Consider the following 1,153,433-nt stretch of genomic DNA (forward strand, 5'->3'; position numbering starts at 1 on the left):
TTTGTATTCTTTAAACAGGGATAGACATGTTTCTTTTTCTTTTGCATTTCGTAATGACAGAACCATCCACTGTGAAATGCAGCATGATATGATAGGTTAATTATAACACGCTTAATACCCAGAGGTTTCTAAGCGTGGACCCGGGGATCGAACCTTTGTTTCTCCGTGTCATCTTGCTTCCAAGGCGAGCATGTTGCCCCCGAGCTATCCTCCCGAGACATCCCGCACTAATGTATGTAAAGGGGCCTGGCCAGGGCATGTTTGGCTCTGCTGTCCAGACCCCATGAAATGCACAGGTTTCCTTTGAGAATAATGTGTTTGTATTTTATTGTATTTTTATAGCGCTTTAGCTAAAGCACTGCACAATAAAGGACGGTACATAATAATTGTAAAATGGCAAATATAGAGTTAACAGAAAGCATGCATTATGATATTGAAAGAAACATGAGTTTTCAGAGCAACACGTAAAAGATGATAAGAAGTAGCAGAGCGGATCTGAAAGCGAAGGGAGTGCCAGATAGTGGGCGGGGGGAAAAGGGAGGGGGGAAGGGGGCATGAAGGCATTTGTAGACAGTGTAAAGAAAATGGAACAGAAGTCCATTCTCAAATGAAAGGATGGAAGCAGAGCGAAGGAAGATGGGTGGAGATAGAGGCACGAGAAGGAAGAGAAAACATAAGACGAACAGAGGAAATGAAACCTGAGCGGAGAGGGGCAAGATGGCGGCGAGAAAACAAGAGAGAAGATGAGAAGTTTAGTAGCATGGGGAGACAGGAAAAGACGTGCGCAGCGAATATTATAAAGATGAGAGCGACAGGTGCAAGCAGTAGTGTAAATATGAGTAGTGAAAAGGGAAAAAGCAGGTGGGGAAGAGATACAGGAAGAGTAGGCAGATAGGGGTGGGGTAGCGGCAGGAAAGAATAGAAGTTCAGTTTTAATAGAGCTCAAGTGAAGAAAGTGTGTGGGCAAAAGGCAAGCAGAGACGTTAGCCTGGAGAGAATCGGAGAAAGGGAAAAATAGTTGGGTGTCATCAGCGTAGAAGGGGGTGGCGGGTAGAGATTAAAGGAGGATAGGAGTTGGGAGAGAGGAATAGTACATACGGAAAAAAGAAGGGGGCCAAGCACAGAGCCCTGCAGACATGCACATTTCCAAAATGAATAGAAATGAAAAAAGTGTAGCCTCTGCCCTTCTTTCGTTTATTTTGATTTACGAGATGCTGCCCCAAAGTACCTGTTTGCAGAACAGGGGGCGCAGGTTTTCTGTGGGAGTTTTGTCCCATTCTGCATACTCTTTGTGGACCCCCACAGCCCCTAGCCATAAACAAGGATACGGGAAATTGGATCAGAAAGTGATTGAAACATGATCGTTGTTTCTTGGTGGATTAGAGTGCATGGGGGACTTCATCTTGAAGTAGTTTATTACCAGTGTATAACTTCCAAATGTACTTATTCTGAGACCTAGGTAGGTGCACTCTGTGACATGCTCCACCTCTCTGACACTGAATAATAGTTTGAATTCATAGCTGTTGTTCTTTGCTTTGTTCTGGAAAAATATGATTTTGATTTTTGCATTCACCCCCAGGCCACAGGGGGGTGAATAGTTTGGAGTCCTTCTTTGCTGTTATTGACAGGTCATCTGCATATGGCAGGCATATTATTTCGGAGCCGTTCGATCTCAGAACTGCAGCCTGGTATTACTATAGCAATGTCAGGAGGCCACCAATATAGAGATTGAACAGGGTTGGGCTGAGGTTTGACCTTTGTCTCACTCCTACTTCCTTTTTTAAAGGGCCCAGTTTGGAGGTTTTTAATCTTCATCTTGCAACTGTTTGAGTTGGACATGGACTTTATTATGTCACAAGTCCTCTCCCTTATTCCATCCTGCAGTAAGTGTTGGGGAGCAGGGGTGGAGGCCAGGCCCCTCTGCGATTTAGGACAAGGTGATTGTAGGGGAGCTAAGAGAATGGAGGGGGGCACCCTTAGCAGCTGGAGCATAGTGGAAATGTATTGAATTCTGGTATTAGTATGACGTGTGTGAAGAAACTCCCTCTTAGAGGTTAGATGCCATCTTGGAATTGAGGCCTAGCACCATAGTTATGCCAGTACGCTAAATCCCGTCCCGAGGGTTAGAAGGGTGTGCACGCGTTTTTTGCTGACAGCCCTGGCAGCCCTGCAGAAGGTTAATTAATTTGAAATACACAGTTCTCTATTGTGTCTCATCATTAGTGCCTGTAACCCAGAAGGAATGTGCCCTGCAAGGCCAAGAGTGGCCCGGAGCTGATCTTTGATCTTCCACAAAAAGGGGGGTAGGGGCTTTAGGCATTAGCCAGTCCAGACCTTTAAATTATAGCGACCAGGGAACCCTGAGCCCAGGACACATACATTTTAGTGCACTGACCAGCCCAAGACCCCTGGCCACAAAACTGTACTGACCGATAGAACAAGAAGATCAGAAAGTGATAGTTGGCTGCCCCCACCATTGGTTCATGTGAATTGTGCTGCAAGGTGCCAGGGGAGCAGGTAAACAAATTTAACCTGCGTGTGGGAAAGATGTGGCGGCGCTGGCGTGTCTGGGATTGGAGCAGGGGTTCACGTAGTTATAAGAAGTTATCACAACCTCAACAGTATCCACCTTGCTCATGTTGTTGGTACCAGGTAAGCAGTAGATGCTATGAAATAATGAATTGTGTAACTAAATTGTCAATTAGAGCCTTAGTACCCGATGACGGAATAAGAAGATCCCACGTGGAAGGAGATGGACAGAAGATGCTGGGACCAATCATCTGGCATCCCGTATGAAGCAGGCTATATGTGTATAGGGCCGCACCAACCAGCTACCTGGATTTGTAACCTATGTGATGTACGTCACTTGCGACGCTGTGTACCTTTATAACCTGCTGTTTTTGGCAGAGCGCTTCATGGCAGCAGAGTTCTTTGCTGGCACGCACTTGTATATTTGTGAGAAAAAACCTTGTTCTCTTTGCAAGAGGTGTGCCTTGTTCCCTAGAGGGTTGTAATTTTTCTGGTGTGAGCGTTGAGGTGTTACTCTATACATAAGTTAAGGTTTAATGTAATGTTGGATGCCAGATCAAATCGAAATGTTTTTCTTTTTTAATCTATGAATCAAGCATATATTCCCAAGCCCTCCCCTATCTTGTATATTTGCTCAGAGCCTGCGAGGAAAAGATGTGGTTTGGTGTTTAGGTAGGAATCCTACCTGACTTGTGTGTAAAATGTTATCATTGATTAGGAAATTCAGTATTTTTTGGTTTGTGTGGTTGCAGAATAGTTTGCCGAGGATACTGTTAAGCGTCTCTATTTATAGATAGGGGGGATGAGCCCTTCAGACTGTAGAATGAATTGGAATCATGTCACTAGTGCTTTATGATTTTGGTGTGAGCAATGCTTGAGCATCTCATTTATTATTTCATCTGCGAGTCAGGATTTCTTTGCTTTTAGTTTTTGAATGCCTTCTATTGATTTGAGTTTAGTTTAGTTTATTATTATTTGTAGGGCGCGCCAGGCCCTGGAGCATCAGGGCGCACAAGACAAGAATATGCTCAGCTTTGTTACAGGTACAATTACATAAACATAATACATTCTGCCATAAATAAAATATATACAGGTACATGTGCATGGTCATAATGCAGTATACAATAATCAGGAATGAGCAGGGCTGGAGCAAGGTCGAGACAGGAGGTGATCAAAGTACAGGAATATTCACAATGTGGAGGTGATATACAGTGGAATAGGTACAGTAATATACAATGGAGTAAAATACAGAAAGTGGTATCAGAACTGGGGCATGCAGGTGGAAAGCTAGTAGGGACAGTCAGGTCAAGCAGGTCGGATTAGTTAGATGTCATTAGCTCTCAGCCACTTGTATTTTGATTGTTATAGGTTTGTCTGTGGGGTGTTGTTGCTCATTAATAATTCTGTCGAGGAGATTTAGTTTTATCAGGACATTCTTTTGGCCGCCTGTGAGGTTTTCAGTGAGGATGTATTTGTACAAGTTAAGCAGTGTCTGCATTTCTGACCATCAACAAGAGCGATCTCAGGTTTTCTATTTCTTAAAAGCTTTTCCCTGCATTTTCCAGAAGGAGTTGTCATCAATTGCAGCATTTATGGGAGGTAGTTTGCTAGTAATGTATGCAGTTTTTCTCTTCTTTATTGTTCATTCCCTGAGCTCACAGAGATGTTTTGCGCTCACCTCAGGGATAACTGGCTCCTCATATTTTAGGTTACACTGGTTTCCTATTTTTCGTTTCAATATTTTATAGTACTTTCTCCATTGTGAAGGTATATCATGAAGCAAGACACAGACAACAGATTCAAAGTTAAAAAAAAAACTGTTTTATTAAAATAAATGTCAGGATGATAGAAGGCCTAACTTGCCATATGCTAAGGTGGGATTTCCCTAGCTGAATGTAACTAAGTCTGAGTGCAAGAGTTCAATTTAAGAATCTGGTCCTCATCACGACTTAGGCGGTAATGCCGGCGCTATTAGCGCCGGTGCTATCTGCCCTACCGCCAAACTCCCCGACACCAATAGCGCCGGATCACGAGTTCGGCGGTAATGTTAATCCCCATTCCCCATTGAGCCCATTTGGGAATGCCCCATTCCCCATTGGGCTCAAAGGGGAAATTTTGCTCTAATACCGCCGGTGGATTTCCCGCCGGTGGTATGAGCGTGGATTTTCAGCGGATTTCCCCCCAGCTCAGAGCTGGGGCGAAATCTGCCGAAGTCCTGATTTGGCGGACCCTTAAATCCGGCGTGGGTTACCGCCAAAGTTGTGATGAGGCCCTCTGTGTCCAAAACCTATCCTTGCCCTCGCAACAAAGCTAAGCAATGGGCCTCAATAAGAGTCTGGTGGTAACCCTGCCAGTGCAACCGGCGGGTTGCCGCCAGACTCGTGATATTTTACTGTTCATGTGTTTTTTCAATCTATTTGCAGTCTGGGGGAGGGGAATTAAAGCTTCCTCTCACTCCTCCCAGGTTTCTGTTAACATATCCAGGACGTCCCAGGGTTCTTGTCCATAAAGGAGTTCAAACAGCGAGAATCCTCTTGAGGCCTGAGGGGTTTTCCGGACTGCAAACAAGCTCAGCGTATCATTTGTTCCCAGTTTTTGTCATCTTCTTGAACCAATTTTCAAAGTATGGTTTTGAGAGTCTTATTAAATCTTTCCACTAGGCTTCTTCCAGCTGGCAGCTTTCTTCCAGCTCCCTTCACCAAGCATAAACCAGTTCCAGAAAAAGTCTCAAAGTTACTTTTCTTAAGTACAAGGGTATTATGGTTCTAAACAATCCTCGGGGCTCCCTTCCCCAAGTTTCAGGCAACACAATGCAAATATAAAAGGGTCTTGATGCTCTGTGCTCAAGATAAAAAATCGAGCTCCTCAAGTCTCAGGGTTCCCTTAAAGTTCGGGTTCATTCAGCCCGCAGTTTAATATTTGTTTATTTCACTTTAATTGAAATGTCCAGCACTCAGAGACTTTAGAAAAAGTTATTTTCAAGATACACGACCACTCCAATACAAAGTATTATGTATTATGTATTATGTAACAATGGCAATGTTCAATCTTCCGTGCACCAGGTTTCTCATCTGGTAGAAACTCACCGTTATGTGAAATATTCTTCCTGCAGGGGGAAACACATACACTCCTGCTTCGGTTGTCAGCGGTCCAACTCCTGCCCCATAGGCACTCCTCTGTCAGCTCATTGACACAGTGGAAGGAACACTTTTGATGAAAGGAACAGCCTCTCCGCACAGCTCCCTTCTCTGCCTTCAGTCCGCTCCATGGACCCCCAGCCCCCACGCCACGCTTTCTCAGACCACTTCTCCTTGCAGTCCCCAATGTCTCAGTTTGCTGCACACAATGGACCATCCTACAGCAGTTCCTTCCATCGGCTCGCCTCTCTTCCAACAAGGTTCCCTGCTGATCACACAGGCCTCCCTGCTGCTCCTCACTCTGTTGCTTTTCCCTCCTCCTTTTATACACCTGCAACCCTCTAACAGGTTGCAGGTGTGCTTTCTCAGTTAGTTTTGCCTAACCATGATTAAGGGGACATGCCTGATTTTCACAACAGATTGCAGACATCTTCTTCGTCCCAGTACCAAAGTGGGGAAATGTTATAGTGTTCATTACTCTAAACTGCCTCGTCCTCATCTCAATACCGTCAAGTATCACAAGAGGGGAAATGAAGGGAGCTGATTTACAATAACCCATACAAGTCAGGGGAGGGTTAGGTTGGTCGTCAATATAGAAACGGGAGATACCATGTCTGACCTGAGGACACCCCACTCCCAAACCTCAAAGACCCTGCACCAAGGTGATCCTCCCTCACTTCTCCGCCCACAGGGTCAGGATCCAAAAGCGATGGCCTTTCCCTGGCCACCTGCGTAGAGGATTCAAGGGGAGTAGGAGTGAGAATACCCTGAGGTTTCTCACACCAGCGTTTAACCTCTTTTTTGCGGGGTCTGTAACTTCAGGGAGTTTTCTGCTGCATTGATAAGTATCGGATTTACAGCTCTGACAGCTTTGTTTGGGTGCGTTGGACCCCGGTTGTAGGCTTTATTGGGGAAGGCACTCGTCATGTTTTTTTTTTAAAACAATTTTTATTAATTCCAACTTGAAAACCTTACAATGTAACAATAAGTATGCATTCCAATCTTCCTGGACAGTTTCATGTTGTTTTCCCAGCATCCCCCAACTTCCACCCCGCCCCTTCCCGAGCCTACCCCTGCCCCATCACGGTCTACCAAACCTTCTTCTGGGGGCGCCATTTCCTCTTCCCCCCTGAAGAGCTATCTTCCTCCGGGCCTGTCTGATTAGGCCCAGATAGTGTAGCTACCATTTGCCTCCAAGCTGTAAGGCACTCCCCTGTAAGGTGCTCCCTGTTAAGATCTATGCTACTAGATCAAAAGAACTGAGAAGAGGGGAATGGTACCTCGAGATGACTCGGGGTGCAAACAAGGGCACAACTTTTAACAACCAGATGGGTTGCAAACCATTATTCGATAGCGTTTTTCTAGGTCAAGGAATACTTTGACAAAATGTAAATTATAAAAAGTAATTATTATTAACGGTAGTTACAACAAAGGAATCTTATCGAAGATATCCTTCAGTCCATTCATAATTACATATGAGCAAAGGTGTAAACAAATTCACATACTTTTGTATCAAAACAATACCAAAAACATAAACTTCATTTCATTGAGACAAATAATCAAACGTAATGAAAATACATCCAATCAATTAAATGTGCTTGTTTGTTCACAAACTGTATCCTGATATCTAGACAGGGGATTGCTACATAGGCATATTCTGTGTCTTTCCTCCTATCTCATACTACGCGTTTCAGGCTTGGTGTGCCCTTCTTCAGGTATTGCTATCAATGGATAATTCTTTCTGAAAAATTAATGAGACATAACATCTTAATTAGCGTTAAATCTTTAGTGGAAAAACGCTATCGAATAATGTTTTGCAACCCATCTGGTTGTTAAAAGTTGTGCCCTTGTTTGCACCCCGAGTCATCTCGGGGTACCATTCCCTTCTTCTCACCACTTTTCATTCTCCCATTCAGGATTTGCAGACCTATTGCTCTTGCCCAGGTTTAATAACTTCTTGCATTTTGAGTTAGTAATATTGTAGTGGCTATCTGTGTATCCGATAGTGAGCTAGCCTGGTATGGTGTATGCTCTGCTTATATTTGTTTGTCCCATTGGTTTGAGATAAACTCCTGGTCTGAACTTGTACATTCATTAGTTTCCCCAGACAGCTTCCACTACCTTTGATACTTGATTATTTCAGATTGAATCCTAGTAATATAATCTGTGTCAAGGTAGAGCAAATTCACAATGGGCGTGCGGAGCAGTGTCAGAAGCAAGCTGTTCCTGCTGCTGGTGTCAGCGTTGCAGAGGAGCCAAAGTCCTGGTGCGTGGAAGCACTCTTTAGCTGACCCAGACTGCTTCAGGAGCAGGCTGCTACCACTGTTCTGTCTGGGCAGTGCCCTACATAGACAGAAGAGGAGGGAGACATCATGGCATATGCCAGTATAAAAATGAGACGCATTGGAGAATTGTGCAGCCAAGTTTGTTGGCTCACTCGTGCCTTTGTGTTCCAGTGCTTTGGTGCCTTGAGCTTTGGTGGGCATGCGACAAAGTGATTGGCGACTCTATGCGAGCTCCCTAACATACATGAAGCTAGAAGTCAGTTCAATCCCCTTCCTGTGCCAGACAGATGATCTTCTCCCTGTGGTCATTTGTGGATATTGGTATCAGTTATTTTGGTACGTCTTTGTGGCTATACCCTTGGCAAGCGGATATGGTTATGCCTTGCCTTACTTGGAAAGAGACACCGCCTTTTGCCATTTGTTACTGGTCACTTGACACCTGTTGCTGCATCCTTGAAGATACATACAATTGCACATTGCATTTCCAGTCTCTGCCTACCCCCATAGCCCCTTCTAAAACCAGTCTCCCTACCTCCATTAAACTCATCAGTGTACTTTACTGTACTGTTCTCAGGTGGTGACTGGGGGGCTTATGCCTTTGAACATCCTGTAACCCGGGTCTTGGCGGTTAGTAGTCATCAGGGCTATGAGAGGGTCTGTACCAGGATAGTTCACAAAGTTTATCCGATGCTCTGGTATAAGTCATAGAGCCCTGGTTTACTCAAATAAAGTTGCCAGCAGACATGGGTAAAAGAAAAGCCACCTGCAGCCAAGTCCTGCCGGAGAAGCAACCAAGAAAGACTGGCAGCAAACAAACCTCAACACTCTGTCCTCACTGGCTCACTGGACAGTTATCTAAGGTCGTAGGCAAGCGGGTGAACAAATCTTGGTGGTAGAGTGTGCCCTTTGTGCTACAAAACAGTCATGCCATCATCTGACTCAATGCTCTTACCGCTGGTTCTAGATGAGTGTTTGTTGGCGACAATAAACACTGATACAAATGCTCCTAACAATGACATTTCCAATGTAATCAAATCAGCATTAGATACATTACAAGTATTAGAATTATCATCTACCAGTAGGGACATTATCACATCAAAGGTGTCTATTATGGCAACTACCACAGACACATTAAACAGAGGAGCACCTTTATCGCTACCTATTAACCTTAAAGCTTTTACTCTTGTGTCTCTGCCTTCACAGCAGGACTCGATTACTGTCCCAGAGGCACACACTGACATAGTGGACATTAACATCAACCAAGAACCTATTTTAAACGACTTTTTGTCTTTATTCATTAAAGACACCCATATTTCCATTTGAGCCCTTACAGAAAAAGTGCAATCAATCATGGATTTTACAGCACATGTGGTAAATAATACTTTAAATTCTTGATCTAATCAGATCTTTTTAAACTGTATTGCTGGACGCCACTACCATTAAGTCTGATTTTGCACAAAAACTACAGATTCTACCTCACCCCTTGAAGGTGCTAATAAAGATCCAGTGAGAAAGCAGGTTGCTCATATGTCCATCCCACTAAGCGCTCAACAGACCTCCAAGCACTTAGTTAATAGGTTGGCGCCACATGTGACTGACACCAAGACCACCGAGGATCAACATTTTGTCCCACTGCCTTCCTTGCGACTCCCTCCGGTAGCATTACCTCTTGTAGGGCTCATGGTACAAGTAACCCCTTTATGAAAGGGCCCTATAATACTGAAACTCTTTAAAAAACAATACCAACTTGAGGCAATCAGCTATAAACCCTCAAAACATATTTATGGCCAGAAGGGTACAAGGAGGGGGATGCACCAAGAAGTGCCTCCCTGGTGATTCTATAGTTGCCACTTTCTCTAATCCGAGAATTGCAGAATACATAAATAATTCAATTTTGGGCAGAAATTCTACACAGTTCGGTTCAAGGGTTTTCCCTCATCTTTTTTCTACCCACACAATCATTCTTTACCTCAGCCAGCAGCACATGGAAAGCACTTTGGGCCATCGAACAATAGTCTACCAACAAGAACAATGCTACAGATGGCAGGGTCAACTAATGAAAGACACGATGACCTATACCCCAGGGAACTATCAAACCTATACAAATCTCTGAATATAGGACTTTACAAGAGGCTTTTTCATTAGCACTGGGAAATTGGTTTGACTGTTTAACCACAATGTCGGATATAGACAGACTACCCACTGATCAAAATGACAACACTGTGAATCAAGTACAGGATATGAATATGCCGCTGATAAAGGGTACCCCGAGCAACATGGACTCAATTAAGACACCAATTACAGCTGTATCTGATGTAAACTTGACAACAGTTACACATTGGAACATCACAGGGGCAAAGAGTAAACTGGACATTTCAGAAACTGTTTTTTTAACACCAATTTGATATAACCTTATTACAAGAGACGTGTCTAGTTGGCAACTTTGCGATAGATGTCTTTTATTCACTTCAAACCCCAACACAAAAAATCCAAGAGACAGACTTTTTGGTGATATGGCGATATTGGTAAAAACAAATTTTCATTGCGCCCTCGTAATATTAGACCAACCAAATGCATTTCTTTAAATCATGAAAATTAGAGCAGATAACCTCAACAGCCCCCATAAATTGTATAAGAAGCACAGTCTAACTGAACGTAATCTTTTCCTTGACGATTTAGTACCAAAAATACAAAGTCAAAATGTTACTCATCCTTTGAGGGGATTTTAATGCAAACATTGGAAATGGCTCACCCTCTAATCTTTTTGATAAAACAGAAGATAGGCTGTTTGTCATATTGGATCGTAGCATGCGTGACCCCTGAATGTGTGCTAATGGGTTTAAGCTGTTTACGTGGTTGTATGAATGTGGCCTTAGGTACATCAATGGGCGAGTTGTCAATGATAGATAGGCCAGGGAAGCACACATTTAGGGCTACCTAAGGCAACTCCTCCATTGCTTACTTTCGTTTCCCTGTCATTCACTGGAATTTCATAAAATATTTTTATGTTGCAGAGGCTGTTCTTAGTGATCATCACCCCTCAAGTGGCATAGCAAATTGAATTGTAACAGCAATAACAATCCCCATTTGACAATGGCAGAACTATGTACAACGAAACGTAGAATGAGGTGGGAGGTGATTGCTAAAATGGCAATTCAAGAGAATATAAATCAGCTCCAATCTTCAGGTGATCAATTCCCTACTTGTCCCATTCGAGGATCCTTGTAACAGTCTCTAAATGTAATGCTCTGTCGCAGAATATATCAGAGACATTTCAGAATATCTGATCCAATAAAGGGATGCCGTCTCCAAAACGATGGTTTGAGAAGTAATGTATCATAGTAAAGAGGAGACCGCTTTTGTTGTTAAAAATCTTGCTACCCCATGGAGGCTAGAGCTAATTTCAAGATCTTACTGCCAACAGGAAAAAGGAATTCTATCTTCACACTTGGGACAAATCCTGCTACCCCATGGAGGCTAGAGCTAATTTCAAGATCTTACTGCCAACAGGAAAAAGGAATTCTATCTTCACACTTGGGACAAATTGGTTAAAGTTGCAGCTTAGAACACTAAGAAATTCTGGGAGCTATTGACTCTTTTTCCCCAATACAAACGTAAAAAGACCGGTTCAGAGACAATGCTCCTGGGTCATACATGGATCAACCATTTTTCTGTTTTATATATTGCAGATTGCAGGATAGAGTTTCAAGAGATCCAGTCTCCTAGCTTCTAGAACTCCATACATTTATTTGAGTGCCATCAACCTTCCTCTCGAACACTTGAATTCTCTAACAAAGAAATTCTGGAGGCCATCATCAAACAAAAGCTTAATTGCTGCCCTGGGCCTGATGGTATGCCAGTGGATCTGTTTCGGGCTAAGACAGATCTATGAGCTCCTTTGTAATGGCTAACCGTAATGCTGTAATTGGGAATTAATCCATTTTGAAGGCTTGAAACTGGCCATAACTCCACCAGTATACAAAAAAGATGTTAGGGAGAGTCCAACATCCTATAGGCCAATCTCTCAATTAGATTCACTTTTTAAAATATTTGTCTGAGCCCTTTTAGTAAGACTAGATGAATGGGTAGTAACCCATTTTATTTCATCAGCTGTGCAACCGGGATTCTGACTGGGTGTGGGAACATGTGAGCAAGCACTGAATTTATACTTAATAGTTGCTAACTCTCTGTTCTTGAAAACATATCCAGTTTACTTGGCTTTCATGAACCTGAGCACATCCTTTGACATGGTTAACGGACAGAAAAAATGCCTTGTCCCTAAAATGTCCTTCAGAAATCCTAAATGTTTTAATCATCTTACACCAAAATATTGAAGCATGTGTGAGGAGTGGCACAAAAGGACATTGTACTCATGTCTCTGTTGTAAACGCAGGGTTTAACCTGGGATGCGTGCTGGCCCCCCTATTGTTCCGTTTATACATTAATGGTCTCTACGATGCTTTGTTTCATACTGGAGCCGATGCACCCAAATGTGGCAACACTGTACTACCCTTTATTTGCCTATGTCAATGGCTCTATTAGCTCATACGCCTGCGTGCTCTTCAAAACCTGATCATGGTGTATATCCTTTTAATGAGCAACTTTGATCTCCAATTTAATGCGGGCAAATCTGCAGTCATGGTTTATCACACTGGATAACGGCAAGTCAGGATCCCAACAAAACTCAATCATTCCATTAGTTACAGAGTTTTATTATCTGGGAACACGTTTTGCTTTGAAATGTACACCAGAATCACACATTTCTAAACTAACAAATAGTTCTAAACAGGTGTGGAGGGCAGCAGGGGGAGGACTATCCCAATTTAGGAATATGTCTGATTATAAATGTTTAAACTTCATTAAGAAGGTCCATCACACCAAGGCTGAAACAGTGGCTAAATATGGGACATCACTGTGGGGGATATGGGAACATTGCCTATATATTTATATATGCATTGAATGTCTATCACTACTATGTAGTTACATGCCATGGACCTTGTAGAGTATTCGTAGTCTTGATAGACTCGTGTTCACCCTTCGTGTGACACTGCTATTATGGTGACTTAATGACATGATCATGTAAACACCCAGAAATGGGGTTGAAATTGACTATGGATTTTTGGTTTGATGCTTAATGTTCCACCACTGCCATGGCATGGTGTCTAGTCAAATGGTCAACAGACAAATGGTTGACACAATTTGGTCGACAGGACAAATGATCGAATTTTTTTTTAGTTATATATATTTTTTTAGGTTTTCGTTTAGGGAAAAAAAGGATTTTTAGCAAAAAAAAAGGGGGTTGGGTGGGACCCCCACACTCCCCAAAAAAAAAAAATGAACAAAAAAAAGAAAATTCGATCATTTGACCTGTCAACCTTTTGGTGTCGACCATTTGTCCCGTCGACCATTTAGATTCGACCAGTTGACCTACAACCCCATGGCATACAATTTAACACATGTAATTACTTGGTCAGGAACAGTTCCTAATATTGAAGGAGGGCATCACTAACTGACTTAGGTGGTATTCCTATAACACATCTGTGTGGTTTGAATAGGTAGTCATCAATGTTACAATGTCTAGTATTGTAAATCAATTGTTTATAGAAAATTACACAAACATTATTACAATGTTGATTGAGTATGTGTAGAGAATCTGTTATAGATACAGACTGTGTAACTATCACAGATACAAGCCATAGGACTAACACATTGATACATGTTATTCAGTATACACTGTTCTAGTAGCAAGTGATATATAGCGATATACGTGTGAGCCACTTGGATGTTGACCCCTAGCAGGTCCATGTTATTCCACCCTTTTGAGTTCTTTTTTTAAAAAACATATTTTTTTTTCTCTTCTAGTCTTTTAGTAGCAATATTTTTTGACCACTGACTTGTTGCATCACGGGACGGCAATAGTGAACAGAAGTGATAGTATGGCATATCAATAGATATTGGTAACAGGTTCCATTAGGAGCCAGAGATTTGACTCCCCTCCAAGATAGATTTATGGTTAGACGAGCCGTTGTAATTAATCCTTCCTTTAAGCTACAGTGGACCGGATTTAACTGGCCGATCCAAGATGGTGGACTACACAGGTCAACAGCGAGTGCGGTTGCCTTGGTGATGGACGCCGTACACCAGCGATCACAGGTTACAGAAGAGACGCATACCATGAGGTGAGTAATGTGCCTTAAATGAATGAGATGTGTTTAGCAAGTTCCAATAACTATGTTCACTATGTGGGTTTAACGCCTCAGCACAGTACTATCCACTTTGGCTTCTTTGTAGCACTCTGATGAATTCACGTGGGAGTAGTCATAGTAGTGACCTTTGAGTGAAGCTGCCACATCTGCTGTGCCAGAACGGATGTTTTTTTTGGTTAATCCAAGTGGTCAAATAGAAGTAGATGTGTGACCCATAGATGGGGTAAATTATTTGATTTCAGATTAATCCAGATGAACAGGGTTATAGAGTTTTTGATAATAACTAGTGGTTATGAACATTGATTGTGGAATAACGCCACGCATTGCATACAAAGTCGCTGATTTGGCGTCCCATTCGTTTTAGGGAGTTGTCCTCGAATCGTGTACAGATCCACATTCCCATGCTGAACAACCTTTGTTCATTCTGAAAACATTGAGTTTACACAGAAGTGGAATAGCGGTGATGAACTCTGGTCCGAAATACTAGAACAATCTGGTTTGTACATTTAAACTCTGTCTTGATTTGAGCTTGAGGCAGATGTGGGTCTATTGGTTTTATCCACAGTTTAGGAGCTGGTTCTCCGTTCTACTTTACTTCTTGATCCATTTTACTCCATAAAGGGAGCGTTGGTAAGCATTACTTGCTTTTGAGCTACAGTTCCACATATAAATGATATATGCATGAGGGAAGTAGATCTCTTGGGATGTCACTACACTATTCTTTTAGTAACTTAATTTAAGATATAATACTGATTCAAATGGGGTCATATCCAGCTGGCTCTAACGGTTGGTTAGCCAAACTTCAATATTCGAGCATCACCATTGTCAAAATAAAATAATGATTATTATTTAATAAGTATTCTTGTTATCTAATTTTCTTGGAGCGTGCACAAGAGTGATTTGGTGGTGTTTTTTATTTTCCTTTCCAGTCTGCTTTGCTCAAGAACCAGGGGTCTTTACCTTCAAACGCGTCAGCTAACAGCGGACCTGAAAACTGTATTTGTAAAATTTGATGTGATTAAACAGTTTCGTTCTTGTTTTATTACAATATATACTCTCCTGATTTATTTAAACTTTGAACTGATTTATTAAGATACTGTCTACAGATGAAATTAATAATTGGCTGTTTCTACAGTATATGAGAGTGTGCAGGGGATGGGAGGGTCCTAACATTGGACCACCTTTGTTTTTTTGTATATGGGAACATGACCAGTCTCCAATTGGTAAGAAATTACTTTAAGACTCCTTGGCTTGCCACAGTTGGCGTCAAATTATGTGGTTCACATGGATCTCAGCCTCACTTATCTAGAAAACGATTTCTCAATTCAACCAATTATTCACTGGTTTCGTCACTAGAGTAATCAAGGGGCCACGCTTACCCAATTCATCATCAATGCATTATTACCTAAAACTAGAGTACTTGACATTCTTGGCTCAGGCATGTAAAAACACAACTTGAAGACATGTATGCACACGGTCACTTTCTTGCGCCTGTTATTTTAGAGCACGTCACAGCAAATCAACTAAAAAAAATCAGATGGTTGTTTACATCTAAGAGGAGGAAATTGTGTGAGGTACTAAAGTCGGTTAATCAAACATCTGGTTATAGCTGCAAAGTCAACACAAAAAGCTATGGTATGGGCAAATAACCTGAGCCATAGAACAGTTATCCATAGGGCGAGATTTAATTGTCTTCCCCTTAAACCCACATCATCATTATAGTCAGGCAATCTACCGGATAAATTTTGCCTGCTATGTCAAGCCCCAGAGTAAGACCTAATGAATTTTATTTCTTTTGCCCAGCTTACTCAACAATTAGAGCTACTACCCTGAAACATGTATTAAGAGAGGCAGACTTTGTTCAGTGCCACGCAGCTTCATTGTATCCGTTATGGATAGACTCCCGAAGGTGGGCTGGTCCCTATTATTGTATCTGACACAAGCCTTGTACAGAAGAAATCGATAACGCAGCCATAGCCGAGGAGGAGCAGGAGCTCCCTTCAGCAACAGAAGCAGCCCTCACAGACATCAAAGGGCCTAACCCTTTGTGAGGTAAGGTTGTGGACCATATTTATAAGTACCTGCCAAAAAGCATATGCTTCCGCTCACCATTCACCCAGACCGCCCGTAATTGCACACATATTTGGTGTGACTGCAGCAACCCTCGGAGGTGAATCGCCTCTAGCTACAATATCGCAGATACCGTTTGATCTGTATTGAGCCCATACAATCCACGGAACTCGCTGCCATTCCAAAATGGCCACCTAACTGCATTCGCCACCTACGATCATCCTGATCATTGTTTATTTTGCTATAGCTACAGCCCTAGAAGTGTCGCCATACCGCTATTGGCTGGAGCCGCATTCATCTGCAGACCGGATTCGCCGGCAGGCATGTAGCCGGCCCGCCTCCAAAGGCCAGACTCACAAGGCCATCTTCCTGTCCGAGCCTGTTCAAAGCCAGGCGGAACGTAGGACTACCGTGACCTGTGAGTAACAGGACCCCAGAGGCTTCATTGTACCCACTGCCAAAACTGCACTAGTGTTCATTTCGAATTGCCTGAATTGCAAATCCAATTGAAGCTCCCCCTCACGGCCACGGTTTGACTTACTAACTCTCCTCCGATAATCATCTATGATTATGCCCAACCGCCGCGCTACTAGCCACCAAGTCTCGCATACATTTTATTGATTTGTAACACACACTACAGCCCACGGGCATTGAGGCGCTGAAAGCTTGGAGAATAAGAGGGCTTACTTAAGAGGGTTACAGTGAAGCCGCCCATGGAATACTTGATAGTTACGGTACATATTTCACATAGGAATAGATACTAGGCCACACACAGGTGGCTGCAGGTACAGGCAGGATTATACGAACAAGCAGGTTTTGATTGCTTTGCAGAAGGAAGCATGGGAGTCAATTTGCCTGATGTGTTGTGGAAGGGCGTTCCAGGTGGTGGCAGCCACTGCAGGGAAGCTGGAGCCACCTGCGCGTACTCTGCGTGTCCTGGGAAAGATTAAAGTGTTGGAGTAGGTGGTTCTGGATGGCCTGGCACCAGAGTGTTTGGAGAGTCTATTGGCAAGGTAGGGGGGAGCTAAGTCGTGGAGGCACTTGTGGGTCAGGGCAAGAGTTTTGAAGATAATTCTTTCTTTAATGGGTAGCCAGTGGACATGTCTTCTGAGCCTAGATATGTGGTCTCTGCGAGATACGCCTGTGGCTGCCCTGAGGGTGTTGTTTTGGACCAGCTGGAGTTTGCCAAGATTTTTGCTGGAAGTACCAATGAAGAGGGCATTGCAATAGTCCAATCTAGAGCCTATTATTGCTCTGGCGACTGTGAGGCAGTTTTGTGGGGACAAGAAAGGTCTTACTGCGTTAAGGAGTTTGGAGTGATAGGCTGAGGTTGATGTAATGGCATTGACCTGCCTAGTGATGGTGAGGTTGGGATCAAGGTAGACACCAAGGGTCTTGACTGCTGGGGAGACCATGATGGGGATGTTGTCTACGATGAAGTTGTATTGCTTATCCAGTTTGCCCAAAGTGGAGGGGGATCCGATCAGCAGAAGTTCGGTTTTCTCGCTGTTGAGCCATAGCCATTTTTCCGCCATCCATGATTGGATTGTTGAGTAAATTGTGTCAAGGGTGTTCAGGTCAGACGCGTAATCGCCCGTGAGGGGATATGGGTGTCATCAGCATAATTTGTGTATGAGATACCCAGTGCGTCAAGTATTTTGAACAGTGGCCTCGTGAAGAGGGTGGGTGCGATGCACAACCCTTGTGGGACCCCACATTGGATGATGGTTGGGTTGGCTGAGGCATGGTCGGAGAAGACCTTCATTGCTCTGCCTTGCAGGAAGGAGGTGATCCATTTACAGGCACTAGGGGAGAAATTAGCTGCAGTGGAGAGATGGTGGCAAAGGGTCTTATGGTCCACCAGGTCAAAGGCAGCGTCGAGGTCCAGGAGGAGAAGTAGTGCAGGTTTGCCGGCATCTCTTATGTCATCCATCTAGTTTTTAAGATCAAGGAGGGCCGTTTCGGTGCCCTGCCTTGGACGGAACCCTGATTGTCGGCGACCCAAGAGGTGGTTGTCTTCTAGAAATGTTTGTATTGAACGTAGGCTGCATTGTCAAGTATTTTTAGAAGTTACATGTTAGTAGCAAGAGTATGCCCTCCTCTCCCTGCCTAACACGCATACCCAAATGAACACTGTGCAACAATTTTACCCCGACTGTACTCTAATCCTATGTATCAATTGTATTGTACCCACTGTAATGGTCAAATGTATGATTCTCTCAACGTATCTTGATTGCACTAGTAACACACTGTCATAGTTGTATGCTGTATCCCCTTTACCGCAGTATGATCACTGCAACTACCCCCATTACTGCCATTGAATTAACAACTGTATCAAGCCTGCCCCAGTGGTAAAGTGTTTAACATTATATACTGCTGGTATTTTTCTTGCTTCAGCGTTACACTGCCTCACACACGTAGATACAAATGCCACCCTATGACCCGAAATGTCACTAGCATCTCACATGCCCATTGCCCACTGCCTGTTAGAACCAGTTAGCCCTAAAAGCCATATGCACTATCACACATAGAGAGAACACTAGACAAATGTATCTCAAACTTGGTAGGATAATAGTCACAACGACAGGTATGCTGACAATATATACTACTAAATTATACTAGTAACCATGATTGCCCAACAGCTACCCCACTCTCACATCAAACCTATTTCACCCTAAGACCCATGCAATACATCCAAAGCAAGGCTCTCAAACCCACTAGATCTCACCCCATGTTCTAGAGGATATTTCATCCAACTACACTCAGGCTCAGGCCTAGCGTGCATGTATTGTGCTAGACATCATCCATTACCTTGCCCAATCCCATTCCTACCGAATACACCACCCTTCTCACCCACACCCACTACCACATCACCCATAACACTCACCACTACACCCATCATAGACTTACTACGACAAGCCAGACTATCTACTAGAACACCCAGAACCTCAATTGCACCAGGCCTATCTGCACCAAGCCCATATTAGGTGCCCTAAGAAAAACAAGACTATCCTCCTGGACCATCCACAACAACAAGACCTCTCAACAGACATATAACATTGACAACCATCGTAACATCAACATTTGCAAAACCGCAAAGCTAAGCACACCACCCTCTGCCAAACCTAACCGTAAAACTGGTAGACCCCAGTCGACCGTTCTGCCATCACAAGTTCACTCCCCAACAACAAAAATACCCAAACCTACCATTAATGTGAACACACCACTATAAAAAGGTGCCATTGATCAATGTAAGATCTTTAGGTGTACATGCCATTGACATACATGACATCATCCTTGAACATGAACTCGATTTCATAGTCCTAACAGAAACCTGGCTACACTCAGCATCAGGCCCATTACTTACCATAGCCATTCCTACGGATTACACGATACTCAGATCAGATCGCAAAGACACCACAGGTGGAGGAGTTGCCATCATATCCAGATGCTCCCTCCAATTTAGAGAATGTAAAACAGAAACTTTACCAGGATACAAACTTCTAGTTGTCAAATTAGCTACTGACCCCAAAACCACTATCAACTTTCCCATAAGATTACTGGTTGAGCTAGGGGTTCTATAGACTGACACCGACCTTCCACTTCTCATCTCCCCTGCACTCAAGCCCAATACTAAATACATTCTCCTAGGAGATATCAATGTAGGATTCAATGATACCTCCGACCTAAAGGCAACCACCCTCTATAATGCATTCCTAGAAATGCAATTTTCACAAATCGTCACTGCCCCAACTCATGCAAAAGGTTGAATCCTAGATTGGATACTGGCACTAAACACCACAGTATTGCTCGAAGAAATCAGAAATTTCATGGACAGATCATTTCCTCATCAAATTCAACATTGTCCTTAAAAAGAATACCAGACCCACCATTATAACCTCCAACCCAGTACTAGCAAGAAACTCCATGAAACTCCCCACCGATAACTTAAGCCCATTACTGGACAAACTGCTCTATGCGCATCCCATAGACGACTCCAACACAGACAACATATCATCACATTACCACTGCTGCCTCAAAACCGCCGTAGACAAAGTAGCACCCCTCAAACTTAAAACCCCCAAGCTCAAACGTACTAACGTATGGTTCAACGACCACCTTATTGACCTCAGAAGATAAAAAAAAAGCACAAGAGCATCTATACAGGAAAAACCCCACTAAAGAGTCCAAAACACAATTGGATCTCTTATCAAAAGCTTATAAAGCAGAGGTACTCACTCAGAAAGCTAACTCCCTCAACTTACGTATCACCAACACCACCTCAAACAGAAAATAATTATTTTCCATCATCAGAGTATTAGAAACCCCGGTCCACCCACCCTGCCTAGTAAATGCAAACAAGGATTGGTGCACCACCATACAGGATGCCTTAACATCCAAGATAAACAAACTCCAAAACAAAATAGACTCACACAGAAAACTCTTAGCACACACCTCCGAGCCAGTCCCATCAACACTAGATCACAATGCCACCAACGTGCCCAAATTTCAGTTCAAACCAGTGAGCTCAGAGTCCGTACTTAAAACAATAGCCGCACTCAAACCCTCAAACTGTAAAGGAGATAGTTTCTCATCCAAACTAGTCAAAGATTGTGCCCCCATACCAGCTCCCATCATCACAAAATTCATCAATGCCCCCTTCAAGACTAATACTGTGCCCACAAACATTAAAGAAGCATGGGTTACCCCACTTCTCAAAAAACCATCACTAGACCCGACCATCCCCACCAACTATAGGCCGATTACCACAGTACCCTTCCTGTTCAAAATAATAGACAAAATCGCTTACACACAAGTCCAATCTCACCTCGAAAATAACCAACTATTAGGAGAAAGACCATCAGGATTCCGTCCTAGACACAGTACAGAGACTGCATTACTGGATTTAAAAAACCCAGATGGATGCCATTAGAGACTCAGGTAAACTCTGCATCCTACTACTTTTAGATCTCTCAGCAGCTTTCGACTTACTAGACCAGAATAAACTTTGCCTCACACTTACCAATAACTTCCACTTCTCAAAAGAAGCTACTGCATGGATTAAATAATTATAGGCAGACCGCACCTCGAGAGTAGCAATAGGTGACGTTGCAGCAGACCCCATCACAGTCCCACTGGGAGTTCCACAGGGTTCCTGTCCATCCCCAACAATGTACAACACATACAAAATTACTCTTTGCAGCACTCGATGCCATGGGTGTAATATATACCAACTTCGCATCCTGATCTCAGTTGACCTTGAACAGGACACTATCACTATCAATAAAATCTACTCCATTATCCAAAATTGGATGGCAACTAACAGCCTCTGCCTCAATGGAGAAAAGACAGATTCTCATAGTAGGCTCCCCAGACCGACTTACTAAACTTAACTCATAATACTCAGCCAAAATCATCGATGGCACCCCAATCAATATCTCCAAACAAGTCAAAACACTAGGAGTCTATCTAGACTCCAGCCTCACTATGTGTAAACACATAAGCACACTTTCCTCCTCCACAGCATACACAGCTAAGCTCATGGCACTTAGCAGACCGTTCCTCATACCCCAAAATTGCACCACTCTTTTAGAGCCCTCATTTTGTCAAACAGACTACTGCAACATACTCCTTCTAGGGACCTCCAAAAGAAACCTGAGCAAAATGCATTTGATTCAGACCAAAGCCCCCCGAGCAGCACTAGGCATAAAAAAAGAGACCATATTACACGTCAGCGAAGAAAAGTACATTGGCTAACCATACAAGCCAGGATCCCATATAAAACCCTCACAATAGCACACAAATGCCTAGCAGGCTCAGCACCAAGCTACCTCAACCAATGCCTTACCCGCAAAGTCTCCTCAAGAACACTAAAATCAAACTCAGATACACTTCTATGCATCCCACGTTTCACAAATGTAAGAACAGGAAACTCTAGATTCCCAGTAGCTGCCCCAAGAATCTGGAACTCGCTCCCATCCACCATTATCAACGAGGTATCCCCTCCCCAAATTCAAGAAAAGCCTCAAAACATGGTTATTTAACAAATTCTAACTAGCCCACCACATCCTACACCTCTACCAATCTCTGTATGCAAATTCCCAATGTTTTTTGTACCTCTATGTGTAGAGGTAACACCATGTAAATGTCTTTCTTGTTACTTGAATTACTGCTTGCATGTTCACAAAAACTCTAACATGTAAAAGTACTAAGTATTCTTGTAACCTACGCTGTGATACCCGAGGGTCTGGGCGTATAACCAAATGCAGTAAATAGATAAATAAATTACTTGCACTTTAAGAAATCGTACTTGTTTTAACCATATACTTAAACTGACTGTTCGTTTCATTATCTAAGTTATGTAACTATGACTAATGTGTTGTTTTTATGAAAAACTATTTCCAAAATAAACATGATTTGATTGATGGGACTGTAAATTGCAAAGTGGGAGATATTTGATTGTATTTGCGGTAAATACTTAGATATCTTGATCAAAATGTGGGTGGAGCCCTTCTTTTGGGAATTGAGAAAGTCTGCTTTTTATTTCCTTGTACCATACAAAGATTTTCCAGAGAGTTTAAGCCCCCTCCAAACCGCAAACATTGTGTTTTTGTATAGCTAGGACAATGAACTCACTGTACGCAAGCAATCAGTCATAACAAGCTTATCAATTTACGTTTCCTGCAGAATTATGTCATTGGCTGAGCAAACTTTGTAGAAAGTCAGGGTCTAAACACTAGGAGTAGGTCCCTCCCCCCCGCCCCCCGAACAAGGTTGTGAAAGGCAATTGCCATGTTAAGTTCTCTTTCTAGGGGTCTTAAGATGCTGAATCTGTGTATTTCTTTATACTCACATATACAAGCACACACAGCTACACACATACATATATTCAATATACACATGAACGATTCAAGATAAATGGCTTCATGGAAAGCTAGAGTGGGGCCTTTATGTGAAGGGGTATGGAAGTGGTGAATAGGCCGGTGAACCTGAAGCTCTGCTTTGATTGTCTAAATGAGACAGTGGGGCTCATTACAAGTTTGCCGGTATTCTGGCGGGAAATCTGCCAGAATACGGCAAACTGTATTACTGTTACTACTACTCAGTCCAGTGAAATGTCCACCAGATTATGAGTGGTGGTAGACGGTGTAAATCCCAATTCCATGGAGTCCCACTGGACTCCACACGGAATTTTGCCGGTATTACAGGTGCTGGTACTGTAATACCACCAATTTCTGCCAGTAACATGGTGGAATGACCTCCAGCTCTCAGCTGGAAGTCATTACGCCACCTCACCGGCAAACTCGTAGTTGGTCAGTGCAGTAATGTGCACTTTATTACCATACCAGCCAACTTGTAATGAGCCCCAGTGTGTCTAATTTAAATTGTAGCTTTTAGTATTTTTTAACTGTGTTTCTAACCAGCACACATGTAGGGACCTGCAGGAACGTGTATCTTAGTTTATTTGAACTGTTTAACTCTGTTAATTGTTTAACTGCTTGGGACTACACTTCCCATGTTTCCCTGTTCTGAGCACCTACTCAATTAACTTCAGGCAAGTCTGCTGGATCTTTGCTTTCAGTAACTGGTGTGTTGAGTGAAGAGCTGGACTGTGTGCTGTGCCCCGCTTTGATTGTCTAAATAATAAAATGGGCCTCATTACAAGTATGCCGGTCCGGAAATAGCATTGCCAGAAGCGCTTCAGGAGGAGGGCCATCATGACCCAGCAAAACCCCAATGTCCAGCTGGTTGCAGCCCGCAGGCAGCCACCAATTCCACACATAATGGCCACACCCCACACCTTTCAACCTGAGCCAAAGCCACACCCTGTACTGGCTAGACAGGGACACCATTACTGCAATAGTGGACCTGATCCATGACGGTCTTGTCAGCCTGATACATATACGCACAGCCACCTCCCCCCTTGCTCAAGGTAGTGTCTGTGCTACACTTCCTAGCCACAGGCACATACCAGCACATTGGGTGAACTGCATGGGACATTACAACCCTTTTTTTCGCGTGTCCTTTTCCAGGTCATTGATGCACTCCTGCGTCACGTTGGAGACCGCATCAGTCTACCCAGGACTGCTGACTAGGTCAACGGCACAACAATTGTCTTCCATGCCCTTGCAGGCATGCCAAACGTGATCGGTGCATTGGACTGCACACATGTGGAGCTGGTAGCCAGGCATGCTGTGGAGGCAGTCTACCGGAAAAGAAAACTATCACTCACTGAACGTGCAGATGTGTGTGTGATGCCTGCCACTTTATCACCCACTGCTGTGCCAGATTTCCCGGGTTCAAACCACAACTTCATGGTTCTGCGCAACACCACGCTGCGTGGATACATGGCACGTCACAGTGGACAGCATACCTGGCTGCTGGGTGAATCTAACTACAAGGGCATGTCCACTGTTGAATTGGGGGGAGGGGGCAGAAAACACCATAGCCCACCTGGCTGATGGGTGAGTCTTACTACAAGGGTATGTCCACTGTTTGCTTATGGGCATGTATAACACCAATCAGCAGTGGCTGTGCACAGTGTGTGCATTCATTAATTGGTCGTTGAACTATTATACGCTCATACAATAGCAAAACACCCTGAAAGCGCACAGAGGGCAGATAGGGTGGGTAAAGGGGAAGGTAGGCCATGAATAAGAGCAAGGATCAATAATTGATACAATAGCACATCAAGTAATGATAAAAAAAGGTAAGGGGAGACGGGATGCGAGTGCATTCAATGTGCGAGTGTACAGGGGCAAATCAAGGTGCAACACAGTAATAGCATGCCTGAGTGCAAGGCCTTGACAGGCGTGTCTCAATTGAAGTAAATGATCCTGTGAATACATATCAATTCCGTACACCAATACGAACAGCACTACACGTACCAAAATGCCACACACCAAAGTGACAAAAAGAAGCACAAACAGAGTCAACAAAACCCACACAACCTGATGCACAGACAGAGAATACTTATACTCCCAACCAAATACCACCATTGGCCTGCACACCAATTAGCCAGGTCCCCTGCCTGTTGGAAGTGCACAATCACATATGCATCGGATAGCAATTAGAAATGATTTTTTTTAATTGATATTTTAATTATATCACGCTCATACACAAGTGTTCAGATATTTGCAGTACATATCTATGATTTAGTGTCATGGACATAATAGTATTATTGCTTTGTAACACAATAATAACACATACACCAGTTTCATGTGTGTGAGTTGCATTAAAAGGGTTAGAGGTCATGTTGGCTGTCAATGGGCCATGTCAAAGCAACTGCACACCACACACACCCACCACGCATTATCACAATGTGCATTTCTAGTACCCGAAATAGGACATATGCTCGCTAAACTGCATTTTGCATGTGCATTATTGTGTTTTTAAGTGAACACTATGCAGCCTGTAGCAACATGATATGGGCAGAAGTATGACATTGTACACTTTCTGTTGCTCCCGTGCAGAAGATGCTGGTTAAATCCCGATGCCATAGCTAATGACCTCCATGAGGCAACCACACAACCATCACAAGCAGACATACAACCGTGCCCATGTCCGTAATCAGTGCACAATTGAGCGGACATTTGGCCTGTTAAAGGCGAGTTTCCACTGCCTGAGAAGATTGGGGTGAGCACTAATGTAGCCCTGTAAAGGTGGGAAAGATGGTGCTTGCCTGTGCCATATTGCACAACATGTGTATCAGGCGCAACGTCCCACTGTCATGATGCCCGCTCCCGGGGAGCCGGTTCAAGCCCTGCGTCCCCGAAAGCGGACATCCAGTCCCCAAGGAAGGACCCAGCAACCCCATATAGGGGCCCTTTGGACAGTGTCCTGGCACCTATGGCGCCAGGCTCATAAAAGACATCAGTCCTGGCGCCAGGCTCATTATGGGAGTGCTTGGGTGCACTTCCCTGATGCAGACCATGCTGCAGGATCCCAGCCTCCTTGAGGCCTGAAAGGAACTACTTTACCTGTGGGACTAATTTACCATCCCGGCGTGGTCGGGGAAGGATACATACCTGATTGGAGGAAGGATACATACCTGGAACTTCTTCCAAGGCTATTTAAACCCCACCCGAACAGCCACACGTGCTTCGCGTTGTTCTGCATCTAGCAGCTGGACGCTCACCGTGTCTGCTCCTGCATCCTGACTTCTGCCACGCCTGCCAGCATCCTGGATCACCTGCAAAGGAAGAGAAGAAGAGAACAGAAGAAGGAAAAGTCCTTAGCTGCTAAATCCACATCGCGGAGACATCTCGCCGGCATTCCTGAAAAGGAAGACTTTAATTTAAAAGCTCATTGCGTCGATCGCTGCAGCGCCGCATTCCACTCACCTTTACAGGGCGCCTCCATGTTCAGCAGCGATCATCCGGATTCGCAGTCACGCCCCAGCGCCTAGGGAGAAAAAGACCAGAACAAAAGGTGAGTGAGAGAAGGGAATAAGGAAAGCTAAATCTCCATGTTAAGACTTACCTGTTGATTCATTCCCTCTTCATTTCGGGTCTGTGCCGCATCCTGGCATTTCCGGACCCCGGCCCCTAAGGGGAAAAAAAGACATCAGCGTTAATGAGCGAATGAAAAGACATTACCAAAAAACGCTCATTAAAGACTTACCTGATTTCTACAAGGATTTCATCTCTCATCTCGGGTCTGTGCCTGTTCCCCGGCATTCCGTACCCCGGCCCCTATGGGGAAAAAGACACTAGCATTAGTACATTAGTGCATGGACACAAGGTGAACCTCTTATCAAAAAACTTACCTGGAAGCCAAGCAAGTTTGGTTCTCACCAATCCAAAAATCCAGTGAAGTAACTGGATACCAACGCGCCCCTGCATCAGAAGCAGGATGGAGCGCTCGTCCTTCCAGACCCTAAGGTGAGACGCTACGAGAAATCACAGAAGGGTTTCGAGGAGGATGAGAGGGGAAAGTGGGAGGCCGATTGCATTACCCCGCAGACAGTTAATCCCCTATTTTCGCCTACAGAAGGATACTTCTGCGAGCCAGACAAGCCAGATTTGGGGGCCCGGTCCAGTCCGTCTTCCGAACCCTGCGCATTATCTTAGAAGAGGTCGCAGCAGCGCGAACCAGGCCAGCGCCTCCGTGGGAGTCAGGTGAGCGTAACACCCACTCCCCCGAAATGGACATGCACCCACCAGAGACGGAGGACAGTGATGAGCAGCTGCCAATTGCACAGTGCTGTGATGGCATGGATGGATGTGTAGCACAAGATGAACTTATAAACCACTACTTCTGATCACCTGACACACGCGGCACAGGCCAACTATCGCACTGGGCAGTGCACATTAATAAAACCACTTACTTACACTGAAAAATCAATGTCCCGTCATGATTTGTTTGCAACAGCAACTGTAATTTGTGATGTGAAAATATATACAAATATGAAACAGATTAACTGGCAATAATATCCCCCCATTCACCTCCCCACCTGAGCAGCCAGACATATCTCAAGAATAAGTGAGCAGTATCAAATAGTTACACAAAGGACAGCAATTACTATTATTCAGGCAAACACTTACTCAAGGTTTTCAAGCAAAAGAATATACATTTATTTCACTCTTCAGTTGTATAACATTACACTATTATAAGCAGTTTAAAAATCACACTCGTAATACACCACACCACACCACCCCCAATAAGTTCCAGACAAGTTAAGCTCACAAAATGAAGTGGGAGCAAAATGGCAATTTAAAAGGGACGGAAAAACAAAGTTAATAGAAATTAAACCACACCAACAGGTAAGTACTCAGGGCAATTGAGCAAGAGGAACTACAGTGATAGAATCAGGAAGAAAAGGCTTAGGGCCAAAATCAATGGGTCAAAAGTATTTTGCTCAAGATCACATGGTTCAGGGTAGCCCGCGGTAAAGTTTGTGCCACGGATTCCGGACGAGTTTGGTTGGCAGAAAGGTTAGTTCAAAGAGAAGAGAAGGACAAGCCCTCGGTTTGGAGAAAGATTTCAAACACTTTCACCACGGCTGAACGAAACGAACTACTGGATTTGCACAGTACCTTAAAACGGAGAGGAAGCTGTAGCTGAGGCGGACGTTCCTGGTAGTTCCTGCAGGCTCACGGTTTCTGAAGCAACTGTCGGACTGAGAAGAAGTAGGAAGACTGGAGGATCCTGCACTACCCAGGGAAGAAACCAGCAGCAGAGCAAAGCAATGAATAAAAGGTGCGCTCCTAAAAACCCAAGCAGGGTCTGACCTTCCTGGCTATCCGGCCCACTGTAGCTCTGTACGGTGAATTCGACCAGAGGAGGGGTCCTGGCTTGCAGTTTGGGCGAACTGGTTGGTCCCACCAGCTCAAGGGAAGAAGTTTCCTGGAGGATATTCTCTGTCGTCGGATTCTGAAGATTTGGACCTGCAGCAGGGCTTCACCGGGAGGAGGTTCAGTCGTCGTAGGGGTCCTCTTCCATCAGCTCCTCATTGGTTCTTTCGTTCCAGTGGCGAGACTGCCTTTTCAGTCCCAGAGACCTGCTTTCTATGCAGTTTTCCCCCATTCATACAGCCTGGCTGTCAATCACACAGCAGGCTGTATGAATGGGGGAAAACAGCAAATAAACCCAGCCGGAACCGTAATAAAATATATATGGTCAAGCGGGTTTATGTTTGAGGCTAATATAATAGCCTAAAACAATACCATGGTTATTTAAGATAACCGCGGTATAAAAAATAGGGTAGTTCCCACTGCCACCAGCCAAGTCTTGGTGTAAAGGGAGCGAAACAATGCTCCAAGAAACAGACAAAAAGGGATAAGAATGAACCATTTCCAGTACTCCATGTAAGATGGGGTGTACTGGGTCTGTGGTTTAAAGTGACTTAAATAAAGTTAATGGCAACTTTATCTTTTCTAGGGGACAGTAGTCGGCCACAGAAAATGGAGTCAGTGGGAAGTCTCAAAGACAACCCTGTGTCACTGCACTGAAGGTGCTGCGTAACACATGAAAAATATGAGGCCATGGAGTAGATGAGGCTCCATTGCCCAAGATCACACGAAGTAAAAACACACACAGCAAAACACATGCAAGAGTGTGGAAAAAGGCTCACACTCTTACCAGGTGAAAAAAATAAACCCTAGAAATCCAGCAAAGCTGCTGAGGGACTCATTATGTAAGGGAAAATAGGCCATTTATGAGAATTCTCCCTAACACTGCTGCTTCTGGGGCTGCCGGGGTGGATGCATGTTGTGGGACCTGAGGTAGGATGGCTGGTTGCACCACTGGGGCCTGAGGTGGGTTGGCTGGTTGCACCACTGGGGCCGGAGGTGGGTGGGCTGGTTGCACCACTGGGGCCAGAGGTTGCTTGACGGAGGCAGCTGTGATTGCAGTTGCGCCTGTGGAGTCCTGGGATGAGGAGGTGGTGGTCCGTTGGGTTCCTCAGCGTCGATGCCTGGTGCCCCTTGAAGTGCTGGGATGGGCATCCTCATTTCCAGATAATGTGCCTGAGGGAGTCAGAAAGGCAGGTCGTCAGTGATGAGTGTGGATTGATGAGGCAGAGATTTATGCTTTTGCTTTTTAATGACAGTGCTGTGTCAGGGACATGGCATGGTGCACACATGCTTGTGTCGTGCATACTGTGCGGGTGGATGTGTGATGTACATACATGGTGTGTGGTGTGCTGGAGATACTGTTGTGGTGTACTGGCAATTGCTGGATAGGGTGTCAGGGGTGTGGCACACACACTGCATGGTGTGTTGGGGAGGGATGTGCCATGGATGGCCTCAGCATGTGCCTGCAGCAGGTACAGGGATAGGTGGCAATTTGTGCTCATTGGTCGGGCTTGCTGGGACAAGGGAGTCACATGTGGTGAAGGTGCTTGGCACTGACGTGACTTTGTGCCAGGGCTAGCAAAGCAGACACACGACAATTTTGCTGTGGCAGGTGGATATGTGTTCGAGTGGCAGCAGGAGCATGTTCTGTTGGCGATACAGGGTGCCTGTGCTATGTTCTATGTGTATTTGTGGTTGGAGTGAGGTTTTGGGTGAAGGTGTATGTCGTTGTGTGCACCCATGTTGCATGTTTCGGGAGCGGTGGGGGTCCAGCAGGGCTGTATTGGTGTTATGCACGACGCACTTGACATTCTGCTGCTGTAATGGGTGCAGGGTGGCTTATGTGCCATTGGGGTTACGTGTACTCACTAGCCTCCTCAGATGTCATGGCTCCGGCCTCCACAGCACTGACCCCTTCTATTGCCTCGAGGTGCAGCACACTGCTGCATATCTCCTGCCAGGGCAGCAGGTGGAGTGGGGATGCGCTGCCGCCACCTGTGGCCATACCCTGTGTGCGCTGGGCCGACAGGAGGTTGCGCACCCTCCAGCGCAGGTCATCCCACCTCTTGTGGCAGTCACACACAGTGTGGGGGGGTTGTGCCAACTTCTGTGACTTTCTGGGCAACCTCCCGTAACACTCACCTGATTCCCGCAGAGGCGCCGGTCTTGACTGGGTGAATGCCGTATCTTCAAAGGTGATGTGTAACACACGGTTGGCTCTTTGGGCTGGACCTCTGTGCATTGTATGTCTGACTCGAAGAGTAAGATGTCTGCAGATAGAAAATATGGGATTAATGAACTGGGGTTATTGGGTGCCTCTCTCCTCTTCCCTTTCTCTTCTCCTGTAGAACCCCAAAGGTTAACGCCCTCACCTTAGGTAAGTGAACGCCGAGCTCTCCATCTGCCTCGGGGCAGGGTGCCGTAACCAGTTTCTTCACTGGATAAGGGTGCAGGCCTCTTGACCTCAGAGGACTGCTGTCCGTCGTTAACTGCACGAACGGTAAGTTCTGGGCACTTCAAATGTCTTAAAAGTCTTTTGTAATGATATCTCTTGTTTTGCAGGGTTCCGGCGATGGCGGATGGCGGGCTGATGAGAGTTGAGGATCGAACCCGCGTGAGGAATAGAAGCGCCTGGAAGCACGTAAGTAAGCGCTTGTAGCCTGCTTCACGATGCGCACTAACTGTCCCTTTTATCTTGCAGGTACAAGTTCGGAGCTTTAGAGAAGCTGAAGGGTGCTGGAATATCCACTGGATTCGGCGTGGGAAGGAGTAGTGGCACGTGAGTAATAAAGTTGCCCAATGTCTTTAAACGCACCTTCTTTTGTCTTTCAGATGCGGGATGCAACGCCGAAGGCCTGCAGAGAGTGCGAAGAGCTGGTAAGCTTTTGTCTTTCAGATGCCGGAATGCAGTGCGAAGACCTCCGGAGCATGCGAAGAGTAGGTAAGCCTTTGTCTTTCAGATGCCGGAATGCAGCGCGAGGCGTTGGTGACAGCCGATGGACTAGGTAAGAGATGCGCTGCCACTGAAGACCGTAGTGCTAACCTGTTCTTTCTTTGTCTTTACAGGTGCTGCTGAAGACTGGATTCCAGGATGGTAAGCCTTTGTTTCCTTAGGCCCAGGATCAGAAGCAGAAGACACGATGAGCGTTCTGCTGCAGAGAATGCAGAATAACGCAAAGCAAGATTCATCCATCGGGTGTGGTTTAAATAGCCTGCTGTAGTGCTTAGGTGTCTCCTTCCACAGCCATGCCTAGGTAAGAAAAGAGTTCCTGCTTTCCAGAAGAGTTCCAGTGTTCTGAACCTAGGGAGTGGCTCCTGCCCCACCCAACAGGAAAAGTAGTCCCAAACAGAAGAGGATCAGAGACTCAACTGGCAGGTAAGTAAGCAGCATGGTCTGCTGCAGGTAAGTCCACCCAAGCATTATGAGCCCGGCGCTTCCAGTGCTGGGACTGGGCATCTTTATGAGCCTGGTGCCACTGGCGCCAGGACAGGGTCCAAAAGGTCCCAATTGGGACTGGCTGGCACTCGGAACCGGGGTTATGGGTCTGCTTCCAAGGGAGTCGGGCAAGTCCTGATCTTTTGGAAGCAGAGATCATGACAGCACCCCCCCCTCAAGGCCCCTCCCAAACCGGGCTTCTCCGGGGGTTTGGGCTTGTTAGGAAATGTTCGATGAAATCTTTTGATTAGACGAGGCGCGTGGACATATTCTGCAGGTTCCCAGGATCTTTCTTGGGGACCGTAGCCTTTCCAGTCAATCAGGTAAAATAGTTTAGATTTGGAGATCTTGGAATCCAGGATGCTTTTGACTTCAAACTCGAGTTCTCCATCAACTAGAATAGGTTTTGGAGATGTAGTTAGTCGGGTTTGAGGTTGCACGGGTTTTAATAGAGAGACGTGGAAGACCGGATGTATCTTCATGTGAGGGGGCAAGTCCAACTTGACCGCTACTGGATTTACTATGGTAGTGATGGAATAGGGACCAAGGTATCTTGGGTTGAATGTGCGTGGTCCTTTTAGAGGTAGATATTTGTTGGATAACCAGACTTGATCTCCTACTTGATATTGGGGGGCTTCCTTCCGATGTTGGTCTGCTCCTTTCTTGTATTGTTCTTTAGCCCTTTGAAGGTGAGAAACGGCTTCCTTAAAGGCTTGGTTGATTGTAGAATGCAGGTGGTCTACTGCTGGTGTTCCAAGATCTTGGAGTGGATCCAACTCCGAGGTTCGAGGGTGACTACCGTATAAAAGAAAAAACGGGGTCTTCCCAGTTCCCGAGTGGACAGAGTTATTGTAGGCATATTCGGCTATCCAAAGGATATCTTTCCAAGTTTTTTCAGTTTGTTGTAGCATGCAGCGCAAATACTGTTCCAGAGTTTGATTGGTCCTCTCGGTTTGTCTGGTGGTGGCTGGTCGAAAGTCTCACATCAATTTGAGCTGACCGACAGCAACTTCGCCAAAAATGAGAAATAAATTGACTACCTCGATCCGAAATTAGAACTGAAGGAAAACCGTGCAGTCGGACAATGTTTTCGAGAAATTCTTGGGCCAGAGTTGCTGCTGTTGGTAAGCCTTTGAGTGGAATGAAATGCGCCATCTTGGAGAATAGGTCCACGATTACTAGGATCGTATTGTATCCGGAGGATGGAGGTAGATCGGTGATGAAGTCCATAGCAAGCGTATGCCAAGGGCGATGCGGGATGTCAATAGGGCGTAAGAGGCCGGCTGGTTTTTCCTTTTGACTCTTGTTTTGGGCGCATACTCCACAGGACATTATAAAGTCTCTGATATCTATTTTCCAAGACGGCCACCAGAAGTAGCGCTTGATCTTTTCCGAGGTCTTGGTCATACCGGGATGTCCTTCCATTAAAGAACCGTGATAACAAGAGATTACCTTTTTCTGTAAATCTGTGCTGGGCAAGTATAACCGTTCTTGGAAATATAATAGATTGTCCTTCACCGTAAAGTCCTTTCCCTGCAGATGCCAATTCTGTATGTCTGCTGGAGTTACCAGTAGCCTGGCTTTATCCTTAACTTCCTCTATGGATTGTGTGGCGATTACACCTAGAATTCTTTGTTCGGGAATGATAGGTACAGGTTTAGGATTGATCAAATGTTCTTCCACTCCCATCCGAGAAAGGGCATCAGCTTTACCGTTTTTTGTACCAGGTTGATAGGTAATTATGAAGTCAAACTCGGCAAAGAATAGTGCCCAACGGAGTTGCCTAGAGGATTGAGCTTTTGCGGTTTTCAAATATTGCAGGTTTCGGTGATCTGTAATCACAGTAACGGTGTGTCGGGCCCCCAGAAGATAATGCCGCCAAGCCTTAAAGGCGGACTTGATAGCTAGAAGTTCCTTATCAGTAATAGTGTAATTGATTTCAGGAGGCGAGAATTTGCGGGACCAAAATGCCACGGGATGCAACTGATTGGTTACTGGGTCCTTTTGTGATAGAACTGCCCCCATGGCAAGGCTCGAAGCAGCAGTTTCAACGATGTAGGGGAGTTCTGGGCGAGGATGTTTTAAGATCGGTGCAGAGATAAATCTAGTCTTCAAATTCTGGAAAGCTTGCTCTGCCTCGGTAGACCATTCAAAACGTTTGTTTTTCTTTAACAAGGCGGTGATGGGCTGGACTATTCAAGAGAATTCGGGGATAAACCTGCGGTAAAAGTTAGCGAAGCCTAACATGTTTTGAACACCTTTTACGGAGGATGGCGATGGCCATTTGAGAATTGCATCGACCTTCTTTGAATCCATACGCACTCCGCTAGGTGATATGAATCCCAAGAATTCAACTTCAGTCACGTTGAAAACACATTTTTCCAACTTAGCGAAAGGTTTGTGTTGACGCAATCTCTCGAGGACCATTTTCACGTGTTTCCGATGTTCAGTTTCCGATGAAGAATAAACGAGGATGTCGTCAATGTAAACAACAACACACACATCTATGAGCTCTCGGAGGACATTGTTCATAAAATATTGAAAGGCGGCCGGGGTATTGCAAAGTCCGAAGGGCATGACCTGATATTCAAATAGCCCATACTTGGTGCGGAAGGCCGTCTTCATTCATCGCCCTCTTTTACTCGTACCAAGTGGTAGGCTCCTCTAAGATCCAGCTTTGTATATATGCATGCTTTTCTGACTTGGTCCAGGAGTTCAGGGATCAAAGGTAACGGATATCTATTCTTAACGGTGATCTGGTTCAGGGCGCGATAATCTATACAAGTTCTAAGGTCCCCTTCTTTTTTTGGAACGAAGAACAAAGCTGAGGAAGCAGGGGACTTGGAAGGACGAATAAACCCATTCGCTAGGTATTGATCCAGGTATTGTCGGAGGTGAAGATTCTCAGGCTCGGTGAGGTCATAAATTCTACTACAAGGAGGAGTAGATCCAGGTATCAGGTCTATCTGGCAGTCATAAGACCTATGAGGAGGTAGAGAGTTAGCCTGATCCTTCCGGAAAATATCTTGGAATTCTAGGTATTCAGGAGGTAACTGGGGAGCCTCTGAGGAAATTGCTGCCAGTGCAACACCAGGTCGAGGGTGACAAGTAGAGACACATTCTGGAAACTGAACCGTTCTTGCTCGCCAATCGATCTGAGGATTGTGCTTCTCTAACCAAGGAATTCCTAGAATAATCTGGAACTGAGGGGCCTTGATCACATCGAACACGATCTTCTCATGGTGTCCATCTTGACTTACTAGCGTCACTTCTTGGGTGGTATGCGTTACTGGTCCGGAGGCTATCTCCGTACCATCCACCGTAGTAATGATGTCCTTTACATCCTTTGGACAAAGTCAGATTCATCCTCAAAACCATTTCATGATCCACATAATTGCCGATGGCACCGCTGTTGACGTAAGCTTCAATCGCATGTAATCGATCCGGATGTTCAGGGCTAATGAGGACCATAGGTATCACGAAATGCAAGGTCACGGAACTGGTTTTAACGCTCGGCAAGAGGACCTCTATTCTTGTCGGGCGAGTTTGTTTCCCTGCTCAGAGTTTGTGACCCTGGTAACTGCAGCTCCTACTGCCTTCTTGGCTGGTTTCACCGAAGAAAGTGCCCCGAGTTTCCGCAATAGAGGCATAATTGCAGCTGTTTTCTCCTTTCCCGCTCCTTTTGTGTTAGTGGTCCTTTCAGGCCCCCTATTTGCATGGGTTCCCCAGAGTCTACTCCTTTGGTAGGAGTTGGTGGTTTGGAAAATACTCGAGCATCAAACTTGGAACGATCGGCCTTCCTGTTCTGCAGTCTGTGGTCAATTTGAACGACTAAGTCAATATAGTCCGAACAGTCTAGCGGGGGATTCACTACTTGGGCTAACACATCTTTGAGCTCTCCACGTAGACCTCTATAAAACAGCGTAATCCTTTTGTCCTCAGGCCATCGAGTTTCCACTATCAGTCTGTTGAAAGACGCAATATAAGCCAAACGGTCTTGATTACCCTGTCGCAATGAAAGGAGCTCATTGTCCAAGGCCTGCCCCTGTGAATGTCTTGCAAACAGTTTTTCCATACTGAGCTGAAAAGCTTGAAAATCATGGAGAACCGGATCATCTTGATTAACTAGAGGGATCGACCAGTCTGCCGCATTGCCACAAAGGTACGAAAGCACGAAAGCTACCTTAGCTTGATCAGTTGGAAAGGCTGCTGGCCGGCATAAGAAGTGCAACCGGCACTGATTAATAAATACTGCAAACCTCTTTGGGTCACCAGAAAATCGTTCGGGCGGAGCCAGAGGTACATTCCCAGGTAGGTTGATCTGCACTGGGTTCGTAGAGGATGTTGAAGGAAGATTTGCCCCTGATGCGGGTAACGGAGTTTGTCCGGCTTGTGACTGTAGCAATTGTCTGGCGAGATTGTCTGTTCGCTCCTTGGAAATAATCAGTTCCCTTCTTAGAGCATTCGTTTCCTGACGGGCTGCATGCACTTCTGCTCTTAGTTCCCCAAGCAACTGGGCTAGCTGGTCGGTATCCAAGGTTTCCATAGCGCCTGGGTGGGAGTTTTGCGGTAGGCTTTGCGTTCTGTAACGCTCACCTGATTCCCGCAGAGGCGCCGGTCTTGACTGGGTGAATGCCGTATCTTCAAAGGTGATGTGTAACACACGGTTGGCTCTTTGGGCTAGACCTCTGTGCACTGTATGTCTGACTCGAAGAGTAAGATGTCTGCAGATAGAAAATATGGGATTAATGAACTGGGGTTATTGGGTGCCTCTCTCCTCTTCCCTTTCTCTTCTCCTGTAGAACCCCAAACGTTAACGCCCTCACCTTAGGTAAGTGAACGCCGAGCTCTCCATCTGCCTCGGGGCAGGGTGCCGTAACCAGTTTCTTCACTGGATAAGGGTGCAGGCCTCTTGACCTCAGAGGACTGCTGTCCGTCGTTAACTGCACGAACGGTAAGTTCTGGGCACTTCAAATGTCTTAAAAGTCTTTTGTAATGATATCTCTTATTTTGCAGGGTTCCGGCGATGGCGGATGGCGGGCTGATGAGAGTTGAGGATCGAACCCGTGTGAGGAATAGAAGCGCCTGGAAGCACGTAAGTAAGCGCTTGTAGCCTGCTTCACGATGCACACTAACTGTCCCTTTTATCTTGCAGGTACAAGTTCGGAGCTTTAGAGAAGCTGAAGGGTGCTGGAATACCCACTGGATTCGGCGTAGGAAGGAGTAATGGCACGTGAGTAATAAAGTTGCCCAATGTCTTTAAACGCACCTTCTTTTGTCTTTCAGATGCGGGATGCAGCGCCGAAGGCCTCCGGAGAGTGCGAAGAGCTTGTAAGCTTTTGTCTTTCAGATGCCGGAATGCAGTGCGAAGACCTCCGGAGCATGCGAAGAGTAGGTAAGCCTTTGTCTTTCAGATGCCGGAATGCAGCGCGAGGCGTTGGTGACAGCCGATGGACCAGGTAAGAGATGCGCTGCCACTGAAGACCGTAGTGCTAACCTGTTCTTTCTTTGTCTTTACAGGTGCTGCTGAAGACTGGATTCCAGGATGGTAAGCCTTTGTTCCCTTAGGCCCAGGATCAGAAGCAGAAGACACGATGAGCGTTCTGCTGCAGAGAATGCAGAATAACGCAAAGCAAGATTCATCCATCGGGTGTGGTTTAAATAGCCTCCTGTAGTGCTTAGGTGTCTCCTTCCACAGCCACGCCTAGGTAAGAAAAGAGTTCCTGCTTTCCAGAAGAGGTCCAGTGTTCTGAACCTAGGGAGTGGCTCCTGCCCCACCCAACAGGAAAAGTAGTCCCAAACAGAAGAGGATCAGAGGTTCAACTGGCAGGTAAGTAAGCAGCATGGTCTGCTGCAGGTAAGTCCACCCAAGCATTATGAGCCCGGCGCTTCCAGCGCTGGGACTGGGCATCTTTATGAGCCTGGTGCCACTGGCGCCAGGACAGGGTCCAAAAGGTCCCAATTGGGACTGGCTGGCACTCGGAACCGGGGTTATGGGTCTGCTTCCAAGGGAGTCGGGCAAGTCCTGATCTTTTGGAAGCAGAGATCATGACACCTCCTCCCAGATGGTCTTCTTACGCAGCTGTGCCTGTTTGCGCTGTTCAGTGGAGAAAAGTTCATCAGCATGTTGGACAATGGTGTCTGCCAACATGTTGAGCTCTGCCTCGCTGAAGCATGGCTTGCGCCTTTGGGTTGCACAAACTCCTGATGCCATGTTTTACAATCTTTGCTCAGGATTCTTGTCTGTAGCCTGTGCTGGGAGGATTGCAATGGATTGTGTTTTACTAATGGCCGCCAGACGATTTCCTGTTCCGGTGAACACTATTTTCTGTCACGGTAATTGCAGCACCGTTGTTACCATTGCCAGTGGTGCGGGGAGCGTGTTGCCGGAAACAGAGTCACCGGCACAGAGGATGCCAGTGTTGGCATTTTGGGGGAGGGAGTAGTTGGTATTACCGGCATGCCAGTGTCACAGTTTCCAGCATTCCGGAATGCACGTGCACGCCAACACGGAATCAACCGGTGTTATTGGCGTCACGGGTTGACAGACACAGTGGCAACGGCATGCCAGTAATTGGGATTACTTACTGGCAAACTTGGAATGAGGCCCAGTGCGTCTGATTTAAATTGCAGCTTTTAGTATTTTGAAATGGTCTGCTTCTAACTTGCACACACGTCGGGACTTGTAGGGACCTGCATCTTAGTTTATTTGAACTGTTAATTGTTTCACTGCTTGTGACTACACTTCCCATGTTTCCCTGTTCCTGAGCAACTACTTAATTGACTCTAGGCGCATCAGTACAGGCGCTGCCGATCCTTTGCTGGTTATGTGCTGGCCAGTGTGACAGGTATAACAACATTGTTACGTATACTTTTGTATAATTTGACTTTTTTTGTAAATATGAGACGTAAATCGATCTCATCTAAATGGCTCTTCTGCCAACCCCCTGTACCACCGTCAATGAAAGTGACTATGTCCGCTTGTAAGACAGGGGCACTTCCCAGGCTTTACTTGGGGAAGGCAATTTAGTCATCCTCAACGTAAATGGGGTCGGAGCTGAAACGTCTATTCTCTGGGGACAGTGAAGCTTTTTCATGCCTCCCTGCAGAATCAACTGTGCCACAAACTAGTGTGCACTCTGAGTGAGGTATACAGACAGCATGTATACAACCTTTCTCTGAGTCTTTACATAAGGAACACATGTCTTGTGCAACAAGGATCACTACAAGAGCCGATCTCTTCCCAGCTGTTTCATGCTGCGAAACAAGATATTACTAAAGATAGTGGAGAGGCTGATCCTTCTTCCAAAGCTATCTCCTAGAGACTTCAGTGTGTGTGTACCTTAATACGTGCTCGCTGTCCAAACACGCATCTGGTCTAATTACAGATCAACAATTGAATATTGTCTTTTTAACTGAAACTTTGTTAAATGGTGCATCAGGTCCAGATTTAACCCTGCTGCCAGGCGGTTATCATATCCTTTGTAAAAAATAGGCTTAGTGGTTCAGGGGGTGTGGTAGCCATCATTCTCCAGGCTTCTCTGAACTTCCATGAGGTAGATATTGAGGTGATTGAAGGGGTTGAGGCTCTGATGGTGAAATTGTCGATCACTCGTACCACATACAGTTTTATACTCCTGTACAGAACTTCTCGTAATATGCCTCACTTTGAAAAACAACTATCTTCTATTCTCCACTCTGTGCTGAAACCCTCATCTAGATGTATTATCATTGGGGATTTTCACCTCTGGTTTAACGAACAGCAAGATGGCTTAGCCTTATCCATTGATCAGCTGCTGGTGAATCTGGGTTTTAGGCAACTAGTTGGTGATACATCACAAAGACAGCAACACCTTGGACTGGCTCTGCACCACTAATATATTGGTGGAGCAACTGGAGACTCTGGTCTGACCATTCTTTTCTATTCTTTGAGCTTCCGATTCGGGATGTCAAACTGTGAGTAGATCCTAGTAGATTCTCAGCAGTTCAACGCAGCCTACATAAAACATCTACTGCACTGTTTATTGAACCCTTCATTAATTTACCGTCCACTACCGCGCCTGATGTATTTACTGCTCACTATTGATTGTTTAACGTCAAAATTAGAAGATATTGCTCCTCTGAGGTTGTGCAAAGTTACTAGTGGGACAGCAGTCGTGGTATACACAAAATCTAAGAATCCTCAGAGCCAAAATGAATAAAGCGTATAGACACTGGCAGAAATCTCATTGATGAAGATACATTTAGTCTGGTATCCACTCAATATAAGAAAGCCATTGTGCAAGTTGAAAAGGACTTTTATGACAGTCACATTTGTAAGTCCTCTTCTAACTCAAAGGTGCTGTGATAATGGAGATGAGTTGCACCAGGTTTGGCCATGCTCCCACCCGTTCCCAAGAATGAACAAAGATATAAACTGAGAACTGGTCTATGAACAATAAAATGCTAAGGGTCACGCAAACCGCCATGAAGAGTAGACTAGGTTGCGCAACAAGCTGGGCGACAAGTAGTTTGCATTCACATAAGTAGGAGGGTTGCAGAATACCCAGAGAGGGCTGTACAAGTAGTATAAACATGAGCAGGCAGAGAGAGGTTGAAGCATACGCGGGCGGGGAATAATGAATGGTGGCATGGAAAAGACACAAACACCACCAACATGGCAGTGAAAGACCCAAAGCACTGCCATTACTCCGACCAAATGCTACAAAGGCTCAATTCTGAAATGCTGCATCCAGACATAAAATGGCTTAATACAGAAATCTAGGCCTCATGAGGCTCAGGCAGCAGTCAAAGCACCAAGGTCAGTGCACAGAGGGGAGTTCGGCTTAGAAGCTGGAACCACACCAGATAAAGATTCCCAGGGTACACAGCATACAATTATTAAGTTAATTAGTTTCAGCGGTAGCAGTGAGAAACACATATCCTTGAATGTCAGGTGCAAGTGGCTACCACGCCAAGTGATCGCATAATGAGTGATTACACAACGCCCCAAGGGCCCGCCGAAGGAATGCACACACGTTAGAATAGCAGAAAACCCAATAAATAGACTAAATTGAACACTGAACAGTGGCCCTCTACCATGCGATTCAAATAATGGTCATTCATTCCAGGCCCGATTGGAAAGTACACCTGCCACTTTGTTAGCACATCCAGACACCGAGCTGGCATACCAACACCACGAACAAACTGGCAGATAAGGCCTCATGCCTGTGAACGAGAAGGGAGTAACTTCTTTAAACTTGATCATAACTGTTCCCCCATCCCTCCTTCCCTACCATGTACCCATTGGCACAACATAAGCGTGCTGGAGGTTGGATGAGCAAACGACCGACCAATCAAATTTCATTCTTCTTATTCTCTAGTGTAGCAGTATGACGACCAAGAGCATGTTAGATTGAAATGTATCATTTGTAGAAGGATGTAACCAGGAGCAGATATTAGTTGTGAAGGAACCAATAGTAAAAAAGTTCACTTATAGGTAACTGTGTTCTATATTCCACTAACCAATCCAGTGCTAGAGTAGAAGTTATGAGAAAAGAGGAAATACCCTGGGTATATAGTTTTGGTACATAATAGGAAAGTAGAGGTGTTTTCTGTGAGTTGCTATAGTAGTAGTTAGGATTCTTTGGAGGTAAGTACGGAATAGATAGGGATTGTGTATTGCTGGTGTGAGTTCAGGGGGATATTGTACTGATATTGTGTGGAATAGTGGGGGATGGGGCGAGTAAAGGGAAAGAACGGTGGGTGTTTGTTCGAACAGTGATGGTTGAATTTTATTGGTAAATTGAGTTTATCATTATTATAATGGCAGACACCCCTGTTGCTCATTTGTGTAAGTCGCTTCACCAGTATAAGGAAAAGATCCTTAGATATCATGTACAATGGGTCATAGACATGGCTGGCAAAATGGTCCAGCCATGGCCTCAAAAAGGGACACATTTGAAGCATCTGCTGCAACATATGCACACTTACTAACACCACACACAAGGGAACGAAATTACAGAGCAGACTAAGCATACTAGATTTATGGAAGATGTTTGAGCAGATTAAAAAGAAGAGCATAAGCAGGAGAGAGGATCAAGGGCGTGTGCAGCCCACAGCGCCTCCTCCGTCTCAGCCATGCGCTGTGTACTCAGCCATGTGAAGATTATCTCCATTGCAAGCAGCTGCTGTGGCGTACAGTAATCCTCCATTTGTGCCCCCGGATGAGAATAATAATAGTGGGGACAAAGATACAAAAGATAGTACAAAAAGCACATTAGCAACACAAGTAGAAAATGATAAAAAGGTGCAGTTTAGAAGTAGAGATAAAGGTAGTGGAAGAGTAGTTGAAATGGGTGAAAAGCATGAAGGGAGGAGAGCAAGAAACAGCGTTCACACCAGACAAATGGGTGGGAGGACAAATAGTACTTAACATAGATCGAGAACTAACAATGACAGCGTGAAGGCTATGGAAAGAGGATGAGCAGGAGAGAATAATACAGGAGAGTGGTTAATGCAAGCATTAATAAAAGAGTGACGTAGGACAGAGAACAGAGCATGAGGGAGGTCACTGACAGCATCAGCAGAAATAGAATAGATGAGATAGAAAGAGGAATGTATGTGAGGGAAGGACTTGGAGGTGGCAGCAATGAAATGCTAGAAGAGGGAGATCAGTGGGAAGATGAAGGGGAGGAAGAGGATGAGAAAGCGGCACAAGCTTCTCGAACAAGTGCGCCTGAGACACAAGAGTATCCACTAATAGATTTGCAGGATGAGTTATTATGGAGACGGGGCAAATGGGTCCCCAGAGCTCATCCCAATAAATTCAGGAAGAAAAACACCATATGTTAACAGATTAAGGAATTTGCCAGTTCGAACAAGCCGCATGGTAATAACGTCAAAAGGGACAAAAGGCGCAGTTGCACCCATATGCAAAGCAGAGATGACGAAGTTACCCTTGCTCCAAAAGGGGAGGCTCAATATGTACCTGGGCCTCAAACCGACAAGATCAATTTGATGGCTAACTTACCATTGTTCACCGCAGGGATAGAAAAGTGGATTTATGAGCCTGAAAAAAGCACGGCGGGAATGACACTGGCAATAGGGGAGGTAAATAGTTTACCTGCTTCAATACTGGGAGAACAGTCAGATGATGTATGGAAAAATGCAGGTTATCTCGATGTGAAAGCACAAAATAACGCACATGGAGGCTCACCTTTTAAAAATTGCAGAACTGATCTTTGGAGGGCATTGAGGGTGCAAAAACCAGACACGTCAGACATGAGTGCAATTATGACGCACAAATGAGGATAGACGAGGATCCAGCGGCATATATACAAGAAATGCAATAGAAATGGTGTTTAGAAACAAGGGCGTGCTGGGACAAAAATATACCTATATATTATCACATTGTATGTCAGGATCTTCCAGATGAAGTGCAGAAACTAAAGAAAATTGTAGGGATTGAGATGAAACAATATACCAAGACACAGTTGAATATTGTCCATTATTGTCAAATGAGACAAGAGAAGGAGAGGAACAAGGTAGAAGACATGCAAAGAGAGAAAGCTAAATGTATTCAAAAGAAATTGTCAAAGATAACAGTAGAGATAAATGATTACAAACGTTGGGGGAGAAAATTATGAGCAGGAATATCAACAACAGGGGGCGAGCGGATATTGGGGAGAAAGAAGAGAAAGTAACTATTGACCTAGAGGGAGGGGGTATTCACCGAGGGGAAGAGGAGAAGGGTTTGGAGGTGGATACGGTACCATGATTGGAGGTTTTGAGCACAGTGTTGGGCATGTGGTAAGATCTGTCATTACTCACAGGCGTGTAGGATCAGAGGGGCAATGAATGGAGGATGGCAGCAACTCGGCCCAAGAGGAGGGGTCTGTACTGCAATATTCTGCAAAGACAGCAAGGGCAGGACATATTTCAATGGACACAACAGCAACCATTTCCACAAAGTAACGCGCAGCAACAGATGCAACCTCAGATGCACAGGACACCACAGCAGCAGGCGCCCCAGATACAGCAGCTACAAGTACAGTAGCAATCACTGAATCCATTACAAATGCAAACACAACAGTCCAGACAGTGGGACAAACATATTGCCACAATCTCCAGTATCCACGACAGGGGCTGCGACAGTAGTGGGAGGAAACCCCTTTACAGGGACAGGGAGGAGCATATATCCCCAATTAAACAGACCACAGAGAAGCTTGATGTGTCCAATGCTATCAGTAACTCCCAGCCTGGAAGAGGAACCCCAGGGTGGGGTGACAACAGGGATAGGACGTTTTCTTTTTTGGTTGAGACCAGAGTGATGAGATCTTGTGTCAGGGAGGTAGGGTTTCCACTGTCACAAATAATGATGGACACACAACACAAGGATTCTCTGGGGCTATGACAAAGGTTCCATTCACAGAAGAGTTACATATAACAGTGGGAGAAGATACAATGGCAGTGTCATTGCTGTATTCTCTAAAGACACCTGTCAACATATTGGGAAGAGTCCTGTTGGCCAAATTAAACATGACAATTTAATTTACTAATGCAGGGATAAATTGTTGAAGACCAGGCATGTATTATGCAAATGCGAGAGTTCCTAAGAGCATTCCATGGATGGAAAGCATTATGAGGGTTTCCTTCAAATTCAGAATGATTCCTTTACGGGTTTCAGATGTTGCTAGGCTGGCTTCGGCGAACATGGGACGAATTGTTATAATTACACACAGAGTTTTCGTTTAGAGCAGAAGTACCCACACATGTGTCAGAAGGGGATATGACGACAATACATTTAGAAGCAGCAGTGCTGCGAGAGGACAGAATAGTGTTAAATGGGACAGAAGGGGAGTGCGTTAGCTGGCGCACAGCCATAGCACTGGATATATGAAGTGATTTTATAAATGTCTATTCCATACTAATTGCAGAAACAGTACAAAGAGACCTCAGATAATACTGTTGGCTAGAAAGATACCATCCTTCTTGCAACAAGATCTGGCAAAATAACTAAGTGTACTATGGACTAGGGGCGCCTACGATGTAGGCCTGCTGAAAGGGATTCGAGCAGTGCAAATAAAATTGAAGGAGGGGGCAATCTTACCCCATGTTAAACCGTATCTCATGTCAAGGGAGGTAGACAAAAGGCATTTATTAAACAATCGTCTCCCTGATGCAACAAGATATCATTGTGCCATCTTAATTCCCATGCAGCACGGCAGTGTACCCAGTGAAAATAGCAAAAGGATGGACTTGGAGATTCATAGAAGCATTACACCCCTTAAACAGTATTGTGGAAGCAGAATTTACAGTTGTGCCCAACCCGGCTACAGTTCTGTGCATCATACCACCTGTCACACATTTGACAGTGATTGACCCAAAAAATCACCTTATTTTCCATCCCATTGCATGTAGACTGAATATCTTACAGCGTTTATGTATTGTGGATTAGGCTCCAACACAGGAGACTCCCACAAAGGTACTGCAAGTTACCCAGTGTCTTTAACAGAGTGCTACATATGGACTTGGGGAATGCGCACACACTGTGCGTTGATGATTGGTTAGAGGAGATGTCCTGCACACCTCAGAGAAGGTGTGCAGGACAGACTCAGTAACATTATTAACATTACAAGCTGAGAAAGGATACAAAGTGGACAAATAAAAATTGCAGTATTGCCATGAAGAAGTATTATATTTGGCCCAGATCATATCAGAGCAGAAGCAATTGCAAAAACACCCTGTCCAGAGACAGTGAAAGACTTACAGCAATTCCTGGGCCTGCTTAATTATTGTCACATGTGGGTTTTTGACACAGCATGTATGTTCCCCCCCTTTTAGAAGGATTGAAGGAAGAAAAGAAAGGGAGGAGCCCCATAATGTGGGCATACAAGATGATCAGTATATTTGAGGCCTTGAAACAAGCAATAAGTACAGCCCCAATTGCTAGTCATAGCAGATTAAAAGGAAGAATTGTATTTATTCACACACTCAAATGGATACATGATAACGGCTATCCTCGCGCAAAAGACTTCAATGGAGTACAACTCCTTGGCATATTACAGTGGGTTCTTAGATCCAGTGATGAGGACATTTTCCATGTGAACAAGCACCAGTTGCATCGGCCATTGCAATAGAGAAATCATCTGCAATAATGATGGACTGCGCAGTAATGTTGAATGTGGAGCACGTTCTGTTTGCCGCTCCTGAAAAACCAAAGTCCACACTCACTACACAGCGAGCATCTGGGTATGAAATAATGGCCAATCCATCAACAAACATTGTTAGATGTTGCACTGTGAATCCTGCAAGATTTATTGCTGAAACAGTAGAGGGAGGAGAATGGGTTCATGATTGTTCTACATACACGGACATGCATGATGTACCCCCAGTAAAGGAAATGAAGCTAGAGGCAGGGAGAGGTGGTCTTTGTTGATGTTTCATCAGCGATAGTTCAGAGCACTGAATTGAGGCATTCAGGAGCAACAGTGATGATTTTGAGATTGACAAGCATCAGATTACTAGCACATTGTTCTGCACAGGCAGCTGAATGAGTGGCGATGATATTAGCATTCAAAGAGCAAGAGGACCAGGTGGAGATGCTGGGTTTTCTCCTGCAGAGTTACTCCGTTATTGAGTTTTGCCCTCTTTATTGGTGTATTTGGTCTCATTTTAACAGAGCGGTTTCGATTTTGAAAGAGTTGGAAAAGCCTGATATTATTCCAGTGGATCTTGTGGTCAAGGACAAAGATTGATGTGTCAGAATACAACTGGCCATGTTCATCAAAGTAGCCAATTTCAAGGCTGTGGCTTTTCAGAAGGCCAATATGATGGCACCCGTTAACATTTGTTCTCCCACCACCGTCATACTCGCATTTGATTTATGGATAGTTGAATAACGGAAATACTTCAGAGTGTTAAGCCAACTACCTACCCAGGATATCCTTGCTCCTCGAAAGTGATAAAAAAAGTGCACTTCAAGTATTGCTGCAGCATTTTCAGGGTCTGTTCATTAATCTTTCAAGACTACGCTGGTTTGCATAGCTGTTAAACAGGCATGTATTACTCCCCTGTTGAAGAACCCATCTCTGGACCCGAATATCGAAGCGAACTACAGACCGATCACTAATGTACCGTTTCTTTTAAAGATCTTAGACCATGTAGCTTATTTGCAAATGCAAGCACATTTGGAATTACGCAATCTTCTATGTTATGTTATCGGATATCTAGAGCGCACGTTCGCCAGAGGCATCATGGCGCTAGACGCTTGAGCGTGTTACAAGGGTACTAGAAAAGGTAGGTTTTTAGATGGTGACAGAATAGCAGATAGTCCCCCATGGTACGAAGGGCAACAGGCAAGGCGCTCCATGCTCTGGCGGCGGCCACTGAGAAAGCTGACAGAGCGCAGGCAGTGAGATGGCACGCACCGTAACAATTTCTTTTGAAGATATTCTGCCCCTGTGCCAGAAAAGGCACAATGGACAAGACAGAGTGACTCAAACAAGACCTGCTGATCCACTGAGTAAGGGGGTCATGTGTGCCCTATACGAGGGGCGCAGCACAGCCCTAGCGGCTGCATTCTGCAGAAGTTGAAGACGTTTTATAAGAAACCGCGGCTGGGCTAGGTATAGTGAGTTGCAGTAGTCTACTGCACTCAGCACAAGAGCAGCTGCAACAGGTTCCTGACATTTTTCCTATATGTAGGGGAGCACCTTGTGCAGGATGCGAAGTTTGAAGTGACCACCTTTACAGACAGCTGCAATCTGCTCATTCATCGACAGGGAAGAAGTAATTTGCACCCCCAGGTTCCGGACTGAGGGAGACGGGAGAGGAAAAGGGCCCAGGGAGGAGGGCCAGAAATCATTTGTCCAGAACAGAAGGGGGGTATTGGTGCCCACAACCAGTAGCTCGGTTTTGCTTCCATTTAGCTTATCATATCATAACAGTTTTAGCTGAAGCCTTTTTATCTAGATCAGTAGCCTCTTGGATTTGATCTTTTTTAACAGACAGAAAGGCTAGAATGTTTAATGATCAAGTGTCTGCTGATCCTTTTAATCTTCAGTGTAGTGTTGCTCAAGGTTTGTGTCTTTCTCCCACACTTTGTAACCTTTCTATGAATCCACTTTTTGATGTGCTTGACAAGGAAGGCGTTCACTATACAAACTATGCAGACGACACCCAAATTCTGTTTAAACTGTCAGGTAATTATGATGATGACACTGCCGGATTAACTCTGTTTTTGACAGCATCCTGAGATGTATGGCCCAAAATGAATCAAAGAGAGAAGACCTGGTCCCTCGGGATAAACAGGGGCACACTTACAAACAAGACAATTGTAAAAAACGTAAAGTATTCACGATGTAAGGTAATTTTATCAGAAAATAATTTTATTTCAAAAACCTATTTTGTAAGGAAATTGAAATTGAAATTGCATTCGTAATTAACACATTTTTCATACAAAGCAATTTGTTTTCATTTCTATTCTATTTCTATTTGTATGCAGCTTCCAGAGATTCTTCAATGGTTTAACATAATTCCAGTAGCAGAAATGTTTCAGCAAACAAAAAAGGATTTCCCATATTCCATACATATATTCAAAAATAATACAAATAGTTCAAGTGTGAGTAGTCCAGATATCTTGATGGGGTTGATGTTGGTTATACAGATGGGTGCCTCCTATCTGTTACTACGCGTTTCCGACACCACAGGCCCTTCTTCAGGTAAAGATATCTAGAGTAATTTCATTTCTGTGAATATATATAAGAATGGTGCTCTTTTAGGTTTATCAATTCCGAATTTCATATCTTTTTATCCAAGCAAATTTATAAATAGATTGTTAAGAACTAGTGCACTAACCTTAGAACAACAAATGAGCCAACTACTGTGGTCCTTCACTCTGTCTCTATTGTTCATGTGTAAATTCTGAAGGCAAAAAAACCCCATTAATATATTATTACGTGGTAGTGGTCTCCTGTGGGACAAGTCGCCAAAAGAACACTGTCTTACTCGGAGACCATCCATGTTCAACTCAATCATGTGTTGGATATCTTGTCATTATGGACTCACCTAGGTATTCTCCTAATGTTCTGTGCAAGGTTTATTTCGTTTTCCCAGTAGCATGTGGGCTAGATAATTTCACGTGTAGTTCTGGTCAATGGCTGTGAAAGGATACTCTATATTAGATAATGGTTCTCATTTGCTACCTTCTCATGTGACAAGTGGTAGATTTATGACTATTCATCCCTCTCTCTGGGAGATGATACGGTTCTTTAGTTGCTGTATCAATTTTCAAAGGAAGATGGCTTCAATTGCGTGATCTTAGATGAAATAATTAGCAGTAGATCTGCATACATCTAAATACTGGCTCCTCCATGTGTAAATTCATAAACTCGCATTAGCGGTCCGAGAGTCATACCTCTTTAGGTGTATTAGCATTTCCATTAAAAAATGGTATTTTAATCTGTATCAGCTATATATCTTACTTCGTCAAACTAAATCAAGACATTGCTGCTCCTGGTTGGTACACAATGACGACTCAAACTCTCTTGCTCGTACCAGAAGTTCACCATATCTGGCTATCCCATAGAGGTACTTTCGAAGGTTAAAACCCTGGGGGTTTACCTCAACGCCACCTTATCAATGAAGGATCATGCACATTCTGTAATTTTTATCCTTGGCTAACTATTTACAATTCCGCAGCCTACTATTTATGATTACTTTCATCTCAGAAGATAACAGCGCCGTGCTTGCACAGGCAATTATAGGAGCTAAGAGGGACTACTGTGGGAGTCTCTTGGTTGAGACCTCTGTACTTAATTTCTCTAGGCTAAAAGTGGTACAGAATCAAGTGGTGAGGACAGTCGCCTGCCTAAAGCGCAGAGAACATGTGAAGTCTCATCTCCCAGCCGAGGAGCAACAGCTGATCCAACTCCCTCCAGCCTTTCTTCTCATCCCACACCCCCGCAATCCACCAGAGCAGCAAACTTTAGAGGTGGCAGGGGCGCGGTTACACTGTCGTTTCCAGGATCAAGTTACTTCACTGATCCGATGGAGGTTGCTGAAGTGGAAGTCTCTATTCCAATAACTCCTTGGAAAAGCTGCTTTAAGTCTTTCTGCTCAAGGTATCTAATGTTCGTTCTTGTCTTTCAGGTGCGCATTAAGCGGCTTTCGGATGATGAATGATGACTGACAATGATGAGCAGGATTCCTGCCGGTAAGTATAGCGCTGTGCGGGACACGCTAATTGTTCGCTTTATTTAGCTTTCCTTTGTGCAACTAACCTGCTTTGTCTTTTCTGTTCGGCAGGTGCGGCGCAATTCCAGGAAGAAGATGGAAGAACCGTATGACGGTGTCGAGTGGCGGCGCGATGCAGAATGATGGAAAACTGCTCGATGGAGTACCTGGAGGTGGCCGATTCAGATGAGTAGTTACCCGAGAGGGCACCTTCTGTTCGGTTCTTCTACAGATGCGGCGGTCAGTGGGTAAGAAGAAGGCGATGTCAGGATGTTCTGCAGGTAAGGCCTTCAATGTGTGAATAACTCACGTTCTTCTCTTTTCACAGGTGCTGATGGATAGAAGACTCTGGACGGACTTGACACGGTGAGCGTTACGCTGCAGGAGTGCAGATTAAGACGAAGCGTGTTCAGTTTGCAGGGTGCGGTTTAAATGGCCTTCAGTAGTGCCAGGAAAATAGTCCCCTTATCTGTATCCTGCCTCTCAGGTAAAATAGTCCCAAGCCACACCCTGTACTGAATGGCTTAGCATCTCAGAGCCAAGTATATGGACCATATGTTTAACACCTACCATGAGCCTGGCGCCAGCGGCGCCAGGACTGAGTCCAGGTAAGCCTAGCTGGGGCCTGAGAAGTCCCCAAAGAAGCCAGAGTCCGGGATGGGCTCGCCAGTTTCAGGGTTTTGGGAGCATGCACCATGACACTTTTCAAAGTCTGCAAGGAACTAGCCAACCCTATCGCAACCTGCTCCATCATTGAATCCACCCCAGCCCTATGCTCAGCCCTGTCTGCACACTTCACCTCAAAAGCACAGGATATGCTATCCTCTCTTTTCCTCACTACCTCATGCACCAGCATCTCTTGTACAACCCTTGGACGCCCCAACCCCTCCCCTTCTCACTTCTCTATCCCGTCACACCTGAGGAGGTCACCAGACAAGTCCGGTCTATGAAAGTCTCCTCCAAACAGGAGGACCCCCTGTCCTTCCAAAACCATCAAGGACAACATGGACTCTTTCACCCAGCCTTGGCCAACCTCTGCAATCTCTCCTTTGCCACTGCAGTTTACCCCACTGCTATTAGGCACTCGTTTGTGTACCCTCTCATAAAACCTTCTGCTGACCCTTCCATTCCAGCTAACTATTGCCCAATCTCCATCGCTCCTTTCCTGGGCAAACTCCTGGAGACCTGGAGAAGGTGGCTATTTATCAGCTTACCCGCCACAGTGAATATGTTGGTTGCTTCCATGACCACCAGTCTGGCTTTACAGCATACAGAGGCACTGAAACTGCTCTTCTGAACACCTGTGAAGGTCTGCTCTCAAATCTTGATTCTAACTCTCCCTCGGTCCTCATTGTACTCAACCCTTCCTCTGCCTTCGATACAGTAAACCACAACACCATGATCACACATCTTTTGTGATACCCTGGGCATCACTGATCAGGCTCTGGTGTGGCTAACCTCCTTTCTCTCCAACCGGTGGCGATCCCAGGTGGAATTGGGGACCTTCCTCTCCCGTATCACTCTCTCTATGCGCAGTGTCCCTCCCCCCCAGGGCTTTAACCCATCACCCTGGTTTTTTCAGTGGCTATATGGCCCCCCTGGCCCATATGATAGCCACCTTCACCGCCAACTTTCAGTGTTACGTGGATGACACGCAGCTCTCCTTCAGGCTACCCTTGGCTACTTCTTCCTCACTCATAACCGACTGTCTACAATTCAGTTGTGGTGTGCTGCAAACGACATCTGCCTCAATGCTAGTAAGATGGAGATTGTCCACATCGGGACCCCTGCTCCTACCTTCCCTCTTTCTCTCTGGCCTTCCTCCCTGTGCCCTGCGCATCCACCTACCAACAAGGGAGAAAATCTGGGGGTCATCTTCGACTCCACTCTCTCCTTCTCGTCTCACATCACAGACATCTCTAAAAAGTCCCACTACCAACTGCACCTTCTCAGAGGTATTCTACCTTTTCTCACCTTCACCCAGAGGCTCAGCGTCTCCAGAGCCCTGGTTCTCTCTAGGCTGGACTACTGCAACAGCCTCTTTCTCAACTTGCCCTCTTCTACCCTCCGTCATCTTCAACTCATCCAGAACAGGACTGCGAGAATTATCCTTGGCCACAAGCCCAGGGACCGCATCTCTCTGGTGCCGAGATCCCTTCACTGGTTCCCCATGGCTGCAAGGATTAAGTACACAATCCTTTGCATTGTTGACGAGGCTTTCTGGGGCCTGGGCCCACTATCTAAAATTCTCTCTTCCAATACTCTCCTTCCCGAGCCCTCCGCTCATCTTCCTTCAACTCCCTGCAGGTGAGCTGCTTCTCCAAGCAGAGACTTTGGGGGAGATCTTTATCCACTGCAGGTGCCTCCCTCTGTCTGGAGCGGGATCCCCTTAAATTCCAGAAACTCCTTAAGACTTTCCTCTTCGCCTCCTCCTAACTCCCTCTACCCTTCTAACAACCTCATTCTGCTCTCGCTTCTCTACTTCTGCTCAGTTTCGCTCACTGGCTGCCTGGTGTACCCTCAGAGCCGCACAGGTCCAAAGCTTTCCTCACCAGTCTCCTGCACTTGCCCCCGGGCCTTGCACTTGCCGCAGCACTACTGCACTTGGTTACGACCTATGAGTGTGGCATCTCTCACCACTTAACCCATGTTCTGACAGGACTGGGCACACTTGGTCCCTATTGCCCCCCCGCACCTCCTTTTCTGTTCACCTGCATAATCTGAATGTACCATGCCTAGTAAGATTGTTTGTCTTGTCTTCCCCTCACATGCATGGTTTTGCTTTGAAACACTTGGGTATAAGCGCTTAATAAATAATCAATCATGGCAGCTAGGAGAGCCCATGCATTAGCTTCCTGTTCGGGAACACCTGAAATGCAGGCTTTTGACAATTATACACAAATGCCCCATTTGCAACACTCCCAGCTACTTGAAACAAAGATTGAGCTTCAAACAATGTAATCATGTGTAAAGATCTAGCAATAGTTACTTGCTCTCTGTGTCACGATTCAAACTTGAAAGAGTGGGCAAATGTTAATTTGACTATTTTGCGCCTTGATCTCTGAAACAGATTGCTCGTTCACCTACGGCCCGAGGTCTCTATTGAGCAATTTAAGAACACGCTAAAAACGTTTTATTTTACCTAAATCCACGGCCTCCTTGCACTTAAAAAAAAAAAATCTTTTGTGCCTGAATATTACACCTTTTAAATCAGCAACTGGTTTTAGTATTTTTTACGGCTCATGTCTTAACGTTTTTATTCTGGCTCATATTTTTGCTTCACTTTTATTGTATAGTAGTTGTGTTCTGTTCCTAGTTTTAAAGGGCTTTACAAATGCATACATAGATACCAGCCTAACTGAGAGAATGGGTTTACAATATACCACCATTAATACTGTAGAATTCATTTTTTGTTCTCGAATAGGCTCATACCAGTTCACAGAATCGCTGCAATGCTTGCTTTTTTGCAGCTTCTGAATGCTTAGTGCAGTGCGCTGCAATGTCAGCTTGTGAATTTTGGAAGTGGAGGAACGCAAGGAGGCGTATGGGAGAAGCCCAAACCAATAAATTGGGATTCGTGAGGTTCCTCCAGCCGAGAACACTAAAATAATGAGTAGAATTGGTGCATTTAACAGCACAAATGTCAGTAAAAATAGATAAAGCCCAGCATATGACAAAATCCAATAGATGAAATCTCTTCAACAGTAAATACCAGTATTGCCACTGTAAACACCCCTTCATGCATGTGCCCATAATATAGCACTACCAATGTAAAACAGTTCAATTATCTCCCACCACTCTCCTCCACCCAGCCTCTGCTCTTGTACTATCCCTAATCTCTGCCCATGCCAACCTGATGGCCCTTCTCAATTCTGCTCCTTTCCCCTACTTGCTCTGCACTTCCCCATATTAAAAACATGACTACTATCCACTCATTCACAGCTGCAATAAAATTCTACCTCCTTAACTTGAAGGAGCACTCTCCACTTATTCTCACATTACTCTTACTCCCTACTACCTACCACCTAATTCCCTTATATAAACTACACAAGGTATGCCCAGTCCTCTCTGAACAATTTATGCCCAGTGTCTGTCTTGTCCCTGGTTTTGCACATCATCTGGTCAATTGCTCATTACTGTCCTGCAATGTACAGCACCCAACTCAGGACTGTCCCGTTACTTTTGGAATTGCTTTTGTGGAGTGTTTCTGGTCAAACCACCCAGTAACTTCAATAACCAAATACAGACACACATGATGTCTGTAACCCATAACCTATGCTAGCGTTGCCATTGTTAAACACACTTCATTATGCATGTGAATACAGTATACGAGAACTGTAAAACACACTCCATGGTGCCTTTGCCCACTATACATGCCGGCATTGTGACTGTAAAACCCTTTCATAATGCCTGTTCCCACATGCTGCCAGTGCCACAACAATAAGTTAGCCTTGTCCAGGGCATGCTGTGATGATTCACAAGGTGTTGTCAATTCTCCCCAAGAGGGAGCCCTATCCCATGAGGCTAGGGAGGTGCAGCAGCTACCCAAGTCTCCCTTCGGGTGGTTTAATGCAGAAAGACCTCATAGGGAGAGACTCCCCCTCTGGGGATAAGGACGATCACCTGGGATACAGCCCAATTAATCGAGTCACTCCCCAACATTCCCTAACCCTCCCCAATGTTAAGAGCCATTACAGTGAAGGCAAACATGTATTATTGCAACCTCGGAAATAAAGCCCAAAGTACTAAAATGAGGAAACGCACAGGAGACAAAGATCATTGACTGTTAGTACTGATACAAGGTGGCTTCACAGAGGCCAGAGGATTCAATCATAAACAAAGTCAAAGGACGCTTGAAATCCACCTGGGAGGCACTGGATACAAAACATAAAAAGAAACAAAGGACAATCAGATGGTGAAGCTCAGCCGCAGAGTCAAGCGCAGCCGTGATAAGAAGCAGGGGCAGCCAATGCCCAACGTGGCAGATTTGAATCCTGTTGGCAGACCAGCAAGAGAGGGAAGCAGAGAACACCGGTGAGCAACTGTAGGAGTTCTCTGTCTGGTCTGTCGGTGCAGACCCAAGCTTACAACCGAGAAATGGAAGTAAGCTGAGCTATGCATGAAGACACCACGCTCCAGATCCTGACACAAAGAAACCCGAAAAGTGCAACCGGGCCGATCCCGGTCACAGAAAGCCCGGATGATTTACCGAAAGCCCAGAGAAGGTAAGGGGAGGTATGAGAGACGCAGAGGGGATGTGGAAGCGGGCAGGACACTCAAACAGCTTTCCCTTGGCCCAGTGAGACTGAACCAGTTATTGGATCTAGCCAGCGTCAGTCCCTCCTACATCGTCTTCTTTGTGTGAGTGGCAGACAGAAACCCACTGACCACCAGGGAAGGGTTGAGGAGCCTACCACAAATACAGGAATAGTCTGGGACCCTAGTCAGAGCCCAATAAGCAGCAGTGGCAGAAATACGACCACTGATCACCAGGGAAGGGTCGGCGGCCCTAACAAGAGTGCCAGAAGGGTCAGGGATGCCAAGAAATGTGCTTGGACCCAACAGCAGATACTGAAAGCATCAGAGGAATTCTTGCTCATCACAGTGGGAAAGAGAACCACTAACCATCAGAGAAGTGTATGGGACCCCAACACAATTTGGGACATTGCTAAAATCAAACCAGAGTGGCAAAGCAGTGAGAAAGAACACTACCAAACAATACCAGCAGAAGGGAGACATTCTCCTGGTATCGAACCAGGAGTGATATTAAAGACGCCAGGGGAAGGGAGTCATTCCCCCTGGCCTTGTTGTGAACTGTGCCAAGCCATATCAAGAGAAGAGAGGCAGTCTCCTGGTCCTGAAGAGAGAGTTGAGCTCGAGGCACCAGGGGAAGTGAGGCATTCCCCCTGGCTTTACTGGAAATTGTACAAATCCACACCATTCTCCTGGACATGACATTATATAAAGACTGGGTGAAACCCAGAAGCCAGAGCAAGGGAGTCATTTCCCCTGTTATTTTTTGTTGTGAAAGAACACTTTTGGACATTATCCGAGAAGCAGGAGAAAGGCACCATTCTCCCTGAAGAAGGAACTTGTTAGTATATCTTTTAGTTGTAGTGTGAGGGAGAGAAGTAGGTTGTGACACAGGACAGGAGAGATTAATTTGACAGACCCTTTAGTATTGAGGCAGAGAAACCCCTCCTCCTAGTTAGGGATAGTGAGGACCTTTTTCTTGTATAAATAAAAGTCTATAAACATGCCACCTTTGTGTCAGCTTCCTTCTTCAACACCGTTACACAGAAAACATCCCCGCTTTCCTGCTGCTGTCCCACTCTCAGCTCAGTCCCTCTGTTCTACCATAAGTATATTGTGACAGGAATCCAAATGCTTTGGGAGCCTAAAGCCACAGAGCCCTGGGAATGTAGACAGTGGGCTTCAACACGAGTGACCTGGTCCAGAAATAGAGGTGCCGCTAACATGACAGGCACCTTTTCCGGACCAGGTCACTCCAAGCCTGCTGGTAGGGGCATTGAACAACTGGCAGGCCCGACTCTTCTCTTGATATGGTTTTCCACTGACGGCGCTTCAGTTTTCCCAGGTACCCTACCACCGCCTGTGATATCCCGGTGTTCGGGATGTTAGTCAGCAGAAACAGTAATGCAAGGTTACTGGCAACCTCGTAATGAGGCCCAGTGTATGTCTAGTGCGCTGAACACTTATCACCTACAGTGCTTCAATAGGTTGTACTGTGGGAGTGTGGCACAGGAGCATGCCCTCTCCATGCAGGAACCCATCTAGCATTCTCAATGTGCAATGCCAGGCTGCAAATGTGGCAAAGTCATATGCATGAGGGTGGGATTTGGTTGACTCTCTGGGCCGGAGACCACCATCCACTCCATGATTCAGGCCACACAAATGGTACATGGGGAGCCCCAAAGTTCGCTCATCCCATACACAGCCACAAAGGTGTAGAAAAGAGGGAGGAGAGCAAAATAGAGCTTGATGGCAAGGCAGAGGGGAGAAATGAGAATGGTGGCAAGGAGGAGAAAAAAGAGGCGATCAGAAGAGGCAGAGAGAGGCAGAGGTGAGTGCGAGAGGAGTGCAGTAATGAACAGAAAGGAGGGTTAGAAAAAGAACAGAGGGAGAAGGGGAGAAAAACAGATCTTAGAGAAAAGAGAACGGAAAATCTTCACAAGACCCTACTAGGCTCTTGGCCTGGTGGAGGAGCTGCCCAGAAGCTAGTGCAGACTTAATTTGGTGGGGGCGGGGGGAGTCCACTTGGGTCTAACCATCAGTACTTTGCCTAGTATCATGAAGACTTAAGTGTACTTATAGGAAAGTCTGGGAGGGCCAATCTGTAACCTTGATGACCTTGGAGACATCTGCCAAAAGCAAGAAAGAAAAAAACAGATTCAAGAAGGAAGTGTGAGACACTAGACATTCCAGAGTGATTGAGGGAGGTGGCCTTGAATGCAGGGAGGGAGAAAAGGGGGAAGGATTACAAACCAGTCTAAATGAGGTTGGGAGAGATCTGAGTCGAACCCTGATGGGTGTGAACAAAATAAACATGCTTGGAAAATGTGACTTAGTCTTCAATCATCTAATGATCCCTCGACTGTGACATGAAACAGTTCGCTCTAGACTCACTGACCTTTGGGCATGGGCAGCAGCTTGCAGTTCATTCGGGGACAGAGGGTGCTCCTTGCCCTTTTCTCTACCTGCTTTTGTTTTGTGGGCCTGCAGGGCAGTACCATCAGTCCACTTGCCCCTGGTGTGCTGCAAACTTCAGCCTGGTGCCTTCAAACTCTAGATGGGTGAAGGTTGGACGCAGGCTGTGCTGGACCCTGATATCTCAGGTGTGTGCACAGAGTTGGACGTTGCAAATCTACAACAGAATTTTCCATTTATGGGGAAAATCGCATCAAAAAACAATCTTTAACTAGCACTCGCAATACCAACAGGTCGGGTTTATGTGTAGGCATGGCAAAGGCACTTGCTAGGCAATGTCTTAGTGGTATTAACTGGCCAGTGGCAGGTGCAAACTGGTGCGAGTACCTGGGCATCTAATAGTGCCTGGCAGATGCCCAATACTTATACACAAGCCAAAACTGTTGGCTTTGCCAATGCAGCTCTCAGCTCACTCAGCTCTCAATATCGACAATAGTATCATTACAGTCGCTAAGGAAGTAAAAACTTTGGGGTTTTACTTGGACTCTACCCTCTCCTTCAACAAACAGGTAAATACGTTGGCCTTGACCACAGCCTACACCTGAAAATTGATTAGAGCGGGCAAAGCCTTCCTCTCCAATAACAGTTGTATTACTCTTGCTAGAGCTCTCATGCTATCAAGACTTGACTACTGCAATGCTATGTACATTGGGGCGAACAAACAAACTACCAAGAAAATACAACTTCAGCAAAATAATGCTCTTAGAGCTGCACTCGGAATTGCAAGGAGAGTACATATATCTGACACTAGAAGAGCTAACAACTGGTTGTCCACAACAGACAAAATAAAACTCAAAGTTGCTTCCCTTACACATAAATGTGTAAACAAAGTAGCCCCTCGCTATCTTGTGGACAGAATCATTACTAAACCTGAGACAAGACTAACCAGACTTTCCAACACAAATTGTCTCCTGACCCCTAGATTCAAACTTGCCAGAGTGGGAGGAAGCAGCTTCCAGGTCAAGGCTACCCAGCTGTGGAACTCACTTCCTGCCACTCTCAGACTAGAACCATCATACACAAAATGTCGCCACAACCTTATCAAGTTGTTCAAAGACTGACGGTTAAGTGAGCTTCTGGCTCCTGTCCAAATCCTTATAGTCTTCACTTGCAATAACCCCCCCTTATACTCTGGACACCCCTTGGTAATTATAATGTGAAATTTATTAATGCATATATGCTCTTCTGTGTAATTATCTTGTAAAAATGGTTTATTGTAATTATGCTTTTTGCCATTCTATAACTGCATTGTAACTAATGTTTTTCTATGTACAACCAAGCTGTGAGTAACCCTATGTGATACGCCCGAATACCCTCGGGTTTGGTGCGCAATGCAAGTAATAAACTAAACTAATGCTTTTTTAAAAACATTTTTTTGAACAGGACTTCAGTGAAGGACAAGCATAGTGCCTATAAATCGAGTGGCTAAAGGCAACCTGGTTAAGACATTTATATTACACCAGTAGCAGGTTTACAGCTCCAATTAAGTCACTAACTCTCAGAAGACAGCTTTGAAAAACACTGGCAGGCACTTCAAGTGCAAGGTTTGATGGAAAGGCTTGAAGCGAGCTCATGAGGTGGTGTTTTGGGCAGGAACTGGGTGGGAATGGCCTTAAGCATTAGCATGGGCTGTCAATGGGTAGGCAAATAACCAAACCACCAACAAGCTCATCTCCTCATGAGTCACTATTAGTTAGGTTGATTATATGTATTACAGTCGGTTAAACTTTCTTTTGGTCTACCGTTCTCCAGGGACGCGCTACCTCTTTTTACTGCCATTTTTGGAACTTATGGCTTCACTGCAGTTAAACTATCCCAGCCTTATTGTGTTGGGTGATCGTAATATTAGATCAATCTACCATTAGCCCCATCTCTTGAGCAGTTCTTCGACAGCTTCTCATATCTTGGGTTTAAACATATAACTGAACCCCACCCATCAGTTGGGCGGCATTTCCGACCTCATTGTTTCAGCCATCCCACATATAGTGGTTTCTGCTGTTATGCCACTCATTTGGACAGACCATTTTTTGGTCTCCTTTGCGGTAACACTTATGACGGTTACGTCCTTCCGCTAAGCGCTCTATTCTTAGGAGGAACTGGAGCAGTGTGAATATGTCTCACGTTGCTTCTACCATTACGGCAAGTTGCAGCGCAGAAAGTATTGTTGATGTATCTACTCTGTCCTCATCTTTGCTGTAGATCAATTTGCTCTGTTGGAGCCTGCAAAGGTTTGTGGTCGTCCCTCCCAACACTGGTTTTCTGATGACCTGAGAGCTGCAAAGCTTAGTGTTCGCCAAGCTGAGAGCAAATGGCACTTGTCGTATAAGCCAACTGACAAAGCTACATTCTCTTCTCTATCTAGAAACTATCACTTGCCGATTAAGACTACTTAACAGCAGTTTTTCACAAGCAGTATAGAGGATGCCCTAAATCAATCCAAGGAGCTCTTCTCGGCTGTAAAATCTTTCTCCTCTTCCGCACGTTCTCTTCCAACGGCCTCACCATCCCAGTCCCATTGTGATGCATTGGCAGACTTCTTCCATTCAAAAAACATTTGTGATAATATTGAGTCCTCTCAGTCTGTGACACCAGTGATCGACATCAGCTCTCCAGTTATGGTTAGCTGGGACACTCTACCAGTGTTCACTGATGAGGCTGTCCTATCTGCTATTTCACGTATTAAATCGGCAGCTCCATCAGACCCCGTTCCCCTATCTGTTTTGCAGAATCTATTGGCCGGGATTATTCCTTTAGTTACCCAGGCTGTGAACTTGTCTTGCAGCCATGGGATTATTGCATCTGAGCTAAATCAAGCCACTGTAGTCCCCGAGCTTAAAAAGCCATCTTTGGATGCCTCTATTTCGTCTAATTTCCATCCCTTTTCTCTACTTCCATTCTTTATGAAGCTCCTCGAAGATCTGATTTCTCCCCTTCTTTCTTCTTCCCTGGAGTCATCTGCAATTCTTGATCCTTTTCAGTCTGGCTTTCGGCCAGGAAGGGGCACAGAGTGTTTAGTCTCTGTTAAGGACGGCCTCGTCAGGCTGGCTGATAATGGCGGAATGGGAGCCCTGATTTTACTCAATCTGTCAGCACCTTTCAATACTGTCGATCATCCCCGTCCTCCTGTCCAGTCTGGCGGCTTTAGGGATGTCGGGCCCTGTGTTTGTCTGGTTCACCTCCTTTGTCTTCTGCTTATTCTGTTCTGTGGGGTCCCTCAGGGCTCCGCCTTGTCCCAGATGTTATTTAACATCTACATTTGTTCACCGATTGCCCTCATCCGCTCCCACAGCTTTAGGTGCTACTCTTACACAGATGACACGCAAATCCTGGTCCATTTAGCTCTTGACCGGGACAGTGTGTCGTCTCACTTGTATGACTGCCTTTTAGCCGTAGGCTATTATATGGGTACCGGCTGGATCAAGTTGAAAAGGGACAAGACGGAGGTCCTAGTGGTGGGATCTTCGGCCACACCTGAATCATGGTCTTCTTTCTGGCCTGCTTCACTGGGCGCTCTTCCCATTCCGCTAACAGTTATTGTTATTGTTGTTATTGTTATTTTGCATTTATATAGCGCCTTATATACCATTGGTATGGTCTGAAGGCGCTGGTAGGTTGAACGCCCTTGGGAACCGAGGTTCGGGTCAGTGGAGAGATTAGAGAGGGTCAAAGGTGCGTGTGCGCACCAGGTATGTGTGCAGCTGGTGCGGAATTTCTGTGGTAGCTGCTTCCTAGCGATAGGTGTGGTGGTTGAGGAATCAGGAGTATGTGTTCGGTCTGGCAGGAGTTATCCAGTCCGAGTGAGGCAGCGTTAGGCCTGACGAGAACGCTTGGCTGGGGGTGAGAAACCAGCAATGTTTACTTAGAGTGATGGGGAGTGAGTGGCGGATGTTGATATGAGAACAGTTATACCGAATGGTGTCATAGTATCTCTGTGTTCTACTTGAGTGGTGGTGTAAGGAGAGAGTAAGCGTGGGGTGTGAAATGAAGTATGCTCTTACAACGGTTCCTTGCGTTCCACATCAAAGTCTGCACATTACGCAATTCAGAGGGGTCCTGTCCGGTCCGTGCGATGTGTTTTGTTTCTCATCTGCTCTTATGCACTATTCATCGGGTCAGCGATGAAGAACCCAGGGTCTACCTGTCTTCGTCACTTTCTATGATGGCACAGGTTAGCACAGTGTGCCAGTCTGGTCTTTTTTTTGCGAGTTCTCGGCAGAGTCCTGCCCTTTCTTCCTGCGCCCACCGGTGGTGGCCGCACTGGTTTTGAGCAGGATAGATTATTGCAATGCTCTTCTTTGCTTAGACGGCTGGCTTGATTCGCCAATCTAGCAGCTTGAGTTGCTACTGGTACCCCATATGGCTCCCATCTCAGTCCGGTATTGCGTCATCTGCATTGGCTCCCAGTGCAGCAGCGGATCACGTTTGAATCTTTATGTATTGTTCAACGGGCAGTCGATCAGGTTGGACAGGAGTTCCTCCAGGATAAGTTTCTGCCTTACATCCCCAACCGAACCCTTTGTTCTAGTAGTGAGCGACTGGTGGTGGTCCTCAAGTTTAGTCTTCAGAGAGTGGGCGGCAGAGCCTTCTCCGTAGTGGCTGGTAGACTGTGGAATCGTCTCGCCCTTAAGCTTAAGTCCACTGAGAACCATCTAGCCTTTTGCTGTCTTCCTAAGACTATACTTTTCTGCTGATCTTGTCATTTGTATCCTCTCGTGGCATTGCTCTGCACTACTCCACGCCAAGGTGCCTTCAGGCATACATGCGCATTACAAGTGTTCGTAACAAACATAAGATGTGTTTCCCTCGAATGCTAATTTCTCCCCATCTCTACTCTAATTAAATAGTTTATAGGTGGTGCAAGCACCACGTAATAGCCAAAACAAAAAAATGCCTCAGCCATTGACAACTATGTACTTGCCAAGAACATATAAACTAAAGCTCAACCCATGGAATTGATTAAGAGTTTGTACTGCTAAAGTCTACAGCAGGATATGGTGCTGGTATTTGATTGCTAATCCTTCTAAATTACAAATTCAGGAATTCTTTTTTTATCAAAAACACACCTGTTCTTCCCGATTCAGGACCAACATTTTCTGTTCAAAGGAAATTAGGTATACTGTTTTTAGAAGATTAGTAACATAGTACTGGCCATTTTAAGCTCAGAATTTGGGGGTAAAAAGAAAGCAACTTGAACCCATCACATCTTAACACAAACAATAAGAAGGCAGCCTAGTGATCATTCCTTGAGATAGTCAGTAGGTGTACTTCTGCCTGCTTAGTTGCACGTTTTAAAATACCATTGATTTTGCAGAATTGGGATTTTTTCTTTTTTTTTTTTAAACAAGCTGTATTAATCCTGAATTGTGCTCGGACCCCTTTGGCTTAGTGCTTTCACATTATTATCTGCCCGTTTCTGCAGCGCCGATCCGTGTGAGTAGAATCAGAGTTTTTCTTGGCACACACTAGTAAAGGGAGACAAAAGCTACATTATCCAGCAGGATTGTAGTCCTCGCACATATTTCTTCCATCCTAAGGGCCGAACGCGCCGGCACGAATGGAACAAGCGGGTCTGTGCGGGTCCGTGTACAGACGGGTTGCCACATCCTGTCCCAATACTACCCCTGGTGGCGTACTTAAGGTCATGAGTTAGGAAAATATGCAATTTATAACATCTGATACACAAATGCACCAAATTTGTAAGCCCTCCTAGGATCTTACGCCCTCAGGAGCCAGCTATATAAATCCTAGCACCTCCTTAGATCCTAACAAAGATAAGTAATAAGCACGCCAGGCCCACTAAGTACAGTAGTACTGAAGAAATGGAAACTACACTGGGGAAAGACTCCACCAATCGATCTCATATTAGTACTACTGAACACACACTCTCTAGTGAACCATATGATTGTTCATGATTATATCATGGAACATGAAGTGGACATGTGCCTCACTGAGACCTGGCTTACAGAGGCCCATGGCCCTATCATAAAACAGGTGACCCCGCCAGGCTATGTTTTCTTTCGGAAACATTGCGAGGGAACCACAGGTGGCGGGGTTGCCATTATATGCAAAAAACAGCTCAGATCAGATTCTATTAAGCTAAAATGGAGTGTGCAGGAAGCGACATTATCCATGTCAAACTGATTTCCAACTTTAATCACAGTACCAATCTGGTACTCTACCAGCCACCTGGGGAATCAGATCGCTTCAATGAAGATATAGTCGATACTGTTGCACCTATGCTAATAGTCAACTCAGCCTTGGTCATTTTGGGAGATTTCATTCGTTGGAAAAAGGACAAGCAAGACAAAAAAAGCATTAGACTTAGAAAAAAAGTTGAACTCATCACATCACGATTCATAATATTGAACCCACACATAATAAGGGTCACATCCTTGATTGGATTGGGAACATTCAAATTGAGAAAATCATAACCACCCCATGTATCTGGCCAGATCACTTGTTTCACGTTTGCTGAAACTCCCGGGTAAAGTTTGTAGGACACATGAATCTGCACGCTTGGTTAATACCTGGAACTATAAGGGCATCACTGCCCCCGTTCTGACCACCTGCATGCAGAGTCTGATGGCAACTAACGACTCCGATGGTCAAGAGACACTCATTAATAGTTACAATAAGGAGATTATAAATGTTACATCAACATGCCCCGTTGACAAATTGCTTAGAGATCTACCCAAATGCCACAAATGGTTCTCCGCAGCCTTGGCAGAACTTCAAACTAATAAAAGGCAGGCGGAATATGCGTGGCAAAAGGAAAACTCTGCTAAAAATCTGCTGGCGTGGAAATCCATGGAAAGGATCTATAAAAATAATATTATTGACGCTAAAAAGACCTTCTATAATGACCAGATTTACCTGGCTGGGGACCAGACGAAAGAACTTTTTTGCCTTTTCAGAACATAGGAAAAACCCACCGTCTCCACCCCATCCATTAAACCCGCAAGTAATGACTGATGGAGTTCAGAAAGCCTTTGCAGATAAACTACGGAAAGCGCAACATAAAATAATGGAGGAACTTCCACACGCTCCTCCAGATATCACATCCCCCCATAATCAGATCATGATTAAGGAAGCCAGCACAAACTCTTACTCAGAATTGCTGGATCTGGGATCTGAAACACATCCCCAGCAAGATCAGGGTTTTGGTTTTAGGTTCAAAGAATCTAATACGGCAGAGATGCATGACGTATTTAAAACCATGCATCCCACCAACTGCCCTGGAGAATTGCTCCCCTCCAAAATATATTGAGCACAAGGAACTACTTGCTCCAATTCGGTGCAGGTACGTAAACTCCTCCTTTCGGACGGGTATTATTCCCCAAACTATTAAGAATGTAGTGGTGACACCGCTATTAAAGAAAGCTGGACTGGAGCCCTCAGATGCCACCAATCTTAGGCCTATTACCAACACCTTATTCTTTCTCACTCATTGATAAAGTGGCCATGGTTCGGCTCCAATCCTATGTTTATATGGCTGGGATTCTGCACGGGAAACAGTCAGGCTTTAGGCACTTCCATGGCACTCTGAGTGCTCTTCTTGACCTCCAGACGCATATTCTCTCGAAGCTGGAAAACGGCAAGTCAGGGCTGCCGATGTTACTGGATCTATCAGCAGCCTTTGACTTGCTAGACCATAAAACCTTGCTCTAGCCCATGGCCACTGTCAGAGGACTCTCCACTGAGGCAATTACCTGGCTCAGATCTTTTTTGGAGGGTTGTCTTTCGCGAGTTTATTGGGGTGACAATGCATCAGAGGTAGAAACCATCACTTGTGGAGTGCCACAGGGGGCCTGCTTCTCCCCCTTGCTGTTGAATATATATATCCTTCCATTGTGTAACAATTTGGAACTACTGAATATCTCCTTCTGCAATTATACAGATGACTTTCAACTGGTTTTGGAAGTTACCGGGTACTATGAGAAGGACCAACTGTTGTGGAACTCAATCTACCGGACCATCAAAGGATGGATGTCAACCAATTAGCTGTGTTTGAACACGGCTAAGACAGAGCTCATGCTGTTTGGCGCAAGACTCGCAAGAACCAGTGTAAGCCAGAAGTACGCTAATTTCACTTTTGACAGCAGTCAAATAAAGGTTGTGCCCAAAGTTAAGACCCTTGGTACCTATATGGAAGAAAGCCTATAATGTAATGCTCATGTGACTGCCATCACAAAAAATACCAACTACCACCTAAAGGTGCTCCAGCAAGTAGCGCTCCTGGTTTCGATAGAAAATAGAACCAAACTTGTGAGGGCAGTGATCGTCCCGCCTGTGGATTACTGTAATGCCTTACTGGGAGGTGCAAACAAGTCTGATGTTCAACAGCTGCAAAGAATTCAGAACATTGCCACATGCATCATCTTTCAGACGAAACGATCTGAACCAACCACTGCAGCAAGGAAAAGACTACACTGGTTACCAGTGGTAGCCCGCATCCAATTCAAGCTGATGTTTATATGCCATAAATGCAGTTTTGGGAAACTCCAGCGTACCTGAAAGATCAAGGAAACATCCATCACCCCCAAAGAAACCTGAGATCAGCTGAGGGTTTCCTTCTGGAACACCAGGTCAAACGTGCCCAGGGTCTTGGTCGGGGCTTGCACGTTCGGGGGGCAAGGGCCTGGAACGCCCTACCTGTACATCTACGAAAAACCGAAAACTATCTGGCATTTAGAAAGCAGGTGAAAACAGTGCTTTTCAACCAGTATGACCGACTCTTGCAGTTTTGTACCATCTACTTCTGTCTCTCGGCGCTTGCATGGCCACAGGCTTTGGCGTGCTATAAAAATAACAGTCCTAGAATAGATTATGGTAAATCATTATTTGCAAACATTAATATTTAGAAGCACTTTATGAATCCTAGTGATCTAGATGGTACAGTATTTAAGAATTAAAAAAAAAAAGAATTACTGAATACAGGACTAAAAAAAGGGAACCGTTCAAACTTTTCAAATCTTGTTCAAAACACTCCTTTATCATTCACACCCACTCCGAGCTAGTTTCAGTTGAAATATGAGCGAGTTCTCATTACTAGAGCTAGGTTAAATAGGATTCCTTTGAGAACAATAACATTCAAGTGGTCCACCAATTTATCAAACATATGTCTACTCTGCAATGCTTCTGCTGATGATCCACTGCATTTTATATTTTTTTAGTTAATTTTTTCCACCATTCGTCAGTGCACAATCACCCCACAATTTCGAAATTTGGATTTTACTCTTTGTAGATCAGCATTATGTTATTTAATAAAGGCCAATACGCCTTTTATAGCCTGGACCTTTTGGGCATATGGACCAATTTACTTACATGTAACTCCTGTTCTCCAGCATGGGTCTTACATGCATTCACATGCTCATGAAAATTCCCTGACATCAGGCTGGGAATCCACTAATATTAAAGCAGCTTTTCTTGAAAGCTAAAACTGCCAGTCTCGTCTATAGCTTATTGCGGTCATTTTGGGTCATAGTGCCCCAGCCAATGACATTCCTCCTCCTAATCTGCACCCCTGGAAGCCATCTTCAAATTTGGTTGTGCATATAAAACGGCAGTAGGAACCAAGAAGATGATCCAGAGAGGGGCAGGAGGGAGGGCTTGTATGTGAATCCATGCAAGACCCATGTTGGAGAACAGGAGTTAAGAGGAAGTAACTTGTTCGTTGTCCAGCATGGGGATTTTGTTTATTTGTAAAGCGCAAGCCAAGCCCTGAGGAGTCTGGGCGCATATCTTACATAGGTTACAGCATTACAGTAAAATCAGGACGAAATATACATAGATTAGGCTTAGTACAAGTGGGTAAACAAGGAAATATCTACAGAATTAGATACATAATTATATACATAATACTCAGAGTTAATGTGCACATGAGCACACATGTAAACGTAAGTGTTGTATACAGATTAGGGGGTGCCATGTGAGGTCTGAAGTCTAGTACAGTGGGTGGCGGTATCCAAGTCTCTTGCTCAATGAGCCAGGTTTTTGCATTTTTCCTGAAGGTGTAGTAGGAAAGTTCAGCTTAACAGTTAAAAAGGTAAGGTGTTCCACAGATTAGCTGCTACGACCGGGAAACTGCTCCCTCCAGCCTGGTGGGATGATGCAGTGTTGAGCAGATCTGGGGGGACGGTTGGATGCATGTCGTGTGAAGTTGTCAGAGAGGTAATTGGGTTCTTGAAGCGCAAGGCACTAGTGGGTTATAGTGTTTTGAAGGCGATTCTCGGATTGATGGAAAGCCAATGGTGGTTGCACCTGGTCATGATGATATGGTGGGATCTGGGAATATCCAGTGCTGCTCGGATGGCATTATTTTGCATTATTTGCTGCTTATTTATATTCTTGTGTTTGGTGCCCAGGTAAAGAGCGTTGCAGTAGTCCAGTTTAGATAGGACTAGTGTTCTGGCAACGGATATGCAGTTTGAAGAGGTTAAAAACGGTCTGCAGGCTGTGATTAATTTACATGTATAAGCCGTAGAGGCTGCGGTTGCATTGATTTGTTTAGTTAATGTTAGTGCAGCATCTAGGTGAATACCCAGGGTTTTTACGTCCGTAAATACCATAATGGTGTTAGGAGTTAGATTTGGCATCCAGTTTGTTGTTTAGTTTGAGATCCATGCTTGTATGATGATGTAAAGGTCATTTATTGCTTTAGAGTGAGTTGTGTAGTCACCTGTGATGGGGATGAGTATTTGGGCGTCAGACATAATTAGTGTAGGTGACACCCAAATAGTCAAAGTCATCGAACAAGGGTTTAGTAAATACATTATATAGGGTTGGAGACACACAGGATCCCTGTGGGACTCTGCAGGTAACTGGCAATGGTTCAGCCGCGACTGCCAGTGCGAAGACCCTCATGCATCCATTATCTAGGAATGATTGGATCCATTTATTGGCTTTGTCGAAAAAGTGTGCAGCTGACTTGGTGGTTTACCAAATCGAAGGCAGCAGATAGGCCTAGAAGTAGGAATGCAGCAAGTTTGCCTTTGTCCTTGAATTCTTCAATCGGTGTCTTAAGATCAAGCAGGGCCGTTTCAGTACCATGTATGGGTCTGAAGCCTGATTGCCTGAGACCAAGGAGTTTATTGGCTTCAAGATGTTATTGAATCTGCACATAGGCTGCTCTAAAATAGTTTATTTTGGTAAGGGGAGGATCCAGGCGTCTTTTGTTGTTGGAGACGGTACTGGTTTTTAAGGAGGCGTCAAGAAAGTGATGAAGGGAGCTAGTTCCTTGGCAGCTTCTTTAATGATGTGCACGGGGCAGATGTCACCCTGATATTTTGAGGGTTTGAGTTTATGCTTTCTTACATGGATTCACATGCTCATGAACCAGTTTACACAGCAATACATATACACAACCATGGGAAGTGGCAACGCTCAACAGAAGCAATACACTTACCCCTGAAACAGATTTGCTTCAAACAAACAGGTTGCGATGCACTACCTGGCCGACCCAGGACTCCTCCCTGGCATCCCTGTCGACGCAATAGAATCTTGTGAAGGTGCGGGTAGACCTCCACGTAGCAGCCCTGCAGATGTTGCGCAGAGGAACACCAGAGAGAAAAGCTGTAGTCGCTGCGATGGCTCTGGTGGAATGCACTCTCGGCTGGCCTGGCAGCACACTGTTGGCCAGACGATGGCAATGCAAGATACAGCCAGAGAGCCACCTGGAGAAGGAAGCCTTAGACAGAGTCTTCCCATGTCCCACAGGTTCAAAACTGAAGAAAAGCTAAGCAGTCTTTCGAAAGTGCTTTTTGCGTGCAACATAGAACTTTAAGGCACGCGCAACGTCCAGTGAATGCAAAGATATTTCAGCAGGAGAAGATGTGTTTGCAAAGAAAACTGGTAGAACCAAAGGCTTGTTGAGATAGGAGTCCGACGGGACCTTTAGCATGAAGGAAGGATGACTTCACAGAACCACCTTGGCTGGATCGAACAAAGAGGCTTGCAGGAGATTGCCTGCATTTCATGACAGAAACTTCAAGGAGGCCGATGCATTAGGTACAAACGGGGGCCCATCAGTTTTGTCAGTACCACATTCAGTTCCCACACAGGGGCAGGGACCTTCACTGGAGAGAATGTTCTGACGAGGCCCTTGATATAGCGGCTAGGTGGACCTTGATAGATGCATGGGCAAGGGCAGACTTGGCAAGTGAGGGCAGGTACAGAAGATGTGGCCGACCCCACACTGTAAAGCCCTTCCACTTGTGTTTGTAACAAGTTAGCGTAGAGGAGGCCCTAGCCTTGGCTGGAATGATTCTACACTCCAAAGGCAGAGTAGTGACCAGATTTGAGGGCTGCAGAAGCCAGGCCATGAGGTCAAGTGACGCTCGGTCATGGTGCAGGATTGACCCTCCTTCTCTGGAGAGCAGGTCTGGAAGATGAGGCAGTTTGATGGGTTTGGATTGTCACCACGGTTTACTGGACTGCCAGCGCATGAAAGCAGGATAAGATTATCCAATAGTCTAGGTAAGGATATCTCTGTACACCCTTGCGATGCCACCAGGGCCAAGCATTTGGTGAACACCATCAGTGCCGACTTAAGGCCAAATTGTAGGGCCTTGAACTGATAAGGTCTTCCCTGCATGACAAAACACAGGAATCTCCGGTGTTGGTGATGAATGGGGATGTGGTAGTAAGCAACCCCCAAGTCGAGGGTTGCCAGGTAATTACCTTTCTCCAGTTGGTAGAGGACATGGTGCAAAATGATCATCCTGAATTTTTGGGATTTGAGGAATTGTTTGAGGCGTCGCAAGACTAGAATGTTCTCCGCACTACGTTTCCAGTGCAGGGGGGCGAGAAACCTTGTCCTCCACACTGCTTAACCTTGGGGGGTGGATCACCCCCCCGCTGACTCATTGATCACTCCGACCTCCAGGCAGTGAAGGGGCGGACTTCCCCTTCCATGCCTGGGGTCAGGGGAGGCCATGATGTCTCCCCTTTCCGCAGGCCAGAGCTCCAGGATGGTCAGGTGTGACATCTCTGGCCTTGGGCACCTATCTCCCATGTGAGTCCACCATCGCCAAGTACAGTGGTGGTGGTGGTGGTGGTCCAAGGGAGCCCCGGCAGGATCCTAACCCCCTCCCCGGAAGGAAAAGCTGGAATGCAGCCCAGGAAGAACTCAAGGATGGCTGGGGTGATGTCCCAGTCCTTGGGTGCGTGTCTCCCATGTGGATCAGCCATCCCAAAGTCCAGCAGGGTTCACCACCGTCCTCGGAGAGAAAAGCTGTAACGCAGCTGAGCTCGAGCTCCGGGACAGCCGGCAGTGCTGCCTCTGGCCTTTGATGCCCGTCCCCCATGTTGGGCGACCATCCCAAAGTTCAGCACCGGTCGCAGGGAGCCCCGGCAGTTCCCAGAAGGAAAAGCTGTAATGCAGCCTAAGCAGAGCTCCAGGACGGTCAGGGCTGCTGCACCCGGTCTTGGGGACCTGTCTCCCGTGTTGGTCGACCACACCCAAGTTCAGCGGCGGTCCCAGGGAGCCCTGGTAGTGTGCCAATGCCTCACCAGAAAGAAAAGATGTAACACAGCCCAGTCAGAGCTCCAGGAAAGTCAGAGCTACTGCCCCTGGCCACCTGTCTCCCATGTTGGGCGACAGTCCCAAAATCCAGCAGCAGTCCCAAAGAGCCCTGGCAGTGTGCTCATCCCTTCCCAGAGGGAAATGCTGTATTGCAGGCCAGCCAGAGCTCCAGGACGGCTGGCGGCGTAAGTTCAGCGGCGGTCCCAGGGAGCCCCGACAGGTTTTCCATCCCTCCCTGGAGGGAAAACCTGTAACTGATGCCAGCCAGAACTCCTGGATGGCCAGTGGTGATGTGCCCGGCTTTTGGCGCCCGTCTCCCATGTTGGGCAACCATCCTCAAGTTTAGCGCCAGTCGCAGGGAGCCCCGACAGGGTCCCCATCAGTTGCCAGAGGGAAAAGCTGTAATGCAGGGCAGCCAGAGCTCCGGGGGTGCTGCCTCCCGGCTCGGGCATTTGTATCCTTTGTTGGTCGACCGTCCCCAAGTTCATCCGTGGTCACAGGGGGCCCGGCAGGGTCCCTGACCTTTCCTGGAGGGAGAGCTGTAATGCAGGCCAGATAGAGCTCTAGTAGTCAGGGGCAATGTCCCTGGCCGGCTGTTTCCCATATGGGGCGACCATCCCCAAGTGCAGCGACTGCCGCAGGGAGCCCCGGCATGCACAGTGCCCCTCTGGACTGAACACTCCTCTCTCCAACAGACCTCTAAAACAATTGCCTCCCTTAAACCTACTTCCTACTCCGATGATAAAATCCTGGCCTCCATCATTAAACAATTGATGGCCTGGCGCTCAACGCACTGCTCAGAATTATGAATGCCTTCATCACAGATGGAGAATTCCCAAACGCCCTGAAGACTAGTCTCACAAAGGCACTTTAGATAAACAGATTCTGGATCCAGATGACCAGCCCACTGCACACTTAGTTTGTCGAAATCTTGGAACAAGTAGCTACACAACTACTTGCCAGAATCAAACACTACACCACCTAAATAACTCCGTTGGGTTCCACCACAAATATAACAGCGAGCCAGCCACCATGCAGGTGGTGGATGATGCCCTCCAAATCATGGATACGGGTGATTCATACCTCGTCTTTGACCTCTGGCTGCATTTGATACAGTTGACCACCATAGCCATTTCTCCCTCCTTGACAGGATGAGATTCTCTGGTACTGTCCTGAATTGGTTTACCTTCTACCAATTGGGCAGACACCAGGCCGTCCAGATGTACACGTTGTTTTCGGACTTCAAGTTTCTCTGTGGAGACCCCAAGGCTCCATGGTCTCACTGATCCTTTTAATACTAACATGGAGCCTCTTCTCACACTGCTCAAAGATCCAGGTATAGCCATCCTCTAATAAAGCAGACTATACTCCGTTGTACATGGGAGTAAATAGCCCATAGGACCTCAGTCTCAGTGATTACTGTTAGGCAAGATTGTGTGCAGTATGCTTTGGAAGACTACCGCAACCTTGATCTCCTGGCAATAGGAACCCAACCGTTGGTAAAAGTCTGTACAGCACATGTTGGTAGTGTGGCTGCGCAGCCAAGCTCATCTCAAGAGGGGTCAATGTGAGCAGTAGGGTCGTAACAAATAGTTTCACAGTGACAGTTACTCAAACCCTTACACGCAAGGTTTCTTGATTAAACAATTATTAGATTAACAGTCAGTTATATAAGCCTTCTTCAGAAGGAAGCAAAGCATTTAACAATTATAATACACTTCAAAGCACACTTTCTCTAATTCAGATGATACCCAGTGGGGATGGCACACAGACACTTCCTACAGCAAACGGTGACTTAAATAGCTAGGACACGGTGGACATTGATTTATCACTTACATTTAGAGCAATACTGAGTTTGGTGCAAAGGTTAGATTGGGGAATAAAACTAAGTAACAAATAATTCATAAATCGGTAAGTACTTTTAAAACCTTCAATGTCAAGTAAATGTAACCCTTTCCTGGGGGAAAGGTGAAGGCACAGAGTCAAAGATAAGATGAGTATCAGGGAGCCAGGACACCCAATGTTAGTTGGGCAAAGTCTAGGGGAGCTGAAGATCTTCTTTGCAGGTAAGCAAAAGTCTTGCACAATGGTTTTTGAAAGGTTTGTAGAAATAAGATTCACTTGAAGGGCCACAAGCTGGGAGGCTTATGATGGGCAAAGCTGTAAGCATCTCTGCAAGGGCAACCAAGACAGGTCTCTACTGAGAGCAAGTAAGGCTACACAACAAGAGGAAAGTCCTCTCAACTTTACAATACCTTTGGTTATAAGAAATGGTGCCAGTTGGCTTCTGTTCCTGTACAGCTCTGCAGATCCTATTCCTGGGCCTCAGTCGTGGGGACAAGAGGGAGGACGTCTGGGGACTCCGGCACTGCAATGAGGTGGTCAGCGGCAGCAATGGGCAAACTTCAATTCAGCTGCACTTCGTGGTTTCAGCTCTTCACGTCTGGCAGCAAATAGCAACACTGCAGTTCTCGGGTACCACTTCAGACTCACATCTGGGGTCCAGCACTCTGTTGAGGTGGCTCAGTCTTGTCAGTCCTGCTTCAGGGAAGTCTGGAGGGCCATCCTTGCACTCGGGTCCAACTTCCACTCAGTTTGGTATTCCTATCCCTGGCACTCCAGTTCCTGCAGCAGCAGCGGAAGTACAGCCAGTACAGAGAGGATGTCCAAACGAGTTCCCTTTGTGGTTGATTGGTCCCACCAACCCAAGGGGAGAAGTCTTCATTGCAGGGCTTTTCTAGTCTAAACCAATTCAGAGCTTCAGCACAACTGCAGCAGCGCTTCACCGGGCAATGTTCCAGGAGTTGCAGCAGGCCTCTCTTCCAGGTTCTTCGGATTCCTTCGTCCAGTGGTCAACTGCCTTCCAAGCCAAAAAGCCTCACCTTTTATGCAGGTTTCTCCCATTCAATCGAGCCTAGCTGTCAATCACAGCAGGGTGGCTGACCTCCAAGGACAGCCAACCAGCCAATCATCTTTGGGTGCATTCCTGTAACCAAGGGGATTAAGCATAGGGAGTTTCGGGCACCTCTCTCATTTCCTGCCCCTGCCAGACATACTGGAGCCAGAGGCGGTCTTCACTCGTGAATCCTGCCAAAGACAAAACTAACAAAGGGACCAAACCTGGTTTGGCACACAGAGTAAATCTCAAGCAGGACCTTTCCAACAAGAAATGGCGAAAAAAAGAAGACCTGGGCCATTTGGACCAAATGGGCACCCATGGGTGCCTTACTGCAGCTGCGAAAGCAGTCCACGATAAAAACACACAATGGTAGAAAAATGTAAACCACAGCCACCAGCCATTAATTGTAGAGAGGGTAACAAAAAGGTTACATGAGAACCTAGACAAAGGGGATACTAAGTAACCCTACGGCACCCTATGGTAAGATAGTGTGCGCTGGGTCTAGAAAGTTACAAAATGTAAGTAAAGTCAATTTCACTTCACTGCTCTTGGAAACAGTTTCACCAAGAGCAGGTTTTTAAAACTTTGGGAAATCTGAGACTTCCCTGTGCCACTGCACTGAAGGTGATGTGCGTCACAGTGCAAATATGAGGCCTATGGAGTGTGTCAGACTTCAAAGTCAAAAGAAACAGTCCAAATCACAGAAAAATACCTTCAGAGTGGGGAAAAGGTCTCAATCTCTACATGTTAGAAATTAAAAGTCCTAAAGTCCAGCAAAAGAGCTGGGGGTCTCCAAGGTAGAAGACTTACCTAGCCATCATCTAATCCAAGATGTTGACTGCCTAACTCAAACTTAACCCATCTAAGACCAAATTTGTCCCACCGCTAAACAACTGGCCCAACAATAGCACAATGCTATGCGTCTATAACGACATCTTTCGGATTATCCTTGGGCTTCACCCTTGACAGCAGCCGGTCCTTCCACAAAAACATAGCTAAGGCGGCCCAAACTGTTTGGCTTCATGGTTTCTCCCTTTGCAATATCAAACTCTTAATCCTGCCACAGGGGTTTCGGACTGTCGGGCAGTGCCTTGTCTCGCACATCAATGGGAGAAATGTCTTCCTGACAGGGCTCCCAGGCACTCACTTGGCTCCCCTAATAGCAGTCCACCACGTCGTATTATGGATGTGTTGAAATTTTACTAAATCATCTGCATCCTATACAAACTACATTGGCTTCCCCTCCAGGTCCCAATACTGTTGAAGACTGCATTCACCTCTTCGAAGCAGTTACTAGTAGCTCATAAGCACACCTGGCGGCTTAGCCCCACATATCTGGGGCACATGCTGCTCGTGTGGCAAACTGAACAACCTGCTTGAATCACAACTCAGTCTACAAAGAGGACCCGCAAACAATCCTGTCACGCCTCCACCCTCTGGAACTGTATCGCTTATCTGTTTGGAAAACCCCCAGAATTCTCCAATTTCGCAAAACGTGTCTTTTTGAACACCCGACCAAGGACTAATTCCAATGGGCACACAGACCCTAACTCACAGTACTGCGTTACAGTTAAAAGATGCCAGCCCCAAAACCTGGCTATCCAACCCTTTGTGTCTCTCCTGCTCTTCAGCTTGGCCCACAACAATAAAGAAATTTAGCATTATCCACACAATCCCCAAAGGTCAATAACCCTAAAATGCTGTGGAAACTGACTTTGCAATAAGCACAATCCGTTTTTCCAATATTGAGCACTGTACAAAAGGAGGAACCGGACACAGGAAAACCCTAGACTGGAAACTATGGTACCATGAGAGACTCCCTACACTTGACCTATGACTTGATTTTTGTGTGTGAACCTAATCCAGCAGTGTAGAAACTACAGATGCAACTTTGGTATCAGACTAGATATCAGCTCACTTATAAAGGTACATCTCAGAATGGGAAATAGCCTGTGGTACTGTACAGACATCTGAGAATAATGAAGCTCAACTTCCAAGGGATGAACTTGCCACCATCTAGTAAACGTTTGAGGATTTAGTCAAATTCTCATCAACCCACGGACAGACTGCTTGGATAGAACCGAGAGGAGGTTGTAGAGCGCCTCTAGGGGTCCATACTAACCTATCCAACTGGAAAAGTGGATTTGGATTCTGAGGATTGGCTTGAGAACCGAACCGAACAATCATGTGAGTGGGTCTGGAAACCAGTCACTGAACAGCAATGAGAAATACATCAATGGTTATAAAACAGCCCGTCAACCTGGCACATATTAAGCCTAGACCCCTTCCCAAGTGCACCATCCCTGCCGCTACAGACTCGAGAGTCCCCATTAGGTATAACCACAGTGCAAGTCAATGGCTCGTTGGAGGGATCATCTTTTAGCTTGCATTTGATGGAGGAGCCTGCTCTTGAGGGATCAGTAAGTATCGAGCTTCTGTGGAACAAACTAGAACACCAGAAACCTTGGAATTGCACGTAAGGTAAGCAACCTCTGGCAGTTGCAAGAAAAATAGCCTGTTGAAAAAATAAACCACCACGAGCCAGTAAATTAAAAAAATAATGTAAACTTCGGCCAAAAAAAACCCACGATGTTTACGAGCATTCCCAAATCCAGGCACCAATAAATAGTTCCATATTGTTTGGGATGTGGTATTTTCTACTGTAAAGAGCAGTTTCTGGCTTGCTGCAAGAGCCGGGTTATCATAAAGCTTGTTCCGCCACTGTTGGTGGCTACTACAGTCTACTCAGAATTTACTTTGGAAATAAAAGTTTAGTAGTTGCTGAATTCATACAAACAACATTGTGCCGTCAGGTCGTCCCTCGCTAGGGACAGGAGCGGAACCTTTTTTCACCAGAAAATAAATGTATATGCACAGGATCGCGGTCCTCGGAGCATGCACTCCGCTTACCCCGCCCACTGACACCAGACCTCAGTCCCCTTTCACGCGTCGGCTGTATTGAACTGTTCAACCTACCTGCTTTTATTATAGGGGGAGGATGGTGGGATTTATGGAAGAAAAGGAGACTATGGAATAGGAGTATGCTTGTTACTCTGGTGAGTAACAATTACTCCTACATCCCATCCCATCCCATCCCCTTTCCTCCATCCTATATGGGCAACTATAACTGATGAAAACGTCCTGGGAGGAGAGCTTCATACTCTATGCAAATTGATTATGGAGGACAGCCTGGCCAAATGCTGCATCAGCCCTGGCGCTGGTATCCAGACAGTAGTGCTTGCAGAAGGCCAATGGGGTGGCCCATGTCGCAGCCATGCTAATTACTTGTAACGCTCACCTGATTCCCGTAGAGGCGCCGGTCTTGACTGGGCGTATACCGTATCTTCAAAGGTGATGTGTAACACACGGCTGGCTCTTTGGGCTGGACCTCTGTGCACTGTATGTCTGGCTCGAGGGGTAAGATGTCTGCAGATAGAAAATGTGGGATTAATGAACTGGGTTATTGAATGTCTCTCTCTTCTTCCCTTTCTCTTCTCCTGTAGAACCCCAAAGGTTAACGCTCTCACCTTAGGTAAGTGAACGCCGTGCTCTCCATCTGCCTCGAGGCAGGGTGCTGTAACCAGTTTCTTCACTGGATAAGGGGAGCAGGCCTCTTGACTTCAGAGGACTGCTGTCCGTCGTTTACTGCACGAACGGTAAGTTTCGAGTAATTCTAATGTCTTTAAAGTCTTTAGTAATGATGTCTCTTGTTTTGCACGGTTCCGGCGATGGCGGATGGCGGGCTGAAGTGAGTTGAAGATGGAGCCCGTGTGATGAGTAGAAGCGCCTGGAAGCACGTAAGTAAGCGCTTGTTGCCTGCTTCACGATGCGCTCTAACTGTCGTTTTATTTTGCAGGTACAAGTTCGGGGCGGCTGCAGGGTGCCGGAATACCCACTGGGTTAGATGTGGAAAGGAGTAATGGCACGTGAGTATTAAAGTTCCCCAATGTCTTTAAACGCACTTTGTTTTGTCTTTCAGATGCGGGATGCAGCGCCGAAGGCCTCCGGAGCATGCGAAGAGTTGGTAAGCTTTTGTCTTTCAGATGCCGGAATGCAGTGTGAAGACCTCCGGAGCGCACGAAGAGTAGGTAAGCCTTTGTCTTTCAGATGCCGGAATGCAGCGCGAGGCGTTGGTGACAGCCGATGGACCAGGCAAGTGAAGAGCTGTCACTGAAGACCGTAATGCTAACCTGTTCTTTCTTGTCTTTATAGGTGTTGCTGAAGACTGGATTCAGAATGGTAAGCCTTTTTCCTTAGGCCCAGGATCAGATGCAGAAGACACGATGAGCGTTCTGCTGCTGAGGATGCAGAATAACGCAAAGCAAGATTCATCCATCGGGTGTGGTTTAAATAGCCTCCTGTAGTGCTTAGGTGTCTCCTTCCACAGCCACGCCTAGGTAAGAAAAGAGTTCCTGCTTTCCAGAAGAGTTCCAGTGTTCTGAATCTAGGGAGTGGCTCCTGCCCCACCCAACAGGAAAAGTAGTTCCAAACAGAAGAGGATCAGAGACTCAACTGGCAGGCAAGTAAGCAGCATGGTCTGCTGCAGGTAAGTCCACCCAAGCATTATGAGCCCGGCGCTTCCAGCGCTGGGACTGGGCATATTTATGAGCCTGGTGCCACTGGCGCCAGGACTGGGTCCAAAAGGTCCCAATTGGGACTGGTTGGCACTCGGAACCTGGGTTATGGATCTGCTTCCAAGGGAGTTGGGAAAACCCTGACCTTTTGGAAGCAGAGATCATGACATTACTTGCCACAGCACGTGACGTTGGAAGGTAACAGCCGCTGCCTTTGCCTTTATAGCATGAGCATGCATGCCCCTTGCTGACTCCTTGCGCTGAGCCTTGAATGCCTCTTGGATGGCAGTCATCCATCCGGCTATTGATGCCTTGGACGCTTGTTGTCCAGGCATTATGCCTCCAAATGCGACAAATAAGGCATTGGTCAAGTGAAAGGCCTTGGTCCCGTCGAGATAGAATTTAAAAGTTCTTCTGATGTCTAAACAGTGGAGAGCCTTTTCGGAGACTTCCTTGGGAATTGGAAAGTGGGGAGCACAATCTCTTCGTTAATGTGGAAAAGGAGACCACTTTTGGTAGGAACCTGGGGTGCGTGTGGAATACGACTGTGTCCAGATGAAACAGTGTGGGGCTTGGAAGCCACCAGAGCCTAATTCTCGCCAACTCTGCGAGCTGAATTAAGAGCCACTAGTAGTGCTGTTATGGGCATGACCAATTTGACGTCCACTGTGGCCATAGGCTTGAATGGGGTGCGCAAGGGCGCCACAAACCAGGTTAAGATCCCAGAATGGGTGCGGGCGTCACAAGCGGGTAAAGCCTGGTCAATCCCGCTAGATGCCTCTTCACCACTGGATTAGCCGAGAAGGTGAACCTGTCCGAGCTCCTGTATGCACTGGTGGTCGCTAGGTATGTTCTGCAGGTGCCAACCTGGATCCCTGATCTGGCTAAGTATGCAGAAAAAGAAACACCAGGATGAAGGATAGTGGGTTCACTCAGTTTTACTTGGACCAGAAGCCTCAGGTACCAGGCTGCTAGGGCTAGCCTCTCCATGCAAGGGTGAATCACACCCCCACTGGCTGCACCAGGAGCAGGCCCCCACTGAGTGGGAGGGGGACTTCTGGTTGGGCTGACAGCTGCTGTAGGTCTGAGAACCAAGGCCTGGCTGGCCACTGCGGCGCTAGGAGGATGAGACACAGCCGACGCGATTGTCTAATCTTGCAAACAACCTTGTAGATGAGTGGAGGAGGAAAAGGGTACCCCACATCCCAATCGAGGGGATCTGGAGCGTGTCCCTGAGGGAGCCGCGCCCTGCTCCTCTCCTCCCTCCCTCCAGGAGGCAAACTGCTGACAAGTGCGGTTCTCTAATCGCAAACAGGTCTATGATCAGGTGACCCCACCTGCTGAAAATCTCTGACTCTCGTGTTCAGCTGCCACTCGTAATTGTCAGAGCCCATGCAACTGAGTCTGTCCGCCTCGAGGTTCCATTCTCCCAGCAGATGCAACACTGAGATCCAGGTGTCCTGCTCGATCGCCCACTCCCAGATGCTGAGGGCCAGTCTGCATGGGTGGCTGGGGGGGAGTGATCATGTGCCCCCCTGCTCGTTTATGTAATACATACAGGTAGAGTTGTCCGTCCAAACGCAAACTGTACAGCTCCTGATTAATGGCAGGAGTGCCTCGAGTCCGAGCCAAATGGCCATCTCCAACCAACTGATGTTTTGCTGGCGGTATTGGACCAGAGACCATGTACTGAATGAGTCTCCAAGGTAGCACCCCTACCCATGGAGTGAGGAGTCCGTAATCATAGTATGATCTGTCAGAGGCAGTCTGAATGGTCTGCCCACCATGAGGTTTGCATCCTGCCCCCACATGAGGTCTTGCTGTAGGAACGCAGGTATAGTGACCAGGCTCCCGGATGACCAGACTCCTGGTCCCAGGATGCTGCAAAATGCACCTGCCATCTCCTCATTCACAGCCTGGTGTAAGGGATAGCGAGGAGGCATGCCACCAGTACTAGCAGCTGCTGGTACCACCAGGCCATAGTTCTGCTCAGGAAGTGAGCAACAGAAGCTTTGACTGCTGCTCCCTTGTCCCCTGTGGGGGAACACCCTCTGCTTCTCAGTGTCCACAGCTGCCCCAGAAACACCAGAGTTTTTGTAGGGTAGAGCTGTGACTTCTGGAAGTTGATTGAGAACCCCAGTTCGTAGAGTGCAGTCATGAGTCTGGTCGTTGAGTACCTGACCTGCTCCTGGGACTCCCCTCTAACCAGTCGAGGTAAGGATACATATGGATGCCTTCCGACCCGAGCAGGGATGCCACTGCGTTCATCAGTCTTGTGAATACCCTTGGCACAGAGTTCAGGCCGAACGGCAGCACCTTGTAATGAAAGTGCAATCCCATGACCCAGAACCTGGGGAAGGATCAATGGGACTGCACTATGGGGGGCATGCAAATGTGAGTCTCATGTTAAGTGAACACCCCGCCCCCTCCCCCCCACCCACACAGCGTGTCCACTGTAAGCGCTGGTGTTACCATTTTGAACTTCTGCAGAGGTAGGTATAGATTGAAGGAAAGATCTAGGACCGCCTGTAGGCCTTCCTGGTTCTTTTGAATGGCAATGATGCAGGAGTAAAAGCTGTGCACCTGCTGAGGAAGAGGAACCTCTTCCACCGCCTCGCTCTCCAACTGGGAACAAATCTCAGACAAGAGTGAAGGAGTCCCGATCTGCGGGGGTGCGGCACAGGGGGCAGATGGCAGCGGAAGTCCGAGGAGACCACCAAAATCACCCACGAGTCTGAACCAAGCTTGGCTGTGCAGGGCCAGACTGCCTCCGACTGGGGTGCTGTGGTTCTGAAGAGCCATCATTGCTTTTTTTTTGGGGGGGGGGGGGGGGGGGAGAGAACTGAAAAAAAGCCCTTGTGCAAAGACTTCTGTTTTTTTCGCCTATGTTGATTGGGTGACTGGTCCTGTTGCCTGGACCAGTAGTCCTGGAAACGCCAGAAACCGCTTAAGGATCAGCCTCAGTCTGATCAAGAGTGGCCCTGTGAGAAGGTTTTGACTACTAGATTGGAGAAAGGCCAGGGACTTAGCTGTCTGTGAGCTGCTCTTGTCTAGGTTTACTTGTTTATATTGTGCCGAGCCTGCAGGCTCTTTTACGTAGAGGAGTGGAACAAGTCACTGCCCTTGAAGGGTAGGTCTAGGATCCTGTCCTGAATATCAGAATTGAATCTGGTTGCCTTGAGCCATGCCGTCCTTCTCATGTCAGTTGCCACACAGATCGCCCTGCTCACAGTATCTATGTGCACCACCGTGGACTCCATGATGTCCTGTGCCTCGAGTTTTGCTTCTGTGAGTCACCTCCCCACCTGAAAGAGGCTTGTTTGGCAGCTGGGATATCCAGCAAGAAGCCTGCTATCTCTCTCCACAGCCATTAGTTAGCTGCTGCCAGGATGGCATCGGCATTGGCTTGCAATGCGATGCCAGATCTTGATTCTGATATAATGTTGAGCACTTCCACCAGCTATCCTTGCAATCCTATCATAGAATGCCCACGCTGAGGAAGGAGTGTCTTGCTGCTCCTCATCAGTGTCTTGTTGGTCACCTGTGTTAGAAGGGGCTCCTAGGTCCGCAGGTATTATTTCTGCCAGACCCAGGCGCTGGGGTGTAGGCGCTGCTACCTGAATTACCTGAGTCATGGGCAACGGTGGAGGAGGTGCTAAAGGTTGCAGGCAACATCTCCTGGATTATGCCCTTGAGGATGTGTCACATCTGTGGAGACCGCATGAGTGTCAAACATTTGTCAAAAAAATTATCCTTGCAAGCAGGCTGGACCGGCCCCAGCTGTGACTGATTAAAGGCCTGGTGTCAGCTCCCACATTGCGAGTACATGCCCTCATGGTACCTTGGCTGACTCGAGAAAGTCTGGTATGACGTGGTCCACGTGAACGGAGTCATAGGATCCCAATCTGCTCTGGCCACAGGCTTGCGCCTTTGCGGTTCGCCCTGTTGGCAGGCTTCTGTCCTGGGCGCCATCTTGTCTGTGCACACCGCCATTTTGTCTGTGCCTTCCGCACTTGCCACTGGACGACGTGGGCCTAGGCTCGGCCTGCATGCTGGACACATTGGTGCTGCCCAACCCCGCACCTCAGGCGGGGGCCTAGTAGGCAATTGACCCTCAGCTAGGAGGCTGGTAGTGCGCTCTGCGCTGCGTGTAGGCACCCCCTCAGGCGTGTGGCCCAGTACTAGAGCCTGTAGGCCCCTCAGTGTCAGGGAGTATTTTCATCTATGTGCCAATTCCCTTGAAACTTGGAGACCCCCCTACCCCCAGCTCTTTTGCTGGACTCGGGGCTTGTGACTTATTCCACCTGAACAGTGAGACCTTTTTCTCACGTGTGTGCTTTTTCCGACTAGGATTTTTGGGTTTTATGGAGTCTGACAAACTCCATAGGCACCTTCGGTGCAGTGCCACTGAAAGGTCCCTTGGACTTCTCGGAATGTTTCAATACATTTTCTTGGGTGAACTACCGTTCCCAAGAATAGTAAGATTATTCCAGTCTTACTTTTATCTTTGTGGGGCCAGCACACACCACCCTATGCGGAGTGTTGGGGGGTTACTCAGTATCCCACATCTCATGTAACATTTTTTGTTACACTAACCAACTTTAAATGACTGGTGGCAGTGGTTTAATTTTACTACCAGTGTGCATCTTTCCCACAGGCTGAACCCTCAGCAGCAGTACAGCACCCATGGATGTCCATTTTCCCCAAAATTGCCCCCCGTCTTTGACATTTTCTGTTTGTTAGTTTCATCTGGCATTCATTCTGTTAGTTGATGCAGGTTTGCGTGTTTTGCCTTTGGCGGGCTTCAACCTGGAAACGCGCTCAAGCTCCAGTGTGTCTAGAAAGGCAGGAAGTGAGGGAGGGTCCCGAAACGTCCCTATCCTTTGTCTCCAAGTGTGCCTGAGTGAAACCAGTTGCGATTGATCAGCTGGCTGTCCTGTAGGGACAGCCACCCGGCTGTGTGATTGACAGCATAGACTGAATGAATAGGAAATCACATAAAAAGTGAGGTTTTTGGGACGAGAGGCAGAGTCGACCACTGGAGAGGAACTTCCGAAGACGAGACTTCAGCAGCACCCTCCTGGACCGCGAATGCCAGGTGAAGCACTGCAGCTTTGCTGACCCAGTGTCCATATCGACTGATAAGATCTGTACGGGGCGACTTCCTACCTTGGGCTGGTGGGACCAACTAGCCTCAAGACAAGCTTCCATTTGGCGCATCCTCAGACTTGCTGTGCTTCACCAGAGCTACAGAAGCCCAATGCCAGGGGTCCTGTGTCAATTGACTAGTGCATAGTCTTGCAAAGTCTGAATTCGGCCAAATCGTCATGGGCATCCCGAGGACCCTACAGAGACAGGAAATAAATCTTGATCCAGAGTCCAGGACCGAGGGAGCAAGCTTATTCCAACCAGAGATATTCGTTCGTCATTGATGCCTAGGAAAAGGCGCCAAAAAGTGCAGCTGAAAGAAAGTATATCCGTAGCCGAGGAGTCCCTCTCTAGAATACTGCCGCAGTATCCCGCCAGATGACCTTCCTTTTGTTACCACGACCATGGGTCTGCCAATCTGTAGCAAGGAGGCAACCAGCTGGAACATTTATCTTCGAATCACAGGTACTGTGGGGCTTGGTGTGTTCACTGTTTAGCCATAAATTGCGCTTCCTATCTCGTGAAGTGCTTTTGTTCCACTTTGGAGTTGATATCAAATCCCCTGCACTGGCCTGAACAGCTTGTGCTCTCTATAAAGTAGCTCAATTGAGTTACTGCGATTTCTGCTAACTTAATAACTTTGTCAAGACTTTATCTCAGAAGTGCATCAGAAGTATTGACTTTGTCCATTAACTTTGGCTGTCCTGGCTCGGTAAAGTAACCCTTCTAACCCTACTGGATTTGGCAGTACTCGTTCCCTCATAGGTTATAATTGTGGACACCTATTGCTGGGATAAAAGAATCTGTCACCCTTTGGGAGATTGTAATTGTTTTACACTGTGGAAAGTATGCTCTAATTCCGATTCTAATCTTTCCTTCCTTTACAACTCAATAGCTGAATTGCTAACTGAAAATAAGTGCAATACTGACCTTAACTGAAGTCACAACCGTGTGCCAGAATATGTTAGCATAAGAAAAGTATTTACCAACTTTTGTCTTTTACAAACTGAATCCAAACTTTGAATGTTACTAGTGGATAAAACCTTTTAAAGAATGCTCATTTAAACCTTGTGTATATTATAAATAATTATTTAAATATAAAACGTGCACTTACTGATTCAATTTTAAAGCTCACACTACCCCTCTTAAGATAAGCCTGGCTGCACAGTCACACTATCAACTTGTGTAGTACAGGCCTATATTAAAAAGGTGGGTTACCCAATACCAAAAAGATAGTCTTGTGTAGTCCCCTCACCAGTTGGACTCCACTAATTCTTACCTAACACTCGGCGGTGGAACAGGTAGGGGGCCTTAGGCCCCTCGGCCGTTAAGCCGGTAGATACAAGAGCCTAGGTGTCCTTGCTGCCGGTGCAAGGGTCTGACTGACCCCTACCGTCAGTCGGCTTCCCCAGGAAGAAGCCACCCCTGCAGGGTGCTTTTGAGAAGAGTACACTTTCCTTCTTGGTCTTCCTGCGCACGTATTCCTTAAAGCTCTCTGGCGGAGTCTTGGAGAACTCGCTCTACTGCATCAGCCTGTTTGGGGCATGAGCGTTGCACGCTGACCAGCCTTTCCATCCATGGTATTCCCTGGGGAGAATTCTCAGGAATGTGCCCTCCAGCTCTTTTGCTAAACTTAGGGGCTTTGAACTTAATTGTTTGTTTTCTGTCTATATTTTGTTTGGTTAGTGTTTTAAGACACCGCCATAGGCATCATCTTTTCATTGTTGTGTCACACAGCATCTTTAGTGCAGTGACACAGGGATGTCTTTTGGACTTCCCAAGGTTTAAATACCTTCTCTGAGATGATTTACTGTTCCCCAGAGAATGTAAAGCTAAATTGACTTTACTAGTCTTTTTAAATTCATAGACCCAGCACACACTATCTTTCTATAGCGTGCTGGAGGGGTTACTTAGTACCACCTGTCTAAACACTCTTGTAGCTGGCACAAGTTACCCTTTTCTACTGAAATGGCTGGTGGCAGTGGTTTTATAACAAGCTACCCAGATTTTTCCCAACCATGAACACAAGTAGCAAAAAAATCGGGGCCGCCATGTTTTTCAATATGGCGCCCAAGACCCCTCTGTAAAAATGGACTCCGGTCATCTTTTTTCGCCGTTTCTTTGTGAAAAGGTCCTTCTGATGTAACTGCATGCCAAACCAGGTTTGGTCCCTTTTTCCGTGAGCCTTTGGTGGGCTTCAGGACTGAAGTCCGCCCCTGGCGTCAGTGTCTGGGGTGGGCAGGAAGTGAGGAGGTGCCAGAAACTCCCTGTGCTTGGTCTCCTAGGAGACCCAAATGCATTCTAGTGTGATTGGCTGGCTGGCTGTCCGGCAAGGTCAGCCACCCTGCTGGGTGAGTATCAGCTAGGCTGGAATGAATGGGAGGCAGAGTCGACCACTGGAACGAAAGAACCGAAGACGAGCTGGAAGAGGACGGCTGCTGCAACCACTGGACTGTTGGTTTGCCCGGTGAAGCCCTGCTGCAACTCCGAATTGCCAGATCTCCAATCAACAGAGAAGCTCCTTTAAGGACGGCTTCTTCCCTTGAGTTGGTGGGACCAATCAGCTCAGAAGACACCTGGCTACCATTCACAAGGCTGGTTAAGGTTTAGCCAGGGAGAGGGAAACCAGTTTGTGTCTTGAAGCAACAGCTGCTTGAACCGAAGTGACCATTTTGTTTGCTCAGACGACAATCTCGTGCAGTGCAGGAGTTCCCAGACGTCCTCCGTCTTGTCCCCACAACTGTGGCCCAGCAACAGCGAGATCTGCAGAAACTGCCAGGAACCACCGTCTTCAGCTACATCTTTTTGATCACATTAAGGTACTGTGCCATCCAGTTGAGAGATCCTAACTCTCGCGGTGAAAGTTTGTGAAACTTTCCCAACTTGCAGGCCTAATCAGCATGCGACCCAGCATATAATTCTTTTTCGTCTAAACTACTTCTAAGAACTTTTACAAAGACTTCTCCATTTGTACCAGAACTGATCTGTCCTATCCAAGAACACTAGACTATTGACTTTGGTCTGGTCTATTGAATTGAACTGACCCTCCGGTACACTGAACCTTTGCATTGCCTAAAATAAGTGTTTTCTAACCCATTGTACAAACTTATGTCTTTCTATCCCTATTGAAAGTAACTGAAGTGCTATTTGGCTCCTTTTTCAGGGGAGCTCAAACTGTCCCTATTTGTTAGTGTGGTATATTGGTGTTTAATATTGAGTTGATTTCTACTAGTGAATGTTTTCTAAATGATTGTGTAAATAAATGTATAAGTATTTTTACCAAGAAACCTTGAGTGCAAGTGTCTACTTGAACCACTGTGATGGTGATACTTCTGTGTAACTTCAGTTACTGCTCACATTCCCACTTGTGATAAGCCTGGCTGCTCAGCTCGCTATCAAAAGTGTGTGGTACAGACTTATACCAAAGGTTGGTTTTTGCTCCCACCTGTAGTCCTAATTGTGTGTGGTGTTTCCAGAGGGTACTGCACGCAATTCTAACAGGACATATCGCTCAAATTCGGCAGATCGGTACTCAGCAGCTATACCGTGCACAGCCCAGTGAACGATACAGAGGGCCTTACACGGAATACGTTGTGCCAAGCAAGGGCAGCCAATGGAGCGAGAGCAGCACAGGGGTTTATATGGGATCCACTAGCCTCGCCGCCAAATTTTGAAGACGTTGTGGCCTGCCAAACAGCCCCTTTGGTTACACCAAGTACAGGGAATTGCAACAATCCAGTCTGCGAAGAATCATAGCTGCCACTACAGGAGGATGAAGTGATGCTGGAATAAGATGGAGCACTTTCCTCAATATTTTAAGCTGAAAGTGACCCTGCTGACATACCGAGGCTAGGGAGAGATCAGCTGACCCAATAACTCAGATTTTGTTTTTACCTTGGGGGAAGGCACGGGGAGAGGGCGAAGAGAAGAGGTCTAGAAGGAAGCAATCCACAGTGAAGTATCAGGAGGGGAACCCACCACCAGCACCTCAGTCTTGACCCCATTCAATTTCAGCCAGTTATGGCCCATCCATTCACCTACGGCAGTCAGGCATTTATAAAGGCACGCGGAAACCCCAGCCAGATCTAAACGGATCAGTAACTGGGTATCATCCGCGGACAAATCGCACCCGATGCTGAGGGAGCGAATGAGGCGAACCAGCAGAAAGATGTTGACATTGAAAAGAATAGAATAAGGGACAAGGCAGAACCCTGGGGGGGGGGGGGGGGGGGGTCACACCACAACTGAGATGTGAAGGTTTAGAAAAGAAGAGTGGCAAGGAAAGAATGAGATCCGCCAGCCAGGAAGGAGCCAAACCAGGTCAATACCTGGCTCGAGACACCGATCTGGGCCAGGCGCGCGAGCAGGATGGCATGATCGACAGTGTCTAACGCCGCTGAAAGGTCTAAAAGAACTAGGGCGCCGACACCGCCCTGATCAACTAGCCTGGCCATATATGTTACTTGTGTCCAGCTCTACAACATGTGAGAAATAGGCCCATCAACAGAAGCACACGCCAAACAAATATAAAACGTAGAATTTCAATTTTGAATCCCTTTCTCTGGGAAATCCAAATGAGGGAAAGTTTGCTTCAAAAGACAGTTCAGAATGTCTCTGGAAAATGGTAACCAACACCAACGTAGCACCCTCCAATTGTATATTACACTACATTAAACAATCGGACATGCACATTGTCACCATGATGCCGTTGCAAACAGATGATCAATGGAGATCCATTCTGACCCTCAAGGGGACCATCCTTCCTCAGACCAAACATTTACACCGAGTGTCAATATTTTAAAACAGTTTATTTAATAAAAGTTAAACATACAAAAACTGAAAGACAATATCATAAAAATTACTCTGCCTTTGGACTGAAATAACCCCCAAAGGAGCGTTGGTAGAATTCACGTTAAGTGAAGGGCACTCCCTCCATTCAGTGCAAACAAAAAGAAATCCAGCTACAAGAACATACAGTCAGGGTTCACGAACTGCGCTATCCACGAAGATCCATCTTACCTTTAATCATGAACTGACCTCATTTTTACAAAAATATCTACACTGTATACAGGGCTATACATCTGCTTTTTTAACAGTACAGATTTGGAAATGGAATTACCATTTGTGAGAAGGAAAAAAAGCAAATACGTGTTTTGTTACACATGGGGTTCTGAATTAATGCAGACATTCCCACAATAGACTAAATGGTAATACAGCCAACCAATGTCTGATATGTGCAACTAGTATTTTGTTGACAAATGTAAGAAAGAAACGTCACTCATTTTTATTTAGAATTTACTAGACATATATCCAGGCATGTCAAGATCGATGGACAAGTGATGAATCCATGTTTCTGTGCACATTAGTGTGAAGTTACACAGATCACTTAGCAGGAGGTTAGTGAAGATTGCAAAGCTTCCAGATCCCGTGACTTGCCCTGGCATCTATCATTCAAGGATCTGCAAATCTAAAGTAGGGAACAGAAAAATTTGCATCTTTCAATACTAGATTAGCATTTTGGAAAACACTATACATTTGTACATAGACATAAATCTTTTCCCCAAAGCAAGCAATCCTACATGGCATTTGAACTCAAACACCCCACTTCCTATTCAGAGCAACATTGCAGTTTAATGCCCTATGAGACCAGCTAGTTGTAATAGCAAACCGGTTTCAGAATCTGTGCAAGATTGAAGCAATAAGATCTGTTCATTGTACATGACTTCTTGGCACTGGGGATTCTAGTAATCTTCATTTCTCTGAAAACTCTTCATTTCAGTGAACTAAATGTGTGCCCACCATCACCCATTTAACACTTCATGTGAAGGCATTTACTACCCATTGATTTAGTGTTAGCACAAAGTGAAGCCACAAACTGGAGAGGGGGTTAGGGTATAACTGAACCGATTCCTGAAATAGTGTTCGCATTATGAATCTGTAAGCATCGCTACCATTAACCATGCAAGCTTGTATTTAATGCAAATGCACAAAGGCTACTCTGAATAACAGAAGCATCTGTGCTCACTTCCGTACATACAGAAAACGTTACTGACCTGTAATAGCATTTTTCGCAGTTGGTCTTGTCCAGCATCACTTAATGTGCACAAGTCACCATCTAGTGCGTGTGCCAAAACATTTCAGTTCATTTTAAGCTTGAAAAATAGTCACTAAGTTGGGTAGATCAGTATGCAGCTCTTTATATGAACTCTATGTACCTCTGACAAAGTAGACTTCACCTTTAGATTTGAATGTTTCTTATCCAATGTAAATTGTGCATTATGAAAGACTTAACACTACATATCTTCAATAAATTAATGGAAAGCCAAAATCAAATCTATTGTGAGTAGGAGTTTCTTTATTGTGAACTAATCTCAGTGGAGGATCGGTGTGCGTCCCATGTGACAAACAAGCTGCAAAACGAAGGTCAAAAGTAACTTTCGTCTTTTGAAGCACGACAGATTCATGTGCTGCGTATAGCTTACCAATCATTCTTCATAATGCCTTGGGAGGCATGTAAGGTTGGGATAGTATTAAGTTCCCTGGCACCGCTTGTCCCACCTGAGAATCCATGTTAGGCAAGATTTTCATAATTCTGTGTCAATCCCAGAACTTTTGCTTGGACTTTGTAACTATTTTACCTTGTCCCTAGGTGAGTGGGAATCCCCCCCGCTTCTCCCATCACCTAGTCTTTTACTCATTTTATGGGCAACCTTTTAATGTCTCTCCATAGTGTATGGTTGGAGTTAGTTTCCTATACCTTTTGGGATTAGGCTGGGTTGCCCCTTTGGGCTTCCCTGTTAATTTCTCTTTAATGTACTTGGGTGAACTGTCCCCAAGAGGTAAAGAGGGATTTTCATTCCCCTTTACATTTTATATAGTGAGCCGGCACACCCCACCTTATGTGGAGTGCTGGGGGGATACAATGTATCCCCTTGCTTACTTACCTGTAGCATTTGTGTTACAATTGCAAGTTTACTTGAATGGCTGGTGGCAGCCATTTTACCTTCGTGATGCTTTAGTCTTATTACTCGCAGGCTGTTAAATCAGACTCGGCACTGAAGGGCCACACTTTCTAAAATGGTTGGCTCCTTTTTTGCCATTTCCGGTTTGCTTGTAGTTTGAGGTATTCCCCTGCCATTCTAGGCGGGAACAACCTCAGTAGGAGTTTTGTCTTTGGCGGGAATCCTTTGTATTCCCTGCCAAGGCACCAGAGTGTCTGAGAAGGAAGGAAGCAAGGGAGGTGTCCAAACTCTGCAGCGCCTTGTCTTTCACCTTGCCTGAAAGGACCCAACTCCCAATGGGGGGGGGGGAGGGTTGGCTGGCCCGAATGGCAAGCCAGACCACCCCTTGCTGTAAAATAAAATACTCCGAACCTGGAAGCTGCTGAAGTCTACCACTGGAGCTGAAACTGGACAGGGAGATGAAGAAACTATGGCTGTAGCGATTTCCAGCGACCAGAGAGCCTGCTGTGTAATCAACCTGGGGGACCCGAACGCGACAACCATGAGGCTGGCGAGATCCACTAGTCTCATGAAGACCTGCATTTTGAGCCATCCCATCACGTGCTGCGACCTTGCTGGGCTGCAAAACCCCAATTCCCTGGGTACTCGAGCCACTATGCGGTGCAGTCTTCCGAAATTCCGAATCTCACTGAAACTTCGTGGGCATCCTGCTGGATCTGCAGAGGCACGATTCCAGTCCGAAAAGCCCCTCACCAGAGTGCTGGACCTTGCAAACACGGAGAATCCAACCAGCGATATTCTGTCTTTCTGTGCTCCTGAAAAAGGCACCAAATCCACAGAACCGCATCCAGCCACGAGGAAAACTTTGCCTAGAGCCTCCCTGTGATTCTTGCTGCAAAAGTCCTTCCAGTTTCCTGTCTTCTGAGCTAAGGAATTCACCGGCCAGGTTTTTGGCTGCAGATCCTGAAGTTGTCCTACTGCAAAATCCTCTGTACTGAGGTACTGTGCTGGCTTGGGTTTACTTACCTCAAGTCTTTTGCGATTCCTGTGTAGTTTGGGGTGTTTTCTGTGATTGGTAGTCCTCTAGTCCAGTGCAGCCAGGCTCCTGGGGAGTCTTCTGTGAAGCCCCTGGATCCTCAACTAACTCTAAAGTAAAGTACTTACTTGTTCTAACAGAACTCAGACTTGTGCTACTTACAAACCTATCCTGACCTGCCTGTTGGACACTAGACCACAGTGACCCCCCCCCCCCTTCTGCCACTGAGAACACTTTTGCTACAAGAATAAGGTAAAGACTTCTAAGGATTGGGCCTTTTGCCTAGAAAAGTGTTTAAACGTTACTTACTTGCAAAAGATGTTTGTTGGTAACCAACTCCAAGAGTGAATAATTACAAAAGTTATCACTTGCCTTAGAAGTGTTCTGCCTTTCTGAAAAGTAGATTTTTATGTCTGAGTGTTCCCAACTGGGTCTGGCTCCCCCCGCCCCCCCGACTAGCTGTTAGACTGTCCAGAATAAGTCTGAATTAGGTGTTACCTACCTAGAATAACAGTCATTCAAAAAGTGTTTCTATACAGTGTCTTTATATAAATGTACTCAAGATCACTAAATTCACCCCATGCAATGTAACTCGATACAAGCGCAGAATTTTCTTTGGTTATTCACATTGCATGTATTGTATATAAACTATTATTCATTTGTAGCTGTGTAACATATATTCTATGCAACGCACCCAGATACCTAAGGGTTTGGTGCGCTTTATAAATTAATAAACAAATAAACACTGGGTTTTGCTTTCCCTGATCTGTTTTAGACAGACAGAGTCTTAGATTTACACCGGCCTTGGAGTTGCTTATAGCTCCTGTAAAGTGTATAGGTCTTACGTACCTTGTGTATAACTGTCATCCTAAAATAAATTGGTTATTGCTTACCCTAGTCTCAACTGAAAAGCAACTATAATTGAATATTACACCCTAAGGTCCAACTCCTCTAGAATAACGGTTATCCTGAATCAGAGTTATACGTTTATACTGTTCCTAGAATCTGTTTCACTAGATCAGAAAAGTAAATTGTCCGGTTGATATTACTATGTGATTTCTTGCGGAGCGTCACGGTACAACTGATAGGTTCTACTACCCTGGTATTATTGAAAGTAATCTAAAAGTAACTACTGGTTTTGACTTCCCTATAACTCCTGTTAGGTGATCCAAATGTTATATGCTTTGGTCTGTGCACCTTCAAGCATAGAGTTGTGTTTTTAATAAATGTAGTGATATATAAAGCTGCTGAATCCATTGCTGGAAGGCATCCAACTGGAACACATTCTTCAGTTCACAGGTACTGTGGGGCTTGGGGTACATCAAACCTTTGCCATTTGTGGTTTCCTACTTTGGGGAGTGCCATTTTGACCTCAACTCACTTACACTGGCCTTTCAGCTTGTGCTTCAAGGTGACTCCCCGAGTTGGTGATTTTTCCATTTGAACTAATGACCATTTAAAAATATTTTCTAAGCGCATCAAAACTTTGAACTGGCCCATTGACTTTGGCTGTCCTGGCTCCCTAAAGGCCGCCTTCTGAACCTATTGGCTTTGGCAGTGGCAGTGCTCGTTCTCTTACAGATTTTAATTGTTGAACACTTAAAACACTGAGGGGAAAAAAAAAAACTGCCTGCATCCCTCAGAGAATCAAACTTTTTGTAGAATACCAGTATGTTCTGATTAAACTATAACCTTTCCCTCCCTTATAACTCAATACTACAAAGGTGATGGAAAATGTAGAACATGAAATAATTACTCACCTGCTTTTTTTTTTTTATTGAACCCAAAGCTGGGATTAATGGTACTATTAGTTGCTGCTTTTTAAATAATTCTAATACATATTTATATTATAACTGTAAGTGTTTACTTGGATACCTGTATTTACTGATTTCATTGTACAGTTCTACAGCTCACATTACCCCTCTTAAGATAAGCCTCGCTGCTCAGTCACACTATCAAACTTGCGTAGTTCGGGCCTATATTAAAAGGTGGGCTACCTAATACCAAGCGATAAGTCTTGTGTAGTCCCACACCAGTTGGACTGCATCAATTCTTACCCAACACTGGTGGCAGGCGGTGGAATTGGTGTAGAGTGGATTAAATTTAAAATAATGCCAGAAATTGATAATTTTAATGACCGTCCCTTACTGCACTTACAATGGAACAACTGAAGGATCTATGTAGTAAAAGGGGACTGAGTTTAAAGGAAAGAAAACATTTGTCGATTACATGACTGCAAAATCATCAAAATCCTGGGAGTAGGCCCATAATCCCTACTTCCAACATTAATATGGAACAAATTGATGAAAGACATGCATTACTTACCGTAAAAGCATTTCTGATGATTGTATCTGCTTAGATTCACATGCTGTGCATATGGTCCGACATCCAGTGGTAACCGCAGAGCATTGCATCTTGTCTTTCGAGAATTGAAAGGGGACGTCGACATGGGCGTGCCTATAACACTATCCCTATGTGACGTGTAGTGTACCCAAGATCCCTCACATGTCAAGGTCTCTCCGATTGTATTTTTTCTGCCGTGAGGGAGCCTTATGACTATCTTGAGTACAGAAAAGAGAGAAAGTAGTAAGAGGACTATGTTCCTTCCATCCGAGCGGGGAGGAAGGGTGGGCGCATGTGAATCTAAGCAGATCCAATCATCAGAAATGCTTTTACGGTAAGTAATGCATGTTTTCTGATGCTTGTTAATCTGTTTAGAATCACATGCTGTGCATAGATTAGCAAGCAGTACCCAGAGTTGCAGGTGGGTTGTGAGAAGGAACAGTAGTGAAAAGATGTCTTAGTACTGCCTGTCCCCACCTGAGAATCAGACCTAGAATGAGTGTGTAGACAATAGTTTTTTGTAAAGGTGTGTACAGAACTCCAGGTTGCCGCTTTGCAAATGGACTCAAGGGGAACATTTGCAATGAATGCTATGGAAACCCCACTGCCTCGAGTAGAATGTGTTCTAGGCTTGAAGGGCAGCTCTCTCTTAGCAAGACTGTAGCAGAGTGCGATGCATTTGACAATCCACCTAGAGATAGTGGATTTGGCGACTGCGTCGTCTTCTCTTCCTGCCACTACTGAAAGAACAGATTAGTTTTTCTTAGTGGTCGAGTTCTATCCATGCAGAACATGACAGCTCTGCGTACATCCAGTGTGTGCAGGGTTCTTTCTCCCATCCTTGAAGGATTTTGAAAGAACGTTGGTAGTTCTATAGATTGGTTCACATGGAACTTGCAAATGAATTTAGGCGCGAATCTAGGGTGAGTGCGTAGAACCACCTTATCTTTGAGAACTGTTACAAAGGGATCTAGGACAGAGCGCTTGTAGTTCAATTACTATCCTAATGGAGGTAATTGCTATTAAAAAAAGCAGTCTTATAGGTGATATCATTAAGACTTGCCTTGTGCATGGGCTCAAAAGGAGCCCCCATAAGCCTAGTCAACACCACTTTCAGGTCCCATCCGGGAGCCGGGTTAGAAATGGGAGGGTGAATTCTTTTCACTCCCTCCATGAAAGCTTTAATAACTGGAATCTTCCACCATGACACTTTCTGTTGTAATGTAGTGTAGGCTGAAAGCGCAGCTAAGTGAACCTTTAGAGAGCTAAATACCAGGCCTGAGTTAAGTAGATGAGTTGGATACAAAACAATGTGTGGGAGAGCAGTTGATCGGGTTAACACTCTTTGTGTTGCACCAGATAAACCATTTCCATTTACTGGAATAGCAGTATCCAGTGTTCGGTTTTCTTGCCTCCCTGAGAATGTCGATACATATGAGGGAGTTGTAGGTGCCCAAACTATGACATCAAGAGCCAGGCCGCTAAGTTCAATGTCTGCAGGCATGGGTGGAGCGGCTCTCCTGTCTTGCGACATGTTGTACGGGCAAGGCAGTTTCAACGGAGGAGATGGAGACATTTCATGGACATGGGGTCCACCAATATCATCGTGACTGGTTCTTGGTGCATCTTGTGCACCATCGCGTTGAGAAGGGTAGTCGGGGGGGTTGAGGGGTGTAGACAAATTTCCCTGTCCATGTTATCCAGAGTCTGTTCCCCTTGGAACGGTTCTGGGGTACCTGGAGGTGTAATCTTGGCATTGAGCATTCTCCAGAGTTGCTAACAGATCGATTTCTGGGAAGCCCCATTCTGCAAAAACATTGTAGACGATGTCTCTGTAATCAGCATTCGTACTCCATGGGCAACAGGAAGTGTCTGCCGAGTAAGTCTGCTAGAAGATTGAGTTCCCCTTGAACATGTTGTGATAGCAGGAACATGAGAGCCCACTTCCAAATGTTCTGGGACAGTTTGGACAGCGCTGCAGAGAGTGCCCCCTTGTTTGTTCAGATAGTACATGGCCGTGGTGCTGTCTGAGGATCAAGACAGTCTTCCCCTGCAGTTGTGTCTGGAAAGCTTTTAGTGCTTTGAACAATGCCAACAGTTCCAACAGGTTTATGTAGTTGTATGCTATGTCTGACGACCAAACTCTGTGTGCTGTTGAAGCAGGTGAGCTCCCCACCCTGCGAGAGACGCGTCTGTGGTTAGTGGCGCTTCCACTGCGGGAGTGGTGAAGGATTTCCCCTTCAAGAGGTTGTCCCTTGACCACCACTGCAGCGAGAGAACGAGGGCCGGCGAGCCGGCCACTAGATCGTCCCACTGACCGCTGGCCTGACACCACTGGCTGTTGAGCCACTCCTGCAGTGGGCGCATGCGGAACCAAGTAGATGCATGACGCCATCAATCCTAGCAGTCGCATAGCCTTGCGTACCGTCACCTCTCGACTGGCTACATACTGAGGGATTTGAAACATGTTTTGAAGCCTCTTGTCGGAGGGAAAGACAATGCTGTCCTTTGTTCGAATTAGAGCCCCTAGGAACTGTCTGACCTGACCAGGGTCAAGGCTGGATTTTTTTCTCGTTGATAGAGAATCCCAGACTGAATAAAAGATCCATCGTCTTTTGGGTATTTGAAAGACATGTTTCGTAAGAGTCCCCTATTATGAGCCAGTCATCGAGGTAAGGATAGACCAGGATGGATTGCCTGCGCAGATGTGCTGCTGCCACCGCTAGTACCTTCGTAAATACCCTTGGTGCAGATGCTATGCCGAAGGGTAGTACCTTGAACTGATAATGCTGGTCTTGTATCAAATCAGAGGTATTTTCTGTGCGCTGGCAACAAGGAAATATGAAAGTATGCATCTTTCATGTCCAGTGTTGCCATTTAATCCCCGTGATAGCAGGAGAATTACTTCCTGCAGCGTGACCATGCAGAACTTGTGGATTTACCAATTTGTTCGCTGGGCGCATATCTAAAACACAGCCCATGGTTAGATCCTTTTTGGATACAAGGAAGTACACTGAATAAATACCTTCCTTTACCTGCGACATATTTTGATGGCTCTTTCTCTTGCAGTGTCTTGATTTCCTGGAGGAGTATGCAAAGATGGTCTGGTGTCAGTCATCTTGCATGTGGAGGTCTGAATGTTGGGGACCAGTTGAACTCTATACACTACCCGTGGGCCACGGTCTATAGCACCCATTGGTCTGTAGTTATCCCCTCCCATGCCTGAAGGAACCATGTTAACCGGCCCCCGATTGGGGTCATTTTGAACCTGAGGCCGGGGAGCCTCTAGGGGTAGAGTTTCGGCCCCTTCCTTTCCCACAACGCTGACCCCTTTGGGGATACAGGGTGGTGTATCCGCTGGTTCCCTGTGAAGAATTCCAATTGTTTCCCGAGGAGTATTGTTGAGGGAAGCGTTGGCCATGAAAAAGCAGCCTGGACCCAGATCCTCGTCTTGTAGAGTGTCTCCGTGTAATTTGGTCTAGTGTTTTTAGGTTGTCATGCTCCTTTTTTGCAGCCTCGAGGGCCTCATCGACCGCTTTCCCAAACAGGTTTGAGTCTTCCACAGGCTTATTTATAAGTGACACCTGCGTCTCTGGATTAAATCCAGAGTTCCGTAGCCACGCATGTCTCTTCAGGAGTGTACCCTGAGCTAGGGATCGACCAGCCATCGCAGCAGAATCCAAAGTGTTCTTAAGTATGCTTTGGTTCACTTGTCTGCCGTCAGTGACAGTGGTCAGGAGACGAGTACGTAGCGGTTCGTGAACCTCCTGTATGCCTTCTTGTAGTAAGGCCCACTGAGCATCAGCGTAGCTGGCCAACAAGTAGCGTTGGCAATACGTGCTGAAAACGCTGCTGCGACCGTGATCCTCTTCCCAAGGGTGTAAAGTCTTTTACCTTCCTTATCAGGGAGTGCCATGCCGGTTGCCAAAGGGACCCATGCCTTATTTCTTGTAGTAGTCGCCACCAGAGTCTGGGGTGGAGTGCCCCCTGATATACAGAGGGAGAAGGACAAGCAGGTTTTTCTATTCTTGAGTTAACAACTCTTGTGAGGGCAGGTGTTAAGGAGGGAGCCAGACGTTTCTTAATTGAATTGAGGAGAGGAGAGGAATAGCTTGACTGGCCGGAGGCTTCTCATTGAGGATGTCCTCCATGAAGTCAACTTCAGGGACAGCTTCATCTGTGGCAATTTTAAAGTGTTCAGCTGCTTTACGCAACATAACGTTAAATGTCAATTGATCAACCACTGGCGAGGGTTGTCTAGTGGGGGTGGTCTGTGGGGAATCCAAAGACAAGGCATCATGATCTTGTAGATCTGGAGACTGCCATGGCTGAGGGTCACCCATATCCGGGTTCTTCTCCCATCCATCTATGGGATCCTACATGTCCTCAGGGTTGGTGAATTGATCATACTGAGTGTCTGCAGGAATGTCTTCAGTTAGGTCATAGTTGTACATATCCTCTTCCAGAGAGGGGTCAAAGAGCTTTGGGAATTTTGCTACAGGGTCTGAAAGGCTCTCATCCCATGGTCATTTTGGTGTGGGTTGTTCTGAACGGGAAACAAACCTGTCCAGCCTTTCCATGCAGTTTTCCAACTTCTCTCTAGTCCAAACAGAAGACCTAGAATGGTCTAGAGGTGGAAAGGGGTCTTGAAAACGCTTGTCGCAAAACAACGAGATTTTTGTCTCAACGTTGAAGGCATCCCTTCTTCGCCCTCAGAGAACTCCTCCTGGGGGACCGACAGATGTGGGATGTCCCTGTGACTTGATTTCAGCTTGTGGGAGGGTTACGGTACGCCCCTTAGGCTATCCTTGGATCTCGACTGATCCTTGGTCTTTTCTGTAGGCCTCAAAGAATCCCTTGACTGCCGTTTGAGAATCGGCAGAAACAATCCTTACTACGCTGTTGGCGACGTCCTCTGCAGATAGGAGGCGCAAAGTTTCCGCCTTCGGGTGTGAAGGGGGCCTTATCGGCAGAGCTGGGGCCTGGTCTTCAGCGGCAGCCTTTTTTCAGTGGTGCTGAGGCCCAGTCTTCGGTGAGCGCCTTCTTCGGCAGAACCGGAACCCCGTCGGCGCTGTACGCCTTCTTGCGATGCGTCTCGACGGAACCTGTTATACTAGAGGTAGCGCCATTTATTCGCAATGGCCTGGTCGCTAGGTGCATATGCAGCTGCGGGGAGGGCTGCCGATCCCGACAGTCGGCGGGTGTCACCGGAGCTTCCGGTGTACCCGTTGGTGCTGAAGTCTTCTGCGACTTGGCCGAAGATTGACTCAGGGTTGTGTGTTTGGTGTCGTTTAATTGTTAGTCTTTATCGCCGGGGTGTGACTTCCCCATAGTGGTGCCTGAGCTGTGCCTAGCAGGGCCGGGGACAGACTATGCAGAGCGAGAGCGTTCCGTCGAAAGGTCAACAACCTCCGGTTCGGAGGTCTGATCGTCACTCTTGCCGTCATCACATTCGGTGGCTGAGGCAGCGGGAGAAAACTCTGCCTTGGACATCCCGTAGGCCGCCCACCACTTGACTTTGCGCTCTTTTAATGTCTTAGGACGGAGGAGCTTACAAGCCGTGCATCCTACTTCGTTGTGATTGAGGGGAAAGCAACGGTTACACTGTTTAAGCTAATCTTTCGAGGTAAATTTGCCCTTACAAATGGGGCAAAACCTAAATTGAGTCCTCTCCATAGCTGAGGATGGGTCGAGTGACAAAGACCAAACGGGAAAGAGGAAGAGGAAGAAAAGGGGAAGGCATTCTCAAATTGTACAGAAATGTCCATCCTGACCCACGCTCGCTACTGTGTAGGCCGGCGGAAGGCCCGGCCACGTGGTCGGCAGCGCCGACTGGATCACTGTCCATCGAGGTTCTGAAGGTCTTCGGCGAAGATCTGGAACAGCTGTCGAAATAAGGGACAGATAGGGTGATCTGAATTATTTTATATAACTATTCGACCAAAGGTCGAGGGATCAATAAGCAATGTCTGACGAGCTCCGCATAAGGAAACCAGTATGCTGGGCGGAAAAAAACAATCTGAGGGACGCATGAGGGATCTTGGGTACACTACACGTCACGTTAGAGGCACACCCATGTTGACATCCCCCTTCGATTCTCGAAAGACAAGATGCAATACTTCATGGTTACCACTGGATGTCAGACCATAGGCACAGCATGTGATTTTAAGCAGATTAACAAGCATCAGAATAATTTACCAACTGGATGTTCCTCCCACGTATTCCTCATCTTATGATATTCGTATCCTGCCAGCTTTGCTGCTTTGGAAAAAATTAGGCAGAGGGTGCTGTGAACGAGGTCGTAGCGTCAATGTCCCTCGACGGGCTCCGTACCGTGTCGACGTCACCATCAGTATAAATAGCTTGTGCTGCGCCCGTTGGCTTCAGTTCTGTTTGAGGAAATATTCGAGGAACACCCAGGCGTGCCTCATGACAGATAGACTCTTCGTGAGAGGAAAGTGCAAGTAACGTAAACTGTACTGCGGGGTAGGATGGGAGGGGCAATGAGGAATATGTGGGAGTAACATCCAGTCGAAAGAACGTTAGTTGGTAAGTAACTTGTTCAAATGGATTGTGTCCTCCCACTTATTCCTCATCTTATGATAAGACTCCCATAGCAGTGGTTACTTTGGAGGTGGGAGTACTAGTTATTGTTCTCATGGACGGAATGAAGTACCACCTTGGCAAATAAACCCTCATTAAAGGAAGAAGCATCTAAGCAATAATGCTTGAAGGTATGCATTGATGCCCATGTTGCAGCTGAACAAATATCTACTGCAGAGACTCCCCTCTTCAGAGCCGCAGAAGTAGCCACCCCCCTAGTAGAGTGGGCTCGCAACCCATCCGGTGGGTCTTTTCCCCGTCAATCTGCAGCATTCAATTATAGCTAGAATGATACAACAGGATATGGTCTGTTTTGTCACTGCTAATCCCAATTTATGGCCAGTATAACCTACAAAAAGTTGATCACCCTGATGCAATTTTGACATTCTTGAAATGTAAAAACAGAGCCCTTTTAGGGTACAGTCTATGCAATCTCTCCTCTTCTTTGCCCAAATGTTGTTAATTTAATTTGTGACAAGTGGAAGTCAGAAACTTCTTTAGGTAAGAAAGATGGTTTAACTTTAATAAGAACCACTTTGTCCTTGTAAAAAGTAGTATATAGGGGTTTACATGAGAGAGCCTGTAGTTCACTAACCCTGCGGGCTGATGTTAAGGCTACAAGAAGGATGGTCTTCAATGTTAGAAGCCTCAAGGGACATGAGTGCAGAGGCTCAAAAGGTATACAAGTTAGAAACTTAAGTACTAGATTTAAATCCCAAATTGGGACATGAAAAGGTACTGGAGAGTATACGTTAGGAAGCCCTTTCAGGAATTGAATCAATGGAATTTTGAAGTAAGATACCTCTTCGGAGGAGCGCTTGAAAATGGACAGCGCCGCTAGATATCCTTCAATTGTTCCGATCTGGAGCCCCAGATTGGCTAGATGTAATAGGAAAGAAAGCACCATTGGGGCGCCACATTGAAAAGGTTCTACATCTTTATCTTTGCACCAGTTACTGAACTTGTTCCAAGACATTGGTACAAAGATTTTGTTGCTGGCCTTCTGGCCGAAAGCAAAATCTCCATTACGTCATCCGGAAGATCCCAATCCTTGCATCTCACCCTCTCGGAAACCATGCATGAAGGTTGAGTGTTTTGACCTCTGGATGGAGAACCCGACCTTCCTCTTGAGAGAGAAGATTCTCATTTTGCGGAAGACGTATCGGAGGACAGATGGACATGTCCAGAAGGTCCGGGTACCACGTCCCCCTGGCCCATCCAGGGCAATTAGGATCATGGTTTTCCTGAAATTTCTCAACCCCCTGATTACTTGAGGAATCACAGGGACTAGAGGAAACGTGTACAGAAGTGGCAACTTCCAGTCCACCACGAAAGCGTCTCCTAGAGCCCCTCTCACAGGAAATTCCCTTGAGCAGTACTGTTCGCACTTCCGGTTGACCGCAGTCGCAAACAGATCCACTTGAGGGGTTCCCGAAAGGGCGAAGATCTCTAGAAGGACTTTCTGAGCTAGCTCCCACTCGTGGGAGACTGCTCTGCCTGCTCACAGCATCTGCCGCCGTGTTCGGCAGTTCACATAGCTGGAGAGCAGATTGAGATTCCTTCTCTTATTGCCCAGAACCAGAGCTGCATTGCTTCTCTGCACAGTGGTAGTAACCCTACTCCTCTCTAGTTGAGGTAGTACATGGCCACTGTATTGTCCGTCATTATCAGGACATTCTTTCCCTGTACAGAGGGCAGGAAGGCCTTCAGTGCTGGTCTGATTACCCTCAGCTCCAATAGGTTGATGTGTAGTTTGGACTCCGATGGAGACCAACGACCGCTGATTGTCTGTCAGATCGTTGGTATGGGCTCCCCACCCTGTGAGTGAGGCGTCCGTTACTACTGTTATCTCCGCCCATGGTTGCCAAAAAGATTCTCCCTTGAGGATGTTTTTGTTGCAAGCCCACCATAATAGATCCTGAGCAACTGCGTTCGGGACTTGCAGAAGATCCGACATACTCCCTGAGAACTGGGACCACTGAGTTCTGAGGGCCCATTGAAGGGATCTCATTCTCAATCTGGCCTCTGGCACCAGAAAAATGCAGGATGCCATGAGGCCGAGCAACCTCAGAAAAATCGAAGGCCGGCAGATGCTGGGCATTTTGGAACTTTGTTACCATCTGCAGAATGTGGAGAGCTCACCTCGGGAGATGAGGCTTTGCCCGAGGAAGTAGCCAAAACTGCTCAGATAAACTGGAGCTTTTGGGATGGTATCATGTGAGACTTCTTGAGCGAGAAGCCCAGTTTGTGAAGGAAGCGACAGGTGATCGACCGATGTGCCTGAGCTTGTTCGGGAGAAGGGAGGGTCTGTAATTTTGACAGAGTTGGTTCCCAGTGGATGGTCCCGAGGCCTTTTTAGGAAAGGAAGGCAATAACCTTGAACTACTGTCTCCAGTGCCCTAGCATCTAAACTAATGCCCCGCCATTCTTTCAGACGTTGAGAGATTCTGCCTCCCACTGGGGTTTTGTGTGATAAGGCCGCAGAGTGATTTGAAGATGGCTGCAGGAGCGGCTGAGGGCAAAGATGCCGTTCCTGAGGTTGGCTTTGCAGTCTTTCCTCGTCCATCACGAGCGACATTTCTCTTGCCTCTTTGAAAGGCCCGTCCTCTTCCTCTACCAAAAGAGGAGTAGTACCGAATAGAACAACCCCTCCAGGAAGATGGGCCCGAATAGGGTTTCTGAGGCTGTCGCATGGAGGCGCTAAGATTTAGCTGCCGCTTTTGAGGTCCGTAGTTTTTCTAGGCTTTCATCAGCCTTATTACCAAACAGCCTCAAGCCATCAAAAGGCATGTTGAGAAGTCTGGCCTGCACATCTGGTGCGATCCCAGACTTCCTCAACCACGCAAATCTGCATAGCCCACTGCTTGCAGCCATGGATCTGCTGATACCATCAGCAGTGTCCAGTCCAGACTGGAGACATTCCCCCATTGCCTCCTTTAAGTCTGACAATATTCAGGAAGCCTTCCCTTTCCTCACCTTCCAGAATATGTTCAGCCACCACCGAAATGCAGTCCCACAGGGTATGGGTGAACCTGGCCAGGGTACAGGTAACATTAGTTGACTTTAGAGCCATGCTACCCAAAGTAAAAACTTTACGGGCCCAAGCATCCACCTTCTTATCCTCTCTATCCGGATGGATAGATGGATATACAGTCTGTCTTGAGGTTGTTGCAGCTTTAATAACAAGACTTTCTGGAGTGGGATGCCTGTTTAAATACTCAGGATCAGAACTAGAAGTTCTATACTTCTTAGGAAAATTACTGTTTACTGCAGCAATGTTGTCAGGAGCTTCCCAGTTCTTTTCTACCGTTCTCTGAAGTGCCCTATGGAAGGGGAGAACTGGATCCTTTCAGGGGCCCTGATCAAGTATGTCAGTCATATCATCCTGATCAACAGTGGGTGAGGCCCTACCCCAGCCCATGTCTTCCACCACTCTATTCATTAAACTCCTGTACCCTGAATCTACATGTTCAGGTTTTGCAAACTCTAGCTCAGGTAACATGTCAATGCCACTAGCAGAGTGAAGGGTGTCACAGGTCTCATTTTCGATTCTGGATCGATTGATTCTTCTGGGACCTCTCTAGTACCATATTGTACTCCAAAAGGAGAAACCTCTTTAGAGCCACTTTCTTCAAATATAGACGACAGACTCAAAGAAGTCTGATTTTGGTAAAGGAGTAAATCTCCTGTCTTGTTAATAGGTTATGGTCTAAGGAATCGAAGGAACCTTCGATGGTATTGAAGGAGTCTTCAAGGACACCGATGATGTCTTCGACAAAGGCGTCAAAGACGATTTTGGCTTCAATGTCGAAGCTGTCGGTGCTGATGGCGTTGACGAAGTTGCAGATGTTTTCAACGACTTGTTTTTTTATAGTGTCAGGGAAACTATTTGAGGAATCTTCGACGACTTGGCGTCGACTCGAGTTTTATGAGTTTCACCCATACTACTGGGTTTTACCACAGTAGTTCCCGACTTCCCTGTGTCGTCCGATGGTGCGACCGGGGTCTGGCTCTTTTGAGGCGTCTTTGAGGGGGTCGAGGCCACATTCTCAAAGATCATCTTCCTTCTAAAATCTTCCCATTTTCTTGGGGAATCCGACTTAGTCGGGCATCGTACCAATTCGGTAGATGTATCGGATGATGAAGAGGGAGATCTAGGTCTCCTTTTAACTTTTTTTTTGAAGAGGAAGATGAAGAGCGCCTAGATCTACTACGAGATCGGGATCTCTTAGAGTGTCTATGACGATCCGATTCTTTTGAATCGCTCGATTTGTAATGTCTTTTAGACAAGGCCTTCGAGGAGGCCTTAGAAGCTTCCCGCCCCACCGCCAGTTTACCTTTCCTCTCATGAAGAGCCTTCTCCGTCATCGACTGACAGGAGCCACAGTTGCCGGTTCGATGGTCTGAACCTAGGCACCAGAGACAAATGTGGTGAGGATCTGTGATGGCCATGTTCGATCCGCAGTCAATACATTTTTTGAACCCTGTCTTGGGGGTAGAGGAAGACTACATTTTCAGAAGAAAATTTCGAAGCGTGCCGTTCCCGAGCGAAGCAATCCGAAAAACTGAACTGAAGCCAACGGGCGCAGCACAAGTTATTTATACGGATGGTGACGTCGACATGGTTCGGAGCCCGTCAAGGGAGATCGCCACTACGACCTCGTGCACAGTGCCCTCTGGTGAGAAAAAAAAATTCCAAAGCAGCAAAGCTGGCAGGATACGAAGATCATAAGATGAGGAATACGTGGGAGGACACAATCCATTCGAAATGATAGTTTAGAGCGTAGCCAATTGGATCAGAAACAGAGGAGTATCCTCAAGGAGTGAACAACTCCGCTCTACAGCCTTCTACTGAGTGTCAACAACCTCCTACCACGAACCCCAGGTGTCGCAATGTAAGCCCAGAATATCTTTGACTTGAAAGTATGAGGTGAACCAGAATTCACAAAACTTGCAGCAAGTCTGAGGACAAAGACAAGGAGAGAAGGCTCAGAGAAAGGGAAATGCTACAGGAGTACGATATGAAAAAGATGTCCCTTGGTTCGGCTTCTTTTACAGGGTCTTCTCGGTCTACTAGTCCCAAGAGACTTCCCCCACCAAAAGAGGCTGTAAGTATGTATGATCCTAAACTTGATTGGTTGAGTACATTGGAATTCACTTATGGTTTGCAGAATATTTGTGGGAATGATTTAGTTGCTTGGATCACGTCTAGGCTTCCCCCAGAATGGTTGTGATACCATTATGGAGTTGAATTCCAATGACGGAAAAGAGTACAGACTAGTCAAACAGGCTCTTATTGCCAGATTTCGGAAGACCCTCAGTACCTTAAAAGGTTTAAAGACCATACAAAGAAAGAGGATACTGCTTGGGCTACCTGTGTTTGTGAATGCCTGGAAAACTTAGATGGTTGGGTTAAGGGCTACAAAGTTAACTACTTTGATGGAATGAGGAATTTATTTTTACTAGAGAATAATTTTGATGTTTGCTCTCCTGAGCAGAGACAGCAAAGGGCTGACTAAGGAACTTGATCCCAAGACACTAGCTCAAGCTGCTGACTTATGGGTAGCCAACAGGGCCACCCTTAAGGATTCCAGGTCAACCCAGAAAAAGGATGAGAGGGGGCAAAATCACAAAAAAGATGGTAAAGAAAATACTAATCCCTCCACCACCTCAAGAGGGCCACAAAAACCATAAGGGTAAATTCCATCCAAACCAGAGGGAGGTTACCAGACACCCCCACTACAGAAAAGCTTTGGTATTTGTGGTTTGTGGGTCTGGTGACCATGTGCAATGGGATCCCAAATGCAAGGGTAAACCTTCTGGGGTCCACACTGTCTCCTTAGCCTTCACTCCAGAGGAGAAAGCTCCAATGGCCGGTGCTAACGTTCACCTACTAGCTGATGACTCCATTGGAGTTCAAGCTAGTGTTTGTGTCCTTGGGTCTGTGGGAACAGAATATAGATGTGTATAATACCATAACTGACAACTCAAAAGAATATTATAAGGACAGTTGTTAGGCAAGATTGTATGCAGTACCCTTTGGGTGCACTACAACAACCCTGACCTCCTGGCAATAGGGTCCCAACCTTTGGTATAGGTTGGAACTACACAGGTTGGTAGTGTGATTGAGCAGCCAGGCTCATCTTAAGAGGGGTCAATGTCAACAGTAAGCTTGTGACAGAGTTTCACAGTCGCAGGTATTCAAATAAACACTTACGTACAGGGTTACTTGATAAAACAATTTATTTCACCGTTGTTAGGGAGAATTCTCAGAAATGTGCTAATTCCCTCCACCTTAGAGACCCCAAACAACTTTGCTGGATTTTGAGGACTTGATTTCATTTTATCCTGGAGAGAGCAAGACCCTTTTTCCCCACTCATGTATCTTAATGTGATTTTGAACTCCGTTTCTTTTGGTTTTGAAGTCTGACAAACTCCATAGGCTTGTGTCACACAGCACCTTCACTGCAGTGGCACAAGGAATTCTTTCAGATTTCCCAAAGGTTTAAATACCTTCACTTGGATAAACTACTGTTTCCAAGAGCAGTAAAGTGAAATTGACTTTACTTACATTTGTAACTTTCTAGACCCAGCACACACCATCCTACAATAGGGTGCTGGAGGGGTTACCTAGTATCCCCCCCTTTGTCTTTCTTCTCATGTAACATTATGTTACCCTTTTCTCACTGACTGGCTGGTGGCAGAGGTTTTGTTTTACCTACCGTGGTGTGCATTTACAGAGGACTGCGTTTGCAGCTGCAGTAAAGCACCCAACGGTGCCATTTTTGTCAAAATGGTAGTCTTTTTTTTGCCATTTCTTTGTGGAAAGGTCTTTCATGAGATTTACTCTGCATGCCAAATCAGGTTTGGTCCCATTGTTCGCTTTGCCTTTGGCGGGATTCACGAGTTAAGCCCGCCTCTGGCTCCAGAGTGTCTGGGGGTAGGCAGGAAGTGTGGTAGGTGCCCAAAACTCCATGTGCTTGGTCTCCTAGGAGACCCAAATGCATTCCGATTGGCTGGCTGACTGTCCAACAAGGACAGCCACCCAACTGGGTGAGTGGCAGCTAGGCTGGAATTAATGGGAGAGAACTGAATAAAAGGCGAGTCTCTTGGCTTGGAAGGCAGAGTCGACCACTGGACGAAGGAACCGAAGAACAACTTTAAGAGGATGGCTGCTGCAACTCCTGGACCGTTGGTTTGCCCGGTGAAGCCCTGCTGCAGGTCCGAATCACCAGGTTTGCATCGACAGAGAAGCCCTGCAAGGACGACTTCTCCCTTTCAGTTGGTCGGACCAATCAACTCCCAAGTAAGCCACCTGGATACCCATCTCAGAGCTGGTTGCATTTCCTCAGAGTGCTGCAGGAAACCGTAGAGCCAGGCAGAGGGACATCAGATTGTGTGCGTTGCTTGTAAGCTGGCCTAAAGCGTTTGGAAGTTCCCCCGGACTCCCACGACGTCGGACTGACCGAGCCTAACCACCCCCGCACCCCCCTTAGCAGAGTATGGGACCTCAGAAGCAAGGACAGTCCACCTTGACAGTCAGGACCACCATTGTTACCAGTGCGGTAGCTGAAACGCTAAACAGCCACTGAAATTGAAGATTGCCAGTTGCAAGCTTTTGACCGTCCCAGTGCAGGAGTCCAGACATCCTCCCTCTTGTCCCCAACGACTGAGGCCCAGGAACAGCGAGATCTGCAGGAACAGAAGTCATCAGCTGCATCTTTTTCTTCATTTTAAGGTACTGTAAAACTAGCCTAAGAGAACTTCGCTCTTACTGTGGAAGTGCTTGTAACTTCTGCAACTCACAAGTCTAATCAGCTTGTGGCCCTGCATTTATTCTTGTTCTCAAAGACTCCTAAGAACCTGTGCAAAGACTTTTCCATTTACTTACCTGAAGTGCTGCATCCTATACAAAGACTTTAGCCTATAGACTTTGGCTTAGCCTATTGAATTGAATGACTCTTCCAAGAGCTATCTAAAAGTCTTTGCCCTGCTAATGATTATTTGTATTTCTTGTGTTCTAATAACTTGGCTTTTATTTGCTTTTTTAAGAATGTACAGTAGATTTGTGTTTTACTTGTCTATTGCTCCCTTCTGAGGAAGGCTTTAGAACTGATACATTATTGTTTATGCAAGAAACCTTGAGTGTAAGAGTTTATTTGAATACCCGTAACTGAATCTTTGTGCAACTCTACTACAGATCACAATTTCCCCTCTTGAGATAAGCCTGGCTGTTCAACACAATACCAAAAATGTTCTACAGACTTATACCAGAGGTTGGTTTGCTTACACCTGTAGTCATAGTTGTGTGTAGTGTTCCCAGAGGGTACTGCATACAAACTTTGCCTAACACAGGCCAGCTCTGAAAACAAGGACTTGCCCGAGAGGACACTGCTAGGTCACCCATGTGACCCCATCCCCAGCTGAGACTGAGGGGGTGGCCGAACCAACTCCTGAAAACCCAGCTACTGGTAAAACAGAACTGGAGATCCTTCCCTGCTTGGAAGTTCTGGATCCTAGAGACCATCCTGAGCTGCACACTGCTTGCAGAAGGTGGACCATCTAGGACAGATTTCAGCAGAGGACAAAGAATGTTCCTCTCTAGAAGGTCTGAGACAACAGACCGCTTCCCAGCTGGAAGGGCAAGCACCAGGGAAAGCATAGACTACTGGGAGGATGGACCTCTCTACAGTGAGCCTACAGAATCTACCCCAGGGGAATTCTGGCGACTGGTAGTATCCCAGGAGGTGAGATCCAAGCTACTACAACTAGCACATGAGATACCTCTGGCTGGTCACTTGAGTTCCAAGATCAAAGAGTCTGTCTCTCTACTTTTACTGGCCCAAGATTAGTGTAGCTGTTGACAAACACTGTAGTAGCTGTCACACCGGCCAGGCCTCTGGCAAAAGTGGTTCCAAGAATGTGGCACAGTTAGTGCCCCTCCCAGTGGTGGGGATTGACACTGTTGGTCTCCTAGACCCTCCAACCCCCCCCCTTAGGCAACCGATTTATATTGGTTGTGGTAGACCATGCTACCAGAAACCCTGAGGCAATACCTACGAGAACTGTTACTGCCCAAGCAGTGGCCAAGGCCCTCCTTGGTATTTTTTTTTGTACCAGGGTTGGGTTTCTAAGGAAGTTCTGACAGGAGGGGGAGTCACATTTTATGTCACCTTACAAGCAGACCATGTGGAAAAACGGTGGAGTAACTTACAAGTTCTTAACTGCCTACCACCCTCAAAGAAATGGGCTGGTAGAGAGGTTTATCAGAACAAAGAGCATTATAGGTGCCTTAGAAGAACCCGAGAAGAAAGTGGGACCTTCTTCTGCCATGCCTTCTATTTGCTTATGGAGGTGCCAAAAGCTAGAGTGGGTTTCAGCCCCTTTGAGCTCTTATATAGTCATCCTGTGAGGCCATTTGGCTCTTATCGCAGGTGGTTTGGTAAGTGCTCCATCCGGAAAGCCAGCCTGTGTCACTGACTATGTACTGGGCATCAGGAGGAGGATAGTACTTTTGATGACAGAAGCAACAGAAAAGTTCAAAGCTGGGACTACAGAATGTCTGATCATGTCAGAACTCCCAAACTAAGAGGTTAACAAGATGCTTGACCTTGGGGTTATAGAGCCATCTACCAGTCCTTGAGATGGATATTCCAAATGAAGGAAAAATCCTAAATTATTTAGATGGTCTATCAGCCTCCAAGGGTTTGATTTTTCCATTGAGCATATGTCAGGATGCAATCACCAAAATGAATTTTGGTGATGTCCCTCCGAGAAAGTGTGAACGACTGGGACAAGGAGATTCAACCAGGAGTGGATTAAATGCTCCTGTCCCTTAGTCTGGTAGGAGGAAGGGAGAGGGGGCGGCCAGGGGGGGGGGCTGGGAGTGTACGGGATCATTTTAATGTATGTGCCAATTCCCTTTAACCTTAGAGCCCCTTAGGGGCTTTTTAATTTCAACTACAGAGTTAGTGGGACTTTCTCACTCGTGTTTTTTCTGACTAGGACTTTTGTTTTCTACGGTTTAATTGAGTCTGAACAACATGTCTGAACTCACAAAGGAAGAGGTTAACAAGATGCTTGACCTTGAGGTTCTAGAGCCATCTACCAGTCCATGGGCTAGTCCAGTTGTACTAGTGCCAAAAGCAGGAACCAACGAATTGAGATTCTGTGTGGACTACAGAACTCTAAATGCAGTCACAAAGACTGCTGCCCACCCTTTACCAAGGACAGAGGAGCTGGTGGATAAACTTGGAGCTGCCAAGTTCCACAGTACATTTGACTTGACCTCAGGCTATTGGCAAGTCACACTGACAGACCATGCCAAGGAGAAAATTGCATTTTCCACCTCACAAGGCTTATACCAGTTTAGGGTTATCCCATTTGGACTAAAGTATGCACCGGCTACATTCCAAAGAACGGTGAACCAGATTCTGAATGGGCTAGAAGACATCTGCATGGCATGCATGGATGACATTGAAGTGTTCAGCACCACTTGGGAAGACCATTGTCATCACCTAGGATATGTATTGCAGGCTCTTGAAAAGGCCCATCTGACCATAAAGGCAAGTAAAAGTCAAATTGTTCAGAGCAAGGTGTTCTACCTTGGACATGACGTAGGTGGTGAGATTAGGCCCTTGCCTAGTTAAGTACAAGCTGTACAGGACTGGGCCACCTCGACTACTCAAACCCAAGTGAGAGCCTTTCTAGGTCTCGCTGGGCACTGCATTAATGTCACTGAAAATTATGAGAGTATAGCTTCTCTCCTGAAGGCCATCTCCTCCCCAAAATGTTCCAAGAAGGTCAGATGTACTGAGGAGTGCGCCAAGGCATTTGAAGGGCTGAAACAGGCCCTCTGCAAAGCTTCAGTTTTAAGAGCTCCTGATTAACCAATCCTTTATTCTACAAACGGATGCTTCCAATACAGGGATAGATCCAGTCTTAAGTCAACTGGATGAGCAAGTCAGAACAGCCAATGTTCTTCATCAGTAGAAAACTGAAGGGCCGTGAAACAAGGTGGGCAACCATAGAATGTGAGTGGTCACTGAATATGTTTAGGCCATACTTGTATGGTTCTACTTTTCTTATTCAAACTGACCACCAACACTTGAGATCGTTAATGCAAATGAAGGGGGCAAATCCTAAATTGTTGAGATGGATCAGCCTCCAAGAGTTTGATTTTACCACTAAGCATAGGTCAGTATGCAATCACCAAAATGCTGATGGTCTCTCCAGAAAGCGTGAACGACTGGAACAAGAGATTCATCCAGGAGTGGATTAAATCCTCCTGTCCCTTAGTCTTGGGGGGACGAGTGTTCGGGAGAATTTTCATTTCTCTGCCAATTCCCTTTAACCTTAGAGACACCCAGCTCTTTTGCTGGACTGGGCTTTTTAATTTCAACTCCTGAGTGGGACTCTCACACTCCTGTTTTTTCTGACTAGGATTTTTGTGTTTAACTGTTTAATGGAGTCTGGAAAACTCCATAGGCATCTGCCTTTGCAGTGCCACTGAGAAGTCCCTTGGACTTCTCTTAATGTTTAACAAAATGTTCTTAAGTGAACTACTGTTCCCAATAATAGTAAGATCCCCCCCCCCCGTCTTATTTACCTTTTCTTTTGTGGGTCCGGCACTTTGTGGAGTGCTGGGGGGGTTGCAGTAACTCATTTATCCCACTCCTCATGTAACCTTCTGTTACACTAACTCACTTGAATGGCTGGTGGCAATGGTTCCTTTTTTACTACCTTGTGCCATGTATCTGCAGGCTGAATCCTCAGCTGCTGTACAGCACCCAACAGTGACCATTTTCCCAAAATGGCCAGTCTTCTTTTTTGCCATTTCTTGTCAGTCTCTTCTGGGCTTTTACCCTGTTCCAATCGGGTTTGAGTCCTTTGTGCATTTTGCCTTTGGTGGGCTTCAGTTTCTCAGGAAAGGCAGGAAGTGAGAAAGGGTCCTGAAACTTCCCTGTCCATCGTCTCTAGGTGTGCCTGAGTGAAACCATTTCCGATTGGCCGGCTGGCTGTCTGGGAGGACTTGGCTGCTCTGTCATTGCTACCAACTGTTAAATAAGAATTGGTGCAGTCACACTGGGTGAGACGACATAAGTCTTATCTGCTTGGTATTGTATGGGAGCGAGGGGTCCTCAGGCCCCCTCGCGTCGTACGCTCCTCAGTACAAGGCTTGGACCACGTGCCTCCGGTAGTGGGATTGCTCCTTGCCCTTATGTAAAGTTAACCCCGCTTGACTGCTGCATAGATGGGACTATTGAGCAGGACACGGGGCATCCATCTTTTGTGCCCCCTTTTCGACTCCATCTTGGGTAAACAGGCCTCACTACGATAGTACAGCAATGCTCAGCTCCCCTTCCACCGCAGCAGCCACGGACAGAGAGAGAGAGACAGGCACACACACACACACACACACGAGACGCGCAGGCAGCTGGCTGGCCCCCACCCTTGCACTCCCCCTGCGAAGGAAAGCTCTGCGCTTCCATTCTCACGCTGAAGCTGGAGAAAGTTGCAACAATCAATATGCTACAGTTTTCTTCCTCTGAGATCACTGTTTGTCTGAGAACCGGCATGTGAACCAGGATGAGCTAAGCACTTTCTGCTCGATTCGTCCTCAAACGTGCAAGCCACCCACCCCCATTAGAACAATTTATTGCCATCCTGACCCTGCACCCCCTGTAAGGTATTTCTTTCAAGTGCCAGACCCTCGCCTGTGCTGCGAAACCCACCCAATACACTCCTTACTAACCTTAAGCATTTTTACTACTATATATGCTTTTACTTGTACTAATGTGTTTGAAACCTAGGAAAAGATGCAAAACACAGCCCGATTCTTCTACATGCACAATAAGGTCAAGGCCTCCAATTAAAGCCACGAATGACCCAATTGTACTGACAATCATTGTGTGTGACTTATGTAGAAATGTGACAAGTAGCATAAAAAGTTTTAAATAATTTGTTATTTAGTGTGTAACATATTAGCTTAGGTAGTGACCACAGTGACCGGACCCTGACCTGCTTGGAGCACAAGATGTTTGACGTCCATCAGCCATTCAGCCAACCAAGAGGAAGAGATGCCACCCACCCCTACAGCACCACACCGCCTGGCCAATCGGGTCCATTTAGCATTTTTTGTTAGAGTTACTATAATATAAATATAAGTGTGATGTAATGAGATTTTGGAAGGGTTTTTTGGGTCATTTCCTAGCTGGAGAAATAAACCATCCTTTGAACTCTTGCAGCCGGGTCTCAGTGCCTCTTTCCCCGACAAGGGGTTGTGTCAGCCATTTTATTTTCTCTCACACGTAGTAAGCCGGGGAAAGGCACCTACAGTATTAAGTAACCCACCTTTTGGTATAAGTCTGTACTACACAAGTTGGTAGTGTGACTGAGCAGCCAGGCGGTATCCAGTCATTGCACTGAATACAAAGCATTGAATGACAAAAGCATCGAAAAAATGCATCGGAAAAAAAGCATTGAATCCATTTTTTTTAAAAGCAAATGTTTTATTATATGGGTTTTAAGGTGTACAAAAAAAGGGGGTTGAGGGTGACCCCCTTGCCTCCCATCACTTTTTTAAAAATAAATTTGTTGCTTTTTTTAGATGCTAAGGCATTCGATGCAATCGCTATAAACCCAGCCAGGCCTATTTCAAGAGGTAAATGTGAGTTGTAGCAATGAAATCTGTCAATACAAATAATCAAGTACCACTTACACTCTCAAGGTCTCAGTTATACATTATTTACACATCAGTTTTAGTTAAGCATTCTTTAAAAAGGCAATTGTAACAGTCAAGAAAACTTTTGCATCACTTTACAAAGTCAATAAAGATAGTGAATACTCTTTGGTCATGCTAATCCATTTCTCCTACAACCTGAAGTGACTTCAATAACAAGGTTAGTATTGCATTACTTTTTAGACTGTTTCAGGAAGGAAATGTTAGGCAAATAGAAAGGTTCGAACATACTTTCTTATAATGTGAAGACAGTTTGAATCCTCTAATGAAGCCTTTCCCGGCAGTAAAAGTGTTCAACAAATGACAACCTACGAGGGGACACGCAATGCGAAAGTCAATACAATCAGAAGGGTGCCTTTTAGGAGCCAGGACAGATCAATTCAAACGGAAACAGTCAATGGTTCCGATGCACTTCTTGAAAATAGTCTTTCACAAAGTCAGATAGTTCACAAAAAATTCACAAAAAAAAAAAAAAAAAAAAATCACTGGACGAACACAAGCTGTTAAGCCTGTGCAAGGGGAGTTCAGATCAACTCCAAAAGTTAAGCAAGTGCACTTCTCAAGTGAGAAAGCATGACTTATGGCAATAAGGTAAGTACCCCAAACCCCCACAGTACTTCTTGTTTGAAGAAAGTGTTCCAGCTGTATTCTTCCTTGCTACAGCCAAGCAGGCCCTTGTTCCTGGAACTCAGTCGCGGGGACAAGTGGGAGGACGTCTGGTGGGCTCCTGCGGCAGTACTAGACAGAGGACTTTGTCAGCTATGGATTTTCTTAGATTCAGCACCTTTCAAACAGCACTGATACAGAACGAATATCCCCGGTTGGACTTTCCTTGCTCCCTCGGTCCTGGACTCTGGTGTGGGGAATCCGGATCAGGATTTCCTGCTTCTGGAGGGTACTTGAGGCTCCTTTACTTTACGTCATTTATACCACACATCCTTGCACCCTTGGGCGTGAGGGTGCTAACAAAACAGACAGCAAAATGAAACACAAAAAAAGGGATCCTAATAAAGAGCTAGCCAGAAGAACCGGAGTCGAAGTAGGATCCTGGAGCTTTTGGCCATATTCGTTCAGCAAAGACGTTGCACTCTGAAATGGACACTCGACCCCTGGCATTGGGCTTCTGCAGCACTGGGGAAGCACAGCAAGTCAGGGGTTGCACCAAAGTGGATTTCGTCTCAGGGCTAGTTGGTCCCACCAGCCCAAGGGGAGATGTCGTTCCGTCCGAAGCTTCTCTGTCAATTTGAAAAAGGTGGTCAGCACAGGTCCAGGAGGTTGCAGCAGGCTTCTCTTCACAATTTCTTCTTCGTATGTTTCTTCCAGTGGTCGATTCTGCCTGTAGTCCAAAGAATATCACCTTCTCATTCATTCACAGCCCTAGGCTGACAATCACCCAGCAGGGTGGCTGTCCTTCCCAACAGGAATCACAGGCTTCCTCCTGCCTTTTTGATCTCCACAGACCCAACATGCACAGCATATTCGTGGATTGTCTACCGCAGGACTAGTGGCCTCCCGTATTAGAGTGACTATATGACCTGATCTATAGCATTGCAACAGCCCATATGACGAGGGGCCCGAGACACAGAGTGTTGTCCACAGCTGCACAAACAGACAAGGACAGAACCCCACAAGCCTAAGGGGAAGCATCATAAAACAGCCGGGCTGTGCTGTTACTGCTTGCCTGCTGAAAATAAATATCCTCAGAACAAGGGCAGATCCAGTCTAGTCCTGTGCCGTGCCCAGAGTGCCTTGCTGACCCTGTCCAGTCCAATGTGCCCAGCCGTCTTTCCTAAACCAGATCCAATCCCTTGACCAGAATTGACGGTCCCATTCAAAAAATGTATCCAGCGAGTATAAATAGGAAGAATTGTGTCACTAGCATATGTACTTTGATAGTCTTAGCCCTATCTTAGACCCATCATATCTTGTATTCAGAACCTGTATTGTTAGAAGTATCTTTGCATTGTCTGAACCCTCTCTCCAAACCATCCTATCTTTCCTCCATAACCAGTCTTGTTAAAACTATCTCTGCGCTGATCCTTTTCTCATCTTAAGAAAGCGAGTTTCCTTATCAGGTAGTCACCCTGATCAAATGACTGTTCCTGTGTGGTATTCATTTTGTTCATAGTCGTCTATTGTAGGCAACCCATTTGTCATTTTAAAAGCACATTCCTGCTTTCCATTCTCGCGCCCATCTCGAAAAAACGACCTCTACAACTCCCTCAGTTTTTGGGATAGAAACTAAATCAATGTGATTCTCCCATCATCGCGAATATTGCAAAGTGAAAAGTTTGCCACAAACTTTCGTTTTGGGAATTTTTTTTACATGTGTAAAACAGCTTTTAATTGCTTCAGACTTGAATTTTAAGATTTCAAATGTTTTCTTTGAATTGAATCATTGCTCCCCTCCTACCGCTTTACATTACCAATTGGGGTTGAGGGGTGTGCAGGGGGACTGTTTAACCACAGTGCCATCTGATCTGAACCGACACGTATTATTTCTGTGCTGAATTGTTTTGCTCACGGCTTACTCCTTGTGTATTAAAGATATTATTCAGTGTTACATCACCCCATTGGTGATTGATGTGTACCTATTAAAACACCTTGTGATTAAATTTTAATTACATAAATAAATATTTACCTTTGCAAACTAGCCTGATTCCTGGTTCTGTGTGGGGGGTTCCAGGAGAAGGGCGTGATAGGAGTGGTATATCGTTCAGAATAAGAACTTTTAGACAAAAATAAATCAGGATTTCAGTTATGCACTACATGCTAGGCGTTGACTTGGGTGTGTGCAGGATTGAAATCTTTTACAAATGACCATCATCAAGAATCAACACTCTGTCCTGATGAAGGCCTGATACAGCCAATGAGAAGACCACCGTATGGATGTGGCCCATCTCATTTTAAGAGACCGAAACGCAGTGCGTCTACAATATATCTGCATATCCATTTTCTTAATAAACCAAAAAGAGGTGACAAGTGACCACCTCTCAGAGACATTGCAGGGGTGTCAACAGATAGGATATTTTAGGAACACAAGGAGCAGTTAAGATCTCTCAAAAAAAAAAAAGCAGGAGGTGTGTTTCCATCATAAGCAGCCTTTTTTTTATAACACGCCAACAGTAGTACATACGATTCCCCTCTTCCTTCTGTGAATCCCCACTAAGACACTGATCTGAACGAGAAGTCATAACACATCTGAACTTCTATGAATATGGACGAAAAGAGTATGTACAAACTATGGCACAACACTGTAGCCATAACAGAAACTAACCCAGTATGAATGCACTATTGTAAACGGTGTGAAATGCAAATTTGTTTTCCTTTTGTATGTTTAGATATTTATGAAATATTTTGTATAGGCAACTACAGGAACCATGATCTATTAAATAAAAACAAGTTTTTCCTGTAAGAAATAATGAGTTGTGGAAAGTGGTCTGGTTGAGTTGAAATAGTTGTCAACTTCCTGGGAACAAGCTCTCGGATTGGACTATCATAAGTCACAAAAAGGCAGGATCAGGAGGAAGCCCACGATTCCTAGTTTTTCTCATAGTAGAAGTACCAGTTATATCACAGGTCCCTCGAAAATAAAAAAATTGGTGGGTACGACCTATTCTAATAATGTCCTTCCTGACAGCCAGCCAATCAGGACTGGTTTCATTCAGGGACACCTAGAGACAAAGGACAGAGGAGTTCCGGGACACTCCCTCACTTCCAGACACAGTAGAGCCAGGGGAGGGCTTCCGGGCTGAAGCCAGCCAAAGGCAAAACACACAAAGGGCTCAAACCTGTCTCAACTTACAGATTAAAAGCAAAGATAAAATGGTGAAAAAACAAGACTGGTACCATTTCGACAAAATGGTCACCCATGGGTGCTGTACTGCAGCTGAGGGTTCAGCCTGCAGTAAAAATGCACACTGGTAGTAAAACGTAATCCACTGCCACCAGCCATTTAAAGTAGTAAGGGTAACACAAAATGTTACATTAGAAAGTAGGATAAGGGGCTAGTAGGTAACCCCTCCCCAGCACGCCACATAAGATAGTGTGTGCTGGACCTACAAAGTAAAAAGGTAAGTAAGATCAATTTCACCTTACTGTTCTTGGGGAACAGTAGTTTACCCAAGAAGAGTTATATAAACCTTAAGAGCAATCCACTGAGGGTGCTGTGTGTCACTATGCAAAAATCTTAAGTTCATCAAAAGAGCGGGGGAGAGGGGGGAGTGTGAGGGGTCTCCAAGGTTGAAGGCAATTGGCACAGAAATGAAAATTCTCCTTAACAAATATACATAGGCAAAGAGGATTCTTTTGAAAGGCAAGTACTAGTACAAGTTATTGGGGATAATTTTCAGATTCTGTGCTAATTCCCTTAAACCTGTGAGATCCCCAGCACTTTTGCTAGACACTGGCTTTTTATTGTAATCCTCAAAGAGGAACATTTTACCACTCATTCTTTTTCATTGACTGGACATTTATTTGCATTTATATTAGCGCTCACACAACCCAGGGGCATAGAAGCGCTGTTACATGAATATGTCTTAGTTGCAGAATTGAGGTGGACGATAGGTTACATTAGCCCGCATACATGTGGTAGTACATTTTTGGTGGATAGCCGAGTTACAGTAACGTTTCAAATTAAGAGGTGGTTAACTCAGTGTGGGATTGAGTGCGTTTAAGGCATCAGGTAGCAAAGACAGCAGCATACATTGGTAGTGCGCAATATAGATTAACATACAGAATATGCTATTTAGGTGAATAGTCTGGTTTTGACAGCCTTGCGGAATGTGCCCCCTCCCCTCGCCCTTTTAATTCTGGGGATTGGCAGTAGGTTGGTGTAAGGGGTTCTAGTGGGTCTCGCTGCTGGAAGTAGGAGGATTCTCTCAGATAGGTAGGCTGGAGCGGTGTGATGAATGCATCTGTGTGCGATAGCAAGGGTGTTTAACTGAATTTGCTGTGGAACAGGCAGCCAGTGTGCATTTTTTCTAGCTGTAGATGTGGGTTCCCTTTTGGCAATACCCAGTTCAGCAAGTAGGGCATTATTCTGGATTGTCTGTAGTTTGTCCAGGTTTTTTTTTCTTTTTTTTTTTTTTAAGAGGTTCCCTGTAAAGAATGTATTACAGTAGTCTAGCCTCGAACCTATGATGGCTCACACGATTGAAAGGGAGTTGGTGCTGGATAGGAACGGCCTGGTGGCATTGATGCGTTTGGAGTAGTCTGCTGAAGAGGTTGCAATAGCGCTTGTCTGGACATGGTGAGGTTGTCTAGGTAGACTCCTAGAGTTTTGACGGACTGAGACAGGGATGGTGATGTTGTCGATGGTGAAGGCTTGGCATTTGTCGTCAAGGATGCGTGTGTCTGTGGGGGCTAGCAGAAGTAATTCTGTCGTGTCCCCATTCAATCACAGTCAGTTCTCAGCCACCCAGGTGTGGATGGTGGCGTAAATGTCATTAAGGGCATTGGAATCGTTGTCAAAGTTGCCTGAGAGAGATGAGGACTTAATCGTCTGCATAATTGGGGTACATGATGCCGACCGAAACAAGTAGGCTGACGCGGGAGATAGTAAAGATGTTAGGGTGGGTGCTAGGCAAGAGCCTTGCGGTACATTAAAAATGATGGTGTTTGGTGCAGCAGCTGCAAGGTCTGAGAAAACACGCATAGCTCTACCTTCAAGGAAGAAGGCGATCCATGTGATTGCGTTAGGGGGAGAAGATGGCCGAAGAGAGATGTTGGCATAGCAGATTGTGGTCCACAAGGCCAAAGGCTGCCGAAAAGTCTAATAGAAGGAGGGCGGCAGGTTCACCGGAGTCCCTGATGTAGTCTATTTGGTTTTTTAGGTCCAATAGGGCCATCTCGGTGCCGTGACCAGGGCGGAAACCTGATTGCCAAGTGCCTAGGATTTTATTGGATTCAAGGAATTCTTGGACTTGCAGGTAGGCTGCTTTGCCCAGAATCCTGAGCAGAAAGGGTATGGGGGTTATGGGTCTGTAGTTGTTGGGATTGCTGGGATCAAGTGAGGGTTTTTTCAGAAGGGGACAGACCCATGCTTCTTTTAGGCTTCGAGGAACTGATCCCGAGGCAAAAGGTGTTGATAATAGCTGTGATGATGGGTGTGAGCAGGTCGGGGCATTCCGTGAAGAGGGGCGCTGGACAGCTGTCCACTTTGCAGGTGGAAGGTTTTATGTTCTTGAGGATGTCCCCAACTTCTGTCTCATTGCCGTCTCTGAATGAGAAGACAGTGGTGTCAGGAGTCAGCTTTTGAGCTTTGGGTGGTTGGGATGTGTTGGCGAGGAGAGGGTTGAGTTGATTGGCTCCGCTTTTGTTCTGCAAGGTGTCGAGTTTGTGGAACACGGCTGCTTGTATGTCAGCGCACCAAGCTGGATTCTTTAGTATGGGAGGAGGGGCGGCGGCCTCCAACTCCCTGAAGATGGAGAAGATTTCTTTGGAGTTGGATGACATGCACTACTTACTGTATACAGCATATCTGATGCTTGTATCTGCTTAGATTCACATGCTGTGCATAGCCCGACAGCCAGTGGTAACCGCAGAGTATTGCATCTTGTCTTTTGAGAGGATGTTTTAGGTGGTCAGCGACAAGGAGCATGATGGACGCATGGAAGCCCGCTAGCGGCACTGGAGGGCGGTATATGATGTGGAGGGTGATGGTGCAGTTGTGCAAAGTGGCTATCTTTAGGGTAAGGTCGTCGTAGGTATGGTGGTTGGTGAGGTCTATTTTGCATATGGATACTGTGTCCTTGGCTATGAGAGCCAAACTGCCACCTTTCATGAGAGGGTGATCCTGTCAGTAGATGGTGTAGCCCAGGGGGAGTGCTAGGGCCAGGGCAGGGCCTGAGGCTTCTTGAAGCCAGGTTTCGGTTACCATAAATAGGTCAATGTAATGGGTGGTGATTAGATCGTGTAGGTCAGGTGCATGGGCAGGGATGGAGCAGGCGTTGAGGGCGCATTTGAGCTGTGTTTGCGTGATGGCCGGCTGTGTAGTTGTGGTTGCAGGCACCTGGCTTGCGATGCTGGGGAGAACCTTGCGTGAGGATAGTTTAGAAGGGGCAGGCAGGCAGTGCAGGCAGAGGGGCAACCTGTGAGTTCCAGAATTGTGCAGTAATACCAAACCCGTGAGTTCCAGAATTGTGCACCAGTCTCCGTCATGAAATGCTGAGGGGAAACTGTATAGAAACTGCATCGTTCCTTAGACCATACCATACGGACATCAACTGCTACAGTTGGCTGAAACACTACAGTGTCGATCTGTGACAACGCCTGGTCCTACTTTTCTATTTATACATGTGTGTTATGTTTTATGAAACCCATGGACCAATAGTCCTGGGCAGCACTTACTCCTTTTTGTATCGAAATGCCTAATTGTTCGTTAGAGATTGCGCACTGTGAGGCAAATACCCTCTATATTGTAGAGGATGGTACGCAGCGGTACCCCCATATTTAAAGTAAACCTGTCCGTCCACTGTTGCTTTGTGAATAAGCAAAACCTTAGTATTTTGTTACTATTTTGAGATTAAATAAATTAATCCATAATCTTGCTGTCATGATCTCCCATCCTGATTTTTTTTTCTTTAACACTATTTCCTGGGAGGATGGCCTCCTCTACAGTGAACCTACTGAGTCTAGGGGACTACAGGAGAATGGTAGTGCCCCAGGAGGTGGGACAAAAGTTCCTACAGTTGGCACATGAGATGCCTCTGGCTGGTCACTTGAGTTTCAAGGACCAAGGAAAGGCTAGCTCCGTACTTCTACTGGCCCAAGATGTGTGCAGATGTAGATCCGTTCTGTAGGAGCTGCCACACCTGTCGGACTTCTGGAAAGAGTGGACCCAAGAATATGGCACCTTTAGTGCCCCTTCCTGTGGTGAGTCCCGTTTGAGACAGTGGGGGAATTGACATTGTTGTCCCTACACCATCCAACTTACCCGGGCAACTGATTTATATTGGTTGTGGTAGACCATGCTACCAGGTAGGTACCCTGAGGCAATACGCATGAGAACTGTTACTGCTCAGGCAGTGGCTAAGGCCCTCCTTGGTATTTTTGCTAGGGTGGGGTTTCCTAAGGAAGTCATCTCTGACAGGGATCACACTTTATGTCCCACTACATGCAGACCAGGTGGAGGAAATGTTGAGTGACCTACACATTCTCAACAGCCTACCATCCCCAAACCAATGGGTTGGTGGAGAGGTTTAACCGTACCATGAAGAGCAGGATAGGTGCTTTAGAGGAACCCCTTAGAAGAAAGTGGCACCTTCTACCGCCATGCCTTCTCTTTGCTTATAGAGAAGCCCTTCAAGCTGGGGTTGGTTTTAGCCCCTTGAACTGCTTTAAGGTCATCCAGTCAGAGGCCCTTTGGCCCCGATCAAGGAAGGGTTGGAAAGTGCCCCTTCCCTACAGCCAGTGAGAGTCACTGAATATGTGGTTGGCCTCAGGAAGAGGATGGCACTAACAGAAGCTTCTGAAAACGTGAAAGCCATCATGGTAGTTTACCAGACCAGTTATTGATCATAGTTCCTACAAGGAAGAGGGCCTTACAGGACAAGTAGATTGGACCCTTCAAGGTTGAAGGTAAATTTGGAGGTCAATTATTTAGTGGACTTGGGCAATCCCAAGGAGGCCCCTATGGTCTATCACACTAACCGTCTGAAGGCTTATGTTTATGTTATGTTTCCAGACCAGAACTAGGAGCTTTGCCTTTAGCCTCTGATCAAGAAGAGAGTGAGCCTCTCCCTGATCGCCTCAGGTGACAACCTTCATATGAGAATTGAGGGAGTTGAGCTCTCCTCAGATCTGACACTGCAGCAACAGGAGGGTTGCAAAGCTCTGCTAAAGCAGTTTGCCTCCCTGTTTTCTCTGACACCACGCTTGACCCCGTGTTGCCAGCACGATACTCTCCACTGGCAACAGTCTCCCTATCAAAAGCAGGGGCTACAGGATGTCAGATCTCGTAAAGGAAGGGGTCAAGAAGATGCTTGACCTGGGAGTTATTGAGCCATCTACCAGTCCATGGGCTAGTCCAGTTGTACTAGTGTCAAAGGCAGGAACCAAAGAATTGAGATTCTGAGCAGATTATGGGGCTCTTAATATAGTCACCAAGACTGATGCCCACGTTTTACCCAGGACAGATGAGCTGGTAGACAAACTTGGTTCAGCCAAGTTCCTCAGTACATTTGACCTGACCTCAGGGTATTGGCAAATAGCTCTGACAGACCCTGCAAAGGAGAACACTGCATTTTCCACCCCAGGAGGCTTATATACCAGTTTAAGGTTATGCCTTTTGGACTTCAGAATGCACTTGCTACATTCCAGAGGATGGTGAATGAAGTTCTGAATGGGTTAGAGGATGTTATGGAGAAATCTCAGAAATGTGCCAATTCCCTTCTACCTTAGAGACCCCCAGCTCTTTTGCTGGACTGAAGAAGTGAATTTTTATCCTGGAGACAGCGAGACCTTTTTCCCCTCACTCTCCCATGTACTTTCCACTGATTTGAACACACTTTCTTCTAACAAACTCCATAGGCATCAACTTTTTTACACTGTCACAGAGCAACTTCAGTGCAGTGACACAGGGAAGTCCTCCAGATTTCCCAAGGTTTAAATACCTTTTCTTGGTTAAACTGTTTCCAAGAGCAGTGAAGTGAAATTGACATTACTTCCATTTTGTAACTTTCTAGACCCAGCACACACTATCTTACAATAGGGTGCTGGAGGGGTTACTTAGTATCCCCTTTGTCTAGTTTCCCATGTAACAATGTTATGTTACCGTTTCTACAGTTAATGGCTGGTGGCAGTGGTTTACTTTTTCCTACCATTGTGTGTTTCTACCGCGGGCTGCAATTGCAGCTGCAGTAAAGCACCCATGGGTGCCCATTTTGTCAAAATAGCCCCCCCCATCTTGTTCGCCTTTTCTTGTTGGAAAGGTCCTTCAGATTTACTCTCTGCACCAAACCAGGTTTGGTCCCTTTGTTCGTTTTGTCTTTGGCGGGATTCACCCGTGAAGCCCACCTCTGGCTCCAGCGTGTCTAGCTGTGGGATGTTTTTATCCATGCATCCGAGCCCTACCTCATAACTGTGCAGTACTGACATGGAAAACATCATGATGGCCAGAGCTTCCCAGAAAATGCACAGGGAAATGCATAAAGAATAGGCTGCCACTCATTTTTACCGATGTTATGGGCACAGAAGGGCACTGCCTAAAACCACCATTGGACTACCCACACAGTAGTCTGAAACCATTGGGAATGGCAATGCTGATTGCCAAAAGCAACCCAGAATTGTGGGGAATTCATTTCTTAAATCCCAAAAATGGGTGCAGTACCAGTACTCACCACTATCAGAAAGCCGGCGTTTTAAAACCACCAGATTTTGTTTAAAACTGAATAAATGAACCCAAAGCATGCCAAAGAAAGACTTACTGAGAGGTGGATACAATGTAAAGTTATATTCTGAAGTGACTTGAAGGTTTATAACAAGACTGGCTGAGCTGTGGATTTCAGCAGTTTAAGTAAATTTGGACTGAAAGACACTAAAAATCTAAATGTTTAAAAGAAATGAGTGACCTACTTTTGAGTGTCACATAGGCTGCAATTGTTTAAATGTCATAGTTTTAAACTTAGAATCAGCATTCTAGTTGCATATGTAAAAAATTGTTAGTTATTTGAATGCAGAAAACTGGGGAACAGAAATGACATGTGGCTGAAAACTGGCTTAAAGAGATTCCAATTTTGCCTGGCAACTACCCCCATCAGGAGTGAAACTTGATTCACAAGTAACTTCCCAGGCCTGGCTGTTTCCTGCTGGCCACACTAAGGATATGCCATCTCTCTGATAATTGAATTAAGGGGAGCCCCCACAGAATACAGGAGCTCTGAACAATGCAACCCCCTTCACCCAGGCAGATGGTTTATTGCAGATGTCGTAAAACAGCTTCCTCTTGGCAGAAGCTGGGAGGGGCAGGGTCTCTGAGCTTGGCAGAAACTGGAAAGACTGGTTTCTGTACCATGTGACCTGAAAAGACACATTCCTGTAGCCAGAATATGGTTTTAGAAAAAGAAGGATCATTCATAGAGCGGACTTGTGAAAATTATTTAAATGATACCATAATTCTTGTGATTTTTCTGCCCACATTTTAAGACGTGTTAGGACCCGGTGGTATGTTCAGGGGGGTTTTAGCGGAAAAGAGGATATTACTCAAAATGTGTGCATGTGAAAAATCTGACACTTCATCAACTAATGTCCATACTCCTTGCGCACATGTGTGTAAATTTGGGTTAATGTCCGAAATTGCAAAATCAGTTAAAAAGTGCAAATGTTGCCATTTCTGAATGCAAGCCCCCAGGAAGAGCAGATTTGGACAGGGTATACCTCCTGTGATATGTGATGGGTGCGTGTAATTTTAAACGAATGTGTACCTCTGCAAATATATGTTTTTTTTATCAAATATAGATTGTGTGCAATTTGACAGGGGAGGATCCTCTGACCCATAAAACCTACAGCATCACTCTGACTCACAGTTCCTTCCCCAATCATGGGAGAGGGGAGAATTGGACCAATGGCAAGTGTAGAGGGGTAGGGTCTAGTGATGCTGCACACACACCCATTTTAAAAACAGATAAAAGCAGACAGGACAGATAGGGACATTCATTTCCATCTGCTGCGGGACGCTCTGCCGGAAAATCCATACTTTACCTCCATCAATCTCTAGAGAAAGCTGTGCAGAAAGATCCAGACTTTAAATCCATCAATCTCCAGAATCCAGAGAGAGCAGACCCAGACCAGACCGCTGTTAGCAGAACCAGAGAGAGCTGACCCAGATCACTGAAGTGCAGAGACCAGACCAGAGTCCAGTCTAAAACCTGACCAGATTCGTGGCGAGGCCTATTTAAAAATATATTGTGAGTACCCAGCAAACTGTGCAGAACCAATCTCTTAGTTAAAATAATATAATCCAAGCTATTTTAATCTAAGTAGAACTGCCTCCTGTCACCTGTCATTTTCTAGTTGCTAGCTGTCACTTGTCTTTCTGAACTTTAAAATTTCAAATCTGAAAAACGACCTTTATTTAAATCGCTCATATCTCCGTGACCGTTTGTCCTAGAGACTTGCAGTAACTTTCATCTGGAAGCTGAGATCCTAGGCTGTCCTAGGACCCCAAAACGATATTGCTAGTCCTTATAGTTCCTCTGTATCGCGCCCGGCGCACTCGGAAAAATCTGCCGCGATTTGACATTTTGCAGCGATTTGCAAGTTTCTCCACGTGTAAAAATCTGCTGCTGCTTGCCTTCCGTTAAAGAAAAAAATTGTTTAACCTGCCAATCATCCCTGCTAGAGTGAGTCTGGACTAATATTAACTAGATACCACTCACCCTGAACCTCTAGAGGGAATTAAAAGCATTTTAGCATATTTTTCACTTCATTGCCAGCACATATAAAAGCATTTTGGGCCTGTGTTTCCAACTTCTGTAGTCTAAGCTGCTGGGGTGAACTGAATTACATTTGATTGCATTTCTGCCAACTGTGTGCTTTCCTTCCATTTCCTTGCATTGCATAAAGGGGGGAGGGGATTGCCAGAGAAAAGTGATTACATTGTTTTGTTGAACGCATATTGAGTATTTTCTGTACTGCATTCTCATTCCACCTTGCATCCATTTGAAACCATAAAGTATTGTTGCTATCTTATCCATCCTATAACCACTCATCATTGATTATAAAGAAGTGTGCTAGTGCCAGACTATCCATTATTGATTACTGCTCAGATTGTGTGATATTCAATTATTAAATTATTATAAAGTGTGATATATATATCTATTGTTTAAATTATCAAATAAACCTTTTTACTTGCAAAACAGTACTACTTCTTGGCTCAGTGGGGTCAGGGGGACTCCAAGGGAGGGGTGTTATATAGGGGTAGTCATCCAGAACGCATGAACTGGACATAAAGATATATCAATAAGGGTTTCCATTCAGTATCCCAGACTAGGCATTGACTTAGCTGTAGTGTTGAATTGAATCCTCTTACATAGCAGGGTATGAAGCGAGGGAGGTGCCCAAAACTGCTTCGTCTCCTTGGTTACAGGAATGCACCCAAAGGAGATTGGCCGGCTGGCTGTCCACGCAGGACAGCCACCCAGCTGTGTGATAGACAGCTAGGCTGCGGATGAATGGGAGAAACTTGTATAAAGGCGAGGTCTTTTGCTTGGAAGGCAGAGTCGACCACTGGAGGAAGGAATCCGAAGAAGAACTTGGAAGAGACGCTGGCTGCAACTCCTGGACCGTTGGTTTGCTCAGTAAAGTCCTGCTGCATTGCTGAAGCTCCAAATTTACCTCCACTAGAGAAGCCTTGCAAAGGACGACTTCTCCCCTTTGGTTGGTGGGACCAAATAGACCCCAAGAAAAACTCATCTGGAAATCCTGTCTGAGCTGACTGTACTTCCATTGCTGCTGCAGGAACAGATTGCCAGGGAGAGGACCACCAGAATCGAGTGTCGTCTTTAAGTCGGACCCAAGCTCCAGGAAGATCCTCTGGACTCCCATGAAGCAGGACTGGCCAAGCCGGAGCCACCTCAGAGTGCTTGACCCCAGATGATAGTAAAGTCCATAAGGAATGTGAGAACCGCAGTAGTGCTATTTGCGAGAAGCTGAAACCGCAAAGTGCCGCTGATCTGAAGTTTGTTGCTGCCGCCAACCGCCAATTCGTAGTGCAGGAGTCCCCAGATGTCCTCCCTCTTGCCCCCATGACAGAGGCGCAGCAACAAGAGGATCTCCCATACTACAACTGGCACAGAAGCCAGCTGGAACCAATTTCTTCAGACCCAAGGAACTGTAAACTAAGGGGTGCTTACCTCTTGGTGTATAGCCGTGCAGCTTTGCCCCTCACAAGCCTCCCAGCTTGTGGCCCAACAATGATTTTATTTTATAAAAAGATTTCAAAACATTGTGCAAGACTTTTTACTCATCTTTGAGAAATGCTTCAGCTCACCTAGACTTTTGCTCAATTGACATTGGCTTTCCTGGCTCCCTGAAAGAATTTTCTATCGTCTGACTTTGTGCTTTAACTATCCCTCAACCAAAGTCACACATTCTATAACTTGTGTAGCTGGGAAAGGCATAATTTACTTTGCATTGGGGGGTTCAAAAAGTACTTTAAAGAATTACCAGGTTACTCATCGTAGTGACCACCTTATTCCTAGTCCATAGTCCCCTTTCCTCCATACTTATGGGACATTTCTCCGTCCTGTGGGACGGGACCAGAGCACTTTGTAAAAAGCATCACATTTTTCAAAAATGTGTCCTTCCTCTCTTTTCACGCGGGGTACCGCACGTGGCCATAACCCCGCCCTTCTCAGCTCCGCCCAGCGCATCGCCCATCAGTCCTTTTCTATCGCCAGGTTGAAGACCTTTAAGCAATAATAGACGAACCTTATTAGAGGGGACGGTAGGTGGGCGTATGGAGGATAGGGGACTAGGAGTAACGTGGTAACTATGGTGCGTAACCTGGTAATACTCCTACGTCCCGTCCCCTTTCCTCCATACTTATGGGAGATTCCCAAGCACTCCTCACAGGAACTACGGGTGGATGGAAACCCCCTTACTGAAAAAGGTTTTTCCAGCAAAGCCTGCACAAACTGAGCATCAGATCTGGAGATCAAGTGCAAGCAGTAATGTTTACAAAAAGCTGATGGGGAGGCCCAAGTAGCCGCTTTTGCAATGGTCTCCCAGGGGACATACTTTTGAAAGGCAACAGCAGCTGCCTTGCCCACACTAGATTAGCAACAATCCCTTTAGGAGGCTGTAGACCTTGGACAGTGTAAGACTCCGTAATACAGGCAGCAATCCATCTGGAGATCGCTTTGGAGGCCTGCTTGCCCTGCGGGTTACCAAAAGTTAAGAGTAACTCCTAAATTTAGAAATTCTGTCGATCGAATTTAAGAGCTCTTCTCACATCCAGGCAATGCAAAACCCTCTTGGCTTCCGAAGCCGGGTTTGAAAAGAAAACAGGCAGCAAGTCTGACTGATTTAGATGGAAATCAGAAACCACCTTTGGCAAGAAAGATGGATTTGTCCTAATCCTTGTGGAAAACCAAGAAGGGATGCTCCGACAAAGCTTGGAGCTCACTCACTCGCCTTGCCGAGGTCACGGCGACAAAGAAAGCCACCTTCCATGAAAGGTACTTAAGATCTACCGTAGCCATTGGTTCAAAAGGCTTATGGCACAAGGCTGTGAAAACCACGTTCAGATCCCACGTCGGATGCAGTTTGCAAACAGGAGGAAAAAGACGCACAAGACCCGCAACGTGCTGTTTAATCACTGGGTTCAACAATGAGAAAGAGCACTGGTCCGTGGATAGGTAAGCGGCCATAGCCGAAAGATAGGTCCTGCATGAAAGAACATGAATGCCCGACTCTGCAAGATGACACGAAGGACAACACTGTCAATTGTAGCCACCCTGGGGTCCAGCTGTTTGGCTAAGCACCAGTGACAGAACCGAAGCCACTTGCTCTTATACTGCGACCTCAAAGGCTTCCTGAATTATGCGCACAATGTCAGCAGACAGGTTGAGATATTCTTAAGACCTGAACTCAGGCACCATGCCACCAAGCTGAACGATTGTGGGGAGGGGTGCCACAGCAGATCGGGAACTAGCGGAAGCCTGATCAGTGCACACACCGAGAGATGTTGAAGCTCTGAAAACCATAACCTGGGCGGCCAACACTGAGCTATGAGCAGAAGAGAACAATTGACTGTTCTTCAGCTTGCAAATCGTCCGATGAATCAGAGGCAGAGCCGGGAAAGCATAGGCCCTCATGTTGTGCCATGGGATCTCGAGAGCATCTCCCAGAGAGAAAGCTCCCAGCCCGTTTCTGGAGGCAAACAGAGGAAGTTTGCCAATGTCGCAAAGAGGTCCACTTCCGGAGTGCCCCAACACAGGAATATCTGCAAGAGGACCTCAGCTTTCAATTCCCACTCGTAGCTGACCATTTTTTATCAGCCGAGGGCATCTGCCATGACGTTCAGCTGGCCAACAATGTGTAATGCCACCAGCCAGACACCATGCTGCACAGCCCATTCCCAAATCTGAATGGCCAGACCCACAAGCGGAGGAGACTTGGTGCCCCCTGCTTGTTGATGTAAAACATGGACACCACATTGTCCGTGCGGACACAAACCACTTTGTTGGCAATGACTGGCCTGAACGCCTTGAGTGCCAGGAAAATTGCCAGAAGCTCCAGATTATTTATATGAAGTAACTTGTCCTGTAGCGACCAGAGGTCGGAGACCTGAAGAAGATCCAACGTCGCCCACCACCCCAGAAGGCAGGAGTCCGTCGTGATCGTCACCATCGGAGCGGGGTCCTAGAAACCCACACCCACCGATAGGTTGCTGAGAGACTACCACACCATGTCCATTCTCATGAAAGCCGGAATCGATATTATCTTAGAGTCCGGATCCACAGCCTGACGCCAAGAACTCCGAAGAGCCATCTGCGTCCGCCTCATCTTGAGTTGAGCAAGTGGAAGAGCCAATAGACACGAGGCCATGAGGCTCAGAAGCCTCTGGAACCACCCGGCCAACATGCGCTCCGACTGTGCAAACATCTGACACGTGGCCAACAGATCCGCATTCTGTCAGGTAAACTCTGCAGTCGATCGTGTTCCAACGAAAACCCAGGAAAATCAGGTCCTGAGAGACCATCATGGAAGATTTCCACCAGTTCACCGACAGTCCAAGGCGAAACAGGAGCTGGAGGAGAGACTGAAGATTGCTCGAGGCTTTCAGCGAACAAGGACTGCGCAGAAGCCAATCGTCCAAATATGGATACACATGTATACCCTGTAGCCGAAGATAAGCTGCGATAACTGACATCTTCGTAAAGACACGCGGTGCCGAGCTGATGCCAAAACTGAGCACTCGGAACAGGAAGTGCTCCTCCCCCCACAGAAAACCATAGGCATTGCCGATGCGGATTCCAGATCAGGATATGCATATACGCATCCTGGAGGTCCACCACGCTGAGCCAATCGCCCTTCTGTAAAGGGGGCTTTATTTGACCAGGCATGATCATCTTGAATTTCTCTTGGGGTAGAGAGAGATTGAACTGGGAAAGGTCTAGGATGGAGCGCAGGCCAGCCTGGTTGGGTTTGGGCACCGTAAACAGCCGGTAATAGAAGCCCTCCCCTCTCTCCCCTAGAGGAACGGTTTCCACCGCCCCGAGATCCAGCAACTTCTGAATCTCGGTTCAGAGGGAGGGCGATCCCGACTGCTGGAAGGGAGGATTGAAGGTTGTGGTAGGGGCAAGCGGAAGCCCGCACGACAAGATCCACTGGTCCTCGGTGATTGTCTGCCACGCCTTCCAATGAGACGTAATGCATCCTCCCACCGGGGTCTCGTGTGAGTGCAGAAAACCCTCATTTTGCTGGTTTGTCGCTGGTAGCACCACCTGAACCTTAGGAGGCAGCTGAGGAACGGGAGAAAAAACGACTCCGCTGCTGCCTTCGGTGGCAGTTTCCCAAAGGAGTATCAACCCTGCAGGATTTCCGGTCTTAAAAAAACCTGCAACCAGAGGAAGGGTGAGGGTTTGACAACGACCTCTGTGTCCTGAAAGGAAGTTTAACCAGGACAGACAAGGACTTGGCGGTCTGAGTGCTGTCCTTAGTTTTGGTCAACTCCACGTCTGTTGTTGAGTGAAAGAGCTCCTTGCCATCGAAAGGCAGGTCCAAAACTTTAGCCTGCACCTCCTTGGAGAACTTGGTGGCATACAACCAAGCTTGACGAGAGCTATCCACAACAAGCATAAGGCCTCAGGCCGAGGTGTCAACCTGGTGCACCGCCGCCTCCTGGAGATCCTGCGCAAAGACTGGCATCTGACAACCCCGCTTTGAAATCTCCCAACTTGTCAGCGGGAATAAACTCCTCAAACTCCGACAGACCTTTCCACATTTTCATATTCGCTCCCGCTAAAACCAGTTCTGCATTGGCTTGACGCAGCTGCAGAGCGGAGTTAGCGAAAATCTTCCTCCCAAGGGAATCTAGAAGCTTATCTTCCTTGGCCAGAACCTGTGTAGCCGTCGAAGAGCAGGATGACACATGTCTGGACTGCAAAGTGGCTGCCGCCACTACCGTGAAGGAGGGGGCGGACACGATGCCAAGGCCACTTCTTCTGAAGAATCGAGCCTGTAGCGCGCGTCAATCTTCTTGTTGACAAACAGACCAGAGTGTGGCTTCTCCCAAACTTTATGGACCTCGGCCAAAACGTCGTCCTGCAAGAACAAGCCGGTACGCACCGAAGGAGATCAGGTGAATGCTCCCAAAAGCACGCCCTCCTGCGGAGCGGATGCCTCAAGTACTGGAACATCTAAGATATGTCCAGCGCCCGGTCAAGAAACGCTCTAACAGAGCAGGGCTGGTCTTTGCTGTCCTGATCTCCCTATAGATCGTTCGACAGGTCCGTATCAGGTTAAGTCACAACAGGCACCACAACAGCCTTGTCCACTGGGGACAATGGAGGCGGGGGTGGAAGAGTAGGGGGAGCCCCAGCCGGTAAAGGTGGCGGGGGTGCACAGGAACCGCAGCCACGACCGTTGGCGCAGGCGGGCATATCTCCCTGAACAAGCCTCGAAAATACTCCTTCACGGGGGTCGGACCGCATCAGTTTTTGAAACTTGCCGAAAAAAATCGTCCTCCGCCGATGACTTGGTGTGACAAGAGGAGGCCTCTCATGAGGGGAGTAATTCCAGGGACGTAAGGGAGTGGGTTGCCAAGAGGGCCCTTCCCCACTGTTGTCCACATAAATCAAGGGCACTGATGCCGCTGGCAGAGAGACATTGTGCGGTAGAGGCATCCGAGCGTTCCAGTCATAACTGGACGAAACGGATGTGCACAGTGAAACAGATGTTCACCTGAAAAAGTACCCCCTACACCTAGGGCCGATGGCGTAGTTGTAAGGGTTTATCCAAAATGGCCACCGTGGTCTTGGCGGGAACGGTCGCCATTGTGTCTGCACCTGAGGAGAACTGCAACACGTGTGGAAGCGAAGCAGGGGTCCCCACAGGTGGGTCAGGGGTCTTCATTTTAGCCTTAACATAAGGAACCTCAGCCAAGCCGGTACTGTGGCCTAGAATGTCTGACATCGTAACAGCCAAACTAGCCTTCAAAAAAGGAAGGACCTCAGCACTGCCGGTAACAGATTACGGTCTAAAACCTCACTCCGTGCCCCCTCAACAGAACTGGGGTCTTCGCAAGACCAGGAACGATGAGTAACACCTCTCCTGCAAGACCTTAACCGGTCTCTCAAAACTGTTGGTCACCTTAGCCTCTAAATAACGGGTCTCGGACCAGAGTCCGGTGAAAGCCCCCTCACGAGGGACCTCGAACTTTCATTCGGTGTCAGCCTCAACTGAGGGCTCAGGGCGTACCCCAGTGATTTTACAGAAAGCTCCAAGTAAGGAGTCCTCGAAGCAAGCTCCGGTACCCGATGCCTCAGTCGAACTGGGCCCACAAACAGCCCCCACAGGAGGGGCCTCTGAATGTAATCCGGTATCAACAGGCCCCTTACGGATGCCCTTGGAGAAAACTCCGGTAGAAGTTTTAGGTCTGGAAGGCACCTCGGGGCTAGCCCTGGTAATAGAGCTTTTAAAGCTCCTCCCAGACCTGGAAGACCCCGGGAAGGAGTCCCCCGGACAGGGTGCCCTAAAAAGTAAAGAATTCACTGGGCATTTCTTTTTTTTCGTTGAAGAAAGTTTGAAAGTGCGCCGGGGGAGTACGTTGAAACACCTCCTCCCGCCGCTTCAAACGATGTTGAAGGGCCCGGACTGAATGGGAGTCGCAATAAAAACATGAGTCCCACCGGTGGTCCGGACCCAAACACTAAGCACAGAGGATGGGGATCCACCCTAGCGAAGCGTCGCTGACAAGAACAATTAGGAAAGCCTAGCGGAAACTGCATAGACGGACTACCACGCGCCCGCTAAGCCAGAGCAGGAGAGGACTGGAAGGAAAAAAAAAATGATCTTCCGAAGATGCAAGTGCGTCCAGACCCAAGCGAGCAGAGAAAAGGACTGATGGGCGATGCGCTGGGTGGAGCTGAGAAGGGCGGGCTTACGGCCTTGTGCGGTACCCCGCGTAAAGAGAGGAAGGACACATTTTTGAAAAATTTGATTTTTACAAAGTGCTTCGGTCCCGTCTGTTACGTCCGTCTCCTCCCCTTGCCGCTTCATTCCTGCAGCGTTGGCAGTTGCCGTGGAGACATAGCGTTTCCCGGGCCAGGATTTGAACGGGTTACGTGCCCAGTCAGCTGATCGGGACGCAGCGAGGCAGACTCCACCCCTTAAACATACATAAGCGTTCGCTTCCCGGAAGACGCCGCTTCTAATTAGCGTTCTTCTATCCTGCTTCGTTTTGGACTGATTCATTGTATTTTGGACTTTGCTTGCCTGCTCGACTTGCTACAGCCTGTCTCTTCTGTGTTTTGGCGAACCGGACTTGCGTCTTTGACGCATTCGAGCTTTCGCTCACTTTGTTACCTGCGTCTCTTGGGACGCTCTGATCTGGTTTCCTCCTGTTCCCTCTGGCGGTTGGCTCCCTACTTCGCTCTTGGGGACAAGTTCTTGCTACCTGGGAAACCATTCTACTCTGCTACATCTAGATCAGTATACAACTCTCCTTCCATTTAACTACTGTCATCCGCTCCAACCAATTCTTCTCTCCTGCCTGGACATCCTCTTCTGTGGTAATTATACGATCCAACACTGCTGCATCTCTGTTTGGATACCTACATCTGTGGAACTATACTATATTTGGATTGTGCTGTTTGATAAGACACTCTTGGAACCAACGTGCACTCCTGGACGCTACCCTGATTCGTGCACCACCCCGACTCTAGTTGGCGTCCCTCGTGCCGTCCTGGAAGTAGTACCCTTACTAACCCTTTCTTTTTATTATTTTGTACCTCAGTTGTTTCTTTAAGTCCTTATACTCCTCTACATTGGGTAAGCTGATTCAGTGTTTCATCTTTCTGACTTATTAGATAGACAACTTTACCCATCTTCCTTTCTCTTTTAGTTGCAGCTCTTCTAAAAAGGCACTACCCTACTGTTGTTCTGTCCAACCCTACCAGGTATAGCCACTCTTTTAGGGCATCCTATTGAAGAGGTTATATCATCCTGATATCTAATATCTCGCATTTTTTCTTACAGCATTGATTCTGCGGTGTGGACATCCCCGCTCTTTTGAGGAATCAACTCCTCTGTCTGGGTTTCTTAAGACAGAGGGGCGTATTGCCTAAAAGAGCTCAAGTTGAGGAGGCCTGGTTCTAGGAAACCCCTAGTGCGATCACCCCAGCTTGTGCTGAACTATTCAACTTCGTACCCTCTTGTCTGTTGATTCGAGGAGGGAGCAACGCCTCGGCCTGGCCAACACAACCGTGAGTAACACTGTCCCACAGGACAGAGTAATGTCCCATAAGTATGGAGGAAAGGGACAGGACGTAGGAGTATATTTGTTACCCATTGTTTTAGTCGCTCATCTTTTCCTTTTGACACTAACCTCCGTATGGCTCTAAATATGCCAGTGATAAATCAATGTCCACAGTGTCCTCGTCATTTAAGTCACCTCAGGGTGTAGGAAGTATGTGTGCCATCCTAAATGAGTATCTACCGATTTATTGAACTGAGTGTATTTTTGAAGTATATTATTGTGTTACTTTTATTATAATTGTATAATGATTCAGAACTGAACTTTTACAATAACAATTTTGAAACATTTAATAAAGTATACAATATATTCCCTAAAAATAATAAACATTAAGGAAAAAAATGACAAATCATTTTCAAAATCGATCCACCTCATTTACCAGAACTAGAAGTTATGTATGACTATCTTCAACTCCTGTCATACTTGTCACAGTCTTATTCCATCTCTATATCTATTTACTCCAATAGCTTCTCAACCGATGTCCATACTCAGTAGAGGGCCAACAGTGCAGTTTTTAAGGTAGAATCAAGACAAAACGTCCAGAACTCATCACTTTTAATACGATTTACGTTATGGACAAGACGGCCCAATGATACCATATATAGAGGACCAAGACGAGGGCATTCTGTCAGTACATGTCTAGGTGTTTCAAGATTAGAGGAGATATTACAGATCCTACAAAACCTAGACTCGCTGGGTATCAATTTCCGAGCTCCACAAATGGCCAAAACCAGAAGTTGATTCACTCAGTGTGAGGTAGAAGTCGGACTAGCTGTTGGGGAGAACTCATAAATGTGTCAATTCCTCCCACCTTAGAGCCCTCCAGCCCTTTTGCTAAACTTTGGGATTTAGAACTTTTCAATTCAATGTGTTTTCTGTGTGCATGTATTTTTGGTTATGGAGTCCAACCAACTCCATAGGCATCTTTTACAATTGTCTCACAAAGCACCTTCATTGCAGATTTCCCAACGTTTAAATACCTTCTCAGGGATCAACTACTGTTTCCCAGAACAGTGGAGTGAAGTGGACTTCACTTAGTCCTGTAAAATTCTAGACCCAGCACACCCTATCTTACAATAGAGTGCTGGAGGAGTTACTTCGTAGCCCATGTCTCTAGTTACTCAGATGAATGCTACATGTTATCCTTTCCTCGCAGAATGGCAGATGGCAGTGGTTTTAAGACGAACTACCATGATTTTTCCCGACCGCAAACTATTTGTAACTCGGGTAACGTTAAATCGCAGGAGCCATGTATTTTAAGATGGAGCCCAGCCATTGTTGTTATAATGGTTCCCGTTTTTTTTTCACCATGTCTTTGTGGAAAGGTCCTACACTTTCTCTGCGTGCCAAACCAGGTTCGGTCTCTTTGATTATTCGCCGAAACCACCTCTGGCTACAGAGCATCTGGGGTAGGTAGGAAGTGTGGGAGGTGTCTAAAACTCCCTGTGCTTAGTCTCCTAGGAGACCCAAATGCACTCTGTGCTAATTGGGTGGCTGACTGTCTGGCAAGGACAGCCACCCTGCTGGGTGAGTGGCAGCTAGGCTGGAATGAATGGGAGAGAACTGAATAAAAGGCAAGTCTTTTGTCTTGGAAGGCAGAGTCGACCACTTAACGAAGGAACCAAATAAGAGCTTGAAGAGGACGACTGCTGCAAGTCCCGGACGGTTGGTTTGCCCAGTGAAGCCCTGCTGCAGGTCCGAATCGCCATGTTCGCATCGACAGAAGCCCTGCAAGGACGACTTCTCCCTTTGAGTTGGTAGGACCAATCAACTCCCAAGTAAGCCACCGGGACACCCATCTCGGAGCTGGTTGCATTTCCTCAGAGTGCTGCAGGAAACCGTATAGCCAGGGAGAGGGACACCAGTTTGTGTGCGTTACTGGTAAGCTGGCCTAAAGCGTTTGGAAGATCCTCCGGACTCCCATGACGTCAGACCGAACAAGCCTAACCCCCCTCAGCTGAGTGCAGGACTTCAGAAGCAAGGCCAGTCCACCTTGACAGCCGGAACCAGCGTTGTTACCAGCACGGTAGCTGAAATGCAAAACAGCCACCGAAATTAAACTTTGCTAGTTGCAAGCTTTTGACCGTCCCAGGGCAGGAGTCCCCCAACATCCTCCCTCTTGTCCCCACGACGGCGGCCCAGAACTGCCAGGAACAGAAGTCATCAGCTGCATCTTTTTCTTCATTGTAAGGTACCATAAAACAGGACTGAGAGAACTTACCTCACACGGTGAAAGTGCTTGAAACTTTCGCAACTCACAGGCCTCATCAGCTGGTGACCCAACATATGCGGATTCTTTTTAAAAACTACTTTCCAAAAGTTGTGCAGATACTTTTTCGTTTACTTACCAGAACTGCTTTATCCAATCCAAGACTTTAGCCCATTGACTTTGGCCTATCCTATTGAATTAAATTGACTTGTGGTATTTGCACTGTCTAAGAATTGTACCCTTTTATGTTCTGATAACCTTTGCCTTTTACTCCTCTTGAAAAGTATTCTGAATGCCAACAATAAGATATTAATGTGCCCAGCAGCACCCTTGTTCCTAAAGTCACCTGTAAATGTAGGTTGTGTCTGTGGGCCATCCCAAACTTGTCCGATTCAGAAACTTGAGTGTACAGTATAGAAGTATATTTGTGTGTTACTATATAATTGCCTCCTTCTAATGAATGTTTTATAACTGACTGATACATTAATAAGTGTTTATCCAAGAAACCTTGAGTGCAAGTTTATTTGAACACCTGTGATTGCAGACCTCTGTGTAACACCATTACTGCTCACAATTGCCCTCTTGAGATAAGCCTGGCTGCTCAACATGCAACCAAAACTGTGTAGTACAGACTTATACCAAAGGTTGGCTTGCTTACACCTGTAGTCATAGTTGTGTGTAGTGTTCCCAGAGGGTACTGCATACAAACTTTGCCTATCACTAGCAGGTAAGGGCAGACTTCAAAATAGCTCTCAGGCATAAAGTATTGGTGAACCACAGTTGCCACAGATGAATAACTTTTTAGGGTATTGAGATGTTCATAGTTAGATACCCAATCATGTTTCTTGATTCTTCGCTTTAGGGCACCTTTGAGGGTTTCAAAGTTGGAACAAAGTTTGAAATTTGGGAACCATCCCACCTCTTCACAAAGGTCTATAAACAACCCGACATGATCAATACATTTAATACCTTCCAGTTCCAAATCATAACTAGATCCCCATGATAGTCAATAATTTACAGGTGGGAGAAGTCCTAGCCTTCAACATCAAGCAGCCTCTTCGTATTAGTAATTGCGCCCCAAGTGAAACAAGACCCAGTTCTAGGCAAATTTATTCCACAGAGGTTGCCTTAGGTAACAAACCATTCTCCAGAATCTGGCTTCCACCCAGTTTAACCATTTAAGGTCTTTCATGGCAAGAGTCAAACTGTATACCACCGTTGGGCATATCCATTGCTTGTATAACATGAACACCCCTGACAGTGGACCCTTACAAAATGTTTGCATACTCCGCCAATCTGTCTAGCCTTAGTGATATTGGCATATGATATGATAGTTTATTTATATAGCACCTATACACAATGTGTTTCAAAGCGCTGCAAGGGAGGGAACAACGGAAAATACGACATCCTTACAGGCCATGAACAGTAAAGATGTGAAATTAACTATCGTACTCGGCCTGACGACATTTCAGATAGTGCAAGAGCTAAGACATAGATAAGGAAGGGAGGGGGGGAGAGGGGGGGGGAGAGTGGAATGAAATTGAAACAGACAGGCGATTACTGTGCTAGGGCTGATGACATTTCTGTCCGCATACCCTTTCGTTCTTGCCATCTCCAGGCCCAGGTATTTGGGGCTAGCATGAGGGCCTCACTGGTGACTGTCTCCCTGTCAAAAGCAGGTGTTACAAAATGTCAGACCATATAAGAACACTCATAAAAGAAGCAGCCAAGAAGATGCTTGATCTTGGAGTAATAAAGCCATCTACAAATCCATGGGCTAGTCCAGTTGTGCTAGTGCCAAAGGCAGGATCCAAGTCGTTGAGATTCTGTGTGGACTATAGAGCTTTTAATACAGTCACCACGAGTGATGCCCATCCTTTACCTAGGACAAATTAACTGGTGTACAAACTTGGTTCAGCCAAGTTCCTCAGTACATATGACCTAAGATCAGGCTATTGGCAAATCCCTCCGACAGACCATGCAAAGGAGAAAACTGCATTTTACACTCCAGAAGGCCTCTACCAGTTTAAGCATTATGCCTTTGGGACTAAAGAATGCATCTGCTACATTCCAAAGGACAATAAATGATGTTCTGAATGGGATGGAGGACTTTTGCATGGCATACTTGGATGACATTGCAGTGTTCAGCCCCACTTGGTAAGAACATCTTCACCACCAAGGCTATGTTTTGCAGGCTCTGGAACAGGCCCATCTGACCATAAAGACTAGTAAATGTCCAATTGGTCAGAGTAAAGTGGTCTAACCTGGGCATGAGGAGATGAAATTAGGCCCTTGCCTAGTAAAATACAAGATGTACAAGACTGGGCCACCCCTACTACTGAAACCTAAGTGAGAGACTTCCTAGGTCTCGTTGGGTACTACAGGAATTCTATTGAGAACTATGGAACCATAGTTTCTCCTTTGAATGTGATCGCCTCACCCAAATTCCCCAAGAAGGTCAGGTGGAATGAGGAGTGCAAGAAGGCCTTTGAAGGACTGAAACAAGCCCTTTGGAAAGCTCCAGTCCTGAGAGCTCCTTATTATAGCCAGTCCATTGTGCAAACAGATGCTTGCAATACAGGGATAGGAGCAGTCTTGAGTCAACTGGATGAGAAAAGCAGAGAACACCCTATTTGCTTCATGCGCAGAAAGATGAAGGATCGAGAGACAAGGTGGGCAACCATAGAACTAGAATCTTTTGCCATTGTGTGGTCACTGAAGTAGTTTAGGCCACACATGTATGGTTCTACTTTCATTATTCAGACTGACCACCAACCCTTGAGATGGTTAATGCAAATGGAGAGGGAATATCAAATTGTTGAGATGGTCAATCAGCCTCCAAGTGTTTGATTTCACTATAGAACATAGGTCAGGGTGCAATCACCAAAATGCTGATGGTCTATCCAGCAAGTATGACTGACTGGAATAAGAGATTCATCCAGGAATAGATTAAATCCTCCAGTCCCTTAGTCATGGGGGACGAGTGTTAGGGAGAATTTTCACTTCTGTGCTAATTCCCTTCAACCTTAGAGATCCTCAGCTATTTTGCTGGACTTCGGACTTTTACATTTTTCTCACTCCCTTGTGTGTTACAAGCGTTATTGCTTAGCTATATATTTTACTGATCTCAAAAGCACCGGTAATAGATTATTATATCCTTCGGTTTTCCTCGCCTAGTATAACTGTGGGTCATCACAAAAGTTGTTCTAGGTTTTTTTTTTTTTTACTGTACCTAGAATCAGTGTTCCACTATTCACCAAAAGTATATTGTCCAGTTGGTTTACCAAGTGATTTCTTACTCAGAGTCCTAATGCAACCGCTAGGGTCTACTACCCTTATATTACTGAAAGTAATCTAAAAAGTAACTATTGGTTTGACTTCCCTAGAACTCCGGTCAGGTGTTCCAAATTAGGTTATATGCTTTGGTCTGTGTACCTTCGAGCATAGTGTTGTGTTTTTCTATGTGTTTATATGATCTGTGATGGTACTTATTTCCCCTCCCCCACCAAAGATACATCTGGGCCTACTTGTATTTAAATAAACCATGTATTCTTACATTACATAGTGTGTGTTTTTTTGGACCATATGTAATTTCATTTCATGCAGCCCTCTCTCGCTCCTAAGGTTAGCCTGGCTGCTCTGTCTACGCTACCATGAACTCAGGAGGTACAGCCTTATACTAAGAGTGGAGTCTTGTACGGTCTCAATTGAATGGTTTACTAAACCCCTAGTTGAACTTCAGAAAAACTGTCTTGTCTGTAGGTGCCTGGCTGAAACCAGTTCTAACTGGGCGGCTGGCTGTCCTGCAGGACAGCTACAGGTGATTGACAGCACCAGAGGACTGAATTAATGGGTTCCAGCATATAAGGCGAGGATTTATGGACTACAGGCAGAGTCAACCACTGGAACAAGGAATCCTTAGCAGAAGACTAGCAGACGCCAGCAACACCTTCAACAGCCTCAGCGATCCTGGTGAAGCCCTGCACCTGTGCTGACCCCGTTTTCATCTCGACAGGGAAGCTCCGTCAAGGACTACTTCCTCCCTTGGGCTGGTGGGACCAACTAGCCTCAAGACCTTCAATTTGGGCCAGCCCCTAACGTTCCGTGACTTTCCTGGGCTGCAGAATACCAATACCCAGGGTACCTGGACCATTTGCGAGTGCATCATCTTGCGAACATCTAATCTCGCGGAAACTTTGCAGGCATCTGTGTGGACCTACAGAGGCAGGAATTCTTCACCAAAAGTCCCCTCACCAGAGTTCGGTAAGAACTGGTGCAGTCACTTTGTGTGAGACTACACAACAATGATCTGCTTGGTATTAGGAAACCCACCTTTTGGTATATGTCTGTACTACACAAGTTGGTAGTGTGACTGAGCATCCAGGCCTATCTCAAAAGGGGTAAATGTGAGCTGTACAATTGAAATTCGTATATACAAGTAGCCAAGTAACACTTCCACTCAAGGTTTCAGTTATAAATACTCATTTATTTAACGTCAGTTTAAATAATCACTCTTTTATTAAAGGCAATTAGTTGTAACAATTAAAATACACTTTAAAATAACTTTTCAGAGTCAAATAAAGCCTATGCATATGCTTCATTCACTACTCCTACACCGAGGTGACTTCAATCACAAGGATCGTCTTGGCATTTATATATCACACCGATATACTTTTGTAGACTGAGTTGCAGAAACGAAAGGGTTAGGGAAGTAAAAAGGTGAGAACAATTTCTCAGTAGTTGTTAGGACAACTGAATCCTCCAATGAAGTCTAGATAAGCCTTTCCCAGCAGTACCAGTATACAACAAGCTACCACCTATGAGGGACAAACAGTATCAAAGTCAATGGATTTAGAAGAGTGCCTTTAGGGAGTCAGGACAGCCAAAGTCATTTGGACACAGTCTATGGAACTGATGCACTTCGATAAAAGTCTTGCACAAAGTTACAGAGGTCAGAAATATCACATGTAGGGTCACAAGCTGTTAAGCCTGTGTGCAAAGAGATTAAATCAAATCGAAAAAGGTAGCCAATGCAATTCCCCAGTGAGAAAAGTGCAGCTATAGGCAATAAGAAAAGTACCCCAAGCCTAAACAGTACCTCTGGTTAGAAGAGTGGTGCAGCTGAATTCAGTCTTGCTACAGCAGTGCAGACCCTGGTTCCTGAGCCTCAGTCGAGGGGACAAGAGGGAGGACGTCTGGAGGGCTCCAGAGGCAGTACTCGGCAGGTTGTCGGCAGCTATGGGCTCTTTTCCGTTCAGCGTGACGCAAACGGCACTGATGAGGATCACGGACACTGGTTGGACTTCCTTTACTATGGTGAGGGGACTCTGGATCTGGACGTCCTGCTTCTGCAGGGTCCTTAAGAGACTCCTGGAGCTTTTAGTCGGATTTGTTCTGTGGCAGATGTTGCACTCTACCCCGGGCCTTGGGCTATCACAGCAACAGAGAAGTAAGTACAGCAAGCCAGTGGAGTAAGTGTCGGGCTAGTTGGTCCCACTAACCTAAGGTGAAAAAGGATGTCAGCACAGCAGCAGGGCTTCACCAGGCAATTCAAAGGTCCAGGAGGTTGCAGCAAGCTGTGTTTGCAGTTTCCTCATCAGGTGCTTCTCCCAGTGGTCAAATCTGCATGTAGTCCCAAAATCACCCCCCCCCCCCCAAAGAAGCCGTTACCTGGATAACATCCTTCTTGGAGGGTCGAGCCATGAGGGTCTTTTCTGACCAGGCATCAGCCACTCCATCCCCCATTGGTTGGGGAGTCCCACAAGGATCTTGCACATCCCCTAATCTCTAATCTTTTCACTCTATCCCCGTTTAATGACTTTGAAGAGTTTGGCATAGCATTTACCAACTATGCAGACGATACTCAAATTCTGCTCCTATCAGGTGACTATGAACAAGATCTGAACACTCTCCAGAAGACGCATGCACTCATCCAGACTTGGATGGCGGCGAATGGCCTGTGTCTCAACGGGGAAACAAACTGAACTCCTATTGGTTAGCTCTAAAGAGTCCGAGTAAAACTAGACAAACAGTTCCTTTAGCATTGAGAATACAGTAATATCAGTCTCTGCTGCAGTAAAAACCCCGGGTGTATACCTGATGCCACCTTATCAATGGAAAGGCAAGCCAGCGCCATTTCAGCAGCAGCCCTCACTATAAAAATCATCAATGCAGTAAAACCTCAGTCAAAAAACTGCCTCACCACTGCGAGAGCCACCATTGGCGCGAAGTTGGATTACTGTAACGTCCTTCTCCTAGGTACATCATCCAATAACATTAACTAGGAGAGAGCATCTCAGGCTAGGAGAGAGCATCTCTCTCAGGCTAGGCGACGCCCACTGGCTCCCAATCAAAGCGCCCACGAACTTACTTGCGATTGTTACACTTGACTTTCTTTAACACCACCTACCTTTACCTATGAAGACTTAGCATTTTACCGATCCCTGCCCTTGGATTGCAAACCCTGATCCAACCCTTCCTCTGGCCAGCATCCGCAGCCTACTGTTTTCGGATTGTTCTCTGCATTGTTTGACTTCTGTATAATATCAACATCATGTAAACCAATGTTTGCTATTTTCCGCACCATTATTAGCTTGATTCAGCATTTTACTGCTCTCATTATTGGTTGCCACCACTATTGCATGCGTGAGTGCATTTCGCCCTCTATGCCAGACGTGATTTGGTCCATTATGATTAGGCTTCTTGGCGGCTTAGTTGATCATTGTCCTGTGGTTCACGCTCCCTTTCCTCCTACTGCACGTAGCCTCGGAGCTAAACACTGCTGAATGCTGTCCAACTTTATTCAGCACGCATGTGGCATTCAGCAGCCATCACAAGCTTCCAATTCTAGTACCAAGACGCTGCGTCTAGTATGAAACATTACCCTACGCTGAAATCTGTCCAATTTATCTCTGTTGTCATTGCACCAATCTGAATAGTTTTAACTGATTGATCCTACCCATGTTGCTATGTGCACCATCTGAACAGACTTAGCAGATTGTTGTTACCCTGTTGATATGTATGCCAGCCCAGAATTACTTCTCATGCTTACCAGCAAACACCATTGCGCCTTTGCTCATCTCCCAGTTGAGACCTGCTTGCCTTTTGTGCTTTAGTAGACATCCGAGCACCCTTGGTCTAACACAATTGCACGGACACTTCGTAATTGATGTTACTTGTGTTAACTGTGCATCGTGCTTTTTTGACACCAACTGTATTGCCTGCACCTCACTATGTTGATGCACTACCCATTACGCCGCTCTCCTCTGCTACTCTACAAAAATAATATCCCTGGCTTGGACATTCACCTACGGCCACAGCGCCCTTCCATCCCAGCCCACCTCCCCTGAGATATTTAATCTCACTATGTCAAATCCAGTCAGCTACCCAAGTTATAATTTGCCATTATACCAGAGAGCACCCACTCCCAATCCAGTCTTTGCCCCTGGTCGGCTGCATAGCAGCAGCACTTCGACATCCACACCTCTACCCACTAACCCCTACTTGAAATCCCCCGCCCTATGGCTGCAATACTTTGACACCAAACCCACCCCTAATCAGCCATGTGCTCTGTACCTAAGGAACCTCAGACTTGGCTCCAGATTCCCTTGCTCAGCTTGCTATTCATACATCCTCAACACCACATCGAAACCTCCATTATTCAGTCAGTTATCACCTCGTACCAAAAAATACTTCTCCCTCATTCACGCCTAACCTCACTTCTCACATCCCCCCAAGAAACCTTGATTAAGGGCACCTTGATTAATGCCAGGTCCCTCCCTGCTTGTGCGCTGACATCGCCGATTTTATCACAACTCGAGATCTAGACTTCCTTGCCATAACTGAGACTTGGCTACATGCAGCCTCTGGTCCATTACCCTCCCTCGCAATTCTCATCGGCTATACTATCACTAAATGCGACCGAAACACAAATCAATCGAAAGGCGGTGGTGTCACCTTTATTCACAAAAGCTCCATCTGCCTCAGAGTCATCCCTAATCAATAGATTCCCTCAGCAGATTTATTGTCAAACTACCCATCTCACCTAACCAAACCGCTAACCTGCATCTCATCTGCAGGCCACCAGGACCTGTCACCACCTTCGCTGATGACATTATGTCCATCCTAGTAGATAAAACTAAGACTAAATCTCAAATTATCCTACTTGGTGACTTCAACAATGGCTTCCAAGACCCCAAAGCACTGGACATTGCCAACACTAACTGACCTGGGCTTCTCCCATCGTATCCAGGAAACTACCCATAACAAGGAGAACACTTCACAAGTTGGTCGATTTAAACTGCAGCGTTAATCTACAGTCTAACCTACCTTGCGCCTGGTCAGACCACCATACGATCACCTTCAACATCAAAGCCAACGACCAATGCTCCAAACAGGACATCGCTCCCTCAATTGGTACCAGAAATAAGAAGGATATAACGAGTGAGAAACTGCTCCCCCTCATCCTATCCATCTTAAACAAAGTCTCAACATCCTACACGGACTCTACAGTACTAGTTGCTACTTTCAACCATACCATGCTCAAAGCCATGAATTCCATTGCCCCAATCAAATTAAGGAAACCTTAACCGCGTGCACACCTTAAATCGGGGTTCACACCACACAAGAGGGCTACGTAAAGAAAAGCGAAACGCTGAAGCCCGTTGGAAAAGTCATCCCTCTGACGCTAAGGACAGCCTCACCATTGCTTCTCTTAACCATCAGGAGGCTATCTTCCAAGCGAAAAAAAGATACTTCCAATTACCGTATTCTGCAAGCAGAATCCAACACCAAAGTGCTTTTCAAGATATTGAAAAATTGAATTGCCTGCAACCCCTACCGACACCTGTAGCAAAGACTCGAAGCATGGTGCTCGAACATAAATAGAGCGACAATCGCAAAACTCCAATCTAAAATCAATGCCAAATAAAGCAACCCACAGCTCAACTCCCCCATTGGCAATACCATCCCCTTCTCTCACCACAAAACCCTTCAGTTTCTCAACACGAGCTCAGTGGAACGGCTATCCGCGTTATTCGTGAAGTGATGCCCGATTCCTACATGGCGGTTCTCGCAGACCGCTGCAGCAGTCTAGTCGTTGCGCCCCAGAATGCATTGCAACGTTTCCGGATTGATTCGCCGGCAGCTTATCAGCCTGCAGATTCCGGACGAAGACGCGTTGCTACTCTCCAAGGAGCTGGCGAACGCTACGCGAGTGTTAGGAAACTTCCTTCTTTCTACCCAGGCTTTCCTTTGACTTGTTTCCTGTGGTTTGTTATTTACTCATTGGGACCTTATAGAAGAATGTTTTCGCGTTTTGTTGATTTGGGTCGCCTCAGTGCTCTCTAGTTCCGGTTTCCGAACGAAGCTGCAGAAGCAGCTAGCGTTGGAGGATTGTGCGTCCTGCATCTGCCTTCAGCCGGTGCTGTTTCATAGGGTCTCTTTCGGTAGGCATTTTCTCCACCTGATTTATTGATAGAAGGTATTTTTTCCTTTTCTTGTGGGTTCATTGTCTGCTCTTTATCTTATCCAACAGATCCGATGCCATTTGTGTCCATACACTCTGATCACCTGTCAACCCTCGAGGTAGAGCGGGTCTCCGCCTATTCTAGGTAGATATTGCTCCCATCTTTCCTCTCGAATTTAGGTTGCCCACATTAACAACACACTGTTTACTATTATCTTCTGACTTTACTTTATCCAGTATACCCAGCTTTCCTGTTTGTACCTGGTCTTCCGTTGCATTCATTTCAATATCTCATTACCATCAGATCCTGTGGTGAGAATTCTTCTCCAGAGTTGTCTTTTCTCCTACAAGGCAGACTCTGAACTAATCATTTTTCTCAATCTCTCTCATTAGCCAACCCGACACTTCTGCCCTGGATCAGATCCTTTAAAGACACTGGTCCAGCACCGAACCCCCAGGATAGTGTAACCTACATCTCTGGGACGTCTCAAGGAGTCTACGTTCACTAGCAGCTCCTTAGGGTTTTATTCCCCAAGAGGGAATCCCTGGGAATCTTCCGGTGATCTGGCCTCTGTGCCAGGTCACTTGGGGCTTCTCAGGGGGATTCTATTTTTCATCTGAATGAAGATACTAGACGTCAGCTTCCATCCGAGTGTTCCATTTTGCAGTATCACCCGCCATCCTTGTTCCAACCCTCAGGTGAGAGACCTTTGTTTTCTGTTTTCCTTACTTGGGACATCATTCATTGCAAAACAGTGAAGTATTGTACTTAATCATAACACTCAGAGGTTGAAAGCATCATCAACAAACTCAAACCCTCCAACTGCCTGGGCGATACGTGCCCAGCTCCAATTATCATCAAGGAGGCTACACATGAGTTAGCCCCTTTCATCACTGCCTTTATAAACTCGTCCTTCAAGACGGCATCATCCTGGGTAACCTTAAGGACGCTTGGGTCACCCACCCTCCTCAAAAAACCCTCCGTAGACCCAAGCATACCCACTAACTACACACTCATCACCACTGTTCATTTTGCTTAAAATACTGGACCAAGCTGCTTATCTGTAGATCCAGGATTACCTGGAATCTAAAACTCCTCAGCCTTGGACAATCTGGCTTCCGACCTAGGCACGGAATTGAAACTGCCCTCATTGATTTAAAAACTCAGACTGAGAATCTGAAAGACAACGGGAAGCTGGCCCTTCTATTACTTGATTTATCGGCAGCTTTCGATTTGGTTAACCACCAAATACTCTGCCGGCATCTCAAATTAGCTGCCCATTCTAATTCTAATCATCTGACTCTACCACCTCCTGGATCAGATCCTTCCTGGACAATAGATCCATGCGGGTATTCTCCCCTTCTCCCTCTGCTGAACCGTCACCGGTTCAGTGCGGTGTCCCTCAAGGATTGGTGTCTCGACACTTTACGTGTTCACAAAACTGCTCAATATTCTTGACTATCTTGGTGTCACCTACACAGATGACACCAAGATACTTATCCCAATCACCGGAGACCATACAGTGGACATGAAATCCTTAAATTATGTTTACCAAGTCATTCAGGCATGGATGGCAAAAAATGAGCTCTGTCTCAATGATAAGACTGAGCTCCTCATCTTGGGTTCCCAACATAGACTCAATAGACTAGATCCTTCCTTCAAATCGTTCCCCATCAATGGCAATACCATGAAGGTATCCAATGATACTAAAACCGTAGGAATCTATCTGGACTCTACCTCATCACTCTCCAGACAAACAAATGCTGTAATCTCAGCATCCGCCTACACGTGCAAATTTATCACAGCCTGCCGACCTTTCCTTACTACTGCCAACTGCACCATCCTTGCCAGAACACTCATGTCAAAACAATACTACTGTAATGCCCTATATTTAGGGACAAGCTAACGAAACCTAAATAAGCTACAGGTCGCACAGAACAATGCTATAAGGGCAGCTCTAAATATTCCTTGGAAACAGCACATCTCGGACACCAGACGCAACTTACGTTGGCTCTCAGTAGCCCAAAGAGTCTCCCTTAAAACACTCACCCTCACCCACAAATGTCTGGCCAACCAGGCTCCCATCTACTTGGCTAGCCGATTCACACTCCACACCTACCAGTCCTCAGAGTAGCCCAAGCTCACTCTCTCGCCCTTCGTAGGTTGAAGCTTCAGCTGGCAGGGTTAGTTTCCCGGTCCTAGCCACTAAACTGTGGAATGCACTGTCCAACCATTTCAGATCAGAACCTTCCTTACACTCCTTCAAGAGCAAAGCCAAACTGTTGCTCTTTGCTCAAGACACCCTTTAACTCCCATCTGACACATCGGCCATACATTACTCCATTAGAATGACCTGCACCTTTGCTGCGGCCATTGCCTGGCATGCACCCTGAATGTAAATACTGTATATAGCCTGTATGTCATTTTTGATTGTATATATTCTGTATCTTGTCCTACTGTCTATTGTTGTATAAGATGTCACTAACCGAAGATATGCGCCAGGCGCGCTATACAAATAGACAAAATACAAAGAGTGCATATTGTTCAAGGCTCTCACCGTCACACACAGATGCCCTTTTCAGTCTTCCCCTTCTTAACTAGTGGAACCAAAACATCATGTGCCCTCTCACAGACCAAAAAGAGACCAATACACATACCAACGCTCAGTCCCTGCTTTCAACAGAGCCAAAGCCGGCGGTACCAGCTTCGAAGTGTTAGCCCCAAAATCCTGGAACCATGGAACATCCCTACTGCATTATTGTTTTTTAACCTCCTCAACCCTGTCTGATGAGTGTTTTAACTGTATTTAAGTGAATATACTGTAACGGCGCCACAATGCCTCAGGACCATTGTGCACTTTATAAATTTAAATAAGCAGGTTTCTGCAATTTATGCACATCCTAGGCTGTCAATCACACAGCAGGGTGGCTGTCACGACCGCCAGCCACTTGGGACTAGTTTCACTCAGGCATTCCTAGAGACAAAACAAGGGAGTTTCGTGACCCTCACTCACATCCTGTCCTTCCGACACACTGGGTTGAACCCCGCCAAAGGCACGGCAAACAAAGGGCTCAAACCTGTCTCAAAGCACAGAGTAAAACCAAAGACCGACATATCAAACACAAAATGGCGAAAAAAAGACGACACGGGCCATTCTGACAACATGGTCACTGTTAGGCAATGTTTGAATGCAGTACCCTCTGGGAACACTACCGTAACATAGGAATGCCTTAGGTCTCTAGGAATGCCTGAGTGAAACTAGTCCCAAGTGGCTGGCTGTCGTGACAGCCACCCTGCTGTGTGATTGACAGCCTAGGCTGACCATATATTGCAGAAACCTGCTTATTTATTTAAATTTATAAAGTGCATAACGGTCCTGAGGCATTGTGGCACTGTTACAGTATATTCACTTAAATACAGTTAAAACACTTATCAGACAGGGTTGAGGAGGTTAAAACACAACGCACTCTGCCCAGGTAAAAAAAACAAGTCTTCAAAATCCAGCAAAGTTGCTGGGGGTCTTGGTGAAGGGAATTAACACATTTTTGAGAATTCTCCCTAACAGTCACCCATGGGTGCTGTACTGCAGCTGAGGGTTCAGCCTGTGGTACAAAAGCACAATGGTAGTGTTAGGCAAGATTGTCTGCAGTACCCTTTGGGTGCACTACAATAACCCTGACCTGGCAAAAGAGACCCAACCTTTGGTATAAGTCTGAACTACACAGGTTGGTAGTGTGGCTGAGCAGCCAGGCTCATCTCAAGAGGGGTCAAGGTGAGCAGTAATCTTGTGACAGTTTCACAGTGCAGTTATTCTAATAAACACTTACACTCAAGGTTTCTAGAAAAAACAATTGATTTCACAGTCAGTTGTATAAGCCTTCTTCAGAAATGTAACAGTTATAATACACTTCAAAACACTTAGTTTCTCTAAATCAGATGATATCCATTTGAGATGGCACACAGACACTCCTACACCCTCAGGTGACTTAAATAGCTAGGATACTGTGGACATTGATGCATCACTGGTCCATTTAGAGCAATACTGAGTTTGGTGTAAAAGATAGGAGGGGAATAAAACAAAACTTAACAAATAATTCATTAACAAGTAAGTACTTTTAAAACCTTCCAATGGCAAATAAAACTAACCCTGTCCTGGGGAAAAGATAAACACGGAGTCAAAGGTAAGAAGTGTCCCTCAGGGTGTCAGGACAGCCAATGTTAATTGCACAATGTCTAGGGCAGCTGAAGATCTTTGCAGGTAGGTAAAAAGAGTTGCGCAATGTTTTTAGAAATGTTCGTAGAAAAATAGAGCACTTGAAGGGCCACAAGCTGGGAGGCTTGTGAGGGGCAATGCTATAGCAACTCTGCAAGTTAACCAAGACCGGTCTCAACTGAGAGCAAACAAGGCTACACAACAAGAGGCAAGTTCTCTAAGACTTTACAGTACCTCTTGTTAGAAGAAATAGTTCCAGCTGGCTTCTGTTTCTGTACAGCTCTGCAGATACTGCTGTTCCTGAGCCCCAGTCGTATGGACAAGATGGCGGACGTCTGGGGACTCCTGCTCTGCAATGGGAAGGTCAGCGGCAGCAAAGGCCAAACTTCAATTCAGCGGTCCTTCAATGTTTCAGCGCCTCGCGTCTGACAGCAAATAGCAACATTGCAGTTCTCGGATACCACTCGGGACTTTTCTCGTATCTGGAGTCCAGCACTCTGTTGTGGTGGCTCAGGCTTGGTCAGTCCTGCTTCAGGGAAGTCCGGAGGATCTTCCTGGCGCTCGGGTCAGACCTAAAAGCAACGCACACAATCTGGTGTTCCACTCCCTGGCAATTCTGTTTGGGCAGCGGAAGTACAGCCAGCTCCGAGAGGATGTCCCGACAGTCTTACTTTGGAGTTGATTGGTCCCACCAACTCAAGGGGAGAAGTTGTCCATGCAGGGCTTCTCTAGTCGAGGCGAATTCGGAGCTTCAGCACAACAGCAGGGCTTCAGCGGGCAAACCAATGGTCCAGGAGTTGCAGCAGGCGTCTCTCCCAAGTTATTCGGATTCCTTCGTCCAGTGGTCGACTGTGCCTTCCAAGCCAAAACGCCTCGCCCTTTTACGCAGGTTTCTCCTATTCATTCCAGCCTAGCTGTCTATCACACAGCAGGGTGGATGTCCTTGCTGGACAGCCAGCCGAACAATCACCTTTGGGTGCATTCCTGTAACCAAGTGGATTAAGCACAGGGAGTTTTGGGGATCACCCTCACTTCCTGCCAGACATACTGGAGCCAGAGGCGGGCTTAATTCATGAATCCCGCCAAAGCCGAAATGAACCAAAGGACCAAACCTGGTTTGGTGCGCAGAGTAAATCTCAAGAAAGACCTTTCCAACAAGAAATGCCGAAAAAAAAAGACTTGACAAAATGGGCACCCATGGGTGCCTAACTGCAGCTGCACGCGCAGTAAAAACACAATGGTAGTAAAAAGTAAACCACTGCCACCAGCCATTAATTGTAGAAGGGGGAACAAAAATTTTACATGAGAACCTAGACAAAGGGGATACTAATTAACCCCTCCAGCAACCTATGGTAAGATAGTGTGCTTGGTCTAGAAAGTTACAAAATGTAAGTAAAGTCAATTTTACTTCACTGCTATTGGAAACCGTAGTTTCACCAAGGGAAGGTATTTAAACCTTTGGGAAATCTAAGAGACTTCCCTGTGCCACTGCACTGAAGGTGCTGGGTGTCAATGTAAAGATGATCTCTATGGAGTTTGTCAGACTCCAAAGTCAAAAGAAACAGAGTATAAATGAAAAAATAGAGTGGGGAAAAACGTCTCACTCTCTCCAGGGTAGAAATTAAAAGTCCTAAAGTCCAGCAAAAGAGCTGGGGGTCTCTAAGGTAGAGAGGAATTTGCACATTTCTGTGAATTCTCCCCCAATACAAACCTTAAGGGAAATCTAAAGTATTTCTCTGTGACACCGTCACCATGCAAAAGGTAGATGCCCGTGTAGTGTCGGACTCCAAAAACAAAGGAAACGCATAATCCAAAGTAGATCAAAATACATGAGAGACTGAGAAAAAGGGCGCACTCACTCCAGGGTTGAAATTCAAAAGTCCTAAAGTCACAGCAAAAGAGCTGGGGCTCTCTAAGGTTGAAGGGAATTAGCACCGAAATGAGAATTCTCCCTAACACACAATTTCAATTACTGGCTGAAGACACCATTTGAGTTCAAGCCTGTGTTTCGTTAGTGTCCCTGGGTCTGTGAGAACATGATGTGGATGTGTATAACTCCATTCCAGATAACAAAAGATTATCAGGACAGTGTTCTTGTAAATGGTCAGGAAACTCCTGCCATCCGAGACACTGGGGCAAGCATTGCAGTGGACGTTTTTTCAAACCAGAGGATGTAGCCAAGGCACCCAAAGATCCCACTAAACTTGCAGGAGGCCCTATCAGATCGGTTCCTATTCTGCCAGCTCTCATCCAGTGCAATAATATGACTGTTAGAATTTCCGGTTAGTTTACAGAATGAAGTGCCAGGAAGAGTCCTGTTGGGAAATGATTTAAAAACTCTTGGGAGTTGTATCTAGTACCCTCAGGGCTCCCAGCAAAAAGAAGCAGAAGCAAACATGATTGGCCAGAGCGGCAACCTTGAGGGACTCAGTTTGAGGTTGAGATTTCCAATACCTCCAGTCCAAAGGAAGGCCACCCTCCAGTTCCCAAAAGAAAGACAAAGGAGAAACCAAGGTCTCTGGGAGAAAGAAAGGTCTCAAACCTAAACCTGTTCACAGGACAACGACATCCCTGAGAGCACTGTCCCAGGTCACCCCATTGACCCCTTCCCCAGCTGAGGCTGAATGGGAGGACCAACCAAGCTCTGTAGAAACAGCTACTTGTGGACACAGAGCTGGAAGAGAACCTTCCCTGCGTTTGAGATCTGGATCCTAGAGACCATCCTGAGCTGCAGACTTTACTTGAAGACGGTGGACCCCCCTTTGGAGCCAATTTCAGCAGAGGACAGAGCGTCCCTCTCTAGAAGGTCTGCGCCAGCGGACAGCTTCCCAGCTGGAAGGGCAAGAGCCAGGGAAGCATAGGCTTTACTGGGAGGATGGCCTCCTCTACAGTGAGCCTACTGAATCTACACCAGGGGTACAGGAGACTGGTAGTGCCCAGGAGGCGAGAGAAGTTCCAGGAGATCCCTCTGGCCAGCCACTTGAGTTTCAAGAGGACCAAAGAGGGGTTATCTCTGCACTTCTACTGGCCCAAGATGGGGGGGCTGATGTATAGAAATTCTGTAGGAGCGGCCACACTTGTCAGACTTCTGGCAAGTGGGTCCAAGAATGTGGCACCTTTAGTGCCCCTCCCTGTGGTGGGAGTCCCTTCTGAGAGGGTGGGCATCGACAGTTGGTCCCCTAGACCCTCCAACTTCTTCAGGCAACCGATTTATATTGGTTGTGGTAGACCATGCTACAATGTATCCTGAAGCCATACCTATAAGAACGTTTACTGCTCAGGCAGCGGCCAAGAACCTCTTAAGGAGAATTCTCATGTATGTGCAAATTCCCTTCAACCTTCAAGACCCCCCACCCCGCTCTTTTGCTGGACTTTAGGACTTTCACATTTTTAGCCTGGAGTGAGTAAGACCTTTTTCTCACATGTATTTTGATCTGTTTTGGATTATTTGTTTTCTTTGTTTTTGGAGTCTGACAAACTCCATGGGCATCTACTTTTTGTATGGTGACACAGCACCTTCAGTGCAGTGTCACAGAGAAGTCGTTTGGATTTCTCATAAGGTTTAACTACGTTTTCTTGAGTAAACTACTGTTCCCAAGAATAGTAAAGTGAAATTGACTACTTACCTTTTTCCTATGTAGGTCCAGCACACCCCATCTTATGTGGAGTGCTGGGGGCAGTTACTTAGTAGCCCCTTTTCCTATTTAACCATGTAACATTTATTATGTTACCCGAAAAAGAGACTGGGCCCTAGAAGTGGGGCTCTAGCTATTTGGTGCTGTTGCCGGAATTGCTGCCAGGTCACAGATGTGTGTTGAGGTGAAGACCACACCTCTTTGTATGGGTAGGAAAGGGGGTTCCTGGCTACCTTGCAATTTTTATTTTGTTTGGGAAAAATTGGATTTTCCACGCTGGTTGAGGTTTGTTACAAGTGCTGATTTATTTAATTTATGATGTATGGACTCGTGGTCCTAGGGGTGGTCAGCCGACACGTGTTTCGACCTTGTGGGTCTTTATCAAGGCTATCTGTATGATTGTACTTGCCCCGGGTGGGGTCTTAATGAGGCTTCAGGCGGGTGCTGTATTCAATTGCTCCGAAACACGCAGACCAGGACCTGCACTGTCAACATACAGGAACCGGCTGAAGCCTCACCAAGACCCCACCCGGGGCAAGTCCAATCATACAGGTAGCCTTGATAAAGACCCACGAGATCGAAACACGGCTGACCACCCCTAGGACCATGAGTCCATACATAGCAAATTAAATAAATCAGCACTTGTAACAAACCGCAACAAGCGTGGAAAATCAAATTTTTCACCAACAAAAAAAAAAATAAACATGCAAGGTAGTCAGGTACCCCATTTCCTTGTAAGGTTACCCTCACCACTTTAAATGGCTGGTGGCAGTGGTTTAATTTTCCTACCATTGTGCTTTTCTACCGCAGACTAGCACCCATGGGTGACCATTATCAAAATGGCCCAGTCTTTCACCATTTGTTTGCAAGGTCTTTCTTGGGTTTAAACCTTTTGTTCATTTTGCCTTTGGCGGGCTTCAGTACTGAAACCCACCTCTGGCTGTCCTTGGTCTCCAGGGCAAACTGGATGCATCCAGTCATGATGGGCTGGCTGTCCTTCTAGGACAGCCATCCTGCTGTGTGAATGACAGCTAGGATGTGCAAGAATGGGAGAAACCTGCATGAAAGGCAAGTCTTCTTGGACTGAAGACAGTCGACCACTGGACAAAACATCAGAAGGAATCATGTAGAGAAGCTTGCTGCATCCTCCTGGACCGTTGAACTGCCAGTGAATCCCTGCAGCTGTGCTGAACCTTCCTTTGTGTTAGTGGGACCAAGCAAGACAAACTTTGCTGGCAGACCTTCCCCAAATGGCTATACTTTGCTGCTGCTGGAACCGAGTGCCTGGGGGGGTCGAGAAATCCGTACTAGAGTGCAACATCTTTAAGCTGGAACGAAGCTCCAGGAAGATCTTGAGGACCAAAGCAGGACAACCCAAGCTAGAGTCTCCTCACCACAGTGCTGAAGGAGTGAAGAAAGCCCATCCAGTGACCAAGATCAGCGGTGGTGCTATTTGCCGGTAGCTGAAACCGTGAAGTGCCTCTGAACTGAAAAGAGCCTGTCGCTGACCTTCGAGCTGCTGTGCAGGAGTCCTCCAGACGTCCTCCCTCTTGTCCCCACGACGGAGGCCCAGGAACAAAGGATCTGCAAGTCTGCAACCAGGATAGAAGCCAGCTGGATCCTCTTCTTCTAACCTAAGGTACTGTTCAGACTAAGGGGTACTTACCTCTGTAGCTGGTTTGTCTCAGTTGAGATTTGCAATAGCTGCCTTTCTAGAGTAATTCTAGCTCCATCATTTTCACAAGTGCAACAGCTTGTGGCCCAACAGTGATTTTCTACAACAAACTAACTTTGTGCAAGACTTTTTGCCATCTAAGAAGTGCCTCAGCTCCATAGACTTAGCTCCAATTGACTTGCGCTGTCCTGGCTCCCTGCAGACTCTTCTATTCCATTGACTGATTCTTACTGTCCCTCATAGGTGATACAATGGTTAACTAATATAAGGTTTTTATCTAGACTTCAACCGAAGATTTAAAAGTGCTCACATGCTCTAAGAACCAGTTTAACTTTTTCCCTTCCTTTAACCTTACCTTTCTACCCATCTCAGAATTTACAAAGTGCAAAACTGATATACAAGACATGCACTACTAACCGTAATAGCATTTCTGATCGTTGTATCTGCTTAGATTCACATGCAGTGCATATAGTCCGATATCTAGTGGTAACCGCAGAGTATTGCATCTGGTCTTTCGAGGATCTAAACGGGACATCGACATGGGTGTGGCTGTAACAGCATCACCAATGTGACGTGTAGTGTACCCAAAATCCCTCACGCATCGAGGTCCCTCCGATTGTATTTTTTTCTGCCGTGAGGGAGCCTTAGGACTATCGTGAGTGAGTACAGAAAAGAGAGAAAGTAGTAAGACGTCTATGTTCCTTCCATCTGAGTGGGAAGGAAAGGTAGGCGCATGTGAATCTAAGCAGAATCAATCATCAGATCTGCTATTACGGTAAGTAAAGCATGTCTTCTGATGCTTGTTAATCTGCTTAGAATCACATGCTGTGCATAGACTAGCAAGCAGTACCCGGAGTTGGAGGTGGGATGTGAGGAGGAAGAGTAGTGAAAATATTTTAGTACTGCTTGTCCCACCTGAGAATCAGGCCAAGAGGGAGTGTCTAGGCAATAGTGTTTTGTAAAGGTGTGTACAGACCTCCAGGTTGCCGCTTTGCTTTGGACTCGAGAGGAACATTTGCAATGAATGCTATGGAAGCCCCAGTGCCTCGCGTAGAGTGTGCTCTAGGCTTGAAGGGCAGATCCTGCATGGCAAGAGTGTGATGCAATTGATAATCCACCTAGAGATGGCCAATTTAGAGACAGGTTCCCCTTCTCTACCAGCTGCCACTGATCGAAAAACTGGTTCGTCTTCCTTAGTGGTTTAGTTCTTTCCAGGTAGTATATGACTGCCTTACGCACATCCAGTGTGTGTAGGCTTCTTTCTGCCACGTTAAGGTTCTGTAAGAAAGTTGGTAGTTCTATTGACTGGTTCACATGGAACTTAGAAATACATTTGGGCACAAATTGAGCGTGAGTGCGCAGAACCACCTTCTCTGAATTGTGACAAAAGGGTCTACAATTGAAAGGGCCTGTAGTTCACTGGCTCTCCTTATCGAACCAACTGCCACTTCTAAGTGAGAGCTTTGAGACTTGCTTGATGCATACGTTCAAAGGTAGACTCCATGAGTCTGATTAATACCACATTTAGGTCCCATCCGGGAGCCGGGTAAGAATTGGGGGGAGGAATTTGCTTAACCCCTTCCATGAAAGAGTTAATAACTGGGATATCCCACCACAACACTTTGTTGGGACGTGGTAAAGTCAGAGAGTGCAGCTAAGAACCTTCAGGGAATTAAAAACCAGACCGGAGTCCAGTAAACGAGTCAGGTATAACATAATATGAGTAGGAGAGCAGTCAATGGCATTGATGTTCTTGGAATGGCACCAGATAACTAAGCGTTTCCATTTATTGGAGTAGCAATGTCTGGTGTTAGGCTTTCTTGCTTCTTTAAGTATATCCATGCATCTGAGGAAGTTGGAGCTGCCCGAACTGTATGATCTCAGGAGCCAGGCCGCTAAGTTGAGTCTCTGCGGGAACGGATGAAGTGTTTCCCACTTGTCTTGCGATAGCATGTTGTATGGGCAAGTCTCGTTGATTAGGGGAGTCGCGGGGGGGGGGGACCGGTTCTGAGGGTACCTGGAGGTGTAATCTGGGCATTGTGAGTTCTCCAGAGTTGCGAACAAGTCTATCTCTGGTAAGCCCCATTCTGCGAAATCATTGGACAATGTCTTTGTGTAGTCGCCATTTGTACTCTAAGGGCAACGGGAAGTCTCTGCTGAGAACATCTGCCAGAAGATAGAGTTCCCTGGAATGTGTTTAGGCAATAGAAACATCTTGTGTTTGAGAGCCCATTTCCAAATGTTCTGTGACAGTTTTGACAGCCCTGGAGAGTGAGTGCCCCCCTTACTTGTTCAGGTAGTACATGGTTGTGGTGCGGTCTTTAGGATCAATAGTGTCTTTCCCTGCAACTGTCTGAAAGGCCTTTAGTGCTTTGAATACCGCTAACAGCTCCAACAGGTTTATGTGGTTGGATGCTACTGCTGGGGACCAAACGCTGTGCGCCGTCTGTTGAAGGGTAGCCCCCCCACCCCCTCAGAGATGCATCCTTCGTGAGAGTGGCTTCTACTGCTGGGGTGGTGAAGGTTTTACCCTTCAAGAGGTTTTCCCTTGACCACCACTGCAGGAAGAGAACGAGGGCTGCCGAGACAACCACTAGATCGCCCCATTGTCCACTGGCCTGACATCACTGGCTGTTGAGCCGCTCTTGCATGGGGAGCATGCGCAAACGTGCGTGAGGAACCAAGTAAATGCAGGATGCCATCACCCCCAACAGCCGCATGGCCTTGTGTACTGTCACCTCTGGACTGGCTATATACTGAGGGATCTGAAACAGCATGTTTGAAACCCTTTCTTTGGAGGGGAAGACGAGGCAGTCTTCTGTCCGAATTAGAGCCCCCAGAAACTGCTCGACTTGGCTGGGGCCTAGGCTGGATTTCTTCTCGTTTATGGAGAATCCCCGACTGAATAAGAGGTCCATCGTCTTTTGAGTGTTCGACAGGCATGTTCCGTAGGAGTCCTGTTATAAGCCAGTGGTTGAGGTAAGGATAAACTGGGATTGATTGCCTTCGCAGGTGTGCTGCTGCAACTGCCAGTGCCTTTGTAAATACTCTTGGGGCTGAGGCAATGCTGAAGGGAAGGACCTTGCCCTGATAGCGTTTGTCTTTTATCATGAACCTTAAGTATTTCCTGTGTGCCGGCAACATTGAAATATGAAAGTATGCATCTTTCATGTCCAATATTGCCATGTAATCCCCCTGCGTTAGAGGAATGACCTCTTGAAATGTTAACATTCAAAACTTTTGTGGTTTGACAAATTTTGCTGGGCGCAAGTCTAGCACAGGGTGAGACGCTTTTTCGGTACAAGGAAGTACACTGAATAAATACCCTTGTTTAACTGTAGAGCAGGGACAACTTCGATTGCGCCCTTTTCCTGCAGGATCTCGACCTCTTGCAGTAGGACCTTCAGGTGTTTCGGTGTCAGGCGCCCGGCTCTTGGAGGTCTGCATCGAGGAGGCCAGCTAATCTTGATGCAATAATGGTGGGCGGCTGTTTTGAGCACCCACTGGTGTGTGCTTTTGAGAGTCATTTCTGACGGGAGGATGGGGAGCCTCTCAAGGTGGCGTTGCGACCCCTTCCTTTCCCAGGGAGTAGTCCTCTGGGTGGATATGGGTTTGCATAGGCAGACCCCCCCCCTGTCTTGAGCACCAATTGTTGGCTGAGCCATTTTGTTTGTGTGGGAACGAGAGTAGGATTGCCCACAAAAGGAGCGGCGAGGCCCCCCCCCCTCCTTTCTGTTGAAAGGGTCTTTGAGGTATCTGAATCAAAGTCTTTAAAATCTTGTGTTCCTTCTTGGCCATTTCCAGTGCCTCATCAATGGCCTTGCCAAATAGGTTTCAGTCTTCCACTGGTTTGTTGATTAGTGACGCCTGTGCCTCTAGTTTGAAACCAGAGGTCTGGCGTTTTAAAAAGGGTACCCTGGGCCAAGGTTCTCCCTGCCGTCTCGGCAGCATCCAAAGCGTTCTTGAGGATGTTGTGGCTTACCCTCTGAAACAAATTAGCAGACGAGAACGCACTGGTTTCAGGGACCTCTTGTAGGTCCTCCTGCAGCAGGTTCCATTGGACGTCAGAATAGCTGGCCAACAGTGTGGTGTTGGCTATGCGGGTAGAATATGCTGCTGCAGTAGTGATTCTTTTCCCAAGAGCATACAACTTTTTACATTCTTTTCCGGCGGTGCCTCACCCGTGGACAAGGGGCCCCTTTTCTTGTAGTTGTAACCACAAGAGCATCCGGGGTGGTCAGAAGATGAGGGGCAAAACTATTTTTCCACCCGAGGGTTCACAGCCCTGGTCTGAGAGGGTGTTAACAAGGAAGGTGTGAAGCAACCTTTTGATTTAATTTAGTAAAGGGATAGCCTGGCTGGCAGGAGGGTTCTCGTTTAATATGTCCTCCACGAAATCTGAATCTTACACTGCCTCTTGAGTGGCTATCTGGAAGTGTTTTCCTGCCTTTTTTAGAATGGCGTTGAACGTCATCTGGTCATCTACAGGTGAAGCCTGACGCAGAAGAGTGGAGGGTCCATATATATGGTATCAGGATCCAGGGTATGGGTAAAGGACAGCCAAAGTGGGTCACACCCCCCATTGGTCATTCCCGTAATCCTGTCAGTGGCATCCACAAAGGGATCATACTCCTGCAAATAAGGGTCAAGGGGGCTCTTGATCGGCAAACAAATGCCTCCTCCTGAAGAGGGCAGGATGTTCTCTGAAATTTGGTCACTGCAGGCTAAAGGTCATCTTGACTAGGCCTTTTAGGGGTGAACCTCAGAGAAGTCCACAAATTTAGCCAACCTGTCCATACACCCTTCACATTTTTCTCTGGTCTATGGGGATGAACCAGGGGGTGGGGACAGGCTCCTCCTGTAGATTTTCCAGCCTAGGATGGTGGGATTTGTCAAGGACGGTCCTAGAAAAGGTCTGGGGACTTTCAGAATAACCCTCCCGCTCTGCCAGGCGTTTAGACGTGTCTTTTGACTTGTCTTTAGACCGGTCCCTTTGTTTACTGTCCGCCAAAACAATCTTAGCGAGACTCTCGCTGAGGTTCGGCGTTATTGGGTGGGTTTAGGCAGCTTTGACGGTTGCGCTATATACTTCGACGCAACCAGAGCTTCATGCGTCAGCGCGCTCTTAGGAGGCGTCTCGGCCTTGTGAGTTTTGGTGCCGACACCCGTTCTCGAAGACTGCCCAGACGCACGCTGCAGCGAGGGCTGCCGATCATGCGAATTGGCGGGTGCTGTCGAGGAACTAGACGTACCCGTTGGTGACTTGGTCCGCTTCAACTGCCCTGCCGAGGCGGTACCAGGCGTTGTGTGTTTCGTCCTATGGATATTGTGTGCGTCCCTGTCGCCGGGGTGTACCTTCCCCATAGCAGGAGTATCGTCGTCTCTGGTGGGGTCGGGGGCCATTGTCGTGGAGCGCAATCGCTCCGATGTGAGGTCAATGGTAGCCAGATCAGAGCCATGGCCGTCGCTTAGCTCGGTAGCCGGTCATTTTTTCGAAAACATTTTGCTGAATTTTTTTTTCAGCAAATTTATTCTTTTTTTATTTTGTGTTTTTTTTTCGGTTTCGGAATTAAAAAAAGTGTTTAAAAAAAGGGGGGCTGTGAGGGGACTTTCGGCAAAATTGTGTCGAGAAAATGGCATTCGAAAATATGCCATTCGAAAAAGTGACTATAAACCGCTTAGCTCATCACTTTCGGCGGCTGTGGCAGTGGGGGAGCTACCCTCGGCCTGCGACATGGCGTAGGCCGCCCACCGCTTCACTCGACACTTCTTGATCGTCTTAGGATGCAGGAGTTGGCAGTACTTAGAGGACGTCTTGTCGTGATTGAGGGGAAGACACTTATTGCACCACCAGTGCTGATCTTTCCTGGGGAATTTTCCCTTACAGGAAGGGCAACATTTAAATGGTGTCCTGTCCATAGCTCAGTTGTGTAAAGCGATGGCAAGACCAAAAGGAAAGACATTCATGAAAAAGAATAGAACCCCTAGACCCCACTCTGCCTTTTGTATAAGCCGGCCAGAAGGCAAGCCCCGCGCAGCAGCGGCTGCGGCGCCAACAGGAGCACCAGCCGTCGAAGTCTGTTCTTTGCCGTCTTCGGTGGCAGTTAGGAAATAGTCGAAGAGGGGACGAATAATAAATGACCGGAGGTTGGGAAATCTAACAATTTAGCAGTACCTAGGAGTGGCAGATAAGGCAACCAGCTAGCTGGGTGGGAAAAAACAATCTGAGGGACCTCAATGCGTGAGGGATTTTGGGTACACTAACGTCAGGGATAGTGTTACAGGTACACCAATGTAGACATCCCTTTTCGATCCTTGAAAGATAAGATGCAATACTCTGCGGTTACCAGTAGATGTCGGACTACATGCACAGCATATGATTCTAAGCAGATTAACAAGCATTAGAAATGCCATTACTGTCCTAGTTAGTGAAGTCACCTCAGGGTGTAGGAAGTGTGTATGAAGCACCTCTAAATAGTATCTAATTGCGTTGCCTTGATTCTAAGAAAGTATTTTGAAGTATGTTTGAATTGTTGCGCATTGCCCTTTTTAAAGAATGCCGATTTAAAACTGGCGTTAAATAATTTGACTAGAAAACCTTGAGTGTAAAGTTATTTGGATACTTGTATTGATGAATTTCGATGCTACCACTCTACAGCGCACATGTACCCGATACAAGTCTGGCTGCTCAGTCACACTACCAACTTTTGTACTACAGACCTATAGCAGTAGGTGAGTTACCCAATACCAAGAAAACAAGGCTGGTGTAGTCTCCCGCAGGGTTACTACATCAAGTCTTGCCTAACAAGGATACATACAGGGCCAGGACGGATAGCTCAGGGGGCAATTTATTTGTCTTGGAAGCAAGACAACTCAGTATAAAACAGGTTTGAACCCTGATCCTGAGCTTAGAAACAACTTGCTGGTATTAAGCAAGTTATAAAACAATAATTGCCACTCCCCATTTGCACACTATACAACTCGCTGGCAGTTTCAACTTTCTAGGACATGCACCTGTGCAAGAAAACTAAAAGGCTTTTAGTGAACCGGCAACATTTCTAGCATGTATAAGCATTTATTCAGAAACTTAGATGATGCCCTGAAAAATTAAAGGATTTAATCAACCGCTAATAAATAACTTCACAAAAACACTTGGAACAAATCTTTCTACATAGTTACGTAATTCCACAATCAAATCTTCTTACGTTATATTTGGAAGTGTCTTGATACTGGGTCATGGGTTTGTCTGCAATGCCGCACGTCCCTACTCCAACCTTGCCAGTCACACTCTCAGGAGAAGCGAATATGCTTCTTTTAACCTGAAGACAAGAAAAGGTATATTTCGAAACAGCTTTTATTTTGAGGCATGCACACAAATCTTATGTTTGGTTAATACAGTGCACATATGAACCTGCCTTTATCCCCAAGCACACCCACATTGTTTTTGGTTCAGCAGTATATTTTGAGAAGGGCTCAGGACCCTCGGCTCTGTGTTCAAGGTGTGAGAAGAGCTACCCACAAATAGGCAAATGGGTCATCCTCAAGCCCACCCGAGTCTACAATGGTAAAGTCAAGGCTAACCTCTCGGGAGGGGACTACGATAGTGAAAAATGCAGTAACAATGTTCTAACTTATGTGGGAATTAACCATTGCAGGCGAGTAACTTGGTAGAATGGGGTAATTCACATCTTCAGTGCATGACCCTGCACAGTAAAGGGAACAGTAGCTTTCAGGGTCAACGGCTGCCTCCAGTCAACCAGTGCCTCCAGGTACCATTGCTAACCAAGTTACAGTTAGGATTCCAAAGTCTGATCACAATTGAGCCAGAATTCCTATTTTAGGGATTCTAGGCCCAATGTAACCTTTTGGTAGCCATTTGGGTATAAATGCTTTTCTTTAAACCTGCATGCAACCACTGTTCCAGGGCAAATGGCCTTTCTGCCCCTGTGGACGCTGAGCACATAATGGCAGCCTCCATACGGGTCCTAACTGATTTAAGAGAGTATGGGTCCATGGACTATTTCTCACTTCTTGTGGGGGTGAATTTGGCTTGGTGGCAGTTCTAGGGACCAAATGAAAACCAACATTAAGGAATTTTACAGACGTTTTATCAGTCAGTGAAAGCCAGGAAAAATATTTTTTAAAACTAGACCTACAATTTTGCTGCAGCTCATGTAGTAAAGCACATACCAACATTAATGTTCAGTATACCAATGTGTTCATTTTCTACAGATTTCACTGTAAATACTGTATATTCAGCAGTAACTATGGAGTTGTTCTCTTGAGAAATTAGTTAATATTTTTGGGACATTGGGGGTTGTAGAAATGATAAGTTACTCACCGCAGCGACCAACATACTCTTAGTCCCCTTACATCCATACTGCATGGGTGTCCCTTCCAAGAGACGGGAGACAACCTTTTTCACCAGAAAAAAAACCTTCCCCTTAAAGAGGCGCGCAGGGGTGTGGCCCTGAGAGCATGCGCTGCCCTGACTCAGCCTTCTGGCGCCATACCTCAGTCCTCATTGACGCATTGACAATAGATTTGACATTGCCTAATGACACCAGTATTATTGAGGGAGGATGGTGGGACGTATGGTGGAAAGGGGATTAAGGACCAAGAGTACATTAGTCACTATGGTGATGTACTTATGACGCTTACGTCCCTTCCCCTTTCCGCCATGCTGCATGGGCGATTACAACTGAATGTAGCCCCAGAGTGGAGAGGGGACCCTCCTTAAGCAAATAGGTTCCTGAGAACCCCTGTCTGAAAGCTGCATCAGATCTAGAGCCGGCATCCAAACAGTAATGCTTGCTGAAAGCCAAGGGAGTGGCCCAAGTGGCCGTCCTGCTTATGACTTGCAAAGGGACATGCCGATGGAATGCGATGGCCGTTGCCTTGGCCCCGACTGCGTGGGCGTGCATGTTCGCCGGAAGCGGCTTGTGCTGGCCCTCGTATGCTTCTTTGAAGGCCGAGACCATCCAGTGGGATATGCAAGTCTATAGCCTGGTCTTGCGCCTCCGAAAGTGACAAACATGGCGTCTGATTTGCAGAACCCCTTGGTCCTGTGAAGGTAGAATTTCAGGGCACGCCTGACATCCAGGCAGTGCAGAACTACGTGCCTCGTCCTTACGACTGGCAAAAAACGTAGGAATGACTATTTCCTCGTTTAAATGGACATCAGAGGGCACCTTAGGCAGAAATGCTGGGTGTGTCCGTAGGGCTACTTTGTCCCTGCGAAAGGTAGTATATGGTTCTGAGGCGACAAGCGCCTAGTTTTCGCCGACTCTGCGAGCCGAGGTGAAACCCACTAGTAAGGCCGTCTTAATGGTACCAGCCTGATGTCTGCGGACGCCATTGGCTCAAACGGTTTGTGCGCCAGGGCGCCCAAGACTATGTTCAGGTCCCACACAGGGTGTAGCCTCCTGATGGGCAGGTAGAGCCTTGCAAACCCAGTCAAATTCTTGACAATCGGATTGGAGAAGACCGCCTTCTCAAGAGTTCCTGTAAGCCCTGATGGCTGCATGGTAAGTGCGACAGGTGTCAACCTGCACGCCAGAGTGGGCGAGGTGCACTGAGAAGGAGAGCATGTCTTCCAAAGTACATGCCAGGGGGTCAATTTCCTTTGAGCCTTCCCAGTGGCAGAATCTGGTCCATTTACTTTTATACTGGGCCCTGGTAGCTTTGCGCCTTGCGGCCTATACGATTTCCAGATTAGCCTAGGAGAGGCTGAGGTGCCTTAGCGTTACCTGTTCAGGAACCCCACTTTGAGGGCTAGTTTCTGTGGCGCAGGGTGGATGACCTTGCCCCCTCAGATGTATTGTCGGTACTAGGGCATGGCCCCTTGGACATAATGCCGGTACAAGTGCAGTGTGTTCATAAAGGCATGGGAAGAGTGGTGAACCGCTTCCAGAGATGTAGCCCTGACAAGCCAGTCGTTGAGGAATTGGTAGATGTGGAGGCCCTGCGCGCTGAGGAGGGCAGCCACAGTATTCATGAGTCTGTTAAAGACCCTGGGGCCGAGTTGAGGCTAAAAGGAAGGCCATTATATTGGAAATGATAGCCCATTATCCTGAACCGTAGGAAAGAACGATGGGCCTGCCAAATCGGGACATGTAGGTACACGTCCTTCAGATCCAGGAAGCACATCCAGTCTCCCTTGCACAATGTCTCAGCTGTAAAGGCTGGCGTAACCATCTTGAATTTTTGTAGATATAAGGAGACGTTGAGGGTGGAAAGGTCCAGCACAACTCTCAGGCCCACCTGGTTCTTTTTCTGAATGGCGAAAATCCTGGAGTAAAAGCCCAAGCCTCGATGGGAGGCTGGAACTTCCTCCACGGCCTGGCTCTCTACGAGCAACAAGATCACTGCCAGAAGAGTTACTGTCCCATCTTGAGGGAGGAGAGGCTGGGATGGGTAGGTGGTATCCCGTGGATACTACGGAGCGGATCCAGGGGGATCTGTGAAATTCTGGTGCCAGATATGTGCATGGATAGCAAGCCTGCCACCCACTGGAGACAGGTGAACCGGAGGGTGGGTCATGCCTTCTTTCCCTCAGAGGCTGTTGCGGAGGAGGGGGCCTGGAAAAAGCCCTTACACCCCCCCCACCCCGTTTTTTTGTTGCTTGTGCCGATTTGGCGTCGGCAGCGGTCCGGATGCCTGGACCTCTGTTCCTGGAAGCCGCGGAACCCTCCGTACGTACGCCCCTTGTCAGAGCACTGCTGTGACTGGGTGTATGATTTGGGCGTGGTCTTTGCCAAGATGGATAACGACTTGGCTGTTTGTCAGCTGTTTTTCTTTTTGTCCAGCTCCTCGTCCATGGTGGATTGGAAGAGGTTCCTTCCCCACCCCCCTGGAACGGCATGTCTAATATGCGTTCCTGGACATCCGGGTTGAATTTCGTTGCATGGAGCCAGGCTGTTCTTCTCATGTCTGTGGTGATACAGATGGCATGGCCAGAGGTGTCAATAGAGGCCACTGTGGATTCCATGAGGCCCTGCGCCACCAGCTTGGCCTCAGCCAGTCCCACCTTGAAATGTGATTGGCCCGGCAGCCAGCATGGCATAAGCCTGACAAAGATGCAAGGACGTGTTGGGATACAGCTTCTTCCCGTATGCCTCCAATGTCTTCTCCTCCTTGCCTAGCAGCGTCGCAGAGGAGGCGGCTGACAACGACTGAGGCTTCAAGTATAGTGATCCTGCAGCGATCACCAAGGAGTGGCTAAGGATGGGCTGATAGCAAGAGTGTATCCGCCTCCATCTGCCTGTACTTGACTTCCAGGTGTCGATTGACCGGCTGGACAGAGCGAGGCTTGAGCCAACCCTTTTTGGCCAGGGAGACTACATCGGTTTGCAGTGGAATTCCAGTTTTGGCAGAGCGGCGGCGTGTGAGAACTTCAGTAAGCACCCCCTCTGCTGGTTGCTCGACCTCGGTTTGAGGTCAGCCCAGATACTCTGCCAGCGAGGGCGTGTCAGGGTCCTCATCCGTGTCCTGTGGGTCAGGAGGATCCTGCATAGGTGGGGGAGTAGTGGGAGCCGGAGGCTGGTATGGAACCGGCTGAGGAATCGGCTGGGGGCAGGAGGCAGAGGCTGCGCCGGGTCCAGGGGTGCCGGTGGAGGAGTCCGAGGTGCTGGAAGCATTGGAGGGAGCACGTCCCTGATGGCATCCCTGAGGATAACCCACATCTGAGGGGGTCTTCATGAGCCCGAGGAACCTCTCAAAGAACCAGTCTTCACAGGCTGGAGGAGTGTAGGGGATACAGACAGGGTAGGGGGGAGGCTGCTGGAGCCGCTGCATACCCTGCCCATACGGACACAGCGGGAACATGCCCTGCGCAAATGAAGGATAGGCTGTAGGCCACGTACCTGTTTGAGGTCAGTCCCACCTTGACACTTGTTCTTCACCAAACTCGTGGAATGGCGTTGGACAGGTGCCGATGTCTGGCCCGGCGGTCTTTTTGTCGAACTGCCTGCCACGTGCATGCATCGTGTTGCTGTGCTCGCTGGGCCCAGCCTCCTCGAAGACTCTTCAGTGTGGATCGCAAGGCCTACCCTGCTCCTTGGGCCTAGACCTGGTAGGTGCGACACCCTCAGCCCAGGGGCCGGTAGAGCTGCGTTTAGGCGCCCCCTCCGACATATTACCAGTACTAGGGCATTGACCCTCTGACATAATGCTGGTACAAGGGCGGATACGCTCAGGTGAAGACCCGGTACAAGAACCTTCCAGTCCCTCAATGTCACCGGGAGGATCCAGGGATCCCTCGGCCTGTAGCTGGAGCAGCCTCAGTGCCGTGCTGGTAGGAGGTCCTGAGCAGTGCCTCCCGTGCAGGCGAGTCCTTGGGAAGGAGTCTCCCTTGCGGGGTGTGATGGAAAATAGAGGCCCAACCTGGGGCCTGGATCAACGTTTCACGAAGTTCTTGAGGTCCTCTGGAGGCGATTTCTGGAAGAACTCCCTCCACCTGGCTAGTCTGTTCTTCAGAGACCTCGATGACGGGGCGTTGCATGCTGTACAAGCTTGCCAACCGTGGTCTGGGCCAAAGCAAAGTAGGTAGATGGCGTGGGGGTCTGAAGTTGGAAAGAGCCAGTCACAGGATGGACACCTGCTGAACAATGTCGAAGTCGACATGCGCTGGGGAGGAGCGTGACACGAGGACAGAGTACCTGAATGATAACGACAAAAAAGACAAACAAAAGAATTGCATTGCAGAAGCGTGTGGAATTAAACGGCCGAAGCCAAACCTAGGCGCGCTGGTGAATTCATCCCATTCCCGTCGCCGCAGAAAAGGTGACTGAGGTGTGGCACCGGAGGGTGGAGTCAGGGCAGCGCATGCTCCCAGGGCCGCACCCCCACGTGCCTCTAAATTTAAAGGGAAAGGTTATTCTGGTGAAAAAGGGACGCCCATGCAGTATGGAGGGACGGGACATAAGAGTTAACGGAAGAATATGGTACTCATGTGCCTCGTGACTATGACCAGACTCGGCCTGAACAAAGATGGATAGGTGATATGGGAGGGCTATGGGGCAGATAAGGTAAGGATGTGTGTGTTATTCGGTAAGGCATCCCTCAGTGAGAAAGGGCGACGTATGCGAGATATAGCTCAGAACAGAGTCGGTGATTGGAGCGGGGGCCCTTCTCCGTTCTCAAACAAGGATGCGTTTTACTTTAGATTTTTTTTTAAATCCCAAAAAGATTTTTGAATGTTCATCTTTCATTTCAGAGAAGCAGTGTAATGTGGGGTGGAACCTCCTGCAATACACATTAACCCGCCAACCCCACTCCCGACCCCTAAAAACATTATCCCCATTTCCCAATTTTACTATCTGTACCTTTTTAAAATTATATATTGTAAGTGAATTTCTTGATAATTAATATTCTGCAATGCAAAGTGTGTGTGATGAATATTCTGCAATAAAATTGCAGGGTATCGGTACCCTTCTTCTGGCATTCTAGCCAATTGTCTGCCAAACTGTAAAACCCAAAGATGATCTAATGTGGGCCAGAAGAGTTGGTGCACTGCCTCTACGAGCCCTACAAGTTACTGTGTGAGAAAATGGGTTCCTATGGGAGCACAGGCTGTGCTTAGGTGGTGCAAAAATGGTACCCACTTGATTGAAAAGATCTGAGAAAAGCCATATTATAGCAGGTGACTAGAGTCAAAACAGATTACTAACATTGCATGAATAATTGTCCTTTGTTCAGAGTGGCTGTACAAACCTGCCCTTTCTTTGTCTTTGAATAAGCCTTATTGTTGAATTGTTGCCATTTTGATTTCTGATCTTCACGCTCTGTTTCAAGTTCTTTCATTCTCTGAGCTTTCTTCAAAGCTTTCTTCTTTTTATACTCTCGCTGCTGTGCTATCATTTCTTTCCTGAATTTGAAACAACAACATTTTCAGAGACATGCATGGTAAGGTTAGACTACAAACAATTTTTATGAGGGTCGTCTTCGGTAAGATTTATGGTTGCAAAACAGTAAGGAGAGAACAGCTGAATACTTGCTGCTTTTTTTCGGTTTGCTTGTGTAAAGATTATGGGGTAGTAGTGAGGTTGTTTCCATAAAGTCGCACGGTTGAGTTACACCCATCTCCTGTACACAAGGCATCACAGACTATAGATCTCAATGTGTCAAACAGAAAACCAGTCCGGCATGTCCAGTTCACCATGTACATTGTATGGTGCAATAGATTACAGCGAGTACAGCAACAGACACTGCACGGATTGACCAAGTAGTGTGGGCTACTGTTAGGTGAGTTTTCCTAGAGTCACACCAGGAGGTTAGACTTTAGCAAACTATCCCAGTGGTTTGTAGATTTCCCCCCCTCGCCCCCAAACGCTCAGTATCAGTCTGTACTACTGCTGGAACCTTGGTAGAGTGGCAGAACAGTGAGGCTTATCTTAAGAGGAAGATGTGAGCTGTAGGAATTACACTGAAACCAGTTAGACATGTACATCAAAGGAACACTTGCACTTATAATTTATATAAAAGTATATATTTATATTTACACCAAAATCACTTTAAATACTTGATACGTTTACACTAGAACACATCGGAATAGTTTAAAATATACTTCAAATGATACTTCTGTGATTGTTCGCAGTTAAATGTGTTGCAACGTTAGAAAGTGAAAAGACAATGCTATCGTATTATCGGTAACTATGCACACTCAGTTCTTAGCAGAAATACGGTAACACATTTGCTCTGAATGAACAGGTAAGAAAGTGACTTTAGGGAAGGAAAATGGTTAGCTTAATACTAGCAAGTTTCTAGAGATGTTTTGTTCGCACAGCAAGTAAGTCCAAAAACGTAACCCGATCTAAAAGGCAGTTCGGAGAGGGCTCAAAATCTTGACAATATGAAGAGTACCTGTGGATTTCTTCCATTCTTTAAAGATGCAGCAAGTTAACCACCAACGATGGAGACCCTGTTATGGATTTGATAAAGGGGCAAAAGCAGCAGCTTCGGTCTAACTGTTAAGTAAGATTTTAATAGAAATGGTAAATCTTCCTGACCTGGGTCAACCCCAGAACATTTTGCTTTACTAGTGGGATCTTTCTCCTTAATACCTGAGTGGGAACCTTTTTCCACACTCACCGAATATTTTACTCTTTTTATGGGTTTTTTTTTTTTTTTTTTAGACACGCCATAGTGTCTTTTTAAAGTTATCCTCTAATAACGTTTTGCCAATAAGTGCCTGTTGTTGCTGGGTTGCCCTGGGGGCTTCCCTTTTAAACTCTGGGTAACCTTGAGAGAACTACAGTTCCCAAGGGTAGAAAGGATCTTTGGATCCCTTTTACATTTTATTCTGTGAAGTCAGCACCCCCCACCTTATGTGGAGTGCTGGGGAGATACAATGGATCCACGTTCACATTAAAACTAATGTTAGGCAAGACTGTATGCAGTACCCTGTGGGAGACTGCACCAGCTTTGTCCTCTTGGCAATCGTTTACCAACTTGTGCTTATACCAAAGGTTGGGTTGAGCGACTGAGCAGCCAGGCTCATCTCAAGAGGGGTCAATGTGAGCTGTAGGGTTATTACACAGATTTACAGTGACAAGTATCCAAATAAACACTTCCTCTCGGTTTCTTGATTAAACAGTCAGTTGAATAAGCCTTCTTTAGAAGGGAGCAACACATTTAATAATAATATACTTCAAAACTACACACTTTGGTCCAATAAATCAGTAGATACCCATTTGGGATTGCACACACTTCCTACACCCTGAGGCGACTTAAATACTTAAGACACTGGACATTGATCAGGTAAGTACTTTTTGAACCCTCCAGTGCAAAGTAAATTAACTCTTTCCCAGTTACACAAGTTATCTAATGTGTGACTTTTGTTGAGGGATAGTTAAAGCACAAAGCCAGAGGTAAGAAGAGTTTCAGGGAGCCAGGACAGCCAATGTCAATTGAGCAAAAGTCTAGGTGAACTGGAAGCACTTCTTGCAGGTAGGTAAAAAGTCTTGCACAATGTTTTAGAAATCTTTGTAGAAAATTAAATTACTTTAGGGCCAGAAGCTGGGAGGCTTGTGAGTGGCAAAGCAGCCAAGACAAGTCTCAACTGAGAGCTAGCAAGGATAAACAAGAGTTAAGCAACCCCTTAGTTTTACAGTACCTTTGGTTTGAAGAAATTGGTTCCAGCTGGGTTCTGTTCCAGTTGTAGGTCTGCAGATCCTGTTCCTGAGCCTCAGTCGTGGGGACAAGAGGGAGGAAGTCTGGGGACTCCTGCAGTACGAATTGAAGGTCGGTGGCAGCAATGGGCAAACTTCAGATCAGCAGCACTTTGCGGTTTCAGCTTCTCGCGGCTCTCGCAAACAGCACCACTGCCATTCTCGGATACCTTTGACTTTCCTCGCATCTGGGGTCCAACACTGTTGAAATGGCTCAGGCTTTGTCAGTCCTGGAGCTCGGGTCGGACTTAAAGATGAGACACTCGATTATGGTCTTCCTCTCCCTGGCAATCGGTTCCTGCAGCAGCAATGGAATTACAGCCAGCTCAGAGAGGATGTCCAGACGAGTTAGCTTTGGGGATGATTGGTCCCACCAACCCACGGGGAGAAGTTGTCGATTGCAGGGCTTCTCTAGTCCAGGCAAATTCGGAGCTTCAGCACAGCAGATGGGCTTTACCAGGCAAACCAACGGTCCAGGAGTTGCAGCAAGCGTCTCTTCTAAGTTCTTCGGATTCCTTCATCCAGAGGTCTACTTCCTTCCAAGCCAAAAGACTTGCCTTTTATGCAGGTTTCTCCCATTTATTTGCAGCCTAGCTGTCACTCACACAGCAGGGTTGCTGTTCTCCAAGGACAGCCAGATGGACAGTCACCTTTGGGTGCATTCCTGTAACCATGGGGATTAGGCACAGGGAGTTTCGGACACCTGCCTCACTTCCTGCCCTGCCAGATACGCTGGAGCCAGAGGCGGGCTTCAGCAGCAAAACCAGCAAAAGACAAAACAAAGGGACCAAACCTGGTTTGGCACGCAGAGTAAATCTCAAGAAGGTCCTTTCCAACAAGAAATGGCGAAAAAAGAAAACTGCTGCTGCAATTGCAACCAGCAGCAGGAAAAAGTAAACCACTGCCACCAGCCATTAATTGTAGAAAGGGTAACACACAAATGTTACATGAGAACCTAGACAAAGGGGGATACTAAGTAACCCCTCCAGCACCCTATTGTAAGATAGTGTGTGCTGAGTCTAGAAAGTTACAAAATGTAAGCAAAGTCAATTTCACTTCACTGCTCTTGGAAATAGGAGTTAAACCAAGAGAAGGTATTTAAACCTTTGGGAAAGCTGGAAGACTTGCCTGTGTCACTGCACTGAAGGTGCTGTGTGACTATGTATAAAGTTGAGGCCTATGGAGTTTGTCAGACTCCAAAGTCACAAGAAACAGTGTTCAAATCAATGAAAGAAAAAAAAAAACACGAGAGAGTGGGGGAAAAAGGTCTCACTCCCTCCTGGTTAGCAATTAAAAGTCAAAGTCCAGCAAAGTGCTGGGGGTCTCTAAGGTAGAAGGGAATTCGCACATTTCTGAGAATTCTCCCTAAATAGCAATTTTGTTACAGGGACAAGCTTACTTTCAATGGCTGGTGGCAGTGATACCTTGTATTAATTTGGTGCACCTTTACCGCAGGCTGTGTTCACAGCTGCAGTAAATGCACCCAAGGGTGCACATTTTTACCAAAATGGCCCAGTCTTTTTTCGTCATTTTAGTGTTTCTTGTTCCTTCCCCTGACATCCAGGGCGGGAAATTCCTTTGTGTGATTTTTTATCTTCGGCGGGAGTCCCCTGGCCTCCCTGCCCAGGCTCCAGTCTGTGTGAGGGTAGGAAGCGAACGAGTATCCAAAACTCTGCAGCACCTGGTCTTCCTCCTTGCCTGAATGGGGAAAAATCCCAGTGGGGGACTGGCTGTCCTGATGGGCCAACCAGACTGCCCCCTTTTGTAAAATGCAGGGAGAGAATGCAGGGATTGTGCTGTAGTTCCTGTTAAATACTGTGAACCTGGAAGCTGAAGACAAGTTGACCACTGGAACCAAAACTGAAGAGGACGAAGGAAAAGAAGAACGATTACCAGCAAACAGAGAGCCTGCTGTGTAACCTGAGCCTGCTGTAGCCCTTCCTTCAATCGACATGGGGTATCCGAAAACAACGACCCTGACCCAGATCCCGGTGAGACCCACTCACCTCAAGAACACCTGCATTTTGAGCCATCCCACACGTTGCTACAACCTTGTCTTTCTGCAAGACCCAAATACCCTGGGACGTCGAGCCACTGTGCGGTGCACGGTCTTCCGGATTCCGAATCTCGCTGAAACTTCGTGGGCATCTTGGTGGATCTCCAGAGACACGAATCAAGTGTGAAAAGTCCCCTAAACAGAGTGCTGGAACTGTGTAACAACGAGAATTCAACCACAATATTCTGTCTTCCTCTGTGCTTCTTGAAAAAGGCGTCAAATCCACAGAACCGCATTCAGCTGCGAGGGAAAAATCTTGCCTAGAGCCGTCTCCATTGATCCCGGTTGCAAAGTTCTTTCTGAGGTTTTGTTTTCAGTCAGCAAAACAAGAAATCCACTGACCGGGTATTTGGCTGCAGATCCTGAAGTCCTCCTGCTGCAATATCTTCAAAGCAGAGGCACTGTGTTGACTTGGGTATGTACTTACCTTAAGTCTGTTAGGATTTCTGTGTAGCTGCGGACCGTTTTCGGTGATGGGAAGGCCTCATCCAGCACACCCAGACCCACTGCTAAAATACTGCTAGGTGTGTCTTCTGTGAAGCCCCAACTCTAGAAGTAAGGTAGTCACCTGTTCGGCCAGTCTTCCTGAGGAACTCTGACTTTTTCTACTTAAGAACCTATCCTGACACTGCCTGTTGGACACTAGATCCTTGTCACCCCCCCCCCCCCTTCTGCCACTGAACACTAAAGAACAAGGGAAAGACTTAAGCCTATAAAAGAAAATGCATGTTTAAACGTTACTTGTAAAATAGTTGGTTGGTAATTGCACAGAGTGAACAGTTAAAAAAGTTCTTACTTACCTTGGAAGTGTGATGCACTATTCTCAAAAGTATGGTTACATCTTTCTTTGCTTAGAAACAATTTTGCCATTCTAATAGAAAGTAGATGTGAATGTATATTACATGTGATTAGGTTGTGCCTCTTCCCAAAAGTAATGGGTTGGTTTCACCAGATTATGCCTGTTAGGATAATTGTATGAGTGTCCCCCAACTGGGTCTTGCTTCCCCTGCCTTGCTGTTAGCCTGTCCAGAATAAGCCTGTATTGGGCTGTTGCCTACCTAGAATAACTTTTAGTCATTCAGTAAAGTGTAACATTGGGCTTTGCTTTCCCTGTGCTGTTGTAGACAGACTCACAGAGTCTGTTGGTTCCAACTGTCCCTTATAAATCATACACAAGTTACTTGTACTGCTGGTAAAGATCTAACCTTGATTACTTGTGAGGTTAAAAAAATATATGGGGGTTTACTTACCTTGAGTTAGCTGTGTGCCATCCCAAAAATAAGTTACAAGATTTACTGCTCATCTCAATCTGTGGTTCACTGATCTCAAAAGGCACCTGTAATTGAATACTACATCCTTAGGTTTTACTCGCCTAGTAGAACTATTATCACCAAAGTAGTTATAGGTCTTTACTGTAGCTGGAATAAGTTCCACGATTCACAAAATGTATACTGTCCAGTTGACGGTGTTACTGAGAGTCATTGTATAACTGGTAGGTCTACTGCCCTGGCATTACTGAATGTAATTGTGAAAGTAACCATTGATTTTTACCCCAAGAATAGGTGTGACCTATACTGAATGTATGAAAAGGTTGAACTTCCCTAGAACTACTGTTAGGTGTTCCAAAAAAGGTTATACGCTTTGGTCTGTGCACCTTCAAACAGTGTTGTGTTTTGATAATTGTGTTTACTATAATGTGTAATAGTACATATTTACTGCTAGATCAATATGGGCCTACCTGTATTTAAATAAATAGTTTATTTTTACATACATTGTAATACAAATGGTCCAAAGAAATACTATTTCATGTGTATTGATTCTACAGCCCTCTCTCCCTTTTAAGATGAGCCTGACTGCTCGGTCTATGCTACCATGAACTCCGGTGGTACAGCCTTATACTGCTGGAGTTCTGGATCCTAAGACCATCCTGAGCTGCAGACTTTGCTTACAGAAGTTGGCCCCTGTAGGGCAGACTTCAGCAGAGGTCAAAGAGTGTCCAATTCTTGAAGGACTTGGCCAACAGGCAGCTTCCCAGCTGGAAGAGCAAAAGCCAGGGACACAGGATGTACTGGGAAGATGGCATCCTTTACAGTGAGCCCAGTGAGCCTATAGAGTCTACTACAGGGGACTACAAAAGACTTGTAGTGCCTCAGGAGGTGAGACCCCAGTTTCTACAGTTAGCCTACGAGATCCCTTTAGCTGGTCACTTAAGCTTTAAGACAACCAAGGACAGGATTTCACTATATTGCTACTGGTCCAAGATGGGGTCTGATGTAGATATTCTGTAGCAGCTGTCACACTTGTCTGACATCTGGCAAGAGTGGAGCCAAGAGCGTCGCACCTTTGGTGCCCCTCCCAGTGGTGGGAGTTCCTTTTGAGAGTGTAGGGATTGACCCTCCCACATCTTCAGGCAACCAATTTATATTTGTTGTGGTTGACCATGCTACCAGGTATCCTGAAGCTATAACTATGAGAACTGTTACGAAGGATCTCCTTGGTATTTTTACCAAGGTAGGTTTTCCTAAGGAGGATCTCAGACAGGGGGACCAATTTCATGTCCCACTACATGCAAGTCATGTGGAAAAACGGGAGTGACCTACAAGTTCGACTATGTAGGGGAGGACTGGTCCAAGACGACCCCCCCTCGCCTGCACTTTCTCCCCAGGTAAGGACTATGGCTCTCTTGGGCGTCCCCTCATGCCACCCGGGCCCAGGTGGTGGAGGGCTCACCCACTGGAGACATTGCCCGCACGTATTAATTGCCCATACGTATTAAAATTTAGCTAGGCCTAGAAACCATTTTTGTCTGGTAAAGATGGTGTGAGCTCAGCGCACTGTAGCGCGGCCCCCACCCTTGGAGAGTTTCAGTCATCCTTGTTGCCGCAGCACCCTGGTAGATCCGCTGCGAGCACGTTCCCACGAACAAGACGGACATGAGCTAGCGTAATAGCCTAACATTGTAACAGTTCACCTCCCGCAGTGTATCGTATCATCGCTCCCAGCATGACCCGGCCCGCAGGCCTAGGCAAAATGAAATGAACAATAAAATGGTCGTTACAGGCCCGACAATCTTTGTATATTAATGCTGAGACTACTTGCAAAGGATGCTTTTCTCTCATAAAACCCCTTATATTACAAAAAGCCTGTAGGATGTATGATTACAAGAGATCATGCCCCCATGATACGAACGATGGTGAGCATATACCATTGCAGTTGGGTACTAATAATAACGGCACACAACACGAATACATGTATGACTGCAAAACGCACACCCCATGGGGCCCGTGCCATAACTGAACTAATGCTGCTAGAGGACACAAGAAAATGAATGTAAACCATCCAAAGGGCCCATGTGAAGAATGCATGAGAAGGTGCATGTCTAGGCCCCACATGCGCCACCACCATCACGCACAAGTGGCGGGTTACTTTCTATGTCCTCCACCAACCCTAACTCTACCCCACTTACTGCAAATATATATGCATATAACTAAATACTGTACGTGTTAAAGCATAAATGTATAAACAAGGTACTCAGACTGGTTATAATCAAGACACATCCAGCAAAGTTTAAATGCATGTTCTGTAGTGTTTCGAACAAGTATTATAGAATGTTCAAATGTTTGTGATGTCTTTACCTAAACCGGCAACACACGAGGGAGATACCTTTGTGAAATATGTGCAAGGTCATTCCCCCTCCCACCCAGCGAGGGCTGCTAAGGCATGAGAGCAGAAACCGCGCCGCGCTGCGTTACCTCCCCCAACTAGGCTGGAGCCGCTTGAAAGACTTGTAACCCCCTCTGTAGCACCCAAGGCCACCACCCGCCACCTGCATTATTTACAGCACAGCCGTAAACCTCTGCCTGAACGCACGCGCCCCCTCGTAAACCTCACAACCCACCGGACCACCTCAGACTTATGGCCCTGTGCAATAAAGACACCCAACACTTTGACAACATACAGCGGAACATCCATAACAACTTCTAACAAGGCAGGAAGACATGTACCGCCCGCGCCAGGCCCTGAAGCTTAGCCCCTCGACCTATGGCCCCTGTCAACAGGACACTGGTAACCATGCCCTGACAAATTACCTCTAGTCCCCTCACAAGGTGCATTCCTCCTGTGTTGCATTAACCTGTTGTATAACCTATTGTAAGATTTACTGAAGAAGATACTGCTAAAAATGCTCGAATGACTGCGGTGTGCATGACATAGGGCTAATAAGTCAGGAAGAGACATTCATCTCTGCCACTGGACGCAATGGCCCCACAACACCGCCTGGATGAACTCTGCCACCCTGCCAGGCCCAGCCCAACCCACGAGGCTGCCCAGTGACGTCTTCCAGCCAAAGCCAACCACATCACAGCAGCACCTATAGTTAGTCATCGCCACCCAATCCCCATGAACTTGTGCCCCCTATAGTGTGTAGGTTCTTATGACGTTTTTTGTAAATATATACGCCTGTCTTTGCTATTGTCAGACAGAGCGCTCTCGGAGTTTGCAGAGTCCTTTGCATGCCCTATTCTGATTGATAAACTCCCATTTACGCTCACCCGCACTCTGTCTTGGCCTTATTCCCATCTTGGGAGAGTCCTTTATTGTCTCTCATTGCGGGGTGGATCGTGCTGTGTGGGGACGCTTGCCTTCAACTACCATCCCCAAACGAATGAGTTGGTGGAGAGGTTTAATAGAACTATGAAGAGCATGATGGGTGCTTTAGAAGAACCTCTTCGAAGAAAGTGGGACCTTCTACTGCCATGCCTTTTCTTTGCTTATAGAGAAGTCCCTCAGGAAGGGGTTGGCTTCAGCCCCTTTGATCAACTCTATGGTCATCCGGTTAGAGGTCCATTGGCCCTAATCAAAGAAGGGTTGGAGAGTGCTTATTAGGGAGAATTCCCAGAAATGTGCTCATTCCCTTCTACCTTAGAGACCGCCAGCTCTTTTTGATAGACTTTTTAGATACTGTATTTTTAATGCGATTTTTTGACTGTTTCTTTTGACTTTGGCATAGGCTTCTTTACACTGTGACACACAGCACCTTCAGTGCAGGGACACAGGGAAGTCTTAGATTTCCCAAAGGTTTAAATACCTGCTCTTGGTGAAACTACTGTTTCCAAGAGCAGTGGAGTGAAAATTACTTTACTTACCTTTTGTAACTTTCTAGACCCAGCACACACTATCTTACCATAGCTGCTGGAGGGGTTACTTAGCCTCGGTCTAGTTTCTCATGTAACAGTTTTTCGTTACCCTTTCTAAAATTAATGGCTGGTGGCAGTGGTTTACTTCAACTACCATTGTGTCTTTCTACTGTGGGCTGCATTCGCAGCTGCAGTAAAGCACCCATTGGTGCCCGTTTCGTCAAAATGGCCCCAGTCTTTTTTCGCCATTTTTTGTTGGAAAGGTCCTTCTTGAGATTTACTTTGCGCGCCAACCCAGGTTTGGTCCCTTTGTTCGTTTCGGTTTTAACGGGATTCACGAGTGAAGCCCACCTCTGGCTCCAGTAGGTCTGGCAGGGGCAGGAACAGAGAGGTGCCCGAAACTCCGTGCTTAATCCACTTGGTTACAGGAATGCATCCAAAGACGATTGGCCGGCTGGCTGTCCGGCAAGGATGGTCACCCTGCTGTGTGATTGATAGCTAGGCTGGAATGAATGGGAGTAACTTGCATAAAAGGCAGGCTTTTTGGCTTGGAAGGCAGAGTCGACCACGGGACGAAGGAATCCGAAGAAGAACTTGGAAGAGACGCCTGCTGCAACTCCTGGACTGTTTGTTTGCCTGGTGAAGCCCTGCTGCGCTGAAGCTCCAAATTCACCTCGACTAGAGAAGCCCTGCAAGGACAACTTCTCTCTTCGAGTTGGTGGGCCCAATCAACTCCAAAGTAAGCCCGTCTGGACATCCTCTCGGAGCTGGCTGTACTTCCACTGCTGCTGGAAACGAAGTGCCAGGGAGAGGAACACCAGATTGTAGCACCAGGAAGATCCTCCGGACTTCCCTGAAGCAGGACTGACCAAGCCTGAGCCACAACAGAGTGCTGGCCCCCAGATGCAAGGAAAGTCCAGAGTGGTATCCGAGAACCGCAGTGTTGCCATTTGCTTTCAGACACGTGGAGCTGAAACCATAAAGTGCAGCTGAATTGACGTTTGCCCATTGCCTCCGGCGACCTGCCCATTGTGTTGCAGGAGTCTCTAGACGTTCCCCCCACCCCCTCTCGTCCCCACGACTGAGGCCAAGGAACACCAGGATCTGGAGACCCACACAGAAACAGAAGCCAGCTGGAACAATTTCTTCTAACCTAAGGTATGGTAAACCTAAGAGGACTTACCTCTTGTCGTGTAGCCTTACTTGTTCTCAGTCGAGACTTGTCTTGGTTGCCATTGCAGAGTTGCTTGCAGCTTTGCTCCTCACAAGAGTCCCAGCTTGTGGCCTTTCAAGGAAATCTTATTTCTACAAACTTTTTTAAAAATGATTGTGAAAGTCTCTTACCTGCAAAGAGGATCTTCAGCTCCCCTAGACTCTGCTCAACTAACATTGACTGTCCTGACTCCCAGAGAGACTCTTCTTACCTCGTACTTTGTGCTTTTGCCTTTCCTCCAGGAAAGGGTTAATTTACTTTGCATTGGAGGGTTTAAAAAAAAAAAGTACTTACCAGTTTGTGAATTATTTGTTAACCATTGTTTCATTCCTCCATCTAATCCTTAACACCCAAATTCAGTATTGCTCTGAATGTACCAGTGATAAATCAATGTCCACAGTGTCCTAGCTATTTAAGTCACCTGAGGGTGTAGGAAGTGTGTGTGTTATCCCCAATGGGCATCATCTGATTCAGAGAAACAGTGTATTTTGAAGTGTATTTTAAGTGTTGCAGGTTTTGCTCCCTTCTGAAGGCGGCTTATGTAACAGACTTAAATTAATAATTGTTTAATCAAGACACCTTGAGTTGAAGTGTTTGAAAAACGGTCACTGTGCAACTCTGTCACAACCTTACAGCTCACATTGACCCCTCTTGAGATAACCCTGGCTGCTAAGCCACACTACCAAACTGTAGTACAGACTTATACCAAAGGTTGGGTTCCCTATTGTCAGGAGGACAAGGTTGCTGTAGTCTCCTAAAGGGTACCGCACACAATCTTGCCCAACACTCTGATAGCCTATCTTTTCTATACTAGAAAGAATTGCTAGATCATGTAGCCAATCATCAATTGTTGGTCTGGCATCAGTCTTCCAACATATTTGTTTCTTCGCTATCAAAAACGCTCTATAGCACCAAAAAAAGCTGATCTACTCACAAGTGAATTCCCACTGGGAACAGCCCTAATACACAGACAGGGAGAACGAGGGAGTTCTCAGCCTCTACTGTATATAAGATACAGACGCATTCGAGCAATAACGCTCTGACGGAACTAGGCAGGGCTTTGTGGTCACTAGTTAGGTTCTTAATTATTAGAAAGGGATTAGAGTTGAATCTGCGCTGGTCCATTCAGATGCAAGGCTGATCTTGAGCTGAGCCTGATGTTCACACAACAAATAATTGTATATGGTATATACTGGACAGCTTCGAAGATGAAGCAATGCAAGCTCATGCAAGTAGATACTTGTTGGAATTGCAAATTAGAGATTGGTAATTACTTGCACATGTTTTGGTCTTGTACAAAGGTTGCAGGTTTTTAAGAGGAGGTTAATCAGAGAATGGAGCTTGCGTTAGATTTAACCCTCACCTTTTAAAGCAGGTTTCTCCCATTCATGCACAGCCTAGCTGTCACTCAAACAGCAGGGTGGCTGTCCCGAGAGGACAGGATGGACAGCCAGCCAGGCAGGCAGCCAATCAGGACTGGGCACATTCAGGCATTCCTGAATACAAATGACAGGGGAGTTTCGGGAACCTCCCTCACTTCTGGCCCAGTGTGTCTGGAAGGACAAGAGGTAGGTTTCTGTACTGAAGCCCGCCAAAGGCAAAACGAACAAAGGGGTCAAACCTGGCTTGGCACGCAGAATAAAACCTAAGACAGACCTCACAACCAGAAAATGGCGAATAAAGATAGGGCCATTTTGACAAAATGGTCACCCATGGGTGCTATACTGCAGCTGAGGATTCAGCCTGCAGTAGAAAAGCACAATGGTAGGAAAATGTAACCACTGCCACCAGCCATTTAAAGTAGTGAGGCTAACTATTTTTACATGAGTAGGTAGGAAAAGGGGCAACTAAGTAACCCCCAAGCACTCCACAGAAGATGGTGTGTGCTGAACCTACAAAGAGAAAAGGTAAGTAAAGTCAATTTCACTTTACTATTCTTGGGAACAGTAGTTCACACAATTAAAAAGGTGCTTATACCATATGAGAAATCTACAGGACTTCTCTGTGGCACTGCACTGAAGGTGCTGTCTGTCACCATACAAAAAGTAGATGCCTATAGAGTTTGTCAGATTCAAAAAACAAAGGAAACTATACAAATCAGGTCAAAATACGAGTGAGTGCGAAATAAGGTACACTCACTCCAGGGTTAAAATGAAACAGTCCTGAAGTCAGGCAAAAGAACTGGGGGTCTGTTGGGGAGAATTCTCAGAAATGTGCTAATTCCTCTCTATCTTAGAGACCCCCAGTAACTTTGCTGGATTTTAGGACTTAATTTTTAACCTGAGAGAGTGGGACCCCTTTTTTCCCACAGAAGTATTTTTAATGTTATTTGTACTCTGTTTCTTTGTTAAGTATGAAGTCTGACAAGCTCCATAGGCATCATCTTTACATTGTGTTACAGAGCACCTTCGGTGCAGTGGCAGAGGGAAGTCTTTCAGATTTCCCAAAGGTTTAAATACCTTCTCTTGGATAAACTACTGTTTCCAAGAGCAGTGAATTGAAATTGACTTTACTTACATTTGTAACTTTCTAGACTCAGCACACACTATCTTACCAAAGGGTGCTGGAGGGTTTACTTAGTATCCCCTTTGTCTAGCTTCTCATGTAACTGTTAGGTTACCCTTTCCTCGATGAATGGCTGGTGGCAGTGGTTTTCATTTTACTACAGTGGTGTGCTTTTACCACGGGCTGCGTTCACAGCTACAGTAGCGCACCCAACTATGCCATTTTTGTCAAAATGGCACCAGTCTTTTTTCGCCATTTCTTTGTGGAAAGGTCCTTGATATTTACACTGCCTGCCAAACCAGGTTTGGTTCCTTTGTTCGTTTTGTCTTTAGCGGGATTCGCGAGTGATGCCCGCCTCTGGCTCCAGGGTGTCTGGCAGGGGCAGGATGTGAGGGAGGTGCCCGAAACTCCCAGTGGTTTGTCTCCTAGGAGACCCAAATGCACTCCGATTGGCCGGCTGACTGTCCGGCAAGAACAGCCACCCTGCTGGGTGACTGACAGCTAGGCTGGAATGAATGGAGAGAACTGAATAAAAGGCGAGGCTTTTGACTTGGAAGGCAGTGTCGACCAATGGACGAAGGAACTGAAGAACGTGAAGAGGACGCCTGCTGCAACTCCTGGACCGTTGGTTTGCCCAGTGATGCCCTGCTGCTGTGCTGAAACTCCAAATTCGTATCGACAGAGAAGCCCCTGCAAGGACGACTTCTCCCCTTGAGTTGGTGGGACCAATCAAATCCAAAGAAAGCCACCTGGATATTCTCTCGGAGCTGGTTGCATTTTCCAGAGTTGTTGTTGCTGGAAACCGAAACGCCAGGGAGAGGAACATCAGATTGTGTGCGTTGCTTTTAAGTTGGCCAAGAGCTCCAGGAAGATCCTCCAGACTCCCAGGAAGTAGGACTGACCGAGCCTGAGCCTCAGAGTGCGGGACCCCAGAAGCAAGGAAAGTTCATCTCGACAGTCAGAAACTGCAGTAGTCCCAAGGAGCTGAAACACTGAAGTGGCACTTGTTGAAAAGATTGCCGGTTGCAAGCGACGAGAGTCCCATTGCAGAGCATGAGTCCCTAGAAGTCGTCCCTCTTGTACCCACAACTGAGGCCCAGGAACAGTGAGATCTGCACAGGAGTCATCTGCTGCACTTTTTCTTCAATACAAAGTTACTGTAAAGTCTGAAAGAACTTAACTCTAGTTGTAGAGTTGCTTGCATCTTCTACTACTCACAAGTCTAAACAGCTTGTGGCCCTACATTTGATTCTTCTTTTCTTCAAAGACTTCTAAAACATTGTGCAAAGACTTCTACTTACCTACCAGAAGTGCTTCAGCCTATATAAGACTTTTGCCCATTGACTGGCTTAGCCTTTAACACTGAATGACTCCGCTTAGGGGATCGAAAAGTATTTGCCTGCTTGAGAATATTTGTGATCACTTGTTTTAATAACCTTTTCTTTGACCAACTCCCAAGAGTATTCTAAATGCAAACCGTAAGATATTAATGACCCCAGCACCCTAGCTATTGAAGTCACCCAAGGGTGTAGGTTGTGACCGAGTCATCTTAAAAGGGTCTTACTGATTTAGAAACTAAGAGTGCGTAGTTTTAAAATTTATTTGTGTGCTTTTATATTGCTCCCTTCTGAAGGCTTAATCTAACTGACTGATCAATTAATACTTGTTTATTCAAGAAACCTTGTGTGTAAGAGTTTATTTGAATACTTGTCACTGTGAATCTCTAACTCCCCTACAGCTTACACTGACCCCCCCCCACCCCCTCCCCCTCTTAGATGAGCCTGGCTGCTCAACACACTACTAACCTGTGTAGTACAAGCTTATACCAAAGGTTGGGTTCCTATTGCCAGGAGGTCAGGGTTGTTGTAGTGCACCCAAAGGGTACTGCAAACAATCTTGCCTAACAGATGCCACCTCGCTTTCTTGCAGAATCTCCATTGCCTCCGAGCTCTTGTCAGGGAGGAAGTCCAGAAGGGGAGCGAGCTGGAAACAGCTCCCGGTCGTAGCGCCCTACGATAGCGAGGGCGTTGGCGGCATTGATTGAGTAGATAACACGTCGTCCCATAGCATCCAACTTCTTCCCCTCCCTGACCGGAGGGGTGGACGCTGCCGAGGAAGAAGTGCCTGATGACTTCTTGGCCGCTATAGAGTCCGGTGACGGTTGGGCCCACATGTTATTTTGGCGCGGAGTCCGGCACCCTGCATTTCTTCTCTAGCCGGTCCCTCTTCGCTGGGGCCGTGGAAGGGTTCTTCATGAGAGACAGGCCTTCATCCCAAATGTCATCCAAGAGTCGGACTGAAAGGATGGTCTTTCTCTTGGCCCGTGGTGCTGGTACAAGAAGCCCTCCTCCTCTGGCGCAAGCTGGAAGAGCTCCAAAGCTCTGGAGATGGATGAAACTAGCCTATCTCGTCCAGCGGGGAGGATCTGGACGGCGGCGACAGGTGGTCCCCATTCCACCGTTGTGATCCGTGCCTGTCGTGTCAGGATCAGTCTCATCCCTCAGGGCAGGAGAGGGTGGCAAGGATGCAGTGGACGCCTCTTGCTCTTTTTGGCTGGTGGTTTCCCCCATTGCCAGAGGGTCTGCCATCACCAGAGCCGCGGGCGGAGCCGTCGGCATAACAGGCATCCTCCTTTGTATGTCGGATGCCAGTGTATGTAGAGTAGAGCGAATGTCCACAGAGAGGTATCTAGGGGCAGAGGGCAAATCGGAAGCTGGGGCGCAGGAAGAGAGCCAAGGCCGTTTTCCTGGGGCTCCGTCACCCTCACAGTTGCACTCGTCAGGCCTGACCCCCGACATTTCGTTCGTCGTCTTTGTCCTCCTGGATGATCTGATGGTAGACTAGCTCCTCCTCCGAAGAGATATCTCTGCCCTGGAGGACCACTACGTCTCCCCCCCTTTCTTCGCGTCCAGAGGGGACAGTCTTGGGGATATCGGCCTGGAGACTCCCTCCTTGCAGGGAGTGGCACTCTTGCCTTTGGAGGTGCACCCTGCGGGTCGCCTCTGCAGCTTTCAAAAGGGACGTCACCGCCTCAATGGAAGGCGGAGCCTTTGTCGGATGCACCTGGGACTTCACGGCCAGGACCGGTCCCTTGCCCTACTCGGCCTTCTAGGCCGTCCCGGACGCATTGTCCTGCTTGGCGTTCTCCTTTGGCCTTCTCTGTCGAGGGCAAGCTGGCTTTGGACTTCTCCTTGGCCATCTCCGGAGCCACCTTGAGTTTGCCCGGATGGTACGTTTCCTCTTGGACGAAGATCCTGATTGTTGGCTGGTGACCGAAGTTGCTGGAGACCGACGCGCCCTGGCTGCTAAGGTGCCCGCCGCAACGGCGCTCCCAGTGGCAGTGGACTTGCGGGGCTTGGCCTTTTGTTGGATCCCCCGTGGTAGGGGCGCCCTCAAAGGACAGAAGCCCGCTCAGCTTTTCGGGATCCGGGTGAGGCAAGATCCTGGGACACACCCAATGCAGAGGCCTTGGTCTGCAGCCACTCATTCAGCTGCTTACGCCGATCCTTCAACGTGCGTATCGAGAATTCACGGCAAAATACACAATCATCCTCCTTGTGCGTCGGGCACAGGCAGTAAAGGCACTGGGAAGGTTTGCCATCCGATAAAACATTCCGTAAGCTGCAGTCGGAGCAAAGCTTATAAAGGGCGGTGGAATCCTTCTCCCAAGACATGGTGCACGCGGCGTAGGCCTGAAGAATCTTTTGAAGCCTCCACAAAGTAACTCGCTGAAAGGCTGATCGATGGAGCACAAGGCTCGATTGACCGAAAAATAGAGTAAGACTCTTGCAAAAAGCGAAAAACGCAGTAAAAGCACGAGGACTCCTAACAATTGAACGTGCAGTAAAAATCTGAAGATGGCTGCCAGAGGAGGGGCTTAGGTAGATGGCAGTCATTGGCTGGGGCAGTATGACCCAGAGCTCAGTGATTGGTTGCTAGGAGAAAGACAGTTCAGAAATTAAACTGATTTTTTTCTTTACCGAGGATTCCCAGCCTTACGATGGGGAATATTCATGAGCATGTGAATCCATGCCAGACCGCATGCTGTAGAACAGGAAATACAGGTGGATTATGCCTGCAATGGGTGGGAGGAGCAGAATAATGGGGCAAAGGGAAGGGGGTACACACGGAAACTGAGTGCAGTTATTTCAGCGGTGTGTCCTGCCGACGGCACATACAGCCCCTTAGGATGCGGCCCTTTGGTGGAGCGGCCAGCTTCCGCCCTACGGTCCCGAGGATTGGTTGAAGTAGGATTGTGAATGGCCAATCAGGAAAGCCCTGGCGAGGAGGCCCGACCGCTTCTCAACGAGGCTGTGAAAATCAGACAAGCAACTCGGTATGTGTCTCGAAATTTAAATTTCAGGCGCAGGGCTGCATCAGGTTCTGCAGATCGTTATATCTCGGGTGCGCTGCCCTGCAAAACAAAGTGAGGGATGAAAGCTTCCTCTATAGTTATTTAACATCTATTTTTAAATAAGCGTTCTTTAAAAAGGGCACGATATGTAACAATCGTACATACTTTAAATACTTTTCAGAATCAGCATCAGTTAGTGGATACTCTTTGGATATGTTTTTTACACAATTCCTACACCCGGAGGAGACTTCATTCCCAAGGACAGTAATTGCATTGAGGTTGCAGAAAGGAAAGGTTAAAGGAAGCAAACACGTTAACAGGTTCTCGGGGTATCAGAGGATACTGCTAAGGGAGAATTCTCAGAAATGTGCCAATTCCCCTCTACCTTGGAGATCCCGAGCACTTTTGCTGGACTCTAGGACTTTTTAATTTTTAACCTGGAGAGACAGACCCTTTAACCACTCATGTATTTTACTGTGATTTAAACTCTGACAAACTCCATGGGCACATTCATTTTACATTGTGACAGCACCTTCAGTGCAGTGGCACAGGGAAGTCTTTCAGATTTCCCAAAGGTTTAAATACCTCCCCTTGGTTAAACTACTGTTTGCAAGGGCAGTAAAGTGAAATTGACTCTACTTACCTTTTGCAACTCTGTAGACCCAGCACACACTATTTTACATAGAGTACTGGATGGGGTTACTTAGTATTCCTTTGTCTACTTTCTCATGTAACATTTGATGTTATCCTTTCTACAATTAATGGCTGGTCGCAGCAGTTTACTTTTTCCAACCATTGTGTTTTTACTGCAGTATAGCACCCATGGGTGCACATTCTCAAAATGGCCCAGTGGTCTTTTTTCGCCATTTCTTGTGATAAAGGTCCTCCTTGAGATGGACTATGCACGCCAAACCTGGTCCCTTTGTTTGGTCTTTGGCAGGGTTCACTGTTGAAGCCCGCCTCTGGCTCCAGCGTGTCTGGCAGGGCAGGAAGCAAGGGAGGTTCCCGAAACTCCCTTAAGTCTCCTTGGTTAAAGGAATGCACCCAGAGGTGATTGGCCGACTGGCTATCATTGGAGCCACCCTGCTGTGAGAGAGACAGCTAGGCTGCGAATGAATCGGAGAGGCTTGCCTAAAAGGCAAGGTCTTTTGCAAGAAAGCCAGAGTTGACCACTGGAAGGAATCCTAAGAAGAACAGCTTGCTGCAACTTCTTGACCGTTGTTTTGCCCGTTGAAGCCCTGCTGCAGTGCTGAGGCTCCAAATTCGCCTTGACTAGAGAAGCCCTGCAAAGGATGACTTCTCCCCTTGGGTTGGTGGGAATAACGCAAACTCATCTGGAAATCCTCTCAGCACTGGCTTTACTTCCATTGCTGCTGCAGGAACAGTGCAGGGAGAGGAACACCAAACTATAGTGCATCATTAAGTCGGACCCGAGCTCCAGGAAGATCCTCCGGACTCCCTCGAAGCAGGAATAACCAAGCCTGAGCCCCCTCAGAGTGCTGGACCCCAGAAGCAAGGAAAGACCACAAGGTATCCGAGAACCGTGGTGGTGCTTTTCGCGAGAAGCTGAGGTGTCGCTGATCTGAAGTTTGCCCATTGTTGCAGCCGACCTTCAATCCATAGTGCAGGAGTCTGACGTCCTCCCTCTTGTCCCCACGACTGAGGCCCAGGAACAGGATCTGCCATACTACAACAGGAACAGAAGCCAGCTGGAACCAACTTCTTCAGGCCTAAGGTGCAGTAAACTAAGGGGTACGTGCCTCTCGCTGTGTAACTTGCTAGCTCTCAGTTGAGACTTGCCTTTGTTACCTTTTGCAGAATTGCTTGCAGCTTTGCCCACTACAAGCCTCCCAGCTTGTGGCCCAACAACAATTTCTTTTTCAACAAAAACTCTATAACATAGTACAATACTTTTTACTTTCCTTCAAGAAGAACTTCAGCTCCCGTAGACTTTGTTCAGTTGACATTGCCGGTCCTGGCTCCTTGATAGACTAACCCCTGACTTTGTGCCTTGATCTATCCCTCCGAAAAGTCACATTCTTTTCAAGTGTAGCTGGGAAAGTTAATCTACATTGCATTGGGGGAGGCGTGGGAGTTTAAAAGTGCTTACCTGTTTGAGAAACTGGTTAACCATTGTTTCTTCCTCTAACCTTTTCCTTTTGACACCAAACTCAGTATTGCTCTAAATGTACCAGTGATATATCAATGTCCATAGTGTCCTAGTTATTGAAGTCACCTCAGGTGAAAGGAAGTGTGTGTGCCATCCCAAAAGGGTATCTGATTTATTGAAACTGAGTGTGTATATTCAGTATATTTAAGTGTTACCTATTTTGCTCCCTTCTAAAGAAGGCTTATTCAAACTGATTTAAATTAATTATTTTTAATCAAGAAACCTTGAGTGTAAGTTATTTGGATACTTGTCATTGTGAAACTATGTTGCAACCTTACAGCTCACACTGACCCCTCTTGCGATAAGCCTGGCTGCTCAGTCACTCTACCAACTTGTGTAGTACAGACTTATACCAAAGATTGGGTTGCTATTGCCAAGAGAGCAAGACTGGTGCCGTCTCCCACAGGGTACTGCTTACAATATTACCCAACAAGACTCCTTGAGCTTCTGGCCGGATTCCAGACGTTTCACTCAATTATGGATTTCTCGACCCCTGGCACTTGGTTCCTGCAGCAGCAAAGTAGTACAGCCAATCAGGGAAGATTGTCCATTATAGTTTGTCTCTGGGTTCGCTGGCCCCACTAACCCAAAGGAAGAAGTCGTCCCTTCCGGAGCTTCTCTTGTCGATTAGAAAAAGGAGTTTTAGCACAGCAGCAGGGCTTCACCGGGCAATTCTAAGATCCAAGAGGATGCAGCGAGTTTTGTTCGCGGTTTCGTCGGGTGTTGCTCCCCTTGGTAGACGGTCTCTAGTCCAAAATCCCTCACCTTTTCAGCAGGTTTCTCCCATTCATGCACAGCCTAGGGTGTCAATCACACAGCAGGGTGGCTGTCCTAAAAGGACAGCCAGCCAATAGATCCTGGTTGCATTCATGCATTCCTAGAGACAAAGGAAGGAGGAGTTTCGGGAACCTCCCTCACATCCCGCCTTTCCAGACACACTGGAGCCAGAGACAGGCTTCAGGGCTGAAACCCGCCAAAGGCAAAACGAACAAAGGGCTCAAACCGGGCTCAATGCATAGAGACCAAGAAAGACCTCAAACAGAAAATTGCGAAAAAAGAAGACCGGGCCATTTTGACGAAATGGTCACCCATGGGTGCTATACTGTAGCTGAGCATTCAGCCTGCGGCAGAAAAGCACAATGGTAGGAAAATGAAACCACTGCCACCAGCCATTTAAAGTAGGGAGGGTAACAAAATGTTACATGAGAATGGGGGATAAGGGGTTACTAGGTATCCCCCCGCCCCAACACTCCACATAAAATGGTTTGTGTTTGACCCACAAAGAGAAAAGGTAAGTAAAGTCAATTTCACGTTACTATTCTTGGGAACAGTAGTTTACACAAGAAAAGTTATTTAAACCTTAAAAGAAATCTAAAGGATTTCTCAGTGACACTGCAATGAAGGTGCTGTGTCTCACCATACAAATAGTAGATGCCTATGGAGTTTGTCAGACTCCAAAAACAAAGGAAACCATCCAAATCAGGTCAACACACGAGAGTGAACACAAGGTTTCACTCAATCCAGGGTTAAAATGAAAAAGTTCTGAAGTCCAGCAAAAGAGCTGGGGGTCTCTAAGGTTGAAGGGAATTCACACAGAAATGAGAATTCGCCCCAACAGTCTTTATCCTCCAGTGTCTGCTTGCATCTAGTTCTAACTGGGTGCCTGGCTGTCCCCCTTTGGGACAGCCACCCCCCAAAGTTTGAATCTAGCATGCATGCCGATTGGCTGGGTTCCTGCATAAAGGGCAAGGGTCTTGATGCTGAACCCAGAGTCCACCACTGGAAGAAAACATTCCAAAGGATGTCAGCAGCCACCTCCAACCGCCACCCAGCCAACTGAGTGACTGATTCAGCTTCAGCCCTTTATTCTGTGCTAAAGGGAAAAGCCAGACTAGACTACTTTCTCCCTTGGACTGGTTAGGCTACTCTGGTCTCGCGACCAGCTACAGTTTGAGCCATCCCATAAAGTGCTGCAACCTCCCAGGCCTGCAATAACCTCATAGCCTGGGACCTCTGGCACTGCTGCAGTTCCAGCTGCAAACTCATGGGCTTCTGGCTAGCCCTACAGAGACTCCATCCTGAAGTTCCCTCAGCTGATTTGTGGACAGAGAAACATGAAGGTCTGCCGGGTGACAACCATCGCTGCTATAAAGCCTGTATCGAGCCTCCACAAACAAGTGCCGCAAAGATCATCTGCTGGGAATCCATGTGAAAGTCTGGGAGTCTGCTGCTGTCAAAGGTTCTTCCTCCAGCCGCCAAAGCCAGAGACCAAAACCGAAGCTGCCGTTGCCTTACCTTGGGGACCCATTCAGTGACATCTCTTCATTATAGAAGGTACTGTTTAACTCCGGGGTACTAACATAGGCAGTTTTTGTGTTGCTGTTCACTCCTCCTGAGCTTTCTGAGCCACTTTGGGGTGGACGACCCAACAGTGTTCTCCCAGGCTTTAAGACATCCGTCCAAGAGGCAGAAATCCTTCACATGGCCCATCTAGCCCCACTGAACCCTTTGAATCCAATTACATTACTTGTTACGAAAATGCTTCTGCCATTTGACAGCATGTGCCTTCCTTATTTCTGCCACCCAAGTGGCACTGGTCCCCCCCCCTACCCCCGTCCCAAGTGTCCCCAACTGACCCGAGACTCATTCCCCAGATAGGTTTGAACCTCTAAAGAGAAGGCTTTCCTAATGTTGATTACCTACCAGTATTGCTAATTTAAGTAAATGTTGGTTGATGAATAATTTTCTAATCTTATGCTACTCTTCTACTTACCTGCAATTCATCATAAGGTCCAACACTGAACTGCGTATTACAACAGCACATATCTATTGATATATGGCATTTATAACGCGCCTATACACAAGTGTTTCAAGGCGCAACGAGGCAAGGGAGGGGAAAGAGAGGGAAGACAGAGCGATTATACTAGGCCAGGTGTCATTGAGATCAGGCAAGTGCAGAGGAGGGGGGGGGCGGAGGGGGAAGTGGAGGGGGCAGTGCAATGCAGTACATAGGACAGTAAAATAAATACAGAAAATAAATAGAAGTGCAGTCAGCTGGTGGCAAGTGCAAGGGTGAGTGCAAACAAAGTGTCAAGTGCTAGTAGGGGCTGTAGGGATACAGAAACAGTCCGAGTGCAAGGGTTGCCAGGGCGGCAGTGCAGGTGTGAAACTGGTTTGGGGGGGGGGGGGCAGGGGGAGGATCTCGGAGAAAGATCTACCACCAACTTGCTGCTTGGAGAAGCGACTAACCCTGAGGGAGTTGGAGGCGGATGAGTGAAGAGCTCGAGAAGGAAGCTATTTAAGAAGAGAGTTGAAAGTATAGAGGTCCCAGGCGCCGGAAGGCCTTGTGGACAATGCAGAGGGTTTTGAACTGAGCCAGTGCAGAGATTTCAGTCCTGGAGAGAGGTGATCACTGGGCCTGAGGCCAAGGACAAGTCTCGCAGTCCTGTTTTGGGTGAGTTGCAGAGGGCGGAGAGTAGAGGCAGGCAGATTTAGAAAGAGGCTCTTGCAGTAGTCCAGCCTAGAGAGAACGAGAGCTCTGGAGACGGTGAGCTTCTGGGGGAAGGAGAGGAAAGGGAGAATACCTCTCAGGAGGTGCAGCTGAGGAGAAAAAGAAAAGTGTGGAGTCGAAGATGACCCCAAGGTGTTTAGCCTCACAGGTGGGAGCAGGAGGGGGGCCAAGAAAGGCCGTCGAGAGAGAGACAGGAAAGGAGGGAGCACGTGTGCCCATGAGGAGAATCTCAGTCTTACTGGCATTAAGGCAGAGGCCATTCGCGGCACACCACTCCTGGATGGCGGACAGTTAGAGATGCAAGGAGAAGAGGTGGCTGAAGGGAGCCTGAAAATGAGCCGAGTGTCATCCGCATAGCCCTGGAAGTTGGGGCAGAGAGCGGCTATGCGGTGGGAAAGAAGTGCCAGGTATTGGTTGAACAGCCAGGGAGAGAGGTTAGACCCCTGGGTAACACCATAGGCAGAGAAGGAGATAGAGATGAGGAATGCCCTAAGTTGGACCTGGGAGGGTCGCTCCGAGAGGAAGGTGGTCAGCCAAGCCCGGCCCTTATCGGTGATACCCAGGTTATCAGAGACTTTTGAGAAGGATGGCATGGTTGACCATGTCAAAGGCAGAAGAGAGAGATCCAGTAAGATGAGGACACAGGGGGTGTTGGAATCGAGGTTGGAGAGCAGGTCTTCACGGATGTTCAGGAGAGTAGTTTCCGTGCTTCTGGCAGCTCTGAAGCCAGACTGATTGTCATGGAGACAGCCAACATTTTCAGAGTGAAGATTAAGCTGGGTGATGGCCAGCTTTTCAAGGGGTATGCCCAGGAAAAGAGTGATGGAGATTGGACGATAGTTAGCCAGGCAGGAAGGGTCGGCAGAGGGTTTAAGAGGGTGCACAAGGGAGTGCTCCAGGGTGAGGGGGAAGACTCCAGTGGCGAAGGAATGGTTGCAGAAATCAGCCAGAGCAGGAGCCAGGGTTTCATGTGGTCCTTGATGGTTTTGGGGGAACAGGTTGATGAGACTTTCATAGATCAGACTTGTCTAGACTTTCACCAGGGAGAACAGGTGAAAGGTAGAGAAGCAGGGAGGAGAGGTGGCCGAAGAAGGGTCAGAGGAAGAGCAGGGAGTAGACAGAGGAGGAGAGGACGAGAGATGACAGGATGTCTTGGGTTTGAGATGAAATGAGAAGTCAGGCCGTGCAGAGGGCCTGGGAGGGGACAGGAGAGGTAGAGACTGCAGCAGGATTGCCCAGGTCCTTGCAGATTTTAAAGAGTTTGGGCAATTTGTTGGATGCCGCAGAGATGCAGGCTTGGATGTGGGCTCTCTTCTTGGTGCGGACAGAGACAGTATTGCCTTTGGATCATGCAGCAGGCTAGTTTGTCAGAGGATGTACCAGAAGCATGCCATTTCCACTCAGCCACCCTGCACTTGCGTTTATTGTATGATATACAATCTGTGTGAAGTATTTTTACTTACCTCAACTGTCTTGATTTTAAAATTGCCTTCATATATAAACCTATTTTTATAATACTATAGTGTGCAAGTGTTTCCTTGACCATAAGTGTGCTCAAAGGTCTTTCTCCCTCCTTACTAAGCCTGGCTGCTCGTCTATTGCTACCAAACTTTTTTGGCAGTTTAGGCCAAACCTAAGAGTGAGCCTTATATAGTCCTACCATAGGTGGCCTTTAGTAAAAGTAATGCCCTAACAAATCTTCCTACAGTCACCTTGTATTTGAACTACAATTCATATAACCCAAATATTTTCTGTGGCAACTGCTAGTTTACACTGTACCTTTTCTGTTTTGGTTATAACACGATCATGGGGTGCACTGTTTCAGTAACTGGTAAAAACAGCTTTACCTTGAGATATTCGCTTGTACTATGAAACATGCCCATTCCGCCGAACAAAGTGTCTTATCAATTAAGTTTGCTGCGCGAGTCCATATTCTCACAAATTGACTTAGTCCCCTTATCCTACTGCCCGCAGGGAGCCTCTAGCACCAAGATTACTCTCCCTGGAAACTTGTTTCATGTTGGCAGTCCATGGCCCCAACACAGGAAATCACTGCGGTTAGTGTTTATGAACATTGGTTTACAATTTAAAGGGGATAGGTCAACGTAGAGGAAGACTAAAAACCTGAGGAAGATATTGCAAGTAAGATCCTACAGTGAGGAAGCAGAACAGCAGCCTGGAACTGTAAGGAGGTATGGGAGAGTGGGAAGGTGGCATTGAGCACTCTATTCGGGACAGAGTAGGCACTATAAGTAAGGCAATGGGACTTGGGGAAGGGAAATTGACCAGTTACATTAGAGGCTGGTGGGCACAAGACCTCCTGCACTAAAAGCCATGACATGGAAGAGACCATACTGAGTGCAGATGGGGGAATGACAATTAATTGGGGAGTCAAGGGAAGTAATAACAGATGTCTAGAGACCTTAAATCGAAAGATGGGAAGAGTAATCTGAGACTAAAGAGGGAGTCACTTCGCAAATCTAGTGTAGGACAGGATATAGGAAGCCCCAAAGGATAGAGAAAAAATGAAGACATTCAAAGATATGTGGGGAAACAGAGGAAGAGGATTTGCATGTGCTTGAATCAGTTCATGTACAGCACCCCGATGCTTTCGAATGAAGCTGGCGCCATAGAAGTAGAATACATTTGTTTAGTCCTTCCAGCGCAGAGTGCCATTTCTGAAGGTTTTCAAGGTCTTCCAACATTTCAGAAGTCAGTTTCCCATTACAATATAACTACAAACATAGAAAAGGGCTGGCTATACGTATTATGCATGCCTAAAAAAATATGATGTCTTGACAGAAATAAAAATGCCAGCGATCTTAAGAAAGCAGTGTGCAAGGGTAGCTACACTATTGTTTAAAACAGTCAAGAACTCTGGAAAGGCAATTCAAACCACAAGGTGTGCTTGAAGTGTGGAAAAAGCCAAGTGAACCTCCTTACCTTTCCCAAGAGCAGTACTTCTTGCTGCCTAACGTATGACAATGATGTATTTTTCAGTCAGCTTTAAACTGTCCCAGAAAAGCCTGAATGACAATACTGCCACATAGTCCGATATTTAATAATGAGGTTAAAATAGAGACCTCTGGTAAATAGGTATACACAGGTAGAGAAAGGACTGGGGTGAGGTAGGACATCTATTTTCAAATAAACGTCTTCAAATTCAACGACTTTTCAATATAAAGCAGAAACCATATTAACAAGGCATTTACAAACTTACACTGACAGCTGTACTATCCCTAGAGATTATACGATTTCTTATGCGTAACACGTTTTCTAGAATAACTCACTTGGACATGGGTTTGTTGCCACTTTCCTCCTTCGCCTTCCTTCCCTCTTCCACAGGCTTAAGGTTAAGAAGTGGTATGACTTCGGCATTTCCATAGCCACTGAAGGTGATTGCTGCAGTCCCATTCTCTTCATCAATCTCTTCAATCTCGGCTTCATACCACCTGCAAAGATATCACCGCTGTAAGCATGTGAGTAAAGGTTTGAAACTCAGCCCTACAACAACTACTCTGTCACTCAGAATGCAATAGCCTAGTAAACACACTTCAACCACCCCTCCCGTTTTTTAACTAGACATGAGACAAAATAAAAATAGAAAGGACACCAACAACATTGTGAACTTCTAAATGCCTAGTGATTTTTGTCCAAAGGGAAACCAGAAATGAAGTGACAATTGAAAACCAATGATTTCCTGTCATAACCTGCATAATCAGAGTTGTCAATACATAATAAATGACACATGCATCAAATAGCAACAGAGTTCAAAACAAAGAAATGAGGCTAAATTATTTTAAAGTTATAAGTTCAATTACAAAGTCTCCAAATTGCACACATCAAGGCAGTCATAGGTTCAAAGAGCAGGCCAGAAACTCTAGATTACAAGGATCAAACGCTGCACCTTAAACACTACACCGGTAATCTTCAATATTTACTGCACCATACATGAAAAAATGATTGCTTACAATTAAGGATCCGATTGGCAACAATGCATAAGTTCACTAAATGGGTCACTTCAGTTGGGACACAATATGCTTATATTTTGGACTTGTCTAAATGAATTAGGAAAAAAGTTAAGTTTACAGAAGTCTTCACGATTTAACAAATCCTTGTTATATTTGACCTTTGAACTGAAAGCTTTATGAAAGCAACAACAATCATTTAACATTTTTCTTTTTTGTAACTTTCCTCTGACTTAAATGGAGGCACCATCGTATCTACTTTTGTATGGATCCTTGTTGATTTTTAGAGTGGGGCCTAGTGTTCTCATGTTCGGAGGCCCTAGCAAGTCCATATGGCTACCAGTGTAGTGGCCATTTGTTAGGACAGTTTTTCTGAAATCTCACTAAGGGCTTGGTAAAACCATTCAACTGAGACAGTACATGTAGTACGCCAAGGATTCAATAGAAACACTGAACCAGAAGTATAACAAATAAAGGTTTATTTTAAATACAAGTAGGCCAAGTTAAGTCTTGGGATAACTACTGGTCATAGCATCATAAACACATTTATAAAAAACACTACTATGCTTGAAGGTACACAGACCAAAGCATAATACCTTATTTAGAATACCCAACAGTTAGACGGAAGTCAAACCAATAGTTACTTTTAGATGACTTTCAGTAATACAAGTGTAGTAGACCCTAGCAGTTGTACCATGATGCTCAGCAAGAAATCCTGAATAAACCAACTGGACAATATACTATTCTGATTAGTGCAACACTTATTCCAGGAATAATAACCTAAAACTCGGATTCAGGATGACAGTTATTCTACGGGGGTTGGATCTTGAGTTGTAATGTACAATTACATTTCAGCTCAGTGGAACATAGTCTAAGATCAGTAAGAACATTTTACACTAATTGAGGATTGCACCATGCATACCAACTCATTTCAAGAATGTAAAAGCTATTCTAGGTAGGTAAAACCCATCTACTTTTAAAAAGGAGCCATCAGCAACTTAGAGGTAAGTATTACCTAAGGCAGACTTATTCTGGACACGCCGACAGCAAGTCAGGGGAGGCAAGACCCAACATTTACATACTAATAGGAATAGTACAGTGGAACCAACAACATTACTACTGGGAAGAGGGAGACCAAATTCACAGGTGAGTAAATTAACCCATCTACTTTGTTAGAATGGCGAGACAGTATATCAGGAAAGTAAGACTTTATACTTTTCAGAATGGCATACCTGATCTAAGCTAAGTAAAATAACCTTACAGTTAGGTAATAATTTATGTAGTAACCCTGTGGGAGACTACACAACCCTTGTACTCTTTGTATTAGGTAGCCCACCTATTGGTATAGGTCTGTACTAAACACATTGGTAGTGTGAGCAGCCAGACTCCTCTCAAGAGGGGTAAATGTGAGCTGTAGCATTGAAATTCACCAATACAGGTTTCCAAATAACACTTACACAAGGTTTTTTTAGTAAAATAATGATTTCACGATCAGTTTTAAATAAGCACTCTTTAATGCAATGTGCAACAATAAAAATACACTTCAAAATACGCTTCCAGAACCAATACCAAGCAAGTGGATCCTCTTTAGAGATGCTTCATACACACTTCCTACACCCTGAGGTGACTTCAACTAGGACAGTAATGGCATTTATATATCACTTGTATACTTTGGCTGATTCTGAAGTTGGCAGAAAGGAAATGTTAAAAGAAGGGTATTGTCAGGCATAATTGTGTGCATTACCCTTTGGGAGACTACAGCGACCGTGTCCTCCTGGCAATAAGGAACCCAACCTTTGGTATAAGTCTGTACTTACCAAGGTGGTAGTGTGGTTGAGCAGCCAGGCTCATCTCAAGAGGGGTCAATGTGAGCTGTAAGGTAACAGTTTCACAGTCACAGTTATTCAAATAAACACTTAAATTCAAGGTTTCCTGATTAAACAATTATCAATTTAACAATCAGTTCTATAAGCCTTCTTCAGAAGGGAGCAAAACATGTAACACTTACACAAGATTGTATGCAGTACCCTTTGGGTGCACTACAACAACCTTAACCTCCTGGCAATAGGGACCCAACCTTTGGTATAAGTCTTAACCACACAGGTTGGTAGGGTGGCTTAGCAGCAAGAGGGGTCAATGTGAGCAGTAATATGACAGTTTTGCAGTAGCAGTTATTCAAAGAGACACTTATACTCAAGATGTCTTAAAAAAATATGCATCTTTCAGTCAATTATATAAGCCTTCTTCAAAAATGGAGCAATATATGTAACACTTCTAATACACTTCAAAACACTTAGTTTCTCTAAATCAGATGATACCCATTGGGGATGCCACAGACACTTCCTACACCCTCAGGTGACTTAAATAGCTAGTACACTGTGGACATTGATTGATCACTGGTAGATTTAGAGCAATAGTGAGTTTGGTGTAAAAGATAAGGAGGTAATAATACAAAGGTTAACAATTAAAAAACAGGTAAGTACCTTTAAAGACCTTTTAATGACAAATAAGTTTAACCCTTTCATGAGTAAAAGAAAAAGCACAGAGTCAGAGGGAAGAAGAGTCTCTCAGGGAGCCAGGACAGTCAATGTTAATTTCACAATGTCTAGGGGAGCTGAACATCTTTGCAGGTAGGTAAAACGTCAAGCACAATGTTTTTAGAAAGGTTTGTAGAAAATAGAACACTTGAAGGGCCACCAGCTGGGAGGCTTGTGAGGGACAAAGCTGTAGTAACTCTGCAAGGTAACCAAGACCGGTGTCAATAGAGAGCAAGCAAGGCTACACAACAAGAGGTAAGATCTTATTAGTAGAAATGGTTAGGCTGGCTTCTGTTCCTGTACACTTCTGCAGATCCTGTTGTTCCTGAGCCTCAGTCGTGGGGACAAGAGGGAGGACATCTGGGGACTCCTGCTCTGCACTGGGAAGGTCCGCGGCAGCAATGGGCAAACGTCAATTCAGCGGTCCTTCAGTGTTTCAGCGCCTTGCATCTCACAGCAAATAGCAACACTGCGGTTCTCGGATACCACTCTGGACTTTCCTTGCATCTGGGGTCCAGCACTGTTGAGGTGGCTCAGGCTCGGACAGTCCTGCTTCAGGGAAGTCCGCAGGATCTTCCTGGCGCTTGGGTCCGACTTAAAAGCAACACACACAATCTGGTGTTCCTCTCCCTGGCACGTCGGTTCCAGCAGCAGCAGAAGTACAGACAGCTCCAAGAGGATGTCCAGGCGGGCTTACTTTGGACTCGATTGGTTCCATCAACTCAAAGGGAGAAGTCTTCCTTGCAGGGCTTCTCTGTCGATGCAAACTTGGCAATTGGGACCTGCACCTGGGCTTCACCGGGCAAACCAACGGTCCAGGAGTTGCAGCAGCCGCCCTCTTCAAGCTCTTCTTCGGTTCCTTCGTCCAGTTGTCAACTCTGCCTTCCAAGCCAAGAGACTCCTATTATTCAGTTCTCTCCCATGCATTCCACCCTAGCTGCCACTCACCCAACAGGGTGGCTGTCCTTGCCAGACAGTCAGCCAGCCAGCCAATCGTCACAGAGTGCATTTGGGTCTAGGAGACTAAGCACAGGGAGTTTCGGGCACCTACCCCAGACACTCTGGAGCCAGAGGTGGGTTTCACTCATGAATCCCGCCAAAGGCGAATGAACAAAGACCAAACCTGGTTTGGTGGGCAGAGAAAAACGAGGAGGATCTTTCCACAAAGAAATGGCGAAAAAAAAGACGACCAGGGACCATTTCAACAAAGGAGGCTCAGCGCCATTTTGAAAAAGATGGCTCCCGCGCTTTAACGTTACAGGAGCTGCAAACAGTTTGCGGTCAGGGTAAATCATGGCAGTTCATTACAAAACCACTGCCACCAGCCATTCTGAAAGGAAAGAGTAACATGAATGCCAAATGAGTAACATGGCATAGGGGATACCAAGTAACCCGCCACCGCTCTATTGTAAGATCGGGTGTGCTGGGTCTAGAATTTTACATGACTAAGTGAAGCAATTTCACTCCACTGTTCTGGGAAACTGTAGTCTATCCCAGAGAAGGTGTTTAAACCTTGATAAATCTGGAAGACTTGCTTGTGGCACTTCACTGAAGGTGCTTTGTAGCCATTGTAAAAGATGATGCCTATAGAGTTTGTCAAAAGAAACCAAAAGAAACAGTCCAAATCACAGAAAAATACATGAGCGAGTGGGAAAAAGGTCTTGCTCTCCAGGTTAGAAATTAAAAGTCCTAAAGTCCTAAAGTCCTAAAGTCCAGCAGAAAGAGATGGGTGGTCTCTAAGGTAGAAGGGAATTAGCACATTTTCAGAATTCTCCCCAACATTAATCCCGTTATCGATTGGCGCAGAAGGGTTGTGGAATTCAAATCTGAGGTTTGTAAAGAACATTGTTCTAATTGCAGAGCGGAGGAGCAGGTGGAAAACGTGAATCAAGCCAAAGTCTTAGCTTTTGTAGGAGTGTGAAACTTTGCATTCAGTTGGTGCAGTAACAGGAATTTTGCCAGATTGTTAGAGACTTTGAGAATGTTTTTAATGAAGTTGAGGCGGGAGAGTTGCCACCACATAGGTCATGACTGCAAGATAGATTTGGAAGATGTATCCTCCCTTGTAGTAGGGTATATGCAATGAATGAGAATGAGCACAAATGAATATATCGAAGAAAATTTGAAAAAAGGTTTCATCAGACATTCACAGTCCCCAGCAGCCTATATTTTTTGTACCCAAGAAAGAAGGAAAGTTGCGAGCTTGCACAGACTATAGATCTCTTAAAGTCACCATTAACAATCAATATCCTCTCATTTCTGAAATGTTGGATCGGGTTCAAGGAGGTACTGTGTTTTTCAAATCGGATCTAAGGGGGGGCCTATCATTTGATGAGAGTCAGGCAAGGTGATGAATGGAAAACGGCATTTAAGACTAGGTTCGGATTATTCAAATATCAAGTCATGCCTTTTGGACTAACGCCCCAGCAGCATTCCAGGTTTTATCAATGATGTTTTAAGGGAGTTTTGGGATTTTTTTTCTCACAATCTGGACCACCACAAAATCATGTCAGGCATGTATTAATGAAGTTGCAAAAACATCTCTTCGCTAAATTGGAAAAAAGTGAGTTCCACACGGAAACTGTTGAGTTCCTTGGTTTTGCTAGAGGATTAGAGATGACAAAGTTCAGGCAGTGAAAGATTGGCCAGCACCTACTTGAATGAAAGAGGTATGACGTTTTTTGGGATTTGCAAACTTTTGCACGAGGTTCATTGAAGGATTCTCTCTGATCATACGTCCCACCACTAAGCTTCTGAAGAAGGGAGTAAAATTCTGTTGGGAGTGAAGAAGCGGAGGAAGAATTTTAGATTATAAAGGGAAGATTTGTTTTGAGTCTGATTATTTTGCATCCAGATCGTCCAAGGCGTTCTTTGTTGAAGCGGATGTGTTCAACTTGGCAATGGGAGCGATTTTGTGGCAACGGAATGAAGAGACTGGGCAGTTGCATCCTGTGGCATATTTTTTTAAAGAAATTTTCAGCAGCTGAATTTAACTATACAATTATGGACAGAATTGTTGGCGATCAAGACAGCCTTAGCTTAAGGGAGCCAGGCATGTTTACTGTTATTAACGGCCATAGAAACGTATTTTTCTTAAATCAACCAAGATTTTAACTTCCAGGCAATTACAATTGTCTGTTTTTTGCCAATTTGTTTTTTTTTATTGTTACTTTCCGACCTGGGAGATTAAATGGAAAGGCGGACGCTCTTTCAAGACAATTTCCTGGGAGTGAACAAGAACAGGTAGTAAGTCCAAAACCATTTATCTCGGAAGAGCATTTAATCTTGTCCAATACGTTTGTGGAGAATTTGTTGCAAGAAATTAGACAGTTTATCTTCTGAACAATGAAATGATTGGAAGGGGCAAGATCCGGCTCGCAAGTTATTAGAAGGTTTGCCAAATTTGAATGCCAAATTATTTCTTCCAAATGAAGTTTTGTGGCAAAAGGTCCTTACAGAATGTCATGAATCAATTTTAGCAGGTCGTCCTGGTTTTTCTAAAACCAGGAATTTAGTGCAAAGACATTTTTGGTGGGAGACTATCAGGGAGGGTACATTACATTTTGTTAAAACCTGTGAAACATGTGCCAAATCTAAGGCTGCTGTGGGAACACCGGTGGGTCTGTTAAAACCTTTACCAGTTCCGCCTTGGCCATAGAATACAGTTTTTCAAATTTATTGTAGATCTTCCTAATGACCAAGGATGTACTTCTATTTAAGTTGTGGTACACGTTAGGGAGAATTCTCAAGAATGAGCCAATTCCCTTCACCTTAGAAGCCCCCAGCAACGTTGCTGGATTTTGAGGACTTGATTTTTTTACCTGGAGAGTGTGTGAGCCTTTTTTTCCCACTCATGTATTTTGATTTGTGTTTTACTCGTGTTCATTGATTATGATGTTTTAGACAACTCCATAGGCGGCATCTTTTCATGTGCGTCACCCAGCACCATCAGTGCAGTGGCACAGAGCAGCCTTCCAGGCTGTTCCAGGCTGCCTAAAGGTTTAAATACCCTCTCTGTGATAAAGTACTGTTTCCCAGAGAAAGTAAGGTGAAATTAACTTTACTAGTCTCTTCAAATTCCTAGACCTAGCACACACTATCTTACAATAGAGTGCTGGAGGGGTTACTTCATATCCCCTATGTCTAGATACTCATGCAGCAGTCAAATGCTACCCTTTCGTCTCGAAATGGCTGGTGGCAGTGGTGTTACAACGAACCACCATGATTTTTCTCGATCGCAAACTATTCGTAGCTCCGGTTACGTTAAGTCACGGGAGCCATGTTTTTCAAGATGGCGCCGGAGCCTTCTTTGTTAAAACAGGTCCTGGTGGTCTTTTTTCGCCATTTTGTGGAAAGGTCCTTCTAGAGTTTATCTGCGCGCCAAACCAGGTTTGGTCTTTGTTCATTCGCCTTTGGCAGCCTTCAGGAGTGAAGACCGCCTCTGGCTCCATAGTGTCTGGGGTAGGCAGGAAGTGTGGGAGGTGCCCGAAACTCCCTGTGCTTAGTCTCATTGGAGACCCAAATGCACTCTGAGGACTGGACAGCCACCCTGCTGAACTGAACTGAATAAAAGGCGAGTCTCTGGGCTTGGAAGGCAGAGTCGACCACTGGACGAAGGGACCGAAGAACTTTAAGAGGACTGCTGCTGCAACTCCTGGACCGTTTGTTTGCCCGGTGAAGCCCTGCTGCAGGTCCAACCCGCCAAGTTCGCATCGACAGAATCCCTGCAAGGATGACTGGTCCCACCAATTCAAAGGGAGAAGTCAACTCCCAAGTAAGCCACCTGGACACCCATCGCAGAGCTGGTTGCATTTCCTCAGAGTGCTGCAGGAAACCTTAGAGCCAGGGCAAGGGACACCAGATTGTGTGCGTTGCTTGTAAGATGGCCTAAACCGCTTAGACGATCCTCCGGACTCCGACGATGTCAGACCGACCGAGCCTGACCCCCTTCAGCAGAGTGTGGGACCTCAGAAGCAAAGACAGTCTACCTTGACAGCCAGGACCAGTGTTGTTACCAGTGCGGTAGCTGAAACGCGAAACAGCCACTGAAGTTGAGGTATGCCAGTTGCAAGCTTTTGACTGTCCCAGTGCAGGAGTCCCCCAACGTCCTCCCTTTTGTCCCCACGACTGAGGCCCAGGAACAGCGAGATCTGCAGGAACTACCGGGAACAGAAGTCGCTGCATCTTTCTCTTCATTGTAAGGTACTGTAAAACTAGCCTAAGAGAACTTACCTCTTACTGTGGAAGTGCTTGAAACTTTTGAAACTCAAGTCTAATCAATTTATGGCCCTACATTTGATTCTTCTTGTTTTCAAAGACTCCTAAGAACTTGTGCAAAGACTTTTCCATTTACTTACCTGAAGTGCTGCATCCTATACAAAGACTGGCCTATTGACTTTGGCTTAGCCCATTGAATTGAATGACTCTTCCAAGAGTCATCTGAAAGTATTTGCCCTGCTTATGATTATTTGCATTTCTTGTGTTCTAATAACTTTTGCCTTTTACTTACTTTAAGAGTGTACAGTATTGAAGTATATTTGTGTTACTAGTCTATTGCTCCCCTCTGAAGAAGGCTTTATAAATGACTGATACATTATTAAATGTTTATGCAAGAAACCTTGAGTGTAAGAGTTTATTAGAATATCTGTAACTGAATCTTTGTGCAACTTCACTACAGCTCACAATTCCCCTCTTGAAATAAGCCCGGTTTCTCAACACGCTACCAAAACTGTAGTACAGACTTATACCAAAGGATAGTTTGCTTACACCTGTAGTCATAGTTGTGTGTAGTGTTCCCAGAGGGTACTGCATACAACCTTTGCCCACAATCACACTATCAACTTAGCAGCATGGCTCCTGAAGTCCGAGTTCGGACATCGCAATATACCACAGAGATGTATGGATATCTTGAAAGAGTCAAGAAAACCAAACTCGAGGCTCTATTACTATGATAAATGGAAATGATTCGTAATTTGGTGCCAGAATAAGCAAATCAACCCTGTTGCTTGTACTCCTAATATTCTAACCTATATGCTCCACTTACTGGATGCAGGGTTGGTATTTAACGTGCTAAAGGTACACCTGGTGGCTTTGTCAGCCTACACCACTTCCCATAACAAGGTCTCATGGAAGGCACCAGTCATCAAAGCATTTATGGAAGGGATAAAGAAACTCCACCCTTCAATTTCTAACCCACCGCCAGGTTGGGACCTTAATGTGGCACTCGCTAAGCTCATGGGACCACCCTTTGATCCCATGCACAAGTCTAGTCTCAAACACCTGACTTATAAAACTGCCTTCTTAGTAGCCATCACTTCCATAAGAAGGGTCAGTGAAATCCAAGCTCTGTCAGCGCAGGATCCTTTCTTTACTATACCCAAGGACAAACTGGTTTTATGGACTCACCCTAGGTTCTCACCTAAGTTCATTTCCAAATTCCATGTTAACCAGTTTATTGAGCTACTAGATGTGAGGAGGGTGGTCCTCTACTACGTAGACCAGACTGCTAAGAAAAACAGATCAACTGTTTGTCTCCATAGCGCTAGGCAGAGAAGGAAATCGCATCTCTAAGAATGCCATCTCTAGGTGGATAGTCAGATGTACCCAACTGTGCTATTCCCTATCAAATAAGACACTGCCTTTTACGCCAAGGGCCCACTCAACTAGGGGTACTGGAGCCACTCTGGCTTACATTGCAAACGTCCCCCTAGACAGTATTTGCAAGCCAGATACATGGAGCTCTATACATACTTTCACTCAGCAGTACTGCATTGACACTCATTAAAAGACAGATACACAAGTGGGACAAGCGGTTCTAAGACATTTATTCGCTCATTAACCTCACATCCTTCCACTGCTCGCTAATCTATGCACAGCATGCGATCTAAGCATATTCCACAAGCCTCAGAAGGGATACATTACTCACCGTAATCGTATTTGATACTTGTATCTGCTTGGATTCACATGCGACCCACTCTTCCTCCCCTCTGAAGGTGCATGGATGCTTATGAGCTTGTCTATACGTATCTGCTTGGATACAACTGTACTCACGCTACACCTCATACTACCTCATGTCAGAAAAATAATCTGAGGGACCTTGACGCCGAGGGATCATGGGTACAGTGAACGTCACGTGATAGTATTACTGGCACGCCCTGTCGACGTCCCTTTTCGAGTTTCGAAAACAACTAATACTCCGCAGCTTCCACTAGATGTTGGCCTATGCACAGTATGTGATCTAACCACAAGCCTCAGAAGAACAAGTTACTCTCTTACCTGGTAACGTTCTTTCGATGGGATGGCCGACGACGTATTCCATCACAGCTGTGCTGCTTCGGAAAATCTTTTGGCGTCTGCGTCCTGCTTCGATGACGTCAATACCCTGTCCGAGGGACTCCATCGAGCCGACGTCACTGGATGTTGTAAGTAGGACGCATCACGCCCGTAGCCTCAGTTGCACTTTTTTTCCCAGAACATGTGGCGCCAATATTCTGCCATTATGACCACAGAAAGCCTTGCGGAAATGTAAATCACATAAGAAATGCTGTAGCGGGGCAGGTAGGGAGGGAGCGATATGGAATAAGTCGTCGGACCATCCCATCGAAAGAAAGTTACCAGGTAACAGAGTAACTTGTTCTTCGTGGGGATTGGGTACTCGACGTATTCCATATCTATGACAGACTCCCAAACAGTACCAACGTATGGAGGTGGGAAAGGAATTTAGAATATACCGATTTAGAATGCTCAATCAAATTGCAGAGTGAAGGACCGCCTTGCCAAAGGCCAGATCCTGTCCATGGATAGAATCTAGGAGTAGTGACGTACAAAAGTATGGACCGAAGCCCAAGTAGCTGCTTTACAGATGTTACGAACAGGAACACCCTTCTGCAGGGTATGGACCCCCTAGTAGAATGGGCCCGTAAGTCTACAGTAGGGTCCTTACCCGCCAATCGGTAACATTCAGAAATTGCCAAGCTAATCCATCTAGACAAAGTCTGCTTAGTCACAGCTTGTCCCAAACGCCTTCCAGCGTAACCAATAAAGAGCCGATCGTCCACTCTGACCCGGGACATTCGTGAAATGTAGAAACTTAAAGCTCTCCTAGGATCCAGCCTATGGAGCGCCTCCTCTTCCTTACCAGGATGTGGAGGATAAAATGCCGGAAGAATAACCTTCTGGCTTAAATGAAATTCCAACACCACCTTCGGAAGAAAGGAAGGACAACCCTGTCCTTATGAAACACAGTGAAGGGTGGCTTAACTGAAAGTGCCTGTAACTCACTCTGCGAGCGGAAGTGACTGTAACTAAACACACAGTTTTAAGGGTTAACAGTCTCAAAGGACAAGAATGTAAAGGCTCAAATGGAGCACCCATTAGAAACTTAAGAACAAGGTTCAAATCCCAACTGGGCACCTGGAAAGGTGACGGAGGGAACACATTAGTGAGCCCTTTCAGAAACTGAGAAATTAAAGGAATTTTAAACTAAGAACACTCCTCAGACGAGCGCTTAAATATGGACAGCGCCGCCAGGTAACCTTTAACGGTACCCACTTGCAAGCCCCTGTGGGCTAAAGAAAGCAACAAAGACAGAACCACAGGAATGTCACATGAAAAAAAGGATCCACATTCTTAATCCTGCCGTCTGGCCGAAAGCAACACCTGCATCACGTCTTCAGGGAGGTCCCAATCCTTATACCTCAACCTTTCAGAAGCCAAGCGTGAAGGTTGAGGGATCTGACCTCTGGAGAACCTGACCCCCCCCCACCCCCCACCGTCCCGTGAGAGCAGATCGTCTCGGTAGGGAAAACGACGTGGAGGGCAGATGGACAAGTCGAGAAGGTCCGGGTACCACGTCCTCCTGGCCCATGCCGGACCAATGAGGATCATCCGAGAACCGAACCTCCGCAACACTTGCAGGATGACGGGGACTGGAGGAAATGCGTACAGCAGTGGGAAGGACCACTCCACTACGGAGTCTCCCAAGACTCCTCTTGGAGGAAATTCCCGCGAGCATAACTTTTCACACTTCCGGTTGGCACTGGAGGCGAACAGATCCACTTGAGGGGTCCCCCAAAGGGCAAAGATCTCCAGGAGAATCTCCTGAGCTAACGCCCACTCTTGAGAGATTGCGCTCTGCCTGCTCAGAGCGTCCGCCATCTCGTTTTCGTCTCCGGCCAGATGAACGGCCGAGATCGAAATTTCCTGCTGGATGGCCCAGAACCAGAGCCGCATCACCTCCCTGCACAGAGGAAGTGACCCTGCCCCCCCCTTTTTGTTGAGGTAGTGCATGGCCACAGTTGACCGCCAGAATCAGGAGATTCTTTCCTCGCACCGTCGGCAGAAAAGCCTTCAGGGAAAGCCTGACGGCCCTCAGCTCCAACAGATTGATATGGAGTCGGGACTCCAACGGAGACCAACAACCGCTGACTCAGCTCATTGGCATGATCTCCCCATCCTGTGAGGGACGCGTCCGTCACGATCGTCACCTCTGGCCAGGGTAGCCAAAACGGAGCCCCCCCCCCCCATCAGATTGCCTTCGACGGCCCACCACAGAAGGTCCTGGGCGACCGAGGGCGGCACCTGAACGGGGTCTGACATCCTGCCGGAGGACTGTGACCACTGGAGCTTGAGAGCCCATTGCAAAGCTCTCAACCGCAACCTGGCCTCTGGCACCAGAAGAATGCAGGATGCCATGAGGTCGAGCAACCTCAAGAACTCGAACACTGGGAGACTCTGGGCATGTTGAAACTTGTGCATCATCTGCTGAATGTGGTGAGCCCTCACCTGGGGAGGAAAACACTGCCCCAGGGACATGTCGAGCATTGCTCCGATGTACTGAGCCGCTGAGTTGGCGTCAAGTGGGACTTGAGGGATAAGCCCAGCTTGTGAAGGGAATGGCAGGTGACGGACAGATGATCCAGGAATTGCTCGGGAGAGCACGCCCTGATCAACCAATCGTCCAGGTGGGGGTATGATATATGATAGGTTATTTATAACGCGCCTAATACCCAGAGGTTTCTAAGCACGGACCCGGGGATCGAACCTGTGTGGTTCGATGTCGTCTTGCTGCCAAGGCGAGCACGTTGCCGCTGAGCTATCCTCCCGAGACGAATACCCCCTTTCCTGAGACACACTGCCACCACCACCATGAGCTTGGTGAAAACCCTCGGGCGGAGGTCAATCCGAACGGCCGGACCCGAAACTGAAAGTGTGAGTCGCCAACCATGAACCTCAGGTACTTCTTGTGCTTGGGATGGATCGGCACATGAAAATAAGCGTTCTTGAGGTCGAGACACCAACCAGTCCTGAAGTTGAAGGGCCTGGAGGACTTGAGAGAGAGAGAGAGAGAGAAACCACCTTGAACTTGTCCTTCCTGAGGAGCTTGTTCAAACCGCGCAAGTCCATGATGGGTCTCAATCCCCAGTCTTTCTTCGAAATAAAACAAATATGGGGAATACCATCCCTTGTTCCTCTCCGCTACAGGCACCAGTTCTATGGAGCCTTTCTCCAGAAGGGATTGAATTTCCTGCGCAAGGAGCGGATCCAGACTCTTCAAAGAGAGATCCCCTGATGGATTGTCGTGAGGCCTCTGCCGGAAAGGAAGACAGTAGCCATGGGCTATGATCTCCAGAACCCACACATCTGAAGTAATGGCACACCATTCTACAAGTTGCTGCGCCAGCCTTCCCCCAACCGAAGAAGCATGGGCCTCATGACTGAGCCGAAGCGGCTGCACAGTGCCTGAGAGCAAAGAGGCAACTGCTTGCGCGGCCTTGGCACCTCAAGTACCTTGTTTTCCACCTCTGGCACTCCTATGGTTGCCCCTTTGACTTGCAGCTCCTCTCGATGGACGAGTAATATCAAAAAGGAACCGTCACTCCATTGCTGTCCCCTAGGACGAAAAGGTGGAGGTTGGCGAACTGCAGCGTCCAACGACTTCGCTGAAGCTTTGGAGGTCTGCAACCTCTCAAGACTCTCGTCAGCCTTGCTGCCAAAAAGGTGCTTACCATCAAAGGGCATGTTGAGGAGCCGGGCTTGCACATCATGAGCAAAAGCAGACTTTCGCAACCACGCAAACCTGCGTATTACGGTGCTCGCCGCCATGGACTGGCTGACACAATCAACCATATCCAGACCTGAACAGATTCACACATGGCATCCTTGCCATCCTCCACAATAGCAAGGAAACCATCCCGTTCCTCCCCTTCGGGAATATGATCAGCCGCTAAGGAAATACAGTTCCACAGAGTGTGCGTGAAACGAGACAAGGCACAAACGGAGTTGGCAGCCTGAAGCTCCATACCCCCAGAAGAAAATACCTTCTTCACCCAGCCGTCAAAACATTTGTCGTCCCTATCACGAGGGATGGTAGGGTACGACGCCTGCTTTTCTGGGGCCGTAGCCGCCTGCACCACCAAACTCTCCGGAGTAGGGTGCGTGGTCAAGTAGCAGGGGTTGCGGACCACCCCAGGTAACCCGTGACCCTCGACACGAGGCGCCAGTACGAGGATTCGGGATGCGTGCCAGGCTCCGGCCTACCAAACTCCACCTCCCGAGAGGTGTCTAGACCACTGGCGCCATGCAACGACTGACGCAGTTCCTCAAGTTGACTATGGCCAGAAACAATGTCTTTAGGGACCTCTGCAGGAACCTCACCTTCCTCAGACCCCTCATCCACCTCCGAAATATAATCCATAGGCCGGAAGAAGAGTACAGAAAAAGGCACAAAAACATGTTTAGCCTTGGCCAGCGCCTTTCTGGGGGGTGCCACCGAGCCACGGGGTACCTCCGACAAGGCCGCCTCGAAAGGTGTCAATGGAATCTGCGTGGATGTCTAGCGCGGCGCCGACAGCTTCGACACAGGCCTCGAGGGCGGAGCCCTGAGTGTCTCGACAGCTTGGGCGCTGATGGCATCGACGACTTCCTCAGAGGCGGGGCCTCGAGAGAGTCCTTCGACGACCTCGGCACCGATGTCTTCCTCGAAGACTTCACAGACTCACGGTCTCGAGGGAGTCAAGGACCAGGACCTGGAACAGGCATGTCTAGAGCGACCATCCTTGTCCGACCGGGACCTCGGAGGCGCCCGGTGGTCGTGACGACTGCTCGAGCCCGAAGGGGGAAGAGCGATGTCTCTAGCACGGCCACGACCGGCGTCCGCCGACGGCACAGACGGACCGGAGCCCTGCGATTGAAAAATCGCCAACATCTTTCGGAAGGAATCTCATTCCTCAGGAGTGGAATGCTTGTTGGGACAAGCAACCCGCCGATGGGCGGAGTCCTCGGAAGAGGACGGGGAAGGCGACCTGTGACGGCGCTTCCTGGAATGCCTCGAAGAGGCAGAGGAATGGCGGGACCGACTCCCAGACCGAGAACCCCCGGACTCACGACGACAATGCGGAGAGTCGCCCCTCGAATCGTCTGTCGAAAGACCAGTGGAACGAGACTTCCGGGGCTTGGCCACCTTACCGACCGACAGCTGCTTCTTACGCTCCCGCAAGGCCTTCGATGTGAGCGATTGGCAGTCAACAGTTGTCTGTATCATGGGTCCTCCACGAGGCACCGGAGGCAAGCGTCGTGCGTATCAATCAGCGACATCTTGGACCCGCACACCAGACACTTCTTAAATCCGGATCGCGGGGTGGAAGAAGCCAAAGACATACGATAGCAATGAAGAAACAGGTTTGAAGAACCGAAAGAACAGGATTCAGCAGAATCGAGGCGTGCCGAGATCTCCGAACCGAACACGTTTGCGGAAAAGAAAAAAAAAAAAAAAAAAGAACAGGCTACGGACGTTCTACTTACAACATTCGGTGACGTCGGCTCGATGGAGGCCCTCGAGGACAGCATATCGACGTCATCGACGCAGGACGCCGAAAGATTTTCTGAAGCAGCATAGCTGTGGCGATTACTGTCATAGATATCAGATATGGAATACGTCAGAGGACCGAATCCCCTCGAAATATATATACACATACAATATTTTTTGTCTGTGTCCCCTTCCCTGGGGGCAGATCACCAGTCTGTGGCCCCATGCTTTGGGGCCTCGGAGGGGTGGAGGTGCTTACCTCATAAGCAGCCCCCCCCCACGGTGGTCCAGTGGCATTACTGGCCGTAGATGAGCACTCTGCGTCCGATCCGCGACCAGCAACACTTTCACAAAAGGTGTTTTGGAAAGGGGAGAATCTCCCCTTTCCAACTACACCTCCCTCGATCTCCGGCTTGAAATACAGCCAGCGATCGAGGCAGAGGGAGAAGGGCGCTTACCTTCTGTCTTCGCCACGGCAGCCAAAAATGTCTGCCGCAGTGAAAATACTTTGTTTCATGTCAGCGTGCATTACGCCTGTGTCAACAGGATTAGCAACTAGTTAGGCTGGGGAGCGGGGGAGGTGGAGGGGGAACTCAAGAGCTTTTGCACCTCCACCTCCATATAACCCACCCACAAGCGCGGACATGCCCATAGCACCAGTGTACTCAAGGGGTTCCCAAAAAGATAAACGAGTTAAGAGCATTGCAGGAAACAGTTAGTCCGGTTACATGAACCTGAAGAAGTATCACCAGAAATAAGGTTACCAGTGCAGAAAATAGTGGATCGGAAGTCAGGAGATTTTTTTATTAGATTCAACCCTGGGGCAATAAGAAATGTTTGTGTTGAAAAAGATGACGGGGAGAGGGTATGGAAGGTCCTGGGACAAGACATCGAACCAGCAAGGGAAAACAAATGGGAAGATTGTGATGCTGGAAATGCATTGGAGGGACAGGGCCTCCCCCGTCCTTGTCCTTTAGTCCTTTTTCATGTGTGTTCTGCATGGTTTTCTGCCCAGGAGTCCATGTGGGACATCTTGGGTTACTTTTAAGTTCTTTAGTAAGTTACATGAGCTCTTAAGTATAGAAAGACCACCGGGTCCCATCACCCAGGCTCAACTGAGCTCAATGGAACTCTGGAGCGAGGATATCAGGCAAACATCCAAGCACTCACATTATTCCATGCCAACTCATACCAATGCACTGACATCTCCTCCCTTTCCGATGGCAAACCACACATGAGATGTCCAACATCATAACACATCTTTTCGTAACAAACACAATAACTGGCACAGCCCTGCCAGAAACTGGTATGAATGCAGTGTGTAGTGCTGAATGGCTGGGTACTTGTCCCAATACACATTCCTTGTTGTGAGTGTGAGAGGGAGGAGTATGGCCTTAATGCACTGTGTGCCTAATTGGGTGACTGCTGAATGCCCCGAGTGATTGGCTGCCCGAGTGTGACCCAGCAGAATGAATGAGAGACTGGGGCCTCTCACTGCTAGAATTCGTTCAGAAGCTGAAGTGATACTTGAAGCTTATCCTTGAAACCCAGCTAGAAGAAGATCTGCTGATGCATTTGCTTCGACCCGATCCGAAAGCTGTCTAGTTTATAGAGGACTGATCAGAGAGAGGAAATGGTTAGACGTCCTCTTCCCGAGCTCGGAGGGACCATCGAGAACCGCTAACCTTCATCAAAGCTCCATGAAGGCAGACCCTAGACAGGCTGCCGACCGCAGACGGGGACGCCGAGGAGAACGAAGAGAAGCACCGGACATTCCGTCCACCATCGACCAGGGATCGCAGGTTTGCTATAACTGCTGGAGGCCCGTCGAAGCCGTGTTGCCCAGAAGCACAGACCGCTTGACGCCGTGCCGTCGACTGGAGCCGCAATGCTCCATTAACACATTCGAATTGAAGGAATCTCTCGCCAGCACCGCCGACCACTTTGTCTTGCCAGAGAAAAGTCGAGGCCGCTGACGAGAACCCGCTGGTGGGTTTCCCGCCACCCAAGATCGCAGAGACGCTAGACTCTTTGCGGTCCCGAATTATCGACACCGAGGTGCCCTGCACGCCTCATCCTTGCGGGACGTCGGGACGAGCACCGCCAGGACCGAAGCCACTGCCCCATCAAACTTTTCATCAAGGATCATCAAAGCCAAGTTCACCTTCGAGGCCCATCGACGATCCTTGGCTACTGCCATAAAGGGAGTCACTCAGGAAGGATCCATCGACGCCTCCTCGAGGGACTCTGCTATTCCAGGTACATTGGGGTGTTAGAAACATTTTAGAAGGAAGTAAGACTAATTGAACAATATACGGACTGGGTTTGTAGTATATCTTGTATTTTACAGGTTGCCCAGGTTGGGGGGGGGATCCTCATACAGAATTGTGACTTAGTAGCTAAAGTACTATTCTGCCAATTGTTCTTACCAAATGCTTTTCCTCCTAAGTCTATTGTTATTTCTCTATTACTTGATTTGTGGGACATTTAAACTAAGTACAGTTGATGTATTTTAATGAAATTTCATAGTAATTGTGGTAAAACTTAGAACTGTACATATTTGACATTGTAGATTAACTAGGCAAAAAGTGAGTCATTGGGATTGTGTATACAACCTTGCACCTTAGTTATATAAAGACTGTTTTCACCAACAGTGTGTGGACATTTCTTTGTGGGGGTTTGGGGACTACACTACTTAAGAACCAGCCTGCATCACCTGAGAAGCTAGGCAACGATTACTCGCCCACGTTAACCAAAGAGAATCTTGGCCGGGGTCCTCTGTGCCTCTCCTCTACCATATAGAGACCAGTAGTACAGACACCCCCCCTCCAGTCTTTACAAAGATCTAGGGGGAAGAAATAATGAAGAGGCAGGGCAGGGAAGATCAAGGAGAGGCGGCGGTGAGAAATCCGTCCACGCCACAAGAGGCAGTGAGAAGGGATAGACCAAGAAATAGAACAAATGTAATGGTGGTAGTACAAGATCTGAATACTAAAAAAAGGGGTAGAAAACAAAATAGATATGCAGATGCCTCTTATACATAAAGGAGTAGGGATAACGCGGTATGTTTAAATTTATTTGTAGAGTGCAGAAAAAAGACCTAGCCCTCAGGCATCTGGGCGCTGTTCATACATGTTAAAGTAATACATGCAGGCATTTAAAAAGTGATATATAAATGTCCATACATACACGCAATAATAGAGACATAAATAAGGCATACATAATTTAAAGTGTGCAGACCATATTGAGTACTTGCAACAATGGGATAAGTGTTGGTGGAACATAGAAGGGGTTGGTGGTAGTCACCATCTAGCTTTACATATATACACAATAGGCTACATATATACAGCGTATTTATGCATCCCTAGGGGGATCTTGCTTTCGCAGCCATGTTATTGCCTTTTTACGGAAGGGCAGGAATGCCGGTCCCTCCCTCAAAGGTATGGGTAGAGCGTTCCATTTTTTTGGCTGCTAGGACAGGAAAACGAATCCCTCCTGCACGTTGTTGCTTAAAGCCAGGGATAATGATGCAGTGTGCTTGGGCTGATCTAGTGGGTCTGGTGGTGGCCGGTTAATGTTGCTGGAGAGGTAAATGGGTGCTTCGTTGGATAAGCATTTATGTATAAGGGACAGAGTTTTAAGATCAATTCTTTGCCTAATATTGAGCCAGTTTATGGCTTGTCTGGCTGCGGCGACATGTTGGTTCCTATGTATGTTTAATGCTGCTGACTACATTATTTTGCATGACTTGCAATTTATTCAGGTTGTGTTGGGAAGTGCCGTGGTATATGCGTTGCAGTAGTCAAGCTTCGATAGTACTAATGCTCTGGCCAGTGTGATGCAGTTCGGTGTTGTGAGGTAGGGTCGGCAGGCCGTAATGAGTTTGCATGTGTCGGCTGTAGATGATGCCATAGCATTGGTTTGTCTATTTAATGTTAGTGCTGTGTCGATGTAGAACCTAAGTGTTTTCACTGCTTTAGCGACTTTGATCGAGTTGCCATATGTTAAATGAGTTGAAGAGTTCCTAGTTTGTTTAGATGAGGATCCTAGAAGGAGCAACTCAGTCTTATCATTTAAGCATAATCCATGCGTCGCCATCCAGACTTTTATTATGCTACAGATGTTGTTGAGGGTTTTACTGTCTAATGTGATGGCCGGTGGTAGGTACACTTATCTGGGTGTCATTAGCGTAGTTAGTATACAAGACTCCCAGTTCATCAAGTCTATCAAAAAGGTGCTTGGTGAACACAGAGAAGGGGATACGCAGGATCCCTGCGGAACCCTGTATGCGACTGGAGTAGGTAGGGAAGATGCTGAGGGTGCAAAGACCCTCATAGATCTGTTACTGAGAAAGGACTTGATCCACGCGTTGGCTTGGTCAGAAAGGTATGCAGCAGTTGATAGGTGTTTGCAAAGGATGTCATGATTTACCAAGTCAAAAGCCGCTGAAGGGTCAAGGAGGAGAAGCAGTGCTACTTTACCCTTGTCCTTCAGCATTTGGATTTGTGATTTTAGGTCGATGAGTGCCGTTTCTGTCTCATGCCGGGTCTAAAACCAGATTGGCTTAGTCCTAGTAGGAGGTTTGATTCAAGTTGTTGCTGTATCTGCAAGTAGGCTGTTGTATCAAGGATTTTTAGTATGAAGGGCACTGTTGTGATTGGCCTGTAGTTTGATAGGTTAAATGGGTCTAATGTTGGTTTCTCTAGCAGGGGGAGTACCAAGGCGTACTTTAGGCTGATGGGTACTGTGTTTGATTTAAAGGAGGCATTGATGAAGTCTGTGATAAAAGGGGGCTAGCTCTTTGGTGGCTTCCTTGATGAGGTGCTGAGCAGGAGTCACCTTGGCAGTTAGATGGCTTGAGTTTTAACATAATAGTTTCAACCTCTTTAATAGAAAGGGGGCTGAAGTTGAATTGTGGAAGGTCCTTAGTGACTGAGCCTCAAGATGAGGGTGCGGGTCGGTTAAGATGATTTTTTTGTTCTCTATTTTTTCTGAAGTAGGGAGATTTTATTTTGAAGTGCATTTTGTATATTTGTGTACCATTCAGCATCTTTAGTACAGCTGTCCGAGGCTGGTTCTGGGGATTCCAGCTCTTTCAAGATATTGAATAATTCTTTAGTACTGGACTTGGAGTTAGTAATGCGTTCATTAAAATGGTCTTTTTCCGGATGGATGATTGCTAGCTTATAATTAATAGAAGCTGCGGTAAAGGTGTCCTTATTAGTGGGTGAAGAGTTGTTCTTCCAATGTGATTCAGCAGTTATTTTGGTTTCCTAAGATTGTTTAGGTGTGGGGTGCACCAGTTAAGGTGTGCCCGGGGTTTGGCTTTCTGCAATTTCAGCGGTGCAATTGTATCGATTTCCTTAGTCATTGTCTTGTTGTACAGATCAACTAAGATGGGGTCTGAGTATGTCGTCGTGGGATGTGTAATAGGTTTCAATAATGGTAAGAGATTCTCGAAGGTTAGATTGCGCTCGTTTCTCATCATCATGGCCGGAGCGAGGGTAGGTGCTGTCAGTTTCTCAGGAGATTTGATGGAGAAGGAGATTAGGTGGTGGTCTGTCCAGGCACAGGGTGTGTTGGACAGTAAGTCAATATTCCAATTTAGGTCTGCTAGCCAGTCTAGCGTTCTTCCTTTTGTGTGGCTAGGGTTATGTATTCTGTGGGTATATATCCCAGTTCCGTAATGGTATCCATAAGGGCATCCACTTTTTGTCCATTAGGATCTGAGAAGCCTAGATTGAAATCGCCGAGTATGACGACTTGGGACTTTTTCGTATTCGTTGATAGTAGATTAGATATGTCATTTTCGAAGGAGGATATTGGGCCAGGTGGACGGTAGACCAGGTGAATCGTGATGGTGGTTGTAGGAGATGTGGGCAGGTCACAGAGTAGTTCTGCTGATGGAATTTGTTGGTTGTTTGTTGCTCTAAGGCCAATCGCTGTTTTGTATATGAAGGCTATACCGCCTCCTTTGGAGTTATTGGATGTGTTGGTTTCTCTATCCGCTCGGTTGACGGAGTAATTATCCAGGATAGCTAAGGCTAGGGCGGGGCCAGATGCTGAGAGGAGCCATGTCTCGGTAATGGCAATGAAGTCAAGGTCATGGGTCGTAATGTAGCAGCGATGTCAAATGCAGGTGGCGATCTAGCGTTGATGAGGCCTGCTTTCATGGTAGGTGTAGTGGTATTTTGTTTGGTCGTGTGTGGTCTATTCTTGGATTTTAAGTGTAGGGTGGGAGTGGTGGATAAGGCTGAGAGTTCTGACCTGGGATTGTTACTAGTTGGAATATGAGGTGTGAAGCGGGATCTGAGCTTAGGATTCCTGCAAGATGGCCTCAAATGGACAAAGATAATTGTTTAAAGCTCTCCCCCAGCTTACAGCCAGAGCCAGTAAATGGATCTATGAATGTGAAAAACAAACAGCAGGGGTAGCCTTAGCACTAGGAGAACTGGTTGCCACCATTGGGGACCAGGCTGGGGACATAGACAAGGGCTGGGTACCCTGGGTTAAGTCTTGCAGATAATTAACATGATGGCGCAGCCTCTAATGAGGTAAGGGTATGGGATGCCCTACGAAAGATGTACCCAGATACCCGTGACTTACATTCTTTAATGTAATGTACGATGGGTGATGAGTAGGACCCAGTTAGGTTTATTCTTAAGTTACAGGAAATGTGGAGTGTTGAGACAGGAGGGCATGGGACCATAATGGTACAATTTTCTATTGTATTGTAAAGAGGGGATTGCCAAAAGAGGTCCAGAAGGCACTAGATAAAATTGTGGGAGTTGAAGCCAAAGGGTGGGCAGAGATACAAAGTATAATAGTCCACCATGCTAAGAGAATCAAGGATAGGGACAGGGAGACAGCCCAGAAGCGGCAAACAGACAAGCAACTAGTGGAAAAAAAATAAAAAAAAATAAAGTTGTCATCCAAGCACCGTGGACAGCACCAGCCGAGGGGGGGGGGGGGGGTGGGACAGGAGAGGCTCAAATTGTGAATGCCACAATTGCAGCACTATGAGGCGAAGGAGGACAGGGACAATGTGGTTCAGTACCCCAACCCGCAGTGGCAGTATGAAGGAACACCAAGGGGACGAGGAGAATTTATTTTGAGGAGCAGGAGGCTTTAGGGAATAAGGCCCCGGGAGGAGGATTGGGAAGATCACAGTGCTGGTATTGCAGGAGATGGGGGCATTTCGCAGAGGAATGCAGGAACAGGCCTGGGATTTAATTATGGGCCATCACCTCCAAGGGCCTCAAGGAATGGGACAGCAGCAATTTGGGCAAGGGGGTCAAAATCAGTTCCCTTATGGGGCTGACAGGCAAGGGCACGTGGGAAACAATCACAGCAGGATGTGAGAACAGTTCAAAGGATGGCAGGTGGAACATTTGCCCCATTCCAAGGAGTTACAATGGTGGGGGCGGCCCTTTTTAATTCCCCGGGACAAAGATATTCTGATTAGGACAAGCCCACAGAGCACTTGCGTGTCCAATCTTATTAACAACCGCACACACTGAAGAGGAGCACTTGATGGAGGAGGAAATGGGAAATTAGATTTATGGTAGATTCAGATGCAACTAAATCATGCATTATGGAGAGGAACTTTCCATTATCAGGTAAAACTCTTGATAAGCAGGGATTCTCTGGGGCTATTTCTACTGTTCCATACACTGAGGAGCTGGATATAAAAGTGGGAGGGAAGGTAGTACGAGCCCCCTTGTTATAGAGCGTTCCCCTGTGAACTTGTTGGGTAGGGATCTGCTCAGTAAACTAAATTTAAATATTCACAGATCAGAGGTAGTGTGTTCCACTCCAGGGATGCGTGTAGCTCGAGCAATGGTAATAATCAATGCAATGGCAAGGGAGTCAGTAGTCCGTGGGGCTCCTGTGGTCCAAAACATAGTTTATGGTATCAGGGTATTCGCAAAAGCAGTGCCTCAAATTGCGAAAAAATGTTGGCGAGTTCCCACAGATGTTATTTCCGACCCATGGTGCCACCCGAGATGGTGGCAGGGACAATATTGTCATTAGATTTGCAAGGATTAGCAGTGTCGGACAAACGAGTAGTTCTGATTGGAACAGACCAGGATGGGTGCGAGTGGCGCACAGTACTGTGTGTAGACCCGACAGAGGACAGTGAGCAAAATGGGGAGATCATTTTGGAAATCTGCATCCCCTGTGACATGGTACAGTATAGGAAGGTACAGTGCCCCCCTGATGGCAGTGGTGACCCTGTCTTTATTTTTTGAGAAGGACATGCAATATGTGCCAGCACAATTATGGACTGTTAATCCACATGATGTTGCGCTTCTGAGAGATGCGACCCCCAGTACAGATTACATTGAAGTCAGGAGCAGTACTCCCTATGGTGCGGCAGTATGTGTTGTCACGGGAAGAAGAGGAAGGAATAAGAGGCACGATTCAGGCTCTATTAGAGCAAGGGATCATTGTGCCATCCATGTTCCCATGTAATACGGACATATACCCAGTCAAGAAAGCAACAGGGGGGAGTTTGAGGATGATCAAGGATCTACGTCCTCTTAATGACGTGGTGCAGAAGGAATTTTAAGTAGTCCCAAATCCAGCAACAATCCTATGTAGCATTCCCAAGACAGCGGCATAATTCACAGTGGTGGATCTAAAGAATGCGTTTTTCTCAATCACACTTCACCGTGTTGCATGGTATCTCACTGCGTTTACGCATGGGCAACGGCGCTTTGAGCACACAAGACTGCCTCAAGGGTAATGTGAAGGTCCAGGTATTTTCAATAGAGTACTGCATGCCAAATTGTGAAATATTCAGGTGCCTAGCACAATCATCCAGTATGTGGATGATCTGCTGGTATGTATTGAAAATGAACATCAGTTTTGAGGGATATTATTGTAATTGCTGGTTCACAAAGGGTACAAGGCAGATAAAGCTACAATACTGCCAACAGGAGGTACTATACTTGGGGCAACTTCTTTCTGCAAACAGGGAAAAATTTATTACCAGATAGGGTGGCGGCAGTACGCGCCACGCCTAGGCTCAGTAATGTCAAGGAAAAGCAGCAATTTTGGGCTTATGTAATTATTGTAGGGCATGGATCCTCGACTACTCAGCCTACACAAGGCTGCTGTTACAAAGTCTAAGGGAGGGACAGAAGATTAAAAAAATGTAAATTGGAATGTACTGAAGAAATGAACAGGCAATTTGAGGACTTGAAAGCTATTTGTACGGCCCCTGTTTTAGCAACTAGACATTATACACAGGGGTTTTATTTATTTTCCCCACTCTGGACGGCTCATGACAGCAGTATTGACTCAAAAAAGCACAAGGGGCCCACAAACCATTGGCTTATTATAGTGGGACGCTCGACTCAGTCACGCAGGGGCAGTTCACGTGCGAATAAGCACTCGCAGCGGCTGCATTTGCGATAGAGAAAGGTGCCACGATAGTCATGGGGTGCTCTGCTATCTTTGTGGAACATTCACTATTCACCATTTTGGAAAGATCTAAATCGACCTTGATGACTTGGATCCTCTGCATATGAGATTATAATATCCAAACCTCATTCATATAGTAAGGTGTATAACGGTGAATCCCGACACATTTGACACAGGCATCCACTGATGACCTGAAAATGCATGACTGTGCTACATACGAGGGTGAAGGACGGTAATTCCAAAGCTAGAGACAGTGCATAGACAGAAGAAAGATAATATATGTAGTTGGGTCATCAATTGACCAGGAGACGGGACAGGCGGTAAAGGAGTGGGAGGGGGTCATGAAATTTTGATCATGAAAAGATTACCTATGCATATATTCAGCTCAGGCAGCGGAACTTGTCGCTCTCGTTGAGAGCCTCTCAAGGGCAGTGTGTCACCATCTATTGAGAATCAGCATGTGTCACGACAACAGTGAACGCAGGTCTGTCTCGGTGGAAGAGGAGAGGGTTTCAGAGGGCAGATGGCTCTCCAGAGCAGCATGCATGGCTTTTGGAAGAACAGATTGAAGCCTTATGGCCCTCTGCTGTGGCAGTGGTCAAATGCTTTGCCCATACTAATGACAGGGATGAAATCTCTAAGGGTAACGCAGCTGCAGACCAGGCAGCCAAGTTGGCAGCCTATCTCCCAGATACAATGTTAACAGTGTATAGTGAGCACCCCTGTAGAAAGGGAGACCACAGTTACATACACAGCATTGCCTATATCACAGGTTATAGAGATGCAAGGCAAAGCGCCTGAGGAGGAAAAGGAACTATGGTTGCGGAGTTGATGCAAACAGTCTCCCACTGATTTATTGTGGAAGCAGGAGACTTCTGGGAAGGTGGTGATGCCCCTCTGTGGTATTTGAGCAACTCCATTTCCCCTCCCACAGCTCCAAACATATTGTGGCAGATATTCAGGACGACTTGTTTTGCCAAACCTCCAGGAGAGCATTTAAAAAATAAAAAGCAATACAGACATGCCAAGGTTTCAGCACAGGGAGGACATTAAGGAGGTACATTACCTCGCCCTATGGGGCCTTTCCGTGAACTGCATACAGATTATGCAGATGTGGGGGGAAGGTGCAATGAATATAGGTACCTTATTGTAGTGGTTTGCCCCATTCCAAGGTGGGTGGAGGCAGGGCCATGTGCACACGCAGATGCAAAGTGTGCAGCAAGGTTCCTGGTCAGAGGTGTTTCCACGATGAGGCGTGTGTGAAGTATTGAGATCAGATAATGGCATGCATGTTGCAGCGTTATTGGGCATAAAACATTGAATGTGCTCATTTGACCACCCCAGGCTAATGAAGTTGTGGAGAGGATAAATGGGCTTTTGAAGAGTAAACTGTCAAAATTGTGTTCCACATTGAAGAAAAACTTGGTGCACTGTTTGCCCTTGGGACTCTTCAAGTTTACGCACACAGCCTAGTAAGGACCACCATTTGACACCACATGAAATAGTCACAGGCAGGCGCATGCAGACCCCCATATACCCTGTGAGGAAAGCATCAGATGCACATCAAGCAGCGACAGCACTAAGAGGAATTTAGGGAATATTTAAAAGCAATAACACGTGCTATCAAATATATCTCTCAACAGACAGCATCACCCAGGAGCGAAGGACAGGACACACTGGAAGTGACAGCAACTACAAACATATCTGCCACAACTGGACCATTATTGCCTGGGGAGCTGATCTATGTAAAAAAAGTAGTGCGTCGACGGACCAATCTCAAGGTCCATATGAGGTAGCGTTCTATACACCCCTCATCGTACGCGTGAAGGAGTTAAGATGTTAGGTGCACCTCTCGGATAACGGAAGAGCACCTGAGACAAGGCGAAGCTCCATCAACAGAGTAAGGCCATAATCAAAGAAGTAGTTTAGTAAAAATGATCCACACCAGGGTGGTTTGGATTGGCACACGCCTTCTTTCTTGTCCACATTTGGAAGGCCCAGAACCCGGTTGGCCCTGGTGGGGAGTCAGTCCGTCCCTCACCTAAAAAAAAAAAAACTACGATGCATACAAAATGTGGCAGCCAGACTCCTTCTCAAACGACCCAGACTAGAACACATCACACCTGCACTAAAAATACTGCACTGGCTACCAATAAAACAACGAATAAAATTCAAATCAATGTGCATCACGCACAGAGCTATACACAACCAAGGCGCAGAATTCCTAAGAGAAGAATTACTCCTACACCAGCAGACAAGAACGCTCAGATCAAGCGACATACGCCTAGACCCGAAACCCTATAACAAAAGAAAACTTTGAGGATCCTAGTTTTCTCACAAGTCACCGAAAACATGCAATGACCTACCAAAGAATATACGGAACACAGGAAATCACCTAGCATTCAGGAAACTGCTCAAATCCTGGCTCTTCACTGCGTAACTAGACGACCACCCACAAGAACACCCACACCACTTATCAACCAAGAATAAAGAGACCGACCAAGGCCCCCACCAAACTATCAGCATGCACCCCATGACACTACAGACTGAACACAGTCAGAGCAAGACGAAACCACTTAGTCGACTCATCCACAGCATCACGGCCCGTCCCACACCAAAAGCTTCAAGCAGACATATTGACTCAGATGGTAGGGTAAGAGCAGACCCCCCCAACTCCAGCATCGCGCCAAAACCGAATCTGTCAGGTATGTGCCTCTTTCTCTCCCCTTGCAGGACTCGCAATTCTAGCTATGTTTTAAGATGGCACTGAATTTAATCATTTCTCATATCCAGCGAATTAAGTTACTATACTCAGTTGGGTGTGGGCCTCTCCCCCACTATGCGGGTCTCCCTACAACAGCACATGAGGACTGACATCGCCCCAATACTCGCACCAAAAGCTCAGCACCCGGTGTATATCGAGTTGAAGCTGCCAACTGAACACAACTCTCACCATCCTCTACTCCCCTCTTCACCCTACTAACAGATCCCACCTTCTCGTTTGCAGATCCGCTAGAGCGCCCGGGGACCAACGCCATTGGTGACGGTGCACGGTACAAATATCTTTAATATTTAACATTAACATCCAGTCCCAAATTAAGAGGCACAATGCCGGGTAAATCTTGCACTATGTAGGATAAAGGACACATTCCAGGCACAAGGTGCAGTTGAAGAGCATTGATCTAGACCTAACGCTATGAAATGTCAACAAATGGCAGGGCACCACAGTGATATGCCCAGCAGCTGAACTGATCGAGTACAGCAAACAAACAATAGCCCAAGTAGGGAATGTGTGTGCGCAAATATGGTCCAATGCATCACAAGGCCGACCTGTATTGCAAGAATGGAGAAGTCAGTGCAAATACATAGACTATGAACTCTGTTTTAGCAATGAAGGTACAGTTCCTGTTGGCACAAAAACAGTGCCACCACACTAGTGATCCCCGACATGACGAAAGGTACGGCAGAAGTGATGGATTACTACTGGGTTTGTGGCAGACAAACTAAGTTGCACCCCCCCACCCTCCTGGAGGGGCAAGTGTTCACTGGCCACCCTGAACTACTCAGTGATACCAGTAATCCCGGAATAAATGCCTGTTAAGGTACCAACAGCCACTACAGCACCTAAAGAAACCGAAAGAAGCTTGCAGATCACACAAGTATTTGGTATGCTGTCACAAAAAGGACAATTTAAACAGCTGGGAAGAAAGAGATCAAACTGTCTCGAAAGACTCTTCCACACTGCTCAGAGGAATACCAGACGAGTATCGACTTTTTAGCTCAGCAGAGACTTTCTTTTCATCTTGTTATGGCTCCTGGGTTACAAGCACCTGCTAACACCAAGTGGGTGCAGGTAGTCCGATGGGAGATAGTCCAGCTGGCCAATGACACAGAAAATGTGTTCAACGCCATCAAAGGAGAGCTCTGTGCATTGAGACGCATGACGATGCAGAACCGCTACATGATGGATTTGCCAACAGCCATGGTGTTCAAATGAAGCAAGAATGTGGAGATCAGAACATGGATTGGCTATCGCTTGCCTTTGATTGGGTCCCGTCATGGCTGGTGGCAGCAGTAAAAATACTGGTGCCTGTTATTGTACTCTTCTTGGTCCTTTTCTACAAGCACCAATTGGGTCTCCAATGCGTCAATATAGCTCCCAATAGTGCAAAGATGATGGTAGCAATTGGGGGGGGATCTAAAACACCTTACCATACAATAAACAGCAAAACTCAAACTGATATTTTTGGGGTTGCAGATATGTCGGGTGGGGAGTTTGTTACTGTAGAAACAACAAAAGGGGGGGAACGTTGGGAAGAAACTTGGGTCCTCCTGCACCCCCGAAGCGCTTTAGAATTAGGCAAGACCTCTTTAAGGCACTTTAATGGGTGGAGGAGGGCACTGGGAAGGCTTTTTCATGCAAATATGAAAAAGACGTGGGCAGGCACTGAAAAAAAAAGGTAGTTCTGGTTTAAAATAAAGCACAATTAACCATTAGCTGGATAGATTTGTAATGTCAAATCCTATGCCTTTGTGAAATCTTAGTACGGTATGAGTCAAAAACTCCCCCTCCCTTCCCGGAAAGGATGCAGCCTGTCCTAAAATTGGACTACAGGCTTTGCGGTGATCGCAGCATACGAACTGACTCACCAGCTGTTTACTATCCGTCAAGGGTCTATGAATAGAGGATTTACATGCTCTGTGCGACAAACTGCAGAATTATAAAATTAAGGTGTAAAAGGAGATTAAAGGACAAGATAAAAACTTGAGTAGAATGAGTAAAATATTGATGGAATGAAAATTGTGTATACAAAATTGTTTATTTTTTCCTGGGGCTAGGTCTCAAGGTTTGTAAATCTCTGCAGGGCTGTAGTGCGTTTCTATGTCAGGTAGCAATTAGCATGTCCTGATACAAATCGTTGACAATGAAGAAAGGAAGACTTTGGAGCATCCCTTGTATGGAAGCAGAACGGTTTGGGATGGATCCATGGCCCGTTTCCAGTGACAACTGCAGCAATCCAGGAGTATATAAACCCCTGCCTGGCATCACTGTGGCAGGAGAAAGGAACGGATGAGGGACAGAAGACCACCGTTCAGGGAGGAGAGTTCTTTGCTACCATTCTCATGTTCTTTAAGATTAAATGTGCAATCCTTACAAGATAGTCTCTTGGCCTTATCTCCCTAAAGGGGGTGCATTTATTCTGAGCGTAATTAGGGACACCATTACAATTGGTTTGAATATACGACTTGCAGGTAGGGATCTCACCTTTGTGTCCGTGGATGGCTCTAATCAGCAACAGTTTTATGCTCTGCTATTGCCACATATATCGCAGTTCCAAAGGGCGGAGCTTATAGTGGGTGGAGAATGTAATTTGTTGGGGGGACAGGACTGTTAGACTAGCCTCGGCGGAGGTGGCTAGAACGATCTCTCAAGAAGGCTATATGTGACATGCACCGGATAGATATATGGAGACATCTCCACCCCACACACCAAGACTAAACGCATTTCTCACATGTTCACCGTACCTACTACAGGATGGCTTTCTTTCTGGTGTCTGGGTATCTCCTCGGCCACCATAGATCTTGCACTGGTTTCTGATCATTCTCCCATTACCTTGCACCTAGATGGATATGTATTGGGAGGTAGGAAGACTACAGGGTGGACGCTGAATGCCTCCCTTTTAGCAGATCAGGCTATAAGCACACCCATTACTGAGTGTATTACCAAATACTTCCAAGAGAATCTCATGGGGGAGGTTCCATTGGCGGGTATGTGGGAGGCCTTGAAACCTACACTGAGATGGAAACTCAGTCTGGCCTCAGCTCGGAAAAGGGCCCCAACAACCGAGCACGCTTATGCAGAGGAGAGGGTCCAGGAATGAGAGACAATACAAGACGGATGGGGCCAGGGAAACAGACCACTGCAGGTTGCTAGGGTGGCATTAAAAGCCCTGTGGATAGACGATCTCTCATAAGATTCTTAGAACAAAACACTTACTATAGTAATTCCTATCAGGGGTCCCGTAGCCTTGCCTATAAACTTCAAGCCCAGAGAAAAAGCACTGTTCGGCAAGATTATATGCAGTAACGCTGTGGGAGACCACACCAGTCTTGTCCTCTTGATTATTTATATAGCGCCTATACACAATGTGTTTCAAAGCGCTTCAAGGAGGGAGGGAACATAGGAAAATACAGTTACATTCAGTAAAAGTCCTTGAAACAATACAGAATGTGAAAAATAACTACCGTAATAGGCCTGTTGACATTACTGATAGTGCAAGTGCATAGAACAAGTAAGGCAAGAGGTAATGGAAAAGGAGAACAAAGCAAGCAGTAACATTACTATGCCTGACGACAATTGATGTAGTGCAGGTGGTATACAAGAGGAGGCGTGGGAGGAGAACGAGGGGATATGAATGGGGAGAAGGGGGATTAACAAGGCACGCTACTGAGCAAATTTGTCAGTGACAAATTTAAAAAGCAGGGGTGGGGGAGGAGGGGAGACAGACAAGCTGCTATCAAAAGTCAAGGGAACAGATGATAGGAGTAAGTGCTAGGAGGGGGAAGGCTGAGAGGAGGGAGAAATAAGTAGGATGGGGAGTAGGAAGATAGAAGAGGGAATTTTGGAGGGGGAAAGGGGTAGAAGGAAGGGGGTACACAGCCAAAAAAGGGGGGAGCAAGGCAGGGTGGGGGCACACAGACTCACGGGGGTCTGCGATCCGGCGTACCATGGTGGACAGGGGTAGACAGGGCCTTAGAAGTGGGCCTTTGATGGTGTGGCCAGCTCCCGCCTCACGGTTGCTGCCATTGGCTTAAGGGGCCAAGGCAACCAATGGGAGAGGAGGCAGGGGCTGGCCCACACCAACAACAAAACATTTGGCAAGACAACTCGGAACACAGCCATCTTGGAGTGGCCTAACAGCAATGGTGGCACAGCACAATTTAACATTTTTAAATGCAAAGGTCCAAGTGCAGAATAGTAAAACATACCACGCTGGTCACAACATCCAACACAGGCGCAGCACAATTAAATGAACTAATTTCAGGCGTTAGACGGTTGCACGCCAAAACGGAGATGATGCACGCAAATTGTTCAAGATCCTTACCCCCAGCTATGCGCATCGTGTTGCAAGTCCAGGCACGATGGAGGGGCTGGGGGGCAGAGGGAAGAAGGCACTGTCCAGACGAAGAGGAATAGGAGAAAAAAAAGGTATTCGGTAACCCACCTAGTGGTATAGGTCTATGCTAAAGAAGTTGCTAGTGACTGAGCAGCCAGACTTCTTAAGAAGGATAAATATGAGCTGTAGAGCTGTAGTATTGAATCCACCAATACAAGTATCCAAAAACTTAATCTCAAGGTTTTCTAGTAAAATAGTTAATCGTCAGTTTTCAATAAGCCTTCTTTAAAAATGGCAATGTGCAACAATAAAAATACACTTCATAACACTTTCTCATATTTAAGGTAATCAAGTGGATACTCGTTAGAGATGCTTCATACACACTTCCTACACCCTGAGGTGACTTCAACTACTAGGACAGCATTGGTATTTACAGATCACCATTTGTGCTTGATAAAAGTATGAGGTTGTGGCAAAGGAAACGGTTAGGGAAGGAAAAAGGTTAACAGGTTCTCAGAGCATGTGAGCCCTTTTCAATATCCCAATGTAGTCTAGATTAGATCTTTCCCAGCAATACAAGTTACACTTATGCACCACCTATGAGGGACAGTTAAAACCAGAGAAAGAGGGTCAGAAGAGTCTGCAGGGAGCCAGGACAGCCAGAGTCAATTTGAACAATGTCCATGAAGCTGAGGCACTTCTTTAGATAGCACAAAGTTTTGCATGAAGTTAGAGAGTTTTTAAAGAAATCACTGTTGGGCCACAAGCTGTTACGGGTGTGAAAGAAAGAGCTGAGATCCGCTGCAAAAAGCAGCTACTGCAGGTCTCAAGTGAGATGATGCAAGCTGCAGACAAAAGAGGCAAGTACTGCTTAGTCAAGACAGTTCCTTGGTTTGAGGAAGAGGATCCAGCTGGCTTCTGTTCTGGTTGCAGTCTTACAGATCCTGGGTTTCTGGGGCTCGGTCGTGGGGGCAAGAGGGAGGATGTCTGGCAGACTCCTGCACTGCAGTTTGAAGGTCGTCAGCGGCTACAGGCTCTTTTCATTTAAGTGGTACTTTGTGGTTTCAGCTATCGGCAAATAGCACCACCGCGGATCTTTGACACTTGATGGGCTTTCCTTGCTTCTGGAGTCCAACACTCTGGTGAGGTGACTCGGGCTTAGGTCGTCCTGCTTCGGGAGCGTCCTCAGGATCTTCCTGGAGCTTTGGTCCGGCTTGAAGACGATTGTGTAGGTAAGTAAAGTCAGTTTTACTTTACTACTCTTGGAAACAGTAGTTTACCCAAGAGACAGTAGTTCCACCTTAAGAGAAATTCAAGCAAGTGCATCGTCTGTAAGATGGACCTGAGCTCCAGGAAGATTTTAAGGACTCTCTCGAAGTAGGGAGACCTAAGCCTCAGACACCTCAACAGAGTGCTGGACCCCAGAAGCAAGGGGAGCCCATCAAGTGTCCAGGAACTACAGTGGCACTATTGACTAGTAGCTGAAACCGCAAAGTGCTGCCAATTTGGAAAGAGCCCATTGCCGCCGACCTTCAAACTGTAGTGTAGGCGTCCTCCCACTTGTCTCCACGCACGAGGCCTAGGAACTACAGGATTACAACCTGAACAGAAGCCAGCTGGATCCTCTTCTGCCAACCTAAGGTAATGTCTTGACTAAAGGGGTACTTCCCCTTTTTTGGTCTGTAGCTCTTGTCTCACTGGCGACTTGCAGTAGCTGCTTTTTCTGCACAGTTGCTTGCAGCTTTACCTTCACAAGCCTTACAGCTTGTGGTCCAACAGTGATTTATTTTCTACAAACTCTAAATAACATTTTGCAAGACTTTTGTGCTATCTGGATTAGTGCCTCCGCTCCGTAGACATTGTCCCAATTGACTGTCTACCCTGGCTCCCTACAGACTCTTCGGACCCATTGACTGTGTTTAACTGTCCCTCATAGGTGGTGCATAAGTTACCTGTATTGCTGGGAAAGGGTTAACCAACACTGCTTTGGGAAGATTGGAAAGTATTCACATATTCATTTCCTTCCCTAACATTTACCTTTTTCCACAAACTCAATATTGCACTAAGTGTTAAAAGTGATATCAATGTCCACAGTGTCCTAGCTATCGAAGTCACATCAGGGTGTAGAAGTGTATGCGACATCCCAAACGGTTATCTGCTTAACTTAAATCTGAGGAAGTGTATTTTTATTGTTGCCAATTGCCCTTTCTAAAGGAGTTTTTTTTTTTTTAAACAGACTTAATTATTTTATTAGAAAATCTTGAGTAGACATGTCATTTGACTAGTATTTGTTAACCTCCATGTTATAGCTCTACAGCTCACATTTACCGCTCTGGAGAGAAGTCTGGCTGTTCAGTCACTCTACCAACTTGTGTAGTACAGACCTATACCAATAGTTGGGTTACCTATTGCCAAGAGGACAAGGCTGGTGTAGTCTCCCACAGGGTTACTACATACAATAATGCCCAACACACTGCACTGTAGGTGCTGTGCGTCACAATACAAAAAGTAGATGCCTATGAAGTTGGTCAGACACCAAAAACAAAAGAAACAGTCCAAATCAGATCAAGAATATATGAGAGAGTGAGGAAAATGTCCGTCACTCCAGGATAAAAATTAAAAGTCCTCAAGTCCAGCAAAAGAGCTGGGGGTCTAAGGTCGAAGGGAATTAGCACCGAAATAAGAATTCTCCCTAACACCACAATTGAGGGATGTCCAGGGCCTGTTGCGGGACGATGAACCTGCTAAAATATAAGTACTGTCACAATATTATATGGGACAGTTTGTAGCAAAACCCCTTAGTGGGCCGCAGCAGAATGCATTTATCCAATAGGCTCACCTTCCTCGAATATCTGAGGACCATAAACAAACTCCCTCGGAACAAAGCACCAGACCCAGATGGGTTCACAGCCCTTTTTTTAATCAAAGGGAAATACATTCTAATGTTCCCTCTCCCCACATGGCAACAGTGTTTAACTCTTTCGTTGGAACTGGGTCTATGTTAGGCATGGTATTCCTATTATATGTTCATCTCCTGCTTTATTCCCCTTCCTGAATACATGCTGTGTGTCTGCAGGTGTGAGGTCATTAATGCAATGCCTGGACTGTGACGGACTAGAATGCTGAGAATGAGATTCCATGCAGGGCAGTTGGTAATGATGTAGCCTGGGTGGTGGGAGCCAGTGGGCTTCCCCTGTACTGTACTTCCCATCTCCTTGTGATGTAACCTGATTAAAGTAACCTGAAGATCAGCGCTGGCTACCAGTGTATCCTTTATAAGTACCCCGACTACTGGTCATAACTATTACACCATCAATGGGGGAATCAACTGACGCTGCTCAACAAACCTGGCAAGGAACACACGATGTGCTCCTCTTTTCGACAGACAAAGTACAATGGGAGCAGGGGTGGAAAACTCCTCCCCCACTTCCTGCCTGCCAAGACACACTGGAGCCTAGTAGGCGGGGACAGCCAAGGGTTCCCACCAAGGGCAAAAGACACCCACACACTGACCCCCCCCCCAGAATGGCATAAGGGCTAACAAAGAAAAACCACGCTATAAAAAGCGAAAAAATAAGGGAGGCCCCAAGTTGGTACTTGGGCACCCCTATTGTGCAGTACGGAGATAGCTTGCAGTACAGAAATATCACAATAGTTGGTAGAAAACATCCACTGCCACCAGCCATAACTAGGAGATTGTTCATGTGACTTAAAATCACATGACAGAGAGAAGGGGGATACTATGTTTGGCACTCCACATAAGGTGGTGTATGCCAATCTCTCAGGCAATAGGGCTTTGGGAGAGCTCCTTAATAACTGTAGTTACTTGAGGATATAGAAAATAATTCTTAAAGGAGGAGCCAAAGGGTCCCCAGCAACACTGCTCATAAGGATTTGTGTGCTGCCAAATAAAAATACAGATGCCTTAAAGTGCTATGGAGCAGACAGACTCCATAGTACAGGTAGACTACAAAGAATAGAGTTCCAAAAAACCTAGCCCTCAAGAATGAACGAGTGGAAAAAGGCACCACTCATTCAGGATTTAAGAAGTCCAGCAAAAAGTACTGGGGGTCTCACTAGGAGAGGGGATGACGCATGAACATGATAAATCTCCCTAACAACTGAGAGTTGAGCTTGGTCACCGTCCATGTAATCTACCATGAGCGATTTGGCTTCCCTTTCTGATCAGGTGTGTTAGCCTCCCATTATTTATGTATTTTATTTATAGGATATTTGTAAGGCACCTATACAACAAGTGGTTTTTCAAGGCGCCACAAGACAAAAAATAAAAAGAGGGGAAACGAGGGAGAAAGCTACAATGGTCCTAACTAGGCCTTGTGACATTCAGGTTGTGCAAGTGCTTAAGAAGTGTGGGAGGAGGGAAGTGCAGGTCTGAGCAACATGAAGTGGTAAGGGGAATGGAATGGGTTAAGTGCAGTACAACCATTTACCTCTGTGTTAATGGTTGTACTCCTCTCAGAGGGTGGCACAAAAACTGTCTCAACACCTTTTTATGGAAGCTATAATAGCCAAACCAGTTTGAGAATGCCAATGAAGGACAAGTGTAGAAAAATCATCCCAGAGGTTAACTACAGTGCCAGTGGAAAGTCCGATTTTCCGAGATGTGCTCTCAGGGATTCCACAGTGGAATGGCAGAAATACCTGGTCAATAGTTCCTAAGTTTCATCTGTTGACTGAATTATCGGCAGAGCACACTTGGAAAGTATGAATTTAGCAAGTTAACAGTAACCAATGTCCTCTAGGAGGTCCCCGTGGGGCACATAGGTGTAAAGGGGCAGAAATATGTACAGTTAATGGAATCCAACTGTTAGGTAAGAATTGATGCCGTCACACTGAGACTAAGGAACACTTATCTGCTTTGTATTAAGTAACCCACCTTTTGGTATAGGTCTGAAATACACAAGTTGGTAGCGTGACTGAGCAGCCAGGCCCATCTCAAGAGGTGTGTGTGAGCTGAAGAGCTGTAGAAATGAAATCCATAAATACAAGTAGCCAAGTAACACTTACACTAAAGGTTTCAGTTATAGTTATTTAAAATACATTTCTAAAATAATCACTCTTTAAAAAAGGCAATTCGCTTTAACAATGTAAATATACTTTAAAATGTATTTTCAGAATCACAATAAATTAGGACAGTAATGGTATTTATCACACTAGTAAACTTTGCAGATGTGAGGTTTGTAGAAAGTTAAGGAAGGAAAAAGGTTAGACAGGTTCTCAGTATATGTGAGGACAACAGTAAATATTAGGGCACCTGGCAAAACCCTGAAAAACCCAGGTGGGTATACTTAAACAAAACCGAAATTTCAGGGTGAGAGGTCACAACACTGACATTCTAACAAATATAACAGTGACTAGCAATGCACTTTTTAACTGAATGTATTTTAACAACATCTGGATATTATTGGTGGGGAATAGAGCACCCAGGGGTATTTGAAAAAACAATAGAGATAGGTATGATCCAGTGGGGAAAAAAACTGGATCTCAATGGAACAACAACAAAAACTGCTACTATTGGTCAATCATTTCAATTGTGCAGTTACAGGAATGAACATAAACCTAAATTCATTAACATATATACAAAAAGCACAAAAACCATGCTTGAATTGTACACTGTTCAGCTTTGTGAGCAGGCCTTCATCGGGACGTGTGATGGGAAGAATGGTTGTCCCGGGATCTCCATCTATAAACAAATGGTGTGGTGAGTAGAGTGGTGACCTCAAATATAAAATGATTCAGAAAGCTCCCTCAGGGTGCTTGATTAAAAAGAAGGAAAAACTCCCTTATGGAGGAGCCTGATTCTTACCGAAGACTTAGCCAGTGCAAGGGTAAGCGAGAAAATCAATCATGGGTATAGATATCTGGACGGCATTAAATGCGCCATTGAGGAAACAAGTGTGTACCTGTAACGACATACGAGGATCTGTGAGGGTTCTGTACAGATCCTGGTTCCACATACAAGTTAATTGGGAAATAGGTAAAAACTTACCTCAGGCGGTAAGTACCGCCTTCTATGCTGATAATGGTGGAGACACCCACTGTGGATGGTGGCTGCTAACCCACATTGTCCCAAAGTAACAAACCCTGTGTACACCAAGCACACAAAGGTAAGCGAACTAACGTTGCTAAAGCTTGTGTCAAACATGAGCAAAAATACTAACTCATATTAGTGAGGAAAATATTTAAATATAATATTTGTATTAGCTTGGGTCTGGGCGGCGTTCTAACCTTAACCCAAATTGACAATTCCGGTGTACAACAAGCACACAAAGGTAAGTGAACTAACGTTGCTAAGGCGCGAGTGATACAGGAGCAAACAATAATAACTCATACTGGTGAAGAGAATATTTAAATATAATATTTGTATTAGCTCGGGTCTGGGCGGCGTTCTAGACTTGACCCAGGATAGTGGCCCAAGTGAGGGCACATAGTGTGGCACTTCTATGACTCTGTGTTCATCTGGGCTGTGCGGCGCGGCGTCTCGGTATGCGAAAGCTGCTGAGAAAGTGAAAACCGTGGCCATGACGACCCTGGGTAATCAAACCCATGGGTCGTGCTGATTGGTTACACGGTGGCGCTTCCCTGTTGGGGCGTCATCCGACATGTGACCAATCAGTGGCCGCCACGGGAAGCCCGGGCAGGATATGGGGGCGGGCCCGCGGGCCGTGTCAGCCTGGTGTACGAATAATGAATGCTGCAGGGATGGAATAGTGCGTGCGCATAGCACGAAGGCTGTGGAGTTGGAACTAGCGCGGCATGCAAAGGCTGAAATGCCATATGTACGTTGCTGTGAGGACAAAATGCCTGAAGCGCGAGTAGTGTAGGATATAGATGTGTACTCTGTATGTACCAAGGAAAAGGTATGCTTGTTGTCACAAGATTGTAAACATACAGATTGGAGGTACCTGTGCTGGCAGCCAAATATTGAGGACATGCATTTATAGTCACCATAAGTACACAGGCAACAAGTGCTTGTGATGACATAAGTAAAAAAATTCAAAACTACACAGCCTAATTTATAAAATCATGTCTCACTCGACATCTGCAGTTGACCATATTGGGACACATTTGTTCATTATTCCTCAAACTGTATGGAGATATACATTTGGGATGCACAGGCAAAAGAGTGCTTATGATGACACAGGAAAAAACGAGAACTTTTAAACAAGAACTTTTAAACGGCGCGGCCCAATTATAAAGTCACGTCTGACTTAACATTTGCGGTCGACCATATGGGGAAAACATTTGTTCATTAGTCCTCAAACTATGTATGGCGGTATACAGCTTGTGATACAGCTTGTGATAACACATTTGCATGGTGCAGTTTGCAACAACAAGACATGAATGTCATCAATATTCAGTCGTGTCCAACCAAACAAATAGGCCTGCAGTACAGATGGATTAAAAAGCCAAAGACCAAATAGGTAGATACCAGGGGGTTGTTCAGGTGTCTACAGGCGTGGAGACCACACACATTTATGGTAGTAGCCTGCCAAACAAAGATATTTTGTTTTTACCCAGCCTGGAACAGTGAGATGGCCCCCTAGTATGTGGGGGATGTGAGGGTCACGTGGAGGAAGGACAATCTATTATAGTTCACTGACTGTAGAAGTGTTTCCATTCCACAGACACATTCAAACCTGTTCTGACGGTGTCAAGTTTATGTACTAATTGTTGCTCTAGTCTCGTCAGTGCTTTGTCCCCGTCCTCTTTTTTGTGGCGTTAATTGCTGTATGATGGTCCAAGAGATGTCATTGTTGGTATGTCCTAGTCGGCTGAAATGGTCAACCAAGGGCTTGTCCGGTATTCTGTTATTGATACAGGATCTGTGCTCTGAAATCCGCTGTTTTACTGGTCTAGTTGTCTTGCCTATGTATAGCAAATGGCATGGGCATTGTATTCCATAAATCACAAAAACTTACTGTTGCAGTTGGTGTGGGTTTGTAAAATGCGATGGTAGTCCTTGTAATCGAACGTTTTGGTAGGTGTGGTGTAGCGACATGTCACAAGTTCCACACCAATAGTGTCCCACAACACTCGGAAGGTCCCACAATATGTTTGGTGTCTTGGTTTCTTCGATGTAGGTGTGGAACAACGTGTCCCTTAGGTTCCTGTTTTTTTTAATGCAGAAATGGGCCTCTTTGCCAGAATACCCTTGTTTTTTATCAAATGCCAGTGTTTGTTTGATTGGTGAGATTACTCAACGGGCTGTATGTTGTGACACAAACCAGTCTTTTCATTTCGGTTTTCTCCTTGGGTGTCAGTCATATGGTTCTGTCGGTGTTCAGAGCCCTTTTTCTTGCCTGTTTAATGGATTTTTTGGGGTATCCCCTCTCTTTCAGCTGATTTTGTAGGCCGTTGGCATGTTTCTCGTATTTTTCTTTGTTTCGTCTAATTCTAAGAAACTGGCCGCAAGGTAGATTGTATCTGAGACCCTGGGGGTGGTAACTGGAAAAATATAAGCTATTAAGGTCTGTTGGTTTCCTATAAAGTTCGGTTTGGAGATAGTGAACCGAATATGGTCATTACATTGATTGATCCATTGATGGAAGAGACTCAAATTTGCTTATGGGCCGGTCCATACGAGTAAAACATCGTCAATGTACCGTCGCCATAGGAGTATTTGATTTGAAGGGGTTACGATCATTGTGTATATGGTTGTTTCATACTGGGCCATATACAGATTTGCAACATCAGGGGCAAAAGTAGCCCCATGCTTACAACTTTTATTTGTCGATATAGTTGATCCTTAAATAAAAGGAAATTCTCCGACATGGCAAGTCGGACACATTCTAAAATGAAATCTGTGGGTGTTGTGGTCACATCAGTCCTTTTATTGAGACAAATTTTGAGAGCTTCTAAATCTTCTCTTTGTGGTATTGATGTATAAAGGGCTTTGCTATCCATTGTGGCCAGAATACAGTGTTGTGGTAATTCAAGATCTTGTAGTATTAGTATGACGTTCGTGGAGTCCTTGAGGTAGGATGGCATCTTGCTCACAAACGGTTTAAGAAAAAAATCTGTATATAATGATAGAGGTTCTAGGAGAGAATCGCATGCAGAGACCATTGGTCTTCCCGGTGGTTGTCTTGGGTTCTTATGGATTTTGGATAGAATGTAAAATGCAGGGGTTCTTGGGTGTGTTTGGTTTAGAAAATGACGTTCTCCCTCCCAAATCCACCCCTCCTGTTCTGCGTGTTTGGTTAAATTGGTGATTTCTTCCTGGAGTCTGGTTGTGGGGTCTCTCCCCAAAGATCTTATATGATGTTTCGTCAGCCAGGAGGCGCAGGCATTCTTTGTTGTAGTCGGCAGTCTCCATAATGACGATCCCACCTCCTTTTATCAGCCGGTTTAAGAGTAATGGTAGGATCTTGGTTGAGGTCTGCTAAGGATTTTCTTTCATCCCGAGTCAGATTATTTTGATAATTTCTCTGCGCCAGGCCTTCAGTCAGTGTTTTAGTGACCAATTTTTCAAAAATTGGTAAACTCGCCCGGTATGGTATGTGGTGGTGGCATAAAAACTGATTTGGGCTTGAAGCCAGTGGTGTTCTCAGGCACTTCATTATTGTCAGATGTAGTCTCTTGGTGATCTGGCAAGTATACTTCAAAAAAATACTTGAGTCTGATGTTGCCGAAAAATCTCTTCATCGCCATCTTGGCTTGAAAAGGATTTGCTCGAGCGGATGGTACGAAGGACAGGCCTTTTCCCAGTAACGTCTCTTCTGACAGAGTCAATGTTCTAGATGACAAGTTAAAGATGGGGATCTGTTGTCTCATGGCTGGTTCGAGTACCACTGTCGAGTTCTCATATACTGTCCTTGTTGTTGGGGCCGTTTCTTGGGACGCCCCCGTTGTCCCCCCCGGGGAAAAAAAGGATGTTGTGTAGGTGGGCCCGAAGCGTTACCTCCAGAAAGGCTAGGATCACTCCCGCTGGAAGATGCTCAGCTCCCGGAGAAATTTACCACTTTGTTGCGCCTATAGAAATTGCTTTGTTGTTGCTGTTGTAAATCAGTGTAATATGTCTCTCGTAGATAAGGGTAGGTCTTCTCCCCGTAGCTGCTAAGATCTTTCCCGAACTTCTGGATCTTCCTGTCAATGGTGATCTGTTTGAATTTTGCGATCTCTTCTAATTTTTCCAATTTCTGCTTGGCGTCTTGTACGGTTGCGTTCTCCGTAAATTTCTCTAGTTCGAGTAGCTCCTCTCCTTGCTTCTTACATTCCTCCTGGGCAGTATCTATGATCAGAATGATCCAGTCCCTGCTACATTTATTTCCCACACCACTGAAGTTTTTCTTAAACTTGGGGTTATCAATAAATACTCTGTATGTTTTTGAACTGTAGTCTGTCTGGGATGATTCCTGCTCTTAGATACTCTAGCATGAAAGTACCATGCATCTCTGTGTGTATTAACTTCTTTCTGCGCTGGTTGATGCAATCATATTAGTCTTTATTGGATCCTTGGGCTAGGATGCCTTCTTGTGGTCCAAGGGCTGTCGAAATACCCAGTAATTTTTGAAAATATTTGGTGTATGAAACATTGACTTTATCCATTGCTTCCTTGCTTGTGGGATTTTAGTTCCTTTTATAGTCTGTATTAGGGCACCTGGCAAAACCCTGAAAAACCCAGGTGGGTATACTTAAACAAAACCGAAATTTCAGGGTGAGAGGTCACAACACTAACATTCTAACAAATATAACAGTCACTAAGAAAGCACTTTTTAACTGAATGTATTTTAACATCTGGATGATATTGGTGGGGATAGAGCACCCAGGGGTATTTGAAAAAACAATACAGATAGGTATGATCCAGGGGGGGAAAAACTGGATCTCAATGGAACAAAAAACTGCTACTATTGGTCAATCATTTCAATTGTACAGTTACAGGAATGAACATAAACCCAAATTCATAAACATATATACAAAAACCACAAAAACAATGCTTGAATTGTGCACTGTTCAAATGGTATTGTCGACACAATGGTGTTTCGGCCTAGAAGAGCTGTAAGGTGCAGCTTTGTGAGCAGGCCTTCATCAGGATGTGTGATGGAAATAATGGTTGCCCCGGGATCTCTATAAACAAATTGAGAGTGGTGAGTAGAGTGGGAACCTCAAATATAAAATGATGATTCAGAAAGCTCCCTCAGGATGCTTGATTAAAAAGAAGGAAAAACTCCCTTATGGAGGAGCCTGATTCTTACCGAAGACTTATCCAGTGCAAGGGTAAGCGAGAAAATCCATCATGGGTATAGATATCTGGAGGGCATTAAATGTGCCATTGAGGAAACAAGTGTGTTCCTGTAACGACATACGAGGATCTGTGAGGGTCACATGTCGGATGACGCCCCACCAGGGGAGCGCCACCGCGTAACCAATCAGCACAACCCACGGGTTTGATTACCCGGGGTCGTCATGGCCACGGTTTCACTTTCTCGGCAGCTTTCGCATACCGAGACGCCGCGCATCCCAGACGAACACTTGGAGTCATAGAAGTAAGTGCCACACTATGTGCCCCCACTTGGGCCACTATCCTGGGTCAAGTTTAGAACGCCGCCCAGACCCGAGCTAATACAAATATTATAAATATTCTCTTCACCAATATGAGTTATTTTTGCTCATGTATCACACGCGCCTTAGCAACGTTAGTTTGCTTACCTTTGTGTGCTTGTTGTATACAGGTTTTGTCACTTTGGGACAATCTGGGTTAACAGCCACCATCCACAGTGGGTGTCTCCACCATTATCAGCATAGAAGACACTACTTAACGCCTGAGGTAAGTTTTTACCTATTTCCCAATTAACTTCTATGTGGAACCAGGATCTGTACAGAACCCTCACAGATCCTCGTATGTCGTTACAGGTACACACTTGTTTCCTCAACAGCATATTTAATGCCGTCCAGATATCTATACCCATGATGGATTTTCTCGCTTACCCTTGCACTGGATAAGTCTTCGGTAAGAATCTGGCTCCTCCATAAGGGAGTTTTTCCTTTTTTTTAATCAGGCACCCTGAGGGAGCTTTCTGAATAATTTTATATTTGAGGTCACCACTCTACTCACCACACTCCATTTGTTGTTTATAGAGAGATCCCGGGACAACCATTCTTCAAATCACACGTCCTGATGAAGGCCTGCTCACAAAGCTGCACCTTACAGCTCTTCTAGGCCGAAACACCATTGTGTCGATGATATCTGAACAGTGCACAATTCAAGCATGGTTTGGGTATTTTGTATATATGTTCATGAATTTGGGTTTATGTTCATTCCTGTAACTGCACAATTGAAATGATTGACCAATAGTAGCAGTTTGTTATTCCATTGAGATCCAGTTTTTTTTCCACTGGATCATACCTATCTGTATTGTTTTTTCAAATACCCCTGGGTGCTCTATCCCCACCAATATTATCCAGATGTTATTAAAATATATTCAGTTAAAAAGTGCATTGCTAGTGACTGTTATATTTGTTAGAATGTTAGAGTGTTGTGACATCTCACCCTGAAATGTTGGATTTGTTTATCTATGTGATGACAACTAAATCTTGCAATGAAATCTAGACAAGCCTTTGCCAGCAATAACAGTATATATTTGAAACACTTGTGCATGGGCGCACTATAAATAAAATCATACAACCAGCTACCACCTATGAGGGACTAACAGTATCAAAGGCAATGGACTAGAAGAGTCTTCAGGGAGCAGGTGTTGAGCAAAGTTTGCATGCAGTACCCTCTGGGAACACTACAAACAACTATGACTACATGTATAGGCAAACCCAACCTTTGGTATAACCTTGTACTACACAGTTTTGGTAGCTTGTTGAGCAGCCAGGCTTATCCCAAGAGGGGAAATGTGAGCAGTAGTGGAGTTACAAAGATTCACAGTTATAGGTATTCAAATAAACTCTTGCACTCAGGGTTTCATGCATAAACAATTATTAATTTATCAGTTATAAATCATTCTTTAGAAGGGAGCAATATAATAGTAACACAATTACACTTCAATTACACTTCAATACTGTACACTGAGTTTCTGAATCAGACTAGACCCTTTTTGGATGGCCCTGTGGCCTACACCCACAGTTGACTTCAATAACATGGGTGCTGGGGAGATGAATATCTTACTATTGGCATTCAGAACACTTAAGTTGGTAAAGGTTATTATAACACAAGAGATCACACATTTCTTAAGCAGGGGAAAACACGTTTAGATCCTCTTAGAAGAGTCCGTTTAGATCCTCTTAGAAGAGTCATACAATTCAATAGGCTAAGCCAAAGTCAATGGGCAAAAGTCTTGGATAGGATGAAGCACTTCTGGTAAGTAAATGGAAAAGTCTTTGCACAAGTTATTAGGAGTCTTTGATGAAAGGAATGAAATGTAGGGCCACAAGCGGATTAGACTTGAGAGTTGTGGAAGTTACAAGCACATCTACAACAAGAGGTAAGTTCTTAGACTTGTTTTACAGGACCTTAGTAAAGAAAAACAGATGCAAATGATGACTTCTGTTACGGTGCAGCTCTGCAGATCTCACTGTTCCGGGGCCTCAGTCATGGGGACAAGAGAGGACGTCGGGGGGACTCCTGCAATGCACTGGGATGGTCAAGATTCGCAACCGGCAAACTTCACTGTCAGTGGCTGTTTCGCATTTCAGCCATTCGCGACTACCGCAAATCGCAACATGATTCCTGGCTGTCAAGATGGACTGTCCTTGCTTCTGGGGTCCCGCACTCTGCCGAGGGGGCTCAGGCTTGGTCAGTCCTGCCGCCTGGGAGTCAGGAGGATCTTTCAAAAGCTTTAGGCCAGCTTAAAAGCAACGCACACAATCTGGTGTTCCTCTCCCCGACTCTACGGTTCACAGCGGCAACTCTGGAAATTCAACCAGCTCTGAGATGGATGTCCAGGTGGCTTACTTGGAGTCGATTGGTCCCACCAACTCAAAGGAAGAAGTAGTCCTTGCAGGGGCTTCTCGGTCAATGCGTACTTGGCGTTTCGGCACTGCAGCAGGTCTTCACCAGGAAAACCAACAGTCCAGAAGTTGCAGCAGGCGCCCTCTTCAAGTTATTCTTTGGTTCCTTCGTCCAGTGGTCGACTCTGCCTTCCAAGCCAAAAGACTCGCCTTTTATTCAGTTCGCTCCCATTCATTTCAGCCTAGCTGTCACTCACCCAGCAGGGTGGCTGTCCTTGCCAGACAGTCAGCCAGCCAATCACCACAAAGTGCATTTGGGTCTCCTAGGAGACTAAGCATAGGGAGTTTCGGGCACCTCCCTCACTTCCTGCCTACGCCAGACACCCTGGAGCCAGAGGTGGGTTTCACTCCTGAAGCTCGCCAAAGGCAAAATAAACAAAGACCAAACCTGGTTTGGCGCGCAGAGAAAATCTCTAGAAGGACCTTTCCACAAAGACATGGCTAACAAAAGAAGACCGGAGACCATTTTGTCAAAGACGGCGCTGCGCCATTTTGAAGGTGTACCAGAGCTGCGAACAGCTGCCGTAATTGCAAACCATGGTAGTTCAACACGAAACTACTGCCACCAGCCATTCTGTGAGGAAAGAGTAACAAAAATTTTACATGAGCATCTAGACATAGGGGGTACTAAGTAACCCCTCCAGCACTCTATGGTAAGAGTGTGTGCTGGGTCTAGAAGGTTTCAATGATAAGTAAAGTTAATTTCACTTTACTGCCCTGGGAACAGTAGTTTATCCCAGAGAAGGTATTTAAACCTTGGGAAATCTGAAAGACTTCCCTGTGCCACTGTAATGAAGGTGCTGTGTGACAATGTAAAAGATGATGCCTATGGAGGTTGTCAGACTCCATAACCAAAACATAAAATTCACATTAAAATACATGTGAAAGTGGGAAAAAGGGTCACACTCCAGGTTAAAAAATCCCTCAAAATCCAGCAAAGTTGCTGGGTGTCTCTAAGGTGGAGGGAATTAGCATATTTTTGAGAATTCTCCTCAACAGCCAGTACAGCCAAAGTCATTTGGGACACACTATGGATCTGTTGCACTTATATTCAAGTCTTGCACACAGAGTTTGTTAGAAAAATCACTTGTAGTGTCACAAGCTGTTAAGCCTGTGAAAACAGTTGGAATCGACTAAAAAGTAAACCAATGCAATTCCCAACTGAGAAGAGCATGTCTAAAGGCAATGAGGTTAAGTACCCCAAGCCTAAACAATACCTCTGGCTTGAATAGTGGTCCAGCTGGATTCCGTCTTTCTGTAGCAGTGCAGACCCTTGTTCCTGAGCCTCAGTCGTGGGGACAAAAAGGACAATGTCTGGAGGGCTCCTGCGGTGGCACTTGGGAGGTCATTGGCAGCTACGGGCTCTTTTGGATTCAGCGGCACTTGCGGTTTCAGCGCGTAGCCAGCAGCGCAGATGCGGATCTAACACTGGTTGGACTCTCTGCTCTCCCTCGGTCTGGCACTCCAGTGAGGGGACTCTGGATCTGGAGGTTCTGCTTTGGGATGGTCCTTAGGAGTCTCCTGGAGCTTCAGGTTGGATTTGTTCTGCGGCAGACGTTGCACTCTACTATGGACACTCTACCCCAGCCATTGGGCTCCGACAGCAATGGAGAAGCACAGCAAGTCTGGGCTGGTGGTCCAGTGGAGTACGTCTCTGGGTTAGTTGGTCCCACTAACCCAAGGGGAGAAGTCATTCCGTCCAGAGCTTTTCTGTCAGGTGAAAATAGGTTTCAGCACAGCAGCAGAGTTTCACCGGGCAATTCAAAGGTCCAGGAGGTTGCAGCAAGCTTTGGTCATGGTTTCTTCGTCGGATGTTTCTCCCAGTGATCGAATGCCTGTAGTCCCAAAACCCTTGCCTTTTAAGCCGGTTTCTCCCATTCATGCACAGCCTGGGCTGTCAATCAGAGCAGGGTGGCTGTCATGCAGGGACAGTAAGCCAATCAGGACTAGTTACATTCAGGCATTCCTAGAGACAAAGGCCAGGGGAGTTTCGGGACCCTCCCTCACATCCTGTTCTTCCAGAGACTTTAGCAAGGGGTTGACTTCAGGGCTGAAGCCCACCAAAGGCAAGACAAACAAAGGGCTCAAACCTGAAACAGTGCACAGTAAAACCCAAGAAAGACCTCACAAACAGAAAAGGACGAAAAAAGAAGACCCTGGCCATTTTGACAAAATGGTCACCCATGGGTGCTATACTGGAGCTTAGGATTCAACCTGCGGTAGAAAAGTACAATGGTAGGAAAAAGTAAACCACTGCCACCAGACATTTAAAAGTAGTGCGGGTAACATAAGAATATTATATGAGCGAGTATGATAAGGGGCTACTGGGTAACTCCCCAGCACTCCACATAAAATGGTGTGCGCTGGACCTACAGAGAGGAAAGTTAAGTAAAGTCAATTTCACTTTACTATTCTTGAGAACTGTAGGGGATTTCTCTGTGGCATTGCACCGAAGGTGCTGTGTGTCACCATACAAAAAGCAGATGCATATGGAGTTCGTCAGACTCCAAAAACAGTGAAAACACGAAATACAAAAGGAGGTAAAACAGTGAGGAAAAAGGTCTCACTCCAGGGTTAAAATTTAAAAAATCCTAAATCCAGCAAAAGAGCTGGGGTTCTCTAAGGTTGAAGGGAATTAGCACAGAAATGAGAATTCACCCTATCCCCAACCAATCAGGAGAAATGTGTAGTGTGAAGGAAGCTAAATCTTGTAGTCCCCCCTCAGCATCATTTCTTTTGTGGGCACAGGACCCTGCAGTTTAGTACAAGGGTTCATGTCACTACTGTATTCAATGTATGAGGCTAGTTTCTCCACCAACTGCTTTTTCCGGAATGGGAGAAACCAAGTGGTTAAGTCGATAATCCACAGAAGGGCACCTCAAAAATAGCTACTGGATAGGAATACAATCTTGCTTTGTTTCCTGAAACCCAAGAGACAAACTAGTGTAGCATTTTGATTTAAGGCAATAACAGCTATACCATCAGTGGACCTCTTTATGGCAAGCCTCAAATTATGTAATGCCCCTGCCTGCCCCCCACACCAGGTTGCCCCAAAATAACTAATGATCAGTAGATGGACCGAATTATGCTTTGTAAGCACCTCAGGATCAAGTATGGAAAGATCTTAGGCAACAGCAGACACCCCAGAGCTGCTCAGTTAATGGTAGGCACATGAAGAGAAAAACAAAGTTGCTGGGGTGGGTGGCTTTTAGGAATAAATACCTAAACAGTGCTGTTAAATCCTGCCAAAACAATATTTTTGAAAAGGCAAGCATAATTGTTTCAGGAGTGGATTTGGTGACAATCACAGCAGACGGAGCCCGAGAGAAGGGGACAAAAATGTAAGTTGCAAGCTACAAGCCAGCTATTATAAAGTCACTCACATCTCAATTCTATACATTAACAGTAGACCATTTCTTACTCACCAAGAGTAAAATATCACTAGCCAAAGGCTCGTGGTGAGTGCAGATATTGCACCCTGCTGGTAGGAGTGGATAAGAAGATCAAAGCCAAACACGACTCTTCGCCCTCAAAACCACCAGGCAGCAGTCTAAAAGAAAACTGCATGAAGTGTTGCAGTAAGAAAAAGCAAAGAGGTCTTAACACTGAAAAGGCGACATGCGCAAGCACCATTAGTTTGAAAAGAAAAGGACAGGGATCGGCAGCGCCAAATTGATGGCTCCTTCTGGTCTTCACAAACCCAGCATCCACAGAGCAGGCAGCTCTTCGCCTTCAGTGGCATTTTGGATATATGTCACTGAAGAGCTTCCTCACGGTCATCTTCAGTGGGGTGGGGGGGTTTAGGGGTCTTGGGGACTTGCCCCAGCAATTGACTAAAGTAATGTAGAGATTCCCCTCTCCAATATAACTATTGCCAACTTCCAGTCGCAATCATGCTTTCATTCAAACTACTGGTCATGCATTCCTTTGGTGCTGCCTTATTCAAACCACACGTCTTTTGCCCAATTAACCATAGAGGACGCAGATTCAGTCTTGAATCCCGGACATCCATCCCATTCAGCCACTGGGCAAATCTGGTCCTGAACACCCCTGCCCTCACAAGCAGTGAGGATCACAATATAATGCCATGCATATCCTTTCACATAAAATAACCCCTTAGCTGCGTACCACACCACCAAGAGGACTTTCAACCCAAATGTTCCATCTAGTGGTGATTTTCCAAGGAACAATTCTGTTCCCAGAGCAAGTAACAAGAGCACTGTAAAAAGGTACCCCTGCCACCACTGTGGCATGAACAGAACTAGGCTGAGCAAGATTGCTAGACCACGAACACCCCACCTGGGGAGATTTGGGGTCCTCTCAGGGGCCACATAACAACCATGCCTCTAGTGAGGCCTTCGGTTACGCCTCACCAGGTAAAAAGGATGCTTTATCCACATAAGAAAATCAAAACATTGAGGAAGGTTTGCGAAGAGCTACACAGCTTTGAACATTCTCCCAACAACCAGATCTTTTAAGGGGAAAGGCATCAAGCGTGTGAAGTGGCTTCCTAAAACAAATGGCTAAAATCAAATCATAACTTGGTGTAGATCAAAAAGGTATACTTTGACATTGGCAAAGGAGGAAAAAAGCCTGCCTTATGTTGAATGTGTTACGGCAGTTGGTAGAACTGAGAATATGGGAGTTTAGACCCACATCCAATGATTCTATTACACAAGGGAGTCTCTTTCCCACCATCAAACGGTGGACTTGAAAACTGAAGGAAATGTTCTTACCATAGTACTGCAATTCTTAAACTGTTAGGAATTGTTTTTCTGCACTTACTGTCCATCTTCGCTCCAGACTGACATGCATCGATCACCAACTTGCCAGAAATTAGTGGGCAAATCAGCAGTAGAATTGTCAGAGCTTGCAAGGCTTTCAGATGGTTGTGTCGAAAGGAGGTCTTTCGTTAATTCTATAACTTCCTGGGGAATAAAAAAAGAAATGCATTTAATGTACAATATGCAGTTGCGAGTTTAATAAACAGCACATTTTTCTTAACTACAATTAGTTCTTTTTCAATCCCTAAAACAAACCCACCGAGGAAAGCAGGATTCGAAGTTGGTGGGTGATAGAAGATGTTAGGCAAAGTTTGTATGCAGTACACTTTAGGTGCACTAAAACACAACTCTGACTACAGGTATAGGAAACCCAACATTTGTTATAAGCTTGTACTACACAGTTTTGGTAGCGTGATGAGCAGCCAGGCTTATCTCAAGAGGGGTCAATGTGAGCTGTAGGGGAGTTAGAGATTCACTGTGACAAGTATTCAAATAAACTTACACAAGGTTTCTTGAATAAACAATTATTAATTTATCAGTCAGTTCGAATAAGCCTTCTTCAGAAGGGAGCAATATAAAAAGTAACACTTTCTAAATCAGTAAAGGCCCTTTTGGGATGGCCCACAGACACCCTACACCCTCAGGTGACTTCAATAGCTAGGGTACTGGGGACATTAATATCTGTTTGCATTTAGAATACTGTTAGGTGATAAAAGGAGAAGGATTATTAGAACAAGAGACCACAAATCTGCTTAAGCAGACAAATACTTTTGGATCCCCTAAGCAGAGTCATTCATTATAACAGGCTAAGCCAGATCCAATGGGCAAACGTCTTGTATAGGATGAAGCACTTCTTGTAAGTAGAAACGTCTTTGCACAATGTGTTAGAAGTATTTGAAGAAAAGAAGAATGCAGGGCCACAAGCTGATTAGACTTGTGAGTAGTAGAAGATGCAAACAACTCTACAGTGAGAGGTACGTTGTCTCAGACTTTACAGTACCTTGGTATTGAAGAAAAAAAAAGAAAAAAGCAGCAGATGACTTCTGTTCCTGTGCAGCTCTGCAGATCTGTTCCTGGGCCCCAGTCGTGGGGACAAGAGGGATGACATCTGATGACTCCTGCACTGCAATGGGACGGTCACCGCTTACAACCGGCAATCGTCAAATCAGTGATTGTTAAGTGTTTCAGCTCCTCGAGTCTATCGCAAATAGCAACACTGCGGTTTCTGGCCGTCGAGATAGACTTCCTTACTTCTGGGGTCCTGCACTCTGTTGAGGGGGCTCAGTCAGTCCTGCTTCCTGGGAGTCTGGAGGATCTTCCTGGGCTCTAGGCCAGCTTAAAAGCAATGCACACAATCTGGTGTTCCTCTCCCTGGCTATATGGTTTCCAGCAGCAACTCTGGAAATTCAACCAGCTCCAAGGAGGATGTCCAGGTGGCTTACTTTGGAATTGATTGGTCCCACCAACACAAGGGGCGAAGTCGTCTTGCAGGGGCTTCTCTGTCGATACAAATTTGGAGTTTCAGCACATCAGCAGGGCTTCACCGGGCAAACCAACGGTCCAGGAGTTGCAGCAGGCGTCCTCTTCAAGTTCTTCTTCAGTGCCTTCGTCCAGTGGTCGACTGCCTTCCAAGCCAAAAGCCTCGCCTTTTATTCAGTTCGCGCCCATTAATTCCAGCCTAGCTGTCAGTCACCCAGGAGGGTGGCTGTCCTTGCCGGACAGTTAGCCGGCCAATCACTACAGAGTGCATTTGGGTCTCCTAGGAGACTAAGCACAGAGTTTCGGGAACCTCCCTCACTTCCTGCCTACACAAACCGCGGAGCCAGAGGCACGCTTCACTCGAGAGTCCCACCAAATGCAAAGCGAACAATGGGACCAAAACTGGTTTGGAGCGCAGAGTAAATCTCAAGAAGGACCTTTCCACAAAGAAATGGTAAAAAAAGAAGACCGGGGCCATTGACAAAACTGGCACCCTTGGGTGCTTTACTGCAGCTGCGACCGCAGCCCGCAGTAAATGCACACCACAGTAGTTAAAATGAAACCACTGCTACCAGCCATTCAGTGAGAAAAGGGTAACTTATTACATGAGAAGCTAGACAAAGGGGATACTAGGTAACCCCCTCCAGAACCCTATTGTAACATTGGGTGGGCTGGGTCTAGAAAGTTACAAATATAAGTAAAGTCATTTTCACTTTACTGCTCTTGGAAACAGTTTATCTAAGAGAAGGTATTTAAACCTTTTGGAAAACTAAAATACTTTCCTGTGCCACTGCACTGAAGGTGCTGTGTGACAATATAAAAGATGATGCCTATGGAGTTTGTCAGACTCCACAACCAAAAGAAACAGTTCAAAATCACAAAAATACATCAGAGTGGGACAAAAGGGTCTTTCTCCAAGTTAAAAAATCAGGTCCTCAAAATCCAGCAACCTTGCTGGGGGTCTCTAAGGTGGCGGGAATTAGCACATTTCTGAGAATTCTCCCAAACAGGAGATGAAGAATCTGGTTAGCTTGACAGCAGAACTAGAACTTTGACTCCCAAGATAAACTGACACAAACCAATGCGACACATCTAGAAGACATTTAAAATAAATGCACAGGTTCTATGTATAACTGGGGTGCAGGCCGATTGGGGATGTGGTTTCTATGTAGCCTTTGTTTCATCTAGCTCAGGGGCAATGAGAAAGCAAGCCTCAGGCAACAACTGATTATTTTATGATCTGCAAAGACCAGGGTGGCAAGGTTCCATGGCTGTGCCATATAAAGAAACAGCTGAATGCGCTTATCATGCAATTGTACCCCCCAGGTAGCATGCTCTCGCGGGGTGAGATACAATTGTGGACCGCCTGTTTTTATGAGTATGTATGTATAGAGAACATGGCATGGTGGAAACCCAAGAATGGTGGGCAAATGGCTGTTTGGGAGAATTCTCAATTCGATGTGTTAAGCAGAATTGCATGCAGTACCCTCTGGGAACAACCCGTATGGTATACGTGACAGTTTGTTGGTAGCGAACTGAGCAGCCAGGCTGATCTCAAGAGTGAATCTGAGCAGTAAAAATAGTTACACTGAGGACTTTCAATCACAGTGGTTCAAGTAGACACTTATAATCAAGGGTTTCTTGGTAAAACACTTATTAATGTATTACACAATCATTTAGAAAACATTTCACTAGAAGGAGGCAACTTAATATTATCTACCAATACACAATACAAAACTAAGCTTTTGAGACAGTTTGAGCTCCCCTGAAACAGGAGCCAAATGGCAGTTCAGTTACTTCGCAGTGAGCAAAAAGGACAAAATAAAGTAGAATAGATCACATACCTTCTAGGCAGTGCAAATAGTTTCAGTTCACCAGAAGAGTTCAATTCAAGTTTGGCCAGGCCAAAGTCAATGGGCTAGTGTTCTGGATAGGAAAGAGCAGTTCTGGTATCAAACTGTAAAGTCTTTGCAAAAGTTCTCAGAAGTAGTTTAGGCGAAAAAGAATCATTTGTGGGGTCACAAGCTGATTAGGCCTGCAAGTTGGGAAAGTCTCACAAACTTTCACTGCAAGAGTGGCGTTCTCTCAATTGGGTTGGCTTTTGTACTGTTGTAAGAAAAACAAATGTTGCTGAAGTCGTGGTTCCTGGCAGTTTCTGCAGATCTCACTGTTCCTGAGCCTCCGTCCTGGTGACAAGAGGGAGGACGTTGGGGGACTCCTGCACTGCACGGGATCCTTGAAGAAAGCAGACAAAATGGAGTCACTTCAGTTCCAGTAGTTGTAGATTCAAGAACACAAACTGGTGTCCATCTCCCTGGTTAATCCTAACCAGCCTTGAGAATGCTATCCAGGTGTCTTATGAGTTGATTGGACCCACCAACTCAAAGGAAGAAGCCGTCCTTAAAGGAGCTTTCCCGTCGAATGGAGTTTGGCAATTCAGACCTGCAGCAGGGCTTCACCGGGCAAACCAACGGTCCACGAGTTGCAGCAGCTGTCCTCTTCCAGCTCAGCTTCGGTTCTTTCATTCCAGTGGTCGACTCTGCTTTCCAGTCCACGAAACTCGCCTTTTAAACAGTTCTCTCCTTTTCATTCCAGCCTAGCTGTCACTCAACACAGCAGGGTGGCTGTCCTTGCCGGACAGTCAGCCAGCCAGCCAATTATGCCAGAGTGCATTTTGGTCTCCTAGGAGACTAAGCACAGGGAGTTTCGGGCACCTCCCTCACTTCCTGCCCACCCCAGACACTCGGGCGCCAGAAGCGGTCTTCAGTCCTGAAGCCCGCTAAAGGAACAAAGGGACCAAACCTGGTTTGGTGCGCAGAGACAAGCACTAGAAGGACCTTTCCAAAAAGAAATGGCGAAAAAAGAAGACCAGGACCCGTTTAATCAAAGGGGCTTAAGGTGCCATCTTGAAAAACATGGCTCCTGTGATTTTTAGCTACCGTTGTTTGCGGTTGGGAAAAATCATGGTAGTTCGTTGCAAAACCACTGCCACCAGCCTTTCCAGTAGGAAAGGGTAGCATTTGACTGCTACATGAGTATTTAGATACAGGGGATACTATGTTACCCCTCCAGCACTCCATTGTAAGATGGTGTGTGCTGGGTCTAGGAATTTGGAAAGACTAGTAAAGTCAATGTAACCTTACATTCTCTGGGAAAAAGTAGTTTATCCCAGAGAAGGTATTTAAACCTTTGGGAAGTCTAAAAGACATCCCTGTGTCACTGCACTGAAGGTGCTGTGTAACACATAAAAGACGATGCCTATGGAGTTATCTAAAACTCCATAATCAAAGAACACAAGTAAAATGCACATCAAAATACATGAGTGGGGAAAAAAGGCCCACACTCTTTCCAGGAAAAATCAAGTCCTCAAAATCCAGCAAAGTTGCTGGGGGTTTCTAAGGTGAAGGGAATTCGCACATTTATGAGAATTCTCCCTAACAATCGCTCACCCAGACCTCTTTTAGGAACCACTCTCCCAACACTGACAGATGCCTTGACCATTTCTCTATTCACAGCTCTAATGACGGGTGCTTCTGGAACATTGGGAAAAGGGCCTAAAAGCCAACTGAGTAATCTCCACAGTATCTCTGGCAAGAACCTGTGGGTTAACCATCGAGGAAGGTACATCAGTAGGACTGGTCCCAGTGTTCCAAACAGTAGAGGTACTTCCACCTGCTACCTTAACAGTATCCTCAGAAAAAGTATGACTAAGGCACAGGACTTGAATGGGAGCAGAAGCTCCAGCACTACTAGATTCTCACCTCTGGAGATGGAATCTGAAAGGGAAGGACACCACTGCAATCTTCTTCCTCATATTGAGAGGCCAGACTTGCAGAGTGTACTGCCAAGGTCTTACCCTTGCACCTGGGGTCCCCCTTCTTGCGTCCACTAGCTCCACAAGTGTAACAATTCCCAGTGGGACTGGACATATAGTGAGGCTTGGAGAAACCACTCATGTTTGGGAGGATTTGTCCCACTACCCTGATGTGACTTAACCTTATTATACATTTGTGGGCCTTCTTGGACAACGTTTTATCTGTACCGCCACCCTCTTTTTGCTTCTTTCTCCCCTCCTGCTTACCTGAAACAGGCTTGTCCTTATGGCACACTATGCAAGACCCATAAGTCAGCGGCAATGACTACTCTCTTAGGATTTAACTCCTTAGAGCCAGCCAAACTGTTTAAGCTCTGGGAACAGGAGACAAAAATATGCTGAAGCATGACCAAATAAATAACGCCCTCAGAGGTTATTACCCGATAACCCTCTACCCAGCTACACAGGTTTTTGAAAGAATTTGTAACAAAAGTAACATAAGTCAAACATTCTTGTACTCTCTAAATTTGAAGCATCGGGCATCAGTCTTCCCAAACTGTACCATGAGTTTGCTTAGGATTTGCACAATCCTGCCTCTCAGCTTTGGACATTTCCATAATGGCACTGCAGCCAGAATGGGGCAGTCTACTGAGTAACCATGCAATCCTATCAGCATCACACTCCCTGTACTTCATATGCATGCTCAAAAATTACAAGCCAACCATTCTTCTCCTTATACACATTGAGTAGATCTTTTGGGAATCTTGGATGTGTACAGGACCCAGAATCATCTCCAGATCCTCTAGAACCTTGTGAAGCCTGAAGCTTAGCAAGCTCTGTCTGGAGATCTGTTCTTCTGCCTCTCAATTCTTTCAAAGTCTAACCTAGCCAAGTTAAACTCAAGCTCTTTCTTTGAGCATGAGCTTTTTTTAAGTCATAAATTGCCTCAGCCTCTGAGGTGGTGACAGAATATAGTTCAGAGGATTCACCCTCTTCCTCCTCATCAGCAACATTAGTAGCTGCAGTGGCAGCAACTCCATTAGCGTTGCTGGGTCCAGCTCAACTATCAGTACTGGATGGGCAACAGCAGCCAAGGATGATCCCATGCCCAATACTCAATTTGACACATTGAGAGCTAATTCACTTTTACAAATGCTGCTGTGAACGCAGCATTGGTGCTGAGGTAACGCATCTTTTGTATCGTTCACCCGTGAAATTTGATTATTACAAGATGGCTGACGTATTTTCTTCGGCCTACAAGCAGAGAGCTACCAGCCTGCAACCATCGTCATTCCTGATTGGTTGCCCCACGCCCTTTTGTCCACACGACCGAAACCGGAGGCGGAAGCCGCGTCTCCAAGGAACGCGTACTAAGGGCCCTGTCTGCAGCTGTCCGCAGATGGCCGCACCATCCATCCTGCAGGGTACACTATCGGCATAGTAAGTACCCACAACGATTTCTCTGATGCGCGCCACCAAGTGCATCACCCGTGCCCAACATTTCATGCTCAGATTACCGCCCTACGTTTACATCTACGCGCTAAGATACGCCCACATGTTCAATAGCAGTAAACTCCTTATAAGTCTGCCTTTGATCCAGACTATCCATATATAACGGGCTCGATTCTTGCCGTTCACCAGCTGCACAACGTTATATGCACTTTTGTCTGATCCACCCCAACTGCTTAGGGGTTATAGTCTACGTATACTGCAGACTAACTTAGTTGTAGCCATACCCCAGGTGCAATATCCTATTTGCTATACTGCATGACCTATCTGGTGCCGCTCCTCAGCTGTACTAGTTCACCTGAAGTTAATGAACTTGTTGCGCAGAATAATACACGTGTCCCCTGGTGTACATTTATTGCTTCTACCGCAACAGTATTCCACTTCACCCTAGATATCTATAATTATGCCTTGGTCCACCACACTTGCCCATACTGAAACAATTTTAGCTTGAAGCTAGATGTACCCCCGACTGTGTGCTGTGCACTCTTCTCCTCAGCCTCACCTTGCTCAATCCCTTTATTCATTACAGCCCAGGCATTCTACTGCTTGTGCATTTGAACTGCTGCCTCTTAGGTTAATTGCTAAAGTCGAATCTAGATGTGATTTTATCTGTGCATCTGAATTACTGCCTCCCAGGCCTACTTCAAAAACCGTATCTTGATGTGTCTTTATTGGTGCATTAGAACTGCTGCCTTTTAGGTTAATTGCTAAAGTGTTCTTATCTGTGCATTGAATTGCTGCCACCCAGGCCCCATTGCCAAAATTGAACTTAGGTGATCTACGGTCTGTATGCTATCTGCCAGTAGCCACATTACACTATTCTATCCTGTACACTCATACAATGCATCTCCCACTACTTTACACTGCTCTACTTAGACCTTTATTATATATTATGAGTTTACAATATTCTACCATGCTACCAAATTCTCCTCCACTCGTGCCAATGCCCAATCTCTACAAACCAACTGACATGATCACCACACCCTGCACTGTTCTACAAAGGAACCTTAAATTACGTGCCAGACTCCCAAGGCTCTAGGACCCTTTAACCAAATCACTGCTCAGCAATGATAGGGCTAACCCGGGCCACACCAGCCACTCTCAATATCCTCTTGAACTCAACAGCAGACTTTTCCGAGAGCCTATCGCCCAGAAAGGCGTCCTTAAAACTCAATTACCACCCTTGAAACCAGTTCAACTTGGAATTAAGGGTGCACTTATAAATGCCCGCTCTATGGTAGCCCATGCAACAGAATTAGCCGACATACTGTACAATGAAGATTTAGACTTCTTAGCCATCACTGAATCCTGGCTTCACCCAGCAGCTGGTCCTGCAATTATGTTAGCCCTACCAGATGACTATACCCTACTAAGACTTGATCGAACCACCTCGAGGTGGAGGTCTTGCTATAATAGCTAAAACTAAGCTTACTCTGAAAATCTCTCCACCCCTCAACTTAGGATCTTTTGAATCCCTAACGCAAAGTTAACGCTATCTAATACACAGTCTATATCTTTCCACCTCATTTACCGACCTCCAGGCCCTCTAGGATCCTTTGAGGAAGACCTTACTATCATATCAAATAATCTTAAGAACTCGTCCCAAAGTAACATACTAGGAGACTTTAACCTTGGTCTTAGTGACCCTTCAGATGCCAATGCTACCCTAATTAAGAACACCTTAGAGGAATTAGGCTTTACCCAGAAGATCACAGTTCCCACTCACATTAAAGGCAGAACTCTGGACTGGCTAGCTGCGCATAATTGCCCAATCCTAGTCTGATCTATATTGCCACAGCCATGGACTGACCAGTACTTGATCATGTTCTCATTAGAGGCATTACCAGCACAAGCTGATGGCATAGCTCCAGCTGTCCAGACCAGAAATAAAAGAAATATTACTTCTGAAAACCTCATCCCCCTTGATCCTACCGACTTTGAACGCCATTCCGGACCACACAGACCCCTTCACTATGGTAGACTTGTATAACAAAGTAATGCTTTCATCCCTTGATGACATAGCACCCCTGAAGTTGAGAAAGAGCAAACTTTATAAACACTTGGTTCTCCCCCCATCTTAAGGCCCTCAGTCAGGAGAAACAACGCTGTGAAAAAATCTGGAGATCACATCCTTCAGAAAACAAGAAAAAGCCACCCAGTATAAAAAAGAAATTATCCTGCCCAAACAAACTTCCTATAACTCCCGAATCTCGCTTGCCAAATCTAATACCAAAGAGCTCTTTGCAATTCAGAGGTAGAATCCCCTGTACAAACGCCTGACTCCTGCCTTAAGGATAAAAATTGGTGCACGAGCATACAAAATGCCCTAGCCAATAAAATTACTTCTCTGCAGTCCAAGATGAGCAACAAAAGATTCCCTTCTCTTTACTACTAAAGCAAGTATCACCAGCTCTACAATGGGACAATCCACTCGGCTGCCCCCCCGCCAACACCCTCCCCCACCCCGCTCCCATTCCTCAGTTCAATTTCCGTAAAGTCTCCACCAAAGAGGTGGCTTCAGGCCGCAGCATGAAACCAAGACTGCACTCTTAGACCTCAAGGCACAGAGAGATGAGCTGATAGACGAGGGCAAGACCGCATTATTGCTACTTCTTGATCTCTCAGCCGCTTTTGACTGGACCATGAGATACTCTGCAACCATCTACAATCGGCAGCCCACTTTTCTCATGAGGCAACCGACTGGATCCAATCCTCTCTCAACAATCGTACTATGAGAGTCTTCTCCCCTCTAGCAGCTACTGATCCAACGCCCATTACCTGGGGCGTACCGCAGGGCTCCTTTGTCTCTCCCACCCTGTACAATATTTTTACAAAGCCCCTTTGATGATCTAGATGGCCAGGGTATCACTTACACCAACTATGCTGATACTAATATCCTCATCCCGCTGACGGGGGGGGGGGGTGGTTTAGGGGGCAGGGGCTACGATAAGGATTTGGCCTTTGTAAATAAAGTGTACCTCATCATCCAGGCATGGTCTATGCCTGAATGACGACAAAACAGAACTTCTCATTCTAGGCACTTCTTCCAATCTTAAATTAGGCCTAAAATACTCTTCCTTTGTAATTGACAATAGGATCACTGTAGCCAAGGAGGTCAAAACTCTTGGCTTCTACCTAGACTCCACACTCACCTTCTCAAAACAAGTTAACGCTATGGCATCCGCCACATCGTACACTTGCAAACTTATTAGAGCAGCTAAACCATTCCTCTCACCTTCCAACTGCATTACCCTAGCCAGAGCTTTAATCCTGTCCAAGTTGGACTACTGTAATGCCTTATACATAGGTTGCAACAAATATATTACTAATAAAATTCAAATCCTACAAAATAATGCTTTAAGAGCTGCCCTAAGCATCCCGAAGAAAGCCCATATTTCGGAGACCAGAAGATCTGTCAACTGGCTATCAACTAAAGACAAAATCTTCCTCAAATCCGTCTCCCTGACGCATAAATGCCTCCACCAGGCAGCCCCTCAATACTTGATAACTAGATTCACCAGAACAACATCCTCCCGCCCTTCTAGAAAGGCCAACTCCAATCTCCTCCTAGTGCCCAGATTCAAACGCACGATGTCTGGGGGGAATGGCTTTCCTGCCAAAGCTGCACAATTCTGGAACTCCTTACCACCACCATTTAGAGATGACCTCCCGTACTTACAATTTAGATCCAAGACTATCCATTGGCTCAAGGAATATGATACATAGCCTTCCTTGCTGTGCTACACTATAACCATTGTAAATTGTGTACATTAATGTTTACCTTCTGCCTCTTAGAGATAACATACTATTTAACCTGTAAATATTGTACATCTTGTGTGCTGCCTGATCGTCTCTCATTGTTCTTGTTGTCTCCAGCAATGTAGCCTCAGCTGGACCCCAACTTTTGCTGTTATGTAACTAAGCTTCACAATCCTCTTGCTGCCTCTGCGCCTTGCTACCCTTGGGTTAGGTGCGCACTATAAATAAATACATAAAAATGCAAATACAAAATACAGTACCATTAGAGGAGGTACACCCTTACTCTTCTCAGAATGCTTACAATTAGTTCAGCTTTGGAGACAGACGGTTCGGCCTCTGTCACCACTCAACATTTTCAAGTGATCCACTTTAGAACTCAAGTAGTGAAAGTAATGGTTGCCATTTTATCCAATATAGTAGGCGACTCAACTACAAGGCAATCAAATATCAGTGTACTGTGTAAGTGTTTTCCAGGCACTACACCAGTACACAACATAGATGTACCCAATACGGATCCTCACCCACTAAACACCTAAATGTTAAGTGGAGAGGGTTGTCCCACTGCTGTACACCAATTTGTTAGGATGGATTTTCTATACTCTGGCCTGGTGGATGGATGTATAGAAGGCCAACCTAGTATTTTGACAGGGTCAACTCTGGGAGCTGTAGCCAAACCAGTTCAAGGTAGCAAGGCAAGTGGCCTAGGTTTAGTCTCAAGAGTTGGTGAGCTTTTAAGGGGTCCCAATATGAGCGCGCACAGTTAAATAGTCAATGAATGCACTTAGACAAACTGGTATAATCAGTCAATACTAAAAATTAGATACATATGGGATACATTACTCAATCATATTTCTGATGCTATATATCTGCTTAGATTCACATGCTTTGCATAGGCCGACATCTAGTGGAATGTTTGAGTATTGCACATGAAATTTTTCGAAGTTCGAAAAAGAAAGTCGACAAGCCGTGACATATAGTACTATCCCTAGTGCGACGTACCCTGTACACATGAACACGTGTAGTAGTCCCTCAGATTAGTTTCTGACAAGAGGGAGTTTAAGTTGTGAAGTGTAGGTAGAGACCATGGAGGTGTGAAAGATCCATGCTTCTTTTCCAAGCACCTTCTACTCCAAGAGGGAAGGAAATGCAAGCACATTTGAATCTAAGCAGATACAAGCATCAGAAATATGATTACAGTGAGTAATGAATCCCTTAAGAGGCATGTGAAGCTGCTTCGAATCACATGCTTTGCATAGCTTAGCGAGCAGTACTAATAGAAGGAGGTGGGTTATCAAGAGGTGGGCTATTAGTAGGTAGCGCTGCAAAAAGATGTTTCAGCACTGCTTATCCCACCTACGTATCGCTCCTAGAATGTGTGTCCAGACAGTAATGTTGGGGGAAGGTGTGCACTGAACTCAAGTGGCAGCCTTGCAAATGGTATCTAGAGGAACATTTGCTATGAAGGCTAAGGTTGCCCAAGTGCCTCGAGTTGTGTGCGCTCTGGGCTTAAAGGGTAATGTTCTCTTGGCAAGCGAGTAATCAAATTAATATAGTCGACAATCCATTTAGAAATCGCTGCCTTACAGATATTGATATTTTATTTCTATCACGCTCGTACACAAGTGTCTCAGAACGCGACAAGGGAGGGGATGGGAACAGGGGAGAACAAAACAGCGATGTTACTAGGCCCAGTGACATTGAGAACGCGGAAGAGTGGGGGAGGGGAAAAGTTTGTGGAAGGTGGCGAAGTGGAAAGTGCAAAACAGAGGAGAAACTGATAAATAATAAAGGCAACAAACAGTGGTAGTGCAGCCAGCAAATTGCAAGTGCTAGGTTTAAGGCAGCAGACAGGGTAGGTCTGACAAGTGCAGGAAGAAAGAGGGGGGGCTGTATGGGTACAGATACAGACCCCAGTGCAAGGGGTGGCCCAGAGGCAGTGCGGGAGGGTGGCAGGTGGAGCAGGTACCTGGGCCCGGAGGACAGAGGGTGGCCAGGTGCGCGGTGCCAAGAACAGGTCAGCAGGGGAGAGGTGGAGCAAAGGCAGAAGAAAAGAGAAAAGTCTTGAGGTGCTTCCGGAACCGGAGATGGTTCTCCAGTTTAAGAGTGGCAGGGAGGGTGCTCCAGAGGGAGGCCCCAGCCGAAGACGGATCTACCCCCAGCTCGTTTCTTTGAAAAACGACTGACCCTGAGGGAGTTAGAGGAGCGAAGAGCTCCAGAGGGGAGGTATTTGCAGAGGGATGCTGAAGGTATTTTGGACCGAGGCCCCAGAAAACGTTGTGGACAATGCAGAGGGTTTTGAATTTAATCCTTGCCTCCACCGGGAGCCAATGGAGAGATTTCAGAGCTGGAGAGAAACGATCCCAGGGCTTGAGGCCAAGGACAAGTCTCACAGTCAAGTTCTGGATTAGTTGCAGAGAGTAGAGGAGGGTAGATTTAGAAAGAGGCCGTTACAATAGTCCAACCTAGAGAGAACCAAAGCTTGGGATACCACGAGCTTCTGGGGGAAGGCCAGGAAACGCATAGTCTCTGAGGAGGTGCAGTAAGAAATTTGACTTTAGAGACCTCAGATATGGTCTGAGAAGGAAAGGGCGGAGTCAGATAGGGTCCCCATCTGTTCCAGTGGCTGCAGATACAAAGCAACGATCCGTCTTTCTGATCGTCTGTCTTTTGAAGGTATGTAGGTGTTTCTCTGCTGCGTTCGAGGGGTTTTGGAAAAAATCAGGCAGCTCTATATTTTGCCATGGAATTTTGAAATTAATTTGGGTGAGAAGCGAGGCGGTGTGCATAGCACCACCTTGTCCTTGTGTATTACTACAGCAGGGTCTTGTACAGACAGAGCTTGTAATTCACTAACCCTTCTGATAGAGGTGAAAAACAAGTTACTTTCTTACCTGGTAACGTTCTTTCGATGGGATGTTCCTCCGGCGTATTCCACATCTCTGAACGTAATGTCCACATCTGTGCTGCTTTGGAAATTTTTTCGACGTCGTGTCCTCAGTCGACCTGTCATTGGATGTTATATATAGGACGCACAACGCCTGTAGCCTCAGCTGTAGTTTTATCCCCAGAACGTGTGGCACCAATCTGCTGCCAGTATGACTACAGAATGCCTTGCGCAAACGAAAGCTGCAATCACATAAGAAATTCTGTAGAGGGGCAGGCTGGGAGGGTTCGATGTGGAATACGAGGACCATCCCATCAAAAGAACATTACCAGGTAAGAAAGTAACTTGTTCTTTGAGGGGGATTGTGTCCTCCAACGTATTCCACATCTCTGACAGACTCCCAAAGCAGTACCAACATATGGAGGTGGGAAAAGAATTTAGAAATTTAGAATGCCCAATCAAATGGCAGACTAGAGGACCGCCTTACCAAAGGCCAAATCTTGCCCATGGATAGAGTCCAGGGTATAGTGCTTTACAAATGTATGTACAGAGGCCCATGTGGCTGCTTCACAAATATGAATGGGAACACCCCTCTGCAGAGCAGTAGAGGCAGCCACACCCCTAGTCGAATGGGCCTGTAAGCCTACCAGAGGGTCCTTACCCACCAAACAGTAACATTCGGAGATCGTCAAAATGATCCATCTGGACAAGGTCTGCTTGGTAACAGCTTGACCCAAACGCCTACAAGCGTATCCTACAAGTAGCTGATCGTCCACTCTGCCTGGGACATCCGTGAGCGATAGCAGCTCAAAGCTTTCCTCGGATCCAACCTATGGAGCCGCTACTACTCTTCCTTACCAGGATTCGGAGGAGGATAGAATGCCAGAAGAATTACCTTCTGGCTCAAATGAAATTCCGACACCACCTTCGGAAGAAAAGGACAAACCCCAAGGACAACCCTGTCCTCATGGAACACTGAAAGGTGGCTTGGCGGACAGTGCCTGCAACTCACTCTGCGAGCGGAAGTAACCTCAACTAAAAATACAGTCTTAAAGGTCAACAGTCTCAAATGACAAGAATGTAAGCGCTCAAATGGAGCTCCCATTAGGAATTTTAGAACCAAGTTCAAATCCCATCTTGGCACCTGGAACGGTGACTGTGGAAACACATTAGTCTTTTTAGAAACTGAGAAATCAAAGGAATCTTAAAATAAAACGCTCCTCAGACGAGCCCTTAAATATGGACAGCGATGCCAAGTAACCCTTAATGGTACCCACTTGCAGGCCCTTGTGGGCTGAAGAAAGCAAAAAAGACAGAACCACAGGAATTGAACATTGAAAAGGATCCACATTCTGTACCCTGCTCCAGTCGCAGAACTTTCGGCAACGGCACAGGGATTTTGTTGCGGGCCTTCTGGCCGAAAGCAACACCTCCATCACATCTTCAGGGAGGTCCCAATCCTTATACCTCAACCTTTCAGATACCAAGCATGAAGGCTGAGGGACTTGCCCTCGGGATGGAGAACCCGACCCCCCTCCCGTGAGAGCAGATAGTCTTGGTGGGGAAGATGGCGTGGAGGGCAGATGGACATGTCTAGAAGGTCCGGGTACCATGCTCTCCTGGCCTATGCCGGAGCAATGAGGATCATTCGGGAACCGAACCTCCGCAACACTTGCGGAATGACGGGGACTGGAGGAAACGTGTACAGTAGTGGCAAGGACCACTCCACTACGAACGTGTCCCCTAAGGCTCCTCTTGGAGGAAATTCCCGCGAGCAGAATCTTTCGCACTTCCGGTTGACACTGGTGGCGAAGAGATCCACTTGTGGGGTCCCCCAAAGGGGACGAAGATCTCCAAAAGAACTTCCAGAGCCAGCTCCCACTCGCAAGAGACTGTGCTCTGCCTGCTCAGAGTATCCACCGCCACGTTTTCGTCTCCGGCCAGATGAACTGCTGACATCGAAATTTCCTGCTGGATGGCCCAGAACCAGAGCTGCATCGCCCCTCTGCACAGTGGGAGTGACCCTGCCCCCCCTCTTTTTGTTGAGGTAGTGCATTGTCACTGTATTGTCCGTCATGATCAGGACATTTTCCCCCCGCACAGACAGCAGAAAAGCCTTCAGGACTAGCCGGACAGCCCGCAGCTGCAACAGATTGATGTGGAGTCTGGACTCATACGGAGACCAACGACCGCTGACTGTCAACTGGTTGGCATGAGCACCCCATCCCGTGAGGGATGCGTCCATCACGATCGTCACCTCCGGCCAGGGTAGGCAAGTGCTCCTTCATCAGATTGCCTTTGTCGGCCCACCACAGAAGATCCTGGGCAACCGAGGGCAGAACCTGAACGGGATCCGTCATCCTGCCGGAAGACTGCGACCACTGCATCTGAAGAGCCCACTGCAGAGATCTCATCCGTAGCCTGGCCTCCTGCACCAATAGAATGCAAGATGCCATGAGGCCGAGCAACCTCAAGAACTCGAATGCCGGGAGACTCTGGGCATGTTGAAACTTGTCCAGCATCTGCAGAATGTGATGAGCCCTCACCTGGGGAGGCGAACACTGCCCCAGGGATGTGTCGAGCACTGCTCCGATGTACTGGAGCCGCAGGGTAGGTGTCAATTGGGACTTAAGTTCAGGGAGAAGCCCAGCTTGTGAAGGGAGTGGCAGGTGAGACACAGATGATCCAGGACTTGCTCGGGAGAGCTTGCCCTGATCAACCAATCATCCAGGTAGGGGTACACGTGAATCCCCTTTCCTGAGATACGCTGCCACCACCACCATTAGCTTGGTGAAGACCCTCGGGGCGGAGGTCAATCCGAAAGGCAGGACCTGAAACTGAAAATGCGAGTCGCCAACCGCGAGCTTCAGGTACTTCGTGTGCTTGGGATGAATCGGCACAGGAAAGTAAGCATCCTTGAGGTCGAGACACCAACCAATCCTGAAGTTGAAGGGCCTGGAGGACGAGAGAGTAACCATCTTGAACTTGTCCTTCCTGAGGAGCTTGTTCAAACCACGCAAGTCCATGATGGGTCTCAATCCCAGTCTTTTCGGGATCAAATCCCTTGTTCCTCTCTCTGCTACAGGCACCAGTTCCATGTCGCCTTTCTCCAGCAGGGATAGGATTTCCTGCGCAAGTAGCGGATCTGGACTCTTCAAAGAGCTTCCCTAGTGGATTGTCGTGAGGCCTCTGCCGGAAAGGAAACCAGTAGCTGTGGGCTATGATCTCCAGTACCCACACATCTGAAGTAATGGCACGCCATTCTACCAGATGCTGCGCCAGCCCGCCCCCAACCGGCGAACCATGAGACATGGCCTCATGACTGAGCTGAAGCGGCTACGCCAGTGCCAGATGGCAAAGAGGCAGCTGCCCAAGCGGCTTTGGCACCTCGAGTACCTTGTTTTCCACCTCTGGTGCTCCTACGTTGGCCCCTTTGACTGGCAGCTCCCCTCGATCTACCAAAGGAAGACTAGTATTGAAAAGAACCTCCCCTCCATTACTGTCCCCTAGGACGAAAAAGCGGACGGAGGTTGACACACTGCAGCGCTCAACGACTTTGCTGCAGCTTTGGAGGTCTGCAACCACAAGGCTCTCAGCCTTGCTGCCAAAAAGATGGACACCATCAAAGTGCATGTTGAGAAGCCGGGACTGTACATCAGGAGCAAACCCTGACTTCCGCAACCATGCAAACCTGTGCATCATGGTGCTCGCCGCCATGGACCGGCTGATAGTCTGCCACGTCCAAACTCGACTAAAGGGATTCACACATGGCAACCGTGCCATCTTGCACGAGAGAAAGGAACCCATCCCTTTCTTCCCCCTCGGGAACATGCTCAGCTGCAAGAGAAACAGTTCCACAGAGTGAAAACCTTGCTAAGGTACAAGTGGAGTTGGCAGATTTCAATGCCATGCTCCCTGAAGAGAATACTGTGCAAGCCCAACCGTCGAAGCGTTTGTCGTTCCCATCAGGAGGGTTGGCAGGGTACGCCGCCTGCTTGGAGGTGGCCATAGCCGGTTGAACCACCAAACTCTCGGGAGTAGGGTGAGTGGATAAATAGCTGGGGTCGCTAACGGAAGGGCGGTACTTCTTTGTGAACGATTTGTTAACAGCCGGAAGACATTCTGGTGACTGCCAAGCAGCCGCCACCTTTTCTGTAAAGTGAGATGAAAAGGTAACACCAGGTCAGAGGACTGACCTTGATAAAAAATGTCTGTTAGATCCTCTTGTACAAAATCTTCAGGAGGACTGGACCAGCCTAGATACTCCATGACCCTAGCCAAGATGGTCCTGTAAGACGAAATCAGCATGAGCCCCATGCTCAGGCCTGCCAAATTCCACTTCCGGAGAAGCGTCCAACCCACTGGCATCATGAAGGGCTTTGCCTCAACTTCCATTGACTCTCCAGAAAAGACAGGAGCCAAATCAGGCTCAACAGGGTCCTCAAAGTCGGACCTTCCTCCTCGTTTATGTTGTCTGGAGGGAGGTAAAAACCTTGCCTCGAGACAGAAGAGGGCCTGGCGTCCACCACTGGCCTCACAGACTTAGCAGTAGCCTGCCTTTGAGGATCCACCATATCAGGGACCTCCAACGCTAAATTATGGGCAAAAATCCCCAAAGGCGTCGAGAGCGCCCCGAAGGCTTTGGCGTCAACAATGGTGCCGACGGCTGATAAAAAGGCAAAGCCTCACTGTCGGAGTGCAACGGACACAGCGCCAACTGAGTCAACGTAGGCTTCGAACCCTTAGGTTTCTGTGGTCTCGCTGGGGATGATGTCCGAATGGGAGTTCGAAGGTTCCTGATGTGAGTCGCGTCGAGGACCAGAGCCCGTAGGTGTGCGAGCCATAGCAAGAGACCGTTCCTTGCCGGCTTCGTCAGAAGGCGTGACCAGAACCGTGCCCTGCGAATGGAAAATTGCCAACATCTGCTCCTTAAAGGCAGCCCATTCACTTCGTCGGGCATGCCACTTTCCTCACGGCACCATCCTCGGAGGACAGGGAAGGTGACCAGTGACGGCGCTTCCTAGAGTGCTGGTACGAGGAAGAATGGCGGGAACCACTCTGGGAACAAGATCACTGGGCTTCCTGCCGACGCGGAGAGTCGCCGGTGGAATCACCCTTGGACGATTTAGATTTTCGGGACTTACTGGGTTTAGAACCCCCCCCTACCTGCCTGAAGCTTCACCTTACGCTGCTGCAAGGCCTTGGCAGTCAGCGACTGGCATTTCGAACAGTCAGTGTCGTGACTCTTGCCCAAGCACTACAAACAAATGCGATGCGGGTCGGTGATCGACATTTTAGACTTGCAGTCCCGGCAAGTCTTAAACCAGACCGCAGAGTCTGAGGGGTCGAAGAAGACATCACTACGATGAAACACACGAGGTGCGCCGAGTTCTCGAAGCAAACACGTTTGCGGAAAAAAATGAACAGAGGTTACGGGCGCCGTGCGTCCCATTTATAACATCCGGTGACGGGACCAGACGCCATCGACGCAGGACGCCCTCTGCCGAAAAATAATTCGAAGTACACAGCTGTGGGCATTACATGCCAAAGATGTGGAATACGTTGGAGGACACAATCCATTCAAAGTGAATTTTAATTGATTCAGTAAATATATATCCCAATATTGCTTTGCGTCAAGGGCAACAAGGGTAAATACAGCAGTGTCTGGTTGGTCAAGGGAGAAATCAAACGGCTTTAAATACCCCCCACACAAGAACATTTACCTCCAAACCAGTAGTAGAGGTTAACATTTTAATTGCAAGGTGCCGAGTCATGTCCTTAAGCGAAACAATTGAGAAGACAATTTGCACTAAGTTGAGATTATCCAACTATTGAACTCCCCATAGGCTGGTCTCTTTACCATGCAGAGGAGAGCAGGAAGGTGTTCGCAGACATAGCGAAAAAAAAAAAAGAACCGACAGGTTGTTTACTAGTGTATCCTGTACAGTGTCTTAAGCCATCTCAAAGCACTGTCACTGAAGGGGAGAGTAAATGAGAATGAAAAAAAGGTTGCATTATAAGTCTTCTGTACATTATTTTTATGTTCATGCATTTTTCTTTGGCAGGGTTCAATATATTTTATAGTGCAGGTAAGAGTATTTAAGGTTTGTTTGGAGAGTGTTCTATTGTGATGCCTCTAGAAGTATTAAAACAGTTTACATTTTTCCAATGGGCAAACACCGGACTGGTAATTCAGGGACAACGGGAGGCCATATGTGGCCCAGTGTAGAATACACTGAAAGGTGAAAGTCGTTTGAGAACAAAAGAAAATATGATACTTTGATAGTATATTGTCAGGGTGCAATCACTGCACAGCCCATGGATTCTGTGCTGGGGCCTTTGTTGGTAACATGGCTGTATAAAATAAGGGTGCGGCATGCTGGCTACATGGATAGGCTTTAAGTTACAGTGAGGCCACCCCACGGCATTGAGTAGGGGTGAGGGACTATTTCAGCCAATAATGTAAGAGCAAGTGACCCCCCCCAAAGAGCAGCAATGAAGCCCCCCCCCTGACCTATATGACCCTGAATCCACTTCCAGGTTCGGGTGGTTTTCAGTTTGAAGGTTACCGCAACAAGTACAGTACCGGGCTGCTGCCAGAGCCGCCAATTGGCCGCTGCCAGTGAACCATTGAGGATTCCTGAGGTGGTCCAGACTCTGACCCTGCTAGATGGTCGCTGGGCTCCACTGGGTACATAAAATGTATACAAATTCCAACCACTTCACTAAGCCGCAATTGCCTAGCTAGGCTAACAGGTTATTCAGTAAACTGAGCGGTTATCCAGTTCACCCTAATGCCAGCTGTTTGTTGTACACCACAACTGTGTTCAGTACCATTGGAACCCTTTTAACAGCAACAGGCGGGGTTGGTTGTGTGTCAGGAATGTGAACTGCCAAACGCCCTGAAAAATGTTAGTGTATTTTTCTTTGGCTGGGATGAACCCAAAATGCACTCCTTTGCACTATAATTATGGGTCCTCTGCTCTACCCACTTTTTCCTTTACTTTTTGTCCAACATTTACGTTTCATTCTATAATTGTGTTTGAGGTTCCAAACCGGAACATGCAAGGGTGACTAGTAGTTTGGAAACATCTTTGTGTGTTTCCACAGATTACTCACGGTTATGGCTTAACAAACGGAGGTCCTTCCTGTGCTATCCCACTACCCCACTATCCACCCGAGGTACATTTGGGGATTTTCCCTGTTCCTCAGGTTTTTGAGGGATTCATTTATTATTTCCCCATATTCATAATAGTACTAATGACTTTGTTTCTACCCTTTGGAATTCAAGTGTCTGCACAAGACATTAACTCTTAACTAGAGTAGAGAGCGATTCTAGGGGATCGTCATTTTAGATTTCCTGCATTATAAGGGACCCAATTATGTTGCTCCTGATGAATGCTCGCCACTCAAGGGATTACGAACAGAAGAACAAGTTACTTACCAACTGTAACGTTCTTTCGGTTGGATGTTCCTCCCACGTATTCCTCATCTTAGATATATCCTTACCTTCAATTTCGCCTTGGAAAATCTTTCCTCTCTCCAGCAGAGGGCACTCCACCCGAGGCGACGACGTCCCTCAGCGGCCTCCATCGAGCACCGACGTCATCAGCTGTATAAAGGCCGAGCGCGCCCGTTGGCTTCAGTTCTGTTTTTTCGTGCATCAGAGCCCATGACTATGGTTAAAGGCGTGCCTCTTTTGACCCCAGCCTCAAAAGAAATCAGAGTGTAAACCACGTAAACTGTACTGTGGGGTAGGCTGGGAGGGTCGATGAGGAATACGTGGGAGGAACATCCAATCGAAAGAACGTTACAGTTGGTAAGTAACTTGTTCTTCGAATGGATTGTGTCCTCCCACGTATTCCTCATCTTAAGACTCCCAAAGCAGTTTTCTATTGGAGGCAGGGGAACAGATATCTTTAATCATGTACTGAATGTAGCACAGATTTGGCAAATAGACCTCGAGAGTTAGTTGAGTCCAAAACATGTTTTATGAAAGTATTTATGGATGACCATGTGGCTGCTGCTCAAATATCTTGTACAGGAACACCCCTTTTAAGTGCTGTTGATGTTGCCATGCCCCTAGTTGAATGAGCTCTTAAACCCACAGGGGATCTTTTCCAGCCATCCTATAACACTGTTATGGCTAAGATTATCCATCTTGATAATGTTTTAGTTACAGGTAGTCCTAACTTACGACCAGTGTATCCCACAAACAGTTGTTCACACCGACGTATTTTTTTGATAATCTTGAGATATAAAAGCTAAGAGCCCGTCTAGGATCTAGCCTATGTAGTCTTTCCTCTTCCTTACTTGTGTGAGGAGGAGGGTAGAAAGTAGGTAGAATTATTTTCTGTGACAGGTGAAAGTCAAACTATTTTTGGAAAAAAGAAGGCTCGACTCTAAGGACAACTTTATCTTTATGAAAGATGGTGTGAGGAGGACCACTAGAAAGTGACTGTAACCCACTTACTCTGCGGGCTGATGTCAATGCAATTAGAAGGATAGTTTTCAGAGTAAGAAGCCTTAATGGGCAAGAATGTAAAGGCTCAAAGGGTGCACATGTCAGAAATTTCAGTACCAAATTTAAATCCCACACAGGACCTTGAAAAGGTATTGGTGGAAAAACATTGTTTAAACCTTTTAGAAATTGTATTATTAAAGTTTTTTTAAAATAAGATTTTTCTTCTGACGAGCGCTTGAATATAGATAGCGCTGCTACGTATCCTTTTATTGTACTAACCTGGAGCCCCAGATTAGCCAAATGTAACAGAAAAGATAATACTATTGGAATATCACATTGAAAAGGGTCCACATTCTTATCCCAGCACCAGTTACTGAATTTCTTCCAACGACACCGGTACAAAGATTTTGTTGCTGGCCTTCTGGCCGAAAGCAAGCTCTCCATAACATCATCCGGAAGGTCCCAATCCTTGTATCTCAACCTCTCAGAAGCCATGTGTGAAGGGTGAGTATGTTGACCTCTGGATGGAGAACGTGACCTCCCTCTTGCGAGAGAAGATCCTCTCTTTTTGTAAGATGTATTGGAGGGCAGATGGACAGGTCAAGAAGGTCCGGGTACCACCTTCTCCTAGCCCAATCTGGGACAAACTTCCTCAACCTCCTGATTACTTAGTGATCACAGGGACTGGAGGAAACTCGTACAGCAGCGGAAACTCCCAGTCCACTATGAATGCGTCTCCTAAAGCTCCTCTCGGGGGAAATTCCCTTGAGCAATACAGTTCGCATTTCCTGTTGACACAGGTTGCGAACAGATCTACTCGAGGGGTTTCCCAAAGGGTGAAGCTCTCTTGAAGGACTTCCTGAGCTGGTTCCCACTTGTGGGAGACTGCTCTGCCTGCTCAGAGCGTCTGCCGCTATGTTTTGTTCTCCTGCTAGGTGAATGGCAGATGGAGAGATCCCTTCTTATATTGCCCAGAACCAGAGCTGCATTGCCCCTCTGCACAGTGGTAGTGACCCCTACACCTCCTTTCTTGTTGAAGTAGTACATGGCCACTGTGTTGTCAGTCATTATCAGGACATTCTTTCCCCGACAGGAAGGCCTTCAGTGCTAGTCTGATTGCACTCAGCTCCAATAGGTTGATATGTAGTTTGGACTCCGATGGAGACCAACGACCGCTGATCGTCAACTCAGTGTGAGCCCCCCATCCCGTAAGAGCGGTATCCGTCACTACTGTTATCTCCGGCCATGGTTGCCAAAAAGATTCCCCTCCGAGGATGTGCTGTCTGCAAGTCCACCATTGTAGATCATGTGCCACCCAGTTTGGAACTTGTAAAAGATCTGACATTTCCCTTGAGAATTGGGACCATTGAGTCCTGAGAGCCCATTGAAGAGATCTCATTCTCAATCTGGCCTCTGCAACCAGAAATATGCAGGATGCCATGAGACCGAGCAACCTGAGAAAGTCGAAGGCCGGTAAATACTGGGCATTCTGGAATTTTGTTACCATCTGCAGAATGTGGTGAGCTCGCTCTTCGCGAGGCGAGGCTGTGCCCGAACAAGTATCCAAGACTGCTCCAATAAACTGGAGCTTCTGTGATGGCATCATGTTTGACTTTTTTAAATTCAGAGAAAACCCTAGTTTGTGAAGGAAGTGGCAAGTCTTGGATCGATGGTCCCGGGCTTGTTCTAGGGAACGTGCCCTGATCAGTCGTCCAAATAGGGGTAGACATGAATCCCCCCTCTTCTGAGACTCGCTACCACTACCACCATCAACTTGGTGAAAACTCTTGGGGCGGAGGTTAACCCGAATGGCAGAACTCGAAACTGATATTGAGAATTGCCAATCGCGAACCTCAGGTACTTTGTGCTTGAGATGGATTGGCAAACAAAAGTAAGCATCCTGAAGGTCCAATGATACAAACCAGTCTTGAATTTGGATAGCCTGAAGGATCTGAGAAAGTGACCATCGAGGAACTTGTTCAAGTCTCAAGTCCAAGATGGGTCTCAGTCCTCCGTCCTTCTTTGGAAGGAGGAAATATGGGGAATACCAACCCTTGTTCCTCTCCGCTACAGGTACATGTTCTATTGCACCTTTCTGTAGCAGGGTTTAAACTTCCTGCAACAGGAGCGGGTCTGGAATTTTGGTACAGTTGTATTCCGGTGGGTGATTCTGAGGTTTCTTTTGAAAAGGAAGGCAGTAACCTTGGGATACTGTTTCCAGTGCCCAAGCATCTGAAGTAATGCCCTGCCATTCTTTCAGATGCTGTGAGATCCCACCTCCCACTGGGGTCTTGTGGGTCAAAACCTCAGTGGTTTTGCAGCAGCTCCAGCAGCGGCTGAAGGGACAGATGCCGCTGCTTGGGCAGATCTAGCACCTCTTCCCCGAGGAAATTTCCTTTGTCCTCTTTGACTGGCCTGTCCCCTTCCTCTCCCAAATGAAGAGTTAAAAACGAAAGTGACGACCCCTCCAGGAAGGTGAGCCTGTGTAGGGGCATTGCTGGGCTTGTCTTATAGCGGCACTGAGCGACTTTGCCGCTGCCTTGGAGGTCTGTAGCTTCTCCAAACTTTCATCTGCCTTGCTGCCAAACAACCTCGAGCCATCAAATGGCATATTAAGAAGTCTAGATTGAACATCTGGTGCGAAACCCGACTACCTCAGCTACGCAAATCTGCGTAGCACTGGCCTAGACGCCATGGACCTGCTGATACTGTCAGCTGTGTCCAAACCTGCTTGAAGGCATTCCCCCGAAGCCTCCTTGCCATCCTTTATTATGGACAGGAAACTATCACTTTCCTCTTCTTCCGGGATGTGTTGAGCTGCCACTGACATGCAGTCCCACAGAGTATAAGTGACTCTCGCCAGGGTGCAAGATACATTTGTGGATTTTAGAGCCATGCTCCCAGATGTAAAAACCTTTTTCGACCATGAATCGATTTTTTTGTCATCCCCATCAGGGGGAATTGTAGGTTATGCAGCATTTTTTGTTGATGAAGCTGCCTGAACTACCAGGCTCTCAGGAGATGGATGCTTACTCAAGTACATCTCAAGCCCCTTGGATGCCGGGACGCTGGTATTTCGCAGAAAACTCTTGCAAGACAAGTGGGCAGTTCCCAAAGTTCCGAGCTGAAATGTGGAATGGCAACGTTTGCAGCACAGTAGCCCAAAGTTCGAGCTGGTCAGCCACTGGGTGGTGCAGGGGCACATCAGAGGGCTGCTCTTCGCAGGCCTGTGTGCTGAAGTCAGGAATGGTTAGTCTTACAACTCCAAAAGTCAAAGCTCCACCAAAGGGCTTCTGAAGATCACCAGCCAGACAGGGCTCCACCTGGACTGTCATGTCTTCTTAGGCTGGGTTCACAGCCCTCCAGCTGGGCAGGATACTTGGCTCCTTGCAGGATTTCTCCAGTATCTGAGGCATGGCAGCAGGACTCTTGCTTATCCAAAACCTCAGGGGAGACAAACTCAGCTCCCCAATACCCCAGCACTGGTCCAATCAGGACCACTGATGGTGAAACTTCTGCATACACTCTAGACATACCGAAACCAATATGTCAATTGGGACCAGACAGTCCCAGGCTACCTCCTGGGAAACGCACACACATGGTCCTGCACTAGCCAGAGTAAACCTAGTCTTTGCCGGGCAATGCATGACCAGAAAAGGATTTTCCTGGCAGGGGAGGGAGCAGGCCACAGGACAAGATGGCCAAAAGATCAAGCAAAAACCTTGTGGCACAGCCATGTTCGGAGACTAGCCACAGTTAGTAGCCAAACATGGTAGGGCTCATGAAAAGTATTGCAAAAATAATAAAAATAGAACTTCTGCCAACAGCTTGACTTTAGGCACATCCAATAGTAATCCCAAATAATCCCTTTGAGAGTAGTCTGGGGTCATGCAAAAGAAACCCCATTGCACTACATTGCAAGATGGATTGTGCAATGATAAGAAGTTACCCAAAAATAACTAAGAAAAGGGAAGGTTTCCCGATACTGACAGCTTTAAGGACTAGTCCGTTTCCCCATAATAATTAGTAAATGTGGAGTGAAGTGAAGCTTATGGCTTCACTTCACTAGCAAAACGTCAGGAGTTAAAGAAAAAAAAAAAGAAAGCTAAAAGTTTCAGGGCCCATGGAAATGGAGGGAAAAAAATTTCTGAAAAAAATAAAAAACTTTCCTTACAAATTCCAAACTCACAACATTAAGGGAAAAGAAAAAAAGAAAATATATGGGCAAGTGATGTTATGCTACTTTGTATTTTCACAGGCTAGGCTAGCTAATTGGAATCTACAAGGGCGAGGGCCTGGGCTCAGTGAGCGCACGCCCTAAATAGGTCGCTGAAGCTAGGGTTTCTCTATACATGGCTATGGAATAGTACCACTTTATGTGAGCCAGCATTGAGCAAGCAATCCGCCAAGGATCGTCTGCTGCCTCTCCAACCAGTGAAGACCCCCCCCTTGAAGGTGCCTTAGTCCCTAGGACTGGTGGGATCAACTAGTCGTACGCCAGTACCCTGCTATACATTGGAATTTTCCTGGGGCCATCTTGTGGGCTGACCATTCACTGACAAGTACTCTGCAGCAACAGTCACTGTCCAGAGCTTGAACTTGGTATTCTGCCACTCCTCAACCTGTGGTTTGACAAACCCTTGGCAACAACGTACCTTTACTAACTGCAACACGTGTGGAGTCATATATGCCATCTGGTGCCCTTGTCCGAAGTTATATATTGGACAAACAGAACGTAAAATAAAGATTTGCATCACCGAACATAGGAGCTGTATTAGGAATAAAAACACCACAGCCCCTATGGTCGGTCATTTCCAGGTGAATAATCATGACTGTGAAGACTTGGAATGGACTGTTTTGAAGAAAGTACGTACTGCCAATGGTGGCATTACCAGTAGGAGTATTCTGACAAAGGAGGAGATGAGGTTAATATTTCTTACCAAAAGCCATTTAATTGGCCTCAATGAACAATTAGATCTCGCTTTCTGATTCCCGTCTTTTGCATGAATTTCCGTTTCTGGAAAGAATTATCTTTAAAATTCTTTTTTTTTACCTAGAACCATTTTCGTTTCCAGTTATGCGGTGCACTTAGCGTGGCGCACTCAAACTGACAGTTTTTATTACCTGTTGCAAGGTGACCATGGTGAATTTCTGATGTTTTATACATTTTAGTTTCCTTAGATCCTGAATGGTTCTACACTTTCCATCTGGCTTGCGGACGAATTAGTATCAGGAGTACCCTCCCTTTCATCCGAATCTTCTGGGAACTTTTTCTATGGACCTTTTCTGCAGCATGAGCTGCACCTCCTCAAGGAGTGCACTCCTGTGTGCTTAAGGATGGTGGTCTGGGGGTCTTCTTGTAAATGCCAAGAGGTGTCCATATGTTACTGCATCCAGGACCCACTTGTCAGTTATTCGCCTCCAATTGTGGGGATACCTGGAGACCTGCACCCCTGCTGTGCTGTGAGGTATAGTCACTGCTGGGTTTTACCCTGCTGCACCCTTTGGGAGTGTGAGGATTGCTGCTGCGCGTGTCGGAAATTCTTTGACTTTTGGTACCCTTCAAATTACCTTTTACAGCCCTGGGAGTAGTAGGATGACCCCTTTGGAGTACTGTCTGCCATCTCTATTAGAGGAGGATGTAGACACCCTTCCTGAGGCTCCCCTGAAGGGACGAAAGGACTGGCGATTCTGCAGGGATGTTAAGGACCGGATCGTTTCCGTATCGGTCTTAATGGCCTTGAGGGCTGTTAGGGAGAATTCTGAGAAATTTGACAATTCCCTCTACCTTAGAGACAGACCCCCCAGCAATTTTGCTGGATTTTGAGGACTTTATTTTTGTAACCTGGAGAGAGCAAGACCCTTTTTTCCCCCCACTCATGTATTTTAATGTGATTTTGAACACTTTCTTTTGGTTGTGGAGTCTGACAAACTCCTTAGGCATCATCTTTTACATCGTGTCACAGTACCATCTGTGCAGTGACACAGGGAAGATTTTCAGATTTCCCAAAGGTTTAAATACCTTCTCTGAAAACTACCGTTTCTCAGAGCAGTAAAGTGAAATTGATGTTACTTACATTTGTAACTTTCTAGACCCAGCACACACTATCTTACAATGGGGTGCTGGAGGGGTTACTTAGTATCCCTTTTGTCTAGCTTCTCATGTAACATTTTTATGTTCCCCTTTCCTCGATCAATGGCTGGTGGCAGTTTACTACCATTATGGGATTTGACCGCAGGCTGCGTTCGCAACCACGGTAAATCACCCATGGGTTCCATTTTTGTGGACAGGTCCTTCTTGAGATTTACTCTGCGACCCAAACCAGGTTTGATTCCCTTTGTTCATTTTGCCGTTGGTGGGATTCATGTGTGAAGCCTGCCTCTGGCTCCAGGGTGTCTGGCGGGGGCATGAAGCAGGAGGGTTCCCGAAACTCTGTGCTTAGTGTCCTAGGAGGCAGGAATGTACTCTTAGGGGATTGGCCAGCAGGCTGTCCGGCAAGGACAGCCACCCTGCTGGGTGACTGACTGCTAGGCTGGAATGAATCTGAGCAAGCTGCATAAAAAGGCGGGGCTTTTAGCTTGGACGGCAGAGTCGATCACTGGACAAAGGAATCCGAAGTGTACGCCTGCTGTAACTCCTGGACCGTTGGTTTGCCCGGTGAAGCCCTGCTGCTGTGCTGAAACTCCAGATTTGTATCAACAAATAAGCCCCTGCAACGCCGACTTCTCCCTTTGAGTTGGTGGGACCAATCAACTCCAATGTAAGCCACCTGTACAGCCTCTCGGCGCTAGTTGAATTTCCACTGCAGTCGCTGCTGGAACCGAATAGCCAGGGCGAGAAACACCAGTTCATGTGCGTTGCTTTTAAGCTGGCCAAGAGCTCCAGCAAGATCCTCCAGACTCCCAGGAGGCAGGACTGACTGAGCAAAGGCCCCCAACAGAGTGCGGGACCCCAGACGCAAGTAAAGACCATCTTGACAGCCAGGAACTGCAGTGGTGCTATTTGCAGTAGATGCAAGGAGCTGAAACACCGAAGTGCCACTTGTTTGAAGATTGCCGGTTGCGAGCGGTGACCGTCCCATTGCAGTGCAGGAGTCCCTAGAAAACCTCTTGTCCCCACAACAGAGGCCCATGAACAGCAGGACCTGCAGAGCTGCACAGGAACAGAAGTCATATGCTGCACTTTTCTTTCCACCTAAAGGTACTGTACAGTCTAAGAGAACTTACCTCTTGTGTAGCCACTTGCCCTCGTGGAGACTTGCTTGGTTGCATTTGTAGAGTTGCTATCAGCTTCTTTACCTCACAAGCCTAATCAGCTTGTGGCCCTACTTTGATTTCTTCAATTCTACCAAGACTTATAAAACATTGTGAAAGACTTGCTACTTACCTGCAAGTAGTGCTTCAGTCCACCTTGACTTTTGCAAAATTAAAACATTGTCTGGCCTGGCTCCTTGAATGACTCTTCGCTCCGGTTTAAGTGTTTTTACCTTCCTTCCGAAGGGTTAACTGACTTTACATTGGGGGGGGGGGTTAATGAAAGTACTTACATGCTTAAGAATCATTGTGTGAATACTTGTTCTATTCTGATCCCTCTGGCACTCTAAGTCTAAATGCAAACAATGATCTACGAATGTCTACAGCACCCTAGCAATTGAAGTCACCCGAGGGTGTAGGTAGTGTGCGAGTCATCCAAAATGGGCATTTGCTGATTTAGAAAACTAAGAGTGTAAATTATTTTGTAAGTGTATTTGTGTGTTGCTTAAAGGATAGTTCCGGGACTTTTTTTTTTATTGTCCCTACGGTTCGGCCACGCGTTTTTAAGCATAAATCGGTAGATCGTAGAAAACTTTCCTATGGACCTTACCTGACTTTTCGTCCATTAACGCACTCGAAATCAGCCGCCATTTTGTGATAATCCTATCATTTCCCCCCATCGCCCTGGCTCACCTGCGTTTGCGGCACTAAATCAAATCCCCCGCCCCTGAAACAGACATCAGCAGACGCGTACCGCCCATTTCCCAACGCCAAAGCACGTTTCGTGTCAACAATCGCTGCGCCTCAGCTAATGTGTCGCCATGGAAATGGCAGGACGCCTCTTTCCTCAATAAGTATAAACACACCGTTTCACAACACACAGCAGCAGATTTTCGATTGCATTCCTCTCTCTGTTTTACTTTGAGTATTCTGTGACTCGTTTCAGTGTTCTGGTCAGCTACCTTCGCCGCTTCTAGGCCTTGTGAACACCTGTACCATCTCGGTAAATTATTTTACTTTCTTTACCACACAATGGCTACAATAATGCCGTATATGTACGAGCCCGAGTACACCGAGGAGGAACTACTGGAAAGGCAAGCACGCGAAAACGATGTGGGATTCGGACGCCCTTCCACTCTCCACCTGCAGTGCCTCCCTGTCAACCCCTGCACTGGGGGACTGTCTCAGTATCCTACAGCCCCCCCTTCCCAGCACTTGTTCTGCACTTACCTTGCACTCGCCACCAGCTGGCCCTGCAAATGCCATATTATATCATATCAGTGACGAAGTGGTTCACTGGCGCTCAGGCGGGTCTGAAAAAGGCGGAGGAGAGGGGGTGGGTTACTGGAAATGACGTATAATACCCAGTTGCACTGTCCTAGCTATGAAATAATTTCCCGACCTAATATATAAAATGAATAATTTTAATAAAGATCTGATGGTGAGACTAATTTCATTTTTTATGTTTTTAAAACAGGTACATCCTTCATTATTGTCTGTGTCACGAGTACCAGACACCGGCGGATGGCTTTTACAGCCGCCAGTTGCTTCTCCGCGTGAACAACGTTACCACCCTGACCATTTTATGGGACGATCGGCAAGTACAAGTATGCCCTTACGCGGTACTAATGGCTAGATGCAACATACATACCGTTGTGGTGGCCTAGTGCCTCGTTCTTGGAACAGCGATGCGATTATCAGTGCGACCGAAGAGCTTATTTTATCGTAAACCAACACCCTGTGTACCGCACACGAACATCGCTTGCCTCAAGACGAACTATTTTGGATCGAGAGCAAAGAAAAATGCAAATCGCTGAATATTCTCTAAACATTTGATGTCCAATAAATGTACTTTACCAAATGTACTGTATTGCTGTTTGATTTTAAAGTACAGTTTCATATTCCGAATTGTGGCGCGCTGTGTTGTGAGCTGATCTGTGTTGGTTTCCGGGTTCTGTGTGGAGTCGCGTAGAAGACGCCTGGGCGCGTTTGCCTACGCAGCACAGAAACGTCAGAGAGGCGGGGAATATGAATGTTTTGATAAAGTCTGTTTCAGGGGCGGGGGATTTGATTTAGTGCCGCAAACGCAGGTGAGCCAGGGCGATGGGGGGAAATGATAGGATTATCACAAAATGGCGGCTGATTTCGAGTGCGTTAATGGACGAAAAGTCGGGTAAGGTCCATAGGAAAGTTTTCTACGATCTACCGATTTATGCTTAAAAACGCATAGCCGAACCGTAGGGACAATAAAAAAAAGTCCCGGAACTATCCTTTAACATTGCTCCCTTCTGAAGAAGGCTTACCATAACTGACTAGTAAATAAATTAATAATTGTTTAATCAAGAAACCTTGTGTGTACGTGTATTTGGACACGTCACTGTGAAATGCTCTGTAATTCCCCTACAGCTCACATTGACCCCTCTTGAGATAATCCCGACTACTCAACCACACTACCAACCTGTGTAGTACAGACTTATACCAAAGGTTGGGTTCCTATTGCCAGGAGGTCAGGGTTGTTGTAGTGTACCCAAAGGCTACTGCATACAATCTTGCCTAACAAGAGTTCTCTGCGTGCACAACCTTATATAAACTTTGTTCCACTTGCAATCCATCGCCTGGTCTCATTCCCTAGCGGGGTGTGTCCATTTTTTGAGTTGTTGGATATTGTGTCGGGGAATGGGCACCTTCACCAGCCAAAAAACTGGGACTTTATCCAACACCAGAAAACAGAAGCCCCTCCCGACTTCCTCAGCTCCTTACCGCTGCTCAGGAGGGACTGGTGCAGGCAGCCTCCGGAGGGACGGCCAGCCAATTCACATTATCAGTCCCATGGGACCCCAGTACCCAGAAGGCCTGCGAAGCTACGCTAGCTCACCCGCCGCTACATCATTTCGGGTAAGGAAGGCTGTGCCCGGAGTGACGTAGGGACGCCAATGACCCTCAACAGAGCCCCTCGCTCTGCAGGTGACCCAGGTCACGAGCTGGCAAGTTTTGTAATGGGAAGAGAAAGTGTGGCGTGGAGTTAATCTGTAGTATGGCAGAATTAGAGTAAACCCCTAATTTGGTCCGATAAAGTGTGCTTCTAAACTGCATTTTACTTACCTATTTGGACTTACTACTTACCCGATAAGTACAGACTGCCCAAGTCATTACTGCCCTGTCTTACATAGCAAGGTGTATGCTCCATTTTTAACCACTTTCTCTCCCAGTTTTGTAGATCTACTCTTCTGATGGCAGCGAGGGAGGCTACTGTGTACAAGTGCTAAGGGAAGCTTTGCACATTGGTTCAGAGGATGGTCCCATAAGCCCATGGATGGCCAGATTTAAATTCCAACCAGGTGGAGATTGTGGAGTATAATAAAGTTACTCACCGTAGTGACTACCTTACTCCTAGTCCATAGTCCCCTTTCCTCAATACTTTTGGGACATTCCATCCTGTGGGACGGGACCACAGCACTTTTGTAAAAAAGCATCAAATTGAAAAATGTCCTCCTTACGCCGGGTACCGCACGCGGCCGTAACTCCACCCTCCTTAGCTCTGCCCCGCGCATTGCCCTTTAGACCTTTCATATCGCCAGGTCTGAGACCATTTAAGCAATAAGACATGCATTACTTACTGTAAAAGCATTTCTGATGGTTGCATCTGCTTAGATTCACATGCTGTGCATAGTCTGAAATCCAGTGGTCACTGCAGAGTATTGCATCTTGTTTTTCGAGTCGAAAAGGGGACATAGGCGTGTCTGTAATACTATCCCTATAGTGACGTGTAGTGTACACAAAATCCCTCACGCGTCGAGGTCCCTCTTTGTATTTTTTCTGCCATGAGGGAGCCTTATGACTAACGTGAGGGAGTACAGAAAAGAGAAAGTAATAAGACGTCTATGTTCCTTCAATCCGAGCGGGGAGGCAGGGTGGGCGCATGTGAATATAAGCAGATACAACCATCAGAAATGCTTTTACAGCAAGTAATGCATGTCTTTTGTTAATCTGCTTAGAATCGCATGCTGTGCGTAGACTAGCGAGCAGTACCCGGAGTTGGAGGTGGGTTGTGAGAAGGAACAGTAGAGAAAAGATGTCTTAGTACTGCTTGTCCCACCTCTGAATCAGATCTAGAATGGGCATCCAGACAATGTTTTGTAAAGGTGTGTACAGAACTCCAGGTTGCCGCTTTGCAAATGGACTTGAGGGGAACATTTGCAATTAATGCTATGGATACCCCAGTGCCTCGAGTAGAATGGGCTCTAGGCTTGAAGGGCAGTTCTTTTAGCAAGAGAGAAACAGTGATGCATTGGACAATCCATCTAGATAGTGGATTTGGAAACTGCGTCTCCTCCTCCTGCCGCCACTGAGACAAAGAACTGATAAGTCTTTCCCAGTGGTCTAGTTCTTTCCATATAAAACATGACCGCTCTGCGCACATCAGGTGCGTGTAGGCTCCTTTCTCCCAAGTTTGATAGGTTTTGAAAGAACATTGGTAGTTCTATAGACTGGTTGACATGGAATTTTGAAATCAACTTCGGTGCAAAGCTAGGGTGTGTGCGTAGAACCACCTTTTCTTTGCAAACTGTTACAAAGGGATCTAGTATAGAGAGCGCTTGTAGTTCACACTCTCCTAATGTAGGTAATAGCTATTAAGAAAGCAGTCTTAACAGGGAGGTACTTAAGGGTTGCTTTATGCATGGGTTTGAAGGGGGAACCCATTAGACTGGTTAGTACAACATTCAGGTCCCATCCGGGAGCGGGGTTAGATATAGGAGGGTGAATCCTTTTCACTCCCTCAATGAAGGCTTTAATAACTGGAACTTTCCACCATGACACCCTATGTTGAGACGTAGTGTAGGCAGAGAGTGCAGCTAGGTGAACTTTAATAGAATTAAAGACTAAACCTGAGTCTAACAAGTGAGTCAGGTATAGAACAATCTGTGTGGGAGAGCAGTCAACAGGGTTAATGCTCTTTGACCTACACCAGATGACGAAACGTTTCCACTTGCTAGAGTAGCAGTAACGAGAGTTTGGTTTCCTTGCTTCTCTGAGAATATCCATGCATCTGAGGGTGCTGCAAATGACCAAATTCTATGACCTCAGGAGCCAGGCTGCCAAGTTCAGGGTCTGTGGGCATGGGTGCAGCGTTTGGCCCCTGTCCTGTGACAGCATGTTGTACGGGCAGGGTAGTTTCATTGGAGGAGACACTGACATCTCCATCAGATGAGCGAACCAGGGTTGGCGGGCACACATGGGGGCCACCAGTATCATGGTAACTGGTTCCTTGTTCATCTTGTGCACTATCTTGTTGAGAAGGGGCGTCGGGGGGAAAATCGTAGGCAAATTTCCCTGACCATGTTATCCAGAGACTGTTCCCTTTGGAGCGGTTCTGGGGTTACCTGGAGGCGTAATCTTGGGATTGGGTGTTCTCCAGAGTTGCTAACAGGTCGATCTCTGGGAAGACCCATTCTGCAAAAACGTTGGAGACGATGTCTTCGTGTAGTCGCCATTCGTACTCTGCGGGCAGAGGGAAGTCTCTGCTGAGTTCATCTGCCAGAAGATTGAGTTCCCCTGGTACATGTTGAGATAACAGGAACATGTGTTTGAGAGCCCACTTCCAAATGTTCTGGGACAGCTTGTACAGTCCTGGGGAGTGCCCCCTTACTTGTTCAGGTAGTACATGGCCGTAGTGCTGTCTGAGGATCAGCACTGTTTTCCCTTGTAGGTGTGTCTGGAAAGCCTTCAGTGCCTTGAAGACCGCCAGTAGTTCCAGCAAGTTTATGTGTTTGGATGCCACACTCGGAGTCCAAACTCTGTGTGCAGTCTGATGGGATAGGTGAGCCCTCCATCCAGTGAGGGATGAGTCTGTGGTTAGAGTAGCTTACACTGTGGGGGGTGCGAAAGGTTTCCCAAACACAAGGTTTTCCTTCGATCACCACTGCAGCGAGAGAACCAAGGCCTGCGAGACCACCACTAGATCGTCCCATTGTCCGCTGGCCTGACACCACTGGCTGTTGAGCCAATCTTGCATTGGGCGCAGGCGCGCGTGAGGTACCAAATACATACATGACACCATCATTCCTAGCAACCAAATGGCCTTGCATACCGTCACCTCCCGGCCGGCTACATATTGAGGGATCTGAAACAGCATGTTTTGGACCCTCTCATTGGAGGGGAAGACAAGGCCGTCCTTTGTTCAAATTAGAGCCCCTAGGAATAGCTTGACTTGGCTGGGGTCTAGACTGGACTTCTTCTCGTTGATGGAGAAGCCCAGATGGAACAAAAGGTTTACAGTCTTTTGGGTATTTGAGAAGCAGGTCTCGTGGGAATCCCCCGTTATGACCCAGTCGTCGAGGTAAGGGTAGACTGGAATGGACAATCTGCGCAGGTGTGCCGCTGCCACTGCCAGTACCTTCGTGAATACCCTTGGCGCTGAGGCTATGCCGAAGTATAGCACCTTGAACTGATGGTGGTTGCCTTCTATCATGAACCTGAGCTATTTCCTGTGCGCTGGCAACAATGAAATATGACAGTATGCATCTTTCATGTCCAGTGTTGCCATGTAATCCCTGTGTGTGAGCAGGGGGATTACCTCCTGCAAAGTCACCATTCGAAATTTGAGGTTTTACGAATTTGTTCGCTGGGCACAGATCTAGTACAGGGCACATGGTTAGATCCTTTTTGGGGTACAAGGAAGTACACTGAATAAATACCCTCTTTTACCTGTGATAGAGGCACGACCTCTATTGCTCCTTTTTCCAGTAGCAGTTAGACTTTCTGAAGGATGGAGAGGTGTGCCGGTGATGGGAGTCTTCCCCTTGGGGGTCTGAATATGGGGGACTGACTGAATTCGATGCAGTAACCGTGGGCTATTGTTGACAGTACCCAGCGGTCTGTGGTAATTCCCACCCATGCTTGTAGGAATGATGTTAACCGGCCCCCGACCGGAGATGCATGGGAGGGGACCCGAACTTTCGGGTCATTTGGTGTTGGTAGCCGGGGAGCATCTGGGAGTAGAGCCCCCGACCTCTTCCCTTGCCACAACGTTGTCCTCTGAGCATACTGTCCACTGGTTCCCTGAGGGGAGGACCAGTTGCCGGCTAAGGAGTGTTTTTGTTGTTGATGAGGATGAGGATGATGATGATTTTGCCGTTGGCCACGAAAAAAAAGCACCTGTTGCAATAACCTCGCTTATTAGGGGGTCTTGTGATTTGGTCCGGAGTCTTTAGAGTTTCGTGTTCCTTTTTAGCGGTTTCCAGTGCACCATCAACCACCTTGCCAAACAAGTTGGGAGTCTTCAAGGGGTTTGTTGATGAGGGACGCCTGTGTTTCTGGTTTGAAACCGGAGTTTGAGCCAAGCGTGACGCTTAAGAAGTACACCCTGGACTAGAGAACGGCCAGCCGTTTCAGCAGCATCCAAGGTGTTCTTGATGTTTTGGTTGACCAGAGTACCTTCTGTCACAATGGCTAACAAGCGGGTTCTCAAGGGCTCAGGGGCTTCTTGTAGGCCTTCGCGCAACAATCCCCATTGGGATTCAGCGTAGCTAGCCAACAAAGTTTTGTTGGCAATCCGCGTGGCAAAAGCTGTCGAGGATGTAAACCTCTTTCCTAAAGCATAAAGTTTCTTCCCATCTTTGTCTGGGGGTGCTTCGCTAGTAGATAGCGGAACCCCCGCCCTTTTTCTCATGGTGGTTACTACCAGGGAAACCGGTATGGAGTGACCCCTAATATATAAGGGATCAGAAGGTGAGGGGCTAAAAAGCTTCTCTATTCTTGGATTGACCCCCTCTAACCAATGCAGGTGTAGATAAAGAGGGAACGAGGCATCTCTTGACTGAGGCAAGAAGGGGTATGGCTTGGCTAGCAGGCGGCTTTTCCTTCATTATTTTCTCAACAAAATCTACTTCTGGGGTAGTCTCCCCTGTGTCAATTTCAAAATGTGCTGCCGCTTTGTGTAGCATCGCATTAAAGGTGGGTTGATCATCCACAGGTGAAGGGTCCCACACCGTTGTGGTCTGAGATGAGGGCAGATCTAACACATCAGGGTCTGTAGACGCCCCTGGTGACTGCCAGGGCTGTGGTTCACATGTGTCTGGGTCTTCTTCGAAGTCCCTTACAGGGTCTTGCAGATCCTCAGTATTTAGGAATTCATCCTTCTGAAAATGTTGATCCTCTTCAGTGAGGTCATTTATCTATTTCTTCCTCAAGTGTGTCGAAGTCTTGTAAATTTGGCCCTAGGGTCTTCAGGGAGCACCTCCCTTGGCATCTTGGGTGTAATGTGTTCAGAGGTGGACACAAACCTATCTAGTCTGTCCATACATGACTCAAATCTTTCCCTAGTCCACTGGGATAACCCCGAACGGTCTAGGGACGGAAAGAGCTGCTCCTCTGCCTCTAGGCATCGAGATCTCTCCCGTAGCGTGGAGGATATGCACCCTTCGCCCTCTGAGAAGCCTTCTTGTGGGGCTGGCACTGGGGACGTATCTCAGGGTCTTCCCTTCGACGTGGGGGGTGGGAGGGGAGGTTCCGGCATTACCCTCCATAGATTGACGTCTCTCTGACCTTGTGAGCGGGCTTCGGTGACTCTTTCACCCCCCCCCCCCGTCTCCGAGTGTCCTTGGAGACTATTCTAGCTAAGCTTTACACAACTAGTTTGTCCGTCGAGGGCTGGTCGTGAATAGTTTTCGGCGGAGCCAGAACCTTACTGTTAACAGACGCTGTCTTATGAGGCGTTTTGGTGGTAGCGCCCTTAGTAGACGATCCTTACTGTCGGAGGAGGCTGCTTCGGCGTCTGTTGGCGCCGAAACCTTCTTAGATTTTGAAGAATGGCCGTGGGTTGTGTGATTTGTTTTCGTGTGCGTCAGTGCCCCCGGGGTGTAGATCCCCATAAGTAGGGCCGGAGCCGAGCTTCTCAGGGCCAGGGACGGATGCGGTGGAGCGGGAGCGCTCCATAGAAAGGTCGACAACCTCTGTTACGGAGGTAGCGTTATCACCATACCCCCTACTCCCACTAGGCGGCAGCCGCTGGTGAGGAATCCACCCTCGACATGCCGTAGGCTGCCCACCTTTTGACCCTGCGTTCCTTCAGGTTTTTGGGCGAAGGAGTTTACAGGCCGCACAGCCGGCCTCGTTGTGGTCGAGGGGTAAGCAGCGGTTACACCGCTTATTGCTGGTCCTTCCACGGAAATTTGCCATTATGAGGGCAAAATCTAAAAGGAGTCCTCTTCATAGCTGAGGATGTAATAAGTGATAACGACCCCGAAGGAAAGGGGGGGGGAGAAAGGGAAAGGCATTCTAGAACAAACAGAAATGTCCACAACAACCCCCACTCGCCCTGTGTAGGACGGGCAACGTGATCGGCAGCGCCAAAAGGATCTCCTCTGTCAAAACCACCGCTGAAGAATCTTGACTCGGCGGGGAAGTTGAATGGCCGTTGAAAGAGGACTGGAGGCGGTTGAATTAATCAATAACTGACAAATCGACCAAGGGTCGGATAAATGTTAATGGCAATGTCTCTTACGAGCCCTGCATAAGGTGACCAGTTTTCTGGGCGGAAAAAACCAATCTGAGGGACCTCGACGCGTGAGGGTTGGGTACACTACACGTCACTATAGGGATAGTACTACAGACACGCCTATGTCGAGGTCCCCTTTTCGACTCTCGAAAAACAAGATGCAATACTCTGCAGTGACCACTGGATGGCGGACTATGCACAGCATGTGATTCTAAGCAGATTAACAAACATCAGAATAGAGGATACTTATTAGAAGGGACGGCGGGTGGGCGTATGGAGGAAAGGGGACTATGAACTAGGAGTAAGATGGTCACTACGGTGAGTAACTTTATTATACTCCTACATCCTGTCCCCTTTCCTCCATACTTTTGGGAGATTACCAAGCACTGCTTCCCAGATAACAGGTGGATGGAACTCTTTACTGAAAGAGGTTTTTAAGAACAGCTTGCCCGAACTGAGCATCAGCCCCGAAGCTCAGGTCTAAGCAGTAATGCTTCACAAAAGCTGAGGGGGGAAGCCCACATGGCTGCCTTGGCAATGGTTTCCCAGGGAACATTTTTGGAAGGCAATGTGGCAGCTGCCTTGGCCCGCACAAGATGGCCATGAATTACCTTTGGAGGTTGAAGGCCCTGAATGGAATACGCTTCAGAAATACAGGAAGCAATCCATCGGGAGATAGTTGCCTTCAAAGCCGGCTTTCCTTTTGGGTCCCCGAAGGTCACCAAGAGCTGGGAAGAGCTCCCAAGATTAGATGTTCTGTCCAAATAAAACTTAAGAGGTCGCCTTACATCCAAATTATGCAGAACCCTCTCGACATCTAAAGCCGGTTCTGGGAAGAAAACTGGTAAGGAAATAGACTGTTCAGATGAAAATCAGATGCCACCTTTGGAAGGAAAGAGGGATTGGTCCGGAGGACAACTCATCCTTGTGAAAGGTGAGGAATGGATGTTCTACCGACAAGGCCTGAAGCTCGCTTACACGCCTTGCCGAAGTTACTGCAATCAGAAAAGGCATTTTCCATGAAAGGAATATAGTAAGGACCACATTCAGATGGTCCTTACTATATTCCCACTTAGGATGCGGGCTGCGCATCGATGGATACATATGCCACAGACCTGCAAAATGCCTTTTAATTACAGGGTTTGTCAAAGAAAAAAAAGAGCAAGAGTCTGTGGGCAGGTAGGCGGCAATAGCAGACAAATCAGTCCTACAAGACAAAGAACAAGTTACTCTCTTACCTGGTAACGTTCTTTTGATGGGATGGTCCGACGACGTATTCCATATCTATGACAGTAATCCCCACAGCTGTGCTGCTTCGGAAAATCTTTCTGCGTCCTGCGTCAATGACGTAGCTATGCTGTCCTCAAGGGCCTCCGTCAAGCAGACGTCACCGGATGTTATAAGTAGGATGCACAACACCCGTAGCTTCAGTTGTAGTTTTTTTCCCAGAACATGTGGCACCAATCTTCTGCCAGCATGACCGCAGAAAGCCTTGCGGAAACGTAAGCTGCATTCACATAAGAAATTCTGTAGCGGGGTAGGCAGGGTGGGAGCGATATGGAATACGTCGTCGGCCCATCCCATCGAAAGAACTTTACCAGGTAAGAGTAATTTGTTCTTCGAGGGGATTGGGTCCTCCGACGTATTCCATATATATGACAGACTCCCAAAGCAGTAACAACGTATGGCGGAGGGAAAAATAATTTAGAATATAGAAATTTAGAATGCCCAATCAAACTGCAGAGTAAAGGACCGCCTTGCCAAAGGCCAGATCCTGCCCATGGATAGAATCTAGTTAGTGTCGTACAAAAGTATGGACCGAAGCCCAAGTGGCTGCTTCAGAGATGTTACGAATAGGAACACCCCTCTGCAGGGCAGTAGAGGCAGCCATAGCCCTAGTAGAATGGGCCCGTAAGCCTACCGGACGGTCCTTACCCGCCAAGCAGTAACATTCAGAAATTGCCAAGCTAATCCATCTAGACAAAGTCTGTTTAGTCACAGCTTGTCCCAAACGCCTTCCAGCGTAACCAATAAAGAGCTGATCGTCCACTCTGACCCGGGACATACGTGAAATGTAGAAACTTAAAGCTCTCCTAGGATCCAGCCTATGGAGCGCCTCCTCTTCCTTACCAGGATGTGGAGGAGGATAAAATGCCGGTAGAATAACCTTCTGACTTAAATGAAATTCCGACACCACCTTCGGAAGAAAGGAAGGATAACCCTATCCTTATGAAACACATTGAAGGGTGGCTTAACTGAAAGTGCCTGTAACTCACTCTGCGAGCAGAAGTGACCGCAACAAAAAATAAAGTTAAGGGTTAACAGTCTCAAAAGGACAAGAATGTAAAGGCTCAAATGGAGCACCCATTAGGAACTTTAGAACAAGGTTCAAATCCGAAACGGGCACCTGGAAAGGGGACGGTGGGAACACATTAGTGAGCCCTTTCAAAAACTGAGAAATTAAAGGCATTTTGAAATAAGAACACTCCTCAGACGAGCGCTTAAATATGGACAGCGCCACCAGGTAACCTTTAATGGTACCCACTTGCAGGCCTTTGTGGGCTAAAGAAAGCAAAAAAGACAATCACAGGAATGTCACATGAAAAAGGATCCACATTCTTAACCCTGCACCTGTCGCAGAACTTTCTCCAACGGCAACGGTACAGGGACTTTGTTGCCGGTCATCTGGCTGAAAGCAACACCTTCATCGCGTCTTTAGGGAGGTCCCAAACCTTATACCTTAACCTTTCAGAAGCCAAGCGTGAAGGTTGAGGGATCTGACCTCTGGATGGAGAACCTGAAACCCCCCCCCCCTCCCGTGCGAGCAGATCGTCTCAGTAGGGAAGACGACGTGGAGGGCAGATGGACAAGTCAAGAAGGTCCAGGTACCACGTCCTCCGGGCCCATGCCGGAGCAATGAGGTTCATTCGGGAACTGAACCTCCTTAACCTCTGCAGCACTTGCAGGATGACGGGGACTGGAGGAAACGCATACAGCAGTGGGAAGGACCACTCCACCACGAACACGTCTCCAAGGCTCCTCTTGGAGGAAATTCCCGTGAACGGAACCTTTCGCACTTCCGGTTGACACTGGAGGCGAAGAGGTCCACTTGAGGGGGTCCCCCAAAGGGCGACGATCTCCAGGAGAATCTCCTGAGCCAACTCCCACTCTTGAGAGATCGCGCTCTGCCTGCTCAGAGAGTCTGCCGTCTCGTTTTCGTCTCCGGCCAGATGAACTGCAGAGATCGAAATTCCCTGCTGGATGGCCCAGAACCAGAGCTGCATCGCCTCCCTGCACAGAGGAAGTGACCCTGCCCCCCCCCCACCCTCCTTTTTGTTGAGGTAGTGCATGGCCACTGTGTTGTCTGTCAGAATCAGGACATTCTTTCCTCGCACAGTCGGCAGAAAAGCCTTCAGGGCAAGCCTGAGGGCCCTCAGATCCAACAGATTGATATGGAGTCTGGACTCCGACGGAGACCAACGACTGCTGACTGTGAACTCGTTGGCATGAGCTCCCCAACCCGTGAGTGATGCGTCCGTCACGATTGTCGCTTCCGGCCAGGTTAGCCAAAATGGAGCCCCCCGCCCCACTCAAGAGTGCCTTCGTCGGCCCACCACAGAATGTCCTGAGTGACCAAGGACGGCACCTGAACGGGGTCAGACATCCTGCTGGAGGACTGTGCCCACTGCAGCTTGAGAGCCCATTGCAGTGATCTCATCCGTAACCAGGCCTCTGACACCAGAAGAATGCAGGATGCCATGAGGCCGAGCAAACTCAAGAACTCGAACACTGGGAGACTCTGGGCACGTTGAAACTTGTGTAACATCTGCTGAATGTGAAGAGCCCTCACTTGGGGAGGAAAACACTGCCCCGGGATGTTTCAAGCACTGCTCCGATGTACTGGAGCCGCTGAGTTGACATCAAGTGGGACTTCTTTAAGTTGAGGTAAAAGCCCAGCTTGTGAAGGGAGTGGCAGGTGACGGACAGATTATCCAGGACTTGCTCGGGAGAGCGCGCCCTGATCAACCAATCGTCCAGGTAGGGGGTAGACGTGAATCCCCCTTCCTGAGATACGCTGCCACCACCACCATGAGCTTGGTGAAAACCCTCGGGGCGGAGGTCAATCCAAATGGCAGGACCCAAAACGGAAAGTGCGAGTCGCCAACCGCGAACCTCAGGTACTTCTTGTGCTTGGGATGGATCGGCACATGAAAATAAGTGTCCTTGAGGTCGAGAGACACCAACCAGTCCTGAAGTTGAAGGGCCTGGAGGACTTGTGAGAGAGAGTAAACATCTTGAACTAGTCTTTCCTGTGGATCTTGTTCAAACCGCGCAAGTCCATGATGGGTCTCAATCCCCAGTCTTTCTTCGAAATAAAAAAATAAAAGGGAACACCGTTCCTTGTTCCTCTCCGCTACAGGCACCAGTTCTATGACGCCTTTCTCCAGCAGGGACTGAATTTCCTGTGCAAGGAGCGGATCTGGATTCTTCAAAGAGAGATTCCCTGGTGGATTGTCGTGAGGCCTCTGCCGGAAAGGAAGACAGTAGCAGTGGGCTATGATCTCCAGAACCCACACATCTGAAGTAATGGCACGCCATTCTACAAGATGCTGCGCCAGCCTTCCCCCTACCGGCGAACCATGGGACATGGCCTCATGACTGATCTGAAGCGGCTGCGGCATTGCCTGAGGGTAAAGATGCAACTGTCCGAGCAGACTTGGCACCTCGAGTACCCTGTTTTCCACCTCTGGCACTCCTACGGTGGCTCCGTTGACTTGCAGCTCCTTTCGATTTACTAAAGGACGAGTAATATCGAAAGGAACCTCCCCTCCATTGCTGTCCCCTAGGGCGAAAAGGCGGAGGCTGGCGAACTGCAGCGCTCAACGACCTCGCTGCAGCTTTGGAGGTCTGCAACCTCTCAAGGCTCTCGTCAGTCTTGCTGCCAAAAAGATGTTGACCATCAAATGGCATGTTGATGAGCCGGGGTTGCACATCAGGAGCAAACCTCGACTTCCGCAAAAACGCAAACCTGCGTATTACGGTGCTCGCCGCAATTGGACCGGCTGACACAATCTGCCATGTCCAGACCCGACTGAACGGACTCACATAGCATCCTTGCCATACTGCACCATGGCAAGAAAACCATCCTGTTCCTCCCCTTCAGGAATATGATCAGCCGCTAACAAAATACAGTTCCACAGAGTGCGTGAAACGTGACAAGGCACACACGGAATTGGCTGCCTGCAAAGCCATACACCTTGAAGAAAACACTTTCTTTGCCCAGCCATCAAAACGCTTGTCATCCCCATCAAGAGGGATGGTAGGGTACGACTCCTGCTTTGCTGGGGCCGTAGCCACCTGCACCACTAAACTCTCCGGAGTGGGGTGCGTGGTCAAGTAGCAGGGGTCGCTACTGGCTGGATGGTATTTTCGCGGCAAAGACTTGCTCACTGCCGGGAGAGACTCTGGGGCAGTCCAAGCTGCCGCCACCCTTCTTTGCAAGGCCATATGGAATGGCAGTACCGGGTCAGTTGGTGGACCTTGGTCGAGGATATCCGTCAGGTCATCCGACAGAAAATCCACTGGTGGCGCAGACCACCCCAAGTATTCCGTTACCCTCGACATAAGGCGTCGGTACGAGTACTCCGCATGGGTGCCAGGCTCAGGCCTACAGAACTCCACCTCCAGAGAGGTGTCCAGACCACTGGCGTCGTGCAATGACTGCCACAGGTCTTCAATCTGGCTATGCCCAGACAAAATCTCATCAGGTACCTCCTCATGAACCATACCTTCCTCAGACCCTTCATCCACCTTAGAAATATAATCCAGAGGCTGGAATGAGGGCACAGAAAAAGGGACAAAGATTTTTAGCCTTTATAGGGGTTCCACCGTGCCATGGGGTACCTCCGACAAAACCGCCTCGAAAGGCATCGTGGGATTCGACAGAGCGTGGCACCAAAACCTTAGACAGTCCTTGAGGGCAGAGCCCCGAGCATGTCCTTCAACAGCCTGGGCGCCGATGGCGTTGACGGCTTTCTCGGAGGCGGAGCCTCAAGAGAGTCCCTCGACAACCTCGGCACTGCAGGCATCGATGTCTTCTTCGAAGACTTCACAGGCTCCAGCGGTCTCGAGGGTGTCGAGGACCGGGCATGTCTAGAGCGACCAACCTTGTCCGACCGGGACCTCGAAGGCACCTGGCGATCGCGACGACCACTCGAGCCCGAAGGCGTGCGAGTGGTGTCTCTAGCACGGTCACAGCCGGCGTCTTTCGACTGCGTGGACGGACCGGAGCCCTGCGACTGAAAAATCGCCATCATCTCCTGCCGAAAGGAATCCCATTCGGCAGGAGTGGAATGCTTGTTGGGACAAGCAACCCGCTGACGGGTAGAGTCCTCGGACGAGGAAGGCGACCGGTGACGGCGCTTCCATGAGTCCTTCAAAGAGGCAGAGGAATGGCGGGACCTACCCCGGGACCGAGAACCCCCCCCCACCCCCCCCACCGACTGATGACGATGCGGAGATTCGCCCCTCGAATCGTCAGTCGAAAGGCCGGTGGACCTCGACTTCCGGGGACTAGCCACTTTACCTACAGAAAGCTTCTTACGCTCCCGCAAGGCCTTCGAAGTAAGCTACTGGCAGTCCACAGTCATCCGTGTCGTGGTCCCCACCCGACGCACCAGAGGCAAGCGACGTGCGAATCCATCACCGACATCTTGGACCCGCATTCCCGGCACTTCTTAAAACCCGCCCGCGGGGTAGAAGACGACGAGGACATAGATCTTCACAAACGAACAGGTTCGAGGAACCGAAAGAACAGAACTAAAGAGTCGAGGCACACCGAGATCTCCGAAGCGAACACGTTTGTGGAAAAAACGGAACTAAGGCTACGGGCGTCGTGCGTCCTACTTATAACATCCGGTGACATCGGGTCGACAGAGGCCCTCGAGGACAGCGTATCCACGTCATTGACGCAGAAAGATTTTCCGAAGCAGCACAGCTGTGGTGATTACTGTCAGATATATAATACGTTGGGAGGACCCAATCCCATCGAAACATGCATGCCTGAAGCTACCAGATGAGCAATGAAAGACAGCACTGTCGATAGCAGCTCGTCTGGGTTCCAGCTTTTTTGATAAACACCAGTGACAGAAACAGAGCCATTTGCTCCAATACTGAGATCTGGTCGAAGTTTTTCTAGCCGCTTGGATAATAGGCATATTATCCACAGACAAATTAAAATGCTAAAGATTTGAAGTCAGGCACCAGGACACCAAGCTGAATGTTTGTGGGGAGGGGAGCCACAACTGCTGATCGTTATGGTGAAGCAGGTTGGGAATCAGCGGAAGCCAGACTGGTGAGCAGACAGATGCTGAAGCTCCAAAAACCAGAATCTGGCTGGCCACCACGGGCTATGAACAGGAGTGCAATTCGACTTGTTCCTGAGCTTGCCTAGCGTCCGGTGAATCAGAAGAAGAGACGGGAAGGCGTATGCCCTCATGTTGTGCCACAGAATCTCGTGAGCATTCCCCAGGGAAGAGGCTCTGAGCCCGTTCCTGGAAGCATAAACAGGAAGTTTCCTGTTCAATGACGTCGCAAAGAGGTCCACTTCTGGAGTGCCCCAATAGCGAAAAAGTTGAGGATCTCCGTGTTCAGCTCCCCCTCGTAGCGGACCACTGCTCGCCGGCTGAGAGAGCCTGCTGTTACATGCAGCTGGCCCGGAATGTGTACTGCCAACAGCCAAACACCATGCTGGATGGCCCATTCCCAAATCTGAATGGCTAGATCTACAAGGGAAGGTGACCTGGTAGCCCCCTGCTTGTTGACGTAAAACATGGATACCGCATTGTCCGTGTGGATGTGGACCACCTTGTTCGCAATCCCTGGCTTGATCGCTTTGAGCGCCAGGAAAATCGTCAGACGCTTCAGATAATTTATGTGAAATTGTCCTACGGCGACCACAGGTCGTAAACCTGAAGATGATCCATTGTCGCGCCCCACCCGATAAGGGAGGAGTCCGCCGTAATGGTCACCTGGTGGGAGGGCTCCTGAAAGGGCGCACCCACTGACAGATTGCTGGAAGAAGACCAAAGGATATCTGACATGTAGGGTGGAACCAGAATTATATTGGTGTCCGGATCCACCACCTGGAGCCAGGAGCTCTGAAGAGCCAACTGCGCAAGTTGCATCTTGAGACGCGCCAGGGGAAGAGCAAGCATGCACAAGGCCATGAGGCCCAGAAGCCTCTGGAACCACCAGGCAGACATGCTCTGACTGAATGAGGGCTTGACATGTGGTTAACAGATCCGCCATCCTGTCCACTCAAGTACACCCTGCAGTCAATCGTGTTCCAACGGAAAGCCAGGAATATCATGTCCTGAAAGATAGTCATTGAGGATTTCCACCAGTTCAACGACAGCCCAAGACTGAACAGGAGCTAAAAGAAGACACTGAAGATTGCTCGAGGCTTTCACCGGACAGGGACTGCGCAGAAGCCAGTCATCCAAATATGGATACAAATGAATACCCTGTAGCCTTAAAAATGCTGTAATGATTGACATCTTTGTGAAGACACGCGGCGCAGAGCTGAGACCAAAAGGGAGCACTCAAAACTGATAGTGCTCCTCTCCCAGGGAGAACCGCAGATATTTCTGATGCGGGCTCCAGGTCAGGATAGTCATATAAGCATCCTGAAGGTTCACAACGCTGAGCCAGTCGCCCTTCTGAAGAGAGGACTTTATTTGGCAGGGCGTAATCATATTGAATTTCTCTTGGTGAAGAGAAAGGTTGAACTGGGAAAGGTCTAAAATGGTGCGCAGGCCAGCTTAGTTGGGTTTTGGCACCATAAACGGACTAGAGTAGAAGCCCTCCCCTCGTTGCCTTAGGGGAACGGGTTCTATCGCAGCGAGATCTGGAGACTTCTGGACCTCCCCGACTGCTGTAAGGGAGGATTGAATGGTGGGGTATGGGGGGGAGGGGCAAGCAGAAACCCGCCCACGTGATGGACAAAACCTACCAGTTGGTGACTGTTTGCCACGCCTCCAGATGAGACGAGATTCGTCCTCACACCGGAGTCTCGTGCGAGAGCCAAAAAATATTTTGCAGACTATTCGGCCTCATTGCTGTCTCCGACAGGAGTTTCCTCTCAGCAGGTCAGTCCTATGAGAACTGCGGTCCTGGAACCCTCTGAAGCCTGAGGCGGCTGAGACTGGGATCCAGATCTCCGAGGGTTGACTGGGGCTTTCACTAGCACCGACAGACTTGGCAGTTTGCGTGCTGGCCTTAGTCTTGGTGAGCTCGTCATCCGTCGAAGAATGAAACAGCTCTTTGCCATCAAAAGGCAGGTCCAGTACTTTATCTTGGACCTCCTTCGAAAACTTTGTTGCATGAAGCGAAACTTGACGAGAGGTGTCCACTCCCAGCATGAGGCCTCGAGCAGAGGTGTCGACATGGTGCGCAGCAGCCTCCAGCATATTCTACACCAACACCCTGGCGTCTGACAGACCGCCCTTGAAGTTTTCCAATCTGTCAGCCGGAATGAACATTGGACGTCAGCCAAATCTCTCCACTGTTTCATATTCGGTACCGATAAAATGAGCTCTGTTACCTGACGCAACTGCAGCGCCGAGTTGGCAAAAATATTCTTGCCCAAGGAATCGAGCAATTTGTCCTCCTTGGACAGAACCTGGTCCGCAGCTGCGGAAGTCGCAGAAGTCTGCTTAGATTGCAGAGTGGCGGCCGCTACCACCGTCGAGGACGGGAGCTGACATGACCCCAAGGCAAGGTTTGAAGCATATAACTGGCGTCAATCCTTTTATTTATGTGTAGCCCAGTGTGGGGCTTATCCCAGACCTTGCGGGCCTCGGCCAGGACGTCTCTCTGGAGGAACAGGCCAGTGCGCTCCTGTGGAGCCTCTGGCACTGGTATGTCCAAGAGTGACATGTCCAGTACCCGGTCGTGAAATGCTCTGACAGAGCGGGGCTGGTCTCCACTATCCTGATCTGCCAAGGGGTCGTCGGAGTATCCGGGTCCCCAGACTACGACGGGCGTCAGATTGACATCACGCTCTGCTGCAGACTTGTCCGCCGGAGGAGGGCTGGGAGGCAGAGGAGGAGCTACCGCTGGGGCAACAGGTGCCATGACAGTAACTTGTCGGGGCAGGCAATGGAGTCTGAGGGCAGATTTCTCTAAAGAGGCCCTTAAAGTACTCCCTCATGGGATCAGAGTTCATAAGACTGATATTTCACAAAAAAGGTATCCTCTCATGAGGGGCATAACCCCACGAACGCAGTGAAGAGGGCTGCCAAGTAGGCCCGCCACACACCGGGTCTACATAGACCAATGGGGCAGATATAAGAGGGAGCGAGACCGAATGTGGTAGTGGCATCCGAGCACGCCAGTCATAGGAAGGGCGGAATGGATTCACACTATCGCGTGGAAAAGGTTGTCCACCGAAAAGAAGGTTCCCAGCACCCGCCGACGATCGCATGGGTGTGAGGGAAGAATCCAAAATGGCTGCCGTAGACCACGCAGGAACACCTGCCATTTTGTGAACATCTGAGAAGAAGTGCGTCACATGTGATGAGGCAGTTGACTCCACAGACTGGTCAGGGGACTGAACTAAAATGTTTGCCTCGACACAAGGAACCTCGGCAGAGCCGCTACTATGGGGCCTTGGATCTTTACTAGACACCCTGTCCCTTGAATTAGTCTCCAACGGAGGAACCTCGGCAAAGCCGGTAACAGGAGTTACGGTCGACGACCTCTGGCCCCTCAACAGAACCAGTAACACTGCGAGCGTGGGAAATTTGAGGCATCCATCTCACAGACAAGACCTTAACAGGCCTCTCCGTCATGTTGGTACACACCTTAGCCTCGTTACGAGGAACCTCGGAACAAAATCTGGTCTTAATAGCTCCCCCGAGAGGGGCCTCGAACCGTGGTTCGGTACAGAAAGCCTCAGGGCGCACCCAGTGTCTGTGCGGGAAGCTCCTAACTAGAAGACCTCGGAGCGAACTCCGGTACCAAACGCCTCAGCACAACTATGCTGGCTATTAGCACCTGATCGGTGAACCTCTGATGGTGATCCGGTACAGGAAGGCCCCCTCACGGAAACCCTCAGAAAACCCTGGTACGCCTACTAGGACTGCGAGGCACCTCAGGGATAACCCCGGTAGCAGAGCTTATGAAGCCCCTCCCGGACCTGGAGGAACCCAGGACGGAGTCCCCCGGCCAGGGTGCCCTGAAAAGTAAAGAACTTACCGGGCGTCTCTTCTCTCCGTCAATGAAGAGTTGGAAATGTGATGGAGAAACCTTCTGGAAGTTTTCCTCCCACCTAAGTAGACAACGTCGAAGTGCCTGGACCGCAAGGGAGTGACAGAAGAAAAGAGTCCCAGCGGTGATCCGGTCCCAGACACTCCAAGCAGAGAGAAGGGGAACCGCCCTAGCAAAGCGACGCTCGCAAGAGGAACAAGTGGAAAATCCCAAAAGCTCTGCATAGACAGAGGACAACGCGACCGCAGAACCGGAGCAGCAGAGAAGGACAACGGGAAAGAAAAAAAGGTCTTCCCGGTGATGCTAGTGCGCCCAGCCCCTACCACACGGAGAAAAGGACTGAAGGGCGATGCAGAGCTAAAGAGGGCAGGGTTACGGCCGCGTGTGGTACCCCGCATAAAAAGAGAAGGACACATTTTTCAATTTGATGCTTTTTTACAAAAGTGCTGCGGTCCCGTCTCACATGACGGAATGTCCCAAAAGTATGGAGGAAAGGCATGAGATGTAGGAGAAGGAGTTTTACTCCAGTAAGTTCCTTGAGCATAGGTACTTTCCTCCACGATACCTTGTTCCGGAGGGGGGTTCCCTGTCCGAGCTTTTAAATGTAATTTGAGTGAGTTGTACACTAAACCAGAGTCAAGGAGGAAAAGCAGGTAAACAGCATTGTCTGGAGAAAAACAATGAATTGGGTTGATATGTTTTCTTGTACACCAGTTTCCAAATAGTTTACACTTCATAAAGCAGTGTTTTTTTGGTTTCCTAGCCTTGTGTAGTATGTTCATACATCGGTGGGGAAAGTTTAAGACCTCAGGAGCCAGGCTTCCAAGTTCACAGTTTGTGGATTTGAGCGTGTCATTTGCTGATTCTATTGGGCCAGTAGGTTGTGTAGTGGACAGAATTTTATTGGCAGGCGCAGGAGCATGCATACCACACCTGCCTTGCCCATATTGGAGCAATGACTAGTGTCAAGCTCCCTTGTAGCAGTTTGTGGCTTATTTTGTAATGGAGAGGAGTTGCTAGGGAAAAGCGCATAACAATATCCATGACCAATCCAACCACAGCGGGGCTGTGGGTACAAAGTCAGAGCATTTTTCTTTATTTTTGTAGCAAATTAAGTTCTTGATGACCCCAGGATGTGAGGATCCGATTGAGTATGCTTAAGCTTTCCACTGGGCAATTGTGCAACCCTGACGTGCTGAGCTTATGGCAGTGGCACATAAACGTGCAAGTCTACATATATTTGGTGAGAGACAAGACGTTAGTGAGCCACTTTGTGGGTTTATGTAGTTGGTTTATGTAAATCAACCATGTTGTGTTGGTGTTTAGGACGAGACTCTTGCAGTGGAGTAAAAACAATGTGTAGTGCCAATGTTATTGCCAGTAATTGTGAGGTGTTGAAATGGTTGTTGGGCTGACCACCTGCCTTGTGCCCAAGTTCTTCCCTGTAACACCCTTGTGCTGGACCACCACTTGAGAGGTTTTGCCATCACTTGGAGGCACTACCATGAGATCAGCCCATTCACCCAATGCATGTGACTGTTGGCTTGTAAGCCACTGCTGGACTTTATGCATTCTGTAGTGTGCAAATAGAATGAGAAATGTGCATGATGCCATCACCCTTTGTATTTTAATAACTATGCGTACCATTACAGACAGACTGGCAAGATAACAAGGGATTTGCTGCTGAAGAGGATACCTCACAAGTGCCATTAAGTTGGGTAACAAACATCTGTATTAATTGGTATTTGTATAGCATCTAATGCAATGGCCTTATAGCTGGGAGGTAGAGGGAGTAGGGGTTGCAGAAGGCCCTCTGGAAGGCTGTAGTCTGTGCAAACATTGAAATAAGAGCATTACATTGCATGGAAATAGTAATTGGAGATGACTAGCTTAAAACATAAAAATCATGCAGAGCATTGTGTTCAGGCGCAATTGTGACTGCTGACATGTCAGTGACAATGTGACAAATGGACCACTTTTTTTGTGGGACTCAACTGTATTCTATGGGTTGCAGTGCAAGGTAGGTTATGGTTATTTTAAATAGTCCATTACCCCCTAGGCCAACTGTCTACAGTTGATGGCTCTGCTATGCACACTGAATAATGTGCATTCAACACAACCTGCAAACAGGTCTCATTTCACTAGCTCACACAGCCCCTGCTCGCTCATCAATAAGTTGTACCCCACGTGCAGCACAACCACCATCTGAATTGGCAGATGATGGGGAAGGGCTAGACAGTCTAAACTCCAGTCAATTACCATAAGCAATAGAGTTCAGGGTTATGGGTGGTTTAGAGAAAAGGCTACTTGGAATTTGGGGCCGCAGTCACCCATTTTGCCATGCTTAGCAGGCTGGTTGGCAGGCCGAGATATTCCTCAACGGTCATGCTCAGGTGCCCTGCTCAGTGGCTGCTGGTAATTCGGCCTGTCTTGGGCAGGGCAAAAAAAAAGCATTTGTCAGACACTGGGCAGGTACTGGAATCCCTGGTCATTTCGCCCAGAGGTCTACCTTGCTGTCTCCTTCAAGACCCTAACTCCTGCCTCACATCCAGAGTAAAAATCTGCCCCCCCCCCCCCTTCCACTGCCACCAACAGAAACTCGCCAAGTTTGTATGTGACACCAGGCCTTCGTTATCAGTGATGCACCGCTGCAGGGTATTCATGATGAAACAGCATAAAAGATGGCGGGCGGGGTGGCGATTCCTCGAAAATGTGGTGCACCTAGATATAAATAAGTGGACAGGGAGGTGCGACAGCTGCAGGATGGTGTAGAGCAGTGTATTGGCAGTGAGACAGGAGCTATGGGGCTGCAGCATATGTTGGGCTTGCCAATAAATTTGACATCGAGTTTGCAGTCTCTCTGGCTTATTCTAGTTAAGGGTCTCGGGGGTAGGGCGGAGGTTCCTTACGTGTACCACAGCTAAAAAGAAGCAGGGTAAGGACAGATCTGCTTTATTTATCCAGATTCGAATGGCTGTCCTTCCAAGGGTAGGTAGGAGGGCTGTCAGGAATTGGCATATGCACAAGGTTTGAGTTGTTCCACATGGGGGACTCCTAGAGCCAGGGAAGGTTCTGCCTCACCTATTAACATTTAAACTACAGAAGAGGGGCTGCCTGGCTGTCTCTCTGAAGTACTTGGGTATTGACTGAATTGTGCCCTTATATTTCCACATTTTGTACGAGTTAAGATGTCTTGGGAAACCGGCAAAGAAGGCAGCAGAACCACCCCCTCACTCTCCTCAACTGGGCAGCTGCTGTGTGTGCCCTCGGTAACCACAAAATCAAAGGGGCATTAACACCCACCCGCCCCCCAGTCATGCTAAAACAGCAAAGAAATTCAAACGGGATGTGCAACAAAGAAGCTTGCAGCTCAGCTCCCAGAAAAGCAAGCTAAACAGCATTTGTGTGGATAGGATCAGGTATTTTGGTAGTGCCTACGCCATTTTGTAAGCTGGGCCCAAGGTTGTAGAATGCCGCGAACGAGGCGTTACACTGGAGTGCGTTTTCTACCTCCGTTACTGCTGTTTGGCGTGACCGGTTACGAAATCCCATCTCCCACGCGGAGCAGGTGCAGAGTCAGGCACAGTCAGAGGAGTCCGAGGAAGTACGTGCAAGTCCTGCACCCTCCTCTCCCTTGCTCTGCTCCCGGCTCGTTACAGGAGCAGGAGCAGTGATTTGGCTACACTGTCGGAGCCGATAACTATCTGCTAATCTACTAAATCTGTAAAGCTGCCCGCCATGGTGACTGGAAAATCACATGCTCAACGCAGGCTGCTTTCAGCAACGGAACGTCCCCTCCCGGAACAAACGACTAAACAAGTGAGTGTTCCCCACAAGAGAGGGTTGGGGGTTACTGGGGACATTGAAGTTATTGGAAACTGTAGGGCGCGAGTGGCTGACTCGGCTGAATTGTGTTCTTTGGAGCCGTATCAGCGTACTACTTTTGTATTGACTCCACCTAGCCTTTCCCCAACCTTGGCCAGCACCAATACTCTAACCTTGCTCATTGATGATGCGGCGGCAGCAGCAGCGATTGGACGCCAGGCAGCCGTCGCAGGTGGTGTGGAGTCACGAGGGGAGGCATCCTTGGAGCAGTTTGCGTCGTCTTCGGTCTTGTTTGGAGCAAGCGGGACTGCTGTACAACAGTCTTTTACGGAAAAAGGCAGTTCCTCAATTAAGTGTGCTCGCGTGGGAATCGTACAAACTGCCGTCACGTGGCGCTCCTAATCAGACTTTGTATTCATTAGCAAACGCTGACAAAGGAAATGGAATTTTTGAATGTGAACTATTCGGCATGTCTCATTGTCCCTCATAACATACGGGATAACAAAATGATTGCAGAGAAACAAAGGACATCAATACTTCAGCGCTAATGCATTCCTAGACACTTGTGGAGATGCATCTTCGTTAAGCAAGACGGACGTCTCCACGGACGATAATGTGTTTACACAAAATGTCTGACATAGCGGATACAGCAGACATTACGGAAACTAACCAGGTTACTTACCGTAGTGACCACCTTACTCCTAGTCCATAGTCCCCTTTCCTCCATACTTATGGGAAATCTCTCCGTCCTGTGGGATGGGACCAGAGCACTTTGTAAAAAGCATCCAAAACATTTCTCAAAAAGGTCTCCTTCCTCTTTCTTGCGTGGGGCCCAGCAAGTGGCCGTAACCCCGCCCACTTTTGCTCCGCCCCCGCGCATTGCACACCAGTCCTTTTCTATCGCAGGTCCGAGACCTATTAGCAACAACAGAGGAACCTTATTAGAGGGGACGGCGGGCGGGCGTATGGAAGAAAGGGGACTATGGACTAGGAGTAAGGTGGTCATTACGGTGAGTAACCTGGTTATACTCCTACTTCCCATCCCCTTTCCTCCATACTTATGGGAGATTCCCAATCACTCCTAACAGGAACTACGGGTGGATAGAAATACCCCTTACTGAAAAAGGTTCTTCAGCACAGCCTGACCTAACTGAGCATCAGCTCTTGAGCTCATGTCAAGACAATAATGCTTACAAAAAGAAGATGGAGGCCCAAGTAGCTGTCCGAGCGATGGACTCCCAGGGGACATATTTCTGAAAAGCAACCGTGGCTGCCTTGCCCCGTACCAGGTGTGCAATACCACCCCTTAGGAGGTTTCAGCCCTTGGACGGTGAAAGACTCCGTAATGCAGGCGGCGATCCACTGAAAAATAGTCGCCTTAGACGCCTGCTTACCCTGAGGGTTACCAAAGGTCACAAACAGTTAAGAACTCCTAAGCTCAGAAGTTCTGGCCAGATAGAACTTAAGAGCCCTTCTGACATCGAGACAATGCAGAACGCTTTCTGCCTCTGAGGTAGGGTTCGGAAAAAAGACCGGCAGGGAGAGCAACTGATTCAGATGAAATTCAGTTACCACCTTCGGCAGGAAAGCAGGATTCGTCCGTAGGACTACCTTATCCTTGTGAAAGACCAAAAAGGGATGCCCCACCGACAAGGCCTGGAGCTCACTCACCACCTCGCTGACGTAACAGCGACCAAAAAGGACACTATCTAGGATAGGTACTGGAGGTCCACCATGGCCGTTGGTTCAAAAGGCTTATAGCACAACGCCGTAAGGACTGCATTTAGATCCCACGGCGGGTGCGGACTACGAATTGGAGGGTAGAGGCGTGTCAAGCCTGCAAAATGCCTCTTAACCACTGGATTACACAGAGTAAGAACATTGGTTTGTAGAAAGATAAGCGGAGACTGCTGAAAGGTAAATTCTGCATGACAGAACGTGAACACCCGGCATTGCTAGGAAGGATACGAAGGACAGCACTGTGTCAATCGTAGCCCCCCCACCCCCCTTGGGTCCAACTGTTTTTCCAAACACCAATGATAGAACCTGAGCCATTTACTTCTGTATTGGGATCTAGTCGAGGGTTTCCTGGCTGCCTGGATAATACGCATGTTATCCGCAGACAAGTTAAGATGTTCTAAAGACTTGAACTCAGGCACCATGCCGCCAAGCTGAGTGATTTGGGGGGGCTGGGGGTCCACATCCGCTGTTCCCCCTGATGAAGCAGATCGGGGGTCACTGGTAACCTGATCGGTGGATACACTGACAGGTTTTGAAGTTCTGAGAACCAAAACCTGGCCAGCCTGCTCGGGGCTATGAGTAGAAGGTAACAGTTCACAGAGTTCTTCAGCTTCCAAATTGCTCGATGGACTAGAGGCAGGAAGGCGTAAGTTCTCATGTTGTGCCATGGAATCTCGAGAGCATCCCCCAGAGAGAAGGCTCCCAGCCCCCCTCTGGAGGCATACCGAGGAAGCTTCTTGTTTACCGCCGTAGCGAAGAGGTCCACCTCCGGTGTCCAACGCAAGAAAATCCATGAGAGGACCTCTGCCTTCAACTCCCACTCGTAGCTGACCACTGTCCGCCGGCTAGGGCATCCGCTGTGACATTCAGCTGGCCCGGGAAGTGCACTGCAAGGAGCCAAACACCATGAAGCACAGCCCCCTCCCAAATCTGGAGCGACAGGTCCACAAGAGAGGGGGTGGGAGGGAGGGAGACTTGGTTCCCCTTGCTTGTTGATGTAATACATAGACACCACATTGTCCGTGCATATGCGGAACACCTTGTTGGCTATGATCGGTTTGAACGCCCTGAGCACTAGAAAGATCGGCAGAAGCTCTAAATGATTTATGTGGAGGAGCTTGTCCTGAGGCGACCAGAGATCAGAGACCTGAAGAGAATCTAACGTCGCACCCCACCCCAGGAGGGAGGAGTTTGTCGTGATCGTCACCGTAGGGGCTGGGTCCTGAAACCCCCGCACCCACTGACAGGTTGCTTAGAGAGGACCACCATTCCAGGTCCACTCTCATGGAAGCCAGAATCATCATCAGCTTGGAATCCGGTTCCACAGCCCGACGCCAAGAAATCCGAAGAGCTACCTGAGATGAGCAAGAGGAAGAGCCAACATGCACGAGGCCATGAGGCTCAGAAGACCACCAGGCCGACATGCTCTCCGACTGCGCAAACATCTGACACGTGGCTAACGGATCCGCCATCCTGTCCCCGGTCAGGTACACTGCAGTCGATCATGTTCCAGCGAAAAGCCAGGAAAATCAAGTCCTGCGAGACCGTCAGGGAAGACTTCCGCCAGTTCACCAACAGCCCAAAATGGAACAGGAGCTGAAGGAGAGACTGAAGATTGCTCGCTGCTTTCAACGGACAAGGGCTGCGTAAGAGCCAGTCGCCCAAATACGGATACACATGGATACCCTGCAGACGAAGATAGGCCGCAATCACCGACAATCTTCGTGAAGACACGCTGAGCTGGGGCCAAAATGAAGCACTCTAAACTGGAAGTGCACCTCTCCCAAAGAGAAACTGAGATATCTCCTGTGTGGATTCCAAATCAGAATATGCATGTATGCATCCTGAAGATCCAAGAGAGACCGAAACACGTGTCATCACAAAGGGCATCAATATAATAAAACACTTGTTGAAAAAACTGGGCGCAATCTCAACTTGGGATCTTTTCTCTTTACTCAACTGCCAAATTAGCCTTCCCAGGAAGGACCTCGGCACTGCTGGTAAAAGAACTTTCCTTCTTTGCCCCCCTCAACAGATCTGGTGTCACCGCAAGAGCGGGAACGGTGAGAAACAGCCTACACCGATAAGGCCTTGTCAGGCCTCTCAGAAATGTTGGTAGCTTTAGCCTCTGTACGAGGGACCTCGGGCCCAGGCCCGGTAACAGCCTTATCCGCGCGGGCCTCGAACATCCGTTCGGTAACACCAAGCCCAACCAAGGCCTCGGGCGCACCCCGGTCTTATTCTTGAGGGAAGCCGATCGAGAGGCCTCAGAGCGAGCTCCGGTATCCACAGGCCCCTTACGGTACAAGACCCTCAGAGAAAACTCTGGTACAATTATTAGGCCCAACGGGCACCTCAGGGCAATCCCCGGTGACAGAACGATCAACGCTCCTCCCGGCCCGAGAGGAACCTGGAAAGTTATCCCCGGCCGGGGTGCTCTGAAAAGTAAAGAACTTACCAGGCATTTCTTCTTTTCGTCGAACGCCTGAAAACGCGAAGGAAGAGTTCGTCGGAACACCTCCTCCCACCGCTCCAACTGACGTTGAAGTGCCCGGACCGAAAGGGAGTCGCAGTAAAAACAGGAGTCCCAATGGTGATCCGGACCCAAGCACTCTAAACAAGAGGATGGGGATCCGCCCTCGTGAAGTGTTGGTGACACGATGAACAATCTGGAAAGTCTAGTTTGAACGACAGACTAGTACACGATCGCTAGCGAGAGCCAGAGGAAAAAAGGTAAGAAAATCTTCGAGGATGCAAGTGCGTCCAGTCCCGAACGAGCGAAGAAAAGGACTGATGGGCGATGCGGATCCAAGGTGGGCGGGGTTACTGCCGCGTGCCGGGCCCCGCGTAAGAAAGAGGAAGGACACATTTTTGAAAAAACATTTTTGGATGCTTTTTACAAAGTGCTCCGGTCCCGTCCCACAGGACGGAGAGATGTCCCATAAGTATGGAGGAAAGGGGACGGGACGTAGGAGCAAATGGAATCGAGCACCTGGGGTCTCTCAGCTGAAACACTTGAATAACGTACAGGGCAACGGTCCCTCAGAGGGCAGGCGGAATTCTTTGGACAGTGAATAAACTACTGCTCGATTTAACATGCTTAAATAAAGACAGACTGCTGAAATCGAAAGAAAAAGATACTTCATATGGTGGCTCATGGGTCAATAGAGCAACACAGACAAAATTGTAACATAATATCTAAGTCACCTACAACAAACATCTGGTGCAGCAAAACATAGAAGAAAAGAGATGAGTAGCTCATCTGGCATTGGCTGCTCACAGAGGAAAAAAACAAACTGGGGTACTTCAATTATAAATCCACCAGAGTCTTCATACTCTGGTCAAACAAGAACTTTAACGAGTCCACCGAGACATGCGCCCTGACCTTCGGACTGTGAATCTGTTGAGTCTTCCCTAATGGAGCGTCCGTATCCCAGAATTAAGAAACTGAAAACTTACCATCGTCAAAGGAGTAAAACTCCAAAACTTGCCAATGAACGTGGTAGAACAAGGGATGTCAACTGGACAAGGGACCTAAAATCAACCATAATTTCATGTATGGCCTTAACTATGACACCCTTCACTAAACTATGAGCATCTGAACGAGTCCATTAATGATCTCGAGTTTAGTGGCTAATTTGAATACAACTTTTTTTGACCTTGACATTGGCAACAATTACCTTAAGGAAGCACAAACTACGCTAAACAAGAAAATTGAGCCAGCAGTACTTACAATTACCGAACAAACAAGAAATAACGCTGAAAAGAAGCTATTGGCAGAGGTCGCTAAAGAGACATTGGGTCTCTTCATGAATAAAAAAAAAATGGGACCAACTGTGGTAAGATCCTGAAAGAATGTTGGATGTCAACAGGACAATCGATCTGAAGAACAAGAAAATCCTACAGACCACCCGGCTGCTCTTGACTTGGACTTAAGTAAGCCAAAAACCTTGTAAGAAATCTAATGTGTGTCACGGTCTGGAATTCAGAAATGAGACATTTGAAGTGTCAATGTCTAAAGAAGATTGTAATGTGCCTCAAAGTAACAAGAAGATAAATATGGATTGCATTCTTCAAGAAAATGGAACTGTAGAAATTAATAAGACTCCATCTTCTGACAATGAAGCGACCTTAAATCCACAGATTGCCTCGACTTCGAATTCCATTGTGCCCTATTTAAACAATAGGCCTATTACTACCTTTAGTTCGTCAGGCTCAAAATCTATAGACGAACCTAACCAAACGGAACTGACATTTTCAAAGGTGCTCCGAAAAATGTTATCGAAACTCAGAGGTCCTCTTTAAGAAAAAGTATGCATACAAACTCAGGTAACGCACCCTGGAGCAACAAACAAAATCAGAGATATAATACTTGCACCCTAATTAATGACAACAGACGAGAAAAAGTGAGAAATGTAGTACTTGCTGATAAACAGACCAGAGGTTGATGTACTATGTGTGCAGGATGTTCAAGGAGCAATAACACCGCACAGAATTTGTACTCAAACTCGATCAGTGGCTGTTGCGGACTTTGACAACATCGAAGTAAACATTCCCTTTCACATGTTAGAGGAAAAACCAATGAGGTTGGCTGCTATCGGCGAAAACGTCTCCCAGACCAGAAACCTATTGTTCCAACTTGCCTGGACTGCAGTACCCTTCAAAGGACGATCGAAAAGTTAATTGTAGGGGTCCAGAGCAGCTACAAAATCGACAAGTTGTACAAAAAGGAGATTGTACTCAATTGTCCACACATTGAAAAGTGTGCTTAAAAATTCTGGTTGTCTACAAATTAATCTTGGAGCGCGTGGATGTCTCGGATGACTTAATTCTAAATAGTCGGAATGTGCTCCGACTCTTCTATTTTGTTTCAAGTCTGAGAGCGATCACTTCTGATGATTTGAAAATTGTGGAATTCGTTGAAGAATCAAGAAACGACAAAGTGATCTTGCACGTTCATTCAACAATTATCCGAGAGAGTTTGTTAGAGGCTTGCCCTCTACTACTTTCTCTTGGTTTAAACATCTATAAAGGCTCGAACATGCCCATCGAAGATAGCCATGAACTAGAACCGGAGACATAAGACATCGCAGGAAGTGATCCACTGTACAAAGAAAGTGGCCTGGCTGAACTCAAACACTGATTCCATGTCCTTGGCAAGAGTGACCCCGGAAGAAACGGTAAATCAATTTAAGGATGGCGGGCATTTGAAGATCACCATATTGGGACAGGAACGTCACATCAACACAACATATAGCCCAAAAAAACTCTTGTCGGGCACATTGAACAAAAATGATTGGGAGTTGGTGGCGTCTACTTTGAACTTCAAATTGAAAATATAACACCAGGAATTGAAGGATAACTCACTCAATCTCGGATCTTTGAATACCAGAGGATTCATCCACTTGTTCCAAACACCACAGCTTAACGATCTCGATATGGTGTGCTTACAAGAAACTTGGTTATCAGCTTGTCCAACTTTACAAGACTTCGAGGTAGTTTTAAATCCTGCAATAAAACAGCTAAAGGGAAGACCAACGGCTGGTCTGTTGACTGCAGTAAGAAAATCTGCTGGTCTGAGGATTGATGAATCCTTTGCCATTTCACCCTTTATACAGGTCGTCTCAGTAGTTAGATTTCAAAAGGATACACGTGGTCATGACATTTTCCACATCTTCAACCTTTACTGGAACCATGCTGTTGTAGGCAATTTGGCGTTTATTGATCAAGTGACAACTGCCATCGACAAAGTGTTAGAAGACTCAAAATCCTTGAACATAATTATCTGTGGTGATCTAAATATAAACTGTGTAAACTCTGCTAAAACAACGAATGGCAAAAAACGAAATACGACGGCTCGCGAGTTGGCAGCCTCTAATTGGGGACAAGAGATAGACGCTAGAAGGATGTCAATGCTAAATGGAAACCTGGCAGGTGACATCCCTTCGAAAACAACGTGGAAAAGAGTATCAGCGCTCCACCCTTGATTACATCTTTGTCTCAGAAACAATGCACACAAGAGCATCACGGCTTGAAGTTATACCAATGGTCCATAGTGACCATGACATGATATAGTTAACATTCAATGTCTCCTGTCGAGCAGCTGGTGTTATGTGGGTACATTCTGGGAGTGTTGGATCTGGCAGAATAAGATTGGAGTTAGAGAACAAAGATCTCCAATATAGTTGACAAGCTGAATGTGGAGACAGGGTTGAATGAATACCAACAGTTCACCGAATTTACAGAACACAAAAAGGGCTTGAAAAATCCAAAGTTTATATACAGGCACAAATTGGATCTTCAAGTTCGACTGAAGAAAAGATTGATGGGTTGTGTAATAAGAACTCTTCCAAGAACCGACAAAGTTTTCTTAGCACTGAAAAAAAGACACTAAACAAAACTTTAAGGTCTGGAGTAAGGCACATAAATCAGTGCTACTTCAAAATGAAGCAGAGGAAACGATAGAATGGCAAACAAAAGTTCCTCGGAATTTTGCAGACTCCTTAATGACAAATTTGCACCTCTGGACGCCTTACAGGTAAATCAAATCTCAGAAGCAATCTGGATCGAATTTTATACTGAAGTGTATAGTGTGAATGATTGAGTTAATGATTATGGTCTTCCCAGACTCGACACTTGGTAGCTGGAGTTCGATTACTACGACATATTAAACAGCAACAACGTGAATGCTTAGAGAGCTCCAGGACCCGATGGGTTAACCAACTACACTATAAAGAAAAACCGCCAAGCATGGGCAGAATTTTGCATGACACTCTTAGACAGAATAATAGCGCAACGTACTACTCCTATATCATGGAAGAACGCTATAATTGTTCCGGTTTTCAAGAAGGGGAATAGGGCCAATCCAGGAGATTATAGGCCTATTGCACTTCTTGATGTGGTGGGCAAGATTTATGCTACCCATTTACAACGTAAATTGTTAAAATGGTCTGTCGACACCAAGCATGTAGATCCAAGACAAGCAGGCTTTGTGGAGGGCGTTGGATGCAGTCTCAATATTTTCCTCTTAAATTTACTCAAGATGGAAGCCATAAGGACAAACACTAAAGTTTATTTAGCCCCGATTGATTTTTCGCACGCTTTTGACAGTATTGATAGAGGTATTTTGTGGAAAAAACTGTCTGATTGGCAATGTTCTCCAAGTCTAACAGAGGCAATCAGAACTACACACTAACATCTATTAACATCAGATTGGATAGTAGTGGAATCTTATCCGCCCCTATATAAATGTTTAAGGGTGTGAGGCAAGGCTGCCCTTTGGCAGCAATTATTTTCAACGTATTCCTATCTGATACAGGGGAGGCATTCAGCTGTATATTGTCATTCTCAAAGATAAATGGAGCTCACGTGGGGTGGCTCTTGTATGGTGATGACCCGATACTCCTGGACATGACCCCCAATTGGCCTGTAAAGGAAACCCGATGCACTAGAAACCTGTGTGTCAAACAATGGCTTACAAATCCAACAAAAAGAAGTGCGAAATATTGGTTCTTCAAAACCTGACAACTGTAATTAAGAATCCACGTAAATACAGTTGGCACTTGGCAAAAACTAGGTTGCCAACGACTTACAGTGCTAAATATTTAGGAACATGGCTGAACACCAACTTAAATGATGATCCTTGGACACAGTCTAAATGTCAGATGATAGCTTGTCAAGCCATAAACAAACCATATGGGAACTTCTCATTGAAACCAATTATCGCCTTTTACATCCAAAAGGCGGTACCCTCAATGATCTTTGGCACAGAAAATGCATTTGGATGCTCCGCTGGAGAATATATTCTGGACCAAGGTGTTACAATTACCGAAAGGAACGTCAACTGTGTGCATAAGACACGAACTTGGCCTAACTTCATTTCATGCTAGAATATGTTGGAATGCATTATCCATATTTAGAAATCTAAGTTCTGTCCCGACGTTACAGTATGACATATTGAAACACTACGATACAGTCGGTAACAATACGATGTTGAATCAGTGGCAACAGTAATGTACAGAAGTCTTAAGATCTCATGACATTTTGGTATCTACATTGTTGGATAATCCTGATGTAGCCAAAAGACAGCTTTGGAGATCAGATTGGTGCCAAACATGCGATCTAAGAGATGGATCTCCATCAATGAGTAAAGTACCCTTTGAAGCAAGGTCTTTTGGTAAGCTACAACCATATTTGCAACAGTTTCCAGATTGGAAATTGCAATCCCTACCCATGAGGTTCAAATTGAACTTATTTACAACTCTACAAATAAGAGCCAACAAACATTCCTCAGAAGGTTAAGACATTGCTCTTTTTGGGTCTTGGATTGGGACAAGGCTGGATTTCAGAGAGTTTATAGTGCTGGTACAAGGTTGTTTTTGTGTTCTCATAACATAAGGTGGCGGTTTCTCCTGTTATGAACAAATTGTCCAAGTAAGAGAATACATTGGAATTTTCAGACTGCAGATGCACCCCTACTAAGGATAACACATTGATGAACAAACCAGGTCCGGAGGGAATCCCAAAAGGATGCATCTTATACTAAAAATTGTGTCCACTCTCAATCTTCCGTATTTGTGATGGTCAGTGCATCTTTCATAGTCACCCGCTTTAAGCCAAATTGGTCATTCTGAAATGTGTTTTGCCATGTTCTGTCACAGGTCTAACGCTGGTGGCATGGCTTTTGTCTTTTTGACCACTAGGATATATATAAAGTAGATACCTATGTTTACCTGTCGTTTGGAAACTTTTGTAGAAGTACTTTAACTTAGTCTTCTAGATCACAAACCTCTGATCGCTCGACAGAAGGCTAACCCCAAACCAATTAATCAATTGTTTGCTGCAGAGGAACCAAGATTGTCATCATCATCAATTACTACCTCGACTGAGCATTTTACATTTTTGTATTTCTGCATGTTGTGTACATGGAATATATCTGTATTGAAATCAAACTTGTGTTCTTAAATAACTGTTTAGGCTGTCCACGAGACAACTATGCACCACTTTCTCCTGTTGCATTGTGGGAGGAAGAGACTTCGTCGATGTGCCTGTAGTCCATCCACATTGCAATTTTTGTGGTAGGAGGGCAAATCGCCACTTTTGCTTCTTCTCCATCCCCCATACGAAGGCTCCAAGTAGTGTATGGTTGAGTATCCAAAGCTGTAGTCTCCTTTTTGCGGATGAGAAATTGCAAGGAATTTTCTAGTGGCTTTCATTTCCAACTTAAAACCTGTGCAAAGTAACCACCTGGGGCGCAGTTTCTAATGAACTCTTCACATCATTTGAAGTCTGTTGCTATTCCTGCACAACTTTGGGGAAACTTGCCTTAAATACTCTGGCACCTGTAAGTAGGTCACCAAGTAGCCATCTTTCTGCAAAAGTAATACATTTTCATACTCTCCTCGGTGGGGGAGGAGGGGGGTGAGGGAAGCTGTTGAAAGGCTGAGGGGCATATTGCACATCTCCAAGTAGCAGTTGTGACTAAGTCTGGTGCAAGGTGACCCTGTTTGCATAGTTGATCAGATGTCAAAGGATTTTACTACTTCTCTATTAGAACATCAATGTCTTTGGTAGCAGTTGGTCTCAGTAGAGGGGGTGCTAATCGGTTTCTTACAGAATGCTTTAAGCTAATGCAACGGGATACAGGTTTACATTCATCTAGCATATGGTCCATGAAGTCTACCTTCATCAGATTCCTGTGCCTTCATGCCAAATGTGCTGCTGCTCAAAATATCTGAAGGCTTCTATTGTGGGGGTGGGAGGAGGAGGGGAATATTAGTATTTGTGAATCTGAGGTCTTCTGGAGGATCCATGGGGTAATCCTCTGAATTCCCCATGACTTCATGTATGGGAATTGGTTCTCCCAGATACTCCTCCATATTTTTCCTCAACAGTAGTATGATGCACAAAACTGCAGAAACTCAGTGTCCCACCTCTGTTTGGACTGCGGGCTAGGGAACCCTCTTACTGTGAGACTAACTGGCCCACCTCCTACCACCACTCCGTTCTGCTCTTCTTTGAATGTCAAGCACTCGAGCAGGCCCTTGTTTTGATGTGTAGTTATTAATGGGGTTACCATTTATATCCCTTCATAGGACTGTGGCTATGTTTTTGTAAATGCTGCAGTTTTACCCTGGGAGTTATTTCTTTGAAAGGGTACTGCCTTTTTGTTTCTCATAATGTGCACAAGGTGATTTTCTTTGAGTGGTTCCGTCAGCGCCACCAGCTCTCGGCATCCTCGGTCCGATCGATATCAGGTTTTTCAAGCTATTTTTTTTGGTGCTACTAGAGCAGATGTGGGGGGTTCAGGCCTTTACTGTCATTTGGGCAGGTGTAACTTTGCAGTCTCATAGTCGGCACTTGAGTTCTCCATAGACTGTCTTGTCGCATATCGTTTGTAGCTGTGGACAGACGGCAAAGTTTTCACAAAAAACATCTGTAAAAAAAATAATAATCTTTTCAATGCTTTTTGTAGATCTAATTCCGGGTCACCGACTTTGACCTCTTGTGATGCCAAGGCCTTAACCTGAAAAGATATGTTCTGCATAGCGTAGCCGACCGGTTTTCGACTATGCACTCTTCAGATATTATGTTTAAAGAATTTGTGTTCCAGACGCTTCTCTTTGGCGTGGTCAACTGAATGGCAGTTATTACTTACTCTAACCCTACCAAGGGACTTGTGTTGCACTCGGGCAGGATTCAAATGGAGTGCTCCACGAGTTAAATTTGAGTCGCTGCTAGCCCAAAATCTAAGTGTGGGGAATTTGAGGCATTCTAAATCTAAAATTATTACCCCTGCCCCCACTCTTACTGTACGACGGTCTGAGTTGGTGTTTTTTCCATAGATCTACATTGGGTTGATTCGGCAACCGCTTCACTGTCTCAGAACGATAACACTTTTTTCAGTGTCTAATTAAGGGGTTATATGACGTTGAGCCAAGGTTTTTCTCGTTAGTCTCTACTCCACTCACATACGAACCAATGAAGTCAGAAAATAAATATCAGGGGTTGACGTATGAAGGATTATAGGTACCTGGACAGAGTAGGGACAGGATGACAGGAACAACCCTGTCTGCACACTTACTTTTGAGGAAATAAATGTGTAATATTAGGGACTAGCCACTAGATGGCAGCCCTATGCAAAGATTGCCCCTGTTCGCTCCTGGCTCGCCACAATCACACTGTTAAATTGTCTGGTTATATTTGCCACTGATCATTGCTCACTATGATAAGTTCACCTTACCAAGTTTCCCTCTGTTGCGTCATCTGGCTCCGCTATATGAATATTCCTGTCCACACTTCCTCTTCGATACTTTCCACCCAGCCTCACACACAACCTATCCTTCCCACCCATCTACGATCCCCCATCCTATATTCTATTATCCTAGGACTCTGCAATACCTGTTCTATAGTTTCTAAAGAAAACTTGTTTTTGGATCGCTCCTCATAATCTGGGCTTTTGTTCCATTGCAATTTGGCTTCGTCATTCAGATACTGCTACTCCTGCTGCTTTAAACTTCCCCCAACTCCCTTTTCTCACAATCGTCTCGCCAACTCGCCCTGGCGGTGGGACTGGTGTTCTATTCCAGTCACCCTGGTTTCTTGGCACGGTTTCATTTCCTTGTTTGAATTTCATTCCCTTTCATCATCTTCTCCGACCCTCCCCATGCCCCTCCTTACTATTCTGGTAATTTATCGTCCTTCAGCCCATCTTCGCTCTGCCATGTTTTTGATTCCCTCATCTATATTTTCACCATGTACTTCTTTCATCGTCCTTGGCAATTTCAATATTAATATCAACGTTTCCGACCTCTGCCCCTCTGATTTTCACTACCAGTTCTTCCAATCAAATTCCTCCCTCCCTTCATCACCCAAATTAGAGATGGGGGTCTTAGACTTCATTTTCATTTCGGCTGATTGCTCTGTCACGGACCCAATCAAACTTCACATTCTCCCTACAGCTGATCACTTTCAGATTTTTCTCCTTGCTTTTAAACCCCTCCTGTCTCTGCTCCACCCTTTTTTACCACGATATTCGGAACCTCGACCCAATTCACTCCATCTCTTCTCAGTTGTCCATTTCCACTTATTCTCCTTCTCTTAACATTGATGCTTTTAACAACTTCCATTCTGCTGTGTTAAATGATCTGGATTCTTTATGCCCTTGCTCAGTTTTTACACCCATGGGCGAACCACTTCGCCTCTGGCTTTCTGATTCTCAAAATCCTGCATACTGTGCTCTGATGCACCGAACAAAAATGTCAGAACTACTACTTCCACTCATCTTTTTCTGCTCTTTTCCAATCCTTTTCTCTTCAACAAGCAAAAGCTACTTATTTTCAGGAACTCAAACTCAGCGATCTTCTCTGAAACTACTTCAAGGTGGAGTGAATAAACTTCTTGCTCCCCCAGCCACCTGACAATGTCTGCTCCTGCTCTCATCCAACGACTTCACCCTCAGAAATGTGGAATATCCGACAGTTCCTCACTTCTACTTTACTGCCCGCTTGGTCTCCAGGTTCCTATGCTTCCGATCCTTGATTTACTTTCAGCCCCATCTCCAAAACCAATATCATGAATACCATCTCGCCATCCCATCCTGCTCCCCCTGATCTCTTAACGGCTTCTCTTATTAAACCTAGTCTTCCAGTCTTTGGCTTAACTCCGTCCACTCTTACGAAGGTTTAAGTTACTTACCTGCAACTATTGTTCTCTAGCATGGATTCACATGCTCATGAATATTGCCCTTAATCAGGCCGGGAATCCTCGGTAAAAGAAAAAACGGGTTCACTTAAGCTTACAAACTGTATTTCTCCACTAAACCAATCACTATACTCTGGGTCATACTGCCCCTAGCCAATGACTGCCCTCTCCCTAAACCCATCCTCTGGCAGCCATCTTCAGATTTGGTAAGCACATAAAGTGCAGTATGACCAAGAAGAGCTGCAGAGGAGGTAGGCGGGAGAGTTTGCATGCGAATCCAAGCCAGACCCATGCTGGAGAACAGTTACAGGTAAGTAACTTGTTCCTTCTCCAGCATGAGGTCTGGCATGGATTCACATGCTCATGAATAAATACATAGCAGTAAAACATTACACATCCACGAGAGGTGGCAAGGCTCAACAGAAGCAATTACTCTTAACTCCAGAACAGGCCCACCTCAAGCTAACAGGTTGCGTAGCACTGCTTGGACGACTCCAGACTCCTCTGGAATCCCCATCGACGCAGTATAATCTTGTGAAGGTGTGTGTGGACCTCCACGTAGCAGGCCTACAGATGTCTAGCAGGGACACACCAGACAAACGCAGTCGTCGCAGCCATCGCTTTGTTGGAATGGGTTCTCGGATGGCCAGGCAGCTGTCGGTCCGCCAACCGTTGACAGTGCGTGATGCAGCCGGAGAGCCCCCTTGAGATGGAAGCCATGGGAAGGCCCTGTCCAAGGTTCACAGGACCAAAGTTCACGAAGAGTTGAGAAGTCTTCCCAAAGCTCTTCGTGCGCGCCACGTATAACTTCAGGGCACAAGAAAAGACCAGTGAGTGCAAGGCTCATTCAGCCGGTGACGAAGGCTTTGGGAAAAAAACAGGTAACCCCAAAGGCACGTTGAGGTGGAACTCCATCGGAACCTTCGAAATAAAAGAAGGGTGTGTTCGCAGCACCACCCTCGATTCATGGAAAGTCGGGTATGGCTGCTTGCGGCCTGGATCTTACCCACCCTCCTGGCAGAGGTGATGGCCACATGGAAAGCAGTTTTCCACAAGAGGGGCCTGATCATAGGCTCGAAGGGGGCTCCCATAAGCCTCAGCATCATGTTGAGTTCCCACCCCACGCCAGGCAGGAAGAAAAAGTCCTTTGAGGAACTCCTTGACGAGTCGATGAGACCATCTTCCTGAAGACCTGGGGTAGCGGAAAGCTGGCCGCCAGATGAACCTAGATAGAGGCGTGCACCAGTCCGGCATTAGCCAAGGATAGCAAGTATGGAAGAATCTGCAGGCCGGAACCCCCAGAGGGGTAATCTTCAGAGACCAGCACCACGTAGCGAAACGCTTCCACTTATGACCGTAGCATTTCAAAGTCGACGACGCCCTGGACTCGGCGAGGACTTCCCTGCAGTCAACTTAAATCCTCCAAACTCTAGGGCTGCAGGAGCAAAGCCCTCTGGTTCAAGGATCCTGGGTTGTGGTAAAGGTTTGCGCCTCCTTCACTGGTGAATGTAACCACTGGCAGCTTGCCAGTGGTTACAGGCAAGCTGGTCTGAGAAGGTCTGAATACCAAATCTGCCTCTGCCACGCCGGGCCGATGAGTATCATCCTGCATTTGCACTGTCAGAGTGTGTCGACTCCTAGCAGGCGAGGCAACGGAGGAAACTCGGACAGAAACATCCCTTCCCACGGGAAGGAGAACGATTCCCACAGTTTCCTCGGTTGGTGGAATCTGCTGGCAAACATCTGCCATTCGGAGTTGTCCGCCATCGCAAACAGATCTGGGGGCTACCCCACTTGATGAAGGCGGTCCATCTGGTCTTGCCAAAGCTCCCACTCGTGGCAGGAGCGCAATTCTTTGCCGATTGAGTCTGCAATGATGTTCTTGACTCCCGCTAGGTGGAGAGGGATGAAGACCAGCTCTTGTACGGCGACCCAGCGCCACAAGACCTGCGCTTCCTTGGAGAGCAGTGTGGATCCAGTGCCTTTGTTCCTGGCGTTGTCCGCGAAGATCCTCACCACCTTGCCCTTCAGAGACGGAAGGAACGACTTAACACTGCCTGTAGCTCCAGAAAGTTGGAGCTCCTTCAGCAGCTACAGGCCTCTTGCGTGCATACATCCAGTGTGGGCTCTCCAGCCGTCCAGGGAAGCGCCTGTGGTGATAGTCTCCTGGTATGGTGGGCGTTGAAACCCTGGGCGATGTTGGAGCGGACGCCCCACCACCCAGCTCCTTGTCGAGTGGGATCTTGTCCGCAAAGCTTCCGGACACCTCTATCCAGCGAGCATCTAAGAACTCCTGAAGAGGTTGCATATGCAACCTGCAGAGCCGGATGAGGTACATGCAGGACGACATCATGCCGAGCAAATACTTGATGGTTCGCACTGTGGCTGTCTTTATTGACAACAGCTGCTGCACCTTCCCTTGCATGGCCGCTACCCTCTCCTTTGAAGGGGAAGCCGAGCAGGACACTGTATTGAGTCAGACGTCTAGAAACGGCGCGATCTGCAATGGGTCCAGCAGGCCATTGGATAGTTGGAGAATCCCATATGCGTCCGTGTGTTCCACGGCCAACTCCCGCGAGTGGGCCCACATGAGCCAGTCGTCGAGGTACGGGTATGACGTTAATTCCTTACTGCAATATTATTTCTGATGGTTCTATCTGCTTAGATTCACATGCTGTGCATATAGTCAGACATCTAGTGGTAATCACAGAGTATTGCATCTTTCTTTCGAGGATCGAAAGGGGACAGCGACATGGGCATGCTTGTAACACTGTGCCCAACGTGACTTGTGTACCCAAAATCCCTCACGCATCGAGATCCCTACGATTGTGTTTTTTCTGCCATGAGAGAGCCTTTGTACTCACTCACGATAGTCCTGAGTGAGAAAGGTGTAAGATGTCCATTTTCCTTCTACTCCAAGAGGGAAGGAAGGGTGGGCGCATGTGAATCTAAGCAGATACAATCATCAGAATGTTATTACGGTAAGTAATGCATGTCTTCTGATGCTTGTGAATCTGCTTAGAATCACATGCTGTGCAAATGTGCAGATACTAGCGAGCAGTACCCAGAAATGGTTGTGGGATGTGTGAAGGAATAATATCAAAGATGTCTTAGCACCGCTTGTCCCACCTGAGAATCGGACCTCGAATGAGTATCCAGGCAGTAATGTTGTTTAAAGGTGTGCACAGAACTCCAGGTTTCTGCTTTACAAATGGACTCAAGAGGAACATTTGCAATGAATACTATGGAAGCCCCAGTTCCCCAAGAAGAGTGCTCTAGGCTTAAAGGGCAGGCCTCTCTCGGCAAGAGTGTAGCACAGTGTGGTGCAGTTTACGATCCACTTTGAGATGGCTGATTTAGAGACAGGGTCCCCTTCTCTACCAGCCGCCACTGAAACGAAAAACTGGTTTGTTCTTCTTAGTGGTTTGGTCTTTTCAAGATGATATATCACCGCTCTCCTCACATCAAGTGTGTGGAGACTTCTTTCTGCCACGTTAGTGTGGGTTCTGGAAAAAGGTGGGTAGTTCCATTGATCGGTTCAAATGGAACCGAGAAATAAATGTAAGTGCAAATCGTGGGCGAGTGCAGGACCACCTTATCTTTCTGAATCGCGATAAATGGGTCTTGAACTGAAAGGGCCTGCGGTTCACTAACTCTTCTTAATGTGGTGACTGCCACCAGGAAGGCAGTCTTGTAAGTGAGTGCTTTAAGGCTAGCCTTATGCATAGGTTCAAAGGGAGGCCCCATTAGTCTAGTTAATACAACATTCAGGTCCCTACAAGGAGCTGGGTTGGAAATAGTAGGATGTAGTCTTTTAACCCCTTCCATAAAAGCCTTGATCACTGGAATTTTCCACCACAAAACCTTATTCTGGGACGTGGTATAAGCTGAAAGTGCAGCTAAGTGGACCGTTCGGGAATTGACAATCAGACCTGAATCTATCAGGCGAATCAGGTACAGGACAATATGTGTTGGTGGGCAGTCAATGGGACTGATGCTCTTGAAATTGCACCAGATGACAAAGTGTTTCCATTTGTTGGAGTAGCAATGTCTGGTGTTAAGCTTTCATGCTTCTCTTAAGTATGGCCATGCATCTGAGGACGTCAGAGGTGTCCGAACTCTATGACCACAGGAGCCAGGCTGCTAAATTGAGTTTGCCGGCATGGAGCGTTTCCCCTTGTCCTGTGACAGCATGTTGTACAGGCATGGCAGCTTCCTCGCAGGTGAGAATGACAGATGGGAGAACCAGGGTTGGTGGGCTCACATCGGGGCCACCAGAATAATCATGACTGGTTTCTGGTGCATCTTGTACACCATCGTGTTGAGTAAGGGGGTGGGCTGCGGGGGGACGGCACGTAACCAAATTTCCCTGACCATGTTATCCATAGACCGTTCCCTTTGGAGCAGTTCTGCAGGTGCCTTGGAGGCATAATCTGGGCATTGTGTGTTCTCTGGAGTTGCGAACAAGTCGATCTCTGGGAAGCCCCAGTCTGCAAAGACGTTGAGAACAATGTCTTCGTGCAATCGCCACTCATACTCTACGGTTAGTGGAAAGTCTCTGCTGAGCCCATCCACCAGAAGAACAAGTTACTTTCTTCCCTTGCAACGTTCTTTCGATGGGATGTTCCTCTGAGGTATTCCTTATCTTTGATGTTACCCATTCCAGCTTGCTGGCCTTGGACAATTTTTCAGTTGAGGGCGCTGCGCGTCGACGTCCCTCGAGTCGGTGTCCCTCGACAGCCTCCGTATCGGCGCCGAAATCATTGTGCATATAAATAAGACTCGCGCAGCGTCCGTTGCTCAGTTCTGTTTTGAAGCTTAAAATTAGCTTTGCATGAATTGTTTATTGACTTTGAAGGAGCGGAAGCTGCAGCTACAAGGGAAGTTTTACTGCGGGGATAGATGGGAGGGGTGATCAGGAATACATCGGTGGAACATCACATTCAAAGAACGTTACAAGGGAAGAAAGTAACTTGTTCTTCAAAGGGATTGTGTCCTCCGACCTATTCCTCATCTTTGATAAGACTCCCATAGCAGTAGTGTAAAAAGGAGGTGGGAGTAAAATTGAAATATTTTCATTTAAGAATGTACAGAATGCAACACAGCTTTCCCAAATCTCGTCTCCTGGCTAGAGGAGGAATCCAGGCTGTAAACTTTTGTAAAGGTATGTGTGGACGACCATGCGGCAGCCGCACATATGTCTCGAATTGGAACCCCTCTTTGGAGAGCCGAAGAGGCTGCGATACCCCTGGTTGAATGAGCCATAAGATGTTGAGGGGGTTCTTTCCCTGCCAATCTGTAGCATTCTAGAATGGTTAAAATAATCATCTTGAAATGGTCTGTTTCGCGATTGGCAATCCTAATTTGTGTCCTGCATAGCCTACAAACAGTTGGCTTGCTTGCCTTATCCTAGCAAGTCTGTTGATATAAAAACTCAAGGCACGCCTTGGATCCAGCCTATGTAATCTCTCTTCCTCTTTCCCTGGGTGGGGAGGAGGATAGAATGAAGGTAAAGGTATTTTCTGAATAATGTGGAATTCAGAAACTACCTTTGGAAGAAAATTAGGCTTCACTTGTAAAATAACCTTGTCTTTATGAAAGATTGTATGAGGAGGTTTGCAAGATAGAGCTTGTAATTTGTTCCCTCTTCTGGCAGATGTTAGAGCCACTAGGAAGACTGTTTTAAGAGTTAGAAATCTTAATTAACAAGAATGGAGTGGATCAAAAGGAATACCCATCAGAAAATCTAAGACTAGATTTAGGTCCCACAATGGAACTTGAAAAGGCTTTGGGAGATAAACATTAGTTAACCCTTTCAGAAATTGGATTACCAGGGGTATTTTGAAATATGAAGGCTCCTCTGCAGTGCACTTAAAGATTGACAGCGCTGCGAGGTAGCCCTTGATCATACCAACTTGAAGACCTGAATTTGCTAAATAGAGTAAGAAAGATAACACCATTGGTGTGCTGCATGAAAAGGGTTCAATATTCTTTTCTCTACACCAGCTGCAAAATTTGTTCCAACGGCAGCGGCATAAAGTCTTTGTTGCTGGCCTTCTAGCTGAAAGCAACACCTCCATGACGTCATCCGAGAGATCCCAATCCTTGTATCTCAACCTTTCAGAAACCAAGAGTGAAGGTTGAGGGTTCTGATGTCTGGATGGAGAACCGGACCTCCCTTCTGCGAGAGAAGATCCGCTTTGCGGAAGAGTAATTGGAGGGCAGATGAACATGTCCAGAAGGTCCGGGTACCGCTAGTCTGATCGCTCTCATCTCTAATAGGTTGATGTGTAGTCTGGACTCCGATGGAAACCAACAACCGCTGATGGTCAAGTCGTTGGCATTCGCTCCCCCACCCTGTTAGTGAGGCATCCGTGACTACGGTTATCTCCGGCCATGGTTGCCAAAAGTGTTCTCCTTTCAAGATGTCCTCCCGACAGGCCCACCATTGAAGGTCTCGAGCCACTCTGTCCGGGACTTGGAGGAGATCTGACATTCTTCCTGAGAATTGCGACCATTGGGTTCTTAGTGCCCACAGGAGGGATCTCATCCTCAGGCGAGCCTCTGGCACTAGGAAGATGCAGGATGCCATGAGGCCTAGCAACCTCAAAAAGTCGAAGGCTGGTAGACGTTGGGCATTTTGAAACTTAGTGACCATCTGTAGAATATCTTGAGTCCTCACCTCTGGTGGTGAGGCTTTCCCCAGGGAAGTGTCCAGGACTGCTCCAATGAACTGGAGTCTCTGTGATGGTATCATATGTGACTTCTTTAAGTTGAGGGAGAAGTCCAGCTTGTGAAGGAAGTGGCAGACATAATCTAGCTGGGTCTGAGCTTGTTCCGAAGATACTGCTCTGATCAACCAATCGTCCAGGTAGGGGTAGACATGGATCCCTTCCCTCCTTAGACTTGCAGCCACTACTGACATTAGCTTGATGAAGACCCTCGGGCGGAGGTCAGCCCAAATGGCAGAACTCGAAATTGATAGTGAGAGTTGCCAATTGTGAGCCTCAGGTATTTCCTGTGTTTGAGATCGATTGGCACATGGAAACGTGTATCCTGAAGGTCCAGAGATACCAACCAGTCCTGAAGCTGGAGGGCCTGGAGGATCTGGGAAAGGGTTACCCTCTTTAACTGGTCTTTCCTGAGGAATTTATTCAATTCCCACAAGTCCAAGATGGGTCTCAGTCCTCCGGCCTTCTTTGGTACTAGGAAATAGAGGGAATACCAAACCTTGTTCGTCTCCGCTACAGGTACCGTTTCTATGGCACCTTTCTCTAGCAGGTCTACAATCTCCTGGATAAGGAGTGGGTCTGGAAACTTCAAAGAGTTGATCCCCGATGGATGACCTAGAGTGGTGTGTAGGAAGGGCAGGCAGTAACCTTAGGCAACTGTTTCCAATGCCCAAGCATCCGACGTAATAGCCTGCCATTCTGCCAGATGTTGAGTTAACCTGCCCCCTACTGGTGTCTTGTGAGGGGAGAACTCAGAGGGGTTATGATGCAGCTGACGCAGATACCGAGGGTAAAGTGGCACTTGCTGGTGCGGCTTTTGTACTTTTGACCCGTCCACCACGGGTGAATCGTTTCTGGCCCCTTTGAGCTGGCTCTCCTCTGCCTTTTCCGAATGCGGAGTAAAAGCGAAAGGACCCACCCCCCCAGGAGACTCCCGAGGGGCGATTCAGAGTCTGCCTGATTGCATCCCCAAGAGATTTCGCTGCTGCCTTGGATGTTTGTAATCTCTCCAGGCTGTCATCAGCCTTCTTACCAAATAAAGAAGTGCCATCAAAGGGCATGTTCAAAAGCATGGTTTGTACATCTGGAGCAAATTCAGACTTCCGCAACCACGTAAATCTGCGGATTGTGGTACTAGCCGCCATGACCCTGCTGATACCGTCAGCAGAATCAATGCCTGTTTGAAGGGACTCTTACATTGCATCCCTTCCATCCCTGTTGATGTTTAAGAATGCTTCCCTTTCTTCTCCTTCTGGGAGAGAGTCAGCCGCAGATGAAGCACACTCCCAAAGTGTATGGCTGAATCTTGCTAGCGTGCAAGTGGCGTTGATGGATTTTAGCGCCATGCCACATGCTGTAAATACTTTTTGTCATGGCATCAAATCTTTTATCATCCATGTCCTGTGCAATAGTAGGGTATGCAGACCTACTGTTTGATGAAGTTGCTGCTTGTACAACTAAACTCTGGAGTTGGATGCTTGCTCAAATATTCAGGATCTGAATCAGATACCCTGTATTTAGCAGAAAGTTTGTTTACTGCATGGATAATTTGAGGAGTTTCCCAATTTGCAGAAATGTTTCTTTGTAGAGCAGTATGCAAATAAACAGGGTCCTCCTGTGGACCTTTATCTAAAATATCAGTAAGGTCATCCTGCTGAAAAGAAGGTGTAGACCACCCCATGAATTCAATTATTCTGGCCATCAGAATCCTATAAGAGTCTTGAAGGTCTTATAACATGTTCTCTTCAGAGATTAATTCCTCTGGCATGGGTGTTGTAGTCCTTTGTAAACCAAAGGGTCTTTCATGGTGGGAATCCTCCTCTTCCTCATATGTAGAGGACAAGGCTCTGAAATAGTCACACCTAGGATATGGTTTGAAACCCATTTCTAGAGCAGAAGGAGCCAAATTGGTTGTCACTGGCGGAGAAAATGTCGAGGTTGTTGACATGGAAGTCAAAGGCTTCGACGACCCTGAAAAGGAAGTCGAAAAAGTTTGAAAAGACTGACATACTCGAGAGGATCGGGATCCTACTGTGTCGTCGAGATTGTCGACAGCATCCTCGACGTCATGGTAGAAGTCCTCGACACCGCTACTGTCTGAGACGTAGTGACAGTTTGTAGGTCTGTTTTATCGAGTCGACAGTGGCGTCTAAGATGGCGTTGATGCAACCGAGGGCCCTTCGACAAAGGCGTTGATGACGCAGATTTGTGAGTCGAAGAAACCTACAACTACGGCGTCGATGACGCGGTCATACTGCCTTTACTCGAGGGTTCATGACGCTCTCGGGTAGTTTCTCTCGCCGGGTTCAACGACTCGCGGCGGTCTTTCACCCAGGGTACCACCTTTAGATATCTGAGGGGGTCGAGGCCGCTTTTTCGAAGACGCTAAGAATTTTCTTACGGAATTCCTCCCACTTAGCTGAGAGCTGTGTTTCGTGGGGCAGGTGACCCTTTCCGGGGAGGTAGAGGAAGGAGATCTACAACGCCTCCTCTTAGAGTGTTTTGATCTCGAAGACTGATGAGAACCGCTTCGAGACCTTGAACGGGAATGTTTCTTTTGTTGAGGAGACTAATGTCTCGGCCGAATAAACTTTCGAGGGAGTGGAAGAGGTTTCAAAGCTCTTACTCTTTATAACTTCCCCTTATGCTCCTTAATGGCTTTGCCGTCATGGACATACAGTCCTCGCATTCCGAACAGAGATGCTCCGATCCCAGGCACCACAAACAGATCCTGTGAGAGACTGTTAACGACATTTTCTTCCCATTTGAAACCGGACCGTGGAGTCGATGGTTCGGATGAAGAAGCCATTGTATTTAATTAATATCTTCTTAGAATAAGTAGAATCTTCCTGAAGAAAGGAACTGAGCATCACGTTTGAGGCCCACAAAGCACGGAAAAACAGAACTGAGCAACGGACGCTGCGCGAGTCTATTTATACGCACAATGACGTCGGTGCCGATACGGAGGCTGTCGAGGGACACCGACTCTAGGGAAGTCGACGCGCAGCGCCCTCTACTGAAAATTTCCGAGGCCAGCAAGCTGGAATGGGTAACAAAGATCAGGAATACGTCGGAGGACACAATCCCTTCGAAGGTTCACCTTCACCTGGAACGTGTTGCGACAGGAGCGTTTGAGAGCCCATATCCATATGTTCTGGGCTAGTTGCAATAGCCCTCAAGAATGCGTGCCCCCCTTGCATGTTCAGGTAACAGATGGCTTTGGTGCTGTCCGTAAGGACTAGGACTGTCTTTCCCTGTAGGTGTGTTTGAAAAGCTTTTCAGGCCTTGAACACTGCTAGCAATTTTAACAGGTTTATGTGGTTAGATGCTACCGCTGGGGACCAAACGTTGTGTGCCGTCTGATGGAAGCAAGGTCCCCCAACCCAGTCAGAGATGAGTCAGTGGTGAAAGTGGCTTCTACTGCAAGATGTTTTCCCTCGACCACCACTGCAGAGAGAGAATGAGGGCTTCCGAGACAACCACTAGATAGTCCCATTGTCTGCTGGCCTGACACTATTGACTCGAGAGCAGCTCTTGCTTGGGGCGCATGTGCAAACATGCGTGTGGGACTAGATAAATGCAGGATGCCATCATCCCCAACAGTCGCATGGCTTTGCCTGCGGTCACCTTGCGATTGGCTACATAGTGAGGGATCAGGAACAGCATGTTTTGAACCCTCTCAGAGGGGAAGTCTAGCCTGTCTTTGGTCCAATTTGGAGCCCCCAGAAATTGCTCGAGTTAGCTGGGGTCTAGGCTGAACTTTCTCGTTGATCAAGGATCCCAGATTGAAGAGGAGCTCAACCGTCATCTGGATATTTAATGGTTGGTATGTAACAGGTCTAGGATGGGCCTCCAGCCCAGTCTTCTTTCTGAACAGAAAGGATCAGGAATAGCCTCCGAGCCCCAGAGCCGTTGGGGGAACTAGCTCTATGGCCTTTTTTCGCAGCATGGCCCGTACTTCTTCCAGGAGCTGAGGGATGTGCTGCTCTCAATGGGTAACCGGAGGGATACGCGGACACCTGCAATGAAACTACAAGGTGTCTCTCTGGGCGAGATCGTCCAGCACCCATCTGTCGGTGGTGATAATCTTCCACTTGCTGATGAACCTAATCAGCCGGCCGCCCACCGGGGTGCACGCGTGAGGGCCCCAACGTCCTGGCCGGTTCAGTCCTGTTTCGGAGCCGGCATCCCACCTTGCGGGTGACTGCAACGTGGTCCTCCGCTACCGTAGGCCTGGCAACGGCCTTTGTAGGCTTCCTGGATCGTGAATCTGGAAGGCTAATGGTAAGGAGAAAGCTTTGGAAGACCTGCTCTACTTTCCCCGGGAGGAGCGAAAGTAAGGGCGCTGCTGCTAGAGAGTGCTCAAGGAACGGGCCATCTCTATCCGCCTTGATGGCCTGAATGGACGACTTTCTGAAACAAGTTCTCCGAAGGGCATGTCCAACACCTTCTCCTGGACATCCTGCCAGAATTTTGTGGCCTTTATCCAGCCCTTAAGCGCCTTGGAGGCAGGTATACCTTTTGTGCTGCATGGGCTACCTTCACAGGTTAAGTTCTGTAAGCCATTGTGAGAGCAGCAGCCACCAACTCTTTATTCCGCCTTCTCCTCCGTACATGGCTTTCGGCTTCTCACACAGTTTAGCCGGGGTAGGTTTCCTTTTTGAGGAGGAGCTCGATTGTCAGCTGGCAATGGAGGCGGAGGGTTTTGTCGATCCCGCCCTATCCACCTTGTAACCCGCTTCCAAGGCAAACCCGGTGGATTCTGACTTGCGGTTCTTGGCTTGGTCTTGGGCCCCCACGGATGAGGCGCCCTCAAAGGACTTCGAAGACCGCTCCTCAGAGCGGCCGGTCCTGGGTGAGGCATGACCCTTCTCGGGGCACAGAGCAGAGGCCTTAGCGTTAAGCCACGCCGCCAGTCTACTTTGCCTGTCCCTCGTCTTCTTGGAGAACCAGAGACATATCTCGCACTCCACCTCCTTATGTTCTGGGTGCAGGCAGTAGAGGCATTGCAGGCGCATGTCTTCCACAAACACATGCCGTAGCCCGCACTTGGTCCACGGCTTGAAGATGGTCCTTCCCTACTCCTGCGTCATTGTCAGAGGGTGTGAAGTAGGCCCGATGGCCTTCATGATTAGACTATCTTCCCCCTTAAGAAAAAACAGTTTTTCAGTGAAAGTGAACGTTTTCTTCTTTTACCAAGGATTCCCAGCCAGGCGACAGGGAATATTCAGAGCATGTGAATCCATGTCAGACCCCATGCTGGAGAATCTTTCCTTATCCTTTGCTCAACTGAAGTCTTAAGTCTTTCCTCCTCTTAAAAAGCCTTCCATAAACCCTAATCAGCCTTCTTATTTTGGCCCCATTTCACTTCTTCCGTATCTATCCAAATTACGAGAGTCATGTCCACTCAACTTATTTCTTGCCTAAACCTGTTCAATCTCCTTCCATCCCATCCGCCTGGTTTCTGGCCTGGATTCTCAAACCACTCTTTCTGCTCTTAACTGTATTCTACATGTCACTCACTGTAATCACTTATCTATCCAGGTCCTACTCGATCTTAGTGCCACCTTTGACGCTGTGGCTCATCCCATTCTCTGCACCCTTAGACTTTGACACGCTAATTCAGTGGTTCTCTCATCTAATAGTTGCCTCATGGAAAGGGTCTTCCTCCCAGTCACACTCCCTTCCCTTTGGTGTCCCTCAGGGTTCTGTCATTGGCCCACTTTTCTGTTCTCTGCGTTCTGCCATCTTTTGCTACCCCAATTCTTGACCACAGGTTCACGGCCAACCATGTGTTGGGACGCCTACAGGAAAGTCTGCACAGTTGGCCCCAATCTCTGAAGACTCTTCTTCAAGAAGAATCAGGGAGAAGACAACTGGCGACCATAAATCTGCTTTTTCTCATTGCCCAAAACACAGCTCCATTATTCAGATAGCAGATGGTCGAAGAGCAAGGAGTCAAAGTCTGACTCATGCAAAACCACTGCAGTCCAAACAAGTCTGTTCAGCCAGACAAAGGGTCAGCTAAAAAGACAACATCCAGCCAATGGGGCACATGCACTGAGGACACACTGTCCCTATCCTATACTAGGTGAGTGGACCCATGTACCCTCTTTTCTTCATTTTGTCCACTTATTTCTTACCCCTCATTCCCCAGCCCTGACCCCCGCCCTTCCACTCCCCATCTGGACCCCTCCCCTGTAGTCCTCTCACCCTCATGTGATTGGCTGGGCCCCGTTGCAGCCCGCCCTCTTATTCGAGGAACCCAGTGCAGCCTTATCCGGTCAGCCGTCCGGCTAATGGCCATAGGGAGAGGGCAGGTCCATAATAAGCAGCTCCAATCTGTCTTTGCCGGTGTTCGCCTGGGACGGCTGATGCAAACAACCTACAGTAACTGATAAGTATGGGTTGCGCGGGAGTACAGCCATTACTGCACTCCAGTAAAACCCCACCACTCTTACTACCTAATTACCGTAAACCTACTTACATCTAGCTTAACTGTGTAACTTGTATTTCACTACACTGCCAAAGTTTGAAGCCAAGTAGTTTTTATTCCACTGTTGATTATATGAGATTTTTAAATCTAGGTGCATTTGTCCACTGCTGTGCTTCAAATCTAGGTGCATTTCCACTACTGCGCATTTCAAAGTTTGGTGCTCTTCCCACTGCTGTGTGTCTGTTTGCATTTTGCCTGATCACGCTAGTTGGCCTAGACCAGGGTTCGGGATGGGCTTAATTTATTTTATTTCATTTGTAAAGCGCACGTACAACCCCGCAGGCATTGAGGGACTGTTGCAGGTACAAGTCAAGGATGCAAAATTAGTCATATAGTAAACTATTTGTACTTAAAGCTTAAGAGGTTCCTGATGCATCAGACAACTAAAAAAGTGGAGCATAGTTAATTTGGTAGGCAATCCGGGAAAGCGGAGTTTTCCTAAAGTCCACTTGAGATAAGACTTCATAAAAGTATCCTATGGCATATAGATCCCCAACTCTTAGCACAAGTCTGTACACCCAAAGAAACTGGGTAGAATGGCTTATCACAGGAGGAAGATGTGAACTGTAGGTAAGTACAATAGTCCAAAGAAACACTGACATAAAATATTATATTAAAATAGACATTATACTAAGTATGCTTAATTTAACCAACACACCTAGGAATTCGGAATACTTTTCAATGGCCGTTAATTTAATGGTAATTGCTAGAGGCAAGACGTAAGAGTTTGACACTAGTTGTACCGTATGATCAGTACAAACGCACACTTGCGTTACTTCAGATATATACAGTAATTGTATTTAGTTAGCAAATCCACATAAGATAGTCTTTTAGGAAGGAAAAAGGTTGTGTAATCACAGCAGCAGATTTTAATGTTCTAGAGAGACTTTTCAGGGTAACTAATGCTTTAAGTCCAACCTCTAACTACATGAAAAGGTCAGTGTACAAGTGGATCCAACGCCTCTTAAGAAGCAGAATAAGGAACAAGTTACTTACCTGTAACTGTTGTTCTCCAGCATGGGTCTGGCATGGATCCACATGCTCATGAATTCCCCGTCAGGCTGGGAATCCTCGGTAAAGAAAAATCAGTATCAGTTTCGTTTCTGATCTGTCTTTGGTTACTACTACGAATCACTGATCTCTGCGTCATACTGACCACAGCCAATGACTGCCATCTCCCTAAGCCCCGCCTCTGGCAGCCATCTTCAGATTTGGTAGCACGTGAGTGGCAGTATGACCAAGTGAAGAGCCCCAGAGGGGTAGGCAGGAGGGTTCGCATGTGAATCCATGCCAGACCCATGCTGGAGAACAACAGTTACAGGTAAGTAACTTGTTCCTTCTCCAGCATGGGGACTGGCATGGATCCACATGCTCATGAATAAAAGAATACATAGCAGTACACACATGCACAACCACGGGACGTGGCAACAGGCTCAACATTAAGCAATACAACAACTCAACATTAAGCATCTCTTACCTTCTCACCAGGCTCACCTTAGGCGAACAGGTTGCGCAGCACTGCTTGGCCGACCCTGGACTCCTCCCTGGAATCCCGGTCGACGCAGTAGAATTTCGTGAAGGTGTCCGTCGACCTCCACGTAGCAGCCCTGCAGATGTCCAGCAGGGGCACACCAGATAGGAACGCCGTGGTAGCTGCGATCGCTCTGGTGGAATGGGCTCTCGGACGGCCGGGCAGAGGTTGGTTTGCCAACCGGTGACAGTACATGATACAGCCGGAGAGCCATCTGGAAATGGAAGCCTTTGAGAGAGCCTTCCCCTGATTGACAGGTCCAAAGTTAACAAAAAGTTGTGACGTCTTCCGAAAACCCTTTGTGCGGTCCACGTAGAACTTCAGCGCTCTAGCCACATCCAGCGAGTGCAATGTCCTTTCAGCCGGAGACGGGAAGAAAACCGGCAACACCAAGGGTTCGTTGAGGTGGAAGTCCGACGGCACCTTGGGCATGAAGGAGGGGGTGCATCCTGAGCACTACCCTCGTGTCGTGAAAAGTCAAGTACGGGGGCTTGCAGGAAAGGGCCTGGATCCCTCCCACCCGTCGTGCGGAGGGGATGGCCACAAGAAACGCTGTTTTCCACGACAAGAACTTCAACGGAGCTGAGTGCAGAGGCTCGAATGGTGCAGAGGCTCGAACGGAGGTCCCATGAGCTTGGTCAGCACCACGTTGAGCTCCCACGCCGGGGCCAGAGCCTTCACCGGCAGGAACGACCTGAACAGTCCCATCATGAATTCTTTCACCAGACGATGAGACCACAAAGACGTCCGTCCCGTGGTTCTGGTGTATCGGGAGATCGCAGCAAGATGAATCTTGATGGAAGCGTGCGCCAGTCCAGCCTTGGCCAGCAACAGTAGGTACGGCAGTACCTGCGGAGCCGTAATCCGTAGAGGGTTAATCTTCTGTGCGTGGCACCAGACAGAACCTCTTCCATTTGTGTCCGTAGCATTTAAGAGTTGAGGACGCCCTGGCCTTTGCAAGAACCTCTCTGCAGTCGGCTGGTATGTCGTAACCTCCAAACTCTAGCGCTGCAGGAGCCAGGCCTGCAAGTTCAGCGACTTCGGGTCGTGATGGAGGATGGCGCCTCCTTCCCTGGAGAGAAGATCCGCGTCCACTGGCAGCTTGATTGACGGGGACGCTGACAAGTCCAGAAGGTCCGGGAACCATATCTGCCTCGGCCACGCAGGTGCGACGAGGATCATCTTGCACCGTGACTTCTTGAGCTGGTTGATGAGCCGGATCAGCAACGGCAATGGAGGGAACGCATATAGAAACAGGCCCTCCCAGGGGAACGAGAAAGCATCGCCCATGCTCATCGGCTGGGGAAACCTGCTGGCGAACCTCCGGCAATTGCAGTTCGTCGACGTCGCGAACAGATCGATCTGGGGTGTGCCCCCACCGTCGGAGGAGGTGGTACACTAGATCCTGTCGTAGTTCCCACTCGTGGCACGAGCGCAGCTCTCTGCTAAGCGAGTCAACAATGGTGTTTTTTATTCCTGCCAGATGAAACGGCACCAGAAACATCCCTTGAGCGACGGCCCAATGCCACAGATCCTGCGCCTCCTTGGACAGGGCTGGGGATCTGCTACCGCCCTGCTTCCTGATGTAGAACATGGTGGTGGTGTTGTCGGTGAAGATCCTCACCACCTTGCCCTTGAGGGACGGAAGAAAGGACCTGAGGGCCCAAAACACTGCACGGAGCTCCAGGACGTTGATATGGAAGGACTTCTCCGTCGGAAGCCAAAGGCCTCTCGCGTGCAGATTCTCGGTGTGCGCTCCCATCCTTCCAGGGAGGCATCCGTGGTCACTGTCTTCTGGTGGCCCGGGGTCTGGAAGTCCATGCACGCCGTCAGATGCACGCGGGAGCCCCACCACTGGATCGCTCGTCGGAAGCTCTCGTCGAGTGTGATCCTGTCCTCGAAGCTGCCCGTCTGGATCCAGCGAGCGTCCAGGAACTCCTGTAACGGGCGCATCCGAAGCCTGCACAGGCGGATGAGATAAATGCAAGACATCATTCCGAGGAGGGATTTGATGGACCTCACGCTGGTTGCGTCGGCAACCAGCATCCGCTGCACCTTGCCCAAGATGGCCCTGGTCCTTTCCTCCGGAGAGGCCAGAAGCGCCATTGTGTCGAGTTTCACTCCCAGAAACGGTGCGTCTTGCGCGGGCACCAGGTGGGACTTGGCGTAGTTTATGGAGCATCCCAGGTCCGTGAGAAGTTGGATGGTCCTCGCCGTGTGCTCCGCGGTGAGCTCCCTTGTCTTTGCTCGGATGAGCCAGTCGTCCATGTAGGGGTAGACGTGGATCCCCTCCAGGCGCGGCCGCGCCGCCACCGGCGCGAGGCACTTGGTGAACACCCTGGGTGCCGACCTCAATCCGAAGGGAAGGGCTCTGAACTGGTAGGGACGCCCTTGGATCACGAATCTGAGAAACTTTCGGTGTCCCTTTAGGATGGGGATATGGAAGTAAGCATCCTCCAAATCCAACGACGACAGGAAATCGCCCTCCTCCAGCTGACCCAGGACGTGCTGGAGGGTGACCATCCGGAACTTCTGTGCCTTGATGAATTTGTTCAATCGTCGTAGGTCCAGGATGGGACGCCATCCTCCTGTCTTCTTCACGAGGAAGTATCTTGAGTAAACTCCGGAGCCCCAAAGCCTCTTTGGGACGAGCTCGATGGCGCCTTTCATGAGCATCGCCTTTACCTCCAAGAGAAGTTGAGGGACGTGATGTTACTTCCTGGCCACAGGGGGGACGCGCGGGCACTTCTTTAGAAACTCAAGCGCGTGTCCCTGGGCCAGGGCGTCCAGCACCCAACGGTCGGTGGAGATGCACTCCCACACGCCGACTAAGTTCGCCAGCCGGCCTCCCACCGGGAGGTTTCGGTGGGGGTCCCGACCCCACGGCCGGTTCAGTCCTGCTTCGACGAGGCTTTGCCACCTTGTCCTCCCTGGCGACGGCGGGGTCCGCCCGACTTGCCTCGTCCCCTGTAGGCTTCCTGTGACGAACGGGCCGCTTGACGGTAGGTGGAATATCTGCTGCCGGAACCTTTGGCAGCACCCTGCTTGCCTCCGGTGCCCCGAAAGGGCGGCCGTCGTTGCTGGAGAACACCAAGATCCCGGGCCCTCTCCGTGTCCATCTTGATGGCTTGTAGGGAATCGTCCACTGTTTTCCCAAACAGGTTTCTCCCGTCGAACGCCATGTCCAAAACTCTGGTCTGCACGTCCTGCCGGAAGTCTGTTGCCTTGAGCCATCCACGCCGTCTAAGGCACACGCCGTTGCCCAAGTGGCGAAATCCAGTGTCAGCGATGTCAGTCGCTATCGTAATGGCGTGGTCCGACGCCACTTCTCCTTCCTGCAAGATATCTAGGGCCTCCGCCCTCTTGTCGCCCGGTAGGAAGTCCAGTCCCTGTCGTAGCGGGCTACGATAGCCAAGGCGTTGGCAGCCTTAATCGTCGCCGCTGCCGATGAGATGACTCTGCGTCCCATTGTGTCCAATTTCTTTCCCTCGCCGTCAGGAGAGGGGGGGGGAGGGGGGGAGCTTGGTGACAGGGAGATTGACGTAGAGGCCGAAGCGCCCCCCCCCCCCGCTTTCTTCCTGGCCGCCGCGGAGACGACCGAGTCCGGGGTCAGCTGTGCCCAAAGGCACAAGGGGGCCGCGTCCGGGACCCGGTACTTCTCGTACTGATCCCTTCTCGCAGGCGTTGTGGATGGGTTCTTGAGGAGGGCGAGACCCTCATCCCAGATATGATCCAGTAGAGGTACAGCGAGGACAGTCTTCCTCTTGGTCTCGCGCTGTTGATAAAGGAAACCTTCCTTTTCTTCCGGGCAGAGCTGGAAAAGCTCGGATGCCCTGGCGATCATGGCATGAAACGATCCAATCTCGTCGGGCGGGGAAGCCCGGGGAGGAGGTGACGACGGAAGATCCTCGTAAACCTCGTCGTCTGTACCTGTCGCGGCCGTGTCCGTCCCCGTATCATCCCCACGGGTCGTGGACTGGGAGGAGGGCTGAGCAGGGCGCGATGGTTGAAAAGGAGGTGGAGGATGAATCTTCTCTTAGGAGGGCTCCCAGAAGGGCCTGGCTCCGGGTCCCCCGTCGGGAGCGGTTCCTCCATTGGTGGTAACGGCAATCTTGTCCTTATCTCCGAGCATAAGGACTGTATAGCCAACAAAATGGCCGCTGAGTTGTCTTGCGGCACTGGTTGAGGGGATTCCGACAGGCGGTCAGGAGCCTCGTCGGCACCCTCTACGTTCTAGTCTCCTCCTACGTCGGGGTCCCTCCCGAAGGGCTGGTCTTCTTCCACACCAATGCCGTGGCTTAAGACTTCGATCAGCTCCTCTTCAGAGGTTGAGGCCGAATCCACGACGACCTCCTGCCCCCCCTTTTTCTTCGTCGGTTTCACGGGGGTCCTGTCGATGGGCTTGAAAGAGGACTCCCTCCGCGGTGGCAGGGAGACTCTGGGCCCTGAGGTTGCCTCCACTGGTGTGGCCTCCACAGGCTGAGCCAGGGCTGCCGCGACTGTCTCGATAGAGGCCTTGGCAGGGTGGATCAAGGCTTTCACCACCTTAGGTGCGCTCACCGCCTTCTCCTTGGGGGGGGGGGGGGGTTCACCGCCTCGCTCCCCCGCCGATGGGGCCTTCAAGCTCGACCGGGGTCTCTCCAGGAGCTTCACCGGGTGCTCGGCCTTCCTCTTACCCAAGCCAGAGCGTTGGCTCATGGTCGATGGCGCCGGGGAGGATGCGCCCTGCCTGGCAACCATAGAGCCCGACCATTCGGCGCTCCCGGTGCCAGCGGACTCGCGGTGCTTGGCCTTCTGTTGGGCCCCCGTCGCCGGGGCGCCCTCAAAGGTCTTAGAAGACTGCTCGGACTTCTTTTTCTCGCCCAACGGGCTCTTCCCTTCCAGCCAGTTGGCGAGACGCAGATGGCGGTCCTTCATGGTCCGCTCCGACATATTGCCGCAAAACGCACAGTCCTTCTCCACGAGAGTCTTGTCCTCATGCAGGCAGTAGAGGCAAAGGGAGTGTTTGTCCCCCCTTAAAGACATTCTGAAGCTGGCATCCGGGGGAGACCCTGAACAGCTTTCCGGGCGTCAAGCTTCCCTTCTCCTGGGCCATGTCCGAGATGGGCCTGAGAAACTTCTGGAGTCCTCCAAAAGCGTGGCTCGACGAAATCTTCACCCTTGAGGGGCGTAGAAGAGTCCGACACGGGTCCACGTTGATCGGATAAAGGAAGGGTGGAGCTTGAAGCTCTTTTGACCGAAAAAAGAGAATTTACCTATGAAAAGCGCGAAAACGCACTAAAGCTCGAGAGCAATAGCACGAGTATCCCAACACTTGAACGTGCGGTAAAAATCTGAAGATGGCTGCCAGAGGCGGGGCTTAGGGAGATGGCAGTCATTGGCTGTGGTCAGTATGACGCAGAGATCAGTGATTGGTTACTACTACGAAAGACCGATCAGAAACGAAACATACTGATGATGATTTTTCTTTACCAAGGATTCCCAGCCTGACGGGGAATTCATGAGCATGTGGATCCATGCCAGACCCATTCTGGAGAACAAACGTTCCTCCGGATACTTTGTCTCTAGGATAAATTACTTCGCAATATAACACAACTGGTGGGACCAACAAAAAGAACTCCCCAAAGGTAGAGAAGCTGGCCAGCTTGAGTCACACCCTGGACAACTCTTCATGCACTCCTGTCACACTGGAGCGACTCTTCAGCTCTAGGTAAGTTAGACCCTTCACCCCACAGTACCTTATGTTACAAGAAATGCTCGTAACTGGATTCTCCTTGGTGCAGCAACGACGGACCCAGTCGCCCGATTGCTCGGTCTGGTGGCGAAAGGAAGTACTCTGAATGACACGTCTCTGCAGGGGGAGAGGGAGCCCTTGGTTGGTCTGCAGTTTTGGCACCTTTTTCTCAGCACCAACAAAGGACAGTATTCGCCTAGACTATCATCTTCACTTGTGGAGTCCTGCACTCTGGTGAGGGGGACTCATCCAAGTAGCATCGTGTCTCTGGAGGTTCACCTGGAGCTCAGCTAAGACTTGGACGGATTCGGCCACAAAGATGTTGCACTGCAAATGGGTTGAGGTCTCCGGGTATTCGCGGTCTGCAGCTCTGGAAATGCACAACACCTCGAGAGATGGCTCAATCTGAAGAACGTCTCAGGGCTGGATGTTCCCACCAGCCACAGTGAAGGAGGAGTCCTCGTCGGAGCTCTTCTGTCAAGTAGATTACTAGGGTGAGGACAGCAGTGGTCGCTTCACGATGAGAAGTGTCTGCAGGTGTCTCTGGTCATCTTCAACTTTGGTTACTTCAGTTTCCAATGGTCAACTTGCCTTTCAACTCAGGAACCTCACCTTTTATTCAGTTTCACAACACACTCCTCTGCAAACTCAGCATTTTACAGACAGGGACAGGTGGCCATCCAATCAGGACAGCCAGCTGCCCAGTGGGAACTGGTTCCATTCAGGTACTCGGGCAGACAAAGGGCAGGGGAGCGAATACCTCCTCCCCCACTTCCTGCCTGCCCAGACTCACTGGAGCCAAGGCAGGGCCACCCAAAGGTGTGTACACACACACACATCCCAGAATGGTAGAAGGGCTACCAAAGAACAAACACGATAGAAATAGTGAAAAAAGAAAGGAGCCACCATGTTACAACATAGGTGACCCTATTGTGCACAAGCGAGACGGAATACAGTCTACGGTACAGAAATAGCACTAAAGTTGGTAGAACATGTCCACTACCACCAGCCACGACTATAAGGGTGTCTATTTGACTAAAACGTCATAGTATATAACAGATCCTCAAGAACTGTAGTTCGTAAGGATAAGGAAAGCGTCTCAAAGGAGAACCCAAAGGGTTCCCAGCAACATTGCACATAAGTTGCTATGTGCTGCAAAAGTTAAACACAGGTGCCATTAAAAGATATGGAGGAAAGCAGACTCCATAATAAAAGGTAAAACAGAAACAAAAAAAAAAGAGTTCCGAAAGTCAGAGCAAATAGGAATGAATAAGGGGGGGAAAAAGTCTCCTCATTCAGCATAATAAATCCAGCAAAAACTGCTGGGAGGGACCGGGGGGTCTCACTAGGGCAGGGGACGAAGCATAAAAATGATAATTCTCTGTAAAAGGATGCCTCTTCCAACCCCACAGATACTTACGCATACCTTCCACTACCCAGACTTGCCGTTCAGCAGCTACCCCCCACGATCAAGTCGGTATGGCTGCGAACACAGAGTGCGCACACGCACCATTTACTGCTCTGACTATCGCCACTGACCTGGACTCTGGTCTTCGAGGGCGTTCATCCTACAGCACATTGAGACCATAACAATGGTGAAAGGTGCAATACAAATGACCATTAACATAACTATCTCGCCATCCAAGTAAACACCACATTTTTTGTAAGCCATATAGCTGGCCTGCTGAAAATGTGTTCACATACATTAACACATGTACAAGGTCGGTCATTTAAGATGGTGCTTTGGGGTACTTTTTCTTTTATCGAGGGGAGTAAAGTGTGGGGTGATAGGGGCGTTAGGGAGAATTCTCAAAAATTGGCTAATTCCCTTCACCTTAGAGACCCCCAGCAACTTTGCTGGATTAAAGGACTTTACCTCGGGAGAGTGACCCTTTTTCCCCACCCTTGCATGTATTTTGATGTGTGTTTTACTGGTGTTCTTTGATTATGGAGTTTTAGAGAACTCCATAGGCATCATCTTTTCATGTGCGTCATACAACACCCTCAGTGCAGTGACACAGGGAAGCCTTTTAGGCTGTCCCAGGGTTTAAACACCTTCTCTGGGAATAAAATACTGTTTCCTAGAGAAAGTAAAGTTAAAAAATGGACTTTAATAGTCTTTAAATTCCTAGACCCAGCACATTATCTTCCTAGAGAGTGCTGGAGGGGTTATCTAGTATCCCCTGTGTCTAGAAACTCATGTAGCAGTCCCCCTGCTACCCTTTAGTCTCGAAATGGCTAGTGGCAGTGGTTTTACAAATACCATGATTTTTCCCGACCGCAACTACCCGTAGCTAAAAATCGCAGGAGCCATGTTTTTCAAGATGGCACCTAAGCCACCTTTGTTTAAACAGGTCCCAGTCTTTTTCGCCATTTCTTTTTGGAAAGGTCCTTCTAGCGTTTTTCTCTGCGCGCCAAACTAGGTTTGGTCCCTTTGTATGTCTTTGGCAGGCTTCAGAACTGAAGACCGCCTCTGGTGTCCAAGTGTCTGGGGTGGGCAGGAAGTGAGGGAGGAACAAGTTACTTACCTGTAACTGTTGTTCTCCAGCATGGGTCTGGCATGGATTCACATGCTCATGAATATTCCCCGTCGTCAGGCTGGGAATCCTCGGTAAAGAAAAAACCAGTATCAGTTTCGTTTCTGATCTGTCTTTCGTAGTAATAACCAATCACTGGTCTCTGCGTCATACTGACCACAGCCAATGACTGCCCTCTACCTAAGCACCGCCTCTGGCAGCCATCTTCAGATTTGGAAGCACGTGAAGTGGCAGTATGACCAAGTGAAGAGCCGCAGAGGGGTAGGCGGGAGGGTTCGCATGTGAATCCATGCCAGACCCATGCTGGAGAACAACAGTTACAGGTAAGTAACTTGTTCCTTCTCCAGCATGGGGTCTGGCATGGATTCACATGCTCATGAATAAAGAATACATAGCAGTACACACATGCACAACCACGGGAGGTGGCAAAGGCTCAACATTAAGCATCACATCAACTGAACATTAAGCATCTTACCTCCTCACCAGGCTCACCTCAGGCGAACAGGTTGCGCAGCACTGCTTGGCCGACCCTGGACTCCTCCCTGGAATCCCGGTCGACGCAGTAGAATTTCGTGAAGGTGTGCGTCGACCTCCACGTAGCAGCCCTGCATATGTCCAGCAGGGGCACACCAGATAGGAACGCCGTGGTAGCTGCGATCGCTCTGGTGGAATGGGGTCTCGGACGGCCAGGCAGCGGTCGGTTTGCCAACCGGTGACAGTACATGATACAGCCGGAGAGCCATCTGGAGATGGAAGCCTTCGAGAGAGCCTTCCCCTGATTGACAGGTCCAAAGTTCACAAAGAGTTGTGACGTCTTCCGAAAACCCTTCGTGCGGTCCACGTAGAACTTCAGCGCTCTAGCTACATCCAGCGAGTGCAAAGTCCTCTCAGCCGGCGACGAAGGCGACGGGAAGAACACAGGCAACACCAAGGGTTCGTTGAGATGGAAGTCCGACGGTACCTTGGGCATGAAGGAGGGGTGCGTCCTGAGCACTACCCTCGTGTCGTGGAAAGTCAAGTACGGGGCCTTGCAGGAAAGGGCCTGGATCTCTCCCACTCATCGTGCGGAGGTGATGGCCACAAGAAAAGCTGTTTTCCACGATAAAAACTTCAACGGGGCCGAGTGCAGAGGCTCGAACGGAGGTCCCATGAGCTTGGTCAGCACCACGTTGAGCTCCCACGCCGGGGCCGGAGCCTTCACCGGCGGGAACGATCTGAACAGTCCCTTCATGAACTCTTTCACCAGACGATGAGACCACAAGGACGTCCGCCCCGTGGTTCTGGTGTATCGGGAGATCGCAGCAAGATGAATCTTGATGGACGCGTGTGCCAAACCAGCTTTGGCCAGCGTCAGCAGGTACGGCAGTACTTGGGGAGCCGTAATCCGTAGAGGGTTAATCTTCTGTGCGTGGCACCAGACAGAGAACCTCTTCCATTTGTGTCCGTAGCATTTAAGAGTGGAGGACGCCCTGGCCTTTGCAAGAACATCTCTGCAATCGGCCGGTATGTCGTATCCTCCAAACTCTAGCGCTGCAGGAGCCAGGCCTGCAAGTTCAGCGACTTCGGGTCGTGGTGGAGGATGGCGCCTCCTTCCCTGGAGAGTAGATCCGCGTCCGCCGGCAGCTTGATCGGCGGGGACGCTGACAAGTCCAGAAGGTCCGGGAACCATATCTGCCTCGGCCACGCAGGTGCGACGAGGATCATCCTGCACCGTGACCTCTTGAGCTGGTTGACGAGCCGGATTAGCAGAGGCAAGGGAGGGAACGCGTAGAGGAACAGGCCCTCCCAGGGGAACGAGAAAGCATCGCCCATGCTCCTCGTCTAGGGAAACCTGCTGGCGAACCTCCGGCACTTGGTGTTCGTCGCTGTCGCGAACAGGTCGATCTGGGGTGTGCCCCACCGTCGGAAGAGGCGATCCACCAGATCCTGCCGTAGTTCCCACTCGTGGCACGAGCGCAGCTCCCTGCTGAGTGAGTCGGCGATGGTGTTTTTTATCCCTGCCAGATGAAACGGCACCAGAAAAATCCCTTGGGCGACGGCCCAATGCCACAGGTCCTGCGCCTCCTTGGACAGCGCTGGGGACCTGGTTCCGCCCTGTTTCCTGATGTAAAACATGGTGGTGGTGTTGTCGGTGAAGATCCTCACCACCTTGCCCTTGAGGGACGGAAGGAAGGACCTGAGGGCCCAAAACACTGCACGGAGCTCCAGGACGTTGATATGCAGGGACTTCTCCGTCGGGAGCCAGAGTCCCCTCGCGTGCAGATTTTCGGTGTGCGCTCCCCACCGTTCCAGGGAGGCATCCGTGGTCACAGTCTCCTGGTGGGCTGGGTTCTGGAAGTCCATGCCCGCCGTCAGATGCGCGCGGGTGCCCCACCACCGTATCGCTCGTCGGAAATTCTCGTCGAGCTTGATCCTTTCCTCGAAGCTGCCCGTCTGGATCCAGCGCGCATCCAGGAATTCTTGCAACGGGCGCATCCGGAGCCTGCACATGGGAATGAGGTAGATGCAGGAAGACATCATCCCGAGGAGGGACTTGATGGATCTCACTTTGGCCGCGTCGGCCACCAACATCCGTTGCACCTTGCCCAAGATGGTCCTGGTCCTCTCCTCCGACGGGGAGGCCAGAAGGGACACTGTCGAGCCTCGCTCCCAGAAACAGTGCGACTTGCGCGGGCACCAGGTGGGATTTGGCGTAGTTCACGGAGAATCCCAGGTCCGTGAGGAGTTGGACGGTCCTTGCCGTGTGGACCACGGCGAGCTCCTTCGTCTTGGCGCGGATGAGCCAGTCGTCCAGGTAGGGGTAGACGTGAATCCCCTCGCGGCGCAGCTGCGCCGCCACCGGTGCGAGGCACTTGGTGAATACCCTGGGTGCCGACCGTAGTCCGAAGGGAAGGGCTTTGAACTGGTAATGACGCCCTTGGACCACGAACCTGAGGAATTTTCGGTGCCCCTTTAGGATGGGAATGTGGAAGTAGGCATCCTCCAAATCCAACGACGATAGGAAGTCTCCTTCCTCCAGTTGACCCAGGACGTGCTGGAGGGTGACCATCCGGAACTTCTGCGCCTTGATGAACTTGTTCAGCCGTCGCAGGTCCAGGATGGGGCGCCATCCTCCCGTCTTCTTCTTCACGAGGAAGTATCGCGAGTAGACTCCGGAGCCCCGAAGCCTCTTTGGGACGACTTCGATGGCGCCCTTTCTGAGCATCGCCTTTACCTCCAGGAAAAGTTGAGGGACGTGAAGTTCTTTCCTGGCCACGGGGGGGACGCGCGGGCACCTTCTTTGGAACTCGAGCGCGTGGCCCCGGGCCAGGGCGTCTAGCACCCAACGGTCGGTGGAGATGGACTCCCACACGCTGACGAAGCCCGCCAGCCGGCCTCCCACCGGGGTGCTTCGGTGGGGGCCCGACCCCACGGCCGGTTCAATCCTGCTTGGACGCGGCCTTGCCGCCTTGACCTCCTTGGCGACGACGGCGGGGTCTGCTAGACTTGCCTCGTCCTCTGTAGGCCTCTTGCGACGACGAGCGGGCCGCTTGACGGTAGGAAGCGAAACCGCCGCCGGAACCTTTGGAGGCGCCCTTGCCTCCGCCGCTCCGAAAGGGCGTCCGTCGTTGCTGCAGGACTCCAAGGGCCCGGGCCGTCTCAGTATCCGCCTTGATGGCCTGAAGGGAATCGTCCACCGTCTTCCCAAACAGGTTGTTCCCGTCGAAGGGCATGTCCAGGACTCTGGTCTGGACGTCCTGCCGAAAGTCCGTAGCTTTGAGCCATCCACGACGTCGAAGGCAAACGCCGTTGCCCAGCTGGCGGAACCCAGTGTCGGCGATGTCCGTCGCCACGGTGATGGCGTGGTCCGAAGCCACTTCACCTTCCTGGAGGATCTCAAGGGCCTCCGCCCTCTTGTCGTCCGGCAGAAAATCCAGCAGGGGAGCTCTGGTACCAGAGCTCCCTGTCGTAGCGGGCCACGATAGCCAAGGCGTTGGCCGCTTTAATCGTTGTCGCTGCCGACGAGATGACTACGTCCCATAGCATCCAATTTCTTTCCCTCGCCGTCTGGCGGGGAAGTCGATGTGGAGGCCGCACTCCCCCCGCTTTCTTCCTGGCTGCCGCGGAGACGACGGAGTCCGGGGTAGGCTGCGCCCGGAGGCATAGGGGGGCCGTGTCTGGGACCCGGTACTTTTTCTCGTACCGGTCTCTTCTAGCTGGCGTAGTGGAAGGGTTCTTGAGGAGGGAAAGGCCCTCATACCAAATGTCGTCCAACAGAGGCACTGCGAGGACCGTCTTCCTCTTGGCCTCGCGCCGCTGATAAAGGAAGCCTTCCTTTTTCTTCTCCTCAGGGCAGAGTTGGAAAAGCTCGGAAGCCCTGGAGATCATGGAGTGGAAAGATCCGATCTCGTCGGGCGGAGAAGCCCTGGTGGGAGGCGACGACGGAAAATCCTCGTCGTATGCCTCGTCGTCCGTACCCGTCGCTGCCGTGTCAGTCCCCGTATCATCCCCTCGGGTGGACGGGGAGGAGGGCTGGACGGGGCGCGACGGTTGAAAAGGAGGTGGAGGATGGATCCTTCTTTTCTTGGTAGGGGGAACACCAGAAGGTCCCGGTTCTGGATCCCCCGACGGGAGAGGTTCCTCCGTCGGTAACGGTAGCCTCGTCCTTATCTCGGTGCATAAGGACTGTATGGCCAACAAAATGGCCGCCGAGTTGTCTCGCGGCGCTGGCAGAGGGGAATCCGACGGGCGAGCAGGGGCCCCGTCGGTATCCTCGACGATGTCGTCGTCGTCACCCGCGTCGGGGTCCATTCCGACGGGCTGGCCTTGTTCCACGCCTAGGCCGTGGCTTAAGACCTCGATCAGCTCCTCTTCTGAGGTTGAGGCCGAATCTACGACGACGCCCTGCCCCCCCTTCTTCCCCACGGAGGGTTTCACGGGGGTCCTATCGATGGGCACAAAAGAAGACTCCCTCCGAGGAGGCAGGGAGATTCTGGGCCCTGAGGTCGCCACCACTGGCGCAGCCTCCACAGGCTGAGCCAGGGCCGCCGCGACCGTTTCGATAGAGGGCTTGGTCGGATGGATCAAGGCCTTCACCACCTTAGGTGCGCTCACCGCCTTATCCTTGAGGGAGGGGGCACTGCCACGCTCCTCCTCTGCCTTGGAGCTCGACCGGGGCCTCTCCAGGAGCTTCGCCGGGTGCTCGGCCTTCCTCTTACCCGACCCAGAGCGTTGGCTCGTGGTTGATGGTGCCGGGGAGGGTGCGCCCTGCCTGGCGCCCGTAGAGCCCGACCGTTCGGCGCTCCCGGTGCCAGCGGACTCGCGGTGCTTGGCCTTATGTTGGGCCCCCGTCGCCGGGGCGCCCTCAAAGGTCTTAGAAGACCGCTCGGATTTCTTCTTCTTCTCGCCAGACGGGCTCTTACCCTCCAGCCAGTTGGCGAGACGTTGATGACGGTCCTTCATGGTCCGTTCCGACATGTTGCCGCAAAACGCACAGTCCTTCTCCACGTGCGTTTTGTCCTCATGAAGGCAGTAAAGGCAGAAAGAGTGTTCGTCTTCCTTAAAGACGTTCTGCAGCTGGCATCCAGGGCAGACCCTGAACAGCTTTCCGGGCGTCGAGCTTCCCTTCTCCTGGGCCATCTCCGAGACCGGGCCTGAGAAGCTTCTGGAGTCCTCCGAAGTGTAGCTCGACGAAATCTTCACCCTTGAGGGGCACAGACGAATCCGACACGGGTCCCCGTTGATCGGATGTAGGATCGGTGGAGCTTGAGGCTCTTTTGACCGAAAGAATTGAAGTTTTTTGTGAAAAAGCGCGAAAAAAAGCACTAACGCTCGAGAGCAATAGCACGAGGATCCCAACACATGAACGTGCGGTAAAAATCTGAAGATGGCTGCCAGAGGCGGTGCTTAGGTAGAGGGCAGTCATTGGCTGTGGTCAGTATGACGCAGAGACCAGTGATTGGTTATTACTACGAAAGACAGATCAGAAACGAAACTGATACTGGTTTTTTCTTTACCGAGGATTCCCAGCCTGACGACGGGGAATATTCATGAGCATGTGAATCCATGCCAGACCCCATGCTGGAGAAGGTGCTCGAAACTCCCTGTGCTTAGTCTCCTAGGAGAAGCAAATGTACTCTGGCGTGATTGGCTGGCTGACTGTCCGGCAAGCACAGCCACCCTGCTGGGTGAGTGGCAGCTAGGCTGGAATGAAAGGGAGAAAACTGTTTAAAAAGGAGTGTCTCTTGGCTTGGAAGGCAGAGTCGACCACTGGAGCGAAAGAACCGAAGACGAGCTGGAAGAGGACAGCTGCTGCAACTACTGGACCGTTGGTTTACCTGGTGGAGCCCTGCTGCAGGACCGAATCACCACGTTCATCTCGACAGAGAAGCCCTTCAAGGATGATTTCTTAGAGTTGGTAGGACCAATCCACTCTTAAGCCTCCTGGACAGCATTCTTGGAGCTGGTTAGGATTAACCAGGGAGAAGGACCCCAGTTTGTGCACTTGAAGACAGCTACCAAACAATTGCCAGTTTGCCAGCTTTGCAACCAATTCCCGTGCAGTGCAGGAGTCCCGCGACGTCCTCCCTCTTGTCCCCACGACTGAGGCTCAGGAACAGCGAGATCTGCAGGAACAGAAGTCTTCAGCTGCATCTTTCTTCAAAATAAGATACTGTGAAAACACAACCGAGAGAACTTACCTCACTGCAAAAGTTTGTGGAACTTTGGAAACTTGCAGGCCTAGTCAGCTTGTGACCCGACATACAAACCTTTCTCCTGTGAACTACTTCTGAGAACCGTGGCAAAGACTTTTCCGTTTAAATACCAGAACTGTTTTTACCTATACAAGACCCTAGACCATTGACTTTGGCCTACCTATTGCATTGAATCAACTCCTCTGGTGAACTATTTGTATTGTTTTAAAGTAATTAATATTCATTTTATTAACTCATGCCTTTTTGCTCCTACTTCAAACGCTCTGAATGTCATTTTGTTCTGCCTTCAAAGTAGCTTGAATGTTTGAGAACCGGTTAGTGTAGTGTAAAGTATTGTAGTATATTTGTGTGTGATATGGATTGCCTCCTTTTAGTGAATGTTTTCTGTGTAATAAATTAAGTGTTTTACCAAGAAACCTTCAGTATAAGTGTATCAGAATACTTGTTATTGTGGACCTGTGTAACATCCTTACAAGCTCACATTCCCTCTTGAGATAAGCCTGGCTGCTCAGCTCGCTACCAAAACTGTGCAGTACAGACTTATACCAAAGGTTGGTTTGTTTAGACCTGTAGTCCTAGTTGCTTGTAGTGTTCCCAGAGGGTACTGCATTCAAACTTTGCCTAACAAGGGGGTAAATGGGAAGGAGTGGGGAGGACGTCAGTTTTATTTATGTGCAGTGGTTGTAAATGACTACTAGGGTGAGAGGAGGGTTGATGGCCTGTGAAAAGATGTAGCATTATCTCAAAAAGTAATGCATCATGTTTTTAAAATGGGTTGGTAGGTAGGGGAGGGAGAAGGTAGTGGTATTGTGTTCCAGAGGAAGGGGATTGCTAGTGCGAAGGATTGATTAGTGTGTTTATATGATAAGGTTTTAGATATCTGAAGCTTTTCGTCTATGAATCAGATGGTCAGTACTAAAAAAAAAAAAAAAAATCAAGCAATAATGTAGCTGCAAGACATGGAGTTAAGTTACACAAAGATCCATAACCATTCAGTGTAAGTAATTCAGAACTTCTGTGGCATCTGGGAAATGGAGCCGGTTTACTGAGACCATATGAGCTTGTGTTTATGCACCATTAGTACAGAGCCAGGTTAAAGGTACCCATTGGTAGAAAATATAAGTTCTTGAACACTTTGATCAGACAAACCAGTTGGGTATAATTTCCATACTGACAAATGAAAGGTCACAGGGTAAGAATAGGGAGCAAGGCACAGGTTGTTTGTGGATCATTAAAGAATCTAATGGAAATGGTGAGACAACAGAACAACAATCACAAGAGGGCAGTAGGAGCTCTACTTCTCTCCAGGGTCGAGAGGCCATTTATGGGATTCAGCCCTTTAGGAAAGATAGAAAGCAGCAATGGTGCTCTACCAACAAGCACAATTTCTTTCACATCCGAAGAAATATTGTGTCAAGGTTAACACGTGCATTGATTGAAAATCCATAGCATTTCGAGGGGCAGTTCTGGTTCTGTGATGGAGAATTGACTTCCATGTAACTAGTTTATCCTTTGTATCGTTTAAGAAAAATATGAGGGAAATAGAAATTGTGAAGGGGTGGTGGGGATCATTGGAGGCATTCTTGCTAAACTTGTAGAGCAATTATCACAGTCAGCAGCTGGGGATTGGCTTAGTGAGTGGAGCAGAAGCCCAAGAGGTACACAATGAAGTTCATAGATTGGGAGGAGTGTAGTGGTTTGCATTGGGGCTGGAGCAGTACTGTGCGCTATTAACATATCCCATTTTTCTTCAATTTCTGTTGTTGGGGAAATTAATCCACGCAAGTGGCACATGCCACTTTAGATCAGCTGTCTGAGATACAATGTTTAATGTGATCTCTGAAGGGCGAGGTACACTTCTTACTTACAAGTTATAAACTAGTTTGTAGGTATCAGATGCAGCTGTGGAGACAGGGGAGAGGTAGTGCAGCTGCTTGCATATGGATGTAGATTTTAATTCTTTTGGATAAAAAGATTATTCCTAGGCAAGATGTGAGATCTAATCGATTTTTATGATGTGTGAAGGTGGCTGATAAATTCATAACCCCCACCCACCCCCCCCCCCCCCAACTCCCCCAAAGTCACATTTTATTTCATAAGGAGTCAATATGATCAGACATTTTTAATCCGGGAACAACCTTCTTGCTAATCAAATAGGACATTAAACTAGTCTTCCCGCTAAAGTAAAAGTGTCCAATGCACAGATGGGATACATTACTCACCGTAATCGTATTTGATGCTTGCATCTGCTTAGATTCACATGCTTTGCATAGGCCGAAATCTAGTGGAAGCTGCCGAGTATTCCAGTTGTTTTTGAAACTTGAAAGGGGACGTCGACAGGGCATGCCAGTAACACTATTCCTAGTGTGACGTCCACTGTACCCATGGTCCTTCACGCGTCGAGGACCCTCAGATTGTTTGGTTTCTGATATGAGGTTGCATGAAGTGTATTGCGAGTACAGGTGTATCCAAGCAGAAATATCCGAAAAGCTCATAAAACATCCATGCACCTTCTCTCAGGGGAGGAAATGTGGGCACATGTGAATCTAAGCAGATACAAGCATCAGAAATACGATTACGGTGAGTAATGTATCCCTTCTGAGGCTTGTGGAACCTGCTTAGATCACATGCTATGCATAGATTAGAGAGCAGTGTTATGAGAAGGTGGGTTTTGAGAAGGTGGGTTTTGAGAAGGAGCAGCAGCAAACAGATGTTTTAGAACCGCTTGTCCCACCTGTGTATCTGTTTTGGAATGGGTGCCAATGCAGTAGTGCTGAGTGAAGATATGTACTGAGCTCCATGTAGCTGCTTTGCAAATGCTGTCTAAGGGGACATTTGCGATAAAGGCCAAGGTAGCTCCTGTGCTTCTAGTGGAGTGAGCTCTTGGTGTGAAAGGCAGTGTTTTGTTTGATAATGAATAGCCCAGTTGTATGCATCTGAATATCCATCTGGAGATTGCATTGTTCGAAATGCAATCCCCTTCTCTGCCTGGTGCTACAGGGACAAACAGCTGGTCTGTTTTCCTTAGCAGTCTGGTCTTGTTTACGTAGTAAAGGGCGGCCCCCTACCACCTCAGCTGAGCTAGTTGGATTCTGAAAGGCGGCCGGTAGCTCAATGGATTGGTTTACGTGGAATTCAGAAATTAATTTAGGAGAGAACCTTGGATGGGTATGTAAAACCAATTTGTCCTTATGAACGATAAAAGGAAAAATCCTGCCCTGACAATGCTTGCAATTCACCAACTTCCTATGGAAGTAATAGCCACTAAGAAGGCAGTCTTGTATGTCAGGTGTTTAAGACTTGACTTGTGCATAGGCTCGAATTGGGGCCCCACGAGTATAGAGAGTACAACATTGAGATCCCAGCCTGGCGGTGGATTAGAAATTGGAGGGTGGAGTCCCTTTACCCCTTCCATGAAAGCTTTAATGACTGGAATTTTCCCCCATACCACCTTACTCAGAGGTGGTGTACGCTGATAAAGCTGCCAGGTGGACCTTTATGGAGTTGAATACTGACCTGAGTCTAACAAGTGGAGCATATAGTTTAGAATGTGGGATGGAGTATATTCTATGTGGTTTAATTGTTTAGACTGGCACGAGATTACACATCTTCCCCACTTGTTGAAATAACGGTGTCGTGTTAGGTTTTTGAGCCTATCTGAGGATATTCATACACCGTTGAGGCAGATTAAGGTACCAAACTATAACCTCAGGAGCCAATCTGGCAAGTTCATCGATTGTGGTTGAGGGTGTACTGTCATTCCCCCGTGTTGGGTCAATCGGTTCATCTGACACTGTCTTGCCCACATGGGAGCCACTAGGATGAGCGTGATTTGTTCTCTGTGAATCTTGTTCACTACACTGCTCATTAAAGGAATCGGTGGAAAAACATAAGCAAATTTCCCTGATCAGTTCATCCATAGGGCGTTCCCCCGGAGTCTGGTTGGGGGAACCTGGACGCAATGTCTGGGCATTGCCCGTTTTCTCCTGTAGAAAACAAGTCTAGTGTGGGGTAACACCACTGGGAGAAGATGTGGTCTAGTTGCCACTTCTGTTCTTCTAGTGGGGATCTCTGCTCAGAGAGCCTGCTAGGTTGTTGAGTTTCTCTGGAACGTGTTGGGATGAAAGGAACATCCCCCGTTGAGTGCCCACCTCCATATTCTCTGTCAGCTTGGACAGATTTAGAGTGTGCCCGCCTAACATTTCAGTGGTGCTGTTGGTTAAGATTCGAACCTTCTGGTTCATCAGCTGCACTTCGAATGCATGAAGAGCTTTGAATACTGCCTGCTAGTAGTTCCAACAGGCTGAGATGTTCTGTGCCGTGATGAGCCCACAGACCATGTGCTGTGTGGTGAAGGGAGTGAGCTCCCCCGCACCCTGCACCCAGAGAGATGAGTGTTTAAACGATTGCTTGCGCATCCGATTCGTGGAAGGGGTTTTCCCATCAACAGATTTGCCCGTGTCCACCAGTGCAGGTTTTTAACTAGTGTTGGTGAAACCACCACTAGATTGTCCCACTGACCGCTTGCCTGAGACTGTTTCGCCAACCACTTCTGCATGGGGCGCATGCGCAGACGTCCGTGTGGGACTGTACAATGCCAAAATGCCTAGTAAAGGCATTGCTTTGCATATGCTTATTTGGCGACCGGCTTGATACTGGGGTATTTGACAAAGCATGTTTTGAACTCTTTCCATGGATGGAAATGCCAAGCCTGCTCTTCAGTCTAAGACAGCTCCTAGGAACTGTTTTGTCGTGTTTGGTAGAAGACTTGACTTTCTCGTTTATTTTTTTTTTTTTTTTTTTTTTTTTTTTTGTGTTTAACCTGTTTAAGGTTTTTTACAAATCTGTGCTGTGTTGAATTGGGTTTGTGCTGCTTCCAAGAAGTTTTTGCCCAGAACTTACGACTTACGACACCACTCTCGAATTTCCTCGAAGGTCTCTTGCTGGCATTGGTGTTGCGGGCGGCAAAGTGCTCTCACTGGCTTTTACCAGAGCTACTTCCAGAAACTTAGCTGCAGCTCTGGACCATCTGGTGGAATCGCCTGCAATTAACCGAAACCATATTGTCTCTTCGTCGAGTGTGAGCGGGCACGTGATGAGTGGTGTCAAGTAAGCCCTTCTTTCGTGCGCCAAGCCAGGACATGAGGTGAGTAGATGACGAACAGATTCTATTTGATCAACTAGTCCACAGACCCGGCAGTGAGGAGAATTTGCCAGTGCCCTTTTAGCCAAAATTTCTCTCGTATGCAGAAGATTCAGGCGGGCTCGAAGAAGAATTTTCCTCAGCCTTTTTTCGGGAAATTTTTCGCAGTATTTCAGCGGAATCTTTGGGCGGTTGTAAGTAGGTGGGAGATCTTTTAGAGATGTATACGTTAGGATTTTCTCGTTGGTACGTATCCAGTCTTGTTCCAAAAGTTTTTGTTTCACACGCCCAGGATTTAAGATGAGGAGGTCGTCCGTGCAGTGGACTTCTTCTAATTTTTGTCCGATTTTCTTCGCCCAGTTGGTGAATGGTGTGCACTTCCCGTTTTCCAGTTCGTTTTCTAATATCCGAAAAATCGGCAGAGAGTCGGGGGTTCGTATTTTCCTATAAAGTAGAATCGCGCTTTGCATGACAACTGAGGCTAGTGAAGGAAGGCCAAGGTCACGCCGAATGGCTGGCATGGGGGCTGCGATAGGAAGTCCCAAGACCGATTTCCATAGAAATCCTTCCAGTCTCAGCCAAAATTCAGCAGGTAGAGTTAAGTTGGCTGCCATTCCGTATGTTATGGCCGGTACTACCTTTGTTTTGTAAAATTGCAGTACCGGGGTCCAAGAGAACTTGCCGAATTTACTATCGACAGCTCGAGATTGGGCTGTCAGGTTCTTAATTTTTGCCCATAGCGAGGCTTGAAGTGAAGAGTCGTTTAGAGTGTTGTCTAGTTGGATGCCCAGGTACTTAAACTCATCTACTACTTCGATTTTTTCTTCATCGAGGAACCATGTCGGACACTTCTTTGTCTTTTTTTTGCTTTTTGAAAAGAACAGGATTTTAGTTTTGCTTTTGTTTATTTGCAGGTTATTTTCTTCCATGTATTTGGCCAAATTTGTTAACTGTCTCTGAAGGCCCACTGCCGTCTGGTCAATCAAAATTAAATCGTCGGCATACCACAGTCTTGAGATTTTTGAGGTGCCCACTCGCGGTGGGAAAGATCTTACTGATTTCACTGAGTCTTGGAAGTCTCCAATAAACGAGATAAACAGAGCTGGGGCTAACGGGCAGCCCTGTTTTACTCCCCGTTTTGTAAAAATTTGCTCTGAGAGTGTGCCTTGTTGGTTTAGGCGGACTCTGAGTGAGGTGGTTTCATGGAGTGCCATTACTGGTGCGAGAATCGAGTCTGGACATTTCCAGTTTGCTAACTTGGTCCACAGTCTTTCTCGATCTACCAGGTCAAAGGCCTGGGACAAGTCTACCATTGCCATATGGACCTTTCCCGTGCCCCTCTTTGTATTTGCTTTAAGTATGTTCAGAAACAGTAGGTTGATTGACGTTCCTGCTCCCTTCTGGAATCCTGTTTGGAACATGTCGGCTGCTGGGGAGGCACTGGCCCAGACTTTGAAGTGGCGGAGGAGTAATGCTGCGAAAATCTTCCCTATGACATCCAGTAAGACAATAGGTCTGTAATTGGCGGGGGTGTCTCTGTTTCCTTTCTTATAGATGGGTACCAGTACAGCCTCTGTCCAGGTTTTGGGAATTTCTTTTGTTTTCTGAATTTGGGTAAATATTTCTCCAATTGCTTGCGCCCATAATAGTGGGTGTGCCTTGAGATCAATGTTAGTCAGGCCATCTGGCCCAGGAGCCCTTGAGGGTTTGAGATTGTTGATTGCTTCTGTGATGTCCTCGATCGATGAGAGAGTGATCCATGGGGAGTCTGAGAGGACGGGAGGATGTAGTAACGTGGAGGTGGGACAGCGGTATAACTCCGTGAAATGCTGAATCCACTTTGACTCTGAGACACAGTTTGCCAGCGCGTTTGCCTTCTGCCCATTGGTTGATTTCAGTAGTGACCAAAAGTTCCGAGTGTTTCTTGTGACACAGGTGTGGAGCATTTCTTCAGCGTCATTTTGGTACATGAGCAACCGATGCTGTTTTAGCCAGGATTTGTAGGACTTTTGTTCTGCTTGGTAATCGAGCCATGTTGCCGGCGAGTCAGCTAGTGTGGCCGTTTTTTTCAGTTTGTTAAGATTTTTTCTTTTTTTTGCCACTTCAGCGTCGAAGGAGTGCGTATGGATCGATTTCCCTGTTTTTGTTCCCGCAAATTTCGTTTTGTGTGCGGCCAAAAGCGACACGTATTCTGGCCGACTGCCGCTTTTGCTCTTTGTTATTTGGACGGTTTTCCTCGCCATGTTAGAGAAAAAGTTTTGTACATTTTCAGAGGTTAAGCGAAGCCTGTTTTGCTGTGCGTTAGTTTCCACTACTGCAGGATAGAAGGGTCTTGATGGAGCTGTTCCGCTCCATGACATTTTTAAGAGGTTGTGGTCACTTTCCTGCGTTTTTACCACCGTGAAATCGGTGAAATAAGCTATCAGCCCTTCCGTGATGAATATGTAGTCCAGCGTGGCGGACGAGCTCAGTCTTTCCCACGTAGGGATTTGCAATTCTCGGTCTTGGAGTGATGATACATTGTGGAAGTTCCTTGATTTCATTAGGAGGGACCAGGCTCGACCTCTTTCGTCCATCGTTGAGTTCGGGCTTTGTTTGTTTTCCACTCTCCCCTCACATTTAGAGTTCAGATCGCCGCAAATGATGATATTGGGTACTTTCCGCTCCACCATTAGGTCGTCAATTTGGTTGGCGACCATGGTGCAAAATTCATTGGTGCTGGTTTTCGCCGGGTTCCAGTAGAGGTTTATTATGCCTAGGTCTGAGTTTAACCAAGCATCTCTGGTTAGGTCTTGATGGCACCATGAGGCCAGCGTCGTCAGCATTCCGTAGCCCTCTGCTGTTTTCCCTTTTGGAATGATCCCTGAGCCAGTCCGGATGGCTGTTAGTATGCCTCCGGAGGGGCGTCCTAGGATGGATTTGCAGGCGGGCGAGGCCTCTGTTACGTATCCGTCCATGGCTGGTTTGTGGACCAACCATGTTTCTTGAAGGCAGATCAATTCGAACATACCTAAATTTGTGTCACTAGGCTTTGTAAGATGTTGATGACCTCTCGTATTCCATGAAGCCATGTTTAGGGAGCATGTTTGTAGAGGATTTAAAGGAACAATGTTTTGTTTCTCCGTCGAATGCAGTCCTTGGTTTTGTTGCTATTTCTTGTGAGTTTGCGTAAAGGTTTCTGAAAGCCATTTCCATGGGTTGCGTGCTGGTGGTCTGCTCTCCTTTGTAAGTTCTGTTCTAGATTGTCTTGTTTCTCTTTTCTCGTGATGACTTTGTGTTTTTGAAGTTTCGTAGTTGTTATTTCGGGTTCTAGGTTGAAGGGTAGTTTGGTGTCTCCGCCCCCACCTTTCGTCGCCGTGTGCCGCGTTTTGTTTTCTCGGAGGCCTCTGTACGTAGTTTTCTCTGTGTCGCTCCCTGTCTCGAGTTGGATCTCCAGTTTTTTCTTTTGTCTCCTTGATGTTTTCCTTCGAATATTTCTGAAGGCAGTGGATTTTTAGGCCCATTTTTTGGAGGTCCTTATGCACGTCGGGAGTTAACTCCAATGAAGTTTTTCTTCGTAAATGGAGATAAGCTTTTGCTTTGTGTTCCCGGTGGTAGGGTTCGACCAATGTGAAGTCTTCCGTTCTTAAGTGACGGAGTGTTCCTATTTTTCCCAGTCTATTTAACACTGTTCTGCGGTTTAGGACCAGGTAAGAATCTTTAGATGATGTTTGTTCTAACTTGAAGATTTTTCCCCCTTCAGAGATCTTGTCTTTGTCTGAGGGAGTATCCTTTGCTCTTTGGTCCTTCGATGACTGGACTCTGGCAGGGTCGTTCGGTTTATAGTGTTTCTGATCTCGGTCTCTGTGAGGCTCATGTCCAACGTGTTCGTGAGTCTCTTTTAAGTTTTTCAGGGCTTCTAAGGCAATAGATGGGGAGTTTGAGTGAGATCGTTGTCTGGGCAGCTCTCTTGATACCTCAGAAAAAAATGTTTTCTTTTGTTCTCGGATAAGTTCGTCATTAGATAGGGGGTTTGTTTGCATTTGTTTTGAAGCATCGTTGCAGTTTGTCGGCTGTGGGGAATCTGTTTCCCGTTCGTCGGGGTACAACGATATGTTTGACAAGTCTGAGGATGAAGTTGAGTCTACACTTATTCTGGTTTTGTCTGTTGCGGTCAACTGCGTCAAGTTTGTAAGTGTGGGGTTCATAGTCACTTCCCCTTGGTTAGCTCCCATCTCTGTTTCCCCAGAACAATTTCGGTTTTGAGGGACTTTTTGAGGGGATTCCTTTGGGTGCAGCCACACAGGTGGTTTGGTGCCGTTTTTGGTCTTTTCTTTGACTTTGCCCCTAGCTGAGGATTTTGAGGGGGACAGTACTAGTGTATTCTGCTCAGTTTTATGTTTTTGGGGAATTTTTGTGAAGATTGGGGCAACTTCTTTGTTCTTCTCGGTCTGTGTGGACTGTGTGGTTTTGGTTGGTGGTTCCACATTTTTGTGCTTAGTGCCCTCTTTCTTTAGTAGTTCTGACATCACAATGTCTATTTTTTCCTCCCATTTTGAATGTGTGGAGTTTGACGTTCTTTCCATTGCTGTAAGGTAGCCTTCCACGTAAATTAGTTTGTCCTTTAGTTCACTGATCATTGCTGTATTGTCTTTCAAGGCCTCGTGTATTGATTCGTACAGCTTTGTGAACGGGTTTAGCACTATTGAAAATGCAGACATCACTGACAGAAGATCTTTTTTCTTTGTCGCGGGAGAGTCGTTTTCTGACATATTTGATGTGTTTCCAGGACGTCTGCTTTTCTGCGGGGTATTTGAGTCTTTGGCGGCATTGAGTGGTGCGAGTCTTTCTGAGGATCTTCTTTCTACAGTTGGTACGTTCATTAGGGGAGGCTGAGATGGATTTTCCGACGATTGGGTCAGGTTCCCCAAAGTATGCGGCTTGTGCCGCACATAATTTTCTTGTTGTTGGCTGAGGCAGGAGTTGGTCTGCTGTGGTCTCTCTAGGGTGGGCACTGGAGTTTGAGAATTCGCGTGTGGCAGCTTTGGGAGACTGGGAGAGACTTCGGGGAGCTTATATGTTTCGTCTGCCTTCTTTTTGTTCAGGTCTTTTCCTCTTTCTTCTTGCTGAGACAGTTCAGGCGGCGCTAGTCTCCTTTGGTTCAGGTCTCCCGATTTCGTGGGCTCATGGTCGGTGACAGTATGTGCCGTCTGAATCCGTTCTTGAAGATTTGTGTCAGTTTTTCTGACTTTGCTCAGTGGGGATTTGTCTTGGATAGCCTCTAGGATTTCGGCGTCTGATAGCTCAGACTCTTGGCTAATCTTTCGTTTATGTTGTTTTAGGAAGTAGTCCTTTAAGCTGCTTAGGTTTGTCAAGGTCGGGTTGCCTTTGGACCCTCCTAAAGGTTGAGAGGTGGCTTTTTTTTTCAGGGTCTTTGATATTGTTTTTTTTTCCCTTATTACATTCAAATTAAGGTTTTCCTTTTTTCGTGGAGTCTTTCTTCTCTGGGATGAGTTTGTTAGGACTGTGTTTTGATGACCGTTGTCACTCAGCTGTATTTCAGCCGGCACCAAAGGCGTGCCTTCTGGTGATTTTGATGGTTGAGGACTCAGATGTCGGTCTAGGTCCTGGACTGGGGATTCGTTTCCTTCTGGGTACCCTACGGACCCCTCGGACTGAATTACTATTGATTGGTTTTGGGCCTGCTCCGGGACATTGGTGCTGGGTGTTTCTGATGGTGAATGCCCTTCCAGTCCTTTGTTCGTGAATACGTCGTCTTCAGATTCCGTGTCCCATGAGGAAGTTGGAGTACCTCGTCTCGAGGTTAGCTGGGCCTTTCTGAAATGAAATCTCTTTTCAGGGTTCGTCTGATAGGCTCGACTCTGATGGACCTGAGCTTGAACCTTAATTGCTGTATCACGTGAGTGTTCTTGTGCTGCCGTCGCCTCAGCATGTGTCGCGCTGCTGACCAGCATAGTAGCCCGATCTGAGTTTTCCCCAAGTTTCTGGGGTGCTGGGTGGGGGTGACATGGCGAGGTATGTGAAGCCTCCAGGTCACTTTTTCCGTTAGTGGAATAAGTAAGTTGCAGATGGGTCGTGTTTGGCCTGGCCTGCTCTGCAGTGCCCTGCCGTGCCCACCCTCCAGTGGTCACCGGCAGAGGGTCGCTCGTCGAGACGGTAGTTGGACTGGGCGGCTGAGGTCGCTCCGTTCTTGGTGTTTGGCTGGGGTGACTGTGGGAGTTTCCAGTTGTAATAGCGAGACTTTCCAGACCCCTTGCTTGTATGGCGGGCTTCAAGTTTCCCTGACCTGAGTCAGAGTCACATTTTTTGGAAGTAGTAGGTGTTGTTGCTGGACAAGCCTCGCCCTTCCAGTGCCTATCAGTTGTTTTAGCACTGGCAGGGCGATCTTGCAGGTTCTCTTGGTCAGTTTTGCTGCTGCGCAGCCGGCGGCTGATATCGCCCTCCGTAGGTGATAAGGGAGGCATATATGTGATGAGTGTGGTGGAAAGGTGGCGATGGGATTTGTACGATGGAATCGGGGCGACACGTGTTCTTCGCTTGCCACAGTGCGCCAAACAGTCGCTCAACAGTCCCTGGGCTTTACTCCTCTCGGGCTTAACGCCGCGAGGGTGAGTGTCTCGGTGTTTTGAAGCAGCTGGGGGTCACGTGATGCCTCACGTGTGTCACGCAAGCCACGCCTCCTCCAGGAAGCAGGCACGGGACAGAGGACCAGAAGGAGCCCCTTCACGGCTCAAAAACGTTCGTTTTGCAGAAAAAAGTGCTGCTTAAGGTAGGTGCAGCAACGTTCGCCCCTCGGGCGAGTGTCTCGGTGTTTTGAAGCAGCTGGGGGTCACGTGATGCCTCACGTGTGTCACGCAAGCCACGCCTCCTCCAGGAAGCAGGCACGGGACAGAGGACCAGAAGGAGCCCCTTCACGGCTCAAAAACGTTCGTTTTGCAGAAAAAAGTGCTGCTTAAGGTAGGTGCAGCAACGTTCGCCCCTCGGGCGAGTGTCTCGGTGTTTTGAAGCAGCTGGGGGTCACGTGATGCCTCACGTGTGTCACGCAAGCCACGCCTCCTCCAGGAAGCAGGCACGGGACAGAGGACCAGAAGGAGCCCCTTCACGGCTCAAAAACGTTCGTTTTGCAGAAAAAAGTGCTGCTTAAGGTAGGTGCAGCAACGTTCCTTTCTCGTTTATTGAGAAACCCAATTAGAAGATAAGGTTCATGGTTCTTTGCGTGAAAATATGTGGAGGTTCTCCCGTGATCAGACAGTCGTCCAGGTAGGGGTACACTGGGGATTGCCTCCCTGCGCAGGTGCGCTGCCACCACCGCCAGTACCTTGGTGAATACCCTTAGAGCCGAAGCGATCCCAAAGGGTAGCACCTTGAATTGGTAGTGTTAGTTTGCCATTTTGAAACGCAAGAGTCTTCTGTGCGCTGGGAACATTGAAATATGAAAATGGGCATCTTTCATATCCACTGTTGCATGTAATCTCCCCATTTTAGCAGGGGGGGTTACTTCTTGTAGCGTTGTCATGCGGAAATTGTGACTTTACATAGGTGTTTGCAGGGCGTAGGTCTAACACTGGGCGCATAGTTCGATCTTTCTTTGGCACAAGGAAGTAGATTGAATAAATACCCTTGTTTACCTCATTGGATGGCACAATCTCTATGGTGTCCTTCAGAAGCAACACGTTGACCACTTGGAGAGGGTGAGCTGTTCTCTTGTTTTCCTTTGGCACGGGGGATGGTTCAATGGTTTTTGGAGGTGCCCCACACAATACCCTCCTGCTACTGTTGAAAGCACCCACTTGTCCGTGGTTATTCCCTCCCATGCGTAGATCAAGTGTGAAATCGGTCCCGCTACTGGCTAGGCATGGGAGGGGACCAGTAGTGGGATCTTATTGTTTGGGAGGTGTGCCTCCACCTCTAGATGAGGACCTCCCCCGGTCGCAGGATCTGCGCTGGCCTCTGGTAACCTGGTGACGCCTGACCTTGGTTGTTATTCCAGGAGGAATTTTGACTTTGTCCGTACCCAGAGCCTCTTTGGGAATTTTGCCACAAAAGCGGTAAAAATAGTTCCTGCCTCTTTGGCCAGGAGGTTTATTAGTTGCCAGAGGGACTTGAGGGTGTGGTATTCCTCCTTGGCGGACTTCAGGCCATCATCTACCGCTTTGCTGAATAAGACTGTCGGTTCCACTGGCATGTTAAGTGACGTTGCCGGAGTCTCCAGCTTAAAGCCAGACTGGAGTAGCCAAGTGTGACGCTTGATTATGGTTCCTTCAGCGATTATTGAGAATGCAGCTGGCCGTAGCTTTGTCTTCAGCTGCTACTAATGCAAGTTGAGACTTTAAAGGCTTGGGAGCAGAATATATTAGAGTAGTTATTTCATCCCATTTAGGGCAATCATAACTTGACAACAGTGTAGCGTTGTTGGCGATTCTAGCTTGAAACGATGCCAAGTGGCTACCTTCCTCCCCATGGTGTAGAGCTTCTTGCTCTCCTTGTCTGGGGAAGCCTCTGAAGAGACTTGTGTTGTTCCTGCCCTTTTGTGTTTTGTGACCACGAGTGAATCCGGGTTATGTTGGCCCCTGATATAGAGCGCGTCAGACGACGCTGCGCAAAAAGGTTTCTCTACCAGCGGGTTTAGTGCCCGTGTTTGATAAGGTGTCTCCAGTGAAGGTTGGATTCTTCCCTGGACAGATTTTAAAATTGGGATGAATTGGGTGGCAGCCTTGTCCTCCAACATGTCCTCAACAAAGCCTTTGTCTTGCTGAGTCTCATGTGTCAGGCTGCCAAAGTGCTCAGCTGCTTTGATTAATATGTCATTGTGGAGGGGCCGATTATCTACCGGAGAATCAGGCACTGGGGAATCTTGTTGAATTGGTGCGGCTATACACCTCTGCCTCATCATCATCACCACCACCATAGTAATGGTCAGATTGCCGCTAGTCCTCATTATCCCCTTCAGTATCTGTATTAACGTCATAAAGATCCAGTGTTTGCCGATTTGGACAAGGGATGTCGACTCCGTGTCTGCCGACAATCAGCGTTTTGTTGATGTTTTACTGTGCTCTTGCCGCTGGGTGTCGTCCCCATAACAGAGCCACCGGTCTGTCTTCTAGGGTCGGGGGCCTGCACTTGGGAACTTGGCTGTTGCCCGTCGCCCTCGCCGCCCAAAAAGATGGCGCTGCTGCCGTCACTGGAAGATCCCTCCACGTCAATGGTGGCCTCGGCCTGCATTGCGTGATGGGCCCAGTGCTTGGTTCAGTGATCTTTAACGGTCTTAGATTTAAAGAGCTTGCAGGCTCGACAATGCCCTTCGTCGTGGTTGCAGTTTAGACACAGGTTGCACACACTGTCGATCCACAGAACTTTTATATTACACATGGGGCAGAATTTAAAAGGTGTTCTATGTCTGGGAAAGGCAGCCAGGCGAGAAAGAGAAAGCGTGGGAAAATGCATTGTACAATGACCGCCCCCCACTCTCTACTGTAAGGGCCTAGGCCCGGTGGGCCTTCCAAGGCCGAAAGGGTAAGTTGAATCTTGAATTCGTCCGACGGCGCGGTCTTATCCACTGCGTCGATGAATTGGTCCAAGTCAGAAGGAAAGGACAAAGGGTAAACTATTTTTAAACTTGTCATTAGCAAATGGCGTTAGGCCGAAATTGAACTCTACAATAAGTATCCGCTCACGATGGTGGAAAAAAACAATCTGAGGGACCTTGACGCGTGAAGGACCATGGGTACAGTGGACGTCACACTAGGGATAGTATTACTGGCACGCCCTTTCGACATCCCTTTGAGTTTCGAAAACAGTCAGCAGCTTCCACTAGATGTCGGCCTATGCATAGCATGTGATCTAAACAGATTACACAAGCCTCAGAAATATCAATATCTGTCCCCTACCTCCCATCCCACTATCCCTCGGATCTAGATATCCATATGTACAACAAAAGATGGCTCTCTATCTATAGCATGTAACTGTTGATAGGAAAAACAAGGGATGCTTGCTGCTCAGGTTTTCACAAAGTCTACAACATATATGCAAATAGTTACAAAATCTGTAGACGCAAGAGCAGAAACACCCTAGCATTATGCATATCCAAATTACAAACTAATAATATGCCCTATACTCTATAGAAATCTGGCATTTTGAACAATCAGCAATTGTCAATTACAACTTCACATTTCCGTTTCTCAACAAGCTGAAATAAAAATCACTTTTTCCTGCTTACATAACATTTCAATGTGGCTAGAACTATTGCTTACCCAATCTTGCGCATAGAGCCAGCTGTTAGATCTGTGTAACCTGAAGATGGCAGGTTCAAATCCCGGCTTGGTCCAGTCAGTCTTTCATCTTTCCAAGGTAGCTAAAGAGAGTACCAATTGCAATCTGGTAATAAGATATTTTAACTTCTTTGTAAAGCGCTTTAACATCCTCCCATGGACAGAGGGCGCCGAAGTACTTCATACTCTCAAGATAAGGAATCATTTATATTTGGACTTTTCGAAAGTCATTGCGACCATGGCAGCCTGCTACTTAGACATATGTATTTCCAGCTCTAAAAACAAACCTTACCTGAAACGCAGTTTCTGGGGTACACCATCTTGAGCTACTTGAAAGGGACTATAGTCAAGATAAGGGGGTCATCCAATAAAGTTTTGCACAACAACCCACATCAGTCAAAGCCAGCATAGTAAATGGTGTTGCCAAAAGGTTTGCCAAAATTACTGAAGGAGCAACATGTGCTTGAAAGGAGAAAGTGGTGTTTTGAAGGAGGGTAAACTAAAATTAAAGAACCACAGCAATTTACATAATGTGTCACTGCACTGGGATTCTGCTCTCCCACGACCAAAATAGTTTCTTAAAGGCTACAATGCTAAATATGATGGGAGGAGAAAACATGCCGATTGGGACTCTTCAAATGTTGAAAGTTAAATGTTTTACACCAAAGGGAATCCTACTTTGAAATTAATCCAGAAATAGTAACCTGGGTATCAAAAATGTAGATGCAGGATTACCAGAGGCGTAGGTTATTGTAACATTCACAGTCCAGCTCCCACATGTCCAGAATATTGGAGGTGGCTTATGAGCATCTATGCTATACCTGTACGATGCAGAGAGGTTGTACCAGTTAGAATGTCATTGTCACTGACTGTGCAATGGGTCCTGTGAACAGTGGTTGCAGGAGAATCTGGGGATAAATAGGGGCAGACAGACTGATTAGGGCAAATATGTCGAATGGGGCGCAGAGACAAATTCTTGGTCAACTAATTCTAATTGTTGCTTCAACCTGTCCTATGTGAGGAACACCAGACTTCGTGTAGTGACCCAATCAGTGGCACAATTAGAAATGGTTCTGGCCCTACAGCATCCCTGTCCTAGTACTCTGTGTAAATTGCAAATAATTTGTTATATTGTACAGTTAATTGTACTTAGTGTGATACATTTCCTGCTGCTAGAGGGAATATCAGATTAGTTTGAAATGTTAGCAGCTCTAGTAAATTGATTGCCATGCAAGTCAGATCTGCTGAACATGCTAACTTTCTGAAAGAGCTGCTTTACAAACTTATGTTGGTGTGTTTGTACCCATATGGGCCTGTGAGCCACTGAATAGTAATGGAACTCACCAATAACCATGTATAAGACACTTCCCTGCGTACCTGCTGCTGTACATCACTAAATGGCATGCCAGCAGCAGGTTAGAAAAACAAAAATAGAGCATCATTTTTAGAATGTGCTTCAGCCCATTTGTTCACCAAAAAGTGTACACTTATTTTTGGTTGCCAAATCTAGTACAAAAGTGGTAGCGGTAACCAGGGAAAAAATAACAGCTCTGGTTCCAGTCTCGAACCACTTGAGCTACACAGACCCAGACATTGCATGCCTGTCCGAAGCTGCTGCTTCACCAGTGCAGTTCAACAAGAAGCATCAGCATTGTGGTTGATTTGAGTCACCAGATTCATTCAACACAGACACGAATTTGCAGCCTCAAAGCTTCCAGACTCCTGGTTTGACGTGGTTAAGCCCTAAGAACAAGACCAAAAGGCATCTGTAGTGGTTCGGTCTCACTGGTCTGAAAGGCCCTAGTGACATTGAAGACCCCTCTCTTCACCTTTAGGAAGGTCTGTTCCCAGTCCCCGCGCACCCCTAGTCCAGCCTCTTCCACTGTTGGAATCTGGAAATGGCTCAAATTTTCAACCCCCACCCCTCTATTTATGAAGACTTTGCTCACGGTGCGCTGCAAGGATATGTGTCGACTGCCAGGGAAGTCCCCCGATTTCTCTAATTGCAAGGGGGTATGAGAGGAATGAACTTTTGTGGGGGAGGGGGGGGAGGGTGTGGCGAAGTATACAGTCATAGATCCCTTTACATCCTTGTGATGTATGGTGGCAGGCAGAGAGCAGTGTAATGTCTGAAGCTGGCTTGCACAGGGGCTCTGTGCACCTGTTAGGGAGGAACGTCAAACTGTACCTCTGACCAGAGGACAGGCTTTTTACTGATAATTCCTCATCCATTACCTTATTAGGATGGTACTGATGTGCTCAGTGGGAAACAGTTGGTCTCTCAGGGTTTGTGTGTCCCAAAGGAACCCTATCCCTGTGCACATCTTTGCAGTTAGTTGCAACTGATTTGGTTGGGGCAGACATTAATTTAAAGAGGCCATCAGGACCTCCACTGTTAGAAGTCACACACAAATGCCTCCCTCATTTCCACTCTGCCTCCAACTCAGCAGCGTCAGCTTACATTGTGATAAAAGTCACATCACACCGCTTAGGAGGACCATGTCGCCTTGCGCAAGGCACTCAAAATCTGGCCTTTCCCCTCCGCACCCTTAGTCCAGATCTCATGCCCAACTCTATTTCTAACCCCCGACCAGACTCCCATGTGGGGAAATTGGATGTACAAGGGGAGTCAGTTAGGTGGAACATAGCACTCTTACCCACGCCTCTACAATACATGCAGCATGACAAACTAAAATCAATCAATTGCTTTAATTTGACGAAGTACCATAAAAGACCAGATCAATGAGAAGACATGAATTACTCACCGTAATAGCATTTCTGATGATTGTATCTGCTTAGATTCACATGCTGTAAATATAGTCTGACATCTAGTGGAAATCGTAGAGTATTGAATCTTTCGAAGATCTAAAGGGGACGTCGACATGGGCGTGCCTGTAACACTATCCCTAACATGCCATGTACCCAAAATCCCTCACACGTAGAGGTCCCTCGTGTTTTTTCTGCCGTGAGGGAACCTTATAGTCAGCGTGAGCGAGTACAGAAGAGAAGGTGTAGGAGGTCTATGTTCCTTCTACACCATGAGGGGAGGAAGGGTGGGCGCATGTGAATCTAAGCAGATACAATCATCAGAAGACATGCATTACTCACCGTAATAGCATTTCTGATGATTGCATCTGCTTAGATTCACATGCTGTGCATATAGTCCGACATCTAGTGGTAATTACGGAGTATTGCATCTTGGTGTTTTTCAAGGATCGAAAGGGGACATCGCCGTGGGCGTGCCTGCAACACCAACCCTAACGTGACGTGTAGTGTACCCAAAATCCCTCACGCGTCAAACCCCCTCCTGTCAGTCTAGAAAAATGGATACCTCTACTGTGTGGCCGCAAACGTATTTTGATGGCCGTGGGCCAACCGTCTCATGCACGATATGACAGAATATAGGTTTCCGAGTTTGCCAATGAATGGCCATTTTGATGTAACAAGAATCGCCATTTTGTTTTCTAACCATTGCTCATTGCTTTCTGTTCTTATTGCTTCGCAATACATTTTCCGCTTACACTGCTCGACTGTAAAACGTTGTCTGCACGTAAAAGGACAAGGCCACAGGGCCGCGAGGATAACGAGTTTGTTGAAACAACGTAGGCAGCGCCAGGAAGAATGCCCGGCTCCCTCCCATGTAGCCTTGAAGCAGAGCTGCACGGCATTTAATCATTTCGCAGCTGCCAGCCAGTCTCGTTATATGGTAGAATATGTTAGAATAAAGCAGCTAAAGGCTTGAATTATGCTCTTCTTACGGCCCCCCTTTTGCTGAGCCCGGTTAGAGCGTGTCGGCTCCCAGGACACGAATAGCACCTCATAGATAGCAAGGTCTGGAATGCAACTGCCCCCCCCATATGTAGCTCGCTTCCAATAACAGAAGCGCTGTGTTCTGTTCAACAACTGAAAGATGCCTCCGCACTCACAAATTGTTACTAGAATAGATGTTTGAAGGTGTCATAGTTGTCAAAAAAATGTCCATCACACCAAGTTCAAAGAAACCCAATAAAGAGGGGTGTTAAACATGTCATAGCTGATTGTTTGATATGCATTTTGTATATATGTAACTGATGTACGTAATTCACTCTCTTGCGTCCCTCGAGGTCTAGAGATACACGTCGCGGGGCGTGAGACCGATTTGGCCAACTGAGACTTTTGCTTTGCAATAAACCCTAGCTTTGGGAATACAACCTCGTGTCTGGCGTATCTATACTGTGTGGTGACTCGCCTTGTTTCCATAGACGTAAGGGACCCCTCGGGGCCCCTTTCACTTAGATTGTATTTTTTCTGCCGAAAGGGAGCCTTATGACTATCGTGAGTGATTACAGAAAGATAGTAAGATGCCTATGTTCGTTCCATCCGAGCGGGGATGAAAAACTCACAGTTAGTGACAGACGTACTCTTCGTGCCCTTTCCTCCATACTGCATGGGCGTTGCTTCCAAGGGTGGGAGACTCAACCTTTTTCACCAGAAAAAAAATTAAACCCTTCTTAGAAGCACGCGGGGGTGCAGCCCTGGGAGCATGCGCTGCCCTGACTCTGCCCTCCTTGCAACACACCTTAGTCCCCATTGACGCGACGACAATAGATCAACATTACCTAATGACACCAGTTTGGGTGAGTAACTTATAATTACTTTTATGTCCCATCCCCTTGCCTCCATGCTGCGTGGGCGATTACAACAGAGTGTAGCCCCAGAGTGGAGAGGAGACCCTTCTTAAGCTGTCAATCTAGAAAGTAGACAACCCTCCAACAGAAGGCTTATGCAGGATAATTGATTGGCCGAAGACCAACCGCCTCATTTAAAGTATAAAGAATATATGCTCATTACATAGCTATTAGTTTAACTAGAGTGCGGCCATTTTAAAGGTAACCAGATTCGCCATTTTTATTTTCTCTGTTTCTCTTTAACATCGCCACTTTTGCCCCATGTAAAACTGCTTTGCTTTAGATATTATTTCGCTTCAATGGTCCAAGGTTATTAAAGACATGTTGAAACATTGCGGGGGGGAGTCAGACAGAAAAGCCAGTTTCCCTCCTTCACATATCCTTGGAAGCGGGGAGCAAGGCATTCTTATCAGTACACAGATGCCAGTGAGTCTCCTTAAAAGAATAGCAACATATGAAACGAATATTAAAGGGTTTGAATTATGCTCTTCTTAAAGGCCCCCCTTCTGAGCGCTGTGAGCCCCCAGAGAGCAAGCTGACCCCAAAGCGTGAATCGAAACCAGGAGATAGTAAGGCCTGGAATGTGCCAGTCCCCCTACGCGCAGCATGTCCATGAAAACAGAAGGAACAAGTTACTTACCTGTAACTGTTGTTCTCCAGCATGGGTCTGGCATGGATTCACATGCTCATGAATATTCCCCGTCGTCAGGCTGGGAATCCTCGGTAAAGAAAAAACCAGTATCAGTTTCGTTTCTGATCTGTCTTTCGTAGTAATAACCAATCACTGGTCTCTGCGTCATACTGACCACAGCCAATGACTGCCCTCTACCTAAGCACCGCCTCTGGCAGCCATCTTCAGATTTGGAAGCACGTGAAGTGGCAGTATGACCAAGTGAAGAGCCGCAGAGGGGTAGGCGGGAGGGTTCGCATGTGAATCCATGCCAGACCCATGCTGGAGAACAACAGTTACAGGTAAGTAACTTGTTCCTTCTCCAGCATGGGGTCTGGCATGGATTCACATGCTCATGAATAAAGAATACATAGCAGTACACACATGCACAACCACGGGAGGTGGCAACGGCTCAACATTAAGCATCACATCAACTCAACATTAAGCATCTTACCTCCTCACCAGGCTCACCTCAGGCGAACAGGTCGCGCAGCACTGCTTGGCCGACCCTGGACTCCTCCCTGGAATCCCGGTCGACGCAGTAGAATTTCGTGAAGGTGTGCGTCGACCTCCACGTAGCAGCCCTGCATATGTCCAGCAGGGGCACACCAGATAAGAACGCCGTGGTAGCTGCGATCGCTCTGGTGGAATGGGCTCTCGGACGGCCAGGCAGCGGTCGGTTTGCCAACCGGTGACAACACGTGATACAGCCGGAGAGCCATCTGGAGATGGAAGCCTTCGAGAGAGCCTTCCCCTGATTGACAGGTCCAAAGTTCACAAAGAGTTGTGACGTCTTCCGAAAACCCTTCGTGCGGTCCACGTAGAACTTCAGCGCTCTAGCTACATCCAGCGAGTGCAAAGTCCTCTCAGCCGGCGACGAAGGCGACGGGAAGAACACAGGTAACACCAAGGGTTCGTTGAGATGGAAGTCCGACGGTACCTTGGGCATGAAGGAGGGGTGCGTCCTGAGCACTACCCTTGTGTCGTGGAAAGTCAAGTACGGGGCCTTGCAGGAAAGGGCCTGTATCTCTCCCACTCGTCGTGCGGAGGTGATGGCCACGAGAAAAGCTGTTTTCCACGATAGAAACTTCAACGGGGCCGAGTGCAGGGGCTCGAACGGAGGTCCCATGAGCTTGGTCAGCACCACGTTGAGCTCCCACGCCGGGGCCGGGGCCTTCACCGGCGGGAACGATCTGAACAGTCCCTTCATGAACTCTTTCACCAGACGATGAGACCACAAGGACGTCCGCCCCGTGGTTCTGGTGTATCGGGAGATCGCAGCAAGATGAATCTTGATGGACGCGTGTGCCAGACCAGCTTTGGCCAGCGTCAGTAGGTACGGCAGTACTTGGGGAGCCGTAATCCGTAGAGGGTTAATCTTCTGTGCGTGGCACCAGACAGAGAACCTCCTCCATTTGTGTCCGTAGCATTTAAGAGTCGAGGACGCCCTGGCCTTTGCAAGAACCTCTCTGCAATCGGCCGGTATGTCGTATCCTCCAAACTCTAGCGCTGCAGGAGCCAGGCCTGCAAGTTCAGCAACTTCGGGTCGTGGTGGAGGATGGCGCCTCCTTCCCTGGAGAGTAGATCTGCGTCCGCCGGCAGCTTGATCGGCGGGGACGCTGACAAGTCCAGAAGGTCCGGGAACCATATCTGCCTCGGCCACGCAGGTGCGACGAGGATCATCCTGCACCGTGACCTCTTGAGCTGGTTGACGAGCCGGATTAGCAGAGGCAAGGGAGGGAACGCGTAGAGGAACAGGCCCTCCCAGGGGAACGAGAAAGCATCGCCCATGCTCCTCGTCTGGGGAAACCTGCTGGCGAACCTCCGGCACTTGGTGTTCGTCGCCGTCGCGAACAGGTCGATCTGGGGTGTGCCCCACCGTCGGAAGAGGCGATCCACCAGATCCTGCCGTAGCTCCCACTCGTGGCACGAGCGCAGCTCCCTGCTGAGTGAGTCGGCGATGGTGTTTTTTATCCCTGCCAGATGAAACGGCACCAGAAAAATCCCTTGGGCGACGGCCCAATGCCACAGGTCCTGCGCCTCCTTGGACAGCGCTGGGGACCTGGTTCCGCCCTGTTTCCTGATGTAAAACATGGTGGTGGTGTTGTCGGTGAAGATCATCACCACCTTGCCCCTGAGGGACGGAAGGAAGGACCTGAGGGCCCAAAACACTGCACGGAGCTCCAGGACGTTGATATGCAGGGACTTCTCCGTCGGGAGCCAGAGTCCCCTTGCGTGCAGCTTTTCGGTGTGCGCTCCCCACCCTTCCAGGGAAGCATCCGTGGTCACAGTCTCCTGGTGGGCTGGGGTCTGCAAGTCCATGCCCGCCGTCAGGTGCGCTCGGGTGCCCCACCACCGTATCGCTCGTCGGAAACTCTCGTCGAGCTTGATCCTTTCCTCGAAGCTGCCCATCGTCTGGATCCAGCGCGCATCCAGGAATTCTTGCAACGGGCGCATCCGTGCCTGCACATGGGAATGAGGTAGATGCAGGAAGACATCATCCCGAGGAGGGACTTGATGGACCTCACTTTGGCCGCGTCGGCCACCAACATCCGTTGCACCTTGCCCAAGACGGTCCTGGTCCTCTCCTCCGACGGGGAGGCCAGAAGGGACACTGTGTCGAGCCTCGCTCCCAGAAACAGTGCGACTTGCGCGGGCACCAGGTGGGATTTGGTGTAGTTCACGGAGAATCGTGAATCCCCTCGCGGCGCAGCTGCGCCGCCACCGGTGCGAGGCACTTGGTGAATACCCTGGGTGCCGACCGTAGTCCGAAGGGAAGGGCTTTGAACTGGTAATGACGCCCTTGGACCACGAATCTGAGGAATTTTCGGTGCCCCTTTAGGATGGGAATGTGGAAGTAGGCATCCTCCAAATCCAACGACGATAGGAAGTCTCCTTCCTCCAGCTGACCCAGGACGTGCTGGAGGGTGACCATCCGGAACTTCTGCGCCTTGATGAACTTGTTCAGACGTCGCAGGTCTAGGATGGGGCGCCATCCTCCCGTCTTCTTCTTCACGAGGAAGTATCTCGAGTAGACTCCGGAGCCCCGAAGCCTCTTTGGGACGAGTTCGATGGCGCCCTTTCTGAGCATCGCCTTTACCTCCAGGAGAAGTTGAGGGACGTGAAGTTCTTTCCTGGCCACGGGGGGGACGCGCGGGCACCTTCTTTGAAACTCGAGCGCGTGGCCCCGGGCCAGGGCGTCCAGCACCCAACGGTCGGTGGAGATGGACTCCCACACGCTGACGAAGCCCGCCAGCCGGCCTCCCACCGGGGTGCTTCGGTGGGGGCCCGACCCCACGGCCGGTTCAATCCTGCTTGGACGCGGCCTTGCCGCCTTGACCTCCTTGGCGACGACGGCGGGGTCCGCTAGACTTGCCTCGTCCTCTGTAGGCCTCTTGCGACGACGAGCGGGCCGCTTGACGGTAGGAAGCGAAACCGCCGCCGGAACCTCTGGAGGCGCCCTTGCCTCCGCCGCTCCGAAAGGGCGTCAGTCGTTGCTGCAGGACTCCAAGGGCCCGGGCCGTCTCAGTATCCGCCTTGATGGCCTGAAGGGAATCATCCACTGTCTTGCCAAACAGGTTGTTCCCGTCGAAGGGCATGTCCAGGACTCTGGTCTGGACGTCCTGCCGGAAGTCCGTAGCTTTGAGCCATCCACGACGTCGAAGGCAAACGCCGTTGCCCAGCTGGCGGAACCCAGTGTCGGCGATGTCCGTCGCCACGGTGATGGCGTGGTCCGAGGCCACCTCACCTTCCTGCAGGATCTCCAGGGCCTCCGCCCTCTTGTCGTCCGGCAGAAAATCCAGCAGGGGAGCTATCTTGTACCAGAGCTCCCTGTCGTAGCGGGCCACGATAGCCAAGGCGTTGGCCGCTTTAATCGTCGTCGCCGCCGACGAGATGACTCTACGTCCCATAGCATCCAATTTCGATGTGGAGGCAGCACCCCCCCCCGCTTTCTTCCTGGCCGCCGCGGAGACGACGGAATCCGGGGTAGGCTGCGCCCGGAGGCATAGGGGGGCCGTGTCAGGGACCCGGTACTTTTTCTCGTACCGGTCTCTTCTAGCTGGCGTGGTGGAAGGGTTCTTGAGGAGGGAAAGGCCCTCATCCCAAATGTCGTCCAACAGAGGCACTGCGAGGACCGTCTTCCTCTTGGCCTCGCGCCGCTGATAAAGGAAGCCTTCCTTTTTCTTCTCCTCAGGGCAGAGTTGGAAAAGCTCGGAAGCCCTGGAGATCATGGAGTGGAAAGATCCGATCTCGTCGGGCGGAGAAGCCCTGGTGGGAGGCGACGACGGAATATCCTCGTCGTATGCCTCGTCGTCCGTACCCGTCGCTGCCGTGTCAGTCCCCGTATCATCCCCTCGGGTGGACGGGGAGGAGGGCTGGACGGGGCGCGACGGTTGAAAAGGAGGTGATGGATGGATCCTTCTTTTCTTGGTAGGGGGAACACCAGAAGGTCCCGGTTCTGGATCCCCCGACGGGAGAGGTTCCTCCGTCGGTAACGGTAGCCTCGTCCTTATCTCGGAGCATAAGGACTGTATGGCCAACAAAATGGCCGCCGAGCTGTCTTGCGGCGCTGACAGAGGGGAATCCGACGGGCGAGCAGGGGCCCCGTCGGTATCCTCGACGATGTCGTCGTCACCCGCGTCGGGGTCCATTCCGACGGGCTGGCCTTGTTCCACGCCTAGGCCGTGGCTTAAGACCTCGATCAGCTCCTCTTCTGAGGTTGAGGCCGAATCTACGACGACGCCCTGCCCCCCCTTCTTCCCCACGGAGGGTTTCACGGGGGACCTATCGATGGGCACAAAAGAAGACTCCCTCCGAGGAGGCAGGGAGATTCTGGGCCCTGAGGTCGCCACCACTGGCGCAGCCTCCACAGGCTGAGCCAGGGCCGCCGCGACCGTTTCGATAGAGGGCTTGGTCGGATGGATCAAGGCCTTCACCACCTTAGGTGCGCTCACCGCCTTATCCTTGAGGGAGGGGGCACTGCCACGCTCCTCCTCTGCCTTGGAGCTCGACCGGGGCCTCTCCAGGAGCTTCGCCGGGTGCTCGGCCTTCCTCTTACCCGACCCAGAGCGTTGGCTCGTGGTTGATGGTGCCGGGGAGGGTGCGCCCTGCCTGGCGCCCGTAGAGCCCGACCGTTCGGCGCTCCCGGTGCCAGCGGACTCGCGGTGCTTGGCCTTATGTTGGGCCCCCGTCGCCGGGGCGCCCTCAAAGGTCTTAGAAGACCGCTCGGATTTCTTCTTCTTCTCGCCAGACGGGCTCTTACCCTCCAGCCAGTTGGCGAGACGTTGATGACGGTCCTTCATGGTCCGTTCCGACATGTTGCCGCAAAACGCACAGTCCTTCTCCACGTGCGTTTTGTCCTCATGAAGGCAGTAAAGGCAGAAAGAGTGTTCGTCTTCCTTAAAGACGTTCTGCAGCTGGCATCCAGGGCAGACCCTGAACAGCTTTCCGGGCGTCGAGCTTCCCTTCTCCTGGGCCATCTCCGAGACCGGGCCTGAGAAGCTTCTGGAGTCCTCCGAAGTGTAGCTCGACGAAATCTTCACCCTTGAGGGGCACAGACGAATCCGACACGGGTCCCCGTTGATCGGATGTAGGATCGGTGGAGCTTGAGGCTCTTTTGACCGAAAGAATTGAAGTTTTTTGTGAAAAAGCGCGAAAAATAGCACTAACGCTCGAGAGCAATAGCACGAGGATCCCAACACATGAACGTGCGGTAAAAATCTGAAGATGGCTGCCAGAGGCGGTGCTTAGGTAGAGGGCAGTCATTGGCTGTGGTCAGTATGACGCAGAGACCAGTGATTGGTTATTACTACGAAAGACAGATCAGAAACGAAACTGATACTGGTTTTTTCTTTACCGAGGATTCCCAGCCTGACGACGGGGAATATTCATGAGCATGTGAATCCATGCCAGACCCCATGCTGGAGAAGCGCTGTGTTCTCGCAAAGAATATGGTCTGTAAATTCGACATTGCAAACTGTTACTAAATATGGTGATCTAAAGTGTTATATCCATCACCATGGTCAATCATCGCCTCCACTTCTAAGGGAATAAATTAGGGGCGGCATTGAATGTGTCAAATGTCTCATTACTGATTGTGAGATGCTCATTTTGTATATATGTAACTGATGTACGATTTTCACTCTTGCGTCCCCTGAGTTGTTACACACGTCGCAGGGCGTGGGACCATTTGGCCAACTAAGACTATTTGTTTTTGCAATAAACCCTAGATTTTGGGAATACATGTGTCTGGCATATCTGATTGTGCCTTGTTTCCACATTCGAGGGTCCCTCAAGGGCCCCTTCAAGATGGTGCCCGAAAAGGGACCCTCCCCCACTTGTTCCATTGTGTACGTTGCAAACTTATGAAGGCGACAAGAACGGCGAGGACGAGAGCGATCGAGCCGGGATCAAGTTGTCCGGGGCGCCCTGCGAAAGTGATGATTCCTTTGGTGATCTGCACACAGCTGATCCCTGATCGACATGCCTGGCCAGTGAACAAGGGGGCGAGGGTCCCGAAACGAGGCAGTGCCGAGATACGCAGACACGTCACTGGTTGCGTCAGTAAACGGACGAATTGTGTCTTGAAAAGACAAATTGACTAATCAGGTGAGTCGTGCCCCGATTCGTAAGTGATCCTGATATTGGCTGAGAGTTGATTTTGCAAAATCAAACACCCAGAGTAAGTTTGATTAGCCAAGGGTAAGGTTAAAACATGCCTGGGATATTGTCCACCTTAGCAGGTTTTTTCCGCTGCGGCGAACAATCTTTGGAAACTAGCCAGGTTGCGCCTCCGGAGGGGAACGCCGGCTTATGATATGTATGTGAAGTATGGTGTGGGAGCGATAATGTTTTGTGAAATTTGGCATAAGCAAACCAGAAAGCAGGAAGACCTTCAATGGCCGAGGAATGGTAGTTTTGAGATGGATCGGATAGACAACCTGGAAAAGGTTTTGATAAGTAAGAAAGCGCGTCCTGCGGCACTTGATATCCTTAGGAATTGGAGGAGGGAAGCAATGCTCCGATTTAGAAGTAGAGAGAAACATGCGCGCAGGCATAAGCCAAAAGCAGAGAGAGCGGAGGAGAAAGGAGGAGTGGAGCAATAGTTTGATAAAGGCAAATAGACACGACCAGTTGAATATTGAAAAAAATATATCCACAGAGAGGGTTACATGCATCAAGCGAATTAATAAACAAAATACTAACCGAGACAAAACAAGGCCCAAGAAGTGAAACTAAGAAGATTACGTCAGTAGCCATCATCCAACCCCCCTCCTATTGCTCAACCTGTCCCAACTCCAATACAGACACAGGCAGCGTTAGTAATGGTACCGCCCTCTAGAGTCAGCCAGCCCAGAGTGTTTCACAACCATCAGACCCCAGCAGATCTCTCCCGTGCCCACTGCCCCTCCCACATCTTCCACTCAAGGGGGTATTTCTGTTCCGACTGCACACCCCATAAGCGAATTAGAACAAAGCGAGTGTATGAGAGTGACCCGCAGCACGATTAGCAATGAGAGAAAGCGTGAGCTGCAAGAGCAGGCGGAAATCTATATAGACAAGAACGATGGGGCGGCCACGTTCACGTCAATACAGGACTTCAGGAAGAGCAACGAAAAACAGGTATTGTTAGCATGCATGGGGGAATATTTGTCGGCGCAATGGAAAGTTAGTTGGGAAGTTACCACCTCAGCGATCGTTGGATTTGAATGCATTGGCCCTTTGTAGGGGGAGAGATGAGGAAATAGAAGAGCATGTGAAGCGATTGTTTGAATTAAAGAATGAACTTGAAGAATATTCTGAAATACTTGCCACACCGGGGTACAGGAGGAAAGACATCTAGAGGGGGTAGAAAGCAGCGATTGTCACCAGCAGCGCAAATTAGTGCAGAGCTAAAAGTATGTATACGAGAGGCACTAAAATGAATTTCAGATCCTAGTATTCCCACAATGGAAATACATGGAATATTTGATGAATACACTATCAATGAAAAGGAGATCGTTACAGACAATGGTTGAATATTTGCTAAACAAAGATATGCGAGAGAAAGGTCAGCCCTCCTGAGCTGTTGGCGGTATATAAGAGGGCAATGGAACGGGGAACAGGAGAGAGCTTTATCCCTCGATTTGGGAATATTGTTGCACATGAGAGAGTGGGGGGGGAGGAACAGTGAGTATGGCATTCCCCATGAGAGAAGTGCCCCCTACCTTTATACCGGAGGTAGAGACTCCAGGGGTAGGCAATGCGCCACCTCAGTTAATTCCAGCACATTACACAGCCCAATATGTGCACGTTCCCTTCTCTAGACAGGAAGTGAATATAAAACGATCCCTGACATACGGAAAAATCCATCAGGTTTTTATAAAGAAGTCTTTATTGCAATCCTCGGTGTCCACTATGAGTGATATAGATTTAATATTCCCTGTGATTCTGCCAGCGGATATATGGAAACTGATAAGGAAGGTAGATGATGAGACGCCTATGGCGCCAGTTGGGCAAATTTAATACTGGAGGATAGAAATAAGGAGGTGGGTGCACAGCCAGGGCGAATATCTTAGCATTATCGACACGAATAGTACAAAAGTTAAAAGAATATGTCCCAGAGAAAAGAATTCAGTGGGATAAAATGACTGCGTGCGTTCAAGGTAAAGACGAGCTGGCCACAGATTATTTTAACAGATTTGAAGTAGTATTTACAGATTTCAGTGGGCAGGATGTGAGCACGGAAGCAGGAAAAAGGTTGTTTGTTGATAAATATGTGAGGGGATTAATACTCCTGATTCAAAATTTGATAATGACATCAGAAAGTGCATGGCAAGCAAACACGTTAGGAGAAGTAATACACATGGCCCAATATTATGAGAACCGGGTAAATACTGAGAAAGAAAGAAGCAAAGGATAGAACGAACTTCAAAAGAAGTTATTTCAGCAGGTGGCAGGACATAAAATGGGAAGGGGAAATGTGCAGAGCAGGGGCAATTTGAATATGCATGGAGTGCCTCTGGGGTTAAACCAATGTGCATATTGTAGAGAGGAAGGACACTGGCGGGCACAATGGCCATACTTGCAAATAGAGGCGGATATGGTCAGGAGACAGCACAGAGGGCATCCAGGAACAAATGGCCATAATAGAAACCATATGCAGCAGCACCAGAATAGTCAATGGAATGGCGCACAAAATCAGGGCCAGGCGCCAAATCAAAATGCTTTTACTCAGTCAAAATCATCAGGCCAAACAAAGTGGAAACAGAGGAAGAGGCGGGAATATTTTTGATACTCAGACAGGTGCATACTATAGTAATAGTAGTGATTACACCTCGGATGATGTGTTACCCCAATAGGACAGCCCAGGACAGGGGTCGGAACCAGCATCCATTCCCGTGAATCAGAAAGGACCCTAAGTAGAATTGAAAGTTGGCAATGAAGAGCATAGATTCCTCGTAGACATGGGGGCAAAGAGGTGCTTGATAGATCATCACTTGGTTCCAGATCTACCTCTGTCAGGGCGACAAAATATCTCAGTAGGGTTCGCAGGCACCCCAATAATAAATCCTGAGTCCAAACCAGTAGCAGTGACAATAGGGCCTTTTACTGAACATTATCCATTCTTTTGACAGAATTGTGGGGAAAACCTCCTAGGATTGAATCTATTGAAAAAGCTAAGCGCGGTTATTCACTGCAAACCAGATGGGGTATTTTTGACTTTCTCCTCAGAGTGGGCAGACTTCTGAATGTGACGAAATCTTAAACAGGGGAATTGAGTGAGGTGCCAACTTGTATCTGGGCCATGAATGACAATGATGTGGGATGCTTGAAAATAGCGCCAGTGAAAATTGTTTTGAAAGAAGGAGTGACGTTACCACGTATTCCACAGTATAAAATTTCAGCAGAAGCGGAGAAAGGATTGAAAAGTATTGTTTCTGATTTGGTGAAATTGGAGTGATTGAAGAAATTACAGGCAGTGTATGCAACAGCCCCATTCTTCCAGTGTATAAGAAAGGGGCTAATGACGTACCGTACCATAATTGATCTCCGTGCACTAAACAAAGTAGTAGATCCCCAATTTGCCAGATGTCACTACGATATTGACAATGAACCCTGCATCGGCAGAATATTTTAGTGTTCTCGATTTGAAGAACGCTTTCCTTAGCATTCCAGTACACAGAGAAAGCTGGTATTTATTTGCCTTCACTTTAGGAGGACGATCATTCACACGCATTCCACAAGGCTGTACTGAAAGTCCAAGCATATACAGTAGAGCATTGAAAGAACAGCTAGACATGTTAGAATTACCGGCAGACTGTGTGTTGTTGCAATACATTGACGATTTATTAATCTCTGCTGACACAGAAGAAATTTGTAAAAAAGGTACTGTCTTATTATTGACCCATCTTGCTATGCATGGCCATAAAGCGAGTTTAAAGAAATTCCAGTACTGTCAGAAAGAAGTGGCTTATTTAGGTTACTTACTTTCAAAGGAAGGGAGAAGATTAACGCCAGAAAGGATAGAGCGCATTTCTGGTATGCCTATTCCAAAAACGCAGAAGGAAGTAAGAGCTATAAAGGCATGGCTTCATATTGCCGTCAATCGATTGTGAACTTCGCCTTAATTGTAAAACCAATGGTGGAATTGACAAAAAAGGATGCTGTGATGCCTTTGCAGTGGAATGAAGAATGTCAGAAAGCATTTGACTTGCTAAAAACCATTTTGAGTTCTGCTCCAGTTTTGGGCACACCGAATTAGGAAAAGGTTTTTAGGCTGATTGTGCATGAGTGAAGGATGTGCGTTGTCTGTCCTAACACAGGAACAAGGTGGAAGAAATAGGCTGTGCGGTTATTTTTCTTCCGTGCTGGACCCTGTAGCGCACGCACTACCGCGATGTTTGCGAGCTGTTGCAGCGGCTGCTGCGTCAGTGAAACAAACAGAAGGGATGGTATTGGGGCACACTAATTCTAATGGTGCCACATGCCGTAGATGTTCTACTTAATAGAACGCAGACGCAACACCTCACCTCTGCTAGATTTACTAGATATGAAATTGGATTGTTCGCCCCCCACATCCAAATCATGAGGTGTAGCGCTCTGAATCCAGCAGAATGAATGCCAATGCCCGGGGAAAACATTGATGAGACGGAATCACCTCCCCATGATTGCTTAATGGTTACTGAGGAAGAAACAAAAGGGAGAATTGATCTACACGATACGCCACTAAAAGAACCAGATGGAGAAATGTTTTGTGATGGTTCTTGCTTTAAATTACCTGACAGCACTTCAACCGCCGCATACGCTATCACCACGTTAAAAAGCATTGTGGAGAGTAAAAGAATCCCATACAACTCTGCCCAAGCAGCAGAGATAATTGCCTTAACAAAGGCTTGTGAAATTTCAGAGAACTTGAGCGTAAATATCTACACTAATAGCCAGTACGCCTTTGGCGTGGTTCATAACTTCGGCCAACTGTGGGCCGAGAGAGGGTACCTATCACATGGGGCTAGAATTCAACATGGCCCTTTGATTGTACGATTACTGTCTGCACATGTGTCCAAAGCACATGGCGATAGTGAAATGCGAGGCGCATAAAAAGGTGACATGCAAAGTGCGAGAAGGAAACGCATTTGCAGACAGAATTGCGAAGCAAATTGCCACTGATTTGAATACAAAAAGTGCAATCGAAGGAAGTACACTGTATGATAGAAAATGGAATTGTAACTGTTAGAGAGATGCAGGCGGAAGCTACCGTCGACGAAATACAGGGATGGGCAAAGGGCTCTGCAGAATTAGACTTGGAGGGTTGTTGGGTGGACAAGAAGAGCGGGAATTGGATGTTGCCGAATGCTTATGTAAATGCAATGGCAACAATGGCTCACAGTCCCACCCACATCTGTGCGAAGAAGACAATAGTCCAACATTTAGCCACTGTCTGGGAAAATCCTCTCATAAAAAAGAATGCCGAAAGGCTAGTACAGAGCTGCATAACGTGCCTACAGCACAATGTGGGGAAGGGAACGGTGACTCCAACAGGAAGTTTCGGACCTCCCTCTATGCCATTTGCAGTGATTCACTTTGACTTCATAGAAATGGAGAGATGCCAAAACCTGAAGTATGTTCTGGTGATCATATGTGCATTCAGCAAATGGGTGGAAGCGTATCCGTTGAAAGACTGCACAGCCATGAGCACGGCGAAGTAATGCTACGAGAGTATTTCTCTCGCTTCAGTCTGCACCGTGTCATATGGTCAGACAATGGTCCCCATTTTGTAGGTGCAGTAATATTACAGATTTGTGCAGGTCTCCAAATCGATAAGCGATTCCATTGCTCCAGGCATCCCATGAGTGCCGGACTTTTGAACGTCATAACGGCATCCTGAAATCCAAAAATAAGTAAGATTTGTGCAGGCAGCAAGCTAAGTTGGGTAGATGCATTGGCAATAGCGTTACTGTGTATGCAAACATCAGTGCAAGCCAGAACTGGTCTCTCCCCATACAAAATCATAATGGGAAGACCGGCGAATGTGTGGTGTGCACCCCAGCCGAAAAGAATGAGTGGTAGAATACCCAGTACTCAGCATTTATTGTAATTTGTTAGGAAAAAAAATGCGTTTGATTCATCAGCAGGTGCAGGAGGCATTACCGGTGAGGTACACTGGTCCAGGACATGCATTGGAGCCAGGAACCTAGGTGCTGTGGGCCCTACCAAATCCTTTTGACCACGCAGACAGCGATACGCGTGGATGGGCGGAAAGCGTGGATTCACGCCACGCACGCCAAGAAAGTGCCACCGCCATTTGACACTGACTGATCGGGACAAAGACCAGAAAGACAGCAGCGGCTCCAGAAACGAAAAATGTGATTGCCAGTTCTTTGCCACAAAAACTGCCTGAACCTGAAACAGCCTGATGAGATTGCCATAAGAGAGGAAGGGCAAAGGGCGCCCCAACGTTGTCCAGCAGATTCTGCATCACTGCTGGCCGATAGCAAGCGTATACCTCTGTGGCGCCCACCATCTTCGGTTGCGCCGCAGCCTGCATCATCGCCTGGGCATTCATCATCATCTGCCATTGAGCCCCAGGCTGACTCCAAGCTTGACACTGGAAGTGCACCCGCACTATTTGTCGACCACACGATACCGGGAGCAAATCGGTATAACCTGCGGAGCAGAAAGAAGGAGTGATCACATCTTCAGCTTTTTGTGAATTTATTGCCTCCGTTTCCTGTTCTCGGATGAAGTAGGAACCGGAGGCCTAGAGGAGAGTGGCGTGAGAGTTGTGGAAGCCAGACAGCTCAACAAACGCAACTCCTCGGTGCTAAATCCATGTGTCCGGAACCCGAGCGGACAAGCGGGGCGCACATGGTACAAAGGCAGCTGCTCTGAAACTTTAGAGCAATGTGCAAATGCATGGGAATCTTACTGAACAGATAAGCATCTAGGCTTAACGAGAACTGGCATGGAAGAACTGTAGACATTTATCGAAAACTGACATCTCAACAAGCGCATCGGGAGAAGATATTCACGAACACGGCGAGAGCAGAACGAGGAAAGATGCCAGAGCAAGCCAACGTCTCCCTCTGCACCAATGACAGCGAATTAAACGCAGTACATAGAAAGGTGAAAAAGAGACATGGTCGAAAGAATTGTATGTTGGGTTTAACGATAATGTGTATAATGAGTATATTAGCCCCAATATTGACCATATCAGTATTATGGTACCTAGAAGAAATGCACCCCCTTGAAGTAGTTGCCTACTGTGAACATTTCCACAACGGAAAGACCCAGTCCATGTGATTTCCTATACCTTGTCCCCAATGGAAGAGAGACATAGTGAAGGATATAAGAACACCACATTACTATTAATAATGAACATGACACTCAATACTAAGAAAGAACTGTTGGGTCTTTGCCCACCTGCCGCAGCATGGTGGTCAGGGAATAGGTTGGTATGTACAGCCCCTGGCATTAGCTTCTGCATGTTATGCTTCTCAGAGTGACTTATATTATGGGAAATGGAACGAAAGTGAAACTGGTCGATTAGACAAAACAAACATGAATGAATTCGAGGAAGTGATTATGAAACCAGTGGGTTGCTCCATATTCCATAAAAGACGATTAATTACACCAACAATAATGCCACAGGATAGATGGTCTGTACCTTATATATCTGTGATCACGTTCCACATGAACCCAGAGGGGAATAAGGGTGCGGAACCCCCTTCATATACAGCGAATTATAACCCTCATTCTGTCCCATACTGTTTAAAAAGGGTTCTTTCCAGGTAGGAACATTTACCAGATGCAGGAACATAACATTCCTTGATAAAGAGGTGGAACCAATATATGTGGGAGATGCTGTGTACTTTATATGTGGAGAAAAAGCATATCCTTGGTTACTTAGGAACTGGGGAGGCATGTTATTAAGGCTGTTTCCAGGGGTGTTTCTTTTAAAAACAGACATAACCAAATTTCACTTCCTCGCCGGAATATTGAAGATGGGTTGATTGTAGGGGACATAGCAAAATCATTCATACCATTTTGGAGCCAGGCGATAAACTCTTATAACATAGAACGGCTGTCTAGAATATTGGAAGAAACAAATGGAACCACCGACATGTTATATAATATGACGCTTGAGGAAAAAGGAATTAGATGTCACTGCAAAACAGAATGTCCCTTGATATAATCTTAGTTGATCGCCGCAGTGTTTGAAAATCGTGGGATCAGCGTGTTGCGTATTTGTAAGTGACTCCGCCCCCACGATTTTCGAAGCGAAAAGAAAATTACATGTATTAAGCACTGACCCTCCACCCTCCGGAGAGTGGTTGGGAGTTGAATATAAGCTCCTGGTTCTGGGAAGTGTTCCAGTTCTGGGATGGAAGCTATTTGCAATCCTAGTAGCAATTTTCACAATATTCATGACGTGTTGTTGCATACATTGTCTCCGCATAGTATGCATAGAAATTAGTGAGGAATGTGTTCAAATGGTAGAACGAAAACACATTACTAGACCAAATACCCATAATAATGAATCCAAAACAATTAAAGAATTCATGGCAATTAATATCGATGATGAAAAGGAGGAATCTGAGGGCGTATATGAGTCAGAGTGTTAATTAGATTCCGAGCCTGATCTAAACACTTAGTCGGAGGAAGATGCAATGTATGGATGAGGCGTTTGGCATACGGCCAAGAGGATGGTTTGTCAGTCTAGAAAAGTAGACAACCCTCCAACAGAAGGCTTATGCAGGATAATTGATAGGCCGAAGACCAACCGCCTCATTTAAAGTATAAAGAATATATGCTCATTACTCATTACATAGCTATTAGTTTAACTAGAGTGCGGCCATTTTAAGGTAACCAGAATCGCCATTTTTATTTTCTCAATGTTTCTCTTTAACATCGCCACTTTTGCCTCATGTAAAACTGCTTTGCTGTAGATATTATTTCGCTTCAATGCTCGAAGGTTATTAAAGACATGTTGAAACATTGCGCGGGGAGCCAGACAGAAAAGCCTGTTTCCCTCCTTCACATATCCTTGGAAGCGAGGAGCAAGGCATTCTTATCAGTACACAGATGCCAGTGAGTCGCTTTAAAAGAATCGCAACATACGAAACGAATATTAAAGGGTCTGAATTATGCTCTTCTTAACGGCCCCCTTCTGAGCGCTGTGAGCCCCCAGAGAGCAAGCTGACCTCTAGAGCGTGAATCGAAACCAGGCGATAGTAAGGCCTGGAATGTGCCAGTTCCCCTACGTGCAGCTTGTCCATGAAAACAGAAGCGCTGTGTTCTCGCAAATAAAGAATAGTGTCTGTAAATTCGAGACTGCAAACTGTTACCAAATATGGTGATCTAAAGTGTCATATTTGTCACCATGGTCAATCATAGCCTCCACTTCAAAGGGAATGAATTGGGGGCGGCATCGAATGTGTCAAATGGAACAAGTTATTTACCTGTAACTGTTGTTCTCCAGCATGGGTCTGGCATGGATTCACATGCTCATGAATATTCCCCGGTAAAGAAAAATCAGTATCAGTTTTGTTTCTGATCTGACTTTCGTAGTAGTAACCAATCACTGATTTCTGCGTCAAACTGACCACAGCCAATGACTGCCCTCTCCCTAAGCCCCGCCTCTGGCAGCCATCCTCAGATTTGGTAGCACGTGAAGTGGCAGTATGACCAAGTGAAGAGCCGCAGAGGGGTAGGAGGGAGGGTTCGCATGTGAATCCATGCCAGACCCATGCTGGAGAACAGGTAAGTAACTTGTTCCTTCTCCAGCATATGGTCTGGCATGGATTCTCATGCTCATGAATAAGAGCATACATAGCAGTACACACATGCACAACCACGGGAGGTGGCAACAGGCTCAACATTAAGCAATACAACAACTCAACATTAAGCGTCTCTTACCTCCTCACCAGGCTCACCTTAAGCGAACAGGTTGCGCAGCACTGCTTGGCCGACCCTGGACTCCTCCCTGGAATCCCGGTCGACGCAGTAGAATTTCGTGAAGGTGTGCGTCAACCTCCACGTAGCAGCCCTGCAGAAGTCCAGCAGGGGCACACCAGATAGGAACGCCTTGGTAGCTGCGATCGCTCTGGTGGAATGGGCTCTCAGACGGCCGGGCAGCAGTCAGTTTGCCAACCGATGACAGTACATGATACAGCCGGAGAGCCATCTGGAAATGGAAGCCTTTGAGAGAGCCTATCCCTGATTGACAGGTCCAAAGTACACAAAAAGTTGTGACGTCTTCCGAAAGCTCTTCGTACGGTCCACGTAGAACTTCAGCGCTCTAGCCACATCCAGCGAGTGCAAAGTCCTTTCAGCCGGCGACGGGAAGAAAACAGGCAACACCAAGGGTTCGTTGAGGTGGAAGTCCGACGGCACCTTGGGCATGAAGGAGGGGTGCGTCTTGAGCACTACCCTCGTGTCGTGAAAAGTCAAGTACGGGGGCTTGCAGGAAAGGGCCTGGATCTCTCCCACTCGTGCGGAGGTGATGGCCACAAGGAACGCTGTTTTCCACGACAAGAACTTCAAAGAAGCTGAGTGCAGAGGCTCGAACGGAGGTCCCATGAGCTTGGTCAGCACCACGTTGAGCTCCCACGTCGGGGCAAGCACCTTCACCGGCGGGAACGATCTGAACAGTCCCTTCATGAACTCCTTCACCAGACGATGAGACCACAAGGACGTCAGTCCCGTGGTTCTGGTGTATCGGGAGATCGCAGCAAAATGAATGCTGATGGAAGCGTGCGCTAGTCCAGCGTCAGTAGGTACGGCAGTACCTGCGGAGCCGTAATCCGTAGAGGGTTAATCTTCTGTGCGTGGCACCAGACAGAGAACCTCTTCCATTTCTGTCCGTAGCATTTAAGAGTGGAGGACGCCCTGGCCTTTGCAAGAACCTCTCTGCAGTCGGCCGGTATGTTGTAACCTCCAAACTCTAGCGCTGCAGGAGCAAGGCCTGCAAGTTCAGCGACTTCGGGTCGTGATGGAGGATGGCGCCTCCTTCCCTGGAGAGAAGATCCGCGTCCACTGGCAGCATGATTGACGGGGACGCTGACAAGTCCGGAAGGTCCAGGAACCATATCTGCCTCGGCCACGCGGGTGCGACGAGTATCATCCTGCACCGTGACCTCTTGAGCTGGATCAGCAACGGTAAAGGAGGGAAAGCGTATAGGAATAGGCCCTCCCAGGGGAATGAGAAAGCATCGCCCATGCTCCTCGGCTGGGGAAACCTGCTGGCGAACCTCCGGCACTTGTGGTCGTCGCGAACAGATCAATCTAGGGTGTGCCCCAGCGTCAGAAGAGGCGGTCCACTAGGTCCTGTCGTAGTTCCCACTTGTGGCACGAGCGCAGCTCTCTGCTGAGCGAGCCGGCGATTGTGTTTTTTATTCCTGCAAGGGTGAAACGGCACCAGGAACATCCCTTGGGCGACGGCCCAATGCCACAGATCCTGCGCCTCCTTGGATAGGGCTGGGGATCTGGTACCGCCCTGCTTCCTGATGTAGACCATGGTGGTGGTGTGGTCGGTGAAGAATCTCACCACCTTGCCCTTGAGGGACGGAAGAAAGGACCCGAGGGCCCAAAACACTGCACAGAGTTCCAGGACGTTGATATGGAGGGATTTCTCTGTCAGAAGCCAAAGGCGTCTCGCGTGCAGATTTTTGGTGTGCGCTCCCCACCCTTCCAGGGAGGCATCCGTGGTCACTGTCTTCTGGTGGCCCGGGGTCTGGAAGTCCATGCCCGCCGTCAGATGCGCACGGGTGCCCCACCACCGGATCGCTCGTCGGAAACTCTCGTCGAGTATGATCCTGTCCTCGAAGCTGCCCGTCGTCTGGACCCAGCGAGCGTCCAGGAACTCCAGCAACGGGCGCATCCGAAGCCTGCACAGGCGGATGAGATAAATGCAAGAAGACACCATTCCGATGAGGGATTTGATGGACCTCACCTTGGCCGCGTCCGCAACCAGCATCCGCTGCACCTTGCCCAAGATGGCCCTCGTTCTTTCCTCCGACGGCGAGGCCAGAAGCGCCACTGTGTCGAGTTTCGCTCCAGAAACAGTGCGTCTTGCGCGGGCACCAGGTAGGACTTGGCGTAGTTTATGGAGAATCCCAGGTCCGTGAGTAGTTGGACGGTCCTCGCCGTGTGTTCCGCGACGAGCGCCCTGGTCTTTGCTCGGAGACAGTCGTCCAGGTAGGGGTAGACGTGAATCCCCTCCAGGCGCAGCCGCGCCGCAACCGGTGCGAGGCACTTGGTGAACACCCTGGGCGCCGACCTCAATCCGAAGGGAAGGGCTCTGAACTGGTAGTGCCGCCCTTGGAGCACGAATCTGAGAAACATTCGGTGTCCCTTTAGGATGGGGATATGGAAGTAGGCATCCTCCAAGTCCAACGACGACAGGAAGTCGCCCTCCTCCAGCTGACCCAGGACGTGCTGGAGGGTGACCATCCGGAACTTCTGTGCCTTGATGAATTTGTTCAGTCGTAGGTCCAGGATGGGACGCCATCCTCCTGTCTTCTTCATGAGGAAGTATCTTGAGTAAACGCCGGAGCCCCGAAGCCGCTGGGACGAGCTCAACGGCGCCTTTCTTGAGCATCGCCTTTACCTCCATGAGAAGTTGAGGGACGTGATGTTCCTTCCTGGCCACGGGGGGGGCGCGCGGGCACTTCTTTAGAAACTCGAGCGCGTGTCCCTGGGCCAGGGCGTCCAGCACCCAACTGTCGGTGGAGATGGACTCCCACACGCCGACGAAGTTCGCCAGCTGGCCTCCCACTGGGGTTCTTCGGTGGGGGCCTGACCCCACGGCCGGTTCAGTCCTGCTTCGACAAGGCTTTGCCACCTTGTCCTCCCTGGCGACGACGGCGGGGTCCGCCCGACTTGCCTCGTCCCCTGTAGGCTTCTTGTGACGAACGGGCCGCTTGACGGTAGGTGGAATATCTGCCGCCGGAACCTTTGGAGGCACCCTGCTTGCCTCCGGTGCTCCGAAAGGGCGGCCGTCGTTGCTGGAGAACACCAAGAGCCCGGGCCCTCTCCGTGTCTGTCTTGATGGCTTGCAGGGAATCGTCCACTGTTTTCCCAAACAGGTTTCCCGTCGAACGGCATGTCCAAAACTCTGGTCTGCACGTCCTGCCAGAAGTCTGTTGCCTTGAGCCATCCACGCCGTCTAAGGCACACGCCGTTGCCCAACTGGCGAAAACCAGTATCAGCGATGTCCGTCGCTACCGTAATGGCATGGTCCGACGCCACTTCCCCTTCCTGCAAGATCTCCAGGGCCTCAGCCCTCTTGTCGTCCGGTAGGAAGTCCAGCAGGGGGGCGATCTTGTACCACAACTCCCTGTCGTAGCGTGCTACGATAGCCAAGGCGTTGGCAGCCTTAATCGTCGTCGCTGCCGATGAGATGACTCTGCGTCCCATTGTGTCCAATTTCTTTCCCTCGCCGTGCGGGGGGGGGGGGGGGGTTTGGAGAGTTGACGTGGAGGCAGATGGGGGCCCCCCCCCCCCGTTTTCTTCCTGGCCGCCGCAGAGACGACCGAGTCCGGGGTCGGCTGTGCCCGAAGGCACAAGGGGGCCGCGTCCGGGACCCGTTGCTTCTCGTACCGATCCCTTCTCGCAGGCGTTGTGGATGGGTTCTTGAGGAGGGAGAGACCCTCATCCCAGATATCGTCCAGTAGGGGTACGGCGAGGACCGTCTTCCTCTTGGTCTCGCGCCGTTGATAAAAGGAAGCCTTCCTTCTCTTCCGGGCAGAGCTGGAAAAGCTCGGATGCCCTGGCGATCATGGCATGAAACCATCCAATCTCGTTGGGTGTGGAAGCCCGGGGAGGAGGTGACTACGGAGGATCCTCGCCGTAAACCTCGTCGTCTGTACCCGTCGCGGCCGTGTCCGTCCTCGTGTCATCCCCCGGGTCGTGGACGGGGAGGAGGGCTGAGACAGGCGCGATGGTTGAAAAGGAGATGGAGGATGAATCCTTCTCTTAGGAGGGCTCCCAGAAGGGCCCGGCTCCGGGTCCCCCGTCGGGAGCAGTTCCTCCTTCGGTGGTAACGGCAATCTTGCCCTTATCTCCGAGCATAAGGACTGTATAGCCAACAAAATGGCCGCCAAGTTGTCTTGCGGCACTGGTTGAGGGGGTTCTGACGGGCGGACAGGAACCTCGTCGGTACCCTCGACGTTCTCATCCTCCCCCTCGTCGGGGTCCCTCCCGATGGGCTGGTCTTCCTCCACGCCAATGCCGTGGCTTAAGACTTCGATCAGCTCCTCTTCAGAGGTTGAGGCTGAATCCACGATGGCCTCCTGCCCTCCCTTCTTCTCCGTCGGAGGTTTCACGGGGGTCCTGTCGATGGGCTTGAAAGAGGACTCCCTCCGCGGTGGCAGGGAGACTCTGGGCCCGAGGTCGCCTCCACTGGTGTAGCCTCCTCAGGCTGAGCCAGGGCCGCCGCGACTGTCTCGATAGAGGCCTTAGCCGGGTGGATGAAGACTTTCGTCACCTTAGGTGCGCTCACCGCCTTCTCCTTAGGGAAGGGGGGTGGTGGGGGGGGGGAGGAGTCACCGCCTCGCTCCCCCTCCGAATTGGCCTTCGAGCTCGACCGGGGCCTCTCCAGAAGCTTCGCTGGGTGCTCGGACTTCCTCTTACCCGAGCCAGAGTGTTGGCTCGTGATTGATGGCGCCGGGGAGGCTGCGAACTGCCTGGCAACCGAAGAGCCCGACCGTTCGGCGCTCCCGGTGCCCGCGGACTCGCAGTGCTTGGCCTTCTGTTGGGCCCCCGTCGCCGGGGCACCTTCAAAGGTCTTAGAAAGACCGCTCAGACTACTTTTTCTCGCCCGACGGGCTCTTCCCTTCCAGCCAGTTGGCGAGACGCAGATGGCGGTCCTTTATGGTCCGCTCCGACATGTTCCCGCAAAACACAGTCCTTCTCCACGTGCGTCTTGTCCTCATGCAGGCAGTAGAGGCAAAGGGAGTGTTCGTCCTCCTTGAAGACATTCTGAAGCTGGCATGCAGGGCAGACCCTGAACAGCTTCCCGGGCGTCGAGCTTCCCTTCTCCTGGGCCATGTCCGAGATGGGCCTGAGAAAGTTCTGGAGTCCTCCAAAGCGTGGCTCGACGAAATCTTCACCCTTGAGGGGCGTAGAAGAATCCGACACGGATCCCCGTTGATCGGATATAGAAACGGTGGAGCTTGAGGCTCTTTGACTGAAAAAAGAGAACATTTTTCAATGAAAAAAGCACGAAAACGCACTAAAGCTCGAGACCAATAGCACGAGGATCCCAACACTTGAACGTGCGGTAAAAATCTGAGGATGGCTGCCAGAGGCGGGGCTTAGGGAGAGGGCAGTCATTGGCTGTGGTCAGTATGATGCAGAAATCAGTGATTGGTTACTACTACGCAAGTCAGATCAGAAACGAAACTGATACTGAGTTTTTTCTTTACCGAGGATTCCCAGTCTGACGACAGGGAATATTCATGAGCATGTGAATCCATGCCAGACCCCATGCTGGAGAAGTGTCATTACTGATTGTGAGATGCTCATTTTGTATATATGTAACTGATGTACGATTTTCACTTTCTTGCGTCCCCCCGAGGTCTGTTAGACACACGTCAAGGGGCGTGGGACCATTTGGCCAACTGAGACTATTTGTTTTTTCAATAAACCCTAGATTTTGGGACTACAACCTTGTGTCTGGCGTATCAGTTCGTGTGTGGTGATTGTGCCTTGATTCCACACCTGAGGGTCCCTCAGGGGCGCCTTCAAAGCAAACAGGTTTCTAAGAACCGCCTGTCCGAAAGACGCGTCTGATGTAGAACTGGCACCCAAACAGTAGTGCTTGCAGAAAGCTGAAGGAGTGGCCCATGTGGCCGCCCTGCTTATGACTTGCCAGGGGACATGCCGCTGGAAAGCGATGGCCGTTGCCTTGGCTCCGACCGCGTGGTCATGCATGTTGGCCGGCAGTGGCTTATGCTGTCCCTCGTAAGCTTCTTTGATGGGCAAGACCATCAAACGGGCTATGGAGGCCTTAAGAGTCCAGATAGCCCAGTCTTGATCCGCAGAAGGGGACAAAAAGTGCGTCCGACTTGCGCAAGCCCTTGGTCCTGTCCAAGTAGAATTTCAGGGCACGCCTGACATCAAGGCAGTGCAGAACTCTGTGCTTCATCTTTGAGCTCGGCAAACAACGTAGGTAGCACTATTTCTTCCTTCAGATGAAATGCGGACGGCACCTTGGACAAGAATGCTGGGTGTGTCCACTGGACTACTTTATCCCTGTGAAACTTAGTATATGGCTCTGAGGCGACCAGCACCTGGATTTTGCCAATTGTGCGAGCGGAAGTGAGGCTGCCTAGCAAGGCTGTCTTAATCGTGACGAGCCCGATGTCCGCAGACGCCGTTGGTTCAAATGGTTTGTGCGCCAGGGCACCCATAACTATGTTGAGGTCCCACACGGGGTGAGGCCTCTTGATGGGCGGGTAAAGCCTGGTGAGTTCCGCCAAATGTTTCCTGACAATCGGGAGGGAAGAGGAAAAGATCTCTTCCTCTGAGTTTCTGTAAGCCCCAATGGCTGCCAAGTAAGTGCAGCAAGTGTCCACCAGGACACCTGAGTGGGCGAGGTGCGCAGAGAAGCAGAGTACGCCATCCAAGGGGGTTGATACCCCTAGTGGCAGAACCTGGTCCACTTTCTCTGATACTGGGCCCTGGAAGACTTGCCCCTGGCGCCCTGTATGATCTCCAGATTAGCCTGGGAGAGGCTGAGGTAACCTAGCATTACCTGTTCAGGAACCACACTTGAGGGCTAGTTTCTGTGGTGCGGGTGGACCACCCTGCCCCCCCCCCCCTGCTGCGCCAGAAGATGTGCTGGGCCCATCGGGAGGCGAATCGGTGGCCTCTCTGAGAGGCTGAACAGCTCCAAGAACCATGGCCTGGCCGGCCACCACAGTGCTATTAAAATGACGCCGAGGTGGCGAGATTCCTTGATCTTGCATATTACCCTGTGTATCAGTGGTGTGGGCGGGAAGGCGTATGCTGTCATTCCGTCCCACTGAATCTGGAATGCATCGCCCAGGGAGCCCGGGCCCTGACAGGAAGCGAACAGTTGGCACTTCCTGTTGTCCAATGAGGCAAAGTGGTCCACCTGTGGGTGTCCCCACTTCCAGAAGATTTCCTGCAGTACTAGATCGTTCAACTGCCACTCTTAGTTGTCCGCCCCCAATCTGCTGAGTCCGTCTGCCTCCAGGTTGGATTCCCTTGGCAGGTGGACAGCCGCGAGGTAGATTATGTTCTCCAGGGCCCATTCCCACACACTGACAGCAAGCCTGCAGTGGGGAAGGTGGAAATCTGGTACCTCCCCGCTTGTTGAACATGCTTGTTGAGATGTCTGTCTGAATGAGGATGACCCTGCCTTCGATAACCGGAAGGAAGGCTCCGAGCGCCAGCCAGATCAGCTTCAGTTCCAGCCAATTGATGTGGTACTCCGGACAGGTCCGGGTGCCATGGACGCAGTGGTTGTCCAGGGTGGCGCCCCCAACCCTCGAGAGAGGAGTCGGTGGTGATGGTGGCCTGCAGTGTAGGTTGCCGGAAAGGCTTGCCCAGCCGAAGGTTGCAATCCCTAGACCACCATGTGAGGTCCAGGTGAAGTAATGGAGACACGTTGATCATCTCTGACCGAGAGCCTTGCTCCTGGTTTCAAGAGGCTGCAAAGTGCAGCTGTATCCTCCACATCCTGAGTCTCGTTTGGGGGTCAGCCAAGAGGGCTCCTGCCATGAGACCCAGTAGGTGTTGGTAGCACCAGGCCGAGGTCACTTCTTTGCTGAGGAAGTGCACTGTGACCCTCTTGAGGGCTGTGATCTTGTCCTCCGAGGGGAAAACCTTGGAGCACGTGTCCTAAATGAGACCCAAGGTCAATCTCTGCGTGGGCTGCAGCTACGACTTCTTGAGGTCGAGTGAAAAACCCAGCTTGTGCAGCGTGTTCATAAGAGCGTGGGAAGTATGGTGCACTGCTTCCGGAGATGTCGCCCATACGAGCCAGTCGTCGAGGTACGGGTAGATGTGGTGGCCCTGCAACCTGAGTAGGGCTGCCACTGTTCAGCCTGGTAAAGACCCTGGGGACCGAGTTGAGGCCGAAAGGAAGCACCTTTTTTGGAAGGGGTAGCAGATAATTCTGAATCGTAGAAAAGAACGGTGATGCTGCCAGATCGGGACGTGTAGGTACGCGTCCTTCAGATCCACAATGTCTCCACTATCAAAGCTGGCGTAACTATCTTGAATTTTTGTAGAGTTAGGGAGCTGTTGAGGGTGGAAAGGTCTAGCACAACTCTCAGGCCCACCTGGCTCTTCTGAATGGCAAAAATCCTGGAGTAAAAGCCCACGCCTCGCTGGGAGGCCGGGACTTCCTCCACTGCCTGGCTCTGAACGAGCGACCGGATCTCCGTCCGCCAAAAGAGTTCCTGTCCCAACCTGTGGGAGAGGGAGGAGAGGCTGGGTTTTTGTGTGGGGGGGGGGTACCCCGTGGAGACTACAAAGAGGATTCCAGGGGTCCGCGAAATTCTGGCGCCAGAAATGTGCGTGGAGCGCAGGCCTGCCCGGAGGGGCTTGTCATGCCTTCTTTCCCTCCGAGGCTGTTGCGAAGGAAGGGGACTGGAGCAAGCCCTCAGTACTTGTGCTGGTACAAGGACCCGATTGGTCTCTCCCGCGTAGGCGAGTCCTTGGGAAGGAGTCTCCTTTGCGGGTGCACTGGAAAAGAGCGGCCCTACGTTGGGCCTGGATCGATATGGACCATGTCCTTTGGGTCCTTTGAAGAGCTCCCTCCATCTGGCTAGTCTGTTCTTCAGAGACCTCAAGGAAAGTGCGTTGCACGCGGTACAAGCTTGCCAGCTGTGGTCTGGGCCAAGGCACCGTAGGCAGAGGGTGTGGGGGTCTTAAGTCAGGGAGGAGCGTGACGCCCTAGGACCGAGTACCTGAATGATAAAAGACGGAAGAGAAGAAGGTATTCGAGTGTGGAATTACATGGCCGAAACCAAACCCAGGAGCGCTGGTTTATTCGACCCGTTCCAGTCTATGCAGAAAAGGGGAATGAAGTGTGGCGCCGGAGGGTGGAGTCAGGGAAGCGTATTCTCCCACGGCCGCACCCCGCGTGTTTCTAAATTTAAAGGGGAAGAAGTTTTTTATCTGGTGAAAAGGGTTCCGTCTCCCATCCCTTGGAAGGGACGCCCATGCAGTATGGAGGAAAGGGGACGGGACGTAATAGAAGGGTGGGCGCATGTGAATCTAAGCAGATGCAATCAACAGAAATGTAATTACAGTAAGTAATGCATGTCTTCTGATGCTTGTGAATCTTAGAATCACGTGCTGTGCATAGACTAGCAAGCAGTACCCGGAGTTGGAGGAGGGAGGTGAGAAGGACCAGTAGTGAAGAGATGTCTTAATACCGCTTGTCCCACCTGAGAATCAGACCTAGAGTGAGTATCTTGGCAGTAGGGTTTTGTAAAGGTATGTACAGAACTGCAGGTTGCTGCCTTGCAAATGGACTCAAGAGGGACAGTTGCAATGACTGCTATGGAAGCCCCAGTGCCCAGAGTAGAGTGCTCTAGGCTTGAAGGGCAGATCTCTTGGCAAGAGAGAAACAGAGTGATGCAATGGACAATCCACTTGGAGATGGTCGATTTAGAGACGGGGTCCCCTTCTCCATCAGCCGCCACTGAGACAAAAAACTGGTTGGTCTTTCTTAGTGGTCTAGTATTTTCCAAATATATGACTGCCCTGCGCACATCCAGGGTGTGTAGGCTTCTTTCTGCCATGTTAGTGAGGTTCTGGAAAAAAGTGGGTAGTTGTAATGATTGGTTCACATGGAACTTTGAAATGAATTTGGGCACAAACCTTGTGCGAGTGCTTAGAACCACCTTGTCTTTGTGGATAGTTACAAATGGGTCTAGAACTGAAAGGGCATGTAGTTCATTAACTCACCTTACAGAAGTGACTGCCACCACAAAGGTGGTCTTGTAAGTGAGTGCTTTAAGGTTAGCATTGGTTCAAAGCTAGTTCTCTTAAGTCTGGTTAGTACCAAATTTAGGTCATCTGGGAGCTGTGTTTGAAATGGGGGGGGGGGGGGGGGTCTCTTATCCCCTTCCATGAAAGCTTTGTTTAGTGGGATCTTCCACCACAACACCTTCTACTGGGACATCGTATAGGCTGAAAGTGCAACTAAGGTGAGTCAGGTACAGTACAACAGTACAATATGAGTAGGAGAGCAATCTATGGGATTGATGCCCTTGGAATTGCACCAGATGACGAAGCATTTCCACTTATTGGAGTAGCAATGTCTGGTGTTAGGCTTTCATGCTTCCTTAAGTAAATCCCTGCATCTCTGTGGAAGGTGCCCGAACTCTATGATCTCAGGCACCAGGCCGCTAAGTTGAAAGTTTGCAGGCATGGATGAAGTGTTGCCCCCTTGTCCTGCGATAGCATGTTGTATAGGCAAGGTAATTTCATCAGAGGGCAGATCGACATCTCCATCAGATGAGAACCAGGACTGAAGGGCCCACATCGGGGCCACCAATATCATGGTAACTAGTTCCTGGTGCACTATCTGGAGTAGGGGAGTTAAGGGGGGATTGGGGGGAAGATAAGAGGGGTCTTCATGTTGTTGCCATTCATACTCTGTGGGTAGAGATAAGACTCTGCTGAGCACGTCTGCCAGAGGATTGAGTTCCCATGGAACGTGTTGAGACAGGAGGAACATCTCGTGTTTGAGAGCCCACTTCCAAATGTTCTGGCACAGTTTGGCTAGCCCTGGAGAGCAAGTGCACCCCTGTTTGTTCATGGCCGTGGTACTGTCCGTGAGAACTAGTACTGTCTTTCCCGGTAACTGCGCCTGAAAGGCCTTCAGGGCTTTGAACACAGTTAGCAGCTCCAACAGGTTGATATGGTTGGATGCTTCTGCTGGGGACCAAACGCTGTGTGCCATCTGCTGAAGGTGGTGAGCCCCCCCCCCACCCTAAGAGATGCGTCCGTAGTGAGAGTGGATTCTGCAGCACCGGTGGTGAAGGTCTCCCCCCCCCCTTCAAGAGGTTTTCCCTTGACCACCACTGCACAGAGAGAACGAGGGCTGCCGAGACAACCACTAGATCGTCACATTGTCTGGTGGCCTGACACCACTGGCTGCTGAGACACTCTTGCATGGGGTGCTTGCGCAGACGTGCGTGAGGGACGAAATAAATGCAGGATGTCATTTTAACAGTTGCATGGCCTTGCATACCGTCAACTCTCGACTAGCTACATATTGAGGGATTTGAAACAGCCTGTTTTGAACCCTCTCATTGGTGGGGAAGACGAGGCAGTCTTCTGTCCGAATTAGAGCCCGATGGAATTGCTAGACTTGGCTGCGGTCTAGGCTGGATTTCTTCTAGTTCATGGAGAATCCCAGACTGAACAGTAGGACGATCATCCTTTGGGTGTTTGACAGGCATGTTCCATGAGTCAGTCGTCGAGGTAAGGATAAACTGGGATGTATTGCCTGTGCAGGTGAGCTGCTGCTACTGCCAGTATCTTTGTAAATACCCTTGGGGCTGAGGCAACGCCGAAGGGAAGGACCTTGAAGTGATGGTGTTTGTTCTCCATCATGAACCTTAGGTATTTTCTGTGTGCCGGCAACATCGGGATATGAAAGTATGCATCTTTAATGTCCAATGTTGCCATGTAATTCCCCCTGTGTTAGTAGAGGGAGTAGCTATTGCAGTGTTGAATTGGAAACTTTTGTGGTTTGACAAATTTGTTCGCGGAGCACAAGTCTAGCGCAGGGCACATGGTGAGATCCTTTTGGAGTACAAGGAAGTACACTGAATAAATACCCGGGATTACCTTTAGAACGGGGACGACTTTGATTGTGCCCTTTTCCTGCAGGATCTCTCCCTCTTGCAGCAGGATCTTCAAGTGTTCCGTGTCAGATAACTGGCGGTCTGAATCGAGGTGGCCGACTGAACTCTATGCAATGTTCTTGAGCACCCACTGGTCTATGGTAATCCCCACCCATGCGTGTAAGAATGGTTATACGTCCCCTGACCGGGGAAGCATGCAAGGGGACCCGGATCTGCGAGTCATTTCTGATTGGAGGCCGGGGAGCATCTAGAGGGGGGTGGGGGGGGGGGGTCATGAAGGGTTCACTGCAACCCTTTCCTTTGCCACAGCGCGGTCCTCTAGGTAGATACTGGTTTGAGGCAGCTGTCCCTGAGGACCATGTGTTACCCGTTCCGTATTGGTTGTGTGGGGAACGTGGGTAGGATTGTCCGCGAAAGGAGAAGCAAGAACTCCCACCTCGCTGCTGAAAGGGCCTTTGAGTTATCTGGTTTCAAGATTTCAAAGTCTCATTTTTTTTTCGTAGTTACCAGCGTCTCATCTACAGCTCTACAGGTTCGCTTCTTCCACCGGTTTGTTGAGGAGACGCGTGTTGCTGGATTGAACCCTGAGTTCTTTAACCATGCGTGCCTCTTAAAAAGGGTTCCGTGGGCCAGAGTCCTCCCTGTGCCTCTTCAGCATCTAGGGTGTTCTTAAGGGTATTATAATTTACTTGCCTCCTCTGACACAACCACGAGCAAACGTTGACTTACTTGTTCGGGGACCTCCTGCAGGCCCTCCTGGAGCAGTTTCCACTGAACATCGACATAGCTGGCCAACAGCGTGGTATTGTTGGCAATTCTAGTGACTCTTTACCAGGGCATACAGTTTTAACAGTCCTTGTCCGGCAGTGCCTCACCCATGGACAAGGGTACTCCCGCTTTTTCTAGTTGCAGTAACGAGGTAATCCAGGGTGGCATGTCCCCGAATGTAGAGAGAGGCTGTAGGGGAGGGGCGAAAAAGTTTCTCCACCCGTGGGTTTCACAGCCCTTGTTTGTGACGGTTCAGTAAAGGTATAGCCTGACTGGCAGGTGGCTTCTCCTTCAGAATATCTGCCACAAAGTCAGAGTCCTGCACTGCTTCTTGTGTGACAATTTGGAAATGTTCGGCTGCTTTTTTCAGACTGGCATTAAATGCCATCTGGTCATCTATGGGAGATGCCCGTCTAAGAGGTGGAGATGCGGGAGGATCCATACATAGTGTCCAGGTCTGGGTTATTGGTAGGTGACATCCATGGTGGGTTATCCACTGGTGGCTCCCCCACCCCCAGTCTGGTCAGTGGGGTGCTCAAAGGGATCATACGCCTGTAAAAGGGGGCCTTGAGGAACCTCTTCCTGATCCGTCAAATCAAACACCTTCATGAAGATGACAGGAAGTCCTCTGAAATGTTGACATAGTGGGGTAAAGGTCCTCCTCAATAGGCCTTTTGGGCGTGGTAAACCTTTCAAAAGTCCAATTAATTTCCAAGCCTATTCATACACCCCTCAAACCTATCCCTGGTCCATAAGGAGGAGCCAGAGAGGTCTAGTAGAGGGGGGGGGGGGGGAGAAAGAGCTCCTCTTGGGGATCTACCTGCTTAGGCAGTCATTCATCTGAGACGGTCTTAGCTAGTGGCTGAGTGCCCACAGAATAGCATTCCTGCCTTTCTCGGCATGTGGATGTGTCTTTTGATCTGCCTTTGGGCTTATTGGCCGCCGAAATAATCTTTGCGAGACTCTTGTGGATGTTCGGCATCTCTGGGAGGGTTTTCAGCTGTTCTAGTAGCTTCGCCGTAGTTTACGACGTTGCCGTAAATGTTTGTGTCAGCTGTGCTCTAAAGAGGCTGAATTTTGGTGCCGACACCCTTGTCAGTGGAATGCCCAGACGCATGCCGCTTATGCGGTTGCTGGGAGGGCTGCCGATCCCCTGGATCGGCGGGTAATGAAGAAATCTGCCTACCCGCTGGCATCTTTGACCATCCCGACTAATAAGTAGAGGCGGTCCAGGGGTTGTGTTTAGCCTTGTGTGTAACCACACATTCCAGCCCCAAACAGCGAAGTGGTGCTAGCTTGCTTTTTATACATTTCATGGCACCCCTACCAGGTTGGTTAAAGAAACCCCCCACTGCCCGCTATACTTCTCAAGGGTAACTAACACATGCTTTTCGAGATGGGCCGACCATGAACCATTCTCATGGAATCTGATCCCTAAATAATCGTAAAACAACTTGCACTAACCTGCAGCCTGCTATTCTGATATCAATTTCATAAAGTTTGGTGAATTTGGTTAAAAAAAATCATGGTCTTCGTTTTCTCAGTGTTTAATACAACCCCAAATTTCTTCATAAATGTTGCCATGATAGACCCAAGTCTGTGCGGTGAAATCACCAAACGTACAGCATCATCTGCAAAGAATAGAGCAGGTTAACCATCTCAACCCATTTTTTGAGGATCTAGGTGTTCTGACAGTTTCTCAAGTCCAAATAATGGCTTAGTAAAACTGAGAAGTACAAGACTCCATTCTTAGTAGAATGCTGTACCACCCGAGATCAGGGTAGCGTAGACCGAGCAGCCAGGCTCTTCTTAGAAGGGAGAGAGGGCTCTAGAATCAGTACAAATAAATTGTAATACAAATGGTCCAAAGAAACACAAACGCTATGTATTTTAAAAAATAAATTATTTAAATACAAGTAGGCCCAGATGAATCTTGGGGGAAAAGAGTACTATCACAGATCATATAAACACACAGAAAAACCCTACACGATGCTTGAAGGTACACAGACCAAAGCATATAACCTTATTTGGAACACCTAAAAGGAGTTCTAAGGAAGTCAAACCGTTACTTTTTAAAACTGAGGGGGGTCTGGGAAACTCTCCACCAGCACGAACACAGCCCATTGACTTGTTCTTGGGTGGATGGCCCCTGGGAGAGTCTCAACCAAATCTTTAGCTCACTGTTCTTTTCACAGAGAAGAAATCTCCCCGCATATCAGTCTTTGTCCTGCCCAGGAGCAGTCCAGCACCGAAATGCTAGGCAATTCTCCTCTGAACAAGAGTACCACATCAACCCCATACATGTGTTTCAGCCTAGTTGCGCATCATCAGTGAGGTGAAGCTGTGCCTCTTTAAGAGCAGTGAGCAAGGGGTCCATATCTGGATTCCCCTGATAACTTAGGGTGAGACACAAAGTCACTTGGTATGCAGGGATATTTCTCCTCTGTGAAAGGGACAGTGAGCTAAAGACTTGGTTGAGACTCTCCCAGGGGCCATCCAACCAAGAACAGGTCAATGGGCCGTGTTTGTGCTGGTAGAGACTCCTAGACCCCCCCTTTGTTTTGCATATAGTTACTTTTTAGATTACTTCAGTAATATAAGGGTAGTAGACCCTAGCAGTTGTACCGTGACGCTCAGCAAGAAATCACTTTGCAAACCAACTGGACAATATACTTTGTGAATAGTGCAACACTTAAATCTAAGTACAGTAAAAACCTTTAACTTCTTTTGTGATAACCCAAAGTTATACTAGTTGAGTAAAACCTAAGGATGTAATATTCTATTACAGGTGCTTTTGAGATCAGTAAAACACAGATTGAGATAAGCAATAACTTTAACTAATTTTAGGATGGCACACAGCTACCTCAAGCTAAGTAAAACCTATACACTTTTTAAAAGGAGCCATCAGCAACTTAAAAAGGCAGGTAGAACCCTCAGACTGTTTTTGTGTCCGTCTAAAACAGACCAGGGAAAACAAACCCCAGTGTTACACTTTATGAATGACTCAGTTATTATAGGTTGGTAAATCCTAATGCAGATGTATTCTGGACAGGCTAACAGCAAGTCAGGGGAAGCAAGACCCAGTTGGGAAACATACTATTCTCTGAAAGAGATAGTTAAGCCAACGGCATTACTTTTGGGAAAGAGGCACAGCCAATCTACAGGTGATCAAATTAACCCTACATCTACTTTTTATTAGAATTGGGAAACGGGGTTGGGGGGCCCATCATCGAACAGTGTGAGGTCGACCTAAACCTCAGTCACTCCGCTGTGGCCTTCAGAATTCTGGAGGAAACTATCCGGATACTGGCTGAAAAACAACAATATTTTAATATGCTTAAAAAGGAACACAGTCTCCATAAAATGAGCTACTCAGGAGGAAAGAAGAAACGAGGAATCACCTAGCAAACCATCTGAACGGAGTGAGCCGGGTAACGTATGCCATTTTGGCCGAGCTGTCTGAAGAGAACTGACAGAAAACAGCAGAAAATGCCCAGAACGACTAGGAGGTGAGGAAATGCACTGGTGGTCGTAAAGCACAAAGGCAGTAGAGCGGAAGTTGGAACCCTCTTGCCTAACCAACTTAAAATCACAGTAAATATAACGGAGGAGACCTGCGGGACAGTGCACCATGGGAGACGGCAGAGATGGCGGGGACCACCTAAGTAGCAAGATCCTAAGATACAGCGATAAGGATACAGAGTGCCAACCGTCAGGAATCTTGAGCGAACCAACATGCAGACCACCTGGGTAGAGTGAAACACCAGAGGCGGATTCACCGAGACATGTGAACAGTGAGGGACGGCAGCAGGGATCGAAAGACAGACACTGGACTGCACCGACACAAATGAAGCACAGGTTCCCAAAGAATAACTGCACACCAAAACCGAAAATACGCTGGAAAAAAGGTGACAACCAACTGCCTGCTAACCAGGAGAACAGAGAAACGGAGGGCAGAGCAGGCAAATGGATCACAAATTAGGAAGCTCACCTCAGAGGAAATAAGAGGCCACATCTATCACACCGATATTACAGAGAGCACCAAAGGGGATCTAGCTGAAGACCAATAGGGTAAAGCGCCCGGTGTACCTTTTAACATAGACCCACAACCTCTTTACAACAATGAAGGGACAACAGAGGATGGAAGCATATGTGAGAGCAAAAACCGAAAATTACCAAAGTCCAGGGCCAACAAGGAGATCCTGACAACAGAAACGGGAGGGGTGACACTGGAAAACCTCATGACAGCTATACAAGACACAAGGAAGGCACTAAAAACCAAGATTCAAGAAGTCGGGGTAGATGGTTTCATTGGTGTGGGCCAACCATGGGAAGGGGAGTGATAGAATAAGCGACCTGAAGGATGTGGCAGAATCCATACGGAACCTAATCAAAGGCCTGGTTGGGGCAACAAGGACCCTGGAAGATGGAGTGTAAGACGCAGAAGGGCGATCCAGGAGGTGAACATCCCGATGATAGGGGTACCCGTAAGAGAAGAGTAAGACCGCACGGAATTAGATGTGGAAAAATGTATTCTAGACATTTTAAGACCATGCAGTCTTTCCAAGCTGTTCAGTCGAGAGCAGAGGGTTACGGGTCGCCCACCACCTCCAGGAGCACCACACCGAGCAATAATAGCCAAACTTCAGGGGCCGAGATGCATTCCTACAGGAGGCAAGAACACTAGGGAGCATACAAAAAGAGGATACAGTTTGAGAAACCAGAAACGTGCAACAGGAGAGGAGGAGAACCAGAATCCAAGACCGAACCCAAGGCCCATAGGCCTTGCCACCACCAAAGCAGGGCAAAAGAACGAGCAGTTAATACCAGAGTTTCTTTTGAAGATGCCCAGTGGCGGATGCCCGCCACAGTTTTAAGTACGAAACTTCTAGTCTAAGAAAAATGTGAAGAGTCAAAGGGGGTGAGTATTGGGGAGAGGTTGGGGGGAAGGAATGGACGAAGGGCAAAGACAGCGTAATTTTACAGATGGAAATAGTTTGCCAACGAGACAATGACATAAGGAACTACCAGCATAGCTACAGTTGGAACATTTGTTTATCTCTGAAGAAAGCCCAACCGGATAGCAGACGGGCACAGCTGAGGAAATATACTACCATCTCAGAAAGGGGAAAGATCCAGGTGGGAGGTCATACCAGAAGATTTAAATGTCGATAAAAATAGGAACTTGGAATGTACGTGTGTTGGGGAATAGGTCTAAATGCTCAATAGGTTTGCAGTTCCTGCACCGGCATGGCATTCAGGTAGCATTATTACAAGAGACACTTAATCGAGGAAAATGTGCATAAAATTTGGGGGGGGGGGTGCAATACTAGTGGGATAGTCATATTCAACATATTCAAGAGGGGTGTTGCTGTGGGTAGACGCAAGAGTACCGATGCAGTTGCAAGCATCTAAGGGGTACTCAGAGGGGCGCACATTTATAATGCGGGGTAGCACAGAAGGGAAAAGGATCTGCATACTCATACGCACTGACAATGAAGAACACATCCAAAATATTGGGGAATTATGGGTAGAGACAGCGCAGATATTTTCATCGGTGGAGGGGACTTTAATACTTTAATTGCTATCTAGACCCAGACAAAGACTGGAATAGGGGTTTATCAGCAACCGCGCTCAACACTTATTATCAGAGCTGGACTTGCAGGAATTATGGAGAAGGTCACATGGGGACGATCAAGAGTATTCCTTTTACTCATCAGTACATGGCACACACACTGGCTTAGACTACTTATTTACAGGCACAGATTCTCCCTGACAGAATACCTAGGAGTGTGCCATCAGACCATCCTCTCCCCCCCCCCCCCCCCCACTGGTCAGGACACTACAGATGGGACACCGTCAGCTGACAACAACTGAATGTGGACTCTCTACGTGACAGAGCGTTTAACATGACAGAAGAGATTGTCTTTTTGGCGAATAACGAGGGCTCCATGGAAAAATTGGGCATCAAATGGGAAGCACACAAGATATCGATGAGCGGGGTGTGTATATCCAAGATAATGGGGATGAAAAATTCCATGTCCAGAAAACTAAGGGACTCAAACATTGATCCGGGATCTGGTCAACTACCTGGGAGCAAGGAAGGCAGTGGGCACAAAATCTGCCAGGAGCAATTGCCGCCCAAAACACACAGCAACAATCATTGTCCAAGTTTGACAGGAACCAATATACCAAGAAAATATATGGGGGAAGGAGATCAGGCTACTAGCATGGTTGACCTGAAAAGAACACCCTACAGGGGCAATAACTCAAATCAATGACAAAGAGGGATCTAGAGTAACCACACAGATTAATACGTTCTTACAAGAATACTTTAAGAAATTATACTCCAGTGAGTATGTACTCGGAAGAGGAGGCATCAGATTTGTTAGGAATAGCACATTTGCCCAGGCTGACAGAATCCCAAAGAGGCACCCGAAGAACAAACATAAGTAGAGGAGATTGAGCAAGTATTATGATCAATGCAGAAGGGTAACTTCCTCTGGCACCGATGGGCTACCGGAGGAATGCTATTTAGAATATGCAGATATCTTATTCCGGTGCTAAAGAGTATATGAGGAAGCATTTACTCCCCAAATCTATGAGGGAAGTCTTGATCACAGTTTTGCTAAAACCCTGGAAAGATCCTAATTTCTGTAGCTCAGACCAATATCGTTATTAAAACGTAGAGACAAAAATATTAGGGAAAATCCTTGCATCAAGATTGGAATAGGGGTTCCCAATTTAGTACACCCAAATGAATGGTTTAGTGGGAGGGCAAAATACTTCTATGAACATCAGGAGATAGCATTGTGTAATGGAACAAGTCCAACACTCAGCGGAAAAACTAGTCTTGATGGCATTAGATTCCACTAAGGCCTGTGATTTGGTGGAGTGGCCGTAGCTCTTCAGAGTGTTAAGGGAGACTGGCATTGGACCTCAAATATTGCGGTGGATCCGGTTATTATACTCCAGCCCCCAGGCAAGAGTCAAAACAGGCGATTGTATATCCAAACAATTGACACTAGAGAGGAACCAGGCAAGGGTGCCCGGTATCACCAATACTGTTCGCCTCACCAATATTGTTCGCCTTGGCTCTGGAACCCTTAGCAGGGTACTTCAGGGAATACATACCAGAACGGGAATCAGGGTTCAAGGCATTAGGCATAATATATTCTTATACACAGATGCTGCACTGATATATGTTAGTAACCCTATAATAAATGTCCTGGTGATACTAACTTTACAAAGCTGTCAGACTACCATGTGAACAGACCTACCTGCCTTAGTCCCCCCCCAGTTTCTCCATCCTCTCCTCACTTCCACCGCCATGGCGTTTTCTGTTTCTCCTATCTTTTCCAACCGCTTCTCCATTGACTATCCTTCCCTTCTCACTAAGTCTGGTAGGAAGAAATTCAAAAAGGATATCTTGGCCTCCAACCCTGGTCTTCCTATCGCCGACTCCTACTCCAATACTTCCTCCAGACAGACCCTCACAGACATCCTCTGTCGTTCTTTCACCAGATCTATGGACTCCTCATATGATCTCTGTGCTCTGTCCCATCTCCTCTTCCATTAATGGTGGCACTTGCTGGGAAGTTCTCATGGCTTCCTCCGACTCCTCTAAAGTCATCATTAAGGTCTACCTAAATGGCACGGTCATGGTCCAAGGCCGTAAGGCCAATCTCCTCTTTTATAGGCGCTTCCCTCGCCTCATCAACTCCCCTCATCTCCTGCTGTCCCTTCCTCTCCCCCCTTGGCTACCTTGCCCTCTCTCCTCTGCAGGGCATACCTCTGATCTGTACCCCTCCCCCTAAAGTCTTTAAGGATGGCAACCTTCATATTGCAACTCTCAACTCTCGCTCTGCTGTCAAACACTCCTCTGACATCGGCCACCTCCTTGAAGAACTGTACCTTGATGACCTTGGTCTTACTGAGACATGGTTCACGGCCAGCTCTATCACAAGCTTTGACACTCTCCTCCCTGATGGCTACAAAATCCTCTCCGCACCCAGATCCTCCCAGTCCTGTGGGGGGGCAGCCCTGATCTTTCCCGAGTGGATTCCTGCCTCTATCATTCCCACTCAGACCTACTCCTCTTTTGACTGCCTAGTCCCCTCACCTAACCATTCTCCTGTGGCTACCGTCAAATCACTGCATTTCTCTCCGAGTGGGCAGACCTCTCCTCCTCCCTCCTGGCCTCTACCACTCAACAACTCATCCTCCTCCTCGGTGACCTCAATATACATTTAGACTTTTTTCCTCCTCTGTACTCTTCCGTGACCTTTGCGACTCCCCGTCCATCCTCCCCTCTGGCCCGACTCACTCTGCAGGGCACACACTCGATTTCTTGATCTCCTCTGACCACCCCCCCCCTCCATCTGACCACTCTCTCCTGAAGCGATCACTCCCTCATTTCATTCCCCCCCACCCCCCCGAAGCCTACCCAAACACTGCCGCCTACCTTCTCGGACATCCGGCCCATGAAGCTGGTGTCAGTTGAGGCTTTTTTTTGCCGCCACTTTCTGAACCCCCTCCACCTCTGGCTGTCTCACATCCTGACAGTCCTGTCTCTGTTCTACTCTTCAATTTCTGATACTCTTGATGCTCTTGCCCCTTTCATGAGGATCCGTTTGAAGTCCAAAGCCAAATGCAATTCCTGGTACGACTCTGACCTAGCTACACTTAAACCAAAGTGTTTGGCGGCTAAGAGGAAATGGAGGGCTTCTTGAAAAATCCTCTGACAAACTGGCCTGTCGCCTACTAAAAAGGCAATACTGACTCTCTGTCCTCACCAAGAACAGAGTCCACATTCAAGCTTGTGTCTCTACAGGATCTAACAACTCGGATGAACTCTTTAAAATCTGCAAGGAGCTGGCCAACCCTGCTGCAGTCTCTACCTCTCCTGTTGCCTTCCAGGCTCCTTGCAATGCCCTTGACTCTCACTTAATCTAAAAAAAAACAGGGACATCCTGTCCACCGTACCCAGCCCCACCCCTTCCCTCCCCTCCCCTCTCCATCTGTGCTTGCTGACCCTGCTTTAGCCACCCCCCCCCCCACCATCCTTCTCGTCCTTTCCCCTTTTCTCCCACGACAATGTCGCTAGACAAGTCCGATCTATGAAAGCCTAGTCAAATCAGGTTCATCCCTGTTCCTCTAAAACCATCAAGGATCACATTGACACCCTCGCTCTGGCCCTTGATGATTTTTGCAACCACTTCTTTGCATCAGGATCCTTCCCCTCCCCCCTGAAGCACTTCCTTGTGCATCCTATTCTCAAAACACCCACAGCTGATCCTTCTTGTCCAGCTAACTGTCGCCCAATTTCCATTACTCCCTTTCTGGGCAAACTCCTGGAAAAGTTGGCCATCTCATCTTAACCTTCATTCCAATTCTGTTGGCGGTCTCCATGACCACGAGTCTGGCTTCAGAGCTGCCAGAAGCATGGAAACTGCTCTCCTGAACATCTGCTCTCCAACCTGGACTAACATTCCCTCTGACCTCATCCTCCTCGATCACTCTTCTGCCTTCGACACGGTCAACCATACCATCCTGCTCTACAGTCTGATGACCTGGGTGTCACTGATCAGGCTTGGCTGACTTCTTTCCTCTCTGATCGACCCTCCCAGGTCCAACTTGGGTCCTTCCTATATCTTCCCCATCTACCTGTGGTGCTCCCCAGGGGGTTTAACATCTCGCCCTGGCTTTTCAACCAATACCTGGCAACTCTCGCCCACTGCATTGCCATTTTCTGCTCAAATTTCCAATGCTACACACTTTCCTTCTCCACCCACATCGGAGGTGTCTAAAAAGTCAAACTTCCTACTGCACCCCTCAGAGGTACTCTGCCTTTCCTCTCCGTCCCCCAGTGGTTCATGGTATCCCAAGCTCTGGTTTTCTCTAGGTTGGACTATTGTAACAGCCTCTTTCTAAATCTACCTGACTCTACTCTCCACCCTCTGCAACTAATCTAGAACAGGACTGGGTGACTTGTCCTTGGCCTCAAGCCCAGGGATCGTATCTCTCCAGCTCTGAAATCTCTCTATTGGCTCCCAGTGGATGCAAGGATTAAATTCAAAACCCTCTGCATTGCCTACAAGGCTTTCTGGGGCCTGGGTCCAAAATACCTTCAGCTATCCCTCCGTAAATACCTCCCATCTCGAGCTTTTCGCTCTTCTACCTCCAACTTCCTCGGGGTCAGTGGTTTTTCAAAGAAACTAGCTGGGGGGTAGAATGGTCTTCAGCTGGGGCCTCCCTCTGGAACAGCCTCCTTGACACTCTAAAACTTGAGAACCATCTGCGGAAGCACCTCAAGACCTTCCTCTTTTCTTCTGCCTTCACGCCCTCAACTCCGCTGATCTGTTCTCTTGGCACCGTGCACCTGGCCACCTTCGGTCCTACGGGCCCAGGTACCTGCTCATCCTGACACCCTCCCGCACTGCCTCCGTGCCACCCCTTGCACTGGGGTCTGTATCTACCCATACAGCCCCCCATTTTTCTTCCTGCACTTATCAGACCTACCCTGTCTGCTGCCTTAAACCTAGCACTTGCAAATGGCTGGCTGCACTACCACTGTTTGCTGCCTTTATTATTAGCCGTTTCTCCTTTGCTTCACACTTTCCACTTCTCCCCCTTCCATGCACTTACCCCCCCCTCTCCCATGCACTTGCACGTTCTCCATGTCACTGGGCCTAGTAAGATTGTTTTGTTCTTCCATGTTACCCTCCCTTGCCGCGCTCAGAAACACTTGTATACGAGCGCAATACCAATAAAAGGGAGGAGTCTGTAGTAACCGTTACTTGTGGGCAGTGCTCCTGGAACCAGATGCACTTTTATAGAATTAAATACTAGGCCGGAGTCTAGTAGGTAAAGAATGTAGTGTAGAATGTTAGCTGGAGAAGAACAAATTACTGGTAACTTTCTTTTGACTGGATGTTCCTCCAACGTATTCCTCATCTTTGACCTGCAATGTCCAGCTTTGGAATTTCTTTTTCGCCAGAGGGCGCCCTGTGTCAAGTCGATGTCCCTCGAAGGTCTCTGTCTAGGGCGACGTCATCTGATGTTATAAGTAGCACACATGGCACCCGTTGGGCTCAGTTCTGTTTTTCCCTCCTTGTGTATCAGGAGCGCACATAATTATGGACAGTACTCAGCCTTGCAGGAACGAAAGCTGCAATAGCATGGGAAATTCTACAGAGGGGTAGGTTGGGAGGACGATGAGGAATATGTTGGAGGAACATATCGAAAGAACGCTACCAGTTGGTAAGTAACTTGTTCTTCGAATGGATTGTGTTCTCCAACGTATTCCTCATCTTTGACAGACTCCCAAAGCAGTATCCATAATAGGAGAGAGAACGTATTCCAACGGCACAGATTTTGTTGCTGGCCGTCTCGCCGAAATCAACACCTCCATCACGTCATCCAGGAGGTCCTAATCCTTTTACCTCAACCTTTCAGACACCAAGAGTGAAGGTTCAGAGTGTTGACCTCTGGCTGGAGAACCCGACCCTTTCGAGAAGATTCACTGTTTGTGTTAGACGTATCGTAGGACAGATGGACATATCCAGAAGGTCCGGGTACCATGTTCTCCTGGCCCTATCTGGGGTAATAAGGATCATGCAGTTTCGGAACCTCCCGATTACTTGAGGAATGACGGGGATTGGAGGAAGCGCAACTTTATCTTTGTGGAAAGTGAGGAACGGATTTTCCACCAAAAGCGCTTGGAGTTTGCTTACTCGCCTTGCGGGTGTTATTGCAATCAGAAAAGCAACCTTCCAAGAAGGTACTTAAGATCAGTAGTAGCCATGGGTCCAAACGGCTTATGGCATAAAGCAGCGAGGGCCACATTTAAATCACATTTGGGATGAGGAGTGTGCACCGGCGGGAAGAGCTGTAGTCCTGGCAAAATGCCTTTTGATGACTGGATTAGTCAGTCAATGAAAAGTAACAGCTGTCCGTGGACAGGTAGGCCGCAATGGTGGATAAATAAGTCCTGTAAGACCTAACATGAATACCAGAAACTGCCAGGTGAGAAAGGATAGAACGTTGTCAACCGTAGCATGCCTGGGAATCAAGCTGTTTAGCTAGGTACCAGTGGCAAAAACCGAGCCATTTGCTCCTCTATTGGGCTCTCGTAGAATGTTTCCTGGCCGCTTGGGTAATGTGCATATTGTCTTTGGACAGATTGAACTGCGCTAAAGATCTGAACTCAGGCACCAGGCCGCCAAGCTGAACAATTGAGGGGAGGGGTGCCAAAGCTGGTGATCGCTCTGGTGAAGGTGGTCAGGTTTCAGCGGCAATCTGATTGGGGAAAAAAAAAACAAAAAAAAAACACAGATGCTATAGGCCCGAAAAGCAGAATCTGGCTGGCCACTAAGCAGTTATGAACAGGAGAGTGCAGTCCGATGCAGTTCTGAGCTTGCAGAGTGACCAATGAATCAAAGGAGGGAAAGCATAAGCCTTCATGTTGTCCCATGGAATCTCGAGGGCGTCTCCCAGGGAGGATGCACCAAGCCTGTCCCTGGACGCATGAAGAGGAAGTTTCCCGTTTGTACAAGTTGCATAGAGATCCACCTCTGGAGGGCCCCACGGATGGAAAATGTTGGCAGACATTGCTGTTCATTTCCCACTCGTAACTGGCTGCCGATTTACGACTGAGTGAATCTGCAGTCACAGACTTGACTCAGGATGTGTACAGCTTGGAGCTAGACCTTGTGCTGGATGGCCCAGTCCCAAATTTGTATGGCAAGATCCACAAGGAGAGGTGACATGGTGCCGCCCTGCAGAGGCGGGGCTGGGGGGGGGGGGGTTGTGGGGGCAAAAGGCTAGCTAGCCCCGAGTCCCGACATTAGGGTAGCCCCAGGTCTTTACCAGACCTAGCAACACCCCTGCCGCCCTGCTTGCTGATGTAAAACATTGGCACAAGAGCGCCAGGAACACAGCCAGGAGTTCCAGGTAATTGATACATATCTGCCTGTCCTGAGGCTTCCACAGGTCGAAATCTTCGAGGTGATGTGCAGCGTCGCTCCCAACACCAGAAGGGAGGAGTCTGTAGTAACCATCGCTTGTGGGCAGGGCTCCTGGAAGGAGGCCCCCATTGAAAGGTTGTTGGTCTAGGACCACCATTGTAGATCCACTGTCATACAGGATGGAACTGGAATTATCTTGGAATCCGGATCCGATGCCCGAGACCAGCAGCTCCGAAGAGCTAGCTGAGTACACCTCATCTTCAGACATGCAAGCGGTAGAGCTGGAACCACCAGGCAGTCATGTGCGAGTACTGGAGGAAGAGCTGACACATGGTCGGTCAGCAATCATGTCTGCCGTTACTGACAATTCCCGCCAATTTACCCACAGCCCAAGATAGAACAGGAGCTGAAGGAGACTGAAGAATGGTCAAAGTCGTCTGTGGGCAAGGACTGCGCAGGAGCCAATCGTCTTAGTATGGGTTTACATGAACCCCCTGCAGTCCAAGGAAAGGTGCGATGACCAACAATCTTCGTAAAGACACGCAGCGCCAAGCTGAGACCAAAAGGGAGTACATGAAATTGTAAGTGTTCCACTCCCACAGAGAAATGCAGATATCTGGCTCCAAATCGAAATGTTCACGTATGCATCCTGGAGGTCTACCACGCTGAGCCAGTCGCCCAGAGAGGACTTTATCTGGCAAGGCGTGATCATCGAATTTCTCATGGGGAAGAGACAGAATGAACTGGGAAAGAATGAGGATAGTGCGCAGGCCAGATGAAACTAAATCCGTCCTCCCACCATAGTCTTGTGCGACCGACAAAAAATATAGTTTGGATGATTTGTCAGCAGGGAGAGTACCTGTCCCTGGAGAGGAGGCTGATGGGCAAAAGAAAAACCTGCCACCTTGCAGCTGATGCTTACGGCGGGGCCCGCCAGCCAGAGCATCAGATCGGCATGCACGGCAATCCTGAAAACCCCTGAAACCAGACACCGAGCTTGGGACCCTGACCTCTGTGTGTAAGGAGCCTTAGCTGGAGTTTTGCCAGGACCGATAAAGACTTGGCAGTTTGAGTGCTTGCATTAGTCTTGGTGAGTTCCTCATCGTGGACCAACTACTTATCAATAGGAAGATCCAGCACCTTGTCCTGTACTTCATTTGAGAACTTCGTAGCATGGAGTTTTTGCAATCTGTTCATTTTTCTTTCCTTTAACAGGGACTCCTGACTTTACACATTTCTTTCAGTTGCTCTACTGTTAAAATTATCAGGGCTGAAGTTAACTGTATATGCCATGTTACAATTGCTTTTCAAGTGGAGCTTAGCCTTGTGAAGGTTTTTAGTTGAACTAAAGGAAAGCAGATTCCTGGTGCAACAACTCTACAATAGATCCTCGCCACCAGTGTTAGGCAAAGGTTGTATGCAGTACCCTCTGGGAACAGTACAAACGACTGACTTCAGGTATAGGAACCACAAACTTTGGTATAAGCATGTACGACACAGTTTTGGTAGTGTGTTGAGCAGCCAGGCTCATCTCAAGAGGGGTCAATGTGAGCTGTAGGTGAGTTACACAGATTCACAGTGACAAGTATTCACATAAACTTACACACAGGGTTTCTTGAATAAAAAATGTTTAATTTATCAGTCAGAATAAGCCTTCTTCAGGAGAGAGCAATCTAAAAGTAACAAATACACTTCAATACTGTACATACTTAGTTTCTAAATCAGTAAAAATCCTTTTGGGATGGCCCACAGATACAACATACACCCTCAGGTGACTTCAATAGCTAGGGTGCTGGCGACATTAATATCTTACTGTTGGTATTTAGAATACTTTTAGAAATTGGTAAAAGGAAAAGGTTATCAGAACAAGAGAACACATATATTCTTAGGGGATCCAAAAGTATTAGCCTCCTTAAGAAGAAGAGTCAGTACAACAGGCTAAGCCAAAGTTAATGGGCAAAATCCTATATAGGATGAAGCACTTCTAGCAGTTAAGTAGAAGAACAAGTTACTTCTTACCTGGTAACGTTCTTTCGACGGGATGTTCCTCCGACGTATTCTTCATCTTTGATATAAGTTTCCAGCTTGCTGGCCTCGGAAATTTTTTCTGTAGAGGGCGCTGCGCGTCGACGTCCGCCGAGTCGATGTCCTTCGACGCCCACCGTATCAGCGCCGACGTCACCATGCCCATAAATAGACACGCGATGCGTCCGTTGCTCAGTTCCGTTTTGTAGTAGAAGAAAAGACATGCCTGAATTGGTTAGTAACCTTGAAGGAGCGAAAGCTGCAACCACAAGGTAAGTTATCACTGATGGATGGGAGGGGCGATAAGGAATACGTCGGAGGAACATCCCGTCGAAAGAATGTTACCAGGTAAGAAGTAACTTGTTCTTCGAAGGGATTGTGTCCTCCGACTTATTCCTCATCTTTGATAGACTCCCATAGCAGTGGTATGTAATTGGAGGAGGGAGTGATAGTGTTATGTATCCCTTTAGGGATGGACAGAGTATAATACGGCCTTGCCAAATCTGGTCTCTTGAGCAGTGGAGGAATCCAGATTGTAAAATTTTGTGAAAGTATGTGCGGACGACCATGTGGCAGCCGCACATATGTCCCGGGCCGGTACCCCTCTCTGGAGAGCCGAAGAAGCTGCGATACCCCTGGTTGAATGAGCCCTGAGGTTTTGGGGTGGCTCTTTCCCTGCTAGTCTATAACATTCCAGGATGGCCAAGATAATCCACCTGGAGATGGTTGGTTTTGTTATGGGTAGTCCCAACTTGTGACCCGAGTATCCTACAAACAGCTGGTCTGCTTGCCTGATTCTAGCCATTCTGCTGATGTAAAAGCTGAGAGCTCGCCTATGGTCCAGCCTGTGTAGCCTTTCCTCCTCTTTCCCCGGATGGGGAGGAGGGTAGAATGAAGGCAGGGTAATTTTCTGAGTAATATGGAATTCAGAAACCACCTTTGGGAGAAAATTAGGCTTCACCTGGAGGACAACCTTGTCCTTGTAGAAGATTGTATGTGGGGGTTTACAGGAGAGAGCCTGTAGCTCACTCACCCTCCTAGCAGATGTTAGTGCTACAAGTAGGACAGTTTTAAGTGTGAGAAATCTCAATGCGCAAGAGTGAAGTGGCTCGAATGGAGTGCCCATTAAGAAGTCCCATAATGGAACCTGGAATGGTTTGAGGGTAAACAGTAGTCGGACCCTTGAGAAATTGTACCACTAGAGGAATTTTGAAATACGATGGTTCCTCCGCAGTGCGCTTGAAGATAGAAAGCGCTGCGAGATAGCCTTTTACAGTGCCAACTTGAAGGCCTGAGTTTGCCAAGTAGAGTAGAAACGATAACACCGTTGGTGTATCACATGAAAAAGGGTTGATATTCTCTTCCCTACACCAGCTGCAAAACTTGTTCCAACGGCAGCGGTATAAAGCCTTTGTTGCTGGTCTTCTGGCCGAAAGCAACACCTCCATGACGTCATCAGGGAGATCCCAATCCTTGTACCTCAACCTTTCAAAAGTCAAGCGTGAAGGTTGAGGGTTCTGATGTCTGGATGGAGAACCTGACCTCCCTTCTGCGAGAGAAGATTCTGAGTGGAAGACAGATTGGAGGACAGATGGACATATCTAGAAGGTCCGGGTACCACGTTCTCCTGGCCCAGTCCGGGGCAATTAGGATCATGGTTTTCGGGAATCTTCTCAACCTCCTGATCATTTGAGGAATAACGGACTGGTGGAAACGCGTAGAGGAGTGGATACTCCCAGCCCACTACGAACGCGTCTCCTAGAGCTCCTCTCGTGGGAAATTCCCTTGAACAGAACAGATCGCACTTCCTGTTGGTGCTTGTGGCAAACAGATCCACCTGAGGGGTTACCCAAAGGGCAAAGATCTCTTGACGGACTGCCTGAGCTAGCTCCCATTCGTGGGAGACTGTGCTCTGCCTGCTCAGAGCGTCCGCTGTCAAATTCTTCTCTCAGGCTAGGTGGACTGCCGATAGAGAGATGCCTTCCCGAATTGCCCAAAACCTGGAGCTGCATTGCTTCTCTGCACAGTGGCAGTGATCCTACGCCTCCTTTTGTTGAGGTAGTGCATGGCCACCGTGTTGTCCGTCATTATCAGGACATTTCTCCCCTGTACTGATGGCAGGAAAGCTTTCAGCGCTAGTCTGATCGCTCTCAGCTCCAATACGTTGATATGTAGTCTGGACTCCGATGGAGACCAACGACCGCTGATGGTCAAGTCGTTGGCATGGGCTCCCCACCCTGTGAGCGAGGCGTCTGACTACTGTTATCTCCGGCCATGGTTGCCAAAACAGTTCTCCTTTCAAGTTGTTCTCTGAATAGGCCCACCATTGAAGGTCGTGGGCTACCTTGTCTGGAATCCGGAGAAGGTCTGTCATTCTCCCTGAGAATTGTGACCACTGACTTCTCGGTGCCCAGTGAAGAGATCTCATTCTCAGGCGAGCCTCTGGCACAAGGAAGATGCAGGATGCCATGAGGCCTAGCAACCTCAAAGTCCAAGGCTGGGAGACGCTGGGTATTCTGAAACTTGGTGAACATCTGTAGAATATCTTGAGCCCTCACCTCTGGTGGCGAGGCCTTTCCAGTGTCCAGGACCGCTCCAATGAACTGGAGTCCGAGATGGTATCATCTGTGACTTCTTTAAATTGAGGTAGAAGCCCAGTCTGTGAAAGAAGAGGCAGACATAATCTAGCTGGGTCCGGGCCTGTTCCGAAGATACGGCCCTGATCAGCCAATCGTCCAGGTAGGGATAGACGTGGATCCCTTCCCTCCTTAGACCCGCCGCCACTACCGACATCAGCTTGAAAAGACCCTCGGGGCGGAGGTCAGCCCAAATGGCACAACTCGAAATTGATGGAGTTGCCAATTGCGAACCTCCGGTATTTCCTGTGCTTGAGATGGATTGGCACATGGAAATAAGCATCCTGAAGGTCCAGAGATACCAGCCAGTCCTGGAGCTGGAGGGCCTGAAGGATCTGAGAGTTTTACCATCTTGAACTTGTCCTTCCTGAGGAACTTGTTCAATTCCCGTAAATCCAGGATGGGTCTCAGTCCTCTGTCCTTCTTTGGTATGAGAAAGTAGGGGGGGGGGGGGGGAGTACCAGCCCTTGTTCCTGTCCGCTACAGGTACCGGTTCTATGGCACCTTTCTCTAGCAGGTCCACAATTTTCGGCAAGAGGAGCGCATCTGGAACTTTTAGGGAGCTGTTCCCCGGTGGATGACTGAAGGATGTGTAGAAAGGGTAGGCAGTAACCTTGGGCAACTGTCTCCAACGCCCAAGCATCTGACGTTATAGCCTGCCATTCGGTCAGATGGTGAGTTAACCTGCCCCTACAGGTGTCTTGTGTGCGAAGGCCTCAGAATGGTTGGAGGGCGGCTGATGCAGATGCAGAGGGTAAAGAGGCACCTGCTGCGTTCTTAGTACCTTTGACCCGTCCACCTCGGGTGGATCTTCTTTGGCCTCTGAGCCGGCTGTCCTCTGCCTTTTCCGAATGCAGAATAATAGCGAAAGGACTTTCCTCTCCCAGAGGTTCCTGAGGGGCGAAAAGGACTGTCATCAGCCTTTTTTCCAAATAATGAAGAGCCGTCAAAGGGCATATTCAAAAGTCTGGCCTGTACATCTGGAGCAAAGCCAGACTTTCGCAACCATGCATTCCTGCGGATTGTTGTACTAGCCGCCACGGCCCTGCTGATACCGTCAGCGGAATCGATGCCAGTTTGAAGAGACTCGCACATGGCATCTTGAATGATGTTAAGGAAGGCTTCCTTCTCCTCTCCATCGGGTATGCAGTCAGCCGCTGATGAAGCACACTCCCATAATGTGTGACTGAACCTGGCGAGCGTACAGGTGGCGTCGATGCACTTCAATGCCATACTACAGGCAGAGAAGACTTTCTTTGCCATAGAGTCGTACCTCTTGTCATCCCTGTCCTGTGGGACAGTAGGGTAAGCAGTCCTACTGCTGGATGAAGTTGCCGCTTGAACCACCAGGCTCTCTGGGGTCGGGTGTTTTGACAGGTATTCAGTGTCAGCAGCCGCTACCCTATACTTTGTCGACAGTCTTTTATTGACTGCTGGGATGACTTCGGGAGTCTCCCAATTGGATGCAATTTTTCTTTGTAGGGCTGCATGGAAGGGGACCACCGGGTCCTCCTGTGGGCCTTTGTCCAATATAGCCGTTAGATCATCTTGTTGGAAAACAGGTGAAGGCGCAGACCAACCCATAAACTCAATTATTCTTGCCATCAGGGTTCTATATGGTGTTTCGGCATGTTCCCCTGGGTCTGGCTTTACAAATTCCACTTCTGGGGAAGTGTCAAGTCCACTGGCCTCATGAAGTGAGTCCTGTAGTTCCTTCAGCCTCCTTTCTTCAGAGGTGAAATCCTCTGCAGCAGGCAGTGAGGATCTCTGTAAACCAAAAGTTTCTTGGTCAGAATCTCTTTCTTCATAAATTGAAGACCAGGGTATTCTGATCCCTGAAATGGAGTAAAGCCCATCTCTAGGGCCGAAGGAGCCAAACTCGTCGTTATTGGACGAGAAAATGTCGAAGTCGTCGACGCCGATCTAACCGGCCTCGAAGGCGCCGAAAATGGCGTCGAAAAAACTGGAAGGGGCCTCGAAGAATTCGAGAGGATCGGGATCTTACTCGAGGGCATCGATGACGGTCTCGGCGTTGTGCCGGAGGCCCTTGAAAACACAGTTGGCTGTGGAGCCTTGGTCCTCTCTTTCATCGGCGTCGAGTCGATCGACCGATGCGTCGAGGAACCCTTCGACAACGGCGTCGATGGCGCCGACCAGTGCGAAGGAATCCTCGACGACGGCGAAGACGGTGCCTTCTTACCCGATGGCTCATGGCGCTCTCGGGTGGAATGTTTCGCCGGGAGCTGCGACTCGCTGCGTTTTGATTTTTTGGGTTTTTCACCCGGGGTATCACCCTCAGCGGTCTTCGAGGGGGTCGAGGCCGCGTTCTCAAAGACGCTTAACATTTTCTTTCTGAATTCCTCCCACTCAGCTTGAGAACTGTTTGGTGGGACAGGAAACCCTTTCTGGGCACACCGAAGACGAGGAATGGGACCTTCAAACATCTCTTTTCTAGATCTCGACGAATGGTGGGAGCTGCTTCGAGATCTAGAATGGGAGTGTTTGACGGCGAGGAGACGAATGACTCGACCGACGAAACCTTGGAGGATTTGGCTGACTTACCTCTCTCGAGCTTCCCCTTTCGCTCCTTCAGGGCTTTCGCCGTCATGGACATGCAGTCCTCGCACTCCGAACAATGGTGCTCGGACCCCAAGCACCATAAACAGACCCTGTGTGGATCCGTTCTTGACATTTTTTTACCGCAGTCTCGACATTTCTTGAAGCCGGATCGCGGCGTCGTCGGTTCTGATGAAGAAGCCATCGAGAACGATAAGGAATATTCGTCGAAATAGATTTAGATAAACCTGACTGAACAACGACGTTCCGAGGCCCCACGAAGCGCGGAAAAACAGAACTGAGCAACGGACGCAGCGCGTGTCTATTTATGGGCATGGTGACGTCGGCGCCGAAACGGTGGCCGTCGAAGGACATCGACTTGGCGGACGTCGACGCGCAGCGCCCTCTACAGAAAAAGTTTCTGAGGCCAGCAAGCTGGAAACGTATATCAAAGATAAGGAATACGTCTGAGGACACAATCCCTTCGAAAAGTCTGCACAATGTTTTAGAAGTCTTTGAAGAGAAGAAGAATCAACTGTAGGGCCACAAGCTGATTAGACTTGTGAGCAATAGAAGATGCAGGCAACTCTACAATGAGAGGTACGTTCTCTCAGACTTTACAGTACCTTTGCTCCTTGGGACTACCGCAAATAGCAACACTGTGGTTTCTGGCTGTCGGGATGGACTTTCCTCACTTCTGGGGTCCCGCACTCTGTTAAGGGGGCTCAGGCAGTCTTGCTTCCTGGGAGTCCGGAGTATCTTCCTGGAGCTCTTGGCCAACTTAAAAGTAATGCACACAATCTGGTGTTCCTCTCCCTGGCTATGCAGTTTCCAACAGCAAATTTGTGGAAATTCAACTAGCTCTGAGAAGAATGTCCAGGTGGCTTACTTTGGAGTTGATTGGTCCCACCAACTCAAGGAGAGAAGTAGTCCTTGCAAGGGCTTATCTGTCGATATGAATTTGGAGTTTCAGCACAGCAGCAGGGCTTCACCGGGCAAACCAATGGTCCAGGAGTAGCAGCAGACGTCCTCTTCCAAGCTCTTCTTCGGTACCTTTGTCCAGTGGCTGACTGCCTTCCAAGCCAAAAGCCTCTCCTTTTATTCAGTTCTCTCCCATTTATTCCAGCCTAGCTCTCAGTCACCCAGCAGGGTGGCTGTCCTTGCCAATCAGCCGGCCAATCACTACAGAGTGAATTTGGGTCTCCTAACAGATGGATTTTCAGGCACCTACCTCACTTCCTGCCTACCCCAGACACCCTGGAGACAGAGGCGGGCTTCACTCGTGAATCCCGCCAAAGGCAAAGCGAACAATGGGACCAAACCTGGTTTGGCATGCAGAGTAAATCTTAAGGACCTTTCCACAAAGAAATGGCAAAAAAAAAAGAAGACCGGGGCCATTGACAAAAATGGCACCTTTGGGTGCTTTACTGCAGCTGCGAACGCAGCCTGCGGTAAATGCACACCATGGTAGTTAAAATGAAACCACTGCCACCAGCCATTCAGTGAGAAAAGGGTAACAAACTGTTACACGAGAAGCTAGACAAAGAGGATACCAGGTAACGCCTCCAGCACCCTATTGTAAGATATAGTGTGTGCTGGGTCTAGAAAGTTACAAATGTAAGTAAAGTCAATTTCACTTTACTGCTCTTGGAAACAGTAGTTTATCCAAGAGAAGGTATTTAAACCTTTGGGAAATCTGAAAGGCTTCCCCGTTTCACACAGCACCTTCGGTGCAGTGGCAATGTAAAAGATGATGCCTATGGAGTTTGTCAGACTCCACAACCAAAAGAAAGTTCAAAATCACATTAAAATACATGAGTGGGAAGAAGGGTCTCACTCTATCCAAGTTAAAAAAAACAAGTCCTCAAAATCCAGCAAAGTTGCCAGGGGTCTCTTAGGTGGAGGGAATTAGCACATTTCAGAGCATTCTCCCCAACACTGGGTAATTGTAGGAGTGTCCTCCAACTGTTGGTATCACCAGATTAATCCTTTGAGGATATTTGTATGAGTGTCCACCAAATGGGTCTGGCTTCCCCTGACTTGCTGCTAGCCTGTCCAGAATAAGTCTGTATTAGGTTGTTTCCTACCTAGAATAACTGAGTCCTTCAGTAAAGTGTAACATTGGGTTTTACTTTCCCCTTCAGAAATAGGCTGTGCGGTTATTTTTCTTCCGTGCTGGACCCTGTAGCGCACGCACTACCGCGATGTTTGCGAGCTGTTGCAGCGGCTGCTGCGTCAGTGAAACAAACAGAAGGGATGGTATTGGGGCACACTAATTCTAATGGTGCCACATGCCGTAGATGTTCTACTTAATAGAACGCAGACGCAACACCTCACCTCTGCTAGATTTACTAGATATGAAATTGGATTGTTCGCCCCCCACATCCAAATCATGAGGTGTAGCGCTCTGAATCCAGCAGAATGAATGCCAATGCCCGGGGAAAACATTGATGAGACGGAATCACCTCCCCATGATTGCTTAATGGTTACTGAGGAAGAAACAAAAGGGAGAATTGATCTACACGATACGCCACTAAAAGAACCAGATGGAGAAATGTTTTGTGATGGTTCTTGCTTTAAATTACCTGACAGCACTTCAACCGCCGCATACGCTATCACCACGTTAAAAAGCATTGTGGAGAGTAAAAGAATCCCATACAACTCTGCCCAAGCAGCAGAGATAATTGCCTTAACAAAGGCTTGTGAAATTTCAGAGAACTTGAGCGTAAATATCTACACTAATAGCCAGTACGCCTTTGGCGTGGTTCATAACTTCGGCCAACTGTGGGCCGAGAGAGGGTACCTATCACATGGGGCTAGAATTCAACATGGCCCTTTGATTGTACGATTACTGTCTGCACATGTGTCCAAAGCACATGGCGATAGTGAAATGCGAGGCGCATAAAAAGGTGACATGCAAAGTGCGAGAAGGAAACGCATTTGCAGACAGAATTGCGAAGCAAATTGCCACTGATTTGAATACAAAAAGTGCAATCGAAGGAAGTACACTGTATGATAGAAAATGGAATTGTAACTGTTAGAGAGATGCAGGCGGAAGCTACCGTCGACGAAATACAGGGATGGGCAAAGGGCTCTGCAGAATTAGACTTGGAGGGTTGTTGGGTGGACAAGAAGAGCGGGAATTGGATGTTGCCGAATGCTTATGTAAATGCAATGGCAACAATGGCTCACAGTCCCACCCACATCTGTGCGAAGAAGACAATAGTCCAACATTTAGCCACTGTCTGGGAAAATCCTCTCATAAAAAAGAATGCCGAAAGGCTAGTACAGAGCTGCATAACGTGCCTACAGCACAATGTGGGGAAGGGAACGGTGACTCCAACAGGAAGTTTCGGACCTCCCTCTATGCCATTTGCAGTGATTCACTTTGACTTCATAGAAATGGAGAGATGCCAAAACCTGAAGTATGTTCTGGTGATCATATGTGCATTCAGCAAATGGGTGGAAGCGTATCCGTTGAAAGACTGCACAGCCATGAGCACGGCGAAGTAATGCTACGAGAGTATTTCTCTCGCTTCAGTCTGCACCGTGTCATATGGTCAGACAATGGTCCCCATTTTGTAGGTGCAGTAATATTACAGATTTGTGCAGGTCTCCAAATCGATAAGCGATTCCATTGCTCCAGGCATCCCATGAGTGCCGGACTTTTGAACGTCATAACGGCATCCTGAAATCCAAAAATAAGTAAGATTTGTGCAGGCAGCAAGCTAAGTTGGGTAGATGCATTGGCAATAGCGTTACTGTGTATGCAAACATCAGTGCAAGCCAGAACTGGTCTCTCCCCATACAAAATCATAATGGGAAGACCGGCGAATGTGTGGTGTGCACCCCAGCCGAAAAGAATGAGTGGTAGAATACCCAGTACTCAGCATTTATTGTAATTTGTTAGGAAAAAAAATGCGTTTGATTCATCAGCAGGTGCAGGAGGCATTACCGGTGAGGTACACTGGTCCAGGACATGCATTGGAGCCAGGAACCTAGGTGCTGTGGGCCCTACCAAATCCTTTTGACCACGCAGACAGCGATACGCGTGGATGGGCGGAAAGCGTGGATTCACGCCACGCACGCCAAGAAAGTGCCACCGCCATTTGACACTGACTGATCGGGACAAAGACCAGAAAGACAGCAGCGGCTCCAGAAACGAAAAATGTGATTGCCAGTTCTTTGCCACAAAAACTGCCTGAACCTGAAACAGCCTGATGAGATTGCCATAAGAGAGGAAGGGCAAAGGGCGCCCCAACGTTGTCCAGCAGATTCTGCATCACTGCTGGCCGATAGCAAGCGTATACCTCTGTGGCGCCCACCATCTTCGGTTGCGCCGCAGCCTGCATCATCGCCTGGGCATTCATCATCATCTGCCATTGAGCCCCAGGCTGACTCCAAGCTTGACACTGGAAGTGCACCCGCACTATTTGTCGACCACACGATACCGGGAGCAAATCGGTATAACCTGCGGAGCAGAAAGAAGGAGTGATCACATCTTCAGCTTTTTGTGAATTTATTGCCTCCGTTTCCTGTTCTCGGATGAAGTAGGAACCGGAGGCCTAGAGGAGAGTGGCGTGAGAGTTGTGGAAGCCAGACAGCTCAACAAACGCAACTCCTCGGTGCTAAATCCATGTGTCCGGAACCCGAGCGGACAAGCGGGGCGCACATGGTACAAAGGCAGCTGCTCTGAAACTTTAGAGCAATGTGCAAATGCATGGGAATCTTACTGAACAGATAAGCATCTAGGCTTAACGAGAACTGGCATGGAAGAACTGTAGACATTTATCGAAAACTGACATCTCAACAAGCGCATCGGGAGAAGATATTCACGAACACGGCGAGAGCAGAACGAGGAAAGATGCCAGAGCAAGCCAACGTCTCCCTCTGCACCAATGACAGCGAATTAAACGCAGTACATAGAAAGGTGAAAAAGAGACATGGTCGAAAGAATTGTATGTTGGGTTTAACGATAATGTGTATAATGAGTATATTAGCCCCAATATTGACCATATCAGTATTATGGTACCTAGAAGAAATGCACCCCCTTGAAGTAGTTGCCTACTGTGAACATTTCCACAACGGAAAGACCCAGTCCATGTGATTTCCTATACCTTGTCCCCAATGGAAGAGAGACATAGTGAAGGATATAAGAACACCACATTACTATTAATAATGAACATGACACTCAATACTAAGAAAGAGCAAGCCCTCAGTACTTGTGCTGGTACAAGGACCCGATTGGTCTCTCCCGCGTAGGCGAGTCCTTGGGAAGGAGTCTCCTTTGCGGGTGCACTGGAAAAGAGCGGCCCTACGTTGGGCCTGGATCGATATGGACCATGTCCTTTGGGTCCTTTGAAGAGCTCCCTCCATCTGGCTAGTCTGTTCTTCAGAGACCTCAAGGAAAGTGCGTTGCACGCGGTACAAGCTTGCCAGCTGTGGTCTGGGCCAAGGCACGTAGGCAGAGGGTGTGGGGGTCTTAAGTCAGGGAGGAGCGTGACGCCCTAGGACCGAGTACCTGAATGATAAAAGACGGAAGAGAAGAAGGTATTCGAGTGTGGAATTACATGGCCGAAACCAAACCCAGGAGCGCTGGTTTATTCGACCCGTTCCAGTCTATGCAGAAAAGGGGAATGAAGTGTGGCGCCGGAGGGTGGAGTCAGGGAAGCGTATTCTCCCACGGCCGCACCCCGCGTGTTTCTAAATTTAAAGGGGAAGAAGTTTTTTATCTGGTGAAAAGGGTTCCGTCTCCCATCCCTTGGAAGGGACGCCCATGCAGTATGGAGGAAAGGGGACGGGACGTAATAGAAGGGTGGGCGCATGTGAATCTAAGCAGATGCAATCAACAGAAATGTAATTACAGTAAGTAATGCATGTCTTCTGATGCTTGTGAATCTTAGAATCACGTGCTGTGCATAGACTAGCAAGCAGTACCCGGAGTTGGAGGAGGGAGGTGAGAAGGACCAGTAGTGAAGAGATGTCTTAATACCGCTTGTCCCACCTGAGAATCAGACCTAGAGTGAGTATCTTGGCAGTAGGGTTTTGTAAAGGTATGTACAGAACTGCAGGTTGCTGCCTTGCAAATGGACTCAAGAGGGACAGTTGCAATGACTGCTATGGAAGCCCCAGTGCCCAGAGTAGAGTGCTCTAGGCTTGAAGGGCAGATCTCTTGGCAAGAGAGAAACAGAGTGATGCAATGGACAATCCACTTGGAGATGGTCGATTTAGAGACGGGGTCCCCTTCTCCATCAGCCGCCACTGAGACAAAAAACTGGTTGGTCTTTCTTAGTGGTCTAGTATTTTCCAAATATATGACTGCCCTGCGCACATCCAGGGTGTGTAGGCTTCTTTCTGCCATGTTAGTGAGGTTCTGGAAAAAAGTGGGTAGTTGTAATGATTGGTTCACATGGAACTTTGAAATGAATTTGGGCACAAACCTTGTGCGAGTGCTTAGAACCACCTTGTCTTTGTGGATAGTTACAAATGGGTCTAGAACTGAAAGGGCATGTAGTTCATTAACTCACCTTACAGAAGTGACTGCCACCACAAAGGTGGTCTTGTAAGTGAGTGCTTTAAGGTTAGCATTGGTTCAAAGCTAGTTCTCTTAAGTCTGGTTAGTACCAAATTTAGGTCATCTGGGAGCTGTGTTTGAAATGGGGGGGGGGGGGGGTCTCTTATCCCCTTCCATGAAAGCTTTGTTTAGTGGGATCTTCCACCACAACACCTTCTACTGGGACATCGTATAGGCTGAAAGTGCAACTAAGGTGAGTCAGGTACAGTACAACAGTACAATATGAGTAGGAGAGCAATCTATGGGATTGATGCCCTTGGAATTGCACCAGATGACGAAGCATTTCCACTTATTGGAGTAGCAATGTCTGGTGTTAGGCTTTCATGCTTCCTTAAGTAAATCCCTGCATCTCTGTGGAAGGTGCCCGAACTCTATGATCTCAGGCACCAGGCCGCTAAGTTGAAAGTTTGCAGGCATGGATGAAGTGTTGCCCCCTTGTCCTGCGATAGCATGTTGTATAGGCAAGGTAATTTCATCAGAGGGCAGATCGACATCTCCATCAGATGAGAACCAGGACTGAAGGGCCCACATCGGGGCCACCAATATCATGGTAACTAGTTCCTGGTGCACTATCTGGAGTAGGGGAGTTAAGGGGGGATTGGGGGGAAGATAAGAGGGGTCTTCATGTTGTTGCCATTCATACTCTGTGGGTAGAGATAAGACTCTGCTGAGCACGTCTGCCAGAGGATTGAGTTCCCATGGAACGTGTTGAGACAGGAGGAACATCTCGTGTTTGAGAGCCCACTTCCAAATGTTCTGGCACAGTTTGGCTAGCCCTGGAGAGCAAGTGCACCCCTGTTTGTTCATGGCCGTGGTACTGTCCGTGAGAACTAATACTGTCTTTCCCGGTAACTGCGCCTGAAAGGCCTTCAGGGCTTTGAACACAGTTAGCAGCTCCAACAGGTTGATATGGTTGGATGCTTCTGCTGGGGACCAAACGCTGTGTGCCATCTGCTGAAGGTGGTGAGCCCCCCCCCACCCTAAGAGATGCGTCCGTAGTGAGAGTGGATTCTGCAGCACCGGTGGTGAAGGTCTCCCCCCCCCCCTTCAAGAGGTTTTCCCTTGACCACCACTGCACAGAGAGAACGAGGGCTGCCGAGACAACCACTAGATCGTCACATTGTCTGGTGGCCTGACACCACTGGCTGCTGAGACACTCTTGCATGGGGTGCTTGCGCAGACGTGCGTGAGGGACGAAATAAATGCAGGATGTCATTTTAACAGTTGCATGGCCTTGCATACCGTCAACTCTCGACTAGCTACATATTGAGGGATTTGAAACAGCCTGTTTTGAACCCTCTCATTGGTGGGGAAGACGAGGCAGTCTTCTGTCCGAATTAGAGCCCGATGGAATTGCTAGACTTGGCTGCGGTCTAGGCTGGATTTCTTCTAGTTCATGGAGAATCCCAGACTGAACAGTAGGACGATCATCCTTTGGGTGTTTGACAGGCATGTTCCATGAGTCAGTCGTCGAGGTAAGGATAAACTGGGATGTATTGCCTGTGCAGGTGAGCTGCTGCTACTGCCAGTATCTTTGTAAATACCCTTGGGGCTGAGGCAACGCCGAAGGGAAGGACCTTGAAGTGATGGTGTTTGTTCTCCATCATGAACCTTAGGTATTTTCTGTGTGCCGGCAACATCGGGATATGAAAGTATGCATCTTTAATGTCCAATGTTGCCATGTAATTCCCCCTGTGTTAGTAGAGGGAGTAGCTATTGCAGTGTTGAATTGGAAACTTTTGTGGTTTGACAAATTTGTTCGCGGAGCACAAGTCTAGCGCAGGGCACATGGTGAGATCCTTTTGGAGTACAAGGAAGTACACTGAATAAATACCCGGGATTACCTTTAGAACGGGGACGACTTTGATTGTGCCCTTTTCCTGCAGGATCTCTCCCTCTTGCAGCAGGATCTTCAAGTGTTCCGTGTCAGATAACTGGCGGTCTGAATCGAGGTGGCCGACTGAACTCTATGCAATGTTCTTGAGCACCCACTGGTCTATGGTAATCCCCACCCATGCGTGTAAGAATGGTTATACGTCCCCTGACCGGGGAAGCATGCAAGGGGACCCGGATCTGCGAGTCATTTCTGATTGGAGGCCGGGGAGCATCTAGAGGGGGGTGGGGGGGGGGGGGTCATGAAGGGTTCACTGCAACCCTTTCCTTTGCCACAGCGCGGTCCTCTAGGTAGATACTGGTTTGAGGCAGCTGTCCCTGAGGACCATGTGTTACCCGTTCCGTATTGGTTGTGTGGGGAACGTGGGTAGGATTGTCCGCGAAAGGAGAAGCAAGAACTCCCACCTCGCTGCTGAAAGGGCCTTTGAGTTATCTGGTTTCAAGATTTCAAAGTCTCATTTTTTTTTCGTAGTTACCAGCGTCTCATCTACAGCTCTACAGGTTCGCTTCTTCCACCGGTTTGTTGAGGAGACGCGTGTTGCTGGATTGAACCCTGAGTTCTTTAACCATGCGTGCCTCTTAAAAAGGGTTCCGTGGGCCAGAGTCCTCCCTGTGCCTCTTCAGCATCTAGGGTGTTCTTAAGGGTATTATAATTTACTTGCCTCCTCTGACACAACCACGAGCAAACGTTGACTTACTTGTTCGGGGACCTCCTGCAGGCCCTCCTGGAGCAGTTTCCACTGAACATCGACATAGCTGGCCAACAGCGTGGTATTGTTGGCAATTCTAGTGACTCTTTACCAGGGCATACAGTTTTAACAGTCCTTGTCCGGCAGTGCCTCACCCATGGACAAGGGTACTCCCGCTTTTTCTAGTTGCAGTAACGAGGTAATCCAGGGTGGCATGTCCCCGAATGTAGAGAGGGGCTGTAGGGGAGGGGCGAAAAAGTTTCTCCACCCGTGGGTTTCACAGCCCTTGTTTGTGACGGTTCAGTAAAGGTATAGCCTGACTGGCAGGTGGCTTCTCCTTCAGAATATCTGCCACAAAGTCAGAGTCCTGCACTGCTTCTTGTGTGACAATTTGGAAATGTTCGGCTGCTTTTTTCAGACTGGCATTAAATGCCATCTGGTCATCTATGGGAGATGCCCGTCTAAGAGGTGGAGATGCGGGAGGATCCATACATAGTGTCCAGGTCTGGGTTATTGGTAGGTGACATCCATGGTGGGTTATCCACTGGTGGCTCCCCCACCCCCAGTCTGGTCAGTGGGGTGCTCAAAGGGATCATACGCCTGTAAAAGGGGGCCTTGAGGAACCTCTTCCTGATCCGTCAAATCAAACACCTTCATGAAGATGACAGGAAGTCCTCTGAAATGTTGACATAGTGGGGTAAAGGTCCTCCTCAATAGGCCTTTTGGGCGTGGTAAACCTTTCAAAAGTCCAATTAATTTCCAAGCCTATTCATACACCCCTCAAACCTATCCCTGGTCCATAAGGAGGAGCCAGAGAGGTCTAGTAGAGGGGGGGGGGGAGAAAGAGCTCCTCTTGGGGATCTACCTGCTTAGGCAGTCAGGATTCATCTGAGACGGTCTTAGCTAGTGGCTGAGTGCCCACAGAATAGCATTCCTGCCTTTCTCGGCATGTGGATGTGTCTTTTGATCTGCCTTTGGGCTTATTGGCCGCCGAAATAATCTTTGCGAGACTCTTGTGGATGTTCGGCATCTCTGGGAGGGTTTTCAGCTGTTCTAGTAGCTTCGCCGTAGTTTACGACGTTGCCGTAAATGTTTGTGTCAGCTGTGCTCTAAAGAGGCTGAATTTTGGTGCCGACACCCTTGTCAGTGGAATGCCCAGACGCATGCCGCTTATGCGGTTGCTGGGAGGGCTGCCGATCCCCTGGATCGGCGGGTAATGAAGAAATCTGCCTACCCGCTGGCATCTTTGACCATCCCGACTAATAAGTAGAGGCGGTCCAGGGGTTGTGTTTAGCCTTGTGTGTAACCACACATTCCAGCCCCAAACAGCGAAGTGGTGCTAGCTTGCTTTTTATACATTTCATGGCACCCCTACCAGGTTGGTTAAAGAAACCCCCCACTGCCCGCTATACTTCTCAAGGGTAACTAACACATGCTTTTCGAGATGGGCCGACCATGAACCATTCTCATGGAATCTGATCCCTAAATAATCGTAAAACAACTTGCACTAACCTGCAGCCTGCTATTCTGATATCAATTTCATAAAGTTTGGTGAATTTGGTTAAAAAAAATCATGGTCTTCGTTTTCTCAGTGTTTAATACAACCCCAAATTTCTTCATAAATGTTGCCATGATAGACCCAAGTTTGTGCGGTGAAATCACCAAACGTACAGCATCATCTGCAAAGAATAGAGCAGGTTAACCATCTCAACCCATTTTTTGAGGATCTAGGTGTTCTGACAGTTTCTCAAGTCCAAATAATGGCTTAGTAAAACTGAGAAGTACAAGACTCCATTCTTAGTAGAATGCTGTACCACCCGAGATCAGGGTAGCGTAGACCGAGCAGCCAGGCTCTTCTTAGAAGGGAGAGAGGGCTCTAGAATCAGTACAAATAAATTGTAATACAAATGGTCCAAAGAAACACAAACGCTATGTATTTTAAAAAATAAATTATTTAAATACAAGTAGGCCCAGATGAATCTTGGGGGAAAAGAGTACTATCACAGATCATATAAACACACAGAAAAACCCTACACGATGCTTGAAGGTACACAGACCAAAGCATATAACCTTATTTGGAACACCTAAAAGGAGTTCTAAGGAAGTCAAACCGTTACTTTTTAAAACTGAGGGGGGTCTGGGAAACTCTCTACCAGCACGAACACAGCCCATTGACTTGTTCTTGGGTGGATGGCCCCTGGGAGAGTCTCAACCAAATCTTTAGCTCACTGTTCTTTTCACAGAGAAGAAATCTCCCCGCATATCAGTCTTTGTCCTGCCCAGGAGCAGTCCAGCACCGAAATGCTAGGCAATTCTCCTCTGAACAAGAGTACCACATCAACCCCATACATGTGTTTCAGCCTAGTTGCGCATCATCAGTGAGGTGAAGCTGTGCCTCTTTAAGAGCAGTGAGCAAGGGGTCCATATCTGGATTCCCCTGATAACTTAGGGTGAGACACAAAGTCACTTGGTATGCAGGGATATTTCTCCTCTGTGAAAGGGACAGTGAGCTAAAGACTTGGTTGAGACTCTCCCAGGGGCCATCCAACCAAGAACAGGTCAATGGGCCGTGTTTGTGCTGGTAGAGACTCCTAGACCCCCCCTTTGTTTTGCATATAGTTACTTTTTAGATTACTTCAGTAATATAAGGGTAGTAGACCCTAGCAGTTGTACCGTGACGCTCAGCAAGAAATCACTTTGCAAACCAACTGGACAATATACTTTGTGAATAGTGCAACACTTAAATCTAAGTACAGTAAAAACCTTTAACTTCTTTTGTGATAACCCAAAGTTATACTAGTTGAGTAAAACCTAAGGATGTAATATTCTATTACAGGTGCTTTTGAGATCAGTAAAACACAGATTGAGATAAGCAATAACTAACTAATTTTAGGATGGCACACAGCTACCTCAAGCTAAGTAAAACCTATACACTTTTTAAAAGGAGCCATCAGCAACTTAAAAAGGCAGGTAGAACCCTCAGACTGTTTTTGTGTCCGTCTAAAACAGACCAGGGAAAACAAACCCCAGTGTTACACTTTATGAATGACTCAAAGTTATTATAGGTTGGTAAATCCTAATGCAGATGTATTCTGGACAGGCTAACAGCAAGTCAGGGGAAGCAAGACCCAGTTGGGAAACATACTATTCTCTGAAAGAGATAGTTAAGCCAACGGCATTACTTTTGGGAAAGAGGCACAGCCAATCTACAGGTGATCAAATTAACCCTACATCTACTTTTTATTAGAATTGGGAAACGGGGTTGGGGGGCCCATCATCGAACAGTGTGAGGTCGACCTAAACCTCAGTCACTCCGCTGTGGCCTTCAGAATTCTGGAGGAAACTATCCGGATACTGGCTGAAAAACAACAATATTTTAATATGCTTAAAAAGGAACACAGTCTCCATAAAATGAGCTACTCAGGAGGAAAGAAGAAACGAGGAATCACCTAGCAAACCATCTGAACGGAGTGAGCCGGGTAACGTATGCCATTTTGGCCGAGCTGTCTGAAGAGAACTGACAGAAAACAGCAGAAAATGCCCAGAACGACTAGGAGGTGAGGAAATGCACTGGTGGTCGTAAAGCACAAAGGCAGTAGAGCGGAAGTTGGAACCCTCTTGCCTAACCAACTTAAAATCACAGTAAATATAACGGAGGAGACCTGCGGGACAGTGCACCATGGGAGACGGCAGAGATGGCGGGGACCACCTAAGTAGCAAGATCCTAAGATACAGCGATAAGGATACAGAGTGCCAACCGTCAGGAATCTTGAGCGAACCAACATGCAGACCACCTGGGTAGAGTGAAACACCAGAGGCGGATTCACTGAGACATGTGAACAGTGAGGGACGGCAGCAGGGATCGAAAGACAGACACTGGACTGCACCGACACAAATGAAGCACAGGTTCCCAAAGAATAACTGCACACCAAAACCGAAAATACGCTGGAAAAAAGGTGACAACCAACTGCCTGCTAACCAGGAGAACAGAGAAACGGAGGGCAGAGCAGGCAAATGGATCGCAAATTAGGAAGCTCACCTCAGAGGAAATAAGAGGCCACATCTATCACACCGATATTACAGAGAGCACCAAAGGGGATCTAGCTGAAGACCAATAGGGTAAAGCGCCCGGTGTACCTTTTAACATAGACCCACAACCTCTTTACAACAATGAAGGGACAACAGAGGATGGAAGCATATGTGAGAGCAAAAACCGAAAATTACCAAAGTCCAGGGCCAACAAGGAGATCCTGACAACAGAAACGGGAGGGGTGACACTGGAAAACCTCATGACAGCTATACAAGACACAAGGAAGGCACTAAAAACCAAGATTCAAGAAGTCGGGGTAGATGGTTTCATTGGTGTGGGCCAACCATGGGAAGGGGAGTGATAGAATAAGCGACCTGAAGGATGTGGCAGAATCCATACGGAACCTAATCAAAGGCCTGGTTGGGGCAACAAGGACCCTGGAAGATGGAGTGTAAGACGCAGAAGGGCGATCCAGGAGGTGAACATCCCGATGATAGGGGTACCCGTAAGAGAAGAGTAAGACCGCACGGAATTAGATGTGGAAAAATGTATTCTAGACATTTTAAGACCATGCAGTCTTTCCAAGCTGTTCAGTCGAGAGCAGAGGGTTACGGGTCGCCCACCACCTCCAGGAGCACCACACCGAGCAATAATAGCCAAACTTCAGGGGCCGAGATGCATTCCTACAGGAGGCAAGAACACTAGGGAGCATACAAAAAGAGGATACAGTTTGAGAAACCAGAAACGTGCAACAGGAGAGGAGGAGAACCAGAATCCAAGACCGAACCCAAGGCCCATAGGCCTTGCCACCACCAAAGCAGGGCAAAAGAACGAGCAGTTAATACCAGAGTTTCTTTTGAAGATGCCCAGTGGCGGATGCCCGCCACAGTTTTAAGTACGAAACTTCTAGTCTAAGAAAAATGTGAAGAGTCAAAGGGGGTGAGTATTGGGGAGAGGTTGGGGGGAAGGAATGGACGAAGGGCAAAGACAGCGTAATTTTACAGATGGAAATAGTTTGCCAACGAGACAATGACATAAGGAACTACCAGCATAGCTACAGTTGGAACATTTGTTTATCTCTGAAGAAAGCCCAACCGGATAGCAGACGGGCACAGCTGAGGAAATATACTACCATCTCAGAAAGGGGAAAGATCCAGGTGGGAGGTCATACCAGAAGATTTAAATGTCGATAAAAATAGGAACTTGGAATGTACGTGTGTTGGGGAATAGGTCTAAATGCTCAATAGGTTTGCAGTTCCTGCACCGGCATGGCATTCAGGTAGCATTATTACAAGAGACACTTAATCGAGGAAAATGTGCATAAAATTGGGGGGGGGGGTGCAATACTAGTGGGATAGTCATATTCAACATATTCAAGAGGGGTGTTGCTGTGGGTAGACGCAAGAGTACCGATGCAGTTGCAAGCATCTAAGGGGTACTCAGAGGGGCGCACATTTATAATGCGGGGTAGCACAGAAGGGAAAAGGATCTGCATACTCATACGCACTGACAATGAAGAACACATCCAAAATATTGGGGAATTATGGGTAGAGACAGCGCAGATATTTTCATCGGTGGAGGGGACTTTAATACTTTAATTGCTATCTAGACCCAGACAAAGACTGGAATAGGGGTTTATCAGCAACCGCGCTCAACACTTATTATCAGAGCTGGACTTGCAGGAATTATGGAGAAGGTCACATGGGGACGATCAAGAGTATTCCTTTTACTCATCAGTACATGGCACACACACTGGCTTAGACTACTTATTTACAGGCACAGATTCTCCCTGACAGAATACCTAGGAGTGTGCCATCAGACCATCCTCTCCCCCCCCCCCCCCACTGGTCAGGACACTACAGATGGGACACCGTCAGCTGACAACAACTGAATGTGGACTCTCTACGTGACAGAGCGTTTAACATGACAGAAGAGATTGTCTTTTTGGCGAATAACGAGGGCTCCATGGAAAAATTGGGCATCAAATGGGAAGCACACAAGATATCGATGAGCGGGGTGTGTATATCCAAGATAATGGGGATGAAAAATTCCATGTCCAGAAAACTAAGGGACTCAAACATTGATCCGGGATCTGGTCAACTACCTGGGAGCAAGGAAGGCAGTGGGCACAAAATCTGCCAGGAGCAATTGCCGCCCAAAACACACAGCAACAATCATTGTCCAAGTTTGACAGGAACCAATATACCAAGAAAATATATGGGGGAAGGAGATCAGGCTACTAGCATGGTTGACCTGAAAAGAACACCCTACAGGGGCAATAACTCAAATCAATGACAAAGAGGGATCTAGAGTAACCACACAGATTAATACGTTCTTACAAGAATACTTTAAGAAATTATACTCCAGTGAGTATGTACTCGGAAGAGGAGGCATCAGATTTGTTAGGAATAGCACATTTGCCCAGGCTGACAGAATCCCAAAGAGGCACCCGAAGAACAAACATAAGTAGAGGAGATTGAGCAAGTATTATGATCAATGCAGAAGGGTAACTTCCTCTGGCACCGATGGGCTACCGGAGGAATGCTATTTAGAATATGCAGATATCTTATTCCGGTGCTAAAGAGTATATGAGGAAGCATTTACTCCCCAAATCTATGAGGGAAGTCTTGATCACAGTTTTGCTAAAACCCTGGAAAGATCCTAATTTCTGTAGCTCAGACCAATATCGTTATTAAAACGTAGAGACAAAAATATTAGGGAAAATCCTTGCATCAAGATTGGAATAGGGGTTCCCAATTTAGTACACCCAAATGAATGGTTTAGTGGGAGGGCAAAATACTTCTATGAACATCAGGAGATAGCATTGTGTAATGGAACAAGTCCAACACTCAGCGGAAAAACTAGTCTTGATGGCATTAGATTCCACTAAGGCCTGTGATTTGGTGGAGTGGCCGTAGCTCTTCAGAGTGTTAAGGGAGACTGGCATTGGACCTCAAATATTGCGGTGGATCCGGTTATTATACTCCAGCCCCCAGGCAAGAGTCAAAACAGGCGATTGTATATCCAAACAATTGACACTAGAGAGGAACCAGGCAAGGGTGCCCGGTATCACCAATACTGTTCGCCTCACCAATATTGTTCGCCTTGGCTCTGGAACCCTTAGCAGGGTACTTCAGGGAATACATACCAGAACGGGAATTAGGGTTCAAGGCATTAGGCATAATATATTCTTATACACAGATGCTGCACTGATATATGTTAGTAACCCTATAATAAATGTCCTGGTGATACTAACTTTACAAAGCTGTCAGACTACCATGTGAACAGACCTACCTGCCTTAGTCCCCCCCCAGTTTCTCCATCCTCTCCTCACTTCCACCGCCATGGCGTTTTCTGTTTCTCCTATCTTTTCCAACCGCTTCTCCATTGACTATCCTTCCCTTCTCACTAAGTCTGGTAGGAAGAAATTCAAAAAGGATATCTTGGCCTCCAACCCTGGTCTTCCTATCGCCGACTCCTACTCCAATACTTCCTCCAGACAGACCCTCACAGACATCCTCTGTCGTTCTTTCACCAGATCTATGGACTCCTCATATGATCTCTGTGCTCTGTCCCATCTCCTCTTCCATTAATGGTGGCACTTGCTGGGAAGTTCTCATGGCTTCCTCCGACTCCTCTAAAGTCATCATTAAGGTCTACCTAAATGGCACGGTCATGGTCCAAGGCCGTAAGGCCAATCTCCTCTTTTATAGGCGCTTCCCTCGCCTCATCAACTCCCCTCATCTCCTGCTGTCCCTTCCTCTCCCCCCTTGGCTACCTTGCCCTCTCTCCTCTGCAGGGCATACCTCTGATCTGTACCCCTCCCCCTAAAGTCTTTAAGGATGGCAACCTTCATATTGCAACTCTCAACTCTCGCTCTGCTGTCAAACACTCCTCTGACATCGGCCACCTCCTTGAAGAACTGTACCTTGATGACCTTGGTCTTACTGAGACATGGTTCACGGCCAGCTCTATCACAAGCTTTGACACTCTCCTCCCTGATGGCTACAAAATCCTCTCCGCACCCAGATCCTCCCAGTCCTGTGGGGGGGCAGCCCTGATCTTTCCCGAGTGGATTCCTGCCTCTATCATTCCCACTCAGACCTACTCCTCTTTTGACTGCCTAGTCCCCTCACCTAACCATTCTCCTGTGGCTACCGTCAAATCACTGCATTTCTCTCCGAGTGGGCAGACCTCTCCTCCTCCCTCCTGGCCTCTACCACTCAACAACTCATCCTCCTCCTCGGTGACCTCAATATACATTTAGACTTTTTTCCTCCTCTGTACTCTTCCGTGACCTTTGCGACTCCCCGTCCATCCTCCCCTCTGGCCCGACTCACTCTGCAGGGCACACACTCGATTTCTTGATCTCCTCTGACCACCCCCCCCTCCATCTGACCACTCTCTCCTGAAGCGATCACTCCCTCATTTCATTCCCCCCCACCCCCCCGAAGCCTACCCAAACACTGCCGCCTACCTTCTCGGACATCCGGCCCATGAAGCTGGTGTCAGTTGAGGCTTTTTTTTGCCGCCACTTTCTGAACCCCCTCCACCTCTGGCTGTCTCACATCCTGACAGTCCTGTCTCTGTTCTACTCTTCAATTTCTGATACTCTTGATGCTCTTGCCCCTTTCATGAGGATCCGTTTGAAGTCCAAAGCCAAATGCAATTCCTGGTACGACTCTGACCTAGCTACACTTAAACCAAAGTGTTTGGCGGCTAAGAGGAAATGGAGGGCTTCTTGAAAAATCCTCTGACAAACTGGCCTGTCGCCTACTAAAAAGGCAATACTGACTCTCTGTCCTCACCAAGAACAGAGTCCACATTCAAGCTTGTGTCTCTACAGGATCTAACAACTCGGATGAACTCTTTAAAATCTGCAAGGAGCTGGCCAACCCTGCTGCAGTCTCTACCTCTCCTGTTGCCTTCCAGGCTCCTTGCAATGCCCTTGACTCTCACTTAATCTAAAAAAAAACAGGGACATCCTGTCCACCGTACCCAGCCCCACCCCTTCCCTCCCCTCCCCTCTCCATCTGTGCTTGCTGACCCTGCTTTAGCCACCCCCCCCCACCATCCTTCTCGTCCTTTCCCCTTTTCTCCCACGACAATGTCGCTAGACAAGTCCGATCTATGAAAGCCTAGTCAAATCAGGTTCATCCCTGTTCCTCTAAAACCATCAAGGATCACATTGACACCCTCGCTCTGGCCCTTGATGATTTTTGCAACCACTTCTTTGCATCAGGATCCTTCCCCTCCCCCCTGAAGCACTTCCTTGTGCATCCTATTCTCAAAACACCCACAGCTGATCCTTCTTGTCCAGCTAACTGTCGCCCAATTTCCATTACTCCCTTTCTGGGCAAACTCCTGGAAAAGTTGGCCATCTCATCTTAACCTTCATTCCAATTCTGTTGGCGGTCTCCATGACCACGAGTCTGGCTTCAGAGCTGCCAGAAGCATGGAAACTGCTCTCCTGAACATCTGCTCTCCAACCTGGACTAACATTCCCTCTGACCTCATCCTCCTCGATCACTCTTCTGCCTTCGACACGGTCAACCATACCATCCTGCTCTACAGTCTGATGACCTGGGTGTCACTGATCAGGCTTGGCTGACTTCTTTCCTCTCTGATCGACCCTCCCAGGTCCAACTTGGGTCCTTCCTATATCTTCCCATCTACCTGTGGTGCTCCCCAGGGGGTTTAACATCTCGCCCTGGCTTTTCAACCAATACCTGGCAACTCTCGCCCACTGCATTGCCATTTTCTGCTCAAATTTCCAATGCTACACACTTTCCTTCTCCACCCACATCGGAGGTGTCTAAAAAGTCAAACTTCCTACTGCACCCCTCAGAGGTACTCTGCCTTTCCTCTCCGTCCCCCAGTGGTTCATGGTATCCCAAGCTCTGGTTTTCTCTAGGTTGGACTATTGTAACAGCCTCTTTCTAAATCTACCTGACTCTACTCTCCACCCTCTGCAACTAATCTAGAACAGGACTGGGTGACTTGTCCTTGGCCTCAAGCCCAGGGATCGTATCTCTCCAGCTCTGAAATCTCTCTATTGGCTCCCAGTGGATGCAAGGATTAAATTCAAAACCCTCTGCATTGCCTACAAGGCTTTCTGGGGCCTGGGTCCAAAATACCTTCAGCTATCCCTCCGTAAATACCTCCCATCTCGAGCTTTTCGCTCTTCTACCTCCAACTTCCTCGGGGTCAGTGGTTTTTCAAAGAAACTAGCTGGGGGGTAGAATGGTCTTCAGCTGGGGCCTCCCTCTGGAACAGCCTCCTTGACACTCTAAAACTTGAGAACCATCTGCGGAAGCACCTCAAGACCTTCCTCTTTTCTTCTGCCTTCACGCCCTCAACTCCGCTGATCTGTTCTCTTGGCACCGTGCACCTGGCCACCTTCGGTCCTACGGGCCCAGGTACCTGCTCATCCTGACACCCTCCCGCACTGCCTCCGTGCCACCCCTTGCACTGGGGTCTGTATCTACCCATACAGCCCCCCATTTTTCTTCCTGCACTTATCAGACCTACCCTGTCTGCTGCCTTAAACCTAGCACTTGCAAATGGCTGGCTGCACTACCACTGTTTGCTGCCTTTATTATTAGCCGTTTCTCCTTTGCTTCACACTTTCCACTTCTCCCCCTTCCATGCACTTACCCCCCCCTCTCCCATGCACTTGCACGTTCTCCATGTCACTGGGCCTAGTAAGATTGTTTTGTTCTTCCATGTTACCCTCCCTTGCCGCGCTCAGAAACACTTGTATACGAGCGCAATACCAATAAAAGGGAGGAGTCTGTAGTAACCGTTACTTGTGGGCAGTGCTCCTGGAACCAGATGCACTTTTATAGAATTAAATACTAGGCCGGAGTCTAGTAGGTAAAGAATGTAGTGTAGAATGTTAGCTGGAGAAGAACAAATTACTGGTAACTTTCTTTTGACTGGATGTTCCTCCAACGTATTCCTCATCTTTGACCTGCAATGTCCAGCTTTGGAATTTCTTTTTCGCCAGAGGGCGCCCTGTGTCAAGTCGATGTCCCTCGAAGGTCTCTGTCTAGGGCGACGTCATCTGATGTTATAAGTAGCACACATGGCACCCGTTGGGCTCAGTTCTGTTTTTCCCTCCTTGTGTATCAGGAGCGCACATAATTATGGACAGTACTCAGCCTTGCAGGAACGAAAGCTGCAATAGCATGGGAAATTCTACAGAGGGGTAGGTTGGGAGGACGATGAGGAATATGTTGGAGGAACATATCGAAAGAACGCTACCAGTTGGTAAGTAACTTGTTCTTCGAATGGATTGTGTTCTCCAACGTATTCCTCATCTTTGACAGACTCCCAAAGCAGTATCCATAATAGGAGAGAGAACGTATTCCAACGGCACAGATTTTGTTGCTGGCCGTCTCGCCGAAATCAACACCTCCATCACGTCATCCAGGAGGTCCTAATCCTTTTACCTCAACCTTTCAGACACCAAGAGTGAAGGTTCAGAGTGTTGACCTCTGGCTGGAGAACCCGACCCTTTCGAGAAGATTCACCGTTTGTGTTAGACGTATCGTAGGACAGATGGACATATCCAGAAGGTCCGGGTACCATGTTCTCCTGGCCCTATCTGGGGTAATAAGGATCATGCAGTTTCGGAACCTCCCGATTACTTGAGGAATGACGGGGATTGGAGGAAGCGCAACTTTATCTTTGTGGAAAGTGAGGAACGGATTTTCCACCAAAAGCGCTTGGAGTTTGCTTACTCGCCTTGCGGGTGTTATTGCAATCAGAAAAGCAACCTTCCAAGAAGGTACTTAAGATCAGTAGTAGCCATGGGTCCAAACGGCTTATGGCATAAAGCAGCGAGGGCCACATTTAAATCACATTTGGGATGAGGAGTGTGCACCGGCGGGAAGAGCTGTAGTCCTGGCAAAATGCCTTTTGATGACTGGATTAGTCAGTCAATGAAAAGTAACAGCTGTCCGTGGACAGGTAGGCCGCAATGGTGGATAAATAAGTCCTGTAAGACCTAACATGAATACCAGAAACTGCCAGGTGAGAAAGGATAGAACGTTGTCAACCGTAGCATGCCTGGGAATCAAGCTGTTTAGCTAGGTACCAGTGGCAAAAACCGAGCCATTTGCTCCTCTATTGGGCTCTCGTAGAATGTTTCCTGGCCGCTTGGGTAATGTGCATATTGTCTTTGGACAGATTGAACTGCGCTAAAGATCTGAACTCAGGCACCAGGCCGCCAAGCTGAACAATTGAGGGGAGGGGTGCCAAAGCTGGTGATCGCTCTGGTGAAGGTGGTCAGGTATCAGCGGCAATCTGATTGGGGAAAAAAAAAACAAAAAAAAAACACAGATGCTATAGGCCCGAAAAGCAGAATCTGGCTGGCCACTAAGCAGTTATGAACAGGAGAGTGCAGTCCGATGCAGTTCTGAGCTTGCAGAGTGACCAATGAATCAAAGGAGGGAAAGCATAAGCCTTCATGTTGTCCCATGGAATCTCGAGGGCGTCTCCCAGGGAGGATGCACCAAGCCTGTCCCTGGACGCATGAAGAGGAAGTTTCCCGTTTGTACAAGTTGCATAGAGATCCACCTCTGGAGGGCCCCACGGATGGAAAATGTTGGCAGACATTGCTGTTCATTTCCCACTCGTAACTGGCTGCCGACTTACGACTGAGTGAATCTGCAGTCACAGACTTGACTCAGGATGTGTACAGCTTGGAGCTAGACCTTGTGCTGGATGGCCCAGTCCCAAATTTGTATGGCAAGATCCACAAGGAGAGGTGACATGGTGCCGCCCTGCAGAGGCGGGGCTGGGGGGGGGGGGGTTGTGGGGGCAAAAGGCTAGCTAGCCCCGAGTCCCGACATTAGGGTAGCCCCAGGTCTTTACCAGACCTAGCAACACCCCTGCCGCCCTGCTTGCTGATGTAAAACATTGGCACAAGAGCGCCAGGAACACAGCCAGGAGTTCCAGGTAATTGATACATATCTGCCTGTCCTGAGGCTTCCACAGGTCGAAATCTTCGAGGTGATGTGCAGCGTCGCTCCCAACACCAGAAGGGAGGAGTCTGTAGTAACCATCGCTTGTGGGCAGGGCTCCTGGAAGGAGGCCCCCATTGAAAGGTTGTTGGTCTAGGACCACCATTGTAGATCCACTGTCATACAGGATGGAACTGGAATTATCTTGGAATCCGGATCCGATGCCCGAGACCAGCAGCTCCGAAGAGCTAGCTGAGTACACCTCATCTTCAGACATGCAAGCGGTAGAGCTGGAACCACCAGGCAGTCATGTGCGAGTACTGGAGGAAGAGCTGACACATGGTCGGTCAGCAATCATGTCTGCCGTTACTGACAATTCCCGCCAATTTACCCACAGCCCAAGATAGAACAGGAGCTGAAGGAGACTGAAGAATGGTCAAAGTCGTCTGTGGGCAAGGACTGCGCAGGAGCCAATCGTCTTAGTATGGGTTTACATGAACCCCCTGCAGTCCAAGGAAAGGTGCGATGACCAACAATCTTCGTAAAGACACGCAGCGCCAAGCTGAGACCAAAAGGGAGTACATGAAATTGTAAGTGTTCCACTCCCACAGAGAAATGCAGATATCTGGCTCCAAATCGAAATGTTCACGTATGCATCCTGGAGGTCTACCACGCTGAGCCAGTCGCCCAGAGAGAGGACTTTATCTGGCAAGGCGTGATCATCGAATTTCTCATGGGGAAGAGACAGAATGAACTGGGAAAGAATGAGGATAGTGCGCAGGCCAGATGAAACTAAATCCGTCCTCCCACCATAGTCTTGTGCGACCGACAAAAAATATAGTTTGGATGATTTGTCAGCAGGGAGAGTACCTGTCCCTGGAGAGGAGGCTGATGGGCAAAAGAAAAACCTGCCACCTTGCAGCTGATGCTTACGGCGGGGCCCGCCAGCCGGAGCATCAGATCGGCATGCACGGCAATCCTGAAAACCCCTGAAACCAGACACCGAGCTTGGGACCCTGACCTCTGTGTGTAAGGAGCCTTAGCTGGAGTTTTGCCAGGACCGATAAAGACTTGGCAGTTTGAGTGCTTGCATTAGTCTTGGTGAGTTCCTCATCGTGGACCAACTACTTATCAATAGGAAGATCCAGCACCTTGTCCTGTACTTCATTTGAGAACTTCGTAGCATGGAGTTTTTGCAATCTGTTCATTTTTCTTTCCTTTAACAGGGACTCCTGACTTTACACATTTCTTTCAGTTGCTCTACTGTTAAAATTATCAGGGCTGAAGTTAACTGTATATGCCATGTTACAATTGCTTTTCAAGTGGAGCTTAGCCTTGTGAAGGTTTTTAGTTGAACTAAAGGAAAGCAGATTCCTGGTGCAACAACTCTACAATAGATCCTCGCCACCAGTGTTAGGCAAAGGTTGTATGCAGTACCCTCTGGGAACAGTACAAACGACTGACTTCAGGTATAGGAACCACAAACTTTGGTATAAGCATGTACAACACAGTTTTGGTAGTGTGTTGAGCAGCCAGGCTCATCTCAAGAGGGGTCAATGTGAGCTGTAGGTGAGTTACACAGATTCACAGTGACAAGTATTCACATAAACTTACACACAGGGTTTCTTGAATAAAAAATGTTTAATTTATCAGTCAGAATAAGCCTTCTTCAGGAGAGAGCAATCTAAAAGTAACAAATACACTTCAATACTGTACATACTTAGTTTCTAAATCAGTAAAAATCCTTTTGGGATGGCCCACAGATACAACATACACCCTCAGGTGACTTCAATAGCTAGGGTGCTGGCGACATTAATATCTTACTGTTGGTATTTAGAATACTTTTAGAAATTGGTAAAAGGAAAAGGTTATCAGAACAAGAGAACACATATATTCTTAGGGGATCCAAAAGTATTAGCCTCCTTAAGAAGAAGAGTCAGTACAACAGGCTAAGCCAAAGTTAATGGGCAAAATCCTATATAGGATGAAGCACTTCTAGCAGTTAAGTAGAAGAACAAGTTACTTCTTACCTGGTAACGTTCTTTCGACGGGATGTTCCTCCGACGTATTCTTCATCTTTGATATAAGTTTCCAGCTTGCTGGCCTCGGAAATTTTTTCTGTAGAGGGCGCTGCGCGTCGACGTCCGCCGAGTCGATGTCCTTCGACGCCCACCGTATCAGCGCCGACGTCACCATGCCCATAAATAGACACGCGATGCGTCCGTTGCTCAGTTCCGTTTTGTAGTAGAAGAAAAGACATGCCTGAATTGGTTAGTAACCTTGAAGGAGCGAAAGCTGCAACCACAAGGGAAGTTATCACTGATGGATGGGAGGGGCGATAAGGAATACGTCGGAGGAACATCCCGTCGAAAGAATGTTACCAGGTAAGAAGTAACTTGTTCTTCGAAGGGATTGTGTCCTCCGACTTATTCCTCATCTTTGATAGACTCCCATAGCAGTGGTATGTAATTGGAGGAGGGAGTGATAGTGTTATGTATCCCTTTAGGGATGGACAGAGTATAATACGGCCTTGCCAAATCTGGTCTCTTGAGCAGTGGAGGAATCCAGATTGTAAAATTTTGTGAAAGTATGTGCGGACGACCATGTGGCAGCCGCACATATGTCCCGGGCCGGTACCCCTCTCTGGAGAGCCGAAGAAGCTGCGATACCCCTGGTTGAATGAGCCCTGAGGTTTTGGGGTGGCTCTTTCCCTGCTAGTCTATAACATTCCAGGATGGCCAAGATAATCCACCTGGAGATGGTTGGTTTTGTTATGGGTAGTCCCAACTTGTGACCCGAGTATCCTACAAACAGCTGGTCTGCTTGCCTGATTCTAGCCATTCTGCTGATGTAAAAGCTGAGAGCTCGCCTATGGTCCAGCCTGTGTAGCCTTTCCTCCTCTTTCCCCGGATGGGGAGGAGGGTAGAATGAAGGCAGGGTAATTTTCTGAGTAATATGGAATTCAGAAACCACCTTTGGGAGAAAATTAGGCTTCACCTGGAGGACAACCTTGTCCTTGTAGAAGATTGTATGTGGGGGTTTACAGGAGAGAGCCTGTAGCTCACTCACCCTCCTAGCAGATGTTAGTGCTACAAGTAGGACAGTTTTAAGTGTGAGAAATCTCAATGCGCAAGAGTGAAGTGGCTCGAATGGAGTGCCCATTAAGAAGTGCCATAATGGAACCTGGAATGGTTTGAGGGTAAACAGTAGTCGGACCCTTGAGAAATTGTACCACTAGAGGAATTTTGAAATACGATGGTTCCTCCGCAGTGCGCTTGAAGATAGAAAGCGCTGCGAGATAGCCTTTTACAGTGCCAACTTGAAGGCCTGAGTTTGCCAAGTAGAGTAGAAACGATAACACCGTTGGTGTATCACATGAAAAAGGGTTGATATTCTCTTCCCTACACCAGCTGCAAAACTTGTTCCAACGGCAGCGGTATAAAGCCTTTGTTGCTGGTCTTCTGGCCGAAAGCAACACCTCCATGACGTCATCAGGGAGATCCCAATCCTTGTACCTCAACCTTTCAAAAGTCAAGCGTGAAGGTTGAGGGTTCTGATGTCTGGATGGAGAACCTGACCTCCCTTCTGCGAGAGAAGATTCTGAGTGGAAGACAGATTGGAGGACAGATGGACATATCTAGAAGGTCCGGGTACCACGTTCTCCTGGCCCAGTCCGGGGCAATTAGGATCATGGTTTTCGGGAATCTTCTCAACCTCCTGATCATTTGAGGAATAACGGACTGGTGGAAACGCGTAGAGGAGTGGATACTCCCAGCCCACTACGAACGCGTCTCCTAGAGCTCCTCTCGTGGGAAATTCCCTTGAACAGAACAGATCGCACTTCCTGTTGGTGCTTGTGGCAAACAGATCCACCTGAGGGGTTACCCAAAGGGCAAAGATCTCTTGACGGACTGCCTGAGCTAGCTCCCATTCGTGGGAGACTGTGCTCTGCCTGCTCAGAGCGTCCGCTGTCAAATTCTTCTCTCAGGCTAGGTGGACTGCCGATAGAGAGATGCCTTCCCGAATTGCCCAAAACCTGGAGCTGCATTGCTTCTCTGCACAGTGGCAGTGATCCTACGCCTCCTTTTGTTGAGGTAGTGCATGGCCACCGTGTTGTCCGTCATTATCAGGACATTTCTCCCCTGTACTGATGGCAGGAAAGCTTTCAGCGCTAGTCTGATCGCTCTCAGCTCCAATACGTTGATATGTAGTCTGGACTCCGATGGAGACCAACGACCGCTGATGGTCAAGTCGTTGGCATGGGCTCCCCACCCTGTGAGCGAGGCGTCTGACTACTGTTATCTCCGGCCATGGTTGCCAAAACAGTTCTCCTTTCAAGTTGTTCTCTGAATAGGCCCACCATTGAAGGTCGTGGGCTACCTTGTCTGGAATCCGGAGAAGGTCTGTCATTCTCCCTGAGAATTGTGACCACTGACTTCTCGGTGCCCAGTGAAGAGATCTCATTCTCAGGCGAGCCTCTGGCACAAGGAAGATGCAGGATGCCATGAGGCCTAGCAACCTCAAAGTCCAAGGCTGGGAGACGCTGGGTATTCTGAAACTTGGTGAACATCTGTAGAATATCTTGAGCCCTCACCTCTGGTGGCGAGGCCTTTCCAGTGTCCAGGACCGCTCCAATGAACTGGAGTCCGAGATGGTATCATCTGTGACTTCTTTAAATTGAGGTAGAAGCCCAGTCTGTGAAAGAAGAGGCAGACATAATCTAGCTGGGTCCGGGCCTGTTCCGAAGATACGGCCCTGATCAGCCAATCGTCCAGGTAGGGATAGACGTGGATCCCTTCCCTCCTTAGACCCGCCGCCACTACCGACATCAGCTTGAAAAGACCCTCGGGGCGGAGGTCAGCCCAAATGGCACAACTCGAAATTGATGGAGTTGCCAATTGCGAACCTCCGGTATTTCCTGTGCTTGAGATGGATTGGCACATGGAAATAAGCATCCTGAAGGTCCAGAGATACCAGCCAGTCCTGGAGCTGGAGGGCCTGAAGGATCTGAGAGTTTTACCATCTTGAACTTGTCCTTCCTGAGGAACTTGTTCAATTCCCGTAAATCCAGGATGGGTCTCAGTCCTCTGTCCTTCTTTGGTATGAGAAAGTAGGGGGGGGGAGTACCAGCCCTTGTTCCTGTCCGCTACAGGTACCGGTTCTATGGCACCTTTCTCTAGCAGGTCCACAATTTTCGGCAAGAGGAGCGCATCTGGAACTTTTAGGGAGCTGTTCCCCGGTGGATGACTGAAGGATGTGTAGAAAGGGTAGGCAGTAACCTTGGGCAACTGTCTCCAACGCCCAAGCATCTGACGTTATAGCCTGCCATTCGGTCAGATGGTGAGTTAACCTGCCCCTACAGGTGTCTTGTGTGCGAAGGCCTCAGAATGGTTGGAGGGCGGCTGATGCAGATGCAGAGGGTAAAGAGGCACCTGCTGCGTTCTTAGTACCTTTGACCCGTCCACCTCGGGTGGATCTTCTTTGGCCTCTGAGCCGGCTGTCCTCTGCCTTTTCCGAATGCAGAATAATAGCGAAAGGACTTTCCTCTCCCAGAGGTTCCTGAGGGGCGAAAAGGACTGTCATCAGCCTTTTTTCCAAATAATGAAGAGCCGTCAAAGGGCATATTCAAAAGTCTGGCCTGTACATCTGGAGCAAAGCCAGACTTTCGCAACCATGCATTCCTGCGGATTGTTGTACTAGCCGCCACGGCCCTGCTGATACCGTCAGCGGAATCGATGCCAGTTTGAAGAGACTCGCACATGGCATCTTGAATGATGTTAAGGAAGGCTTCCTTCTCCTCTCCATCGGGTATGCAGTCAGCCGCTGATGAAGCACACTCCCATAATGTGTGACTGAACCTGGCGAGCGTACAGGTGGCGTCGATGCACTTCAATGCCATACTACAGGCAGAGAAGACTTTCTTTGCCATAGAGTCGTACCTCTTGTCATCCCTGTCCTGTGGGACAGTAGGGTAAGCAGTCCTACTGCTGGATGAAGTTGCCGCTTGAACCACCAGGCTCTCTGGGGTCGGGTGTTTTGACAGGTATTCAGTGTCAGCAGCCGCTACCCTATACTTTGTCGACAGTCTTTTATTGACTGCTGGGATGACTTCGGGAGTCTCCCAATTGGATGCAATTTTTCTTTGTAGGGCTGCATGGAAGGGGACCACCGGGTCCTCCTGTGGGCCTTTGTCCAATATAGCCGTTAGATCATCTTGTTGGAAAACAGGTGAAGGCGCAGACCAACCCATAAACTCAATTATTCTTGCCATCAGGGTTCTATATGGTGTTTCGGCATGTTCCCCTGGGTCTGGCTTTACAAATTCCACTTCTGGGGAAGTGTCAAGTCCACTGGCCTCATGAAGTGAGTCCTGTAGTTCCTTCAGCCTCCTTTCTTCAGAGGTGAAATCCTCTGCAGCAGGCAGTGAGGATCTCTGTAAACCAAAAGTTTCTTGGTCAGAATCTCTTTCTTCATAAATTGAAGACCAGGGTATTCTGATCCCTGAAATGGAGTAAAGCCCATCTCTAGGGCCGAAGGAGCCAAACTCGTCGTTATTGGACGAGAAAATGTCGAAGTCGTCGACGCCGATCTAACCGGCCTCGAAGGCGCCGAAAATGGCGTCAAAAAAACTGGAAGGGGCCTCGAAGAATTCGAGAGGATCGGGATCTTACTCGAGGGCATCGATGACGGTCTCGGCGTTGTGCCGGAGGCCCTTGAAAACACAGTTGGCTGTGGAGCCTTGGTCCTCTCTTTCATCGGCGTCGAGTCGATCGACCGATGCGTCGAGGAACCCTTCGACAACGGCGTCGATGGCGCCGACCAGTGCGAAGGAATCCTCGACGACGGCGAAGACGGTGCCTTCTTACCCGATGGCTCATGGCGCTCTCGGGTGGAATGTTTCGCCGGGAGCTGCGACTCGCTGCGTTTTGATTTTTTGGGTTTTTCACCCGGGGTATCACCCTCAGCGGTCTTCGAGGGGGTCGAGGCCGCGTTCTCAAAGACGCTTAACATTTTCTTTCTGAATTCCTCCCACTCAGCTTGAGAACTGTTTGGTGGGACAGGAAACCCTTTCTGGGCACACCGAAGACGAGGAATGGGACCTTCAAACATCTCTTTTCTAGATCTCGACGAATGGTGGGAGCTGCTTCGAGATCTAGAATGGGAGTGTTTGACGGCGAGGAGACGAATGACTCGACCGACGAAACCTTGGAGGATTTGGCTGACTTACCTCTCTCGAGCTTCCCCTTTCGCTCCTTCAGGGCTTTCGCCGTCATGGACATGCAGTCCTCGCACTCCGAACAATGGTGCTCGGACCCCAAGCACCATAAACAGACCCTGTGTGGATCCGTTCTTGACATTTTTTTACCGCAGTCTCGACATTTCTTGAAGCCGGATCGCGGCGTCGTCGGTTCTGATGAAGAAGCCATCGAGAACGATAAGGAATATTCGTCGAAATAGATTTAGATAAACCTGACTGAACAACGACGTTCCGAGGCCCCACGAAGCGCGGAAAAACAGAACTGAGCAACGGACGCAGCGCGTGTCTATTTATGGGCATGGTGACGTCGGCGCCGAAACGGTGGCCGTCGAAGGACATCGACTTGGCGGACGTCGACGCGCAGCGCCCTCTACAGAAAAAGTTTCTGAGGCCAGCAAGCTGGAAACGTATATCAAAGATAAGGAATACGTCTGAGGACACAATCCCTTCGAAAAGTCTGCACAATGTTTTAGAAGTCTTTGAAGAGAAGAAGAATCAACTGTAGGGCCACAAGCTGATTAGACTTGTGAGCAATAGAAGATGCAGGCAACTCTACAATGAGAGGTACGTTCTCTCAGACTTTACAGTACCTTTGCTCCTTGGGACTACCGCAAATAGCAACACTGTGGTTTCTGGCTGTCGGGATGGACTTTCCTCACTTCTGGGGTCCCGCACTCTGTTAAGGGGGCTCAGGCAGTCTTGCTTCCTGGGAGTCCGGAGTATCTTCCTGGAGCTCTTGGCCAACTTAAAAGTAATGCACACAATCTGGTGTTCCTCTCCCTGGCTATGCAGTTTCCAACAGCAAATTTGTGGAAATTCAACTAGCTCTGAGAAGAATGTCCAGGTGGCTTACTTTGGAGTTGATTGGTCCCACCAACTCAAGGAGAGAAGTAGTCCTTGCAAGGGCTTATCTGTCGATATGAATTTGGAGTTTCAGCACAGCAGCAGGGCTTCACCGGGCAAACCAATGGTCCAGGAGTAGCAGCAGACGTCCTCTTCCAAGCTCTTCTTCGGTACCTTTGTCCAGTGGCTGACTGCCTTCCAAGCCAAAAGCCTCTCCTTTTATTCAGTTCTCTCCCATTTATTCCAGCCTAGCTCTCAGTCACCCAGCAGGGTGGCTGTCCTTGCCAATCAGCCGGCCAATCACTACAGAGTGAATTTGGGTCTCCTAACAGATGGATTTTCAGGCACCTACCTCACTTCCTGCCTACCCCAGACACCCTGGAGACAGAGGCGGGCTTCACTCGTGAATCCCGCCAAAGGCAAAGCGAACAATGGGACCAAACCTGGTTTGGCATGCAGAGTAAATCTTAAGGACCTTTCCACAAAGAAATGGCAAAAAAAAAAGAAGACCGGGGCCATTGACAAAAATGGCACCTTTGGGTGCTTTACTGCAGCTGCGAACGCAGCCTGCGGTAAATGCACACCATGGTAGTTAAAATGAAACCACTGCCACCAGCCATTCAGTGAGAAAAGGGTAACAAACTGTTACACGAGAAGCTAGACAAAGAGGATACCAGGTAACGCCTCCAGCACCCTATTGTAAGATATAGTGTGTGCTGGGTCTAGAAAGTTACAAATGTAAGTAAAGTCAATTTCACTTTACTGCTCTTGGAAACAGTAGTTTATCCAAGAGAAGGTATTTAAACCTTTGGGAAATCTGAAAGGCTTCCCCGTTTCACACAGCACCTTCGGTGCAGTGGCAATGTAAAAGATGATGCCTATGGAGTTTGTCAGACTCCACAACCAAAAGAAAGTTCAAAATCACATTAAAATACATGAGTGGGAAGAAGGGTCTCACTCTATCCAAGTTAAAAAAAACAAGTCCTCAAAATCCAGCAAAGTTGCCAGGGGTCTCTTAGGTGGAGGGAATTAGCACATTTCAGAGCATTCTCCCCAACACTGGGTAATTGTAGGAGTGTCCTCCAACTGTTGGTATCACCAGATTAATCCTTTGAGGATATTTGTATGAGTGTCCACCAAATGGGTCTGGCTTCCCCTGACTTGCTGCTAGCCTGTCCAGAATAAGTCTGTATTAGGTTGTTTCCTACCTAGAATAACTGAGTCCTTCAGTAAAGTGTAACATTGGGTTTTACTTTCCCCTTCATTGTGAGGTTAAGAAAAGTATGTGGGTTTTACTTAGCTTGTTTTAGAGCTGTGTGCCATCCAAAAATAAATTACAAGAGTTACTGCTCGTCTCCATCTGTGGTTCACTGATCTCAAAAGCACCTGTAATTGTATATTACATCCTTAGGGTTTACTCACCTAGCATAACTGTTTTATCACAAAAGTAGTTATATGTTTTTACTATACTAGAATAAGTGTTCCACTAGTCACAAAAAGTATATTGTCCAGTTCACTGATTAGGTGATTTGTTACTGAGAGTCATTGTACAACTGGTAGGGTCTACTGCCCTTGCATTACTGAATGTAATTGTGAAAAGTAACCATTGGTTTGTATTCCCCCAAGAATAGGTGTGACCTATACTGAATGTGTATGAAAAGGTTGAGACTTCCCTCGAACTACTGTTGGGGTCTGTGTACCTTTAAGTATATAGTGTTGAGTTTTTATAATTGTGATTTCTTATAATGCGTTGGTACTTAATTACCCCTGCATTTAAATAAATCCTTTATTTTTAAAATACAAAGTGTTTCACTGTTCTTTGGATCATTTGTATTACAATTTCATGTGTACTGATTCTACAGTCCTCTCTCCCTTCCAAGATAAACCTGGCTGCTCTGACTACGTTACCATGTACTCAGGTGGCACAGAATTATACTAACAGTCGAGTCTTGTACTGCCTCAGTTGAATGGTTTTACTAAGCCCTTAGTTGGACTTCAGAAAAACTGTCCTAACATCGGGCACAAACGTGCATCTAGGTCCAGGTAAATGCAAGATGCCATCATGCTGGTGACCGGCTTGATACTGTGGTATTAGCAGTAGCATGTTTCAGATTCTTTGATGGAAAGACTAGCCCTTATTCCTAATTTATGACAGCTCTTCGGAACTGTTTGGTTTTGTTTGGAACAAGGCTAATTTTTTTCTCATTTATTGAGAACCCTATTTGGAAGAGAAGGTTTATTGTTCTTTGAGTTTTCTGCCTGCAAGTTTAGGGTGACTTCCTTCTGATCAGCCAGTTGTCCCGGTAGGGGTACACTGGGATTGCCTCTCTGCGCAGCTGCGCTTCCACCACCGCCACAATCTTGGTGAATACCCTTGGAGCGGATGCTATTCCGAAAGGAAGCACCTTGAATTGGCAGTGCTGATTTTCCATTTTAAAACACAAGAATGATCTGTGCACAAGAGGACTTTCGACCCATGAATGTGCGAAAGTCTGAATAGTTCAAGAGCTGTCCCAGACAAGGTCACACAGACTCATGTCTTGCCACAGCCAGTATGACTTTCCCGGGAGGGGTTGAAGCTCAGTTCACTGTTTCTGGAATCTGGGTGGGTAAGGGGGGGGGGGAATGGAGATTTTTTTTTCTTCTGGTTATTGGTTTGTACTTGCTTGAATTTTCTGTTCTAATTGGTTATTGCTTTAAGTAAAATGTTAATAAAAAACAAGTTGGAAAATGGATCTTCTCTGCGCTGGGAACATTGAAATATGAAAATAGCTATCTTTCATATCCAATGTTGCCATGTAGTACTCCCACTTTAGCAGTGGGATTACTTCTTGTAGCATTGTCATGCGGAATCTTTGTATCTTGACATAGGTGTTTGCAGGGCGCTGGTCTAATACTTGGCGCATGGTTAGATCTTTTTTTGGCACAAGGAAGTAGGTTGGATACCCTTGTTTACCTGGTTCGCTGGGACCATTTCGATGGCGTCCTTTAGCAGCAGCATTGCGACTTCCTCTAGAAGAACTAGTTACTCTTACCTTGTAACGTTCTTTCGATGGGATGTTCCTCCGACGTATTCCTTATCTTAGATAGAAATCCTTCAGCTTTGCTGGCCTCGGAAAATTTTTTCGCCAGAGGGCGCTGCGCGTCGATGATCGCCGAGTCGATGACCCTCGACGGCCTCCGTGCCGACGTCGACGTCATCCTGCCTATAAAGGCCGCGCGCAGCGTCCGTTGCTCAGTTCCGTTTTGTAGTCCCCAGTAATGTTTTTGGATTAGACTAATCACCTTGAAGGAGCATAGGCTGCAAACCCACAGGAAGTCATACTGCGGGGATGGATGGGAGGGTCGATAAGGAATACGTCGGAGGAACATCCCATCGAAAGAACGTTACAAGGTAAGAGTAACTAGTTCTTCGAAGGGATTGTGTCCTCCGACGTATTCCTTATCTTAGATAGACTCCCATAGCAGTGGTATTGTGACTGGAGGCGGGAGTAATAAAAGTTATGTTACCCTTCCAGAATGGACAGAGTGTAACACAGCCTTGCCGAATCTAGTTTCTTGACTAGAGGAGGAATCCAGGCTATAGAATTTGGTAAATGTATGTGCGGACGACCATGTGGCAGCCGCACATATATCTCGAATTGGCACCCCTCTTTGAAGGGCTGAGGATGTTGCGATACCCCTGGTAGAATGAGCCCTTAGATTTTGAGGAGGCTCCTTTCCTGCCAATTTGTAGCACTCCAGAATGGCTAAAATAATCCATCTGGAGATGGTTTGTTTTGTTATTGGAAGGCCCAACTTATGTCCTGCATAACCTACAAAGAGTTGGTCTGCTTGTCTGATCTTAGCCAATCTGCTGATATAAAAGCTCAAGGCTCGCTTAGGGTCCAGCCTGTGCAGTCTCTCTTCCTCCTTCCCCGGATGAGGAGGAGGGTAGAAAGAAGGTAATATAATCTTCTGAGTGATGTGAAACTCCGAGACTACCTTCGGGAGGAAGTTAGGCTTCACCTGAAGAACAACTTTGTCCTTGTAAAAGATTGTATGTGGAGGTTTACACGATAAGGCTTGCAACTCGCTAACCCTTCTAGCAGATGTCAATGCTATTAGCAAAACAGTTTTGAGGGTGAGAAGCTTCAATGAACAAGAGTGTAGTGGTTCAAAAGGGGCACCCTTTAGGAAGTTTAAAATTAGGTTTAAATCCCATAAGGGAACTTGAAAAGGTTTCGGGGGATAAACATTAGTTAATCCTTTTAGGTATTGTATTACCAATGGAATTTTGAAGTATGAAGGCTCCTCTGCAGTGCGCTTAAAGATTGATAGCGCTGCGAGATAGCCCTTAATTGTGCCAACCTGTAGGCCTGAATTAGCCAGGTAAAGTAAGAATGACAACACCATAGGTGTACCACAAGAAAAGGGTTCAATATTCTTTTCTCTGCACCAGCTGCAAAATTTGTTCCAACGGCAGCGGTATAGAGTTTTAGTTGCCGGCCTTCTGGCCGAAAGCAACACCTCCATAACATCATCCGGAAGGTCCCAATCCTTGTACCTCAACCTTTCAGACACCAAGCGTGAAGGTTGAGGGTCTTGATGGCTGGATGGAGAACCTGACCTTCCTTCTGCGAGAGAAGATCCTCTCTGTATGGCAGTCGAATTGGAGGGCAGATGGACATGTCTAGAAGGTCCGGGTACCACGTTCTCCTGGCCCAATCCGGGGCAATTAGGATCATGGTCTTCCGAAACCTTCTCAACCTCCTGATCATTTGAGGAATGACAGGGACCGGAGGGAACGCGTACAGAAGTGGGAACTCCCAGTCCACTACGAACGCATCTCCTAGAGCTCCTCTCGGGGGAAATTCCCTTGAGCAAAATCTGTCGCACTTCCTGTTGATACTGGTGGCGAACAGATCCACTTGAGGGGTTCCCCAAAGGGCGAAGATCTCTTGAAGGACTTCCTGAGCTATCTCCCACTCGTGAGAGACTGTGCTCTGCCTGCTCAGAGCGTCCGCTGTCAAGTTCTTCTCTCCGGCTAGGTGAATTGCCGATAGAGAGATTCCTTCCTGAATTGCCCAAAACCAGAGCTGCATCGCCTCTCTGCACAGTGGTAGTGAGCCTACGCCTCCTCTTTTGTTGAGGTAGTGCATGGCCACTGTATTGTCCGTCATTATTAGGACGTTTCTTCCCCGTACAGACGGCAGAAAAGCCTTCAGCGCTAGTCTGATGGCTCTCAGTTCCAACAGGTTGATATGTAGTCTGGACTCCGATGGAGACCAACGACCGCTGATGGTCAAGTCGTTGGCGTGAGCTCCCCACCCCGTGAGTGAGGCATCCGTGACTACTGTTATCTCCGGCCATGGTTGCCAAAACATTTCTCCTTTCAGGATGTTCTCCCGACAGGCCCACCACTGAAGGTCTCGGGCTACTTTGACCGGGATCCGAAGGAGATCTGTCATCCTTCCTGAGAACTGTGACCACTGAGTTCTCAGTGCCCACTGGAGGGATCTCATTCTCAGGCGAGCCTCCGGCACGAGGAATATGCAGGATGCCATGAGGCCTAGCAACCTCAGAAAGTCGTAGGCTGGGAGATATTGGGCATTCTGAAATCTGATGACCATCTGCAGAATATCTCGAGCCCTCACCTCTGGTGGCAAGGCTCTTCCCAGGGAAGTGTCCAGGACTGCTCCAATGAATTGGAGTCTCTGTGATGGTATCATCTGTGACTTCTTTAAATTGAGGGAGAAGCCCAGCTTGTGAAGGAAGTGGCAAACATAATCTAGTTGTCTCTGAGCCTGTTCCGAAGATACAGCTCTGATCAACCAATCGTCTAGGTAAGGGTAGACATGAATCCCTTCCCTCCTTAGACTTGCAGCCACAACCGACATTAGCTTGGTAAAGACCCTCGGGGCGGAGGTTAGCCCAAATGGCAGAACTCGAAATTGATAATGAGAGCTGCCAATTGCGAACCTCAGGTATCTCCTGTGCCTGGGATGGATCGGCACATGGAAATAAGCGTCCTGGAGGTCTAGAGATACCAACCAGTCCTGAAGCTGGAGGGCCTGAAGGATCTGAGAGAGAGTCACCATCTTGAACTTGTCCTTTCGGAGGAATTTGTTCAATTCCCGTAAGTCTAAGATGGGTCTCAGTCCTCCGTCCTTCTTCGGTATTATGAAGTAGGGGGAGTACCAACCCTTGTTCCTTTCCGCTACAGGTACCAGTTCTATGGCACCTTTCTCTAGCAGGTCTAAAACCTCCTGCAAGAGGAGCGGATCTGGAAGCTTCAAAGGGTTGTTCCCCGGTGGATGACTCTGAGGGATATGTAGGAAGGGCAGGCAGTAACCTTGGGCCACTGTCTCCAGAGCCCAAGCATCTGACGTAATAGCCTGCCATTCCGTCAGATGGTGAGTTAACCTGCCCCCTACTGGTGTTCTGTGAGGGGAGACCTCAGAGTGGTTTTGAAGCGGCTGATGCAGTTGCCGAAGGTAAAGTGGCTCCTGCTCCTGCGGGTGCGGCTTTCTTTCCCCTACCCCGTCCACCACGGGTAAATCTTCCTTGGCCTCTTTGAGCCGGTCGTCCTCTGCCCTTTCCATATGAGGAATAGTAACGAAAGGACCGTCCTCTCCACGATGATCCCGAAGGACGAAAGGTATTCTGACGGATAGCAGCTCCCAATGACTTGGCTGCTGCCTTGGACGTTTGCAGTTTCTCCAAACTGTCATCCGCCTTCTTTCCAAAGAGGGTAGAACCGTCAAAGGGCATATTCAAAAGCCTGGTCTGCACGTCAGAGGCAAAACCAGACTTCCTCAACCACGCATGCCTGCGGATTGTGGTACTTGCCGCCATGGCCCTGCTGATACTGTCAGCAGAATCTAGGCCAGTTTGTAGGGTCTCGCACATCGCATCTTTACCATCCCTGATGATGTTTAAAAATGCGTCCCTTTCCTCTCCTTCTTGGAGGCAGTCAGCCGCTGATGAAGCGCACTCCCAAAGGGTGTGGCTGAACCTAGCGAGCGTACAGGTCGCGTTAATAGACTTTAACGCCATGCTACAGGCAGAAAAAACCTTCTTAGCCATGGCATCATACTTTTTGTCATCCCTATCCTGCGGAGCAGTGGGGTATGCAGATGTGCTGCCTGATGAGGTTGCAGCCTGTACAACTAAGCTCTCAGGAGTAGGGTGTTTTGACAAATATTCAGGGTCAGAACTAGCCACCCTGTATTTTGTTGACAGTTTTTTATTTACTGCCGGGATAATTTCCGGCGTTTCCCAGTTTGTCAAAATCCTTCTCTGTAGAGCAGAGTGAAATGGAACCACAGGATCCTCCTGTGGGCCCTTGTCCAGTATGTCAGTGAGGTCATCCTGCTGAAAGGCAGGAGAAGGTGCAGACCAACCCATAAATTCTATGATTCTAGACATCAGAGCTCTATATGGAGTCTCCGCATGTTCTCCTGGGTCTGGTTTGATAAATTCTGCTTCAGGAGAAGTGTCCAAGCCACTAGCTTCCTGAAGTGCATCCTGAAGATTTTTTAATCTTCTTTCCTCAGAGGCGAAAGTCTCTGGCTCTGGTGATGTGGTCCTCTGTAAATCAATATCTTGGTCTGAATCCTCCCTTTCCTCAAAAATCGAGGTTAAAGGGGGATACTTTGGTTTTTGGAATGGTATAAACCCCATTTCCAATGCAGAAGGAGCCATCATCACAGGCCTTGAAAGCGTCGATGTCGTCGACACCGACGTGAAAGTACTCGAAGGCGCCGTGAAAAGCGTCGAGAAATGTGTATTAGGCCTCGAGGAACTCGAAAGGATCGGAGTCCTGCTCGAGAACGACGTCGACGTTCTCGGCGTCGAGTCGGAGGTCTTTTGTCTAACCGTTGGCTGTGGAGTAGCCGTGGTTCTTTCCTTCACCGGCGTCGATATCGGCGTCGACGTCGGCGTCGACTCGATCGACTGATGCGCCGATGAATCCTTCGACAACGGCGTCGATGGCGCCGACCTCTGTTTCGAAGGAGTTTTCGACGATGGCGTCGATGATGCTTTATCTCCCGATGGCTCGAGGCGCTTTCGGGTTGACTTTTCCGCCGGGTACTGCGACTCGCGGCGTTTAGATTTTTTGGGTTTTTTACCCGGGGTATCACCCTCAGCTGTCTTCGAGGGGGACGAGGCCGCTTTCTCGAAGACGCTTAGCATCTTTTTCCTGAATTCCTCCCACTCAGCTTGCGAGCTGCGTTTTGTGGGGCAATGAACTCTCTCAGGAGAACTCGACGAAGATGACGAAGGGGATCTCCTACGTCTCTTCTTCGAGTGTCTCGATGTCGACGAGTGGTGGGAGCCACTTCGTGATCTAGATCGAGAGTGTTTTTTATGGTGAGGAGACGAACGTCTCGACTCTACCGAAGAAGCTTTCGAGGAAGTTAAAGTTGACCTACCTCTCTCGAGCTTCCCCCTACGCTCCTTCAAGGCTTTCGCCGTCATGGAAAGGCATTCCTCACACTCCGAACTCTGGTGCGTGATTCCCAGACACCACAAACAGACCCTGTGAGGGTCCGTCAACGACATTTTCTTCCCGCAGTCTCGGCACTTTTTGAAACCGGACCGAGGGGTCGTCGGGTCGGAGGAGGATGCCATCGATATCGAGGTTAAATATTATATACGTTATCTGACGAGAACTGAGCAACGGTGTTCCGAGGCACAACGAAGCGCGGAAAAACGGAACTGAGCAACGGACGCTGCGCGCGGCCTTTATAGGCAGGATGACGTCGACGTCGGCACGGAGGCCGTCGAGGGTCATCGACTCGGCGATCATCGACGCGCAGCGCCCTCTGGCGAAAAAATTTTCCGAGGCCAGCAAAGCTGAAGGATTTCTATCTAAGATAAGGAATACGTCGGAGGACACAATCCCTTCGAAAGATGTGTTGCTCCTCTTTCGTGGTTGATTTTGGACGCAGGGATGGTTTGGTCACGGAAGAAACTCCACTTAATAACTGCCCACCATGGTTGATAGCGCCCACTTGTCTGAGGTGATTCCCTTCATGGGTAAAGTGTGTAATACGCCCTCCTACTGGAGAGGCATGGAGGGCACCTGAAGCGGGTGGTCATTGTTTTGGAGATGTTGCTCCACCTCTGGAAGTGGAGGACCTCCCCAAGCCACGAGATCTACGCTGGCCTCTTTGGAAGCCTTAAGAGGCTTGTCCCCGATTGGAACCCCAGGATGAGCTTTGGTTTTGGCTATTTCCTGCACCTCTTTGTGAGTTTTGTCCTCCAACGCAATGAAATTTGTTGGCGTCTCTTTGGCCTGGTGGTTTGTTAGCTGGCCTAGTGATTTAAGAGTGTCCTACTCTTTGGCAGATTTTAAAGGCATCCTCAACCGCTTTACTGAATAGTACATTCGGTTCGTTAGGCATGTTGTTTCCAGTTTGAATCTGGATTGGCGAAGCCATGTGTGGCTTTTTAAAGATTGTCCCCATAGCAATTATTCTAACCGCATGTCTGTGGCATCCAAGTTATTTTTCAGGATGCAGTTTGACACCGCCATTCCTTCCGCTACCCACTTGTGGCAGTTGTAACTTGTCAATAAAATGGTGTAGGCAATCCTGGTTTGAAAAGCCGCTGAGGTGGCCACTTTTCTCCCGACAGTGTAGTTTTTTACTTTCTTTATGGGGGTGCTTTTGAGGAGGCTAGGGGTGTTCCTGCCCTTTTCAGAGTTGTGGTCCTACAAGTGTCTAGAGAAGGTTGGATACTTCTTTGAACAGATTTAATATGTATAAATTGGGTGACCGCTTTCCTGTCCCCTAAAATGTTCTCCACAAAATCCTTGTCTAATTGCATCGCCTGGGTCTGAATTTGAAAATGCTCGGCTGCTTTTATGAGCATATTATACTGAAGTTGGTTGTCCTCCGGTGGGTCTAGGTCAACAGGAGAGGGTAAGTTACACATCCTGTTCGTAGTATTGGTCTGCATCCTCTAGTGTTTCAACCTCCTCCGAGTCTGCGTTTGTATCAAAGATCAATTTGGACTGGGTCTTGCTGAGGGGTAACTAGAAGGGCGTCTTGACGTGGCCTCTTTGCTGGGGGTTTGCGCAGATGTGGCGCCACTAGTAGTTTTGTAATCTTAGCATAGCCTGAGAGATTTTTCACAAATAAATCTGCCATGAATGTCATTCATCTTATCATCCTATCAATGGAATCAGTGGTCCACTGAGAGGAACTTAGTATAGACACAGGAGCTTGAGGTGTTACTGGAGTAGGCTAGCCCTTGTTTTTCAAGGCTGCTGCTATGGTATCCTACCCCTGGGAAACAAGAGTCCTTTTTTCTGTGTGGTGTACTGGTCTTCTCTCTATGAGAATGATGTGTTTTATTGGCATTTTTGCCCTTATGGAGGCTCTCCACGACAAGCTTTTGCACCAGATGGGCGATTTTTTAATTCTTGGTGTTTTTTGCCGATTTCAATGTTTGTGAGGAGTGTCGAATTTGGGTGGGAGCTCCAAAGCCGCGTCTACCGACGCTCAGCTGATTGCACACGGCATCCGTGTCATCTCACGACGAAGGGGCCTGTCGTGTGGCAACTGGGAATGCAAGTGCCCTTGACCACAGGGAACTAGTGGACCTACCCCACGACGCTGTGTGTGGGCGTATAGACAAAGTTGTCAACTCTCCACCCTTGGGTATGTTTTTAATGTGGGCTGCCTTATGTACTACTGCCGCCGGGTGTCGTCCCCGTAAGAGCGCCGGCCTGTATGATGGGGTCGGAGGCTAGCACGTTGGAACCAATCTGTTCCCTGGCGCCTTAGTCGTGCTTAAAGATGGAGATGCTGCCGTCGCTGGATGCACCCTCCACGCAGGCTTTGGCCTAGATGGCGTGGTGGGCCCAATGTTTAGTCTTTTGGTCGTTTAGTGTTTTCGGTTTGAAGAGTTGACAAGCGCGACAAAGGCCCACATTGTGGTCACGTGCAAGACAGGATGCACACCCGGTGCTAGTCTTTCCAGGGGAACTTATTGTTGCAACTGGGGCAGAACATTTTTCCATGTTTGGATGGAAGGGCAGCTAGGCGAAAATAGAGGGTAAAAGGAACTATGCATTTTCTTAGAGCTTTAAGACATGTCCACCCCCCACGCTCCCTACTGTCTGGGCCGAGGCTGGTGCAGCCTTCCAAGGTCAAAGCAATGTCGTCGAGTCAAAGTCTTTGTCCGACTAGGTCTGTGCTTATCACCGCTGCCGAAGATGTATATCGAAGTTGGCGATTTAAAGGATAGAAAGAGTAATTAACTCCAATTAGGTTTTAATCAATGGTGTTAGCCAAATAGGAAACCCCACGATTTAGCGTCTACCAATGATGGCTGAAAAAAAAAAAAACAATCTGAAGGACCGACGCGTGAAGGACCATGGGTACAGTGAACATCACACTAGGGATAGTATTACTGGCACGCCCTGTCGACGTCCCTTTTAGTTTAAAAAACAACTTATACTCTGCAGCTTCCACTAGATGGAGGCCTATGCATAGCATGTGATCCAAGCAGATTCCACAAGATAGAGATATACATATATATACACATCATGCATTACTCACCGTAATTTCATTTGATTGCATCTGCTTAGATTCACATGCTGTGCATATAGTCCGACATCTAGTGGTAATTGCGGAGTATTGCATCTTTCTTTTTCGAAGATCGAAAGGGGACGTCGACATGGGCATGGCTAAAACGAACGTGAGATGTTCAAAGGGAGCCCCCATTAATCTGGTAAGTACAACGTTCAGGTCCCACCCGGGAGCTGGGTTGGAAATAGGTGGATGGATCCTCTTCACCCCTTCCACAAATGCTTTCATTACTGGAATTTTCCACCACAAAACTAGTTTGTGACGTGGTGTATGCTGAAAGCGCTGCTAAGTGGACCTTTAGTGAATTGAAAACCAGAACTGAATCTAAGAGGTGGGTTAGGTACAGGACAATATGTCTTGGAATGCATTCAATTGGATTGATGCCTTTGCCATTACACCAGATGACAAAGCGTTTCCATTTGCTGGAGTAGCAATGCCTGGTGTTAGGTTTCTGTGCTTGGTTCCGTGCTTCCCCGAGTATGTTCATACATCGTTAAGGAGTTGGAGGTGCCCGAACTCTATGACCTCAGGAGCCAAGCTGCTAAGTTGAGAGTTTGATGGCATGGATGTAACGTCTCCCCCTGGTCTTGAGACAGCAAGTTATAAGGGCATGGCAGCTTCCTGGGAGGGGAGACTGACATTGCCCTGCGATGGGAGAACCAACATCAGGGCCGCCAGAATCATCCAGAGTGCCTCTTGTGCACTATTCTGTTGAGCAGGGGAATCTGAGGGAAAAGCGCCAATTTCCCTGACCATGTTATCCAGAAACCAGTCCCCTTGAAGCGGCTGAGGGTACCTGTAGGCATATGCATGGTGCGTTCTCCAGAGTTGGGAACAAGTCTCTCTGGGAAGCCCCAGTCTGCGAAGACGTGGAGTACAGTGTCCTCCTAAAGAGCGAGTTCCCCTTGTTGAATACCTGGCCGTAGTACTGCCGTGAAGACTAGAACGGTCTTCCCCCCTGGGAGGTGTGTTTGGAAAGCCTAGCCAAGTTTATGTGGTTGGATGCTACCGCTGGGGACCCAAGTCTGATGGAGAGCCCCCCTTTACCTTGACCATCACTGCAGAAACTGAACGAGGGCTGCCGAGACAACCACTAGATCACCCCATTGTCCGCTGGCCTGACAGCATTGGCTCGAGAGCCACTCTTGCATGGGGCTCATGGCAGGCGAGCGTGTGGAACTAGGTAGATGCAGGAGGCCATCATCCCAAACAGCCGCATGGCTTTGCGTATGGTCACCTTGTGACTGGCTACATAGTGAGAGATCTGGAACAGCATGATTTGAACTCTGAGGGAAAGGCGAGGCAGAATTCGTCTGAATTAAAGCCCCCAAAAACTGTTTGACTTGACTGGGGCCTAGACTGGGCTTTCTCGTTGATCGGGAACCCTAGGCTGAAGGAGATCTACCGTCTTCTGGGTATTTGTTAGGCATCATCCGTACGAATACCCTGTTAAGAGCCAGTCATCCGGGTAAGGATAGACTGGGATGGACTGCCGCACAGGTGAGCAGCTACTACTGCCAGTACCTTTGTGAAAACCTGTGGAGCTGAGGCAATGCCGAAGGGAAGCACCTTTAACTGATAATGTCCTGTACCATGAACCTTCGGTACTTTGTGCGCTGGCAACATTGAAATATGAAAGTATGCATCTTTCATATCCAATGTTGCCATGTAATTCCTCTGCAGCAGCAGTGAGATTACCTCCTGCAAAGTTGTCATTCTGAATATTTGCGGCTTTACATTTGTTCGCTGAGTGCAAGTCTAATACAGGGCGCATGATGAGAACCTTTTTGGGTACAAGGAAGTACACTGAATAAATACCCTTGCTTAACTGGTGAATGGGGATGACTTCTACAGCACCCTTTTCCAGAACGATCAGCACCTCTTCCAGCAGGATTTGCAGGTGTGCTGGTGAAAGGAGTCTGCTTTTTGGTGGGTGGTATCAAGGTGGCCGGTGGAACTCAATGCAGTAACCGTGGGTGGCGATCTTTAACACCCACTGGTCTAATGTGATCCCCCTCCCAGGTATGAATGACAAACTACCCCCGGCCAGGGTGGCGACCGAACCAGCGAGTCACTTTGCGGTGGTGGCCGGGGAGCCTCTTGGAGTAGAGTTCCTGCCTCTACGTTGACCTCTCTGCTGATACTGGCTGCTATATATGGCATTTATAGCGCGCCTATACACAAGTGTTTCAAAACGTGACTAGGTAGGGGGGAGGGGGGGAGACAAAGCGACAAAAGACAACGATCTTACTAGTCCAGGTGATACTGAGATTGCACAAGTGGGGAGGGGAAGTGCGAGGGGAAAGGGGAGATGAGGGGGGAGGGCAGTACATGGGATCACACAGTAAAAACAATAAAAAGGGCAGCCAGCTGGTGGTAAGGGTAAGTAAGTACAGACATCAAGCGTCCAAGTGCTGGTAGGGGGACTGTATGGATACAGAAACAGACCCAGCATGCAAGTGATGGACAGGGGGTGAGGGGGGCAGTGACCCGGGCCCGACATCAGAGGGTAGCCAGGTGACTAGTGCAGTTTAAGTTAGGAGTTCAGCAGGAGAGTGGAAGGGAGAAAGCAGAAGCAAAGAGTAAGGTCTTGAGGTGCTTCCGGAACCAGAGGTGGTTCTCAGGTTTCAGAATGGCAGGGCAGCTGTTCCAGAGGGAGGCTCCAGCAGAAGAAGAATCTACCACCAACTCGTTGCTTGGAGAAGTGACTGACCCGGAGGGAGTTAGAGGCAGAGAAGCAAAGAGCTTGAGAAGGCAGATATTTACGAAGAGAGTTCAAGGTATTGAGGCCCCAGAAGGCCTTGTGGACAATGCAGAGGGTTTTGAACAGTGTAGAGTTAATACAGTCCTGGAGAGATACGATCCCTGGGCTTGAGGCCAAGGACCAGTCTTGCAGTCCTGTTTTGTTGAGTAGCAGATGGCAGAGAGTAGAAGCAGGCAGATTTAGAAAGAGGCTATTGCAGTAGTCCAGCCTAGAGAGAACCAGAGCTCTGGAGACAGTGAGCTTCTGGGGGACGGAGGAAAGGAAGAACGCCTCTGAGGAGGTGCAGTTGGTAGTGCGACTTCTAAGAGACGTCTGAGAAGAGAGGAGTGAAGGAGAATGTGGAGTCGAAGATGAGGGTTTTAGCCTCACAGGTGGGAGCAGGAAGTGGGTCAAGAGAAGACAGCCAGAGAGTGATGGGAAAGGAGGGAGCAGGTGTGCCGTCTTACTGGCATTAAGGCAGAGATCGCTGGCGGCACACTACTCCTGGATAGCAGACATACAGTCAGAAATGAGAGTAGGAGAAGGTGGTAGAAGGGAACCTCCAAATAAGCAGAGTGGCATCCACATAGCACTAAAAGTTGGGGCACAGAGCGGCAATGCAGTGGGCAAGAAGTGCTAGGTATTGGTTGAACAGCCAGGAATAGAGGTTAGATCCCTGGGGAACACGACCGGGAGAAATAGAGGAGAGGAAGGACCCTAGTTGGACCTGGGAGGTCGATTGGAGAGGAAAGAGGTCAGTCAAGCCAGGGCCTGATCGGTGATACCCAGGTTATCACGTAGACTGTTGAGCAGGATGGCACGGTTGACCGTTTCAAAGGCAGAAGAGATCAAGCAAGATGAGGACACAGGGGGTATTAGAATCGAGGTTGGAGAGCAGGTCTTAATGGATGTTCAGGAGAGCAGATTACGTGCTACGGATGGGGGGGCTCCAGTGGCAAAGGAGTGGTTGCATAAGTAAGCCAGAGCATGAGCCAGGATGTCAATGTGGCCCTTGATGGTTTTGGAGGAACAGGGGAGAACCAGTTTTGACGAGTTTGGCTGAGTTGTTGGATGCCACAGAGACGCAGGCTTCAATGTGGGCTCTTCTTGGAGCGGACACAGCCGGTTTTGCCTCTGGAGCAGGCAGCAAGGCAGTTTGAGGATGCACCGGAGGCAAACCATTTCCTCTCAGCCACCCTGCACTTGCCTTTAAGGGTGACGAGGTCGGAGTCGTACCAAGAGTTGCACTTGGCGTTGGGCTTCAAGCGGATCCACGTGACAGGGGCAAGAACCGAAAGAATCAGATATAGCAGAGTGGAGCATGGAAAGGGCTGTGTCGCGGTGTGAGTCAGCCAAAGGCAAAGGGGGAGTGGTTGGGGGGGGAGAGAAAGTGGCAGCGAAAGCCTCAACTGACACACGCTTCATAGGTTGGATAACCGAGAGGGTAGGTGGCAGTGCTGGAGTTGGCTTGGCCCGAGGGGTAGGGGGTGAGATGGGAGAAAAGGAGAGGGATAGAAAGGGGAAGGTCTGAAGAGATCAGCCAGATGAGCCTTGCCCCGTGGACCATTGGGTACTTCCAGAACCATATTGACCATGGGGAGACTGAGAGAAAGGTTGAACTCAAAAATAATGACGAGAGTTAGAGCCTCCCTGCTTTTGGAAGGGCTTTGTCGTGATCTGGCTGAGCAATTTCAGTGTCTCATGCTCTTTCTTAGCAGTCTCCAGGGTGTCATCGACAGCCTTGCCAAATAAGTTGGAGTCCTCAGCGGGTTTATTCAGAGAGGCCCGAGTCTCTGGTTTGAAGCCTGATTAAGTAGAGTCCCCTGTGCCAGAGTGCGTCCAACAGTCTCCGCAGCTTTTAGAGTGTTCTTTTATTATGGGCCACCTGTCTGTCCTCAGTCACGACCGCCAGCAGACGCGATGGCGTGGGCTCTTGGACCTCTTGAAGGCCTTCCTGGAGCAGACCCCATTGGACATCACTGTAACTAGCAAGGAGCGTCGTATTAGCAAGATGTAGTAATACGTTTCCTTAGGGCATATTGTTTTTTGCAATCTTTATCCGGGGGATCTTCCGCTGTGGAAAGTGGAACCCCTGCCCTCTTTCTAGTGGTTTTAACAACCAGGAAGTCCGGTGTGGCATGATCATGTATAGACATACGGTCAGATGGACCGGGGCGAAACAATCTCAACCTGAGGGTTGACAGCCCTTGTGAGGGACGGTGACAAAGTAAGTAGGTGTTTTATAGAATTGAGTAGTGGAATACTAGTGGGAGGTTTCTCTGAGAATATCAACAAAGTCTGAGTCAAGGACTGCCTCTTGTGTAGCGATCTCAAAATGATCTACGGCTCTCAAGGATGGCATCAAATAACATTTGGTCATCCAAAGGTGATGAATGCCTTTGCTGAGGTGTAGGTGGATCTAGACAAGTAATGTCTGTGTCGGGGGTATGTGTGGGTGAAAGCCAAGGCCCCTGATCTGCTGGCTGATCCTGATCCCAGTCCGGCTCCTGGTCAGTTGTATTCTGATCAAAAGGATTGTCCTCATATGTATCCTCCTGTTCTGAATTATCAAAGGCCTCCTCTTGGTGGACTTGTGTAGGAATTGGAAGCTTCTGCAACTTTTGTGGAATGGGGCAGGAGTACTCTTCCCTAGGCCTCTTGCGAGTAATAGGTTTATCTGAGAAATCTATAAATTGGGCCATCTTATCCATATCATTCTCAAATCTCTGCCTAGTCCACAGGGAAGAAGCAGAAGGGTCTGGAGGTAGAAAAGGTGGATTAGAAAGGGAGTGGGTTCCCGATAAATCCCGAGAGAGGCTGGGATAAGGGTCTTCAGAATAATCCTCTCAACGAGAGAGTGGGCCCCTGTTGTCTTCCGCTGCCGAAATAATAGCTGCAAGACTCTTGTGTATCTTCGGCAGCTGAATGCTAGGTCTCGACACGGCTGGCGACACCGTTGTGGTGGACTTCTCCACTGAAGCCTTAGGTGCTTGCACGCCCTTGGACTGTCGGCAACCAGGTGTTTCTTTGGGGGGGGGAACGTCGTTCTGAGAGGAAAGCCCAGTCGCATGCCGAGAAGACAGCTTTGGAAGACGCCAAAGTTGTCTGTGGTTCTGTTGGCGTTACGTACTTAAACGTGTCCGTCGAGGAGGCCTTAGGGGTTGTGTGATTGTGTTTTGGTGGTGCGGTGGGTGCCCTTGTCACCAGGGTGTGCACTCCCGATAACAGAGCGAGTGTCCTATCTGGGAACCCGAGGGTTCCGCCGAAAAGTCAATGCCTTCCAGTTCTGAGCCATGGCCGTCAATGGATTGCTCATCATCCGAAGCGACCGCGCCAACATGAGAATGACTCTGCCTGCATCACGTAGGCCGCCCACCGGTTTGTCCGCCTGTCCTTGAACGTCTTGGGACGAAAGAGCTTGCAGGAATTCAAAGAATGCTTGTCGTGGTATTGAGGTAGACCCCTATTGCAACGGCGATGGGTGTCCTTCCAAGGGAATTTGCTGTTACATAACAGACAACATTTAAAGGGCGTCCTCTCCATAGCAGAGGGAGACGGCAGTCAGACCAAATGGGGAAAGAGCATGGAAAAGGAAATGCATTCTTGAAAATGAATAAACCCAGGGCCCCACCCTCCATACTACAAGGGCATGGCCTGAGGGCCGAGGCTACACATTTGACAGACGATCAGTACACCAGTCGCCGAGCAGTAGTGGATGTCTTCGGCAGCATCAAGTCCATGAAACAGCCGAAAAGTAGTAGTCGGGAGACTAGACTACCGTAGGTCATGCGACAAAATAACTATATTGAGCAATATTAACTCTTGCAAGCTCCACATAAGCCGACTAGTTGGGTGGGACCTCGACGGGTGAGGGATTTTGGGTACACTACACGTCACGTTAGGGATAGTGTTACAGTCACGCCCATGTCTACATCCCCTTTCGATCTTTGAAAGATACAATACTCTGCGATTACAACTAGATGTCGGACCATAGGCATATGTGATTAAAAGCAGATGCACAAGCATCAGAAATATATAAAATGATCAAGTCATGGCAAAGCACTGTTCGATGTGTTCCAGTAGCAAAGCTCTCTCACTTTAACAAAGTGTTTTTATCAATGCTTTCATGCGCAGCTGTTCTGTCATTTAAGGATTTCAGCCACTACATGTTCATTTAATACATGTTTCTTTGTGGTAATTGGAAAATACATTTGTATCTTAAAGTTAAAAAACAAAGCTAGAGTTTATTGTCCAGTTAAATTAACACAGGATAGCCATGTTAAGAATGTTATCGCCAGATGCCTTGTTTGACACAGATTGTGACGAATTGCACTTTTTTGTACTATCACAAAGAACAAGCAGCATTCTGTGTCAAACGGCAAGCATGTGATGGGCTCAATTTAAAAACGGTAATGCAAGTCTTGATACAGTCCTAAAACAAAATAGCCATTACTGACATTTCATGTTGCCCAATCAAGTGAAAAATAGCAGTTAATTCTTTAGGCCCAGGTCAACACTTCAAAGGCAAGAGGACATTTGTTCCAAAAGACCAGATGCTGAATATCGTGTCATTCACCTTGCGATCTGCCGCCATGCAGTAAACTGCATACATGCATGAAGACAGGCTGGGCCGATTCGACATAACGTTCATAGTAGGTTGAAAAAAATAAGTACCAAAGATTGCTGTTTATTTATAGCAACTTCAGGGATTCCTTGATTTGAGTAGTTTTATTTAATTTAACTTTCACTCCAACTTCCTCCCCTCTTCGGTTCCCTCCCTTCCACCCTCTCCCATCTTCAGTCTTTGTGGGACTGGATATAACTTGCAATATTTCCTCTTCAAATTAAAATATGCAGGTGATATGGGCAGCAAAAAAAGCTAAATGATTTAGAGGACACTAGAAATGATTTAGGAAAAAAATGCAGAGAAACCCACATCTTAAAATGATCCTTAAAACACTAAAGAGAATTAAAAAATTACTTACCCCTAGTAGAACAAGTTACTCCTTACCTAGTAACGTACTTTCGATGGGATGTTCCTCCAACGTATTCCTTATCTATGATATTTGTATCTCCGGCTTGCTGGCCTCGGAAAAATGTTTTCCCAGTAGAGGGTGCTGTTCGTCGACGTCCGTCGAGGTGGTGTTCCTCGACAGGCACCACGCCATCGTCATCGTCGTCGTCATCATGCCTATAAATGGCCACGCGCAGCGTCCGTTGCTCAGTTCCGTTTTGTAGAGTAAGGTAGTTATTGCATGAATGGTTACTACCCTTGAAGGAGCGTAAGCTGCAACCACAAGGGAAATGTTACTGCGGGGATGGATGGAAGGGGTGATAAGGAATACGTCGGAGGAACATCCCATCGAAAGAACGTTACCAGGTAAGGAGTAACTTGTTCTTCGAAGGGATTGTGTCCTCCGATGTATTCCTTATCTATGATAGACTCCCATAGCAATGGTATGTGATTGGAGGCGGGAGTAAGAGATGCCATATTACTCTTTAAGAATGAACAGAGTGTAACACAGCTTTGCCAAATCTAGTCTCTTGACTAGAGGAGGAATCCAGGCTATAAAATTTGGTAAAGGTATGTGCGGACGACCATGTGGCAGCCGCACATATGTCTCTAATTGGTACCCCTCTTTGAAGAGCTGAGGAGGTTGCGATACCCCTGGTCGAATGAGCCCTTAGATTTTGAGGGGGCTCTTTCCCTTCCAGTTTGTAGCATTCCAGAATGGCTAAAACAATCCATCTGGAGATGGTTTGTTTGGTTATTGGTAATCCCAACTTATGTCCTGCGTAACCTACAAAGAGTTGGTCTGCTTGTCTAATTTTAGCAAGTCTACTGATATAAAAACTCAAGGCTCGCTTAGGGTCCAGCCTGTGTAGTCTCTCTTGCTCTTTCCCCGGATGGGGAGGAGGATAGAATGAAGGTAATCTTCTGAGTAATGTGAAATTTTGAAACTACCTTTGGGAGGAAGTTAGGCGTCACCTGTAGAACGACTTTGTCCTTGTGAAAAATTGTATGAGGAGGTTTACAAGATGGGGCTTGTATCTCGCTACTTCAATGAACAAGAGTGGAGTGGTTCAAATGGAGCACCCTTTAGGAAGTTTAAAACTAGATTTAAGTCCCATAAGGGAACTTGGAAGGGTCTTGGAGGGTAAACATTAGTTAGACCTTTCAGGTATTGTATTACCAATGGAATTTTGAAATACGATGGCTCCTCTGCAGTGCGCTTAAAGATCGATAGCGCTGCGAGATAGCCTTTAATAGTGCCAACTTGAAGGACTGAATTTGCCAAATAAAGTAAGAAGGATAACACCGCAGGTGTACCACAAGAAAAGGGTTCGATATTCTTTTCTCTGGACCAGCTGCAAAATGTATTCCAACGGCAGCGGTATAGAGTTTTAGTTGCTGGCCTTCTGGCCGAAAGAAACACCTCCATGACGTCATCTGGAAGTCCCAATCCTTGTACCTCAACCGTTCAGATACCAAGCGTGAAGGTTGAGGGTCTTGATGGCTGAATGGAGAACCTGACCTCCCTTCTGCGAGAGAAGATCCTCTGTACGGTAGGCGAATTGGGGGATGGATGGACATGTCCAGAAGGTCCGGGTACCACGTTCTCCTGGCCCAATCCGGGGCAATTAGGATCATGGTCTTCCGAAACCTTCTCAACCTCCTGATCATTTGAGGAATGACAGGGACCGGAGGAAACGCGTACAGAAGTGGGAACTCCCAGTCCACTATGAACGCGTCTCCTAGAGCTCCTCTCGGGGGAAATTCCCTTGAGCAAAATCTGTCGCACTTCCTGTTGATACTGGTGGTGAACAGATCCACTTGAGGGGTTCCCCAAAGGGCGAATATCTCTTGAAGGACTTCCTGAGCTATCTCCCACTCGTGGGAGACTGTTCTGCCTGCTCAGAGCGTCCACTGTCAAGTTCTTCTCTCCGGCTAGGTGAATTGCCGATAGAGAGATTCCTTCCTGAATTGCCCAAAACCAGAGCTGCATCGCCTCTCTGCAAAGTGGCAGTGACCCTACGCCTCCTCTTTTGTTGAGGTAGTGCATGTACTGTATTGTCAGTCATTATCAGGACGTTTCTCCCCCGTACAGACGGCAGAAAAGCCTTCAGTGCCAGTCTGATGGCTCTCAGCTCCAACAGGTTGATGTGTAGTCTGGACTCCGATGGAGACCGACCGCTGATGGTTAAGTCGTTGGCATGGGCTCCCCACCTGTGAGTGAGGCGTCTGCGACTACTGTTATCTCCGGCCATGGTTGCCAAAACAGTTTCAAAATGTTCTCTGAAGAAGGTCGTGGGCTACCTTGTCCGGAATCCGGAGGAGATCTGTCATCCTCCCTGAGAATTGTGACCACCGAGTCCTCAGTGCCCACTGAAGGGATCTCATTCTCAGGCGAACCTCTGGCACAAGGGATATGCAGGATGCCATGAGGCCTAGCAACCTCAAAAAGTCATAGGCTGGGAGACGTTGGGCATTTTGGAATCTGATGACCATCTGCAGAATATCTTGAGCCCTCACCTCTGGTGGCAAGGCTTTTCCCCAGGGATGTGTCCAGGACTGCTCCAATGAACTGGAGTCTCTGTGATGGTATCATCTTTTATCATCCCTATCCTGTGGAGCAGTGGGGTATGCAGATGTACTGCCTGATGAAGTTGCAGCCTGGACCACCAGACTCTATGGAGTAGGGTGCTTAGAGAGGTATTCAGGGTCAGCAGCAGATACCCTATATTTCGCTGACAACATCTTGTTAACCACAGGGACAACTTCAGGAGTTTCCCAGTTAGTTAAAATCTTTCTTTGTAAAGCAGAATGTAAGGGAATCACAGGATCCTCCTGTGGACCTTTATCCAGAATATCTGTGAGGTCATCCTGTTGAAAACCAGGTGAAGGCGCAGACCAACCCATGAACTCCATAATTCTTGACATTAGGGTTCTATAAGGGGTTTCAGCATGTTCCCCCGGGTCTGGATTGACAAATTTCACTTCTGGGGAAGTGTCTAGGCCACTTGCTTCCTGTAATGCATCCTGAAGGTCTTTCAACCTTCTTTCCTCATAGGCAAAAGTCTCTGGTTCAGGTGATGTGGTCCTCTGCAGCCCAAAAGGCCTTTCTTGATCAGAATCTTCCCTTTCTTCATAAATTGAAGTTAAGGGGGGGGGGGGTGGTTGCTCTGGCCTGTGAAATGGTATAAAACCCATCTCTAAAGCAGAGGGAGGCATCAGTGGCCTTGAAAAGGTCGATGTCGTTGACGCCGATGTAAAAATCCTCGAAGGCGCCGAAAAAGGGTCGAGAAAACTGGAAGAGGCCTCGAAGAACTCGAGAGGATCGGAATCCTGCTCGAGTATGTGGACGACGTTCTCGACGTCGTGTCGGAGGCTCTCGGTGTAACCGTTGGCTGTGGAGTAGCCGTGGGTTTTTCTTTTATTGGCGTCGATGTCAGCGTCGACTCGATCGACTGAGTCGAAGAACCCTTCGATAACGGAGTCGATGGCGCCGATCTATCCTTCGAAGGGGCTTTCGACGATGGCGTCAAAGATGCTTTACTTCTCGATGGCTCATGGTGCTTTCGGGTCGACTTTCGCCGGGTGCTTCGACTCGCGGCATTTAGATTTTTTGGGCTTGTCACCCGGGGTATCACCCTCAGCTGACTTCGAGGGGGTCGAGGCCACTTTCTCGAAGACGCTTAGCATCTTTTTTCTGAATTCCTCCCACTCAGCCTGAGAGCTGCGTTTTGTGGGGCAATGTACTCTTTCAGGGAAACTAGAAGACGACAAAGGAGATCTTCTACGTCTCTTTTTCGAGTGTCTAGACCTCGACGAGTGGTGGGAGCCACTTCGAGACCTAGACCGAGAATTCTTTCGACGGTGAGGAGACGAATGTCTCGACTCTACCGCAGAAACTTTCGAGGAAGTTAAAACTGACTCACTTCTCTCGAGCTTCCCCTTACGCTCCTTCAAGGCTTTCGCCGTCATGGATAGGCATTCCTCACACTCCGAACACTGGTGTTCGATTCCCAGACACCACAAACAGATCCTGTGAGGATCCGTCAATGACATTTTCTTCCCAGTCTCGGCATTTTTTTAAACCGGACCGAGGAGTCGTCGGGTCTGAGGAGGAAGCCATAGAGTACGAGTCGGTTTCCTCGAGGAAATATGAATATATTTCGACTGACGAACTGAGCAACGGTATTCCGAGGCGCATGAAGCGCGGAAAAACGGAACAGAGCAACGGACGCTGCGCGTGGCCATTTATAGGCATGATGACGTCGGCGTCGATACGGTGGTTGTCGAGGAACACCTACTCGACGGATGTCGACGCACAGCGCCCTCTACTGGGGAAAAAAAAATTCTGAGGCCAGCAAGCTGGAGATACGAATATAGATAAGGAATACGTCGGAGGACACAATCCCTTCGAAATGTTCTTTCTGCTGTATGTTCCTCCCACGGATTACACATTTGATATATTCGTAAATCTGCTTGCAATATCGTAAAAACAAAATGTGAAATCATAATATCAGGCGCCACACAGTCGTGGCCTCCATCCTGTCCTCGGCCAGGACGTCGCCACTGGTATGAGTAGCTCGCGCAGACACAGTTAAATGAGAATTTACTGCAAATTAATGCGGTGAAGCACAGCCTTGCACATTTTGCCTCCTGACTTAGCATCCAGGCAATAGAAATTGCTGAAAGTGTGCCGAGAGAGGACCAAGTTGCTGCACCACAAATGTCTTGTACAGGCACCCATCTCTCAAGAGCCGAACAAGTAGCCAACCCTCGGGTGCAATGCTCTTTTAGACCATTTGGTGGATCTTTGCCAGCCAAGGTATAGCATTCCTGAAATGCATAAGATTATCCAGCAAGAGATGGTTTGGTGATGGCGTGTCCCAATTTATGGCAAGAATAGCCCACAAAGAGCTTGTCGTCGTGCCCAATTCTGGCCATTCTAGAAATAAGACTCTTAGGGCCCTCTGAGTCTAAACAATGTAACCTCTCTTCCTCCACTTCAGAGGGATGAGGCAGCAGGTAAAATGCAGGCAACAATTTTTTGAGCCAAATGGAACTCTTGACACTACCTTTGGCAAGAAAGGACGAGGCACCCTCAGAACAACCTTATCCCTAAAAAAGGTACTAAAGGATATATGATGTGGCATTTATAACGTGCCAGTACACAAGTGTTTCTAGGCGCGAAAAGTTGGCTGGTTTAGACTGGAGCTCACAGATTGCAGGCTGATGTAATGGCAGTTAGAAAAGGGTTAGCATCCTGAGTGGACAAGAATGAAAGGGTTCAAAGGGTGCTCTCATTAAAAGCCTTAACACCAAATCCAAGTCCCATACCGGTACAATAAATGGAACCGGGGGAGAGATTATTCGGTCCTTTCAAAAATCAAATCACTTCAGGGACTTTAAGTTAGGAACCCTGATCTGGCGAACGCTTAAACCGTGGAAAGTTGAATCCACTAATGGGCCACATGAAGTAAGCCATTTTGCATGTAAAAGGGTGTGTCAAGTAGTGGTCCAGGCAGTGTGTACTAGAAAGATGACAATGCATTACTTACCGTAAAAGCATTTCTGATGGTTGTATCTGCTTAGATTCACATGCTGTGCATAGGTCCGACATCCAGTGGTCACTGCGGAGTATTGCATTTTGTTTTTCGTAGTCGAAAAGGGACGTTGACAAGGCGTGTCTGAAATACTATCCCTATAGTGACGTGCGTTGTACCCACAATCCCTGTAAAAGGGTGTGTCAAGTAGTGGTCCAAGCAGTGTGTACTAGAAAGATGCTACTTTACAATAGTTTGTGCAATTTAAATGTAATGTTCGTCACATACGAACTTGTGTCCCTGCTTTAATCCACACAGCTCCATGGATACGTTTGTACAAGTAGTACACAGTGTGACAAAAAGACATTGCTATTAGTACTGCCTTATCCAGAGAGCTTTTTAATTTGCAAGAGTACCAAAGTACAAAGAAATATTTCTTACAAAAATCTTATAGAACATGTTTACTTATAAAATACTCCCATTTGGGAATTACGATTTTACACACTGAAATATTACTTCTACTCCAAACTTACAAAACATGGGAATACAATACTTTGAAATCTTATCTGATCTCGAGCACTGGGTGAGGCGGGACCTTCCCTGGCTCCAACAAAAACACACACACACACACACACACACACGTTTATGAAGCATGCCTGTGTTTGCCCGGATCGAAATTCCTCCCCCCCTCCAACCCCCCCAGACCCTTAGCCAGTAAGGGGCCAGAGATCTTGCAGCCTAGTCCATCAAATCCCATAAACCCCATGTCTGTCACTGCCAATGCACAACCGCAGCCAGATCACCCCCATGCCCTTTGCTTTAGGCTAAGGCAATGCAATTGTTTTTGAGGAATCCACACTACCTTCCAAATGTTTTCTGCTCCTCGTTTCATCGTGAAGAATCTCCTACAGGGTTACAGCATCATTGCAGTGGGATTGCTTGAGTGAGAAGAGTTTGGGGCTTGTGGGAGAAATCAGGATAGACCTCTGGGTGAAAGGAGCAGGAATTGTGGCCCCGTCCAGACCAATCCCCTGACAGAAGACGGGCCCTGTACTCGGTGGGCAAAATTCCCAGTAGGCCACTGACCATGTTACCCAGCATACTAAGGAAGGTGAAATAGATTAAAATGGTACTCTAAATGTTAGCTGCATTTCCACAGAACCTTAAGTTCTTGCCTCCCATTAGCCGTAGCAGGTTATGGTAATGTCTGTTTCCAGATCAACCCTTTCTCTCATCTGCCAACTTGCAGATGGTCATGTTCTTCTTGGGGTATAATATATTGAGAGTCAGAGGTGGCATTGGGATCTAGAGACATGGGGCCCTTCTGCAAATGGCCAGGGGTAGGAGTGCAGGGTTGTAGGTGGTTATGCCTTGTAAGGCCTACTCCCAGCCTCCCAGACTAACCCGACTTGCTTCCCTTATTCTCATTATTTATTTGTACTATTGTAATTATGTATCCTTGTTGTATTTCACTGTCTTATCCTGTCCCCGCCCTGTGGGCGCTTTGAAACAGTTTTGCTAATTGAATAAGTGCCTAATAAATGACCAATAAAATACATTAGCAATGAAACAATAAAAGAAAACAATTTCATATCTACAATACACTACACACAAAACCACAGGTGTCGCACTGCCCACTAATTAACACAAGCCGCGTTTTCTCTAGCATAGAAAAGCGCAGAGGGGAAACCAAAAGTGGCATCACGCACTATACAAGACCACTGCCATTACATGTGTGCCTGGCTTTGGAGTTTGCGGGTGCTCTTTGTACAGTATGTTTTTGCCTCTTCATATGTGATCCGTGGCAAGTCAGTAAGGGATTGAGGGCTTGGGACTCAGTTATTTCACCTGGGAGAAGGGAATGGATAGTCTGTGTTGGATGGCTCACGTCTGTAGAGGTTTGGTGTCTGCAGGTATAGGGCTCAACTTTGCCAAGACAAAATAAATAAATAAAATGCAGAATATGCAAAGCTTACTCAACTTCGACTGGGCTTCTTCTGTGCTTTGACACTCCATCCCTCTTCCAACAAGGTAGTGATAAAGACCTCAGTTTATATGAGACATTTGCAGCAGATATTCGCCCTCAGACACAATAACAGAGCAACATTATTTCAAACATTTGGCAGCAACCTAATCATTGGGAAGCTGACATGTTCAACTTTCAGTCAACTTCCCGGACTATCACTTGTCTAGATTCCGTCTTAAACGCCAGTCGCCATGAACAGTTCATACATACCTGGTTCTGGCAACCACAGCTCACACTCAGAGGCAGGAGGTAGCCAAGAGTATGGCAACATCTATATCCCGCTCATTTGTAGTAATAATGTCTGCAATTGTATTTGGATGGATTTTCACAGAGTTAATTCTACAGGTCACGCCTTCAGGTACTTCAGGCTGTACCCCATTAAAATCATGCAAAAGGATTCAGCAAAGTAGTGGAGGCCACACAGCCAGCAGTGCAAGGAGACCCAGATGTGAAACTGGGTACCATTACACATGGTCCCTGGGTGTAAAGGTGTACTCCCATCCCCAACAAGCCCTTCAGATAAGGAGAGGTAAACTAAAGAAAAAACAAATCATTGTTGTATGCCTACAGGTCATGTAGTCTTGTGGGAGTGGATTTCTTTTGAGATTATTTTGTGTAATAAACAAGTGCTTTTAGGGCATGACCAGGGTGGGCGTACCCTCCAAGACATCATGAATAAATCACTCATGTAGCTGTTTCTCTAGGTGGAGGGAACACCAAAGGGAGAAATGACTATAAAGATTTGGATATTTGCATTAGAAATTCATGCTTGTTCAGTATTGGCATTTGCAATACCAGGGATGTACCATACACTACACAATAAATCATACTGGGTGAAACAAATATTGGAAGGAAAGCACTAGGCAGCCAAAAATTGGTTGGCCAAACCTTTAATTTGCAGATTTCCTGATTTTTTTTTTTTTTAAGGGCAAGCAGTTATGTTGCCTCTGGTACATTTCTCCATCTTCACCCGATCAGGCTGCAGTTTGGGCATTTTTCTCATTTAGTACCCATGTTTGGGCCAGGGAAGTGTGGACATTTCATATATGTTGAGGATTAGATGCGTCATGCTTTTGGAGGTACAGGTGTATGTAAGTGTGGACTGTCAAACTTCATCAAAAGTGATTAAGAATCGCCAAGAAGCTTGTGCACTTCATGTATTGGGAATGTAATTCTCAAAGAACATACAATGCGGCCTACATACATGCATTGCTTAAAATAATTTTTCGGAACACTCGCATCCTTCTCATCTAAGGTTTGGGATATGATATAGTATGATAGAGACCCTGTGTGGGAGATGAGAATGAAAACGGAAAGAAACTCCTGGCATGGCTGTAAACTTTGTAGGCCCGGTTTCTCAGTGATAAATACACAACTTTTGTTTTAAAGGTTCTACAAACCAGCAGTTTCCGGAAAACATGCATTACGTTCACATTTAAGGTGCAGATCCCCCAGTATAGTACTGTATTATTTTTTAAATTATTTTAGAGAATTATGGTTGCACACGATCGGGAATGCCAGAAATGGATATCAACGTCAATGTTATGATATTGAAGCAACGATTCTTGTGAAGAACTTCACTTGCTGGGCAAAGCAACAAACCTTCCAAAAGGCATACTATTTAAAGTTTCATTGGCATCGGTAATGGCTTGTGCCCTTCAAATAAAAAACCAACCGAGTTTATTTTAAACAGAAAAGTGCCAGTCTTTTCTGGGTAAACAGACAAATGAAAATACTACAACATTGATGCGTCATGAAAAGCAAACTACAGATAAAAATGTTGCACATGTTTAAATAGCAACATCAAAAAGAAATCACACACACTTAAGGCAAAAAGGACAGATGTGGAAAATATTCTTTAGTGCGCATTGTAGGACCAAACATCTGTATCCATCAATATACAACCTCCGCTCCTGCTTGGGACACACAGAATTAACTTGCTAGCAGTTAGCAACTATATATACACTTGACAAAAGTATTGTTAAAGTTTCGCTCCATGAGAAAAACGCAGGGAAATGAATTACATAGTTCACTTGAGTGGCATACAAAAAGGACAAGGCGCGTAGTTCTGTCCTCACCTGCAAATCCTTCTTCAGCTTTAATAAATCATCATTCTCCCCATTTGCAGCTAATGCTGCTTCCACCTGCTGGAGTTGTGCCTTGTAACCAGCTAACTGCTTAACAAGTTCTTCCGACATCTGATGGGAAAATGAAAAGTTTGACAAAATAAATCTCAGGTCTAGGAAAGTAGGGAATAGTTTCTTACCTGTAACTCCATTTCTCCAGCATTGGTATCTTTCATGGATTCACATGCTTTGAATATTCCCCGTCGTCAGGCTGGGAATCCCCGGTACATTATATAGACCCTTTCCCGTAGGAAAACTTTTTCGACGCTTATGCGTCCTATCCACCTCGTTTTGTATCATGCGTGCCCGTGCCGTCAGGACGTCATGATATAAATACAGGCCCCGCCCCCGCGCTCCCTCAGATTTCGGCCCCCAAAGTAGTGGGGGAACCGGTTTGCATGATCAGGGGAGGCAGGTGGGCGCATGTGAATCCATGAAAGATACCAATGCTGGAGAAATGGAGTTACAGGTAAGAAACTATTCCCTTCTCCAGCATTGGATCTTTCATGGATTCACATGCTTTGAATAGATTACATAGCAGTACTACCCCCAAGAGGAGGTGTGCATGCAAACCCCTATACATTCTTCGCAAAAGGCCGTTCCCTAAGATTATGTATACATCAGTAATAGTTTACATAGGGAAAAAACGGACCACATACAGTCATAAATTCCACAGGATGCCACCCCGCAGCCGGGGCTTACCTTACTGGAATAGGTGTCGAAGCACCGCCTGTCCCATCCGGGTGTCTTCGGCATGTTGCTGCGACAGGCAGTAATGGCGGGTAAAGGTGTGTGTAGTCGCCCAGGTAGCCGCCATGCAGATGTCCCCTAGAGGGACTCCGGCCCACAGTGCCGTCGACGATGCCGCTGCTCTAGTTGAATGAGCTCTTGGCCGTCGTAGAAGAGGCTTCCCTGCCTTGGAATGGCAGTACGAGATGGTAGATGACACCCATCTTGAAAGTCCTTGCTTTGAAATGGCTTTTCCTCTAGCACCCAACCCATAGGCCACAAACAGCTGTCTCGTTTCTCTGAACGGTTGCGTACGATGAAGATAAAACTTGAGAGCCCTTTTTACATCCAATGTGTGTAGCATGCGCTCCGCTCCCGAGCATGGCTCCGGAAAAAACGTAGGCAACACGATAGAAGAGTGTTTATGAAACACCGAAGGAGCTTTTGGTATGAACTGTGGGTTAGTGGCTAGGACTACCTTGGTCTTGAAAAATCGTAAGTATGGTGGGTCCACCATTAGAGCCTGAACTTCTGAGATACGTCGGGCTGAAGTGATGGCCACCAGGAAGGCCAATTTCCACGACAGAAACTTCAGAGACGATGATGACATTGGCTCAAACGGAGGTTTCATAAGAGACGTTAAGATCAGATTGAGGCTCCACTCCGGTGGAAATTTCTTCTCTGGAGGGAAACTCCGAAAGAGGCCTTTAAGGAAGTGCTTAATCAGGCGGTCGCTGAACAATGGTGCCGAGTGCCGTCGACGAGTAAACCTGGAAATGGCTGCTAGGTGTACTTTTATTGACGACACCGACAGGCCCATTTGAGCTAATAACAGCAAGTATGGAAGGAGCTGTTCCGGCCTAATCGATTGCGGGGCCAAACCTGGTTGATCCTCACACCATTGACAGAACCTTTTCCATTTGTACGCGTATGAGGCGTTTGTGGAAGGTGCTCTTGCCGCTTGCAGGATACGTCGACAGTCCTCCGGAATCGTTAGCCGACCAAATTCGGCGAAGTCAGGAGCCAGGCCGTCAACTTGAGGCTGTCCGGGTCGTGATGCCAAACGACACCCTCCTGTCGAGACAGAAGGTCGGGGGTCTTCTGGAATCTCATCGGTTCCGCCGCCGCTAAGTGTAGTAGGTCTGAAAACCACACTTGTCTGGCCCAGTATGGGGCCACCAGAATTACCCGACATGGGTACCTGAGGATCCATTGCAACGTCCTCCTGACAAGGGGAAAAGGAGGAAATGCGTACAGGAATTTGTTCGTCCATGGGAATGAGAACGCATCCCCCAGTGAGCCCTGCTGAGGCCATCTGCTTGCGTACTGATGGCATTTCTTGTTGTTCTTCGTTGCAAACAGGTCTATGGAAGGGTGTCCCCATTCCTTGAATACTTGTTGAAGTTGTTGGTCGTTCAGCACCCATTCGTGAACTTCGTTCATTTCTCTGCTGAGGGCATCGGCTTCCACGTTTTTCACTCCTGGTAGGTGAAATGCTAAGATTTGTATGTTGTGTTGAAGGGCCCAATGCCAGATTTTCTGTGCCTCTGTCGATAGGGACCTGGAACGTGTCCCTCCTTGTTTCCTCAAGTAGAACATCGTAGTGGTGTTGTCCGTCATGACACGCACCACCGAGTCCCTCAGTTGCGGAAGAAAAGACTTCAGAGCCCATCGCACTGCTCTCAGTTCTAGCAGGTTGATATGCAGGGAGGACTCCTGCAAAGACCACTGGCCTTGTACCTGTAACATATCCAGATGAGCTCCCCATCCGCTCAGCGATGCATCCGTCACCACCGTCTTTTGGAACTCTGGTTCCAGTAGAGGCATCCCTCTCGTTAGGTGAGTAGACACTTTCCACCAGCCGAGTGCTTGAACTAGTTGTTCGTCGACGACCAGTCTGTCGGACCAGCGACCTCTGCTCTGTGCCCAACGGTCCGCTAGAAATTCCTGGCAAGGCCTCATAAACAGACGGCAGTTGTTTATTAACGGAATGCAGGACGACATGGTCCCTAGCAGGGACATGTACTTGCGCACAGAGACTCTGGTACCGCCGCTCCATTCCGACGCCTTGTTTTGAAGTTTCTGAATTCTTTCGCTGGATGGTTTCACCAGGCTTGTGTGCGTATGAAACTCCGCTCCTAGAAAGACCAAGGTCCTCGAAGGCTCTACTGAGGACTTGTTGAAGTTTATTGCGAAGCCCAGTTCCTGTAAGATGGACATTGTGGCTCGTAGACTGTCTCGTGTTTGTTCCTTGGATGACCCTCTGATTAGCCAGTCGTCTAGATATGGATAGACATGATGACCATCCTTCCTTAAATGGGCCGCTATAGGGGCCAAGCACTTGGTGAACGTCCTGGGGGAGGACTTGAGCCCGAACGGGAGGACCTTGAACTGAAAATGCTTTCTCCCGACGACGAATCTTAAATATCTCCTGTGTCGTGGGCGTATTGGGATGTGAAAATAAGCATCCTGAAGGTCTAGTGAAGAGAGATAGTCCATGGGTTGCACCGATCTGATAACCTCTTGGAGTTTTAGCATTTTGAATTTTTGGCTCTTTAGCCACTTGTTGAGTACCCTCAGGTCGAGAATGGGCCTCCATTTTCCGTTTGGCTTTTTGACAACAAAGAACCTGGAATAAACTCCTTGGCCTTCCTGTGCCACAGGAACTCTCTCTACCGCCCCTTTTCGCAACATAAGCTCCGCCTCTTGTCGTAGGATTTGGAGGTGGGGCTGTGTCGAGAATAAAGGAGGAAGACGCGGAGGCTTGTCTTTGAATTGCAGCGCATGACCCATGCGAATCGTGTCTAGGACCCATCGATCTTTGGTGATGCATTTCCATCGGTCGAAGTGATGAGAGACTCGACCCCCCAGGACGTTCCGAAGGCCGTCATTGGTTGCTGGTTTGCTTGTTCTTCGTTGACGACGGACCTGAGCCTCGCCGCCTGGAGGCTTGATAGTCCCTGCTTCCACGTGCCGACTGGGACGCTCGTCTGAACCCTTGTGAAGAGTACGAGGGCCTGTTAAATCCACGGTCCCTCGAGGCTCCAAAGCGGGAGTTTCCAGAAGCACCTCTGAAAGGGCGAAAAGAGCGAAAATTTCTACCCGTTTGAAGGGCGCCGAGGGACCTAGCAGTATCCGTGTCTTCTTTCATCCCTTTCAGCGCTTCATCAACCTTTTCGCCAAACAGGTGCTCCCCTTCGCATGGCATGTCCAGGACTTTGTACTGTACTTCAGGACGGAAAGTAGTACATTTGAGCCACGCTTGTCGACGAAGCACTACTCCATGGTTGATTTGTTTGAAACCAGACTCTGCTAGGTCCACTGCGATATTAATAGCGTGGTTCGAGGCCTCCTCGCCGTCCCGCACCAGTAACATAGCTGCTTTTCGGTGTTCGTCTGGCAGGTGTTCTAGGATAGGGGCTAATTTGTGCCACATTTCCCTATCATATCGTGACACGATCGCTAAGGAATTGGCTGCTCTTACTGTCGTCGCTCCGACCGAGAGCACCTTCTTTCCAAATGCGTCCTGCCTCCTAGCCTCGCTTTCCGGTGGCGTTGAACATTTTTGCTGGACCCTGGCCTTCCTAGCTGCTGCCGCCGACACCACCGAGTCAGACAAAGGCTGTGATGTTAGACATTTTGGAGTGGACTCCGGAGCTTTAAACTTTTTCTCGATCCGTCCCTTTATGGCTGGTTCCGAGAACGGATGGCGCATCGTTTTGAGACCTTCTTGCCACACGTGGTCAAGGATTGGGATGGCAAATACCGATTTTCTCCTTTGACCCATATGGTCAAAAAGGAAACAGTCTTTCCTCTGCTCCTCAGGAATCAAGCCGAATTCGGAACACGCTTTCCCCATCATTGCATGGAAGGCTCCCACATCATCAGGGGGAGATGGCTGTGTCTGGCTCCTCGTAGACTCCAATTCTACATCCGAATTCCATGTCGGGTCCCTCGACGGTGACAGGGAGATGTCTGACCCAGAGTCATCATGTATAGAGTCGGACTCCGACAACTCACCCTCCTCCTGAGCTCGAGGACGATCTTTTACCGCCTGGGGAGCCGATGGGTGATTCGTCGACGAGCGAGCCGTACAAGTTTGCTCGTCGACGGAAGGTACAGACAGAAGTGACGATGACGTCCCAGGTTGAGGGAACTGGGTATCCAGCCGCTGTAGTAGCTTCTGAAGAGTATTAAGCACATCCAGAGACAAAACTGTCTGGGGGTTCAGCAACGTGGATGATATAGGTACCATACCCCCGCTCGCACTCGTCGCCGTCGTCGTCGACGTGGAAGGCCGTAAGCCTAAATCCAATGGCTGCAGAACCATGTCACCTTCCCCTTCCGCCGAGCAGGCCGTGTCTGGCTGCAGTAAGACCTCAGGGGGGATCGGGTCATAGACCTCAGGCAGCCAAGCCATAGACTGAGTTTCCGTCGACGAAGGAATCCCAACCGCTGCTGCTTGAACGGTAATAGGCATCGTCAATGACACCGAGGTCGACGAGGAAGTCGTCGTCGTCGAGCCTTTAGACTTCGTTGTCGATTTTGATGCCGACTTCCCGGCTGAAGCTTCTCGACTCACGGAAGACCTGGGACGGTCCCCTGAGGAGGATTTAGACAGCGCCAGCCTCTCCGTCTTAGATGATGAGGAGGAGGAGGGCTTTTTATGAGATGAGGAGGATCCAGCATGTTTCCCCTTATGCTTGTCCTCAGGGCGAATTTCTGCTGGCCGCACCTTCTTCGATGGAGGCTCCGACTTGCTCCTGGAGGCCGTGGAGCCAACTTCCGAAGCCGGGTAGGCACCCGCTCCGTCATTAAGCCAGTCGACCAGCCTTCTTTTACGGTCCTTAAGGGTTTTTTGGGAGAAACCCTGGCATATCTCACATGTATCCGCCGTGTGGTGCGGGTGGAGACAGTAGATACAGTCCATGTGGCCGTCTCCTTCATAAACCTTTTTGAGGCCACAGGTTGCACATGGGCGAAATAACGCCTTTCCAGACATAATTCTCCAGATTTGAACTTCGCTTACGCGAAACAGACAAAAAAACAATCTAGTTATCACTAGTAGTAACACGAAGATCCCACTGCTTTGAAAGACGGTTGAAATCTGAGGGAGCGCGGGGGCGGGGCCTGTATTTATATCATGACGTCCTGACGGCACGGGCACGCATGATACAAAACGAGGTGGATAGGACGCATAAGCGTCGAAAAAGTTTTCCTACGGGAAAGGGTCTATATAATGTACCGGGGATTCCCAGCCTGACGACGGGGAATATTCAAAGCATGTGAATCCATGAAAGATCCAATGCTGGAGAAACTATGTAACGCATCCAGACATTGCAAGCTTGTCATTGAATATTAAAGTACAAACTAGTAGGCCTGGACTGACTGATTAAAAAAAGGACATGCGATTGAAAGGAGGGGGTACTAGTGGAAGTACTACAGACAACCGTTAATTGTGGTGAGTTAAAGTATCTAACACCATGTTTTTACAGATTGCTTGACATCTACTTAGGACAGCTGCAATAACAGGTATTTTTACTCAATTTAATGATACTCCTTGATCAACCTTGCATGTGCGCGACTTAGTCGGTGAGCCATCTACCAATTCCAGCAACTGAACGGCAAAGGATTATTTGAATATAAAGGGGCATAACTAATGGAATGCAGAGTACCAGATGGTAGTTCGAGCTGCTGTGCATACTCTGCCTCATCAGAACCCATACATGCACCTTGCCAGAGGTTCAACTTCACAAGTCACAGGGAGAGGTCGGGGCAATGAAAAGGTAGTCAATGGGTGATGTATGGGGGCCTTAGTAATTTCCATAATCATAGCGGTACTAATGGCGCAATGACAACCAACACAGGGTACAGTCCGCACGCACCAAGCACTATCAGGAGAATAGTGCAAGGCAAAGTGATGCCAGTACACCGAAGGGTTTATAGTGATAACGTAGAAAGACAAAATGTAGAAAGTCAAAATGTAGAAAAAAAAAGGTAGAAAAAAATGTAGAATTTTATTTTATGACGTTTATTAGAAAAGGGGGGGTTCCCCCCAACCCACCTTTTTTTCTTTTTTTTGTTTTACCGGACCCCAAAATAAATATATAATAAAAAAGGGAATTCTACATTTTTTTTTCTACATTTTTTTTTCTACATGGTCATTCTACATTTTATTTTCTACATTTTGACCGACCACCACACCGAGGATAGTATGCATACTGTCTGGACATACAAGTAACTAATGGTTGGCGAGAGACAGATTTGCGGGCACCGAGCTTGTGTACTGATAGTGGTCCTTGGTGTCCGCATCAGTCACGGATTCGCTTCAAAAACATTGCAGCACTGCTGGTTTCTCATTTTCTACTATTCCACCACTCCAATGATTTCACCTGGTGTTTTCTGGAATGAGTCAAACATTGACAACTACCTCAAAAACAAGCACGTTGGATTCACAAGATGGAGTCTAACCTAGGCCTGAATGATCAGTTAATTCTACCGACCTAGTTACGAGGGACTTGTGTGCTGTGCATCTATGGCCTTTCTTTATGCATCATCTCTAAATCGATTACACCTTGATTTAGAGATTACTCGAACAAGCACTGACCATGCCAAACTGTTATACAAGTTTCTAAAAGTTAAACTTTTAATGGGGAGATATGGGGTTCAGGTAAGTACCTCGGTAAATCACTCCCCCCTCACCCCTTGGTACTTATTCTTGGGACTTGGCAGGTCTTCACAGTTATCTCCTACCCACTGCGCCAGTGGTTGCAGGTTCAAACACTCCTCCAGTCGCTGACAAATGCTGGTGCAAGGTCTTTGAGTGGAGACTTATTTATTTGTTGCATTTATGGACGGCGCCCAGCCCTGTAAGTATCACAGCGCTGGTACAATTTAGTGAACGGAAAGGGGGGGGGGTGCAGAGTCTGTGTGCAAGCGGATATCAGTTAATCATTACAAGGAGGTAGAGAGAAGGCAGATATGGCAGTCATTCATGATCAGCTATTCATATTTGTTGCAAAGATAAGATAGGAGGGTTCTTGGATGTGGCGGGGAAGGCATTCCACCAGGGGGGGGAGGCAATGACAGTGAAGCTGGCTCCGCCTGCTCTATTCCTGGAGAATCTTGGGATGGCTAATAGCTTGGTGGTAGTGTAGCGCAGGCATCTGGCATTAGAATTTCTGGTGATGCTTTGACGGGGGGCTGGGGCAAGATTATGGATGCATCTGTGTGTTATGGAGAGGATCTTAAACTCGATATGGGCTTTGCTTGGCAGCCAATGGGCCTCCCGTATGGCATGGGATTTGTGATCTGAGCGATATAGACAGACCGCACGAAGGGCGTTATTTTGAGTCGGTTGGACCATGTGGTGAGATTTTTTTGAGAGGAGGAGACTGAGAATAAGGCATTGCAATAGTCCAATTTGCTGCCAACAATGGCCCTAGCGAGGGTGAGACAGCCGTCAGTAGAAAGAAATGTTCTGCTAAGGTTGAGTAGCAAGGTGGTATATGCTGCTGAGGAGGCAAGCTTCTTTCCATGTTTGTGCATAGATAGTTCTGCGTCTAAGTAGACGCCCAAGGTTTTCACATGGCTAGAGACAGTGAAATTACCATTGATAAAGAAGGCAAATGCCGGGTCCAGGAGTTTGTGAGGTGATCCTACAATGAGGAGCTCCGTTTTGTCATCATTTAGGCACAGATGGTGTTGAGCCATCCAGGCCTGAATGAGACTGTAGACATGCAGAAGAACTCTATGCAGGGCCCCTAAGCACAGGACTGGCTGCAGGAGAGCCATGTTGGACAACTGCCACCGATGCATGGGGCTGCAAGGGGACACACTTGCTGCGATTGGACTTAGCTTCTTATTGCGGGTCCCCTCAATGCTGGAACCATGAAATTTGGCAGAGATGACTCCTGTAGCACAAGCTGTCTATCCACAAAGTTCCAAACCTCAATGCGGAATAGCGACAGCTGCAGCATGGTAGCCCAATCTCAAAGCTGGTCAACCCCAGATTAGCTCAGGGACACTTCTAAAGGTGGTCAGGAATGTATGGCCCCTCCGGTCGAAGATCTCTCACAGGATCTCTTGAGATCACCTCAAAGGCAGGGCTCTTCCAGGGCAACAGCAGAAGTTGATTGGCAGGCTTTCTTCCGATGGGTCCAGTCTCCTTGTTTGTCTTGCAGCTAGCTAGGATACTTCGCTCCTTCAGGTTTCTTCCAGGATCTCTCCGACCTGGGTGCAGGGGGCCTCCTCTTATGCAAAAGGCAGTTAAGAGTCAAAACTTCCACTAGCCAATCTAAGATCGGTCACACCCCCCCCCCTCCCACCCCAGCAGTGGTCCATATAAGGATGTTCCTGTCCTCACAGGTCAGGATTAAGGGTTTGTGACAAGATTGCCAGTGGACAATCGAAATACCTTGCAGCATGGCCATGTTTGGACACTAGCCACAGTATGTAGCCAAACGCGTTAAGGCTTAATATAAATATACTACAAAATAGCAAAAAGTAACTTGCCACCGGCTTGTCCCCTAGGCACACGTAGATTAACCAAAAATCCTGAGTCTAGGGCAAAACAAAAAGTGTACTGCATTGTACAATGATAAAGTCAAAAGACTAAGGGAGATAATGTTTCCCAATACGGACAGCCTGAAGGATAGGTCAGTTTCCCCATGACAAATTAGCAAAAGCCAGTATAGTGAAGCTGAAGGCTTTGTGGGATATATTGACCCGACTCGGCTGTACTTCGCCACATCACCAAGCTGCGCATCTGCAGTCACCAGCAAAATGGCTGCACTGGCCCCAGTAAGCACCATTGCACCAAAACTGTTTTGCGGCAACAAAAAGATGGCTGCACCATCTTGCCAAGCACATATTGGGCAGGATGGAACAAGAGGGCACACTGAGGGAGCTTGCCAGGGTGTTCTTACATAAAAGAAAGTGAAAAAGCAGCGCTGTTTTGCTGCCAGACCAAAGTCCCTATTGAAAAAGGAAGCATTTCATCTTTAATTAATTATGCTGCTCAGACGCTATTTTCATCGGTTCTTCCTCAAACTACTGTTAATAAGGCCCTGCCATATCCATTCATATCCCCATTGTGCTTCAGCAAAACCAAGCATGACCCCTGAATGGCAGGCTCTGTCAAACCAAATCTGAGGAAAAAAATCAAAGAAACTTCACTTTTACTGGCACAGGAAACATGTTCATTTTTACAAAGTATCAAAGATCAGTAGTTCAAAGAAACTCCAGCTATCTGGGATATGTCAATTTCAGGGCATCTGTACTTCAAATAAACTATGGCCCTCAAGACTATAACTATGGTTGCAAAACAGTGGGAATCCGGATAGAAGTCAAAACCGAATTTAAAAAGCAAAGTGCTAGCAGCTTGCAACACATGTGTAAAATGGGCTTTGCAAACTAAAAGGAAAGAAAAGGGCTGTTTTAAAAAGTAAGAATAATGTTGAATGAAAGTTTGTCTGTGCCTAGCAATGTGAAGGGGCTGGCTGCGGAGAAACACATCTGGTCTGTCTATTCAACAAGCTTGTTTTTTTTTTATTCAGGACCAAATAAAAGAAAAAGGTTTTAAACTGACTGCCTTGGCTAGATTGTGCAAGCTTCCAAAAACAAGTTATTCCAGTTGGCAGAGCTAAAGCTTCCCCCAAGAAAGGCAACCACCATAAACTCTCAGATGTCAACACCTCGGTGGTAATTACTGGGTGGGACAGAATCGGGTCTGGGCTGAACCCTCTGACAATGGAACTCCCAGGACAAGGAAGTGTGAAGTGGGGAAGGGGCAATGAACCTTCCATCAAGCTGGGAAACAAGCACCTTACTCTGGAGGAAATGACAGTTGGTGGCAGCTGAAGAAAATAAATGGTCCAGTGACAGACAAAGGACTGCCATTTGCTTCCAAAGACTATATTAATAAAAATGTAAAGACTTTTATCTCTGCAGCAGGACTTTGTAAAAGTGTGAACATTTTGCAGTTTAAATGTTATTCTGTGGTTTATAATTTGAGACATTGTAGAATTCACTAACACCTTGGGAACAGAAATGGCAAATAGTAGGTGATAAGGAAAGTATCCATGATGCCATTGTGAATTTTAATACTTACCTCCCTTATGATAATCCACACACATGTATAAAGTTACAGAACTCAAAATTACCAAAAAGTATTAGAAGGGCGAAAAAATGTCTCAGATTTCAGAGTTGGAGTGGAATGGTATGCATAAAATCTGTAACCCGTTTATGTAAGTTGCTAAGAGACTTCAACTGTATAAATGTACCATTTGTGGCAAAATCGGACTTTAGCTAAAGTGACTGTGGGAGGTTTTTGAACATTGTAAAACTCACATCATAAATCTGACATTCTGCCGTGAAATCCAACCAGTCGAGTGAGGTCGGGACTAGCACTCCTGACTAATCCAGTGGTTTAGAGGTGTGCTTAGTTAAGCCTGTCCAGCCATATACTTTGATGTCACAAATCATTATAAATAAGACTCCCTGACAAGACTCTAGACTGACACTTCCTGAAGTTCCTGAAGTTCCTGATCTGCGTTCCTGATCTGCTCCAGCCATCTGATTTCAACTACAAGTCCTAAGCACTGCTGATCCTTTTCCCCAGCAAGGCCATTGATCTAAAATCAACCCACTAATCTCTGATTAAAAAGGGAAAGCTGTGGTACCTTTTGCATCCTGAAATCAGGCTGGCTTGTTGCCCACTATCTGCATGCCCACTGCAATCCTGCCATTCAGCTTTCCTTTGCCAGGAGAATTACCATCCATTGACACGAATTGCCCAGCTGTCTTTTGCCAGGTGCGCCAGCCGTGTGGTGACCCGACCCTGTTAACTGTCCAAAAATTTCAAAACTTGAAAGTGGACAGCGAGTACAATCCCTACCCTTAGAAATACATAGCCTCTCTTGTCTTGCCTTTGTCCTTATCCCACTCTCTGAGCAATCCTATCTTACCCCGATAACTTGTTGAAACTGTTAAAAATTAAGGAACAGATGCGAGGATAATTCTAAGTGCTAGCGCCATCTCTTTTCTATTTGTCTTGTTTAACCCTAAGCCATTAGTCTTATTTTGAGTGATCGGACTGGTTTCCGCCAGGGTTGAACCCGCGAATCAACCTCAGATCCTACTGTGTCCATCTTTGGTGGTTTAGCCTGAATACTCTAGTTTAAAGTAGAACTGTTCTCGTCACAACTGATTTCCTTTCCCATTTCACGGCTTCATTTTAATCAAAGCGCACCTTTTTATAACTTGCATATCTCATCCAGTTTCATAGCTAGAGACCTATTTTCAACTCTATAGTGTCCCTGTGATTGATATATATATATATATATATATATATATATATATAGCTATTAGAGTGCACTCCAGAAAACAGACCTGCGTAGAAGTTCCACACTGGACCCAGAGTTCAAAAAAGCTCCAAGCATCCAAAAATATTCTTTAATCAGTAAATGTCACGGACAAGAGAAAAAGTGGACGAAAAAGACGCGTTTCGCGGCAAAGTTGGCCGTTTGATCACGTTTAGGGTGCAGAAACAGAAGACATTTAAACCTGCGTGCTCTCTATGGTATGTGTGGATAGAGTCACGTGAATAATTGTAAGCATGCATTTACACAGAATCCGCCATGTTTAAACATGTTGTATACCCTTGTGGGTCGTGTGAAATACACTAAGATGTCTTAAATGTATTTTCATACATCGAATAAACTATCAATGTTTCTCTTTTCTAAATTTGTAAACCGTGCACAAAAAGCATTATTGTATACATAATTTGCACATGCTGCAGACTTTCGTTATACTAAAATTTCCGCGTGTTGGACCTGCTCTACATATAGAGCTAGTTGTTAACCTTGTTTATCAGGTTGGACATTTTGAACTATGTCCGTGTAGATTTGTGAATCCAACACGTATGAAAACTACTTGGTAAATTCATAAACAAATGGACAGTTAACTTTGAAATAAATGTTAAAATCAGTGTTTAGCGTAAACCATGTTATTTAGCACGATAAATATTCCTCGAATTCACATTTCGAATTACTGATGGCAATGTCAGGACATAATGTGTGGTTTATTGGAGTATTTGTCCAAATGATTAAATTAATATAATAATGGGCATTGCTACTTTAAAATGCAGATGCCTCTGTGTGCTACCTGTGCAGTTAAGCCGAGGCCAGTCTACTACTAATATAATGCTCAGTGCATTAAAAGCAGCTTTGAGTATACCACATAATACGTAAAGTGCAAGTGCCTATGTGCAAAAATGCATGTGCAAAAATGCAATAGCCTACCCAAGTGGGTAAAGTGCAAATAGCAATACAGCAGCTAATGATGTATCCTATATGTAGGTATATAAAGTGCTTGGTATATAAAGTGCTTAGTGCATGCAATGCCTGAAATTTTAATCAAAGAAAACCGCACTGCCATATGAACAGTACAATCAAAATACATGGCTACGACAGTAGATAAAACCTAAATGGTAAAAACACGCAAAGTTATATACTGTCCATATGTGCATTGGAGAAAGGACATATTAAATACACGATAGTTAAAATACGGCTGCAGGTTTAACTGATGTTCCAAGATAACATAGCAAAAGAATTGCTCACCCTTAAGAAAAAGGACAGATTTAAAATAAGATAGCTAGAGGAAAAGAGAATCTAAAATTCATTCAATTACTGTCAATAAAATATTGAATTGATACTCAGTATCCTACAAGCTAATGTGAAAAACTGGTTGTGTCAGCTAAATATAACAAACCTTTATGTGATATAAGTAACATAATAAGATCAACTCTCTGTGAGTCTAAATAGTACAAATGCAGATTGTATTGAAAATATAGCAGAAAGCAGAATAAAGGGAGTTTCAAAAGAACACACAAGACTAAATACAGTATATCTACATTGCAAAGTATGGTATGGATACAGACTATTTGTTCAAGTGCCCAGAAAGGTATAAAGTTCCTCATCAAGGTTATGGCCCTTTGGTTTCTAAGTCCAAAATATATTTAGTCTCGGATTGTCTTAAGAGCAGCTCTCGATTACCTCTTCCCGGTGCCTTCAGAATTGTATGTATCCCAAAATAGGCAAAGCCTTGCAGATCACCTTCACGTTTTTCCTGAAAATGTAGAGCCATCGGATAGGTGGGATCAATATTCTTGATGGCTCTTGTGTTGGAGTATCCAGAGTTTCAATTTGCCAATAGTACTACCAACGTACCATTTGTCACATGGACAAGTGAGCACACACAACATACTCAGTTTCACAAGTGATATGAGATTTAATGATCATGTTTTTGTGTAACATGGGATGGAGTTTTTGGCAAATTTGCACGCCTTACATTTCATGCATTTCTGAAAATCTTTAGGTATGACACTGAGCCAACTTTGGCCTGCTGGGACAATCCTCGGACTCATAACTGGATACAAGGTTATTCCGGAGTGAGGTAGTGTGTCTAAAAGTAATGGTGATGTTGTTACCCAGAATGCTTCCTAAATGTTCATCTTGTTTTAATATATGCCAATGTTTGTGCATTATGTGACGTATATTTGAAGCTTTGCTGTACGTTAGAATTAATCTGGTGTCTCCTGTTTCTGAGCTGGTCCCAGTTGAGACTTTAGACAACAAAATAGAGCAGCATTTTTCTTGTGCCTTACTATACGCTCTTTCCAACACTTTCTTGGGATAGCCTCTTTGTAAGAACTATAAAGCCATACTTCCGCACTCTTTATCGAAGGTTTCAAGTTGGGAACAGTTACGTCTTATGCGAATAAATTCGCAATAAGGTATGCTCCACTTCAGGGCCGTGGGGTGGTTACTTTTTGCATGTAGAGGTATGTTGGAACTGGTTGGTTTACGATAAAGTTCTGTCACTAGTTCACCTTGTGCCACAGTAACAAGAATATCTAAATAGACGATATCAGTCTTGCTGTGGCACTCAGTGAACTGTAGATCGAATTCATTAATGTTTAGTAATTTGACAAAATCCAACCATTCAGTAATTGACCCATCCCAGATGATAAAAAGGTCATCTATATAACGTAACCAGATTACAACCTTGTCTGTATTATGAGTATTGGTAGATGTCCAGACTTTGAACTTCTCCCACCAGCCCATAGTGAGATTGGCGTATGATGGAGCAAAAGTCGTTCACATAGCTGTACCTTGCAACTGAGTAAAAAACTTATTGAACAGAAAACTTATTTGTCAAACATAAGTTTATCATCTCCAGAATCATCTTGCCATGTTCTAAATAGTTGAGTGATCTGGTTTGTAGAAAGTACTCGCATGATTTCAGGCCATCCACATGCTTGATAGATGTGCAAAGAGACCACATCAAGTGTAGCTAACAAGTCTTTTCCCAAGGTATCCCATCGATTGTTGAGGCAGTCCTTCGTATCACGTAGATATGACGGTAAAGTGGTAACAAATTTAATTAGGGTTTCATCCACTAATTTTGATACATTTTCCAGTAATGCTCCACATAGCGTGACTATGGGCCTCCCTGGTGGTCTAGTTTTGTTTTTGTGTACCTTGGGCAAGAAGTAAATAGGCATCACCAGGAATTTTGGATGCAGGTATTTACACATATCCTCATCAAGCAAGCCTTTCTCTTTCCATTTGGTTAGTAGCTAGAAGAGTTTGTCATTCATCTCCGCTGTGGGATCGGTGGCCAATAGCTTATAACAATCTGTTTCCTTCAGTCGTCTATTGGCTTCATTGATGTAATATTGCCGATTCATGATGACTAGGTTGGTGCCCTTATCTGAGGGTTTAATGATATAGTCATCTAATGTACATATATTAGACAGGATCTCCTGCTCACGGCGGTGAGATTATCTTTCATATTCCTTTTCCTGAATTTCTTCAGGTCACTAATGACCAGATCTTGAAAAGCCTCAACATGCCCTCCTGGGTTGAACATCGGATTGAAGCGCGATTGTAGTTTAAGTTTGCTTTTGCTGGGCCGGTCAGTTTGTATATTCATGTGTTCCCATTGTGGGTCACTAATGTCTTCATTGTCTTGCCATTCCGATTCGAGATGGATAAGGTCACGCAATATATGTCAATCCTCTATTGTCACAGGAGTATAGCCACTCAGAGGTTATTTTTTTCTAGGTTTAGGTGGATTGATGGCAAAAAACTTTCAGCCGGATTTTACGCATGTACTTGTCAAAATCTATTCTGGTTTCAGCGTAATTGTAAGAGGACGAGGGGCAAAAGTTGAGGCCCAACTTGAGTACAGATTGCTCTGCTCGGGTGAACTCTCGTGATGTCAGATTAATGATAGACATGTCTGGTATTTTACTTTGTTCTTTGCATTAATTTTTTGTTCCAGAGAGTGTTTTTCTGTCTGACTTGTCTGCTGCTGCGGTGTCTATGGCAGTAGCTCCTGGTTTTTTTGATCCTCGCGACTTGGTTTTCCTCGTCCCCTTCCTCTGGTTCTTTTGCTGCTGTTGCTTCTGCCATCCATTCCTAGAAGTCTCATTTCTTCTAAATTCAATTTTCTCTGCGGCTGTTCGTTTTCGCTTTGTTGTGTCGATAGCTGAAGATGATTGTTCGCTGGGTATGTCGTTTTCAGCATTAGGTAGGACTGTAGGTAGTTTGTCTCAAGGTATCAAACCTTTTGGCAAATGTCAGTACTCTTCCCCCTTTCATAGACATCCTTGTCCCACAGGAATTTCCGCTGTTTTCTCAGCTTAATTTCTTCCTCAAATGCCTTATACCCCTTTTCCATACTCAAATGGATGGCTTTTCCTTCTTCACTTTGACTGATGGCCTGTAATGCTTCTTCTGTATCTTGTTTTTTGACAAGAGTTTCTGTCGATCAACTTTGGCATATTTTATAAGAATTTGAAGAAATATATATATCCCCAGCCAAAAACCGCATTCCAAATCAGAGTATTTCACCCATTTTTATTAAAAACCGTTTGGGTAATTTAAATCGGGAATTGAGACAATTGCAACTTTTACACATGTCATTTGGCTGCAACCTGTTCTAAACTTGCCACTCATTTTTTAATTGTATGCCTTTTGCTGATCCATTGCCCTGTGATTGCCAGTGATATAATATACATGCTATTGTGATAAAACATATATGACAATGCATTACTTACCGTAAAAGCATTTCTGATGGTTGTATCTGCTTAGATTCACATGCTGTGCATAGGTCCGACATCCAGTGGTCACATCGGAGTATTGCGTTTTGTTTTTCGTAGTCGAAAAGGGACGTCGACAAGGCGTGTCTGAAATACTATCCCTATAGTGACGTGCGTTGTACCCACAATCCCTCACGCGTCGAGGTCCCTCTGTTTGTATTTTTCTGCCCCGAGGGAGCCTTCTAGACGTGAGTGAGTACAGAAAAGAGATATAAAAGGAAGTCTATGTTCCTTGCATCCGAGCGGGGAGGAAGGGTGGGCGCATGTGAATCTAAGCAGATACAACCATCAGAAATGCTTTTACGGTAAGTAATGCATTGTCTTCTGATGTTTGTTAATCTGCTTAGAATCACATGCTGTGCATAAACTAGCGAGCAGAACCCGGAGTTGGCGGTGGGTTATAAGAAGGAACAGTAGAGAAAAGATGTCTTAATACTGCCTGTCCCACCTGGGAGTCAGATCTAGAGTGTGCATCTAGACAGTAGTGTTTTGTAAAGGTGTGCACAGAACTCCAGGTAGCCGCTTTGCAGATGGACTCAAGGGGAACATTTGCAATGAATGCTATGGACGCCCCCGTGCCTCGAGTAGAGAGTGCTCTTGGCTTAAAGGGCAGTTCTCTCTTAGCAAGAGTATAGCAGAGAGAGTGATGCATTGAACAATCCATCTAGAAATAGTGGACTTTGAAACTGCATCCCCTTCTCTTCCTGCTGCCACCGAGACGAAGAACTGATTAGTCTTCCTCAGTGGTCTGGTTCTTTCCATGTAGAACATGACCGCTCTGCGCACATCTAGTGTGTGCAGAGTGGTCTGGTTCTTTCCATGTAGAACATGACCGCTCTGCGCACTTCTAGTGTGTGCAGAGTCCTTTCTCCCAAGTTGGAAGGTTTTTGAAAGAACGTTGGTAGTTCTATAGACTGGTTTACGCGGAATTTCGAGATGAATTTCGGAGTAAACCTTGGGTGCGTGCGTAGAACCACCTTATCTCTGAACTGTAACGAAGGGATCTAGAACAGAAAGAGCCTGTAGTTCACTTACTCTCCTGATGGAGGTGATAGCTATTAAAAAAGCAGTCTTAAGAGTGAGGTGTTTAAGAGATGCTTTGTGCATGGGTTCGAATGGTGAGCCCATGCGTCTGGTAAGTACCACGTTAAGGTCCCATCCGGGAGCTGGGTCAGCTATCAGGGGGTGTATTCTCTTTACCCCCTCCATGAAGGCCTTTATAACAGGTATCTTCCACCACGACACCTTGAGTTGGGAAGTGGTGTATGCAGAAAGTGCCGCTAGGTGGACTTTAATGGAATTGAACACTAGACCTGAATCCAATAGGTGGGTCAGGTATAGAACAATATGTGTGGGAGAGCAGTCAATCGGGTTGATGCTTTTTCCCCTGCACCAGATGACAAATCTCTTCCACTTGCTAGAATAGCAGTGGCGAGTGTTAGGTTTTCTGGCTTCCCTGAGGATGTCCATGCATCTCTGCGGGAGCTGTAGATGTCCCAATTCTATGATCTCAGGAGCCAAGCTGCTAAGTTCATGTTCTGGGGGCATGGATGCAGAGTCCTGCCCTTGTCTTGTGACAGCATGTTGTACGGGCAGGGGAGTTTCACTGGGGGAGATCGAGACATCTCCATCAAGTGAGCGAACCATGGCTGTCGGGCCCACATTGGGGCCACCAGTATCATTGTCACTTGTTCCTGGTGCAACTTGTGCACCACCTTGTTGAGAAGGGGAGTCGGGGGGAAAAGGGTAAACAAATTTCCCTGACCATTGCATCGACAGACCGTTCCCCTTGGATTGATTCTGGGGGTACCTGGAGGCGTAAACCTAGGCATTGTGAGTTCTCCAGGGTTGCGAACAGGTCTATTTCTGGGAATCCCCATTGTGTGAAGACGTCGAAGACGATGTCTTCGTGCAGTCGCCATTCGTACTCTTCGGGCAGGGGGAAATCTCTGCTGAGTTTGTCTGCCAGCAGATTGAGTTCCCCTGGTACATGTTGTGACAGTAGGAACATGTTTTGTTTGAGAGCCCACTTCCATATATTTTGGGCTAGTTTGGACAGTCCTGGAGAGTGGGTGCCCTCCTGCTTGTTGATGTAGTACATGGCTGTGGTGCTGTCTGTAAGGACCAACACAGTCTTGCCTTGTAGGTGTTCCTGGAAGGCTTTTAGCGCCTTGAACACGGCTAGTAGCTCCAGTAGATTTATGTGTTTGGATGCTACGTTCGGAGTCCACACTCCGTGAGCAGTCTGATGGGATAGGTGAGCTTCCCCTTCCTGTGAGGGATGCGTCTGTGGTTAGAGTGGCTTCTGCCGCTGGTGTGGCAAAGGGTTTCCCTCTTTCCAGGTTTTCCTTTGTCCACCACCGTAGCGAGAGAACCAAGGCCTGCGAGACCACCACTAGATCGTCACATAGTCCGCTGGCCTGACACCACTGGCTGTTGAGCCACTCTTGCATTGGGCGCATGCGCAGGCGCGCGTGAGGTACCAAATAAATACACGACGCCATCATGCCTAGTAAGCGCATTGCTTTGCGTACCGTCACCTCTCGACCGGCCACATATTGAGGGATCTGAAACAGCATGTTTTGGACCCTCTCGTTGGAGGGGAAGACGAGGCCGTCCTTTGTTTGAATTAGAGCCCCTAGGAATTGTTTGATTTGGCTGGGGTCTAGGCTGGACTTCTTTTCGTTGATGGAGAAGCCCAACTGGAACAAAAGGTCTACAGTCTTTTGGGTATTGGAGAAGCATGTTTCGTAAGAATCCCCGGTTATGAGCCAGTCGTCGAGGTAAGGGTAAACTGGGATGGACAACCTGTGCAGGTGGGCCGCTGCCACTGCCAGTACCTTCGTGAATACCCTTGGTGCTGATGCTATGCCGAAGGGTAGCACTCTGAACTGGTAGTGTTTGCCCTCTATCATGAACCTGAGGTATCTTCTGTGCGCTGGCAACATTAAAATATGTAAGTATGCATCTTTCATGTCCAATGTTGTCATGTAATCTCCCTGTGATAGCAGTGGGATCACTTCCTGTAGGGTCACCATACGAAACTTTTGGGGTTTGATAAACTTGTTCCCTGGGCGCAGATCTAATACAGGTCGCATGGTTAGATCCTTTTTGGGTACAATGAAGTACACTGAATAAAAAACTTCCGTTACCTGAGATAGAGGCAAGACCTCTATGGCTCCTTTTTCCAGCAGTTGTTGTACTTCTTGGAGAAGGATGGCAAGGTGTTCCGGTGTCATGCGTCGTCCCCTCGGGGGTCTGTAAGTTGGGGAACTGTTGAATTCGATGCAGTATCCGTGGGCTACGGTGGAAAGTACCCAGCGGTCTGACGTTATTCCCTCCCATGCTGGAAGAAAGGATGTTATCCGGCCCCCGACCGGTGTTGCATGGGAGGGGACGCGAATCTTCGCGTCACTTGGTGTTATTGGGGGCTTGGGAGCCTCTGGGGGTGGACCCCCAACCTCTCCCTTTGCCCCGGCGCTGGCCTCTTTGGCTGTACTGGCCACTATTGGTCTGGTAATTGGTGGCAGGGTACTGTTGCTGCTGATTCTGCTGTTGGCGTTGGCCACGAAAAAAGCGTTTGCCATAGCCGCGTCTGGTAGTGGGCTTAGAGATCTGGTCAAGAGTTTTGATAGTATCGAACTCTTTTTTAGCCATCTCCAGAGCCTCATCCACCGCTTTCCCGAAGAGGTTTGAGTCTTCAACAGGTTTATTTATTAAAGACGCCTGTGTCTCCGGTTTGAACCCTGAGTTGCGCAGCCATACATGGCGTTTTAGGAGTATTCCCTGAACCAGGGAACGTCCCGCTGTTTTTGCAGCATCCAGAGAGTTCTTTACAATACTCTGGTTGACCTGGGTTCCTTCGCCAATAGTTGATAGCAGGCGTGTACGTAGAGGTTCCGGCGCTTCTTCAGCGTCTTTGCGCAGTTTGGCCCACTGCGCGTCCGCGTAGCTAGCTAGCAGAGAATTGTTGTTCGCAATTCTTGCCGAAAAAGCAGCCGAGGATGTAACTATTTGCAAGGGCATATAACCTCTTGCCCTCCTTGTCAGGTGGTGCCTCGCTGGTGGACAGCGGCACCCCTGCCCTCTTCCTTGTATTAGTTACTACAAGGGAATCCAGAATGGAATGTCACCTGATGTACAGCGGGTCTGAGGGTGAAGGATTACTCTTTCCACAAAGTCTATTTCAGGAGAGATCTCCCCAGTGTCCAGTTCGAAATGTGCTGCTGCTCTGCGCAACAGGGCATTGAATGTGGGCTGATTGTCAATGGGAGACGTGTTTCTAACCGGTGAATTGTCTGGAGGATTTAGGTTCAGGACATCAGTGTCCGAATATACTGATGGGGATTGCCAGGGATGAGAAAGTCCTTCTTCTGGATCTTCTCCGAAGCCTTCTCCACCATGTCTGGGCTGTCTTCCAGACCTTCCTCCTGGTTCTGTCCCTCTTCATCGTCCACAAAATCATCCTCCTCCTCCAAGTATTGTTCCTCACCAGTGAGGTCATACACATTATGGAAGTCTGAGGCTGTGTCCTGCTGGGGATTGACTAGTCTCGGATATATGGCCCTGGGGTCCTCCTGAGGCCCTTCTCTTGTTCTCTTGGGAGTGGGAGGGTTCTGGGTCTTCATAAACCTCTCCATTCTCTCCATGCAGAGATGGAGCCTTTCCATGGTTTCATGGGGTACCCCTGAGCGGTCTAGCGGGGGAAAATTAGTGTCATCTAGCTGAAAACGGCTCGACCTCTCCCATAACGTCGAGGAAAGTGTCCCGTCTCCTTCCGAAAAGCCTTCTGGTGTGCTGGGGTCCCCCCGACTGAAGGGGGTAGTCCCTGTCTCTGTTCGGGCTTTTTTGGCATGTCTTTCGACCTCTGCGTAGCGCTCGACGTGTCTTTCGGCGTACGCTTCTGGGCGTCGGCTACAACGATCCTCGCCAAGCTCTCTGCGACTCGTTTGTCAGCAGAGGGCTGTGGTTTTGACGTTACGGGTGTCGATCGTTCTACGGCGGCGTGCGCTCTCTGCTGGTGCGCGCCGGCCGATGGTTTGGGGGCGGCGCCCTTATTTGCCAAAAGCCCAGTCGCTGGTCGCGGCTGAGGCTGCGAGAGGGGCTTCGAACCTGAACGGTCCGAGGAGGCCACCGGTGGAACCTGCGTCTCCTTGGGCGCTAATGCGGTCTTCGACGAAGAAGAGCCGTGGGTTGTGTGCTTGTGTGAGATATCGTGTGTGTCAGTGTCGCCGGGGTGTTCATTCCCATAAGCAGGGCGTGAGCCGAGCCCGTCGGGGCCGGGGACAGACGTCGAAGAGCGCGAGCGCTCTTTAGAGGGGTCTACGACTTCGATAGCGGAGGTCGTGTTATCACGTTCCTCGTCACTGTCGGTGGTAGCAGCGGCGGGTGAACCATCGGCCTTCGACATAGCATAGGCCGCCCACCTCTTGACCCTACGGTCTTTTAGAGTCTTTGGCTTAAGCAGCCGACAAGCCGTGCAACTCTCCTCTTTGTGATCGAGGGGCAAGCAGCGGTTACACCGTGAATGCTTGTCCTTCCAAGTAAACTTGCCCTTGCAACATGGGCAAAACCTAAAGGGTGTCCTCTCCATAGCCGAGGCAATAAATCGTGATAACGACCCCAAGGGAAAGGAATGGGAAAAGGAAGGGCATTCTCAGAAGAGAACCAGAGATGTCCCACGACCCCACTCTCCCTACTGTATATGGCCTGCGAGGCCAGGCCACGTGTTCGGCAACGCCGAAGGATCTCCTCCGCTCGGCTCCCCCGAAGATCTTGCTCGGCGGAGACAGCTTCACAACTGCGTCGAGGGAGGGATCGATATATTATATATTAAATAGGAAAACGACCAAAGGTCGAGGAGATGAAATCTGCAATGTCTCTCGAGGAGCTCCGCGTAAAGGCGACCAGTAGCTGGGTGGAAAAAAACAATCTGAGGGACCTCGATGCGTGAGGGATTGTGGGTACAACGCACGTCACTATAGGGATAGTATTTCAGACACGCCTTGTCGACGTCCCTTTTCGACTACGAAAAACAAAAGGCACTACTCCGCAGTGACCACTGGATGTCGGACCCATGCACAGCATGTGATTCTAAGCAGATTAACAAACATCAGAAATATATATTATAATTTAACCACACATTAATTAGTTGTCATTTCCGGTTGTTATTTTAGGCCTTTGTTAAGGAGTCAGTTTTTGCCTCTTATTCTGTGAGGGAAGGTTGGATTTTTATTCTGTCTTGCCTCTTATTCCCGATTACCTGCTACTTCTTTCTATCCACTTTATCTGTGGGTTGAGGGAACATTGCAGGGGGAAACCTTAACTTGGGTGCCATCTTTCCTAAATCAACAAAAGTGCTCCTATTCAATAGTTCGGTGTATATGTTCTAGGAGAAGGGTAACCAGTTTTCTCGATTCGATTTTCATTGTGATCATCACCCCATTGGTGACTGCTGCCCCATATTCAAATTGTATGATTTCTTTTGAATTTTAAAATAAATAAATATTGCATTTCACCAATCAGCCTGGTTCATGGTCCATTGTGACCCGGGGTATTTTAAAAAGGGGGGTGCGATAGGAGTTGTGTAAAATCTCAAATTGAATCTGCATAAAATGAGGAGAAAGGCATCTCAGTCGTGCGCTACATACTAGGCCAAGACCAAGGTGTGTCGCCTGACTGAAATCCTTAACAGCTTCACACATGTGTAAAAAGTCAGATTAAACAAAAGCAGAAAGTTTGGGGGTTCATATAAATGGTGGGACAGTTGCTAAAAAGAACATTTCCTAAGCATCCCAAAGTTGACTTTGCCACTATCCGAATCAAACACATCAGACACTTGCTCCGCGTGCAACCGCGCTTAGCAGCAGAGTTACTTAAGTCTACCGCCACTAGAGGGAAGGAGAACTACCGCCACTAGAGGTAAGGAGAACTATCGGCTGGCAAGTGACAGCGGACCCATGTAGCAGTGATACGCCACTTTACTTGTTACCCGATTAAGGTTTCTGTACGTGTTTAGCTCAAAACACCCGTTTACACTTTTTATTTTTACTTATTTTGCATTTATAAAGCACACAAGGCTGAGGCATCTAGGCATTTGTTACAGAAAGTGCATGGTGCAGTACATAAAGTGCACGAGCAGTGATGTGGTTACATTGTGGAAGTAGGTGGTGAAGAAACCAGAAAGACATTACAGCAACGATGCTACATACGGTCAAATCGAAGATATAGAATATATATATGTATTACCAGCTGGATTGCAGCTGAGCTACAGAATACAAGGAGACATGAGCTTTGCGATGAAAAGCGTGACGAGGCAGGGTAGCAGTAGGAGCATTAGTCACTTTTGGATTGAGGTTAGCCCATGCAAAACCAGAAACAATGATCAGCATTGCATGGCAGGCATTACAAAAAGAGTACGACATGTTTTTAAACTCAAGCAGTGATTAACGTTGAGCAGTATATAACCAACAATGTTCCCAAAAAATTTTTTTTTTAAAAAAAGGTGGCCTCGCATCTAGTGATGCCGTGTACAGATGGGAGCACAACAATGGGAGCAGTTCATGTGAGCGTCAGCTCTTACAGCCAGACGGTTGCTGAAAGAAAGTTTTAATGCCGGAATTACCTGGGCAAAAATGGCACACAGAGCAACAGATGTGCTCTGTGCAACATTGCCTGAATGGCGGTAGTCCTGTACATAATTTTGTTTTTTCCCTTTAACAGGTACTCACTGTGGGGGTCCATTATTCTTTTAGCTAGGTGTCTCCAATTGACCTGATCCCTTGCCAATCGCCGACAGTTTTTGCAGACCCAGCGGGAGTCGTTCTCCCCATATGGTTGAGTGTTGGCAATCTACGGCATTGCTTTCTGTGCAGTACGTTCTTTGCTTATATTCCGTCCCACTTTCAAGGTTTAAATTTGTGGTCCTGATGAAGGAAATATATTTCCGAAATGCATTGGAAAACTTGGTCTGATTGATTAATTGTGGCAAACTCTTCCTCACTAAGAAAGTATTAGTGACTCATTTTATGAGATTATTTTTCTTTGATAAAAAACATTTTTGAAAGACAACAGAACCTTTTCCCATCTTTTCGAAATTCGATGTATATTTTTTTGACTACAAAACCAAACTGTCAGTAATTTTGAATAACTACATACCCAGACTGGGTAAGAGAGAGCAGCTGCGTGACTAGGTATTTTACTTGGTCTCTTGCTTCACATGTATTTTGAATTTGGGCGTCTCCAAACTCGTCGCAGCCAGCTCCTTTTCAAGTATTTTGATACAAATTGTTTGAAAAGGTCTTTTTTCGTGTACTAATTCTGAACACTGGAGACACGTGGATTCACTATCAAGTGGTGCCCACTCAATTCACTTCTTGCTTTTCCCCAGTTCCCACCAGAGTCGGGGCAAGCCCTTCTGTTGGCATGCTCTAGACAACTGCTAGAGCTGCTCACTTCTCCGATGCTGCCACATCTTGGATCAGCTCTTTCCTGGTGAACAGAACCATGAGGGTCTTCTCTTCCTTAGCCGCAGCTGATCCAGCACACGTCCCATGCGGGGTCCCACAAGGATCCAGAGTATCCCCCCACACTTTACAACTTGTTTACTAAACCGCTCTTAGACATACTGGACTATCTGGGTGTCTCATATACCAAATATGCGGACGACATCCAGATACTCATCCCTATCATGGGCAACTATGTAACCGATGCCAAAGCACTCAATGCAGTTTATACAGTCATTCAGGCCTGGATGGCACATCATGGGCTCTGCCTCAAAGATGAAAAAACAGAGCTACTCATCCTAGGCTCTCACCCCAAACTCACTAAACTTTACCTCAAATACAAATCCTTTATTATCGACGGGAATGACATCAAAGTCTCTGTCACCAAAACACTTGGAATCTACATAGATTCGACTGTGTCCCTTAATCGACAAACCAATGCTGTAGTTTCAGCATCTACCTATACCTGTAAACTGATGACAGCGTGCCGCCCCTTCCTGACTCCGGGCAACTGCCTGATCCTTGCCAGAACCCTCATGTCCAAAATCGACTATTACAATGCCCTCTATCTTGGTACCAGTCAAAGAAACATCGATAAACACCAGGTCACCCAGAATAATGCCGTAAGGGCAGCCCTCAACATACCCAGGCGTTCTCACATCTCTAACACAAGACGCAACCTGCCATGGCTTCCCGTCTCTCAGCGCATTTCTCTCAAAGCACTCGTTCTAACTCACAAGGCCCAGTACAATGCAGCCCCTGCCTACTTATCCACGCGCTTTACTCAACACACAGCAATCAGACCACTGAGATCGGCTCAGGTTCACACACTGACTATTCCTGGTTTCAAGGTGCAAACAGCCGGAGGCTCGAGCTTCCCAGTCCTTGCGGCTAAGCTTTGGAACACCATACCCAATGCTCTCAGAAATGTTCCTCACATCCACTCCTTCAAAACGAAAACCAAACTGGCTTCGTGAACTGGAGGCCCAGACCCTTGCGCCATAAGCCTCACTGTTGCCTTTACAGAATATAAACTGTTCATTATGTATACTCGCCTCCCCGCTGTGTTATATGCCCAGCTTGTAAATATGTTAAAAATGTTTAAATAATGTTTCTTTTGTAAAAAATCTGTAATTATGTATACCTGTAACTGCCTGCAAAACATGTGCCCAGATGCCCCTGGGCAAGGTGCGCACTATTAATAAAATAAATACAAACTACCCATGCCAGAAGGAAAGCCAACAGCATCCTCTGGTCAAGTACAGCAATCAACACATCCTGGTGCCACTAGGGTTTATGTTTAATGGAAAAGTATCTAAGTAAGAGCATTGAGCTTCAGGAAGCATTGAAGTCTGCAGCACCTCAAGCGTCAACATATTCTAGTCTCTAGCTACCCCAGTATCATTCCCCTAGGGCTAAAAGGTCAAGTTGCAAGCTACTAGCCAAGTATATAAAAAAAAGAAAATCACTTGCCCCCTCAGTTCCACATACACACACAGCACATCATTTCTTACTCACAAGTCAATCATCGTCCTATGGCTAGGGGCAAGTGCACATTTGGAGGCCAGATTTCCCCCTGCTATTGCACCAGTAAATGTGATAAATTCCATTGTGGCTATTCCTATAGACATCAAGCAAAGAATAATTGATTTCTATTAGAGTATTGTTCAGTCGGAAGGTACCCAAAGCTCCATGTTCCTTTGGACAATCGAAAGCAACAATTTCAGGGACACAAAAAAGGACTTGTGCACTTTAACAATGATGTACACTGCCATGTGATTTCAGAGAAAAGGGACAGCAAAATTCAAGGTATCCTGAGCCTCGCTTCCACCCACTCGTCACAAACTAATGAAACAAATGCTTCTGTAGTGGTAGGATCTGAAATTCCAAAGAAAGGGGAGCTTTTTTAGGTTTACTCTTGTTGGGATGGAAATGTGCCTATCCCCACCCCTCCCATGATGGGTCCAGGTAAGGCAAACACCATATGAGGTGATAAAACGTACAAGGGGGAGCAATCCGCACCATCAGGCAACATGTAGAGGCACTGTCCCCCTCGTTCCTCCAGTGTTGTGAATATCTAGCATCTTTCAAAGGAATGCACCCTGCAAGAGCATGAGAACACCAGGCGCTGCGCCCATTCATCTCCAAACTGCCATTAGGCCTCTAACCCCCACCCAGACAGGCTGGGCCAGACCCACACCAATGGCTCACACCCCCCCCATACCTTTGCATTCCCAGATAATGGCAGCGAACTCCAGGCCCCAACACAAATCAAGTGACCACAGAGGACCTAAACATGCACGGCTGTATTACTTCCAGCATGAAAAAATATTCCTTGTACCACAAGGTACAGGGAGGGATAAATTAAAAATCAAAACACAGGGTGGAGACCTGGAGGAATTGCAGCATCAATGAAGCCCTGACCTTGTGGGTCAGCGTGACTATTTTATCCTCTCTACCCCCTGGCACTATTTTCGGTGCCGCCCAGGTGCCTTCCACAATTAGTTAATATTCAGGCTTAGCTCGTTTAGTTAGAAACAATGTATTAATGTCTGGCCAGACCTTCACCGCGAGGATGAGCACAGCTGACCCACGTGGATTCAGACCGACGGGAAAGAACTAACCAATTACCGCCTGGCATTCTCTATGGAGCAGGCTCATGTGTATGGTGCCTCCAATGGTATGCAGTGATAAAATCGCTCCAAAAATGCTGTGGTTTGACCCGGTAAAGGTGTGCCCCATTATACCATTTAAGGGGAGCAGGGGTTGTCCCCCACATCCTTTACATGGATTACAGCGGAAAAACCATGGCATTTTAGCAGCGATATTTTGTAACCACAGCAATTTTTGCCGCGATTTTAACGCATGGAACCCCTCCAATCAGTGGCACACATTTGTACTGTATAGTATGACGCGCATGGGGTTTTTAAGCCCGTTTGTAACTAAGTGTTAGAGCGCTCTCCAGCAGCAGAGTCCTTTGCTGATATTTGTATTCTGTACAATTAAACCTGGTTTTCCTGGCAACGCCATCTCCTGGCCCATTTCCCTAGGTCATTTGAGTGTACGTAAAAAAGGGACTTGCCTTCATTCTTGTGAATGACTGTTAGAACTACATTTTACTTATTCAAAGTCTGGCCCGAGAATGACCTTAACAAAAACAAGCTGCAAGTCCCCGAGCTGACTGGAAACATCAACTGGTAATTGTCCTGCTGACAACTGCAAAGTAATCTAAAGTACCCTTTTCCCACGTTTGTTGGCCGTGGTCCTATACGAAAAGTAAGGCTACAGTGGAATAGCAGTAGAGGGAGATGCAAAATCTGTTGTGTTGCTGGGTGCAGGCCAGAAGTACCAGAGGACCCTAATGACATCCTGCTTCTTTGGGTTTGGCAGAGACACTGTTATCTGAAGGGGAGAATGCAAGAGACAGGCAACAGCAAGTTGGGTCTGGTTAACCACCGATGTGAGGGGGATTATGAAGGAGGGCGAGATGGAGCTATTGAGGTTAGGTTACCCCTAACTAGTTTAGGGCAGATAGGTCAATGGTTAGGTCTGTGAGAGATGTATGTGTAGTTTAAGTTGGTAGGCTGTCAGCTAGGGGGAGGTGGGAGGTGGGAGGTTGGAGGTGGGAGTAGATCTTACAAGGAAGAACCTGGTATCATCCCTGCCCCAATTCCTCTGCAATCTTGCAGGCAGTCTTTCGCCCTCCCACAAACACATTCTACACATGTGAAACAAGAACCTGATCAGGGAAGCGGGTAGTCTGGAGGCTCCACTTATTACCACAAGCTAAATGCAGAGGGTTATGGAAGAAAAGAACATTTGATTCATAGAAAGGGCAGATTGAAACAGAACACCCTAGGCACCCATTTCACCAACCCTAACACGTTAGGCAGGATGAGAGCTGCCAAAAACCTCTACCCAACTTGCTCAGGTAATGTGCTCCATGGCCAGTCGGGACTTTTTAAGTCAGTGTAATGCCTGCCTAGGTAGTGCAAGTCAAACAATTGGGGCTGGAGGCATAATCTTGGATAATTTAAATGTGAAAAGAACTCGAGAACTTCTGCGCCACATTGGTAAAAAAACATTCAACTTTATTCAGAAGTGTGCCCTTGTTGATAACATGTGTTTCGGCTCTCAAAGCCTCTCTCAAATCAGGGCTATTATTCCAAACTTATTTCCTTTTGTAATTGTGTAGATAACAGCTTTGTTAGCGTCTTCTCGCTTATTAGAAAAGCACTGTCGATTTCGGTTGTGATTGATCCCAGAAATGTATTCCTTCAATCACTCACGTGGGTTGTATTCACTCAACTGCAGTGAAGTTCTGGAGTTCTTTTCACATTTAAATTAATCACATAACAGGTTAGGCTTTATACCGTTGAACTCCAGCAATTTACAACAACTTTATACATTTACTTAGTTGGTCCAAAGTAATATTTTGGAATTCATCAATTGGATGCCGTGAATTGAGAGTGAATCTGGATGATAAGAGTCGCCCACAAGACCAACTGTGAAAAAAGCCAATTCTCTTTTTCTCATTATCTTGGATAGCTTCTCCCAACGGCGTCTCCCAGAAGCCTGCAGCTCCTTGCACACAGCCACAGGGCAAAGAACAAGTTACTTTCTTACCTGGTAACGTTCTTTCGATGGGATGTTCCGACGTATTCCACATCTATGACAGATAATCACAACAGCTGTGCTGCTTCGGGAAAAAAAAAAAAAAAATGCCCTGGCGTCTGCGTCGATGACGTCGATACGCTGTCCTTGAGGGCCTCCGTCGAGCCGACGTGACCAGATGTTATAAGTAGGACGCTCGTAGTCTCAGTTGTAGTTTTTTCCCCAGAAGGTATGGCAGCAATCTTCTGCCAGAATGACTACAGAAAGCCTTGCGGAAACTAAAGCTGCAATCGCATAAGAAATTCTGTAGAGGAGCAGGTAGGGAGGGAGCGATGTGGAATACGTTGTCGGAACATCCCATCAAAAGAACGTTACCAGGTAAGAAAGTAACTTGTTCTTCGAAGGGATTGGTTCCTCTGACATTCCACATCTATGACAGGGTCCCAAAGCAGTACCAACGTAAGGAGGTGGGAAAAGAGTTGAGAATGCCCAATTAAATTGCAGAATAGAGGACAACCTTGCCAAAGGCCAAATCTTACCCATGGGTAGAATCCAGGGAGTAGTGTTTTACAGAAGTATGGACAGAGGCCCATGTGGCTGCTTCACAAATGTTACGAATGGGAGCACCCCTCTCTGTAGGGCAGTAGAGGCAGCCACACCCCTAGTAGAATGGGCCCGTAAGCCTACCGGAGGGTCCTTACCCGCCAGACGGTAGCATTCCGAGATGGTCAAGATAATCCATCTAGACAAAGTCTGTTTAATAGCAGCTTCACCCAAACGCCTTCCAGCGTATCCTACGAAGAGCTGGTCGTCCACTCTGACCCGGGACATGCGGGAGATGTAGAAACTTAAAGCTCTCCTAGGATCCAACCTATGGAGCCTCTCCTCTTCCTTACCAGGATGCGGAGAAGGATAGAACGCTGGAAGAATAACCATCTGGCTTAAATGAAATTCCGACACCACTTTCGCAAGGAAAGGACAACGAATCCAAAGGACAAACCTGTCCTTATGGAACACTGAAGGGTGGCTTAACGGAAAGTGCCTGCAACTCACTCTGCGAGCAGAAGTAACCACAACTAACAATACAGTTTTAAAGGTCAGTCTCAAAGGGCAAGAATGTAAAGGCTCAACACAAGCTCCCATGAGGAATTTTAGAACCAGGTTCAAATCCCAACCGGGCACCTGGAAAGGTGACTGTGGGAACACATTAGTGAGCCCTTTGAGAAACCAAAGGAATCTTAAAATACGAACACTCCTCATACAAGCGCTTAAATATGGATAGCGCCGCCAGGTAACCTTTGATGGTACCCACTTGCAGGCCCTTGTGTGCTAATGAAAGCAAAAAAAAAAAGACAGAACCACAGGAATGGCACATGAAAAAGGATCCACATTCTTAACCCTGCACCAGTTGCAGAACTTCCTCCAACGGCAACAGTACAAGGACTTTGTTGCGGGCCTTCTGGCCGAAAGCAACATCTCCATAACGTCTTCAGGGAGGTCCCAATCCTTATACCTCAACCTTTCAGAAGCCAAGCATGAAGGTTGAGGGCTGTGACTTCTGGATGGGGAACCTAACCCCCCCCTCCCGTGATAGCAGATCGTCTCGGTAGGGAAGACTGTGTGGACGGCAGATGGACATGTCGAGAAGGTCCAGGTACCACGTTCTCCTGGCCCATGCCGGAGCAATGAGGATAATTCGGGAACCGAACCTCCGTAACCTCCGCAGCACTTGCGGAATGATGGGGACTGGAGGAAACGCGTACAGCAGCGCGAAGGACCACTCCACTACGAACGCGTCCCCCAAGGCTCCTCTTGGAGGAAATTCCCTCGAGCAGAATCTTTCGCACTTCCGGTTGACACTGGTGGCGAAGAGATCCACTTGTGGGGTCCCCCAAAGGGTGAAGATCTCCAAGAGAATCTCCTGAGCCAGCTCCCACTCGTGAGAAACCGTGCTCGGCCTTCTCAGAGCGTCCACCGCCACGTTTTCGTCTCCGGCCAGATAAACTGCCGAGATCAAAATTTCCTGCGGATGGCCCAGAACCAGAGCTACATCGCCTCTCTGCACAGTGGGAGAGACCCTGCCCCCCCCCCTTTTTGTTGAGGTAGTGCATGGCCACTGTATTGTCCATCAGAATCAGGACATTCTTCCCTCACACAGACTGCAGAAAAGCCTACAGTGCTAGCCTCATGGCCCTCAGCTCAAACAGATACATATGGAGTCTGGACTCCGACGGAGACCAACGACCGCTGACTGTCAACTCGTTGGCATGAGCTCCCCATCCCGTGAGGGATGCGTCCGTCATCATAGTCCTCTCCGCCCAGGGCAGCCGAAATGGAGCCCCCTTCATCAGAGTGCCTTTGACAGCCCACCACAGAAGATCCTGGGCGACTGAGGGCGGCACCTGAACGGGGTCCGACATCCTGCCAGAGGACTGCGACCACTGGAGCTTGAGAGCCCATTGCAGAGATCTCATCTGCAACCTGGCCTCCAGCACCAGAAGAATGCAGGATGCCTTGAGGCCATGAGACCGAGCAACCTCAAGAACTCGAACGCCGGGAGACTCTGGGCATGTTGAAACTTGTTCACCATCTGCAGAATGTGATGAGCCCTCACCTGGGGAGGAAAACAGCCCCAGGGATGTGTCGAGCACTGCTCCGATGTACTGGAGCCACTGGGGAGGTGTCAAGTGGGACTTCTGTAAGTTGAGGTAGAAGCCCAGCCTGTGAAGAGAGTGGCAGGTGACTGAGATGATCCAGTACTTGCTCGGGAGAGCGCGCCCTGAACAACCAATCGTCCAGGTAGGGGTAGACGTGAATCCCTTTTCCTGAGATACGCTGTCACCACCACCATGAGCTTAGTGAAGACCCTCGGGCAGAGGTCAATCCGAACGGCAGGACCCAAAACTGAAAGTGCGAGTCACCAACCGCGAACCTCAGGTACTTCTTGTGCTTGGGATGAATCGGCACATGAAAATAAGCATCCGTGAGGTAGAGAGATACCAACCCGTCCTGAAGTTGAAGGGCCTGGAGGACTTGAGAGAGTAACCATCTTGAACTTGTCCTTCCTGAGGAGCTTGTTCAAGCCACTTAAGTCCATGATGGGTCTCAATCCCCCTCTTTTTTGGGATAAATAAATATGAGGCATACCATCTCTTGTTCCTCTCTGCTACAGGCACCAGTTCTATGGCATCTTTCTCCAGCAGGGATTTGATTTCCTGTGCAAGGAGCCGATCCGGACTCTTCAGAGATCCCTGGTGGATTGTCGTGAGGCCTTTGCCGGAAAGGAAGACAGTAGCTGTGGGGTATGATCTCCAGAACCCACACATCTGAAGTAATGGCACGCCATTCTACAAGTTGCTGCGCCAGCCTTCCCCCAACCGGCGAACCATGGGACATGGCCTCATGACTGAGCTGAAGCGGCAGTGCCTGAGCGCAAAGAGGCAACTGCCCGAGCGGCCTTGGCACCTCAAGTACCTGGTTTCCACCTCTGGTACTCCTGTGGTGGCTCCTTTGACTTGCAGCTCCCCTCGATCTACTAAAGGAAGAGTAGCATCGAAAGGAACCTCCCCACCATTGTTGTCCCTTAGGACGAATAGGCGGAGGTTGGCGAACTGCAGCGCTCAATGACTTCGCTGCCGCTTTGGAGGTCTGCAACCTCTCAAGGCTCTTGTCTGCATTGCTGCCAAAAAGATGTTCACCATCAAAGGGCATGTTGAAAAGACGGGCTTGTACGTCAGGAGCAAACCCCGACTTCCGCAACCACGCAAACCTGCGCATCACGGTGCCATGGGCCGGCTGACACAGTCTGCCACGTCCAGACCCGACTGAACGAATTCACGCAGGGCATCCTTGCCATCCTGAACCAGGGCAAGAACACCATCCCGTTCCTCCCCTTTGGGAATAAGTTCAGCCGCCAAAGACACACAATTCCACAGCGTGAGTGAAACCTGCTAAGGCACACACACAGTTGGCTGCATGTAAAGCCATACCCCCTGAAGAAAACACTTTCTTCGCCCAGCCATCAAAACGTTTGTCGTCCCCATCAGGAGGGATGGTAGGGTATGACGCCTGTTTTGCTGGGGCCGTAGCCGCCAGCACCACCAAACTCCAGAGAGGGGTGCATAGTCAAGTAGCTGGGGTCGCTACTGGCTGGCCGGTAATTTTTTTTCGCCAATGACTTGCTCACTGCCGGGAGACTCTCCGGGGCAGTCCAAGCCGCCGCCGCCACCCTTCTTTGTAAAGCCATATGAAATGGCAGCACCAGGTCAGTGGGTGGACCTGCAGAAAAGCCACTGGTGGCGCAGACCACCCCAAGTACTCCATCACCCTCGACATGAGTTGCCTGTATGAGGATTCAGCATGCGTACCAGGCTCAGGCCTGCTAAACTCAACCTCCGGGGAGGTATCAAGACCACTGGCGTCGTGCAAAGACTGACACAGGTCTTCCAACTGGCTATGACCATATAACCAATGGTCAGGAACTTCATCAGGAACCACCCCCCCCCCACCAACAGAGGCTGGAATAAGTCCCTGAATGAGGGCACAGAAAAAGGGTCAAAGACAGGCCTCCCCGACTTCTTCAGGGCCTTCCTCGGAGTCTCACCCGGTACAGCCTCCACAAAAGGCGTCAAGGGCATCGACAGAATCAGCGTCGAGCGTGGCGCCGACGGCACCGACACGGGCCTCGAGGGCAGTGCCCCGAGCTTGTCCTTCGACATCCTCTGCGCCAACGTCTTCTTAGAAGACCTTACAGGTCCTACCGGTCTCGAGGGCATCGAGGAACGAGACCTGGAGCAGGCATGGCAGAGCGATCCACCTTGTCCGACTGGGACCTCAAAGGATCCCGGTGATCGCCGACCGCCCAAGCCCGAAGGCATGCGAACAGTGGCCCTAGCGCGTTCGTTGCCAGCTTCTCTCAAAGTCACGGACGGAACAGAGCCCTGCGACTCGAAAATCGCCATCATTTCCTTGCGAAATGCGTCCCATTCCGTAGGAGAGGCATGCTTGGTAGGACAAGCTACCCGCCGTCTGGCGGAGTCCTCGGATGAGGATGTGGAAGGAGACTAGTGACAGCGCTTCAGCGAGTGCCTAGAAGAGGCAGAGGAATGGCGGGAACCACCCCGGGACCGAGACCCCCTGGACTTATGCCGACGATGCAGAGTCGTCCCTTGAATAGTCGGTGGAAAGCCCAGCGGATTTGAACTTTTGGGGCTTGGCAACCCTACCTACCGACAGCAGCTTCATTCGCTCCCGCAAGGCCTTTGACGTCAGACTGGCATTCGTCGGTGGCATGGTCCTTGCAGAGGCACCAGAGGCAGACGTTGTGCGGGTCCGTTTGTGATATCTTGTAACCGCAGTCCCGACACTTCTTGAATCCCGACCACAGGGTAGAAGACATGATCTTAATTTCACAAACCAAATACGTCGGAGGAACCAATCCCTTTGAAATGAAGAAGATTCTCCTCTGCCCCCACTCAGCATGTTTTGAGGCAGCTCCATAACTTCGGTTTCAGAACGATGAAACCCCGAAGGGGGTTTTTCACAATTAAATAAGCAGGAAAGATAAAAAGGTGGCCTGTAGATTCCTTAAAGAGCCCCACAAAACCGGATGTACATCCCTTAGCCCAATGGCAGTACAGTGGCTGTAGGAAGATGTTGGGGCAATGGGGCCCCTTATATGACGGTCAGTCCAACAACACTACAAACTCGAATTTGACCATCTCGGATCCCTTTGGTAGGTAATGGAAAAATGCAAGGTTTGTAGGAGTTCCAAGAGGTTGAGATGGTCCTTCAGCACGCAGGCAACAAGGTATGATGTTCCATACTTGGTGCCAGGATCACAGAGGGAGCCCCTCGGGCTATTCATAAGGCGAACTTAATGACAATTGCTTAGCTTAAAGAGGCACCTTTAAAATAAATGGGGCTCGGCAAAGATGGATTTGTGAATCAATTGTCTCCAGACATGGATAAATCAAATCAGGTATCGTATATGGGCACAAGTGGTCCTTTAGCATCTACCTTGCTACCATCAAATTGTATAGCACTGGCGAGTCATTCAGAATCTGCATTCCTTCAGAGTTCGAAAGTACACCTCCATTTCAACTACAGTTGCTGTTACTCTAAGGATTTAGCTGGCTTCTAAATGCTTCCCTTTTGAGGTGCCAATATCATTCAGATAAACCAGAATGATGGAAGATGGTGATTTGACCAAGACTGCACAATATGAACAAGATGAAAAGCTGGTAATGTACCACTAGATCAAGGGTAAACATTTAAAGTTACCAGCAAGCCATAAAAAGTCAATCGCCATCTCAGTTCACAATTCAACACAACACACAATTTCCAACTTACTTAACCAATGGCTAGGGAAGTCCAGGTTTTGCACCCAGACTAGATCAAACATGCCATTGGGGTTGGAGGTGGACCTGGGCCTTCCGAATCTGAGGGAATGCCCAGCTGGGTGAAAGTTTACTTATTTTACCAGCAGGAATGTTTGGCAAAGTACTTTCCCAAACAAAAAAGCTGGGAGGCAATGGCTTTTCAAAGAACCTCATGACACAATGAGATATATGGCTGGCCAAGTAAACTGTGAGCCACAGCTGCTAACAGTTCTGCTGCATGAGACTAAAATGACTGCCATCTTGTACATGTTGAGATCTGCGCAGATACACACCAAAGTGATGGAAAGAAAATATTAAATTAAGCATATACATTGAGCTCCTTTTCGTTGTCTTTTGTGCCACAAGAAGGTAAACCATAAGCAAATCAGTTTGATCAGTTGCCAAAAGAAGCAAACAAGCTTAAAAGCCAGGCTGCACAGGTGGAAAAACATCCTTGGGTCAGATCTAGTAGTCAGCTAAGTTTCGGCATGGGTATACCTGGACTGGGGTCTTCTGATCACGGTACCTAGAGAATCAAAAGCAAGTAATACAGCACATCAAGAGAAAAAAAACTCAAGATGATTATGCGCCCCCATGCATAGCCATCTCAGAAGTATCGCGTGCATGTGAGGGGGACAAGAGAGCCCTGTGGGACCTGTGCCCCCTCTTTAATGCCCAGCTATTTCTATGGGCACCTTGTTACTGGTCCTGCTTGCAGACACCGCCTTGCTTCCAAGACCCAGTTACACTGCCCAAAACAGAAAGTAGTATAAATAATGTATTTCCCGCGCCTGCCCATGGTCTTCCTCACAAGACTATGCAAGGTGTAAGACTATTACAAGCTACTACCAAGGTATAACAAGTAACTCGCCCTCAATTCATCACATGCAGACAGTACACCACTTCTTACTCACCTAATCACTAGTCAAGGCCTCGAGGTGAGGCCTGCTCTACGCAGTGCGTCTCTCCTCAAAAGCGAAGTGTCCCAATTCCAAGGGGACATCAGCGAGATGTAGTGGACCAATCAGACATACTTTATGCCTGGACATTCTGCTCTTGGGCAGAAGAGTCCATTCGAGATTGCTAAATATTTGGTCTGCAAAAGAGCACTCACTAACCAGACCTTAAAATGTGCCAGAGCGGCAAGGCATTTCAGAAAAGCATTGACAGGTTTCTTCCCGCTGCCCCTCCCGCAAAAAAGGGGGTGCTCTTGATGACAAGGCTTTTGGTTCAGAAGTGCTGAGGTGATGTGTTGCCAGCTTTCCAATCTCAAAGGGAGTGGAGTCTCTGCCTGCTGAATGTTGTACTCTGTACAAGGTTCAACTAGTGTTGGGGGGCCTAAAAACAGCTACTGGTATATCCCAATCATGGGAGTACTAGTGTAATGACAGCCAAGTTTTAACGTGGGAATTACAGGCATAGAAAGATGCATCCAATGGATCTTAGATGAAAGGAAGAGCTGGTTTCCTGGCGGTATTAAAGTTGCAAGCTACTAGCCAGCTATACCAAAAAGTTACTAGCCACTTCAATTCCAACCCTATACAAAGCACACCTTGTTTTGTAGTTGCAGGGTAAGGAAGTAATGCTTGGAAATCCAATGTTTCTGACCATCAGTTGAGGGCAGGCTCTCATTCCTTCCAGCGAAAGAATTGTTGTGGGATGTGTAGTTTTGAGGTGACTGGTCATGGTTCGCATGTTTGCCTGCTGCATTTCAGTTGATTTGTTGTCTATTAGTGAGACTTCTGACATTTGGGCTGAGGCTTGGAATACAAGGGAACCAGACGGGAGAGATACCAAAGGGCCTACACAATTAATCAAGTGTCATAAAGGCATAACCCACCCTTATATATGGTAGGTCCTAAATAAGGTGGTGAGCACCCATGACATAAAGCCAAGAGGTACCGGGGGGGGGGGGAGGACGGTATGGGGGGGGTTATGGAATCTTACACTAACCCGCATGAAAAATATCCCCAAGGCCCCCTAGGACCAACAATCCACAATCATTCTGGCTGCCTAGGGAATAGTATATAAAAAAAAAAGTGTATCGTCAGTCGGAACTTGCACCACAGAGCCCTCGACAAGGAGTAAGGCCTGGGGTGCATTAAAAATCACCTCTAGTTCCAAAATATTTTCAAAGTAGATGCTCCTGCTAGGTCCAAAGACCATGAAACTGAAGACCGCAGAGTTACCCTTAGCTAGGGTTGTTAAGGTGGGAGTGTATTTATATTGTACAGGTCTAGTTATGCTAAAAATAACATTGATTTACCTTATAGCAGTTTATCGTACGTTATCTCCTTTGCCTCTCAAAGGACGGTGGTTTTTTGTAAATAAAACAAAATACACAGCAGTGCTAATGCACGGTGGGAATGTTACCAAAATGTGTTCACCAGAAAAGAACACATTGCTGGGCCTTCTCAAAACAGTGAGCTGGAAATAAATCTGGCTTCAGAACAGTTACTTTTTTTTTTACTTTGGATTTAAAGCACATTTCAGTATTACCCAGATACAAGCGATATTTTCAAAAGCGTTAGTAATGTCATTTCCCCAACAGAAAGCTTTAGCAATAATGAAAAACAGGAATCCAAGCCATTACTGTAAAATAAAAGGTTTGCTAATTTATATATATTTTTTAACCACAATGCCCACACTGGGAACCAGATATATGTTCATGTTTTCTAGTGCACCAAATGCTGTTTGGCCACCTGCCAATGCCATTATTATGGTTTCAAGATTGGGGCCCCACAAGTATTCTGCAGCAGGCCTCGAACTTGAGCAAATGTTAGCGGCAAGTGACTGGGAGCTAGTTTAAAATAAACTGGCTATTGGTTATATTAAATTAGCAATAATTATACACATTTAAAACCCTGTTCGCCAGGATTGGGTGCACTAGAACAACCCTGTCCTCCTGGCAATAGGAACCCAACCTTTGATACAAGTCTGTACTACACAGGTTGGTAGCGTGTTGAGCAGCCAGGCTCATCTCAAGAGGGGTCAATGGGAGCAGTAGGGGAGTTCGAGATTCACACGTATTCAAATAAACTCTTACACACAAGGTTTCTAGATTAAACAATATTAATTTAAGTCAGTTTGAGTAAGCCTTCTTCAGAAGGGGCAATATAATAGTAACACAAATACACAGTTTCCCTAAATCAGCAAATACCCATTTGGGATGGCACAGACACTGCCTACACCATCAGGTGACTTAAATAGCTAGGCCACTGTGGACATTGATAGATCACTGTTGCATTTAGGGCAATACTTAGGAGTATGTGAAAGAAAAAGATTAGAAAAAAAACAAGAGATCTCACAAATATTCTGAAGCATGCAAGTACTTTTGGTAACCCCCAATGCAAAGGAAGTTAACCCCCTTCCAGGAAGGAAGGCAAAACAATGTCAGAGGGTAGAAGAGTCATTCAGGAAACCAGGCCAAAGTCAATTGGGCAAAAGTCTAGGTGAGCTGAAGCAATTCTTGCAGGTAGGTAAAAGTCTTGCAATGTTTTAGAAGTCTTTGTAGAAAAGAAGAAATCAAAAGTAGGGCCACGAGCTGAGGTAAAGAAGCTGTTAGCAACTCTACAGAAGCAACCAAGACAAGTCTCCACTGAGAACAAGTGAGGTTACACAACAAGAAGTGGTAAGTTCTCTTAAACTTTACAGTACCTTTGGTTAGAAGAAAAACGGTTCCAGCTGGCTTCTGTTCCTGTGCAGCTCTGCAGATCCTGTGTTCCATGGCCTCAGTCGTGCGGACAAGAGGGAGAACATATTGAGGACTTCTCTTCAATGGAACGGTCGGCGACAGAAAAGGACCAACTTATATTCGGTGGCACTTCCGGTTTCAACTCCTCGTGTCTCAGCAAATGGCACCACCGCGGGTTGAGATGGGATTTACTTGCATCTGGGGTCCAGCACTCTGCTGAGGTGGCTCAGACTCGGTCAGTCCTGCTTCCTGGGAGTCCAGAGGAGCTTCCTGGAGCTCTTGGCCAGCTTCAAAGCAACACACAATTTGGGGTTCCTCTCCCTGGCTCTTAGGTTTCCAGCAGCAACTGAAGTGGAAATACAACCAGCTTTGAGAGGATGTCCAGGTGGCTTACTTTGGAGTTGGTTGGTCCTACCAACTCCAGTCGAGAAGTTGTCCTTGCAGAACTGCTCTAGTCGAGGCGAATTCGGAGCTTCAGCACAGCAGCATGGCTTCACCAGGCAAACCAACGGTCCAGGAGTTGCAGCAGGCGTCTCTGCCAAGTTCTTCTTCCGATTCCTTCCTCCAGTGGTCGACTGGCTTCTAAACTAAAAAGCCTAGCCTTTTTTGCAGGTTTCTCCCATTCATTCCAGTTTAGCTGTCCGTCACCCAGCAGGGTGGCTGTCCTTGCCGGACAACCAGCCGGCCAATCACCTAGGAGTGCATTCCTGTCTCCTAGGCGACCAAGCACACTGAGTTTCGGGCACCTCCCTCACTGCCTGCACCCGCCAGACACCCTGGAGCCAGAGGCGGGCTTCACTCGTGCATCCCGCCAAAAACAAAAAAAGGGACCAAACCTGGTTCGGCGCGCAGTGTAAATCTGAAGGACATTTCTACAAAGAAATGGCAAAAAAAGACCGGGGCCATTTGACAAAAATTGCACCCTTGGGTGCTTTACTGTAGCTGCTAACGCAGCATGTGGTATAAGCACACCACAGTAATTAAAAGTAAACCACTGCCACCAGCCATTCATCAGGGAAAGGGTAACAAAATTGTTACATGAGAAGCAAGACAAAGGGGATACTAAGTAACCCTTCAGCTCCCTATTGTAAGATAGTGTGTGCTGGATCTAGAAAGTTAAAAGTAAGTAAAGACAATTTCACTTCACTGGTCTTGGAAACAGTAGTTAATCCAAGAGAAGATATTTAAACCTTTGGGAAATCTAAAAGATGTCCCTGTGCCACTGCACTAAATGTGCACTGTGACAATGTAAAGATGATGCGTATCTAGTTTGTCAGACTGCATACTTAAACAGTTCAAATCACATTGAAAATATAGGAGTGGGAAAAAGGGTCTCGATCTCTCCAGGTTAAAAATTAAAAGTCCTAAAATCTAGGACGGATTAGTAGCAACTAACATTTGGCCCAAATTCTCATATAATTTGTTTTTTTAGAGGGAATAGCATTTTTGCTAGATTTAACAATAATAGCCAGTTATAGCGTGCTTACAGGGAAGTAAGATCCAACTCCTGTCTCAATACGGCATTGGGAATGGACTTTGCTAAACGAAAAACACCCTTCCATAAACGCCCTTGGAGTTGGTCGAGAAATGTACCAGTATCTGCGAGGCACATATCCAAAGCATACACTAAGTGACTCAAATTTGAGGGTGTAAAATTCAATTAATGGAATTAAAGAAAATCTGCAATATTTGAAGTAAACCATGCACATGTGTAGCAAGAAATGTCTTTGTTTAGTTCTTCCTTCCACCTCATAAGTGAATTGGTGTCAGAGATAGAGTACCCAAGATACCTAATGGTGGAGGCTCTTGCAATTGGGATATTTTCAATGGTCCATTTCCAAGTGCAAGGGTTCCCGTTTAGGTTCCTGAATATGAAGATGTGGGATTATTCCGCATTGAAGTATGCGCGCTGCAATAGGAGTCAAACGGGGAGAGTTTGGCTTGCAGGCCGAACTGGGTACGATCAAAGATCACAATTTCGTCCGCGAAGGCCAGCCAATGTATTTTCAAATGAGCTAGCCTTGCGGGGTAGCTAATTTGCTTTGCCCAGATTTCATTGATTCCACATAGATATAAATTAAATAACGTGGCTGCCAAATTGTAACCCTGCTTCACCCAAACCCCTTTAGGGATGGCATTGGTAGTTGCGCCCGTGTGATTGACCCTAACAAAGTAAGCAGTTTTTTCATGTAAATTTGCAATTAAGAATATGATATGAGAAGGAATTCCCATAAGAGCCATTTTTTCCCCAGAGCAATCCCCGCACCACACAGTCAAAGGCAGCTGTGAGGTCAATAGATGCCATGTATAGGGGACCAGAATCGGGGCACCTTTGCTTTGGCGAGGAGGTGAGCCATTAATGTTGCATTTAATGCTGTCCCCATCTGTGCTCAAAACCAGATTTGAAAACGTGAAAGGATGTTATGCAGTTTCAAGAAACCATGCAGGTCTCAAAGAAGTAGAATTGCAAAAACGTTGGCCGCAGCATCTAGGAGGGCTATGGGGCGAAAATTGGATAGGTCAGTGCTTGGACATTTTTTATACAGGGGAACAATGACGCATAACCAGGAAGGGGGGATATTTTGAGTTAATAAGATGTTATCGAATTGGTTCTTTAATATCCTGGCCCAAAGCAATGTATTTAGCTTGATTACACACGGCGGGATGCCATCAGGTCCAGCAGCTTTAGAATAATTCAAAGCGTGAATTGCACATTCGATGTCCTCGAGGGACCATTGTGGTAATGTTAAGTGTGGAATACTAAAGTTCTTTGTGTTGACATTTTCGAACATAATGGACAGACAGAATTTAAGTTTAAAAAAACTCCAGCCAGGTTTCAGCAGATAGAGGCCTGGTCAATACTCAGGGTATTAGTGTCCGCCCTAGGCCGAGCCGATGTGGAGCGTCTATCGTTGGGACAGAGTAGCAAACATCTTCTGATTGGTCAGGTTATGCAAGCAACGTTCGTGATTCACGCACTTATTGCGATAAGCATTACAAATAACCTTTTTTCCTTACTAAACTCCTCCATAGAGAGGAAAGCGCTAGAGTTTGCGTAATTCAGCATTTGAGGTATTTAGCTACATGAATTGTCTTGCTACCAGAGTCGTGTTTGCAATTCATAAAATCCTTATCCACACTGGTTGGCCATCGCACTTTCTATAACACTCTAATACCAACTGACTTCCATTTGGACAGATGAATAAGGATTGGAATTGCCATCATATGAAAGGTGAGCATCAATCATGGCATTAATCTCGTCACAAAGCTTAGTGCGCCAACGAATGGAAATGCCCGGGCGATCACCTTCCAAAAATGACTGGTTTGGATCATTTTTGAATCGCCCAACAGTGACATCTAGAAGCAGTTGAATTATAAAGGCTCAAGTATCGAGATTTTGCTACACATGTCCTGTAAGTTTGCTGAACTAGCATACTGATCGATACACGAGGAATTAGAGCCTCACCTCCATGTATGGCAGAAGGCCATAGAGTCAAAGGAGATAAATTAGATATCCCAAAACGCTAGTCGCTCTTTCCATAATTGGCCTCTGTATAACACTGGTGGGGATCTCGCTTCAGCTAAGTATGAATCATTTGAATTAGAGCAAAGAGCATTAAAGTCACTTCCCAACACTATTCAACATGTCATGTGCTGGAACATGACTTCATCGATTAAATCATCGAGCTCCTGAAACACAATTGCTATCTTCAGTAGTGCCGGGTTATGGTAAACGGAGATCAGATAAGGATCAAGAGATGCCTCCTTGAGGAAGACTAACAAAGCCAGTGATGCAGTAGATTTATAAACTGCCTGTATGGTATTTTTTAGATTGGTATTCACACACATGGCCAATCCACCATACTGCCTCCCCCTTGGCCATCACTTGATGCACAATAAAACCTGGCAACAGGAGCTTTTGTTCACTCAGGGTTTCTTGACATAAAAGGTCACATTTTACAGTGAAGGGAATATTTTTTATCCACGTGTGCAAATTCGTAAACCCACATGAATTCCAGGACAAGATCAAGGAAGTTGCGGTACTACTTGGGGATGTTGTCCATGGCGGGATTTAGAGTGATGGCCAGCGACAACCACCAAGACTAATCCCTGAGCATCCAGGCAGTTCCTCTTTGGTGAAGGCGGATTGATGACTGGAAGAGGAGTTTCATTAAAGCAGATTGCATCATCGATGGAGTCAAAGAGGTGGTGAGATAAGTCAATCGATTGTAATTTTCATTTGTACTGCCACACCAAATTGGTAATAACCGATTGAACTTTGCACACCATTCGATGATTGTGTATGGCTGAAAGGGTAATCCATTCTACATCTGCAGTGTTCAAAGTTCTCAACGCAGGGATTTTACTAAATGCCTGTAAGAGGGCAGATCGGTTGAGTAGTTTGCCATCATTTATATCCGGGTCAGTCACCCATCAAATGATGGTAGAAGAGTTCCCTGAAGTCTTATCAAATGCCGCCGAGCCATCTGATCAATGTTGCCTGTAGGTAAACTTGGGAGATTTTTTTTTTTTATTTTATTTTTATGCACAGCTGCACTAGGCACAGTCAGTGCCGCTTGCCTATCAGCTTTTCTTTTTAAGGCACGAAAAAAGAGCAGTTTCTCCTTCCGAGAGGCAAAAAAACAGACCTGCGCTAGCTGAATAAGCCTCACTGTCGCCATCATTGCCCTCAGGTGAGGCGGTGGTAATTTGTACATATCAAACCGCTTCGTAAGAGCTGAGGGACTGTCCGGATGAGAAACTTCACACGTCCGTTTCCTCAGTCTAAGAAGGATGCTCCCCGGCCTGCTCATCTGGTTTCGCCTGTAGAAAGAATAATAGTTGCTCTATTTTTTCAGTGTTGCAAGAAACCTGGCACAGTTGGGCATGGGTGAAAATTTGCATAGGAGGAGCATCCTGGGGGGAAGCTGTTTGAGCTGAAGATTGTGCAAATGAGTAAGATGTTGGAAAAGCCTCTTGGCATGGAGGTGGCTGCACTGTAACTTCTAGAAAGTCAGTTTGGGTTGCAGCAGAGACAGGACAAGAGGTAGCCCCCTTCAAGGGGGACTGACAGCCACCTTCACGGTTGAAGGTATCCGCAAAAATGTACCCTACCAGCTTGTTAAGGATATCAGTAAGCGAGGACCTGCAGTCCCTTATTTCATAATGTGTGTAATCATGACCTCTGTCTAATAAGTTGAGAATCCTTGATAAGACAGGGTATGAGGATTCCAGAGACTGCATATCCTCAGAAGGATCAAGTAGATCAAAACCCAAGGGAGTACGGGTGCCTTTTTAGTAGGGGAAAAAGAAGGACCTAACACAGGGGCTGGAGGCGCTTTATCATTGATAGGAAGTAAGGGCGGGCAGGAACTGGAGGATGGAAAGTCTAATAACTGCTTTTTGCAGGCCTCAAATGAAGGAGAAGCATTAGAGTCACTTGACAAACCCCCCTTTTTGCAATGCAAGTGTACATCAGCCTTCCTGCTGCTAGGCATGGTGACCGGAGTCAAAGGGCCGACTGAAAGACATACACGCTTTTCCAGGGCTGCAAGTACAACAGGAGCAAGAATGGAGTTAGAGGGAGAGGAGCTAATCACATTGCTAATTCCATCCTCCACAATATATGGTTAGTCCATTTGCATGCTAAGAAAGCTTTTGCATACAGAAGATAAAATGACCGCTCGAGTCAATGGGCTTCGAGGCAGATTAAATTAGAGGCTGCCACAATTGTCTTCTCAGGCAAGCTTGAAACACCGCCTGCAGATGCCATGGCAGGACTTCCAGTGATCATGGAAAAAGGCACGCTTTCCACTTTGTGGAATTTGTTAGGGCTGATATTTCTAAGCACAGGCATGCAAAGCAAGCAGCCACTGAGCAGGTTAGAAACCATTTGTAAATATACACACTACAGAGAAAAAGCGAAAACAACCCCACACATGTGCAACGCGTAGGGCACTAGAATGTTTGGTGGCAAGGCTAGTTACAGTATTCATTGTCATAAGACTTCATAGCCGCTGCAACAGCCAAACAGCCACGTGCGATCCACTCACTCACGGGTGCGCGGCCTCAGTGGTATAAGTAGGCGGCCTTGCTGTAGCACAGTGGGCGGGGTCTGCAAAGTAGGCATGGCAGGGATTTGAGCATGAAAATGACGTGGGTGAGAAAGAATAGATTAGCATGCATCAACACACAGTAAGGTCCCAACAGAGAAGTCACGGCTTGCCCACAGGCACTGTTTAACAATCCAAGTCACCTTTGCATCAGCGTTACGAGGGGCGGCGGGGCAACAGTCCTTCTCCTTGCCGACTCGTGGGAATCAGGAAGTCCAGAGCGAGCAGCTCAACAGCCACTTACGATCCACTTATGGGTGCGCGGCCCAAGGAGTATAAGTAGGCAGCCTTGCTGTAGCAAAGTGGGCACGGTCTGCAAATTACAGAAACCATTTAATCTCTACTGGGCCTTATTCAATATAGTTAAATCAAAGCAAACAGTGAATACAGCCTAACCAATAACTTGGTGATTTGTGTTTCTCACAAAATCTGCGACACTGAAGAGCTGTTTTTATAAACGTGCTATTACCTTAGGGGTCATTTTAAATACTTGCTTAATACCATGATAACCATGGTATACAGTCACCTTAACAGCAGGTTATCATACCTCTGCAAAATCATGACATGCCTACCCAAACTGAGGAGATTATTCCATTCTAACCGTTGCTGAGGAAGACGGCTCAGAGTCTGCCCCATCGGGAGATTGGAGACCTCCCTCCACCAGAATAAGTCCACCTTTAGATAAGAGGAAGTCAAGATATGTCACGCTCACCTGATTTCCACGGAGGCGCAGGTCTGGCTTCGAGTGCTGATGCTTCTTCAATGGTGAAGCACAGGACTCTGATGATGGACAGGAAGGGCCCCTCTACTCTGGCTTTTCTGGCTCGCAGGAATATTCCCCTGTGCGTGAAAAGGGAGTATTACCTACTGACGGAATAATGCTCAAGCCTCCCACTCCCTTCCAACCCTCCTCGATACCCTTCCACGATTCCCCGTGAAGTCTCACCTTAGGGTCTGGAAGGATGAGTTCTCCATCCTGCTTCTGATGCAGGGGCGCGTTGAAACCCAGTTACTTCACTGGATTGAGGTTTGATGGGAGTTCAAAATAAGCTTGACTATTCAGGTGAGGCGCTGTAAGAGTTCTGTTGCAAGTTCAAAAGTTCAAGCTTAATAATAATGTTCATTGTCTTATTGCAGCAAGCGCTAATGCTTATGTCTTTTTCCCCTTAGGGGCCGGGGTTCGGAATGCCGGAGATATGGCGCCGACCCGAAGTGTAAGTGCTGGATGAGCGTTCAGGTAATATCTTTTCATTTAATGTCTTTGTTTTTTTTCCCCATTGGGGCCGGGGTCCGGAATGCCAGGAAGCGGCAGGACCCGAAATGAAATGGGAATGACCCAACAGGTAAGTCTAGAAGGAAACTGAGCTTTTCCTATTTCCCTTCTCTCACCTTGTTTTCTTGTCTTTTCTCTCTAGGCTCTGGGAAGTGGGTGCGGATCCGTATGATCGCTGCTGAAGATGGAGGCGCCCAGGAAAGGTGAGTGAAATGCAGCGCTGCAGCGATCGAAGCGAAATGCTTTTGAAATGATGTCTTCCCTTTCAGGATCGTCGGTGTGATGTCTCTGTGATGCAGCTTTAACAGGTAAGGTCTTCTTTCTCGCCAATTCTCTCTTATCTCCCTTTGCAGGCGACCCAGGATGCTGACAGGCGTGGCTGAAGCCCAGATTCAGGAGCGGACACGGTGAGCGTCCAGCTGCGAGGAGCAGAACGCCGCGAAGCGTGAGTTGCTGATCGGGCGTGGTTTAAATAGCTTTGGAAGAAGTTCCAGGCATGTATCCTTCCACCGATCAGTTATGTATCCTTCTCAGACCACACCCAGGTGGAAAGTAGTCCCACAGGTAAAGTAGTTCCATTCAGGCCTCAAGCGGGCCTGGATGTAGTAGCATGGTCTTCATCAGGTAAGTGCACATTAAAACACTTGAACACATGTCTAGCTTTATGAGCCTGGCGCCTAAGGCGCCAGGACAGGGGTCCAACATGAGCCTGGCGCCTAAGGCGCCAGGACTGTGTCCAAAGGGCCCCAGCTTGGGCCCGCTGGCACTTCCCTGGGGGGAATGCCTGCCTGCCTCTGGGGTTGCTGGGTCGGACCTGGCTCCTTGGAGGTAGGCATCATGACAAGATCATGGTGGAAAGCGGTAGATCAACCGAGTCCCAACTGAGGCCCAATAGATCTGCGTTTTAATTTTCAAAACAGGCAGGCACTGCCAAAAGCAAACAGATGTCCAAGTCCCAAAAGCCACTAGAGCTACCATGCCACAGTTCATCAAGGAGTCAGAAAGAGCTTACAGGCGTTCAACCCTTTAGTGGGAAACATTTTGAGCACTCGTGTGACCCAATGTAAACCAACAAACATCAAACCATGGGGTTTGAGTCAATGAAGACATCCTAAAGGCACCAGGAGAGACCAACTGAATAAGGATTTAGCGTAGGGAAGTGGAGAGCTAAAGGTCTCCCAAAGACTGAAGGCCATGACAAACCAGTCGTCCAGTTAGGTGGTATATGTTGACTCCCCTTATCCCAAGAAAGGCTGCAACCATTATCATCTTTAAGACCATGTTGGTCGTCGATAGGGAGAAGGGCAGACACTCATTAAACTGCCTGTTGCCCAGGGAGAAACTGAGACAAGGGTGGCGAGGCCCACTTTGGGACAGGAGATGTGCAGCCTTCTGACACGGTCTCGCTGTGAATGAGATTAGTCTTTTATGGTCGACTAGTTCTGAAGGCTGCAGATCACGCTAGGTGGCATGTGTGAAGGCAGCGATGTTCCCTGATGGTGATACAATCTTGTTGCCGTCTAATGTGTGGCGAAACGTGCATTTCATGGAAAGTTAGTGCATACCCTCATACAGTCAAAATATTTTGTGAGTGTTGCAGGTGGCACAGTTGCATTACAACCCTTGCAGAGAAGTCCGACGATTTCTAAGGTGTTTGACTGAAGGAAGGCCCTGGATAGAGTTTATGGAAAGTAAAAGTCTGGCATAGTGAATGTGTCAATGTTCATCCGTCCAATCCTCCCGCATCTGGATTGAGTAGTCTCAGAGAATTGCTCCGAAATCAAGCCACCCCATCCAGTCCCTCCCCAGCGTACGGTTTGGAGGTACATTGCGGCTCAATTGTGCAGGTTGCTACTCTGGTACCCTACAAAGTGCTTATTAGTGTCGACCTGGTATGACCCAACAAGGAGGTACCCATGTTAGTTTCTGACCATCCTACTGTATGACCAGGATGGAAACATTGGAGTCCTGTGATAAGTATCAACACCCAGGCAATGTTTTCAGCGTCTAATGTGTGACGAAATGACTACTGCTCTGCAAGAGTAGAGGGATGAGTAGTGGCTAAACCGCCTACTCAGCCCAAGACCACTACTAAACCAGCAGTGATTCCATCATAAAGAAGGAACAAGTTACTTACCTGGAACTGTTTTTCTCCAGCATGGGTCTGGCATGGATTCACATGCTCATGGATATTCCCCATCAGGCTGGGAATCATCGGTAAAGAAAAAAATCAGTTTCGTTTCTGAACAGTCTTTCTCCTAATAACCAATCACTGGTCTATGGGTCATACTGCCTCTAGCCAATGACTGCCCTCTACCTAAGCCCCTCCTCTGGCAGCCATCTTCAGATTTGGTAGCATGTAAAGTGGCAGTAGGACCAAGTGAAGAGCCGCAGAGAGGTAGGAGGGAGGGTTCGCATGTGAATCCATGCCAGACCCATGCTGGAGAACAGTTACAGTTAAGTAACTTGTTCCTTCTCCAGCATTGGGTCTGGCATGGATTCACATGCTCAAGAATACATAGCAGTATGCACAGGCAATCACGGGAGGTGGCAAGGCTCAACATATCAACTCAATATTAAGCAACTCTTACCGCCTCACCAGGCCCACCTTCAGGCGAACAGGTTGCACAGCACTGCCTGGCCAACTCTGGACTCCTCCCTGGAATCCCGGTCGATGCAGTAGAATCTTGTGAAGGTGTGCGTCGACCTCCACATAGCCGCCCTGCAGATGTCCAGCAGGGGCACACCAGATAGGAACGCTGTGGTAGCAGCGATCACTCTGGTCGAATGGGCTCTCAGACGGCCATTTTGCCAACAGGTGACAGCGCAAGATGCAGCTGGAGAGCCATCTGGAAATGGAAGCCTTTCCCTTTGTTTACAGGTCCAAAGTTTACAAACAGCTGTGATGTCTTCCGAAAACTCTTCATGCGGTCTACGTAGAACTTCAGCGCTCTAGCTACATCCAGCGAATGCAAAGTCCTCTCGGCCGGCTACCAAGGCGACGGGAAGAAAACAGGTAACACCAAGGGCTCGTTGAGATGGAATTCCAACGGCACCTTGGGCATGAAGGAGGGGTGCATCCTCAGCACCACCCTCGTCTCGTGGAAAAGTCAGGTATGGGGGCTTGCAGGAGAGGGCCTGGATCTCTCCCACTCATCGTGAGGAGGTGATGGCCACAAGAATGTTTTCCACGACAAACTTTAACGGTGCCGAATGCAGAGGCTCGAATGGCGGCCCCATGAGCCTGGTCAGCACGACGTTGAGCTCCCACGCCGGGGCCGGAGACTTCACTGGCGGGGAACGATCGGAACAGTCCCTTCATGAACTCCTTCACCAGGCGATGGGACCACAGGGATGAGCACCCCGGAGTTCTGGTGTAGCGGGAGATAGCCGCCAGATGGATCTTGGAGGCATGAGCCAGCCCCGCCTTGGCCAGCGATAGCAAGTACGGCAGCACTTGAGGGGCCGTAATCTGCAGAGGGTTAATCTTCTGTGCCCGGCACCAGACAGAAAACCTCTTCCATTTGTGTCCATAGCACTTGAGAGTTGAGGACGCCCTGGCCTTTGCAAGCACCTCCTTGCAGTCTGCCGTGACATCGTACCCTCCAAACTCTAGTTCTGCAGGAGCCAGGCCTGCAAGTTCAGCGCCCCCGGGTCGTGGGGGAGGATGGCGCCTCCTTCTCTGGAGAGAAGATTCGCATCCGTCAGCAGTTTGACTGGGGGGGGAGGGGGGGAAGATCCTCACCACCTTGCCCTTGAGGGACGGGAGGAACGACCTCAGGGCCCAGAACACGGCTCAGAGCTCCAGGACGTTGGTGTGGTGCCCTCTCCACGAGCCAAACGGCGATCTCTGGTGTGCTCTTCCCCCATCCCTCCAGGGATGATCTGTCGTCTCCTGATGTGCAGGGGTCTGGAAGCCCATACCCGCCGCAAGATCCAGATCGCTTGGCAGAAGGACTTGTTGAGCGTGATCCTGTCTTCGAGCTGCCCGCTGCTTGTATCCACAGGGCGTCGAGGAACTCTTGCAGTGGACGCATCCGCCGCCTGCACAGGCGCACGAGGTAGATGCACAAGAACATCATGCCGAGAAGGGATTTGATGGACCTCACCCTGGCCACGTCCAAGGTCGACAGCCGTTGCACCTTGCCCAGGATGGCCTTCGTCCTTTCCTCCGACGGAGAGGCCAATCGTGCCACTGTGTCGAGCCTGGCTCCCAGGAACAGTGCGACTTGCGACGGAACCAGGTGGGATTTCACGAAGTTGATGGAAAATCCCAGATCCGTGAGCAGCTGGACAGTCTTTGCTGTGTGGACGGCGAGTTCTCTTGTCCTTGCTCGGATGAGCCAGTCGTCCAAGTAGGGGTAGACATGGATCCCCTGCAGGCGCAGCCGCGCCGTCACTGGTGCTAGGCACTTGATGAAAACCCCGGTCGCCGATTTCAATCCGAAGGGGAGGGCCTTGAACTGGTAGTGCCGTCCTTGGACTACGAATCTGAGAAACTTCGGTGTCCCCTTAGAATGGGGATGTGGAAATAGGCATCTTCCAAGTCCGACGATAGAAAGTCGTCCTCCTCCAGTTGCCCCAGCACATGCTGGAGAGTGACCATGCAGAACTTCTGGGACTTGTACTTGTTAAACGACGAAGGTCCAGGATGGGTCGCCAGCCGCCGGTCTTCTTTCCTACGAGGAAGTAACGCAAGTATACTCGGAGCCCCAGAGCCTCCTTGGGACGAGCTCAATGGCACCTTTCTTCAGTATCGCCCTTACTTCCAGCAGCAGTTGAAGGACGTGGTTTTCCTTCCTGACCACAGGTGGAATGCGGGGGCACTTCTTTAGAAACTCTAGAGTGTTCTCGCGTGCCAGGGCATCCAGCACCCATCGGTCGGTGGAGATGGACTCCCACACGCTGACGAACTTCGCCAGCCGGCCTCCCACCGGGGTGCTCAGGTGGGGGCCCGAGCCACGGCCGGTTCAGTCCTGCTTGGTAGTGGCCTTGCCGCCTTGGCCTCCTTGACGACGACGGGATCCTCCTGACTTGCTGCGTCCTCTGTAGGCCTCCTGCGACGAGGAACGGGCTGCTTGGCGGTATGTCGAGGAGCCGCCGCAGAATCCCTTGGAGGCACCTTGCTTGCCTCCGGAGTTTCTGAAAAGGCGGCCGTCGCTGCAAAACTCCCAAGGCCTGCGCTGTTTCATGTCGGCCTTGATGGCCTGCAGTGACTCGTCCACCGTCTTGCCAAACAGGTTATTTCCGTCAAAAGGCATGTCCAAAACTCTGGTTTGCGTGTGTCCTGGCGGAAATCGGTTGCCTTGGCCAACCACGCCGGCGAAGGCAAACACTGTTGCCCATCTGGCAGAAGCAGGTGTCGGCAATCGTTAAGGCGTGGTCCGACACCACCTCGCCTTCCTGCAGGATTTCCAGGGCTTCAGCCCTCTTGTCGTCCGGGAGGAAGTCCAGCAGAGGAGCAATCTTAAACCACAGCTCTCTGTCGTAGCGGGCCACAATCACAAGGGCGTTGGCTGCTTTAATCGACGCCACCGAGATGACCCGTCCCATGGCGTCCAATTTCTTCCCTTCGCCGTCCGGCGGGGAGGTCCAAGTTGAAGCCGTCACCCCTGCCGCTTTCTTCTTGGCTGCCGCGGAGAATCCAGGGTCGGCTGTGCCCTAAGGCACATGGGAGCAGCATCCGGGACCTGGTACTTCTTCTCGTACCGGTCTCTCTTGGCAGGAGTCATGGACGGGTTCTTCAGGAGCTCCAGCCCCTCGTCCCAGATGTCAAGTAACGGGACCGAGGGGACAGTCTTCCTCTTGGCCTTGTGCCGTTGATAGAGGAAGCCTTCCATCTTCTGTTCTACGGGGAAGAGCTGGAAGAGCTCGGATTCCCTGGCGATCATGGCATGGAAGGAGCCAATTTCGTCGGGTGGGGAGGCCCAAGGCAGTGGTTATGGAAGGCCTGTCCCATCGTCACCACAGTCATCTGTCCCCATCGTGGATGTCTGTTCCTGTGTCATCCCTCGGATCCGGGGGAAGGAGATGAAGGCTGTGAGGGCCGCGCAGGCTGGAAGGGCAGCGGGGGGCGGGGGTGGTTGGGCGAGTTCGCTTTCGCTTACTAGGAGGGCTTCCCGACGATCCAGGCTCTGCTGGGTTGTCCGTTCGGGGCAAGGGCAACCTTGTCCGTCTCTGTACACAAGGCCTGGATCGCCATCAAGATTGTTCCCGAGTTGTCCTGTGGCCTAGGTACCGGCTGCGACGGTTGGGGAGTGGAATCCTCCGCCTCCACAGGAACCTCGTCGGCGCCAGTGTCGCTTTCTTAGTCTGCCTCGTTGGGATCCCGCCCGTGAGACCGGACTTCCACTGACCTCTTGTCCAGGATCTTCACGACTTCAGCCAGCTCCTCTTCAGAGGCTGTGTTCGTGATGGCCACCGGCCCCCCTCTTTTTCCACTAGGGTTCTCACGGGGGGTCTTATCGATGGGTTGAAAAGAGGATTCCCTCAGCGGTGGCAGGGAAACTCTGGGCCCAGAGGTCGCCTCCACTGGGGTAGCCTCCACAGGCTTCGCCAGGACCGCAACGACTCCCTTGATAGAGGCCTTAGCCTGGTGAATCAAGACCTTCACGACTTTGGGCGTGCTTGAGGCCTTCACCTTGTGGGGAGGGTCGCCGCCTCACTCCCCCTCGGCTGTCTCCATCAGGATCGACCGAGGCTTATCCCGAAGCTTACCCGGGTTCTCCGTCTTCCTTTTCCCCGAGCCAGAGCGTTGGCTCGTGGCTGGAGTTAGTGAAAGTCTGCCCTGCCTGGCAGCCGAGGAGCCCGACTGTCGGCGCTCCTGGTGCCCTCGGACTCGTGGCGCTTTGCCTTTTTTTCGGGCCCCAGTCGCCAGAGCGCCCTCAAAGGTCTTAGAAGGCCGCTCGGACCTCTCTTTCTCACCTGCTGCTGGGCTCTTCCCCTCCAGCCAGTTGGTGAGGCGGATACGTTGATCCTTCATGGTCCACTCCGACATGTTCTGGCAAAACACACAGTCCTTCTCGATGTCCGTTTTGTCTTTGTCAAGGCAGTAGAGGCATCTAGAATGCTCGTCCTCCTTGAAGACATTCTGCAGTCCGCATCCAGGGCAGCACCTGAACAGCTTGGATCCGGGCGTTGTGCTCCCTTTAACCTGGGCCATGTCCACGCGGGGTAGGCCTCAAAGATCTTCTGGAATCCTCCAAGAAGCAGAACTCGACGAAACCTTCACCCTTGAGGGGCGTAGAAAATTCCAAAACGGGTCCCCGTTGATCGGAAGTAGAAACGGTGGAGATTGAGGGTCGATTGACTGAAAAAAGGAGATTAACCTTTGAAAAAAATAATAAATAAATCGCAAAACGCAGTAAAAGCTCGAGAGCTACAGCACGAGGACTCCCAACACTTGAACGTGCGGTAAAAATCTGAAGATGGCTGCCAGAGGAGGGGCTTAGGTAGAGGGCAGTCATTGGCTGGGGGCAGTATGACCCAGAGAACAGTGATTGGTTATTAGGAGAAAGACAGTTTAGAAACAAAACTGAAACTGATTTTTTCTTTACCGAGGATTCCCAGCCTGACGAGGGGAATATTCATGAGCATGTGAATCCATGCCAGACCCCTTGCTGGAGAACAGATACAACCCAACGGCTAAAGGGCCTTTGCCCTTTGTGGAACGATGGGATGAGGGCAAGCTATAATCTCCTGAGGGGTGTAAAGTAATAACAATATAGACTTTCAATTAAATAAAATTTCAACTATGTAGAGACACACAAACAAAAACCCACCCATGTAAGTGAACACAAAAAATTCAAGCTTGGTAGAATACGACTGGGTAATTTAGCAGTGGTTATCAGGCAAGCAACTGTAGCAACTATAGAAAGACTGATGAGATGACTAATCAGTTCTGGTGACACCCTGTGTAGTGAGAACTACTGCATTAATCGCACATTTAGTAACATGCTTGAAAAAGAGTCGGATAAATCAGAAGAGAGCAGAGTATAATCAAAAATCTTCCTGGCGTCACTCTTTGTAGCGGACATCTTTATAGTAGTCTGGAAAGTTCTGTGTAGAGAGCCGTTTCCTCCAAATCAGAAACTCATTGCATACTGAGAAAATCTTTCCAGACACCAGTACTCCTGAATGTACACATCTTAGATGCCGAGACGCGCACCTCAGACAGATCTTTGGTGGTGATAATGGTGCAATCAGAAGCGGAGATAGCGCGGAGGATGGACATGTTGTCTGAAATGCAGCAACCTCAGTCTAAGTCTTCAGTCATAAAGAAGACTGCTAAATATTCCTTTTAGAAGCATAGTCACTGGGCAATGGAGAAAAGCAAGCCTACTGTAAGGAGTCCAATCCGTGTTAGTGTAACGTGGGAACCTTGCCTTATTACATCATACCCATGCCATGCGTTGTCCTGCAAGAAACTGAGACAGGAAGGGAGAGCGCCCCAACAGAAAACATAGAACACCTTTTCTCTCTCCAACTACTCTAATTTTGCCCGTTTCCCATACCCGTCGACTTCAAATGCACTCTGTAGTTAAGCATCCTGGAATAAGGCTGGCCTGTGTTAGTTAAGTGTCCCTTAGAAGTGTGTTTCGCAGAAGATCTCCTGGAGTCAACTCGTGGGCTGAGTAGCGGTCAGGCCTTGTAGCCTCCTAAACAAATACCACTAGGCCTTTAGGTTTAGTAACTTAATCTACTCAACCAAAAATAATACCTAAAAACACCATGCATGCACACCATTGTAAGGTACAAAACAAATACCAGTGTGTTCTGTTAAATGGTGCATTTTACCAAATGTATAAGTATACATTTTATATTTGGTGCATTCCACCAAGAGGCCAGCCAGGCACAGTGAAACATATTTGCTATTTACTGCAAAGAAGGTCTTTCTGCAGTAAATAGCAAATTTAAGTTTCAAACATCCCTGTACTCAACCATTAAGGTAGAGGACCATGCAAGAAGATTTTGCGAGGCCTGAAGGTTTTACCCTTCCTCCCACGAAATCAGAGGAAGGAGGTATCCTACCTATTGTCTGAAGTGGGGTTACGCAGACAGCCAGGATAGCCACGACTATACACTTCTTAGCGATCACTCACCTGGGCTCACACGGTTGACAATTCTTGTAAAATATCAAATTGTTGTGGCTTTAATTGTGTGGTATTAATCAGCCACCATGCCACAAAAGGTCAGGCTTATTCTCAGAGTTTACCATGAAACCAGATTTATAAAAAGGTAGATTATATTTTGAATCGGAAGTGCACCAGTTAAAAGGCCAGCTCTGGCTGCAGTGACTTTGGGTCACACAGCAGTTAGGAATGCACATATGAACTGTGATCCCTGCCCTGTGCACGAAAGAGCAGGTGTTGCAGTTGTCGGACTGGTGCAGCAAGGGCTCATGTATGCAGTATTAAGTAAAAAAAAATTAATCTTAATTTCGGGAAAAGACAGCTCATAGCAGTCTTTCTAAATTGAAGCGCCACGTCCCTCCTTGCACACGAGGTTGCGCATGGGGCTGAAAGGCGCAAACTGGCCGTAATAAGGAAGTCGCAGGTGTACCAGGTAAGTGGTGTGTCTGCCTGTATGTTTGTGTATCTGTGAGGGGAACAAGGGGAAATGTTCGTGGTGGGGAAGAGAGGGGGGAGAGAGGGTGAGTGTGGGGAGGGCGTCAATGGGGAATGGTTTGGGCAGGGGAACAAAGTGGGGCTCAGAGGGTGAACGCCCCCACCCCCCCCCCCCATTTTCTAAGAAATCCATCAAGGGGGTGGCCGTGGATCCGCCCCTCACCCCGAAATAGTTATAATTTCTGCATTATGAAGACCGCACAAATTCGCCAGAAAAAAAAATATATAAACATACATACCCCTCTCCCCCACACCCCCTTTATATAATCAGTGTGTGGTCTTCGTCACATGAAACCCAGGTTTGCACCATGCTTTTTGCATAGAGCCTTCTATGAAGGTAGCTTCTATTTAGCAGGACTCCCTTCCTGAAAGGGGGGTACCCACACCCTTTCATGGTCTAAAAAAAGCTATAACAAAGCTAGGGCTTTCACACCTTCGTCGGATACCATCCAGTCACAACTGGCCAAACTGAACACTGCTTTTTACTGAAGAAGGCACCTCTGGAAAAAAGGCTGGCACGTTTTTGGGTTGTCAAACAGGAAGAGGTAGACAGCTAATGACAGAACGTAGGATCATTTTCACTCCACTGCCAAAACAAAAGATCTGGACAGAAAAATCAACTCTAGGGTAAATACAGTAACAGTTGCAGGTTAGGCAACTTTTCACATCAAAGCTGAGTAGAGAAAGACTCAGTCTTCACTAGAGGAAACAATGCAAGTGCAATGTTTTTTAACGCACTTAAATAGTTGAAGCAGCAAAAAGGGGTATGTAATTACACTGGTCAATTGAAGTACCATGCTTTTTGTGAAGAGATTCACTCACAAAAAGGCATTCCCCCGCCCCCAAAAGTACAATAGCAATAGGTGGGCAGTTAATGGTACAAAATTAGCAAAACGGGCTCCTACATGGCCCATTTCCAATGAAGCCAGGAAAAAGGAATACCCCAGTTTGTTGCAAATAATGGCAGGGCTTGCAAAATCTCCTTGCCCATTGGCAAAGTCGGGGAGATTTTATGACTTTAGTACCATTTGAATGGTACTCGACCATGCTGGTGAGAATAGGGAGTTTTAAATGTTTTACATTTAAGTTAAACAAGCATTGTAGTAAAAAGCACATAAGTTAGAGTGGCTGGCTGGCAGAATTTGGCCAAAAGGTTTGCTTATTGGGGCCTACTCCATTTCACAGGAAGCATGTGTAAAACTATTTTCGCCATTAACCATGGGGCGAGTGCATTTCTCTTAGGAGCATGGAAACTCAGGAACTCAACCTGCAGGTCTACTGAGTTTGGAAAGCCTAAATGGGCAAACAGTGGGTTTATATGCATACACTGACCCAGAGACACATGCAGAAATATTGTGCGACATTAAAACCACTGCATTTTGCAATTCAAAGTGCTTACATTTTGAATAATATTTACAACTAGAAGACACAGGGAAAAGAAAGGTTCCGTCAACTAGGGCGCAAAATGTTGAAAAATAGCCAAACCACCACTCCCATTTCAATGCTGCAGCATCATTTGTGTGTCAAGATGATTAAGACCTACTTGGAAGAATATTTCTTAATTTACTTTTTTCGTTAATTGGATGAGATTTTTGCAAAATCAGCCACAATGCTATTTTGTTATTGCATGTATTGTGGGTTTAAAAATAAATATTTTCATAAGATGCCACGATGTGTGTTTTCGTCAACTAGACAATTGTGTGTCCAGTTTCATGGATGACAAACTTCCATGCAGTAAATCCCACAAAACTGCCCATGTTCACAAAACGCTCCAAGGGGGTCCCGATGTCTCAAAATCGCATCTTTGAACCCTTATTATAACGTGGATAACTTCTTGCAGAGATGAGTGCATAAAACAGAGCACCAAAGAAATACGGAGGGAGAGAGCTGAAAGTGTTTGGCAAGAATATTTTTTTGTCAATATACTCGCACGATGGACAAGAGTGTCTCTCTCCCCCCTATCAATAGAATACTGTTAAAGATTGGGGACTCGCGTCTTGTGATAGGAGACTGGAATCTGGTCACGGATGGGTTATTACCCAAGGTTAAAGGGCAGGATGTTAAGAGGAACCAGTGAGAGACATTGTGAAATATTTTAAGATCATGTTCTTTCAGAACCATGAGTACTTAAGAGTTTGGAATAATCAGGGTGCCAAATTTGCACTCGCCACTGATATTGGACTCTTGGAAAGTAAGAACTGGTGTGCTATGTATATGTATAGAATTGAGGTGGCGAGTGACTTTTTGGCAGACTTGCAACTTTATTTTTTGCACCCTAGTATAATCGACCCAACATCTAAAGAATATAAGCCTGTCGAGCTCAAAAATGACATGAGCAATATTTGACCATTTCTTAATATCTGCATCCTTATTAAAAATGATCCTTAATGACTCTCCCATTAAACACTTCTTACTATGCACCAGTTCTATTGCAAGTCGCTGTACATTTCCAGCATTCCAAAATTGGCAGATGGCGCATGAACCTGAGTTTTTAACAAAGCTACAGTATGAAAACTGATACAGAACTTTGATTATTTGCATATTAACAAAGGCTCAGTTAAATCTAACAACCTTTTATTGCCATCGTCGAAAGCATTGGTCAGGAGTGCAATGATGAAAGAAGCATCTCGACATAAATTAGCCAAGAGGATGCCGCAGGGGAAGCCAAGGAAGCCAGCAGTCAACAGACTGCAACAAAAACCATAAGTGTGGCATGGGTGGGGCGTAGAGCAATTACTCTACACCAGAAAACCCCCAACACTCCACCTCACCTACCCATAATAGACTTCCATAGATTTAGCCCATGCATACTTAGAAAGATTTGTGATCACCAGCCGGATTTTATCCATGACTGTACTTGTAATGTTGCCTTGCACTGCATCCGAACATAGTAGCCCATAACAAGTGTCACACATGGAAGGAGTTGTGGACGCTAGCCTGCGTCGCATCTAGATAGGTTTGTGATGATCAGCATCTGCCTACTTAGATGGAATTAGGAAGGTTAACATACACCACACTTGATAGAACTCTGATAGAAATGTGATTTTCGGCATGCACCGCACTTAGAATTCTTAGTTTTGGCCTGTCTCGCATCTAACCAGGGTTATAAATATTAGCATATGCCACACCTAGATGGAACTTAAATGTTAGAATGTGCCACACTTAGAATTGAGAACATTAGCCTGCGCCACATCTAGACAGGATTGTGAGCGTTAAAATGCGCCATACTTGGATGAAACTAAATGTCAGCATATGCCACACCTACATGGAACGTGGATGTTGGTATGTGCCACACTTCGAATTGAGAACATTAGCCTGAGCTGCATCTAGACAGGATTGCGAATGACAGCATGCGCCATACTTCAATGAAACTGTAAATGTTAGCATGTACCACACTTAGACGGAATTCCTAACTCTGGCCTGCATCGCATCGACATAGGATTGTAAATGTTAGCATATGCCACAAGAAGATGGAACTTGAATGTTAGCATATGCGACACTTAGAATTGAGAACACTGGCCTGGCCATATCTAGATAATTAATGTGAAGTTTAGCGAGTGCCACACTTAGACGGAATTATGTAGAACAGCAAGTACTACGCCTGGTCAGAACTGTGAATGTTAGCATGTTAAATGTCATAACCCACTAACCAATATAAGCTCAAACTCTCTGCATACGTATCTCACAAAAAAAAAAAAAAACAACCATCTCTCGCACAACAAGCTGCACGCACTTCAAACTGAAACACATAAGCCGCACCAACAGAACATGCGGACTGACACCGATCCAATACTCGCACCAAAGCTCAGCACGCAGTGTCTGACGAGTTGAAGCTGCCAACAGTACACCACTCCGCTCACCATCTTACTCCCTCTTCACCTTACTAACCCATCCCATATTCTACTTTAAAGATCCTCCAGAGCACCTGGGGACCAATTCTGTTGGTGACGGTGCACTATACAAGTACCTTTAACATAAACACAGTCTGCGCTAGAAAGCAAACGTATGCACTATATCACAGCCGGCCTCCCTTGTACCCCTGGGAAGGGTCTTGCACGTGGCTGCAAGCCTCAAGGGGCTACAAAAATACGACATCACCCCTGCCCTCAGACCTCCACTGGCTCCCACTGCACGCAGGAATCAAGTCTTGCTGCATCATCTATAAAGGCAGTCTCCCTCAAGTCACCCAGCTACCTCACAGAGAAACACTCAGCATCTCTGGCGGACAGCGCACCACTAGAAGCCAGGACATCTGCAGACTTGAAATTTTCCTCTGCAGAAAGGAAAGGACCAAAAAAAAAACAAACCTTCTCTGCCTACTCCCCAAACTATGAACCATCCTCCCAGTCAGCATCAGACTTGCTCCTTCAACACAGAAAAGAACTCCAGACCCACCTCTTCAAGGAGTCTTTCCTCCTTAATACCTAGTCCATCATGCTCCGAAAACGTCCGTTAGGGCGGATTTTCTTTACTGTGGCCTAGTGGACAAAGGGGTATCCAGTTAAAAAAAACATTTTTTCCAATGCAATGTCAAAAAAAATGCAGAAAAAAAAATTTCAAATGTGTTTTTTTATTTGTATGTTTTTTTTCCTTTAGCTAATAAAAATAAACTGGAAATAAAAAGAAAAACGGGGGTGGGGAGGGAACCCCCGCAACCCCCCATTAAAAAACAAAAAAAAATCATTTTTCAGGCATGTTTTCCCCCCCGACATTATGGCATTCGAAAAAATGTCATTCGACATATTCACTATAAACCGGACAAAGGTTTAGAGATGTACAGAAGGCCAACCTAGTATTGTGACAAGGGCAACTCTGGGCGCTATAGCCAGTTCAAGGTAGCAAGGCAAGTGGTCTAGGCCAAGTCTCACGAGGTGGTGACCTTGTAAAGGGTCCACAATGAGCACACAGTGAAACAGACAAGGCACGCAATTAGACAAACCAGTATAACAATACTTCTTTATTTGGTTCTTTATTTATGGCCAAATAACTGAAAAATTACTAACAGGTAACTAACATACTGAAGAAAGACCCTGAAAACGGTCTTATATCCTGCACACTCGTTTTGAAAAGATCAAAAGAACAGGGGTGATTCTGGTCTTTTGGTGCTCTTCTATAATAGTACCCATATTCAAGAAGGGCTATAGGTCGGAACCTGGAAACTATAGGGCTATTGCCCTCTTGGACGTAGCTGGCAAGTTATTTGGAGCCCTTTATTGAAGGCCATTACATTGTGGAGTAGGAAGACGGGCCGCTTTGATAAATGGCAGGCGGGCTTCGCTAAGGGAATATAGGGACAGCCCTAAATCTTTTTTATTAACCTCCTTAAATCAAAGTCAACACGGAAATCAACGGGCAAGATCTATCTAACATCAATAGACCTGGCCCAGGCATTCGACACCATTGAACGTCACCACCTTTGGGCGAAACTAAAAAGATGGGAATGCCGAGAGGATATAAGAGAAGCATTGATTACTCTCCACTCCAACACGAATTTGAAGGTCAGTCTTGGCAAAAGAAGCTCCCTATCTACGCCCATCAATACATCAAAAGGGCTAAAGCAGGGTTGCCCCTTAGTGCCAGCAACGTTCAACCTTTTTATCTCGGACATGGAAAGTGCCTTTCAGGCGGATACAGGTTTTCCTCCGCCTGCTATATGCAGACGACCTGATGTGGATGGATCAAACCAAGGTCAGCTTGCAAAGACGATGAAATGCACTACGTACAGGAAAAATGGGTTGAGGATCAACATGTCTAAATCAAGAATATTGACCCTCGGAGGGAAAACCGGGCAAAAAAGAAAAAAAAAGAAAAAAAGGGGGCACTCCGGGTTCCATCCATTTCCTATCTGGAAATGTGCAACAGCGCAGCCAATACTCAAAGGGAGGTCATTCTGAGAGGCAAGACCTGTAAATATTCCAAGTTCTAACTGAAGCCAGTGATTGAATTAGGTCGTCTCAAAGTAGCTCTAATTTTTACATACGGAGCAGATACCTCATTCACACTCTGCTTAGGTATGGCCCAAATTGGAGGGTCTCTTTTGGAGACGGGTCCATTCCTCCCCCAAGGACTGCCTACCCAAAAAGGTGTTGCCCTCTAAATGGTTAAAGAGGGTTCTTTATTAACTTACTGTACTGGTAATAGTTCGACCCCCCCTTGCAAGAAGTGATGTAAATCTCTTAAACCTGTCTTTTATGAATGTGGTAAAAGCTTCCTTTGTAAAAATTTTTATAGTCGTAAGGTTTGATTTTTTATTTTTTAAACCATGACTTGTCATTAAAAAAAATAATCTCAACACTAAAAATAGATACATTTACACAATCACTGGAATAGTGCAAAAAACATATCAAACCCCTGAAAAGGAAGGTACAGATTAGTATAAGCACTACAGGTCCACAGAGCTTCAACCCAACTTCAGAAGTCCATCCCCAAGATGTATGGGTTCTTGTGCCCAAAAGTTCAGCAAAGTGCCCGTTAGGTAAGAATGGGAGTAGTCACACAGACTACACTTATCTGCTTGGTATTAGGTATCCCACCTTTTGGTATAGGTCTGTACTACACTAGTAGTGTAACTGAGCAGCCAGGCCCATCTCAAGAGGGATAAATGTGAGCTGTAGAGCTCTAGCAATGAAATATTTACAAGTAACCAAGTAACACTTATACTCAAGGTTTCTGTTAGACATTTATTTAACATACATTTTTAAATAAGCATTCTTTAAAAATATCAATTTATGTAGCAATCAAATATACTTTAAAATACTTTTCAGGATCAGCACAAGTTAGTGGATACTCTTTGTATATGCTTTTTACACAATTCCTACACCCGGAGGCTACTTCATTCACAAGGACAGTAATGACATTTATATATCACTAGTTATGATTTACAGATTTAGGTTGCAGAAAGAAAAGGTTAAAAAAGGAAACAGGTTCTTAGGGGGGCGTGGCTTGGCGTCATCAGCCATGCCCACGCGCCTACGCCAATATGCCCCAGTGAAAGTGTACCCTCACCAATTCTGCGCGGTGCCCTTGGCTTCAGAGGGGCTCCTGCACGTCATGGCCAGCCAAGAACCCCCGGTATCCCGAACACCGGGCCGGACTGTCCGAGCGGGAGCCGTGGCGCTCTGCCGCAATCCAAGATGGCAGGCGCAGCACCAATGAAGGAGCCCCAAGACTGCGTTGCAGGGAGCCTGCTGCTGGCCGACCGCAGTCAATCCTGCCATCCCTTCAGCAGATGAACTGCTCCGGGCCCCGGTCTATGTGAGGACCCTTGCAGCACAAGCCCCTTATCTGCCGCATTCCTCCCGCTGCTCTGGGTGGTTGACCGCCAGCTTTGCTCCCGCAGCCCAGGACCAGCGGGCGCATGGAATGAAGTGTATGCACCGCGGGTGAAGTACCCGCCCCCAACATAGTTGCCGGCCTACCGGGGATGTGTCTGGGTCCTCCCCCCCTCCTCAGCTGGAGTGCCCTGAGCGGTGGCCCTAGGTGGGATCGGCCGGAGCGGCTGCCACATTCGGCGGGGGACCCGCCTGCTTCATCCACAGCCAGAAGCCCTGCCAGCAAGTGGAATGCGGCACACGACCCAGGGGCTGAAGGAGACTCCCCAGAGGCCCATCTACGCCAATGGTGTGCCCCCGCCCCGGGCTCCCTCTGACCCAAAGACCGGGTCTGAATCATTTATGCACCCCAGAACGCCTGACGTGGGGCATGCCGCGGGCCCTACTCTCGGCATCTCATTGAGGTAGGACAGCGCCCGCTGCATCTGCTCTGGACAACATGTCCCACTACTAGCCTGAACACTGAGGCCCACGGTGCCCCCTGCCAACAATCTGTTCCCTCCTGGTGGAGGCCTGCTCCGCCTCGCTCCCCCCAGCGCATTCTCACCAGTCCGATTGACACTCACCAGGAGCCGGGTGGGGGCCGGGCAGCCACCCCTTCCCCCTCTTTTTGCTTATTCACCCACAGGCCTGCAATCAAAGTGGCTCAACCTCGGGCAAGTACCTGGTGGCCCCACTGAATATTGGGAGCCCTCCTTATCAGTCCAACACAGCATTGGCCCCCTTCCAGCGGAGGGCCGGCCCCTCGAGACCCTGTTCACCCTGATATCCCCCCCACCCACCACCCGGAGCACACTGTTAAGCCCTCAGACCATGCACCTATTAGGCCATCACAGTGGCCACCCTCCGCAGTTGAAGCTTGGGACGCCCCCACTACTCCAGCCCCCGTCACGCTCCCCTGGGGCGAGTGACCAGAGGGGGGCTACACTCCGAGCGGGCAAAGGCTGGGGTGCCCACCTCCCGGTTGCGCAGTCTAGCGCTCCTTACCCTGTGAACAGCTTGGAGACCTCCCAGCCTGAAGCCTCTGCCCAGACACCAAGCAACCTGCAATCCAGGAACCCCAGGCCGCCGAAACAAGCAGATATAACCTCCTTATACTCTGCGACCATGACGGAGCAATCCAAACATCGAGAGCACACCCAAGGACCCAGCTCGGGGGCACAAGCGGAACCTGACCCTAAATCAAACAGCGCAGAGGGTTACAAAAGGGGACCTCCAAGACCTCCTCACAGCAATTACTAACGAATACCAGAAAGGGACAGAGGAACTGAAGAGCAAGATCTCCACCCTAGTAAGCGGGTGGGGGAAATCGAATCTAGGACTGAAGAAATAGAAGCCACCCTATTCGAGCAGAACTTCGAAATTGGAGAGGGGGCGGATAGAATTGCAGCGCTAGAGGCCAGGCGCGAAGCTCTCGAGCTCAAACAGGAGGATGCCGAGAACAGATCCAGGCACAATATCCGCCTGCATGGAATCCCCCCTACAATCCCAGACGAGGAGCTAGGGGCCTATGTCAACGACCTCCTGTGCTTTATCCTAACACTTCCAGATGCCCTAGATTCCCCTCCCCAAAAGAACTCGAGACTGCATAGAACTAGGGCCAGACAAAGCAACGCCTCCCCACCAGACATCCTGGTAAGATCAAAGAGATTATGCTGGGGAGCTTCTGGACTTGCACATGCTCTTCCGGGACGCTGTAATCTCCCTATACCAAGACTTAGCTGCAGTAACCTTGGCGAAGAGGAAAGCCTTGAAGCCACTGAGTGGTTCCGTGAGTGGAATGTCGTATACCGCTGGGGATTTCCCACTTCCCTATCCTTCTCATGGGAAGGCAAAACCCGACATCCTCACCCCCAGAGAAGCGGCAAGCTTCATGAATCCCGACAAGCCGGACGAGGTAGACAGACCCGCGCAGAACCTGGAGAGGTAACAGCGGGAGCCCCTAAAGTCCTGGACCCGTGTGGAGAGATGTTGCAGACCGCGAGGGCCCCCCCCCGCCAAAAGCAAGAAGAAAAACAACTGAGTCGGAGGAGGTCCTCCCCGGGCCCCAAACTTTACTGCTTCCTGGGGCCTGGTGACCCAGACTCCCATGCTAGGCGGAGGCCTCATGAAGACTCCAAGATGGCTACAAACACTGCATCGGCTCCAAACCCCCACCCCTCCCCCCCGGGGGTTCCCGCCCGGCATGGGATGCTTACTGCCTCTGGGCCCTGGCACATCCGGGTGCCCCCACATCAGCAGATCCCTGATAGTAAGGCAAGCCGGCACGACCTGGGCCGCCCCGGGCCACCATCCTTTTCTATTTCACTGGGTACAAATGAGGCGCTGTTGCCTCTTTATCTGAATTGGCACATTGACATGTCACCTGCACTGTTTGCTGAAGGCTGGTCCGGAAGTTACCTCAGTTGGAGTGGATGGGGAGGGGGGGGGTTACAAATCGAGGGGGGTGGGGGACAGTGGTAGGGGAGTTATTGCAGAAGAGGGACAGGCGGGACAAGGGGGAAACAATGCAGGGGAATCACCAAAGCATCACCTCTCAGGGGCTACAGATGGGGACCCCGGATAAGATCCTTAACTTTACGACCTGGAAAGTCCTGGGCCTGAACTCCCCCAGCAAGCGGAAACTTGTGGAGAACAGATTAGCCCAGCTCGGCGGTCGTCCTCCTCCAAGAAACATCTCGGAGTCAGACAAGAAGCATATAAACTTCTGCAGAGACGCTTCTTCGCCTCACGGAAAGCAAAAGAAAAAAGGAGAGGGGGGGGGGGGGGGGGGGGGCGGGAGGGGGGCGTTTGCGATCCTTAGCAGCATCTTGCCCCCGACGCAGGTCACGACCAAAAAGGATCCAGAGGGCAGATACCTGCTGCTCAGGGGAGGGGCCTCCTTGTTGAACTACCGATCACTGTACCTGCGATCTACAGCCCTAACAAGGAGCAAGGCCCCTTCCTTTGCAAGCTTCTGCCAGTTACAGCCTCCTTCGCCAGGGGCCAACTACTGATTGGGGGGGTGGGAGATTCAGCCTTCCGCCGGACCAAAACCTTGACAAAACGCTGCCACCATCTAGGGAGGATTCATCAACGCCCTGCCCTGGCCGAATTCTTGAGGGAAACAGAAACGATAGATATATGGAGATTGCTCAACCAAGGAGCGAGAGACTACACATTCCTTTCACATGTACACAAAGGTTATTCGAGAATTGACCTGGTGCTAGACCCTAGCCCTCTGGCACCCTGCGTGAAAGGAATCCACATAGAGCACATCTGTCTCAGACCATGCGCCGGTGACTCTGAACCTACGAACCCAGGGGCTCCCAAAGCCTCCCCAAAGACCATGGAAACGCTCACAAATTACTTTAGGGAGAATTCTACCTACGACATTTCCAGGGCAACCATCTGGGATGCAATGAAGCCAGTGGTCCGAGGGATGGCTATGGATGCTACAGCTAGACTCCGCCAGCTAAACCTGCTGCACCAAACCAACCTGTAGAAGAAGGTTGCGGTGTTGGAAAGCAGTCTCAAAAAGCGCCCAACCAAAGCCATTGGCCAAGACCTCAAAAGAGCGAAGGCGGAGCTGGAGATGCACCAGGCGGATCGAGCGGCCAGAGCGCTGACATACACCAAACAATTCTACTACCTCAACAGCAATAAAGCAAATCGCCTCCTAGCACACAAGCTGAAGAAACTACAATCGAGGAACTACATCCAGTGCTTGGCTGATCATGCCAGAACCCTGCATCACACAGAGTCAAAGAAACTCTACCTAATGTCGCAACACCACGAAAATATGTTGGGCCCCCGACGGCCGCCCTAGCCCCGTCACAATTCCTAGCCGCCACTCTGCGGCCTGCAGCACACCCGGCGCTGGAAGCTCTGGAGCAACCAATCATGACTGAGGAAGTATCAGATGCAATCCGTGCCCTGAAATAAACTACCCCGGGGCCAGACGGGTTCTCAAAGTTTTACAAGAAATTCGCTCACATCCTGGCACCACAACTGCAGACTTGTTTAACTCATTCCTGAAGACATGCGCCACCACTGCATCCATGGAGGAGTCCTCCACGGTCCTCTGTTTGAAGCCAGGCAAGCACCAGGCACAATGTGCATCGTACAGGATTGTGTCCTCCGACTTATTCCTCATCTTGGTAGACTCCCATAGCAGTGGTGTGTAAACGGAGGCGGGAGTAAAATTGTCATATTCCCCTTTAAGAGTGAACAGAGTGTAGTAAACACAAGTTTGCCAAATCTAGTCTCTTGGCTAGAGGAGGAATCCAGATTGTAGAAGTCCCATAAGGGAACTTGGAAGGGTCTCAGGGGATAGACATTAGTTAACCCCTTCAGAAATTGTATTACTAAGGGTAATTTGAAATGATGGCTCCTCTGCAGTGCGCTTGAAGATCGATAGCGCTGCGCGGTAGTCCTTGATCATACCAACTTGAAGACCTGAATTCGCCAAATAGAGTAGAAAGGATAACATTGGTGTACCACATGAAAAGGGTTCAATATTCTTTTCTCTACACCAGCTGCAAAATTTGTTCCAACGGCAGTGGTATAAAGTCTTGGTTGCTGGCATTCTGGCTGAAAGCAACACCTCCATGACGGCATCTGGGAGGTCCCAATCCTTGTATCTCAACCTTTCAGAAACCAAGCGTGAAGGTTGAGGATTCTGATGTCTGGATGGAGAACCTGACCTCCCTTCTGGGAGAGAAGATACTCCCAGTGTGGAAGACAAATCGGAGGGCAGATGGACATGTCGAGAAGGTCTGGGTACCACGTTCTCCTGGCCCAGTCTGGGGCAATTAGGATCATAGTCTTCCGGAATCTTCTCAACCTCCTGATCATCTGAGGAATGACAGGGACTGGAGGAAATGCGTACAGAAGTGGAAACTCCCAGTCCACTACGAACGCGTCCCCTAGAGCTCCTCTCGGGGGAAATTCCCTTGAACAAAACTGATGGCACTTCCTGTTGATACTGGTGGCGAACAGATCCACTTGAGGGGTTCCCCAAAGGGCGAAGATCTCTTGAAGGACTTCCTGAGCCATCTCCCACGTGAGAGACTGTGCTCTGCTGTCAAGTTCTTCTCTCCGGCTAAGTGAGCTGCCGATAGAGATTCCTTCTTGAATTGCCCAAAACCAGAGCTGCATCGACTCTCTGCACCGTGGCAGTGATCCTACACCTCTTTTGTTGAGGTAGTGCATGGCCACTGTATTGTCCGTCATTATTAGGACATTGTTCCCTTATACAGATGGCAGAAAAGCCTTCAGCGCTAGTCTGATAGCTCTCAGCTCCAACAGGTTGATATGTAGTCTGGACTCCGGTGGAGACCAACGACTGCTGATGGTCAAGTCGTTGGCATGGGCTCCCCACCCCGTGAGTGAGGCATCCGTGACTACTGTTATCTCCGGCCATGGTTGCCAAAACAGTTCTCCTTTCAAAATGTTCTCCCGACAGGCCCACCACTGAAGGTCTCGAGCCACTTTGTCCGGAACCTGAAGGAGATCTGTCATTTTTCCTGAGAATTGCGACCACTGAGTTCTTAGTGCCCACTGGATAGATCTCATTCTCAGGCGAGCCTCTGGCACAAGGAAGATGCAGGATGCCATGAAGCCTAGCAACCTCAAAAAGTCGAAGGCTGGGAGGCGTTGGGCATTTTGAAACTTGGTGACCATCTGCAGAATATCTTGGGCCCTCACCTCTAGTAGTGAGGCTTTCCCCAGGGAAGTGTCCAGGACCGCTCCGATGAACTGGAGTCTCTGTGATGGTATCATCTGTGACTTCTATAAATTGAGGGAGAAGCCCAGTTTGTGAAGGAAGTGGCAGACATAATCTAGTTGGATCTGAGCTTGTTCCGAAGATACTGCTCTGATCAACCAATTGTCTAGGTAGGGGTAGACGTGGATCCTCCCCTCCTTAGACTTGCAGCCACTACCAACATTAGCTTGGTGAAGACCCTCGGTGGAGGTCAGCCCAAATGCCAGAACTCGAAATTGATAGCGAGAGTTGCCAATTGCGAACCTCAGCTATTTCCTGTGTTTGAGTTGGATTGGCACATGGAAATAAGCATCCTGAAGGTCTACAGATACCAGCCAGTCCTGAAGCTGGAGGGCCTGAAGGATCTGAGAGAGTTTTACCATCTTGAACTTGTCCTACCGGAAGAATTTGTTCAATTCTCGTAAGTCCAAGATGGGTCTCAGTCCTCCGTCCTTCAGTATCAAGAAGTAGGGGGAAATACCAACCCTTGTTCCTTTCCGCTACATGTACCGATTCTATGGCACCTTTCTCCAGCAGGTCTAGAATCTCCTGCAAAAGGAGCAGATCTGGAAACTTCAAAGAGTTTTTCCCCGGTGGATGACTCCGAGGGGTGCGTAGAAAAGGCAGGCAGTAACCTTAGGCAACTGTCTCCAATGCCCAAGCATCTGACGTAATAGCCTGCCATTCCATCAGATGTTGAGTTAATCTGCCCCCTACTGGTGTCTTGTGAGGAGAGTCCTCAGAGTGGTTTAGAGGCGGTTGATGCAGATGCCGAGGGTAAAGAGGCACCTGCTGCGGCTTTTGTACTTTTAACCCGTCCACCTCGGGTGAATTTCTTTTGGCCGGCTGTCCTCTGCCTTTTCCGAATGTGGAATAAAACCGAAAGGACCTACCTCTCCAAGAGGTACCTGAGGGGCGATAGGGAGTTTTGCGGATTGCAGCTCCAAGGGATTTTGCTGCTGCCTTGGATGTCTAACTTCTCTAGGCTGTCATCAGCTATCTTACTAAATAAAAAAGAGCCGTCAAAGGGCATATTCAAACGTCTGGCCTGTACATCTGGAGCAAACCCAGACTTTTGCAACCACGCAAATCTGCGGATTGTAGTACTTGCCGCCATGGCCCTGCTGATACTGTCAGCAGAATCAATGCCAGTTTGAAGGGATTCGCACATTGCGTCTTTACCATCTTTGATGTTTAGAAAAGCTTCCCTTTCTTCTCCTTCTGGGAGGCAGTCAGCCGCTGATGCACACTCCCAACGTGTATGGCTGAATCTTGCGAGCGTACAAGTAGCATTAATGGATTTAAGTGCAATGCTACACGCAGAAAAGACCTTTTTTGACATAGCGTCAAATCTCTTATCATCCCTGTCCTGTGGAACAGTAGGGTATGCCGATCTACTGTTCGATGAAGTTGCTGCTTGAACAACCAGACTCAAATATTCAGGGTCAGAAGTAGATTTTTTGTTAACTGTCGGGATAACCTCAGAAGTTTCCCCAGTTGGTCGATATTTTCCTCTGTAATGCAGTATGAAATGGAACCACAGGATCTTCCTGTGGGCCTTTAATTAAGATGTCTGTAAGATCATCTTGTTGAAAAGCAGGTGAAGGTGTAGACCAGCCCATGAATTTTATTATTCTGGCCATTAAAGTTCTATAAGGGGTCTCAGCATGTTCCCCTGGGTCTAATTTGGCAAATTCTACTTCAGGGGAAGCATCTAAGCCACTTGCATCATGCAAGGATTCTTGAAGGTCTTTCAACCTATTATCTTCAGAGATAAATTCCTCTGGTACAGGTGTTGTAGTTCTCTGCAACCCAAAAGGTCTGTCCTGATCAGAACCCTCCCCTTCTTCATAAAGGACAAGGCTCTAAAATAATCTAACCGTGGAAAAGGCTTAAAACCCATTTCTAAAGCAGAGGGGGCAAGGCTTGTGACCGGTTGAGAAAACGTCGACGTTGTCGACGCGGAAGTCAAAGGCTTCGAAGAAACCGAAAAAGGCGTCGAAAATGTATGCAGCGACCTCGAAGAACTCGAGAGGATCGGAATCCTACTCCGAGTCGTCGAGGTTATAGACGACATTCTCGAGTTCATGGTGGAAGCCCTCGGTACGACTACTGACTGAAGTAGTGACAGTCGTAGGTTTATCTTTTATTGGCGTCGAGGATGGCGTCGATTCGACCAACCTATCCGATGGGCCCTTCGATAATGGCGTTGATGATGCAGATTTATGAGTCGAAGGGGCCTTCGACGATGGCGTCGATGACGCAGTCTTACTGCTTTTGCTCGAGGGTTTGTGACGCTCTCGGGCAGTTTTTCGCCAGGTGCAAGGACTCCCGGCGTTTTGATTTTTCGGGTCCTTCACCCAGGGAATCACCTTTAGCCCTCTCCAAGGGGGTCGCAGCCGCTTTCTCGAAGACGCTAAGCATCTTTTTTCGGAATTCCTCCCACTTAGCTGGAGAGCTGTGTTTTGTGGGGCAGGTGACCCTTTCCGGGAAATAGAGGAAGACGAAGAAGAGGGAGATCTTCGACGTCTCTTTCGAATGTTTGGATCTCGAAGAGGGATGGGAACTGCTTCGAGATCTTGAACGAGAATGTTTCCTGTGACGGTGAGGAGACGAATATCTCGACTCTCCGAGGAAGCTTTCGAAGGAGTAGAAGTTTTAACCGTGTTACCTCTTTTGAGCGTCCCCTTACGCTCTTTCAAGGCTTTCGCCGTCATGGAAATGCCGTCCTCGCATTCTGAACAATGGTGTTCCGATCCTGTGAGGATCCGTCAATGACATTTTCTTTCCACAATCTCGACACTTTTTGAAGCCGGACCGTGGGGTCGACGGTTCAGATGAGGAAGCCATCGAAAAGAGTAAGATATACTCGAGGAATAAGTAGAATATACAAGTATAACGAACTGAGCAACATGATTCTGAGACCCACGAAGCACAGAAAAACGGAACTGAGCAACGGACGCTGCGCAAGTCTATTTATACGTAGGATGACGTCTGCGCCGATACGGAGGCTGTCGAGGGACACCAACTCGAGGGACGTCGACGCACAGCGCCCTCTACTGAAAAAATGTTCTGAGGCCAGCAAGCTGGAAGTGAATCTATCAAAATAAGAAATACATCGGAGGACACAATCCCTTCGAAATGAGAATGCTCCCCAAACTGCCAGAGTTTTGTGAAGCTGGAAAAAAATGAAGGTTGGGTCTCTGGGGTCCAATGAACGTTTCCAGTTGTTAGGGGACAAGTTAATCTAACAAATGTGTCCCCAGCTGTGTGTGTGAACAAGCAACGGCAAAGCCAAATTAATGCAAACTTTTTTTAAAGTTACCAGAACGTTTAAAAAGGGAGTTAGGGGTACAGGTTAGTATTGCTAGAACTCACCCCCATACTCCGATTCTTTATGGGACTTAGCATCTCTGCAGATGAGGGTCAGGCGGGGGGCGGGGGGGGTGGTACACTTCTCCCACTGCCAGCCTCACCCCTTGATGCCCAAAGGCTGCAGGTTCGAGCAGTCCACGGCTAATGCTGATGGAAGGTCTTCCAGTTGAGAAATGCAAAATAACTCGATTCAGGGCCCCTCAGGACAGGACAGCAGTTTCGAATGATAGCCACTGATGCACGGCGACGCAAAGGAATTCACTTGCCGCGGTCATACTTCGTCTCCTATCTCGAGTCCCCTTGATGCTAGGACCACAAAATTTGGCAGAGAAGTCTTGTTGCACAAGCTGAAGATCAACCAAGCTCCAGGCCTCAACTCCGAAAGGCGAGGTCAGCAGCACAGTAGCCCGAACTCGGAGCTAGTCAGTCACTGGGCGGTCCATGGACACTTCCGAAGGCTCGCCTTCATATGACTGAGCTGATGTCAAGAATGGATGTTCTCTCTACTCGAAGGGTCGCAGCTCCTTCGCAGGACTGCTGAAGATCACCTACAAGACAGGGCTCTTCCAGCACAGCAGCAGAGGTTGGTCGCCAGGCCTTCTCCCACTGGATCTTCTATCTTTTTGCGGGTCTTGCCACTGGACAGGAGTTTCAGCTCCTTTGGTTTCTTCCAGGATCTCTCTAGAGTGGATGCAGGGGTCCACTGCTTAGCCTAAAAGCAAGCTAAGAGCTGCAACTCCACTAGCCAATGACAGCCACAAACACAAATCCCAGTAGTGTTTCAATCAGGGCCACTGGCGGTAAAACTCATGCATACCACTCACACACTGGCACCAGTTTGTGGATTGGGACCAGGCAGTCCCAAACCACTTCCTGGCAGCAAATAGACATAGCCCTCCAGTAGCCCACCAAAAGCCTCTGCTTTCCTGGCCACTGGAAGTACATACAAAGATTTTCCTGGCCTCCCTAGCCAGGAAGGCGGCTAAAAGACAAGATGACCAAAGGACATGTTTGACCACTAGCCGGAGTTGGTAGCCAAACGCGGTAAGGTTAAAACTAAACACACCAATAAATAGTAAAGAGTAACTGCTGACACTAGCTTGTCCATTTAGCACACATAGTAATCAAAGAAATAGTAGTCTAGGGCACAACATAAGTGTACCCCATTGTACTGCATTGGAAGATGAATTTTACAATGATAAAAAAATTCAGCACAAGTGATAAGTTACTAAAAGTATTAACGCATGTCAGAAACCCGAGGGCGTCCTCACTTCTTTTCCCCCTGGATCCTACACTCAGGCGGCCAGGTAAAGGCCTCCACTCAGGTGGCCAGCTGCTTTTGAAATTGCTGGTTCTCCTATTAAAACCAGTCCTTGGGTTAAGACCCTGTGTTTTTATTTTGATTCCACCCTCAAAAGGAAAAACACCACGTTAGCCAGGTAAAGGCATGTGCCGATACTACGAACCTTATTAGGCAAATCAAACCTCTTCTCTGACGACAATACCGCTGCCCTTGCCTTCGTCAACTCCAAACTCTACCATGGCAACAGCCTAATGGCTGGAACACAAAAGACTAATCTACACACTTCAAGTTGCTCAGAATAACGCAGTCTGGGTTGTGCAAGGCTTTACGAGAAGGAATAGTCACTGAGGAATGTAGATATCTTCATTGGATCACCTATTAAAGTTCCTGTTTCTTTCTTAGAAGTGTCTTACTGACAAAGCGCCAGAAAAGGATCAAGCACACCTGTATTTGTCGCCCCCTTTGATCTAGCAACTCTGATAGCTCCTCGCCTATGGAACTCACTCCATACTGGCCTTAGGCTTGGCTACGATACTTTCAAGAGATCCCTTAAAACTTTCCTTTTTAATTCTAATGGTTAGGCTTTTCCTTTTGAGGTCTGGCGTCTCCCCGGATTCTAACTTTCGCTGACTGAGGCCTCCGGACGAATTGCACTTTATAAAAGTTAAAACATTTACAGATTGAGGAAAATGTAACTTTCCCTGCGAGGAAGACTGCAAATTATCAAGATGTCAATCACCCCTAAATTCAATTATATTTTCTAAATGTTACTTATGGCCCAGCTCAATACTCTTGACAAAACTTAGCAAATCACTCAAACCATCCATATGCCTATAGTAAATACGCACACTTCATTTAAGCCCACCCATGGATGGTTTGTAACTCCCTCATACAGATTTCTTAATCACAAATTACTTATTTAGTTAATACAATCTCCAACCAAGATCAAATGCCTGAACGGCTAGCACTCCAATTCTTTGGCAGATGTTTCTAGTAATTAAATTATATATGGGATCAGTCCTTGCTTACAAACACACCCAATTCTGAATGTTTCCCCTCAAGCGCTTAGATTAGACTGCATGAATTGTTACAGGTAGATCTATTTCTCTATCTGGAGGCACCCATATGTGAAAAGAAGACATTTAAAATAAAGGGAAACACATTTAGATTAAAAATATGGTACCGTGCTGCCGGGGAGACCAATAGGATGAGGATGTAGCCATTTCTAGTGCATTATCTCCAAAAGGTCACCTGTGTGCGACAAATTGGCGCTGACGCCACCAACACCTATAGCTTTAATAGGCAAAGTGATATTCATGAAGGAATGAACAACACTAAGAAGGTGCACAATTCTGGGCAAGTTATCCAAAAGTGAAGTTCCAGCCATTCCATTTAACCTTTAACACACCCGCTGCATCCCCCAAAAAGTTATTCTATTGTGACCAGACAGCCATCCAGATAAGTGGTGCAGCGGCCACTTTTGCATAAGGTGCAAAAATGCACACAACAAAAAGAAAATGGAAACAGATGCCGGTTTTCTGCTTTCAGCCACATGGCTCCATAGATATGTTTGGACCAGTATGTGAGAAACGTGAGGGTATTCTCTCAAGTAGGTCTCGGGAACCCCTTATTTTAAGTGGCAACGGAAGAACGGGCCCTCTCCTACCCTAACCCTAAAAGGTGAACGAACTAGGGAGGATCACCTGGGCAAGGGAATACAGGGTTAAGACCAGGGGAATGCCCCAGGTGAGATACGAAACTATGCCATGGAAGAAGGAGGATGAAATCCCTGGAGGCCTTGGTAGGCTACATCTGCATCTCCTCCCATTAAATCGCTCCTACCCAAACCCAATAACCCCGCTGTCCAGAACCAATCCCCCCTAGGATCTCAAACCCTGTCACTTTCAGAAACCGTCTCTCCCAAAACCCCAGTCATCCTGTTCGCTATCCGAATATTCCCAAGCATTTTTCTTCCCGTCCCTCTGATTATTATTATTTCCCGCACTCCCAACCGGCTCAGGTAAAATACTACAGTTCCCACAATCCCTCTCATGTCACGGTCCCAGCTATTCCCGTTTGCCCCACAAACTACTAACCCTGTCCCTCCAATCGTCATTTTCCAAGCATCCAATCTACTATGCTAATGTTAAAGGACATTTTTACAGCACACCATCACCACCGGAGTGGTGCCCCGTCACTCTGGCGGCTCTGAAAAAAGGCGGCGGAGGGGGGTGAGTTAGTGTGAATAAGCTTGAAAAGCGCACGAGAGCAGCGATTTGCTGTTGGCAGCCTCAACCCGGTTAACACAGTTGGTTGGGCTTGGGGTGTTTCCTGGTCGGCAACCGTCATGTACTGTTGTGCGAGTATGTGTGGTTTGTTTTGTTATTGCAGTGAAGTTTGTGCGGATTGCTGCGCTTCTAGGCTTTTGTTCGGTTAGATTGAGAGGCGTAGTGTGTTGGTTGATTGGCATAGCTGCTTGGGAGCGAAGCGCTAAGCTTGTATATTTCCTTGTGGTGGGGTGTGCGAGCAGCTCCACATTTCCATCCAGATCTGTGACCAGCTGACACCCCATAGACCCTTCCCTACAAGGCACCCATTCATAGTGTGTCAGACCTATCTGTATGCAAGTAAGCATGAGTTTATAACTCCATCCCAGTGGAATTGGCCCGGGGCTCTAGTTCTGTGCTCCTGGGGCGTTGCTCGTGTCCTATTCGATCTAGTATGGTCTCTCGTTATTGTGGGGGTTTCGCTTGGTCGGTTCTGGGTGGTGTCAGTGTCACCCTAAATTCTGTTATCCTGTCCTTTGTGTTTCCTATTTGATTGTCTTAGTTTTTCAGTTTGTCAGCGGTGTTGAAGAGCCAGTTTTTTTTTTAATTGTTTTCTGAAGTGTAGGTGGTCTTCAGTGTTTATTTCTTTGGGGATAATGTTCCAGGTTTTTGCAGCCAGGTGGGAGAAGGAGGAGCCCCCTAGTTTTTTCTTAAGGTAAGTTTTTTGTTCCAGTTGTATTTCATTGCTTGATCGGAGCGATTTGTTGGCTTGTAGATTGTTACTTTCTTTTGTAGAAATTCAGCTCCCTCTCTGCTGATTGCCCTGTGCGTTATGCACATTGTTTTGAACTATGACCGAACAATACCGTTCCCACCATCCCCTATGTTCCCTTCACAAACCCGGTTATGCTCGTCCATTTTACAAACCTTACCCATTTCGTCCTTCTCAGTCTACCAACCGACCCTCTTATAATAGTAGTTTCCCCATACTATCCCGTAGGACAATTCGACACTCCAACCCCTTCCGTTTCCTTTCCAACATTACACTGTTGCCCCATGAAAGACAATGGAGTAATCCCCAAAGCCGTTTACCCGACACGTCCCAACCGCAACGTCAGACAGTCAGGCAATTAACCTGAATCACACACTTGGTGGCCCTTTCCTCACAGGGAGAAAATAAGAGGTGGAGCTAGGCAGACAGCTATCCAGACCTGGCAGTTTAAGAGGAGCAGAAAGGCAAAAAATATCAAGACGCTGATGAGGAGACATAACATTGTCCTTTTTGACCAAACCCTCCACTGAAAGAAACGCAAGACCGCGGACAATAGCCCAAGTGTGCTGCAGCAGATGTCAACAGTACACAGAGTGCATCGACGCCGATAAGCCGGAGCGAGGGAAGACTCCTGCTTCCGTGGTACCGGCCTTGACTCCAGTAAAGAGGAAAGCCAAGCCGTTCATCACAGCCGGTGAGTCGAGGGGAGAGCCGATGAGAACAAGGTTGTGGTGAATGAAAGTTGCAAAGTGGGAAAAGATCAAATAACTAAAATTGTAAAGGGGCGACCAGCTGCAGAAGGGGACCTGCACCACGTTGGTGCTGCTCCGAGAAACTCTGGTCAATCCCCATCTGAGTAAAACTACAGAAACCAAAAGGCAGTAGGAGAGCCGCCAAGATACGTCAAAGTGGACATACAGGAGGTCAAGCTAAATCTCTGTAGTCGATAGCCTTTGAGCTACAAACTTTAAAGAAAGCAACGGAACTGTTTTTGAAAATTCAAATGCACAATAAAAAAAATTAAGCAGGGGAAGTGAATCAACATGAGAAAGCAAGGGAAGTGAATCCTGAAATGAATCCTGAAGTGAATGTGAAGGCGAAGTTGCCAAGTGTGAACCTGACGGAGGGAAGTCAAGGGGCAAAGTCTGAAATCCCGAAATACAGTGTGTTGAAGAATGAATCCGAACGAGGAATGTCCACAAGTGAACTGTGTTTAAAAGAGAAAGACTAGGAGAAGTGCACTATCCCGCTTGTCAATTGGGGCCCGATCGAGGGAGCAACCAAGAGACATTGCAAAGCAAGAGGAAGTAAACTATCATCCTTGTCATTTAGGGTGTGAGCCCGGTAGAGGGAGATCCAGGGGTGAAAAGCCATCACCCATGTTCTATGAACGAACTGTTTGATTTGTGGACTAAGATACGTGAAGGGTCAGCGCCCACAGAGGGGGACCAGGGGTGAATCCATCACCCGAGAAATATGTAGAACAGAACTTTGTGTTTATATGTTGGTCCTTTTTTTTGGTAAACTCATCAGGCCCTTGGGACCAGGAAATGGCAACCACTGAAGTATTGATATCGCTAGGAACTGTTTTTTGGGACACGTCCGGAAGAGAGGGACCCAGGGGTGAAGAATCCTCACCCCCAGGTAAAACCAGGAAACAAACTTTCATTTAGTTTAAGGATCCGTTTGTTAGTGAATCCGTCAGGCCGTCGAAGGCAAGAGACTTTCAAGGAAACTAGACTTGGCCATTGATGGTCCAATGGCTGCAAGTCGAACAGTCGACTCATGCTCGGAAAGCTAGAGTGTTCTTTTCTTACGAACTATCCCACACCAGTTTTGTAATCGGTTTCTCAGTATAGGCCCTTTTCTATTTGACAAGACGCCACCAGGCCTGCCTTATTTTCATTTGATGGTTGACGCTTGCTCCCATCTTAGATTTAGGTTTAGATTAGGCATTGTTCCAACCTGCATACAGTTGTGATCACTTGTGCCCGTCTTTACTGTTACCACCATGACTTCCTTCTAAGTAGTACACATACAGCCACATGAAAAAGCTATTACTGCCTGATCTGAAGAGGTAAAAACGTATCTTTTAATGAGCATCAATAAATGGGTGCAAATGAATATTACAAAAATCAGTTTTACAGTTGGAAATTATAAAAAAAATGTAAACTGTTGTAAAATATTTGGAACGACTTTTCAATACCCTAAAACGTCAACTTTAAAAACCAGGAGTACAATACTGTCACTTTTAAATCTCATCTGGGACTTGGAATTAAGTATCCCCTTGTAAGCACTTTAAAATGCTTGTTCAGGAGGTTGGGTACTAGCCAACCGTTTCTCGTTTTATATCAAAAACCTCCCTCCCAGGGTTCACGCCTTGCCTTTATGCCATGCCTCAGCATAAGAAAGAACTGTGTCCAAGTTTAATATCGAGCCATTTGATAAAGTTGTTAAAAAATACAAAATGTGTTGGTGCTCATGTCGCACTTTCTTTAAAGGCTTATGCATTGGCCAATATCAGACCTTTCCAACAGGGAAAAATAAAAAATGCAACGCCCCCCCCCCCACCCACCCAATCTTTGAAGTCCTGTACCCCAAAGGCTATAACAAATACGTGTTGCAGGCGCCAGAAATGGCAAGCTATCCAAATATAAAACTGTCTTTAACAAAGACTGTTCATACTATGCTTAAGGTCTATAGTATCCAGGTCATACCTTAGACAGGACTCAAAATGTGCACTCGCAACAAGCCATTGGCTAGTGACAATTGACTTGTGGCAAGTAAGAAAGAGGTGGCAACAACTTGAAATGGGTACTCCTGTCTCAGAGACCTTCCTACCATATTACCCTCAGTCAGTTTCCATGTTTCAGGTGAAGGGTTAGATCCTCATTCATTAACACAGTGGAGCTGCTTGGTAGTATGTGTATATCAAAAGGTGAGGGACAGCAAGACCAATCCTTATATAAAGTAGCTTTGGAGAGTCTATGCAGTGAGCCCTTCCAAATAAGAGGCAGATATTTTGCCCATTTTTACTAACTAATCCAGGTACTGGGATTGCTAAGGATTGAAAGCAATACAGTAGCCGAGGCAGGGTGCAAAACCACACAATTGGAGACTATCCTCCCAAACTAGGTTTGCTCCAAAATAAAGGACCTTGATTGAGGCGATAAACACTGGATAGGTACGTGAAGGGATTCTAGGAGGTCAACAAACTCCTAATGCTTTCTTTAGCACAGCAAAACAGTATGTAGATGTCAAAAATATTAGTTACATATGGGGAAAGTCTGAGATTAAGGATTACACTTCTGCCCAAAAAAAAACTTAAGGACACGGCCAAAAACCTACCACATTTCAAAAGCACCAACCTCATTGTACATCTCCCGATTCACGTGTAGGCTAGTCAATTCAAACAGCCGTAGAGCTTGAGATGAGCCAGTCTTGTCAGACAAGCCTTGGACCGTCAGTGCCCCAACCATATGGACTTTTCATAGTCGATAGCAGGTCAGGAAATACCCTCACTCGGTTAATAATCCTGCTGCCTAGATCAAGGTTTAACCTGCTGGTGCCAAATCTGTAAATGAAGTGAATCTTCATTTACTATTACGTAAAATAAAATTGAAATTATTTTTGCTACACAAACCATGGATACATTAGATGAGGATATGGGTGAGACACTTGAGATGAAACCAAAAAGTACATTTGATCCCCCAATTGACAACCCGGTGATCAATATGTTCAAATTCAAAGTTGAAAAGGACTTGAAGAAAATTAAGTACAACTCAAGAGTTCCATTTAATCTTAAAGACTCCCAACTTAAAGAAATCGAATCCTTAGCGAAAGATCTTGAGTTAACAATTAAACCTGCTGACAAAGGGGGTGCAATAGTGGTTATGGATTCTAGCTTCTACCACACACAATGCAAGGACATGTTGGATGATAACAGTACCCACCTTCGGTTGGACAGTAATCCCATGGTCCAAATCAGAGCTATAATTGAGGATTGTGTGAATAAAGCATTTGACAATGAATGGATCAGTGTGAAAACTAGGTCTTTTCTACTGAAAAAACACCCGATAATTCCTGTACTGTATAGACTTCCAAAAATTCATAAAAATCAACTCCATCCCCCGCTGAGACCAATTGTTGCGGGGATAGATAGCATCTTAGACCCTCTAACTAAATACGCAGATAGGATTCTACAAACTTTGGTTCAACTTATCCCGACTTATCCGAGAGATACTACAGACTTCCTTTTGGATGTCAATGAGATTACTTGTTTGTCTTCAGAATGCATTCTATTTTCAATGGATGTATGTAGCCTATACACATCGATCCCACATCGGGAGGGGAGGGGATCGAAGAGGTAGAATGGTTATTGCTACAATACCAAAATGTGAAATGTGACCCACAGTTGGTGGTGGAATTCATAATCATTTTACACAATAGTTACTTTAGGTATCATGATCATTATTTTGCACAAATTTCGGGAACATCGATGGGGTCAGCGATGGCCCCTGCATATGCCAACAGCGATATGTATTGGTTTGAAAAACAGTTTGTACTGGACATAATTGAATGGTCTGCTAAGATTATTATTTGGAAAAGGTACATCGACGACATTTTTGGGGTCTGGTGTGGCTCCAAAAATGAACTGGAAGAGTTGTTTGCCTCAATAGCGTACATTCACGCATTAAGTTTACTCTTGAAATTGGCGACCCCAAATTACACTTTTTAGATATTCAGCTGGAAATTGTCATCAGATTAAAACATCATTATTCCACAAACCGACCGATGTCAACAGTTTACTACACTATGCGAGCTTTCATCCTAAACCTACGATGGCAAGTTTACCATACAGTCAGATCCTACGTCTCAAGAGAATAATCCCAGATTCTGAGGTTTTCCAAGGGGAATGCAAAGCTTTAACCAAAAAAAATTGACCTCCAGAGGATATCCTAAAGAAATCCTAGAACAAGCGCAAACTAGGGCTCATCCGATTTCAAGGGAACCCTCACTCCGAAACCCAAGAAAGAGTCAGCTTCAATCCTACACATCTCAAAGTACTCAAGACAAAGCTTTCACATTAAAAGAATTTTGCAGAAACACTGGTCTATTTTACATCATGACTCCACACTACTTGAACTGTTTCCACGACCCCCAATGATGGTGTACAGAAGAGGGGTTAACCTTAGAGACAAGGTGGTTAAAGCAGAAAGGGGACCTAAACAAACACAGTTGACACGTGACCAAAAAGAAGGGAACATTCCTGTGCCTGTCATGTAGCCATTGTAACAATGTGGCCAAAGGTGAATACATTTTACACCCGCAGACGGGGAGAAAAATTAAACTGAGATTTTTCCACGTGTAGAACCACAGGGGTGATCTACAGCATTAAGTGCCCATGTGGCCTTTTATACATCGGTCAAACAGCAATGTTGGCACGTGAAAGATGGATTGAACATAAATCACACATACGGTGTAAAAATGAAAAATCCCCTGTAGCAAGACACTTTACCAATGAGAGGCACAGTTAAGATTCAACATACTTGAAGTAGTTAAACCTCACAGAGGGGGTGACTATGCAAGGATTTTGGCTCAAGAGAGATGTTCTGGATTGATTTCTTGGATACCGTCTCTCCGAGAGGTCTCAACGAAGATTTTTCCCTGAATTGTTTCATTTAAGTATTCACCAGTTGGGTTTGAACATGGTCTTCCATTTTGGCTCAAATGGTTTGGACTGGTTATAATCAGAAGTTGGGTTCATGTCAGGTTTATGAGTTGACTACTTAGTGTTCATATTGTTCTGATAATGAATGATACATCATTAATCGAAAGGTTTAAATACATTTGAGAGGGTTACTACACTATGTACCCCTCTGCTACTTGTTGACTCAGGAGTCTTTTTTCCGTGTCTATTCATTGTAGGGCATTACTACTTTCATTTTTATTTTATTTTTCTATATTTCTTTATACATCCCTTTTTGTTTCTAAGATCATCCATCTTTTTAGATGTCCTAGTACCGATTTAAGGGTTGATTGGCACCTCTCCATGGGTGTGTTTAATTATTTCTGCGTCACCTCCCTTGGTCATGTGACGTTGTAATGACGGTACTTACCATTGGGGTTTACATCTGGGATCCCAGTTATAGATCAAGGTATTCTATACATCCATCATTATTCTCACTCCGGCAATATTAAGATCTCGGTGGAATAGGTTCTGTCTTTTCCGAGTCGCTTGGATTGGTTTCGCCTTTAAATTTCCGGGTCACATCGCGTCTCTTCCTGTTTTCATTTTAACCGGCAGAGATTGTTCATTCCGAATGCGGACACCGTATGTGTGGTGCACATTAGACAGCAACTGCAGGATCCGGTCTATAAAGAGGATTAGCCTTTCGAATTTTAAGTACATAGATGATCACTATCTAGAAATACTTGCAATACTCGATCCTAAAGATAGTGACTCACCTATCTTTGTGGCTTACTTCGGTCTTTCTTTTCAGTACGCAATTTCGGATCATAAGGAGGCTAAAATAGTCTTTTGAATATCAATGCCATCTTTTGATGACGAGTGCAGCAGGAGATATTGATGGTCTTTGGGAATACAGTACTAACATAAGACCGTTTGGTTCACTATTGAGGTAAAGATAGTCCACAGATGGATATTGTTGTTCTTGATAAGGCAGATACCGATATTACAACTTTAATCACTGGTCTTACGGTTTGCTCTAGGATCTTCACTACTTCATCTTGATACACACCAGAGGTCCCGTTGTCCCTTCATTGTGGATTTAGAGTGTATTCCTACTCCCTTCTAAACTCTGGGTAAGAATTGAGCTTTTTTCACTTTACAAATTTATTTAGTTTTAGCTTACTATTATGACCTTCTCTTTAAATCCGGAACTCTATGGATCCCTTTTAGATCTGATTCAGCAGTTGAAGCGTATTGACCTGATTAACATTCATGTATTGTGCAAGACCATACAGAAAGACACTAGAGGTAATTCTTTCCATTAGTTTGCTTTTAATTTCATGCTTTGGAGTCACACCAGTATTCAACTTTGGTTTACTGACTATGAAGAATATGATAATGACCCTATATAGTATGAGCTAGGTTGCTTTGTAGCTGGTTTAGAGTGATGATTGATAATGATTTGTTCACGGTAATTTTGTGTTTAAGATATGTAAAGGTGATTAATTATATGTATGTGTAATTGCAGATTTCTTTTACTCCTGAAGAAGGGGAGTTTCCCCAAAACGCGTAGAGTTGGAAATCACAGCGCAACATAAGTACACTGTGGTTGCCCTTTGTTTCATTTTGTTTTCTATGATGGCCATATGTGAAAATCACTTATATTTATGCAAATTTTAAGGTTTAAATAACAAACATTGATGTTTTCAACTTTTGTTCATGCATCTAATATTCAATTACATATCTTTCGAAAATGTAAGCATTGTATTGACTGATTTATTTCAGCTTTAATGGTGTGCAGGGGGCGGGCGTGTCTTTAAATTTAGACACTTTGTTTAGTTCATGTTGTATTCAGGCTCCAGTGTCAGGGCTTCTATTCCTCCCCAGCACCCTGAATTAATTGAAATTGTCTATGTAACTATTTCACCCATTGACAGAAAACTAGGTGTGCACCTATTGACTACTATTTTTGCTTAAGTGCCAATCCCTTTGACAGCTCAGTGAGTTAATGTGTCTGCAGCAGAGCTATAGGTTTACGATGCAGAGATGATATTGGTTTGAATTAAACAGATACGACTTATCATTCAACATACATACAGGACTTCTAAATGTTCAATGGTTCAGAAAACATGCGACATCAAAGCTGCTAAACTTGTAATGGCGCACACTGCAGGTAAAGCATCTGCATGGGAGCCAGTGCTCCATCTGCTAAGACTGCACTCTAATGTTTTTATTTCAAACTCTCAAAAGCAAGTTAGCGCACATTTAAAAGAACTCCTCAATGTTCAATTAAACTTACATAGTTCAGGGGCAACGCGTTTGTCTTGGAAGCAAGACAACGCGGCACAACATAGGTTTGAATTCCGATCCCTGCGCCAAGAAACCACTTGCTGGTATAAAGCGCTTTATAAATGAAGGAAATCTGGAAAATGCTTTCTAAGATGTATAATTGCTACAGCAAAAGACAAATGGAACAGGGCAATTGCGATGAAAGGGGCAGAGAGGAGAGCCAGAGTGACAGACACCGAGTAACAGACCATAACAGGTGGCATAGCAACATTTCATACTGAGGCAGAGCAAAAGAAAGTGAGACGGGGAGAGAACAAACATGATGGAGGCATCTCCTCACAGAGGTAGTGCCAGGCAGCAACAGTAAGGAGGGGAGGAATACAAGTAATGCTGGCTGAGGTAAGGATTTATGAATTCCTGATGTAACTTGCTGGTTATCTCGTTCCATATCTGTGATAGTTCTTAAAAGAGGGCCTCTGTACAAGTATCAAGAAGCAGTGGGGTAGCTCGCACATACAAGTCATTGGTGTTTTCCATAAGGGAAATACATTGGAGTCAGAACTTTGGAAAACATTAGAAACAAAACTATCGAAACAGTAACTTTATGCATGCTTTGGATGTGGGCCAGATACTCCTTCAGAAAGAACTTTTTTCTCTCTTGAATTTGGACTTACTTGCCCCAATTCAGAAAATAGGGAGTAAAACACTCCCAAACCCAAAGGGGCACTGCATGATCCTCTAGTCAACCTTTATCCCTCAGAAAGAAAACTATTAAAAAAATAGCCACTCTACAGCATCAAAATCTTTTTGTACAACTAGCCACAGGGGAGCATGTTTTCAGAGCAAGACATACTAAATCAACAACCTTCGCCTTTTTTAATCAGAGGTCTGCCTCCTCTCAGAAATCTCACCTGTTCAAGGTCTCTAATGCCTGGAATTCACACGAGTACTCCCGTCAAGTCTATGCTCAAGATTTTAAAATACAATAGATGGCATCAAACACTATGGGGCAGAAAGAGGCAAATCTAAGGTTCGACACAAGTTTAGGGATTACTGATAGTTTTGGCTTTGTATCCGGGGTGATCTGGTTTTCCGACATGTAGTTGAAGTCATGCAGAAGCCAATTGCAATCAGGAGTTCCTTTTTTGTGATCTTTATATTGGGTAACAGAGTCCTTGGGAATATGAATATACTACACCTTGCTCCCCCCCCCCCCTCTACGGAGTACAGGCTAGCATAATTCCTGAAATCAGATAATTGCCCTTTCAAATCTTCTCCTTTTCCCCAACCCCATGCTCACACTTGAAAAATAAAGGACTCATTTGATGTAATAGTTAACTGATTTGGTTGCCAACTGTCGGCTTTATATCCAGATTGGGAGTAGGTTTGCTTAGTTTTAACCAGAGAAACGTCACTCTTTGGTTATTGATGTACAATCAGATTGAAATTTGTGGGAGATTTTGTGCAAGCCGGTGTCCATATTTATCTTAGTGTTTGAAGCCCTTTGTTGAGCGTCTCATTCACTATCCCTCCCCTTGTTCAATCTAGATGCTTTTGCCATCAGCAATCCAGACATTCGCTTTAAAAGTCTCCCATAGTACAGCTGGCTTATCCAGAGGACAATGGTTTTCATATATTTTTTTTAATACAGCAGTTATATGGTACGTCACTCACAAGAGCAGGGTTAAGCTTTCAAAATGTGGGTCTTTTACCCACTGGCAGTTAATCCAATAGAAAGAATAACTGTGGCATTGTTTGAAAGACCAATGTTACCCATAGATGCTATATGTAGAGATGCCAGAAAGAAATAGATTCATCTATTCTTAAAATGATGCAGTGGTAATGGGGCTGACAGCCGAGGAATGCAAAATCCTTTTCACTGTGTAAATGCCTCCAGGCAGTCTTACTGTTACCTAGTTCACACCCTACATCCTTTTGCCACTCATTCTTTCATTCCACATTTCGTTGTGCACCTTTTTGTTCCCCTTCTCCATGGGCGACATTACTTTTTTGTACTATCCACCTTATCCTTACTTCAATACTTAGAGCAAAAGGGCACTTTCCCACTGGATCCTATTCCATTGCTCAATGTTTACCCCTTTTCACCTCTCAGCCCAAGGTCACTACAGATTTGTAGTATGTGGCCTAGCATTATCCCTTTCCTCATATGTGCCTGGCTGCTTTTTTCTCCGGAAATACAAATTTTTGCGTTTTCTCTCCCACCAGGTCTTGTTGCATCCCCGCCGCCCCCCCCGACTCAAAACGCTCACACCAGCAACAGGAGTCAAGGCCTCTGCCCTTATCTAGTCTCCACCCCCGCAAGTCATGGCAGCACATCTACCATTCCACATGTAGTTTAGTTTTTGTTCTCATTGCACTGCAGCCTCAACGGGTCAACAGGTTTTCTGCACAATGTCCTCCATAGACTTGCTTTTAATGGGTGCATTTAGTGCCTTAATCTATGCAAATGGCTGGACTGTGGAAATGTAGCAAAGCCTCTAGGTTGGCCCACTGAGAATAAAAGGCTGCTATAGAGTCACACGTGCAGGCCCCGAGTTCGGGCACTGGAAATAACCACCCCAAGACAGTCGGAATAACTAGTGCCACTCACCCAAGTCATTGATGCCACTGCAAGAGGTCCAGCAGTCGCTGGGGCAGTAGTTGAAGTAGGTGTTGCATTTGGGTCTGGCTAAGGGGCAGTTCTGATCTTGAAAGCAGATGTCGATCCAGAATACCCCAGCTGCACAGGACAGCCAACCTTGAAGGACCACTGCTTCCACCACAAAAATGGATGACTCCCAGGACACTGCGAGGTGACGAAGGTCAGGAACCGCAAGGTTCAGGTCTTGTTAGGGGTAGAAACACAGGTTCCAGACAGGCCCCTCTACCAGGTAGGGAGTAGCTGGGCAGGCGAGGAGAAATATGAGCAACAAGCCCAAGATGTGCTAAATACCATGCAACAACTCAGGATGATGTGCACGGCAGCAACAGTAAGTCTTTAGTGGAGAGTTGGCCCTAGAATGACAAGATTGGTTAGGGCCACCAGTCGAGGGGAGGAAGGAAGAACTTCCCTGGTCGGTGGGGATGAATTAGAGGATCCCTGGTGATTGACTTGCTCAATATTGGTCGCTTTTCCTGCAAACCCCCTGGTTCGCCACAGCCATGTCTTCTCTTTTCAGAGTCTTGGCTCAAGTGGGTGACCCCCAAAATATCGATCATCTCCTCGCATCCAAAGTCCAGATTGGGAGCGGTCTCAGTCCACCCATGGGAAGGTTCTGGACTACTCAAACATGTAGTGGTTCTCCCATCATGACCAGCCAGATACCCCACATCTGCCTAGTAACAGACATCCACTGATCTGCATTATCCCTGTGCTATGAAAAAGAAAAAAAAACACCAGAAAGCTTTTAGGGAGAGTTAGATAATTACGAACCAACCCTATACCAGAAAGGGAAAAGCAATTCTAGAAATCCGATAAGAAATATACTCTAAAAAAGGAAATCAAAACATGATATAAACGCAGGGCACATTAAAAGCAGGTCTCCACATAAGGTGCATACCATGCCTTTTTACGCATGAAAATCTTGTAAATACGACAGCTTTATTATTTTCCTGTGTACATTTACACATAATAGCAGAGGGCAATACAAAGGTCAGGTTAATTGACAGAAACCAGAAGACTTGATTTTTATCCAAGTGGATGTAATTGCAAACAGAATGCATTTCTCTGAAACCTTTCAAAAAAGAAACTGCATGATGGAATATAAGGAATGTTTTATTTCCATTCACCTTCTGCTGTGTTGCTGCACATGGAGCAAATGGAAGCACAGTGCATATTTATTTTCCTAGCATTTTAGGATTGTAAAATTAATAAAATGGAAAACTAAGCTGCAATTGAGAATTCATATTTTGTAACAAATTATGCCTTTCCCCCCCCCAACTGAAAGCAAACCAGTATTGACCAATTGTTCCTTTGCTCTGTACATAATCAAGCTAAGGCAGATCATTCTTATACTTATAATTTAATTTACACTCCAATTATAAAAACAGTGTGTAAAATGATTACTGTGCACCATCCAGTTTACATCAATTCACCCTTGCAGTCAGTGGGGTACATTACTATAAATGGTCAGTGGCAGCAGAGTCTGCTCAAGCCTACAATTAAAAACACCTAAAACCTGACTCTCCAGGAAGTGCAAGCGCTTTTAAATAAAAAAAAAAAATAAATAAAAAAAAATACATTTGTAATTGAAATAGAAACTCAGCAAAACCTGTCCCTATGATAAACCAGATAGGTAGTTAACTTTATGTAGTGCTTCATACATGGTTCTTCCAACATCTAGGCACTGTGATTATTATACCTCAGTCGATACTCCGTCAATACTCATTTAACTGACCTCTGAAGGATGTTAGCCAATAAGATAGCTCTGCTGGTTGAGCACTCATCGCTGCAGTGTGTGTGAGATCTGTAGGTTGCAGGTTCGAATCCCGGCAAGGCTAACAGCCTTTCAAGGTCGATAAAGGAGGCCTGACTTACGTTTGGTGATAATTGTGATAAATATGTTCTATGTACAGCGCTTTGCCAAAACCACTATATAAATTACCATTTGACCAGGAGATTAGATATACAATTTAGTACAGAGTCCTTGCCTCTCTGCACTGTTGTATCATAACATTGGCATGCCATTAGGTAGTAATAGCTCCAGGAAATTAGGACTTTCATTAAGCATAAAAGGACAATTCTGCTATCGAACCTCAAAACACACAATACAATACATTTTTGCTTAACTACGTAATTGGCTAGGTTTTTGTGTTTTAACATTTTAATATATACAAGAGAGATCAAATGGCAGACCTTAGAAAAATAACAAAAAGTGTATTCTGTCACAATGCAGAAAGGTGCCGCACAGTAAGGATGTCCATAAAGTTTTTTGCACACATCGGCTGGATGTCGCATACATTTTACTCTTGCAAAGGAGAAAAGTCGTTTTTAACTCTTAAAATCACATTTACTCTCAAAGTTTAAAAATAGGGAGTCAAAATCTTATCTGGAGCAAAAAGTATCTGAAAAGAACTGGTTACAAATCTGAGCAGAGTCGACTGTTGAACCACTGGGTACTGAGAATTATTTTAGCCAATGGCATGAAGAACTTTAAACACTATTTTAATAAAGATTCCAATAAGGCTGCATACTGAATGGTAACAAAAACACTTTTCAAACAGATTTTATTTGTAAAGAATCACAAAAAAGGGCAGCTTAGCTATACAAGCAATCACGCAATGGGAAAAAGCAGCTCAAAACAAGATGCAAGAATGTGCCCCAGAGTCTAGTTGTACTTTTCGCCCAGAGTGTGCCTGTCGAAGAGATACTCGGCAATGCCTAATGGTGCCCCCATCCGGCGCAAGCTGGTCGCATAATCAGCCAGTTCCTTAATGGACTTCACCTGCTCTTCTAAATAGTTGCTTTCCAAAAAGTCTGATAAATGTGGATCATCCATGTCCATTGACAGCTTGTGCAAGTCCAAGAGCGACTGGTTGACATCCTTCTCCAGCTGCAGAGCACGCTCCATGGCCTCAAGCCCACTACCCCAATCATCATGGTCTGGCTTTTTGATATCCTGCAGAAAGATGTGCCCGCCCCTCTGGTTCTGCAATTTCATCAGCTTTTGAGCATGTTCTCGTTCCTCGTAGGACTGTTTCAAGAAATACTTAGCAAAGTTCCTCAAAGCAACATCATCGCGGTCGAAATAATAGGACATGGATACGTAGACGTAGGAAGCATACAGCTCTAGGTTGATTTGGCGGTTGATGGCGGCTTCACAGTCCTCATGATAGTTCTGTCGTACCTGGGAACTCATGTGGACAAATAAGACTCCTTGGAAGTGGCAGCTGGATAGCAGATGAAGTATACCAAGGTCTCCCAGTGAGCAGCTATTGGTAGTGGTGAAGGAACAATTGTGCCATACAATTAAAATCAGAAATACCGTTCAAATTCCTTCCTGTAATTAAACCTTCATGCTAGGTGATGAATGTGACTGGTGCAGCCAAGCAGGTTTCTTTGACAGTGTTGGCCCCTTTTCTTGCCAACATCCCATAAGAACATTTGATTGTGATGTCACTCATGCAAGTTGCCTTGGCAAAGGTGAATGGTAGGGTGAGGTCCACTGTGACGCGTGATATCTATCTTGTCACAGGATTGTCAAACCTGTGGTATCTGATGCAACTTTGCTAAATCTAAACCCAGTTTGCCCTTTCAAACTATTCTAATTAAGGACATGCTTTCAAATCAAAGAAGTTTAGAAAGCACCAATGTGGCATTTGGGTGACCTCAACTGGGGAAAAACCATTGGGTTTTTCCAACTGGTTCAAATTCATATTTCTTTGCAACATTTTGCTAATGCACTGAAACAACAATGCTTTATTCACCAATGCCCAATCATTGACAAAGATAATAGTTTTGGCAATTGTGTAGGCATAGGGCAGGTATTTGCCAGGCAGTGCCAGAACGGTACAACCAGACTAAGATGGCAACAGATGGAAAATGGTGAGAGTACATGGGCATATGACAGTACCTGACAAGTAACTGGCAAGTTTGCAACCAGTGGGGAAGAAAATGAAACCAGATGTTCGGCGCTGAGGAACAAAGGGCGGCCCGGTAGCTGCAGCGGACGAGGAAGGGCAGAAGCAAGCAGCGAGCGATCACGCACATTAACAGCTGACGATCGGGATGGGATGCCTGCGCGCCACAACGCAGCCGCTGATAACTGGTGACTGCGCCGGGCAGTGAACGCGATCACAATAGCAGTTTCGCGGAGTCGAGGAGAAATTGCGAGGAACGGAACGAGCTGCTGGAAACTTGCGGCGTGAATAGGAGAGCGGCCAGGAGGGTGTTGAGGAAGGAGGCCCCCCAGGGAGGACCTGCCGTAGGTCTGGATGATGGAGGATTTGTGGGGTGGGGGGGATCTACCAAGCAGACAAAGCCGCCTGCACGGGGTCCAGACCCAAAGCTAATGAGCATAGACCAAGCCCCGTCCATCGTAACGAAGGGGCCCGCGATGAGGCAATAAATCAAGAAACACTGCAGAGCAGGGGGCGTGGCCAGCGAGCGAGAGATGAAGACTTGACTTGTCAGCGCTCCCGCAGCCGCCTGAAAAATCCTGCGTTACGAAAAGGTGAAATCGCTAAAAACAAAGTCGGGCAGCGGAACATTATAGTAGCACCTAGCCATGAAAAGGGCCGAATCCACGCCGGAAAACACAAGATATCAGTGTTTGAAATTGTAAGAAGTTATCGTGCAGCCCCAACCAAGATGGCCGCCTCAGTCGCGATTAACTAAAACGAAGACAAGCGTGGGCAGCTGCAAATCCCAACCGCCGGAGCAGATGCGGTGCTAAATACCCTCGGAGCAGCCGGGTGACATACAAACCAGACCCTGCACGGCGGTGGACCATATCCCGCTGCCGAGGGTGGGTGGACTGTGCGACCCCCCCCCCCCCCCGGCACACGCGACGGCGGAATCGACCTGCGTAACAACGCCACTCCCGGGCAGTGGCACCTCGGAGCACCATTAGGCTCTGGGGCGAGCGGAAAGCTCCACCCGGCCCAGTCAAGAGGACCAAACCAGACGCGAGGGGCTTGGGAACCCCCCCCCCCTCCCGATCACCGGAGCACCAGCGGCCCCGACATCCCACGCCGCCCGGCAACCCGGTGAGGCAACCTACCACACAAACAATCGAGAACTTTGTGCAATACGGGAACGGAACGGAGCTACAAGATCACGGTAGATGCCCGAGATAAGGCGCGAAAAAACGGCTCCTCCAGACAGGCAATAAACCACCCACGCAAAGCAACACCTTGGGCAAGGAAAGGAACAAGAAAACCTCGACCCAATGCACCATGGACCAATACGCCACGAACACAACTACGGCAGTAAGCACTGAGGACTCGAGAGTAACCCCCTCCCCGCCAAAGGAACCGGAGGAACCACTCATTAAAGGATGTGATGGCTGCCATCGAAAACTCGCGGGCCTCGGTGGAGCAGAAGATGGATACCATCTCCACCGAAGTCTCCTTCCTCTGTCACAACCTCCAGACGCTCTCGTCCCGGACCGGGGAACCGAACAACGAACCTTCGGAGTGGAGGATGACCTGAGCGGGGTGCACCAACAACTCGCGCAAACGTTGAACCGACTGAAAACCCTGGAGGCCCGAGTCGATGAGGGAGAGGGAACGTCCCGCCGCAACAACATTCGCATCCTGGGACTGCCGCAACGTGCGGAGGGACCCAGTGTGGAACTTTTTTTGGAGGAATTGCTTGCGGATCTCTTTGCACCAAAGACCTTCTCAAAATCTTTATCGGTGGAGCGTGCACACCGCATGCCCACGGGAAGCCCGACCCCCGGGGCTCCCCCGAGAACAATCATCGCGAAGCTGCTTAATTACCGCGACAGAGACGCCATCCTACAAATGGCCCGTACCAAAAGGGTCAATGACATAACGGAGCCAGAATTGCCTTTTTTCCAGATTACACCCGTGAGGTCCAATGGGCCAGGCAATCCTTTGAACACCTAAAAAGGAAACTACGCTCCATGAACGTGAAATACGGACTGCTGTTCCCAGCCCAACTGAAAATCCTGCATGAGGGCAAAACTGTCCACTTAACTGACCCGCAGGAGGCCTGGAGATGGGCAGAAACTCACATTGGAGGGGACTGGACTGAACCAAAACCGCAGAAGTAGATCAAGACCCAAACCACGGGCAGAAAGACCTGCACAGCAACCCAGACCGGAGGTCCTAATCGAACCAGACGGAGACCCCAATCACTAACTAGCACTCAAGAGAAAAGGGGTGCAGCGGATGGACACGGGAACGGCCCGGCCACTTCTTCCGGCAACAACCTGTAAGGAACACTCCTCCGGGAGTGTCAGACGGCGGGCTACCCTCGTCCCCCTGCAACGGATCACACAAACCGCAAGCAGTCACCAGTAACACACCATGCCACCGGCTGCCGCCACGCCCCCGACTTGAGACACCAGACCCATACAGGTATAGTCAGAGGGGTAGTGTGAACAATTCATGTTTAGTTAACCTGGCGACATAGTTTAAGCGCCAGAAGAGTCTGGGTGACAGATACTTCATTTTGGGGAGTATGGGGGAGGGACGTTGTATTATGTTTATCTTTTTCCGGGAAATTACACCATGCAAACGTCCATAGCGAATTCACCAAACACACAGTGCTCGCCACCCACGCTCCCACCAAATGCGAACAAAATGTTCCTACGATCATACATACCACACACCCGCAGAGCACAACACTATAAACCCCTAGACAGCAATGGCCTCATAACACCATAGCGACCCCGATAGCCAAAATACACAAGCCTCATCGATGCCTAGTGAACGCCATAGGTCTCTTAAGCTCCTCACTTGGAATGTGAATGGTATGGGCACAAGTATAAAACACCGACTGATCCTGCAATTTCTTAACAGACGCTCCCCTGATGTAGCTCTTCTAACTGAGACCCACTTAGCGGGCTCAAACTGCCAGTTCTTCCGCAGATCCAACTAGGCACTTGGTCCGAGCAATGTGTGGAGAGAACTACACTCCACAGACCAGGGAATCTCCTTCCACTCGCGAGCACACGCATCTCTATCCAGGTTAGATTACTTTTTTCTTCCAACCCCCGAAGCATATAGGGTAAAGGCGGCAGGGCTCCTCCCCCGTGGCATATCAAAACATGGAGACTAAACAGCTACTACCTGGGCCTCCCTGAATTCGTGGAACATATCAATGTAAAGTCAGACGAATTCTTCGAAATTAACACGGGCTCGGTGGAGGACCCAGTAACACTTTGGGAAGCACACAAGGCGGTACTTAGAGGGGAAATGACAGCCTGGATATGCAACAAAAGAAGAGCTCATCATAGGAAAGTAACTGAGGTGGAGATTGAGCTAGAAAAATGGGAAACCAGTTACATAGCCGACGCTACCCCAGAAACACACTGCTCCCTGTTAAAGGCCAGAGCCACCCTGCATAACACAGCGCTGGATAACGCTAGACAGGCACACAGGGAGTCGAAAACCAGAATTTATGAACAGGGAGATAAAGCGGGTAAATTATTGGCGTGGCTGAAGCGACGGGAGGAAGGGCAAACACATGTTAGATTAATCACAGACAGCCCAAATGGACCTGCCCAAACAGATCCAGAGATAGCAGAGGCTTTTGCCAGCTTCTATGCCTCGCTCTACGCCGCCCCAACAGCCCCCACAGACTCATCTCTTCTGGAAGGGATCATGCTCCCGCAGTTGTCGGAACCCAACAAGATGGCGGCCGCCCTCCGCATTCTGTTCCTAGCCGCCAAGACGCAGGGCGCCCTTCCTCTGGACCTACGAACCGCCCAATATCATGGTCATTCCCAAACAAGGAAAACCTCCCGACCAGTGTAAGTCGTATAGACCGATATCGCTCATTAAGAGCGAAACTAAAATCCTGGCCAAGGTATTGGCCAACAGGCTCCAAACGGTCATATCGGCACCGGTCCATCAAGATCAATGCGGCTTTATGCCGCAAAGATCGACCAGAATGAACCTACGCCGTTTACACCTGCTACTGGAAAGGGCCCCAACCCTTAATACACCACTTGATTTTGAGAAAGCGTTCGACTCGGTGGTATGGGCAAGTCTCTAGACAATGCAGCAGCATATGGGCATAGGCCAAACCTTACTCAGCTGAGTTCAACTTCTATACGAGGCCCCCTCGGCCGCAGTCAGGGTAAACGGTTGGACCTCTACAACCTTCCCATTGGGCCGGTGCACTCGGCAGGGCTGCCCACTGTCCCCCCTTCTCTTCGCCCTGGCAATCGAGCAACTAGCCCGATGGCTCCGACAGGTAACTACATGTTCCGGATTCCAATGGCCAAACGGACGGGAGGATAAACTCTCCCTTTATGCAGACGACCTACTGTTACACTTGAGTAACCCGGACCATGCATGCCCCATCATAGCCCAAATGCTGATGACCTACAGGGATTTCAGTGGCCTCAGGGTAAACTGGGGGAAATCAGTCCTCTTCGCAGTTAAAGGTGACGATCTAGCAATTCCCCGGGACACCCCATGTCGAGTGGAGGGGGAAGGTTTGTCGCTACCTGGGCATATGCGTCACTGGGACACTATCAAACTATGTGTTGCATAACCTACATCCGCTGGTCGACCGCTTCGCTGGTGATGTACAGCACTATATGCTCCTGCCACTAACACTCATGGGGAGAGCGGCCCTCTTTAAGATGGCACTCCCACGTTTCCTCTACGTCCTGCAGAACGCCCAGTTGGCCATACCGAACTCTGAGTTTACCCGGGTAGAGGGCCTCTTAAGGAAACTGATATGGAAGGGGGGGGCAGCCTCGAAGAGCACTAGCCACGATACAGAGCTCTATCCCACATCTCAGATCCTACTACTGGGCCAGTCAATTAAATATAGTCAATGACTTCCTCCATGGGGATCCAGAACTCCCACACATCAGAGCGGAATTGCCCATTACCCAAGACATCCCACCAATCCGAATAATATACCAAAGCCTATCCAGACCCCCCGCACAAACTACCTCATCCCATATCACGATTGTCTAGAGGCAGGCCCATAGACACATAGGCTGGGGGAACAGGATCACCACGGAACAACCACTATGGGGTAATCATATGCTGGCGGAGGTTAAAAAGCTGACCACATGGACCCGGTGGGTGAGGGCCGGGATAACAACAGTGGGAGATGTTATCACGGATGGCACCATCCTCCCGTTCGAAATGCTCCAACAGAAATTTGGAATCCCGGCAGCGGAACAATATCACTATACACAACTAACACACGCTCTCAGGGGTTACAGGCAAGAACTTGCCGACGCACCAGATTATATACCCTTGGAACGTAACCTGCTAACACAACATATCCCCACCAAGGTAACGACTATACTGTATAAAGCCATCAATGCATTCGCTACTCCGGAGCTGACCAGCCTCAAAACTAGATGGGAGCGGCATGTTGGGGATATTTACCCCAAGGACTGGATTCAGGTCCTCATGCACCCTCGCGAAATCGCAATAGACTCCAGAAGAAGACTGGTACAGCTCAAGATACTCCACAGGGTATACTACCCCCGTATGGCCCTTTTCGGTTGGGGAAGGGCTACAGATACCCAACTGCCTGAGATGCTGGGGGGGGCACTTTTTTTCATCTCCTCTGGGAATGCCCCAAAATCAGGGACTTCTGGACACAATGCTCACAACTACTTACAAGAACTCTGGGCCGTACAATAACACTACAACCCGCAATAATGTTACTGGGCGCTCCTGATGAAAGCACCCCCAACAAATGGGAGGGTATTTTTCTCTCCACGGCAATGGGCCTGATAAAACGGGACATAGCACAGAAATGGGGGGCCCCGGAATGCCCTACAGTCGACCAATGGGTCAATGAAATGGACATCTGCGCGACGAAAGAACACAGAATATACACGGCACAGGGTGCCCTGCAAAAGCTTCAAAAATCTGGGGAAAGTGGGAAGAACGTGAAACCTGAGAACTATTGGTGGGCAGCGGCGAGAGCACTGGGGCCCTACTTGGAACATTACAGGCGATTTACTACTGGAGGTGATGCATGGAGTGACAAACGTGAACAGACCAAGGAATCAACCCGGGTTGGGGGGGGGGGAGGAGGGGAGGAAACGGTTGATATTTTGTATGAATGTGTTTAAATCACCAATAAAATAGGTTTATAAAAAAAATAAAATGAAACACTGCAGAGCGGATGGTCGTGGCGCTTATGAGGGAGCCGCAATAAGGAGGGACGTGCCCAGAGACAAGAAATGCCCAAAGCGAGAGACGGACCCGAAAAGTACAGTGGAACGTGATGTGTGCACACTACCATTGGAACGAATAGAGTGCATGACAGCAGGAGCTGGTCTCAGACAATCCTAACGGATTAGATTATCAAAGAGCCCGTAATCCACTGCAGGGCGCACTGACAAGTGTTATGGAGCCAGGCAAAGCCACTAGAGGAAGTCTGTTACACACATGGGAATCACATGGGAAGGCAGCAATAGTGCCGAAGTAAGACAGATGGAAGATACAAGGGGTGCATGCCGCCTGAGGCAAACGGAGACCGCCGGTGTGGACAGGGTACTAAAAGAGGGAGGAAGCAGAGACTAAACGTGTATCAGCAGTATGTAGAAGCTCCACCGGAATATAGCAGCAACCGCGCCTGAAAGCTGGAAGGAAACAAATGCGACGCATGAGGGCTGGAATGGAATAAATGTGCACGCAAGAACGGAGCAGCAGAGAACAGGTCTGAAGAGATACCAAGGGATAAAGCACAATAGGGTGCGGTAGCGCTGGCATGGCCTCAGGTAGTATGAAGGCGGACTAAAGTGCAATAAAAGCGCACAGGGTGTGGAGCCATACTAGGAGTGTGAAAGCATGATTTAGGCAACCAAAGGCCTCAACCTTCTAAGAGAGGCCCAAGAGCCAGTGTAAATGCAATACTAAACACGGCCATTGATACCAAAGCTGCAGCTATACATACACCAGCCAGTACTGGATAAACGTGGGAGGACACTTGAACTGCAATTTTCTCGAGCCACCGCACACCGCAACAGACGGAGGTGGATGCCCCAACACCTGACTGAATTGGAGACGTGAAATAATATTGCAGACCTGAGACCAGGCACGTAAAGAAGATCACACAATGTCAGTAAAGGGTCTGAGGACCAAAAGCAAGCAATCGACAATGGAGACCTTTGAAAAGACACAGCAAGCCCCTTCGACCCCGACGCAAGGTGCGACGGCGCATTCTGCGAATAGTGCCCCGGAGGGAGGCAATCAGCAGGTCCTAGCGGCCATAACAGATCTGAGTACTAAGTGAGGCACAGCAATGGCAGATCTTCGCACGGCCCTTGAGAATAAAATCGACGCAATAGGAATCGAAGTCGCCCTGCTGCGACAAGACGTTAGAACGCTGGCGGAAAGGACAAGTGGCCTGGAGAGCGCTGTTAAGATCAACACGGATGTCAGCACAAATAATTCAAAGGAGGTACATGTACTTAAACAGCAGGTGGCTAACCTTGAAAACCGAGTGGAAGAGGCGGAAGGACGGGCAAAACGGAACAACATTCGAGTGGTCGACCTGCCAGAGGGAGAAGAGGGACAGGACCCCACGAATTATGTGGAGAACATGATCGTGCAAGAGATAGGGGCGGACAAGCGTTTGCAGGGATTTGCGGTTGAACGTGCGCATCGGGCTCCGATGAGGAAACCACGACCCGGGGCCCCACCGCGGCCGATAATAGTGAAAATCCTAAACTACAAAGACAGAAGATTTTGGAATATTTTCGCAAGGGCGGTACAATAGAAAGGGCATCCACTAACATCACTGCATACCCTGACTATACTATGTTGGTGCAAAGACAGTGGTACAGTTACATGGCGATTAAGAGAAGACTACATGCAGCTGGTACCAAATACATGCTTCTGTACCCTGCGAGGCTGAAGGTCCTGCATAAAATCAGGGCCTTTTTCTTCGACACCCCAGAAGAAGTGACGTCTTGGCTGGGCCTGCGTGGGGCTGCCCGGAGCAGGAGGAGGAGCAAGATCGCCAGAAGCACGATAAGTGATGGGACTGTATCAGGAATGTTGTGGGGATAAGCGGGAGGGGAGTCCTAGTATGAAACTCTGGAACACTTGCTTGATATGATGTCGCTCTCGGACTCCATTAACCTGTTGGACTGGAATATAGTGCATTGATTGTATAAGTGAACTGGGTAGCGCAAAGCGCAGCAAATTCAAGACAAACAGGAAAAATAGAATAGAGAGACCCTTTTTCTCTTACCCCCAAGAGTTAGTAGTAAGGCCGCCACTAGGGCACCTTTACCCTGCTGAGCCGCGGGCGTAGGCTTTTGCCGGACAGGGCTAGATGCGGGGGTGCCTGAGATCCAGGGATGGAGCTGTGCAACAGTTGGGGAGGGTGTTATTTGGGGAGGGGGGGGAGAGAGGATGGGGCTTGTGGTGTTTATAGTTAGAGGGAGTGCAAGTTGGGGTATGAGCCTACATAGACGAGTTAAGCTGCGGAAATGGGACTGCAAGGATGGGAGAGGTGGTAGGAACCTGACATGCTATGGGGGAACTTAAAGTAATTACTTGGAACGTCAGGGGGCTTAATAGTTACCTGAAGAGAAACAAGGTTATGCTATACCTGCAGAGGCAAAAGATATTGCACTGTTGTAAGAGACACACCTGACGTGAGACAAGATGGAGATTGAGAAGAAATGGAACGGAACTATGGTGGGTTCTTCATATTCGGCCTATTCCAGGGGAGTGATCGTTTGGGTGGCATCACATGTTCCATTCCAGCTGTTACACACACTGGTGGAGACAGATGGAAGGATGGTGGTGAGGGGATTGGTAGAAAATAGGGAAGTATTGTAAACACGTTGCCCCAAATCAAAACACTGCTGCATATTTCAAAACGCTGTGTAATAACCTTAGCAACTCTGTGGGAAGTGCGGTGATTTGGGGAGGGGACTTCAATTGCGTATTAGATCCCAAGGTGGACAGGTCAGATGGAAAATTGGATAAACCTACCCCGTCGGCTAAAGCATTGCAGACGCTGCTTAATGACTTTGGGCTTGAAGATGTGTGGGAGGCATGTCACCCTCATGAGAGACAATACTCGCATTATTCTGCCCCGCAGCAACCACACACAAGGCTAGACTATGTCTTTGCCACTCCAGAGATACTGACAGAAGTCACGCATGTTGCATATAAAGCGAGAGTCCTCTCGGACCACTCGCCCTTGATCTTTGGGTGGCAGTGTTGCCCGCCGAGAGCAAGAATCCCGACATGGCACCTCAGGGCGGAAGCGCTCAGGGATCCCCTCTTTAGGGAGGGCATGAGAGATGAGATTATTAGTTACTTTCGAGACGAACACGGGCAGTGTGGACTCGGCGGGCACGTTGTAGGAGGCCTTCAAAGTAGTGATTAGAGGAGTGGCTATTGCAAAATCGAAAGGGCTGCAAGGTGGGATCCTAGCGGATCTGCAGGAAACGGAGGAAGAACTGCAGAGGGCTCTTGGGGGTGAAAACAGTACCAACCTGGATACTGATTTGATACTAAGACTGCAGCAAAAGTGTGCTGGTCACTGGTCGAGGCTATGTAACCTTAACTATAGAAAGTATAGAGAGACAGCATGCGGGGGAGATAAACCGGGAAGGGTCTTGGCCTGGCTATACAAAAGTGAGACCCCTAGACCCCCGATTAGATCAATAATAAGAGAAGATGGTAATGTGGTGGACACTCAAGAAGGAGTCAATCTGGAGTCTGCAAACTATTATGGACAATTATACAGGGACGCAGGGGAGGAGAACCGCAAGACGATAGAGGAAACCCTAGAGGACATAGGATTACCGCAGATCAGTGCTGAGGAAAGGAAGGCTCTGGACACACCGATTACCTTAGAGGAGCTAGGGGAGGTGGTGAGACAGCTGCCAACTAGCAAGACCCCGGGAGCTGATGGACTCCCAAGTGAATTTTATAAGATATTTAGAGATGAGGTGCTCCCGCCATTGTTAGACATGCTGAATGAGGCGTATGAGCTAGGCAGGCTGCCAGAGTCACTCAGAGAAGCGATTATTATACCACTTCCCAAACCTAATAAGCCAGGGCATAACTGTAGTTCTTATAGACCCCCGTCAATGTTGAATCAAGATAGTAAAATTCTGACCGCCGTTATGGCAAATAGATTACGGAAGGTTATAGGTACATTGATACACCCGGAGCAAACGGGCTATGTCCCTGACAGGAACATATCCCAAACATGCACCCATACGGACCCGAACCCCCCACCCCCTGAACTCAGCACACACCATGAACCCATACAGACCCGAACCCCCTACTCAGCACACACCATGAACCCATACAGACCCGAACCCCCCCAACCCCCCTACTCAGCACACACCATGAACCCATACAGACCCGAACCCCCCACCCACCTACTCAGCACACACACTCTCAAGCATGCACCCATATAGACCCAAACCCCCCCCCCCCCCCCCCAACTGGGCACACAAACTCTGAAGCATGCACCCATACATGCATCTCAACATACACAACACGAACATTCAAAAACAAACATTCATGCACATCCTACACCCCCCCAGCCCAACATACACAACACAAACATACAGCAGAACAGACCTGACACACAAACACACAGACCACTTACCGGAGACGTGCTGGAAGGCAGGTAAGCTGGAACGCGGGCGAGGTAAGTGGAATCGTACTACGGCTGGCGTGGCAAGCAAGACTAAAATGCCTTCTGGCATCAAGCCTTACTGGCCACGCCAGCCGTAGTGCTGGCACTCCATTGGTGCAGCACACACGCACTACGTGGCTCGTAGGAGTGACGAGGTGCATGTGTCGAGCCAATGGCGGCCAGTGTTTGGTCCGGCCCGGAAGACAACAAAGACTTTCCTAATGGAGGGCGGCCAATGCTGCTTGCGGGCTGCCCTCCATTAGGAAAGTCTGTGCCTCGAGGGCCGGAAAAAAGCATGGCGGCTGCAACTGGCCCGCGGGCCGTATGTTGTGCACCCATGCTCTAACCCAAGGACATTCAAAGATGGTGGTTAATCAAAATCAGCGGATGTTCTCAGAGCGGTTTTGGTGAAATAAAAAGAACATTATAAATTGCAGAGTATTGATGTTACCTTTAAAAATAGTATTTCCTATTGGGATTTGGGACACCCAGTGCTGTGAGAGGATGTGTGTGTTCATATTCCGGTTTCTGCATCAACAGACTAAGACGTAGGAGATGACTGGGCGCGTTTAGCTACGCTGCCCACTAACATGAAAGTAGGTGAGGAATATCGCTAGGAATAGTGGTGTCAGCTTCAGGGGTGGGCAATATGATTTACTGCTGCAAGGGCACTTGAACTTAAGGCGATCGATCCACGGATAAGATAGCACAAGATGGCCGCCTATGACTCTTTGATTTCGCATGTGTAAAAGGCAGTTTGCTTAAAAAACACATGACCGAACGCTCGGGACAATGACATTTTTGAGCGCACTATTCCTTTACCAACTAGAACTCTGAATATTATCCTACGCAACATCGAAATAGAACTGTGAATATTAGTCTGCGCCACATTGAAATAGAACTGTGAATGTTCACCTGCGTCACGCTCAAAGAGAACTGAATATTAGCCTATGCCACACTGAGGTAGAACTGTGGACATCGATGAAAATCCATCGTTGACACAAAATGCTATGTAGGCCTCTCTTCCACCATACAGGACTCTGAAATCCAGGTGTATCCCCCATATCCACCCATTATATTTGAAACCTATTGTATTGTGAAACCTAGGCCTCTCTCCCACCATACAGGACTCCCAAAGCTAGGTTCCCCATATCTGCCCATCATATTGTGAAGTCTATTGTACTGTCAAACCTAGGCCCATCTCCCTCTACACAGGACTCTATTCTAGGTGTACTCCCCTGTATGCAAATTGTACCTGAAACCTAGGCCGGTCTTCTACCACACAGGGTTCTCAAATCTAGGCGTATCCACCTTATCTGCCCATTATACCGTGTAACCTACTGCATTGTAAAACCCAGGCAAAATCTACCTATTCTGTGAAACATACTGTATCGTGAAACCTAGGCCTCTCTTCCACTATACAGGACTCTCAAATCTAGGTGTGTCTCCCATACCCATATTGTACTGTGAAACCTAGGCCTCTCCTTCCATTCAGGGTTCTCAAATCTAGGTGTATCTACCTTATCTGCCTACTATACTGTGTAACCTACTGTATTGTGACACCCACGCCTCACTCCCATTATACAGGACTCTCAAATCTAGGTGTTTCTCCCATACCCGTATTGTACCGTGAAACCTAGGCCTGAAGAATACTATACAGGGTTCTCAAAACTAGGTGTATCCACCTAATCTGCCCATTATATTGGGTAATCTATTGTATTGTGAAATCTAGGCCTCTCCCCCACTATACAGGATTCCCACTTCTAGCTGTTTTCCCCTTTACCCAAATGATATTCTGAAACCTAGTCCTCTCTACCAACTACACAGGGTTGTCAAATCTAGGTATACCCACCTGTCTGCCTATTATACTGGGTAACCGACTGTATTGTGAATCCTAGACCTCTCTCCCATTGTACAGGACCCTCAATCCTACTATACAGGTTTCTCAAATTTAGGTGTATCCATCTCACCTGCCCAATATATTGGGTAACCGACTGTATTGTGAAACCTGTTATACTTGAATCTCACTCGATTTGTCGAGCTATATATGTTTGCCGGCCAATGTGGCATCTTGTCTTCTGTTTTCTTTCACTCGTAATATGTCCCGATTGACGGGAACCACACAATGTATACAATAGGATATCGCCATTGAACTGATTATTTGTAACTTTGTGTGCCTTGAAGACGACCCAAGTGTCGAAACACGTGTCGGCTATTCTTCAATATATTTTCATTAAAATACTGTGATTTCTGTACTTTAATGGTGTTAAGCGCAATCCTACCCCTCTCAACATACAACTGTTAATTTTGCACCAGCCTGTGTGGATTGGTTGGTGGGTACTGGACTGCTGCTAACACCCTTTTCACTGATATTGTGCTTCACAGATTTAGTAGTGATAAATAGCGCACAGGTACTTTGTGACTCCACACCTCTGGTTACTATGTGTTGCATTGATGTTCAAGTTGATGCAAAGACTAGACATTGTACAAGTAATTGACAAAAAATGATTTAACTGTATTGTGTATATTTTTGAAAATAGGTTGTGTACTGAAATATATTTTTGCCTTCCCAAATGTACATAGCTACGTCGTTGGGACGAGCGTTTGTCATGGTACAATCTATCGGTGGATGGGTTTTTTTTAACCCCAAAATTGACAAAATCATCAAGAACGAAACTAATATCCTTGGGCCCTGATTCATGGATTATTTGCGCCGAAAAAAAATACGGGATTTGTGTGCCATTCTGCCTGCAAATCCCTGTTTAACAGATGGGGATTTGCGGGCAGAATGGCACACAAATCCCGTATTTTTCTCGGCGCAAATAATCCATGAATCAGGGCCATAATCTGGAATGATCCTCTGGCACCAGTTTGTCAATTTTCACTGGCAGTGATACGGAGCAACATGCCAGCCTTTATGGTATGAATACTTGCATTTCAAAGTGAATGGAGCCCTTTCTTCTCACAAAAGGAACGCCATGTGCGTCAATGAAACATCGGACATGGAACATAAGTGCATTAGATTTCATGACATGGAACCGACTTCATAATGAAAATACAGGAATAGATCGATTAAGGCAATTGGCAAGGTTTGAGCTAAATTGGCAGTTTAGGAAAGAATTGGAAGCATTTTGCGCTCTGAAACACTTGTGTACGAGCGCGATACAAATAAATCATCAATACTAAAAGCTAGTACGCAACGTTTTCTGTCAATCACTTTCTCGCAAAGGTTTTCAATGTTTCCGTGGATGTAATCTCATATTTTGAGGTTGTTAAAAATATAACAGCTGGTTACATTTCTGACTATTAGTAATTTCTTAAAAAGTAGAAGTTTTCTTCTTTTTGTAAAACGAAAGTGAACTTTTACACTGTGTGTGGATGTGCGTGTTTAGTTTCCTGGATTTGCATTAGGTAACGTGATGACGTAGGCTATGACAGGGTACGTTTGGCTACGCTGTCCACAAACGGCATGACAATAGGTGGAGCATATCGTTTTGACACAGCACTGTTAACTTTAGGGTCCTGTGATCTGATTTACTACTGCAAGGGCACTTCAACATAGGGCGATAAATCAATGATAAGATTAGCACAAGATTGAGGTTGCCAACCTGCGAGTTTTCTTGCTTTGGATGTCCAACTCCAGCAATGCACAAAATAAACATACCATTAAAGTGTCCCATCAAGGACTGTAATATGTCACATTAAGGTATAAGAATGGAATCTGAAAAGTTAGTCACAGCTTCAAGTTCTCTAGTAACGGCTGAAACTCCGATTTGTGCTATCAAGCAACAGGCATTGTGACATGACAGCCCAAAAGCAAGCAATGGCATTTTCTTATTGCAGGCGACTAGTGATGCCACTGTATTGCAATAAGGAAATAAGGGGATTACAGAATATGTACTTATAAGGCGGTCTTGTACTGCCCTTTTCAGAGTGCTACTTGGTAAATCACTTCAGTTTCTATAAATTCATGAAACTAATTCACAATCATGCTGACTCGATCCCTTCCATAGTACACAAACTAAGCCGCTGCTCAACAGCATTCTTCACCCTGACAAAATCGGGATTTTGTTATCTTAACAACCGTTCTAGTCAGTCCCCAAAATCTATTTTTTTCTCCCACCAATTCACATTTGTTGCTACAGCTTCAATCAAACACATCATTATTTAAAACACAGTGGCTGCGTGGTTGACCTAATTGTGAATAAAACCAACATACGTTAATTAGCTTTTGGTGTCCTAACGTGCCGAAACCATGTCCCTATGGGCCAACTGTGACCCCACCCAGGGTTTAGACCAGGCCGTGGTGTGTAGGTAAAAGAAAAATAGGGGACGGTAAAGGGAAAAGGCAGAGATGGTATCAATATTGTTAACAATGCGATACAGACCACTAGCACCCACCGGGGAGAGCCAGCCAATCAGGAGGCTGGAAAGAGGGGGAATCGCAGCCCGCACTCCAAGCCGCCTGATGCTGGTTCGCCCAACCACCATTATCTTTTTTATTCCCCCCTCCTTACTTACCAGATTGCGGCGGCGGGTGCAGCTGCGCCTTTCACTCCGCTGCTGGTTGGCTGCAATGGAAATGGAAGAGGGGCTCCAAGGCGGCCATCTTTAAACAGTTGCGGCGTCCCGTTCACAGAACAAAAATACTTTAAATTGTCCCTGTCCCAGCCCATAGGACGGATGCCAATGGTGTTAAGCCCCCGGTCCAATGGTTGAATAGCTGATAATGTCTCGTTGTGCTCATTAAACGTTGTTGCTTTGCTTGGGCTGTCGGCCCGTTACAGCACTTGGAAAGGTGCTTATTGCCACATAAAATCATATCGAGTCAGCATAAATGGCATGCCAAGTAAGGCAATTCTCCTTTCTGCACTAGATACAAACATGTGTGACCATGTTTTCTTAGGCACAACATTTCAAAAGGAACAAGTTAGAGCTACACCCAAAATAATTATCTCAGAGACCAAAGTGGTAACAACAAGGGTTGTTGTAATCAGAGCTGTGCACAACCGAGGACCAGAATTAAGGCAAGTTACTTTTATATGTAACTATACACATTGACCAAGATATTAGGTATACATGGTGAGCATAAACCAAGTGGGACACAACACTCAGGCAGGACCATGCTTCTCACATCTCAAGCAGGACATCACCAGCTTTCACATACTGTACTTCCGTTATGTATGGTTGAGTCCCTCAGAAAAAGCAGTCACCCCACACACAGGCCATTCACACACACGCACACAAAACACCTAGGCTTCTCTTCCCAAAAGGAACATTCGGAACAGCCACATAAACTCCCATAAGTGGGTAATAAAGAGAAGTAAGGTCCCTACTTGTGCTGATGTTGAATGGCGAACCCATGACTAGCAATCTGTCTGCAGTGAATTTGGAAATTGATCATTCGCAAAATACATTAGTCACGACCTTTAACTTGCAATTTAAGGCAATAGGTTATTGAAGTTCGGTTGTGTTCATTCATTTTCAAGACTTGTCCCTTTAATAATGAAACAGGTATGTGTCCATATGGTTGGCTTTAGGTCTCATCTTACTTTTTTCTTCTATGCAGGCTTCAATATTTGCACTCGCGAGTGACTCTTTATGCTAGGCGAGTAGATTGCAACATCATTTTTATTTTACACGCTAAACGAATCAATATCTGCATTCATAGGTTTAATTCTGATGTTCTTACTTTGATGATATCTTGCTTTTAGAGCAGGTCCTTTTTTGTGCATTTATTATGTTTTAGGGGAGGGTGAAATAGGTGGGAGCCATTCCCTCGCATTGCAACTCTGCAATATAGTATGGCACCAACACAATCTCACTCATTGCAGCCAAGTATCACACCTGGAACAATCTTCATGGCCTCACAATGCTCAGGGTGGTGCGATTCAACCGGACCTGCACTGGCTACCTGGACACCCTCTGATCTTGGGCCCAGGTCCCTCCCCCTGCCAGCGCCACACACCTCCACTGGCCGCCTGGCAACCCCCGCACTTGGGGACCGTTTCGGTTTCCCTACAGTCCCCTTACCAGCTCTTGACACCCGATATTGCACTTGCCACCCGTCACTTACTTATTGTTTATCTGTTCCCATTTACTGCACTGTCCCGACGCACTTGCGCGATCTTTATAACACCTGGCCTAGTAAGATCATTCTCCGTCCCCCCTTGCCTCGTCGCGCCTTGAAACACTTGTGTATAGGCGCGTTATAAATGCCCCATCATATGAAAGAAGTTGTGTGGTTGTTTTTTTAACTGTAGGTTGGGAAATACAAGAAACAATCCCTCATGATGCAGAGCAGTGGAAAAAAGCAACTGCATGTTAATTACCAGATTCTTTAATGTATAGACTCCTACTACATGGCTTGGGGTACACATTTCAAGCCGTTAGCCAGCCGTAGAAATAACTTGCCTACACACACTGCACACCATTTCTTACTTGCCAATGGTAAGTGCACATTTTGAATTATGGCAATCTAGACTTTGTCAAAATGTAAACAGCAAATGTATGTAAATTATGGACTCCGCATCATTGGAACATAAGGGGCCAGATAGGAACACTCCACTCAAGCCTCTTCTCTGGAGTTCACTCCTCCCCTGCACCTTACTGATAACCTCTGTGGCGCCCCCTTTGTATAGCGCTCTGTTGCTTGCCAGCTAGGTGTGTACTTTATAAATCCCATACACATAGCTCTCATTAAGAGCTGGCTTTTCACATAGATCAAGCCCAGTGGCGCAACACCATTGAGCTGAACGGGCTGTAGTCCCCCCACCGCCGAAACGGTGGGCTATGTTGACTCGACCTGGCTGACCTACAGAGGCGTGGCCGGACAGAACAAGACAGACATTAAACGGCCCTTGGGCTTTGCTATTAACAAAGGCCCTGCAATAAAAGCATTTCATTGTTAGCACCTGCATTCATATCCATACTTTTCTTAGGCAACTGAACACGTTATGTGGTATTAGTACTTGCATGCCAGGGGGACGATTGGAATTGGGGGCAAGAGAAAGCTCATTTTTGCAGCAGTCCTTAAGGGTGTGGTTTTGGATGTGAAGGAATTAACTACTTCTAACAACGATGCTGCACTAGACTGATCACAGAATACGTAAAGAAGTTCGTTTCCCCCACACAAGTAAGTTTGCCCCTCCCCAACAGTCTCTGAAGTTAGTGCCTCTCCCATTTTAAGGGTTAGCCCTGCTGAAATCTTCAGCCTAGGTGCACCCCTGGTGGGAGCTGATGAGCGTACTTACTTTTTTTGCTAAGTAGAGAGGCGAGTGTAGCCTTCCCTGAAACTTTCAGTTTTACTGTGTTACACAGATTAACTTAAACCTGTACTTTAGTAGCAACCCATAATCGATTTGAGGCCCCTTAATCGTTTAGAAGTCGCTTAATTGAGTATGCTTATACATTAGAGCGATTTCAAAAAGGGCATTTTGGAACGATCCTACAAACAAAACGAGAATGAATTAGAAGCAGTGGCGTGTCCAAGAACAACATGGGGGTGGGGGAGGTGTGTGCAGAGGGGGCCACAGACAAAAGTAGGGGGCGGCCTATAAAAAGGGCAATGTGTATGCTTTTCCCAAATTGACATGGGCAAAGTAGTTCAAAGTGGCCTGGGGGAGGTAAAAATCATGCAAATACAGCAAGCAATTCTGCTGTACATATGTATTTATCTTGATGTTACTGATATTGTCTCATCCTATATCGATATTGAAAATATATATTGGGATATCTCCAAAATTCGGTATATCGGCCAGCACCAGTTAAGTTCACTCTTGGTTTTGGGCCTTCATGGGAAATTTGTTAAGATGTTGCCTGTGGTCATTGGCTGGTAATGGACACCTACCATTTATGCACTTGGAATGAAACAGTGTCCCGATCGCATATGCTGTAGGGGGCCTTGCACAAGTGTGCCATTAATAACCACAGTTCGCAATGCCTTTTTGTGCATCTTGAATCCGGGTGCTTTCCTGGAAGGTCTGTGCAGATCGCAATTGGGGCTGTGGGTTCCTTTCTCAACAGTGTCTTTGTGTGGACATTTTATAGTGCAAATGTAGCAAGAGCATTGAGAATATCCAGCCGGGCATGTGAACTAGAGGAGCACAGTGTGTGCGGTATAACAGTGGTTAACCAGCAACAAGATATGATCCTTCAAAGCAGTGTCTTCTGCAGAGATGGAGCCACTCTGATGTCTTGAGGGCAGTGTGTCCCTTTCAGGCCAGAAGAAAGCAACAGGCTTGAGCAAACGCCCTGCAAACGTGCAAGTGACGGCTGGGCAAAGGAGGACAGCAGATTAGTTCACCAAGCCCACTGCTTCCTTCAGCGTAGCGGTGGACTCGGCTGGGAAAGCCTGGTCAGGGGCGAGCTACAGGCCAAGACCCTGATTAGAATTTCAACGTGCGTGTGTGCGTGTACAGAGTAACTCTCGTAGGAGGGCAGAGGAGTATCCAGCATAGCAATAGTTGGGGGAAGCCATAAAAAAAAATCCTGCTACTTTCTCACCCAAATGCAGTGCGCCCAATTCCATATAGTCTCATTTGTGCGCCTCCAAACCACCCACCCCCGTCAACTTTTTTTATAACATTAGTGGCAGATGTCATTTTAACACAACAAAAATGAAACTAGAATAATTACAGATGCCAGAAACTCCTCTATTAGAGCTCTTTCCAGGCGCTATGGGGGAAAATACGCACAAACCTAATTTTCATATGGATCACACCAACTGAAATGACTTCTCAGCAACGGACACAGCAAAAAGCATCATCAGTCTTTGATACTTGGAGGCACCATGGAAGTGACTAGAATAAGTTGCCATAAGTAAGCCAAGTGGCAAATAACTTTGTGGTGCAAAATACCTAAAGTGCACTATTATATATGGAGCAACTCTATAGTCATTAGGCTTTCTTTTTATTTAAACAACAGCATGATATATTAAAATAAGTTAGTAAGTGAATCACTTCCAGAGCTGCAAATAAGTGATGTGACCAGGATCAGAAACGTTGGTTAAATGGTGAAACCAGGATGTGGACAATGTATTAATAGCAATGCCTTGGAAGCAAACTACATTACATAATAAACTATCCTTTCATCGTAAACTAACTCCACTATATAACCAATGTCAGAAATATGTTGAGCAATAAGCATGGCTTTAGTTTTATTCTCCCATCTGCATGCAAAGTCACAATAGCATCATGTAGATTAATGTAGCCTTACAAAGCCCCCTTGGGCTTTAAAGCCATAGTGACGTCATAGAGCATGCAACACTAGGCACCCTTCTCACTTGATCACTCCACCCCATTCCAATTATGAAAAGGGACAAATGTCCCTGCTAACAGCCCCCTACCTCTCTCCCATCAGTGACTAATGGCTCACATTGAAAGGCTCTGCTGACACAGAGCAACGTGAGAGCCCCTCTGCAGCCCAGAGCTCCTTGTGACATGGTCCTGGCAGTGGGACATCTCTCCCGTTGGGAAACAGTAAGATGTCCTTACATATACCGGTCTGAAAAATATACCGGTCTTGCCCCGCACCGCCCCCACCGCCCCCCCCATGACACTGTAGGGGGAGGGCCTGATTTTACGGGAGGGGCCGACCCACCCTAGCGACGCCATCGATTAGCAGACGTTTGTAATATAGCCCCTCCTCCCCAATCGCTACTCTATTTCATGGCAGATACCGCTCGAAATAAAGGTTTGAATAGATCCTCTGCGACCCCAGTGTGAAGCACAAGGATGGCTCGTTGCCCTCCCCCACAATGACACAAATGTCCGGAGCTACTCCTACCGCAACCCCACTCCTACATCGCTCAATGCGACATCGAGACACGAAGTCCTGCCCTCTGACGCGCTCCCTGGCACAAAGTCTGGTATGGCCTGAATTAATCCACTCGCCTGTGTGCCGCGCCTGCCCCTCACCTTTGCACGGAAAGTACCGCAGCGGTCACGGGCTTCTGCACGACCGGAACTTTCCTTCCAAAGCCTAAGACGCTCGCTCCGTTGCTCCGTTCAGTCAGAACCTACAGCAAACGCTTCTCGCGAGACTTCCGCAGTTTCCGTCGACTTCCGCAACGTCAGAAACAAGCGCAGGCTGGTGACAAAACAAAGTGACGGTATGAGGAAACGTTTTACGTCCAGCTGCGTGCGTGTGGACTAGCCCAATCTTGGGCCATCTTAGAGTCAGGCAAAACATTGCATATGGGCGGACTTCGCTTTGGGGCGACCGTAGTCAGATGCTCAGTTCATCTACCAAGTTTGCTTTCGCCCTGTGGAATGCGCGGGTGGTTGATCAATATTATTGGAGGTGTCATAGATTTGGCAAAAAGAAATACGTTGTACCCATTTTAAGGATTAGGGTCGGCTCTTTCAGTCATGTACTTTGAAGCTGAACAATACCATAGTTGCCAACATGCCCCTTTCCAATCTGTAGGTGCTAATCCAGTCCTGTTGTTTTCTTCTTTGCATTCTGAGACTTGTAGTTCTACTTTTCCCATTACAAAACTAGGGTTACAAGTCCCAGAATGCAAAGAAAAAAACAGGCCTGGACATCAACATTTGTACAGTTCCCTGTCTTAGTTTGGGCTGTTGTGTGTCGAAAGCCTAAGCTAGTACATTATAGTACAGGCAGGGAGAAATGGCATATGAGGAGGCACACACAGCTTGTAGGTGTTGTTTGGTTATTTGTCTGCCCATGGCCATGTTAAATGTGTTAAATGTTAAAGGTATTTGTACCGCGCACCGTCACCAACGGAATTGGTCCCCAGGCGCTCAGGCGGAACTGTAAACAATAAAGGTGGGATGGGTTACTAAGGTGAAGAAGGGAGTAGGATAGTGAGAGGAGTGCTGTTCTGTTGGCAGCTTCAACTCGGTATACACCGGGTGCTGAGCTTTGGTGCGGGTATCGGATCGGAGTCAGTCCGCGTGTGCTGTTGTTCCGGATTATGTGTTGTTGCAGTGTTGTGAAGTGCGTGCGGCTTGTTGTGCGAGAGATGGTTGTGTGAGTTTTTTGAGTGAGATAAGTATGCAGAGTTTGAGCTTATATTGGTTAGTGGGTTACCTGACCTTTACCATGCCAACATTCACAGTTCTGTCTGAGTGTGGCACTTGCCTGCCCTCACTTTCCCATCCAGACGCGGCGCAGGCCAACGCTCAGGACTCCATCCAGGTGTGGTCATGCCAACAATCATACTCCCACCCAGATGCGGCACAGGCTAGTGTCTGGAGACACGTTCAGGTGTGGGCATGCTAACATTCACAACTCCATCTGAGCGCCACGCAGGCTGGTGTTCACAACTCTACGTGTGGCCCATGTTAGCATTCACGTTTGCTAATCTTTATGGCCTCCGCGATCAAATCACCTCCTCATGGGAACTCTTTGAGCTCGCTTTAATCAAGCCTTTCCTTCCAACTTTGCACGCAAACTGACTGCCAGTGTTTTTTCAAAGCAGTCGCCTGTGAGTTAATGGCTTAAGTAGAGTTGTAAACCCGCTACTGGTGTAATAAAAATGTCTTAACCAGGTTGCCTCCGATTTATAAGCTTTGACTGAAGTCCTGTTAAAAACAAGCATTGGGAAAGCCAACCATTTTGGCTTGTGTATAAGTATCAGGCACTGCTATTAGATCCCCAGGTGCTCGCACCCTTTTGCACCTGCTACCATCAATGGCCAGTTAATACCACTTCGGTTGTTGTTGGCAAATGCTTTTCCCATGCCTATACAAAATCCCAAACTGTTGGCATTGCCAATGCTTGTTTTTTTTATCTGCAACGGGTATCTTGCCAACCCATCCCGCTACTAAGTTGGTACCTATTAATGTAATACATACCTGTCAACATTTTGAGTTGCCACAGTGGGTGAAAAAAAAGGATTTTGTTTTTGCAGTTGAGAGCTGTAATGCTCACCTGATTCCCGTAGAGGCGCCGGTCTTGACTGGGCGTATACCGTATCTGCAAAGGTGATGTGTAACACACGGCTGGCTCTTTGGGCTGGACCTCTGTGCACTGTTTGTCTGACTTGAAGGGTAAGATGTCTGCAGATAGAAAATATGGGATTAAGGAACTGGGTTATTGAATGTCTCTCTCTTCTTCCCTTTCTCTTCTCCTGTAGAACCCCAAAGGTTAACGCTCTCACCTTAGGTAAGTGAACGCCGTGCTCTCCATCTGCCTCGGGGCAGGGTGCTGTAACCAGTTTCTTCACTGGATAAGGGGAGCAGGCCTCTTGACTTCAGAGGACTGCTGTCCGTCGTTTACTGCACGAACGGTAAGTTTCGAGTAATTCTAATGTCTTTAAAGTCTTTAGTAATGATGTTTTCAGGGTTCCGGCGATGGCGGATGACGGGCTGAAGTGAGTTGAAGATGGAGCCCGTGTGATGAATAGAAGCGCCTGGAAGCACGTAAGTAAGCGCTTGTTGCCTGCTTCACGATGCGCTCTAACTGTCTTTTTATTTTGCAGGTACAAGTTCGGAGCGGCTGCAGGGTGCCGGAATACCCACTGGGTTAGATGTGGAAAGGAGTAATGGCACGTGAGTATTAAAGTTCCCCAATGTCTTTAAACGCACCTTGTTTTGTCTTTCAGATGCGGGATGCAGCGCCGAAGGCGTTGGTGACAGCCGATGGACCAGGTAGGTGAAGAGCTGTCACTGAAGACCGTAATGCTAACCTGTTCTTTCTTGTCTTTATAGGTGTTGCTGAAGACTGGATTCAGGATGGTAAGCCTTTTTCCTTAGGCCCAGGATCAGATGCAGAAGACACGATGAGCGTTCTGCTGCAGAGGATGCAGAATAACGCAAAGCAAGATTCATCCATCCAGTGTGGTTTAAATAGCCTCCTGTAGTGCTTAGGTGTCTCCTTCCACAGCCACGACTAGGTAAGAAAAGAGTTCCTGCTTTCCAGACGAGTTCCAGTGTTCTGAATCTAGGGAGTGGCTCCTGCCCCACCCAACAGGAAAAGTAGTTCCAAACAGAAGAGGATCGGAGGCTCAACTGGCAGGCAAGTAAGCAGCATGGTCTGCTGCAGGTAAGTCCACCCAAGCATTATGAGCCCGGCGCTTCCAGCGCTGGGACTGGGCATATTTATGAGCCTGGTGCCACTGGCGCCAGGACTGGGTCCAAAAGGTCCCAATTGGGACTGGTTGGCACTCGGAACCTGGGTTATGGATCTGCTTCCAAGGGAGTTGGGAAAACCCTGACCTTTTGGAAGCAGAGATCATGACAGTACCCCCCCTCAAGGCCCCTCCCAAACCAGGCTTCTCCGGGGGTTTTGGCTTGTCAGGAAATGTTCGGTGAAATCTTTTGATTAGGCGAGGAGCGTGGACATATTCAGCAGGTTCCCAGGATCTCTCTTGGGGGCCGTAGCCTTTCCAGTCAATTAGGTAAAATAGTTTAGATTTGGAGATCTTGGAGTCCAGAATGCTTTTGACTTCAAACTCGAGTTCTCCATCAACTAGGATAGGTTTTGGAGATTTAGTTAGTCGGGTTTGAGGTTGCACGGGTTTTAATAGAGAGACGTGGAAGACCGGATGTATCTTCATGTGCGGGGGCAAGTCCAACTTGACCGCTACTGGGTTTACTATGGTAGTGATGGAATAGGGACCAAGGTATCTTGGGTTGAATGTGCGTGGCCCTTTTAGAGGTAGATATTTGGTGGATAACCAGACTTGATCCCCTACTTGATATTGAGGGGCTTCCTTCCGATGTTAATCTGCTCCTTTCTTGTATTGTTCTTTAGCCCTTTGAAGGTGAGAAACAGCTTCCTTAAAGGCTTGGGTGATTGTAGAATGCAGGTAGTCTACTGCTGGTGTTTCAAGATCTTGGAGGGGATCCAACTCCGAGGTTCGAGGGTGACTGCCGTACAAAAGAAAAAACGGGGTTTTCCCAGTTCCCGAATGGACAGAGTTATTGTAGGCATATTCGGCTATCCAAAGGATGTCTTTCCAAGTTTTTTCAGTTTGTTGCAGCATGCAGCGTAAATACTGTTCCAGAGTTTGATTGGTCCTCTCGGTTTGTCCGTCCGTCTGAGGGTGGTGACTGGTCGATAGTCTCACATCAATTTGAGCCGACCGACAGCAACTTCGCCAAAAATGAGAAATAAATTGACTACCTCGATCCGAAATTAGAACCGAAGGAAAACCGTGCAGTCGGATGATGTTTTCGAGAAATTCTCGGGCCAGAGTTGCTGCTGTTGGCAAGCCTTTGAGCGGAATGAAATGCGCCATCTTGGAGAATAAGTCCACGATTACTAGAATCGTATTGTATCCGGAGCATGGAGGTAGATCGGTGATGAAGTCCATAGAAAGCGTATGCCAAGGGCGAGGTGGGATGTCAATAGGGCGTAAGAGGCCTGCTGGTCTTTCCTTTTGACTCTTGTTTTGGGCGCATACTCCACAGGACATTATAAAGTCTCTGATATCTTTTTTCCAAGACGGCCACCAGAAGTAGCGCTTGATCTTTTCTGAGGTCTTGGCCATACCGGGATGTCCTTCCATTAAAGAATCGTGATAACAAGAGATTACTTTTTTCTGTAAATCTGTGCTGGGTAGGTATAATCGTTCTTGGAAATACAATAAGTTGTCCTTTACTGCAAAGTCCTTTCCCTGCAGATGCCAATTCTGTATGTCTGCTGGAGTTACAAGTTGCCTGGCCTTATCCTTAACTTCCTCTATGGATTCTGTGGCGATTACACCCAGAATTCTTTGTTCGGGAATGATTGGTACAGGTTTAGGGTTGATCAAGTGTTCTTCCACTCCCATCCGAGAAAGGGCATCAGCTTTACCGTTCTTTGTACCAGGTCGATAGGTAATTATGAAGTCAAACTCGGCAAAGAATAATGCCCAACGGAGTTGTCTAGAGGATTGGGCTTTTGCGGTTTTCAAATATTGCAGGTTTCGGTGATCCGTAATCACAGTAACGGTGTGTCGGGCCCCCAGCAGATAATGCCGCCAAGCCTTAAAGACAGACTTGATAGCCAGAAGTTCCTTGTCAGTAATCGTGTAATTGATTTCAGGAGGCGAGAATTTGCGGGACCAAAATGCCACGGGATGCAACTGATTGGTTACCGGGTCCTTTTGTGATAGAACTGCCCCCATGGCAAGGCTAGAAGCATCAGTTTCCACGATGTAGGGGAGTTCGGGGTGAGGGTGTTTTAAGATTGGTGCAGAGATACATTTAGTCTTCAAATCCTGGAAAGCTTGTTCCGCCTCGGTAGACCATTCAAAACGTTTGTTTTTCTTTAACAAGGCAGTGGTGGGCTGGACTATTCGAGAGAATTCGGGGATAAACCTGCGGTAAAAGTTAGCGAAGCCTAACATGCTTTGCACACCTTTTACGGAGGATGGTGATGGCCATTTGAGAACTGCATCGACCTTCTTTGAATCCATACGCACTCCGCCAGGTGATAATATGAATCCCAAGAATTCAACTTCAGTCACGTTGAAAACACATTTTTCCAACTTAGCGAAAAGTTTGTGTTGACGCAATCTTTCGAGGACCATTTTCACGTGTTTCCGATGTTCAGATTCCGATGAAGAATAAACGAGGATGTCGTCAATGTAAACAACAACACACACATCTATGAGCTCTCTGAGGACATCGTTCATAAAATATTGAAAGGCGGCCGGGGCATTGCAAAGTCCGAAGGGCATGACCTGATATTCAAATAGCCCATACTTGGTGCGGAAGGCCGTCTTCCATTCATCGCCCTCTTTTACTCGTACCAAGTGGTAAGCTCCTCTAAGATCCAGCTTTGTATATATGCATGCTTTTCTGACTTGGTCCAGGAGTTCAGGGATCAAAGGTAACGGATATCTATTTTTAACGGTGATCTGGTTCAGGGAGCGATAATCTATACAAGTTCTAAGGTCTCCTTCCTTTTTTGGAACGAAGAACAAAGCTGAAGAAGCAGGGGACTTGGAAGGACGAATAAACCCATTTGCCAGGTATTGATCCAGGTATTGTCGAAGGTGAAGGTTCTCAGGCTCGGTGAGGGCATAAATTCTACTACAAGGAGGAGTAGATCCAGGTATCAGGTCTATCTGGCAGTCATAAGACCTATGAGGAGGTAGAGAGTTAGCCTGATCCTTCCGGAAAACATCTTGGTATTCTAGGTATTCGGGAGGTAACTGGGGAGTCTCTGAAGAAATTGCTGCCAGTGCAACACCAGGTGGAGGGTGACAAGTAGAGACACATTCTGGAAACTGGACCGTTCTTGCTCGCCAATCGATCAGAGGATTGTGTTTCTCTAACCAAGGTATTCCTAGAATAATCTGAAACTGTGCGGCCTTGATTACATCGAATACGATCTTCTCATGGTGTCCATCTTGACTTACTAGCGTCACCTCTTGAGTGGTATGCGTTACTGGCCCGGAGGCTATCTCCGTACCATCCACCGTAGTAATGACGTCCTTTACAGCCTTGGGACAAAGAGTTAGATTCATCCTCAAAACCATTTCATGATCCACATAATTGCCGATGGCATCGCTGTCGATGTAAGCTTCAATTGCATGTAATCGATCCGGATTATCAGGGCTAATGAGGACCATAGGTATCACGAAATGCGAGGTCACGGAACTGGTTTTCACGCTCGGCAAGAGGACCTCTATTCTTGTCGGGCGAGGTCGTTTCCCTGCTCAGAGTTTGTAACTTTGGTAACTGCAGCTCCTACTGCCTTCTTGGCAGGTTTCACCGGACAGTCTCGAAGAAAGTGCCCTGAGTTTCCGCAATAGAGGCATAATTGCAACTGTTTTCTCCTTTCCCGCTCCTTTTGTGTTAGAGGACCTTTCAGACCCCCTATTTGCATGGGTTCCCCGGAGTCTACTCCTTTGGAAGGAGTTGGCGGTTTGGAAAATACTCGAGCATCAAACTTGGAACGATCGGCCTTCCTGTTCTGCAGTCTGTGATCTATTTGAACGACTAAGTCTATATAGTCCGAACAATCTTGTGGGGGATTCACTACTTGGGCTAACACATCCTTGAGCTCTCCACGTATACCTCTATAAAACAGCGTAATCCTTTTGTCCTCAGGCCATTGAGTTTCCACTATCAGTCTGTTGAAAGACGCAATATAAGCCAAAAGGTCTTGATTACCTTGTCGCAACGAAAGAAGCTCATTGTCCAAGGCCTGCCCCTGTGAATGTCTTGCGAACAGTTTTTCCATACTGAGCTGAAAAGCTTGAAAATCATGGAGGACCGGATCATCTTGATTTACTAGAGGGATCGACCAGTCTGCCGCATTGCCACTAAGGTACGAAAGCACGAAAGCTACTTTAGCTTGATCAGTTGGAAAGGCTGCTGGCCGGCATAAGAAATGCAACCGGCACTGATTGATAAATACTGCAAACCTCTTTGGGTCACCAGAAAATAGTTCGGGCGGAGCCAGAGGTACATTCCCAGGTAGGTTGATCTGCACTGGATTCATAGCCGGTCAAGTGGCACAGCGAGTAGAGCGCCCGCTTTGACACCCGTGCAGAGCCTGTTAACGCAGGTTCGAATCCCGGCGGGGCCAAACTCAGCCTTTCATCCTTCCGAGGTCGATAAATGAGCACCACACACCGTGGGTAATAATAAGCAGCGCTCAGATACCTGAGGGTTTGTAGCGCTATATAAAAGCCTAATTATTATTATTATTATTATTATAGAGGATGTAGAAGGAAGATTTCCCCCAGATGCGGGTAACAGGGTCTGTCCGGCTTGTGACTGTAGCAATTGTCTAGCGAGATCATCTGTTCGCTCCTTGGAAATAATCAGTTCCCTTCTTAGAGCGTTCGTTTCCTGACGGGCTGCATGCACTTCTGCCCTTAGTTCCCCAAGTAACTGGGCTAGCTGGTCGGTATCCGAGGTTTCCATAGCGCCTGGACGGGAGTTTTGTGGTAGGCTTTGCGTTCTGTAACGCTCACCTGATTCCCGTAGAGGCGCCGGTCTTGACTGGGCGTATACCGTATCTGCAAAGGTGATGTGTAACACACGGCTGGCTCTTTGGGCTGGACCTCTGTGCACTGTATGTCTGACTTGAAGGGTAAGATGTCTGCAGATAGAAAATATGGGATTAAGGAACTGGGTTATTGAATGTCTCTCTCTTCTTCCCTTTCTCTTCTCCTGTAGAACCCCAAAGGTTAACGCTCTCACCTTAGGTAAGTGAACGCCGTGCTCTCCATCTGCCTCGGGGCAGGGTGCTGTAACCAGTTTCTTCACTGGATAAGGGGAGCAGGCCTCTTGACTTACTGCACGAACGGTAAGTTTCGAGTAATTCTAATGTCTTTAAAGTCTTTAGTAATGATGTTTTTTGTTTTGCAGGGTTCCGGCGATGGCGGATGACGGGCTGAAGTGAGTTGAAGATGGAGCCCGTGTGATGAATAGAAGCGCCTGGAAGCACGTAAGTAAGCGCTTGTTGCCTGCTTCACGATGCGCTCTAACTGTCTTTTTATTTTGCAGGTACAAGTTCGGAGCGGCTGCAGGGTGCCGGAATACCCACTGGGTTAGATGTGGAAAGGAGTAATGGCACGTGAGTATTAAAGTTCCCCAATGTCTTTAAACGCACCTTGTTTTGTCTTTCAGATGCGGGATGCAGCGCCGAAGGCGTTGGTGACAGCCGATGGACCAGGTAAGTGAAGAGCTGTCACTGAAGACCGTAATGCTAACCTGTTCTTTCTTGTCTTTATAGGTGTTGCTGAAGACTGGATTCAGGATGGTAAGCCTTTTTCCTTAGGCCCAGGATCAGATGCAGAAGACACGATGAGCGTTCTGCTGCAGAGGATGCAGAATAACGCAAAGCAAGATTCATCCATCGGGTGTGGTTTAAATAGCCTCCTGTAGTGCTTAGGTGTCTCCTTCCACAGCCACGCCTAGGTAAGAAAAGAGTTCCTGCTTTCCAGACGAGTTCCAGTGTTCTGAATCTAGGGAGTGGCTCCTGCCCCACCCAACAGGAAAAGTAGTTCCAAACAGAAGAGGATCAGAGGCTCAACTGGCAGGCAAGTAAGCAGCATGGTCTGCTGCAGGTAAGTCCACCCAAGCATTATGAGCCCGGCGCTTCCAGCGCTGGGACTGGGCCTATTTATGAGCCTGGTGCCACTGGCGCCAGGACTGGGCCAAAAGGTCCCAATTGGGACTGGTTGGCACTCGGAACCTGGGTTATGGATCTGCTTCCAAGGGAGTTGGGAAAACCCTGACCTTTTGGAAGCAGAGATCATGACAAGAGCACCATTGAGGCTTATGGTGGGCCAAGGGGATTGGCAAGGAGTGAACCGACTCTATCACAGGTATCACCCATCAAAAGCAGTTGAGTCAACAGATATGGCTACACATGCCTGACACAGCCTGTCATATGTTATCATTTTGCAACAGGGTGTGCCCTTGAAGAGGGGGATCTAAGCGTCGCCCTCAATGCACCCATCGCGCCCTCAGCACCAGCGACAGAGAAACGAGAGATGCACATCGCTCCAGGTCTCGTCATCCCAATCATTGCTGTATCACAGGTGTGAGAAACGCTATTCACTCAGATAGCCTTTCAGACCTTATCTTGATGACATCATAGACGAGACGAGTCTGCAGTCGATGGAGCAAGTCGACTGACTATAACCACGGAGAGCCGATGATGTCACGACTGACATCATGACATAGATGCATTAGACAAGAAGCACGTAGGCACCCATGCACAAAGTTACACAGATATTTACCTCTATTGCTGGTAGACACGAAGAATATGCTTATCACTCACATAGTTAGAGGACTGACACAAGTGTAATAAAAATGCTAGTTGAACGCAGTATGAAGGAACTGAAGAGGGGGTCGGGGTCCGAAGACCACCCCTTAACCCTCCTAGGTTCATGACGAGACGAAAGGCCAGAAAAGCCTGCAGCCATCCATCATATTTTGGATGAATCCCAAGTGCACAAATGATTGACAAGTACACTGAAAAGTATCCTATCAGCCAGCCATACAGACCGAATCCTGTACACATCTTCACAGGTATAGGAGAAGAAACAGAGCTCTTGGGAGGAAATAACCTCATGGACTGTTTCGACTAAAGCACCAAGAACCCATGATGCCGACGTCACTAGTGACACCACGACATAGCAGCATTAGAAATGAAGCACACGCAATACCGCACTGCATCACACAAACACACACTCGAATACATGAAGAACATAAGTGCACAGTTCTATAGCTAGAGGACAGATACATATACATACTGTCATTGTTTTTATTATTTTGTCATTAGCCAAATGCAGTTATGCAGAACCACAAGACACAGGCGATCCTGAGCAAGCTTGCAGATGCTTAACACGAATAACCCTATGGAACTACAGGAATATATATGGAACCTGATAGGACCAAGTGTGACTAACATATAGAGAACGTAGCATGACATGGACAATGCAGAAGCCGCATTATAAGGTTTAGGAAAATTACAGCAGGCCTCAGGCCACTGTACGGGCCAAGCAGACTTAGGCTGCACAGAAAGCAAGACGTGCAAGACAGGCCCACAGCCACGGTCAGAGATACAAGGACATATTCCAATCTCCAGACGACAAGGGGACCAGCTGCAGAAAAACAGAATAAATCCTCCTAATTGTGAGCTGCAGAGCTCAATTTTGTGGTCTCTAAACACATGGTACAGCCAAATGAGACAATAAACAGTCTTCGGTGGTGGGAAAGAGGAGCCGATCCCAGCAAGCCAGATGCAGACTGCAACAAGTGTTGCAACATAAGGAGAATATTTTCATAGGCAAAGGTGGCACACACAAGTTACAATACAGACACATAATCATTCACATCACCTTGAGGAGGTGCACAGCGAGCTGAGAACTCGATCGAGTCCCAGGCCTTGGGGTTCAGCTCTAACCAATCACAGTTTAGTATTCCAGGGGTGGATGGCAAGGGGCAAGAACCAATGGTAAACCCACTACTCTGCAACAATATAATACAGTGTCCAGTCAAAGGATCTAAAACAAAGGATCAAGTGCCCTTTTGTTCGAAACCAAAAGGACCGGAAAAAAAAATTCAAACGCTTTTATATTTATCTATTTAAATATTTTTTAGATTGGTAAGTATAAACACGTTTTTTAAAAAAGGAAAACAGGGGTTTGGGGGACTAACCCCCTCCATAAAAAAAATGTAAAAAAAGCATTCTAAACTTTTTTTTCCAGCACTTTTGGTGTAGAAAAAAAGGCATTCGATCCTTTTGTTTTAGATCCTTTCACCTACAGATATTTCTTGGGGATGGGACAGGCCAGTCATCTGACATACGAGGACCAGTAGAATAACACCTATAGGGTCCGCTATAGGTAGTAGAGACTCTCAATACCCAATCCCTCATGCTGATAGGTTTTTATGAGAGGGACCCAAGTGATGATGCCAGAGTGATACAAAACCGGCCTGCTCGCCTTGGAGCATTGAGATGTACCAGAATCTTTCTGTGTTCTTGTATTGATCCCTGTTGGTTTTGTTTGCAATAAATCACAGTTTGTACTTGCCGTTGACTGAGTCCTCCTTTTGTTCTGGGAGTGTGTTGGGCCCTCGAAGTCCGCAGACCCCTGCATTGCTCTGGCATACCTGTGAGTCCCATCCAACAGATCGCACTTATCAGCTGCAAGAATAGCACTGTAAAAGGGAAGGGGGCTCTTTCTGATATCTCTGAAATAAAATGCTTAATAAAACACATCCATAAATATAGGTAAGTATAATCAAACTTAGTGGTAGAACGAAACTCTGTAAATAGGCCTTAAAAGCTTGCTTTTGCAGAAATCGCTTGTTAAAATTGTTTTTTTACTTACAAGATCAGGATGCCTTACCTGACTCTGCTCAGATTTGGGCTAATTAGGAATAACACTCGTATTCTAGGCGAATAAGCATTCCTTCACCTTTTTATTCTTCTTTACTAGATTCCTCATAATATTGCAGACTTTCAACATTGGAATACTACTAATGAGAAATTTAGGCACGTTTTCCGTATATTTATCATCATTACAGGTGCCTGTTCACACACCACCGTAAATTGCCTATTACCCTCTATTGGGCTCACAAGATACCAGTTTTTGTTTACTGTCTCCATAGTAATACCCCTACTCTGGCTTACTACACAGGTAATTGTCTCCAGCTTTGGTGTTGCAACTTATCTTCTCTCTCAACAAGACTTATATTAGTTGAAGTGCATTGAATATTTCAACATGGAGTGACAATTAGCCACTCTTTTTATCAACCATAGGATCACAAGGTTAGAAACCTTACACAACATCACATTACTGTGGTTACTCCCTATTCTGTATTAGGTATCATTACACAGGTATTGAGAACATTGAGCACACTATACATTGTTAGCGACCTCATGTGTACATGTGTAACATTTTATATTATTCTTGGTTTTGGATTTTGATCCTGATCCTGATTTACGGATGATCCTGTATGAGTTCTGATGTTGTTGTACATGTTGCCTGATATTGATCTATGATTCCAATAATAGATAAATAACTGTAAACTTTAAAACCTTGAGAAACTCTGGTTATAAGAGGCATTAATAAGATCTAACGGTGTAGTGCAGTTAAACTCTGTTTTGAACTGTAACTATTTGTATCTATGAATCCTAACATAATATTGTATATACTTCTTTCCCAGAAATTCAAATGCCCCTGATGAAGAGTGAGAAACACTCGAAACGCGTTGCCCCCCCCCTGGTTTCATCATCATGAATAAAATGAAGAGTTTTCTTGTGACTTAATCTGATTATACTAGTATTCTTTGAACATCGTTCTACTACTATTATATGTACTTTATATTACTGTTTTGAAAGTCTGCTATTTAAATAACATAAATTATTGGTCTGGTTTTCCAGACACACGATAGTGTGCAGGGGACGTTCGTTCCCTAATTGGAAACTTGTTCTTGTTGCTTTTATGTAGTACAACCTAGTGTCAAGGTTGTCTTTCTCTCCTCTGCACCTTTAACCCTATCTACAAAACACATTAACTCAGCCGAAATACTTACCTGAATTCCAATGATTACACAGTATTAGGAAAAGGGTGTGCTATTAGTGTTCTATTTTCCTTTGAACATTTTATGTGCGGAAAAGGCAGCTGTGGCTGGTGATTAAAGTGCAAAGTCTGCTATCCCAGGCAAGCGCTGAGAGAAATACACAGTGGTTGTTATTTTTCGAGGTCACCGATTAGAGCTCACAGGTTCTGCCAACGAATAAGTAAAACATGACCATTTTATAATTCAAAATTATTTATGACATGCGATTTTCTAATGGAGCCGAAAAGAATCACAGCGGTTTCAAATCGCCCTTTAGAACATTGTTCCTGAGAAAAGGGTTAGTGTGTCCTCGATATGCAACATTTGTACAGCAGTATGACCGTGTTTCAAGGCTCTGGTGGTGTCATGGTGGAAACAATTCTCATGAGAATCAGGATCATGCGGCCAGGGCAGTTTATTAATGTTCCACTGGTCGTCTCAAATGTTTCAATGACTTAACTTTATGCTGTGGAAATTGGGGGTGGATTGTAACGTCACAAGCTGTAATTGAGGGCACTGTGACAAGGTTCGTGGACCCAATTATTGTTCACAATGTATGTTTTTCTATAAGGGTTCAAAGTGCGAAGTCCAATCAGCTTTGTGTGGGGAGATTTTTTCATGTCGCACAATCATGAATACTTAAAAGTTCTGACTTTAGGGGCGTTTCTTTGACAGCGCCTTTTCATGCAGTTCTGTTACGCGATCTGTTTGAATTTGTTGGCCCAGTATAAAACTGCATTACTTCTTGCGTACACTCCATTTTTAACTACATTTGTAATATTTTGGTGAGTTTTACCAGGAGACCCCGACACACAAGTCTACCTTTCACTACGCAGAAAACGCTAGACGCACGAGAATGCATATGAACTGCTTGCTGATTCTTAAAACACAGCAAAAATTGGCAGCCATGCGCATAAAGATGGAATTCCCAGGTACATTGGAGTGAATGGAGGAAGCAGAGAAAGTTTGAGAACACAAAGAAAAACTCACAGGCTGATCCTACTGAAGCATGCAGACCAGGCTTCGAGCGCAGCTATCGTGCACGGCTTTGCCAAGGACACTGAGGGACAGAAGGTTTCAAATTAACAGGAGAGATAGGACACCTGCAGAAAATACAAGCCAAATATCCACTTATTTGCAACCAAGAGAAGTCCATTTTGTGGTCCTTACACACGTGATCTGAACCTGCAAAACAGAGTTTATTCATTCGAGCCATGCAGAGGTGGCTGTTCCCATCGAACTGAAGGCAGGGAGATACAAAAGTAATACAGGTTCAAAGCCGAATGTTCTGTCTCTCAGCCAATGAGAACAGAGAAGGTAACTTATTGGGGACATGTAGCACCTCAGGGTTCGGTCCCACTACCTTGAGTTGTTGCATTTGGCCTGGTACCTATCCAAGGCTGAGAAGATTCTTCCTGTCCAATCTCTATCAACCTTCCACGATAAGCTTACACTATGTTGCACTGGTCAATCACCTTATGCTAACCTGACATTTTGTATTTATTACATGTAGAGGTGGTCTCAGGAGGAGCCACCAGATATGGCTCAACCAATAATCACACTAATCCCTTATAGAATGTGCATATAAATCACCTCACTAACCAATCTCTACCCCTGTTAGGTTTCCTAGGATGTAACCTTGTTTTGTGATGTCATACATTAACAAAACTGGATGACAGACGCCTGGAAACTGAGAGCGTTTGGAGACTGTTGAATTGTTCATACTGCGATACCCGTCATTGAATTTATAATAAAGACAGTGAAACTTTGTCCCACGACTGGGTCTTCCGTTTCTGGTGCTGGGGATTTCCAAGGTCCAGTTCCTCTTGCATGTCGATGGGGAGTCTGACCAAAATTCTTCGGCCACTCTATTACAAGTGGTAGCAGGATGATGGTATCTAAGACCTCTCAACAATAAGACCATCTTTTTCCTGCAGAGTGCCCAAAGGGATGCATAACGACCTGCGAGGACCTGATTGAAAACCACTCATGGATGTAGAGAAGGTTGTCAAGAGCCACCTTGGAGAAATTCCTGCCCGCTCCCCCTGGGTTGACAAGCAGACCAGATGGCAGAGTGGCAGATTGTGGGAGAGGTGGTGCCCAAGGGATTCAGCGGATCCACAGAGTGTAAATATAGACTCAGCCATAACACAAGTATTGGGGGGGGGGGATTGTTGTTTGTTGTTGGTCTTACGTCATTACGAAGGACCCTGTTTCCGGGCACGTTAGCTAGGTTACGGATAAAAAATAAAAAAGTATACATGTTCTCTAGGTGTTAGTTTAGTTTGCGAATGAAAAAGACACAATACAGTATACCTGTTCTCTAGGCGCTAGCTTAGTTTGCGGATGAAAAAAACAAAAGAAGAAAAAGGGTACCTGTTTCCTATGCAGTAAGCTTAGTTTACGGATGATTTATGTATGGATCCCTGTGTCTAGGCGATAACGTATCTTGCTTAGGATGAGGAGATCCGTAAATTGTCAAAGAGTGGCATGCCATTTGGTTTGGGCTCGAGGAGCACATGAAGGAATTGTGGTTTGGTCTTAAAGGGCGGAGAAGATAGTGCGGGCATTGCACGGAGCACGCTCCTGTTGATGGTGGTGAGCTGGTGAGGCTGGTGAAAAGGTTTGAGAATAGTTATGCCTTTTTGAGAATTTGATTGAGAATGGACGATAATTGCGAAATATACAAAATGACAAAGTTTACAGATGTGTGAAAAATCCCGACTTGAGGTCAAATAAGTACCGGCAGCCACAAAGTGACGTGCCACCACGGGGGACACACCCCTTAATCATTTGTGCAAGTCCCTCCTGCGGTATCAAGACAAGATATGAGAGTATAGCATGGAATGGTCTCTCGACACAGAGGGCAAAATGGCAAAGCCATGGCCCCAGCAGGGCATTCTTTCCAAATATGTGCTGCAACACATGACCACGTATTTACATGCCGCCTACAAAGGAATATAATTGAGTAATAGAATAGCTATATTGGAGCTATGGAAAATGTTTCAGGACGGGGACGAGGACCCACCCAGGAAGGAGTGAATGCTAAACCAGAATGATCTGGGGGCGAAGCACTCACGACTCCTCTTCCCCCTCCTCAAACAGCAGACCCCACAACAGAAAGCAAGTGATTTTACCCCTTCAAGAAGCTAAAAGCAGCGGCAGAATATACCAATCCCGTTTATACACCACCCGCATACAGCAGCGAGGACAAGCTCAGTGGCGCGAAGCAAGCGACCAAGAGAATAGAGGCTATAGGCGATGAACGCAAGGAGCACAGCGACCTGAGAGTGAAACTGCCGGGAGACAACAAAAGGACGTGGGGACGTAGTTAGGATAATGAAGTGACAGTCCCAATGAACGAGTGAGTAGGAGGACAGATATTGCTCAAATTAGATGGAAGAAATGCAGCTGAGCATAAAAGTACAGAGGAGGAAGTACAGAATCTCATGGGGACAGAAGAAGAGGACAGAGAATGGGCAGACATGGGAAGTAAAGAGAAGGGAGAGCGAAGAACAAGAATGGCTCAAAAGGGAGAAAGAAAAAGCAAAAGAGAGGGAAAGGGAGGAAAGATAGAGGAAAAGACTTAAGGAAATAGAGGAAAAGGCAATGAGAAAAGCTAAGGAAGAAAAGGAGAGACAATTGCAAGTGAAGAGGAAGAAGAGGAAATTAGAAATTGAAAATATTGTCAAAGAGCGCCAGCGCAGAGAAGAAGAAGAGAGGGATATACGAAGAACCGGAACGACAGAGAAGTAGAGAGAGAGACCTCAAAGGGGTAGCAGACATAATGACGGGACCAACACATATAAATGACGATGAGGAAGAGGGGATACAGAGAAGAATAGGAACACTATATAATAGCAGGAGGGATAGCCCTCTGCCCCGAAGACAAGCAGAAGTATTCCAAGGTCTCCATTGAGGGGGGGGGCAACTTGATGAATAGAGTAACGGGGAAACAACAAAGGAGACTTAATTTTGAAAATGAAGAACACGAAGACAGCGATAACAGTGAGGGAACCATGGAATCAGATGAGGACATAGGGAGGAGGCTTTGCCACCCCTCCAGGGAAGGAAACCCCCAGATGGAGGCACTTTGGGGAAGAGAGGAAGAAGCTTGGAAAATCAAGCTGCAGCCTGAAGGACGCCTCGCGCGTTCAAAGGCAGAACGGATAGCACAGACAAATTTACTCCATATGCACAGAGGCTAAGAGCCTTACCAGGATGGAAAAGGGTGAGCATGACGAGAGCATGCACTGCTACCAAAGATGAGGCATGACAGAGGAGTAGAGCTGACACAGTTCCAGTTGCTTGAAAAGGATGGTAGATGACCACAATATATACCTTGGCCACAGATTAACAAATATAATTTAAGGTGCAAGTTTCCCTCGTTGACCGCAAGAGTGGAAAAATTGATATATAAGTCTGAAAGGCTGACAGCAGTGACAACACCGGCGGTGGGCAACATGAAGAGCTTACTCTCAGTGATTCTTGGGGAGGTAGCTGATGATGTTTGGAAACGGGCAGCCTACCCTGGAGTAACAGGACAGACCACAGCGCACAATGGCGCACCAATTTAATAGGTGCAGTGCAGATGTATGGTAAGCTCTGAGAGTACGGTACCCAGACACTTCGGACATAAGCGCGTTCATGGCATTTAAAATGAGTGAAGATGAAGACCCACTTCAATATATTCAGGAGATACAAGAACATTGGCGTCTCGAGACGAGAGAGACGTGGGATAAAACAGTGGGGTTATATTATCACATATTAAGACAAGGGCTACCAGAGCAACTACTGAAGCAATTGAAGAAATTAGTTTGGTATGAAAGCTAAGCAGTGGTCAGAAATTCAGCAGACAATAGTATATAACTGCCGGCTAATGCAGGAGAGCATGAGAAAGGAAAATGAGGAAAGGAAGCGGAAGAAGTGAAGTTAGTTCAGAAGAAACTATCGAAGTACATGATGGAAGTGGCTATGTTGATGAGCAGAGAGGGAGTAGTTACCTGTGAGAAACCTAAGGGTCTTCTCACTCCTAAACCCCCTGGATCCTCTTCTCGGGTGGCCAGGGAAAGGCCATCCTTCTTGGATCCCGATCCTGGAGATGGAGAAAGAGAAAAGGAAGTTAGAAGTCGAGTAGATCGTTAAAGAACACTGATGCAGTGTTCTTGGAGCCAAGGACGGTAACATGGCGGATGCTGCTTCTCCCCGCCTTGATTATTGACGTGGGAGTACCCGGGTTTCTCCGAAACACAATGCAGGATTCTTCAGCCTGGTTTCCTGGTTTTATGCTTTCTATTCTCAAGGTTTCTGGAAAGTAACAGTTCCTTATCGAAAAGCTCAAGGGAACTACCATCATTGCGATCCCCTTCTGTTTTGCGGTCCTTCTCCTCTCGTTCAGCTGCCCTTTCGAAAGTGCTGTATCCTTGTGTACTTTGCCTCACTTAGAGTGTGCTCTCATGCTCCACCTTTTATCGATGTGGGGAAGCTTAATGGAAATCAAGTTGTATTGGGAAACGTCAGGTATACTGCTCGCTTGTTAGTCTGTTTTCTCTCATAGCAGGCTGTCAGTGTGAAAGTGTTTGCGTTGTAAGAGGGGTGTAGAGTTCCTAAATATCCTACAGGGTAGGATGGGGTAAAGTTGTTACAGGGAAGGGGATACTGCGTCTGACCATCCAGTGTCCCACTCCCCGAATACCCCTCACCCAGGTGATCCATCCGCACTGGTCCAGCCCCAGGAACTGGATCCAAAAGCGAAGGCCGTCTCCTGGCCACCTGGATGACAGATCCCCGGGGACTAGTGTGTGAGACACCTTCTGGTTTTTCACATTTCAATATAAAATATAAGCAGATTTACTACTGCTTACATTTTCTGTTAAAAGTAGTCACCTTAATACCTTTTAAAAGAGCCTGCCCCACCCCCCTGGACATTCTTTGGGCCCCCTTTAGGGGCCAACCCGTAGGTGGGGGGGTCTCAGAAACAATATTTTCTCTCAAGGAGGAAAGGGAGGGCTTGGTATGAAAAGTTTGAATGCCACTGGAGTAGAGCATATTATGTTTTGAGCATAGTCCTTCTGCCGGATGGAGGCAGAGAGGGAGGGACAAGTGGAGGGAGAGATCAGAAGCAGTCATCAAAGGGGAGGGATGTCATATTTATTTTAAAAAAGATGATAGTATGCTTCTGGGAGAAGACTATGATTGGGATCTTATTCCTGACTAGGGGCACACTCAACATAAAAAAGGAAATTCCATCAAGGCCTGAAACTCTGCGACAAAATTCCAAAACTCTTGAAAGAACAAAGCATGCGAGAATCGGGGGCAGGGGAATGGATTTTGAGTAGGTTTGTAGATATGGACTCCGGAGGTGTGAATGATGTGAGCAGGACAGTTATGTCAAGCACGAATTGTGATTGGCGCTGATTCAGTTGTGTCTTTGCAACGGATCTCAGTGGGACATGCGGCATGACTGAGCCTGTGACCCGAACGCACACACTTTACCCGACAAGACCCTCCAAATCTGACTAAACTCCAAACTGGGAGGGTCATCCCACTCCATCTGACTAAACTCCAGACTGGGAGGAGCAAAATTGTGGTAAAAACATGTTCCTACTTGTACAATCAATCAATAAATAGCGAAGAAAAGGATAAGAATATATCGCCTGGGGTAGAAAGAATACCACAGGCCACAACAATTTCAAATTAGGGCAGTAACCTGAAAGATGATAGATTGTTGTCCAGAGACAGATCAGCAGCGAGCCACTTGGTTATCAAAGTCCAGATAGATTTATTGTACATAAATGGAATTACTTTTAGGTTCCAGTTACTCTTGAGCGTTTACATAGAGATACCACGCACTGGCCCTCCTCATGCACTCAGGCTCCCAAAATGACCTATTCAGAACATTCACACTCAAAGCACCCATCAACATTCTCCTGAGCAGTCACTCACACACTTTTTGAACATTCTATCAGCATTCATAGCTGGTCAGCAGGACAGGACCAACATCACCCTTCCTTACAGACAACAACACAACAACAACAACTCACAACCACATCAAATTTGATTTAGTCACATCAGCAATACAGGCACTCATGGTCACATTCAGCAGGGAACTACAGGTCATGACTACAAAAGGTTGATGATGTCATGTATTTATTTATTTATTCATTTATGTATTTATATACTGGGGAGAACAATTCTCTTTTGATCGTAAAAGAACCTTGGTCTCTGGAGGATATCTCAGGAGCAACGTACTCCTCTTGGAAGCAAGATGATGCAGGGTAACACAGGTTCGATTCCGGGATTTGATGTAAAGCAGTGAGCTCTTACAATAGGGTGAGATTGTGTGAGATTCTGACCAAGTTGTGGTGGGGAGTAAATGGAACAGTCACTGGGGACAATATTTATTTATTTATTTGCATTTATAAAGCGCACAGAACTGCCCTGGGGCATCGTGGCGCTGTTACAGCAGACTTAGTCATGAACACAAGCATAGGAATGTGTTTACAGATGTAAACCGAGTTACCGAGTACATTTCACATTGGTAATAAACATTGAGCTTAGAGGTTATGCTATGCTGTGGTTACAATGCAAGCATGAGAGTGCATGTGGAAGACTTTAGCGGAATAGGAGGGTTTTGAGGTTTTTACGGAAGGTATGGTATGATTTTTCGTTCCTTAGTGAGGTAGGTAAGGAGTTCCAGTTTTTAGGTGCGAGGTGTTGGAAGCTGGTTCCTCCCGCCCTGGATCTTTGAAACGTGGGGACATCAATCATGTTGGTGCGGTGAGCTCTGGTGGGTCTGATGGAGGCTTTCGGTGTGATTCTTTCTGCGAGATAGGGTGGGGCATCCAGGGATAGGCATCTATGTGTGATGGTCATGGGTGGATACATGGGTGGATATAAATCGATTAAGGACCATCGACATCAGACATTTTTAAGAGCAAGTAGGCGATAGGGCCATCTATGTTAGGGATGTGACCACGATGGATGAAGTGTTAGAGTGGAGGTGGAGAAAGTGAGGGACAGAGGCAGGTTAGAGGCAAGGGAAAATGTTTGCATGAAGGCAAATGAGAGGTAGGTTAAGAGGATAACTCTGAGGCGAGGAGGTAGGCTTTCAATTTGGCTTTGAACAAATTGGTGTGGACTGATGTATCTGTCTGGGAGCTTCAGAGCACTGGCATGCATCCTAGAGAGCCCTACCTCCAAACAGTACGAGAAGCCCCCAAGTGGTCTCCCACATAACCTCCAGGGTGACGCAAGGTGTGTCGCTGTAGACAGCCTTTCTCTATCCATCAAAGGAAACCAACTAATGCAACTACACCTACCAGGGAGTCGCCCAATACATCTGGCAAGTCTACACTATCCAATTGGCCATGACATGCTCACACCAGATGGACTGTGTCTCAACTCTATGCAAAGCATGTACCGACCCACAAAATGAGGAAAACATCATACATCCGTACACAACACCAGTATATACATGCACAAACACCTGTCTCCCAAGACATTTCACACCACCAGATGCACCCATGCTCATCACCAGGCACTCAGCATCACTCGGTGCTCATATAAATCCATATAGATTTACAGCATGCACCCGTGCACCGTGCACTGGTACATTCCTACATCAGTGAGATGCCAACAAATATGTCATACCGCTGGAGCCGTACTTATAGGGAAATGTCTAGTAACCTACTAACAGCTGTGCTGTGTCTGAGTAACCAGCAAATTCAATGACATATGAAAACGTACATTTCTTTTTTTGTCATTCTATGGCCTATACTCATGAAGGTACCTACTCCCAAAACACTTAGGCACGTGAATTAACATCACATGTTTATTTTCCTTCCCTACGTGATATGTCAGTATGGGGAAAGTTGGTACAAGTAGCACCTAAATCCAACAAGGTGTAGCACAGTGAAGTGATGCAGCTGTGCTGAAGTAAAGGACAATAAACTCAAGTAGAAATCCTGATGAAAAGGAACACACCAGGCAGTGAATCAGGAGGTCTATAAGACCCAGAAAGGGATTCCTGGCAGGGGAGTATATCAGGGGATCCTTAAGATTCAGAAAGAGTATTCCTGGCAGGGGAGTATATGAGGAGGTCCAGTAAAAGTTGTATAAAGGAACTCATTCATTTTTCAAGGTTCCTTACAGCAAGCGGACTATGAAATGCTGACTGCACATTTGACACTGTACGTAACCCTGCATTACATTATACTGCAAAACGTGGCATACTGCCTGTTAAGCAACCACAAGGAGGCAGACACAGGAGGGATGCAGCTATAGACATTGAGAATCATATTGGGGTTCTGTCCTTCCAAAAATGAGGACATACCCAGATGGAATTCTAGGTGGCAGGAGTCTTGCCGGAGAGTACAGGGCAAAAGCTATACCTCTGAGTATGCATAGTAGATTAGGTGAGATTCCTAAGGAAACACCAGCATACAACAGAAACAGGGTGCATACCAAGCTGATATGAGTTGAAACAGGTGTTTACAGGAACTGCAGGGGAAGGAGGTAGCTGTAAGCAAAGAGATCACAGAGAAAGCAAATACAAGCAAATATACGGGGCAACACAGATTGATTAGACTTACGGGTGTACTGGAATATGATAAGGGGTCAACAGAGATTAGGGAAAGCCCCTGGGATCGATACCAGCAGATTACTCTTCACAACTGTCATACAGTAGCGTCATGAGTTAAGCGTGCCAAAGAGACTATTGTACTCAGTGTAAGGGTAAAACTGGAGACCCTGTACGGAGGCAGGTAAGACTCCCAACAGACTAGACAAAGGCAACAGAAGTCTTTCCCGTATCTGATCTGAATGGAGACAACCCAGGTGCTACACTGTAAACAGATACAGGACGGAGGCACAACAGTGGACTGTTGGGTGTTCTGACCCACGTTTGGACTATTATGCTACAACATTTGGTGCTGTGGGCTTAGGAAATCCAAGATGGCCGAAAAAGCCCACATGTGCGCCAGAATCTATGAAAACCGCGCAGTTGTGCACACTAAAATGGTTGCCTAACTTGCCACCCACCAATGCAAGCAGGATGGGCTGGGGTGCCATGAGTGAAATGTGTGCCAAAGGAAAAACCGCACTTTAAAATCACCTTTTGTTTCTCTGAATGCCAGCTCAAAATGCCTATTTGCAACACATCCAAAAATCTCACTGAACACCAGCGGACATCTGGTAGAATAAAGTCTTGTGGGCATACAAAATCTGGAAAGAGGATGAGCCTAAAACAATGTTCATCACAAAACTGGCTGGGCTATGCATGTCAGCAGCCTAACTGAAACTGGATTAAAACCACCAAAATCGAAATGTTTAAAAGAAATGAGTGACCTACTTTTGAGTGTCACATAGGTTGCAATTGTTTAAATGTCATAGTTTAAATTTAGAATCAGCATCCTAGCTGCATATGTAAAAAATTGTCTTGACTTAAACTGGGGAACAAAAGTGACATTTCATATGAAACCTGGTTTAAGGAACTGAATTCTGCCCACCAGCTACCCCCGACAGGAGATGAGACTTGCACAACAGCTGTGTTCCCAGGCCTAGCTGCCCTTTTGCTGCTCCCACCAAAAGGGATATGACACTTCTCTGATTGAATTACCTGGGCTCTGCAGGAAATTGAACAAAGCCCTGTCCTGACTCAGGCAAATGTTTTATTATGGGGGCCATAAATGGCTTCCTCTTGAACAATGGGCCTTCCAGGGCCCAGGCAGATGGTTTATTGCAGGTGTCGTAAAACAGCTTCCTCTTGGCAGAAGCTGGGAGGGGCAGGGTCTCTGAGCTTGGCAGAAACTGGAAAGACTGGTTTCTGTACCATGTGACCTGAAAAGACACACCCCGGTAGCCAGAATATGGTTTTAGAAAAAGGTGAATAACTCATAGTACAGACTTGTCATAATTATTTAAATGATGCCATAATTCTTGTGATTTTTCGGTGCACATTTGAAGATGTGTTAGGACCCGGTGGTATGTTCAGGGGGGTTTTAGCGGAAAAGAGGATATTACTCAAAATGTATGCATGTTAAAAATCTGACACTTCATCAATTAATGTCCATACTCCTTGCGCACATGTGTGTAAATTTGGGGTAATGTCCGATATTGCGAAATCAGTTAAAAAGTGCAAATGTCGCCATTTCTGAATGCAAGCTCCCAGGAAGAGCAGATTTGGACAGGGTATACCTCCTGTGATGCATGATGGGTGCATGTAATTTCAAACCACTGTGTAGCTATGAAATATGTCTTTTGGGTCAAAATATAGATTGTGTGTAATTTGACAGGGGTGGGTTCTCTGTATCATAAACAGACCTCATCATGATGACACTTCATTTCATTCCCCCAATCAAGGGGAAGAGGATGAAGTGGCCAATGACGAGTGGAGAGGGGTAGAGCCTAGTGATGCTGCACACACACCCATTTTCAAAACACATAAAAGCAGACAGACAGGACAGATAGGGACCTTCAATTGCATTTGCTGCAACGCACTCTGCCGGACCATACCACATCCAGAGATCCAGACTTCAAATCCATCAATCTCCAGAATCCAGAGAGGCTAGAGAGAGAGCAGAGATGACCCAGACCACTGTTAGCAGAACCAGAGAGCTGACCCAGACCACTGTGAAGTGCAGAGACCAGACCAGAGTCCAGTCTAAAACCTGACCAGATCAGTGGCGAGGCCCATCTAATTCAAAAATATACTGTGAGTACCTAGCAAAACTGTGCAGAAACAATCTCCTAGTTAAAATAATATAATTCAATCTATTTTAATCTAAGTAGAACTGCCTCCTAACTGTCACCTGTCATTTGCAAAGCTGTCACCTGTCATTTTCTAGTTGCTAGCTGTCACTTGTCTTTTTGAACTTTAAAATTTCAAATCTGAAAAAACGACCTTTACCATATCGCTCATATCTCCGTGACCGTTTGTCCTAGAGACTTGCAGTAACTTTCATCTGGAAGCTAAGATCCTAGGCTGTCCTGGACCCCAACACGATAGTCCTTGTAGTTCCTCTGTAATCGCGAAAAACGCACTCGCGAATTTTGCCGCGATTTGCAAATTTCTCCACGTGTGAAAACAGAAGATTCTTTGCTTTCCTTGCTAAAAATTAGTATGCCTCTTAAGAATCATCCCTGTATCATTGCTAGAGTGAGCCTGGACTAATATTAACTAGATACCACTCACCCTGAACGTCTAGAGGGAATTAAAAGCATTTTAGCATATTTTTCACTTCATTGCCAGCACATATAAAAGCATTTTGGGCCTGTGTTTCCAACTTCTGTAGTCTAAGCTTGCTGGGGTGAACTGAATTACATTTGATTGCATTTCTGAGAACTGTGTGCTTTCCTTCCATTTCCTTGCATTGCATAAAGGGGGGAGGGGATTGCCAGAGAAAAGTGATTACATTGTTTTGTTGAAATCATATTGAGTATTTTCTGTATTGCATTTTCATTCAACATTGCATCCATCTGAACTTATATAAAGCATTCTCTACCACCTTCTTCTTCTGTTCATATTCACAAGTGTGCTAGTGCCAGATTCTCCGTTGTTAATCTTTATCATATCAGATTAAGTGTGATATCCAATTATTCATTTATTATAAAGTGTGATATATATATCTATTGTTTAAATTATCAAATAAACCTTTTAAACTTGCAAAACAGAACTACTTCTTGGCTCAGTGGGGTCAGGAGGATTCCAAGAGAGGGGTGTTATATAGTGGTAGTCATCCAGAACGCATGAACTGGACATAAAGATATATCAATAAGGGTTTCCATTCAGTATCCCAGACTAGGCATTGACTTAGCTGTAGTGTTGAATTGAATCCTCTTACAGGACCAAGATGTAAAACAGGCTGAAAGCAGCGTTGAAAGAAATAACCAGATCCAGGACAGTTAGAGAAACAACGTACGAAGCAGAGACTGGTATATCAGGACACACAAAGCAATAGGCTCAGAAAAGACAGGTCGCTACCAACTCAGCGAATACGAGGGGCTCCAGAAACCCAGTGCTCTTAAGAGCAGGCACATAAACTATGGACTGAAGTCTAGTAATTAGGCAAGCAAGGGACAGCAGGAAAGTTAAATACTGGGCATTGAATAACTGGAGCAAATGACAGTAAAGCAAGCAACTGGGATTGCAAAGAGAAAGAGAGAAACCAGCATAGATAGAAACTGGTTGAGACTGTGAAGCGGAATTGCTCACAGAAAACAGGGTGTTTGCAGAAAGTCAATAAGGCAGCAAAGATATCTACAGGACAGGGGACAGCACAGCAGCTAAGGAGGTCAGGGTCAGAATGAAAAGCAGGATTTCAAGGAAAAGTTTGAAAACAGGCAGACTGTAAAATAAGACTAGAAAAGGTGCTGCAAAGTGGCAACAACAAACAGGATTCATAAGCCAAAAGCAGGATATTCAGAGAAGCCTCAAAACCGGACAATGACGCGTACAAGCACGAACTCCCAGTGTAACCAATTGAGAGAACAACTGCTTCTGTTCAAAGGGAGCTTATGAAAGCACTCCAAGCCCAACAGCCCAACAGTGTTGAGCTGATTGCAGCCTAAGGCAGTTGTGTTCAATCAAGCACTGTCCCGGCTTCAGTAGCCTGCAGCAGTGGATTGTAATTAAGGTCTTAACAGCTCTCGGCAGACTAGCCTGCCGAGCTAAACTTCTCATACAGCATAGCCTCTGTGACGTCAGGGTGCAGAGGTAAATGCAATCAGAGTCTCTTCAGCTCTCAGTAGCTTGCTGCAAACAAATGTACTTATTATGCCTCCTGCATCCCTCTGCCACTTTGACAGCATACATGTACCAGAATGCATCTGCTGGTTTAACCCAAAAGCCCAGAATGGAACATAAAATTAGATTGGTACAAAACTGCAGCGGCTAAACAAGTAAATGAATGCAGAGGCAGTTTGTAGGTGTTTACTTTGCAATTGTGCCATAAACAGAGTCTCTGAATGTGCATGTAGCAGTGCTGAATGGAAGGCGGGTAGGATCCTGACACTAGGAGAGCTGCAAGCTGTCTATCCACAAGTTACACCTCAACAGAGACACAGGGCTCGAGCTATGTTTCGTCCCTCTGGCTGTACACCCCCATTGGCAAGTTGGGACAGTTGAATTTCAATTTATAGCTGGCTTTATTTGCAGCTTTTAGGGACTCAATTTATCACATCTGTAACATCAATATTGGCAGACATTATGGGGATACAGAGTGCTGCTGCAGCCATGAACTTCGGCTTGTCCATAGCATCTAATAATTATCAAATGGTTGAAAGCATAATTCTGCCTTTATTGAAAAGATAGCCTGCAAGGTTTGAGGGTCATAAAAAGCTGTCCCTATTAAATGAACAAGAAAAACAGGAGCAATTTTGGGGAAATAGTGACATCCACATATCAGTCACTGCGCAGAGATCACCTAGGCAGGTGACCTACAGAGGCACACAAAAAGGCCAACAAGGATAGTAAGCCAGACAAAGAGACACACCAGCAAGTGGGACCCTTGAGAGGGAGGGGATCTTTTCAAAGGAGATGGGGTGGTAGAACACATTGCCATCAGCTTCCTCCGATAGAGGAAGAAAAATACCCAGAGCATGAACCAAAGCATGAGAAAGCTACAGGTGATAGGGACGCTCCTCGGTGGCAAGGCACGTGTCGGGATAGAAGACCATGGGGTCAATCTAGGGGCCAGCCCTAGTTTATACCAACAGACTATGATCTCAGAGATAGAAAACACAGGACATTAGGCCATTCTAAGACTGAGGGGAAAGTCGTGAACGTTGAAAGTGTTCTATATTCCTTTGCTGGAGGTTTCTTTCCATGTGTTTTTAACAAAATGTTTTCATTGAAAAAACTCATTGAAAAAATGTTTTTATATTTCAGGGATTTGAGGTTTCCCTCCCAAGCCTCCCTTCCCTATTATTTAATCCCTATCCCTAACCCCCTGCCCCCTTTGGCCCCTTACCCACCCCCACTTTAATTTTCAATGAGGTGTTTTGCTGAATATATAAAACAAATCGACCCTGGGGGTGAAGAAGCGAGTGAGGATTACTTGGGAGGAGGATCCTCAGAATTTGGGAGTGGGGTACCCTCAGGCGAGACATGGTATCCCCCTTTCCCCAATAAACACCTACCTAACCCTCCCAGGCCTTTATGGGCTACTACAAGACTACTCCCATCATTTCCCCACATTGGACTGTTAACTGTTGCAGGTGTATAAAATGATTGTCAGAGAAGGAGAGAGGGGCAATAGGGAGGCTGCGTGGGAGAGCCCAGCAGAGGAACACTCATGTATGGAGGCTGCCATGGTGGGAGCTGTGCAGGAGCCAGGCCACTGGCAGAGACCCCAAACAACTTGTGTGGCCTAAGAGGAGTAGGCCGTGGGGCCTTGTTGTGGCACAAGTGTAGGAGCTCCCAGTGTTTTGCTCGAGCAGCAGGAGCTGCAGCAGAAGCCTGGAGAGAGAGGACTCCGTCTGCGTCCGGAGAGAAGCCTTTCTGAGTGCCAACATGCAAGGAAAATTGCCCGGCAGTTGAGCAGGGCTTGCATCAGATGGCTCGCCAGCCTCACGGACATAGAGAAGCTGCTTGAGCTGTCAGATGGAGCTGCTATCAGCCGGTGAGTGTCAGAGGGAACACTTGGGCACCGAACAGACCAGAATTGGTAACGGTCTTTGAAACAAGTACACTATACGCGCCTTGAAACATTTGTGTATAGGCATGTTATAAATGCCATATCATATCATATCATATTGAATAGCAAACCGAGCAGAAACTTAAAATTACATATTATGAATGCATTAGAAATACCGAACTGCATGAAAACTTACAATTGAGCCTAACAAATGCAATTCTAACACATAACTGAATGAAAAGGTGAAATTAAACATAACAGCAGTATATAAAATACTGAACTGAATGAAACCCTGGAATAAGATACTTTCAATTCTGAATGCAGTAAAAACATTATGAACAAAGCAAACCTTGAAGGACAGTTAAAGTGCCCATGTGAAAATAAACTATAGAAAAGGGGCATAAGTACGAAAGAGTGCAACAGAAGTTGGGACAGGAATAAAACCCCACCAAGGTGAGCTTTTATGAATGAATGCAATGCAGCTAGCCCACGGACTGGCGAGAGGTGTGTGACTCATGGCGGCAGAATCAAGAGGTTGACAAGGAAAAGCCAAAAAGTGTCAACTTGCACATAAAGCCAAGAGGCCCACAAAGTAGAATTGAATGAAAGTGACTTGGTACACAGGGGTCGGAGCTGAAGAAGCTAGGGATCCTGGTTGCCTGACCTGCGATGGGTGGACCGTGTGGTCTGACAACTACGCCTAGACCAGTGAGCCCTGAATGAATTGTGAAACAAACCAAAGAGAAATAATGTGAATAAACTGGTGAAGCTGACTAGAAGGAGAATCAAGTTGACCTTGAGTTTTGTTGCACTTATTGAAAGAATAAAATAAATCTGCCGCAGGTGAAGTCGTGGGGAAGGGCACACCGAGACTTTGATGAACTGTACATGTTTTCTTAAGGGCGAAGCCTCAAGACCATTTTGCTTTGTGAATTGTGTTGCTTGGAGCTTGGGGAAGGGAACCCCAAGGACTATTTGGAACTGTGTTGCCTTGAATGTGAAGAAGGTAATCTTGAGACTTTTTGTGGAACCTACTTGCACTTGGGAGAAGGGAAGCTAGAAGAAAGCTGAGACCTAGAAGAAGCTCAGACTTTGAGTTGAACACTATTTATATTTTGTTTAGCCTTAGTTGTGAGGGCAAGAATAGGTTCTGGACACAGACAGACTTTTAAGTTGAACTCTTTGACTCAGACTTTCCCACCTTAGTATAAGAAAAGTTAGGCCTTCAACCATCCTGATATTTAAGTTAATTCATATCTTTTGTTTGAACTTTAAGTCTGTTGTCTGTGTCTTGCTTCTCGATGCCTTCACAATGCACATTGTAAAACAGATGCAGCCCAGAAATCAACACAGCTCCAGACTCCTAGCCAACTTGCACAGATGCAAATACACACACAACTTGATCTAGGTTAATGGATATTTTACACAAACTTTGAGTGTGGAAAGGCAGACATATATTGCATTTACTTTTAAGGGAATGCATTTTCGATTCAACAGAATAATTCAAGGGTATACACATGTCTCAAGTAGAATACAGAGTTTATTGGCAGACATTCATAAATGTTGGCAATATGTAGATGATATCTATATCACCTATGAAGAATAAAGATTTGAGTGAACACTTGGAACACATGGATTTAGTCAGTTGTACGCTGGTTGCAAAAGGGTGCCCGATTGACTTCAAGAAATCTAAAATGGCTCACCATGAGGTCCCCTTCCTGGGTTTCACTCTCACAGATGAGGGCAGATGCTTGTAAGCTGATTTTCTCAAGAAGTGTGCCAGGATATGCCCGTCTAACACACTTAGACAGTTGCAGGCCATTGTAGGTATTTTACACTTTGGCAGATGTTATGTGTCTAGTTTGCAGAGCTAGTGAAACCATTTTATGCTTTGATAAAACTTAACTTCAAAGCAGATTGTTGGTTATGTAAAAAGGCCGGCCAATAGAATCAATAATGTGTATGCCGCTCTCCTGATCAGAGGAGACTTAAACACTGTCCAGTATTGCCCATACAAGTTTCCTGAATTGACTTTAACTACACTTTACACATGATGAGAAGTTTGTACATTCTGACATTGCAACCAAACACCTAGTAGACATGTCAGCTCAGACTGCATTAGTAGACTTAGATTCAGATTACATTGTCAGGGCTTATAACGCTGATTTGCATTGGTGGATTCAAAATGATTTCAGAGACAACTGGCATAAAACAGTTTCTTCCAGACAGCTCTGGAGACAAGTTTGGAACCTTAAACAGACTCACTCTTTATTATGGGTGATACACACAAGAGCACACACCAAAGGACACATTCGTAGCATTGGCAATGCATTGAGAGGCAAATATGCCAAACAGCACACAATGAGAATAACAGTAGCAGCCATAACTTGCATATTAAAGAAGCTTCTTTGGGTATTATACCCAGGCCAAAATGTTTTCCATTAACTATATTTATGACATTGAGAATAATAAAGCAATAGTCAGAATTCCTATGAAAAAGGGTATCACGTAATATTATCCCCAACAAAAATATCACTGTATATATGGTCGCCAGGAATGGCCATAGGCGATATTTTTATTGGGGATAATATTTGGGATTTCTGGGAGCAGGGATTGCAGGGTTGTCCCCCGCTCCCATTAAAATAATACAGGGGTTGCGGGGATGTCCCCCACAGGTTCTAAGCCTTAATATCGGAGCAAAAATATTACGATATTTTTGTATGGCAATATTTTTGCAGGGATATTAACACATGGAAATGAGAAAAGGAGATCCTATTCAGCGACTAATCCCTCATGAAGCAGACAGAGAGAAGCTAATAGCCAGCACTCATGCTGGACTTGCATCTACCCATTTTGGGGTTACTGCAACCACACAGCTACTTCTTCATAGGCATCGGTAGCCAGGTTTAAGGCAACAGGTTGAAGTATATATAGCAAACTGTGACACATGTCTGAAGACGACTGGATCACAGTAAAAAAACAAAGGAGGCTCTTTTAAGAAAGGCAAAATCTCCTTTTGTGAAGATTCAATACTTGGAACACATAGGACCTCTACCAGCAGTAAATAAATACAAATATATTGTAGTAATAGTGGATCCTTGCACAAGGTTCACCTGGATGATTCCTCAGAAGAGAGCAGAGTGCAAATTAGTCGTACAGGCACTCCGATGTGCAGTAGCCATGACAGTAACTCAAGCATTCCATGTTCATAATGGTCCAGCGTTCGTAGGGTGGGCCCTGAGAAGGGCATTAGAGGCTTGGGCATCAGAGTTGCATTTTTCTAATCCGTTCCATCCTGAGACAAATGGTGTATTTGAAAGCGCAAAGCATTCCATGAAGTTGTGCCTAACACAATGTATCCTTTCAATGGGGGGTAACCTGGTGGGAGTGAATGCTCCCATGAGGACAGACAGAGCGGTCACCCCCTTCCTCCCTCCCTTTGATCCCGCTTTCCAAGTTTTGGAGACAGCCAGGGTCCACGCCTAATAATAAGGCCCCCAGGCTTAACGCTTTTTGAAATAATGGGAACATTTTGCGGTGATCTAATGCCATAAAATTGAGGAATTCATCTCCCGTACCTTTTAATGTGGGTGTCTGGTTAGATCAGTGTTGAGAACTACCCCTGACATTAATAAGAATATAATCCCCTGACAAAGTTCTTTTCACCTGTATGAAAACCCATTGATGAACGAAACATGTTGGGTTTTGTTTAATGCAATATCTGGCAGTAAAATGCATTCTGCATTCATGTCTATAGGAGCTATGAAATAGGTTGCTCTTTAACTATTTACTCTTTATAGTAAAGTACAATTGTTAACCATTGGGTACTTGCTGCTCTGTACTAACGTTTTGGTGAGGGAATTCGTTCCTATTGAAGTTCTCTGAAACAAAAACCTTTTTTTTTTAAATAAAAGCTTTTATAAATATATGTATTGATGGTGTGATGCACTTGTCACTTTAGTCACTTTAAATGAGTTAACAAATGTATTTTTTTTACTGTATTTTATGCTGTAAATTTCAATAAAAAGTTTGTCTTTTACCCTATTGCCCCATTCAGAATGAATAGGCTTGTAAGAATTGTAATTAAGTTACGGTGGGTGTGCTATTATATTCACTCCAACCCATATGTATTTAGTAAATCTTATTTGTAAACAGTGCAGTGTTGCTTGGACCTTATTTGAGGTTTTCATTGTGCTTTGGGTATGGTCCCTCCAACCTTTAACTACCCTAAGTCTCTTTTAACTTATATGTGGGTAACTGGATGGACCATGTGCTTTTAGTAATAAGAAGTTTAAGCAGTTCACCACGTCAGTCTTTATGTAGTGGAAAGACTCCATTTGATCTCTTGTTTGGGATAGAAGTGTTTATGTCTGATCTGCACACTCTCCCCAGCCCTCTCTCCAGACGGGTACTGCTGCTGGCAACAATGCTGCTGAGGGAATCCCTCCAGGTGCAAGCTGCCAAGGCCAGCCCTGAGGCCACCCTGAAAGCGGGAGATTGGGTCCTGGAGAAGATCAATGACAAGACTCAATTTGGCCCTTCCTACAGACCAGCAGTGCAAGTGATCAAACTGAAGGGTTCCAGAACCGCTGTCCTGCCCACAATACCACCCAAGAGTGGCACCAGACAAGTTTCTGTGGATCACCTGAAACCTGCGCCAAATAGATGTTTCCATGCAATCATCCTCTTCCGGAGGAGGAAGAGGAGGAGGAGGAGGAGGAGGAGTAAAAGGAGGAAGAGGAGGATGAGGAGGAGAAGGAGGAGGAGAAGAAGAAGAAGAAGAAGAAAAAGAAGAAGAAAAAGGAGAAGAAGAAGAAGGAGAAGAAGAAAGAGAAGAAGAAGAAGAAGAAGAAGAAGAAGAAGAAGAAGAAGAAGAAGAAGAAGAAGAAGAAGAAGAAGAAGAAGAAGAAGAAGAAGAAGAAGAAGAAGAAGAAGAAGAAGAAGAAGAAGAAGAAGAAGAAGATATGGAGATTAGACAGATGATGATGACTGGCATCCAGGATGATGCAGAATATGCCACACTCGACTACAACTCCACAATTCATGAAAGTACTGCGCCTCTGCCCATTTTGAAGCAGAAAGCCTTTTTGGTTTCTAAAGCTATGAAAGAATTATTTTGGACAGACTTTCTGAGACGGTTATACGCCATGCTGGCAGTATACTTCATTCTGTTGTGGTTGAGTCTCACTACATTTTTCATCTCACTGACTTCTGGGCACTTTATGAGCACAGTTTCCACTCCAACTGCAAGCAGAGTAATTGTTTTAAAGCTTTTAAATTCTTGACACACGTTAGAGAAGAGAGAGCTCCAGAAGCCAGGAACTCCAGTCTCGATACAGATGTTTTCTCTAAACATGGGACACGTGTGAATGCCATAGTTTAAAACCTTCAATGGCCCAGCCAAGCAGCCTCAAGTTCACACCTTTTCTATAATTGATTAATCCAGACTGTTTGCACCCAGTAATCCTGTGTCCAGAACATATAGAGAACTGTTAAGAAGTGTGCTACAAACATTTGCACACAATGCTTCGTTTATTCTTTTGATGATTTCGAACATCTCCATAATATGAGCTCCCATGTGTGTTATGTGTGATATTACAATGCCTTTATGTTTGCCAAGCGTGAACCCATAGGGTGGCCCGGATATACCTTCTGGGAACACTGTGCAGTGCCATTCTAAACTGATAACCAAAGAAGGGGATTACATGTTTGAAAATCAGTATAGGCTCTCACAGAGCCAGATAATGCACAGCACATGTATGCTGCAGATTCAAATATTTTTGACAGAGAATTCTTTTCAAACATGACTGAACAAGTATGGCGGGACACAGTCCATCTTTGGTCTAGTAGAGGTCCACAAAAATGGCAAAAGCAGTGTTCACAAGTTGGACATGGCATGTAGATGCCGACATTTGATGTATTACTTCAATCATTTGCAGTTTCAGACTACTTGCAGTGATAAAAACTTGAGATTCTATGCTGTGTGGAAGATGGAAGAAGGTGTGTTCTGGAATGCGTCATATAAGGATGAAAAGGAACGCAATGGCACCAAGCATATTACCTATGCATCAGGGCGACCCGTGTTGTTCAAGCAAATGAATAAAAGGATATCAGGGACCAGTCTGGGCCCACATCATGCTTGGAACTCCAACACTTCCCTGACACAAGCAATGTCAAAAGGTAAGCTGTTTCAAGGAATGCTTTCACAATATCACATGAATGTGGTGATACAATCCCTAGATAATTTTTATTAAAAAAAGAATTGGGCAGCTATCGTGTAGACAGCTGCTGCTCTGAGACACACACAGAGTGGGCGTGTTGGGTGATCAGCTACCTGCACAGCCTCTGACCCTAGAATATCTTGTGAGGCGGGGCATGCGTCCATAACAGGTAAAACGCACACTTTGTCTCAAGCAATAATGCAAATCATGCAGACTGAAAGCGAGGCAGTGCAGAAGGGATTCCAATACATCCGATTCTAATGATCAAGCACTAGATTTGGGCTTCTATGCACTGAAGGATGTTGTTACAGATATAGTGGGGTTGGTTCAGAATGATCTGTCTATCATTAGAAGCGACCAAGAAGCAGCAGTAAGGCAGTTGGTCACACTAAACACAAGTGGACGGTCATATGAGACAGGACACACAGAAAACATTCCAGGTTAAACAATAGAGTCGCCATAGAAGGAAGAATAGGATACTATTTGAAAAGGAAGGTTTTCATTGATGCACGAAAAGTTTTCACATTTTTGTCCTGACTAAGGGTACTTGGCTGGGAGTTCCATACCTGCGCTGCCCGCGTGGGGAAAGCCCTTCCTAAGCCCCCAACCCTTTTGAACTTGTTTGTATTAATCATTCCCTGGTTGGCGGAACATACAATGCGTTTGGGTTTGTATAGGCTAAACAGGGTCTTCAGGTAAGCCAGTGCCTTGCCATAGAGTAGAGGCATTTATGCGGTAGGGTGGCTGTTTTAAAGTGAATCCAGGCACGATAGGGAGCCAATGTAAGGGTACCCTCCCAGATGATATGTGCTCACGTCTTGGGATGCTCTTGATGATACAGACGCATCATTTGGGAGGGTTTGAAGTTAATGCAGAATTATTTTGCTGTCCCATTTCAATAGTGATTTGCAGTAATCGAGACATGAAAGAATGATGGCACGACCAACTGAGGTGCAGTTTGTCTCAGAAAAGAATGGTTTGATATTCTTAAGGAGTCTCAAGTAGTAATGACAGTTCTTTGAGATGTGACTGTTCTGAGTCTCAGCGCCCAGAGATGAGTTCAGAAAGACCCACCAATGTCTTAACCTTCCCGGCTACTGCGATGGAACAATCCTTAATACGGAAATGAAAGTACTCTTTCCCCAGTTTAGTGCTGGCCACAGAGCTACCGAATAACAATAATTATGTATTTGCTCTGTTGAGGCAGAGCCAATTTTCCGTCGTCCAGTGTTTGATGACCCCATAGATGGAATTCAAATTCCTGGTATCTATTTCATGATCCCCACTGATTTCCAAAATCAGTTGGGTATCATCTGCGTAATTTGTAAAAGAGATCCCATGGGTCTCTAACAGATGGCAGAGTGGTCTAACACACAGATTGAAGAGCGTAGCTGAAATGCAAGCCCCCTGCGGGGTCCCGCAATCAATGGGGGCTGGTTTTGAAGAGGCACTTTCCCATCATACCGAGGATTGCCTGCCAGATAAAAAGGATTGAATCCAACTCGTGGCCAGTGGAGTGCAATTCCCTACGTCTGAGAGAGTATTGAAAAGGCGATCATGGTCGAGCAGGTCAAAAGCTATGGACAAATCGAGGAGGACCAGGAGCCAAATGTTCCCCTGGTCCAGCCTCTCAAGGATATTAGTCTGCAGGTCAATAAGAGCTTTCTGTAGTACTTTCTGGACACTCTAAGCAGAGGAGTCTCAGATTGGAATGTGATTTCATGGCCAGAACAGATAAATGCACTTAACCTGTCCATGGTTGTAATACGCGAGGCATGCCAGGCTCTATTTTATTGTTGCGCAGTGCTCTTACAAGAGGTTTTCTGGCATTGTCTGCCTGGGTACCTGAAGTGTCTACTTGGATTTTTCATGCTGTTTTAAATATACCCCTTCGATCTACACCTTCTATGGTTTGACAGGAACTTAATTTCTAGGAAAATATGCACTTGATTAAGATTAGGGAAGGCTATGTCATGCGTGTGTTTCGCCTGCAAGTCTTAAATTAACACTGTACTCATTACATGATTGCAAAGGGTCTACTCATGTAGTTTGTGCACATGCTGTACAAGTGAATTCCTGTGAGAATAGCACTGAATGCATGCTCCATGCTACACACATTTCTACATTTCACAGTCAGGTACATAGCTTATCAAATGGTTCCTATCTTTTACAGTTCAATGCACCATGTCACCATATTGAAGGTGGGGCACGAACCCTTATCACTGTGAGTACTGTAAGGGCGTAGAAGTATGAAAACTGACATACAGGTGGCAATCTTTTGACTGTAGACTTTTATTATTGTGGAAATAAAGGAAAAAACCCTATCCGACCCTAGTTCTAAGAGGAGTTTCCTTGCCTAAACTAATACTATGGAGTCTGTCAGGATGTCAGTCTAAAGCAAAAGAGTTCACCGTCCGGTGTCCAAAACCTATATCCAACCCTTAGACTCTAACCTCAACTAAGGAAAAAGAATGGTCTTCTTGGTCCAGAAGAATGGCTCCCTTCTGCTGGACGGCAGCCTAAAGTTCACCTCTGGAGGATACAAATAAAATATTCTTCTCAAAGGATGCAAATCAAAAAGTCTCTAAACGTTCCTTGGATTGGGGTACCAGCAAGGCGCAGAGAACAAAAGTCTTGTTTCTTCACAGCGTTAGCGTGATTACTCCCTCCCTCTGTCCTTTCTCTGGTTTCTGTGTGGTTTTCACAATGCCAGGGCAAGTGTCTTTCTTCTCCTGGCCTTTATCATGTGCTTCACAATGCTAAGAGAAAGATCCCCCCGTCTTGGCTTTTTTCACAATGCTCTTTAACACTGGGGTATGGCTCCTTTCCCCAGGTCTTTCTTAAGCACTTGGAGTGCCAAGAGAATGACTCCCTTCTCTTGGCTTGTTTCACAATGTTTCCTGTATCCACAGTGTTCGCAGCCTACCTGGTTTACTACCTGGCCAGGTACCGTGATTATGATGATGATTTTGGAGGCAGTTCATTATTGGTTGTAAGTCCCAGACACTTCTTAGCTCTTCTTGTTTCTTAATGATAATACCCAGTGCACTATCCTGCCAGGTATTCCTTTTGTTGGGCCCCAGACCTTTTGGTATTGGTTTCTTTCTCTCGGGTCCCAAACCCTTGTGCTATTGGTTTCTTTTTCTCGGGTCCCAGATCCTTGTGGTATTGGTTTCTTTCTCTCGGGTCCCAGACCCTTGTGGTATTGGTTTCTTTCTCTCGGGTCCCAGACCCCTTGTTATGCGACACCCTACGACCGTTCCAGTCTTCATCCCCCTTTCCAGGAACTTACCGGTGTCTCTTGGTTGTCTGTGGGCTTCGGATCCACTCTCTGGCGTGCCCCATCACTCCAGGAACTGCGGCAGCCCTACAGCGGTTCCCTGTGGCTCTCTGACCTCCTCCGATCATTCCAGGGAATGCAGCGGCTTCACAGCAGTTCCCTGTGGCTAGGCTGCACAGTCTAGGAGGTTCCATCTCTCCAGCCTTTTTGCTTGGCTCTGCCTCCTTCCACATCAGACCTTCCAGAGATACTTCTACAGACGGCGTCCTCTGCGTCCCGGTCCTGCTAGTGGCTCGCGAAGCTCCTGGTTCCTCCATGGAGGATCCATCTCTCGGTTTGAATTTTCTTCTTCTATTTTAATGGTAGATTGGCCAATATGAGGTCTGTAACAAATAGACTGGTCAGAGGAGATGCTATTTATGCTTCCGCACTTCTTCCTCATCCCGGTATTGATCTTGATCTCTCCCAGTGAGTCAGTTGGTCTCTCCCTCATCTCAGTACATAAGGAATATAGGTCCCTCGAGGAGCCCACACTCTTCCTCATCTCAATACTTCCTACCTTACTCGTTTTAAGGAAACAGATAGGAACACTAGGGATAGTGTTGTAAGAGGTTGTGAGGAAGATTGTTTAAGGTAAAGTGGGCAATGGGGATACTGTGTTCCCCCCAGGTTGTCACTAATCTCAAAGGAGACTTCCCTGCCCATGAGATTCACATGCTGAATACAACCCCCAGGGGGCCTACCGGGTAGCGGCCTAAACTCCCTGGCCTCATGGGAACGGGCTGCCACTAGCAGAGAAGTGATGACATCCAGGGATTTGTCAAGTACACAAGTTAAATGTTGTGGGTTTCTTTTGAATCCACCCATGCAATTGCAATTGAAATTCCTAACCAGGCCAAGCCTCCATTTTAGGCCTTTACAATTTCCAAAATTGAGCCTGTATTTAGCACGTTTACAAAACATTTGCATGCAAGTATGTAGCAGTGAGGATTGTTACCTCGAAGCACACTTCAAGGTGGTCAAACAGATTGCATCTCTCCTAGCCTGTCAGGACACAATGGATCAGGTCAGGCACTCCTTGATTGACAGCTCACGGTTAACAGGCATAAATTCTGCTTTTTCTGCGGTCACTATGTTTGCAACCAAAACCCTGAAGAAGGACATGGAAGCATTTGATGCGTTCATTAGAAGGCTGACATTTTCGCCAATTGGTTCCCTGCTTGGGCTACTTGTAATACTTGGAATTCCACATCTGTTCTGTGCTCAACACTCAATAATTAGTAATCACAGCATCCAGCACCTTGAGGCTGCCCGCTTTCTTTTTGGAGCTGAACTGTGCAGATGTCTGGGTTATCAGCAGTATTCTCAATTTCAAAAACATTTCATTTTTTACTTTGATCAGAAACAAGTCAACGGTCAAAGCCATTGCCAGATATATGGTGTGTTCCCCAGAGTTACTTCTTACCAGGAACTTGGGGGTCAGAGTCTCATTGGGGGCTACATACCTATTTCTCTCTGCAAGGATTTCTGGGGCCTACCTATCTGCAACAATGTCTACCTAAATACTGTCCCTCCCGAGTCTTCTGCTCATCTACCTCCAACCTATCTGAGAGTGAGCCGGTTCTCCAAGCAGAGGAGGGAGATCCCTATCTTCAGAAGGGGCCTCCCTCTGAAATAAGCTCCTTACTGCTCTCCATCTTGGGTCTGATCTCCTTAAGTTCCGGAAACTTCTCAAGACCTTCCTCTTCTCCTCTTCCTTCTCCCTCTACCCTGCTACCTATTTCTCTGGTGAACCCTCTCTCCCTCCTTTTCCGTACAGCTTGCTGACAGTCCACCTGGTGTACCTCAGAGTCTCACAGGCCCCTGGCACCCCCACCAGTCCTCTCGCACTTGCCCCCGGGCCCTGCACTTGCCTCATCATCACTGCACTTGGTCAATGACCCAAGAGAGTGGCATCTCTCTGCACTTACCCCAGCCTGCACCGACTGGGTGCACTTGGACCCCCCACACCCTCTAGGACTTGCCCCCCTCCACCTCCCCGTCCCCTGTAACCATCTGTGCACTTGTGCAATCTGATTGCACCATGCCTGAAGATCGTCTATCTGTTCCCCCCCCTGTCTTCACTCCCTGCATGGTGGAGCCTTAATGCACTTGGAAAAACTGCAGAATCGTCGTTAGAGACATTTTCCGTCATCTCCACTGTTAATTGTATTATATGCACTTACTCTGCTTGTGCAGACTAGTATTGCTTCAGAATTTCAAGGGCTCTGAACGACTGTTGTTTTTCCCCTTGTTCCCCCCTCCTTGAGCGCTTTGAAACACACCCTTGTGTATAGGCGCTTTATAAATAAACATTACCAAACATTACCAATCAGGCAAGGCAACACAGTGCCAATGCCCCTCAGGCCTCTAGGACAGCATCTGCACCATCAACCTGGGCCTCTTTCATTATGACTGCCAGGATAGCTGTTGGGCTCTGAGGCTCCATGTAACGCTCACCTGGTATCCACGGGGACGTCACTCAGCCTGTTCTGACCTTTTACGACCTCAAACCCTTCCCTGGAGGCTATTCAACTGGGGACTGGGCCTGAAACACAGGATTGGTAGAGTTTAACTCCCTATTGTCTCTGTGTGCTTGAACCCCTTCTTCCCCGGGGTCCAATCCTTCCCTTTGATCCACAGCTCACCTTGTTTTCTTGGATAGTGTGCTCTCCGTCCTGTCTTCAGCGCAGGGGCGCGTTGATTGATGCGGGCTCGTTGCTGCCTAGTTACTTCACTGGCAAGAGTCCGACAGGTAAGTATAATGAGTCTTTTGAACAGTTCTCTAACTTCGTTCCTTTCCTTCCTTAGATGATGGCCGGCGTCCGGGGATGGCGGCATGCTGCTGAGATGAGTAGCGCTGAAGGTGAGTGAGAGCGCGATGCACGATGCACCCCTTTCGTATTTGCATTGAACTGAGTTCTTTTTCTGTGTCTTTTAGGTGCCGCAACGTTTTCAGCGTGGATGCTGGTTATGAAGAACAAATGCGGTGGGTAAGCGCAGTATGCAGCGCCTCTAGATGTTTCCACGCTAACCTGGAGTGTCTTTTCCCTCTTGCAGATGGATGAGAAGTTCCGGAGACAGAGTTCCCCCAGAGTGGCTGGGATTCAGATAAGCGTTTGAAGCTCGTACAGTATTTAAAATAAGCAAAGATTTGCAGAATGCTTACTAATGCCTTTTTTCTCTTCTTTTCCCTTTTCCTTAGGAAGCGGCGTGCCGGGATGGGAATGACACCGCCGAAGATGCGCGCAGAACAGAAGGAGCGATGACTGATGGGCAGAAGCGTCGCAAGGTAAGGCTGTTCCTAGCGGTGTTCTTGTTCTTCCAGGAGCTGAGTGCAGAAGAAAGATGCAGGCCTACTGGAGACCGATGCGAACACGGTGAGTGTCATGCTGCAGGTGCAGAAAATGCAAAGCATGTTTCTCAGCCTGGGTGTGGCTTAAATAGTCTCTGGGTATCCCAGGTGCCTCTGGGCTGAACCAAACCCAAAAGACTAGACCGCACATGCAGTTCTGGGAACCGAAATATGTGGGGGCATCCATCTTGTCCCCATCAATGCACTACAAGTCCAATCCCCAATGTTATCCTATGGGAGTGAGTGAGTCTGGTGCCACAAGCACCAAGTCTGACTCCAAGTGGGTCTTTGGAGGTATGGAGAGGCCCTTGAGGGCCATGTAGGTGATCGTGGCCTGGCTCCAGCCTGACATCTCGGAGGGCTGGGGACATGAGGGGCAGAAATCATGACACTCCACCAGCCTCTCTCATTGTGCCCGATTGGTTGCCGGCAACTATTACACTGATTGACCCGGGAACCGGCAGGTGAACGCCAGCCCCTATCGAAGGGCCTCCAGCAAAAGGTTGTGTTTTACCCTGTCTGGCCCTGTCTGGGACTGGCGGGGGCTCTGCCCCACTGCTCAATGTCGGTGAACCTGGGTCTCTGCACACTGATCATTGTCATACCCGGTAAGACTCCTCACTCCTGATTGCAGCCGCAAGCCTCTTTGATCTACAGCCTGCAGAACACCTGACTTTTCCCTCTGTTACCTTTGACTGTCATAGCACCACCTGTACCCCTCTTGGGTGCCTTCAAGTCACTGCCTCGCAGCCTCATATCTCCTTCCCTGCCCCTCCTCCATGACTCTTTGATCTGCCTGCACCCTTCATTTGACTTGCCTACTTGAGCCTGCCTTTCACTACTGGCTAAATAACATTTAGTTTCCTGCTGATTCCTGTGCCTTGGATCCTACTATTGACACTGAATTGTAAAAAAACACTCTCTAATGCTTCACTCAACTGCACTGCACCCGCAAGATTATTCCCTTCCTGGCTTCTGTGATCCTTGAGCTCCCCCCCCCCATCTGGGTTATGCAAATTGCTTACTCTTGGATTTGCTAATATTTCTGCATTCTAATCTTTCAATTTTCTAACCAGATTGCCTGAAACCGAATCTAGATATTTTAAATCTGTTTGCTGCATTCTAATGTTTGGCATTTTTAACTGGACCTTATTAGTAAACCTGTTGATCTAATCCTCCCCTGGGTGCACCAAATGCCTTGCTCATTCACCTAATTCACCTGGACGCCTTGAAATCTACACGTTTTTACATATTTCTGACTCAAATCTAGGTATTGATCTGCTCTGCAGGCTTTCCCGTTAAGATGTGGGTGTATTGAATCATTTCCTGCCTGTGTTAAACTGCTGCATTTTCCCTGCTGTCTTGGCAATCCAAATCTGGGTTGTATTTAAAACCTGCTACCCTGTGCAATTGCTGGCATTTCTCATGTATGCCTAAACCTCAGTTGGAATTTTAAAATCTGCTAGACTTGTGCACACCTTGTTTAAAGCACTTCCTTCATCTGTGCCTGCTTGGCTGCTAGGCCGCCTGGTGAGTTCTTTGTGCACAGTGCAATTCCCCTCTCTCTCCCTCCCCTGGGCTTCTTCTCCCCCTCCCTATGGTGCATCCCATCTCCCCTATCTACTCTAACTGATACTCTAGTACGAAGCCTGGAAGGAAGACGTTTAAGAAGGGTCTTCTGGTCTCAAATCCAGGGCTGTCCATTACAGACACCTATGTCAATGCTCTCTCCAGGCAGACTATTACTGACATTCTCTTTGTCGTCCCCTCTCCGGACCTATGGATTCCCCATATGGTTTATGTCCTCTCCCCTTTCTCCTCCTCACCCATTAATGGTGGAACCAGATGGGAGGTGCTCTTGGCACACGTCCCATGTTCCAGGTGCATCATCATGGTCTACTTGAATGGCACTATCATGGCCCAGGGCTCTCAGCCCAACCGCTTCCTTCTTGACAGGCGTCTACCGTTTCTCATTAACTTCCTCCCTTCTCCTGCCACTACTCCTACTCCCTCCCCTTCTTCCTTCTCCACCCTTCCAGTGGAGGTACCACGTCCCTGTACTCCGCTCGGAAAACCTTTAAAGGTGGAAACTTCGAGGGTCAGGATCAGGAAGTGGCTGTCTTTCCCTAGCCACATGGGAGGAGACTTTAGGCCGGTGATCAATGATGACTCCACAGGATTCATCACAGTGCACAAATGTTCAAGTTCAAAAAGAAAGATGTAACACCAATATAACAGTTCCCAATGGATAAAGTTCACAGTTCCAGGGGATTGTTTCCTTGCCCTATGATTCCTCTTCACTGTGCTTTACACTTGTATAGATATTAGTTTCCTTGAGTTTCTCTTATTAAAAACAAACAACTGGCTGTTGGTTTTATTATTGGTGGGATACCTGGCATACTTTCCTGCCAGGTTTCGTCTCCTCTATAAAAATGCCTTCAATTTAGTCTTTGGTTATTCCTGATGTATCCTAATCAGGACTTCCTCATGTGATGTACTGTACACACTGTTCAACGTGACCTTGCCTTGTATACTATCCTGCCAGGGCTTTCTCATATAAACATACTTGCAACTTGAATCTGCCTGGTAAACACCCCTGCCAGGGCTTTCTCATATGAACACACTTGTAAATTGCATCTGACTTGGATACTCCCCTATTTTCTCTATTTATATTTGTATTGATTTATTAAGCGCTAAAGCCCTCAGGCATCCGGGTGCTACATAGAGACAAAAACAACGATCAACAAGATAAAAACCTGATGTGGAAGAGAACAGAAACAGGGGAGACTCCCCTAGACAAATAATCGAGTTTACAGGCCTTTCCTAAAGACAAGATGATTTTTTTCTGTTTGCAAGTTGTCTGGCAACTTGTTCCAAGCTTGAGCCAACAAAACCGGAAAGCAACAGCCATTTCCCCAGCTTCTCTTGAAGCGAGGAGTGAGTAAGCCATGTACATCCAAGGACTGTAAGTGGCGGACTGGTTTATAGACAATTAGTTTCTCACTCAAATAAGTAGGTGCACTACCGAACAGTCATTTGTGACCGAGCGTAAGTATCTTAAACTGAACCCTGGCAGCAACAGTGAGTCAGTAGAGTTCCTTGAGAGCCTCTGAAACCTGTTCTCTTTGAGCAATATTATAGTCAACTCACACTGCATCATTTTGGATCTTTTGTAACTTGCCCAGACATTTCTTACTAGCCCCACCAAGCAAGGAATTACAATAATCAAGTCTGGGCAGGACAATGGCACAGATTAACTTCTTGCGGTTTAAATGAGTAACCGGGGCGATGATTTGTCTCAGAACCCTTAGATAGTAATTGGAGTTTTTAACCGCATAGGTTACATGCGCGTCTGCACTGTGTGATGCTTCCATGTAAACCCCAAGGGTTTTAACCTTACTAACCACGGAGATATGTTCTTGGTCAATGCTAAAACTCTTATAAGCAGGGCTCAGTCTTTCTCTGGCATACTTTGACCCATAAACCATTAGTTTAGTGTTTGCTGCATTTAAACATAACCAGCATGAGGTAATCCAGTCTTTAATAAACTGGTTCCATGGACAGTTGAAAGTCATTGGCGTAATTCGCGAATAAAACCCCCAGTTTCTCTAGCTCAGCACATAGGGGCTTGATGAAAATGTTAAAAAGAGATGGGGCAAGCAGGCCCACTGTGCTACCCCAAAACCAATGGGAGCCTGCTTGGAGTCAGAGGAGAAATCTCCCCAGCAAACTCTAGAGTTGCAGCCACAGAGAAAGGAGTCCATCCATTTCCAATCTTTCTCTCAGAAATGTCCAGTGTGAGTCAACATGTTCAACAATCGCTGGTGATCGAGGTCGAAAACTGCCGATAGATCCAACAGGATCAGCAGCTCTGACCCACTCTTTTCAAGGGCAGTTAACATGTGGCTCAGAAGATTTAGGAGGGCTTTCACATATGAACACACTTGTAGCTTGCATCTGCCTGGCATACTCTCCTGCCAGGGCTTTCTCATATGAACACACTTTACACACACTTGCAGACTTGTGGTTTCGCAAAAAAGTTCATGAGGTGAAGGGCTCGCTTTCTCTCCCCTTAACCTTTCTCTGGCTTTGCTCCCCTTGTGTACGGGTCCCAGACTCATAAATGTTATAGTTCTGCAAAAGTTCACAAAATTAGGTTTTTTGCCCCCCCCCCCTCCTTGACCTCTCTCGGACTTTGCCTCCATTAGGCATGGGTCCTAGATTGGCTACTAATATGGTAACACAAAGGTTCACGAGGTGAGGGGTCTTCTTCTCCTACCTTGACCTCTCTTGGACTTTACCTCCTAAAATGATTCTCTTTAAGAGATATTGAGCCTCTCGTTCTTTCTCATATGCTACATTTATGTTTATTTGTCTTCGGTAGGATTGCTGAAAGGCCCTAGTGTTCCCGTTTCCCTTGGGTGGACTCACCGGCTCTCTGTGGCATTCGTTGGTTCTCCTGTGGCAAGCCTGCAGCAGCCCTTTCGGCATCCCACTCTCTGTCTCTTGGTTCCCGCCTCTGCTTCGTGGCTTCTGTGCCCCTCACAGTTCCCACTCGCCTGCTCTTGGCTTTTCTGTGCTCGAGCGGTGTGGAAGCCTCCTTCCGGTACCTGGGAATGCTCAGAACCCTTCCTTCTTCTTCTGGAGTCCTTGCAGCATACCATCCCCTGCAGTCTGCTCTCCTCAGCTTCTTCTGTGAGACAGTTGGCTCCACAGACCTCGTACCAGCCCAGCAGTCCCTCAGTTGACACAGAGAGGACACGACTTCTCCAGCCAGCATCTTGCTTTGTTGTCAGCAGGAGAACTCAGCCAGTGAGGGAGTTTCCTGCTATTTAAACTTCCTGCTTTCAGCTGCAGTTCCCCAGTGAGGTAGCCTCCAGCTTCTCTCTGGCACACTACTGGTGCCCAGGGGTTCACCGACTTTTGGGAGCCACAGCGGTTCCCGGGGTTCCACTAGCAGTCCCCAGTTCTCCACAATGTGTTGGGATTCAAGGGTTACCCCTTCTCTTCTCTAGAACAGCAGTCTAAGTCTCCTTCTTCTGCAACAAGCGAATCCTGAAGGGAGGGCCTCTCTCATACTTCCTAAGTCTTTCCTTGCTTTTTTACTGGCCTTGGCCAATAGGTCTTGGGGAAAGACTAGACTGCTTTATGTGATTCTTACATGTAATCCTTATTCCTTCATTGCTCTCCCTCGTCACAGTATTGATCTTATAACTCTCTTGTAAGTCACTGGGGATCTTTCTTGTCACAGTATTGTGGAAAGTGATCTTCTTTCAGGATACTCCTACTGCTCCTCGTCCTACTACTTTTTAGGGGAATGGTAGGATAAGTGCAACCCATGAGTCCATTAGGGAAGCAACTGTTCTTAGGGTTGTAGGAAGGGGGTCTAATTTCTTTTGATTGGTGGGGATACCGCATCTCACCTGATGATGTCGTGCCACTCCTTTGAGGGTTGCCTCCCCCATGTGATCCTCCCTCATATAGCTGAACCCAGGGTCAGGATCAGGTAGCAGCTTCTATCATCTGGCCACATGGGGAGAGGGCACTGCTGGGAAAGGAGTGATGACTCAATTGGATTTATCACAGATCTAACGATACCAACAAACGGGAGCCCCTGCCATTGACAAGATGAAGGGTGTTGTCCACCAACTGGAGAGTTTCAGTTGCGTTATGGCTGGAGCAAAGACTGTAATGCTAAGGTCAGAGAAGACTGTGTTTCAACATGGGTCTGTAACTGAACGGCCCTGATTTCTCAATCAGTTTCCCTAAAATGGGTAGACTAATGATGGGCTGGTAGTTACTGAACTCCACAGAATCAAGATCAGGCTCATTCAGAAGGGGTCGCCGGGGTAATAAATCATTGCTTCATTGTGCAAAGATATAATCCTTAAGAAAAAGAGGAATTAAGAATGTGAGTGAAAGGGGCGACAAAGCATTCTGAGAACTGTGTGACAAATCTGGTAGAGATTATATCATCTTCGCACAATGTTGGTTTTAAAGAACTAAGAAGGGCCAGAATAGATGGAGAAGCAAGTAAATAAAAAATGTCCCAAATAGGATCAACATCAGGATGAAACATGGGGGTATCATTACCTATTAATTTAAAATTTAGTTCAGTCTAACTTTTGTAGATTTTTTGCTATTAAAAATACAATGATTGAGGTACAGGTTTCCGTAGAGAGATAAGCTGTATGTGTAATAGGTGGAGTACAGCAGTATTTTACAGTTTGAAAAAGGTATGAGATTAGTTCAACGCATTAGAATTGGATATTTATAGAAATGAGATTTAACTTGAGAAACAGCTACCCAGTGGTCTTTACGAGACACCTTAAGCTTGTTCAGTAAATCAGAACTTTGAGTTCAAGGTCATGAATTTGCCAGTTTCCTAACGTGACGCTTATTTATCACTAAGCCAGGAGAAACCAGCCTTCGTAGGTTTGATATTTATGCACTTTTGTTTCTTAGGTTCTATCTGAGAAAGAGCAGACTTTAAATCAGTAAGTAATTTGTTATCCTCACCATTGATCTGGTCTTTAAAAACAGTTTTGCAGGTGATGCTGGACCACTGTTGTTCACTGATACAATTACAGTAGCGGTTGTAATTCACAACAACTGAACTTTGCTTCAAAAGACTGAGGCAGAAGCTCGAAGTGAGTGCAGGGATCCTGGTAGCATGGGTATTGAGATCGGTGCGTTGCCTCAAGAAGTATTCCCACACCTGATTACACAGGGGTGTGTGTACCAGTGAGGCAGTGCCCTAGGCGAAAACCAGTCTGGGGAAAAGCTTTGTAGATGTAAGTAGCGACAAATCCAGTCGCAGTCTTCAGCCTGGTATGGAATGATAGGAGGCAGGAAGTCTCGGCAGTGGAAGGAGTAGAACTGCCTGGTAGCACGTGCCGACAGCGAGACGAACAGACCGCCATAAAGCAAGGCGAAAAAACTAGAGTGTGAAAGTGGAGAGCGAGGAAGAAAGAAATGGAGAGGCAAGGAAACAAGGAAACATCACACACTAGCGTCAGTGCTTAGTAAAGGATATGAAGTGATGCAAAGTCTTACTGTTTCTCCCCAGTCTGACCATGTTGGAAAGGTCATCCCGACCAAGCAGCTTTCTGGATTCCTTGGAGCCATTTTGGAAATGACTAGACAGTTTATTGCTCTTTTCTGAAGGGAATTAATGGTCCACCATCTTGCTAGTACTTTTCCCCCATAGAGATGTCTTCTTCTCCACTTCTGCCACACAGACCAAGAGTGATTCCTAACACACACATTCACATTCTAGGATTGTGGTTGACCATTGCAAGATCTAGAGGAAACATACATTTGAAAAGGGATTAAAAAGTGATCAATCCAATCGAGTGGAACTGACAAGCCATAACTGACTCCAAAAGACGGTGTAAATATGAGATCAAGAATATTTCCCATTTTGTGTGTTGAAAAAAGAACATAGTTGCTGAAGTGCAAAGGAAACAAGAAGGTCATGATATTGGAAACATGGAGCTTTAAGCATGTCAGAATGAGGCATTTTAAAATCACTAATTGGAATATTGGTGGCATGATTAACAGAAACCTAAGAGAGGAGTCTTGGAATTGATCCAAATTACAATAACCATGGGCCGATAGATCAAATGAAATATATACAAGTCTTTTGAAGAGCTATGTAATGCAATGGAAATTAGTTCAAAAGATGACTAAGTCTTTGGCGTTGCTCCGCCTGAGTGAGTTTCATGGGTCGTCTTCTCCCGGTAGATCCGTAATCCCCAATAGACCCACTGACTTGAGGCACAATGCTTGGTGCGCACCTTCTCTTAAGTATTTGAGCAGGCCGGATGAGTCTGACCTGAATCTGGAGTGTTTCCCTTGTATCGAGTATGCGGGCCATTCCATAGCGACGATTGCCCACATTTTTGCAACCCATTCGTGGTCCCGTGGAGGGTCTCTAGATTTCCATTTACGCAGCAAGACTAGGGTTGTTGCCATCATCATTATCACATTCAGTTTGCGGCCTGACTTTGATATCATGTTCTCCAAGGTCCAGTTGAGTCCTATCATTTCTAGACCCCTGTTCCCTCCACACTTGATTCCTAGGACCTGCTCAACTACGTCTTGTAATCCTCTTCAGTAGTTGTCTATTTTTGGACAACTCCACCAGATGTGGCTCCAGGTTCCCTCCCCTCCGCACTTCCTCCGGCAGAGTTGTGATGTTCCCGGGTATATCCTATGTAGCCTGACCGGTGTTAGGTGCCACTGGAGTATTAGCTTCAGCCAGATCTCTCTGATTTGGAGAGATCTTGATAGTTTGGGGATCTGTACCCACAGTCTGTTCCACTCTGTCTCCTCCATTGTGCACCCTGTTTCGAGTTCCCATTTCCCCATGCATGCTCTAGTTGGGGGATCTTCTCCCTCCTTGATGTGTTTGTATATGGAAGTGACAACCCTCCTATCTCTGGAATTTGTTTTTAGGTACTTCTCGAAGGGAGTTAGTTCCCGGCACTCTGCTTGTTTCATACTTGGGTGTGACAGCCAATGCCTAAGCTGGACGAAGCCGTATCTTTGCTTTTCCCCCAGGTAGAAAACGGCTTTACATTGTTCAAATATTTTGACCTGCTCTCCATTTAACATGTCTCTTACCTTGTGGCATCCCCCTTGTTGCCAAACCTCGAAGGCGGATGATTTATGTCCTGGCGTAAATTGTGGGTTATCAAAAATGGGTGTGTACGGGGATGGGTAGGTGGTGATACGTGACCTTTTTACTGCACAGTCCCATGCGTCTCCTTCTGCAGAGAGCACTTGACTACTATATATTTGGGCCTATCTGTCTGCTCTAGGTTTTCACAGGGTTCCCTCCAGGTCCCCCCTCTGCCTCTGCCTCGTCCATTGGTCTCCATATCTTCCCCCGGTCGTCCTTTTGCCAGTCTCTGACGACTCTTGTTTGGGTGTTTGGGTGGCCGTGTAGTAGGCTCTGAAGTCCGTTTCACCCATCCCCCCTCAGAAAGTAGGGGTTGTCATTAATTTGGCGGCTATTCTCAGGGGTTTTCTATTCCACACAAATTGTTTTGTGATTTTGCGGAGGGATCTGAAGAAGGCCGTTGGGATGTGGATCGGGTGGGCCGTGAAATACTATCGCAACTGCGGTAATACCACCATCTTTAGTACGTTAATGCGTCCCAACCATGTTATGGTGAGTGGGCCCCAGTCTATCATTTTACTTTTGAGTTTCTCCAAGAGGGGTGGATAATTTGTCTGTTCCAGTCCTCCCACCGTTTTGGCCAGTTGTATCCCTAGGCACGTTATGGTATTATCAGCCCATCTGTACTGGTAGGCTTTTTTGAGTTCTTGTTCTAATTTATTCAGAAAGGTAAGGTTAAGGATTTCGGATTTGTTTACGTTCACTTTTAGCCCTGCCACCTCCCCAAACTGGGCAAGTTCCTCATTTACTGCTCTCAGGGAGCTATCAGGTTGGGTCAACGTCATAAGCATGTCATTGCGAAGACGGCGACTTTGAGGGAAGTCTCCCCGAATGGTATCCCTGCTATATCTTTGTTGCCTCTTATAGCTGCTACAAAGGGTTCTATATGTATAGCGTATAATATAGGAGACAGAGGACAACCTTGCTTCATGCCCCTCTCGACTGTTACCGATTCAGATATGTGCCCTTTTATGGCTAGTCCAAGGAGCAGATGTTGGTAGTTGGCCCTGACTCGACCCAGGTACTTGGGGCCAAATCCCATCCCGGCCATGGCAGCGAAGAGGAATCCCCACTCCACTCTGTCAAAGGCTTTTTCAGATTCCAGTGCCAGGAGGAGAGTGGGAATACCCCTCTTTTGGCCCTTCTCGATTAGATGTGCTATCCTCCTGACATTATCCCCCGTCTGCCTTCCTCTGAGGAACCCTGATTGGTCGGGTTGAATTATTTTGGGGGGTATCCATTCGAGTCTGGACACCAGGATTTTCGTATGGATTTTCACGTATACATTAATCAACGCTATGGGGCGGTAGGACCGCATTCAGTGGGGTCTTTACCTTTTCTGTGAATCAATATTACTTTCGCCTCCTCCATTGAGTTGGGTAGAGAGATAGTCCTATTTTGTTAAACAGGTTCGTAAGATGGGGAATTAAGGTTTCTTGGTGGGTTTTATAAAACTCTGCAACAAAGCCATCTGGGCCCTTGGATTTATTTGTGGGCAGAGCGTTTATGGCGGTCCTATCCTCGTCTCTAGTGATCTCCCTCTCCAGTATTTCCCTTTCATCTTCAGAGATTTGTTGTAAGGTTTTGTGTCGTGTGAGGGACGGGTAGTTATAGCTGTATAATTTGGTGTAGAACTGCACAAACTCACTCTCTATGTCGTCATTGTTTGTGCTAACCGGGCCTCGGCTAACCCTAATTTTCAAGATTGTTTTGTCTTTTTCTTCTTTCCTCAACATTCTGGCTAATAATCGGTCTGACTTATTTGCCTTGAAGTAATATTTCTGCCTGAGGCACAGTAGGCTGCGTCCGCTGCCCTGGTCTGCATGAGATCGAGTTGCCCTCGGATCGCCCTATATTCCCTTTTGGTTGCTGGCGACTCAGCCGAGCCCAACTTAGACATGATATCTTTGACTCTATTCTCTAATTTAGCAATCATTTTCCCCCTTATTGTTGCTTTTAGGGCATCCCAGCATGTCTGCAGAGAGGTACCGCCAATATTGTTATTTTCTACACATCCCTCCAGCTCCACTTCTTCTTCCCTGACAAGAGTTTCATCTTTGAAAAGTGGGGCTGGGTAGCACCACTTCCATAGACCTGGGGGGCCTTGTTTTCTCTTTAAGGAAAGGGTTATTGTGGCCTGATCTGAAATCGCTACTGCGCCTGTTGCAATGCTCGTTGCCCTTCCAAGTAGGGCTTTGGAGAGCCACATGTAGTCGATCCTTGAATGTGTCCGGTGTGCATGCGAATAAAACGTGTAGCCCTCTGTGTCCCGCTGCAATTCCCTCCATGCATCTATTATTGCCCGGTCTTGCGTTTTCCGCTTGAGGTCCCCGAAGGATTCGCCAATGGTCCTTGGGTGGTCGAGGACCTATCTTTGGCGGGGTCCCAGGCTATATTGAAGTCCCCTGTTAGTATGATGTGCGATTTTGCAAACTTCCCTAGGCGAGTCAGGGCTTTTTGTATGAAGGCGTCCTGGCCTGCGCTGGGTGCGTAAAGTGTCGCCATTGTGTAGGCCTATCCTCTTCCTCCCAGTGCTACCGCTATGTATCTCACCTAGTCATCTTTTTCTTTCTCTTTGATTGACAGATTTAGCCCGTCTTTCAATGCTATCATTACGCCCACTTTTTTGTTCGGTTGTGTGGCCTGGCCGATTCTCAAGTAGCCCTAGAACTTTATTCTGTGTTTGATATCCCCGCCTCCCCCATACTCCCCTACCCCCCTGGGTGGGCTCAGCTGGCACTCAGCATCGGTTTCACGAGAGCTGAACCCTAGGATAATCCCAGGCTTGCCCCACGCAGGATCTGCCAATCCCATTCCAGATCCCCCCCTCCCCGCAGTAACTTAACTAAGTCTCCATTTAATATGTAGCACCGCACTTATCTTGTCGAAGCTTGCGCCCTCCCCAGGCGAGCCGTTGCGATGGCTTGCGTCTTCGTATTGTGGATTTAGTTGGTGCTGTCCGAAGGTCGTTCTGACTTGTGCGTTTCCTCCTCACCGGTGTGTTCCTGGGTGTTAGTTGATTCCCCCCTCCTCTTTGTTCTTTTAGACTTCACCGTAGACCATTCCCATGGCTTCCGGGCATTAAGGTGGTTGGGCGAGGAGGAGGGATTTATCAGTGGTTGTTCCTCAATTCCCAGAAGCGTTGTTCCTTGCTCGCAGGTCACCACTTTGTGCTGCTTGCCATGCCAATTGAAGCGCAGACCGAACGGGTGTGTCCATCGGTATCGGATCTGTTGAGCTCTTAGATCGGCCACTACTGGGGCCATTTGCCTCCTTTTGATAAGGGTTATCTGCGATAGGTCTTGATAGAGAAATATTTCTACACTGTTGTACGTGATGCGGTCTGCTTTCCTTGCTCTGTCTAGTATTTATTCTTTGATTGTGTAGCTGTGAAATGCCACTAGCACGTCTCTTGGTCTCACTCCCGGTTCTAACCGGTGCATGCCCACTCTGTGAATCCTGTTGAATTGGAACTCTGCGCTTGTGTCTGAGTCTAGGAAGTCGCTGAAGATGGTCTTAAGTGTACGTGTCAGGTCCTGGTCTTGTATCTCCTCTGGTAGGCACTTGACCCGTATAGTTGACCTTCTGGATCTATTTTCTAGGTCTTCGGCCTGTATTTCTAAATTCTGGGTAGCCACTGCCAGTGTTTCCAAGAGGATGTCAGCCTTCCTTGTGTCTTCGGTCAATTCCTGAATGGCGCACTCGTTTGTGTCCACTCTCTCTTCTATCTTATTAATGTCTCTTTTTATTTCCTTTATTCCTTCTGCCAGGTCTTCCCTTAGAGTGTCCATTCGCTTCTGGCCCGCCGCCATGATCTTTTCCACTATTTCACCCAGGAAATGCTTGAGTGAGGCGTGGGTCACTGGTCTGTCTTGGTTCTCCTGAGTAGTGTCTGGGTCGATGGGTCATTCTCCCGTGCTGCGATCTCCCGCGCCCACATCTTTGTTAGAGGTCCCCCTTGCTGCTTTTTTGTGCTTTTTTGTGTTTTTGCCCAATGGAGGCCTTTCTTTTGCTCTGTTTCTTGACATTTCCAGCCTGAGTTGGTGGAGTTTGGCCTGTGTCCGCTCTAGGCCCACTTTGCTGGTGTCGGTGTTGTAGCTTTGGTGTATGATGGTCCGAGTCAGGTGATGAGTGAGGTACGTTCCACACTCTTGCACCTCTTGTGCCCCCTGTCCCGGTGTTCCTCTGTATTTGCGGCAGCTCCTTGGGCTGTGGAGTCTCCTCTGTCCCCTCTAGGGTGTATGTGTGCTTTTGAGGGTATTCGGTAGGTTTGTGCTCCCTTGGTGTTTCGGGTGGGGAGGGATCTGCCCTCCCTCTGGGGTACCTTCCTTTTGGGCCTACTTCAAGCCCTGGGGCGCTCGGCTTTCGGACCCTCTCTGTTCAGGTAAGTCCCCGAAGTCTACCCTGCTGTGTCGGGGGTCCACCCTGTAGTAGCTCAAGACTTATCTGATCTGGGGTCCAAAGGAGTCCCCGCTGCCACGTGGTTGGTTTATGCCCGTGATGCTTTGCTTAGGGTGGGAGGAATTTGCAGCCCATTGAATTCTGTGGTCTTGTCTAAGGGTTGATTGGCGGAGTAGTGAGGACTTACTTGCCGGGGCATTCCCCTCCTCTGATTGCTGATGGGTTCGTGGCCCGGGGCCCCGAGTATGCTCGTTTTGCGGGACCAGTGTACCTTTTATGACTCGATGTGCAGCCACGCTTGGGCTCCGTAAGAGATCCCTGGTGCCCTGCCTCGCTCTCACCTCACCCCGTAGGCCTGCCTCCCGTACTTTCTTGTGTGGCTGGGTTTGGTGAGGTGGATAGGAGATCTAGGCTGCACAGTATGAGGTCCCACTTTTTGTTCAGCAGCGCAGGATCTCTGCCAGGTTCCGTAGGTACCCCAGGTGCCCCGGTGTAGGCCCGGGCGGTTGGGAGTGCCCGGTAGTATCTCCCTTAGGTTCCTAGCGGGTTCAGGTGATGACAGGTGTTTCCTTTCCCAACCGCGGTTCTGGATTGCCGTTTTTTGCGTGGTGTGGATCTGCGCCTGCTCTTGTTCCTGTTTTCCCAGGTGCTTCTGGGTGCTGTCGTAATGCAGGAAGAGCCGGATCTTCGTCCTCACCTGCGGTGATCGTTGGCGCTAGGGCTGCGGTCAGGGGAGTGCGATGTGTGTCCTGGTTCCCTGATGTGGTTTGGCGGGCAGCAGCGTCCCCCCTCCGGGTTGGTTGCACTGTGTGTCTTGTGTGCCAGGTCTCTATGAATTATGATTACGCTTGGGGGTTTCTCTGAGTGATGTGTGCCCCAGCGTATAGAGGGAGCGGGTCGGGCGGGAAGCTCTCACTTTGGCGTATGGCAGGCAGATAGCTGGTGCATGTGCGGCTGGTCCAGTCCCGGCTGCAATCTCTGCTGTCTTGGACCTTGGTCCGTTAGGCGGGTGTCTGGCTGCGGCCCCTTCTCTCGCCTGGGCTGCAGACCCAGCCGCTCTGGACCTCCGGGGGTGGGAGCAGTCGCCCACGGATGTACCAAAGTGTCCTCGCTGTGTGTCTGCTCCCGGCCTTGCTATTCGGGTGTGCTAGTGCGGGCGTCCGACGACTCCTACTGGGCCCACTCGGGCCTTCCTGGAGATGGTAGTCGGGCCGCAAGCACCCACTGTGCAGCCCTGCAGTGATCAGTCTTTGCGAGCAGCCTGCCTTGGGTGCGGGTCTGCGTGTGGAGGGCGGTGGCCGGGTGCAGGTCTCGGTCTCCACTTGCTATTTGGTAAGGTGTGGTGGGCAGCCCGCCCGCAGCCACGAATGCGCTCCTGGAGCTCTTTTGTTCATGCAGATGTTATCTCGCTTGGCCGCTCGCTTCGCGCTCTGCGGGGGCAGGTCCTTACGCTTCACCCAGCGTGGCCCCCGTGTTCCTTCTATGTTCCGATGCTGTTATCTTTGGTTGTTGAAGTCCGGGAGGGCTTTTTTTGCTGATTTTATAGCTTCTTGAGGGGTCGGGAGCTCAGGAGCCGCAGTGTAAGTGAAGCACGGCCATCTTGGAATCCTCCGTCAAGAGGCAATTCTTAATGCTACTTCAAGATTGCTCAGCACCTCTCCTCAAATGCTCCTTTGATGGCTTCTGTGATGTGAGTAGAGCCATGTAGATTGGGAACATCTAATACCTAGCATATCACATGTTAACATTTGTGCAGGAACATGCTATTTTACATGCCCAGCAAATGCGTCATGTTGTCTATGGAAAAATAATGCAGGATGTCAAATTACCTCACTAGAAGGGATGTGGTTGGGACTTTCTAGGTCTCCTGGAGCTGCGAAACACCAAGTATGATGATGCCCTGTGTAGTCATACAGTGTGAAGGATTGGTGCCATATGTATGCACTGACCATGCTATTGGCTTGTCTACTATTTTGACAATTACATGCAATTGATGCCAACGACAATAAAAACATGGTGAATGGTAACAGGATGCTTCTGAGTTGTACTCTTTTCACATTACATTTTATGAACACATATTCAGAACTATGAAAAAGGCTCAGAATACCTACTCCCCCAACCCATGGACTACCGCAACATACCCTTCCACCCCCACCTCTGTACTACCCTAACAGAACTCTCCACCTGCTATACTACCCCAACGCATCACTTCACCTCCAACTTCCACCCCAGTGTTATTGACGTTTCCTGGCTGATGTGTACTTCTCTTGCTACCAGGTGCACAAGACAGTTTGGATGTCCTACATTGATGACTACTCAGCGGGGAATGATCTTTTCATGTTGTAGAGCGTGATGGAGTTGGATCTTGGTGCACTTCAGTCCTTAGACCTATGAGGGCTGGTCCACCCACTTTAGTATATCTGACATCAAATGAAAGCTGTGCGTTGTGGCCTCACTGACCTCCCACGTATGCTAGCTCTCATGTGTTATTACCTTGACAAGGTCAGCATTGAAGGCTCACCGACGGGCATTGCAAAGGCCTCTTTTTTGTTCCAGTTCAGTTGTGGCCTTCTTTAGATCCTCAAGGACAGTCTAGTGCTTTCTGAGAAGCTCCTCCAGTTGGTGCTGCCTCGCCTTCATATTCTTGAGGCACACTAGGATTACCTTGTGCATGTCATCCTGTCCCCCAATCTGGCCAAATCCTACCAGCAGCCCATCCGGTTATACCCACCCGATGATGGTCATCATCGGTGTCAGTGTCAACATGAAGTGGATGACTTAAACCTGTTGGTTCTCCTGTGGTGTCGTCATGGGTGTCAGCAGTACCAGACCAGTACCAGACTAACCATGGGTGCTGGTGGGTATCGGTCATTCTATCGAATCACAAACTATCGAAACACAAACCATAAAAAAATTTCCATCGGAATACCATTCCATAGAATGGCCATTTTGTTGAAAAGGATTTGATGGTTCCATCGACATGTAATGGTAAGTATTAGGGGCTAGGGTTAGGGTTGGGGTTGGGGTTGGGGTTGGAGCTTGAGTTAGTTTAAGGGTTAAAATAGGGTTAGGGCTATGGTTGAGGCTGGGGTTAGGGTTGGGGTTGGGGCTAGGGTTAGTTTAAGTGTTAAATTAGGGTTAGGGTCGGGGTTGGGGCTTGGATTAGTTTTAGGGTTACATTAGGGTTTGGGTTAGCGTTGGGGCCAGGGCTAGGGTTAGGGTTGGGGGGGTCGGCGTGGGGTTAGGGGGGACTGGCAAGGAACACCCCCCAATTTCAGCACTGGACAGCGCCATGTAACGTTTTTAAGAAACACAAAAATGCATTAGATGTAAAAGTGCATTTCCATTGAAACCAGTCCATGCATATTGTCGATGGACTGGTTTAGATGGAATTGCACTTTTTTATGTTAAATGTTAAATGTTAAAGGTATTTGTACCGCGCACCGTCACCAACGGAATTGGTCCCCAGGCGCTCAGGCGGATCTGCAAAGGATAGAGGTGGGATGGGTTAGTAGGTTGAAGAAGGGAGTAGGATAGTGAGAGGAGTGGTGTGCTGTTGGCAGCTTCAACTCAGTATACACCGGGTGCTGAGCTTTGGTGCGGGTATCGGATCGGAGTCAGTCCGCGTGTGCTGTTGTTCCGGTTTATGTGTTGTTGCAGTGTTGTGAAGTGCGTGCGGTTTGTTGTGCGAGAGATGGTTGTGTGAGTTTTTGAGTGAGATAAGTATGCAGAGTTTGAGCTTATTGGTTAGTGGGTTACCTGACCTTTACCATTGCTAGCACTCGCAGTTCTGGGGGGTGTGGTACTTGTTGGCCCTCACATTCCCATCTAGACGCGGCACAGGCCAGTGATTAGGGCTCCATACAGGTGTGGTCATGCCAACATTCACATTTTTATCTAGACGCGGCGCAGGCTAGTGTTTAGAGATCAGTCCAGGTGTGGGCAAGCTAACATTCACAACTCCATCCGAACGCCACGCGTGTTATCCTTCGATCGATCCTATCCACATGCGGCGCAGGCCAACGTCTATCTAGATGCATCTGTCGGTCTGAGTGTGTTCGTCCGGTGCGTACGAGCGGGAGAGTCTAGGTCTAGGTTTCGTCTGGGTCTAGTTATGTGGTCAGTCTCCTGTGGCCTTGCTTTACAGCTGTTTTCCATGATGTCTTATGCTCTGTCGAGTGGTTGGTTCTTTGGCTTGAGTGTTTGTCCAATTTGAGAGTGGCCGAGGTTGGAGTTATTGCCATCATTGTTTTAGTGTATGGGCATTCTGGTGCGTCTCCGTAGTGGTTATGCTTTGAAGAGCCATGATTTGAGGAGTTTCCTGAATGCTAGGTGGTTTGTTGTATTCCGTATATTCTTAGGTAGGTCGTTCCAAGTTTTGGGTGCCTGGTGAGAGAAAGACGATCCTCCGAGTTTTTTCCTGTTGTAGGGTTTTGGTTCCAGGCGTATGTCTGTGCTTGATCTTAGTGTTCTTGTCGGTTGATGTAGGCGTAGTTTGGCGCTTAGGAATTCTGTGCCTTGTTTGTGTATTGCTCTGTGCGTGATGCACATGGCTTTGAACTTTATTCGCTGTTTCAGCGGTAGCCAGTGTAGTATTTTTAGCGCGGGTGTGATGTGTTCTCTTCTGGGTAGCTTGAGGAGAAGTCTGGCTGCTGTATTTTGTATGCATTGCAGTTTTTTTAGAAGTCGTTCGGGCATGCCCAGGTATAGGCTATTGGCATAGTCTACTCTGGACATGATCAGAGCGATGATGGTAAGTGTTTTGTTGGCGAACGACAGGAACGGTAGGATCCTTTTTGCTGCTCGCAGGAGGAAGAAACATTTCTTGATTACCGAGTTTACTTGTGGCTCCAGGGTGAGGTTGTTGTCCATCAGGACCCCTAGGTTTTTTACAATTGACGATGGTTCTGGTGTGGTACCGAGCTCTCTTGGCCAAGGTATGTAGTTGATGTCTCCTCCCTTTTTTGAAACAATCATTATCTCTGTTTTACCTGGGTTGATTTTGAGATTGTTGAGGTTCATCCAGTTGAATATGTCTCGGAGGCAATTCTCTAGTGTGGTGTTTCCTTCTCGGGTGTCTTGTATGTTGAAGATTATTTGCGTATCGTCGGCGTAGTTGTAGCATGTGAGGCCGTGTTTTTTGATGAGTTTGATTAATAGGTACATGTAGATGTTGAATAGAAGTGGGGAGAAGGATGATCCTTGTGGTACTCCACACGTGGAGACTCTGGGTTTGGATTTACAAGGTTTCATCCATATTGTTTCTGTTCTGTTTGTTAGGAAGGATTTGATCCATAGTAGCGCAGTGTCCGTTATCCCTAGACCTTCTAATCTCTTTATGAGGATGGCATGGTTGACGGTGTCGAAGGCTGCAGACAGATCAAGGAGAATAAGGGCGGTGCTGTTGTCTGAGTCTGCGTTTGTTTTAGGTCGTCCCATATTGAGAGGAGAGCCGATTCTGTTCCTCTCATAGGTCTGAAGCCAACTTGTGCCTGGTCTAGTAGGCAATGCTCTTCTATGAATTCTTGGGTTATTTGGTAGACATGCGTTTCTAGCAGTTTGGCTATGTAGGGTATGTTGGAGATGGGTCTGTAGTTAGATGGGCCCTCCACGTTTCCTGTTGTGTCTTTAAGTAGTGGCTTGATGTAAGCAGTTTTGAAGACCTGCGGTACTTTGCCTGTTGAGATTGAGAGGTTGAGGAGATTCCTGTGGTAGTCCATGGGGGTTCCTTGTTTGAGAATTGTTTTGTATATGTCCGGGGGGCAAGGGTCTTCGGGAGAGCCTGATTTGTTGCTTTGGTTTACAAGTTTGACGAAAGCCTCAACTGATATTTCTGGGAAGTTTTGCAGCTTGTTTGTGTGTTCCTCGTCTGTGTCGGTGTGGTTTGAGCTGTGAACGCTCGGATTGTTCCGTATGGTGTGTTGGATGGAGGTTATTTTGTTTTTGAAGTGGTCTCCGAGGTCCTCGCAGAGTTTCGTCGATGGGATTGGCGTGTTGTTGCAGGCCGGCGGGTTTTTTATTTCGTCTATGATTTTGAATAGTTCTTTTTGAGCGTTTGGTGCTCTGGCGATTCGGTTGTCGTAATGTTTCCTCTTCGCTTTTTGTATTTCCTTTTTATATGCGCGGATCTGTTGTAGGAATTTCATTTTGTTTGCAGTGGTGTTGTTGGTCCTCCATTCAGCTTCTAGTTTTCGGTTTTTCCTTTTCATGGCGTTGAGTAGTGGGTGTACCATTTTGCTGTGATTTTCTTGCGAGATGGGGTGAGAGGCATTTCTTTGGCGATGTCGTCAAGGGTTGTTGCGATCCAGGTATGAAGTAGGGCAACTTTTTTGTCTAGGTCAGCTTCTTCCATGGTTGATGCTTGTGGTTTGCTGAGTTCTAGGAGCTCGGTTAGGTTGGAATTTTTTATGGTTCTCCAATTTCTTTTCATCATGATGGGTTGTTTTTCTTGTTGCTTTTTTGTTGGAGCGGCCGTTGTGATTATGAACGGAATAATGAGGTGGTCGCTCCAAAGTATTTGAATTGGGGATGCCATGGTGATGAGATCCTTGTTGGCGAAGATTGCGTCAAGTGTGTGCCCTGCTGAGTGGGTTTCTCCTTTGACTAGTTGTTGCAGGTTCATGGTTGCTAGTTGGGCGGTTAATGATTTTTGTGTGGTTGTGGTTTCTTCGTCGAACTAGATGTTGAAATCTCCAAGGATGATCAGATGTTTGTACTTGATGGCTAGGGTAGTGATTGCTTCCGTGAAGGCGTCTATGAAAGTCGCATCGTAGGTTGGTGGTCTGTATATCAGTATGAATTTCAGGTTGGTTTTGGGGTTTACTGAAAGTCGTAGTATTAAGGATTCGCATTTGTCGATGTTTAGTGGATCTTCCATTTTGATGGCCAGTTGTTCCTTGTGGATGATCGCTAGTCCCCCCCCTCTTTTGGATTTCCTGTTTGTTTGGATGCATTTGAAGTCTTCAGGCAGGCAGTTGTTGAGGGTGATCTTGTAGTTGTCGTCTAGCCATGTTTCGGTTACAAATAGGATGTCTATGCCTCCTTCTGACAGCAGGTCCTATATTTCCGTTGAGTGTTTGGACATTGACCTTGCGTTTATTAGGTTACAGTGGATTCTCTGGGTGAGATTTTGTTTTGAGGTTATTTGTTGTTCGATTTTGTAATTGTCTATTCGTGAAGTTTCTGCATTGATGTCGGTAGGATGAAGAACGGCGACGGCTGCTTCTTCATTGAAGCGGTCTAGTAAGTTGATAACAGGGTTGATTAGCCTTGGCGTTTCTGCTGTGATGCAACTCGGATGAGGATCGGCAGTGTTTTCTTCTTTGGGTCCGATTGTTGGGTGGGGAGTGGCGTTGCTGGTTGTTGGTACTTTGCCGTATTGTGCAGGGCGTGGTGGGAATCGGTGTTGTCCCTCTGTTCTTGTAATGTAAGGGGTAATGGGGTCGGAGCCTTCCCATTCTCTTGTTGATTGCCCCCGTCTTTTTTCCACGTCTATCAGGAAATTCTTTGCATGTTTCGAGGTTTCCGTGTTGGGGTGTCGGTGTACCGTAGTTGTTGCGAGGTAAGGTGTGAGGTATAAGGATTTTTCTCTTGTGGATTTTGTTCCGGTTGTGGCTGCTTTAGGCGGGTTTCCTTGCAATGGGGCTGTTTCTTGTGGGTTCTGTCGGTGTTGTGTGTTCGCGTCTCTTGTTGCTCGGTCTTGTTCTCTTTCTCTGTGTCCTTTTCTGGTACGGGCCATTTTCCAGTCTAGGTGCAGGCGTAGTGTGGTAGTTGGTCCTGTATGCTGTGCTGTGCGGTCGTCGTGACCTCGGTTTCCTTCTCTGGGTACGCTGGGGTGTTCTCTGGCTCAGTGCTGCTTTCTGTCGGTGGGTGGAGGGTGTTTCCTAAGGGTAGACTGTCGGTTGGGGGGGGTTAGGGTGTTAGCAGTCTGTTGGTATGGGATTTAGTTGGGTTAGGTAGTGGCGGGTTTTCGGGATTGGTAGGGTACTGAACTAAGCGCAGTTAGATTGTTTGAGAGACCTGTATAGTGGGTGAGAGTCCTATCAGTGCAATCTAAACATCCTACACAGCAGTTTGGGGAGAGAGCCCCTGCTAAATTTGGGAGACCTGTACAGTGGGAGAGAGGCCCGTCAGTGCAACCTAGACATCATACAATGCAATTAGGAGACAGAGCCCCTGCTATAGTGGGAGAGAGGCCTATCAGTGCAATCTAAACATTGTACAATACAATTAGGAGACAGAACCCCTGCTAAGCTTGAGAGACCGGCACAGTGGGAGAGAGGCCTATCAGAGCAATCTAGACATCATACAGTGCAATTAGGGGACAGAGGAGCCCCTGCTATAGTGGGAGAGAGGTCTATCAATGCAGTCTAAACATCATACAATGCAATTCGGAGACAGAACCCCTGCTAAATTTGAGAGACCTGTATAGTGGGAGAGAGGCCTATCAGTGCAGTCTAAATATCATACCATGCAATTAGGAGACAGAACCCCTGCTATAGTGGGAGAGAGGCCTATCAATGCAGTCTAAATATCATACAGTGCAATTAGGGGACAGAGCCCCTGCTATAGTGGGAGAGAGGTCTATCAATGCAGTCTAAACATCATACAATGCAATTAGGAGACAGAACCCCTGCTAAATTTGAGAGACCTGTATAGTGGGAGAGAGGCCCATCAATGCGGTCTAAATATCATACAATTCAATTACGAGACAGAACCCCTGCTAAATCTGAGAGACCTGTATAGTGGGAGAGCGGCCCATCAATGCAGTCTAAGTATCACACAATGCAATTAGGTGACAGAGCCTCCGCCAAACTTGAGAAACCTGCATAGTGAGAGAGAGGCCCATCAATGCAGTCTAAATATCATACAATGCAACTAGGAGACAGAGCCCTGCTGAATTTGAGAAACCTGTATAGTGGGAGAGAGGCCTATCAATGCAGACTAAATATCATACAATGCAATTAGGAGACAGAGCCCTGCTGAATTTGAGAAACCTGTATAGTGGGAGAGAGGCCTATCAAAGCAGCCTAAATATTATACAATGCAATTCGGAGACAGAACCCCTGCTAAATTTGAGAGACCTGTATAGTGGGAGACAGGCCTATTAGTGCAGTCTAAATATCATACCATGCAATTAGGAGACAGAACCCCTGCTATAGTGGGAGAGAGGCCTATCAATGCAGTCTAAATATCATACAGTGCAATTAGGGGATAGAGCCCCTGCTATAGTGGGAGAGAGGTCTATCAATGCAGTCTAAACATCATACAATGCAATTAGGAGACATAACCCCTGCTAAATCTGAGAGACCTGTATAGTGGGAGAGAGGCCCATCAATGCAGTCTAAGTATCACACAATGCAATTACGAGACAGAACCCCTGCTAAATCTGAGAGTCCTGTATAGTGGGAGAGAGGCCCATCAATGCAGTCTAAGTATCACACAATGCAATTAGGTGACAGAGCCTCCGCCAAACTTGAGAAACCTGCATAGTGGGAGAGAGGCCCATCAATGCAGTCTAAATATCATACAATGCAACTAGGAGACAGAGCCCTGTTGTGGTAGAGAGAGGTATAGTGGGAGAGAGGCCTATCAATGCAGTCTAAATATCATACAATGCAATTAGGAGACAGAGCCCTGCTGAATTTGTATAGTGGGAGAGAGGCCTATCAATGCAGCCTAAATATTATACAATGCAATTCGGAGACAGAACCCCTGCTAAATTTGAGAGACCTGTATAGTGGGAGAGAGGCCTATCCGTGCAGTCTAAATATCATACCATGCAATTAGGAGACAGAACCCCTGCTAAATTTGAGAGACCTGTATAGTGGGAGAGAGGCCCATCAATGTGGTCTAAATATCATACGGTGCAATTAGGGGACAGAGCCCCTGCTATAGTGGGAGAGAGGTCTATTAATGCAGTCTAAACATCATACAATGCAATTAGGAGACAGAACCCCTGCTAAATTTGAGAGACCTGTATAGTGGGAGAGAGGCCCATCAATGCGGTCTAAATATCATACAATTCAATTACGAGACAGAACCCCTGCTAAATCTGAGAGACCTGTATAGTGGGAGAGCGGCCCATCAATGCAGTCTAAGTATCACACAATGCAATTAGGTGACAGAGCCTCCGCCAAACTTGAGAAACCTGCATAGTGAGAGAGAGGCCCATCAATGCAGTCTAAATATCAAACAATGCAACTAGGAGACAGAGCACTGCTGAATTTGAGAAACCTGTATAGTGGGAGAGAGGCCTATCAATGCAGACTAAATATCATACAATGCAATTAGGAGACAGAACCCTGCTGAATTTGAGAAACCTGTATAGTGGGAGAGAGGCCTATCAAAGCAGCCTAAATATTATACAATGCAATTCGGAGACAGGACCCCTGCTAAATTTGAGAGACCTGTATAGTGGGAGACAGGCCTATTAGTGCAGTCTAAATATCATACCATGCAATTAGGAGACAGAATCCCTGCTATAGTGGGAGAGAGGCCTATCAATGCAGTCTAAATATCATACAGTGCAATTAGGGGATAGAGCCCCTGCTATAGTGGGAGAGAGGTCTATCAATGCAGTCCAAACATCATACAATGCAATTAGGAGACATAACCCCTGCTAAATCTGAGAGACCTGTATAGTGGGAGAGAGGCCCATCAATGCAGTCTAAGTATCACACAATGCAATTACGAGACAGAACCCCTGCTAAATCTGAGAGACCTGTATAGTGGGAGAGAGGCCCATCAATGCAGTCTAAGTATCACACAATGCAATTAGGTGACAGAGCCTCCGCCAAACTTGAGAAACCTGCATAGTGGGAGAGAGGCCCATCAATGCAGTCTAAATATCATACAATGCAACTAGGAGACAGAGCCCTGTTGAATTTGGGAAACCTGTATAGTGGGAGAGAGGCCTATCAATGCAGTCTAAATATCATACAATGCAATTAGGAGACAGAGCCCTGCTGAATTTGTATAGTGGGAGAGAGGCCTATCAATGCAGCCTAAATATTATACAATGCAATTCGGAGACAGAACCCCTGCTAAATTTGAGAGACCTGTATAGTGGGAGAGAGGCCTATCCGTGCAGTCTAAATATCATACCATGCAATTAGGAGACAGAACCCCTGCTAAATCTGAGAGACCTGTATAGTGGGAGAGAGGTCTATCAGTGCAGTCTAAATATCATACCATGCAATTAGGAGACAGAACCCCTGCTAAATTTGAGAGACCTGTATAGTGGGAGAGAGGCCCATCAATGCGGTCTAAATGTCATACAGTGCAATTAGGGGACAGAGCCCCTGCTATAGTGGGAGAGAGGTCTATCAATGCAGTCTAAACATCATACAATGCAATTAGGAGACAGAACCCCTGCTAAATTTGAGAGACCTGTATAGTGGGAGAGAGGCCCATCAATGCGGTCTAAATATCAAACAATTCAATTACGAGACAGAACCCCTGCTAAATCTGAGAGACCTGTATAGTGGGAGAGCGGCCCATCAATGCAGTCTAAGTATCACACAATGCAATTAGGTGACAGAGCCTCCGCCAAACTTGAGAAACCTGCATAGTGAGAGAGAGGCCCATCAATGCAGTCTAAATATCATACAATGCAACTAGGAGACAGAGCCCTGCTGAATTTGAGAAACCTGTATAGTGGGAGAGAGGCCTATCAAAGCAGCCTAAATATTATACAATGCAATTCGGAGACAGAACCCCTGCTAAATTTGAGAGACCTGTATAGTGGGAGACAGGCCTATTAGTGCAGTCTAAATATCATACCATGCAATTAGGAGACAGAACCCCTGCTATAGTGGGAGAGAGGCCTATCAATGCAGTCTAAATATCATACAGTGCAATTAGGGGATAGAGCCCCTGCTATAGTGGGAGAGAGGTCTATCAATGCAGTCTAAACATCATACAATGCAATTAGGAGACATAACCCCTGCTAAATCTGAGAGACCTGTATAGTGGGAGAGAGGCCCATCAATGCAGTCTAAGAATCACACAATGCAATTACGAGACAGAACCCCTGCTAAATATGAGAGACCTGTATAGTGGGAGAGAGGCCCATCAATGCAGTCTAAGTATCACACAATGCAATTAGGTGACAGAGCCTCCGCCAAACTTGAGAAACCTGCATAGTGGGAGAGAGGCCCATCAATGCAGTCTAAATATCATACAATGCAACTAGGAGACAGAGCCCTGTTGAATTTGGGAAACCTGTATATTGGGAGAGAGGCCTATCAATGCAGTCTAAATATCATACAATGCAATTAGGAGACAGAGCCCTGCTGAATTTGTATAGTGGGAGAGAGGCCTATCAATGCAGCCTAAATATTATACAATGCAATTCGGAGACAGAACCCCTGCTAAATTTGAGAGACCTGTATAGTGGGAGAGAGGCCTATCCATTCAGTCTAAATATCATACCATGCAATTAGGAGACAGAACCCCTGCTAAATCTGAGAGACCTGTATAGTGGGAGAGAGGCCTATCAGTGCAGTCTAAATATCATACCATGCAATTAGGAGACAGAACCCCTGCTATAGTGGGAGAGAGGCCTATCAATGCAGTCTAAATATCATACAATGCAATTAGGAGACAGAACCCCTGCTATAGTGGGAGAGAGGCCTATCAATGCAGTCTAAATATCATACCATGCAATTAGGAGACAGAACCCCTGCTAAATTCGAGAGACCTGTATAGTGGGAGAGAGGCCTATCAGTGCACTCTAAATATCATACCATGCAATTAGGAGACAGAACCCCTGCTATAGTGGGAGAGAGGCCTATCAATACAGTCTAAATATCATACAATGCAATTAGGAGACAGAACCTCTGCTATAGTGGGAGAGAGGCCTATCAATGCAGTCTAAATATCATACCATGGAATTAGGAGACAGCACCCTTGCTAAATTTGAGAGACCTGTCTAGTGGGAGAGAGGCCTATCAGTGCAGTCTAAATATCATACCATGCAATTAGGAGACAGAACCCCTGCTATAGTGGGAGAGAGGCCTATCAATACAGTCTAAATATCATACAATGCAATTAGGAGACAGAACCTCTGCTATAGTGGGAGAGAGGCCTATCAATGCAGTCTAAATATCATACCATGGAATTAGGAGACAGAACCCCTGCTAAATTTGAGAGACCTGTATAGTGGGAGAGAGGCCTATCAGTGCAGTCTAAATATCATACCATGCAATTAGGAGACAGAACCCCTGCTATAGTGGGAGAGAGGCCTATCAATGCAGTCTAAATATCATACCATGCAATTAGGAGACAGAACCCCTGCTAAATTTGAGAGACCTGTATAGTGGGAGAGAGGGTTTGTATTTGATGCTTTTGTAATTAAACCTTTTGTTTTCGAGGCTATCACTATAAACCGTGCTGGTGTCGTCATCAGTATTTTACCCCACAACACTAACTGGCAACATTTCATCCAATGAGATGTGACTCATTCGACACGTTAACTGGTGTCAGACAGGTCGGCATGTTCTGTGCCTAGGATGGAGCTATCTCCACAGGAGTCTTGCCTTCCCCCTTCCCTTTTTCAATTCATTGACGATCAGAAGACCTTTGCGTGTTTGCTGGTGACAGCATAGGTGTATGGTGTTGGCTTCCAATGACCTCGGCCTTAATGCCAGTAACACTGAGATCCTCCTCATTGGGACACCTGCTCCTGCCTTCCCTCTCTCACTCTGGCCACCCACACTGGTCCCTCTAACTGCAGCTTCCTGTGTGGCTATGAACCTTTGTGTCATCTTCCACTCCACCCTCTCCTACTCTCCTCACATCTCTGATGTCTCTAAGAAGTCACACTATCAGCTGCACCTCCTCAGCGGTATTCTTCCTTTTCTCACTTTCCCCCAGAAGGTCACTGTCTCCAGAGCCCTGGTCCTCTCTAGGCTGGACTACTGCAACCGTCCCTTTCTAAATCTTCCTGCCTCTATTCTTTGCCCTTTATAACTAATCCAGAACAGGACTGTGAGACTTGTCCTTGGCCTCAGGCCCATGGATCATATCTCTCCAGCCCTGAAATCTCTCCACTGGCTCCCTGTGGCTGCAAGGATCAAGTTCAAGGCCCTCTGCATTGTCCTCAAGGCTTTCTGCGGCCAGGGATCACTCTATGTCCAACTTTCTCTTCCTAAGCATCTACCTTTATGAGCTCTCTGCTCATCCACCTCCAACTCTCTGAGGGTCAGATGCTTCTCCAGTCAGAGTAGGGGGTAGATTTCTGTCCTCGGCGGGGGTCTCCCTCTGGAACAGCCTCCCTGCCTCTCTCAAACTTGAGCAGGATCACCTAAGCTTATGAAGCAACTCAAGAACTTCCTTTTTGCTTCCACTTTCTCTCTCCCTTGCTAATGTCCCTGTCTGCTGTGCATACTGGTTACCATGCCATCCACTGAACTTACGGGACCAGGCTCCTGCATGACCGGTTGCCTTTGCACTGCCTCCGGGCCTCCCAGCCACTAAGGCACTGTATCTGCAGGCCTACAGCACCCCGACTCTCTGCATTTATGAGCCACCTCCCTGGCAGAACTTATGAGTTCCTTTGCACTCTCCCCTCCCCCTTTGCACTTCTCCCCCTCCCTCCTGCACTTGCGTGGTCTGTTTTTACAAAAGGCCTAGTAAGATCGTTGTTTAGTCCTCCTTCTGTCTTCCCTTCCGTGTCTTGTCACACTTAGAAACACTTGTGTACAGGCGCGTTATAAATGGCTTATCATATCATTTGTTCTTGCCAGTAAGGCCTTTCTCATTTTAGGCCTCCTGTTTTTTCTTTAAAATATGTTCCAACGACACCGAACATTCACAATGAGGGCAAAAGATGTGAAAAGGGGGAAAACATGCTAAAAAGCCACTTTTAGCTTGCATGAGGGGAGTGTCTGGCAAAAAAAGGGAATATGCTCAGCCAACCTTAGTCTCAAAAGTTGATCACATTATTTGTTCTGAAAAAAGCCCACGACCAATTGGAGCAGGCGGGCAAGGAAAGTGTGAAAGTCACCAGGCACTGTAAGTGACTTCAATTCAACACTACAGCTAAGTCAATGCCTAGTCTGGGACGCTGATGGAGGCCCTTATTGATGTATTTTTATGTCCAGTTCATTTACTCTGGATGACAACCCTTATATAACACCCTTCTCTCAGAATCCCCCCGACCCTGCTGAGCCAAGAAGTAGGTTTGTTTTGCAAATTTAAAAGGTTTATTTGAAAATTAAACAATATATAGATATATCACACTTTTATAATAAATTAATGTTTGATAGCACACTTGTGAGGATGATAGTGATCAACAATGAATAATGTTACAATGGTACACTCTTTTTGATGGCTTAGAAGTGATATAGAGAGGATAAAGTAGCTGAGAATGCTTTTATGGCTTCAAGGACGATGCAATGGTGAATGAAAATGCAGTACAGAAAATAAACTTGATATGACTTCAACAAAAGACAATGTAATCACTTTTCTTTGACAATTCACCCCCCCACCCCCTTCTATGCAAGGTAAAGAGATGGGAGGAAAGCACACAGTTCTCAGGAATGCAATGAAATATAATTCAGTTCCCCCCTAGCAAGCTTAGATGAAAACAGGTAGGAGTTTTAAACGCAGGCAAGATACTTTGATGTGGTTGCAATTAAGTGAAAAATATGCTAAAATTGCTTTTAATTCCCTATAGGAGGTTCCTTGTGAGTGAGAGATACTTTAAATTATTTCAGGATCACTTTAGCAATGCTCTATGAATGATTGTCAGGTTGCACACGAATTTCTGCAAGGAAGGCAAGGACAAATATTTTTACATGTGGCTGAATTTAAGCAAAATGTCAAATCACGGCAAATTTAGTCGCGTGCGTCAAGCGCAATTACGGAGGCACTAACAAACAGTTCCGGAGATACGGCCGATTTAGTAAAGGTAGTTTTTCGGATTTGAAATTTTAAAGCTCAGAATGACAGATGACAGTTTTCAGTTTTAAAGATGACAGAATGACACGATTCTAGGAGGCAGTTCTAATAGGCTAAAATAGTTTGGATTAGATTATTTTAAACTAAGAGAGATTGGTTTTGGCACAGTGCTAGCTGGGTACTCACACTTGATTTTGGACAGGAATGCGACTTCGTCACCGATCGGGTCAGGATTGGCTGGACTTCTGCTAGCAGTTCTTCACAGCGATCTGGTCTCTGGTTCTCTCTGGTTACGGATACAGCACTACTTTCTGGATACTGCTACAGGTTCTTGCAAAAGTTCTTGGCAAAGAATTCGAACAGCTCGCTTGAATAGTTTGGTTGGTTTTGAGGCCTGCTGAAGAGGATTCAGCTTGTGGATTCAGGCCTCTCTGCTACAAATTCTGGAGTTAATTTCTGGTCTCTGGAGATTGATGGATTTGAAGTCTGGATCTCTGGATGTGAAGTCTGAAGTCTCCCGGCAAAGCGTCCCGCAAGAAAGTGGAAAGTAAATGTCCCTACCTGGGTTCCAGTGGCTCTTCCTATGTGTTTTGAAAATGGGTGTGTGCCTGGGCCTAGCTAAGCCTGCCCCTCTCACGTATCATTGGCCAAGCTTTCTCTCTCCCATGATTGGGGGAAAGAAATGGAGTGTCAGAGTGATGCTGGAGGTTTTATGGTCAGAGGAACCTCCCCTTGTCAAATTCTCTATTTCTGACCCAAATACATATTTATCTATGTACCATTTTTCTAATGTTATAGGTCCAGTTAACATATTTTCTGTAGCACCAAACCATCCGATCCCTGTCTTTGTATGATGTTGTGTCCACTTATGACAGAATTCTCCCCTTTTCATCCAGATAACGACCTCTAAACCTTTCCAGATTTTACACAGATGTGCACCAGGGATATGGGTTTCAGATGATAAAGTGTCAGATTTTTAACATGCATACATTTGGAGTAACAACCCTTTTTTCCGCTACTATCCCCAAGAACATACCACAGGGTCCTAACACCTCTTAAAATGTGCACAGAAAAATCACAAAAATGATGATGTTATTTATATAATTTTGACAAGCCTGCACTGTAAATTATCAATCTTTTTAAAATCATGCTCTGGCCCCAAAGGGGTGTGGTTTTCCAAAGCACATGGTGGAATTTCTGGTTTATCCACTTCCCCCAAGCTCAGCTGGCTCTCACAGGCACTGCCTCTCCCAGTTTCTCCCAAGAGGAAGCCATTTTACGACCCCCCCAATATAACATTTGCCTGAGTCCAGGACAGGGCTTTGTTCAACTTCCTGCAGTCCCCAGGTACCACTCCCCTAATTCAATCAGAGAGGTGTCATCTCCTTTTGGCAGGGGCAGCAGAATGTAGCCAGGCCTGGGAAGAGTGGCTGAGCAGGTTTCACTCCTGTCGGGGTAGTTGTCAGGCAGAATTCAGCTAAATGTCACTTTAGTTCCCAGTTTTCTACATTCAAATCCAACTTACAATTTTTTCACATGAAGCTAGAATGCTGATTCTAAGTTCAAAACTATGACATTTAAACAATTGCAACCAATGTGACACTCACAAGTAGGTCACTCATTTATTCTAAACATTTCGATTTTAGTGGCTTTAAACCCAAATTCACTTAAGCTGCTGACATCCCCAGCAATTTTTGTATATACACATTAAATAATTAATTCCTTCAAGTCATTTCAGAATATAGTTTTACATTGTATCCACCTCTTAGCAAGTCTTTCCTTGGCCTGGTTTGGGTTCATTTGTTCAGTTTTACACAAAAGTCTGGTGGTTTTAAAACACCAGCTTTCTGATAGTGGTGAGCACCAGTATTGCATCCATTTTTGACATTAAGAAATTAATTCCCCACAGTTCTGGGTTGCTTTTGGCAATCAGCATTGCCATTCCCAAAGGTTTCAGGCTACTGTGTGTGTAGCCCAATGGTGGTTTTAGGCAGTGCCCTCCTGTGCTCACAACATAGGCAAAAATGGGTGGGAGCCTATTCTTCATGTTTTCCCTGTGCACTCTGTGGGGAGTTCTGGCCATCATGATGTTTTCAATGCCAGTAATGCACAGTTTTATGGTAGGGCTTGGATGCATGGGTAAAAACATCCCACAAGCCCCCCCTCTTGCGATGGCCATTCTGATCTTTCACTGATGGAACTCGCAAGATCTGGGATGTTCGCCTCATCTTCTTCCAATTCCGTAGATGGCACAGTTCAGCATCTTTTCCTCCCTCCAGTCGATTAATCAGTTCTCCTTGCTGGTCCTGATGGGAGGATTGGGCGGTACTCCGGGCCCCTCGGATCTTCGCTCCCGGTCCCCAGGTCGCCTTCCGTGGTCAGTCTCCGGGTTTTCTTTATCCTACGACGACAAAGCAAAGCGGCAATACACATTCCTAGACCTTTTTCCACCACTATTAATGGTGTGGCGAACACATACATTTTATACATCCGGTTAGATTTTTCAGTCTTGTTTTAAAAACAAGATATAACAGGAAATATTTTTACAAGAATCATAATATTTTAGAGACTATCTACATGGGATAATTTAGGTTGGAACTGGATTAATCTGGAGCGGTCCCCTCTGGGATTCCAGAGGATTCCTCCAGTTGTTGCAGAGTGTGCCTGGGATGGCAACACTTTAGCTGATTTATATGGACCCACTTGTCTACCCCCTCTGCCGAACTGCCTTTGCGGATGCAGATCTTGTAAGCTACAGGGGAGATTTTGTCTATAATTTCAAACGGTCCCTTCCATGTAGGCAAACATTTTCGCTGTTTGGCCTGGTTCCTTTGGAACTTGTATAGATAGACCCAGTCTCCCACAGTATATTCCTTCCTGGTGGTCTTCAGGTCGTAGTGGGTTTTCATGCTATCAGCTGATCTTTCTAGATTCCGCTGAGCATAGGCAAAAGCATGCTGAAGGTGTTTCCTTAAATTCTCCACATACTCATGAGTTGTGGAGGCATTTATCAGTGTCTGCTCTTGGGTCCTGTAGAGCAAATGCTGGGGAAGCACCATCTTGCATCCGGTAATCAACTCAAATGGTGACATTTTAGTTGCAGAAGAAGGGGTAGATCTGATGGCCATTAGGACCAGAGGTAATCGGATATTCCAACTTGGCCCAGAATCTGCCACAAACTTTTTTAAGATGCTCACAATGGTTTGGTTGTATCGCTCTACTGCTCCAGAAGAAGCTGGCCGGTAAGCAATGTGTAGCTTCCTTTTAACCCCCAGTATCTCTCACATCTTTGTCATTACCTCGCTGGTGAAATGGCTACCTCTGTCTGACTCAATCCTTTGAGGTAGACCAAAACGGGGAAAGATGTGGTTAATCATCAGGGCAGCTGCTGTTTCTGCCTTGCAGTTTGGGGCTGGGAGACATTCCACCCACTTGGTAAACAAGCATGTGACGGTCAACATGTACTTGTTTCCTCTAGACGAGCGAATTACAGGGCCTACGAAGTCGATTTGCAAATCTGACCATGGCAGTGTCATCCCCCTCTTTTGGAGAGGTGCACGGTGAGTGAGGGATGATGGCTGAAATTGTGCACACACAAGACACCCCTTCAAGTATTGTTTGAGGTCCTGCCCCATGTGTGGCCAGTTTGCAACCTCTCTTAAGATCTCAAGTGTTGTGTGAAACCCCCTATGACCGGCGGTGGCCGCATCATGGCCGTGACTTAACATCAGGCTTTTGAATGAGGTAGGAACCACCCACTGATCATGGCCAGCTTGGGATTTCCTTACCAACAAACCGTCTTGGATTCGGAACCTTTTTGGACATTTCATCAACACTCTTAGGTCCTCTTTCCCAATGTAATCGGTATCCGTCAGGGGAAAGTTCTCAGGGTCCTCAATGTGTTGGTAAAACTTACCAATTATTGGATCCCCCTTTTGAGTCGTAATTAAATCAGCATCAGGGGTCTCCTTACTCCATTGTGCAGTTGAAAGATCATTGTGAGCATTTGTCTGGGACCTAGTGATAGCAGTGACCTGGATTTCCCCCAACAGGGACTCTATTTCTATTAGATCCCCTTGGATGGCCCTGGTTTTGGCCAGCTGATCAGCTAAGTCATTTCCAGTTTTGTCTGGTCCCTCTACTTTGGAATGACCCTTGATCTTTTTCCAGTAGATGGTCATCCCATTCGAGGTGACCAGGTCATCAATGTTTTGAATTATCTTCCCATGTTTCAAAGGTTTGTTATTAGCACATAGCATGCCTCTGGTTTTCCAGTTAACCAGGTGCTCCACGAACCCGTTCCGTACATAATCCGAACGTTCGTGACCAGTTCATGGAGTTGATGTTGGACAGCAGTGAGGGTGGCTTGATGCACAGCCATCAATTCTGCCACCTGACTACTTCGGGGACCAATTTTGTATCCAGCGGAGGGTTCTGGGGACTCATTCACCCATGCGTTCCCTACGCCGGCCACGAGTTCTTTTTCCCCGTTGTTGTCAACATGGTAAGAGCATCCATCCACATACACAGTGGGCATTCCCTCACACTTGTCTTCTTCAAAGACTTTGTGTGGGGAATTAAGGTATGCCTCCATGTTGTCCTTGATTTTTAGACTTTCGTCCTCGAGACAGTTTTCTCTGGCACAATCATGCAAGTCAGCCAGACCTTGCGCGAGGGGACTCTTCTTGTTTTGGCCATATCTGACCTCCACAGGAAAGCCTTGCATTGACAGAATCCAGGAAGTAATTCGGGAATTACTCACATTTCCGATCCGGATTCTGTCACTTTGGAGATATTGCAGAGGCTGGTGTGGAGTCTCCACTATGATGTTTCCCCCTGGATAAACGGGCGGTAATTCTTCAATGCCCACACCGTTGCCAGGAGTGCCTTCTCACAATCGTTGAATTTTTCCTCCACAGAGGATAAAGTTTTGCTCGCATAGGAGATTACTTTATTGACCTTGTCATGCTTTTGGTATAATACTGCCGTCAAGCACGTATTAGAAAACCCTGTCTCCAGGAAGAACTCCTTGTTTCTGACAGGGTAAGCTAGGCAAGGCGCTTGTGAGAGGCTTCTCTTGAGTTGTCTTACTGCCTCGGATTGTTCTGAACCCCATTCCCACTTGACCCCCCCCTTCAAAAGATGAATCAGGGGTCTGGTGATCTCTGCATAGCCCTCAATGAACTTTCTGCTGTAATTAGTCAGTCCAAGGAGGCTCCTTAGTCCCCGCAGAGTTGTGGGGTCTTTCAGTTTCTGAATTGCTTACACTTTCTTTTCCTGGGGACAGAGACCCTGAGGAGTAATCTCATGCCCCAAGAAATTAACACGGGTTCTACACCACTGTGCTTTCTGAAAGGAAAGTTTAGCTCCGGCGGTCCTCAACTGTGCCAGAACATAACGGATCTCCGCTATATGTTCTTCCACAGATGGACTTTTGATGAGGGCCTCATCTGCATAAACCAGGTTACCCCTCGCAACCAGGTCAGGAATGGCCTTATGTAGGAAAATGTTGAATTCATTGCCGGAGTTGAGGCATCCGAAGGGAGTCCGAGTCCATGTGTACTGCTGGTCCCCAAAGGTAGTCAGCAGTTTGTCATGGTCCTCCCTACTGACAGGCACGGTCGAGTATCCATTGGTCAGGTCTATTGCAGTGAATACCTGTGACCCCTGAATCTGGGCCAGCCCTTGGTCAATGTAGGGCAGAGGCCATCGGGAAGTATGGACCCGTTTGTTGAGCTCCCTAAGGTCGGCGCAGAGTCTCCACTGGCCATTTGGCTTCAATATTCCCAGCACCGGATTATTGAAAGTGCTGTGGACTGGACGGATTATTCCCCGGGACTCAAGGTTCTTAATTATTTCAGTAAGGGACTCCATGGATGCGAGAGGCAAACGATATTGCTTCACAAACACTGGAGTCATTCCAGGGTCCGTGGGAATTGTTGTTGTGTGGATGTCGGTGCGACCACAGTCATATGAGTCTACCGCAAAGAGGTCTTGGAAATCCAAGAAAACTTGTTTCAACTTTTGCTTCTGTTCCAGAGTCACACAGGCATCAGCTAGGTTGACTCTCTCTTCCACCATCTGCCTGAAGCCTGGAAAGACTTCTGGTTTGGCTATCTCAGCGGCCTCCTCCAGCTGGGTGGAGAAGTCCCTGGTCCGAATGCTGATTTGGACTGGAGGCTTCAGGTGGGAAAGGCAGCCTTCATGGACCTGGAAAATCACCTCATCCCTCCTGAAGTCACAAGTCACATCTTCCTTACCATAAGGGCAAGAAGTGTACACCAGGAAGTTCCCCCATGCCGGTTAAAGATCCTGTATGGTGTTGTATTGTCATCACTGTCACTGTCAAAACAGTACTTGGGGATTGGTCCTAACAGTTCATTTCCTAAATCAATGGAGAAATGTCGGTCATCAACCACCATTCCAATAATGGTGCCTGCGGCTAGAGTAAAACTCTGTAAGTGGCTGTTATCCACCTCTATTGGAATGGTGTCATGTTCTATGTTGACTAATGGTGTTGGGTTTACCCCTAACCCTTGCTGTTGGAGAGAAGCATTTAGATGAATATAAGCATCAGGGTTTTTTCAATTTTTGTCCTCTTTTAACTTTCACTTCCAGGGAGAATTGTCGGGTCCTTTCTGGGATGGTGACTTCCTCTTTAAGTTGAATTTCAACTGCATAAGGTAGCAATTGAGCTGACCTAAATGCTTTTTCTTGATCATCAAAGCCCATGGGATTATCCGCTAATCGGGACTAAGCTTTGAAGTTTATTAGGTCCAAACTAATGGCGAAGCGATTGAGAATGTCACTGCCTAAGTAAAAGGCGGCAGTGACGTCTCGCACGACCCAACAATTATGGACTATGCTCTTGTTGCCAATGGAGATTTTGAGCATACACCTGCTTGGCAGGAGATGTTTGGAATTGGGTGTTTCCAGATCCATTTCCCATGTGTCTATCAGTTTGAATGTGGGAATGGCTGGATCTTTTGGGAGTTGGCGGAACATGGCTTCGCTGATGAAGCTCTTACCGTTGTTCACACACACTCGAGCGAGAACAGAGTCCTTCCCATCATTTAACTGAACAGGGATGAACAACTGATCTCCAATTTGCTGAATATCAGCCAGGCTCTGAGCTGATTTCACATCTTTCTGGACTATAGGAGTGGGAGTGTCTGATTGTGGATTGGTAAAGAATTTCAGAGTGTTTCCTTCCAGTGTGGAATACCACCTTAAACTGGAAGGAAGGTTGATTTTCAGAAATAGAGAGGACCCCCCATCACCAGTCTGTTGTTCTACTACTATTATTGTCACATCTGGAATTTGGTTGTTCTGGAAGTGAAATTCTACTTGGTCAGATTTTTGTTCAACCATGTGGCACGTGCCGTTTAAACTAACATGATTGACACTCTGCTTTAATTTTATTGGTCGTCTAATCTGGGTCCAGAGGACCTTGTTTACGCAATCTATTAGGGGTGACAACCTTCTCATGAGGTCATTCCCTAGTAAACAAGGGGTGCCCTCTGGAGTCACTACTATGACCGGGTGTTTCACCTTGTGTCAGCCAATTTTAATGTCCAAGTCTGCAGTCCCCCCGACGGGAATTTCCTTCCCGTCAAAGTTCTGCAGTTGTCCAGGAAGAGAGGTGAGAGGAATTCGGTAATTCTCCCCCCTTCCTGCATTTAGTAATCAAAGGCCCTTTTGGACAGAAGGGTAGCTTGGGATCCAGTGTCCACCAGTGCCAAAATTGTACCCTACCCCTGTACTTGTACCGGGGCATAATATCTTCCCTCCTTCTCCTCAAGGGGGCACAGATAATGCACATTTTTGGACAACTGGTGGGCTAACTTTATAGTTTTTGAGATGGCGAGAGAAGAGATTTGGGCAGAATTCTGTGGAGAGCCTTTCTGAAAGAAAAAGTTGGCAACTGGAAATGGTTTCTGGTTCTGGGCTGCCCCCCCCTTTTTTGGAGGCAGTCATCAGGATGGGTTTGACCCTTTTGGTATTGTTGGTTCTGGGATAGAATGATGGGCGGCGACAGCTCAATCCCCACATCCACCCAGTCTGGATTGGAATCTCTTGGGACCCATTTTTCCTTGGGAGGAGTTCCCCCATCTCTGAAGGAGAAGATCATTTTCCCAGATCTTCTGAGGATCCCTCTCCCTCAAATTGGAAGACCTGTACCTCCTCCACAAAGTGGGTCTGTTTGGGTCCTTTGTTTCTCCTACCCCCCCTCTGCTCCTTGGGTGGCAGACTTTCAGGGGTAGGAGATTTCAGATCCCGTGCCATATTTTGGACCTGGCGCTCACGTTGGGAAACCCGCTCAGGTTGATACAGGGTTCTTTTTTCTCTCCTGGGCTGATCCCAGGAAGGGTAGCTATCCCTTCTCTGGTAATACCCCGGGTTGGGAAGATTTGGGTACCCCTCCACCCTTGGCCTCCCCTCTCCCGGATTAGGTTGTCTGGGCTCAGGGAATTGGGGAAAGAAGGATGGATGGTTTCGGGGCTGGAAACCTTGTGGATACCTGGGAAAAAAGTTCTGCCCAGTGTTTGGGGAATTTCTGCCCTCCTGTGGGAAGTTAGGAGGGAAGTTCCCTGGGTCAGGTGCTTGGCTGGATCCTCCCCCTTGGGCTGGAGGAGTCCACACATAACTCAGGATTGGTCGGTTTCCCTTGTAGCGGGGACTTACATAGTCAGGGGATCGGGGGACCCCATTTGTGGGACTACCTCCTCGACTCGCTGTCTGTGACTGGCCCGAGGGCCTTCTGGGCTGTGAATTATTTGGTGCAGGCAGGTTTTCAGGCCCCCCATCTCCAAATCTAAAATGGGGCCAACCTTTACCTCTGCCACCTTGGCAGCAGCAGGGGTGCTGTTGGTTTTGGGGTTTTTCTGCGCATTACTTTTATTTTCTATGGGCTTCTGCATCTCATAGATCCGGGTGGCTTGCTCAATGACCCAGTCTAAAGATCTTTTCTCGTGAAAATCTCTCACGAGTTGGGTCATTATGTACTTGGGAAGAGCATGGAAAAATGTGTTGATGAATTCTCTGCTGTCCGTGCGCACCCTTCTGGTGGTCTGCGCAAAGGCACGCTTCAATTCTTGCACAAATTCTTGTGGGGCCTGATCCTCCCCACATTGCAAATTGTAGGCTGCCTTGCAAGCCTCTTGGGGATTTCTATATACAGAAAAATGTTTCAATATGGCCGCCCTATATGTGGACCATCTTGAATGGTTTTGGTCCTCCAGCCCTGCAAAGAAACTGGAGTATTCAGGGGAGAATGTCCATTTGACGTACTGGATGCAGCTACTGCTGTCCTTCAAATGGAAAGTCTCCATCATTTGCTCATAGAGCTCCAAGTGTTCCCAAACAGAATACTTGCCGTTCTTATGATAAGGCGTGATAACACTCCTGATTGCCTTAATCTGTTTTAAGGGGTCCTTAAGCAAGGCCCTTTTCACCTTATTGGCCTTTTGGGTTCGGGAAACCCTGGTCCATTCATCCTCTGATTCAGAAGCACTGCTCCTAGAGGTGCCCGTCTGATCTTCCAGGTTTTCCCGGATTCTGCGAGCCTGGCAATAGCTGGCAGAATGTGTGGACCCGGTCTCCTGTGTCCTGTGATGATCCCTCCTTGCTACCAGGATTTGATGGGTACCCCCCCCCCACTGACCTAACTGGGCAGAGGTTTTCAGGGTGCCCTTAGTGGGCCTACTCTCCTGGGGTTCCCCACTAAATTGCACTGTACTTAGGTGTCCATACCCGGGTGCCCGCCCATCCATTCCTGGGTGGTACTGGCCTATGAGCCCCATACTTTTGGCTGGATAGTAATCTGCCATTCCTGTGGCCCTGTGCTCATGCGCGCCAGGGGACATGGGGGTGGCAGAGTCCAGGGACTGAGAGAGATGAAGGCCTCTGGTACTAGGGCTTCTGAGGTTATGCTCAGGTGTTTCCCTTTCCCAGCGAACTTCATCTCTGTCAGCCCCTGCTCCCTGTTGCAATGCAAGAGCCTGCGCTTTCAGTTCCTCAGTTAAGGCCTTACTAGACTCTATCAGTCTCTCCTGCATGGCTACCTGTTGCTGAAGCCTATCATTGTGCTGACAGAGAGCCTCATTTTCTCTCTGTGCCTCCTGATTGGTCCTGGAGTACTGGGCCAGTCTCTGCTGCAGGAGGGTTACCTCCTGAGTCCCATCCCTACTGGCCTGCTCCTTTCTTGCCAGAGCCTCCTCCACCCTCCTGGTGTGACCTAGCAAGCCCTGATGCACTTTTTGGAGGTCACCCAGGCCCTGGAGTGCCAAGTGATTTTCTTCAATTTTTCTTTTTAAATGCAGACTTCCTGGCCTAAGGTATCCCTTTCCTGACCAAGAGCCTGCATTTGTGAAGCCAGGTCGTCCCTCAGCCTTTGAAAGGCACCAGCTTTCTGGCATTCTTCATCAAACTCTGCCTGGGTATCCAGGTTTTCAAAATCAATTTATTGCTTTCTGGCTTTTCCCTATCTAGGTGGCTTTGCAGGGTGACTACCTGCTCAGCAGATGCCCTATTGAAATCTAATTGTTGCTCCAGCTTTTTCTGGCTCTGCAGTAGGGAGTCCAAACCTTCTTGGTACTCCTTCTGCAAGGCCAGAAATCTGGTATCCTGGTCAGACTTTTCCTGTTGCAGGATACACATGTCCTCTTTGATTTTAATGAGATACTGTCTGCTCTCATTTTCTGACTCCTGGCTTCTGTGCATCCTCTGCTCAGAAGAGACCAGGTCAGATTGGGCCTTTTCTAACGCCATCTGTTGCCTATTTGCCAGATCTTGGCCTTCAGCACATTTGTCCTGCATGGCTCCCATATATAGATACAAATATGCCGCTATCCTAACCATCTTGTCGTGTTCATCTTTAGCTTTAGGAGCCATGTATAGTTCACTCAGGGCCACATGTAAGGGACCCTGATCTCTCCAGATATCTAACCCAGTTGCAGTGACCTGTCGTGTGATTGCCTGCAACCACACATCCTGGCCCTGCTCAGTCCATTCACCTCTCACAAATAGCTTATGTAAGAAGTGCTCTCTGGCTATTTTGATGTCTACCAGTGTCGTCATTCTGGAATTTGAGTTCCTTCCTGACTTACAGACGTTTGTATTTTATTTTGCAAAACAGACTGCTTCCTTAGAGCGTTCCTTTGTGGGGTGCTTTCACAGTGTAAAACAGCGTGGTGATCTAACCGGATATTTGTATCTGGTCAGTTGACACACTGTATTAAGCTGCACAAGTGGTAAATCTAATCCAGAATATCCCGGCTCCGAGCCCCCACTTTGTAAGCGACTTCAATTCATCACTACAGCTAAGTCAATGCCTAGTCTGGGACGCTGATGGAAGCCCTTATTGATGTATTTTTATGTCCAGTTCATTTACTCTGGATGACAACCCTTATATATCGCCCCTCTCTCAGAATCCCCCTGACCCCGCTGAGCCAAGAAGTAGGTTTGTTTTGCAAATTTAAAAGGTTTATTTGAAAATTAAACAATATATAGATATATCACACTTTTATAATAAATTAATGTTTGATAGCACACTTGTGAGGATGATAGTGATCAACAATGAATAATGTTACAGTGGTACACTCTTTTTGATGGCTTAGAAGTGATATAGAGATGATAAAGTAGCTGAGAATGCTTTTATGGCTTCAAGGATGATGCAATGATGAATGAAAATGCAGTACAGAAAATAAACTTGATATGACTTCAACAAAAGACAATGTAATTACTTTTCTTTGACAATTCACCCCCCCACCCCCTCTACGCAAGGTAAAGAGATGGGAGGAAAGCACACAGTTCTCAGGAATGCAATCAAATATAATTCAGTTCCCCCCTAGCAAGCTTAGATGAAAACAGGTAGGAGTTTTAAACGCAGGCAAGATACTTTGATGTGGTTGCAATTAAGTGAAAAATATGCTAAAATTGCTTTTAATTCCCTATATGAGGTTCCGGGTGAGTGAGAGATACTTTAAATTAATTCAGGATCACTTTAGCAATGCTCTATGAATGATTGTCAGGTTGCACCCGAATTTCAGCAAGGAAGGCAAGGACAAATATTTTTACACGTGGCTGAAATTAAGCAAAATGTCAAATCGCGGCAAATTTAGTCGCGTGCGTCAAGCGCAATTACGGAGGCACTATAATGATTTAGTAAAGGTAGTTTTTCGGATTTGAAATTTTAAAGCTCAGAATGACAGATGACAGTTTTCAGTTTTAAAGATGACAGAATGACACGATTCTAGGAGGAAGTTCTAATAGGCTAAAATAGTTTGGATTAGATTATTTTAAACTAAGAGATTGGTTTTAGCACAGTGCTAGCTGGGTACTCACACTAGATTTTGGACAGGAATGCAACTTCGTCACCGATCGGGTCAGGATTGGCTGGACTTCTGCTAGCAGTTCTTCACAGCGATCTGGTCTCTGGTTCTCTCTGGTTCCGGGTACAGCACTGCTTTCTGGATACTGCTACAGGTTCTTGCAAAAGTTCTTGGCAAAGATTTCAAACAGCTCGCCCGGCTGTTGAATAGTTTGGTTGGTTTTGAGGCCTGCTGAAGAGGATTCAGCTTGTGGGTTCAGGCCTCTCTGCTACAAATTCTGGAGATAATTTCTGGTCTCTGGAGATTGATGAATTTGAAGTCTGGATCTCTGGATGTGGAGTCTGAAGCCTCCCGGCAAAGCGTCCCGCAAGAAAGTGGAAAGTGAATGTCCCTACCTGCGTTCCAATGGCTCTTTTTATGTGTTTTGAAAATGGGTGTGTGCCTGGGCCTAGCTAAGCCTGCCCCTCTCACTTATCATTGGCCAAGCTTTCCTCTCTCCCATGATTGGGGGAAAGAAATGGAGTGTCAGAGTGATGCTGTAGGTTTTATGGTCAGAGGAACCTCCCCTTGTCAAATTGCACACAAATCTATTTCTGACCCAAATACATATTTATCTATTTACCATTTTTCTAATGTTATAGGTCCAGTTAACATATTCTTCTGTAGCACCAAACCATCCGATCCCTGTCTTTGTACGATGTTGTGTCCACTTATGACAGAATTCTCCCCTTTTCATCCAGATAACAACCTCTAAACCTTTCCAGATTTTACACAGATGTGCACCAGGGATATGGGTTTCAGATGATAAAGTGTCAGATTTTTAACATGCATGCATTTGTAGTAACAACCCTTTTTTCCACTACTATCCCCAAGAACATACCACAGGGTCCTAACACCTCTTAAAATGTGCACAGAAAAATCACAAAAATGATGATGTTATTTATATAATTTTGACAAGTCCGCACTGTGAATTATCCATCTTTTTAAAATCATGCTCTGGCCCCAAAGGGGTGTGGTTTTCCAAAGCACATGGTGGAATGTCTGGTTTATCCACTTCCCCCAAGCTCAGCTGGCTCTCACAGGCACTGCCCCTCCCAGTTTCTCCCAAGAGGAAGCCATTTTACGACCCCCCCCCAATATAACATTTGCCTGAGTCCAGGACAGGGCTTTGTTCAACTTCCTGCAGTCCCCAGGTACCACTCCCCTAATTCAATCAGAGAGGTGTCATCTTCTTTTGGCAGGGGCAGCAGAATGCAGCCAGGCCTGGGAAGAGTGGCTGAGCAGGTTTCACTCCTGTCGGGGGTAGTTGTCAGGCAGAATTCAGCTAAATGTCACTTTAGTTCCCAGTTTTCTACATTCAAATCCAACTTACAATTTTTGCACATGCAGCAAGAATGCTGATTCTAGGTTCAAAACTATGACATTTAAACAATTGCAACCTATGTGACACTCACAAGTAGGTCACTCATTTATTCTAAACATTTCGATTTTAGTGGCTTTAAACCCAAATTCACTTAAGCTGCTGACATCCCCAGCTATTTTTTATATATACATTAAATAATTACTTCCTTCAAGTCATTTCAGAATATAGTTTTACTTTGTATCCACCTCTTAGCACGTCTTTCCTTGGCCTGGTTTTGGTTCATTTGTTCAGTTTTACACAAAAGTCTGGTGGTTTTAAAATGCCAGCTTTCTGATAGTGGTTAGCACCAGTATTGCATCCATTTTTGACATTAAGAAATGAATTCCCCACAGTTCTGGGTTGCTTTTGGCAATCAGCATTGCCATTCCCAATGGTTTCAGGCTACTGTGTGTGTAGCCCAATGGTGGTTTTAGGCAGTGCCCTCCTGTGCTCACAACATAGGCAAAAATGGGTGGCAGCCTATTCCTCATGTTTTCCCTGTGCACTCTCTGGGGAGTTCTGGCCATCATGATGTTTTCAATGCCAGTAATGCACAGTTTTAAGGTAGGGCTTGGATGCATGGGTAAAAACATCCCACAGCACCAAATCAAGTGGCAAGTAGAACACCAATGACAACAGTTAACACAGTAGAAAAGGCTGGCACATTCCAGCAGGTAAACATTTCCAATATGGCTGATCCAGAGGGCAGCATACTGCTGAATCAGCTCATGGCAGAGAGGAGGAGGGAAACACATACAGAAAGGATGAGGATGATATTCAGAGGTACTATGTTCCCCCAGGTTATATTACACATGCAAGCACAGTGGGAGGTGGGACCTACTGCACCCACCATATGAGGACACACCATTCGCCTGCTAGTGTACCTAGCAGAAGCCTTGCATGGCTTAGCAATTGTCTCCTTCCAAAATACCCCTGGTATCACTGTGGGGATACTGCAGTCCTGAGAATGACAGGCTCGGCACCTGGTCCTCTATGTGATTCATGAATCTTCCAGTCAACTATAGTGGTCGTGCAGAGTGATTGAGTGCCTGTCAACTGCTGCGCGCATGCTCCATTACGTGACCTCGTCACCAGTGTTAGATTCCTCGTGCCAGTGCTGCCAGCGGAGGGTGAAAGCAATAGGGGGGTCGCATTGTAGGCCCACTGGTACGCGGGAGCCACAGAAGACGCGTCACACCAGTCTGCACTCATGCCCAGAACTGCCTGACTTCCAGCAGGACGGGCCCTTTATTACGCCTCACGTCACCGCGCATGTGGGACGTGAGTCAGATACAACAAGCATGATACATGTTGAAGCGCTGGGATCTTGAGGTGGTTCCATATACTGTCGAGGCGACTCGAGTGTGCTTTGGTATGACAATGGGAATCCTGAATAGGAGACATAGGCAATCAATCAATGTGCAGATGCAGTGTGATGCAACATCATTATCATGAATGTGAATGAAACTACCATTGATTCTCACAGGGCGGCTACTGTGAGGCAGGACGCTGTGGTGGGACATGTTCACTTGGTAAGTCATGGCCAGCAATATCACAACACTGCACACAGTGTTCCACTGGATTACAATAGAGGGTACCTTCGAAAGAGTGTAGTCCTGGTACAGAGGACGAGGCTACTCTTGTGTTTGGCTATGGTATGACCCTCCCTCTGATAGTATGTAACATGGTTGCCCGTTTTGAGCTTTTGAGCATTGCACTTAGATGTGGTGTACAAATGGAGCACTTCCATGATTTATCAACATGTCAAACATTGTGCTGCATACCTGAAGAGGCACGTGGTAGTGGGTATGAAGGAGGCCTTGGTAGAAAACGATTTCACATATTCACGCTGCATGGGGCAGTGTACATTGTGCATGCATGACGAGAAGCAAAGCAGGCAAATGTTCATGGTAGTACCGCACCAACACATGATGGCAATGAACACTTCTACCTCCATCATTACGTTGGACATATCTCGCTTCATAATCTCACAACAATGAGATCACATCATGAACTACGCCCCTTCTCCTCTGGCTGCCAAGCACACACATCAGTCCCTACTGCATGTACACAATCGAGCAGTCACACATCATTGCACACTTCCACATGAGCACTGACCTAGACATGGTTTCATGATTACCACCAGTGGTGGCACCATGGTGCACCTGTGGAATTCCCACACACACCCCTTGCCCCCTTGTTATACTGAGGGGTGCATAATAGAAATAAGACTCAGCACATTACTCAAATGCAGTCTTTATGTCAGATCAGATGTGCACAGAAATAAAAAAGCAAATACTCTAACCCTCCAAAGGGAACATTAGCTGTAGAACAACAAAGAAAGCCTGCACAATGTTACTTTCGGGCATGCTGCTTAATGCACCAGAGTCTTTTCCTATCCCTGGCATCACCATCTATGCTATCAGGTGTCCCAGCTGGTGTTCCTGTGTTCAGTATGCAGAGTGTTATCAGGTTTTACAAAAGTCACTGTCTGTGACAAGACTTAGGAAAGCCCACTGTGACAAATGCTGATCCGCTGTCACTGCTTTAGATGGGGAAGCTCCTTTCCATGAGGCCAAGGTTTTGAGGCCGCCACCAATAGTCCCAGGGAGACCAGGGAGACCCCCAAGTGGTACTCAGCAGGTGGATCTCATGGGGAGGGAGGACCCCATTGAGAGCAGTGACCCCTTTGGGAGAACGCAGTATGCCCTTGATCCTCCCACCTTCCTTTTCTCACTTTCCCCCAGAAGCTCAATGTTACCCGAGCCCTGGTTCTCTGAAAGGTTGACTACTGCAACAGTCTACTCTTGAATCTACCCTCTTCCTCTGTACGCCCCCTCCAGCTAATCCAGAATAGGGCAGTGAGACTAATCCTTGGCCTCAAGCACAGGGACCACATCTCTCCTGCCCTAAAAACTCTTCACTGGCTCCCGGTTGCTGCACGGATTAAATTCAAATCCCTCTGCATCATCCGCAAGGCTGTCTGGGGCTGAGGACCATGCTATCTCCAACTTGCTATTACTGAATACTCTCCTTCTAGACCTCTATGTTTCTCTGGCAGCAACTCTCTATGTGTGAAGCGTTTCACCAAACAGAGAGTCAGAGGCCAATCTCTCACCTCAGCAAGCTCCCTCTTGTGGAACAAACTCCCCCTCCTCTTTGTCTTGAGCCGGACCTCCTCAAATTCCGGAATCTCCTCAAGACTTTCCTTTTCACTTCCTCCTTCCCTTCCTCCATCATCTGCTAACCTCACAGTTGCTATGATTGGTTACCAGGGTCCTTATGTGTTCTCGTGGCCCTGGCCTTCCACCCCCAATCGTCTCAGCTTCTACCTACACACAGCACTTACCTCGGCACCCACTGGCCTACCCTCTGTAGTCCTGTACTTAACCACCTTATTGCAGCTCCACGCTCCCTACACCTAATATACACTTGGTACTTACATCTGATGCTCACCCACAAGCAAGGGCATTCCAGCACTAACCCCTCACTCCCTCCTCCCCTCTTCTTTTTCTGCACTTGCATGTTCTGAATACTCACAAGGCCTAGTAGATTTGTCCTTATCCTCCAGTTTATATATTGTTTCAATCCCATGTTCCCTCCCTGTTGCCATGCGGGCGCTATGAAACACAATTTACTTGTTGTATAAGCGCCTAACAAATGCACAATAAATAAATAAATAAATACCCTTCCTATTCCACATTAGCAATTACTTCTATTTGCTATGGTGGCATATTCCCAATGAGAACCACTGAAACGAGGAAGAGGCAACGAGGAATGATGATCACTAGCCAGAACAAGAACACACGTTCTGGTCTCCCAGATGCTCCTATTGGTCCACTGTCAGTTGATGTAAGAGAGGTAAGAGAACGATGGCGTCTTCAACATTGATCCAGCACGGACCAAGAACTCAGCGAGGCCCGCGCAGACTGAGTGCAGAATGGCAGACGGTGTCCTGGAAGGAAGTAAACTCTCAGAAGCGGTTGCAGAAAGCATGCAACACAAGAGGCAGACCGGAGGGGAAGCAGGACACTCACCCGTAACAAAGGTGGCTGGCGTGCAACGAAACTGTCAGAGAGCTGCAGGGAAGGGATGTGGAAGACCGAGGGAACTCCCGAGAGGCCAGGAAAGCCGCTGAAGTCCCGGGGAGAATAAGCCAAGATAACGTGGTATATAAGCAAGTGAAGGGCGTCTGGGGGTCTGGGTCCCACATAAGGAAAGTATACCCCGACTATAAATAAAGGGGAATACGAACTGGACAAACATCAGTGACCCGCACAGTCCTTGACAGTAGAGTAAACCAAGGCTGTTGACAGGAGAGTAAACCAAGGCTGTGGAAGAAAGAAAGGTTAAACAAAGAGAACATTGTGGACCATCATGTGAAGGGGATCTGGAACCCAGGCTGGTTAAGAATATCCCAAGTTACAAGTAAGAGGATTACAGAAGCTATGTGTACAAGGGCAAGTCAGAACAATGCATAAGCTGTGTGTGTGCAAAGTACACTCAAAGACCTTGGCAGGAGCGTAAACCAAGGCTCTTGGTGGAAGCAAACTGAGAGAAGAGAACATTGTGAAGTGCGTGTACAAACGACACTCAAAGACCTTGGTACGAGAGTAAACCATGGCTGTGGGTGAAAGCAAACTGGGAGAAGAGAACATTGTGAAGTGCATGCACAAATGACACTCAGAGACCTTGTTAGGGGATTAAACCAAGGCTGTGTCTGAAAGCAACTACTGAGAGACAAAACTGTTAAACAAGTGACATGGAGTACCCTACCTGGCAGGAGAGGGCGCCAATGTGAGGGGCACCGAGACTAGGGTATGGGACCCTCAAACCGACTTGGTCAAGGTGACCTGGCCATTCTTCCGTATTGCGGACCTGGGAGACAGGTCTGTCAAGGAAAGATAAAGACTCTTTTTCATCTTTTAAAGACACAGATACTGAGTTGGATAAAGCTGGAAAGACACCGGGGAAAGGGCGACAACCCCTTGGCCCTCATTACGACCCTGGCGGAAAGGTGAAAACGATGGCGGAAATGCAATTCCGCCATCGAATAGCGCTCGTTGCGACTATGACCCGTCACCGGAAAGTACGAAGCCATTAGCGACACCGTAGTGAACGCCAACGCTAACTGCACCAAGCACGCGCGCGCGCGCCATGCCAAACCGCAAACACCACCATGGCGCAAGGGTACGCCAATTCCGACCCTAGCGGACATGTACCTAACGCCATCAGGCATGGCGTAATGTACCATCCCGCCATGGCGAGAAGTACGGCATCGCGAATCAACCGTAAACGGCCCCACTGAGTGCCTGTACACCGCTCCCTGCCCACAAAGTACAACTCCCCGTAGGTGCAATGAAGTCACAATGCAACCATTGAAATGCACAAGTCACCCCTGCATGGCAACGAACAAAAGAAACACAAGAGGGGCCAATGGGAGCTGCAGGGCACAGATGGCACGAATACAGAAGCCATCCAAATGGACATGACCACAGTCCCCCACCAAGAAACGCACGCAAACACAGACACCTGTGACCAGCAACATTCCGAAAAACACATCATTCCACCAGTCCACCTGGCTGACCGGCAACTGTTACCCAAAACCCAATCCCCCGCCCCTGAGCATGACAACATTCAAACAGTCATATTGGCAGCCCCCATCCCTGACCTCACTGTGCTACGTAGGCAAACGCGCCCAGCACAGTACCACGCAACTAAACCCCGAAGCTGGAACCCAATGCAGATCTCCTCACAATACATCGCCCCCCAAATAGGCATATGCCACATCACTTGCAAAGAAAAAAGCTACACGGGCCAAATCAGAATTGAAATTTAATGCACATCAAAGTCACCAAGCCCATACAGCCATCAGGCCATGAACTACAAAACACAAATCACCATTGTGGGCTGCATCCGCAAGAAATGACCAGCCACTACCTGAGTGTCGCCCTGTTCCCCCATGGTACACAGAGCCACATTCACGTACGAAAAGGCAACATGGAAGCGCACAGAACCGCAGGGCCGACCCAATGGGGAGGCACTAGTCCAGCTGAAAGGCCGAAATGTTGCTCCGAGCCACCAGTACTGCGTAAGGGCATGTGGGCCACTGGCGATCGTCCCATAAGATCGTAATGCTGCTCCACCGATTAACACGAAGCAGCAGGTGTCGGGAGTAAAATCCATCTGCAGGAGTGGCATACAGATGGCAGTGGCAAAAGGGGAGGAGATACCTGTCAACCAAAAGAAAAGAACAAGAACAGAATGGCCATCAGAACTGCATTCGAACAACTCACTTCAATGATCACACGAAATCCACAGCCATATGCATGCTAGCCCACTCCAAAGGATCATCACCACCCCAAAGCCACTTGCGACTCATAACCATCTATATCGAGGTGTAAACACCATCACGAACGAGTGTACCTGTGCATGCGTCTGTCAAAACAGAATCCATCAGATGGGAATGTTAACGTGCATGGACACAAGTGTCTGAGGGCGCGTCGAGACAGGGAGGGCTCAACAAGGCCAGATAGACGATGGTCCCACTATGGCAGCCCTGCATCACATAGCGTAGGGGAGGCGGATAGATCCCAAGAAGCCCTGTACATGGCAAACTCTGTATCAAATCACCTGCCATGCATCCATTCATCATTCCCTCATCCCGGGATCAAAACGCCTGAATAATTACTCACATGACATTAGAAACATCCATTGAGTCTGTGCGTAATGCAGCCTGCTAAATCCACAGTGCCCCAGCCCGTAAATCCAGTGTCGTGAAGTAACATGTATTTGGGAATGGCCGGCCTCATCGCCCACGTAGCTATTGCGCATCCCAAACTATTCATATCAATCATTGCTCCCTCGCCATGGGCCCTGTCTCAAGGACATAGAACAATAGAACGTTATATTTGCAGTCAGACCTGTGGGCATCTCCTCGCCGCTAGCTGGAAACCGAAAGCGCCGCCCTTCGAATTCCTCATTTGCAACATCACGTCGAGAAGGCATCTGTGGCCGTTTGAGATCACTAATTATTCCATCGAGTGCGGCTGTGTGTGAAAATGGCAACTGCCTTCACCCACAAATTGGAAGCCACGCCCGTCGTTGCAACTCGGTACAGTGATGCATGAGGGCCCACCGTTACTCGAGTACTACGTTCCACTGACCCTTCACAAGTCCGTTCGCGACTGCACAGATAGTATGGGAAACAATGGGACCACAGCAGAATGAACATATCAACCAATCTTACACGCCCATCGGGTACAAATACATGATTGCAATAGCAAGATACCATTACCCGATTTGCAGCGTTGTGCGCGGGACGTGCTCGGCCAAAGGGGAGAGCAGTTTGCACAGGTGGAATCAATCACCACAGGTGGAGGCCATACAGCCTGGAAACACATAAATTGCACACCCAGTCTCCTCCCACAACCACAGCGAAATGCTACCGGCAGGACTCGCAATGTTGGCCCTGGGGGACCTGATAGCACTGCAAGTGCTCCAACTCCAAGAAGAAGACGCACAACAACTACAACCAGCCGCACGGAGGAGACGCAGGAGGAGGAGGAGGCCAAGGCAGGGCCAGCAAGGCCCAGCAGCACAGCCACTACCACCACGCAGGCAGGCCGCAATCCCACGCCTCCGAGCACATCCGTTCAACCTCACTGATGAGCAGATCCACACCCTCTACCGTCTGGACCGGGACACCATAGCCGCCATTGTGGACATGACACAGGCTGACCTAGTCAGCATGATAGATAGCCCAACCGCCATCCCACCCCTACTGAAGGTGGTGTCTGTACTCCACTTCCTGGCCACAGGCACCTACCAGCACACAGTCGGACAGTTGCATGGCATTTCTCAGCCACTGTTCTCACGGACACTATTCCAAGTGCTCGATGCCCTCCTGCAGCACGCAGACGACTACATCTCTCTACCACGCTCGGAGCAGGAAATAACCAACACAAAAGTGGGATTCCATGCACTTGCCGGCATACTGGGTTGCATTGGTGCCATCGACTGCACCCATGTTGAATTGGTCGTCCCACATGCCATGGAGGCCCAGTACCGCAACCGAAAACAATTTCATTCCCTGAATGTACAAATGGTGTGTGACTCCAACAGGATCTTTACGCATTGTTGTGCCCGATTCCCAGGATCAACCCATGATTCCATGGTCTTGAGGAACTCTACAATACCACGCTACATGGAGCGACACGCAGGGAACAGATCCTGGCTACTCGGTGAGTCTCATTACATGCATGATGATGTGGGGTATGTGATTTGGCAATGTACTGGCAGGAAGGGGGGGGGGTGTGCGTACGTATCAATGGCATTCCACATCATACGTTTCTCGTCCACATACAGGTGATGCTGGATATCCACTGAAGAGATGGCTCCTCACACCAGTCCGGAACCCACGGGACCAGCATGAGGAGGACTACAACCATGCCCACTCACGTACCCGTGTAGTCATTGAGCAGGCATTCGGCCTACTGAAGTGCCGTTTCCGCTGCCTCAGCAGGTCTGGCGGGGCACTCCTGTACCGCCATGAGAAGGTTGCAAAGATGGTGATGGCATGTGTCATGCTCCACAACATGTGCGTACGTAGAAATGTGCCCATGCCCCCTGACGCAGAACTGCAAGCACCTGATGATGGTCATGATGAGGGTGGGGATGTGGCAGCACCTCATGGAGTCTGCGAGGCACCGGAGGCCCGTGACATTCATCAGCATCTCATTGATGTATGCTTCTAGCACGCACGCCTGGTGGCTGATACATGGACACGGGACTCGTGGCACTGTGTGTGTCTGGAACATGCACAATATGGACTGTACGCCTATGATGGCCTAGTACACAAAGATCAATGTCCACACATCTCATTGGTTGATCGTGCACTGTTTATGGCATATGTGATATAATGTTGAACACCCTATCGACCCGCCACCCAAGTGAGCCCAACACACCCCCTCCACCCTCCTACCTCCCCCCCGAACACCAGTGTCCAAAGATGCTCATTGTCAGTGGGCTGTCGCTATTGCAAGCCCCCTCTGCAGGTATCAGGGGCACCCCTGCCTGTGGAGCGCAGGTTCCTTCCAGATCTACGTTGGGGGCTGCCCTGGACGGAACTTGCAACGGATGATGTGTCTGCCTGCTCACGTCCATGCATGTCCCTAAGGGTTTGCGAGAGCTCAGTGAGCACACGGCGCACTGCGGCAAGTTCGGCACATACGTCTTTGGACGTCGCATGCAGTTCCCCCCTCAGGCTCTCGGTGCTTCTCTCAATTTGTGCCCTTAGCGTCTCTGTGCCTCTCTCCATTTCTGCCCTAAGTGTCTCAGTTGATGTTTCTATGTCTGCCTTGGTGCCCCCACATTCATCGGCATGGTCCTTGAGGAGTGTGGCCAGTTGCTGCTGTTGTTCGATCAACTGGTCGAGGGACTGTTGCCTCTGCTGGGCCATGGCCATTTGCGGGGGTGTCGCAGAGGGGCTGTTGACCTCATGTTGCCTTGCCACAGGGCTTGGGGGGGATGGCCAGTCGTCGTCTTGTGGGTGCCCCTGCGTGGTATCCTCATGTTGTACGGGATGGGACAGACAGGGGGATTGGGACAGGTCATGGATGGATCTGACTTCGGCATCCCCGTTTTCTGTGTCGGAGCATGCTGCCATCAATGGGGTGTCGCCTATGGTGCTGCTGCCACCTGAGGCAGTGCCTTCTGTGGCATCCGTTGGGGGGACCTGTGGTGGTGGTGTTGTGGGCATGCTGGCTGCTGGGGTGCCTGTTGATGTTCCCTCCTCTGTGCTGCCACCTGATTTGTGCTGCTGCCGTGTCTTGATGCGTGCAGCTGAGGTGGAGGGTCTCTGGCCATTGGTCTTGGCCCTCTTTGCAGGTGTGCTGGTAGGGGTGTCCTGTGGCTCGTCGTTTGGATCGGACCCTGTGGTGGAGTAAAGGAGGGCGAGGGTTATTGATGGGTCTGTGGAAATTGGAATGGCATTGTATCACATGCATTGGGGTGGTACCTGAGGGTGATTTGGGTCGGGGCCTTGGAGGTGCTTTGATTTGTGTGGGGAGTGAGGGTGCAGTTGTTTGGCAGCCTGCAGTTAGGGTGTGCCTGCTGCACGTGTAGTGCGTGTTTTAGGGGTTTTTAATTATTTATGTATTTATTGTGGGTTTTAACGTGCGCTATCAGGCCGATGTGTGTGGACGTTCTCCTGGACATGTGTTTCTGTTGCACTATGTGGACGCATGGTACTTCACATGGATGGACTGTGTGGATTTGGCATTGTTTTGTCTGGTCCACCTACCTGATTCTTCGGATGTCTGCACTCCTTTCTCCATCCCTCCGACTCCCTCTATGCTCTCCATTCCGATGGTGGAGGCACAGATTTCTTCCCAGGGGGTCAACTTGATGGGTGATTCAGGACCTCCCCCGGTGGCTGTGGCAATGTTGCGGTTGGCAGAGAGTATGCTGCGGACGCGTATCCGCAGGTCGTCCCATCGCTTGCGGCATTGCTGTGGGGTGCGGGGTGCGGTCCCCACCGCACTTACCCGCTGTGCCACCAGAGCCCATATGGCCTTCTTGTTTGCAAGTGCCGTCCTGGTCATTTGCGTGGAGAAGACGACGGCAGCATTCTCCTGGAGGGTCTCTGTTAGCACGGTGAGTTCCTCACGGGAGAAGTGGACCTGCCGCTTGCGGTCGCACGCTTTCTTCGCTACTTTTCCCATTTTTCTTGGTTTCGCTAGGGTGGTTGACGGGTTGGGGTGTGTTTCAGGGTGGTGATTTTAGTGGTTGTGTGGTTTTAGTGTTTTTATAGGTGTACGCCGGGATGTTTCCCGTTCCGGGCCCATGTTTTAACTTCCGTTTCCGTATATTTCCGGTCACCGTACTTTCCGGTAGGCGCACACTGCGGTGACCGCTGAGAGGGGTGGCGGTATTGCACCTAGGGCGCCGTACGGCGGCGGTGTGGGCCGTTTTGGGGTCATTTCCGCCATCGCGGACTTTGCACTTCCGCCGTGGCGTGGTGCTCGTGCCCGATGGGTCGGAATGGGCCGCACTTTGCTCCTTCGTGCAATGGCGGAAACGCTATTTACGCTGTGGCGCTCCGGTCAGTCGATTTCCGCAAGGGTCGTAATGAGGGCCCTTGAGTCTTATGGAACTTCTGCTTGTTTATTATACCCTTTTGGAACTTTGGTTTGGAATTGCAAATTCGGGCTGCAGTTCAGCAGTTAAAGATGCATTTCCCTTTTCAGGTTATATTGATTTTAGCATGTGAGGGACAGGGCAGGATTTGGACACAGGACGGCGAACCTTACTTTGCACCTTATGACAAAGACAGTTCCATTAGCTATTTTTGTTGAGGCAGGGAAACCCCTCTTAGCAGCAGGGCTAGATAGGATTTCCTCCAGACCCACCCATTTTGGTTGTTAATAAAAAGTCTTTGCCAATCAACATGCCACTGTTGTGTTCGTCTCTAACTCCTAGACCCTCACAGAACCTTAAGTGAACAGGGTTGCACCTCTTTGGATCAGCCTGCACTACCCAAAGGTATGGTAGAGTGGCAAGTAGCCAGGTTTAGTATAAGAGGAAGGAGGGCTGTATTGCAGTCCAAAGAAGCGCACACCTTAGTTCAAGAACACACTCCCACACTTAGAAGGTATATAAAAATAGACATGTATTATATACTCTAAGGCACACTGTTCTAATTCAAAGATCAGATAATTACTGAAAAATCAATGTATATATAATACATGATTACTTGCAATACTTTACAATAGAAAAATAGCATTAGCATTAAGAACTCGCTTAGTAAACCGACTGGAAACATATATCCACACTTTCCAAGTTACAAAGTTACTCTTAATAACTTTTTGTATCTTTGACCCAAACCTACCTTATCTGTCCAACCCTATCTAGTTTGAGTCTCTCAAAGTTTAGATGGGCCACTGGGCCACTGGGCCACCCGTATCTGGAGGCTAGCTGGGAAAAGGTGGGAAGATGCAGAAACACAGTGTTCAGAGGACTATGATCCAAATGGTTTTCGTAGCTTTACAGGTCAGTAAAGTAATTGGTTACAAGTAGGCTCAGGGAGGTTAGGATGACCCACTGAATGGGTACCCCAAGGACGAGTGTCCTAGGGCAGGCGGTTTTACCGATCGAGTACAATGGGTCGTCCACCACAATGTTACTCTATGGGGACCTAAAGGAAAGCAGGATAGAAGCCATCTGCAGCCCCAGAGTCACATGATCACACAAGCAGCCCCAAGGTAGGTTATACCGGAGATGAACAGTACCTTGGAAAGAAGCATGTGTTGCTGCAGGATGGTTCCACTCGTGAGGTGGCAAAAGGCCTGGTCTCCAGTTCTTCAGCTGTGGTGAGGGAGAGAAGGTGACCTTGGTGGATCAGGCGACAGCACTCGAGCCGAGGGACATCCATCAACAGATCTTCACAGTTCTGGCTTTTTGGTGCCTTTTGCAGGCTTGGTGGAGCGACGATTATTGCAGTGGTCAACTTTCCTCTGTTTCTTGGTCCTCGCCTCTGGTGAGGGGACTCTCTGGAGCTGGCTCAAGTTGTTGCAGGCTTAGAAGGATGCACCCAAAGTTTCAGATAAAAACGCACTTCCGGAGACGATGCACAGCGATGCAGCACATGACATGTTGGGAGTTTGAGGGCCCGGAAGTCGCAGCTCTTCAGGGGATGGCGCAAAGTGTAGTTCATTCCCATACTGGTTAGTGCCACCAGTCTATGGGAGAAAGTCATCTTCTTCAGATCTTCCCTGTCAATCAGAGTGGTGAGGTCAGGACAGCAGCAGCACCTCAACAGGATTGGGCGTGTATCCAGTGAAAATGTCCCTGAAAAAAGATAGTCAGTACAATAAGTCCCTGGGAAAAGGATGTCTCGTTACACATAAAGTCACTGAGTCCCATTATAAGATCAAGGGGAGCAGAAGTCCCAGGGATGTCCCCCGCTCCGCTTGAACGTACAATAGGTTCTGGGTCTACAGGGAATATGTGGGACAATACAAAATGAAATGCCAAAATAAAGGCAACTTAAGCACAGCCTTTTCCTAGTCACCTTTTGTAATGACTGTCTTTTTGGGAGGGACATTTTCACTTGGAACCCTCTGGTGGTCGTTGGAAGGGCTAGCAACGTCTTGTTTTGTTCTCCTCATCGGATACCTTTGTTCCAGTGTTCAACTCTCTGTTTCAGCTCCAGGACCTCAGGTTTTTATCCAGGAACACCAGCTAAATTCACAAATCATATCCCATGCACCATACAACTTGGGGATGGCTGTCCAATTGGGACAGCCAGACTCCCAGTCTGAACTGGTTTAGGTCAGCCACACGGCAGAGCAAGAGGCAGGGGAGTTTCGGTTCAACTCCCCCACTTCCTGTTCTGCCAGTCACTCAAATACCCTTTGCAGGCTTTCCAAGGGAAGCCCGGCAAAGACAAAGGGACCCTCCCCCGCATAGCACGGTAGAAGAAGGGAAAACAAAGGACAAGCCATCTTCCTCAAGGCTTAAATACATAGGGTCTACATTTTGGGTTTGGGGTCCTCTATGTACCTTCATTGGAGCTGCAATGACAGCCCCTGGTGAAAATATTGGAAACGCTGTGTAAAAGGTACACTGCCACAAGCCTGAACAGAGGGACTTGTCACAGTTAAAAAATGTTACTGGAGAGACGAGAAAAGGGGCAAACTGTATCACCTCAGCACTGCACATAATGTGGGGTGTGCTGATCTTGCACGATACAAACACAGGTAGGATAAAAAGTATCCCCTCTGCCCTGCTAACTTTAAGAGTTAGTCAGGAAAATAAAGAAACAATGAAAGAGAATCTTTAGGGGCTTCTCACAAACTGCACAGAAGGTTCTGTGTGTTGTATTAAAATATAGACACCTAAACGTTGGAGGAAAGCATATCTCCAAAACAATATCCCTAAAAGGGGTTTAAAAAGGTTCCCATGATCAGAGTAAAAGAAAGATGAGTGTGGAAAAGGGTTTGTGATGGGTCAGAAATGAGAGACAGACCCAAGAGTTTGTATTCTTAAGTCAAGACATTTTTATTAAACAAAAGTAAGTTTGAAAAACGCCTCACTAGCCCTATTCTGAAGACAAAACTTCCCTACCTAGAAACTAAAACTATGGATCTGTAATTGTCAGGATGTCAGTAACTGAAAAGCAGTCCTTGCGTCCAAAACAACTTATCCTGACCCACACACTTATAAAGAAATGACAAAAGGTGCAAGGACATGTCTTTAACTTGATGTTAGAAAAAGTGTTCAAAACCAAAGGTGTAAGAATGACTCCAACAAAAATGTTCTCTCCTAAATCTGTTGTTGCCCCCAGAGGATACTAGTGCACTCAACCCGGGGAAGTCCCCTTAACAACATTCTTATGACTTATACACATTCACACTTCTTGTGTGGGTGTGAATTCTAGATTACGATTTATGGTTTCAGAAGTCTAATATTCAAATGATAATTTCAAAATTAAAGTAAAAATGCAAATACCCAGCCCAGTTCAGAGCTTGAGCCTCAAATGTACTACTTCAGACCGTCTCTTTATGTATACATGTCTCATTGTCCACAGCAAAATTTGGTTCACAACAACAACATTAAACAAGGTTTTCTTATATCTAATTGTGTTTTTACTAATGCATTTCAGATATATGTCATCCTTCTTCATTGGCTAATCGGATGTGTTTTCCTAAATTTTCTTCATATTAATTTTCATTTGTATTCTATAAATAAGAGCACAATTTACCTGAATAAGCACCCATTCTCACTAATGGTAATTTCAAGTGAATTAGTATAAATAGTTATGTGCCACTCCTCAACGTGTCCCAGGCATATCTTCCTTTTCCACGTCTAAATGAATGGATAAATTAAAGATTAAAAGGCTAGAAATACAGACAAACTATTAAAGTGAGATAGTTTCTGCACCTTTTATTTCTTCAAAAGGGTTTTATTAAAATTAATAAAACATCGCCATATGAAGTTAATAACAAGTAACAGTTTCGTATGATGACCAGACTACGCCAAACCATCTAAACACTATGCAAAAATTACAGAACTAAAGCATATGAGTGTAGCTTAATAAATATATCACATTTACTAATAGGGGCTAAAGAACAAAAAGACGAACAAGGCAAATGTGAGGGGCAAGTGAAGGGGGGGAGGAAAAGGGTAACCTAATAAAATGATATTCATATTCTAGCTGGAAGAGGTGCCAGTCGACAGGAAGTCCAGAATAACTTTCCACTTCAATTCATGATTATGCAAAAGACATGGGGAAGAGGTGATACATCGTCCACGTCTGCGAGTGTTACATATGGAATTCCATCAGATTTTATGATTAATATGATCAAGCTTTTTACAAATGGCAGTAATAGTTTGGATAGCGATCAAAATAAAAATATCCAACAGATAACAAGTATTGGTTTCTAGTATGTGTTGTAAGAGTGTACTACCAAATAACAGAAGCTCAAAAAAATTAAAGGCTTCTTGTATTTTGAAAATACGTTTCTTGGTGCCCCAAACATTTTCCCAAAACGTTTTAACAAACTTACACTCCAAGGCCATGTGCATGAAAGAGCCTTCAGCATCAGTATAACTCCAGCATTTGTTTTTTTGACCAATCCTACATTTGAAGAGCATGGCAGGGCTGGCAAAAATTCTGGGATGAAAGACGTTTAGTGTTTGAAACAGGCTTGCAGAAGCGGTGGTCGAAGAGATCTTCATCCAAACATGAGGCTAGTGGTTATCCTCAGGGGTTAAAGAACAATCATGTTGCCATACCAGCTGGGAATCCCACTGGGGAGCCGGACCAGATTTCTCAGAGAGAACCTTGTAAAACATTAAAGCAAAGTGTATGCATCTTAATTATGTGACTGCCACCTGTTTCTTTCTGCAAGACGTACAGGACTGCAAGGCGGCTGATGTATGGCCTCAGAGAGTATGTTTTGCCATGCAGATTCCTGCAGCATTCCTATGGAACAAGGATTCCAAAGGTGAATTGAGAGTTGTATTCACTCGGTAGGTGTGACCTGCATGCGTTTCATTGACTCATAACTCACCATGATTTGTGCATATTCTCTGTGTTCCCTGTGAAGATTTTGCAAATGGACCGCAAAGGCATCCAACCGGGGAAGCCAGTCGGGTGCCCCGCATCCGCTTTTGTTACTTCTTTGTTACCATGATTACCATCCTGGGAACTCAGAGTCATATGGTGGGGCGCGCTGATCTTGCAAGATACAAACACAGGTAGGATAAAAAGTATCCTCTCCGCCCTGGTACCTTCAAGAGTTAGTCAGGAAAATAATGAAACAATTAAAGAGAATCTTTAGGGGCTTCTCACAACACTGTACAGAAGGTGCTATGTGTTGCTGTGTTAAAAGGTAGATGCCTAAAAGCTGGAGGAAAGCATATCTCCAAAAAAGATATCCCAAAAAGGGGCTTAAAAAGGTTTCCATGATAAGAGTAAAAAGAAAGGTGAGTGTGCAAAAAAGGTTTTGTTATGGTTCAGAAATGAGAGACAGACATACACGTTTTGTATTCTTAATTAAACACATTTTCATTAAACAAAAATGGATTGGAAAAAAACCTCTCTAGCTCTATTCTAAAGAGGAACTTCCCTACTGTAGGGAAGGCATGGTATCAAACAGTGAAGACAGACACAAGTGATCACAGTTCAAGGGTGTTTATTGAACTTCAATGGGTTGGTAAAACGCCTATCTAAACCTAAATCTAAAGATGGGTGCAAGCTACTACCATCAAATAATGATAACGCAGTCCTGGTGGAGTCTGTCAAAATATAAGGGCCTATACTAATAAACCTATTGCCAATCCTTACTTCTAAATTCGAAATGGTGTGGGATACCAATGTACACAAAAGAAAAGGTTTCAAGAAAATGATATGTCAGGATAGTAGAGCAATTAGCTTCCCTTCCTCACGTTTTCAGCACGGGGCAAGGCCGCGCGTGTGGGCTTGGCACACACTCTAGCTTCTTGGCGACGGGGTAACAGTTCAACACATAGGCATCAGGGCCTTCCACCAAAGTCTCTCTCGCAATGACAGTCCCTTGATGCAGAGGGCCTGATGCAGCAAACAAAACACAAATGTTGCTTCCCTTTGTCAAGTTTTCTCTTTCACAAGTTCAAGACTGGTCCCCCTCCTTCGGGCTGAGACCTCTTTTCTACAGTGCTCACAATTTGGTCTCCCTCGTTCAGGCTCAGACCACGGATCCCCCTCGTTTGGGCGTAGATCCCTTGTCTAGACAATGTTCACAATTTGATCTCCCTCATTCTGGTTCGGACCATGGATCCCCCTCGTTCGGGCTCAGATCCCCTTTTCAGACAATCTTCACAACTTGGTCTGTCTCGTTTGGGCTCGGACCATTGATTCCCCTTGTTTGGGCTCAGATACCCTTTTTTGACAATGTTCACAACTTGGTTTCCCTCGTTCTTGCTCGGACCATGGATCCCCCTCGTCCGGGCTCAGATCCCCTTTTGATACCAGAATCGAAGATTTTCGTATGTGCAATGGGTTTTGCTTAAACTGTTGCAGAACCACTTCAATTCACTTCACACAATTGTACACTTCACATCGATCTACTGCTTTCATTTCCTTTCATCAAGATACCGTTCAAAGACCTTTGATTGAGCACATCCACTCTGTCAACGGTATCATATCTTTACTTCTAATGTTCAAATATTCACAAGGAATTTAGCTTCACTCGCGTCTTTCATCACACACATTTAACAATGCTCCGTCCAGCGCTCACTTTACAAGGTTGCCGCTTGCAACCTTGACTTCAACACAGACCAGTCTGCCCAACTCATCGGCTATGTTGTTCTCTGTCGCTTCTTTATTCTTGGAGCCAAGGACAATACCACCGAGGTAGCTGCTCCTCCCCACCTTGGTCAGTTATGCAGGAGGACCCTCAATATCTCCAACACACAATGCAGAATTCTTTAGCCTTGTTTCCTGGTCTTACATTTTCTGCCTTGAGGTTTTCTTGAAAGTAACAGCTTCCTGTCAACGAGGTCAATGGTGTTGCCCCTCTCACAAATCTCTTGTGCCTGTCCATCTTTCTCCACTTGTTCAACTACCAACTCGAAACTGCTGTACCTTTGTGTGTTTTGCCTTGCTCAAAGTGGGCTGTCATGCTCTGCCATTTATCAGTGTGGGGAAGTGTAATGGAAATCAGGTGTGAGTGATTGTCGATGATTGCCTTACCTCGCTTGACCATAGTATTGGGACATGTCATGTACACGGCTCGAGTGTGAGTCTGTTCTCTCCCAGAGTAGGATGTCCGTGAGAAAGTGTTTGTGCAGGAAAAGGGGCAGGGAGGTTGAGTTTCTAAATATCTCATCGGATAGGATGGGATAAAGGTGTTACAGGGAAGAGAGGGAAACTGCAACTCACCCTCCGGTGTCTCACTGCCACTCCCCAAGCACCCCTCACCCGGGTGATCCTCCCACATTGGTCTACTCCCAGGAACTGGATCTAAAACCGATGGCCGTGTCCTGGCCACCTGGATAACAAGTCCCCAGGGACTAGTGGGTGAGACACCTTCTGGTTTCTCACACTACCTAGAAACTAAAACTAAGGATCTGTAATTGTCAGGATGTCAGTAACTAAAAAGCAGTTCGTGCATCCAAAACAACCTATCCTGACCCCCACGCTTATAAAAATAAATACCAAAAGGTGCAAAGAAACACCTTTAACTTGATGTTAGAAAAAGTGTTCAAAACCAAAAGTGTAAGAATGACTCCAACAGAAACGTTCTCCAAGGTAAAGACCCTTGAATCCAGAAGGTGGTTCCCTTCCCCTGGATTCTTAAACAGGATGGAAAAATGTCACTTTAGATAACAGTTCCTTGGTGTGTTTAATGGATTTACAAAGTTCTTGTTCAACTAAAAAGTTCTGTTCAAGCAGAAACGCCTGTAACAGTCTTTCTGTAAAAGGTCTTGTATCTTGTCAGATTACCTGGTATACTCCCCTGCCAGGTATCTTTATACAATTTTCAACTGCCTGGTGTACTTGCCTGCCAGGACTTCTCTTTAGGATTCACAGATTACCTTGTGTACTGTCCTGCCAGGAATCGTTGTACCATTTCAGCTGCCTGGTATACTCGCCTGCCAGGACTTCTTGTAAGTTTCACAGTTCCTTGATATACCACAATAGCACATACCATGTAGTGCTTGGTATATCTATCTGTGGTAATATTGTACTTAAATGTACTTGATTTTGCACATTGGCATCTCATGCCTCTGTACTTTAATGGGGTTTACCATTAACACTTTGTCTTGTATGCATTCAAACATTCTTCTTATTTAATCTTGCCTTTGCACTTTGTCTTGGCTGCATTCAAATAAACTTTGCCTTTTGTATTTTGCCTTTACTGCATTCAAACACACTTTGCCTTTGTATATTTTCTGCATCAAACATTCTTCTTATTGGGCATTGAATTTGTACTTTGTATTGACCTCATTCGCACACAATTTTCGTTTGTTTATTATCTGCATTAGTAATCTTGTACCATTCAATCACTCATTGGCGCGGTTGTCGGAATGCCTTGGGGCCCCCATCTGCTTTGGGCAGAGTCGTCGGTCATTTCCAGCATTTTTGACATTGCTTGCGCCTCTGCGTTATGACTTCTTCTTCTGCCTTCCAGGTTGGAGTGTGAGGACGCTCCCCCAGCATCTTACGTGGCTCAACGGTCACATGCCAGCACTTCTTCTCAGCCCGGGATGTAGTCTGCTGCCTCACTGAGTGACGGAACCTCCAGGACCTCCTGCACTGCTCCTGGCTTCTCCACGGTCCTTCTTGCTCACATGCAGCCTCTCTCTCCTTGACCAGCGTCCTTCTTGTCTCGCCAGCTTTCTTGGTGTGCCTCGTGCTTTGAATCCCCAGTGTGGATGGCAATGTCTCCTTCTGCACTGCTCACTGCACCTCTGCCTCTGCTGCAGCGTGCCTGGGAATCTCTCTCTCCCTGGCTTTCCTTCCAATAAGGAAGCCTACAGTCAGCTTTGGGCTTTAGCACCCTGCTAAGTCCAGGGGTTCCCCTTCTTGTTGGAGGGACCAGACTGATTCGATTGGCTCCTCTCAGCTCGCCTTTGGCAGTTAGGGTTCCCCTCTCCTCTGTCACAAACAGCAGTTAGCAGTTCCTTCCTTTCTTTCACTCGAATTCTGCAGTCAGGATCTTGAGTGTTTCTACATTTTTATATTGGCTCTGCCCAATAGGATCTGGGGAAGAATTAGACTGCTGACAGTGGGAAGTGATCATACTTACTCCCCTCCTTCATCCCAAAGTTGTGGTGATTGTGAGAACAGTAGCCCCTTTTTGAGAATGTTGTATACATGTTTGCCATGAGTTTTAAAGTAAAACTAAGTTTGGAAGAAGAATAACAGGAGTTGGGAAAAGTGTCTTTCATAATTTTACAAGGCCGGTTAGTTGAGAGTTGGCCTTTGGGATGTGACCACTGCTTTCCATTATTCTCTATGCATGAAAGAGGGAAGATATCATAAGGGCCCATTAGACTGTTACACATGGCGTATTCATTTTGAAAGGGGGGAAGGGGATACCACATCTCAGGGCATCTCTCCGGAGGTTGTCTCCCCCATGTGATCATCCCTCATACGGCCACCCCAAGGGCCAGGCTAGGTAGCGGCTGCCGTCCCCTGGCCGGCAGCCACATCATAATCCTGACACTAGGGGTAAAAGATCCAGGTGTCCAGCAAAAAAGTGCGTGGGAGACACCAAGAGTGGGGATTTCACACCAAGAGAGAAATCTACCCTAACAGAGAGGCAGGGCAAATGGTTGCTTGAGTGCTACACTCAGTGTGGGTGACGGGTCAGTAATGTGAGACTCACGACTGTGTTTAGTTTTCTCAAGGTTTGACAATTTATTGTAAACGAAATTGAACCCTAACTAAAACTACTGTTTCAGGCGATTCCCTACCTAGTCTAGGTTCTAAAGGAAAACCTTCTAGCATACACAAAACTAACCATCACGCTAAACAACATACATATTTAAAGCAACTTAAAACAACATAAATAGAAGGTTACCAAACAACCAGTGTCTTGGATGACTTCTACTGGTCCTGGGCAGATCTTGTTCCCCAAGAATGTCCCAAAGTTAATCTCTTCCAAGGAAAAAGAAAGCCTTGAACAAAGTCTTGAAGAGTTCCAAAGAAACAAAGGTTCACACAAATAAAAATCCACTGGTAACAGTTCCTTATTTACTTGATGAAAAGCTCCCTTTCCAAATTCCATTAAAAAAAACAACAGCACCAATGGGGTTCCTGGATAAACTCCTCTCATGAAAAGATGACCAAAGTTGAACAATAACTCTTCTGCTTACAACTTCTGTGTCGTCTTTTACATACAGTTTGTCAGGATGCTCCAGCTTTGGATTTGCTCTCTCTGCACCAACTCCCTTCTACTAATGATACTGTGCAAGCAAGCCCCCTTGCCCAACAGCTGACTTCTGCTTCTACTACATTTAACTGCCACAGTTCTGCCAAGAATGTGGATGACCGCAGGTCTACTTCTGATACTGCAACCTAAAACTGTAGGCAACTTTAACAACACTTCTTCGACCTTTACAGGTTGGAAAGACACTCTTCTCTCTTGCATAGTAAGAAAGGGCAGCCTCTTTGCCTTTCCTTCTCTCTTGCTAGCACAAAATCTGTCTTTAGCTTCCAGACTATTTCTTCTCCACTGGAATAGTCTCAGATCCTTTCCCCAGCCTCATATACACCTTTTCCTCCAGTAGTTACTCCAAAGCTGTAGTGCCACTCTTTCAACCTTGGATAACCTTGTCACCCTTATACTAGAGGGCTCTTGGTTAACAACAGCTTCAGTGACTCTAAAACAATAGTGTGCAGTACTTAAATGAACTGGATTCAATTTAACAGGGTTTGGTCTGTTGGCTCAGTAACACTTGTTCTTTGTTCTGCTTTGGCCACTTCTACAACTTCTACTTTATTGTTCAGTATGTTACAAGATGTACGTCTCTCAATGGAAATGAAATTAGGCACACGCGATTTCATTCAATGTGTCATCCCGCTGTCAAGAGTCTTAATTTTATTTTCCGTACCTATCTCCATCAGCTCTGTCTTTTCCTTGTGCTGAACAAGGAAAAGACAGAGCTGATGGAGATAGGTACGGAAAATTAAATTAAGAATGTGGGATCAGAGTACAGACATTTCTTAGTGGCAGGAGCTTATATGGAAACTAAGAAGAAGGTGAAGACCCAGGGCGTTGTTTTAGATCAGAGCCTGACTATGAAATCTCAGATTAATAGGTTGGTGTCTTCTACCGCATATCATATCAAATTGCTTAAACAACTGCAGCCTTACATATCTTAGACTAATTATAAAACTGTTGCCATGGCAATTGTAGGGTCAAAAAATGACTATTGTTGTAGTCTCTTGGTAGGAATGTTGTCGGCCTGAAGAAGAGAGATCATGTATCAGACGCTAGATGCAACCTACATTGGCTGCCCATTGAAGCTAGAATCAACTTTCGGTTGTTGCTGATTACTCACAGATGTGTTGAAGGCACCAACCCTGGCTACTTAGTTGAGGCTCTGACAAATTAGTCTAATACCAGGACTCTTCGGTCTCATAATTCTGATCAGCTAAACACTCCAAAGTGTAATCTTACTCAGGTTATGAGATGCGCATTCTATGTGGCTGCGCCTAAGGCCTGGAATGCCATCCCTCCTGATCTCAGGGATACCACATCTATTGTAACTTTCAGGAAAGGGATTAAGCCACTTTTATTCAAATAGTGAATTTTCCACACTCTTCTCTATCCCTGCCTTTCTCATTATTGTAGTTCTTCAGCCTGTGTTCTCTGTCTGTTGTCATGTTTGTCTGTGTTTATTCGCTGCGCCCTTAAGTCTCTGGTGCCTGTGGAGCACAATATAAATAAATAAATAAAATGTTTTAACCTTGTACTGCCACTTCAATGGATGCACGTTCCCACCTTTCGGTCAGCTTTGCGCTTCCAAGGTATTGGGGAAAGCCTTTTTCCTTCCGCAACCTATCCGGACATCAAACTGTGTTTTGTAATATTTCAGGAAAGTCAATTCTGCTTTAATAATTTTACCATGCAGCATTCTCCTCGCTAATAGAAGCCATGCGACCGCTCGGCAACCAGTTACTTCTACCAATGGGGGAAAGAGATGCTTTCAATGCGCGCAGGTACTTCAGTTTTGTTAGCATAAGAGCATGTTACATTTCCCTTGTTAGAAAGACTTCCCACTTCTGTGAACAACTTGTACTCGCTTTGATGTGTACAATTACTGGCAAGGTATTTCTGTTGATTTGAAGGATAATGCTTCCTTTTCCGACTCCACAATCACGATGACTGTGGGCTACTTCCCGGCTTACTTTCTTCTACTGCTGCTGCTACAGGCGTGCTTGGGATCCACACCCCTTTGCTGCATTGGTGTCTCTGATCTGGCCTCATTAAGGTAGAGTCTTCCACTCTCCAGCTTCCCTTGGTTTGCTTCTGCACACAGGCCTTAGGTGGATGTACAACTGCAGCTCTGCATTCACACAAAGTAGGCACACCTGGAAAGACTGCCTGTTCTTCCAGCCTCTTCCAATGCTGCCACAGCCAAACAGGGTTTGTGAGCAGAGGACCAACTTGGAGCCTGCAGGAGAAGTCTGCTCTTCCTCTGCTCTGGAGTCCCTTCTGTGGTGACACTACCTTATGAGCTGCCAGCCTTGTGCTCTGCTTCTTCTGCTACTGCCGACCTTCCAGCTCCTGATCCAGCTTCATTCTACTGCAACTCCCTGCTGCAGCCTTTTATGCCCCTTAGGTGGGTTAATTGGTTTCAGATACAGGCCCTTATTACTAATTGCCTGACCTGGCAAAAAGCTATTAGGCTTGCCTGTCTGACTTTGGCACTTGCATGCCTCTTCAGCCCCATTCTTCTTCACAGTCCCTTAAGGATTCTGGGATATTCAGTCCACTTTAGGAAACTTCTATTTCTCTCCTTTAAAATGGCAAAGGGCCATCAAAATGGCAGGATTATGGGCAAAGTTAAAAGAGGTTCCTCCCAGTCTTCCTGTTCTGATCCCCCCAGGTGTCCTCCTGCAGTACACCACCCCCAGGGTCAGGATCAAAGAGCACCTGCCTTCCCTTGGCCACATGAGAAGGGTCCCAGACCAGGTTCCTGGGGGGAATCCCGTTGGATTATCTATATGTGGCACTAGTTGTTGAAATAGTAACAGGATTGCTGCCACTTAGAGCTCCAGGGAAGCAGCGGTCCTATTTCCAGCAGCAATGTTCGCAGAATGATGACCCATCACTATCCTTATCTGCCTCTGTATAGGCTGCTGCTGGGCATTTATTGCTCATCTCTCCAAATGCCTTGATTATTGCACACCTGGTCCCCCAGACCACTGCTACCAGAGCCAACTTCAAAGCAGCAACCTCATTGTTGACTTCCTGGACACCCCTGTTTAGAATGGCCAAGATAGATATAAACTGGGTCTTGATGGAGAGCTGCTGTTGCCACATCACCTCTTTACATTCTGTTGGCCTGTTAATGCATGTCCGCCTTGGCATAAGGCTTTGTGCCTTTGGGTCAGAGGTAAGGGTGTCATTTGGGGCAGCTGCTGCACCTGAAAGCTTGCCTCCTGCAGGAGCACTGGCCCTTAACACAGACTCAGCATCTCCCATCTGCCAGACTCACTAGGTATGAGTTGATCCTGTTTGCACCTCACATCAAAATTAAGAGATGCTGTTCTTTGAATCCGGCTGACCTATTGCCTTCTCTGAACGAGGATTACACTAATAATGCATCCCAGGATAGCCTGTATGTTAGTGAACAGGATAGAAAAGGCAGAATCGATTTGAATTATACACCACTGACATCTCCAGATGGAGAGCTATTCTGTGATGGCTCTTGTTTTAAACTGCCTGATGGCACTTCCGCTGCTGCCTATGCAATCACCACTTTAGACAACATTATTGAAAGCAAGAGAATTCCACACAACTCCACCCAGGCTGCAGAGATAATTGCCTTGACTAGAGCTTGTGAGATATCCCAAGGGCCTAGTGTGAATGTTTATACTGATAGTCAGTATGCCTTTGGAGCAGCTCACAACTTTGGAAGATTATGGGCTGAAAGGGGATTTTTAACATCTCATGGTACAAAAAGTCTGCATGGTCCCTTGATAGTGCAATCAGCATTAGCCCTTCCCAAACAACTAGCTATAATGAAATGTGCAGCACACCAGCGGGTGACTGTTGACATTGGAAAAGGAAATGCCATTGCAGACAAAATAGCTAAACAAACTGCCACCGACCCACACTCACAAATGTATGTGTTAGATTCTGCTAAATGGGTAGCCGAAACTGGGATGATGGAGGAGGGTGTTAGTGGTGTGAAAAAGATTCAGGCTGAAGCTACCAAGGAAGAAATTGAATACCAGGCTTCTGGGCCTGCAGGGTTGGATAATGAGGGTTGTTGGGTTGACTAGGAGAAACAGAGATGGATGCTGCCCAACGCATATGTAACAGCAATAGTTACAATGGCACATGGGCCAGCACACATTAGTGTAAAGAGCATTTCTAAACACTTAGATGCAGTCTGGTACAATGATAACATTTCCAAAATTGCAGAATGATTCGTTCAGAACTGTATGATTTGCTTGCAACAGAACATTGGTACGGGAACACCAGCACCCAAAGGTAGTTTTGGACTTCCCTATATGCCATTTGAAGTGATTTACTTTGACTTCATCGTGATGGGGCGATGCCAAAACTAGTTGTTATTAGTGTTAGTAGTGATATGTGCCTTTAGTAAATGGGTTGAAGCTTTCCCTTTGAGAGATAACACTGCCATGTCTACTGAAAATGTAATGCTAAAAGAGTATTTCCCTAGATTTGGATTACCCAGAGTAATTTGGTCTGATAATGGACCACACTTTATAGTGGCTATCATGTTACAAGTATGCAAGGTGCTACAAATTGATAAGAGAATTAATTCAGTGAGGCATCCGCAAAGTGCTGGTTTAGTGGAAACGTCATAACGGTATCCTTAAGAATAAACTAGCTAAGGTGTGTGCACATAGTAAACTGAAATGGCCTGACACCCTACCATTAGCCTTACTGTCAATGAGGACAGCGGCTCAGTCTAGAACAGGACTTTCTCCCTATGAAATCATGATGGGGAGACCTGCTAATATATGGAATGCACCTAGACCTAGAAAACTATGTGAGATAGAGTACCCATTATTAACTGACTACTGTGATCAAACGACTCAAAACCTGCGTTTGATTCATCAACAGGTTCGAGCAGCTATGCCCGAGAAATACGAAGGACCTGGTCACTGCATATGGGGCCTCATTACACAGTAGGCGGTAACCATCGCGCTATTAGTGCCATGGTTGCCGCCGGTATTTTACCGTGTCCGCCTTGGTGGATGGCGGAATTACCGCCCTACTCCAAGGTGAGCGGGGGTGGTAATTCCCCATTCACCAAGGCTCTTCCCCATTCCCATTTCTGCCCCCATAGGGCATAATGGGAATGGGGAAGGTGCTAATTACGGTACCGCAAATTGCGGTACCGTAATTAGCTCCGAGGTCCCTTTGCGGCACCAAACTTTAACGGCTGGTAAAACCAGCCGTTAAAGTCGGGTCCCCCAAAGAGAACTCATAGTAAGGCGGTAGGGGTTTACCGGTACCGGTGCCCTTACCGGTACCGGTAAACCCCTACCGCCTATCGTGTAATGAGGCACATGGCCTGGGGCCTGGGGACTTCGTTTTGGTAAAGGACTTTGAGAGGAAGTCCTGGCTTGCAGCTCATTGGAAAGGACCCTCTCAGGTGCTACTGGCTACTCAGATGGCTGTTCGAGTTGACAGAAAACACCATTGGATACATGTAGCACACTTGAAACGAGTGCCCTTACCTTTACCCTGTGACAAATGGGTTAAGGAGGGGGTTGATGATCCTGAATGCAAGAGATGAGGGCACCCATTTTGATCCTGAGCAAAATATTGAGCCCAAATAACTCGAGAATTCTTCACTTTCTTCAGATTCTGTTCCTTTGTTTACGGACCACTCACTCTGTACCTGGAGTCACGAGATACAACCTTCGACCACAGAAATAGTTAGGGAATGACACTTTTATGGACTAGGAAAGTGTAGTTTGTATACTGCACCCTCCAATCCCCCTAAAGACGGTTCAAGGAGTTCCACAGGGGGGCAGGGCAAGAAGAGAAGACTACAAGCAAGATCGGCCACGTGGTCAAGCGCAACCAGCGATGAACTTATAAAGGCTGTTTCAGTGCGGCTTCTTGACAGACATTGAAAACTATGCCTATATTTGGGGCACGTAGAATCGAGGACATGGAAAGCGTTGCCACTGGAAACCGCATATCTAGAGGTCTATGGTCCACGAAAGAGAAGTTGATAATGATAGCAATTGTAGCCTGTGTCATGATCACATTTATACCTGTATTATGGTACTTGGAGAGTTCACATCCGCTTAGCGTACTACTGCCTACTGTCGGCACCACTTTGTCACCTCTCTACGTACACTCTCACACTCTTCGTCCACTTGATCTGAAACACAGAGAAGGTTATTATAATAATTCACTCACACAGATAATTAATGCTACTCATGCAATCTTGAACAAAACGAACTGCTGGGTATGTTGTCACCTGCCTCAACACGGTGAGAAAGGTGTGGGATGGTACATCTATCCACGTCCACTATTGACTTCTTGTTATGCATCATTTAGAGCCCTATTCTTTGGTAAGTGGAACGGTAGTGCCACTGGTAACTTTGATGGAATGAACATCAATGAATTCGACCAACTAGTCCTGTTACCCCTAGGATCTTCTGTCTGCGAATAAAAGTACAACCAATAGTGCCTCCACTAAGAGTACTGATAAGCATGCTAGACCCTACCAATCTATGATTTCATTTGGAATGTCAGAAGAAAGTTCCCAATGTGGGAAGTTAGGCAAACACTTGAGAAAAAAATTCTCAATTCAAAAAATTTAGATAACCTTTGCTAGTCTTGGTTATAGTTAGGTCAAGTCAGTTAATACAAGCATAACAACAGCTATTAGGTCAATTAAATTCATACATATTTAGCAAAAATGAGACGTTCAGTGGTCCCTGGATTCATCAAGTTTAATGTAAGGAATTGCCCAACGTGTTTTGAGTTTAGTCACTCTTCATCAGGGGCATCAGATAAGAACACTGCAAAAGATTTTAAATAGGAATAATATCAGATATCGGACAAACTTCATAATTTTATGACTATCAAAATAGATAAACAGGAAAAAATGTCAGAAATCGGCCCAACTTCATAATGATCATCTCAAGTTCCTAAGTATCAAGAAAGTTTATGGCATTCAAATACTAGAAACAACAGTGTAGAAATATTAGCACAAAAGATTAATACTACATGCCTAATGTTAATGAAATTGGAAGTCTTCGCCTTATATATCAGTACCTGGACTCAAAACATGCATTATTCAAAATTCATTCATTATGAGAATCAAATCATTGTGCCTCATTACGAGATTCGCGATATTGCTAAAACGATGCTGGTAAGGGAATACCGGCACTGCATACCGCTCCTGCCTATTACGAGTAGACACCCCGGTACCAGCACCACCGCTCCTCCATGTGCGCGGGCATGCGCCCGTTTGGGGCGGCAATACCGGGATGCTGCAAACAGGAGGACATCACAAGTCACGCGGACATGCACCTCGAAGGCGGTAATTAGGGAGACCGTGATGCTGGCATTACAGGCATCGCGGATCACCCGCAAATAGCAATGTGCTGTGTTCCCAACTGCCACAGGTGCACACAATCAGCACAGGTGGAGGCAATGGAGTCTGGCCCAGCACAAAAGGAGCACACCCACACACCACATCCCCTTCCCACACCAAAATGATCCCACTTGCAGTTGCTATATTGGGGCTGGAGGACATGCTTGCATTGCTACTCCATGAGCAACAACTACAACAGGCACTACAGAGGAGACGCAGGAGGAGAAGGAGGGTGAGACAGGCCCAGCAAGTCCCACCAGTGCAGCCAATGGTACCACGCAGGCAGGCACCAATCCTTCGCATCAGAGCCAGTCCTTTCAACCTAACTCCTGTGCAGATCCACACCCGGTACCACCTGGACCGGGACACCATCACCACCATTGTGGACATGCTACACAACGACATTGACAGACTGATTGAAATCAGTACCACCCCCCCTCTCTACTGAAGGTAGTGTCTGTGCTCCACTTCCTGGCCACAGGCACCTACCAGCACACAGTGGGGCAGATGCATGGCATATCACAACCTTTTTTTTACACGCTTTCTGAACCAAGTGCTGGATGCCCTCCTGAAGCACACAAGCGACTACATATCCCTACCACGGACTGCCCAGAAGATCTTTGACACTAAAATTGGTTTCCATGCACTGACAGGCATGCCAAATTGCATTGGTGCCCTCGACTGCACTCATGTGGAATTGGTGGTCCCACATGCCACGGAGGTGGCATGCCTCAATCGTAAGCTATACCACTCCGTCAATGTGCATATGGTATGTGACTCCAGCAAGTCCATCACACATTGTGCCCGATATCCCGGATCAACTCATGATTCAATGGTCCTGCGGAACTCCACAATACCACGCTACATGGAGTGACATGCAGGACAACATGCCTGGCTGCTTGGTAAGTTGCATGACAGGCACACGGGGAGAGATGCACACACCACCTGGGTGAGATTGGGGTGGTGACTGGACAATGCCCATACTGCAAAACACTGTGCCCCAAAACATCCCAACCTGAACATGACACCTAAACGTCATAGAAATGACGGATGCTGCACAACAATTCCAATATGCCAGACTTGCAACCAGCCCACATTCCTGGACACGTCCACTGCACATCATCAGACCGTACCCTCTGTAACACAATGCAGCAACATGCTGTGAGTATGCACAATGTACATGACCGCAGCAAAGCACAATACAGGACATTCATCCATGAGTGTGCACAAATCAATCCCACCAGGGGAATACACTGATTGTCACTGGCCCACCACCACAGAAGCACTGCATGTCACCATGGGAATAATAATCTATGAATGACAAATCATGATGTAACTTGTGCCAATGCTGCTAGTAAAAATACATACATTGTGGCAAATAAACATGTTTGCAGACATCCAGGGACATGTGCTTGTGAACAACACATATCTGAAGGTATGAGAGTGATAAGTACAGGTGCCAGGGTAGAAATTGACTCACACATACCTAATTTTGCTCCCATGCAGGTGATGCTGGCTATCCCTTGAAGCCATGGCTCCTCACCCCTGTTCGGAACCCGCAGAACAGGCACAAAGAGGACTACAATCGCTGCCTCAGCAGGTCGGGTGGGGCACTCCTGTACGGGCATGAGAAGGTGGCCAAGATCATCATGGTATGTGCCATGCTGCACAACATGTGCATCTGACGGAACGTACATCTGCTGCCTGACAATGACCCGCAACCACCAGGTGAGGATGAAGATGATGAAGAGGAAGGGGTTGCACATCAGCCAGGTGGCGATGCACATGAGGGACGTGCTGTGTGCCAGTCTGTGATAGGCCAATATTTCTAAGACACATGTATGCAGAGGGTGCCATGGATGTGGGACTGTGGGAACTGGGTGTGGGGGTACATGGACACTGTGCACTGCAAACCAATAAAGCACACATACACAATGAGCAATGTCCAGTCATGTGTTTTTTTTGTACACAATGGGTGTAATAAACAGGTGATATATTCAAAGTGCATTGACCCTCCACCTCACGCCCCACACCCCTGCCCCTTCCGACTCCCCCCACAACTCTCCTCATCCCACCTCTTTCTCACATCTTTGACGGTGCAGAGGGTGGTACCGACCGCACAGACCTTTCTGGCTACTTCTTCCCATATCTCCTTTTTTTTAATCTGAGCAGGTCGCCTGAGGTCTGCTGCGAAATCCATTCACTATTCTGGGCCAGAGTGTCTGCCAACATGTTCAGTTCATCCTCCGAAAAGCGCACTTTGCGCTGACGGGAGGCACCTTTCTTGATGGCCTTAGGCATTGTACTGGTGATGTAAGTGGTGGTTTGTGGATCCAGGTCCTGTGTGTGGAGGATTGCAATGGATTGTGTTTCACAAGATGGCCGCCATTGCATTTCCCGTTCCGGCGCAATGACGTTACTTCCGGTTCTGGTATTGCCGGGCCCGGTATTGCCAGACCCCTTATTGCCGGTGCCCGTTATTTAGGGGTGGTCGAAGGCGGAGGAGGTGTCAGCGCTTTGCATGATGCCACTAATGGGGGTTTTAGGGTTGTTAACGGCATGCCATTACCGAATTTACCGGCATGCCGCTACGCGCATGCACGCATTCTCGGAATCGGCCGCTGTTAGTGGCGTCAGTGCTACCCGGACGCGGTATTGCCTCCATGACGGTAAGGTTCGGTTTTTACTGCGATTCTCGTAATGAGGCCCATTGTAATTTCAATGTAAATCTAATCACATTCTAAGTTTCAACAAAGAAGTTGATTACTGCTACTACGCAGTTAACTGTGAATTTGGTGTAACCTAGATATATTAGATGAATAGTGGACTACCACAAAGCATCTCTTATATTGCAATAGGCATTAAAAATAAATAAATAAATAAAAACTTAGGTGGATCCCTAAGTCTTACCAAAGGTCGATCTTGGTTGTGAGCCAAGGGTATTCTTGTTCTCAACTGGTCCGTTAGAAAATGGATTGAAGTAATAAGATCTTCGATAGGTAGTACAGGTTTTATATGGAAATTGTTCTACTGATGGTTTTGTTGAAGGTTTCCTATGGAAAACCACGTCCATTGAATCTCAATCTCATGGAGTCGAATTCTTGTTGTAAGTTTTCCGTATCTGAGGTAATTCTCTTCAACGTCAGCAACCTCAGTAACATTGTTTGTCTTTAACCTTAGAGCCTTGAAGTACTGGCACGAATGTAGCTAATCTGTAAATAAGGTGCCTTCCTGTCTTCAAGGGTGCTCTTGCCCTTTCTGCAACTAATTGTGAATGTGCATTTAAACAATTAAAGAGAAACACAATTCATGGCATATTTTGTTCTGAAAGACCAGGCTACTGAGTAGAAATACAGACTGACATTTTAGTCTAGAAACAACATAGTTAAAGTAGTGGGAGGAATGTAACCTTGTGTTAGGAACACGATATACTCCTCCACCCCACTCCGCTTTGCTTCCCAGACAGTAAATCGTCTGCGAGATGACGCTAAGTGTTCCAGCATATGTTGCTATGGTATCAGTTATCCCTCATTCAACAACCCATAACCTCAAGGCAACCGTGCAGCTGAGACGCTGGATCCAATGAGAATGGTCAAGCCGCAGAATTATCTTGATGTCATCAGCATACAAGTAGCACTGGAGGCTGTGCAAGTGGACAAGCTTCACCAGTGGTTGGATATATATATTGAATAGAGTGGGGGACACAGCAAACCCCTGGGGGACCCCACAAGAGAGAGGAAGAGAAGAAGAGCAGAAGGGGGAAATTGAAAGAGTTTGAGCCTGACCAGACAGAAAAAATTTGAACCAGAGCAGCCCAGCTACACTGGCCCCGGGCCAGGCGATCGAGCAAGATGGAGTGGTCGATGGAATTAAAAGGAAGCTGACAGGTGTAATAATATCAGTGCCCTCACTCCACCTTGATCGGAGAGACGGGCTAGGTCATCTGCAACAGATACCAGCATTGATTCTTATTCACTTCTGGGGATTTCACTGTTTGGATTAATTTATCTTGACTACGACGAGTATGATTGGTCCCATAACAATTTTTATTCACAGTCTCTTTACTTTGACAGGGATGAGTATGATTGGTTCCATATCGAGTCTTATTCACAGTCTCTGTACTTTGAGTGGGACAAGTATGATTGGTCCCATAACCATTCTCGGTTCCCTTCATGGGATTCCCGTTCTCACTGTTATTGGGGTGTCTAGCTGCTTAGGGTCAGTTCTCTCCATGGTCAGCATTCTCTCTCTTGCTCCTAGAATGCTTCCTTTTTCATGCCATTGTCGATGGTGGTCGTATGGTACTTCTTGTACCAATAGGTTCCATGTCTCCATCTGCAGAGTGGTTTCGGTGTTATTTGGGGGACTCCTGGTCCACAACGACTCTCTCGTGGCCACACCACCAGATTCGATGTATATCTCTCTCTCTGGACTCAAGGACGCTACGCGTCTGACTACTTTGCTCGCTCTCCGCCAGGTGAGATGATGTGCATCTGATTCAGCTTCATGTTTCTTTCTGGTCACCGGATGCTGCATGTCCAACTCTTTCTCTGCAGCAGGGAGCAGCCTCGTTCTGTAACTTGCAGGCTTTTCTCTTTGCTAGTCTCCTCCCCCATTATGCATGAGGTATGCTTGGGAATTCCCTGGCGTACGTCCAGGTTTTTTCTTTCCAACTCTCATGCCTTCTCTCTTCCTCCATATATTCTCCTCCTCATCCCACTGGAATGGGATATTTTGTTTAAATAGTTATTTACAGTTTCTGGACGACAGTGGCAAATACTGGTTTCTTCTTCACACATGTTTCCATAGTAAATGTTCTCGTAGGTATTGTTGAGATGGTTTTTAGGGAGTTCCTCATCGGAACAGGAGTCCTTGTCCCCAAAGAGGGAGTCTCTCCAGGAGAGGTCTCACTTGCCTCTTCCCCCTAAGGAGGCAATTGCAGAGCTGGCTCACATGAGGGGCTCCCCCTTGGGAAGAAGGGTTGAAATCCTGCAGTTCATCACAGAAAGGTCATTTATATGTTTACATATTTGAATGTGTATGTCACGGCCAGCTACAGATTACAGAATGTGTGAAGTCATTTCTGCTCTGGGGAGGTGGGCTGCCTTACTTCATTTGACATGACAGATAGACACATTGTCACAGCACCAAGTAATTTACAAATGTTTTACCTAAGACTCCACACCTATCTGTTGGGTTAGCCCTATGACTGTTGATAGACATTTGGTAATAGATATCATGGGTACAGCAATCTTGCCACAAAGGCATCCCATCATCAACTCTGGCTGCATGGCTCTTTAGGACTTGTTTGGAATCGATGGATTCATTCACTTCACCCCATGGTGGAGCCTTTCCATTTGAGGCTAGGGAGGTGAGCCTGCTATGCAATACCCTCCCTAGGGGTACAGGTAAGCAGGAGCTCACCGGGAGAGACTCCCCACATGGGGACAAGGACTCCCGTTCTGATGAGGAACTCCCTTGCAAACCCATTCAGCAACTCTATAACAACCATGTCCATCCTGTTGGGTGAAGCTAGGAAGAATTCCTGTATATCTGTTATTTTGATGCCTTGGGTAAAGACAAGTACCCGCCTAGTACTAAGGCCGAGAAAACCCATGGAGTTATAATGAATACAACTCAAAAAGAAAAGAAGGACTTCCATGAGAGACTGGGGAAGCCCCGGAGAAGTGTCATAAAAGTGGGAAGAGAGAAAGAAGGTCAGAGAGACCTGTGAGTGTTAAACCAGCTGTGTCAGGGAATCTGGGACACTCAAGAGGATGCTGTTTCCCAAACCGGTGACAGGCTGGAGGAACCAAGTGCCCGAGCAGCACTTTTTCGTAGGACAGACTGGAGAGAGTCTGTTGCGCTGGAAATAGTCCCAGGAGGGACGTGAGAATAAGACTGGAGAGGAACTATGAGGATACAGGTGCCCAAGCCGCACCATTCGTTGGACATACCGGAGACTGGTAGCCTGACGGGAAGAGAGAGGAAACAACTATCAGTGCTAATACCATTGACGAGGTAACACGCCGAAGTGTGTCGGAAGAAGAGCGTGAATTGAGTACAAGAGCCGTCCTGACAAGACAGCAAGCGGCAAAGAAGGAGAACGCCAACCCGGTGATGCAGCCCTATTACAAAGTAGGTAAAGGGGAGAGCGGGAGACCTGGGGACAGTGGCATTTATAATATCATGCAGAGACATTGACCTATATGAGAAACACAAATATAACTACTGTAAAAATTGTCCTAGTCCTATATAGAAGGGCAGAGATAATGAATGGTTATAATGCTTTAGCCAAGAAGAACGCACATAACGATTTGTCCACCCATCATACTCATCCCAGTGACAGGACCAGTAATCGAGAGAATCATTATTGTGTGCATCACACTCATCCCAGCGAGAGGACCAGTAATCAAGGGAATCACTATTGTGGGCATCATACTCCTCTCAGTGAAAGAGCCCATAATCAACAGAATCAGTACTGGGGGCATCATACTCCTCTCAGTGAAAGAGCCCATAATCAACAGAATCAGTACTGGGGGCATCATACTGGCCGCAGGGAGAGGACCAATAATCAAGAGAGTGAGAAAGATTACTGGTATCATCATACTCATCCCAGTGAGAAAGTCGATAATCAAAAGAGTGAGAATCACCATTGGGTTCATTATGCCCGTCCCAGTGACAAGGCTAGTATCCAAGAGGGTGAGAAAGCCAATAACCAAGAGAGTGAGAGTCAACCAGAGAAAGAGAGACTTTGATCTACATCTAAGAAAGACCAAGCGAACCAAAGGCAAAGAATAGGAATGTTGGTCAAAGGATCTTTCAACACAAGGAGAAGGGAAAACCAGAAGACTGGCAAAATCCCCTTTATGAACTGAACAAACTTGTGCAAAAGATAGCTAAGAAGTATCTGAGGATTCATTATTAAAAAGGAACTGAGCTAAAGAAAGCCGCTCCAGGGGAAGGCAGTCATTCTCTTGGTCTCTAGTGGTTTTGTCTTAGTGGTAGAATCAGCATAGTTTAGTTTTGGACCAAGGAAATAATTTACTTTTGGACTTCACAAACTGACGACCAGCACCCTAGTTAGTTTTGTTAGGTATGGAAACCCATAGCATAGGGAAAGTGAGGCCTTATCCTATTATTATAAATAAAAACATCTTCGAAATTACATCTTCTAGTCTGTCTCCTCCTTTTGACCCGCCTCAGACTTTACAGATGGATCCATGAAATTCATGATGCATACATTATTGAACACCTGTGCTGTCTGCAACTTGATCAATTTGTACTCTGTGATGGTATAAGGCACCACTTAGAGGAACACTATTCGGGCTATTTATGACATTCATTGAGCTATACTTGCTTTTGAAGGGATCTTTTGCTGCTTCCACACTGTACTGGCTAGGTTTGTTCCACCCTATCCTGAAAAAGAAGACATTAACAATGCATATACAAAGTACAATAGGCTTTTGTGAATTCTCACCTGGATCTAGAGCTGCTTTGCCAAGTCCCCCATTTCCAACTTCTGAGACTATGTGGTACATCCTGACTACTACATCACCTAGAGCTAGAGGTGACATTTTATGGTTGGCAGCTGATCATCCCTCTTTGCCACTATATTGGGCTCACTGGTCGGCCAGCGTCCCTTGGTGTGCCATTTGACGTCCCCTCCATTAACCAAGTGTGAACTGTAAGCATAGCTATATAACAGTCAGCCTGTTAAACAAAGCAATCGGATGATTCTGTTAGGCGACCCTCAGTACATCAGGCCCCCCCACATCAGAACACTGCTCACATTCCCCCCACATCTCCACCCCAGCTTCGAGGCTCAAGGGATTCGGTGAACCCACAGAACCGAAAACACCGTACCTTCTTTGGTGTACGGGCTCGATTGCAACCCTTTCTGCATTGGCAATTGCCTTGGAGAGCGTATAGCAGAAGGGGCGGTGTTACGTCACCACGTCGGTCACATGATCCAGAGTCACGTGACCTTGTTGGACGTCACATGATCCAGAGACGTCACATGACTCCCAGACACACAGTATAAAGGTCTGAGAGACAGAACACTCATTGCTTCTCAGCTGGCTTCGGACCCTGTTTGGCGTTTCTACTTGCTCCTTGTTACCTCGACCACGGAACTCTATCTTGGACTCTCTTGGACACCCCTTTGTACCTTTGCTTGGAACTGTTTACCTGTTGCCGGATTATTGGACTGCACATCGACTTGTCTTTGGATCATCCCTGGGTATCTTGCTGTACTTCTACGCCCAAGTCAAGCCCTGTCTTACAGGTGGTCTACCCGTATCCACGCTCACCTGCGGTTCTACCACTCCAGGGACCGCTGGATCCTTTTGAGCCTCGAACCTCCCTACTAGGTTTCCTGGGTCTTCCTTACACCAGATAGGTAAGACACTTTAGATTCTTTTGTTTTCCTGCTTGTATTGTGATTGCCTGGTGCTTAACCTCATTCCTTCTTGACAGCAGCATCGGTGTTCCAGAGGCTCCGTGGATCTGGGAAGACATCTCTCACCTGTGGCCTCAAGGGTCGCACAGCGGGTTGCTATTTTGTTCCCCTGTGCGTCACTTGGGGACGGAGGTCTCATCGTCTACACGACACTCAAGTCAGAACAGACTGAGAAGCCGTATAGTCGTGCTAGACGATGCAGGGATCCACGGACGAACCCATAACTGCTTTAGTTCAGGCAATTACAATATTGAGGGCAGACATGGCCGCCGCGAACACAGTGATCCATCAAAGGTTGGATACCATACAGAGCGCTCAGCATTCCCTTCCTGCAGACCCTGAGTTTGGAGATAACAGCTCCTCCACTACACCCCCTCCCTTGGCTACTTCTACAGTCACGACTCCAATAATCCTCCCAACTCCTTCAGCCCTGGCTGCTCCTGAACGCTACCAAGGCGATCCCAAGAAATTCAGAACTTTTGTTAACCAGTGCAAGTTACATTTCTTATGCAGGCCTTGGGCTTTTCCCACGTCCACTGCTAAGGCCGCCTTTGCCCTTTCCCATTTAGCTGGAACAGCTGCCGCCTGGGCTAATCCCCTGTTAGAGAACAATAGCCCTATTCTTTATGACTTTGAGTTGTTGGTCCTAGAAATGTCCCGGGTATTCGATACCCGACACAAGGCACAGTCCAGGGATTTGGAGTTGTTGGAATTGACTCAGGGCAAAAGGACTCTGATAGATCACATCACCCGGTTCAACCAGCTAGTTGCGGAAACATCATGGCCAGAAAACAAGCGGGCGGTGGTCTTTTATAGGGGGTTGAGTAACACCATGAAAGACGCTTTAGCAGTGATCCCTTCTATGCCTACTCAGTATCAGGAATTGGTTGATCTCGTCCTGCAGGTAGACGCACGGCGATCGGAGCGCAGAGCTGAATTGGGGGCCTCTTCCTCTCCTGCTCTTGTTTGTACTCCCGCTTCCAGTACTGACGAACCTATGCAAGTAGGAGGGTTACGCAGTCCTATTACGACATCTGAGAGGGAACGTAGAAGGGTAGATAATGCATGCTTTTATTGTGGCACCACTGGACATTTCGTGAAAGAGTGTCCTCGACGTCCCAAGAAGAGTCAGGTTTTTCGGATGGCTCGACCTTAGAACCGGAGAACAGGTCGAGTGTCCCGTCATCTTCTCCGGGTACCCCTCTTGCCTTTGCTCGTGTTCAACCCATCTCCGTAAAGGCTACTCTATGTCCCTCTACTGGCCTTCTTCATGCAGTCAATATCATTATTGATTCCGGTGCCACTGGTAATTACATAGATATTGATTTGGCCCATTCCCTCAATCTACCCTTAGTGGTAAAAACACGACCAGAACATGTCCAAGCCGTAGACGGCTCCGCATTGGTTTCTGGTCCTGTTAGACATCAAACTGCGCCCCTCTTGTTGAACATACAAGACATACACACAGAAACCTTGAGTTTTGATTTGATCACTGCACCTCAATTCGGCATCATACTAGGGATTCCCTGGTTACGTGAACATAATCCACTGATCAATTGGCAAGCAGGCACTGTACTCTTTGAGTCCGATATTTGTCAAAATTACTGTCTCCCGGTCCATCAAGCCCCTGACACACCCTCTCGGGTCTTGGGAGCCTTAGCACAACTCACACTGACCATTGACGATCCAGAAGTCATACAGTCCCATACCGTTGGGGGGTTGATGTCTGGGATCCCGCCAGAATATCAGGCCTTCGAATCAGTTTTCGATCGAGGCTCGTCTGAGGTACTTCCTCCACATAGAACTTATGACTGCCCAATCGAGCTGCTTCCTGATTCCATTGTTCCTTCGGGCAGGATCTACTCTTTGTCTCCTTCGGAGGAACTGGTGCTAAAAGAATATGTACAGAACGCCCTGCGTTTAGGACACATCCGCCCCTCCACTTCACCAGCGGCAAGTCCTATCTTCTTTGTACCCAAGAAGGAGGGGGATTTACGTCCTTGTGTGGATTATAGGCGTCTTAACGCGATCACCAAGAAGGATAGATATCCCATTCCGTTAATTACTCCACTCTTGGATCGTTTAACACATGCCTCCATTTTTACCAAACTTGATCTACGCGGCGCATACAATTTAGTACGCGTTCGCGAGGGAGACGAGTGGAAAACAGCTTTCTGTACTCGTTACGGCTTGTACGAATATCTTGTCATGCCCTTTGGCTTATGTAACGCCCCGGCCACGTTCCAACGATTCATGAATGACATTTTCAGGGATATTCTGGATGTGTACATGGTTGTGTATTTGGACGACATCCTGGTCTTCTCTCGTGATCTTGATGACCACGTAAAACACGTCCGAGAAGTATTAACCCGTTTAAGAACACATTCCTTATTCGCCAAACCTGAGAAATGTCAGTTCCATAAGACCTCTGTTGAGTTTTTGGGTTTCCACATCACCCCTGGGGCGTTATCCATGAACGAGTCTAAAGTCAAAGCAGTCTTAGACTGGCCAGTACCTCAAACACTCAAGTCCTTGCAGGCTTTTTTAGGATTCGCCAACTTCTATAGGCGTTTCATTTCCTCCTTTTCTACGATTGTAGCCCCACTCACGGCCCTGACTAGTCCTCGGGTACCATATCAGTGGCAGAGAGAACAGCAGGAGGCTTTTGAGACATTGAAAACCGCTTTTACTACCGCACCGGTACTCCAACATCCCAATCCTGAGCTTCCGTTCATAGTCGAGGCAGATGCCTCTTCCTTTGCCCTCGGGGCGGTACTGTCACAAACATGTCCTAATACAGGCAAATTACATCCAGTGGCATACCACTCCCGTAAGTTTTCCAGTACTGAGTCTCATTATACCGTCACGGAGAAAGAACTCCTGGCTGTCATGGACGCATTCCGTGTTTGGCGTCATCATCTTCTGGGGGCTAAATATCCCGTCACAGTATACTCCGATCATCGGAATCTACAGGATTTGGCCTCTCTGAAATGCATTAATAGCAGACAGGTCCGATGGCATCTTTTCTTCTCCTCTTTTGACTTCCGTATTATGCACCGTCCTGGAACGGCGCATGGGAAGGCGGATGCCTTGTCACGTTCCCCGGGGGGGGGGTCCAATTGCCTACATTCCCCGACACTGTTCTCGGAAAGAGTCATGTGATTTGTCTCTGTACCCCCTCTTTGTCACTGATAGACACGGTTCGATCCTGGACTAGCAATCATTCTGACCAGTTGCGAGAATGGGACCCAGTGTATTCGGATGGACTACCGTTCGTACATGAACGCCTGTTCCTTCCCACACCTGACACACGTAATCTGGCCCTTGAGTGGTCTCATGACGCTCCCTTTAACGCTCACCCCGGACAAGAGCGCACTTTGGATCTGCTCAAGCGTTGGTGTTGGTGGCCTTCTATGAAACGCGATGTAGAATGTTATGTCAGATCATGCGCAGTATGTGCTCAGGCTAAACATCAAAGGGGTCGACCAATTGGGTTGTTGCTTCCGCTTCCAGTACCTCCCAGGCCCTGGCATACGTTGACGATGGATTTCGTCACTGATCTCCCCAAGTCGAAGGGCTTTGACTCCATCTGGGTGGTGGTGGACACGTTCACAAAAATGGCCCGTTTTGTTCCTTGCAAGGGTATCCCTTCGGCTCCTGTTTTAGCGGATTTGTTTTTTGAACATGTGTTCATGCTATTCGGCCTTCCTTCGGTCATTATATCTGACCGAGGGTCACAGTTCACCTCTCGGTTTTGGAGATCCCTGACGAAGCTATTGGGCATTGATACCAGGTATTCTTCGGCCTATCATCCTGAGACCGATGGACAGACCGAAAGGACGAATCAATCTATGGAACAATATCTTCGTTGCCTTATATTGCAACATCAGACCTCTTGGTTGGCCGCTTTACGGCTTGCGGAGTTCGCATATAATAATGCGGCTCATTCAGCCACTGGTTATTCTCCTTTTTACGCCCTCTATGGCCAGCATCCCAAGGTCTTGCCGGTCCCTGATGCTTCTGGTTCTGCGAACCCTGCGGCCACGACATGTCTTAGGGATCTTTCTGCTTTGCACGCCAGTACAGTGGTTCATCTCACTGAAGCAAAGGCTGCTATGAAGGCCCGTGTGGATGGCAAACGTCGGGCTGCTCCCCCTCTGGTGGTGGGTTCCAAGGTCTGGTTGTCTTCACGTCACCTTCGCCTACTGGGTTGTCGGAAGTTGCTACCTCGCTTTGTCGGTCCTTATGTGATATCAAAGGTTGTGAACCCGGTGGCTTTCCGTCTTGTGCTTCCCAGCTCTTGGCGCATCCATCCTGTGTTTCATGTCTCCCTCCTCAAGCCTTGTCCCGACTCTGTCCGTCTTCGTACCCCTGTTGCGCCGGTGTCCTTGACCTCTCCTGATGTTTTCGAGGTGTCGGCCATTTTGGGCTCCAGATGGTTTAGGGGTAGGATCCAGTATCTGGTGGATTGGAAGGGTTACGGTCCGGAGGAACGCACATGGGTTTCTGCCTCTGACCTGAACGCCCCTCGCTTGGTAGCCCGTTTCCATTTAGACCATCCATCCTGCCCACGGGGTCGTGGGCCGTTGGGGAGGGGCTATGTTAGGCGACCCTCAGTACATCAGGCCCCCCCACATCAGAACACTGCTCACATTCCCCCCACATCTCCACCCCAGCTTCGAGGCTCAAGGGATTCGGTGAACCCACAGAACCGAAAACACCGTACCTTCTTTGGTGTACGGGCTCGATTGCAACCCTTTCTGCATTGGCAATTGCCTTGGAGAGCGTATAGCAGAAGGGGCGGTGTTACGTCACCACGTCGGTCACATGATCCAGAGTCACGTGACCTTGTTGGACGTCACATGATCCAGAGACGTCACATGACTCCCAGACACACAGTATAAAGGTCTGAGAGACAGAACACTCATTGCTTCTCAGCTGGCTTCAGACCCTGTTTGGCGTTTCTACTTGCTCCTTGTTACCTCGACCACGGAACTCTATCTTGGACTCTCTTGGACACCCCTTTGTACCTTTGCTTGGAACTGTTTACCTGTTGCCGGATTATTGGACTGCACATCGACTTGTCTTTGGATCATCCCTGGGTATCTTGCTGTACTTCTACGCCCAAGTCAAGCCCTGTCTTACAGGTGGTCTACCCGTATCCACGCTCACCTGCGGTTCTACCACTCCAGGGACCGCTGGATCCTTTTGAGCCTCGAACCTCCCTACTAGGTTTCCTGGGTCTTCCTTACACCAGATAGGTAAGACACTTTAGATTCTTTTGTTTTCCTGCTTGTATTGTGATTGCCTGGTGCTTAACCTAATTCCTTCTTGACAGCAGCATCGGTGTTCCAGAGGCTCCGTGGATCTGGGAAGACATCTCTCACCTGTGGCCTCAAGGGTCGCACAGCGGGTTGCTATTTTGTTCCCCTGTGCGTCACTTGGGGACGGAGGTCTCATCGTCTACACGACACTCAAGTCAGAACAGATTCCAACAATCAAAAAGTGCTTTGGCACCATGACATAGTATGGGAATAGTGTACCCTATATGAGCAGAAACACACAGGGAGTGAATACAGCTCTGCAATTGTGATTGGGTGCTGAGCTTGGATATTATTGTTTGGAGATTGGCCCTTTTCCATGAGGAGGCCTGAAGTAGATTTTACCTGAAGTAGTCCTGCTTCCGTAGAGGAGGTAGAAACAGACCAGAAGGGTCTTATTTGAACGGGTATTGGCTGTAAACACTTGAGGGTCCTGGCTGGCTCTGTGCTTTAAAGAATGATTAAAAAGCGAGTATGAAAATTCCCCAATATAGTAATATTTAGACACTCTAGAATGCCATATCATATCATATCATATCATAGAAATGCCATATCATATCATATCATATCATAGAATAATTTCTCTCCTTTGTCCCAGGAATGAGTGTACTGTCGGAGGTCATTCCACTCAGGGAAGATCATTCCAAATAGAATGCTTTATTATTTTATGGTGACAATGCAACCTTGCTTTCTCACTCTATTTAAAGCCACGTGAAATCTGACTTATTTAGAACACATATGGGCCTCATTACGAGTTTGCTGGTATCCTGGCGGCAAATCCGCCAGGATACCGGCAAACTGAAATACAGATACCGGCACTTGGTCCGGCGGTACTACCGCCAGATTACGAGTGCCGGCAAAGGTTGTAAATCCCCATTCCATGGAGTCCTATTGGACTCCATGGGGGGGGATATGCCAGTATTACCGGCATCTGTAATATCGGCAATATTCGCTAGTAAAGCGCTTGACCTACTTCCAGCTCCTAGCTGAAGGAAAATCAGGCGGCCCACCGTCAAACTTGTAGTTGGCCGGTGTGGACACATGCCGGTATACGGTAATCCTGGCACATTAATTCCGCACCGGGCAACTTGTAATGAGGCCCATGGCATTTTCCTGTGCATAATGCGCAGTAGCGGATAAATGATTACCAACAGAATGGGAATAGGATGTTGTGGCTTGTTATTGTGAAAAATATCCTGTGTTCACTGCAATTAAAGCTGAGTGAGATTATACTTGAATAAGAACAAATGGCATTTGTCGGCCATTCTCCTTGCTGTGTGCATAGTACAGTATAGATAGCATTTGCAAGCACAAAGAGCCCAGCATTTTGTAAATGATTTCCAAATGAACAGAACCAAGAGCGTTTTCACAGGTATAGTCAACGTCTGGGGCTATGAACCAATGCACATGCATCATAGCCTGATAGAGAATTTATAAATCAATACCTATGAAAGGGATAGATATTAATAAAGACGGGTTGTGATGCGAGTGAATTTAGCATTTCCATTTCTATAGAAAAGATTCACTTCCAAATGAACAGTAACATGGCACTAATAATCTTATGTTGAAGTGAAAGGGCCCTGTAAATGCACCAAAATCATACAAGGAAATGGGGGAGAGGCATAGCTGTTGTCCTTTCAGAAAGTGAGAATCTTGTGCTAAAATATAGAGTAGATAAATCACATTTCTGTGCATTCTAAATTGATAGCAGAGCTCACTAGAGCTAGTATTTCATTGACATGCATGGGCTAGAAGCCGCACACACCACATTGCACATGGGAACATATTGCTAGTGAGAAATATGTAGTGAATGCATCTTTCTGTGGGAAATTCCACTGATACCAATATTGGGTTTTAGATTGGAGGAAATACATGCTAAGTGATTTAAGTTGAACATGGATATTGAAAGTATAACCTATACTAGCCGATAAGCGCCATGTGAGGACATGTGAATTGTATTATATTGTGTAGAGATAGAGGTTTAGAAATATTTAGAAATATAATTAATGGATTGACGGAATGACTGCAGATGCATAAGGTTTCTTAGTGAGATTTCCACTGGCAGGCCAATTCTTATTTCTGTAAACCAGTTGTCAGTGTACATATATTTTACTGTGTTGACCTGCCAGGTACAAAGTGAATGGACCACCACCACCTTTCAAGTGATGTTGTTTGCATAAAATTAAATTTGGATTCCTAATACTGCCTGCTTCTTGTCCCAGAATGGTGGGGGTGGGATTGCATACCACAGGGCATCAAATTAGGGATACCCACTTAGTGAAGAACAATTATAACACACCAAAATATCTAAACACCCTGAAACTCTTGGAATGACTTAAGATGACCTTCCTTGTCTAGATTCCCCACATTTACTAACCCACCCATTAAGAGTGAGGTTCTTCCACAGTGCTGGTAACAACTAATTCTCCTATAATGGGGCTTCTAATGAGACTAAACCAGCCCATACCCCTGTTCAGCTCCTTACAGAAATCTACCATTGATGTTCCTGTGGGGGATAGTTCGCATCTAGAAGTCTCTCCAGACAAAATCGGAGACAGGATGAGGGCCCCCAATTGCTTCCTCTCCAGTGGTATTATTGGAGCCATCCTATCTCCATAGGCAAATTCATTAACACCATGCTATGTGCCCCCCAATAATACTTTCACAGGTCCAGACAATAAAGCCCTCCCACTCCCATGTTGACATTGTCAGTTTCCCAAGAGTAATTCTCAGGATCGTGGTACCCCAAATCAGTTATTTGTCCTCTCTCTCCAGTTGATCAAAATTGGTGGACAATGGATTGTATTATATAGAAGAATATCAGTAATCATTACTCTGCCCTTTAAGGTTAATGGCAAATAAGACCACTGTGATACATCTCTCACCATGTTGTCTGTTGCTGCAATCCATTTCAGCAAGAGGAACACCACCGTCGACCTGCTAATCCACATTCCTAAATTTCTGAAGGACGATTCCTCAAACTGGAGTTGTCAGGAACCTCTGGCCTGTCTCCCTTAATTGTAGAACAGACTCATTTTCTCCACTTAATTTGTAGTCCGCTGTGTTGGCTGAAACACCTTGTTGATATTTTGTTGATATTTTCACCCGAGGAATTTATATAGTTAAATTGCTCAAATATATCAGCATACAGTGAAAGTCTAGCCAGTTTCTTGAGAGCCACCGGAATCCTGAAGGCACTGGGTCCCGTCAAAACAATTTGGCCAGTGTATCTATTATCAGAGAGAAAGGGAAGGGGGAAGGGAAAAGGGGAAAGGGGAAAGAGGTTATTAATGTTTTGTCCCAGGACCTAGATGGATTTCCCTTGAGGTATACTTATTAACTGTACCCATCGCAGGAAATAAGGGCTAACTCACATCTTTTTTAATACGGCGAAGAGGTAATACCAATCGAGGGAATCAAAGGTCGTACGAGAATCCAGTGAAAGCACGACCAGGGAGTCATCTGGTAACTAATCAATTAGTGACAGAGATGTGAACATCCTCCTTAAATTCATCTGAGCTGATTTGTGTGGCATGAATCCGCAACGACCATGGGTTTACTAAGTCTGAAATGATCTCTTCAAGATGATTAGCAAGTGCTCCAGTCAGTATCTTTTTCTTGGCATTCAGGAGGGAAATGGGACATGATGACCCACAAAGCTCTGAGAGTTTCTCATTCTTGTGCATGATCACCATTGTGGCAGCCCTGAGATCTGCAGGGAGTCCAACCGTGCTTTTACTGTCAAGAAAGTTGTTCTACAGGTGGTCACCGAGATCTTCACCTAAAAACCTCCAAAGTTCAGGCAGCACCCATTTGGGCCAGGCAATTTCCCTCTTTGGAGTTGGTGGATACTCTGTGATAACTCAGCAGTGGATAGTTACCTTTCCAATACTTCGACCTGAACTTCCTTCGGGTGGGCCACTGTCACATAGCCAGAAAGGACTCCAATGCTTCCTCCTCGCTACCTCAACTGGCCCCCTGCCCCCAGCTCCCCGCACACTTCCTCAACATCAGAAGCATCAGTTGCCCAATCCTGAAACAACACCTACAACTAGATAACTAAGTAAATTCTCTCTGGGGATATAATTTACACCGTGCCAGCCACACAATCTCAATATTATCTCGTCAAGAATGTCCTCCCCCTATTACTAGCTTGCTGAGACCCATCTCAGTTGCAGATGCACAGTAATCAACAAGCACGATCAGGTAATATGTGCTGATGGGGGCACTGAGTCTCGCTCCGTGCTGTCCTGTGTCCTGAGTGATTCCTCATCCCCATTTCTGTTCTTCACACTTCCTCTTCTTCCACCTCAAGCCCTAACTCATCCACAAGCTGAGAGGGGGAGTTATTCTTGTCCTGTGGCACACTCACTTTTATCATTGCCTGCCTACTGTTCTCCTATGCTCTTTCCAACCAGTCCCAGGCCTCTTTGGGCGAGAGAAAAAAAACAGGATTTCCCATTGTGAAGTTGGGCCGCGTGTATCAACATGTATATCGGGTCTCTTTTTTCTCTCTTCCCAATTAATGGGCTCAAATGACTACCTTTGTCATTGCACTTTCCTCGTGAAACGTTGGTACAAGGAAACCCTTGCACCTTTTACTGTGACTGTTCTGATCTGTCTAGACTCTTGTTGAAGGGCATTGCGGCCCTTCGAATTGAGCAGTGATGCAATAGTTATTCTTGAAGCAGCCTCAAGCAAGGCTGAGGGGATCCTGAAGAAATCCTTTGCACTCTTTCATCTGAGAAGAAAGGGGATAGTCCTTTGCAGCTAAGCTGCTCTGCCAGCTGCCTCTCCAGGAAGAGCTCCACTGAGCTTCCCTCCACTCGTTTTGGCAGGCCTACCACACGGATGTTATTCTGACACACTCTTACCCCGGCTTCCTCCGCTCTACTGGCTAAGGCCTTTGTGATGCCTTGCAGGTCAGTTACCTGAGTCTTCATCTCCTGAACCTCATACTACAGCGTTGACATTCACTCTTCCACCTCCTCTGTCCTGTCTGAGATCTTCCTAAGAGCCCTTCACATCAGTGAGAGAGCTACCCTGATCCCTCCAGTGTTATCTTCCAGCGTTGTTCTGGTGTTCTGGATTTCTCTCATCATCTGTGCCATTCTGGCATTATCCGCTTCCTCACGCCGCTTTGGCAGGATTTGTCTGCTGTCTTTTTTGCCCACTCTTGGCAGTCATGTTGCTGAGAGTCCTTATTGCGGTCACATATTGATGCCTTATGTAAAACGGTGGGTCTCCCTTCCCCTTCCCTCCTATCATCTTCCCCTCCTCTGGACACACACCCCTATGCAGTATCCCCCGTGGGCACAGACAGTTGTTACTGTAGGCCCACCAAACCACAGGCTGACTCCTGGTCAATTCCAGTCTAGCACATTCTACCTCAGCAATCGGGAAAGTGTATTTTTCCCATAGGATTGCATTGGGGTTATCATTATTTTAGGCGAGAGACACTAAAAAATAGCCCGATTTTTCAATAAGAAATCGGGAGCCTCCCGCCGAAATCGAGAGGGTTGGCATGTATCGTTTGTCTCTTACTGCTCCATGTTACTTCATACACCATGGGGCATGCATTGATTTTCCCACTTCACTTCCTTCGGGTGATGCCCCATCTGGCAGGCCAGGACCACATCCCTTTACCCCAAATCTGGGCACCACCCACTGCATTTCCCCAACGAGGCCAGTGTCTTCCAGAACTCAATGCACTCTAATGGTACAGGAGAGTTCCCCCAACTGAAGCCTTTATCGGAGGGCCATAGAAATTCCAGCCTCTCGTCTGTTCACCCCCTGGGTCACCGCCCAGTATGCAGGGTTTCCTTCATCATGGGGATACTTGCTGGGGTGTGTCACATTGACGTCTCCATAGGGACAAAAGGGGGCGGGCATTCGGGGAGAAAGGGAAGCACGTGAGAGAAAGGAAAGTGACAGGCAGGGGGAGGCGGGGCAAGGGTAGAACTACTTTGTATTTGAATAAACCAGACGCTTATTCTTTCATGCGCCACGCGCCCCCGCACAGGCCTACCCCACACTCCGACACTGGTGTCCACTCGCTTGTGGCGCAGGAGCGCCGAGCGAAGTGAACGCTCATCTGCACGTGGGTGGAGAAGTCCCCACGTGGGAGAGAGAGTGAGCACCAAGCGGAGTCAACGCTCATCGCGACGTGGGTGGAAAGGTCCCCACGTGGGCGAGGAAGTATCCTGAGCCAATGGAACGTTGAAAGCATTTCTCCCCGGGCCGCGGTGGTGATACCTATGTGGAAACACGGACCTGTCAAGGCAAAGCGGCTGACGCCCAGCACAGTGTGGAGGTTGTCCACGAGAGGTGAGAGAGGGAAGGACCCATCACTGAGGTAGCGCTCCAAGAGGGAGGCTTCTAATAACACAGACTACCCAGTGGATGGCTGTCATGATGCCTACCCCCGGGCATCTGGACCTGGCCCATCAGCCCCGGAAGCAGGCATCTAGACGTTTATTAAAACCTCAGCAGCCCCGGCTAGGGGCTATCTGGGTTCAGTCCTGGCGCCTTGGGCGCCAGGCTGATAATAGAAATCAGTCCTGGCGCCTAAGGCGCCAGGCTCATAGTCATTACTTACCTCAGGCAGACCATGCTGCAATTGAATCCAGGCCAACGTGAAGCCTGGAGTGGACTATTTTACTACAGGGACCATTTTTTACTTGGGTGTGGTTCTAGGGACTTCTTACCTGGGACTACTTTTGAGGCTATTTAAACCACGCCCGACCAGCAACACACGCTTCGCGTTATTCTGCATTTCAGCAGCGTAACGCTCACCGTGCCTGCAGCATCCTGTCTTCTGCCACGCCCGCCTCGAACCTGGACATCATCCTAGAAGAAAGGAAGATAAGAACAAGAATTTGCCTTCTAATCTTCATCTGTTCCCGAACTCGCCGCACTTCTGAACTGGGAAAAAAGACTGCAGAAATAAAAGCATTGCATCGCTAACAGTAGCACCCCGCCATACTTACCAGTCTTCATCTCCACAGTCCAGCGCTGCTGCCATCATTTTGTTGCTGCATCCATGGCACCTGGGAGAGACAAAGGATAACAAGGTGAGCCGGGTGTCAACAAAGACAATCAAAACAGCCATATTATACTCACCAGAGTTACCGCCCTAGCCATCTTTCATTGGCATTCAACATCTTTAACGCCGCACCTGTGGGAGGAAAAGACACTTGTTAAAGACATTTTAATTATTTTTTACCGGACAGCGCTGGGTAATACAGACTCTTACCTGCGCATAACCTGCAGCACTTCAGGTGAACTCCTTTCGGATCAAGCTGCAAGACAAAAGGGGGAAAACAAGTGAATAACAGACAATTGAACTCTATAGACATTATACTTACGGCTCCTTGCCACTTACCACAGAGTCCAACACGTCTGGAACTCGCCCAAAATCTTCGAACCAGTGAAGCAACTGGAATTCTACGCGCCCCTGCGTTCGGTGCAGGATGGAGAGCTCATCATTACAAACAATAAGGTGAGGCAGCAAAAGGGAATATCAGAGGTGCTTAGAGGGAACGAATTAAGCAAGTGTTTCCTCGCATCCACTGGGTGGCTAATTCACTTCTCCTGCTTTTAGGAAACTCCTTTTACGCATCAAGCAAACGAAGCTACGAGGGCCGGTCCAGTCAGCCATCTCAGCACTACGAAAAACGCTGGTGGAGACCGTAGCAGTCCAGTTCCGATCGACACCCCCGTGGGAACCAGGTGAGCGTAACAGCGGCCATCCCTGGTCCCAGGAAACAGAGGGGCACACAAAGAGACACATGGAGGGCGGGAGTGCCAAGATTTAGTGCAGAGTGATGTCAGGTCAAGACAATGACCAAGGTGCGCAGGCACAAGGTGCGCAGGCACAAGGACAAGGTCAATCGGAGCAGGTCCCCCATATAGTAGGATCAGGTTCCCTACAGACTCCCTGACATGCTTGCGGCGCAGATGCCAGGGGCGTTTGACATCACGAACACGAGCAATATGGGTCTCAGATGCACCAAATGGATCCAAGACTTTGAGCTATACATGGGGGCCACGGGCCCCATAGAATTTGCTCGCCAAAAATGCCTCTTAAAGCTGGCCGTAGGCTCTGCTACAAGCGACATCATTGACGAGATGCCCTCTGACTCCATAGACTCACTACAGGATCTGTGTAGTGGCCTCTAAGGACAACAGGACGCTTAGATGGGTTCTAACTGTCTTTATTAACAAGACAAACTGGTGGGAATAACTTGTCCTTATGCAGGGCAGGGGAGTTACTCACAGTTCCAGTTTGGGCCTCCCAGTTACTTCACTGGAGGCAGGGCGTGCACATGGATGGCACGCTGTAAGCTTGCAGGGCCCGCATGTGGCCTCTTGTGCTATTGGACTTATGCCCTGTAAACTGGACTGTATGGGCTTCTCTAGGCCCCAGTTATGGTGGTTCCTTATCAGGAGCAGCGTTGTCTGTAGACCTCTTGGTCTGGTGCTCCGCCAATTGTGGCAGCAACGCTCTCCCTGACGTTCTCTTGCAGAGCGCGGGCTCGCTAGATCTCGTTATGTTGAGATCGCACGAGATCGCGCTCTCGCGATCACGTGACATCCCCACAATCTGAAAGACGCTCTGGCTGCATATTTCACACCCCACACCAATGTGGACTACGAAAGACACCTCTTTCTCAGCACCAAGCAAAGCAAAGGTGAGACCATGGATGCCTATGTCATGTGGCTCCGCACAAAAATGAAACACTGTGACTTCGCCAACTACTCCAACACTGAGGCGCTCAGATCCCAGATCATAGCAGGCTGTGAATCCCAGACATTCCGGAGGAAGCTGCTGCAGAAACAACGAACGCTAGATGAAATCCTTGCGCTAGCCAGTGCTGAGAGAGCCATAGACTCGCAGGTCGAGAGTTTCAACAACCCCACCTCGGGAGAGAACATTCACAGACTACAGCAGGAGAAAAGGTCAGAGGAACTCTTCTGCTACAAGTGTGGGTTTGAATATCCACAAGAAAGGACCTGCCCAGCCATTGGTCAGCGCTGTGCCACGTGTGGTGAGGAGGGGCACTTCAAAGCAACCTGTAGGCTATTCCGAGACCGAGGTAAGGAGCGGGCCAAGGAAATGTCATCCCGACCCAGAAAAAGGGTCGTCTCCAAGGACCAGCTAACCGAGCACTCCCAGAATCCTGAGAGACGGTCTCTGGGGGGGACAGGCTGAGAAGGGAGAGAAGGGACAGAAGGAGTTATGTGATGCGCACAAGGCCTGAGCGAAGATCAAGACGCCACATGTGCTACCTAGTAGAGCAATCACCATTTGACTCTGACCCCAGCTCGTCAGGAAGCGACCAAAAAAGAAAGTCTACATTTATGCTTTATGTAATCGCAATGCCACGGCACACAGCCCCACTTTGATCTTCAAATTAATTGAACAGCCCATGGAATTTCTCATCAACACCGGGGCCACGGTCAATGTTGTCAGTGAAACTGTCTTCAAGGAACTCCCCACACCCCCAAAACTGTGTCCCGCAGTGGTGGACATACATGCATATGGCGCAAAAACACCACTCAAGTGCTTAGGACAATTCGAAGGCACCTGCCGAAACGAGGACACGAAAAGAGAATAACCATCCACGTCCTGGCGACAGAAACAGACAGTGGGTGTGTTCTAAGTTTCAAGGCAGCGGCCGATATGGGACTCATACAGATTCTGTACAATATAATGGTTCACAAATACATTGACCCGGTGGAAATGATTAACGATCTTTACTCTCGCATATTTAGAGGCAATGGAAAATTAAAAAATCGACCAATAAAGATGCACATAGACGACTCCATACGTCCTGTAGCCCAACATTATCGAGGGATCCCTGTCAATATTCAAAAGAAAGTAGAGGACGAACTACACAAGCTACTCGAGCAGGATATAATCGAGCCGGCCGCCGGCCCCATCACCTGGGTGTCCCCCATAGTGCCTGTGCCCAAAAAGGGATCAGACACTATCCGACTCTGTGTGGACATGAGGCGCCCCAACCAAGCCATACAAAGAGAAAGACACCTGGGCCCACGCATCTCAGATATGATTCCCCTCTTAAATGGAGCCAAAGTCTTCTCCAAATTGGATCTACAGAAAGGATATCACCAACTGCTGCTGAGCCCAGAAAGCAGGAACATTACCACCTTTGTCACGCATCTGGGCCTTTTTCGCTATAAAAGGTTACGTTTCGGTCTGTCCTGGGCAGCGGAGATATTCCAAGCCGAGATGCACAATGTAATCAAGCACATACCAAACTGCCTTAATTGTAGTTACAACATCCTGGTCTTCGGCGCTGATGTCAACAAGCACGATGAAGCACTAATGAAAGTGTGCAAAGCGCTAGAGCGCCTCCTCACACTCCAAGAGGGACCTGCAATGAGTCTCTTAGAGGCCTTGGCTGCCATCTACCTCTTTGTTCTGAGCTACACAGCTGCCGGCTTCTCAGGGCCATCTGTCACACGTGCCTGCTCAGTTTCCCAGTGAGCTTCTCTTCACGGGCCCTGCTGGCTTTCTGGTCCTGTCCATGTTTGCCAGGAATGCACCATCTGCTCCAACTTTGTCCACCTGTCTGGTGAGTTCCTTCCTGTAGCCCGGGCCCCTGAGGGCATCAGGCATGGCACCTCGGAATCCTGCCTCCTTAAGAACAGGCTGGCCACCCCCATTGAAGGATACACCACTTAGACCCAAGCCAGCCTAATCACGCTCCCGGGGTCTTGTGGGGTCATTTACTACGGGATCGCTGTGCTCTCTGGAGCCCCAATCTTGCTCAAGAAGAGGGCCGGTACCAGAGGCTGCTGGTTCCTGATCTCCAATGCAGGATGTTTATCATGTGTTGGGTTGGGTACAGTGAGATAGGAGAAAGAGACTACTCCATGTCCCCTCTGGTGTTGCCCCCAGCAACACTCAACTTTAAGTATTAGGTAGCTTAGATCAGTCTGTGGTTACAATGAGGTTTGTGAAGAAGTTGTGCATTGCAACTTAAGGCTTAATTTGTATTGTGGGGGACTTTGTTAGTTCGTAGTAACCTAAACGTAGAGATTTCAAATGTTTGTAGAGCCCCTTGATTTCTATTTGTAGTAATCTTAGTTCTTTTTTTAAGCCATTCTAATTCAAATAGTATAGACATAGTTTGTCTTTATAACAATACATCTGTCTGCTTTTGTCTATGAGCTGGCGGTCGCTGATGCCTGCTTTATTTAGTTTAACTTCATATCTGCAACGTCGGCATATAAAAGCAAGAGCTGGCTGATTGATGCCAGTGGGCACCTGCCCCCCCCCCCCCATGTACCTGTTCTGCTGAAAGGTGAAGGAAGCAATGTTCCCAAACAAACAGAAGGTCTGCAGCTATTATCCTGCGCTATTTTTAAATGAAAAACAGAAGGTGTCAGCAGGAGGCGGCAGCAGGCCCCGCTTGCCTTTCAACAGAAAGTGCCTTACGTAATAGGCACGTGACAGCAGCGCACAGGGACCAACGCCGAAGGGAGCTGTGGGGGTGAAATGCACGTTTTGCAGAGAGTTAAATGGCTTGGGTGCTGTTAATATCTTGCCTTTAGTAAAGGCCACAATGACAGGATAACGACAGCCTTGGAAAGCTATTGCCGTGTTGCACAAATAATGACATGTCTTTAAATAACTGAAATTTAAAAAAAAAAAAACAACATGAGGCTATTTTCTCCCTGGACCATTGATTTGGTTCGTGATAATGCACAGTCATGCTGCATAAACGTGGCGACCCTTAGGTTTAATCAGTGAATGGGCTGTGTGTGGCGAAAGCACGCCCAGCTCGGATTAGCAAAGGGGGGTGTGAACTCTTTGGTCAGCATTGAACATACACAATCAAACATGAAACCAAAACACGTGTTAATTACACGCAGGGGGCCGCCTCCACATGCACTCCGAGTCATTTTGCTCCCTTCAGTTCAATTCTCTTGATTGGCAGAGCAAAAAGCAAAGGAGTGAAAATGCCCCCTGCAGTGCGCGCTGGCAGGGGGGCATTTGCCTTGGATTCCACAGGAATCGAGTGGTTTTCTGGCAGCATGAAGATCAGGTGAGAGCGTAGAAACATTTCTGCCCAAACCCATAGCTCTCAACCATTTGTGTCGAAAAGGCGGGTGAAATCACCCGATTTTATTTTTGGCGGGTGAGACGCCCATTGAAATGAATGGGCGTGCAGGAGGCTTGGCGGGTGAGTCAGCTGTTTACAAGGCGGGTGACACCCGCCAAAAGCGTGTGAGTTGAGAGCTATGCCAAACCAGTAAAATCCCCCTACGACGTATAGCAGGTCCAGTAACAGGAGTGAACCTTTTGGTGGTAAACGCACGCACTGGTGGTAATGCCGAGGTAGTATGGAGCCCAGCTGCCTCTATCCCACAACACTTGTCTTGTCCATTTCCAGGTGGCCACTGTACAGAAGTGTTTGCACTAGCCTGAGGTGCTCATTGTTTATTTATTTATTTGCATTTATAGAACGCACAAACATCCCAGAGGAATCGCGTCTCTGTTCCAGGGAATCGGCTGATATGCAGGATGTGTTACATGGTGATAATACAGCACAGGGTTACATATTGAGCAGCATATCATTACATAGCTAATGCATACGGTTGTTTGTAGTCGAACAAACATAAATGAATTATTCTTCCCGTGGAAGTGGCTCAACTGGGAGTGGAGGCATCCAATGAGAGTCCCTTGGGATCCCCCATATCATGAAGATCAAAGATGCGTGGGTCCCCGCTGGAAGACCATCAGAATTAGAAGAATACCATTAATGCTGATGAGTTATTCAGAGCAGAAGGTGAGTGGAGCAGGGTCCTACTTCCATGGGCTGCGGACCCTTGCCAATATGGCCTTATCAACCCTTCATCCACTGGCACTGATTGGCAGAGGCTTCCACCGGCAGGTATTTGCCTCCCAATGGCGCCTCTGCACCAATACTGTAGGGCTTCAGTGACGGGTGCTCCCTAATGCCCAGCAGTTGGCACACCAACCTCTGAGTGGTAGAGACCACCATTTCTGTGTTAAGACCCTTTGTGTTTGGGCTTCATGTAGGGGCAGGAAGCACAAGAGTGCGTACTACAAATATGTAATGCTAGTCTCCCACATATGTAACTATAAGCATACCCTAAAAACCAGAGCTCTTTTTAAGTGCCATGTTCCCTGGTGAGATAACAATAATTAATTTCCCATGATAAAATAACTGAGAAGGTTAATTTGTGTAGCGCAGATTCTTTAAGGTGGGTAACACTTAAGTCATGAAACTCAAGGGTGGATTCAGCATGACCCTGTGTACACGAGAAGTCACAGGCCCAATCTACTTGTTTGGCCAGCTTGGCATTTAGGAGGATGGATCAATGACGGATGAGGCTACAATATTTACTTGTGGGTTATTTGGTAGGCTAAATCTGAGATCAGCTGAAGCTGATTTGCTGTCAGTAGTGTACATTAGTTTCACATGAGAGTAAATAGCACCCAGGATTTCAAGGACATGTTTCCCGAGAATGGCACAAACACTAATATGTTAGTGTACATTCACAATGGGGGTGTTACTTGGCACGATATTGCAGACATTTGGCAAGAACTGTCAACATCTGACTTGTGAACCTATGACGCAGCCTTGCAGGGACATTGTGTTGTATTATGGATAAGCGGAATTCGCAGAAACCCTACTGTTATCTCCCATATATTAGGCTACTGCTATACTTGTAGATAATAATCGGAAGAGAAGGTCTGACGTGCCCTCTGCCCTAGGCGGGGTTTGGGCCTGTCCGGGGTGCTGCGTGCAGAGGAATCAGAGGGAGGTTTAATGGAGGTTCTGAGGCCTAACTGTATGGGAGAGCCTATTGTAGCATACCATGGTATGGCTTTGCATTGTATAGCATAGCATAACATATCATAGCATAGCAAACCTGCATAACATAGCATGGCAATCCTGCATAACAGAGCATAGCATAGCAATCCTGCCACATCACGACAGACAGACCTCAACTCACAGTACTTCCCTACTGTTAAAAGATGCCAGCCCAAATGCTGGCTACCCACACTGTATACAGGACTATGCTGCTCTGGAGCTAGGTCTGTGCATTAAATAATAAAATTAAATTAAATATAAAAAACCGTGTCCATGCCAGAGGTAAAGGCATGTGGAAGAGTTAATACACAGTTGAATTGTTGCTAGCACTGAGCATGACCTGACTGCAAATATGTAAGATATTGTTTTAGGCACAATCGTGTAATTTGGGTGCAGGATCTTCTGCACTTGTGTCAGAGTCCAGATTGTCTGTGAGAGTGCTCTGCACATTTTACATTTGAGTGGTCACTCCTGAAAACTGTGAACTAGTGAGTGGTGCTTGCACACATCTTTGCCTAAACCCCCTGACATCCATAATTACAATGCCTGCTTGATCCTTGGAGTGTGTAAATCCATTGGCTGGCCAGGCAAGGGAGAGGATTGTGATCGGGTCTTTTACCAATAGGATCACATGTAGTACAGTACCTGCTGCATAATCCTATAAGTCGACCCCTTCATTGTGTAGCATAGCCGGCACAAGACAGTTCCTCTGATTTCTCTTGGATATGCTGCTGCATATTTTTGCATTTCCTTTAACTGATATGGAATTTCTTTTGTATACATATTTGTATTGAAACCTTTTAAAGCTTGATACATTTCATTGATTGAATGCATCTATTGCCTCCCTTTCTCCCACTAATAACTCCCACCTGCCTTCCCCATCCTTCCCCCTGATAATACTCCAGTTTCTCTACTATCCTTCCCCGTCTCAACCTTCAGCATCGTTTTTTCATTCTACTTACTTTTCTCTGAACGTTATTCATTCATATTATTGCAGTTCTGTCTTGCAACATAAGCGCAAGTCTCTCCATTTCGTAAATCTCTTTTCCCTTAAGTGCCATCTTTTTTTTGGTCGGAAGATTCTTTCTTTTCCAATGAATTGCCAGAAATGCTCTTGTGGCTAGCAGCAGGAAGTGAGCCATATGTGGGAGGCATCCCCCTTTTCACCTTGTGCACCAACAAAGCACTACAATTGAAGCCAGCTACCTCATTGATACCATCAAGTGCTTTGATCCATCCAAGAACATCTTTCCAGTAGGGCAGGGATTTTTCTCACTCCCACCACAAATGCCAGAAAGAGCCCACCTCCCAACACTTTCTCCAGCACGCTGGGTTTGTGGCGGGGATAATTTTGGTTAATCTAGCGAGATCATGTTGCCACCTGTGAAGGCATTTTAGGCTGTGCTTTTCATATTGGCATGCTACTGCTAAAGCTAACGAGGCCTAAAGGGCATCTGTTATTTCCTCCTGAATATCGTTCTCCCACTTTCTACTTGGTCCATCTCTACTCAGTGACCAGGTTCCATTTATCGCCCAGTAAAGCTGGGATATACCATTTTGTGATGACGTCCAAGAATCCAGTATCCTGTCGAATAGAGTTAGGTTTCCCTGGAGTTCCTTCTCCCATTTCAGGGCAATCAACGCCCCTTTCAATTCTAGGTACATAAATACAGATAACCTCCCTAAATTAAACGTGAAGGGGCTAAACCTTTGTTTGCAACAACACGGCCGCGAGGAGATTTTAGCTCCCAATATACAGGGACAGGGATTATCCCGGTACTTCACGATTCATCAAGAACATCTTTCAACAAGCTATAAGAACCTATTTTGTAAACCTTTGAGGCGGCGGATACTTCGGTTTGTGAATAAAGAGGGCATCACTGTGAACAGTGATAGACTGGATGCTACGCTCCCAATGCACACTGCGGTTAATGAAAGAAAATGTTTCAAAGATTGCTGCCTAATGATTAGGCGACTTAACCAATTTGTCCACACTTATGGAATCGACATCGACTCAAACACAGAAATCGAATTGAGATGCAAGCCATTTTTTGCATAAAACTGAACACTTGGCGTTAAACCAGACGGGTGTGGAGAACCTGTCCTTCACGTTGGTTCCCCTGAAGAAGTTCTTAGATTGTCTTGTAGTAACATTAAGAACGAAACATGTTGGGCAAAACCACTGTTATATTCACCAGTGTATAAAACAAATATATTAAATTGGTTTAGGACCTGTTTATAGGTATCCGTAAACAGTCGATTAATTCTGACTAGTTGAGTGCACTTGTGATTTGAAGGGTACTATGAGTATTGACCAACGAAAGAGAGTGGGAGGCTGAATATTTGCTGTTGTTCTCTTTATGCATTTGTAATGTGTAATAATTCTTAGTACATTAGGTTTTGCACAGCACATGTAATTGTGATTTCATTGATTTTTATGCGCTTTTAACATGTTGTGCTTAATAATAATGAATCCAAATAAGAATCTATTGGCAATGAATGTTTGGTTCGCCTCTTGCAAGAGGTACTCTGTGAATTCGAATTACTGTATACGTATGTGATTTACAACGTGGTTCGAGGTCTAAAGAAACAGTATCGGGTTGTTGGGATCGACTTTTTTTTGTTATTGGTAGGTCTAATCAGGGAATGGGCCCAACGTCCACAATTTTCCCTGTGTCTTTCTTCAGTTGTTACTGGGGCTAAACTGCCCACAAAGAGGTCCTTGGTGACAAGGGAGTAAGAAGGGAATGGTATTGACATCCTGTTCCTGCAAGAAACCAGATTAAAAGGAGTGGAGGAATGACAGAAACCAGGAAGCCATCTGGGTCAGACATTTTGGGCATTGGGAAGCTGTGAAAAGGGAGGTGCAGGGATCCTTTTGAGAAACACACCATGCGTGGTGATTGACGGAACAGCCAGAATGCAAGAGTGAAGAGTCCTGTTCATAGGAAATCCGGAGGTGAAGGTATGCTATAATGCAGCCTTAACCAGGGACAATAAGCCTTTGGGGAAAGAGTAATGGGAGAGGCACTGGGGAAATCAGAGGGCCTTTTAATTATAGGAGGATATTTCAATTTGTATGCAGAACGCAACATAGGCAGAGCGACTCTTAGACGGGGTGGGCGATTGGGACCTGGACAAACCAAAGAGTCTAAAGGGATTGTTCGACTCTCACTGCCTAAGTTACATCTGTAGAGAGTTAAAACCAAACTGTTGGCTTTGTCCATGCTTGCTTTTAACACTAATTTAGTGCAAGGAACATGTATAAATTAAGTGGCCAAAAGCACACTTGGTTAAGACAGATACAGCTGCAATTAAGCCATTAACTCTCAGCAGATGCTTAGAAATAACACTGACAGGCTAAAATGTGTCACAACTGCTTGAAAGAGCTAGCTCAAAGAGATCGTAGGAGGAGGTGTTGTAGGGTGGGGAGGGCCAGGCAGTGGGTGAGACTGGTCGTAGTGATTACTACAGCCATGGGTAGTCAATTAGTGGGTAGTTAACCAAATATCATCCACAAGCTGTGTGTCCCTCCTCACATGTCATCTCCCTCCTAGCGGTTCTCCAATGCAATTGTTAAGCTTATAGTTGGCGCTTACGTACCTCCTAAGAGCTCAAACTAAAAGTTGGGGCTTGCACTCTGTTGAAGGCTTTGATTTCCTTGCCCTCGGTTTGGAAGATGTTTGGCTTTTTCTGGACTTAAAAAGGCCCAAAGCAGATTGAACACAAGTACCTTTTACATTTCACAGATTAAAAAACGCAGCCATGCAACTCAGAAACCATGCTCCTAATGCAAGCCTTTTGTTTCTAGTAACTAACAAGTCATTACCCAGCATGATGCTGGCTGGTGACTAGTTACTTGAAAACAAAAGGGGAGACTGGGCCCTCCAGCCCTCCTCCTGGTTCAAGTACAGACCTTTCATTCAAGGAGCCCGTGGTTAAAGCCGGCTGGGGCACACTGGTGTCACACCTATTGGTGCGCCCAGCGCCTTCTTTTGTTTAAAAGGAGGGGCTGGGTGCATCAACGGTAACAGTGCCAGTGTACCCCAGCTCCAACTTTTACCAGCCGCCCCCCCCCCCTTAATTGAAGGGGGGTTCTCATTAGGCGGCGTGTCCTTAGGCCACATCCCCTAACCATGCCCCCCCTCGATTTCCAATCCCACTTAAAGCACTGTGAATGAACCTAACAACAAAGGCGCTTGCAATCAGCTCTTATGAATAATCCACGCCAAAGTAATGACAATGTAAACATGGCCGATATACAGTGTGTGGTAAAATGGCTGGCTGATTCCCTGCCAGCGGTTTCGGTGGGGCCTCGCTGATCAATGGCCATAATGGGCCTCATTCCGACCCAGGCGGTAAGGGGTTTACGGCAGCGTAAACAGCGCCGACCCTTACCACCTGATTCCGAGGTCCCTTAGCGCCATGGAGGATTTAACACCTGCTTTTAGCAGCTGTTAAAATCCATGGCGCTAAGGGACCTTGTTGTTAATTACGCCACCGTAATTTACGGTGGCGTAATTAACGCCTTCCCCACTCCCATTATGCCCTATGGGGCAAAAATGGGAATGGGGAAGGGTAAATGGGGATTGGGGACTTACCGCCCCGCCAACCTCGGAATGGGGCGGTAAGTCCGCCAACCACCATGGCGTAAACATAGTTTACGCCATGGTGGTAAAGGTACGACCCAGGCGGTAACTTACCGCCTGGGTCGGAATGAGGCCCAATGTCTTGGTACACACGTGGGTTTGGCCATCTCCTGGGCTCCAGTGATTCATTAGCGTTACTATTACGGAATCAAATATTGACATGACCGGAAACCTGGTTGATTTGTAAACTGTACATTGATGGGTATGTTATTCTCCAAACTGATGCCAGAAAGGGTTAAAAGGGAAGACCCTTCGGGGGTTTATTGACTGAAAATAAAACATACTCTTAGTGCTCAAGTGGTAAACATGGAAAGTTGCCAGGGTTTCATATTGATGGTCGAGGTAGAGGGTATAACCCCGGACCCTGCTGGTCGAGCATCAATTATCAATATCTATAGTCCGCCGAGTGCAGGGGTTAGGGACATCATACAGGACCCTTTGACAGAATGATTGGTAAACTGATCCAGGGGTGAAAATAGCAACACAATCATCTTGGGGGAGATCTGAATTGCCATTGTGTTTGCACAGGAGAAACATTGAACCATGAAGACCTTAGTAGTGAAAGTACTATGATGCAGTCTAAGCCCAATCGAGAGGGTAAGAATTGGTTGAATTATATGGAGGAATGGGATTAAAAAAATTATAAACAGGCGTATGAGTGGTGACCGCCCAGGAAATTATTCCTGGCAAGTAGGAAAGAAAACACCCACACTAGATTCTTTTTTTGCTAATTCTGTGCTCCTCCCTATAATACAAAGTATGACTGTGAAGGGTAATACATTTAGTGAGCATGCCACTGTTACTTAGGCAATATGATCCCAGGAAGGGGGGCATCACGGGTTGGGTAATGCCCCTGTGGCCATAGTTAGAAGCCCAAGCAAAGCCCCCCCCTTCGAGGGTCATCGTACCGGGGTACTAATTGCAATTTTTCTCGAGTCGAGAAATGGTCATCAGGGATAGGGGAGAAGGGACTACATCTAGTGGGACTAGATGTAGTCCCTTCTCCCTTTCCATGGCGACCATTAAAACAAGTGTAAAAAAAGTAAACAAACAAAATGGCCGCCATGTAAGGGGTGAAGGGACGACACGTAGTCCCTTCTCCCTTTCCATGGCGGCCACTCACGAAGCGAACTCCGGGATGCAGCAGGGCTCAGAGCCTTGTCCGGCAAGTGAGGCCCCGGTGAGGCCCAATGAGCTTGCTTTTTACAAGCTCATTGACCCTTGCTGGGTACTAATATGTCATATCGTTCTGATTTACCAAGAAAGCCCACAAACAAAATTGGAGGAATCGAAGCTAACCATGCAAGGAATTGTTTAATGTGGCCAGCCCAAAATGTTTACAGGGCGAAGAGATACATTGGTAGGAACGGTTCTCAATTACATACCAATTTTAAATGGTTGGACTGTGAAGAAATTGAGGACTGGTTCCTGTAATTTACCAGTAACTGTGCGACACATAAAACCTCTCAAATTGTCAGAGAGGTTAAGCCAATTGTTGAATATGATAAAACAATAAGAGATCGAAAAATAGCTATTCGCAGGGAAATACGTAGAACCACATCCAACCAGTTTTATCTCACTAATTTTCTGGCTGCAGTATAAATTGGTTTCGTTGGTGGCGGGCCTCTTTTTGGGGTGTGGAATAGCAGAGAATGATTGGGGTTTTGAATTCAAGAGGCTCAAGAAATATTTGGAACTTACTAGGTGAGGCTGAATGAAATAAGAATAATAATAAGACTTTAATTTCCATAAATGAGTCACAATGGAAGGAACATTTAGTTAATTACCCAAGACAAGAGAATGTAAAGAAAGTGCACTAGAGTAATAGTTATACCTATGAACTTGCATTAGTGATGGACAAGAACGACATAATAAATAAAAAAGGTAGACTGAAAGTGTCCAGGTCCCCAGGGCTGAACGGGCTCGCTAGTGTAATATTAAAACAAGAGCCTGAAATATGGGCAGGAATGCCAGAGATCCTCTTTGGCAAGGTGTTGAGATCCAGCAAAAAAGGGGACTTATCAGTGCCTGGAAATTGTAGACTTTTGTCTTTGTTGGATATCACAGGGAAGCTTTTTGCGGCACTTATTCTCCAGGACATGCAGAAGGGGGCTGAGACCACGGGGCATTAGATAGGTTCCAAACCGGGTTTAGACTGGGCTGCTCAACCATTTATAATCTACAGCTCATGGATTTTTTTTGACGGAGAGAGCGTGTATAAAGGGTGATCCGGGATTGCACGCTCGACTTTCAAGCGGCCTTTGATTCAGCATGCAGGAAAAGGTTATGGCAGAAGTTGGAGTCCTATGGAGGCCATCAACGTATTCTCTATTTCTGCATGAGAATAATACTGTGCAGGCGAGGCTGGATGGCAGCCCAATACCTAAATGAAGAGACGTCAAACAGGGTTGTGTCTTGGCTCCCTTGCTTTTCACATAAACCTGTCAGATTTGCCAAAGCTCTTGCAGGACGCTGCGAATGACCCCCAAAAATAGACACTCATCATTGTGCATGTTTGGCCTACGCCGATGATCTCGTGATCCTTGGCCACACCTTCTCTGGTTTAACAAGAGTTGCCAGGGAACCTTGGAAATACTCTAAAGAAAACCAATTGATCACCAACATGAGTAAAACCCAGGTTATACTATTTTAGGGCGAAGGAATAATGAGACCCATGCTCACCAATGGGGAGGGCTTTATTGAATACATTGATCAGTACAGATGCCTTGCTGTGGAGCTAGAGCCACCATTGGGGAGGGCTTTATTGAATACATTGATCAGTACAGATGCCTTGGTGTGGAGCTAGAGCCACCATTGGGGAGGGCTTTATTGAATACATTGATCAGTACAGATGCCTTGGTGTGGAGCTAAAGCCACCATTGGGGAGGGCCTTATTGAATACATTGATCAGTACAGATGCCTTGGTGTGGAGCTAGAGCCACCATTGGGGAGGGCTTTATTGAATACATTGATCAGTACAGATGCCTTGGTGTGGAGCTAGAGCCACCATTGGGGAGGGCTTTATTGAATACATTGATCAGTACAGATGCCTTGGTGTGGAGCTAGAGCCACCATTGGGGAGGGCTTTATTGAATACATTGATCAGTACAGATGCCTTGGTGTGGAGCTAAAGCCACCATTGGGGAGGGCCTTATTGAATACATTGATCAGTACAGATGCCTTGGTGTGGAGCTAGAGCCACCATTGGGGAGGGCTTTATTGAATACATTGATCAGTACAGATGCCTTGGTGTGGAGCTAGAGCCACCATTGGGGAGGGCTTTATTGAATACATTGATCAGTACAGATGCCTTATGATATGATATGATATGATATGGCATTTGTAACGCGCCTATACACAAGTGTTTCAAGGCGCATCGAGGCAGTGATGGGGAACAGAGGGGAGACATAAAACGATCCTACTAGGCCAGGTGTCATTAATTTCGCGCAAGTGCATGGGTAGAGGGGAAGGGAAAAGTGCAAGGGGAAAGGGAGAGGGGAAAGTGCAGTATAGGGTTAGTAGAATACAAGATAAATAATAAGGGCCAGCTGGTGGCAAGTGCAAGGTAAGTGCAGACAAATGCTTGGAAGGGGGCTGTAGGGATACAGAGACAGTCCTGCAGTGAAGGGGTTGCCAGGAAGGCAATGCAAGGGGAGAGTGGCTGGGTCAAGGACCGAGATCGGTGAGTGGCCCAGTTGCAGATTCAGTGCAGTTTCAGTAATTTAGCAGGGGAGAGAAAGCAGAAGCAAAGAGGAAGGTTTTGAGGTGCTTCCGGAACCGGAGATGGTTCCCCTCAAGTTTCAGGGAGACAGGAAGGCTGTTCCAAAGGGAGGCCCCTGCCGCGGAGAGATATCTACCCCCAACTCGTTGCTTGGAGAAGCGGCTGACCCTGAGGGAGTTGGAGGCGGATGAGCGAAGAGCTCGAGAAGGAAGATATTTAGGAAAAGAGAGTTGAAGGTATTTTGGCCCCAGTCCCCAGAAGGCCTTGTGGACAATGCAGAGGGTTTTGAACTTAATCCTCGCAGCCACTGGGAGCCAGTGTAGCGATTTCAGTCCTGGAGAGATACGGTCCCTGGGCTTGAGGCCAAGGACAAGTCTCGCAGTCCTGTTCTGGATGAGTTGCAGAGGGCGGACAGTAGAGGACGGCAGATTTAGATAGAGGCTGTTACAGTAGTCCAGCTTCGAGAGAACCAGGGCTCTGGAGACAATGAGCTTCTGGGGGAAGGAGAGGAAAGGAAGGATACCTCTGAGGAGATGCAGCTGGTAGTGTGACTTCTTAGAGACGTCAGATATTTGAGGAGAGAAGGAGAGTGTTTTTTGTCTTGCAGGTAAGAGCAGGAAGAGTGCCAAGAGAGGCCAGCCAGAGAGCTGCAGGAAAGGAGGACGTGGGTGTGCCGATGAGTAGAATCTCAGTCTTACTGGTATTAAGGCAGAGGTCATTGGCGGCACACCATTCCTGGATAGCAGAAAGACAGTCAGAGATGAGGGAAGGAGAAGAGGAGGCCGAGGGTAGCCTGAAAATGAGCTGGGTATCATCCGCATAGCACTGAAAGTTGGGGCAGAGAGCGGCGATGCAGTGGGCAAGGAGTGACAGATACTGGTTGAACAGCCAGGGAGAGAGGTTAGATCCCTGGGGGACAACACAGGTAGAGAAAAAGATGTTGGAGAGAAAGGATCCCAGTTGGACCTGGGAGGGTCGATTGGAGAGAAAAGAGGGCATCCACGCCAGAGCCTGACCAGTGATACCCAGGTTATCACGGAGACGGTTGAGCAGGAGGGTATGGTTGACAGTATCAAAGGCAGAAGAGAGATCGAGTAAAATGAGAACACACAGGGTGTTAGAGTCAAGGTTCGAGAGCAGGTCCTCACGGATGTTCAGGAGAGCAGTTTCCGAGCTTCTGGCAGCTCTGAAGCCAGACTGATGGTCATGAAGACTACCAACAGATTCAGCATGGAGATTACGCTGGGAGATGGCCAGTTTCTCCAGGAGCTTGCCCAGGAAGGGAGTGATGGAGATTGGGCGATAGTTAGCTGGGCAGGAGGGGTCCGAAGAGGGTTTCTTAAGAGGAGGGTGCACAAGGTACTGCTTAAGGGGGGATGGGAAGACTCCAGAGGCGAAGGAGTGATTCCAGAAGTCAGCCAGGGCAGGAGCCAGGGAGTCGATGTGGTCCTTGATAGTTTTGGAGGATCAGGGGTGGACATGTTTTGATGAGACTTTCATAGATCGGACTTGTCTGGAAACCTCGTCAGCAGAAAATAGGGGAAAGGCAGAGAAGGAGGGAGGAAGGGTGACTGCAGAAGGGCCAGAGGAAGAGCAGGGAATAGAGGAGGGAGGTGATAGATATGAGAGTGAGGACAGGATGTCCTGAGTTTTTGAAATGTAGTGAGAGGCCAGTGCCGTGCAGAGGGCCTGGAAGGGGACAGGAGAGGTAGAGACTGCAGCAGGGTTTGCCAGCTCCTTGCAGATTTTAAAGAGTTCGGCCGAATTGTTAGATGCCGCAGAGATGCAGGCTTGGATAAGGGCTCTCTTCTTGGTGAGAACGGAGAGCCGGTATTGCCTTTGGAGCAGGCGGCAGGCCAGTTTGTCAGAGGATGAACATGAAGCACACAGAGAGGCGACAAGGAAATTTGACCGGGTTGCCGATAGTAGCCACAGTAAAGGAAAGGTAGCCGAGGACAGAGGAGGGGGGACAGCAGGAGAGGAAAGGAAGTTGAAGAGGCGCGGGAAGCGTCTATCAAAGAGGTGAAGATTGGCCTGAGGGCCTTGGACCAAGACGGTCCGTTAGAGTAGACATTAATGATGGCCTTAGAGGAGTGGAAGGAGGCCAAGAGGACATCCCAACGGGTGCCACCATTAATGGGAGAAGAGGAGAAAGGAGAGAGCACAGAGACCATATGAAGGGTCCATAGGTCAGGTGAAGGCACGAAAAAGAGGATGTCAGTGAGAGTTTCCTTGGAGGAGGCACTAGTGTAGGTGTCAGCGATAGGGAGGCCTGGGTTGGAGACCAGGATGTCCTTTTTAAACTTTTTCCTACCAGATTTAGTGAGGAGAGCAGGATAGTCAATGGAGAAGCTGTTAGTGAAGATAGGTGAGATAGAGAGCACCATGGAATAGGAGGGAGAGGAGGGGGGGGAGACAGACGAGAGCAAGTGGACAAGATAGTGAGCAGCAAGCCAGTAGTGCAGTAGGACGGGCTCTCAGGGTTAAAGATCTCCCAGTGCTCAATATGGTAACCAGGGAGAGGCCACCTAAGTTTGAGAATCCTGAGAGGGGAGAAAAAGCCATAGTTTACCACATTGCAGAACACAGTAGACACAGTAAATGCGTATTAGGTAACCAGTGGAGAGGCCACCTAAACTTAAGAATCCTGAGAGGGGAGAAAAAGCCATAGTTTACCACATTGCAGAACACAGTAGACACAGTAAATGCGTATTAGGTAACCAGTGGAGAGGCCACCTAAGTTTGAGAATCCTGAATCCTTGGTATGGAGCTAGAGCCACCATTGGGGAGGGCTTTATTGAATACATTGATCAGTACAGATGCCTTGGTGTGGAGCTAGAGCCACCATTGGGGAGGGCTTTATTGAATACATTGATCAGTACAGATGCCTTGGTGTGGAGCTAGAGCCACCATTGGGGAGGGCTTTATTGAATACATTGATCAGTACAGATACCTTGGTGTGGAGCTAGAGTCACTGGGGTTGGCCTGAATGTATTGGCTTGCAAAACAGAAAGGCACTACAATTAACTTCGCTCATTGCTCAATTTGTTAAGCCTATGGGTGGTTTCACATTTGAGGGTGCCAGGCGATTGTCTGATTCCAGCCGTCCTAAATGGGCTCGAGAGTTTAACCATATCTAACTGGGCTTGGCTACAAAGAATCGAGGGCCGTTTTTGGATAAACATACTTGGTCTTCCATCTCGTGTTGCAATGGAAATAATACGCTTAGAATTGAGGATTAATTCTTTGGAGGCGACGGTATTGAAAAAACGTGCCCTTTTGTACATTAAAGCCATGACCAATCGCCAAAGCCAGTTATTACATTCATAGTTATGTATGATGATTACCTGTGCTAAGTGAGACGGTTACCTGCATTGAACAACGCATAGTGCATTGTGGGACATGCAGTCCTCTTGGAAAAAGCCTTTTGGGTTGCGTAGTCCTGTAGCTGCTTGTGCTCCCAGTAAAGGAAAGTGCCTTCTAAGGGGCTTCTGTACTGAGTGTAGTCAAATGCATTCTGCTTTTGTGATGAGAGAATCATCACAATGATGGCACCACTGGTATTTGATACTATATCAGTGCCTGGGTATTAAGGAGGTTTCTGACCTATAAGCTACACTAAGCATGTGAGGCTTGGGATTAGCGTGTAATATTGCACCTGACTTACACGCCCGGTATCTGGACGTTTGAGGCAGTACCCATACCACATAACACTGCACTTAGTATGCAATGCGAGTACTTGGGTAAATGAGGCGTAGCTGGGGCTATTTGGCTGCACATGGATATGCACATGTAAATCATCATTGACTTCCTCTCAGCCAATCAGACTCATAGCTGCCAGGTTGCCATGTGTCATGCGTGACACCTCTAGGAGCCCTGTTTTTCCGCATTGCAGGCTGGGCCTTATTATGGGGCCTTTCCCATTGTAAGTATGGGCCTAAAAGTCCCAGCATGCTATAGGAAAAAACAAGACTGGCTCGAGTGCCACACAACATGACATGGGGCAACTTGCCAGCATTGCAGAATGCTTGGACTGCTCACAATAACTGTTGATACTGATGCCATCCCAAATATTCTGACTTCAGAAGCCGACAGAAAGCATTAGGTTCTATGTGATTATCTCGAATATTAAATGCTGCGCAAAACAAAGACTGATTTTTTTCACCTTATTTTGTGAGGCCTTTAATATTTGTAAGTTTACAAGGGGGTCATGGGAGTCCCTCTGCCAGACATTAGTCCCGGCTACAAGAGCCTTACCCAGATTCTTTAGCTCACTGTCTTTCACGGAGGAGAAATATCCAAAACATATCAGTCTTTTTCCTGCCCTGGGGCAGTCCAGCACCGAAATGCTAGGCAATTCTCCTCAGAACAAGAGTACTAACAGCAACCCCAGACATGTGTTTCAGTCTGGTTGGACCTCATCAGTAGGGTGGAGCTGTGCCTCTCTAAGAATAGTGAGCAAGGGGTCCACGTCTGGTTTCCCCTAGTAACTTAGGGGGAGACCCAAAGTTACTTAAATTATACAAATTACCATGGGGGGTCCTGGGAGTCCCTCTACTGGCCATTAGTCCCGGTTACTATTAGTCCCGGTTGCGAGAGCCTTACCCAGATTCTTTAGCTCACTGTCTTTCACAGAGGAGAAATATCCAAAACATATCAGTCTTGTCCTGCCCTGCGGAAGTTCAGCACTGAAATTCTAGGCAATTCCCCTCAGAACAAGAGTACTAACAGCAACCCCAGACATGTGTTTCAGTCTGTTTGGACCTCATCAGTGAGGTGGAGCTGTGCCTCTCTAAGAATAGTGAGCAAGGGGTCCACGTCTGGTTTCCCCTATTAACCTAGGGTTAATATTTGTAATCCATCAATTCCTCCCCTGCCCCCACCTTTGAAATCCGGGTTTTTACCCCTACACCCTCTTCAACCTCTGCCCAAACCTGCCTCACACTCACACATACACCTTTTACCCATCCCCCGCCTCACATACAAATGCACACACGGACACACATACATGCAGACACACTCCTCCCCAGCACAAACACGGTCCCCTTGTAACCCATCTTCCCCTGCCCATGTCGGTTAGCCTGTCAGCTCCTGCATGCACTTGTGTGCGAGAGGGGCGTGACAGTTAAGATTTAGAAAGACTGCTCTGAGCGTTCTCAGGTCGGTCATTCCAAATCGGTCTTTTTCATTTTCACGAAAATGGAAAAGAGCTTTTTACTTAACACCAGTAATTAAGCAGCTCCTCCTGCAGCACATGAATCCCCACCGAAGAACCAAAGGGTAGCAAGAAATTAAGAAGCTTCTCCAGCATTTTCCCCATTCTGTTATTTAAATATGCCAAATAAAACCACATTCAATCTAAAAGCATGTTTTGTCTGTTTACTCACTGTTACACTAACATTTTCTACCTCACCACAATTCTAAAATGTATATTGATTATTACCATTATGTGCTAATTGCCCTATATAAATCAAGAGGGGTAATTATCGGTTAAGATGGTGACCCTTCCCCAATTTATGGTCCTCACAGACCTATTTCTTTTCAATGTGTGTCATAGTTAATGAACGTGACTGGTCAAAATATATTACAATTCAAGCACTGTATATAATGTCGCCTCTTCCCAACATACTACCTGACAGCTCATCCCTATTCTCCCCCTGTACATATTTTCTAAGGTCTGCTGCAATACTCTGCTACTTTATGTCTGTCATATCTCGTCTGTGTATAATATCGAATGTTTTTTTTTACCTCGTGACTGTTCTGAACTTGTTGACTTTATCCTTATTGTATGTACCCCGTACAGCACTGTAAAGTAAGCTGAACATATTCTTGCTTCTTTCTGCGCCCTGATACCCTCGGGTCTGGCGCACATTTTAAATAATAAAACAAACAAAACAAGCAAGCAAAAAACCTTCAAGCTCTCTTGGTGTCGCCATGTTCAATTTCATAGTTTTACAAAGGTAGCGGGCGCCCCTCTCTCGCAAGAACAGACATGATAACCTGTTCAGTGGTTATTAACCACTTGAGAGTTCGCAGCCACTGCTTTTACTCACTGTGCCTTTCACAGATGGGAAATATCCATTTGCATATCAGTCTTTGTCCTGCCCAGGGGCAGTCCAGCACCGAAATACAATGGCAACTCCAATCTGAACGAGAGTACCACCAGCAACCCCATACACATGTTTCACCCTTGTTGGGGATCATCAGTGAGGTGAAGCTGATGCCTCTCTAAGCACAGTGAGAGGGAGACCACGTCTGGTTGCCCCCAGGAGACCTAGGGTTACCAATCCCAGGTTCCTTAAAAATAGTTTTACAAAGGTAGCGGGCGCCCCTCTCTCGCAAGAACAGACATGATAACCTGTTCAGTGGTTATTAACCACTTGAGAGTTCGCAGCCACTGCTTTTACTCACTGTGCCTTTCACAGATGGGAAATATCCATTTGCATATCAGTCTTTGTCCTGCCCAGGGGCAGTCCAGCACCGAAATACAATGGCAACTCCAATCTGAACGAGAGTACCACCAGCAACCCCATACACATGTTTCACCCTTGTTGGGGATCATCAGTGAGGTGAAGCTGATGCCTCTCTAAGCACAGTGAGAGGGAGACCACGTCTGGTTGCCCCCAGGAGACCTAGGGTTACCAATCCCAGGTTCCTTAAAAATAGTTTTACAAAGGTAGCGGGCGCCCCTCTCTCGCAAGAACAGACATGATAACCTGTTCAGTGGTTATTAACCACTTGAGAGTTCGCAGCCACTGCTTTTACTCACTGTGCCTTTCACAGATGGGAAATATCCATTTGCATATCAGTCTTTGTCCTGCCCAGGGGCAGTCCAGCACTGAAATACAATGGCAACTCCAATCTGAACGAGAGTACCACCAGCAACCCCATACACATGTTTCACCCTTGTTGGGGATCATCAGTGAGGTGAAGCTGATGCCTCTCTAAGCACAGTGAGAGGGAGACCACGTCTGGTTGCCCCCAGGAGACCTAGGGTTACCAATCCCAGGTTCCTTAAAAATAGTTTTACAAAGGTAGCGGGCGCCCCTCTCTCGCAAGAACAGACATGATAACCTGTTCAGTGGTTATTAACCACTTGAGAGTTCGCAGCCACTGCTTTTACTCACTGTGCCTTTCACAGATGGGAAATATCCATTTGCATATCAGTCTTTGTCCTGCCCAGGGGCAGTCCAGCACCGAAATACAATGGCAACTCCAATCTGAGCGAGAGTACCACCAGCAACCCCATACACATGTTTCACCCTTGTTGGGGATCATCAGTGAGGTGAAGCTGATGCCTCTCTAAGCACAGTGAGAGGGAGACCACGTCTGGTTGCCCCCAGGAGACCTAGGGTTACCAATCCCAGGTTCCTTAAAAATAGTTTTACAAAGGTAGCGGGCGCCCCTCTCTCGCAAGAACAGACATGATAACCTGTTCAGTGGTTATTAACCACTTGAGAGTTCGCAGCCACTGCTTTTACTCACTGTGCCTTTCACAGATGGGAAATATCCATTTGCATATCAGTCTTTGTCCTGCCCAGGGGCAGTCCAGCACCGAAATACAATGGCAACTCCAATCTGAACGAGAGTACCACCAGCAACCCCATACACATGTTTCACCCTTGTTGGGGATCATCAGTGAGGTGAAGCTGATGCCTCTCTAAGCACAGTGAGAGGGAGACCACGTCTGGTTGCCCCCAGGAGACCTAGGGTTACCAATCCCAGGTTCCTTAAAAATAGTTTTACAAAGGTAGCGGGCGCCCCTCTCTCGCAAGAACAGACATGATAACCTGTTCAGTGGTTATTAACCACTTGAGAGTTCGCAGCCACTGCTTTTACTCACTGTGCCTTTCACAGATGGGAAATATCCATTTGCATATCAGTCTTTGTCCTGCCCAGGGGCAGTCCAGCACCGAAATACAATGGCAACTCCAATCTGAACGAGAGTACCACCAGCAACCCCATACACATGTTTCACCCTTGTTGGGGATCATCAGTGAGGTGAAGCTGATGCCTCTCTAAGCACAGTGAGAGGGAGACCACGTCTGGTTGCCCCCAGGAGACCTAGGGTTACCAATCCCAGGTTCCTTAAAAATAGTTTTACAAAGGTAGCGGGCGCCCCTCTCTCGCAAGAACAGACATGATAACCTGTTCAGTGGTTATTAACCACTTGAGAGTTCGCAGCCACTGCTTTTACTCACTGTGCCTTTCACAGATGGGAAATATCCATTTGCATATCAGTCTTTGTCCTGCCCAGGGGCAGTCCAGCACCGAAATACAATGGCAACTCCAATCTGAACGAGAGTACCACCAGCAACCCCATACACATGTTTCACCCTTGTTGGGGATCATCAGTGAGGTGAAGCTGATGCCTCTCTAAGCACAGTGAGAGGGAGACCACGTCTGGTTGCCCCCAGGAGACCTAGGGTTACCAATCCCAGGTTCCTTAAAAATAGTTTTACAAAGGTAGCGGGCGCCCCTCTCTCGCAAGAACAGACATGATAACCTGTTCAGTGGTTATTAACCACTTGAGAGTTCGCAGCCACTGCTTTTACTCACTGTGCCTTTCACAGATGGGAAATATCCATTTGCATATCAGTCTTTGTCCTGCCCAGGGGCAGTCCAGCACCGAAATACAATGGCAACTCCAATCTGAACGAGAGTACCACCAGCAACCCCATACACATGTTTCACCCTTGTTGGGGATCATCAGTGAGGTGAAGCTGATGCCTCTCTAAGCACAGTGAGAGGGAGACCACGTCTGGTTGCCCCCAGGAGACCTAGGGTTACCAATCCCAGGTTCCTTAAAAATAGTTTTACAAAGGTAGCGGGCGCCCCTCTCTCGCAAGAACAGACATGATAACCTGTTCAGTGGTTATTAACCACTTGAGAGTTCGCAGCCACTGCTTTTACTCACTGTGCCTTTCACAGATGGGAAATATCCATTTGCATATCAGTCTTTGTCCTGCCCAGGGGCAGTCCAGCACCGACTGCACCATTGTATTTCGGTGCTGGACTGCCCCTGGGCAGGACAAAGACTGATATGCAAATGGATATTTCCCATCTGTGAAAGGCACAGTGAGTAAAAGCAGTGGCTGCGAACTCTCAAGTGGTTAATAACCACTGAACAGGTTATCATGTCTGTTCTTGCGAGAGAGGGGCGCCCGCTACCTTTGTTAAACTATTTTTAAGGAACCTGGGATTGGTAACCCTAGGTCTCCTGGGGGCAACCAGACGTGGTCTCCCTCTCACTGTGCTTAGAGAGGCATCAGCTTCACCTCACTGATGATCCCCAACAAGGGTGAAACACGTGTATGGGGTTGCTGGTGGTACTCTCGTTCAGATTGGAGTTGCCATTGTATTTCGGTGCTGGACTGCCCCTGGGCAGGACAAAGACTGATATGCAAATGGATATTTCCCATCTGTGAAAGGCACAGTGAGTAAAAGCAGTGGCTGCGAACTCTCAAGTGGTTAATAACCACTGAACAGGTTATCATGTCTGTTCTTGCGAGAGAGGGGCGCCCGCTACCTTTGTTAAACTATGTTCAATTTCATGTAAGGCCTCTGGGTGGCAGCAAACTTTCACATATACCTAACCGAGGTATAAGACATAAGGGACCGTTCTGTATTCTTCATTTGAAGAAAGGGCCGCCCCGAGGGTCGGATCCTAATACAGCAAGTGGAGGGAGGGGGCATACATTTAAAATACATGCTCGTTGACAGAGTGATAAGTTCGGACCTCTCAGCAGGGGAGCTCCATTTCTTGATGGAATTTCCAGTTCAGGCGTCGCAAAGTTTTTCCCCTGGATCCACTCGCAATCTTTGGGGATCTGGTGATTGGACACTATGGGGGTCATCAGAAGTTGGGTGGTATCCGGGCGGCAACTGTGTCGGAATGCTGCCCAACGCTGATAGTGTTACCCCAATTTGGTCCAGCACAGTTAGTAAGGAATCCTGAGTTGCGGGAGCGGGTGAGGGGGGAAGTCCCCATTCCCAGTGGGGCATATTGGGCGCAATTACCATGGTGCAATTTGTGCTGCGGTAATAGCACCACAAATGGGTGGAAAATCGCCAGATTTACCTCCAGCTCAAAGCTGGAGATAAAGCATAGTAGGGTGGAGCGGTAATGTGGTGGTAATAGTGTTACCGCCTCATTTTTACCGCTGCACCCAACGTATGATGAGGCCCTATGTGTCCATCAGAATATCAAAAATGGCAACTCCACTATAAGGCACCTAATAGCTGCTTGATGAATATTCTGTCATGTATGTGTGCATGTTGAACCCAGCTAGGACATCAATAGTAGATTACGTTATGCCTAGTTAGTACATTGTTGCCAGTTTAAAGCAAACCCGGGTACCACATCATTACATGCTTACATTATGACCGGTCATCGTGCCCACTTTGCAGGTCATTGCCAGTTTTTTTTTTCTTCTCAGTTGGCACAGCTTGGAAGATTCCACATCATAGCGCATCATTGCTTATTTACATTATGCCCACTTTGCAGATCATTTACAGCTTCTGTTAAATGCCCCACCCACATCATGGCCTCATTCTGTTATTTTCACTTAACCCATCATTCCACTAGGCGTCAGCCTTTAATGGACACAATCTGCTATTGCCCTGCAAGCTGGCAGGTGTAGGTGGCACTGCCAGGCCCATCCCAACTCATCTAAAATGTCAGGAGAAAGGTTCGAGGGAGGCTTTCCTCTGGGGACATCTTTCGGACACACACATTACTTATCCTGTCACAGGGAAATTGTCCAATTTGGACTGGTCTTAGTGCTGGTGCACTGACTGGAATTTCTGGGTTGAAGTGTAAGCCAAAGAAATAAACATGACTGAATTGTGTGCGCACACACACGCTGTCTTTGTGACAGCATCCACCTGGCACTCATTGGGTTACTGTGCTTGTTTGTCTCATTATATCGCATGCTCATTGACTAAATAATTGATCCACCATTACCACTGGAACGCCACCGTGTTATATCTGCACGTTTAGGTTTAATAAGGTAAACATTTTATGTTTTGTATGTGCACATATGTGAATCTATTCACTGATGTGAGGGATCAGGGGTGTGTATTAATGCACGCAAAACCAGTCAATTAACAAAAATAAGGAAGTGCGCCGGGTGCAAGAAAAAACTGCTTAATTCACTTTATTAACAAACAAGTGTTGTCCGGGAGTCAAGCAAGATACAAAAAGCTCACCAAGCCCACATTGGGCTGAGCATTATAAGGTGCAAAACCGCACAATTTGCATAGTTACAATAAATAACACGTGACATTTTTTAACATAATAATTGGCTATGCTAATCAAGACCCCTATACATCCCTATATAACGGACTCTACTATTGGCTAGTCCATTATTTACAACCCCACCCAGGTCCAACACCTCAAACACAGTCATCCTTACACTAATAACCCTACCACAGAATCTGGTTGGTTGGCCCACTTAATACTGACAGCGATAAGAATACTTCTCTGCCAATGGATGGCACCTCTTAAGGTGGCCTTGAATGCTGCAACCATCCTAGACAGTCCAATCATTATTTAATTTACTGTTGCTGGGAATAGAGGATCAAGGCCAGTTTCCACGAACAAAATATGCTCCCATTTCATTTCCCATGCAAGGGCCTTATTTGTCCCAGACTGTTTCCCTAACCTTCAATATTTTAGTTTGCAGTTGTGGTCTCTATACTTGCCTCCAACGCAGGTGCATGATCTTTTAATTGGGTCATGGGATGAATAACAGTCTCTGTGGGGCTTTGTCTGCCAGGGATGTTTCCTTCTATTTTACTGTATTTAATACAGAGTGTAGTGGCACTGCTTGGCCATAGGATGCACTGTGTGTACAACTTAGGTTGGTGTTGGCAATATTTTGTCTTTCACCATGCATCTGGCGATCAAGGCTTCTATGTGTTTATTCAATTACTGTTTGGACCAGAAATAATTGCTATATATCTGTTCTTGTGTCATGGTAATGATATCTCCTCAACGCTCAGTCAAGCACTTTCTTGTACTCCCTTCAACTGTAACAATGGCTGGCTCATACTTTTAGACAAGAAAGAGCTTTTCATGAAGTTGAACAAATCTAAACACTGCAGGGTGGCAGCTCCAAAAAACGCATTGGGCATCTTCGCTTAAGGCCTTTGCTGCAAAATGGAAGAACCTCTGCTGAATGCTACATTTATAATTCAGCTGGAATACTATTTCTTCATGTGCGTATCTCTCAGTGATCTTCTCAGTGTATGATGCAACTCCCTCAATGTGGCACAACTACTTATAGTGTTGCAACCAAATTCTATTCTACTGGTTATTATATGGCCCCAATTCTACTTATTTTTATTTTTTATTACTTGAGTTTTAATCAAAAAGATTTTTGGGGATTTTTACAACTCTTCAAATCTGAGGATCTGCTAAATACTAAAAGGTTCTCAATGTGTCTTATCTCATTAAAATTCTTTATGTTCTCTCAACTCCTTCTTCAACTGACGTATGTTGCTCCGAGTTTATCGGACCTTGAATGGCCCTCTGAATATGAGAGTCTTCCCCCTCCTGGACACTTGAAGTTGCGATCACATCTGTCGTTAGATGGTTAATCATTTTGAAGGCTAATTCTATTAGCTTCACTGTTGTCATTGTCCATCTTGTTGTCTCTCCCGAGATTAACCTGTTCCACACCGCCTCTTCATCTAGCGTTACTGCCCCTTGTAAGCAAGATTGAAGATATATGTCTCTGTTTTGTTGTGTCTTTGGGCACAGCAACACTAAATGTTTCAGTGTTTCCACTCAGTTTCTGTTTTTGCAAAGGCGGCAGCTGTTGTCTGTGGACGTGGATCGAATCGCCAGGATTTCATGCGTCATCAGCAGGTTGAGTCATGCTCAATGCATACCTCGCATTCGTTTGTTTGGAAATTTCATACAGTAATTTTGCGGCATTTTGACTTTATTAAAAGTTGGTGGGAGATGAGTCAATAGTTTGTTTGCGGTAGCTTTATCGATCGTCTTGATCCAATCCAGGAGTTCCATTTTCCGTTTTACTCTGTCTGGGTTATTTTTCAGATCTTCTTTCTGAGCAAGCTATTTCGCTCAGAATTTATTGCTGTCTTGTCGCCCAGTTATTAAGTGCCTTGCAGGTGCCGCTCTTGAGTTCCTCTGCAATGATGTTATAGACTGGGAGCGGATCCGCCATCAGGATTTTTCTATATAGTCTCATCGTGCTTTGCTGTACCACCGATGCCAAAGAAACCAGGCCCAATTCTCGTCTGATTGCGGGCATGGATGTCGACTTCGGTAGGCCCAGTACAGACTTCCAGATATGGCCTTCAAGCTTCTGCCATACCACACCTGGCATGTTTAGCATTGCTTCCATACCGTGGATAATAGATGGGATGACCTTTGCTTTATAAAAGTTGATCAACGGCAAAAGCAAGAATGTCCCGAATTTCTTATCCACCAATCTTGTTTGTGCTGTTAATCTTTTCAACTTATCCAATAGCTGCACTTGCATCGCTTTATCTTTGGCGGACCCATCAATGGTCACTCCTAGGTATTTGAACTGCTTGACAACTTCAATTTCTGTTTTGTCGAGAAACCACTTGGGGGTTCTAACCAACTTCTTCATTGTTTTGTCCAAAACCAGTACTTTGGTTTTCATTATGTTTATTTCCAGGTTGTTGTCTTTCGTGTATCTCCCCAAGTTTGTTAGTTTACGTTGTAGACCAATTTGCGTTTGATCGATGATGATGGTGTCGTCCGCATAAAGGAGTCGCAATATGCTCACTTTCCCAATTTTTGGTGGGAACGCTCTTATTTTTTCTTCGCCATTTTGATAGTCACTGAGAAAGGCGATAAAAAGAGCTGGGGCTAGGTGGCATCCTTGCTTGACACCCCGCTTGACTGGAATCTCCTCTGACAGTGCCCCTTGCTTGTTTAGTTTCACCCTGATCTTAGTTTCGGCATGGAGAGCTTTTATTGAGCCCAGAATTGCCGGTGGAGATTTCCACTTGCTTAATTTTGACAACAGTTTTGCCCGATCTATTTTGTCGAAAGCTTTCGATAGATCTACAAATACCAGATACACTCTTGGTGCTCCTTCTCTAACTTTGGCCTTCAAGATGTTTATCAATAAGATGTTTATGGCAGTGCTTCAGTCTTTCTGGAATCCTGTTTGAAAGGTATCCCTGCAGGGAGCGTTTTTGGCCCAACTTATAAAGTGATCTAGCAACCGTGTTGCGAAGATTTTACCCACAATGTCCAAGAGGGCTATAGGTCTATAGCTCTCCGGAACTTCTCTGCCGCCTTTTTTATATACTGGGATGATTATGGCATCAAGCCAGGTTTCTGGGATCATTTTTGTTTTTCTGCAATGGATGAAGATTTTGCTGATTACCCCTGCCCATGCTTTTGGTGATTGTTTCAGATCAAGGTTGGTCAAACCATCCGTGCCGGGGGCTCTCGATGTTTAGAGTTTGTTAATGGCACTTTCAATGTCGTCCACGTTTGATACATCAACCCATGCTGTGCTGGTGTCTACTTCTTCCTCAAATGCACTTAGCTGCGGGAGGTCAAATTGAGCCGTCAAGTATGTTTCCTATTCTTCTTCTGAAACAGCATTCAAAATTTCAGTAGATAAGGGTGAGTTAATTGTTTTAATTAGCGACCAAAAGTCTCCAGATTTCTTTGTGCTTGGGCTTCTCATCATCTTTTCAGCGTCCTGTCAGTAAAGGAGAAGCCTGTGATGTCTTAGCCAATGGTTATAAGCTTTTGTTTCCGTTTTGTTTGCCATTTTTCCCATGCTTCTTTGGTATTTGATTTGTTTGCTGTTCTCCTCCATTTCCGGACCACTTTCCTTTTTTCAACCACCAGTTTGTCGTAGACATGTTTAGGTCGAACCACCTTGTTCTTCTGACCCGGGGCGGGTCTTCCGTAAGGTATGAATAGAGGAAGGTAGTTCGGTCGCTGTACCCCACAATCGGGCGCATGTATTTCGCTGGGCAACTTATATTTGGCAGATATCTTCAAGACGTCGGCTTCTGACAGACGCAGCCTGGATTGTTGAATGTTTACCTCCACGTTGAACTTGTAGGTCTGTTTGGTTAGCTGCTTTCCTTGCCAAGTGCAGGTTTGGAGGCTGTGATCACTATGGGTAGTTCTTTGGACTTTGTATGCAAGAATATTAGACAGAAGACCTTGGGTTGCATAGATGTAGTCCAACGTGGCTTTAGCGTTCAGGCTTTCCCATGTCAGAATGTTATTTTGTTTTGGGAACAGAGCTGCGATATTGTTCAGACTTATTGGTTTGGCAACAGACCTCCAGGCCTTTCCTCATATGACTGTAGCTCCTTGTGTCGCACGATCCTTTTCATCGTCGTGTTCTATGTTGCAGTTGGCGTTAAAATCACTGCGCACGATGATGTTGATATTTTCGTGCTCCGCGTAAATCCAGTCTATTGTTTCCCCCATTTTCGTGCAGTAAGCTTTTGTGGTGGTGCGTTGGGGGTTCCAATATGTGTTTATTATTGCTAGTTGAGTAGTGTGTTCCCATTCCGACACTGCAGTTTGGTGGATCCATGTTGTTAGAGTGACCAACATCTCGTACAATTCCTTTATCTTTCTCGGTGCAGTTAAGCCTGTACCCATTTGTATGGCTGTTAAAAGTCCCGAAGACGGGCAGCCAAGGAGGCCCTTTGCTGCTAGAGATATTTCTACTATGAATCCATCTAGGGTCGGTTTTTCTAACAGCCATGTCTCTTGGAGACATATGATGTCATATAGGCCCAGATCGACGTCCCCTAGAGTAGTCAGATGTGCATGACCTCTCGTGTTCCACGATCCCAGAGTATATCTTTCAGTACATTTGTCTGTAGATGTATTTACGATTCCTGTGGGCATGGTTTCTGGGGTCAATTCTCATTGCTATTTCTCTGATTTCAGGTTCAGGGTTGATTTAAGCCATGACCAGGGGCCTTGAGATGTTGTAGCGTCTTTTGTTTTCGTTATCTTGCCATCTCGACTTTTGTCGGTTATTTGCCTGCGTGTCGTTTTCCACGTAGTCAAACTGCGTGTCATTTTCTTGGGGTAAGTGGGGATCGCATATAAAGATCCTCTGGTCTGGTCCCGGTAGCATGTTTGCGTTGTCTGTTCTCATTTCTTTCATACTTTTGCATTGACTTCTTATTTTCGTTCTCATAGCTGGACCAATGGTATCGGTGGTGTTGGTAATCTCGAAGGAAGTGCCAATTTATGGTGTCAGTTGTTTTTTCCCCCTGCCCTTTACCTATTCGGTTTTCTAGGTAGTACCCTTCCGTTTAGATGTATAGCGGTATTCACGATCTTCCGTGCCTTTTGAGTGGCGCGCTAAATCCTCTCTTGACATTGAAGGTTTTATTTCCGTCAATATGAAGCCAAGTTGTTCCATTTATCTAATTGCATTCCGATTTATTTGTTGGATTCCGGCTGCCTTGACATGGAGGTATGCTTTTGCTATGTTCCCTCTGTGATATGGTTCGACTAATTTAATGTCATCTGTTTTGATTCCTTTCAGTGTATTTGTTTTACTCGTTATTTTTAGGATCGTTTTCCTGTTCAGAATCATATAGCTTTCCATTTTTTTTGATTGTTCGACTTTGAATAAGCGTCCCTCATTTTCTGCCTTTGTATTTTTACTTTGTTGTCCGTTTTCTCTTTTCAGCTCTCTTTTCCACGGTGGAGTTGCATGCCTACTTGGTCTTTGCCTGTCTTCTTTGTTGTCGAGCTCACCAGTGTGTCCTTTCTCCTTTTGATGGTTAGAAGAGTTTGTATCTTGGGTCTCCTCGGCAGGGGCCTGATCTTTTATTCCTTGTTTTTTACCACTTACTTTTCTACTGGTTTCAGATTCTTGTATTGAAGTAGTTTTTTTTTCCGGTTCCATATGGAACACCTCTTGATCTAATTCGTTGGGGTTAATTTCCCAGTGTTGCGAGAGGTTCATCAGTTCTGTAACTTTCATAAAGTCTTCAGTTGTTCTCGGTGAACTGCTTGTCTCCCCCACCTTTTTTCTTTGCCTTAAGACTTCCGGGAGTTCATTTTCTTGGCCTGATTTTTTGGGTTTACCTTCTTTGTTTCTTGATTTGTTCCGGTGTGCTTTCGCGTCGACCTAGTCGCCGGTTTATTACTTGTTATTTTTAGTACCACTGGTTTTCTTATGAATGCTTGGTTTGCCACTCCCGTTTTTACTGATTGAGTCGAACTCAGTCTTGGTATGTCACAGATCTTGCCATTTACCTCTCGAGGAGTGTCTGCTTCATTCACCGTTTCACTGTCATGACTCCGGATTTGATTTGTTTTCGCCGTTGTGGTTTGTTTTGTCTTCTCAGCTTGGAGAGACTGTACCAGTTTTTTAAGGTCTTCTACTTTGTTTTCCCAACCGTTTTGATGGTTGCTGTTTCTTTCTTCCAAGACAGTAATATTACCTTCTATGTAGGTCATTTTTGTGGTCAAGTTTGCGAGAATCGAGGTATTATCTTGGACTCCATCATTTATAGCCTCGTAGAGTTTGCAGAATGGGGCTAAGGCGATCATGATAGCTGACAGGATCGCTAACATTTCAGGGTTTTTGTTTGGTGAATCATTTTGGGTTGTTGTGAATACTTCGCTTAACCGTCTGTTCTTTGATGACGGTAGCGTTGTCACTGGTCTCCCCGGTGTTCGTGGTACTTCAGAGGTCGAGTTCTTGATTGATTGGTTTCCCCATTGTTCGTACTCTGACGTAATCAATGTTGTTGAACCCTTGCTCACTTGACCCTGTCGCTTCGTAGAGTACTGGTCCCTCATTTTAGCTGGAGTAGGTGTTTTTTGCCCTATGCTAAGATGTGCTTTGGTCCACTCGAGGCAGTGTTCACTTGCTTGTGAATCTTTAATTCGATCCACCTGTTTCGATGGTGGAATTTCATCTCTTGGTGTCTGATCTTGTTGTTTTACTACCTCCACCCGCGGCTTTGAAGGCCCCTCTTCCTGGTGCTGCCAGTTCGTATGTTGGTTAACTTTATTCGGGAGTATGCTCCCGGTACATTGTTGGACCATGTCTAATTGCGTCATAGAGGCAGTAAGTTTCAGGTTATTCTCTCTTTGAGCTTGGTTCACGGTTGTGGTTTTTATTTTTGATGGAGAAAGCGGGGGGATCTGACTACTTTTGGTGATGGATTTTGGGCTTGGCCCCATTCCAAATCAGTTTTACGATGTTTGTTCGCTGGAGTAATTTCCAGGACAGCTTCAAGGATCTCTGCGTCTGGTAATTCAGTGTCTGTGTCTAGTTTCTGCTTTTGGTGGTTGGTAAAAAATGCTTTTAAATTACCAGACATCAGGGGGTCGGCAGCCATTTTAACTGTGTGGCACTTCTTTTATGTGGTTTCTGTTGCTTATTTGCTATTATTTTACCCTTTGTTGTTTTTGTGTCACTATTCAATTGTTTTGTCTTTTCATTTTAGGGTTAGTGCTGATTGCTTGGTTTTTTCTCTGTGTCATGGTTTTGTTGTCATTCTTGCTTTTTTTCGTTTTTACAGAGGACTGACTCGCCTTTTTTTCCTCATTGCTAACCTCTTCATTCTCGCTCTCCTTGCTGTCTTGAATAATAACTGAGCACTCTGTGTTCTTATCTTTATTGCCACCTTTGGAATTTTTTGCATCTTGTTGGGTCTTTTCTTCAATATGGGGTGCTGGATAATGCAGAGTCCTGGGTTCCATCTATACTAACGCCGTAGTGCAGGTTTTCTCAATTTCTGGTTGCAGATCTATGATTAGATTTAATGTGTTTAAGTTTGCTGTCTCGTATCAGGTTTTTGGTTTGCGCTCCACGTTCCGTCCTTTTAGAATCTTCAACGGCTTTGGGCTGTAGGTTGGGTCGACTCGGCGTGCTCTGACTCTCGTGGATTTCAGGCTCCTCCCCTTGTCCCAGAAGTCCAGGGGGCACCATTGCCGGCTGGCTAACTCCCCCTCTGTCACCCTCTATCTCACTGTGAGGCTCCCACTCAGGGTCCGTTAGAGGCCGCCGTTCGGCCGCCTCCACCGGAGACCCGCTCGCCTTACTGGTGGTCAGATGGGCACTACTCGCATCACGTAGGGGTAAGTAGCTCGTCTCCCGCTGTCTTCTTGTGCTTCTTGTACGTCATGTGCTACTGGAACCTCCTTGATTACGTGTGTACCGTGTGACATCAGATCTTGATTCTCTGTGAGGCTTGCATGATGCATGTCTTCTCTGTTGGAGTGTTTTGTGTTCGGTACATTTGATGTTATTTTGGTGCTTCTAAGACGGCGTCAACTTTGGTCCACGTCTATTTCGGCAGCTAGGTCTTCGGTCCGCTCCTTTCTTGCGGACTTCCGCTCTATGTGATCTGTGTGATTTGTAAGTCGTGCAGATTTCGCATTTGTGTCCATTATTCCCTCGATCACCGCAGATCCCGCGGACTCCTGCAGATTCCAACTCTCCTCACAACTCGCTCACCGCTTCGCTCTGGGTTGGAGTTTTTAGGTCCTCCCCCACAGTGGTAGTAAACAGAGGAAAAAGACTGTAGTGAATTCTGCAGACTCCAACTGTCCTCACAACTCCGCTCACCGATTTGCTCTGGGTGGGAGTTTTTAAGTCCTCCCACACAGTGGTAGTAAACAGAGGAAAAAGACTGTAGTGACTCCTGCAGACTCCAACTCTCCTCATAACTCCGTTCACCGCTTCGCTCTTGGTGGGAGTTTTTAAATCCTCCCACAAAGAGGTAATAAACAGAGGAAAAAGACTGTAGTGACTCCTGCAGACTCCAACTTATGTGAGTGTGTTGCTTGTATTCAGGCATATTGAAAGCAGTTTGGGAAAAATGGGCTAGAATCATTCAATTAAGTGAGCTCCCTTATCTTGTATTTAAGTTCATATTTTGGACTTGCGGGGAGAGGTGCATGACGTGACATTTGACCCATTTGCACCATCACATTCCCCCCTAACCAATAAACCGGCAGCCATCATTCTATCATAGACATCTTATCGGATCCATGCCCGACATACTCCCTTGAAGCTTCCTCTGCGTGCTGCATACTCTTCTGGAGGAGATGTCATAAAACAGTACTCTCCACCCACATCACAATCTACCCAGTGTTGGGTATAATTTTCAGGGTCTGGAAGAGGGGTAACATTGGTGCCAGTGGGGCCAATGGGTCTAGCTATTGCAACCATACATATTTCTTTCTCCCCATTCAACTGGTCTGTTTGTGTATAAGAATGTATCTAATGGAAAGTGGCATTGTAAGATCCTAATGTAAGTGACACCATTTGTGCTTGTGCTTTCTTCTCCCCAACCCCCTTTATATACCCTAAAACTACTTGTAGAATGGAGAGGCTTATTAGTAAGGCAATACGAATGGCAACCAACATATTAAAAATCTTGATCAGCCAAGAGGGCACCCAGGAAAACCTTACATGTTTCCACTCTTCATCTACAGCTGGAGTGGATTGTGCAGAGCAGCAATAGCATCTGTTAAACAGCTGGTCTGTGCATCTTTTGCTGGTTTGAATGTACAGCAACTTGTGCCCATTTCTTCACAGACGCCTCCTTCCATAGCGGTAAGAATGTCTAGAGCATACCTATTCTGGGGAGTGGTTAATCTGATAGCTCTAAGCTCCTCTTTCATCGGGTCCAGTCCTCTATCGGTAGTATTAGCAAGCTTCAGAAGCTCCCACTGGGTTATCTGCACTCACTTTGTGTTTGTAGCTGTTTGAATTCCAGGAGCTAAAAGCGATGTGAAAGATGCAGCTGCTTTACTAAAAAGTCTGTACATTGTAGGGATCGCTGCCAAACTGTCAGAAAAGTATTGTGAAAAATAATGTTCTTTCTTGTTCCTTTTCAGTGTCGAAGAGCTATTATCTTTCTTGTGATAGTTCACTTCCGTTAGGGCGGAGGTGTTCAGCAATTGAGACAACATTGCTTCATGGCACCACCAATGCTGGTGAATGAAGTGTTGTCAATGTGCTAAAGCCACTCCAATTTGGTGGGAGCTGCGTGTAGGCCTGGGTGCTGCAGGACCACTAATGGGCCATGAGCGCTGCTGGCCCCAATTTAAAGGCTGGCACGTACATTGCTCTTTTACATCCAGTGTTCATTCCCACTTTGATGGTTCCATTATATCTCAAACATAAAGAATGGTGTTTGAGATGTTTGATGGGAAATGGGTCTTTTTTGCATTTATCCAAGTTAACAATATTGCATTTTGCCTCCATTCAGCAAGACATATATTGTTCAAGTGCACAACCATTTCTTTTGCCAATCCAACCATTGCCTCCGCTCTGCCTCCCATTATCCCTTCATCCCAGTTTCCACTATGAAAGACATCTCCAATAATGTGCAGCTGTGGGCTCTGTGTGCACCAAGGCACTACCTTCCCTTGTGGATCTGTGCATGTCTTTAAACTCATAGTTCCAAATGTTACTTCCCCCGTGTGTGGTCCCTCCAGTGTATAATGCATGCCAATATTTTTTTACTCCAATCTATCTGCCATTTTCCTCATGTGTATAAAGTCGTCACCAAACACTGAATTTCCTTCCCATTTAACAAGTTGCCTATGCCCCTGGAATGTCTTGCTTAGGACAAGATGAAATAAGCAGTGTGCTGCTTCTGGTTTTACTTCCTATGGTATACACCATCTGGTAGTGTCTGTGGCATGAGGAATGAGAGAATATGCATAACAAGTCTCATTCAATCTCTCTCTTCCCACCACTTGCATATGGCCATACCATATTGTGAGGGATTTTACCATCCACAAGGTGGGTGTGCGCTCGCCTGGGCTTTTTTTGAAATGTTTACTTAAATGGAATGATGGTAGACCAACCTCATGAAAATGTGTGGGGCTAATCCACAAACATTTTCCTATGCTCACACCACGACAAATGCATAGACCCGTGCACTCTAGGTGGACACAGGCTACAGGAACAGTCCGCCCGGTATCCAGTCTTTATATCGAAAAATGTATATGGAGAAACACACATATATCAAGGATTTTATAACGAAAACCTGTATACCAAATATATTTTTGGGTGGGGTAAAGGGTTAACCTTTATGGGAAATGTTTGGGATGGGTTTTTAAGGGTGTTAAAGAAGGGTTTGGGGGCCGGGGGCCCAAAAAAGAAATGCATTTGGTATACATGTTTTCTTTATAAAATGTTCGAACTATGCGGGCTCCGCTATAACATTTTCGCTATAAAGACATGTAACCAGTGCGCCCGACCATATTTAGTTTGTAAATGAAGGCCAGGAGTACACCATGTCATCTCCAGAAAGGGGAGGGCCAAACTTCCCCCTGCCATGACCAGTCTAATTAACTATTAAAGGCTCATGGATCTGTACTGTTCTTTTGCCCTGTAGCTGCTTGTGCTCCCAGTAAAGGAAAGTGCCTTCTACGGGGCTTCTGTACTGAGTGTAGTCAAATGCATTCTACTTTTGTGCTGAGAGAATCATTGGGGGTATGACGGCACCACTGGTATTTGATACTATATCAGTACCTGGGTATTAAGGAGGTTTCTGACCTGTAAGCTACACTAAGCATGTGAGGCTTAGGATTAGCATGTACTATTGCACCTGACTTACACGACCGGTATCTGGACGTTTGAGGCAGTACCCATACCACATAACACTGCACTTAGTATGCAATGCGAGTACTTGGATACATGAGGCGTAGCTGGGGCTATTTGGCTGCACATGGATATGCACATGTAAATCATCATTGACTTCCTCTCAGCCAATCAGACTCATAGCTGCCAGGTTGCCATGTGTCATGCGTGACACCTCTAGGAGCCCTGTTTTTCCGCATTGCAGGCTGGGCCTTATTATGGGGCCTTTCCCATTGTAAGTATGGGCCTAAAAGTCCCAGCATGCTATAGGAAAAAACAAGACTGGCTCGAGTGCCACACAACATGACATGGGGCAACTTGCCAGCATTGCAGAATGCTTGGACTGCTCACAATAACTATTGATACTGATGCCATCCCAAATATTCTGACTTCAGAAGCATATTTTGTCTGTTTACTCACTATTACACTAACGTTTTCAGCCTCGCCACTACAAGTCTAAAATCTGTATTGATTATTACCATTATGTGCTAATTGCCCTATAGAAATCAGGAGGGGTAATGTTCGCTTAATATAATGACCCTTCTCCAATTTATTGTCCTCATTTAATTTCAATGTTTGTCTACTTAATGAACGTGACTGGTCAATATCTATTACAATGAAGCAAGAACAAACAAAACCTTCCAACATTCTTGGTTGCTGCATGCTCAATTTCATATAAGACCTCTGGGTGGCAGCAAAGTTTCATATATCACATATGCACTAAAAAATTGCAATTTTAGCCATTTGGAAGTACTAAGAACTGAATAATCTCTGTTCATCGCCGAGTTATTTCTTATACTTGGTATCGAGGGACGCCTCCCGGACAGAAGACGCCAGGCGGCGCTACACTGTCCTTGTCCATATTAGCCTGCCCTTTGTTCCAAGCAGTGCTATTAACACTGGTATAAGACATAAGGGACCGTTTTGTATTCTTCATTTTAAGTGAGGGCGGCCCCTAGTGTCTGGTCCTCCTAATACATTAAGTGGAGGGAAGGGGCATACATTTAAAATACATGCTCGTTGACATAGTAATAAGTTCGTTGACAGAGTGATAAGTTCGGACCTCTCAGCGGGGGAGCTCCATTTCTTGATGGAAATTCCATTTGAGGCGTCGCAAAGTGTTTCTTTGGTATCAAGTTGCAATCGTTGGGGCTCTGGTGATTGGACACTATGGGGTTCATCAGAAGTCGGGTGGTATCTCGGTGGTAACTGTGCTGGGATTCTGCCCAACGCTAATAGCGTTACCACAACTCGGTCCAGCGCAATTAGCACCGGATCCCGAGTTGCGGGGGTGGGAAGTCCTCATTCCCATTAGGTCCATTGGACACAATGGGGCATATTGAGCACAACTACCGCAGCGCAATTTGCACTGAGGTAATAGCGCTGCAAATGGGTGGGAATTCACCAGATTTACCTCCAGCTCAAAGCTCAAAAGCTGGAGGTAAAGCTGGGTGACTTTCTGCTCAACTCATAGTTGGGTGCAACGGTAATGCGGCGGTAATAGCATTACCGCCACATTTTTACTGCTCCACCCAATTTACGATGAGGCCCTATGTGTCCATCAGAATATCAAAAATGGCAACTCCGCTATAAGGCGTCTCATAGCTGCTTGATGAATATTCTGTCATGTATGTGTGCATGTTGAACCCAGCTAGGACATCAATAGTAGATTACGTTATGCCTAGTTACTACCTTGTTACCAGTTTAAAGCAGACACACGTACCACATCATTGCATGCTTACATTATGGCCTGTCATCATGCCCACTTTGCAGGTCATTGCCAGTTTCTGTGTTTCTCAGTTGGCACATCTGGGAAGATTCCCAGCAGACCCACTTAGCACATTATTGTTGGTTTACTTTATGCAAACTTTGCACATAATTTACAGCTTCTGTTAGACACCCCACCCACATGCTGTTATTTTCACTTAACCCATCATTCCTCTAGGTGTCAGCTTTTACTGGGCAGAGCAGTAACGTTTCTGCTGCAAAGGCAGTATCTGCTATTGCCCTGCAGGCTGGCAGGTGTGGGTGGCACTGCCAGGCCCATCTCAACCCATCTAGCATGCCGGCAGAAAGGTTCAAGGGGGCGGCCGACATCGCTTTTCTCTGGGAATGTCTTTTGGACACACACATTACTTATCCTGTCACAGGGAAATTGTCCAATTTGGACTGGTCTTAGCTCTGGGGCAGGGACTGGACTTTCTGGGTTGAAGTGTTAGTCAAAGAAATAAATATGACTGAATTGTGTGCCCACACACATGCTGTCTTCATGACAGCATTCACATGGCACAAATTGGGTTACTGTGCTTGTTTGTCTCATTATATCGCATGCTCATTGACTAAATAATTGATCCAGCATTAGCAGTGGAACGCCACCGTGTTATATCTGCACGTTTAGGTTTAATAAGTGTGACGGCATCAGGAAGTAGACACAGACAGATCTCAAATGCTTTATTTACCTGAAATGTCAGGATGGAAAAAGGCCTAACTTGCCCTATGCTAAGGTGGGATTTCCCTAACTAAAGAAAACTAAGGATAGTCTGTTTCAGGAAGTCCAAATCAACAATCTGTCTGTGTCCAAAACCTATACTTGCCCTCACAACTAACTGTATACAATGTGTAGGGATGTCAGCATCAAATTAATCAAATGAATAGTGTTCAAAATAAAGTTCTGAGCTTCTTCCAGCTCTTGGCATGTAATCAGCTTCCCAAAGTTTTGCGGTCCCCTTCCCCAACAGTTCAAATCTTCCAGCTTTATAAAACAACACAATTCCGTGGGATACTTCCCAGCTCTTTTATCATCAGTACTTTTCACTGATTCACATAGGTAAGTCTGTTTCTTGACTTCAAAAATCACATAAGCGGTTATTGCATAACACAAGCTTCTTTCATTGGCTTTTTCCATAAAGGGGGTTCCCAGTCTAGGTGCAGTTGTCAGACCACATGGTCCACTTGTTACAGGTCACGCAACCGATGCCCCTTTTTATCTGCTTTCCATCATCAATTGTCCACTGCTTTCCTTTAACAGTGAGGCGTGGTTCCTTCATCAGTGTTACACTTTCCAACACTTTGCTGTGGCTTAATTAGCCACAATGCAATTTGCTACACCTTCTGTATTCTTCTGGCTTTTGCCAATGCAGGTTTCCTCTTAAACTGCAGTTCCTTGATTTTACTTTGACCAATCCTTTTTAACTTTAACCAATACTTTGTTTCTTATTTCATACCCTCCTTGGTATTCTCTTGGCTTTGCCAACACTTGTATCTCCAACAATTAATTCCATGGTATCTGCTACTTGCTCCACCTTGCCTTCATTCCATTCACAAGCACTCATTGCTTGCTTTTACTTTGTGTGGCATTCAAAAGTGCTTTAAAATGTCTTTCAATTCGTTCAGTATTCAAGATTACTTATTTCGGTATGCAAAAGTGGTCATTACAACTTTCAGTTTGTTCGGAACTCAAGATTGCTTGCTTCATTATCCAAAAGTGCTCATTACAACTTTCAGTTCATTCGGTATCCAAAAAGCATATGCTCCAAGTACCCGGAGCTCCTCAGTATGGGTGTTTCCCTGTTTCCACTCACTTGTTGTAGGCAGCAGTTCTTTTCAGCTTCTCTGGCTTCCAATTCCTCTGCTCTTTCCTTTCACAGGACGTAGAGAGTACTGCTCGCTCTCGTGGAGTCTCGTGCCCACGTGCGTGCTTTGGCACCCAGCACTCGACAAGGAGGGCATGCAGGACTTCCAGACCCTCTTGCGGCCAACCTTGGCCTCAGCGTCCCTCTCTCCTGCTCGACACGGCAGTCGGCACCCGACTTTCTTTCCAGCCTGCTTTCTCCAGCTCCTGCCTGCTTTCAACAGCCTGCTTTTTCGCTAGCCCACTTTTTCTCTTCCTTGCTCTGTGTGTTCAGGTTTCTAGTGGGATTGTGAAATGGCCACAGGTGTGTGTCATCAAGCTGAATTGCCTGACCACAATGAACTCCATTAGGTGGGCAATGTCACAAAGTTGTCTGGGATGTAATAATGACAACTCATGGTGGGCTGCTTTCTCAAACAAAACTCTTTATTTTTTTAATTTCTTTATACCTGCTCTTTATTTTTTTAATTTCTTTATACCTTTCAACTTACCAATGTCCCACTAAAGTTTAAGGAAGGGAGGACTCTTGTCCTTTGCCACTTATTGTTCCTTATTATATATCAGGGGTGATAGTCTAGTAGACCTGAGTTTCCCTCTCCAGTTTGGATTCTATTGCACAGTCATATACAGAAGAAAGGATGATTTCTAATGATAAAGTCTCTCTCAAGTTCAACTACCTGTAGCCTAACGTTCTGTAATATTCTTCTGTCACCCTCTTTCTGAATCTAAACACTTTCAATCGTGATACTTCCGTTTTCCCAATTAGTTAATTGCATTCATATATATATCAAATGCCATGCTTGCTTGCAACGGTTCGTTTTTTATCTCTCCCTCGGTTCTTGTTACGGGTCCGGGCATGAGCATGTAATATTTATTCGCTGTGTTAACTCCAGCTGCTTCCCCCTGGCTTTAGTTATCGGAAGGGGGGCCCCGGGGGAACGCAAAGCATTTCCCCCGCGGATGTTTTTGGCGCTGCACATGGCCAGCGAGTGGCCGTGGGGGCAGAGCGCCTCCTCAGGGTATTTAAAGGTCCAGGGAAGGTTCGGGAGGCAGGCGACGGTTGGAATTGGTGATTGTATCAGTCCTGTCGCCTGCTCCCGAGCCTTCCCTCAGTTGGGCTTTTTGAAGGCGCTATCAGTAGAGGTGAGGAATAGGGCATCTTAGCGCGTAGGTTTGTTGTGTAGGTAGTTATATAACAAAAAAATACGTTTTATAGCGGAGGTACCATAAATAAGGTACCTCCATTTTCTTACCTGGGGGGAGGAAAGCGCTGTTGGCGGGATGTTTACGGGAGCCGCTGTAGTTCAGTTGGTTTTCCTTTTTAAGTTTGCAGGTTGTGGAGCGAACGTTTCGACCGTTTCTAATTGGGAGGAGGGGGTGGTGTAGTGCATTGGGGTTAGGAACGCAGATTCTTGGCCAGTTCATTCTTCGGGGGATTTAGGGAAGTTGCCTGCAAGCGTTTTCTCTTTTAAGAGTGCGTTTTATGGGCATTTGCTGTTTATGTTATTGGTAGCCTGCAGATCTGTGTCCAGGGCCCGGGGTTTTTCTCGCAGAGAGACAAGATTAAGGACGCATGGGCTGTCTATTGTCCAGTGGGATCATAGCCGGTCAAGTGGCACAGCGGGTAGAGCGCTCACTTTGACAGCAGTGCAGAGCCTGCTAACGCGGGTTCGAAAACTCAGCCTTTCATCCTTCCGAGGTTGATAAATGAGCACCACACAATAATGGGTAATAATAAGCAGCGCTATATAAATGCCAAATTATTATTATTACTATTAGAGGGACAGCTCTATTTTTCCTTGATTGCTTTACAGTGCGGTGTATCTCGCGATCCACCAGGGGGCAGTGTGGGAGGTATTGTGTTCAAGTGGATCTTTGTTTCAAGTGGATCTTGCGTATGGTGGGTGTAGGGTTTTTGCTGGGCACTGTAGAGCAGGATTGGGGGGTCTCTGAGGGCGAGGGCATTAAGAGGGGGCAGTATTTAGGGGGTAAAATAGGAAAATAAAAAAATAATAATAATAAATAAATAAATAAACAAATATACTATTTTGGTTTACATATTACCAGTGGGTTTTTATGAGGTGTTAATTTTACGCCGTTCAAAGATAGCAGTTTTGGCATTTTGGGTATAGGTCCACGGGTAGGTTTTGGCTCGGGGGTGTAGTTTAGCTAGCTTAATTTTCAGGGGGCATGTTTCTAGTGCACAACCAGATTATTGGTGCACAATGGTGGGCCAGGGAGCTAGAAAGAAGGGTTTGGTTGATGCTAGGGCTCTGAGGGAGGCCCTGGAAATTATTAGCAGGGCATCTAAGGCCCAATTGGAAGGGGCGGTAGGGGAAGTAATGGGAGAAGGGGAGGTAGGTGGGGGCAGGCCGCAGCGTAGAGCTGCGGCTGATGGGGCTCTCGCGGCAGTGGTGGCTTGCACCACCGCGGCGGGGAGAGGGGAGGTTTGGGAATCCAGAGGCAGGAAGATGAGGAAGGAGATAGACAGCAGGGCGTCCGGGGAAGAAAGGATTTCGGGTGGGGAGCCAGTGAGGGAGGGAGTGAATGATAGCCCTTGGGAAGCTAGGAGTGCTCAAAAAGAGGTGGGTCAAGGGAACCACGGTGGGGGTGGTGATGGGGCGCAGAAGGGGGTGACAGGGCACAGGGGAAGAGGGGGTAAATACCTGCAGAAGAGTGCAGGTGGCAGAAGGAGGGAGAGGTCCCCATCAATTGAGGAGGTTAGAGTGGGGCGCGGAACGCCCCCCCCCGGTTAGAGGAAGTGAGGGCGGAGGGTGCTGGGCAGCCCCTGCTGTTCAGGTGGAGGTAGAGGGTTTTAGAACGGCCCCTCCTCGGTCAGCGCAAGGAGAGCATAGAGGGTAAAGCACGGCCCCTAGCAATGAGGATTTCAGGGTGGAGGACAGCACACCTCGCCCGAGAGAAGAGGACCAGGCAGGGGTTTCTGTGGCCTGCTGAGAAGACGTCAAAGGAGTGGCGGGGCGGACGCCCTGGGCTCGCACGAAGAAGATCAACTCAACTCGGGCATGAGCTTGAATCCGCAATGTAGGAGCCCTCTAAGAAAAGAGATGAGGATCATCGGTGCGGACGCCAGACCGCAGACGGGCTGTGTGGAAAGAGGTGAGCGGGAAAGTGAATGGGCATCTGCATGGCAGAGGGGGAACATGAGAAGGGGGACAGGAAATGAAGGGTCTGGACTGCAAGGGGTAAGGAAAGAAGTTGGTGTACAGGCCATTGGAGCCTTGGGGGATGAGAAGAGCATTTGCTCAGTGGAGGTTAAAACGGACAAGGTGGTGGAGCCATTGGTGCTCGAGGTGCAAGTTGAAAAAGAAAAGGAGGTTGAAGTGAAAGGTAAGGGGAAAAAACTGCCATACATGGGTATAACAAAACCGTTGGGGGCGCACTTGATGGCAGCGACCAGGGGGAAGATTCAGGCGGGCGAATTTGTAGATGTTTTTAAGTTGCTCCATAGGGAAGTGAGAGCAAAGGAGGGGTCTAAAGAAGAAGAGAGGGAACTGGCTTCGCGCCCAAGGGTCCCGGTGACTATTGAGAATTGGACGTCGGCATTTATCATTTATGCTAGCGTATATTGTGAAGAATTCCTGGAGCGATGCATGGCCCTGCTTAAATATATGGATGTAATTAGGAAGGCTTTCATGAGTTTTGGGGGTTTTGCCTGGAGAAATTCAGAGCAAGAATGGCGGAGGACAGTCAGGCGGTCTGGGGGGAGATAGACATGGATCTTTGGCTGCAATGGATGGCTCAGACGAGGCCTGCCCCGACATTGCACACAGCAAGTGGGCTGCCTGTGCCTTACTGGCCATTTCTTGGTCGCCCCGCCCATGAGGGGGAGGGGGGAGGAGGCAGAGGACAGCCCTTAACAGCATGTTGGGCGTTCAATAAAGAAGGCTGCACAAGGTGGATGTGCAAATTTAAACACGAGTGCAGCAGGTGTGCGGGTCGGCATCCGGTTACAGATTGTTTTCAGGCAGGGGACAGTGGGTCAGGGCGAGGAGCGGGGCAAGGAGGAGGGGGGAAGGACTGCATGCCTGGTAAGTTGGGGAGTGCTGGTAGGTCGGGCTCAGTTTATCGTAAAAGGAGGGGGGGGCACAAGGTTTGAGAGGTTTTGGGGGCGATCCATAGGGGGTAGGAGAGCGGTGAGGAGGAAGATGTGTAGGTAGGGCAGGGGAGGGCCACAGGGGGGATGTAAATGTGGAAATTGTTAAGGGGTGGTGGCCGTCGTTTGGAGGGCATGAACGACGGTGGCGAAGCCCTCACGCTTGCCGCACGACAAGGTGAGTAAGCTTCAGGCTGCATGGACGGAGGTGCCGGGAGCGCCTTTGGTGCAGCAGGGGGAAGTGATGAGATGGGTCTGCATGGATGGGGGTGCACTAGGGCCCCTGGTGCAGCTGGGGGAAAAATGTGGAGCAACGAAGCAAGGTGCTGGAAGAGGAATTTATATGGAATGGACTGCATGGACGGGGGTGCAGGTTGGCCCCTGGTGCAGCGGTGGAGAGGAGTAAGGCAGAAAAGGGGCCTGCATGGACGGGGGTGCACTAGGGTCCCTGGTGCAGGTGGGAAACAGGTGGTAATGGACGCAAGGAGCTTGAAGATTAGTTATATGGAATGAACTGCATGCACAGGGGTGCAGTTTTGGCCCGTGGTGCAGTGGTGAAGAGGAGTAATAAAGAAAAGGGCCTGCATGGATGGGTGTGCATGTGGGCCCCCGGTGCAGGGGGGCAACGCAGGGCCATATTAATAAGGTGTTGGAAGGTGGGGGGCCAGGGTGAGCAGGAGGATAATAGTTTAGAGGAAAAAGGGGGGCTAAGTGGGTTTAGGTGTATTGTCTAAATGTTAGGTGAAAGGTGCGAAATATAGGGGGACAGGTCGGAGAGGACCGGGGATGTTTTCGGAGAGGGATAAGGAGATGGCCAGGAAGGATAGGGTACTGAGGAAGGTGTTACTAGTGGTGTGGGAAAGGTTAGGAGGTTGGAACTCATTCATTTAGGAGGGGTGCAGCATCTGTAGGTAGCAGGCTGGGCTATTCAGAGGAGTAGGTGAAAAGGTTGGGACGCTGGAAGTAAGGGAGATACAAAGGGTATGTCAGGGACCGGGGCATACGGGATGTCTTTATAGAATTCTTCAGTAGGTAGCAGGAGTGTTGTATTTATTAGGATGTTGTTGATTTGTAAGTGATTTTGTAATTTCTTTTTCAGATGCTGCTAGAAGGTCGGGTCAGATGTCAAAAAGCTGGTTTGTGGGACATTCTAGGGTTAAGTGGGTGGGGAAAGAAGCTGAGAAAAGGGTTGTTGGCAGACAACTGGGTTGCAACTATAAAGATGTTGTGGTAAAATGGCACGGGTTAGGGGGTGTGCGCTGGGATCAGTTGCTTCCTATGTTGGCTGGGTTGAGGGAACGCTATGGGGCTCCAGAAGCATTGATTATTCATGCTGGGGAGAATGACCTGGTAAGGGATACGGGGGTGGCTCTTCTGAGGAAAAGGAAAAGGGATTTAGTCTGGGTTCGTGAAATGTGGCCTCAAGCAGCTGTAGTGTGGACTAAGTTGTTGCTGCGGAGAGTTTGGAAGGGAGCGAGAAGTGAGGGAGCGATAGAGCGGGCTAGGAAGGGGATAAACAGAGAGATGGTTAAGTTTTGTGCCTCGGTGGCGGTACAGGTTATGGACCATAAGGAAATAGTCTATGAGGGATTCATGATCTTTAGAGAGGATGGTGTACACTTGTAACTTTATGGGAATAATCATTATCTGGCGGGCTTGGGCTCTTGGCTGGGAGATTGGTTAAGGAGTTGGAGGTAAAGAAAATTGGTGGGGGGGTGAGGCAGAAAGAACACCTCGGTGGAGGTCTTTTCTGGTGCCGGGGGCATGGCCCCTTTAGATGTGGGGGGAGGGAAGCACAATGGGGGCATGGCACGGGAAAGGATGGGGTGGTGCTATTTGCACAAGCAGGCCACCCCGGGGGAACAGGTATTGAGCCTGGAAGGGCATGGCCCCGGGGAGAAAGCGGGACGCCTGGAAAAGGGGTAAGGAGAAGGTAGGGTTCAAGGGATAGTTAGGGAGGAAGTGGCTTTATTTAATTATTTAATTGTTGGGGGGAAATGAAAATGTTTAATTATTTATTTGGTTGTTTAAAATATTTCTTTAGTCTGTAAGGCCATGGAGCCAGGTAAGCGTTTAATTGTAAGCTTTGGCCTGTCACATTAAAGCGACCTTTCCACTTTTAAATGAGTCTGGGTTTTTGTGCAGAAAGCCAAAAGGAGGGCCCCGGGGGGAACGCAAATCGTTTCCTCCCGGGGATGTTTTTGGCGCTGCACACTGCCAGCGAATGGCCGTGGGGGGCAGAGCGCCTCATCAGGGTATTTAAGGGTTCAGGAAAGGTTCGGGAGGCAGGCGACGGTTTGAATTGGTGATTGTCCCGCCCTCCCACCCCTTTCTTTTGGGTTAGGTCTGGTATCTGGTTTTATTAAATGGGGGGGGGTAATTGTACTTGGGTTCTGCAGGGTTTTTTACTTCCCATGTCAAGTTTTTACTGGGTTTTTTGGTGTCTGTTAAGGAGCTATTGTCTGGTAGTTTTTTTGTGACAGGTCGTTGTAATGAAACATTTCTGTTGCTGATGTGGCAGGTCAGACTGGCTGCAGGTCATATGAGGGGGAGATTGGTGTAGAGGGGAGTTTGAGGGGTATTGAAGTGGTTCTGGGCTCCGGGGGCATGGCCCCTTTAGATGTGGGGGGAGGGAAGCACAATCGGGGAATGGCACGGGAAAGGATGGGGTGGTGCTGTTTGCACAAGCGGGCCACCCCGGGGGACAGGTATTGAGCCTGGAGGGGCATGGCCCTGGGGAGAAAGCGGGACGCCTGGAAAAGAGGTAAGGAGACGGTAGGGTCCAAGGGATAGTTAGGGAGGAAGTGGCTTTATTTAATTATTTAATTGTTGGGGGAAAATGAAAATGTTTAATTATTTAATTGGTTGTTTAAAATATTTCTTTAGTCTGTAAGGCCATGGAGCCAGGTAAGCCTTTAATTATAAGTACGTTTTTGTTGACTGACACGGCTCGGAGTATGAGCGTGTCAGTTTCTTATCACTTTAATTTGCCGGCTTATTTTCTTTCTCCTCACAGCTGTGCGCTGCGGTTTATTTCATAACATTCTCTTTCAATCCGGCACTCGCGCACGACACTGCTGGAGGCGTGTCCGATTCACCGCTCTCACTTTGTGGATCTTTTCTTTTCTCTGGCGCTTATCTACTCGGCCACTCCCCTCTTGTCAGTTTTGATGTCAGCTGGCAGAAACCATCTCCTGCAGTCCTCACGCGGCTCTGAACATGAGCACGTGTCAGCTGCCCTGGTCTCCTGTGACAAAAATCCTTTTACGAACAACTGGGCAACTTCGTTCTCGTCACCGCCGAATGAACTTGCGGCTTTAACTCCTTCAGCCCAACGAGGCTACAACTTTTTAACATGTGTTACTACACAGGATTTTTCACTTGTCTGGCCCTTCAGTACGCCCACTCATAGATCTCGTCTTCCTGCATTCCGATCCCCTGTCCACCAACGAAGAAAAAAACATTTGTTAGAGGAAAACCCCTTCACCTTTTCACCTCACTGGGCATTCATGGTTTTACTTTGTCATTCACCGGGGACCCTCCTCCAGGTCTAACCATGCACCCTTTCACTGCCATAATGTCATGTGTTGCCTGGTTTCCCCTCCTGGCTCCCCTCCTCTGGATTAACTCTTTCACAGACCCCCCCCTCTAGACCCTTACATTCAGGGAGGGCATGGGACAAAAAGTCTGCTTGGGCCATCAATCGACCCGGTTGGTGAGTGGTTTTGAAGGGGAAGGGTTGGAGGGATAGAAACCATCTTAGTATTCTGGGGTTGGTGTCTTTGTTCCTGGCTAGCCACACTAATGGGAAATGGTCTGTCACTAAGGTGAAATGATGTCCGAGGAGGTAGTATCGGAGGGATTCCATGGCCCATTTGACCGCCAGACATTCCTTCTCTATGGTCGTATAGCCCATTTCATGTGGAAGAAGCTTATGGCTGATGAAGAGGATGGGTCTCTCTGCCTCACCTCGATTTTGATATAACACTGCCCCCAGAACTGTTCCCGAGGTGTCAGTATGTAGATAGAAGGGTGCTTCATAATCGGGGCAAGAAATCAATGATACTGTGCATGAAATCGAGTCGTGGAAAAAAACCTGCAGGGAAACGACAGATATGGATGCTGGATCAAGAGAAACTTGAAGAAGTGGATACTTCCATCTACCTGGGTATTAGGATAAATAAAAATTGCAATGAACAAGCACAATACACCCTTATTCGAGAGAAACTTGCAGCGCTAACTAATCAAGGAATCCTACTGCACTATAGATATGGAAAATTTTCGCTGCAGCCAATTATCACATTTTATAAGCAAAAGGTTGTTGCAGTGTTAACATATGGAGCAGAGGCACTTTTGTCTTTGGGATGGGAAAGCTGGAATCTGTGCGAGGCCTACTTTTGGCGAAGGATCTTACATCTTCTGAATTCACTGCCCTTAGTTCTGATAAGATCGGAACTTAGACTTCAATCTATGGTTTCAATCACGGTGTGGAAATCTCTTTCATTATTTCGGAAGTGTATTTTGGACAAACCGGCACAGCCATTTAATGTTTTAGCAAGACCTGGTATGCCCAATGAAGATATAATTATTCAAGAATGGAAGAAGAGATGTGAGGATACCTTAGAACATCTAGGTATCTCACTGGAAATTCTAAAGTGCAATCCTGACAAGGCCAAAAGAATCCTGCGGGAAAAAGACTGGGAGGAAACCCAGGTCACTAAATTGGCAGGAAACTGGGCTCACAACATCGTCTGGGAACGCAAAGCATTAAATATTCTCCCACCATATCTTCAGAAATTTCCATCTAAACATTATAGAGATCTGCTATTACGATGTAGATTAAATATCTGGCATTCCCGAGAGGTTAAGCTGAGAAGAAGGCTCATTGGAAAAGCATCAGCAATCTGCAGGTTCTGCAAAATGAAGGACCAACTTGAATCAGTGCGACACGTGATGCTAACATGCCCGGTTCTGATACCAAAGTGATTAGCGTTTTTGGGCAACTATATAAACAACATCACGATGGAAACAGAAGAAGAATACTGGGAACGCCTTCTAACAGCGGATAAGGTGGGTCGTACTATTGACGCACTAAAGTTTGTCGAATCCCTAAATCTGGACCAGGAAGAAACGGAAATGGAGGAGAGATAGGAACCCTAAAGACTACTGGGTGCATATGTTACGGTAAAAGGCTTCCATTGGAAGGATAACTAAACCGATTGGAACTCAAATAATACTTTAGTAGAGGAACTTTGGACTCTTGTTTCTCGGACTCTTATTTGAGGTTATTTGAGGTTTGTTAAAGGTTTACCTATGATTAACCAATAAAACAATAAAAAAAAAAAATAATAATCGGGACATTGCAGAACAGCTTGATCTGTGAGAGAGTTCTTTAATGAATTAAAGGCAGCCTCCGTTACTTCATTTCGCCAATCCCGTTTGGCAGGAGCAGAGTTTATTAGTAGGTCAGTCAGTGTTGCCGCTAAAGTTGAGAAGTGTGGGATCAATCAGCGATAGTAACCGACGAAACCCAGAAAGGCCTGGACTTGTTGAGTGTTTGCCAGGAACTGCAGTCTTTGTATCGCCTCCATCTTCTCCTTCTGCGGTCTGATGGTTTCTTGACCGACAAAGTATCCTAGATATTTTGTGTGGAAGTTGGCCATATGAGTTTTCTTTGGGTTGAAATGTAGACCTGCTTGTTGCAAAGTCTTGAGGATGGCCTCAGGTGTTTCGTATGATCCCTCCAGGATTGGCTCTATATAATGATGTCGTTGAGGTATGCTCCCACGTACTGCTCGTGTCCCTTCAACAGGGTATTCATAAGTCTCTGGAAGGTGGCTGGTGCTCCATGAAGTCTGAAAGGGAGTACCGTGAACTGGTAAAGGCCGGGTGGGGTTGCAAAGGCCATTTTTTCCTTGTCGGGTGGGTGGAGTGGAATTTGCCAGTATCCTTTGGAGAGGTCAATGGTGGTGAGATATCGGGCTTTTCTGAGTTGGTCAAGAAGATCTTCAATTCTGGGCATGGAGTATGCGTTGAACTTCGATATCTCATTTCATTTACGGAAGTCCATGCAGAACCTCGAGCTCCCGTCAGGTTTAGGCACCAATACCATGGGGGAGCACCAGTCACTGTGGGAAGGTTCTAATACTCCCAATTGTAGCATAGCCCATATCTCTTGGTTGATGGTTTGGATCCTAGCTTCTGGGATTCGGTAAGGGTGTAACCTGACAGTAGTTCCTCGGGTAGTTTCCTATAGTGGTAAGTCTGCCTGGTTCTTCCCGAGGACGATGAAAACACTGGGGTGTACTGGTCCATCAATTGCTACAGTTCTGATATTTGTGTGGCACTTAATTCGGGATTTATATTCGGGGATTCTTTTCCAACTTTTTCCCAACTCTGAGGTAGGCATTCAGCTGTTATTTCTTCATTGTTGATTATTGCGACTGTGGTTACTGGGGCTATCCATTTTTTTTTAACAAGTTGATGTGGTAAGTTTGTAGAGTAGCTTTCCTGTCTGATTGGCGTACTTTGTAGGTGACAGGACCCAGACCTGCTCTAAGGTGTAAGGTCCTCTCTATGCTGCCAACATCTTGTTCTCCATGGTTGGTAGCAGAACTAGTACCTGATCTCCCGCCTGGAAGGTTCGCATTCAAGTGTTTTGATTATAGTACTGCTCCTGTCTTCCTTAAGCTTGTTCTAAGTTAGCTTGAGCAACAGCTTGTAGCTTCTCTACTCTTTCTTTTAGTTGGGAAGCATATTCAGTAAGGGTGAGCTCTTGGTTGGTTTGTTCTTCCCACCCTTCCTTTAAGATGTCAAGTAGTGATCGTACTGGTCTACCAAATAAAAGTTTGAATGGGCAAACGCTGTCGAAGACTGAGGGGTATTGCGTAAGGCCATCAGTATCCACGGTATTAGTCTGTCCCAGTTTCTGTCTTCAGGGTTTGTCATTTTTCTCAACATTTGCTTAATGGTTTGATTGTATCTCTCCATCAAACCATCAGTTTGAGGGTGATAGACTGCAGTTCTCAATTGTTCAATGTGGAGCGTCTCACACACCTGTACTGAAGACATGAAGTTAGTTCTCCGGTCGGTCACAATTTCTCGGGGAATGCCTACATGGGCTATAAAGGGTACCAGTGCGTCACAGATTTGCTGAGCATTGATGGTTCTCAGGGAAAGGCTTCTGGGTAACGGGTGGCATAGTCCACTATCACAAGAAAGTACTTGTGACCACGACTAATGGGGTCAAGAGGTCCTACGATATCCATCCGATCCAGTGGAAGGGTTCCGGTATTAGAGGCATAGGTTGTAAGTGAACTTTTGTGATGTTGACTTTATTCTTTTTCTGGCCCTCTCCACACTGCTGGCAGAATCTGACCACCTGGCCATACACTCCTGGCCAAAACAATCTCCCTAGTATATTTTGGGTGGTATTCTCTGCTGCCAAATGACTTAGCACCAGGTCCAGCTCCTATGCCATTCGGAAATTGTCTCCTTGCTCAACCAATTTCCAATCTACTGGCAATCTAAACATGTTTTGTTCACACCACTCTTTCTGAACCTTCCATTTTCCCGCTCGGCTCCTCTTCTCCTTAGTGGGAGGAGCGACAATTTCTTGGTCATGAAAGGGAGTGGTTTTCAGCCAGCTTTTCTCTATATTTTGTATAAAGCGGGGAAGGTTGGGGACATCTGAACCGACCAAGAGGGTCTCGGGCAACACAGGCATCACAGCAGCACTTACATCTATTTGCTCCACCGCCAGCTTTATCTGTATCTCTTTAGTAGGATATCTTTTTACATCCCCATGTACGCATCTGATAGGAATGGTTCTACCAGACATCGGGTCGGCACCTATTAGATCAGCGCTGACGGCCGTCTGCAGGCTTCCGGAGTCAATCATTGCTCGCATCTGGCGTCCCTCCACATCTGCGTCACACTTATACACATAGGGGGATTTCGTGGTCTGGTCTGCTTCCACAACATCATCCTCTTTAGGTACCTCGTAGGTCTCGACATCCATGGGTTCCGTCTTAGATCTTTTGGGACAGAGACGAGCTAGGTGGCCCCACTCCCAACATTCAAAGCATTGAGGTCCTCTCATACCCATTCCGGGTGTTCTACTCACTATATTTCCCTCGCTACTGGGACGAGATCTTGGACCTTCACACTCTGGTTGTTTAATTATGGAGTTAGGCCATCTTGGAGCAGGTCCATTGCTTATTTTGGTTGGTGTAGGGTATGTCACTACCCTGCATTGTCCAGCCTTCTGATAGGCTGAGGCGATGTTAACTGCCTCCATTAAGCTGGGTCGATGATGTTGTCTTACCCAGCGTTGTATGGGTAATATTATTATTATTATTATTATCATTTCTATACCTGCTATTTCCTTCAATTCCAATTGGACCTCATTCGGTAGGCCCCTACTCAAAATGTCATAAAATATTGGAATGTTTTTATCCCATGGTTCCCTTGTTTCCAAATGCCATGTTTCTTGCAATTCCTGTATGTATTTTGCAGCATATTCATCCACTTTCATTGTTCGTGTCATAATAGTGCTCATGTCCTATGTGTCCAGGTATTGTACCCTTAATGTTTTCTATACTCATGTTCGACAATCATTAAAAGGTGCCCTGTCATGTGAATTTCTATTCAACGTCACTCCTGGGTACCCTGCCCTCTTCCAGAGATTGTCTGCTTGCTGTCCCAATAGTGAGGCAAATACACTCCTCATGTTGCCCACCGCTAACGTAACCCCTTTGGTGCATTTTTCTAACTCATATATCCATTTTACCGCTCCCGCTGTGAGTGATGGTAAACTATTAATTAAATTATCCTTGTCAACATGTGGTCATGGAACATACTGTGATATTCCTGTGCTCTTCTGTAATAAAGAAAATTGTGTCCCTCTTTTCCTTTGTACCGATACATTATCCATGCTGGTCCCCTTTGCTGCAAATACACATTCCAGTATTCTCCTAAGCCTGTCCCTATAAAGAGACTTCCTTTGTTCCGTCTCGGGGGTTGTTCAATTTCTGTCTCGTCCATCACCTCGTTGTCACCCAAGTCTACATTTTCCCAAACTTCTTCTATGTCTCCTTCCACTAAATCATAGTCAACACTGTCACTGTGCAATGGTTCATTTGACCACTTGCCCCATTCCTCTACCATTTGTTCACCATTAGCACAGGGATCCTTAATTGTTTTGCTGTTTACAACACATTGGTCAACCTCAAAAGCCCACCCCAATGTAACACACTGGCAACCCTCAAAAACCATCCAAATGCAATACATTTACTACCCTCAACAACCATCTAAATGCAATACATTGGCTACCCTCAAAAACCATCTAAATGCAATTAAAAACATCTAAATGCAATACATTGTCTACCCTCAAAATCATCCAAATGCAATAGATTGGCTACCCTGGAAAAAACCTAAATGCAACACATTGGCTACCCCAAAAATTATTCAAATGCAACACATTGGCTACCCTCAAAAACCATCTAAATGCAACACATCAAAAATCATCCAAATGCAACACATTGGCTAGCTCTGCAGAGCAGCAACGTTTCAACAGTGGTGAGAACCGTATAATAGTGATAAGGTAATAAGGTAGTGGCAGGATTTAGGTAAGCACATCTCTGGAACCAGCGGTTCTCTCAATTCCTGACACCTAATCTTTTGTAGCAGTACACAGCACCCATGTCAAACAGGGCAAACAGGCAATGTGAGCTGCTCTAGTGAGCTGGGCCTTGCCTTTGGCCCTTAGCTGGCTGCCTGGGCAAGGCAGCTCTGGGGGATGGCCAGGCGAGGTGGAGGCACGGTCACATGGCTAACACATGAGCCAATTTGGGTCCAGGGATGGGAGGAAAGAAGGATCTGAGCAGGGAAAGCAGGAAGGGGTCGGGGCACCAGTGATGGTGTGCCTGCAGCCCGCTTGCATGGAAAACACTGAGCAAATATGGGTAGGCACACTTAGTAGAGCAGGTGGTTGTGAAATATATAGTGCAAGCTTTTCCCTCTCAGTTGGGTCAGTGTCAAATCCAATTGCTCGCTTCTGCTAACAACATTGTGATTATGGATTCAACCCTCTAACAGAGGGCTTAATGAAACCTATTAATTTTCCACAATAACAAAAAGGTAAATAAGAAAAACAAGCATGCAAATAACGTCAAGTTAGACCTTAACATGTACCGATTGGCTTCCTCAGTCTGCCTGAAGCAGGCTCCTTACTGAACATGAAGGACTTTCGGCAAGCGTATATACTTTTCCATTGATGTGTACAGGAAGAATCAAGCATGGATAGGGGTACTACTTGTATGCAGGTTTACTGGGGACAGGCTGGTCTATGCATTCAGATGACTTTCATTGTACTATGGGTAGGAAGTTGCATATTCTAATAATAGAGTGTAAAGACACAATTTTAGGGGGCTTACACCTTCATTTGCGTTTGGGGCTTTGTTATTGATTTATTTATTAATTTTTACAGTAACCGTTTTTGCGGCTGCCTTTACACACATTCCTGTCACGATAGCTGACATTTTAAAGAATCATAGGGGCAAGGAGATGAGAAATGCTGTCCCACTTGCATTCCTATTCCTCAAAAGGTCCTTGTGAAGTATGCTTCCAGCACCTACCTGGGTCCTGGAACCCTGTTATGCATTAATGTCAGCAGCACTGGTCATTGGGCCCGATTTTCCTGGATTAGAGAGCTAGCAAACAATGTCTCAGCAGATCTCAGATCTACAAAATCTAGTTGTGCCCATTAATGTAATCAATCTGCAAAAAACAGGATTTGAACCCATTTCATCAGCACCAAAGGCCAGCGAATTACCCACTAGACTACCAGAATGTCTGGTTAGAATACTTGTGAATATTCAAATACAGCTTTGTACATTTAAAAGATGTGCACCTTTTCTAATCTGCTTTCAACATTATAGCGAACACTCCTCTTTTCTTCAACAATAGGGTGACCGGGCTGAGAAAAATCTCCTGAGTTGCCTCCTCCCCCAAACTTACAACCCCTACCCGCCTAACCAACGCATCCCTACTGCCCGCCTAACTACTGCAATCCACCCCTGCTCACCATCCCCATTCTTGGCTGGTGGGATCCCACAGTTAATCATTTCCATGTCCAGCACTGAGTGTGAGGAGTGTGCTCCCGACACTATTGTAAGAAAGACGGTTGGCCTACACACCATTTGAGCTGCTGCTCATCTGCTCATCCCCCATCGAAATAGGCCACCGTTGTGACTAGGACAATCTGTACATTTCTAAAATTAATGCAAACGAAAAACGTGGCTCCTCTTAGCTTTTTTCATTTTAGTTGTTATCTCCCTATTGTATTGTTTCCTTAGCCACCAATAACACTGAGCTCTTTGAAAGTGGTCCAGTATCCGAGAATTCAGTATTACAAAAGTGCTGTATTTGAACCAGCAAATACTTGTTTCTATACGAGTGCCTCGAATTCTGGTTTGAACATTTTGAAACATCAGCTCCAAATTACTTGAATATTAATTTCACATATTTATTGAGAAATAAATTGCACATGACAACCAAAAACGTTTTACTAATATATACACAACCCCCGCGCCCCTCACGCTCAACATGTACATTGAACAGTTCAACTATTACTTAGTTTAATGCTTCTTAGTTTACTGGGAATGTACCATTGCCACACGCTGTTCAGTTCATCGTTTCATATGTGTGAAATTGGTGATTTCGTACTACAGTAACCACAGATGAGAGGTCTTACTGTAGTCCCCAGAATGCATTGTTTCATACTTGTTTCCATGTCCTCAAAATATTCATCCTGGGGTTATCCTTTTAATTCCATGGGGATCCTGCTTAGCTTACTGGTGCCTTCTCTTCGGGTTCTGTCAATGGTTCATCAGGCTGACTTTCCTCTGCATATCACATGCCAGCAGTTTCTTTTTTTTTTTTTTAATTCTTTATTTTAATTTTAGTACTTAGAACAGAACTGAACAATAAATCTCAAAATATCATAACACAGCATAAAATATATATACCTGTCGGAACAGAAAAAGAAAGAATTAAGCGATGAACTAGTACCTACTCAAAAAAGCTCCCCAGATCTTTGTATGTAAACTCAATTTCCCCATTTTTCTGTATATAAATTTCTCCATATTCGCTAAGCAGTTCATTTCTGTAATCCAATTCTCCAATATTGGTGAGATACACGATTTCCAGCTCCTCAAAATCATTTTTTTGCAAACAGAAGCACCTCTGAACAAAAATGTCTTTTCCGATAGTGAAAGGTCGTCCAGTAATTCATCACAGCCCAGCACCATAGTCTTAAAATCCAAGTCAATATTTTGGTTCAGAACCCCGAGACAAATATTACAAACCTCATGCCAAAAGCCACGAACCCTCACACAGTCCCATAGCAAATGTTCCATACTGCCTTTCTCACTCCAACAACACCAACAAACATCAGAATCAGACAAACCTCTATTTTTAAGCCTTTCCGGGCTCCAAAAAACTCTATTGAGAATTTTGATTTGTCTCGAACGTTCAGTCAAACTTATCGAACAAAGCTTCACATTCGCACACATCACAAGCCACAGGTCAGAATTGATTTCACATCCCAGTCTTCTGCTCCATTCAATAAGTAATTCTGTATTCTCCTTATAATTTGATACAATTCGATGATACACCCTACTTGCAAGCGACTGAGAGCCAGAAGTAAAAAGTTCAACATTCATATCCCCATCACAATGCACTTCACCAATACATCTCTTCAATTTCCTGAAGTCCGAGAAAGTAAAATTTTCAACAGTAAAAGTAGCACTTAACTCAGCAAAGTCAATCCATTTTCCGTCTTTAAAAACATCATTAATCCATTGAATTCCGCCTAGAAAACACTCCGGCCAAAACAACAACTTGCCATTGTCCGTTATAGCTTTATTCAGCCACAGAGAAGCATCAGGCGATTTCAGAGCAACCGAGCCACACATATCATAGATATTCTTCCAAACGTCTCTTAAAAACTCCGTCAAGGGGCATCTATTACCACGTTTGCTAACAGTCGTGAATATCGCTCTTGGGGCGAGTGGGCCCATCACACTTGCCTCTGCCATCGCCCACTCACTAGGAGAATCCTTCAAAAAAGGAAGAAAAAATTGGCACGAGAAAGCCATATGATATGCCTTAAAATTTGGGACCCCTAGTCCCCCCTTCTCAACCGGGAGCTGGAGTTTCCAAAGCTTCAGTCTTGGCGGTTTCTCATCCCAAAGAAAGGACTGGAGAGTCGTATCAATCGACTTCCAAAAGGACTGACCAATTTTCAGGGGAAGCATACTCAGAATATAATTAATTTTTGGTGCAGAATTCATCTTTAGCGCATTTACTTTACCCCACAGAGATAGATGCAGTACCGACCACCTTTGGACGTTCAATTTCAGTTCCTTACAAACCATACCCATGTTCTCTTCAACCATATCACCAACCTCCGGAGTCAGCCAAATCCCCAAGTATTTCAGCCTTTTCTCACACCATTGAAAACCAAACCCCACCACCAAAGACTTATCACAAAATGCAGTCACCGGCATTACCTCCGATTTAGACCAGTTAATCTTATATCCAGCCACTTCATGAAACCAATTAAGTGTGTTCATCAACGAATGCAAAGACAAAGCCAAGCTCCTCAAAACCAATAAAAGATCATCTGCGTAGAACCAAATCTTCTGTTCAACACCGTGAAAGGAAACACCTTGCAAATTCAAATCATCTCTCAATGCAATAGCCAGCGGTTCAATGGCTAGGACAAACAGCAAAGGGGACAATGGACAACCTTGCCTGGTGCCCCTATGTAAATCAAAAGATTCCGACAATAAGCCATTAGTTTTAACATTGGCTGTGGGGCGAGCATATAAAAGGGCCACCCACGCAATGTATTCTTCTCCCATGTTCATGTTTCGTAAAACCATAAACAAATATTGCCAGTTAATTTGATCAAATGCTTTCTCAGCATCTAGGGAGAAAATCGCCACGTCTTCATCTAAATCCTGTGCATGTGACATGGTCAGTAACAAATTCCTGATATTACTGGAAGTCCTACGGCCTTTAACAAACCCAGATTGGTCAGTGTGAATAAGCTTCGGCATGAGTTGTTCAATCCGTAAAGCAAGTAATTTAGCCAAAATCTTATTGTCAGTGTTTATCAAACTGATTGGTCGATAATTTGACGGCAAGTTACCATCCTTGCCCTTCTTTAAAAAGACTGAAATAGTAGCATGGTTAGTAGACGACGGGAGAAGTCCTGCTTCCTTGGATTCAGTATACATATCCTTCAAAAGACCCAACACCCTCTCTGGCAGAATTTTATAGAATTCAACCGGTAATCCATCAGGTCCCGGAGTCTTCCCAGAATTCAATTTACCAATGGCAAACCTGATCTCATCAATTGTGACCTGTCTGTTCAACTCTTCCTTCTCATCACAATTAACCTTTGGAACATCCAACCTGTGCATAAAATGTTCACCTTGACCCGTAACATCAGATTCATTTCTATATAAATCAGCATAAAAGGTCTTAAAGACTGCATTAATCTCACGCGGATCAAAAGTGGTCACACCATTCCCATCCTGAACCGAAGTAATGGCACCCTCAGAGCGTTGTTGTCTCAATCTGTAAGCTACGTAACTGGAGGGACTGCTCAAAGAGAGTGGTAGGACTTGGGAGCTGTAGAGATTGGAAACAAAGGGGTGGCGTCCTGCCACATATGTTTTATCATACAGTAATTGTTTGTTTTTCTGATTACTGTGAGACTTTTCTCATTTCACATATTTTTGTATCCTAGAGACTGTGAGATTGTGCTATTTACAGTACAGAGGTATAAGGAAATGATGCAATAAAACACAGGTGACTCTTAGCTTATTTATTCAGCTAATGTCACAGAATAAAGAAAATGGAAATAAATTACCCATGATATTACGATAGTTTTGTAGAACAACACTTTTCCAGCAGTTTAGTGTGGGAGTCTGAATACAGTAGAGTAAAGCCACAGTACAGAACTCACATGGCATAAACTTGAAGGTGCCAAAAAACTTAGTGCATAGAATTAGTACTAAGACTTGGTTTTCTCCTCTTCGAAAGACATCCAATATACCATTTGAAACTAATATTAGGATGATGTTTGTAAAAAAGTAATGTCTACAAATGTGATATTGTCTGTGCCCTACTGTACATACATACTGTACTAATTCTATGCACTAAGTTTTTTGGCACCTTCAAGTTTATGCCATGTGAGTTCTGTACTGTGGCTTTACTCTACTGTATTCAGACTCCCACACTAAACTGCTGGAAAAGTGTTGTTCTACAAAACTATCGTAATATCATGGGTAATTTATTTCCATTTTCTTTATTCTGTGACATTAGCTGAATAAATAAGCTAAGAGTCACCTGTGTTTTATTGCATCATTTCCTTATACCTCTGTACTGTAAATAGCACAATCTCACAGTCTCTAGGATACAAAAATATGTGAAATGAGAAAAGTCTCACAGTAATCAGAAAAACAAACAATTACTGTATGATAAAACATATGTGGCAGGACGCCACCCCTTTGTTTCCAATCAATCTGTAAGCTAGCCACTTATCACACTTTTCGCCTCGTTCGAAATAAGTACACTTGATTCTATACAAATCGCTATTAGCTTTCATACTCAAAATGTCATCCAGTTCCTTCTTCAGTTTCCTTAACTCATTCCTCTTACCATCATCATTCGGAGTACATACCAATTCCCTCGTCACCTCAATAATACGAGCATCAATATCCGAAGTCAACCTATCCATTTTCTTCCTTTTGCTGCTAGACAAACTTAGAGCAAGACCTCGCATTGTACATTTAAAGGCCTCCCAGATAGTTCTTTTACTAAGTTCTTCCGAAGAATTTTCCAGCACAAAAAACTCAGCTTCAGTCCGAAGCTTTTCCAATAGGGCATCATCATATAAAATTGATGTATTCATTTTCCATTGAAACGATCTACAACATTCAAAGTTCAGAGCTACCTTCATAAAGACAGGAGCATGATCCATAACAGCAATAGAGCCAATACTGCTGTCTAACAAATTCGCGGTCATCCCACCCGCCGTGAGTAGCATATCAATTCTCGAATAACTAGAATGCGAGCCAGAATAAAAGGTAAACTCCCTGACATTAGGGTGTTGCAGCCTCCAGCAATCTTTCAAATCAAAATCCTCAATAAGATTCCTAAATGAACGATAATGAATATCTTTCCTCTGAATCATCCTCTGAGCTGATCGATCAATAGAAGGATCATAAACCAAATTAAAATCGCCTCCAATCAAAATATTGGAACAATCCAGATCAAGCAAAAACTGCGACATATCCCTATAGAAGGAGCCATCATCCATGGATGGAGCATAAATACTGCAAAACACATTCTTAGTCCCCTGAATATCCATCAAAAGAGCAATCATCCTGCCTGCTTTATCACTGCAAGTTTTCAAAATCTTAATCGGCGAACCTTTTCGAACAAGAATTGCCACACCCCTGCTTCTACTGGAATAACATGAGGTGAAGGCACTCCCAACCCACCTCTTCTGTAATACACTTACATCTTCTTTCAATAGGTGAGTTTCCTGCAAAAAACAAACATCACATTTCATATCCTCAATACAATTAAGAATCTTCTGCCGTTTCACCGGATTATTCATACCATTAATATTCCATGAGGTGATCGAAAGACACGATTCTCTGTTAGCTGACATAGTGAAAGGACCAAAATGAAACCAAAAAGCAAGCACTAGTTCAAAAAACAAAATAACCCAAGAAAAAAAAAAAAAAAAAAAACCTAACCCCCTAAAACAGAAATATGACGCCAACGTTACAAGCGCTCAGAAAAGAAAAAAAACCCCAATACCCCTGGCACCCTCCCGAATAAAATTACAAATGTCCATACACGAACACAAGCATCACTGCTGAGAACCAAGAACCAAATTGCAATCCCTACATCCTTATATATACTTCAGCGAAAAAAGAAAAAAAAAAAAAAAAAAACAACCACATAGCAATTATCTAAGCCATCTGTAAATAAATAAATGAACAATACATGTCCACTCAGCCCAGCAATCAAAACAAGCCGATACCTGTAGCTCACAACAAAAGGCTCAACCAGATTACGGCAGCAAAGTCACAGTACCCAAATAGTGCCAATAAATTCTCCCCATACATAGCATACAATCAACATAAGGAGTGTAGTATTATACAATGAAGAGCTGCAAAATCCCCATATCTTTAGCATGGACCAACCGCCAATATAACATTCACCACACTACATGCCAGGAAAACACGGAGCATACAACTCAAGAACAAGTAATTATCAATCGGAACCCCCATGTAGCAATGAAACACTATACAGGTCGAATGACAGTCACAATCAAGTACTACATGCAGTATATCAGGGAACTAACCCACTAAATAACATACTTATTAATGTTCCCTTCATTACTGACGCCCAATGATGGAAACAGTATATAGCATTTGGCATTGTGTAGTATCCAAAAGGATAGATTATTGTATATATATAATAAGCAATATCACTTTTTGAAAATAAAACCATAGCAAACCATAACCCGCTACCCCCTCAAAGTAATACAAACACAGGCAGCCATTGAAGCGGGGGCACACCGCAAGGGCGCCGTAAGGAGGTGAAATATATCCACCAAAAACCACCCTAACAAGGCCTGTATCACATAAAATGCGTTTGACCTGGCAAGGGCCTCTTTCCTAGTTTAATCGGGCACCTACAGTCCCTGCAGTCCCCCACCCCCCATCCCCCCAGCAGCCTAAAATGGGCCTGAGAGAACAGTGCAAAACATGTTCACAAAAACGAAGGAGGGGAAGTTATCTATCGATTGTGTTCAAAAAGTGGTCAGTTGCAAGATGAATAAGCCGTGAACACAACCCCAATCCACAAGAACCCGGCGGCTGCATCTCCCCAGCACGCATAGCCAGGCTTCCGTTTAGTCAGGACTCTCAACATATTTGAATGAAAAGGATTTGGCCGCATCATGCAGGGTGTGCTAACAGGTGATGCATGGATTATTATTTTCCCCCTGTGCGTGTTTGCCTGTATCAAGCTCACTCGCAATGTTATGCCATCTTATTAAAGGAGCACACTCCATTGCCTGCATGTCTTCCTTCCCGGCTTTGTTAATTCTGAACTTTAAAATCGACTGAATCATGGAAAGTTTTAGGACAGGGCTCTTTCATGTCCGAGTGACGTGGATCTTTCTAAAAAAAAAAAAAAAAAAAAAAACAACACAGCTTGAAAGACAGGCATCCACAAACTAAAATTAATAACCATGGAGTGGTTAATGCATGTGTCCGATCAACGCTAAGTAAGTCCCACGTCTGAAATGGAAACGGCATTTCCCAAAATAACAATGCCCTGCAACACGCCTTGGGAGTTGAGCATAACGTGGCACCAGACCCCAGCACAAAGGGATTTCATTGGAGGAAAAGGGGGGGGGAACTGTACACGCAGCTAACAAAGGTCAGTCAGCTGGAATGTGCAGGCGTTCGAGCGTAGCTCTCCCTCCCCCGCAGGCCCTGCATATTGGATCAGGCAACCACCGTGCTCCCATGAACGGCCCCCTTCCTCGTAAGCAGTCGATTCATTTCTGTTGCCACACATTGTTTCTGTCAGGAAGCAGGCCACGTAAGAAAGGAGAGGGGAGGGGAAACGACCATCCATCATACCGTGTCCATCCATGTTCTGCCATTTCAGCGGCGCCTACATTCCCCAGTAGCTCCGCAAATAAGGTCCCATTTTCCGGCGAGCATACGTATCTTGAGACAAACATCCGGGCACGTGACTGATCAGCTGGTCACACGAACGCAGGTCCTCTCCTCAAGTAAACAAGCTTTCCCCAGCACTGCCGAGCCAAGATTCCACGAAAAAAAAACGTTTAACTGTAGCACAGAACAGGCGCCATTTTAATGTTAAAAAATACAACTCCAATAACACTGAAAACGGAGTGTATTTACCAAATAACACAATTAAACAGCAATATTACTTGTCTTCCGAAAATCCTCCAGCCAGGAAAACGCCTCCTTTGGGTCAGATGTAGTTTTATCACCCTCTGGCAGCATCAATGTCAATAAATTAAATTTATTCAAGTAGACCTTCACCTGAAGCTCCCTTGCCAAGTCTTTCACACCTTTAAAGGCTCTCCTAGCCTCCACAAGTTCCTTAGGATAGTCAGGATAGGCATATATTGATTTACTTTTGAAGGAAGCTGATCCTCTATTCCTAGATGCAGTCAAAAAGGATTCCCTTTTCCTGGAGTGAGTGAAGGATACCAATATGTGCCTAGGTCTGGAGCCAGGGGCCTTACCGACTCGGTATGCATGATCAATGTCATTTTCACTGATGTTGTCCACTCCATAACTTTCTTTAGCAATCTGCATAACCAGTGGTATCAATTCCTCAGCCTTGGGATCAGCATGCTCCATAACTCCGACCAGTCTGACATTTCTCTCCCTCAATTTCAAATCCATTTCCAGGCGTTTGCTTTTCTCACTCTGTAAATCCGTTTTCAGGTTTTTATAGGCTCTGTAACTCCCTGCCATCTCAGATCCCATAGTAGAAGATTTTTTCTCCAATTCAGAGACTCTTGTATCCAGATGCACAACTGCCTGGTTCATCTCAGCCATGGTTGTCTTCACTTCAGCCATGTCCAGAGCAACTTGTCTCATCAATTTGAACAAATCCTGAATGCTGGGATTCTCCTCATCCATATCTGAAAGCTGCTTTTGTTTTTTAGATGAAGGGTTTTCAGGTTCCTGAATTTTCTTCTTAGTATTCATATTAGTATGAAATAGCTTCAGGGAGGGACCAGGAGCTGCAGGTTCAAGCTGCTTCCACCTTGGCCAACATTCCGGAATCCATGCCAGCAGTTTCTTGCTAGCCTGGTTTTCATTTTCTTTCTCTTTGCTTCTCCCCGGGTGTCCTATCAAAAAGCAGCCTCCTTTCCCCCACAGCATTGCAGGGCTTGATCAAGTATTTCCCTCTTGTCACGTGTCTTCGACGCATGCCCTGTTCTCGGTAGGATAGCTCATGAGCAACGTGCTTGCAATAGAAGCAAAACGACACGGAGCAACACAGGTTCGATCCCGGGTCCGGACAGGTATTGTGTCAATAATCAAGTCTACATTTCGGTTTGGATTGATTACTGTGAATCTTATTGGTCGGAATTCTCTTTTTCTTTTTTTTTAAACATCTTTTTATTAGTATGTCAAAAAATACATTTCATCACAGTATGTTACAGGGGTATTTAGCAAACTCATAAAAAATGTGTTTAACTACATTTTGTTAAATATACAATTTTAAGTAAACTTTGCAATCAAATGTACCCCCTCCCCCCCACTTAGACACACTAAACAACTTTCAATTTATGTAAGCAGTACAATAAAATTAAACCACCATTTCGTTTAGGGCAATTCTCTTTTGACAGATACATTTTGCTGCATATCTAAACTGTGGTAGACCCCCTGGAGTCTCCCCTCTTACCCTTTCTACATTAATGTTACCTCTATACCCACCCCCACCATATATATGCAGTAAAATTGGATGCACATTAATCAACTGATCCCTGCATTGCACATTTACCATCAGTAATCATGCCCCATCACACGAATATTCAGAGCCCTTCCCTAACCCCCCCTCGTCACCGGGATAACATGGCATTTATTTAATTGCAGTTAAAGACTGGACATTTGTCAGGATTACTGGCACAATAACTGTTGCACGTGGGCTGGATTATTCATACACTGACTAATTGGGTACGATTGTGAGCACAATACATGTCTGGTGGGGACATGAGGGCTGCCACCATGAGCAACGTGGGCTTCATTATTTGTACAATAATTGATTGGGAATGAATGTTATATTAATGGCTTTAACCCCCCAGCCAAATCTCCACCATAGTAACCTCAGAGCGCCTACGCTTGTCATGGAGTTGCGTACTCTGCCTCTGACAGGGGTATCCAGGCCCTAGTTTGCTAGAGGGAAGGAAATGAACCAGGGGAAGATAAAAGGATGGGCACGCGTGAAACAGATGCTAAAAACACATGGAGGGTGAGATGCCGCGGGGAACAATGTTTTTTGTTTTTAAAACAATTTTTATTATTTTATAACAACACACCAAACAATACAAAACTTTGGACATCCGCTTACAGTTCAACATCATAATGTTACAAGCTGCATTGTTGAGTCCCGCTCCCTCCCACCCCCCAATTTGAGCCAATTTGTCCCTGTCATCAGCCTGTGATCCTTCAGGCGGGTTTGCCGTCTCGTTATCCGTCTCAACATCACTTTAATCGGACTGTGGCGGGCCTTTCATGGTGGCCACTAGCTGTCTCCCTTCAATTAGGGGTCCTACCTCCTCCTCCCCTCCCCTACATACCATGTCAAACCAGACAGTCGTTTCTGCCTCTGCCCATTTCAGGAGGTCAGACCACCACAGCTCTATCCTTGCTCTCTGGGCCGCTTTCCAGGCCTTTGCTATCCTTCGTTTGGCCAGGATATATGCTAGGTGGAGACTAGCGAAAAAGCGCCTCGGGAGTACGTGCGGGGTGTTAGTAAAAAAATGCAGCAGTCTGGGCAAGACTACCATTTTGAGCAGAGCGGCTCTCCCCACCATAGCCAGGGGTAGCCTGGACCAAAATCCCATGCTATTTCTAATTCCTGCCACTGCCTTTACCATGTTATGTGCATGTTCTTCTCCTGCTGTGTGATATATGTCTATTCCGAGGTATCGGAACGACTTAGTGCACCAGGGTATTGGCCATATTGGCAAGCTCTCGGGCCGGACATGCCTGTACCTCCCCAGAGGGAACACACTGGACTTTTTGGGGTTCACCGCTATGCCGGAGAGGGCAGCAAATTGCTCCATCACATCCAGAATGTACTGCATGTTCTCCTCCGGGTAGCGCAGATACAACAATATATCGTCAGCATATAAGGAAACAAGATGCATGCCCCCCATAGTACGGATGCCTATCTCCTCGTATTGTTGTCTCAGGCAGATGGCCAGTGGCTCCAACGCCAGTATGTATAACATGGGTGACCACGGGCAGCCCTGTCTGGTCCCCCTGCTTAGCTGCCATTTATCCGAAATGATAGCATCCGTTTTAACTCTAGCAATCGGGGAGCTGTATAACATTTTCACCCACCTGAGGTACCCCGGTCCTATTTCATATCCCTCTAAGGTCGCGCTCAGCCAGGGTCATCTAACTGAATCGAAAGCCTTAACCCCGTCTAATGAGGCTATAGCTAATTCCCCTGGGTCTTCTTTTGTTTGGTCGATGATGTGGTGCAACCTCCTGAGGTTATCAGCTATGTTCCTGCCCGGGACATAACCCGTTTGGTCGGTGTGTATCAGTTTACCAGTAACAGCCTTTAGCCTATTTGCTAGCACAGCAGTGAGGATTTTACTGTCCTGGTTGAGCATTGAAAGGGATCTGTACAACCCACAGTTCGTGCTAGGGTTGCCCGGCTTCAGAAGCGGAATGATCACCGCCTCCTGCAGGGACTCTGGTAGTCTGCCTTGCTTGTACGACGCATTCAGCATGGCCAGCAGCGGGGGGAGCAGCTCTTGTTTATAAACTTTATAAAATTCGCTCGGCGTGAAGCCCGTCTGACCCAGGGGCTTTACAGGTGGGCAAGTGCTGGACTACCAGCTCGAGTTCTTCTATTGTAATAGGGGCGTCTAGGTCCGCACGTTCTGCATCGTCTAGGGTGGGAAGGTCCATGTCCTCCAGCGTTTTCCAGATTGCATGGTCTCTCGGACCACCTGGGTCCTCATAGAGGTGTTTGTAATATTTCAAGAACTCTTCGTTCAACCCCTCCTGGGTATTCTGGGTCCTCCCTCCACCCCCTTCGATTTCCCTGATCACCGATGGCGGCGTCTTGCTCTTGTATAGCCAGGCCAGCAGCCTGCCCGGCTTATCTCCTCCCGCATGCTGTCTTTCCACGTATTTCTTATAGCTTATATTACATAACCGGTCCCAGCATTCCCCGCTAGCTTGTTGTAGCTGCCTTATCTTATCTCTGTCGTCATTAGAGGTGCCCCCTCTGCGTGTCATCTCCTCCAGCTCTTCTTCAATTCCCCTCAACTCCTGCTCTAAGCCCCCCTGCAGTCCCCTGGATTTCGGTTTGGCGACCCCCCGCATAACCACCTTAAATGCCTCCCGCACGGTTTCCATGGAGCTTACGCTGCCAGTATTGATCTCAAAGTATTCAGTGATCGCCTCTCTTAAGTCCTCCCGGAATCCTGGGTCCTGCAGGGCCTCGGCCCTGAGTCTCCAGGTGGGGATCTGCGCCCTTGGGGGATGGTGTTGCCACTCCAGGACCAGGGGGGAGTGGTCTGAGAGCACCCTGGCTTTATATTCCACGCCTTCAATCTCTTCTGCCAGCCCCGTGGAGGTGAACACATAGTCCAACCTCGTGTGAAGGTCGTGCGGTGCCGTATAGTGCGAGTATTGCCTATCTACAGGATGCAGCAGCCTCCAAATGTCGGCTAGGTCAAAGTCTCTCAGGAGGGTCTGTAGCACCGTTGCTGCTGGGGTGGGTTTGTCTATTTTGCCATCCGATCTGTCCACCTTAGGGTTAAGCACACAGTTGAAGTCTCCGCGCCATAGGATCCCGCCACTCAGCAGGGGGCTAATTTTGCTATATTGCGTCCTATAGTAGGCCGCTGTGTCCTGGTTAGGGGCATACAAGTTCACAATACACACTTCCTGGTTTTCTAACATCCCTTTAATAACAAGCAGTCTGCCGTCTGGGTCCACCGTGACCTGGAGCAGCTGAAATGGTACACGCAGTGCCACCCAAGTAATAACCCCTCTAGCATAGGCCGAATAAGTGGCTACCCCCATGCACCGCCTCCATTTCTTCTTGACCACCTCTAGTTTCTCCCTAGTGAGGTGGGTCTTCTGTAACAGCGCTATTTCAATCCTCATCTTTTTCAGATACATCATCACCTTGTTACGTTTCAGATAGCTGTTTAGGCCCCTGACGTTCCAGGTGACCACTCTAAGGCACCCGGGCTCCATAACTACAGTGTCCCACCCTCCTCCTCCGCCTATTATCCCGCCTGTTAAGATTTGCGTTTTGGCTCGTTACCCTTTCCCTCCCATCCAACGACCCCCTCACCCACATCCCAACTCCCAGTTCCCCAACTTCAAACCACTGCACACCCCCGCCGCCCTCCTCCCTCGCCCCCAACCTCGGCCCCAACCCCAACAAATGCCCAGCTCCATCCCTGGATCTCAGGCCCCCCCGCGTTTGGCTCTGCCCTAGAAACCCAGGCCCAGAGCCCAGCAGGGTGTCCGGACTACCAGTGACCTAACTAACCTTCTTGGTGTGGGGTTATGAGGTCATGCTCTGTGTAGCTCCCCTGTTGATATCAAAAGTTTCCAGTGCCCCCGGATCATATTTATAACTGTAGCTCCAGGCATGTTCCCCCGCCAGTTATATGCAATGCTATATTCAAGTCCCATTGTCACTCGCTACAGCACCCAGGAAGCTCCAAGCACATGTTACTTATCTTCGCCTTCGTTTTCCTGGATATCCTATTACTGGGGGCAGCTCTGCGCGTCCAGCCATCCCATGGCGTCCTCAGGAGTGTGGAAAAACAAGGTTTTGCTCTTGTGGAATACCTTCAGTTTAGCTGGATAAAGCAGCATGTACTTGTGGTCGGCTTCCCGCAATCTCCTTTTCACCGACCCAAAGTTTATACGGCTACGCTGTACCTGCAAGGTGTAGTCCGGGTATGCCGTTATATGCGCGGCCCCCCTCTGTATCGTGCCTCCCTTCCGAAAATGCTCGAGGTTTTTTTCTCGGTCTCGGTAATTTAGGATTTTAGCGATCACCGGCCTAGGGTGATTCCCCGGCAGCGACTTCCTCATCAGGGCCCTGCGCGCCCTCTCTACGGTGAACCCCTGGGATAGGGCTCCCCCGGGTATCTCCTGCAGTAGCATGGACTCGATGAATTCGGTGGGGTTAGTTCCTTCAGCACCTTTCGGTAATCCGACAATGCGAATGTTGTTTCTTCGGGCGCGTCCCTCCGCCTCCTCCGCCCTGTTCTCCAGATTGCCCACACGTTGCACTAGGGCGTGAAGTTCTGATTGATGAGCCGCGCAGGCCGCTGTGTTCGGGGCCACCTCTTTTTCTAGGGCCCCCATGCGCTCAGCTAGTGACCTTACATCTTGCGGGAGAAGGTTCACGTCCTCCTGCACTGCTCCTACCTTGAGCTCAAGTGCGGCTTTCAGTTCGTCCATTGCTAGGCCCAGTTTGGTCTCCAAGGCCACCTTCAGGTCTGCAATCGCCTCTAGTACCTCCTGGTTGCCAATAGGGACAGGGCCCTCGTTGGGGGTCTTTTCTTTCTTCCTGGCCCCTTCAGTGCCTGGTGGCGTTCTGGCAAAATCGTCCAGTGTGGGCTGCTTGCCTCTTGGTCTGAGGGGTTTATTGGACATCTTGGTGCGTCGGGGGCAAGTGGGCTGAACCCACAGCGTGCGATCCTCTTTTCGGGCGTGCTAAGTTCCCCCAAGTGTCAGGGCCCGGCCTGTCCATATCCTGGGTATCCCGGTAGCTTATCTCACTTCCAGAGTGGACTGTGTCCTCCCACGTGCACTTGTGGTTGCCACCTTCCTTCACAAGACCCAGGCTCCTGCCCCGATCTGTCCCCCAGTGCCAGTGCGGCCCACCGGGCCCGTGTGTTGCCCCCTCGTGAGTCTTTCAGGTGCCCCAAAATCCTCCTCACTGGGACCATGTCGTGGTGACCTGTGGATCTGTTTCATTTACATAACTGCTTATGTGGGGGCTCTGGCCTCAGTGGCCATGTCCGGCAAATCTGGCCAGTCTGAGTGCTCCGGTGCTGCCCGGTACTTTGCTTGCGGCTCCGCCGGCCCCGGGGCTCCCCACGTCCGTCACTGGAGCTGGGCACTCAGGCTTCCTCTCCTCTGCCTGTGCCCACGCCGGCTGCTGCCCGGTCAATGCAGGAGTCGTGTCCCGCTGGGGGTTTATGCCCCCACTAATGTCCGGGTCTGGGTGCGCGCCCCGCTCGAGCCGGGCACAGCACTGGGGGCTGGCCAGGTGCCCTACGCAGGTCTCCCCCGCCGTCCGCAAGATCCCATGGGGATCCCCTCTCCAGGTCCTCTAACACCAACACTGACTTGTATCCAGGAGTGTCGGGTCTGGGCGAGGCCAATCCTAGCCCCCGTACGCTCTATTCACTGCGGGGCCCGCCGCAGCCGCACGAGGGGTGCTCCGGTGTCTCCCACTAGTCGCTGAATCTCAGTGCGGGCCGATGTCCTCTCCTCCTTCCAGCCCCTTTGGGCCCGGGCCCCACGGGGGTCGCCGTTCCTCTTGAGGATCCCGATCCAGCAGCAGGCCCCCGGGCGCACAACGCCAGCTGGCCCGCCCACTGCGCCCGCACCCAGAGGCGCCCGCACCAGCCCAGTGCAGCGTCCCGCGGCCCGGCACGACAGGGACCCTTGTCCCACCCACATCTGCTGTGGACAACGATGTCTGCTTCTCGGTCTTGTCGGCCTGCTCACCGGCCGGGTCCGCTAGTTAGCCTCCAGGCTGGGCATCACTAGTCACATGCGGCAGCAATGGGTTTAAACAAGCCGCTCCAGCCAGTGCTCCCGGTACGGCGCTGCGGTCAGTTTATGACCCTTTGTCCCAATCCGCCATCTTGCCAGTGTCCGAGCCGTGGGCACCACGCTTCTCCTTTCTGGCTGAAACTTCCCGCAACAGCATCCAATTGCGCCTCTCCAGCGCTCGGAGCATGCACCAGATGTTCATGCACACATGGCTATGTTGCCGGCGTGCGTTGTTCACTGGAAACTACGATTTCTTCAGAGGATCGATGTCGGATCTTGGGAGCTCCTCACGGACGCGTCCTCTTACACGGCCATTTAGCCACGCCCACCGCGGGGAACAATGCTATGGGATATTATGGGTGCATGGCAGCCTCGTTAAGTGGACCATGGTTCTGATAATGGGAGGCGGTGGCTATGTCCTATAATGTTGTGATAATTGAGTTTTGTTTTCAAGGCAGATATCGAGAATTGTAATTTAGTACATAATGTAATGTCGGGTGCATGAGGATTCAAGAGTGTGCTCAGGCAATCCTGGAAATTTGATGATTTATTTGCCCTGGCACCAGTATACTTTGCACTCTAGGACAAACTCCAGAATGTTAATTGTGTGACTGCCAACCCTGCGCCAAGAGTGGTCTTGTGAAGGATGAAAAAGGCTGATTCCTTGAAGTCAGAAGGGTTGTTAGCAGAATTACTGTCAAGTGGGGACATGACCGCTGGTACTATCTCTCATGTGGGCTTTATTATATGTGCACTAACCGATAGGGGACAAATATGAGCTCTATAACTCTCCGGTGGGGGCAAAACTGCTGCCACAAAACTTGATGTGTGTGGTTACTGGCATTCTCACTGCTTGAGGGGGCTGGGTATTCAGAATAACTGCATCTTGGGGCAAAGACTAAAGGGGACATGTACTCATTGCCTGTGCCTCTACACAGTCTCTGTTACAGAGAAGCCCTGCTTAGGCTCTCATCCACCGTGCTCAGGGGAACCCCTTGGGACTAACTTGCAGGTATGGAGACCATCTACGGATCCTGCTCAGAATCCTCACTCCATGAACTCACAACAAGGAGTCACTGCGCGCAAGCCGTTGTTCTTGGTAAAAGCTCTGTGGCAGCTAATTCTGGAGGAGAATGTGGTTAATGCTCATTTCCTCTCATCAGGAGTAAGTGCACGGCAGAGAGAAACAATGGCAAAATACCATTGCTTACCACGCAACCTGCTCCTATCCACATTGGCACCACCCTACATGCCAAACCCTAGAGTAACCACTCTTGCATACCCGAGGCTCATAATGGGCCTCATTATAAGTTTGCCGGTCCGGGAACTACGGTATCGGTAAGCATGCCGGTACCATAGTTCCTGGACCGGCAAACTACGAGTTGTGCTCGCAGGTGCCTTTCTACCCGCCAGGTCGGGCCTGGCGGGAAGAACGGCACCCGCGAGCACATCATGTCGGATGCTGCCGGTGCATCCAACCTCCCAATTCCCATTCAGCCCTTTGAGGCTGAATGGGAATGGGGAGCATCTTTTTTCCGGTGCCCGCCAATAGGAATTTACCGGGTCTGGCAGGGCCGTAATGACCTGGTAATTGGCCATTTGTGTGTGCCGGAAAAAATTGCAAGTTTGGCAGCAGCCTGCAGGTTTTACCGGCAAGGCTAGCGCCAAACTTGTAATGAGGCCCAATGACTTTACAAATGATTATTCGTGTGCACAATCACCCTCATTATAAGTTCTCCAGTATCCTGCTGGTATACTGGCAAACTGCCCTTACCTTCTCTGCCTATTAAAGGCTGCAGAGAGCCGGTAAATTCCCATTCCCATGGAGTTGCGTAGGACTCCATGGGATGGGATTGACTGAACCACTGCCGCTGGTATTACTAGTGCCGTTGATTCAGGCATTTATTTGTTGCTAGAGGCCTGATCTACGGGCAGGTCAGGCCTGCTGCGAGATCCGTGTCCGCCACCTGCAAACTTGAAGTGTGCCGATCTGGAAAAAATGCCTCAGCTGGAATTACCAGCACTTTTTACTGACCGGCTCACTTGTCTGGTATGAGGTGGAACTGATTTTTCATGGAAAGAACGTGGATAACGTGCAACTTCCATCGTAGAACAGTTGCGCGGTATCTGCGGTGTGCAGATCTACATGCAGTTTTTCTCTGGGAGTACAGCATGCAGGAACTCTTATCCACCCACACAGGACTCTCCGGATGAGATAAAAAAATGCATGACACACTTTTTTATGTTTGTAATATAGAGGCACAGTACAAGATTTGCTGTTGATGTGGAAATGCACATGTGGTAATGTACTGTTGTGTTTGTGAACAATTTATATACAAGTAAACGTGGCAAAGTAAAGGCTGTGACTTCATGTTTTACTGAATAGATTCCAGGGCCATCCAGTATCATCCATATTTTATTTATTTATTTATTTGCGTTTAAAAAGCACACAGCGGCCCTAAGGCATTGTGGCACTGTTACAAGTATATTTGCGTAGATACAACACAAAAAACAGAATCATCAAAACAGAATTACAAAGGTTTAAAGACAAAGTTGTAGGGGTGTTCCGATATTACAGGGGAACATCATTAGAAGCAATCAGGTAGGTCTAGTTGAATAACTTGGTTTTTAGCGCCTTTCTGAACGCTGTGAGAGAGTTTTCGTTTCTTAGGCTGAGTGAGTGCACCATTTAAACCCTGAAATCCTTACACTCTAACAAAGAAAAGGGAAAGCAATGAAATAAAGTTCCAGGCTCAAGCAGAAGCAACTTTGGCACATGCCTCACACCTGGTGAGTAATGCACGGTGAGTCATCCAGCCCAGTGCTGTCAGGGACCTGCAGCGCCCTCCGGCCTCCCACAGATTCGGTAGCAGAAAAATACCCAAGTGATAACACAATTACTTTCTCCGGCAATATTGCACTCTTCAACCTAGAAGTGGATGACACGCTGACGTGAAGTGTTAGAGCAAAGTCCCCAGGGGGGCTTAGCTGGAGGTTTACCTGCAAACCTCGGCCCTCATTACAGAGGAGGCAGATCTTTTTGCCTCGGAAACGACTGGCGGTAATTACTGTTACTGTCTGTCCCCTCTCTGCATTTCATTGCAAAGGGGATGAGAAGATGGCCATCAGAGAGGCTCACCTTTTCACTCCCGTCGGAGGAGAAATGTTTCACTGTCAGTTAATTACGCCCTTGCAATTCCCTTCACTAAAGCAACACATCTTTACAAAATTCAGGAGATGTACAATTGTTACCCCACCTTGGGTAGAGGTGGAAATTGGAGGTGTTTATGGTGGTAATCCAGACAGGCAGTGTTTACAACCAGAGGTATTCCCCTGTAAATATGCACAACCCTGTAATGTGGCTAGTGGTAAAAAAAAGGCAGTATTTGCAAATACTGTCTGTTTTTACCATTCCCACCACGTTTGTAATGATGTCCTTGATGGTTTTTGCAACAGCTCAGAAGTGCAGCATTTTTCTAGGGGGTCATTTATAGCTCGAACCTCTCAAATAAGAGGTGCTGCACAAAAGACAGTGGGCATCATTACACGGTATACGGCTGCGGAATGAACGGTGCCGGTAAGGGACCGGCACCGTACATTCCGGACCGCCACATTACGTTTTCTGCAGCGGGTCCCGCTCTGGACTCCTGGCCAGACCAGACTTCCTGAGAGAGTGGACAGCTGCGAAAAATGACCAAAGGAGATCTATTGAAATTTCATCTGGGCGCAATATTGGAAGAGTGCTGCATTTCTATTGTATAATTGGTTATTTGTAACACGCTTAATACTGAAGAGGTTTGTAAGCACGGACACAGGATTTGAACCTGTGTTGCTCTGCATCATCTTACTGTCAAGCCGAGTGCATTGCCACTGCGCTACACTACCCATGCCTGGGGAGGTTTGAAAGCAGAGGCTGTGATTCTTCACTGGAGCCAGAGAGAGAGAAGTGCTGTGGGATCCAATTGACTGAAGTGCTGGCTAGAATCCTGTTTTTCCTACAAGCGAAGCTCGGCTGGGTCCCTGAGTGCCAAGCCTAGAGATTTTCAAAAGTAAGTAGATTGTCCAACAAAAGGTCAGCGTGAGGAACAGACTCAAATGGCTCAAAATAACAGCTCATTTATATTTCTATTTGCAATTAGTTGAAGAGTGGTTGCAAATAAAAGAGACCAGGGTCTTGAGTCAAACCGAGGCCCTAAAAAAGGCTCAGCACTCATGTGAACAAGTGAAGGAGAAATTGGAAAAGAGCCACATTTTGGAGGTGAAACATGAAAGTCTTATAGAAAAACTGCAAAATAAGTTAAAAACCCCATTTGCAAGTCAATACAGAGCGAGAAACAGAGTTTGCTAGGCTCCAAGACACATATAGGGAGTGTGCAGAAACTTTAAATCACATTCATGGAAAATTGAATGATCAGACTCTTCATAGTAGTACATTGCTGGATGAAATAGTGACTTCCAAGCAAATCATCAAGGCACTGAAATATGAAAATAACTAGTTAATTATAAAAGGGGTTGACTCCCAGAATTAATTTGATTTGACCAGTTGCACCGAGATTTAAAGGCTTTAAAACAACAGAAATGAAACTGGTGAAAGAAGAAGAAAGCTATAGCAGTACAATAGTGTCCTGTTACAAAAAGTAAATCAATTGAAGATGGATACAGAAACGGGTGAGCCTAGGTTCCAGGAACTCCCCAAAGTGAGGCAGGAAAATACTGAACTTCTAGAGCGTGTGAGGTGCACAGATGTTGACCTATTTCAGGAAGCCCATGATAGAGATGCTCAGGAGAAAAAGTAGTCATACTCACAGAAAAGCGACAGGAGCAGGCACACCTTTTACAACAAGCTTGGAGGGAAAATTAAGCCCTCCAGGAAGAGGTTCAGGCAGTGAGGAATAGATTGGCAGGGCAAAGCAGCACACTTGAAGCCAGTCAAGCATCAGTGTCAGAGCTAAAGGTTCAGCTCTCGGGGTACCAGAAGGAAATCTGGACATAGAAAGGCAAGAATGAAAAATGAAATGAGGAAATTAGGTACCAATCAGGATATGGGATAAGGCCCACTGAACAAGGTGAGGCACCCCTCCCATCGGGCCAGTCATTTGCAACCTACCAGGAAAAAATGGCAACTGACCTCATGCATTCCACCGATAAAGGACAGGGGAGCATGAGGCAGTTGGACATACCCAGGTTTAGCCCATCCGATGCAGAAGGCCAGTCCTTGTCTGATCCTGATGACTATTCACCTCTATCACACAGAAGGGAAGGGGGCCAGAGCAGTGTGTCCTGAAAGACTAAAAGGAATACTGTAAGTACTTCAGACCATGAAAACTCCGATGTTGAGAAAGTCAGGAAGTTAATTGGGCTGAAGATGAGATTACAACGAGACCACCTTGCCCATTTTGCTGAAGGAGAAAAGCCAGACCCTCAGCCTATGAAGGGCATTCTAAAGGGGGAGAATTCACCATCCTCCCTGGAAGGAGGGCAGATTAAACTTTGTTCTACCCTATGCCAAAAGGCAACTACAGCGTTGGAAATGACCCTAAGTATTCACAGCGGCACAGGCAAGAGGAGTCCAAATCCTATGACTTTGGGAGGTATTCCAGATTTGCAGATTTCACGGAGATAGGGAGCACCGAGAGGATAGGGATTGGAGTACAAGTAGTAGCTCTGAGTCCGAAATGAATAGACTCAAGTGCAGAGGAAGAAAAAGGCAGGGAAACAGAGCAAGGGTTTTGTGAAAGACCCAATCAGGCAAATCAAGGCCATAAAGGGCTTCCTGACCCCATACCACAAGAATGGCAAATATTCAGTATTGGAGCACCTGGAACTTTATGAGCAGATAGTCTAGTTTTTGGCAGTACTGCGGTCCTTACTGTCTCTTCTCCCATACGTATCACTTGGTCTGATCACTTTATTGTTCCTTTTAAGTTGAAGTGCGCGACCCACTCTTCTGTCCACAAACCCCATATCATGAAGCGCAACTGGTGTACGGTCGAACCATCCACAACTGCTGCCCTAATCAACACTAGTTGTGCTGCTCTCTCCTCGGTTAATTTTGAGACTTTATTCCAGGTCTTCATCGCTACGGCAGATACTCTTGCCTCTTTGCGGGTGACTCAAGCTTGTAATCGGTCTTCCGAACCGTGGTTTAGTGAGGACCTGAAGGCCTGCGGCTCAAACGTAGGCAAGCAGAACAGAAATGGCACACCTCCTATCGTGATAATGATCGGACCGCCTTTTTTGCATTAAGCTTGCTAAAGAGAGGCATTTCACTTCTCAAATTGAAAAGGCCATTACAGTGCCCAAAGAGCTCTTTAAGATGGTCTGCAACCTATCTACTAGAGAACCTCCCGAGTTCACTGTTGCATCACAAGAACGCTATGATTCTTTAGCTTCTTTTTTCACCTCTACGATTGTAAAACTCAGGGATCTCAGCTGATTGCAGATCCACTATTGATACTTTGGCCTCACCTATCCATTCAGGGACTGTGTCTCCTCCTGCTCCGCTGTGGGACTCTTTTCCTCTGTTCACGGATAGCGATGTTAGTGCTGCGGTCATTGGCGTGAAATATGCCTCTCCGACTGATGCTCTTCCGCTTTCTTCCTCAAATTCTGCCCTATTTGACCTCAGCAGTGAATTTCTCTTGTTCTACGGGGATCATCCCCCCTGTCTTAAATGTACAACAGTTATTCCCTTGCTGAAGATACCTACCTTAAACCCCTTGGTCCTCGCTAAGTTTTGGCCCATTTCCCTCCTGCCTTTTGGAATTAAACTGCTTGAGTCCTTGGTGTCCCCTCTTTTGGTTGGCTTCTGTGAGTCCTCTTCTTTGCTTGATGACTTCCAATCAGGTTTTAGACCTGGCCAGGGCACTGAGACCGTCCTGGTCTCAGTACTTGATGATCTTCGTCTTATTGCTGATCAGGGTGGAGTGGCGGCTCTGATTCTGTTAGATCTTTCAGCTGCCTTTGATACCATCGACCACTCCATCCTGGTCAGCCGGTTAGCTGCTGCTGGCCTGGCCGGACTGGTTCTTGCTTGGTTTCTATCATTCCTTTTGGATCGGACACAGCATCTTCTGTTACAATCCTTCCTTACAACCCAACCCTTCCTTTCTGCAGTTGCAGCCCTGTCCCCAACTCTCTTTAAGAGAGTTTATATTTGGCCCTTATCCGCACCCACGGCTTCAGATGTTATTCGTACACTGATGAGATGCAGAATCTGGTTAGGCTGGATATCCGTCATCCAGTGCATGCCTCTGAGCTACGGGACTGTCTTATAGCCGTGGGTTGCTGGATGTCTAAACATTGGCTTAAACTAAATGGCGACAGGACCGAGGTGTTGGTTGTGGGCTCTTCCTCTGTCTCCTCTTTCTGGCTTCCTGCTTTTTGGCTTTTTGGCTTTCTTCTTTTGGCCCTTTCCCCACCGCTTTTCCTGTCGTGAAGAACTTGGGTGTTAAGATTGCTGTCTTAACACAATCGGCACAATTGGCACGGTTTGCCATTCGGGCCATCTCCAACAGAAAATTCTTAAGAAGGTTCTTCCTTTTATTCCCACTCATTTGCGTGCTCCAGTAGTCCCAGCTTTAGTCCTTAGCAAAATCGACTACTGTAATTCTCTGTACTTGGCCCAACCTAATTATTTGATGCGGCGACTGCAGCTTCTTCAGAACTTGGCTGCACGCCTTGTCACGGGCACCTTGTTTTGGGAACATATCTCCCCTGTTTTGAGATCACTTAATTTTCTTCCAGTGGCTAAACGTGTCCACTTTAAGTCATTGTGCTTGGTTCATTGAGCCTTTTACGGTGCTGGCCCTAAAAATCTGCAGCAAAAATTAAAGCCGTATGCTCCTATTCGTGCACTGCGTTATGGGGGCTGCTTCATTTTGACTATCACCAGGATTAATCAAGCTAGAATTGGTGGATGGTGCTTTTTTGTTGCGGCTGCTGTCCTTTGGCATCCTCTTCCCGTATCACTGCGTATTGGCTTTGCCCATTTAAAATTCAGAAAGGCTTTGAAAACCTTACTTTTCTAACTCCCCCTTTTTACTGCTGTTTATGATCATGGGTTTTTCAGTTCTTAGCGCCAGGTTGTTTATAGTCGGTCGCATCAGGGAAATTTCCCGTACCTGAGCTACTCTGGGAGAAGGGACAGTTACCCTTTTCGGGAGCAGCAGAGGTATGACTCGAGATCTACCTTCAACCCAGAAAAAGTCTTGCAGCGGGAGGGACAGATCCAGCAACTGACGAAGACCTGGGGCGCATGCTGAGGACTCAGTCCAACCTTCAACCTAACCATGCTTCCCAGAATTCCCCAACTCCAACATTTGATGCCCTAGGGAGTGAGGGGGGTGGAGTGGGGAGTGACAGGATGAAATGTCTGACAAGCCGCAGGTTACTGAGGAGGAGGCCCGGGTGGAGGGGAGATGCAACGCCCTAGAGGAAGCTTCTTTTCTCTCCCAGACAGAACTCCTAGAAACCTCTCAGCCTGAAAGTGATCCTTTTACCCCGGAAAGTTAGAACCCAAAGAGCAAAGGGTAAGTAGGAGAGGCCAAAGAAGAACCCACTTTGTGGAAGAACTCAGGATTATCTCCTTTGAAAGAGAAGAGTCCCTGAAGTATTCGGGTAAGCAAACCTTCTCTTTCAGAAATGGGCAGATCCCTCCCAAAGAGAAATAGGTCCCAAAAGACCCTGAGTGAGACAGGGTAATTATGGAGACCGACCTAGAACAAGAAATTATTCCACCCCCGAAAATGTGAGCCAGATAAGGTAGAAACGGAGGGGTCATTCACCCATACAGGTTCTGAGAACTGCCTCCAGGTAAAGGGGTACAGCAAAGAATCGGGGGAGAAAGAGGATTCACCAATCCACCCATTTTCCATACAGATTCCTGAACTGCGACACAAAAAATTTGCCCAAGATCACATAGTGTCAGAGTTCGATATTAAGAAAATGACCAGCAGGCTGGCCAATAACTCACACTTTCTTTGCACCTGGAGGAGAAAGAAGTCAGACTTAACGCACTGGTAAGGGTGCAGGATCAGTGTGAATTATCAGCTCTGGTGAACACTGGATCCCAAGCTACCCTCTTGTTCAAAAGGCCTTTAACCAACTCAATTCAGGATGGGGGAGGGCCTCCATATTCTCCTCACACCACTTCCCAGACAACTCCAAAATTTAGACAGCAATGACATTTCCGTTGAAGGAACTACAGATCTGGAAATCAAAATTGGGCGACATTGATTAAAACATACAGTGATAGTTGTGACTCCAGAGGGCACACCTTGTTTACTGGGGAACGATCTCCTGAGGAGGTGATTACCTCTGATCAACTGTGTAAAACAGGTCCTATGGACCCAGACTAACCGGCCTATAAAATTGAAAATGAGTACCAATTATGTAATCATGAAGAGTATTTTTCATTTGATTTCTGAGAAAGTAGAATTCTATTTCAAGAATAATCAAGTCCCAGACATCACTATCATCTCTGTGGGAGAACAAACTGGTGATGGGAACCTTTCTCCATTCTTGAAAATCAACCTTCCTCCCAGGTTTAAGGCCAGGACACACTGCAAGGGAACAACCTCAAATTTTACACCAGTCCAGAATCAGAAGAAACCATGAGTCTTGTGAAACCAGACAAGGAAGAACCTGCTCAAAGTCTGACAGACATTAAAAAAAAGGGTGAACAGTTATTTGTCCCCATTCAGCTAAATGAGGGGGGCCTGTGATCGCCAGAGTATGCCTGAATAATGGCAGGAGCTGCATCGGCAAAAGATAATTCAGGAAACTCCCAAAAAATCTGACCAGTCCACATTTAAATTGATTGACAAATGGGAAATAGGTCTGGAAACCCCAAGTTCCAAACATCTCCTGCCTAGCAGGTGTATGCTAAAAATGTCCATTGGGAACAAAAGCATAGAGCATAATTGTTGGGTTGTGAGAGATATCCATTCCGCCTTTTATTTAGGCAGGGACATTTTCAACCGATTAACAATCAATTTGGACCTAATCAATAATAAATGCCTAGTCACGACGGGGTGGTAACCCCATGGGCTTTGAAAACATTGGAAAATCATTCTGTTCAGTTCAATTGCTGCCTTATGCCGTTAAAGTTTAAGTGCAGGAAGAGGTTACCATCCCAGGGCAGGTGCGACAATTTACAATTCCCATCAACATTAAGCGAGGACAGCACTTCAAACATCTGAACGTCTATATAAAATAAAATTCCCACCTCCAACAACAAGGTTTGTATTTAAATCTGACAGCTCTAGTAGACTTAGAACACAACACCATTCGAATATTGGTAGATAACAGTGACCCTCGAAGTATCAGTTTGGGTGAAGACACCTTTATTGGAATGGTGGTTGATGCCCAACATTATTCTATTGATTTAGGTAATGAAATCATGGGACCAATCCCAAACGACTGTTTCGACATTAGTGATGGTATTACTCCAGAAATAAATGTCATTAGGAATGGGGGGAATTTCTTGGTGTACTCTTCTTGCTCCTATGGGGTGGAAGAGGTGACCTGTGACATCAGGAGGGAGGAGGTAGTGTTCAGAGTCAAGGTGTCATGGATCGCCAATTCTGACCCTTCTGGACTTTGTGGTCCATGATGCACCGCATCATCAGGTCGTTGGTTCTCCCAACATGGCCGACAGTACGGAAACACTGCTTTCTAGTGTTTACGCGCAATGTGCTGCCTCCTAGAAAATAGACATGCCCCCGCGGCTCTGCGCTTCTCAACGCTACTGTTCCGAGTTGTTCGGCAAGTGTATCATTTCCTTCTATCAGTGCTATTTCCCATTTTTCTACCATCCTCTCCTTCCTGGAAACTCTTTTTACCTGCCCTGCTTCTGCCAGGCCTGTTCTCCCTTTCATCCCAGACTCCATCTCGTGCTTCGGTGCCGCGGGCTCCCCAGCACTCACAGAGCATTGGACATCCTGTTCCCCTTCCTTCATGGATTCCGCTGAATGATGAGGTCAAGTATGAGTTAGCCAGAGTGGATCGCCCAAGTTCCTTTCAGGCCTTGATGGATTTAGAAAGGCAGAGAAAAGAAAAACAAAGACAACATCTCCAAAAGACAACCGTGGAATACCCTTGCCTCAAGGAAAACACCCATTCAACATACTTCAGACCCCGAACCAATGCAGGTTGGTGCCTTCCGTGGACCCATTTCTCCGCAAGAAAGGATCCGTAGGATCAATACCGTATTTTGCATGTATTTTGCTTCTGATAAACATCTTGTAAGAAACTGCACAATAGCACCACCCAGGTGTTCGGGGAACGCCAGCTCCTGATCCTAAGCGCAGCACAGCTTCGGGAGAAAGATGCCTGCTCCGCATCCAATCCTTCCTTGAATGGTCCCAGTCAAAACACCTTAGTGGTTCTCCAAACAGTCTTGTCCCCCACTGAGAAAGAATCATATCCCATCCTTGTGGACTGCGGTGCCATGGGAGTATTTATAGACCATGACTGGGCCACAGACACAATATTCCTCGAGAACCCAAAGAAATAATACAACCTGTTGAAGGGATTGACAGAAGACCATTATCCTCCGGGCACATTATTCACCAAACCAAGGAACTACTGCTTTTGATAAACAATCACCAGGAAAAGCTCTGTTTTGATATCATAAAGGCTGCTCACTACCCCATGGTTTTAGGCATGCCCTGGCTTCAGAAACACAACCCGTACATCAATTGGGCAGCCGGATCCCTATTTCTAGGTTATGAATTCTGCTTGTCCCATTGTTTGTCTAAAGCCTCACTGCATAACCCTCCTGTGAACTACCAGAATTCCGAGCAATCTCCTCTGTGTGTGTCCAACATTACCCAAGTGCCTGAGATTTATCAACCGTACTCGGACGTGTTCTCAACAGCCATTGTTCAAGCTCTACCACCCCACCGACCTGAGGATTGTGCCATCGACACAGATGCTTCGGCTGTAATTCCATTCGGCAGAATGTTTATACTATCTGAACCTGAAAAAAGAGCCCTAAGAGAATATCTGGATACTAACCTGGCTAATGGAACCATTCGTCCTTCAAAATCTCCAGCTGGCTCTTCTCTATTCTTCGTACCAAAGAAAGATACCAAGGAACTCCGACCTTGTTTGGACTACCGCGGTCTCAAACAGTGCGCTCTCAGGGATCGTTACCCTCTACCACTCATTTCTGACATCTTGGAAGAAGTACGGGGTGCAGTCATCTTCACCAAGCTCGATCTTCGGGGTGCCTATCACCTCATTCGGATTAAGGAAGGTGACGAGTGGAAGACAGCCTTTGGAACCCCTTTTGGCCATTTCAAATATCTGGTAATGCCCTTCGGTCTCGCCAACGCCCCTGTGGTCTTTCAGCGGTTCATGGATAGAGTTTTCTCAGATATGCTGTTCCTTTTTGTCATCGTATACCTGGATGACATACTGATTTATTCCAACAACCCTCAAGTCCATCAGGAACATGTAAATGCAGTTCTACAACGAGAAAAAAAACTCCTGGCCAAGCCAGAAAAATGCCTCTTCCATGTCCAGACCGTTCATTACCTCGGATTCATGCTGAGTTCCAAAGGAATTGGAATAGATCCTGCCAAGGTTGACTTCATACTCTCCTGGCCAGTGCCTACTACAGTAAAACAAATTCAATCCTTCCCGGGACTTACACATTTCTACAGAAAATGTATCCCTACATTTTCTGATATAGTGTGTCCCATAGTCGCCCTCTTAAAGAAAGACACAACGTTTAATTGGTCTGCTGCTCAAGAGACGGCCTTTCAGGAGTTAAAACAAAGATTCACTCAAGGTCCCATGCTGGCTCAACCTGACATAAATAGACCCTTCCTGGTAGAAACGGGTGCCTCAGACTATGCCATTGGGGCGGTCTTAAAAACAAGAATTTGAAGATAAGGTGGAACATCCAATTGCCTACCTATCCCGCACCTTAACTCCCAGCGAGACCCACTACTCTGTCCTGAGAAGGAACTACTGGCCATCCGACAAGCCTTTACTGACTGGCGCCATTTACTCTTGGGTGCCAAACATCCTGTGCAGGTGCAGACCGATCACAGAAACCTGCAAGTTCTACAGTCCCTGGAATACAGAAATAGTCGTCAAGCCCGTTGGGTCTTCTTTTTTGCCCAGTACCAGTTCCACATAGATCACTTCCCTGGAACCAACAACATTATTGCAGATGCCTTATCCAGGCGTCCTGACTATGAGCCTGTCAGAGCATGTGCTTTCCCAAAGATGTTCCCTGATACCGTGTTTGTTGCCCAGGCCAATTCCTTCCTGGAAGACGTCCGTACCGAAACACCTTCTTCTGATCTCTGGGAGGACTACATCAAGACCAATCAATGGAGCCTCGTTGCTAAGGATAGCTATCTCTTTAAGGGTAAGAGATTGGTGGTACCCACACAAACATTGAGAGCAAGATCATGAGTCTTTGTCATGATACCTTCCATTCAGGGCATCGAGGCATCACTACAACTCTCCACCTCAGTCAGAGACAATTCTGGTGGCCGAGGATGATCGATGGTTTAAGGGCTTACATTCAAGCCTGCGCTGTTTGTAATCAAAACAAGTGTGATAACAGAAAACCTGCAGGTCTTCTCCACCAACCCGCATTACCTACACGTCCTTGGGAGACAATCGCCACAGACTTCCTTGTGGAATTACCCCCGTCCAGGGGATATACAACCGTAATGGTTACTATCAATCTGTTCACCCATATAGCTCACTTCACCCCCTTGTACAAGTTACCATCTTCACTTGAATTGGCAGGGATATTCTTAAAACACATATTTAGTCTTCATGGACTACCCTCCAAGATCATCTCCGACCGTGGACCCCAGTATATATCCCACTTCTGGAAACATCTGTGCCAAATGTTAGGCATCCAGCGTGCATTATCCTCGGGATATCATCCTCAGACTAATGGAGTAATTGAACGTGTAAACCAGACCATGGAACAATACCTACGCTGTTTTGCAGCCAAGGTCCAGGATGATTGGTCACTTTTGATTCCGGTAGCTGAATTTACCTACAACAACTCTGACCATTCGGCTATCAAGACCAGTCCCTTTTTTTGCAGTCATGGGTTTCACCCATCAGTTCTGCCAACTGCTCTACCGCATCCTACCCCGGTTCCCTCAGTTGATTCCTGGATTGAAAGACTGGTAAACGTACATAGGGACGCCAACGATTACCTGGAGAAGGCCAGGATGGAAGTCAAGAGATACGCAGATACCAAGCAGAGACCTAGCCCTCCATATGAAATTGGTGACAAAGTCTGGTTATCCTCAAAATTCATACCTCGACATCTACGACCAAATAAACTGGCTCCCAAGTATCATGGACCTTTCTCCATTAAGGAAATCATCAATCCAGTGGCCTTTCGACTTCAGCTTCCAGAATCCTGGAAGAAGATACATCCTGTCTTCCACACTTCCTTGTGGAAACCGTATGCACGATACACCAGATCGACTCATCGACCTAGCCCCATGCTCGTCAATGACCAGGTTGAATTCGAGGTCTCCAGGATATGTGATTCTAGATACAGACAGGGTGGACTCCAATACTTAATGGAATGGAAAGGATAACCCCCCAGCGAATGCATCTGGGAACCTGTCTCAAATATGAATGCCCCCCATCTAGTACAAAGGTTTCATCGAACCCATCCAGCAAACCCGGTGGATCAATATTTAAGAGGAGGAATGCTGTCATGAATCGCCGATTCTGACATTTCTGGACTTCGTGGTCCATGATGCACCGCAACATCAGGTCGGTAGTTCTCCCAACATGGCCTACAGTACAGAAAGGCTGCTTTCTAGTGTTTATGCGCAACGTGCTGTCTCCTAGAAAATAGGCACGCCCTGCGGCTCTGCGTGTCTCAACGCTACTGCTCCAAGTTGTTTGGCAAGTTTATTGTTTCCTTCTATCAGTGCTATTTCCCATTTTCTACCATCTTCTCCTTCCTTGAAACTCTTTTTACCTGCCCTGCTTCTGCCAGGCCCGTTCTCCCTTTCATCCCGGACTGCGTCCTGTGCTTCGGTGCCGCGGGCTCCCCGCCACTCACAGAGCATTGGATATCCTGTTCCCCTTCCTTCCTGGATTCCGTAACCTTCCTGGATACTGAACGCCTCTCTGCTCTTAGGCACTCCTCACACTGGAACCCGAAGATTCACGCCCTTTCCTGTACAAGTCAGGAAGAAGGAAGGAGCTCCCAAGAAGACCGCAATCAAGGACAAACAGGTGAGAAAAAGGGAAGGGTGTGACACAAGGACCACTACCTTGGATCCCTGGAACCTCCTGCTCAGAACAACACAACCAAAAGAGATACAGCTGAAATGCCGGGGTCTTTCCAGGATTCAAGCAGATGGCAGAGGAAAGGATCAATCTTGCTGATGCCTGTGAGACTGAGGAGCAAAGACAAAAGCTGAAACAGGTCTACCTGGAATTCCAAGATATCTTTTCAGTGGACTCATACGACTGTGGACGTGCCTCTATTCTTTCAACCATCATACCCACGCACCCTCAGATGGCTCCAGTATTTGTGAAACAATACCGGTTACCACTCACGTCCATGGAGTCACTCACAGAGATTATTAAGAACTTAGAATCCCGGGGGATCATTTGTCCGATCCACAGTACCTCCAACGACCCGGTACTGGGGATACTCAAACCAAACAGCCAATGGTCCTCTAGTTCCAACTCTGTGCAGCCAGACGTTTCTCCAAGCAGAGAGTGGGCGGTAGGTCTCTTTTTTCGGCAGAGGCCTCCCTCTGGAATGGCCTCCCAGCCTGTCTCAGACTTGAGCTGGATATCCTTAATTTCCTGGAAGCTCCTCAAGACGTTTCTTTCCTCCGTCTCCTTCCTTTGCTCCCTCCCATGCTAATGCCCCCCACAGCTGGGACTGGTTGTCTGGTCCTTTATGAGTCTTACCGGGGCCAGACCTTCCTTGGCCAATCCTCCCCATCCTCCTTAACTAGCACTTGCCCTTGGTCAGCCCTTCCCTGACTAGCCTACCTAGTCTGGTCCACCCTATTCGCACTACACTACCCCTGCCCCTGCTCCCTTGGCACTTGCCCTCTTGGCTCCCTCAGCACTTGCCCAGCCCCCTGGGCCCTTACTCCCTACACTTCCCCCGTTCCCTTTCCCTCATCCATCCTTCCTCCCTGACCCACCCGCCTCCCCCTGCACTTCCTAATCTGTACTTGCACAATCCGAATGTCACAAGTCCTAGTAGGACCGTTATTGTTTTTTCTCCTTGTCCCCTCTACCCACCCTTGTGGCGCCTGGAACACCTTGGCTGTATAGGCGCCATACAAATGTACAATAAGTAAATAAATAAATGGAGACTATATGCAGACCTGAGGGAGTTGAACACACGGGTCTACCCGCTGTGCTATCTGACAGTAACCTGGAACATTATTTCTCTGCAGCTGCATTTATTTACATTTGTTTCTGTCTGCCTATCTGAGATTGGTGACACATCCCTGATTGGAGTGAATGCCCGGGGCACATTCCTTCTGCCAGCACTGCCCACACAGTATGGCTGGTGTTATTTGAAACTGTGCTAAATGGTGGTTTCCTGTGTATTTTACTTCACAACTCATTTTGAATATGAAATATACCATTTGAATGGTTGTTAGGTGCCCGTGCACTGCGGGCCAAAGGGTGCCAGCCCTTCCCTTCCTCTGGATGTGCTGCTTGATTTGCGTCAATGTGGACAAGGACCCAGGTGATTAACGTCGTTTCACTCCAGGGCGCCCAGAAACTGACGAGAGGCTACCACCCCTCAGCACGTGCCCGAGAGCTTCACACGGATGCAGTTTTTCAGCAATAAACTCATCTTCTTGCCAAGCCACAGGTGGCCCAGGCAGATGCTCACAGCCCTGTTGTTTTAAAGCGGCTAGATCTGGCCTTTCTGCTGAAGCCGATTCTATCCTTCCATTTTGTGCTGGAGATTAGGCTACTGTGCAGAGATATCTGCTGGTCATCAAGGCTGTCCCCTATCATTTAAACCGGGTGCTTTTTCAGCTGACTTTAAAAAAATGTTTTTTCATACAAATTGTTTCTTTCGTTTTTGCTTTCTATCTAAAATTGGGGAGGTCCCACTGTACCAACCCACTGCCCACCCTTATCAACTTCCTCTCCCACAGAGGCTTTGCTAGTGTGGGCTGGGGTGCTATAGCCCCAGCTCTTTTGGTTGTAGCCCTAGATAGAAGCTCAGGGGCTACAACCAAAAGGCTAGCTAGCCCCGAGTCCCGACAGTCCCGATATTGGCACAGGGATGTCATTTCACCAAAATGCCAGGAGTAGCGGAAGTGACATCACACGACCCTTGACCTCTGCTGACCGTCATTTGACCCCACCCGGAAGTAAGACAACCTTTCACCCCTTGACAAAACAGGAAGTGGCATCAAATAGCTTAGTTCCTAAGCACACTTCGAAAAATATGGTTACGATATCAGTGTAATGTGATATACATTTCATACAAGAATGGATCACCATATGTATCGCTAATATCAGTGCGTAAAGGCCCATATTATCAAATTACTGGGAATACAAGCAGATGTGCACGGCCAAATGATAATGATGTGTTATTAAATTGGATTTACGCTTAAGCGCTTTATATAGAACAAATATACATACAATATCACCCATCCTGTGTTGCTACTCATTTATCAACCCCTGAAGTACAAAAGGCTGAGTTGGCCTTGCCGGGATTCTAACCTGCAACCTGCAGATCCCATACATTTTGAAGCAGCATGAACTCAAGCCACTGAGCTACCTTACCGGCTATAGCTATTTTATCGGCTATAGTAAAATGAGCAATTACCTGTCTGAATGTTCTCAAAGTCAGAAAGCAATTTTACACTCTGTAGTGGATACCATTAAACTGGTAACTGGGATTTAACAGCAAGCCAGTTCATCTGCAGGTCTGGTGCAAAGTTGGCCACATGTCAAGCCTGCGCGGATCTACTCTTCAGGCTTCAGAGGTTGGCAAAATACATACCATTGAGAGGGTTCATAACTGGGTATTAAAGAATTTAGAGTAGTGCAGGGAAAGCAGCGCACTCACACGGCATCCCGTACTCAGGGTACTCGTTACCTCATACATGCAAACAAACATCCTGAACAGCATGCCAGGGAGAAGGGAAAGATAGACACATTACAACAAAGCATGAATTGTGGCACAATTAAATCAACAGCCACTTTATATGCTATGGACAAACATTTCTGCACTGTACACAAGCGTTTAGGCACAAGGATTTTGTCAAGTGACCGATGACACTGGGATGGAATGTCTTGTGGTGATCATAGAAGAGACAGCAGCTGAAAAAACATGCTATAACTGCAACGTGCGAAAAGCAAAATAAATAGTCCGAAATGGATGCTTATTCTATTCTAAATGCGTTTTGAAAGTTTTTGTCTGGATTGGGAATTTGAGGTGTTTAAGAACAGACTAAATCAGTGACTCACCCCCTGAAGTGTGCCTGAAATGAACCTTTAATAACTCTAGCGATTATTGTATAGAATTCCAGAAAGACAAACTATTTGTTATTCATATTCTCTCTTATTTAGGGTCACTGCTCAAAGTGTTACACTTGTGGAACCCCCTATTTTATTTTAAGAGCCCTGAACAATAAAGCCTGCCACTCCATAAACAAAGGGGAGCATGGCGCAGGCCGCAGCCCAGGAGCTTCCATTTAAAAAAACATGTTTCTTTCTTTTAGGGGTAGCAAGGGAGACCACAGGGGTAGCAAGGGAGACATCAGAAGTCGCAAGTGCGACCCCTGGTGAACACCAAATGACATCCCTGCATTAGCATAGCCCTATATCTTTTCCAGACCTAGCAACATCCCTGGAACATCTTAATACCTGCTTCTTAGGTTTTCCTGCTTGGGCGGGGCTTATCTGGTCATCTTATTGCATTTCTAATGCCATTTGACCAGAATAAGTCCTTGTTCATACCGTCCCGATTTGCATCACCATTCCCATGGTCAGTATTTACTTGTTGAATGTTTAGTCGTTGCAGCAACTTGGTTCATCGCCAACACTCTCGTATCCATGGAAACATTGCCATCCTCATACTGAAGCCTTTATTCACATCCCCATAGAATGGCCTTTTGGATTGACAGTTTCCTTTTACCTAAGCATCTGGAATGTTCAATTGACTACTAACTAGTACCAGACAGACGTCCATGCAGCCACGCTAAAGACCCTTCCCTTCAAACTACATTTTGTCAAAGTCAAAGTCCGACCAATCCTCCCAACGTTGCCACATTTCCCTGCTACATTACTAGGTTTGCACTTCAGAAGTCCTGGGGCCAGATTACAGAAATTTTGCACCAGTGCAAGATTACAGAAATGTTTCGCCAATGCAAGGGCAAAGTTGCACGATATTAGCACTAGGGCAATGGTTGCCTATTTTAAATACACTGGGACACATTAGAAAACTATTGCACCATGACAAGTGCAGTTTGACATATTAAAAACACCAGGGCAAAAATTGACCTAGTGCAAAAAAGATAGATTTTTGCTGCATTTTTGGATCAGGGCAAAGTTTGTCCTAGTGCTAAATACCATTCCGTATTAGCACTAGGGCAAACTTTGCCCTGGTGCAAAAATGCAGTAGAAATTAATCTTTTTTGCACTAGGGCAATTTTTGCCCTGGTGTTTTTAATATGTCAAACTGCACTTGTCATGGTGCAGTAGTTTTCTAGTGTCTGCCAGTGTTTTTAATAATAGGGCAAACTTTGCCCTAGTGCTAATACCGTGCAACTTTGCCCTTGCATTGGCGAAACATTTCTGTAATCTGGCCCCTGGTAGCCTATACTGGGGTCTTCTATACTAAAAAAGCAGTGAGACTGTCAGGGCCTCTGCTGTCAGATACACACACACACACACACACACACACACACGTGCACACGCACATGCGCACACAAACACACACGCACATGCACACATGGACACGCGCACACACACAGACACACTCTCTCGCATCTCTTTCTACCACACTTTAATCCATCCCAGACCTTACCAATCATTGTAGAACATTCTTAGAACTTTTTATAGTATCTAGAATAACATCAGAGGTTTTGTAGCACTTAATGGCAAATCCCTCACACATCTAAGCGCTTTTTTCATCGCCTAATACAATAGTACTCAATGTATTTTCTTTGGGAGGACAGAGGGCTGAGACAGCACATTTGAGATTTGAAATTGCAAAACAGAAGCTTCAAGTCAGTGGCAAGTAGTAACCTCACAAAGCCACTCTCCCAACCTTATAGCGACAGTGCGGATGTGACAAGCAATAACAGAAGGCACTTTTTTTTAGGCATGGTTTCCATGCAGCAGCCCCTTAACAGAAATTCAGGGTCCAGAAATCAGCCCTTATTAAATTATAATATATGTCAGCCTGCAATACCTGTACACAAGCCTGCAAATAATGTTCTTATCACGGGCTAGTTGTAACATCACTACTGAACTGTAATGAGAAACAAACATCACTACTGTCCTGTAATCAGTTACTACCACTAAGTTGTGACATCACAATAGCTGCTACTTGAGGCCCCATAGAGCAGAGCTCCAGCTGTCACTGCGGCACTTACTTAAAGCTGTGACGAGATTCCTCTCTTGCAAAATAGATTTCTGTGATACTTTACACCCATTAACTGATAAGAAACTGTTTATGGTAGTATGTTTATTTTGTGCACTGCTCGAGTTTCACACATGAGATCGGGAATCTGAACGGAAATGAAAGAGGTTTTAGATGCATTTTTTAAAACTGCTTAAATCATTTTTTTTGGAACTCATTAGAAAATTCATGTTAGTTTTTAATCCAAACAGATTCTCAGTTGATTTTATGTATCATCAACTGCAAGATCTTTTTATGTTACGATACGTAGGAGGCTAGGCATTACAGGGGATGACTGTGTATGGCCAATTATTATATGGCGTTAGTAACCCGCCCCACGGCTATACTGGGGGGTAAGGCCCAGCAGCCCAAGTTAAAGGCCTGAGCGAAGCAAGGGTGTTTAATGAGGGCATCAGGTTGGTACCTCCGGTATAGCCTGTGGAACGGGTTACTAACCCCATTAGTACCCCGGGTTACCAAAGCAGAAAAACAGGGTGCTGATAGCAGAGACTTTTTAATTAATTAATTGGAAGCATTGCAGCGTCCCGTTCATTCATAGAAAAAACTGTTCCAAGATGGCCAGCACAGAGCTTCTTCTATTCCCGTTGCGGCCAGCAAAAGGAGACGGCGATAAGCAGTGGCAGTGGCGGACGTGCCGCTGCCACAATCAGGAAAGTCGGGATGGTTTTGGAATGGGAGGGTGGGGAGAACATGGCGATCCGGGAGATTACCTATTTCAGGCCAGCCTGCGAACCAAAGAACCTGATTGGCTGCTCCCCGGCCCGGGTGCTAATAAGGAATAAAATATCTTCTACCATATGTAAAAAGGATATTGCAAGTTACCTTGGAGTGACATGACTTTATAACGAAGCTCGGCCTTCAGCCTCGATCCTCTATTTGGTCACAGAACTCCTGGGTGACTTGCAGTATAGTACAGTAAAAGGTACTTTATCCCATATATAATGTGACAGCTAGTTCACATTTGAATAAAACATTCAATGTGCTGGTCCGCTGTCACTTTTTACAAAATAAGTTACATTTCTTTGACAATTGATAATATACAAGATCGATCTAAGTAATTTGGTATATGGCTTTTTCACCCTGTGAAAAGAGTGTGGAAGGCACAACATTTTTTGTGTTTTAAAGTTTGGAGTAAGATAAGGATATTGGGGTGAGTTCGTGGTGTTAAAAGGCAGTTATCAAACTTGTATCTAGTTTGGTAAAGTAATCAAGAATTGTAAAAAAAGAGAGGGGTGAAAATAGGAGGGAGCATCTGACAACCAGAATTTTAGAAAGGGGCTTTGATTCTGGGGAAGGGAGTTAGTACATATTGGGAATGGGAGTGGGATGGAACATTGGATGACAAATCAGCTCATTTCATGCTGAACGAAGGGGCGAGAAGCTGGACTCATGGAGGGAGGCACCTATATGTGCGCGCATATTGAATAGGAAGAGCACCCTTTGATAACGTTGGTGTCATTTTAAGAATCGTCCAGGGGAGCACAGACTAGGGCAGATCTCAACAAATATGTTTTCCCATTCATTCTTCAAAGACAAATATTTGGCTGTGCCAACAACTCTACCTGGCGGATGGATTTGCATCAAACATTTGTGAGGTGCAGGCGTCTGGTCCTATAAAGCATGATTTCAGAAATGTGGTGAAAATCCATTCAGTGGCTTCTTTCAAAAGTGCTTATAGGTTTGCACACATTTTAGTAGTGATATCTGGGTTCACCCGGAGAGTCTCCACACCCATATATTGTATATTGGCCACCTGCCTTTATTCTTCCTAGTGGTTTGTGGACCAATTTGCGGCCTTGGTAACGGGCAACCTGATTGGTGAGTTCAAAAACAGCCAGGTTGATTGGTTGGGAGCAAACAGTTTTCAACAGCCTGTGTTTGTGATCCATGAACTTATTTTGGGTTCGTATGGAGATGTTTGGAAAAGGGGCATAGTGCAGCCCCTTTGGAGATGCCTCACAATCCAAGGCAAGACTGGGGGTGCACAGAGGGGCGAAATATGCCCCCAAAATGGCAAAAAGGCTTTTTTTCCCCACAGGTTTCGCAGATCCAATTGCAGATCAGTGGACCTATTCGGGTCCAGGGGTAAACCTGCACAGTCCGTAGATGCAGATCTGTTTCTCAAGACCCAGCTGGCCACGTTCTGGACCCAGGGTTCAGGCCGGTTGCAGAGCCTGACCAAACCCATGGACAGGGCTTGGACTCATGGGCGGGGTCTAGACACTTGTGGGCCAGGGACCTGCAATGAAGGCAATGGGGCCCCTGGCCATGGGCGCAGGGACTGCAAGGTTTGATAGTGTCTCTTGGCCTGTGACATGGGTGTGCATGTATATATTCAGTGAATAGAGAGTTAGGTTAAGGGACAGTTAAGTTGAAACAAATCAACACAACAAAACCCAAGACATTTCACAACTATTGGAGTCAACGCAACCTTAACTCTGAGTCGCCTCTTGATTTGTTACGTAATCTCTTCTCTGATGTCATCTGTGATGCCATCAGTGTGTTCACGTAGAGCTCTTACCGTTTGGAGTCCCAGTTCCAAATGTTTTGAACCGCCATTGTTTAGATAGGCTTGACTCTTTACGTGATGCTTTGCCCATCCCTCCCTACGACCCTACACATTTGGCCCGAGCCATGAGCAAGGCACACACATTTTGCATGCACTACCCAGAGTATAAGGCCTATTATCATGCTGCCAGGGGAATGAATGCCTGAGGCACATTCTTTCTGCCAGCACTACCCACACAACGTGCCTACAAACATATCCTGTGGGTAAGCATGCCCCAGGTCCTGCCAGCAATATCCATGACGCATACATTAAGCATACCAAGCACTTTCCACAGAGCATGACCTAAAAACGGTACTCTGTGGGTAGTGCATGCAAGAATAGTGCTCCACGGCCAAGCCCCGGTGCACTTTTTCTGCCAGCACTATCACCTTTAACAATACCTTTATGGGTTGTGCATGCCCCAGCCACACTTTCATTACCCACTGAGCTTGACCTAGAACAGTATTGCTGTCAGTCTCTTATCACTTTACTGGTGCCTGACTTCCCGGTGCCACCGGGACATTACTGCGTGGGAGTGGGGAGACGTAAGCACTGGCACTGTTGCTACCAGTGCTAGTGCTTCTGCGAAAACTCTATGGCACCCGGCAGGTCAGACCTACGGGGCACAAGGGCCCCCGCCCGCAGAGTTGTACTGTGGCGGTCTGGAAAGTATGCACCCTTATTTCCAGAACCCACGACGCGACACACACACACACACACACACACACACAAACACACACACACCTGTTCTCAAATAGACTCACAACACATCACAGTCCAGAAATTACAAAAGAAAACAGTATTGAACAAGATATATTTGCTAATTGTTACCTAACTCTACAAACACAACACAAACAGAAAGTGAAACAACATATAATTTAGCCCTATCAACCCCTCCTACAGCAGCAGATAACAAGATCCAAAGCACTGTAGTCTACTAGACCTTGGATGTTTCCTTATGGATAAGATACTCCCAAGTCTCTTCCAAACCCTCACAATGCACATTTGCACACAGGAATGGGGTACTTCCGACTTGCACTCACCAAGACCCCAGGTTTTATCTCTGCCTCTCTCACTGTCCCATTTCTTACGGAGCCACGTACAGAGAGGAAACCAAAATTGTCGGAAGGGCGCTAAACAAGGCCGAATAACATTACAACATCACCCCGCTGGGGAACACAAGACTGAAAATACTGCATAACGGTGCTCATTTTGCACAATGGAGGCCACGTCACATGATTTCGCATACAAGTTTTTCTGTCAGGCCAAATCCCATGCTGACAATATAGCACTTCAGCCAGAGTATCACTGAGCCACTACTATCCTACACTTGCGGGACATATGAGCCATCTGAAAATAAAACAGCATTACACATTGTACAAAGAACATTACCATCGAATGCATAAAGGCATACGAAAATGATTTGTAGAATAGAAATCGAATGGGACAATAACACTAAACCACTGTTGAAGTATTAGCAAGAATCCAGGAATGAAAGTACCATTCCAAGATGGGACTCTGCAGTGACAAACAGGAACAGTCAGAACTGCAACGAGGAAACAACAAAAAGGGAAGAAGGACTATGCACATTTGCCAGAGAACACCTGCTTGTGGGATCCAGTTTCCCACTTCGACTAGTTCTGCACCATTCTCTCGTCCCTGCATTCACCTGCCGATGGTTCACCTATCCTCAGACCTGGTTCCCTTTGGATTATTGGATTATTGCTACCCAAATGCTCAGTCTCACTTACTCTCCCAGCTGAGGGTGGACTTAGAGTTTCAATTCTCAGTAGAGGTCTTTTCCACATTCTTGGGGGACAACATTCTGAGTGCAGACACTGGAGGAGGATTTTAACCTGTAAAGTCACTCAGGTCTTCTGTATCCAATCAATACCTCGTTTAAGGGTTTGGCAGAGCAAATCATTTTACATGTGGGCCCAGGATAAGTGTGTATGAGGTTATTAGATACCATGAATCGATGACAATGGCTGCTAACAACAAGCCTTCTGAAGTGTCCTTTAAGGCCTCCCTGGATCACACAGCAGGTAAAGGGGCTGTGTGGAGTCAGTGTTAGAAGGCTTGTTTTTAGCAGCCATTGTGTGACCTATTCATGATTTCCTTGTGCATATTACAGAGCCTAGGTGATCTCTAGTGACCTTTTCCCTCACTGTCCTCAGTGCCCCTAGGCTTTCTTACATTGAGTGGGTGACTAACTTGGGGTTCTGTGGCAGCATGAACTATCTAGTCATGGTATCCAATAACCACATACACCAATCCTTTGTACACATGTAAAAGGATATACTATACCACACCCTAAAACCATATGCCATGCCCCAAAAGACATCATCAATGCACTGGACACTCCTGCAGACATGTCCCAGTTATCCATATCCCCTTACGTAGCTACAGCCATATCCACGCTCATGAGACTTCCAAGTTGACTCTCACTGGACACTAACTACCCACAGTATCTGGATGTATCAACATAGATAATGATAATGGAACATGATTTTAATTCATACACATTTTACACTTAAACACACACACACACACACACACACACATACACACACTCTCTCTCGCTCTCTCTCTCAAACATATCACTTAAATCACACATTCTCACTTTATTATCACAGGGTGTCTACCCAATAGAGCCCCACCGGAAGTTATCCTGCTTAGAAAAGGAATGCCAAATACCAGAGAAGATTTCCATGATACACTATGGTCAAACCATACATACAAACCCCCACACTAATTTATGCACGCACACAAACATACCACATGCCAATAATTAACACCATGACAAACTGTGCCAAGGCTTCCATTGTGAATCCCACAGCCCCTCTAAACCCACAGAAACATACTGTATGAAAATATTCATCAAAACATTTAGAACTGTCCAATGTGTGTAAAGCATTCCCCAGTACCTCACACACAGCACACACAAACATACATATGTCATGGGAACATACCGCATCAAACAAGAACGCAAAATAACAAAGGTCTGTTAACTTAGTAAAAGAGAATCTCCACACATCCATTCACAATTATACCATGCATCAACAAAAACCGCATGACACACTAGGAATCTATATTGAATCCCCTTACACCACACTCACAACACTCACAAACATACATATGTTACAGTATAATACTGTATTTAAAATGATATAATATATTAAACATATCAACCTAGGAAAGGTGATCATCAATACGTTATGCACAACTCTCACAAACATACACACATCACAAGTACACAACACTGAAGAAAGGACCGAAACTGAACAGTATATGTACCTATATGAAAACAACATGCGATCAAAATATCTGAGCAGTGCCACACAACATACCACATTCCAACGAGAAATGGCCGTAAGAAATATAAGTAACAACTGCCACCTATAAAATAAACATCTTTTTATTAAAGAAACATTGAAAGTAAGAATGCTGTCCTCAGACTCTACCAAAAACGCAACCCCAAAAACTACTCCAGCATGGTCCTTCACATAGGTAACCATCATGAACCAAAACAAGAAAGGAAGAAATATAGGTTATTATACGTGTTTGATAACTAACATACATCTATGTAAAGAAAAGTCACCTCTACTACCTTCTCCCCAAGGCCTAGGGGATATCACTGGCCACACCCCACCTTCCATTCCAACATGGCAAAGGTCCAACACACCACACATTGTGCTGCAAAAACACTTGGTAAGGGGCCTAGCTACACATGCAGCACCAACACAATCAACACCACATGCAACAATGAAAATAAAACATTAAAACATTTCTATTTCATTACAGTGACACCAGAGGAGCGAAACAGTGCACAATAAAATAAGTCCCACAAAAAACATGACAGTCATCAACCCAGTAGGTACAAATGATAAATGACTATAGAAATTAATTAGAAATACATGCTGTACTACAGACTGCCTAGAATACTGGAAGAACATAAGCAACATCACCAAAAGCCTAACTTACTAATGAAAAACATAAACAAACGTTAGTACTATACAAAACTGTACATTAGTAGTGAAACAAACAGCTATTGCGATTAGTAGTTGTAAAACTGAATAACGTATTCATAATTCATTCATCACTACACATAGATGAACAAGTTCTAGTCATCGTAGTTCCCACAGGGAGGGCCGATAATACTGGAAAAGATGATGGAGAAGCTGGAAACACCAGTAGATCACCTCAAGAATCTGGGAACACCTGTAGATCACCCAAGAAGCTAGGAACACCTGTAGATCGCCTCAAGAAGCTGGGAACACCTGTAGATCACATCAAGAAACTGGCAAAATCTGTAGATCACATCAAGAATCTGGGAACACCTGTAGATCACCTCAAGAAGCTGGGAACACATGTAGATCACCACAAGAAGCTGGGAACACCTGTAGATCGCTTCGATAATCTGGGAACACCGGTAGATCATCTCAAGAGGCTGGGAACACCTGTAGATCGCCTCAAGAAGCTGGGAACACTTGTAGATCACATAAAGAATCTGGGAACACCTGTAGATCACTCAAGAAGCTGGGAACACCTGTAGATCGCCTCAAGAAGCTGGGAACACCTGCAGATCGCCTCAATAATCTAGGAACATCTGTAGATCACCTCAAGAAGCTGGGAACACTTGCAGATCACATCAAGTATCTTGGAACACCTGTAGATCACCTCAAGAAGCTGGGAACACCTGTAGATCGCCTCAAGAAGCTGGGAACACCTGCAGATCGCCTCAATAATCTAGGTACATCTGTAGATCACCTCAAGAAGCTGGGAACACTTGCAGATCACATCAAGAATCTGGGAACACCTGTAGATCACCTCAAGAAGCTGGGAACACCCGCAGATCACCCCAAGAAGCTGGGAACACCCGCAGATCACCCCAAGAAGCTGGGAACACCTGTAGATCACCTCAAGAAGCTGGGAACACCTGTAGATCACCTCAAGAAGCTGGGAACACCTGCAGATTGCCTCAAGAAGCTGGGAACACCTATAGATCACATCAAGAATTTAGGAACACCTGTAGATCACGCCAAGAATCTGGGAATGCCTGTAGATCACCTCAAGAAGCTGGGAACACCTTGAGAAAAAAAGTGAAGCCGGAATCCCTGCAGAACACTATGAACACCTGGGCATGCTTGCAGAGGTAAAACGAGAAACACAAACCACCAATAAATATCTGCATGGGTATTATTTTCGCAGCCTTTAACGTTTCAGTTTGCTATAACTGACCAACTTAAAATGTGCTGACAAAAAATAACACACAACTAATCAACTAAAACCACTTTTGTTAATGCGATACAGCAACTACGCTAAAACCTACGCACCTACCATCTCTGAGAGAAACCACTGCAAGGAACACAGTGCTCATATGTTCAAAGAATGCAGTGGGCACGACTCTAGTAAGTGAACATTTTGATTACTTACCCAACCTCACCTGTGAGAAGAACCGTAAAGGTTCTTAAAGATGCAATGCTATTAGCTCACAACCACTAAATTAAAACTGTTAACAGAAAAGTGAAACTATTTTGATAATATTGTTTTAGTCTGCAAATTACTTACATCGGCATCACTTAACTACATATCCACATGTATTTACAGAACCAGTTTTATATATTGACAACAGCAACATCACTGATGAAATGTATTCGACTGCAGTGCAAAGGTCTACAGCATAAGCCACAAATGAAGTTGTAAAATGACATTGATGAGTACCAAACATTAACTTATGAAATAATGCCTAAAAGAAAACAGGGGCCAATGAACAAGCAACTATACTTAACCGTACAGAACAAGATTTCTAAGAAGGTTTAGTTTAGCTGGGATTAGTAAGAACAAAACGAACTTTTAGCATCTACACAAGTTAAAATATAACATGGAAAACATTAACAGATACATTTGATCAATACAAACATAGACATCTCCTTCCAGATCTCCTCTGTGCACCTGCAAGGACTGCAGCAGTGAGGAACCCCATTGGCACCGGGTTGCTACAAGCCAGCCCGGTGTACTCAAGGCAGCATTTCTGGTGCAATTGAACCCAGTAAGTACTAAAAATCACATACATTGCAGGTATACACTCAAAGAAAAACAACAGATTAGGAAAATATTCCCAACACTTTCTGTATTACAGGTTTCTCCATATGACCTTGGCCAAACGGATACTCATCAACACCATCTCAGCTCACTCGTGTGCATGATTAACACAACTACGTGGCTCACACTTCAGGTGAACAGTAAATGACAATCCCACTACTGAATCCGAAAACATTTCCACCCGACTGGCATTCCCCCAGTACACACTACAGGAGACAACAACTGACACATCCATCGTCACTATAATAACAAACATCACAAGAAGCATGTGTATAGATCTAACCCAGGATGTGAATTTGTGAGCAATGTCTTTTGCCACCTATGCCTGTCATTATTACAGCGAGGCGATGCATATACGCCTAGCCTGGGGATACCTTGTAGGCTCAATACATATGCATCAAAACGTCTGAAATGTACTCCTCACACATACACGCCCCCCTATAAGACATGACTACACTAACAACTACAGCTTCCCCTCCCACATTGACACCACCACTAAATTCTGCTAAAAACGCTCCACGAAAACAAAACCTCCCACAGCTCAAAATTCCCCACACACACTGACTAAGGTACCCACACACATAATTGGCTCACCCTGTGTTGGTGGCCCTGACCCTCAACTAACTCCAAAATGCCAACTCGACTGAAACTGTATAGATGTGGGCATTCATTGCCTCAATTGCTTTTGTACCCTTGCTTTGGGTGCAAGTAATGTGGGGCCATAAACACAACACATGTGCAGCACGAGAAACAAAGGGAAAACATAGAAATATGGATTCTATACCACTAGAAAGACTGTTTGTGTATAGTCATTGACAACATGCAGTAGGAGTCAAAATGCACATATTCTGAATGTATGCATGCATCTATATACTCTGTGATAAAAATGTTTCACAACCACAAGAAAAATGCTTCTTGTATATTAATTTAACAACTGTGAGCCCTGCACAAAGAGGGACACAGTAAGAGCATGCACACGTGGAGTATATGCCCAGTGATTGTGAGTGAGACACACTTCTCAATGGCAACATCCATGTTCAATGTAAACGTTCTTCCAATTTTTATGGTGCACCATAAAGTGCAGGTGGAGCTGCAAGTCGCTTTGGAGATTCTTAGCCAATTCAAAGTGTAACTCCATTTTTAATGTCCACAGACCCAAAAGATAAGGGGCCTCATCACGAGTTTGGCAGTAACCCTTAAACCCGGCAGTCGCGCTATTACCGCTGGATTTAAGGGTTCGCCAAATCAGGGCTTCGGTGGATTTCTCCCCAGCTCTGAGCTCGGAGGAAATCCGCCGAAAATTCGTGCTATTACAGCCAGCGGGAAATCCGCCGGCAGTAAGAGCGCGAAAATTCCCCATTGAGCCCAATGGGGAATGGGGCATTCCCGGATGGGCTCAGTGGGGAATGGGAAATTCCATTACCGCCAAACCCGTGATCCGGTGCTAATAGCGCTGGGGGGTTTGGCGGTAGGGCTAATACCGCCGGCGTTACCGCCCAACTCGTGATCAGGCCCAAGGTCTAAGTTTCCAATTAGAAGAAGCCACAAAGATACCTGCTTATTTTATTGTTTAAAGCGCAGACCTTGCTCGAGAGCAATAGAGCCCTGTACAATGTGTGGGTAGCCGGCATTTAGGCTGGCTGCTTTTAACAGTAGCGCAATACTCTGAGGTCTGTGCGTCGGTTTGTGCTTTCATTGGAATTAGTCCTTGGCTTGGTGTTGTTGAAAGAGTCATGTTTTAAGAGATTTAAGAAATTAGAGAATTGTGGGGGTATTCTGAGCCGACAACAGGATAGAGGTCCAGAGGGTGGGTGCATGACAAGGGAAGGATTGCTTGCAGGTCCTTTCTGTTTGGACGAGTTGTGATTCAAGCCGGTTGGTCGATTTCCTGCACGAGGAGCATGTGCCACCAGATATTTGGAGCATAGCCAACAAGTATGCTGGTGTGCTAACCGTGACTGCTTTGTAAATTATACATGCAGTCTTGAACAGTATCCTGGCTTGGAGTGGAAGCCAATGTATTTTGCGTAGGGTAGGGGTAATTTGGTCCAATTTCTGAACTCCTGTAGGAAGATGTACTACAACTTGGTTCAAGTGAGCAGCTGGGAGTCTTGTCAGGAGAGCATTTCCCCCATCAATGTGCGAGACCACAAGGGCCTGCACTATGGTCCAGAAGTCCTGCGGCGGGACGCTAATTCACATTAATTAATACAATTATAATTCTACATACTTTACAACTACTTTTTAACGTAAATCCTTCATATTTCAATAAACAAAATCATCTGTGTAAACACTGTTAACCAACGTCTGCCAATGCTACTCTGACATTCCTAAGAAAATCCTCCACTTCAAAATGGGGCCTCCGCTTACCAAACCAACCCAAAACAACAACATTAAAACAATATGTACGCAAATTGCGTCAGCAAAGAGACACATTGGGAGGCATCTGTTGGTGACTCAAAAGTGGCATACTAGGGTGCACCCAAACATCAGTGTAGGGGCGCATTGTGAAGGATCTATGGATGTCTTGCTGGCATGACACAAGAGCATACTGCGGGTCAGGAATGAAATGCTTTCAAAGAGTTCTGTGGGTGTCTTAACATGGATATACTAGTACATGATGCAAGACTGCAACAGATGCACTGGGGAGCACTGTGGTTGTCCTAGTCCTTACATGATTGAAGCTAAGATAGAGATGCACTGCAGGAGCTTTATCGATTTATGAATAGTAGGATAGCAGTGGGTGCAGAAAGTCATGGTAAAAGTGCACTGTGAGAGCTCGGGGGATGCCTACATGCTGAGATTTCAGAGCATAGCAGTCATGGCTCATCCATTATGAGCGATGAGACACCAACCCAACACGACCCAGTCAGCCGAGTGAAAATCCAGAATGCTCCCTCATCTGCACTGTGCAGGTAGGGAAGTGCTCCCCATCTGGCTGTGTTGAGAGGTAAACAGGGTTTCCCCTGGCGTGGAGTACCCCAGCTCTACAGGCCCAACAGGCCATGTAAGGCAGGGGGTGTTTGGCTTCCACAACCTTGCATATCCCTTTGGACATGCAGACTGGGGTATTGCTCCTGGGCATCCCTGCACATTTAGGAGGCCTATAGCATTCAGTTGAAGGTGCTCTGGCTCTGCCACACAGAGTGGGCCCTCCAGGCAGTGTGTGTGTGGCAGTGGCAGTGGCAGGAGTCCTGACCTGTGAAGGAGCTGAGGCAATGTGCAGGTATGAAAAATAAACGTTGTCCCTGTCTATTTATGGGTGTACGTGAGCAGTTATGTTTGTATAAGTGCGCATGTGAATGTGTGGGTGTGTGAATGAGTGTGCAGTCGGGCCATCTAGCACCGCCTGGTCCGGATGGAATAGAGGCAAGCAGAGATGCACGCAATAGCCCAGGGACATTTGGGCATTCTCAGGCCATGCGTGATTGCATCCAGGGGGTCTCTAGATGGTTGTCTAAGTCCATTCAACGTCTTTGCAGGAGCACCGTGTCTTGCAATGCAAGCCTGTGCCTCACAAGCCAGAGGGTGCGGGAGCCGGTTGAACAATTGTCCTCATCCCATGAGTCCATGACCAGAGCCATATACCTTAACATGGACCACCTACAGGGGAGCCTGCAGGGGAGCTCACAGTCTGCTACCCCTATTGAGGGGTCATTGATGAGCACCCCGCCCTGCCGCTCACAACGGCACGCCTCAAATGCTGCAAAGCCTGCAGACAAGGGGAAAAAGCACAAGCGCTAGTGGGAGTAGTTCTTGGGGCTGGGTGTGGGGGGTGGGAGTTGGTGTTGGGGCTGCAGGTGGGAGTTGGTGTTGGGGCTGGGGGCTGGGGATGGGGTTGGGAGCTGGCGTTGGCGCTGGCAGTTAGGGGGTGGGAGTTGGTGTTAGGGCTCAGGGGGTGTTAGTGGTAGTGGGGCAGGGGGTGGGGGTGGGAGTTGGTGTTGGGAGTGGGAGAGTTGGTGGTGGGGCTGGGGGGGAGGGGAGTTGGTATTGGGGCTGGCGGTGGGAGTTGGGGCTGGGGGTAGGGTTTGGGAGTTGGTGGTGGGTGGGAGTTGGTGTTGAGGCTGGGGGTGGGAATTGGTGGTGGGGCTGGGGTTTCCTTGTTACCAAAAATAAACACAGTTGAATTATGATCATAGTGATGCTTTTATTCTATGCAATTTTACATGTGTATTCATTGCATGTATGGGCGGCATGTGTCCAGAGTCAAAAGAAATTGTCCATGGGGTCCTGGCGGACCATCCATCCTTCCCTCACATCCTCACGTGTGTCCTGTGGTGCCCTGTTCACTCCTTCATCATCTTCTTCATCAGAGCTAGGGGGTTATGGTCCTCATCTGCAGGCATTTCAATGTTCCTACGTATGCACAAGATGTGCACCATAGCGCATGCTACTACTATTTTTGCCAACTTTCTCGGGGCTGTAGTACATGAGTGCACCGTCTGTGTGGTGAAGGCACCTGAACTTTGATTTTAGCAGACCAAATGTCCGCTCGATGCATGACCTGGTCCTCCTCTGCGCCTCATTGTAGCCTATGTCCTGTGGTGTAGCAGGGTTTCTCACAGGAGACATTAGCCATGGCAACTGCATGTATCCAGCGTCACCTGTAAAACATAAATGAACTGTGTGAGACATGCCGGTGTGTGGGTCGGGGAACAAGTAAATGGTCCTTACGTCTGTACCCCTATGTCCATGACTCAGTGGTTGTGCATGGTGCACCTTGTGTGCATCGAGGTTGATGGGACTTGGGCTACCTGGTTTACTTGCAGTCATTCACTTTGTGGGAGTCGGCAGTCATGAGGTATTTGTCAATGCTATGTCATTGGCAATGCACTGGTCACCTATGGTGTAGCAGTACACCATGTAGGATCCATGTCAATGCTTTCATGGGCCGTACGTTGCCTTGATTGCGTTGTGCTGCCTTGCATGGCTGGAGGCCCTGTGTTGTCACATGGTTCAAGTCTGTGCCCTGAGGTGGGTCAGTCAGTGTTCTTGGCCTGTTCTGTGCATTTTTGTTATTGAATCAAGGGACTTGAATTTAATTCATTTCACTAATGCTTACATACCCCAGGTGTGTGTCAGTGATTTTGGCAGTCAGATATGAGTGCTACATACCCACAAGTCAGGTGTGCTGTCCAATGTGCCTCTCCATGTATGCAGGTAGGGTGCTGTTGTGCAGTATCATTGAATCATGTGTCAACCCAGGATATCAGACACAGCAGTGACTGATGGTGAGGCTAGCATTACAGGTCATTTGCACATTCATCGAATGGCATTGTTTCTTGTTGGGGTTTGCCTGTTCTGTTGCCTGGGGGGGGGATACCAATTCCACATGGGTGAAATCGAATGCCACAATGGTATTTTGGAAATGGGCAATGTTGTAGAGTCTTATCTTTGCTTCATACACCTGTACATGTTTGATTGGCATGGAGATGTGCAGGTGTGCATTCTTCATGAGGGCATCCTTGGTCCAGTACCTTGGAGAAGGTGGGATGTGACATCCCATGCAGTGTCCCAACTGTGTGTTGAAATTCACCCATGCCACAGATGTGTAGGACTGCCACTAGCTTCAGCAGTGGGCCGGGGGGGGGGGGTTGCAGTTCTGATGGCAATGGCACTCTGCAGTTCTGCCTGTATCAGGGTGAGCAGTTCAGTGATAGTTGGACGGTCCAATCGGTATAGTGTAACTAATTGTCCATGAAAGTCCATGGGGATGGGCAGACACATGGTATGGGTGCTCCCAGTAGCATGCGTCTCCTGCACCTTTGTGGCGTCTGTCCCCTTCCCTGCTGTGGTCCAGCATGCTGCTGTAGCTGGATTTAGAGTAGCAGGTTGTGGAGCCCATAATCTACATCTGCTTGTGGCTGCATGTTGCTTGGATGTGTGTTGGGTGTGCGTGTGGCCCTTTTATACTTCTCCTGAGTGGTTCTGGTGCACCTGGGCCTTGATGTGTGACACCTGTATGCATTTACCTGCACCTTTTTGTGGAGGTAACTGTCTGTGCTTTTGGTGGAATTTCATCAGATGTTTGGAGGTAATTCTGCTGTTTTTGGACTTGTAATATGGCAGTAATGGGTTTTTGTATTTTGGAGTTGATTCCGCCCACGGTATTAGCCCCAGTGCTAATTCCCCCAATTCTTGGAGGAGTTATCGCCAGAGGTAATTCCGCAGGAGTTAACTCCGCCAGGGGAATTGCCACCAAATTTCCTGTAAGTCATAATTTGGCGTAGTGGTAAAGTTGGTGGTAATGCAGTTACCAACAATTTTACCCCTGAGCACTGTACTTGTAATGAAGCCCTATATGTTGTCTTAATTTTCAACTTATGTCTTTTGTAAGATTTTAAAGTCCAGATGCACTGAAAGAGATGGAGTAATTGATACTGCAAATGACCACTGATCTATTTGTTTGCTACACCAACAGTATATACTACCATTTCCTGGTGAAGTATACTGCAAAAGAATGCTTTATCGAGAATGTTTTCCCGACAGGTGCACTGGTTCTTTGTGACAGTTTAAAGTCCACATTAAAGAAATGGCTAAAGGATTCTCCTTTTCAGAGCTGAGAGTCAGGTGTGGCCCTCCAGCCTCAGAGAGATGTGCGTGTCTTTAGGTCAAAGGGCAGTTACAACCCATGCTTGACTCCTAGAGGCTGACGGGTCAATTTGGTCTGCCCAGTATGCTGCTTTTTAGGAACTAGCCTAACAGTATACATACAGAAGTGTATGGCTTGACCATTTGAAGTAGTGTGATGCCAATTCAAGGGATTGGAACAAAGAGCAAAATGTGAATATACATTCATTGGAGTGCAGAAATTCTTACTGACATACCCATGCCATTTCCTGATATGGTCAAGTCCATGACGTATAGTCACAAAGCAAACCACGCTTTCATTGCACCAAGATATATTATTAAAAGTATACTTTATGCTTACATTTTAAAGACAGGCCTATGTCTGCCAAGACACATTTTGACTAACACACAAGGCTTTCTTTAGGCAGCCATTTTGAGGGGGTATAGTGAACTTATTTGTGTTTCAAATTAACTCACTGATACATTTTAAAGTGACATTGGTCCTCATTACAGCGGTACCAGCAACCCCGTAACACCGTTTCAGCCGCCTGACTGCCCGGTGCCACCGGAGGATATTACGGCAGGTAGCGGAAACAGTAAATCCCTGTTTCCATGGAGGACTCCACGGAAATGGGCTCACTTAAGCAACTGGGCCGGTGCTTCAGTGACGACCATGCTGGTAGGGGCCTGCAAACCCATCAGGTCAGGCCTGCCGGGGGATCCGTGGCTGCTACTGTCATTCTTTTAGTATGGTGGTCCGGAAAGGGTGCCGGTATTTCCAGACCACCATACTTATAATTAGGGCTTGTCTATCTTTGCTTCAAATGCATTAAAGTGACAATGTCGCCATTACCGTCTAAATGCGTGTACACCAGTAGACAATGTATGTACCTACAACATTATAGTAAGTGCCATGACTCTTCATCCAATAGCTACCCAACAAAACAATTAAAACAATATTTACCCAAATCATGTTGACAACATATTAACAATGAAAGTGAAGCCAATCTTATACCTTATGCATCTAAATGGACACCATTTCCCATCTAGCCCCCAGTCAGGCACGTGATCCTCATATCCTAACAATCATACAGTATCTCACAGGTTTGATCTTGATTAGGCAGAGGTTTTGCTAACACAAGCTGTGCCTACGCCTGCATTGGCTATCTTCATGCTTACATCCTTTTAATTCATGAAGAATTTTAATGCAGAAGAACAAAGAATGCCTGTTATTTCCTTTAAATTTGTGATTTGTTGAAGAAATTACACAGGCTTGTCTACATGAGTCATTTTGCTAAAGCACGACATCCTGTCTGCCGGTTAAATGCAGAGAATGATTAAAATATTACATTTTACATACAGAAACAAATTTGGTCTATACCTTTGCAGCCATGTGACTTAACAGATGGGCTGAGCGTGTTGCGATTTAGAGATCATTCTCTATCTAAGCAGTCTAAATTCAAATTCCCTAGGTTGAGTAAATATCATTTAAATTCTATACACTAATAACTTCATGAAAACGTATTACACAAATGAATCCAGCATGTCCAGACGTGTGCCTAGAATTCCATGTTTCATTAATGTACCATCTTGCGGCGATTAGTAAATTGATTTAAAATTCAATGCTACTCAGAGCAAATCATACCAAGCTTTTTCATAACCAGAACATCCAAAGGAGGTTAGGGGTGTGTATTCTCTGGGAGTGTCCGACTGTTGGTCAAGCCAATAGGGGAACTTGACCAATCAAAAACTATGACATAATCATGACATAAGCATGGGAATATTTCACATTTTAAAAAGCAGGAACACATAGGAAGGTGAAGTTTTCCAAATACAAAAAACAGTGTTTCACATCATACTTAAAGCCTTGCGAGATGTTACTACATATAGAAAACATAGCATTATTGCACACAAAGTGGTTGGCAAATTATTATTCATAGAAAGAGTATATTAGATTGTAGTTTGCTGGTGTGAGGTACAACCTGATTTATCATTTTACTTGAAGCTAAGGGATACTACATGTAAATAAATGCCAACATGTTTTTTCTCTGCTGTGTGCACTTTGTAAAATAGGGAGCTTTTCCCAGCACTGATTGTTTAGCATTTTATAAGTGATATTTAAAATGTACTCCAAGCATTTCACTGATATAATCCACATTGTGCATCATTACTGAACTTTCAACTTATGCACCATGACCGGGGTTTACTCTCTGCACTTAACCTAGGGCCCTGCTGGACTGGACTCGTTTTGTTCCCCCCACTACCCACCTTTCCCCGCACCTCCATCTGTACGTATGCATTACCTAAATCTACTAGGACCAGTTAGATGTCTGTCCTGTCCCCCACTGTCTCTCATGCCCACCCTCTAGAGCTTGATCACATGTTAACACTTCATGCACTTGCACCAGGAGAAATGTCGTCAGGCTTAGTATTCTGGTTTCTCTGTGTTGATTATTCAGAATATTCAAGGCCTAAGAATGATTACTGTATTCAATTGTTCCCTTCCTGCCTTGAAGCGCTTTGAAGCACTTCACCTGTGTATAAGCACTGTATAAATAAACAATAAAATAAATACATTTGGGCTGTGGTTTGAGGGCCCCACATCACAGCCTAATGAATAAATACTTGATAGTATGTGATCTGTGAAAGCAAAATATATATACAGAAGTGAATGAGTAGGTCAAACAGAGTTAGCCACCCTAATGCCATTCTCATGGAAAATAATACCCCTGTTCACATTCTTAACATTGCACAGTGATTCAGTTTGCGAAGTGAAATGGTAGGGATGCCCATTTTTGTATTAGCAAATCACCATATTAAGCTCTTGGTTGAGTGGACTGACACCCTGTGTTCAAAATTGATAGCATTGATTTTCAGACCAAAACTGCAAGAATTCTAATGCAAATAATTAGTGTCTGCATTTTAATAGCATACACATAGATTAGAAATTCATAACCCTACATGCACAAAGGGGGTCAAATATATATATATTTCTATGCAACCTTTCTCAGGTACCATTACTTGCTTATGATACCCTGAGATGATAAAATGTGTTGGACTTCTTGGACTTGTTATATATTGTTTGAAGCTGAGTTGATGTAAAAGTGAACTGAAAAGAGCTTTTACACTGGCCGATAAGCAGCATTATGGACATAGAATTAAGTGCTGCTTTGAGGTTGCCCAGTATTATTTAGGATTAGAATTGTTAGAAATATTATTACTAGTTCTGTTGTGTGACTGAACGTGTGCATCATATTAAGCGAGAATATCACAGGCTGGCAAGCTTTAAGTGGGTAACTAAGCCTGTGAAATATATCTGTTTGTCTTGTGGTGACTCTCACTACATGAAGTAAGGGGACAACCTTTGACTTTATTTTATTTAAACACAATTGAGTTTTAACCATGAAACTCAGGATGTTCACTGTCACAGAATTGTTAGGTGGGACTGTATAATAGGGCATGTTACAAAACTCGTGCTAGTGAAGAGACCATACATTAACCAATATATCTTCCATTCCAGTCTGGAAAAAGGATTAAAGTGACTATGGGCTACTAAGCAGTGACAGAGTTAGATTTCAGTGCCGGGGGAAGGTGAGTGGCTCTTTAGGAGGCAACAGGGTTGTGAATATTTTCAGTGGACTGAATATTTCTCAAAATTAGCGTGAGCAGCCAAGTGTAGCGAAGAAGCCCATAATAATGTTGACAGGTTCATGGGGGGGTTCCCGTTACAGCACAATTTTGTAGAAAAATGGGGTAAAAAGCCATACAACGCCCAATTGAGTTTCTAAGGTAATAATACAGTAAATGCAATGTCACCAACAGTACACAGGAACATTTTATAACATGTTCATGGGGCTGCAGCCACAATCTATCTATGCCAGTAATGGTCAGTTAAAATCACTTGCATGAGGCTTCAGCCACAATCACTCTTTTCCAGTTATGGTCCATGTTAACCACTAGCATGAGGCAGGAACCATAACCTATCGATGCCAGTAATGGTCACCATGAATCACTTGCATTAAGATGAGACCCCAACCCATCTATGGCAGTAATAGTTAATGTAAATCATGTAAATCACTTGCATGAGGCTGAGGCCACCACCTATCTATATTGGTAATGGTCCCTGTAAATCACTTGCATGAGGTGCCACAAAGTATCTATGTCAGTAATGGTCACTGTAAACTACTTGCATGTAGCTGCAGGCACAATCTAACTTTTGCAGTAATGGCCATTTTAATTTTGTACAAAAATGTTGTGTTAGTTTCTGGTTTTAAATAAACCATATACATCAATTATTATAAATATAGTAAAACATGTACAATGTATCAAAAATGTATCAATCCCAGTGAAAAATAAATAATAACAGGATCATCTTGGCATAATAAAGTCATTATATACTCCTCGCAAGGAGATTCAATATGAATATCTGGATTTAAGACCCACAACTCATAGCATCTCTTGAGCACATGTCAGGCCACCATGCATCCATAACTTTATTTTAAATAATAGCACCAACCAATTGCACTTTTTACTGGCGGTGGATTGTCCAATATGTACAGTTATCAATTCTTTTCATGACCCTTTTTGGGTCTAAACTCATACAACTACATCACGCATCCCTATGTTTTCTCCCCCTTTTTTGTGCCCTATGATTGCTTGTCTTGTTCTGTGACTTTCTCCCTCTTGCCATGTAATACTCTTCAGCATTTTCTTTTAACCCCACAGACCACGGTCTGGTTTAACCATGGGTGGGGTCACAGTTCACCCGTATGGACAACATTTTGGCACTTTAAGAGCACTACTGGCGATGTGCACAGTATAAAAGCCTATTTATATAACATAACATGCACTAATAAAAGGTTAGTTATGATCTTGAACTATTTATCTACTGCTTATATTACAGGGATTTGTTTACCGAAAAACATTATTCTGCAAAACAAATATGTTTCAATATTTTCTTTCCTATGTACAAATGTTGCAAATAATGTTATTGTTTTATTATATTTGTTTGGTCTCCCTACATTCAATGAATACATGTTTCAGTGTTTCAATTTCAGAACATTTGTACAAAGAACACATTCTTACTCCTATAGGTGAACATCTTCTGGAACCAATTATTTTGTAAGTTTCAATATGATTCAATCTAAACCTCAGAAACCAATGGCGGGTTTTTCAGGAAATGTATAAATGTATATGTGAAATTAAATGATAGTAGATCAAACTCCGGAAAATGTGTGGGGCTAAACCGCAAACATTTTCCTATGCTCACTGCACAACATACGTATAGATCTGTGTACGATGGGTGGACACAGCCTACAGGCACAGTCTCCCCTGTCATATTTAATTGGGCTATGACAGCCAGGAGTGCACCATGTCATCTCAGAAATGGTGGGGCAAACCCTCCCCCTGCCATGGCCAGCCTACTTAACTAACAAAGGCTCCATGGATGTGCCATGTCTTTTTATTGATTCCTGTAGCTGGTGGCAGCATGTGCATACTAATCAGAGTTTAATTGAAACAGGCCTACATGGGGCCTGGCTGCAGAGGCTAACACAGGTGACAGGAAACCCCAACACCCTTTCATATGCACTGTTTTAACCTGATGCCAGCTCCCGCCCTCAGTATCGATTGACAGTGAAATGCCATGTCTGGAACTGCGTGTTTACAGTAGTCATCCCTGCAGGGAGACCACATTCAGAAGGTACGAGTATGTGGATTGATGTAGCCAGAAAGTCTGGTCTCACTGCAGCTTAAAGGGAGACTTGCCGCTTTAATCAGGAACCACCGAGAGATCCATTAACCAGAAGGACCCTTTGATCCACAACAGACAAAAAGAAGGGTGAGGACTTAGTATTACATGTTTTCACACCTTTACCTTTTCTGTTGCAACACACTCTGGTTATGACCTCATGCATGCAGGAGATTGTTGGTGGGGACCCAAGATTGGTTCATTAAGGTAGGCTTAGCCTACACCAATCCCTGTGGTCCATTGGCTTTAAAAGAGGGCTGAGACCCTCTTTTGGCAGATCATCTGAAGGATTCACCGGAAGCAGAAGGAAGAACTCATCATTGGACCCTGCTTCAAGGTACAGTCTGCCTTGCATCTTCTGCCAGTGAAGGAAGGCAGGACCTCCAAGAGTGAAGCAAGATCCCTCCCCTAAGCATCTCCCAGGGAACAGAGAGAGATACTAAATCCAGTGGCCCCTCCAGCAGCTCCAGAATCGGTACCAAGCCAGCTCACAGTGTGTCCTGCTAGCCTCTGCAACAAGCTTTCTAGGTGGGAAGTGCCAAAGAGTCTCTAAACCAAATCACGGACAAGGCAGCTGACTGCAACACACTCCTCAGCCTTGGGCCATCTGCCTTAAAGGATGACACAAGCCCAGTGAAGAAGCTAGGACGAGTGTATCGATGAGCATCTACTGACGTCCGCCTTAAAGGATATTTTCAAGCCAGTCGAGCCCCTTAAACTGCAACCGACTGCACTGCTAACTGTTGTTATGCCTCAGTGGCTAAAGCCATCCGAGACACCTCGACCAGTGCTTCAGAACCACCAACCCGTATTGAGACAATGATTCCTGACCCTGGGCAGCTGTGTAGGCCAACATGCTGCCGGTCACTCAGCCTTGCTCGCCGGACTGGTTGCCGTCTGATACCCACAGCTGACTTCAGTCTTGAACTCTGTCACAGAAGCTGCAAAGTGCCCTGAAAGCGACTCGACTCTGTCGACCACCAAGAACTCCTACAGCATAAGGTACACTGTGGTTCTCTACCTTCTTCAAAAGACCCTAGTGACATTTTATGACCCATTGCTACCTTTGTGATGAAACCAAGTATTTTTGAACTATTACAACTATTTCCTATACCGACTACCCTCCTGTCAGTATACAGAGTGCATCCCTTTTCCTTCTTTGAAGCTGTCTGTCATCTTCATTCCTCGCTGGGTGGGTTGTAATTCTGAGTGTGCTAGAACTGTCTGTTGTGATAATAATAAAGTATATATTTTCATACAACCTTGACTGGACAGTCCCTTTAATCATTGGGTAATAATTGTATTTTCGCAGTGTTGCAACTAACCAACGATCCACAACCTTTCGGAGATAACACTGCTTTTCGGTCCATGTTACCAAAATTGAACAAGGAGGTTTATAATTTGCTTGTGTTTCCAGTCTGTTCGTATCCCTTCCGGTGTACTAGAGGTGCGGGTCTGCTTGATGGTTTAGAAACCGATATTCATCCCTGGAAGACTGGTCCCCGGAAGTTGATTCGTCACAGTATAATTGAGAGGCTTGAAATTTGGGAGGAATTGTATATGTTCCTGATACAAAGATCACTTTTTTAATGCGCATAAACCACCCCCTAACTCCACATCTGATCGCCTTCAAATTAAAAAATGTAAATTACGAAGATTTATATGAAGTCACATGTAAGGACCAACATTCCATTTTTGCTTTATATCATTACTATGAATAGCTAAGAACTGAATGTTATTCTTTATACAAAGTGTTTTACGTACCCATTAAAGAGCATTCTGAAGCATAAAAAAATCTTCAGATACAAAGTCGATATTTTATTCAGAGCCGTAGTGTGCAATGATATGAAAGCCATTTCTCTAACCTTGATTTCTGGATTGGGACTGCCCTTGAAACATTTAGGAAGGATTACCAAATGTTTCCTTCCAGTTTATCTAGCCATCAACAATATAAGTTAGTCTGATCTCGATTCCATACATACTCATCAAGATTATTTTGCTAGCATAAGCACAAATCAAAGGTTTCAAGGAAAAACCTCCATGTCGAGCATCAAATGCCTTCATTCTCAGGAAGAGAAGAAGAATTGCATTCCATATATTCTTATCTGTTCTTGCAAAACTTCTATTATTAGGGGTTAAGAAGCCTGTGCAATTTATTTCATTAACGTTTTTGAAATTACAAGATTTTATAAACCAAGAACATGTACACCTTTTATACTTCATGGCCTGGGGCCTCAATACCTTCAACTCTCTCTTCCTAAATATCTTCCTTCTCGAGCTCTTCGCTCATCCGCCTCCAACGCCCTCAGGGTCAGTCGCTTCTCCAAGCAACGAGTTGGTGGTAGATCTCTTTCTTCGGCTGGGGCCTCCCTCTGGAACAGCCTCTCTGCCTCCCTGAAACTTGAGGAGAATCATCTCTGGTTCCGGAAGCACCTCAAAACCTTTCTCTTTGCTTCTTCTTTTTCTCCTCCTCTCCCCTGCTGACTTCCTGGCTGAAACTCAAACTGCACTGGTTACCTGGCCACCTTCTGATCTCGGGCACAGGTCCCCTCTCCTGCCAGTTGCATACCTGCACTGCCTTCCTGGCAACCCCCGCACTTGGGGACTTTTTCTGCATCCCTACAGTCCCACTACCAGCACTTTACACCTGTTGTCTGCACTTACCCTTGCACTTGCCACCTGCTGGCCGTACTTTCACTTATTTGTTTATTTATTCTATTATCCCATGTACTGCACTGTTCCTTCCCCTTGCCCCACACTTTCCCACTTCCCCCTTTCCATGCTCTTGTGCGATCTGAATGTCACCTGGCTAGTAGCATCGTTTTCTGTCTTCCCTCTGTTCCCCCTCGCTTGCCTTGTCGCGCCTTGAAACACTAGTTTATAGGCGCGTTATAAATGCCTTAGCATATCATATCATATCAGATCATATTCACTTACAGTCAAAAATAATTACGTTGCCCGCATATGCCAAATAATTAATTTTGGCGGGAAATTATTATTCTCATCCAAATGATCTCCTATATCTGTAGTATAAAGATTGAAGAGGCAGGAAGCTAAAATACATGCCTGTTTGATGGACCCCTATGCTTTAAATCTCTCAGTGAAATGTCCACCATTACTTAATCTGACTGGAGCAAAGGTATCTGCATAAAATAACATCAAACGCGTGTAGCCACTGCCTATTTATTTTAGTTATGGTGACTGTAAATTCAAGTTAAAATCAAGTTAAAATCAAAGTCAAGTGGTTCATAAGTCAACGGATATAACAGTACAGTCAACTCACTCATTCAATACAGCAAAGTATTAATCAGCCAGGTTCCACCCGGAGACTGTGCAAAGTGCACAACTAGCTGAAAGAACAGCCTGCAACAAGGTGACTATTGCCTCAATGCCTAGTTTGCAAAAGGCTTAATAAATGATGTTAATACATAAAAGTTACTTTAACATGCAACCTACAAAGCACATGAATATAAAACAGCTGAAAACCTAGTGTAGAGTTGCTAGTGCTTCATTGCAAGATATGCAAATGAATTTATGGATAGCAGCATGTCATGAGACGTATTAAGCAGCCAAGTTATGCCCAAATACTGTGCGAATTACACAGATAGCTAGATGAACACACTGTCGTAAATTACTATTGCCTCAGTACAACACATGACAGGATGCCCCTAAGCATTAACATCTGGACTGGTAGTCGAGTTCAGGCCCTATTGATTGGCAATAAACAATTCCCTTTGCCTTAACGCACCTTCACAGACCCCCTTCTCCATGCGCTGAGAAGGAAGTATGAGGGGTCAGAAATGAGAGGTGGATACAAAGTTGTAATATTCTCATTGTCAGACATTTTTATTAAACAGAAATGGGTTTGATAAACACCTCTCTTTCCCTATCCTAAGAAGAATTTTCTGGCCGAGGAAATGAAAGCTAAAGATCGGTCTGTGTCAAGCCGTTAGAAACGTATATACTGTCCTTGTGTCCAAAAACATTCTAATCTAACCCTCTCACTAGAAATAAACAAATAAGGATTCAAGGAAATGTCTCTGACCTAGGAATGGCAAGAAGTGTTCATAATCAAGTAGAAAGGTAAATCCAACAGAAACCTATTTTCCAAGGAGAAACCCTTGAATCCAGCGGGTGGCTCCCTTCCCCTGGATATTTAGGTTGGATGGTAAAAGTGTCTCTACAGAGGGTGGCTCCATTCCCCTGGATATTTAGGTAGGATGGCAATAGTGTCTTGTTCAACGAACAACAGTTTCTTGATATCACAAACGTGTTCCTTTGATTCTTTATACTAGGTTCAGAAAGTTCTTATCCAAACAATATATCCCATAACATTAAACTTTTCCTTGGTTTCTTTGTACTGGATTCACAAAAGGTCTTATTCATATGTTAAATTCCACATGAAGTTTTCTTTAACTTCTCTTTCACTTTGGTGAATTCCTGATGTGCTTCTTTACCAGGAATCCTCTTGTGAGCTCTGCAGATCTCCTGGTAAAGTCCCTTGCCAGGTATCTTGTCACAATGTTAAAAGTATTTGTTCAACTTCAAATGCCTGGGGTATCTGCTTACCAGGTCTTCTTTCATGTACTTCTCAAACTCCTTGGCATACTTATATGCCAGGTATTTTGCAACATATTTAAACTTCTCCCAACAACTTATTTCCTAGTATACTCCCCTGCCAGGAATCCTCTTGGCGGTTCTTCAAATACACTGATATACTCTCCTGCCAGGTATCTTCACACAATTTTAAAGTTCTCATTCAGTTACAAAATTCCTTGCCTTTTTGGTTGTCTGGACTCCTTTTATGGACTTCCTTAACCCCTGGTGTACTTCTCTGCCAGGTATATTGCCACAATGCCATACAACTTTATTCACCTTTGGTCAGTGCCTTAAGTGGCACTACAAATCGAGCTGGGGCTCATCGAGGGGGCGTGGCCTAACAACGGGGGTCTTCATGGCCAGTTAGGCCACACCCCTTGACGAGCCCCGGCTCAATGGGCTACTGGCACCCCTGCCAGGCAGCCTTTTGTAGAGATTAGCACCCTCTCCCCAATGGAGTAGAGGGTGGTGATCTCTGCATTTATTTCGTATAGGCTTGCCTGGCAGGGAACAGCGCCTCACCTATTCAGCCTTAATGGTGGCGCTGCCCCTCGCCAGCTGGGGAGGGGCAGCGTCACCATTAAGGCTGAAAGGGTGAGGCCACTGGAAGCAGAGGCCTTTTTCCGAAAGACTGAAACTCCTGCAAATCCGCGGGAGCTTCAGTATTTAGAATGCAAGGCCTCTGCTTCCAGCGGCCTCACGTTTTCTCCATAATGGTGGCGCCGGCCCACGTGCATCACTTGATTAAAAGGATGCCTCGCAGGTGCGGCCCCACCATTATGGCTAAAAGGCATTTTTTTCTGAAGCCTGAAGCTCTCTCTCTCACGAGCGAGAGCTTCAGGCTGTAGAAAAAAATGCCTTTTCGTGTAGTGGCCGGGGCTGCCAGGGGAGATTAGCTGGCCCCAGCAGGGCCCCGCCTCAAAACGAAATTTTGGAGCCTGCCGGGGCCCAGCCCCGGCAGGCCCCGGCCCACTTAAATCCCTGCCTTTGGTGGATTTCCTGGTATACTCTCTTGCCAGGAATCCTTCTCTGGGTTCCTGTAGATCCCCTGGTATACCTCTCTGCCCGGTATGGTCCCCCAAATGCCAACTGCCTGGTGTACTCCTTTCACCAGGACTTCTTAACAGTTTCACTGTTCTTTTTAGTATGTCACAGTCATTTCAACTTTGCTGTGTTTATTTTTGTTTGCTTAGGGTAACACTTCCCCCAACTTTCCCCATATTGACATCTCATACAATGGGATTTGCTCACGCTTTGTTGCTACACTTTATCTTGTCAGTATCTGTTTGCTTAGGGTAACACTTGCTCCAACTTTCCCCACATTGACATCCCATACATAGGGATTTGTTCAAGTTTTGTCACTGCACTTTATCTTGTTGGTATTCAAATATTCTTAATTCATTCACTTGCTTGTATGCACCACTGTATGCCCAGGGACCCGAAGGGCTCTAGGCAGACTCACCAGGAGATTGTAGCGTCTCTGAATTGTGGTGTCTTTCTGTGGTGAAGCTTCCTCCCTGTGACAGCCTCTCTAATGATGCAGAACTTTCTCCAGCGTTTCCTGCAGCTCCGCCCTAACCCACTGGCCACTCTCTGTGTCTTGGAGCAGAGAATGCTGCATCCCGGCACAACTGTACTCCCAGGAGCTCTGCTGCGGCTCCCAGTGCTCAGCTGGTCCTTCAGATGTGCCTATTGCGTCTTTCCTTCCTTAGCGCTATGCTAGTATGTGTCCCTCACATTTGCGAGCCTCTGCATGGATGTGCCTGTTCTCTCGACTCTCCCCAGCACAGTCCTTTCTGATTATACTAGTGTATTGAGTGCAGATACAATTTGTCAAATATCCTGCACACTCGTTGTTCAACAAAACAACTAGTGTGCACATTACGGGTTCGGTTTCTCTCAATCTGCATGAACTCCTTCCTCCTTCTCTTCGTCTCAGTACTTGAGGCTTTATGGGAGCTCAAGTCCATCGATGTTATGTGATTTGGACAATGATGTCGTTCAAAAGTTATATTTAGATACACATCAGAAACATGTTATATGTGTGTTGTATGTGTTTGAGGTATAAATGGGATTTTGACTACAGTGAAAAAAAGGAAGGAGTTCCTGGCTCTTACAATGGGGGGGATTGTGGGATAACAACAAGCCATCAAAAACTGGGGTATTATAAGGTCTTCAGGAGGAAGGGGAGAATACCTTGTCTATTCCATTGGAGTCACCACATTCCCCCAACAGCTGTTTCCCCTGATGTGATTCTCCCTCATGTATCCATCCCCAAGGTCAGGAACAGGTAGTGACTGCTGTCCCCTGGCCACACTGCAATAGGTCAAGGCTGGGGAATTAGTGATGGCTCCACCAGATTCATAGCAGAAGTTGCCCACAGAATGGGTTGCAAGACTATCCTTACCAGAGCTACAGACCTCCATAGCCACTGCTGCGGTTCTGATGGAGTGGACTTAGAAGAGAGGTCTCAGAAATGCCCTTCTCAAGTCGCCATAATATGGGCAAATCAGCACAAAATGAATAGTACTTTCGATAACATTTCAACAGAAAGGACAGTTTGTCTCAATAGTGTTGTTTCATGTGTTTCTTAGAGAAGCCACTGGTATTATTCCTACACGGAATATAATAAATAAGGATCTCATCTGCTTGGGACATATATGATCTAATTAGTCTTCATAGCCGAATGTTTGCTTCAACAAGCAGTATCTAGAAAAAGTGCTCGATTGGACTATCTTAGATGGAACTTCTGCCTCTCTTGCCCGATCGTGACAAGTGATTTTATGCTGCTATCAATATCACTAGGGTTTACCCAGAGATAGCTCAACTCAAGAGCCTGAGGCTCCTTCTTGATATGCAAGAACAAAGGCAACTGGGTACCTCCTTCCTGTAGTATGACATCCATTATAGCCTCCCTATATTTACTCTAGTTTTCATTCATCCACACTCTCGGCCAGTAATAAATTGGCTTTGCTTTACAGATCAATTCAATACTCTGTACCTTTGTTTCGAGTCACAGGCTCTGATGCACAGATATCAATTGGGATCATGCTGGGGCCATTGCGCCTTGCCAGTTTTATGGCTCTGGAGCACAAGCAGTACTTCCCCCATACCCAGTCTCAAGTATGACCTTGTGGCTGGGTCAACAGGGTTGTTACTTGCATGATCACCACATGCCCTGGGTTCCTGATACTGAGTCTGGAAGTGCTCAATCCACTTTGCTTCTGGAATGCATCCCTGCACAGGACTATGGTCCACTGGGCAGTCCGTCCCCATTAATTCCCCCAAAGGTTTCATGTTCTTAGAATCGATTATCAGTAAAAGCGAGGCCCATATTTCCTCGACATTTGCTAATGGCTTCGCTGTGATGGTGGCTAGATAATTATTCCTTGTCTCTCGCAATGGTGTTGTTCCCTGACTTGTGACAAGCTTTGTTTGCCAAATCAGGATGCCTTTCGCACTGCAACACTCCCCATCATACCATAGTGTTCCATGTGGGGTTAGTTTGTTGTCTGTTTTGTCTTAGTGAAAAACACACCTAAGTTGCCTGTTAGGTCTACATGCCCAGCTAGAAGGTCCCAGACAATGGTCAGCGTAAATCACTTGCATGAGCCTGCAGCCACTATCATAGCTCTCAACCTTTTGTGGCCACTGGGAGGTAGGGGGTTGAAAACGCCAGATTTTGTATTTGGCGGGTGAAAGCCATTGATTTAAATAAATTGGCGTGTAAAGGGTTTAGTGGGTGAGAGAGCTGCCTAAGTGGCTGGTGACACCCCCTATAAGCATGTGAGTTGAGAGGTATGCATTACCTATTTATGTCACCAATGGTCACTGTAAATCACTTGCATGAGCTTGCACCCAGTCTACATATGCCAATGGTCACTGTAAATCACTTGCATGAGCTTGCACCCAGTCTACATATGCCAATGGTCACTGTAAATCACTTGCATGAGCTTGCACCCAGTCTACATATGCCAATGGTCACTGTACATTACTTGCATTTGGCTGCATGGTCATCCAAACTGCTAATTCCCACACCTTACTCTTCTTGCCCAACCATGCAAACAAATGCATACAATGATCTATACACTGCATTCATGTCATGCCCACCTATCCAGGTACCTGGTCTTGCAAACACTAACTAACATACACATACCATATGCACCATGCACAGGTTCAATTAAAGCCACTTTCCATTGCAAACCGCTTGGTTTCTTGGTAACCAGTGGGCAGCGAGTGTGTCACACCAAATTCTATGGCAAGCACACACTTCTTTAAAGAAAAAAAGTTTAAAAAAATTATTTGTTAAGCGCCATACGTGTGTAAGGCAGGGCGAGAGGGTAGAACTGGCCTATTAGGAGGGGCCTATACACCCCTTCTTAGCTTAGCAATGCCACTACCCCTAAGGCACTAGCTGCAGGGCATGTTTTTTTCATTCGAAATTAGGACAGAAAATTAAGATAATGGCTTGGTTAGTTGAAATGTCAAAGGTGCAGAGGTCGAAGTGTACTGAAAGAAGTAGTGGAACTATGTTCCCAGCTGGCTGGCCCCCGCTCCCCACAAACCCCATCACCACGCCCCCTCCCACACAAAATCTAAACCCCCAAACAAACAGTCAGTGCAAGTTTCAACTTCCTCCTACACTTTTATTTTAAAACGAAACCATTCTTGACAGGTTTCTTTTTTTAATTTAAAGTATAGGAACAGTAACACCTTTTTGTTTTTAAAGTAGAGAAGAACCGCTCCCAATCGCTCCCGCCCGCTTCACCCACAACAAGATCTTGGGCTCCTGGGAAATCTGTATCCAAAATATAAAGGTTTGTGTAGGGTCCAACTGCGGACATAAACTAGGCCAGGCACTGATAAAAAAGGTGGCAAAAAATGCAAATAGCTATTTGCTAGTTTCAATGAAAAACGGAGTGCTATCTAATGGGTAATTTCTGGTCAGATGTGTTGCAAATACTTCATTTTAAACCTTATTTGGTATATAACATTGGGTGGGGAATACAGCAATTACTGTATTTCGGAAAGCCCTACCACCCCTCTCAGCTTCATAACATAGCTTACCATGGTTGTTAGCTAGTAAGTAATAGCCCTACCACTGCTGACTCCAACCGTTAAGTACCATTTCATTAACTCTTGGGTCCCCACATTAGGCACTCTTCTCAAATCTATGTGTTTCTGCATTTACTGCTGTGCCCCCATTTCAGGCGTTTCTCCCGCTATCCAGCTATCCCAAATCTGGCCGTTATTACATTTACTGTTGTGTCCCCATTTCAGGCATTTCTCCCGCTATCCAGCTATCCCAAATCTGGCCGTTATTACATTTACTGTTGTGTCCCCATTTCAGGCATTTCTCCCTCTATCCAGGTATCCCAAATTTGGGTATTAGTACATTTACTGTTGTGTCCCCATTTCAGGCGTTTCTCCCTCTATCCAGCTATCCCAAATCTGGCCGTTATTACATTTACTGTTGTGTCCCCATTTCAGGCGTTTCTCCTTCTATCCAGCTATCCCAAATCTGGGCGTTATTACATTTACTGTTGTGTCCCCATTTCAGGCGTTTCTCCTTCTATCCAGGTATCCCAAATCTGGGCGTTATTACATTTACTGTTGTGTCCCCATTTCAGGCGTTTCTCCCTCTATCCAGGTATCCCAAATCTGGGCGTTATTACATTTACTGTTGTGTCCCCATTTCAGGCGTTTCTCCCGCTATCCAGCTATCCCAAATCTGGCCGTTATTACATTTATTGTTGTGTCCCCATTTCAGGCGTTTCTCCCTCTATCCACACTGAAACCCCTGACGCACCCCAACACCTCTGCCATTAGTATACAGCGACAACCTATGAAAAATGTTGCTCTAGCTGGGCGCACATTGAGTCTTCAGCACTGGCACTCTATCCTAAACCACCAACAGCAGTCGCCCACGTGCCTGACCTCCAATTAACTCTTGGAATCTTCCATACATGGAAGCGCATTGAGGCCATACAAATGGGGAAAGGATGCTATATAAATAACCAATACAACAGTATACAATATGATATGATATGATATGGCATTTGTAATGCGCCTACACACAAGTGTTTCAAGGCGCGACGATGCAGGGAGGGGGGAACAAAGGGAAGACCGACAATGATCCTACTAGGCCAGGTGTCATTCAGATCGCGCAAGTGCAAGGGTAAGTGCAAATACAAACCTATCAGCCGCGCAGTGTAGTAACTCGTTGTCGTGTTTTGTTTTCCCTGCCTTGGTCCTGCATGAAGGCTTGCCTGAGAGAATGCCTGGTGGAATGTTATGGTGTGAGCTCCCCTGCAAGCTCTATGAAGGTCAGTTGGAGTGGAGCAGCCTATGAGAGAGGAGACTGGGAAATGTATCCTGTGTACCTGCCTACTTACTTACCCTTGCACTTACCTGATGTATATACCTCATCAATCGAACTTAGTAAAGAAGTTCACTTCCCTTACCTGCACTATCAGACTTTCATTCCACACCGCAACACTCATCCAATAGGCCCACTGTGGGTCAAATATCAGGGCCACACCGGCATGTTGGGTCGGCCATTCCCCTATAGGCCAGTGCGAGCCTGGCTGTGGGGCTAAATTTGTGATCAGAGGGTCCTGTGTACCTTACCATCTTCATGCTACCGTGATTTTACGAGAATGTGTATGGAGTAATGTTGTCTAATGCCTTTCTGTGATGTTAAAATGCATAATCAATTTAGTATAATCGATGGATAAGAGTTGATATATCATAATAATAATAATAATAAAAACAATAGGTTTAAGGAACCTTGGCATGTCCCCTCTTTGGTCTTATTGCAAAGTTCACTCGCGCCCCCTCCCAGCTTTTCACCCGTGACTGCTGCGCTGCTGAAGACTGTAAGGAAGCGCACATGCGCGTGCACATCGGCGTTGTGGCGGTGCCGATGTTCATTCCCACAGCAAGAAGAACAACATGTTATTCAGATGGGATGTGTTCGCCAAGGCGGGTTGCAGAGGATGATCAGGAGTTACAGCGCACATCACAGTGATCTCACGAGGGCGCTGATAACACGGTATGTGGTAACCATGGCGCTATTAGCGCCATGGTTGCGGCCGGTATTTTACTGTGTCCGCCTTGGTGGATGGCGGATTTACGGGCCTTCTCCAAGGTGAGCGGGGCCGGTAATTCCCCATTCACCAAGGCACTCCCCCATTCCCATTTTTGCCCCCATAGGGCTCAAGGGGAATGGGGAAGGAGGTAATTACGGTACCGCAAATTTGCAGTTCCGTAATTAGCACCAAGGTCCCTTTGAGGGCCCGTTCCTTAACGGCTGGTAAAACCAGCCGTTGAGGTCGGGTCCGGCAAAGGGACCTTGTAGTAAGGCGGTAAGGGTTTATCAGTACCAGTGCCCTTACCGGTACACCCTTAGCGCATACCGTGACAATGAGGCCCGATGTGTTCATACCTCAGAACCTACCACAAAGGAAATAACACTGCGAAACATCAGTCACGTATATTTTGAGGAGGAAAACATTTTTTTTCTCCAGAAAATGATTTGTTGTTCAACCATACCCTGTTCTCTGTTGTTTCCAACTAAACATGATATTGAAAGCTGAGCCATCACATGACGCCAGGGCGGGATGGCTAAACAGTAGCCCAGTGATGACTGTGTCATGGTCTCTGCCTTTTCAGCCTGCAGGCAGCTGAGAGGACAGCAGCAGTTACTGACTTTGGGATGCTCCACCTCTCCTGAACTAACCTGACCCCTAATACTCGAGTCTAGGACATGCCATGCAGTGTATTTCCGGTTTCACAATTCCCAAGACGGCTTCACTTAACACAACGTGCCCCATGGAGACAACGGAGCTGCGTGCTGTCGTGTGGCTTTGCTGAAGGAATGTCAAATGTTCTGGTAAAAGAAGAACTTTGTTCAAACGTTTTTATTTTTGCCAATATTACTCAATGAGGACATGCGGTGGGGTCATGACGTCACCGTAGCTCACGTTTAGCAAGCCCCGACAAATGCTACACATATTTCAGTGTAAAAAAAAAGTAATTGGTCGATAAGTGGCGCATGGAATGTGTTGTGACCCATGCCTGATGTCATATGACTAGGTCCATATGGTGTGGTGACGTGTGAGGGGGGTTGGTTGATGTAAAATTAAGTGGCCCATTTTCTGTAAGAGTTTCATGTGATGTAAAATGTACCACGTTGATGTAATGAGAAGTGCCCACATCATGGGACATGCAGGGGCGGAGCTAGCCTCAACATTTTAGGGGGCTGGATGGCAGTTGGAAAACATGAGACAGGGCATTAAACATGTTGCACTACCGATCCATCACCCGTGCCCCGTTCCCCAGGCCCAGGAGGCTGAGTAGATATTACGCCCATTAGATGCATCTTTCACCCCAACTCCCCAGAGGCATAGCCACGATTGTGTAACAAGTGGAGCCTGGAGCCAATGTTGGAGGGTCCACACTAAGAAGAGCCCACAGAAGGAAGGGCACTTTTTCTGCCCCGTGGCCAAATGCGCAGGAGTGACAGAGACGAGTGAGGGAGGGAGAACCAATCCAGGGGGGTTGTCCCCTTGAAAAAACATTTGAAATAATGGGTTAAAATAGTGCATTTTACAATATACTTTCTGTGATAAATTAGGTGAAAAGCCATACAGTTTAAAATCAGATTTGTAGGTTAAGGCATAAAAAGTCCATTAGGAGCCAAGTTATCAACAATTCACAGGAGCATTTTCAAACACATTTTGATAATGCCTTTACCCACTATATGCCAATACTCTGCAAGTGTAAAAAGCATTTTCATATCCATTGTTCCCACACATGTCCATTCTGGTGCACCTATATATGGCACTATTCCCATGTGGGAGAATACTCATGTTTGCTTTGTCCATAATGCCAGTAACGATACTACAACCAAACATGTTTATGCTGGCTCTACCAATGCATGCCAGTATCCCCATTTAAGAAAATACTACTGTTGGCTTTGTCTTAATGCCACAAAAAAGCCATGCCACAGTAAGAAAACATATCCTTGCTGGCTACATATGCCCCCACTCCCCATATAAGAACTCTCATCATGTTGTATTTGCTCCCTACCGGCAGTAAAAAATGTCATGCCACACTAAAAAAAAACACTGCCTTGCAGGCTGCACAAATGTCTTCACCCCAATGTAAGAACACTTATGTTTCCTTTGGCCTTAACACCAGTAATAAACTGCAATGCCATAGTAAGAAAACATGTTCTTGCTGGCTAGATGGTAAGATAGCTCAGTGGGCTGAGCGCTCGCTGTTTCAATCTGAGTGTGATCTGCAGGTTCAAACCGCGGCAAGACCAACTCAGTGTTTCATACTTCGTAGCTCAATAATTGAGTGCAGATTTCAGTTGGTTAATACATTTTATGTTAATATGTTCTCTGTACAGTGCTTTGACAAACGTGCTATATAAATAAGCATATTATCATGACACAAATCCTCCCATAAGAACACTTATGTTGCACTCATCATGTCATGTTCCCCTATGTAATAATATTTATGCTGTCTTTGACCTTAACACCAGTAAAAAAAGAAAGCGCCAAGTCAGAATAAGGAAACATGCCCTCCCTCATGTAAGCACACTCATCATGTTGGCTTTGCCCTTAATGTGAGTGCAACATTCCATGCCAGAGTAAGACCCACCCAGGTACGGCCTACTGTACCCCCACCCCACCCCCCCATCACATAATAACACTCAAGTTGACTTTCCTTTGCCCAAAAACGGCAGTAAAACATGCCATGCTCTTGACAAAAAATGTTCATGCTCCAATGCCCTCCCGAGGCCCCAGCTTGTATACATACACATACTAGATACACACACACACACACACACACACACACACACACACACACACACACAGACACATTCATACACATTCACCCACCAGTCATGCACCCACACAGCTGATCTGTCATCATTATGATATGATATTTTATTTATATCGCACTCAATATACAAGTGTTTCAGAGCGCAACCAAGCAAAGGGAGGGGAACAAGGGAGAATAGAAACAATGATCTTACTAGGCCCAGTAACATTAATAACACACGAGTGCATGGAAAAGGGAAAAGGGGGAAAGTGCGAGGAAGGGGGAGGAGTGGGGAGTGCGTCACAAGGAGAGAACAATATAAATTATGAGTGCAATAAGCAGATAAATAGGTACATCTGATAAGTGCAGAAGAAAAATGGGGGATGGTATGGGTACAGATACAGTTCCCAGTGCAAGGGGTGGCTCAGGAGGCATCGCAGAAGGGTGAGCATGTACCTGGGTCCAAGGGACAAATGGTGGCCTGGAGCATGGTGTCGAGAGAGAAAAACAGATCAGCAGGGGAGGGGCAAAGGCAGACGTGAAGACTAAGGTCTTGAGGTACTTCCGGAACCGGGATGGTTCTCCTCAAGTTTCAAGGTGGCCGGGAGGCTGTTCCAAAGGGAGGCCCCCACCGAGGACAAAAGGGAGGCCCCCGCCGAGGACAGAGATCTACCCCCGGCTCATTTCTTTGAAAAACAACTGACCCGGAGGGAGTTAGAAGTAGAGGAATGAAGGGCTCGAGAGGGAAGGTATTTACGGAGGGATAGTTGGAGGTATTTTGGACCCAGGCCCCAGAAAGCCGTGTGGACAATACAGAGGGTTTTAAATGTAATCCTTGCGTCCATTGAGAGCCAATTAAGGGATTTCAGCGCTGGAGAGATATGATCCCAGGGCTTGAGGCCAAGGACAAGTCTTGCAGTCCTGTTCTGGATTAGTTGTAAAGGGCGGAGAGTGGAGGCAGGTAGATTTAGAAAGAGGCTGTTACAATAGTCCAGCCTAGAGAGAACCAGTGCTTGGGAGACAGTGCGTTTCTGGGGGAAGGAGAGGAAAGGTAGAGTACCTCTAAGGAGGTGCAGTAGGAAGTTTGACTTTTTAGAGACATCAGAGATGTGTGCGGAGAAGGAAAGTGTGGAGTCAAAGATGACCCCAAGATTCTTAGCCTCTGAGGTAGGGGTAGGAGGAGGCTACGAGCACCCAGAAAATATACACGGTCCTCGCACAATCACACCCATGTACACCATTAACACTGCATTCAATCATATGTGTGTTTACAAACATACACCCACTTACACACTCCCTCGCATGCATGCACGCATACACCCATGATACAATCCCTGCATGCACACAAATACACATTTATTTGGTTAATGCTAATTATTGAAAGCATGGGACACGTGAAAGCTGAGCCAGCAGTTAAAACTTTAGCCATAACATCAGGGTCCGGGGCGGGGGGTGTCTACTGATAGTTCCTAGGCAGGCTTTTGTCCTCTGCCTCTACGTTCACTTCATTTACAGTTTTCGTAAATACACTGCTCTCCAAGGTGAGAAATGTCCCAGGTTCTTGCAGCCTGCCCTGAGCCCGGGCTGGGTGTCACAGCAGAGTGGTGCCTGCTGTGTCAAAATGGGGGGGGGGTCTTAGCCCGACCCAGCCCATGAATGGCACCGACGATGCGGACATGAAGTGGCTCATGTAGTGTCTCGTGGCCCATGCGATGTGTGAGTGATGTGACCAGTGTGATGTGAAGTTTCCCATGTGATGTGAAGTTGCCCATGTGAGGTGATGTGACCCCATAAAGAGATTTGATGTCTCTGTGATGTAATGGCCCATGTTTAGCTGTCTCAAGTGGCACGTGATGCGTCTCATATGATTTGATGTGACATGGGCCGTGTAATGTGAGGTTACCCACAAGATGAGATGTTACGCGAGCCCTATGCGCGTCTTTGTGATGTGAAGTGGCCCATACTATGAGATGCTAAGTGTCTGATTAAGTCTGAAGTGTCCCGTATGATATAATGTAAATTGCCCCATGCAATGTGAAGCAGTCGGTGTGGTGTTATGTGGATGGAAATGTGTTATTCACTGGCTCATGTGATATGATGTGGACTGGCCAGTGTGGTGTGAAGTGTTGCATGTGATGAGAAGTGACCCTTGCGAAGTAGTGAAATATGAAGTGTTTCACGTGATAGGAAGTAGCCAATACGTGAAGTGGCCGATGTGATGTGAAGTATTGCTCATTTAATGTGATGTGGAGGAGCTCATAGGTTAGGATGTGAAGTGGCCCATGTGATGGGAAGTTGCTCATCTGATGTGATTCGAAGGGGCCCATAGGTTATGGTGTGAAGTGGTCCATGTGATGAGAAGTCGTCCATCTGATATGATGTGAAGGGGCTTATAGGTTATGATGTGAAGTGGCCCATGTGATGAGAAGTAGCTCATCTGATATGATGTGAAGGGGCTTATAGGTTATGATGTGAAGTGGCCCATGTGATGTGAAGTCGCTCATCTGATGTGATGTGAAGGAGCTCATAGGTTATGATGTGAAGTGGCCCATGTGATGATAAGTCGTTCATCTGATGTGATGTGAAGGGGCTTATAGGTTATGATGTGAAGTGGCCCATGTGATGAGAAGTCGTCCATCTGATATGATGTGAAGGGGCTTATAGGTTATGATGTGAAGTGGCCCATGTGATGAGAAGTAGCTCATCTGATGCGATGTGAAGGGGCTTATAGGTTATGATGTGAAGTGGCCCATGTGATGTGAAGTCGCTCATCTGATGTGATGTGAAGGAGCTCATAGGTTATGATGTGAAGTGGCCCATGTGATGATAAGTCGTTCATCTGATGTGATGTGAAGGGGCTTATAGGTTATGATGTGAAGTGGCCCATGTGATGAGAAGTCGCTCATCTGATATGATGTGAAGGGGCTTATAGGTTATGATGTGAAGTGGCCCATGTGATGTGAAGTCACTCATCTGATGTGATCTGAAGGAGCTCATAGGTTATGATGTGAAGTGGCCCATGTGATGAGAAGTCGCTCATCTGATGTGATGCGAGGGGGCCCATAGGTTATGATGTGAAGTGGCCCATGTGATGAGAAGTAGCTCATCTGATGTGATGCGAAGGGGCCCATAGGTTATGGTGTGAAGTGGCCCATGTGATGAGAAGTCGTCCATCTGATATGATGTGAAGGGGTTTATAGGTTATGAGGTGAAGTGGCCCATGTGATGTGAAGTCGCTCATCTGATGTGATGTGAAGGAGCTCATAGGTTATGATGTGAAGTGGCCCATGTGATGATAAGTCGTTCATCTGATGTGATGTGAGGGGGCCATAGGTTATGAAGTGAAGTGGCCCATATGATAAGTCACTCATGTGATGTGATGTGAGGTGAAACATAGGATATGATATGAAGTGGCCCATGTGATGTGAAGCCGCTCATCTGATGTGATAGGATGGGACCAATACGTTATGAGGAAAGGTGACCCATGCCATGTGATGTGAAGTCACCCATCTGATGTGATGTGAAGTGACCCATAGGATATGATGTGAAGTGGCCCATGTGATGTAAAGTCACTCTTCTCATGTTATGTGAAGGGCACAGAGGTTATGATGTGAATTGGCCCATGTGATGTGAAGTCACGCATCTGATGTGATGTGATGGGGCCCATGTTATGTGAAGTCACTCATCTGATGGTAAGAGGCGCATAGGTTATAATGTGAAATGGCCCATGCAATGTGAAGTTGCTACTCTCATGTGATGTGAAAGGGTCCACAGGTTATGATGTGAAGTCGCACAACTGATGTGAAGTCGCTCATATGATATGATGTGAAGGGGCCCCTAGGATATGGTGTGATGAGGCCCATGTGATGTGTTGTGAAGTCTGGTGTCTGGCTTGATGTCTGCCGGTTATGTAAACCCTTTTAGTACGGTACTGGAGAAGCCCATCCTGCCAGCGAGGATGTGGAGGAGTGCCTGATGATCGACCATGTCGAATTCAGCTCAGAGATCTAAGAGGCCAAGGAGGTATGAGTCACATGACAATGAATTGCAATGCACTGTCCACCACTTGGATGATGACAGTCTTGGTACTGAATTTGGGGCAGACGCTAGACTGGTAGTCATAGAGGAGGCTGAGTTGTTTTTATATTATCTAATATTTGGGTGGTAACAACTTTTTATAGGAGCTTCGCGATGGACAGGAGGCTTGTGGTTGGTCTGTAGTTAGCTAGGTATTCCTCGTCGAGTGTGGGCTTCTTCAAGAGGGGTTATATAAGACTAGTCTTGAGTACATCTGGGAATGAGTCCCCATTGAGGGACAGGTGCAGAATACAGAGGAGCGCATTCAGCACTGAGCCAGTAAATTGTTTGCTAATGGAGTGCGTGAGAACATTGTCCATTTAAGTGGTGGGTTTGAGGGAGACGAGGGTATCTCACAGAATCTTGGTTGTGAGGAGAGTAAAGTTGGTCCAACGGGGAAAAGTGAGGGCGTGGACGGAAAGGGTACCTTGGAGGTGTCAATTAAAGTTCTGATTTTGTTTGTTCATTTTTTAATGAAGAGATTGCTTCTGTCATACTTTACTTGTAAAGCCAGCTCCCCAGTGTCAGGCGTGGGCTTGATGCAGTGCTTTGAATAAGGTATACAGGTCGGTCACCCCTTTGTCATGCGCCTGTCCTTAAAGATAACACATTTAAATACCAATACTTCTTATCAAGTGTTTTATTGACTAATTGCCCCTATGGCAACAAGTGTTTTGACCTCCTATGGTCCTCATCAAGACAGGGCTAGTGAGCCAACATTATACATTATATGTAATACATGGGTATTAAGTCAAAGGGCATTGTTATCAAATTAATCATTATTAATATGTTCAAAATATAATCAAAATATATAGTTCAAATACAATTAGATGGCCAGATAAAAATGGTTGGGCAATTGGGAGGATCAAAGAGGCCAGAGAGATGGGAGATAAATATATTTCATCATTTCAGTCAATACATTCCATACATTCCATTTAGCTCAATCCATATCACCTGAGCTTCTATTGGGTGCTGCTATTGTGGAGGGACACACCTGTGTCACTGTGCATCCCTACCTGCATACGATAGACACTCAATATGCTTTCAAATTGAGTGCCCCAAAGCGACAGTCCTGAAGTTGTATTTACCCACACAAAGCAATCTATAAATAAGTGACAAACGCGGTGAGCCGTAATCTCCTCAAGTGTCTTATCTTGTACTTTGAATAAGGCTTTGCTCCTGTTAGAGGCTTCCTCGGTGGAGGTGCAGTAAGCAGTCTTAGCCCTGGAAACCATATGTCTGCATTGGCATGCAGGGATTTGAGGAATCTGAGATCATTCCAAGCTGCGGGTTTCGGCCGCTGCTTTTCCAAGGATCTGTTTGAGCGTTTATTGGAGACGAGCCCGGGTGTGTACCATGGCGTGGATGGTTTATCTTTGATGCGGATTGGCTTCGGGGGTGCATGGGCATCAACTATCTCCTTGGAGGAATGCTGGAATGATTGCAGAAGGGCTGCGACATCCCCTGCGATGGGGAACTTTGCTAAGGCTGCCTCTGCGGTGTCTACTGAGAAATTCTTGAAAGGGCGACGTTAAATCACTTGCTGTTTAGCCTGGCCTTTAAGTGTCAATGATGTTTGTGATAGGAGTAGAGGGATCATGGTCAGTGCTCAAGTCCTAAATAAAAAAGTTGGTGGACTTATTAGAATGCCAAATAGGGAGTGATGTCACCAGAAATTAGCATATCAGTGAAATCTGCAAATTTCATTTAATTCGCTTTGCATAACGTAAGAAAATACGCTGGTTGAATAGTCATTTGCCTTTTAGAAAATCAATACAGAAAATATAACCCAAGAAAGGATATTTGTGTTGGGAAATTATGAAAGATGTGCCCTTTAAAACCCAAGAACCAATGCCCATATTTTCCCTGGAGCACACAGTTCCCGTATGTAACATTTCACCTTCGGTCGCTTGTGTTTTATCATCTAGTACTTTGGTGTAGTGGTGAAGTGCCCAACCTGGGAACTTGGCGACAGTCGTTCGATTCCCCACCATACTTCAAACAAGTGACCTCTTTAAATTCCCCAAATACAGTGCAAAGTATCTCGTTTTATCCAGGGCTTTTAAAATACCCTGGGAGGACGGCGACCTCCCTCTGAAAAAAAGTGGGTGGGCGATGTGTACCCTCGACTTGAGACCTGATCTCGGTGTGGTCGATCCAGTCAAGAGGGAGTGGGCGCATGCAAGAAATGAGCAGGAAAGAGACACACATGAGGTTGAGCATGTGGCCTTTGACATGTGTGTGGTGGCGTACAATTTGTTTGAGGTACATAGAGTTGGTCAGGGAGAGTAGTGAGTCATGCATGTGTTTTGCTGGTTGCGACTCTGGGACATCAAAGTCTCAGAGATAGATGTCATCAGAGAAGGAAATTGTTACTGATGGGAGATGGTTGGAGATTTGTTGACATAGTCACCACTCCCCCGAGATGGCCTGTAGATTATGTGGAAATGGAATGAATAGTATTTGTATTTGTATTTTATTGAAGTTATATAGCCCTTTAATCCAAAGTGCTTGACATAAGAACAGGCAAAATACAACAAGCATGAGATGGTAAATGAATCATAACACGAAAACCGTTAATGAACAATTTACAACATTGCAAAGGTGAGGAGGGCGTGGGGAGGGGCAGGGTGAGCGAGGGAAGGGAAGGAGTTATTGGGGGTAGGAGCGGGAGAAGAGGGAATGTAAGGGTGAATGAGGAAGAGGAGAGGAAAGAGTGGGACTATATGGGAGCAGGGGGTGGGGAGGAGGAGGTAGAGAGGGAAGGGAAGAGCAGTGGTAGGAGGTGAGGAATGAAGGTGAGGGAGAAGGACGAGAAGAAACGAAGGGTGCTAGGGAGGTGAGTGAAAAAGGTAAGATTTGAGAGAAGAGCGAAAGGAAGGGAAGGAGGGGGAAGAGCGGATGTGAAGGGGGAGGCGGTTCCAGTGGAAGGGAGCAAGGAGTTGGAAAGATCGGGAGGGGGCACAGAGAGGTGGAGGAGGAGAGAGTCGGAAAAGATTAGCAGAACAGAGAGAACGAGAAGGGGTATAGAAAGTTAAAAGGGAGGAGAGATGGGGGGGCAAGACCATAGAGGGATTTGAAGACAAGACAGAGGAACTTGAATTTGAGATGGGAATGAAACGGGAGCCAACCTAAAGAGGAGAGAGAAAAGGAGATGGAATCGAGAGGTGAGAGAAGGCAGAGGGAGAGGATGGCAGAGTGGTAGATGGATTTGAGTGGGGAGAGATGAGAGGAGGGGAGTCCAAAGAGAAGGGAGGAACAGTAGAAGACTCTGGAGAAGATGAGGGAGGTAATTAAAAGTTTAGTAGCATGAAAGGTAAGGAGGGGTCGAAATGTACGTATGTTGTAGAGGTGAAAGCGACAAGATTTGGCAGTAAGAGAAATATGGTGAGATAGAGAGAGTTGAGAGTCAATATGGAGACCAAGGTTACGGGCATGGGAAGAGAATGAGAGGTGGGAGGGGGGAAAGAGAATGGAAACAGGAGGGGAGGGTGGAGGAAGAGAATTGGCAGGAAAGAAGAGGAGTTCCGTTTTTTCAGTATTAAGAGTAAGGAAGTGAGAGGACATCCAGGATTTGATAGCAGAAAGGCAAGAAGATAGTTTGTCATGAATGTCGGGAGAGAAAGAGGAGAAGCAGAGGAAAAGCTGGGTATCATCCGCATAGAAATGGTGCGAGATGCCAAAGGAGGAGATGATAGGAGCTAAGAAGGAAGTGTAGAGAGAGAAGAGAAAGGGGCCCAGGACAGAACCTTGGGGAACTCCGTGGTTAAGAGGTTAGGAGGGGGGGGAAGAGCCACCCCAGGAGACTGAAAAAGAGCGGTTGGAGAGATAAGAGGAGAGCCAGTTAAGAACAGAGTCCTTGAATCCAAATGAGGAGAGGGAGTTGAGAAGAAGAGGATGGTCAACAGTGTCAAAAGCGGCAGAAAGATCAAGGAGAATTAAGAATGGAGGAGTGTTTTGAGTAACGTGCAGAGAAGAGAGAGTTAAGAACAGAGGAGAGAACAGTTTCAGTGGAGTGCAATGGGTGGAAACCAGATTGGGTAGCGGGAAGGAGGGAGTGTTTGGAGATGAAGGAAGAGAGTTGAGAATAGGCAATGCGTTCAAGAAGTTTGGAGAGGAAGGGTAGGAAAGAGATGGGGCGATAGTTGGAAGCAAGATTGGGATTAGCAGAAGGTTTTTTGAGAATAGGGATGATGGTTGCATGTTTAAAAGGGGTATGAAAAGTGGAAGTTGAGAGACAGATGTTGTAGAAGGAGGTAAGGCAAGCTATCAGGAGGGGGTACATTTTAGGGAAGAGAGGAGTAGGAATGGGGTCAGCAGGGGAAGCAGTGGGATGAGTATTGTGAGGAGGAGGGTAACATCAGAATGAGTGACGGGAGAGAAGGACGACATAGAAAAGGTAGGAGGAGGAGAGTAGGAGGGGGAAGAGAGAATGGTTTGACGAAGGTTGAGGACTTTGTTGGAAAAGAAGGAGGCAAGATCAGTAGCAGAGAAAGAAGAGGTGGTGGAGGGATCAGGAGTAGATGGAGAGAGAAGACGGGCTAAGGTTTGAAAAATGCGACGAGGGTGGGAGGATTGAGACTGGAGAAGGTCAGAGAAGTAGGTGCGTTTAGCGGAATTGAGGCATGAATCGTAGAGGGAATGATAGGAGATAGACGTTCAAGGCGTCTAAGGAGGCGGCGCATGGAGGAGAGATGCGAAGAAAGCCAAGATTGAGCAGCACGGTGAGAGGGGGAAAATGAGGAGAGTGGGTAGAGAAGATCGAGAGAAGAAGAGAGAGAAGAAGTTAAGATGGAGGAGGCCTCAGAGGCGGAGAGAGAGGAGAAATGGGAAACGGGGGGAAGGAAAGAGGAAAGGGATGTAAGAAATAGAGAGGGGCTAAAGCCACGTAGGTCACGCCGGAAGAACAAAGTGGAGTAAGGAGGAGGAGAAGGGGAGGGAGGGGAGAAGGAAAAAGAAAGTAGAGAGTGATCAGACAAGTAGGTGGGAAGGGAGGATATGGGGGAGGCAATGAGAGAGGAAGTAAAGATGAGGTCAATGGTAGAGCCAGATTGGTGAGTAGGAGGGGGGAGGGGAGAGAGAGGAAGTAGGAGTCAAGAATGGATAAGAGAGGAGAGGAGGGAGGGTTCAAAGAGAGGTGGAGATTAAAGTCACCAAGTACGAGTAAAGGAGTGGGACTGGGGGAAATGAGGCTGAGGAGATGGTCAATGTCCTCATAAAAGGAGCAGAGTGGCCCAGGGGGGCGGTAGATGATAAGGAATGAGATAGAACGCGCCTGGAGGGGAACTGGCACACGAGTGATTTAAAGCAGCTGAGTGCTAAGAGGCCGTGAAAATGGCAAAAGTAGCATAACATAACTTAACATGACACAACATGACATGGAGCTCCCCTATGCCTAAGAACATGCCTTTGACTCTTCTCTCATAGAGAGACTGATCTTCCTCTGTGCCAGTGGTCCTTAGGAGAAAACTTACATCACGCCAGAAGATCTGAGCCACCATTAAGATTGGGAGGCCAAACACAAATCCTGCTACTGTGTTGCTGCTTAATAATTGTTCCTTGATCCAACACACTCCTTCCTCACCCTCTTTGTTTACAATGTGTCTTTCTCCAAGGCAGTCAAAAGCCTGCATGTATTCTTGGAACAAAAGCTTGAGTATGAACACACAGGTGAGTTCATGCGATTCCAGTGCATTCTCCCACAGATCATTCCAGACCTTCAGGCAACCATTGTGAGTACCCTCAGACACTCCAAGTTGGTCAATGCCACAGCATGGAATGCTGGCCTCAATGAGGGCTAGTTTGGTGCCTATAGAAGATTCCACACACTGCTGATACATGCATTGAAGGCTGATTAGGGAGTGTGATACCATTACCCCATTCCAAGAAGCGTCAGAAGGTTCCTAGCGAAAGCCACAATCAATCACAAGTAGCTTCATATTGGTTATAAATCCCTTTTCATGGCTGTTGGCCCAGACCTTTGCAGCACCTATCCTGTCTAGAGGCCATCCACCTGCTCTGCACACCAGAATCCAGCAGCATGAGTTGCCAAGAAAGACACTCTGCCTTCTTGACCATCAAACCATGGAAAAATATGGCTTTTTACATAGGAGTTCTTCCCATCCCTCGGCCCAGGAACCCCATCTTTACACGTATACTTTCCTTCCACAGAGTCTACTGTAATGGCGGCTCTGCCATTTGCCAACATGCTTCAATGGGCATTTTAGTTCAGTATTTTACCAAGCTCCCTTGCTGGTGACTGCTCTTGTCTGTAGCCTTTGTTCATCTTTCCTCATTTATATACTTATTTGTATTTATTTGTTTATTTATTTTCCCATTTGTAAAGCGCCCAAACCCTGAGGCACCAGGGTGCTGAATATGTGTATATATTGGTATATATGTACATACCATAAAGATATGTATCCATATTATTCTCGTTCAGTGGCTCAGGTGATGTAAGTGCTTGCTTCACTACTCTTTATGCAACCCACATTTTACAAGTTCAAATCCCCTGAAGCTGATACAGCTTTGAATTCTTTAAAGACTGTCTACTTAAGTACTGTTGCGTTGTGTTGGATAATGTCACCAAATGAATGTTCACTCAGTGGTGAACACCATGGCAATCACCCCCTGCGTCGCGAGGGGGCGGATATGGCCGGTAACGGCCCGCCAGCCCAAGCCTAGGCAGCACGAATGGTGCAAGCCCATTCTCCAGGAAAAAAAAAAGATGACTGCCACCATAGGAAAAGAGACTTATATCCTTTTCCATTCCTATGGTGGAGGCCATGGGCAGGAGGAGAGTCGTGACTGGCGCGCAAAGCTCCCATTCAACAGCTACGTTGGGAGAGGGTGCTGGGGAAAGGGTAAGGTTTGTTTTTAGTGGTAGGGACGTAGGGACGCAACAGGGAGAGGCTCCCTGTTGCCTCCTCACAATCAAGATGGCGCAACCCGGGAGGGGCCTCGGGTGGTTGGAAACTGCGGGCGGTATTCTCGCCCGCTGTTTCAGCCACCTGACTGGCTGAGCACCCTTCCCCGGTGGTGCACATATACAAATAGTCACTTTCATTGTTAACATCTGGACCCTTGCCAGTCAAAGTTTGCACTTCTGTTTTTTTGTACAGTGCCAGCTCACCACTGCAGTAGTCTTAAAGTGCATCCATCTTGTCTGAGTTAAGATGCGTTAAGCCCCGCCCAGGGGCAGCAGGACCGTAGTCTATATTCCTGTTACCTTTTTGAATACTTATATCTCTAATGCTCCCCTACTTAATGAAGTTATTGGGGACACTATCAACAGGTACATTGCCCAGGCACAGCGTGGCTCATGCTGACAGGATACAGGGACCTCTGAAGTGATTTCCAGTGTCCCACAGCTCACCCTCTGCCAAACTGGTCACCCCATGCATGCTAGGCTTGGCAAAAGGGCAATATGGCAAAGCCTGGAGTGCAGGCCCAAAATGCTAGCGTGGTCTAATTTTGGGGTCAAAATGGGTCCATTTGTTGGCCAGAGTGCAGCATGCAGTTGAGACCTCTGTTACTGAACAAATATTATTTTTTTTAAAACAATTTGCAGCTCATTTTACCAAAACATTCCCGCTTAGGTACTACTCAAATGATCTTTCAAAAAAGGAATCAATGACCATTTGTGAGAGTGTACAACTTTTTCATTGGTGTCAGAGGCAATGAACAATTGTATGCCGCAGTCTGGCCATGGCCCCATTATCTGTCTTGACTTTTTGCCTCAACCCCAATACACTTTGCCCTACTTTTCTGCATCTCCCACTTACCTGCGGCTCCTGCACTCCAGTGCTGGACTGAGTGTTTGCAGCCTCTTCTTGACGAGTCACCATTTGGCTCAAGTGATGCGGTATGTATGCAGCGTTGGTGTGTGTGTAGCGTTCGCTTGAGCTATTTGTTGTGCATGGAGTCTTGAATGAGCTCTGATGATCTGAACTACATTTCTGTACTAGGAAGACAGCGCCCGCTGTGTGCACGCTTCATTCATATCCACACAATATTCTGGTAATCCACACTCACAGGCTCGAACCTCCCACCAGCAGCCTGCCAGGGGGGGCTCAGAGCCCATGATTTAGGAACAGAAAGCAGAGGCTGGGCGCACCAAAGGTATGATATCATTGAGTCCCTGCTCTCCTGCTTGGCTCCCATGGCCTGGGAGCTAAGCATTTGCCACCCCCACACCTCATAGGTGAGGGGGTGCTCCAGATAGGGGGCGTGTCCTAAGTATGAGTGGGAGGGGTACGCCACCCACCCATATTTAGGCCACTCCCCGAACTAGAGCCCCTCCCCCTTGATTCAGAAACCTACTCAAAGCACTGCAGGCAAGGCAACATGTGCAAATGCCGGCTGTTCCATCGATGCATTCAAGTACACTATTGTTCACACCTACCCTTACACCATTCACTAGAAACCCTCAAACAGTATGTAACCAGTTGCCAATGAATGCAGAGGCTTGTGTTGACATTCACATTATGCGCTTTCACTGACCTTTTTTCTACCGACACCCATATTTCAACCCTTCTCATACACCAACAATCCCATCATACCAAGGTATACCATTACTATACCCAACTAATTGCCACAGTGAACCACACTTCGCTTTATTGTCACTGTGGATCCACCAGTCCCTTGTATTTCAATACAATACCCTGTCCTACTCTGTCCCGCCACATTTCTGTACTTTCAGGCCATTGCATTCATTGCCTTCCCATCCCTATCCCTATCCCGCTCTTTTCCTCTGTTTTCAATCTCATTTGCCTTTTCTTAAGGATTTCCTTTCTTTCCTGTCCTTCGTGCTGCAGATCATCCAGCCCTGTTGCATCTTACCCTATGCCATTCTTTCCTGTCTGATTCCTTGAGTTGCGATCCTGTCTAGTTTAGTTACATTCCAATGTATCCTATCAGATATCAGCCTGTGCATCTGCAACCTGTAGATCTCTGGATCATTTGGATTATGAATCCCATGATCTCCCACCATTGAGTATGCTAGCTAGGGGTGATGGGAGTTGCAGTCCAAAACATCTAGAGTGCACAATGTTGCACACCCAAGGCCTATCCTATTCAACAATAATCCATCATTTGTATTTTCCAGTTATTCAGAGGTGACAGCAGATATGGAAGTGGCATAAATCAGTGGTATGCCGTACCACTAGTTTAATAACTTTTTACAGAGCGTACATTTATTTATTTATTTAACATGTGTATAGCGCGCATAACCCATAGGCATCTTTTTGCTTTTTCTTAAGTATTCAGTTGCATTGGTTATTTGCGTTGACCCTTAGGTCAAAGGTTTAAGAAAAGCATCCTGGAAAGAGCCAAATATAGAATCAACCTGGACCCGAAATTCAAGCACTGCTAATTTCTCAAGTTGTGGTCGAGCAGTGTCCGTCTGTGGCTGCAGCCTCTGCACCTTAATGACCTCTCAAGCACATTTCCTTTAGCAGCAGCAGGGCCTTTCATGTGCACAATGGAACATTTCCAACTGAAAGACCTTGCAAAGCAAGCACCAGTTACTCTTCTAATCTATGATAGCCAAAGTGAGCAACACAAAGCACCCTTTTAAATATTTGTTTATATCCATGATGTCTAGCAACTTGACAAGCTAACAGATAAAGTTGCTTTACGTCACTAATCAGATGTTCCCAACAGCATGCATAACGAAGAGCTGCAGTTTTGTGACAGAGAATCTCCATATCTATCTGAGTTTATTATTGCATGTCTTAAATGATTGAAAGTACAGTCTGGGCAAATGGATTTTTCAGGTTTGCATTATTTTGAATTCTGGGACTTGTAGTTTACCATTGAGTGTGTGAAAATTAATGCAACAATGATATTCTTTTGGCTTAAAATGTTGCTATAAGAATGTACAAGTTGTCATGTGACTTTACTATGCAATTTATGTATTTTGTAAGTAAACCCTATACAACAGTATTACTGTAGGCCTTGAAATCTAAAACTTGAATACTTTTACCAAGTAAAGCTTGAAAGGTATGTGGTCACATTTGCAGAGTAGGTTACAATTCCTGTTTCACTATTTAGTCACAATGTGTGGAACTGGTCAATTATTTAAATAGACTCTGACTAAACTGCAAACATTGGAGTCCTTATTTAAAATAGAGGGAACCATACACTAATTAAGAAGTTGCTTGGCCCGTGCAGAGCACTACACCACAGGAGAATGAGTGAAACTCTTTGCTATGTCTTGTTATGCTTTATGACGTGCCTCGAAACACTTGTGTATAGGCGCGTTATAAATGCCATATCATATCATATCATATCATATCATATCATATCATGCTATTTTATTGCATCTTTTATAGCACGCCAGCTGCCATTTTCTCACTTGCTAGGAGCTTGCAGATCTGCAGTCAATGTGGTAGGAGACAAATACAGTAGCAGGGAACCAGGCAAGATTACTTTGTTACAATGTTGATGTGTGCAGATCTGATGGTGCGGATCTATGTGGTGTAAGTTTTAGATATTTTATTTTGTGAGCTGTTCGGAGCAATAGTTAATGTGCACTGCAGGTTACTTTGGTACTTGTTTGTGTGGTTGTCTGTAAAGGCAAAACCCGTTGGACGGAGCACAAATCAAATGTACGAACCAAAAATTTGAAATCCCCATTAATGATCCATTTTTGGGATGAGAGACACACTCTAGCACAGATGAAATGTGTAACTTTAGAGAAAGAGAAAGTGATTATCCCAAAGAGAGGAGGCGATATGAAGAAAAGACTGTTGCAGAGGGAGATTAAGTGGATAGAGCATCTAGATGCATTGATCCCTAAGGGTAGGTCATGAATTAGATTGTGAACAGCAGAGGCAACAAAGGAGTAACATTTGATACAGAAAGCTTAGTAGTGGGACAATCCAGAAGGGGTCGTCAAGACTGTAACTGAAGCCCTGATCTGGGAGGAATGGAACAATCACGTACTATGGTGCTGTGACATTATGTTGAGAAATGGAAGTAGAAGTAGATTACCCATAGGGAGAAACAGCAATATGGATTGAGAACCATAGTGTGGCAACCTTAATGGGCACTGCTAGAGCTAAGACACAATGAACAAAAGGAATCAGACTGTAAGAATGCGAGCAGGGAACAAGAGAGGATTGAGAACATGGCGCAGGTAATTTCCGGATTTGTAAGGAAATCAGAAGTGATTAAGGTAACTCCAGTAATAGGATGGACAATATAAAGAGAGATACAAGATCTATGTATATGGTTATGTTAGGATGGTGAAAACACACAACATTGAGAGCAAATACAAATATATGAATAGGTACATTGGGGATTTCGGTTTGAAATAGGAGAGATTTATGACAGAAAGTTAAGATACCCTTATAGATGCTGGCCACAGGAATGAGGCAAAGATGCCAGCATAAGCCGAGCCGTGTTTCCGGAGAAGTGGTCTCCATGGACCCAAACAAATACATATGCGGACGCGGGGGCACCTGACCGGCTTACCGGGTGGCTGCCTTGCATCTCGGTATGTAAAGTAGACCGATACAGTAAGTAGTGGGGAGTAGGATAGCGAAGGGAGAATGAGTATTTAGGGATTAATCATGACACTAATGCAGGTATTTGCATGTTTAGGTGGAAGAAGAACATGAAACACGGATACTGAGTCGTGCTGACATCCATGGGAAATGTAGTCCGACACTTTTTCGGTAAAGTTAGAGACTATGGGCCTGATTCACAGAAGCATTTTATAATGGCACAATCCCATAGGAAAATGTTCCATGAATCAGGCCCTATGAGGTTTCTCAACAAACAGATTTTAAATGTAAGCTTGTTGTAACTTAGGGTAATGATTGGGCAAAATGACAAGTGTGTACTGTTAGCCTTAGGTTTTTGGAGTACATGAATTGTCAAGGAGAATTGGAGGTAGGCGGCTGACATGATTTAGTCTAACATTGGAAGTAATATTGCATTAATTGTGTAAAAGAAATTGGAAGTAAGTTAGACCTTATGTTATTTATTTTTTAGAAAAGTAAATATAAGAAAGGATAGTGAGGACACATCAGTGTAGCCCAAGAAGAAGTGTAGCGAGAATTACCCGAAACGCATCTGCAATATCATCAAAAAGAAAAGAAAAAGAAAAATGCTGATTGAGATTTTCTGTTTTTTTATATAAAAAAGTCCTGATGTGGACATGGTCGAATTATAGAGGAAAGTGATCTTCAGAAAATATGGCACATAGGCCACATTTATTTTCAGTTAATACATGTTTTGTGTTATTTTGATTCTGCTTATTTAACATGCACATAAGACAACTTGTTTAATGAAATTAAGCCATTGATGTAAAATTGAGAAATAAATATGTATTTTGAGAACTGATGTCAAAGAACATATATTTTGATCATAGTCATTGGAGCGATTGTAAAACAAGAAATTAGATTGATGGGGAATATTCCCAACTAGGAGTTGTAAGGAACACATGGTGGCAACAGTAAAGACAGACACAAGTGATCACAGTTCAAGGGTGTTTATTGACCTTTGCAAATGGGTGAGATAAACGCCTATTGTAAACCGAAATCTAAGATGGGAAAGATGGGGCCAAGCTACGACCATCAAATAATAATAAGGAAGTCCTAGTGGCATCTTGTCAAATAAAAAGGGCCTATACTAAAAATAAACTATTACCAATCCTTACTAGTAATTACAAAAAGAGTGTGGGATAATGTTCACCAGAAAAGGAACAAGTGTTCACAAAATGATAGGTCAGGATGGTATGGCTGAGTCTCCCCTCCCCACATTTTTGGCACAGGACAAGGTGGGACTGATATCAGAACCTTCTGGGGCTAAGTCTCTTTACTACAAAGTCTCTTACCTAAGAAGGCCTGCTGCACCAAACAACAAGCAAACACAAAGTTGCTTCAGTGATCTTGCACCTTGGGTGACTGCTCTTCGCCATTGTATCTCCCTCCGCCGTGCTCGGATCCTTCTTGCTTTGGGCCTCCCCCCTTTGGGTTCACTACGGGCTTTTGAATGCAGCTTGCACTATTCAAATGTTTTACTAAACAAATTATCACTGCGGACAACCCTCGGATGGGTTCACTCTTGTCAACACAATGTTCATGGGTATATTACTTTTCACCCCAACTTGCAGGCATCCCTCCGCTGGGTTCACATTTGCCAATTTCACAGTCACTTTTGTTTCAACACAATGCGGGATTCACTCTTCTTAGCTTTCCTCTTGGCATCCCTCTGTCAGGTTCACATAGCCATTTTTTTTACCACAGTTCCTGTTCTTTATAGAAAGCGGGGTTCCCTTCCCCTAGCTTTCTTCCGGCAACGGGTCAGAGACTTTCGACAATACAAGGGATTTGACGTGACACCCGTAGGACCACTTTGACACCTCCTGCCGCCCTTTTCCTAGGGCCTACTGGTACTTACAGTTTCACAACAGGTCCTGGTCAGAGTCTTTCAAATAAATGCCCATGTGGGGCCGGACGCCTCTGCACCTGGAAATTCACTGGGCTTTGCTTAAAGTTCATATATACACAAGTTCTTTGTTCCTTGCACTCACAAATGTTGCCACTTGCAAACTTGGGCTCAAATACAGTTTGAAATCAGATTTTCCGGACTCACCGGCTGTCTTGAGCCCGCTCGCTCCTCTGATCTCTGGAGTCAAGGTTAGTGCCACAGAAGCCAGCTTGCCTCTCCGCCTGCGTTATCATTCCGGGAGGCCCCCATGCACCATTGCCAGCTTTTACGCCACACGCCAACTGAAGATCCCGGTCTTATGTTTCCTCTCTCAGGGACTTCACGGTTCAAAGTTGAAAAGGGCAAGGCCATCTCCCTCCTTGCCGTCCTCTCCGGTCTCGCTGTCTTTCGTCTCTGTTTAAACTGCTGTCATGGATTCGACCTTTTCTTGTGCGGTTGGACTTGCTTGTCGTGTGCTCTCGTGCTCTGCCTTTTATCCCTGTGGGGAAGGTAAAGGGCTGTCAGGTGTGCGTGATTCAGGTCAATTTCCTGACTTCGCCTGACCTTTGTGTTGGGACACATCAGGTAAACGGCTCTGGTGTTAGTCTGTGGTGTGTGAAAGTGTTTGTGTCGGAAAGGGGGGGGGGGCAGTGTTTTGGAATATCCTACGTGGTAAGAGGGGGAAAAGGTGTTGGAAGAAGGGGGATACCGTGTCTCACCCATCGGTGTCCCACTTCCACTCCCCGAGGACCCCCCCATCCAGGTGATCCTCCCTCACTGGTCCACCCCCAGGAACTGGATCCAATAGCGATGGCCGTGTCCTGGCCACCTGGATGACAGATCACCGGGGACTGGTTAAGGAGACAGCTTCAGGTTTCTCACAGAGTGCTCTTGGATTAAGCTGTTGGAAACAACGGTTCTTTGGTGGATGGTTGTCTGTGGGCCTGCCAGAGTGGTGCTTAAGTGTGGAGAGTTGTGTTGGTGTATCTGTGGTGGGGGTATCAGGTAATATTATCCCCATATATATGGTCGCCGTACATAATATCGCCGGGAAAAGGTTGTGGCGATATTATATGGGTGACCATATATATGGGGAGAGGGGCAGCCATATATGTTCCATGCAATAATGTCACCACAAAAAACGGGCATTTTTCGGCGATATTTTTGCATGGCAATATTTTTGTGGGGACATTATTACATGGAACCGTGGTGGGTTAGTTTGGTGTTTAGGGAAATTTAAGTGAATATACTTGCATTCAGACGGTGTACGTTCTATTTTGTAACCCGTGTTTTGTCAGTGCACAGGTGGTGTGCTGCAATGCATTTTCAGTTAAGGTGGGAGGTAAAGCGATTTTGAAGTGGCTATTGTTACTATGTCTTTCTCAAATGAATGGAAATCTTGATTGCATTGACACACCATGCACGAGTGGGAATTTGAGGCTTTCAAAGTGCACTTTAAACAGAAACCACACACAGAAAAGTGAAGCCTTTTGCTTCAGTTTGTTTCTGACAGTGACTCACACAGGCGTTAAGGACCAGACAAGGGGTGGACCAGAGGAGCAGCTCCCAAGGAAGCCAAGGACAAGAAGAGAGTGACAACCAGGGGGATACCTAACCACAGAGCTTTGCTTGTGCCATAGTTTTACTTAAGTCCATTTTTAGTTTTGGCTCTTGGGCCCTGCTTCTAAGTCGAAACTATTGCACTGGAGTAAAGCTAGGAAGGAGACAACATGTGAGGCGGGACACACCATCTCAGGGTGTGGTTTACCTATTTACCAATCCTTTGACTGCCCATGGCCATTTTGGTCCCAATGGCCATTCCCATCCACTACCGGCTCCTCCCTGCCCGCCCAAAACCCATTCTCCTGGGATGTCTTTGTGCTAGCTCTGTCAAGCAGTTAACATCACACTTTGGCCTACAAGTGTTATTTCTAAGTAGTCTGCTGAGGGCTAGGAGTTAATGCTTAATTGCAGCAACAGGTTTAATAAAAATGTCTTGCACAAGTGTGCCTTCAACCACTTGATTTATATATGTTCCCCTCACTGAGGTCCAGTATAAACAAACATTAACAAACTCAACAGTTTTGGCTTGTACACAGGTATTAGCTAGGCATATGCCAGACACTCATATGCCTATATAATCACACCATCTTCCAGATGTTGCATTTTATGGTCGGGTGGTACCTTTATAACAGTGCTTGCCATCCATGCCTACACAAAAGCCAATGGGGTGGCTTTGCCAATGTTGGATTCATTTGAAGTGAGAGCAGCCAGAAGATCACTGGGAACTACAAAGTGTATTGAGCATAAGATACGGGTATGGGCTTGCTCAAAGCACTGAATTTCTGTTTTGTTCAATTACTGTTACTTACTGATAAAAGTATGCATTAAGAGAAAATATGCAGTAATTTAAAATGAACATTAAACTGTCACCTGTCATAGATGGTTAAACCTCCTGTACTATTCATGTAGGAAAATTAAATGTTTACCCACTGACAATTTATTGAGCCCTACATAGTTTACATTTATTGCCAATCAAAATATGTTTATACTGTATATATTTGTAATTGTGTGTTTTAGTTTAAATGATGACTCACAGATAACACTAATATAAACATGCTATAAAGAGATGTATGTCAGATAGTTTGTTGTTTAATTTGCATACAAAGTTGTATCAAGATTTCTTTTGATGAATATTTATTTTGATATTTCTGTCCAGGGATAAATCTAGTGCCATTACTATTCCAGGAAATGTCTAGTGTGGCCACGGTGCAAAAACGATCCAATGAGCATTGCAAACCAAAGGTCAAGCCCCGACTTTCCCCGCCTGCCACTCCTCCATTTGCTGTCCTCCCATTTGTCCCGCCATCCCACTCCCTCCTTTTTGGATGCAGTCAAGAGTACTACTATTTCCTATTTTCCCCTTCCACCACTGGGTGAGAGTCAGAGGACTTGACCCCTGGCAGGGAGTTACACATCCAGGGGTACTCTAGGAGAGTTACCAGGCTTGACCAAGAGAGTTTCAGGTGCAGCTCTCACCCCCCCACCCAAACATTAAACTCTCACTCAAAAGGTCCAGAAACAAACTTTCTGATCCCTCTCTCTCACCACCCCCACCCGCATTTCTTTCTCTCGCTCTTTGTGCAAAGGAGTGAGAAACCTCCAGGAGTTTGCGCTCCTACCGGCAGAGAATTGCCACTACCACTGGTGCCGGTACTAGCCCACAGGGCTCCATGGAATGGGAACTTACTGCCATTGCCGGCACCCATAATATCCCGGTAAAACAAGGATATCGGGTGCCGGTAACGCTAAGGCGAGTTTGCCGGTAGCACCGGTGGGTTACCGGAAAACTCATGAGGGCCACTGACTTTGCGCCATAAGAGAGGCCAAGCAAAGTCAACCTACAGAAGTAGGCCCAGCACGCCATCGCTGATTCGAAAGTGGGAAGAACGTTTCCTTGCACAAGTCACGTGAGGCAGTACGACAGTGCCGCAAGTGTGGCAGTCGCTCTCACCACAGCCCCATGCCTTCTGCAACACCTGAAAAGAAATAGAAATGCTGCACTCCCGGCCATAAACAGCTGTTTTGTACTTGCTGCGTCTGAGCGGGATGTCTGGTGGGTTGAAAATGGCTGTTCGTCTGGCTAGATTGGCGAAGCAAGAGGTCTGGTGCATGGCCAGCTGAGCCTCAATACCCGTCCTTCCCTCACTCTTTCCTGCATGTGAAAGGGAGCCTGTTTCCTGCCCCTGGTGGGGGTTTGTTCAGGCAGGGGGAATGAGCAGGGGTGTTGCTAGGTCTGGAAAAGATCCAGGGCTACGCTAATGTCGGTACTGTCGGGACTTGGGGCTAGCCCCAGAGCTTCTATCGGCGACTGCAACCAAAGGACCCGGGGCTGTAGCCCCCGCAGTCCACCTAGGGTCGCCGCTGGGCATGAGCAAGAGGATGTACAGCGCCTTGCTGCTTCAGAGATAGGTGTGCACTTTATAAATATAATAATATTAATAATGAAGAGCTGATGGCCGAGCAAAGGTCTCTTTTGAGGGACGCTGGAGTGGTCGGATATGCCCTCTGGTGTCGCCTGCTTCTCCTGGGGCCTGCACAATTTCTGAACACTGCATATTATGATGAATTTGCAGATCACATGGATGCTTGCCACTTGTTTTTCTTCCCATCTCATGCCATAAACTAGTTGCGCTTCAGGCATGGTTCTAAGCTTGGAAGCGGTCCCGAGAACAGCCCGGCCCTGTTTGGGAACAGAAGGCTCCTTCTTCTCAACCTCATGATCCTGCAGAATGTTCTTTCCCCTAAACTAAACATGTAGTGTTCTTTGCTCTACAGTGACTTTAAGCGGTGATGTTCCCAGGGCGCACAATGCTCTTTAGTTTTATGTCTGATTAATGGTGGTCCTCATGGGTTCTCTGCAGCCTTCATTTTGTTTGTTTTCGTTTCATCGGGGACATCTATAAAAGTAATAAAAACATGGAGCTCATTTTGAAAGTCTCTGGAGCAGTGATCCAAGTGAGCGGGTACGGTCAGGAGTGGTGTTCCACTACTTTTTTTTCTCTGTTTACCATTCCTCTACTTTTTACGACCATATTCACCATTCTATACAGAGGATGTGTTCATTCATGTCCTCGTGCAATTGTACAGTTATAATAGGAGCCTTAGTTACTGGTCACTTACACTACTGCAATGCCCCGGCTGCAAGACCGTGCCACATGTTGCACTGTGCTTCCGCCTACCCTCTCCCCCTGCCGAGACCACAGTTCCACTCATTGTTTTCGGTACACTGCTCTGGATCCTGAAAGGCTGTGGTAAACAAGCAGTGGTAGAATTGCTGTTTCCCATAGATGCCGCGCCCGGATCAGAGGTGTGCACACCAGGGCATTTTTGTCAAAAAGAGGACTGTAGGCGTGTGGCGCAATATAGAAGAATTCAAATAAATAAATAACAATATTCTTCATTCTGTTTTTTTAAACTCGTTTTTAAAATCTGCCCATGGGTTGTTTCAGATACCAGCGGGAATGCCAACACGTTTCGCCTTGCTCACACAGTGCTTTGTCAAGGCAAGCCAAAGGTGGTGGAGATAGTTAAGGTGGCAACCCTGCTCCTAGTTCTACATCTGATGGAGATTGTGCAGATGCTATGTGTGTCCCCAAGCATGAGATTCAATCTGGGCCACAATGACTCGGAGCAGGGTTGAAAGCACCTCCTTTGGATTAACTCGTGGTTGGTCTGCTCCAGTGGACTGGATACAAAACCACCTCTCTTTCTCCTTGCAAATCGGCTGTTGTGATGTAAGGCCACAGGAGGTGCAGTATATCCGGGTTTGGCCAATTTGACCGAAAATATTTAACCGTATGGCCTAGTTGACCGAATTTTTGGCTCCATAATCATTTCGTGCATCGTAAATTAGGTCAACTAGGCCATACGGTTAAATATTTTTGGTCAAATTTGCCAAACCCGATGTACTATCTATTCCATCAATTGGTAGAGATGTACCTTGGCCTCTAAGCCGAGAGTGCTGGTAGTGATCCAGTGGTGACTGCTGGTGAGGAGAGCACCCAAGGAGTGAGTCTGCTAACTACCTGAGTAGAGCAGCAAGGATTCCTGGTACCCCTGATTTAGGGGTACATTTCAGTGGGAGTGCTGAGATGAGAGAGGGAATGCCAGCTGTCCTCAAGGCAGTGAGATCCTGGATATACGGATGGGTATGATTTCACCACAGCATAATGGTTTGCGGTGGAATTGACAGTAGTCAATTTCGGAGAGAACTCATTTGTGCTGCAGCCAAAATCAACTAATCCATGCCCCCTCTACCCTCCCAATACATTCCCACCCTCCTCCTACTTACCTTTCAGTGGCTGCTTTCATTCTGACCCTGCAGTGTCAGATCTGTGCCCGCAATGCGGGTCAGAACTGACGCCGCAGGGTCCCTTTCTCTGTTTTTTTTTAAGTCCCCCTCTTCCAATGTCCCGGGAGCAGGGGACACCCCTGCGGCCCCCGCTCCCATTATAGCGAGCCTGGAGAGCGAGGACACCCCAGCAATCCCTGTTCCCCTTGTTTGCTATAATGGAACCGTATGGCCTAGTTGACCGAATTCTTGGCTGTACGATCATTTCGGAAAGGATTGAGAGCACATCGCAGTCAGTGCAGCCATCAGCGCTCACTCTACTCTTCAAGGTTCTCTCCTGTTCTCAGGTTATCAACCTCATGGACCACTGGAAATAAAATAGGCCCCTCAATGGTTTTCGTGTGGGAACCGCTAGCCTCATGGCATAAACACTCATGTTCTTCACCCACCTGTTCCAGCACAGCGGTGCCCCTTCAGCGGGAATCTTTGCCCATGGACACAGGTCTTTAAGGGTGGCACGTTCAGATTGCACCTGGCAGAAGTCTATCTGTCTAAGGCATCCATCTGACCTCAGCTCAGTGAGAATAGGCATCCCCTCCAGTTCAAAGGTTGGACCCCCATGTGCCTCAGAGTCCATTTCTGCTGCTACTGGTCTCTCAGCTACAGACTCAACCTGCCACTTAAACCCCTTCCTCGCGAGGACCATGCTTTCAGTTTAGGGTCTGTACCCGCAGACTCTGCTCGACCAGTGGCTTGGGACCCTGTCAACACAGCCTATCTCTCACAGTCTACCTGGTCAAACACGACTTGACGTTGTCCCCCATTGGAACTGGACAGAAGTCAGCCTTGCGAGGATCTCCTGCCCACTGAAATGAACGCTGTGGGTAGTACCACAAGCCCTAAGGTGGGCTCTTGTGTACCAGCTCAGGTCCCTTTCCTGTGGGAGAAGGTGGCACTGGGTTGCCAGGCAGTTGCCTCTAAGCAGCAAGCTGTTGCTTAGCTTGTCTTCTACTTTCATTATTTTTCTGAGGACCAGAACTGCCTTCCTCCTGGTGGGCTTCCACTCCCTGGCTCTGGGCAGCCATCTTAACCAGGAGGTCACAGCTACCTTCTCATTGTTGCCTTGTAAGCACTCCACAGGGAGAGCGCGTCCAGCCTAGAGCATCCCTCATCATGCCGTTTATCGTCCGCCCACTCTATGATAATGTCTGGCAAGGGGTAGACAGGAGGGCTAGAAGGATAACCTCAGATGCTAGAGGCGAGCCTGGAGAAATATGCTAGGACTTCAGCATCCCCGATCCGCCTGCAAAACTGCCTAATTCTGACTTTGCTAATCAGAAAATAACATAGTTTGTGCAATCCTGCATTATCAGCGTTCTAGGACTATTTCACAATGACTACCCCATTTCACTGAAGAAGCGTGTGCCTGCTCCAAAATGGCCACTGCTTTCTTTGTGTGGGCTATCACAGCCTGGATTACTGGCTACTGCCCTGCACCTCCGGATTGGCTACTGTGGGTTATTTTGTCCGATAGTGCCACTCCGGCAGGCATGCGCCGGCCTACCGAAGTAAGGCCCCGAAAGAAGGCTCCTGTCCTGAGCCTGTCAAGAGCCAACAGAGCCCAGGCCCCGAAACTATACTCAATTTCTGCCTCATCTTGAAGTCGCTCCAACATGCATGGACGTATTGTGCATCATTTCTCTAGGTCCGCTTAACCGTTCTGGTAAGCCACACACGCTTATGCCTCAGCTGGTGCTAATAACTACTGAACGCATTTATATGCTCCCGCCGGTGCCTGACCCACCCACTAGCCTTACATGCACCTCCCTCTACCTTTTAACCCGTGGGTGTTTGTAGTACGTGCCATCTGACTTTCCGTGATGCGCACGACCGTTTTAGAGCACTACGCATGCTCGTCTACTGCCTAAATTGCACTTCATAATCCAACTACAGACTTGCCAGTCCAACTGTGTATGATCCATGCCTCTTGATTATTCATTTTATGCACGACCTGCTTTTGTACTACGCAAGCTCGTTTACTGCTTAATGTAAATCTCTCTCCAGCTGCAGACCTACTGACCTAATTGTGTATGATTAATGCTAATTCTATGCTCATCTGCTGCCTGTTGTGCTCTGTCCCCACATCCTATTGACTCTCGGCCTCACACATAGCCTCATTGCGGATTGTTATTCGTGACACCTGTTGCTTATTAACTTCTCGCAGCTCTGACACGCGAAGCTTCTGCCTTAACTGCTTGCACTTGGAGCTTGATTTGTTTTGACCTATTAGGCCGCTCCACACCTCCTGCATTCAGTGCGTTGCCCTGTTTATCGTTGATGTTTACTACTTCGTACATCATATTGATCTATTGCCCTGCGACTGTGTAAACAGCCTCTTGCACCAGCCTTCCACTCTCAGGTGAGATTTGGGTGCCGCTCTGCCCGTTTAGCACATTTGATCCTTATTGTTATCCGCCTGATTGCGCGCTGCCTACTTACTGCTCTGCAATTCGCACCACCCTTACACTCCCATGTTAACGCCTGTCATCAGCCTGGTGTACTTATACCTCTGCGATTTGTAATGTGATGTGCAGACCACGCATTATTAGCCATTCAGTGCCCACTGCCTTACGCTGTGCTGTGCCCTGCCCTCCTACCAACACATACCATTCTGTGGTTATTCTCTGTATTTAGTGATCAGCACCTCGTTAAGTTGCGTCCCATGATCCCCACGTGACTGGCACCTATTAAAGCAGCACCCCCTCCCCCCTCCAATTGTTGCCTTCACCCTTGTGGATTTCCCTGTGTGCCCTGCTCAGCTAACGCACCGCCCCACCTTAACTCTGGTCATTCCCGCCATTTAGACATTATACTTTGTCCGTACTCATTCACTGCTGCTAAACATGTCATACTATGCCTCCTCCTTGAATTAGCTGCCTCCCCACTGGTATTGTCCCATTACAAGAGCGTCTCATCACCTGTTTCTCCCTCTTCTAGGATTCACACACATTCTCTGTTACCCTACACACAACTCAGATTCAACATGGCCCCAACCTACTAGGACACAGCCCCAGGCCTGCCCCACTCAACACCACTTAGCAACACCATGACCTCAATTCACCCTCCTTGTGGATTGAACATTTCGCCACTAAACCTACACCTAACCAACTATACGCCACCCTGCTAAGAAATTACAGACTTGGCTCTAGGTTCTCCCATGCCTCTTATAACCATACCACTACTACCAGACATTCTAACATGCATCCACCCACACCCACAGCCCACGTAACCTCACCTCTCTCACCAGTTACGAGCACCCACCATGACACAAGTCCACCTCACACCCTCGTGACCTCGATCATGGGAGCTCTGATCAATGCCAGATCTCTCACAGCACACACTCGACATAGCTGACCTTATCCTCTCGCTTAACCTCGACTTCATCGCCATCACTGAAACTTGGTTACATGCAGACTTTGGACCGCTTCTCTCGTTAGCCATCCCACCAAGTTGCACCATCATTAAGAACGATTGCAACACGACTCAAACCAAAGGAAGTGGTACTGCATTCATTCACAAAAGTACTATCAATCTCTGCATAGCTAACACTCAACAAATCCCTTCAGCAGAAATACTCTCAGACAAATTAACACTCACCCCTAGTCAGACCATCACACACCATCTTATCTACAGACCCCCTGGATCCATTTCCACATTTGCAGAAGATCTATCGCATATTCTGGCCACCAACACGAAAGCCGCTAGCATCTGTCAATTTTAAATCTACCAAATGCTAGTGTAACATCACAGAACTATAACACAGGGGCCCTGGTTCATGGATTATTTGCACCGAAAAAAAACAGGATTTGTGAGCCATTCTGCCACCAAATCCCTGTTTAACACCCCCACCTCAAACACTTCACCTATATCGCTATGGAGTGGAAACGAGAGTATGAGACCTACACGGAGCAGTTTAACTGACAGAGCGTAGAGTATGGACTCTGTGCTGGAACAGGTAAAAATCCCGATACCTAAGAGAATCTGTGAGACACGGTTCCCATTGAGGAAGCCATATCTGCACACAAGAAAGTATGTTAGTCTTTAGCAGATCAGATAAACGGCACAGATGAATGATGGCGTCACACAGAGTCGAGCTGACGTGTATAGAAGAGATGCAGAGACCAGAGAATGCAGATATTCTATAAGGCATCAAGAAAGTACAGAGGATAAATGACATCTTGGGATCAAGGTGAAGAAGTTTATTCCACAGAAACAGATGAAGACATGAAGCTATTTTTACAGGTGTACAAATGCAAGAAACGCAAGCAGCAGAGTAATCATGAAGCTAGCCTTATGCTTTATAGTGAACAGATGGCGGCCAGCGCCAGTATATACATATATGCAGAAGAACCAGTAAAGGATGGATGTTTCCAATACGCATTATGGCAGTGCTGAAAAATAATGAGAAGGCCTCATTTCAAGTGTGTCGCAGTTAAAAACAATTGAATTACAAAATGAATCTCAAGAAGCCAAGCTCTTATCAAACTGGAGCAAACTGACTTTGGATACAAATCGTGTTCAGAAGGCATGGACAAAAACAAAAGACGTCTGAGGTCCATTAAGAATTAGTATTTTAAATACATGAAAGGCTCGATTCCATGGTCTCTAGTCACGTGGAAGGATGAAGTTGGATGAACAAGGTGGTCACACTTACGCACAAGGGCAGACTGTGCCTTCACTCCCTGAATTTCTCAGAGTAATGAACACTCTCAAGGACAAGCTTCAAAGCCCTAATTGACACTGGACCATTGAGGTGATAATGGACTAGTATGCTAATTGGTGGGAAGCTGTAGCTAAGGCGAGCTCACCAGCACCTGGATGTTTGGCCTGCCTGCTGCTAGACGTAGGTGGAAAGTACTGACGGAGGTTAGAAGCCAACCAATTGTAGAGGACTGCGTAATTAAGGGTCCTATAGTTTTGTAGCCAATGGGATGTCATACATTTAGTGACGTTCATAGTAGCTATTTTGAGGGGAGGGCTTAGTTGCCCCACCTCATGTTAAGACAACCAATCACTTTTATTTACTGACTCATGCTAGTATAGAACGTATACTTAGATACTCGCTGAGATCCAATCACCATTGCGCATAGGTTTTTGTAGTTCGCCACGTAGGATGTTGTTGGTAATAACGTAGGTTAAACGTCATTGATGACTAATTCTGGTTACAAGAACCCAGTTTTTTTTAAGATGCTTTGAATGAGAGGATCGAGCAAGTGCGCTGATGTTCGTTGTTCTCCCTGTTTTAGATCATTGAAAATAAAACAGTCTTCCTTTTGCCACATTACCTGAGTCGTTTCGATTATTGATGTATGAATAAAGTCTGCATCGCCATTCATCTCCAGGGTAATGCTACTCGCCTTAAAGAGCTGGGGAGTTACCCCAGGTCATGTGGTAGAGGAGAGGATGGTTTTGTTATAAATCCATCGCCATAAGTAAACTTTGGAGTCCCGGCAATATCGCACAACCTTTGCCATTTGGCTGACAGGACGTGAAGCTCCCCGTAGATAGTGGTTAGCATAACTACTAAAACCCTGCAGGGTAGGTGTGGCGGGTCCCTTGCTTTATCCCAGAATCCCCTCCCATGTCTATGCGCAGCTGATCGGACGACAGTTTGAAGAGGGGGTAAAAGAGGCGACGATCCCGAGAGTCAGAGGAAGAAAAAATGCGAATGGTGTGTAAAAAGTAAGGAATATGGCACATTGACGCATGCGTAGTAAATGGAAGGAAGTATTAAGGTAAAAGAAGAGTAACGGAAGGAGGTGGGATAAACGTGATGTAAGAATAAGAGTATTAGAGATATTGAATAGAAATTGACTCGAGTGTTGCTGAGAAAGTAAAGAGAAATTGTGAGTGATGCCACGATAAAGAGGATACGCCCTATAACTAAACTTTAAAGAGTGTTAGAAGAAACCTTAAATCTATAGTCCCATAGTGGAACATATAGGAGACGGGTCCGATTAAAGGCGGACTCAAAGAGATTGGTTTACATTCCAATCAGAGCAATTTAAGAGGGGAAGACGGACCCCTAAAGAAGGGCTGTAGAGAGAATTATATGTGACCGGTCAAGTGTTTTTGTTCGTCTGTTTGTTTCATGTATTCATGTGTTTGTGATGATGTCATAAGTTTAAAATTGTTGACAAAGGAGAAGTGCGAAAGTAGAAAAATAATTGATTGTTTTGTAAATTGAACTTGATTGTTTTTTTTTTAGCAAGATTAAGGTAAACATTGTGATCAAAAGGGATTGGAGCTGCGATGATTGGTGCACGCTCATGTTGTGTTAAGCAGTGAAGTAACGTTTTAAACCTGCGATAAAAGTAAATAAGTGTTAAAAGGCCAAGAGTGTCGAGGTTAGAAATGGAGGAGGTTACTCCACTTGTGCATCTCTGTAAACAGTTGCCCAAGCATGCACCCAAGTTTAGACAGTACAGTCCAGAATGGGTCAAAGGAAAAGCACACGAAAATGTATGCCATGGCCGCAAAAAGGGTCACTATCGAAGGGAGTTTGGCAGGACTTGACAACATATTTGCATGATGCGTGTACTGGGAGGAAACTAGAGAAGTGACTTGCGAGCTTAGAGCTCTGGCAAAATATACTAACATGAGACAGATGAGCAGCTTCCTTTCGATTGGAGACTTAATATATGCAAAGAGGGGGGTGAAGAGCCCTCAGCTCCACCCGCCCCGCCTGAACTAGATGGTGACAATAAGAAAGACGATGGGTTATACCCAATGAGGGAGCTTAAAGCAGCGACAGGGTATAGTAACCGGACATATGAGTCGCGTATGCAAAGAAGTGACGAGGCCCCAGAGAAAAATACTGAGAGAGATGTAATCTCTAAGGTCCCGAGGGACCAGGAGAGACGAGAAAAGGAAAGAAACGATCAAGAAAGCACATCTCTAGACTTAGGAAGAGAAATCAAGAGATGGAAGGAAGAGAGAGATAAAAACTGATGAGTTAGCACTTATACAAAACGAAGGAATGGGAGGACAGATTTTGCTCATAACCTGATGGTAAAAGCATTGAGGATGTAAAACAAAGGGAAAATCGAGATGGGCAGGACCAAAAAAGGATGAAAGAAAAGAAGGAAAGAGATGATGCATGGGGTCCTAAGGAATACTTTCCTATGGATAAGGAATTAAAATGGGCAGACTTAAACACACCCATATCTAGAGCGACAGAGCCATTGATAAAATCAGGTCGACCTGAAGGTCAACTCCATGGTGACAGAGGGGAATCGCCACCGTATGTGAGCAGATCGAGGTCATTGCCAGGTAGAAAACGGTGTGGGAATATAGTCATTGTAAAGACTGGAGGGGGGTCAGTACTTCTGCTCTCTATATGGTAGAGGAGAGGCACAGAGGACCCCAGCCAAGATTCTCTAGTATGGTAGCAATGGACGAGCAATCAAGGCCTAGCTTCTCAGGAGGTGATGCAGGCTGGTTCTTAAGTACAGTGTAGTCCCTAAGCCCCCACAAAGGAATGTCCACACACTGTATTAGTTAAAACACAGTCTTTATATAATTAAGGTCAAGGTTATGTACACTATCACAATAACTCACTTTGTGCTCAGAGAATCTACAATGGCAAATATATACCGTTCTAAAGTGGTACCACAATTATTATCAGATCTCATTAAAGTGCATCAACTATACCCTGGTCAAATGTCCCACAGATCACTTAATAAAGGCAACCAACAATAGACATAGGAGGAAAGCCGTTGGTGAGAACAACTGGCATAATATTGGCTCCTACCCACTAGACCCAGTTCTGTGCGGAGATCCTCCCACCTGGGAAACCTGTAAAGTAAAAATATATCACAAGCCCAGTCCATATATTGTTCTAGAAGTGTTATTTCCTTCTAAGATAGTTCTACAACCCCAATGTACCTGGAATAGCAGAGTTCGACGTCGGGTCGTAGACAGATCCTTCTTGAGCGGCTCCCTTTAAGGCAGGAGCAACAGATCATCAAGATCCCACGAGGAAAAAGGGTTGAACGACGATGGTGAGGGGCCGGCTTCGTTCCTAACAGTGCTTGTTGACGATGGAGCGTTGGCGTCCTGCAAGGAAGAGGCGTGAGGGGCACCTCGGTGACGATAGTTCAAGACTGCAAAGAGTTTGAAGAACTGTGGCCCAGTAAGGGCGTCGAGTCGTCGGCGTCTCTGTGGTGTTTAGGTGGCGGGAAACCCACCGGCGGATGCTCCTCGGCGCATCGGCAGCTTCGACTTTCTCCGGCGGTAAAAAATGCAATCGACGGTGCAGGCGAGAGCGTCCTTGGATCAAATGTTACTTAGGCAAAGGGAGCACAGCGGCTCCAGTCGGCGACGGTGATGGACAACAATGTCTGGGCGCTTCTCCTTGTGATTCCGCGGTGGTCCCCGTCTCTGGTCGGCAGCCTGTCGTAGGTCTGTCTACCAGGGAGCTTTGGCAAAGATCAGCTGGTGTACGATGGTCCCTCGTAGCTCGGGAAGAGGGCGCCTTACCAGGCCCTCTCTGGGTCAATCCTTGGAGACACAGCAGCTTTCAGATCAACGAAGTAGAGCAGCAGCAAGACTTCTCTCCCAGCAGGGCTTCAAGCCTAAGCTTCAGTTTCAACTCCAGTTTGTCTTCAGCTTCTGAACACAAATTCTAGCAGTGAGAGGCCCCCAGATATACCAGTTGATCTCCCATTCATTCTGCTGGGTCACACTCAGGCAACCAATCGGTCAGAAGGGCATTCATGCAGGCAGACCTCCAATCAGGTGCATAGTGCATTCAGGCCATTCACTTCTCTCCAGACACTCACAACAATTTATGTGTATTGGGACAAGTACCCAGCCATTCAACACTCCACACGGCATTCATACCAGTTTCGGACTGGGCTGTCTCAGTCATTGGGCCTGATCACGACTTCGGCGGTAACCCTTAAATCCGCCGATAGCGCTAATACCGCCGGATTTAAGGGTCTGCCAAATCAGGGCTTCAGCGGATTTCCCCCCAGCTCTGAGCTGGGGGAAATCCACTGATAATTTGCGCTATTACCGCCGGCGGGAAATCCGCCGGCGGTAAGAGCGCGAAATTTCCCCATTGAGCCCAATGGGGAATCGGGCATTCCCGAATGGGCTCAATGGGGAATGAGGACTTCCAAGTCCGCCCAACTCGTGATCCCGCGCTATTAGCACCGGGGGCTATGGCGGTCGCTCTAATAGCCCCTGTGCTAATAGTCCTAACATTACCGCCCAAGTCGTTATGAGGCCCATTGTGTCAAACACCAGATACTAGACATCCCCAACACAGAATGCATATTCGTCACACACTCCATTCACCCAGGTTCAACCCACAGGGTGTACTCACTACATACAGTCACTGGGAAGGCTCCAGCCAGTCTGGTCTGCACTTCACAACACCACCATATATGGAACTTCCACCCAACGGCCAGTCAGGGGGAAGGGACAGAGTCAGGGCTTCCCAGGACTTTGGGAAAACAAGGTAACAGGCAATAGAAAGCAAGAGGCCCCAGGGGCCATCTTGTTTCCTATCAGGAATCAACTGATTCCAATGGCAGGGCCTGGGTATCCCAAAATGGAGGATACTCAGAGCACCTGTCAAATTCCTCATGGAGCTGCCACCAGCCCATACCCTGCTCTGTGGGCCAAACACAGGAGCCCAAAAACACACACTAGGGGCACAGGGTTGTACCACCACCCATGGGTGCCATAAGGGTATCCCATGGGTCTGTACACCAAACCATAAGAGAGAGCTCCATCGCCAGGAGTCCCACATGAACTCCTGCAGGGAAAACACAACAGAACACACAATAAAAGGCAGTAAAGGACAAGGATATGGAGGCCCTGTCCCTCCGATGCATTTCCAGCATCGCAGTCGCCCCCTCCAGACTGATCTCCCACAAGATAAACACCCTCATCCAGACGGTCAACATACCTTCTTGAAAGGCCATCTGCATTATCGTGACTCTTCCCTGGTCTATGCTCTATGGTGAAGTCTAGCCCTTGCAGGCTAATGGACTACCTGAGCAGTTTCGGGTTCTCAACCTTCATCTGCATAAGCCACTTCGGGGGCTTATGATCTGTTTGGACCTTGAAGGTAGACCCGGTAAGGTAGGGTCTAAAACGCCTAAGGCTCCAAACTATACTAAAACATTCCTTTTCAGCCATAGCCCACCTACGTTCTCTACCCTTAAGTTGTCTACTAATGAATATGATCAATGTTCTCTTCCTTTGTCATCTAACTGGGACAAGACAGCTTCAATTCCGGTGTTGCAGGCGTCCGTTTGAATGATAAAGGGCTTGCTGTAATCAGGTGCACACAACACGGGTGCCCTACACAGACTTTCTTTCAAGCCATCAAAGGCCCTCTGATAGTCTTCAGTCCAATTAACCTTCCTCGGCTGTTTGGGTGAAAGCAGTGCTGTCAGGGGTTCAGCTATGGTTCCATAGTCTGCCATGAAATTGCGATAATACCCAGTGAGACCCAAAAAGGCTCTCACCTGGGTTTGAGTAGTGAGAGTCTCCCAGTCATGTACATCCTGTACTTTACTGGGGAGAGGTTGGATTTGACCCCCTCCTACCTCATGACCAAGATATGTGACTTTACCCTGAGCTATCTGGCACTTGGTGGCCTTGATAGTGAGGTTAGCCCTTTTCAACGGGCCTGCAACACCTTATCCAGATGTGTCAAATCCTCTTCCCAGGTGGAACTGTAGATGGCAATGTTATCTAAGTAAGCCACACAAAAGGTCTCCAGCCCACTGAGCGCATGATTGACCAATCTCTGGAAGGTGGCAGGGGCATTCTTCAACCCAAAAGGCATGGCCCTAAACTGGTAGAGTCCCTCAGGTGTTGAGAATGCCGTCTTTTCCTTTGCATGGTCGGTCAGAGCTATTTGCCAATAGCCTGAGGTAAGGTCAAAGGTGCTCACAAATTTGGCAGCACCTATGGTGTCCATGAGCTCAGCAGCCCAGAGCAATAGGTGCACGTCAGTTTTGGTGACGTCATTGACTCCTCTGTAGTCAACACAGAACCTCCAATCCTTGGTACATGCCTGGGAACTTGCCTTGGGGACAAGGACCAATGGACTGGACCAGGTACTGGTTGAGGGTTCAAGAACACCCAGATCCAACATCTTGGCGACCTCAGCCTTGATGTGGTTCTTAACTGTATCTGACATACGGTAGCACCTGCTTTTGACAGGCACACTGTCACCAGTGTCAATTTCGTGACTACACCACAATGTAAGGCTTGGAGTCAGTGAAAACAGAGAGGCATACTGCCGGAGCAAAGCCCTGCAGGCCCTCTCCTGCTCTGTTGTCAGATCGGGAGAGAGATGTACTCCCTCCATGGAGCCATCCTGAGGGTTGCTATGCAGCAAATCAGGAAGAGGCTCACTCTCATCCTCTTCTTGCTCTGAAGCTAGCAAGAGACATGAGATTTCTGCTTGCCTGTGGAAAGGCTTGAGCCTGTTAACATGGAATACCTGAGGGGCTACCACAGGGGCTCCCATGTCAACCAGATAATTGAATTCACCCATCTTGGAGATGATCCTGAAGGGTCCAGTCCACTTGTCTGTCAAAGCTCTAGGCTTGGTAGGCTGCATCACAAGGATTTTCTGTCTCAGAGTCCAATCCACTTGCAAGGCTTTAAGGTTATGCCAGTACTTATTCAATTCCTGGCTGGCCTTGAGATTCGCTGTCGCCTGACCCATCATCTGTGTCATCCTCCGTCTGAGGCCTAACACATAGTCCCCCCACTTGCTTGGCGGGACCTGGAGGGGTGGCCTCCCAACCTTCACTGATCAAGGCAAGGGCCCCCCTCACGGGATGTCCAAGGAGTAACTCAAAGGGGCTGAAACCAACACCCTCTTGAGGTACCTCTCTGTAAGCGAATAGCAGGCATGGCAGGAGGAGATCCCATTTCCTCCTTAGGGGCTCTTCTAAAGCACCTAGCATGCCCTTGAGAGTTGTGTTAAATCTCTCAACCAGACCATTGGTCTGGGGATGGTAAGAGGTGGAGAACTTGTAGGTTACCCCACACTCTTTCCACATGGTTTTCATGTAACTAGACATGAAGTTGGATCCTTTGTCAGAGACAACCTCCTTAGGGAATCCAACCCGGGTAAAAATGCCCAGGAGAGCCCTGGCAACCACCTTGGCAGGAACAGTCCAAAGGGGTATAGCCTCAGGGTACCTGGTGGCATGATCAACAAAGACCAGGATGAACCGATGGGGACCGACAATGTTAATGCCCACTCTCTCTAATGGGGTGCCAACCACTGGCAATGGCTGCAGTGGGGCAATGACACTGCCTCCAGTCTTGCCCGACAACTGACAAGTTGGGCAGGTCCTGCATTGGGACTCCACTTCTACTCCCAGCCTCTGCTTAGTCTTCTTAGTACCAAGATGACCAGCTAAGGGCACTTCATGCGCCAACTGCAGCAGGAAGGGCCTGTAAACCTGGGGTACCACCAACCTCTTGAGGGCACCAGGTTCAGGCTTCGTGGGCTCACTAACAAGGAGCTCACCCTCCCAATAGATCCGGAATGTCCTAGGCACTTCTGCTTGTGCCTGGGACAAGGCCTGTTTCCTCAGACCCTCAAGAGAGTGGCACTCTCTCTGTCCCTTACAGAAGTCCGCCCGGGACGGTCCCCCTTCAGCCAACAGGCATTGAATGTCGGGGTGGTCCTCCAGATTGAGAACCTCTCCCACTGGAGAGCCTTCTGCCTCTTCTCCCTCAGGAGTTAAGTTTGGGTTTTCCACTGGACCCAGCCTGTCGAGAGCATAGATCCCAATGGGTGCTGTAGGAACAGCAGGAAGAGAAGGAGCCCCCTTCACAGAGGTGGCCTCCTTGGTCTTCCATCTTCTTGCCTTAGGCCTCGCCTTTGGCTCGGATACCTGACTCACAGCCAGACCCTGTGTCACCTGCGACCTAGTGACTGCAGCAGCAGTCGGGGGGAGACCATCCAAGATCAACCCCAACTCCACTAGATCATTACCTAACAGAATGTTAGCAGGGACATTGTCCTGAACCAGGACAGGAAGCTTTGCGGTCTTGTCTCCAATCATGAGTGTGACTAAGCTACAGGCGATAATTTGGGAGGCCCACCAGCTAACCTGGTGGTTCTCAGAGGAGCATCTACATAGTCCTCTGGCTTCAGCAGGATCCTGTCCACCACTGTCATGCTTGCCCCAGTGTCTCTCAAACCAGTAGAAGGCTGGTCATTCAATAGGACACTTCTCACAAACCTAAGGGTGTTCTTTGGGATAGTCGCCAGTACTTCTGCGTACTGGTCCCAGGCCCCACGGGACACTAAGGAAATCTCTACAAGAGCAACAAATGTGATTCCTGCAGAGGAGGGGAGGACAGTGGCCTCCACCTCAGACATGGGGCAAGGGTAGCTCAGGCTGACAGCCTGTACTCCAAGTGCCTTACCTTTACACTTGGAGTCACCCTTCTTGTGATCCAGAGCCCCACATTCCCAACAAGTTCCAGGAATGCGGGGTACGGTACTGGAATCACTGGGAGCCTGCTTTGCAGCAGATGGACCACTACTCTTATTCACACCCATAGATGACTTATCCCCACTAGATTTTTGGGTCTTAAGAGAGGATGGTTTTGGTTTACCCGACTGTGATTGCTTCTGGGACTCCTCAGCTTTCCGAGATGTCCCCTTTTCTTTGTCCTTGTCCTTCCCACTGGAGCCCTTAGGAGACACCCGGTGGGAGACCCACTTGTCAGTCAAACTAGCCAGCTTAAAGGGATCCAAAATGTTCTGGTCAGCAACATACAGATGCAGCTCTGGTGAACAGGCTTCAGAAAAATTCTCAAAAAACAAAAGGTGGCACAATTCAACAACATTTTTCCCTTTGTAGCTATCAATCTACCCCATCATGTTCATGTGCGCAGCACTCACCCAGTTAACCCAAGACAGACTCCTTTTCTTAAAATCCCTGAACCTTTTAAGGTATTGGGTAGGTGTCTTGCCAAACTTGGCAATCAAAGCAGACTTCATGCACTCATATTGACCCCTTTCTTCCACACTCAGTTTCAGAATACAGCCATATCCAGTCTGAGGCACTCTGCTTAACAAACACTTATCCCAATCTCTCTTATCAACATAACGAATTGCACAAGCCATTCATGACAACCTCCTTAGGGAATCCAACCCGGGTAAAAATGCCCAGGGGAGCCCTGGCAACCACCTTGGCAGTAAGAGTCCGAAGGGGTATAGCCTCAGGGTACCTGGTGGCATGATCAACAAAGACCAGGATGAACCGATGTCCACCTGAAGTGGGAGGGTCAAGGGGACCGACAATGTTGATGCCCACTCTCTCAAATGGGGTGCCAACCACTGGCACTGGCTGCAGTGGGGCAATGACACTGCCTCCAGTTTTGCCCGACAACTGACAAGTTGGGCAGGTCCTGCATTGGGACTCCACTTCTACTCCCATCCGAGGCCAGTAGAAATGGGCAGAGAGCCTCTGCTTAGTCTTCTTGGTACCAAGATGACCAGTTTTAAGGCACTTCATGTGCCAACTGCAGTAGGAAGGGCCTGTAAACCTGGGGTACCACCAACCTCTTGAGGGCACCAGGTTCAGGCTTAGTGGGCTCACTAACAAGGAGCTCACCCTCCCAATAGATCCGGAATGTTCTAGGCACTTCTCCTTGTGCCTGGGACAAGGCCTGTTTCCTCAGACCCTCAGTAGAGTGGCACTCTCTCTGTCCCTTACAGAAGTCCGCCCGGGAGGGTCCCCCTTCAGCCAACAGGCATTGAAGGTCAGGGTGGTCCTCCAGATTGAGAACCTCTCCCACAGGAGAGCCTTCTGCCTCTTCTCCCTCAGGAGTCGAGTTTGGGTTTTCCACTGGACCCAGCCTGTCCGGAGCATAGATCCCAATGGGTGCTGTAGGAACAGCAGGAAGAGAAGGAGCCCCCTTCACAGAGGTGGCCTCCTTGGTCTTCCATCTTCTTGCCTTAGGCCTCGCCTTTGGCTCGGATACCTGACTCACAGCCAGACCCTGTGTCACCTGCGACCTAGTGACTGCAGCAGCAGTCGGGGGGAGACCATCCAAGATCAGCCCCAACTCCACTAGATCATTACCTAACAGAATGTTAGCAGGGACATTGTCCTGAACCAGGACAGGAAGCTTTGCGGTCTTGTCTCCAATCATGAGTGTGACTAAGCTACAGGCGATAATTTGGGAGGCCCACCAGCTAACCTGGTGGTTCTCAGAGGAGCACCTACATAGTCCTCTGGCTTCAGCAGGATCCTGTCCACCACTGTCATGCTTGCCCCAGTGTCTCTCAAACCAGTAGAAGGCTGGTCATTCAATAGGACACTTCTCAAAAACCTAAGGGTGTTCTTTGGGATAGTCGCCAGTACTTCTGCGTACTGGTCCCAGGCCCCACGGGACACTAAGGAAATCTCTACAAGAGCACCAAATGTGATTCCTGCAGAGGAGGGGAGGACAGTGGCCTCCACCTCAGACATGGGGCAAGGGTAGCTCAGGCTGACAGCCTGTACTCCAAGTGCCTTACCTTTACACTTGGAGTCACCCTTCTTGTGATCCAGAGCCCCACATTCCCAACAAGTTCCAGGAATGCGGGGTACGGTACTGGAATCACTGGGAGCCTGCTTTGCAGCAGATGGACCACTACTCTTATTCACACCCATAGATGACTTATCCCCACTAGATTTTTGGGTCTTAAGAGAGGATGGTTTTGGTTTACCCGACTGTGATTGCTTCTGGGACTCCTCAGCTTTCCGAGATGTCCCCTTTTCTTTGTCCTTGTCCTTCCCACTGGAGCCCTTAGGAGACACCCGGTGGGAGACCCACTTGTCAGTCAAACTAGCCAGCTTAAAGGGATCCAAAATGTTCTGGTCAGCAACATACAGATGCAGCTCTGGTGAACAGGCTTCAGAAAAATTCTCAAAAAACAAAAGGTGGCACAATTCAACAACATTTTTCCCTTTGTAGCTATCAATCTACCCCAGCATGTTCATGTGCGCAGCACTCACCCAGTTAACCCAAGACAGACTCCTTTTCTTAAAATCCCTGAACCTTTTAAGGTATTGGATAGGTGTCTTGCCAAACTTGGCAATCAAAGCAGACTTCATGCACTCATATTGACCCCTTTCTTCCACACTCAGTTTCAGAATACAGCCATATCCAGTCTGAGGCACTCTGCTTAACAAACACTTATCCCAATCTCTCTTATCAACATAACGAATTGCACAAGCCATTCATGACAACCTCCTTAGGGAATCCAACCCGGGTAAAAATGCCCAGGGGAGCCCTGGCAACCACCTTGGCAGTAAGAGTCCAAAGGGGTATAGCCTCAGGGTACCTGGTGGCATGATCAACAAAGACCAGGATGAACCGATGTCCACCTGAAGTGGGAGGGTCAAGGGGACCGACAATGTTGATGCCCACTCTCTCAAATGGGGTGCCAACCACTGGCACTGGCTGCAGTGGGGCAATGACACTGCCTCCAGTTTTGCCCGACAACCGACAAGTTGGGCAGGTCCTGCATTGGGACTCCACTTCTACTCCCATCCGAGGCCAGTAGAAATGGGCAGAGAGCCTCGGCTTAGTCTTCTTGGTACCAAGATGACCAGTTTTAAGGCACTTCATGTGCCAACTGCAGCAGGAAGGGCCTGTAAACCTGGGGTACCACCAACCTCTTGAGGGCACCAGGTTCAGGCTTAGTGGGCTCACTAACAAGGAGCTCACCCTCCCAATAGATCCGGAATGTTCTAGGCACTTCTCCTTGTGCCTGGGACAAGGCCTGTTTCCTCAGACCCTCAGTAGAGTGGCACTCTCTCTGTCCCTTACAGAAGTCCGCCCGGGAGGGTCCCCCTTCAGCCAACAGGCATTGAAGGTCAGGGTGGTCCTCCAGATTGAGAACCTCTCCCACAGGAGAGCCTTCTGCCTCTTCTCCCTCAGGAGTCGAGTTTGGGTTTTCCACTGGACCCAGCCTGTCCGGAGCATAAATCCCAATGGGTGCTGTAGGAACAGCAGGAAGAGAAGGAGCCCCCTTCACAGAGGTGGCCTCCTTGGTCCTCCATCTCTTGCCTTAGGCCTTGCCTTTGGCTCGGGTACCTGACTCACAGCCAGACCCTGTGTCACCTGCGACCTAGTGACTGCAGCAGCAGTCAGGGGGAGACCATCCGAGATCAACCCCAACTCCACTAGATCATTACCTAACAGAATGTTAGCAGGGACATTCTCCTGAACCAGGACAGGAAGCTTTGCTGTCTTGTCTCCAATCATGAGTGTGACTAAGGCTACAGGCGAAAATTTGGGAGGCCCACCAGCTAACCTGGTGGTTCTCAGAGGAGCACCTACATAGTCCTCTGGCTTGAGCAAGGTCCTGTCCACCACTGTCATGCTTGCCCCAGTGTCTCCCAAACCAGTAGAAGGCTGGCCATTCAAGAGGACACGTCTAAAAAAACTTAGGGTGTTCTGTGGGATCGTCGCCAGTACTTCTGCGTACTGGTCCCAGGCACCACGGGACAGTAAGGAAATCTCTACAGGAGCACCAAATGTGATTCCTGTAGAGGAGGGGAGGACAGTGGCCTCCATCTCAGACATGGGGCAAGGGTAGCTCAGGCTTATAGCCTGTACTCCAAGTGCCTTACCTTTACACTTGGAGTCACCCTTCTTGTGATCCAGAGCCCCACATTCCCAACAAGTTCCAGGAATGCGGGGTACGGTACTGGAACCACTGGGAGCCTGCTTTGCAGCAGGTGGACCACTACTCTTATTCACACCCATAGATGACTTATCCCCACTAGATTTTTGGGTTTTAAGAGAGGAAGGTTTTTGTTTACCCGACTGTGATTGATTCTGGGAGTCCTCAGCTTTCCGAGAGGTGCCCTTTTCTTTGTCCTTGTCCTTCCCACTGGAGTCCTTAGGAGACACCTTGTGGGAGACCCACTTGTCAGCCAAACTAGCCAGCTTAAAGGGATCCAAAATGTTCTGGTCAGCAACATACTGACGCAGCTCTGGTGAACAGGCTTCAGAAAAATTCTCAAAAAACAAAAGGTGGGACAATTCAACAAAAGTTTTCCCTTTGTAGCCATCAATCTATCCCATCATATTCATGTGTGCAGCACTCACCCAGTCAACCCAAGACAGTCTCTTTTTTCTTAAAATCCCTGAACCTTTTAAGGTATTGGGTAGGTGTCTTGCCAAACTTGGCAATCAAAGCAGACTTCATGCACTCATACTGACCCCTTTCTTCCACACTCAGTTTCAGAATACAGTCATTTCCAGTCTGAGGCACTCTGCTTAACAAACACTTAGCCCAATCTCTCTTATCAACATCATGAATTGCACAAGCCATTTCAAACGCTTCAACCCATTGGAGGATATCTGAACCCTCTACAAACACACCAACCAAATCTTTCATAAACCTGGTGGCTGGGGACCTGCCACTCTCAACTGGTTTAGCTGAAGTCTCCACTCTAGCTTTCTCTAGCTGGAGGATTCTCTGGTGCTCAGTGTCCCTATCTTTGAGTATCACTTGCTGTGCCAACTCCTCTTTCTTCAACTCAGCTTCTGTTTCCAACTTTTTGTATTGAAAGGCTAACTGTTCCCGTTGTAGCTCCAATTTTAAAAGTTCAATCTTCAGGGCTTCCCCCTGAAGAGCAGTGCTGGGGTTTGGAACAGATGCCGCAGGAATGGTGGCATTCCCAGAATCAGATTCAGCAACAACCCCAGGGTCAGAGTCCTCATTGGTTGCATCCCCCACTTCAAGAGTTTTACCATCAGTCTGGTAGTCCACCAGGGCAGCTATCAGCTCAGCCCTAGACCTATCCACAAAGTCTAACTCCCTGGCTTCACAACCAACCTGGAGAGCCTTTAAGCTCATTCTAGTCAATTTACCATTTGGAATAGACTCCATTGCTTGTAATGCAGTTATCTTGTACACAACTAAACCTCAATTTAACAAAGTGCAGATATTTTGTAAGTGGCACGGTTATACACTGATTCTTAAAACCATAAGCATCCCACTGCTGCCACCAGTGTAAAGACCGGAGGGCGGTGTCTGTGCTTCTGCTCTCTATATGATAGAGGAGAGGGACAGAGGACCCCAGCCAAAATTCTCTATTGTGGTACCACAATTACTATTAGATCTCTTTAAAGTGCATTAACTGTACGGTTAAATGGCACACAAATCAATAAGAGGAAAGCAGTTGGTTAGAACAAGTGGCAGAATACTGCCCCCGATACCTAGACACAGTTCTGTGTGGAGATCCCCCCACCTGGGCAACCTGTAGAATAAATATATATCACAAGCCCAGTCCATATATTGTTCACAAGAGACTTTCCAATAGTTCTGCAACCCCAAAGTACCTGGAATTGTAGTGTTCCTCGTCGGGGAATCGACGGCCCTTCTTGAGTGCCCTCCCTTTAAGGCAGGAGTCACGGGTCGTCGAACGTCCGAAGGAGAACAGGGTGAACTACGACGGTGAGGGAGCGGCTTTGTTCCTAGTGGTGCTCGTCGCCGATGGAGCGTTGGCGTCCTGCAAGGAAGAGGCGTGCGGGGCACCTCAGTGACGATAGTTCAGGACTGCAAAGAGTTTGAAGAACTGTGGCCCAGCAAGGGCGTTGAGTCGTCGGCATCTCTGTGGTCTTTAGGTGGCGGGAAACCCACCAGCGGATGCTCCTCGGCGCATCATTGGCCTCGACTTTCTCCGGCGGGACAAAGCTGTCGACGGTAACAGGCAATAGAAAGCAAGAGGCCACAGGGGCCACCTTGTTGCCTATCAGGAATCAACTGATTCCAATGGCAGGGCCTGGGAATACCAAAATGTAGGATACTCAGAGCACCTGTCAAATTCAGCATGGACCAGCCCATACCCTGCTCTGTGGGCCACACACAGGTGCCCAAAAATATACACTAGGGGCACAGGGTTGTACCCCCACCCATGGGTGCCATAAGGATATCCCATGGGTCTGTACACCAAACCAAGAGAGAGAGCTGCACAGCCAGGAGTCCCACATGAACTCCTGCATGCAAAACACGACAGAACACATGATAAAAGGCAGTAAAGGACAAGGATACGGAGGCCCTGTCCCTCCGATGCATTTCCAACATCACAGTCATCACAGAAGATGGATAGATGATGGGAAATAAGAATGAGTTTAGTGCGTCACAAGTTTCCCCTGCTAGAGGAAGGGGGAGCAAAATCACAGTATATGCTATGACCCCAGACTGGTAAAATATAATTTAATCAGAGAAATAATGGGTTTGCTCCACGGGGAAGAGGATTTCATGGAAGAGGATGGCAAGGTAACCGAGGGAATGGGGAGAATAATCAGGGAGACTTCCAAAAAACTAACCAAGGTGGGTTTCAGAGTATGTAGAATAGGCAAAGTGGGAGATTTCCGTCTATATGTTGGACGTATGGGATAACAGAGCATTTTTTATCGCATGTGCAGAAGCTAAGGCTTTGTGTAAAATGGCCAGTTCTCAAGAGTCGGGCTGCCAAACCTGCCTGCGTATTCGCAGCAAAGTGAGGAGGGATTTGTTTAGAATCAAACGGTGCAGCAGACAAGCTCCAAGAGTGCAGCTAGGCTTGCAGCACAGCAAGCAGCGGCCAATCCACCACAAAGACAGGAGTTGTAGTTATTTATGCAAGTTTTAACAAAACATGACCACAGCATAGTCGCTGATTCCTAGGATAGGAGATAGAGTGTCACTATTGACGGAGGGAATCTGTTCACGGTAAACGGGATGAGGCTGCACCTGCGATAGGACGGCTCACTAGGAGGCTTGATGTGTTCGATATTATTCATGATGCCGAATCCTCATGAGGAACTGAGGGTGGACGTCAGTATAAGAGGAAAGGTTTTTTTCCTGTTTTTTAGTAGACACGAGTGCAACACTCATGTATACAAGAGGCAAAGCATCAATGACTGACGGAAGCTATGAATCCTCAAAGTTTTATAAGAGTTACAAGCAGAATTCTTTTGTCTGAAGAATTACCTGTTTTTATAGAAGAGTGTGACATGTCAACGCCATTGCTGTATTTAAGGCAAATGCTTGTCAATATATTGGGTTGAGGTTTAATGACAAAATTGAATATGATAATGTTGTTTGCTGACAAAGGCATAGTGTGTACAGTACCAGGAATGCATTATTTAAATGTGAGTGAGTTTATTATGGTATCTGAAGGACAAGTGGTCATGAGAACAACGCCTGTAGTGCTAGAATTTTTATTATGAAGTACGCATTCTGTTGACATGGTTGTCAGGCCTCGTAGGCAAGACGATGGGAATACCTGATTAATTTTTATTCAGATTAAAGATACCTATGCTTGAAGAGAAGGGACAAGTTTTTCCCTTAGAGCTACAAGCTGCCATATTTTGAGGGGAAATGATTTTGCTTGATGGAAATGACGATGAAAGTAGATGATGGTGTGTAGTAATCGCCATAGGGAAGGTTTGCGGATTGATTGATGTCACTGATTACGATCTGTTTGGAGATCATTCACCCAATGACAATGTAATATTTGAAAGGAGCAATTATTTATTGGGTGAGAACAGTTAAAGGAGAGGTTCTTCGGAAGATGATGATTGTACAAAAGTGTCCTGAGTATTTTGATTAAGATATGGCGAAAGTGCCAGTTTCATTGAGGACCATAAATCCCTATGATGTAGGCCTGCTAAAGGGGGTTTGAGAAGTAACAGTTAAATTCAACACAGGAGCAATTTTCGCCTTACACATGACAGTATTATATGACGTCAGTTGTTGAATGCGCACTATTTGTTATTTTAGAGAAACCAAAGGCCTTTTGCCTATGAGGTAGCTATATTGAATCCAGTGATCAAAATAGTTTGATGCAAATTGTGAATTCTGCCATGTTTGTAGCTGAGCCAATGGTAGAAGGAGAGCCTGTACACGATTGCGTGAACTTTAAAGAGTTCTACGATAAAATCCACTGAATAAAGACAAATGCTTTAGCAGGGGGAGAGATTGTTTCCATTGATGATTCTTTGAGGATCGATCAAAATAATGGGCAGAGATATGCTGGTGCCGTTGTGGTGAAGCACACGGCTAATGGGGAATTTTGGGTGCTTATAAGTACACGATTATCATCTCATTATTCAGCACAGGCTGCAGAATTATTGGTGTTGATACTCGCGCTCGAGAATTGCACAGACTAGGATGTAACAGCATACAGCGACTCCGCCTATATGACGTTGACGGTGCACGCAGGGCTAGCACGTTGAAAAGGGAGGGGCTACCTCCGAGCGGACGGTGCTCTAGTGCAGCACACAGCTATATGGGACAGGCTCATTAAAGCACTACAACTCCAAGTGGGCATAGCAATTGGTAAATGCGCAGCTCACACTAAAGGAACAGATTTTATCTCACGTGGAAATCAAATAGCTGATGCTGAGGCCAAGTACATAGTAAATTACAGATAAAGTAATGATGAATGTGGAAACTCTTGATGTATATAAAGAAATTATTATTGTAATAACTGTATTTGAGGGCTAAAATAGCTTGCCAAAAATGCAGCTAGTGGAGGTCCAGGGGGAAGCACCTCAAAGAATTTGTGGACGCGAAGAGGGTGTTCTTTAAAACCCTCTGAAGCATTGCGGTGACAAGACAGCACTGGTAAACCAGTGATGCCTGTAGCCTTATTAAGGGTAGCGCTGGAACAGCTACACTACCCCGTGCATGTAACTAGGGAGAATTTTGTTGCAGCTATTGCTGAGGATTGGTTCATACCAATTCTGAAAGAGCATGTTGCATTCTTCATGATAAATTGCATAGTCAGTCAGAAATTCATGGCTGGGCATACACTGCGCACACTTAGGGGAGTTATTCTGAGATCCAATGGATTTTTTTCAGCATTTGCATATCGACTAGGTCAACATGATGCACATATGTAATGGGTATAGATATATGATTGTAGAAGTTTGTCCTTTTTAAGGTGGATTAGGGCAGGTTCATGTACACACTCAGACTCCACCTGTGCAGGTAATCTTTTAGTAAGGGAAGTGGTTCCTAGATGGGGAATATGTGAAGTCATAAGGTCAGGTAATGGGCCTTTTGTGAACTAAATATTTCAACAGGTAAGCTTGTTGCTTGGTATAAAGCACAAGGTTTCTTTGGCTTTTCACCCACAGGGGAATGGGACATGCTAGAGGCTCAATGGCCTATTCAAAGAAGAAATAGTCAAATTGAACTGTACCTTGAAGAAAGGGTGGTTGTATTACCTACCACTGGCATTATATGCATTAAACAATCACCCCTGATGTAGATAGTGACAGGAAGGGGAATGGGTAAAATCCTTAAATATCTCAATTCAAAATCAGAAGTGATGCCCAGCCAATGTTAAATTTGATAAAAAAAGAAATTAAATTACATGAGTATTTGAATTGTATGACTCCAAGTATCTTTGTCATTTCAGGTGAGCTACGTTGAGGAGGGCGTGGGGCAGTGCAAAGCACAGAAGGAGATGCTGCAACAAGTAAACCTTAGAAATGACATCTTTCCCAATTACTCTCCGGTGATGTGGTCATAATCTGCAACCACATAAGGAAGCAGTAGGATGAACACTGCCTCAAAGGTTTATGTATTGTGGAAAATGTCATGCTATCTGCAATCAGAGTTTAAGGCAGACGTACATAGACTTTCCTAAAATGGGTCTACTGCAGCCCAAATGGACAATGTCAACACATGACATTGACCAAAGATGAGCATGCCAAAACAGCAGGTTGCCTGAAGGGAGTCATAAAGATATGGGTCCCAAAGAAGCCATTTTTCAGAAGAGGATGTTGGATGTAAAGGATGATGAAAGAGTGGTCGATGAATCACCCACAGGGGGGAGTGTAGAGGAGCAGCCAAGTACCCCCATCTCAAACACTTCACCTATATCACTGGTGTTGCCTATGGAGTGAAAATGAGAGTATGAGACCTACATGGAGCAGTTGAACCATCAGAGAGTAGAGTATGGACTGTGTGCTGGAACAGGTAAAAATCCCGATACCTAAGAGAATCTGGGAGACAAGGTTCCCATTGAGGAAGCCATATCTGCACACGAGAAAGTAGGACAGTCTTTAAATGTGATTCCTTAAGAAGTAGATCAGATAAATGGCAGAGATGAATGATGACGTCACACAGAGTTGAGCTGACGTGTATAGAAGAGATGCAGGGACCAGAGGATGCAGATATTCTATAAGGCATCAAGAAAGTACAGAGGATAAGTGACATCTTGGCATCAAGGTGAAGAAGTTTAAGTCACAACAACAATGAGGATATCAAGCTATTGTTACACGTGTACAGATGCAAGAAACGCAAGCAGCAGAGTAATCATGAAGCTAGCCTTATCCTTTATAGTGAACAGATTGCGACAAGCGCCACTATATACATATATGCAGAAGAACCAGTAAAGGATGGTTGTTTCCACTGCACATTATGGCAGTGCTGAACAATAATGAGAAGGCCTAATTTCAAGTGTGTCGCAGATAAAAACAATTGAATTACAAATTGAATCTCAGGAGGCAGAGTTTCACGAGCCAAGAAGCCAAGGTCTTATCCAACTGGAGCAAACTGACTTTGGATACAAATCGTGTGAAAGAACAGAACTCCTGTTCAGAAGACATGGACAAAAACAAAAGACATCAGAGGTCTATTAAGAATTAGTATTTTAAATACACAAAAGGCTCGATTCCATGGTCTCTAGTCACGTGGAAGGATGAAGTTGGACAAACGAGGTGGTCACAGCTATGCACAAGGGTAGACTGTGCCTTCACTCCCTGAATTTCTCAGGGTTAAGAACACTCTCAAGGATGAGCTTCAAAGCCCTAATTGACACTGAACCATTGAGGTGATGATGGATTAGTATGCTAATTGGTGGGAATCTGGTGCTAAGGCGAGCTCACCAGCACCTGGATGTTTGGCCTGCCTCCTGCTATCCTGCTATACATAGGTGGAAAGTTCTGACAGAGGTTAGAAGCCAACCAATTGTAGAGGACCGCGTAATTAAGGGTCCTAGGATAGCGGAAGTAACATCACACACCAGATGACATCAAAGGAAGTGATGTCACACGACCTTTGACCGGGGTGGCATCAGTTCCTCTTTCAAACTGATGACAAGACCGGAAGAGGCTTGCTGCCGTAAAGAAAATTACATTAATGTACAGTTTTTAAAATACCAAATAGTTTCCACAGAGTACTGGAGAAGTAAATAGTAAAACACAGGAAAAATCTCCTTTGTTCTCCACTTTCCAATTGCATATCTGGATAAGTGTAAATCCCCCTACAATTAACGATTGTGGAAGCCATCTAAAAGGGTTTATGGTCATTGCATCGAAAAAGATGCATTGAAATGACAATGCATCGAAAAAAAGCATCAAAAATAAAAGGATCGAAAATCTATGTTTTACATTAAAAGTACATATCCATTGAAACTTTTCCATTGAATGGATATGTACTTTTAAATGTAAAAGATAGCATTTCGATGCGTTTATTTTCTAAATGTAAATGTTACATGGAGCTGTCCAGTGCGCAATTTCCGCACTGGCCAGCTCCTTGTAACATTTTAATGTTTTTTGTATATTGGGGGGGGGTTCCTCCAACCCCCACGCCCACCTCCCTTTAACCCTAGCCCTAACCCTAACCCTTAATCTAACCCTAGTGTTAATAAAAATAATTTCAAAATTACCATCGAATTGTAGTCAATGGAAAGTCATCTCGATGGAAATGCTTTTCGTTGCTTATAATTCAATGGTAAAGAATTTTGCTGGATTGACTAGATACCATCTAAAAAGATTCCTTTGGAATCTGCTTGCTTTTACCAGGTGTAACTGTCAGGCGCTTTTCATAAGAATCCATTGGTTTCCGGCAGCATAAAAATACATGCTAGGGAAAACCAATCTGATTTGGCAGGGGGACCTGTAAAAAGACGGCGAACATGTCCGTTCCTCTCTCCAACTATGCCTGCCAAATCATACAAAATCCGGCAGCACATAAAAAGTGGTGTTAAATGCTTTTAGCTCCACTTTTTCCACTCCATTTGACTTGGAAACTGAACCCCTATAATGGTAGCTTTATTTCTTCCACCCTGAATGGTAGCCTACAAACACCAGCATGCAAATTAGTGAACACTCACAAAACATCTGATACAGACGCAAAGCCAAATGAAATGCATAACAATGCCATTGTATTACACAGTTCATTGTGTGCCTCATCATTTCTAATCACCCAAGAATCACATTTAAATTGCTTATGAAAACCTTATTTCATTTTTAGAAAAAGTGCCACATTAATGGTCACAGTCAGTTACCTTTTCTGATCTCCAATCACTTTCTTTTGTAAATAATCTGCTGCCGAGACACGTCATAAAGCTAATACCTCACTTGAAGGGGGAAGAGTGGCCTGGGGTGGAAGAGGGAGGGCTGTGCAGCCCTGCCTTTTTGTCTTTGAGCGGGGAGATAGGCAGAGCAGGGGGGCCTACGGGCATTTGTCCCTTGTTCGACTGTTAACTCAAGCACTTATTGCACTCTCTGGAAAATATTTAAATACTGCTTTTTAGGTTCAAAAGGTGTGCAGCAACATTATAGGAAACATTCTTCGCTTGTGTCATTTTCCAGGTGTTCGTGATTCACCTTCTGAGAGGCAAATTTGTATTGGGTAGTGGGACCAATCCTCCCGTCCCGCTCCCTGCCCTTGTGTCCCTGGTGGGATCCCACAGTACATAATGTTAATGTCCGGCACTGCCTAGGCACACATAACCAAAGAGTTACATAATACTTTGCAAACAGGACCCACAATAAACATGAGGCATTCTCTTTGCATACCAACTCTGTTAACAGTCACTCAAGCAGTTCATGCAGAGCAGGCTAGGATTCCGCCTAGACAAAGATACATGCTATTATGGTTGGAGCCCCACTTGTAAGATGCATGAGAAGATCACCTGAAACTGGTCCATACTAGTCATCCTAGGCCCTGACATGTTCAAGTAGGGCCTTTTTAGGCCAACACAGTGAAGTGCAGCTTGATTCCCTAGGTGTAGCAAGCAAGGCACCCGCATCTGGGCATATACACGTTCACTTAGGGATACAAACTGAAACCAACACGCATTAGCAAAGCCAACAGATTGGGCTTTTGAGTAGGCATGGGATAGACATTTCCCAAGCACTGTCATAAGGGTACCACCTGGCCATAAAATGGGAACAGCTGGAAACATGTGTGAGTATCTGTGCATATGATGTAATTGCCTGGCAAATGTCTGTCTAATACCTATACACAAGCCAAAACAGTTTGCCTTGTGATTGCTTGTTGTATTCAGTACTCCAGTGCAAGTAAGCGATGCAGGGACAACACATATTCCTTCTAAATGAACGGACGGAAGACACACATTTGTTAAGGGAATTTGAATACACCCGGAGCTCATTTACAGAGGCAATTAAGTCATTAAACACTCAAAAGAATGTACGGCTATAACATTGGGAGGCCCTGTACAGCAGAACGTTTTTGTTATTTTGTGATATAGCTAGCTAAAAGGAGGACCCAAGAGGGTATATTTTAGCAGGGAGGGGCAAGTAGTTGGTGGGAATGCCGTAGGGATTAACATGGCAATAGGTGGGTAAATGACCAAACGCGCCCATAGAAGGCGTGTCCCTCATAATAGTCCATCTCCATCCTATCTGTGGTCCAGTGCGCAAGAGTTCTGGCTTACACCTAACAGCCAAAACTAAAAAAAGTATGGATGTTAGTCTCTGAATCAATCATAACCACCGGCATTGCTTTGGTCAGGTTAGCAGACCATTGTTCGTAAATCAGCCTTGGCCCTGCCACTAATGTGAGAAGCCCTACCCAAAATGCTAGACCACAAGGACGAAATTTGCCTGACATGGCTTGTGTTCCAGTGCAGAGGGGATGTGGCCTTGCAATTGAGATTGAACTGCGCCGTTTGGTGGCAGAACCAAGACTCATTTGCTAATGGCTTGTCCCTTTCTGTAATGGCAAAGACATATTAAAGAATTATGCCATAGAAGGCTGCCCAGAGCAATATAGTGGTCATGCTTAATTCAAAGCCATGCATTATACTTTTTGATATTACTACACTCTCCCCTTCAGAATTACATTTTTCTAATTACTAATCATATTTGTTCACTTATATTCAATTAGTAAATGCAGCAGAATATACTTTGAATGTGATTTGTAAGTACCCTCAGTCAGATGATGCGCCTGCTGCAGAAATGTGTGTGCAAGGAACATCACCAGTCACTTATTTTTTTACACAGTTAACCATCTTATTAAGCATGATGGAGTAACTGTTATATTCCCACAAAAAATAAGCATACTTAAAACTACAGAAATCAACTTGTGATTTTAGGTTTCAGTAAATACCTATCTTGTAACTGAGAGGGCCATGTAAGTAAGATGAACAGTGCAGTTAAAAACAAAAGTAACACAGGATCTTGATAGATAGCTTTATGCAGCCTGCTCGGGTAAGTGTGCAACCTCACTTAGTGGTATAAATGGCGCTACATCGCCCTGGTTATGTGTGCTTTCATGGCTATGGGGCATAAATCATTGTCCAGGGCATCTGGCTTGGCCTCCTGTAATGCAGTCCCTCAGAATGCTAATTGCTCTCAAGGTCCCTAGCTCCCTTGGGGGGCTAGGGTGTGTCCTTGGTTGGGCTTGGGGAGTACACTACAAACAGCTTTACAGACCTGTAAATGCAGGCGGTTAGGAGGATCACTGCGTGCACTCAGGAGTTCTTAGGGTGTTGTTTCTGGGGCACCTCCAATAACAGATAGAAGATGCCAAGAGAGAAATTAGGAAGTGGGTGCCTACACGCAAACAGACATTTTAAAGACGTTGCATTCGGATGACAGACAGGTGGGCATAGACTTCTGGGACAGTTTGCCGCTCTCTTCTTTGCTGAATCTGGGTTGCGCAGATTGGCGCACTCATGATGTGGACACTGGAGACAGTAAGCCGGTGAAAAGCAGAATTCACCGGATGTCCGATAAGACCATCAAGGAGGACGTTCCCAGCTTGTTGTCCCTAGATGGTAGAGCCATCCGACAGCCCCTGGGCTAGCCCAGTGCTACTGGTCCCTAAAAAGACTGAAGCCTGCTTTTGTGTGGACTACAAGTGGCTCAATTCTGTCACGAAGACAGATGCTCATCTTATTCCACGGGCAGATGAGCTCATTGAAAAGCTCAGCACTGCCAAGTACATGAGTACCTTTGTCCTCACAGCATGGTACTGGCAGGTCACCTTTACAAAGAGAGCAAGAGAGAGGTCAGCAGTTTCAAACCCAGTAGGAAATTATCTGCTATGGGATGGATCAGCATAAGGGGGTGACCCCCCATTAAATATGACATAGAAAGAGTGCAGCGAGGAACTAAATGAAACCTGCATGCTTAAAAATTTGATTGGGAGACAACCAGGGGTTGCAGACGGTAATGGCTGCCTGAATTTCAGCTCTGTTACCCGCTGGAGGAAAAGAGAGGATAAATTGCGGCCATCGCAGCCCGTCCCAGCTGTAATTGAGAACAGCAGCCAGTGAAATGGGGGGGGATGAGGAGCCGACCTCAAATCTGTTGCGGAGCCCCCCTGGGCCGACTCGCATGGTGAGCAAAGTGCCGTGGTCCAACAGTCAAGAACGCACCCTTTCTGCCTAAATACAGCCTTGAAGTGGTCAGCAGGGACTTTGAGAAGGGTTGCCAGAGCGAAGGGAAAAACAGCAGTGGTCAGAGTATAGGGTAGGACAGCTAGCGTGGCTTGGCGAAGGTAGAATGCATTGGCCCAGCTGTGGGGGCATCCCCTTGGGTCTGGGCCCCGAAGCGGGAAATATGAACGCGGCTCACTGCGAGAGTGTGCAGCACCCATGAAAAAGAAAAGGGAAGGAAACAGCAGACTCGGAGCAAGGAGAGGTGAGCCGGAGGTGCGAGAGGCCTCTGCTGGAGGCCAGAGCAGCCCATGAAGAACAGCTGTAGCCCCACATATGAACAGCGCTTGCAGGGCAGAATAGGAACTGCAAATTGGCACAGCCCCACCAGAAGGAGGACAACATACTGCCCCTGAAGGCACAGTAAAGCATTACCCGTAAACTGGGGTTGCTCTCTGTGGGAAATCAAAGACCCTCTGTGGGGTCACCGGAGAGAGCAGCAGAGTGTTAGCCAGGGTGCAGGTTCGAGGAGGACTTTATAAATTACACCATGGGGCAGTGCTGGCAACAGAGGCCTCCCGTGAACGGAACGGAATGGAACGTGGAGAGAGCGTCATAGCTCCCACATGTTGAAAAGTCATGAGCAGGCCAGAGCAAGGACAGGGCTGGTGGGGCAGGTGAGGAACACTGCAGGGAAAGTGCAGCACCCAGAGCATGAAGGAAGAAGATTAGGCCTGGTCACCCACTAGGCAAAGGTCGGTGGCAGTGCAGGCGTGGAGCCCGCCTCGCTTGTCCGCTTGCCCACAAAGACACGGATGAAGCTACCCGGGAGGATCATGGGCTGACCTCTCAGAAAACAATGGGAGGAGGTATAGCATCCCTGCAGAAATATAGGAGACAAGCGGAGCATTCAAGTACCGGTGCTACCGCCTCCAAACTCATCATGGAACAAGGCATGATCAAGGAGGATATTGCAGGGATCATGGCAGAAATAAGGGCCCTCCGAAATGACATTCAAACATCTATCTCTGAACTGCGAGGGAAGGTGGAAAAGATTGAGAGGAAGGTGGAAGGCCTGGAGAACAACCAATTGAATGCAGACTGACGACTTGACGACCTGGAAAACAGAAAGCATAGAAAAGACCTAGGGATAATTGGCCTGGCTGCGAAAGATGGTGCGACACTGACCCCGGGAGAGAAGAAAGGGCAGGACATAGGGAACTTTCTTTACCAATCGGAAGGAGGTAGGACAGTGCAGATTGAGTGAGCTCACAGAGGGAGGAGAGCATTCAGTGGTGGCCCACGCTCCATTGTGGTGAAATTCCTCTGTTTCAAAGAGAAAGCAGAGGTCCTGATGAGAGCAAAGCATGTACAATTAGTTGAGTACCAGGGATCCAAAGGGAGGCTGTTCCAAGATTTGTCCGGCTTCACGCTGAGGCGAAAAAGGGACTGCCGGCCACTGATGCAGTGGCTCACTGACAAAGGTATCCGGTATAGGTGGGCCTACCCCTTCGCACATGCTCTTTGAGAAAGAAGGGGAAGAGTACAGAGTCATCACTGCCAAGGAGCGGAGCAAGTTTTGCGACATCTAACAGAGGACAGGGTCACAGGAATGTATGGCGGTCCATCCGGCCCACATGCTTCAAGAGAGACTGTATCCCACGACGGCCTTCCGAAAGGCAGAAGAGGCAAAGTGGGTTAAAAATATGTGAAGCTGAGTGGTCCCTCGCTGATGAAGCAGTTGTGACTGAAAACAAGGGAAGGCTGGGCTCACAGTTGAAGGCTCACATTGAGGAGCCGGCAGGCAGAGGTGAAGTTTTGGAGACTTCCATCGCGTGGGAGCACCCCTTTGGTAGCCCTTGTTTGCAAGAGGGCGTCTCTAAAAGGTGATTGGTGATTGGTTCACCCAAAGTTGTGGGTTTTGGTTTATGTTTGTAATAGAGGGCTGGGGAGGGGAGACAGATGGGGAAAAGTTGCAGAGCAGTGGGAAGACTTGTGTGGACAAATGCAAGGTGAAAAGGAGGGAAAGGAGGGAGTGTGATAAGGTTCCTCTTGTCTTGAGATGGCGGAGTGACGAAATCACTAGCGGGAGACAGCATAATGCGAGTAGGCACGCTGAATGTGAAAGGGCTCAACTCCCCTACTAAAAGGTCCCTAGTGGCTCATGAATTCAAGAAAGCCGCCGTGGACATGTTGTTTTTGCAGGAGACACAGTTGAAAGCTGGGGCAGAGAGGACCCTGGGGATGGGGGGCATGGGGTGGGCCTATTGGGCTTCTGGCATGCTCAAAAAGGGAGGGGTGGCCAGGTTTTGCATAGGCACCTCCGACTAGCGGAGTCCGAAGAAATGGCACTTATGCAGGGCAGGGGGAGATTATTACTGGTCCAGGGAATGTTGAAGGGGCATGGGTGATGTTTGCCCCTGTATATCCCCAACCGATAAAACAGAAAGGTGATGGCTGGAAGGTTTTGAATTAATCATAACCATGGGCAAAGCTCTGGGCAACCCTCCAGACCATCGTTTTTCAGCCTGCCAAGCCATTACAGAATGGGAAAAACCATATGCAAATCAGGCTTGGTCCTACTCCAAAAGGGGCAGTCTAGCCCGAACTGCTAGGTCACATCCCTTCTGCACGAGACCACAAGCATCCCCAGACATGTTTCAGCTTTGTTGGGCATCATCAGTGAGGAGTAGCTTGGGTCTCTAGGCCCGGCACGCTCGGGACCCACGTCTGGGCATACCCGTCCCACTCGGGGTGACTTTAACAAAACAGAAAGGTGATGACTGGAAGGTTTTGAATTAATCATAACCACGGGCAAAGCTCTGGGCAACCCTCCAGACCATCGTTTTTCAGCCTGCCAAGCCATTATAGAAGGGGAAAAACCATATGCAAATCAGGCTTGGTACTACCCCAAAAGGGGCAGTCCAGCCCGAACTGCTAGGTCACATCCCTTCTGCACGAGACCACAAGCATCCCCAGACATGTTTCAGTCTTTTTGGGTGTCATCAGTGAGGAGTAGCTTGGTTCTCCAGGCCCGGCAGACTCGGGACCCACGTCTGGGCATACCTGTCCCACTGGGGTGACTTTAACAAAACCGAAAGGTGATGGCTGGAAGGTGTTGAATTAATCATAACCACGGGCAAAGCTTGGGCAACCCTCCAGACCATCGGTTTTCAGCCTGCCAAGCCATTACAGAAGGGGAAAAACCATATACATATCAGGCTTGGTCCTACCCCAAAATGGGCAGTCCAGCCCGAACTGCTAGATCACATCCCTTCTGCACGAGACCACAAACATCGCCAGACATGTTTCAGCCTTGTTGGGCGTCATCAGTGAGGAGTAGCTTGGGTCTCTAGGCCCGGTAGACTCGGGACCCACGTCTGGGCATACCCGTCCCACTCGGGGTGACTTTAACAAAACAGAAATATGATGGCTGGAAGGTTTTGAATTAATCATAACCGCGGGCAAAGCTCTGGGCAACCCTCCAAACCATCGTTTTTCAGCCTGCCAAGCCATTACAGAAGGGGAAAAACCATATGCAAATCAGGCTTGGTCCTACCCCAACAGGGGCAGTCTAGCCCAAACTGCTAGGTCACATCCCTTCTGCACGAGACCACAAGCATCCCCAGTCATGTTTCAGCCTTGTTGGGCATCATCAGTGAGGAGTAGCTTGGGTCTCTAGCCCCGGCAGACTCGGGACCCACGTCTGGGCATACCCGTCCCATTCGGGGTGACTTTAACAAAACAGAAAGGTGATGGCTGGAAGGTTTTGAATTAATCATAACCACGGGCAAAGCTCTGGGCAACCCTCCAGACCATCGTTTTTCAGCCTGCCAAGCCATTACAGAAGGGGAAAAACCATATGCAAATCAGGCTTGGTCCTACCCCAAAAGGGGCAGTCCAGCCCGAACTGCTAGGTTACATCCCTTCTGCACGAGACCACAAGCATCCCCAGTCATGTTTCAGCCTTGTTGGGCGTCATCAGTGAGGAGTAGCTTGGGTCTTTTGGGGTGGGACCAAGTCTGATTTGCATATGGTCTTTCCCCTTCTGTAATGGCTTGGCAGGCGAAGAACGATGGTCTGGAGGGTTGCCCAGAGCAATGCCAGTGGTTAAGATTCATTCTAAAGCTTCCAGCCATCACCTCTTTGTTTTTTGCTTTATCCCCAACCAATGCCAGAAATTATTTAATGAGGAAACGTTAAATACCATACTGGCCAGGCATCAGGGATTAGTCAGGATAGGTTATCTAAGGGGGAGTGTCAGACCAAAAGAGAGCAAAATAGAGCAAGGGGGAGGAGACCCATTTAGAAGAATCCTGGAGGCAAGGGGCTTAGCTGATGTGTTGCGAGCTAGGCACCAATTACATGGAAGGTTGACTAGGGTGCACTACTGGTACTCTAATTCAAAATGAATATCCAATGAATATGAATGTTCACTAGTGTCTTCAGGTGCCCTTGCTCTAACCCTCGCTACAGAGGAAACAAATCAAAATGATCACAATTCATCAGACTCACAGCTGAATAACCCAGTCACTCTCATGAGGTCTAAAACAACCCCTTCCTTTACATTTCATGACATTTTATAAAACAGAAAGTAAAATACTTCAATTATTTTAACACACAGAAAGAATTTATAGTGAATTAATAATTCATAAGTGAACAGTAAATTCATGTGAATAAAGGTTAAATCAACAAAACATTCATTATACGGAAGAGATATCATCATACATGAAGCTTCAGTTTTCTCATAACGTACATAACATGTGTAAATATGAACATAGATAACAGTTTTGTATATAATACAAGCAGTACCACATCAGAAAAACTAAGCAAGACTAAGTTTTCTCAATGAGGTGCTTCCTGTTGACGCCACACTAAGCGTTTTGGGGCCTTCTTCAGGTGTGAATGTTATCTATTCTTATGATCTAAACATGACATAAAGGAAACATGTCCATCAACTGATTGCACTGTTCCGCCATTATTCATTGTTCTTTCTAATTGTTCCTAAAAACCAGAGTACTGACCTGTCTGTTCTTGGACTGACCAGTCTGTTCTTAAACTTCCCAGAAAAATTCACCAAACGGAGGGCTGTAAAAAGCGTAAATGCAATCTCTCACTGTCTACAAAAACCTCATAATTCAAACATGTGATGCACTAGGCACAATACATATCTACATTTGTCCTTACACTAACCTGATTGAAGATGGTGAATATCGAAGATGTTGATTTTCTTCCAAGATCTACACTTGTCTCAACACATTCACCAGTTGAATTGCTGTAAAAGATGTAAACACAGTCTCGCATCCTCTGCAGAGAACTCACAATTCTTATGTAACTGGTGCAAAACACGACCCTTATCCCAATGTTATCCATAGACTAACCTGCTTCAAGATGGTGAGTATCCCAATTATGGATTTTTTACCCTGTACTACACAGCGCCACTTTCACCTCTAACTGTAACCTGGGGCACATGTTATATGCACTAGTATGCTCGTCGCTTAGGCCAAGAGGCAATTTACTTTTCGGTGGACACTCTGCAAACCAAGAAGAACACACAATAAACACGTGACTAAATGGATGTAGTCATCTTGGTACTCTGGGTTTCCCTAGTGGAAGGATGACATTGCCTAACAGAGAGAGTGTCTGAAACGCAGTGGCTTTTGCACACAATTCCAAGAAGAGCCCAGCCCTGGCTCAAGATAGATGAAGACCCCACAACGCCACAGGCACCCCAAAAGGCTGTTGCAATCGGCTGGTCTCTTGGGGGGTGGGGGGGTCTAAGGGTCTGTGAGATAGCAGGCTCAGGCATTGAACACAATAGGGGTCCTTACAACCGAAGCACACCTTCATCTGAAAGAGTCCTCAGGGTCACACGGTGCTCTGTGTGTCCCGGGGGTCCAACTGCAGACCCTCTGGCTGCACTGAGCTTCACTCTGTTTACTGCAACTGTTGGAACTCTGCTTTCATTTTGGTATTGCTGCCTGCTCCCAGCTTCATTCGGAAGCGGCTAGAAGGTAGCTTGTTACAACTATATAGAACAAACAAAGCAATTAGAATGCCTGTGGCTTCGCTTGTATGTATTTTCGTCACACTTGATTTTTTAAAGTTCATTTTCTGTAACATTATCATGTGTAGACTGGCATATAGTGAACTCTGGAGATTTGCCAGTAGGCCTCTGCACCCTAGACCCTCTTTTGTGTGCTAACTTGTTTTATTTACAAATTTCCTCATAGGAAAAGGCTTGGGCTTACTGAAAATGTGTACTTTCAGGCCTCTTTGTAAATTATTTCCAGGGCCTCTTGTGGTTCCCAGTCCACCGCATAGCATTATAAATGATCATGACATGAATCTACCAAGGTGTTGCCATGGCATGTGTCATTGTGACATCCGCTGTGGCTTTGATCAGCTAACCTGAATACAAATATTCAAGCAAACTCTGCTTAGTTTCTCCAGAAACCTGAGTAATAAGCGAGTCCTTTGTGCGCAGCCCTTGGGTGACAGCGACGGATGAGTAAGGCTCCTACTGCACACATACGCTGTGCATTCCAACACAGTTCCCACTGACACCTCCGTGTGGGAGTCGCTGACACACTCGAGCATTCCTTAACGAGATGATGACACAGCAGCAGAGAACATGTCTGCGGCAGAGAATAATCCACGCCACCCCGGCGCTGAAGCCCTCCTGCTGTGGTGGAGACAATGGCGTTTGGAAGCAGCTGCTGGGCGGTAATGATAATGATGTGTTATTTATATAGCGCTTTACATAGAACATATTTACATACAATATCACCCAACTCAGGTTGGTACTCATTTATCGACCTTGAAAGGATGAAAGTTTGAGTTGGCCATGTTGGGATTCAAGCCTGCGACCTGCAGATCACCCAAAGATTGCAACAGCGAGCGCTCAACCCATCAAGTTATCTTATCAGTGGTAGCCTCTCAATGGCTCATTAAGGTGCCTCTCATTTTCTGAACTGACTCCATGAGCGATGAGGTGGCACAGGGGTCCATGCCATTCAACCTGCCTGGCAGCACATCCAGGGGGTAGATGTATAAAGACTATGGGCCTCATCACGAACTGGGCGGCATCCCAGAGGTATTACTGCTGGGTTACTGCCCATGCTAATAATGTTACCGCCAACCGGTCCGGCGCTAAAAAATGGGAATCTGTCAGACATGTTTATCCCCAGCTCTGAGCTGGGGGTAAAGACGACAGAGCCATGTTTGGGCGGGCTCTTAAATGCGGAGGTAATAGCGCTACCACTGCATTTAAGGGCTACCGCCCAACTCGTGATGAGGCCCTCTGTATAACTTACTGTTTAACAGATGCGTCTACTGCTTCCATGCATGAAAAATATAAAAAGCATTTGAACTGACTCAATAGAATGATGCCTGTGTCATTGCCATAGTTGCCAACTATCCACATGCCTCCAAGAGTACCTTGGTCCACTCCTGGATTTTTAGCCGACAGAGCTTTGAATTCTAGGATTTATAGGCCCATATTTATAATGGAAAAAGTAAAGCAACTAGCCACAGGATACAGAGTGCCGGTTGCCAAAAGGTGAGGAATGGTTGAAAGAGCTCCAGATTACATGATGGGGCCAGTTGGGAGACGAGTAATGGGATGAAATGAGCAACACACCTGCAGATTATGTTGTGAAAAGGAAGCTTGAAAGACAGTAAAGTCAGCTCTAAAATGCAATACGCCCAATCCTGGGCCTTTGCATTACACTTGGAAGTTCCAATGTATTGAAACTGGTATACCATATCCTTGACACAACCCCAAACCCTGAACAAACTCAACCCTCCCTTAGTAGCAACACAGCTCCCATTCCCCAGACTTTGCCAGGTTAGTCTTCTGTTGGGGTGGTCAGGAAGGGTCCCTTCCTTACAAGGGATTCATGTTGCTCATGCCATATTGATGACTGGGGGTGCGGTGAACTGAGTGCAGTGCTACTTTTTGTTCAGAACTGATACATATTAGCTTGCTCACACGAAGAAACATAAAGTGTTCAATCCACCAAATGTAAAAACATGCATGCAGATTAATATAAATACATGTGGCATTCATGAATCTCAATATACATGGTCTTTTCACAATGAATCAGAACACTGTGGTTAAGACTCTCTTGCAAATTGCACTTTGACTTTTAAACAGGTTTTCAGATGGCAGAAAAGCAGGTGGCTAAGTGACTTCGGCCTTCGTGGTCAGCAGCTGCAGGAAAAGCCTTGAGCTTTTATGGTCTGATAAGTCTCATGGATAGTAGATATAATATCCTGCTGTTTGACAACATGACCGAGGGAGTTTCGCTATTTATTCTGGTTAGTTGTAAAACACTGGGTAACATAGTGCCGAAGGTTATCTAGGAGTTTTCAATTGTGCGATAAAGTGAGATTATTGTAGATTGGAAAGTTTCAAGGGAACAGTGACCTGGGAAATGAGATGACGAAGTGTTTGTTCAGGTGTTGTTTTAAGTCAGGGTATGTGTGGATTGCATCTTCCGGCAGTTCAAAGAGGATGTCAACTACTTTGAGGCCAGCTATTAAAGCGAGAAGTCCTCTTATTCGTTTATCTTCCTGAGTCCATAGCGCATCAAGGTAAACATCGATTTCTCTGACTCACCATGCCCATCTGAGACCCAGACTAGTGGTATCGGTCATGTCGAATGGCAACAACGTTGGTATAGGAACGGTGTCCCTTATTGGCTACATATGTCTACCTGGGGATGGGTCTGGGCCTCTCAGCACCTGTTCCTTGCCTGAAATTACTCAAGTATTTCTGCCCGCTTTATATTTTGTTATTTTTCTGTGTGGTGGGAGTGGAGATGCAGCCTACCTGCCATTTAACTGTGTGAACCACAGTTAACGCCTGTGTGTCCCAGTTGCAGTGGGCCTTTGATGCGGCCGCCTACACCCGCTGCAGTGTCACTCGCCAGTGCAGGCCTTCGCAAAGGAAGGGATGATGGCACAGTCGCTGTGTGGGTGCCGGGCTGTGGTCCAACTCCACTTTTATTTTCTGATGCCACGAGAGTGTGGATGGTCGGCGCTGCTTGCACTTGGTGCTTTCAGCTCCCTTGCCACTGTCTGTGTGAAACGGGATATGCCATCTGAGCCCTTTTGTCTATCTCTCCAGCACAGAGACAGCCAACCGTGCACTTCAGAGGGTCCGAGACCACCTTCGTGGCCAGTTTAGCATCCGGCTTAGGACGGCTCTCTAAAAATCAATACATGTCCAAATGGATTGAGGGTTACATGAAATCTCCTTTAATTCCCAACCCCCTTCCCCACCCGTCACGTCCTGTCATTCATAACGACCCTTGCCAGATAACAACATGGACTGACTGCAAGCACAACATTACAACCATGTGCCTGTATATTTTTCCTGAAGACACCCCAGTAGCTGGTTGATGGAAAGGGGCACCCACTGTCATGAAATCACAGCAGCCGCCCCGTGGTCTCTGAGCTCCAGAAATTCCCTAACACATTATGGGGAACAATCATTCATCACCCAACACCACCAATGCCACTCTATTCTCCTTCGCCTTTGATTGTTTAGAGATTTTGCTGTCACAAATAACAGCCCACCCTGATGACATTCCAGGTTCCCCTACCCATAAACACCGAACTCGGCTGCTCCCCATCAGCTGAGATACCTCTCGTGCCCCCAAAAAACTCCAGCAACAATTCAGACCTCCATACGTTTTCCCAATGTAATATGCATGCCCTCTCCAGGACCTGCCAAATTCCCATGAGGATCTCCAGAGAATGTGTCCCCATGTATCTTTACACTGCCATCTCCCATGATCCTCCCTTCAAGCACCTTCTTTAACATTTCCACCACTGATGGTCAAAAGAAGGTTTCCTCACATTTGAGGGGAACCTCACGCTAACTTGTGAGGGAGGATGTCTAGTGATGGGAACGAAGAAGCACACAAACCACCACCATCGCCAAGAACAATTTCACAGCCATCCCATTTTTCAGCACCTTCTGCCCTTGTGCAAGAATTCAATATGCATGTCACCCGTCAGCGCTGGGCCCTCTCTGTGCACCTGGGGTGGAGTGGATTGCCATGTTCTTTATCGCTATTAAAGAAACAGGTGATGCAGCAAAGAGATCATCTCTGTTTCTCAAAAAAGAGCTACACATGCTGGAAGATGTGTACATCATTGAGCGAGTCAAAGGGACTGCCTCCTGGGTGTTGCACAATGTCATTGCTAACAAACCCAAACAACCAAACAAGGTGCGCATCTGGGAAGGCATGTGTCTACCCCAAAAAAGAAGGAGGCATCCAAAACCCAAAATAAAGGATATTGTTGGTGACCTACAAGTGGCCCACCAATTTACAAATCTGGACCTCAACCATGGTTAACACCAGATCACGCTACATATCGACTCTCAGTACATTACATTTACATCTGATGTAGGACTCCATTGCTAGGAAATGCTCATGTTTGGACTTTCTTCGGCAGCTGAAGTCTTTCAAGATACCACCAGAGATGTCCTGGTGAGGATAGTACTGAACAACAGTAACAAAATCCATTCCATTTCTGAGCACCATTCCCAGCTGAGACAAGTCTGATGATGCCTCTGAGACACTGGCCTGAACCTCAAAAGGAAAAAATGTGAGTTCAACAAAGATCACCCAGAGTGATGGAGAGTTTGGAGTGCAGAGCCGCCTTAGCAGTGCTACTGAAATTAGAAAATATGCTAGCAATGCATGGACTGCCTGAAACTCTCAAGCCAGATACCAGGCATCCATTTCGGTGCAGTGAGATTCAACAACCTCCTGGAACAACCTAGGGGTGATACATGCTCTACTAGGAGGGAAACATGTCCAACTTACTTCCTGTTGGCCTCAACCCAATGGAGACACAGAACATTTTATGGGCACCTTGAAAAAGACAAGTTTAGTTGCACAAAAACAAACATTTGCATTGAAAGGTTGGGGTACCAATTCCTGTGAGCTGACCATAGACAATGCTATAGTACTGGAAAGGAAGTTGCGCGACAATGCTAAAGATAGTGTGCGTCAAAATGCCAAGGAACCCACCATTACTAAGGATGATGAAGTTTCTTCAACAAATTCAGTATGGCGTATGAATCAACACTATCTATGGTTATAGCCAAAGAAGAAATGATGATCATTGCCCAGAGGGGGACATCAACGGCAACACAGAATACATCACATGTTAAGAAATTAAAGCAAGAAAGAATTGATCAACATCCTGAACACTGAGTAGAGCGACAGGATCCCATTGGTGATAACGGGAATGATCAAAATACAAGGTTCTTGGAAAATGAAAATGTGATGCTGTCAAATGTATCACCTGGGAGTCCAGATATGCGAATTGACATTCATCTACGCAAGACAGCAGTGACTTAGTACTGGAGTAATTATCAACCAGAACATTTTGTTGCCATGATTGCAAGTAAAAGCTAACTGCTATGCTAGGGACGAATGTGGTGACCAGGATCATCCTTCATGTCCTTGTCTCTGTCTCTTTCTCTCTCGCTCTCTCTCACTCGGCTCACACACACACACACACGCACGCACGCGCGCGCGCGCGCGCGCACGCACACACACACACACACACACACACACGCATTCTCTATTTCTCCTGTAGACGCACATCATTTGCTCTCAGAAACCAACAGACACCATCTACTTCCCTTCACACAACCACATATCTCACTTACACACAGATGCACGCACTACGTTTCCAAGTTCAACATTTCAAAAAGTGGGAGGAGAAACAAATTACTAAATTGTTCAGGGCAGGATAGGAAGATTAAGATAGACAGGGGATGCCATGGGAGATGGTTTGGCTGTGTTAGGTGTGGGAACATAGGTGTGTTCAGGCTTCTTCAGAAAGTGATAATGGAGGGTGCAATGTGGCAATGGGATGGTAATGTTTTAAGGACGCTGGTTGCCCGCTAGGTGAATGCTTGCTTATGTGTGCACGTTAGCTTGCAGAGGAGAATGCATAGAAGATGTTGACTGACATGTCTGGTGTTTGTGTGGGCGATGGGTTTCAGTTTGTCGTGAAGGCAGGATGGGGGCTTTGTCATGGTTGACTTGGTACACAATGTGGGAGGATTGCTCAGTGGCAACGTGCTCGCCTTGGAAACAAAACAACACCAAGCAACACAGGTTCGATCCCCAGTCCGTGCTTAGAAACCTCTGGGTATTAAGCGCCTTATAAATACGCAACTAAGTGACATATTCCTGTACTGCGCCTCGATAACCCTGGGCTGTGTGAGCGCTTTCAAAAAGTAAATAAAAAATAATGCAGAGGGCTTTGAAAGCAATTATTTGTGTAACAGGGAGCAAGTGTTACTGGGAGAGAGCTGGTGTGATGTATGAGCGTTTTGGGTGCAGGATGAGTCTTCCTGCTGCGTTCTTTATGTCTTGCATGAGTGGGGGGTGAGGGCGCAGTTAGAGATCCCCATGAGATCATTTCCATATTCCAGCGTGGACAGAAGAAGCATGGAGAGAAGGCACCTTGCACTGTCTCTCTAAATCTCTCTCTCACCATCTTGGTGAAATAACTTTACTTGTGGGTGGCACATGTTCAAGCATACCCCCATAAATGTCCTTGAGAATCAAAGAGTCAAAGATATATGAGCTCTTTTAAAATGAAGTAATTGTTCCTCCGAGGGATTATTAACCCCCGCCTAACATAAAACCGCCTCCCTCCTCATCTGCAGCAGCAGGTGCTTTTCTTGTTTCTGTGTTGTGTTTACAGCTGTGACAAACCTTGTCCTTCCCACTGGCCTGCTGTATGACTCACTGTGAGCAACCTGCGCTATCTTTGATAAAACACCTACACACACAAAAGACTCATTGCATATATCATAAGACTCATAGTTTCAGCTTCAGCGGGAAAAAGCAACAAAAAAGAGGTTAGAAAGTTAAGGCAAAGTAATGAAATACTCAAAACGAAAGCACATTTAGATTTAGCAGATAATGTTCTTTCCTGTTCTTCCTCCCTTCTTGGCATTGGTAGGTACAGTGCTATCAAAGGAGGAACTATATTTAGTAATTCTTCTAATGGCCTCATAATGAGTTTGGCAGTAGTGCTCAGCATGCAATATTTGAAAATACTGTCTGTTTTACCGCTCAGGAGTTTCCTTACAGAGGCCCAGAAAATCCGTCTGCTTTTGTGAGCACTAACTACTTCCAAACAAATGCATTAATGCATGGGGATAGCTCAGGGGCCACACGTTTGTCTTGGAAGCAAGACAACACAGTGTAACACAGGTGCGAATCCTGACCAACCCCTGGTATTAAGTGCGTTACAAAAGAATAATTATTATAAATGAACGAAATCGGTATTATCCAAAATGTATTACAGTATGCTGCAATAATGCATGCCTTCAGTGGGGTACAATGGACTGCAAATGGGGAAACACAACCGGGCACGCATGACTCTAAATCATGCACGCGGTTGCCCGTTACCACATCGTTAATGCATGCAGTAAAGGTAATCAAGTTTGGTGCTAATCCCAAACACATAATGAGGCCCTAAATGTCTCTATTTCTCATTTTAAGGCACCATAATCAAGACCCAGGCAGCGAGGGTGCAGCGAGGGTACAGCGAGGGTAGCTGGATGTCCTTGGGTGGTAGTTGGGATTGCTTTCAAATGATAGGATAGTTGACGGCTAAAGCTGCACTTAGAATCAGCAACTTTTTGCTACTTTGAGGTCTCACCAGGTTTGCACCACACTTGAATTTTCTAGTGCGAGGCTTCAGCACATTTTGACCTTGCAACTGTGAGGTTTCACCACACCCGAACACTGCTACTGCAAGGTTTTGCCACACTTGCGTTTGGTACGGTGAGGTTTTGCCACATTCGAATTTTGCTACTGTAAGATTTCACCACTTTGAAATGTCAATGCTGTGAGGTCCCACCACGTCTGAATTTTGCCTATATGAGATAGTACCATATTTGAGTGTTGCTACTGCAGTTTTGCACCACATTTGAACGTTCTAGTGCAAGGCATCACCACATTTTGACCTTGCAACAGTGGGGTTTCACCACATTTGAACCTTGCTACTGCAGTGTTGCACCACACTCGAACCTTGCCACTATAAGGTCTCACCACCTTAGAACTCTGCTACTGTGAGGTTACACCACATTTGAGTTTGCTACTTTAATGTTTCACCACATTTGAATTTTGCCTTTGCAGGGTTGTACCACATTTTGTATTTGCTACTGAAATTTGAATCTTGCTACTGTAAGGTTTCACCATGTTAGGGTCTGACACTCCGTAGTCTCACCACACTTGAATTTTGCCACTGTAAACTCTCACCGTATTTGAACGTCGCTATTGGGGATTTCTTCACATCTGAGTTTTACTGCTGCTTGGTTTTACCAAACTTTGCATTTTGTCACTCATGTGAAAATTGGTACTGTAAAGTTTTCACCACTTTGGATTTCTACTACAGTGAGATCTCATCATTTTCAAATATCGCTGCCATGAGACTTCACCATATTTGAGTTCTGCTACTGTGAGGTTCCACCTCACTTGAAGTTTGCTACTATGAGGTTTCACCACATTTGAGTCTGCCACTGTGAGGTCTCACCACATTTGAATTTCGCTACTGGGGGGGTTTCATCACATTTGAATCTTGCTACTGTGGGGGTCTCACTACACTTGAGTACTTGGATACTGTGGGGTTGCACCACACTTCAATATTGATACTGTGGGGTTTCACCACATTTTAGTCCCAAAGATATGTGTATGCCAACCCACACCTGAACACTCTGACCCGCACACCCCCTTGAACTGAACCCACTCAGAATTGTACCACTCTCAATCCCAACCACCAGAATGCCCTCTACCAAACCCCACCCACACCGAAATCCCGAGACCCCAACCCAAATCAAAAATCCAACCACGGGACAAGTTCCACAGGGAGACTTCCCCCCATGGGCGCTCCCTGACATATTGACTATGTCAGCACCCCACCACCACAAATCTCAGAGAAATTCCTCACCATAAGGAGTATCGACTTTGAAATAACAGACCACACAAAGAAGTTTGAAGAGGTGTAGACCAAAAGTGACAACCCCTTCCCCTCTTTGATGGACAGATGAACATGTCACCCTGCTCTCCTGCCCTTCCCCCGGTCCAATATTGCAAATATGAGAAGAGTTATTCACTTAAACAACTGTATCATCCATACCCTTAGCAGAGACTGTGAGGATAAGCACAGTGTGAGCCAAGGATGACGAAAGTGATAGTCATTTCACTTATGACTCACGTAGCAGCATAAGACACAAGGCAAATATGTATTTATCACAAAGTTACAGACATTAGGTCATACTGCGTTTAGACGTGAAGAATGTTCCTCACACTCAATAGACACTAGAAAAACAAATCATAAATAATGTATCAGCAAAATGTAATGTTGAAATATATACAAAATATAGCCCATGACATAGAAATGCTACAGCAAAAGGTATCCATTCCTCCCAAAATGGATGCCACAGCATGCATTACAAAATGAATTGCAGACAGAGGGGGTCATTACAAGGTAGGAGGTAACCATGACGCTATTAGCGGCATGGCTACCCCCTTACCGTGTACCGGGTCCGGGTTCCTTGAATGAGGAATTACCGGGCCATTCTGACCTTGGAGGGCCCGGTAATTCTTCATTGAAGGAAGCTATCCCCATTCCCATTCGAGCCCCCATAGGCTCAATTGGAATGGGGAGGGTGCTAACAACGCACCCGTTAATAACGGGCCCGTTGTTAGCACCCTGGTTTGCTCGCGGGACCGCGCTGAGGACGCCTGGTAAAACCAGGCGTCCTCAGCGGGTTCCCGCAAGCAGACTCGTAATGAGGCGGTTAGGGGTTGACGGCTCCGGCACCAATTCCAGCGCTGTTAACCCATTACTGCCATAAAGAAATACATGTTTGTTGTTCTTTACACAATTGCGTGTCTCAATCCATGAATGGCTTTATTGGGTTAGGTCACAGAAATTACCTCCTTGTCAAGTTCCCTCTCAGAAAACCCAATCCTTGCTTGCCTCAAACTTCACTGCTTGATATCTATCACCACAAACCCCTGAGACAAAATAAAGTCACCCCAGATGCGTTTTCGTCCCTGGAACAAATGACAAATCCAAGACCTCTGAGAAAAGGCAAGCCATCACAAGCCTATAACCACAGTGAGGCATCAGCCACTGTGTGTTGCCACACACCAATCTATCCCTAAGGCCAAAAAAAGAAGTCACGCTAGGAGGGCCTCACCCCCGAACAAAGGACAAATCAGAGACCACTGGGACAAAGCAATCCACAGCAAACCAGTAACCCCTTGGAGGCACCCAACACTATATGTAACCCTGCATCAATTTATCTAGTTCAACAACCGTCTAACACCACAACTCACCTGCCCTGATCAAAACCAACATGAACTAACAACAGAGAGACCCAAATAGGGAGCCAGCTACCAAAATAATCTAACACAATACCAGACCTTCTGTAGAACAACGAGCCAGAACAGTCCTGAAATTCCGTGACCACAAACATGCACCGATACAATAAGGAAAATGAAACAAGAATGGAAAACAGACCAAGAAAGAGGAATGAAACCATACCCATGTCACCCTTGTGGAACAACGGGAACTACCCAGCAGAATTTGCAACACCTCAAAATCTCTATCAACCACCTCTAAACGAACTAAAGATACTGACTAAGACAAGAACAAAAACATCATACACCTCCCGCTACCTCTACACAAACAATCCAACTACACAGGCAAAACAAACAACCCACAACAAAGGACGCAATGATCTTAGAGTGTAACCCACCAGACTACCAAACCTCCCACCCAACATCTTTGGAAAGACTTCCACAAGAACCAGAGCTAAGCTAGAATCACTAACCATTCACACCCGTAGATAACCAGAGATTGGAAAAAGGACCATACAGACAACCAAACACCCCACTACTATGAATCAGAAATAAGAAACCCATTGTGCAACTTAATGGAACTCTTCAAAAAGGGATAGATGCCCCAATGGAACACCCATCAAATAACAGGTTGACTTAAGAGAGAACCAAACAATCTATGGTCCCCAGCCCAACCGAAACACGTGAAATGATACCTATCAAAGAACAAGCCAACTCACACACACTACACAGCAGCCTAATCAATGTATGATCTATGGCAAAGCATAAAACAGAAATCTATGACCGCTTAAGCGAAGGCACCAAAGACGCGCTCTTCCTCACAGAAACATGGCTATCTGACAACTACAAAGTAATCGCCCACAGAGCCATAACTGACAACTACAAACTAATACATTCTAACAGAGAAAACCGAAGAGGAGGAGGAATCGTATCAATGTACAAAAATCACATCTGCTCTACATCACCCCCCTCAACCGACATAGAAGAATGCAAATCACTCTTAACCAATGTCAAGCTCAGTGAAGTGACCAATTCAACCTACTGTTCCTCCTGATCTACAGATCACCCTCCTACAACCCCAACTTTGCCACAAATCTCACTGATGCCATAGCCATCCTCTCTGCAAACCATGACAACTTAATTGTTCTGGGGGATTTCAACATTTGGTACAAAAGAGAAAATGCAACCACAGCAAACTCCCTCATCACCCTACTGAAATCCCTCCATTTCAAACAAATAGTAAACGGTCCCACCCACACCATCTAGACCCAATATTCTGCAGAGATGGACTCTCGACGGTTGCCCCACCAGTACCAATCATATGGAGCACCCACAATATGACCCTGTTCACCATCAAAATCCCGAACCGCATCATGCTCACAAAATCTAGGGGGCAAACAAAAGAAACTGGAAAAGCCTGGAGCTGGAAAGACTAGCAAATATATTGAAATCTACCAAACCAGATACCTCCCAGGTAAATAGAATGGCACTGGACTCAGTGAAAGAGAAGCTTGACACCTGGATCACAGACACGCTAGATCAATTAGTAGCTGTAAAACTCTTCAAATCCACCCCAAAGAAAATCGAAGCGAGATGTTCATAAAAGAACTGAGGGAACTCAAAAAACAAACCGCAAAATGGAAAATCTATGGAGAAAACACTAAAACCATCTGGACAAAAACAAATACCAATGACAAATTCGAATGTACAAATCAGCAGTCCTGAAAGACAAAAAAGCATATGACACTGCAAGAATCCAATCGGCAAAAAACCTACAAAATGAATTGTTCAATATCATTATGGAACTAAAAGACCAAACTTCTTGCAATAACTGCATCGCAAAACCTCTGTGACAACATCACAACCCCAACATCTAAGAGCAAAAATAGAAGTAATACAATGAAACCATCAATGCAGGATGCACTACCACAAACCACCTCCAGAATGCCCAGGAATCAGCACTCCATCAATTACCACAGCACTCGATTCAATCCCATAAGCAATGAAAATGTTGACAAACTAACATAGGACAACAAACATTGCTGGATCACCTAGTGACCCATGCCTACTGGGTATTTATAAAAAACTCCTCAACCACAGAACTCCCAGCCTTATAATTCAGACTACTAATTAATCTATCCCTTAAAATGGTAGTAGTACCTAAATTATTCAAATCAGCGTGCATCAAACAGGAAATACAGAAGACCCTACCAACTACAGACCTATGGAATGTGGCATAAAAAACGCTGCACTGCACTATAATGGCTGAAATCTTTCCTCACCAACCAAACCGAAAAAACACACCTACTGCCATTTACATCAAACACTAAAAACACCACCTGTGGTGTACCATAAAGATCAATACTCTCCCCTCTTCTTTTGAACATCTAAATGTCCTCCCTAATGAAACTCATTCAAAGCCAATGGACTGACAACCTACAGTTACGCAGATGACACCCAAGTCATCTTCAAGACCCAGACAACACCCTCAACAATTGTCTCACCGACATAAACACCTGAATGACAAACAACAACCTGGCGCGAAATCCGACCAAAACAGAAATAATGATCTCCCCACTGGAAGACAATGCAACACAGGCATACCTGAGCTGGCCACCGAGCATGGGAACCCAACCAGGGACATCGACAGTGATAACAAATCTGGGACTTCCCATGGACAAGGGCCCCTTTCTAGAACCACAAGTCAATGCAATAGCACAAAACTCAATCTATCTCCTACGATTAATAAGAGATCCCCCAATACCTCCATTTTCCACACAGAACCCTTGTGATCATCTCCTTGGTATTATGAAGACTAGACTATACGAATAGTCTCTACTTTGGAATGCCAGAAAGCGCACAATAAATGACAAGGCATCCGATCTAATGCAGCAATACTACTCCTGAGACAAAATAGAAAAGACCACATCACACCGGCCCCGAGAAGTCTGCAGTGGCTTACAAGTAAAGAAACACATTGATTTCAAAGCTCTCTGCATCACCCGCAAGTCATTAAATGGACAAGGAGCCGAATTCCTCAAAGCTAAAATCATCCATTACCAACCAGAAAGTGGCCTTGGCAACGGAGGCCCTTTAAGGGCATTTTATTTTTATTTTTATTCTATTCTTTGTTTGCAGACTAGCACTCTGTTTGCTTTGTCCGTGGCTCTACTCCCCTGCTCGCTTCCCCTGACCACCTCCCTGCACCGCTCAGCTCCCACCTTCAGCACTCCCTGATTGGCCTGTTGTTTCCAGGAAGCCTAGCAGTTTTAGATTCCTTGCTGTGGCAGGCCCCTTTTTACTCTCTCTCTCTCTGGCTCCGGTGGTCTGGTGTGCATCACCAGTCCCTCCATCTTAAGAGGTGAGGCCTTGGCAACACAGGCCCTTTAAGGGTATTTTATTTTAATGATATTCTTTGTTTGGAGATTACCACTCCATGTGCTTTCTCTGTGCCTCTGCTCGCCTCCTCACTTTCCCTGACAACTCCCTGCATCACCCAGCTCCCGCCTCCCGCACTTCCTTGCAGTTGCTGCAAGTGGATCTAGATCACGTGGCCTAAGCCCTGCCCACCTGTCAATAACTTTAAACTATTGGTGCCTACCTGTTTTGCCATCCTTCTCCCCTATTTAAGCAGCCCTCCAGCCTCTTTTCCTTTGCAGTTGGTGAGTAGGTGCAAGTGGAGCTTACCTCACATGACCTAAGACCTGCACAACTGTCTATCACATTAAACTGTTGATGCCTTCCTGCTTTGCCACCCCTTTTCCCTACTTAAGTAGCCATCCTACCTATTTTGCTTTGCAATTGTTGAGCAGGTGCAAGTGGGTCTAGGTTGCATGGCATAAGCCCCACCCACCTTATTAGTCTTGCCTCTTCCTTTCTGCTCTTAACTCTAAGATCAAGGGCGTCTCTCGCCCAGGCATCCGAAGTGAAGGGCAGATGAAGAATATGGCAGTTCCTGTTTGGACCTGTTCAGATCTGGTGAACCCAGGGCCTGAACCCCTGCTCAGACAACAGGTAAGCACACGCTGACATGTGTTTTCAACCTCCATCCCCACAGGCCATCCCCACCATCACCAGGCAATGCCAACGCCAATGACATCACCCCTCCTCTAAGGCATGGACTCTGCAATGCTGCTACCTCACCCACATAAGCCCCAAGCCCATCAACACCCTCTCACCGTCCACAGCACAGAAGTTGATGCTCACCAACGTCCGCTCATCTATCACCCATGCAGCAGACATTGGCGACCTCATCAGTACACACTAACTTTGTGCCATCTTAATCACAGAGACCAGGCTGACACCCACCTCCATCCACATCCTATAAGTACTTGTCCGTGATGGCTACAGCATCCAATACAGAGACGGGGAGAACAAGACAGGCGGAGGCCTCACAGTCCTCCACAAGACCTTGTGGCCCCTGTACCAGACTTGATGTCGACAACATTAGCTCCTTTAAAGTCCTCTCCTGCCACTTCCCACTCTCCCCGACGGACACAGTCACCTTCCATCTCATCTACAGACCACCCAACACCACCTCGATCGGAGACTTCACTGACCTGGTCACCACCATGTCCCTCACACAGGCCAACAACATCTTCCTAGGCGGCTTTAACATCCCAGGCCACCAAACTGATGAAGGAAGCTCTACTTGGCCTTCTCGACACCCACAGCCTTATACAGCACATGAAAGATCCAACACACGAGAAAGGTAACATTCTCAACCTAATCATCACTGCTCTATCTTACATCCACAGCTCTCCTCTCCCACTTGACTGATCTGATCTAGCTGGGCCTTTCTTGCGCACCACCCCTGTCAATCACTCCCAGCAGAAACCCATCAGACAAACCTTCAGGTCCTTCAAGAACTTCCAGGTGGAAGCCCTCATGGAAGACCTCACCAACCTCCACCTTACACGACCAAACACCCCCAACTGAACTGTGACTATCTACTGGTAGCACTTAACTCCGGCCTGTCAGCCTCCATCAACCAACACGTGCCTCTGGAACAATGGACCTGCCAACCAAAACCTTCAGCACCCTGGTAGATGCAATAACTCAATCTCAGCAAAAGAGTCATCAGGAAACAAGAGAAAACCTGGCGCCACTCCAGGACCGCATGGAACCTGGCACTCCTCAAGGAACTCCGAGCAACCCGCCGACAACTAATCAACTGTTGTGTGCTCACTTGCCGAGCAACCCGCCGATAACTGATCAACTGTTGTGCGCTCACTTGCTGCTTGCCGCTTGCGGCATGCCCCCCCTTGGTTGCCGGGTGCTTAGTGCCAGTTGCTGTGATCTTGCTTGGGCACAGCGGGGTCCCATGCCTGGTGCACGTGCTCCCGCATTCCTTCCCTGGCTCCCTAAGGCTGCGTGAATGGCACTCCTGAACGATGCTGCAAAATGCGCAGCATGACACCAAAGTAATCCTGGCAGTATCTAAATGCCCAACCTATGGACAACACCGCTTCTCAGTTGTTCTGTGGGTAGCATTTTGTTTTTGCATGTGTTTTTGGATACTTTGGCTTCTGGATTTCTTGGCTTTGCATTTTTGGATTGCTGCTGTTTTTTCCCTTGTCGGCTTTGCTGCATTGGATTTTTTCTGGACTATAATTGGATTTGGACCCTGGAATTTTGGTTTTTGGAACTGCTTTTGGATTTTCTCCTGGATTCTTTAACTTTTGAACATTACACTTGGTGTGACTCTTTTTTCTACCTGGAAGTCTGGTGAGACTGTGGAACTATTTACATTCACGTAGCTTGCGCCCTTGTGCCGTTCGGGTTAAGTTGCCTCATATTGTATTCCTTGGAGACTCTCAGTAGAGGATCTTTTCTTCAAGGCTCGCCTATTCCTGAATCAGGTATGCAATGTATACGGGGAGGGGGTTACGTGTATATATAATAGTACCGACTCTGTGTGACTAATTCCCTGTGTCCTTCTGGCTACCGAGTGCCAGGCAGTGCTGTATCCAGTCTCACCTTTTTCCCCAATTTCTGGCCAGGGATTTCTTTGTTCTTCCCTGGCTGGTACTCAGGAAAGAAGGCATAGGTTAATCTGGGACTTTAGTTCACGACATCAACACAGCCAAGGCCTCCTTCTATCAGAATACCAAAGCAGAAGCCGACAACAAAAAAAGAGCCCTCTTCAAAGCGGTCAAGCACTGCACCAACCTACTGCCTGACCCTGTCATACCACACTGCATTGGAAAATCCACAGCCATCAACACCTTCTTCATTGACAAAATCAGCAAAATTTGCCAGCGCATAGACACCAGCTGTGCATCCACAGACCCACTTCAAGTCCCTCCTTGTGAAACTTCCACACCCTGGACAACATTCAGGACACTCTCGACAGAGGACCTGGTAGAAACCCGAAGAGGGAGACCCAAACCTGGCTCTTGTTACACCCATCCCACTCTGAGCCTGGAGACGGAGAAACAAAAGATGTACATCGCTTCTGGGCCCTTTATCCCCATCACTGATGTATCGCAGGTGTGAAAAGCACTACTCACTCAGACAACCATACAGACCATACCCGAATGACAGTATTGCGGATATGACAGCTAGAGCGATAATGGCCTTTAAGATGGGAGTCAATGAAGGTGAAACTGCTAAACTACAGGTTATTCAGAACAGTGCTGTCTGGGCTCTTGTAGGACTAAATAAAATGACCACATTTCAGAGGCCAGGAGGAGCTTACACTGGCTCCCAGTGGAAGCCAGGATACCTTTGTGTTTGTTAACTATAGTCCACAAATCCCTGGATGGCTTGAATCCACAATATCTAGCACAAAGGATCAACAAGAAGCCTGTGCTGAAGAATTTGACATCCGATAATTCTAATTTGCTGGTGATAACAAGAGATAAATTAGCTCAAGCGAACAAGAGTGCTTTTCACACAGCAGCTCCTAGACTCTGGCACTCAATCTCGCCTGAGCTCAGAAGGGAGGAATCACTGGCTACGTTTAAGAAGAAATTGAAGTCCCATCTTTTTAAATAGTCTCCCAGTGTTTAGTAGTCATTGCAGGTATTCTAGGTTAGTCCTACTTTTTGTCCACTGTCTGTTTTCTTTTTTTAGGGGTTACACTCTGCGCCCGTATGCTTCCGGGCCTGTTTGGTTTGTGCGGTTCAAATTTAATAAAGTAAAGTAAAGTATTGAAGAGATACAGCTGCCATCAATTGAACAAGTTGACTGACTGCAACCTCGAAGAACGCTGATGTTGTCACAACTGACATCATGACATAGGTACATTAGACATGAAGCACATAGACATCCATTCACAAAGTTACGCAAGCATTTATCTTTATTGCTGAGACACGAAGAAACTGCTTGTTGACGCTTCACCGCAGCTAACATGGGCGGCAATGCGAATAACGATGAAAGCCATAGTAATATTGGATTGAATAGGAAAAGCAGGATGAACTCTTGAACACAGGGAAGAGCTGACAGACTGATCAGACCAGGCTTCCAGCGTGGACACTGTGCACAGCCTCGGCAAGGACACTGCGAGAAGAAAGGTTTCAAGTTAACAGAAGAGATAGGACACCTGCAGCCAAAAATCCTCATAATTGAAAGCAAGAGAAGTCTATTTCATGGTCCCTATACACGTGATCGGAACCTACAAGACAGAGCCTATTCATTCGAGCCAGACAGAGGTGTCCATTCCCATCGAACCCAAGGCAGGAGGATACAAAAGTTATACAGGTTTAAAGCCGAATGTTCTGTCTCAAGGCCTAGGTGATCATAGATGGTAACTTATTGGGAATATGCAGCACCTTCTGGGTCCTTCCCACTATCTTGAGTTGTTACACTTGGTCTGGTAAATGTCCAAAGCTCGAACGCTGAGAAGACCCTTTCTTTCCAATCCCTAATCACCTTCCACGTTAAGCTTACACTATGTTGCATTGGCCAATCACCTTAAGCTAAGCTGTAACTTTGTATTCGCAACACATAGAGGTGGTCTCAGGAGGAGCCACCAGATACGGCTCACCCAATTGTTGCACTAATCCCCTATGGAATATGTATATAGTTCGCCTTACTAACCAATCCCCTTCCCTGTTAGGTTTTTGGGACGTAACCTCATTTTTGTGACTTCACAGGTTAACAAAACTGGAAGACAGCCCACACAAATAAGAAACTAATGTCGCACATTGGGAAGAATCACAACCATAAATATATGAAGAATCAATTCCTAACAATGAATGAAACAAGTCAAAAACATTAAAACCCTCCTGATGATCCTCCACAAGAGGTGGTGAAACACGCGTAGAGGTATCAAAAGACACCAAAGAGGCATCAAGAGATACAAACAAATATGAGACTCAATGATCAGAATTGAGTAAAGATATAGAAAGGCATCAAATTAAAGAAACTTTACGAGGAATACTAAGGAATAAAATCCATTCAGACCTCAGGAATTTCACAAACAATAAAATAACTAAGCAGTTAATTACTTGTCTTTGGAATATGTTTACCTGATAAAAGGAACAGTAAAACCTTGAATTGAAACGGAATACAACTTGTTACTGATTTGTTCAAAATTATCGTTGTTTTCTGGCGCAGTCAAGCAGACAGCCACACAACCATTCAGTTTTCAACTAACTCTGAAGTGATACTTGTCTGAAGAGATATCCTCTGAAATTCTGACTTTCCTGCAACTGACCCCTATCCTGACCTGCCTACAGCTGGCTCCTAGACCACTAGGATTCCTCTTCTGCCACAGAAAACCCACTTTGATGATAAGTTTCTGTCTTGAAATCTGTAACTGTAAGTGTTGAAAGTACTTATTGGTAAATGAGTTGTTGAGTAACTTTGGCTCTGTAATAGAATAAGTTACAACGTGTCTAAAAGTTGATACTTATCTTTAAATTGCATGTTGCTCCTTCAAAACGTACAGAAGTTATTTTACTAGCTTTGCATTGCGTTTCACTCTTCTAAAAGTAATATTGTTGGTAGAGTTGTATCATTTTTAAAGTGAATGAGTGAAAAAGCTGACCAATAGGCTTTACCCACCTTCATTAGCTGTGTGCGCTTCTAAATGTGTGTTATTGGGTTTTGCTTTCCTTGATCTACTTTAGTGCATTTCTTAAACAGTCTTGGAGTTGATATTTGTCTTTGAGTTGTTTGTAGCTCCTCTTAAAAGTATGAGTTCTTACTTACCGTTGAATTGCTTAATGCCATTCTTAAAAGTATAATAGGTTACTTACGTACCTTGAATAGCTTTGCCATTCTAAAAGTGTATAATTGGGTTATGCTTTCCCTGAACTGCTTTAGTGCACTTCTTAAATAGTCATAACGTTTCTACTTACCGTAGAACTGTATATTACCCTTCTGAAAAGTATAATTGGTAAAACTGTCTATTCCTATCAAAGAAATAGTGTAATACGTTTATATACCAATAGGTTATACTGACCTTGAATAGCTGCTGCTCCTCTAAAGCTGTATCAACGGGTTGTGCTTTCTCTAAATTTCTTTAGTGCACTTCCAAAATAGTTTCACAAGGTTCTTACTTGTCCATAAGTATCTTACTGGAAGTTAATTTACTCCCTCTGAACTGTGTTCTAAAAAGTACCATTGGTGTGTAACTGTATATATTCATAATAGAAGAAAGTTACATATGTTGGAGAATAAACGCGTAACAGTTTTGGTCTAATTAAGGGTATCTATAACTGAATAACACTGTATATTGGGACCAATAGGGCTTACTGCCCATGAATTACTTATTGCATTCTGAAAGTATACCTAACCTGGTTTTACTCCCGAAGAATAGCTTAATGGCATTCTGAATGTGTTATAGGTTTGATTCACCTTGACTGCTTATTGTAATCTAAATAAGGTTTACTTTGGTTTGTATACCATAAGCATTGACTTGGTTTTTATCATTGTGTTTATATAATATGTAACAGTACTGACTTTCCCCAAAGATGTATCTTTGCCTACATGTATTTAAAATAAAACCATTATTTTTACAATACATAGTGTTTCAGTTTACTTTGGACCATATGTATGCTACAATTTCTTTGTACCTTCCCACAGCCCTCTCTCCCTTCCAGGATAAGCCTGATTGCTCTTTCTGCACTACCAAATATTCTCACGTGGTACAGGCTTACAGTAACAGTGGAGTTCATACTGCCTCGGATATGGTTTTATGAAGCCCTTAGTTGGACTTTAGAATTACTGTCCTAACACTATCACCCCATCACCCATCTTCCCTTCCTGGGTAAGGGTAAGATCATAGAGAAAGCAGTAGCTGCGCAACTGCAGCAACACATCAACACCAACAATCTCCTCCAAAACCTACCAGTCCGGGCTCAGACCCAGATGCAGCACGGAGACAGCAATCATACAGGTGGTCGTCGACACCTTCACAATACTTGATGATGGCCACCCCAGCCGCCTGGTTCTACTTGACCTCTCGGGCACTTTCAGCACAGTGCAGGGGGATCAGCAACCTTGTCCTACGCTGGTTAAAGTCCTACCTTGCCAACCACCAGCTGTTTGTTCAGATGACTCCTGTAGATTTCCAATGCTGCCGTCACCTGTGGAGTCTCACAGGGTTCCATCTTCTCTCCAGTGATCTTCAATCTATACATGTATCTGCCGGGAGCCCTCCTAGCCACACACAACATCACATCCACCAATACGTCACTGACACACAGTTATACCTCTCAATCGACTCCATCAAGGACATCCATATGCTCAAAACCTGCCTCTTGCTGATCCAGTCTTGGATGCCCAGTGCATACCTGAAGCTCAACCCCCCCAAGACCGATTTCCTACTCCTCACCAACAACACCGAACATCCAGACATACAGACCTGGCTATCAACCATGAACTCTGAGTGCTGCAAACCCAAGCTCACCTCTTGCACCAAGGCCCTAGGGTTCCACATCGACAAACATCTCTCCTTCAAGACATACATAGCTAAGAAAACCCAGACAGCTTAGTATCTGATCTCCCTCCTGTGGAAAGTCTGCCCGCCGGACAGCTTTAAATCCACCGTTCAAGCAGTGGCCCTATCTTCCGGCAAGGGGGCAGTGCACTCCTCAGAGGCCTCCCGTCGTCCTCCCTTGTTCCCCAGAGAATTGTCCTACACACGGCTGCACGCCTCATTAAGGGTCTATACAGATACGACCTCATCACCCTGGCCCTAATCGACCTTCACTGACTTCCACTGCATGCACAAATCACCTTCAAGTCTTTCTGCATCATCTATAAGGCAGTTGCCCTCAAGTAACTCAGCTACCTCGCAGAGAAACTCAGCATCTCCGGCGAACAGCACACTACCAGCAGCCAGGACACGTGCAGACACCACTGCAAAAAGGAAAGGACCAGAAAACAAGCCTTCTCTGCCTGCGCCCCAAGACTATAGAACCTCCTCTCCATCAGCATCAGATGTGCCCCTACGCTCCTACAATTCAGAAAAGAACTCATGACCCACCTCTTCAAGGAGTCTCTCATCCTCAACACCGAAGCCATCACGTTGCCCCTCGCACCACCTGACTGACTAGACACTACCCGCCCCTCTCCTCCCTGCCACCCGATACAGCTGTACCCCTCCTCTGTGCCCCTCTGTATCCTACACCCGCTGTATATCTGTTCTGTTGTTACCTCTGTTGTTACCTCGGAAAAGTGCTCCATTATGCATCTGTACTGTTGTATACCTCTGTAAAGTGCTCTGTTATGTATCTGTATTGTTGTATACCTGTCAGGGATGTCATTTTGGGGTTGTTAGGTTAACTGTGACCCCTGTGTTCTTTCATGCAACCCCAAATAAAAAATAAAAAAATAACTTTTTTAATTTTGTGTTTATTTATTTCAAAAACAGGAGCTGGGCTGCGGTCAGTGGCGATGGCAGAGCGGGTGGTTGGGTGTTGTGACTAAGAGCTTGTGCCACAGGGCTCATGCCTAGTCACATGTGGTGAGTCACATGATCCCCACATCACGTGACCCAGTTAATAAATAAGTTTAGCGGCTTCCTGTTTGCCAGTCTTGACCATCTCTTAGGTGCGCTGATGCTGGCAAGATGGTAAGTGTAATGGTATTGCTGGCAAAAATAGTTTAGTATCCGAGTCCATCCTTCCTTAATAGCTGTGCCTTTCACCTCAAACGCCTGTTTCCTCTTGAGAGCTGCTGTCCTCGTCATATGGAGCAATTAATATATGGGGAGGAGGCTGTTATTCAAGGACCAAAGCTTGTGCCCGTATTTTGCTTTGTGTTACCGTTGCTCCCCTCTGTTGCGAAGTTGAAGCGGGCTTGTGGCATCTCTCACTCAACACTGATGTGTTAGCTATTAGCCTATGCCAGGTTGAAATGTGTGTTGCAGGTCAATCGCGGCCATGCGTATTACCGTGAGCCCCCTCCCACTACAGACTCACACGGAGAACGATGTGTGCAGTTCGGGCTCCCTGGTCGCTCTGCCGTGGCCGGGAACACCCTGTTTATTTATAGGCACGTGGCGGAGTGCAACGTCACTCTGCTGCGTGCTGAACCCTTAAAGGGGCAGCACTACACTCCTCCTTTTTCATGAGGACAACAACAAACAGCATAAAATTACTTTCAGTAACACACAATACTCACAGCAAACCAAAACCCACAACAGACCCCTTTAATGACAACCACCCAGACCCCAGTACTAACTGCAGCCTCCGGGAAGGTTACTCCTGAATCAAGACTCCAGTACATATTCACTGAGGTGAACAGGTTTCCCTCGCCCTGTCCTCAGGGGGTACCTCCTGCCAGCCTCCCAGATAGGGACTCCCTCGGCGGTACTCTCTCTGTCTGGAGAGCCGGGGGAAGGAGCCACACCCCGCCCTCATCTGAAACCTCCATCATGTCCCGGTTTTGGGTCACCTCCGCCCGAGGCTCCCCCAGTCTTTTAAAGAAGCTGGCGTTTCAAGTGACGGACGCCGTACCATCAGAGGCTGTTACCATAGACCCCTTCACTACGTTCATCGGCTCCGGTTCATATGTCAGTGACAGCTTCCCGTGGGGGTGCCGATTCTTCATAAGTAACCCATCCCTGGGAACAAACTGCTGAGGCCCTTCCGAAGGTTCTCCTGTTCTGTCCTTAGCTTCCGGTCCCGTTCCACTTGTTGATCATTGATCACAGAGGGTTCCTTCTCCCCCATCTCGGGCAACAGCCCTCTCGAGCACCGTCTGAATAGAGCTTCCACAGGCGCCACCCCGTAGGTGTGTGCGGGGTGGCCCTGTACACTCGCAGAAACTGGTTTAACGCTGTCTGCAAACACTGGCCTTGCCTGTGCGATACGGAATACTTAGGGTCCTCATCAATATTTAGAGTCCTCATCATTCTCTCAGCCTCGCCGTTCGCCCTGGGCTGTAGCGGAGAGACATTCCTTTTTTTATTTTTTTATTTTTTTATTATTTTATTGATTTTACAACAAACAAAATGTAACTTACACTCCCGACATTTTCAGTTACAACTATCATGTTATACATTCCAGACTTTCTTCTTAATGTCTTCCCCCCTGCCTTCCCCTTAAGCTCGAGCTTTTCTCTCTGCACTTCTGGCTCCCCTTACTCAGGATTAGTCCTCTTCCTGGCTCCCAGGCAAGTCATCATCACTGGGGTCATTTTGGGTATACCCATGCAACGAGGCTACCAATTGTCTCCACTCCATCAATGGCCCCACTTCCTCCCCCACCCCTCTGATTGCCGCTTCGTACCATGCCACTGTCTCCGCGTCTGCCCACTTTAGGAGATCCTTCCACCATATCTCTAATCTGGGTCTGTGAGCGGCCTTCCAGCTCATAGCAATTTTTCTCTTGCCCAGAATATATGCCAGGTCTTTAAGTTTACATACATGTCTCAGGTTTCGCAGCCTGGTGAATCCCCCCAGCATAAACGCCCATAAGGATTCCACCTCTACTTTAGTTCCCTTCTCAGATAGCTTGAGTTTCATTTCCCCCCAGAATTTCCCAACCTCCGGGCACACCCAGAACATGTGAATCATCCCTGCTCCCTCCTCTCCACACTTGGGGCATTTGTGTATCCCTGCATTTCCAAATGTTGCTATCATTTGGGGGGTCATGTCTGCTCTGTGGGTTACATATAGTTGGATCTGTTGTAGCCTGGCATTTCTGGACACCTTCTTGTGATATCTTTGGGCCCTCTCCCATTGCTCATCTTGCATGGTCTCTCCCGCCTCCTCCTCCCAATCCCTTCGCAATTTGAGCGGCTGTTTCCCCACTCTTGATATTGTTAATTCGTATATCCTTGATATTTCATGCCCTCCCTCCGAAATGTCATACATCGTTTCAATGGCAGTATCCGATTGTTCTGCTAGCGTTATTTCGGACCACCTTTCTTTCACCCTCTTGATTATTCTACTGTATGTGATGTGCTGTCCCGCATGTACCCCGGTTTCATCCATTATTGTTTGGAAATCCATTTGCCTCACCCTCCTGCCAGACATCCCCCAGGGTGGCTAGGTCCACTGGCTCCCAATATTTCCGGATCGCTTTTCTTAGTTTGTCATCTGCACCACAGAGCGCCACGAGTGGCGCCTGTGGGGAGCACGGGGTCGGGCCTCCCATGGTACGGCACGCTTTGTGCCAGACCTCCCAGCCCAGTGTCAACAGTTTCGGCCTACCCTGCCTCTCTACTTTGGGTAGCCATACTAGTTCTCGTAGAAAGTATGGGGCACTATTATCCCACAGAAGCCTAGATTCCGCTGTCTCCTCCTCCGCCAGCCACCTGGCGACATATTGTAGTTGCACTGCTAGGTGGTATATCTCAAAGTTCGGTAAATGTATCCCCCCTCTGTCATACGCATTCTGTAGTTTCCACAGAGCCACCCTCTTTTTTGTGTTGTGCCACAGGAGCCCCCTGCACAGGCTGTGTAATTTGGTAAAAAAGCGCATGGGCACCATGTGTGGGATGTTTGTAAAGAAATGCAATAGCCTAGGCAGGACCACCATTTTCAGCAGGGCTGCCCTCCTCACCATGGCCAGGGGAAGATTTTTTCAAAACTCCATGCTATTCCTGACACCCTCCACTGTTTTCTCTGTGTTGTACTTGTGCTCCGCCATCGCTGTATGGTATATTTTGATCCCCAGGTATCTAAACGTTTTGGTCTGCCAGGCTATCTGCAGGGTGGGTAGGTTCACCTGCGGTATACCTTTATATCTACCCAGGGGGAACATACTCGATTTCTTGGGGTTGACCATTATCCCGGATAAAGCCGCATATCGCTCCATCACTTCTAGGATGTACTGCAGGTTCTCCTCCGGGTAGCTCAGGTACAGGAGCATATCATCTGCATACAGTGATATCAGATACGGTCCCCCTCTGGTGCACACCCCCACTTTGCTGTATTGCTGCCTCAGATAGATTGCTAGTGGCTCGAGTGCAAGGATGTACAGCATCGGGGACCAAGAACAACCTTGTCTCGTGCCTCTACTTAGTTGCCACCTCTCCGAAATGATCACCCCCGTTTTTCTCTAGCCATGAGGGAGCTATACAACATCTTCACCCACCGCAGATATCCGGGTCCCATCCCATATTCCTTTAAGGCGGCCAGCAGCCAAGGCCACCAAACCGAATCAAAGGCCTTAACTGCATCTAGCGAAACTACTGCTAATTCCTCTGGGACGCCCTCTGTCTGCTCTATAATGTGGTGGAGCCTCCTATGGTTATCAGATATACTCCTACCCGGGACGTACCCAGTTTGGTCATGGTGTATTAATTTGTCTATCACCGGCTTAAGTCTATTCGCGAGTGCTGCCGTAAGGATTTTGCTGTCTTGGTTCAGCATGGATAGTGGTCTATACGAGCTGTAATCTACGCTGGGCTTATCAGGTTTAAGGAGGGGAATGATTACCGCCTCTGTCAGGGATTCCGGCAGTCTCCCCTTCTCATATACCTCATTCAGCATTGCCAGCAGCGGGGGGAGGATCTCTTGTCTATATGTTTTATAAAACCCGCTGGGGAGCCCGTCCGTACCTGGCGCTTTACATGTTGGTAGCTGCATCACCACTGCTTCTAGCTCCTCCAGTGTAATTGGGACTTCTAAGCTTTCCCTATCCCCTGCGCTTAATTTGGCCAATCCGATATCTTCCAGGATCTTTTGTGTCTCCCTCTTCATGTCCCCCCCACCCCCCTGTCTGCCTAGAGGTGTTCATAAAATCTGAAGAAGCTGTCGTTCACTGTTTCCTGGGTATTCCAGACTTGTCCCGCCTCCCCACTATCTCTCTAATTGCGGGCCTTGGTGCCTCATTCTTATACAGCCATGCTAGCAGCCTCCCAGGTTTGTCCCCTCCAGCATGTTGCCGTTCAATATATTTCTTGTAATTCAGGTTGCTTAGTCTCTCCCAAAGTTCCCCACCAGCCACTTGCAACTGACTCACCTCTTCCGCCTGTTCCTGTGCGGTCCCCTCTTTTCCCATAATTGTTTCCAGCATCTTTTCTATACCCTGCAACTCCCACTCTATGCCCCCCTGAACCCCTTTAGATTTAGATATGGCCGTTCCCCTTATCACCACCTTAAAGGCCTCCCATAGCGTCCCCTCCGACTCCACACTTCCCGTATTATGTTCGAAATAGCTTACTATCTCTTCCCGGAGGCTCTCTCGAAATGTGGTGTCCCTCAGTGCCTCGGCTCTGAGTCTCCACATTGGGATTCTGGCTCTCGGGGGCTGGTGTCGCCATTCCAGCACCAGAGGGGAATGGTCCGATAAGATCCTGGCTTTGTATTCTGAGCCCACGACTTCCCCCGCTATTTCAGGGGTGGTGAACACATAGTCCAACCTCGTGTATAGATCATGTGGGGCTGCGTAATGTGAGTAATGTCTCTCTACTGGATGTTGCCGCCTCCAGATGTCCTCAAGCCCAAAATCTCTTAGCAGGGCCCATAATATTCTCACCGCGGGGGTGGGTTTGTCTGATTTCGTATCCGATCTATCTAGTTTAGGACCTAGCGTACAATTAAAGCCCCCCCATATGATCGCTCCACCTGCGAGGGGGCTGATCTTGCCATACAGGGTTTTAAAGTAAGTCACTGTGTCATGGTTGGGGGCATATGTGTTGATTTTACTCAGTTCCCTGTTCTCCAAAAGCCCCCGGAGCGCTACCATCCTCCCGTCTGGTTCCACCATGGTCTGTAGTACCTGGAAAGGCACCAGAGGTGCCACCCAAATGATCACGCCCCTAGCGTATGCTGAATATGTTGCGCCTATGGTTATACCTTTCCACTTTTTTTTTATTATCTCCTGTTTCTCCTTAGTGAGGTGAGTTTCCTGCAGCAGGGCTATGTCTATTTTCTAAAAGAAATACATGAATTGGTGCACTCCTAATCTAGTATACTTTTAATGAAAGTAGTCGAGAACAAATGTCAATTTAAATTAAGGTGCGGGGGAGGAACTGAGATCCTGGCACAAGACCTCCACAAATAACAAAACACAAGAAAGAGAAGGCTCAAGCTTTGAACCCTCCCGTCCCCTGCACACTGTTGTGTGTTGGCTAAACCAACTACTGTAAACTCGAAATGGTTAATTCTGTTTGTAAATAACAATAATAGACCAAAAGCAAATTTTGTAAAACACAAAAATGTGTATATTTTGTTTAAGGTTACAAATAAATTTTGAAGGCAAAAACAATCACAATATTCTTGCAAAGAAGGAATAATTTGAAGAAGTGTTGCTAGTCTGTTTTTCATTTGGCGACGCGTTTCGAGGATGAAAACCTCTTCTTCTTAGGCCTAAATAGACTATAAACAGATGTATAAATAATAGACAAATGGTGTATAACACATTGTATTTGTACATTCATGCTATAAGGATTGAAAAGTTTATAGGCTAGAGAAAACAATAAAATTGTAGCTCTGTTTCCAAAATATAGATAATAATCATGCTAGTGTATTTACATTCACATTAGTTCATGTATTTCTTTTGTATTTGTTTCACTAGTTTTCTAGTGTGGCACAATTAATTGGTTGCACCCACCTCTTAAAACTACACCCTTTGGGGATGTCATTCTCCAAGATTAATGAGCTAACAAATAAAAAGGCCACAACCCTAGCCTTTAGCTCAGAGGAAGCGAATCGGATTCTTTTGCTTATTAAAGATACAGGCAAAACATTACAAGATAAGGACAACCCAGATAAATTGATTTGCAAACTAGAGAAAATGATCAGACGTGAAATTTCTCAAAAGCTACATGCCAATGGTTGAGTATTATAAATCACAAAAAATTCTGAGGGGCCTTAGGGTCTATTTGAGACCTACTCTTTGCATTGACAACAAAGCATTTGTAGCCAGATGGGATCAAATCCTTAACAAGTGCTCTTTAGATCTGATCCTTCTCACCATAGAAGAGTTATCAAAATCACTTACTACTATTGACACTGACATCTCAACTTTGAAAGAACAACTCTCAAAATTTAAAACACCTCAGGAATTGTCTGATTTATTAGATGACATTAATTCCAAATTGGCAGACTGTAGATCAGAAATAGAACAAAGAAAACTATGCAAATTCAAACGGGACACATTCGACTATTTAAATGATATAGTGTACAATTGGCAGGAATTTTACTGCCAGAGGAACTCTAATCGGTCAAGACCAAGACAGGACGGGTCACCAAACTCAGGCAACAGCAGTGACAGTAGTATCGGTGAACTGATACAAAATAGAGTTCCACAACAACCTAGTTCTGCTCCACAAACTGAATATCCATCTCAAATTAATAATTCAACACCACAAACTACTAATGAACCCTCTGATTCTGGTTTTCTTTAGGCACAAGAGAAAGGCCAGGAGAGGCAGCAAAAAAACAACCAAGAAAAAAGAACAAATAGATTTGGTGAACTTAGTAGTGAACATCTCGAGTAAAATACTACCCAGTGGTCAATTGAATATATTGAACAAAGGTCTGTCCTTTGTCCCGACCTGCAACACTACATTCTTTGATGAGAAGGTGTGATTACATCGTCTCTTAAGGAAAATCAGACTGAAAATCTTTTTTGACACACAACCATCAATGGAATCTCATCATTCCGTTGATGATCCATTGGAAATGCACCCAAAAAGTTCCTTTGACCTCCATGTACAAAACTCAGTGTTAAACCTCTTTGAGAAGAATGTCTTACATGATTTGAACAAAATTAATTACAGAAAGAACTCTCCACTGAACATCAAAAATTGTGAGTTGGATCACATTGAGTGTTTGGCTAAGGACGAATCCCTGACCATTAAACCTGCAGATAAGGGAGGAGCCATCGTTGTGATGGATACTCCATTCTACAATAAAAAATGTCTGGACCTACTGAGTGACGAAGGTACATATATGAAATTGGACAATGACCCCATCATGAATATTAAATCTCTTATTATCAAAACCTTAGAGAAAGCCAAACAAAATGAGTGGATTAGTGATAAAACATCTGAATATCTAATCAACAAATTTCCCATTACTCCGATCTTCTATGGATTACCCAAAATCCATAAGGACCGTTTAAATCCACCATTGAGACCCATTGTGGCTGGTACCGAGAGTATCTTTGATCCCCTCTCTGTATATGTTGACATGCTACTCCAACCTCTTGTCCAAGCTACATCTACCTATTTGAAGGACGCCACAGACTTTCTTAATTGCCAAAGGAAATCACGGCTATCAGCACAGATTGCATTCTTTTCAGTCTAGATGTCTGTAGCCTCTACACCTCAATACCATATGTTGAGGGGATTGAGGCGGTAAATGGCTACTCCTTAATACAACAAACCTCAGAGATGAAGCTGAATTAATCATTGAATTACTTAACATCATACTATACAATAGTTATTTCCGCTTCTTAGGGAAATACTATTTACAAACCTCGGGAACCTCCATGGGGTCATCCTTGGCACCGATGTATGCTAACACTTTTATGTTTAAATTTGAGAGCGAATTTGTACTGGAACATCCTAAATGGTCATCATACATATTGATTTGGAAACGTTTCATTGACGACATATTTGGAATCTGGTGTGGAACACATGATGAATTACAATCATTTTTCAGTTACCTTAACTCAGTTCATTCGAGAATCAAATTCACTATGGAGATTGGCAATCCATCCCTCCATTGTTTGGATGTTAACTTGAAGATTGAAAATGGCAACCTTACAACCAATTTCTACCACAAACCCACAGATGCCAATAATGTACTACATTTTTCAAGTTTTCACCCAAAAGCCATGCTCCAAAGTCTCCCATACAGTCAGATTCTTAGGCTCAAACGAATTATCTCAGAACCAGAAGGGCTTGATACTGAGTGTTCCAAACTAATTGAAAAATTCAAAGAGGTTACCCAGATACAGTACTTAATGAGGCAAAGACCAGATCACTAAGCGTGACAAGAATGGATTTACTGCAACCTAAATCACGCAATAAGGATATTCCTCTATTGTTCATATCCAAATTTTCTCGCCAGAGTTTTCAAATCAGTAAAAGTATTAAGAAACATTGGTCAATACTACACAATGACTCATCATTGTTGAGACTGTTCCCTAAAGCGCCGATGATGTGCTTTAAAAGAGGAAAAAACCTGAGGGACAAACTGATCAAAGCAGAGAGACCATTGAAAGAAAATCAGCAGTTTTTGACCACTCGGAAAAAGGGTACTTACCCATGTCTTAACTGCACACACTGCAACAATATCATCAAGGGGAACATGCTTTCCCATCCACAAACAGGCAGGAAAATTAAGATCCATGACTACTCAACCTGCATGACTCCAGGTGTCATCTATACTATCAAGTGCCCGTGTGGTAAACTTTAGGTAGGTCAAACAGCGAGACCAGCCAAGGAACGGTGGTCAGAACATAAATCAAACATAAGATGCAATAGTCTACGATCACCAGTGGCAAGACACTTCAATTCTGAGCACCATGCCATTGCTCAGATCAGATTCCAAATCCTTGAAGTTGTAAAAAAACCCAAAGAGGTGGAGATTATCATTCCATGCTCCTTAGGCGAGAACTTTTTTGGATTAACTATTTGGAAACTGTACACCCCACGGGCCTTAATGAAGAACATTCACTCAAATGTTTCTTATAAGGTTAATCCATTATGACTAGAAATATGTACACTACACTGGTTTTAAATCTTTAGTGTGATTGCTTTATACTGGATACTTTCTATTACAGCATCATGGACGTTTTGGCAAATTGATCGTACAATTATAGATTTCTCTATGTAATACAAAAATGTATCTTCAAGTATTATATACTCCCATGTACAAAATATGAGACTAGATGTTTTGTTTGAGACTTCATGATTATGTTGTATTCATATTATGCTAATGGACTAATGGATTATTTGTCTTGGACATTTATTCTAACAACATTCACAGACAGATTGTAAATACGTCAATTCGAAATGTTCTTCTTTTTTTGCCCATATATACACCTGTTTAATATATCAACTTGTGATTGAGCTTTGAATAGCCTGTGTGTATACGGTCCTAGTGATCCCATTGACCGTTAAACTCGTATCCAGACCGTGTGTTGACGGTTTCTGTTTACCAGCTTCTTTACACTGCAACCCATCTCAGCTATCTTTGTTATTTTTTTCATTTATCGCTTTAGAGTCATCTTTCGACGGTTTTCTTTCCATCCTCATTTTATCTGCCTCTTTAATCCCCTTCTTCTATTTCCAAACGCCATCTCATGTGTTATATCTTTGTAATTCATTAGGACACTTATATGTGTATTATCGTTCCTTTAAACATTTAAAGATGGCGGGCAGACTATTCCAGTTGAACGTTGTTAGTCCCTTCTTCAGTTTCTATTATTGAAGTTCCCTGAATGGATAACTTGGTTCACGTACACAACGTGTTTTTTGCTTATAAGGGCGAAGCACGTTATCATGGTAACGGTCGCCGATGCCTCGACGCTGAGCTAGAACCATTTTCTCAATCGCACGGCTACAGGTAAGACCGATCGCTACTGTAATAGATAGAGAATCCGATTAGGGACGTTTCATTACTTCATTATTATTCTACATGCTTGTTTATAGCACTCTTCTATTTTATACTTACCTCTTACAATTTGGATACCATAGAACTGTTCGAAGACTGTACCCATCCACTGATGTATTCTTGTCTCGCATTCATAACATGGTTTTCCCGGCTCTTACCCCGGAATTTGCTCTAATCATGCCTGATCCATCTTTTATTACTATCTAGGTACGTATTCTATCTAGCTACCCACGTTCATCAATATATTCTTTCCTTACTCCTGCCTATATACCTTTTCCATCTCATTTATACTTCTATAATATATTTTGTAAACAGACAAATTTTTTTGAAGCAATTGTGGAAATTCAGTGTTATTTGAACGGACGTCTACGACCACTCTGGACTAGCAAGCATTTTTCAAAATATAGCGTTCCTTGTGAACCTTCAGAAAGGATTATAATAATATAAGTTATGTATACCAGATGGTTCTGCCATATTAGATGTAGACTCACTCTGTACTTATTTAGTGACCACGCTGGCCCCCCGATTGGAGGATATGATGGCCACCCTTTATTTAGATTTTATGAGGAGTAATATTTGGATACTAGAGGATATCTATCACTACGCCAATAATAGGGTGCACACCACCACCCTTTGACACCCGTTGATCATTATATTTCCATATTTTTCAGATTGAGCAAGCCATTGTTGTTGACTTGGTTGACGGCCACTACGCCTATTGGGAAGCAGCTTTCCGCATCTCGATATACGCACTGCCACCCCTTCTCCTTGGGGTGATAGACATTGCACTCACATCATCATTTTCTTTATACTTTCAGGTAAACCAGATCACTTCATTTATTTCTCACTTGTATGTTTGTCTTTCATTACTACTCGGGTTGATGATTAGTGGTGATTTTGGGACCTCCATCCACACAGGCTTTGGGCCTATCCTAGGAGCAAACATTGGCTGTTTAGGAATCTAATTATTTTAAGATTGATTGTGGTCAGTTGAACTTAATATGACACAAACTAATGTGAATGTAAATACACTAGCATGATTATTATCTATATTTTGGAAACAGAGCTACAATTTTATTGTTTTCTCTAGCCTATACACTTCTCAATCCTTATAGCATGAATGTACAAATACAATGTGTTATACACCATTTGTCTATTATTTATACATCTGTTTATAGTCTGTTTAGGCCTAAGAAGAAGAGGTTTTCATCCTCGAAACGCGCCGCCAAATGAAAAACAGATTACTAGCAACACTTCTTCAAATTATTCCTACTTTGCAAGAATATTGTGATTGTTTTTGCCTTCAAAATTGTATTTGTAACCTTAAACAAAATATACACATTTTAGTGTTTTACAAAATTTGCTTTTGGTCTACTATTGTTATTTACAAAAGAATTAACCATTTCGAGTTTACAGTAGTTGTTTTAGCCAACACACAACAGTGTGCAGGGGACGGGAGGGTTCAAAGCTTGAGCCTTCTTGTGCTATGTCTATTTTCTGCCTTTTCAAGTACATCATCACTTTATTTCTCTTCAAGTAGGTGTTAAGCCCCCTGACGTTCCAGGTTATTATTTTAAGGTCACCCATCACCCTTTCAGCCTTTCCCCCATCTCGCCCTCCATCTTCTATGGCCCGAGGGTACCCAACATGGGTTGTGCACAGAGGTGTGCGGGTGCATGCTCGTTCCTTAACCTCTATTCCTTCAAACTCCCCAACTCCCTCCCCTCTCCATCCAGTCCCAACCCCAACTGTTGCTCAACCCTCTCTCCAAATGCTTCCCAACTGCCCTCCTCCCCCCAAACTTCTCAACCAAATACACTACACACATCCCCACCCTTCCCCCCCCCCTCCCCATCCTTTCCCAACTGTTGCCCAACTCCATCCCTGGATCTCAGGCTTCCCCGCATTTGGTTCTTTAACCGGTGATACCGATCTCAAGAGCCCAGCAGGAAGTTACCGGTCTAACGGCAACCCACCTAAACTAATAGTGGGGGTATAAGAACTGGCTCCTCTGTTCTCCTGCAATTTGCGCTAGTTCGCCCTGCCTGGGCTCTCGTACATAAGCTACCCATTGCAAAACTGTCACAGCTGGCATTACCCTAACTTATATTCCATTCCCAATGTCTGATAAAGCGGCATATCGCTGCCTGCCACCACAGTTCTACTTATCTGTTCCATCTTCTTTATGATTATCTGGGTCTGACGGGCAGTTCTGGGAGTCCAGCCACTCTATCGCTCCCTCCGGGTTGTCAAAGAAGAAGGCTCTGTTATTATGATACACCTTCAATTTCGCCGGGTACATCAGCATGTATTTGTAGCCCGCCCCTCGCAATCTTCTCTTCACTGACCCATAGTTCATTCGTCGTCTCTGCACCAGAAGAGTATAATCCGGGTACGCTGTGATGTTTGCTGATGCCCTTTGTATCATGCTCCCTTTACGGAAATGTTCAAGGATCTTCTCCCTATCTAGATAGTTTAGGATTTTTGCTATTATCGGTCTTGGGGGAGCACCTGGCGGTGGCCTCCTAGTTAGGGCTCTCTGTGCCCTTTCCACTGCAAAGCCTTGAGAGAGCGCACCTCCCCCAATTTCCTGCAGCAGCATCGTCTCGACGTAGTGCGTCAGATTTGATCCCTCAGCCCCCTCTGGTAATCCCACGAGATGTATGTTGTTTCTCTGGGCCCGTCCCTCTGCTTCTTCTGCTCTATCTTCCAGATTGCTCACCCGTTGTCTCAGGATGTGTAGCTCAGATGTGTGGGATGCACATGCCGCAGTATTTGGGGCCACTTCTTTCTCCAGTTCGCCTGTGCGTTCCGCTAGCGTTCTAACATCCTGTCTAAGGAGGTTGATGTCTTCCCGGACTTATCCGACTTTAAGCTCCAATGCTGCTTGGAGTTCCGCCATGGCGGTCTCCAGTTTAGTTTCCCACATAAGTTTCAGATCAGCGATCGCCTCCAGGATCGGCTGGTTACTCTGCGCTGTGGTAGAGTCTGTGGAGGGGGTTTTATCTTTGCTTCTAGCTCCTTCCTGAAGTTGCGGAGACCTAGCAAAGTCCTCCAGCGTGGGTTGTTTCACTTTGGGCTTGGTAGTTCTATTAGACATCTTGCCGCTGCCTCAGAACTTCAATTTAGCTGTCCTGCGCGTGACCACCAGTTATCCGAGACAATTTGTGGTTGGCCATGATTCCAGCGGAGAGCTGCAATTAGTGTCAACTTTCAAATGGGTTGTTATCTCCAATGTCGCCGGCTGCTGTTGCCACCACCCTTCTTTAGTGTGCCAGTCTCTGTTGGGCCTAGTTACAGCCGACCTCCTTGCTCTTTACACCTCTTGTGCCACTCTATGTCCAGGACGGCAGTGCTTGTTTACTGCTGTGGTATTTCTCTCAGGGCGAACCCCTTTGCCTTGTCTCAGTCTTTTCAGGGTTCTGTTGGACCCCCCCCGCTTACCAGTGTCTTGGTGGCCGTTGATTGTCTCTTGGTTGTGTGCTACGCCATAGTTTGTTCCCCAATATGCTTCCGAGGTGCGCCCAAGTCGCTACCTTACTTGGTCACCGGCAGATGGCTGACCCATTAAGTTGATTTGCTGCCATGGGCTCCCTGCCACACTATGTCCGACGGATGTCTGTTATTCCTGCACCCTCTTTACACACTTCACATGCCATTGGGCCACCTATGAGGCACGGCATCCGGATGCTGGAAGCCGCTGAGTTTAGGGTCGGGTGTCCCCCTGGCAAGACCGCCGCTCGTCCTGCTGGTACTGCCAGATCTTCTGCTTTTGTTTTTGTGCTGCCGGTGCAGTCCAGCAGCGTCCACACACCAGCAATCTCTCCGGGGCTCACCGCCGGCCCCGCTCCCTCTGCGGCATAAGCACACTCCACTGCAGCGGGAGGCCGCAATCCAGCCCTCTTCTTCCGTGACCGGCGGTGTCCCTGTATAAGTGTGCGCCCACCCGGGTGTGATATGGGAACTCATTTCCGAGGGCAGCCTGTGTGTGCTGTGCGTTCTCCCATGGCTTAGGTGACACGGCCTCGGGTGCTCTGCCCCACGTACAATGGGCATCCACGCCAGGTCACTTTGTTCGCTGGCCTTCTGTTGTCCTGGCCACGTTGTTCCTCAGCTCACGCACGGCCCCTCACACGTCCCGTCAGGCCCGCAGAGCTAGTGTGGGTACCAGTTGACACTTCTGCGTGCTCCCCTCGTAGAGCGCTCTCCTGAAGTGGGGTGCCCTCCATTCTTCCGCATCTTAGGCTGCCAAGGGCTATGCTTCCAGCATCGGCTGCTCCCGTCGGGCTGATTCCGCCTTTATTGGGCACTTCAGGCTATGCATGCACTTCCGTTACACCATGTGTTCCGTGCTTCGGCGTGACAATGGGTGCTGTTCTCTGTGACGTTCGGTGGGTTCGCTGCTGCATTAGGCATCCCTCTCCTTTGTTCGGCAGTCGGGTCCGGCCGCCATTTTCTTTCGGGAGCTTCGTCTCTCTCGCCCTTGCTACAATATCCACATAGCTACTTTGGAATCCTCCGATTTCTTCCAGGAAGGGATCATTCTATTCCGCATACATTCCCATTGGTATCCAGTTAATATGTAAAAAAATTAATTTCGAATGACAAAAAAATTAATTTCGCAAGTAAAAAAAAAAGGGTAAACAACAAAAAAGGGGGGGATTTGGGGGGGAACCCCCCAATTTCAAACAATAAATAACAAAAAAAAGACATTCACATTTTTTTTTAGGTAACATTTTTTAGACATTTTGGCATTCGCAATTATGTCATTCGAAATAGTCACTATAAACCATTCCCATTGCCTTAGGTGCAATCCTGATGTCTTGTGCTGCAGTTTAGGTATCTTTATGCTCAGGATGTTGTAAGGATCGGCAGGAGACGGTCTGAGATACGTCCTATGTCATGGCTGCTTAGCCACGCCCCCCGGGAGAGACATTCCTGTGGTGGATTCCATAGTCTTCTTCAGCCTGGCAAAGCTCTCACCTTGGAATGGTGCTCCGCTGTCCGAGCACAGTATCCTGGGAGCCCATGAGCGGCAGAGATCTTCTCTATTGCCACCACCACAGACTCAATGAACTCTACCTCAGTGTACCCGGAACACTCGTCCACCACAACCAGGAAATGCATGCCTTAGGTGGTGGAGCCCAAATCTGCATGAATCACCTCCCACGGTTTTCTGCCACGAGGCATGGTTTCAATGACAGGCTCCCTTTGGGCTGGTGACGCCGCCTGACACCATACACATGACACGACAAACTCTTCCACCCGCTGCTCCAACTCTCAGGCATTTGTTTTGGCGGCGCCTTGATGTCCCTGGTGAGCCAACTCAATGACCTGTTGTATTTTTACCTGCGGGACCACAATCTGGTCACCCCTGAGCAAAAGACCAGCTTCAGAGAACGTCAGCTCATCTCTCACTTTCCACAGTTGTTCGAGGGTGACTTTGGCCTACTGCATCCGCAGTGCAAGAGTGTCCAGCACAGCTTTCCACGATCCTTGTTGAATCGCTGACTTCAGGATGAGGAAGCATTCATCCTGGGCCATCGCCAGGTGTAGGTCGTCCAGAGGCACTGAGTTTGGAGCCTCCACCACCAGTTGAACGTGCGCATCTGCCTCCTCCGCACAGGTGTCTGCCCGGTATTCCGAAACCACTCTTGGGTGGTGAGATAGATAATCAGCTGCATTGTTGCTCCCAGGCCGTAGACAAGCGAGACCCCATACTCCAGTAACGCCAACATCCACCGCTCAATCCTCGCAGGGGGCTTTGAGGGCGAGCCTGCCAAGATGTGCAGCAGGATCTTATGGTCAGTGATTACTGTCACTGGCCACCCCAGGATGTATAGCCTGAAATGCTGACAGCCCCACCGGACCGCCAGGGCCTCCTGCTCAATCTGGGAGTACCATTGCTCGGTCTCCGAGAGGGCCTTGCTGGCGTATGCCACCGGCCGGACACCCAGATTGCACCCAGTTAAGACCGCCCCCAGGCCAAAAGGGCTGGCGTTCACCACAATCTCCGACTGCAGGGCTGGGTCGAAGAAGGCCATGGTATCTTCAGCTGTGAGGGCACTTTTGATGTCTTCAAATGCCGCCTATTCCATCGGCCCCCACTGCCATGTCATGCCGTTCTTTGTGAGGGTTCGCAATGGCTCTGACCGAGAGGCCAAGTTCTTAATAAATCGGCCACAGTAAGGGACCATGCCGAGAAAACTCTGCACCTCCGACACATTTTCTGGTGGTTGTGCCTCCATTATGTCTTTAACGACACGCCTGTCTCCTTAAACATGAACCCAAAGAATTCAATGGTTGTTTTAAGGAACTCGCAGTTATCGCAGTGCAGGGTCAGGCCGAGCGACTGCAGCCGCTCAAACGTCTTGGCCAACTTAAATAGGTGTTCTGTCTCAGACTTGGCAAAAACTAAAATGTCATCACTTATATTGAGGACGCCATCCAGGTCGCGTTTGATGTTTTGAAACACGTCCACTGCGGAGGACACCCCAAAACTCAGTGTTTTATAATGCTACAACCCACGATGGGTGGTGAATGTGGTGATGTACCGTGAGTCAGGGTGCAACACCACATGGTGGTACCCGGCTCTTAGGTCCAATTTGGAAAAGAAACGGGCACCCTGCAGCTCTGTGATGATATAATCGATGGTGGGCCTCAAATGCCGCTCTCTCTTGATGGCCTTATTGGGGAGCCGCATGTCGACGCAAATCCTCACCGAGTCTGGCTGCTTTGGCTTCCTGTCAATGACGATGGGGACACCCATGGGGTTGGGCCCCCAACCTTCTCAATGATGTCAAGGCTGATTGTCCAGCTCTTGGTTGACCAAGTCCCGCAAATGGAAAGGCACACGTCGATGTTTCAGAGTGAAAGGTTGAATCCACTCATCAATGTGCAGTCTTACAGGGTCCCCTGCCATCTGCCCAATCCCTCAAACAGCCGGGAGTACTTGTCCAGTAACATTTGAATGTCTTCAACATACACTGAGTATGCGAAACTGGCAATCCCCAGGGCCTCCGCCGCTGTGCAGCTCAGCAGGGTGTTGCTGCTCACAATTGTAACGTAAACACGAGCTCTTATCCGAGAGTCCCAATGTCCCACATCAGCCACAAAGCCCCATCCAGTGGAATCGGTTGCCACCCCCCCAAACATGAATATTGGTGCCTTGGGGGCGACCAACTGCAGGAGACACTCCATTGCGTCATAATGTTCTCTCACCATGACATTTACGGAGGCCCCAGTGTCTACCAGCACCTGACAGATGACTTATTCACCGTGACCAGACACCTTGGCTGTCACCTATTCTTAGAGTGCAGGACACCCACACTGGACCCAAAGAAAATGTTCTCCTCTTCTTCGTTTTCGTCCTCTTCGAGCTGAGCGCCCTCTTCTCTCTGGTCCACCTCAGCGACATTGGGCGGGCATGATTGACGAAAATAGCCAGACCGGACTAAACCTCTCGGCACTACCACTGGCAGAGGAGCTCTACACATAGAGGGCATAGTGAAAGTCCAGACCAGAGCGGCCACATGCTTTTCCCGCAGCCGGGCACTCCGCAGGGTGGGGAAAGTCATACCCACATTTGAAGCACGAGTCCCCTAACCTTCCACCACGGTCACGGAAGAAGTGCCCCCTAACTTCCTGGCACCCCTGCCACCTGTGCCATGGCCTACGGCACACACCTCTTCTGCTTTCCCAGGAAGCACCCCGGCCTCCACCCGGGATGCCCTCACCTCAGAAACTTCCTGGCACCGACCCAGCTCAAGGATACGGGGCAAGGTGATGCCTGGCTCCCGCAGTACCTGTCTGTGTGGCTTGCCAGATGCACACCCCTGTATCAGCTGGTCTCTGACCATCGTGTCAGGGTTGTCCCAGGCGCATGATACTGACAGCCGGCGCAGACGGCCATAGAAGTTGTCCAGTGTTTCATCGTCCTTCTGATGGGTAGACCTCATCACGAAGCGCTCATAGTCCACATTTGCCAGGGGCAAGAAGTAATTATGAAGAGCAGTCTTCACTGCATCGTATGAGTTGTCCGCAGTCTGAAGGGATTCAAAAACTTCCTGTACCGCAGGCCTGGCAGAGTACAACATGGTTGCCAGCTTACTGTCATCATTTGTTTCCATGGTAGCTCGAAAGTACATATCCATCTGATCTATCCACCTTTTCCATCGGGGACCCAAGCTGGATGGGCACCCGAGATGTCAAACTCAGGGATTGGTTGTAGCGCCCCTGGTGGTCTCATGGGGGCCAGCATTTGGGGTACAGGGGGCCGAGGCACAGGCGCAGGCTTTGCTTGGTCAGCCTGATCATTCTTGGCTGTAAGTGCACAGGCACCCCACCTAAATTACAGATGGGCCATAACTCACCCAGACAGTCTTCTCCCAGATGAAATGGATGAAATGGCAGGCTCCTTTGTTCTTCACCTCCACCAAAACCAAGAAAAACAAAACCCTAGGGGCATGTACAGCATGTCCGCCTAAAAGCACAGGCAGGGTATGGCAGGAGAAAAATAAGAGATATTTGAGATAGCCCAGTGGCTCCAGCAATTGAGCTGGGTGGGCCTAGGGGACCAACAAAGAAAAGCAACGGGCCTCCCCCAGCACCTCATCTCAACTCGATGACATTTTGCACACCAAAATTCGAAAATTGAGCTCTCGACGTGCAGTGTGAGCAGAGACAGCTGCCCGCTGCTGGAATATCCAAGAATTTGGTCTGGATGGCACACAGCACCCTTTTACAGGGCCGCGACCATCCCAGGCCTGATCATCAAGATGGCCGCTGAGCCGTGTGGTCCTTCCCCTCTCCATGGCATGGAAACAGTGAAAAATTACCTCGGATGAGGGAAAAACTTCACTGTACTATCACCGCCGTGCCCAGGTCTGGATGCGATCTCGTCGCCACTGCTGCATGTCAATCGCGGCCATGCGTATTACTGGGAGCCCCCTCCCGCTACAAACTAACACGCACAACGCTGTGTGCAGTTCGGGCTCCCCGGTCGCTCTGACACAGCGGGAACGCCTTGTTTATTTATAGGCACGCGGCAGAGTGCAACGTCACTCCGCCGTGTGCTGAACCCTTAAAGGGACAGCACCACAATGTGTATGGGTGGGGTCGGGTGCCTAGTGAGTATGGCTGTTTCCGTTTGCTTACCCAACCCCTTTCTTTTATCTGAAGAAGCAGTTCTCTGTTTATATGGCTTGTCATTAATTTCCCAATGTTTGTTATCAGTGATGCGCGTTCTGAAATTCGGTGTACAGTCAGTAACTTTATGGCGCTTCATGTCATGAAAACCATACCTGCTCGGATATGCAGCCGAGCGTGATTCATATTCTGCCCGGATACTCCTTCAAGTTCTGCATGCTTCCACTGGCTGTTTTTGGGCTTGGAGTGACACGCTGTATCATGTTTGGCTATTACGAGTAGATTACAGCTTCGGTACACTAAAATTGATTGGCGCACAGTACAGTGGGAACGTGTCTGCTGCTGATCCCTCAATCATAGTTGGCTTCACTGTATCAAAGCAGGATAAAGGGGAGGGTCTTTGCAGTGCCAAGCTTAGAAGCTACCGCTTTTGCAGCTTATTTTGCAAATAGTCCTATGATTGCTAGATTTCCTGCAGCTGGCTTGTAGGAACTCCATGTTTGGCATTTGCCTAGTGTTTTTAGACGTAAGCCTGATGTGTTATTAGTTTCCATCCTGGGCTCCCCAACAGAACCCCTACACAAGCCATACAAAATACAGCAGCCAAACATTACCACCAGGCTTACCAAAAACGGAAACCGATGTATAGCCCAAATGGAGTTAGAAAGTAGACCAATCACTTGCACCTGCAGGGCCTACATTTTCTGGTTAAAATAGGTGTTGCCTGTTCCCTTCTCCCCCAATGGCCCATCTTCTCTCCTCAATAGCCCTCTTATCTCCCAACTGGCCCTACCCCATCACCGCAACTGCCCCCATTCACCCCTTCTCCCCGAACTGCCCCAATCCCTTCTCTCCAAACTTCACCTTCCCCTTTTCTCCCTAGTTGCCCTGCTCCATTCTCCCCCAGAAGCCCTCCTTTTCCCCAACTGTCCCTGCTCCATTTCTCCCCCACCTGCCACCCTTCTTCTCAACTGTGCAGCCCCCTTCTCTCACTCAACTACCCACTCCCTTTTCCTCTGACTGTGCATTCTCTGATTTTATGTTGCATTCTGGGACTTGTAGTACTGTTTCTTGCCATTATAAACACTGGACTACACACACCTGAATGCAAATCAAAACAATCATTGGCAATGCCAAAAGTTAGGGCTTTTGTGTAGGCATGAGAAAGGCACGTGTGTAATTGTGCACTCTGACCATACATTTCCATTTTCTTCTATGCCATGTTTCTGCATCCTATGGCACAGGACTGGGAGCAGGACCACCGGTCCGGCCAGAGCACACCAACACCAAGCAGGAGCAGCTTGCATTGCCGTGTCCGGAACCTCAAGATGACCGTAACTGAAGGCAAGCCAAGGTAAGTGCAAGTGCTTACATTCACAGTAATTTGGTAATATGGGCCTATATACACTGATATCGCTACATAGGGTGATCCGTTCTTGTATGAAATGTATATCATATTACAGTGATATGGTGACCATATTTTTCTTAGTGTACTGAGGAATAATGCTATGTTATGCTAGTTCATGTTGTGTCAAGGGGTGAAAGGTTGTGTGCCATCACTTCCTATGAGGCCACTTGGGGGCTGGGTCAAATTTTATCACTTTCTGTGATGTCATCAGAGGTCAAGGGTCATGTGATGTCACTTCTGCTACCCCTAGCATTTTGGTAAAATGACATCCCTGACCTCTGTAACCGCTCCACTGCTTCTCGAAGCTAGGTCTGCAATCAATAAATACCATCATAATAATACAAATATAATAACTCCCTGATTGGCTTGTTGTTTCCAGGAAGGCCGGCAGTTTTAGATTCCTTGCCGAGGCAGGCCACTATTCGCTCTCTCGCTCACGCTCATTTGGTCTGGTGTGCATCATCAGCTGCTCCATCTCTGCAGGTGAGGCCTTGGCAGCACAGGCCTTTCAAGGGTATTGCATTTTTTACAACAGTATAGATGCTTCATTATGCCCCTGTATTGTTGTATACCTCTGTAAAGCGCTCCATTGTGTATCAGTATTGTTGTATACCTCTGTAAAGTGCTCCATTGTTTCTAAAAGCTAGGTACACACGCAATAAATACCATCATAGTACATAATAAAAGGCCATATGTATGTTTGTCTGAAGCTGTCCTGCCCACTTCACCATTTATCACTGCTAGAGGGAGCTGTTTCCTTATGTGTACAACAATAAGACTTCAAGTTTGTCTCGGGAGGATAGCTCAGGGGCAACGTGCTCGCCTTGGAAGCAAGACGATGCAGAGCAACACAGGTTCGATCCATGGGTCCACGCTTAGAAACCTCTGGGTATTAAGCGTGTTATAAATAACCACTTATAATTATAATTATAATTTTCCAGGCAAACAAAATGTGTATTTCATGTTATCACCACTAAAGGGAGATGTTGCCCTACGTATGCAACAGTAAGACTTCAAGTTCCTCTTCCAGGAAAACAAAATGTGTATTTCAACAATGATAACATACAGCATAATTCAAGTTGCATACAGGAAAATATATACACTTTTAAAAAAAACATATAAACAGAAATTAATTTGACTAAGCACGATTTCTCTAACAAAATAGATTTTTATGTAATAATGTTATGTAATTATTCATTGTAATATTTCTTGGTATGTATTATTATATCAATAATATTTTTCATGTACGTTTTAAACTTTATTTGACTTCAATTTATTTTATTTTATGATCACCACCTGTGGTGTCCCCCAGGGATCCAACCTCTCTCCCTGGCTTTTCAACCAGTATCTGGCACTCCTTGCCCACCGCATCGCCGCTCTCTGCCCCTACTTCCAGTGCTATGCAGACGATACCCAGCTCATCTTCAGGCTACCCTCAGCCTCCTCCTCTCCTTCCCTCATCTCCGACTGTCTGTCTGCTATCCATGAATGGTGCGCCGCCAATGACCTCTGCCTCAACGCCAGTAAGACTGAGATTCTACTCATCGGCACACCCACTCCCTCCTTCCCTGCAGCTCTCTGGCCGGCCTCCCTTGGCCCCCTTCCTGCCCCTACCTGCAAGGCTAAAAACCTCGGGGTCATCTTCGACTCCACACTCTCCTTCTCTCCTCATATATCTGACGTCTCTAAGAAGTCACACTACCAGCTGCACCTCCTCAGAGGTATTCTTCCCTTCCTCTCCTTCCCCCAGAAGCTCACTGTCTCTCGAGCCCTGGTTCTCTCAAGGCTGGACTACTGTAACAGCCTCTATCTTAATCTGCCTGCCTCCACTCTCCGCCCTCTGCAACTTATCCAGAACAGAACTGCGAGACTTGTCCTTGGCCTCAAGCCCAGGGACCGTATCTCTCCAGGACTGAAATCTCTTCACTGGCTCCCAGTGGCCGCGAGGATCAAGTTCAAAACCCTCTGCATTGTCCACAAGGCCTTCTGGGGCCTGGGACCAAAATACCTCCAACTCTCTCTTCCTAAATATCTTCCTTCACGAGCCCTTCGCTCATCCGTCTCCAACTCCCTCATGGTCAGCCGTTTCTCGAAGCAACGAGCTGGGGGTAGATCTCTCTCCGCAGCAGGGGCCTCCCTCTGGAACAGCCTTCCTGCCTCCCTGAAACTTGAGGAGAACCATCTCCGGTTCCGGAAGCACCTCAAAACCTTCCTCTTCGCTTCTGCCTTCTCTCTCCCTCTCCCCTGCTAATCCTGCTTAACTCCCCACTGAACTCAGCTCAAACCTGCATCTGGGCCACTCTCAGCAACCTCGGTCCAGGGCCCAGCCACTCTCCACCTGCACTGCCTCCCCGGCTCCCCCTGCACTGTGGGACTGTCACTGTATCCCTACAGCCCCTTTCCCAGCACTTGCTCTGCACTTACCTCGCACTTGCCACCAGCTGGCCCTTTCTATTTATTATTTATTATTATTTTATTTTTTTTTTTTTTTTTACGCTACTTACCTTGTACTGCACTTCCCCCCCCCACCTCCTCCCCCCTGCACTTCCTCCTTTTCCCCTTACCTCTGCACTTGCGCGATCTGAATGACACCTGGCCTAGTAGGATCGTTTGTCTGTTTTCCCCTTGTTTCCCTCCCTCCCTGCCTCGTCGCGCCTTGAAACACTTGTGTATAGGCGCGTTACAAATACCATATCATATCATATCATATCATATCTCATGTCTACTTCAAATCATATTGCATGTGAATTGTATTACTCTGACATCCCCCAATATTATAGCCTTGAGTCCAAAACAAAGTGGAATCCAAGACAATGAGGAGCAGATACAATAAGTGGCCGTATGTACTATGTTGAACTTTCAACAGATTCTGTGAGAGTTTGTTTGAGGTTACTACTCCTCCACATAAAAGGACCAAGACCCTTGCAAACATTTTTTTATTATCATAGATTACATTAAAATACACCACATAATATATTTACACCATGAAAATGTCTTCCTTTACGCACATTAGCCCGTGTACATGGACTTTTCCACTAGTAATAATAATAATAAAATAATAATTATTTCCTGATTGGCCCATTGTTTCTAGGAAGCCCAGCAGTTTTAGATTCCTTGCCGAGGCAGGCCACTTTCACGTTCTCTCTCCTGCTCCGGTGGTCTGGTGGGCCTCACCAGCCGCTCCATCCTTGCAGGTGAGGCCTTGGCAGCGCAGGCCCTTTAAGAGTATTTTAATTAAAATTGTATTTGTGTATGGAGACTAGCACTCTATGTGCTTTCTCCACATCTCTACTCCCCTCCTCGATTCTCCTGACCCTGTCCCTGCACCGCCTAGCGCCCGCCTCCCAAACTCCCTGATTGGTTTTAGATTCCTTGCCAAGGCAGACCCCTTTTCACTTTCTCTTATTTCCTCCGGTGGTCTGGTGTGCATCACAAGCCCCTCCATCCTCTCAGGCGAGGGTTTGGGAGCACAGGCTTTTTAAGGATGTTTTATTTTTATTTTTATTGTATTCTTTGTTTGGAGACTAGCACTCTATGTGCTTCCTCCGTGCTTCTTCTCCCCTCCTCGCTTCCCCTGACCCCCTCCCTGCACCGCCCAGCTCCCGCCTCCCGCACTCCATGATTTGCCTGTTGTTTCCAGGAAACCCTCATAGCTGGTTCCCCCAGGGCAGCCTTGCTACGGTCAGCCCTCAGCTAAGGGCCAGAGACAAAGGGCAGCTTCTTTTTGAGCAGCTCCACTCCATGTTTGCCCGTGTGCACCTGAGACGCCTGCTGGAGTCAACCAGCAGCGATTGATAAGGTAAGTGTGGTCTGGGTATGATATGATATTTTATTTATAGCGTGCCTTTACACAAGTGTTTCACTATTGTACTCCAGTAAAACCCCACCACTCTAACGCACTACTGCAACATAGAACATTTGTGTAAAGTAGCCATAGCTTGTATTTAACTTAAATGTGTAAGGTAGCCACACCTTGCTTTTAGCCCATTTGTGTTAGTCAGCCATATCTCGCATTTAGCACATTTGTGTTAGTCAACTATACTTGTATTTAGCCTAAATGTGTAAGGTAACCATATCTCACATTTAGCATAATTGTGTAAGGTAGTCTCACCTTGCTTTTAGCTAATATGTGTTATTCAGCCATATCTTGCATTCAGCCTAATTGTGTAAGGTAGCCTCACCTTGCTTTTAGACCATTTGTGTTGGTCAGCCATCTCTCGCATTTAGCCCATTTGTGTTAGCCAACTATATCTCACATTTAGCCTAATGGTATAAGGTAGCCTTACCTTGCTTAGCCCATTTGAGTAGTCAGCCATATCTCACATTTAGCCTCAATGTGTAAGGTAGCCTTACCTTGCTTTAGCCCATTTGTGTTCATCAGCCATATCTTGCGTTTAGCCCATTTTTGTTAGTCAACCATATCTTGCATGTAGCCTGTTTGTATTAGTCGCCATATCTTACATTTAGCCTAATTGTGTACGGTAGCAGTTTTGTATTTGGCCCAATTTTATAAGGTAGCTTACCTTGCTTTATCCTGTTTCTGTTGGTCAGCCATATCTAGCATTTGGCCCGTTTGTGTTAGTCAGCCATATCCTGCAATTGGCCCATTTGTGTAAGGTAGCCATACTCTGCTTTTAGTCCATTTGTTTTAGTCAGGCATATCTCACTTTTAGCCCATTTGTGTTAGTCAACCATTTTCCACAGTTAGCCTAATTGCGTGGGGTTGCCTTACCTTGCTTTGGCCCATTTGTGTTAGTCAGCCATATCTCAGAATTTGGCCCATGTGTGTAAATTAGCCTTATGCTGCTTTTAGCCCGTTTTTGTTAGTCAGCCATGTCATGCATTTAGCCCCTTTTTGTTAGTCAGCCATATCTCACATTTATCGTAATTGTGTAAGGTAGCAATTTTTGCATTTAGCCCATTTGTGTTAGGTAGCCTTACCTTGCCTCATCCCATTTGTGTTAGCCAGCCATATCTCGCATTTAGCTCATCTGTGTTAGTCAGCCATATCTCGCATTTAGCCTTATTGTGTAAGGGAGACATATTTTGCATTTAGACTAATTTGGTAGTGTAGCCTTGCCTTGTGTTTTGTCCATTTGTGTCAGTCAACCTTATCTCGTGTTTAGCCCAATTGAGTGTGGTGCCCAGATGGAACCCAGGGTGTAGGCAGGCTTGTTTGCACAACAAACCCATTTTCTCCTCCCACACACCGCATCTTCGTAACTTAGTGGAAGGCACAGGCTCATCCCACACACCCTGCACTCACATATATAAATATAACACAGACACTATTGCACAGCACTTCTGCCATAAGAATGAAGCTACCTTTAACAACAAACTCGAATTCTAGCTTCCCACATAATTCTCTGTCTCCTGAAACACAATCCACCCCTGATTAGTACATAGTATACCTCTGCAGCGCCGATCCACACACCATTCAGACATGGGTGACTAACTTGGCCTTGGCCACCCTCACTTAACATGCGCATAGTAGCACCTCCCCATTTTCCCAAACTTGGACTCTGGTCCTTCCGAGGGCGTTCAACCAACAGACCATAGTTATGATTGATGATTAATGGTGCTATACAAATGACAAATTAATGAATGAAATCACCAGCAAAGCTGCTAGCTACGTATAGCGCACCACTCCAGTGCACACTAGCTGCAGGCATGGCTACCCGCACACATCAGAATACAGCAAGCACAATGACAATAGGCGGTTGTGCTGGTCACATAATTTTTTGACCTACTTACACCAGACTATGCCCCAACACCTCTGACCTCAGCATCCAGTGCAAATCTATGACAAATTCAGGCATGCTGAACACATAGTGAGTCTCTAGCACTCACGCCATCTCATGACTCCTCTCCTCAGCACTCATCCATATGCCTGACCGCATGGGATGCTCTCTACCAGAACCTGGCCTTCCTTGCTAAGCCTTATTTGGGTAAATGCACACATGCATTGTAATCTTACTCTGTGACCTCAAACATTCTGGACTTTGGTCCCCAAGGGCTTTCCCACCACAAGCGGATTGAGACTGCAATAATAGTAAAAGGCACTATATAAATGACAAATACAATACAATACAATAAACGACCAACAACATCCAAATAGAAACAAGATATTACGAGAAAAGGAAATTCGGAAAAACTGCCTATTCCTATCTGATAGCGACTCTATGGACCACGATACCAAAGGAAATAAGAATGACGGAAGACCACCTAATATTCAGGAAATGACTAAAAACCTGGCTATTCAACTCAGTGAGAAATAGACGTGCACCTCCACAAACCATACACCAGGAGGGTTATAGGTGAAAGTATCTAAAACAAAAGGATCGAATGCCTTTTTTTCGACACCAAAAGTGCTGGAAAAAAAAGTTTCGAATGCTTTTTTTTAAGGGGGGTTCCTCCCCACCCCCTGTTTTCCTTTGTAAAAAAACTTTTTTTTGCACACTAAACAAAAATATATATAAATAAATAAATATAAAAGCATTCAAAACTTATTTTTTCGGTCCTTTTGATTTAGAAAAAAATGGCATTTGATCCTTTTTTTTCGATCCTTTGACCGGACACCCACCAGGAGCAAAGCAAATCGGCGACAATACAGAATGAAGAACCGACGATAAAACTACTCCACACCCAGAGTCCACCAGAAACCAACTCCTCTTTTCCACACCCTCACACCTCTCACGTAATACACACGCCCATAGGGCTAGTGAAATGGCCCACCAAAAACACACAAAGCACACATCTCTCGCTAATCATGCTACAAAACCACATACTCTCATACAACAAACAACTCAGACACTGGATGCCACCCTTCCAGACACGGCATGCCCAGTGTACACAACAAAGGACACCTAGAAAGCTCACATGCATAGATGGCAGTTCCACCTTGTTCTGCAAGCATCAACAGAAGAGCACAACCTCTTTCCTATCCCTCTCTCCCTCACTAACCCACACCACCCACTTTTCTTACTGAGCCATGTGAGCGCCTGGAGACCATGCAAATGGCAGCAGCGCATGGCATAAATCAACATAACATAGCAAGTGTTCTCCATGAAATCAACTTCAAGTGCCATTTCCTCTCCTGACTAATTATCTGCCAAAGGGCGCTGTTACTAATACATATAGCCCCCTAGTGTGTGTGTCAGGGGGTCACATCTAGCACGTTAGCTAGCCTTTTGCTATAGTAGTGGGAGGCACTGCATGTAATGTAATGTAACTGGGTCATGTGTTCCACACTTTTCTGATGCAATGCCAGTCTCTTGGTGTTAGGTCCTGTGTGAGAGCGGGAAGGGTTGGAGTGACTTTGGAGAAGAGGGAGAGACAAGTTGCAAAACATATTGTGGTGATAGATGAAGATTGGAAGCACGCATTCAGCGTGTGATAGTTAGATTCTACATTAGTTGGGCTAAGGCACATGTGGTTTGTGCTGTTGGTGTGCAATCCTATAGCATACCAAAGAACAGAGTAGGTTGCCCTGTGCTCGTGAACCTCAAAAGGACACCTCAGTCTTTACAATTACTTCACATCGATGATAAACACAGTGGCAGTCTCTTTTATTTAAAAATGATTTGATTGTATTAGTTCTACAAATCTCTCAACAAACATCTAAAAAGCAATGCAATATCTTTAAACAATTTATTATTAATAATACACATAAAAATATGTTCACAAACTGTACAATTCTGGACAAGTCATCTCTGTGCGAAGCTACAATAAAGTTCTAGGAAATACCATAAAGTGCATAATGCATCAAAGTTCTAACATGAAACACAGCACTGTTCCAATAGACTGTATGTGCGTATTGTATCCAGGTGGGCCACTGTTGGAAAATATATCCAATGAACCTTATTTCAAAACATGGTCAGATAATGATCACATGTACAATCTACAAAATTTCCGATCATATTTGGACACTCTCTGCCTTAACATACACAGTTTATAAATGTTGAGGTGTACATAACCCACTGGGAGTTGAAATCCCCCTCAGGATGACAAAAAGAGAACGTCACACATTTTTAATGTCGATATTCAGGTGTCGACACTATATGTTTTGGCCCAATCAGGACAGAATACATTCATCTGTGATGTTTCCTCCAGCAATTTAAAGGGCCTTCATCAGGATGTAAACCAATATTGGTATTGAACCAATTCATGCACATTTGTGAATTGAGATTTTTGTTCCAAATGTGAATAAAAATATATAGAGGGTTTTGTGTAGGAACTAAAACCTAACAGAATCTCTTATTTTACAGAGCCGTCACATAACGTTACAGACTAACCTTAATTAGTGTAGCACTTGGGCACAGGGCTTTTAATATTTTTCTTTAGACCAAGCTACACTCGCAGACTTAATTTCTGCCATCCACCACTACTTTTCGACCTGTGACATATGATAGCTTCCTTCTCAAAGCGCTATGTATAAATCAAACAGTGCAACTAAATTACTGTCATGAGAAGCCAATTTTAAATGCCAATCAGGTACGCAGTAACATTTCTATAACCATAATGGAGAATTTTTGGGGGAACCACTAAGAGGTTAAAACTCCCTAGGACTGCATCCCAGCATTGCTATTTCTGAAACAAACCCCTATGTAAGGGTATCCGGCTTACTGACCTACAGGTGTGCGCTGGTAGAGCTCCCAGGTGTCTGTCAGCAACTGTACACCAGCTTGCCTCAGTCCCTGAGGGCCCGTGATATACAGGCAAAGTGCCTGCTAAAAAAACGCAAATGCACAATTAGTGTAATCCCATGGGTGTGTCTAAACCCTTTGGGCTTCGGTCTTTATATATGCTGCATGACCAAGAACAGCATGCTTGTATGCATGTCCTAGAACAGCGGTTTAAGCTAACGCTCTTGCTCATGTTTAATCAGTGATCCTGCAGGTTATTATAACTTACCTAGCACACAATGCAGATCGCTTGTGTGCCAGCATTGTGTTCATCCACCAAACGGACCAACTTTGTTGCACCGTGAACGCTTACATTTAAAACGGTCTGTGCAAACCAATGCATCACCATGTAGTGAGGCGAATTCCATATCAACACATTCTCCCCTGCCAGTGTGGAGGCCATCTTGAAGAGGACTCATCCCTCTGTAGATCTCATTCTGCACCACCCTGTACTTATTGAATAAATGCTGTGTTTACTAAAAATGCCATTACTGAAGGTGGAATTGCTCATATCAGTTAAAAAAAAATGTATATCCCCATCAGACCCATCGTTTTTTTGTACTTTCGGCGCTGAACAGGATCGCACTTGCTCACTCGAGCAACAACGTGATAAATTACATTCACTTACCATGTGGGCCCGTAAACGCGGTCTCGCTAATCAGAATTACGCACATTCTTTCTCTGTCGTCTTGCAATTCAGGCAAGGTCAGAAAACACATCCTATTTTTTCATTCCTAGCGCCACCGGTAGACCTCACTGCTCAAAATTTGAAAATATTATGAAACGGGGTAGCCATCTTGCACTAGTAGACAAAACCTAGCCTATATAGCGCGGCATTGTCTCGACACCCAAAAAAACAAACTTGCTTCGCCTTTTGAGTACAGTAGAACATAATGGAATTCAGTCTGTTCTATGATGCCATCCCTCACAACTAAATGTATGATCACTAGGAAAGATCTAATTAAATAATACCTAGGTCAAACAGTAATACCTACCTAGATAAAGTAAGACATATTGGGAACACATTAGAACATGAGGGTCAACCATTCAATGTGGGTGTTTAGACTCATATCCACTGTTTTTAAATGGCAAATCTATTTCTGCTCGCTCAGTGCCTTATCCCTATCCCCACCTCTGAGATGTGTTTTTATTAAGTGAATAATGAACCAAAAGAGGTTGCAGTGTTTATGGTTCATTTCCACAAAGTGATCGATGAGTGGTTTATCTGCAACTTTATTCTTTATGCAAGATCAGTACTCACAGATCCTTTGTCTGATTTCATGACAGGTTTTCCCTATATAAATAAGGGACCATGGACATTTAATGATATATATGACTCACTTAGTTCTTCTTTTTTTTTCTTTATTTGATTTAGTTGTGAATCAACTTTCCAAATATTCAATTGAAATACAAACATTTAAAATTGATAAGTGCATTCAGATATGATTACAATTGTTCAAATATTCAATTCAAGTACAGAAGTAAAACATTGATTAATAAATTCAAATGTGATTACAATTTTATATTGTTTGTGTCTTGTTGATTTTTGTATACTTTGAATTTGTGATCCTAGGCAAATACACTTTTTGATTATTGAAAGATGTTATGAAAATGAAAGACAGAAAAAAAATAACAGTAGAGAGCACTAAACAATTTACAGTTAGCAATTAAAAATTATATAAAAAATATTAGCCAAATGCAGTTCTTCCATAAATTATGTATACATAATAATAAATCTGCACGATTAATTGTTAGTTATTTTTGCGATGATGGATTATCGGTTTTCACATTGTATGTTTGCACTTTTCTAAGATTATTAAAGCTAGCTATCATCAATGTGCGCAGCTATTCGTCAATGTTTCTAACCGGGCACACACGTTTGTGCATCGCTTTCACAAGTGTGTGGCACTCATTTTCCTGTCTCTAAGTACCAAAATGCTTGCTATGTTGGTTCACCAAGTTTGATTTTTTGTATTATCTTATTGATAAGTTGAGTGCTATACTTTGTGCATTCAGCATCATCATCCATGCCATGTCTATCTATTGTGCAATATTCCTTTAGATGTTTGTGGAAATACTCCTTTCTCGTGCTTTCCAGGGCATCGCAAACTAGCATTATGTGTTTTAGTGTCTCTTCGCTCTTGTTACAGTATTTGCACATTTTGTCTATGATTTTTTTCTCTGCCCCATGTGGCTGTTCTCGATTTGGTAGGCCCCTGGTCAAATATGAACTTCATGATTTTAGTTCTGTAGTGTATGTCTGGGTGTTTCCTACAATATTCGGTAATGGTTTTTCTTTTCCTTATTTGTATGTTCTGAGCTTGAAATACTTTATATTTCTCACACTCTGTTATTGTTTTTATCCAGTCCGTTTCCCAGATTTTTACTTTTATCTGATTAGGATTTGATATTAGAAATTCTTCACCAATGTCAGCACTTATCATAATGTCTTGGCAATTTCTTTCCCATCTGTTGATCATGTCATTTTCATTCTTCCTGAAAGCTTCGGTTACGATGTCTATTACTTTGTTTTTGTATTTTTCTATAATCTTACATTTTGCATATAGCGTTAGCATTTGCCGCTTCACTACGGCTTCTAGGGAGATTAATCCTAGCTCATGTCGTTGGATTTGCAGGGCAAAGCTTTTTGGTAGGGAGAGTAGAGCTTTCCAGAACTTACTCTCAACAGTTATCCATTTTGGTTGTTTTTGCAGAGTTCTGCTTGCTGCACCATATGTTATGGCAGGCACAACCTTTTGTGTGTAGTATGTAATAATTGGAATATCGGTAAATTGTCCAAACTTTCTTTGTATCATTTTGGCTTGTGAACATAAGTTGGTTATTTTGTGTCTCAAGTCGTCTGTGTATGGGAGATCGGCATTGCTGTTGTTCATATTAGTTCCTAGATACTTTGTTTGATCTACAATCTCTACTTGCCTGCCACCAATAGTCCAGGTTTTATTTTGCTTAGTTCTGGGGGTTTTCCTTCCCCTATCATTATATTTGATTTATCTGGATTTATTTTTAAATGGTTTTGTTCAGCATGGATTTCTAGTTTGTGCAATGTTCTCCGCAGCCCGATTGGTGTGTGGTCTATTATTATTAGATCATTGGCATATAGTAGATGACTTATTGGTTGTTGATTGATCTTAGGTGGGAAAGATCTTGCCTTGTTGAGATGTTTGATTACATCTTTTATATAGAAATTGAAGAGGGTCGAAGCTAGTAAGCACCCCTGCTTCAATCCTGTATTTGTTTGAATGGCCCTGGTTAATTGTCCCTCTGTGTTCAGCTTTACTTTTATTGAGGTGCCTGTATAGAACTGTTCTATGCGGTTCAATAGATGTTCTGGACATTTGGCTAGTTTTAATTTGTCCCACAGTTTGTAACAGGAGACCGTATCAAATGCCTGTTTGTAGTCAATGTAGGCCACATATATAGGTTTCTTATTATTAATCGCTTGTTGTTTGAGGGCTTGCATGATCAAAGGATTTGCAATTCTTTGACAAGACAGGAGGCTCGCATTATGCTATACTTTCTTTTATTACTGCCATGTATAGGTTCAATGTAACTTTCACCCTCTGCAGTTCTACTGTTATCAATTAGTTCAGTTTCCACAGAAGGTATCATGATTGAGGCAGGCAGATTCTTTTGCTGCTCAGTTGGTTGGTTGTGTTTTTCATTTTGGGAATCTGTACCGACCCTGTTCTTCCATTTGCTTTCTAGTATTATCAAGATTCTTTCTTGTGTTCGTTCCATCACCTTTAATTGTGTTTTTAATTCTTGCATGTTTAAATTTGCTTGTTTAAGCTCTGAAAAAACTTGTGGAAAGTCTTCACTATGTGCAACGTGCAATTTAGCATTGTTTCCAATTTTTGAATCAATTTGCTCACATAATTTTGTCAATCCAATTAGGCCTGTATTCATTGCAACAAGAGTGGAGTCTTGTGCTGTCATGTTTGGATTTCTGAAACCAAATGAAGGCCTCGGGGTCGGTCGTACATAAGATTCCTCAAAGGAAATCGAGGAGTTTAGTATATTGTTTTTATTTCTATTACCTAGTATCAGGGAAGCTGATAAGTTAGTTGTATTGTGCAAATCTTTACCATTGTCGGATTGATCTGCTCTCGGCATTTGTGTTATCTCATCATTATACACACAATTGTGTGAGCAGCTTTATTAGTGATGTTGTTGGCATTCATTGTCATATTATCATTTTTTGTCTGTGAAGATCGATCATCGTCATGAAGGGTTATTACTCCATTAGATTGGCTATTTCTCTCCACATGTTGGTGTGGTATGTTTTTTAAACCACCTGTGAGCATACGGTAGGAGCGTAGCGGTGATGCAGTGCATGCAGCTGCATATTCATGCACTGCAGCTCACTCGCTGACTTGCAAAGGAACGTGTGTTGTTGTGCCTGTGCCACTTCGCGGTTTTCCTGGGTTCGAATTGTCAACAATTCTACGTTAGATACATAAGCAGCGGCTGCTCGCGCCACACAAGCAGCGGCATCTGTAGCAGGTGTTATCCTACTTGGGGCACTTTATTCACGTTCGTCTTGCATGTGAATTGTCAGCAGGTCTGCGTTGGACACATAAGCCGAGGCTGCTCGCGCCGTGCATGCAACGATTTCTGTGTCTGAGGTTTTCTTGGGAATTACATTGGAAAACTCACTTGTTTTTTTTTTCGAGTCAGAGTGCAAAATCCTCGGATATCAACTCCAGCAGATTTGGAGCGATGCATATTGTTGGGGGTCGCCTGCCATGTCCATCCGGCAGGCGCCCCCGGGGTGCTGCTTCTTCACAGGATCCAAACAGGCTCAGCGCCTGTGGGAGTTTGGGGCCTGCCATGTCCATCCGGCAGGCCCTGTGGCACTAGGGGACGTCAGCGCCATCGGGGTGGGGGACACAGCCTGCCAGGCTCCTGACCATGCGGGCCTCTGCCACTGTCCTGGCATGAGGGTCCCATGGCAACAGGGCCTGCAGGCCTGTGCCGCCCCGTGTAGGCCTCAGGCCTACATCAGTAAAGGAGACACGGACTCAGACCAACCGCAGTCATGGCCCCTCTTAAAAGGGCAATGTAAGGGGAAGGGACACATCCCCTTAAAGGGGCAATACACACAGGAGGGTTCACCACCTCACATCCCTCCTTGTCCATAAAACCAAACAAACTATATAACACTGTAACTGATTTTCCCCTCTCCCGTTACAGAACACTACTACTTCAAAGTCAGGGGACGAGCTACCCACAGGGTATGCTCATGACACCCATATGGTCTCACATTCTTATATACACATCACCTACCAACCCATTACCCTCAGGTGACGGTCACAGGGGTACGTCCCCGGTGGATGGTTGGCATTTGGACCGCACCCTACAACCCTTTATTAACCTGGGTTACGGACCAGCCACCACTGCATGACGCTCACGGACCACCACTGGTACCATATAGAGCACCCCCACTAACTGCAGGAGCACAGCTTCACATCACTGTCCTTTATTGAGACCACTTTCAGCCTGTAAATGCCATGCAGATTCCCCCATCAAGATGCATGTTTGCTGAGTCCACTTTAAGCAAAGGCAGGACTGCAGAAGACCAGTCCAACTGTTCTCAGTGTCCACTCCGGAGTCACTTCCCCAGAACCAGGTCTGTTGATGGTACAGTTCAAAACCGGCAAAGCCGCACCTGGCGGGTGATGCCAGGGGCCACATCGGCATAGGCCCTTGATGGTGTGGGCAGTCTGTGCAGGAGTCACTACTCCCCCCCAGTCCAGGTCCCTTGATGTTGAGGGCCGTCTGTGCAGGAATCTCCTCACAGGATCCAGGTCAATTGATGGTGCAGTTCAACTACCACCAAAACCGCACCTGGCACGCGCCAGGGGCCACATCGGCCTAGTCCTTTGACTTTAGGGCAGTGCAGCGAGGCGCCGCTCACTGGGCGCTCAGGCTGCTCGACGTCCTGCTTACGTGGTATGGACAGTGGGACATTACTCACCCCCCTCCTTGGCAATGGCCCTCCAGTCCGCGACGTGCTGTCCTCCAGTGACTCGTGAGGGCGCACAAGCACTCCTGGGGAGCTGCAACCCTTACTTGACCCTTGCGGCGGGTGACAGAGACGCCCATGTTCGTTGGTCAGATCACAGCTACATGTTGAATTCAGGGGGCCGGTAGGTACCCCCCAAGCCCACGTTGGCCTGGTCCTTCGACAGGATGACTTGCGGGGAAGTTAGTGGCAAGAAGCCAGGGTGTAATCGTTGGCAGGTAGTCAGGGCCACTTTCTCCCTGGTCATCAGACGATACCATAGGGGACACTATCGGCATGGTGTTGAGGCCACGTGTAGGGCAGGCAATTAACCCGGCTGGCAGTGCGGGACTGGACTGTCATCCCAGATGAGTGGTGGGAGTCGATCTCTCGAATCACCTGACCGTGCTTAGCACCTCCTCCCCGGTGCCAGAGGGTCATCGCTTTAGCACACCCTACGCAGGCAGCATCCCCTGATTGAAAGTGGGTGTGCGGTGAACAGAGTGCCGGACGCCCCGGTGCTCATGGCTGTGAATCCTGAGGAGCATGATGATGAAAATCCCACAGCACCAGGCACGGGGTGGCCACAGTTAGTGTTGGGTCCATGACATACTCTGTTAGCACAGGGCTGCCTTTTGTGCAGAGACCTCCTTCTTTTCCCTACCTGGCACAGAGACCTGGCGCCCCTCCGTCCCTGTTGTTGCCATTGGGGGTCCGGGTCTGAAGGCAGCCCTCTGCTGCTGTGAGCACCTGACATGCCTACTGGCACATCATATGCCTGTGCTGACATGGAGTCCTATCCCATTCACCGCAGGGCCAGGGAACCCTGTTGGGGCCACCTCCTGTATTCAATTTTCTCTGGGGTACTTCAACTGATCACTGCCACCTGCCCCAGGCTTTTCAGAGGGCCATCTGTTTCACCCCGCCTCAGCTCCGGCAGAGCATGCATTTTTGTTCTTCATGATGGCATCATGCCGGGAGGTGAATTCTTACAGTCCCGTTGGCCTTGCCTTCGTACTGCTGGTTCAGTGCACTGGTTTTCATCCGACTGGCCATGCAGGACTGGCCTGGCGACCCAGGTGCGTGGTTTTCAGTCCTTTGTGTGCAGCCTCTCATGCATGGCGCAGTTATTGATGTGTATAGCGCTTAGAGCGCAGAATGCCCAGATGCTCATGACGTGGAACTCAGTGGAGTTTAAGGGTGGTCGTCATACGGTGGGGGCCGCCCCGGTCATTGTTGGTGCTGCTGTAGAGCCTTGCTCTCTTGACGCATGGCTGTCGGCTAGTGGGCAGATCACTTGTAATTAAGCTCTTCCTGACTGGAGACCTGGAGTCCTTTGGGATTAGTGGCCAGGACCGTGTGGCATGCCTTGCCAGCGGCACATTTGACCCACGCCGCATCCATTTGCCCCATTCGTGCAAGGGTTATGATTAAGGCGGCAACGTGCATTTTTGTACTGCGGGGTGAGGTGCGCAGGTCACTCGCCTCCATTTCTCTGTCAGCCTCGGGATCCTGCAGGGAGCCTGTCCTTCTCTAGAGCTCCAACTGCGTGGGGGCATGCAGGGTGAGCCTGCGGGGGTGGGGGGCACTCACCGTCCCTTAGTTTGTATCACGGACAGCTTAGCTCTCCACCCGAGGAGTTGGGGGAAAGCTGTACTTTCAGCCTCGGCCGCAGCATTTTTTTTTTCCTCCTCCCCAGGAGGGAGGTTGTGTCATCCTCTTCGGCCGCAGGCTAGCTCCCTCTCATAGTCCTGTAGTGCAAATGATGAGTACTTCATCATGTTCCTCTTGCTCCCACACGGAGCACAATGACTGCACCACCTGCAGGGCCTGGACATCCGGCCCTGAGACGATGCAGCCGTGTGGCGCTTCTGCCTGCTGGCCGGGCGGGGCACCCACCTCCTCCAGCTCGTTCCTGGGCAAGCAGCATCTTCTCTCCCCGAGTGGGCGAATTCTTGGTGGAGTCGCGGCAGCACTGACGTACCTCGGGAGAGGGGTCTGTGTGTGGGGTGCAGCAGGGCCTCAGTCTGCTCCTCCGGAAGGGCTGGGCTGCAGGCAAACCCCGATGTTTTCTTTAGCTTTCCTCAGCAGGTGTTGGGCTAACTCCCACCTCCCCCTCACGGCAGAGGCAGAGGCAGTCTGGCATCTTTTTTTTTTTTTTTTTTTTCTTTTTCGGCGGGTGCCGTAGGGGCTGGGCTTGCCCCAGGGGATCGGATGCATCCCTCCCTTTCGGCAGACCGCCACAGGCCCACCTCACTGTATGGTGGCCCGGGCGCTGCCCAGGCAGTGATGCGCAGGCTAATACAGGCCTGCGGTGGGGTTGGCACTCGTTCCTTCTTGTTGTGGCTTGTTGCGCGGTCGATGCCGCTTTCCATTTTTTTTTTTTTCTTCTGCGGCCGAGGCCGCTTCCAAGTTTCCGCTGCGGCTGGTGCTGCATGCACCGAGCCGCCCCACGTTGTGCAGCCTCTGGGTGGGGAGGGGCTGCTCACCCTCCTCAACACGTGGCGGATGTCGCCCTCAACGGGGGGCGGGCCGCTCACCTCCCTCCGACGGGAGGGGAGCACCATCTCCTCGATGTGGCGGCTGACGCCGCTTCTGCTTGCGTGCGGCTAGCACCGCACTGCGAACCGTGGCACCAGACGGCCCAGGCCCACGCATCCGGGGCCCTGGGCCACCCCAGCGCCTCCATACCTCAGGCGGCCGACGCTGCTATGGGCTCCAGCCCTCGTCGCCATTGTTGGGGGTCGCCTGCCATGTCCATCCAGCAGGCGCCCCCGGGGTGCTGCTTCCTCACAGGATCCAAACAGGCCCAGCGCCTGTGGGAGTTTGGGGCCTGCCATGTCCATCCGGCAGGCCCCGTGGCACTAGGGGACGTCAGCGCCATCGGGGTGGGGGACACAGCCTGCCAGGCTCCTGACCATGCGGGCCTCTGCCACCGTCCTGGCACGAGGGTCCCATGGCAACAGGGCCTGCAGGCCTGTGCCGCCCCGTGTAGGCCTCCGGCCTACATCAGTAAAGGAGACACGGACTCAGACCAACCTTCCACGGAGTCTGCAGCCGTTCTACCGCACGTGCCTGCAGGGCTCCCTTTTATTAGCTTGGGCCATGACGCAGTCATGGCCCCTCTTAAAAGGGCAATGTTAGGGGAAGGGACACATCCCCTTAAAGGGGCAATACACACAGGAGGGTTCACCACCTCACATCTATGCAGCACCTTGTGTTGGCCTTTCAGCCCGTTTTTCGCTGGCTTGTTGTCCCGCACAATAGGGGATGGAGCTTCAGAGAAATCTCTGGTTCCTCCCGCTCGGGCAGACATGTCCAAAGTTAGAGCATACATTATTGCTAGTTGTGAGGTGTGCTTTCTCAGCGCATCGGTCCCCCTTCCCCAGAGTCAAATAAAAGAGCTGTAGGTAAACGAGGCGAGTGGGAGGAGCAGGGACTGAACAGCTGAACAGCTCAACACACCACTCCAGGAAACACTCGCTATTAGATGTTTGCTTCATACCCAGGGAGCATCCAATGAGGAAACCCACGATTCGCTCGTAGGTCCATAAGACAGCCTCCACAGCCAAACAGTCACCACTTCAGAAACCACTTGCTCGGAAGCGCGCACGCTGGAAGCGGGCGGTCTTTGATTATATGGAGTTCTGGGCATTATGGGCGTGGCCTCACTCCAGGGAGCATCCAATGAGGAAATCCATGATTCGCTCGTAAATCCACAAGACAGCCTCCACAGTCGAACAGTCACCACTCCAGAAACCACTCGCTCGGAAGCGCGCACGCTGGAAGTGGGCGGTCTTTGATTATATGGAGCTCTGGGCATTATGGGCGTGGCCTCACTCCAGGGAGCATCCAATGAGGAAATCCATGATTCGCTCGTAAATCCACAAGACAGCCTCCACAGCCGAACAGTCACCACTCCAGAAACCACTTGCTCGGAAGCACGCACGCTGGAAGCGGGCGGTCTTTGATTATATGGAGTTCTGGGCATTATGGGCGTGGCCTCACTCCAGGGAGCATCAAATGAGGAAAGCCACGATTCGCTCGTAGGTCCACATGACAGCCTCCACAGCCGGACAGTCACCACTCCAGGAACCACTCGCTCGGAAGCGCGCACGCTGGAAGCGGGTGGTCTTTGATTATATGGAGTTCTGGGCATTATGGGCGTGGCCTCACTCCAGGGAGCATCCAATGAGGAAAGCCACGATTCGCTCGTAGGTCCACATGACAGCCTCCACAGCCGGACAGTCACCACTCCAGGAACCACTCGCTCGGAAGCGCGCACGCTGGAAGCGGGTGGTCTTTGATTATATGGAGTTCTGGGCATTATGGGCGTGGCCTCACTCCAGGGAGCATCCAATGAGGAAAGCCACGATTCGCTCGTAGGTCCACATGACAGCCTCCACAGCCGGACAGTCACCACTCCAGGAACCACTCGCTCGGAAGCACGCACGCTGGAAGCGGGCGGTCTTTGATTATATGGAGTTCTGGGCATTATGGGCGTGGCCTCACTCCAGGGAGCATCCAATGAGGAAAGCCACGATTCGCTCGTAGGTCCACATGACAGCCTCCACAGCCGGACAGTCACCACTCCAGGCCCCACTCGCTCGGAAGCGCGCACGCTGGAAGCGGGCGGTCTTTGATTACATGGAGTTCTGGGCATTATGGGCGTGGCCTCACTCCAGGGAGAATCCAATGAGGAAACCCACGATTCGCTCGTAGGTCCACATGACAGCCTCCATAGCCAAACATTCACCACTCCAGAAACCACTCGCTCGGAAGCGCGCATGCTGGAAGCGGGCGGTCTTTGATTATATGGAGTTCTGGGCATTATGGGCGTGGCCTCATTCCAGGGAGCATCCAATGAGGAAACCCACGATTCGCTCGTAGGTCCACATGACAGCCTCCATAGCGAAACAGTCACCACTCCAGAAACCACTCGCTCGGAAGCGCGCACGCTGGAAGCGGGCGGTCTTTGATTATATGGAGATCTGGGCATTATGGGCGTGGCCTCACTCCAGGGAGCATCCAATGAGGAAATCCATGATTCGCTCGTAAATCCACAAGACAGCCTCCACAACCGAACAGTCACCACTCCAGAAACCACTCGCTCGGAAGCGTGCACGCTGGAAGCGGGCGGTCTTTGATTATATGGAGTTCTGGGCATTATGGGCGTGGCCTCACTCCAGGGAGCATCCAATGAGGAAATCCATGATTCGCTCGTAAATCCACAAGACAGCCTCCACAGCCGAACAGTCACCACTCCAGAAACCACTCGCTCGGAAGCGCGCACGCTGGAAGCGGGCGGTCTTTGATTATATGGAGTTCTGGGCATTATGGGCGTGGCCTCACTCCAGGGAGCATCCAATGAGGAAATCCATGATTCGCTCGTAAATCCACAAGACAGCCTCCACAGCCGAACAGTCACCACTCCAGAAACCACTCGCTCGGAAGCGCGCACGCTGGAAGCGGGCGGTCTTTGATTATATGGAGTTCTGGGCATTATGGGCGTGGCCTCACTCCAGGCAGCATCCAATGAGGAAATCCATGATTCGCTCGTAAATCCACAAGACAGCCTCCACAGCCGGACAGTCACCACTCCAGGAACCAGTCGCTCGGAAGCGCGCACGCTGGAAGCGGGCGGTCTTTGATTATATGGAGTTCCGGGCATTATGGGCGTGGCCTCACTCCAGGGAGCATCCAATGAGGAAAGCCACAATTTGCGCGTAGGTCCACATGACAGCCTCCACAGCCGGACAGTCACCACTCCAGGAACCACTCGCTCGGAAGCGCGCACGCTGGAAGCGGGTGGTCTTTGATTATATGGAGTTCTGGGCATTATGGGCGCGGCCTCACTCCAGGGAGCATCCAATGAGGAAAGCCACGATTCGCTCGTAGGTCCACATGACAGCCTCCACAGCCGGACAGTCACCACTCCAGGAACCACTCGCTCGGAAGCGCGCACGCTGGAAGCGGGCGGTCTTTGATTATATGGAGTTCTGGGCATTATGGGCGTGGCCTCACTCCAGGGTGCATCCAATGAGGAAACCCACGATTCGCTCGTAGGTCCACATGACAGCCTCCATAGCCAAACAGTCACCACTCCAGGAACCACTCGCTCGGAAGCGCGCACGCTGGAAGCGGGCGGTCTTTGATTATATGGAGTTCTGGGCATTATGGGCGTGGCCTCACTCCAGGGAGCATCCAATGAGGAAACCCACGATTCGCTCGTAGGTCCACATGACAGCCTCCATTGCCAAACAGTCACCACTCCAGGAACCACTTGCTCGGAAGCGCGCACGCTGGAAGGGGGCGGTCTTTGATTATATGGAGTTCTGGGCATTATGGGCGTGGCCTCACTCCAGGGAGAATCCAATGAGGAAACCCACGATTCGCTCGTAGGTCCACATGACAGCGTCCATAGCCAAACAGTCACCACTCCAGGAACCACTCGCTCGGAAGTGCGCACGCTGGAAGCGGGCGGTCTTTAATTATATGGAGTTCTGGGCATTATGGGCGTGGCCTCACTCCAGGGAGCATCCAATGAGGAAGCCCACGATTCGCTCGTAGGTCCACATGACAGCCTCCATAGCCAAACAGTCACCACTCCAGGAACCACTCGCTCGGAAGCGCGCACGCTGGAAGCGGGCGGTCTTTGATTATATGGAGTTCTGGGCATTATGGGCGTGGCCTCACTCCAGGGAGCATCCAATGAGGAAACCCACGATTCGCTGGTAGGTCCACATGACAGCCTCCATAGCCAAACAGTCACCACTCCAGGAACCACTCTCTCGGAAGCGCGCACGCTGGAAGCGGGCGGTCTTTGATTATATGGAGTCCTGGGCATTATGGCCGTGGCCTCACTCCAGGGAGCATCCAATGAGGAAATCCACGATTCGCTCGCAAGTCCACAAGACAGCCTCCACAGCCGAACAGTCACCACTCCAGGAACCATTCGCTCTACAATTCATGTAATCATGTAGTTCTCATTCAATACCATATAGATCAATGGATTTCAGGTTTTTTGTCAAAGCACACACAGAATAATTTCCACAAAGGAAATGCTCTTGCACAGCAGGGGTACCCAAAGAGTTAGTAATAGAGGGGTCTACAGGTCTTGAGCATTCAAATGTATGTACCAGCTTCACAAAATCACATAATACCACCATCAATAGGATATTTATAAGGTTTCTTCAGGATCTAGATGTCTACGCAGCCTCAATACATCTGTCTGCAGCGTTTGACAACGATGAACGAAATGTCTTATGGTCCAAATTGTCCAGATGAAATATTCCTGGAGGCGTGTTAAGATTGCTCATTAGACTCCATGAAAACAGCTCCATACAGGTCAGACTGCATCAACCTGGCCAACTCTCGAGTAAGATAGAGACTTACTCTGGATTGAGGCATGTGCACATTTTGCCCCCTTCCCCTTTAATTTATATGTTTCAGACGTGGACGAGTACTTAGAACCCAATTCATTTGTTCTTCCAAAGATTGGCCAATTAGGCTTAATTTGGATGGCCTATGCAGACGATTTCCTTTTGGTTGATCATACCCCAATGGGCCTACAAGTAAGTGTGGAGAGAGGGAGGGAGGGTGTGGGGAAAGGTTTTGTTTGGTTTGGGCGGTGGGGAAGCAACGGGGAGAGGTTCCCTGTTGCCTCTCCCACATTAAAAAAAAAGAACATTGCGCCACGCGGGGAAGGGCCTCGGGTGGCTGGCAGAGCAGTTGAAGAATGTATATTCTTGCCCACTTTTCCAGCCACCTAATTGGCTAATGGCCCTTCCCTGGGTGCAAATAAAGCTTTCTTTGTTTGTCTACCCAAAATAATGAGTTCATTTTACTGAGTGTCTGAGTCAAACTACCCCAAGAGCTGCAAGTTATTAGCCTGATAAGTGATTTTTTTTAGACAAACGTCTTGAAATTTCTGGAAGTTCATCAAACATTGGAAGACTCTGGTTGTTCATCAGAGCTCTGCATACTTGGTTCAACTGGGCCTAATTACAAGTATTCCAATCCATCATTTTATTTCTGATAAGAAGACATCAAATGGAGATGAAGCATACCGGACCATTGTGTGGTCTTTCTAAGCCCTGCAGAAGGGATGCATGAAATAAGCTCACGCATACCGAGACCACTAGTCAGCTATTTCTGCTCCGTTGAGGAGATGGATTTCTAAACATCACTGCAATGCTAAATGCACCGATCATTCATCTTCTGGTAATTTTCCGCACACCTAGCCAGGGATCTACCTTTACTTCCGAGCTTTTAGGGTACCCGTTGTACTTGTTGCAGACCTTTATCAACATTTCAGTGATGGGTGATCTTATTTCTTAAGATGGATTTTCAGAATCAGCTCTATGGATGGATTCTGAGGGACTATCCTATTGTGATGAATAGGGACAAACACTAATGTCTAGCCAATCTCCATCTAGTGTGAATGACCAGCCAGGCTCAGATTTAGGAGGGTGTGAGAGCAGTGAAGGGTTCAGTTAAGCACACACATAGCACTCTCAATAATAGAAGTTGGACAGAATGTATAAAGATACAGTTATTTATTTAGGCCTTAGACAAACTCTTAGCCATGAAAAACCACAGCTAAGTAACACACTAAAACATTCACTATTATTATACACACATTCACTTTGGTGTACTCTGCTGAGTGCAAAAGCACTTAACTTTTAGAATACAGTTAGAATCACTTTAGGAATACTGTAGCCACGCAAGTGAATAAATAAATCGAACCTGATAAGCAACCAATTGCCAGAGAACCAGTTAGAAGCACTGTACAAAAACTTGAAGAACTAAGGTACTAGCCTTAAAAAGGAGGCTAGGTGTGTCTTTACCAGTCAGAACAAGTGTTCGCTAGAGCCAACTGGCAGTTTGTAAATGTCCCAACATTAAATAGGAACTGGAATTTTTTTTTATCAGACCCTCGGCAACCTAACGACCTTAGGGGAGGCCCAGGGAGGATACCTAACTACAACACCGCCGTTCATGGCTCGTCATGGGAGAGTAGGACCAGGACCTTATGCCCATATAACCCTATGGATATGGGGATGACAGGGCAACACAGATATGTTTACTCACCCCTCTACTCCGATTCACGCATTGACAACCATAGGAGTTCTTGAATTCACTGGGCCTTCTGGATTTGTGCCTTGTTTTCCTTGAAGGAGGTTCAGGGGCCTTATGGGGTGAGGTCACTTCAGGTGTCAGGTTTTTGGGTCTGGCTAGATTGTGGTTCCGTGGCCAAATGGATCGGTCCTGGACACTGGATAGCTGGTAACACAGGATATGCTGATTTCTGGACCTCCACTCCAGTGACAACCTCAGAGTATTCTCAGGACACAATGCCGATGGTGAGCACTTGAAGAAAATGGCAGAAGGCGACCTTCAAGGCAGAATTTTCAGAAGCCGGTCCTGCAAAGCCCTCTTTATGGTGGAGATTGGCAACTTCAGAGGGATGGTTAGTGTTCCATTAGCTGAGGGTCTCTGGAGTCCCAGGGCTCAGCTCAGGACAGTGACCTGTGCAGTGGAGTAGCCTAGGAAGATGTCAGAAAAGCCCACAAGTTAGATCCAGGATGTTTCTGAGCACTTCCAGTGGCTGGACCTTCGAGCATCGGATGGGACTGATTGTTCCCTCTGGTTCAGGGGTCAAAGCACCAATTAAGGTCTTTAGGAGATCTGCAGAGAGGCAGAGCTTCATTGGGCAAGTGAAGAAATTGCTTCTGGTGATCTTCAACCGATGGGTTCCTGGTCTTCAGCTAGCTGCTCTCCTTTGTGGGGGTCTTGGCTCCAGCGATTATCTCAAGACAGCAGCAGAAGTCCCACTTTTATCACAAATCTGGGGTGGAGTTGCCTCTAGACAACCAATGGTAAGGACCTGCACCATTCAAACTGGCAGGGGCAGTACAATCCAGGGCAGCCTCTGGCTACCACATCTGCCTAGTAGCAGACACAGTTTGTCATGGATGTGGACTTGGTCCAGACAGACCCAACCACCATGTCCAGCCACACACACACACAGAGACTGCCCTTTTGACCACGAAAAGTGGAGTTGGAGTATTTGTTAGAGGGGTGAATGCAGTCTGAATTTGAATTCTTTGTCCACCTTACCTATTAGTCACGTTTGGAGTGACAGGACAGCTATGAAGTTTTGAGATCTTAACCACCTCTTCAACACCGCCCTTATCTGCACTGGCAATTCGATAGCATCAATAATAAACTAAGATCATATAGGAAATCCTGTCGATAACAAGAAATGCTTTCCCATCAATCTACAGAAGATAAGGACTCAGTGTAGGTGCTTTTAAAGAAATAGCGTAAAGACCATTGCTCTCACAAACGCTGCGCCACACATCTCACTAGCAGCACATTTGACTAAAGCTCTTTTTCGCGTCCTGAGGCAAATTCAAACCCCATGTACTGGCAAAAATCCCAGGCAGTTTCTACCAAACACTGTAACTAATTACAGAACTGTTTTTAGAATAAAATAATGAAACCTGAGACACTTATTCTGGATGACAATGTTATACCTAACATCAAGCCTATATGCCCTCGAGTCTCCTTCACCAGGACAAAAAGAGCCAGCTGTAAGTCCACCCAGCTTTCCGTTTCTGTGAAGCAACTATCAGCGTAATATACAGTCTGAGTCCCACTAATGCTCCATATAACCCATGCCCCATAACAGTAGCGAGGGACTGCCCAGTAATGAAAGCGCCCTTCATTAACAATATCATCATCAATACTTCTTTCCAGGATGGTGTGGTGCCCCAGTGCGTAAAGCAGGCTTAGATCAACCTGAAGAAATATTCTTTAGATCCTTTTCCCAGTGAAATCATTTGTCTGATCATCAAGGCTCCATTTTTGTTAACAAATCCTGATAAGGCCGCACAGGTTCTAACTTGCAAATAAATATTGGATACCGGCAATGCAGGGTTTCTCATGTTGCTTGATTTGTCTGCCATAGTCTGCACTTCCACCACCCTATTTTGCTTAAATGACTGGGGGCAGAGGTACGGGTGCTATTGACAGAGGCTCTGAGATTAATCCATTCCTTTCCTAATGCCAGGCAATTCAGGGTGAAGATTGACTCCTATATGTCGTTCCAAGTTAGCACAGATTGTGAAGTACAACAAGTACATCTTTGATTCTGGAAACTTCTCAAGACCTTCCTCTTAGCCTCTGCCTTTCCCCCTCCTTCTCCCCTGTTGATCTGTTTCTTCTCTTGGCATCATGCACCTGTCCACCCTCTGTTCTTTCAGGCCCAGGTACCTGCTCACCCTGCCACCCTTCCGCACTGCCTCAATGCTTTTGCATGACATCATTTTTACATGAACGTATTTGTTAATTTATTTTAATAAAAAGGTTTCTATAGCGTAAAATGTTACACTGAAGTTATAGTAAAATAAATTATAATACACAATACAAACAGATGCAAAAAGGAAAAATTAGAAAATAGCAGACAGAGCCAAGCAAGATTCCAACACTACGTGAAAGGAACTTTAACAACGTCTTCAACAAGCAGGAAAAGCCCATCATGTTGTTAAAGGAGTAAGCCAGGTTTTACAGTCTTTTAGAAGAGACGTAACTCTCCCATTTGGTGAAGTACAACAGTGAGACGGTTCCAAGAGCCCATGGAAGCTCCTGAGAAGGAGCAATCATTCCCTGATCCTCGGGAATCGGGAGTTACCATAGACTGACACATTTGGCGCCCAGTAACTTGAAGTGGAAGAGTGCAATGCCGTGTGTGTAATGCAGGTGACCTTGACTGTGATACGGGCTTCCAGGAGCAGTTGTTTTAGCACTGGGGAGATCTGATTAAATTGCATTTACTGAAGCCAACCACCAACCAGCAGGTACAATAAAACACAACCATGGGTGGTGGGGTAAAAGTAGGGAGAGTAGACAGACTGGAAAGAATATATTTCTCAGTGTTGAGGAAGGAAACCACCAAACCTTGAAACAAAGGATGACAATAAGACAAAACACAAAGCACACACAGATTTGATGCCCCCCCCCAATGCTCTAGGGAGTTTATGTGTGGAATCAAAGACAGTGCAGGGTTCAGAACAAAACCAATGGTTTTATCAGGGCGTGCAGCAGGTGCAGGGCCCAGGAACATGCTGTCAGTGCAACTTGGAAAGTACTGAGAGTCTGAAACCCAGAGTTGAGGTGTTTTTTGTTGTTGTGTTCAGCTTCAAAAAGTGTGAAGACATCCTTGTCATCCTCTTGCTCACTCGAAGGCAACCCTCGGGTGACAACTAAAGGATGTATGTGATTTATTAGAAAATAGTTCACCTAATGGAGATTTCACCAAATCCATTTCACGAAAAAACTAAATGAACATTTTACTTTTTCTACTTTTTTTAATAATGCGGGGTGAGACCCCTGCATTCTCCTTCACCCCTCTCTACTCTACTCTAACTTATACCCTTACCCCAGGCCCCACCTATTATGCATCACACATATACCATTTCACCTGCCATTTTCGGTGAAATACATTAGGTGAAATCACATTAGGTGAAATGGTAGTCGATGAAATCCACGATAACGGTAACTATCATCCATAAACCAATGCATATGGATGCCCAGGCTCTCCACTATATCTCCCAGAGTCTCCATGTAGAGACTGAAAAGCATGGGCAGAGAATACACCCGCAGGGGCACTTGCCAGCCACCTGCATCAGTTGTCCCTGATGCTGACCAACTAACAGCGATTTGTCAGAGAATCACCAAACCAACACCCACCATCTAATCACCCATATTTGTTAGGGAAGTGTGCCAATGTAGGACCATTGGCCAATCATGTTGAAAGCTGCTGAAAGATCAAGTAAAAACGGAAAACAGGCACACCCTGTTATCCAGCATATGGTAGACAGTGGTCAGAATCTCAAAAGTAGCCATCTCCATAGCAGCGCCAGTTCGAAAGTCCGAAGAGTAGACCATTGTACATTGTTATTCAGCTGCACGGAATCCAGATGCTGAAGGAATTTGCCCAGGAAATTCAATGCTGCTCCCAGGTGAAGGTTGGACAGGCGCATGGGTCCAGGGATGGTTCGTTAAATGGGAGGTGTTCCCATGGGCTACTTTCAAGGCATCACAGCACTGAATAATTGTATCAGGCTGGGAGGGAGCGACATTAAGAAGGGGGATTTTTAATATGGGTGACAGGAAGGGATCGCTCCCCTACAGAGGATGTTTTTATGTTGGACATGAGTTTAATCAATTCGGGAGTGGTGATAGCAGTGATGTTTTCCCAAGTGGCTGTACACATGATTGCCACTGACTGGCGTACTGAATATTGTACAGAGGGGCCCGAGGGCTTAATTTGTAAGAAAATAAGTGTCAGGACAAACATATTTTAATGAATCCGAGAACACCACCACCTTCTCATACCCCAACTCGCACACCCTATCAATCGCCAATGCAATCGCCACCAACTCAGCCGTACAAATAGACACATCATTCGTCAGATGCCCCACTTTATACTCCCCACTGCTTTCCAAATAATACACCATACCCACTCTCCCAGACACAGGATCTTTCGAACCACCTTACATCCTTCCTTCCCTGCCACATACGACTGACCCAAAGCCTTGATCCCCCCCCCCAAACCCCGCTTCTTCGACACCACACTCGCCAACTCTAAACACACCTTTGGAGACCCCATCATCCACATCGGCCATCTCACCAAATCCGTACCCGTCACAGCCAACGACTCGCCTACACACCACTTCACCCCCTTCTCCCACATATGAAACCCCAAAGTGCCCCCCTTCCTCCTCCACCGGTCCCTATAATAGTCAAACCTACAATTATACTTCAAACATTCACGCACCAGATGAGCCACACTCTTCGCACTGCACTTCACCCACCACCTCATATTCAACGCATCCCTCCTCAACCCCAACGGCATCTCCCCCACAAGCACCTGCACCGCATTCACTGGAGAGGACCTCATCACACCCGAACACACCCTCAATGCCCTCGCCTGCACCCTATCCAACCGCAACTTCTGACTCGCTGTGAAACCCACTGCCACCTGACATCCAAAATCCATCACACTCAAAATCAACCCCTTATACAACATTCGTAAACACTTCTGCTGCGCACCCCACTCTTTCCCAGACACCGCCCGCAACAAATTCAACCTATCCACCACACCATCCACCTGCACATTCCAGTTCAACTTCCTATCCAAAATCACCCCCAAGTACCGAAACTCTTCTACGCTCTTTACCCTCACACCTTTCAAAACCAAGTCGAACTCCTGCTGCACCCTTCTCCTCGAGAAAACCATACTCACACTTTTATCCACAGACACCAAAAAGCCCCATTTCCCACACCACTCCTCCATACGCACTATCGCAGCTTGCAGCCGACTCTGCACCAACAACAAACTTATTGGAGCATTGTGGCATGTGCAGCAAACACCAGCAAAGTAATGGTGGGTTTAAAAAGGCGTGAAAAAAACCTTCCACCTGAAATTTGAAAGAACAAGCCATTTGAGCCAAGTCAAACATGCCACTGCGCCACTCAAATGCCATCATTGGAAGTACACCTCCAGATAAGAGCCAGATGAGCAAAGCATTGTGGGTATGCAAATTGGCACAAAGGCATCCCTTTAGCTCCAATAAAGTACCTTTGTCATTTAATTAAAGAACACTGACTGAAATACTGCACACCACATATAAGAATCCCAGCTGCGTTCCCTTGTTCTTTTAAATTCTGAGAAGTTGAGCTCAATTCTCACAGAGCTCTTGACTCCCCAACAGCAGGCGGAGAGCAGCTTTCGTGCCCCGCCAGCTCCTTGCTTCAAGGAAATCAGAAAACACATTAACACTCTGCCAGCTCCGGAATGATTGTTCATTGATTTTCACTTGAAAAAGCGGCCAATGCTTATTCCAGCCTTAATGGCCACTGATGATGACTACTGTGAAAAAGGGGGCGGGGGGAGAGAAACAACGGGGAGAAGCTGAGGACAGCTTGAGTGAGAGTCACTCTGCCCTCAAGGCAAGTGATTATAAGGCCAGTAAAATCTCCTGAAAGAATGGAGTGTGAAATAGAAAACTCGTCCACATGTAACTGTAGTAAATGGACACTAAAGTCAGTGGCAGAGCCGGGGGGCGAGGGGAGTTTTTTTTTCGGGGGGTAGGGGATACCACCCCCCCCCCTGGTTCTCCCTGGTGCCCAGTGCGACCCCCAGCCTCCCGCTGGTGCCCTATTATCGACCCTCACTGGCACCAAAAGCTGCCTCTGCCTAATGTGATTGTATTTAGAACACAGGAAAACAAGCTTCCTTCTGCAGCTGGGGCCTTTCCATTCAAGTCTTACTGCATGCCACGTCCTAGCCTTGATCTTGGGTGATGTCATGTAAGGGAGATTGGGAGCCATGTGTAAAACTCCTCTACGCTGGGCAGAGAATGCTCCATCCTCCTGCCTGTGAGAGACCATTTCGATATATACCACTCTTTTTTCTGATGGGAGCTGGCTGTACCACTAGCACAGGTCACCGCCATTTCGGCTGCGGATTCATGCAGAGATGTAGTGATACAGCCACTCGCAATGCTGTGTGTCATTCCAGTGTACTGGAGGGCGGAGCGACCTCTGAACGGGCCCATGAGATTCAGAGCTCGGCCTCCGTCACCTTAAAACGAGATAGCTGCACCTTGAGGAGGATCGGGTGCAGGATTATTTTACTCCAACACCAATCAATAAGGACAAGTCAATGGTTTGGCAAAAGGATGTCCGTTTAATGACAAGTACAAAAAATGGGGAAACAAATGGAAATCATCAGATCTGCGATGGCCATTCTTACTTCAACTTCCAAATTCTTCATTCAGACAGCAATTCTTATAGGCAAAAATCATCATCAGTGACGTGTAACACTCAAAGTTTGTCATGCAATTCTATTGGTCTGGAAATGTAACTTAACTATAAGTACTATATCCGTATATGGTAACAGAGTGTGAGGATTGGATAACTCTTATTGGGTGGGTATCTACTCCCATCCCTCTACATCACTCATGATAGACGTCACTACAAGTACGACGTCTTATTGGTTCTACTAGCTATAGGACCCTAGATTATATGGTCCATTGTGATTGGGTGGGTTACACCCCTAGACATAAAGCTCCACTTTAATTAGCAGCATGCAGAATGGACACCCAGGTGCGGGATGGCCCAAGATTCACCCTGCCTCCCTTCAATCAATCACTACCTTCAGGCCTGTGTGTCAATAATTGGCTGAGAGTGGCCTCGGACTGTAACTTCTTATCGGAAAAAGTTATGGCATCCTCTGGGTTTGGATGACATCAGATGTGGGCACCTTTCCGCGCCAGGCTGGTCACGTGTCAGTTCACTGTGAATCAGCTTCAATTTCCCTCTATTTGTGTGTTAGATCCTTTGTTCAGCCTCGCCACCTGCCTGGGCCTCCTTATCTCGACCTTCACGGGACAGGCTTCTATGCTCCTAAGTTTCGATTCTTCGGAGATGCTGCACTCCTCCCTTCCTTGGGTTGACCTCGAATCCCTAGCCATGAGCTGCTTCTTGCTGAGTTTCGATTCCGCTCTTCTGTCTGACTTTGAGCTAGTTTATGAATCCTGGCCTGTTCGTCCTCAATCATCCTAGGCTTAATTCTGCTTTTGTAAAGATGGAGTCGCACTTGTATAATGAGCTTCTTGAGGTAGATATATAGTTGGCACGTGCCACTCTATCCTTCTACTTAAGCATTGCTAGCAGTATCGGTTTCTTAGCTTCTTGCGTTCCAAGCCTATTTACAGGTATTTAGCCACTAACATACTTCCATTCTGTTTAAATGATTATGTTTCTTCATAGTCCAGCATTGTTTCTTCTTTTACGTTCATTACATCCTTGTTTGCAACATTTCGTCTTTGTTTATCACCTTTTGGTTGTCGTTTCTTTCATCTGTGAGTCTGTCCTGACCATTGTGACTTCAGCATTCGTCTCCAATAAGAGCCCTTTGGGTCTCTTCTGGGACAGTTTGTAAGTAGTCTTCATTTCGCATCAGCTGCTGATATGGTTGTCTCAATGGGTATCGCGCGGCCCATGGTTGTCTTGTTATTGGTGCTTCGATAGGTATACAAGTCCTTCTGATGGGCACTGGACAGAGCCCTACTGTGGCTCTCTGTTGGTTTATTTGCTCCTTGTACGTCACATATCTTGGCGAGTATGCTTCTGGCATCTCAAAATGGGTGGCTGGAGTGCAGGCCATATTTGGGACCTCCTCTACACACCCCCTCTGGTCGGGTTATCGACCACTTCTTCTTCCTCCTTTAGATTACTCATACTTGGATCTTCTGCATCCACTTCTTTGTCTTCTGGGTTTGTACATGATGGTGTAAACATGTGTTTCTTTGGAGTCCATATTTTTATCACTCCTTTCAGGCTTTCTGCTGTTTTTACATGTTCATCTTTGTTCCAGGTCATAAGTTGACACTGACCATTTGGGCTACAATAGATCCATTTTCCTTCATAATGTCTGCGCTTTCTGGGATAAACACATTTTGTTCCTTCTGGCGCCAATTCGCTGGCCTTCACAAAGTCTCTTATTTCTTTATTTGTTAGGTCTCTCGGCTTCCATCCTGGTTTGATGTCAATCATGATCTTCATCCCGATGGCTTTCTTCTCACTTTTCTGGCATTGTGTGATGATTATCTTGATAACACAAAATCCTATTAGCATCATCAATGGCAGGGCTCCCAGAAACTTGAATACGTCTGCCATCCATTGTGGGACCCATGAAAATAGTGTTTCAAGCCAGCTGTCATCATCCACTTCGTCAGTTTCATTGATCATCTGGTTCTGTAGGTTTGTCAGCATACTTATGGCTTCTGTTAAAGTTCCATATTCTTCGTCATGCAAAGGTATAAATGTGCAACATGATTCTCCAATTTTTGTGCAAACACCTCCATCCATCGCTGTGATCATGTCCAGCACATATCTGTTCTGGAGGGTCATCAGTCGGATTGCTCTTAGTTCTTCCTTAATAGCATTGAATCCTTTTATGGTAGTGTTAATGGTCTGCAATAACTCCCATCTAGTTATCTGCAACCATTTAGTATTTACTCCAACTTGGATCCATGGCAGGAGGATCGTTGTCAACACTGACGAGGTGAGGCTGAAGAGCCTGTGTTCATATGGGATTGCATGGAATGCCTATTCCGATTTGGCAGAAAAGTAGTTTTCTCTCCTCATTCGGGATACAAGTTCTACAGATCTCCTTTTCCTCAGGTGGGCATCTGCTTTTGGAAAGATGTCAATGTTCAGGTCACTCTTCGGGATCACTAGTGCAGGAACATGGACGTTCACTATTGTGCATATGCCTCCCCAATTTCTCGGCAGCCTTATGTATGCTTTGGATCCACATGTCCAGTAATGATCCATAATTACTGTCGTTCGTGAGTCATACCTGGAGCTTCAAAGATGCATCTGCAGTTCTGATTCTCTCCCATCTTCCTCGTGCCATTGTTCCTGAAGCACAAGTATGGGCTTTCCAGTGGCACTATCTGCAATGGTCCCCCCTCTATCTTCGACCCAGGTTAGTAACTTTACCAACTTTGGCCATAGAGCTTTGCACAGTTTTTGTGAGTTTTCTACTGCTTCTTTGCAGGCTCCAAGGACCATCCATGCTCTGCATATCACTACTCCTTCTTCCCATCCGTTTGGTGAAAGCACTGTTCCCAAAATCTGCATGTGGCCTCTATTCTTCCAAATTTGGGCTTCTTCCAGAGTTTTTACTTGGACATTCAGTCTCAGGTTAATTTCCCATCTTGTTCCTGTTCCTTTCACTTCTGGCTTTTCATACCTGATCACGTGATTCCTGGTATGAGCTCTGTTTCTTGTCTTAATGTCCTGGATATAATCATCTTCATCAGGATATACTGTTTCAGTTGCCCATATCAATGAGGCATTCTTTCCCAGGAACTGTCTTCTGGTGTTGCACATTGCTACATGTGACAAACAGTGTGCTGTCGGGACATCAATTTCTACAGCCACGAATGTCTTGGATTTTCCCATGCTGTACGGCAGAAGTGCACACACGAAGCATTCTCCTTCTGAATTTCGTCTTCCAACTTTTTTAATGTGCTGGTACCAAATGTTGTTCCCCAGATGTGCTGTGCTGTCCAGGTAATCGTTCAATTCATTGTTATCTTCATGTGGGCTTCTCTTGATTCTTAATGTCTTCCTGTAATTAGCTATAACTACATCTCTAACCGCGTCTGTGTGACTCTTCCGAGCTGGAGGGCTCTCAGGCATATCAATCCATGGTGCAGGCTTTTTCATCTGTGCCATTCGAGTGGCCACGATTCTGTCTGCTTCTTCCTGGTCCTCATGCATTTTTTATTTTCTGCGTGTAAGTGCCCCTGTTATCCAGCCTGACACAGGTCTTGGATATGGCTGTATATTAGGTCCGATGCTTGTCCCTTGGGTTGGAACTTGTGTGTTTGTCGATACAGTCTCTGCGGGTTTATTTTTTAGCTCCTCATGGAGTTTCTTCATTCTAGCTATGAACGGGAATAAATGATCTATCAACATTTGTGTCTTTGCAGTGAATTCTCTCGTAGCCTCTTCTGTCTTCTCGAGGGCCTTTGCTATGTCTGCATTAGTCGGCTTTCTACTTGCTTTCTTTCGGTCGCTCTCATTGTTTTCTGAGGCTGATTGTTCGGCGGGCAGTCTTGTGCTCTCTGCTGCCTTTGCTTGAGGTTCTGCAGCAATTGACACTTGCCCTAGTTCGTGTGCATTTATTGTGTGGGTGCGTGTAGTGGTCAGAGCTATGTTTTCATTTGTTCCGGGCTGACCCTGTCTCCAGCTTTTCTCTTCATTCGTTAACTCAAGTGTATCACTGCTAATTACATTCAATTTTAGTTCATTTACCATACCATCGGATTTTCTTGGGACTGGAATAGGGTCTAGGTGTATGTGTGGGACTAATGCGTACACTATCAGGTGGGTGCACTGCAATTGGACCGCTTCGTGCACTAATAAAGAATGCAGTTCTGATTGTTAATGACAAAAAGACAATGATAATCACCATCCATATACATATGATCGTGCGGTAAAATAGGTGGCAGAATTTATTTCCAGGGAAGCGGGGGCACCCCTCAGCCGGTGGGATGACCAGGTTACTGTTCGGGGCACCCATCTCAATCATAGAAAAATGTCAATGTTCTATTCTTTTCGCTTACTCCATTATTGGTTCTTGAAAGTTAGTGCCTTAAAGTGTCTGGTGCTTCGCGGGTGTCCCCCCTCTTGTGGGTGACGATTGTCTCTGGAAATGGGATACAGTTCCCTTGCTAGACTATGGAAAACAGATTAAACTAACACCTTTGCGAGTCACATTTACTGTGCATATTCAAAATAGGTGAGATTCCAGTCCACCCCCCGAATCCGCTTTAATCCTGAAGACGTGCTGAAGTCTGTTCAATGTGATGTAAAAATAGAAATAATGGAAAAAATGGCAGTTAATCAAAATAAAAGGTGGAGTTCTTGTCTCTGTCCTCTCGATCTGTCCCTCGACAGAAAGATGATTTGGTTGGTTCTGTTCCTTCGATCTGTCCCTCGGCGGAAAGATGAAGTGCTTTGACTCGGTCTACTGGATCTGTCCCTCGACGGAAGGTTTCACTGGAATCTCCTCAAATACTCTCTTTGAAAGTTGGACAGCTCGACTTGGAGCATGATACCATGGAATAGCGTTCCCATATGCGCAACATTAGTTGGATCTCTGATGAAGGTGATGACATCAACTTCGGCAGGTCTCCCTACCATTTCTGGAAAGTCTAGCGACTAGGCGAAACAGGACGTTGTGCGCCAATCAGCTGTCCTCGGGTGACAGGGACATTTGTCCTGCTTGATGGGTTCTGGATCACAGGCCCTTCTTTTGACGAGAACAGTCCCTGCACTTTCCTGCTGCATGGATTGCTACTACGTAATTCAGTTTGACCCACAGCTTGTTCAAATGTTCAGTGTTTGTCGGATCTCTGATGAATGAAAGGGTGTCTGTGGTTCTCCCTATAAGAGCTGGGCACTCTTCGATTATGCGAAAGAAAAGTGTATAAGTGAGTTCATCTATAATTGCCTGCGGTGGAAGCATTTGTGTCCTTACCACTGTATTCAGGCAACTGAATGTAGGCTTCTGCGATGACAGTTAGCAGTTGCCAGATTACTTTCTTGTGGACAGGATCTTGGATAAAGTCTGTGATACTGGTGACTCTCCCTACAAGTGACGGATATATCTCTAGTACTAATTGGAAACAGGACAGTACATCCCTCGTGATATTTTTGCTAGGTGACACCATAGATGCTACAATGCAACGTCCTGTTCTCTGATGAATCGGGATGCTTCGTTTAGCTCTTTAGGCAAAAGTCTTTGATCACAATCTATTTGAGTCTTGTTTTCTTTGACGCTTCAGTGTGGTTGCTTTATAAGTTTGAGTTATCAAACGTGTTGTGGCTTAGATGCGCAATTGTCTTCATCACCCTACAACTGAGATGCATAGAGTGTCCGTTATGTCCGTATCCCCTTTTTACTTTGAGGAACTGTCCAGTTTAAGCCACAACTTGCAAACCGGTTCTTTGTCTTGGCTTTTCTGCTCATGCGTCCTTCTTCCTCGTCATGGATCTCGTCTGCACGTGCTGAGGTTCTTCCCTGTTGTCTGTAGTTTCTTTACAGTGGGGTGCAGCTTGGGGGCTTTCTCTGATATATGGCTTAATGTCATTGAGAAAAATCCATGCTCCCCTGCCCTGCAATTTGTCTGCTGATGGAGTGCAGTCTTCTACGATGAAAGGACCATTGAATCTCGGCTCGTCCCACCTTTTTCCTCATGTGGTTCTTGATTAGAACTGCATCTCCAGGGAACACGAGAGGTATGCAATTACCTTGAGCTGGGTCTGTTGCAGAGTCTTCTGTAATGCTTTGTGCTGTGCTGCACCCTTTTCGTCGCTGCTGCAGCTGGTCTGAAATTACAGTAAGGCTGGATGTCATAGAGTTCAGGTATTGTGACAATTCGGTCCCCAGGACCTCTCTGGTTGGCTTGGCATCACATCTAGCTCTATCCCGTGGGATGAGAGGGGTGTTCATTCTCCTTCCCGTGACTATCTCGTGCGGCGTAAGATGATGGTCGGAGCCTGGTTGGTTCCGAAGAGCATACAATGCCAGTGGAAGGCAGTGCAACCATCCCCCCTTTAGAGTAAGTTTCAACTTAGCTATCCTTTCCTTTAACAAGCCGTTGAGCCTCTCACAAATATCATTACCTTCCTGATGATACGCCGACGAGAACTTGTGCTTTATGCCAAGCAACAAGCTGATCTGTTCAAAGACTGAGTTAACAAAATGAGCCCCGTTCTCTGACCTCATCACCTCACACACCCCCCATCTAGGGAACACTTCCCTCACCAGGAATTTGGCAGCAAAAGGTTGAGTCTGGGTGTGTACAGGGACCTGCTTCTATCCATCTAGAGAATGGACACACCACTACAATTAAGTACCTGTACCCGTTACACACTTGGATCATGTCGACGTAGTCGATATGTAAGTGCTGAAAAGGCCCATTTGGCCGGGGGATGATCCCTCTCACTACTTTTAATGTGTGCTTAGCGGTGAATTGCTGGCAGATTATGCAGTTCACCATAAAGAATGCAACATGCTCTGCTAAATTCGGTACAAACCATTCTTCTGCGAGCATTGCTGCTAGATTCTCTTTTGACATGTGAAATGGGTAATGCAACTGTTCCAATCCTATTTGTATTAGGGCTACATGCATGACTGGTTTACCAGTGCTGTCTTGCTGCCACAATCCATAAGAGGAGTTTAAAGAACACCCTTGATGTTTCCAAAGGTTCTTTTCATCTTGTGGTGCCTCCCCTTGTAGCTCCATCAGATGTGTCTGCCCCATGTTACTATAAGCTTCGGGTGTGGTTCGTGCCACCATCATTCGTTCATGGGTGCACGCTGTTAGGCAGAAACCTGTGCAGTTCCCTTAGGGACCACTGCAAAAAGTTTAAGACTACAGGAGTAAGCAGTAAACCCAATTGGTAGCAGTCTGAACCACCCAGATTTACCTGGTAGCTGTGGCTGAGCAGTCAGACTTCTCTCAAGAAGAGTTAGGCAGTATATAGAGTATACACAATAGGGCTATAAACACAGTAGCACAAGCAAGCACTGACCAGAGCTTGGGTATAAAAGTATATGATTATTTATTTAAAGACACACTTGTAAAAATACACTGGCACTAATATGTCAAGCAAGTTCAAACACAGTCACTATAAGTATATACACCTCCCTAGTTAATTATTCGACAAGTCTAGGTTAAGACACCACTTATTTAGCAAAACAGAGGTGAGCGCGTAACGGTAGATGGCACTCCAATAATTTGTTTAAAAAGGGAGAGAAAAGGCAGAATAGGAAAGTAACACAGTAAAAACACTTTTAAGAAACCACAGCAAGTCAAGAAAGGCAGGGTCTACTGTATAGCAAAAAGTTCATAGGCCAGGCCGATTCTTGGAGAGAGCAAGGCGGAATGTGCCCAAGATCACACAGTGGAAATGCACTCAAAGTCTTTGCAGAAAAGTCAAAGGTCCGAGGTCACCCAAGGATAGAGAGTCAAGGATTTACGGGACACCTTGGACAGTCTGTTGCAAGGGAGACCAGGCGGGACTAGGAACCTGAAATGGTGAGAAAGCTCCAGTGGGGGCAGTTGTTCCTGGCAGCGGGTGCAAGTCAGGGCCTCGTCCAGAGGAAGAGATGATCTCGACGTGGAGGAAAGCTGGAGGTCGTTGCACTGCCAGGGAAGAAACCAGCCGCAGAGTTTCCCGGTTAAAAGGTACGACCCTTTTATTCGCGGTAGTGGTGAAGCGTGGCTATCCGGCCGCTATCCGGCCGCCGGGGTGCTTGGCACGGGCGATTCAACCACGAGACGATCCAGGAAGGCAAAAAAGGCGAACTGGTTGGTCCCACCAGCTCAAAGGGAAGAAGACTCTCCTGGAAGAAGATCTCCTCTGTCGTCGGGGAAGTGGTGAGTTCGTACAGCAGGGCTCCTCCGGTGGTGTCGGCGTTGTAGATGGCTCAGCTTCTCCCCTCTTCAGATTCTTTAGGTCGTGTGGCGACTTCTGAAGTTCCAGTCCCCAAAGCCCTGCTTTTATGCAGCAAAACCCCCATTCATCAGCCTAGCTGTCACTCAAACATGCTAAGTGGTGAGCCGGGCGGCTCATCACTGGGCCAATCACACAAGAGTGTGACTTGAGTTGCCAAGGCAACCCAGTCCTGGTGCCTAATCCCCCTCCCACACATCCTGTTGACCCCAGACAGAGTGGCACCATTTGAAGGGCTTCTGTGGAGAAGCCTGCCAAAAAGTGGAACAAAGGGCTCGACTTGGGTTCGAGTTTCAGAGGCGAACACAAACGCCATTTTAAAACCGAGTCCTGGCAAAAAGACCCAACTGGGGAATAAATATTAAATAAATAACCCAGCGATATCTTTAACATTGCACCAAAAAGTGGTGCGTTTAAAATGAATGGGAAAATCCCATAGGAAATATTCCGGGGGAATATTTTGCGTGGTATCCACTGCCACCAGCCAGAAACTCGACAAGGGGGGACTGGACAGTGCCCCCTTGGGAAACAGACCCAGGGGCAATTGAATTACCCCTACCAGTACTTCCACAATATGATGGTTTGTACTGGTTCTGTTCACAATTTGAGACTAGTAAAGCCAATGGTGACTTTACATGCCCTGGGAGACAGTAGTCAGTCCCAGGGTATGGAGTCTATGTTTGGGGGTCACTATGACACCCTGTGTTACTGCACTGAGGGTGCTGTGTAACACACATACCAAAAACACATGAAGCCCTATGGAGTAAAAGACCCCATAGCCCATAGAACACATTACATAGTCAAAGGACATTCTCAAATCATGCCTAAGAGTGGGAGAAAAAGAGTCTCACTCCTAGCAGGAGAAAAAAATAAACCCCAAAAATGCAGCAAAGCTGCTGGGGGACTAACTAGGTTTGGGAAATTAGCCTTAACCGAGAATTCTCCCTAACACTTGCCCCCCCCCCATACTAAGGGACAGGAGGATTTAATCCACTCCTGGATGAATCTCATACCTCTAGTCGATGACATACATCCTAGAGAGACCATCAGTATTTTGGTGGTGACACCCTGACCTATGTTCTATGGTGAAATCAAAGGTTTTCCTTTGTAAGCTATATGACCTACAAACCCTTTGAGGAACATCAGTCTTTTTAAAACTATAGGGGATCTGGTTGACCAGTCCCTCAGAAGTTGGTACAACTTCTGAACCTGTGTTAGGCTTTTTCAAGGGGCCCTTATAAAGGATTCCCTTAGATCTAGAGGGGCCTCCAGAGGTCCTCACCACCTCTCTGTTGGGGGAAGGTTGGGTTTTAGGCCTCTTGGTTGGAGGGGATGGAGATATCCTTACCTACTTTAGGAGCTTCCCTCCCAATACTAGGATTTGGGTTGGAGTCTTCAGTAGAAGGTCCATCAGTTTGAAGGATTTTGGCCTTAGACTTCTCTTTTCTGGTTTTCCACCAGCACGGAGAATTACCAGTTCTCTTAGGCCTAGGTAGGGGTCCAGTTGGTCTATCCACCTCTTCCTAAGAAGCAGCGGGAGTCACAGACTCTAAAACTGGGGGAATAATGTGGGAGCTTGGTTCGGCTCCCATTTCCCTAACATTTTAGCCTGAGATTTGCCTGGGTCAGAGGTCAATTTACCGACACCAGGGCTTGTAGTGAGGTTCTCTGTAGCGGCTGTTACGCTCACCTGGTTCCCACAGGGGTGTCGATCGGACCCGGACAGCTGCGGTCTCCACCAACGTGAAGCGTAGTGCAGAGATGACAGTCTGGACTGGCCCGCCTAATCTCGTCTGCTTGACCCGTAGAAGTATTCTCCTGCAAGTGGAGAAAGGGATTTAGCCCCGTGGATTTTAGTGATGGTCCCTCCCCACTATTCTCGTTCTCCCCACTAGTCACCTCCGATATTCCCAATTAGTATCCTCACCTTATGTTTTTAAATGATGAGCTCTCCATCCTGCGTGGCATGCAGGGGCGCGTAGACACCAGTTACTTTACTGGTTTGGGGTACTGGAAGAGTTCCGGAGGAATATTGACTCCGGGGTTAATAAAGTTCAAAGAGTTCAATATGTCCGATGTTCACTCTTGCATCCCCTTGTCGAATTGCAGCTAAAAAATATTGTCTGGAGGCTGCTGATGGCGTTCAGGTAAGAGTCTGTATTACCCAAAACTGTCCGGTAAAAGTTGCGTGAGTTTAACTTGTTGTTTTCTCTCCCTTTATAGATGCGGCATAAGAAGATGTGGCGTATTGAAGGGTAATGCCTCCGGTGGTAAATCAGGTAAGCCTGGTGGTAAAAGTGATTGTATTTGTCGGCTCTCTAGGCTCACCTTGTTATTCCTTTGTTTTCCCCCAGGTATTGGAGTTCGCTGAAGAAAATGATGGAGGCAGCGCTGAGTCGAAAGATGCTGTGGACTGGCGAGTATGGCGCGGCGCTGCAGCTGGCGATGCGACGCGTGCTGAAGTAATGTCCTTTCAGGCTCGGAGTCGTGGAAGATCCAGAATCAGGTAAGGAATTAAAATAATGTCCGTGATCTAACCTTTTCTCCTTCTTTCCACTTTTTCTAGGAGCTCCGGATTTGAGGCAGGCGTGGCAGAAGACTGGATGCAGCGAGTAAAAAACAGTCCCTGTAGTAAAATAGTCCCCTCCACGCTTCACGTTGGCCTGGATTCATTTGCAGCATGGTCTACCTGAGATAAGTAATGACTATGAGCCTGGCGCCTTAGGCGCCAGGACTGATTCCTATTATGAGCCTGGCGCTTAAGGCGCCAGGACTGAACCCAGATAGCCCCTAGCCGGGGCTGCTGAGGTTTTAAAAAATGTCTGGATGCCTGCTTCCGGGGCTGATGGGCTTGGCCTAGATGCCCGGGAGTAGGCATCATGACAAGGTTCCGACAGAGTTCTTAGATCATTCCCCAACAGGACTCTCCCAGGCGCCTCAGTCTGAACACTGACAGGAACCATCACTGTCATGTTGTTACACTGTATGAGGGCTGGTAGAATTGGAACCATTTGGACAGGGCCTCCAGACATCTTAGTGGGACCTTTGGGTGCCTTAGCAACATCCTCAGGCCTGAAAAAGCTTTCATCCACTACTGTTCTGCTGGCCCCAGAGTCTCGCCTGGCAGGGGTATCCTGGCCATTGACAAGAACACTGTCCATATAGTAAACTTTAGAGTTTTCTGGTATGGAGTTATACACACTCCAATTCTGATTGCTAACCAGACCCATGGACTCTACTGTTACACTTGCTTGAAGACCCAAAGGTTCTTCAGCAAAGACTTCAAAGTGAGCACTAGCCATTTGGACTTCCTCCTCAGGAGTGAAGGCTAAGGAGACTGTGCTTATCCCTGTAGGCTTACCCTTACATTTTGGATCCCCTTTGATATGGTCAGTTGCACCAAAAAGTGGTGCGTTTAAAATGAATGGGAAAATCCCATAGGAAATATTCCAGGGGAATATTTCGCGTGGTATCCACTGCCACCACACCAACCAGAAACTCGACAAGGGGGGACTGGACAGTGCCCCCATGGGAAGCAGACCCAGGGGCAATCGAATTACCCCTACCAGTACTTCCACAATATGATGGTTTGTACTGGTTCTGTTCACAATTTGAGACAAGTAAAGCCAATGGTGACTTTACATGCCCTGGGAGACAGTAGTCAGTCCCAGGGTATGGAGTCTATGTTTGGGGTCACTATGACACCCCTGTGTTACTGCACTGAGGGTGCTGTGTAACACACATACCAAAAACACATGAAGTCCTATGGAGTAAAAGACCCCATAGCCTATAAAGCACATTACATAGTCAAAGGACATTCTCAAATCATGCCTAAGAGTGGGAGAAAAAGAGTCTCACTCTTAGCAGGAGAAAAAAATAAACCCCAAAAATCCTGCAAAGCTGCTGGGGGACTCACTAGGTTTGGGAAATTAGCCTTAACAGAGAATTCTCCCTAACACACGCCACTTCTACTTCTATGATCGTCTCACTTTTGGATGCCATACACTTGGCTTCTGTGTCTGCTGCGTGATTTCTGCGCGACACAAAATCTGTCCCGTGAGTATGGGCGGCACATTTCACGACCACTATGCCCACTGGGAGCTGTAGTGCCTTAATCAGCCTGTCCAATAAGGCTGTGTGCTGCACTGGTGTGCCGTCCACTCGGAGGTAGCCCCTCCTGTTCCAGCACGCTAGTCCTGCGTGCACTGTGGATGTCACATAGGCGGAGTCACTGTACACCATTACTTCCTGGTCTGCGTGATTCTCAAAGGCGTGTATCAACGCCAATAACTCTGCAGCCTGTGCTGAGTAATGAGATGGTATTCGTGCACTGACGAGTACTCGAAATTCTCCGTTTGCTATGTGTTTCATGACGGCTACGCCTGAATATCGTTTTCCGTCTTCTTGGTTGATTCTTGAAGAACCGTCAATGAAAACGATCTCTCCTCCTGCTAGGGCGTTTTCTTTTACCCTTGGGATTTCATCATAGAATTCTTTGTAGTTTGCACAGTCATGTATAGGCTCTCTTTCAGTGACTGGCTCAGCTATGAATGCAGCTGGGTTCACTGTTTTACATCGAAATATTTTGATCAATGGGTTAGATATAATCACCTCATAGGCAAAGTTCTTTGAGTTGTCAGCGTACCCTTTGGCTTCTCTAATGTATAACGTAATGGAGCATCACATTATAATGGTTGTCGCTTTCTCTATGGCGAATGCTGCGGCAGCTAAAGTTTGTTTGCATGGGAATTGGCCTCTCATTACTGGGTCCAGTTTCCCACTGTAATATGCCAGGGGCTTGTACCCCAACCAGGTTTTTTGAGCGAGCACTGCCGTCATAACGCTGCCATTCGTGTGCGAGAACGGGTAGAATTCCTCTGCATAGTTAGGAATCCCGAGGACTGGAGTCGTGCAAATTGCTCTCTGTAAACCCCTTTTCCATTGCCTCGGTCCACTCAATCGTTTCCTTTGTTGTCTGGGCCTTCTTCAGGACCTGGAGCAAGGGCTTGGTATATGAGCTGTAATCGAAGACCCATGCTCTAACATATTTGCACAGGCCTAAAAAGCTCTGCATTTGCTTTACCGTGAGTGGCTTTGCCGTGTTCATGATAGCTTCAGCCCTTTCTGGGGTTACCTTTTTCCCCTCATGCAAAATTAACTGGCCTATGTACAGCACCTCCTGTTGACAATATTGTAGTTTTTCCTTGTCAACCTTATAACATTTTTCAGCCAGTATAGTCAGTAGCTGAACTGAATCGCGCCTGCATTGTTCTTCAGTCGTGCTGCAGATAAGAATGTCATCCACATGCTGCAAGACGACGCTTTCTACTGCAATATTGCTCAGGTCCATCTGGAGGACTCTGTTAAAGATGGATGGGGACTCACAGTACCCCTTTGGCAACCTTGTGCTTTTCAGACGCATTTGTCTGAATGTAAACAACGTCAGGTCTTGCGAATCACGGTGCAATGGGATTGAGAAAAGGGCATTTTTCAAGTCAATTACCGTAAAATATTTTGCCTCGACTGGTATATTTCATAAAATCGTCAAAGGATTAGGGACTAGAGTGAACTAGGCTTCAACAATATCGTTTAACGCTCTTAAATCTTGGATTAAATGCCAAGACCCTCCTTTTGATTTCTTGACAGGATAAATCACTGTATTACATGGTGACTCTGACGTCACCAAAATGCCCTGGTCCATCATGGCAGAAATGGTCTTTGCGATTCCTTCATCCGCCTCTCTGGCCATGGGATATTGTCGTGCTCTTGGTAAATTTGCTCCTGGTTTCAATTTAATTTTTACTTCTCCCACCCCCTTCAGGAGGCCTACGTCATATGGTCCTGTGGTCCATACTGAGACAGGCACCAGGGCCATGTCGTCATCAAAGTATTCTGGATGTATCAGTGCCACCATCATTCTCTGGGCACTTCTCTTTTGATCATTCTTACCCAAAATATGAGAGTCACTTCTACCCTTGTCTCTCTGAGTCTGGTAGTTCTTCAAACAGATCATCATCGGTGACGTTGGTTACTCAATATCCCTCTCCAATGGCGATAATCGCACATCATTGCCTGCCTTCATCATCGTAGCCTTCAACTAATGCTATCCTACTTCGCACTGCTGCAGCATATAACATCAAGGGAAATATTTGTCCCTCCTCTTCATGCATTGGTATTCCCGGTCTGAATAAAAATGTGTCTGTGGTTCTCCTGACCTTGTCTGCGAGGCCTGGTAATCCCGCCATAAATGCACGTATGCCATATCCGAAAACCTCAGGTTCCAGTGGTATAGCTCTCATGGCTCCGTGTCCTGGATAGGCTCTGATCATATTGCACACGTTCGAATAATGCATTCCCGGGGCAGAGCATACTATACCCTCCTCTGTAAACGAGATGGTCATATTCAATTTTGTCATTAAATCTCGACCCAAAATGTTTACTGGGGTCTGACGCAAATACAACAAAGGTACATTCATTTTGCATTCCCCTATGGAGACTGGGAGTGCATCTGTAAAGGGAACTCAACTGTGAGCTCCTGTAAAACTCTGAGTATCTATAGCCTTGCCGGACAAGCAAAATGTGCCTTCTCGTATGCACAAGCGTGTTGCCCCTGTGTCAACTAAGAAGGAATATTCTTTACCCCCTATGGCGACATTCACCCTAGGTCCCCTATTAGGGTCTGGTGTCACTGATAGGATAGAGCACATCAGGGTTCCCAGTGAGCTGTCCTAGTTCATATATAAGTTAGGTCCACTGTATACTTGTGGATTTATTCCATTCCCAGGGTTACCTCCTCTTCCGGAGTTTGTGCCCTGAGATATTTGCAGCAGTGTCTGTTGGAATTGCCCTTGTGGCAAGTTCCCCATGCTCAGGGGTTGAACCCCCTGCTGCGCACCCTGCTGCATGCCTGGTGCTTGCTGCTGCACTGTGTGATTCTGTGCACCGCCCTGTTGGGAGATTGCAAGCGGATTCATCGTGCCTGCTCCCAATCCTTGGCCGTTTTGCCATGCGTCTTGGCTTCTGCACGAGCGCGCCAAATGCCCTGTCAGTCCACACAGCCAACATACTGGCGGTGGTCGGGTTATTTGTCCATTTGACATATCTGGATTGCTCATCTGCACATTTTGAAACCCACCTTGATTCCCTTGGAAACCTCCCTGATTACTCTGCCATCCCCTTCCTCTAAATCCTCTTCCCCTGGGGTAGAACCCAGTGCTGCCCTGATTATTTTGCTGTGGGATAGACACCTGTTGGGCGTTCTGTTTAGCTGGGCTAGTTAGCATGGCTCCTTCGAGAGCATACTTGGATAATTTCTTTTGCACCAGCTTCGCTTCCTCACCTTTACGAGTTGCCTCCTTTTTCCGATTCTTTTCTTGCAACAGTCTACAATAATGTGCAATCGTCAACTGTATTTCGGCCCAAGGTTTAGCCTCAACTCCTACCAATTTCTTAAGATGTTTTTGTACAGGTATGGTAACCCCTGGCATTAAATGTGGTAAAACACAGGTATAGATTTCGTCCAAGATTCATGCGTTTCAAGCACCCACGCGTCTTGGAAATTCTGGATATAAATGAACGGGTCTTCTGACTCCTTCATTTTGCGAGTCATTATAGCGCCCATATCGGAAGTATCTGGGTAAAGCACTCGTAGCGCTTTCCATACTGCTGCCCTGCAATAGTTGAATGGTGCTCCATCGTTGGCAGTGTTAATTATGGTGACACCAGGGTACCCTGCCCATGCCCATACATCGTCTGCTCTCTCACCGAGTATTGCAATGTGGAGACCTTTAATGTCCCCTATAGCTAACGTGACACCCCCTGTCATCTTTTCTAACTTGTGTATCCACTTCTCAGCTCCCGATGTCAACATTGGAAGCTTGTTTTTCAAGTTCTCTCGATCCATGTCTGGCCATGGAATATATTGCGGTCTCGCTGCCCCCTTTTCTAGAAGCGGAAATTGGAACGCACATACTCCCTTCTCTTTCCCCATAGCTCTCCTATCTATCACTGGGGTAATGTTCCCGCATTGCCGTTTACCTGGCAATGTCCTCAACCTGTCCGCATAGGCGGGCGCCGGCACCCCCCTCTGATCATGGGGTGTTCCTTCGTGTCGGTCAGACTGTGTGGCAAGCTCTGATGTCTTCGGTGCAGATTCGCTAGCGTCTGACCATCGTACCCCCTTGTCCCTTGGGAGCCGCTTTTCGGGCCGTCTCCCTTCTTCATTTGTCTCGCACTCCGTATCCTCTCCAGAGTCGGACATTGATTGTTCCCAATTCACGCAACTCCTTGCGTCATCTTCGTTCTTACTGATTTCTAGCCTATCCAGGGACAGTCTCCTGCTCCAACTGCTTCGGGTGACGTCCTCAGTGTCATACAGCTGAGTGCTTTCCAAGTGCTCGTCTTCCCTTTCCCTTTGGCATATTGGTTCCAACCCCATTTCATCATATATTTTGTTAATCGTCTCCCCGATGCTTCTGGTGTCGAAGTCATCTTCAATATTTGCCCACTAATGCCTGGTGCTGAATCGTACGCAGGGTAAAATTCATCAATGTCTTCCCATTCTACAACAGGATTGGGTTTTTTAACTTCCCGCTCCAGATTTTCGAGATTGCGTGCCCTCTGTCTACGCCTACGTTCAATGTCCTCGAATTCTTTGTGCTTCCTTGCCTCTTCTCTGACCTTGTCTACTTCCCTTCTCCTTTCATTTCTATGTTCATTTGCCCTTCGAACTTCCTCATCTTCACGTCTCTTTATCTTCTTTTCATGTGTTTGCTGCTCTTCTTCCAGTTTTTCCAGGTTCTGCCTGTACTGGTTATAGGCTACACTCTATTTGCAACTGAGCGGCTTTCCTTGCTCTTCGCGATATAGCTGTTCTCGCCTTAACCTATCTTTCCTTTTTATTCTTTCGTCCATAATTTCCCTTTCCTTCTCCTTTCTCTGCATCTCATCTGACCTCTCTCTCGGTCTCACATCTTCACTTCCTTTCCCATCGAGTTTCAACAATATCTGCCCTCCCATCCATTCGTCTTTCGCGAATGCTATCTCATCAGTTTTGTCTTCACTTCCATTCCATTCCGTTCCCTCTCTCTCCTTATTGAGAGGTTCACTTGCTTGTGCCTGATGCTTCCTCTCATCATCGCGTCTCTCCTTGCCCCTCGGGACTGCGGAGGAAATATAGTTATCCTGATCCTTCCCCCTATATTCCTCACTAATATACGTAGGTGACTCGTATGCGGGGCTGCTATACCCCGTGGCTGCCTTAAGCTCTCTTAACGGGTAGAGTCCCTCTGACTTACTTCCCACGGTATCTGGCTTAGGCAGGGCTTGTGGCACGGTAGGAGTCTCACCCCCCTCCGTGCATACATTTAATATCCAGTCTGCAGGTAGCTCTTCCTCTTTCGACTGTTCGAACATTTTCCAAAGTTCTAGAACAGCAAGGCGTTTCTCTAGTTTCTTGCCTGCATATGTGGCATGCAAATATGTCATCAAATGTTGTAAGACGGCTTTAGATAAGGGCCCATTCTGTGGCCACGGCATAAACATCTTATGGGCGGTACCCTTAACCCACTCTGTACTCTATTTCTTAAGCTTGGGTGCATGTTTAGGCAATTGTTTACACAAGTGAGCTAGCGGAGTAATATCTTCCATGCTCAAATCTGTTTTAGCAATACTTTCATGCAATTTCACTGCACGCACCAATATGAGCGAGCACCAAATATCGCAAGCTCCAAACCAATCTTCTCCCGCCAAAATTTTATATCACTAATTCATTCAAGAACATCAATTTATGTGCGATTCACTCTTAATTATAGAATCGCAAAAAAACATTTATCAATTTCAAACAACACAGAACCAAATTTTCTTACATGTGACACATCAACAGAACATGTATGACGAACGTTAAACAGACTAGACAGACTAGACAGACACCAGCTGGACACAGATATCTCTGCCTTCTAATCAATACCACGACTTTGAGTTTAAACAAACTCCTTTTATGACGTCTTTAATCATCATAGTAGCCTAGTTTTTCCCTATTATGTCGGACTATGAGTTCACGTTTCTTCTGACCGCTATATTAAAGCGCAGGAACAAGGCGTATCCTTTACCTCGGGTGTCCTCCCCAGTACCCTCTCTCTTCACCTCGGGTGTCCGCCCCGGTATCCTCTCTCTTTTGTCTCGGTTATCTACCCCGGTTTCCTCTCCCTTTATCTCAGGTGTTCACCCCGGTATACTTCCTTTTTATCTCGGGTGTCCTCCCGGGTACAATCTCTTTTTATTCAATTATTCTAGAGTCATTATTCCCCTATATATATATATACAGTCTTCTCTACTTCTGACTATTTCATTTTTTCCACCTCCCTCCGTTACCTTTCCCCTTACTTGTTCTATTGCCTAGGAACATTTGCCAAAGCATCACTCTTCATTTCACTCACCGCTTGCATCGTTCCTCTCTGGATCCTCGGGATCACCGCCTCCTTTACCGCCTCCTTCGGTCTTTTCGTCCGATCGGCTGCCCGTAGGAATGAGAAGGGTTATGCTTTGAAGGGCAGGTTCCTTCAGACCCACTGCAGTTTTTTGATGGACTTACACTATCATTGTCCAGGGGAAGCTTCTCAGTCTACTCAGCCGAATGGCGAAGGTCTCGTTATATTGCGAAGACCTAGAGTTACTTCGTGTCAACGGTCAATAGGTGTCTTATTAATAATCAAAATTCACTAGATGATCAAAACCATCCTCTGCTACCAAGTGTACTGGAGGGCGGAGCGACCTCTGAACGGGCCCATGAGATTCAGAGCTCACCCTCCGGCACCTTAAAATGAGATAGCTGCACCTTGAGGAGAATGGGGTGCAGGATTCTCTTACTCCAACACCAACCAATAAGGACAAGTCAATGGTTTGGCAAAGGAAAGTCCGTTTAATGACAAGTACAAAAACAGGGAAACAAATAGAAATCCTCAGAGCAGCGATCGCCTGTCTCGCTTCAACTTCCAAATTCTTCATTCAGACAGCAATTCTTATAGGCAAAACTCGTCATCAGTGACGTGTAACACTCAAAGTTTGTCATGCAATTCTATTGGTTTGGAAAGGTAACTTAAGTATAGGTACTATATCTGTATAAGGTAACAGTGTGTGAGGATTGGAAAACTCTTATCGGGTGGGCGTCTAATCCCAACCCTCTACATCACTCATGATAGACGTCACTACAAGTACGACGTCTTATTGGTTCTACTAGCTATAGGATCCTAGATTATTTGGTCCATTGTGATTGGGTGGGTTACACCCCTAGACATAAATCTCCACTTTAATTAGCAGCATGCAGAATGGACACCAAGGTGCGGGATGGCCCAAGATTCACCCTGCCTACCTTCCATCAATCACTACCTTCAGGCCTATGTGTCAATTAGTTGGCTGAGAGTGGCCTCAGACTGTAACTTCTTATCTGGAAAAGTTATGGCATCTTCTGGGTTTGGATGACATCAGCTGTGGGTACCGCTCCGCGCCAGGCTGGTCACGTGTCAGTTCACTGTGAATCTGCTTCAGTTTCCCTCTATTTTTGTGTTAGATCCTTTGTTCAGCCTCACCACCCGCTTAGGCCTCCTTATCTCGACCTTCACGGTACAGGTTTCTAGGCTCTTAAGTTTCGATTCTTCGGAGCTGCTGCTCTCCTCCCTTCCTTGGGTTGACTTCGAATTCCTAGCCATGAGCTGCTTCTTGCTGAGCTTTTATTCCGCTCTTCTGTCTGACTTTGAGCTAGTTTATGAATCCTGGCCTGTTCATCCTCAATCATCCTAGGCTTAATTCTGCTTTTGTAAAGATGGAGTTGCACTTGTATAATGTGCTTCTTGAGGTAGTTATATAGTTGGCGCTTGCCACTCTATCCTTCTACTCTATCCTTCTACTTAAGCATTGATAGAAGTACCAGTTTCTTAGCTTCTTGCGTTCCAAGACTATTTACAGGCATTTAGCCACTAACATACTTCCATTCTGTTTAAATGGTTACGTTTCTTCATAGTTCAGCATTGTTTCTTCTTTTACGTTCATTACATCCTTGTTTGCAACATTTCGTCTTTGTTTATCACCTTTTGGTTGTCGTTTCTTTCATCTGTGAGTCTGTCCGGACTATTGTGATGTCATCATTCGTCTCCAATAAGAGCCCCTTGGGTCTCTTCCGGGACAGTTTGTAAGTAGTCTTCATTGTTGCATCAGCTGCTGATATGGTTGTCTCAATGGGTATCGTGCAGCCCATGGTTGTCTGGTTATTGGTGCTTCGATGGTTTATTTGCTCCTTGTACGTCACATATCTTGGTGAGTATGCTTCTGGCATCTCAAAATGGGTAGCTGGAGTGCAGGCCATATTTGGGACCTCCTCTACACCAGCAGTAGGTGTCTTGTCCTTCAACATGGCCTATGTGCCTGCACATGCTTGCTCCACAGCCAATGTGCAAGACTGCGTTACCCTCGGGTACATATGCCTTAAAATGCGCGTCATAGCCAGAGAATTGGCAACCTGATGTGATGCCGGAAACCTCAGCTGCATCAAGCCAGAAGGGCTAGGTTTGAGCTGCATTAGTGATGCTCTTGTTTTTTTTTTACATTATTTTTTGTGCCAGCATTTATCAGGATTTAACAGGGGTCTTCTCTGATGATATCTTTATTTTATGGTTCACTCATGTGATGCCATATACCCGTGAACAATGCTCTGAAGCGCTTTGAAATACATTGTGTAAAGGCGTTATATAAATAAACTATCATATCATATCATATCTGTGGGCACGTTCTGTCATTGTTTATTCTGAGTCAAATTCAACATTAAGGGCCTCATCATGAGTTGGGTGGTAATTCAGCGATAATTCCACCTCTGCAGAATATCCGTTACTGCTGTGGTGTCTGGCAGTCTGGCAGAATGACCAATGAAAATGAGTGTCGGACGGTAATTCTGGCCCGAATCAGCAGAATTACTGTTACTGCCGATACATCCAGTGGCAATTCCCCCAGCCAGTGGAATTACCATCGGCAGTATTATCACCAGCAGAAACAGTGACATCACTGGAATGGTAATCTTGGCGGCAGCCATTTTGAAAAATCAAATCCACTCCGAGTCACCCCATTTAAACATGCCATCCGGACACAGAAGTGAGAGAAAAGATTTCACCGGACAAAGGGAAAGGGAAGGTGCTCAATATGCACCTAAATTCAGTGAGGCAGAGCTGCAGGTCCTCACTGGAAAGCTGATGGTCCATGCCGAAGAGCTCTATGGCTTTAGGCATAGGAAAACATCTGGCCAGAGGACGGAAGGCTACCATCTGGGCCAGCATCCGCGACAAGGTTACGGCAGCAGGCACAGTTCCAAGGTATAACGCGGACTGCAGAAAAAGGTGGAATGACCGTCCGCAGTCTCCTGTCCAAACATGAGCGGAAGACATCTGCACAGGAGGCGGCACTATGGACCTCTTGTCCTTATCCTGTGGGAGAAGAAGGCCAGCAGCATTCTTCACATGGAGTGGATCAAGGTTGCTGGTAGTGCCGAGGATGGAGCCAGCAGCTAAGGCAAAGCTGGTGAGTATTAAGGCCCCCATGACAATGTAATGGTCACATTACCATCCCATTCATGTGCCCTTCAGCATAGATGGGTCCAATGGACAATTACTTTGTCCAAAGACAACGCCACCAAATGTGCATGCAGGGGAAGGTGCACAACTGTGCACATACCCATGCACTGTAGAATGAATTAGCATGTGAGGCCATGACACTATGATCAGCACCCATGTGTGCTGGAAAGACCAAGTGGCAAAGTTAACCCCCAGCACAAACACGTGTACAGGCTACATCGCCAGACCAACAAGCAAATGACCCATGCTAATGGGGTGTACACCCATAGCAGACACTAGCCCCACCTTGCAGCAGCCATATGCATTGGCCTGCAATCGACCCAGCCCATCAGACCACAATTGTGTGTGATGACGTTCCAACATTTAGCATGAGTGACTTGCAAGCCCATGTACAAGTATGCATGATGACTTGCAGCATGTCATTGTCCACCAACAGGTTCACAGTTGACTCAGGAGGAGGAAGCAGACCCATCTACCTCCCATAGCAGGGCCACAGGTGGGATGACCACAACCACCACCCCTGCACCATCCAGCAATGGGAAGAGCAGGAGGACAGGGAGGAGCGAGGCACCAGGGCTTAGTAGCGCCATCGCAGCTGCCAGGAGTGGAGACACTACCCCATTTAACACCAGTGCAGCAAGTGGCCCACCCAACATCATAGCACATGCCACTGCTGGCTCTACACCTGATGTCAGCACTACCCTCGCAGCTGCAGGTGCTGCACACCCACCAGCTGCAACCACCCCTTCACATCCAGCCACTGCGTTTGAATTAGGTGAGACAGATTCTGCCATTGCTGCACTTCAAGCTGCACCCAAACTCACCCATCTGGCCCACAACACTCCCTCGTCACCAGAGCCAGACAACAAGTCACAGGTCCAGGGTGACCTGGTATCAGAGGGTGAGACTGAGTCAAGTGGAGGCCACAGGGGTTTCTACCCCCCTGCTTCAGCCCCGGCCCTCCCCATAGCCCACCACTAATTGCAGAGCATTCAATTGATGCAATACGGAGGAGGCTGTACACTATGGAGCGGCGACAGGTGAATATGCAGTCACTTGCAGACACCCAAGGCCAGCGCCTGCAAGCAATCTGTGACCTTGTTAAGGGTGCCTCACAGAGGATTGCAAGATCCTTGCACCATAAGCAATGTCAATCGTTAGTGGCAACTGTTGCCCTGAGCGTGGTGGCGGAGAGGGTCAGAGTCCTCTGTGATGAATTCAGTGGAGTCATCGCGGATTCCCCATGGCGGTGTCCTCCTCCCATGTGGCCACAAGACGGCAGCCACTACATGATCCTGACCCTGGGGGTGGCTATATGAGGGATGTCATGGCTTCATTGGATGAGGTGTGGTATTTCCCCTTTGCCCATGAGGAAGACCCCCAAATACCCAATACCACAATGTGTTTGTTCCCCCCTGTAAAGATACTTCTTCCCAAAATCCTTTAGGTCAAACTCCCATCTATGACCTGAAGAATAAATGCTCCAAAAAAAGCCTTCACTTCTGGTTCACCTTCATGTGGAATAATTAAACAAAACCAACCAAATACTGTGATATAAGCATCAATGAATTCCAACTCCCACAACCACCTAAGTACTAAGACGAGGAGGAAGAAGGAATTGCTGCAAAGCAACACGAGTCTCAGGCTCTATGGGGTGCTATTTGGGTGAAAACACCTGTGCGCAGGACATTTAAAGATGGCAACCCAACTATGAGTGACAGTTCGGGAGAAGACGTATCTTCCACAGAGCGTGCAAACGCTGGAGACACGAGCCAGTGTGGCGGAGCAGTTGTGCTCGCCAACAGAGAAGGAGAGAGGCATTTCACGAGCAGGATATGCCGTGTAGACACCAGGTGCCGCGAGAGAGTTCCGGGACACTCTGCAGCTCGAAGAGGCAGCATTCTCCTTACCAGGACCTGAAGGGTAGCAGGTGTGCAGGAGCAGAGCAGTGAAGGAAGCTGGAGAGAAATCTGAGCAACCCGGAGTGGGAAGCAAGTGGCAGAGCTACGCCACCGAAGCGCAAACAAGACTGCAAACGCTACATAAAGCCGATGAGTCATCCCAAAGCAAGTGGGCATTTCGGCAACCATGCCAATGACAATTTGAACGTTATGGGATTGCCAACATAGAAACAATAAGAAGATTGTTTGAAAACAGAAAGGGCAAAGTGCAGATTCAAACTCCAAAGAAACATGAGTGCATGAGATGCAAATGTAAGGAAAAGCTTGAACAAACTTTGAAACAGACAGCTATACCGATTCAAAACCGGTTTACACAATTTTGATGATAAAGAGGAACTGTGATACCAGAGAGAGAAGTCCTGCCAAGAGAATGTAAGTTGAATTACAAAGAGAAGTCCTGGCAGGGAAGGATAGCAGGCAGTTGAAACTACATGAGATGTCCTGGCAGGAGAGTACACCAGGCAGTTGGAAGTGAATAAAGAGTCCTGGCAGGGGAGTATACCAGACAAATTGCAAATCTACAAGAAATGTTAAAGAAAGACAGTGTTCGTTAAGCCAAGGCGGAATTTGTGTTAAAGAAAGATTACTACAGAACATTTTACCTAACAGGAGTGTTGTGGGTCAAGGAGAAACACAAAATAACTGTTAGAATGCGAGACATTGCAGGCCATTGAAGAATCCAGGGGAAGGGGACCACCCTCTGGAGTCAAGGCCCTTTTCACCTTGGAGAACATTTAAGTTAGAGCCATTTTATTTTTCATTTATGAACACTTTTTGCCAGTACCAGGTTAAAGACATTTCCCCTTCTGACTTTGTTATTTTATTTGTAGTGTGAGGGTCCAGATAGAACGCTGACATCCTGACATCCTGACGCAGACAGATCCTTAGTTTCTGATTTTAGGTAGGAAACTCCTCTTTAGAATATGGTCAGAGAGGCATTTTCCCCACCCATTTCAGCAATATAAAAGTCTTTAACCAAAAACATGACAACTTTGTGTCCGACTTTCATTTCTGACCCTCCACCCCCACAGCTCACAGAGGGCATATTGCCATTTGCTGAGTCAATGCAGGCCAGCATGCCCCTGACTGTCCGGCACATCTGGGGGCCAGAGTCTGACCAGTCACCTCAGTGACCCTCACTGAGGTATTAGCAGCTGGTATCCATGGTGTTGCTCATTGAAAAATGTAACCCACCCACAGCTAGAACTGCCTGGCAAGAGCAAGAGACCAAGAAAATGAGTGACACACTGCATTGGACTTTTTTCACCGGGCATGAGAGAGGTGGGTTCGGTTGGGTGTTTTGGGGATGGTGTGTTGGGGAGGTATATGGGAAGGGTATGTTGGGGATGGTGTGTTAGGGAGGGGGAAGTTGGTGCGGAGGGTGTGTTGGGGATGGTGTGTTGTAGAGGTGGGTGGGGTGTGTTGTGGAAGTCATATTTCCGATGTAAGCATTATGTTCTAGTTCACTTGAAGCAATACTAGGACATTCATTATATTTGTGAATGTTCTGCATGCAGAATGTGATTATTGATGTGATCAGTAGTGAGTCCATATCTTCTGGGGATGGCATGTCCTCATCAGGGAGCAGGGGGACATTTCGCATGAGGCAGATGTTGAGAAGCATGGCACAGGCAAGAAGTATTCGTCCAGCCTTCACTGGCCTGTGCATCAAGGCCCCTGCGGTCCGGTGCAGACACCGAAAATTACCCTTCAGCAGGCCAAAGGTCAACTCTATGCACAGCCTAGTCCTGACGTCTGCCTCTTTGTAGGCCATCTCCTGTGGTGTACATGGATTGTGCACAGGTGTCATTAGCCATTGTGGCTGGGGGTATCCAGAGTTACCTACAAGGGCAAATGTCACATGTGTCAGTCACAGTGCATTGTGGATGTGTTGTCTTTTCTAACAGAATGTTGATGGACACTCTGTGCATGCATTTTTCTAGAATTGTCATACAACATGATTTACCTTCACAATACTTGAATGAAGAGTCATTTACTATTGGGGGGATATGCATTGTCGTGTTACACCATGCACACAGCCAGCACTTGTCATGTTCAGGGAATGCATGTTGCCTGTATTAGACCTGTGTGTTGCTGTCATGCATATGCCCTGATGGGTGATTAGTCGTACTTGTGCAGATTTGTGGTGTCTGCGTTGATTCCATTACGGCTTCACATACATAGTTACCAGGGTACATGGCATTCCTTTCTACTAATGTTGCATTGTCTTTGTGCAGTGTTGAACTGTGAAATGTGATGTGTAGGGATGTGCTCAATTGCATTGTGGTTCCAGCAGAGGGGGGGTGAGGGGGGGGGGGGGGTGTGTGTGTGTGTGTGTGTGTGTGTGTGTGTGTGTGTGTGTGTGTGTGTGTGTGTGTGTGTGTGTGTGTGTGTGTGTGTGTGTGTGTGTGTGTGTGTGTGTGTGTGTGTGTGTGTGTGTGTGTGTGTGTGTGTGTGTGTGTGTGTGTGTGTGTGTGTGTGTGTGTGTGTGTGTGTGTGTGTGTGTGTGTGTGTGTGTGTGTGTGTGTGTGTGTGTGTGTGTGTGTGTGTGTGTGTGTGTGTGTGTGTGTGTGTGTGTGTGTGTGTATATTGCTTGCCTGTTGGGGCAATTTGCATTGGCGACATACTACTTCATTGTCCAGCATGTCCTAGTCCTCTGGAGTGGTGGCTGTCATGTGCGGGATGAGAGAGCCAGCCCTGCTTGTACAGAGCATGCATTGTTTGTTGTGGTAATGCCCCCCTTCACATAGCATTTCACTGATGCTGCGAGAACAATTTGTGTGATGGCACTTGTACTCACCCAGTATTCATGTCCGTTGGCCTTTGTGGCTCTCCATGTATGTAGACAGTGTGCTGTTCTGCAGGACCATGGCATTGTGTGTGGAACCAGGGAAGCAGGCACAGCAGTGTGTGATCACGAGGTCAGCATCGCAGGTGACCTGGACATTCAGGGAGTGATACTGCTTCCTGTTGCAGTGTACCTCTTTGGATGTCTGTGGGGTGACCAACGCCACATGCGTGCAGTCCAGAGCAGCAAGTACAGTGGGCAGATGGGCTGCTGCATAAAAAAGTGCCTTGATGGCATTTATCTCTGCTGGGGTGGTGGGAAGCGGGAGGAGGGTTCCAGGAGGCATGGTGCTGGAGTGCTTCAGGCAGTTTGAATATTTAACCTGCTCTGTATGCTAACATGGATCAGGGTGAGTACCTTAACTATGTTCTCCCTGTTCAACTGGTACAGGGTAAACATCTGGGTATCATTTAATGTCTAGGGTAAGGGCCTGACCCGGGGAATGTGAGCTCGCCTTGCATGGCGTGTCCTCCTCCTCTTTGCGCCCTCTGCTGCTGTTCCTGACTTATCAGCTCAATATGGAGCAGGAGCAGCTGCTTGTCTCAAGAAAGCAACGACTAGTGGCTGCATGGTGTTGAGAAGGTGTGGGCCATAGGTAACCTTTCTGGGTGGATTGGGTGCACCTGTGGCTTAATTTCCATCACCTGTATGCATTTACCTCCATCTCTTAGGTGGAGGTAGGTAACTGCACTGTGTTTTTGGTGGAATGACCTCCCATTTTTGGTGGAATTTTGTCAGTATTTCAAAATGTAATGCAGCGGATGTATTGTTGTCTCTCTCAGCTGCAATTCCGCTGGTGGAATTAGCACTGGGGCAAATTGGCAGTAATTCTGTTACCAGTGACACTAGAAAGAAGAAGGCCAGAGGAATTCATTACAACAGTATAACAACATTTATTTAATTAATAGAAGATAATTTGAAGATAATTTCATTCAATCATGAGTAAATCCAAAAGATGACATTGATCAAAGCAGGACAAAAACGACTTTTCAACCATACTGACAATCAATCAATTCAGTTAAGGGTTCTCGGGTGCACTAGATTTATTGTGTAGCTCCCAAGCACATGGGGATCGGTTTATACTTTCATTGTGTCCTGTGTGTGATTGATCTTTTGACCAGTAGGGTTACTGTTCGGTGGATGATATATTGTTTTCATTTTTATCTTAGGTTAATTGTATTTTCCTGATAAAATTGGAAACATGAACAAATATTTGGTCTCCATTTTGGGCCACATGTACAAAAATATGATGCCATTGCTGCAATGTTTTATAATTATTTGTGTTTTTTCTTATGAATGAAGGGTGTTGAAATGATGAGTGTGGATGTGTGTTGAAGTTATAGGTATGGCTGACTGGATTGATTGTCAGTATGGTTGAAAAGTGTTTTTTGGTCCTCTTTTGGTTGAACTCATGATTGAATCAAATTATCTTCTAATTCTTAAATAAATGTATACTTTTGTAATGAATTCCTCTGGGATTTTTTATTCTGGTGTCACTGATTATTTGTTCCCTGTGTCCACAGAGTGGGGACCCCTGCTCTTCAGTTTATGGGTAGATCTGTTACCAGCACCTTTACCCTATACCGCCGAACTCCTGATGAGAGCCTACGTTCTGAATCATGACCACGTTCACCTACTCCTCCAAAACCGTCCCCCGCCGTCCTTGTGCACTAGCACGAGTCAGGCAGACAGCAGCCGCTGCTCTGTTGTCCTTTCTTCAACATGAAAGACTATTTCTGAAGTCTGATCACCGGTACAAACCCTCCTACTGTGGAAGCACAGCCATCAGGACGAGGGGTTTGTCCACAAAATGCATTGGAAGCCTGTTATCAGGTACCTATGCACTCAAGCGCGCATCATAGCCAGTGCTTTGGTGGCAGTGCTTAATTTGTGGGGATGTTTGCCAGGGCTCAGGAGAACGAGCAGACATATGGTCTAGGATCTAGCCTTATTACCGAGCCCCACCTTTCATGTTTAGGCACTTCGGTCATTTAGTAGGACACACCATAGATCGGTCTGTCCACGACAGTTGAGGAACCCTCATAAACTCCTACAGTTAACATGCAGTAGTCCAGAATATAAAGGTTTCTGTTCTGAGGTGGAGATTCAGGAGGGACATTGGTAGCTAAGGGAACTGGTTCAGGCTCCCACAATTCAGCATAAGGGAGGATTTATAGAAATTAACAATTTTAGGTCCCACTGCTCAACCAACACGTTTTTCACTTTACGTTTATTGTGTTCAAGTCGTGGGGACACACGGGGACGGAGTCCACCCACTTTATTCAGAGGGTGGACTCAGTCGCCCCAGCTAAAATGAGAAACATTGAATATCCTCTTTGAATTTATGAATTAAAGCCAACCTCAGGGATCAACCCGTGCAGTCATCAGGTTTGCAAGCAGGACACTTCACCACTGCACTATATATAACCTGATGAAAAATAACAAACAACTAAAGGTGAAATGTCCCATTTTGGTACTGCAAGTTCCCGGGAAAACATTTGTATTGGTTCTTGGAGTTTAAAACATGCACACCTTTTAACGTTTTCAAAAACACTATTAGAAGAACATATACTCTCTTGGTTTTTTGTGTGTGTTGATTTTAAGAAATGCAAATGCCATTTGTCCTGTGCAGTTTGTCTGTTTATGCAAAGCCAATTCAATGAAATGTGAATATTTCACCTTGATACACTTATTTCTGGCGACACCACATCCCATTGCATTTGTTGATGAGTCCCCCCACTTAAAGTTTTAGGACCTGAGCCCTGATTGTGTTGTAAGAGTCTGCCAAAAACACTATTTCACACCAGTGATCAGAGTTCATATTTAGGAACTACCTTTCGCACATAGAGTGCTTCTAGAATAATTCTTTATCATACAGAATTGTGTGACAACTCTTACCTGATGTGTACTGGTCAGCATGTTCTGTGGGCGCGCGCTCTCAAGTCTTCTTGGGACCATCCTACTGTAGATTCTAAAGCAACCTCAGGTTTACCTAAACATCCCTAGTTCACCTCCCACCTGAAAGGGCTCAAGGGCAGCAACGCCCACGCTCTTCTGTCCTCTTCATTACGCAGAAGGAGACTCCCGAAGCAAGACTAAGAGCAACAGCCCAGCTTTGGGCAAAGCCATCCGGGAGGGGGATTTCACTTATCACAGCCACTTGGTGTTTGCTTTCTGCATCACTTGGGCACTTGCCATGAAGGTGTGAGTCCACTCCTTTCAGGGCTTCACATGTTCACTCGCAGCTTGCAGTCACTGCAAACATATAATCATTTCCTCCCTTAGCTGCTGTCCCCTGTAACCCCTGCCTACACGCCTTTGTATTCCCTCTTTCCATGTTCCCCAACTGTACCCTAAGTATTCTACCTTTCTAATTGTATTGATTCTATTGTGCCCTATTATTGTATCGCCTTGCACAGTACTTTGTTACTTCGCAGCTAGATTTGCACTATACAAAACCTGGCACATGCATGAAAGTGCAAGAATTAGCAATATTTAAAAAGTGCTGACTCAGCCTGAGAGAAGACTAATGCCAGTGAAGACTCATACACTGCACATACATAGCTGGGCCTGGTAGGAAAGGAGAAACCTTTGTGGATTTCTCACTCATGCCCGAGATGACAGAGAGGAACAATGAAGAACCAGAGATGTCCAACAATGCCGAAGGGTCATTCATCTAGAGCCGCTGTCCACCCCTCAGCATGGCATCCCATATGCCAGATGGGACTCATCTTGCCATGTGCCGAAGTGGAGGAAGGTCCTAGGAAGATGAATCGTCCTGAGAGGTGAAAGAGACTAGGAAAGCAAGGTGCTGCAGAACAACTGCAAGCCCAAAGGATGGGGCAGAGCTTGTGAATTGCTCCAAGATGGCAGATAAGGCCTTTAAAGTCAATGGTCCGGGACAGGGATTCAACAACCTAGGGAAAAGGGTGGCCAATCCGAGGTCTTGAGAGATGGGCGAATAGTGGGAGCGGCCTTAAAAATGCCTAGACCAATAAGCTCAGGGGGTGGGGTGTGCTCGAGAGCCCGAGCAAGATGGCGGACTTCATGTGAAGCTCTGGGACAATGGACCTGTGAAATCAACATTATGCCCAGCTCACTGAATAACTACCCAGTGTAAAAAGAGGCATTCTACCTCAGATCACCCACGAGATGTATTCATCCCTCCTGAGGCTGCTAAGGAGAGCAGTGTGCGATTGGAGGTGACCCAGATCACGCTCTGTGGATATGAGTTGGGGAGCTGGAGACCCCGCACCCCTCTCTGGAATGATCGGACTCTGCGGAGGAGTGAATAAGTGGGCAGAGACTCCTGCCTGAGGGAGAGGGTGAAGGGTGCGGTCACCACAATGCGAAGGATCAGTGGCTCCTGCATGGGAGAAACGTCCAGCGCAGGGTTTCACTACTGCCGCACTGAGTAAACCTCCACCCTGGCGGAGAGTGGTGCGGCCACCGTCTCATTTACGCAAAGGCTCCCACCTGGGCAAGGGAACAGGCATTGAAAGAGATAAGCCTCCCGCCTGGGGAGAGATGATGCAGACCAGATGCCACGTTTTATACGAAAATTCAGCCTGAGAGAGGGAATGCGTGGCATGGCCCTGACAACCATGTTATGCAAAATAACTCCTGCCTGGTGGAGAGAAATTGGTGCAGCGGGCTGCCACACCTTGTCATCAGAGTTTAACGGCTGCCTGCCGCTCCATCAGTGAACCACAGCGATGCGCCCCCTTGAGGCCCTGGTGCGGCTTTGCTGGCATGAAGAGCATACTGGTGGTACTTGTCCCACAACAAGTCCATCAATGTCTAACTCTCCTGGACTAATAAAGTTTCCCTGTGTCCCCATGGAAGCACACTAACAGAGCCCAGCTGACAAGAGAGGAATACGTGTGCATGATCACTGTTCGCCATGCTGTGAGTGCCTGGGGAGTGTAATGATATATAGGGAGACCACACTCAAACATATGGAGCCCCCCCCACTTAAGAGAGCCTACAATATACCCTTATTTAGGATCCAAATACACCCTAATTATGACTCACGTAGAGCCCAGTGAATCCCTCCTCCTGTGCCAACAATCAGATAAGATGCCAGCCTGTGTACAGAAATAGTCTATATTTATTTAAAATATAGGTTCATGTGATTCTGTTTATGTTACACATGCCACCTTCTTTGTGGCACAAAACAAAGCTTCACACACAATGATGTTCTTTTTCATAATAAACAAACAAATATTACTTAAGAGGATTTAGATTGCAAACAAGCACAGGTATTATTTTAAAACAAATTACACATCATACAATGCCAAACTGAAGACATGAGGTTTCCCTTTTGCAAAGCACTTCCGTCCCCAGCACCAAAACCCAATCCTCAGTGATATGCAGCGCCCCTCTGTTTAAAGGCCAGGTATAGGGAGTTGGGAAAGTTTGGGAACTTTGTTTGGGGACAAGGGTACCCCTTTGTTTAAATACAATGTTTAAGGAGAGGTGACCATTGGGAATTTTGTTTGGTGGCAAAAAACCCTTTTGGTTTTAAAGGCAAGGTTTGGGAATGGAACAAACACATTTGTGTTTTAAAGGCAAGGTTTGGGAATGGTGACAATTATCAATTTCGTTTTGTTGCAAGGACACCCCAATTAATTTATGCGAATATTACATTATTCCCGCTAGGAGAGAGGGTGGCAGTTTCTATCTCTTCCAAGGTCCCCCGTGCGAGAATCTATTTGGGAGTTAATTAAATGAATATACAGTCAAATATGCTAAGAGTCTACACAATTTTCCCCACCCACTAATGAAAGGGACTAGGTTAATTAAATAGATCCCTATGATGAACTTTTGTTGGATAATCTACCTACTTTTGGAAATCTCTGGTCTTGGCACTCATGGAGATTCAGCAGGGCCTTGCTGTTGTTGGAAAAACAGGATTCTGGCGAGCATTTCAGACAATGGGATCACACAGCATTCATCCCTGTATGGGCTCCAGGTAAGGATCATAGCCTCTGTTTTCTGGTCTCCCCAGCAATGGGACTCTCCAGCAGCCCTCTTCCAATATTTCCACCCAGATGATTTTTCAGCAGATCTCCTTTGGTGATTTTTAGACAGCTGCCCCCTCTTGCATAGTGCAATACCTTTTTACTCTATAAGCCCCTCCCATGGAAAAGTAATGTCAGGAGTTGCTAACTTATGATCTTGCAACCCGCATTGGACATTTACATTTCTCTCCACCCTCAAGTCTAGCCCCTCTCTAAGGATTGGTTGAGGAGTCTAGAAAATAAATATTGCAACTACCCTTTGAAATGTATATGATAAATTTATATTATAATATTATAAATATTATAATATTTTATAATATTATGAATATTGCAACTCTCATGTCCAATGTAGCAAAACTTAGATATTAATATTCCCCTCCTCATGATGGATCTGTAGAAGTTATTTTCATTTAGCACACAATTGCAATTTACATAAAAATATATAATAATTAAGAAAATGAAATTTAATATCCAGATTCCTAATCTAACAAGCCACCATATCGCCAAGTTTCAAGTTTCCAACATTTTCAGGGAAGCTGAAAACACATGTTTGGTGGTAACAGAAATTCCCGAAATCGCACATGAATGACCATTATATCAATGCCACTGCCTTGAAATTAGCTTTAAAATGACACCGGAATGAACATGTATGCAAATCTTAACTCCCATTTCTCCACATAGGCTTCATTTCTCTTGAAATACTCCCACAACCACAAGCTCTGCGGCCTCATTGTTGTTTCAGCCTGCAAAATGCAAAGAAATTATCAATCTCTCCTTATGAAGACAAATGCCGGCTGAAGTAATGCATACACAGAGATTGCATCTCTCTCTGACCAGATGGTCACATTCCTGGTTATGCAAGAGCTAGGCTTCAAATCACTGGGCTTCCCAAGGGACAAGCAGATCTAGTCATGGGGAAGATACTGAATAATTCTGCCCAGCAAAAGGCTCAGGAATCGAAACTCAAAGCCATCCATTTCCTGTGCCCACCAAAGCCTTTCTTATTTCACCTGAAACAAAATAGTCGGTTCACTCTGTGACATGTATTTTGCATGAGAAGCCTATTATTCATTTTAATACATTGTGTCTCATCGTCACACCAATTCTTTTCCGAGATATTTTTATTTTAGCATGTGTGAGAAACCTGAGGGAATCCTCACACCTACTCCCCTAGGATCATCTTCTCAGGTGGCCAGGGAATGGCCATCACTTTTGGATCCTGATCCTGAGGGTGAAGAAACAAGGGAGGATCACCTGGGTGTAGGGCGCATGGGGTTTGGGGAAAGGGTACCCACAGACGAGACATGGTATCCCCCTTTTCCTTGTGAAGACCTATCTAACCCTTCACTGGCCTTTATAGGCTACTGTAAGACATCTCCCCTCATTTTTCCCCATTCAATCTGCTATAGTACTGGGACGAGGAAAAGGAGACTAGGAGTAGTGAACACCAATAGGTATTTTCACCACTATGGCACTGAGACGAAGAAAAAGACTGCACAAGAGTACCACTGGGGAAGTCAGGCATGTCCCACCAATAGGCTGCCCAGAGGTTAGGCAATTGAACTCACTGACCCACACCTGTGGACCCTTAACACACCAAAGGAGTATAAGAAGTGGGACTGCATAACCAAGATTGCAACCTGTGTGAGAGCAGGGGACAGAGCAGGCTGGAGAGAAGCATGTCGGAGCCAGGATTGGGAGCTGAGTTCAGATAAGGGGATAGGCGCCTGGCCGAGTGCGGGCCACGAGAGGGTCTCGAATATCCGGCTGAGCTCAACTTGTCGATAGCAACAATGGGAAGCTGTGCTCCGTCCAAAGCCTACAGCCACTGCGGCAACCGGGAGAGCCAGGGAAGCTCTTGCTGGCTAGAAGGATCAAACAAGAAGGACCGGCGAAGATGCAGAGAGCGGTCGCACACAACCGGTGAGTGTAATGTAGAGAACACCCTGTCCAGAGCGCCCGCTAATGGTGACACGTATTCTGATAATGCTGAGTGAACTAAAATAAGTAATCTGTGAATGCAGAGTAATCAGACAGTAATTGGACATAGTGCTGAATAGCAAAATGAACACTTTTGAATATCAAGTAAGTAATGAACACTTCAAATGAGATGTTAAGCAAATATTGAATACCAAACTGAATGAAAACATTTTGTGGGCAAAGCTACAAGCTGATGTAATTTAAAGGCGAAAGTCTCCATTTAAAAGCAAACATACAAAATAAGAGGGCAAGTGTGAAAGTGCCTGACAGAAAGTTGGGGAATAAATAAGACCACCACAAAGTGAACTTTATGAATGAATACAATGCAGCAAGGCCAACGCGGTTGTGTGACACGTTATGGCAATGCCAAGAGGCAAACCGGGAGAAGCCAAGAGAGTGTGATCCTGCACATAAAGCCAAGAGACCGACAAGGAGAAGCTGAGTGAATGTGTATCTGCACGCAGGGGCAAATATAAAAGAACATGTGTGGGGTGAAGAACCTAGGGTTCCTGGTTGCGTGACCTGTGATGTGTCGACTGTCTGTTCTGACAACTGCACCTTAGCCAGGAAACCCTCCATTGTGAAACAAACCAAGAGGGAACACTTTAAGTGAACTGTTAATACAATCCAGAAGGAATGCCAAGTTGACCTGGAGATCGGTTGCACATTGGAAGACTGAAACCAAGTCTAAGTTAATACATTGGAGTCTTGGGGAAGGGAACCCTGAGGCTTGATGAACTGTAATGCTGTCTTGAGGAGGAAGCCCTCAAGACCCTTTTCATTGTGTTGCCTTGAACTTGGGAAACGGAACCCCAAAGATTTGTGGAACTTTCTTGAACTTGGGGAAGGAGATCTGAAAATGGAAGCTAGGAGCTGGAAGCAGCTCAGACCTCTGATCACTGTTTCTTTTATTATTGACATCCCTACACATGGTTTAGCTTTAGTTGTGAGGGCAAGGATAGGTTTTAGACACAGACAGACTTTTAAGTTGAACTTTCTGACTCAGACTTTCCTTAGTTCCGTTCAGGTAGGGAAATCCCACCTCAGCATAACGCAAGTCAGGCCTTCAACCATCCTGATATTTGGTTTAATAAAACATTTTATTTTGAACCTTGAATATGTTGTATGTGTCTTGCTTCATGATGTATTCAAAAATGGTATCAGTAGTGTGATGCGGCACAATGGAAACAAGTCATGGAGCGCTTGAAAGTGACAAATTGACTAGAGCCTCTGATTCAGCACCCATTAAAATGAACCCAAATAACAACTGGGAAGAATTGACACCACCAGGAGAGTTAGCCAATAGGGTATCTAACCTTGAGAATAACTTTGAGAGTTTTTCCCAGCCAGTCGTTTTCCCAAAGGTTCGAACCTAAGTGGTTCCATTCCGGTGAGTAAAGACCACCGGACTCAGGACAGTCAGTAAAATTTGAGACCCAAACCCTTCTCAGTCCAAGGATGGGAATAACCTTTCATCCATTAGTAGCCCAGGCCATTCTTCCTATATAGAAAACAGTGGAGGGGAACGGTTGCCATCTATTCTGTCCCCAAGAAGGGGAGGTCCTGTAGAGGAGGTCCCAGACATAGCCTACACTGCAGCCCCCCATTTTGAGATGCCAGGGACTTACCCGCCGAGATGTGTGACGTATGAGGAACAAATGAACCAACAGAGAGCAATTCTAGGCCTCTGCCCGGTGCCCATCAGAAGAGCAATACCTTTTGAAGGGCCTATAACCAGACAGCCATGGGCAGCTCGGTACCCACTGAGACAACCGTACCTGCAGCTGACACGAAACAAAGACTACTTACAGGCTGTCCCCGAAGAGACCCAAAGAGCACTAATGGAGGGTAAATGGTGACAACATAAGAGCCTGAACAGACGTACAAAAAACATAAACGACGAATGAAAGTTGACACACAAGGGAGAAATGCTAAGAATAACGGTGTAATGGACATGTAAGATGAAACGATGTTAATATAAAGGAACGAAACCATGAAGGGAGATGAACACACATAAACTGACTGAAATGCCTCTAAATAGGCTTGGAACGCAATAAGCTAAGAAACGGTTCTGCTTGCAATGCTTAGTAGAAGAATAGATTGGCATGCGCCAATTATATATCTACCTCAATTAAGCACAGTACACAAATGCGACTCCATTTTGTAAAGCAGAATTAAGCCCATGCTGCAAAGGACTAACTGGGCCAAGATTCATATTCCAGCCAAAGCCAAAGGAAAGAGCGAAATCGAAACTTAGTAAGAGACAGCTCATGCCTGGGAATTCGAGGTCAACTCCAGGAAGGGAGTAGAGCGGCAACTCTGAAGAATCGTAATTTCAGAGCAGGACTGCCAGACAGTGAAGGTCGAGATAAAGAGGCCCCAGGCAGGTGGCGAGGCTGAACAAAGAATCAAAGGCCCTCATTACAACCCAGGCGTTAAGGGGTTAACGGCGCCGTAAAAAGTGTCGGCGCCGTTAAACCCTTAACGCCTGATTACGAGGTCCCTTTGCGGGTGGCACTTTAATGCCTGCTTTTAGCAGGCGTTAAAAAACCAACCCGCAAAGGGACCTAGGAGCTAATTACGGCACCGTAACTTACGGTGCCGTAATTAGAGCCTTCCCCAGTCCCATTGAGCCCTATGGGGCAAAAATGGGAATGGGGAAGGGCCATGGCGGCATGGGGAATTACCGCCCCACCAACCTGGGAATGGGGCGGTATTTCCCCATTCCACCATGGTGGACTCGTTACAACACCGGCACCAATCATGGTGCTAATAGCGCCATGGTTTAGCGCCGGGGTTGTAATGAGGGCCAAATACACTAAAAGAAGGAAAATGAAGCAGATTCATGGTGAACATACATGTGACCAGCCAAGGGCAAAGAGGTACCAACGTCTGATGTCACCCAGAACCCGAGGATGCCATAACTTTTCCTGTTAAGAAACTACAGTTTCAAAGCCATCCTCAGCCAACTAATTGACATATAGCCCTAAAGCACTGATTGATGGAAGGGAGGCAGGGTGAATCTTGGGGCACTCCGCATCTGGGTGTCCATTCTGCATGCTGCTAATTAAAATGGAGATTTATGCCTAGGGGTGTAACCCACCCAATCACAATGGACCAAATAATCAGACATCGTAGTTGTAGTGACATCTATCACAAGTGATGTAGAGGGATGGGCGTAGATGCCCACCCAATAAGAGTTATCCAATCCACACGCTCTGTTACCATATACAGATATAGCACCTATACTTAAGTTACCTTTTTCAGCCAATAGAATTGCATGTCAAACTTATGAGTTTTACACGTCAATGATGATGCGAATTTGCTATAAAAGTTACTGTCAGCATGAAGAATTTGGAAGTTGAAGCGAGACAGGCGATCGCAATACGGCTGATTTCCATTTGTTTCCACGTTTCTTGTACTTGTCATTAAACAGACTTCCCTTTGTCAAACTATTGAGTTGTCCTAATTGATTTGTGTTGGAGCAAGTGAATCCTGCACCCCATCCTCCTCAAGGTGCAGCTATCTTGTCTTACAGGTACCTGAGGGTGAGCTCTGACATATGGGCCAGTCAGAGGACGCTCTGCCCACGAGTACACTTGGTAGCGAGAGGATGGTTTCTGACCATCAACTATTGATTAACCTTTGATAAGACACCTATTGACCGCCGACACGAAGTAACTCTGGGTTTTCGGCAATATCACAAGTCCTTTGCCATCCGGCTGAGTAGACTAAGAAGCTTCCCATGGACAATGATAGTATAAGCCCATAAAACTGCATTGGGTCTGAAGGAACCTGCCTTACAGAGCATTAACCCTTCTCATTCCTACGGGCAGCCAATCAGACGAAAAGACTGGTGAGGCGGTAACAACAGAGGGGCTGGTGATCCCGAAGATCCAGAGAACCATGCGAGCGGTGAGTGAACGAAAAAGACTCAACACTTTGGGAAAAGTTTTGTAGGCATTAGAACAAGTAAGGGGAAAAGGTAACAGAGGGTGGCGGAATATAAAATAATCAGAAGTAGAGAAGACTGTATATATATAAGGGGATAATGACTTGAGAATAAGAGAAAAACACTGGTTACCCAGAGGGCACACGAGAGAAAACGCAGAGGATACCAGGAGGCACACCTGAGATAAAAAAGTAAGGATTCGCCTTGTTCCTGCGCTTTAATATAGCGGTCAGAAGAAATGTGAACTCAGAGCCCACATAATGGCGGACGATGAGACTACGGTGACGATTAAAGACGGCACTAAAGGGGTTCATTTAAACTCCATGTCGGGGTATTGATTAGAAGGCAGGTATATGTGTGTCCAGCTGGTGTCCGTATAGTCTGTCAAATGTCTGTCATGCGTGTCCTGTTATATGTTATATGTAAAATGTGAAGAACTGAATCATTGATTGTGTGAAATGAAGTCGGGTTTTACGCGATTCCGAAGCTGAGAGGGAATCGCACATGGATTGATGTTCTTGAACTAGATTAATGGTATAAAATTTTGACGAGAAAAGATCGGATTGGAGCTTGCGGTATTGGTGCTCGCTCATACTGTTGGGAGTGGTGAAAGTGCATGAAAATATTGCTGGAACCAGAGTACAAGCATGGAAGAGATAACCCCACTCGCCCATCTGTGCAAGCAATTGCCCAAGCATGCACCCAAGCTTAAGAAGTATAGTGCAGAGTGGTTTAAGGGTACCGCCCATAAAATGTTTATGCCGTGGCCACAGAACGGGTCTTATCTGAACGCCACATATACAGGTAAAAAACTAGAGAAACGTCTTGCTGTTCTAGAACTGTGGAAAATGTTCGAACAACCAAAGGAGGAAGAGCCTCCTGCAGACTGGATATTAAACGTATGCACGGAGGGCGGTGAGCCGCCTACCGCGCCACCAGCCCCACCTGAGCCAGAGATTGAGGGAAGTAAGTCAGAGGGACTCTACCCATAAAGAGAGCTTAAGGCAGCCACCCGGTATACCAACCCCGCATATGAGCCACCTACGTACAGTAGTGACGAAATCAAGGAGAAGGAGCAGGAAATTAATCTTACCTCTGTAGTCCCGAGGGATAAGGAGAGATGCGATAATGAAAGAAAGGACCAGGCACAGATTGGTGCACCTCTCGATAAAGAGAGAAAAGGAAAGAAGTGGAAAGGAAGTAAAGACAGACCGGATGAGATAGCATTCTCAAAAGCCAAATGGATGGGAGGTCAGATATTGTTGAAACTCGATGGCAAAGGAAGTGATGATGTGAGACCAAGAGAGAGGTCTGATGTGGCACAGAGAAGGGAAAAGGAAGGGGATATAAGGGATGAAAGAATAAGAGGGGAAAGATAGGCTAAGACTAGAACAACTATATCGCGAAGAGCAAGGGAAGCTGCTCAGTCGCAAACAGAATGCAGCCTATAACCAGTACAGGCAGAACCTGGAAAAACTGGAAGAAGAGAAAAGAGTAAGTGAGAAAAGGATAAAGAGGCGAAAGAATGAGGAAGTTAGAAGGGCAGATGAACGTAGAAATGAAAGAAGGGAAGAAGATTAGGTCAGATAAGAAGCGAGGAAGCGCAAAGAATTTGACGATGATATAGAACATAAGCATAGACAGAGGGCACGCGATCTCGAATATCTGAAGCGGGAAGTTAAAAAACCTAATCTTGTTGCAGAATGGGAAGATATTGAAGAATTCTTTCCTGCGTACGACTCAGTACCAGGCTCGAGTGGGGCGAATATCAAAGATGACTTCGACACCAGACGCATCGGGGAAACGATTGATAAGATATATGATGAAATGGGGTTAGAACCAGTATCCCAAGTGGAAGACGAGCACTTGGAAGGCACGCAGCTGTATGACACTGAAGACGTCACCCGAAGTAGTGGGAGCAGGAGACTGTCCCTAGGCTAGAAATCAGTAGGAACGAAGATGATGCAAGGAGTTACGTGAATTGGGAACAGTCGATGTCCGACTCAGGAGAGGATACGGAGTGCGAGACAAATGAAGAGGGGAGACGGAGTGAAAAGAAATTCCCAAGGGACAAAGGGGCAAGGTGGTCAGACGCCAGCGAGTCTGCACCAAGGGCATCGGAATCTACATCACAGTCTGACCGACACGAAGGAACACCCCATGGTCAGAGTGGGCGTGACAGCGCCTGCCTATGTAGACAGATTGAGGACATTGCCAGGTAGACGGCAATGCAGGAAGGCTACTCCAGTAATAGACAGGAGAGCCATGGGGAAGGAGAAGGAGGACTGCGTATTCCAATTCCCGCTACTAGAAAAGGGGGGACTAAGACCACAATATATTTCATGGCCACACATGGACAGAGAAAACCTGAAAAACAAGCTTCCAATGTTAACATCGGGAGCCGGGAAGTGGATACACGAGTTAGAAAAAATGACAGGGGGTTTCACGTTAGCTATATGGGACATTAAGGGTCTCCTGATCGCCATACTTGGTGATAAAGCAGACGATGTGTGGAAAAGAGCAGGGTATCCTGGTGTAACCATAATTAACACTACCCATGATGGGGCACCATTTAATAATTGTAGAGCAGCAGTGTGGAAAGCGGTATGAGTATTGTACCCAGGCACTTCCGATATGGGAGCTATAATGACTTGGAAAATAAAAGAGTCAGAGGATCCGTTGATTTAGAACCAGAATTTTCAGGACGCATGTGTGCTCGAAACGCATGAATCTTGGCCGAAATCTATCCCTTTATTGTACCATATACTGTGCCAAGGGGTGCCAGAACCGGTGCAGAAACAGCTCCAAAAATTGGTGGGAGTAGAAGCTAAACCATGGGCCGAAATACAGTTGACTATTGCACATTACTGTAGATTGTTGCAAGAAAAGAATCGAAAAAAGGAAGCAACTTGTAAGGGTGAGGAAGTGAAGCTGGTGCAAAAGAAACTCTCAAAGTATGCTCTTGAAGGAGCTATGCTGACCAGCCCAGCTGAATCAAATTTACAGCAGGCGACTAACTCGCTGCAGAACAACCAGGGAAAGTCAGATTCTACCCGAGGGGTAGGGGATTCAGAGGAAGAGGATGGCAGAGTAATCAGGGAGGGTTTCAAGGTAATCAGGGGGGTTTCCAGAATAATCAAGGAGGCCTTCAAAATGTGCAGATGGGCAACCCAGATATGTCATATGGACAGATAGCCCGACCACCGCCAGTTTGTTGGCTGTGTGGTATGACAGGGCATGTGGCACGCGCATGCAGAAACCAAGGCACGTGGCAAAATGGACAAGGAATGGGAGCAGGCACGGTGAATCCGCCTGCTATCCCGCTACAGGGCGGTGCACAAAATCAGTCAGTGCAGCAGCAAGCTCGAACATGGGGAACGCCCCACAAGGGTAATCCCAACAGGCACCACTGCAAATGTCCCAGGGAACAAACCCCGGGCGGGGAGTCAACCCTGGAAATGGAGGAAATCCACAAGTATACAGTGGACCGAACTTATACATGAAATAGGACAGCTCGCTGGGAACCCTGATGTGTTCTATCCTATCAGTGACAACAGACCCTAACAGGGAACCAAGGGTAAATGTCGTCATAGGGGGGAAAGTATATTCCTTCTTAGTTGACATGGATGCGACACGCTTGTGCATATGAGAAGGCAAGTTTTCCTTGTCTGGCCAGGCCATAGATACTCAGAGTTTCACAGGAGCTCACAGCAGAGTTCCCTTTACGGAAAATCTCCCAGTCTCTGTAGGAGAGTGCGAAATGAATGTATCATTATTATATTCACGTCAGACCCCAGTAAATATTTTGGGTCGAGACTTAATGACAAAGTTGAATATGACTATATCGTTCACAGAGGAGGGCATAGTATGCTCCACTCCAGGGATGCATTATTCTAACGTGTGTGAAATGGTCAGACCGTACTCCGGACGCATAGCCATGAGAGCTACGCATTAGAACCAGAAGTCTTCACATATGGCGTGCGTGTACTTATGGGGGGATTGCCAGGCCTTGCATATAGAACTATGAGAAGCTCTGATGAGTTCCTGTTCAGGCCAAGAATACCTATGCATGAAGAAGAGGGATAAGTATTTCCCTTGACAATACATATTGCTGCAGTACGAGGGAAAATAGCAGTGGTTGAAGGGTTTGACAACGAAGGCAGACAGTGGTGTGCAATTAACGCCATTGAAGAAGGATATTGAGTGACAGACGTCACCGATGATGATCTGTTTGAAGAACACCCTGATTTAGAAGAGACGAGCGTGGAAGTAAGTCTAACTTTCTGGGTCAGGATGAACGAACGAGAAGTACCACAGAGAATGATGTTAGCATTGATCCGTCGCACATACTTTGATGGCAATATGGCTCAGGTACCTGTCTCAGTATAGACTACAGGGCCCTATGACGTAGGCCTCCTGAAAGGGACAGGAGAAGTAAAAGTTAAACTAAAACCAGGAGCAATTTTACCAAGGGCACAACAATATCCCATGTCCAGAGAAGCGGATGAAGGGATCGCAAAGACAATTTCCGCCATGATGGATCACGGCATCCTAGTGACGTCAGAATCACCCTGTAATACAGTGATTTACCCCATCAAACAATCAAAAGGGAGGGTCGTGGCGTTTAATCCAAGATTTAAGAGCATTAAACGATATTGTTGAAGCCGAGTTCCCTATAGTCCCTAATCCATCTACGATCTTGTGTAACATACCGATCGAGGCAAAATACTTCACGGTGGTTGATTTGAAAAATGCTTTTTTTCTCAATCCCGCTGCACCGTGACTCACAAGACCTGACGTTATTCACTTTCAGACAAATGCGCCTAAAAAGTATGAGGTTGCCACAGGGGCATGTGAGTCCACGTCCATTTTCAACAAAGTCTTGCAAATGGACCTAGGCAATATTGCAGTAGACAGTGTTGTTTTGCAGGATGTGGATGACATTCTGATCTGCAGTACCACTGAAGAGCAATGTAGGCGCGATTCTATCCAGCTACTGACCATACTGGCTGAGAAAGGATATAAGGTTGACAAAAATAGGTTACAATACTGTCAACAAGAGGTGCTGTACATGGGCCAGCTAATCTCGCATGAGGGGAAAAAGGTCACCCCAGAAAGGGCTGAAGCTATCATGAACACGGCTAAGCCGCTCACAATAAAGCAAATGCAGAGCTTCCTAGGCCTGTGCAATTATGGTAGAGCATGGGTCTTCGACTACAGCTCGTATACCAAGTCCTTGCTCCAGGCCCTCAAGAAGGCCTTTGCGACGAAAGAAAAAATTGAATGGACTGAAGCAATGGAAAAGGGGTTCACAGAACTCAAAAGAGCAATTTGCGTGGCTCCAGTTCTCGGGATTCCTAATTATGCAGAGGAATTCTACCTGTTCTCGCACATGAATGGCAACGTCATGACGGAAGTACTTGCTCAAAAAACCTCGTTGGGGCACAAGCCCCTGGCGTATTACAGTGGGAATCTGGACCCAGTAATGAGAGGCCAGTTGCCATGCGAACAAAGTTTAGCTGCCGCAGCGTTCGCCATAGAGAAAGTGACAACCATTGTAATGGGATGTTCCATGACGTTATACGTCGAGCACTCATTATTTGCCATATTAGAGAAACCAAAGGGTACATTGACATCTCAAAGGGCTTCTGCCTATGAAGTGATTATATCTAATCCATCGATCAAAATAGTTCGATGTAAGACAGTTAAGCCAGCCACATACATAGCTGAGCCAGTCACTGAAGGCGAGTAAATACATGACTGCGCAAACTACGAAGAATTCTATGATGAAATTCCCAGGGTGAAAGTAAATGCCCTGGCGGGTGGTGTGATCATTTTCATTGACGGTTCTTCAAGAATCGACCAAGAAGACGGATAAAGATATACAAGTGTGGCCGTAATAAAACATATTGCAACCGGAGAATTCCAAGTACTCGTCAGTGCACGAATACCATCTCATTATTCAGCGCAGGCTGCAGAGCCATTGGCATTGATACTCGCCATTGAGAGTCACGCAGACCAGGAAGTAATGGTGTACAGTGACTCCGCCTACGTGACGTCCACAGTGCACGCACGGTTAGCATGCTGGAAAAGGAGGGGCTACCTCCGAGCAGACGGCACGCCAGTGCAACACGCAGCCCTGTTGGACAGGCTAATAAAGGCACTGCAGCTCCCAGTGGGCATAGCGGTCGTGAAATGCGCCGCCCATACTCGCGGGACAGATTTTGTGTCACTCGGAAACCATGCAGCAGACACGGAAGCCAAGCGTGTGGCATCCAAGAGTGAAACGATCATGGAAGTAGAAGTGGCACGCACCCATGAAAGAATGATGGTAGCTCGAGCCACACCAGAGGCCTATAGTAATATGGGACAGACTCAACTGATGGAACTGCAAGGAGAGGCACCACAGGACGAAAAGAACCTGTGGAAGCTACGAGGGTGTTCTTTAAACTCCTTGGACGGATTGTGTTGGCAAGACAGCACTGGTAAACCAGTAATGCCTATAGCCCTGCTAAAGATAGCATTGGAGCAACTACATTATCCAGTACACTTATCCAAATAAAATCTTGCTGCAACGATCGCAGAAGACTGGTTTATACCGAATTTAGCAGAGCATGTTGCATTCTTCATGGTGAACTGCAAAGTCTGCCAGCAATTCACCGCTGGGCACACATTAAAAGTAGTGAGAGGGGTCATCCCGCGGCCAAATGGGCCTTTTCAACACTTACATATCAACTACATTGACATGATTCAAGTATGTAACGGGTACAGGTACTTAATTGTAGTGGTGTGTCCATTCTCTAGATGGATAGAAGCAGGTCCCTGTACACACCCAGACTCAACCTGTGCTGCCAAATTCCTGGTGAGGGAAGTGTTCCCTAGATGGGGGGTGTGTGAAGTGATGAGGTCAGATAATGGAGCTCATTTTGTTAACACAGTCTTCGAACAGATCAGCTTGTTTCTTGGTATAAAGCACAAGTTCTCGTCAGCGTATTCTCCAGAGGGAAATGGCATATGCAAGAGGCTCAACGGCTTGTTAAAGGAAAGGCTAGCCAAGTTGAAGATTACTCTAAAGAAGGGATGGCTGCACTGTCTACCACTGGCATTGTATGCTCTTCAGAACAAACCAGGCTCCGACCATCATCTTACGCCGCATGAGATAGTCACGGGAAGGAGAATGAGGACCCCTCTTACCCCTAGAGATAGAGCTAGATGTGATGCCCAGTCCACCCGAGAAGTCCTGGGAACCGAATTATCAGAGTATCTGAACTGCATAACATCAAGCATTCTTATCATTACAGACCAAGTACAGTGACAACGAAAAGGGTGCAGCACAACACCAGACCCAGCAGGAGGTGCTGAAACAAACACAGCCAAGGTCTATGTGCGCCAATCATCTTCCCTGGTGATGCAGTCCTGGTGAGAAACCACACAAGGAAAACGTGGGACAAGCCAAGACTCAACGGCCCGTTCATCGTAGAAGACTGCACTCCCTCAGCCGTCAAGCTGCAAGGCAGGAAAGCTTGGATCTTCCTAAATGACATTAAACCCTATATTGGCAGGATCCCTCTAGCTGCACCCCACCGCGAAGAACCTACAGACAACGGGGAAGAACCTCAGCACGTGCAGACGAGAGCCATGACGAGGAAGAAGACGCATGAGCAGGAAAATCAAGACAAAGAACCCGTTTGCAAGCTCTGGCTTAAACTGTACAGTTCCTCTAAGCAAAAGGGTGATAAGGACATAATGAACACTCTATGCATCTCAGTTGTAGGGTGATGAAGATAATTGCACATCTAAGCCACAATACGTTTAATGACTCAAACATTTTGAAACAAGCAACACTTAAGCATTATTGGAAAGCAAGACTCTGATTGACTGTGAGCGAAAGACTTTTCTGGTTATAAGCAAAACGGTGTCCTGAAACAACCAACACCAAGACTTTGTTGTGCAAGAACTTATGGTATCTCCCAGCAGAAATCTCACATGCGATGTACTCACCTACTTCCAGCTAGTGGTAATATTGTACCCGTCACTTGTAGGAAGAGTCACCAGAGTCACAGACTTTATTCAAGACGCTGCGAACAAGAAAGTAATCTGGCAACTACTGACTGTCATCGCGGAAGCCTTCGTGGAATTACCCGAACACAGTGATAAGGACACAAATGCTTCCACCACAGGTAATCATTGATGAACTCACTTATACGATTTTCTTTCCCATCATAGAGGAGTGCCCAGCACTGATCGGGAGAACCACAGACACACTCAGCTATATTAGAGACCCAAGAAACACTGAACATGTAAACCAGCTGTGGACCAAGCTCAATTATGTAGTGGCAATCCACGCTGCAGGAAAGTGCAAAGACTGTTCACGTCAAAAGAAAGGCCTGTGACCCAGAACCCAGCCAAGCAAGACAAATGTCCCTGTCACCCGTGGACAGCTGACTGGCACACAATGTCCTGTTTCGTCTAGTCACTGACTATCCAGAAATGGTGGGATGACCTGCAGAGGTTGACGTCATCACTTTCCTAAGAGATCCAGCTAACACTGCACACGTGGGAACACTCCTCCATGGTATCATGCTCCAGGTGGAGCTGTCCAACGTTCAGTGAGAATATCTTCAGAGATTCCAGTGAAACCTTCCACCGAGGGACAGAGACACCTTTCTTCATCGTTCCGCCGAAGGACAGATCGAGAGAGCAGAGACATTTTTTATTTTTATTTTTATTTTTTAATTTTCTATTTTTATTTTTTCTAGTTTTATTTTTCTGACCCTGATTTAAAGTGATTGCTAATTCCTTCAATTTACATTGAGTAGAACCCAGCATGTCTTCGGACTAAAGCAAATTCGGGGGGTGGACTGGGAATTGACCTATTTTGAATATGCTCTATGAATGTGACTCACCAAAGGGGCTAGTCTAATCTTTTTCCATAGTCTAGCAAGGGAACTGCATCCCCTAACTAGAGACAATTGTCACCCACAAGAAGGGGGACACCTACGAAGCACAAGACACTTTATGTTACAAATTTTCTGAAAGACAATAATGAAGTAAATGGAAAAGAATAGAACTTTGTAGAACTTCAACAATTGGTATGATTGAAAAGGGGGCCCAAAACAGTAACCTAGTCCTCCCACAGACAGAGGGGCGCCCCCACTTCCCTGGAAGAAAATGCTGCAAATTGTCATATTGAACGATAATGTGCATATGTATAATGATTATTATTGTATGTCTGTCACTAACAATCAGAACTGCATTTTTTATTGGTGCACGAAGCGTTCCAATTTCAGTGCACCCACCAGATAATGTACGTACATATCCCACGAAGGCGCCCAGACCATATATAATCATTCCGGTTCTAAGAAAATCTGATGGTATGGTAAACAAACTAAAATTGAATGTAATTAGCAGTGATTCACACACACTTGAGGTAACGAATGAAGAGAAAAGCTGGAGACAGGGTCAGCACGGAATGAATGAAAATATAGCACTGAACACTACACGCAGACATACACTGAATGCACACGAACAAGGACAAGTGTCAATGGCTGTAGAACCCCAAACGAGGGCAACAGACATTACGAGACTGCCCTCGAAACAACCAGTCCCTGGAAATAATAAAGGTGACCGAGAAGAAGCAAAAGAAAGACCAACTAAAGAAGATATTGCAAAAGCTCTCAAGCAGACAGAAGCGGCAACAAGAGAATTCACCACAAAGACACAAATACTGGTAGATCATTTATTTCCATTTATAGCCGAAGCAAAGAAACTACACGAGGAGCTGAAAGATAAAACTACAGAGACTAGAGTGACAAGCATGCCTGAGAATCCTCCAGCAAGAAGAAGTCACTCAGACACGTTTAGAGATGTAGTTATGGCAGACTACAAAAAGACACTAAGAAACAAGAGAAACCCATATGAAGATAACAATAAACTAAATGATTACCTGGACAGCACAGCACCAACACATGAAAGAGGTTGGAAGAAGGAAAGCTTAAGGAGAATGCTATGTCTGTGCACTTCTACCATACAGCATGTGAAAATCCAAGATCTTCGTGGCTGTAGAAATTGATGTCCCGACAGCACACTGTTTGTCACACGTAGCAATGTGCAACACCAGAGGACAGTTCATGGGAAGAAATGCCTCACTGATATGGGCAACAGAAACAGCATACCCTGATGAAGATGACTATATCCAAGACATTAAGACAAGAAACAGAGCACACACCAGGAATCACGTGATTCGGTATGCAAAGCAAGATGCACAATAAGCAGGAACAAGATGGGAGATAAACCCGTGAAAGAACGTCCAAGGAAAAACTACAAAAGAAGGGCCAATTTGGAAAAATAAAGGCCAGATGCCGATTTGGGGAACAGAGCTTTCTCCAGACGGATGGGAAGCAGGAGTAGTGATATGCCGAGCATGGATGGTCCTTGGAGCCTGCAAGGAAGCAATAGAAAACTCACAAAAACTGTGCAAACCTCTATGGCCAAAGTTGGTGAAGTTACTAACATGGGTCGAAGACAGAGGAGGACCCCTGCAGATAGTGCCACTGGAAAGCCTGAAATTGTGCTTCAGGAACAATGGCACGAGAAAGATGGGAGAGAATCAGAACTGCGGACGGATCTTTGAAGCTCCAGGTATGACTCACGGAACCGCAGTAATTATGGATCATTACTGGGCGTGTGGATGCAAAGCATACATAAGGTTGCCGAAAAACTGAGGAGGCATATGCACGATAGTGAACGTCCACATTCCAGCACTAGTGATCCCAAAAAGTGACTTGAGCATTGACAGCTTCCCAAAGGCAGATGCTCACATGAGGAAGAGGAGGTCTGTGGAACTGGTATCCCGAATGAAGAGAGAGAATTGCTTTTCTGCCAAATCAGAAGAAGCATTTCATGCAATGCAATACCATATGAACACAGGCTGTTCAGCATCACCTCAACAGTATTCACAACACTGCTCTTGCCACACATCCAAGTTGGAGTAAATTTGAAATGGTTGCAGATAACCAGATGGGAGTTATTGCAGACTATCAACACCACCATAAAAGGATTCAATGCAATCAAAGAAGGATTAAGAGCAATCCGATTGATGACCCTCCAGAACAGATATGTACTCGACATGATCACTGCAATGGATGGAGGTGTTTGCACAAAAATTGGAGAATCATGTTGCACATTTATACCTTCGCATGATGAAGAAAATTGAACCTTAACAGAAGGAATAAGTATGCTGACAAACCTACAGAACCAGATGATCAGTGAAACTGACGAAGTAGACGATGACAGCTGGTTTGGAACACTATTTTCATGGGTCCCACAATGGATGTCAGACATATTCAAGTTTCTGGGAGCCCTGCTATTGATGTTACTACTAGGATTTTGTGTTATCAAGATAATCATTACAAAATGCCAGAAAAGTGCGAAGAAAGCCATTGGGATGAAGATCATGGTTGACGTCAAACCAGGATGGAAGCAGAGAGACCTAACAGATGAAGAAATAAGAGATTTCGTGAAGGCCAGCAAATTTGCACGAGAAGGAACACAGTTTGCATACCCCAGAAAACAAAGAAGGTATGAAGGGAAATGGATCTATTGCAGCCCAAATGGGCGATGCCAGCGAATGACCTGGAACAAAGATGAACATGTAAAAACAGCAGGGAGTTTGAAAGGAGTGATAAAGATATGGACTCCAAAGATGCACACATTCACACCATCTTGTACAAACCCTGAAGACGATGAACAAGATACAGAAAAACCAAGGAAAATTAATGCAAAGGAGGAAGCAGAAGTGGTCAATGAACCGACCCGAGGGGGGAGTGTAGGGGAGTTCCCAGACATAGCCTACACCGCAGCCCCCCATTTCGAGATGCCAGGGACTTACCCACCGAGATATGTGACGTATGAGGAACAAATGAACCAACAGAGAGCAATCCTAGGCCTTTGCCCGGTGCCCATCAGAAGAGCAATACCTGTTGAAGTGCCTATAACCAGACAGCCATGGGCAGCTCGGTACCCACTGAGACAACCGTACCAGCAGCTGACACGAAACGAAGACTACTTACAGGCTGTCCCTGAAGAGACCCAAAGAGCCCTAATGGAGGGTAAATGGTGACGATTTAAGAGCCTGAACAGACGTACAAATAAACATAAACGACGAATGAAAGTTGACACACAATGGAGAAATGCTAAGAATAACGATGTAATGGACATGTAAGAAGAAACAATGTTAATATAAAGAAACGTAACCATGAACACACATAAACTGACTGAAATGCCTGTAAATAGGCTTGGAACGCAAGAAGCTAAGAGAACGGTTCTGCTTGCAATGCTTAGTAGAAGAATAGAGCAGCATGTGCCAATTATATATCTACCTCAATTAAGCACAGTACACATGTGCGACTCCATTTTGTAAAGCAGAATTAAGCCCATGCTGCAAAGGACTAACTGGGCCAAGACTCATGTTCCAGCCAAAACCAAATGAAAAAGCGAAATCGAAACTGAGTAAGAGGCAGCTCATGTCTGGGAATTCGAGGTCAACTACAGGAAGGGAGGAGAGCGGCAACTCTGAAGAAACGTAACTTCAAAGCATGACTGCCAGCCAGTGAAGGTCGAGATAAAGAGGCCCCAGGCAGGTGGCGAGGCTGAACAAAGAATTAAATACACTAAAAGAAGGAAAATGAAGCAGATTCACGGTGAACAGACACGTGACCAGCCAAGGGCAAAGAGGTACCAATGACTGATGTCACTCAGAACCCAAGGATGCCACATCTTTTCCTGATAAGAAGCTACAGTTTCGAGGCCATCCTCAGCCAACTAATTGACACATAGTCCTGGGCGCTGTTGGATCGTTCTGTGTATCTTACTGAATTACTAAACTACGTATTACGTTTGACCACAACTCTTGGCTGATGTCCTCATAAAAGGAACCGTCCGCGCGCACCAGCATGCACGCACCGAGCAAGTCCCGTCAAGTCCCTCTTCGGGACTTAGCCTCGGAGTCGCAGACGAAGCGAGGGGGACTGCTTGGCGTGCTCAGTGCTGCAGACGGATGGCGAAGTTTCTTAAGTCAGGAATGCCTAGGGGTTTGCTTCCGGCATTTCTGCCCGTTGCAAGAAGTAGCGAGGGTTATAATGATAAGAAGCGCTTTTTAAATCGCACATCCACACCAAAGGGAGTGTGTAAAGTTGCATCTGGACAAGCGGCATTAAGCAAATGCAGGGATATTAGGACATTTTGTAAAGAGACCATCCCTGCATCAAACTTTCCACGGATGAACAATGCGGCGAGTCCGCGCATGAATACAATGACCAACCCTTCTTTGAATGAAAAGCTGCCTGTTGTGAGTCAAAAAAGAGAAACAGCTATTGATAATCAATTACAATGTGACGGCCAGCAAGTGCCAAACAATCAAATATCGTGTTGCCAGCCACGGGTTGTAATGACTATTATGAATACCTCAATAACGGATAATAGCCTTTTGAATTCAGTGCCGTGCACGGCCGCAGTTGAAGCGGCAAAGGTGTTAGCCAAATGTAAGGAATCTGATGATGTAATAATTAATTTGAATTCGTCTAACGCTGGTTTCTCTCCACAGTTGTTATCAAATAATTTATCTAGATCACCTGTAATGTTTACTAGCAGTGAAACTGAGTATTCGAGCATAAATGTATCATCTTGTGTACCAACGCCGAGGAAAACTTGTGCGCCGTCTGTATTTCCATTTGATGAAGTACCAATTTGTTCTCCAAAAGTAACATTCCCGGTTCTAAATATATCGGCTGTAAAAACCGACACAAAATACAGAAACACATAATGTGGTGCCTAGTAGCTACGCATTAATGGAAAATGCGTTAAAGGCCACTCAGTTTTCCTTGTCGGTCTTGCTTAAATTATATGACACGCTTCTGAAAAGGTTTTTAAGCAAACCACACAAATTGACCATCTATTAGTATGGCAAAAGAAAGCTATGCATAAATTGCAACATAAATGTGCAATCTCAGGTCCCATTGCTCAAATTCCTAACACACCAATAATAGATACGAACATGAAGCCTGCGGTGCAGCGACCATCATTGGTGGTTTGCTTGGTGCAGGCAGCAGGGGTCTCTGTGTTCAACCCGGTGCCCCAAATTAATAATATTATTGGGGAGGTTGTTAAAACGGACGACCCACATAAAGCTGGTAATCGGGGGGAGGAGTCTATTGTGAGTAAAGGAAATGCAGTTAGTTCTGTACAGGAAATGGCAATGAAGTCAGAGCAAGTTGCAAACACGGTCTTCTCAAAACCAGCTAAAAAAGAAATGGTAGTAAATTGACTAATGTCCCTGCTACCAAGCTTTCCAAAAATCAACCAATGAATAAAAACAAACAAGGTGCGAACATACGCACTTTTATTAAGAACTTAAAAACACCAATTCCTAATGCAATTACAACTGCCCAAGCGATCTCTAAGAAATATCAAATGTTTTACGGTGCCAAGACTAATAGAACTGTAGGTGGTCTATCAAAGACAGCTTTAGCGTATGCCCCTTTAGATGAACTTGTTGACGAGGTTACTTTACAGACCTCGCAGACAGGTGATAACACGGGAAAACTATCGTCGGAGATGACATTGAAAGCCCGGCAATCCAATGTTGCTAATGTGGCTTTGAAAACTAGACAGTTTCATTGTCAGGAAATAAGGAAAGCTGTGGACGAATACATGAGTTGCCAATCTGCTATTAAGATGGACATCCAACCTTCCGCCCTTGTGAATACTAATGCCAAAAGTGTCAGTTTTAAACAACAAATGGTGGAAGGAAAGGATACATCGCCTGAAGTAATGGTTAAGTCTGCAATGCCAAGCAATACAGAAATGAATAGTGTTAATATGAATGGCAGTATGTTACCAAGACAGGCAGACACACGAAGGGTAGACTATGCTACAAGCACAAATATGCAAGCAGTAGTGTGCCCGGTATCATCACAGAGCGATGTAATGTCGCAGATTATACCTGAAATTTTACAGATAATTCAAACCGCCATGGGCTCCCATGTAACACCATGTGTCCAACACGTGCCTGCACCAATCCCTTCGAACTCCAACAAGAGACCGCTGGCTAACTTCTCTCTGAGGTTAGCTTGTAATGTGTCCCCTGCAGTGCAGTATGATTTGAATAGGAGAGTGATTCTAGACATCTTTTCTGATATTGCACGTTTGGAGGATATTGATTCTACGGACTTGGTTTTGGTAGAATTTCCTGAAAAAGGCAACCTTCAGTGTGTACGATTATGGTTTAATTCGAGGCTGGTGCAAAATACTATTTGGCTCACAAAGAATGAGTTGTTTTTGCTGGGGTTTACACTTACAAATGAAAAAACAGTGAAAGATGTGTCAAAAATGAAAGCTCAATATCAAACAAATGCGCATGGTCCCATTAATTCCATACTTAAAAAGAATGCCTCCCAGTTGAAACCAACTAATTGTATTTGCAATCGATCAACAAACAGATCCTAACTAGCTCAACCTGTCGTAGAACAAAATATTGCACTTCTAAGCTGGAACACAAGGGGCTTTTCTTATTTGATCAATAATGACAATAGCAATTTGACACAATTCAATATATTAATGCTACAAGAAACATGGTTAAGATCAGTCAGGGACAATTATGATCTCTTTTTGAACCCAGCAACTAAGGCTACGCAGGGGAGACCGACTTCTAGTTTGTTGATTGCGATTAAACTGGGTGATGGTATTAGTGCACAGCCATGGGCAATGCCTAATGAATTTCTGCAATTGATAAAATTTAAAGTTAATAATGAATATTACGGTTTGATAAATGTGTACTGGAATCCAGTAGGAATATCGGATGGGCTCTTCATTAAATCTCTTGGTGACTTATGTAGCCTTATTGCACTGGATTCAGATGTAACACGAATAATAATTGCTGGAGATTTTAATTTGGATTGTACAATTGAACAGCCTGCTGTAAGTAATCCTCGTTTGGAAAAATGGGCAGCTTCTGTGTGATTAAATGGAGCATTCTCGACCAATATTCCGCCTCATCCAACTTGGCTACATGGTAATAGTGTTTCAACAATTGACTACATTTATGTGAACACTTATCTGTTTCAAAGTATTACTAAATTTAGTATTTTGGAGAATACATATAGTGATCACATTCAACTGACAAGGCAATGGCAATCTACTGGTGTATTATCGATGGAAAAAGTTAATTGATGGAGTGAGAATCTTATGGTAAACAACAATGGTAATCGGCTATGATGGTCAGAGAAATCCTTGACATTGTTAAAAGATCAGCTGTCCTCTTACGACAGGTCAGGGCCAATTGATTTGCAGCTCTTCTATTCTGACATGTTACAACTTTGTCAGGGTGGTGGAGCGGCCAAAGGTGCCAGAGGTTGAACCCTAAGTTACACGTTTATGATCTTGCTAGAAGAGAGAAAAAGACCGACTACCGTCGGCAAATGAAAGCACCCTATAAATTGACATCTAAAGAGAGAGTAATTGCAGTGGCTCATATTAAAACAAGATATAAAAATTGGTTAAGATCAACTAGAATCTGTAGTCTACAGCAGGATGGTGAACACATGATGTCCGTAGTACAGTCAAAAAATCTTGGCATGACGTGATCCTTGCTTAATAAGTCAACACACCTATCGCAGGACATTATACAAGCAAATAATGTCACGGAACAAGCGTGGACTACCCACTTTTATGAGCGTTTTACTGCACCTCAGAGCACTGTAATACATCTTCCTAATGCTTTGTGACCTTTCCATCAAAAGTTTGATTTGGATGATGTACGCTTCTATATAAATAAAATAAGTAAATCAGGGGCGTGTGGTCCTGACAGATTATCTAGTAGGACTCTTAAGAAACATCCTGAGTTATGGTCCATGATACTCTTTCAAATATTTACGATAATTAATATAACTCAAAAATTGCCAATATCCTGGACACTTGCGATAATAGTCCTAATTTATAAAAATAATAGTTATTATAATAGTTAATTTATAAAAAGCGTGACCGGTCGTCCCCACTGAGTTACAGACCAATCACGCTATTGGACGCCCCAGGAAAAATCTTCGCTAAACTGGTGCTGCAGCATTTTAGAGAATGTACGTCCTCCAATGGGCTGCACGACCCTTTTCAAACGGGCTTCGTTCCTGGCTTGGTCACGGCTCCAAATCTGATGGTATTGAACATGAAATCAAAATATGCAGTAAAAAATCAAGTGTTTTATATATGTTATATAGATTTTTGTCCTGCATTCGATTCTATTGATCGGAATATTTTGTACTGTAAACGCACACAACATAAATGTCCTCCCTCATTACTCTCTCTAATTATGCGATTTCATAGCAACACCACTGTCCAATTAAGGTTAACATTGGCAGGAAAACTTACTGCTAAAATAGAAACTTCTCGAGGGGTTAAGCAGGGATGTATTTTGGCTTCATCAATTTTCAATTTTTTTTTGCTTGATCTTGCTGTTGAGTTACGATCGGTTCAGTGTGATCCACCCAAATTAGGGAAGCACAAAATCTCACATTTACTTTATGCTGACAACCTTATTCTTCCATCTCAAACACAATCAGGATTGCAGCGGCTTCTTAATAAGCTGAATGATTATGTGTTAAGTAATAATTTGGTCATTAATTTGATTAAAACTCAAATCATGGTGTGTCTGCCTCATAGTAACTCGAAATCTAAAGAATATAAGTAGAAATTACAAGATAGGTGTCTCTCTAAGGTTTCACAGTACAAATACCTGGGTTCAAGAATTGCAGTGTTTGCATCCAATAAAACAAATGAATTGGATAGAGTTAATGAACTTCAAACGCTAATATGTCAAGCGAAATTCTCAAAGGTAAATATGGGAAGTTTACTTTGAACCATATTATGACCTTTTACCAGCAAAAGGTCATCCCAATTTTATTGTATGGAACTGATTGTCTTTTGCCTGTGAATACTAACTGGTCAAAACTAGAATCTCGCTTCTGGAAAGAGCTATTGATGTTACCTAGATCTGTACCGCTGTCACTTATTAGGCACGAATTAGGTCTGTTGTCCCTTGAAGTTCAAAATAACTGGAAAATGGCTGCATTATTGAGAAAAAAGCATTCTAGGCTTAAAAGTGAGTAACCTCTTGGGAATAATGGCTGAACATCTGTTAGCGAGCGATCAATTATTCACTAAAGAGTGGTGTGAACATATATTGCATGCCTTAGCTGATGCATCCATAACCCTTTATCTCTTGTTGAAGAATCCTGAGCGCGCTAAGGTCAAATCATACCAACAGGATTGGATAATAAACCGAAATTTGTGCTTTGGTTATATTGACTTCAAGTCAAATCCATTTATATAAATGTCCAAATCCTCAGTTGCGGAAGCTATATTTAAGGTTTAGGTTGAACCTTTGACCAACTCGCGATATTCTGGTAAGAAGGCGAGTCATTGTAAAAGAGTTATTTTACTGTCGTTTTTGTGAAAATGTAACCATAAAAGAAAATTTAGAGCATTGCTTAACTGTGTGTCCGAAGTTATCAAATCTAAGGAGTATACATTTTAAAAAAGAATTGGTAGATTTATATAGTAACATGGAACCTGAGATGGTCTGGCTCAATTTATTTAACAATACCAAGTTAATAGTTTGCATAGCGATTATTCATTTTAAGTTGGCCATTTTTCCTGATGTGCTACATTTTTATTGATGTTTGTTTTGTAATGATTTTGTGATGTGAACTGATGAATTTGTGATGTAAATTATGTCAAATTGATTTATATGATGATGTTATGTTTAAATAATTTGAAAGGATGATTTTATTATCCAATACAATTTTTTTTTTTTAAAAGCACTGATTGATGGAAGGGAGGCAGGGTGAATCTTGGGGCACTCTGCATCTGGGTGTCCATTCTGCATGCTGCTAATTAAAGTGGAGATTTATGCCTAGGGGTGTAACCCACCCAATCACAATGGACCAAATAATCTAGGGTCCTGTAGTTTGTAGAGCCAATCAGACGTCGTAGTTGTAGTGACGTCTATCACAAGTGATGTAGAGGGATGGGTGTAGACACCCACCCGATAAGAGTTATCCAATCCACATGCTCTGTTACCATATCCAGATGTAGCACCTATACTTAAGTTACCTTTTCCAACCAATAGAATTGCATGTCAAACTTATGAGTTTTACATGTCAATGATGACGTGAATTTGCGATAAAAGTTAGTGTCAGCATGAACAATTTGGAAGTTGAAGCGAGACAGGCGATCACAATACTGCTGATTTCCATTTGTTTCCCCATTTCTTGTACTTGTCATTAAACGGACTTCCCTTTGCCAAACAATTGAGTTGTCCTAATTGATTTGTGTTGGAGTAAGTGAATCCTGCACCCCATCATCCTCAAGGTGCAGCTATCTTGTCTTGCAGGTACCTGAGGGTGAGCTCTGACCTATGGGCCCGTCAGAGGACGCTCCGCCCTCGAGTACAGTCCCAACTACAGAGAAGATCATCATTTCCTTAGACCTCTGGGCAGAACTGCCCTCTAACATGGTTAGGTGTGTTATGCCAGGCAGAGCAAAAGATTAGAAGATATTGCCTCTCCTCTCACGTGGAGATAGACTAGATTTTATATAATTGAATTTTCCCCCCAACCCAATTAAATTCCAAAGGGGTGACTCAATGGGATACCTGGTCTACGAAGCTATAGGGGAACACCTACACTAGGCAAACCCAGAAAACATTTGGGAAATCCCAAAAGTAGAAAGAATGAGAGATGCAGATAGGAATTACACTTTTAAGGAAAACAACAATTTTCCTAATTCCTTAACATTAAAGGGAAAGCCCACTCCCCTTACAGTAGGCAATGAATATGTCACCACCTTACCTGCCGACCTTTAAATTGGTGAGTCAAAAGGGGAAGTTCAACCCACTTCTCATCATTTGGCTGTGAAACCTATGAACGAGGAACTTCCAACCTTAGTACCACCCCAAGGCTTAGGCATCCCCAATGAATCCATCAATGAAAATCCAGATGCGGTAAGCCCAGTAGGAGAGAAGGAAATAAAGGGATATCCTCCTTTGAATCCTCCTGTCCATTGGAAATCAAAGAAGATTGGGCGCTTTCCACGTCAGATGAAAAACTATGTAGGAAAATTGGTGATTCCATTGTCTTTTAAATAGGATGGATTCCTTGTCTTTATCATCTAAGAAGAAACAAATTAGGGAAGAGAGAATCAAACCTTTTGTTGCCAATGTCCTCTAAGCCCAATCTTGAGATGTGTTCACAGAAGGAGAAGACATGGGAGATTTCCCTTTTGACAAAGAAGAACCAATACCATCTGCTCTAATGGTACCCTTCAATAACCCGTTAGAACTAGAATTATTTGAAGGTTCTGAAGGAGCGGGAGTGCTCCTTCACCAGCATCATTAGATGTTGAGAACTCCTGTTATTACGGCAGGGAAGTTAACCACCTAAATGAACCATATCCTTTAGACCTCCAAATGCTTTCCAGTTATCAAGATTTGGAAATTTTAGGAAGATCAGGTTTAGATAATCTCGTGATAGGAGCTGGGAATGGAAAACTTCCATCCTCTCTACTCCTGTCTCCTACCCAAAAGCAAAGATGCTTCTCTTGTAAAGGGTTGTGACACGTGGCAAGATATTGTCTGTTACATTTAATTGATTTCCCCAACACACCATATTTAAGAGAACCCAGTCAGGATAAACAAAGACAGAATTAACTGAACCATCCTATTCCAGTATTCTTTACACCCAATGTAGTATTGTAAAAACAAATTGTGAAGGGAACCCTAAAGTAAGACCCTCCGAAAAAGAAAAGAAGTAACAATAAGAAACAACCTGACATATTCTTATACATAGGAAATAAAATCTCCTATCAAGTCCCTGTTACGTTATTAGGGAGATCGCCCTGGGCCCACCTAGATAGTGGGAGCGAGAGGTGTGTCCTTCTAGTGGAACTACTTCCACAAAAATGGGGGAGAATGGGTGAAATGAAGGTTGGCTGTGTACATGGCCGTATTGAAAACTACCCACAAGTCCAAATGCCCATCACCATCTTGGGTACAGAATGATATCTTGTAGTGGCGGTAATTCCCAATTTACCAACCCAGCTACTCCTGGAGACTAATTTGCCCCAATTCGATGAATGGATTTCACAAGTGGCCCAGATAAAATGAAAAACCATTAGGGCTAGACTTCCCCACCCGAAGAAACCGGAAACCTCCCAATTCTGAAAAGAGAACCAATGGGGAAGAAAGTACTATTTTCTCAGGGGTGGACCCAGTACACCACAGAGAAGAATCCAAGCCAAGAGTTATGCAGGGTTTCTTGGAACTTAATCCAACTGCTTCACAGTGGAGCAACGAAAGGGCAGAGAGCAAGGTAACGTGGGTTTTCCCACCTAGTTTCCCTGCGAAGCATTCTGGTTCAACCCACATAGGGGAAGGGTATGTGTGATACCTGAGGGTATCCTCACAATTACTCCTCTAGAATCCTCTTAGGTGGCTAGGAAAAGGCCATTGCGTTAGATCCTGACAATGGGGGTGGAAAAGCGAGGGAAGATTGCCTGGGTGGAGGGTCCTGGGGATTTGGGATAGGGTACCCACAGGTGAGACATGGTACCCCCCTTTCCTTATGAAGACCAATCTAAACCATCACCAGCCTTTATGGCCTACTGTAAGACATCTCCGCTCATTGTTCCCCATTCAATCTGCTACAGTTCTGGGACAAGGAAGAGGTAAATAGGAGTAGTGAACACCACTAGTTATTTTCACCACTCTGGTGCTGAGACGAAGAAGACTGCACAAGAGTACCATTGGGGAACTCAGGCATGTCACACAAATAGGCTGCGTACAGGTCAGGCAATTGAACTCACTGACCCACACCTGTGGACCCTTAATATTCCTAGGGAGTATAAGAGGTGGGCTGCATAACCAAGAGAGGTACCTGTGTGCGAGCAAGTGATGGAGCTGGCTGGAGAGAAGCAGGTCAGAGTCAGGATTGGGAGCCGTGTGAGTCTGGAGAAGGAGAGAGATGCCCCTGACCAAGTGCGGGCCATGAGAGGGTCTGAATATCCAGCTGAGCTCCAGTTGATGATAGCAACAGTGGGAAGCAGCGCTCCGTCCAAAGCCCACAGCCACTGGGTTAAGCGGGAGGCAAAGGTCGTGGATCCAGGAGGATTGAACAAGATGGACTGCCGAAGCTGCAGAGAGCGGTTGCGCACAACCGGTGAGTGTAATACAGGGAACACTCTGTCCAGAGTGCCCGGCTAATGCTGACATGTATTCTGAGAATGCAGAGGGAACTGAAATAATTAATCTGTGAATCCCAGGCAATCTGTAAGCAAATTGAACACTTTTGAAAATCAAGCAAGTAATTAACACTTCAAATGAGATGTTAAGCAAATATTGAATATCATACTGAATGAAACATTGTGGGCAAAGCTATGAGCTAATGAAAGTTAAATGGGAAAGTGCCCATTTAAATGCAAGCATACAAAATAAAAGCGCAAGTGTGAAAAAGCCTGACAGCAAGGTTAGGAATAAATAAGACCACCACAAAGTGAACTTTATGAATTAATACAATGTTGTAAGGCCATAGACTGGCAGAGGTTGTGTGGCACATTATGGCAAAGCCAAGAGGCTGACCGGGAGAAGCCAAAATAGTGTGAACCTGCACATAAAGCCAAGGGGCTGACAAGGAGAAGCTAAGTGAACGTGAATCTGCACACAGCGGCACATATAGAAGAACCTGTGTGGGCTGAAGAGTCTAAGGTTCCTGGTTGCGTGACCTGTGATGGGTGGACCATGTGGTCTGACAACTGCTCCTAGACCAGGGAACCCTCCATTGTGAAATACAAAGACAATGTGAGACTAACCAAGAAGGTGCACTTTAAGTGAACTGTTAATGCAATCCAGAAGCAATGCCAAGTTGATCTGGAGTTGTTATGCACATTGGAAGACTGAAACCAAGATTAAATGATACAGCCGGTCAGACAGCACAGCGAGTAGAGAGCTCGCTTTGACATCCGTGCTGAGCCTGCCAATGCAGGTTCAAATCACGGCTGGGCCAAACTCAGCCTTTCATCCTTCCGAAGTTGATAAATGAACACCACACACCGTGGGTAATAATAAGTAGGGCTCAGATGCCTGAGAGTTCGTATCACTGTATTTATGCAAATTATTATTATTATGACACATTGGAGTCTTGGGGAAGGGAACCCTGAGGCTTGATGTACTGTAATGCTGTCTTGATGAGAGAGCCCCCAATACTCTTTTCTTTGTAACTGTGTTGCCTTTAATATGGGGAAGGCAATGCCAAGGATTGTGTTAAACTGTGTTGCCTTGAACTTTCGGAAGGGAACCCCAAGGATTTGTGGAACTTTCTTGAACCTTGGGAAGGGGAGCCGAAAAAGGAAGCCAGGAGCTAAAAGCAGCTTAGAGCTTTGTTTGATCACTGTTTATTTTATTATTGACATCCCTACACATGGGTTAGCTTTAGTTGTGAGGGCAAGGGTAGGTTTTGGACACAGACAGACTTTTAAGTTGAACTTTCTGACTCAGACGTTCTTTAGTTCTGTTCAGGTAGGGAAATCCCACCTCAGCATAATGCAAGTTAGGCCTTCAACCATCCTGGAATTAGGTTTAATAAATCATTTTATTTTGAACTTTGAATATGTTGCCTTTGTCTTGCTTCATGATGCCTTCACACATGGGAAAATGTTTCTACATGTCTTGATTTAACTGCAAACGCACACGTAAGGCCCTTTACATGGAGTCAATTTTTGGGCTGATGGATGCCACATTTCCTATGGAGAATGAGCCTTTCATTTATTTTGTGGCAGATACAAGTTAAATGCTACTGTTGTCTCTCAGCCAACACATGACGTGCTTTTTCCATGTTATAATGTTCCTTGTGTCAACGGCAGTAGTACCTGTATTGATATTTGCTAGGCACATGTAGCGGTATTGAGGTTTTATGTCAGGCTTTTCATTTACCAGTGGGCTTAGTCTGGCCTTTCAGTTATATCGGTGTTGGGGCTGTGATTAAACCCCACAGGTCTCCCCCCGGCTCTTTTCTCTGGTGAGTTGTCAGAAAGAACAGGGGGAGTGTGGTTTTCCACCAAAGTCTTTTTAATTGGAGCCTGTCCGGCTCTGGGTACCTGGGGTCCTCCCCGTAATCCATTCCTGCCCCCAGACTGTTTGCCCTTTTTCTGAATGTCCATCAGAGTTTGAGCTCGTTCTTCATTGTTTTGTTTAACGGGACTCAATGTTTCTTCTGATTTATGACTTGTGTGAAATTTCAGACTGTTCCCTTCCAGTGTGGAATACCACTTGAAACTGGGAGGAAAGATGATTTTCAAGAATGGAAAAGGTTGCCCATCACCAGTTTGTTCTCCTATATGGATGACAGTGATGTCTGGGACCTGGTTATTTTTTAAATGGAATTCTACTTTCTCAGAGCGTTGGTCAATTAAATGGCAGGTACTATTCATGCTTACATAATTACTACTCATTTTTAATGTTATCGGCCAGTTAGTGTGTGTTCAGAGGACCTTGTTTATACTGTCGATCAGAGGTGGTAACCTCCTCAGTGGATTATTCCCCAGTAAACAAGGTGTGCCCTCTGGAGTCATGACTGCCACTGAGACTTTCAACCGATGCTGCCCAATTTGTATTGGCTGAAGCTCTGGCTTTACTCCTCCAGCGAAGCGGGCGAGGTGGTCTCTTTGTAGTCTCACCTTCAGCCAATCTAATTCCCTGACTTTCTCATCATACGGGTGTTCATGGTCTGAAGTACTCACATTATTCTTTTTAGTCTCCCAGGACATGCCTGTCCGGTCCCCTTCCCTTCTGTATGGTACAGATGAATACTCATCAGGATCAGACAAGGACTGGCCTTCTGGATCAGTTGGGCTAAGCCTGGGTAGGTGCAACTGCCTTGTGTTGCCCTGTTCTTATGAGGTCAGTTCCCATTTGTAGCTGGGAGGTTGTGCATGACTGGCCTGAGGCCCCTGATGGGAGTGGCATCTCACCTTGATCAGAGGGCCTTGTCCTTTATCTTGATTGGTCACTGTGCCTCAGAGCCTATTTATAATTCTCAATTTCCTTTTTGAGACTCTCACACCTGCTTCTCTATGTACTTATTTCCTGGTGGTATTCAGAGATCTGGCTTTTTAATTTTGACACCAATGACTGACTAGTCTCTAGCACCCTACCATGGGCCACCAATTGACCTTTCATTTGCTGTAATTCCTCTTGAAATGCTTCATTTTCTTTCTGGGAGTCATGTATTATGAGTGCATATTCCAGGCGCTTTTCTGTCAAAAGACTAATCTCTTTCTCCTTCATGTCCCTATAATTCGCTGCCTGAGACAGGTCAGCTTCTGCTTGCTTCACAAGCTCCACAAGTTCCATGTTATCTTGCCTCATTCTGGTCATTTCCTGAGAATCTGACTGACCGATCTCTGCATCCCTTTCCAATTTTGATACATCTTGGTCTTTACTTAGATGTAAATTCTGTTGCTTCTAAATATTCAAATCGTGAAGCATTTTGTTAAACTCCTGCTGTGTGTCAATCTCTTTGATGACAAATTGATTGTTTTCCCTTTCTAATCCCCTAATTTGTTATTTGAGGGCCATAATATCATCTAACAACCCCCTGTTATGACTAGTCTGGTCATTCAATGTGCTTTGGCAGTGGCTCACAGTTTCTGCACTCTTTTCACTTGTGTCTTTCAGTGCAGCAGACCCTATTTCTCGCACTGCACCAACCTGTGTGTGGGTTTTCACCTCATTTTGTAATTGTTCAATGAAGTTTTGTTGTTTTACTTCCGAAATCATGAGCATGTTTATATTTCTCAGTCTGACTCAGCACACAAGCCTCCCTATTTTGCAATTGCTCTTCCAGCAATTGCACATGAAAATATAAATGAGCCACGAGTTGAGCAATTTGTATCTGCTCATGCCAAATATTTTGGGTCATGTACAATTCTGTTAATGCTTGGTCCAAAATGGCATGATTCATCCAAATATCATTTCCTACTGATGTGAATTATTGTATCATTTTAGTATGCCAGCTCCCGGCTTCACCCTCATTCCATTCTCCTCGAATGAAGAGCTTAGCCAGAAGCTGCTTCCTGGCCACGCACACTTCTACGGTAGTAATTTTAAATGGCTTTTTGCAACTTTGTAACACTTTCTTTGAGCAAGGGCAAACTCACCCTCTTCCTGCTTGATTTCCACACAATGCCAAATCAAAATCAATTCTAATCAATCTCCTTTTTCACCTATACACCTCCCTCGAACTCAGGGTTCAAGTCTTTGTGGCACTTTAACACAGCAAAAGCAACTTTCTATCCACCTCAATGCGATTACACCAGAATAAATAGCCTGTCACAATGCACTTGTCATGAGTCAAAAAACAGGAAGCGAAATCTGGCACAAACTCCACTTTGTAACGATATATAGAGAGACCACACTCAACATAGGGAGTTCCTTCCCCCACTGAAGAGAGCCCACAATATACCCTTGTATAGTAGGATCAAAATACGTCCTACTTATGACTCATATACATCCCCATGGAACCCTCCCCCTTGTGCCAACAATGAACCAAGAACCAGGCCATGTACAGAAAGAATGTACATTTACTTAAAGTATAGGTTCAATGAGATTCTGTTTATGTTACACACACCACCTTTTTGGTGGCCCAAAAAACAATGCTTCACACACAATGACATTCTTTTTCGTAACAAACAGGCAAATATTACTTAAGAAGATTTATATTGCAAACAAGCATAGGTTTGATGTTAAAACAAATTACACATTATACAATGCCATGATGGAGACATGAGGTGTCCCTTTTGCAAAGAACTTCTCTCCCCAGCACCAAAAACCAAGCCTCAGTAATATGCAGCACCCCTCTGTTTAAAGGCCAGGTCTAGGGATTGGGGACAGTTTGGGAATTTAGTTGGGGCCAAGAGCACCCCTTTGTTTAAATACAATGTTTAAGGAGAGGTGCCAATTGGGAATTTTGTTTGGTGGCAAAAACCCTCTTTTGGTTTTAAAGGTTTAGGAATGGAACAAACACCTTTGTATTTTAAAGGCAAGGTTAGGAAATGGTGACAATTATCAATTTCGTTTTTGTGGCAAGGACACTGCAATTATTTTATGGCGCTATATCATTATTCCTTCTAGGAGAGAGGGTGGAAGTTTCTAACTCTTTCAAGCTCCCCCCTGCATCAATCTATTTGGGAATTAATTAAATTAATATACAGTCAAATATGCTATGGGTCTACACAATTTACCCCCCACCCTCTAATGAAAGGGAACAGGTTAATTAAATAGATTCCCATGCTGACATTTTGTTGGACAATCTACTAACTTTTGGAAATCTCTGGGCTTGGCACTCATGTAGAATCAGCAGGGCTTTGCTTTTGGGGAAAAACAGGATTTTGGCCAACACTTCAGTCAATGGAATCCCACAGCATTAATCCCTTTATGGGCTCCAGGTAAGTATCACAGCCTCTGTTTTCTGGTCTCCCCAGCAATGGGAATCTCCAGCCCTCTTCCAAAATATCCACCCAGATTATTTTTTTTCAGCAGATCTCCTGTCATGGTCATGAGGTCAGGGGCACGGGCATGCAGGGGTCGCATGCACAGGAGATCTGGGTGGGCACTGTGCTGGCGTCTTTGGCGCCAGGCTCATGAACAAAAGTAAACAAGAACATTCATTTAACACCAAAAAGCTTTTATTATGGACATAGCACTTCAGCTGCATTAACATCGAGCATTCCATCCATTAAGCAGAATGCATTAACCTTGAACATTCCATCCATTAAACAGCCCCAAGTGCATTATTGGGTGTGGCTGCTAATGGATTGCCTTTGCATGTGCTCACTCTCTAGGAGTGGCAGGGTGTGGCTGGTAAACCGGCCCTAATGGGCGTGCCCACGATCTCAGCTATATAAGCTGCCCCGATCCTCAAGACAGACGCTTTGCGTTATTCTGCACTTGCAAGCAACGTAACGCTCACCGTCGCCTGAGGTCAGACTTACCTTTGAAGATCCTTCTTCCCGGACATCCTGCTTCCTGCCAGCATACTTACCAACTGGGGGAAGCTGTTCTTACCTGTACATCTCTTCAGCGAACCAAGTATTCATCTTTACACTTTCCGAAATGCCGAAATCTGCATCTTGGCTCCGCAGCACGACACGCTCCATCGTCGACAGCAGCGCCTGCAAGGAAAAACAGAAGACAAGGTTAGACATTGGAAAAACAGTCAATTTAAGGTTGCAGTTCACCATACTTTGTGCTTTTCCTTTTACCATCACTTACCTGCTGTTGAACATTGCGGTAGCATCCATCTTCCATCGCGTCTCACGTCTCACAGCTGCATTGAGGCTGCATTTCCATCTAAGGGAAGAAAACAGAAGAGAGACATTATTGCGGGCATAAATAGGAGCAACATATAAAGACATTAAACAGAACGAACAGCATCACAAGAGCTCAAGAAAGACTTACCAATCATAAGGAGAAGCATAGTCGCAGCTGGATTGGACTAATCCTTATCAGGGATCAGTGAAGGAACTAGATCCCATTCGACGCGCCTTTGCCAGAAGTAGCAGGACGAAGAACTTATCTTCCATAATTCACAGGTGAGCTTTATGGGCCGGCGTATGCTCACAGAAACTGTACTTTGGGGTGAAGGGTTCGAGAGGTACAACAATCACAGATTGACACACTCACATACTCTTTTCTCCACGAAGGAGCAGTATCACCACGTACCACCGCTCACAGCTTTTCTACTGAGGGAGAGGCTTGAAGGGGGTGATTCAAGTTCAGGAAGGGCTGCAACCGTGCCCCAACACCTCCGCAGAGACGAGGTGAGCGTAACATCTCCTTTGGTGATTTTTAAGCAGCAGCCTCTCTTCCATAGGGCAAGACCTTTTTACTCTCTAAGTCCCTCCCATGGAAAATTAATGTGAGGCAATGCTTACTTATGATCTCGCAACCAGGATTGGACATTTACATGTCTCTCCACCCCACAAGACCAGCCCCTCTGTAAGGATTGGTTGAGGAGTCTAGAAGAGAAATATTGCAACTCCCCTTTGAAATTTACATTTTTACATGTCCACTTTTAGCTTCCAAAAAGTCCAACATGGCAAAACTTTACATTTGACAAATAACTGACATTGGCCCTCATTACGACCCTTGCGGAAATCAACCGACCGGACCGCCATAGCGTAAATAGCGTTTCCGCCATTGCACGATGGAGCAAAGTGCGGCTCATTCCGACCCATCGGGCACGAGCACCACGCCATGTCAGAAGTGCAAAGTCCGCGATGGCGGAAATGACCCCAAAACGGCCAACACCGCCGCCGTACGGCGCCCTAGGTGCAATACCGCCACCCATCTCAGCGGACACCGCAGTGAGCGCCAACCGGAAAGTACGGTGACCATTAAATATACGGAAACGGAAGTAAAAGCATGGTCCCGGAACGGGAAACATCCCGCCGTACACCTATAAAACCACAAATTCCACACAACCATTAAAAATACTACCCTGAGACACATCCCAACCCGTCATCCACCCTAGTGAAACCAAGAAAAATGGGAAAAGTAGCGAAGAAAGCGTGCGATCGCAAGCGGCAGGTCCACTTCTCCCGTGAGGAACTCGCGGTGCTCACGGAGACCCTCCAGGAGAATGCTGCCGTCGTCTTCTCCACGCAAATGACCAGGACGGCACTTGCGAACAAGAAGGCCATATGGGCCCTGGTGGCACAGCGGGTAAGTGCGGTGGGGACCGCACCCCGCAACCCACAGCAATGCAGAAAGCGATGGGACGACCTGCGGATACGCGTCCGTAGCATACTTTCTGCCAACCGCAACATTGCCACAGCTACCGGGGGAGGATCGGAATCACCCATCAAGTTGACCCCCTGGGAAGAAATCTGTGCCTCCACCATTGGAATGGAGAGCATAGAGGGAGTCGGAGGGATGGAGAAAGGGGTGCAGACATCCGAAGAATCAGGTAGGTGTCCCAAATAAAACAATGCCAAAACCACAATGTCCAATCATGTGAAGTACCACGTGCCCACATAGTGCAACAGGAACACATGTCCAGGAGAACGTCCACATACATAGGCCTGATAGCACACTTTAAAACTCACATCAAATACATAAATAATTAAAAATCCTAAAAACACCCTCTACACGTGCAGCAGGCACACCCTAACTGCAGGCTGCCAAACAACTGCACCCTCACTCCACACACAAATGAAACCACCTCCAAGGCCCCGACCCAAATCACCCTCAGGTACCACCCCAATGCATGTGATACATTGCCATTCCAATTCCCACAGACCCATTAATAACGCTCGCCCTCCTTTACTCCACCACAGGGTCCGATCCAAACGACGAGCTCCAGGACACCCCTACCAGCACACCTGCAAAGAGGGCCAAGACCAACGGCCAAAGACCCTCCACCTCAGCTGCACGCATCAAGACACGGCAGCAGCACAAATCAAGTGACAGCACACAGGAGGGAACTCCAACAGGCACCCCAGCAGCCAGCATGCCCACAACAACACCACCACAGGTCCCCCCAATGGATGCCACAGTAGGCACTGCTTCTGGTGGCAGCAGCACCATAGGTGATACTGCATTGATGGCAGCATGCTCCGACACAGAAAACGGGGATGTCGAAGTTAGATCCATCCATGACCTGTCTCAATCCCCCTGTCTGTTCCATCCCGTACACCATGAGGATACCACGGAGGGGCACCCACAAGACGACGACTGGCCATCCCCCACAAGCCCTGTGGCAAGGCAACATGAGGTGATCAGCCCCTCTGTGACACCACCGCAAATGGCCATGGCCCAGCAGAGGCAACAGTCCCTCGACCAGGTGATCGTGCAACAGCAGCAACTGGTCACACTCCTCAAGGACCATGCTGATGAATGTGGGGGTACCAAGGCAGCCATAGAAACATCAACTGAGACACTTAGGGCAGAAATGGAGAGAAGTACAGAGACACTAAGGGCACAAATGGAGAGTAGCACCGAGAGCCTGAGAGTACAAATGGAGAGAAGCACCGAGAGCCTGAGAGTACAAATGGAGAGAAGCACCGAGAGCCTGAGGGGGGAACTGCATGCGACGTCCAAAGACGTATGTGCCGAACTTGCCGCAGTGCGCCGTGTGCTTACTGAGCTCTCACAAACCCTTAGGGACATGCATGGACGTGAGCAGGCAGAGACATCATCCGTCGCAAGTTCCGTCCAGGGCAGCCCCCAACGTAGATCTGGGAGGAACCTGCGCTCCACAGGCAGGGGTGCCCCTGATACCCGCAGAGGGGGCTTGCAATAGCGACAGGCCACTGACAATGAGCATCTTTGGACACTGGTGTTCGGGGGGAGGTAGGAGGGTGGAGGGGGTGTGTTGGGCTCACTTGGGTGGCGGGTCGATAGGGTGTCTAACATGATATCACATATGCCATAAACAATGCACGATCATGCAATGAGATGTGTGGACATTGATCTTTGTGTACGAGGCCATTATAGGCGTACAGTCCATATTGTGCATGTTCCAGACACACACAGCGCCACGAGTCCCGTGTCCATGTATCAGCCACCAGGCGTGAGTGCTAGAAGCATGCATCTATGAGATGCTGACGAATGTCACGGCCCTCCTGTGCCTCGCAGACTCCTTGAGGTGCTGCCACATCCCCACCCTCATCATGACCATCATCAGGTGCTTGCAGTTCTGCGTCAGGGGGCATGGGCACATTTCTACGTACGCACATGTTGTGTAGCATGACACATGCCATGACCATCTTTGCAACCTTCACATGGCGGTACAGGAGTGCCCCGCCAGACCTGCTGAGGCAGCGGAAACGAGTCTTCAGTAGGCCGAATGTCTGTTCTATGACTACACGGGTACGTGAGTGGGCATGGTTGTAGTCCTCCTCATGCTGGTCCCGTGGGTTCCGGACTGGTGTGAGGAGCCATCTCTTCAGTGGATACCCGGCATCACCTGTATGTGGACAAGAAAGGAATTTTGAGGAATGCCATTGCTACGTACGCACCCCCCCCCTTCCTGCCAGGTCATTGCCGCATCACATACCCCACATCATCATGCATTAAATGAGACTCACCGAGTAGCCAGGATCTGTTCCCTGCGTGTCGCTCCATGTAGCGTGGTATAGTAGAGTTCCTCAAGACCATAGAATCATGGGTTGATCCAGGGAATCGGGCACAACAATGTGTAATGATCCTGTTGGAGTCACACACCATTTGTACATTCAGGGAATGAAATTGTTTTCGGTTGCGGTACTGGGCCTCCATGGCATGTGGGACAACCAATTCCACATGGGTGCAGTCGATGGCACCAATGCAACCCGGTATGCCGGCAAGTGCATGGAATCCCACTTTTGTGTTGGTAATTTCCTGCTCCGAGCGTGGTAGAGAGATGTAGTCGTCTGCGTGCTTCAGGAGGGCATCGAGCACTTGCAATAGTGTCCGTGAGAACAGTGGCTGTGATATGCCATGCAACTGTCCGACTGTGTGCTGGTAGGTGCCTGTGGCCAGGAAGTGGAGTACAGACACCACCTTCAGTAGGGGTGGGATGGCGGTTGGGCAATCTATCATGCTGACAAGGTCAGCCTGTGTCATGTCCACAATGGCGGTTATGGTGTCCCGGTCCAAACGGTAGAGGGTGTGGATCTGCTCATCAGTGAGGTTGAACGGATGTGCTCGGAGGCGTGGGATTGCGGGCTGCCTGCGTGGTGGTAGTGGCTGTGCTGGCGGCCCTTGCTGGCCCTGCCTTGGCCTCCTCCTCCTCCTGCGTCTCCGCCGTGCGGCCTGTTGTAGTTGGTGTTCGTCTTCTTCTTGAAGTTGGAGTACTTGCAGTGCTATCAGGTCCCCCAGGGCCAACATGGCTAGTCCTGCCGGTAGCATTTCGGAGTGGGTGTGGTTGTGGAAGGAGACTGGGCGTGCAATTTATGTGTTTTCAGGCTGTATGGCCTCCACCTGTGGTGATTCATTCCACCTGTGCAAGCTGCACTCCCCTTTGGGCGAGCACGTCCCGCACACAACGCTGCAATTCGACGAATGGCATCTTGCTATTGCAATCATGTATTTGTACCCGATGGCAGTGTAACATTGGTTGATATGTTCATTCGGCTATGGTCCCATTTTTTCACATACTATCTTTGCAGTCGCGAACAGACTTGTGAAGGGTCAGTGGAACGTAGTACTCGAGTAACGGTGGACCCTCATGCAACACTGTACCGAGCTTCACCGACGGGCGGGGCGTCCCATTTGTGAGTGAAGGCAGTTGCCATTTTCACACACAGCCGCACTAGATGGATTAATTTGTGATTTCAAGCGGCCACAGATGCCTTTTCGACGTGATGTTGCAAATGAGGAATTCGAAGGGCGGCGCTTTCGGTTTTCAGCTAGCGGCGAGGAGATGCCCACAGGTCTGACTGCAAATATAACGTTCTATTGTTCAATGTCCTTGGGACAGGGGCCATGGCGAGGATGCAATGATTGATATGAATATTTTGGGATGCGCAATAGCGACGTGGGCGATGAGGCCGGACGTTCCCACATACATGTTACTTCACAACACTGGAATTACGGGCTGGGGCACAGTGGATTTTGCAGGCTGCATAACGCACAGACTCAATGGAAATTTCACATGTTATGTGAGTATGGAAACAGGCGTTTTCATTACGGGATGAGGGAATGATGTATGGATGCATGGACAGATGATTTGATACAGAGTTTGCCATGTACAGGGCTTCTTGGAATCTATCCGCCTCCCCTGCGCTATGTGATGCAGGGCTGCCATAGTGGGACCATCGTCTATCTGGCCTTGTTGAGCCCTCCCTGTCTCGACGCGCCTTCAGACACTTGTGTCTATGCACGTTACCAATCCCATCAGATGGATTCTGTTTTAACAGACGCATGCACAGGTACACTCGTTTGTGATAGTGTTTTCACCTCGATATAGATAGTTATGATTTGCAAGTGGTTTTTGGGTGGTGATGATCCTTTGGAGTGGGCTAGCATGCATATGGCTGTGGATTTGGTGTGATCATTGAAGTGAGTAATTCAAATGTAGTTCTGATGGCCATACTATTCTTTTTCATTTCATTTGGTTGACAGGTATCTCCTCCCCTTTTGCCACTGCCATCTGTATGCCACTCCTGCAGATGGATTTTACTCCCGACACCTGCTGCTTCGTGTTAATCAGTGGACCAGCATTACGATCTTATGAGACAATCGCCAATGGGCCACATGCCCTTACGCAGTACTAGTGGCTAGGAGCAACATTTCGGTCTTTCAGCTGGACTAGTGCCTCCCTATTGGGACGGCCCTGCGGTTCTAGGCGCTTCCATGTTGCCTTTTCGTACGGGAATGTAGCACCTGTGTACCATGAAGGAACAGGGCGTCACACAAGAAGTAGCTGGTCATTTATTGCGGATGCAGCCCACAATAATGAAATATGTTTTGGAGTTCATGGCCTAATGGCTGTATGGGCTTGGAGATTTTGTTGTGATTTAATTTCTATTCTGATATGAACCGTGTAGCGTTCTTCTTTGCAAGTGATGTGGCATACTACTATTTGGGGAGCGATGTATTGTGAGGAGATCTGCATTGGGTTCCAGCTTCGGGGTATAGTTGCGTGGTACTGTGCTGGGCGCGTTTGCCTACGAAGCCCAGTGAGGTCAGGGATAAGGGCTGCCATTATGACTGTTTTGATGTTGTCATGCTCAGGGGCGGGGGATTAGCTTTTGTGTAACAGATGCCGGTCAGCCAGTTGGATTGGTGGAATGATGTGATTATCGGAATATTGCTGGTCACAGGTGCCTGTGTTTGCGTGCGTTTCTTGGTGGGAGACTGAGGTCATGTCCATTTGTATAGCTTCTGTATTCGTGCCATCTGTGCCCTGCAGCTCCCATTGGGCCCTCTTGAGATTCATTTGTTCGTTGGCAGGCATGGATGACTAGTACATTTCACTGGTTGCATTGTGTGACTTCATTGCACCTACGGGGGGTTGTACAATGTGGCCAGGGAGCGGTGTACAAGCACTCAGTAGGGCCGTTTACGGTTGGTTCGCGATGCCGTACTTCTCACCATGGCGGAATGGTACTTTCCGCCGTGCTTGATGGCGTTAGGTGCATGTCCGCTAGGGTCGGAATTCGCGTACCGTTGCGCCATGGTGGTAATTACGGTTTGGCATGGCGCGCGCGCGCGTACTTGGTGCAGTTAGCGTTGGCGTTCACTACGGTGTCGCTAATGGCATCGTACTTTGCGGTGACGGGTCATGATCGCACCGAGCGCTATTCGATGGCGGTATTGCATTTCCGCCATCGTTTTTCGATTTCCGCCAGGGTCGTAATGAGGCCCATTATGTACAGATATTAATATTCCCCTCCTCTTGACGATTAGTAGATGTTATTTTTATTTTGGCACGCCATAGCACAGGCGTGGTGTTGTTTTTTACATTTACACAGAAAGTATAATAGTTATGAATATGAAATTTAATAGCCAGATACCTAATTTAACAGGCCATCAGCTCACCAGATTCCAAGTTTCCAACATTTTCATGGAAGTCGAAAACACATTTTAGGTGGTACCTGAAATTACCAAAATCGAACATGAATGACAATTATATCAATACCACTGCCTTGAAATTAGCTTTAAAATGACACCAGAATTAACTTTGTAAGACTTATTTTTACTGAGAAAATCACTAGTTATGATAGTCCATTTAAACTAATGGGACGGGCTAAGGAATCAAAACTCAAATCCATCCATTTCCTGGCTGCACCAAAGCCTTTCTCATTTCACCTGAAAAGAAATGGCCAGTTCACTCTGTGACATGTATTTTGCATGAGAAACCTATTATTCATTTTAATACATTGTGTCTCGCCGTCACACACCAAGTTTTTTCCGTGATATTTTTATTTCAGCAACATTTTTCTTCATGTCTTTATTTAGCTGCAAACGACACATGTAAGGCCCTTTACATGGTGTCAATTTCTGGGCTGGTGAATGCCACATTTCCCATGGAGAAAAGGCCTTTCATTTTTTTTGTAGCAGATACAAGTTAAATGCTGCTGTTGTCTCTCAGCTAACACACTGGTGTGCCTTTTCCAGGTTAAAATGTTCCTTGCGTCGACTGCAGAAATACCTGAATTTAGATTTTCTATGCACATTTAGCAGTATTGAGGTTTTAAGGCAGGCTTTTCATTCACCACTCGGCCTAGACTGACCTTTCAGTTACATCTGTTGGGGCTGTGATTAAACCCCACAGGATCACTGTTAGCCTGGAGTTAATGTCAGGAAGCAGAGAATGGTGTTATTGAGGCCTGTGAAGATTGAGCTAGGGTTTCCATTGGCGTTGGTTGGTACGTACCCCATCCTACTCTGCCGTATTTAACTCTGCATGACCATGAGAAAACATTGCTCCTGATTCATTTCTGACTGTTCAGACTGACAGGCCACCCAGCCCAGGTCCTCCAGAGAGTGGGCAGTGCTTCCTCTGAGGCTAGGTACATGGAGAACATCTTCAGTGAGGGCATACCTATCAAACCTCTCTGCTGGGGGAAGAAAATGTCCATGCCGCAGCCACAGCGCCATCAGTCGCAAAGGGTGGTGGGTCCGAACGCAATCTCCTAATACTGCACAAGATTCTGCAGATAAGGGTGACATGGATATGGCTGCACAATTCCAAATAATTTCAGCTGAAATGAAGACCCTGAACCAGCGCACGCAAGAGATGAATTTAGCCGTACAGAATGTGGCGGAAGAGCTTAAAGACATTAATTGCAGCATCAATGCCCAGGCCGAGCAGACCATGGATAATGATCAGCAGATCAGAAGAAAGCTAGCGGGTTTTGGCCCTGGAAGTGGATGCAGCTGTTAAGGTGATTCAATGCCGAGGGGCAAAGCTGGACGACAAAAAAAATCGTTCCCGCCGCAGTAATGTCTGCCTAGTCGGACTGATGGAGGGCACAGAAGTTAACGACCTCGATGGCTTCCTGTATTCTTTATGGTAGTCAGTGCTCCATCTTGGTAATCCCAGAGAGTTCCTCATCGAACGAGCCCACAGAGCGCTAATCCTGAAACCAGAGAAGGATGCTCGGGCCTGGGTCATCACTGTCCCCTTCTTGATCTTCCAGCATTAATTATCTATCTTGAAGGCTTACCGGCATCATGTTCCTATCCATTTGGACGGAGTACAGATACAACTTTTCAATGGCTTTTCGGTGAAGGTGTCCACATGGCGCAGGGAGTTTAATCTGATCTTTGAGCCACTGAAAGGGTCGTCGCATCACTATTATCTGAAATTCCCAGCAATCTGGTGCTTTCAACTTGATGGGAAATGGCATTCATTTGACTCTCCTACTGAAGCCTGGCAGTTTTTGGCCTGACATGACATGCTGACCCGGATTGCATCCCCACCCAAGACTCACAGGCTTCCACTGCCAAGTAGGGAGATTTTAAGCACAACCAACCCGAATCGAGGTCACTGTGGTAAAGGACAAAAGGTCGACAACCCAGGGGCCCGGCGCGATCAGCTGGGGGAGGGGTACAGGATAAGTCACCTACATTAAGAGACTATCACCTTCGCTCAATACAGGACTTGGCCTCTATGGCATGACAGAGCCAACTGTGGGACACTTGCCTGTGTGGCTATGAGGTTCTTCGAAACTCATGCTCTCTCTTTATTTTTCTGTTTTTTCTGTTTTTATAAACCAGGGCAGAAAACGCTATTTGTATTCCTGCTAAGTAGCTCATCTTGCTACTTCAATGTTACGATTGTTCTGATCTAATATTCGGTAATTACTGCTTGCAAAATGTGATTGAGATCCGCAGATTCTCACCTATCTGTTTCCGCATTGGTTTTATTTTTTTCTTATTAGGTTCCTTACTTGGGTACTCAATGTTTGAACGTTTTCCCTGTTTACTATTGTTATGCTGTGGAGAAAGGGTTGGGGATTTGTTTTTGGTGTTCTGGTTGTGCCATGGGGGAAAATGGCAATGACTGGTGGGGGACCATCATGTTGATTATGTTGCTATCTGGGTTGGAAATGCACTGGTGTGTGGGGGAAGTGACTGGATATTGGTGGACCACTTGTGTCTCTTTTGGCAGGCCGATATGGTATGTGTGTGCATTTGGTGGACTAGCTGGCAGGCATGACTACGGTTATGATTATCACCCTGCCTATTCAGGGCTTGTGGGACCCGATTAGGTGCTGTGGAATGTTGAACCTGTTGCAGGTTGAAGGGCGATATTGTCATCCCCAGAAGACCCACCTAGATGGGGTCCAATCGGAGAAGCTGGAATGGGGGTGGGTTGGGCAGGCCTTCCATGCTTCATTTATATGTAGGAGAGGGATGTCTATCCTCAATCACAAACGGCTGCCCTTTGCCCCGTTGTATACTCTATATGACGCGGATGGGTGCTTTATTCTGGTGAAGGGGATACTTTTCCAACAATGTGTCACACTTTTAAATATCTATGGTCCGACTGATGACAATGCTGGCTTCTTCACCCATGTCCCTAAACAGAGTTTCCCCTACATGGGCCTCTTACATTTGTTGGGGGGATCTCAATGTGGCCTTGGCACCTGCCTTGGACAGGCAGCCACCTCCCTCCACCTGTTCTACGTTCCCAGACAAATTAGGGCTCTTCTGCATCTGATGGATGAGCTCCGGCTCTGGGATGTGTGGAGGGAGATGCATCCGTAGTGACGAGATGTTTCCTTCTGCTTGAATCACCACAGGAGCTATGCACATCTCAATTATTGGCTACTTGTTTCACCAACGCTATCCATGGTAGATTGGTGCAAGATCCGACCCATCAATATATCAGATAATGGCCCTATAGTGCTGCAGATATCGCTCCCGACGGTGCAACTCCAGGCCCCGCCCTGGAGACTGAACCTCATGGCCATGCAATATTCCTACTTTGTGGAGCACTTGGGGCAGCACAAAGATTTGTTCTGGGCCAAAAATCTAATTGAGGGCTTTACGGCTGTGGGATGTTGGGATGCATTCAAAGCTTCACTGGGGGGGCAATGTATCGCTAAATGGGCCTTTAAGATGAAGGGGTGGAAACAGCACGAGAAGCAGCTCTGTGTGAACCTTCTGGGCATGAAGCGAGCACATAAGGCTTCACGAGATTGGGCTCCGCTGTGTAAAATTAAACAATGCCGGAGGGATATCAAGAATTGCACCGCACTGAGAGCCCAGATGTTTTTCTCCAAGTGCCCTCTATCCTTTTTTGAAAATGATTACCGCCTTCTGCGACCATTGGCTGTCCTCTGAAGGGCCGTCAGCAGGCACAGCTCATTGATGCTGTTAATTCTAGGTCAGACACAAGAGTGGTAAATGATCGCTTTGTGGCGTTCTATCGAGAGCTCTATGCCAATCCATCTACTCCCAAAGCCGGTGTCATTCTGGATTTTCTCGACAGGCTGAACCTGTTTACTATATCTGAAGAGGACAAGTGTCTGCTGAATGCCCGGATTGAGGAGGATGAGGTTGTTGCTGCCGTGGCAGGATTGGCCAGAGGAAAGGCCACCGGCCCCAACGGTCTCCCATTCACTCCGTAGAAAGTGCTGGTAGGTAAAATAGCCCAGAGACTTGCAACCCTATTCAATGAAGCAAGGGATGCGGGGTCCCTACCCATTTCATTGTTGGGTGCTAATATTATCGCTTTCCCTTAACCTGGTAAGAATCACACCAACTGTAGTGCATATAAACCAATATTCCTTATCAATACAGATGCTAAAATGTCTTGCCAAATGGTTAGTGAGACGACTAGATCATATTCTTGCAAAGTTGGTCCACCCAGAGACGGGTTTCATTTGCGGTCGGCATTCTTGAGACAATATGAAACGACTCCTAAAAGTAGTTGGAGCAGAGGCAGAGGGGGATGATATTACACTATCCCTCGTTGCAGAGAAGGCGCATGATAAGGTCAAATGGGACTATATGTTTGCAGTGTTGCGGTTCTTCGGCATCGAGGGATACTCCCTGGATATGGTGGGGCTCCTATATCGTAGTCCACAGGTGTCAGTAGTTACCGATGGATTCACCCCTGCTCCCGTCCGTCTGTACACAGGCCCGCAACAAGGCTTTCCCTTGTCACTGCTCCAATACGCCTTGGCCATTGATTCCCTAGTGGCCAGGATTCGATGGGACTCTGATCTAGAGGGTATCTCCAGAGTGGGGATTGAACATTGCATATATTTATATGCGGATGATGTTCCCTTATACTTAGCTAATTGGCGAGCTAACCTTCCCCTATCCAGTCCATCTTGCGTGACTTTGGCCCGATTTCTGAGTATAAAATCAATTATGACAAGTCAGCAGTGCTGCACTATGCAGTGATATCCCCTGGAACCCTGGGAGAGTAGCCCGGTTCCAAATGAATACCATCAAATATTTGTGGATCCAAGTAGACCCCCCCAGTGGGAACTCTAGTTTACAATAATTATTTGGCATTGATCGCTTAGATCAAAATGGACTTGCTCAAATGGAATGCTCCATTCCCTATGTCTGCAGGGTAGGAACATTTTTGTAAAAATGAATACCCTCCCTAAATTGGTTTATTTGGCGCAAATGATTTCCTCTCCTATGCCCCCAAAGATGAGACGGGAGTGCGACAGGCACATCGGGAAATTCATCTGGCGACATAGAAGAGCCAGATTGAAAACTGAGTGGTTGTACGCCTCCAAGCAGGATGGGGGTCTAGCTCTTCCCTTGCGGCACTCGTACTTCTTGGCGGCACAGCCGTGTTGGATCAAAAGATGGCTGAACTCAAATGAGATAGCCAGCTGGCATAAAATCGAGCCAGGCATATTGCAGCCCCTCACTCCTCAGTAAGCGGTGGCTCTCCCGTGGGCCCACCTTCCACGCCACATTGTCCTAAACCCCATTATGTGCACTTTGCTGCAGTATTGGTCACAGTTGCTGAAGAAAACTGGGCTAGACACAAAATCAGTGCTGCCCTGGGAAGGACACGGAGCGTTGCATTTGATGTGCCCGAAGGGTAGAGAGAGATGGGCCCGATGTGAAACCAGGCAGCAGGAGCACATAATGGATCTGTTCGAAGATGCCACTCCACTACCATTTGCCAAGGCCAGGGTGGTACTGGTTCTGGAGCAAACAGCTTGGTTGAAGCACAGGGGGGTGATCTCTCTGATACGAGCCCAAACAACAGAGACTATATTTGCTCGCAGCCCCTCGAATTGCAAATTAGAACTGGATGTAGATAAGCTAAAATTCCCTAAATTAAAGGCCTTCTATCAGCAAAGTATCTCGAATAATGTGGGGAGGAATGTGTATGCTAGCTGAACAATGGGCAGTGGAATTGGATATCCAATTGTACTGCAGAGATATATACACATTCTTCTCACTGATTAATGAGGTATCTTACGGTATGGGGAACAGAGAAATTCAGTAAAAAACATTCAAAGGTATTATTAAATGTCAGTCAAGATGGCCGCGATGAAACTGATGTCCAGTGATTATTGGATGGTCTGTGGACGGCAAGGGTCATTGGGGCATATGTTCTGGTCCTGCCTGGTTGTCCAGAGATTCTGGGGCTTGGCGCGAAGAAGTTATGAAGAATCCCTGGAATGACGCTGCTGTTAGGGCCAAGGTCTATGCTATTTGGGGCATGGATGGAGGATTGGCATGATGACAATAATGTGGTGAGACATATGCATACAATGATGTTCGCCGCCAGAAAAACAGTTCTTATTAAATGGAAGTGTGCGGAGGGCCTGCTTATGAGTGTGTGGGACGGGCTTGTTTTGAGCTTGTGTGACCACTAGAGGCAAGCCTATGTGAATCAACGAGGAATGGAGAGAGGCAGCTCTGGGAATGATATGAGCAGTATATTTGAAGAGCCCTCGGGTGTCAGTGGTGCCAGCCCCTCATTGAGCACTAGCTGGGGTAGGTCAGTGAAGGTGGGGGAAAAGGAGGTATATGTTGTCGGGGTACCTGAATTCAGCCCTAATGCATATTATTTTTGTCTCCGCCAGATTGTCTCCTTAGGTTTTCCTCCTCCTGATGTGCATTGTATCTTCTACAAGTTCATACTTTCTCTTTCTTTGGGTAATGGTATGTGCCCCCATGAGGGTGGAAGGTCCAACCATATCTTTTCTTTTGAAACGTCGAGAGTAGATAAGTGTGATCTGATGAATTAAACCTCCCTCTACAGCTTATGAACTTCCCGGCCTGTGATTTGTCTTGTTCCTCTCGATTTGCATATGTTGTGATATTGTGCTTTCTGTATGATCTTTTTTTGTTAATAAAAATATTTAAATTTAAAAAAAGAACAATAAGTCAGAGGGAGGCTGCCATTCAGTGTAGGACAGGGAAAGCAGTACATCAGGCGCTGTATCAAGGAGACTCAACCAGAGAGGGAATCAACATTGAGCCAACTACGCTATCTGGCCTTTTCACTGGAGCTAATGATCCCGAAAGCTGCAACAATAGCGGAGAAAGCATTGGGGACCAGGCATCCAAAGACTGCTACAATAGTGAGTTTGGCACTATTGCCCTAAAATAGTGAGCTTGGCATTATTAACCTAAAACAGCGAGCTGGCTACTATAACCATACAACAATGAGCTTGGGCTATATTCCAGGTACAGAGAGCCCAGCACTATAGCGTAATTACATTGAATTGGGCACTATATCCCTTTCACAAAGAGCTGGGCACTAAATCCTTAGTACAGTGAGCCAGTCAAGGTGAACTGGGAACTGCAGCCGTAAATAATCATGGCGGTCTGTTTATACCTGAAACTCGGATTGAGTGGGAAAGATGTCAATCAGTCATTATACCCTGGATACATTACAAATAGTGAGCTGTGAGCCTCATCCCTTAGACTGTGTTGAAAGGATTCAGAACTCCTGCTGGGCGCTACATCCCTAGGACTATGTCAGTCAAGATGGATGCAGGGTGCAAAATCCCTACGACTGTGTTGGTAAAAAAAAGCATGCTGGGTGCTATATCCCCAGAACTATGTCAGTCAAGGTGCATGCTAGGTGCCATATCCCTAGAACTGTGTCCGTACAGAAACATGATGAGTACTATATCCACAAAACTATGTCAGTCAAGAAGCATTCCAGGTTCTATACCCCTAGGACTGTGTTGTAAAAGACACATGCTGGGTGCTAAATCCCCAGAACTATGTCAGTCAAGTTGCATGCTGGTGCTATATCCCCAGAACTATGTCAGTCAAGACGCATGCTGGGTGCTATGTCCCTACAACTATGTCAGTCAAGAGACATGCTGTGTGCGATACCCCTACAACTATGTCAGTCAGAAAGCACAGTGGGTGCTATATCCCTAGTACTGTGTCACTAAAGATGCCTGCTGGGTGCTATATCCACAGGACTATGTCAGTCAAGAAGCATGCTTGGTGCTATATCCCTAAGACTGTGTCAGTAAAGATGCATGCTGGGTGCTATATCCTTAGGATTGTGTCAGTAAAGGAGCATGCTGTGTGCTGTATCCGTAGGACTGTGTCAGTAAAGATGCATGATGGGTGCTATATCCCTAGTACTTTGTCAGTAAAGATGCATGCTGGTGCTATATCCCTAGGACTGTGTCAGTAAAGATGCATGCTGGGTGCTATAGCCCTAGGACTGTGTCAGTAAAGAAGCATGGTAGGTGCTATATCCTCAGAACTATGTCAGTCAAGAAGAATGCTGTTTGCTATATCCCTAGGACTGTGTCAGCAAAGAAGCATGCTGTGTGCTATATCCCTAGGACGGTGTCAGTTAAGATGCATGCTGGATGCTAAATCCCTAGGACTGTGTCAGTAAAGAAGCATGCTGAGTGCTATATCCACAGGACTATGTCAGTCAAGAAGCATGCTTGGTGCTATATCCCTAAGACTGTGTCAGTAAAGATGCATGCTGGGTGCTATATCCTTAGGATTGTGTCAGTAAAGGAGCATGCTGTGTGCTATATCCGTAGGACTGTGTCAGTAAAGATGCATGATGGGTGCTATATCCGTAGTACTTTGTCAGTAAAGATGCATGCTGGGTGCTATAGCCCTAGGACTGTGTCAGTAAAGAAGCATGCTAAGTGCTATATCCTCAGAACTATGTCAGTCAAGAAGAATGCTGTTTGCTATATCCCTAGGACTGTGTCAGTAAAGAAGCATGCTGTGTGCTATATCCCTGGGACTGTGTCATTTAAGATGCATGCTGGGTGCTATATCCCTAGGACTGTGTCAGTAAAGAAGCATGCTGAGTGCTATATCCACAGGACTATGTCAGTCAAGAAGCATGCTTGGTGCTATATCCCTAAAACTGTGTCAGTAAAGATGCATGCTGGGTGCTATATCCTTAGGATTGTGTCAGTAAAGGAGCATGCTGTGTGCTATATCCGTAAGACTGTGTCAGTAAAGATGCATGATGGGTGCTATATCCCTAGTACTGTGTCACTAAATATGCATGCTGGGTGCTATATCCACAGGACTATGTCAGTCAAGAAGCATTCTTGGTGCTATATCCCTAAGACTGTGTCAGTAAAGATGCATGCTGGGTGCTATATCCTTAGATTGTGTCAGTAAAGGAGCATGCTGTGTGCTATATCCGTAGGACTGTGTCAGTAAAGATGCATGATGGGTGCTATATCCCTAGTACTGTGTCAGTAAAGATTCATGATGGGTCCTATATCCCTAGTACTGTGTCAGTAAAGATGCATGCTGGGTGCAATATCCACAGAACTATGGCAGTCAAGAAGCATGGTGCGTGCTATTTCCCCAGAACTATGTCAGTCAAGAAGCATGCTGGGTGCTACATCCCTAGGACTGTGTCAGTAAAGATGCATGCTGGGTGCTATATCCCTAGGACTGCGTCAGTAAAGAAGCATGCTAGGTGCTATATCCACAGGACTATGTCAGTCAAGAACCATGCTTGGTGCTATATCCCTAAGACTGTGTCAGTAAAGATGCATGCTGAGTGCTATATTCTTAGGATTGTGTCAGTAAAGGAGCATTATGTGTGCTATATCCGTAGGACTGTGTCAGTAAAGATGCATGCTGGGTGCTATATCCCTAGTACTGTGTCAGTAAAGATGCATGCTGGGTGCTATATCCACAGAACTATGTCAGTCAAGAAGCATGGTGCATGCTATATCCCCAGAACTCTATGACAGTCAAGAAGCATGGTGCATGCTATTCCCCCAGAACTATGTCAGTCAAGAAGCATGCTGGGTGCTATATCCCTAGAACTATGTCAGTCAAGAAGCATGCTGGGTGCTATATCCCTAAGACGGTGTCAGTAAAGATGCATGCTGGGTGGTATATCCTTAGGATTGTGTCAGTAAAGACGCATGCTGGGTGCTATATCCCTAGTACTGTGTCAGTAAAGATGCATGCTGGGTCCTATATCCCTAGGACTGTGTCAGTAAAGATGCATGCTGGGTGCTATATCCCTAGTACTGCGTCAGTAAAGATGCATGCTGGGTGCTATATCCACAGAACTATGTCAGTCAAGAAACATGGTGCGTGCTATATCCCCAGAACTATGTCAGTCAAGAAGCATGGTGCGTGCTATTTCCGCAGAAATATGTCAGCCAAGATGCATGCTGGGTGCTACATCCCTAGGACTGTGTCAGTAAAGATGCATGCTGGGTGCTATATCCCTAGGACTGTGTCAGTAAAGAAGCATGCTGTGTGCTATATCCCTAGGACTGTGTCAGTAAAGATGAATGCTGGGTGCTATATCCCTAGAACTACGTCAGTCACGAAGCATGCTGGGTCCTATATCCCTAAAACTGTGTCAGTAAAGATGCATGCTGAGTGCTATATCCTTAGGATTGTGTCGGTAAAGAAGCATGCTGGGTGCTATATCCCTAGGACTGTCTGTAAAGATGTATGATGGGTGCTATATCACCAGGACTATGTCAGTCAAGAAGCATGGTCCGTGCTCTATCCCAGAACTATGTCAGTCAAGAAGCATGCTGGGTGCTATATCTCCAGAACTTTGTCAGTCAAGAACCATGCTGGGTTTTATATCTTTAGTTCTATGTCAATCAAGAGGCATGCTGGGTGTTGTACCTTTAAGACTGTTCTTTGGTACGAAGCAGCATGCTGGGTGCTATATCCCTAGGACTGTGTCAGTAAAGATGCATGCTGGGTGCTATAGCCCTAGGACTGTGTCAGTAAAGAGGCATGGTAGGTGCTATATCCTCAGAACTATGTCAGTCAAGAAGAATGCTGTTTGCTATATCCCTAGGACTGTGTCAGTAAAGAAGCATGCTGTGTGCTATATCCCTAGGACGGTGTCAGTTAAGATGCATGCTGGATGCTAAATCCCTAGGACTGTGTCAGTAAAGAAGCATGCTGAGTGCTATATCCACAGGACTATGTCAGTCAAGAAGCATGCTTGGTGCTATATCCCTAAGACTGTGTCAGTAAAGATGCATGCTGGGTGCTATATCCTTAGGATTGTGTCAGTAAAGGAGCATGCTGTGTGCTGTATCCGTAGGACTGTGTCAGTAAAGATGCATGATGGGTGCTATATCCCTAGTACTTTGTCAGTAAAGATGCATGCTGGGTGCTATAGCCCTAGGACTGTGTCAGTAAAGAAGCATGCTAAGTGCTATATCCTCAGAACTATGTCAGTCAAGAAGAATGCTGTTTGCTATATCCCTAGGACTGTGTCAGTAAAGAAGCATGCTGTGTGCTATATCCCTAGGACTGTGTCATTTAAGATGCATGCTGGGTGCTATATCCCTAGGACTGTGTCAGTAAAGAAGCATGCTGAGTGCTATATCTACAGGACTATGTCAGTCAAGAAACATGCTTGGTGCTATATCCCTAAAACTGTGTCAGTAAAGATGCATGCTGGGTGCTATATCCTTAGGATTGTGTCAGAAAAGGAGCATGCTGTGTGCTATATCCGTAGGACTGTGTCAGTAAAGATGCATGATGGGTGCTATATCCCTAGTACTGTGTCACTAAAGATGCATGCTGGGTGCTATATCCACAGGACTATGTCAGTCAAGAAGCATTCTTGTTGCTATATCCCTAAGACTGTGTCAGTAAAGATGCATGCTGGGTGCTATGTCCTTAGATTGTGTCAGTAAAGGAGCATGCTGTGTGCTATATCCGTAGGACTGTGTCAGTAAAGATGCATGATGGGTGCTATATCCCTAGTACTGTGTCAGTAAAGATTCATGTTGGGTGCTATATCCCTAGTACTGTGTCAGTAAAGATGCATGCTGGGTGCAATATCCACAGAACTATGGCAGTCAAGAAGCATGGTGCGTGCTATTTCCCCAGAACGATGTCAGTCAAGAAGCATGCTGGGTGCTACATCCCTAGGACTGTGTCAGTAAAGATGCATGCTGGGTGCTATATCCCTAGGACTGTGTCAGTAAAGAAGCATGCTAGGTGCTATATCCACAGGACTATGTCAGTCAAGAACCATGCTTGGTGCTATATCCCTAAGACTGTGTCAGTAAAGATGCATGCTGAGTGCTATATTCTTAGGATTGTGTCAGTAAAGGACCATTATGTGTGCTATATCCGTAGGACTGTGTCAGTAAAGATGCATGATGGGTGCTATATCCACAGAACTATGTCAGTCAAGAAGCATGGTGCATGCTATATCCCCAGAACTATGTCAGTCAAGAAGCATGGTGCATGCTATTTCCCCAGAACTATGTCAGTCAAGAAGCATGCTGGGTGCTATATCCCTAAAACTGTGTGAGTAAAGATGCATGCTGTGTGCTATATCCCTAGGACTGTGTCAGTAAAGAAGCATGCTGTGTGCTATATCTCTAGGACGGTGTCAGTTAAGATGCATGCTGGATGCTAAATCCCTAGGACTGTGTCAGTAAAGAAGCATGCTGAGTGCTGTATCCACAGGACTATGTCAGTCAAGAAGCATGCTTGGTGCTATATCCCTAAGACTGTGTCAGTAAAGATGCATGCTGGGTGCTATATCCTTAGGATTGTGTCAGTAAAGGAGCATGCTGTGTGCTGTATCCGTAGGACTGTGTCAGTAAAGATGCATGATGGGTGCTATATCCCTAGTACTTTGTCAGTAAAGATGCATGCTGGGTGCTATAGCCCTAGGACTGTGTCAGTAAAGAAGCATGCTAAGTGCTATATCCTCAGAACTATGTCAGTCAAGAAGAATGATGTTTGCTATATCCCTAGGACTGTGTCAGTAAAGAAGCATGCTGTGTGCTATATCCCTAGGACTGTGTCATTTAAGATGCATGCTGGGTGCTATATCCCTAGGACTGTGTCAGTAAAGAAGCATGCTGAGTGCTATATCCACAGGACTATGTCAGTCAAGAAACATGCTTGGTGCTATATCCCTAAAACTGTGTCAGTAAAGATGCATGCTGGGTGCTATATCCTTAGGAATGTGTCAGTAAAGGAGCATGCTGTGTGCTATATCCGTAGGACTGTGTCAGTAAAGATGCATGATGGGTGCTATATCCCTAGTACTGTGTCAGTAAAGATTCATGTTGGGTGCTATATCCCTAGTACTGTGTCAGTAAAGATGCATGCTGGGTGCAATATCCACAGAACTATGGCAGTCAAGAAGCATGGTGCGTGCTATTTCCCCAGAACGATGTCAGTCAAGAAGCATGCTGGGTGCTACATCCCTAGGACTGTGTCAGTAAAGATGCATGCTGGGTGCTATATCCCTAGGACTGCGTCAGTAAAGAAGCATGCTAGGTGCTATATCCACAGGACTATGTCAGTCAAGAACCATGCTTGGTGCTATATCCCTAAGACTGTGTCAGTAAAGATGCATGCTGAGTGCTATATTGTTAGGATTGTGTCAGTAAAGGAGCATTATGTGTGCTATATCCGTAGGACTGTGTCAGTAAAGATGCATGCTGGGTGCTATATCCCTAGTACTGTGTCAGTAAAGATGCATGCTGGGTGCTATATCCACAGAACTATGTCAGTCAAGAAGCATGGTGCATGCTATATCCCCAGAACTATGTCAGTCAAGAAGCATGGTGCATGCTATTTCCCCAGAACTATGTCAGTCAAGAAGCATGCTGGGTGCTATATCCCTAGAACTATGTCAGTCAAGAAGCATGCTGGGTGCTATATCCCTAAAACTGTGTGAGTAAAGATGCATGCTGTGTGCTATATCCCTAAGACTGTGTCAGTAAAGAAGCATGCTGTGTGCTATATCCCTAGGACGGTGTCAGTTAAGATGCATGCTGGATGCTAAATCCCTAGGACTGTGTCAGCAAAGAAGCATGCTGAGTGCTATATCCACAGGACTATGTCAGTCAAGAAGCATGCTTGGTGCTATATCCCTAAGACTGTGTCAGTAAAGATGCATGCTGGGTGCTATATCCTTAGGATTGTGTCAGTAAAGGAGCATGCTGTGTGCTGTATCCGTAGGACTGTGTCAGTAAAGATGCATGATGGGTTCTATATCCCTAGTACTTTGTCAGTAAAGATGCATGCTGGGTGCTATAGCCCTAGGACTGTGTCAGTAAAGAAGCATGCTAAGTGCTATATCCTCAGAACTATGTCAGTCAAGAAGAATGCTGTTTGCTATATCCCTAGGACTGTGTCAGTAAAGAAGCATGCTGTGTGCTATATCCCTAGGACTGTGTCATTTAAGATGCATGCTGGGTGCTATATCCCTAGGACTGTGTCAGTAAAGAAGCATGCTGAGTGCTATATCCACAGGACTATGTCAGTCAAGAAACATGCTTGGTGCTATATCCCTAAAACTGTGTCAGTAAAGATGCATGCTGGGTGCTATATCCCTAGTACTGTGTCACTAAAGATGCATGCTGGGTGCTATATCCACAGGACTATGTCAGTCAAGAAGCATTCTTGGTGCTATATCCCTAAGACTGTGTCAGTAAGGATGCATGCTGGGTGCTATATCCTTAGACTGTGTCAGTAAAGATGCATGCTGATTGCTATATTCTTAGGATTGTGTCAGTAAAGGACCATTATGTGTGCTATATCCATAGGACTGTGTCAGTACAGATGCATGATGGGTGCTATATCCCTAGTACTGTGTCAGTAAAGATGCATGCTGGGTGCTATATCCACAGAACTATGTCAGTCAAGAAGCATGGTGCATGCTATATCCACAGAACTATGTCAGTCAAGAAGCATGGTGCATGCTATTTCCCCAGAACTATGTCAGTCAAGAAGCATGCTGGGTGCTATATCCCTAGAACTCTGTCAGTCAAGAAGCATGCTGGTTGCTATATCCCTAAAACTGTGTGAGTAAAGATGCATGCTGGGTGCTATATCCTTAGGATTGTATCAGTAAAGAAGCATGCTGGGTGCTATATGCCCTGGACTGTCTGTAAAGATGCATGCTGGTTGCTATATCCACAGAACTATGTCAGTCAAGAAGCATGGTGCATGCTATATCCCCAGAACAATGTCAGTCAAGAAGCATGGTGCGTGCTATTTCCCCAGAACTATGTCAGTCAAGAAGCATGCTGGGTGCGACATCCCTAGGACTGTGTCACTAAAGATGCATGCTGGGTGCTATATCCCTAGAACTATGTCAGTAAAGATGCATGCTGGGTGCTATATCCCTAGGACTGTGTCAGTAAAGATGCATGCTGTGTTCTATATCCCTAGGACTGTTTCAGTAAAGATGCATGTTGGGTGCTATATCACCAGGACTATGTCAGTCAAGAAGCATGCTGGGTGCTATATCCCTAGAACTATGTCAGTCAAGAAGCATGCTGGGTGCTATATCCCTAAAACTGTGTGAGTAAAGATGCATGCTGGTTGCTATATCCTTAGGATTGTATGAGTGAAGAAGCATGCTGGGTGCTATATGCCCTGGACTGTATGTAAAGATGCATGCTGGGTGCTATATCCACAGAACTATGTCAGTCAAGAAGCATGGTGCGTGCTATATCCCCAGAACTATGTCAGTCAATAAGCATGCTGGGTGTTATATATCTAGGACTGTTTGTTTGTTTTGTTTTGTCCGTATTTATATAGCGCACAACAGCCCGAGGACATCGTGGCACTTGTTATAGTACAAAGCTTAGTTACTTAGTTACATGATCATTAGCAATATATATACAAGTTGCAATATAGTTACATAGTCATTAGCAGTATATATACAGGTTACATTATAGTTATATTACATTTGTGTTATATTACAATATACATGGCAGAAGTGAAGGAGGCAGTCCTCCACTTGCTGGTTGAGGAGAGTGGCCTTGAGGTTGTTGTGAAAGACAGAGATGGAAGTTTCAGCTCTAAGGGTGGCAGGGAGTGAGTTCCAGAGTTTCAGTGCGATATAGGAGAAGCCTAGACCTCCCGCTGTGGCTCTCTTTATGCGTGGTATGTGTAGCTGGTTGATGTACTGAGCTCTGGTGGGGCGAGTGGATGTGGTCCTTCATATTGCTTCAGATAGGTATCCTGGAGCGGTTTTGTTGATGCATCTGTGAGTGATGGTGAGGATTTTCAGAGTAATACGGTCTTTGACCTGGAGCCACGGGGCTTCACGTCTGGCGTGGGATATATGGTCTCTTCTAGGGATGCTCATGGCAGCTCTGAGGGCATTGTTTTGTGTGGTTTGCAGTCTGTGAATGTTTTTGGTGAATGTGACAGCTAGGAGGGCTTTGCAATAATCGAGTTTGGCTACTATAGTTGCTCTAGCTATGGCCAAGCGGTTGGAGGTGGATAAGTAGGGTTTAATGGCATTGATGAGTTTGGTGCTGAACGCTGATGCAGAGGCTATGGCGCTGACTTGTTCGTTCATCAATAGGTTTGCATCAATGTGAACACATAGAGTCTTGACAGAGGATGATACGGAGATGGTTGAGTTGTCTATGTTGAAGTTGTTGTATTGGGGGCTTAGTTTCGATAATGTGTTTGTCTGGCCCAGGATGAGAATTTCAGTCTTCTCCCCGTTAAGACAGAGGCCATTGATTGCCATCCAAGCTTGGATAGTGGCATAGATGTTGTGAAGGGCTGTGGCATCTTGGTGATAGAGTCCAGATAGGGGTAAAAGTACTTGAGTGTTATCTGCATAGTTTGTATATGGAACACCCATGGAGTCAAGTAGGTCGAAGAGGGGTTTTGTGAAGAGGTTATAGAGGGTGGGGCTGTACAAGATCCTTGGGGGACACCACAGTTTATATTGGTAGGATCTGCGTTAGTTGTGTCGGAGTAGACCTTCATGGCTCTTCCTTCAAGGAAGGAAGTGATCCAGGATGCTGCTTGATTAGAGAAATGGGCTGCATGGGTGAGGTGGGTGGTGAGTGTTAGGTGATCTACCAGGTCAAAAGCAGCTGATAGATTGGGAAGGAGGAGCAAGGCAGGTTTGCCTTTGTCCATGATCTGTGAGATTTGATTTTTTAGGTCTAATAAGGCAGATTCTGTTCCATGCCCGACACGGAAGCCAGATTGTCTTTTGCCTGGTATGAAGTTAGCTTCTATGTATGATTGGATCTGGATGTGAGCTGCTTTGTCCAAGATTTTTAGGAGGAACGGGACTGTCGTTATCGGTCTGTAGTTGTTGGGTTGCGCTGGGTGAAGTGTGGCCTTTTTTAGGAGTCGCCGCACCCAGGCTTCCTTGAGATTGTTTGGGACAGTTCCTGTTTGAAAAGATGCATTAATGAATGCAGTAATCAGGGGTGGTAGGTCATTGGCGCATTCCTTGATGATTTTGGGAGGCCAAATGTCTGCTTTGCAGAGGGATAGTTTGAGGTTTTTTATGAGATTAAGGACCTCGGGTTCAGTGACGTCTCTGAAGGAGAATTGAGCGTGATTGAGATTACATGCTTGTCTTGTGTAGGGCAGTTGGTTTTGTTGTTTGGGAGGGCTTTGCAGTGGTTTTGGATTTTGTTCTGGAGGAGTTTTATTTTGGTGAGCATGGCGGACTGAATGCCGGCACACCAGGCTTTGTCTTTAGTTATCTCGTCAGCGTTAGCCGGAGGAGTGACTAATTCATTAAAGATTGCGAATAGTTCTTTAGCTTGGGAGTTGGCCTTTGAAATGCTGTCATTGAAGGAGTTGGATTTTGCTGCTAAAATGGCTTTTTTATATTGGAGGGCTATTTGTTTGAAGAGGCTCTTATTTAGATCACTCAGATCCGTTTGCCAGTTTTTAAGCGACTGACGCTTTTGAGCTCGGAGGGTTTGGAGTTCTTCCGAGAACCAAGAGTTGCAGTGAAATGATTTTTTTTCCTTCTTGCTTTCAAGTGGGGCTATAGAGTTTATGGCATTGGTGAGAGTATCATTGAAGATAGCTGATAGTATATTTGGGTCCTGAGCAGGGCTTTAAGTGGGGTAAGAAATCGAGGGGGGCCCTCATTTGGGGGCGTGGCTTGTGGGAGGGGCATGGCCTAAAAAGTAGGCAAATCGTAGGGTATACACACAAATATATATAAATGTTATATATTTGTGTGCGTACCTTACTATGGTTTGTGTACTATGCAAGCCATCTTTTCTAAACGTAGAAATATGTAACATATTTCTACGTTTATAAAAGATGGCTTGCAAAGTACACAAACCATAGTAAGGTACGCACACAAATATATAACATTTATATATATTTGTGTGCATACCATGCGGTTTGCTTAGTTTTCAGGCCATCTTTTTTAAACATTTCAGGTTTATAAAAGATGGCTTTGAATGTACACATTTCAAGCCATCTTTTATAAAGCTTTGACTACGGACAAAATTGTCTGTCGGCAAAGCTTTATAAAAGATGGCTTGAAATGTGTACTTTTCAAGCCATCTTTTATAAACCTCGAAATATGTCGAGGAATCCCCAGGTTCGCCGAGGGTTAAAGACACCTCGGCAACCTGGGGAAACAAAGGGACAGTAACTGCCTCTGGTGACCTCTCGCGCGAGGGGTCACCAGATGCAGTTACTATGACTGACGGAAGTGGCAGCCAGTCACAGCGCAGCTGTGGCTGGCTGCCACTTCTGTCAGCTTGCCTGAATTCATTGCAGGCGCATCTCCCGTCGCGGCTGCGGCCGCGGCCGCGACGGGATAATGCATCCCGCCAATGTTGCGGTAGGACGGGGGCCCCGGCAGGGCCCCGGCTCAGTCCCACTTTTTGGAAACTGCCGGGGCACGGCCCCGGCACGCCCCGGCCCACTTTAAGCACTGGTCCTGAGAGAAAGGTGGCGTTAGGCAGGGGCTTTTAAGGTGGGGTCGCAAGTTGTCTGCTTTGAGTTTTTTAGAACTTCTTATTGTGACAGGTGGTGCGTGGGTGAGAGTCTTAGGTTTAGGGTTGGTGGGGATGAGGAATTCGATGCATGTGTGGTCCGTCCATGGAAGGGCGGTGTTTGAGGTAATGCTGGATGCACAGTTGTGATCCATGACCCAGTCAAGGGTGTGGCCTTTGGAGTGAGTGGGGGTGAGGACTCCTTGGGAGAAACCTAAGTCTGTGAGTTCTTTAGCTAGGGTTGCGGCTGATTTATCCTTAGGATCATTGTATCCTAAATTTAAGTCTCCTAACAGAAGGATTTTGGAGGACTTTTTAATGTTGTTGCTGAGTCGATGGGAGAGGTTCTCTTGGAAGTCATCTGGGAGTCCGGGAGGTCTGTATAGGATGTGGATGGTGATTAGATTATTGGGGGAGAGTGTAAGCTTGGCTGATAGGATATCAGCATTACCACCCCATGTACTATGGTCTGTTAATCTAATGGATAGTGAGTCTTTATGGATAAGGGCGACTCCCCCTCCAATCTTATCACATTTATCTTGCCTAAGGATGGTGTAGCTTCTGGGTAGGGCTAGTGCGATGGCTGGGCAGGAGGCATCATTGAGCCAGGATTCGGTGATGCAAAGTAGGTCCAGATTAAGTGTGGATAGTAGATCATTTATCCCGAGGGCATGTGCAGGTAGGGAGCGTACGTTCAGTAGTGCACATTTAAGAGGTGGGTGTTGTGTGCCTTTGATGTTTTTGTTTTTACTAGTATGGGGTGAAGTGTGCTTGTTGTGGTGTGTGGTAGTGAGGGGCTTAGTGTGAAGTAGTGTAGAGGGATGTTGGGGGGTTGGGGGGAGAGGGGCAGTGCCTATGCTCATTTTAGCATGGGGTAGTGGTGCAGTGCGGGTGCCTAATCTGGGGTTTCTAGTTGTGATGGGTGTGGGTGAGCAGAGTAAATACCTAGGAAGTGATCGATTTCTGAGATTGCGGAGTCTGGTGGCTAGGCTAGTTGGCCGAGACTGTGTGATGTTGTAGTCTGGTGCTGCGGCATGTGAATTTAGTGCCGGGCGCTGGGTGACGTGTGCTGGGAATATGTGGGGAGGCGTAGAGGCAATTATAGTGAGGGCTATAAGGATGGCTATTAGGCTGGCTGAGCGGAGTGTGGCAGGGAAAGTGCGGGAGAGTGAAACTATGCTATGATTGGGAGGTGCATTCTTGGGCATCATGAACGTGGAGAGTGGCTGTGTGTGTGTGTGTGCAGCTGGTGTGTGCTGCTGGTATGTGACAGAAATGACAGGGGGATTGTGCGACTAGTGCTAGGTAGTTCAGGGGCAGGTCACAAGTGGGTCACAATTCAACAAAATACAATGCCTAAATTTGATTTGATTTTCTAATTGGGGCAGGCAGAGGCTAAATGGTGGCAGTGCATGATAGGGAGCAGTTCAACAAAATGCAATGCCTAAATTCGATTTTCTAAGTGAGGCAGGCAGAGGCTAAATGGTGGCAGGGCATAATAGGTAGCAGTTCAACAAAATGCAATGCCTAAATTCGGTTTTCTAAGTGGGGCAGGCAGAGGCTAAATGGTGGCAGGGCATAATAGGTAGCAGTTCAACAAAATGCAATGCCTAAATTCGATTTTCTAAGTGGGGCAGGCAGAGGCTAAATGGTGGCAGGGCACAATAGGTAGCAGTTCAACAAAATACAATGCCTACATTCGATTTTCTAAGTGTGACAGGCAGAGGCTAAATGGTGGCAGGACACAATAGGTAGCAGTTCAACAACATGCAATGCCTAAATTCGATTTTCTAAGTGGGGCAGGCAAAGGCTAAATGGTGGCAGTGCATGATAGGTAGCAGTTGTGTCAGTAAAGAGGCATGCTGAGTGCTATATCCCCAGAGCTATGTCTGTCAAAAAGCAAGGTGGGTGCTATATCCCCAGAACTTTGTCAGTCAAGAAGCATGCTGGGTTTTATAGCTTTAGATCTATGTCAATCAAGAAGCATGCTGGGTGTTGTACCTTCAAGACTGTACTTTGCTACGAAGCAGCGTGCTGAGTGCTATATCCCTGAATTTTTACTTAGACCAGAGATCCAAAGTTAGACAAAAAAGTTAGCTCAAGTATTACCTAAATGAACTCTAAGGGTGGCAGAGAAAACAGGAGGGTTAATAAAGAGTGAAACGGGGGATTAAAAAATAGACAAGATGGAAAATAAGTTGGGAAACACATTGTACATTCCTTGTTACATTTCAGACTGACACTTGATTCTATATATCCAATTAATAAAAACTAAACCAAATGACCCAGAAGTACCCCTTTGCATCACAGACCTGTTTCATCCAATACCATTTCACTGTATTTTACCGCACCGTACCAGATAAAGGTGAATGATGGTAGCTCTAGTTATTTACTAAGGTGGGAGTGTGTGGGCGGTGGGGGCGCTTGGTACCCCCGCACAGTAAAATGCATTAAAAAGAATTGCGCTGAAATGGGATTCGAGGAAATCCCGTTGAGCACATTGCATAGAACCGCAATCCCATTAGATCTTAATGGGATTGAACGTGGGGTTGTCCTGGGAAGTGCCTCCAACACAGGTGGGGGGACCTTGGAATAGGAAAGAAGAGCACTAGTTCCATAATATGTGACCAACATATAACATTCCTCTCACATGACATCACATATGGGTCATGGACCCTCTTTCCTTCTGACAAGGCCAACATTTGCCCAAATGCAACATGCCCTTTCCGCACCTCACATCTGGGGACCAACACTGATGAAATAGAATCAATGGCTGCGTACAGCTTAATTCTATGCGGGTCTGTTTTTAGCCAACAGATTGGAGCAGACTCTCTTCCAGGCATAACGCCACATTGGAATATTGACTTCTTTCCGTTTTTGGTTATATTGTGCAGGGTTTAGAAAGCCATTGGAGGGAGTAGGGACTAAAGGGATTAGCAATCGAGGAGGCAAAGATTAGCTGTGTTTTAGCCAAAATTAGCAGAAGACTGGGATCATATAAGTGGAGGCCAAGGGTCACAGAAAGATTCTGGAATATTTCTTCCAGCAGTCTAAATTCCACTTTATTCCATTCATGTAATTTACCTTCCTAGAAAACTGTTATTCCAGAGTGCTTTGAAAGTTAATATTCCTTGCCATCTTTTCCAATTTAAGTGTCTCTTATTTAAGCCTTATGATTATCCCGCTTGAAATTCCGGGCAATAGCACAGCGAGGGTGTGAATGCAGGCTCAGAGACATTACCACGTGGTGTGGCGCTGGGAGAAGTGCTATAAAGCTATGAATGACCCTGGGACACGTGACTTGTGCCGCCCTGTCCTTAAGGTAGTAATGGCAGCCCGAATACAGAAGTAAAGCGTGCCTCTGCAGAGCATTGTTGGCACGTCCCTGTGTGACGGCAGTGTGAGGAAGGCAAGATAGGCTGTGTTCAGAACAACACAGAACCTGAGCTGGGCTGGGAGCAGAGAGGTGGTGAAGGCATTTATTTCAGCGCACAAAGCCCTCGGGCATCTATCTAGGCGCCAGTTACAGAAAGTGCTTATGAAACTTAGTTACAGGTACATTGCATAGGCAGCACAAGGCTGCATAGGTCCTAATAGGTAGTTACAGGTAAATTGCATAGGCAGTCAGGGCATAGTAGGTAGTTACTAGTAAATTGCATAGGCAGCACAAGGCTGCATAGGTCATAATAGGTAGTTATAGGTAAATTGCATAGGCAGCACAAGGCCACACAAGTCATGATAAGTATAGATAGCACAAGACTGCACAGGACATAATAGGTAGGTACAAATAGATCACATAGGCAGAACAAGGCTGTGTAGGTAGTTACAGGTAAATTGCATACACTGCAGAAGGCCACACAGGTCAGAGTGAGTAGTCTCAGGTAAATTGCATAGGCAGCACAAGGCCTCACATGTCATAGTGAGTACCTCAGTGGTATCAGGGATGCCAGTTTGAGTGGGGAGCAGTAATGCGAACAGATAGGCCAGAGAAGAATTGTGGTGTGGCTGAAACTCTGGATTATAACCGGAAATGACGCTCAGGGTTTAACCAATGAAAGAAGGTCACATCACTTCCTGGGGTTCTGTTTAAGCTTTATATACCCAGCCCTAGTGACATAACAGGAGCTATGGGTCGAGAACAACGAGGTAAAGTCCCGAGGGCAGCAAGGGTGTTTAACAAGGTATACAGGCCCATAACTCCTGTTGCGGCACAAATACGTGCTCTATAGAGCTATTTTACGCCTCGATCTTTAAATTAACGAAGAAATAATATGTAAAAAAAATCATAGTGAAGTAAAAAAAAAGGTTCTCTATTTAAGGTCTAATTGAACATGTCAGGCTTTGAGCAGCTGGTGGAGATATGTAAATAAGTTTGGGCCCCTCTAGCTGTCTTCACATTCTAACCACTCTACCGACTGTACTTTTGTAAAATACAACAATGAGCGCATACTCTTCCTAAACAGCTGGGTCGCCTCTAGAAGCTGCCGCTCAGCAAAGCAATGGAGAGAGACAGGTCCGCCTGCGTCAAGTGCCGCTCGGCGAAGTTTGCGGTGGCTGGTGGCAGCGCCATTATCCCCAAAGTAAGACGGTGGGGATTTCTACAGTGCCCAGGCCGCATCTGTCAGGTGAGGAGGGGGTCGAGGAGGTGAGCGCTGTGGGCACAGAGGCTGCTTTCAGCACAGCGCCCCAGTGAAGAGAAGGACCACCGTGCTGAGAGCTGTGCCTACTGCTTCATGGATGAGTCTGCCGCAGGTTAATGGCTGTTCGCGGGGTGCGTCGCTATGATTCTTGGTGTAATGTGTGAGATACACCGGTTCGTATAGCTTGAGGATTGGCCAGTCGCTATAACCAACGGCATCCAGTGGGGTGTACAAATAAGCTGGATAGGAGGGTTTTTCTAAATGAACACACCACACTGGAGCTAAAAGTTAGCTTTATTACCACAACAGCATGCTGTCACACATGGTTCACATTACTGATTATTGAGGAATGGACTAGCATCTGGATTGGTTTGATATGTTTACCACTCACATGCTAGGGAGTTCATATTAAATGTATTAAGAAAATGTTGTCAAAAAGTAGTATCATAACAGTGCATATTATACCCCACACAGGAAGGTTGAGCTTACTCCATTATCTATCTGAAAACATGTTAACAAGCTGTCATTCAATTTTGTATGACAATACGTGCCTTAAATCACAGGGATCCTTAAAGAGCAAATGAATTATACACTCAGTGGGCCAGCCAGTAGTCCACTGTGCACACATGGCTCTTTGCCAAGTTACCGTTACTTGGAAGACTTCTGAATTGAACCTGTTAACTTAAAAAGTTGTCCTCATAAAGCAGACTTGTAGAAGCCTGGTTTATGGTTTAATTCCTGAAATAAATACCCACTTGTGCATTTATGGCTGCTGCAGGGGAATCTATGCGAAGAAAAGTGTGCAAAGAAAGAAAAGCGACATTTTTTTAAAACTTTTTTTAAAATTTGGTTTTATTAGTTTTGTCACAAACAAAAAAGTAGCAGTAACAGAAGGATAAAGTGCACATCATAGGATACACTATTAGCAACCTTTGGTTGTATATCAATGACAAGGCGCATATATGTGAGCTGCAGCCTGCGCACAGCATCTGAAAAAAACACGTGTTAGACGTGTCTTAGACTTCTCGCTGTGCGACATGTTGAAAGTCCGTTGATGCAGAAACACATTTGATCACAAAGCTGCATCCACTACGCTATAGATGCAACAGAAGTCTCTGTTTTGTCACTCCGCATGGGAAAACAACCTCGCGGACAGTATCCTATGCACATGGTTCCATTTGAACGAAGAAATGTGGTATCAAACTCACAACCCATTAACAATAAAGCATCCTGAAGACGGGCTCGAAGAAACACATAAAACAGATTAATTCATGCTGGTGCTCTCTCACTCGAACCTAGAAACACCAATGAGTGTAGATACCCAATCGAGAGAACTAATATATAGACAACTCTGTGAAAGCAGTTTGGCGGTGTCGAAGTGGTGAAAGTGGTCTGTCGTGGTCCACTCTGCTGATTTTGGGAGGATTTCTTTTGTGGCTGTTGAGAAGAGGAGGAGCTTGTGACAGACTCACAGCCCCACAGAGACAAAAGCACACTTCCAGCGCGGAGCGCGCGCAGTGTCGAAGTGGTGAAAGTGGTCTGTCGTGGTCCATCGGGGACTGGTGGGGACGGTGCCCATACGTCCCACAGAGTGGTAAGCAAGAAAATACAACTTACATCTAACCATTAACAGATTGGGAAGAGAGGCAAGCGTCTTAACTATCTCTAACATAAAAGTAAAGTTCATTTTGGTCAGCAAAATTCACAGTTTCACTGCCCCTACCTATCTCATATATCACTACATCTGTACATAATAATAGATTCCAGGGGCGCTGCTAGGGGGGGCTAAGGGGGCTATAGCCCCTGATCTTTTGGTTGTAGCCCCGGATAGAATCTCAGGAGCTACAGCCAAAAGACTAGCTAGCCCCCAGTCCCAACAGTTCCGACATCAGCTTAGCCCCGGGTCTTTTCCAGATCTAGCAACTCCCCTGATAGATTCCCAGAAATCGACTACTGACGAGGCAAACAGTAGGAGGAGGCGCGCTTGGAGTGTTGGGCTTAAAACTATTACAACCTAAGTAACGTTCGAATCCAGAATAAAACGGTCTCCAAAAACCAATTTACCCTCGGCTGGTCGGGAGACTGAGGGACGTGGGTCCTTTGATCTCGGCAAGCTGGGGGAACCTGGGGACTGTTTGGTGCGCCTGGAGGAGTGGGCACCTTGTGGGCAGTGTCTCTCCACACTCCCGGAGTTGTTGGGTGTGCGGGGTATCACCAGCGCCGACCCGCAGGACTGTGGGATAGTCTCGTTGATCCCTGCGGCAGGGTAACTGGAAGAGAGGCTCTGTGCAAGCCTGCTGTGAGCGGGCGGTGTCCTTCCGCATAACCGGGGGCACTTGAAGCGTGGGGCTGTCCACGCTCACAGAGGTGGCTTGGGAACTGCTGGGTCCTAACTCAGCAGGGTTCAGCTCCGGAGGCAACCCAGTACACACGCTGACAATGGGCAAGTTAAACTTCAAGAAAGCCCCAAAATAAAGACAATACATTGCAAAAAGAAGAGATTTTCTTTCTCTACTAGAGGGGCAACCAATCAAAAGTGCAGCAATTACATAAAGAAAATATGAAATTAAGGAGTAATCATGATGATGGGAGTGCACCAGATTGTGACGGCATAACACTGGAAGAGGTGGTAACACCCAGTGTTCCAGAGGTAATTGGCAAGCAAACCAGGCTAGTCTTGCATACCTCAGGAGATGGATTCAATACCACAGCACAAGTGCATAAGGGGGCAGCACCACTCACACCCACAAAAAGCAGAGAGACAAGAGAAGAAGAGTACAGTTGAAGGGATCATTGGAAAAAAGAATTAGAATACACAGTGACAACAAAGAAAATACAGAAGAAAATCGAAGAGCGCTTTGGTAAAATGAGAACAAAAAGTGCAAGCGACGAGGAGATGATATGGCTGATAGACAATACATTGCACCCCAGTATACGATCGAGAAAAGGCAGGGGTGAAACAGACATTACACTACCCACAATACTAGGACTAAATAAAAGTGAACTGACTGCGGAAGAACAAAGAGTGTCTAGTTCTGATAAGAATCATGAGTCCACATTATCGGGTAATGAAGAAAGCTTGGAAGGTCGGCAACTGTGCTTGGAAACAAATAACCCCTATCCCGAGGAAATTCATGCTCGAAACAACCAAGTAAATGAAAACACACTCTCTGCACTAAACTATGTCCTGAGCTCCTTGGTCTCAGTATTTTAATTATTAAAAGGAGAGGTGCAGTCACAAACAGGCACCCTCCTAGAAATGACAAAGGAGATGGCAAGCTCGGATGGGGCATTAGTGGGTTCTATTAATATATTAAACACAAGTATTCTGCAGGGTCTACAAGAGATGAGAATAGAATGTACCAAACAGGGATTGGATTTATCAGCGTTACATCAATCCCTGGCAGCACGGAAAAAGTATGAGGAGTTAGACATCAAGGTAAAACAGGACATTTTTCTGCAACTCCAAACCTTGAACCAAAGAAAGTCAGACACAGAGGAAATAAGAGAGCTGGAAGACCATAACTCACAGATGGATGACACCCCACTGTCGGAATTAACACTTGAAGAGTTCAGGAGACTGGCTAACGTAGGTGAGGGTCTCCAGGAAGAAGAGACTGAGACATCGGACCAGATGGCAAAGACAACAAATCAGAATGAGACACCTACAATTGGGGTGGATGAAGAGAGTGATATTCCTGCACAATTGGGAAGGAAAAAAGAAAGAAAAAGAGAAACAAGGAGACAAAGAAGACTGAAAGAGAATTTGACACAAAAAGGGGAAAAAATCAAAAAAACAAAGGAGAAAAAAATACAACAACTCAGAAACAAATCATTTTCCGAAGAGAATGACGAATACCCCGGCACTGCCATCAGGGGTAGAACAAGATGTAATTGAAGTAGACTCAGAGGAGGGCTCCGGTGGGGAAATAGAAACATCTAGGAAACAAAAAAATCATACTGGAAAAAGGAACAGCTGCAAAGGTCAGATGGGCAGCCAGGAAAGGAATAAGACACTATCAAGGACATCAACAGGCTGTCAAACAGATTCTGAGAAGGATGCTTTGGTGGTACCCGTAGAACTAGCGAAGACAAAGAAGAGTCTACCAATTGCACCAATATTCTTAAAAATGATGCAAAAGGCAGAAACAGTAAAATAAAGTTCAAAATACTGAGACTGGTGGAGAAGTGAAGATCGCTCTGAAGATCACTCTGATATTTTTTTAAAAGGCCGTAGTAGAACAAAAGAACTCGGCCGCCGGCGAAAACATAAGGACGGGGGAGGGAAAGCACAGGAGAATTGGGGAGATTGGGAATGGAGTCTGAAAATCAAAAGAAGTGAAGGAATTCTCAACCCCAAATCTGATAGTAACGGCCCGGTAGAGGCCCCAAAAGAACAAATGGAAGGACAAACAAAAGCATCATCACCATTCGCTATGCCAATTATCTGGCTGTCATCAATTGCAAATAAAAACCAGATAAAGTCTCTAAATCGAGGGGTGATTTTATCAGTTCTAAAAGAAGTGCTGAGTCTGTACCTCATCAACAGCAATGATATTGAATTTGTGAAATTTCCAGACATAACATACCCTCTGGTGGCAGAGCTTGGATGCGCCTCTAGAGAGGTGTATACAGCCATCAACGAGGCAAAGGAGGACCTGAAGAAACTAAATGTATTAGTTACAAATGTAAGGCCGGAGACTTCAATACAGCAAGAGGGAGGCGGCCTGAAAAGTACCCCATCTCAAGGGATAAAAAATACCTCTAGGTCGGATTCTCAATTGGTAACGAGTGCTACGGTAGTTCCTGGAGTAACCTTAAATGAAAATGTGTTGTCTCTGCTCCCATGCATTCTCACAGAGATTTAGCAGAAACTCGGTTTGGCATAAAAACCTCTTTGAAAATGAGGGTCTAAAAATCTTTTGTTGGAACACGTGGGGCCCAAACAATTCCTCCTCCAGGTGTATGAAACACCATCTTTTTGGGGAGGGAGATGTTATCATGTTACAGGAAACATGGATGGTAAATCATATAGCAATAGAGGGCTTTTTTTTAGAGGCACAAGCCGCATCTCAAAAAGCTAGAGGGCGGCCGAGTGGGAGGATGCTCATGGCCCTTAAGTGCTCCAAATTTAGGGACATACATGTCATTGACTGTAAGACACAGGAGCTACAACTGTGTAAAGCAACAATGAAGAATAATCAACAAGACCTGGAGTTGATAATTGGTAATATATATTGGAACCCCACGTGTTCAGGGTTGGGTGTTTTTTTGGAAAAACTAGCACAGTCCCTGGAAAAGGCAAAAACATTGTTTGCAGAGGCTGAAATAATACTAGGAAGGGACTTGAACTCCCAATGACTGAATCTACCAAAAGAACAAACAAATCAAGGAGGGCGGAGGGTGACAGAGAATGGCCATTCATGGGTGGACTTCCTAAGTATGTGTGATCTAAATATGGCAAATGGAAACTTACGGGGGGACATACCAGCAAAACCGACGAGAATTCAAGGTGCGGCGGTTTCAACGCTAGACTACTTCTTTCTTTCAGGCTCATTATTTGAACAAAAGGTAATGCTGGTTATTCAGGAGGGGGGAGGTAGCGATCATCGGAGGTTAGAACTTACATTCCCAGAAGTACTATCAGAAACACAGTTGAGAGATAAACAAAAACTGGAATGCAGGAAGGGAAGAGTCTGTATCCAGAAATATAAGGCAGGGGGGTTGAAATTAAATAGGAAACTTACAGCCTTGTCTGAGTCCACCCAACATCAGAACAGTTCACCATCAGGATTTGCAAAATTCATTTGTTCAATTTGCCCGCCAAAAGCAAGTGGGGACGGGCCTAAACAAATACACAAACATGCACACGATGAAGAGAGTATGGTAAAGAAAAAAGAATACAATAGGAACATACGATTGATAAAAAAAACCCACAAGGGAAACATTGAGGCGATAAAAGATGAGACAAGATTGTTGAAAAGAAATTATAAAGATTGGTCCATGTCAAGGAAAATAAACAGACATCAGAAAGACGGTGAACATATGTTAGACTTGCTTGCAAAAAATAACTCGAAGGATTTCTGGTCTTTTATTCATAAACTAGAGGGAAACTCGGCGACCCAGCATTGTAATCTGGTTAAAGAAGAAGATTGGATCAGCCACTTAAAATCTGTTTTTGGGAAACCTATTAAAACTATATGCGAATGTGACATGCAGATAAGTTGGCATCTGTCATTTGATGAAACTTACATCAAAAAATATCTAACTCATCCACCAAGTCTTTTTTTTTAGATGAAAATTGCATTTTTTGATTTGCCTAAGTGAGAGCAATATGATGAATGGATTAGTAACATGATCACATGTGTAGAATATGCTGTTTTGGAAAGTTACAATTGTTTAATGCAGAAATCTCCAAGATGACATCACATCAAATGGGAGGAAAGTTGGGCAAAGAAGTTACCCCATCTAACTGCCCTCCTTATTAATATTCCCAATGACCAGGGAGGGGGCTGGTTTAAGGTAGTCACTTTGGAACACTGTTCAATCACATAAATTGACCTATTAGATCAGATGAAATAGCCACACCTCTAAAGGGAGGGGTTTCGGCTCTATAAAAGTTCAAATTCCTAGACGAGGTACAGACACTCACTCCCTGACTCATTGATGGAGGGGCAGGAGGAGAGAAAGGAGAATTGATAAAATAACAACAGAATGGAGAATGGGATCAATAGCCTTCCTTTTTGGATCTATTTTGGATTAAAAACAGCACACTGTAAGAGAGGCCTATATGAAGTTAAAGTGCAGGCCTGCTTCAGTGGCGAAGACAGCAAAAAGGCCCCAATTCAGAAAGTGGGAGACCAGGCTGTGGAGGGAAGCTGACTCATCTTGCTGACTGATGCCGACCTGTTCCTAGTGGGGGAGAATTGAACTACTCCTAAAGATGGCACCCACCTGTCGTGAGACAGTCAAAAGAAAGTCAAATGTAAGTATAATGCCAATGGAAAATTACTTTAAAGGGGAACAGATTTAATCCTGGCCCATTTCATTTGTAAGTACTGAGGGTTGGGGTACATACATTAAATATGCTAATTATGTACATTGACATTTGTGAGGAGTCAGAAATGTGAGGCAGAGAACTTTTGGATGATTTCTCAAAATATGGCATTTTATTAATGTATACATTTCAATAAATGCCTCACTATACCTACCCTGACAAGGATTTCCCTGGCTACTAAACACTAAAGGAAACACTCTAACAAAGGATAGCTGGCCCTCACACTTAGAATACACAAGAAAATATAAGGCAATTGACAACAACATTAACAACTGCATTTAGAATGTATTCACAGTCTTTTGTTATAACCTGAGTGAACTCCCTTTCCCCAGGTTTCAGGTTACATTCAGTTCCAATGTTCAACAAAAAGAAACAAGGAAATGCGGGTTGGCAACAAAGTTCCAAAACAGTTCTTGGCTCCTTCACATTGATAAGAGAAAGTTATGCTAAATCAACGTTCAACAAAAATAACAATTCTTCTTCTTCTTCCTTGAAGGAAAAATTGCATGCCTCCAAATAGCAGCAATGTTATTCTTGGTTAAGGTGCTTTGCCACACTTTATAAATGTCAAGGAAAATAACACACCTTATCAGATCCAAAGCAACACAGCTTCTGGCAAGGGTTAAAGAAGCACAGCCTCCTGTCAAGGAATAAAATAACATAGCTTCTTCTAAGCTCTTTTCTTTATAACACCATAATTCACAGTTTACAACTTTGTCAGGATGGCATCTATAGACCCTCTGCTTCCGACTGGTTGATTCTCAATCCAGGTTCACAACTACAAAGATTCACCATGCAGGTCTTATACACCTGCCCAATAGTCTTCCACATTCAACAGTGCTTCTGAAGCCTTAAATCTACTGACAACCAAAGTTTTTACCACAACCTCAGCAGTTTGCAACTTTGTGACTTTGAACAACTTTTCGGAAATGACAAGATTCACTTTTGTGCCCCACAACACTTCCAAGTAAACAAGACACGCTTCGTCTGAACATTCACCTTCCAGAAGGACAGCATCTTTGCCACGGTTGTCTTTCTGCATCACCAACAACCAAAACACCTTTAAGGATGTAATTTTACCTTTCCCGCTTTTGGCTTTGGCAATATGAGTTATATCAAATGTTAAGAAACATTCATAATCAGCAAGCTTCCCCATTTCCCAGCTTTTCATTCGCCCCTTATCTTCCTGCCAAGCAGAGTAACATAATTGTATACCTTGTTAATAGTATCGATTGGCTTTAGACAATGCTTGGACAATTCATTAGGCTTTGGCAATGCTTACACCACTGTTGGCTTGGGACAATGCTTGCATCCCTCTTGTCTTGGGATAATGCTTGCACCACTCTTGGCTTTGGGTAATGCTTGTTCTCTGAAACTCACAATTTACAGTTCAGTCACTTTAGTATAATGTTACAATATTCTTTTACTTTGTCAAGTGATTTTTTTCAGTTAGCCTTTACTTTGAGAGTCCTTTTTAAGCACATGCGATTAGGATTTCAGCTTCTTTCAATAGGTTAATATTCAATTAAAACTATTCTGGGCATTTCACTTCTTATGCGAGTGCTACTTCGGTCGTCTTCATTATTCAACAATCAACAATCGCATTTGCACCGCTTTTACTCATACACAAGTGCTACTTTTGTTGCAGTTCATTGTCTAACTATTAATGGTCGGGTTTCCAAGGCTTTCACTCACAGGCAAGTTGTTTTCCTAGGCTACAGTTGCCTGCCTTTGCTCGCGCAAGGGATCAGAATGCTTGGTAACACACACAGTCTTCTGTCTTTGCATCCTTTGCGTTACGCAGGACTTGGACTGCTTCTGGCTTCTTTGAACATACACTGTTCCTCATTGAATGTGTCTTCATTCCCGCCATGCAGTTACAGAGCTTGTCTCGCTCCTGGGAACCTCGCTGTACAACAATTTTTAGCCACGGTCTCCGGCACGCTTCCTGCTGCGCAATATATGCAATTAGGTTCACATGGGAAAAAGCAGTCTTCCTTCAAGCTTTCCGCTGTGCAACCTCTGCACTTCAGATTCAGGTGGAACAGGGCCCTCTCAGGACAGGCAGTTGAAATCTGCTTGGTTAAAGTCCTGGCATCCGTTCTTTCCACCAACCTCTGTGGCTGCCAACAATGTGCTTTCCTTCTGCTGCTGCTACCACTGCTACTACTCAAGCTCCAACTCCATCTAATGGCCTCCACCTGATGGGGGCTTCTAAGCCTCCTTGCTTCCCTCAGGTGTGAGCCATTATGCTTAACAAGCTGACCACTCCTGAAAAATTGGTCTTGGGCCCTTTATCTCGTCCCAGGCCTTAGAGGATTATGCGACTTGTAGTCCCCAACAACAGAATTACGCTTTTCCATTTTTTCTATTCGGCTATAAGCCTTTAAGATGGCCGTTGAAGATGACAAATGAACACATTTACACGGTAATGCAATCAAAACAATACTGAAGGAAATTTAGAAAACAAATGTTTTACTTTGTAAGCCATTCACATGTAGGAATGTTATGTAGTTTGTTTTGCATTTGAATTTTCTAGAATGCAGTTTGAATTTCTGACAGGTTCATTGTGAGGGGATCATGTTTATTTGCAATGAATAAGAAGTAGAAAGATTTAGATAGGCAGGGATGGTCTAATTTAATTAGTTTTCCTATTAAATGACAATTTGATCCCAAGCCCTCACACACTGTTCAAAGCATGGTGAATGCAAGCTCAGGATAATTCAAATATATGAATTGTGATGCGTGTGCTTTAAAAGTTCATTTTCATAATAATGCCGTTTTGACCACTTATGTTAGAATTTCATATATATGCAATTTGGATACATTTCAATTGATTCAATTATTTCTATTGTATTAATAAATAGAACTTCTATGCATTTTTGTGTGTTTCTTGTCCTGAAATGGGAGGGATGCTGTTGAAAATCAATATTATTAAACTGCGAGTCCCAGTTTCATAAAAATAATTTTATTCAATACAAAAAGATTGTGCACACCTAGTTTGGGGCGGGTGGAAAATGCCCCAGAATTTACTGTTGCCTGATTAAAACATCCTACACTGCTCCCAGGGTCTCCATAGCCCAATTGAAAGAAAATGGTTATAGAGGGTGGCCCTGCTTTGATCCCCACCAGAGAAGGAAGCTGTTAGCAAGCACAGCATTGCCAGTTAACCAACCTAAGGCAGTACTATTCAAATTGGTGAAAATATTAAATAGTTATTCCCAAAGCTGAAATTCCGGATAATCTCAGTTTATCAGATTGGCTGCCTTTTCAGCATCACTGCTATTAGCAGAACATATAAGGGAAATATTATGATGTCGGGGATCCCATATAATGGTCAGGGCATCACTGATGATCTGGGTGCTAGGATGGACTCAGGGTTCTGGGTCTACATTGGAGTTGCTGGGGCAGGTTGGCAGTGAGTTCCTTGGTGCAAAACAATGGTGGACTCATGCTGCCAGGGCTCACTGAACGAGGTGAGGCAGGGCATCACTGAGAATCTAGGTAAGAGATTTGTTTCAGGTTCTCACTGATGCACTCTAGTTGGTGGGGCTGGGTGGCATTTAGGATCCGGGTGCAAAGATGTGCTCATGGTCCCTTGGCTGCACTAGAGGAGGAAGGGCAGTGGCACTGAGTGCCCAGGTCCAAGGGTGGATTATGTGCATTAAACTTAAACATCATAAGGTTTTAGAGGAAAGCACAATGTTTCCCTGTCTGGCAGTACATTTGGAATAGCTTACAAAAAGCAATATTTATTGATTTATATTTGTTACAGCATACATAAAAACACATGTGTGCACAGTATGTATTCACTCCTGCTTAAGACCCCTATGCCCCGGCAGGTCTCACTCGATTCTAGCCTTGTCTTCCAGTCCAGCTTCACCTCCACCCACTCTGTGCGTATTGCCAAGACTGTCCTATACCCTCCAAATGAGGAGCACATGCTGCATAGTCATCTATGTGATCACTGCGACCACACATAATTGAGACGGTTGAAAATGATGACTTTTTATTTTTTTAATGTTTTTATGAAACCCCTTTTTCACCACATAGATATCTCCCTTTATTATTATAATATCCCATACCCCCACATATATATGTGGTGTAAAGGAGGTGTTTAAAAAAAAAGAGCTGGGCATTTCAGCCGTCGCAATTGTGAGGGCGACATTTTGGGCCATTTCCCTGCATAGTCCTATTGAGCTAATACATGGGGTCAACAGGATTCATGACCAGGACACAGGCAAACACAGGCTGAAAGCGATGGCCCTTCGGTGTACAATCTCCACCCACGCCAGGCCCCTACTGCCTGGCATGTCTTCTGCAGGTAGGGGAACACATATATTTTCAACATTACTTACTGCTCTTGGTTCTTGGTAATGCACTTCCTTGGGTGCAATTTATATAATTTTTTAGAACCCAGGTAGATCAGAATAGCTCGCCTGGAAGCTGTGAAACCACATCTTGTCAGCGACAACACTCTGTGACGTTATTTTAATTTTTTTGTAAGTGCAAACATGACCAGAATATGTGGAAGTGCAGGAACACAAATAAGGTGCTACGATAGCACTCTATTTAATTAACGTACACATAGAAAGTGATACACAACATTATAGGTTTCTGTGTGAACATGTAAAGCTTGAAATGCCAGTTTGACAATCTAATATTCAGAATGAAAAACCGACAATATACGCTTTTCTTGGTTACTTTGTACCCCTCTGCTTTAAAGTTTTCAAATTCCCATTTGAAAATATTTTTATTGATGTGTTTCATTTGTCAAAAGTACGCTTGAAGTGCTACTCCCTCTGTAGCGCTCCTGACATCGCTCTGCACTCGCACATTTATTTTAGTAACATTCTAAGGCGGGTACCTCCCGCTTCCTCCTTTTTTGCCATGCTGGATGTTCCTCATCCCTTCCCAGAGACCTTGTGTCCTTCCTCCCATTTTATAAAAAAAACTTTGCATTTCATTGGTAAAATGCCGGGGCGTCCTCTGTTTCCTTCCTGCAGCCACATTTCCTCCTCCTCCTCCCGATTATCTTTGCTGACTGCTTCTTTTTTCAGACTTTAATCAAGCCCATTTTTTTTTTCAACTTCAGCCCGAGATGTTTATCCAGATTCAGCGCCGCCACCCACCTGTGCACCAGGCAGAGGCAGTGATGAGAATGTGGCCTTGAGATGTGACCCCTGATATATGATGTGATAGGTTATTCATAACGCGCTTAATAGCCAGAGGTTTCTAAGAGCGGACCCGGGGATAGAACCTGTGTTGTGTCGTCTTGCTTCCAAGGCGAGCACGTTGCCACTGAGCTATCCTCCCATGGATTTTTTTTTGGGTAAATGTGATACCTGTGGAAATCGAACCCAGCCCTGCAGCTTCTGAACAGCCACTTTTGCAGTGCAGAGTCAGTGCAAATTCATTGTGTACTCAAAAATGACTTTGTACTGCAAAAATACACTTTGCACAGTTCCATGAATCAGGGTTTGTGCCAGCAGTGCAAAGTCATTTTTCAGCAGTGCTAAGTCAGTTTGAACCGTGCAAAAAATTCCATGAATCGGCCCTAAGTGTCGAGTGCCATTATGCACATGCTGTTCAACAGCTAGAATTGTGTACCTGGGCAGTGCAAATTGCGGTGACTGACATGCAGATGAGAGAGCGGAGCGATATCGTTAGCTTGCTGTTAGACATATCCATGATCAGAAAATAAAAGCAATGTAGTAGCGGGCGGCTTGCAGCGAAGCATGGGAGGAGAACATGGAATGTCACGTATCACCAGAGATTCCTAATGACTGTGGCAGGCTCTGCAGGTGACCTGAAACGCATATGTCACCCATTGTTCCTCGTGACAACGTATCAAAATAACATTAATTTCATCTTGAAAGAAAATGACTTAAATTGTTTCCAAAAAGATAGAAAAAAAATGAATCAACTCAAAGAAACAAACACTTTACATTACGTTGCCCCTGAGATATCCTCTGTCTTGGGAGAATATCTCAGGGGCAAAGTGCTCGCCTTGGAAACAAGACGACACAGAGCAACACAGGTTCGATCCCTGGGTCAGCGCTTAGAAACCTCTAGGTATTAAGCGCATTATAAATAACCTATCGTATCATATCATAGGAACATTGGGGCAATTTATGTTATGTTATTTTGCATTTATATAGCGCCTTATGTACCATTGGTATGGTCTGAAGGCTGGTAGGTTGAACCCCCTCGTGAACCGAAGTTCAAGTCAATAGAGAGAGAGGAGAGAGTCAAGGTGCGTGTGTATCCAGATTGATTGTGGCTGTGTTAGGCCTGAGGAGAACGCCTGGCCGGAGGGTGTGTAACCAGCAGTGTTTAGTTGGAGTGATGGGGAGTAGGAGGCAGATGTTTGGTATGAGAACAGCTATACCGAATGGTGTCATACTATCTCTGTGTTCTAGTTGAGTGATGGTGTAAAGAAGAGAGTAAGCGTGGTGATGTGATATGATGGGTTACATGCTCTTCCAAACCATTCCATGCATTCCAAACCATTCCATGTAAGTCGCGCAATTCCATGCACTCCCGTCCGCTCCACGCACTCCAATCCGTTCCGTGTATTTCTAAGTTGTTTTATGCACTCCATCCACGTATTTCACCCGTACTATCCACATACTTCCTCGTACCATTCACATATTATACCAGTACCATTTGCATATTACACCAGTACCATTCGCATATTACACCAGTACCATTCACATATTACACCAGTACCTTCCACATACGTCACCCGTTCCATCCACATACGTCACCCGTTCCGTCCGTTCTACGCATTCATTCGCTCTAGGCACTCATCCGTTCTACATGTTTTACGCACTCGTCCGCTCTACGCACTCGTCCGCTCTATGCAGTCATCCGCCCTATGCCCTCGTCCACTCTGGGTATTTGTCAGCTTTGTGCCCTCGCACGCTCCATGCACTCATCTGCTCTACGCACTCGTCCGCACTACCCACTAGCTTGTTCTATGCATTCATCTACTTTACACACTTCTCCGTTCTTACACACTTCTCCGTTCTTACACACTTCTCCTCACTGCACACTCTTTGGTTTTGCGCGCTCATCCGGTCCACACATTCTTCGGTTCTACACACTCATCCGCTCCACACACTCATCCGCTCCACGCACTCATCCGCTCCACACACTCATCCGTTCAACACACTCATCCGTTCAACATACTCACCCCTTCTATACACTCATCCGATCTAAACACTCATCTGCTCAACGCATTCATCCACTCAGCGCAATCATTCGTTCCATGTGCCTCCTCCATTCTGACGATTTCATCCATTCCATTCACTTCATTCACTCATCATGAATTATCGATTTAGGCCATGTCACTTGTCATACGCACTGGATCCGTTCTGTGCTCTCTGTTTCATGCACTAAACCCGTCTCATGTACTTGAATTGTCTATTCTGTACTTTCCATTTATGCCAGGCACTCATACAGTCGGTGTCATCAGTCTGTGTACTCATCAGTCTTTTGTATTCATCTTTCCATCCTCATCTCTTTATTCATTTAGCTCATTTTGTACATTTTGTCCATTGCACTCATTACATCCATTGCTTTAATTTACACCTCATTACTGTATTTTTCGCACGATTTATTCCTTTGTATCCATTTCACTGCTTTGATCTACTTTGCTCGCTCTATTCTGTTTGCGCTTTTAGTTTACATTAGTGATTTTTAGTTGTCGATTTCTCGCATGGATCTTGATGTTGTATTGTTATTTGTCTTATTGTTATTCAAGATCTAGTGGTTTGTTGGGTCGGTGTCATTAAGATGCTGTTATTCAGATTGGGTTAGTTTGCGTACGGGTTGGTTTTAGGGGAAGAGACAAGTTTTCAGTAGTTTGTGGAAAGACATTAGATCTTCAGTTAGGCGGATGTGGGGTGGGAGTGCGTTCCACAGCGTGGGGGCCAAGGCTGAGAATGATGATCTGCCTAACCTGACTGAGTTTGTTTTAGGTATCACTAGGAGGCCGGCTGAGCTTTGATCTTAGAGTACGTGGAGGGTGATAGGGTTTTAGCTTGTCTTGAAGATATTGAGGCCCGGTTTTATGCAATGCTCGGTGAGAAATACATAAGATTTTGAAAGTCACCCTTTGAGCCACTGGAAGCCAGTGCAGAGTTTCAAGGGCTGGGGAGATGTGGTCTCTCGGACCGAGCGCCAGTAGCAGTTTGGCTGCAGCGTTTTGTGCTCTTTGAAGTTTATTCAGTTGGTAAGGGTGGTCTCCGAGGTAGAGGGGGTTAGCGTAGTCCAGTCTTGATATAACAATTGATTGGACCGCGGAGAGTCTGTTGGGAAAGGAGAGATATGGAAAGATGCGCCTAAGAGTTTTAAGGTGGTAGTGGCAGGACTTTGAGACATTGTTGACTTGGCGCGAGAGTGTTAGGTCAGAGTCAAGGGTGCATCCAATATAAGAAAAATGAGATGACTAAGGACTCTAAGTACAGCTGTTACGGAGTAAAGTAGCTGCAGATTAAATCCTTACCTGATATGAGACATCCCCTCATATGAGAGGTCGCAGTGCGAATATATATTGAGGAGTTATAGCATTGCATACAACCAGAGGGGGAAAAGGCCAGCTGCAACAGGAGGAGAGAACTGCTGTAGGCAGGCAGGCCAGGTCTACCAAAATACCCGGGGTGTATGATGAACCAAAAAGAGATTAATTTCCTATGGAAGAGAAGAGGTCCAAGGAACAGAGAAGGGCAAAGTAAAGTGAAGGAGCTTGAGCTGGAGAAGTTGGCTGCCTGGGCTCCTCTGCACCTGACAAACTCCAGGTGGGAGAAAGTAAACAGGAAGACAATTATTGAGGGGCTGAGGGTGCACCACAGAGATGAAGGTAGGGCTAGCTCTCAGGACAATAGGAGTTTGCGGCATGTACCATGCTGACACAGGAAGAGGCGATGTGTCAAGGGAAGAACACCATGCGTAGCAAAGAAAAGATTGGAAAGGGGACAAGCAGTAGGGAGGGCAAATAGAAGATTTAAAGCAGGACAGAAAATAGGAAACAGCCTCGTACCACAGATGAAAACTTCAGCTCAGGGCAAACGGCTTAACACAAGACAGTCTGAAAGACAGGCTAGGTACTTCCCTCAATGATGTTGCGAAACCCAGCACTGCCCCTGCTACTGTACTTTAACACTACCTGTTCCCGCTGTCTGGAAGTAATTTCTACACATCCTGTCTGTCATTTGTCTCCCATTCTACCAACTTGGAATGGTGTTTCTCCATGTATATACTATATCCTTCCTTGACTATTCTTCTCCCAGCTTCGTGTCCTGGCACACATTCTCTACTTGCCATGCATTTTCCAGATCCTCTGTGCGGCATCCTCCTCTGTTAACATACTTCCAGTGGGTTACCTGCACACCTGACAGTGCACTCTCCCTTTAATTCTCACTCACTTCAAGTTATGTTTGTCTGGATACTTCTTGTGAAAGCTTTAGACCAATGTGTGCAAGTGCAGAAACGAGGCAGGTTCTGTGACCTACCTCTGGGACAGGGCCTTTCCATTCAATTAAGTTCTGTTGATGACCTCTCGAAATTCGAAGAGCATATTTTATACTTCAAATTCTGGGTTCCCTTCTTCTATTGTAAGTGGTGGCTGCCATTGATCTTCAACTAGAGGGTTCTCTGATTTAACAAAAAAACATGGAACAATAGATGAATGTCAATTGTTTAGGAGGCTCAATTCAATGGCTACTGCATTTTTCTTTCCTAAGTGAGTAATGGTGACACGAACCATGGTTTAAACTTGTTATAAAAATCCTGTGATCTTTAAATATCTTGTTGACAGTAAAACCTCTTGTTCTATATCGCATTTGAGGCCTTGGTTCTTTTCCTGTCTACCAACCCAGTATATGTATTTTCACCTTTCTCAGCTGAATGACGAGTTTATCCGATGTTTCCCTTAAAACCTAAACACACGTTTTGGCTAATGGTACTGCTGAGATCTATTTTCAAATCCTCAAATGGAATCCATATGTGGCAAGGAGTGGCAAAGTCAGTCTTGGTTGAACTATGTAGGAAATTGTTATAAGCAAACTCTGGCAGTGATATGCAGGTGGCCCAATCATCCTAGAATTGTGTGACAAAACATCTAAAGAACTATCCTGTTGTTTGGTTTGATTTCTCCTTTTGCCCATCTGATTGCAGGTGATTACTGTTTTACTTATATGAAGCGTTTTGATAAAAAGTTTCAAATAAATGGGGCCCCTCTTTCCGTTATGATGAAATCTGATATCCATGTAACAATAACATTTTCTGCATACACGCATGGGCTAGCATGGGTGCTAACAGAACACTTTTCAGACTCATAAAATGTTCTAATTTGATGAAATGAAAGAGTGTACCACACCACTATCAACATTTTTGTAAGCTCCTTTGATAGTGCAAATTCCAGTATGAATTCTATGTATATCCTTTGCCAGGGTATGGTTTGTGTAGGTCTCCCGCACATGTGCCCTGCTGGCACATTTTTCATGTCCTTCACTCCTGCAGAACCCAAACGTGAGTTTAAGTAATTCATTTATTTTCAGTGTTTTTGACTGCCAAATGTACTGGACACTAATTATTTGCTCCTCCATATTACTGGATTCCTCCCAAGGAATGGTCATATCAATATGGCAATGCCATTGCTTGTGATTGAACTCCTGACAGATAAATATTTTGTTTCTGGGCCAATGGTCCATCTGTTTGGTATCTGTTTAAGCCTCCTTTCTGTAGCCATCATTTTGTTCGATACTGTTGTAAAAAGAAAGTTGTAATTCTTCACTAAAGATGTTGCCCATCTCTTTGCTTTCTTGTACAACATCAAGAACCTTGAAACCACTGGTAATATCTTTGGTTATCTATATTCTCTCTTAGCTATACCCTTCTCTCTCTCCCGCTCTCAGGCCTCCCTTGGCCCCCCTCTCCCTTCCCCTCCTATTCTCTTATTTTTCCCATAACACCTGTTGAGGCTTCTAGTCCACTTTATAAAAGTCTCATCCAAACAGGTGCTTGCCTGCTTCTCCAGAACTATCAAGGACAACATTGTTTCCCTTGCTCCGGCCTTGGCCAATTTCTGCAATCGGATCCTTCCCCTCACTCCTCAAGCACCCCCTTGTGCACCCTCTCCTCTAAAAGCCTTCTGCCGACCCTTCCTGTCTGGCAAACTACCACCCTATCTCCATTACCTCCTTCTTAGGCAACCTCTTGGCAAAGCTGGATATTTCCCACCTTATCCACCACACTGAATCTGTTGGTTGTCTCCACAACCACCAGTACTGTTTCATAGCTGCCAGAGGCATGGAAACTGCTCTCCTGAACACCTGTGAAGACTTGCTCTCTAATCTCGATTCCAGCTCTCCTTCTATTCTCATCCTTCTTGACCTATCCTCTGCCTCAACCATGTCACCCTGAAAAATTGGCTCTGTAATACTTTTGTTATCACAGACCTGGTTCTGAACGGGTTGACCTCCTTCCTCTTGGACCGACCATCCCAGGTTCATCTGGGCCATTTTCTCTCCACTATCTCACTCTTCACCTGTGGTGTCCCTCAGAGCGGTATCCTCTCACCCTGGCTTTTTAATGTCTACCTGGCCCCTCTAAACCATTTGATCTACACCTTCTCTCCTAACTTCCAGTATTATGCGGATGACACACATCTTTCCTTCAAGCTTCCCTCCCCTGACTCCTCCTCTTCCTCTCTCATTCCAGACTGCCTGTCTGCTATTCATGCATGGTGCACTTCTTACAATCTCTACCTTAATGCGAGTAAGTCAGAAATCCTTCTCATTGGAACCCCTGCTCCCTCTTTCCCTCCCATATTCTTGCCACCCTGCATGGGCCCCCTTCCTTCACCCTCCTGTGAGGCAAAAAACCTTGGTGTCATCTTCCACTCCTCTCTCTCCTTCTCTCCTCAGATTACAGACCTTGCCAAGAAGGCCAACTTTCAGCTGTACCTGCTCAGAGACATTCTCCCTTTCCTCACCTTTCCCCAGAAACTCAATGTCTCCAGAGTTCTGGTCCTCTCCAGGCTGGACTACTGCAACATCCTATTCCTCAATCTGCCTAACTCCTACTTTCAACTAATACAGAACAGGACTGCAAGACTTATCCTTGGCCTCAAGCCCAGGGACTGCATCCCTCCAGCCCTAAAATATCTCCACTGGCTCCCAGTTGCTGCAAGGATCAAGTTCAAGACCCTCTGCATCACCCACAAGGCTTTTTGGGGCCTGGGACCCTGCTACTTCCAACTCTCTCTCCCTAAATACCACCCTGCTCCGGTCCTTCGGTCATCTAGCTTTAACTCTCTGCAGATCAGACTCTTTTCAAAGCGCAGAGTGGGGGGGTAGATCTCTCTCCACCGCAGGTGCCTCCCCTAGGAGTGGCCTCCATGCCCCTCTCAGACTTGAGCCTGATCTACTTAAGTTCTGGGAGCTTCTCAAGACTTTCCTTTTCTCTTCTTCCTTCCCTCTCCCCCTCCCCTGCTAATGTCCCAGTCTGCCCTTGACTGGCTGCCTGGTTCCTTCAGAGTCTTACAGGGCACCAGCCCCCCCTAAACCAATCTACCCCTGCACTTGGTCTCCCCTGGCCCCTTTCCCCCTACCTGCTCTTGCCCTTCCGGGCCCCTCCCCCCTCTGCACAAGTCTGGCTGCCCTGCACCCTTGTAGCCCTTCCAGCCTCTTGCCTTGCACTTAGCTTGTGCACCTTCCTTCCCATGCACTCTCTGCTTCCCCTGGCTCTGCCATCGGGCCTACCTTGCCACTTTTTCTCACAGGCCCTCTGCCCAGACCAGCACTGCCCTCCTCTCCCCTGCACTTCTGGTTACTGCACTTGCATGATCCAAATGTCACAAAGACTAGTAGGATCATTTTTGTTTTTGTCCTTCCTGTTACCCCACCGTCTTGTCTTGTTGCGCTTTGAAACACATTGGGCACGATTCATGGAAATTAGTGCAGAAATCCTGCAAAGGCTGCGTGCTGAGAAGGACACTGCGCGAGCCTGCGCGCAGAAATAAAAATGCGTGCCCCGCGTATTCATGGAATTGACAGCACAAAGTAACTGTATTCGCAAGTCCCGGAATGCCCCTGGCACACCCACACGCAAAACAAACAGCCAGAACAGCTACCTTTGAGCACTCCCCCAGATGCGAATGCATGCACCCTTCAAATAGAGCGTGAGGTCTCCTGTAAGCAGGCCTGCGACCTGGGGACCCTACACGCGGTCCTCCGTAACTATATCTGGCACCCCAACAACATGCATGTAAAAAATCGGCAATAACTCAGGAAATATGCATGCAAATCCCCATAAAACGCTCCTGAACCCTACTACACTGCTTACGTGCACCCCTAAGTCACATGGGAACCCCGATTGAGTACATGCACCCCGAAATCCGACATGCAACCCCCCTTGCGCGCTGCAAATACTACACGCAAGTGTACTTATGCCTGCCTTCGGTTGGCAGATCGTATGAAGGACTTGTGTGGCCATTTTCCAGCCAATACGTTGTGCGATCGAAGCCATGAATACGTCTCGTGCCATGCAATAGTGGGCGTGCAAGGGACTGCCTGCAGGCTGTCCTTTGGAACCACCACTTTTTTGCAAGTTCTTCCCCAGTTTTGGTGCTCCACCCCCTTCCCAGCCCGCTGTGCAAGCCACGCCCACGCTCTGCTTGGAGTATTGCGCAAGGCCTGCGACGGCTCGTACAAACATGCAGAGCCAGCATGAACTCCACGCAAGTACAGGAAAAGTACTGCGCATTCGGTTCCATGAATCAACGAAGACGGATTTGCGCCCAGTTGTGCGCGCAAGTACCTATTTTACGTGCAGATAATTCCATGAATCAGGTCCACAGTGTATAGGCGAATTATAAATACCCAATAAATAAAATATGTTCACTTCTATTCAAACCCTGGTATATCTAAGAGGGTGTCCGCCTTCCTGTGTCTATTCCTGGGTCTATATGAGACCTCACACAGAGGTCTTGAGTAAGAAAGCATCTAGTACGCATGCTTGTGATTGGCTCACTTCATGGTTTTCAGAAACCCCACATTTTTGTGATCTGCCCATACTTCAATTTGTCCACCAGAATCTTTTTGATAGTGATACTATTGTTGAAACTTTGTTTTGTCAGGTAAAGACTTCTATAACAATTCGAAACCCCACAAACCTCTGCACATTCTACACATTGGGCCTCATTACACGGTAGGCGGTAAGGGTTAACGGTCACCGGTAATGGTACCAGTGACTGTTAACCCTTACGGCCTTACTACGAGGTCCCTTAGCGGGTTGGTACTTTAACTCCTGCTTTTAGCAGGCGTTAAAAACCAACCCGCTAAGGGACCTTGGTGCTAATTACGGCACCGCAAATTTGCGGTACCGTAATTAGCACCTTCCCCATTCCCATTATGCCCTATGGAGCAAAAATGGGAATGGGGAAGGCCAATGGTGGAAGGGGGAATTACCGCCCCGCCAACCTTGGAATAGGGCGGTAATTCCCCTTTCCACCAAGGCGGTGCCGGTATTTTACCGGCATGGACCAAGGTGCTAATAGCACTTTGGTCCACCGGCTAACGTGTAATGAGGCCCATTGTTTGGTGTAGGCTACTTCAGTACTGCCTCTTTGTTAGTGCTATACATTGTATTTCCATTGGTAGAATCTACTACTTTTGTCTTGAATAGACATTTCTCTGATTTCCCAAAAAAGCATTCCTTCCTCAGGTTTGCTAATGCTTCCCGTACTCGCCTGTTCATCTCCATGCTAGGAGAAAAAGATCAAGATTTCATCTAAGTAGAGTCTGAAAACCTCTTCGATGAAATGTTGAAAAGTAGCTGGGACATTGCATAGACTGAAGTGCTTGGCCAATGATCTAAATGTCCATTCTGGTGTTGAATGTGGTCTTGAACTCACTTCCTTCTCTTATTTATACTAAATGATATGCTTCCCATGAATGCGATGAATCTTTGATCTTACACACCTGACACATAGGTTGCCAACCCACAATAGACCACACACAGCAACCACAGATAGCTAGGGAGTGTGTAGTGCACTAGCAAGCGCTCCAACCACAACACTCTCTCACAATGAACCACGAGCTGGTATCAGTTGCGCAATTACCGGGGAAGTGGGTGGACCTGCTACTGTATAAAAGTGGGTAGATGACAAGGAGACGCGTGGAGTCAACAGTTGGAGGCACGTGGATCAGGATAGTGTGTGGCAGTAGGGTAAGTATGAGAGAGGAGGAGTGGAGGTAGTGCAGATTAAGAGGGGCGATGAGGAACTAGTAGCAACTAAGAGGAGAAGTGAGAAGTTGGTGAAGGTGGAAATAGAGAAAACATCTGTGAAAGAAGGAGGTGGTCTGGTAAAGGAGGGCGACAGGACAAATAATGAGGAGTTAAAGATAACATCAAAGCAAGAAGGAGAAGTGGAGGCAAAAGAGGGGCAGCTGAGCTGCAAGGAGGATGTGAAAAGTACATGAAGGAAAATGAGAGGAGTGGAGAAAAGACAGCCACGAGGAGCTCCAAGGAAGAGGAGGCAAGAACATTAAAGAGAATGAGAGGCAGAAGGAGAACATAAGAAGAGGAAAGCCATGGTTGAGAAAGGACAAAAGTAGAGCGTGGTGATCCATGGAGGAAGAAAGGGGGTCAGAGAAACCAGAGGAGGAGTAGAGCAGACTGAAGGAAGGGGAAAAGATAAGGAGGAAGAGGAGTCCAAGACATGGGACAGTAAGCTAATGGAGAGGTTGAAATCCAAAAGCCTAAAATGAGTCTGGGGGATGCGCTTAACAATATCACGACCCACCACAATGTTGCTAAAATTTAAAAAAAAGTCTGATGGCTGTTCTAGATGCCCCAAGATGCAAGGGTTGGTGGTGCTGTGTTTCTTTCTGTAAGAGAAGCGGCACACTGCTAACTTTTACGAAAGCAAAGCCTCCAATTAAAACAGCCAAGAGTGAGGTGCTGGGGCCCATAAACCAGTGGTAGACGTGTACTGAAAAAAGTAGGGCAACTATGGTCTCAACAAGGGAGAGGGTAGGTGGAAGCCTAGTGCAACATGTGACACGGTCTTGCAGCCGGGGCATTGCAATAGTCTAAGTGACTAGTAACTAAGGCTCCTATTACAACTTCACACTTGCACAGGGACATGAATGAGCAAATCCTCTGTATAGAATGGTGACTATAGTCATAAAAAGTAGAGGAATGGTAAACATTCCATCACTGACATAAACCCCAAATGACTGTGAGTGTTTTTTCACCCAACACCTGGTGGGGTCTAAAGGATTGAGAGAAGGGCTGAGGATCACGCTCTTATAGAGAAAGCTCTTTTGCTTATGTTTCTGGATTTCCCATTCATTACATGACCTCTAAATTAAACCGAACCCTGATGCATTCGTTTTTTTTTGTATTTGTGTTTTTAAAGACCCTTGAATCTTAAAAGTCGACTTTAAGCTTTCAGTTGTCTATTGATCTCCCTCGGCCATGGCACTGTATGTACATTATGCATCCAAAAATAAATACATGAGACCCCTCACATACTGTGAGTGCCCTCAGGTGCAATGTGTTAGCAACATGAAAGCCCGCCTGCCCATGAACACATTTGGCCCTCTCAGGGTATCCACCTTTTAGGGGCTTACTTATTTTATGCATTTTTAAAGCGCTCACACAGCCCGGCGGCATTGAGGCACTGTTACAGGAATATGTTTTAGTTGCGTATTTATAACACGCTTAATACCCAGAGGTTTCTAAGCGCAGACCCGGGGACTGAACCTGTGTTACTGCGTGTTGTCTTGTTGCCAAGGCGAGCACGATGCCCCTGAGCTATCCCCCCGTACGGTAAGTGACAAACGTATGCACTGCACCACCAGAATCCTTTGAGATATCGCAAATTAAGGGACATTCCCTGCTCCGCAGTCAAGGGAAACAAAGATTTGTTATGGATTATGGATTAAGTCCATTTGGGACTTTGTTAACAGCACCTTAAATGTGGATGTACTGGGGTTACGTAGACGTGGGCCCTCGTGAGGAACGAATAATCTTATTAAAAGCGTCGGGTGCTACCGGCTGTATTCCCTGAAAGGTTTCTGGCCGGCTTATCATTCAGGAGCCACAGATATGTGTTAGGGCTGATGTCTTAAGGCAGATCGTTTGTGTGAGAATTAAAAAAGGTTTTCAACCTCCTTTTCTCTGGTCAGTTGCTCTCCTCTCTACACCGTAGGGTTTGAAGATGTGGGCTGCTGCTCTATTCCATACTTCCAGATCTGGGAGGATAGCTCAGTGGCAATGTGCTCTACTTGGAAACAAAACAACACGAAGCAACGCAGGTTCGTTCCTCGGGTCTACGCTTAGAAACCTCTGGGTATTAAGCGCATTATAAATACGCAACTAAGGCACATTCTGGTAACAGCGTCTTGAGGCCCCGGGCTGTGCGAGCGCTTTAAAAGTGCAAAATAAATAAATAAATACTTGCAAAAACAATAACTAGACTCTTCTTTCCACGTGTCCTTCACAAAGCAGCCTACTATTTCTTTAGGTTTCACATGGATTTAATTTCTTCAGAAAGTTACTCATGTTATGTGTAATAGTAGCAGTAGTTGGGTGCTGTTTCCTGTTTGACTCTGCGCCTCTCCAGATGAGCCAGAGGTAGAATGTTGTTGAATGCATCCGTGTGCAGCTCGGTGTGGGTGAGTGCTTTGAATGAATGTTCTATGTGGATGCCCGTTGGGGGCTGAGCTAAGATTGAAGTGGTGCACGTGGGTGTCCCCTGTGCCTTTATGTACTTAAGGCTTGAGACATTTACTGAAGAGAAACTGAAGAACAAAGCCTACATGTTATAGTGCAGCCTGCCTCATGAGTCATCCACTTCTGTCCATAAATTGAAATCCAATACTGGCAACGAGGATGCAATGCAAACCCACTCATTCAATGCACGTGGATATTGAGGTCATCTGCACAGCAGTCACTTGTGAGTGTCGAAGGGTTGGAAGGATGGTAGCTCAAAAATCATCGGGGGAATAAACTCAATCCAAACAGCAAAATAATCACTGCATCTCTTTGCAAGGGAAAACAAGGTTTATTACATAAAAAAGGACTCAGACGATCCTAGAGAACCGAACTGACATGGAGCATGTTTTATCTGATAGGGTTATAGCTTATATAGCGGAAATTCTGCAAATGAACAATACTATGCATAATAATCAGGACAGCATAATCCCACAACCCTCATTGGCTATCACCTACAGACTATAGAACATGCTAATCCCTCCCTATAGTGCCTTGACCAATTGGCCACACCTACACTACCCCCAGTCCCCTAGACACGTGGTCCCCTACATCATCACAGTCGAACCCAGGTACATGATTGGCAGGTTCTCATCAATAGGTTCACAAATTTGGGACCGTCACGTGATGTGCACCCTCCTGTTCAAGATGCGATCAAATTAACTTGCTGAGGCCAACTCTGCTTCGATAAGAAAATAGGCTTCCTCATTAACCCAGAAGCCATGGCGCACCCATGCTGCACCCCCGACCGTGTACTAAATGTATTGCCATCATCTCTGCTCGTCCTGTCCCAAATCACAGGATGTTCCAACACAGCTCCCCCTTTTATCTCCTCCCGACCCCAGGTGCCCACGGATGACGTGACCAGGGCACCACTTCCGAGTCTGCATTTTGTGGATTTGTTTGCTTAAATTGTGTGTCTAGGGGTAATTCATATGGGGTGTCTGCTCTGGGGTGAGGGCAGCAGTGTTCTAAATCTCTGCCTGCCTCTTTGGCATCACAGAGCCTTGTGCCCTATTCTCATGAATTTGTCCTTCAAAGAGTGCATCCATTTCCGGCTCTTCTACCAACTAACATTACATTCCCACCACGTTTAGGCCCGCAGCTGAATACAATTCGTGCTTATCTGTGTACCATGGGTGCCTCTGACCTCGGCTTCTGTCCTGGGGAATGGCAAAGGAGATTTGTTTTTGGAGCTAAACTACGAGAGCCGCAGCTCCACACAAAGGCCTGTGTTCTCTTCTGTTCATCGTGTGCTAGGCCTTAGCGTAAAATATTGCCACACTTCTGCAAAGCTAACACACCAACCTTGCTTCTACCACACTGCCTTGCTGACTCCATATGTCACTCATTTCATTCCTTCACACACTTCACACTACCCTACGTTACTATAGTTACATCAACTAAAACACCAGGCCTATAATGCTGCCCTATTTATGACCTCTGCAACCACAAAATTATGCATTTGTTGCTCTTTCTGTGCTGTTATATGTGCGTATCTACTATGTACCAGATCTACCTAAGGCAATGTATGCGCTGCCCACGGCCCAACCTCCACTCTGCTCCAACAATGTTTTTCCTCAACCTGAACCTTTTTACCTGGCTGGGACGTGTACGTGCATCCCAACATTGTACATCCCTGAACTTCTGGCATCTGTGGAATGCCAGTTCTGAAACATGGATCCATTGTTTCTCAAAGTGGTATTGCCAGGAAAGGATTCCACCTGGCTGAGGTAACTGACACACCTTGGACTCTTTTAGCGCTTCCTTTCCCTTCATTGTTTAAGATGCATTTTGGCACAGGGATGCCAATTCACCAAAAACAACGGTAGCAGAAGTGACATCGCACACCCAATGACATCACAGGAAGTGATGTCATATGGCCTTTGACCCTGGTGAGACCACATGAAATGACATTTAACGCTAATGTCATTACATGAAGTGACTGACTAGTGTTAAAACATGAGTACTTACATTTCATAAAATACCAAACCTGTACTAAAGCAGACATAAGGCTTTTTAGATAGCATGCACATTTTCAGTAGGGTGCTGCCTTGATATGCCATAGGTCATGTTGTTATAGAGAACGACCAAGTAGAACCAACATAGGCCAGGGGCACGGCCGTGCATATGCCACAGTAGCATTATATGGCAATTTTTCTGCCATCCTATATCAATTATTAAAGTACATGTCAGGTCTAGTAATCATATGCCAAGTAAGCCCCACATTTGTAGGTGCTGCCATTATACAGTGTGGCTAATGTAGCCTCTGGGATCCACCCATCTCCTGTCTGTTACAGCCTTACAGCCTAGGTATGATCATAATATGTAAGTTACAGCTTTGTATATCCAGTTGCTTCTTTCATATGCCAAGTGCCTCCTCAAACGTCCAGTAATGCCACCCACTGTGAGTTAGTGCTCCATACACCTGGTATGCGATAAAGTCAGAGGAATAGCCAACTGACACAAAACCGTACACACTGTATTCAGTGTGGTAACACTAACTTGCAGGCCTCCTATGGCCCTTGCTGAGGGGGCCTTCCCTTCATCCCAAGCCCCCCAGCAAAGCATAGAACACGCCACACTCAGGGACGGCCTGGACCACCATGCGTGCGCAAGGTCCACAATGATCATGCAGCTGCAGGGGCACGTGCACACTGTCATATGTGAAAGATTTATGTTTTTTAATCATAAGCGTGTACATTTTCCACCTAATTTAAGAACAAGGGGGCAGTTACTGTCCCCTGGCACCCAAATGTACCAGACACCAGTGGTGGCTGGTGAATTGTTTTATTGGTGGATGGGAGTACATATTTGCCACAGGTATTCAAGAGCAACAAAGTAGTGAGGGAGCCTGAACCCTCAAACGTTTTTTTTAAATAATGGATTCAAATGGTACATTATACAGCACACTTTCTGTGAAGAATTGGGTAAAAAGCCAGACAGTTTGCAATTGGTTATGTTGGGTAACTCAGGAAAAAATCCAATAGATGCAAGTCTGACCAGTCACTCGCCCATTAAACCTCTCTCGCATTTGTTCACACTCCATTATCCACACAGGCAGCCACCCAGAACATTTGCGAATACAATCACATTCACACCCATTCACTCACAAGTCACTCCCACATACATCTTTTCACATTCACTCATACTACATTCTTCACACTAGCACCCACCCAGAACATTCTCACATACAAAATCACATTCATATCCTTTCTCTCACCCATACACCTTCTCACATTCACTCACACTACATTCTCCACCCTAGCAACTAACAAGAACATTCACACACACCCAATCACAGAAATACTATTCACCCACTAGTCACTCACCCATGCACCGTCTCTCATTCACTCACACTACATTCTCCACACTAGCACCTAACAAGAACATTCACACACACCCAATCACAGAAATACTATTCACCCACTAGTCACTCACCCATGCACCGTCTCTCATTCACTCACACTACATTCTCCACACTAGCACCTAACAAGAACGTTCACACACACCCAATCACAGAAATACTATTCACCCACTAGTCACTCACCCATGCACCGCCTCTCATTCACCCACACTACATTCTCCACACTAGCACCTAACAAGAACATTCACACACACCCAATCACAGAAATACTATTGACCCACTAGTCACTCTCCCATGCACCTTCTCTCATTCACTCACACTACATTCTCCACACTAGCACCTAACAAGAACATTCACACACACCCAATCACAGAAATACTATTCACCCACTAATCACTCACCCATGCACCTTCTCTCATTCACTCACACTACATTCTCCACACTAGCACCTAACAAGAACATTCACACACACCCGATCACAGAAATACTATTCACCCACTAGTCACTCACCCATACACCTTCACACATTCACTCACACTACATTCTCCACATTAGCGCCCACCCAGAACATTCACACACACAACATCACATTCATACCAATTCACCTGCCAGCTACACACCCATACACCTTCTCACACACGACATTCTCCACACGAACACCCAGAACATTCACACACAAACTGCATTATCAATCACACTACAGGTGCCCTCACATGCCTCATTCACATGAACACATACATACATACATGCCATTACATACTTACATACACAACCATAACAGACACACACTCACACATACTCTCACAAATACACTTTTTTATTTTAAAGAAGGTTTCCTTACCTGTTCTGGTTGAGCCAATGCTCTGTCTTCCCTCCAGGCCTCTGGCTCACGTACACACGCAGACAGGAATCAGGAACCCGGTTTCCTCTCTGGGTACACAGTGAGCCGGAGGGGGAGTGTCTCCTGCACCACCTGCAGCTTTCTCTGATGCAGCCCTCATATTGATTCAAGGTCAGGGTAAGGGCTGGGCCACTGCCCCCCTGGACCTGGGGTTGTGGGGGTCCTCACACTGTGGGGGCTGAAGGGGCCCCTGTTACAGCAGTTTACTTATTGTTTTTTACCTCAGAAATACTTTCATCATAATGTCCAGTGTATAGAGGCAATATCTATCTTTCACATTTTAATCCAAACATTCATGACAAACAAACTGAAAGGGAAACAATGACTCCTCAAAGCACTTCGATCCATACATGGTTCAGGAGGACCAAGAGGCTGACCCCACAGCATTGTTCTCTTATATGGCACTGGCCATAAATGCAGTTGCCCATACATTCATGAGCTGTACGGTCAGTGGCATAGACGATTAAGTAGACCAAATCCCAGCAGTGAGCACTCAGCCCACCTAGCTATCTTACCAGCTATTTCTTCTTAAATGTGCATACCACAGCATTTGTATTTTATTGTGTTGTAGTTGTCATTTATATATCGCTTTTTACCATTATTGTAGTCTCAATGCACTGGTGGTGGGAACGTCCTCGGGGACCGAAGTCCAGAGTGTTGGAGGTCACGGAGTAAGATTAGATTGCATCTGTGCATTTGCCCAAATAAGGCTTAGCAGGGCTGGCCAGGCTCTGGTAGAGAGTAACCCATGAGGTCAAGTATGTGGATGGGTGCTGAGAGGAGTCAGGAGATGGCGTGAGTGCTAGAGACTCTCTATGTGTTTAGCATACCCGCATTTGTCAAAGGTCTTCGCTGCATACTGATGTCAGAGGTTTTGAGGCGTAGTCTGGTGTAACTAGGCTGAGAATTCTGTGACCAGCATGACCAAGTTTGTCATCGTCCTTGCTGTATTCTGATGTGTGTGGGTAGCCATGCATGTGGCCAGTGTCCACCAGAGTGGTGCATTATACATACCTAGCCGATTCAGTGGTGATTTGTTGTATATGCGCCCGATCAGGTATTGGCTTCTTCTGTCGATTATTGCAGCTGTGATAAAACGGTTAGCGACAGCGACAGTCTGTGCTTCAACTAATTACAGCTAGTGGAGCACGGGTTATACTTAACGGTTCTTCTAGGTTGAAAGCATGACAAATCTACCCACATATTGTGCGCTTACTGAACCTTCTCAATTGTTACCTTTACCATGGGCGACCCATCCATGCACGATACCCGCCCATCCCTTTCAGTGTGACTCCGGGCTAGTTCTTGATTGGCTTCCCAGAGTAATGCACGAGAAACCCCCAACTGACTTTCTGGCATGAGACATGGCCATGGCACAATTCCTCCCATGACAATTCTATGTGGTGCATCCCAATCTGTCCGAATGCGATGATGCTGATTCTATCACAGCCACTTTGAGTGCGATTTGCTTGTTTTCCCCATACATTCTAGATGCAGTGACTCTGGTGACATTTCATAGTGTGAAAAACGATATGAAGGGAATTGTTTTAGCTGGGGTTGCTTGTGGGAAACCAAGATCATGATTGGTGTTTGATAGCGTGTGTGGTCCGGGCCGCCACAATAACAGCTGGAGCCATCAGGTGTTGCGAGGTTGGGGCCGCCGTGAAAATGGCCGGCGCCAGCTGGTGCCGAGTGTTGCTATGCTCGGATGGGGAGTTGGAAGATTAGGGACAGGTTTCAAAATAATGCGGCAAATAGCCAGGTTTTGAGGACTTTCTTTAAGGAAAGGTACTTCTCTGTGCAGCAAATGTACACAGGAAGTGTGTCGAAGATGGTGGGAGCTAGACCGAGCAGCCAACTCTGGTGGAGTGGTAATGGGGAAGAGTGAGGTGGAAAGCTGAGCCAGATCAGAGGTTTCTGGGGGGTTGGTGTTGGGTGATTTTATCCTGTAGGAACTCTGGTCCTGTATTATGGAGGTCTCAGTGTGTGATGCACGTGGCATTGAAGGTCGCTCTTAGGATAATAGGAAGTTAGCGTAGCTCTAAGGGTGGAAGTGATACGTTCTGGATGCTGAGATAGAGAGAGTTGGCATAGACTAGACGGGAGATGATGATGGACAGTATTGCGAAGACTATGAGGATAGGAGAGATATGGAAAGATTTGTTTAGGATGCATAAGTGGAAGGATCAGAAACTGGATACATAGTTGATGTGTTTCGAGAGAGATCGGTCAGCGTCCATGGTGCATCCAAGATTTTTAACAGAGGTGGAGGTGGGGCTCCGAGGGCTTTTGGCCTGGGTAAAGGTTGGGAAATCAGAGCAGTTTTGCTAAATATTAGGATTTCTGATTTGCCCCGGGTGAGGATTAGGTGGTTGGTTGTCATCCATAGGTTGATATCCAAGAGGCGAGGTCGGCAAGTGGGGAGGCTGGAGCTGGCAGTTGGCTTAGATAGATGTGGAAGAGGAGGGGTGAAAGGGAGACTCCTTGTGGCACCCCTTTTGTGACGGGGCGAGGGGCAGAGAAGAAAGGTGGAAGGAGGGGATTTTCGAGCGATTAGAGATAAAACAGGTGACCCAATTAAGGGCAGAATCTTTGATGCCTTGGGTGAGTAGCATGTTCCTGAGTATTGTGTGGTCGATGGTATCAAAGGCTGTGGATAGATCCAGGAGGATGAGGGCAGCACATCCTTCAGAATCAGCTGTTCATTTTTAGGGTGTCACAGAAAGAGACCAGTGATGATTCTGTTCTACAGAGGGGTCGGAACCCCCGATTGGACTGGGTCAAGGTGTCTATTGGCTTCTGTGAAGAGGCCAAGTTGCTTGTATGCCGCGTGGTCAATTAGTTTAGGAATGAAGCGTGTGTTGGAGATTGGGTGGTAGGTTGATGGGGAGAGTGGGTCGAGGCTGGGTTTTTTGAGAAGCGGTTTGACATGAGAGGTTTTGAAAGCCTCTGGGAAGGTGCCAGATGAGAGGTATTTATTGGTGAGGGAGCAGGCTACACTGCCAGTACAGGTGGAGGTGAGGATCTTTTTTAGAAGGGGGGTGGGCAAGGATATTTAGGTGAGCCAGAGGGTCGGCTAAGTGCTAGTAGGTTACAGAAATTAGCCTGGGAAAGAGGTGTGAATGAAGAGAATGTTGGTAGGGAGGGCGAGGAAAAGATTGGGTTTGAGAGGGGGCAGGATGTGGAGGGGGATCAGAGCTAGTTTTGTGGTGATGGTACAGTGTCTTTCAACATTATGAAAGTGGTTGGAAAGTTCATCACAAAGAGCTTGTGAGTTACAGGAGGCGGGGTTAGGCAACTATGGGAATTGAATTCCACAAGGATTTTGTGGAGTTCCTTGCATGGTTTGTTGGCTTTGGAGATTCTGTTTCCATAGTGTTTTATTTTGGCTTTCTTGATTTCATACAGATATGACCTGTTCAGTCTTGAGAAGGCCATTTTATTTTGTGGGGTAGGGTTGGTCCTCCATATTCGCTCTAGATGATGCTTGAGAGTTTGAGAGTTTTGAGGGAAGGGGTGTACAACCTTTAGTGTGGGCATGATCGTTGGGAGGGGGATGGGTTGGTGTGAGGGGGGCCATCGCTTTGGAGAGTCATTGGTTGAAGAGGTTAATGGAGCGGTGTCTTCCCTTGCGAGAGAGAGAGATCAGGGAGTGTATTAAGTAGGGAATTGGCCAGATCTGGGTGGTTGAGGAGTTGTTTGCTGGAAGTGGTGGGGTAGGGGAATAGTTTTGAAGTGAGAAGGGTACAGCGTGGTGGTCAGTCAAGATGAGGGGTGAGGCAAGAGTGGGGAGACTAGGCCTGATGTGTAGAATAGTGCATCAAGAGTGTGTCCTGCAATGTGGGTCAGGTGGGAAATCAGTTGTCTTAGGCAGAGAGCTTCCAGATTGTTGGTGACGGATCATCAAATGAGATGTTTAAATCTCCTATCAAAGTGAGCGTGGGGTGCTTGATCTGTGTGGTTGAGAGGGAGTCACAGAGAGTCGGCAACGTTTCGGTCGTAGCTGGGAGGCTTACATAAGAGAAGGAAACAGTGGGTGACGGAAGAGCTGAGGTGGATCTTAGCAAGAACAGATTCACATTTAGTGCTGCAAGATAGATTCTCGATGGATATTACTGAAACATGTTGTTTGTGGAGGATGGCTAAACCCCCCAGTTCTGCTGGGTCTGTTATGTACGAGCAGGGAGTAACCGGGTGGGAGGGCCTTGTGTGCGATGGGGTTGAAGTAATCTGTGAACCAGGTTTCAGTGATGAATAGGATGTCTGGGTTTTCGGTGACTTTAAGGTCAAAGATGTCTTTATTTTTGGCAACTGATCTGGTGTTGATGAGTACGAACGAGAGTGTACGAGAATTCTGGTGTATGGTCGGCTTTGGGAGTGGCAGGGGGTTGGACGGAGTGCGGGAGGGAGCATGGATGTGGGAGTGCCAGGTGGGAAGCTCAGAAGGAGGGAAGTTTAGAGGGATGCTGGTCTGGGATGGGTGTTTTGGAGGGGAGGTGAAAAGGGCTTGGATAGGGACATGGGTGGGTGGGTGGGGTAGGAGGTCGAGAATAGGGAGGGAGAGCCGGGGGGTGACCTAGGGAGGAGATGGGCAGAGCAATGTGTTAGTGGTGGTCTATGATGAGTATGGCCTGTGCTGTTGTGGGGCCCTTAAGGGGCACAGGAATGTGCACGAGAGTTGGAGGGTTTGTTGACGGGGCTGTGTTGGCCAGAATGGCTCGTGCTGCACTGAAGGACAGGAAATGTGAGTTAGGTGTCAAAGGGGTGGGGTGGAGGGCAGAGGGGTGGAAGCCGAGGGGCAGTGCAACATTGCCACGGGTGGGATCATTGGGAGTGGGTGGTTTATAGTGCGAGATTCACCCTGGTGTGCAAAGATGGGGTTTGGGAGGGTTGCATGCCAGCAAGCTCCCCAAGCTGCCTTATTCCTGTGGCGGTGTAGGTGTAGGCGGGAGGGGTTGAGGCGAAGTTGGATGGGTTGAGTTGTGTGAGGCAGGGGTTGGTGAGTACTGAAGGGGTTCTGGAGAGTGGTGTGCCAGTGAGCTGCCCGAGTTACCTTATTTATGGTGAAATGTTGGCTGCATGGGTGCCTGCTGAGAAAGGGTAGAACATTGGGGGGTCAGGGGTGAGGAGTGTGCTAGGGTGTTGTCTATCCGGGGTCAGCATGGCAGGGCAAGGAGTGAAAACTCGTATCACCTAGAATCAACTTTGTCACAGCAATGGAAAAAACGCCTAGAATCAACTTTGGCACAGCAATAGAAAATACGCCTAGAATCAACTTTGGCAACTTTGGTGCAGCAATAGAAAAACACCTAAATCTACCTTTGGCACAGTAATGGCAGGACACTCAGATTCAACTTAGGCGAATCAGTTGAAAACCACCTACATTTAACTTTGGCAGAGCAGTGGAAAAACACTCAGATTCAACTTTGGCACAGCAATGGAGCACACCTAGATTTAAGTTTTGCACCACAATAGAAAAGCGCATGGATTTAACTTTGGCACAGCAATGGAATATACTCACATTTAGCTTTGGCACACAATGGAAACCGCCCATAAACAACTTTGGCACAGCAGGGGAGCCAGGGACGTCAATTAGGGATCACCAGGGGTCACACTTATGACAAGTGGCAACTCCCGTGCGACCCCTGGCTCTGCCTCTATAACGCCTGGGGTCAGCAGAGGCAGAGAGAAAATGAAAGTAAAGAGGGCTCTCTTATGAGAGCCCTCTTTACATTCATTTATTTTTTAATTCAGTCTGTCTTCAGAAATACATTATTTCTGTTACGGTTTTAATTTCTTTTTGAAGTTAGACTGACTTAAAAAAAAAACTCTCCCACTACCCCCACAGGACATGGAAGTCTCTGTCTCCCCTGCTCCACGCATGACAGTAACCAGAGCTGGTTTCTTGCGTGCGTGGGGCATGGGAAAGAGTCCTGCCTGCATAGTAGTTCCTCAGAGCAGCAATGGATTTGGAAAAAGGTAAGAAAGTGTGTTTTGTTTAAATGTGTGTGCGTGCGTGCGTGCATGAAAGGGTGTGTGTATGCATATGTATATTATGTATTGTGTGTGAGTGCATGACGTACGGGTGGCTGGGTGTGTGAGTGAATGATAGATGGGTGCAGTATAAATGAGTATGTGAATGCGAGCCTCATATTTGGTATTGCGGATCACCGCAGACCCTGTCACTGGGCTTCTGGGACCGCTACCGCACACAAGGACGAGTTTAGGAACAAGACTGCATGAGTTTGAGAGCGGAATACCGCACGTTAACATAAGGACATTAATCAGCCAGTGGGTTCAGATAAGAGCGAGACGCTAACGCTGCACGCAGAGCGTGATTGTTGTAAGGATCAAGCAACGCCCTGAAGAGGACCCCGTGTGAGGGTCGAAACACGTGTTGGCATACTACCGACGCATCGCCACTAAAAGAGACAAATCGACAACCTTTGGACACTGTTTGTAAATGCTTATTCTGTAACTAGGACAATCTAAACATGTAAATTTGGGTGTATGCGCAGGGAGTCAAGGACATCAACCTGTTCTACAATATAATAGTATTATTAATAGTGATAGCATTAGTACTACTAGTTATACTAATAGCAGTACTTTTACTCTTTTTAATATTAGTAGTAGTAGCAGTAGCCAAAATAACAGTAGTACTTTTAAGAGTATTATTACTATCATTATTATTATTATTATTATTATTATTATTATTATTATTATTATTATTATTATTATTATTATTATTATTCCTGGTAGTAGTTGGAGCAGCAGCGAAACTAGAAGTATTAGTATTTACTACTGTCATTATTAGACATATTATCAGCACCAATAATAGTGGTTTATTATTATTATAAGTAGTACTCGAAATAGCATTAAAACTGATATTGTATTTATTATTTTGAATATCGTTATTACGATGTTATTATTATTTTCAGTAATATTAGCAACAGTACATTATTACCTACTATTATTATGTTTGTATTATTGTTGACTGTCTTTACGCTATGGTTTTATTAATGCCTGGATGGATGAAGAATGAACGTTAAAGTTCAGAAACCGAGCAGCCACGTCATGGCTCTCTTCTGATCACATGTCATCGCGTCAAAGTCGAAGGCTAATAACAAAATGATGGCTCCTGGTGATGTTTTAAACGCTTTCGTATTGGAGGGCTTATTTTGCACAGACTGGGCCTTAATCGCCATTTGTGTGCTGAACAGACATATAAATATATATATAATTGAAGACATACAGAGGTGAGAAGATCGAGATCAATTATATCGCGATAGTCAATGGAACTACAGAAGAGACAGAAGTGAGCAGAGTTGCATCAAGAGCATCACAACATACATTCTCATCCTAGGGAGGTTTGGCCGCCTGTGCATTTAGGCATTATGTATCATACAGAGAGTAGGAATAGTAGCACGTGACAGGCAGTGTGGTACACTTTGAAAGGTACCAGTATCTGAAGGTCCCGTGGGCCTATCACAGGCCCCACCCAAGTGGGCATGGGCTTGCAACTTGCAGTGAAGGATAGCCCGAAGGCAAGGCCAGCGCGAGCTCCAGTTGTGCCCCCTGGAGCAGGGTCTGAGGCCTAGCAGCTGGCCCGTCTTTAGCTATACCATTGGCCCTGAGCTGGTTATCCCTTTGCTGACGTAAACCCGATAGCCAATAGCCAAAGTTGCTGGTGAGTGGCAATGACATTGCAGAGTATGAGGCAGGAGGCCCTAGTGTGTCAACAATCCTCAGGAGACACAGTAGTGTGTGATCAAGAAATGTCATACGGAATTCCTAAAAAGGGAAGCTTTTGAGTAGGAATGTGCACGTATTTACGGTTCGCCTCCCGCCCGCCCTGGTAATGCTTTTCACTGCTTTTTTTGGCAAAATTGGTGACGCATCAGGAAGCGCTCGGCGAGATGTCCTGGGTCTGTCACTAATCGTGCTAACACACCACAAATGCAGAACAGCAGGGGCTCAGTTATTTTGTTCGGCTGATACTTTTTCTTGATAGTATCAGCTGAACAACAGAACGGAGTCCCCTGCTGTTCTTGTAAAGTGTGTGTTAAGGCCAGGCCATGATTCTTTAATGGGTGCTGGGCCAGACCAATCCTTAAGTTTACATGACACTGAGCTGGAGCCTCCAGCTCAGTGTCATGTAAACTGGAGGCAAGGCGCCCTTTGTTTGCTGAGCCGGGGGAGGGGTAACCTTGTGTGGCTTGAGCCGGCACTGACTCCTTCAAATGTTAGACAGTGTGGAGACTAGATGGTGCTGTGCTGGGAGGCAGTCAGGGAAGATAAAGCCAGTGATATTCTCATAATGGCGCGGTGCCGAGATAAAGCTGGTAGAGAGGCACAATTAGGAAGTTGTTTCTATTATCTGGTCTTGGCATCAGAAGAACTTCCACAATATCTGAACAAGGCATGTAGGGGCTCATAAAGAGTATGACATAAAAAAAAAATGGAATCAGAATTGCTGCCACTTTTACCCCACCACCATCCTCCTATTTTCATGTTAAGGCACAGGAGATACATCCAGCACTTGGCTGAAAGTATTTCCTCTGCTTTAGAACCAAAATCTGGAGCAATTCCTGTGGCAGAATTAGCACCCGATGTAATTCCTCCAAAATGCCCATGGAACCCTGTGGACTCCGAAAATGGTCATTGACACTGCCGTCCTGCCACTCGTGATAAAGTGGCTTTTGTCAGACTGATTACAAATGGTGTTAAAGGTCAACAAAAGGACTGCCAAACTCGTAATGAGGCCCATATTTTTTTTGTATTTATTTGAAGAACAGGGATGTCAATTTCGATCAGAAATGACTTGCAATAACACATTTGAAGATGGTGCAGGCATTCCCTGACACCCTAGCACAAAGATGAGAGCAAAGGGTGATGCAGTGTATGAGGTTGCAAAAAAATGAGACATATACAAAAAGAATCTGAATTTTATTTTCTGAGCAGCTAGAGGTGTATAAACCTAGTTTTGCCATTTGTAAGTGAGGTGAAGTGTGCTTTTGAGCTGTAAGCCTTGGTAGTTGGCCCTCGAGCTTGTGTCTGCAGGGAGTCTAACTTTGATGGGTAAAGGTTGGGGTAATGATGATAGGAATAAGCATACAGTTATTTTTGAGGTTATGTTTTCATAATGGTTTGACATCCAGCACTGTTAGGTATCCCTGTTCATTAGAGAAAACCTATGGCTTGTAATATTCTCCTGGGCACTTTGAAGTGGACTCTCTAGCAAATTAGCACCTTAAAAACTCAAAATAAATAAATAAATAAATAAATAAATAAATAGATAAACAAAGGAACAATCAAACAAATACATGAGTTGTTAATCACATTGTAAATATAAAAAGTCATTTATAATGTACGCATTACAATGATAGTGGTTTCCCCGCTTTGCCGGGGATTCTCCAAGGTGGGTTTTGGGCAGAAGCCTGGTATAAACAGATCTGTGTATACAGAAAAAAGCAAGTGGTGACAGGGAGTAGGGGGCGGAAGGGGGAAAAGGAACGTTAAATACACTGAGCGAGGGTAAACAAGGAGAGTGCATGTTTCTGCTTGGATGTGTGGGATCTCATCCGTCGGTGCATGAAGGGATAGGTCTTAGTGGATAGTGTGGTGAGTGGACAGAACTCCCCATCTGTTTCTATAAATGGAGTGGTCTGCAAATGGCTGTGTTGTTCCAGCTACTACCTGGTCTGCTTCCCAGAAGGTGAGTGGAGGAGAGTCCCTCAGCATCTCCACACCCTTTTAGACGTGGGACATCCATATTGGAAAAACCCCAGTTGAGAGTATGGCTTTAAGACCCCATCAAGCCATCCAAACACAGTTCTTGATATACGACAGAAGACTTCCATGACATGTTCCGCGTCTATTCACTGACCTGCAGAACCCTTAGACTATATTGGGAACATGTCTCAAACGTACCCGCAGAAGGGGAACAGTACAAATAAACACATCATTAAGGTACTAGGGGAGAGGTTGAATCCAGCAAAGGCAGCTGCTGCCCGGGATAGGAATTACTTGTTTCTCACTGCTTCCTACTGAGACAGGGAGACTGACACTTGGTATGGAGTGGCCACTTTTCTGGATTCCGTACATGCTACCCGGGCCAGGATTCAAGGGTGTGAGGCCTGCCAGATGTCTATTAGAGACCTGAAACTGAATACTGAGGAGTCAGAAGTCTATGAAAGACTTGAACCTGAAGACCTGGAAACCCGAGCTCTATTTGAGTCCTGAACCAGTGAGTGCAGAGATGCTTGAGGTCTATGAGAGACCTGAATATGGAATTTGAGAAACTAAAAGTCTATCAAAGTCCTGATGCCAGAGAGGTCTAGGAAAGACCGTATTGGGTTAATTCAAAGAGCATGTGAACTGGGAGGTCCTGTTTTAAGGATCACACACTCTGGAAGAGTATATCGTATCGTGGAATGCCACAAATTAGGAAGGAACCCAATGGTGCATCGAGTAGCCCTGGAAGTGCACTAAGTCCAAGCTGGGAGACGAAAAGCAGAAGACTCAAGACCCAGAATCCTGTGAGAGGTCTGAAGGTGCATCATGAAAGCAGGGCAACTGATGAAGTGTTAAGACTGTCAGTAACACCTAGACGATGCTTTCCAGTGGTACTTATCTTTAGGTTCTGTTTAGATTAGCGTTAGACCTTTAGGAATATGATTTGTGAACTCATTGGTTGTCCAAACATTGGAGCCTTTTGTGTTTAGCTTATGCTAAAATAAGATGTTGGATCTTTCTCTCTGTTGGACATTGATTTGGAGGATTAGGGTGTCCTCGAAGGGAGGAGGACTTTTTAAGGCTAGGTTACCAACTTCATGATTTTTGACAAAAACCCACTAGAGGTGTTGGACACACCAAGAGAACCACACTTTGTGTTGTCCTCTCTTACCCTCGATGCCAGCGTCTTGTTAGCAACTTCCTTATCATGTGTAGGCCTTTCCCTAGTTCTATAGATATTTGCTCCAATGGCGCACCCTAACTTGACACAGAATAAGCACACTGATTTTAACACGGTTTTAATGTGTCACTTCTATCATTGCTCACCCTTAGTAGGTACGATCAACAGTAATGTGCCCATAGTCGGTCTGTGATTTGGGGGTTCTAAGTCCTTCTTCCAGCCACGTGGAATATCTGTAAATGGTATTACCCAAATTGACCTTTTACAATTGACCTTTTGCACAATTGACCTAATTAAAGTGGTCCTAATTGACCTTCTGCACAATTGACCATCATATTATTTTAATTATTTTATATATGTATTGGGTTGGTTTTGGAGTACAAATAATATGCGGGGATAGGGTGGAGGGTTGCAGGGGGTTTTGGAATGGATAGGAGGTTGCAGGGGGTTTTCCCCCACCCCACATGTATGTCCTAATTGACCTTCTAAATCATGTCAATTCTCCCGAGGTCAATTCTCCCGAGGTCAATTGTGAAAAGGTCAATTAGTATACAACCCTGTAAATACATCATGGGCTCAAGGAGTGCTCAACTGGTCCACTGAAAAGGGAAAGCCATTAAGGTGTGTGTGAAATTGTCTATTTTTCCCACAACCAACTACTAGGATGTCAAATGACCGGATAGCATTGGCTTGTGCCAACTATCAGAGAGGAGCAAAGGCTTAACAGTTTAAATACAGAGGTGAATAAAGGGAAATAAAAGTGGCAAAATGAAACAATTGTGTAAAGGCGAGTCAATCTCTGGAACTCCAAATCTGCTTGTGTATAAATAAATAGCAGGCCTGCGTAATGTCCAATTCCCGAGACCAGGAAGGTTATGAATCAGATCAAACCCACAGTAAATTATTAGCATCCATATTTAAGGGGCCAGTGACTTGCTTATGTCTGTCCACCCAGCGGGGAGTCACCAGCACAAAATCCCCACCAATCTGCCTGAAAATCAGGCTACACAAAAAGCAGACTGCTACACTCCAAACAAATGTAAATGGGAGCAGCAGGCAAGGCAAGCCCAGAGGTCATGGCAATCACACACCACACACACACACTAGCTCCCAAATCCACTGTGACAAATTAGGCTATGAGAGTAACATTGCACTACAATAAATGTAACTGTAATCTGGATGGTACGACATCGTTTCATCACGGGATGTTTTTTCGCTGGGTTTTTTACCGCACATTTTTTGCCGAAAAAACTCATCAAATTTTTGGGGGGTCAGGGGGGGGATTAGAAAAATATATAAATTGGGTGTGGGTTTTTGGGAATATATAAAAAATTAAAGGGGATGGGGGCTTTTGGGGGATCCCCCCAAAATAAAAAAGAAATAAATTCGATGAGTTTTTAAAAATCTGCAGTAAAAAACCCTGCGAAAAAACATCCCACGATGAAATGACATGGAACCATTTGGTTTTATCAGGGGATAAAAACATGTAATTCTTTTGGAAAGATAAAGGTATACGCTTAATGGCAAGGCAGCCTAGTGCCTTCTTGCCATCCCGCGTAACCCTTAGTCCTGGCTACTTATCAATATGATTCTAATACTCATAAATGGCGTTTAGACGCGATGCAGGTTGCAAGTACACAATTCATTGTGGCTGGTTTGATACACATATTTCTTATTTATTCTCCTAGAGGTTGGAGGTAAAGTTTATAGAGCACAGTGGATAGAATTGTTCCATTGGAAATTCTGTAGGACATCAGAATAGGGAAATATTTTGATTTCTCAAATATTCACATGTTGGGCTCATGTGAGTACATTGGCAGTGTTAAAAGTGTCTGAGAGGTCAAGGAGGAGGAGGAGGTTGCCATCTCCTGAATTCAGGATGCTGGGGGCATCATCTGCAGTCGGTGGCATTGCCATTCCAGTCATCCAATTGGCAAGAACCCAGGAGGTGGTTCTTTGTGATGTTTCTGTTGATTGGCCTGGAAGTCCATCACGGGTTCCAGATCTCATTGATGCGTTTGAGCATTTCTTTTCATGGGTGTTGGGCTTGCTCTATGATATAATACGATATGATAAGTCATTTATAACGCGCCTGTACACCAGTGTTTCTATGAAATCTGTGTAGTGGACCTTTTTGGCTTTCAAGGATTTTTCCCTATAGATACCGACGTAGACAATGTTGTCTATGTTGCAATGGTTTTTACTCCCGATTTCTTCCCTCCTGTTCTTTTTTCAGGTTGTGTGTGCTACTTTTGTACCTCCTCGCTGTTTGATTTTCTTATAGTGTATGAAAGGCTTCTACAGGGACAGCTTGTTGAGTGTGTAGGTGATATCCAAGATATGAGATTGTAAAGTCCTCCATCTTGGTGCCCGTGGCACCACGTGGGTGTGTCTGGCTTGGTGGCATATAGTGCTTTGAGTAGCCCCTCCAGCTTAATACATTTCCAAGCTCTTGTAGTGATTGGTTGGACATTGATATGTTTAGGTGGAGTGACTGCAAGGAGGAGGATCTTGAACGGTATTGCAAGGCAATCCCTCTGTGGGACCGCTATGAGCTCTTCGTTGCAGTAACTTCCATCCAGTGTGTGTTCGGCTGTGCAAGTGGGACACACCAATCGTTGCTTCAGTTGGAGGATGTCTAGGTTTGGAGAGGATAGTCTAGCCAGGGTGTTAGTTTCCTCTCCAACCTGAGATTAAAGTAATCCAGGATAGTCACGTAGTCCCAGCCCACAGAGAGCCTTGAAGCCATGTCAGTGACTCTGTCTGTGAACTATGGATTGTTAAACAGTGGACCTTAGCCCAGGAAGTTGAGTGCAGTTGTGTGAGTGATGCCAACTGTACGAGGACAGATTCACAGTCCAGTACATATGCGTCAATTCTACCTTTGTGTGAGTGTATTCTTTCTTTATGTAGTTAATACCTCCTGCCATCTTGTATGAAATCACCCTAGGGGCTTCCCATGGAATAGCAAATAGGAACTGTTTGGGAAATTCTAAAAGGAAACCCATAGGATGTGTGTATGCTAATTTCTCTACGGGTTTTTAAGTTTGTAATAAAACGTTAATGGCAAACATTTGCTTTTTTACATAGTTTGTTGCAGCAGCTCTTGCCATTCGGTTGTTATATGAAGAGTATGCAGTGTGGCGTTGCCCCGTAAGGGAGACGCGCACGCGGCGACGTGACGTTGCACGTCGCCGCGTGCGCCTTAAATAAACGGGGCGTTCCCGGCCGCGTCAGAGCGACCGGGGAGCCCGAAGCACACAGACGTGTCCAGTCTGAGTCTGTGGGTGGAGGGGCTCACGGGCACGCGTGGGGGCACCCAGAGACCCCCAACAGTGGCGACGAGGATGGGATGCCCGGGCCCGGCGGTGAGAGCGATCCCGGATAATTTTTTTCTTCGATGACGAAACATCCGCGGATGTCTTCGTCTCACGCTGTGGCCGCGGACCATACACGCGGCTGGCGGCCATCTTGCGCACGTGGCTGAGAAACTTCCGAAAGCTCCGGTTTGGAGTAGGAAGGCCACCCAAGCCCAATTTTTGGATTTGCTGACTGCGGGCAGCATAACCCGCAGGCCCATGCCTGAATTTTGATGTTTTAGCCAATTTTCAGTCTGTAACGTCGTGTGGTAGCTGGAAGATGGACTGAGGTGGCTGGGCCTTCTCAGCCCACTCCATTTTTGAAGCTCAATTTTTGGAACATTTGGTTCAAGGACCTTCTTCAACCCCTTCATCATCACGAGGGTGGTGGCAGTGTGGGGAATGGTGCAAGTTGCGGCCCTCAGGACTAGTACGAGGGTGCCTGTGCGCTTGGGCCCATGAGTGATTTCAGCACCCTGGAGGGTGCGACTGCCACAGCATCGGAGGATTCGCAGGACGAAAGCCTGGCAGATTTGTTTCAAAAGAATCCCCCACAGCCAACCCCACATCCTGCGACGTCTGGGCTGCCTACACCCACGGTTGGTGCCGCTCTTCCCCCAAACCAACCACCACCACCCCTGGCCATGGCCCAAGCCAGGGCGCAAGTGGCCTTGCAGCCCATTCCGGAGTTTGACGCTACGGGTCCTCCGTCCAGCCTGGGCCCCCGATGGAAAAGATGGATTGGACGGCTGGACATGTACTTTCGGGCCGCCCAGGTCACGGACAATGACAGCAAGGTGGCTACGATGCTGTATTCGGCCGGAGCAGCTGTACAGGAGATATTTGAGTCGTTAACTCCGGTGGACAACTCGTATGACCAAGCCAAAGCCGCCCTCCTCGCGCATTTCATTCCCCTTGCCAACGTGGACTATGAGAGGTTCGTCATGCTCTCGGCCAGACAAAAGGAGGATGAAACGCTCGATACCTTCTATGGCCGCCTGCGCCGCCTATCCCAAGGGTGTGCGTGGGGGGATGCGGAGGATATGATGAGGACAATGCTAATCCAGGCATGTTCGTCTGGCAAGCTGAGGCGACAGGTCCTGAGAGAGCCCGGACTCACCCTGCCCAGAATCCTGGAGCTCGGGCGGTGCCATGAGGTGGCGGAGGCCCGTGCCAACAAGATGGAGGCCGGATCCCGCGCAGCGAGGCCGGAAGAGGTGTGCGCTGTCTGGCGAGGCGGCAGAGGGGTGCGAAGGCCCGGTGGGGCTCCCAGAGACAGAACTGGTAAGCCAGTGGAGTCATGCCAGAAGTGCGGCTATGACCTCCCCCACTCGTCTGAGTGCATGGCAATAGGAAAGATCTGCGGACGCTGTGGGGTGCCCGACCACTTCTCGAGGGTGTGCAGGGCGACCCTGCCTGTACTGATTCCGAGGGGACAACCCCGTCTGTGGACCCCTCGCCAATACCGCCCGCCCAATGTAGCTCAGGTGGAACAGGCGGGAGAGGAGACGCCGGCGGAAGAAGCGGAGGAAGAGGATGAGGAGAATATCTTCTTCGTCTCCAGCATGGAAGTCCTCAAGGGGAGAAGCAGGAGACAGCCGAGATGCGTCGTGGAGGTGAACTGCTCGCCGGTCCCGGTGCTGGTCGACACGGGGGCCTCAGTCAACGTAATGGCGAGAGGACATTATGCCGCGCTCAACCCACCCCCGAGGCTGGCGACGCCGAGAGCCCGCATTTTTGCATTTGGCGGGCGGGAGCCCCTGCCGCTGGACGGTGCGTTTGTCGCCAAGGTGGAGCACGACGGGTCGGAGATCAAGGCCCGCTTCTACGTGACTCCGGTGAGCAGCAACACCCTGTTGAGTTGTGCGGCAGCGGAGGCTCTGGGCATAGTGAGCTTCGCGTACTCAGTCTACTTAGAGGACATCAACGATCTGCTGGACAAATATGCTGACATCTTTAAAGGGATTGGGAGAATGAAGGGTGACCCCGTGAGGCTCCACATTGATGAGTCGGTGCAGCCCGTGGCTCTGAAACACAGGCGGATCCCGTTTCATCTAAGGGACCAGGTGGACAGGGAACTAGACAACCTGGTGAACTTAGATATAATCGAAAAGGTGGAGGGCCCCACTCCATGGGTGTCCCCTATCGTAGTGGCGAGGAAACCAAAACAGCCGGACTCCGTCCGGATCTGTGTGGACATGAGGCTGCCCAACAAGGCCATCAGGAGAGAACGACACCTGACCCCGACAATCGATGACATCATTGCTGAAGTGCAGGGGGCCCGGTTCTTCTCTAAGTTGGACTTACGAGCGGGATACCACCAAGTTGTCCTCCACCCAGAGTCCCGATACATTACAACCTTCACTACCCACAGGAGGCTCTACCGATATAAGCGGCTGAGTTTCGGAGTGTCGTCAGCAGCCGAGGTATTTCAGAACTTGATCCGAGGCGCTCTCGCAGATCTGGAGGGCGTCCTAAACATTAGTGACGACATTCTGGTCTTTGCCAGGACGGAACTTGAACATCTGAAACGTCTGGCCAAGACCCTCGAGAGGCTGCAGTCGCTGGGGCTCACTCTCCACAGGGACAAGTGCGAGTTCCTCCGCCCGACCATTGAGTTTTTTGGTTTCATCTTCAAGGAGGGCGGTGTATCTCCGGATCCCAGGAAGGTCCAGGACATCAGGACCGCGCGCCCCCCTGAGTCGGCGTCAGATGTGCGGAGCTTCCTGGGTATGGTAACATACTGTGGGCGTTTCATCAGGAATCTCGCCTCGAGGTCGGAGCCTCTGAGGGCCCTGACGAAAAAGGATACCACCTGGCAGTGGGGCCCGTTGGAACAGTCGGCGTTCGAGGACATCAAAGGCGCCCTGACAGCAGATGATACCGTGGCTTTTTTTGACCCCGCCCTGGAGTCCGAGATTGTGGTGGACGCCAGCCCGTTTGGCCTCGGTGCTGTGCTCACTCAAGTGGGCAGAGATGGGGGGGTAAGGCCAGTGGCATATGCCAGCAAAGCCCTCTCCGAGACCGAACAGAGATACTCGCAGATCGAACGCGAGGCCCTGGCCGTCTTGTGGGGCTGTCGGCATTTTCGGCTTTATGTGCTGGGGAGACCCGTGACAGTGGTGACGGACCACAAGCCACTGCTTCCGATCATGGCCGGATCATCCTCAAAACCACCAGCCAGAATCGAGAGGTGGATGTTGGCCCTTCTGGAGTATAGCGTCACCCTGATCTACCGGCCGGGTACCAACAATGCGGCTGACTACCTGTCCAGGCACCCGGTGGGCGGTGGAGGACCCGCACAAGACTCGTGTGCTGAGGAAGCCGATGACCATGTCAGGATGGTGGTAGAGGGTGCCACCCCCAACGCAATGCCGCTACCCGAACTGGAGAGTGCTGCGGCCAACGACGAGTGTTTCCGCATCTTGAGGAGCTCGATGCGGTCGGGGTCCTGGAAGTCCGTGCTGGAATTGGTGGCAGGGCGCACTCAAGAAGCGAAAGTGACCCTCGAGCAACTCTGGAAGGTGAAGGACGAACTGTCCTTCACGGAGTCGGGCCTGCTGCTGCGGGGCGATCGCCTGGTGGTGCCGGGCTCCAAGATCCATGAAGTCATCAACCTGGCACACCAGGGGCACCAAGGGGCCGCCAAGATGAAGGCGAGACTGAGACTGAAGGTGTGGTTTCCCGAGCTAGAAAAAAAAGTGGACGACTTCGTAGCGGCCTGTGTGTGGTGCCAGGCGGCCTCCCCAGTCCAGCGGGAGCCTGAAATCGAAGTAATGCCCCTTTGAGGGTAGAGGCTGATTGAGCTGAGTCGAGACTTCATACTCAAACCTGCAGACTGGATGATGACAGAAGAAACTGACTGGGCTATCTCAACAGCTCTATAACACATTTAGGTTTCTAAGAGAGGCCTGCTGGTTTTCTATTTAAAGGCATAAAGGAATACAATAGGAATGCACTAGGAAGGTACAAGGAATCCTCTAAGAAACTGTGAAGAGTCACTATGGAAACCACACAAACCTTTATTTATTTATTTGCTTATTGGTGATTTGCATGGAACCCGCTTCGTATAAGACAGAGGTCTGCACCCTGCGGCTCTCCAGATCTTTTGACCTACAATGCCTGTTATCCCCCCCAATCAATTATGTCTGATAGGGCTGATGGGAGATGTAGTCCAAAACATATGGTGAGCCAAAGGCTGTGGACTCATTCTATAGGAACTTCTAAAATAATGTCACTAGACTGTTTTTTTTTATTTTGAAAAAAACTTCAGTTTTAAAATAAAGAAAAAACTTTTGTTTCAAAAAAAGTTCCATTCATCCGTTAAATAAATAAGATCCATTCCACTCGTACTTCTCAAGAACAAACAAAAAAACCGATCGAAACTTTGTTTCGAAATTCCATAGGTCCATTGGCTAAAGAAACAACCATACCATTCACCCTTCTGAAGGCAAAAGCCAAAACAGAAGAAGAAAAAGAGAAAGTCTCAGGCTTCTGGAAACAAGCGTTCACATAGCAAGTGGTGGCAGATTTGACTCATCCAACATTTAGTAGACCAACGAAATGTCGGCTTCATAAGCACAGCTTAAGGAGGGAACTTCAAGAGCACGTCCAAATAGTTCACAATGGCACAAGCATGTTTGACATTATTGCCAGAAGAAATCAAACACCTCCAGGCAGCCAAATCTTCATCTAAGGGCGCAAATTGACCAAGATGTATGGAGCGCAAGTCGCAGGTAGCCTGGCAGTCCAAGATTAGATGTTTCAATGATTCAACTGTACCGTGGCAGAAACGGCATAGGTTGTCTTCTATCAGTAGGTCTTTTCTTTGCCATAGGATTTCCTTAGATTTCAAGATGTTCAATCGAAATCTAAGGAATTGTACGCGGTAATAGCGGGAGTAACAGCGTAACAAATAGGACGACTGAGAATTTAGTTTTTTTAGTTCATTGCCCAGCCAATTAGTTGAAGGTAACTTTTCGCGTTTCTCTAAGTTGGCAATCCATGCCCAAGACTCAAATTTTCTTTTTGCATGTTGTGGTCGGATGAACAAGTCATAGTTACTAATTGCTGCAGCATCGACCCATCTTTGCACTCTTAATCGCCATTGGTCCAGTAAGCAAACGTTTTTAGTCTCATGTTTATTTGTGAATATATGGTAGGCCGAAGCCTTACTATCCACCGTCATCTTTCGCATTAGCGAAATTGATTTCCGATCACGTGGCTGTATAGTGAGTTCAGTGATAATTCATAGCGTAAGGATATGAGTGAAACACATTGCCATGCAATGTCACTAGACTGTAAAGTTGTCCTATATGAATGCTACCATTCTGGTTTGCTACTGTTCACCTAGGGACCATGTAGTCTTCTGCAAGACTCTTTCATGAATCTACTAGGCAACCTTTAAGTACCACTAGGAAAGAAATGTACAGGGTCTAGCCTGTACAGTTGAATGATAGTGGGATGGCCTGGTGCAGAAAGGAGACCTTGCTGTATGCCAGTCAGGTCCCAGGGATGAAGAGTCGGCCAGTGTTGTCCTCCAGCAGAAGGTCTAAGACGCCAAAGCTGTGCTTGGATATGGATCGGACCTTGATGATGAGCCAGTGTTCAGCGGTTCATTTTTCTAAAGTTGAAATCTCTTCTTGGAGACCCTTGCGCGAGTTTGGCATGGGGGCATAACCATGTCCCCGTAGCCAGGAATATATGGTTGGGGGCATGGCCCTCAGGAACAACAACACAAAAGGAAGGATGGTCGTCCCGCGTTGCCTTAAACATTTCTTTTATTACATAGTCAAAGGTCCATTTAAATCATTTGTATTGGCTCAATGGGTGGGTGGCACGTGACATAAAGATGACTTGGATGGGGAGCTCTTAAAGCAAAGCAATATTTATAAATTAGCACCGTGGGAGGGGGTGCACGCCAATCAGGGAGCTCTCTACGAGCCCGCTGCCCCAGCTTCTGTCAGCTCCCGTCCCAGTGTGGCCGCCATGGAAACCCGTTCCAGGGTGGCCATGTTGGTGTAGCATTTTCTCTCCCCGAGGCATCCTGTTCACAGAGAGAAAATGCGTTCCTTTTTTTTTTTAAACCATTAACACCCATACTATACGGATGCTAACGGTGATATGCCCCTCCGTGACTGGCCCACTCTGTGGGCCACGGCCTGCCACCCTCGTAAAGGGACACTCGCTTCGCTCAGGCCCTTAACTTGGGTGGCGGGTCGTTACCCACAGGACCCGCCACCTCGGCCCATATCGCCTCAATGTACCAATGCTGTATTGTCCTGAATAGTCTAGTGCAGCATAAAATATATTCAACAGCTGCAAAAAATACCTATTTCAGAATCCCTGCATTCGAGAATATAGCAAAGGGAACCCCTGTCTCACTGCTATGGCTACTGTGTGCTATGCGTTATGCCCATTTGGGCGATTGTGCATAACAATAACAGTGACACCACTTTTTGGTAATAGTGTTGTCAAATAATGTCTTCCATGCACAAGAATGCCTAAATACAGGCACATGCCTATAGGCCAGTGATCCTGTGCCAGAATACCTGGCCAGCCACTGGAAGTGCCTGCTTTAACATTCTCAGCCTCACCCTCTATGCCACAGGATGCTTGCCCATCATTCACTGGGCCACAGAATGCCCTCCGCTGTTATACTCCCAAATGCCTGGCCAAGAGTACGTTCAACCGATGGGCATGCCAACCGGCTCATGTGCCGGGGAAACCTTAGCCAGCCATCAGAGCCACCAAATAGCTGACAGCAATGCTTTATTCCTATATGGTGACTTCCTAAGGGATTGCTCCTGCCTCCACGTGCTGGGATAGTCTGTCTTATTCGCAGTGATTGTAATGGGAATAATGACGTCACCCACGGAAAGATGACAGGATGACTTTGCCATGCTGGGGTCTGGGCTTGTGTGCTAGGCCAGATGAACTCGCCCAGATATCTCACCCATGGGGTGTTGTGAACACAAGCCCTGCCTATCTGCTGGTGTGAGGACAAGCCCTGCCCATCAGCTGTTGTGCGCACAAGCCCTGCCCATCAGCTGTTGTGAGCGCAAACCCTGCCCATAAGCTGTTGTGAGCACAAGCCCTGTGCATCTGCTGTTGTGCGCACAAGCCCTGCCCATCAGCTGTTGTGAGCACAAGCCCTGCCCATCAGCTGTTGTGAGCACAAGCCCTGCCCATCCGCTGTTGTGAGCACAAGCCCTGCCCATCTGTTGTTGTGAGCACAAGCCCTGCCCATTTGCTGTTGTGCGCACAAGCCCTGCCCATCAGCTGTTGTGAGCACAAACCCTGCCCATAAGCTGTTGTGAGCACAAGCCCTGTGCATCTGCTGTTGTGCGCACAAGCCCTGCCCATCAGCTGTTGTGAGCACAAGCCCTGCCCATCAGCTGTTGTGAGCACAAGCCCTGCCCATCCGCTGTTGTGAGCACAAGCCCTGCCCATCTGTTGTTGTGGTGAGCACAAGCCCTGCCCATCCGCTGTTGTGAGCGCAAGTCCTGCTCATCCGCTGTTGTGAGCACAAGCCCTGCCCATAAACTGTTGTGAGCACAAGCCCTGCCCATCAGCTTTTGTGAGCACAAGCCCTGCCCATCCGCTATTGTGAGCACAAGCCCTGCCCATCAGCTATTGTGATTACAAGGCCTGCCCATCTGCTGTTGTGAGCACAAGTCCTGCCCATCCGCTATTGTGAGTACATGGCCTGCCCATACGCTGTTGTGATCACAAGCCCTGCTCATCAGCTGTTGTGTGCACAAGCCCTGCCCATCTGCTGTTGTGAGCACAAGCCCAGCCCATCAGCTGTTGTGAGCACAAGCCCTGCCCATCTGCTGTTGTGAGCACAAGGCCTGCCCACCCGCTATTGTTTTATAAAGGGCTTGCTGATTACTTTCTGTTCTATACAAGGCATGTGTTTTACTTATGTCATAGAATGTGTGTCCTTTAATTAAAGTGTGCATAATGCATGTCCCAAGTTACTTTGCAAGGATTAAGGGATGATCAGTTACAGTGCCACGTAGACTTGCCCATCAGTACCGTGTATTGAATGCTTGCCCAGAGGTCACTGTGCCACAGAATCTCTGGCCAATGCTTACTCTGCCTCCCTATGCCTGTGGACCACCGACCAGTTACTTTGATGGCATGCTTGCACATAACTTCCTCTGCTTGGGTTGCATGGCCCCTCCCTTGTCTCATCGCGCCTAGAAACAATTGTGTACAGGCGCGTTATAAATGACTTATATCATATCATGGAATTGCTTTCTATGCGCTACTGTGCCACAAACAACCCTGGCAGACATGATGCTGTGGGGTGCACTGGCTTTGCTGATACACGTCGTGCGTGCCCCAGAGCAAACACAGTCATGTTTGGATTCATTCCAGCCACAGGTGGTGCCATGGCCTTGGGGAGCAGAAGGCTTAAGAAGTTCCTCTTGACAGCGTGGTCGTACCCCTGTCCAGGGCATTCTGGAGCTGGAGTTTCGTTTTTGTTATGACTGGTCAAGCTGCAGGTGATGGGGTGGGACGTAGATGCCTTGGGGTCCCTCATCAAGTCCCGGTGTTAGAGTGTTGATCTGCCGGGAAGCTAGAAGCGGCATCGATTCTGCCTAACAGGGCATTACTTGTGTTGGAGCCCTGCAGGTACTCTGGTGGGCACTGCCAGTCTCCTGTGCATATTGGCTTCCTGGGCTTATCTTGAGCAGGAATTTGGCAACTCCTACTAAGCAACGTCCCAAAAGAGGGATTATATATAGTACACAACTGACCTTTGGACTTGATCAATCCTTTTCCAGTGAGTCATCTATTCTGTGACTATACAATGTTGTCCTCCATGTGAACTGGACCCCCTGACATTGTCTATTGATAATTAGCAATTTGGGAGGGGGCGCTGGCCAATCAAGAGGCTCAGAACGTGCAGCCTTCCCCTCCCTGCTCCCCCTCACCTTAGCACCCATGTAGTTTTTTACGCAGGTGCTAATAGTATCTTTTCATTTTGAAATTTAAAATAAAGAAACTAACCTTTTCTGCATGGCCCGGCCCGGTGACGCACAGTGCTGCTGTCCACTCAGTCTGTTTTCATATTGACGATGTCACAGTCATCAACACTGAAAAGGGACTGAACCTTTCCGCACCACTGTGCGGCGCTCGGCGGGCCGCGCTGGAAAGGTACGTTTCTATTTGTTTACGGGTGCTAATGGCGATATTCCCCTCAGTGATGATCGGACCCTGTCGGTAACGGCACCGCCGCCCTCGTCAAGGGACCCTGGCTTCACTCGGGCACTTAACTTGGCTGGTGATCAGTTACTGACAGGATCGGCCCACCGCCTCTCGCCTCATTGACACGAGAATTGCCCATAAACCCTCTCTCTGCATGCCAACACTGCACCTTCTTGTTCTTGCTTTTCCTGGTTTATATTCTCACCACATGAAGAAGCCGTGGCCGGCCAGGAGCCATATATTCATGTGAGCACCAGACTTCAAGGCGGTAAGAGGAGTATGGCAGGTTTAGTGATTAGAAATCCACTGTCACCTCCCTTGTGTAGCCTGGTTAATTGAAATCTGCGGCCCGGGGAGTACCACCGGCGGCAGCGTGTGGGTGGGCCCTTATACGTGGTCCTTGCTAAAGAACCCACCACACCATCACTTCACCAGTATAAAAAAATCTCTTTTCTTCCCAAATGAATTCGCTGTTTGTTCTTCTCCCACCTGACTGGATTATTGAAGCTAAGTGCTAGGAGAGTGAGTGGGTGCAAAAAGCTCCCTCATAAAGAGATGGTTGTGACTAACAGAGCAGCAAACATGTGGGTGCAGTGTGGGCATGGACTAAGTGGATTAGCATAGTACCAATGATTTATCACCAGCACCCCACAGCGTGATCGGTGCTTTAATTGGAACACTCAGTAGAAGCAAGAATGCAAAAAATAGTGTTAAAGTTTCTTCTTTGTGCTGTTCCGTTTTAGTTAGAAAAGAGCGATTTTGAATTTGCGTTCTCTAGTTTGGGCCTTAGTTCTGTTGTTTGCTTCCAGGAAGAAAGCCCAGTGGACGCCATTTTAGTTCTCTTTTGAGGGGGATTTCTGGAGGCAGGTGAAGGAGGACTTGAACTGGCCTCAGTAATTGACATGGATCCCTTTAAGCTTCTGGTAGAAGTGGGCAGGACTGTTGGGAGCAGTACTCCTCTACTTTTTGTTAGTCAAGCTGCCAGAGCTACAACAGTCCCTCAAACTGCAGCTACTTTTGTGTGCCTAATTGGGGATTCGAAGCTGGGATCTGCTAGATTAGCTCCAACATCATATCACAGTGAGCTATGCAGAACTGCTGAGATGCACCTCTTTTTTTAGTATCCTGATTTTCCAAGTCCATTCCCAAGCCCTATCATAGCCCTGCTCCCGCAATAATCCAAATGCTTCTTCTGCCTTTAAGCAACTAAACGTGCTAATACTGCAGGCTCAGCTGTACATTCAGGTAGTGAGTAGGTGAGAGGGGGGACTTTAATCTTTAGCATGCCCCTTAAGAGGTGCGACTGGTGGGTGATTAGAAAGGGGAGGCTACGTAAAGTTGCATGCTGTGGGGGACAATAAATAAAGGTAATGGGGGTCGTTTAAAATTCATTTTAGCATTTTCTTTCATTTTGTTTCTTTCAGCCTTTACACAGTGGTGGGGGTGGAAGGAAGCCGGACCCAGGTATGAGGTTTGTATTCCACCTGGGAGTGGGGGAGGGGGGCGATGCGGGTTGTGGGAAGTGGGGGCGGGTCAGCACTGGGGATTAACACCTTGGCCATCACATCACCTTCTCACTGCAACCCAGTACAGCTGTGCCGCTCTGCATCCCACCACCTGCTGTATATCTGTTCTTTTGTTTCCTCTGAAAAGCTCTCTGTTATGCATCTGTACTGTTTTATACCTCTGTAAAGAGCTCCGTTATGTATCCGTATTTTTGTATAGCGCTTTGAAGCGCTCTGTTGCTTCTCGAACCCAGGTACGTGTTCGTGAAATACCACAATAATACTAAAATGTGTGCTCTACAAATACACCTGTTATGTTATTAAGGAGAAGTAAAAAACTACCAGTGACATTAAAATACTCAGCAAACATGTTATAGATCTTCGGTAGAATAAGTCCTCAAAGGTACAGTGGCAGGCTCCAAAGAGTGATATTATGTGGAGTGACTCCTCTGCCTGTTTTACATAAATTTTTAAATATTTAAAAAATGGTTAGGTTTGCATGTCAGTGGCTTGTGAACGGGGGCTGGTTTGCCAACACAGCCCAGCCCTAACACTAATGCTCACTTCATAGGATGTCCTTTTTAATGTATCTCAAAGGAGCACAGTCATTTCAACCCCAGTTACGTTAATCCACAGGAATGCAACCATTTTTCACAACCGATATGTAAGCATTACAATGTTCATGCTATTCAAGTTAGCACTAACGTGAGGTTTCTGTCACTCTTATTTATATGAAGCAAACATGGAATACTTGCTTTGCTAGTGTTGTTTACGTGTTTTCCCCAACATGTTTCAGTCCTTCAATCCTGTTCACTTTTCACAGGAGGAGGGGCAACCTCTTTTATTCCTCCGTATATATAACACTCTCCAGCCAATGAGTACGTTTGACATTTCTGGGGTCCCCCGTTATTCAGGTAGCCACATTCTAGCCTCTCGTTGTCAACTCTAACCCTCTCCAAATCCGAGGTCACTTGGGCATGGATCTGGTGCTTCTTCCATGCTATCTCAAATGTCCTGCACCTTACAGTCTAAACGCTTCTAAGGATTTCTAAAACATACATTATAACATGCTCAGCAGTTTAATACTTTTTTGGGGATATTTATTAAGAGTTAACTTGGCTTTGGGAAACCGCGTTGTAAATCAGTAGGGGGTCACTGATCCCTGGGGTGGGGGTAGTCCTTACAGCATATAGGGCCTGATTCACAGAACGTTTTCCTATGTACCCTGGGGTCTGTATCTGTACCCATACAGCCCCCCCTTTTTCTTCCTGCACTTATCAGACCTACCCTGTCTGCTGCCTTAAACCTAGCACTTGCCAATTGCTGGCTGCACTACCACTGTCTGTTGCCTTTATTATTAATGTATTATTATTTATCTGTTCTCCTTTGCTTCGCACTTTCCACTTTCCCCCCTTCCATGCACTTCTCCCCTCCCCCCTGCACTTGCGCGTTCTCAATGTCACTGGGCCTAGTAAAATCGTTGTTTTGTTCTTCCCCGTTTCCCTCCCTTGCCTTGTCGCGCTCTGAAACACTTGCGTACGAGCGCGATAGAAATAAAATATCAATATCAATATGGGATTGCACCATTGTAAAACACTTCTGTGAATCAGGTCCATAATGTACCACTGGTTACCGCTTAGGGCAAGCATGGACCATTCACAGGGTTTGTGGAAGTGGAACACGGTTGTGGGCTTTAAAGTGTGGTCCTCAGGAGGAATACTTGGCTGAGTGGGTTCAGGGGGCGTATTTTAAGGGTATGAAGAAGATGTTCCTTGAAGAGAGGGGGGTCTTGATTTCCTTTCTGAGTTGAATGAGTGAGGCAGATGCTGACGGTTTTTGGGTTCCGCATCCTTTGGGTGTAGATTGAGAATGCTGGTTATTTATTAATTTATTTGCATTTCTGCTGCCTCAGTCCGGCCAGATCTGACTGGGATGGGTTTTGTCTGCCATGTAGGATGCAGTGCGCGTGGCGACAGCATTGTATATGATGCTGCTGTCTTGAGAAAAACATTTGTAATTTCATGTTCTTTTTTTGTAATCATATAGTTATGACCGCATTTACAATAAAACAATACAAACAAACAGGCCGGGTAAACATTGCACTGGTCAAAGTAAATCACACCAGTTCCAAAAACCTCCCCCAGGTCTCCTCATGCAGATTCATTTTCTTCTGCTTACATGAAATAACCCTTTTCAACAGTGACATTTTGCGCTGGTCCTCGGTCCAAGCTTAGATTGATTTAGACCTCAGAATGATTTTCTTCCCAGAGAGAGCAGCTCTAAAAAAACAAAATGTTTGTTGTAAGGACAGATCTGCCAAAATATCATCCTCCCCCAAAAGTACAGTTTGAAAGTCAAAATCAAGGTGGTATAATTTACAAAGAGCATTGGTGGTCTGACATCTTGTCAACCTTTGTTTACATGTATTGCGGAGTGCACATACAAACAAGAATGACAGGAGAAATGGCACTAGATTATGGAGATTAAAACTTAAAGTGTCACTCTGAGAAAATGCTGAAAGTGTCAAGGCGCAGACCTTGACACTGTTAGCCTGGCACGGTACACTAACAGTGCTTGAGAGTGATCAAATGCAAAATAACAGCTACACATATTTGATATGTTTTGAAAAGTTTGCAAAAATGTTCAGGTTAGCAGAAATCAGTGGCTTGTGAAAGCGAGCTGCCTGGATTTTCATGGTACCTGCTTTGAGTGCCCTTGCGACTCTTCAACAAAACATTACAAAATGTCACATAAACTAAGTAGGGAGCGCTTCACAAATACAGATGCAAAAGTGGTTATACAATAAAATACAGAAATAAAAGGTACCTCTTTTTCTTGATCTACAAGTCTTTTTTATTTTCCAAAATGATGCCAAATTCATGCAAACGTTCACAATGCTGTCTCTAAATGCAAGCATGCAATAGTTCTCTTTGAGTTAACATTCATAATAGGGATCTCACCCCTGACTGGTAGTATCAACATGCAACCAGTCTCTTTCCGGACGCTTTTTTTAACTGGTTCCTGAACTCGGACTGCTACTATCAGCAGAGGCGTAGCCAGGATTGTCTAGCAAATGGGGCCTGATGCTAATGTAGTTGGGCCCACTGCACTGACAAAAATATCTGTAAATACCCACACAGCGCTGCTGAGTGGGCATTTACAGATTTTGGGTGGGCCTTGCCCCTCAGGCCCTACCCTGCCTACGCCTCTATCAGCATGCAACAGTTGTCTTTCAGTGCACTTGTGTATGGGGTTCAAGAATTCTGACTGCTAGTATCAGCATGCATCATTTCTCTTTCAATATATTATCAGAATGCATCAGTTCTCTTTCAAAACACTTTCCTTACATGATTCCAGAACTCTGATTGCTATTATCAGAATGCAATAGTTCTCTTTCAATAAATGCAATAGTTCTCTTTCAATACACCTTCCTTACATGATTCCCGAACTCTGACTGCTATTATCAGAATGCAATAGTTCTCTTTCAATACACTTTCCTTACATGATTCCCGAACTCTGACTGCTATTATCACAATGCAATAGTTCTCTTTCAATACACTTTCCTTACATGATTCCCGAACTCTGGCTGCTATTATCACAATGCAATAGTTCTCTTTCAATACACTTTCCTTACATGATTCCCGAACTCTGACTGCTATTATCAGAATGCAATAGTTCTCTTTCAATGCACTTTCCTTACATAATTCCCGAACTCTGACTGCTATTATCAGAATGCATCAGTTCTCTTTCAATACACTTTCCTTACATGATTCCCGAACTCTGACTGCTATTATCAGAATGCAATAGTTCTCTTTCAATAAATGCAATAGTTCTCTTTCAATACACCTTCCTTACATGATTCCCGAACTCTGACTGCTATTATCAGAATGCAATAGTTCTCTTTCAATACACTTTCCTTACATGATTCCCGAACTCTGGCTGCTATTATCACAATGCAATAGTTCTCTTTCAATACACTTTCCTTACATGATTCCCGAACTCTGGCTGCTATTATCACAATGCAATAGTTCTCTTTCAATACACTTTCCTTACATGATTCCCGAACTCTGACTGCTATTATCAGAATGCAATAGTTCTCTTTCAATACACTTTCCTTACATGATTCCCGAACTCTGACTGCTATTATCAGAATGCATCAGTTCTCTTTCAATACACTTTCCTTACATGATTCCTGAACTCTGACTGCTATTATCAGAATTCAATAGTTCTCTTTCAATACACTTTCCTTACATGATTCCCGAACTCTGACTGCTATTATCAGAATGCAATAGTTCTCTTTCAATACACTTTCCTTACATGATTCCCGAACTCTGACTGCTATTATCAGAATGCATCAGTTCTCTTTCAATACACTTTCCTTACATGATTCCCGAACTCTGACTGCTATTATCAGAATGCAATAGTTCTCTTTCAATACACTTTCCTTACATGATTCCCGAACTCTGACTGCTATTATCAGAATGCATCAGTTCTCTTTCAATACACTTTCCTTACATGATTCCCGAACTCTGACTGCTATTATCAGAATGCAATAGTTCTCTTTCAATACACTTTCTTTACGTGGTTCCTGAACTCGGACAGCTACTATCAACATGCATCAGTTCTCTTTCAATATATTATCAGAATGCATCAGTTCTCTTTCAAAACACTTTCCTTACATGATTCCAGAACTCTGACTGCTATTATCAGAATGCAATAGTTCTCTTTCAATAAATGCAATAGTTCTCTTTCAATACACCTTCCTTACATGATTCCCGAACTCTGACTGCTATTATCAGAATGCAATAGTTCTCTTTCAATACACTTTCCTTACATGATTCCCGAACTCTGACTGCTATTATCAGAATGCAATAGTTCTCTTTCAATACACTTTCCTTACATGATTCCCGAACTCTGACTGCTATTATCAGAATGCAATAGTTCTCTTTCAATACACTTTCCTTACATGATTCCCGAACTCTGACTGCTATTATCAGAATGCATCAGTTCTCTTTCAATACACTTTCCTTACATGATTCCCGAACTCTGACTGCTATTATCAGAATGCAATAGTTCTCTTTCAATACACTTTCCTTACATGATTCCCGAACTCTGACTGCTATTATCAGAATGCATCAGTTCTCTTTCAATACACTTTCCTTACATGATTCCCGAACTCTGACTGCTATTATCAGAATGCAATAGTTCTCTTTCAATACACTTTCCTTACATGATTCCCGAACTCTGACTGCTATTATCAGAATGCATCAGTTCTCTTTCAATACACTTTCCTTACATGATTCCCGAACTCTGACTGCTATTATCAGAATGCAATAGTTCTCTTTCAATACACTTTCTTTACGTGGTTCCTGAACTCGGACAGCTACTATCAGCATGCAACAGTTCTCTTTCAGTGCACTTGTTTATGGGGTTCAAGAATTCTGACTGCTAGTATCAGCATGCAACAGTTCTCTTTCAGTACACTTTTTGGGGGTTTCATGAACTCTGACTACTAGTGTCAGCATGCAACAGTTCTCTTTCAGTACACTTTTTGGGGGTTTCATGAATTCTGACTGCTAGTATCAGCATGCAACAGTTCTCTTTCAGTACACTTTTTGGGGGTTTCATGAACTCTGACTACTAGTGTCAGCATGCTACAGTTCTCTTTCAGTACACTTTGTTTGGGGGGGGGGTTCATGGACTCTGGCTGCTAGTATCAGCATGCAAAGGTTCTCTTTCAGTATTCTTTCGTTACGTGGTTCCCGAACTCTGGCTGCTACTATTGGCATGCAACAGTTCTCTTTCAGTGAACTTCTCAATGTGGTTCTGTAATTCTGACTCCATGTATCAGCATGCCACAGTTCTCATTGAGAGCACATTCTCATTGTGGTTCTTGAACACTTGCTCCAAGTACTGTTGCAAGTACCAGCATGCAACCGTTCTCTGTGAGTACACTTTCTTATTATGGCTCCTGGAGCTGTAGCTCCAGGAGCCAGCATGAAACAGTTATAGTGGGGTGAACTTCTACAATGGGGTTCTGTAACTCTAACTGCAAGTTTCAAAATGTAACTGTTCTTGTTGAGGTCAGATTCTTAATGTTTTGCTTTATTCACTTTCTCAGGGTGCTCTAGGAACTGTGACACAATGTTCCAGCATTCAGCGTTACTCCTTGTATTCAACTTTTCAATGTTTTCCTCTCCTGCCACGCCCCATTCTCTCACACAGACAACTTCACTGTCAACCTCATCTACATACAATCAAAGCCTAGTACATTCTTCAGTAAAGGCTTCACAGATCCGGTCACCACCATGTTCCCCACACATCCCACAACATCTACCTAGGGGACGTCTACCACCCAGCCAATAATGACACCTAGATTATGCAGGAGGCACTAAGCAACATACTGGACATACTGAACATCACCGGATCCACAACCAACCCATCACACAGCAAATTCAACATCCTGGACTCCATCATCACAGCCTGAATAACCGAATAGTGATCCAATACAACACACCTACCTATTGACTAGTCAGGTCACCTCACCATTCCCTTCACCATCCATCAGGTCCCTCCCAACCAATCACATTCGACTACATTATGTCAAGGAGACATCCTGATCCTTCAAAGACTCTGCAATTTACGTAGACAAATAATAACCAAAGCAAAAAATCTCCTACTATCAGAACATCCTAGCCGAGGCCAACAACAGAAGGAAAGTTCTCTTTAAGGCAGTCAAACACTGCATAAATCCCCTGTCCGACCAATTCATAGCAACTACATTTTGGAAATCCATACCATTAACAATCTTTATTTACAAGGTCAGTCAGATATTCTAAAACATTGGTGTTATTGGCAAAGACAATGGGCCTCATTACGAGGTTGGCGGAATGGGTTTACCAGCACCGGTAATGGTGCCAGTGCCGGTAAACACATTCCGCCCTATTACGAGGTCTCCTCGCAGGACCCGCAAAGGACCTCTGGGAAAACCAGACGTCCTTTCCGGGTCCAGCAAGGCGACCAGGGAGCTAATAACAGGCCCGGGCCCGTTATTAGCTCCCTCCCCATTCCCATTGAGCCCTAATAGGGGCTCAATGGGAATGGGGATGTACCGGGTCCGGGTTCCTCGAATGAGGAAATACCGGGTCCTCCAAGGTTGGAATGGCCCAGTAAGTCCTCATTGGAGGAACCCGGACCCGGTATGCGGTAAGGAGGTAGCCATGCCGCAAATTGCGGCATGGTTACCTCCAACCTCATAATGAGGCCCAATGCCCCTCTATTTCCACCAAGCAAAACAGTGACATGGACCTCCTTAAAAACACACACCATGTGTTAGAGAAGAACATATATGTAGTGAAAATATATATGAGGTAGTGGGGTAATGAGCATTACCTACATGTACACATAGATATACGTTAGGCATAACACAAGGTGAAGTCAGGGAGATGGCTTTGGCAATGCTTGTACTAACGCAGGATACTCCTGCTTATGTTTCCTTCATTCTGAGGTGCAACACTCCAGCTCAGCTCAGCCAACTCCTGTTTCGTCTGCAAGGAGAGACCTATCTCTGGGATTGGTAAAGTACTTTGGGCAGGCTGCCTATTCCAAGAGGTATGTATTGAACTGGGAAGCCTTAACCTTGGGGTGTCAGAGATAGGATGAGTCCTGAGGACCAACAGAACCTATTATTTAGCATATGACTACTAAGTAGCTATGGTCTGACTTCACCAGGTGCGTCTGTTTTTCCTGTATGCTTATTGGCTGAGCATAGGGTGAATTGGGATTAGCCTACAGTCCCTTTCTGTCCATCAGGTGTTGCTGTGAGGAGGAAAGCAGAGTGAGGTACCCCTTTTTGCTCAGTCCTGCACCTGTGGAAAGTGGCCCATGTTAAATAGTTTCCCTCCATATCCGGTACCTGTTGATCTTTGGTGAAAGATCAGCCAGGGTTCTACCTTTACAAAGAAGGGGTCTCCTAATCCTTTAATTCTTTCCTGAACACCTAGAAGATACCTCTGGAATCCTGTTGTGAGTGCAGTCCATTACAAAGTCCTCAGTCATAGAAGTAAACACATGTGCATCCAAGGCTGAGGAGAGCTCTGTACCCTAATGATCTTAAGGGAACATTTGGGGTGAACCGCTGTGGACCAAAGCCTACCACTCTGCCAGCTGCCATAGAAACAGACTCCTTACTGGAGGTGCCAGCCTAACTCTCTGGACTAGGAAGGAAGAGCAGGAAGGGCTCACATGTCCTGCAGCCCCTAGAGTGGGCAGCCTTGACTGCTGTTTCACTGCTTCGAGCTGTCTTCCAACTGTTATGACCATGCTCAGTGCCTTCAAACCTCCTCAGGACCCGTGGAGCTGCTTTTTGACATTCGTACGCATCTTCAAACCGCTGCTTGCAACCGTCAAACTAGTTCTACGCCACACCGCACCAGCAGCGCTCATCTTCTCCTTGGCTCGAACACTAACTCACTTCTGTGGATTCCATTCGCCGCTACTTTGAGCACTGTTTCAAACCAACAGGACCTTGCCTCGACTCGACTCAAACATCAAATTGAACCGCTAATCTGAACCTGTTGCACCCTGTCAAATGCAACGCATTGAATGTTGCACCAAAACGGAGATGCCCTATCTCGAAGACTTCTCGACACGGAATCAGTGGCTGGATCAATACGACTCACAGCATCTTGAACCCAGTTCGACCACAAGCACATCACAGAAAAAGCGCAGTTTGATGATGTTTATCCACCAATTGCTCATAAAGCATATTTGCACCCGGGGGCAGGAGCTCAGCCAATCAAGTGGGTGGAACAGCGGGTGAGAGTACACAATCTCTGCCCACTGTGTCCAGCCACCCAAGGCACTTCCCTGGGTGGCGCCATATTTTTTTCCTAATGGGCGGAGACAACAGGGAGCCTCTCCCTGTTGCCTTCCAACCCTCCCCACCTTCCCAAAATCCAAACAAACCCCTTCCCCACCACCTGCCCCTGCCCACTTACCTGCTGGCCCGGAGCCTGTTGCTCCAGTCCCGGTGCTCCGCCCGCTCCCAGCCGCCATCTTTTTTGTTTTCCCACAGGAGATTGTGGTTGCGCAATAAGCACAGCCAATCTCCTGAGAAAAAAAATAAACTATTTGCATACCTGGCAAACCCCAGGGTGCTAATAGCAATCATAACCCAGCAGGGGGGCGTACAGTGCAGTAACGGCCGATAGCCCAGGCCATGTACGCCCCCTGCTGGGCTGTGATTGCTGGTAGCACCCTGGGGTTTGCCAGGTGTGCAAATAGTTTATATTGCAGAACAGGCTGCCACTTTTTTGACAAGATATTCTTCAGCTTTATATACCAACCAGAGCACTTACATCTTCCTCTTGTCTTCTATCTATTGAAGAATTTGTCATAAGAAGGGCGGTACATCATTTAGTAATTGTACACCTTGTCTCTGGAACAAATTCTGAGTATTCTTAACACCATTTCACACTTCACAAGTGTACCAGTGACCTGTACTGTGAGACCAACATGTATTAAGTCAGACTTGTTGAAAAACCAATAAAATTAATTTAAAAAAAAAAGAAAGAATCGGAGGACTTTGCTCTTTGCCAATCATTTTGGTCATTAATCGGACAATTTACAGATCAGCTTACTGGCATCCCTAGTCTGTCACATCACTTGTGGCAAGAGTGCACTTTATAAAATAACCCTTACATGGAGAGCTGTTGTTGATGACTCAGACCAGGCAGATAAGCACTAACTAGATATCCGCTTCTGTCCCTGGCCTCCCACTCATCATGGAAAGCACAAGCTAGGCTTATAGATCATAAGTGGCTAAAATCTGTCTGCAGAGGTGGATGAGCCGCCTCGGATACAACTCAGACCTTTCTAAACAATGGAGGTTTGAGTCATCTCAAATCACTTGAACCACTTGGAGCACAAGCTCAAAGTGATTTGCAAGAGTACGGCCCTGATACAGCAGCCTCATTACAAGTTTGCCAGTCCGGTAACAATGGCACTGGTAAGCTTGCCGGTATCGTTGTTACAGGAACAGGCAAACTACGAGTTCTGCTCGCTGGTGCCTTCCAGCCCGCCAGGTCTGACCCGACAGGCATACCGGCACCCGAGAGCACACACTGCCGGTATCACTGGCACCATTCTGAATGGTGCCGGTGCTACCGGCCTCCCCCTATTCCCATTGAGTCCTACGGGGTTGAATGGGAATGGGGAGTAAAAGTTTCTGGCCGCTGGCAATGGGGAAATACAGGGTCCGCCAGGGTTGTAATGTGCCTGTATTTCCCCATTGCCAGGGGCCGGAAAAATTAGCAGGTTTGGTGGCAGACTGCCGGTTTTACCAGCAAGGCTACCGCCAAACTTGTAATGAGGGTGTTGGTTCTAGCTTACTCGAATTTGAGTAAAAATGATTCCAAAACGTAGCATTACTGTCTTCTGAATATAATGGAAAGTGAACAGGAGAGAGGAAGTATTGACCCAGTGACTTTTTTTAAGCAAATTGGTGTCTGTTGGCTCGAAGTACTTCACTTCCAGCATTAAAGGCAATCTGATTTGCGTACAAATCGAATCGAGCATTTTGTGCCTCAGCTTGAATAAACTTGAGAGACGTTTAACCAATTCAAGCTGACTCTAATCATTTTTTTTAATAAGTCGATCCAAGATTCTAGTTGAACACACCTACAAGCCTCGCCTAAGCCCTTACCTTCAGTCTGTAGACTTCCACCTCCCCAAACTATCTTTTTTTTGCAACAGAAAATAACAATGAACACCTTTGTCATGATTACATCTCACACACTGTGGGCTGGCTCTGCAGCGCATCTGAATGTTTGGCTAGAGTTGCCAGTTTACCTTAAGATTCTCTAACGCAGCAGAACTGCTGCCATCCACACCTATCCCTTTTTCAAGCAACAGTGTCTGCTTTTGTGCACCACTCCAACCGTCTGCTGTATGGAACATCATTGGGAGATGACATGATGGCACAGTGTGTTCCCATTCAAAATGCCTCAACTTTCTTCATCCGGATATCTACGGTACTGCAGTTCTGACCATGGCCACTTCACAATAGCTCAGCTGAGCAGCTCAAATTTTGGCCGAACAAAAGTGCACAACCAAAATGACCACTTTAAAAAAAGAAGTCGGTAAGAGCGCGTAGAACCCTTAAAATGTGCTTTCTCTGGTCTTGTATTAGCCTCCGCTCAGGTTCATGTGCCCTTTTTAGTGTTTTACCTTTGAGCACAACGCCCAGTTCTTAGCCCTGTTAAACCATTATTGCCTCTTCTGGTTCCAGTATCTCCACCCTGCTTCTGCTTCCTCCATCTTAGTGACACTTTGTTTCTGGGCGTGGACAACCTGTCACACTGCCACTGCTCCTGTCTTTGAACAAGATGTCAATTCTTTGCTAGTACTAGTTGACGTGCGTGGCTTTCTCCTGTTAACAATTTCATTTTTTTTAATTAATTGTGTATGGTTTCAATTAAACCTTTACAATAAAAATAAGTTCATATCAAAAGAGTAAAAAAGGACATTAAGGATCCCAAATACAGTTCATATCACATTAAAAACACAATCTGACTAGAATTACCTAGATACATTTCGAGATCATCAATAAAACATCCCATAAAATAGAAAAATCAAAAAGAGAATGCATGATAATCCACACAATTTTAAGAATTGCACAATCGCAGTAGACATAGAAACCGATGAGCCCCCCAACATTTATGCCCATAAATACTCTCCATCCACCCTAGCCAAATTAGGTACAAATGTATCGAACGGCCAGATACGGTATGTTTTCACTTCAGCGCAATACAACAGTACATGTTTCAAATCCTCAATAGTAGAGAGATGTTTACAAAATCTACAAAATGCCAATTGTTTTGACAAACCTCGTCGTATGCACATAATTTCATTTTTATTAATGACATACAACCGGAATCTCATATACCTGATACATAAGCTTGATCACACAATTCCCAGCCACCCCGCACTTTTTATGCACTATACACATTCTGGCATAGAGTGGATATTCCGCTATTTGATTCCACGTTGCTATCCAATCATTCTGAGCAATTTTGTTTTTCAATCTGGTTGGATCATGGATCAATAGCTCCTCATTTATTCCTAAAGTTTGCATTATGCCCACACAATAGCCTGCAAAAAGTTTTACAGAGGCTCCACCTATGTCTCCGACACCTTTACCTAGCTGGTTATACAGAGTTCCATCAGGGGAGCATAACACATTCCGGTATAATGACAAACGTCGCCACTAAATAATACTCTGTAGGGATACCATACTCAGCTACAAACATACAGCTTCCACTGGGGTAAGAAGACAGCACTTTCCTCCAAATTAGAGGCTCGTAATATAACACTTCACCTGACAGCCAAACGGGAAGTACTGCCAACCCATACTGCAATTTGGAAATTACCTTCCCACAATAACATTTTAGCACTTGTAATAGCAAAAATATGCGTATTTCCAATCTATTGTGCTCATTTGTCATGCTAGGAGTAAACCTTTTTTTTAGCCAGTCTCTTAAAAACATTTTATTAGGGTGAGCCTAAATACAGAATTGACAATAATATTTCCAACCTTTGCCCATCAACATACCTGCGATAACTACTTTTTTTCTTGTTTTTGCAGAATTTAATTATTTGTGACTTTGCAGGATTCATTTTCAAATAGTTAATTTCCATACACTCACTTAAGGCACTCAGAAGGCGCTGAAGAACTATTGGGTTTCTGTCGGACATAATAAAATCATCAGCATATGTAGCCCATAATAAAATACATTTCCCAAATCTAGGACTCACAAAAGCTGCCTTTTCTATGATTTCACTAATGTCTGCCACATATCAGTTAAAAAGAAATGGGGCCAAGGCACAACCCTGTCTTGGGCCGAACAGGTACTGACTTCCCTTGGCATCATTCCATCAATATTTAGTCTGACTTGAATGGAGGAACCTGTGTTTAAGTGAATCAGAATTTGAAGCAGGCCTGAGGGGAGTACCCAATCACGCAGCTTTTGCCATATCAGGTTGCGATCGATTAAAGTCAGATCCAGAGCGGCTGCATAGATTGGAGTCTCGTTACTTTTCCACTATTGTTTGAATACAGGAAACGAGAAAGGTTTTACAATCAGTTCCTATATTTCTATGGAAACCTGTTTGGCATTTAATCAATATACCATTATCCTTCTCTCATTCTTCCAATTTCCTTAGAATAGCAGTCGCAAAAAGCTTGCTATCAGCATCCAACAGCGTAATTGGCCTATTGTTTGACACATTTAACCTGTCCCCCCTTTTTATAAATAGGGATAATATAGGACTTTTTCCAAGTTTTGGGGGTACGTTGTTCCAAGTTAAACATTTTTGAACAGAAGATATTAAATCCCGGCCTACAAGGCTGGCTGTGACTTAAAACCTTTACTGGAAAGTAAGTTAAGGCCCCTGCTAAGGCCCCTGCTCTGGAACTGCTGGCATTCTTTATTAAGCGTGATATCTATCTGCCAACTAGATCCAGATTCACCTATAGAAAGGGGCCTATTGTGCCGCTTCTTACCATAAAGATTTTTAAAGTGACTCACCAAGGCACTCTACTCAATCGGATGTATCTGCATCACAGTTTGTTGAGCTTCCGATCCATTAATTACTTTCCTAAAATGTTGGTCAGACTTGCCCCAAATGATTCATAGCATAGCCTCACCATATTTTTGTCTCGGATCATACCTATACCATGGAAGCCAACTGCGCCAATATTGTTGCTTCTTTTTGATTAGGGAAATCCTCTCCATTAGATAGTTTACATTCTTCTTAATAAATCTTATCCTTTTCCTACTGTCCCGTTTCCCTAACTGAACCAGTGTATCGAACCCATGATTCTTGGTATGGTTGATTTCCAATTCAGACCTACCCACCATAACAGCATTGATATTATGTCAAACCATGCGGTTTAAGTCATTGATTGAATAGATCCTTAGTTTCCCCTCTAGGCTCGAAGTGAAACATATTTTTTCTATTTTTTGATTGAAGATATTAGTATTATAATCATTCCATTTAAGCTGGGTTTCTCTACAGTTTAAAGTCATTGTACTGACAACATCCATTTCTAAAGTGCTGCCCTGGAACCCAAAGCTAGAGACCAGCATAGTATGATCACTAAGCTTAGTTTCAATAACTTCAATCTTTAAGAAACGAGGGACTACATTTCTTGAGACAAAAGCATAATCCAGGACAGATGAAGTATAACCATTGGTCTGAGTACGAAGTAACTCCTCCTGGCAGATGCTCATTTAGTAAATGTAGATTCTATTCCTACCCAAAACCTCGCCATATTTCTCCTCTTAAATATATATCACAAAGATCACTTCCTCTCCCCATATCAATTTGTGCATTGCTATTTAATTTTGATTCGTAACAATAAGAATTCAAATCACCAGCACCTATTATACAGCCTCCAGGATAATCAAGTGTTTTCCTATTGGTTCTGCTGCTTCCAATTCTCAGCCAATCTGTGAACCTCGAGACGCCATTTTCTTGCCTCTGTCCAGCCCATTTGTATCACAATTTCTTTTTTTAGCAATTAAACAATTGTTCTCTGCCTTGCTGTGCTTAAAGGAATGGTGCGCTCAGAAATATTAATTGCTAGAATGATGGACAATAGTCCAAAACATAGTTTAGACATATTTTGAATGAAAGTTCCTATGTAAAGACTTTGAGCAAACGAGGCTCAAAGTGTTTACATGGGAGCATCCATTTTATGATTTCAGGCAGCCTCCTCAGCTCTGCCCTGGCGCACTAAACAAGCAGCAAAAGCCCCGTACTGGGAGCTTTTGCTTACTGCAGCTAGAGCCGATCTGAGGAGGCTGCCTTCACTTTCATGTTACGTTTTCGGTGCTCCCCAAGCCCAGGGAGGCACAGAAAATGTCAAATGAAGGCAAAAAGCAGAGGCGCGCCATTTAAAAATACAACATTGTTGTATTTGTGATTGCCGTGGTTGGAAAACCACGGAAATCATAAATACAACAACGTTGTTATTCTGACTGCGGCAGCTTTCACATGGAGTCTCCTGGGCTCCCCCAACCATGAGGGAGTCCAGGAGACTCCAAGCGAAAGCTGGCGAATTCAGAATAACAACGTTGTTGGATTTGTAAATACTGCATACTGTGATAGCCCCAGCAGGCAGAAACACAACGCGGTTGTGTTTCAAAAACGCTGCGGTTATTCTTTCTAAGTTTCTCAGGCTCCTCCAGCTCGGAGGAGCGTGAGAAACTTAGAAAGAAAACTGCAGAGTTTTTAAATACAACAACGTTGTATTTATGTTTGCGGTAGCTTCAGCTTGGAGCCCAGAGGGCTACCGCAAACATAAATACGTTTTAAAAGCTGCGGTTTTATTTCTATGTTTTCCTGGCTCCACCAGTGCTTATTTAAAAAAAAGAAATGAGCACTTACCGAGATGCAGCTTTCCTGCCTGCAGTCTCTGGTCTCCGTCCTCCAGTACCAATGAAGCAAAAGCCACCCAGTGGTAGCTTTTGTTTACTACAGCTGGCTGGCTTTTGCTTCATTAGTGCCGCAAAGGCAAGCACAGGCGGCATCCATTTCACAAAATGGATGCCTCCTAGTGCTTCCCATTTTAAAGTTTGAGCTTCATTTACTCAATACTTTACATAGGGACTTTAAAAAAATATATTTTTTAGATATTCTTTTATGATTGGCCATCTTTTTTGCCAATAATATTTCTGAGCACACTATTCCTTTAAGGGGAATGATACCATGGCCGGAAGGGCCCTTCCGGCACTTGCATATCGACTATGTCGACATGCAAGAGAGGTGTGCCTCCTACAGGTACCTAATAGTAGTAGTGTGTCCATTTTCATGTTGCCTTGAGGCGCGACCCTGTGCAAAGAATGATGCCAAAACTATCTGACTGAAATGACAAATGTGCTTCGCTACATTTCCCGCCAGGTCCAGCAATCAGCATGCACGCCAACAATCATTGAAGTGAGTCCACAAGCATTCCCACAAACTCAGCCACTCTGTCCGGGGGATAAGGTCCTCATTCAAAATACAGTGAGATATTGGAAAGATCCTCGGTTTTGTGGTCCATTTGAAGTAATCTTCTCAACACCCACAGCAATGAAGATAAAAGAATGTCATGCATGGATTCATCAAACTGATGTTTGACGAGATACTAGCAGCACATCGGAAAAAGGAGGACTGACATGAGTCAATTTACATTAACATTTTGAACCATAATAAGGTGTTACAGGAAACCCACAATGAAGGTGGGTGATGGACAAGGAAAAAGGAAAGGGGCTGGGATTTATGAGAATAGTGGGAGGCAAAAGTGAAAAGCGTTATACTGTCTTGCATCTTTGCTTTCTGTCTTCTTCTCTTCTGGTATTTAGGACATAAGGATAAATTGAGTCCATCAGCTGGTGGTACGAGGGAGACACGCACTAAGAGAAGTGTGACTACCACACTGGAATGATTAAGCACTGTCGGGAAGGAGTTGATCTGGCCTCGGAAAATATATGGTGTGGGGAAATTAAGAAAGTGGGACGGTGAGCACCAATGATACCTGTTACTTGTGCTCACTGATTACATGCCTCACAGGAACGCAAAGCCATTCTTGCCACAAGACATGACAGCAGAAGAGGGAGGGTGGCTGGCACATCTGGCCTTGTGCAGAACCAGGGGTATGTTTCAAGGACATACGGTAGAAGTAAAGCGGATTGATGAGGGGGAAGAGGTGTACGAGTCACGCACAATGGCAATGCAAAATATACAGCTCAAGGAGGCATTAGGAGGTATTAGTTGAGGAACACCCAAGTGTGAATGAGAGAGGGAGTGAAGAAGAGATCATATTTTCAGCACCCCCACTAGAATTAGAAAATGACCTTGCACTATGGGGGGAGTGTTCGCCTGACGGGACAAAAATATAGGTTTTTGGGGAATACTTGGACGGATAGGAGGAAGAGGGGGACATAACCAGGGTACAAGGGTTTGGGAGGGTAAAGAAAGGGAGACAAAATGGGCAGAAGTATCGATCGAAAGATCAATCGAAGTGGGGAATGTGTTAAAGGTACTAATTCAGCGCCAGATAGGGGGATGCACCTACCAACTACGGGAGTAAAGAAGATGCAAGATGGGGGTGGCCACTTGGGGAATAACAGATCCTCTGAGACACACACACTGTATAAAGGACTTCACCGTGAATGGTAGGGGGTAATGATGCATTGGATGTAAACTTGGTCCAACACATTGCTCTATGATTAGCTAAAGGGGGGAGGGACGAAATAGCACAATCACAAATACGCTTAGTAGGTTATCCCTCCAAGTGGGCTGGATCTAGGAACTTTTCAATTTAAAGCATGTGACCACAACAGAGGGTAGGAGGCTAAAATTACTCGTCATATGGGAATTAAGACAACCAGA

General features: G+C 46.8%; 2 protein-coding genes across 3 annotated transcripts; both read right to left on the reverse strand.

Moving 5' to 3' along the window:
• Positions 1-88,835: 88,835 nt before the first annotated feature.
• SMNDC1 (survival motor neuron domain containing 1) lies at positions 88,836-589,697 on the reverse strand. 2 transcript variants are annotated; one of them, XM_069611768.1, is made up of 7 exons: positions 589,487-589,697; positions 476,350-476,469; positions 249,147-249,289; positions 197,815-197,976; positions 171,125-171,278; positions 164,617-164,730; positions 88,836-89,513 (listed from the first exon to the last, which is right to left on the reverse strand). In XM_069611768.1, exons 2-7 carry the CDS (start codon positions 476,467-476,469, stop codon positions 89,433-89,435), a joined length of 774 nt encoding a protein of 257 aa, XP_069467869.1. In that variant the 5' UTR covers positions 589,487-589,697; the 3' UTR covers positions 88,836-89,432. The 2 variants fall into 2 exon arrangements, with proteins under 2 accessions (XP_069467869.1, XP_069467870.1); XM_069611769.1 differs by having other exon boundaries at positions 589,463-589,626.
• On the reverse strand, positions 567,483-568,348 carry LOC138473811 (ferritin heavy chain, oocyte isoform-like). The gene has a single exon (XM_069612211.1). It carries the CDS (start codon positions 568,129-568,131, stop codon positions 567,601-567,603), a length of 531 nt encoding a protein of 176 aa, XP_069468312.1. The 5' UTR covers positions 568,132-568,348; the 3' UTR covers positions 567,483-567,600.
• Positions 589,698-1,153,433: the final 563,736 nt, after the last annotated feature.

Source organism: Ambystoma mexicanum, chromosome 8 (assembly GCF_040938575.1).
Source record: "Ambystoma mexicanum isolate Mex_15411 chromosome 8, UKY_AmexF1_1, whole genome shotgun sequence".
Classification (NCBI taxonomy): Eukaryota; Metazoa; Chordata; class Amphibia; order Caudata; family Ambystomatidae; genus Ambystoma; species Ambystoma mexicanum.

Coding starts and splice junctions, on each gene's coding strand:
- LOC138473811 (XM_069612211.1), bottom strand. CDS start 568,131: ATGAGTTCCCAGGTACGACAGAACTATCATGAGGACTGTGAAGCCGCC.
- SMNDC1 (XM_069611768.1), bottom strand. CDS start 476,469: ATGTCGGAAGAACTTGTTAAGCAGTTAGCTGGTTACAAGGCACAACTC. Junction 249,290..476,349: donor AGCTGAAGAAGGATTTGCAG/GTGAGGACAGAA, acceptor TTTATTCCCCAG/GAAGTTATAGAATTAACGAA. Junction 171,279..197,814: donor GGCAACAAACCCATGTCCAA/GTGAGTTATTCT, acceptor TTTCAAATTCAG/GAAAGAAATGATAGCACAGC.